This window comes from Bos javanicus, chromosome X (assembly GCF_032452875.1).
Source record: "Bos javanicus breed banteng chromosome X, ARS-OSU_banteng_1.0, whole genome shotgun sequence".
Classification (NCBI taxonomy): domain Eukaryota; kingdom Metazoa; phylum Chordata; class Mammalia; order Artiodactyla; family Bovidae; genus Bos; species Bos javanicus.
This window is the reverse complement of record NC_083897.1, coordinates 8,451,672-9,605,104: the sequence shown is the minus strand read 5'-3', so window position 1 is coordinate 9,605,104 and position 1,153,433 is coordinate 8,451,672. Positions and strand designations below refer to the sequence as shown.

General features: G+C 38.9%; 3 protein-coding genes and 2 pseudogenes across 5 annotated transcripts; 1 reads left to right on the top strand and 4 right to left on the bottom strand.

The window, feature by feature from the left end:
• Positions 1-57,819: 57,819 nt before the first annotated feature.
• TEX13D (TEX13 family member D) lies at positions 57,820-62,003 on the bottom strand. The gene is made up of 2 exons (XM_061409602.1): positions 59,659-62,003; positions 57,820-58,990 (listed from the first exon to the last, which is right to left on the bottom strand). The coding sequence occupies exon 1, from the start codon at positions 61,802-61,804 to the stop codon at positions 59,669-59,671; it is 2,136 nt and encodes a 711-aa protein (XP_061265586.1). The 5' UTR covers positions 61,805-62,003; the 3' UTR covers positions 57,820-58,990; positions 59,659-59,668.
• A 135,969-nt stretch (positions 62,004-197,972) lies between these two features.
• On the top strand, positions 197,973-1,109,473 carry TENM1 (teneurin transmembrane protein 1). 3 transcript variants are annotated; one of them, XM_061409574.1, is made up of 34 exons: positions 197,973-198,060; positions 213,970-214,036; positions 355,008-355,037; positions 468,312-468,591; positions 545,650-545,910; positions 547,763-547,819; positions 691,474-691,714; positions 722,763-723,001; positions 790,929-791,081; positions 817,279-817,478; positions 818,604-818,814; positions 824,741-824,842; positions 826,259-826,453; positions 830,109-830,309; positions 902,266-902,451; positions 905,867-906,013; positions 922,948-923,164; positions 943,012-943,131; positions 953,826-954,087; positions 957,039-957,306; positions 975,878-976,021; positions 984,922-985,171; positions 993,664-993,684; positions 999,202-999,434; positions 1,031,366-1,031,520; positions 1,061,141-1,061,507; positions 1,063,026-1,063,536; positions 1,078,104-1,078,276; positions 1,079,354-1,079,589; positions 1,091,984-1,092,280; positions 1,098,441-1,098,828; positions 1,099,971-1,101,191; positions 1,101,776-1,101,918; positions 1,104,079-1,109,473. In XM_061409574.1, exons 4-34 carry the CDS (start codon positions 468,375-468,377, stop codon positions 1,104,835-1,104,837), a joined length of 8,175 nt encoding a protein of 2,724 aa, XP_061265558.1. In that variant the 5' UTR covers positions 197,973-198,060; positions 213,970-214,036; positions 355,008-355,037; positions 468,312-468,374; the 3' UTR covers positions 1,104,838-1,109,473. The 3 variants fall into 3 exon arrangements, with proteins under 3 accessions (XP_061265558.1, XP_061265556.1, XP_061265557.1); XM_061409572.1 differs by lacking the exons at positions 197,973-198,060; positions 213,970-214,036; positions 355,008-355,037; ... (1 more) ...; positions 545,650-545,910; positions 547,763-547,819 and having other exon boundaries at positions 691,429-691,714; XM_061409573.1 differs by lacking the exons at positions 197,973-198,060; positions 213,970-214,036; positions 355,008-355,037; ... (2 more) ...; positions 547,763-547,819; positions 993,664-993,684 and having other exon boundaries at positions 691,429-691,714.
• Positions 292,951-294,324, bottom strand: LOC133243096 (DNA-(apurinic or apyrimidinic site) endonuclease-like; annotated as a pseudogene).
• Positions 635,072-635,555, bottom strand: LOC133243099 (large ribosomal subunit protein eL32-like; annotated as a pseudogene).
• A 2,433-nt stretch (positions 1,109,474-1,111,906) lies between the features above and the next one.
• Positions 1,111,907-1,134,748, bottom strand: SH2D1A (SH2 domain containing 1A). Its single transcript, XM_061409575.1, has 4 exons — positions 1,134,422-1,134,748; positions 1,120,752-1,120,815; positions 1,115,955-1,116,099; positions 1,111,907-1,114,621 (listed from the first exon to the last, which is right to left on the bottom strand). Exons 1-4 carry the CDS (start codon positions 1,134,556-1,134,558, stop codon positions 1,114,581-1,114,583), a joined length of 387 nt encoding a protein of 128 aa, XP_061265559.1. The 5' UTR covers positions 1,134,559-1,134,748; the 3' UTR covers positions 1,111,907-1,114,580.
• Between the last annotated feature and the right edge of the window lie 18,685 nt (positions 1,134,749-1,153,433).

The following is a 1,153,433-nucleotide window of genomic DNA, read 5'->3' as shown; positions in this document are numbered from 1 at the left end:
AGGCACCATATTAAAGGAAATTTTAAAACTATTCATCATTGTCCCAGATTTTTTTTAATATAAAAACTTCTAGAGTAAACATTAGGACCATACCCTTTTAATCTTGTTTTTTTAATAAAATGGATCTTTTTCCCCTAAAAATATTTCCTTCCCAAATATTTACATTTATTTTCCACTTAATGCATATTTTATTTAATCAGATATAGGAAATTCTTGTTACATAATAAGAGCTAATATTACTGAGTCCCTATAATATTCCAGGCACTGTTTTGTTTTATATAATAATACTAAAAACAACATCCATAGTGACAGATAACACTTAATGAGTGCTTACTATGTGAAGTATTATTCTAAGTACTTACATTCAATTCTAACAACCTTTCAAGATGGCATAATTATTACAGTTTTATAAATGAAGACACAAATGCATCAAGATGTAACTTACAATACCAAAGCATGAGCAACAACAACAGTTAAGCTTGACCTCATCAAAACTTAAAACTTTTGTTCTTCAAAGGACACCATCAAGAAAGTGAAAAGGTAACTCACAATATGGGAGAAACCATTTGTAAATCACATATCCAAGCAACTTGTATCTCAAATACATAAGAATACTTACAATTTAAAAGACAAATAACTCAACTAAAAAATGGGGAAAGGTCTTAAATAGACATTTCTTCAAGGAAGATACACAAATAACATCATTAGTCACCATGGAAATTCAAAACTATACCACAGTAAAATACCACTACACACACACTAGTATGGGAAGAATCAAAAAGTCAGAAAATAAGAAGTGTTCCCAAGGATGCACAAAAATTAAAACCCTTTCAGCTGTTTGGTGCACCAGAACAGATTGGCACTTATGAAAACTTATTGGCAGTGTTTCAAATGATAAATACAGAGATATTATGGGACCCAGCAATTCCATTCTTAAACATATACCTATAGAAATGGAAACATAGGCCTACACAGAAACTTATATACAAATGCTTCTAGCAATATTATTCATAATAGTCAGAAGATAGAAACAATCAAAATGTTCATCAACTAACAAATGGATAAACAAAACCTGATTTTCCATACAGAGGAGTATTATTCTGCCATAAAAAGGAATGGAGTTTGACTCAAGCATATGGGTCTGAGAAACATTATGCTGAATGTTAAATCAGATAATATGTGGCCTGTGACTGAATTCACAAAATTCACAATTCATATGAAATGTCCAGATCAGGGAAATCTACAGAGACAGAAAGTAGATTAGTGGTTGTTTAAGGCTGGGGGAGAAGGAAATGGGAGATGCTGGGATGAGAGCTAAAGGGTGTGGGAATTTCTTTTTGTGGCAATAATAATGTTCTAAAATTGACTATGGGCACATCCTTGGTGGTCTAGTGGTTAAGAATCTGCCTTCCAGTGCAGGAGATGCAGGTTCAATCCCTGGTCAGGGAACTATGATCCCACATGCCCTGGAGCATAGAGAGGCTGCATGCTGCAACTAGAGAAAGCCCATATGTAGCAACAAAGACTCAATGCAGCCAATAATAAAAATAAGCAAAATTAAAAGAACAAAAAATCAAACTGACTGTGGTTATGGTTGCACATCTCTGAATGTACTAAAAACAATTGAACTGTAAAATTTAAAGGGACAAATTATATGTTATGAATTGTATTTCAATAAAACTTTTTTTTAAATCAAAGATTAAGTAACCTATTCAAGATTTCACAGCTGGTAAGTAGCAGAACTGGGATGCAAACTCAGACAGCTGAGTCCTTGAGTTTAAACTTTTAACCAGCATATCCTTAGTCTGTCATGTGTTTCTTCTGTTTAATCTTTGTAATATGCCAAAGAAGTGGGTACTGTTATTAAATATATATTATAATGACAAATAAATATATAAATGTGCTCTCTGCCTTCAGGGAAATTTTCACCTAGCATGGAGGAGATATCAATACATGTACTAAAAAATAACTAAGTATAATACAAGGTAAACTAATAATGAATTAATAAATAAAATGAATACTATATAATATTACACACATAATTATATATATGGAATATTGATATAAAGTGTAGAGAAGAGATCAGAGAAGCATTTGTTGTATAAAATTGTTGTAGAAAATTTAAGAAACTTGGTCCATATAGCACTATTCCTTTAAATGAACAAAGAGGACTTAGAAACATTTTTGGAAACTGCTCAAAAACCTTCACCATTCTTTCTTTCCATCTCACATTGCCTACAGAATGAAATTCAAAATTCTTATCAATGGTATTTAGGGTCTGTCACCATCCGGCCTTAAATGTACCTCCTAGCTTCATCAGTGACTGTATCCTATCACATATATTATGCATTAGCCATAGTAAGCCATGTCTTTTCAGGTCCCATCACTTCTGTCATGATTCTGATACAGAATACTCATTTCTCCCTACTCTTTTAATCAAAAAGGCAATAGTCATGGCTGAAATGAACCTTTTCCCCCTCTACAAAGGTTTCCCATCCACTTGGTATTAATTATTCCTTCTTCTGCATTCTATATCAGGTTTTTTTTTGGTAATATTATTATAAATCTTATTTTATTTTTTTCATCTTTGGGCTTTCCTGGTGGCTCAGATGGTAAAGAAACTGCCTGCAATGCAGGAGACCAGGGTTCAATCTCTGGATCAGGACGATCCCCTGGAGAAGGAAATGGCCACCCACTCCAGTACTCTTGCCTGGGAAACCCTATGGACAGAGGAGCCCGGCGGGCTACAGTCCATAAGGTCTCAAAGACTTGGACATGACTGATCAACTAACACAACACTATTTCAACTTATTTTGCTCCATCTTGCATTATACTTAGTTTGTCCCCCCCTCCCCCACTACATTATACACTCTCTGAAGGCAGAGACTATGTCTCATATACTCATTCATTCTTTCCAGCACTTCGAACATCAAAAATGTTTGCTGAATGAAATCCTGCCAGTTCTAGATAGCAATTATATAATTGTTTCTCCTATTTTACCTATGGTTTTATTCAGATATTTGCATCACAGGCTTGTTATATATTTCACTATCAACTGTGACTGGAAACAATTAGCCTATGCATGAACTGTAATGCCTCTAGACAAAGTGCCCTGACGATTTTGACTTTATATTTTGTATTTGTGTCTCTAATTCTGTGACTGGTACACACATTTGGCCCATAGTGAAATATTACTGAATGAATAAAAAAACATTCAAATGAGAATATTTCTCCTAGTAACATAAAACATGCACACACTGCTACTACAGGTATCATATCTGAGCAATATAAACAATGGACATAGCAGCATAAAAGTTGTGTAAGTGAAAATTAGTACCTAACAGTGCAAGTACTGGTTTGCCACTCGTTTCCGTTAAATTGCATTGTCAATCCTTAGTTTCAGGCCAGTTGTTACCACCGTTGGTTCTTAAATAATTCAAAAGTCTGGTTTTAAAAAGGAATTAATGTAAAAGCACATTTAAATATGTGTCATGCCAGAAAATAAAGTGTCACCACATATGCTACAATTAAGGCTAAAGACTCAACTAGATTATAAGCACACAACTTTAAGGCTTTTATTTCTCACACAGGATTTGTGAAGGTAAACATTTCCATGGTTGTTCTTAGCTTAACTATTCATTTTATTTTAGAAAGTTTTAGCGAATGTGTCACCGTTTTGTAGTGAGTCTGGCCTAAAATACATATTCCAGTCACTACAAAATTATTTATATGCTTTTCTCACTGCTAAATGATTCAAAACAATTTTATTTTAAAATGTCAAGCTTGGTCATGTGTGTAATGCTGAATGATGATGTGTGACGTTACTGTAATCAAGTGAGTTTGATTTTTGAAATTGAAAAAATATATATGGAAATTTTAAATAGCATATTGAAAACAGTATGCACTACAAACATTACTGTTTATCTTCAAAAGAGAGAATTCCAATGTTTGTTCTACTCTCTGCAGTTGTAGAATTAAAGGTTTTGGTAGTCAGAGCAAAAAAAAGAAAAAGGAGGAGAAGGAAGAGGAGGAGAGAGAAAAAGAGAGAGGGAAAGAGAGAAAGAGGTTGATTCAGCTCTCCCTTTTTAAGGAAATATGTTCTTTTTAAACTTTTCTTTTCGGTATTCCAAGAACATTTATATGACAAAAACATTATTTTTCTATTGGAAGAGTCAGGAAGAAGAAATATTCTCTACTGCAGGACTTGATCCATGCACTTTTTAAAATTATTATTATTAAACAAACACACAAGATTTACCTTCTTAAATTTTTAAGAGTATAATACAGCATTTTTAACTGCAAGCACAGTATTTTGCAGCATAAGCATATCTCTGAATTTTTCATTGTATGTGACTGAAAATTTACATGCAATGAAAGAACCTCCCCCATTTCCTCCTCCCCTCAGTTACCAACAATCACCATTCTACTTTCTGCTTCTGTTGAGTTTTACTACTTTGCTGCTGCTCCTGCTGCTAAGTCGCTTCAGTTGTGGCTGACTCTGTGCGACCCCATAGACGGCAGCCCACCAGGCTCCCCCGTCCCTGGGATTCTCCAGGCAAGAACACTGGAGTGGGTTGCCATTTCCTTCTCCAATGCATGAAAGTGAAAAGTGAAAGTGAAGTCGCTCAGTCGTGTCCGACTCTTCGAGACCCCATGGACTGCAGCCTACCAGGCTCTTCCATCCATGGGATTTTCAAGGCAAGAGTACTGGAGTGGGGTGCCATTGCCTTCTCCGTTTACTACTTTCAGTTCAGTTCAGTTCAGTCGCTCAGTCGTGTCTGACTCTTTGTGACCCCATGAATCGCAGCACGCCAGGCCTCCCTGTCCATCACTAACTCCCGGAGTTCACTCAGACTCACGTCCATCGAGTCAGTAATGCCATCCAGCCATCTCATCCTCTGTCATCCCCTTCTCCTCCTGCCCCCAATCCCTCCCAGCATCAGAGTCTTTTCCAATGAGTCAACTCTTCGCATGAGGTGGCCAAAGTACTGGAGTTTCAGCTTTAGCATCATTGCTTCCAAAGAACACCCAGGGCTGATCTCCTTTAGAATGGACTGGTTTACTACTTTAGATACCTCTTATAACTGGAATCAAGCAGTATTTGTCCTTCTGTGCTGGTTTATTTCACTTAGAATAATGTCCTCAAGGTTCATTGATACTGCAGCATATGAAAGAATTTCCTTCCTTTTTAAGTATGAATAATGTTCCACTGTATTTATATACTACATTTTATTTGTTCATCTATCAATGGACATTTAGATTGTTTCTACCTCTTGGCTATTGTGAATGCTGCTGCAATGAACATGAGAGTGAAAATATCTCTTGCAGATCCAGATTTCAATGTTTTTGAATACCCAAAAGTGGGATTGCCAGATAACGTGGCAGTTCTGGTTTTAACTTTTTCAGGAAATTCCATACTGTTTTCCATAGCAGCTGCAACATTTTAAAGCCCCACCAACAGTGAATAAGCATTCCAATTCTTCACATTTTTACCAACATTCATTATTTCAGGGGTTTTGATAATGGCCATTCTAACAGGTGTGAGATGATAGCTCATTGAGCTTTTGATTTGCATTTTCCTGATGATTAGTGATGTGGAGCATCTTTTCATGTGTCTGTGGGCCATCTGTGTCCCTACTTTGGATAAATGTCTACTGAAGTTGTTTGCCCATTCTTTAATCAGATTATATGTTTTTTATGCTAAGTCATAGGAGTTCCCTATACATATGACTATTAATCCCTTTTCAACTAAATGGTTTGTAAATGTTTTCTCCCATTCCATAGGTTTGTTTTTCACTCTGTTGATTGTTTATTTTGATGTTCAGAAGTTTTTTTAGCTTGATATAGTCCCACTTGTTTATTTGTGCTTTTGGTGTTGTATCCAAGAAATCATTACCAAGACCGATGTCAGAAAGCTTTTCCCCTTTGCTTTCTTCTAGGAGTTTTACAGTTTCAGGTCTTACATTTAAGTCTTTAATTTATATCAAGTTGATTTTTGTGAAGGTCCAATTCCATTCTTTTCCATGTAGATACTAGTTTTCCCAGCACCATTTGTAAAGAAACTGTCCTTTCCCCACTGTGGATTATTAGCATGCTTGTCAAAGATAATTTGATCCTAGGTACGTGGTTTTATTTTGGGGCCTTATATGATGTTCCATTGGCCTATATATCTCTCTGCCAGTGCCAAACTATTTGAATACTGTAGCTTTGCAATATTTTTTGAAATCAAGAAGTGTGAGGCCTCCTGCTTTGTCTTTCTTTCTCAAGACTGACTTGGCTATTCAGGGTCTTTTGTCGTTTCTTACATATTCTAGGATTATTTTTTGTATTCCTATAAAAACATCTTTGAGATTTGATAGGGATTGAACTGCTGCTGTACATTAATTGGGTAGTATAGACATTTTGACAATATTAAATCTTCCGTCTCACAAGTGTGGATTATCTTTCCACTTATTTTTGTCTAATTTCTTTTATCAATGTTTTGTAGTTTTCAGTGTACAAGTCTTTTTCCACCTTAGTTAAGCTTATTCCTAAGTATTTTATTCTTTTTGATACTACTATAAATGAGATTATTTTCTTAACTTTCTTTTCTGATCATTTTTAGTATATCAGTCAGTGTACACAATTGTTCATCGTTAGTGTATTGTTCATTGTTAAGAGTATCACTGTACACAATGGATTTTTATGCTGACTTTCTCGGATGCAACTTTATCGTATTCGTTTATTAGTTACAACATATTTGCAGAAACTTCAGGGATTTCTATACATATATGATCATATAACCTATGAACAGACACAAATATACTACTTTTATAATTTGGAAAATTGGAAATATTTCTTTCCTAACTTCTCTGTCAAGACCTTTGAATACTATGTTGAAATCACAACAGCAGGCATCCTTACCTTGATTCTGATCTTAGAGGAAGTTTTTCACCATTTTTAACCATTGAGTATGATGTTAGCTATGGACTTTTCATATATAGCCTTTGCTATCTTAAGGAAATCATCTTCCATTCTTAGTTTGTTGAGTGTTTTTATCATGATAGGGTTTTGAAATCTGTCAATGCTCTTTCTGCATCTATGGAGATGACCACGTGATTTTTATGCTTTGTTCTGTTAATGTGGTATATCACCTTGATGGATGCTTTGTATTCTTTCATGAGATGGTCAGTCCGGTTCAGCCACAAGAGTGGGACACAAGAGGGGTACAGGAAAATAAAATGTATTATCTCAAAAGTCCTAGAAAGACAGAGTCACTGCATCCCATGAGGGAACTACACAGGGTGAGCACCAAGGGAGCAGGCTCCACTAAGAAGGTAGGAATGGAGAGAAAGAGCAAGAACCGATGGACAAGTGCCTTTATTGGAGGGGGTGTTGTGGGGAGCATGTCATGAATGGAGTACGCAAGCAAAAGGTATGAGGTGATTTCATTGGTGTGTTTGAATGTCACAGTAAGGGGAGGAAAAGGGGGGAAGTAGTGGCAGGGGTCAGCCTTATCACACTAGTGCACCTGGTCATCTGAACAGGGTGCAAACAGCCTGTTTGTGGGGATGTTGAAAAAGAAGGAAATAATGAAAAATTTACTCTAAAATTTATTTTTGTATGATTTTAAACCATCATTGCCATCACAGGGATAAATTCCAGTTGGTCAAGGTGCATGATCCTTTTAATGTACTATCAAATTCAGTTTACTAGCATTTTGTAGAGAATTTTTGCATCTATATTCATAAGGGATATTTTCCTGTGGAATTCTTTTCTTTTAGTTGCTTTTTTTTAATTTCTGGCTTTGCTATCAACTTACCAATGACTTCATAAAACAACTTTAGAAGTATTCCTTCTCCTTCAATTTTTTGGATAAATTTGAGGAAAACTGGCATGAATTCTTTAAATGTTTGGTAAAAGTCATGAGTGAAGTCTTCTGGTCCTGGATTTTTCTTTGTTGGGAGATATTTGAATACTGATTCAATTGATTTACTACTTATAGGAATGTTCAATTTTTCTATTTCTTTATGATTCAGTCTTGGTAGATCATATCTTCCTAGGAAATTATTTATTTCTTCTAAACTGTCCAATTTGTTGGTGTATTTTAGTTTTGCTTCTATTGATTTCTAGTTTTCATTCTAATATAGTCAGAAAAGATACTTGGTGTAATTTCAATCTTCTTAAATTTCAAGAAAGATTTCTTATGTGATCTATCCTGGAGATATATTGTGCTTGAGAGTGTGTATTCTGCTGTTGGGTAGATTGTTTTCCATGTTTGTCAGGTACACTTGGTCTTAAGTATTATTCAAGACCTGTGTTTCCTTATTGAACTTCTGTCTCAATATTCTGTTATTGAAAGTGGGATACTGAAATGCACTACTACTGTGTTGCTGTTTATTTCTCCCTTCAGTTCTTCTAATGATTGCTTCAACTATTTAGGTACTCTGATGTTGAGTGCATTTAAATTTGTAACTGTTATATCTTCCTGGGGAATTGACCCTTTTATATATAATGTCCTTTTCTGCTTATTGTGAGAGTTAGTGACTTGAAGTCTATTTTGTTTGATATAAATGTGGCCACCTCTGTTCTCTCCTGTTGCCATAATCAAGGAGCATCATATTCCATTGTTTCACTTTCATGTATCAGTTCAGTTCAATTGCTCAATCGTGGTCGACTCCTTGCAACCCCATGGACTACAGCATGCCAGGCTTCCCTGTCCATCACCAACTCCCAGAGCTTGCTCAAACTCATGTCAATCAAGTCGGTGATGCCATCCAACCATCTCATTCTATGTCATCCCCTTCTCCTGCCTTCAATCTTCCCCAGCATCAGGGTCTTTACTAATGAGTCATTTCTTTGTATCAGATGGCCAAAGTATTGGAGCTTCAGCTTCAGTATCAGTCCTTCTAATGAATATTCAGGACTGATTTCCTTTAGGATTGACTGGTTGGATCTCCTTGCAGTCCAAGAGACTCTCAAGAGTCTTCTCCAACACCATAGTTCAAAAACATAAATTCTTTGGCACTCAGCTTTCTTTATGGTTCAACTCTCACATCCAAACACGACTACTGGAAAAAATATAGCTTTGAGTAGATGAACCTTTGTTGGCAAAATAATGTCTCTGCTTTTTTTTTTTTTTTAATTTAAATTTATTTATTTTAATTGGAGATTAATTACTTTACAATATTGTATTGGTTTTGCCATACATCAACATGAATCCGCCACAGGTATACACATGCTCCCCATCCTGAACCCCCCTCCCTCGTCCCTCCCCGTACCATCCCTCTGGGTCATCCCAGTGCACCAGCCCCAAGCATCCAGTATCTGCATCGAACCTGGACTGCTGATTCATTTCTTATATGATATTATACATATTTCAATGCCATTCTCCCAAATCATCCCATCCTCTCCCTCTCCCACAGAGTCCAGAAGACTGTTCTATATATCTATATCTCTTTTGCTGTCTCGCATACAGGGTTATCATTACCATCTTTCTAAATTCCATATATATGCATTAGTATACTGTATTGGTGGTTTTCTTTCTGGCTTACTTCACTCTGTATAATAGGCTCCAGTTTCACCCACCTCATTAGAACTGATTCAAATGTATTCTTTTTAATGGCTGAGTAATACTCCATTGTGTATATGTACCACTGCTTTCTTATCCATTCATCTGCTGATGGACATCTAGGTTGCTTCCATGTCCTGGCTATTATAAACAGGGCTGTAATGAACATTGGGGTACACATGTCTCTTTCAATTCTGGTTTCCTCGGTGTGTATGCCCAGCAGTGGGATTGCTGGGTCATAAGGCAGTTCTATTTCCAGTTTTTTAAGGAATCTCCACACTGTTCTCCATAGTGGCTGTACTAGTTTGCATTCCCACCAACAGTTTAAGAGGGCTCCCTTTTCTCCACACCCTCTCCAGCATTTATTCTTGTAGACTTTTTGATAGATGCCATTCTGACTGGTGTGAAATGGTACCTCATTGTGGTTTTCATTTGCATTTCTCTGATAATGAGTGACATTGAGCATCTTTTCATGTGTTTGTTAGCCATCTGTATGTCTTCTTTGGAGTAATCTCTGTTTAGGTCGTTGGCCCATTTTTCAATTGGGTCGTTTATTTTTCTGGAATTGAGCTGCAGGTGTTGCTTGTATATTTTTGAGATTAGTTGTTTGTCAGTTGCTTCATTTGCTATTATTTTCTCCCATTCTGAAGGCTGTCTTTTCACCTTGCTTATAGTTTCCTTTGTTGTGCAGAAGCTTTTTAATTTTAATTAGGTCCCATTTGTTTATTTTTGCTTTTATTTCCAATATTCTGGGAGGTGGGTCATAGATGATCCTGCTGTGATTTATGTCGGACAGTGTTTTGCCTATGTTCTCCTCTAGGAGTTTTATAGTTTCTGGTCTTATGTTTAGATCTTTAATCCATTTTGAGTGTATTTTTGTGTATGGTGTTAGAAAGTGATCTAGTTTCATTCTTTTACAAGTGGTTGACAAGTTTTCCCAGCACCACTTGTTAAAGAAATTGTCTTTGATCCATTATATATTTTTGCCTCCTTTGTCAAAGATAAGGTGTCCATAGGTGCGTGGATATGTCTCTGCTTTTTAATATGCTGTCTAGATTTGTCATAGCTTTTCTTCCAAGGAGCAAGCATCTTTTAATTTCATGGCTGCAGTCACCATCTCCAGTGATTTTGGAGCCCAAGAAAATAAAGTGTCTCACTTTAAAATATGGGTATCCTTAAATGTGAAGTGTCTCTTTGTAGACAGCATAGAACTAGATTCTGTTTTCTATTCATTCAGTCACTCCATGGCTTTTGATTAGGGAAATTAATCTATTTACATTTAAAGTAATTATTAATAGGGAAGGATTTACTATCACTATTTACCATTGTCATGTTGTTAATTGTTTCCTGTTAGTCTTGCAGTTCCCTTGATCACTGGGCTGGAAAGATTCTCTGGAGGAAGGCATGACAACCCACTCCAGTATTAGTAAGAATCCCACGGACAGAGGAGCCTGGCAGGCTACAGTCCATACAGTCACAAAGAGTCAAACATGACTGAAGTGACTGAGCATGCATGCACTTGTATATGCTAAATCACTCTTCTCTTGCTATTTTCAAAAGTCTTTCTCTGTCTTTGAATTTTAACAGTTTAATTATATTGGTCTCAGGGTGTTCTATTTTTAGGGTCCAGGGGTGTTCTTGAATCTGGATGTCCAGTTCCTTCCCTAGCTTTGAGAGGTTTTCAACCAGTTTCTTGAAATAAGCTTTCTGCCCCTTTCTCTCTTTCTTCTCCCTCTGGAACTCATAAAATTTGATGTCTCATAAATCCCTTAGGCTTTCTTCACTCTTTCATTCTTTTTTTTTGCATTTCTGACTGGATAATTTTAAATGACTTGTCTTCAAGTTTACTGTTTCTTTCTTCTGCTTGATCAAGTCTGCTCCTGAATCCCTATTGTGATGTTTTTCAGTTAACTGCATTTTTTACCTCTAAAATTTCTGTTTCATTCTTCTTGTGTATTTTCTGAAATTCTTATTTGGTTCACACAATGTTTTCCTGAGCTCACTGTCTTCCTCATGATGGTTACTTTTAATTCCTTGTCAGATAATTTAAATACCTTCATTTCTTTAGGGTCAGTTTCTGGAGACTTATATTGTTCCTTTGGACAATTATTCCCTATTTCTTTGTGTTCCCTGTAATTCTATGTCAGTATTCATACATTTGAAAAAAACAGGTGAGAGCATTAACAGCCTCACTAGGGAGGCCAGAGGTCCCCAAGCTGGAGGAGGAAATAAACTGCAAGTGGCAGACTTTTTTTTTTCTTTTCTCTTCTGATCCTGTTTTGTCATGGCGATATCTGGTTTCTGCCTGAACTTAACTTTATCTCAAACCTTGAGCTATAGATCTTAGAAAAAGCAAGCGAATTCCAGAAAAACATCTATTACTTCCTTACTCATTATGCCAAAGCCTTTGACTGTGTAGATCAGAACAAACTGTGGAAAATTCTTCAAGAGATGGGAATACCAGACCACCTTACCTGCCACCTGAGAAATCTGTATGCAGGTCAAGAAGCAACAATTGGAACCAGACATGGAACAACAAACTGGTTCCAAATTGGGATAAGAGTACATCAAGGCTGTATATATTGTCACCCTGCTTATTTAACTTATATGCAAAGTACATAGTGTGAAATGCCAGGCTGGATGAAGCACAAGCTAGAATCAAGATGGCCAGGAGAAATATCAATAACCTCAGATATGCAGATGACATCAACCTTATGGCAGAAAGCAATGAAGAACTAAAAAGCCTCTTGGTGAAAGTGAAAGGGGAGAGTTTAAAAGCTGGCTGAAAACTCAACATTCATAAAACAAAGGTCATGGCATCCGGTCCCATCATTTCATGGCAAATAGATGTGGAAACAATGGAAACAGTGACACACTTTATTTTCTTGGGTTCCAAAATTACTGCAGATGGTGACTGCATCCATGAAATTTAAAGACATTTGCTCCTTGGAAGAAAAGCTATGACCAACCTAGACAGCATATTAAAAAGCAGAGAAATTACTTTGTCAACAAAGTCCATCTAGCCAAAGCTATGGTTTTTCCAATAGTCTTGTACTGATGTGAGAGTTGGACTATAAAGAAAGCTGAGCACAGAAAAATTGATGCTTTTGAACTGTGGTGTTGGAGAAGACTCTTATAGTCCCTTGGACTCCAAGGAGATCAAACCAGTCAATCCTAAAGGAAATCAGTCTTGAATATTCATTGGAAGGACTGATGCTGAAGCTGAAGCTCCAATACTTTGGCCACTTGATGTGAAAATCTGACTCACTGGAAAAGACCCTGATACTGGGAAAGATTGAAGGTAGGAGGAGAAGGGGACGACAGAGGAAGAGATGGTTGGATGGCATTACCAACTCGATGGACATGAGTTTGAGCAAGCTCCAGGAGTTGGTGATGGACAGGGAAGCCTGGTGTGCTACAGTTCCACTGGACGGACTGAGTGACTGAACTGAACTGAACTGAACTGAACTAACCACTGCGTCGTCATTTCTTATGGCAATATTTTCTTAAGCTATGTTAATGAACGACCTATTTGCTTGGAAATCTGCCTTTCTTCAAGATTCAGGTCAATTGTTTTATGGCCAGGGATGACTCACCTTATGTCAGTACTACCTCAATTTTCATGTTGTGGGTGAGGGGCCTGGTGCAACTCTTAAGTTTTGAGGCGTTTCCCTTCTCTAATTAGCAGCTTGCTAATAGGTATGCTGCTGCTGTTAAGTCAGTTGTGTCCGACTCTGTGCGACCCCATAGAGGGCAGCCCACCAAGCTCCCCCGTCCTGGGATTCTCCAGGCAAGAACACTGGAGTGGGTTGCCATTTCTTCTCCAATGCATGAAAGTGAAAAGTGAAAGTTAAGTCACTCAGTCGTGTCAGACTCTTAGCGACCCCATGGACTGCAGCCTATTAGGCTCCGCCGTCCATGGAAATTTTCCAGGCAAGGGTACTGGAGTGGGTCGCCACTGCCTTCTCCAAATAGGTATATAACTCTTGATAAAAAGTAGCACGAGGACAAGAAGCCGGGCGTGCCGCGAGCGGGGGGTGGCCCGGGACGCGACGCGCTGCAGCGGGCGAGCGGGAAGACCCGAGGAGAGGGGGTCGGGAAGGCGCTCACCTGGGCCAGAAACCCGACCGACAGGCCTACCGACCGTCCCGCCCCGCCCGCGGCGAGAATGCCTGATTGCGCGCACACCCTCAGTCCACGAAGGTCGCAGCGCGCCGCCGCCACCGCGTGGAGGAAGGAGGGGAGGAGGGCAGCGGGCCCCCTCCTCCTCCCCACCCCACCCCCGTCGCGAACCCGCCCGCCCCGGCGGCCCCGGGAGCCGGGCCGGGGACCCCCGGCCAGGCCACACCAGGGACGGCCGACGCGCCCTCGGCGTCCGTCCGTTCCCCCGCCCCTAGGATGCGGGGCGGCGAGGACACGGCGACCGGCCCGCTGGGGGCAGACCGGGGACCCAACCCGCGCTCGGACGAGCGCACCGGAGCGGGGGCGCGGCGGGGGTCTGGTGGGGCGGCGGGGGTCACGGGCGCTCCCCCTTGTCAAGCACGCGACGACGTCGGTGGACAGGCGGCGGCGAAACCGGCAACGGATCGCGGCCGCGGCTAGCCCGGGAAGCGAGACACACCAGGGCGCGGCCCAGGGGAGCAGCAGACGGGGAGCGGAATGAGGCGGACGAACAGACGGAGAGGGGCACAGACGGGGTGCGGCCACGTGAGGCCAAGGCCACACAACCGGCGGTGGAGGTGGGGTGGCCGCGCGCCACCGCGAGGGGGATGGCTCAAAACGACCCGGTGGAAGGGAGTCGGCCGCCAGGGCGCACCGCGGGATCTCACCGCCAGAGGCCTCCCAGCACAGGGGCGGTCCCGCGGCACACCCGGGACGACGGACTGGCGCCCCCCTCACGGGGCTCGTGCCCACCGCCACTTACACACCCAGAGCCACAGCCGGCCAGAGAGAACGCTCTCCCGCCGCGTACCGGCGTCCCCCATGGCCCTCACACGCGCAATCCTGCTGTGCCAGGCTCCCCGCCCCGCTCCCTTTCTCAGGGCTCCGAGGGCACTGCTCTGCCCGGGGACGCCGGCCGGCAGCGGCGGGGAGGGGCCGACAAGCACGCACAGCGGGGGCCGTCCGGGGACCAGAAAACACCGGGACACGGCCTGGCCGCCAGGAAAACCAGCGCGGGATCCCAACGCCACTCACACAAGAGGGCGGTTCTGCGACGCCTGGGACGCCGGCTGGTCCAGGCCATCCCCAGAGCGGGCCCCACGACCCGGCCCCGCCGCCACGGCTGGCGTGCCATCCACCCATCTTTCCTCCGTCCATCCTCGACAGATCCGTCTTTCCACCTAGTCTCATCCCGAGGCTCAACATCCTGGGGACACGCTCTCGAGCGAGGCGGCCCAGACAGTGCCCGCACGCCGCCACCGGCTGCACGACAGGCTCCTCCTCACCGCGGCTGCGGGACTAGGCAAGCTGGGGCCGACCGGACGTCGCGCCCCCCACCCCTTCCCCCTGGGCTCACACACGGTGCACGCATGTCCCCACACTTGCAGGATGCCCGTCGGGGCCCAGCAGGACCCTCCCCCCAAGTCTGGAGTGGTCATGTATGGATGTGAGAGTTGGACTGTGAAGAAAGCTGAGTGCCGAAGAACTGATGCTTTTGAACTGTTGTACTGGAGAAGACTCTTGCGAGTCCCTTGGACTGCAAGGAGATCCAACCAGTCCATCCTAAAGGAGACCAGTCCTGGGTGTTCATTGGAAGGACTGAGGCTGAGGCTGAAACTCCCAATACTTTGGCCACCTCATGAGAAGAGTTGACTCATTGGAAAAGACCCTGATGCTGGGAGAGATTGGGGGCAGGAGGAGAAGGGGACGACAGATTAGATGGCTGGATGGCATCACCGACTCCATGCATATGAGTTTGGGTGAACTCCGGGAGTTGGTGATGGACAGGGAGGCCTGGCGTGCTGCGATGCATGGGGTCACAAAGAGTCGCACACGACTGAGCGACTGAACTGAACTGAACTGAAAAAGTAGCAATGGGACACTCTGTCCCCTTCTGATGTCTATGTCAAAAGCTTTCTCTATCTCTTTTATACTCTAATAAAACTGTTACACAAAAAGCTCTGAGTAGTTGAACCTTGTCCCTGGCCCTGGATTGAATTCCTCTCCTCCAGAGGCCACAAATCCTGGTGGCTTGTAGCAGCAACCTTTCCCAGGTTTTATAGAGTGACTTTGTATAGAGCAAAATCATCAATCATCCTGACTGGAGATTTGGGGGGGTCTCTCAAACTTTTCCTGTGGGTGTGACTTCTCTAACCTTCTGTGTATAGATTCCTTATTAGAGGGATTTGCCACTTTCTTTTTCAGGAGCTTGTTATCTCTTGATCCTTCTGGTGTCTCTCTGCTGTCACTTTGGACCATGGAACAGCAACACACCACACACTTCTCTCTCATTTTTTTTCCCCAGTGGCTCCCAGGTGGTAGAGTATGCTTAGTCCTATCTACATTCTGTTGGGTGAGACAAAAATCTGACTCCTCATTCAGCTCTCCAAAAAGCCAGAATACTGTCCTCTTGTTCCACTCTTCTCTTTCCCTGCTAAGGGAAAGGTCACAACCTATGTTAATCTCTGTCTGATTTACCACAGGCCCTTTGGAGCAGTAGCAAGAGTCCAACTCTTTTTTGTTCTCAGTGCCCCAGGCTTACAGGTCCTGTTCATGTTTTGAGACAGGTGAGACATACCTGTCCTTCAGGTCACCCCTTTAAAAAAAACAATGTTCCATTCTTCTTTCCCACTGAAGCAGAAGCTATTAAGCTTTATTGACCTTTGTCTTCTGTACTGCAGGTTCTCTGGAGCAGCAACATGTTGCCCAGATTTTTTAAAAAGTCTCAGTGGCCTCCATGCATCTAAAGCATAATGGATTGCATTAGTGTTCTAAGAAGGTGAGACAGGAGCTATTACTTTAGGCAGTCCCCTGAAATGTCAGAATGTTGGACATATTATTTCTCTTTTCCTTCCCCGGGAGAAGACAGAAGCTGAAATTTTCTTCCCAATGAGATGGCACTGTGCCAGGGAAAGAGAGTATCATGAGGAGGTGACATGAATTTTCCTATTGACTTCAGTGTGGCCAGTTTCACACTCACCTGGGTTAAGAAGCCACTTAACCTTCTCAAAAAGGACACTGGTCCATGTATCATTGATTGGTATCTCTGTGAAAAGGAGGAGCGTCTGTTGCTTACTATTCTGCCAACCTGCTGGTGTCACTTCTACGAAAGCTTCATCTTGACTGATAGAATATAGATAAAATTGCGTAGGAATATTATTTTAATTCCTATGGAATTAAAGGAGATTTCAAAAGTACTATGCTAAATTAGACTTTTCTAGGATCAAAATGCATGGTTGTCATGTTCTTTTTAATAAGAATCAAACACCTAAACTTTGCCTATTTTAATCAGCCAACTTCACAACAGAGTGTCTTAACTAAGTATCCTTTTATTTTCATCTAGTTCAATTTATTTATTTATTATTCTTTCATTCATCCATTCTCTAATTTATTTATTAGCATCCTGTACTTTAGTTAGGGGGCTTAGGAGACAGAATCCACAGAAGTTATGGCCCAGCTCCAAATTGACTTACCACTTGTTTTTATTAGCTCCAAATTGACTTACCACTTGTTTTTATTAAAATGTTATTCAAATATGACTACACTTATTCATATTATTTAGGCCTACTTTCACTGTACAATGGCAGAGCTGAGTAGCTGTTACTAAGACCAAATGGCCTACAAAGCCTAAAGTATTTAGTATCTGGTCCTTTATAGAAAAAATTTGCCTACTCTATGCTATAGTTCTTATTATTGGCTTGTGTAAACATTCTTCTTTATGTAAAATAGTGGTATTTATGTTTCTGCTCAAATTATATTTTGTGAATTGATTCATGTTATGGAAACCTCACCTCTAAGTTCTGGCATCCACGAAGGAATGCTTTGGTAGTACAAATAGTACACTGCATGTGTTCTACTGGACTTAAATTCAAAAGCATTTTTTATAGTAACACCCAGATAGAACAGCTTGGTGTACCAGTAAAGTGACATCAAAGAGCATTTTGCTCTTAAAAATAAGAAATAGGTCTTTTACAATCCACTATCTAAATATTATGTTTTGAAAATGGGATATACACAGAAACACCATACACCAGAAGCTGAGATTGTTAATTATCACCCTGCACTTTTAGTGGAATATTAATGTTCATTTGAAACATAATTGTGATTATTTGTTAATTTCCTACTCTTATTTCTTTTAAACCTGTATTTTTTAATAACAGCCTATTATAAAGCAAGTTGCACTTTTACCTTTATTTACAATATATTTTCTACACATAGAGTGTGGTTTATACATATTAAATGTATAACTGTAAACTACAACACTAATTCTAATGTGCATATTTTATTATTTTACCTAAGAATTTTTCAAAATAATCCTGTGGCTGTATCATATTCCTTTTTAAATTTTCCAAAATGCAGTCATTTTAAGTAAAGATATCTCTATGAGGAATAAAGTTCACTTTATTCAGTCATGTGTATATTTTAAATAGAAGATAACATTTCAATAATAAAGCAAGATGCTACTTGGCAGCAACTGCAGTAGAACTCATTTGACATGTTTCTTTACCCATTTTTCTAGTCCTCTGGTTAGAAATGCAGAAAAAGACTAAATTCAGTATTTCTCAAAAATTATACATCATTACAAAATAATACAAATAAATATCTGAACTTTTTTAGACAAAGCTAATCAGCTTCTCCTTTAGGTTTTTACTATAAATAACTAGCTCATATAATGATTTTGCCACTATAATTGAAAAAAAAACATAGATTACAAACAAAAGATAAGTATCCCACCACTTAAAACTGTATAGTCGTGATTAACAATCTCAGCTTCTAACGTACAATGTTTGTCTGTATGTTCCATTTCCAAAACACAGAATATGTCACTCTTAATAGTGAATTTTAAAACTCGTATTTTTAATAGCAAAATCTTCTTTGGTGTCATTTCACTGGCTCACCAAGTCACCTCTAGCTGCAATCTACTATAAAGTAGCTCTCTTTCTAGAAATTTAAACTTCCAGAATGTGTACACCACACTAAAACATATCTTGCATCTTTTTGCTTAAATAATGGTGGTGGTGGTGTTTAGTCACTAAATTGTGTCTGATTCTTTGCAGCCTCATGTACTGTAGCATGCCAGGCTTTCCTGTCCTTCACCAACTCCCAGAGTTTGCTCAAATCCATGTCCACTGGGTCAGTGATTCTATCTAACTATCTCATCCTCTGCTGGCCTCCTCTCCTTCTGCCTTCACTCTTTCCCAGCATCTGGGTCTTTTCCAATGAGTCGGCTCTATGTATCAGGTGGCCAAAGTATTGGAACTTCAGCTTGAGCATGGGTCCTTCCAATGAATATTGAGGACTGATTTCCTCTAGGATTGATTGGTTTGATCTCCTTGCTGTCCAAGGATCCTCAAGAGTCTTCTCTAGCACCACAATTCAAAAGCATCAATTCTTCAATGCTCAGTCTTCTTTATGGTCCAACTCTGACATCTATACATGACTACTGGAAAAACCATGACTATACAGACCTTTGTCGGCAAAGTAATGTCTTTGCTTTTTAATAATTTAATATGCTGTCTAGGTTTGTTGTAGCTTTCCTTCCAAGGAGGAAAGAAATTTCATGGCTGCAGTCACCATCCACAGTGATATTGGAGCTTGAGAAAATAAAATCTGCCACTGCTTATACTTCTTCCCTTTCTATTTGCCATGAAGTAATGGGACTGGATGCCATAATCTTAGTTTTGTAAATGCTGAGTTTCAAGCCAGCTTTTTTGCTCTCCTCTTTCACCCACATCAAGAGGCTCTTTAGTTTTTCTTCACTTTCTGCCATTAGAATGGTATCATCTGCATATCTGAGGTTGTTGATAAATAATGGTAGATGTTTCCAGTCTTCACATTTCTTTAGTTTGTCAAGAAAAGTAACAGTAGATTCAAGTGACCATGGAAATCTTTTATTTTAAAAAGAAATATTTATTTGTTAAGAGATTCTGTGTACTTTGGTAATGACTCTCATGGTGAAAACAAAGTCTATCAATGGCAACCCATTAATTTAGTGACTATTCTGCTCTTATTAAGCTTAGCTAATTCAGACAGCAAGTACAAGAGTTCGTTCCAATCTGAGTTTATTGGACCTGCTTAAGCAACCTGCTTAAGCAATTGATACACAAGAGCAAGTCAAAATTTGTCTTAAAATTTTTAAGGTGGTTTACTTATCATCTTCATTCTTTTAACACATACAGCTTTAATTTGTCTTAATTTAAGCAATCAATATACATTAAGGATCTACTCTCTATACTATGTAAAAGATACTATATTGGGCTCTATTTGTCATAGATAATCTATTTCACAGGTTATCTAAAAAGTAATGTCTTAATCTTAATCTAGACTATGTAATAGAAATTACTGTAACATAACAGATATGTAATAGATTATCTGAAAAGTAATCTCTATTGCCAATGAAGTTGAACTTTAGAAAATGATAAAAGGCAAATGTCCAAATAGTTACAGTATCAGGGAAACCAGACTACTACAGTTTGAGTGTACTAGAGGGGTTCAGAGAAGGAAGACCAGGCATCTGAAGGAGGAATCCAGAGACATTTTAAGATTGAGGTAGCTTTAAGAATAAGCCATATCTAATTATAATTAAATAATGTATTACAGAAATATTTAATACCTGTTCCCCTAAATACAATTCAAATTTCATGAGAGCTGTAACTATGTCTGTCTTGTATTTAGCACAATGCCTACAACACAGTAGGCATTCAGTAATTGCTGAATGAATAATATATGATTTTAAGAGGCAAATAACAAGATTAAAGTAAAACAATGCATTCTGATAATACTAGAAGGAATGGAACTTTAAATAATTGTAGGAAATTTCATTTAAGAAAACCACAAAACAGAGAGAACATAAGCTCTAGAGCCAGACTGCCAGGGTTTGAATTCTGACTCTCATTTACAAGCTGTGTAACCTTAAACAAGTTATTTAATTTCTCTGGGTCTTACTTTCCTCATCTGTAAAACGAGAATACTAATAATACAGACTCCATATGTCTGCTGTAAGATTAAATGTGCAAATACTATAGAACACTTGTAGCAGCAATTGGCATAGTAAGTGCTCAATAAATGTTATCAATACTGCTGCTGCCATAACTAACTACTACTACTATTATTACTATACGTCATAACCTATCCTTAAGAGCCAAGGATCCAAAGACAGATAATACTGCTCTACATTTTTGGTAGGAAATAGACAAGGAAGTTATTATAACAAATATTAGCTATTTTTAATGACTGAACAATAGGATATTCATATTAATAATTCTGACTAATATAATGTTACCATATATGCCATACATAAATCACCAATCTTCAAAGATTTTAATACCAATAAAGCACACTTGGTGCTAAAAATTAAACTGCATAGTTTACTTTGTTTTTGCCAATTCAAAAGCACCCTGTATTTTACATTTTTTCAGGGTCATAATTCAAAGATCAATTATCAAGTATAGGAACACTTACCTGATAGTATAACAGACTATCTAGTTACTTTGTTAACAGACAATCTGGATGGTCAAAACTAGAAGAAACTGAAACTGAGATAATTTCAGTAACACCAAGATAATCTATTGCAGGAATTTATTTGATATTAATCTATTAGCTTATCTGAATATATAGGTAATTGTTAAAATGCTAGCAATTAAATCTACTTCTAGATTTCTTAAGAAATCTGTATCTTAGGTATTGCTAACTGCTAAGTCACTTCAGTCGTGTCCGACTCTGTGCGAACCCATAGATGGCAGCCCACCAGGCTCCCCGTCCCTGGGATTCTCCAGGCAAGAACACTGGAGTGGGTTGCCATTTCCTTCTCCAATGCATGAAAGTGGAAAGTGAAAGTGAAGTCACTCAGTCGTGTCTGACTCCTAGCGACCCCATGGACTGCAGCCTACCAGGCTCCTCCGCCCATGGGATTTTCCAGGCAAGAGCACTGGAGTGGGGTGCCATTGCAAGTTAAATCTGAAATGAACTGAAACAAAATTGGTAAAATGAATAAATATTAATATCACATTATTTTACACAGTTAAATCTAAAGAGCCTTCAGGGGGAAAGAGGTATAACTATTAAATTACGTTTAACATTATTATAAATAAATGGATTATTTGTCAAAAGCATTATATAGCCACTGTTATTACTTTACTTACTTTAGGAAGAAAGGGAGGAAATGAAACACTCTGTATATGTAAGTATGTATGTATGTATGCCTTTGTCTATATACACACACATATATATGTATATATATTATATAATGTGGAAATAAAGACTTGCATACTCTTTATTCTTGATCTTACTGAGAAATATCTAATATAGTTGTAGTAGATATTATATAAGTTCCTTTAAAATTAATAAATGGAAATCAATCCCATGATATGACAGGAAATTAAGACCCTATTCAGGATTTAAGTTGGTGGAAGACATGAGTATATCTGCCTTCAATTATTCCTTCAAATAAAAATTTTTTAGCTGTTCATCAGTAGATTTGGTCATGAAGTTTTACCAGTAACAAGGAAAAGCACAAAGTGTTCTTTTGTACTGAAAAAAACTAAAAACATTGGCAGGGGAAAAAAAACCACATTATAGAATTTGGAACATTTTAAAATAATAACACAATTTTCTCTATCCATTCTATTATGAGAATGAAGTAGCAAACCCTATGCTGCTTTTTGGATAAAAACTTGAAATAGCCAAAGACAGTGTGGGCTTTGGTGACAACGAAGTAGTCTGTTTAATAATACCACTTCATATCCAGGACCTCTTGGTCATTCTTGAGAATGGGATACTTTGACTGGTTGCTGCTATTGGGGAACTTGGATTTCGGAACCTTTGGTCATTGTTTAAGGAGAACAGAAGGGAAAAAGCCAAAATGGAAAAGAGATTTTAGTATTCAAACTGTCTATCTCTGTACATTCAAGCTTGTCCTCCAATTTGGCATGGAAATTCATCAACTATATATTTTAATTTTTTTTTACTTTTTATTTTGAATAATTTTAGACAACACAAAGTTTGCAAAAACAATACATAGTTCTATTTAATGCCTTTTCTCAGCTTGTTTTATCTTACAAAGCCATAGTAAAGTTATCAAAACTGAGAAATTAAATTTGGTATGCTACTATAAGCTAAACTACATGTTTTAGATTTCACCAGTTTTTCTAATGATGCCAATTTTAAATTTTTTTTAATTTTAAAATTTGTGATTGCGGTAAGATATACACAACATAAAATTTACCATCTTAACCACTTTGATTACATACTTAAGAGGTATTAAGGTATTAATATATTCATATTGTGCAACTCATCTACAGAAATTTTTCATATTGCAAAACTGAAACTCTATACCTATAAACAACAGTTCCCCATATCCCTCTTCCCCCAGGCCTTTAACAACCACCTTTTTTTTTTCCCATGGAGTTTGACTATTTTGATACCTTACATACTTGGAATCATAGAGCCTTTTTATTTTTGTGTGTGATCAGCTAATTTTACTTAGCATAGTGATCTCAAGGTTCATCCAAGTAGTAGCATATAGCAAAATTCCCTTTCTTTTTAGGACTGAATAATATTCCACTGTATGTATACACTACATTTTGTTTATTCCTTCATCCACCGATGGACATTTGAGTTGTTTCCATATTTTGGCTATTGTGGAGCATCCTATGAACATTGGTGTACAAACTCTTTGAGATTCTGCTTTCAATTCTTTGGGCTATATACACAGAAGCTGGATTGTTCTGTTTTTATTTATTTTTATCATGAAGTATAAAACTCCTACAGGAGGGTGTACAAAATGGAAATGAATAACTGAAATGAGTTTTCACAAAGTGAACATCTATTCAACTCCTAGCCAGCTGAGGTCATTATCCCAGAATGCTCTCCAAATCTTACTCTATCCCTATTACTACTTCATTCTTCACTGAATTTTTGTTGTTCAGTCTCTCCAGCTCTTTGTAACCCCACAGACTGCAGCCCACCAGGCTTCCCTGTCCTTTAATTTCTAACCATCATAGTAAGATTTGCATATTGAAGACTACATATAAATTGATTAAAATAATATATATTCTTTTGCACTGACATGTTTCATGCACATATACATTTGTAAGAGCCACCCATGTGATTGATTGGTTACATGTAGCTATGATTCATTCATTTTCATTATCACATACTACTCATTGTGTGACCATAACACAATTTCTTCATCCTGATGGACGTCTGGATTCTTTTGAATTTAGGAATATTCCAAATAATGCTGCTATGAACATTCTTAAATATCTTTCTTGGGGCAAATGTACACATATTTCTTTAGTATTAATGTTAGTTGTTCAGTCTGTCTGATTGATTGTGACTCCATGGACTATAGCCCGCCAGGCTCCTCTGTCCATGGAATTTTCCAGGCAAGAATACTGGAGAGGGCTGCCTTTCTCTTCTCCAGGGGATTTTCCTGACCCAAGGACTGAACTCGGGTCTCCTGCGTTACAGGCAGATTCTTTATCATCTAAGCCAGGGTATTTATCAAAAAGTGAGAATCTTGGGTCTCATGCATATGTACAAATTTAGTGAATGCTGCCAAATTATTTTCCAAAGAGCTTGTACCAAGTTACAGTCCAAATAGCAGAGTACTAGTTGTTCCATGTTCTTGCCAATATCCGGTATTCATCATTTTCATTACAGTCATTCCGGTAGTAAATCTTGTAGTGCTTTTAATTTTCATTTTCCTAATTACTAATGAAGAGCGTGTTTACACATTTTTATTGTTTATTTGAATGTCTTATGTGAATATTGGTTTAAATTCCCACCTATTTTTTATTAAGTTGTCTATATTTTTCTTATAGATTAGTACAAGTTCTTTATATGTTCTGGATATGAATCCTTTGTCAGTTATGTGTATTATAGATGGTATTTTCCACTCTGTGTTTTGGCTCTATTTATAGACTATTAAAGGTGTATATTTACAAAGCCTTTACTTTATACTCAGTGCTTTTCAGTCCTCTTTAATCTTTTCTTAACTGAAGTTTATGTAGATAGTCTTATGTTGTTCTGAAAACATTTTCTTGTTTTCCTTTGATTTTTACATGTGGAATATGCATTTATATATGCTGTGAGGGGCCAAGTTTACTTTCTCTTCCATAGGAATATCCAATTGACCCAGCAACAGTTATTAAAAAGACTCTTTTCCACACAGCTCTGCAGTCTCCCTTGTCCATACATGTGAAGGTCTTTTTTTTACTTTATTATGTTTCATTTGTCTACTTATCCAATCCAGTGCCAATACTACACTCTCTTCATTACTGTAGCTTTAAAATGGACACAGATATCAAGTAGACCAAATACTCTGAAATTCTTCTTCAACATTTTTACTATTCTTGGCTCTTAGTATTACAATAATAAATCTTAGAATCTGTCACATTCCACTTAAAATCTGCTGATATTTAGTTGAAAATTCATGGACTTTTAAAATTGCATTTTTATTAAACATAAGTCACATACCATAAAATTTACCCATTTTAAGGTATACACTTCAGCGGTTTTTAGCAACTCCTAATGTTGTGCAATGTTGTGACAGAATGATCTCTGTTCGTTTCCAAGGCAAACCATTCAATATCACAGTAATCCAAGTCTATGCCCCAACCAATAATGCTGAAGAAGCTGAAGTCGAATGGTTCTATGAAGACCTACAGACCTTTTAGAACTAACACCCAAAAGAGATGTCCTTTTCATTATAGGGGACTGAAATGCAAAAGTAGAAAGTCAAGAGATACCTGGAGTAACAGGCAAATTTGGCCTTGGAGTACAGAATTAAACAGGGCAAAGGCTAACAGAGTTCTTCCAAGAGAATGCACTGGTCATAGCAAACACCCTCTCCCAACAACACAAAAGAAGACTCTATACATGGACATCACCAGATGGGCAATACCGAAATCAGATGGATTATATTCTTTGCAGCCAAAGACAGAGGAGTTCTATACAGTCAGCAAAAATGAGACTGGGAGCTGACTGTGGCACAGATCATAAACTCCTTATTGGCAAATTCAGACTTAAATTGAAGAAAGTAGGGAAAAGCACTACCCCATTCAGATATGACCTAAATTAAATCCCTTACAATTATACAGTGGAAGTGACAAATAGATTCAAGGGATTAGATCTGATAGACAGAGTGCCTGAAGATCTATGGACAGATCATGATATTGTACAGGAGGCAGGGATCAAGATCAGCCTCAAGGAAAAAAAATGAAAAAGGCAAAATGGTTGTCTGAGGAGGCCTTAGAAACAGCTATGAAAAGAAGAGAAGGGAAGGGCAAAGGAGAAAACAAAAGATATACCCATTTGAATGCAGAGTTCCAAAGAATAGCAAGGAGAGATAAGAAAGACTTCCTCAGCAATCAATGCAAAGAAATAGAGGAAAACAATAAATGGGAAAGACTAGAGCTCTCTTCAAGAAAATTAGACGGGGCGGTCCTAAGATGGCAGAGGAATAGGACAGGGAGACCACTTTCTCCCCCACAAATTCATCAAAAGAACATTTGAGAGCCGAGCAAATTCCACAGAACAACTTCTGAATGCAGGCAGAAGACATCAGGCACCCAGAGAAAAACAGCCCATTGTCTTCAAAAGGAGGTAGGACAAAATATAAAAGATAAAAAGAGAGACAAAAGAGGTAGGGACGGAGATCCATCAAGGGAAGGGAATCTTAAAAACAAGAGAGAAGTTTCCAAACACCAGGAAATACTCTCTCCGGCAGGTCTGTGGCGAGTCTTGGAATCTCAGAGGGCAAAATAACCGGGAGGAAAAATAAATAATTAAAACCCACAGATTATGTGCCCAACAGCAACTCCCAGCGGTGCAATAGCCCAGACGCTCACATCCCCCACTAGCAAGCAGGGGAGGGACAGGGAGGAGTGGGCAGCATTGCTTAGGATAAGGACCGGGCATGAATGCCCTGAGGGCAATCTGAGGCAACTAGCTTGAGATAGCAACCCAGACTGTGGGATATCGCTATCCCGCGATCCCGCAAAAAGTCCTAACCACCACCAGGCACGCTCACAGAACAAAGTACTGAGCAGAGCTAGCGGCTGCGGACTGTCCCATCCCCCTGCTGGAGACAGGCAGGCAAGGGCAGCCAGAGCCAGAAGGGGGCAATCGCGGCCACTTAGAGGCATCCTTTACCAAACTGCAAAGAGACTTCGTTGCTAACCAAGACTTCTTGGGATTCTGGACGGTTGATATCCGCTGGGAGGGTCACAGCCAGAGATCAGCTTCCCAGAAGAGAGAAGACACACCCGTTGTACACCCAGAATACCCAGTGGCTGGGATGGGAGAGGGGATAAGTCACAGCTTTTAATAGGGGGCGACTACGTGCGCCAAGGACCTGGTCACCTGAGCTGCTCGGACCTGCGACAGGCGCAAAATGCAGGCCCAACCAAGTCTGTGCCTTTGCAGAGTACCTGAGAACCTGAACCTGAACAGCTTAGACCTGGGAAGTGCATGCAAACCAGGGCCCACATCAGACAGTTCCCAGCAGAGCAACCTAGAGTTGAGCAGTGTAGACTGGGAAAGCACACACGCCATGAGTGGAGCAAACCCAGTGTGGCTGAATCACTGTGAACACACGCAGTGATATTTGTTTGCAGTGTTCTTCCCTCCCCAAAGAACAACTGAACAAGCGAGCCTAAAAAAGAAGTGACCACCACCGCGCCCCTTGTGTCAGGGCGGAAATTAGACAATGAAGAGACCAGCAAACAGAAGAAGCTAACATAAACAGAGGGAACCGCTTTGGAAGGGGCAGGTGCAATAGATTGAAACCCTGTAGTTAGCACCAACTACATAGGAAGGGGCCTATAGACAGTGAGAAGTACAAGCCAGACCAAGGAACTATCTGAAAATGAACTGACTCCACACTGTCCACAATAGCTCCAGGGAAAGTCTTAGATATATTTTTACTATCATCATTTTTTAAATTAAAAAAATTTTTGTTTTATTTTATTTATTTTTTGTTATTTTTAAGTCCCCATTACTCCTTTAATTTTCATTTTTATAATCTACTATTACCTTGCAAAAAAAAGACCCTATTTTTAAAGCAAACTTCATATATATATATATATATATATATATATATATATATATATATTATAATTTCTGTGACTTTTTCTTTTGTTTTTTGTTTTTTTGCTTTCTTTTTTTTTTATATTGTATTTTTGAGGATCTAACCTCTACTCAAGATTTTTAATCTTTGCTTTTTGGTATTTGTTATCAACTTTGTACCTTTAAGAACCCAATCTTCAGTACCCATTTTTACTTGGGAGGAAGATCACTGGCCTGATTGCTCTCTCCTTCTTTTGACTCTCCTTTTTCTTCACCAGGTTGCCTCTATCTCCCCCCTCCCCCTTTTCTTCTCTACCCAACAAGGTGAATCTCTTTGTGTGTTCCGGGCTGTGGAGAACACTTCAGTTCAGTTCAGCTCAGTGGCTCAGTTGTGTCTGACTCTTTGCAACCCTATGAATCACAGCACACCAGGCCTGCCTGTCCATCTCCAACTCCTGGAGTTCACTGAGACTCACGTCCATCGGGTCAGTGATGCCCTCCATCCATCTCATCCTCTGTGGTCCCCTTCTCCTCCTGCCCCCAATCCCTCCCAGCATCAGAGTCTTTTCCAATGAGTCAACTCTTCACATGAGGTGGCCAAAGTACTGGAGTTTCAGCTTTAACATCATTCCTTCCAAAGAAATCCCAGAGCTGATCTCCTTCAGAATGGACTGGTTGGATCTCCTTGCAGTCCAAGGGACTCTCAAGAGTCTTCTCCAACACCACAGTTCAAAAGCATCAATTCTTCGGTGCTCAGCTTTCTTCACAGTCCAACTCTCACATCCATACATGACCACTGGAAAAACCACAGCCTTGACTAGACGGACCTTTGTAGGGAACTGATTACTGGCTGGATCTGTCTTGCTCTTTTTTATTCCCCCTTTTATCCTTCTGGCCACCTCTGTCTCCTTCCTCCCTCGTCTCTTCTCTGTGTAACTCCTGGAACATCTCTGAGGGACCCAGAGTGTGGGGAGTATATAAGGAAGTGATTACTGGCTAGCTTGCTCTTGCCCCTTTTGATTCCCCCTCTATCCTCCTGGTCACCTCTATCTCCCTCCTCCCTCTTCTCTTCTCCTTTTAACTCTGTGTACCACTCTAGGTGTCCCTCACTGTGGAGAAACTTTTCATCAGTAACCTAGATGTTTTATCATCGGTACTGTACAGATGGAGAAGTCTTGAGGCTACTGTAAGAATTAGACTAAAAACCAGAGGCAGGAGGCTTAAGTCCAAATCCTGAGAACACCAGAGAACTCCTGAATCCAGGGAACATTAATCGATCGGAGCTCATCAAACGCCTCCATACGTACACTGAAACCAAGCACCACCCAAGGGCCAACAAGTTCCAGAGCAAGACATACCACACAAATTCTCCAGCAACACAGGAACGTAACTCTGAGCCTCAATGTACAGGCTGCCCAAAGTCACACCAAACCCACTGACATCTCAAAACTCATTACTGGTCATTTCATTGCACTCCAGAGAGAAGTAATCCAGCTCCATCCACCAGAACACCGACACAAGCTTCCCTAACCAGGGAACCTTGCCAAGCCACCCGTCCAGCCCCACCCACATGAGGAACCTCCACAATAAAGAGGAACCACCAACTGCCAGAATACAGAAAGGCCATCCGAAACACAGCAATATAAACAAGATGAAAAGGCAGAGAAATACCCAGCAGGTAAAGGAACAGGATAAATGCCCACCAAACCAAACAAAAGAGGAAGAGATAGGGAAACTGCCTGATAAAGAATTCTGAATAATGATAGTGAAAATGATCCAAAATCTTGAAAACAAATTGGAGTTACAGATAAAAAGCCTGGAGAGAAGGATTGAGAAGATGCAAGAAAGGTTTAACAAGGACCTAAAAGAGTCAATATATAATGAATAATATAATAAATGAGATCAAAAACACTCTGGAGGGAACCAACAGTAGAATAATGGAGGCAGAAGATAGGATAAATGAGGTAGAAGACAGATAGTGAATAGTGATAGTGAAATCACTCAGTCATGTCGGACTCTTTGCGACTCCATGGACAGTAGCCAATCGGGCTCCTCCATCCACGGGATTTTCCAGGCAAGAATACTGGAGTGGGTTGCCATTTCTGGCAGAAATAAATGAAACAGAGGAAAAAAGTAAAATGAATTAAAAGAAATGTGGACAACCTCAGAGACCTCTAGGACAATGTTAAATGACCCAATATTCGAGTCATAGGAGTCCCAGAAGAAGAAGACAAAAAGAAAGACCATGAGAAAATACTCGAGGAGATAATAGTTGAAAACTTCCCTAAAATGGGGAAGGATAATCATCCTAGTCCAGGAAAACCAGAGAGTCCCAAACAGGATAAACCCAAGGCGAAACACCGCAAGACACATATTAATCAAACTAACAAAGATCAAACACAAAGAAGACATATTAAAAGCAGCAAGGGAAAGACAACAAATAACACAAGGGGATTCCCATAACAATAACAGCTGATCGTTCAATAGAAACACTTCAGGCCAGAAGGGAATGGCATGACATACTTAAAGTGATGAAAGAAAATAACCTACAGCCCAGATTACTATACCCAGCAAGGATCTCATTTAAATATGAAGGAGAAATCAAAGGCTTTAATTTCAGTTCAGTCGCTCAGTCGTGGCCCATTCTTTGCGATCCCATGAATTGCAGCACACCAGGCAGGCCTCCCTGTCCATCACCAACTCCTGCAGTTCACTCAAACTCATGTCCATCGAGTCAGTGATGCCATCCAGCCATCTCATCCTCTGTGGTCCCCTTCTCCTCCTGCCCCCAATCCCTCTCAGCATCAGAGTCTTTTCCAATGAGTCAACTCTTCACATGAGGTGACCAAAGTACTGGAGTTTCAGCTTTAGCATCATTCCTTCCAAAGAACACCCAGGACTGATCTCTTTTAGAATGGACTGGTTGGATCTCCTTGGAGTCCAAGGGACTCTCAAGAGTCTTCTCCAACACCTCAGTTCAAAAGCATCAATGCTGGAGAGGGTGTGGAGAAAAGGGAACCCTCTTTCACTGTTGGTGAGAATGCAAACTAGTACAACCACTATGGAGAACAGTGTGGAGATTCCTTAAAAAACTGGAAATAGAACTGCCATATAACCCAACAATCCCACTGCTGGGCATACACACTGAGGAAACCAGAATCCAAAGAGACACGTGTACCCCAATGTTCATTACAGCACTGTTTATAACAGCCAGGACCTGGAAGCAACCTAGATGTCCATCAGCAGATGAATGGATGAGAAAGCCGTGGAACATATACACAATGGAATATTACTCAGCCATTAAAAAGAATACATTTGAATCAGTTCTAATGAGGTGGATGAAACTGGAGCCTATTATACAGAGTGAAGTAAGCCAGAAAGAAAACCACCAATACAGTATACTAATGCATATATATGGAATTTAGAAGGAAGGTAACGATAACCTTGTATGCGAGACAGCAAAAGAGACACAGATGTATAGAACAATCTTTTGGACTCTGTGGGAGAGGGCGAGGGTGGAATGATATGGGAGAATGGCATTGAAACATGTAAAATATCATACGTGAAATGAATCTCCAGCCCAGGTTTGATGCATGATACAGGGTGCTTGGGGCTGGTGCACTGTGATGACCCAGAGGGATGGCATGGGGAGGGCGGTGGGAGGGGGATTCAGGATGGGGAACTCATGTACACTCATGGCAGATTCAAATCAGTGTATGGCAAAACCAATACAATATTGTAAAGTAAAATAAATAAATTAATTTTAAAAAAGGACCTGTCATGGAGATATAATATACAGCACGGGAATTGTAGTTAATGTTATTGTATTACTTTGTATGGTGGCACAGGACAACTAAACTTATTGTTGTAGTCACTGCACAATGTACACAAATGACGAATCATGAGTTGTACACCTAAAACCAGTGTAATATTCTATGTCAACTATACATCAATAACATTACAAACAAAAATAACAGAATTAAAATAAAAGAAAATTATAGAGATACCAAGGGAACGTCTCATGCAAAGATGGGCACAATAAAGGACAGAAATGGTAGGGACCTAACAGAAGCAGAAGACATTAAGAAGTGGCAAGAATACACAGAAGAACTATACAAAAACATTCTTCATGACCCAGATAACCATGATGGTGTGATCACTCACCTGGAACCAGACATCCTGGAATGTGAAGTCAAGTGGGACTTAGGAAGCATCGCTTCCTACAAAGCTAGTGTAAGTGATGGAATTCCAGTTGAGCTATTTCAAATCCTGAAATATGATGCTGTGAAAGTGCTGCACTCAATATGCCAGCAAATTCGGAAAACTCAGCAGTGGCCACAGGACTGGGAAAGGTCAGTTTTCATTCCAATCTCAAAGAAAGGCAATGCCAAAGAATGCTCAAACTACCATACAGTTGCACTCATCTCACATGCTAGTAAACTAATGCTCAAAATTCTCCAAGCCAGGCTTCAACAGTGCGTGAATAATGAACTTCCAACAAGAGATCAAATAGCCAACATCCACTGGATCATCAAAAAAGCAAGAGAGTTCCAGATAAACATCTATTTCTGCTTTAATGACTATGCCAAAGCCTTTGACTGTGTGGATCACAAAAAACTGTGGAAAATTCTTCAAGAGATGGGAATACCAGACCACCTGACCTGCTTCCTGAGAAATCTGTTTGCTGTTCAGGAAGCAACATTTAGAACTGGACAAGGAACAACAGACTGGTTTCAAATCAGGAAAGGAGTTTGTCAAGGCTGTATATTCTCACCCTGCTTATTTAACTTATATGCAGAGTACATCATGAGAAACACTGGGCTGGATGAAGCACAAGCTGGAATCAAGACTGCCAGGAGAAATATCAATAACCTCAGATATGCAGATGACACCACCTTTATGACAGAAAGTGACGAAGAAATAAAGAGCCTCTTGAAGAAAGTGAAAGAGGAGAGTGAAAAAGTTGGCTTAAAACTCAACATTCAGAAAATTAAGATCATGGCACCTGGTCCCATCACTTCATGGCAAATAGATGGGGAAACAGTGGAAACAGTGGCAGACTTTATTTTTGGGGTCTCCAAAATCACTGCAGATGGTGATTGCAGCCATGAAATTAAAAGACGCTTGTTCCTTGGAAGAAAAGTTATGACCAACCTAGACAGCATATTACAAAGCAGAGACATTACTTTGCCAACAAAGGTTCGTCTAGTCAAAGCTCTTGTTTTTCCAGTAGGCATGTATGAATGTGAGAGTTGGACTATAAAAGCTGAGTGTAGAAGAATCAATGCTTTTGAACTGTGATGTTGGAGAAGACTCTTGAGAGACCCTTGGACTGCAAGGAGATCCAAGCAGCCCATCCTAAAGGAAATCAGTCCTGAATATTCATTGGAAGGACTGATGCTGAAGCTGAAACTCCAATACGTTGGCCACCTGATGGGAAGAACTGACTCATTGGAAAAGACCCTGATGCTGGGAAAGACTGAAGGCAGGAGGTGACGGGGATGAAAGAGGATGAAATGGTTGGATGGCATCACCGACTCAACGGACATAAGTTTGAGTAAACTCTGGGAGTTGGCGATGGACAGGGAGGCCTGGCGTACTGCAGTCCATGGGATTGCAAAGGGTCAAACACGACTGACTGAGCAACTGAACTGAACTGAACTGAACACATTCTCATGTGCACATGGAACATTCTCCACAAAACAAGTCTCAATACATTTAATAAAACTGAAATGGTATCAGGCATCTTTTCCAACTACAATGCTGTGAGACTAGAAATCAACTACAAGGAAAAAAGCTTCAAAAAACACAAACACATGGAGGCTAAACAAAATGCTACTGAACGATGAATGAGTCATTGAAGAAATCAAAGGGAAAAAAAAACCGGCAACAAACGAAAATGAAAACACAATAATCCAAAATCTATGGGATGCACTAAAAGCAGTTTTCAGAGGGAAGTTTGTAGTAATTCAAGCTTTCCTCGGGAAATAAGAAAAATCTCACATAAGCCACCTAACCGCACACCTAAAGGAACTAGAAAAAGGAGAACTAACAAAACCCAAAGTTAGTACAAGGGAGAAATCACAAAAATCAGAGAAGAAATAAATGAAATATATTTTAAAATATATAAAATAGCAATGCAAATAAGAGTTGATTCTTTGAAAAAGTAAATGAAATTAATAAATCTTTAGCCAGACTCATCAAGAAAAAGAGGGTCCAAATCGATAAAATCAGAAATGAAAAAGAAGTTACAATCAACGCCACAGAAATACAAAGGATCATAAGAGACTACTATGAACAATTAATTAGACATCAATAAAATGGATAACCTAGAAGAAATTAACAAATTCCTAGAAATGTATAGTCTACCAAGACTGAAGCAAGAAGCAATAGGAAATTTGAACAAATCAATTACTAGTAATGAAACTGAATTGGAAAATTAAAAGGATGTATTTATTTTACAGCAGCAAGAATATAGCCAATATCTTATAATAACTTTAAATGAAGAATAATCTACAAAAATTTTCAGTCAGTATGTTGCACATCTGAAACTAATAGAATATTTGAAATCAACTACACCTCAATAAAACAGACATCACTAATCATGAGAGAAATGCAAACCAAAACTACAATGAGATATCACCTCACACATGTCAGAATGACTATCATCAAAAAGACCACAAATAACAAATGTTGGTAAGCTTGTGGAGAAAAGAGAACACTTGCACACTGTTGGTGGGAATGCAAATTGGTGCAGCCACTGTAGAAAACAGTATGGAGGTTTCTCAAAAAATTAAAAACAGAACTACCGTATGACCCAGAAATTTCAATCCCGGGTATATATCTAAAAAAAAAGAAAAACTAATCCCAAAAGATACATGCACCCCAATGTTCATACCATCATTATTCACAACAGCCAAGATATGGAAGAAACGTAAGTGTCCATTAACATAGGCATGGATAAAGAAGATATGGTATATACATACAACAGAATACTGCTGCTAAGTCACTTCAGTCGTGTCCGACTCTGTGTGATCCCATAGACAGCAGCCCACCAGGCTCCCCTGTCCCTGGGATTCTCCAGGCAAGAACACTGGAGTGGGTTGCCATTTCCTCCTCCAATGCATGAAAGTGAAAAGTGAAAGTGAAGTTGCTCAGTTGTATCCAACTCTCAGTGACCCCATGGACTGCAGCCTACCAGGCTCCTCCGTCCATGGGATTCTCCAGGCAAGAGTACTAGAGTGGGGTGCCATTGCCTTCTCCAGAATACTACTCAACATTAAAAAGAATGAAATTTTGCCATCTGCAACAACATGGATGGACTTGGAGGGTATTATGCTCAGTGAAATAAGTAGGACAGAGAAAGGCAGATAGTGTATGATGCCACTTATATGTGGAATCTAAAAATGAAAACAAACTATTGAATATAACAAAAAAATAAGCCTCACAGATATAGAGAATAAACTAGTGGTTACCAGTGAGAAGAGACAGGAGAGAGGGACAAGATAGGGGTAGTGGATTAATAAGTACAAACTACTATGCATAAAATAAATAAGCTACAAGGATACCTTGTACAGCACAGGGAATACAGCCAATATTTCATAAGAACTATAGTGGAGTACAACCTTTAAAAATTGCAAATCACTATGTTGTACACCTAAAACATATAATATTGTATATCAACTATTCCTCAATTTTTTTAAAAAAGATAACTTTAAAGTCTCCACCAAAAGTCTATTAGAACTAATAAATGAATTCAGTACAGTTTCAGGATTCAAGATTAATATATAGAAATGTGTTGCTTTTTTTCTATACACTTAATAATAAGCTATCAGAGAAAGCAAGAAAACAATCCCATTTAAAATAGCATTATAAAGAATAAAATTTTAAATAGCATTAAAAAGAATACCTAAGAATAATCTTAACCAAGGAGGTTTGGTTTCACCAAAGGAAGTGAAATAAACTTTCACCAAGTGAAAGACCTATACTCTGAAAACTGTAAAACACTGCTTAAGGAATTTAAAGATGATACAAAGAAATGGAAAGATAATCTATGTTCTTGGATTGGAAGAATTAATATCGCTAAAATATCCATACAACTCAAAGCAATCCACAGATTTAATGCAAGCCCTATCAAAATACATGACAGGGAAGGAAATTTAAAAAAAAAGAGGGGCTATGTGTATATGTATAGCTCATTCATTTTGCTTTACTGGAGAAACTAGTACAACATTGTAAAGCAACTATACTCCAATAAAAATTAATTAAAAAAACAAAACAAAAAGAACCTACAAAAAAGTGAAATATATGACATTGTTTACCCAACAATAAATTCACCCAAAGAATAAACAATCCTGAAATTTATGTGAAACCACAAAAGACCCCCAAATGGCCAAAGTCATCTTGAGAAAAAAGAACAAACCTAGAGGTTTCACATTCCCTGGCTTCAGACTATACCACAAAGCTATAGTTATCAATGCACTTCCCTGGCAGTCCAATGGTTAAGACACCTGACACCGCCCTTTCACTTCTCTGACCAGGGATCGCTTGGGTTCGGTCCCTGGTCAGAGAAGATTCAGAAAGCCATGGGGTGTAGCAAAACAACAACAACAACAACAACTCAGTATGGTACTGGCATTAAAAACAAACACGTAGATCATGAGAAGAGACTAGAAAGTCCAGAAATAAACCCAAGTACTTGTCATCAATTAATCTATGACAAAGCAGGTAAGAATATACAACAGGGAAAACAGTCTCTTTAATAAGTGGTGCTAGGAATACGGCACAGCTGCATGTAAAAGAAATTAAAACATTTTCTCATAGAACATTAAAAAATAAGCTCAAAATGGATTAATGACCTAAATGTAAGCCTACCAGGCTCCTCCATCCATGGGATTCTCCAGGCAAGAATACTGGAGTGGGTTGCCATTTCCTTCTCCAGGGGATCTTCCCGACCCAGGGATCGAACCCAGGTCTCCCACATTTCAGGCAGACGCTTTAACCTCTGAGCCACCAGGAAAGCCCAAATCTAAGACTAGATACTATAAAACTCCTAGAGGAAAACATAGGCAGAACACTCTTTGACATGAATCACAGCAATACTTTTTGGAATCTGTCTCCTAAGGCAAAAAAAACAAAAGCAAAAACAAATGAGACCTAATTAAACTTAAAAGCTTTTGCACAGCAAAGGAAACCATATACAAAACAAAAGGACAACCTACTGGATGGGAGAAAATTTTTGTAAAGGATATTACTGACAAGGAGTTAATATCCAATGTTTACAAAAACAGGTCGGGCTTCCCTCATAGCTCAGTTGGTAAAGAATCCGCCTGCAATGCAGGCAACTCTTGTTCTATTCCTGGGTCGGGAAGACCTACTGGAGAAGGAATAGGCTACCCACCCCAGTGTTCTCAGGCTTCCCTTGTGTGGCTCAGCTGGTAAAGAATCCGCCTGCAATGCAGAAGACCTGGGTTCGAGCCCTGGATTGGGAAGATCCCCTGTAGAAGGCAAAGGCTACCCACTCTAGTATTCTGGCCTGGAGAATTCCATGGACTGTATAGTCCATGGGATCACAGAGTCGGACACGACTGAGTGACTTTCACTCCACTTCATACAACTCAGTATCAAAAAACAAAGAATCTAATGCAAAAATGGGCAGAAGACCCAAATAGACATTTTGCCAAAGAAGATAACACAGATGGCCAACAGACATATATATAAAAAAAAAAAGCTCAACACTCTTAATCGTCAGAGAAACGCAAATCAAAACCATAATGAGATCACCTCATACCTGTCAAATGGCTATCATCAAAACGATAACAAATGTTGGCAACGATGTGGAGAAAAGGGAATCCTATACTGTGGGAATGTAAACTGGTGCAGCCACTATGGAAAACAGTATGCAGGTTTCTCCAAAAAACTAAAAATAGAACTATCGTAGGATCCAGCAATTCCACTCTTGGGTAAATACCAAAGAAAACGAAAACAGTAATTCAAAATGATATTTGCACCTCAATGTTCACAGCAGCATTATCCACTGACCTCCTATCTTATATTTGTTGAGGTTTAGTTTCAAGTGCTTTTGGAGAAGGCAATGGCACCCCACTCCAGTACTCTTGCCTGGAAAATCCCATGGACGGAGGAGCCTGGTAGGCTCCAGTCCATGGGGTCGCTAAGAGTCGGGCATGACTGAGCAACTTCACTTTCAATTTTCACTTTCATGCACTGGAGAAGGAAATGGCAACCCACTCCAGTGTTCTTGCCTGGAGAATCCCAGGGACAGAGGAGCCTAGTGGGCTGCGGCCTATGGGGTCGCACAGAGTCGGACACGACTTAGCAGCAGCAGCAGCAGCAGACACCCAAATCAAGGGGCATCTTGAGTTTGACACTTGAGAAGGGAACTGCTACCCACTCCAGTATTCTGGCCTAGAGAATTCCATGGACTATACAGTCCATGCGGTCCCAAAGAGTCTGACACGACTGAGCGACTTTCACTTTCACGTTCAATGTAGTCTTTACATTAATGCAAATATAATCCATGAATAACTGATGACCAATATTTTAAATCAAAATAGAATCCAACCGCGCACGTACTCCACCATGCCTCAGGAGACTCATTTGTTAACTGTGGGCCGACAGTTCCCCGACGTGACTTATTTAAACTCCCCACCGTAATACTGCCTCGATCCCCACCGGGCAGAGGAGCCCCCGCCCCCGCCCCAGGCCCCGGGGTTTTCAACTTCGGAGCTGAGGACAGGGACCCGCTCGCCTCAGCCGACGCCCCCAGAGCTGCCCGCTTACTGCATGGCCGCATCGAGATACGGAGTGCGGTGGAAAACTCCCTCCAGCTCCCGCAGCTGCTCCAGCGTGAAGGTGTGCCGGGAGAGTCGGTGGCGCCTGTCTGCCGCCTTCCGAACCTCGACGGCGGCTCCCGGGCGCTGCTCCTCCCCGCCCTTCTCTCCGTCTTCGCCGCCGCCCGCGCCCGCCTCAGCCTCTACCTCAGCCTTGGCCTCGCGGCTTTCCCCATCCGGGGGGCCCGCATCTCCCGCGCCCACATCGCCGCCTTCCTTTTCTTCTCCTTCTTCATATCCCGCCTCTTTCCCCTCCGCGGCTGCTCCCTGCTCAGGTTCGGACTGAGCCTTTGGCTCCTCTCCCCTTTTTCTAGGAAGCAAGACCTTCGCGGGCTCGGCCTCTGCAAGACAAGAAACCCAAAGCCAAAGATCAGGCCGTCGAGCGAGCCCGCTGAGGAAGAGGCAGGAACCCGCCGCGTCTGAGGAGGAATCCTCCCGCTCGCCCCTCCCTAGGGAAATTCGTTTCCAGGAACCCTGTGAACCGAGCGCCCAGCCTGCCACTGACCGTGAGCTTCTTCCCGATTCTCCTTGACCCCCAGCCTGAGGAAGCCCGCGACGGCCGCGTCGGTGTTGGCATCGGCATTGTGGCCACGCTGCGGCTGAGGCTTCACGTTCCGACCGCTGTCCAGGAGGCTGTGCCTTCAGCGGAGGCTGTCCTGGATCTCCCGAGACCCCGGCTCTGGACTCAGGGCTAGAAGCGGCGGCCTGCGATGTGGCACCGTTAGGCCTACTCTGGCGTCGGGTCAGGACTAGAGTCCGGATACACGCTCCCTGGGGGTTTATCATCGGTTGCTGAGGGTTGGGTCAGCTGAAGTGCGCATGCGGCAGGAGCTGGGCTGTCCTGGGGGCCGGGGCGGGGTGGGCAGGAGGTGCGGGGGCGGGGGCGACTCCAGGTGCGCACCACGGGGGGCGCTGGTAGGGAGCCTGAGTGAGAGCAGAACTCAGGCCCCCAAGTTGCAACTTAGCTGACCAAGGACTGCGCACTTGGTCTGGCGTCTTCCCAGACCCAGGGCCTGTGCCTGATTTGTGGACAGGAAGAGCAGGCCCTCACCCTAGCTCCGTAGACCTTGGAGAAACGTTTGGGGGCTATCTCCTGGCTCAGCCCGCCATATCCAGCAGCCAGTACTAAGGAGAAGCAATCTAACTAATACGTTCACCCCTTGGTGTCACCGGGGACTGGTTCCGGGACACGCAGGGGATACCAAAATCTGCGCATGCTCAAGTCCCATAGTGGGCCCTCTGCATCTGCGGATGTGAAACCCACAGATATGGAAGGCCGTCTGTTTGTTTACAGAAAAAAAAAAAACCCGTGTATAAGTGGACCAGCTAGGCCTTCGCTTGCTCTGAGTTTTTGCAGTGAGGCTGAAGTCCGAGTCTGCCATACTCCAGTGGTCTCCAGGAGCAGGAGTACAGGGTTGGGTTTTCTGAGCAGGTGGGATGCTCAGATGCACTACGAAAACAAAGCAAAACCCAGCCCACCCCCTTAAGGAAGGCCGTTAGCCTATTTTAGTAACGAATCCACATCAAATTGCAAGTGTAGAAACCTGCACAGTGTTTAGAACACTCAAGAATGCTTATGGGGTACAGAGAGAGCCCCTTTCTTTTGTTTTTGCCTTTGTTGCAACTATGTATTGAGCTACATCTTTACAGTTCCTATTGCTTCTGGCTGTAAATCCTCTTCGGAGGTATACATGTCCCTGTGGTGGACCCCTGTGGACATGGCTAAATTACTTGCTTTCTTGCAGCTGCCTCCCCGCCCCCCCACCGACCCCTTATCTCGCCTCATCATGTTTTCTAGAAACCGTCCTGAGACCTTGCTGAGGAATAAATAAATTTTATTTATTGTCAAATAAAAGAGAGCCAGGCCAGATTGCAGGCTCTATGATTTTTCCTTGAAGAAGTGTTTTATGGATGCCCCAAGACTTGTTAATATCCTAAATACTGAAAATAACTTCTAACAATGGGCCCTATACTTGACAATGTACTTATCTTGTGTTATCTTACACAACTGTTTTTGTCCACCCCATTTGAGATGAGAAACCAAATAATTTTTGTAGGCTCCTAAATGTATCATGGGACCGGGTCATCTCACCTACAGTGCCTAAGGCATAATGCCTTTTGCTTCATGTTTCTGGAGAGTGGGTAAGAAATTAACTAAAAAAGGGTTTGGTGACCAATTCTTTTTCAAAAAGATGGTAAGAGATGGCAATCTGATACCTTTTCCTGATTTTAACCAAGACGTTTCCTCCTCCTGTTGGCCCTGGTTGAGTTCAGCAGGCCTCTGCCTCTCTTGGCTTGATAGCCTATGCACAATTTTGGCTTAATGTTAGTTATCTCATGAGAGACCTATTAGAGTTTTCATCATGATTTGCATTAGACTGCCTGAGAATTCTATGACAGCTCAGGAAGTGTGTCACTTCACAGCTCAGATTTCCACAGTGAGTGTGTGTTTTCCCGAATGTAGTAACCCATGTGACCCTTGACAAAAGTTGCCTTACTTTGGCATCAGGCATGGTAGTGTTTTTCTTTTTTTTTTTAATATAAATTTATTTAATTTAATTGGAGGCTAATTACTTACAATATTGTATTGATTTTGCCATACATCAACATTAATCCACCACAGGTATACACGTGTTCCCCATTCTGAACCCCCGTCCCACCTCCCTCCCCGTACCATCCCTCTGGGTCATCCCAGTGCACCAGCCCCAAGCATCCTGTACCTGCATCGAACCTGGACTGGTGATTCATTCCATATATGATATTATACATGTTTCAATGCCATTCTCCCATTCTGTCTTTTCACCTTGCTTATAGTTTCCTTTGTTGTGCAGAAGCTTTTAATTTTAATTAGGTCCCATTTATTTATTTTTGCTTTTATTTCCAGTATTCTGGGAGGCGGGTCATAGAGCATCCTGCTGTGATGTATGTCAGAGAGTGTTTTGCCTATGTTTTCCTCTAGAAGTTTTATAGTTTCTGGTCTTACATTTAGATCTTTAATCCATTTTGAGTTTATTTTTGTGTATGGTATTAGAAAGTGTTCTAGTTTCATTCTTTTACAAGTGGTATTGACTGTGCCAAGGCCTTTGTGTCGATCACAATAAACTGTGGAAAATTCTGAAGGAGATGGGAATACCAGACCACCTGATCTGCCTCCTGAGAAATTTGTATGCAGGTCAGGAAGCAACAGTTAGAACTGGACACAGAACAACAGACTGGTTCCAAATAGGTAAAGGAGTACATCAAGGTTGTATATTGCCACCCTGATTATTTAACTTATAGGCAGAGTACATCATGAGAAACGCTGGGCTGGAAGAAGCACAAGCTGGAATCAAGATTGCCAGGAGAAATATCAATAACCTCAGATATGCAGATGACACCACCCTTATGGCAGAAAGTGAAGAGGAACTCAAAAGCCTCTTGATGAAAGTGAAAGTGGAGAGTGAAAAAGTTGGCTTAAAGCTCAACATTCAGAAAAAGAAGATCATGGCATCTGGTCCCTTCACTTCATGGCAAATAGATGGGGAAACAGTGGAAACAGTGTCAGACTTTATTTTGGGGGGCAAGGGCAAATAGATGGGGAAACAGTGGAAACAGCGTCAGACTTTATTTTGGGGGGCAAGGGAGCTCCAGAAGGAAGGGGAATCAGAGATGAGGCCCACGTATCTAGGCGATACACCTCAGCAGCACTGCAAGGAGTCTCTAGATCAGAGAGCTCTGAAGGGCAACAGTGGTTCGGAGTCTTTAGAGCCACAGTTTTTATCTTATCTGTGGCTAACAGATGTCTTGCAGTTTCACTGGGTATGCAAATAGGGCAGACAGACTCTAAATGGCTAAAAATCTGCTTATTTAGATATGTTTAAAACAATCAGATGTGTAAAAATTTGAGTTGGTGCCAGAGGGCATTTGGGCTAGGATCTCAGTCTGCTATGTAGGAATAAACCTAGGGGCCAATATACAGAGGTCATCTTCATTTATATAACAAATTTTAAAAGGGCATGTGCACTAGCTTAATATATGACCTTGCCTGAACTGCCATGCTTAGCTTTTATCAATGAGCACCATGCTAAACAATTTAAATTTCAAATATACTGGGCTAATTTTTAAAGAACTCTTTTAAATTCTAGTAGTAATTTCATAATGAATGGTAATAAAGTTGTACTTAGCTGGCTGTGGCCAAGACCTGGTCTTCCTATATAAGCCAAAGTCAGTGAAATGTAAGATATTTGAGGGGAAGGAAACTTGGAGCTAAATCATCTGATCCAATGCTTCACTTTAAAGATAAAGAAACTGAGTCATAGAAAAACTAATTAAATTATTTATAATCACATGCTAGTTAGTGACAGAACCAAAGGTAGAATGCAGGTTTCTTAGTTTTTAGTCTAGCAGTCTTCCTACTGTACTACAACAGACCAAACCTATTCTTGTATTAATAATTTTATAAGTAGAAGCTATTGATTGTTTTGTTCCTACAATATTCCCTTTATTTATTTTCACTGCATTCCTCATTTTGTCTTTATTACACTTTATGTTACAAATAATAGAAGTGGAGTAAAAGTGTAAACAGACATAAAGCCAAGGTTAGCATCTAGGTATTACTTCCCAAGCTCGTCTTTCTGCTATACAATGGTAATAGTGGGAATATGTTTATAGTTAGTAAAGATATGGTATAGTTAGTGCTACATTAGTATGCTGAATTTTATCATGACCAGCATTTTTTCTTACTACATCAGCTACATCAAAGTGCTATTTGAAAAGAGCAACAAGTGAACAGCTTTATCAACTTAAATTCATTCTTAGCAATGCGTACGTGTTTTTATGAGTACAAGCAAGTTTCTGCTTGCTAATAACTCTTGCTTCACGAAAAAGAGAGGGTATACAGGAGATAAGAGGGATGCACATAGTGGGCTTTATTTTGTTGTGCTTCTTATTGTTTTGTGTTTCAGACAAAGTACAGTAGTAAAGAGTATTTACCATGTACTCTTATGACTAACTCATGACCAAGTCTTTTGCCAGCCTTTGTGGACATGTGTTTGCAGAGCTACCATCTTAACTTACAAAACTAAAGTAAGCAATGCTTATAAATTGCTTCAGTGTTCTTTTTAAATTTAGGCACATTTTCCTCTTCAAATGATATGAGTGACATCTTCAAAGCTAATTTTGGCTCCTCAAATTACAAAAAAAAAAAAAAGCTGAGTATACAGTAAGCACAAAATTTACATTTATATGCAGACATGAGAAAAGCAAGAGAATATGCTGTGAAAGGTGAATATTTCAGAAATACTGGGAGCATGCATATTTCAAAGTAAGTTATGCTGATAACCTGTCAATCTTGGAACATAGATCATCTGCAACTAAAGCACCTCACCTGAGTCATGTTAATTTTATAGAAAAAGGGATTCTTTTCTTAGTTTACTAGTCCTCTTTTATTGCTTTTACTACAAAGTGTTCCACAAGAAAAATAACATTGATGGCCAGACAACAGCATTTCATAAGTGTCTCTGGCATTAATCAATGTGTTTGAATCCAAGGAGCTATTATTTTAGCCACATTTAAATCCTGATTGCATTTTATTCTACTCTGAAATGCTCACAATGTGATCTTTATTAGGATGTATTTTAAGCTTTCACATGCTGGCATGGCCATTATTTGTATCCTGCACTGCGAGCAGTAAATCATGTGGAAGATGCCTAGATGCAGGGTTCCAGGCTCCAAAATTTGCCTTCTTTCTGTTTTCGTTTTGTTCTTAGTGTTTTTCAAGGACCGGAAGGGGATGTAGAATATAACTATCGCTGGGAACGAAGTGCATTTACTAGAGAATTTCAGATCCATACCATCTTCAAAGAAATTTAAAGACGTCTGTCCAGTTCCTCTAGTACCTTCACTCTCGTGAGTGAACATAAAATAGATTGCATGTGTCCAGAACTCTGCATACTTACTTCCAGTGCTCTGGGGTGTGGAAGCAAGTGCTAAAGACCCTGATTTCCTGAAGCTTCTCTTCTACCACCTGCACATTTGTGTCTCTGCTCTGGAAGCTCTTCTAACTCACTTCAGAAAGGGCTTCAAGGCCCCACACATATTACATTTCCCTTAGCAGTGGGAAGCCCTAACATAAGAAGCTGTTTATAATGAGTTTTGCAGTCATTGTGAGTTGGATTAAGTTTGGCCCCCCCTACACCTGACTTCTCATAACATGCACTCTTTTATTAGGCCTGGCCATTCAGGGCATATCTGTGTCACATTTTATAGGAACAGTTTCACATAATGTGAAAATCATGGGATTCTGAAACAGTAGAGTCAAGTTTGACTCTCAGCTTCCACATTACAAGCTTATGACCTAAGGTAGTGATTCTTAACAGGAGATAATTTTATAACCTGTCCTCAAATGCCCAGAATGTTTGGCAATGGGTAGAGACATTTTTTGGTTTTCACAGCTGATAAGTGTAACTAGCATCTACTTTGTAAAGACTATGTATGATATTAAACATCCTATAGTGCACAAGATAGCTCCTTGAAAACAGAATTATCTGGGCCAAAATGTCAATAATGCCACACATAATAATGTCACACACCCTGATATAAGGCAAATTACTTAGCCTTTTTAAGCTTCCTCACATTTAAGATGGGAACAATACAGTCAACTCTCAGTTATTTGGTTCAAACTGACTATTTAGGCATTAACTTTGATTAGGGTTCAGGATCTAGGATGCACACATAAGAGGGAGGGAGACTGCTAATTTTGCCTTGAGGAGTGGAAGAGGCAAACAGCCCTGTGGTTGAAGCAGGGCTGGAAGCAGTGCACCACACCTCCTCTTGCTAGGCCTCTCCAACCTTTACCAGTCCCCAGTTTAATCAGATATATTTAAGTCTGGTTTAATGTCAGAGAACAAGAGAGTACACAGTTTCCTAGTAACTTGAGTTAGTTGCTGAGTCCTTCGGGAGATAGAGTCCCTCCTTCTCTTTGTATTTCCCATTAGTAACTAACAGAATTTCAGACCACATAAGAAGGAACCCCTGGAGAAGGAACTGGCAACCCACTCCAGTACTCTTGCCTGGAGAATCCCATGGACAGAGCAGCCTAGACGGTTAGACTCCATGGGGTCAAAAAGAGTCGGACACGACTGAGTGAACAGCACAAGAAGGAATACCATGAAAGTGCATCACAGAAGACAATTTTCTTCCAGTTGGTCCTTTCAGCATCTCACACAGCATAGCAGGCCACTAGCTATTCTGAAATGGAATGCACCCAATAAGTAAGCACACAGGACATTCACTGGAGAAGGAAATGGCAACCCACTCCAGTATTCTTGCCTGGAAAATCCCAGGGACAGAGGAGCCTGGTGGGCTGCCGTCTATGGGATTGCACAGAGTCAGACACGACTGAAGCGACTTAGCAGCAGCAGCAGCAGAGCATTTATAATAACTAACACTTACAGAGTACTACATGCAAGCCACTATACCACCTAAGTGCTTTACTTTCAGTTCAGTCGCTCAGTCGTGTTGACTCTTTGCGACTCCATGGACTGAAGTGCTCCAGGCTTCCCTGTGCATCACCAACTCCCAGAGCTTACTCAGACTCACTGATGCTATCCAACCACCTCATCCTCTGTCATCCCCTTCTCCTCCTGCCTTCAATCTTTCTTAGCATCAGGGTCTTTATAAATGAGTCAGCTCTTCACATCAGGTGGCCAAAGTTTTGGAGTTTCAGCTTTAGCATCAGTCCTTCCAATGAACATTCAGGACTGATTTCCTTTAGGATGGGCTGCTTGGATCTCCTTGCAGTCCAAGGGACTCTGAGGAGTCTTCTCCAACACCACAGTTCAAAAGCATCAATTCTTCAGCGCTCAGCTTTCTTTGTGGTCCAACTCTCACATCCATACATGACTATTGGAAAAACTATAGCTATGACTAGATGGACCTTTGTTAGCAAAGTAATGTCTCTGCTTTTTAATATGCTGTCTAGGTTGGTCAGAACTTTTCTTCCAAGGAGCAGCCGTCTTTTAATTTCATGGTTGCAGTCACCATCTGCAGTGATTTTGGAGCCCCCCAAATAAAGTCTGTTACTATTTCCATTGTTTCCTCATTTATTTTTTACTTTCTTTTACTCACTCATTTTAATCCTCACATGAACCCTAGTGAGGTAGCTACTAATATCTTATTTTTACAGATGAGAAAATTTGGGCACTGAGAAGCTAGATAACTTATCCAAGTTGACACTGCTAACAAAGTGGAAGGGTCAAGATTCAAACCCAGGATATCTGGCTCCAAAGTTTCTAGTCTACGCTATTAACCACCATACAAATCTGAGTCTCAAATAAGGAATACAGAAGGGACTTGGAGGACAACAATTTGTATTGCAAAGAAATCTTGCTTGAAAGGCAACTGAAGTTTTGAAGAATTGGGTGGAAAGCAAAAGGCAGTTCAAATACATAAAAGCAAATCAGATTTTAAAGTGGAAGTGAATGCAGCATAGTGGAGTGTATACAGGCTCTGAAGTCAGAAAGACTTTGGGGCCTAAATTCAGGCTTCTTAGATAAAGGAACTTAGTGACCTTAGGTAGATTACTATAGTCTCTGATTCTCACTTCTTTTTGAAGGCCAAATTAAGCAAATTTGTAAAATATCTTCAACAGTGGCTGGTACATAATTGTCTCTTAATAAATGTCCAGTTGCATCCTGCCTCCAACATTCTGTTCACATCTCTCATTCTCCAAACGAGGCTGAACAGATAAATATTCTCCTTGGAATAACCTAATCTATAAAGAACCGTATCCTAGATCACACAGAGGAGATGGTGGCCTGGACAATATGGAGGACAATACATCCTTACTGTGCTTAGACTAGGAATATATATCTCTGCTACATTTGAGTATATATCTCCCTACTTCAAGACTAAGGATGATATAGTAAACCTACCATCATAAGAGAAATTTAGTGTCACTGAATTTTAAAAATTTAATAGATTAGACAAGCTTAGAAAACCCAGCAAAGAACAGTAAATACTATATTGTGAAATATTTCTTTGGCATTATATACACATATATGCAGTATGATGATATATATGTATATATACTTATGTGCACACATTTTAACATATATTCATATACCCACACTCACACACACATATATATAATAGATATTGATGTAAAATGTCTATCTTCTGTGGTTAAAAAAATTGAAAAGGACTACATTAGAGTTTGGGATTTGGCTTCTGTTTCTGACAGGATGTGTTTACAATGTGCCATTCATAATCTCTCACAGCAAGTCTTCCTTGTGATCAGGGCAACAGGAATTGTAAGCTGATCAGCTAATATTGAGGTATACGGCAATCTGTGACCATAAAAATACAATGTGTTTCATTAAAAAGGATCATAGAATTATTTCTTGGTATCCTACTTGTCTATCAGAGTACTCTGAATAGAGTAAGTAGTCAATAAATGATGTTTGACTTGATTTCATAAGGTAATACAATTAACAGGTAAAGTGCCACCTTGATGCTTTCAGAACCACATCCTAGAGCAGCCACAGAAAAAACTTCTGTTTTGCAAAAAAAAAAAAAAAAAAATCCACTTCACTTTAATTTTAATTTTCTCTTCTGGAAGGGTAAATAATTGGTAGACCAAGGATACACCCCAGAGAATTCACTAATCAAATTATTAAACAGGCCAGAGACCAGAGAACTTCTTTGGCATATCGTTGATCTCCTTTTAGGTTAACAGTATTCCATTTTAGGTAAACGTTGTTTTGTTAAATTTCATCCTTGTTTTAATAATTTGATTAGTGAATTCTCTGAAAATATGAATGGCATATCTAGCAAATTGGTAGATGTCACAAATCTGCACGGAGGAGAAAATGCTTTTGTTGGTAAAAATCAGAATCACTTTGGATTATCACAGGTTTGGAAAATGACAGGTGGAATCTAACAAGATGAAAATTATAGAGATAAGTATAAGGTCCTGGATTTGGATTTAAAAAAAAAACAACTCTACAAATACAAAATGGAAAGACATGACTCAGCAACAATATATATTAATAAAATATAGTAAAGCTTTGGACATTTTAGTTAAAAAATAACACAAAATGAGTTAGCCTTCAAAAATTGGGTTATAATTTAGGTTATATTAATACAGCACATTATTTTAAAGATGGAAGTCAATAATCTTCTTCAGATCACACCTGAGTATGATGTTCAATTCTGTGAGCCACAATTTAAGAATCTGCTCATATGAAAGCAGTCAAACTGATGAAAGAATTCAAAGCCATTTTATATGATGAACAGGTAAAGAAATTATAATGTTTAATCTGAAAAAGATAAGTCAACAGAAAGATACTAGATTTACTTCTGTAAACTCCCCCAAAAAAGAAATTGGAACTGTTGAGAGGAAGTTGCCACATGTCAGCTTTCATCTTGGTATAAGGAAAAACCTTGCTTTCTCTAGAGGTTATAAATTCCTGGGTAGGATGTGGGAGTAAACTATTCACTTGGACACCTGGAAGCCAAATGACCACTTTGAGGAAAGTTGCAAATAGGACTGGAAAGTTCTGATGTCCAGTGATCTTTAATGTCCTTTCCAACTTCCAAAGTAAATACTTTTAAAAATAAATATATATGCTATACATCCTTTTATGGACTTAGGGTCAGCCTTAACAGTAATTTTAAAAGACTATTAAAACTCCGTAAGTTTGCAAATCCTCATATTAAATCTTTTACATGGCATATATATGCTGACAATGGTTTGGCATAAAACAAATTTGAAACTTGTAGTAGAAACGTGTATTTTAAAGGAAAAAGAAAAATAAACTCCATGATCAACTTCAAGTATTTAGATGAAAATTCATATATCTCTCTGCTGACTAACAGATTAAGGGAAAGAAAATCTCACCTGAATATTTTCAAAATATCTGTGTAGTTGTACTAACACATATGAAAATAAAACTAAGGGTATAGCAGATTTCTTTTCACTTTTACTTTAGAATTGAATAAATGGAACCTGAATCCCCAGTTGCAGACTCATTTGCTGGGAGCAAATTTGAGTTTGCTACAGAAATTCAGACATTCTATTCCTTTGGTAACTGGTAAAAAGCACGATCACTTTGAATACTGACCATTTTGACAAACCAGTTTTTTTCATTGAAAAAAAAAAAAGCCCCTTAGGATCATTCCTAATAAGATAATAGTCTTTAAGCTACTCAATCATTAAAATAACAAACAATATGTTAATCACCAAAAAACTGGATCACCAGAGCATTGCTGAATTTCTATCATTTGTTTACAAATTCCCTTGAACAAGCTTTCTTTTAAGTTGTTTTGGCAGGCCACTTCTCAAAACAGTTTTAAAAAGCACATCAAGTCGATGTATGGCAAAAACCATCACAATACTGTAAAGTAATTAGCCTCCAATTAAAATAAATAAATGAATTAAAAGAAAAAAAAAAAGAAAATGACTGGTTCCAATAATCACGTCATTGATGCTATTAATCACTGTTCCATTCCTAACCATGTTTATCACTGCTTCTGGGAAAGCAGCTATATGGCCACTAGGCAGTAAGGTATCCTGTAATATATCATAGCATAGTTTGGCATACCTAAGCATGTCATAATATGTGATCATCATGAAACTTGGGTACTTAAAATATTAGGTGATCAAAACATAAATTGTAATCACACGAGTGTATATATTTATACATAAATGATTTCCAGGAATATTGTGTATTGTGCAGTTCAAAGCCACAGCTATAAATATCAAAAGTCAACAGAAAATGGTAACAATAAATGAACACAAATACTCTAATATATATAGTTCTCTTTACTGGGTACATCTCATGCATGTTTCCACTTATTTTCTTAAAGGTAAAAACAAAAGTAGTCCTACAACATCATGTGTTGTCTCTCATTCTGTAGATGATAAACACATTTTCAAATATTCCTTCAGTCCCTTTCTCATATTATTATTAGACACTATTAATTTTATCTTGCCTTTTTAATGTCTCACAGAACATTACAAGTGCAAACAATAGGGATCAAAAGAAAACTGAATGTTATGTGCATTTGTTAAATGCCACAGCAAACAGTCATTTGTTTATCTGGTCACCTTTTCTCTGGCCAGGAGAAGTTATGACTTTAAGCTTCACAAAAAATACTCTCTCATATGAGATCACACACACACACAATTATAAAGTATTTTAATCAAACATATTCAACATGTAAAATCAAACTGCAGGCAGAAGAAAAGGTGAGTTCCTCCACTCTAATAACGGATACTATACCTTTCTTTTAAAAGTGAGAAATATAACAAAGATCATGTTGTGAATATGTTTTCCAGAAAACAATGTTTTTCTTTTCATATTATCTTAGCTTCAAAATAGTTTTATAAAGCACTCAATTTTTCCTAGGGACAGAATGTAATTATATATGAATTATTCTTTGCTAGTGTTTTAGCTGGTCATGTAACTCATTATTACGAGGAAATCAAATCAATATGTTCACTTTGCTTTTCTTATAAAAGCACAGGTATGTCCAATTTGAATCATTGCCAAGTTGTCATTTTTTTTTTTTTCAGAGAAACCTCAGAGCATATCCTTCACTTTCAGTGTTATGACAAATCTTCTTACTTATAACAAATCAGGGAAAAAATGGCTTTTCTTCAGTTGAAACTTACTTCTACATGTCTAAATATGGAACTATCCAGGGGCATGACAAACTCCATTAAAAATAGGTGAAGGTCTCAGACACACGTAAGACTTTTATGCATATGGTTTTAAAAAATAATCTTATTATTTCAAAGTTCCGTTGTTCTGTATCTCTCATAAGAGGTTAAGAGAGATTTCTATATTTTAACAATAAATTTTTAATTCATTCTAAGTCTTTTAATTATTTTCCAATGAAACCTATGACCCATTTATTCTGTAATAAAAGACAGTGTTGGGATATATGGTTCATGAATGCAGACTATAACTTGCTTTCAATGAAAATAAGCTTAAGAACCCAATGCACATATCAAGATTAGTATGAGGCCTTCATAAATGTGGAGAGTTTTATCTTTTAATTTTTCAAATAGTTTCATAAAATTTTAATTTTGATTATATATAAAACATGCTCATTGTAAAACTCAAAAAGAACATTTCAAAGGTCTTGAAATCCTTCCACCAGAGATCACAACATTTAATATTTCACTCATATTCTCTTCCTATTTCTGTGTACCACATACATGCATATTTTAATGAAAATATAGCAGATGAGAAAGAAACTAAATAAAGTAAGAACAGTAAGCTTGCCGGAAGTCCAAGTGGTTTTAAACACGAAAATACTGTGAGTTTGTATCAGTACTTGGGGTAGGCAGCTTCTGACATAGTCCCTTGATCCCTGTCTCTCAGAGTCCACAGTCTTATGTGATCCCCTCCCCTCCACTGTGGGCTGGACCTTATGACTGGTTTCTAACAAATGGAATACACCATAAGTGATGAGATGTCCCTTCTGTAACTAGGTTACAAAACACTGTGACTTCCATCTTTTAATTTCCCTCACTCTCTCTTGTTTTTGCTCTTTTCGAGAGGTTGCTCTGATGAATCAAGCTGAAGAGGTCCATATCACAAAGAACTGAGGATGGCCTCCAGCCAACCACCAGCAAGAAACTGAGGCCCTCACTCCAATAATACTTGAAGATAACTGAATTCTGCTGCATTAGTTTCTTACTGCTGCTATAACAAATTATCACCAACTTAGCAATTTAAGATAACAAGAATTTATCATCTTACAGTTCTGGAAATCAGAAGTTTGAATTGAATCTCACCGAGCTAACCTCAAGGCATCAGTAGTAGTGCATTCCCTTCTGGAGGTTCTAGAGAAGAATCCATTCCCTTGCCTATTCCAGTTTCTAGAGGCTAATTGAAATCAAGCAGAATCCTGTGGGACCCTCCCAAGTACAAAAGCCTTTCCTATTTTTAGGAAAAAGGTTTCTGCCTCCAAGAGCTTTCTTGAGTTCCAAAGGACAGATTAACTAATTAGAGGAGTGAGGGAATGCAGAAATAAAAGAAAGGCAGTCAAAACATGATGGTGCAGCGATGTAGCAAAGTCCTGGTTTCTCTTCAAGGGATATACATAACAATCTGGTACACATCTCTGAGTTCTTCTACAGGAATTAAGGCCCTCACCCAGGGCCTCATTAATTATTAATGAGAGAAATTAATTATTTCTCTCACTAATAAGAAAGTTTAAAATTACACATTTCCATCTGCTTGTATTTTATTTGGTAACTATTCAGAGAGACTGCCTTTTTAATACTATTCAGTTAGGTTTCATTGTTACTTCTGAGTAAGGAAAAAAATCATACAAATTATTTTATAAACCGAAGTACTGTTTTAAGTGCATTTTCATATATTATTTCATTTAATCCTCGTAACATTCTTATTCAATAGGTATTATTATTCCCATTTTCTAGATGGGAAAACTGAGGCACAGATAAGGAACTTGCTTAATATCACACAGCTAACAAGTGGAAAGGCTGAGATTCAAATCTAGTTTACACACTAGAAAAGAGTTCCAAGAGCTTTAAGAATTTTAATTGGTCTTAAATTCACATATCTAGGTAGAAAAAACTATATTTAGGATTCTTATGGGTTGAATTGTATCCCCTAAAATTTCACGGGATGAAGTACTAGACTCCAGTACCTCAAAATAGGTACTGACCTTGGAAATAGGATCACTGCAGATGTTATTAAAGATGAGGTCATTAGGGTGGGCCCTAATACAATATGATTGGTATCTTTATAAAAAGCAGAAACATGTACACAGAAACAGAGATATACGTAGATGAAAGACGATTTGAAGAGGAACTGGTAGAAAATGGCCATTCATAAGCTAAGGAGAGAGGTCTGGAACAGATGCCTCCTGTTCACCCCTCATAGTCCAACTCTGCTGACACCTTGATTTTGAACTTCTAGCCTCCAGAACTATAAAAAACCAAGTTGCTTTTTGAAGACCACACCAAAACAACAGGGAGAAGGAAATGGCAACCCACTCCAGTATTCTTGCCTGGAGAATCCCAGGGACAGAGGAGCCTGGTGGGCTGCCGTCTATGGGGTCACACAGAGTCGGACACGACTGAAGTGACTTAGCAGCAGCAGCAACAGCCAAAACAACAGATATGAGCTTTGCGATATTAGAAAAATTCTACTGAGCCATGCTTCCTTTTACAAGTTCAGAAAAACTAATTTCATTTTAAAATGAGTAACAGAAAATGAGGGAAGTAAAATCCCAAACAAAGTTATTAAAAGAGAGAATACAGAGCAGAATGACATCTCTCTTCTCCATGTGCGTCTATCCTGGAAGGGAGCTTGGGCTGCGAGTTCTGCGAATTCATGACATCTAGATGCTTCAACCCCATCAACCTTACCAAGTATCACTTGCACCCATTTTTAGTTCCACTTGCTTTTCTCAAATTGGTCCACTGTGTTTTCTAGTAAATACCTGTAGAGCATTTTGGTTCACAGAGTATTTTAAGGTCTTCCTACTTTCTGGTCTGTGAAATGAGCCATTATTTCTCTATGCTCATTCCTTCACAGATTGCTCAGGTCTTGTAGCTGTAACTTGCCCCCAGCCTCTTCTATATAGGGCTCATGGGAATACCTTATCACATAATTTTTTTTGCAGATGTTGTTCACAGATTAATATTAAAATATTAATATGAATATATCACATGCACAGCTCACTCACCCATTCTGGCATCAGCGGTGATTCCCCTGCTCAACCTTCGGGGCTCCTGGGAACAGGCGCCACACAGTCACTCTGACTGGGGGAGTGGAGGGAGGGTGAGGCATATATGAGGATGGGATTTGCTTGATAAATGTGCAAGCCAAACTCTTTGTGGACGAGTTCAGAACTGGAGGCTTCCGGCACCCGCCACTGACCAGTGTTTCTCATCCTAGGGCTCCCCTGCCAGTCCCAGAACTCCCGAGATCCCGTGAGATCCCTCGAGACTTGGTTTCCTCTGGGGCGTGAGGTAGCGGTGGCTGCGCTATTAGATTACTTCCGCGGTCTTCTGGGCCACTTCACGTGATCAGTGCATCTAGCTCACTCTCTCCCTACCCCTCCCTCTGTATTCACATTTACACCTCCACACTCACCCGAAGCCACAAAGTGTATCCTGCACGCTCCAACTGCACCCTGTCTTTGCCTTCCTGGGAAACCCCACACTCCACGCGCTTGGACCAGGGTCTGGCCCTCGGCCCTGGCTGCAGGCGTCCCCTATGCTGTTGAAAAAAGAATGTTTCTAGATGGAGGGGCTTGGGTAAAGGGGCCAGCTTCCCCATCGCAGGATGCTCGCAGTTGGGCTGATTCCGAGAGAGCAGGGCCCTGTTCTTTGGCAGAGGGACTCCAAGTACAGGCAGCGATGGTCTCCTGGGACGAATTCTAGACATCTGGCTACTTCTGGGAGGAACAACTGGCCACAGCCACGTGCAGTGGAATGGGTGGGCTCGGGTTGTTTTGGTCTCAGACCTTGGGGCCCCACATCACTTCCCCAGGAGAAGACTTAACGCCCCTTGCATGTGCCATTCACTGCCCCGTTCTGGCCTCAGGCAGTCCCATCCCTGAATCCCTCTAAGCCAGAGGTCTCTCTCAGACACCTGGCCACAGGCCCTGAGCCAAGGTGGAGCTGCACTGTGGCTCTGAATTAGGAGGAAAGACATTGGAGAGGACTGGGGTTTGCTTAACAGGTGGCATGAACCAGACTCCTTCGGAGTCTGGAACACGGGGCCTCCAACACTGGGGCACACAGGTGTAAAAGAAAAAAAATTAATATGTTAATTTAAAATAAGGCTATAAAATTTCAATTATGCAAGATAGAAAAATTCTAGAAACCTGCTTATACTTAACAATTAGACCTCATGTTGGTTTTTTAAAACCACAATAAAAAAGACTATAAAAGATGTACTGCTGCTGCTAAGTCGCTTCAGTCGTGTCCGACTCTGTGCGACCCCATAGACGGCAGACCACCAGGCTCCCCGTCCCTGGGATTCTCCAGGCAAGAATTCTGGAGTGGGTTGCCATTTCCTCCTCCAATGCATGAAAGTGAAAAGTCAAAGTGAAGTCGCTCAGTCGTGTCCGACTTGTAGCGACCCCATGGACTGCAGCCCACCAGGCTCCTCCTTCCATGGGATTTTCCAGGCAAGAGTACTGGAGTGGGGTGCCATTGCCTTCTCCGATAAAAGGTGTACAGTTGCATGTAAAGAATGTTTTAAAAAAATTTATCATGCCAATATAAGTGTGTATATATACAGATATGGAATTAAACACATAAAAATATAAACCATGGTACCTCTAGTGGTGAAACTCTGGTTGAATTTTTTTTCTAATTTTCCTAAAGTGAAATTAAGCTACATTTATAGCTATTTTTATATTGCTGTGTTTATAATCAGACATGTACTCAGGAAATTGATCTCTTTTGTTTCAGACCTCCTTGGTTCTCTCTTACATTTCTGAAATCAAAGAGGACAACTAGCCCCATAAGAAGACAGAATGCCTGTCCAGGATTAGACATCTCCTTTATCTGAAGCATGGTTGCATCCCAGGAATCATTTCTTACCACTTTCATCATTCCAGTTCCTTGTCTTTACAAGGTAGAATTCTCTCATTCCTAAGGGATCTTAAGAAATGCTGAGCCTTTTGCTCCTGTCCATTCTGATACTGAAGCTGCTGCCACCTCTTATCTACCACAGGGACTTTTTCTGTAACCCACGCCTGCTGATAGGCTTTGCTAGTAGCAGATGCTCTCACAGGAAGTGCTCTTATTTGAGGCACTTATTTTGATTCTGCTTTTACTAGTGGGAATGAAAGGGGTTAAATGATAGATGGCATACTAACTGTGGAAATAGAAATAGGCATTTGAAGATGCTGCTCCTGTGTAGGGTCCAGTAGCAGGTATGAGATGATAGAATGGTGAGGAGGTGGTGTGAAGAATATTGTTATGATCCTTCACTTTCTCCACACAGATTGCATCTTCTCTTGCTCTGAAGCTTCCACAGCATCTAAAAGGCCTCTTTCCATCTCCTCTATACCCTCCTGCTCAGAGAAATACCCATATCCCTCCTCCAGCATCACCACCTTCATAAGTGCCTGTAAGGGAGCACTACCAGGCCCACCCCTATCATCAATAATGGCAGTGGCTGCTGCCAGGCCTGATTCTTTCTTCTTTTCCTCCACCACCATTTGTACTCTTCCTCTATTGCACCAACACTGAATTTATATCCAGCAGGAAAAATACCAGCACATGCCCACCTTTCCAAGTGTACAGGGGACATTAGGACCCACAAAATATCATACTATCTTCTCCCCTCCCTCTTAAATAATTTTGTTTATTCACCCTCATAACCCTCTTCTTTTCCTACATTCCTATCCCTAGCCAAGGCTCTTACCATTAGTCATCTCTGAGAAAGGAGAGTTCTCATATGACAGGGTCATTTTTCTCTTCTAACCCCTCATCTCACCATACTCGTTCCAAGAAGATATTCAGATCTTGGCACCTCTTATCCCAGCCAGCCTGTATCTGGTTTTCTATAATCCACTGCATTTGGACCAAATTATGATATGAAAGGAATGGCCTAGAGAAAGAATACTGCTTTATAATGCCTACGTACTCCTTACTCCATACCAGGACCCCAGGGAGAAAGCAGAGCCCCAGAAGGAAATGGTGATTGTAGAGAGACTATGGTACATGTAGAGAGACTAGGGCATCAGGGCTTTCAGCACTGGCAGACACCTTCAACCCCCATTGGCTATAGAGAAGCAGAAATGCCCACCCTCAAGAGACCATGTGGACTTGGACAGTGAGAGTACCAGGGACAGTAACAATGGACTGAAGGCCCCCATAGAAGGCCCTCCCCCTCCCATTCTTGGTAACTCACAGGAAGAAGAGGGGCCCTTCAATAGTGAATGACATTTAACTTTCAGTCTTCTCAGTGGGATGGAGGGAAGCTTCAGATTTAAATGGTAACTTCTGGGGACTACCTGGAGGTCGAGTGGTTAGGACTCAGTGCTTTCACTGCCATGGGCGTGGGTTCATTCCCTGGTTGCAGAACTAAGTTCCTACAAGCCTCATGGCTCAACCAAAAAAAAATTAATTTAAAATAATTAAATCAACTGCTACTTCTGAGCAAACCTGTCCCCGAGGTACACACTACACAGAAGACACAGCAATAAGTGAACACTCTTTATTACTAGTTAGAAACAGAAAACTTCTGACAGAGCCTGAGCCTGGTGAGCTGGAATCTCCTGGGAGAACTCCAGGATACCTCTTGTTCAGACTGGAGGCTGATCTGACTTCCAGCCCCTGGGCTCCACCCTGGCTCCCCCTGGCTTGCAGCAGCTGCTTCAGGGGAGCAGAGCGCCTGCAGAGAACACACAAAGTGGAAGAGAAGGGCCCAAGGGCACTCTCAAGAGTACTTGTCCCAGTCCAGTTCTACTTTTAATCCAATTAGCCCTCCCAAGAGAAGCACTATCCATAGCACGATGTCTGTCCTTAGAACACATTTTGTTCTTCATCCACTGGCTGGAAAGGGGCTTGGGATGGTGGCTGCCTGAAGCTGTGTTGCCAGCATTCCCCGAAGCACTTCTTTAAGGCAGTCACTCAGTGGTCTTTCAGGCAACCAGGGAACTAGCTGTCCCTCTCGAGGGAGGAAATCAGGAGAGTATCAGAAAAGTCCTGCCTGAACTTTCCTGCTCTTTGCCACTACTCATTTGTGACATCTGGGACCAACGAGATGAACAGTTGGGAAATCAAGTCCATCCACAAAAATCTCTTTGATCTTGCCCCTGGAACTACAAAAATATCTGGATGCTATTTCAACTGGGTTTACCCAAAGGCCACACAACATGCAAAATAAAGTCACCTCTAATCTATAATGTATCTCAAATTATGCTGTCCCCTGTCATCTAACCAAACTCACCAAAAAGATTTGTGTACACTAGATAATACAATATAATTCTACCTCCTATCATATACTAGACAATCAATAACTAGTTGTTTAATTAAATGAAATCTATCAAATTTGCTATCATCTATAGAATTTAACACTGCAAACCCACCCCCTAGCACTTCTGAAATAATTCCATATCAACAGAGAAATTAAATCATAACAAAATTATTTTGTATCCCTTTTCCCTCTAATAAGTCCCAAAGTATCTCTTCTTCCCTGACTTCTTAGCTTCAGCCAGCCGGGAGGGTCTCACTGAGGTGCAGGTCAGTCAGAAATGAAGTGTGATTTCTTCAGGATCTTGGAAGATCTTCTAAATGGGATAGGTTCAGATTCTTCAGCAACAGGCAAATTCCATGGGGCTCAGAGACAAAAATGAGCCCCTACCTATAAAACTTAAATACAAGAAGCAAACATGAACACTGCAGTAGTTTACAAAAGAACAATAGCATTTTCAAGGAAAAACAGTACTCCTAAAATTCAATGTAGCATATAACTCTAAAAGCATATGGCTATTCTGAGGCAAAGACAGGAAAAGGTAGCATTTTCAGGAAAAGGTGGTTAATAAGAAAACAGAAATTAGTGAAAAAAAAAAATTCTTCATGACTTCGGTGCCTCCAGGGTGTCAGCCAATTAGCATCAGCCATCCAGAATCCAGCACCTACAAACTTAAAAGGAATTAGAAGTCCTCTATTTTAAACACGTAATACTCAAAGTAGTCTTTGTTAAAATAAGTGTACAAATAAGGATATAATTATGTGTGTGCATGCATGTGTGTATATATTTGTATGTGTGCTCAGATGATAAAAAGTGCTTAATTTGGGTAATAAAATAATGGATTGTTTTATTTAATTTTTGAATTATGAATATTTCAAATATTATGAATTTTTAATATATGAATATTCAAATAAATTTGAATTTATTTAAATTTTGAATTATGAAATTAAATTTCATAATTTTGATTTTCAAATTTTCTGTGAAGTAAATGAGTTACTTTTTGATCAAAAGAGGAGAGGTTGTTAGGAAATTGGTTTTTCCTTGGAGTGTTTCCATTCTTACTTACCTTCCTGAAATCAGTGAGCTTGTCCTGGATCCAGGCCTCCACTCTCAAATGCCCTGCACACATTCTTGCATTTATAGCAGGACTTGCGCCATGGAAAATTCACTGCTTTACAGCGCAGGCACTCCCAACAATTTTGATTGGGATGTATAGTAGGTTTCTGCTGATGCTGGGTATCTGAGGAATTTTTCTCTTTTGGTTGCTTGGCATTTTGCTCCTGTTTCCTGGAGCTTTTTCTCACAATATAACATTTGCTGTACCATGAGGGACATGTCCCCTGGGGCCTCTCTGGACCTTCTTGTTTGGGGAACTTGCTGCTGCTCATGGAGTACTTCTCCTGGGGCATCACTGGACATTCCTTCTGGCTGTGGCTCCTGCTGTCTCCATGGGGCGCTGTCCCCTGGGAACAAACAGGGCCTCCTTCTTGGCTGTGGTTCCTACTGTCTCCCTGGGGCACTGTCCCCTGGGGACACACAGCACCTTCCTCTCGGCTCTGGCTTCTGCTGTCGCACAGGGAGGACATCCCCTGGGGACACACAGCACCTTTCTCTCGGCTGTGGCTTCTGCTGCCCCCCAGGGAGAACATCCCCTGGGGACACACAGCATCTTCTTCTTGGCTGTGGCTTCTGCTGGCCCCCACAGAGGACATCCCCTGGGGACACACAGCACCTTCCTCTTGGCTGTGGCTTCTGCTGCCCCCCACAGAGGACATCCCCTGGGGACACACAGCACCTTCCTCTAGGCTCTGGCTTCTGCTGTCCTGCAGGGAGGACATCTCCTGGGGACACACAGCACTTTCCTCTCGGCTGTGGCTTCTGCGGCCCTCCACAGAGGACATCCCCTGGGGACACACAGCACCTTCCTCTTGGCTCTGGCTTCTGCTGCCCCCCACAGAGGACATCTGGGGACACACAGCACCTTCCGCTAGGCTCTGGCTTCTGCTGTCCCGCAGGGAGGACATCTCCTGGGGACACACAGCACCTTCCTCTTGGCTCTGGCTTCTGCAGCCCCCCACAGAGGACATCTCCTGGGGACACACAGCACCTTCCTCTTGGCTCTGACTTCTGCTGTCCCGCAGGGAGGACATCCCCTGGGGACACACAGCACCTTCCTCTTGGCTGTGGCTTCTGCTGTCCCGCAGGGAGGACATCCCCTGGGGACACACAGCACCTTCCTCTCGGCTGTGGCTTCTGCAGGCCTCCTGTGCATATTCCCCCTGGAGGTTCTCAGAATATTCCTCCTGGGCATAGAAACTCGGGTCATATGGTGGGGCCATCTCTTCCTGGGCCCCCACTGCAGCCCACTGACCAAGTGGGTATATCCCCAGAGGAGGCACCTGGGGTGCAACTGCTACTGGCACTGCTGCTGCCATGACTGCTCCCTCTTCCATAACTGCTACAGGCGGTAAAGGTGTCACATATGGGTATCCCGATAGGAATGACTCATGGCATGGGAATGGATGTGGCACCAGCATTGGTGGAAGGGGTTGCACTGCCTGGGCAAAGGAGCTCTGAGGTCCGGGGACATAAACCACAGCTGCTGGGGCTGCCATCTGACTCTCTGAATGTGGCATACCCTGTGCTCCCAGAGCCACCATCTTGCCGTGCTCCGGTACATTCAGGGGCCATGCTGTAGCCCCAAGCTGCTCAGCTCCAGGCCCAGGCAGCATTTCATGTGCCACAGGTGCTAACTGGGCCGCTCTCTCAAACTGGAGCAGTCGCCCACGCAACATATCTCGCTCGTACATCACCTGCTTCAGGGCGAACAATGCGTTTCCATGTGCTGCCGCCTCCTCACGCTCCTCATGGAGGCGCTTCAGCTCATTGGCCAGGGCCCAGGAAGCTGCCTTATGCTCCCTGACCTGCTGCTGGAGCTGCCTGATATGGTGCGCCTGCTGCTCCCGCTGCCTTGCGCCCACACGCACGCTCAATGCCAGTGCGCTCCAGGCACAGGCCCTCTTGATGGCGTGCGGCACCCGTGGGTCAGCAACCACGATTTGCAGCTGATCCTCTACCTCGTTCCAGGGTCGCGAGCGTAAGGCCATGTAAAAATCGGGGCCACCCCCGTTCTCGAGGACCTCGTTGTTGATGAACCGGATTACATCGACGTGGCGAAAGCCACTGGCATTGTCCCCAAAGTCCACAGCCATGGCTGCTGAGGCCTAGTCAACCAACCACCTCACTGAGGAAGACGCTGCCTTCCGACAGTCGCGGCAGCTAAAAGCTGCAGCTGCTACCAAGTCCGCCCTTCACTTCCCAGCTCAGTCCTGGCCTCCTCACCCGCCTTTTTTGTCCCTCACACGGTCCCGCTTTCCTCACCGAGAGTAGAACACGTCCACTCACCACCATGCCAACCGCCAAAGTGCAGAGAACGTGATTCGTCACAGGCGTGCTGAGTCACACGCACGCAAGGCTGCTAGACCTGCCACCCAGCTAGAGCCCCCTCTACAGGATGAGCGGACCAGAAGCTGCACTGGGTGCCGCAATGAGACCAGACTTGGCAGAGGGGAGGGGGGAGCTGGTGCAGGCAGCAGGATGCAAGCACGCTGTGGCAGCGGGCTCTGCGGATCCCTTCCAGATGCTAATAGTTGCCAATCATGCACCTAGGGCAGAGAAGGCAATGGCACCCCACTCCAGTACTCTTGCCTGGAAAATCCCATGGACAGAGGAGCCTGGTGGGCCGCAGTCCATGGGGTCGTGAAGAGTCGGACACAACTGAGGGACTTCACTTTCACTTTTCACTTTCATGCATTGGAGAAGGAAATGGCAACCCACTCCAGTGTTCTTGCCTGGAGAATCCTAGGGACAGGGGAGCCTGGTAGGCTGCTGTCTATGGGGTTGCACAGAGTTGGACACGACTGAAGTGACTTAGCAGCAACAGCAGCAGCAGCAGCATGCACCTAGGGGCTGCAACCACACACATACACACACGCACACACATATACTCTCTCAATCCTGTTGTAAAAGGAAGGATGAATCAATGGAGATCAGAGAACTTGAGTGGGGGGGGGTGGATTTGGGGGGTAAGGAGTTGAGGTTAAGGAGACTGGGGCTTCAAGACCCCTAGTTTAGGAGTGCAAACTTGGGGTCTATCAAAACCCCAAAAAGGAGTTGGACAGTGTTGGGAGAGACTTGGGAGAGACTTGAGAGAAAAAGTTGTGCTTGCACTACTGATGTGAGGAAAGTGATGAGGTTGCATGGTGGGGAAGCAGTGGAAACCAGGTAAATATGCCACTTTGGCATATTTATTAGTTTGAATTAAATTTACTTAAGAAACAGCCAGTGTAAGGACACCCTGACCCTCATCCCCCTAAAATCAGGAAGTAAATATCCCATATGAAAGGTACCCTCCCTATACAAGATGCTGTAAGGCATCCTGATTACCAGTTTCAACCTAAAAAAAAAACAAAAACAAAAACAAACAGGTAAATAATTCAGTCAGCAAAATTGAGTTTATTTTGGAAAACCAGAAGAATTAAATTCAGTACATATAAAGTGTGGCAAACTGTAAGCAACTCCAATGAACAAAGAAGAGGAGTGATCTTTAAAGAGGAAAGGAGGAAGTTTGGAGGGACTGTTCTGAATTAAAGTTTTTGAATGGGAGCAAGAGTTTAGGGTTGTGGCAGCTTCTCATTGGCAGAGTTATGGCAGTTTCCCATTGGCTGTGTGTTGCTGTGCAAAGAGAAAATCTTCCTTCTAATTGCTGGGGTGTGTAAAGTAAACTTCTTCCTGCTGGAATATGTAAAATAAGATGTAAGAATGGTACGTTTCCTTTTTTGATTTTTACATTTCCCCCTTTTGATCAAAATCTTTCCTTGAAAGTATTGCTGATCAAGAGTCAGTTTTTCTATATTTGGTGATTTTGTTCCTCAGAGCCAGGAAGGACCTTTCCTGATCGTTGTCATGTGCCATGTCAGAGGGAAAGTATACACATTAGAAACTGTTGAGGTCACATTTGAGTAAGAAGGAAGGATAGGAAGAACTCTTAAGCATTTTCCACCTATATTCTTTATTTTATCAAAGTCATAAGTGTTAGAGATTATCTTGAAGCATTAATCTAGCATCACTTTATTGTACATCATTTCTAAAAGAATTTAACAAGCAATAGCTACAAAACTTACAAATAATTATACAAAGTAGAATTGAAAGTAATATGAAAAATTCAGTTTGTATGATGGTTCTAAATCACGACCTTAGACTTGAAGGTAGCCAACTGAACAAATAAGAGGATCATGTCAGATTAAATTTATTGCAACCAGTGTGCTTATTCTCTGATTTTGTGTAATCAAGTTTTGACCTCTTCAGAGACACTTATCCATGTGCAACATCTCACAAATGCCTCATTGTTCAACAAGTAGGTTATAAAGGGCTATGTAAATGTCTAGAACTACTTTAGCCACTAAGTCAAGTGATTGTTGTTTGGCTGCTACTACTTTGGCTGCAGAATTGGCTAGCTTTCCTAATGTTAGGGAGATATTTCTGATAATGCAATCAATGGCACTTACTCTGATGCAAGGTAGAAAGTCTCACCCTATGGAGACAAACCTGAAGTCATGTATGTATCCTGGAAGCTCCTATTTAATATAGATAGGGAGGCTTAATGGGGTGTACTAGTGAGAGGTTTCTGGCTTGTTATTGATATTAACAGGGACAGTTAAATATAATGATAAGTATTAACCTCCGATTTGTCAGCTATCTAAATATTCATATGTCCATGGGAAATGTCATCCACCACAGACAAAGATGAAGCCAGATGGAGCACAAGCAACTCCAGCTGAGGTCTGGAAATGGATAAATCCATTAGCTTAAAGTTTCTGATTTAAAATCTGATCCCTTTTCAAACTAGGGATCAGACTAATTGGGATGACATTCTTTGAAATACCATTTCATGCCAAAAATAACGTTTCTAAAAGCCTTGCAAACAAGAGTAAGCTCATTTGTATTTCCCTTGAGTGCAGGAGACCATATTTGGATGAGGAAAATAACATGGAAAGTGAAGAACATATGATCAGCAAAAGTAGAGTGTTTAGTTACAGTGGTATGGTTATGATTGGCGAAAGATTGAGATAAGGTATGGGAACATTCAGTCATAACAACTTAACCTGATAGGTAACATCTGTAGGCTTGTGGATAAAATCAGCCTTGGCATTTGGGATTACAGAGAAAATGGTTACAGACAAGACCAACAGGTCTCCTACATGGTTATCCAACATAGAGTTTCTGGTGACATATCCATCAGAAAAGTTTACCCCTTTTTCAATAGAGTGGGAAATGTGGATAAGAGCATTGTCTTTCTAAGAAGGAAAGGGAAAATAAAGTGAGAAATGACAGCCATCTGGTCTAGTCATCTCAGGAAAACTGTCTCCTTCACCTGTTGTCTGCTTCAGTTCCTGGAAACCTTTGTTTTCAAGTCACTAGTTAGTGTATAGGTCTAGTCAGGGTTTGGTGCTTTCTTTATACGACACATGAATCCAAGAGTCTATCTATAATTTGGAGTTTGGCAGCACAAGAGTTGGTTAATATTACCTTATTAGGACCTTTCCCATGGGGTTGAAGAGAGTCATTCTAGAGATGTCTTTTCCAAAAAACAAAATCTCCAGGCTGCAAAGTATGGTGTTTGAGGTCTTCATCTCTCAGGATCATGCTGTGAAAATATTGCTGTACTGAAGCATGACTATTTTCAACGGATGTAATCAGAACTTTTCAATATTGAAGTATATCTCCTTTTATTAATTGTAGAGCTACATGCCTGAGGTGCCCAGCAATTATGAGTTCCAAAGGGATGGATCTGAGATTTAGAAGGACCAACAAGCAATGCTTTTGGCGAAGGTACTTGGAGGGTCTCCACAAATTTTGCCAAATGAGTTTTTTTCTTTTAGTTTTTATTATTTATTTTTGGCTGTGCTGGGTCTTTGATGCTGCATGCAGGCTTTCTCTAGTTGTGGTAAGCTACTCTTCGTTGCTATGCACAGGCTTCTGACTGCTTCTCATTGTAGTGGCTTCTCTTACTGTAGAGCACTGACTCTAGGCATGGTCTCAGTAGTTGTAACACATGGACTTAGTTGCCCCAAGCCATGTAGAATCTTCCCATACCAAGGATCAAATCTGTATCCCCTGCATTGGCAGGTGGGTTCTTAACCACTGGACCACCAGGGAAGTCTGCCAATTGTGTTTTGATAGTGCTGTTAGTTCATTCAACTAGTCCTAAAGACTGAGCATGATAAGCATAATGAAAATGCTGTAGATCTAGGCAAACAGCACAAATACAGTATTTGGCCAGTAAAATGGGTTCCCCAGTCATGATGGAGCTCAAGAAGTTACCCAGGTAGGGATAATCTTTTCTATTAATATTGTAGATACTGAAGAGGCAGTAGCTTATCTACATCGAAAAACTTTGACCCAGTGGGAAAACGTACGAACCATGACTAAAACATATTTATATCCATGAGATGGAGAAAGCTGAATATAATCCATTTGCCAAACCTTGAATAGTCCATTGGGCAAGTTAAAGTGCATGCCAACTATCAGTATAAAGTCTGCAAATTTACCCTTGGCTAGAGTACAACCTGAGTAAGAACATATAATTCAGCCTGGTGGACTGAGGTAACCAAAGGCAAAGATGCTGTCTCAATGACTTCAAAAGGAGTTGCAGTTGTGTACCTAGCCCAGTATTTACATTTTTCATCCTTTAAATAAGAACCATCAGTAAACTATGAAAATTCAGCATTGGTTAGGGGATTTTTCTATAAATCTTTGCAAAGGGTCAAAAGATGATCTGTTAGAGTCGAACAATCATGAGGAGTATCACCCACAGATGAGGGAAGAAGGGTAATACAGTTAAAGTTATTAGGTGAAAAAGAGTTATATAAGGAGCAGTTAGCAAGAGGATTTTCTAGGAAGTGAGACAACTGGCCTAAAGGTGTTGAGTGTGATAAGAATTTAGGAAGACTTCTGCATGGACTACACAGATAGTTTGAAAAGATTTGATGATTATTTCTTCGGTGGCCTTAACTAAAAAGACAGTAACAGGAATGGCTCTGAGGCAAGGAGGGTATTCTTATGCCATAGGGTCTAGCTGCTGACTTTAGTACCCAGCAAGACAAGGATGATCCCCATTTCCAAGAGTGTTTCCCTCCTCATATATGAAGAAGAACAAGGAAAAATGATAATCATGTATCCAAGAGTAGGGGGATTTATCAGTTTTTCCTTTAACATTTTAAAAGCTAGGTCACTCTGATCTTCACAAGTAACAAGATCAGGTTTCATGTTCCTCAGTAAGGCATATAGAGCTTGGGCCATGAGATAAAAGTTTGGAATCAAGTTCTGACTATTGCCAGCCAACCCGAGAAAACCTTGTAGCTGGTGTTTGATTTGGGGTTGGAGGAAATTCAGAATGCCATGAAACCCATCTGGATCTAGGTACACCCTTTGTTCTGAGATCAGATGCCCCAAATAGTAAACTTTAGTTTGAATAAGCTGCAGTTTCTCCATAGAAACTTTATGTCCCTTTGAGTATAAAAGCTTTAACAGGTGGATGCTCTTAAATATCTTCCCTTGAGGAGACCTGGGAAGTGAAACAGAGAAGCAAGTCATCTACATATTGTAATAAAGTAGAGCCTCCAGGAAATTTTATATCATCTAAATCAGCTTTTAATTTTTTTAAGAAATAGGAAGAACTTTTGGTAAAACCATGGGGTTTTACTGTCCAGGTATATTGTTGTACTTCCCAAATAAAGGCAAAGAGAAATTGACTAGCTTTATCTACTGGGATGCTAAAGAAAGCACTACATAAGTCAATTGCAATTAAAATTTTGCATTAAGTGGGGATGGAGGCTAATAAAATATGGGGATTGGGAACAATAGAGTAATGAGGGATAAAATATTATTTGTGGCTCAGAGGTCTTGGTCAAATCTCCATCCTCAGCCACTGAGTTTCTTTACAGGTAAAATAGGGGTGTTACAGGGACTAGTGCAGGAGATAAGGAGGCCCTGGGCCAAACGGTTTTCTATTATCAGCTTAATGCCCTGGAGGTCCTCTTTACTTATAGGGTATTGATCAATTCTTGGAGAGGCTTTAAGGGATCTACTTCAATCTTGATAGGAGGTGTACCATGGATTCTGGTGATATCTGTTGAAGATTTCATCCATAAGGAGAGTGATAGTTGATCCAATAGGAACAAATGATTAGTATCCTTACACTTAGCTCTAATGCTGTCAGAGACAGAACAAATAAAATACATTGAAGGGTCATTTGATTTATTTAGTTGGCTATTTTGGTTGCTGTTATCAAATTCTAGAACTATTTCCCCCTTTTGGGAGAGAGAAATTCCAGCATGTTATTTTATGAAGAAATCTCAGCCCAATAAATGAATGGGGTGGAGAAACTAAGGAGGAAAGGACAGGTATCTTTTAGAGGTCTTAAACAAAAGGAGATAGGTTTAGAAATAGAAACCTGTTGAGTTTAATTTGTAGCCCACATTATTTTATCCAAGTATTCCAAGGCAAGGACAATTTAATAACAGTGAGGTTGAATACCAAGAGCGTACCTCCAGTGTCAATAAGTACAGAGAGACATTTATTCCCAATCTGGAGAGTGGTTTTGCAAAGTTGGCTAAGGGGAAGGACTGGGGGAAAACCCTGTAATTCCTCAGAGTCCCATCATTAGAGATTAGAAGGGCATTGGAAAGGCTGGTTAGAGGGCTAAAGGCAGCTGGAGTGCTCAAGCTCATAAGTCTTTGTTCCAATTTCCTGGATTTTTGTAATAACAGCAGAGATAAGGAGGATTTTTATTTTGCTTAAGAGCTTCCACTTCTTGGAGTTGAAAATTGAAGACTTTTGTAGTCTTCTTCTTCATTGGATCATCTAGGGTGCAGGTCAGCTAGTTTGCTAAATTAACTAAATCTGAAGTGGACATAGTTTCCCATTCCATTCTAGTCTTTTTAACCAGAAGAGAAAGATTCCAGTTCAGTTGATTAATGAACACAAAGTTAAAGGCTACCCAAGTGCTGTTGCCTCCTTAGCACAGTAGGCAGCACATCAGTCTCACAATGCCTACCCAAGTGTATTCAACGTTCAAAAGAAGAGTTTTCTTTAAAGACAATTTGGAATACTCTACAGCAATCATACATGGGTTCTTTGGACTTCTAGGTACAAGCTTGAATTTTATTCCCATCAACTGGTTTTGGAAAAACCCTAGAAATTGCCAACTGTAGTTGCTGGTGATTCCCCAATCCTCATGGTATAGCAAAACAGCAGGGATTACTTTGCCCCCAGGGTATAACTCTAAAGACTTCCCAAGGGTTATCCCGATTAGTTTTTATCCAGTGTTGGGTCTGAACTTCATCAGCAAGCATATGAACTAGCTGATATAAGTCTACAGCAAATCTGTGAGGATTCTGTTATTTGGGGGAAGTCTTTGACTATGGCTTATAGTTCAGCTTTAATCCAGAGGAGATAAGAAAGTAGGGGTTTAGAATTTAGATCCCCAGAGGGTCTGATGTTAAGAGGTTCAGGGGAAGAGGAATCAGAGAGAGGTTGGGAGAAAAAAAGAAGTTCAATGGGAGGATTGTAATGAGGAAACAGAGAGTATAGAGGTGGCAGAATGATACAGAAGGGTAAGAGGAAGATGGCAACAGAGACAAAGAGGAAAAGGAAGGGCAAGAGTGAACATTTTAGGAATCAGTGAACTAAAATGGATGGGAATGGGCAAATTTAATTGTTTTCTTCCAACTGTTTGTTCTCCTCAGTTTATTTAGAAATGGTATTTTATAAAGAGGCAATTTTAGAGTCTTGAATGTGTTTGAAATCTTCCAGGTACCTATTAAAATAACATTGCATTCAGTCTGCTTAATTTTAGAGCCATAGTCTTCTAACAGTTCTGAGAAAAACAAGTTTGGGGAGGTCTAAAATTCCCCATAATGGCCATTGGAGTTTTAAATTATTTTTGCTCAAGTTGATCCATTTAGTTTAAAATGTGCATGAGGAAGGACCACAGTTTTTAACATAAAACCAGACAGACTCCCAGAAGGAGGACCCTCCTGAGAGACTTTTTATAGGCTTAGGATCACATACTTTAAAACCAGAGATTAAGAAAACAAGTCAGTACTCACCAAAAGGACAATGGCACCACACACACACACACACACACACACCAGCAGATCTCAAAAAAAGTTACAGAGTTCAGTCAAAAGGAAAGAGATCAAATCTAAGAGACTTGCCAGACCAGAAAGAAGAAGACAACTCATAGAAGTTAACAGCACAATGGGCTCAAGTGGGTTCAGCATAGTTTTCCAGGTGTACTGCATACTGTTCCAGTTCTTCAAGGGTCATCACCTTCTATTTTTCTGACACCAAGTAATACTAACCTTTAAAACAAAAAGTTAAGTGGTTTAACTGGTGAAATCAAGTTTATTTAAGAGTGGCAACAGAATTGTAATTCCAGACATGCAAGCTATGGAAAACCATGAACTGCAGCACGTCAGGCTTCCCTCTTCATCACCAACTCCCGCAGCTTGCTCAAACTCATGTCCACCAAGTCCGTGATGCTATCTAACAGTCTCATCCTCTGTCGTTCCCTTCTCCTCCTGCCTTCAATCTTTCCCAACATCAGGGTCTTTTCCAATTAGTCAGTTCTTCACATCAGGTGGCCAAAGTATTGGAGTTGCAGCTTCAGCATCAATCCTTCCAATGAATATTCAGGACTGATTTCCTTTAGGATGGACTGGTTGGATCTCCTTACAGTCCAAAGGACTCTCAAGAGTCTCCTTCAACACCACAGTTCAAAAGTATCATGAGGGGCACTGGAATTATTAAAGAGTAATGGGAAGCCAGACCAAGATGCTCTGGGAAAATAGACCCAGATATAGAGAACAGACTTGTGGACAGAGTGGGGGACAGAGAGCGTGGGATGAATAGAGAGAGTAGCAGTGAAATGTATACATTAACATATGTAAAATAGATAGCCAGTGGGAATTTGCTGTATGATGCAGGGAGCTCAGCCCAGTCCTCTATGACAACCTGGAGGGATAGGATGGAGGTGGGAGGAAGTTTCAAGAGGGCAGGGACATATGTATGCCTGTGGCTGATTCATGTTGATGTATAGCAGAAACCAACACAATATTGTAAAGCAATTATCCTCCAATTAGAAATAAATAAGATTGCTGGGAGAAATATCAATAACCTCAGATATGCAGCTGACACCACCCTTATGGCAGAAAGTGAAGAGGAACTAAAAAGCCTCTTGATGAAAGTGAAAGTGGAGAGTGAAAAAGTTGGCTTAAAGCTCAACATTCAGAAAATGAAGATCATGGCATCCGGTCCCATCACTTCATGGGAAATAGATGGGGAAACAGTGGAAAGTGTCAGACTTTATTTTTTGGGGCTCCAAAATCACTGCTGATGGTGACTGCAGCCATGAAATTAAAAAACGCTTACTCCTTGGAAGGAAAGTTATGTCCAATCTAGATAGCATATTGAAAATCGGAGACATCACTTTGCCAACAAAGGTCCGTCTAGTCAAGGCTATGGTTTTTCCTGTGGTCATGTATGGATGTGAGAGTTGGACTGTGAAGAAGGCTGAGCACCAAAGAATTGATGCTTTTGAACTGTGGTGTTGGAGAAGACTCTTGAGAGTCCCTTGGACTGCAAGGAGATCCAACCAATCCATTCTGAAGGAGATCAGCCCTGGGATTTCTTTGGAGGGGATGATGCTGAAGCTGAAACTCCAGTACTTTGGCCACCTCATGCGAAGAGTTGACTCATTGGAAAAGACTCTGATGCTGGGAGGGATTGGGGGCAGGAGGAGAAGGGGGCAACAGAGGATGAGATGGCTGGATGGCATCACTGACTCGATGGACGTGAGTCTGAGTGAACTCCGGGAGTTGGTGATGGACAAGGAAGCCTGGCGTGCTGAGATTCATGGGGTTGGGAAGAGTCAGACACGACTGAGCGACTGAACTGAACTGAGAAATAAATTAATTTTTTTTTAAAAAGAAATAGGAAGCCACACTGAGATAAGTAACCTGATTCAATGAAGAAGAGGGAAGAACATTTCAAATTTTAGCATTAAGCACTCTAATGAATGATCAGACAGTGTTTGTGAGCAAGTACGGTAAAAGTGAATCATAGTGAATATGTGGAGAAGGCAATGGCACCCCACTCCAGTACTCTTGCCTGGAAAATCCCATGGACGGAGGAGCCTGGTAGGCTGCAGTCCATGGGGTCGCTAAGAGTCAGATACAACTGAAGGACTTCACTTTCATGTATTGGAGACAGAAATGGCAACCACTCCAGTGCTGTTGCCTGGAGAATCCCAGGGACGGGGAAGCCTGGTGGACTGCTCTCTATGGGGTCGCACAGAGTCGGACACGATTGAAGCGACTTAGCAGCAGCAGTGAATATGTTGCCTCTAAAATATTTCTAAGGGCTTCTGGAGGCACCACAAGCTATGTAGAGGGGTTTTCCATTCTGGATTGTGTGGAAGGGAGTTATCTTTGCTTAGCTCCTTCTCTTATACTTCTTAGTTGCCATTCTCTCCTCAAGTCTCCTGCATTATTTCCCACCTTACTTGTTCTCACAGAAGAATTTTCTCTCCTCAATCTTATTTTTTAAAAGATTTATTTATTTATTTATGGCTGTGCTGGGTCTTCATTGCTGTGTGGCTTTTTTCTCTAATTGTAGCGAGTGAGGGCTACACTTCATTGCAGTATACGAGCTTCTCATTGCAGCAGCTTCTCTCGTTGCGGAGCACAGACTCAGTGGGCATGTGGGCTTGGTAGTTGTGGCTCCTGGCCTCTAGAGCACACGAACAGTAGTTATGGCACACAGGCTTAGTTGCTCCGCAGCATGTGGGATCTTCCTGAATCAAGAATTGAACCCATGTCCCTTGCATTACAAGGTGGATTCTCAACCATTGGACCATCAAGGAAGCCTCTGTCCTCAGTTTTATACCTACATCCTTCCCCTGTGATTTGGATCTTGGCCTCTTCCATCTCCTCAGGAAGCTAAATCCACTTATAATCTCTCCACTCTCCTATATTTCAGCCTCTTCTTCTCTATTAGCTCTTCCCCATCATGGTATAAGCATGTCCAAGCTTCTTCTATCCTGTAAAATGTTCTTATATACATTTCCTGTACTTTAATTTATACCCATAAAACTACAGAAAATATTCTAAGGGGAACACATGTGGCCCTCTCCCCTCTGTTAATCAAGTTGCTTATAACTTTTCTGTAGCCTTTAAGTCTATTGACCACTTCCTTTGATATTCAATCTTCCCTTTTTTTTGGTGACATCAAACTCTACTGATTTGTTTCCTGTTTTTCTGGCTACTCCTTCTTAGTTTCCTTTTGCTGTCTGCTATGCTTCCATTCAGCCCTTAAATACTGATGTCTCTCCAAGTTTTGTTCTTAGACCCTTATTTATTTTAGGCACCCTTCTTCTAAACAGTCTTTCTGTGTCATCATATCTATTCTCTTGTTCTTAACTGCCATCATTAATTGCTAAAGGCTCCAAAACTTTATATCCAGTTCTGCTCTGTTTCCCAAACTTGAGATTTATCTAATCAACTAACTAGAAACCTTTTCTTAGATCCTCGATGGGCACCTTATTTTCTACAAGTTCTCAATTCATCAACACTATGTTGGACAAATGGCTTGCCAAATTTCTTACCATTTTTGAGGATCCACTTCCTCAAAGAGTTGTTGCAAAGATGCAATAAGAACACACACATATATAAGCTAATTTTCACTTTCATCATATCCTTATTAAATAAGTCTTCATGCAGAAGGTAGGACTTTATCTGGAATTTGAAAAATGGGTAGACTTTAGATGAGAATAGTGAGGGAGAAAATGAAACTGAAACTGACAAAAGATGTGTGTTTGTTATTTACCAATCAGCTGCTTGGCCAAGATTTGCACTGGGTCATCCTGTTCTCACATATTCAGTTGAACTACTTTGCTCAATTCATACAACAACTGCCTCTTGTATTTTTGTTCCGCTATGTTTTTAGAAGCTGACATCTGGTCTCCCACCTACCTGCCTTCAACATTTCAGCTATTTCCATGGATGCTCTTTGCTATAGCTACACATCTGACACCACCAAGGAGGTACCATGTGTGTAATGGCATTTGTGGTATTTCCAGGATCTATGTAGCCTTCTGGGTGCTGAGGCATCATCTGCCTCTGATCAGAAACAAAACATATTCTGTATATGAAAGTAGAAAATAAAGTGGTTGGAGGGTAGAAATAAGAAAATTGGAATATAAAGAAAAAGTGAAAACACATATTAAGAGGATATAATTATGAGGGTAAATGATTTTATATACAATAATAATCATATCTTTCAGGTCAGTAATAGACAAATGAAAATAAAATGAAAAACCCAGGTATGACCCTGAAATATTAAGAAGCTACATTCAGTGTGTGTATCTACTTTTCTATGTAGATAACCAGATAACAGTTTTCCCTGAAAATGAAAACATTTTCATGCTTGGACCTGTTCAAATTGCCAAGTATTGAATAGATATTATAAGTAAGAGCATTGTTTTGCTAGCTATATAAAAAAGCATTCAGGCATAATGAGCAATTATCAATATTACCAGATCTAATTTCCAAATTGGCACTAATCATTGGTGCTATTATGTGAAGATAGAAATGATTCCATTTAAACTAAAACTAAAGTTGTTCACTGATAATCTTTTCAATAGTATTTTGCATATTATATTATAAACAATAATGATGATGCTAATAAAAATTTTCTCTGCTGGGCTTTTTATATAGTAATAAATAATAGTTAGCTTTTTAGTACTTACCATGTGCTAGGTGCTGTGCATAGTTTGTAAGCTTTATTTTATGAAATCATCACAACTATGTGCATCAAGTAACAGTATTACCTTCATTTTTTAAATAAGGAAATTGGGGCTTAAGAAAGCTAAATAATTTTTACAAGGACCCATAGCTAGTGTATGGTAAAGCTAGAACTAATATGGTGATTGGTCTGAGTACAAAACCCATGTTCCTAAAATTACACTTTACTGCCTGCCAGGACACATTTCCCCAGAATGCTGAGACCCAAACTAATAAAGTCAATACATGATAGATGTGATAATACATGTGCAAAAGTCATACTAAAAGAAAATCTTTCAATCCAAAAGCAAAAACAAATCTTGCCTATAACCTATTAGGTAGCCTAAACACATTTTAAAAATGAATCAAATGAAGAGGAATGACAATTTGAAACATAGGAAAGCAGGAGTCAGAGGGTGCAAATTGAAATTGCCATTAAAACCCATACAGTGTTCTAACCAATGGATGGTAATATTCTGGTCCTCTGCTCAGATCTGTCTCTATACTGGAGACAGAGGCATCAGGCTATAGAATTCCATGACAAAATTCTATGAAAATCTTCCAACCTATTCCAGTTGTTCTCAGTACAGGTTCATCTATTGTTTCCTAATAATATTTGGACTTCAGTTTAACTTAAAGATATGGAAGGAACACCCTCATCATCAACTTAAGTGTTGCAGTTTGCTTGAGAGTTATGCTTATAGCTGTAAACAAATAAATCAGCACTCAATTTTAAACACTGATCCCTTTTGAATTAAGCTAATATAAGCTAGTCTGTGATCAATTGGAAATGTTTGGGCACCTGATCAAATTGAGCATCTGATCTACAGAGGTGAGAAGCATACCCTGGATACGGTATCCGCACAAAGATATATCCATCCCGGGTAACAACTTTATGTCATGATTCATGCAGCCACAGGTTCACCTACTTGACTTAGACTAATCAAGATAATCATTATAATTTTAGAGAGAATCAGATATATAGTGCCATTTATAATGTTTCATTGTCTGAAAGGCCTACAAATAGTTAAAATTACAAATCATAGCATTTGTTTAAAAACAAACTTTGGTTATATGCTAGAATAACTACCAGTATTCCACAAAAGCAATACTCCTTTCTGATGTTCTACTTTGAGTACTGACCCTCCATAACTAATAAGAATTAGCAATTAACTTTAAATGGCTGTAATAGAATACTATTGCTTTTGATCCAACAATTTAGGATATCAATGTTAATATTTCTAGTGGCAAGCTTAGTGTGTTTTACTTTCCAGGTGAGTTATTTCCTACTCTACCCCTGTGGTCTTGCTTCTGTTGTTTTCCTCTCAATAGTCTTTGTTAGAGAGCTAAAAATATTACATTACCCTTCTGAGACTGCATTCTAAGTTGGCAGGAAAATTAGGATGCAGTCATGTGTTCTATCCCTGCTCTTACAGTGTGTCAATAGACTAAATAAACCCATGAGTTATCATCCATTTGGTATCAATTCAGACAACACTACAAATGGTCCTTTGGTAAGTGTTACGATAAAAACATAAGAAATGACTTATGTTTATGCATGTCACAGTTTAACGATGCTACTGCAAGCAACCTTTCTTTTATTAATAAATACCGTGGATCTTCAAATCACAAAATCATCTAGAAAAAATTAAGAGTTTTTTTTTCAATCTGTATCATACCTTGGAAGTTAGAAACTCCAGTGTTCTTCTACCTGATCTATGTAAAAGAAATGAAGGTAACATCCAGTTACCTGGTAAATGAAGGTAACTCTAAGTATTACCCTCTAAGTTTTCGACTCAATCCTCGATTTCCTGTGCTCTGGATTCTATACTCACTATCATAGCTGATGTTGCAAAACTTCTTAATTGTAAGCTCCACAAAAGATTTTTTAACCCTTACTTTTCTGGGCCTCTCTACCATATTTTGGTAACAATAATCATTCTCTATTTCCTGAAATCCTTCACTCTTGATCCCCAGGACCCCAAACGCCTTCAGTTAATTTAGTATATCTTTAACCATTCTTTTTCTTTTGTGGCTTCCTATTCTTGCATTTTCTCAGTAAATACTGATGTTTCCCAGAGTCCCTATAATTCTTCTCATCTTCTCACTTTATACATTTCTTCAGATGATCAAATTCAACACAAGTTCTTAAATATTACCTACATACACAGAACTCCTACATCTATATTTCTAGTCTATACCATTCATTCAGGCTTAAGACTTGTACTAAATTGTATACTAAATGTTTTATAGAAACTGTAATACCACAACTGAAATCATCTCTAAATCCCATTTCACATCCTCTCCTCCCTCTGTATTTATTTGGTATGTATTATCATTATCTACTCAGTCACCAAAACTAGACATTTTAAAGCCATCTATACTCCCCCCTCTCCTTCCTTCCTCCTTTATCCAATTGGTGGTTATATCCTCCTTAATATTCCTTGAGTTTGTCATCACCTTAATATCCATACTACCATTTGTTTTTGTTGTTTAGTCACTAAGTCACGTCTGACTCTTTTGCAACCCCATGGAGTATAGCCCACCAGGCTTCTCTGTCCATGAGATTTCCCAGACAAGAATACTGGAGTGGGTTGCCATTTCCTTCTCCAGGGCATCTTCCTGACCAAGGGATCGAACTTGCCTCTCTTGTTTGGCAGGCAGATTCTTTACCATTGAGACATTACCCAAAGCAACTGTCATCATTTGCCTAGACTAGTACAACATCTTCCTAACTGTTCTCCCAACCTGTTACACATTCCCCTTTAAATTTATCTTCTAAAAATTTTCCAGGCCAATGAGGATGAGATGGTTGGATGGCATCACCGACTCAATGGACATGAGTTTGGGTAAAGTCTGGAGTTGGTGATGGACAGGGAGGCCTAGCATGCTGCGGTTCATGGGATCGCAAAGAGTCAGACATGACTGAGTGACTGAACTGAACTGAACTATGTTTAAAAGGGGCTTTCCTGTGGCTCAGAAGGTAAAGAATCTGCGTGCAATGTGGGAGACCTGGGTTTGATCTCTGGGTCAGGAAGATCCCCTGGAGAAGGGAATGGCAACTCACTTCAGTATTCTTGCCTGGAGAATTCCATGGACAGAGGAGACTGGTGGGCTATGGTCAGGAAGATCCCCTGGAGAAGGGAATGGCAACTCACTTCAGTATTCTTGCCTGGAGAATTCCATGGACAGAGGAGACTGGTGGGCTACAAAGAGTCGGACACAACTGAGCGAGTAACATACATATATACACCATGTTTAAACATAATTATATGCTCATATTTCCTATACAATAATGCCCAAATTCCTTATATGTTGTTTAAGCTCTTCATGATTATCCCTATTGGCCTTGCCAGTCTCATTTTTCATCCATTCCCCTACCAAATGCTTCATTCAAGCAATGTCTCTTCATTCAAGCTTATAGTCTTCATTCAAGCTTATAGTCTTCATTCAAGCTTAATGTCTTCATTCAAGCTTATAGTCTCTTACACAGGCCTTCCTGTTTTTCTCTCTCTCTCTTTCTTTCTCTTTTTACTTTTATTTTTTGGACCAAGTCCAAAAGGCATTTGCAAACCTGGTTTCTGGCCAGGGATCAAACTCGTGCCCCCTGCAGTGAAAGTGCAGAGTCCTACACTGGAGCACTGGGAATTCCCACTGGCTCTTTCTCTTATATTTCCCTTGTTTCTGCTGTCTTCTCTGCCTAGTTCCAAATACTCTTCACCTGGCTAACTTCTAATCATATTTTAATACTCAAAATAAGTATCACCTTGTCCATAAAGCATTTCCTAAAATCCCCGCATCAGGCTTTTATGGACTGCTGCTGCTGCTGCTAAGTTGCTTCAGTCGTGTCCAACTCTGTGCAACCCCATAGACGGCAGCCCACCAGGCTCCTCTGTCCATGGGATCCTCCAGGCAAGAACACTGGAGTGGGTTGCCATTTCCTCCTCCAATGCATGAAAGTGAAAAGGCAAAGTGAAGTCACTCAGTCGTGTCCAACTCTTAGCGACCCCATGGACTGCAGCCCAACAGGCTCCTCCGTCCATGGGATTTTCCAGGCAAGAGTACTGGAGTGGGGTGCCATTGCCTTCTCCAATCCTATGAATTATTCTATTTTATTCATTTTCATGTCGCCAGCATCTAGTACGTGACTTTTTACACAATGCATAACTATAGAATGAAGGAATTCCAAAGGGCAAGCCCTAGTTGTTAAATATGGAGATACAATAAACAGTTCTAAACTCATCTTTTCCCTTACAGTGTCTAACCTTCAGCTTCTGTCTTATCAGACTAAAGCAGCTACTTTTCAACATTATTTAATACTCATAGTCGACTCTTGAAGCTTTGTTCCTCAATCATCCCAATTAATTATATTTAGAATTTCCCCAGTTCAAGCACATCTTCTAGATATGGGGATAAATTTTTAATTTTTTAAACAAAGTGTTGCATTTTTTATGTTTGATTTCCACCACGGTTATACTTTTTATATTCTTGACCTTTTGGCTACAGTAGCATGCTAAATTGGTGTCTTCAGGACATTCATGCATTCAGCAAATAGTTAATGTGTCTTTTTTTTTTTTTGGCTAGGAGCTGATGATTCAGCACAACAGACAATAATAACTAAAACCAAAGTCTGTACTCTCATGGAACTTGCATCTTATTTTGGGGTTGGGAGAAGTTGACATAGACAACAAACAAATAAGCAATAAATGAAATATGAATGGCAAGTGCTATAAAGAAAATAAAACAGGTGAATGTGACAGTGTCCTTGGATGCGTGAGTGGCTACCTTAGACAGATTCTCAGCTCCATTCTATAGAAGTAACTGATAAACTGGGAATCCATTAGCTATGAGTATAATTTGGATTGGGCTTTCTTGATGGCTCAGATGGTAGTCTGCCTGCAATGCAGGAGCTACAGGAGACTTGGGTTTGATCCCTGGGTTGGAAAAGATCTCCTGGAGGAGGGCATGCCAATCCATTCAAGTTTTCATGCCTGGAGAATCCCATGGACAGAGGAGCCTGGTAGGCTACAGCCTATAGGCTTGCAAAGAGTCAGACACGTCTGAAATGACAGCACAGCACTAGACATAATTTGGATTATTACCCTCGTGCTGTGTACCATCGGAACTTTCACACACCACTTTCCTGCCCTCTCTCTTTTAAAAGTCATGAATGACACATCTAATTCATTTCAGTCAGAGAAATGTTAAAAAGTGGTCTTTCAGAGTCCCTGGTTGAATTCTGTAATTTTCACATTACAGAAAGTTAGCATGATCTCACAGAGAATGCCTTTTCCTTGTTTTACAACCTCCAACTTAGCATTTCACTAACCTAAAAGATTATGATGTTAACTGACAACTTGACAGATGTACTATGGACTCACTCTTCCACAGAGTTTTATTTAACACACATTTGGAAACAGCATATTATAAATTCACGAAAAATAAGATTGAATCATAGCATGTATACCTGTGAGACATCGCAGTTTCCACTTGTCTATCTAGAGAAGTATACGCCTAGCACCAGTGTGTCTTTGTAGCTCTCTTCTGTTCATGTTGTCGGTAACTCCCTTTGAAGTGATAAAACTTTGTTTCTTTGTGAAAAATACCCCCAAATAGCCAATGGCTGGTGTTGGTGATAGAAATGAAGAAAAAGAGAAAATGAGAAGCTCTAAAAGACTGATGGATCTGAGCCAGCAAAGTAGAACTTTTATGTGGGAAATTACAATGATTATAGTGGTATTTGCAATATTGAGAATTTCCAAAAGTCTCTTGATATGTTCTTTGTTAACACTGAGTCTGCAGAAGTATTTTCTAAAATTGCCTTATCATAAGAATCACCTGGAAAATCCCATGGACGGAGGAGCCTGGTGGGCTGCAGTCCATGGGGTCGCTAGGAGTCGGACCTGACTGAGCGACTTCACTTTCATTTTTCACTTTCACGCATTGGAGAAGGAAATGGCAACCCACTCCAGTGCTCTTGCATGGAGAATCCCAGGGACGGCAGAGCCTGGTGGGCTGCTGTCTATGGGGTCGCACAGAGTCGGACACGACTGAATCGACTTAGCAGCAGCAGCAGCAGCAAAATCACCTGGGTTGCATTATATTAGGCCCCTCCTCCTGATTATCATTCAGGAGGTAAGTTGAGGGCAAGGAATCTGTATTTTTAACAATCGTACCAGATAAATATAATGATCTGACAGGACTGGGAAACACTGATCTATATTACTTTCCTCATAGGATAAAGATTGCATGAAAACAGAAAAAGTTTTCACAAATATAAGTACTTGATAAATGTTTTTATCCCTTTCCCTTTCTTCCTATTTTTATGGCCCCTTTACAAAATTGTGATATTCAAGAATGTTTGTATATCTCATTTCTGGAGCTCTGCTTCTGATGTGAAAGGAGAATCAAGTACTTGCATATTATTGTGGTCTTCTCCCAGAATTTTGCCATATCATCTTAATACTTTACTCACCCAAGTGCCATATTACCTATCATGACAAACATTCCTGTTAGCTGAATTCTATTTAAGTGTTTTGTTTAGGCCATTCAACAGTGTTATTGTATATTTATTATGTTTTCCATTTAAGTGGCCTTCAAGTCTCAATATTTTTCTTAGAGTAATGATAATTTTAGCCAATTTGTTATCCCTTAGAAAGAATAGCTTGGTATTACTATAACAATATTTTAATCAAAACAATCATAGAACTCATCAGGGCAGAAGTAAAGCTGGAATAAAATGTGTTAATTATCAGTCCAATACTCTTTCCACCACACTACACTATCTCTCAGCATACATTAATGTAAACAATTATAAATGCTTGTTTCAGAACAATAAATAAATTGCTAGCCATTATTTATTCTGCTGCTGCTGCTAAGTCGATTCAGTCTTGTCTGACTCTGTGCGACCCCAGAGACGGTAGCTCACCAGGCTCCCCCATCCCTGGGATTCTCCAGGCAAGAACACTGGAGTGGGTTGCCATTTCCTTCTCCGATGCAGGAAAGTGAAAAGTGAAAGTGAAGTCGCTCAGTCGTGTCCGACTCCTAGTGACCCCATGGACTGCAGCCCACCAGGCCCCTCCATCCATGGGATTTTCCAGACAAGAGTACTGGAGTGGGGTGCCATTGCCTTCTCACATCTTTATTGTGCTGAATCTATAAACCATTTGTACTCAAACTGAATAATATTTAGAGTAAATGTTAATTTAATTCTTAAAGTATCAAATAGAATTAGCAGTGTTGTTATTCATTTCTAAACTTTTTACCCTTTTACATAGCAGAACTAGATATGTCAGGTTTACCTGTGAGAGGGAAAAACATTCTAAAATGCATTCATTTCTGTTGACCTGAGTTTCTCAGGAACAATATAATTAGGGAAACTAGCAGTAACACATAGATTTTTATATATGGTACATCACCAAGTTTATGGGCTATTGGTAAGTTATCTTTGCACTTCCTGCATATTATTACTTTCCCACACATATGTACTATTTTCTCAAACTAGATGACCAGCTCCTTAAGAGCAGAAATTGCATGGTAAATGCTTGTTTTTAATCCAGAACCTAGTAAATTGTCATTAAGTGCATGCTATTTCATTGATCACCTTCTCAGAATATTATAAGGCACCAATGGACATGCTGTGAGACTCTAACTGGTCTAATTCCTAAAACTGGGTGAGTGACTAAACCATAACTCACGCAAACTGGCAGCCCTCAAGTTGAGTCTAATCTGCATCTAATAATTGTCACTAAATTTTTTAAAGAAGCAACTTCAATAGTCTCACATCCACACATTTCTGACATTTGCTATCTGCCTATCATGTCAGTCACTAATGCCATCCTCTTCATGAAAATTTCTAGAGATAAAGAATTTAAATATATAAATCATCAGCCAGATGATCAAGAAAGTTTGCTCGGTAACCAACTGAAACTTCCCCTCTCTTATCATTTTTTTTTTCTTTTTCCACTTCATAGTAATCAGACACTAGACAAAAATCTTTCACATTGTAAATCTTATATGGGAAGACTGGTGACCAAGTCATCCCTTAGCCATCCATTCTCCAGAAGTATGCCTAATTCACTTCACTAATCTCCATAAATCCATTTTCTGTATCTTTCATTCTATCTCCCTGCCTCTAATCTTGCCCTTTTTAATCCCTACCACCGCCAATGATTTGAACTACATGTAAACAGAATCATGTTAATTCCCTACCTTAAACCCTTGCCCAGCTCCCCATTGACACTGAGAATCCAACTTCTATCAAATTCTTTCACATAAACTCTAGTTACTTCCTGTTTTTACGTTCTATTCTCCAGAAACTCTATTCTTGTGTTTTCCCACTGTTCAAGATGTCCTCCCTATATATGATATCCTCCCAAGCTGTTTCCACCACTTTCTTATTCATCCTTTAAGGTTCCAGGTTTCCACTGTTATTCTCATTCTCCGTTGATTTCCACAGTGAGGTGTGCATTCTTGAGAGAGTACAAAAGATGATGCTTTGGAGTATGGAAAATATTAGAATGCTTAATATTAGGATACGCATATATATTCTAACCTCATCTTTCTAATATTGACATTTTGGTGGGATCTGTAATAAATGTATTTATAAAATATACACATATTCAGCTAAACTGATATACCCATATATTCCACGATACACATGCACAGAAGCCAAACTTTTATTGATGAAATACATTGCCAATAAAATTTGGAATGTATTGTTTTTCTCTTTTCACTTTTCATGATTTCTCTAAATGACAATATTCACTTCTGTAGCATCAGTTAACATATAAATACAGATGACTCTAAATTTCGAGCCCAAACTACCTCCTGAACTTCACATTTAAAGTTCCAACCAGTTTGTTCTGGAGTTATCTCAAAGTCTATCTAAGTTTGAACCAATTATTTGTTCCTCTTTATTTCTGATGCTGAAGCTGAAGCTCCAGTATTTTGGCCACCTAATTTGAAGAACCAACTCATTGGAAAAGACCCTGATGCTGGGAAAGATTGAGGGCAGGAGGAGGAGAAGGGAGCAACAGGAGATGAGATGGTTGGATGGCATCACCGACTCAATGGATATGAGTTTGAGCAAACTCCAGGGGATAAGTGAAGGACAGGGAAACCTGGCGTGCTGCATTCCATGGGGTCACAGTCAGACACAACTGAGCGACTGAACAGCAATTTCCTCAAACTGTTTTTCCACATAGGTTTCCTACTTTTGTTAAATACAGTTTTCTAAAATAGAATGCTGTCTATTTCCCAGAAGCCTTTTTCACGCTTTATTTCTTTCAAATACATTTCTTATTCTATATGCCTATAGTCATGTCTTTATTTGATGCCCTCAGATGATTACAACTGAAATGTTGCAAATCTCCTAATAATAGTTTCCCTACCTCCTGTTTCATTTCCCTTCAATTCTTTCTTCAGTCTACTATCTGTCAAAGGATTCATATAAATTGCAAATGAGACTATGGCACTTTTCTGGGCTTCCCAGGTGGTCTGGTGGTTAAGACTCCACACTTCCACTGCAGTGGGTATGGGTGCCCTCCCTGATCACGGAAGTAGGATCCCACATGGTATATGGATGGTAAAAAAAAAAAAAAAAGAAAGATATTATGTCACTTTTCCTTTTTAAAACTTTGTCAGTCACCACCAATGTCAGGATATAATGCATGATCTCTTACCATAGCCTGGTAGACACAGAAGGGCCTTAATGTTGTCCAGAGTCATTTTCTGAACCTCCCACAAAATACAGACAGTGACTTGCCGTTTTCCAAGTGCACCATGCTCTTATTGCTCAGTGCTCTGGCAAGACTCAATTCAAATGGTCAATTCAATTCAAATCCAAATTCCTCCTCTAGGCATCCTTCGCTGATAACAATTTGTTCCAAGATTGATTATGTCCATCTGTTGTTCACAAAAAAATAGCTATTTAATCATTAATTAATGGTTAATCTTGTTGATCTCAAAGAGTAGATAATCTGCCTGTAATGTGGGAGACTCTGGTTCGATCCCTGGCTTGGGAAGATCCCCTGGAGAAGGAAATGGCAACCCATTCCAGTATTCTTGCCTGGAGAATCCCATGGACAGAGGAATTTATCAGGCTACAATCCATGGGGTTGCAAAGAGTCGGACACAAGTGAACAATTAACACTTTCACTTTCTTGTTAATCTTGTTGATCTTCTTAGGTGCTTCCAAACTCCAAATGCACAGTTTTATTGTGTGTGGAGTGTGAGTTTTTGTTGTTGTTCAGTCACTAAGGTGTCTCTGACTCTTTGTGACTCCATGGACTGTATCGTGCCAGGCTTCCCTGTCCTTCACTATCTCCTGAAGTTTGCTCAAACTCATGTCCATTATGTGGGTAATGCCATACAACCATTTCATCGTCTGTCATCCCCTTCTCCTCCTGCATTCAATCTCTCCCAGCATTAGGTTCTTTTCCAATGAGTCGGCTCTTTGCATCAGGTGGCCAAAATATTGGAGCATCAGCTTTAGCATCACTCTTTCCAATGAATATTCAGGGTTGACTTCCTTCAGGATTGACTGGTTTGATCTCCTTGCAGTCCAAGGGACTCTCTAGAGTCTTCTCCAGCATCACTCCAGTTGAAAAGCATCAGTTGTTTGGCGCTCATCCTTCTTTATGGACCAACTCTCACATCCATACATGAGTACTGGAAAAACCATGGCTTTGACTAGGACCTTTGTCAGCAAAGTAATGTCTCCACTTTTTAACCCACTATCTAGGTTTGTCATAGCCTTCCTTCCAAAGAACAAGTGTCTTTTAATTTCATGGCTGCAGTCATTGTCCACAGTGATTTTGGAGTCCAAGAAAATAAAATCTGTCACTGTTTCTACTTTCTCCCCACCTATTTGCCATGAAGTGATATTTTTGAATGAATGAATGGTCTCAAGCTATTTTCTGAAAAATCTCCAAGTTATCCATGTATCATTAGACATTCAAAGGAAAAAGTTTATAAGATCTGAACTAGTTCAGAAAAATGATGGAAAGATTATTTACTTCCTTTTGTGTAAATAGATTCTGTGAGATTTAGAGCTATAAGGAAACAAAAGCAATCTATTAGACTCACTTTAATTTTACTGGTTCAGGATACTAAGGTTCTGTATTTACATACTTGTCTAAGGTATGTAAGTAATAAGCAGCAGAGCTGGAAATGAAAACAACCTCTTCTGTCTCTCTTTTCAGTGCGTTTTTTCTCCCAACAAGAGAAGTTCTTAACCCTTTTTGTGCCATAGTCCTCTTTGACAATCTGGTGAAGTTTATGAGCCTCCTCTCAAAATAATACTTTTAAATAAATGAAATGCACAGGATCACAAAGAAACTAAATATACTGAAATAAAACTATCAAACTACTTAAAAATTTCTATATAGTAAAATAAATGTTCATTAAAGCATTGTAAGTAACAAGATCTATTGGCAGGTTTAACAGCTTTCCTAACTGTGAAGTCATGATGAACATGAGTGATATTTTGAGATATCTACAAAAACCATATGTGATTTCCATTGATGAAAAAGTCACATGCACAGCTAATATGATTGTTGTTTTTTTTTTTTTAACCTACATTGATAATTGAAGAAAATTTTAGATTTAAGTAGCACACGGTAGTGGAAATAAAGAAATAATAATTTCCCCATAAAAATTCACCAGATACTTTAACCTACACAGGTAATAAAATTGTATAAAAGTAGACACATACACACACGCATGCATGCACATGCACACGACTATAAGACTGAGGAAATCTGAATAGGGTCAGTAGATTGTATAAATGTTGATATCCTGGCTATGATATTGTCCTATAGCTTTGTAAGATATTATCATTGGGAGAAATTGGATAAAGGGTACACAGGCCCTCTCTGTATCTTAAAATTGCATGTGAATCTATACCTTAATAAAAATTCCAGTTAAAAAATCCATACTCTAGGTTAAGAATCTATGAGGGAGCAAAATTTGCTACCCCACAATATTTGGCATATTAATTATTTTAAGCTGGTTATTTTCTATGAAACAGCAGACAAAGGAAAAGCTCAGAAAACCAAGTAGGAGTTACCTCTTTGTAAGAAATATTTACATTTATAAGGGAAACCTCCATTTGTAAGAGTGTCTCCCTCCCTGTACCAGGAAGAGGAGGATAAATAAATCTCTAGAAACTCATCAATGAAGTGAAGGCAATGACTTAGATCTGTTAACAACTTTACCCTTATTTTCTGTGATGTTCCTAGTAACCTCTCATAATCAACTCTTACCATCCTCAATATCCTCTTTTTCTTTAACTAAGTATGGTATTTAAGTGAGGGCTTAAGTCATTTTGTACTCAGTTTTCCTGGGTCTCTCTCATGTATACATGTTATTAAACTTTTGTTTAATTTTCTCCTGTTCATCTGTCTCATATCAATTTAATTCTTAGACCAGTCATAAGAACCTAGAAGGGTAAAGGAAAATTTCTTCCTCCCCAACAAACACTCCTAATATCAAAATCTTGATGTAGTGTTTTCCAAAGTGTTCTTGAAGATGTGTTCCAAGGCATTTGAAAGGTACTGAGAAGTCAGAAATATTTTTTAAAAAAGCTCTAACTCAGACTTGTCCAAGACTACTTGCCCCCCAAAGCCTTATTTTTGTGGACTACTTACTAGTGTCTCAAACAGACTTGCATTCTGGACTCCACTTTGAAAGTGCTGCCTTGTTCATCACAGGATCATGTCAGCTCTTATCTGAAGAGCCCAAGAAAAGCATTTAAGAAAGCATTGGAATAAGGATATTGCATCAGACTGTTACCACTTTGCTTTCATCATTGTTTTTGAGCAACACGGTTTGCTTTGGGGTGATGTCTGGTTAGAATGATAAGGCAACCAGGTGGAAGGGCTATGTGGGTGAACTGTAATACTTTCACACTCATTATTTTCCTTTGCAATTCAGTGAGCTGTTCTGAATTGAAAATAAATCTGTCAACAACCAAAGCAAAAGAAAAAATAAAAATGTTCTGAGGAAAAGAAGAATCAATTTAAGGGAACATAGCACTATATATATATATATATATATATATATATATATATATATGTAGGGAGATATACACTCACAAAGGTCACCATGAGATATGTACAGAAAACTCTTCACAAATTTATGCACATAAACTCACGTTTAAAGAAATTTAGGCATTTACCTGCTCTTTGGAATATTCTTAGAGAAGGAACTTATAGGTTGAGTTTTGTTCAGCATTATCACCCTTTTTGAATCTTTCATTTTCAAGATTTCTGAGGCAATACTACTGATTGTAAGTTGCATTCAACTTACTGTACTACAGTGTGGTGAAAAGAGCTTGGAAACATGTAAGGGGGATTCCAGTCACAACTATGCTACTCATTATGTGACCGTAAACAAGTCATTTTACCTCCCTTGGACTTCTATATGTGGTTTGCTGCCTATATTTATACTGAAAGAGAGTAAAATTTAGGCCAACTGCTCTCAAAGGAATCTTCAGTTCAGTTGAGTCACTCAGTCATGTCCAACTGTTTGCGACCCCATGAATCGCAGCACGCCAGGCCTCCCTGTCCATCACCAACTCCCGGAGTTCACTCAGACTCACGTCCATCGAGTCAGTGATGCCATCCAGCCATCTCTTCCTCTGTCGTCCCCTTCTCCTCCTGCCCCCAATCCCTCCCAGCATCAGAGTCCTTTCCAATGAGTCAAGTCTTCGCATGAGGTGGCCAAAGTACTGGAGTTTCAGCTTTAGCATCATTCCTTCCAAAGAAATCCCAGGGCTGATCTCCTTCAGAATGGACTGGTTGGACCTCCTTGCAGGCCAAGGGACTCTCAAGAGTCTTCTCCAACACCACAGTTCAAAAGCATCAATTCTTCGGCGCTCAGCCTTCTTCACAGTCCAATTCTCACATCCATACATGACCACAGGAAAAACCATAGCCTTGACTAGACGAACCTTTGTTGGCAAAGTAATGTCTCTGCTTTTGAATATGCTATCTAGGTTGCTCATAACTTTCCTTCCAAGGAGTAAGCGTCTTTTAATTTCATGGCTGCAGTCACCATCTGCAGTGATTTTGGGGCCTCAAAAAATAAAGTCTGACACTGTTTCCACTGTTTCCCCATCTATTTCCCATGAAGTGATGGGACCAGATGCCATGATCTTCATTTTCTGAATGTTGAGCTTTAAGCCAACTTTTTCACTCTCCACTTTCACTTTCATCAAGAGGCTTTTTAGCTCCTCTTCACTTTCTGCCGTAAGGGTGGGGTCATCTGCATATCTGAGGTTATTGATATTTCTCCCAGCAATCTTGATTCCAGCTTTTGTTTCTTCCGGTCCAGCATTTCTCATGATGTACTCTGCATATAAGTTAAATAAGCAGGGTGACAATATACAGCCTTGACGTACTCCTTTTCCTATTTGGAACCAGTCTTTTTTTTTTTTTTGGAACCAGTCTGTTGTTCCATGTCCAGTTCTAACTGTTGCTTCCTGACCTGCATACAGATTTCTCAAGAGGCAGGTCAGGTGGTCTGGTATTCCCATCTCTTTCAGAATTTTTCACAGTTTTTGTGATCCACACAGTCAAAGGCTTTGGCATAGTCAATCAAGCAGAAATAGATGTTTTTCTGGAACTCTATTGCTTTCTCCATGATCCAGTCAATGTTGGCAATTTGATCTCTGGTTCCTCTGCCTTTTCTAAAACCAGCTTGAACATCTGGAAGTTCACGGTTCATGTATTGCTGAAGCCTGGCTTGGAGATTTTTGAGCATTACTTTACTAGCATGTGAGATGAGTGCAATTGTGCAGTAGTTTGAGCATTCTTTGGCATTGCCTTCCTTTGGGATTGGAATGAAAACTGACCTTTTCCAGTCCTGTGGCCACTGCTGAGTTTTCCAAATTTGCTGGCATATTGAGTGCAGCACTTTCACAGCATCATCTTTCAGGATTTGACATAGCTCAACTGGAATTCCATCACCTCCACTAGCTTTGTTCGTAGTGATGCTTTCTAAGGCCCACTTGACTTCACATTCCAGAATGTCTGGCTCTAGGTCAGTGATCACACCATCGTGATTATCTGGGTCATAAAAATTTTTTTGTACAGTTCTTCTGTGTATTCTTGCCACCTCTTCTTAATATCTTCTGCTTCTGTTACATCCAAGGAGTGGTGGCTGCACGGGCACAGGAGGGCCTAGAGGAGCTATCCCACGTTGAAGGTCAGGAAGGGCGGCGGTGAGGAGATACCCCACGCCCAAGGTAAGGAGCAGCAGCTGCACTTTGCTGGAGCAGCTGTGAAGAGATACCCCACGCCCAAGGTAAGAGAAACCCAAGTAAGACGGTAGGTGTTGCAAGAGGGCATCAGAGGGCAGACACAGTGAAACCATACTCACAAAGGAATCTTAGTTATACAGAATTGTATAGCTAAAGGAATTGTTATCCTTGAGTTGCTCAAACTGAAAGTATAACTGCTAGCATTTAATAGCTTTTTTGTATGTTTTACTTATTTATTTGGATCTTCACTAAAACCTTAAGGGTAACTATTACTATTATCCATGTTTTATGGATGAAAAAAACTGAGGCACAGAGAGGCCAAGTAACTTGCCCAGTTATACAGCTAATGAATGGAAAAGCAGGGATTTGAACCTAGGTAGTCTGACCTCAGAAACTTTGAGATTAACTGAGTTGTTGAAGTGGGGCAGAATTTGCCACCCTCAAAAATACCTCTTTTGTATAAGGGGTATTTGACACAAAGGGAAATCTCCATTTGTAACTGTATCTCCCTCTCTGTAACAGGATGACAGGGATGACTAAATCTCTAGAAACTCTTATCAATGGAAAAGACAAAGACCTAAATCTGCATAACAATGATACTCTTGTTACTGTGCTTTTCCTGATAGCCTCCCATAACTGGTTCCCCTACACTCAACATCTTCTTTTGTCTTTAGCTGGAATTGATATTTAAGTGACTTGGGTCATTGGTATTTCCCATGTGTACAGGAAGTTTACATGGTAATAAACTTAAGTTTATTTTTCTCCTGTTAATCTGTTTTTACAGAGGTAGGGGTTGGGGTATGAACCAAGAACATAGAAGGGTAGAAGAAAAAAAATTTTTTTCTCTCCTACAGTATAAAAGAAACTGAAGAAATAAATACTCCTTCTCATTAGAACTGATTCAAATGTATTCTTTTTAATGGCTGAGTAATACTCCATTGTGTATATGTACACAGCTTTCTTATCCATTCATCTGCTGATGGGCATCTAGGTTGCTTCCATGTCCTGGCTATTATAAACAGTGCTGTGATGAACATTGGGGTACACGTGTCTCTTTCCCTTCTGGTTTCCTCAGTGTGTATGCCCAGCAGTGGGATTGCTGGATCATAAGGCAGTTCTATTTCCAGTTTTTTAAGGAATTTCCACACTGTTCTCCATAGTGGCTGTACTAGTTTGCATTCCCACCAATAGTGTGAGAGTTCCCTTTTCTCCACACCCTCTCCAGCATTTATTGCTTGTAGACTTTTGGATCGCAGCCATTCTGACTGGCGTGAAATGGTACCTCATAGTGGTTTTGATTTGCATTTCTCTGATAATGAGTGATGTTGAGCATCTTTTCATGTGTTTGTTGGCCATCTGTATGTCTTCTTTGGAGAAATGTCTATTTAGTTCTTTGGTCCATTTTTTGATTGGGTCATTTATTTTTCTGGAGTTGAGCTGTAGGAATTGCTTGTATATTTTTGAGATTAGTTGTTTGTCAGTTGCTTCATTTGCTATTATTTTCTCCCATTCTGAAGGCTGTTCTAATGACATGGATGAAACTGGAACCTATTATACAGACTGAAGTAAGCCAGAAAGAAAAACACCAATACAGTATACTAACGCATATATATGGAATTTAGAAAGATGGTAACAATAACCCTGTGTATGAGACAGCAAAAGAGACACTGATGTATAGATCAGTCTCATGGATTCTGTGGGAGAGGAGAGGGTAGGGAGATATGGGAGAATGGCATTGAAACATGTATAATATCATGTATGAAACGAGTCGCCAGTCCAGGTTCGATGCACGATACTGGATGCTTGGGGCTGGTGCACTGGGACGACCCAGAGGGAGGGTATGGGGAGGGAGGAGGGAGGGTATGGGGAGGGAGAAGGGAGGAGGGTTCAGGATGGGGAACACAGGTATACCTGTGGTGGATTCATTTTGATATTTGGCAAAACGAATACAATATTGTAAAGTTTAAAAATAAAATAAAATTTAAAAAAAAAAAGAAAGAAATACTCCTGCAAAGAGAGAAGATGGAAACCAAAAAAAAAAAGAAAAAGAAAGAAAACAGAACACTCTAACAGATGAATTTCAGTAGTTGCATATTCCATATGTATGTCAAGAACTTGAGTGGTATTACACAGATAGAACAATGTGAAGCACTTAGGAAGCTGTTTTGCTGTTTGAAAGCTATCCAGTAAAAGAAAGACACTAGTAAAGAATAAAGCTTAAGTGGCCTTAAATCCTTATTCCCTGGCCTGCACTTAAGAAAATAGATCAATGTGTTGTTACAACAGCTTATGGATAAAATGTTTTCCTTTTTATGTATTATGTTTGCAACATATAAAGTGTGTGTTCTCCATAGATAAAGAATGCCAGCCTGTATGTACATAAGAAATCTTAATCGTTTCCAATTTATCAATGAACAGTTGTATTAACAAAGAATTTAGTTGGCCTTTGTCCTCAGTTCCTAGGAAATAACTTCTAAATTCTTGGAATTTCCTGAATGATAAAAGTGTCTTTGTTATTCATGGTAGGTGCTGATTGTTTATGCTAATGAGGAGATACTTGGGTTTCTATATAAGCTAGCTAAAATGACTTAGGGTAGGAGAGCTGGCCATGCCAGAAAGACCAATTTATATGATTAGATATTTAAGGCTTTAAGCCATGTGACCTTCAAAGAGGAGAGAGGAGCTAGAGATTAAGTTGCATTACATGGCTAGAGAGTCAGTCAATCACATCTATTTAATGAAACTCCTTTAAAATATCTAGACACTGAGGCTCAGGTGAATTTCCCGGGTTAACAATGCTTTGTGCATATTGCTACACATTGATGTGCCAGGAAGATGACACATTCTGACTCAATGGGAAAAGTCACTGGAAGTCTCCACTTGATACCCTCCTGGATCTTGCCACATACATCTCTTCCTTTGACTTATCTTTTAAAGATTTTTTTGTTTGTTTGTTTTGTTTTTTGGTGTGAACCATTTTTAAAGTCTTTATTGAATTTGTTATCAAATATTGCTTCTGTTGTCCGTGTTCTGGCTTTTTTGGCCATGAAGCACATGGGATTACAGCTCTGTGACCAGGGATTGAACCTGCATCCCCTGCATTGGAAGGCAAAGTCTTAACCACTGGACTGCAAGGGAAGTCCTCTGATTGATATTGATTTCTATTCTTTTTACTATTATAAAACCATAATCCTAAGAATAGCACTTTCCTGAGTTTTATGAGTCATTCTAGTGAATTATTGAACCTAATGGGGTAGTGGGAAATCTTGATTTTATAGCCAGTAGATCAGAAATGTGCATGTTTTGAGACCACTCTTCATCCAGGCTGGTGGCTGATGTCTGAGGTAAAGACAGTCTAGGGAGGATTGTGCCTTTAACCTGTGTTTGGTCTAGATCCACATGGCTTTCCAGTAATCCAGTAAGAATGAAACAGAAAGGAAGGGAGCAGGGCAAAATCTTTAAAGGAATGACATAGCCATAGAACATGTCATAAACTGATTAGAACCAAGTAAGTCCAGGATGGCAGATAAGCTGACTTCCTCTAGAACTTGAGCTCATTGTAACACATCAGCAAGCTAAATGACACACCCACAGGTGCCATGACAGTTCCAAAGCCTACCATAAAGGTCAAAGTGGGTAGTGGCCCAATTCCTGGAAATGCCCACCCCTTCCTCAAAATAGTTATAATACTCCTCCCACTCATTAGCCTATGAAATTACCCACCCCTATAGAAACTGACAACCCCATACCCTGGTGTTCTCTTGCTTTTTGAGATGGCCCACACTCTGTGGAGTGTGTTTCTCTCTAAATAAATCCACTTCTTACCTATCACTTTGTCCATCACTGAATTCTTTCTGCAATGAGATATCAAGAACCTGAGCTTCATTAAGTCCTCAAATCAGATATGATCTGAGTTAAAAGACTGTGAGTTCAACTCCCAATCTGAGATAGACAGTGTCAAGAACTGGCTTAAAGTATAATAACAGAAATATTTGATAGAATTGACTACTGCAGATTTCCATAATATATCAGGCTTATACAAGCAACTCTTCAAATACATTTTTATAAATTTTTTCAACACCATAAATCATAATAGCGTTGCCAAAATTACTTTTCTAGTCAGTCATTAAAGCAAACTAATTATGTATGGAATCATATATTTCAATGTACAAAACTGAATTTCCTGGTGTAAAACAAAACACTCAGTTTCTTTTTTTTTTTTTCACTAAAATTAAAGCTTTTTTTTACCAAGATATTCTACATCACACTAAACAGACTGATTATATTCATTAGTTTTATGTCAGCACTAGAAAGGTAATTTTCAAACAAAACTTTTTTCCTCACTGAGTCCAAACTTTAATCTTGTATCTGTGTTCTTCAAACTGAGCTTACAGTGACATCAACATGGTTGGGAAAAACTTAATATGTAATATGCAGATAATAGTGTTGAGTTTTCAGTAACATGACAGTTCTACAACTATGTCCAATGAGACTGAAAACTTGTTTTCAGAACAAAAGAAAGCCATTTTCTTTGCCAACTATATTAGATTTCCTATATCAAGTTTAAAGAAAGCACATGCCATTAAGTAGAGGAAGGCTAGGGTTAAATAAGGAACCTAGTAAATAAGGAATTAATTGAACTCACCCCCAACATTTAGAGGGTGGGTCGATTTGTTTAATGTTTCTGAAGGAAGCTAAGACTATCCAATATGATTTTTTAACAAAGTAAAGGACTACTGACCATTAGTGCTTATGATAAAGAGCAGTTTTATATCCAGTGCTTCATTCATCTTTTCAATAAATTGTTACGGTTATCCCCCACTTTTCAAAAGTTCATTTCATGCCACTTCTCTTTTCACTAACATTTGTTTTCACTAACAGAAAGAAATTCTTATAGGATTTTTACTTTTATGGGGAAAAAAAAGCAAAAATAGGATGTTGGTGTTTGTTTTGCAGTGAGTCCTTACAGAAGCAGTGAGCACCCCAAACAGTGAGAACAGAAGCTCTTTTCCCATGAACTACACTCAGCATCTCAGCATCAAGCCACCATAGCTTTGAAATGGGTCTGAGTATCTGTGCTTGATCTCAATTTATTTTGTGCATCTGTTAGCAAGATGTGTCTTAAGGTAATTCCTTCTTCACTTTTTGCCATTTTAACTTATGAAAGATTTCATAGGAATGCTCTAGACATCACTTTGCTGACAAAGATCTGTATAGTCAAAGCAATGGTTTTTCTAATAGTCATGTATGGATATGAGAGTTGGAGAATAAAGAAGGCTAAGCACTGAAGAATTGATGCTTTTGAATTGAGATGCTGGAGAAGACTCTTAAGAATCCCTTGCATAGCAGGGAGATCAAACCAGACAATCCTAAAGGAAATCAACCCTGAGTATTCACTGGAAGAAGCTAAACTCCAATACTTTGGCCACCTGATATGAATAGCCAACTCATTGGAAAAGATCCTGATACTGGGAAAGACTGAAGGCAGGAAGAGAAGGGGGCAACAGAGGATGTGATAGTTGGATGGTATCACCAACTCAATGGGAATGAGTTGACTCCAGGAGATAGTGAAGTACAGGGAAGTTTGGCATGCTGCAGTCCATGGGATCGCAAAGAGTCAGACACAATTTAGTGACTGAACAACAACTTTTGGATAGAGGGTGAAACCTGTATTGACTACTTGTTATGCTAGACACCAGCACTATGTTAGGCACCAAAAAAAAAAAAAACAGAGATGAGAAAAACTCACTTCCTGTCCTAAGGAACTCTTGTCTAATGGGAGAAACAACCAAGGAAGCAATGTGATAAATTCTATAAAAGTGATATCCAGTGTTCTGTGGGAGAAGAGACAAAGGAGCACTTACCTCAACCACGAAGTATCAGAAAATTTCATGGAGGAGATGGACTCCTTAGGTCAAGCCTTCAAGCTGTTGTTTGAAAACAAGTCAAGGCAAAGACAGGCAGTTGTCGGTGTAGAATAAAGACATGGAGACAGAATGACCACTCATCCTGTTTTTCTCAGAACTGAGGAGTTTCCTAAGACATAGGACTTATAATGCTAGAAGGAAAGTCCCAGGCGAACCAGGATAATTTTGTCAAATTTCAAGGAAATTGTATGCGTTTAGTGAGTCAGGACCAGCATTTTTAAAAAGAATGCATCTCACATAGTAAGATTCATTATATTTTTATAACATTTTTGTTTCAGAATGAGGTGTGAGTGGGTGGATGTGCATGTGTATAAGTAAAATCCTAGGAGACAACTTTTTTCATGTCTTTTTTCCCACACTTAAGTACTTTTGCGCACCTATTCAGAGAATAAACAGGGCCCTTGTTTTCCCAAGTGAGCACATCTTGTAAGACAGGCTTTACGTGGAAAACTAGCCCTGATTTCATAATGAGTCCCACACTTGATTTAATGTTCTGCTATCACCATCATGAAATCCTTAATAGTGTTGGGCATGGACAGAGGAAATATGCATGGCACCAGCGTACATACCAAAAGCTAAGGCTCAGGAGAACAATGAGCACTGTACTTGGTTGTCTGAAACCTATTTGCTACCTTAGGGCAGTCTGGGGCTCTGCGCACCCTAAGGAATGATTGGGGCCAAGATTCAGACCCATATAGGCAACTACAGTGATGGCAGCAGCAGTAGAATTAGCTGCTGTGGTAGCAGTGGCTGTGGCCTGGGGTAAAGGAGGGATTCCTCCTGTGGGCAACGTTGAGAACTGCAGTGGAGGGTCAGCTTGCCTGTCCATCCTGGCTTCCCACCCCAGCATCTGCACAAATATCAACTCCCTGAGCAGGAGCTTCCACATCTCAGGAACAGGCAGTAAATGTTTTCCAACAATTTTTACAAAGTAAAAGCATATACATGGACATTGCGATAAAACAGATCAAATAATTATTAGAATTCTTTTAAGAATTTAGAATTTCTGGATTTGAAAATTGCGGCAACATTATAAAGCAAATATCTATGGGCATAGAAATTAAATTTAAAGAACACTATTTTCCTTTTTTTTAACTTAATTTATTTATTTTTGACTGTGCTGGGTCTTTGCTGCTGTGCGAGCTTTCTCTGGTCCTGACGAATAGGAGCTACTCTCTAGTCGTGGTGTGTGGACTTCTTATTGAAGTGTCTTTTCTTGTTGTGCAACACGGGCTCTAGGGTACACAGGCTTCAGTAGCTGTGGCTCCTGGGCTCTAGAGCACAGAGACAGCAGTTGGGGTACACGGGCCACGTTGCTCTGAGGTATGTGAGACCTTCCTGGATCAGGGATGGAACCCATGTCTCCTGCATTGGCAGGTAAATTCTTTACCACTGAGCCACCTTAAGAACATTCATTTCATTTTTATTAGAGTTTCACATGAATCAATTACTAGAGAATAAAATTTTTAAATTAATTTTCCTTATAATTGAAGATAAAGTACTAGAATGTATAAGCAGGTATTTTGAGTTATGAACATACTTTCAGTTTCTTCTACAACTTTAACTTGCCTGGAAAATCCTACGGACAGAGGAGCCTGGCTGGCTACTGTCCATGGAGTTGAAAGAGTTGGACAAAACTTAGTAACTAAACCATCACCACTACAAGCTTAAGTTACAGAACACGTCTGAGGATATATTAAAATGCCATTATATGAATTCACATTTACAATTAAATTCAGACCTACATGAAACTGATTTGTATGAAGAGTTAAGTCTTTTTAGAAACAGTGTTCTGAAAAAACATCAGCTTTAGATGTACTCAATTTTTTTTAATTTATTTATTTTAATTGGAGGTTAATTACTTTACAATACTGTATTGTTTTTGCCATACATCAACATGAATTCACCACTAATTTCTCAGAAATAGTCTCAATGTTGTCATGGCCTCTAAAATACTCTTAACAGTTGCATCACCAGAAAGATCTTTATCAAACAAAAATTATCAATAATTATTTGCAATCTTGCATTTACCAAGAGCAACTGATGTTACTTTCAGTTTAAGCAATTGAAAATGAAATGGCTAAGAAACAGAGAACCAATTACTCCTCACCATAGGGGAGAGGAGTGGGAGAAAGGGAAAAATATGTGAAAGGGATTTGTACTAGGTATAAAATAAATACATTACAAACTGGTAATGTACAATGCAGGGAACACAGTTAATATTTTATTATAACAAAGGTATGAGGCATATTATATAAAATAGCAAATTACTATGTTATCACCTGAAACTAATAAGTTCATTGAACCTCAATTTTTAAAAAAAGGAAAAGGAAATAAAGTGGCTAAAAGTACACACTTTTTAAATTTTATTTTTAATTAGAGGATAATTACTTTACAATATTGTAATGGTTTCTGCCATATACAGCATGAATCGACCATAGGCATACATATGTCCCCACCCTCTTGAACCCCCTTCCCACCTCCCTCCCCATCCCACCCTTCTGGGTTGTCACAGAGCACCGGGTTTGTGTTCCTTGTATTATACAGCAAACTCCCACAGATAGTACTAATGATCTTACTCGCAGGGAAGCAAAGGCGATGCAGACATAGAGAACAGACATTTGGATACCCTGGGGGAAGGATAGGGTAGGATGATTTGAAAGACTAGCATTGAAACATATACATTACCATATGTAAAAAGTACACATTTTTATGGCCTAGTAAATTTACAGAATTTACAGAACATTGAGCCAGAAAAAGCCTTTGATGGATCAAGATATCACATTATTAAAGTATTATCATTTATTTTAAAAAGTCTTCCTCAGCGATCAATGCAAAGAAATAGAGGAAAACAATAGAATGGGAAAGACTAGAGATCTCTTCAAGAAAATTAGAGATACCAAAGGAACATTTCATGCAAAGATGGCACAATAAAGGACAGAAAAGGTATGGACCTAACAGAAGCAGAAGATATTAAGAAGAGGTGGAAAGAATACACAGAAGAACTATACAAAAAAGATCTTCATGATCACGATGGTGTGATCATGCACCTATAGCCGAACATTCTGGACTGCAAAGTCAATTGGGCCTTAGGAACCATTACTATGAACAAAGCTAGTGGAGGTGATGGAATTCCAGTTGAGCTATTTCAAATCCTTAAAGCTGATGCTATTAAAGAGCTGCACTCAAAATGCCAGCACATTTGGAAAATTCAGCAGTGGCCACAGGACTGGACAAGGTCAGTTTTCATTCCATTCCCAATGAAAGGTGATGCTGAAGAATATTCAAACTACCGTATAATTGCATTCATTTCACATGTTGGCAAGGTTATACTCAAAATCCTTCAAACTTGGTTTCAGCAGGACATGAACTGAGAACTTTCAGATGTACAAGCTGGGTTTAGAAAGGACAGAAGACCCAGAGACTGAATTGCCAAAATTTGTTGGATAATGGAGAAAGCAAGGGAATTTCAGAAAAACATCTACTTCTGCTTCATTGACTATGCTGATTGCTTCATTGACTAGCCTTTGACTGTGTGGATCACAACAAACTGAAAAATTCTTAAAGAGATGGCAATATCAGACCATCTTACCTGCCTCCTGAGAAACCTGTACGCAGGTCAGGAAGCAACAGTTAGAACACTGTGTGGAACAACTGACTGGTTCAAAATTGGGCAAGGAGTATGACAAGGCTGTATATTGTCACTCTGCTTATTTAACTTCTATGCAGAGTATATCATGTGAAATGCCAAGCTGGATGAACTACAACCTGGGATCAAGGTTGATAGGACAAATATCAACAACTTCAGATATGTAGATGATACCACTCTAATGGCAGAAAGTGAAGAGGAACTAAAAAGCCTCTTGATGAGGGTAAAAGAAGAGACTGACAAAGCTGTCTTGAAACTCAACATTCAAAAAGCTAAGATCGTGTTATCTGGCCCCATCACTTCATGGAAAATAGAAGAGGAAAAAGTGTAAGTGGTGGCAGATTTTATTTTCTTGGGCTCCAAAGTCACTATGGATGGTGACTACAGCCACAAAATTAAAAGGCACTTCTCCTTGGAAGAAAAATTATGACAAACCTAGACAGTGTATTAAAGAGCAAAAACATCATTTTGCCGACAAAGGTCTGTATAGTCAAAGTTATGGTTTTTCCAGTAGTCATATATGGATGTGACAGTTGGACCATAAAGAAGGCTGGGTGCAGACAAATTGATGCTATCAAATTACGATGCTGGAGAAGACTCTTGAACGTCCCTTGGACTGCAAGGAGATCAAATCAGTCAATCCTAAAGGAAGTCAATCCTGAATATTCATTGGAAGGACTGATGCTGAAGCTAATGCTCCAATACTTTGACCACCTGATGTGAAAAGCCGACTTACTGGAAAAGCCCCTGATGCTGGGAAAGATTGAAGGCAGAAGGACAAAGGGGTGACAGAGGATGAGATGGTTGGATGGCATCACTAAGTCAATGGACATGAGTTTGAGCAAACTGTAGGAGATAGTGAAGGTCAGAGGAGCCTGTCATGCTGCTGTCCATGGGTTGCAAAAAGTCAGACAAGACTGAGCAACTGAACAACAACAACAAGAGAAATAGAGAGAATCTAAGACATTCTTCACCCTTGTGGCAGAAAGTGAAGAGGACTAAAGAGCCTCTTGATGAAAGTGAAAGAGAAGAGTGAAAAGGTTGGCTTAAAGCTCAACATTCAGAAAATGAAGATCATGGCATCTGGTCCCATCACTTCACGGGAAATAGATGGGGAAACAGTGGAAACAGTGTCAGACTTTGTTTTTTGGGGCTCCAAAATCACTGCAGATGGTGACTGCAGCCATGAAATTAAAAGACGCTTACTCCTTGGAAGGAATGTTATGTCCAATCTAGATAGCATATTGAAAAGCAGAGACATTATTTTGCCAACAAAGGTCCGTCTAGTCAAGGCTATGGTTTTTCCTGTGGTCATGTATGGATGTGAGAGTTGGACTGTGAAGAAAGCTGAGCACCGAAGAACTGATGATTTTGAACTGTGGTGTTGGAGAAGACTCTTGAGAGTCCCTTGGACTGCAAGGAGATCCAACCAGTCCATTCTAAAGGAGATCAGTTCTGGGTGTTCTCTGGAAGGACTGATGCTGAAGCTGAAACTCCAGTACTTTGGCCACCTCATGTGAAGAGTTGACTCATTGGAAAAGACTCTGATGCTGGGAGGGGTTAGGGGCAGGAGGAGAAGGGGACGACAGAGGATGAGATGGCTGGATGGCATCACTGATTTGATGGATGTGAGTTTGAGTGAACTCCGGGAGTTGGTGACGGACAGGGAGGCCTGGCGTGCTGCAATTCATGGGGTTGCAAAGAGCGACTGAACTGAACTGAAGACATTCTACATGGGTTTCTGGGTTGTTGTTGTTGTTTTTTTTTTTTTTTGAATCTCAGTTCTCCAACCAGGGGTCAAACCTGAGTCATGGCAGTGAAAGCCTGAATTCTAACCACTAGATCACAAAGGAACTCCTTTGTATTTTTAGTAGATAAGGCATTAAGCAAATAAAACTATGATATTGTAGTAATTATTATCTTTGCTCAGGATATTTTTCCTAGCTCCATTTTTTATAATGAAAATGAGTGAACATGTGACCCAGGCTGAGACCATCATAGAAACCCAGTTGTATGACCTCGGTGATTAGCAATGGGAAGAGTATGCCATCCTTGCATGCAATCAGAATCCTTCTTCAGGATTTTTCAGATGTGTGTATCCTAACTCTAGTAAGGATATCAAAGAACTATAAAGGTATGATTCTAGGACACAACTATAAGGATATGACTCTAGGGGTAACATAGGCTATTTTTTCCACCAAGTGGAGAAGCCTGAGAAGAAGAAGCTAATACAATGGTACCCCCTCCCTTATCTGTGGTTATGCCTTCTGCAGTTTCAGTTACCCAAGGTCAAGCATGGTCCAAAAATATTAAATAGAAAATTTCAGAAATAAACCATTCATAAGTTTTAAATTGTGCACAATTCTGAGTAGCATGTTGAAGTCTCAGACTATCCTGTTACATTCCACTTGGGACATGAATCATCGCCTTGTCCAGCACATCATGCCCATATCATGCCCAGCTACACTCAGTAGCTGTCTTGGTTATCAGATCAACTGTCCAGGTATCTCAGTGCCTAAGTGTATGTAGGGTTTGGTACTCTTTGTGGTGGAAGCATCCACTGGGGAGTCTTAGAACCCTCATGGATAAAGGGGGACTACTCTATTCTCCAGTTCCAGTTGGAGAAAGAAGCAGGAGAAAAAGAAAAACTGATAGAAAAAGAAATTCATGGCACCGAGACCTTACTTGACATACCTGAGATTCCTAGAGTTACCCTGCCCTTGCAGCTTATTTTTTCTTTCTTCTTTCTTGATTCAGAGTGCTACGCTACCCTATGCACTTTCAATACACTTGTTTTTCCCCCTTAGGTTAGTTGGAGTTGAATTTCTATTTCTCGCAACCAAAATAAATCAGACTATTAGATAGATGACAGCAACTTTATATGATCAAATTCTAATGCTAACTTTTGTATAGTTGACCCTTGAACAATGCTAGTTGGAATTGCACAGATCCACTTATACATGAATTTTTTTCAATAGTAACTCCTACAGTACAATACAATCAAAGGTTTAGTTGAATCTAGGGAGATATATATATATGATCAACTATAAATTATACACAGATTTTTTACTTCCTGAAGGGTCAGTGCCCCTAAAATTGACATTGTTCAAGGGTCGATTGTGTTTTATAAGGTGTAAAATATATACAGTATCTCATTTGACCTTCACATCAATTCTGTGAACAAGGTATGAGTATGAGTGGTAGCTGCTCAGTTGTGTCCAACTCTTTGTGACTCCATGGCCTATAGCCTGCCAGGCTCCCCTGTCCATGGGATTCTCCAGACAATAATACTGGAGTGCGTTGCCATTTCCTTCTCCAGGGGATCTTCCTGACCCAAGGATCTAATTCAAGTCTCTTGCATTGCAGGCAGATTCTTTACCATCTAAGCCACCAGGGAAGCCTGAACAAGGTAGGATAAGTATTATTATGGTTTGTCTTCTATGCATTAGATGGCAAGTTTCATAAGTTAAAAATCTGATCTATATGTTTTTAAAATTTTGTAATTAGCTAGCAACGAACTATATTTCAGAAATAATAAACTGAGGTTCAGGAGATATGACTGACCCACTGACAAATATAAGTGTCTCATCAGAAACTGGTTCCCCTTTATGTTCTATATTTTGTATTTTATGATAGGCCTTGTGGTTGGCATTGGAGATACAAAGGTAACTAAGATCCTCTCAAAGAATTCAGAGTCTAGTGCAATGGTTCACAAAGATACACTCCTGTATTCTGATATATCCCATTCCATCCTGTTGAAATGACTGGTCTGGTGGTAGGTTTTTATTAACTATCCTTATATAAGGGTCTCAAAGTGCACATTTTTAATATATTTCATCATATTTTAATTTTTTATCAAATGATAAAATAATTTCCTGGATAACCTTCCCCCCTTCATGGGACATCTGACATATCCAATGTAGCACTAAAACCTGGAAGATAGTGGACACTTAATTAGCCAACTGTACTGTTGCACTCCTCACCCTCATCCCCAATAATCTTACTCAGAACTGGTATTTTAGGGTAGTTAAGAAATTGGGATCTTGGGATAAAAAGAACTTGGTCAAGTCTCAGTTCTGTCACTTATGAGCTCTTCTGTTACTAGAAAGTATCATAATCTTTTTGTGCTTTACTTTCCTTATCTGGAGTATGGGGATGGATTTGGTGTGAGGACTAAATGTACTACTGCAATATAAAGCACTTGACCTATATTTTGCAATGTAATATGTTTTAAATGTAGCTGTTTTTCCTAATTCTCAGTTAAAATAAAGTGTAAGAAGTACTGGCAGGTGATTAAATAATCAGAACAGCATGATCAATAGTAAATAAAATGCATGTGCAATGCTATAATGGTATTATGATGGTATAATTTCATAATTAAATAAGAAAGGCCTATAATACTTTCTATGAATTTACTACTAAATATCTCTACCTTTACTTTGACATTGCTTTTGATACCACAACCACATTATTTGCAACTAGTTTATGAAACTTGCATGGTTCATAGATTATCAAAGTTAAAATGCATTACAAAGTAAGTTGTTAGTTGTATAGTTAAGCTTGACAAGACACACCCATTGCAATCTCCTTTTTCCCTCATTTACTTCCCTTTTGAGGAGAGTACTATCCAAACTTCTTTTGGGTACTAATATTAAGTCTGAATGTGAATTTATATGTATTCAAGAGATTAATTTGACTATTTGTTAATTTGTATTAATTATCTTACCTTTTTTCTGGTCTAATTTTCAAGAGATTTAAAAAGCAAACTAGCATGCACTGATTAAAATTCTAAATTGACAAAGGCTATTAATTTGGGAAGCATGAATTTTATGCAAAATATGGTATCACACAAAGACTTATTTATTTCAGTGTAGGATGACCCAGTATGGCTATCAAGACACATGCAGATCAGATACCAGCATGGCTCTCTTAAAAAACACTTTGAATAGTTGCTCCATTCTAGTGAATCTATTTAACCTGCAATCCAGTTTTGTAAATAAAGGTTTTTGGAACACATCCACCCAGGCCCAATTGGTTATGTCTTGGCTGCTTCCCTGGCTTTACCATAACAGAGCTGTTTGTTTGCAAGAGGGTCGTTTGCAGAAAAGTTTTGCCACCCTCTCATCTAAATTATGGCTTCTCTGATGGCTCAGTGGGTAAAAGATGTGCCTGCAATGCAGGAGACACAGGTTTGATCCCTGGATCAGGAAAAGCCCCTGGAGAAGGAAATGGCAACCCATCCCAGTATTCTTGCCTGGAGAATTCCATGGACAGAGGAGCCTGACAGGCTAGAGTCCATGGGGTAGCAAAGAATTCAACATGGCTGAGGGACTGAGCAAGCAATTCTAAATTATTCAAACCTTTACGTCTTTCTCTATTATCTTGAATCTGCCCCAATTCACCATAAACTCCACCAAGTCAAATTTGTGAACGGTGATAATATATTTTCATTTTTTCTCAAATTTCTTCAGAGTGAGTAGATCTGTTGGTCACATCTAATAATCATATATTAACTCTGTGCTTAACTGCTGAGTGTTCTTAAACTTCCTATAAACAATTTTAGCAGTTTCCTTTTAATCCTCATTATTCTAAACTTTTGATACATGACACTTATGACTCCCCCCACCAGGAAAGAAGCCCTCTCTCATTTCTTGGCTCTGATACAAGATAAAATCCATTTCTCCTAACTTTTCTGTAGTTGTCTCTAGTTCATCTTCTTCTTATGCTGTCTGTGAATGCTGTCCTTGGACATATTCTAGTTTCATGCTCTGTATATTTATTAAAAACTGATTTATTCTCATTACTTTAACTCTCACATCTATGACTGCTGACTTCAAAAAAGATCACCAACAAAAATTTGTTGATCAAATGTTACTAAATAGAAGTTTGTGTGCCTAATGCAGATTGAGGCCAAACAAACTGAAGTCTGAGTTTGGAGCAGAGAAAGGTGTACTGCAGAGCCAAGCAAGGAGAACAGATGGCTTACACTCAAAAACTCAAAACACTCCAATGATTTTCATGGAGTAAAGGCTACAGGGTGTGTGATTTTTCTTCTGATTGGTTGGTAGTAAGGTAACAGGGCTGTGCTCCAGGAATCTCTTACTCAGCCTGAAGTTACCATCCTCTACCTGGGGGGGGGGGGGGTCTTAGTTCCTGCAGAAGAACTCAAAAATATGGTTATGTATATCTCTTCCATTTCTTATTTGCAGGAAAGATGCTTCAGCCACCAAGACCTTCATGAATACCAAAGTGAAGATTCAAACAGTTGCTAATCAGGGAAGCTAGGGAATGCAGAAAACAAAGGAGGAATAGTTAAGAAACAATAGTGTATTGGCAAAACTAATACAATTATGTAAAGTTTAAAAATTAAATAAAATTAAAAAAAAAAAAAAGAAACAATAGTGCAGCAGGGGGCAGGGTCATGGCATCCTATACCATCACTTCAAGGCAAATAGATGGGGAAACAATGGAAACAGTGACACACTTTATTTTGTTGGGCTCCAAAATCACTGCAGATGGTGACTGCAGCCATGAAATTAAAAGATGTTTGCTCCTTGGAAGAAAAGCTATAACCAACCTAGAAAGCATATTAAAAAGCAGAGACATTACTTTGCCAACAAAGGTCCGTCCAGTCATAGCTATGGTCTTTCCAGCAGTCATGTATGGATGTGAGAGTTGAACCATTAAGAAAAGGCTGAGTGCCAAAGAATTGATGCTTTTGAACTGTGGTGTTGGTGAAGAATCTTGAGAGTCCCTTGGACTGCAAGGAGATCCAACCAGTCCATCCTAAAGGAAATCAGTCCTGAATGTTCATTGGAAGGACTGATGCTGAAGCCGAAGCTCCAGTACTTTGGCCACCTGATGCAAAGAAATGATTCACTGGAAAAGATCCTGATGCTGGGAAAGATTGAAGGTAGGAGGACAAGGGGACAACAGAGGATGATATGGTTGGATGGCATCATCAACCAACCACATGAGTTTGAGCAAGCTTCAGGAGTTGGTGATGGATATAGAAGCCTGGTGTGCAGCAGTCTGTGGGATCACAAAAAGTCAGATAAGACTGAGTGACTGGACTGGACTGAACTGTACTGAACTGACATCCCTTCCAGAAGAACCAGGATCCTGCCCCTTGCTGCACTATTTTCTTGATTGCTCCTACTTTGTTTTCTGCATTCCCTAGGTTCCCAGTTTGAATCTGCACTTTGGTATTCAGGAAGCTGAAATGGAGGACACAGAAAGGCTTTTGTGCCCAGAAGGGCCCCATAGGGTCCTGCTTGGTTTCACAAACAAGGCTTAATGTATTACTTGTTTTGGTTAGGAAAGATATCAACTTAATAGTGTATTAGAAAAGGAAAGTCAAAGGCATATATTTATAAAGGTTAGGTGTTTGGTTTAAGGAACCTCTTTCAATGCAGGGGTCTGATTGGAATGGGACAACATTTCTGATATAAATTCTTAGATTGGGGAATATAGCAAGGCAAGAGTTTTGAAGTATGTCTTGTTGAGTAACCATTTGATGAGTGAGCAATTTGTCCATATGAGAATGGTGATATTTATCCTGACTCATAACCACTTGCTTTGAGAAGGGCAGCTAATTAAACCAGCTTATTATTCTAATAAATAACTTTTCAGAAAATTCCTGAAACAAACAATAAAGCTACTTACAATTTTATTTTCCTAGGCAAAAATTTGCTGGAATAGTAATGTTAATATTGACAACTTTAGTTCTTGTTCCTATTAAGCAGTATGCTTACAGGAAGTTTGTTCTCACTTCTTTTTTTAATTTATTTATAAAAGTTATTTATATATTTTTAAATGAAATATCTAGGACTTTATTAGATGACTTCAGATACTGTTCTAAGATTTCCACATGAGTTTTTTTTACAGTTCTACAGTTTTCATGATCCCCTGGAGAAGAAAATGGCAACCCACTCCAATATTTCTGCCTGGAAAATTCCATGGACAGAGGAGCCTGGTGGGCTATAGTCCATGGGGTTGCAAAGAGTTGCATATGATTGAATGACTTCACCTCACAGTTTTCATATATCTCCTGATATTCTCTGTCTTTTATTTATTTTATTTTAAACTTTTTGTTTTGTATTGGGGTACAGCTGATTAACAGCGTTGTGATAGTTTCAGGTAAGCAGTGAAAGGACTCAGTCACACATACACATGTATCCATTCTTCCCCAACTCCCCTCCCATCTAGGCTGCCACAAAACATTGAGCAGAGTTCCATGTGCTGTACAGTAAGTCCTTATAGTTATCCATTTTAAACAGCAGTATGTACATACCTATTCCAAACTCCCTAACTATCCCTGCCTCCCATTTTTCTCCACCGCAACCCTTTTGTAAGGAACATTTATATTTATAAAGGAAATCTCCCTCTCTGCAATAGGAAGAGGAACATGACTAAATCTTTAGAAACTCCTGGAGAAGGGAATGACCTAAATTTTCGAAACTACCATATCCTCCTTTACTGTGCTTTTCCTGGTCACCTCCCATAACTGCAAACTAAAATGGACTGGAATGGGTGAATTTAACTCAGATGACCATTATATCTACTACTGTGGGCAAGAATCCCATAAAAGAAATGGATTAGCCATCATAGTCAACAAAAGAGTCTGAAATGCAGTGCTTGGATGCAATCTCAAAAACAAGAGAATGATCTCTGTTCATTTCCAAGGCAAACCATTCAATATCACAATAATCCAAGTCTAGGCCACAAGCAGTAATGCTGAAGAAGCCCAAGTTGAACAGTTCTATGAAAACCTACAAGACTTTCTAGAACTAACACCCCAAAAAGATGCCTTTTTCATTATAGGTGACTGGAATGCAAAAGTAGTAAGTCAAGAAATCTGGATTAACAGGCAAATTTGGCCTTGGAGTACAGAATGAAGCAGGGCAAAGGCTAATAGAGTTTGGTCGAGAGAACACACTAGTCATAGCAAACACCCTCTTCCAACAACATAAGAGAAGACTCTACACATGGACATCACCAGATGGTCAATACTAAAATCAGATTGATTATATTTTTTGTAGCCAAAGATGAAGAAACTTTATAGATTCAGCAAAACCAATACCAGGAGCTGACTGTGGCTAAGATCATGAGCACCTTATTGCAAAATTTAGACTTAAATTGAAGAAAGTAGGGGAAACCACTAGATCATTCAGGTATGACCTAAATCATATCACTTACAATTATATAGTGGAAGTGACAAATAGATTCAAGGGATTACATATGATATACAGAGTGCCTGAAGAACCAGGGACAAAGGTTTGTGAAATTGTACAGGAGGCAGTGATCAAGACCATCCCAGAGAAAAAGAACTGCAAAAAGGCAAAATGGTTGTCTGAGGAAGCCTTACAAATAGCTGTGAAAAGAAGGGAAGCGAAATGCAAAGGAGAAAAGGAAAGATATACCCATTTGAATGCAGAGGTCCAAAGAATAACAAGGAGAGATAAGAAAGCCTTCCTCAGTGATCAGTGCAAAGAAATAGAGGAAAACAATAGAATGGGAAAGATTAGAAATCTCTTCAAGAAAATAGAGATACCAAGGGAACATTTCATGCAAACCTGGGCACAATAAAGGACAGAAATGGTACGCACCTAACAGAAGCAGAAGATATTAAGAAGAGGTGGCAGGAATACACAGAAGAACTTTACAAAAAAGATCTTCATGACCCAGATAATCATGATGGTGTGATTGCTCAACTAGAGCCAGACATTCTGGACTGCAAAGTCAAGTGGGCCTTAGTAAGCATCACTACGAACAAAGCTAGTGGGGGTGATGGAATTCCAGTTGAGCTATTTCAAATCCTAAAAGATGATGCTATGAAAGTGCTGCACTCAATATGCCATCAAATTTGGAAAATGCAGTAGTGGTCACAGGACTGGAAAAGGTCAGTTTCCATTCCAATCCCAAAGAAAAGCAATGCCAAAGAATGCGCCAACTACCATACAATTGCACTCATCTCACACACTAGCAAACTAATGCTCAAAATTCTCCAAGCCAGGCTTCAACAATACGTGAACCATGAGCTTCAAGATGTTCAAGCTGGATTTAGAAAAGGCAGAGGAATGAGAGATCAAATTGCCAACATCCGTTGGATCATTGAAAAAGCAAGAGAGTTCCAGAAAAACATCTATTTCTGCTTTACTGACTATGCCAAAGCCTTTGACTGTGTGGATCACAACAAACTGTGGAAAATTCTTCAAGAGATGGGAATCCCAGACCACCTGACCTGCCTCTTGACAAATCTGTATGCAGGTCAAGAAGCAACAGTTATAACTGGACATGGAACAACACACTTATTCCAAATCGGGAAAGGAGTATGTCAAGACTGTATATTGCCACCCTGCTTATTTAACTTATAAGCAGAGTACATCATGAGAAACGCTTGGCTGGATGAAGCACAAGCTGGAATCAAGAATGGCAGGAGAAATATCAATAACTTCAGATATGCAGATGACACCACCGTTACGAACGAAGGCGAAGAAGAACTAAGGAGCCTCTTGATAAAAGTGAAAGAGGAGAGTGAAAAACTTGGCTTAAAGCTCAACATTCAGAAAACTAAAATCTTGGCATCTGGTCCCATCACTTCATGGCAAATAGATGGGGAAACAATGGAAACAGCAACACACTTTATTTCTGGGAGCTCCAAAATCACAGCAGATGGTGACTGCAGCCATGAAATTAAAAGACACTTACTCCTTGGAAGAAAAGTTATGACCAACCTAGACAGCATATTACAAAGCAGAGACATTGCTCTGTCAACAAGGGTCCATCTAGTCAAAGCTATTGTTTTTCCAGTAGTCATGGATGGATGTGAGAGTTGGACTATAAAGAAAGCTGAGTGCCAAAGAACTGATGCTTTTGAACTGTGGAGTTGGAGAAGACTCTTGAGAGTCCCTTGGACTGCAAGGAGATCAATCCATCCTAAAGGAAATCATTCCTGAATATTCATTGGAAGGACTGATGCTGAAGCTGAAACTCCAATACTGTGGCCACCTGATGTGAAGAACTGACTCATTTGAAAAGACCCTGATGCTGTGAAAGATTGAAGGAAGGAAGAGAAGGGGATGACAGAAGATGAGATGGTTGGATGCATCACCGACTCAATGGACACGAGTTTGAGTAAGCTCCAGGGGTTGGTGATCAATCGGGAAGCCTGGCATGCTGCAGTCCATAAGGTGCAAAAAGTCAAACAGGACAGAGCAACTGAACTGAACTGAACTCCCATAACTGACTCCCCACGCCCAACATCTTCTTCTGTCTGTAGCTAGAGATGGTATTAAGAATGATGAGTTAGGCCATTTCCAGGAGTTTCCTGGGCATCTCCTATGTATTCAGAAGGAATGCATGCTATTAAACTTTGGTTTTGGTGATGGACAGGGAGGCCTGGCATGCTGCAGTCCATCGGGTCACAAAGAGCTGGACATGACTGAGTGACTGAACTGAACTGAAACGTTGGTTTGATTTTCTCCCCCTGTTAATCTATCTTTTATTATGGGTAGTGGGGAGGGAGTGTCTCAGCCAAAAACCTAGAAGTATAGAAGGAAATTTTCCTCCCCTATAGCTCCCAGTATTCACCTAGTCACCATGTGCTACCTGTTTACTTTATGAATTTCTTTGACGAAATCTGCAAAAATTGATGAGACTGGCCTAATGAGGCAGTAGTTGAACAGTCACATGGCATGAGACTAGAAGATGGCCAAGGAGAACACTCACAGAGAGTAAGAAGAAAAATGGTAGAAATATTACTGTGTCTCAGAGCCAACAAATGAGAGGGGACTTCTTTTTGAATCATTTCAGTTCAGTCACTCAGTCGTGTCTGACTCTTTGCGACCACATGGACCACAGCACGTCAGGTCTCCCAGTCCATCACCAACTCCCAGAGTTTACGCAAACTTAATGTCCATTGAGTCACTGATGTCATCCAACCATCTCATGCTCTGTGGTCCCCTTCTCCCTCCTTCAATCTTTCACAGCATCAGGGTCTTTTGTTCTGTGATGACCCTGTGATGTTCTTAACATCAGGTGGCCACAGTATTGGAGTTTCAGCTTCAGCATCAGTCCTTCCAATGAATATTCAGGACTGATTTCCTTTAGGATGGACTGGTTGGATTTCCTTGCAGTCCAAGGGACTCTCAAGAGTCTTCTCCAACTCCACAGTTCAAAAGCATCAATTCTTCTGTGCTCAGTTTTCTTTATAGTCCAACTTTCACATCCATACATGACTACTGGAAAAACCATAGCCTTGACTAGATGGACCTTTGTTGGCAGAGCAATGTATCTGCTTTGTAATATGCTGTCTAGGTTGGTCATGACTTTTCTTCCAAGGAGTAAGCGTCTTTTAATTTCATGGCTGCAGTCACCATCTGCTGTGATTTTGGAGCCCCCCAAAACAAAATGTGTCACTGTTTCCATTGTTTCCCCATCTATTTGCCATGAAGTGATGGGACCAGGTGGCATGATGTTAGTTTTTTGAATGTTGAGCTTTAAGCCAACTTTTTTACTCTCCTCTTTCACTTTTATCAAGAAGCTCTTTAGTTCTTTTTCACTTTCTTCCATAAGGGTGGTGTCATCTGCAAATATAGGGTTATTGATATTTCTCCTGCCAATCTTGATTCCAGCTTGTGCTTCATCCTGCCTGGCATTTCACATGATGTACTCTGTATATAAGTTAAATAAGCAGGGTGGCAATACACAGCCTTGACATACTCCTTTCCCAATTTGGAAACAGTCTGTTGTTCCATGCCCGGTTCTAACTGTTGCTTCCTGACCTGCATATAGGTTTCTCAAGAGGCAGGTCAGGTGGTCTGGTATTCCCATCTCTTTCAGAATTTTCCACAGTTTGTGCTGATCCATACAGTCAAAGGCTTTGGCATACTTAATAAGCCAGAACTAGAAGTTTTTCTGGAACTCTCTTGCTTTTTTGATAATCTAACAGATGTTGGCAATTTGATCTCTGGTTCCTCTGCCTTTTCTAAATCCAGCTTGAACATCTGGAATTTCACAGTTCACATACTGTTGAAGCCTGGCTTGGAGATTTTTGAGCATTACTTTACTAGCTTGTGAGATGAGTGCAATTGTGTGGTGGTGCGTTCTTTGGCATTGCCTTTCTTTGGGATTGGAATGAAAACGGACCTTTTCCAGTCCTGTGGCCACTGCTGAGTTTTCCAAATTTGCTGGCATATTGAGTGCAGCACTTTCACAGCATCATCTTTTAGGATTTGAAATAGCTCAACGGGAATTCCATCACCTCCACTAGCTTTGTTCGCAAAGATGCTTCCTTAGGCCCGCTTGACTTCACATTCCAGGACGTCCGGCTCTAGGTGAGTGATCTTACCATCGTCATTATCTGGGTCGTGAAGATCTTTTTTGTAAAGTTCTTCTGTGTATTCCTGCCACCTCTTCTTAATATCTTCTGCTTCTGTTAGGTCCATACCATTTCTGTCCTTTATCAAGCCCATCTTCGCATGAAATGCTCCCTTGGTATCTCTAATTTTCTTGAAGAGATTTCTAGTCTTTCCCATTCTATTGTTTTCCTCTATTTCTTTGCACTGATCACTGAGGAAGGCTTTCTTATCTCTCCTTGCTATTCTTCGGAACTCTGCATTCAAATAGATATATCTTTGTGAATGGAGTGATCATAATTGTCATGTGTGAGGTTAGGATAATAGGAATTGAAAGAAGAGTGCTAAAGCCCTCTCTGTAAGGGCTATTTCTCCCATAGACTAAGGAATACCTATGGCTGGAGGTAAACTGAAACTTTATAACAAAATGTCTCTGGACAATGAGAGTGAGAGGAACAAAAAGACACTAACTCATCTGCAATTTGTTGTTTATAAGCCTAGCAGTAAAGAGACATTTGTTAGTTGCTTTGACCCTACAGATCTATTCCCTCATCTAGGTAGTTTCCTGGAATAGATCTGTAGTTTAAAAAATGTTAATAGTTAATCATTAGTTTGAGGTTTAAGATTATACAGCTTCCATAATGGCAATGTGGAAAGAAAAAGTTAAATTGCAAGACAAATGATGGCAGAGAGAGATTCAGATACTATTGGTAAAAAAAAAAAATTTATAATGCTATAAAATGTCTTAATTAACTTCTACAACCATTTAGAAGTTAGGGCTCCGTAAGAATTCAATATCAGTATGCAGTCAGGGTTGAAATAACATTTACCTTAGTGACCAAATACCCTAATCAGGAAAAAAAGCACAAGCATTAATTGAATGGAAACGATGAACCCTCACTACCTTTGGAAAGCAGTCAGGAGTAATGCCAATGTATCGTTGGTCTGTTCTAACCTACCCCAGGGGATGGAACATACAGAAATCAGCAAGCCAACTAAGCTTCCCTCAACAAAGCAATTCCTTCCTTTCATTGACTCCCAACATTCTGGTCATGGATAACTTGATGTTTGGGGAAATGTTGATTCTGGTTCCCCTCTGGCAATCAATTCCCCACTGTGGCAAATGGACCTAAGCTATTTTAGCAATTCTGTGAATGTGAGGTTCTTTTGGTAAATATCAGCAGCCTCCACTGATGAGAAAATAAATGGAGGCTATCTATCTTTAACCCTGAAGCTTACTACCAGGAGAAATAAATTCTCAAACTAAATTCCACCAAAGGTACTATCATTTCCTGGCAACTCATTTATAAGTAAAAGAGGTCTTTTTCTCTGCTGTCAAGTCCACCTTGCATGAAAGGTTCACACTAAAACAAATATATTCTTCCATCCTAAATGGCAGAATGTGGAAACCTTGTAGCCATCAGATCAGATCAGTTGCTCAGTCGTGTCCAACTCTTTGTGACCCCATGAATCGCAGCACGCCAGGCCTCCCTGTCCATCATCAACTCCCGGAGTTCACTCAGACTCATGTCCATCAAGTCAGTGATGCCATCCAGCCATCTCATCCTCTGTCATCCCCTTCTCCTCCTGCCCCCAATCCCTCCCAGCATCAGAGTCTTTTCCAATGAGTCAAGTCTTCGCATGAGGTGGCCAAAGTACTGGAGTTTCAGCTTTAGCATCATTCCTTCCAAAGAAATCCCAGGGCTGATCTCCTTCAGAATGGACTGGTTGGATCTCCTTGCAGTCCAAGGGACTGGTAACATTTTCAATGAATAGGAGGTGCAGGTTAATAAGCTTCAGACATAAGGCATTGTGCCTAGGACATAGACTTCTGGGCTTTTTGATTTCCAACATCTCATGTTGTTGGGGTCAGTGTGAGGAAAGCACGAGAGACTCCATCTTGAAGCCTGTCATCCATCTTAAAGACAGGATGTGAATAGGACCTGAACCCTGCCCAAGAGTGAGGAAACTGTTGCTAGTAAAAACCAGGTCTCCTGGAGACTTCCTTCCCTACAGATGGCAAATGGAGACTGTAGTTGAGGTCAGGCCCTGTTAGATTAACCATGGAGACATCCCCCTTGATGTATAATCATTGTTCCCCCCACCTTTAACCTTAATTGTTTATTCTCCTAGCACCTACTTGTTGTAAAACTCAATCATATACAACAAGAAGGTTGCTAACATGTAACCAGTCATGTAGTGGGGGGTGTAAAACTGGGCCTCTCAGAAACATCAGGGTCCTTGTTGGGAACTGATTCCCCTTGGACCCATTGGTGTAATAAACTGTACTCCACTGTCTTGAGTATCGTCCAAGGTGTGTTTTGCAACTCCGGATTCCACAACATTTCTTATGAAGGAATTTGGTCCTCTTGCACTGTTCCTAACCAATCACATGTCTTAACACTGCTATTTATTTAAGATGGTTCATCAGCTAATTAGCTAGCCCCCAAATGTTGCTACATATAAAGATACTTTATTTGGTAATTAATCAGCCCTAGGATTTTAATTAGAATTAACTTCTTTTCTTTACTCATCGCACTACTAATACACTCCTGAAGTATTTTAAAGTAAATTCCCACCCAAACAATGTAACTCAGTAACTCCTGCAGGCCCACAGATGTGTTAATATCAGTAAAGCCCTCCCCACTCTTTAAAACCTGGCTGCCAGGATGTGGGTGAGCTACCATTCACAGACAACTGGGATGAACCCAGCTTGACTCTCAGCTCTGCCCTTTAATATATAATTGAGTATTTATGTTCATTGACCCTCCTAGAATTTCAAATACACTATTATTATCTCTTTCTCTGAATTATCACAGCACTTCTGAATCTCTTATAAGATCCTTAAGGCAGGGTCCAGTCTGTCTTGATCACTGCTCTATTCATAGCTCCCAGAACGGTTTCTGATGAATAAATGTGTCAATGAATGAACACATTAATGAATAAACTGAATGATATCAGGCTATTACTGAATCTCTCTAACCCTCTGAAATTTCCTTATGTTCAGAATAAGAATAGTAATAGGACCTACTTTATACTGCTAATTTGATATCCTTAGCTCAAGTGCACTTTACATAGTGCTACCACATTAATTTTCTTGAAACAGTGTATTATACAACCCTGCCACTGACTATACTTATATTGTTGCATAATTATCTCTTTACCCATCTGATTTCCCCACTGGACTGTGAATTTGTTGAAGGCTGAGACTTGACATTTTAAATTGTATCCCCAGATCTAACACTGTGAAAAGCACACAGGAAGCCTCAGTGAACATTTGTTGAATGACTAAATCTGCCCAAGTCATTGAAATTGTTAAAATGAACTTAATATAATTGCCCTCAAATATCTGAGTATCAAATTTAATGTTACCCTTACTTTCAAAGTTTGCCCACTCTGAAGATTTCTAATCTATTATTAAACTGTATCAAGTTAAAATTTAGCTTTTCATCGGAAATGAATTCCTCAGAGTAAGTTAACAGAGCCAGTTGATTTGTGGCTATGTGTACAAAGGCAAATGAAATAGAAAGTTGAGTAATTGTCCTGTCAATTTCGTCAATATTGACATCCACTCTGGAGCACCTACACACTTTACTTTTTACTTAAATAGTTCAGATAATTGTCTCACATCTGAAACGAATGACCCTGAGTTTGTTCCCCACATGAAATAAAACTGGTTGCTGTGAAATGGAAAATTAGAACTCATACAAAGATACTAATACAAGGGTACTAGTTCTGTAAGTATCAGAAAGAAATAGTTCTAAAGAATTTTTCTGTATAAACCAGTACATGACATGAACCTTAAGGAGAAAACCAGTGGGGACTATGGCTTTCAAGGAAGGGTGCAAAAGAGTTGGAATTGTTGTTTTCCACCATAAACTCATTACAATTCCACACCAGTAAACAAGCTTAACCTTTCTTTAGAAACATCTGTCCTACCACCAGGGAACCAGTGAAGTTGCTCAGTCGTGTCCAACTCTTTGCAACCCCATGGAATGTAGCTTACCAGGTTCCTCCGTCCATGGAATTTTCCAGGCAAGAGTACTGGAGTGGGTTGCCATTTCCTTCTCCAGGAAGATCTTCCCAATCAAGGGATGGAACCCAGGTCTCCTGCATTGCAGGCAGATGCCTTACCGTCTGAGCTACCAGGGAAGCCAAGTACTATAAGTTAGTTAAAAGATAAATTTACTAGTCACAACATTCCCAATTGTTCTGGCATAACTCTAAAATAAGCAGAAACTTTTAAATTCCTAGTTTTGAAATTTTTAAAATAAAAAGCATTTGAAAAGAAACATTTATGTTTCTATTTCTAGTTCTTCCAAATTCAAATCATTTTCTCTTCATTCTTATCTTCATATTGTTTTGCTCAAAATCTGAAAATTATTCCAATGGGTATAATATATTTTATTTTATTTTAAATTGATTTGTAATGTTAATCAGTGCTATCATGCATTAAAATTACTGAATTGACTTAAATATTAATGTATAGGGAATTCCCTGGTAGTCCAGTGGTTTGGACTGCACCCTTCCACAGCAGGGAGCATAGGTACAATTCCTACTTGGGGAATTAAGATCCCACAAGCAATGCAGTGCAGCAACAAGAAAAAGTAAAAAAGAAAGAAAAAAGAAAAAATATATGTGACAATCAAATGCCATTTGTTAGTAAAAAATGAATTTTGCTGGGAGTTTAGGCTTGATCTAGCTGTAGTTGAGCCTTGAATCTAGTGTTAATCTTCCTGCACTCAAAAGTAAGATAGGAAACATTATGAGTTTATATAGTTCTTATTTTCTGTAGAAGGAGACAAACGTATTTTTTTTGCAGAGATAAACATGACTGGCATTAAATTATTACGTGAATGTTTAAGGAACATGACACGGATATGGAGAACATGGCAGGCATTGACCTCTATTTTGATTTGACAGAAGGAACAGAAATACTTTCCATGTGGCCATTTCTTGTACAGACTCAAAAATATAATGTAAGATCATGATGTAAAGTTATGTTCCCATAAAGACATTATTGCTAGAAAAGAAATAGAATTTAAATTCCACTGGGAGAATCTCAAGTTTCTGCTGCAACATTTCTGTCGATCTCTCGGAGTCTCACAAATATAGTCCTTCCCCCTCTTCAGCCATTCCAGGACAGCCAAGAGGATAAGAAGGATAACTTCTTTAAAGTTCTCTTTATCAGATGCTCTTTGAATTAAAACATTGAATTCTGTACTTTAAACCAGTGACTTGTATGATATATGAGTTATATCTCAATAAAGCTGGTAAAATAAAAAAAAACACTTGACATAAATTTTATCTGGAATGGCAGTAAACTATTAGAGTAGAATTTGCAAGAAGAAGCGCCCTTTGTGTTTTAGGCAATCTTGCTGAAGATATACACCTTGTCTCTAAAAACCAAATGCCGAATAGACACGAAAATTATGTCTCAAGGACTTCTGATTTCCAGTCCTGCATGTAAAGAGCTTAGAAATCTTCACTCCATTATAACAACAAATAAAAAGCTGATCAAAAGGAAAATTGCCAACACTTTTCAGATCCATCAGAGAAGGAAAGCCACAGGGTGAACCGATGCCTCTAGAATTAGAGAGACAGACAGGTGGATACAGAGAAGCACAGTTTCAGATCAGATCAGTCGCTCATTCGTGTCCGACTCTTTGCGACCCCATGAATCGCAGCACGCCAGGCCTCCCTGTCCATCACCAACTCCCGGAGTTCACTGAGACTCATGTCCATCGAGTCAGTGATGCCATCCAGCCATCTCATCCTCTGTCGTCCCCTTCTCCTGCCCCCAATCCCTCCCAGCATCAGAGTCTTTTCCAAATGAGTCAACTCTTCGCATGAGGTGGCCAAAGTCCTGGACAGGGGCAGAAATCCATAAGTAAAAACCTCTATGGAAATCAGTGCTGGGGTAGGAAAACCTAAGCTGTAATTGATGAATTGCGAGAGGCTCAGTTAGACAAGCCTAACAAATCCACAAGGACCTCGTCTTGGGGATGTTCTCACACTTCTGTGGGTTTTACCTCCAGGAGCCCCTACCAAGTCCTCAGAGTGAATATCAGAGAAAAATCTTCTCATGCTTTGAGCAGGAGGAATGGAAAAGGAAACATTTTTAAATATGACAGAAAATTCTTTTTTTGGTGGGGGGGAGGGGGCCACACTGCAGCATGTGAGATCTTAATAATTTCTGAGCAGGGATCTAACCTGTGCCTACTGCAATGAAAACATGGAATCTTAACCACTGGACCACCAGGGAAGTCCCAAAGGAATTCTATTTCTTTTAACAAGGCCTGCTGTAGGAAAAACAATTTTACTGGAGCCTAATCTGCTGAAGTTACATTAGAGCTTAACCTACCCGCGGGGGCAGGGGGCGGGGGGTGCGGATATACAACACCAGGCCCTTCTAACCTTTTGTGTGGGAGAAGGAAATACATAAGCCCTTTCCAGCCATCCTGTCCCACGTAAGCAGGCGGCAGGGATAAGGCACTGGGGAAAGGGCCACAGAGAAGCACTGCTGAGGTTCACAGCCCAGCGACACAGGCTCACCAAAAGACTGAGACATAATCACAAGACTGTGCAATGCTTCGCCTCCCCCACTAAAGGCCTATTTACAGCAATTCCTTTTATCCTGTGTATCATGTCTACATTTTAGCAAAAAAGTTACAAGTCCTACTAAAAGGCCAAAAGCACAATTGGAAGAGACTAAACAAGCATCAGAACCAGAGTCAGATATAGCAGGAGTGTTGGAATTACCAGACCAGGAATTTTCAAGGGATTAAGATTATTATGCTAAGGACTTTAAATGCAAAACGTAGACAACATGAAACAACAGATGCATAATGTAAGCCGAGAGGTGGAAATTCTAAGAAAGAATTAGAGATAAATGCTAGACACCAAGAACACATAATAGAAATAAAGAATGCCTTTGATTGGCTTGTTAGTCAACTAGGCACAGCTCAGGAAAGAATTTGACTTTAAGAATATGAGAATAGAAACTTCTAAAACCGAAAAGCAAACAGAAAAAAGACTGGAAAAAATAGAGGAAAGGAAATCTAAGAACTGGAGGACAACTACAAGAGATGTAACATATGTGTTAAGGGAATGCCAGGAGTAGAAGAAAGGAAGAGGAACAGAAGCAATAACTGAAGCAATAATGAATGAGAATTTCCCTAAAGTAATGTTAGAGAAACACAGACCCAGGAAATTCAGAGAATACTAAGCAGGGTGAATGACAACAAATATATATCATACTGATACTTCAGAAAATGAACATTAAAACAAAAATCTTGAGAGAAGCTAAAGGGAAAAATAAAATCTTACCTATAGTGGTGCAAATATAAGAATTACATCCAGGACTTTCCTGGCAGTCCAGTGGTCAGGACTCCACACTTCACTGCCAGGGGCGGGGGTTTGATCCTGGGTCTGGGAACTAATGACCAACATGGCCAAAATATTAATTAATTAATTTTAAAAAAGAATTACATCCAGACATGAAGGCAGTAGAAAATGGAATGAAATATTTAAAGTACTGAGAGAAATAATCACCAATCTACTATCCTGTTCCTATGAAATTATCCTTCAAAATTAAAGGAGAAATAAAAACAGTCTTGGGCACACCAAATTTGAGGGAATTTATTGCCAGTAAAGCCAACCTTGAAAAAAAATGTTAAAAGAAGTTCTTTGGAGAGAAGGAAAATGATATGGGTCAGAAACTTAGATTGACATAAAGAAAGGAAGAACATCAAAAAATGGAAACAGGAAGTAAAATAAAAACGTTCATTTTTAAAATCCTGAATTGAACCAACAGGTAAGTTTGTTCAAAATAATAAAAGAAACACATATTTAATTTTCTGTGTGTATATACATATATGTATATATGCTTATGTATGTTTATGTATGAGTGAAATAAATGACAGCAAAGGATGGAAGGCAAGAATTAGGAATATTTTATTATAAGGTACTTAACACTACTCATGGGGCTTCCAGGTGGCTCAGTGGTAAAGAACCCGCCTGCCAATGCAGGAGATGTAAGTTCGATCCCTGGGTCAGGAAGATTCCCTGGAGAAGGAAATGGCAACCCACTCCAGTATTTTTCCTGGAGAATCCCATGGACAGAGGAGACTGGCAGGCTATGGTCCATGGGGTTGCAAACAGTTGGACACAACCGAGTGACTGAGCATGCAAACACACTACCCATGAAGTAGTATAGTGTGATTCGAAACTCGTCTTAAATTAATTGTAAATATGTATTGCAAACTCTAGGGCAAGAACTAATAAAAGAAGTAAAATAGGTATAATTGATAGTCTAAGAAAGAGAGAAAATAAAGTCATATACAGTGTTCAATTAAAACCAAAAAAGGCAGAAAAAAAGTGTGAAACAAAAAACAAAGGCAGTAAATAGAAAACAGTAACAAATATGGTAGATATTAGTCCAACTATATGAATAATCACTTTCAATGTCAGTTGTCTAAATACACCAATGAAAAGACAGAAGGTCATACTGAATCAACAACAAAACCCACCTGGGAGTTCCTGGCAGTACAGTGGTTAAGACTTCATGCTTCCCCTGCAGGAGGCTCAGGTTTGATCCTTAGTCAGAGAACTAAGATCTCACATGCAATAAATAAATAAATGAACACAAGTTCTATATAAGATTAAAAACAAAGACCCAACTATATGTTGTCTATAAAAAACCAACATTAAATGTAAAGACACACATAGATTAAAAGTAAATGGAGAGAGAAAGATAGACCATGCTAACACTGATGAAAAGAAAGCATAAGTAGCTACATTAATTTCAGAAAGAGAGGACTTAAGATCAAGGAAAGTTATCAGAGAGAAATAGGTACATAACATAATGATAAAGGGTTTAGAGAAGCCTGACTGAAGTTCTGTTAATGAGTCTTTGTCAAGGATTATTTCATATAAAAATATTTCAGTATACTCTTTCATTAACCTGGGCTCTGGAAAAGGATTAGATTCACATCTATGTTCTGACACTTGTTAGCTTTGAGAACTTAAAAAGGGATAATAAATAGTGCTTCTCTTGTGGGGTTATTATGAGAATTAAGTGGAAATATATTATAGGCAGTAAGTAATAGGGAATGAAACAATGAAATGCAATGTCTACGCATAGTAAGCATCTGAATGTTAACTGGTGTTAAAAATAATGTAATAATTGTAATTTAAGACTGAAGACACTGTATGACCAAGGAAGAATTTACTCCACATAAAATCCATATGATACTATTGAGCAATTCATAATGTTTCCTTATGACTAGAATTGTAATACACTCTTTAAGAAATATTGATTAAAATGCAATTTTATGTTACAAAGGTTTTGACAACATTGCTAGGGAAATTTTTAACCTTTTTAGTACTGGGATAACTGTAAGAATTTTAAGGTTACATTTTTCCAGAAAGTATTACTTTATAGAAATCTGTTTATTCACATCAAATAATATTTCTTTGATATGCATGCTAGTTATCTACCATTGCCTAACAGATTACTACGAAACCTAAGATTTTTATTTTTTTTTGAAACCTAAGAGTTTTAAAACAAATATTTATTATCTCATGATTTCTGTTCATCAGGGATCCAAGAGCAGGTTAGTTAGGTGGTCTTGACTCAGTTCTCTCATAAGATTATAGTCAAGCTGTCAGCTAGGGCTGTAGTATTTGAATACTATCTTAACAGAAGGCTAAAAGATCAACTTCCAAGCTCAAACCTGTAGCTTTTAGCAAGAGATTTCAGTTCATCAGCACATGGACCCCTCCTTTAGCCTTCTCTCACATGGCTTTCTCAAGAGGAAGTGATCCAAGAAAGAGAGAAAGAGAGCAAGTGAGAGTGAGCATATCGAAGAAAGAAGCCACCGCCATTTACATTGCTTTTGCCCTACTCTATGGGTCACACAGGCCAATTGAGGTATCATGTGATAGGGAACTACACAGTATGAGAATACCAGGAGATGGGTATCACTGGGGGTCATAGTGGAGACTGGTCACCACAGTCAGTGACTGTGGGATTTAGATGCAACTGCCCATAGAGTCTTCCATCATTTATTGTCATTTTCTCCTAATACTTTACTCACATTAAAATAGTGTCTAGATTAATATGTATCTCATGTATCTGCATTTTCGTTTCTGTAAGATCTTAATTATATTGCAAACCACAGCATGCTCAGAGGTTGAAAATATGTACAAGTGTATGTAAATTTCCTTCTCAAATATGATAAATTGTGACTGCAGCCATGAAATTAAAAGACGCTTACTCCTTGGAAGGAAAGTTATGACCAACCTAGACAGCATAATAAAAAGCAGAGATATCACTTTGTCAGCAAAGGTTCATCTAGTCAAGGTTATGGTTTTTCCAGTGGTCATCTATGGATGTGAGAGTTGGACTATAAAGAAAGCTGAGCGCCAAAGAATTGATGCTTTTGAAATGTGGTGTTGGAGAAGACTCTTCAGAGTCCCTTGGACTGCAAGGAGATCCAACCAGTCCATCCTAAAGGAGATCAGTCCTGGGTGTTCATTGGAAGGACTGATGCTGAAGCTGAAACTCCAATACTTTGGCCACCTGATGTGAAGAGCTGACTCATTTGAAAAGACTCTGATGCTGGGAAAGATTGAGGGCAGGAGAAGGGGACAACAGAGGATGAGATGGTTGAAAGGCAACACCAACTCAATGGACATGGGTCTGGGTGAACTCCGGCAGTTGGTGATGGATAGGAGGCCTGGCATGCTGCGGTTCATGGGGTCGCAAAGAGTTTGACATGACTGAGCGACTGAACTGAACTGAAGACATAAACTCCTCATGGAGAGCTCACAGCTTATTGCAGTGCTCCTATTCTTGTATTGACCAAAAATTATGTAAAAATTTCAAATGTTATTCTGATTAAATGGAAACTGATACCTAGCCTCCCATAATGAGATTCTGTGGAATCATAAATAAATCAACACAGTTTGCTTTGAAATGACAATTTTGCACATAATGTATCTGCCTGTGTCAGGTATTTATGAATACTTGTATGTACCACAATAATTATCACATTTAAATATTCTTAGAAACTTTGCTTTGTAGGATATCTTTAGTGCCTAGCACAGTGCCTGGCACAAAGTAAGAGCACATTTTATACTGTTGCATTAAATCTGCTAGAAGTTGACAGTGATGCTGACAGTTATCAGAAATAAAGAAATTTGCATTTAATGCTTACTGGAGGACACATGTCATAGTTCAGTGGTTCTCAAACTTCCATACACAGCAAAATCTGTTTAAGAACTTGTTTAAAATTCATATTCCTGGTCCCTAAGCCCAGGGATTTATTTTGATATGTCAGAAGGAGCCATGTGATCTCTATTTTTATTAAGTAATTTTTAGGTTATTCTGAAATAGGTAGTCAGTATTTAATATTGTACTCTGGACATGTACTGAAATATAGCTTAGATGTTACCAGGTCCCTTTTAATATCTAAATGAAATGCTTCAAGCTCCTATCTTCTCTACTATGAAAATTTGTCACCATATCTCAGCCTGCAGTATTTCCAATAGTTCCTTAAATGTGATACCAAAAGCACAAACAACCAAAGAAAAACTAGCTAAATTTAACTTCACCAGATATTAAACTGTTGGTGCTTCCAAGAACACCATCAAAAATTGAGAAGATAATCCACAGAATGGGACAAAATATTTGCAAATCATATACTTGATAAGGGTCTAGAATCCAGAATATATAAAAATTCTAACAATTCAAGAAAAGGAAAACAATTATCTCAATTAAAAATGGGCAGAAGATCACAACACATTTCTGCAAAGAAGATATGTAAATGGCTAATAAGTACATGAAATAATGGGGGAAATGCAAGTCAAACCCACAAAGAAATACTACTTCACGTTCACTAAGTTGGTTGTAACAAAAAAGACACACAAAAACAAGTGTTGATGAGGATGTGGAGAAACTGAAATCCCCATATACTCCTAGTAGTACTGTAAAATGTGCACCCACTTTGGAAAAGTCTTGCAGTTCCCCAATATATTAAACACAGAATTACTATATGACTCAGAAATTCCACTCCTAGTGGCACAACTAAAATAATTGAAAACAGATGTTCAAAAAAAAGCTTGTAAACCAGTGTTCACAGCAGCACTCACAATAGCCAAAAGATTGAAACAACCCAAATGTCCATCAAGAGATGAGTGGACAAACACAATATGTTACATCTATACAATGGAATATTATTTGGCCAGGACAAGAAATGAAGTACTAATTAATGATACAACATTGAAGAACCTTGAGAAAATTATACTAAGTGAAGAAAGCCAGACACAGAAGGCCACATATAGTGTGATTCCATCTATATGAAATGTCCGGAGTGGACCAATCCGTAGTGGCAGAAGATAGATAAGTGGTTGCCAGGGGCTGAGGGATGGGGAAATGGGGAGTGACTACCAATAGATATTGAGTTCCTCTTAGGAGTGATGAAAACGTTCTAGAATTAGATATTGATGATCAATGCCCAAATTTATGAATATACTATACAGTCGATGGAATTTTCCAGGCCAGAATACTAGAGTAGGTAGCCTTTCCCCTATCCAGGGGATCTTCCCAACCCAGGGATTGAACCCTATGAATACCTAAAAACCACTAAATCATACATTTTAAACTGGTATTTTTTGTGGTTCAGTTCAGTTGCTCAGTCATGTCCGACTTTTTGCAACCCCATGAATCTCAGCACGCCAGGCCTCCCTGTCCATCACCAACTCCCGGAGTTCACCCAGACTCACGTCCATCGAGTCAGTGATGCCATCCAGCCATCTCATCCTCTGTCGTCCCCTTCTCCTCCTGCCCCCAATCCCTCCCAGCATCAGAGTCTTTTCCAATGAGTCAACTCTTCACATGAGGTGGCCAAAGTACTGGAGTTTCAGCTTTAGCATCATTCCTTCCAAAGAAATCCCAGGGCTGATCTCCTTCAGAATGGACTGGTTGGATCTCCTTGCAGTCCAAGGGACTCTCAAGAGTCTTCTCCAACACCACAGTTCAAAAGCATCAATTCTTCGGTGCTCAGCCTTCTTCACAGTCCAACTCTCACATCCATACGTGACCACAGGAAAAACCATAGCCTTGACTAGACGGGCCTTTGTTGGCAAAGTAATGTCTCTGCTTTTGAATATGCTATCTAGGTTGGTCCTAACTTTCCTTCCAAGGAGTAAGCGTCTTTTAATTTCATGGCTGCAATCACCATCTGCAGTGATTTTGGAGCCCCCCAAAATAAAGTCTGACACTGTTTCAACTGTTTCCCCATCTATTTCCCATGAAGTGATGGGACCAGATGCCATGATCTTCGTTTTCTGAATGTTGAGCTTTAAGCCAACTTTTTCACTCTCCACTTTCACTTTCATCAAGAGGCTTTTTAGGTCCTCTTCACTTTCTGCCATAAGGGTGGTGTCATCTGCATATCTGAGGTTATTGATATTCCTCCCAGCAATCTTGATTCCAGCTTGTGTTTCTTCCAGTCCAGCGTTTCTCATGATGTACTCTGCATATAAGTTAAATAAGCAGGGTGACAATATACAGCCTTGACGTACTCCTTTTCCTATTTGGAACCAGTCTGTTATTCCATGTCCAGTTCTAACTGTTGCTTCCTGACCTGCATACAGATTTCTCAAGAGGCAGGTCAGGTGGTCTGGTATTCCCATCTCTTTCAGAATTTTCCACAGTTTATTGTGATCCACACAGTCAAAGCCTTTGGCATAGTCAATCAAGCAGAAATAGATGTTTTTCTGGAACTCTCTTGCTTTTTCCATGATCCAGTGCATGTTGGCAATTTGATCTCTGGTTCCTCTGCCTTTTCTAAAATCAGCTTGAACATCTGGAAGTTCACGGTTCACATATTGCTGAAGCCTGGCTTGCAGCATTTTGAGCATTACTTTACTAGCGTGTGAGATGAGTGCAATTGTGCGGTAGTTTGAGCATTCTTTGGCATTGCCTTTCTTTGGGATTGGAATGAAAACTGACCTTTTCCAGTCCTGTGGCCACTGCTGAGTTTTCCAAATTTGCTGGCATATTGAGTGCAGCACTTTCACAGAATCATCTTTCAGGATTTGAAATAGCTCAACTGGAATTCCATCACCTCCAATAGCTTTGTTCGTAGTGATGCTTTCTAAGGCCCACTTGACTTCACATTCCAGGATGTCTGACTCTAGATGAGTGATCACACCATCGTGATTATCTGGGTCATGAAGATCTTTTTTGTACAGTTCTTCTGTGTATTCTTGCCACCTCTTCTTCATATCTTCTGCTTCTGTTAGGTCCATACCATTTCTGTCCTTTATCGAGCCCATCTTTGCATGAAATGTTCCCTTGGTATCGCTAATTTTCTTGAAGAGATCTCTAGTCTTTCCCATTCTGTTGTTTTCCTCTATTTCTTTGCATTGATTGCTGAAGAAGGCTTTCTTATCTCTTCTTGCTATTCTTTGGAACTCTGCATTCAGATGCTTGTATCTTTCCTTTTCTCCTTTACTTTTCACTTCTCTTCTTTTCACAGCTATGTGTAAGGCCTCCCCAGACAGCCATTTTGCATTTTTGCTTTTCTTTTCCATGGGGATGGTCTTGATCCCTGTCTCCTGTACAATGTCACGAACCTCATTCCATAGTTCATCAGGCACTCTGTCTATCAGATCTAGGCCCTTAAATCTATTTCTCACTTCCACTGTATAATCATAAGGGATTTGATTTAGGGCATACCTGAATGGTCTAGTGGTTTTCCCTACTTTCTTCAATTTAAGTCTGAATTTGGCAATAAGGAGTTCATGATCTGAGCCACAGTCAGCTCCTGGTCTTGTTTTTGTTGACTGTATAGAGCTTCTCCATCTTTGGCTGCAAAGAATATAATCAATCTGATTTCAGTGTTGACCATCTGGTGATTTCCATGTGTAGAGTCTTCTCTTGTATTGTTGGAGGAGGGTGTTTGCTATGACCAGTGCATTTTCTTGGCAAAACTCTATTAGTCTCTCTACTGCTTCATTCCGTATTCCAAGGCCAAATTTGCCTGTTACTCCAGGTGTTTCTTGACTTCCTACTTTTGCATTCCAGTCCCCTATAATGAAAAGGACATCTTTTTTGGGTGTTAGTTCTAAAACGTCTTCATAGAACTGTTCAACTTCAGCTTCTTCAGTGTTACTGGTTGGGGCACAGACTTGGATTACTGTGATATTGAATGGTTTGCCTTGGAAACGAACAGAGATCATTCTGTCGTTTTTGAGATTGCATCCAAGTACTGCATTTCGGACTGTTTTGTTGACCATGATGGCTACTCCATTTCTTCCGAGGGATTCCTGCCCGCAGTAGTAGATATAATGGTCATCTGAGTTAAATTCACCCATTCCAGTCCACTTCAGTTTGCTGATTCCTAGAATGTCGACATTCACCCTTGCCATCTCCTGTTTGACCATTTCCAATTTGCCTTGATTCATGGACCTAACACTTCAGGTTCCTATGCAATATTGCTCTTTACAGCATCAGACCTTTCTTCTTTTACCAGTCACATCCACAGCTGGGTATTGTTTTTGCTTTGGCTCCATCCCTTCATTCTTTCTGGAGTTATTTGTCCACTGATCTCCAGTAGCATATTGGGCACTTACTGACCTGGGGAGTTCCTCTTTCAGTATCCTATCATTTTGCCTTTTCATACTGTTCATGGGGTTCTCAAGGCAAGAATACTGATGTGGTTTGCCATTCCCTTCTCCAGTGGACCACATTCTGTCAGATCTCTCCACCATGACCCACTCGTATTGGGTTGCCCCACAGGCATGGCTTAGTTTCATTAAGTTAGACAAGGCTGTGGTCCTAGTGCGATTAGATTGACTAGTTTTCTGTGAGTATGGTTTCAGTGTGTCTGCCCTCTGATGCCCTCTTGCAACATCTACCATCTTACTTGGGTTTCTCTTACTTTGGGTGTGGGCTATCTCTTCACGACTGCTCCAGCAAAGCGCAGCCACTGCTCCTTACCTTGGATGAAGGGTATCTCCTCACTGCTGCCCTTCCTGACCATCAACATGGGATAGTTCCTCTAGGCCCTCCTGTGCCTGCACAGCCACAGCTCCTTGGACGTGGGGTTGGTCCTCCCGGCCACTGCCCCTGGCCTTGGGCGTGGGGGCGTGGGGGCGTGGGGTAGCTCCTCCCGGCCGCCACCCCTGACCTCGGATGCTGGTAACTCCTCCCGGCTGCTGCCCCTGACCTCAGACACGGGGTAATTCCTCTCGTCGCTGCCCCTGATCTCGGACGTGGGGTAACTCCTCATCGCCGCCCCTGACCTCGAAAGAGGGGTAGCTCCTCTCGGCCATTCCCGTGCCGTCGCAGTCTGGCACTTTCGACCACTGCCCCTGACTTCGGTCGTGGGGTAACTCCTCTTGGCCGCTGCCCTTCGGGCATGGGGTCCTCCTGGCTTCTGCCCCTGACCTCGGACGTGGTGTATCTCCTCTTGGCCAGGCTTAGTGCGGCGGTGTCAGCCGCCTGCGCTCAGTGCGGCGGTGTCAGCTGCCTGTGCTTAGTGCGCCAGTCGCAGCTGCCTGGGCTTAGTGCACCGGTCGCAGCTGCCTGCGCTCAGTGCTGCGGTGTCAGCCGCCTGCGCTTAGTGTGCTGGCCAACTATATTGCAATAAAGCTATTATTTAATTTTTTTCATTTAACAAGTTTCCATCTTAGTTTGGCATGCTACATGAAAATTAATAAAACATTTCTAATATTAAAGTAAGTATTTCATACTTATAAGGCACATCTTCATAGTTATGTTTTGAAGGAAAACATTTGTTAATATGAGAACTAATTCAAAACTTTTCCCTTCTTTATCCCATATTTTACCCATCATCATTTAATTGGAAATGTTTTCAGCTCTACCTAACAACAACAAAAAAAAACTCAGGCAACAGTGTTTTAGATAGTATTTAATTATATTTCATAACTAGATGTCTGGAACCAGGCTGTCTTAGAGTTGCTTTTGGATTTCAATGACAGGAGATTAAGGAGATGTGGGTTCGATCTCTGGGTTGGGAAGATGCCCTGGAGGAGGAAATGGCAGCCCGTTCCAGTATTCTTGCCTGGGAAATCCCATGGACAGAGGAGCCTGACAGGCTATAATTCATGGAGTTGCAAAGAATCAGACACGACTGAGTGACTGAACATGCACACATGATATCACAGTACTACTCTTGAGTTGGTATCACTTTAATTCCCTTGATTCTCTTGTGATCAAAAAGATCGTTGCTACAGCTCCAAATATTACACCCTTACACCAATATCTGAAAAAGTGGGAGGCAAAAAGAAATTTCTTCTTACTCAGCTCATGCCATTTTTATTAGAGAGAAAAATATTCCCCAGAAAGCCCCATCAGACTTTTCTTTGCAAGAATTAGGTAACATGCCTAGACACAGACCATTTACTAACAAAGCAAAGGATAACAGTACAATCATGATTCATTCGCTGGAGCTGAGAATGAAATTAGGAGGTCTGTGCTGTCAGTTAATTGGAAAATGCCTGCCACAAGGCAGCCAAAATGATTAGCCACAATGTGACTGGTCCCAGAAAGACTTAATAGTTCTTAACAACTCTGAATATAGTACTGACTTCCTGCCCTGTTATAAGAAACTCCATGTTGTTTGAGGAAACAAACTTTCTCTACATAGAGGACCCAAATATTTGAAAAATAAAACTGGTTTCTTTCCATAAAATGACTGGTAATTTTCCCTGATTATTCCAATTTTTATTGGTCTCTCCTATGATATATTTTAACATGCATGCATGTGTGCTAAGTCACTTCACTTGTGTCCGACCCTTTGTGACCCTATAGACTGTAGCCCGCCAGGCTCCTCTGTCCATGGGATTCTCCAGGCAAGAATGCTGGAATGGGTTGTGCTGCCCTCCTCCAGGAGATCTTCCCAACCCAGGGATCGAACCCGAGGTTCTTATATCTCCTGCATTGGCAGGCAGGTTCTTTACCACTAGCACCATCTGGGAAGCCTATATCTGGGGACAGATCCAAAATTTGCAAAGACTGAAATTATATACAATTTGGGAACACTCTTTAACTAAAATAATGTACAATTAGGTTCAAAAGTGAAAATTTGTTTAAAATTAGGAAATAAATGAAAAAAAATTACACATTTCAATGCTGACAGATACCACAAACAACACAAAAATCAATAAAATATAACCTGCCTGACATTTGTTGACTTCCTTGAATGCATACTCTTGATCACCTGCCGGGGACCAGCCCCGGCTGAACCAGGGTATTCAAAGGAGAGACGGCGTAGGCGAAGATCAGGAAACAATTGCTTAATTAAACGTTAATTAAGGATATAAAGAGTAATAGAATGAGGATAGCTCAGTAAAATTCAGTGAAGAAAAGAGGCTGAAATAAGGATAGCTCAGTGAGGAAATTTAGTGCAGAAAAGAGGCTGAATAATTCAGCCAGAAGGTAAGAGAAAGAACGACATGGTGAGACCAAGTTTCGGTGAACAAGGCCCGCACTTTATTTTCCAAAGTAGTTTTTATACCTTAAGTTATGCATAGAGGATAATGGGGGAAGGGGTAGAGTCAGGCAGCAAGCCAGGCTTTCTTCCTGCAAACTTATCATATGCAAAAGCTTAGGTGATTTGCATCATCTTCTGGCCCAGAGGCCTGTTAACATTTTAAGACCTTTTCTTCAGAAAACTTATTTTTCTCTAAAGGTGATTGGTCAGGAGCCACCCTCCAAAAGCATTAGATAAAGTTGCATTCCTACAGGGCAAAGGTGTGGTGGGCTATAACAAGAAAAAGAATTAACTCAAGGGTCCCAGGTTACAAACATTAAAGCTACTATTTACACCAATTATATTAATCAATACACTGCCAGGGACACAGCAGGTAAGGGATATGGAAACTTAGCAGCAAACATTGGCCCAACAAGTGAAAATCCCTTCACCAATACAATTTCTAATCAATCTTTTAACTACTCAAAAGAATCTGTGTTTAGACAGTTTAGAACATCTCCTGCCTCTCACAGTTGGGAGGCTCTGAACAATCACATGTGGCCGGAAAAACCTATTCAGGCAGGCTAGAGGATTTCCAAAGGAGTTTGTAGGTTAAACACTGTCACACCCAGGAATTATTAACTGGAGCTGTAAGCTAACTCTTTTTCAGAGAGGTAGTGGGGGACAGCCCCCCGTAAAGTCAGAGGTGTAGGTGAAAGCACAAAGCAGAAAGTAGGCAGACTCTGGTTTTGGGGGTAGATTGCTCGAGAATTTCCAGGGAGACTCCTGAGGCTTGATCCCGCCTTTGCGTATGCCAAGCCTCCTTCCTCATGACCTTTGTCATGGGTGGAGTTCCTCATGCTGGCTACCGGCAGTGATAGAATTCCAGTTGAGCTATTCCAGATCCTGAAAAGTGCTGCACTCAATATGCAATATGCACTCAATATGCAATATGCCGGCTCCCGGCAATCACCTTTTAATATGATCATTATTTTGTAAATTTCATTGTCTATAGAGAGAATAGAAAGATAACTTAGTCTTTCACAAGATCAAAATTAGTGCCTTTTCTACTATTGCTAATAAATATGCATGTAACTTCATATAGACATATTCATTTTTTATAATACTGCTATAGATAAGTGACCTACAAACAGAAATTTTGATAAATTATATTTCATGTAATTTCCATGAAAAGTGGAAAGAGCCATATGGTCCTTTTATAGTCACATTATCAAGAATATTGTTGATAGGAGATAATATTTGACTAGGCTCTGGTGAGAACCAATCTTTGCCTATAACTTTATACATTTAATATTTGGAAGACTTTTGCATAGACAGGCTTCTGACTTTATATATTTCAAATCTTACTTATCTTTCATTGCCTTCATATTTCTGGTGCCAGCAGCTATAGATCATATTTGTATCACTACACAGCTTTAACTTTGCATATTCATGTTGTAGGCACAGCTAGTAATAACTATACAGAAAAGTGACTATGAACCACACAGATAAATCCTACTAATGCCAAATGATTTTCCCCTTAGCCAGATCTCTAATCTACCTATGGCTATATCAACCCCAATCTATACAAGGCAAAGGGGTGGGAATAAAAAAGTGAAATGTAGAAATGGAACTGGGTAGTGGATAGATACTGGAAGAGTTTGAGTTGCATATTAGAAAAAGCCTCACAGAGTTATACAGAGAAGAGAAGAAGGAGGAAGGTGGCAGAGGTGGCTAGGAGGATAAATGGGGGGAATGAAAAGGAGGGAGATAGATCCAGCCAGTAATCAGTTCCCTAAGTGTTCTCCACCGTCTGGAACACACAGAAATTCACCAGAAACTATAAAACTCCTAGAGGAGAACATAGGCAAAACACTCTCTGACATACATCACAGCAGGATCCTCTATGACTCACCTCCCAGAATATTGGAAATAAAAGCAAAAATAAACAAATGGGACCTAATTAAACTTAAAAGCTTCTGCACAACAAAGGAAACTATTAGCAAGGTGAAAAGGCAGCCTTCAGAATGGGAGAAAATAATAGCAAATGAAACAACGGACAAACAACTAATCTCAAAAATATACAGCAACTCCTACAGCTCAACTTCAGAAAAATAAATGACCCAATCAAAAAATGGGCCAAAGAACTAAACAGACATTTCTCCAAAGAAGACATACAGATGGCTAACAAACACATGAAAAGATGCTCAACATCACTCCTTATCAGAGAAATGCAAATCAAAACCACTATGAGGTACCATTTCACGCCAGTCAGAGTGGCTGCGATCCAAAAGTCTACAAGCAATAAATGCGGGAGAGAAAGGGAACCCTCTTACACTGTTGATGGGAATGCAAACTAGTACAGCCACTATGGAGAACAGTGTGGAGATTCTTTTAAAAACTGAGAATAGAACTGCCTTATGATCCAGCAATCCCACTGCTAGGCGTACACACTGAAGAAACCAGAAGGGAAAGAGACACGTGTACCCCAATGTTCATCGCAGCACTGTTTATAATAGCCAGGACATGGAAGCAACCTAGATGTCCATCAGCAGATGAATGGATAAGAAAGCAGTGGTACGTATACACAATGGAGTATTACTCAGCCATTAAAAAGAATACATTTGAATCAGTTCTAATGAGATGGATGAAACTGGAACCTATTATACAGAGTGAAGTAAGCCAGAAAGAAAAACACCAATACAGTATACTAACGCATATATATGGAATTTAGAAAGATGGTAACAATAACCCTGTTTACGAGACAGCAAAAGAGACATTGATGTATAGATCAGTCTTATGGACTCTGTGGGAGAGGGAGAGGGTGGGGAGATTTGGGAGAATAGCAGTGAAACGTGTAAAATATCATGTATGAAACGAGTCGCCAGTCCAGGTTCGATGCACGATACTGGATGCTTGGGGCTGGTGCACTGGGATGACCCAGAGGGAGGGTATGGGGAGGGAGGAGGGAGGAGGGTTCAGGATGGGGAACACAGGTATACCTGTGGCGGATTCATTTTGATATTTGGCAAAACTAATACAATATTGTAAAGTTTAAAAATAAAATAAAATTAAAAAAAAAAAAGAAAAAGCCTCAATTGCCTTGAACAGAGTGTTGATAGAAACATGGACATTAAAGACAACTCTGATGATGACTTAGGAAGAAAAGAGGAGAGCTGTGAATAAAGCTTCTATAATCTGAGAACATATATATCATTTGAGAACACATATATCATCATGAACAAAATGTTGGTAGAAATATGAATGTTAAAGGTACTTCTGTTGAGGTGTTAGATATGAGAAACATATTAATGGAAACTGGAGGAAATACAATCTATGTTATATTGGCAAAAATTTGGCCAAACTGTGTTATAGTGTTTTGTTGAAAGTAGAAGTTGCAAGTGATCAATTTGGATATTTAGCTGGGGTGATTGGTAAAGTGTTGAAAGCACAGCTTAGTTTCTCCTTGCTGCTTACAGTAAAATGCAAGAAGAGAGAGAGAAAAATTGAAGAAGCAGTTGTTAAGCAAAGGGAACCTGAACTTAAAGATTTGGAAAATTCTGTCCTATGCCTACACAACTATTGTATTTTGGAAGCAGACAACTTGCTACTTTCATAGGTTCACAGCTGGAGAGAAACTGCCTCAGGATGAATCAAACCTGGAATCTTATCCATATCTGATTTAGATGAGACTTTGAACTTAGAGTTCATGCTGGAATGAGTTAAGACTTTTGTGGTTGTTGAGATGGAATGAATGTAACATATATGTGGCAAAGACATGAATTTGAGGGGTCCAGGGCGTAGAGTATTATGGGCTGTATTTTCTCCCCTGCAAATTCATATGTTGAATTCCTAACCTCCAGTAACTGAGAATGTGACTGTATTTGAATATAAGGCTTTTAAAGAAGTAATTAAGTAAAAATGAGGTTATATAGGTGGACCCTAATCCAATATGATTGATATACTTATTAAAAGAGGATATTAGGACACAGATACAAACTATATGAAGACACAGGGAGAAGGTGGCCATAAAGAAGCCAAGGAGAGAGGCCTCAGAAGCGACCAAATCAGGGACTTCCTTGATGTTCTGCCTTGCTTTGATTATCATCATCAATATATAAAAGGGTAGATAACAAATGTTTTTTTCTAATTCGGGTTCCATGATGTGAAGTGCTGAAATAATACATTATACTTTCATAGAGTCATGAAAAAAAAATAAGTGTTGTCACTGTTCTCTTCTAATTGTGTTATTGACTAGGGTCCTGTTTGGGCTTCCCAGGCGGCACAGTGATAAAGAATCCACCTGCCAATGCAAGATACACAAGAGACAAGGTTCAATCCCTGTTATCAGGAACATCACCTGGAGTAGGAAATGACAACCCATGCCAGTATTCTTGACTGGAAACTTCCATGCATAGAGGAGTCTGGCAGGCTACAGTCTATGGGGTCACAAAGAGTTGGACATGACTGAGAGACTGAGCATGCACACACAGGCACCCATTAAATAAACGTGTTTCCTGGCTGTTAAAATAATATATGCTTATCACAGAAAATTGGGAAAACAAGAAAGTTTCAAGCTGATACCCTATATACAATTGTATCCCACTTTCTTTTTTTTCACATACATTGCATGTCTTATGCATTTTTCCAAGTACTTTATAATTCTTTGTAAACATCATTTTCAGAGTTTCTTTTTAATAGTAACTTACAATAATGGGCTAAATAAAAAGATACACTTCAAAGTATATTAGACATATATAAAATTATGCTACTATTTTGAGAAAAAATATATGTAACCAGAGACTATTATTTGTTGTTTGTTGGACAATAAAACATTTTAAAACACTTATACTTTCTACTGTTGTTCATTTAATTGAATTTTCATTTATGGAAATGAATAACTTATATCTGTGAATAAATGTGTCTAAAGCATATAAACAGAAGCATGTCAGTAATACTTCTTCAGAAATTTTTTAGCTGTGGTGGAAGTGGGAGTAGACTTTTAATTCGGACTTCTTATAACTGATAATTATAGCTTCTAGTTAAATTGATGTAAACATACAATAACTCAAATATTCAGCCACATGACTTTTTAGCACTTAAATTATGTCTTCCCTAATTAAGGAATTCATTAAGCTAAAGTTTCAGGTAACATATTCTCATCACTTCACTGAACTTAGGTCACTTCCTAGGTTTTATTTTAGGCAGTGTCTATTCTGAGATTTTCCAGACCATTCTTTCAAATGTTATGGCAAGGACCGTAACAAATTAGTGAACTGTCTGTCCATGAACCTTCCAAAGTCTTACTAATAATTAAGAAGAATATCTTACTTTGCTCTTGATGTGGTTTCCTTAGAATAGAGAATAATCAGAATCTTGAGATTATATTTAACAAAACCATTCCTAAAGAGAGAGAGAACAGGTGGCTTAAAGAGAGAAAGAATTTTAACTTTTGAAAGTGACTAAATCTTTCTAAATCTATAAATAGAATTATAGTCCTCCAGTTGTTCAATTCTTAAAATTTAAGTGCTTTTGGCTATAAAAATATTACATCTAATAATTTTGAAGTATGCTTTCAGTAATGCATTTTTATTTAAAAATGTCTTAACATTGAGAATGTCATTGTGAATTATGAAACTTTTCTATATTTAATTTTATTTAGTGCCATGGGCCATGAGTAAAAGATTTTAGAGAAATAGAGGCTAATAATAACTTAAATTTAACCTTAATTATTTTTATTTATTTATTTTTTCTTTTATTATTAGCTAATCATAATTGAATGCCCTTTAAATCAGGACACCAATGACACTTTGTTTCCAATTAATAGTAAAAACCTTCTTTGATCCTTTGACTTTTTATGAGATGAATTTATATTTCCAAGACTAACATGCATGACAACATAATTCTCTAGACTTATTAATATTCAACTTTACTGCTTTAATGAGAGAAACCAGGAGAAATGTAATGTCATCTGCTTATCTAAGGCCTTAGTATCTTTTGCTAATATGTGTGTGCTAAGTCGCTCAGTCGTGTCAGATTCTTTGTGACCCTGTGGACTGATTGTAGCCTGCCAGGCTCTGTCCATGAGATTCTCCAGGCAAGAATACTGAAGTGGGTTGCCATTTCCTTCTCCTAGGGATCTTCCTGACCCAGGGATCAAACCCACATCTCCTATGTCTCATAAAATGGCAGGAAGATTCTTTACCACTGAGCCACCTAGGAAAAGAGACCAAAAACATGCTTTTGAATAATAATGAATGTGAAGTCTCTCAGTCGTGTCCAACTCTTTGCGACCCCATGAACTGTAGCCTACCAGGATCCTCCGTCCAAGGGATTTTCCACGCAAGAGTACTGGAATAGGTTGCCATTTCCTTCTCCAGGGGATCTTCCTGACCCAGGAACCAAACCTGGGTCTCTTGCATTGTAGGCAGATGCTTTACCTTCTGAGCCACCAGGGGCACTTGCTATATGCTAGACACTGTTTTAAGTGCTTAATAAGCATTAATCCATTTAATATTCAAAACACCGTTATGAGGCAGAAACAATTGAAAAATGAGCATAAATAAACATGCCTAACCTACTTTTAAGTGTAATATTTTATTGATTCCATGGTTCTATATTAAGTTGAAACTCTGAAAATGATGTTTAAAATATATATTGAATGACATGAAAAAGTGCATATGATTTCACGCTTAAACTCTATATACAGTGTTATATTAGCTCTATTTTATACATGTGCATATTCACACATATATATAGAAAGAGGAAGTTAACCCAATATTCATAGTGTTCTCTCCAGATAATGGAATTTTAGGTGATTTTCTTTTTACACACTCTATGTTTTGAACCCAAGCAACATCCACAAACTTAGCATGACAATAGACTATTAACAAAAATCACATGAAGAATGTGCACTGGAGTGACAGAAAAATTGTTGTGTGTTAGTTATTAGTACTCCAAAATAGAAGGACTAAACTATAAAAATTGTTGATCCAGTTTCAACTGATGATCTAGGAGCTGTATTTAATTCATAATAATATGTGTAGGAGACAATTAAAGCATTTTCCTTTAGTCATATATGTAATCCTTACTGATCCATTATTACTTTCCTAAAATTGGATTGAAGTAGCCAATGCTAAGGATACAAAAATAGGATTCAACAGCACTTTTCAAATTTGTAGTATGTAAATTCAAAGAGGCCCATTAATTTTGATCCATATTTAACAGGAGGGATTTGAATAAACTGTGATGAATTTGAAAGAGGTTGTTTGTTGAGAATGTGTATATTCACTAAAAATATTAGTTTCAGAATAAGGTATTCTACTCCAGTAAGGACAACATATTTAAGTTGATATAGAAAGCTATCTAAACTTTGTTTCTCAAAGTGTGATTCTCTAGATCTCGTGTATCGGAATCAACTGTTACAGAATCCTGGGTCACCTCCCAAACTCCCAAACTAACTGAATCAAAATATCTGGCAGTGGGGACCAAGTTATATGAATTTTTAACAAGCTCCCTATATGATGTTAAGTACAGTAAAGTTTGATGATTGCTGTCTTAGAGGTAAGATTTAAGTCTCTGACCATGAGATGTGGTTAATATAGATCTATAAAGGAGGATTCAGTTGGACTAGAAAACTAAAATTAAGGACTCAATTGTGTCTCTCAGCTGTCACTGTCTTTAACACAGTGTTAAGGACAAACCCCTCCCAGTATGCCTCTTGTGGTAATTTAGACTGCTGCTGCTGCTGCTGCTAAGTCACTTCAGTCGTGTCCAACTCTGTACAACCCCATAGATGGCAGCCCACCAGGCTCCGCCGTCCCAGGGATTCTCCAGGCAAGAACACTGGAGTGGGTTGCCATTTCCTTCTCCAATGCATGAAAGTGAAAAGTGAAAGTGAAGTCGCTCAGTCGTATCCAACTCTTAGTGACCCCATGGACTGCAGCCTACCAGGCTCCTCCAGCCATGGGATTTTCCAGGCAAGAGTACTGGAGTGGGGTGCCATTGTGCATCTCAAATCTGGTTGAGTCTCAGAACTCCCTGGGGAGATTTTTAAAGCACAAAGTCTCAGACTCCACACCATACCTACTGAATCAGGATGTGGAAATTTGTTTGATTTTTTAACCGTTTTGGGGTTATTTTACTATTTGCCAGTTATGCTTGGAGACCTCTGGTCTAGACAACACAGTAGACCAAGGGTTTCACCCTGAGCTAGTTTTCCTTTCTGCCTAGAAGTTCATTTTTCTAGCCCCCTGAGTCTGCTATAGAATGAACTGGATGTTTTTTGTTTTGTTTCATGTTTTAGGAAATTGATCAAAATGCTGGTTGCTATGACATCTTATAGAAACTTGCTCATGGGTGCAACAATGCATCATTAGCTCCACTAACATTGATTTCTGTTAACTGCATTGTGCAAATAAACTGTGGCAGATTGGTTTGTCTGAACACTAACAGCAAATATGAGTTATCTACTGTGAGTAGACTGTACGTGTATAAAACCAAAAGGTTGAAATTTTAAGACTGATTTGACTAAATTTATTTAACACTCCATTGAGAGGTGGAATTGAGGCTCATGAACCTTGATTATAATAAAATGTTCTATGATTCTTTTATTGGTAAATGCAATTATGTGGAAACTGGCAGTTCCCTCAAATTAGATAAAACAAAAATAATTACACAAGAAACTTTTTAAATAAATATACCTAACCTCGTTCTGGTGCTTTGTGTGTACTTTGTCGCTCAGCTGACTCTTTGCAACCCCATGGACTGTAGCCCGCCAGGCTCCTCTGTCCATGGGGATTCTCCACGCAAGAATACTGGAGTGGGTTGCCATGCCCTCCTCCAGGGGATCTTCCCAACCCAAGGATCGAACCCAGATATCCTGCATTGCAGGTGAAATCTTTCACATAAATTTTCTTATTTTATTTGTCCCTCGGAAAAATGTGTGAGATAGGAATATCTAATATAAATTTCTCCATTTTATAGATGTTCAAGTTAAGGTCTAGATATTGAGTAACTTGTGTGTAAGTTTGTCTAGAGCTGATACAATTATAGAACTTAGACCAGAAACCAACCCTTTTAAGTCCTAGTGCCCCCAACCCCGCCCAACTGCATTATGCCACCTCTTTCACCGAAACCCACTCAAGGTGACAAACACTAGACAAACTGATTTTCTTTCTTCTTTAGAGAAAAGAAAAGGGGAAGAAAACATCTTTAATTGGAGATTTTTCTGAATTCTATCCTCACTGAATGCTGCCTTATTAAAATCTCATTTTCAGAAGAGTTTGTTTAGTTCAACCTTCTTACAGATAAGTCAGTCACCTAAGCTACAAATTCAAGTACACAGTAGATCCACACTGGTGGGTTCATTGTGTAAAAAAAAAAAAGGCCATAATCTTTATTGATAAACAGAGTTTCAGACCATTAATGTATTACTTCATAAAATCATGAAAATAAAGAATACTGTTCGAAACTGCTCCAGATATTTTTATTAATGGGTAGCTAATAAAAAGAAATCAAACTGTCATGACTGTATTAAGCACATGAATATAAGGAGAAAAAATATCAGCAGCCAGATGGAAACTTTAAGGATAAAAGAAGCTTCTAGGAGATGTTATTAAATAAGGAATTGAAAAGTTAGGTCATAACTGGCTTCATCAAGGTATACTAGGTTACTGACAGAAACAAATAACAAAATACAACAAGACAAAATGGGGGCAGACAGGGAAGCCTGGCGTGCTGAGGTCCATAGGGTCTCAAAGAGTCGGACACGGCTGAGCAACTGAACTGAACTGAACAACCCATGTCAGAACAGTGATGCAGAATGAAGGCAATTATTTATACTTTAGAGGATAACCCTTTAGATGCTGCCTATCTTGTTTTCAGTGACATGGAATGCTCAAATACAGACCAACCACAGACCAATCTTTCCAGCCCAACAGGAAATTTACTGATATCATGTGAAGCACATTGGTAGAAACTAGAGAATTTTGTTCAATTCAAATCAAGGATTTATACTGAACCTTAAAAAAGCATTTCTGTTGCTGAAGAATAAGCCTTTTATCTCATTCTGTAACTGTCATCTCAGCTGACGATTTTGTGGCAGAGGTTTCAAAATAGAGAAGCCAGATTGAACAAAAAAGTATAAGCGGCTTTTTAAACCTTATCAGCAAAACTTTTCTTGATCAAAGCTGACTATCCAAACCAGATTTTTGTATAGTGTTTATGGGTGCCTAGAGGGTGATAAGCACAATAAACCCAATGAATAAAATAAATAGATTTGGCCATTTTCTCTCCTGTGCCAAAGTCTCTCTCTCTGGGAAGTGAGTGAGGTGGTTAAGGAGGTGCATTAATATTTTTAGGCTACTTACTCCATAACAGCTAGAAGGGGTTAGTACCTTAGTGGGCTCCCTAAGCCTCTAACTTACTCCTGAGGAGAGACTTACTGGGAATATTAACCTCCAAATTACATAAAAAGCTTGATCAAGTGTTAAAAGTACAAGGGAAGTATTATTACAGTGCAGTCAGCCTTCCATATCTGCAGGTTCTGCATCCTCAGATTCAACCAACCACAGATGAGAAATATTAAAAGAAAAAAATTCTAGAAACTTCCCAAAAGCAAAACTTAAATTTGTTATGCTTCTGGCAACTATTTACATCACCTTTACAATGTATTTATACCTACTTAGATAGCATTTATGTTATATTTAGTTATTATAAGTAATCTAGAAATGTTTTAATGTATAGGGGAGGATGTGCATAGGCTATATGCAATTACTATGCCATTTTATATAAGGAATGCTGCAAATACCTAAGGGTTCTGGAACCAGTCTTTAGCATTTAGATATGGAGGAATAACTGTATTCTAGATATGCAAGGGAGAGTCAGCATGACATAACTTTTGGCCTAGCTGAAAAAATGTTCCAGAAACTATAGTGGGCCATGGTTCCAAATTGGGAAAGGAGTACATCAAGGCTGTATATTGTCACCCTGCTTATTTAATTTATATGCAGAATACATCATGTGAAATGCTGGGCTGGATGAAGCACAAGTGGGAATCAAGATTGCCAAGAGAAATATCAATAACCTCAGATATGCACCCTTATGGCAGAAAGTGAAGAGGAACTAAAGAGCCTCTTGATGAAAGTGAAAGAGGAGATTGAAACAGCTGGCTTAAAATTCAGCATTCAAAAAACTAAGATCATGCATCTGGTCCCATCATTTCATGGCAAATAGATGGGTAAAGAATGGAAACAGTGAAAGACTTTATCTTCTTGGGCTCCAAAATCACTGCAGGTGGTGACTGCAGCCATGACATTAAAAGACACTTGCTCCTTGAAAGAAAAGCCAGGATGATCAACCCAGACAGAATCTTAAAAAGCAGAGAGATTACTTTGCTAACAAAGGTCCATCTAGTCAAAGCTATGGTTTCTCCAGTAGTCATGCATGGATGTGAAAGTTGGACCATAAAGAAAGCTGAGTGCCAAAGAATTGATGCTTTTGAACTGCGATGTTGGAGAATACTTGTGAGGGTCCCTTGGACTGCAAAGAGACCAAACCAGTCAATCCTAAAGGAAATCAGTCCTGAATATTCATTGGAAGGACTGATGCTAAAGCTGAAGCTCCAATACTTTGCCCACCTAATGCAAAGAACTGACTCACTGGAAAAGACCCTGATGCTGGGAAAGATTGAAGGCAGGAAGAAAAGGGCATGACAGAGGATGAGATGGTTGGATGGCATCACTGACTCAATGGACATGAGTTTGAGCAAGCTCTAGGACTTGGTGATGGACAGGGAAGCCTGGAGTGCTGCAGTCCATAGGGTCGCGAAGAGTTGGATATGATTGAGTGACTGAACTGAACTGATGTTTCCCAAAGGAAGAAACAGGAGCTAATCTACCTGGAATTTTCTCTTACACGGACAATTATTTAGTAGCCCAGCAAGGGGGTGGTTCTCCATTGCTCCATCATATGATCATATGAAGAAAAATCAATTATTACAAGGATACTAAATGCTGATCTGGGAAGAAGATGGATATATATGTGATTATGACTAAGGGAGAGCCACTTTAGCAGGGAGATATATATATATATATCTTCCCAGACCAGTATTTGATAGTTTTGTTATATTTCTTTTTTTCTTAAATTTTTAGTATTTATAGCATTGTCGTCTAATTGTTTTAAGATAGAAGTATGTTTTTAAGTGAATTTTGTTGTTCTCTTGGCTTTTTAATTTTCTTATTGAAATAGTAACATTTCTCCTCTTTAGAAAACTAGGCAAGGAAAAAGAAAAATAATAACTCTTCAAATCCTGCCACTTAGAAGCAACTACTATTAACATTTAGTGTTCTTAACATTCACTCATCAGTATAGAAATATTTCATGCTAAAGATGCAAGTTTTATTGATTGAATCACTTCCTTCTACCTTGGTAAATCAAATGGCTTTACATGTTATCCCTCACTTACAGACAAAAATCATATTCTTCTTTGACATATATGGAGACTTGTTCATATAAATGTTCAAGTGGATATTAAAGTACATTTATCATCCTGTTATTTTAAATCTGGAATATGTATTGAATCTTGTATTCAAAGACTTTTAAAATTCTATCAGTTAATAGGTGGGTGATTTTTAAGACAAATACATCTTAAGAAGTATAATAATGATTATAATAGTTTCTTTCAGAAAAGTCATAATTTAGTGTTCATCCTGGATTAACCTTTGAATTAGAATTGTATCATGGATGTTTAAAGAATTGAGTCTTTTGATTAAAGAAGGATCAGTATTTTTACCTCTAACATGAGGAAATCCTTATTCTTTAGAATTTATAAAACTATAACTTTGGCAAAATATAACATGACTGATTTACTATTTAAAAAGATTGTAAGAACTAGGCATGACATATCAAAGCAGTGGGGCATTTGACTAAAATTTGAAAAAGATACACTTGGGTGGAAGTAACTGAATATTTTTAATTAAAAGTAGAAAAATAACTAAGGCATTGGTGCTCAATGGAAAAAATACACCTAAAGCTTTGTGTTCTATAAAGTGAATTTTGAGTATGCACCAAAATATATACATTAATATTTTTTATTTACTAGGTAAGAAATTAAACACTATGGAACCAATTCTTCTACTGAGGCATGAAGAAATTATATAGGAAAGTAATTCTCAAATGAATCAGTGAAAGAGTAATCTATTTAGCATTTACAATTCTTTTTTCATTCATTCCATTTCCCAGAGGAATATGCCCCAAACCTCAGAACCAGAATCTATAAAATTATAACCTACAGTAACATACACTTTCCAGGAAGGTGCTATGTGCTAGCACTTTGTGTATCTAGATATGTTTATCTTTGATGTTTTGGAATATTTAAAATGCATTATGCTTATAAGTATCCCTTTTGAGATACCCGCATTGAAATCATTTTTTAAAACAATCCTTACAGTGCACTCTACTTTCTTCAGTTATAGGCCACACTCTTCCCCAAAGTATTTTGCAGGGCTTTTACTGGCAAAGAATTTCTCACTGCTTTCATATTTCAGATATTGGTTTACAGGAAATGCACACACCCTTGGAAAGTTCTGGGAAAGGGTAGTACACATTTGGTCAAACCTCTTTCTTTTTTTAAATGCGTGCATGATATAGAGGAAGTTAATCTTATTACATACAAACCCTGCTACAAGTCACAAGGTGTTTCAGGGGTATGGGAATGCAGCTAATAAAACATTTATAAAATTAAAAATGTCAGGTGAACTCTCAGGGGTTCTATCCTAGATCCTTTACAAAGCAAAGCCAATGGAAACATTTCGATAACATAGATATATCAATGATCAAAACTTCTAACACTTTTCACTGAGTGTCAGTCGCACAAAATGGGATGCTTAGAAATTCCTGATGGAGATAAAAATCAGCAACAACTAATCAGGGAGTGGGAAGAGACCTGAAGAGGTTAGGGAGCCTAGTCTCAGGGTCCTAAAAGAAACTGTACTGATCTGAGATAGAACTTTTGCACCATCATCATTATCAGAAGCATTAAAACCTTATTTATCTTGAAATTCCAAATCAAAATTTCTGATGATAAAAATGGATTTGGGTTTGAAGCTTGCCTTTGTAATAACTCTGAAAGACAGATTTTCCATGTAATTCAGGGTTTGACACAGATAACTGGAGGAAATGTTCAATTTGATAGTAAATTACACTTTTCAAGCCCTATTTAAAAATAACTTTGATGGTTTTTATTTCCCTGATCATAAAATCGCTATAGAAAACTTGAGGAAAATATAAAAGCAGAAAGGGAAAAATCAAAAACAAAAGTTCCAATAATGCAATAACTTAGAGATACCCACAATTAATATTTTAGGCAGCAAGAGGTGAAAATCTTTCTGTGAAGAGCCAGATAATAAGTATTATAGTCTTTGTGAGATGTTTTGTTTTATTTGTAACAAGCCCTTCAAAATGTAAAAAGCATTCTTAGCTCTAAAATCACACAAAAACGGATCTTGAACTGGACGTGGCCCGTGTGCTATATTTTGCCAACCCTTTTTCTGTGTGTATCCCTAACAGTCATTTTTCTTTTAAGGATTATTGTCTTCAATGTAAAATATCTTAAACAGTCAAAAACAATATTTAAAATATTAGTAGTTTACATTACCAACTTTCAGTATTAAATTTTGCTGAATTTTAACTCTTCCTTCTAAAAGAACTCCATATTACAGATGTCCCTTGTCTCACACCCCTTCCCAGGAATCAACTACAAGACATTTCATTTTCCTAAACTTATGTATATATTATTCCTGCACATAATTTTTAGACTTTTACTATTTCAATATGTACCCATAATGATATTTTTTGGTGTGATTTTTAAATTTACATTGTTTAGTCGCCTACTCATGTCTGAATCTTTGTGATCCCATAGACTGCAGTACACCAAGCTTCCCTATTCTTCACCATTTTCCAGAGCATGTTCAAACTGAGTTGGTGATGCCATCCAACCATCTCATCCTCTGTCACCCCCTTCTCCTCCTGCCTTCAATCTTTGCCAGCACCAGAGTCTTTTCTAACGAGTCAGCTCCTCCCATCCGGTGGCCAAAGTATTGGAGCTTCAGCTTCAAAATCAGTCCGGACTGATTTCCTTCAGGATTAACTGGTTGGATCTCCTTGCAGTCCATGGGACTCTCAAGAGTCTTCTCTAACACCACAGTTTAAAAGCATCAATTCTTCACTGGTCAGCCTTCTTTATGGTCCAAATCTCACATCCATACACGGCTACTGGATAAACCATAGTGTTGACAAGATGGACTTTTGTCGGCAAAGCAATGTCTCTGCTTTTTAATATGCTGTCTAGATTTGGCATAGCTTTCTTTCTTCCAAGGAGCAAGCGTCTTTTAATTTCATGATTGCAGTCACCATCTGCAGTGATTTTTGAGCCCAGGAAAATAAAGTCTGTCACTGTTTCTTTTGTTTCCCCAACTATTTGCCATGAAGTGATGGAACTGGCTGCCATGATCTTTGTTTTTTGAATGTTGAATTTTAAGCCAGCTGTTTCACTCTCCTCTTTCACTTTCATCAAGAGGCTCTTTAGTTCCTCTTTGATTTTTGCCATAAGGGTAGTGTGATCTGCATATCTGAGGTTATTGATATTTCTCCTGACAATCTTGATTCCAATTGTGCTTCATCCAGCCTGGCATTTCACATGATGTACTCTGCTTAGAAGTTAAATAAGTAGGGTGACAATATACAACCTTGACGTATTCCTTTCCCAATTTTGAACCAGACCATTGTTCCATGTCTGGTTCTAACTGTTGCTTCTTGACATGCACACAGGTTTATCAGGAGGCAAGTAAGATGGTCTGGTATTTCCATCTCTTAAAGAATTTTCCACAGCTTGTTGTAATCCACACAGTCAAAGGCTTTGGTATAGTCAATGAAGCAGAAGTAGATGTTTTTCTGGATTCTCTTGCTTTTTCGATGATCCAACAGATGCTGGCAATTTGACCTCTGGTTCCTCAGCCTTTTCTAAATCCAGCTTGAACATCTGGAAGTTCTCAATTCAGGTACTGCTGAAGCCTAGCTTGGAGAATTTTGAGCATTACTTTGATAGAATGTGAAATGAGTGCAATTTTGCGGGAGTTTGAACATTCTTTGGCATTGCCCTTTTTTGAGATTGGAATCAAAACTGACCTTTTCCAGTCCTGTGGTCACTGCTGAGTTTTCCAAATTTGCTGGCATTTTTGAGTGCAGCACTTTCAAAGCATAATCTTTCAGGATTTGAAAGAGCTCAGCTGGAATTCCATCACCTCCACTAGCTTTGTTCATAGTAATGCTTTCTAAGGTTCACTTGACTTCACACTCAAGGATGTTTGGCTCTAGGTGAATGACTGCACCATCATGGTTATCTGAGCCATTATGATCATTTTTGTATAGTTCTTCTGTGTATTCTTACCACTTCTTCTTAGTATCTTCTGCTTCTGTTAGATCCTTGCTGTTTCTGTCTTTTATTGTGCCCGTCTTTGTATGAAATGTTCTCTTGGTGTCTCTAATTTTCTTGACAAGATCTCTAGTCTTTCCCATTCTATTGTTTTCCTCTATTGTTTTGCATTGTTCACTTAAGAAGACTTTCTATCTCTCTGCTATTCTTTGGAACTTGTATTAAGATGGGTATATCTTTCCTTTTCTCCTTTGCCTTTAGCTTCTCTTCTTTTCTTAGCTATTTGTAAGGCCTCCTCAGACAACCATTTTGCCTTTCTCCTGGGGGTGGTTTTGATCACTACCTCCAATACAATGTTATGAACCTCCTATAGTTCTTCAGGTACTCTCTCTATCAGTTCTAATCCCTTGAATCTATGTGTCACTTCCACTGTATAATCCATTGTTCCCTATATATTTGCCCTGAAATGATGGGACCGGATGCCATGATCTTAGTTTTCTGAATGTTGAGTTTTAAGCCAACTTTTTCACTCTCCTTTTTCACTTTCATCAAGAGGCTTTTTAGTTCTTCGCTTTCTGCCATAAGGGTGGTGTCATCTGCCTATCTGAGGTTATTGAATTTCTCCCAGCAGTCTTGATTCCAGCTTTTGTTTTATCCAGTCTGACATTTCACGTGATATACTCTGCATATAAGTTAAATAAGCAGGGTGACAATATACAACTTTGACATACTCCTTTCACTATTTGAAACCAGTCTGTTGTTCCATGTCCAGTTCTAACTGCTGCTTCTTGACTTGCATACAGATTTCTCAGGCGGCAGGTCAGGTGGTCTGGTATTCTCATCTCTTGAAGAATTCTCCACAGTTTGTTGTGATCCACACAATCAAAGACTTTGGTGTAATCAATAAAGCCAAAGTAATTGTTTTTCTGGAACTCTCTTGCTTTTTGGATGATCCATAATATGTTGGCAAATTGATCTCTGGTTCCTCTGCCTTTTCTAAATCCAGCTTGAACATCTGCAAGTTCATGGTTCATGTAATTTTGAAGCCTGGCTTGGAGAACTTTGAGCATTACTTTGCTAGCATGTGAGATGAGTGCAATTGTGTGGTACTTTGAACATTCTTTGGCACTGCCTTTCTTTGGGATTAGAATGAAAACTGACCTTTCCAGTCCTGTGGCCATTGCTGAGTTTTCCAAATTTGCTGGCATATTGAGTGCAGCACTTTCACAGCATCATCTTTTAGGATTTGAAATAGCTCAACTGGAATGAAATTGAAAGATGCTTACTCCTTGGAATAAAAGCTATGACCAACCTAGACAACATATTAAAAAGTAGAGATTTTACTTTGCCAGCAAAGGTCCGTGTAGTCAAAGCTATGGTTTTTCTGGTAGTCATGTATGGATGTGAGAGTTGAACTATAAAGAAAGCTGAGTGCCAAGGAATTGATGCTTTTGAACTGTGGTGCTGGAGAAGACTCTTGAGAGTCCCTTGGACAGCAAGGAGATCCAACCAGTCAATCCTAAAGGAAATAAGTCCTGAATATTCATTGGAAGGACTGATGCTGAAGCTGAAACTCCAATACTTTGGCCATCTGATGTGAAGAACTGACTCATTGGAAAAGACCCTGATGCTGGGAAAGATTGAAGCCAGGAGGAAAAGGGGACAACAGAGGATGAGATGGTTGGATGGCATCACCGACTCAATGGACATAAGTTTGAGCAAGTCTTGGGAGTTGGTGATGGACAGGGAGGCCTGGCGTCCTGCAGTCCATGGGGTCGCAAAGAGTCGGACACAACTAGCGACTGAACTGAACTGAACTGTATAATTGTAAGGGATTTGATTTAGGTCATACCTGAATGGCCTAGTGGTTTTCCCTACTTTCTTCAATTTAGGTCTGAATTTGGCAATAAGGGGTTCAAGTTCATGATCTGACCCATGGTCAACTCCTGGTCTTGTCTTTTCTGATTGTGTAGAGCTTCTCCATCTTAGGCTGCAAAGTACATAATCAATGTAATTTTGGTATTGGCCATCTGTCTCTTGTATTATTGAAAGAGGGTGTTTGCTATGACCTGTGCGTCCTCTTGACAAAACTCTGTTAGCCTTTGCCCTGTTTCATTTTGTACTCCAAGGCCAAACTTGCCTGTTACTCCAGGTATCTCTTGACTTCCTACTTTTGCATTCCAATCCCCTGTGATGAAAAGGACATCTTTTTTTGGTGTTAGTTCTAGTAGGTCTTGTAGGTCTTCATAAACCATCAATTTGTATAAGTTTACAGAAAATAATTATTTACCTTGTATTTTACATTCATTGGTTTGTTTTTTAGATGTCTCCAAGTACTTCTGCCTATTCTCCCCTTGATAATGCTATTATGCACATGTATAAATTCTATAAGTCATTCTAACCTATTTTAGAGAGCTTGTATTTAGCAGTACCCTGTTGATGATATGTCTGTGTTATTGAATACATCTTGTACATCATAGTTTAGAGTTGAGGGTACTCAGAGACGATCTAATCCAAATCCCTCAGATGACAAATAAGTAAATAGGCCCAACAATATTAACTGGCATTGTCCAAGATCACATAGAAAGTTAGTATCATATTCAGAACTAGGATCTAGTTTTTATGTTTATACTAATAAAGCTTGTACAATCCTTGCACTCTTAACTCGGGACAATAACAATGGCAATGGGCTTCCCAGGTGGCTCAGTAGGTAAAGGAGCTGCCTGCAATGCAGGAGACCTGGGTTTGATCCCTGGGTCAGGAAGATTCTCTGGAAAAGGGAATGACTGTCCACTTCAGTATTCTTGCCTGGAGAATTTCATGGACAAAGGAGCCTGGCAGGCTACAGTCCATGGGGTCTCAAAGAGGTCAACACAACTTAGCAACTAAACAACAAGAGCAAGGCAACTCACAAATATTACCTTTGGCTCTTTCAAAACTGGCAGAGCTAGCTGGGGAATAAATTCTTCCCTTTTAGTAGACCTAGTTTCTTTCCATAACTAGATTCCTTTCTCCAAGGAATAGAATTTCTTTCTCCCTGTATACTTTTGAAAGTAGAAAATTCAGCGTAGTACGAGTATAAGAGATTCTTAGTAGAGGAAAAAAAAAGATGAATCAACACTAAAGAAACATTAGCTACTTATAATTCATTGAGAAAATGCCTTTTAAGTCAGAAGAATCACAATGTGACTTCATTTAGTCACACAACTCTCTCTTAAATCTTCCTGGTAAAATAGTGATAATAACAGATTGGCTTCAACCAGAATTCAGAAAGATCTTATGATCTTATATCATGCATTATATCCCATCTGAGGACAAGGATCCATTTTTTTAATTGAAGTGTAGTTGATTTATAATGTTGTGTTAATTTGTGCTATGTAGCAAAGTGATTCAGTTATACATACATATATATATACACACACACACACACATATATATATATATATACATTCTTTTTTCAATGTTCTTTTCCATTATGGTTTATCATAGGATACTGAACAGAGTTCTCTGTGCTATACAGTAGGACCTTGTTTTTTAGCCATTGCATTTATAATAGCTTACATCTACTAACTTCAACCTCCCACTCCAACACTCCCCCAACCCTCTCCTCCTTGGCAACCACAAGTCTGTTCTTTATGAAGACATACCTTTTTTTAAAACAGCAAGAGCTTAATACACAGTAGAGAGAAATGAAAGACAGAGCAACCAAAATTTTAAAGTGTTGTTATTAATTTGTGTAGTGGATGTCATGTCTTTATTTTGATTGTGGTATTTAATGGATGAAAATTCATTGTTTTTATTGAATATTTATATACTTGTTGTACTTCACCTATTTCAATAGGGCAAATCATTAAGATAGTTAAATGCTGGAAATTGATAAATGAAAGTTAGGAATGTTATTATATTTTAAAATATGGAGCAGCATTTTCATACTTAGGGAGTTTCTATTCTCTCTGAGTAAAACAATATGTTCCATTGTTTAACATTATAGAATCAGAAATATTGCATCAGCCGTGCAGATGGAGAAATCACTAGACTTTACAATGAAATTTTCAAAGAAACAGTAGTTACCAAAAAGCCATGGGGATGAATGCACACAGAACAGGCAGAATATGCCAATTTAGAATTGACAGAGTTCTAAGAATAAAACTGAGTAATAGCAGTAAGACATATTGTTTTTCAATAGTTTTTTCAATCATGTTTTTATGTTTAGACTTTAACATGTTATATATATTTCTAATCAAACAACATAAAAACTAGAGTCATATTTATGGTGAAGTGATTGCTACAAAACAGGTTAAATAAGTCCTTGGAATGGTGGGACACTTGGAAAAGCTTACAGGTACCCCAGGGACACTTGGAAAAGCTTACAGTGCATTTTTCAGAATAGGGGAAAAAACATGTGCACTTTCTCTAGCCACCTAGCCAGCAAAAACAGTTAACTTTCTGGGGATATCCTACCTTGTTTCCTATCAGACAACTAACGTGCTCTTCTATTGTTTTTTGGTTTTTTGGCCAATAGTCCTCAGTCCTGAGCTGGAGGACCCACCGCCTTTTTGTTTCCTTGGTTCATTAAGGAACTGTGAATGGGATTTGCGGATCCTATAGAGGTATATAGATGGCTTCAGAGGTGTAATTCTTATACTCCCTGAACCTGTCTGCAAATGGATAAGAATGTACATTGCTCTGGGAAAATGGTATATAGCTCTTATCAGATTCCTGAAGGAATATGTTACCCCCAAACTTTAAGCATCATTGTTTGAGTGTCCATATATGTCCAGTGACTCACACTTGACTTTGAAGATACAAGGGCATAGAATTATGATGATCATAGTACTTACAATGCCTTACACATCACATATCTTACAAACTGCTTGCACACGTCTGTCGATGAACAGCTTATATCTCAGCTGGGACAAAAACCATACATTTCAATTTTTTAAATAAATATTTAATTTTCTCCTAAGTGTCAGGCTCTGTTCTAAGCACTCAAGAAACACTCATCTATAAAACAAATATCTCTGACCTAGAAGATCATCTTACATTCTGCATTTAACAAACAAAACATGAGAAGAGCTTGAAAGCAGTATATACTCTAAGACAAAGTGAAGAGCAAAATGATTATAGGCTGCAGAGTAAAGAATTTACATTTAAGGTCTACTCTTTAAAAAGATAACCCTGTATACAAGACAGCAAAAGAGACACTAATGTACAGAACAGTCTTTTGGACTCTGTGAGAGAGGGAGAGGGTGGGATGATTCAGGAGAATGGTATTGAAACATGTATAATATCATATATGAAACAAGTCGCCAGTCCAGGTTCGATGCATGATACTGGATGCTTGGGGCTGGTGCACTGGGACGACCCAGAGGGATGGTATGGGGAGGGAGGAGGGAGGAGGGTTCAGGATGGGGAACACATGTATACCTGTGGCAGATTCATGTTGATATATGGCAAAACCAATACAATATTGTAAAGTTAAAAAATAAAATTAAAAAAAAAAGAGCACTATCATATATCAGAAATACCTTGCCTTTCATACTGCTTCCTATTTTCAAATAATGTTAAGGAGTTAAGTCTGAAACTTGCCTGGTCCTAGACTAGCCTTGTGTGTGTGTGTGTGTTTGTGGTGTGTGTGTGTGTGTGTGTGTGTGTGTGTTAGTCACTTAGTTGTGACCAACTCTGCGACCCCAAGGACACTTGTAGCCCACAAGGCTCCTCTGTCCATGGCATTCTCCAGGCAACAATACTGAAGTGGGTAGCCATTCCCTTCTCCAGGGGATGTTCCTGACCCAGGGATCGAACCCAGGTCTTCTGCATTTCAGGCAGGTTCTTTCTTTATGGTCTGAGCCACCAGGGAAGCCCAGACTAGCCTTAATAAGCCTCAATATATTTTATTTAGGCTAATTGTAGAAACAGCTGGTCTATTTCAACACAAAAGCCTAGAGGTTAAAGTGACAATGATTATTTTTTTGTCTCTTTACTAGAATAATGCATTATTTCATAGTGGTACAAACTTAGACCATGTATATTACAAAGTATCTCTTCCTGTTTGGGTTTTATGCCTTGCTGGTACTGTGGCTGGTACAAGTGGTAAACAGAGCAATATGTTTTTTTTCTTTTCAAGTAATGAGAAGGTAGCAATTTATTCATAGGAGCACGGAAAATAGAATATATGCATTTATTTAAGTTGTGAAGAACACCAAGAAAAAAGCATTTGCTGACAAAGCCTAAGAAATTTGAATGGTGATGTATACTAAACCATACAAATGAAAGAAATTTTAGTCAAACATATTAATTATTCAATATGTAGTTTCTGTGTTCTTAAAAGAAACTCATGACTGAGAAGGAAAAGCTGATATGGTAAAATATTGTAATGTTCAATTATAAATATTATATTACTAAATATTCTGACTAGCAGACTTCCTATCTCTTGGTTTGGACTAGTTAGTCTGCCTAATGTAAGCTAGAATACAGAATTGTCAGTTTGTTCCTTTTAGAGGCTGTTTGGTAATCAGAGAGAAAATCTCTTTTCCCTTGTCACGGTTACCCCACCCAGCCACCCACCCATCAGTCACTGTGCAAATACATGTACTTAGGGGAATGCATGGAGAAGGAAATAGCAACCCGCGCCAGTATTCTTGCCTGGAGAATCCTATGGACAGAGGAGCATGGCAGGCTACAGTCTGTGGGGTCACAAGAGTCAGACACAACTTAGCGACTAAACTACTACTAAAATTCACGTTGGAGAAGGAAATGGCAACCCACTCCAGTATTCTTGCCTGGAGAATTCCATGGACAGAGTAGCCTGGCGGGCTGCACTCCATGGGATCACAGAGAGTGGGACATGACTGAGTGACTCACACACACACAAGGGAATGCAGAGGGCTCAGAACAGAGTATCCCCTTGTCTAGGAGAGAAACAACACGTCTCCTTCTAAATGAACCACAGATGTCACCCTAATGTACAAAAGACAGTATGTGTTGTTTTTGCATCTTGATCGTGACTCCAAGATTACCAGAATTCTTATCATTTTTATTATTTCCCCCCCCCCCACTCCCTTCTACATAGTGTATTCATTTAGCCTGAATTCTCAATTCCTAATATCACAGAAGGTGTTAATCTTTTCTCTAAGGGTCAGAATGGGTTCTGGTAAATCATAAAACTGATGTTCTGGGAAGAATTGCTGTAATTGCTATTCTAACAGAGTTCTTTGTGCCTTTGTGTCTGTGGAAGGAAGGGAAACTTTTCTCTTTACTAATTATTTTTCCTTCTCCTTAGAGTGCCAATTTCATTTAGTAGGACTATTTTAAAACTATTCTTTAGAAGATGATTTCTGTCATTCTTTATAATGTCTAATTCTTGTGGGACTCATTATGCAGGTTCTCCAATGCCGCTTTCTATCCGTGTGATGTACAAACAATATTTTCTCTTCTCCATTTTTACATCCTTAATACATCTGTACTCTCTACTATGAAAACATGTCTACTTTTGCTTTAATCCTCATTTCTTTATCTGTCATTACCTTTAGGTCTATCATGGAATCACTTTAAATCCAATAAATAAAATCTTATTTTTAAAGTGGTCAGTTTTCAGAATTGGAAGATGCTATTACTGAGAAAGTGGCTATCAGAACTCACCTAACATGCCTTTCAGGCACTTCCCAGGCCTGAAAAAAACCAGAAGAGCCAGTAGTGAGAGCCCCCAGCTCAGTGTTTCAGATGAGCTTACCATCAGAATCAATTAGCTCTTTGGCTCTTCTCCAGCTGCTCAGGTTCATGGAAAAGTCTGCTTGGGCTGCCACAACCAAATACCATCTACTGAGGTGGCTTAAACAAAAGAAATTTATTGTGTCACAGTCTGGAGGCTAAAAGGCCAAGATCAAGGTGCTAGCAAGGTTGATTGCTGCTGAGAGCTCTTCTCCTGACTTGTAGATGGCCGTCTTCTTGCTATGTCCTTACATGGCCTTTGCTCTGCATGAAGAAAGATCTTTAGTGTTTTTTCCCCTTTTTAATTTTATGTATTAATTTATTTTGGGCAGCACTGGGTCTTTGCTGCTGTGTGGGCTTTTCTCTAGTTGCAGCGAGCAGGGGATACTCTTTGTTGCGGTGCACAGGCTTCTCATTGCAGGGGGTCTCTTGTTGCTGAGCACAGGCTCCAGGGCACGAGTGCTTCAGCAGTTGAGGTTTCCAGGCTCTGGAGCACAGGCTCAATAGCTGTGGTGCACAGGCTTAGTTGTTTCACATCATGTGGAATCCTCCCTAACCGGACAACAAACCCGTGTCTCCTGCACTGGCAGGCAGATTCTTTACTACTGAGCCACCAGGGAAACCCTCTTTTTTTTTTTTTTTTCCATTTTTAAAGTCCTTAATGAAATTTTTAGAATATTGCTTCTGTATCATGTTTTTGTTTGTTTATTTGTTTTGCCACAAGGCATGTGGGATCTTAGTTCCACAACCAGGGTTCAAACCCACATCCCATGGATTAGAAGGTGAAGTCGTAACTGCTAAACTGCCAGGGAAACCCTCTTTTCCTCTTCTTGAAAGGCCACCAGTCCCATCAGATTATGGTCCTACCCTTATGATCTCATTTTACCTCAATTACCACCTTAAGGCCTATCTCCAAATGTAGTCACAATGGTAGGTAGAGCGGGGAGACACTATTCAGTCCATAACAGTACTATTCTTCTACATGCTTGAATCTCTATTCTGAGGATTCAGTTTTCACCTTCCCTGCTGCCGCAGTACAATGTACCTTGGCACGTCTCTTGGGTGACCTTAATTGTGTCTAACTTTTCCCTCTGAAAACTGGAAGCATTAGTCACTCAGTCATGTCTGATTCTTTGCGACTCCATAGACTGTAGCCCACCAGACTCCTCTGTCCATGAGATTCTCCAGTCAAGAACACTGGAGTGGGTTGCCATTTCCTTCTCCAGGGGATCTTTCTGACCCAGGAATCGAACCCGCCTCTCATGCATTGCAGGCAGATTCTTTACTGACTGAACCACCAGGGAACCCATTTTTCACTCTAGTGTCTCTCTATTCCTGGTTCTTGGTTCCTTTGCCTCTATGTTTCAGGTACCAGTTCTGTAGATCTATGTATTTAGACTATTCAGTGGATGGTCTCCTCAGTTCTCTCCTCAGGAGACAAATTTTTCTAAGAAATGATAGAATGATTTTCTTTTGTGTGTGTGTGTTTGTGTTCTCTTTTTATTTATTTATTTATTAAAAAAATTTTTTTTTACTTTACAATATTGTATTGGTTTTGCCACGCATCAACATGCATCCGCTACGATAGTAACATTTTAGTTGAATTCCCTTAAAGATCGGTGAACCTTACCCATTACCTACCTCCTACACACCTACCTACTCCCACACAAGCATATGGCCGGCGGCTCCCTGTCAGTCTGTCAGTTACTGTAACACTAAACCCTAGTCAGGAAGCTCTGCCCTGTCCTGCCTGACTTCTTTGAATTCCATGTAAACATGAAACAAACCACATACCCTATAGTTTTGTTCATTCGTTTGTTTTTAATAAGAACAAAGTAGCACTGCCATTCAGTGGTGACCCATGATAGCTCAGATTTTTGAAAGATAAGTTATTTTTAACATTGAACCTGAACCTGAAGAGCTGAAGTCACTTACTGACAATGCTATCATGAGATTTGTTTAAAGTAATTAAGTTTTTCATGCCTTTTATTAAATTTTAATGTCATTGTTCCCACCCCTCATTAATTATATTTTTTCTAAATTGAGCCATAAATATTTAACAATACATCTCTACACTCTAAACTCTAATATAACAGAATAAGTGTTTCCATGGTTTTGTGATATAGTTTCTTCCATAACAGTTTTTGGACTCTTTTCACTATCAAGTTTTATGAAAATTCCAGGTAAATGGCTTAGATTTTTGAGGGATAAGAAGGTGGCATGGGTAAAGGAGAGACTGTATTTCTAGTGAGAAAAAGAATCCTCTGAAGAACTTTGTACACCAGTGAAGCCCAAAGAGAGAATTGAAATTGATGTCTCTGGGGCAAAACAGCTCATATAGCCATAGGCAAAATTCTACCAACCTATCTGAACACATCTAACTGATGAGAAACTATGTTGCTTGAGATTCTTCTGTTTTCCCAAATGTGCTTAGACTCCTATATCCTTTGTGCTTTCAGTGGAAATGCTCCAGGAAGAATTGCAGTGATTTAAAAATAGATACTTGCCACACTTTTCTTTTCCTATTTCAGTGGCATCTGACTGCAGATTATTTGAGGAGTTCAAATTCCAAAATATCCTAACCTGCTTTGAAAACAAACAAAAATCTATGAATTCTGTGCATTCACTATTAATGTACAGCCTGTGAAAACTAGAATTTCATATGTGTCTGTCACAAAAATCCAGAAAAAAGTTAGTACCTGATGCATCTGTGTCTAAAGGACTCCCTAATGCTGAAGGATGAATAAAATTTATCTTCAGAATTATTGTTCCTTTAGAGCATATTATTTCTTTAATTGAAAAGATTTTAAAAATAACGTAGATGTTGCAAGAAGATTGCTGTGCCAAACTCTTTTTTAATGGATTTTTTTCTTTTTAATGTTTCCACATTAATTATAAAAATAATATGTAGTCATTCTGTAAATTTTGTAAAAATGTATCAAGAAAAATAAATTACCTTTTCATTAACTTACCAGCTTGAAATGATCTACTGACATTTCAACAAACATCTTTCCAAACATTTCTATACATTTTATAGAATTGAAATATATAACTTTTACAACATTTTGCCATAAGTATCTTCTTATATTACTAAGAGGTTTTTCTAAATATAATATTAAATATCTATGTAATATTCTTTCATATGAACATTCCATAGATTTTTAAACATTCTTTTAATGTGAGAATTTATTTTTTAATTGTTCATTATTATAACTAACACTGTATAAATCTTGTGTGCAATTTCTTCATTATTTTTTCAGGGTAAATTCCTAGATGAGGAACTACTGGATGAATAAAAAAATATTTGTGAAAATGAGAAAACTTAATGCTGGGGTTTCTAATCTCTTTGAGTGTGCAGATACCTCTAAGACTCTGATATAAGTTTTGCCCTACTTCCAGAAAATGCTAACAATTAGTTTCTTTCACATAAAGATAATATTAAATATTTTTAAGTATGTCTCCCTTACTCAAAACACTTTGAAATTCTGAAAATAACAAAAAGCAAATTTCAGTTTTACTCAAAAGTAAATTTCAATAAGAATGTCTTTGTTTCAAATGAGCTTAAATTTTGGATGACAGCGCATGCAATTTGAGTCACTAGGTGACTTTTGATGGCCACAAGTGCTGAAAATTCAGACTCACAAAACTTTGTAGAATCACAAATTGAATCACAGAGCTTTACCAGATGAGTAAATTGTGTCAATGAGCATCAGGATGCTCCAAAATTCTTCCAATTGAAATCATGTCCCAACATGTCATTAGTTCACAAATGAATAAAGCTATCTTCCATCAGATTTTGCTTTTCTGATGCTGTCCATTGTACTAAGGGAGAGTTTAGAAATCAATACTTCAGTTTCAACATCATCTGAGCAGGAACTTTGAAAGAATTACATAAAAAAAAAAGAAAGAATTACATAATGTTTTTAAGTATGAGCAAGTTTCTTCCTGTAGAAAAATTGACCCAGTTTTGGCAGTCTGGCTCCACCCAGCAGAGGAAGTTTGTCTAAGTTTGCAAAGTTTGTAGAGTTACCTGCTTCCAATCCCCCAATAGCAAGCTTATCAAAACAAAAACAACAAAATTTTTTATGTTTTTTCCAGGGCAACTATAGTTGTGATTGCAGGACTTTGAGTGAAAAGATTTTTCTTAACCCTATAGCCAAAACTCTTCAAATAAACCAAACCACCATCTGGTAAGTAAGCTATACGTTAATCAATCAAACACTTTAGAAAGCTTTTTTGGAAAGCCTATGTGGTTAAAATTTTCAAATTCTGTCCACTTTTCTTTATAAAGCCTCTTGAAAAAAGGGTTATTCCAGATTCAGGCTTTCAGAAAGTTGGCAAATTTTACAATATCATAGATCTAGCAAAAAATGACAGCAGGCATAAGTCTCCTGGTGCCAATCTACAGGTGCACCACTAAGATGGGCAATTTAGTCTTGGGTGTGACAGCATGTGCAATAGTCTCCCCTTATCTGCAGGGTATATGTTCCAAGAACCCCAGTGGATGCTTTAAATTAAAGATAGTATGATTATATATATGTGAGTGAGTGAGTGAAGTCGCTCAGTCATGTCCGACTCTTTGCGACCCCATGGACTGTAGCCTACCAGGCTCCTTCCTCCATGGGATTCTCCAGGCAAGAGTACTGGAGTGGGTTGCCATTTCCGTCTGCAGGGGATCTTCCTGACCCAGGGATCGAACCTGGGTCTCCCACATTCCAGGCAGACGCTTTAACCTCTGAGCCACCAGGGAAGCCCTATATCAGCTCAGTTCAGTTCAGTTCAGTTGCTCAGTCATGTCCTACTCTTTGCGACCCCATGAATTGCAGCACGCCAGGCCTCCCTGTCCATCACCAACTCCCGGAGTTCACTCAGACTCACATCCATCGAGTTGGTGATGCCATCCAGCCATCTCATCCTCTGTCATCCCCTTCCCCTCTTGCCCCCAATCCCTCCCAGCATCAGAGTCTTTTCCAAATGAGTCAACTCTTCGCATGAGGTGGCCAAAGTACTGGAGTTACAGCTTTAGCATCATTCCTTCCAAAGAACACCCAGGACTGATCTCCTTCAGAATGGACTGGTTGGATCTCCTTGCAGTCCAAGGGACTCTCAAGAGCCTTCTCCAACACCACAGTTCAAAAGCATCAATTCTTTGGCGCTCAGCTTTCTTCACAGTCCAACTCTCACATCCATACATGACCACTGGAAAAACCATAGCCTTGACTAGATGGACCTTTGTTGGCAAAGTAATGTCTCTGCTTTTGAATATGGTATCTAGGTTGGTCATAACTTTCCTTCCAAGAAGTAAGCATCTTTTAATTTCATGGCTGCATGTATGTATGTATATATATATATATATATATATATATATATATATACACACACACACACACACACAGATATATATATGAATATATATATATATATAAATACACACACACAGATATATATATATACTTCCGGAGAAGGCAATGGCAACTCACTCCAGTACTTGCCTGGAAAATCCCATGGATTGAGGAGCCTGGTAGGCTGCAGTCTATGGGGTCGCTAAGAGTCGGACATGACTTCACTTTGACTTCACTTTCATGCATTGGAGAAGGAAATGGCAACCCACTCCAGTGTTCTTGCCTGGAGGATCCCAGGGACTGGGGAGCCTGGTGGGCTGCCGTCTCTGGGGTCGCACAGAGTCAGACACGACTGAAGCGACTTAGCAGCAGCATATATACTTTGCTTTTTCATGTACATACATACATATGATGGAGAAGGAAATGGCACCCCACTCCAGTATTCTTGCCTGGAAAATCCCATGGACGGAGAGCCTGGCCAACTACAGTCCATGGGTCACAAAGAGTCAGACACAACTGAGTAACTTCACTTTCACATACATATGATGAAGCTTAATCTATAATTAGGCAACTATTAATAAAATAGAACAATTATAAGAATATACTGTAATAAAAGTTATGTGAATGTGGCCTCTCTATCTCAAAACGTCTTTACAAATGAATGCCTTTTTCATCTTAACTAAGCACTTATCACATACTGTGGCTGCAACTTTTGCAGTTTGAGATGTGACAGCAAAACTAGCATTAATTTCTTTTTTACTATTCACAATTTCATGGAGAGAAGATTTGTTCTTACCATAACTGTAAGTCCCTTCAGTCGTGTCCGACTCTGTGCGACCCCATAGACGGCAGCCCACTAGGCTCCCCCATCCCTGCGATTCTCAAGACAAGAACACTGGAGTGGGTTGCCATTTCCTTCTAGCAATTTAAAACTTATGAATTGTTTATTTCTGGAATTTTCCACTTAATGTTTTCAAATCTCTGTTAACCTCAGGTAATAGAAACTGCAAATTAGAGGGGACTACAGTATAGAGACTGAGCTTGCTATAGAGTGAATGTAGCCCTCTAAATTTGTAAATTAAAATCCAATCTCTAATGTGAATGGTATTAGGAGGTGAAGCCTTTAGTGGGTGATTAGGCCAGCGAACAGAGCCCTCATGAATGGGATTCTTGCCTTTATAGAGCCTAGAAAACTTCTTTGCCATTTCTGCCATGGGAGGATACAACAAGAAGTTAATCTACAAAACAGGAGACAGGCTCTCACCAGACACCAAACCTCATCAGACAGAGTCTGCTGGTGACTTGATCTTGGACTTCCAGCCTCTAGAATTATGAGAAATAAATCTGTTATTTGTAAGCCACCCAGTCTATGGTATTTTGGAAAACCAGATCTATGATCAAGCATTGCAGATACTGTATATAAGACTACCAAGATTCTTGTCCCTATTGAAGTTTTGCTTTGCAGAAACCTTCCATTTTAAAGACATCAACATTTGAGTTTCTAAAAGGGGCTCACAAAAACAGGAATTCTGTTATGACATTAGCATGCATATAACATAGAAATACTAGATGCAGTCTGCACTGAGAGGAGTGAGTGATGCTATACAGTTCCAGTTCTTGCTGGAGGCAAATGTTTTAGCTGCCTATTTCTTCATGTCTCATTTCAAAATATTTGAAGAAAAATAATCAATTATGAAGTTGATGGGTTTGACAGAAACACTGCCCATATTTTCTTTGGTTTCTCTAAGTCACAATCCAGTTTAGCCTTTTCCAGAATACATGGCTTCACCAAATCCTTCAAAGTATATGTGGCTTCTTTTGACTGGCAATGTGACAAGCAATCTTACAAAAATACTAGAAAGGTTTTTGTGCTGAGGCAAATTTAAGAACTGGTTATTTCCTTGTCTTTTCAAACTGAGCTATCTTTTAAAAAATCCACACTGTTTGTTTCATGTTTTCATTGACAAAATCTTTGACACATAGGAAATATTAAGGTTTTGTATCACATTATATTCAGTAATGATAGTGAAACCAAAGTATACCTTAAGTATTTTAATACATGATTTTAATTTTTGTGTGTTTTCCAGCTTAGATTTGGACAGATATGAACAGCAACAGTACATCCTTTATTGTGAAATATGTTTACTTTAATTTAAATTATTTATGTAGTTAAATAGTTACATAAATTATATGAAAAGTCAGAGCATTGTGATATTACCTGATGTGAGCTTTCATTCTACCCCATGGTCAATAACAGAGTTAGGATAAAATATTTCAACACAATTTTCAAAATGAAGGGGAAAATAAATTCACAAACATCTATAGACACATCTGTAGATGTGCATATATATTGCATACCTCAGCACACTTAGTAACATTATTTGAATACATTTTTTCATACAATTTCTAAAGTGATGGGAAAAACAGTAAAGTTATATTTATAATCACATTATCTTAATTGGAATTATATTCATAGACTATAAATTCAAAGGCTGAGTAATCCTCTCTGTAAACACTTTCATCAAAAATAAGGGAATTTTCAAAATGTGCAGATGTATTCTTTTAGTTTCCATTGGCCAGAATTGTGTCACATTAGAAGGGTCACAGTCTTTATATTCTATCATGTACAGCAATGAAAGGAAATCAATGTATGCTTGGACATTGTTGTGCTTTCTTACTTTGGAAGTTTTCTAACTTAAGCTAGGTTCATTGTAAACAAAAGCAATTATCCATGATTATAATAGCTGGATACATTTTCTTTAATTCCTAACAAGAGAAATAATTCTAGATGTCATAATGTGGAGATAGTAAGGATCATATACTGATGGTGCTCATTTAGCATACCATGCCACCTATATTAATCAGAATAGGCTAGGTTGATGAAGCATTAACAATCAACCTTAACTTAACTGGAGGAGGGCATGGCAACCCACTCTAGTATTCTTGCCTGGAGAATCCCCATGGACAGAGGAGCCTGGTGGGCTGCAGTCCATGGGGTCACAGAGCTGGACATGACTGAGCGGCCAAGCACATATCTTAATGGCCTAACACAGAAAATACTTAGTTCTCATTCCCACAAAATCCCAAAAGATGATGCTGATAACATTCTGCACCCATTTGCCAGCAAATTTGGAAAATTCAGCAGTGGCCACAGGACTGGAAAAGGTCAGTTTTCATTCAGATCCCAAAGAAGGGCAATGCCAAAGAATGTTCAAACTACTAGACAATTGCACTCATTCCACATGCTAGTAAGCTTATGCTTAAAATCCTTCAAGCAGGCTTCAACAGTCCTTGAACTAAGAACTTTCAGATGTACAAGCTAGGTTTAGAAAAGGCAGAGGAACTAGAAATCAAAAAGGAGAAAGCAAGGGAATTCCAGATAAACATCTACTTCTTCTTCATTGACTATGCTAATGTCTTTGACTGTGTGGATCATAACAAACTGTGGAAAATTCTTAAAGAGATTGGGAGTACCTGACCACCTTACCTGTCTCCTGAGAAACCTGTATGTAGGTTAAGAAACAATCATTAGAAATGGACACGGAACAAATGACTGATTCAAAATTGGGAAAGGAGTATGACAAGGCTGTATATTGTCACTCAACTTCTATGCAGAGTACATCATGTGAAATGCCCAGCTGGATGAATCACAAGCTGGAATCAAGATTGATGGGAGAAGTATCAACAACCTCAGATATGCAAATAATATCATTCTAATGGCAGAAAGTGAAGATGAATTTAAAGAGCCTTTTGAGGGTGAAAGATGAGAGTGAAATTTTAAGCTGGCTTAAAACTCAACATTCAAAAAAACTAAGATCATGGCATCTGGTCCCATCACTTCATGGCAAATAGAAGTGGAAAAAGTGGAAACAATGACAGATTTTATTTTCTTGGGCTCCAAAATCAGTATGGACCGTGACTGCAGCCATAAAATTAAAAGACGCTTGCTGTTTGGAATAAAAGTTATAACAAACCTAGACAGCATATTAAAAAACAGAATCATCACTTTGCCAACAAATGTCTGTCTAGTCAAAGCTATGGTTTTGGTTTTTCCAGTAGTCATGTACAGATGTGAGGGTTTGACCGTAAAGAAAACTGAGCATTGAAGAATTGATGCCTTTTAATTGTAGTGCTGGAGAAAGAAGACTCTTGAGAGTCCCTTGGACAGTAAGGAGATCAAACCAGTCAATCTTAAAGGAAAATAACTCGGAATATTCATTGGAAGGACTGAAGCTTCAATACTTTGGCCACCAGATGCGGAGAGCCAATTCACTGGAAAGGACCCTGATGCTGGATGTATCACTGATTCTGTTTCTGATGCCAATTGTCTTGCTGTTCACGCTGTCTGCACTGTTTGCTGAATCTAGGGTAGGCAAGGTGCGGGCTAAGTGGCTGGATGGAAATGTGAGGAGCTGTAGGAATTACAGACCCTTTTATTCTCTCCTGGCTGACACAGCAGCCGTTGCAGCAGCCACAGCATAAATAATGGAGCCATAAAATAACCTCATATAACATCACCATAATGTTGCTCCAATGTAGTCCCAATGCAGCAGCAGCCAGGGCTTTCATGATGAAGCTCATATAGGCATATTGCACAAAGTATCTCATGATGAAGCAAGTACCTTGTGATGCTCATGTGCAATGCTATAAATGATCTCATATGTTACAGAGTCCTTATTTACAAAACATGGATGAGAGAGCCTGAAGATGCCATCTTGGCTAATTTGCTCTCTCCCTACCCTGGGAAAAATTGAAAGTAAAAGGAGAAGGAGAGGGCAGAGGATGAGATGGTTAGATAGCATCACTGACTCAATGGACACAAATTTGAGCAAACTCTGGGAGATAGTGAGGGACAGAGGAGCCTAGTGTGCTACAATCTGTGGGGTCACAAAGAATTGGACATGGCTTAGTGACTTAGTGACTAAGTCAACAACCCACAAAATCCAGTGTGGGTTGAGACACCTCTCTTGGCAGTTTCCCTCCATGTGGTGGTGATTCCTACAATAAGTAGACTAGACTCCTGCAATAATTTGACTCAACCATTTAAACAGAAGTTTCCACGATTGTCAAAGAAGAGAAGTAGGAGCTGAGGAATTGTGCACTATGTCATAAGTTTTTCAGCCCAGAAGTGACACATATTATGTCTGCACAGCCCTATGAACAGAAATACAAACATGATCCCACCTACATGTGAGAGATCTGGGAAATACTTTTATAATTACTCAGAGGAGTACAGAACTGGATATTGGTGAGTAGTAATAATATCTACTAAGCCATTCTAGATTCCTTTAGTATGAGGGGAAATATTTTTCAAAGAAGTGAGAAGAAAGAAATCAAAGACACTGTAGTGATCTTTGGTATCTTAGTTAAGGACTCTTGATTTTTTTTCTAAAAGTTATAAATCCAACTTTCACTCAACTGGTTCCAATAATAAGCAGAATCATTTAGTGAATTTAACATGCATTTTACATTTAGTTCTCAAGGTTACCATTTACCAACTCTGTGAGTGTATGTTCTTGGACAAATGACTTAGTATCTCTTATTCTTGATTTTCTCATCCTAAGAAGGAAGATGATATTATTACTTTTGGAGAGTAAATGAGATATTATGAAAAATTAACTAGCACTGTCTCTGCCACACACTTTGTGGCTACAAGATTGAACTCTGAAAAAACAAAGCTTGCATCTTAGCTGTCACTCACCAGTGCCTAATCTTAGGAAAATTACTTAAATCTCCTGACTTTCAACTTTCTTATCTATAAAATAAGGGTCAATGTGGTACCTACCTCATAGGGTTTTTAGGATTCAATTATATAATATCTATAGAATATTTAACAAATTTCTCAATAAATGTTGGCAATTATCATCATCATCATTATTATTATTAATACTGTAGCATGTTTGCAGATTCATGTCAGAAATTTGGCCTGCTTAAGTCAAGCTTTGGATAATGCATTAATAACTAGTTATCAAAATATAATCCATGGACCAAGAGAATCGGCATATTTTAGGAGTTTTTTTAGAAATGCAAACTCTTCCCTGAACTTACAGAATCAGAATATATAGTTTAAAGAGATTCTCAGGTGATTCTTATACATGCTGAAGTTTGAGAAGCACTACCCTACTATATTAGGGAAATTACAACCCACTCCAGTATTCTTGCCTGGGGAATTCTATGGACGGAGGAGCCTGGCAGGCTACAATCCATAGGGTCACAAAGAGTCAGACACCACTGAGCACCTATCACTTTCACACTTTCACTCTACTATATGGGATGGTTGAGTGTTTTCATGCAGTGTATATATTATCATAGTGGTGACAAATAGGATGTCCAAGAAGGTAACACAGCGTTTTGGAAAGGGCATTGGATTGGGAGTCAGAACATCAACATTTAAATTTGAATTCTTCCACTGACAAGCTGATTGACCTTTTACAAATAATTTATTTCAGCCCTTTCCCTCATTTATGAAACGAAAGACTTAAACTCTACCTACGGTTCTTAATCCGGAAGATACGTCAGAATTAATAGAGGGAGTTACTACAAAATATCTGACTAGCCTACAACACATAAAGATTCTAATTCATTAGATCTGGAGAAAGCTGCCTTTTAATGGCAATCTCCAGAGGTGGGGGGAGTAATAAACTGGAGAGCGGACACCTGTAAGATAACCTCAGAAAAGAGCCAAGGGTAGGAACCTGGAAGCCGGCATGCTTCATGCAATAGACATTAACTAGTGCTCCTGTGCAAGAGGGCTTCTCAGGTGGTGCTAGTGGTAAAGAATCCACCTACCGATGCAGGAGACAAAGGAGATGCGGGTTCGATCCCTGGGTTGGGAAGATCCCCTAGAGTAGGAAATGGCAACCCATTCCAGTATTCTTGCCTGGAGAATCTCATGGACAGGGGATCCTGGCCAGCTATAGTCCATAGGGTTGCAAAAGAGTTGGACATGACTAAGCACACATGCATGCACTATTATATAAAATAGATAACTAATAAGGACCTATTGTATAGCACAAGGAACTCTACTCGGTACCCTGTAATGTACTATATGTGAAAAGAATCTAAAAAAGAGTGGACGTATGTGTGTGTGTGTGTGTGTGTGTGTATCTATATATATATAGAACTGATTCCCTTCGCTGTACACTTGAAACTAACACAACATTGTAAATAAACTATACTCCAATAACATTTTTTTAAGTGTTAAGAATTTCAAGGCAGTGACAGCAGAGCATTAAAACCAAATGTAGGTACCTTCTGCACATTGGCTCTTAGAAAATGCACAGGTCACAGGCCCTACAAGACTGAATGAACCCTGGAAAAGACTAAAGGAATTCTGGAGGCCTGGAAAATACACTAGCTAGGCAATTATTTTGGGCAGTTGATTTGAATCCCTTCACTTTGTTTCTCTGGGCCTTAATTACCACACCTGTAAGAGCAGCTCTGATATTCTATGACTCTATGGCACACATTGGAGTTTTCTAGAAAATACATTGCTTAATTTTTCACTCCATTGAATAAATTTTTAAATGACATTGGGCTCATGAAACAAATTAATTTGGATTTTTTTTCCCTCTCTGACCTATCTTTTGTTTAATGTGTGCTACTCACCATGAAGCAGAGTAATATAAGGGCTAATATAACTAATAAAAAGTATTTTTCGAATATCTGCTGCTGCTGCTAAGTCGCTTCAGTCGTGTCCAACTCTGTGCGACCCCAGAGACAGAAGCCCACCAGATTCCCCCGTCCCTGGGATTCTCCAGGCAAGAACACTGGAGTGGGTTGCCATTTCCTTCTCCATTCCAATATCTGAATGCAAACAATTCATATTTTCAGATAATAAGGCTTAATCGGAGTAGCCGTGCAAATAGTTGCAGGTCACAGCACTCCACTGGGAGAAGGGTACAGATTTACATGCAAAAACAGTGGAGATAAACACCAAAATCTGGTGCTAATATGCATGCATTATTTGGACTTATCTCAATTATTTAAAATATTTAGTCATACCAATAGCTTTGTTCCCATTATATTCAGTTTGCTATAGTCTAAAACAGTGACTGTTTCAAAAATACAAGGCTACATGAATGTTTATCCTCCTGATTGTTATTAAAGACCTTCACTACACAGACTACACTACACTCTCTTCTCTCAAAAAGAGAATTTGGCAAAGCACCAGTGAGATACAAGCTTAGCATGTGTGACCAAGATTAACTCAAAATTACTAGAAGGGAGACAGGAAAAAAATAAATTAATCCATACTCCCTGCAAGGGATAAAAAAAAAAATGGGCAGAAAGCTTGATTTAAAAAAAATCTCCAAGTCGAAAAGACTATTTGAACAAAAGCAGCACTTGAAAAGATGAAACAGAATACCCCAGGCAGAACAGAAATGGTATCCACTGGAAAGCTAATGTTCCCTGAAGAAGGAAACTCCCCAGAAATTCAGAACAAAGATAAAGGCATAAAGAATCAAAGTGCACATTAAGAATATTAAATTCTACTCAGTGAACAAAGTGCTCGATTCATAAACAAGCACAGTAAGGAAGCTCTCTAAGGAGTATTGTGTTCTGCTTGAAAATGCAGGCAATGAGTGCAAACAGGCACACAGGCCATGCAGAGACCAACACCTTACTATGATTTCTTGTTCAGGGTTCTTGGCATAGAACCACAGTGTTTATGAAATGGTGTCTTACTGGGTTGCTATGGACTGAGTGTTTGTGTTCCCCCATCTCCCAGTTCATATCTTAAAGCCCTAATCCCCAATATGCTAGTGTCTGGAGGTCAAGCTTTTGGAGGTAATTAGGTTTAGAGGAGATCATGGGAGTGGAGCCCCCATGATGTGATCATAAGACCAGACCTCTCTCTGTCTCTGCCTTGTGAGGACACAGCAAGCTGGAAGAGGGCTCTCGTCAGTCACCGGTTACCACAAGTACCTTGAAGGTAGACTTCCTGACCTCCAGAACTATGAGAAATAAATGTTTGTGGTTTAACCCAGACAGTCTGTGGTATTTATTATAGCAGCCAATGTTGATGAGGACAAGGATTCTTTTCAGGCTCTGAGAGATGATATCTACTCCCCACACCCTGAAATCAAAAGACATCAAGGTAGAGCTAACTTAAGCTGTTTTGTATAGTTTTTAAGTTTTCTTGACCATCATCACTTTTTATGTTTGCTTTAATTTATCAAATATTTATTGAGCACTTAGTATCTGCCAGGCCCTGCACTAGGCCATCTAGTCAAGGCTACGGTTTTTGCAGTGGTCATGTATGGATGTGAGAGTTGGACCTTGAAGAAAGCTAAGTGCTTTTGAACTGTGGTGTTGGAGAAGACTCTTGAGAGTCCCTTGGACTGCAAGGAGATCCAACCAGTGCATTCTAAAGGAGATCAATCCTGGGTGTTCTTTGGAAGGACTGATGCTAAAGCTGAAACTCCAATACTTTGGCCACCTCATGCGAAGAGTTGACTCATTGGAAAAGACCCTGATGTTGGGAGGGATTGGGGGCAGGAGGAGAAGGAGATGACAGGATGAGATGGTTGGATGGCATCACTGACTCGATGGACATGAGTTTGGGTAAACTCTGGGAGTTGGTGATGGACAGGGAGGCCTGGTGTGCTGCGATTCATGGGATTGCAAAGAGTCAGACACAACTGAGCGACTGAACTGAACTGACTGAATATTCTACTATATATTTTTGCCAGATTGGACTAATAATCATCCTCCTATTATGAGATATTTAGGCTTTCCCCTGACTTTTAGCAAGTATATGCACTAATGCATAAAACACAACTAAACACTTTATATTTTGCATATATGTCTGAATGCATGTTTAGGACAAATTATCATGCATAAATTGATTTATCAAAGCCTCTATACTTTTTAAATGTTTCAAAATTGTCTCTCAATGGGCTTGACAACACATAGGCATAGAAATAGTACATGCTTCCTCAAACTCATATAACAGTTTTCAAGCCTTTTATATATCAATATGATGAGTGAAATATTATATCAAAATGTGATTTGCATTTATTTATCACTAAAAATTAATTTCAATTATTAAAAAAATACATAGTACATATGGAAAACATAGAGGTATAATACAGTGACAGAAATATGAACCTTTTTATCAACTAAGTTGTCAGAGGGAAGCTCATACTGTTAGCAGTTTATGACCCTTTCGGCCTCTTTGACCAAAAACTCCTTTTCCCCCCCTAATATCATCTTTACTAGGTAAAGATATTGCCTATATGGACAGGATGTAAACAAAACAAACCTCTCCAAAACAACCCGGGGGCTTGGATGGGGAAACTAAAGCAATCCTATGGCCCCTAGTTAATAGCCATCAGTGGACAGGATTGACTTTAAGGAACATTGTGAAGCTAGAGACGTTTTCTTAGGCTCCTTCTCCCCCCTCCCTTTTTTTCTTTTTCCAGAATTCACTGTTCTGCATTCTCAAAACCGGCCTGTGGCTCAGAGACCCTAAAGGCAGCCTTTAATTCCTTTTCAAAACAGAAAATTATTGGAGATCATTAAAGTAACAATTAGGGCTATGGTTTATTGAGCATTTAGTAACTGTCAAACCCCATGCTTAGCATTTCCGTATGATATCTCATTTAATTTTCACAATCCTGAGAAAATATTTAATTCATTTTATGGTTAAGGAAACAGGTTCAGTGAAGTTAATTCAGCTGCTATTCCATAGCTTATAAGTGGAAGAACAGGGTTTCAGCCCAGATCTATGTAACTAAGTCCTGTCCTTAAACCTAATTAACGCTGAATCTATAAACAAATTCTTGTCACTGTGTTAATAATTAAGAGGAAAGGAAATTATTTTCTTCCCAAGGTGTCTGTATTTCAAAAGATGGCATTGAAGAATGCAAACCATTCATACCAAAGGAATGATTGAATAATGTTGGGATCAGTTCAGTTCAGTCGCTCAGTCATGTCCAACTCTGTGCGACCCCATGGACTGCAGCACGACAAGCTTCCCTGTCCATCAACAGCTCCCGGAGTTTACTCAAAGTCATGTCCATTGAGTCATGATACCATCCAACCATCTCATCCTCTGTCATCCCCTTCTCCTCCCACCTTCAATCTTTCACAGCATCAGGGTCTTTTCAAATGAATCAGTTCTTTGCATCAGGTGGCCAAAGTATTGGAGTTTCAGCTTTAGCATCAGTCCTTCCAATGAATATTGAGGACTGATTTCCTTTAGGATGGACTGGTTGGATCTCCTGGCAGTTCAAGTGACTCTGAAGAGTTTTCTCCAACACCACAGTTCAAAATCATCAATTCTTCTGTGCTCAGCTTTCTTTATGGTCCAACTCTCACATCCATACATGACTACTGGAAAACCCATAGCCTTGACTAGACAGACCTTTGTTGGCAAAGTAATGTCTCTGCTTTTTAATACGCTGTCTAGGTTGGCATAACTTTCCTTCCAAGGAGTAAGCGTCTTTTAATTTCATGGCTACAATCACCATCTGCAGTGATTTTGGAGCCCAGAAAAATAAAGTCTGCCACTGTTTCCCCATCTATTTCCCATGAAGTGATGGGACCAGATGCCATGATCTTAGTTTTCTGAATGTTGAGTTTTAAGCCAGCTTTTTCACTCTCCTCTTTCACTTACATCAAGAGGCTCTTTAGTTCTTCTTTGCTTTTTCCATAAGGATGGTGTCATCTGCATATCTGAGAATATTGATATTGTTCCCAGAAATCTTGATTCCAGCTTGTGCTTCATCCAGCCCAGTGTTTCTCATGATGTACTCTGGATTTAAGTTAAATAAGCAGGGTGACAATACACAGCCCTGACGTACTTCTTTCCCTTTTTGGAACCAGTCTGTTGGTACACGTCCAGTTCTAACTGTTGTTTCCTGACCTGCATGCAGATTTCTCAAGAGGCAGGTCAGGTGGTCTGGTATTCTCATATCTTTCAGAATTTTCCACAGTTTTTGGTGATCCACACAGTCAAAGGCTTTGGCATAGACAATAAAGCAGAAATAGATGTTTTTCTGGAACTCTCTTGCTTTTCCATGATCCAGCAGATGTTGGCAATTTGATCTCTGGTTCCTCTGCCTTTTCTAAAACCAGCTTGAACATCTGGAAGTTCACGGTTCACGTACTGCTAAAGCCTGGCTTGGAGAATTTTGAGCATTACTTTACTAGCATGTGAGATGAGTGCAATTGTGTGGCAGTTTGAACATTCTTTGGCATTGCCTTTCTTTGAGATTGGAATGAAAACTGACCTTTTCCAGTCCTGTGGCCACTGCTGAGTTTTCCAAATTTGCTGGCATATTGAGTGCAGCACTTGCACAGCATCATCTTTTAGGATTTGAAATAGCTCAACTGGAATTCCATCACCTCCACTAGCTTTGTTCATAGTGATGTTTCCTAAGGCCCACTTGACTTCGCATTCCAGGATGTCTGGCTCTAGGTGAATGATCACACCATTGTGATTATCTGGGTCATGAAGATCTTTTTTGTGTAGTTCTCCTGTATATTTTTGCCACCTCTTCTTAATATCATCTGCTTGTGTTAGGTCCATACTACTTCTTTCCTTTATTGAGCCCATCTTTTCATGAAATGTTCTCTTGGTATCTCTGATTTTCTTGAAGAGATATCTAGTCTTTCCAATTCTATTGTTTTCCTCTATTTCTTTGCACTGATCACTGAAGAAGGCTTTCTTATCTCTACTTGCTGTTCTTTGGAACTTGGGATGGTAAGCACTAAGAAAGAACAGGTAGGCACACATGAGACTTTTTCCTGTACTTCTCTAATGTGGGGTAGGTAGGCACTTTCTCTTCTTCTACAGAGGCTAACATCCAGTTCTTTAACCTGTCACGTCTTTTAACATGCATAGTTTTTGGTGGTTGTTATTTCATTCATTCATTCACTTAGTCATCCATTTAAGAAATATTAAGAGTCATATACTCTGCAAGGCACTGGAAATGCAATGGTGAATGAGATGGATATTATTACCTTTGCCCTCAGTGTTATAGAATAATTATACATGATGAGTTTCTAAGTATAGAACATATAACAATGGCTATTTCTGTGCACATTTGTATTATACCAAAGATATTCTTATATGCTAGTTATAAAATAATTTAAATCACTCTGGAGAGATGCTTAGTTTTCATATGAAGAAGAAGAATTAATTTTTAAATCTACAAGAAAGCATTGTGAATTAGAAAGCATTCTTCTGGATGAATTACTTTTTGAATAAGGAACTTAGGAGAGCTTGCAAATCAATATGGCTTATTGGATTCTGTGAATTTAGAAAGGAAATTGACTACATTTTGTTAAAAAAATAAGAGCACTAGCTCCCCACTTCTTGATAAACTCTGGAATACACACCTCTTTATTTAAAGATGAGCAAAGAGACAGGTGTTTTCCAAGTCATTCAAATGCATTTAAATGGATCAGTCTCACTGAATACCTTTGAGATTCGAAGGTATTAAATGTTAAAGCAAGGATATTGTTGAATACAAAGCTTACAGTAACAGATCTGTAGCAACACATTAAGACTACTTCTTTGACATATCACATTTAGTAGATGCCCTTTTCAGGAGACCACTTAACTGCCCATTTAACAATCCATTCCTTGCCTTTTGCTTTTGAAAGTGCATTGACATTTGCCCTTCTTATTTCTGTAAGCAGTGTCATAAAGCTTAATTTCAATCACAAGGTTCAGCAGCTCAGAAAATTCATACCCTTCCATTCCTCTTGTGTTGAGAAGATACTTTTTTTTTTTTTTCCAGCAGGGAAAGGGGTAATGAGGTAAAGATTTAGTGTTCATGATTATGAGTGGTTTCTGTGGTTAATCAACTTGTCTTTTTAAAAAGTGTTTTTAGCTGTGTTGTAAGTATAACTCACATTGATATAAAACATATTTTTTTTTTAGTTTTTAGTTTCTGTTCATTTTAGATAAAATCTTATCATTGGTTAATTAGCATTAACAAAATACAAGTGCTACTAACTCACTTAACCATAATTGATTTTAGTTTCAAACATACTGATATTTTTTGCTTTATTTAAATATTCTGAATGGATCATTCTTTCATCAATGATCATAATTTTTCATACCATGTATTTTTCAGTATAAATGAAAGAATATATGTAAGGAATAAACAAATTCAACTTAAAGTTGAGTATCCTTTGTATTAGTTTCCTATGGCTGCTACAACAAATGATTAGTTCATAGTCATTTTTTAGAATAAATAACAGACATTTATTCTGTTTCAGTTTGGGAGGTTAGACTTGCGAAGACAGTTTTTCTGGGCCTAAATGAAGGTATTGGCAGATCCCTCCAAGCTCTCTCCGGAGGCTCTAGGGAAGAATGCACTCCTTGCTTCTTCCAGCTTCTGGTAGTTGCCCACATTCCTTGGCTTGTGACTCCATTACTGCAGTCTCTCTCTCCATGGTCATAGTGTCTTCTCCTCTTCTGTGTGTCACATTTTCTTCTGCCTCCCTCTTATGAGGATACATGTGATTACATTTAAGGTCTACCCAGATAACCCAAGATAGTCTTCTCATCTCAAGATTCTTAATCCAAGCACACGCGCTAAGTCTTTTTTTCCCATATAAGGCAACATTCACAGTTTCCAGGGATTAAGACATTGATATCTTTCTTGGGGCCATTACTCAATCTACCACTCCTTCCTGAAATACATGCCTTCTGTGGGCTATAGACACTTTTGTTTTTGTGGGCCTTTCCTTCAAAAGTAAATTTAAAATTGTATTTTGACTGCAATGACATAAAGATAAATATTCATATATTCATTGTTATCATTAATATATTTCCATTATTATTATGTTCATTTTTTTCCCTCTGATGTTAAAAAAAAATGAAAATGAAAACATTTTTGTAGATCCCTAAAAAGTGTTATGGGCTCTAGGCACTCTGCCTAATGGAACAGTCATCCCTGCATATAGAAAGCATAAAAATTTTCTGGATCTCTGCAGCTGATAATACTTTAAAAGTACACAAGCTCAGGAAAGAATTCTAACATGTACACAGGTTCCTTAACTGCACTTGAGTTTTCAAAATTCACATGATTTCTGCTCCAGTTTAGATGTGTTCCATTTTCAAAACTCGATCATTTTTTAATCATACAATCATTAAAAGGAAAAGACAAAATAATGTCACTTTCTTCTATATCTCATTGATATGAAAATTAATAGAAAAATAATGTGCATGATTTTTTAATGTGATAAAATGGTTTCATTCTGTATCACCTCATTGCAGATTCTGCATGTAACAATACATAGCCCATTGTGTACGTTTCCTTTTTACATTTTAAAGATTGAATATAAGAGAGAAGTAGCACTAATAACATTGAACTAAATCACACAGATTCAATGTGGCCTGTTTGGATGTCACCCAATTTACACCTTGTCCAAATTAGGCTTCTCAACAGTAATGTTGTTCAACTATCAAACAGTTCATAATTGTTAACACATTTCATTTGTGGTGCAGAACTACATTTCCTTTGGCAATACAGGAGAGTGAGAAATCATACAAATTTTTATTTTCACTGTGTTATGAAAGATTATGTTAATCAAAGAAATCACAGCTTGGGTATCTAACAGCAAATCAAAGTTTGTTTTTTCTCCTTTAGTAGGAAAATGCTATTATTATTGTATATAGCTTTTCAAATAGGAATTCAAAAATCATACATTTTTTAACATGTAAACTTTGTTTGAGTTTAATAAACTCTTCTGATTTACGTAATGCAACAGATGATATTTTCAATTATATTTTACTACCTCCAAGACAGTTTTAGGTACACCTACACTAAAATGTGGTATAGCACATTTTATATTTATTCATTGCTTTCTTTGGGAGAACAGAATGAGTTCTATATGAAAAGGATAGATGAATGTATCATACATACTTATAAAGATTATTCCTATGTTTATTTTCAAATTGAATTAATTTTTATGCTATTGTATAGTTTACAACATTCTAAATCTTACAGAGTTATGAAATCGCAGTAATAATAACAATAGTTAAAGCTTTGGCTTCACATATATTGTTTCATTCATTGCTCATAACAAAATCTGAAACAGTTTCTTTTATTATTCCATTTTATTGGTGAGGATACTGAGGCACAGAGAAATTAATGCAGAATACACTCAGAAAGTTAACACTAGAGTTTGCACTGGATAGTGTGTGTGCAGTCTAGTGGACTGAACAATGGGATTAAAATCAATATTTTGATAGCCTTATAGATAAAGCTGTTTGTTTTACTTTTTAACAAAGTAACAGACTAGACTGGTAACCACAGTCAGTTTTAAAAATATATGGAAACACAAAGAAGATTTGGGCAGAGAAGATGAATTGTTGTTGTTGGTCTATGACTATTGTTGTTGTTGTTGTTTAGTAGTTCAGTCATGTCTGAATCCTTGCGACACCGTGGACTGCAGCACTCCAGGCTTCCCTGTCCTTCACCATCTCCCAGTTTGCTCAAACTCATGTCCATCCAGTCGGTGATGCCATCCAGCCATCTCATCCTCTGTCATCCCCTTCTCCTCCTGCCTTCTATCTTTCCCAGCATCAGGGTCTTTTCCAATGAGTCAGCTCTTCACATCAGGTGGCCAAAGTACTGGAGCTTCAGCTTCAGCATCAGTCCTTCCAATGAATATTCAGGTTTTTTTTTTTCTTTAGGATTGACTGGTTTGATCTTGCAGTCCAAAAAGAGTCTTCTTCAACACCACAGTTTGAAAGCATCAGTTCTTTGGCACTCAGCCTTCTGTATGGTCCAACTCTCACATCCATACATGACTACTGAAAAAACCATAGCTTTGACTATAGCGACCTTGGTCAGCAAAGTAATGTCTTAGCTCTTTAATACACTGTCTAGGTTTGTCATAGCTTTTCTTCCAAGGAGCAAGCATTTTTTAATTTCATGGCTGCAGTCACCATCCACAGTGATTTTGGACCCCAAGAAAATAAGAAGATTAATAACTCATAAGAAATACGTTGTTTTGACTAAAAAGAAAATAAAAGATGAACCTCACTGAGGAGGTAACAGTAGTGCCACATTACAATCAGAGGACAACATTAAAATATAAAGGAGCCAAAGGCTTTAAATTAAAGCATTGTGTGCTATCCATTGCTGTTTTAAAAATGGGGGTATCTCTATTACAGCATGATATCAAAAGAAGTAAAATAATAATAATACATGTATGAATGTTTGAAGAATACTAGAGCACTTTTGACTCACCCTGTCATGCTCCTCAAATCCACAAATCATTTTGATGCCACAGAATCTAAGAGCTGGAAGAGATTGTAAGAGTTCCTGAGAACAGCTTATGAGCTGTGCAGGGTTTCCCTCTACACTATGCCTAGTAGATAGATAACCAGTCTCAGCATAACACTGTCAGTGATGAGCAGCATGAAAAGTAGTCCATTCCATCACTGTACAGTGATAAATTTTAGATTTTGTTGTTTCAGCAGACTGTATGTACTTCCATTTATTAGGCCTGGTTGCTTTTTGTAAAGGGCAAGATTAGACTTAATCTGTTCTCCATATGACAGTATTTTAAGGTACTATAAAAACAAAAAATTGTGTTTTTTTTCCTTTTCCTTTGGCTAATCACTGAAGATTATGGTAACCACTCTTCATATGGAATGTTTTCATGGAAAGAACATGCAACTCTTCATTTCCTACCTTGTGTATTTTGGGCCAAAGATCACAAGATGAATCCTGTAAGTTTCAAGTAAGGAATAGTAACCTACTGTGTACCTGAAGCTTTTCCTCAATTCTGAACCTATCTGTTTTTTTTTTTTTTTTCCTGAAGCAAATCTCCTGAGAAAAACATACTCCTCTGATATTTCAGTATGTTTATTCTTAAGCAATCAGAAAAGAGAACGTCTTTGCCAAAATGGTTTCTTGATTCAGAGGCATTTGAATTTGTTGTATCGGATCATGCATCCATGCAGTTAAAAGGTTTTTCACATCACGGATCAGCCCAGCACTCTTTATTTTGACTGTTGATTATATTGGCTTTGTGCCTGCTTTACAGTTTTATCCTCATGTGGGCATCAGTTACAGTCCTTAGGATGCCATAAACATGAATTTGTGATTTCATTGTGTGGATCTGAGTCAAGATGAGGTGAGAAGAAGGCTTGACCTTCTAAAATGAAGGATAGTTTATATTTTATGCACTAAGACATTCTATTCAGAAACTTGAGGCCATTTAACCTTACTTGTCTCTAATCATTTCCTCACACATGCTTTCCCAAACTCTCAAGCCTCTATTGCCTTGAACGTCTTTCTCCCATTCTTCTGATGGGAATACGATTCCCCTCTCTACCCTTCCAACATCTTCCTCCTTTATAATGCTTTCCACTATGCCACTCTTTTTCATGATAAACGACATACCTCTTCTTTGCTCTTGTCCTCTGTTCTCTCCCCAAGACAAGGAAGCTTCCTCTAAAAAGTCCTCTGGAGGAAAAGCTACTCATCCTCATGCTTTGAATAAGGGGAGAGGCGGGGATATTCCTGGAAATAAGTATTAGCTAGCTCTCCTTTGGGCTTCCCTAGTGACTCAGATGGTAAAGAATCTGCCTGAAATGCAGGAGACCTGATTCAATCCCTGGGTTAGGAAGATCCCCTGGAGAAGGTAATGGCAACCCACTCCAGTAGTGTTGCCTGGAGAATCCATGGACAGAGGAGCCTAATAGGCTATAGGCCATGGGGTCACAACAGCATGACTGAGCAACTAACACAAGAGAGAGCTCTCCTTTACTGCTTTTAAAACTTTATCTCACCTTCCCGCTAAAATATCTTGTTCTTGAAGATGACTTTACCATTGTCTAATTTACTCCATTACTATAATTTACAGATTTCCTGGTCAGTTTTCCACTGTTTAGTTTTTAGAAGCTCAATCAGCTTCAGTTAGTTCAGTTGCTCAGTAGTGTCCGACTCTTTGTGACTTCATGGACTGCAGCACGCCAGGCTTCCCTGTCCATCACCAACTCCTGGAGCTTGCTCAAACTCATGTTCATTGAGTCGGTGATGCCATCCAACCATCTCACCCTCTGTGGATCACTTCTCCTCCAGCCTTCAATCTTTCCCAGCATCAGGGTCTTTTCCAATGAGTCAGTTCTTCGCATCAGGTAGCCAAAGTATCGGAGTCTCAGCTTCAATCAGCTTACAGATGTCTTTTTTGGGATAGAAGACAGTTATAGGGTTTCCCCGGAGAAGGCAATGGCACCCCACTCCAGTACTCTTGCCTGGAAAATCCCATGGACGGAGGAGCCTGGTAGGCTGCGGTCCATGGGGTCGCTAAGAGTTGGACACGACTGAGCGACTTCACTTTCTCTTTTCACTTTCATGCATTGGAGAAGGAAATGGCAGCCCACTCCAGTGTTCTTGCTTGGAGAATCCCAGGGACGGGGGAGCGTGGTGGGCTGCCGTCTATGGGGTCGCACAGAGTCGGACACGACTGAAGTGACTTAGCATAGCATAGCATAGCGTAGGGTTTCCCAGATGGTGCTAGTGGTAAAGAACATGCCTGCGAATGCAGGAGACATAAGAGACGCAGGTTCGATCCCTGGGTGGGGAAGATCCCTTGGAGGAGGAAATGGCAACCCACTCCAGTATTCTTGCCTGGAGAATCCCATGGACAGGGGAGCCTCGTGGGCTACAGTCTATAGGGAAGCAAAGAATCCGGCACGACTGAAGTGACTTAGCGCATATATCTGGAAATTAGGATGAAACAAACAAAAATTTGTAGGACTGAGTCTGGAGTCTGTTGCCACATGCTACTGCCTCTCCTGATATCTAGAGCACATTCACCCATTATCTTAATTTATGCTTCCTGCCTCCTTTTGCTAAATTACCCTAGACAACAATAAGGGTTTGCTCTACCACTGCAAGTAAAGTGTTCTTGCCAAAGTCTTCAATGTCTCCTTGTTGATAAATCTAGTTGATACAGTTTTTTGACATACCAGTTAAAAGCTATAGGCCACTCTTAATTGGTCTCTTACTTTGGCTCTTATGACACTACACAGTATTTTTCTCTAAGTTCTCCTCTTATCTCTTTTATCTCTGACCATCCCTTACATGTTGATTTCCCTCCCACTCTATCCTAGGATCTCTTCTGGTTTTACTTTATACTCTCTCCTGTGGAAACAGAATCCCTTGCTTCTTATCTCACTCCATTCACCACTATTACCCTGACTCGGAGCAGTGAGCACAGCAGCAAAGCACAGATGTTAGGAAGCCAGATATGCTCAGTCGCTCAGTCATGTCCAAATCTTTATGATGCTATGGACCCTGACTCTGGGCCTGTCGAATTCTATCTGATCCTTCGAGATACAGCTCAGGAATTCGTTCCTCTAAAGCCTCTTTCTTGACTCATTTTCCCTCCTACCTCTTAGAGCCTCCTACATTTCTTTGCTTTTAGAATATATATATTCATTAGATCTTACCTTTATTTTGTCTTAACTTTCTGAATGTTACTTTCTTTAAGGCCTATGGTATCTAATGGTCTACAGTTTTTTTTTTTTTTCTTGTTTATTACAGTTTAAAAGAGGTCATTCTCTTTGAATGCTTCTAGTGTTTCCCATTGTTGCTTTCTCCTTCTTTCCTTCTGAGGAATTAAATTGTCAGCAACATTAAGACAGGAATATATAAGTGTTTCTAATTTTAGCATAAATAACTCTAATATGTATATAGGTGGAGCTCTTGTCCCTGTGATGTCTTGCCTATGTAAGAATTGGGGCATTTTAAAACAGATATCTACCACAGTTGCTATCTATTTGTGTAGTGCATATATGCTTTAAAAATTCATATAATTTGTCCCTCTTTCTCCTTTAACCTAATAAAATATATGCACTACCTTTCTATACTAAGATTCTTGGATTTTTCATAAGGGTGCCCATTTCAATAAATTGTGTCATAACACAATTCTTATTTTTTATTTCCATCATTGCCTCCTAATTTTGAATCACATTTGTAGTAGGCAGCATTCTAAGATGGCCACAAAGTTCCCCCCCCGCACCCCGCCGCCCCACTCTGGTGTACAGGCTTTACATAATCTCCTCCTCTTAAATATGATCAAATCTATGACTATCATGAGATATCCTACTCCAGTTAAGTTACTAATCAGTTGACTCTGAGGTGATCAAAAGCAAATGGGCTTGGCATAATCAGGTGAGCCAAGAAAGAAGCCAATCACCTTCTTTAAAAGAAGGTCATCAGGGAGACACTTCTGCTGGTCCAGAAAATTCACTTTCTCCACTTTTCTGAACCTATCACTACTACAGTTTAACCATGTTTCCCAAATTTCCCTAATGATAAGAATTCATGTTGTGAACTGCCATTAGCGATAGATCACATGACAAGGAAAATGGGCAGCTTGAAGAATCACCTGGGTGCTTGATTCCACACCCAGTGATAAGGGTCTTCAGGAGGAGGGGCTTCGTTATCTGCTTTGTCAATAATTGCTTCTGGTGAATCTTATCCCGAAAATTGGGGAAATGCTGGTTTATGCCATGGTTCAGAAAACCAGCTTATCTTAAATTTGACATTATTTATGGAACCACCTAATAAATCACTGTATTCCTTAATGCTTCCAAAATCATGATATTAAACTGAAAAAAAAAAAAAAAAGAAAACTCCACAGTGTCCCAACACGCTCCATTTCCTACCCCAACTGAAAAATTACTGGAGATTTTATCATTATTTATTCTGGTAATAAAACGTATGCTCCAGGGCCTCACTGTGTTTGGATTTCACCCTCTTCACCCAGCACAGGACAGATGAGATTAAAAGCAGTTTGTTAACTACATATACTCAGTCTGGGGCAGGAGACACCACATACCACGCAATATCATACAGAGTAGGGGGTGGGGTTGTATTCAGGAACCAAGTGAAGAACCAGGGTCTGCAGGAAGCAGGCTTTTTATTGTCAGAAGGGAGGGGTGACCCATGGTACTCTTGGAGGATGTAATTGGTTTGTTTTAATAATTCCACAGATGGACAAAGAACTGAAACTTGCTAGTCAGGGATAAGCAGGAACTGTGTCTAGTCTCCTGGATGAGGATGGTTGTTAGACAAGGGGACATTATCCACGGGGCCAGAGTGATGAGGAAAACTTACAGCTAGGCTATTTGAGGCTCTCCTGGTTTCACTGAATGCCAAAGAATCACATAATTTGGGGCCTTAATTTTAGGCCTTACACACACAATCTCGAATGAACAGAGGCAGGCAAGGCCCTCAGTATATCCTTAATATGTGTACCTGGAAGTGTTGATGCCCTACTTAACCATGCTGGATGAGCAAATTGTTAATGTATATTTACATGTAACCATTTTTTGTTTATAATACTTATAGCAATAAAAAAAAATAGGTTCTTGGATTTCTAGCTGAGTGCATGTCATGGATTTATTTCCAGTTAAAATAACATATTTTAAAAATTATTAATGGAAGAGAGACATTAAACTATGTTCAGTTCAGTTCAGTTGCTCAGTAGTGTCCGACTCTTTGCAACCCCATGGACTGCAGCACACCAGGCCTCCCCGTCCTTCACCAATTCCTGGAGTTTACTCAAGCTCATGTCCATTGAATCGGTACCATGAAGTTAAAGTCCTCTTTAAAAATAATTCATTTCAAATGTACTTAAAACATCTCACAGAATAGAAACACTGAGAAGACCATAGTGCATTAAATCAAATAAATGTGTGTCCTTCTTAGTTCTAGGAAGTTGTTCAAAGGACATATTGGTCTAAATATATTTACCACTGGCTCCAAGTTCAGAAACAAAGAGCAGAAAGTCATTAGGGCTGCTATTTCATTTTTCTAATAAGGGGAAACTAGACAATTCTTCCCTGTGTGGCTCAGACGGTAAAGAATCTGCCTGCAGTGCGGAAGACCTGGGTTCAATCCTTGGGGTAGGAAGATCCTTTAAGAAAGAAATGGCAACCTTCTCCAGTGTTCTTGCCTGGGGAATCCAATGGAAAGAGGAGCCTGGTGGGCTACAGTCCACCGGGTCGCAAAGAGTCAGACACAACTGAGCAACACTTTCACTTCACTTTCAGACAATTCTTCTATATGAAAAAAAATTTAACCGTAGAACTTTTTTTTGTTTTTTTTTCACTTTAAAAGCAGAGACATTACTTTGCCAACAAAGGTCTGTCTAGTCAAGGCTATGGTGCTGGGATCCAGCCCCAGCTGATCCAGGGTATTCGAAGGAGAGACGGCTTCGGCGACCTATTTATTTATTTATCAAAGATATAAAGAGTAATAGAATGAGGATAGCTCAGTAGGAAAATTCAGTGGAGAAAAGAGGCTGAGTAGCTTGGTTTACACGGAAAATCAATATAACCTGTGACACCAGGTTAGCTCTGACCATGGAGGCCACAGGCGCCCTCTCGAATAGCGGAAGGTGCCCCACCTTAGACACCTTCTTGAGTGGGTCTTAGAAGCCCAGGCAAATAAATGGTCGCAGAGGACCTCCACGCTCCAGATGGAGACTCAGATGGAAATTGAGGAGAAAAATGACATGGGGAGACCAAGCTTTGGTGAGCAAGGCCCGTAGCTTTATTTTCAACAGGGGCTTTTATACCCTAAGTTACACATAGAGGATAATAGGGGATGCAAAGTCAGCAGTCTTTGATCCTTATCAAAAACCAGGGTTTCTTTCCTGCAAATTTATCGTATACAAATGGTTTAGGTGATTTACATCATCTTCTGGCCAGAAGGCCTATTAACATTTTATGACTCTTGACAAAGACTTATTTTCTCTAAGAGTAATTATTTTAAGGTTTGGCGCCATCTTCCGAAGGTGTTAGATAAAATTGCATTCCTATAGGGCGGATGTGTAATGGGTTTACAACAAAGGAAAGAATTTATTACCTTAAGGGTCTAAAGTTGCTAACACTAAGGCCACTACTTATTTTTTCTACATGCTAACTATATTAATTAATACACATTCAAGGATACAATACAGGGGATGTGAAAACTTGGCAGCAAGCATTGGCTCATCAATGAAATCTTTTACTAGTTTTTATTCTGACAGTTTCTAACTCTCTGAGAGGCTCTAAGCTATTTGAATATCTTAAGCTTCCCGTGCCTCTCGAGGCTGGGAGACTAAACAATCATATGCATAGCTGTAGGAGTCCGGGTAAACTTGTCAGGTGAGTTAGAGAGCTATCTGAGGGGTTTGGATTTAAACACTCCTAATTGCCCAGGAACTTTATTAATTGGAGCTGTAAGTTGACTCTTTGACAGAGAGAGCGAGATGGTGGTGGGGGACAGCTCCCAGTAAAGTCAGAGGTGAGAGCACAGAGCAATAAAGTAGGCAGACTCTGGTTTTGGGGGGTAGATGCTCAAGAATATCCAGGGGGACTCCTGAGGCTCGATTCCGCCTTTGCGTATGCCGAGCCTCCTTCCTCATGACCTTTGTCACGAGTGGAATGCCTCACCGGCTCCCGGCACTATGGTTTTTCCAGTAGTCATGTATGGATGTGAGAGTTGAACTATAAAGAAAGCTGAGCACTGAAGAATTGGTGCTTTTGAACTGTGGTGTTGGAGAAGACTCTTGAGAGTCCCTTGGACTGCAAGGAGATCCAACCAGTCCATCCTAAAGGAGATCAGTCCTGGGTGTTCATTGGAAGGACTGATGTTGAAGCTGAAACTCCAATACTTTGGCCCCCTGATGCAAAGAGCTGACTCATTTGAAAAGACCCTGATGCTGGGAAAGATTGAGGGCAGGAGGAGAAGGGGATGACAAGGATGAGATGGTTGGATGGCATCACTGACTCAATGGTCAATGGTTTGGGTGGACTCTGGGAGTTGGTAATGGACAGGGAGGCCTGTCATGCGGTGGTTCATGGGGTTGCAAAGAGTCGGATATGACTGAATGACTGAGCTGAACTGAAAACTGAACACTGAACTGAACTGAACTGAAAAAAACTGAACTGAACCTAGACAAACCTGGACACATAGGCCTTCTTCTTTTCCTCCCTTTCTGTTCCACCGTATGATATTATCTGCTAAGGGAGGATGTTTCATTGGTACAGAATCAATGCTGTAGCCTCAGGATCACCATGAGTGTGATTAGAAGCAGAGCAGTTGATAAACACTGTGTAATAGTACAGCATTTCCCCCCCTTTTCACTTCCTTCTCTTCGCCTTTCCTTCTCCTTTTTCTCTCCCCTCTTTTTGCCTTACTGCTGTTGCAAGTTAATTGAAACTTTAAAAAAGGACTTCAGCTGCATGTTATGAAAGAAGGCAATAACATAAATGAGTTTTGAAACCAAAGTTCTCATGGCCTATAGTTGCAAGAGGCTTAAAAGTCTGAAGTCTTAGAGCTGTACAACCTCTCTGGGGTGGATATAATTCTAAAACATAATTCAGGGTGATCTAGTGAGTAGTACGGAGAAGGCAATGGCACCCCACTCCAGTACTCTTGCCTGGAAAATCCCATGGATGGAGGAGCCTGGTAGGCTGCAGTCCATGGGGTTGCTAAGAGTCGGACACGGCTGAGCGACTTCACTTTCACTTTTCATGCATTGGGGAAGGAAATGGCAACCCACTCCAGTATTCTTGCCTGGAGAATCCCAGGGATGGGGGAGCCTGGTGGGCTGCTGTCTATGGGGTCGCACAGAGTCGGACACGACTGAAGCGACTTAGCAGCAGCAGCAGCAGTGAGTAGTATCATCAAAACAATCAAAGTGAGGATTAAGAAGAGGATTAAAGTGTTGCTTCTGTTGAGAATTTCTGGAATATTCAGGGAAATTTTTCCCCAAAAGCTTACTCTGTAAGCATGATCTGTAAATATTAAAAAATTTTAAAGTGTATCTATACACAGCTTATAAAGAAGAAAAATAAAGATAAATCTATTTGAGACTTGAGGAAACCATTATTGTTTGGACCCAGTATTCCTATTCATAGTACCTTTGCCAACTGGGAGTAGTGACCATATTTGCAATAAAAGCAACTAAATGAAAAAATACCCCTAACTCTAGTTAGCTGAACTTACAAACCTCAAGTTAGGCAATAATTGCAAACATCATGTATGTCAACGTAATAGTTGCAAATGTGAAACATGATCTAGTTTAAATCATAATTAATCACAGATGGGCAGTGGTTCAGAAATGTAATGTTTCCATTTAAAAGATGTTAAAATTCATTACTATATTAGCTTCATGTTTTTTAAACTTTTTGGACACTGGGTTTAGGCCCAGAGGAATTTCAAAAATCAAAATTGACAGTACATATTTAACTATCATAACCACTCAGCAATTATGCTTAGCTGCTATATTCTCATCCAAATAACTCCACAATCTAGGAACTTTTGTGCATATTGAGATTCCTATGGAAGTTATAGCATTAATGAAATTGAGTTTTAAATTTCCCTAGGCTCAACCTAGACATTAAGAATATAAATGTAAATTAACAGAGAAGAACTAGCAGCCATGAATACTAACACTCAAATCACATTCATTTTCATTTAAATTTTACACAGACATCAGGGAAACAATTTCTCCTCCTTTCCTCCAAAGAAATTTTATTCATAATTTTGGCAGTCTTCCTGTGAAGGAACAATGTGTAACATCTTTACATTACTTAGAAATTAGCATATTGTAAACTAACACTTGATAGATCACTTTGTTTTTGCTTCTGGGACAATTTTGGAGACTATACTTAAATAGGCTACTCCTGACTTCAAGGCGAGTCTACATTTTAAAAGTATGAGTTGAATATGCTACTAACCAATAGTTTATTAATGGTATACAATACTACCAGGTATACCAAAAATAAACAAGAATATAATGTGATCCAGTGTAGGTAAGGAAAATGCATTTAAATATATTTATATACATAAATGTCTAGAACCAGGACTAAAGAAATGCATATCAAATTGTTGACAGGGTGAAAGTAGGGGCAAGACTAAGGTGAGTTATAGCAGAGTTCAGTGCATAGACTCTGGGATCACAGAATTCAGCAGCCTGCTACTTAACAAGCTATGTGATCTTGGCAAGTTAGACCTGTAAGTTAAGCTCTCTGTGCCTCAGTTTCTTTATCTACAAAATGAAAGTGAAAGTGAAGTTGCTCAATCCTGTCCGACTCTTTGTGACCCCGTGGACTGTAGCCCACCAGGCTCCTCCGTCCATGGGATTCTCCAGGCAAGAATACTGGAGTGAGTTGCCATTTCCTTCTCCAGGGGATCTTCCCAACCTAGGGATCAAACCCAGGTCTCCTGCATTGCAGGCAGACGCTTTAACCTCTGAGCCACCAGGAAAAATGGTGGTGATAATATTGCTTACCTCAAAGACTTGCAAGGATTAACTGAGGTGCTGTTCGATAAAGCACTTAAAATGAAGCCTGGTCATTTTATAAGCTTACTGTGTAGGAGTTCACTATTATTTATCCCTTGAATATTTTGCAACAAGAATGCATTCATGGATTTCCTATGTAACAAAAAAGAAAAAAAGAGAATGGGACAGAAATGTTTTTAAATAAAAAAGGAAAAAAATGACATCACCTGCACTGGAATTTTAACTATACCACAATCCAGTAGAACATTGAATTTATAATAATTCATATCTCAAATTGTGCCTATGATACAAAGAAAAACATGGTCACATTATTTACAGCTCTTCATATCAAGAGATGAACATTCTGTTTCTCCCATCCTGTGATCTCTTTTGAATAATAGAACCCAGCAGAAGTAACATTGTGTGTGTTCTAGAGCCTAGCCTTTCCAGGCCTTGTAGCTTCTATATGTGCCATCGTGGGGTGCTTGTCCTGACACCAGCATCTGAGGCAGCTGGTGTAGCCAACTCTGGAAAAAGAGACCATCTGGAGAAGAACTGACAACTAAGGCGTACAGACAGGACCCGGTTCCTATTGCCAGACATGTGAGGCCACCTTGTACCTTTGAGCCCCGCCAACCTTCTTCAGCTGAATGTAGCCACGTGAATGTGTCAAGGAAAAATCAGCAGAGCAAATGTGTGGCTAACCTACAGAACCATGAGAAATATAAATTGCTGTCGTTTTAAGCCACTAAGTTTCAGGGTCACTTGTTATGCAACAATAGTTAACTGATACAGAGGATATGGCATCTCATGGCCAGACTGCACAAAGAGAGATTCTCCAGGGGATCTTCCCGACCCAGGAATCGAACCTGGGTCTCCAGCATTGTGGGCAGATGCTTTACCGTCTAAGCCACCAGGGAAGCCTAGAGAGAGATTAAGGCACCTCAGTTGTTCCCACTGGCCCAGCTGAGTCACCAGATACGTGAGGCCATGTGGGATGAAGACAGTCCCATGTGACCTGCCAACTGAGTACAGCTATTTCATGAGACCAGGCAAGGCCAGGAGAAAAAATTCCCCTCTAGTTCACAAAATTGTGAGAAATGGTAAAATGTTGTTTTAAGCTAAGAAGTTTTGAGGTAATTTGTTATGCAGTAGAAGATAATTGATACTTATCCAAAAAGCTTAATTTATTAGATACATAGAAAGAATCTCTTTCAAACACAGTTTTACCTCTTAGACATTCCCATGGCATGGACTAAGGATTGTGTTAAACCAAAGCACCAGATTTTAAAGAAAATTACTTGCATGAGGTAGGAAATTTGATTTACAGTTACAATTTACAATTTAATTTAAATTGCAATTAAATTTGATCAAACAGAACATATTAGAAGTTTCTCAATTCTCATTATTTTTATCCTTTGCTTTAGAAATAAAATAGCTAAATTAAAAATTTATCCCCAGTTATTTCTCAAGGACCTACTATGTATAACTAAAGATATATAGAAGGATATGTCCATGCCCTCAAAGAAATAAAAGTACAATGGGAGAAACAAGCATCTAAATAACTACTTCTAATACAAAGGAGAATGGAATAAGGGCCAAGAAAGGAAAAGCAGTTTAGCAATTCAGAGGAGAGAAAGCATTTCAGGATGGAAGTCCAGGGAAGGCTTCTTGGAAGAGGGAGTAATGGATATAAGTCTGATAAATATGAATAGACAAGTAAAGGTGGAGAAGGAGTGGGCATCCTGGACAGATGCAGGAGTGTTCTGAAATACAGAATTTTTAGATTTTATTCATAACTGTATTTGAACGGAAGGATAGACTGCCCCACTGTAACCAAGCGTCCATTTGATGGTCTGTGGGATAAACTATACTTCATACAATTTCAAGACAGAGAGAGCTGCAGAAACATGTAGCATCTAGAACTTCAACCAATGTATTGGGTATCCTAGAAAACTGATGAACCGTCTTTGTGGTGGTGTTGACTCCTGCCTATACTCATCCTGCAGTTAGAATTCCTTTCGTGATAAAATAAAGTGGTCCTGGAGAAATTTGCATTATTAACATGATTATTACTGGAAAATGTGTTTAAAGCAAATCTTGAGATAAATAGAATCATACCTTTAAAATGAAAGACATGAAGACATGTAGGACGTATAAGGAAGACTAGTGTTGTTTTTAATAGTAGCTTTCTGATTATGAATTAGTACGTACTTATTATAGAAAAGTAAATATCAGGAAAACATAAGAAAATGAAAACTAACAATTAAAATTAACAATCCCATTAATCACTATACTATTGTGATTCTTTTTCCTAGTCCTTTCTCCATGCATATATTTTAGTTTTAGTCAGTTCATATAAATCTCAGATTACATGCTTTTATAATCTCCTGTGTTTTTTATTTAAGAATATTTGAGGGATGAGTTCAATTTTAAACAAGTTAAGTTTGAGGTAAATGTGAAATATTAAGCAAGAAATGTTTAGCCAGCTGTTAGAGGTGGCACCTGAGAGGAGTGCTGAGACAGGGAATATGGTCTCAAAGGTATCAAACTAGAAGTAATTATTGAAACCTAGAAATGGAGTGAGATCATTCATGCTTTTTCTAAGTGTGGGTTATTGGGTTAAGAAAGCAATTGATTTGGTAGGAATGGAATAGATAATTTCAAAATGCATCATATAGTAGTTGTAAGTAATCATTCTGGATTGCAATGTAAAAATCAATTTCTTATTGTGAATCTGAGGACTGAGCTTTTAGGAACAAAAAAAGACTCTGATGGGAGGGAAACCACAACCAGTTTTAAGAAAAGAAGATTGGTGGTTGGCATTGGTTTCTGGACCTCTTTATGCTCTTAAAATTTTTTTCAAGAACCCCAAATTGCTGTTATCTTTGTCAGTTATCTCTATTGATATTTATGTATCAGAAGTTGAAGCAGGCAGAAATCAACTATTTATGTACTGATACACTTAAAATAACAGTAATAAACTTAATATATATTAATATAAATAAGAGTTTCATGAAAAAGTACCATCTTTTCCCAAACAATTATTGAGGAGAGTTGTATTCTTATCTTTTACCACCTAGCTTAATCCCTGGTGGCTCAGATGATAAAGATTCTGCCTGCAGTGCAGGGGTTGGGAATATCCCCTGGAGAAGGAAATGGCAACCCACTCCAGTATTCTTGCTTGGGGAATCCCATGGACAGAGGAACCTGGCAGGCTATAGTCCATGGGTCGCAAAGAGGGGGACACGACTAACACTAATAGAACACAGCTAAATTCTCATAGTTGCTTTTGCATTCAATTAATTGTTGTACATTTGTTAAGAGAATATGAGTGAAAGGCAAATATTATCTTGATATTATTGTGAAAATAATCTGGACTACACAGACACCCTACAAGTCTTTAAGTAGCTCCCAGGAGTCTCTGGACCAGATAGGTCAGGAAGAATAAGGATAGAAAAAGTGTTGTTATTTGAGAGTTGGCAAGTATCAGAATTTGACTGACGCAGGTAAAGAGCCATTGAACTGTAAATCAGATCATAGCACATCCTCTCATTGTCCTGAGGACAAAATCTAAAATCCTTATCAAGGCCCCTAAACCCTTGTATGATTTGACTCCTTCCTGCCTCTCCTTCCTCATATATGTCACTCTCTGCCACCCCCACCCCAATACACTACTCATGTTCACCACACTCCAGATGCACAGGCTGTCTTTCTGCACCTTGACATTGCACATTTCTCATGTCAAATACCATACATTCTTTACTTTGTGCCTGGAATGCTAACTACTACTCATTCATGCCTCAGATTAGTAGCTGCTGTCTCAGGGACGCCTACCTCACTGCTTCCACCTCAATCTAAATTGAGTCTCCTCTGTTCTGTTGCCAATACTGTGTTCTGTTCTTTCAGAGTGCTCCTCATGGGATTGGTTATATCCATCTCTTGCCAGTGGACTCTAATTTACACAAAGGCTGGAACAGATATGTTTTCTTTACCATTCTCTTTCCAGTACTTAGCACTGAATAGGCACATAGTGGGTATTCTATAAATCTTTGCCTAATGAAAGCATGAATAAGAGAATGAAAATATGTATCGGGAGTCTGTTTCCTTAATCTGAGATGAAATTTTCATGCTCATTGTGTAGCATGGAAAATGATAGCATCTTAGTTCCTGATTTTCATACAAAATGCATTTAAATTCTGTTTATGATAGACTAGTCTAATAATTGTTAGCATCTAGTAGCAATTATTAATGTACGTAGCTATAAAAATCTTATGGCCATTATTAAGTGTGCATTTTTGAAGCACAAAATGCTATAGTTATTTCAATACAAATTAATAGTTAACTGTAAGTCAATCGTGATAATTCACTTAAAGGGTTATGACAACGAGGTCATAAGTTAGAAGTTCAAATGCACTTAAATGCCAACAGGCCAATCCTAATTGTTCTATACTCTTTTCAATTTCTTTTTCAGGAGTGTAATTTCATCTCTCAAACAGAAATCATGGTACATTTTGAAATCAATATCTCCCCTTTTCAACAACTGTGATAGTTAAAAAGTGCCAGAAAGTAATATTCTTAAAAGTATTTCCAATAAAAAGACAAACACTAGCATAAAGTCAGCTTTCAGATCTGCAAGGGAAAGCACTATGTCATCTTTATGAGGGAACAAATTATTGTTATTGCCATATTTTTATGTGTATGCATATCAAACATAAGTGAATTTCATATAAATTAAAGCCCAAGGTGTCATTCTTTAAATGGTCTATAATTTTAAATTTAAGCAAATATTTGAATTCATTATAGCAATAATACAAATGAATTGTCAGTACACCCTACTGAGAAGTCTTGGTTTCTGAAGGTTATGATTAATCTGTAATAGGGATACATTTTATTTTGAGAGTAAGGTGCAGCAACATTGATGGAACCCTTCCAGTGAGGGATATTCTCTATAAATGTACACTTCCATGAGCAGGGCTTGCTATATGGAATGCAAAGTGACTTGCTAAAGCCCAAAGTTAAAAAAAAAAAAAAAAAAGTATTTTTCTTCTCCTTGGAACTCTAGCCAGAGAAGTGGATCCACAGGATCCATCTGGACACTAAATAGGTATAGGTAGTGAAATTGTTAGTCACTCAGTCGTGTCCGACTCTTTGTGACCCCATGGACTGTAACCCGCTAGGCTCCTCTCTGCATGGAAATCTCCAGGCAAGAACACTGGAATGGGTTGCCATTCCCTTCTCCAGGGGATCTTCCTGACCAAAGGAAGATCAAATCCAGTCAAATCTGGTCTCCTGCATTGCAGGCAGACTCTCTACTGACTGAGCCACCAGGGAAGACCTGGTGGGGTTAGGTAGACAGAAGATTTTAATTGGGGATAGGAATAGAGAGACTTTAACTGACTTTTCTGTTGTTCTCCCGAGCCTTACTTGGGTGTGTGAAAAATGTGTCTGGCTATCTGTTCTGAACATATGGATGCAGAATCATGGCCACAACCTGTTCACATCAAGCTCAAGTGAACTTCCTCTAATGTGGCTGCTTTTCTCAGAGGGGCCCATGACTACCTGGAAATGGGCACTCCCTAGCAGCAAACTGGTGACTGCAATTTTATAGCTGTTTATGAAAACTGATTGGGTACAAAATCATTATACCTTTCCCTGCTTCCAATCATAGTAGCCAAAAGCTGTGGTCCTGGCACCATTCATAATCTCTGGTAGTTGATCTCCAGACAGCATTGTTATCAGTTGCAATAGGAAATAATGGTTCACCACAACCAGTATGTACTGAAGCTGTGCCTTTGAAATCATCTTACCATTAGACAAGCACCCTAAAAACCTTCATTTCAGATGCTTCACGTTGATTTTCTCTATGTAATTGTTATTGACTTCAGTCTTCTAATATTATTGTACTTACACTTTTACTTATGAGGGTATTAGAAACAAGATTGAAATAAGTGATATTTTCCATTATGCATTCTTTGCAAAGAATGCAAGCTATGGATTGAACAAATTAACAGAAATCAAAGCTAACTATTGTTCTTTAGGACTGAATTGTTCTAGGAACATGGTAACAGCCATTCATTTTATGCTTGTTGATTAGTAAGTTGTTCACAAATCTTTGAACATATTTTAGCCTCTGCAATTTCTTTACTATTCTAAGTGCTGGCACAGTTCCTGAAACAAGGTAGATGCTCCATATGCAACAGCTGAATTGAACTTATGTGATTACATTAGTTTTGGGTATGCATGCATGTGTGTGGTCTTTGTTAATGAAAAGGTATCTCTTTTAAAATTCCTAGCAAATTATTTGAATATTAATAACATAACCCAGGCAACTGGGTAACTGTCTTATACAGATTGTATGCTCCATTACAACTGGTTATATTTTCCTTCACATTGACCATTCTAAAACTGGCAATTTAGCATGGCTTCTTTCTGATATCCACATTCAAAATAGAAATTCCTGGTCCTGTGAGCAAAACACTTAAAAATTCTTCAATTTCCTGTTACTTAAATGTGTCTAGGGAATCTCTGAAGTTGAATAAATGCTTTCCGAAATCCACCTACAGTATCAGGCTATGGACCTCCAGAAGCACTAAATCGGTTCTGCAGAAATGGAGAAAAGTGAGAGCCGCCTGTACTTTGGAATTAGAAAGGGAAACAATGTTTTTGAAGGAACTAAAGGGAGACAGGTGCAGACCAAATGAATTAAGGACTCCCGGGAGTTGTGCAAGACTGGTAAGGAAAATGAGAGGGAAGAATGTGAGAGAAAACATGAGGAGGAGGCGATAGAGGAGAGTTTCTTTAAAAAAAAAAAAAAAAGAAAGAAAGATGATTAAACAGACTGCCAAATTGCCAGGAGAGAAACAAGCTGAGTTTCCTTTCATGAAATCCCTGGGTATCAACCGTCCCTTCCTCCCTGTGTCTTCGAAATGACTAACAAAGAGGTAGCAAGTGTGAGAGTGAGGATGATCATGGTTTTAAATCGTACATTTCGTTTCCATGGCCGTTATGATTTGTCCAAGTCTCATTCTGCCAAAATTCCCTTTTCATTAATGAGGAACTCTCTTTAATCATTATTTACAGAATTCCTTAGACTCAGAGAGTGATTTGAACCACTGGAGAAGTAACTGACCAGATGTTTCTATTTCCTCCTTCTAGAACTCTTAGATGGGAATTGAGGTATCCTGAAAGTCTTTTCCCTCCACAGTTCATTGCTCAGGTAGTTCTTAATGAGAAATCTTTTCTTTATTTAGGATATATATATATATATATATATATCTCCGAAATATATGTTTTCACATATACAGGTATTTGTTTTGTTTTTGGAGGAGGGTAGTGGGTTTTAGGAATGTTCGTTTACATATTGGTGGCTAGACACAGGTTTTATAGCCACCCCTTCCCCATTGCTTTTTCAACTGCCAACAGAGAGATGGTTCTGGAAGCAGTTGCTATCCCCCCACAGAGTCGGGTTGTCATCTTTTCTTTGTTGGCAGAGCGAGGGGTGATGGTGAGCGGCAGTAATCCAAATGATTCCTGCCCGAAGCTGAAGGCAGTGTTTAAAAAGGGACGATGGGGATAAACGTTCTCTCAATTCTCTGATTCTTACCCTGAGAGTGTTCAGCTAGCTGTAGTTCCTCCCCTCGTTGGTGTGCTGGGCTTACAATGTTGCCTCTTTGCAAATACCTGTATCAAAACCTGCGAAGATGGGAACACACTGTTCCGAGATCTCCACTGGCATCATCCTGTACTATCTCTGTTTAGGAAACCGAATCCGGTCTCCCTGCTTGGGAGTGCAGGGACTGTCCAGCCCGGAAGCCATGCTCGTGCAGCTGCCACCACCCAGGGAGAAGAACAGCTGGAAGCTTTGGTGGGCGCCCGACGAGCCGCGAGCAACTCTTCCTGTTAATTAGCGCCAGCCAAGGCTCCAAATGTGCCTTATTGCAACCCCTAGCGGACTCTCAACTCGCCAATAGTTTCTCGCTTTCCTGTCCCTGCTCTTGCGGAGAAAAATTACAAACGTGCGTGCACACATACACATTTTCACACACGCCCTTCTTTCTTCACTCAAGAAAACCATCGGTAACGTCTGTCTTCTAAAGAAAATTCAACTCTTCGCGCTCTCTTTCTTTACCTAGAGGCTAGCAGTCCCGGCAAACACTCACTGGGCTCTCTCCGCTGCTTTGCGCGCCCCCTACCTGCCTACGGCGGGGGTGGCGCTGGGGGAAGGGGGTCTGGGAGTACGCTAGACTCATTTCTCCAGTTGGTGCCGCTCCCCTGGCTCGGCACTTGGTATCTCCCACCGTCTTGCTCTCGCCGGGAAGCCGGGAAGGAGGAGGCGACTGTGGGCGTCGCCGCCGCCCTTCCCGGAACCGGAGCCAAACCCCGATCCGGGGTCCACGTCTCCTACTTCAGACTCACATCTGGCCCAGCCGTGAAGATATTGGCGGCTGGAGAGTTACTCCACGCGAGGCGCCCCAAGTCCTGAGCATGCCCAGTAGGACTCCTTAGGCTCCCAAAGCGAGTTTCTGAGCGTGCAGATTCCGCTTTTCCGCTTTTTCGCGGAAGCTCAAGAGGGTGGAAAAGGAGGGATCCAGGGCTTGGGGCACGGACCGAACCTGGGTGAGGGGCGGAGCCGGTTGGGGAGCCCAGGGAGCTGGCCGACCAGGCGGGGCAGCGGCTGGAGCGCAGGGCCCGGCTCCGGGGGTGGGGGAGGGGGGAATAGTGTCAGCGCTGACCCGACGCGCCGCCAGGAGGCTGCGTGTGGCCGGCCTTCGCTCACTGAGGTCACGCTGGCAGCGGGAGGCAGTCAGAGGTCCTCTCACAGGGACCGACGCTAAGAAAGCTTGCGGGTCTCTTTCGCACCGCACTCACGGGCTGGGCTTTTCTAGAAGGCGGGGTAGAGGGGGAAAGGAGGAACCCAAACATTTCTCTCTCTCCCCGCCACCTCGCTTTTTTCTTTTTTTTTTTTTTTTTGCTAAAGTTATGCTGGCAAGAGACTTTGCATTCTAAGTCAGTCCTCAGGCTTTACACATCGCGGTCGTGATCACGCTTCTGTATATGTGTGTGTGTGGTATGTGCAACAGCGCGTGCGTTTGTGTATGTCTTGACTATAAAACACTATCCCAGGTTGATTTGGGGATGACAAACACTCCTCCGAACCCCACTTCCCACCCCACCTAACCCTCTGGAGAAAATAGAAGCTGGTCATGAGAGTACTCTGGCCGGGAACTCATCGTGGTACGAAATCTAAATTTTGTTGATCCATATTTCCTTCCTTTGCTCCCCCACCCCCAGCTTTCTCCTTCCCTCCCTCCACCCTCTAACACCGTGATCTTTCTCATTTTGATTTCCCTTTCCTTTGCCCGCTACCTGCTCCCTCAGCCCTCCTCTTCTGCTCCTCCTCCGGAGCTCCCCCTTCCTCCCCACCCCATCTCAGCTGCGGCTAAAACCTGGAGTCTTGGTGGAAAAGGGAGAGAAAAAAAAAAAAAAGAAAACCTTGGCTGTGGAACTGTAAAACCGGGCATGCTCAGTAGACAGGGCAGGTTTTTTGGTCTCGAGTAGCGGAGAAACATTTTTTGCACCACCGCGACCAGCCTTAGAGCGCGGCGGCGGCGGCCACAGCAACATCAGCACAGCCATCAGCCGTGCAGACGCCCCGCACCCGGGAGCGCGGCGGGCTCCGGCTTAGCCCGGAGTTCACCTCCGAGTGCCCCGGGGGCTGAGCTCATCCCTTCTGCTCGCACATACACGCACACTCTCTTTCACGGACACACACGGGTATACACACTCTCGCACCCACATACGACCCCGGGCGCTAGCACCCTCCGGGCAGAGATCGTCCACTGGCGCGGTAGTAGCCAGGTTCGGTACCTGCCCCCGGCGGCTGCCGGCTCGGAGCACCGTCGCGACGGACCGGAGGAGAGCGATGCTGGGGCCCGAGCGGCAGCTCGAACAGTAATGTGGATTTACAGTCGTTTCCCGCAGGAACCGGCTGAGACGCCTGAGGTCCCGGGCTCCGGCAGCGCCCGGCGGGGCTGAGCACCTGGCGAGGGGGCGGGGGACCGCACCTGGGGACGCCACTGAAACTTGCGCCTGGACTAGGTAGGTGCGTTGCTCCCGGCTCCCACATCCTTCCCTTCGGTTCGCGGCCCCTACCCTCCCGCCTCCCACCCCGAGGACTCGCGGCTAACTTCGCCCCGAGGCTGCAGGCGGCGGATGGCGGCTCCCGGCCCTGAGTGGCGGGCAGCGTCCGCTCGGAGAGCCCGGCTCGAGGTGGCAGAACCTCGGCTCCTTCTTCTCCAGGTCTTCGCCCGGCTCAGGGCTCTGGACCACCCGAGGCATATGGGAGGTCGGCCTTGTCCGCAGTTCAAGCTTTCAGCGGGCCCTGGGGGCGCTGCCCTTCGAGGGCTCTCTAGGCTTCTTAGGCGACACTTTTGCCAACCAACTCCTCCGGTTCTGAAAGGCGGGGGGGGGGGGGCGGAGTGGGGCTCGCCTCAGCTAGCGCGCAGAGCCCCGGCGCTCTAACAAGTGGACCTGGACGTTGGGGACGGGGCGGGCTCGGTCCGAGAAGAGACAAGGGGGCGCCTCTCCTCCAGCATTTTTCCCACCTGGAGCGTCCGCCAGGGGCTGGGCCACTCGGGTCCCGCTCCTGTCTCTCTGAAGAGAAAATGCCTAGGGTCTAGGACGCACTTGAGTACCTGTTTGCTTTCGAATTTCTCTTTGAACCACACTCGGGGAGTCCAGGTTCCGGGGGAAACTCCAGGACCTCCTTCTAACCCACACCGTCTGGGGCCCTACCCAATGCGTCCTTCCTACACTCCAATCTTTGTCAAGAGACAGTCATTACGCAGCAGTCGGTGCTCTGGGAGCCGTCGGTGTTGGCTTTCACCACGCGCTCAGCTGCGCGGGTTGTGTGTTTTCGCATTTTATCCTGAGATGTGGTACGGGCAATATACCAGCGGACAGCACATTTGCGGAGTGCCAGGTACCCTCTAGGCATACCTGGGGAAATGTAACCTCACTTTCTACTCTACAACGGGCAGGTTGCCCGTTCAATTTTAGGAGGTGGAGAAGGGGAGACAGCGCAACTTGGTGAGTGGATGTGTTTGCAGTCAGGAGTATATTTAAACATTTCAGCAAACCCAGTGCGGTCGGTTGTTTACAGTTGCGGAGACGGACGATCTCACTCCACTCGTAGACGTCGTCTCAACATGTATTTCGCCACCGGGAGAGTAGGGGCGGGGGCGGGGGCTGGGGCTGGTTTGCAGCTCGTGCTAGCCGTCGGCAGCTTTGGGGCTTAGCGGATCTGCATCACTGCTACTGGCGATATGATAATATGGGTAGGTCTCCAAAATGAAGCAATTGGTCGGGAGATGTCCTGAACTTTCCTTTTTTTTTTTTAAATTTACCTGGAATGTTAATTCGGAGGAGTATTTGAGGTGGCCGGAAAAAATACAAAAAGAAGTTCCTAGTGTCATAGTAGGGAAATTAGTAGCCACTCGGTTTTAGAAACAAAAAGGAAACGAAACACCCCAGTGGATCCTATTAGGTACTGTTAGATTAGCACTTAATTGATTGCGTTTGTGCTAAGGGTCACAGACAGCTTCTTTGAATTTTAGACTGTTGTTCTGTGATCATAATTAACAAACCAGGTACATTATACTATGAGCATCAATCGCTACTCTCAACCTGTTTGGGGAAAACATTGCAAATGTCTGCTTTATCTTTTGATTGAAATATCCTTGTCTGTCTTCTTAGTCCGAAGACTTCCGATTTGGAGCATAGGACACCCCTGTACTGCTAAGAAAGCACAGTCTAAGGAGGAAAGGCTTTATTATTAAAAGGAGATCCACAGCCTTACATTCTGCTCCCTGGTTACCCAGCATTTACTTGCTTGCTTACCACCCCCCTGCTCCTAATACCTGCAACGTGGGGGGGGAAATGAATTTTCATAAGGCATTAGTATGACCCTTTAAGTAGTTAACTGGAAAAGCAGAATCTTAATTTTGCCATTTTTGTCCAAGTTCATAAGACGTTTTATGTGTGTCTGTGTGATGTGTTAAATAATTTACTGTTGAAAAGTTTTTTTTAAAGGGTAGTGTGTAAGTATGTCAAAGTAATGTTGGAATCTTTTAATGATAATAAAAGAAAGTCCCAAGATGCATTCGGAAAGGGATTCAGGTAATTTCTAAAATGAATCCATGCTCTAAATGTTATTTAAAAGTTCTCAGATTGTCCCCCAGAATGTTTTTGAAAAACAGGTGTTTCTGGAAAACAGCTCAATGAACAAAGGTTAACCTTTGTATAATAAAACCAATAGAGTCTATTCCCTAGAACCATGCCAGACACATAGTACAAACCGAGTATTTTTTGAATCCATGAATTTGTATTTACCATTAGTTCTAGGTCCCCATTATGAATTAAGAATAGTCATGTCATTTGACAAAATATACAATGGAACTGAAGGAAAGACTGCTTTGTGGAGTCATTGTGCTCTAAGATTAAGTGAGATTCCAAATATTGAAATAAATAGCTGTGTTAAAAAGTAAAATCAGATTGTATATTAACTACTATCTCATTCAAAGGCCTAATTTGAAATCTAAATACTCTAAAGGTCTTGGTGTTTCACTTCACTGTCATCTGTGTAAATAATGCTGACATGATCATAGTTTCCCTTATAGTCATTGTACCTTTCTGATGCCTTTAATACTAAGATTCTTGCTGAAACAGAACAGTCCAACATTCAAGTTTATTCTGTACAATACGATTTTAAATTGTCAAACTGCAAAGTATTCTTTTGATATGGTGCCTCTGAGAACAGAAAGCTTATTTTCCATGACAGTCTTAAAACTTGGAAATGGTTAGAAGGTTCAGTATTAACATAAAGTTTTTTTTTCCATTTTATGTTAGAAATAGCAATTAGAATCCATGTAATTTTTACTTGAAGCTTTCTTTTCCTGAAAGTCCATCAGTTTCAGTTTTCAGTATTGTTGTCAAGTACTTGGTATAGATTATGGTTAATAAATTTCCTAAGGCTTCCCAAACAAGTGATTTATTTATCTATTTACTTACTTACTTACTGACCTGAGGTCAAAAGAAGAGCAGTACTTTGAATACTTGATGCAAAGATTAATTAATGAAAGCAAATTTTCTTATAATATTCACATATTCTAGCATTCTCACGCACACACACACATCACGCACACACACTTTTAGAAACAATCTCATGAGAATGCCGTGCATCAGATGTGAAACATGTATGATAATTTTATTAATATTATATATGTTTCTTTAAGCTCCTGTATGTAGATTTACCCTTGAAAGTAGTAATCTATGCATGCTTTTTTTTTTTTTTTATATAAGAAGCTTCCCTTCGTTTACCACTTGGAAGAATGGTTTGAATTGGATTACTAGCACAACTACAGGCAGATTAAATGATAAAGAATATTGTGAAGGATAGTATTTATTAATAGCAATTGTGATCAATAGAATATATCAATGACTGGAAATACAGCTGCTGATGATAAAAAATTAAAAGGAATCAGCTTTCAAAACTGTTTCCATGTACAAAAACTGCTTTAAATCATCTGCAGATTCTGAGTATTAGATTAAATTACTGTTTTGAATTGAAATTACTCCATTTCCTTTCCCTAGATGGTAAAACATTCTGATTCCTGGCTTAATATATAATTTCTTGTCCTTTCTGGTTTCCATTGATTTTTTTTAAGAACTGAGGAAAGTAAATATCACATAGAACCAGCTAGAACTGTGCTTAGTTTGAGCAGGTGAATGCTATAAAAGGTTTCACACAGCTTTTAATTATTCCAAACAACCTTGATGGTCCAACCATATGTGTGTCTACCGTATGTGGTACCCTGTAATGACAATTTATATAATGTATAGAGATTTTATAGTCTGCTAGATGTACTGTGGTACAATTTAGCAAGACCAATGAAATTGCTTACATTTGGAACTCATGAAAAATAGGGCTGAGTGAATTGGAGTATGATGGCATAAACTGAAAATTGTTTTGTAACAATATTTGTACTGAATTGTACTGTGAACATTTCTATATATAATCAAAGCAAACTAGTTTTAATTGGAGATAGTAAATATTTTTACAGTTGATGTTGAATCACTAATGCTTTAAAAATAATCATTTAGAGTCTAATAAATAAAGCCTGTTAAATTCTTATGTAACTTTGGGACTCATTTCTAGACCTGGAAGTATAATCTTGGATAATTTACAGCTTAAAAAAAATTCTGACTTTTACTTCCTGTCCAGGCCTCCACTTTAGGTAAACAATAGCATATGGTGAAACATGCATATATGCCAACTAACCACTATCTCTTGGATGATGTTTTCAGTGTGATGTAATGATTCTGAAATATTGGGTTCTCCTTTCCCACCTACTTAAAATGGAGTGGAGAAGGGAATTGGAAAATGGACACAGGAAAATGTGTTAAATCATCTCTTTTTATATCAGTGAATCACGCCCTGAGAAGCTCTTACTCAGAGCCTTCATATCTGAGTTTATGGTAGATATGTGCCAAGATTAATATTTTTTTCCTGGGTACTTATGACAGGTCTCTATGGCTGTATCTAGGTGACACCTAAATATGTGAGTGAAAAGTTCCGTCAACCATCCAGCTGTTTGAGGTGATGCAAACAAACATCTGGTTGGTTGAGAGAATTTTTTACTTGGTCTCTGGATATTTTGGAGTCATTTAACAAGCTGATGAATCCTAATACCTATGTCAAAAAATAAAGACATAAAGTGAAACCCTTTAAAATACATATAGAGTACCTTAAACACTCTTGGGTTACTATAACACGTATAATGAGCCAAATGCTACCCTGAATCTACAGCCTTCTATGAAATGTTTAAGGAGATGCAGTGACAAAGCAGTTATAAAAACAGAAACACACTGGCCTTTTCAAAAAGCCAGGAAATAAAACACTTTAACTTCAATTCTGTCTCCCCCACCTCCACCCCCGGTACTGATTCATCAGTTTAAAGAAATCAACTTAAAGAGTTTGATATGTTGGCTTCTTACGATTTCCTGCACCTCACTTTTCACCGATTCTTCCACTGCCATGGAAACTAGACGGGACAGACAGCTGGGAGTCACTAATTCAGGATGGGAACCTGCTTGTTAATTTAATTTCATGCCAGCCTGTTGGTCCCTGAGAGTAACTATAAAAAGCTAGGGGATTGAATTTATGAGCAATAAACAATTAAGCAGAACAAAAATCAGTGCCATCACTGTCATTTTCCTGAAGATCTTACTGCAGCCCCACTTGTCCCTAATCAAGCAGTTCTTTAAAACTAGTCACGAAAAAAGAACTTTGATTTGTGCATTCCTATTGATATTTATGTGTATGCTACAGAGAGTTTTTTGTTCTATGAGGACTTCACAGCTGTAAAATAGTTTTATATTAGCTATTGCATTGAAAAAATATGTTCAGTCAAATTATGATTTTGTAGACTTTTAAGAAGCCTAGTTAGAGATCATAGTAAAGTTAAATATAAACAATGCTTGAATTTTCCGGTAAGGTTCGTTATTTTCCCTTTTCAAGTATAAAAACAATTTTATTAAAATATCTATGCCCCACTTTTTTTTATTACAGAGACCAAATGGATTTGAATACATTTATTTGAAATCTGTAAAACACTCATTTTACCCATCACCATAAAGCATACTGATTGTTTTAACTTTAATTGACTAAGTTGTCAGTTGATAAGTAGTCAACAATGAGGAAATTGTCTTTTAATGTTTCTCATATTCTTTTGTAACATTTTTGTGGCTGATTATGACTAACAAAATTGAATTTGGGGATCACAAACTCTATACGAGCTGAATTGCAATCCATGTTAAGCCTTTTGCAATATTATCAGCTATGGGTTCTGATAAAATAAAATTTTCCCCCCTGAATTTGTAGCTGTACACAAATTTCTATATTATGGCTAAGAAAGAGTAATTCTCAAAAAGGATTTTGGTGAGAAAAAAAGAGATATAAATCTATATCTATATTTATATGTCACCAGGTAATTTTCTGTTTCAAAGTGACTAGAACTTCAAAATACAGATGTCTCAGATAGAATTATTAAAGATAGAATGAAGTAGTGATTTAAGAGTTTAGGAAAAATAATATTTTCATTTTTACATTTTAAGGAGTATTTTTGATATCATTATCCAGTTGTTGGGTATTGAATTGCATATATTTTGATAACTGGTTTATTTTTGTTACTTGAGCCATGTCTGAGTAAAATTACCAGAATATCTGAGTAAAATATGAAAATTTCAATCATCATTATTGATCATGTAGATTTCCTAGTATCTATCTGTGTCATATCTTTGTCATGTTGATTTCCTCTAACTTTTCAGCAGAAGCTTGACTTTTGGGTGTATAGTGAAAAAGAATAATCATCTGAGTAGTTCCAAATATATAATCAGTTAATTTTGACTCTTCATCTAAATGATGTTATGAAGATAACAACCTCAGTTTCCCTTTAGAAATTAATGCATGCATGCTAAGTTGCTTCAATCATGTCTGACTCTTTGCGACACCATGGACTGTAGTCCAGCAGGCTCCTCTGTGCGTGGAATTCTCCAGGCAAGAATACTGGAGTGGGTTGCCATCTCCTTCTCCAGGGGAATCTTCCTGACCTAGGGCTCGAACCTGTATCTCTTGAGTCTCTTGCATTGGCAGGAGCGTTATTTACCACTAGCGCCACCTGGGAAGCCCAGAAATTAAAGTTTTCCTATTTAGATGAAAGATACTGTAAATATTAAGAATGATGATGAATATATGTATTAATACGTGTGTGCATGTATATGTGTGTGACTTTAAGTAGAACCCCTATATGGTTTTATCAAAGGAAATCCAGTTTCATTTTAATATTTGGAATCACAGCTTAGTGTTTTTAAATGCATGTGTGAATGAGAGTTTTTAAAGCAGCCAAAATAAAAAGTACATTGCTATCAGTTTGCATACTTCGGGGAAAATCTGATCACAAGCTAAGGTCAAGGAGAAAATTTCCCCGTTTCAAGGTTTTGTATAATTGGTGGATTCTAAGTGTTTATATTGGAGAAGGCAGTGGCACCCCATGTTAATTCTAATGCCTCTATGTGGTTGAGACACCTGTCAAAGAGAAAGTGCCAGATTAGCTGGACAATTGGTATATTAGATATTGCAATCCCTGTGTCCCAGCAGTGGATAGACATTTTAAGAAAATTCTTCAGTTGTTCAGAGAAATTAGAAAAAAGATACCGCAGATGGCCTATCCCAATAATCCAGGTTTTTTTCAGGTACATTTAAAATTAAATGTCCTAAGAGATGATTAATTCAGGAAAGTTATTGATAATGAACTCATCTTATGTTACACATCCTTTGCACCTATGATGATGCCTTATTAAAGGTGTCTCAATCTTGCTAATTACCACCTGTGTTTAAATATAGAGTTGTATAAATACACTATAACCACACAGTGGCTGGAAGCTTTCTAAACCTGAAATGTTCCTAGCTAACTCAATTGCTATCAACAAAATGTTTCTGATCAACATTTTGAATGTATACGCTGTGCATTACCCCCCTTTAGCATTAATGATTTTCTTTTTTTAAAGCTGCTCTGCTTAATTGCAAACATTTGAGTGATATTGATGTGTGTTCTCCAGCTCTATTAACTAGCCCCCAAATATATTTGTATTTATGGAATTTTTTCTAAAGTTATATTTATTAAAAATTAAGTGTACATTATAGAAACATATAAGTACATCACCTGTTTGCTTGCTGCATGCTTGAAATGCATATATTTTTGTGACTGTAACTCATATCTTTAGAGCTTTAAGGAGTATAGGGAAGCATTGACAGAATTGCTGTGCAAGTCAAGTAAGAAACTCCTTGTATTAATTTCACTAATGAGATCTAGTGACTTCTAAGGGAGAAGGTTGTGCTGTTGATTGGCCAGTTGATACCTGTTACTTTAACTTGAGAAGACTCTTGTACCTCTAAGTGCCAATAACATCACTCTCATTTATTCCTCCCTCCTTTCCTTCTTTCTTTCAGCTGTTTCCAAGAGTTGAGGTCGTAGGTACAGATTTATGAGAAAAAACACTCTGGGACATTCACTAAAGTTTTGGGAGTGATTAATCTTTTTATTCTACTTCTAAATCTGACCTATTCTTTAAGTATATACTAAAAAATTATAAATATAATGTGATATTTGTATATTGTTTTTGGCTCATACATTCTTTCAATTATCTTAGGAGCTAAAATAGCACACTAATATTCTGGGTTGGTACCTTTTGTTACAGATTTACTCTGTGCGTGTTTCTATATGTTAGTGCACTTGTGATTGATTTTTCTTGTTTATTCTAAAAAAATGTCAACCTTTAGGTGTGACACCATTTATTTATTTTTTTATTTTCAATAAAGTGTTAATACAAGAGTGCTATATTTTTCATTTGTTTTGTTCTTATCCTCTGTTTGAGATATTGCCTTAATGAAACATTGGACAACTTGTGAAAGTGAAGTAATCTTAATATAAACAATTAGAATTCAGTGCAAGGGAAATATTTTAAGGGTAATTTAACACGGAATAGAGAAAAATTTAACAATATATTTCTGTTAATCATGGAATAAAACATGTTTAAGAAAATATAAAATAGCACTAGACTAAGTAAGAAGGGAACACTGGTCCTAGACATTTAACAAAATACTTGGGACTCCTTTGTTGTTAAGAAAGCAGAAGAATCAGTGTTTACACAGAGCTCTGGGACAATAGGTCTTGAAATCTCAAGTGTTTTCCATAGACTCTCCAAGTCTCATGGACTGGCTTCTTTTTACTGGAGATTTCAGTATTACACAGTTTTGGTTATACTTCATAAAACCATCTTCATGAAGAAAAAACTTCATCTGTTCAGTCAGTCATTCATTCATCAAAACTTTGTAAATGCCTGTTTATCCAGTAATACAGAGATATTAAAAAAAAAAACTTACCATATAATGGGGGAGACAGACATTTGAACTGACTTTTAAATAATAGGGAAGAATTTTTTTAGAGAATACAGAGACCCACAGTCCACATGGCTAAAGGATTGTGAAAGGGTACAAGTCTAAATTAGCAATGGGGAATACTAACCCAGGAAAATAGAATATTGTTTTATTTCCTGTCTGGGTTTGGGGAACAGAGGTCAGGGATAATGTCTTATTTCCTTCTGTGTGCCTGACACACAGAGGAGGCTTAGTACATATTTGTTGAATGACTGAGAGTGTTAGTATTTTCCTGCATGGAAAGAAAATCCTGGAGAATTGTGGTTTTTATGATTTTTATCCAAAATCACATAGTGTACTGCACTGTAGCAGAATCTACTGAAATAGATGAGGGCCTTTAAAGTGAGGGGGCCAGGTCACCAACTTTGAGTTTTAGAAAGATGGCAGCCAGTATGAAGGATGGATTGAAGTCCATGAAGAGTACATTAAGGGACTGTGTTGCAATTATGAGGGTGTGAACCATGGCAGGGACAGCAAAGATGGAAAGGAGAGGGAAATTTTTGAAAATTACTCGTCAGGTAACAGCATTTGGGACATGGAAATCGATTACCTTTAAAGGCTAAGGAAAAGGGAGAAATGACACTAAGGCTTTTGGCTTGGAAAATTGTGTAATGCTGTTAAGCAATACAGGGAACATAGAAGAAGAAAAAGCCAGTTTTGATGGGGATAATCAGGTTGTTTGAACTTACTTAATATGAGACACTATCTAGACTTCCTGATAGAGATGATTTGTCACATATGGAAATTGCAGATCTGAAGATCAGGTCTGGAAAAAGATTTGTGTGTCATCAGTCAATGTAGTAGTTGAAATCATAGGAAGGTGAGTTCACCTAGAGAGTATATGTAGAGTAAGAAGAGAAGTAAGGATGAAATCTCCAGACACACTGAACTTAAAACGGTGGTGAAATTCGAGGAACGTTCAAGAGAGAACAAGTCAAGAAAGAATAAAGTCAGAGAGGTAGAAGGCGAACCAGGAAATAATGAAATAAAAGCTTAGGGAGAAGAGGGTTTTATAAGTGCCATCTGAGCAAAGACTTGGGAAACTGATTCAGTAAAGGAAATTCAAATGGCTAGTAAGCATGAAAAAAGCTCAATGTCCAATAATCAAAATAAATGCAGATTAGAAAAAATAAATACAAAGAGTTTTGTTTTGTAAGATGACACTTGGTGTAATTGCTCAAGTCCCAAACTTCAGAGTTTTCTTGATTCTTCTTTTTTCACACCTGACATTACTATACCTTCAAAGCCATATCCTTTGAATCATTTTCCTCTCATTTTAGTCTAAGCCACTGTCTCTCACCTACACTACTGAAATAGCCTTCTAATTTATGCCCTTATATACATTTTTGACCCTACATAGTTTTCCACACAGCAACTAGGTTGATCCTTTGAAAAAATAAATAAGATCTTGTGATTTCCCCACTTTCTACCCTCTGATGGCTGGCTTGTTATCACACATAAAATAAAATTTTACAAATCTTTACCATGTCCTACACAGTCCTGCAGGATTAGTGTGTGTATGTGTATATATATATATATATATATATGTATATATATATATATCTAGTATATATATTAGTGTATATATATATTTAGTATATTTATATATCTTTATATATCCGATTTCATATCCTTCTATTCTGCCCGCCAAATTTTGCTCATAACATTCTAGCCACCCTACCTTCCATTCTGTTCCTTAAACATGCCATGCACTTTTGTCTCCCAGGGCCTTTGCACTTGCTATTCCCTCTGCCCAAAATGAATTTTCTTACTTTGAACAAGTTTTCCTTCATCATAGAGATATTCCATGGCCGTCCTATGCAATGAGTCCTCTCTATGCCTTTATCTGCCTCTGTTTTTCCCTCATACTGCTCATCACTATTTGGTATCACTCTGTATGTTTATTTATATTTATCAAATCTACTAATATATAAGATCCCTGAGGGCATGGACTTGGTGTCTGTTTTGCATTCATGTCACCTAGCACAGAGCCTGGTACATAGTAGATGTTTAATAGGAATTGGTTGAATAAATGCATGAATAATAAGGACATGCTGAAATGTTAGTTGGTATGGATTTGGCAGCTTGCAGCCAAAAGCCTTAAAAATGCTCATACCATTTGACCCAGTAGTTCTACCTCGGGATTTGTCCTGAAGAAATAGTGTAGAAAAGCAGCAAAAGCTTTATTTGGCAAAGATTTTCACCAAGCATTATTTGTAAGAGTGAAAAAAATGAAGAAACTTAAATATTCAGCAAGGGAATTGCTAAGTGATTTATGATAAGTTTAGACAGTGTAATATTTTATGATAAAAGGAGAATATTTAATGTTACACTATCAAATAATGAAGCAGAATACACAGTTATATATACCCAATATGTAAGAAAGAAAAAATGACTGGAAAAAGATTAATACCGCAAATAATTATCTCTGTTTAGAGGAGGTAGGTAATAGGTGATGTTTTTCCTTTCTGTATTTTTGAGATTTTCTAAAATAAGTCTATATAATTTTCATTACAGAAAAAAATACGTTTATGAAACAAAGAGGAAGCAAAAACACAAATACAAATTGTGTTTCCACATTAGAAGTGAAGTTTAGGTAATAAATAATGAGAATAAACCTATTGTCCTTGAGGACTATACCAATTGTAATTGGGGCCAACTTTTGTATGGCTGCTTTATTTTGAAGAGTTCTACAGCCAGGGAAAATAATTGAGATCCACTGATCCAATCTAGTCTTCATTCACTGGAGAATCAAGGAGGGTTGAGTTTATCATGTTAGGATTTAAACAGGGTGTTCGAGGGAGATTAGGCAAGTTAAGCCTTCTTCATATTGCTGTGGAAAGCACTAGCAATTCACTTCATGTAAAACAGAAGTGATTACTCACTATATTTCTTCATGTCATGTAGTAAAAACAATTAAGTGTAGTTAGACTATAGATTACTTGGCTATTCAGCCACAGTCACCTCTAATGGAAAAGAAGAAAAATAGCATTGACAAGTTTTGGCAGGTCTCATCATTAGAGATTCCCATATTGCCAGAAAAAAAGAAGCTGAAGCCAATAATGTAAACCTAGAAGTTCTCCTGGCCCCGAGGAAGAAAGTGACAATACAGAGTGCTGCAGCATTAATTGTTTGAGGACACTGATCATTGTAATGGGGAAACTGTCTCTGTTATTAACACAATTATTTTCTACAAGGGCTTTGAGTAAATGTCCCATTAGAAAAAAAGCATTAGGGTTTTCAAAGCATGTGTAGCAATTGTAAAAGATATTCTCATCAGTATAATTGTGACTGATATGCATCCCAAAGTCCTTTGAAAGTATAGTGTTAATATAGGTGTTTTGGTGTTTTAGTTATAGTTTGTAATTGAGTAATTATTGAAAAACAAATTTAAAAAGCCCCATTTTCTAAATGAGTAGGGGTTATACTTTTTAAATGCATCTGAGAAAGAGATCTAGCCATATACACATATAAGCATGTTCAAATTAATACATATGAGTACAAGGGATCTTCCCAGCCCAGGGATTGAACCCAGGTCTTCTCCTGCATTGCAGGCGGATTCTTTACCAGCTGAGCCACCAGGGAAGTCCTTTTTTTTGAACCAGATTTTTAGACCTTTCTTCTGCTCACCTCCAATTTATGCATTTTATATCCTTAGTCAATCTCAGATGGTAGTTTCATTTTAAGAAGCTGAGAACTGAAGGATGTAGAATATTATTCTCTAGGTGGGCCCAAACAAGAGGCAGTGGCACTAATGAAAGCTTAGGTTAGATGATCTCTTAATGAGCTTTTCAGATTTGGATTTAGTACTCTTCTTATAGGCTCTAGCCTACCTCCAAAACCAATCGTTCTGTAAGACTCATTTCTAACACTTGTGGCTCCTGCTGTTTTTGCCTCTGTTATGCATCATCTGGTTGTGTTCAGTGATGGCCCTGTCAAACATTCTTTTTTTTTTCTTTTTCCTCTAAGGGTAGCTAGCCTTCATGCAGTATTAAGACAGTCAGCAGTTTTTTTTTTTTTTTTTTTTTTTTGTGGTAATGAATTATTAAGTCGAACAAAGAGGTAAAAGGTAAGGTAAGTGGTACATGTTGGGAACTGGTAAGTGATGGCAAGTGACTTGGGGTATCTTACATAGATTGTGTGAACTGGCCTTCGCTAATCATAAGGGGGAAGATAGGCTCGTAAAGGCTCAGTCAGAAGGCAATTAATAAGTGAGCAGAGAAGAGCTATCTGATTTTAAAGCCCTCTTGCTTCCCAGTCCTCTGTGTATCTCACCCAGGCGAAATGCTGCATATAGGACAGTCCGATTTTTAAAGCAATTTTGCTAGCTGCGTTGCAGAATCAGCCTGATGAGTATGAAGCCAATTTCTACAGACTGGCTCTGGTATATGTGGCAGAAGAGCCAGAAATACTTTTTGTAGTCTAGATCTAAGTACTTTCTGAAATGTCTTTCCTTAAAAGATTCTAACTTTGCACTATTATGGAACTACATGAACACTTGAGCAGAAGCATGTCTTTTTTGAGCAACATGAACAGTGATGAAAAATGCACATTGGGCAATTAGACTGCAGCCAATCAAGAGCAACACTCTAGTCTATTACAAATGATTTATATATATAGTGTATTGGATATGGAGATCATTACTAATAATATTATACTCTATTATCATTGCAAGGTCACCTTGGTGATCTTTGTCAAAGGTGACAATGATGTTATTGACCTACATTTTTTTAAAAAATTGCTTTTAGATATTGTCTTCTGTCTTGATTTACTGTGTAGAAAATTTAAGTTGTTTGCCCTTATTACTGAGACTTTTGCCTCAAATATTAAAAAAGATGGGTTTGGGAATTACTTAATTGATAAATTGGGGCCATCAGGTTAATGAAGTGCCAATCATAAAGTACTAAAATGTTAATATTTTCCTCTTTTTTTTGCTTTAATTTACCACAATGCATTTTCTAAAATGGATTTTTGAAGGATTTAAAACATATAGCTTTTTATTATATGGGTGATATAAGTTCATTTTAGAAAACTTAGAAATAATATGTTTTTTTAATTTATCAATATATTATTAATATATGTCTATGTCAGTAAAGTATATTATATATGTATACACACAGAGATGAAGATACAGAGAGAGTCAGAGACACAGCTGAAAAAGCAATCAAAAATGTAAAAAAAAATGTAATTATCCTCTTCCTCAATTCTTCCAGAGTATGATTTAAAAGCAGCAAATTAAAGCCATAGGTAGAGATGATATGGAATGATAATTAATATCCTAACAGTTCTCATATCATATTTAATGGCTTCTTAGTAAAACATATAGTTGTTCCTTGATATATTTCACCAAACTCCGATTATTGGGCATTAGGTAATTTCCAATATTTATATTAAAAAATCATGAAAAAATTCTTATATATACTTCTTTGTATACACATCTCTGATAATTGCCTTATAAATATATAAACATGGAGTAAATGGATTGAAGGGAGTACATATTTTTTAGGCTTTTGGTATCTATTGCCAAGTTGCCCTCCAAAAATACTGTACCAGTTTACATTACTACTGAAGGAGAAGTATCATATGACATCCTTATATGTGAAATTTAAAAAGAAATGATACAAATGAACTTACAGAACAGAAAGAAACTCACAGACTTAGAGAATGAACTTACGGTTGCTGAGGGGAGTTAAGGATTGGATAGTTAAGGAGTTTGAGATGGACATGTGCTATATTTAAAATGGATAACCACAAGGACCTACTATATAACACAGGGAACTCTGCTCAATGTTATATGGCAGCCTGGATGGGAGGGGAGTTTGGGGGAGAATGGATACAGGTATATGTGTGGCTGAGTCCCTTCACTGTCCACCTGAAACTATCACAACATTGTTAATTGGCTATAACCCAACACAAAATAAAACGCTGAAACAAAGATACAGTTCTTATGTTAAACATATATGTGACTTCATACAAGGCCCTACATCAATTAGAGGGAGAAGTCTGTCAAGTGGAGTAAATTAATGGGGTTCATCACAGGGTACACTTCCTGCCCTATTCCCCAGTACCAAGTGTGCACATTTGTGGGCTTCCCAGATGGCGCTAGTTGTAAAGAATCTGCTTGCAATGCAGGAGACACAAGAGATGCAGGTTCAGTCCCGGGTGGGGAAGATCCCCTGAAGAAGGAAATGGCAACCCACTCCAGTATTCTTGGCTGGGAAATCCCATGGACAGAGGAGTCTAGTAGGTGACACAGTCCACAGGGTTGCAGAGTTAGACATGACTTAGCACACATGCTCACAAGTGTGCACATGGAGACATATACTCTATCTTATAACTTGCATAAAGAAAGTTGTGTGGAACTTGGGAAACCAAAGTGAGGGGACACGGGTACTAGTCCTGGCTCTGCCACCTACCACATTATGTGACTTTACGCAGGCAATTTCACCTCTCCGGGCCTCACTTTCCTAATCTTATAACAAGGTTGTTCTGAGAATTAAATGAAATGTGTGTATGAAAGTTTTATGTAGATTGTAAAGGACTATCTTAATATAAGAAATTGTGATTGTTATAAATTGTCTACATTGGTGAAAAGATCTTGAAATTGTGGGTATTTCATCTCAAAATAAGTGGTATATTGAGTGAAAATTAAATAGTATTAATTTGGGAGAGTCTTTGTGGGTGAGAATTCCATAGCCCTTCATGTATACTCATTCATAATTAAGAAATTATTAGAAGCATAGTTAATATAATTATTTGGTGTTTCAAGCAGATCTTTTAAAAAACTGACCCCTTTATCCTTTGTGAATTACAAAATGAAGCCTTTTATTCACAACTCCCATGCCCACTCCCACCCCCACCCTACACGTCTCTCTCCTTTCCCTCATGTAAGGACTACTTTGGACCTGCTTGTACATATGTTTGAAGGATAATTTGGCCTAATTTGTTTACAGGAATTACAAGGGTGACCTTTATTCAGCTGTCTCCTTTTCGATTCTCATAACTTCTGGATCTATCAAGGTATGTACATTCTACACTGAAACTTACTTTGGAAATTGAACACACACATATATGATGTGAAAAGAACAGAATGTTCCACCTTAATAATGTTATATTTATTGAGTACTATGTAAACGAAATGCATTGTTTTAAACTTAAAATTTGGCTATTGTATAGATAATCTTGTGTCCATAATTGTTTGAGTCTTTGCAAATCCAAATGTACAGGCTGCCCTCTGTGTTTGAATGATTCTGTGACCTTTTCCACACACAACTGCTAAAACCAAGAGACTCCTTAACTAATGGGGGCATCTGCAGAGTACAAGGGAATAACAGTGGCCATTGAGGATGTATACTAAACCATTTAGTAGTTACCGCTGACTGCAAATAAATATGGTCTTTCTCCATAATAATGGCAAAAATATTTCCATACAGATAATACTGCTTTAATGACAAAATAAACAGTTGCCTCCTGAAATGAATGTTTTAATTTTTTAGGAAAGTTCAAAGTAAAATGTCTGTATTGTCATAAGTATTGCATTAATTTATTTACTCTTCCATCTTTCCTTCTTTTCATCTATCCATCTGTGAATCCATACTGGTTAGAAGTCATTGTGACTTTTCATTTGGTAAATATGCCAACATAGATAGAATTCACCTGGAATATTGAGAAAAAGTGATTGCTTCTATATGCCGTCCTGTGTTAGATGGAATATGTGAGAAAATGTGGCAAGATGAGAGAGATTTTCAGATTAATCAAAATCTTTGGTTACTTAAAAGATTTCCGTCTTAATTCTTATTAAAAAGAATGGGCTTCATTCTTATTAAAATGTTAAGTTTTTAGTAAGTACGAAATAGGAAGCAGTGACTTTTTTGCTTCAATACCTGTATCTGGCAGTGCTATGCATCGTGATTCAAATATTAATTCTCACCCCACATATAAAAAAATCAAAAGAATGATCTGTATTTGTGATATTTTTGGAATCACTTCATGCTTTCTTTAAAGAACATTAAATAATGAAATTACATAAAAATGAAATCTTTAAAATCTTGGAATTTGCATTGTCCTTCAAAAAACACAGTAGAAGTGCATTAAGAGTTTTTTAATTGGGTTTCAGTTAATTGAAATTAGTCTGTTATGGGAATTTAAAATAGATTTGTCAGTTTTAACTACGCATATAGTTCTATTTGCCATTCTTCTCGAGGTACTGTCTTTAAGGAAATACCATTGCCAAAAAACTCATTTCACTATGGGAAAAAAAAGTAAGATCAGAAAATAAAATGACATTAAAAGAGAAACTTACTGGGAAGGAAGATGTGTCATTCAATCCAGAAAATAATTTTCTTAATTTGGGAATTGTGAGTCTGCTAGTTGTGTAATATTAACTGAAAGGTATTTTTTTCCTATTAAAAAGGTTTAAACGTGTGAAAAATTATAGTCTTGCAAAGCTAATGTGAATGAATAGATCCAAACGGAGGAAAAATGCCTAGCAGGCCAAAAGAACGCACACTTAAGAAAATAATTGACACTAAATATTTAAAAGGTTCAGAGAGCAGCTGCTTTTCCTTCCTTAGAGAGACAACATAGTATAGTAGAAAAGCTCTTGCCTGTCAATCAGAAAACATAGGATCTATTCCCAGTCTTATAAGAGTGATATGGTCCTCCTAGGTCACCTATCTGCTCTGAGTCTTGGTTTTATCACATCTATAACAAATCCTTTTTCATGCTAAAGCAGTTGATGACTTTTATAAAATTAAGGGCTCTTCTCAAGTATGCAAAATGGAGTCAAGATTAGCCATTAACTTGAAATATACACACCAGTTGTTAAAAAGATTGCTGCTTGTTTAAGTGCTTTAGTGCATTGGTAATAGGGCATTTATTTACTTTTTATCTAAAAGCAATTGTGTATGCTAACAGCACTAGCCACTTCCCCCTACCCCCAACCATGCACACCAGTATTGGTGTTAGACTAAATTGATTCAAGTAGAAGTTCAGTTAGTTAGTAGTCTCTTTTTCCTTTTTGATAAAATGCTTAACTTTGGGATGTTGTTGTGCTTTTCCTCTATCTCTTGAAGTTCAGCAGAACTGTATGTTTTCTCCCTCTTGCAAGGTGGCCATTCAAAGTTAAGTATCTCTCTGAAACTTGGAACCAGTCAAGTGCATAACCTGATGACTTCAGACTCCAGTGTTTTGATCTGGCACCCTTCATGAGCATTGAGTTCATATTAAAGCACTTAAAATATATGCTCCATCATCTACATATCACAGCAGTAACACCCTGGGCACAGGACAGTGCCTGGGAGTAAATAACCACTTGGAGTTAATGATCTGAGGGGCAGCTGAAGGACCATTGACTCTTCCTAGTCAGTCCTTCATCCCTGCTGCTGCTGCTGCTGCTGCTGCTGCTGCTGCTAAGTCGCTTCAGTCGTTTCTGACTGTATGCGACCCCATAGATGGCAGCCCACCAGGCTCCACTGTCCCTGGGATTCTCCAGGCAAGAAAACTTCATCCCTATAAAATGCCTATTCTGAGATGCCAATCCTTCAATAATTTTTCTGTCTCAGATCAGATTAAGGAGTAGCCATAAATAATAGCATTTAATATATAATAATGAGATATGGTAATGCAATAAAATGTCAACAATTCTAATACTATATAAAAATGTCTATTCTGATCAAACCAAGATAAGTAGTGGTAGATGAACTTCATCAATCACAGTGTTTTAGAAGTGACTTTCCTCTTATTGATTTGAATGAAATATAAGTAAGAATTCCTATGGTTTAGGGGAACAGTTCCCTTTCTTTTGCTCCTTATTCCACTGATGAATGATCCATTTTAGAAATAATTTTAAAATACCTCTGATATCTATTTTAAATACATTTTTAAAAATTATATATGTTCAGCTTTCTTCTCCCTTTTTAGCACTAGATTCCGTTTTCGAGATATGTACAACTCTAAAATATGTAACAAATGCAACTCTATGATTTCTTTCCCAGAGGAAGCATTTTTCATTTATTTATTACTGTGATAAGCTGTACATTTTTACAATGTGCCAGGCATGGTGCTAGTTGCTGGGGAAACAAAAATCAATGAGGGATTGATTTTTGAGTTTGTGATGGTCCCCAATTACAAACTATTGGTAGAGACGTGAGGACTGACCTATATAGAAAGAGGTAAAATAATCAAGTATTGTATATGTGGATTGCATATGAATTTATTTGCTCATGGCATTCATATTCTTTTTCTAAATTTAAAGAGCTTCACATATCAGAAACCTAATCAAATAGGGCAATGAGATATATAATCTCAAATAGCTCCCACTCAAAAAGTCTGTAAGAATCACTGGTCCTGGTAGGCAGAAAACCCCCAAAGTTGTCCATGTTCTAATCCCTGGAACCTGTGAATATGTTGCATCACATGGCAAAGGGAATGAAGATTGCAGCTGGGTAAGGTTGTTATTCAGCTCAGCTTATAGTAAAGGAGATATCCTGGTTAACTGGTAAACTCAATGTAATAGCAAGGATCCTTAAAAGTGGAAGAGGGAGGAGGCAGAAGAGAGAGAACCAGAGAAATGGCAGCATGAGAAGACAGTGGCCATGAGCCAAAGAATGGGGCGAAGCCTCTAGAAACTGAAAAGGATAAGGAAAAGGGTTATCTACAAGAGACTCTAGAAAGGAATGTAGCTGTGCTGACACCTTGATTTTAGCCCATCAAGACCCATTTCAGACTTCTGACTTAGAGAACTGTAAGATGAACCTGTGTTGTTTTATGCCACCAAGTCTGTGGTGGTTTATTACAATGGCAATAGAAAACTAGTGTATTGAGATTTTCCCAGTACAGAAAATCTGGGGAGAATTCTCTAGTTGTTAGCAATTGCTGTGGCTAAAAGGTATGGTTCATGCTGATCTTGGTACACGAAGATATTTGTCTAGTGATTATTTTTCCTAGATATCCATATCAGGCCCCTCTTTTGTTGAAGTACAATCACTTATGAGATCCCTGAGACACCTGACAATTCTCTGCTGCTCCCACCATGAGTCTCAGGGAGAATGTAGCCCTCTTTCCCTCTCCTTCTATAGAACACTGATGCCTCTTCCTCCCATCCCCTTATCTGTCATCCTCCTGCCTTGAAGTCTAGGATGCAAGACTTTGTGGATAGGTGACGAGTAGAAAATTCTTTCTTTCATGGGGTACCTACAGCAGTGAGAAAGATATAGGCACTACTGTTGTAATAAATTATCCTAGTAGGGGCTTTATGACAAGCATACAGTTGGAAATTGAATGTAGTATGGAATAGGAGTCTCAAGCTAGTGGCCTACTGCTCAGGATCAGTCCTCAGACATATTTTGTTTGCAACTTGGGACTCTTCTCCTCTCCTCTCCCCTTCCTTTTTAAAATGTTTATAGCTTGAGTGCTCTGTTCAATTCCATAGTGTCTGTCATCCACTGTTGTCTTATTCCTTGCTTACTTGACTTGTGTGATATGATCCTGGTCCCTGTGCTGTAGTAGTTAAGAGCAAATACTTTGGAGTTTAAATGGTGAGATGATCCAATTCTGCCATATATTGGCTGTACACCTTGGGTAAGTAGAATAAGAATAATCTTTCTAACTTCAGTCTTCTCTCTTCTAAAATGAAATAATAATTAGACTTAGTACCTCATAGACTTGTGAAGTTTAAAATAGCCTGCACGTGACACATAAAGCACTCTACATGGTGGCTGGTATATAAAATTGTACATCCTTTATAAATATTATCACTGCAACTACCACGCTTAGGGCACAAAGCAGGAGGGTTAATCAAGTCCAGCTAGCACAAGGATAAGAAGCAGGCATCTGAAAAGTTTTAATGAAGAAAGTAATGCTAGTACTGTTGCTTCCTGACCTGCATACAGATTTCTCAAGAGGCAGGTCAGGTGGTCTGGTATTCCCATCTCTTTCAGAATTTTCCACACTTTATTGTGATCCGCACATTCCAAGGCTTTGGCATAGTCAATAAAGCAGAAATAGATGTTTTTCTGGAACTCTCTTGCTTTTTCCATGATCCAGCAGATGTTGGCAATTTGATCTCTGATTCCTCTGACTTTTCTAAAATCAGCTTAAACATCATGAAGTTCACGGTTCACATATTGCTGAAGCCTGGCTTGGAGAATTTTGAGCATTACTTTACTAGCATGTGAGATGAGTACAATTGTGTGGTAGTTTGAGCATTCTTTGGCATTGCCTTTCTTTGGGATTGGAATGAAAACGGACCTTTTCCAGTCCTGTGGCCACTGCTGAGTTTTCCAAATTTGCTGGCATATTGAGTGCAGCACTTTCACAGCATCATCTTTCAGGATTTGAAATAGCTCAACTGGAATTCATCACCTCCACTAGCTTTGTTCGTAGTGATGCTTTCTAAGGCCCACTTGACTTCACATTCCAGGATGTCTGGCTCTAGATGAGTGATCACACCATTGTGATTATCTGGGTCGTGAAGATCTTTTTTGTACAGTTAGAATTGGACATGGAACAACACACTGGTTCCAAATAGGAAAAGGAGTACATTAAGGCTGTATATTGTCTCCCTACTTATTTAACTTATATGCAGAGTACATCATGAGAAACGCTGGACTGGAAGAAACACAAGCTGGAATCAAGATTGCTGGGAGAAATATCAGTAACCTCAGATATGCAGATGACACCAGCCTTATGGCAGAAAGTGAAGAGGAACTCAAAAGCCTCTTGATGAAAGTGAAAGAGGAGAGTGAAAAAGTTGGCTTAAAGCTCAACATTCAGAAAACGAAGATCATGGCATCCAGTCCCATCACTTCACAGGAAATAGTTGGGGAAATAGTGGAAACAGTGTCAGACTTTATTTTTTGTGGCTTCAAAATCACTGCAGATGGTGATTGCAGCCATGAAATTAAAAGACGCTTACTCCTTGGAAGGAAAGTTATGACCAACCTAGATAGCATGTTGAAAAGCAGAGACATTACTTTGTCAAAAAAGGTCCGTCTAGTCAAGGCTATGGTTTTTCCAGTGGTCATGTATGGATGTGAGAGTTGGACTGTGAAGAAGGTTGAGTGCCGAAGAATTGATGCTTTTGAAGTGTGGTGTTGGAGAAGACCCTTGAGAGTCCCTTGAACTACAAGGAGATCCAACCAGTCCATTCTGAAGGAGATCAGCCCTGGGATTTCTTTGGAAGGAATATTGCTAAAGCTGAAAATCTAGTACTTTGGCCACCTCATTGGAAAAGACTCTGATGCTGGGAGGGATTGGGGGCAGGAGGAGAAGAGGACAACAGAGGATGAGATGGCTGGATGGCATCACTGACTCGATGGGCGTGAGTCTGAGTGAACTCCGGGAGTTGGTGATGGACAGGGAGGCCTGGCGTGCTGCGATTCATGGGGTCTCAAAGAGTCGGACACACCTGAGTGACTGAACTGAACTGAACTGCACGCTAGTACTAGAGATAGTCTGTAAATATACACTGGTAAGGTAGGTAGGGATTAGCAATTTGATTTCATCTGATGAACAAATGGTGGGGATGGGCAGACGTTCTATGCAAAAGAAGCAGTGACACAAAAACATGAAATAGCCTGGTCTCTTAGAGGAACAGCAATCATTCTCTTCAGCAAAAGGGTGATGTAGAAGGCAGACATGAGAGAACATAAGGCTGCAGAGGTAGGCTAGGGACAGATGAAGAGGGACTTATGTGGTGTAAGAACATCTCCTTTTTCCAGGAAGCCAGTGGTTTTCTAACTCTACTTATGAACTTTGAAGTTTGTTGTACTATGCACTGAGCTTTTATCTTGTCTGATAGGCAACCCTTAAAACCAGTTTACCTAGGAACATGGCTTAAAAGCTGCTTCTATAGTCATAGAGGAACAAGGGAAGGACTTTAATAACCATATTTGTGATATAGAGGGTTCACCCAGGTGATACTATGAAGAATGGATTGGAGGGGGCAGAACTTCTGATGGCCAGGAAATCATTTAGGAAACTGTTAAAATAGGTCAGATGAGAGATGACAAGGGCCAGATGGCTACTACCAGTGGGAACAATGATAAAGGGATAGGTTGAAAACACTGGTTCTCAAACTTGAAGGTGTGTTGTAGGGCTTGTTAAATTACAAATTGCTAGACCCTACTCTTGAGTTTCTGCTTCAGTTAGTATGAGGTAGGGCCCAATAATTTGCATTTCTAGCAAGTTCTCAGAGGATGCTGATGCCATGGGTCCAGGGATTACAGTTTGAGGATCTTGAGATTTGAGATGTGCTAACTTTGTAGAACTGATAGGCATGAATCACTCACTAGATATGGGGAGTAAGGGGAAAGGTTCTGACTTGGGAGACTGAATGGAAGGTAATACCATTCACTGTTACTGAGATCAAGTTTAGGCTGAGTTGAAAAATTTTTTTCATGACCCAAGGGAGGGTCTTTAACTAGGATTTGTAGTCAGGTCCTGGGCCTGCTTTTAGATATCTTGACCCTGTACTTTTGCACTGTTTTTTTCCAACCATACCCCACCCACCCTAATCCCATTTATCTGCCTTGGTGATGGAAGGGAAAGTAGGAGTCTAGGTGAGGGAGGTTGAGTTCCATTTTATACCTACTTGTTTTTGAAGACCATGGAACATCCAAATGAGAGAATCTCAAAAAATTGAAAGCTTTAGGGTTTTTTAGTGTTTTTTTTTTTTTTTTAATTTAAAATAAGTCTATCTCCTTATATCAGTTTGGTCATCATCTTTCTTTGTATAAAATCAAAATAGTCAAGATACAGGTCCAGATGTAGTTACATTGAACTTTCATCTAGTGACTTCCTGTATATTTGCAGTCAATCCTGTAAGGATTTCTTAGTTTTAAATTTGCTCATAGCTGACAGTCATCCTTTTTATAGTATAGATCAGTGAATCCAAAGCATGTTCATTTTTAAATTCCCCTTGAACACTCCTATGACCTGCCTTTCTCTAAATTGCCGCTTCACCAAAAAGAAAAATCAAAGTATGGCAGAATATCCATGCTGTTAAGTAGGGGAGAGTAAGAGAGTATCATGTAGGTTGCTCTTTTTTCTTCTTTTTTTTTTTTTTTTTGTGTGTGGCCTATTTCAGTAATGGTCAGATTTTTCACCAAAGCTACAAGCTATCTCTGTAAGTTTGAGAGTAGGCAAAGAAAAGGTATTGCAACAGAATGAAGTACCTACATTCAACGGTGAGATGAGGAATAAAATAGAGCCTATGAGACCTTAGAGAAGCCGATACTAAGCAAGAAGAAATAAACTGACTTGATTTTGTTGCAAGGGGGCAGTTGTACAAGTTGATCTTTTGTGGCATAGAATATATCCTTACAAAGACAGACAGACAGATAGATAGAGATATATAGATGTATAGATTCTCAATTTACTTGTTAGCTTAGAGTTCCATGAAACTGTAGACTTACCTTAATATGGAGGCAGAAATACTTGGTTTGTAGATTCAATTCATTTTCTTGCAGCATTTAGTGCCAGTCTTTTAAGGATAATGGAAGCATTGTGTAGTTGGTACTTATTCCTCTACTCCAGGGAACACACACACACACACACACAATCACAAAGCTGAAAAAAAAGCCTTGGGTTTTCCCTAAGTGTTTACAGATAAGCTATGATCTGAAATGCATCCATTATTTCCCAACAAAAAGTCCAAAACTGGATGTTTAGGAAATGGAATCAGAGTTAATAGAAATTGCTCTTAGGGTTCCTGGAAAATCTCTCTGAGCAGATCTTCTTTAGGAGTGTTATTTCAGTCCCAGAATATTGTTAACATGACAGGTGAATGCAGCAAAGTACCTTTTGCGTGAGACAAAGTCCAGCACTCCATCTCACCTTAATAAATTTGAAATCACTGTTTCTTCAGCCTAACATACTTCCAAAGTATATGGAGAATCACTGTATATTATTTTTTAAGGTAAAAAAAAATCAGTGGCAAAAATTCTAAAATAAGTACAGAGGGACCGTGTAATCCCTTGCTGTGTGGTGCACTATCTGAAGTAGTCAGGGTCCTTTCTATAGGATAGACACTGAATTTGCGACCTTCAAGTATTGTCCTACTTTTGCTAGATGCCTGACATATGTCAGATGAAACTATTCAACTTATATGATTTTAAATGGCTGTTTTCTGAGAATACATCAGCCACCTATTTTCTCCCAGACTCATCTGTATGATGACTGCATGTGAACTTTAATTTTAAAAGATACACTTTCAGTGACATGGCTGACTATCACTGTGTGTAATAGATGACTTATTTGTTCTCTTCCTGTTTGCAAAATTCACACCTGGTTAAATGGGATGGATATAATTCACGGTGTATGATGTAAACCTTCAATGATAATTCATGTAAAGTATACAAGTTTTCAATGCCCTTCTTAATTTTATTTATTTTTATACACTGCTTTGTTCAAAAGCACTCTGATTGGTGTTCGACTCTTTTGTATACTGTGTATGAACACAAAATAAAAGATGCATTTACTTGCATGCCCTGGTGTAAGCTCACATCTACATACTGTATGATGTGAATACCACCTAAGAGTACTAATTTGCATAAAGCTTATAGCTTTAATCACAAGAGAGCACATGAAGTTACTACTCATTTTATTGTTGACAGTAGTTTGAGGAGGCAGAGAAAGGAGCAGAAAGAAGACTGGTAATTCTAAGAAAGGCTGATTTTCAGTTAAGTACATTTTTGTAAGTCATTTTGTCATTTGGTAAACACACAATGGTTATTCCTTCAGACAGATGAAATATTCATTAGAAGGAGAAGTGAGGAAATGACAGTACTATTAAAGAATAGCAAGGGAGTGGGAGGCCTGTCAAGAATATTTTGACCCCAGGAAAAAGAAATCAGAATTGCCATAGAGAGGGACTACAGAATGCAAACTTTTTCAAAAGTTATTTCCATAAAGTCTGAGGAAATCTTGGCCTCCATTAAGATTTTTGTCCCTGAGAGTCTAAACTGTAAGTACGGTATCTGCTTTGTCTGCAGAATAAAAAAGGAGATCTTCGCTTAATCATTATCCTGGGAGCTGAACATCCTGCTACATTTGAATAAAAATGCCTACTTCATTACTGATGGGAACACAGAGTTCAGCGTACCCAATGATTTACAGTAGAAATTACTGACAGAGCTACCTTATAAATGAATGGGCTGTTTAAAGAATACTAGTTGTTAATGTGTTTAGTATTAGATGAAGTACCTAAGGCCCACAAATTCTAGGAAATCTACCAAATGAGTGCCGTCTATAAACAAAGAAATAGTTCTAGCATACCCTTAGGTAAAACGGAAACTGATGACATAGAAAATAGGATTCTGATGCATCAACAAATACCCTCAGTTAATTTCTCTAGCGAAACCTCTTAAAATTATGGGAAGCATAGAGCTGTGAAATAATTGAGCTGCAGGAGATCTCGAAAAATCCTTTACTCTAGGCTTCTGCTTTCAAACATGTGAATGACTGTACAATGGGTAAGGAAGTCCTGTTGTCAGTGTTATGAGTAGAATTCTTTATTTAGCAAATATATATACACCACCTGACCTGCCTCTTGAGAAACCTATATGCAGGTCAGGAAGCAACAGTTAGAACTGGACATGGAACAACAGACTGGTTCCAAATAGGAAAAGGAGTATGTCAAGGCTGTATATTGTCACCCTGCTTATTTAACTTATATGCAGAGTACATCATGAGGAACACTGGGCTGGATGAAGCACAAGCTGGAATCAAGATTTCCAGGATAAATATCAATAACCTCAGATATTCAGATGATACCACCCTTATGGCAGAAAGCAAAGAACTAAAGAGCCTCTTGATGAAAGTGAAAGAGAAGAATTAAAAAGTTGGCTTAAAGCTCAACATTCAGAAAACTAAGATCATGGCATCCAGTCCCATCACTTCATGGCAATTAGATGGGGAAACAGTGACAGACTTTATTTTTGGGGGCTCCAAAATCACTGCAGATGGTGATTGCAGCCATGAAATTAAAAGACTCTTACTCCTTGGAAGGAAAGTTATGACCGACCTGGACAGTATATTAAAAAGCAGAGACATTACTTTGCCAACAAGGGTCTGTCTAGTCAAGGCTATGGTTTTTCCAGTAGTCCTGTATGGATGTGAGTGTTGGACTATAAAGAAAGCTGAGTGCCAAGGAATTGATACTTTTGAACTGTGGGGTTGGAAAAGACTCTTGCGAGTCCCTTGAACTACAAGGAGATCCAACCAGTCCATCCTAAAGGAGATCAGTCCTGAATATTCATTGGAAGGACTGATGCTGAAGCTGAAACTCCAATACTTTGGCCACCTGATGTGAAGAACTGACTCATTGGAAAAGACCCTGATGCTGGGAAAGATTGAAGGCAGGAGGAGAAGGGGACAACAAAGGATGAGATGGTTGGGTGGCATCACCGACTAAAAAGACATGTGTTTGAGTAAACTCCGAGAGTTGATGACGGACAGGGAGGCCTGGCCTGCTGCAGTCCATGGGGTCGTAAAGAGTCAGACACGACTGAGCGACTGAAATTGATTGATATATTTTGTGGGTCATGCACTGTTCTGAGCACTTTACAAATATTAACTGGGTACCTTTGTCATGGCATTCCTTTCCCCTCCTTCTATTCTTTCTTTTTTCTCAATACATCTTTTTCTGTTTCCCTTTCCCACTACTCATTTCTTAGTTTCACCATAGGCCCTCCTTAGCACTCCTCCAGGTTTGTTGGGGCCATCCAGGGTAATGAGGTTACTGAACACTAGTGCAACCCTCTTTTTTTTCTCATTGTTTTTAAGGATACCATGTAATTTAGGTCAAATTTCTTATAGAAATAAAAATAGATTATTTTATCATTTTGCCTTCTGTGACTTTTCATTTTATCATTGAGATAAATAAAATTGTGCTAGAATAATTTGATATCCACGTAGAATTGATAGTTACTTCCAGTGTCTTAAGATCATTTCTTTAATAATAATACTTTTGGATAAGACTCGAATTGGAAAGGGGGCTGCATGTAGACTATTCCTTAAATAGTGATTTCCCATCTTAAATTTCCAGTTTGCCAAAACACATAGAATCTTTTTTTCTCATTCTTGGCATTTAGCATTTTATATTTTGTCTTCTCATTCTCAAGTTCGTGTTTTTTACTTTGTAAGTAAGTGGTATGGCCAGTAAACGAATATGGTTTCAGCTACTATTTTGTCTCTAAAAGTGAAAGTCGCTCAATCGTGTCTGACTCTTTGCGACCCCATGGACTGTAGCCCTCCAGGCTCCTCTGTCCATGGAATTCTCCAGGCAAGAATACTGGAGTGGGTTGCCATGCCCTCCTCCAGGGGATCTTCCTGGCTCAAGGATTAAACCTGGGTCTCTCACATTGCAGGCAGATTCTTTACCATTCTAATCACCAGGGAAGCACCACTTATATCTCTATTTGTTACTAAATCAACTAAGAAAAGAAATCAAGTTTTAAAAAATCTGACTTGTTTTTCTTGTTTGGATGCTCACATTTTGGAACTCCTGAGTTAAGGCATCTGAATCTTGGACTGGACCTTTTCATATGGGAAATGAATTTCAGACACCTGCACAGAGTGCTTTTATTGTGTGTGTGGTAAGTCTCTTCAGTTGTGTCTGACTTTGCAAACCTATGGTCTGTAGCCCTCCAGGCTCCTCTGTCCATGGGATTCTCCAAGCAAGAATACTGGAGTGGGTTGCCATGCCCTTCTCCAGGGGACCTTCCCGACCCAGGGATCAAACCCATGTCTCTTAAGTCTCCTGCATTGGCAGGTGGGTTCTTTACCACTGGTGCTACCTACTAAAGGAGCCCAATGTTACCCCTCTAAAGGATGATTCTGGTAGGTATATTCTGAAATAAGTCTTTAAAATGTTTTCATTAGCCTGAATAGAAAGAAAGAAAAAAAAAATGAATCAGAATAACTTGGTTTTCTTGTGTCCTCTAATCCTTTGCCTACTCATTTCACCATTCTAGAACTTGTCTTCTCTTTGCCTGATGTCAGTATTGTTCATTTCCTGTGAAGTTTCCTTGAGTAAAGAAAATGGAGATTTTAGTACTTCCGTGGTGGCCCAGTGGTTGGGACTCCATGCTTTCACTGCAGGGAGTAAGGGAGTTTGCTGCCTGATTGGAGAACTAAGATCCCACAAGCTGCATGACATGGCCAAAAAGAAAGAAAGAAAATGGATATTTCTTCCTGGATTATTTTCTGTTTCTTATACTCAAACTGTAGATATACCCAAGATCTATTATTATTTTTTTCTCTCTGCCTTTTTTTTCTTGGAGATTTTGTCTACCTTTATGAATCTAACTACCATTTCTTATGTAAATAATTTTTAAATATCTATTTCCTGTACTATGGTCCCATATCTCCAACTTCCTGCCACACATGTATACTTGAATCGTCTACAGATATCAGAAATGCGTTGTGTTTCTAATGGTGAGGTCATCATCTTTCTCAGGTTGGATCCCCTATTCACCTTCTCACTTTCTGTCAGTAATTTCTTTATTCTTCCAGCTACCCAGGCTTAAAATCTTGAAGTTTTCTTTGCCCCTTTCTTGTATTGATACTTTGCTCTCTGTATATAATCAACCAGTGTGTCCCATTGGTGCTTCATAATGTCTTTCACTTCCCTCCTTTCTTTTTTGTATCACTGCCATGAGGTTTACCTCTAGTTTAGACAGTTTAGCATCTTGCTTATTAGTCCCCTACTACAGCTTAGTATGTAGCTCTGTCCATAGCAGGAACTCAGTGTATTTTGGTTTTGTGATTGACTGAGGCATGAGTTCCCTCCTACCTCTAGCGACAGTGAGCAAGTCACTTTTGGAACCAGATTTTTTGGAGTCCTTCTTTTCCTGCATGTGTGCACTGTTCCTTTTGTAGCCAAGTGTATATATTTTATCAGAGCAAGTATTATATATCTTTCGTGAGCTACTAGGGGGAAAGGGATTTAAATTGATCCTGAATTAATGAGTTCCAATGCTTTAGAAGGACAATCAGTACATTTTATTTAGTGATGGTGAGATAATAATCTTCATGATGGTGGAGACTATATAAACTTTATTCACTGCTGGACCCCAGCATCTAGCATCTAGTAAGTATTTACAAATGTATTTTGGATGACTTAATCGATAAATGACAATGATACTGATAACTATGCTGTCCCCAAATGGGAGAACAATAATCTCCTGATGTCTTGCCTCATTCATTCTAATATATTAGACTTAGGGGATTGTACCAAACACACTGAGATTTTTCCACATAGGCATATATTTAATGTAATAATTGAATCTTTAAGTAAAATTTATGTCCATTCTAAATTATGCTTCTTATGGGATATCATGGCATGATTTTGCTTGGGCACTACAAATTATATTGATGGAGTGAAATGTGTTTTCATGTCTGTTTGTGAAATGTGGAATGGTATTGAATTGCTTTAAGTGTCATGTTTGAGATGAGTTTAGGCTGCTTTCTTTGAGTTTGACACATTTCAGTCTGTCATCCTGTCCTTAGAGATGCTGAAAATTAAATGGGGATACTTAAATAATTTAATTTATAAACTTGCTTACAGCTATGTGGTTTATCAAGCCAGATGTCGGTAGCCTCAGTTTCTTGTGGCTCAGATACTGCCAGAACATAAATTAAAATTGTTTCTGTGTGTCAGGGATTAGCATGTAAAAACAGAAGAAACTATCTTTCAGAGGACCAGTCTCAGTATAGTCTCTGGTGGGCAGTGCCATTTTTGTTAACCATTGGCTAATTTTGAAAAAAGAAAAAAATATAATTCACTTATAAAACAAGTTCAGTTATACTTCTGGGGAAATCTTGCTCCCTGGGTATAGGATGACGTAACTCATTTCTATAACACAAAGTCTATAATAGAAATGGTATTCTGGTTTTATGCCTCTCCCTCCCCAGAAGTCATTTTCTGTTGTCATCTAATGCAATAGATTTACCCAACTTTTTATGGTTATATTGTCAACATTTCCAGGTTTTCTTTTAGAAATTGGTCTGGACAGTGTTTTAACAGGGTGTTCTTTCCTAGGAAAGATGTATGCATCTGAGCACATCTTCCCCCATACAAATAGAACCTGCTGCTAAGTTGCTTCAGTTGTATCCAACTCTGTGCAACCCCATAGACAGCACCCCACCAGGCTCCCCCATCCCTGGGATTCTCCAGGCAAGAACACTGGAGTGGGTTGCCATTTCCTTCTCCAATGCATGAAAATGAAAAGTGAAAGTGAAGCTGCTCAGTCGTGCCGACTCTTAGTGACCCCATGGACTGCAGCCTACCAGGCTCCTCCGTCCATGAGATTTTCCAGGCAAGAGTACTAGAGTGGGGTGCCATTGCCTTCTCTGAATAGAAACCTAGTAGTCTCTATATAATTTAAGTGAGGCTGTAGGAGACAACTTGAAGTGGTAGGCACAATGAAGATTCTCTCCCAGCACTGCATACATGCATGCACTGTGGGACCTTGGGTAGGTCAGTTTCTCTATCTGGGTTTATTTCTTATGTAAAATGAGTTTAGGTTGAATCATCTTTTAGTTTCCTTGAATGATCTAGAATTCTTTAAGATGTTTTAAAATCTTCAGTTCAGTTCAGTCGCTCAGTTGTGTCCGACTCTTTGCGACCCCATGAATCGCAGCACGCCAGGCCTCCCTGTCCATCACCAACTCCCGGAGTTCACTCAGACTCAAGTCCATCGAGTCAGTGATGCCATCCAGCCATCTCATCCTCTGTCGTCCCCTTCTCCTCCTGCCCCCAATCCCTCCCGGCATCAGAGTCTTTTCCAACGAGTCAACTCTTCACATGAGGTGGCCAAAGTACTGGAGTTTCAGCTTTAGCATCATTCCTTCCAAAGAAATCCCAGGGCTGATCTCGTTCAGAATGGACTGGTTGGATCTCCATCTTAGGCAACCTTTATTTCAATTCTCTCTGTATTATTGAATTCTTCCCATCCTTTCAGGTCCATGAAATATTCTAAGGTACATGACTCTAGCCTGACTTTCCCATTTTTTGAATTCCTACAATGTTTATATAGTCAACATGCAGAATTTTACATGTTTATATAGTCCTCTATTTTATCTAATTATCTTTTGTGCATTAAAATGCTCTCCCCCACTATAGTGCAAGAGTGTTTAATGTAAGAATATGTCTTATCTTTCTGCTGTTTCCTTCGTTAAATTTGTCACATTATGAAGGACATAGAATTATTAATTGATTTGGATGAGATGTGAATCACTTATCACCTGTATTGAAAGAATTTAGAGTGTAAACAAAGATAGTCTCTTTTCATGGGTGGTTGATTCTTTGGTAGCTAAAAAAGAGTATAGAGGTTGCCTCTGAAATGACTACTCTATGCATGCTTGCATGTTCAATGGTGTCTGACTCTTTGCAACCCCATGGACTGTAGCCTGCCAGACTCCTCTGTCCATGGGATTTCCCAGGCATGAATACTGGAGTGGGTTGCCATTTCCTCTCCAGGGGATCTTCCTGACCCAGGGATCTAACCCCCATCTCCTGTGTCTCCTGCATCATACATGTATTCTTTACCACCTGAGCTATCAGGAAAGCCCCGAAACTATTACTCTCGAGCCCTTAAATTGAAGTCACATTCCAACCAAAAAGAGTGTTTCTGGTTCTTTAGATCTGGGGGATTCCATTTATAAGAAACAAACCCTTATTTGGCAGGACAGAGCTATTTTGGTTATTTTTCTTCTCTGGACCTCTAATATAAATTTTTTAAGCCTGTCCAGCCAACATAAATTGAGCACATACTACGATCATGTTCTGTGATGAGTTTGGAGGAAGACTGGTGTGTGTAAAGACTGATGATCCTTTTTGCCCTCACGGGGTTCCTAGTCTGGATGTTGAGGTATAATCAACATAAAAACAAGCAAACAAACAAACCCCTTCTACAATATCATGTAATATGAACAGTAATTGATGTATATATGAAGTGATTTGGAATCACAGAGAAGGAAGCTTCTGACAGTACCTCATGTTTTATATCTGGAATATACTATAGAAAAGTGACATTTATTTGGAGTTTAGAAAATGAATAGGAACTTGGCTGTTAGAAAAGGTAGGAAAGTGAATCTAAGTTGGATATATTATAATAAGTAAAAGTATAAAGGCATGCAATCTATGGTATGTCTGAGCGACCATCTGGTATGACTAAATTATAGGGTGTTTAGGGAAAACGTTTCAGAAGAATGGACTGAAGTAGTAGGCCCGCTTCCTAGTTTATCACTGATCTTCCAAGTACATTTCATTCCCTAGAGGATATATATCATTGAGCATTTTCTAAAAGTGATGAAGACCATGCGATGGGGGAGATAGTACACAAGAAGTACTTGGTGTGGAAATATATTCCTTTCTGCTATGAATTTTTCAGAGTCAACTTCTTCAACTGTCTATATATTCAGTGCAGTAATATTTTTGTCCTTTTTCCTTGCATGTCTATTAGGAATGATGAGACTGTCTTAATTCATTTTCATGACTAATTAAAATGGAAAACCACCAAGTTTGCATCTGAAATTAAAATCTTACAACTCATAGCAGTAGGCAACCACACAGACAGCTGACACTATATCACATTCGGGCTTGAATACAATAAAATTCTTCTGCCAGTTTTGAATGAGGATCTCACTTTCTTGTGTACTTTTTCAAGTCTCAGTGGTGGATGTCTCCTAGTCCCTCAGGCAACCAGAGAATTTAAGTTTACCCTCTTCCTTTGTGTCTACTCCCTGAAAAACATAAAGCCTACTTTCAGAAAAGAAGCTGATAAACTTAGTCATTTGGAACCCTAAAGTGACTTAAGGCTCTAAGAGATGGTCTCTCAGTGCTGTTTGCATTTTAACAAGGGGATAAAGGCCTTGCTTAAATTAAATAACAGACTTTAGAATTCCCTGGTAGCTGCTACCTCAGCATTAACAAGAAGTCACTGATAACACTTTATGTTCTTTCATCTTGTCCAATAATATTAAGCTACTTGAAGTCTGATATTTCTAGCAACTGAAATGAGAATATATATCTAGATTTTTATAATAAAAACTGTATGAAGGACTTGATTTTTTCATACTATCTCTCACACTTACTGTTTCCCTTTATAGTAATGAATAAACAATATTTTAGCTGGAGAGAAAGAGAGAGTGAGAACAAAAGAAGAAAAAGACAGAATGAAGAAAGGACTCTGTCAAAGAGCCAAAGAAAGTTGACTCTGAAAAATTCATAGCAGAAAAGAATATATTTCCACACCAGAAAGATTGTCTGGTCCTTGACTTCTTTCCTCTGAGACCTGTACACTGGCTTCTCCTGTGTGTTGCTGAGTTTAAGAAATTGATCTTTGATTGGCAAGGAGAGTGTTAAGGTTTTGATTAGAAACTTAGCTATTAAGAGAGCTGTATTTTATGTAAGGAAATTAGCATGGGCTTGGGCTGTTTAGTTTTAAGATAAAACTAAATCTATTAAAAATTATCTGAGAGTCAGATAGGAAACAAATACCTCCGTTACTTTAAAAGCAAAGCTGTAGCCTGACTGAGAAGCAAATTAAGAAAGAGGAAAATAATTCTGATTTATACCAGCCATGTGTGGCCACCATAGCCAGTTTGTTAGTCAGTTCATTGTAATTGGATTTCTGAATTATTTTTTTCATCTTACATTATTGCCATCTTTAAAAGGAATGTGGTCATTTTTCAGCTTCATGCATTGATAAGTAGGTACACAACTCTCACTCTTTCTCATGTGTGTCTAATTTTTGCCACTCTGCTGAAAAATATGTGACAAAACAGAAGTCAGTATATTGCATTTTGCTTCCTCAGTAGAAAGCAGTTTCAGCAGGAAGTACGGTATAATACCTACTGTTCACAAGTAGAAACAATTTATTCTAGCCTGCAAGTATGCCTGTGTTGTGTACTTAGCTGAGCCCTTGACACTGAGACAGAGGGAAAGCAGATGTGCTTTCTTCCCTCAAAGTGCTTAGCCTCTAGGATGAGAAATATGATCTGTATACACACAGAGTGTATTGGTTTTCTTTGGCCCTCGAGCAAATGATCACAACCTGAGTGGCTGAAAATGACATCAGTTTATTAGCTCACAATTTCTGTAAGTCAGACATCTGAGCATGACTTCCATGATTTCTCTGCTTTGAGTCTCACAAGGCTGCAATCAGGGTGTTGACTGGGCTTGTTCTCATCTGGAGGCTAGACTGGGGAGAAAAATCCACTCCCAACTTCCTTATATTGTTGTCAGATTTCTTCCCAGCTATAAAATTCATGGTGGGTTGGTTCTTCAAAGCTAGTCAGAGAGAGAGAGAGGGGAAGAATCTCTGCTACTTATAACCTCTAACTTCAGAGACAGCCTTAACAGTCTTTTAAAGGGCTCTTCTGTTCACATTAGATCTACCCAGGATAATCTATCTCTTGCTGCTAAGTCACTTCAGTCGTGTCCGACTCTGTGTGATCTCATAGATGGTAGCCCACCAGACTTCCCCACCCCTGGGATTCTCCAGGCAAGAACACTGGAGTGGGTTGCCATTTCCTTCTCCAGTGCATGAAGGTAAAAAGTGAAAGTGAAGTCACTCAGTCATGCCTGACTCTTAGCGACCCCATGGACTGCAGCCTACCAGGCTCCTCTGTCCATGGATTTTCCAGGCAAGAGTGCTGGAGTGGGGTTCCATTGCCTTCTCCGCATTTCCTCTCTAACACCCCTCAACTCTTAAGAACTTGACCACCACAGTGTTCCTTCAATTTTTTTTATCTTACAATTATTTTAATAAAAGCATGTATTATTTATATAATGGGTGGGGACCCCCAAAATGTTTTCAAGGGAGAGAGAAAATCACCTGGATTGCTAAAAGAGAAACTCTACACTCAAGATCTATTCCAGGTTTAGAAAACCAATGGAGATTGGCTGACATCCTGAAAGACTCATCTGTTCTTTAATTTTTGACCAGATAGCTCCAAACTCAGGAAACCTGTAACCCTGCACACAGATAAGAATGACAACAGCAGTAGCTGCTGTTTAGAGGCTGGGCCTTGTGCTTACCTATTTGTATCTGTCATCTCCAGCACTCCTGTACGTTCCAGTTCAGTCCTGTTCAGTTGCTCAGTTGTGTCCGACTCTTTGCGACCCCGTGAATCACAGCACGCCAGGCCTCCCTGTCCATCACCAACTCCCGGAGTTCACTCAGACTCACGCCCATCGAGTCAGTGATGCCATCCAGCCATCTCATCCTCTGTCGTCCTCTTCTCCTCCTGCCCCCAATCCCTCCCAGCATCAGAGTCTTTTCCATTGAGTCAGCTCTTCACATGAGGTGGCCAAAGTACTAGAGTTTCAGCTTTAGCATCATTCCTTCCAAAGAAATCCCAGGGCTGATCTCCTTCAGAATGGACTGGTTGGATCTCCTTGCAGTCCAAGGGACTCTCAAGAGTCTTCTCCAATACCACAGTTCAAAAGCATCAATTCTTTGGCACTCAGCCTTCTTCACAGTCCAACTCTCACATCTATACATGACCACCGGAAAAACCATAGCCTTGACTAGACGGACCTTTGTTGGCAAAGTAATGTCTCTGCTTTTCAATATGCTATCTAGGTTGGTCATAACTTTCCTTCCAAGGAGTAAGCGTCTTTTAATTTCATGGCTGCAGTCACCATCTGCAGTGATTTTGGAGCCCCCCAAAATAAAGTCTGACACTGTTTCCACTGTTTCCCCATCTATTTCCCATGAAGTGATGGGACCAGATGCCATGATCTTCATTTTCTGAATGTTGAGCTTTAAGCCAACTTTTTCACTCTCCACTTTCACTTTCATCAAGAGGCTTTTTAGTTCTTCTTCACTTTGGGGGATCCTAATTATACGTGAAAAATCCCTTTGCCTTTTTCATATCCTGTTGATTAGAAGCAAGCGACAGATTCTGTCCACAAACAAGGGGAGAGGATTACATAAGAGCGTGAGTTATTGGGTGTTATCCTAGGATATGTTTGCCATGTACAGCAAACACCAAATACAAGCAAAGACAAAATACATGTACCTTGATCCAGACAAGAAATTTAGGTATAAAGTGTGCATAGGAACTGAGGGAACACAAAAAAACTGGGTAAACCCTGCATGAGAGTAGCTCATTTATTGAGCAAAAGTTTATTGTATACTTACCATAAAGACGCTTGCTCCTTGGAAGAAAAGCTATGACCAACCTAGACAGCATATTAAAAAGCAGAGACATTAGTTCGCCATCAAAGGTCCATTTAGTCAAAGCTATGGTTTTTCCAGTAGTTGTGTATGATGTGAGAGCTGGACTATAAAGAAAGCTGAGTTCCGAAGAATTGATGCTTTTGAACTGTGGTGTTGGAGAAGACTCTTGAGTGTTCCGTGGACTGCAAGGAGATCCAACCAATCAATCCTAAAGGAAATCAGTCCTGAATATTCGTTGGAAGGACTGATGCTGAAGCTGAAACTTCAATACTTTGGCCACCTGATGCAAAGAACTGACTCACTGGAAAAGACCCTGATGCTGGGAGGGATTGGGGGCAGGAGGAGAAGGGAACGACAGAGGATGAGATGGTTGGATGGCATCACCGACTCAATGGACATGAGTTTGAGTAAGCTTCAGGAGTTGGTGATGGACAGGGAAACCTGGTCCATGGTGTTGCAAAGAGTCAGACACGACTGAGTGACTTAACTGAACTACCATATACCAGGCCCGGTGTTAAGATTGGAGGCTGAAGTAAATGCTGAAAGGCAAGTGCCTTAGGTTACTCTTGAAGACAAACAATGCTCAATTCCAGAATACTCTAGAACCCTATTAAAGTATATTTGTCTGAAAAAGAGATATTGAATAAATAGATGATAGAAATATGTTTACTTATAGCCATGAATGTGCTTTCCTAGTGGCTCAGTAGTATAGAATTCTCCTGCAATGCAGGAGACGTGGGTTTGATTCCTGGGTCAGGAAGATTCCCTGGAAAAGGAAATGGCAACCCACTCCAGCATTCTTGCCTAGAAAATCCCACGGACAGAGGAGCCTGGCAGGCTTCAGTCCACAGGGTCATAAAAGAGTTGGACACAACTTAGTGACTAAACCACCACCAGTGTAGTTATGAATTCTTTTTATCTTGCTGTGGAGGTACAATACAGACACACAGAGACACACAGGCATATTAACAAAGCAACATCAATGCGTTTGCCTGAATATAACAATCTGCAAATATATCCCCAGCCAGAAAATTGTGATTGCTTTATTCTGGCCTCTTTATTTACCTTGTGAGGAAGGTGGGGACTTGCAGTGATCAAGGCCAGGGTTTGAAGATCTCATTACTGAGGTTATTCAGGTAAGGCTTGTTCATTTTAAAGCCCTGAAACTAGGAGTTTGGAGGCTTTTTTTAATGGAATCAAAATATTTACATTCAAGAGTTTATGAAAGTAAAAGTCATTGTTCCTAAAAAGTGCCCTCGGACACACACCTAGAGGGACCACTTCCTACCATTAGATTCTCCATGCTCCACAAGTTTCTTGATCTTTCTACTGAGAGTATAAACAAGCGTACCATTTTCACAGTGATTGTAGTGATGTGACTATCTGCCCCGTTGGGAATGAGACTGAAATCACCAAATCATTTTGTATAGGCTATTGCACAATTGACAGTGATGATAATAAATTTCAGGACACAGAGTCGGACACGACTGAAGCGACTTAGCAGCAGCAGCAGCAGCAGCAGCTGTCTGCTTTTTTCAAATCCACTTTGGGATGTTTGCAGTTCAGGCAATTTTGCCTCAGATTTTATGTTCTAAATATTATTCAGGCTACTTTAAGCCAAATGCTTAGTCGGTTTTGAATTTTGTATCCTTACTATCTGCATTCAGACTCTACATAGTATGATACTGCTTAGTCACCTAGAATTGCCGCATCTTGTCAATGGGAGAGTGTGTTGGGCACTAAATCCTGAGAGGAATGGGCTCTTGTTTCATATAGGTATCTCGGAAGTTAATTGCAAAGGCCCTGTCAGGATTCTATTGCAGTGTTTGTTTTCTGCAGGTGAAACTCAAAGATTAAGGAATAGTGTCATATCTGGCTGAAGCTAACAGCCACAGACCAAACTAGTTATGGGGATTTGATTATGGGGAAATGGAATTTATGACTCCACAGTCATTTAGATACCACCCAATATACAATTTTATCTGTCTTCAATTATTTGTATCTCATTTCACAGACACATTAAAGTTATACCAACCCTTACATCCAACCATTTTTGATACTCTGTTTCTCTAAAAATCTCTTTAATAAGAATAAATGTAAATATTTCTAGTATCAATATTTAATATTTTATAGTGTAAACATAATAAGCCTTTCATTTTTGCACTGTAAGTATAAGGTTAGTAATCTGGGTCCTTTCATTTTAATTGTTGACTTTATTACTAACTAGCTGTGTGTCATTGAATAAGACACATAACCTCTCTAGGCCTTGGTTTTCTAGTTTATATCCCAAGGCTACTGTGATAAAAAATCAAGATAGTGTATGCAAAAATACTCTACAGAAAATGAAGTACAGTGGACAGAATAGCTATTAATAATAATAGCAAATGTTGGTAACTTGGTTAGGGCTACTATTTAAATTTATATGGTAACACATTTGTAAATGGTGTTTATGGGCATCCCTAATGTTGCTTCGTTTGAACTTCAGAGTTATTTTCTGATGTGTTTATGATTTTTTAAAGTTACCAAGTGTTAATGAAATAGGCCAAGTTTCTCAAAAATTCCTAATAATATGTTTTCTTTAAAAAGTAAGATATTTTGTTACTAGATTCTACTCCCTAACAAGTAGGGTACAGAATGAGAAACAGATACAGGTTTGTTCTGCTTGCAATGCTGTTGTGCATCCACATGCGTTCTCAAAACATGCTCTATGTCAATATGTGTCACATGTGCAAAACTCACATGTCATGAGCACCAAGTCATTTGATTCATTCTTTATTAAAAATTGTTTTCTCTCTAATGGCAAGAACTGTGGCTCTTGAAGTACCCAGAATATAACTCAGGCCAACCACAATGGCTTAAAAATGTGACTACTTTGTTAATTATAGTAGTGATAAAATATATGGAGAACAAGGAGAAGACACAATTTTTTCTGCCCAAAAAAGTTCATGTAATTTTCACTACCTGTGTCCTCTGTGGAGACAAGGTTAAGGAGTTAGCATAATGCTCTTCCTGAATTGTGGACCTAGTGCCACTGGTCTCTCAGAAGTTGAACAGAAAAGTAGCTCAGCTTTGTCTTCCAACAGTCATTAAAAACATCCCTGCTTCTTTTCCCTCTACCTGTATCCATGGGAGTCTCAACACATCAAGGAACATTACCTGTCACTGTGATGCCTTTATGATGCAGGTGTCTAAATTCTCCTTTTTCCACTTTTTATTTCATGCAGCGTAGTAAAGTAAATTTAGGCTTCCTATGGAGAATATGTCTTATAAATAAAATAATGTCTCAGATCTGCATGCACATTTCTCCATGTTAGTGCCTAATGATTTTGTTTTGAACCATGGGTGTATTGGCTATTAATAGAGCCAGAGAATATGGCAAAAATCCAACTTCCTCCACATTTCTGTTTAATATGCAAAACCAATCCTTCTCCATCCTGTTCTTTCCCGCCTTCTCCTCCTGTGTCTCTTCCAGCCTCATAATGGTGTTAAGAATTGGTATAATTTCATTAACTAGAGGTTATGCAAATTAACATAGAAGGTTTCTTTTGATGGTCCAGATAATGTGAATGAGAATCACTTTCTCACTGTAAACTAATCTGTAATGACAGACACTCAATGTCATTTGTGTCACTGACAGCTTTTTATGCCAGCTTTAGCAATCCTTGTCCTACTGAATCGAGTTTGTTTTCTAGGCATAAACACAGCCTTGAATACTTCTTTGGTAGAAGTTGAATGGAGGAGGTGGTTGGTATTGGAAGTAAGCCCTAACTCCCTCTCCAGAAACTTACTGCCCATTGCAGGTTGACCCACTCTGTTATGTCTTTAGTGATAGAAACATTGCCTACAACTATGGTATGCTTATACAAATTAACATTGATTCAGTGGAGAATTAAAGGCACACAGGAAAAGAGCTTTTATCTTACTATTTACTAAATGAAGTATAATTTGGAAGGTTGTTATCACACCTTAGGTGCATTTTTATTCCATTGGAAGAAGTCGATGAGGCAAGTTTACAAATGTCCATGGAGTGTCTACTATGTGCTAGGTACTCTGCCGGGTACAAAGCAATAATTGTGACATTTCAAGTATTAACTTTAAGTTCTTTAAGTTTTAAGTGCAATACATATTAAGAGAAGAGAAACTTACTGCAGACTGTAGTAGTTACCGATGCTTTTGTAGAGGAGTTGAGACCCTGGAACTTGAGGAAAATCTACCATCTGGAGAGATGAGGAGTGAAAATATTCCATTTGGACAGAATGACATAATCAAAAGCTCAGACTTTATTTTCTAGGCAAGAAAAAATTATTTGAGGATTTTAAGCAGGTATGTGGCATGATAAATGATAATATTGGAGGGATTGAAAGTGCCTTGGGAGGATGGGGGTTTATCATTTAAAAGGTTACCACAGTAAGCTATATCTGTGCTACTCAGTTGCTTCGTGTCTGACTCTTTGCACCCCAAGTACTATAGCCCACCAGGCTCCTTTGTCCATGGGATTTTTCAGGCAAGAATATTGGAGTGTGTTTCCATGTCCTACTCCAGGGGATCTTCCCAACCCAGAGATTGAACTCACATCTTTTGAATTGCAGGCAGATTCTTTATCACTGAGCCACCGGGGAAGCCCCAAGCTACGTCTGTACATTACTTAAATAAATGGCCATTTCAAGTTTTGTGTACACACATGAGTGCAGTGAATCAAAGACCTAGTTGTTTTGAAATTAACTGACTTGGAACTGTTGTGAAAATAACCAGTTTGATTGAATTCACTTGTTTCTCTCCAAATCAGCTCATTATTATAGAAGCACTATGTGTTAATTACACTCAGAAAAAAAAAAAATTACTTAAGCTTGTTGTTTCATGGCTTACAGGCAACCCAGCTTGTAGATAACTTAAAAATTTGGCTTTTCAGCTAGAAGTTTCAGTGTTGTGTCAATACAGCCTTTTAAGAGTTGCATAAGATATTGGCAGGCAGTACTAAGATATGTTAGAATTACTAGGTGTTAGGAAACAGACTTAAGTTATCACCCATAGCAAAATAAATCCTTGAGCAAAGAAATGACAAAAACCCATATAGTATACTTTTAAAATTATTTTCAGTGTTTTAGAATTTGATAACTTACAATTAAAATTTATAGAATGGAGACTGGTTGAGAATGAAAAGTGACTAAAAGGTCCTTTATTTTATATATCATGTTGAAAATAATCCATATTGAAGAATATGATATTGCTAGGAAATAGTCTTTTCTGAAGAGAAGTAGTTCATTTGTCAAAACCATATTCCAGAAGTTACTGCCATGCTAAACATTAAGCAGAGGTCATGAATATTTTTAAGCACGTATTTTCTCATATATGAAAGATGTTTCAAACTACTCTTCCTGAAGGAATACCAACCAACTTCTCTATCCTTAATAATATCCTGGGACATCTTTATTTTTGCTTCTCATAGCCAACCTGTGTAGAATTGTTGTTGTTCAGTTAACTCATCTCCGATTCTTTGCAATCTTACGCAGCATGCTAGGGTTCCCTGTCCTTCTCTATCTCCCGGAGTTTGCTCAAACTCATATCCCTTGAGTCAATGATGCCATTCAGCCATTTCATGGTCTGTCACCCCCTTCTCCTCTTGCACCCAATCTTTTCCAGCATCGGGGTCTTTTCTAATGAGTCAGCTCTTCGCATCAGGTGGCCAAAGTATTGGAGCTTCAGCTTCAGCATCAGTCTTTCCAATGAATATTCAGGTCTGATTTCCTTTAGGATTGACTGGTTAGATCACCTTGCAGTCCAAGGGACTCTCAAGAGTCTTCTCCAGCACCATAGTTTGAAAGCATCAATTCTTCAGCGCTCAGCCTTCTGTATGGTCCGACTCTCACATCTGTATGTGACTACTGGAAAAACAATAGCTTTGACTAGATGGACCTTTGTCGCTAAAGTAATGTCTCTGCTTTTTAATATGCTGTCTAGGTTTGTCATAGCTTATCTTCCAAGGAGCAACTGTCTTTTAATTTCGTGGCTGCAGTCACCATCCACAGAGATATTGGAGCCCAAGAAAATAAAATCTGTCACTGCTTCCACTTTTTCCAATTCTATTTCCCAGGAAGTGATAAGATCAGATGCCATGATATTAGTTTTTATAATGTTGAGCTTTAAGCCAGCTTTTTCACTCTTGTCTTTCACCCTCAAAAGGCTCTTTAGTTCCTCTTCACTTTCTTCCATTAGACTGGTGTCATCTGCATATCTGACGTTGTTGATATTTCTCCCAGCAGTCTTGATTCCAGCTTGTGATTCATCCAGCTGGACATTTTGCATAATGTACCCTGCATATATGTTAAATAAGCAGGGTGACAATATACAGCCTTAACATACACCTTTCCCTATTTTGAACCAGTTCATTGTTTCATATCTGGTTCTAACTGTTGCTCCTTGACCTGCATACTGGTTTTGAAGGAAGCAGGTAAGGTGGTCTGATACTCCATCTCTTTAAGAATTTTCCACAGTTTGTTGTGATCCACACAGTCAAAGGCTTTAGCATAGTCAATGAAGCAGAAGTAGATGTTTTTTTGGAATTCCCTTACTTTTACTGTGATCCAGTGGATGCTGACAATTTGATCTCTGGTTCCTCTGCCTTTTCTAAATCCAGCTTGTACATCTGGACGTTTTTGGTTCATGTACTGTTGAAGCCTAGCTTGAAGAATTTTGAGCATTACCTTGCTAGCATGTGAAATCAGTGCAATTGTGCAGTAGTTTGAACATTCTTTGGCATTGCCCTTCTTTGGGATTTGAATGAAAACTGACCTTCTCCAGTCCTGTGGCCATTGCTGAGTTTTCCAAATTTGCTAACATATTGAGTGCAGCACTTTTACACCATCATCTTTTAGGATTTGAAATAGCTCAACTGGAATTCCATCACATCCACTAGCTTTGTTCATAGTAATGCTTTCTAAAGCCCACTTGCCTTCACATTCCAGAATGTCTGGCTTTAGGTGAGTGATCACATCATTGTGGTTATGCAGGTCATTAAGACCTTGTAGTACAGTTCTTCTGTGTATTTTTTTTATCACCTCTTCTTAATCTCTTTGGCTTCTGTTAGGTCCTTACCATTTGTGTCCTTTATCACACTCATCTTTCCATGAAGTGTTCCCTTGGTATCTCTAATTTTCTTGAACTCATCTCTAGTCTTTCCTATTCTATTGTTTTTGTCTATTTCTTTGCATTGTTCACTTAGGAAGGCTTTCTTCTCCTTGCTATTCTTTGGAACTCTGCATTCAGATGGGTATATCTTTCTCTTTTTCCTTTGTCTTTCACTTTTCTTCTTTTCTCAGCTATTTGTAAGGCCTCCTCAGACAACCATTTTGCCTTCTTGAATTTCTTTTTCTTTGGGATGGTTTTTGTCACTGCCTCCCGTACAATGTTATGAACCTCTGTTCACAGTTCTTTAGGAACTCTGTCTACCAGATCTGAGCCCTTGAATCTATTCATCACCTCCACTGTATAATCATAAGGGATTTGATTTAAGTCATACCTGAATGGTCTAGTGGTTTTACCTACGTTTTTCAATTTAAGTCTGAATTTTGCAATAAGAAAGTCATGATCTGAACCAAAGTCAACTCCAGGTCTTCTTTTGCTGACTGTGTAGAGCTTCTCCATCTTTGGCTTCAAAGAATGTAATCACTCTGATTTCAGTATTGACCATCTGGTGATGTCCATGTGTAGAGTCTTGTGTTGTTGGAAGAGAGTGTTTGCTGTGACCAGAGTGTTCTCTTGGCAAAACTCTGTTAGCCTTTGTCCTGCTTCATTTTGTACTCCAAGGCCAAACTTGTCTGTTACTCCAGGTGTATCTCTTGACTTCCTACTCTTGCATTCCAGTCTCCTATAATGAAGAGGACATGTATTTTTGGTATTAGTTCTAGAAGGTCTTGTAGGTCTTCATAGAAATGTTTGACTTCAGCTTCTTCAGTATTAATGATTGGGGCATAAACTTGGATTACGGTGATGTTGAATGGGTTGCCTTGGAAATGAACAGACATCATTCTGTCATTTTTGAGATTGCACCCAAAGTACTGCATTTGGGACTCTTTTGTTGACTATGATGGCTACTGTATTTCTTCTAAGGGATTCTTGCCCACTGTAGTAGAAATAATGGTCATTTGAATTAAATTTGCCCATTCCGGTCCATTTTAGTGCACTGATTCCTAAAATATTAATGTTCACTCTTGCCATCTCCTGCTTGATCATGTCCAATTTACCTTGATTCATGGATCTAACATTCCAGGTTCCTATGCAAGATTGTTCCCATGCAATATTGTTCTTTACAGCATCAGATTTGACTTTCACTGCCAGACACATCCATAGCTGGGCATCGTTTCTGCTTTGGCACAGCTTCTTCATTCTTTCTGGAGCTATTTCTCCACTCTTCCGCAGTAGCATATTGGACACCTACCGACCTGGAGGTGGGGGCTTATCTTCTGCTTCCATATCATTTTGACTTTTCATATTGTTCATGGGGTTCTTGAGGCATAGGATAGTTAAAACAGTCTGTCTTGAAAATTAGCTATTGATGCTTTCTAGGTAGCTCTTATGATGATATTGTCAATGCTGAATAAGTTTTCTGATTGTGACAACATATGGTAAAGGTTAGTCACTGGCTAATGCCACATACCCTAGGGTACATGGGGCAATATGAAGCAAGAGAGTCACTTTGAGTAAAGAACCACTTCTCTGTTGGAGTTATTGACCACATACTGCCACTACTAATTTATTTCCAGCTTCCTCTAGGGACTAGAGGCAGGCATACCATTTAAGACGTCATTAGCACAGCCCAGGAAAGAGTTAATGGTTGTCTGAATTAAAGTATTGGCAATGGGTGCAGTAAGAGATGGGTATATGGTTGAGATATTATGACAACTGAATTTTAAGACATTGAAAACTCATGCAAGATGCAGTGTTAAGACTGAAAGGGAAGGTAAAATGACTCCAAAGTTTCATCCTTTGGCAAATGGGAATTTGGGTACTATTAAATGAAATTGCATATTTAGGAGGTGGAGTAGATTTGTGATGGGGAAAAATGTTACGTTCTAGACATGGTGTCTTTGAGGTGCTTAATGTAGTAAGAGTTAACTGACTATTGTGATTGTGAGATTGGGATTTAGGTAAGAGATTAAGGTTGGAGTAGTAGACATGTAAGTCACCAGTATATTCAGAGTTTGAGTGTCAACTGAATCTGCAGCAATGGGTACAGTTGCCCATGCAGAGAATATAAAGAGCAAACAAAACACAGCATATAAAATGGACTGAGGAAGAGACCTGAGATGCTGGTGGAAGAAGAGTAGCCAATCAAGAACTTAGTGAAGGGGCAGTCAAAGAGAGAATATGAGAACCATGATAATGTAATATTTTGAAGTCTAAGGGAAAAGAGGGAATCAAGAGGTATGAGGGTGGTCAGCACTGTGACCTGTTGCAGAAAAGTTGAAGAGACTTTGGCACTTTGACTCTTTGGTGACCTTTATTTAAGGAGCAATTTCAGTGGAGTAGAAAGAGCAGATATCAGATTTCAATGAGTTATTGAAGAAGGAGAAGTAGGAAATATATGCTGGGACACATATCATCAGTGATAGGAACTATGGTGATAAAGTAAAAAGAAATATGAGAATTACCTTAAGGTTATGGATTTTAATTCTAACTGCACAGATGCTTCATTAGGTGTATCCCCAAGTCCATATGCTTATCCCTAATGAATCCAGTACAGCATGGTAAAATTCTATCAATAGCCATTCTAATTTTTACAGTGAAAACAGAGAGCAACAGAGATGAAGTCAAGGAATTCATTCCCTTACTGAATCCTTTTCTGAGTTCCTCTGAGTCTCCCAGCACCAGGCACATAGTAGGCACTCAACAATTGTTAGCTGAATTGAAATAGAATCCCTTGAGAATCTCTATAACACGCTGATTGCTTGAGGCAAAGACAACCAGATAAAAGCTTTTCTGCTGGCAAGGGCCCACAGTTCAGTTCAGTCACTCAGTCATGTCTGACTCTTTGCGACCCCATGAATTGCAGCACACCAGGCTTCCCTGTCCATCACCAACTCCCAGAGTTCACCCAAACTCATGTCCATTGAGTCGGTGATGCCATCCAGCCATCTCATCCTCTGTCTTCCCTTTCTCCTCCTGCCCCCAATCCCTCCCAGCATCAGAGTCTTTTCCATTGAGTCAAGTCTTCGCATGAGGTGGCCAAAGTACTGGAGTTTCAGCTTTAGCATCAGTCCTTCCAAAGAACACCCAGGACTGATCTCCTTTAGAATGGACTGGTTGGATCTCCTTGCAGTCCAAGGGACTCTCAAGAGTCTTCTTCAACACCACAGTTCAAAAGAATCAATTCTTTGGCACTCAGCTTTCTTCACAGTCCAACTCTCACATCCATACATGACCACTGGAAAAACCATAGCCTTGACTAGACAGACCTTTGTTGGCAAAGTAATGTCTCTGCTTTTGAATATGCTATCTAGTTTGGTCATAACTTTCCTTCCAAGGAGTAAGCGTCTTTTAATTTCATGGCTGCAGTCACCATCTGCAGTGATTTTGGAGCCCCCCAAAATAAAGTCTGACACTGTTTCCACTGTTTCCCCATCTATTTCCCATGAAGTGATGGGACCAGATACCATGATCTTCGTTTTCTGAATGTTGAGCTTTAAGCCAACTTTTTCACTCTCCTCTTTCACTTTCACCAAGAGGCTTTTTAGTTCCTCATCTTTCTGCCATAAGGGTGGTGTCATCTGCATATCTGAGGTTATTGATATTTTCCTGGCAATCTTAATTTCAGCTTGTGCTTCTTCCAGCCTAGTGTTTCCCATGATGTACTCTGCATTAAAGTTAAATAAGCAGGGTGACAACATACACCCTTGACATACTCCTTTTCCTATTTGGAACCTGTCTGTTATTCCATGTCCAGTTCTAACTGTTGCTTCCTGATCTGCATATAGGTTTCTCAAGAGGCAGGTCAGGTGGTCTGGTATTCCCATGTCTTCCAGAATTTTCCACAGTTTATTGTGATCCACACAGTCAAAGGCTTTGGCATAGTCAATAAAGCAGAAATAGATTTTTTTCTGGAACTCTCTTGCTTTTTCCATGATCCAGCGGATGTTGGAAATTTGATCTCTGGTTCCTCTGCCTTTTCTAAGACCAGCTTGAACATCTGGAAGTTCACAGTTCACATATTGCTGAAGCCTGGCTTGGAGAATTTTGAGCATTACTTTACTAGCATGTGAGATGAATGCAATTGTGCCGTAGTTTGAGCATTCTTTGGCATTGCCTTTCTTTGGGATTGGAATGAAAACTGACCTTTTCCAGTCCTGTAGCCACTGCTGAGTTTTCCAAATTTGCTGGCATATTGAGTGCAGCACTTTCACAGCATCATCTTTCAGGTTTTGAAATAGCTCAACTGGAATTCCATCACCTGCACCACAGATGCTCCCATATCTTTTGAAAAAGGAGGGGCTGACATTTTTATTCTTCAGTGCCAGTATTTGGTGCTGAGCCTGTGGTGAAATGCTCTCAGTTTCTGTGTTTTTCAAAGCAATTTTAATTAGTAGTGACTTCATGTATATTAGCAAATGCTCTTAACAGAAACTCTAGAAATTCCCTCACCTAAATACACAGGTACAAACACTGCCTTAAAATCTATTGTGAAATGGAGAATTTTCTATCTGAAACTGAGAACGATTTAGAGTATTATTTCATTAAATATTTGTTATGATTTCTCAGACAAAACATTGCTGACATCCTTTCATCTAACTGGTTTGTCATCCAGACTTAAGTATCTGCATCAAATCTACTTAATATGTTTATTATGATTAGAACTACTTGTTAGCTTACAAATTCTAAACATTTATTCTGCCTAAAATTTGTGCCACTGGTGGTTTTGCATGCTTCTATATCATGTTAACATTTTTCACATCAGGTTATATACAAGGAAGAACTTTCTAGAAGATATGTTAAACACTGGAAAGTAATGAAGAGAGAAGAATGTGTTCATTCTCTAAGGTCTATTAATGATTTAAATAATTATCTCTTTGATAATGGGGTGTAGAGGTTCATTGTCAGAGAGGACTGATAGGCATGGCAATATAACCTCATAAAGACTTTTTCTTAATTTTAAATAATTATTTAGCCACCTCAAGTCATTTTTGGTATAAGATGGAATGTAAGTAAATACATTTTATTATTTAGTATGTTCTTAACTACAAATTGAAAAAATAAAACTCAGAGTGGCTTTATCAATGAAGAGATTTATTATCTCACATAACAAGCACTCCAAAGGTAGTGTTTTCCACCTCTGTAGCATAAATACAGCTTATTTTGCTGTTCTTCCATCCACACTGTGTAATTTGTCCCTCATATTATCAATATGGTTACAATAGCTCCAGGTATCACATCCTCACAGAACAATGCAGAAAGCAGCAGAAAAAGAATTACTTTATTCTTATAAGTCTCTAAGTGCTAAGAAATCTTTCTCTTCTTTTACCACCAAGAAACTGTTCCCTCACATACTGTTGGCTAAGATTGGGTCACATGAGTTTTCCTTACCCAGTTGTTGACCAAAGAGAGTGGAATTACCATAATCCACATATACTAATCTAGAGTGACACTCTGTGACTGAGTCTGGGCTTGCAGCTTTAGCTGGGACTGGGGATGCAGCTGTGGATGGAGCTTTTTTTCAACACCTTTATTAAGATATAACAATAAAATTCACACATTTAATGTGTACAGTTCAGTGGGTTTTGGTCTATTCACAGAGTAGTGCAACCAACACCACAATCAACTATAGAACATTTATATCACCCCTAAAGGAAATCCTATACCCTTTAAGTAGTCACTCTCTAGTCCTCCTTTAACTTTATATTCTATGCATTTTTTGAATTCTTAGAATTTCTCAGTTACTGACTCAAGAAAGATTTGGTATAATAAGCAAACATAATCATTCTTTTTAAAACTGAAATATAGTTGATTTACAATGTTACATTAATTTCAGGTATATAACATAGTGATTCAGTGTTTTTGTAGATTATATTCCATTTAAAGTTACTATAAAATGTTGGTTATATTGCCTGTTTTATATATTATATCTTTGTATCTTATTTATTTTCTATCTAGTAGTTTGTACCTCTTAATCCCCTTCCCCAGTCTTGCCTCTCTCTTTACTCCCTCCCCATGGGTAACCACTAGATTGTTCTCTGTATCTATGAGTCTACTTCTGTTTTGTTATATTCATTCATTTTATTTTTTAGATTCCACATATAAGTGATAACACACAGTATTTGTTTTTCTCTGACTTACTTCACTAAGCATAATGCCTTCTAGGCCCATTCATGTTGTTGCTGCTGCTGCTACTAAGTCGCTTCAGTCATGTCCGAATCTGTGTGACCCCATAGACGGCAGCCCACCAGGCTCCCCTGTCCCTGGGATTCTCCAGGCAAGAACACTGGAGTGGGTTGCCATTTCCTTCTCCAGTGCATGAAAGTGAAAAGTGAAAGGGAAGTCGCTCAGTCGTGTCCAACTCTTCGTGACCCCATGGACTTCAGCCTACCGGGCTCCTCTGTCCATGGGATTTGCCAGGCAAGAGTACTAGAGTGGGGTGCCATCGCCTTCTCTGATTTATGTTGTTACAAATGGCAAAATTTCATGTTTTTCTATATAATAATAATAAACTACTAGGAAGTGAAAGGAAGAAAACAATATAATTGCATCAAAAGCATAATATACCTAGGGATAAACTTAACCAAGGAGGTGAAAGACCTACACTCTGAAAACTATAAGACATTGATGAAGGAAATTGAAGATGATAAAAATAAATGGAAAGATATACCATGCTCATGGATTGAAAGAATTGATATTGTTAAAATGTCCATATTATCCAAGGCAATCCCTATCAAAATACCCAAGACATTTTTCACAGAAACAGAAAAAATAATCCTAAAATTTATGCATAATCACAAAAGATCCCAAATAGCTGAAGCAATCTTAAGAAAAAAGAACAGAACTAGAGGTATCAAGCTCCCTGACTTCAGACTATATTACAAAGCTATAGAAATCAAAACAGCATGATTCTGTCACAAAAACAGACACATACGTCAATGGAACAGAATAGAGAGCCTAAAAATAAAGCCACACACATATGGTCAACTAGTCTATGGCAAAGGAAGCAAAAATATACAGTGGGAAAAGACAATCCCTTCAAAAAGTAGTGTTGATAAAACTGAATGGCTATATGTAGAAGAATGTGATTAGAACTTCTTCTTACAACATTTATAGCAATAAAGTCAAAATGGATTACAGACCTAAATGTAAGACCATAAATAATCAATTTTAAATTAAAATATGGCATGAATAATATAACTCTTCAAATTCATTTGGGCTGATGTGTTAATTACCCCCAACAGATGGTATGCACAATGCAAGAGATGATTAATGTTATAACATCAATTCCTAGAAGACCACAATACTTGTCAGGTCCATATATCCCAAGACTTGGAGTTGGGTTTGGTAAAGAATGGCAAATTAAAAAACTTTTTAGAAACATGATCATGCACATAGGAAGACTTATTTAGGAGATGGGTGTGTGGCAAATCCGTAAGCCAAAGCTGAATTCAATTTGAGAATTTCAAAGGGGCTAATATGAGAAGTTAAGGAGCTTAAAACCAAAAGAGTCTTAGCTTCTTTTTTTTCCCCTTTGATTAGCAATTATATGCCCATGGTGATTTATGTATACCTGTATACCTTCCTGATCATTTATGGGTCATTGTACCCAATTTCTTTTTTGACTGAACTCGGTTTCCTACTGGTTAGTTGTGTCCTTTGTGGATCTCAAAAATCACACCTCTTCATGTGTTTATGAACTATTTCTTCCTTTGTTCTCCTACACAGTTTGGATCTCTAGAGCTGACTCTAACCCTCCTTGTTTAAATAAGCACATTTATTTGTGATTAGATACTGCTACTTGCCTATCCAACAACCATTTGCTCTTCCTTCTTTGTTAACATAATATCAGATATTTTTCATGAATCCTAGAATCCTAGAGTCATAATCATATTTGATATTTTATACATGAAAGAGAACTTAAAAGTCATTTAGTCCTCATTTTCTAACTGTAGGAACTACATTCAAACCTATACCCTCCAGTTGGTCCTGTCATTTCAAACACTAACCTCTATTAGTACTCATGTTCATAATTATACAGTGGTTCCTTGACACCAGTCTGAGCATCACATTTTGCTTACTAATACCACATGGGCCCTTGCTCTCTCTTGGGAACCTATTAAATCAGAATCTCTTGGAGTGGAACCCAAAATTGGTACTTTATGAGCTCCCAAGAGTGATAAAAATGTGCATCTAGTGTTGAGATCTGCTGGTTAGTCTAACTTTCTAAAAAAAACTGCTTTGAGAAGTATGGATATTAATGCCATAAAGGGCTATGCTTGGATATAGTCCTAAATTTTTCTGGTTGATATCATGTAGACACTCATGACCTTTCATCCCTACTGCGAAATGCTCCTTGATACCACTGTAACTGGGAAGGACCATAATCGATTCAGTTTGGTATTTTCTGTGATTTTTAAAAAACAAATATTATCTATGTCAGGATGTAGATAAGAACACATCCAAAAAATATTTCTCCCCTTCCATGAATTGGAAATATTTATTTTTGGTTTGGGGATGTATATCACAGAAAGTTCAGTTTCTTCCCATTTGTGGGATATATGCTATATATATTCAGTTTAAAAGATGGGTTTTATACTGAAGCATATCAAGTATTCTGCTCTTTTACTTTTTATCAGCTAGTGAATTTGTTCAAATGATGACCCTTTTCTCCTGATTTAGTGAGATTATTACCCGGATATATGTTCTAGTGAAGCATTCTAGGAAAGATATCTTGGCATTTCTAGGTTTTCTTTTACGAACTGTAATCTAATTAAGTTCTGAATAACATATGATTTTATTTTTATACCTTGGTTTTGGACTCGTTTCACTTTAGAAATGCATTCCAAACACAGCTATCAGTGTTGAATCCATAATGCAAAGTTATTTGGAAATTGCGACATGTTAGTTTGTTCACACCAAATAGACTTGTTGGGAGGTCAGCCATTCTTGGAAATTACTCCCAGAGAAACCAATCATCATCAATTTTTATTACATGTGTATACTGTAAAGTGCTCCAAAATCCATAATAGCAACAAAAACATGATGTCAGTTAATGTATACAGAAGTATATGCTGAGTACTTGGATTGTGACCTGGTGCTGACATTTATATTTTCAAACTGCATTGCATATTGGGGTGATTGCTATAACAAGCTAGTTAAATGGAAGCAGAACATTCTCCCAGAGCTTCTAATATAAGGCAAACAGCCTATGCCTACATGTATGACTACTCAACTCTGCCTGCATGTTAAGATCAGCTAGGGAAATTAAAAAAAAAATAATAATAATGACACCCAATCTCCACTCTCACCAATTCTGATTTAATTGGTCTGGAGTGGGGCCCAGGCATCAGTATTTTTTTAAGTCCCCAAGATGATTCTCATGCACAATCAAAGCTAAGAATTGCTGGATTTAACTATATGCCTTTTCCTTGTGAGACTACCCCAGTGTCTGATATAATAAATACTCGTTTCATGCAAAGTTATCAGCAGTTGATTTAATAGAAAGCTGAACATTTAGATTCAATTTTTTAGGCAATTCAAATAGGAACATTTGCTAAATGTTTAGAGCAATCAGAGAGCTGCAAATGGTTACCAAAAAATATAATATCAGAAAAGCCCCCATTAAGAGGGTTTCCTAACTAATGGTCCATTATGTTTGTGTCTTGCCTAAAATGCAGAAGTGTGAAAAACAAAAAATATACAGGCTTTGACCCCAAGATGTTGGTAATCAACATAGTTTTACTAATTTTCCATGTTCTCCATTTTGTGTGATCTCCTTCCTGGTCTTTAATCCCCTAAGAAATGGAAACAAATACTACTTCAGGTGGATGTGCTTTTTCTTTTCATAATAATTTAAAGAGGAGGAAGGTGAAAATAGGTTGAGTAAACAGACCAAGAGACTTCTGTAGAACTTTCAAGTTAGTTTCCAAGTCTGGTAGCACAGTAATGTCTTTGGTTTATACTCTTTCTGTAACTTCCTACTTTGAGATCTGCTACTGCTGCTAAGTCGCTTCAGTCGTGTCCGACTCTGTGCAACCCCATAGACAGCAGCCCACCAGGCTCCCCCGTCCCTGGGATTCTCCAGGCAAGAACACTGGAGTGGGTTGCCATTTCCTTCTCCAATGCATGAAAGTGAAAAGTGAAAGTAAACTCGCTCAGTCATGTCTGACGCTCAGCGACCCCACTTTGAGATCTAGTTACTCTTAATTGCATCTCAGAAACTTTTCCAAACAAAATTTTCAAGCTAGTTTCCATCTCTTACTCTTTGTCATAACTTCGATGACTTCAGAGTCTTATCCCATATCCCAGGGTTATGACTCCAATTAAAATATGTAAATTTAAGAACTGTAATGCCAGTGCCCTTTCTTTTCAGTGTAGATTGGCTCCAAATGCTGGCATAGCTGGGATTTGATAATTACTTTGGCCTATAGTAAATCTAGTTGGGTAGTGAATCAGGTAACATTTAACTAATTGATTGTATTTTCTTTTTATTAATTCTATGTTTGCAGTTGAGTTGAGTTATGTGTGAAGCAGTAAAAACATCCTGCTGTTCTTTGAAAATAGTGTTATATTTTATCACACAGTGTCTTAAACGTACTGTTTAAGGAGATGACATGAGGATTAAAATGCAGCTTTAACCAACGGTATTTTTCACAGAGCTAGAACAAATAATTTCACAATTTGTATGGAAATACAAAAAACCTCTAATAGCCAAAGCAATCTTGAGAAAGAAGAATGGAACTGGAGGAATCAACCTGCCTGACTTCAGGCTCTACTACAAAGCTACAGTCATCAAGACAGTATGATACTGGCACAAAATCAGAAATATAGATCAATGAAACAAAATAGAAAGCCCAGAGATAAATCCACGCACCTATGGACACCTTATGTTTGACAAAGGAGGCAAGAATACACAATGGAGAAAAGACAATCTCTTTAACAAGTGGTGCTGGGAAAACTGGTCAACCACTTGTAAAAGAAGGAAACTAGAACACTTTCTAACACCATATACAAAAATAAACTCAAAATGGATTAAAGATCTCAATGTAAGACCAGAAACTATAAAACTCCTAGAGGAGAACATAGGCAAAACACTCTCTGACATACATCACAGCAGGACCCTCTATGAACCACCTCCCAGAATATTGGAAATAAAAGCAAAAATAAACAAATGGGACCTAATTAACCTTAAAAGCTTCTGCACATCAAAGGAAACTATTAGCAAGGTGAAAAGACAGCCTTCAGAATGGGAGAAAATAATAGCAAATGAAGCAACCGACAAACAACTAATCTCAAAAATATACAAGCAACTCCTACAGCTCAACTCCAGAAAAATAAATGACCCAATCAAAAAATGGGCCAAAGATCTAAATAGACATTTCTCCAAAGAAGACATACAGATGGCTAACAAACACATGAAAAGATGCTCAACATCACTCCTTATCAGAGAAATGCAAATCAAAACCACTATGAGGTACCATTTCACGCCAGTCAGAATGGCTGCGATCCAAAAGTCTACAAATAATAAATGCTGGAGAGGGTGTGGAGAAAAGGGAACCCTCTTACACTGTTGGTGGGAATGCAAACTAGTACAGCCACTATGGAGAACAGTGTGGAGATTCCTTAAAAAACTGGAAATAGAACTGCCTTATGATCCAGCAATCCCACTGCTTGGCATACACAGTGAGGAAACCAGAAGGGAAAGAGACACGTGTACCCCAATGTTCATCGCAGCACTGTTTATAATAGCCAGGACATGGAAGCAACCTAGATGTCCATCAGCAGATGAATGGATAAGAAAGCAGTGGTACATATACACAATGGAGTATTACTCAGCCATTAAAAAGAATACATTTGAATCAGTTCTAATGAGGTGGATGAAACTGGAGCCTATTATACAGAGTGAAGTAAGCCAGAAGGAAAAACATAAATACAGTATACTAACGCATATATATGGAATTTAGAAAGATGGTAACGATAACCCTGTATACGAGACAGCAAAAGAGACACTGATGTATAGAACAGACTTTTGGACTCTGTGGGAGAGGGCGAGGGTGGGATGATTTGGGAGAATGGCATTGAAACATGTATAATATCGTATGTGAAACAAATCGCCAGTCCAGGTTCAATGCATGATACAGGATGCTTGGGGCTGGTGCGCTGGGAGGGGGGTTCAGGATGGGGAACACGCGTACACCCGTAGCGGATTCATGTTGATATATGGCAAAACCAATACAATATTGTAAAGTAATTAGCCTCCAATTAAAATAAATAAATTTAAATAAATAAATAAAATGCAGCTTTAGTTTATGGAAGAATACTGTTCAACAATAGTCAGTACAACTTACATGCAGTGAAAATGACAATCAACCGATTTATTAAGTGTGGAGACAGATGTCTTGTGTAAAAGATTTCTGTGTCATTGCTGGAAGACGTGAGTGTGCATTATTCATCTCTGCTCAGGCACTACGTTCAAATCCTTTCCAAGTGTTCCCTTTTAAAGCACTTTCATGCTGAATTGCTGTCTGTGAATTTGTGCCTTGTATTTAACACCCAATTTGACTTTTAGCAGAATCACAGTAGCAAAGTAGGGTAGAAACTAAGGGTCAAAGAATAGCTTAATCTGAAAATCCCAGTTTTATGTAGATACAGTTGGTATAAGAGGACTCCAGTGCCGAAGTGTTTTGTGAAAATGAAAGCTTCAGGATGTTAGATGGGATTATTGTATTCAAGTATGCTTGGCATTAAAACATCCACTTTTTTGCTGATTAGCCAACCTTCTCTAATTACCCATCAAGAAACGGGGGGAAAGAAAGAAATACCTTTCACTTCTGTTTTAGTAGACTCACCTGAGGAATTTAAGCCTCACGTGAGGCTTTTTATTATTATTTTTTTACTCAGGAGATTCACTTTACATCTAAAAGAGGAAAAGACTTTTTTCTCCAAAGGGTTGAACTAGTGTTGAAAGGCTTATAATTAATGCATTAAGTGATTCCGGAAATTGTGTTTGAATAGAATCCCTGTCCCCCCAATCAGATACCCCAAGGGCGTGCTAACAGTTGAAACTCAGAGAACTCAGCTTGTTTTACCTTTCCTGTGTTAAAAAAGAACACATGGTGGTCCTTAAGCACCATATTTCCTTGATTTAGTTCTTTCTTGGGGGAAACAAAAGTCTCCCTCAAGCTTTTCTAGGGCTCCTGACAGATTCTTTTCTCCTTTAAGTGGTAACTGAATTACTAAGACATTTCCTCTACTGAGGAAAAAGCAGTTAGGGGACTCTAGCCTTGATTTGCGTTTTCACTTGAGATTCAACCTGGTCAGGAAGGAATTGTTTCTTTGAGATTTTAAGACACACCTCCAGTTTTTGCATTATCACTGCCTTAATGGTTCTCTCTTCCTTCTCTTTTCTGAAGCAACTTTTCCAGTGAGTATACTTTGGATTAGCCTTGTCATGCTGCTGCTAAGTCGCTTCAGTTGTGTCCGACTCTGTGCGACCCCATAGACGGCAGCCCACCAGGCTTCCCCGTCCCTGGGATTCTCCTTAGCCTTGTCATAGTCCTCTTTAATAGCATCTACCAGCCTCTTGATCATGTAACACATCTTGAATCCGGACGGTATTTTTGGGTGGCAAATAATCTTGGACTTCACAAGCTTTCTTCTTCACAATATCATAGTTTGTACAAACTAGTCAGGCAAATCTGCTTCTGTGTATTCCTAGAACTATGTGGCTGTAGCTCTCTCCTTAGAAATTTTCTTATGGAATGATGGCTCTTAAGTCATACTGGAAAGCTTTCTTTGAATATCATGAACAGAAAATCAAAGTATATGTGTTGTTTTTGACCAAATGAACAAAAATAGTCATTTTTTGGTAATTCATGTCCTCTCCTTTAATTACAATTAAATACTATTCCATATTTATGACTTTTGTTTCCTCTTCAACCGTATCTGCATTGGGTGGGGAGGAAAAAGAATTTTCCCTCTGCCTTTCTGTGTTCTTGGCTGTGATCTTAATCAAAGACATGTTAACCGGAGAACAAACAGAAGTGTAATACCATGTATACCTATGTACACATGTAAGATACCCAGGAAAACTGAATAACATTGAAATGGCCCAAGCCAGAGAAGGCAATGGCAACCCACTCCAGTACACTTGCCTGGCAAATCCCATGGATGGAGGAGCCCGGTAGGCTTCAGTCCATGGGGTTGCGAGGAGTCGTACACTTACTGAGCGACTTCACTTTCACTTTTCACTTTCATGCATTGGAGAAGGAAATGGCAACCCACTCCACTGTTCTTGCCTGGAGAATCCCAGGGACGGTGAAGCCTGGTGGGCTGCTGTCTATGGGGTCGCACAGAGTCGGACACAACTGAAGCGACATAGCAGCAGCATCTTAAATAGACAAAAAAAGAGTTGGTTGGGAGGCAGTTATACAAGGTTATCAGGAAAAACACAATAAATAAGAGTAAAGTTGTTATGCAGATTTAAGTCCTTGCTTTCTCCATTGAAAAGAGTTTCTGGAGATTTAGAGTCATCTTTCTCTTTCTTATACAAAGAGGGAGTGCAAATCTGCTAAGTCATTTCAGTCATGTCTTCTTTGTGACCCTGTGGACTGTAGCCCACCAGTCTCCTTTGTCCATGGCATTCTCCAAGCAAGAATACTAGAGTGGGTTGCATGCCGTCCTCCAGGGGATCATCCTCACCCAGGGATGGATCCAACCTCAGTCTCTTGCATCTCCAGTATTGCAGGTGGATTTTTTTTTTTACTTCTGAGCCACCAGGGAAACCTACAGAGAGGGAGACATCCTTACAAATGGAGATTTCACTTATAAATATCTATTACAAAAGCTTTCCCTTTGTATGCTATTTCATTCATTTAATTGTTTACTAAAAAGTTCTATTAAAGTATAATTATCTTACAATATTATTTTAGTTTCAGATGTGCAACATAGTGATTTGATAGTTTTATACATGAATGATTACAATAGTTACCATCTGTTATCATAAAAATTATTACAATATTATTGATTATATTCACTGTGCTGACATCATATCCTTAAGACTTATTTATCTATATCTGGAAGTTTGTATCTCTTAATTTCCCTAACCTATTTCACTTATCGCCTCCCCTCTGGCAACTACCTGTTTGTTTTCTATGAGTCTATCTCTGTTTTGTTTTTTAGATTCCACATGTAAGTGAAATCATACACTATTTGTTTTTCTCTGTTTGACTTATTTCATTTAGCACAGTACTCTGTAGGTCCATCTGTTTTATCACACAAGACAAGATTTTTTTTATGGCTGAGTAATATTTCTGTGTGTGTGCACAGGTATATAACACACACTAATATGCTCCAATGGACATAGGGGTACATATTTCTTTTCAAATTGGTGTTTTTGTTTTTTGCGGGGAAATACCCAAAAGTGTTCTGTTTTTCATTTTTGAGGAAACTCCATATTGTTTTCCATATTGGCTGCACCAGTTGCAATCCTACTAACAATGCGCAAGTGTTCTCTTTGCTCCATATCCTCCCCAGCACTTGTTATTTGTTGTCTTTTTGATGATAGCCATTATGACAGGTGTGAGGTGATTCTCATTTTGATTTTGTTTTGCATTTCCCTGATGATGAGTGCTGTTGAGCATCTTTTCATGTGCCTGTTGGCCATCTGTATGTCTTCTTTGGAAAAATATCTATTCAGGTCCTCTGCCCATTTTTTAATTGGGTTGTTTGTTTTGCTGATGTTCATTTGCATGTGTTCTTTGTATATTTTCACTATCACCCCCTTATCAGATGTATTGCTTTCAAATATCTTCTCCCATTTAGTCAGCTGCCTTGTTGTTCTGTTAATAGTTTCCTTTACTGTGCAAAAGCTTTTTAGTTTGATGTAGCCTCATTTGCTTGTTTCTGTTTCCCATGCCTGAAGTGTCTATATCTGCTGTTTCTTAAAAATAATCAGCCTAGACTAATTCTTATACCAAAGAGGTATATTTTGGGGTGGTATATTCCAGTCTCCTTCAATTGATCAAGTCATCTCTTAGTTTCTTAAACCCACTGGCATTCACACTATTTCTAACTCTTCACTGTCTTCCATGGAGTATACTGCCCTACTGGATGAATACTCAGAGCAGTTTTATCATAATGCTTTCTAGGCAAACAGATAAATTGAAAGTAAAGTCAACTCCTAGGTAAAAACATCTTTTATTATGTTTGGTACAGTGCTTGGACCTGAGATACATGATGGTATTCTTGGGACCCCTTTGGTGGTCCAGTGGTTAGGGCTCTGTGCTTCTAATGCAGCAGGCATGGGTTCAATCCCTGGTTGGGGAACGAAGGTCCCACATGCTGCGTTGTGTGGCCAAAATAATAAATACAAATAAAAATAAATAATTTTTTAAAAAATGATATTCTGTAAGACAAATCTCAGTTGACGTTAGCTAAGGTTTGTGAGCTAAGGCTTCCCAAGTGGCGCTAGTGGTAAAGAACCTGTCTACCAATGCAGGAGACTTAAGAGATGTGAGTTCGATCCCTGGGTTGGGAAGATCCCCTGGAGGAGGGCGTGGCAATCCATTCAAGTATTCTTGCCTGGATAATCCCACAGACAGAAAAACCTGGAGGGCTACAGTCCATGGGGTCACAAAGAGTTGGACACAATTGAAGCCAATCAGCACATAAGTTTTGTGAAGTCTCAATATGGTCACTAAAGCCAGGGTTTCTCCACAGAAGTACTATTGATATTTGGGGTTGGCAATTGTTTGTTGTGAGAAGGTTAGGGTTGTAGGATGTCTTGCAATATCCCTGATCTCTACTTGCTACATGCCAGTAGCATATTCCCCACCAACTGTGACAATCAGAAATGTCTCCAGACACTGTCAGATGTCCCCAGGGTGGGGGTGGGGTGAGGACAAAATTGCCCCCAGTTAATACATCCTGAATTAGAGTATCTTGGGCCTGGCCTTTCAATAAAAAGATAGTTACTTTTCAATAGAAACCATATATACAATTATCAATTAATGCCCATTATACTATTTGTTTGTACCACCCTCATGGCTTTCAGTATGGTTCCTGTATTTGAAGAGTTAAGAATAGCTTCATCTCTTTTCTATGACTGTGACATGATTATGCAAGTAATTTATAATATCCTTACCCAAACCCCATTTTCAAGCATTTTCTCTTACAAAGCAATAATCTATAATATACCACAAACAGTTCATCTGTGTCGTTTTCTGCATTGGTCTCTGATAAGTGTATTATGCTGACTTGCCATTATTTTTAAAGCAGTGATGCTAAACTATTTTGGATAAATACTTTCATTGCTTTTTAACTTTGCTGGAAAGATTAAAGACACTTTCTTTTAATATTTTGGGGGATTTCTTTTCTACCAAAGATTTTTAGCCAGCATTGCTTTTTAAGATATCATGTTCTGATGATTTATTTGTTAAGTTTACCCTTTCAGCATAACTGCTGCTATAAGCTTGAGATGCAACATACATTTTCAAGACCAGTCAGCCCACTAGAATTTCGATTTTTTCCCCATCACATTTGCAGGAACTTTATACAGACAGATTTCCTATTTAAAGATAACTTTGATTTTGTATAAACCTCACTGTGCCATTTAAGTAATAAATATTGGTTCATGAACTGGTTTAACTTTCTGCTGAGAACTGCTAAAAGCCTTTTAATAGAAAACAATAGGGAACGTCAAACATTGAATCACGATCTCACTGAAGCAATTTTTCTTAGACTTTCATCACACAGAAGTTTTCTCTGTGCTCAAATTTTGCTAGAAATTTTGTCTGGTTCAAATCTGTTGTGATGCTTTGTGCCACTTGTCTACCCATATTTTATGAATAAAAGACATAATTTTAATATGTTGCTCACTTTTAATTTATTTAATTTTTATCTATAGATACAGTTACAGACAAAGTGAGATCAGGACTTTATTTTAGGTTAAATATTCACTAGGAGATGTGGCAGAATAGCCACACGTATGTTTAATGGTATATGACTTGTTACTTTGAAGCAAATAAGCTAGAATTCCCCAAATGAGCCACTTATTTTCACTCTGTCTTCTTGCCAGTCTGTGCCCTCTAACCCAGGCCAGCTGTCTCACAACATAGACCAGGTGAAAGGAATGTAGACTTGGCAGAGTTCACCTGTCATATAGAAAATTTGCCAGAACAGTATAAACTACTAGGTTTATTTATTTTAGTATTTTTCAGCTACAATATGCCTTCTGTGGGTTTTGACTAGATCCTAATTTTTACAACTCATGTAGATCTATTGAGAACAGTTAAGAGGGGAAAATATAAATGAAAACCAAACAATAACTCAGCTTACTCATTCTGGCTTCATGTAAACAGTCTGCATGTATGCTATGTGAAAAGTCCCTTTTCCAGCTAGCCACCATTTTTGACTTTACCTTATCTTTCTCCTTCTCTTCCTTTCTTCCATTTCTTATAGAAATGTTTAGCAGTGGTGATCCTTATTAAACATTGTACAAACATGTGTTCATTGCTGAAATAGTGGTTTGATTAGGCTAGAAAATAAGAATGTTGGACCCTAGAGGAGGTGGGTCTTCAGACACCTAAAAGATGTAAGTCATGATTGAAAGTGAAGTTGCTCGGTTGTGTTCGACTCTTTGAGACCCCATGGATTGTAGCCCATGGAATTTTCCAGGGAAGAGTACTGGAGTGGCTTGCCATTTCCTTCTCTAGGGGATCTTCCTGACCCAGGGATCAAACCCAGATCTCCTGCATTGCAGGCAGAGGCTTTACCTCTGAGCCACCAGCGAAGCCCCTACGTCCTGATTAGGTTGTATTTTATATTCCCTCATTGTGGACTTCCATCCAGTTTAACGCCTCGCATAAGAAAGGTACTTTTTTCCCCCTTTGATCAGTGTATCCTTACATTAGAAATGAAAAATGATCCTATTTTCTTTTCCATTTACTTTCCTCAGTGATCACAGTTAACTCCTCTTCCCAGATGGGGCTAGAAAAAAATTGTATACAGCTTACAATGCAATATGTTAAATATGCTCAATTCCACGGCACGTGAGGTAAATTGGAACTTATCTTTTGTTGCATGGAAGCACATGACTTGTATGACTTGTGTGTCATGTACTCCAGTGTGGCTGGAGCATAAGTTGCATTGGGACAGTTTAAAGGATATGATACTAGAAAGATAGAACCTTAAATGCCAGTTAATGAATTTGGACTTTATTCTGTATGCATAGTCATGGGAAGTGTTTTAAAGGATTCTGGCATAATCTGGTTTCCATTTTGCAGAGAAAATTTTGGTAGTAATATTAAAGATGAATTAAAGGGAAAGGATATGGGATATAAACAGTCAGTTAAGAGTTCACTACAGTTATTCAGATGAGAGATAATGAATGTATGAAATTCACAGGCAGTGTAAATGGAAAGGAACAAATATTTTGTAAATATGATAGACAGAAATTAGTGACTAATTACATATAGGGCATCAGGAGCAATAGAGAAGAATGACCCAAAAACTTCAGCTATGACCTAGGGGAATACAGGAGGAGGACAAGGAGGAGCAGGTTTGATTTGGAAAGGTGAGATTGGATGTGTTTGTTATGAGATTACTGTAGAACACTAGGCATTCAGAACAATGAAACTGGAGTTCAAGAGAGAATTCAGAGTAAGAGATATAGATCTGACAGCCATCAGCATTTATAGAATAGTTTAAACTATGACCTGAGCAACATTGCTCAGCGAGAACATATAGAATTGAGGAGAGGATATAATGCAGGGGAAAGATGGGTTTTAAGAAGCTGGTAAAGAAAAGAAGCAGATAAAGGGACCATGTAGTTGGGCTATGGATGTCCTGATCAGCCTAAAGGAAAACTAGGATATAGTGCTGCTGAGGAACTGAAAGAAGAGAATGCGAAGAAACAAAAGGAATGAGAAGAGAGAAATTGAGAAAGATTGAGAGAGAAATTGCGAGACTTAACAGTGACTGAGAAACAGATTGCTAGGAAGATCAAGAGAATGAGCGAGAGAAATATATGTATGCATAAATACAGAGTTAGAGCCAGAACTTTAAGAGGAAATAAAACTGATAGAGCAAATTTTCAGAAGAGACCATACAGGGGAGATGGAGTTAAAAGCATAGATAAGGGAAGATTCTTAGAAAATTAGGAGGACATTTCTTTCTCTGATGCAGAAGAGAGTAAGAATAGAGAAAATACTTTTTGAAGGATATATAGGTAAGGGAAGTTGAGAGTTCAGATCTGATGATCTTGATTTCTGTAACAATAAGGGGAAAAGTCCCCCATGACCAAGAGAGTATGCTGGCCTGAGTGAAGTAGGGCTGAGTAAAAGCATAAATGTTAGATTTTTAAAGACCAAGAGTTGTTAAAAAAAAATTATAACTCTACAGTAGAACCAATTAGCAAGAATGTGTGGGTTTTCTCTTGCTTTCAGCTGCCTGTGAGTTTGAAGAGTTAAATAAAAAAATAAAAAAGGGATGATTGTAAGGTTATGAATTGGCAGATCCAATGTGGTAACAGGTCGGAGGCCTTTTAGGCCTGTGATTACTGATGAGGGTCAGGTAGGCATGTCAGGCTAGTCAAGAAGGGGCTGATCAAGTAGAATGTGATTGGAGGTTTCATTGAGGTTGAAAAGCAGATTTAGTGGGAGTGAAAAAGTATATTTTAAAGCCTAATTATAAGATTAGAGTCTTGCAGATTTAAAGAGAGAGTCTATTATGGCTTAACTAATTTTTATAACTAAAAAGTAATGTTGAGTAAAACATGAAAAGAATCCTTAAATGCCCATGAAGTGTGTGTGCCCATGAAGAGTTGCAAAATCTTTTAAGGACTTTTAAGGAGTAAAATCAGAAAAACTGAAGCTGAAATGAAATGTTCTTTCTGTCTCGTGTGTGTATGTATATGCATGTTTGTGCATGTTAGTCTTTCAGTCATGTCCAACACTTTGTGACCCATTGGACTGTAGTCTGCCAGGCTCCCCTGTCCATGGAATTCTCCAGGCAAGAATACTGGAGTGGGTTGCCATTCCCTTCTCCAGTATGTATGTATGTATATGTATATGTGTGTGTGTATAGTGTTTATATATGTACAAATTTATATACATATTGTTATACATATATTAATGGGCTTCCCAGGTGGTGCTAGTGGTAAGGAACCCACCTGCTAATGCAGCAGACATAAGGGACGTGGGTTTGATCCCTGAATCAAGAAGATCCCCTGGAGGAAGGCATGGCAACCCACTGCAGTATTCTTGCCTGGACAGTCCCATGGACAGAGGAGCCTGGTGAACTACAGTCCATAGGGTTACAAAGAGTCGGACATGACTGAAATGACTTAACATGCATGAATATATTAATGTTTATAATATGTGGTATATATTATATATTTTTCAGCCTATTTGAAACAAGAAAAGCTTGAAAAAAATGGATGAATCCATGTTTAACTGCAAAGGAAAAGATTGAATGAGGAAGGTCTGGCTTGCTAATTATGAACCCTTTAACTTTTTTATACCTCACTAAATGCTGCATTCAGAGAAGGCGATGGCACCCCACTCCAGTGCTCTTGCCTGGAAAATCCCATGGACAGACGAGCCTGGTAGGCTGCAGTCAGTCCGTGGGGTCGCTAAGAGTCAGACACAACTGAGCGACCTCATTTTCACTTTCATGCTTTAGAGAAGGAAATGGCAACCCACTCCAGTGTTCTTGCCTGGAGAATCTCAGGGACAGGGGAGCCTGGTGGGCTGCCGTCTATGGGGTCACCCAGATTTGGACAAGACTGAAGTGACTTAGCAGCAGCAGCAGCAGCAGCAAATGCTGCATTAACTTAAAATGTGAATAAATTTTCCTTATCAATATGAAAAACCTGCCATTAACTCTACCCTTCATTGTATTTACTATTAACTCTATCTCTCATCCTCTATCCAGTCCCTAGTTTTGGCTGGTTCTGCATCAGAAATATCTTCTTAAATTGATCTTTATACCTCTCTGTGTTGACATGTTGACTTCGTGTTCACATAAAATTCACAAATGTTGTCTTGTGAATTTTGCTGATCTTTACTGCATATTAAAAGGTATAAAAGTTCTCTTTGAAAAGGGATAGTGTTATAGTTAGGATTGCTATCACAGTTTCCATAATTCAGAAAGTTAGAAAGCACGTTGTAAAGAGTTAACTTTGTCCTATGCCAGTGAACCCAACTTTGATCAAACTAAACTCGAGTCCTCAGCTCTGAGAGGGCATTTGTTCTCAGTGTTTTCTGCTTGATTTCCCTCAGTTGAAATGAAATGGATGAATAATTTTAATTTGTCTTTTTTGCATTCAAATATAAAAAGTCATTGAGTGTTAGTTGAAAATTTATGAAGTGACAGTCTTGTTAATAAAGATAAATGAGATGGCTTGTTTTATTAATATTAATGTTGCACATAATGTAGCTCTGCTAAATAAATATAGGGTTACATTTTGCAAATTTTGCAAACTAAAAAAAAAATCTATAGCGTTTGTAGAGCTTAAGGCCAAGTTGTGATCTTCAGGTGCATTTTATTTGTGGGTAAATTTAAAAAATTGGAAGATCACTTGAATTTATTTTAAATGTTTCTAAGAAAATATTGTTACAGATTTAATGATTTCCAGTATTTGTAGTGATGTCTCAATCATCATACTTAAACAATGAGGACTAATGTAAAACATATAGATGTCTGGTAAATGAAAGGCAGAATCCTCCATGCTTTAATATAAGTCAGTCCCATCATTATGAACTCCATAGGGGAGTCACATGTTCTGGCTACAGTGAAATGCTTATAGCCTCAAAGAAAAAGTCAGGCCCAGATTTTCTGTGGAAGATGGATACTGAATTAATAGGGGAAAATGGGAAAGGAGAAAGTCTTGGGCATGTCTTCATTTCACTCATTTATTCTTTAAATATTTGTGAGTGCCTATTATGAGATGGTTGGTCCGTTACCAACTCAATGGACATGAATCTGAGCAAACTCTGGGAGACAGTGAAGGACAAGGAAGCCTGGTGTGCTACAGTCCATGGTGTTGCAAAGAGTTGGACACGACTTAACAACTGAGCAGCAACAACAACAAAAATTATGTACCAGGTCTATGATGGGTCCTGTGAATAAGACAGTTCTTGCCCTCATGGCTGTTCATCCCTTTACTTCTCAGATGGGGTGCTCATGTGCGTCAATGATATTTTTGCTTCTCTTGGAATTTGGCTGAATCCTTCTGGTCAAAGTCCTAACTTAGTAAAGATGATTAAGATGTTGAGGTAGAGAGAAGGGAGGTAAGTTATTGCTGAATAAAAATGATGTGAAAAGCTTAGGTATTCTCTCCTTAACCTCTTTCCCTTTTGACTGCATGCCTAAGCTTTCACAATGGATTAGCAAGTGGAATGTGTGGGGTGGCAGCACAGGACTTGATTTCAAGTTTTTTCATGATTATTTTGGAAAGTGATAGAAATTAGAAGCCCAGTTTGGCTACACCAGAGGTAGTTCACTTCAGTTCAGTCGCTCAGTTGTGTCCGATGCTTTGCGACCCTATGAATCGCAGCACACCAGGCCTCCCCGTCCATCACCAACTCCCGGAGTTTACCCAAACTCATGTCCATAGAGTCGGTGATGCCATCCAGCCATCTCATCCTCTGTCGTCCCCTTCTCCTCCTGCCCCCAATCCCTCCCAGCATCAGGGTCTTTTCCAATGAGTCAAGTCTTCGCATGAGGTGGCCAAAGTACTGGAGTTTCAGCTTTAGCATCAGTCCTTCCAAAGAACACCCAAGACTGATCTCCTTTAGGATGGACTGGTTGGATCTCCTTGCAGTCCAAGGGACTCTCAAGAGTCTTCTTCAACACCGCAGTTCTAAAGCATCAATTCTTCGGCACTCAGCTTTCTTCACAGTCCAACTCTCACATCCATACATGACCACTGGAAAAACCATAGCCTTGACTAGATGGACCTTTGTTGGCAAAGTAATGTCTCTGCTTTTGAATATGCTATCTAGGTTGGTCATAACTTTCCTTCCAAGGAGTAAGCGTCTTTTAATTTCATGGCTGCAGTCACCATCTGCAGTGATTTTGGAGCCCCCAAAATAAAGTCTGACACTGTTTCCACTGTTTCCCCATCTATTTCCCATGAAGTGATGGGACCAGGTGCCATGATCTTCGTTTTCTGAATGTTGAGCTTTAAGCCAACTTTTTCACTCTCCTCTTTCACTTTCATCAAGAGGCTTTTTAGTTCCTCTTCACTTTCTGCCATAAGGGTGGTGTCATCTGCATATCTGAGGTTATTGATATTTCTCCCGGCAATCTTGATTCCAGCTTGTGCTTCTTCCAACCCAGCATTTCCCATGATGTACTCTGCATAGAAGTTAAATAAGCAGGGTGACAATATACAGCCTTGACGTACTCCTTTTCCTATTTGGAACCAGTCTGTTGTTCCATGTCCAGTTCTAACTGTTGCTTCCTGACCTGCATATAGGTTTCTCAAGAGGCAGATCAGGTGGTCTGGTATTCCCATCTCTTTCAGAATTTTCCACAGTTTATTGTGATCCACAAAGTCAAAGGCTTTGGCATAGTCAATAAAGCAGAAATAGATGTTTTTCTGGAACTCTCTTGCTTTTTTGATGATCCAGTGGATGTTGGCAATTTGATCTCCGGTTCCTCTGCCTTTTCTAAAACCAGCTTCACACCAGAGGTAGAGGTGACATTTATTCCAGACTATTTTTTTTTCTCATTTTAGTTTTATGGTGTAAGCTGTGATTATGAATGTAACTGTATTATTCAGTGTTTACATTTTACATATCAAAACAAGTATTAATGTATTGAATATAAGAGGGGTAAATGTAAAAACTGAGCTACATCTTTAGGTTTATTGGAAGGTTAGCTTTCCTAACTTATGATTCAGGATCACTAACAATGCTAATGACTTTGACCAAAAGTTATCAGAATGATCCTCAGACATCATGTACATTTGGATTTAGTATCATACCTTTCTGTACTTCAATAGGGATCAAAACTATTTCAAAATCATTCTGCTTTGAGAAATTTAGTTTCTTCTTGCTCTTTTAAATGAAAGGATTTGCATTATGACTCAGAATTACTCAGTGTCAATAAGACATCAGAAATGTCTCTGACGAACTTATGGTTACCAGGAGGGAAGATTGAGGGGGAAGGATAGATTTGGAGATGGGGCTTGACGTATACACGCTGCTGCTGCTGCTGCTAAGTCGCTTCAGTCTTGTCCGACTCTGTGCGACCCCATGGACAGCAGCCTACCAGGCTCCCCCGTCCCTGGGATTCTCCAGGCAAGAGTACTGGAGTAGGGTGCCATTGCCTTCTCCGCATATACACACTATTATATATAAAATAGATAACCAAAAAGGACCTACTGGATAGCACAGGGAACTCTACTCATTATTTTGTAATAACCTAAATGCGAAAAGAATCTGAAAAAGAATAGATACATATATATTATAACAAAATCACTTTGCTGGACACCAGGAACTAACACAACATTGTTAATCAGCTATGCTCCAATATAAAATGAAAAAAAATTAAAGATCTCTGAAAAATAAAAATATATAACTTATCCATATGTTTTTTTGAGACATCTAGGTATTTAATTTGATGGTCTAGGAAAATTAACCTCTAGATTGACTATTTTTCCCAAATCTGCAAATGATGTTTTAGATAATGTAAAGGGAGAAGAAGTAAATGGTATTTTAGTCTGTTTTCCAAGAAGCTTTATGCCTTTGTTTTTGGGTTTTTTCTTCATGGAATTAATCATCACAGTATTAGAAGAATTCTTATTTCACAATGTTGCATCCCTTTGCTTTGTGTAGAGAATAGTTAATTTCTCTTTGACAGAATTTCAAATTTCTAATATGCCTATGTTAGCATGTAGGTATTTTGGTGATAGGTACTTTAAAGAAAGTTACAAATGGTTGCACTACATTTACCTAGTAGCTAACATTAGTTTCCATGGCAGAAGATATATAAGCTGTTGTCAGTCCTGACAATATAGAAATAAGATCAGCTTTGTTCAAGAAAGTTTTCATTTAGGTTAATAATATTAGAGTAAAATCCCAGCTGAGTCTATATCAGGAAAGCTTTCATGCTCTGATATCATTATACATTCAGAAATAACAACCTTTCCTTTAAATATAATTAGAGAGAATCTGTTTGAGACTGAATAAAAAAATATATTGGAATACTGTGTACAGTGGAGATACGTACTCTTGCTCTATTGGGAATCCATTTATCTCTGACTCTGAAACTAATCATATTATTAATAGTCATACACACTCTGGGAAACTTGAAAAACAATCAGTTTGTTCAGTTCCAGAAGGACCCTCTGAGATACCTTCTCTTGCCTGAAAAACCCTGTTTGACTCTCTTTCTGAGATGATTATTTTCTACATTTTTTGCATGTGTATGTATCCCAGGATGATGCTTCATACTTGAACTATCTTCAGTATTCATATTCTTTTATCTAATTTTTTTTCTCCTTTGGTAGACCCTGTCAAGTATTATTGATCCTTAACAGATATTTCCTTGGCAGTTCGGGGACCTACATATTATTTCCAAAGGGCTCTAGCATACCATTGGTCTGGAGAATCCAAACTGCTACTGCTATTTCCTTTATATAAGTTTGTTCATAACTGTGTTTGGGCACCATACACTTATACCAGTATACTTAAGATAGGTTAGGTTTTCAGATAGCACTTCTGACCCATGTTAGAGTGACCTGAAGCCTTATGGTTATAGCTATACCAAATGAGGTGGCTAGAAATGTGGAGACGTCATACTCAAGTAGAACTGCAGACCAGGCTTGACTGTCCATGCCAAGGGAAAGAGGCCATGTTGTATAGGAGTGGGGTTTTACAGTGATTTTTTTCTTGAAGAAGTGCAACCATCTTTTTAACTAAAATCCTGTGTGGAACTCCAATATCTAAAATAAGTAAGAAAATGCACTTGCCCAGATTAGAGTAGTCTTTCATCTACTCTGTCTTCTGCCTGGCTTCCTCATCATCCCATACCTCTCTGGAGTCCTACGTGCTCTGAGGAATGAGACTGAAATCCACTGGAACAATAGTAACATTTTTTTAATATTTATTTTTATTTATTTGGTTGTACCAGGCCCTAGTTATGGCATGCAGACCCTTAATTGTGGCATATGAGATCTAGTTTCTTGACCAGGGACCAAACCTGGGCCCCCTGTATTGGGAGCATGGAGTCTTAACCACTGGACCATTAGGGAAGTCCCAAGAAAATTTTTTTGAAAAGCATTGATCGTTGATGTTTGAATATTTATTTATTTATTTTACATTTTAAAATTGGAGTGTTGACCATTTAGGGATGTCATATTAAGTCACATAAGAATTATAGTCCTACTATACAAATTGGCCCCACAGACCTGAAGAGGAACTAAAAAGCCTCTTGATGAAAGTGAAAGAGGAGAGTGAAAAAGTTGACTTAAAGCTCAACATTCAGAAAATGAAGATCATGGCATCCGGTCCCATCACTTCATGGGAAATAGATGGGGAAACAGTGGAAACTGTGGCTGACTTTATTTCTCTGGGCTCCAAAATCACTGCAGATGGTGATTGCAGCCATGAAATTAAAAGACGCTTACTCCTTGGAAGGAAAGTTATGACCAACCTAGATAGCATATTCAAAAGCAGAGACATTACTTTGCCAACAAAGGTCCATCTAGTCAAGGCTATGGTTTTTCCAGTGGTCATGTATGGATGTGAGAGTTGGACTGTGAAGAAAGCTGAGCACCGAAGAATTGATGCTTTTGAACTGTGGTGTTGGAGAAGACTCTTGAGAGTCCCTTGGACTGCAAGGAGATCCAACCAGTCCATTCTAAAGGAGACCGGTCCTGGGTGTTCTTTGGAAGGACTGATGCTAAAGTTGAAACTCCAGTACTTTGGCCACCTCATGCGAAGAGTTGACTCATTGGAAAAGACTCTGATGCTGGGAGGGATTGGGGGCAGGAGGAGAAGGGGATGACAGAGTATGAGATGGCTGGATGGCATCACCGACTCAATGGATGTGAGTCTGAGTGAACTCCGGGAGCTGGTGATGGACAGGGAGGCCTGGCGTGCTGCGATTCATGGGGTCACAAAGAGTTGGACATGACTGAGCAACTGAAGTGAATTGATACAAATTGGAATCAGGAAGAATTGCAAATCTGTCCATCTTTACCATTTTAACAAAAGTCTAAGTAAATATATGATATATGATGGAGTTTCATGTAATTTGAAAGCTGAATTCCATACCTACCTCCATATTCACCCACTGGCAGGAGGGAAATTAATTTGTTGAGCATCTCCTGTCTGGCAGGTACCCTGCCATATGTATGGTATTCTCTAATTTAATTCTCACAACAACCCTGGAGATAGCGATTATTCCTATTTTACAAATAATGAAAATTTGGCTTGTAGAGATAAAGAAACTTATCTAAGGTTGCACAGCTAGGAAGAGAAGAATCTGGATTCTGAACCCTAAACTGGCTGGCTTACACCATGCCCATATCCTTTCCCCAGTGTTATGTTACCTTCCCAAGTAATATAATGAGGGGAGGCAGTGATATCATGAGAGGTAAATTCAAAAGAGTTAGGAAAATCTGCATAAAGATGCCTCTGACCACAAATGTGGTCTTTTTCATTTACTACTTATATTTTACTATGTTAGTACCTCTTCCTTTCATTTGCAATATATTTAGTATCTTCTTCCGCCTACACCCATCTTGTTCTCCCATGCCTCTCTCCTCCTTTCTCTTTTCCCTTCTGTCTGTAGAGAGCGAGTTGCACAGTCTTAAGAGGGCTGGGTCCTCCTTTCCTCTAATCAAGATTCTTTTTGGTTACAAAAAAAAATGGAAATTCACTTAAGATAGTAAAATTGGGAGGTTATTGAGAAAACATACAGATAGCTCACAGAATGCAACAGCAAGACATGACTACTATTATCAGAAACTTAGGTGTCTATTTCTACCTCTCTGTGAGTGCATAGTTGTTCTTATGCCTGCTTCTTTTTCTTGGATTCTAACTAAATATCTGCTCTTTCCCCCTTCATACCTATACTCCCCTTAATTGGCTACCTCTTCTTAGTCATCTGAAGCATTGGTCACTCTGGATGTCCAGACTAACTTGGACCTTTCATCCATATGTCTAAGTTTAACCTCCTGATGGCTTATGATTAGCTTGGTCCAGCTCAGGAAAAGTCTCTCTTTCTAGCATTAGGTGTTCATCAGTGGTCCAGTCAGCTATATTGGTGTAGCAGCCCACAGGTTCAGATATAGTCCCTTCAGTAGAGGTTCTAGGTATGGCCTGAACCCCAAGACTTGTCAAGTATACTTTTCTCTATGTTTTACTTTGCTCCCAGGTGCAAAGTACTTTACTTTACTCTCCTCCCTTGTAGCCTCTGGCCTAGGAAAGAGGGACCCTGGTAGCTAGCCGGACTTTGTCCTACAAATGAGATCAGATTGTTCCATCCAGGACTTGTAGTGGGAGATGTGTTTAGTTCAGCTGGACTTGGGCATCCCAGAGTGTGGCAGAGGGCTCAGAAACCTTTGTAGGAAAACAAATGGAAAAATGTTCTTGGGTATTTGTTTTTGCTTGGAGTCAATCCTTACAAAACGACTTTTTGAATTAGAATGAACAACATAAAAAGCCTTTACCATGTGGAAGAGTTGGTATACACATGGGTAAGAAACATGAATGCAATCTACCTTGCCTGAGGTTTTCCTACCTGTGTAAATAGTAGGAAACATATTTCTATATATAAATTGTACTGGATGCTTTGTTTCTCATAGGTTCATCCATACTTGAAAGAGAAGTGTATATGATGTTGCTGCCATTTAAGGCCCAGGACTTCAAAGAGCATCATCAAACTACACTGCAGCCCTTTTATACTCGTGTGTGTGTGTGTGTGTGTATGTGTCTGTGTCTGTGTTGAGAATGGAGAATTACAGTGTGAGGTGGGAGTAATGCTTGCAATATAGGCTAATAAGGTTATAGGAAAGTTTGGCCTTAGGAGTTATGATTTGAGTAGATGATAACGGTTGTGATATATAAGGACTTGGTTAAGAGAATTCTAGGGCAATGAGTCTAGTCTTGATGTATCATATTGTGAGGTTGCAACTCTGATTTTCTAAAAAGATTAAAAAAGTTTCCTTGGTACTCCTCAGGCATCTTTCATTATGAATATTTAACTGAGGAGGTGAAGAAGAAGGTCATAATCAACAGCTCCTCAAACTTGGCTGCATATCACTTTCAGATTTGAGGGTTTTTCCTGGAAGTGCTTTGCTTCTACCTCTTGCCTCTTCCCAGTGTCAGCAGGTTTAGCAGCAGCTTAGGGAGGGCTCACCACTCTGTGGTTGCTCAAGCTTTTCTTCCTCAGGGCCTTTGTATATGATGAGTCTCCTAAACTTCATGGATAATGATGACTTGTCACTTCAGGGAGGCCCTCCCCAACTATCCTGTCTAAAACATCCCTCCTATTATCTCACTTAACAGTCTGTTTTATTTTCTGCATTTTACTTATCACAACCTACACTTATCTTGTTTAATCATTTTATGCTTTACTGAATGTTTCCCATCAGACTGTATCTATGTCAGTCACCATTGGTATCCCCAGTGCTTTACACAGCGTTTTGCACATAAAAGGTGTTCAGTAAGTATTTGATAGATGGATAAATGAAGAGAGCAGCGGAACATTATCACCCATGATTACAAAGGAGCCACATAAGCCATTGTTTCACTTTAGAAAACATGTACGAAATGTATTGCCACACTGGCTGTGTCTCTGATATTCACTTGGTTAGCATTGGTGTCATCCATGCAGAAAGGGATGAGGGATTTGAGCAAATCATATATATTGAAAGTCCTCACATCTGCCTTTTGAAAATGATATTTATCAAAGTTTATTATAAATATAGAAAAGCCCCCTTATTATAACTGTGCAGGCCAATGATTTTTCATACATTGAATGCACCCATGTAGTCAATACACAGATCAAGAAACTGAATATCCCTAGTACCCTGGAAGCTCCCTTCATGCCTTCTTCTAGTTACTATCCCTTCAAGGTTAACCACCATCTTGTCTTCTAACATCATACATTAGTTTTATCATAGTTTGTACTCTTTCAATATTGTGTTTGTGAGATTCATCCATCAGCCATATTCTTGCATGTCCACACTTAAGCTTTTTAAATGAGTAGAGATGAATCCCAAGACACAATGAGAAGCCAAGGTAATGGGAGAAGGAGGTTACTCATATAGAGTGAAGATTGGAGATTTATGTGCTGAAGTGAGCCATGTTCCATTCAATTCATTTTGCCCTCTTTGCTTCCTCTAGCCTTCCTTCCCAAATCTTAAACATGTAGCTTACAGATATCTTCCCTTGGGAAAAACACTTACTGATCCACTGAAATCCATCTCTGCTACTGCAAAATAAAGAAATAAAAAATCTTTTGAGCCCATGCTTTCTCCCTGAGGTGTGTCCATAGTGCCATTTTTTTTATACCAGGGGCAGCATTTAATTATTGATTCTTAATGCACATGTCTTGAAGGTGTTTATTAAACTGAGTTTAGGAACATTGTTCTTTCCATCTCAGTGCATGAGATTATGAGAAGATCTATTGGAGGGGCAATGAAAAAAACTGATTGAGTTTCTGGACTTTTAACACAGAGACAGATAAAAATAGGATACTATGTGTGATTTAAAATTGGCAAGGACAGGCTTTCAGCATGAAGAAATCTCTTTGAGCTATTAATCATGAGTTATATGTTTTTGTGACAGTGAAAGGTAGAAGCTTTAATTAAACACACCTTAATAACCTTCTCTTAGAAAAATTAAAAAAAAAATAAATGTGGCATCAAATAATCTATGGAAGGTGGGGAGTAACTCTTCTAGAGTCCAATATAATGAGGAAGCACTCCCTGACAGAGAAGGTTGCCAAACACTTGCACAAATTACTAAAGAAAGCTGGGGAATCAGTGGCCATCTGTTCAGCGTGATTCTCAGGCAAATGTGCCTGGAGGCAGGGGGCTGGTTGACATGATCTTAGAAGGGAAAGGCCTTTTGCTTTACATTTGATGATTATTGGAGACTTTTCAAGCCTTAAAAATGCCTTAAAACTTAAGGAATGAAATAAGATGTGCCTTTGGCTCATGTGGCATATGTGTCTCCCTTTCGAACATTTTGAGACTTTATGCCAGAGACTACTTGGAGGCAAAAGACACCATTTATTTTCCTTTTTCTACTCTTAGCACCACACATTAACAAAAGTTATTGTGCTGTTGCTTGGGTAAAGAGCTATTATTTACTGGGCCTCATTTTAAAATGTTTTTATTGCTTTTTAAAGTGGTCAAAATGACACGTTTAAAACCCACAGTTTTGTGTGACCTGCATATTGAACCAGCCCAGACACCACTTGAAAGGTCTTTGCAGGCCACTATGGCTCCATACACAATAATAATCAATACCACTTAGACTACTTATTGGGTGTATACTAGGTGCCAGGAACTGGTAGGCACTTTACATATATTATCTCATTTAATTCTCTCAATGATCTGGCAAGGCAGGTATCATTATTACTTCACTTATAATGAGGGAAATATGTCTTGGCCATGTCAGATAACTAGCCCTCAGTCACATAGCTAGTTGTTCTAAACACTGAATTATGAACTCAGGTCTCTTTGACTCCAAAGCCCACAGTTCTTTTCTGTATTACACTTTCCTAATACTTTGAGAACCCTGGTGTATTTAAAATAAGGCTCTGAAACAAATACCACTTCTGATTTGGATATATTTCTAGGTTCAACTGATTTGTTTCCTAGTCGTTTTTGACATATTGGTAAGATTGAGTTTCAGAATTGGAGAGTCCTAGGTTTGAAGTTTGAAGTCTTCCTCTTCTACCCATCACCTATGTGACCTGCAGCAAGTTAATTAGCCTCTATAAACTTCAGGTTCCTCTTCTGTGAAGTAAATCAAATAAAAGAACCAACCTCACAGAGCTATTTTAAGGATTAAATGAAATGATATAAGTGAAAGCATATATCAAAATAATAAAGAGCAGATAGTGAATTTTCTAGAAATATTAATAACAATGATACAAGAATGGATTTTGAACTTATGGAACCTTGACAGTCTCTCTTCCCCTGCTCAATAGTTAACTCGATTATCTCCTTCAGAAGGCTTTCCAGTTCCAACAGGGCAAGAAAATGTTGCCTACCACTGAGAATTTAGGTTTATCAATTGAATGGAGGCTGTCATAACAAAAGAATCTTGTTTCTCAAACTTAAACTTCTTAGCAGCCTATCTTCCCATTCTTAAGGTCTGAAGAATAACTACAAAAATATAAACTAACCTCAATCAAATTAAATCATAGTGTTCTAGCACCATAAATCTTTAAAATGTTTTATGAGTAGAATTCATGCCTATTTACCTGGCTCTTTCCCTGGTGGCTCAGCGGTAAAGAATCTGCCTGCCAATGCAGGAGATGCAGGTTTGATCCCTGGGTCAGGAAGATGCCCTGGAGAAGGAAGTGGTAACCTACTCCAGTATTCTTACAAGGGAAATTCCATGGACATAGGAGCCTGGTGGACTATAGTCCATGGGGTCACAAAAAAGAGTTGGACATGACTGAGTGACTAAACAACAACATGAGTCTCATATATTGCAAAATAAAGATTGGGACACATGGCCTAAGCAAGAATTTTTTTTTTCTGATTTGTAGTCTTATTTATAGGCTAAGATTTATGCAGACATACAAATTAAACTGCATTTATGCATTTTATGCATCGCTCTTATGGGGGAAAATATAGGAATTCCATAGAGTTGAACTCTCCCCAAAATCAGGTGCTGCTCCACCTCCCTCTTTGGGGTGAAAGCTCATCAATGATCTTTTGAATCTCCTTGAAAAGTAGAAGGTGATTAGCATCTATTACAATGTTAATAACTTCATTCAAGAGTTTCCTTGGATTTCTCTTATATACCTTCACTTGTAGAACTCTTATTAATACAGTGCTCAGTTTACAGAAACAAATGTTTTGCCTAATTTTGAGTGTTGGTAACGGTAATGCATATTCAGGGAAGGAAAAAAGATAATTAGCCCCAGGGTTTGATAGACATTATTTAGTAGTTATGCAGGTAATCTAAAATCCTGCATATAATCAATTAATTAGCAGTATAATGAGAACTTTAATTTTCAAACTTCCTATCTAGTGTCTTTCAATCATTGCTGCAAAACATTTGAGAGCCAACAACGCAGAAGTTGCTTTATAGGCCTGTGTTAGAAATGGTCAGATCCCCAGTAACCTAAAACAAATCACACATGTAGAATGATCTTTTTACTCTGAGCGGTATATAATTTAGGCTTTGAAAAAATTGTATTAAGGAGTAAATCTAGCAACTTTCAGTGATTGAAAAAAAAGCAATTATTGCAAAAACAATTTGCAATCCTGTTCATAGAATACTCACCCAATGCCATGTTTTCTCCTGAGTTTTCCAAGGAAATTGTAGTAACAAGTGAATCTAGATAAAGGATGTTGAAGGCCATGGGGGTTAGTAAGAGTCTTGTTTGTTTTCTGTAGGTCTTTATGTGGCTTTTGCTATTCAGGGTCTTCTCTGCTTCTCCTCCCTCATCCTCTTTCCTCTTCTACTTTGTTCTTAAAGAGATTGCCCTATTAGTTGAGGGTGATTCATTTCTACTAGTGGTGAAAAGGCATTTTCTTCCACCACTCTGAGGTAGTATTAATCTGCTAGGCCTTCATAAATTTCATTGTGAAGGGACTTAATTTGTTTCCATTATGAGAACTTTTGAGCACATTCAGTTATCATAATCAAAAAGCACTTAACTGCATGTGTGCTATGCCAAGAGAATTACAGAGACGCATTTTCTGCCCTCTGAGTGTTCCAGTTGAAAAGTAAGTGCAGGTTTTGTGGATCACTGTACAGAAGGACAGGATGATGCCTGATCTTGCTGAGCAAACTTGAGGTCAGAGTGTCTGTCCAGACCAGAGGGCCTGTCTCACAACTGGGAATTTCAGGGCAGCTGGGAGGCAATACAAGAAGTCCAGCCATGATAAGGACACACATGGAAGCATGGTTACTTTGTGTAGACGGGAGAAAGAACTGCATCCAGAAAATCAAGCACAGCCAAAGGGTATAGGCAGGATTGGAATCCAAGCATGTTCATGTCAGACAAGAAGAAACAGGTGGTAGAGCTTCGACCCAGATTCAAAACAGATGGACCTGTCTACTTAATAACACAGCCATAGTGGGAATCTATTTTCCTTCCTTTGCCTTAATTTAAACAACTTTTCTGATATATTTGGTTTAAGAATACTGGTTTGGGCTACTTCCTGAGGTGAAGCAGTTAACTATTGATGCTAGAATTGCAACACAAACTGGAATCCTGGAGTGAGCTCTTATTATTTTCCCTTTGAGGCCATATAAATATGAATAATCATTCATTTGAAGATCAGATGATATCTAGTGTCTCTGAGCTTCAGTGTATCTGGATCTTTTCTTAGAATTCCTTCTTTCTTGGCAATGAAATACAGAATATAGACTGACTTCCATCAAAACAGCTTTTAACATTTAAAACAGAGGAAAACAATTGGTGTCTGAATAGAACTTTTTCTCCATTTCTTAGTCCCTAAGGACAGTAGCTTTCCCAGAAAGGGATCTTAGATTATGGTAAATTCCAATGAATCTGGTAAATACAGTGTTAAGTACCAAATTAGTCCCTGTTTGCAACTTTAAAAAAAAATTATTTATTTTAAAATATTTACCTTGTACCTCTAGTCGTCATTTAGTTTGATGCACATTGGCTACTACACTGGTTTCAACTCAGGCAGTGGTATTCCTTCTTTATAGCATTGACTGTGATTTGGTAAACAGATACCAGTGCCCTTTCTGGAATAAGCCCTTGGGCGAGTGAGAGAGGAAGGAGTCAAGGTCCTTAAGGGATTCTTGACAAGCTGCTAATTACTTTCGTTAGCATTATGCCACTGTACTGAACGACTTAGCAACAAATGCCATTGTACGTGCATTAAGGATTATCTTGACGTGGAAGCAATGAACCAGAGAATATCACTTGGAACCCTGACGGCGGGAGTAAGGGGTTGAAAAAACTGTCCTAAAGAATTCTGGAGCAGTAAGTCCAAGAAAGAGGAGGGCTCCGTTTAAGTCTGACAAAAAGAAGTTCTCATAATTCTTGCTTGTTTCTTTATTGTGTGTCTGCCTAGTCCCCTCTATAATGAAAGCTCCATGGGGGCAAGGACTTTGTTTTTTCCACTACTGCATTCCCACCACCCAGAATAGTGACTGGTACATATGGATGCTCAACATATGTTTACTGAATGAATGGATCAAAGACCATAAACAAATGAATATAGTCACTCTTAAAACTTGAATTTGAATGACCTTTTTAGAAAAATATTTCAATTAAGTATGATCAAGGTAAATATTTTATAGTATACATGTTCTATTTTAATTTTCCAGAATAATAAAAATACATAATACTGTCTCAGCTAAGGAGACTGATCTTCATGTTGACACTTGATGGTATCTAAAGTAATTAATTTTAAAGTAGTTATGCCAAATTTGTTAGCTTATTCTTGAATCATTAATGAAGATAATGAACCTTGTCATTGATGACAGTACAATTTACTAGCATTTTGTTATTTGATTTCAGTTTTTATTTCTGTTTTGAGCAGTTGTGTAATATTTTCTGGTGTCTCTGCTTATAATGACATCAGTTGTATTTGATCAGGACCCATCCTTATGATTTTATTTAACCTTAATTATTTCCTTATCTCTAAATATAGCTAAATATAAGTAGGATTAAGGCTTCAACATAAGAATCTAGGGGGACACAAACATTGAGTCTATAACACACTCCAAAAGCATCACCACAATAATGCTTAGAGTAACTAACATTTTTTAAAATTTATTTTAGTCGAAGGATAATTGCTTTTCAGTATTGTGTTGGTTTCTACCAAATATAAACATGAGTCAGCCATAGGTTTACCCATGTCCCCTTCCACTTGTACATCTCTCCCACTCCCTCCCCATCCCATCCCTCTAGATTGTTACCAAGCCCTGGTTTGAGTTCCCTGAGTCATGGAGTCATGCAGCAAATTCCCATTGGCTATCTATTTTACGTATGGTAATGTATGTTTCCATGTTACTCTCTCTATACATCCCACCCTCTCCTTCCTCCCCACTAGCCGTGTCCGTAAATCTGTTCTCTATGACTGTGTTTCCATTGGTATTCTGCAAATAGGTTCATCAGTAGCAACTAAGATTTATTAAGCACTTTTTTGGATGTACCAGGCACCGTAATAGACACTTTAAATGAATTATCTCATTGTAGTCATCAAATATTTTGGTGTCTTCTCACAATAAATATTTATTTGGCATTCACATCACAATTCCCTGAGGGCCAGTGAAAGGAACTCTTTTTCCATGTAATTATTCAAAACACAGACTTTCCATCTTGTGGCTCTCATTTCCTCTGAGTCCTAGGAGTCTAGCCAGTACATGATTAAAAAGAGTGAAGATTGCAAAAGGGAGGTTTTTAGGGCCTATGCATGAAAGTGGTACTTCACCACTTTTCAGTATCATGAACCTAATCACATGGCTATACCTAACAGTTGAGAAATAGAGTCTACCTGTGTTTTGAGGAAGAGGACAACAAGGAAATATAGATCTTGGTGAGCTTCAGCAGTCTCTAGCACACTCATTTGATTTTCATGGTAACCCACTGAGGTCAGTATCATCATTGTCCTTATTTTACCAATAAAGAAAGGAGAAGTAATTTGCTCAGAGTAACACAACTAGTAATTTGGAGTTGAACTCAGTCCAACTTCAGTGGTTTGCTTTTAAACACTATGCTGTTCTTTCTGAACTAGAGATAAAAGCATTATTTCATTACTATAGTGAATGTTTAAAATGTTTAAACCATCTATCAAAAATATTTTAGCAAATTGCTATGTTTGCATAGATCAGTTTATTTAGTGTTAATTTGTTTTGCTAAGGAAGGAAAGATGAAAAAAAGGAAAGAAGGAAGGAAATAAAGGAAGGAGAGAGAGAGAGAACAAACAAGAATAACAAGCATTTGGTGAAGATTTTGGATGCTGTTTGTTGTATTCAATGTGTATTTATTAACAGAAGTTTATTCACTATCAGGGTCTTTTCTTCATTGGCATAAATTATAGAGTTACTTTGAATGTGTTTAGGGTGTGATTGTGATAACAAAGTGTATGGAGTCTTTTGTCTGCTCTCCCCTCATAACTACCTCTTCAACAAAGGAGGTTGTACTCTCCAGAAAGACAATGCAAGCTCATCTCAGAATTTAAATCCATTTGTCCACATTGACTGCAAATTGAAAGGTCAAAGACTAGGATCCTGCTTCCCATTGAACTAAGGGGTTCCTGAAGTGATCCAAGACAGGAGGAATAGAGATTCCCCCTTTCCTTTTATCTAAGTGAATATAGCACTGAATATAAATGACAATAGGCTACCACTTATCCTCTGTGTCTGGAGTGACTTGCAGCCACTTGGATTGGACTTCCTTTTCTTTGTACCACATTAAATGGTGCATTGGTTAATTTGTGCTGTGCTGTGTGCTGTGCTCAGTCGTGTCTGATTCTTTGTGACCCCACTGAAGTGGGTTGCCATTTCCTACTCCAGGGGATCTTCCCGACCCAGGATTAAACCCACATCTCCTGTGTCTTTTTCACTGGCAGGCAGATTCTTTACCACTGTGCCACAATTTGTAATATTCAACAAACATCCATTTTTTTTTTCTATTCTTGAATTATAGTTGAGAGTTGTAAAGTGTTTAATTGAAATATAGTTGATTTGCAGCATTATGTTAGTTTCAGTTGTCTATTTTAATTTCAGTTGTACAACATAGTGATTCAAAACTTTTATAAAGTATTCTCCATTTAAAGTTATTATAAAATATTGTCTATATTCCCTGTGCTGTACAATATATTCTTGTGGCTTATTTACTTCATACATAGTAATTTATACTTGTTAATCCCTTACTCTATCTTGCCTCTCCCCACTTCCCTCTTCTCACTGGTAGCAATTAATTTGTTCTCTATATCCACGAATCTATTTCTATTTTTTAAATTCATTCATTTCCTTTTTTAGATTTCAAACATAAGTGAAAACACAGTGTTTGTCTTTATCTTATTTCACTGAGCATAATACCCTCCAAGTCCATCCATGTTGTTGCAAATGGCAAAATTTCCTTCTTTTTAAATAATGAATAGTATTCCATTTTATCTGTATCTGCCACATGTACTTTATCAGTTCATCTGTTGATGGACATTTGGGTTACTTCCATATGTTGGCTATTGTAAATAATACTGCTGTGAACATTTGGGTGCATCTATCTTTTTGAATAAGTGTTTTCCTTTTTTCCAGATATATACCCAGGAGTGGTATAGTATATATCACTATATAGTATATAGTATATATCCAGTGGTATATGCCTGGATTGTATAGTAGTTCTATTTTTAGTTTTTTGAGGAACTTCCGTACTGTTTTCCATAGCGGCTAGATAAATTTACATTTCTGTCTATAGTGTATGAGGGCTCCCTTTTCTCCACATCTTTGCCAGCATTGGTTATTTGTGGTCTTCTTAATGATAACCATTCTGACAGGTATGAGGTGATATCTTATTGTGATTTTGATTTACATTTCCCTGATAATTATCAATTTTGAGCATCTTTTCATGTGCCTGTTGGTCATCTGTATGTCTTCTTTTGAAAAATATCTATTCAGATATTCTGCCTATTTTTTAATCACATTGTTTATTTTTTTATATTGACTTGCATGTGGTGTTAATAAACTTTAGATATCAATCCCTATCAGTCATATTATTTGCAAATGTTTTCTCCCATTCAATAGGTTGTCTTTGCATTTTGTTGATGGTTTCCTTTTCTGTGCAAAAGCTTCTAAGTTTAATTAGATCTCATTTATGCTTGCTTTTATTTCTTTTGCCTTAGGAAACAGATTCAAAAATATATTTCTGTAATTCATGTCAAAGAATGTTCTGACTATGTTCTCTTCTGGAAGTTTTATGGTTTCATTTAGGTCTATAATCCATTTTGAGTTTATTTTTGTACATGGTGTGAGAAAATGCTCTAATTGCATTCTTCTACATGTAGCTGTCCAGTTTTCCCAACACCACTTACTAAAGAGAGTGTCTTTTCCTCCACTGTATATTCTTATCTCCTTTATTGTAGATTAAGTCACCATAAGTGTGTGGGTTTATTTCTGGGCTCTCTATTCTATTCCATTGATATATGTGTCCATTTTAGTGCCAGTACTATAGTGATTTGATTACTGTAGTTTTGCAATATAATCTGAGGTCAGGAAGCGTGATACCTACAGCTCTTTTCTTCTTTCTCAAGATTGCTGTTTTCATATAAATTTTAGAATTATTGGTTCTAGTTCTGTGAAAAAATGCCATTGGTGTTTTGATACGGATTGAACTGGTTCCAAATAGGAAAAGGAGTACATCAAGGCTGTATATTGTCACCCTGCTTATTTAACTTCTATGCAGAGTACATCATGAGAAACGCTGGGCTGGAAGAAGCACATGCTGGAATCAAGATTGCCAGGAGAAATATCAATAACTTCAGATATGCAGATGACACCACCCTTATGGCAGAAAGTGAAGAGGAACTCAAAAGCCTCTTGATGAAAGTGAAAGTGGAAAGTGAAAAAGTTGGCTTAAAGCTCAACATTCAGAAAACGAAGATCATGGCATCTGGTCCCATCACTTCATGGGAAATAGATGGGGAAACAGTGTCAGACTTTATTTTTGGGGGCTCCAAAATCACTGCAGATGGTGATTGCAGCCATGAAATTAAAAGACGCTTACTCCTTGGAAGGAAAGTTATGACCAACCTAGATAGCATATTCAAAAGCAGAGACATTACTTTGCTAACAAAGGTCCATCTGGTCAAGGCTATGTTTTTTCCAGTGGTCATGTTTGGATGTGAGAGTTGGACTGTGAAGAAGGCTGAGCGCCAAAGAATTGATGCTTTTGAACTGTGGTGTTGAAGAAGACTCTTGAGAGTCCCTTGGACTGCAAGATCAGTCCTGGGTGTTCTTTGGAAGGACTGATGCTAAAGCTGAAACTCCAATACTTTGGCCACCTCATGCGAAGAGTTGACTCATTGGAAAAGACTCTCATGCTGGGAGGGATTGGGGGCAGGCGGAGAAGGGGACGACAGAGGATGAGATGGTTGGATGGCATCACCGACTCAATGCACATGAGTTTGGGTGAACTCCAGGAGTTGGTGACGGACAGGGAGGCCTGGCATGCTGCGATTCATGGGGTCGCAGAGTCGGACACGACCGACTGACTGAACTGAACTGAACAGAATTGGTTATGTAGATTGCCTTGGGTAGTATGATCGTTTTCACAATATTAATTCTTTCAATCTACATTGAGGGTTCATTTTCTTTTGATAGATGGTACAATACTATCCTAATTCTAGCTAAGTTGCACTAACAAAGTACAGAATATGAAATTCTAAGCTTCTAACAGTTATTTTCCTACCATTCAGATGGTATGTTTCTTAAAATGCCAACATATCTCAAACATCTTATTTCAGTCTTCTTGAAGCACAAGAAGGAAGTATTTCTCTAGCAAAGCTGTTCTCCTACCATATTAAGTGAAATTTCTCCAATACTGTAATAGTTCTGGTAGCTTTTGAAGGTGGAGGGAGATAAACTGTTTAGACAGTGTGTGAAAGAGCTTAAATGTTTCCTTCCTATATTAAGGAGAGTAGCACACTGAGTTAGTTTCATCTTAAAATAAATTTATGTTCTGTGGTTGTTGGTAAAGAGATAAGGAAGTACACTGGACTGACCTGTTCCGTTATTAAAAGGTAAGTCCAGATTGTTGCCTGTGCTTATATATGTGGTCAAATGAGAGTTCATAGATAATGACATTACAACATTAGGCTTTCATCTGGTGCTGTTGATAGTAACAATAATATGGATTAGGCTTGTCTTACCAATTCTGAAGCACTCTATAATCTGAGAAAACATTGAAGTCAGACTGATAGAACTGAATTAGAGATGTGTGGGTATTAAAATACTCCATCCAACCCATTTTCACATGTACCATCTGTTGTTTCCAGATGTACTGCTTCCTAGAGGCGGTATTCATGGGCATGGTATTATAACAACAACAAATCGGCATTCCTAGTTCTAAGAACTAATTCCCAGAAATACAAGTTTTCATTGGCTGCACTTCAGGGAATTAGACTCCTCTGTGACTAGGGACATGCCATTACAACCATGGTAATGGAAATAGACCAATTCAGAGCTTATAAGGCATTAGGGAGCCTTCAAGTTGGGAGCAGTACAAAGTTTCTCTTATGTGTCTGTAACTCAAGGTAAGTTGAGCAACACTTATTAATGCTCCCCCCCTTGGTGATTAGATATGCCTAGCTCATTGTAGATAATGTGTCAGAAGTATCTCTTCTATGTTAACTTTGATAAGGAAGGTTATAAAACACTCCAAAGGTTCTAGAGTATATGCTTAAAGGCTCGTATATTGTCCAGCACCTTAATCTGGTGCTGTCTGTAAAGCAATGGGCTGTCACCTCCCTCAAGACCACTGCTTGCCTCATTAATACCACTGGAACAAATTATCACTTCACAGCCCAGAAATCTTCTATAGCAGTTGTGGTGATTGATGTAACAAGGCTAAAAAATAATGATGAAATGCATGTTCCAGAAGACAGATTCAAATGGCAGGAGCTTCAAAGGCAATTAAATGTGACACAGAAGGAGTCTTCCTGGAATAAAGTATTTTCAAATAAATGGTAAGATAAGTGTGATAATCTCCTAGACTCACATTACACATAAATTAGTTTTCAATGAATAATTATTTCTGAAGGTTTAGTGTGCAATAAAATAAAAGTTTAGAAACAGCCAGTTTGAACTATTTAAAAAATATATTTTGGGGTTTAAAATGGGAAAAAAGCAATGCTTTGGGACTGGCATATAGGCTCATAGTCTCATAAAGGGATTCATTTACTTGTAGCCATAGTATTTGAATGACACCTTTTGATATGCTTTAAAGATTCCTGTTGGTTGGAAAGTAATCATGACTACAGATGTCAGGTTTAACTGCCTTCCTCCAAAGTGAATCAAACGATCCTTATGATGTATTGATTCTATACCACTAAGTTACTAACTGTGCTGTGAGAGGAACCTGCCTACTCAAGAGAGTGTACCTGTGCATTAGACAGGCACATCAAGGTCGCCATGAAGGGGAAACTTAAGACATGTGGAAGTAATTGGAACAGCTGGGCAATGTTAAAGCACTCTGGCATCTAAAGTCTTGGAGAATGTAAACCTCAAACTGCCTTTTTGGCCCTGTAAGTGCCCTTGTTTTCTTGAAATTTGGGCATAGGACAAATAAGATGAACACTGGCTCAGATGTAGCAAGAAAGGTTATTTTTATAGGAATTCTCCACTAAAAAGTTAGTTAATCAAAGGACTGTACTTCCAAAGAGACATTTTAAATAACTTCTAAATAGTAATTTAAAAAAATCATGTTTTTGAGTTTGGGGTAAAATTATCTGGGGTTGTATTGGATACTTGTTTAAAATTATTTCTTCACTAGTCTATTATTAGCCAAACCTGATGAGGTCATTTTGTTGATTTCTTGGCGTAATCAAAGGAACACATTTATTTAAGGTAGATTATGTGTCTCTCTTACTCAGAATTATTGAGATATAAGTCAATGCAACTCAAAAATCATTCATTGCACTTCAATAATCAGTTTGACATTTTTTTTTTTACAATATCTTGACCACCCTTTTTAATAACACGATTGAATTATTCAGAAATGTTTTATAATTGTACAGGTCATCATTAACAGTGTTATTTACCCTGAGTGGGAGTTTGAAGTGTCCTTTTGAAAGAAAAATTAAAGATTATTTTTACCTAGTTCTTTAAAATAAGTAATATTTTATGTCAAGACACTGGTTAATATGTAGAACACAGACAGAAATATTCACCAACTGTCAAAAGAGGCTGAGGAATTATTTCCACTTTCAGATGTCTACAATTCACTAGGTTAGACTAAGAGACATAAACATGAATCAAGTGACTTTTTATTACTTAAATGAACTTTAAAAAATTGCATTAGCCTCTTAAAAACTTTTGAGTTTGGACTTAGGAAATTCTGCCTTTTACTTTCCTGGCCTGTTAATTGGTTGGAAATACTGAAAATACATAGTTATGTATCATGGATGACAGAAAACACATATGACTAAAATGACAGCTGCTTGAAATAGAAAAACCAATAAAATGACTGTACTTTTATGACACATTTATAGGCTGGTAATAAAGCTCCTTCCTAATCTCATTCTGTCATCACAGCACCCAAGTGATTTGTGTAATAATTGTTTTATCTATCTTTTTAAACCATGGAAAAGCCAGAAGATGGACCTAATGACCCAGCGTTCCTTTTTTTATTGTTACCATCCTTCAACTGCATGCACATTCATAGTCGTTTTGAAGAAAACCCAGGATTTTTTAGTCCAATCCCAAAAGCATGTCACTAATTCTTGTGACAATTGACAAAGAATAGCTAACATGTATTTTTTTCACTAACTGCTTTTAAACAATGTTGAAAACTGGTTGCTTATATAGCGTAGTTAAATTAAAACACAGAAACAAGCCATCTTAACTGAATACTTGGAACCACCCCACTCCCAATTAGTCATGTAATATTTTCAGAAAGGAAGTATACTTACATTCACTGAGTGCCTGCTCTGGGCCAAACACTGTCGTGTATGTAAACTTATTTAACAGCAATTTCACAACAACATTGTGTGGTAGTTATTTTTATCCCTATTTTTATGGAGGAAGAAACTCAACCTCAGAGATGTTAAAGAGCTTCTCCAGTGACATAACAGCTACTCCATGGCAGAGCCAATATTCAAATGTACATCTGCCTTGTTCTAACTATTACATTGCATAGCTTTTTGTGGAAAATATGTTTGATAATAATGGTTATATTGTAATACATTGGAGTAGATCTGTATAACACTATTCATCAAGATAAAGTATGTGTTTAGTTTGTTAAATTGCTTGATTTAACATGCTGGAATAAATTAAATGCATGAGCAATATCAGAATGTACAGAATTGTGTTGATTATATTAATGCTATTTTATAAATTATAGTAATGATTTTCATATAGGAACAATCTATACAAGTATTTAATGGAAAAAATAAAGTTATTTGCACCCACGCATTCATAAAATTATGGGTTTTAAAGCTACAATTTCTGTTTTCCATAACCTCATATATAAAATAATTCACCTACCAAAATTGAAAAATGATATTGCTTCACATTTGAACTATCTGTTTCTAGGTGTAGGGACTGGAAAGATATTCAGGTGCAAATTATGCTTTAAAAAGAGAACTTAAATATATTTAATTGTATAATATACTTTTAGCTTTAGGTTGTAATACAATCAATTACTTCACTGTGATTTAATATTGACATATTTCTGCTGAAAAAAAGGCCGATGACTATGGAAAGCAATTGTATCATTCTACATGTGTAGAAATATTGCAATATAATTAAATTCCTGTTATGTTCCTACTAATCGTTTATGAATGTTTAAGGCTTTTTATTTTTTTCACTTTCAATTTAAATGATACTTTTTTTTGCAGTATTACAGAAAGAATAGGCAAAACCTAGAAATGTATTTATAAGATACAGTGACTCTATGAGAAAGTACATCAAATGAAGTTCCTATTTTTTTATGAGATGAATCAGTGCTATGTACCTATGATAACCCTTTAATTCCATATAACCTTGTAGTTCAGGGCTTCCCAGGTGGTGCTGTGCACTGTGTTTAGTCACTCGGCTGTGTCCAACTCTTTCTGACCCTATGGACTGTAGCCCACCAGTCTACTCTGTCCATGGGGATTCTCCAGGCAAGAACACTGGAGTGGGTTGCCATGCCCTCCTCCAGGGGATCTTCCCAACCCATGGGTCGAACCAAGTCTTCCACATTGCAGGCAGATTGTTTACCGTCTGAGCCACCAAGGAAGCCCACCCCCACCCCCTCAGGTGGCATTAGTGGTAAAGAACCTGCTTGCCAGTGCAGGAGACATAAGAGATAGGGTTCTATCCCTGGGTCAGGAAAATCCCCTGGAGGAGGGCATGGCAATCCATTCGAGCATTCTTGCCTGGAGAATCCCATGGACAGAGGAGCCTAGCAGTCCATAGTGTCACAAAGAGTCAGGCACAACTGAAGTGACTTAGCATGCATGCATGACCTTGTAATTCTGTAACCTCTCTGAGTCCATAGTTTTCCTTTATTAACTGTGAAATGGGATAGTAACTACTACTCTGGGCTCCTATGATAATCGCATGATATAATATACATAAAGAGTAATGAACAGTGTTGAGCAATGAGTAGTTATCAGTTTGTTATAAAATCAATTAATATTTTGCATATGATTCAATATTTTGAAATATGATTTATGAATGTTTTAAAATCTGATGCAGAATTTGATTTTTAAAATGAATGAAATCTCAATTACATTACAGCTGCTTATCAGATCCTTTTGCTAGCTTCCCCAACATTGATCAAAATGACACAGACCGAGGGGAGGAGCCAAGATGGCGGAGGAGTAGGACGGGGAGAACACTTTCTCCCCCACAAATTCATCAAAAGAGCATTTAAACGTTGAGTAAATTCCACAAAACAACTTCTGAATGCCGGCAGAGGACATCAGGCACCCAGAAAAGCAACCCAACTCTTCGAAAGGAGTGTTATTTGTTTGCAGCATCCCTCCCTCCCTCCCCACAGCGCGACTGAACAAGTAAGCCTAAAAAAAAAAAAAAAAAGTGTCCTCCACCGTGCCCTTTGAGTCAGGGCGGAAACCAGATACTGAAGAGACTAGCAAACAGAAGAAGATATAACAGAGGGAAACGCCTTGGAAGCTACAGGCAATAGATCAAAACCCTGTGGTTACTACGGACTACATAGGAAGGGGCCTATAGATCTTGAGAAATATAAATCTGACCAAGGAACTAGCCAAAAATGAACTGAACCCACAATACCCCCAAAAAAAAAAAACAAAAACAAAAAAGCCCTAGATATATTTTTATTATTTTTACGATCATTCTTTCTTTTTGTTTTTAATTAAAAAAAAAAAATTTTTAAGTCCTCTATTGTTCCTTTAATTTTCACTTTTATAACCTATTACTTTGCAAAAAAAAAAAAAAAAGACCCTATTTTTTTCTTCTTCAGCAAACTTCATATATATATATTGTATAATTTTTTGACCTTGTTTTTTTTTGTTTTTGTTTTTGTTTTTTTCTTCTTTTCTTTAACATTGTATTTTTGAAATTCCAAACTCTACTCTAGATTTTTAATTTTCACTTTTTGGTATATGTTATCAATTTTGTACCTATAGTTTTTTTTTATGTAATTTCTGTGACTTTTTTTTTTTTCTTCTTCTCTGTTTCTTTCTCTTCTTCTATTATATAACATTGTATATCTGAAATTCCAAACTTTACTCTAGATTTTTAATTTATGCTTTTTGGTATTTGATATCAATTTTGTACCTGTATTTTCTTTATAATTTTTGTGACATTGTTCGTATTTGTTTGTTTGTTTTCTCTCTTTATTTTTCTTCTTCTTCTTCTTTTTTTTTTTTTTTAACATTGTATTTTTGAAATTCCAAACTCTACTCCAGATTTTTAATTTTTGCTTTCTGGTATTAGTTATCAATTTTGTACCTGTACTTTCTTTATAATTTTCGCGACCTTGTTTGTTTTTGTTTGTTCGTTTTTTCTCTCTTTCTTTTCCTTCTTCTTTTCTTTAACATCGTATTTTTGAAATTCCAAACTCTACTCTAGATTTTTAATTTTCGCTTTCTGGTATTAGTTATCAATTTTGTACCTGTACTTTCTTTATAATTTTCGTGACCTTGTTTGTTTTTGTTTGTTCGTTCTTTCTCTCTTTCTTTTCCTTCTTCTTTTCTTTAACATCGTATTTTTGAAATCCCAAACTCTACTCTAGATTTTTAATTTTTGCTTTTATGTATTTGTTACCAATTTTGTACCTTTAAGGACCCAATCTTCAGGACCCATTTTTCACTAGGGAGTGAGATTACTGGCTTGACTGCTCTCTCTCCCTTTGGACCCTCCTTTTTCTCCACCAGGTCGCCTGTGTCTCCTCCCTAACCCCTCTCTACTCTACCCAACTCTGTGAATTTCTGTGTGTTCCAGACGGTGGAGAACACTTAGGGAACTGATTACTGGCTGGATCTGTCTCCCTCCTTTTCATTCCCCCTTTTATCCTTCTGGCCACCTCTGTTACCTTCCTCCTTCTTCTCTTCTCTGTATAACCCCGTGAACATCTCTGAGTGGTCCAGTTGTGGAGTGCACATAAGGAAGTGACTACTGGCTAGCCCACTCTCTCCACTATTGATTCACCTCATCTCATTTGGGTCACCTCTAACTCCCTCCTCCCCCTTCTTTTCTCCATGTAACCCTGTGAACCTCTCTGAGTGACCCTCACTGTAGAGAAACTTATCATCTTTAATGTAGATGTTTTATCAATGGTGCTGTATTGAAGGAGAAGTTTTGAAACTACTGTAAAAATAAGACCGATAATCGGAAGCAGGAGACTTAAGTCCAAACCCTGACTCCAGGGAACTCCTGACTCCAAGGAACATTCATTGACAGGAGCTCATCAAATGCCTCCATACCGACACTGAAACCAAGCACCACACAAGGGCCAATAAGTTCCAGAGCAAGACATACCAAGCATATTCTCCAGCAACAAAGGAACACAGCCCTGAGCTTCAAGATACAGGCTGCCCAAAGTCACCCCAAAACTATAGACATCTCATAACTCATTACTGGACATTTCATTGCACTCCAGAGAGAAGAAATACAGCTCCACCCACCAGAACACCGACACAAGCTTCCCTAACCAGGAAACCTTGACAAGCCACCTATACAAACCCACACACAGTGAGGAAACGCCATAATAAAGAGAACTCCACAAACTGCCAGAATACAGAAAGGACACCCCAAACTCAGCAATTTAAACAAGATGAAGAGACAGAGGAATACTCAGCAGATAAAGGAACAGGATAAATGCCCACCAAACCAAACAAAAGAGGAAGAGATAGGGAATCTACCTGATAAAGAATTCCGAATAATGATAGTGAAATTGATCCAAAATCTTGAAACTAAAATGGAATCACAGATAAATAGCCTGGAGACAAGGATTGAGAAGATGCAGGAAAGGTTTAACAAGGACCTAGAAGAAATAAAAAAGAGTCAATATATAATGAATAATGCAATAAGTGAAATTAAAAACACTCTGGAGGCAACAAATAGTAGAATAACAGAGGCAGAAGACAGGATTAGTGAATTAGAAGATAGAATGGTAGAAATAAATGAATCAGAGAGGATAAAAGAAAAACGAATGAAAAGAAATGAGGACAATCTCAGAGACCTCCAGGACAATATTAAACGCTACAACATTCGAATCATAGGGGTTCCAGAAGAAGAAGACAAAAAGAAAGACCATGAGAAAATACTTGAGGAGATAATAGTGGAAAACTTCCCTAAAATGGGGAAGGAAATAATCAACCAAATCCAAGAAACCCAGAGAGTCCCAAACAGGATAAACCCAAAGAGAAACACCCCAAGACACATATTAATCAAATTAACAAAGATCAAACACAAAGAACAAATATTAAAAGCAGCAAGGGAAAAACAACAAATAACACACAAGGGAATTCCCATAAGGATAACAGCTGATCTTTCAATAGAAACTCTTCAAGCCAGGAGGGAATGGCAAGACATACTTAAAATGATGAACGAAAATAACCTACAGCCCAGATTATTGTACCCAGCAAGGATCTCATTCAAGTATGAAGGAGAAATCAAAAGCTTTTCAGACAAGCAAAAGCTGAGAGAATTCTGCACCACCAAACCAGCTCTCCAACAAATACTAAAGGATATTCTCTAGACAGGAAACACAAAAACGGTGTATAAACTCGAACCCAAAACAATAAAGTAAATGGCAACGGGAACATACTTATCAGTAATTACCTTAAATGTAAATGGGTTGAATGCCCCAACCAAAAGACAAAATGACACAGACCTCTCATGAACATGCCTCCTTTACCATGTCTTACCCAGATTTTCCCTCTTGTGTTTCACTAGTTTCCGTCTCAAAGCAGAATGTTTTGGTATGACTGCCTGACATGACTATTTTGATGGAAGCATATTGACATAACCATATCCAAATAATCCTTTCAAATATAAAATCACTGTTTTTTCCTTCCATGGGTTGTATATCATATCAGATTTTTTTAACTATAGCTCTTTATTTTCATATGGACAGTTCAAAGGAAATATCAATAGCTTTTGTTTAATGAAAAAAAAAAAAAGAAATAAAAAAAGCACCACCCCTACACAAACACCTTCCTTGAGAACTTGCTGCTAAGTCGCTTCAGTCGTGTCCAACTCTGTGTGACCCCATAGACGGCAGCCCACCAGGCTCCCTCGTCCCTGGGATTCTCCAGGCAAGAACACTGGAGTGGGTTGCCATTTCCTTCTCCAGTGCACGAAAGTGAAAAGTGAAAGTGAAGTTGCCCAGTCGTGTCCGATCTGTTATTAGAAGGCTGGGTAAAGGATTCTGTAGTTTAGAAGGGAAATACAGTGCAGATTTCTCTAGAGAGCAGTTATTAAAGAAGTTTGGGGGTAAGAAGTTTAAAGCTAGCTTGGTGAGCTTATTTCCCAGGCTCAATGTGATTTGGGAGAGGTGTCATAGGGCTAGGTATAGGGTATTGGGACAGTGGTCACTGCCCAGAGCCTTGGAATGGATTTTGCTGTCACACAATGCAGGCAACAGAGACTGAGATAACTAAAAATAATCAAGGCACCAACCAATGTTTTAGGATTGTGCGTTCATCATACAGGTCCAAAAGGTGTAAGCGTAGGCTGTGTTGGGGTAGAGGTGCTGGGACCTGTCACTGAGTGGCACAGCCTGCAGCAGTTTCCCGAAGCCCTGCTGCTCTTGTGGAGTGAAGCCAGCATTCTTTTTATTTCCCTTTGGGTTGCGAAGGGCAATTTCTTCATGAGCCACGTTGAGGTCCCCACATAGCACAAGGGGCTTGCAGGATGCCAAACCCTTCAGGAATTTGCAAAAGGCTTTATCCCAGTGCTGGCAGTACTTCAGGTGTACCAGACCTCCTCCTGCATTAGGCACATAGGCTGTCACCAGCACAAATGCATCATCTTCAGCCACAATCACTCGGCCTTCCTGATCATGTTCTTCCTCACCAATGCCATAGGAGACTTTGAGTGGGCACTGATGGGAGAGGAGGCCCACACCACTGTACCCCTCCTTGTCTGAAGGAGCTGACCAGTACTGATGGGATAATCCAGACAGCTCTTGAAGTTCAACTGGTAGTTTGTTCTCTGAACATTTGGTCTCTTGGAGGCACAGGATATCTGGGGCTTCTTCTTTACCCAATCTAAACATTTCTTCTTAATCCAGGTTTGAAGCCCATCCACATTCCACGAGCAGAGCCTGAGTGTGGCTGATTTGCCACTGGGTGAAGTTTTCTGATCTGGGAGTCTTCATACAGAACTGCGTCCTCTCCTGCTGCCTCTTTTTCACTCCTGTCTTACTCTTCTTGGCCTCTGGCTTGGTCTTGGGCTCTTCCCCGTCTTCGACCACCACTCCCTTTGTCCTGTTTCAGGCATCACTGTAATGAACGCCCTTCTGCTCCAGTTCCACATCGCCCACCAAAGCAGTATTTTGATCACATTGCTTGCTTCAGTCCCTGTCTGGCTCCTCCTTAACCCAGCACAAAGAATCTGAATCAGGTATTCTTGAACCTAGTTGTCTACCACCCAGACTGCATGGTTCTTTCTCTCCCAGTTTTACTCATATTTAAACTGTTGGATTTTTTTTCATTGAAATGTATTGCTTTTATAGTCATAAAAAAGAGAACTATTTTTAAAATGCATACAATTGAGTTAGCCTCTGAGGGGACGGGTGATTTTTGTCTTCTAAAATCATCATTATAAGAGTGCATAATGTATGTATATCACTGTGGAAACTGTTAGAAGAATTATTCTCATCCATAATCCCCAGTGTCTTATGGGGTTAGCAAAATCAAGAAACTTACCAAAAACAAATAGCCATTTAAAAACCATTTTCTACTGGAAAACAGGACAAATTCTATGATAACAAGGCTAAGTCTGTATATCACTAGAGATTAAGTATGACCATTATAACTGTAAGAGATCATATAATTTGAAATGGTGGCCAGCAAACAAAATGAATTATGACTGATACTCCTTTGTGAGAAAAGCATGTGTGATAAGCATGTGGCTCCTAGTTTTATGTCATGTGGATGCCAGATGGTGCCTAAGGCCAACCTCATCTTTTACTCTATTTCCGAGCTTCTTGTCATCTCATACACTCTGGGATATAGATCAGGGATGGGGTGAGGCTCAAAGATAGGCTGAGGATGACTGCTTTACATAAGCCGAATATTTAATAATTTTGTTGCTTAGACCTTGTCGCATTATTAAAATATAATGTACCCTCTTCCTTTCTTTTTAGTATACTTGTCTCCTCTCTCTACCAAAATATCGAGTGTTAGATGGTTGTGCTACAGATTGGGATTTTGTGTCTGTATGTGTATATGTTGGTGAGTAGGGATGGAGTAGAGAATGATGTATGCAGTTGGTATAAGATGCTGAGACTCATTTTCCATGATTTTTTAGGAAAAATTTGGATTCCCTGTGTCTGTGAAATAATAGAGAATATTAAAATGTGCTTTCAAACTAAAAATTAATCTCTATTCAAAGAGAATTTCTTGGAAAATGCAGTGGAAAGGCCAGAACATTGGGAAGAGATACAGAGATTTGGAGAGATATTCGTGTTAAAAAAAAAGGGGGGGGGCCTTTTTTTGCAAGCAGCCTGCCTGACTTTAGTTATATAGTAATAGACAAAGATTTGAGTGAGTAGAATGACAATAGGAAATATTAATATGTATACATATATATAACTGAATCACTCTGCTGTACACCTGAAACTAACACAACATTGTAAATCAATACTTAAATACTTTAATAAAAAGAAAAGAAAATACCAATATGAAACAGGCTCTACTTTATAAGGCCACGTTGGTCTGGCATATCCCATACAACAGGCAGACGTTCAGATAGTGTCAATGATTAAGCATTTGATGAGGATCTATGAGCAGTGTGTTTTTATAACATAATGGATGCAGGCATTTTGATTCCTGTCTTTGATGGCTTTCAATCTAGAGGGGACCATATGACATACAACTCATTGTAAAGAAGAAAAAATGTTTTAATATTGCTTAGACTGATATTTAAATAGTGTTAGTTCATAGAACTCATATAATCTGGATCAATCCAAAAAAGTTCTCTGAACTAAATGAACCTTAAGATAAAATTTCTAGGAAAGAATTTTGTTACTGTTACTTTTGAATCAGACTTATTAAAGACTGCTCAAGGAACTCTGCAATCTGTATTAGCTTCTAAGCCCAGAGAGGAAGATTGCTGTCTTAAGAAAAAGTTTAAGAACAGAGACTGTTGGAGGCTTTGGTTGGGTTTAGTACATGCTGCTTTATGGTAGCAGTATTTCATCAACTGGTACTATAAAGACTATTACACAGTACTCACACAATTAGAAGATAGCAACCATTCATTTCCATTTTGATCATCTTCAGTTTTTCTAGGATATTTGTAACTTATAGGATAGCCTGATTAAATTTAGTCCCTTGAATCACAAGGAATTCTAGATTATTTCCTTTTTAATTCTGGGAGAATTTAAGCCATCTGTTGCCTTGAAGCAGAGAGATTTAGCAATCAGGCACAGCAGTAAGAAGATATTTGTCTAGGGATGCTATTAATTAACAAACTTGGAAAGCATTCTGCATTTCTTACCTTAAAGTCAAAGGACCCCTAACAAATACATTGGACACTTAGATGATCAAACTTGTCTTGGATCAGATGCTCTTTATGTTCTGCTTTGGATATACAGAATAAAATGTGAATGGAATGTATTAGATCCATTACCATAAAAAGAAAAAGGTACTAAGTGACAAAACTGTTGATTCTGAGATACCAAATAAGTGTGCATTTATAAAACCTGAATATTTCTAAATAAATATGATATTTTCACATTATCCTTTTTCACTTAAAAGTAACTCTCCTGGCATTTCATCTAATGAAGTACTAAATTTAAATTGGAAAATTTGTGCAACAAATTTTGAGGAAACTGAAAGACATTTTTTGTTTCCTCTTAAATCAACTTTATTTAGGTGTAATTACATACAATAAAATTCACCCATTTTAAGTACATACATTAGTGACTTTTGACAAATACATAACCCATAAAAATCACCACCACTATTCAAGTCTTAGGATGTTTCCATAACCCCTTAAGATAGATTTTTTTTTCCCATTCCTGGTTAATTCTGCCCTATCCCCAATCTCATTGATCTGGGAATCATTGATCAGCTTTCTATCACCATAGATTAAATTTGCCTTTTCTAGAATTTGATGTTAGTGAAATTGTATACTATTTCAGTTCAGTTCAGTAGCCCAGTCATGTCTGACTCTTTGTGACCCCATGGACTGCAGCATACCAGGCTTCCCTGTCCATCACCAACTCCCAGAGCTTGCTCAAACTCATGTCCATTGAGTCGGTGATGCCATCCAACCATCTCATCCTCTGTCATCCCTTTCTCTTCCTGCCTTCAATCTTTCTCAGCATCAGGGTCTTTTCCAATGAGTCGGTTCTTTGCATCAGGTGACCAAAGTATTGGAGTTTCAGCTTCAGCATCAGTCTTTCCAATGAATATTCAGGAATGATTTCCTTTAGGATGGACTGGTTGGATCTCCTTGCAGTCCAAGGGACTCTCAAGAGTCTTCTCCAACACCACAGTTCAAAAGCATCATTTACTCTTCTGTATATGACTTCTTTCACTTAGAATGAGGTTTCTGGAGAGTTTGCTTTGAGGGATAATTGACAAATTAAAAATTCTATATATTGAAGGTGTACACGTTGATGTTTTGATATATGCCTGCACTGTGAAATAGCACAGTCTATTTATTTAACATATTTACCACCTCACAAAGTTGCCATTTTCCCTGTTATTCCTTCCTTTGTTCCTTCCACCCTCCCTCTCACTTTGCCTCCCTCCCTCCCTTTCCTTCATTCCTTTCTGTGAGAATACTTAAGATCTTTCCTTTAAGCAAATTTCAAGTATTCAATAGAGTAGCTATGCGCTTCCCAGGTGGCTCAGATGGTAAAGAATCTGCCTGTAATGCGGGAGACCCAGGTTTGATCCCTGGGTTGGGAAGATCCCCTGGAGAACGGAATGGCAACCCACTCCACTCTTCTTGCCTGGAGTATCCCCATGGACAGAGGTGCCTACAGTCCATGGGGTCGCAAAGAGTCAGACACCTCTGAGTGACTTAAGCACAGCACAGAACAGGAGTCTAGACATCTCTTTGAGATCCGGATTTCTCTTCTTTGGATTTATACCCAGAAGTAGGATTGCCAGATCATAAAGTAGTTCTATTTTAATATTTTGAGGAACCTTCATGCTATCTTCAAAAATGGTTGTGCCAATTTACATTCCTAGCAACAGAGTCCCAGGGTTCTGTTAGTTCTCTCTGTATCCTCGTCAGTACTTATCCCTTGCCGTTTTTGCTAATAAGAAGTATGAGGTGGTATCTTACTGTGATTTAGCTTCAGATTTCCCTGCTGATTAGTGACACTAAGCACTTTTTCATGTAACTGTCAGCCATTTGTATGTCTTCTTTGGAGAAGTGTTTATACTCAAATTTTTTTTTCCAGTCAGACATTTTTTGCTATTCAATTGTGTGAGTTATATATATAATGTTAGATATAAATTTTATATATTTACATATATAAGTCTTCCCTGTTGGCTAAGTCAGTAAAGAGTCTGCCTGCAATGTGGGAGATCTGGTTTCAATCCCTGAATCAGAAAAACCCCCTGGAGAAAGGAATGGCAACCAACTCCAATATTCTTGCCTGGAGAATTCTGTGGACAGAGGAGCCTGGTGGGCTGTAGTCCATGGGGTCGCAAAGAGTTGGACAAGACTTAGTGATTAATGCTTTCACTTTTCATATATATATATATATAATTTATATGTTAAATATACATTTTATATATTTACATGTAAATATATGTAGGATACTAACCTCTTATCAAATAGATGGTTTGCAAATACCTTCTCCCATTCCATAGGTTGTTTTTTCATTTTGTTGAATTTCTGTCCTCAAGTGCTTCCAGGGTACATAAATAAGAATATCCAGTCTAGGCTTTAACATCAAGCATACTAGAATTGGAGTCCCAGCTCTTCTATTTACCACCTTTTTACTTGTGCAAATTCTTTTACTACCCTAAACCATTACTTTATGGTGAATTTATTATTGCTAGGATTGAATGAGATTTTATACATATACATATATATATATATATCTATAAAGTGCTTTTACAATAATGAACTGCCACATAGATATTTCCCACAAATGTTGGTCCCTTTCTTCTTCTGTCCCTCTAAGAATTGACTTTATTCTTTAATACACTTCTGTACATCCCATCCATGAAAGTGAAAGTGAAGTCACTCAGTCATGTCCAACTCTTTGTGACCCTGTGGACTGCAGCCTAACAGACTTCTCCATCCATGTGATTTTCCAGGCAAGAATACTGGGGGTTGCCCAGTATTCTGGGGGTTGCCATTTCCTTCTCCAGGAAATTTTCCCGACTCAGGGATTAAACCCAGGTCTCCCACATTGTAGGCAGATGCTTTACCATCTAGGCCACCAGGGAAGTCCAGGGAAGATCCCATCCATGGGAATCTCCTAAAAATACCTTTTGGACCATGGTATACCCTGCCACACAGTGTCCAATGGCGCCTTATTATCTACTGGGTGAAGTCCAAACTTCAAATTCAAAATTCACGGTCCTCTACAATCTGAACCCAGCTGTTTCCTTCCTGCCACTACATGAATATTTCACTCAAGTTCAATTAGTAGACACCAGGGTTTCTTCAGTCTGTCAGAGGGCTTGTTTAAGAGTAGGGAGGTTTGGTCTTATAGGGGTGGATGGTAGTGTGATGATGGAAGTACTGATAGCATTTCAGAGAGGAGAGGACAGGATTGAGAAAAAAATTGTCTTTTTCATTCTGCTCCCTTTTCCCATTAAAATATCCTTCAATGAAGTGTGCCCAGGTTATCTCAGCTAGGAAATGTTTCTTTAAAAGACCAGTTACTGCACATCAGCTCTGTGTAAGATATTACCTTAGTAACGAGGACCAAAGTGACCTGAGAGTTCATCACAAATAGGAAACAGACTTGAAAACAGATAATTTTTAAAAAATGTAATATGATATAGTACTGATCATGGCATCCGGTCCCATCAGTTCATGGCAAATAGATGGGGAAACAGTGGCTGACTATTTTTTGGGCACCAAAATCACTGCAGATGGTGATTGCAGCCATGAAATTAAAAGACGCTTACTCCTTGGAAGGAAAGTTATGACCAACCTAGACAGCATATTAAAAAGCAGAGACATTACTTTGCCAACAAAGGTCCATCTAGTCAAGGCTATGGTTTTTCCAGTGGTCATGTACAGATGTGAGAGTTGGACTGTGAAGAAAGCTGAGCACTGAAGAATTGATGCTTTTGGACTGTGGTGTTGGAGAAGACTCTTGAGAGTCCCTTGGACTGTGGGGAGATCCAACCAGTCCATCCTAAAGGAGATAAGTCCTGGGTGTTCATTGGAAGGACTGGTGTTGAATAATGGTAAGACACGGACAACATTTGAGACAGAGAGAACAGGAAATGCAGTGGGATAGAATCATACAAAATCTGATGAGGCTTCAGTATAGAATTGGGGCAAAGATGGAGTGGAAAAAGAGAAATGAGGCTCTGAAGGTAGATCAGAGTCAGTCTGTGGTTCTTATATTACAATAATAATTGCAATTATAATTTATTGAACACCTACTATGTATTAGGTGCTCTGTAAAGTGCTATATATACATTGCTTTTTCCAAAGATTTCTATCAGCCCTGTGACGTATAAGGAACATTATTCCCATTTTTTTGTTGAGGAAACTGAGGCAGAAAGTAAGTAGTTGCCCAAGGTCACCAACTGGAAAAGGCAGAGCTAAGACTGAAATCCAGGTGTGAATAACCACTGAGTTCATGAACATGAATGGATGAGGCAGTGATGGTAGCAACATGGATGTAGAGCAGAGGGAGTTGCATCCTCTGAGGCATCCTGTGAGGTAGAAAGATAGTGTTGTTGGGACCTGATATTGAGGGATAAACCAGAGTGAGGCATAGAGGGTGATTCTAAGGTTTCTGGCTGGGGAGGTGTGGTTTTGGGAACATGGTTAACCCATTTGCAGACATGGAGAATTTAGGAAGCAGAAGAGTGAGAGGCGTTAATGAATTTGAATTTGGATGTTTCATAAACTTCAGGATCTTCCAGGGGATTGAAGCTAGTCACTAGAGATTTACAAATACAGATGGCGAGATCTGGACTGGATAGACAGATCTGGAATCAATCACCATGTTGACAATAATAGAAGTTGAGTCATGAATATAATTACTCAGGGAGAATGTATAAAAGTAAAAGAGCAGAGCCTCAAGAATAGATTGCCCCTTCCTTGGAAAATAGTTAACATTTTCCTTGCTAACTAGCATAAACTTCCTAGTGTTATATAGAGACTTTTTTTTTAATCTCTCTGATGTCTGTTGGATTATCAACTACTTGAAGACAGAGACTGTTCTGAGTAATTTCTACAAGCATTTAGCAGAAAGCCTTGTGCAGAGTGTGAATTCATTATATTGGATTGTCCTGGAACACTGGATGGTTTTAGAGACAGGACTGTGAGAAACCATAAATAAGGGGCTTTGGGTGAGACCTGTGTATTGGGAGCAGTGGAACTGAGGAGAAGGTGTCAATTTCTCCATCCATACCATAGGGAATGGTAGGGATCCATTTCCATAGGGAAATATGGGCTATTTCCCTCATTTAAAGTTGGAAATATAGTCATTTCCCAAAGTACAAATTTTGTGCTTTGTTAAGCAAAGATTCTCAGGCTTGGTGTATGATAGAACTAATGAAGGCAGAGAGAAATCTTCAATTTGAGTTTCCACATTCTGAAGAAAACTTCTGATTGTAATAAATGACAAACTGAGTTCTTTTTTTAATTGAAGGAGAGTTGATTTATGATATTGTGTTAGTTTCTGATGTACAGCAAATTGATTCAGCTATATACATGCATATATATATATTCTTTTTAAATTCTTTTCCATTATAGATTATTACAAGATATTGAACAAACTGAGTTTTTATTTGTTTTAAAATTTAGGAATAATATTTCAACTATGCCTCACACTGCAACTGCTTAAATGAACTATTCACTGATTATTCTGGGATTTGAGAAGACTCAGGGCACCGAATAAAAGCTGACTATTATTATTTCATTGTTGGTAAAAGACACAATCAATACTTGATTACTCTGAATTAGTACATCCAGCCATGCAAATCTTTAACCTCAGATTAATTAAATGTAGGACCATGACCCAACCTACAACAGTAATCTTTAGTAATAGAGAATTAAGTGATGTAAAGTCCATTTGTAAAGCATGTAGTTGTGCTGAAACCCAAGCTAGTTTTCTACCTATCATTCTGTCTGAAGTATCAACAGAGTTATGGCAAGCAGAGTGTTAACACTGGCATTTCTGAGCTCCTTCCCTTTCTCTCTATTCCTACTACCCATTTTTACCACAGTTCATAAATGAGATATTTCTACACCCTGTGGTATTTTGCATCTTAGTGAAGATTGTTTCCTCTCTTAATATCCCAAATATTTTTACAAATTGCCATTTCTCATGTCCTGAAATATTCATTAAATCATTCAAAATGTAACACTTGTGTATTGGGTACCTGCTATGTGTCAGGTACTATACTACTACACTCGGCATTAGAGATGTTGTGGGGAACAAAACTGACAAGGAACTTGACTATACCTTCTGTAATGAGACAAATACATAATAGACAAACAAAGCATAGGTAAATGAGATAATTTTAGATTAGTGTCATGTAGACAATAGAAGTGAAAGGCAAAGAATAAAAGGAAAGATATATCCATTTGAATGCAGAGTTCCAAAGAATAGCAAGGAGAGATAAGAAAGCCTTCCTCAGTGATCAATGCAAAGAAATAGAGGAAAACAATAGAATGGAAAACTAGAGATCTCTGCAAGAAAATTAGAGATACCAAGGGAACATTTCATGCAAAGATGGGCTCGATAAAGGAAAGAAAAGGTAGGGACCTAAAAGAAGCAAAAGATATTAAGAAGAGGTGGCAAGAATACATAGAAGAACTGTACAAAAAAGAGCTTCACGACTCAGATAATCACGATGGTGTGATCACTCACCTAGAACCAGACATCCTGGAATGCGAAGTCAAGTGGGCCTTAGGAAGCATCACTATGAACAAAGCTAGTGGAGGTGATGGAATTCCAGTTGAGCTATTTCAAATCCTGAAAGAGTGCTGCATTCAATATGCCAGCAAATTTGGAAAACTCAGCAATGGCCACAGGACTGGAAAAGGTCAGTTTTCATTCCAATCCCAAAGAAAGGCAATGCCAAAGAATGCTCAAACTACCACACAATTGCACTCATCTCACACGCTAGTAAAGTAATGCTCAAAATTCTCCAAGCCAGACTTCAGCAATATGTAAACCATGAACTTCCAGATGTTCCAGCTGGTTTTAGAAAAAGCAGAGGAACCAGAGATCAAATTGCCAACATCTGCTGGATCATGGAAAAAGCAAGAGAGTTCCAGAAAAACATCTATTTCTGCTTTACTGACTATGCCAAAGCCTTTGACTGTATGGATCACCACAAACTGTAGAAAATTCTGAAAGAGATGGGAATACCAGACTACCTGACCTGCCTCTTGAGAAACCTGTATGCAGGTCAGGAAGCAACCGTTAGAACTGGACATGGAACAACAGACTGGTTCCAAATAGGAAAAAGGATACATCAAGGCTGTATATTGTCACCCTCCTTATTTAACTTTTATGCAGAGTACATCATGAGAAATGCCAGGCTGCATGAAGCACAAGCTGGAATCAAGATTGCTGGGAGAAATATCAATAACCTCAGATATGCAGATGACACCACCCTTATGGCAGAAAGAGAAGAAGAACTAAAAAGCCTCTTGATGAAAGTGAAAGAGGAAAGTGAAAAAGTTGGCTTAAAACTCAACATTCAGAAAATGAAGATCATGGCATCTGGTCCCATCACTTCATGGCAAATAGATGGGGAAGCAATGGAAACAGTGTCAGACTTTATTTTGGGGGGCTCTAAAATCACTTCAGATGGAGACTGCAGCCATGAAATTAAAAGACGCTTGTTCCTTGGAAGGAAAGTTATGACCAATCTAAATAGCATATTAAAAAGCAGAGACATTACTTTGCCAACAAAGGGTCATGTAATCAAAGCTATGGTTTTTCCAGTAGTCATGTATGGATGTGAGAGTTGGACTATAAAGAAAGCTGAGCACCAAAGAATTGATGCTTTTGAACTGTGGTGTTGGAGAAGACTCTTGAGAGTCCATTGGACTGCAAGGGGATCCAACCAGTCCATCCTAAAGGAAATCAGTCCTGAATATTCATTGGAAGGGCTGATGCTGAAGCTGAAGCTCCAATCCTTTGGCTACCTCTTGCAAAGAACTGACTCATTTGAAAAGACCCTGATGTTGGGAAAGATTGAAGGCAGGAGGAGAAGGGGACAACAGAGGATAAGTTGGTTGGATGGCATCACTGACTCAATGGACATGAGTTTGGGTAAACTCTGGGAGTTGATGATAGACAGGGAGGCTTTGCAGTCCATGGGGTTGCAAAGACTCCGACATGACTGAGTAACTGAACTGAACTGAACTGAAGACAATAGAACAAGATGACAGGATAGAGTGATTTTGTGGTGGTAGTATTGGAGAGTTGTGAAACATTAACTAAGATTGTCACCTCCCTGAGGTGACATTTGGGCTGAAACCTGAGTGGTGGCCAGGCAAAGATACAGGAGAAGAGGGTACCAGATGGGAGGAAGAGCAGGTGCACAGACTACAGGCTGGGAACGAGTTAGCAAATCTAAAGAACCTAAAGAATGTCACAGTGGGCCGAGCTAGTAATGGGGTAGGGGCAGTGAGTGTTTGAGGTGACGTTGGAGAAACAGGTGGGGTCTGGGTCACTTGGGGCCTCTTGGGCCAAGATACGCAGCTTGGATTGTGTTCCAAGAACAGTGGGAAGTCCCTGCTGGCTTTACCAGTTGGCTTCTGCAGTTTGCCTTTGGGCCCCCTGTGTCCCTCATCCTGCTTCTTTCTAGAGTGAATGACACCCAGTTTTCCCTGTTCCAGGGGCGTGCTTGGATCTCGGGTGGTCTAGAATCATCCATTCTGTGCTGTCACTGCCCCTCCCCAGTTTCACCTCCCTCTGCCCCGTCTCTGAGAAATCCTCATCGTTCTTAACAGAGGAGCACAGCTGGAACTGGGGAATCAGATCAGAAAAAGACACCCCCTCCAAGATAGAAAACAACAAGAGTCTTCCTGGAGTGGATCAGTGCCATCTCTTTTAAGCAACATCTCAAGACAGAGGAGTGAAGGTACAACCATGGTGTGTCCAATGCCAGGCAGAGCAGTGTCCCCAGGAAGGTGTCCACCTTGGAGGGAATTCACGGCACAGACCCTGCAACCAGCATCCATCATTTCTACCTATGCTTCACAAGGAGACAGCAGGATGATGGAAGCTTTGGGTGTCTAAGAAAGAGTTTTGAAAAAGGTGCTAGAGATTGAGACTTCTCCATGTGTCCAAGGCATGGAGACTATGTGTGGGGCTCTGAGTCCTTAGAAAAGCTGTCTCTCTGGTGCAGTAAGGATTTGTCTTCCTTTCCACCAGAGTGGGGATCATATTGCCTACAGAACTCTCCAGTTCCCCTTTCCTAGACACTATGGGCACCAAACTGCCTTCTCTTTAAATATTTGTACTGTGCTCACAAATGTTGCCATCTCTGCAATCTAGTTTAGTCATCAAACCAACCCTACAAGGTAGGGCTTATTCTATGTCAAAGATTATCAAATTAAAGCTCATAGAAAGTGCCCCCAGGAAAATATAACTGTTTACATAAACTATAGGGAAATGAACATCGAATGTGGTAAATATCTTAGAAATAGAGCCACAAGGATTGTTTTTTTTAAGGCTTCGATGTGCAAGATGAATAATATAGTTTCTTTGTCATTGTTACAGACAGATTAATTCATTAAGATTAGTCTGTAGTTCTTGCTAGAAAACAGCTATTAATTCCAATACAGTGTTGTGTTTAGGTTTCTGACAACTAAAATAAAAACTTTTAGGAAGACTTTTCTCTTTTATTTTTTCTAGTTGTTTCATCCTTGGGATAGTTCTGGATTAGTCTCCCAATTAAGTCATCCAATTTTGAGTATACTGTTTGCTTACCTATTTACCAATGCAAAACCTTTTTTAATATGAGGAAATTGGCTATTTCCTTTAGTGGGTTGATGTGGTTGAGATGGAGGAAATTGGACCTTTGAGGTGGATAGAGAAGTTCTTATTGATGAAGTGCAGACTTCAGCTATACAGTGACAAATGGGGCAAAAGGAGGTCTGGGATTTTGTGAAGGACATTTGACAACATTTTAAATGAAGGATGGAGTTAGAGATAGATCTTAGTTTCCCTAGACTTCTGTAATCAGTGATGTGCTACATGTAAATCACTCCCCTTTCAGAGTTGTTGGTCATAAGGAAAAGTTTAGGAAGTAACTGGGAAAGAGCAATTGAACTCAGATTTATAGATTTCCTATAACATGCCAGGAATTGCTGCAAGATTTTTCTAAATATCATCCTATTTCCTTTCCACAAAAACACTGGGAGGAGGAAATATAAAGCCCTCTTTACAGATGAAAGGATGTCACTGACCCTTAAAGAGTTTAAGTAACTTAGTCAAGGGACAAAGCTGCTAAGTGGCAGATTCATGATTCGAACCTAGGTGACTCCACCGCTTACCTTCTCTTTACACTTCAGCCCTTGTCAATGAACACGAATAAACTGGCTTAGTTAAAATTGCTGGTTTGTTTGTATTTTTAAATGTACATCTTAAGCTTCAGGCTGTAAGTAAGTCTTAATTTTACAGTAAGCAAGCAAGATTGACCTCCCTAACTCTGGAAATTCGATGGTTGAATCATGGAAAGATACTTTATGGAACCACTCTATATGATATTTCATTTTGCTCTCAAGTTTAGAAGAGCTATTTCTCTTAAAATCGCAGTTTTTTTGGAATTTGATTAGCTTTTTCTTGGGATTGTCAAAAATATCTAGAAGGTTGTAATAAAAACGGAGTCCTAAAAATGTGAACAGTCAAGTCGTGGGCCACAGAGAATGTCAAACACTAGTCAACATGGGAACCAAGACATTATGTACTGAGGTATCATTAAGACCTGAGGTGTTAGCTCCAAATGAGAACAAAATGGGACTTGTAATGTTCACAGCTTTCATGATGAATTTATAATATTGAAACCAAATTAACTTGGGGTACCATTTTATAATATTTCCATCAAAAAGAAAATTACCAGAGCTGGAAGAATCTAAGAAAAGCCCATAAGAACTACAAAGGAAAATCCTTATTGGATTTTTAAAAAATGGACTTCCCTGGTGGTTCAGCTGGTAAAGAATCTGCCTGCAATGCGGGAGACCTGTGTTCAGTCCCTGGTTTGGGAAGATCCCCTTGGGAAGGGAATGCCTACTCACTCCAGTATTCTGGCCTGGAGAATTCCATGGACTGTATAGTCCATGGGGTCACAAAGAGTTGGACACAAATGAAAGGCTTTCACTTTTTTTCAAGTTCAACACACACACAACTTTTGCATTAGAGTTGTAAACATTTTTGATTACATAGGAAAATATGTGTGCAATGTCAAGTCTGCTGCCTCAATGGGAATAATTTATTGAGAGTCCAACTGTGGGATTTAAAAATCACTTATGGAGAACAGTGTGGAGATTCCTTAAAAAACTGCAAATAGAACTGCCTTATGATCCAGCAATCCGACTGCTGGGCATACACACTGAGGAAACCAGAACAGAAAGAGACACGTGTACCCCAATGTTCATCACAGCACTGTTTATAATAGCCAGGACATGGAAGCAACCTAGATGTCCATCAGCAGATGAATGGATAAGAAAGCTGTGGTACATATACACAATGGAGTATTAGCCATTAAAAAGAATACATTTGAATCAGTTCTAATGAGGTGGATGAAACTGGAGCCTATTATACAGAGTGAAGTAAGCCAGAAAGAAAAACACCAATACAGTATACTAACGCATATATATGGAATTTAGAAAGATGATAACAATAACCCTATGTACGAGACAGCAAAAGTGACGCTGATGTATGGAACAGTCTTATGGACTCTGTGGGAGAGGGAGAGGATGGGAAGATTTGGGAGAATGGCATTGAAACATGTAAAATATCATGTATGAAACGAGATGCCAGTCCAGGTTCAATGCACGATACTGGATGCTTGGGGCTAGTGCACTGGGACGACCCAGAGGGATGGTATGGGGAGGGAGGAGGGAGGAGGGTTCAGGATGGGGAGCACATGTATACCTGTGATGGATTCATTTTGATATTTGGCAAAACTAATACAATTATGTAAAGTTTAAAAATAATATTTAAAAAAAATAAAATATTCATGGAAAAAAAAATCACTTCAGATTAGAATTATTTTCGTCGTGACATTTGTTAGTTTGTTTCCTATACTGCAGCAGAAATCTCCTCACTATTTTGGCTTCATTTTCCATCTCCAGGACACAATCTTGCAAGATCACCTCTCACCCTTATCTCTTGGTGACTGGGCACTGAGATGGGACATTATGAACTTGATCTGACAACTTAATAAGATGTAATAAGACCTGAAATAGGGGCAGTGCCCTCTCGACTGAGAAGATCTAGATAGGTAAAGAATCTTTTCAAGGGTATGTCTAACCAAATTCCCTTTAAGACTTCCCTTTAAAGCATTAAATTCCCAATAAAGCATTTAGTTTCAAACTAAAATGTGATCAGTTGGAATATTGGCAAAGAACAGGTCATTAGCAAAAACTCCAATGAAGACAATTTGCTTTGGGTTTGATTTTCCTGTTTTTGTGGTTAGCTTAGCACCAGATGGTACCCTAGTGAGTTCCGTATAAATAATACAATCATAGGGTTGAGTGATTCTCTACCAGTCACAGAATCAAGCAGAAAATAGCACTTGTCTTTCTGCACAAGCCCATGTAGATTATCTTATTGCAGATTTGTTCTTATGCAGCTCAAACTCTCAAATTCTTGTTATGGTTGGTGGGGTGTTTTTTTTTTTTTTTTTTTCTATTTCTTTATTGGGCAAGCCAGCAGCCAACACCTCATTGTGACCCAGGGGGAAGGACTACTGACTTGAGGCTCTTTAGGTGATACATCCATCCATTGCAGAGAGGAGAAGAGGCGAAGAAGCAAAAATCTCTGCATTCCCTCTCTTGTTCCTGAAAAGGAAGAGTGGCCCCCAACACTCCCTTGACAGTTGGTGCACATTAGGGGGTGAGGGAACTGGCTTTGCCCACAGAAGCCCTGTGGCAACCCCTTACAGGCTTTCAAGGTCCGGCTCAAGTGCCAACTCCAGCCCATGATGCTCAGTGATCTTTCCTCTTTCTCCAGGTTCAGATGACAGTTACAGTTTGTTCCTTAAGATCTAGCTCTTCATTATGTTCTCTTTGATATTATAGTTTCCCTACACCTCTCCTTTTGGATGTAAGTCTTATCTCACCTGTGGGATTCTAAGTTGCTCAAATCTATTTTCTTACAACCTAAATGACTTAGCACAGAATTGGGCATTCAATAACTGCTGTTGAATTGATAACACATATGTGGGTCACAGCTCTCACACACTGGAGCACAGATTTAATGGTCAGTACCCCATTCAGTGAGCAGAGTTTATCTATTATGACACAAAGGATTCTCGTTTCTTAAGAGTGATGGAGAAAGAATGAAAAACTTCCCCTGCTTTTCCGCTTTCATTTGACTGTCCTGAAGATGACCCATATAGTAGCAAACCACAGAAAAGGTGATGTAGCCCGTTGGAGGAAAATAGGTGGAATCACTGAGAACCTTTCTTCTTTTGAAAGCTGCCTGTATTTTTACCCTGGAAGCACAGATAACCATACGGTGTGTTCAGCATTCACATAGACCTGAAATAAAATTGAGCCACTCAAGTATTTTTCTGAGCTTGGGGCTCTATTTATAAGTCTTTGCTTTAATAGTTCCTATGTATTAGATGTTTTGGAGTGACCTCAAAAAAGCACTTAGGAATTCAGATCAGATTATTAAAACCAGTAATTTATTAATTATAAAGAACTAATTTCTAAATAATTTATTTCATGTATTTCCCAAAACATCTTATGGTCTGCGACAGAGTTCTCAAAGTGTGTCCTATAGAATATTAGTATTTCGTGACATATGAATGGATGCTTCCTAGAAAAATAATTGGTTGCTTGGTTGTTGGGAGAAATGTTACGTATCCTGTTTGCTTCTTGGAGCATCACATAGCATATTAAAGGCTCCAAAGTGTCTTGCAGCAAAAAGCTCTGTTTAATTTGTTTATCTTGGCATTTAGCAAACATATTTGATCTCAGGAAGAGAATAATATTTAGTGAGTATTCTGTGCCAGGTATATATTATCTTACCAAATTTTCACAATAAAATTCTAAAATTCCCTTGTGGCTCAGATGATAAAGAAGCTGCCTACAATGCAGGAGACCCATGTTCAATCCCTGGGTCAGGAAGATCCCCTGGAGAAGGGAATGGCAACCCACTCCAGTATTCTTGCCTGGAGAATTCCATGGACAGAGGAGCCTAACAGGCTATATAGTCCATGGGGTCAAAAAGAGTCAGACACGACTGAGCGACTAACACTTTTCACTTTCACCCATATTTAAAGATAGGGAACTGAGCTTCTGCTGTATTAAATGATTTGTTCCAGGTCAAACAGTGGCAGAGTCTTATATAGTGAATTTTCAGGTTGACTCTGCCACCAAGTAGCTATGTACAACTGTTTTGGACAAATAAGGCAATCTTAATTTCCTTATCTTTAAGTCACATGAAAATAATAATGGTTTATAGATGTAAGGAATTGAATTTATATTACCATGTTTTGACAGAAAAGTGCCATACAGGTAGCATTTGTACTTTTCAAAAATAGGAGGCGGGGGGCAGGAAGAGGGCAACAACTAGTTCCAGGAAACATGTTCACTCAAAACATACAAGGTTAAGTGCTAGACTTATAAGGAAGTGCAAGTGTTAGTCGCTCAGTGTCCAACTCTTTGCAACCCCATGGACTGGAACCCACTAAGTTCCTCTGTCCATGGGATTTCCCAGGCAAGAATATTGGAGTGGGTTGCCATTTCCTCTTCCAGGGAATCTTCCCAACCTAGGGATTGAACCTGTGTCTCCTGCATTGCAGGCAGATTCTTTACTGCCTGAGCCACCAGGGTAGCACATGTAAGAGCAAATGTAAAAAAAAAAAAAAAAAAAAAGTTACAGCTGCCCTGAATGTTTACCAGAACACATATATTTTCACTTCATAACTGCTTTGTATTTTTGGTATAGTTAGATTCTCAGATTCATGGATTGATCACATTGGGGAGTACAGCATTAAAGCACTCAGTGGTACTGTTTTGAAATGTTAAGACTAGAAATACATTATCACTAGATATTGGAACTTTGACCCTTAACAGCAACTTTCTTTGCTTCTATGGCTTTAAGCCAGAAGCTAAGCTTCTTTCTGTTTATTTTTGTATCATTCATTAAGAAGGCATTGCAAAGAGCTAATGGTCTTAGAAAGTGGCTCTGCCTCACTCTACCAATTCTAAGGTATGGTACTTGATTCTTAGGACTCTATCATCTGTCTCAATTTGTCGAGTTTACCATACGAGCTAACCCATTTTTACTTGGCCCCTTGGAAGCTTAAGTTTGAGTGAGTTGGATGTAGATACATTTTCCCCCTAAACTTTGAGAGTCTTTATAAATTTGTTCTACCTGTAAATTTAACAGATAAATAACACAGTGTGTAATATAACACTCTGGAACTTATTCCACATACTGACCTGAATGTGGTGATGGGTGTATGACAAAGGGGAAGAAGGCTGCTAATTAGACATCTACTTTGCCAAACTGGAAACTGATTTCCTCGTTACCTAAGTTGAACTGAATTCCGTTTCCAGTCTTGAAGTCATTACCAAGGCAGTGCACAGCTGAACTGAGACAGACTGCGTTTTGCATTCTGTATCCCTGAACTATCATTAGCTGATATCATAAATATTGATAGATAGTATAATACTCCACCAAGTTTATTAAAAGAATAATTTAGAAGCCCATGGTGGTTTTATCATCTGGGGTTCTACCATTCTCTAAAGTGCGATGACTGTTTCTGTGGTTTTCCTAGATTTGGTATTTATGAGTTGTTTATGGCTCTGACATTATTTTATGCTAGAATTCATTAACCTTTAAAATGTTTCTGATATGGTTACTCACTATTGTCAGTCACCTCTGGTTTCTAGACACACAGACTGCATCCTAAAAAGAGGAGATGAAACTGATAGCATTCAGATTCACCAGAAGTTGCTTTCTTTGGCTACTTGGTTTCTGAGGTGTAGTGCCAGCTGTTCTGGAGAGAACAGAACTGCCCTTAGTGTGATGACATTCCAGTTCCTTTGATAGAGCCTCAAATTACAAGCTTTACTGTCTGATAACTGTGATTTCTTGAAAGACGTGCATCTATATCTTTGCTGTAAAGAATAGAAGAGAAATAATGGCACTATTTAAAGGATAGTTTCAATATATAAAAAAGGGTAATTGCTGTGAAATCTGTGCATAGCCTAAACGAGCTTATACTCTGATAAAAGCATTTCTCTAAAGGCAACTGTCTGGGTAGATTAATGCTGCCGTCTGGGTTCTGCTCAATAGAGCTTATGGGACTGAATGGGGTGGACAGTAAAAACACACAGACATAAAACCCAAAACTTCTTTCACTCTTTTCTAAACCCTTTGGTCTTTATGTAGCTCAAAAGATGAAGCAAGTATCAGAAGTACTTCTTAACATGCGTTAAATACTGAGCCTTCTGCTGCTAAGAAGTGACCTAGGAAGGATTGAGGCTGAAGTAAGATGTATTCTAATATTGATTCTGGCCTGAAATAAATGCTTATGTCCTTGAAATAATTTGCCGGTAGCTGTTTATTATTTTTTTATATATATTAAATAAAAAGTCCTTTGTTCTCTTTCAAGTTCTGGATGGGCTAATTAGCCATTTTGTAAACCAGCATAGTACAGTATTTCATCTGGATAAATTAATTTATAGTCTTGCATTGAAATGTAATTAAAGTGTTGTTGCAACTAGTTTTTAGTCCCTAATCAGCAATTGCTGTTACTCTTTACATGAATTGGACGGTAAATTTCATTAGCTTGTTTTCCTGGGCAAAAGATAGTGTCTAATTGCAGTCTCTGATCCACAGAGCTACAGAACAAACCCCCCTGGCTTCAGCTTGCTAACCAAAGGTTTGCCATGCCCTGTAAAGATATAGAGATGAAGATGCTCCTTTTAGCTTTGATAACATGTTTTTCATTTCCTTGAGGCTGTCTTTTGGGTTGATGATCCCAATTTATGAACTTGAAGTGAGGCTATTTTTGGCTACAATTTAAGCCAAAATTTGCTTATTTTGTTCTTCCTACATAAATGTCAAGTACAGTTACAATCAATCCATCAGTTTGTCTGCCAATGGTATTTAAAAGTTAATTTCAACACTGAAACTTATACATTCATTCATTCTGTCACTCAACAAATATTTATGTCTGACTATGTTGTTCAAGGCATTGTACTAAATATACCTTATGATGTTTTTTGTGAACATAGCAGGACAATTTCTTAAGTTTAAAATTTGAAGTTGAAAAAATTAAAAATTTTGAATATCAGATTTTTAGTAGAAGCAGGCCAAATTGGTGGCATTATCTATCGGTAAGCATGGTGTATTTTCACAACTTTAATACTTAGTAACTGTGTAAAGAGCAACATATTTGCTGAATTAGCGACTTTTTTGGAAATTTAAATTGTTTGACTGGTAGTCTTTTAAGAAAACACTGACAGATTTTTCTGTAATGGTCTGTGTAATCATGTTATTTACATTGCTAAGCTTTTTTCCTGGGAAGGCACATTGCTGAAGGATTAAAATAAAAAATACTGTACTATGTTTGTGTCACAGACCTCAGTTTTTAACACATTTAGTAAATTAAATTGAAGAAATTAAAAATCAGCGAGGCTTTTGGGTTGTGAGAAGGTTATTTGGAATTTTGTGTAACAGCTCATTGCACCTTAGGTGAGATTTTTTAAAATGCTTAATGTTGCTTTACAACATTGCTTGAATTTGTAGAAATGGGGGTTTTGTGATTGTTTCTACACACATACACACACACACACACACACACACACACACACTCTAGTTGAGAACCCAGTTGAGGAAAGAAGGTTGGATCAGTCAAAATTAGTAGACACACCGTAGTTAATGAATTCACTTGTTTAATTCAAGGTATACCTTCCTGATTGATTACAGTATAGGCCAGCAAAATATTCTGGTGTTTGAGCTAGTTTACATTATCCTTAAAGGGGTAAAGAAAGAACAGGAAATACCTTCTCATCTCAGCTTGTCCTCAGGCATCAGGTCACAACTACCACTCAGTAGCAGAAACCCAGTCTTCAGGAAGTAGGTCCAGACGGGAAGCCAGCTTTCTAACATGAAGGTTGAGTAGTAATGCTTGGTGAATGTGGAGATTGGACACCCTGGAGCACAGAGCAACACTCTGTGATGGAGGTTGAGCACACCACACAATGTGCCACTCTTTGACTAGCTTTTCTGTGTCCTACCAGGCTCTTGTTTTCACACTGCTATCTCATCTTTTCACCAATCTTTCTTTTAATGTTTTACCATTATGATAGTTGAAAAGAGAGCCTTTCCGAAGCAAGTGCTTGTTGAAGAAACTTTTTCCCATCACTCTGCTGCTGTGGTAGTTCTCTGGAGAAGTTTCCCCACTAGATACCTGATCCAGGTATCATAGGGAATTAGTGGTATTTGTCAAGTCTAGTTGGGCTTCCCAGGTGCCTCAGTGGTAAAGAATCCACCGTCCACTGCAAGAGATGTAGGAGAGTCGAGTTTGATCCCTGGGTTGGGAAGATCCCCTGGAAGAGAAAATGGCAGCCCACTCCAGTATTCTTGCCTAGGAAATCTCATGGACAGAGGAGACTGTAGTCCATGGGGTTCCAAAGAGTTGGACATAACCAGGCAACTGAGCACTCACACACACACACCTTATGTCTGGTTAATCACGTATCACAGACTTCCAGGGTAGGGGGAAACCTTCTGTTCATTTAGGCCGACATTCAGCTGATGTTTGGGTCTCTTTTGCTTTTAAAAAGAATCTCACAAGGAACTCATTGCCTCCCGAGACAGCCCTTATTTAGTATTTCCTCAAGGGTATCCTCTTTAATGGCAGTCCCACAGGGTACTTTACAAAAAGTGTTCCATGGTCAAGTAAGTTTGAGAAGTAATAGTCAACATTTAAGCTCTGAGTATTCCTACAGAAAGTAGACTTGTTTAAATTAACCTGAAGCTTCCCTCAGCTAATTTGGTCCTGAAAACTCTTTCTCCCATATAACACATTTTAATATTCATTCTACAGAAAATGTTTCAGTATATGTTTTTTTTCTAGATAATACGTGTTTGTTAAAGCAACATAAAATTGCATTGACTTTTTGGAAGCATGTCAAGCTGACCTTTTGACTCCTAGAGTCTCATTCTCTAGTACTACTTGCTGTTTAGTCACATTTTCCTGTTTTGCTGTGGTTGGCTTTTTGGATTCAAGTATTGGTCTTTTTTTCACATTTCATCTTACTGGATCCAGCTCACCTCTTCAGCTTGCCTTTTTGGATCCTGACTGTGTCATCCTAAACATTCACTAACAGTCTGAGATCTGTGCTACTCACTGATGTCATGAGCATGCCATCTAATATCTTTACTCAATTTGTTGATCAGAAGTGATGAATAGGACTGGGCAAGGTTGGTATTGAAGCGGAAAAGTTAAAATTTTGCCTAACCTCCTGCTCATTCTGTGTCTGTAACTCAGCTTGCTTCTTGCAAAATCTGGATCACGTAGGTCACGTAGTCTCAGAAAGTGGGGACTTAAAATACTAGGAACTGGAGCTTATCTCATTCACCCTTGTCCTGCTCTTTGCAATTGCCCAGCCCTGCAATCCTGTTTAATCATGCCTGTCCATGTAGAGGTCAGGCATCCCCCTCCCAGTCTTGACCACTATTCCCCCATGCATGAAACCCCTTAGTTTAAACCATCCTATTACCAGCTCATGTTGCCCACTATAGTCTGTCTATAAAAACTCTAACCCCTTTGTTCTGGGCTCAGAGCTTGGATAGTTTACTCCTCTGGGCCCTCTGGGGTAATAAATCTGAGTTCTCCAACTTTCCGAGTGTGGTGCTTGATTTCTCGATTACTGGTTTCTTCAACAGTATCATTCCATAAGCCATCACCCTTTGGTTCCAATTGCTAATCTCTCTAGTTAGTGGCACCCCACTCCAGTACTCTTACCTGGAAAATCCCACAGACGGAGGAGCCTGGTAGGCTGCAGTCCATGGGGTCGCTAAGAGTTGGACACGACTGAGCGACTTCACTTTCACTTTTCACTTTCATGCATTGGAGAAGGAAATAGCAACCCACTCCAGTGTTCTTGCCTGGAGAATCCCAGGGACAGGGGAGCCTGGTGGGCTGCCATCTATGGGGTTGCACAGAGTCGGACACGACTGAAGCGACTTAGCAGCAGCAGCAACTAGTTAGTAACAAATCCGTCAGAAGAGTTTCCAGTTTCTCTGGCCTCTAGTGTCTAGTCTTTTAGTTTGCAAACCTATTTTTTTTTCTAAGAGGCAAATCATCTTCTCCTATTATTAGCTCTTCCAATTTTTTTCCAAAGCAAAACGTAATAATTTTGCTTCTAAATATAGTGGCTCATCAACTCTTCATAAATCTAATGCCACATCTTTTCAGGAAGTAATGCTGGTCAAAATCCTGCTATATTTTTGCAGAAAATATTTTGGGGAGATGTCTTAAAACACCAGGGTGTCTTTCTGTGCCTAGATAATTTAGTTGGCGTGGTTTCAGTATATTTGTATTGTAATTTTCTATCTGGAGGAATAGTCTTTTGAAATTGTATACACTAATTAGTGTAGTTTGCAAAATAATAGATATTTTTGTATGTGTGGGAGGTAAGGCTTTCAAATGCAGCATTTAAACATAATTGCTCTTTAAACATCATTGCACTCAAAAGACATGTATTAATTTTTCTTATAACTGCAGGTTTGGGGTGGCCTATTAATTAATCTCCACATCAAGCCAAAAAAAAAAAAAATCCAATGATTTCCCAAATGTGTCCCAAATATCCTATTTATCTGAAAGTCTGAAAGTGAAGTTGCTCAATCCTGTCCAACTTTGTGGCACCATGGACTGTAGCCTACCAGGCTCCTCTGTCCATGAAATTTTCCAGGCAAGAGTTCTGGAGTGGGTTGCCATTTCCTTTTCCAGGGGATCTTCCCCACCCAGGGATCAAACCTGGGTCTCTCGCATTTCAGGCAGACGCTTTACCATCTGAGCCACCAGGGAATAGTTTATTTATAATTGTGCCAGTATATTTGCCAAAGTTTAGCCCCAATTATTTATTTACACCAAAATGAATCCTAGAGAAGAATTTTTGCTTTGTTTGCAAATCACTAGAGTAATTTTATTGAGATTTTCAATCTACTTTTTAGTATCAGAGCATCTTCACATTTTTATTTTTAAAGTCGACTTAGAAGTATGTCAGAAGTTGTAGAAAGCTCAAGTTCTGAGACTGAAAACACATGAGTTCATAATTGGCACCATGCGTTTTTTAGTTGAGGTGCCTGGGATAAAGGCTTCCCTCTTAGCTCAGCTAGTAAAGAATCTGCCTGCAGTGTAGGAGACCTGGGTTTGATCCCTGGGTTGGGAAGATTCCCTGGAGGAGGGCATGGCAACCCACTGCAGTTCTTGCCTGGAGAATCCCATGGCCAGAGGAGCCTGACAGGCTACAGTTCATGGGGTCGCAAGAGTTGGACATGACTGAGCCACTATATCCCACTCCCACCTGGAATAAGGTTATTCAATGTGTCTGAACCTCAGTTTTTCATTTGTAAGATGTGAGATGAGGATGATGATGGATACTTATCTCTTAGGATTCCTTTAAAGATTACATGAGGAGTATTTAAATAAAGCATGTTCCACATTGCTTTATACACATTGAGAATTGGATAAGTGATAATCAGTCTGTTAAGATTCATCTATAAGCAAAACCCTTAAAATGTCCAGAAAAATTTGGCATGTTATATCAAACTTTTATTTCTACAGTGTTCTTCTAATCACAATGGTTACATTTTCCCAAAGTCTTCAGTTTTCATGACTATGGATTTATATTATCTGACTCACAATCATAAAACATGGCAGCATTGTTAAAATTCAGACTGTTCTAGACAGTCTATTTCACATAGCTACCATCCAGTAGTATCCAAAACGTGTCTCAATCACAGCACTTACCACAGTGCCTGATTCAGTCTGTAGGAAAAACCAAACAAAGCAAAACAATAGGCTCTTTCCATGGGGCATCTGACTATTCTGAATTTTTCAAAGTTTGGGCTTTTTAAGTTGAGTTTAGGACATAATTCTGGGTATTTTGTGTCAGGCGAGTGTAATCTCCTCGGTTCTGTCTTGTCTCAACAAAAATTTGAAGTGAAGGACATTAGAGCCCTCGGCGTGTCACAGCTCACAGACAGACCATGTTATAACTCTTAGGTCTTGGACAGACCATGTTATAGCTCTTAGACAGATCAGTATTACAGCTCCGTGTCACAGCTCAATTATATTTAGAAAATAGCAGGAAAATACATCCTCAAGGGTATGCTGACCCAAAGATGCGAAGAGAAGAGAAGAGAGCCCCCGCCCTTTGTCTCCTCTTTTTATGTGTTTTTTTCCTTCCCACTGGGCCTGCCCTATGTAAATTGGGCTAGCCAGGAGTGCTGTTTGTTCTACCTGAGGTCCTCACTCCAGTCCTCAGACCTTCTTTTGACCTTCCTTTGTTCTATTTTTGTGGGCTTTTCCCTTCCTTGTCTTTTAGCCACCGTCATTTTGGACTCCTGTTTCCTATTCTAACTACCTAACATTTTGTTTCCTTATCAAAGTCAGATAGTTTGATTAATTTTTATTCTGGGTATTTTTCATTCTTTTGGAACAGCCTAAGTTACAAAAAGACAGAAGGTTGTATCATGGGTAAGAGTAAAATGTCTTTGCGTAAGGTATACGCCTATTTAATATTAAAAGGACAATGAGGTTTCTCGACTGAAAAAAATGCACAACCTAAAAATTGAGAATTATGTTTTATTGGGGGTATTTCTGAGGACTGTGAGGCTGGGATATAGCCATGTAGATAGCTCTGAGAAACTATTCAAAGAGGTAAAGGAGGAACTAGGATTTGTAGTTTTTGCTGAGGGAAAATAAAACATGTATTCAGACATCAAGAGGTTATTCTTAATCACAAAAAAACAGACATCTCAAGTTAATAATTTTAGTGCTTTTCTACAAGGTGAGAAGAGTCAGGAGTCTGGGTTCATTGAAATTATTCCTTTGATATAACTATCTAGGGCCTGTATCCTGTTGTATTTTTTTCATCCTGAATTCCCCTCAGGGGGCATGGAGAAGAGTACAGTGGCTGATGGCTTGATGGCTACATCCTTTGTTTACTGAAATGGCTGGCAGTATTCTTTGTCTACACGTTTATTCATGACTAGTCCTGTGAGGACCTAGGTGAAGACATCAGCCAGCAGCCCAAGTCCTCTGGAGTGACAGCTCCAGAGAATAAATCCAATAGATGATTTTAGGCAGTCAGCCAGAGCACACAGATTCTTGTGCAGTTTGTTTTCTATACAAGGATGCCTTACAGAGGGGACATGAATTTGGGTTGAAATTTAGTCTGCGTTATATTCACTGTAGGCTTCCCTGATGGCTCAGTAGTAAAGAATGCAGGAGATGCAGGTTCGATCCCTGGGTGGGGAAGATACCCTCAAGAAGGAACTCGCAACTCACTCCAGTATTCTTGCTTGGAGAATCCCATGGACAGAGGAGCCTGGCAGTCTACAGTCCACAGGGTTGCAGAGTCTGACACCACTGAGCACACACAGGCATGAGCTGAGAAGGCATAACCCAGCCCCTCTAGAAATATGTTCTTGGTTTCTGTGATATTGTGATTTATAAGAAAAATATATATTTGGTCATAGTTACCATTCAATCGAGAGGTGGACTATAAAGAAAACTGAACACCAAAGAATTGATGCTTTTAAACTGTGGTGTTGCAGAAGACTCTTGAGAGTCCCTTGGACAGCAAGGTGATCCAACCAGTCCATCCTAAAGGAAATCAGTCCTGAATATGCATTGGAAGGACTGATGCTGAAGCTGAAACTCCAATACTTTGGCCACCTCATGCGAAGAGCTGACTCATTGGAAAAGACCCTGATGCTGGGAAAGATTGAAGGAGGGAGGAGAAGGGGACAACAGAGGATAAGATGGTTGGATGGCATCACCAACTCAATGGACATGAATTTGAGCAAGCTCCAGGAGTTGGTGATGGACAGGGAGGCCTGGTGTGCTGCAGTCCATGGGGTCACAAAGAGTCAGACACGACTGAGCAACTGAACTGAACTGAAGGGAGTCTGGTTCTCAGCTCCCCAAGCCCTTGGCATTTCAGATATATAGAGAGATTAAGGTCTGTTTTGTTTTGTTAATGAATGTCCTTAGGAAAGAGCCTAAGGGTGGGGCCTGGTTGCTAGTAGAGCCAATCTAGCTACCACTAGAACTTGGGAACTTTGGGTTGGAACTTTCATTACCACCCCACCCCCAAACTCTGGGGAGGGGAGGGGAGGGGAACTTGAGGTTTAAATAATGGACAATAGCCAGTGATTTAATTGAACATTACTATGTAATGAAGCCTCCATAAAACCCCCAAAGAAAGGGCGATCTTCTGGTTTGGTGAACTTGTGGAGATTTGGGGAGAATGGCACTCCTGGAGGGCATGGAAGTGTTCTCGCTCTTTCCTCTTACCTTCTCTTACATCTGGCTATTCCTGAGTTATATCCTTTTATAATGAAGCAGTGATCTAGTAAGTAAAATATTTCTCTGAATTCTGTGAACTGTTCTAGCAAATTAAGCAAACCTGAGGAGGTGGTCATGGGAATCTCTGATGGATAACTGACCAATTAGGCAGAAGTACAATGATAACCTGAACTAGCAACTGCCCTTTGAGTTGGGAGAGGGAGTGGCAGGGCAGACAGTCTTATGGGACTGAGGCTTTTATTTATATGTGGGGAATCTGATTCTATCTCCACGTGGATAGTATCAGAATTGAGTTAAATTATAGGACACCCAGCTGGTGTTCTCCCTTCCCCATTGGAAATTGAGTTTCAGAATACCAAAAGAGTTCCATAATATTTCTAGAAATCATTCAAGGATCACATTAGTGATACAATAGAAAGAGCTGAGGGTTTGTAGTCAGAAAGCCCAGGATTTTAATCCTAATTTCAACAGTTACTGCTTCGTGACCTTGGTCAAGTTATTGAAAAATTTGGGCTGTTCATCATCTCTTATATAATGTCTGCCTCTAGGATTGAGAGGGAGTGACTCCCCATGCTGTTATCTGGCCCACTGAGGTTTGAACATTTTAAATGATCATATGTGCTGTGAGTTTTATTACATTTTGGTGAAATTTGGTACAGAAGTAGAAATAAATGACTTTTGAGACAAAGAAATGACTGTGAAAGTGTGAAAGTGAAAGTTGCTCAGTTGTGTCCAACTCTTTTCGACCCCATGGAGTATACAGCCCATGGAATTCTCCAGACCAAAATACTGGAATGGGTAGCCTTTCCTTCTCCAGGGGATCTTTCGAACCCAGGGATCGATCTCAGGTCTCCCTCATTGCAGGCAGATTCTTTACCAGCTGAGCCACGAGGGAAGCCCAAGAAATGACTAAGTTGCTATTTTAAAGCCAACTAGTCATCCTGCCTACAGTATTTACCATAGGTAAAAATTGCTTCTGGTTCACATTGACTGATAGAATATATGTATGATATTTACAATTGTGTGAATTCTAGAATTCAGAGAACCATCTCTTATATAATGTCTGCCTATAGGATTTAGAGGGAGTGACTCCCCATGCTGTTATCTGGCCCACTGAGGTTTGAACTGCAGATAGGTGATGCCCCATACCACTACATTTTGAATAGCTTGGATTTAAGAGCAGCAAGCCAGGTCACAGAACAGTCACCACAACATCCAGTGTGCCTTTCTTACAAGTATATTTCAGAAATTGATAGGTGGCCTACAAAAATCCTATTCTCTTAAGAAAGTTTAAATTATTTTTTCTTCAATTTCCCAACTAGAAATAGTTCTTTGGGAAGAGCCCATTGCATAGAAAATACACTTAGCTTAGTGGCTTTCCCTAGTGGCTCAGTGGTAAAGAATTCTCCTGCCAATGCAGAAGACTGCACATTTGATCCCTGAGTCAGGAAGATCCCCTGGAGAAGGGAATGGCTGGCTACCCACTCTAGTATTCTTGCCTGGAGAATCCCATGGATAGAGGACCTGGTGGGCTGTAGTCAAAGGGGTCACAAAAGAGTTGGGCACAACTGAGTGACATTAGTGATCTCCTGGACTGTAGCCTGTAGCCCACCAGTCTTCTCTGTCCATGGGATTCTCCAGGCAAGAATACTGGGGTGAGTAGCCATTCCTTTCTCCAGGGGATATTTCCATCCAGGGATTGAACCTGGATCTCCTGCATTGAAGGCAGATTCTTTACCATCTGTGCCACCAGAGAAGTCCCAGAAAACAACAAGCAACAAGAATATTCCAAGGTTCTTATTTACACAGGAATGGGAAAAACCAATAGAAGGTTCTAGGTAGCTTTCATCATTATAATATGCAGTATATATAGATTCTGCATATGTTAGTCAGACACAAGATGTTCTGCAGGAATCCTGAGGTGTAACCTAATACATGACTACAAAATCAAACTCCAGTAATATCCCTATAATTCTTACTAGCTCTAGGAAAACGGGAAGAAGCCCTCCAGAAAATGATTTCCTTTTGTGTAAATTCTTTTAGTAAACAACCCTGAATCATAAAGAATGTTCTGCCTTTTGTTTGCTAGTTGTTTTTATATTTTGATCTGTGATTCATATGTTTAATTCTGTTCCATACACATAGTTCCTTATTACTTTCTGGTGGTACTTGGGTCAGAACCCATATTAACTTGTGGTTTCCTTGGTTCACAAATTACTACTTCTCTGGGGCACTTTACCCCCATATTATACCATAGAATTACGCTTTACCCCAAAACTGGTTTTTGTAGCACCTACATTTTTTGAAATCACATCTGCTATTGGGTTTTACTTTCCTGAAGAATATTTTCTTTCTTATGACTAGTTTCGTTGCAGAAACCAGTAATCAAGAAACCAAGCACCACACTTGGAGAGTTGGAGAACTCAGGTTTATTACGCCGGCAGGCCTAGAGGAGTTAACACTCGAGTTCTGAGTGCCAAACAAAGGGGTTATAGAGTTTTTAGAGACAGACTATAGTGGGCAACACTAACTGTTAATAGGCTGGTTTAAACTAAGGGGTTTTGCGTGGGCAGGAATAGCAGTCAAGATGGGGAGGGGGCTACCTGACCTTTACAAGGACAGGCATGATTAAGCAGGTTTGCAGGGGCTGGGCAATTGCAAAGAGCAGGACAAGGGTGAGTGAGATAAGCTCCCATTCCTAGTATTGTAAGTCCCCACTTTCTGAGACTACATGACCTGTGTGATCCAACTTTGCAGGGTGCAAGCTGAGTTATAGAGGCAGAACAAGCAGGAGGTTAGATAAAATTTTAACTTTTCCTCTTCATTTCCCCCTCTTGATGCTTCTATCACTCATTGTGGAAAGCATCATCACATGTTTTGGTAGGACATTCAGAGCTCCTCATTGTTTAGGGGGCTATATTGAGCTATTACCATTTGTAACTTTATGGATTCAATCCAAGAGGTTATGAACTGGGTAATTGCATTGAGTATACAAGGACCAAACAAGAGCACTGCAAAGAGCATGAAGAGAGGACCCATTAAAGGGAAAAGCCATGGTATTCAGCTCCAGATAATGTTCCAGTTACCCCAGGAATTAGCTAGTTTCTCTCTCCTTTTTATGATTTGTTCCCTTAGCTGCTGGGCCATGTCCCTGACTATTTCTGATTGGTTTACATAAAAGCAGCCTTCTTCATTCAAGAAAAGGCATAGCTCTTCAGCTGTCAGTAGGTCTAGCCCTCCCCTATTCTGTAAAACCATCTCAGCCAGGGAGTCTATTTGGTCCTATAATGAAGAGCACAGCAATAATATCGATTAGGAATAGAGGCCAGGGTTGACAATAAAAATCTATCAATATTTTGATAGCCAGATCCTCAAGCTCCTGCTGTGCATTAACCAGCCAGCTGCCAGAGTGTGGCTGGAGCAAGGCTGAAGAATCCTCAGGTTTCTGCCATGCATTGACTAGTCAGCTTCCAGAGTGACCAGAGCGGGACCCAGCATCCTTTGTGAGTGAGGGCCTCGTCTTTGGAATAAGACCTTGAGGATGTTTTTGGGTTCCCGAACTGCTTTCCAGGTGTCCTCATCACAGGAAGTCACTGCCTTCTTGACTCTGGTGTGGTGGATCCAAGGGATGACACCTATAATTCTAACAGCAGAAGGGGTTGCCAGGATGACCGTGTGAGGGCCTGTCCAAACTGGCTGAAGTGTTTTTTTTTTTTTCCCTAATCTTTAACCCGTACCTCATCTCCTGGCTGATAGGGATGAACCCAATTGCCCAAAGGAATTGGTGTCCTTTCTAAGGTTTATCAGGCGATATGGCTGAAGACTTTTCCCAGAGCTTGGAGGTGTTGGGACATCTCCAGGTCAACTAGTTGTTGATGGTTTCCCTTGAGCTTTTCTATCACTGGGGGTGGTCTCCGTGTAAGATCTCAAAGGGAGACTAGCCTGAGGACCTCAGGGGGCATTTACAGAGGGAGGTGAGAGTCCACAGAAGGATAAGGCAGCTTGTACTAGCATTGTCTGGGTGTTGGCTGGGGGATATTCTTGTTGTACTGCTGCTGCTGCTAAGTCCCTTCAGTCGTGTCCGACTCTATGCAACCCCATAGACGGCATCCCACCAGGCTCCCCCAACCCTGGGATTCTCCAGGCAAGAACACTGGAGTGGGTGGCCATTTCCTTCTCCAGTGTGTGAAAGTGAAGTCACTCAGTCGTGTCCGACTCTTAGCGACCCCATGGACTACAGCCTACCAGGCTCCTCTGTCCATGGGATTTTCCAGGCAAGAGTACTGGAGTGGGCTGCCATTGCTTTTCAGCTTGTTGTACTACTACTTGGAGAAACAAACTTAACAGTAAAGTTAAAGATATGTGGCCCAAAGATTAATAGAGGAAAGCTGCTGAGGGGCTAGCCAGGAGAATGAGGTCCAGACATTGATTTGTGACATTAGTGTTTCCCTAGGTATGAGAAGATGGAAAAATTCAGACTCATAAAAATATTTACGTGAAAACATCTGACTGTCTGAAGGCCTGTTTTTTTGTTTTTGTTTTTCCCAGAGCACAGAGTGCCTTATTTCTTGTCTCCACCCTGAACTCCTTTCAAGGGAGTGTTGAAGGTCAGCATCTTGTAGTGCTCATGATTTAATCTTTGTAGAGGCAGCTGGCAAGGGCCAACATTCAGTCAGCCATGTCCCTTCATAGCCACATATCTGACCATGTTTTGGGGGCATTTCATGGTAATTGTGTCCCATGATGCTGGGAAGGCTCATTCCCAGGTCTAACAAAGATTTCATTGACAGGCCACTCAGTGTTTTTTCACTAGACCAGGCCTTGTAAGTAGCAAAAGTCTCTGGACCATACCTGTCTTACTAGCCTCTTGGTTAGGAAAATATTTCCTCTTGTTGCTTCTTCCCATATCTAGAGTTACATTATTACAATTATTGATCTCATATGAGACTGTATATCAGCATTTTATCACAGGCTTAGTCACACATTTGGGAATGTAAGAAATAATCTTCTGAAACAAGCTACGTAGAAAATAGTATAGCTAGCAGTTATTAGTAAGGTCACAAGCAAGAATTTAAGTCAAGAACTTTCATTGGGTATAGCCTGGTATACCCCAGGTGATCTGACTCAGTTAAATGATTATAGCTAAGTGTTCACCTCTTGGTTGTACATCATGGAACATCTGAGCTTTATCTAAAGACTGGTTACTGAGATAAGCTTTATAAACAATCTTAGAGTGTCCTTTTTATAACTTAATTAAAGCTTTTTAGCAATATAACATAAGAAGGAACTATCTCAGAAGTGAGTCTTAGTAAGCACAGAACTTAATTAACAAAACTAGAATTTAATATTCAGTGAAGCATAATTTTTTTTTTGGAGAATTCATTGTGAGGGCATTGACACCGTAGCCAGGGAAGCCTTTAACCCATCAAATGAAAATGAGGTCTGTCAGGGAGCCAGGGAAAGCCAAACAGCCATCTTGGATTTCCCATAGCCTTGGCTCTTTGATTTTTAGCTGTTGTTTGTCCATTTTTAATTTCCTGATTTAGGAGCGGACTATTGCCATGCTTTAAGGACATCAGGATAGCAAAAGTCTTACCGTGAGGGGTTAGTTTGTGTAGAAGCAGAATGAGCTTTGTCTACATGTACCATAATCTTAAATAATGAATATTTACTTTACCAATGTAACAAAAAGACTTTAAAAACAAATATAAATCACTTAAAGGCAAAGAAACTCATAATCTGTTATTGAAAGCTGCATTCTAAGAAAACTTTGTTCTCTAAACAGAGAGAAGACCAAATTCCAGTCTGGTACCAGCTTACTGTTAATAACAAAATTTGTTTATCTGCTTAACCTTAGGAAATCTTTTCCATAAATCTTGAAGAACTAGCAGTATTCCTCTAAATGCTTGAGAGTAAAACCATAGAAAACATGTTTAAAAATCTGATTCTATTGCAATTGACAAAGAAACTTGGTCATTGTTGTGATATTTAACACTTTAATATGATACCTAGAATTGTAATTGACCATATTTTATCAGGGCATATGAGATCTATATGAATTTCAATTAATTTAAGGATATCTATATTAGTAACATCAACCATACAGTATAACCTGAAAGATTTATCACCCCTTCAACAGTACTTCCCATGTAATTTAACATATCCAGTGGACCCAGGTAGCTTAATAGCTCTTTTGGAAGTCTCAGGGGCCCTCTGAAGCATTCAACACTTAGCTAGAAGTCAAGCTATTTAGGAAGTTTTGTCAATAAAGATCAAAAGGGTTTATAACACTCAGTCAGGTAGGATCATATAGTTCAGTTCAGTCGCTCAGTCATGTCCAACTCTTTGCAACCCCATGAAGCGCAGCACGCCAGGCCTCCCTGTCCACCACCAACACCTGGAGTCCACCCAAACCCATGTCCATTGAGTCAGTGATGCCATCCAACCATTTTATCCTCTGTCGTCCCCTTCTCCTCCTGCCTTCAATCTTTCCCAGCATCAGGGTCTTTTCCAATGAGTCAGCTCTTCGCATGAGGTGGCCAAAGTATTGGAGTTTCAGCTTTAACATCAGTCCTTCCAATGAGCACCCAAGACTGATCTCCTTTAGGATGGACTGGTTGGATCTCCTTGCAGTCCAAGGGACTCTCAAGAGTCTTCTCCAACACCACAGTCCAAAAGCATCAATTCTGTGCTCAGCTTTCTTTATAGTCCAACACTCACATCCATACATGACCACTAGAAAAACCATAGCCTTGACTAGATGGACCTTTTTTGGCAAAGTAATGTCTGCTTTTTAATATGCTGTCTAGGTTGGTCATAACTTTCCTTCCAAGGAGTAAGCGTCTTTTAATTTCATGGCTGCAGTCAACATGTGCAGTGATTTTGGAGCCCAGAAAAATAAAGTCAGCCACTGTTTCCACTATTTCCCCATATAATTGCCATGAAGTGTTGGGACTGGATGTCATGATCTTAGTTTTCTGAATGCTGAGTTTTAAGCCAACTTCTTCACTCTCCTCTTTCACTTTCATCAAGAGGCTCTTCAGTTCTTCACTTTCTGCCATAAGGGTGGTGTCATCTGCATATCTGAGGTTATTGATATTTCTCCTGGCAGTCTTGATTCCACCTTGTGCTTCCTCCAGCCCAGTGTTTCTCATGATGTACTCTGCATTTAAGTTAAATAAGCAGGGTGACAATATACAGCCTTCACATACTCCTTTTCCTATTTGGAACCAGTCTGTTGTTCCACGTCTAGTTCTAAGGGTTGCTTCCTGACCTTCATACAAATTTCTCAAGAGGCAGGTCAGGTGGTCTGGTATTCCCATCTCTTTCAGAATTTTCCACAGTTTATTGTGATCTGCACATTCCAAGGCTTTGGCATAGTCAATAAAGCAGAAATAGATGTTTTTTCTGGAACTCTCTTGCTTTTTCCATGATCCAGCGGATGTTGGCAGTTTGATCCCTGGTTCCTCTGCCTTTTCTAAGACCAGCTTGAACATCTGGAAGTTCATGGTTCACATATTGCTGAAGCCTGGCTTGGAGAATTTTAAGCATCACTTTACTAGCGTGTGAGATGAGTGCAATTGTGCAGTAGTTTGAGCATTTTTGGCATTGCCTTTCTTTGGAGTTTGAATGAAAACTGACCTTTTCTAGTCCTGTGGCCATTGCTGAGTTTTCCAGATTTGCTGGCATATTGAGTGCAGCACTTTCACAACATCATCTTTCAGGATTTGAAATAGGTCAACTGGAATTCCATCACCTCCACTAGCTTTGTTCATAGTGATGCTTCCTAAGGCCCCCTTGACTTCACATTCCAGGATGTCCGGCTCTAGGTGAGTGATCACACCATCGTGATTATCTGGGTCGTGAAACTCTTTTTTGTATAGTTTTTCTGTGTATTCTTGCCACCTCTTCTTAATATCTTCTGCTTCTGTTAGGTCCCTACCATTTCTGTCCTTTATTGAGCCTATCTTTGCATAAAATGTTCCCTTGGTATCTCTAATTTTCTTGAAGAGATCTCTAGTCTTTCCCATTCTTTTTTCCCCCTCTATTTCTTTGCATTGATTGCTGAGGAAGGCTTTCTCATCTCTCCTTGCTATTCTTTGGAACTCTGCATTCAAATGGGAATATCTTTCCTTTTCTCCTTTGCTTTTTGCTTCCCTTCTTTTCACAGCTATTTGTAAGGCCTCTTCAGACAGCCATTTTACTTTCTTACATTTCTTTTTCTTGGAGATGGTCTTGATCCCTGTCTCCTGTACAATGTCACGAACCTCCTTCCATAGTTCATCAGGCACTCTGTCTATCAGATCTAGTCCCTTAAATATGTTTCTCACTTCCACTGTATAGTCATAAGGGATTTGATTTAGGGCATACCTGAATGGTCTAGTGGTTTTCTCCACTTCTTCAATTTCAGCCTGAATTTGACAACAAGGAGTTCATGATCTGAGCCACAGTCAGCTCCTGGTCTTATTTTTGCTGACTGTATAGAGCTTCTCCATCTTTGGCTGCAAAGAATATAATCGATCTGATTTCAGTGTTGACCATCTGGTGATGTCCATGTGTAGAGTCTTCTCTTGTGTTGTTGGAAGAGGGTGTTTGCTATGACCAGTGCATTCTCTTGGCAGAACTCTATTAGCCTTTGCCCTGCTTCATTCTGTACTCCAAGGCCAAATTTGCCTGTTACTCCAGGTGTTTCTTGACTTCCTACTTTTGCATTCCAGTCCCCTATAATCAAAAGGACATCTTTTTTGGGTATTAGTTCTAAAAGGTCTTGTAGGTCTTCATAGAATTGTTCACCTTCAGCTTCTTCAGCATTACTGGTCGGGGCATAGACTTGGATTACCATGATATGGAATGGTTTGCCTTGGAAACGAACAGAGATCATTCTGTCATTTTGAGATTGCATCCAAGGACTGCATTTCAGACTCTCTTGTTGACCATGATGGCCACTCCATTTCTTCTGAGGGATTCCTGCCCGCAGTAGTATATATAATGGTCATCTGAATTAAATTCACCCATTCCAGTCCATTTCAGTTCGCTGATTCCTAGAATGTCGATGTTCACTCTTGCTATCTCCTGTTTGACCGCTTCCAATTTGCCTTGATTCATGGACCTAACATTCCAGGTTCCTATGCAATATTGCTCTTTACAGCATTGGGCCTTGCTTATATCACCAGTCCCATCCACAACTGTGTGTTGTTTCTGCTTTGGCTCCATCCCTTCATTCTTTCTGGAGTTATTTCTCCACTAATCTCCAGTAGCATATTGGGCACCTACCGACCTGGGGAGTTCCTCTTTCAGTGTCCTATCTTTTTGCCTTTTCATACTGTTCATTGGGTTCTCAAGGCAAGAACACTGAAGTGGGTTGCCATTCCCTTCTCCAGTGGACCACATTCTGTCAGACCTCTCCACCATGAACCATCGGTTTTGGGTGGCCCCGCACGGCATGGCTTATTTTCATTGAGACAAGACAGTAGGATCATATGAGTTATTGTGAAATAATATTTATTTCCTTAGCCAAAGTTAACAAAAAATTTGAAAGGTAAATATAGAACAGATCAAGAGGTAAAGAAACTTTATTATGAAAAGCAGTTCAACATCTGAAGAAAGTATGTCTTCTTAACAGAGAGAAAGGCTGAATTAAAGTTTTTCACTAGCTTACTTTAAACTCATTTAGGTAAACTTAATTAAATTTATTTTAAACTTAGTCCTAACCATCCACAAAACTTTTTTCAGGGTTACTTTCCACAAACCTTCTAATCACTTTTTGTAACAGTCAACTGTAAGTCAGACCTACTTTCTTTTCCCTTTATAAAATGTAATTTTATTTTTTATATCTTCTTTATTAAAAACATACATCCTACTTCCTTATTAGATTAGCAAACAAACATTAATACTAGATATTTAATATTGAATATTTCCCAGTTTATTTGAATCTGAAATTTATTGAGGTTAATTTTTCTTTTATTTAGAAATGTTTGATTTGTAAGCACTTACTTTCTCCAGTCCCATCACTTCATGGCAAATAGATGGGGAACCAGTGGAAACAGTGCTTGGCTTTATTTTTCTGGGCTCCAAAATCACTGCAGATGGTGACTGCAGCCATGAAATTAAAAGACGCTTACTCCTTGGAAGGAAAGTTATGACCAACCTAGACAGCATATTAAAAAGCAGACATTACTTTGCCAACAAAGGTCCATCTAGTCAAGGCTGTGGTTTTTCCAGTGGTCATGTATGGATGTGAGTGTTGGACTATAAAGAAAGCTGAGCATAGAAGAATTGATGCTTTTGAATTGTGGTGTTGGAGAAGACTCCTGAGAGTCCCTTGGACTGCAAGGAGTTCCAACCAGTCCATCCTAAAGGAGATCAGTCCTGGGTGTTCACTGAAGGACTGATGTTAAAGCTGAAACTCCAATACTTTGGCCACCTCATGCGAAGAGCTGACTCATTGGAAAAGACCCTGATGCTGGGAAATATTGAAGGCAGGAGGAGAAGGAACGACAGAGGATGAGATGGTTGGGTGGCATCACCGACTCAATGGACATGGGTTTGGGTGGACTCCAGGAGTTGGTGAAGGACAGGGAGGCCTGGCGTGCTGCAGTTCATTGGGTTGCAAAGAGTTGGACACGACTGAGCAACTGAACAGAACTGAACTTTCTTTAGGCCAATTAAACTAGAACTTATTTACAACTTCAATAATATTATCAGAAAAAAACAAAAGATATACATAAATACAGACAGACAGAGATCTTATAGTTTTCTGTTTGAGATTTAAAATATCTTTGACCCCCTTTTTTTTTCTTTGCTTGGAGTTCTAATTTGCCCAAAGCTGAGGTCTCAGGCAAAGTTGGCTGTGTATTTCAAGGACATGGAAAGGGTTAACTTCAAGCTTTTTCCTAGGCAGGTCTTTTAACAAGCCAGTTGTTATTAATTGCATGTGCAAAAAGAATTGGTTTTGCAGTTTCCGAAAAGAAAAATTTCTCTCACTCTGTTCAATCAGCAGTCATGCACTCACAATCATTCAGAGGCTATCACAATGTCTCCCTTCTCCCGAGAACCCAGGTTTCCTTAACTGTTGCTCCTTTCCCGGGAGCTCCAAGGAGATCATCAGTCACAATGCGTCTCTTCTCCTGAGTCCCCAGTTCTCCCTATCTGATGCTCCCTTCAGGGGAGCTCCAAGTAGGTGATCAGTCTTATCTTCTACCAGTTGGGGTAGGACCTGACTGGGGACTGGGCCCAGGGCCTTACCTAATCCTGCAGCCATTCCTGGTGAGTTGGTCCATCCCTCCCATGAATCCAGTTGGGATTCGGCTGTCCATAGCGTTGGAACACTAGTCTGAAAGAGAACCTGGAATACCGTCAGGTGGCGTGCCTCCTTGTTCGTCTTGGGGTTCCTTTGCTCCAGCCTGGCTGAGCCACCTGTCCAGTGACTCAAAGGGCTGGTGTGGTTGGCATCTAGCTGGGGCCTCCAGAAATGTCGCAGAAACCAGTAATTGAGAAACGAAGCACCACACTCGGAGAGTTGGAGAACTCAGGTTTATTATGCCAGCAGGCCCAGAGGAGTTAACACTCTAAGCTCTGAGCCATGAACAAAGGGGTTACAGAGTTTTTATAGACAGACTGTGGTGGGCAACACTAGCTGTTAATAGGCTGGTTTAAACTAAGGGGTTTCATGTGCATGGGAACAGCAGTCAAGATTGGGAGGGGAATGCCTGACCTTTACAGACAGGCATGATTAAGCAGGTTTGCAGGGGCCAGGCAATTGCAAAGAGCAGGACAAGGGTGAGTGAGATAATCTCCCGTTGCTAGTATTGTAAGTCTCCACTTTCTGAGACTACATGACCTATGTGATCCAACTTTGAAGGAGCAAGCTGAGTTATAGAGGCAGAACGAGCAGGAGATTATGTAAAATTTTAACTTTTCCTCTTCAGTTTTAATGTGCCTTTAGTTTTTTACTGTTGCCTTTATTGACAACATTTTGGGGAGAAATGTTAAATTAGTTCTGCAACTTTTTTGGCTGCTGTAAAGTCTACAAAGCTTTAATTGCAAAGTAATATTGGCAAACATAATAATTTTATAATGCATAAAACACTTTAATTTGACCTTTCTCCTTCCTTTTCTTGATTGAATAGCTTCCTTCTGTTGGGATCCTTAGATTGACAAGCTAGTTAAGCAAGGCATGTGTTTATTTGGTAGACTGAGTTGTCACATTCTAGTTTAATTTTGATGTGTGCTTTGATTAAAAGAATTTATATACAAGGGTGGGACATGCTTTCAGCAGTTGGTAGGGATTATTCAAACATGTTTTCCCTTACTTTTATGTGGATATGTTTCTTTCCAGAACATCACTTTGGCAGATAATGGTGTAAGTATCCTAAGGTAAAGAAAAAAATAAAGTTGTAACTATCCTTTGTCCCAATTACCACAAAATCATCATCCATTTGTCCTGTTAAAAATACTACTCATGGTTTAAATTATCAGTCAGTCAGTTCAGTCGCTCAGTCATGTCCGACTCTTTGCAACCTCATGGACTGCAGCACGGCAGGTTTCTCTGTCCTTCACCAACTCTCGGAGCTTGCTCAAAGTCATGTCCATCAAGTCGGTAATGCCATCCAACCATCTCATCCCCTTCTCCTCCTGCCTTCCGTCTTTCCCAGCGTCAGGGTCTTTTCCAATGAGTCTGTTCATTACATCAGGTTAAAATTATAGGTCTACATTAGATGCAAAGGAAACACTTTTTTCATCTAGCTCTCCTGACCTCTAGATGACCTTCTTGGTATTCTGTTTACCTAGGGGCAGGTTTCTGGCCACCTGTCTTTATGCTCCCCCACCACCTTTATGGCAGAAAGTGAAGAGGAACTAAAAAGCCTCTTGATGAAAGTGAAAGTGGAGAGTGAAAAAGTTGGCTTAAAGCTCAACATTCAGAAAACGAAGATCATGGCATCCAGTCCCATCACTTCATGGTAAATAGATGGGGAAACAGCGGAAACAGTGTGAGATTTTATTTTGGGGGGCTCCAAAATCACTGCAGATGGTGACTGCAGCCATGAAATTAAAAGACACTTACTCCTTGGAAGGAAAGTTATGACCAACCTAGGTAGCATATTCAAAAGCAGAGACATTACTTTGCCAACAAAGGTCCGTGTAGTCAAGGCTATGGTTTTTCCTGTGGTCATGTATGGATGTGAGAGTTGGACTGTGAAGAAGGCTGAGTGCCGAAGAATTGATGCTTTTGAACTGTGCTGTTGGAGAAGACTCTTGAGAGTCCCTTGGACTGCAAAGAGATCCAACCAGTCCATTCTGAAGGAGATCAGCCCTGGGATTTCTTTGGAAGAAATGATGCTAAAGCTGAAACTCCAGTTCTTTGGCCACCTCATGCAAAGATTTGACTCATTGGAAAAGACTCTGATGCTGGGAGGGATTGGGGGCAGGAGAAGAAGGGGATGACGGAAAATGAGATGGCTGGATGGCATCACTGACTCGATGGACATGAGTCTGAGTGAACTCCAGGAGTTGGTCATGGACAGGGAGGCCTGGCAGGCTGTGATTCATGGGGTTGCAAAGAGTCGGACACGACTGAGCGACTGAACTGATGGATCAGTTCTCCTGACATCCTGCTGTCATTTGCTTAACACACTCCACTTACATGGTCTCCTATACTACAATAGACTATACTTCAATTAGACATTTGCAAACTTAGCTGATCTCTTAGCATTTCTTTTATAAGACAATCTTTTTATCCCTGCAAAGTAAGCTGCTTTTTCCATTCCTCTGAATAGCTGTCTTCCAACCATGTCTTCCTCTCAGTAGATGATTAGGTCTTCTAATTTCACTAAAATGCAGGTTATCAAGCATGAACACCCTCAACTTTCCTCACGTCTGTCTTCAAAATAGGCTTAAAAGTATGCTTAAATCATTTTTCCTCTTTCCCTTTTGTTTGTGAGTAACAAACCTGCGCCAGTGTTTTCTCTTCTGTCCTTTTGCTTTCTACTTTCTTCCTGGGTTTCCCTGGTGGCTCAGATGGTAAAGAATCTGTCAGACTATTGTCATCTGTTATCTTCTAACTATCATTGTCTCCAGTCTTGTCCCACAACCCACTGATACATTCTCTTCAGTATAGCCAGAGCAATTTACCAATTGAGCCATGTCACTTTTCTGTTTCCAATTCTTTGTTACCTTAAGATTAATATCTAAAATACTTGACACCGTGAATAAGATCCTTCCTAATCTGGCATGCTATAGTCTCATTTGCCACCATTCTATTTATTACAGTCATAGTCACTATTTCTGAACTGTAAAACATAATTTTATATTTTGTGTTTTGCTCATGAAGCTATCTCTTATTCCGTTTATCTACAATGTCTTACCCATCTTCGGGATATAGTAAGTTCCTACTCATTCTGCAAGACCAAGTTGAAATATTGCCTCTATGTGAAGTCTTCTCAAGTCTAACTCTAAGCAGCATTCAATTTCTATATGTTAACATGGCCCTCTTTGCATATTTCTATACAGTGTCTCCACACTGCCTTCAATTATGTGTTTATGTGCCTTTATATCTTTTATAGACTGGTGAGCATCATGTCCTAATCATGTTTGTTTCTCAAGCTTCTAGCATAGTGCCTGGCATGCATTGGACACTCTGTATTGCTGAATGAGCAAGTAGAAGAATTACAAGTGAGCAGAACAGGTTTCATTTTGGATAGTCTAGAATAACTTGATGCCTCAAACTCTAAACACTTGAAAAGATAACATTACAACAAAATTGTCAAAGTTTGAGATGCCACATATAGTGGCAGAGATAATTATGAAATTGCTAAAGATGTATAAAAGCTGAGGCTTTCATGTTGGTGGGGGAGTAGGGATGCAGGGATAGAAAGAGAAGTAGGGAGGCAGAATGAGTGGCCAACAATGGTGGATCTCCTCTTCATCCCATGACTTCCAGGCACACTTCTAGATTTTCTCTTTGGCATGTCCTGTAATCCTCTTAGATGAATACTGGAAGTCACTATCTTTCACTTCTCTCCAGGAATACTGTCCCAAAGGGTCATGTTTACCACTTGACTGTGGTGTCCTTGAACGTTCTTCTTTGTGCTTCTCTATGGTAGAAATACCAAAAGGAGGATGGTTCAACTTACTCCCTTCCTCACCTGCTATGGCTTTATCCCATAGAGCATGCCCAATATTTTTATTGAGTTCTGTCTCAAAAAAGACTCTAAACAGATCCAATAGCTCACTAAGAGACATAACATGAGATTAAACTATGAGCTTCTAAACAAACGTCTTGAAAGACTGCCCTATTTATTCATTTATTCATTAATTCAACAGTCAGATTAAGAGTACCCACTGTGTCCCATATCACAGACTATTCAGAAAAACATTCATCATGCCCTAAGTGGATGTCATATCCTCACATCCTTTGAGATGATGCATTCCTCTTGCTTTTTAATTTTTAAATAGTTTTTTAGAGTTTATTTACCAGTCATGTATAAGGGTAATTAAAGTTTCTGCTGCTGCTGTTTAGTTGCTAAGTTGTGTCTGACTCTTTGAGACCCCATTGGACTGTAGCCCCCAGACTTCTCTGTCCATGGGATTTCCCAAGCAAGAATACTGGAGTGGGTTGCTATTTCCTTCTCCCAGGGATCTTCTTAACCCTGGGATCAAACACACATCTCCTCCTTGGAAGGTGGATTCTTTACCTAAGTGGTACTAATTGTTAGACCCAATAATCTTAAAAAGTAGCTGAGTGCAGGTAACCTCAGGTAAAGTTTGACAGAAGTCTTACAAAGTAATTGATAAAATCATAATTGACTGTGCAGATGACCCTGATAATTTATGAACCCTCTCTGAAGATCTTTATAAAAGATCAACACCCCTGTAAAATGTTACAGACAATAATAAACTTGGATCGGCTGATCTTTTTGAGGTCCTTTGAGCCCTAAGATCCTATGGTTAGAATCCATGGTTGATATTATAGATTCTAGGACAAACCTCTACTCAGCCCTCTGATCCCTCTTTGGCATCCCATTTAGGAAATCAAACAGTCTTTGGACTAATTTAAAGTACAGTGAATGCTCTTGTCATCACTGGTGATGGAGAAGGACTGTTTTATATCAAGATTTTACTGTGTATAGTTATTCTTAAGCTATGATTTTATTCATATTGTAATTGATCCTATTGTAATGAGCAATGTTATGACATTGACATTTATACAAAGTGGACTCAATGTTAGGAAAAGCCTCCTTGGTCTTGTCTTTATACCCTTTTTCCTGCAAGAGGTCTGGGAGTTGTTTTTTCCTCTTTCTTTTCTATTGTCTGCGTGCGTGCTCAGTCACGTCTGACTCTTTGTGTCCCCATGGACTGTAGCCTGCCAGGTTCCTCTGTCCATGGGATCTTCTAGGCAAGAGTACCAGAGTGGGTTTCCATTTCCTCCTCCAGGGGATCTTCCCTACCCAGGGATCAAACCCAGGTCTCCTGTGCCTCTTGCATTTTAGGCGGATTCTTTACCGCTGAGCCATCTGGGATAATCTCCTAATTTTTCTGATGTCTGCTGTTTTATAAAATAAAGTTTATTTGCAACAGTTTTAGGTTTACAGAAAAATTAAACAGATAGTTTAGAGATTTGCCATTATGCCCCCCTTCACACCCCCACACAGAATTTCCCCTCTTATTAACATCTTGCATTATTATGGCACATTTGTTACAATTAGTGAACTTATATTGATTCATTAACTGAAGGCAATAGTTTATTCAGATTTCCTTCGTTTTTACCTGATGTCATTTTTCTGTTCTAGGATCCCATCCATGTTACCACACTACAGTTACTTGTCATATCGCCCTAGACTCCATTTGACTCTGGCAATTCCTCAGATTTTTTTTTTTTTTTTGATGATATGGACAGTTTTAAGGCATATAGGTCATGTATTTTGTAGGATGGCTTTTTATTGGAATATGTGGTATGTTTTCCTCATAATTAGCCTGGGGTTATGGGTGTTTGGGAGGAAGACTACAGAGACAAATACAGTTTTCTTCACAAATTATCATAGGTACATATTATCAGCAGGACTTTTTGTTGATATTTGCCTTGCATCACCTGACTCTAATAGTGTTTGTTAGGGTTTTTCACTGTAAACTCATGCTTCCCCCCCTTTCTATAGTGTACTCTCAGGAAGAAAATCATTATGTGCAGTCCACACTTAGTGAGTAGAGTTCGAGTCCACTTCCTTGAAGGCAGAATATCACCACAAGTTATTTGGAGTACTGCACAGGATATCTGTCTCTTCTCTCTCATTCATTTATGTAATTTATTGTTTTAGTTTGGGTTTTTTACCTTTTGGCTGTGCTGAGGCTTTATTCCTGCACGCAGGCTTTGTCTAGTTGTGGCAAGTTGGGGCTACTCTGTAGTGGTGGTGCGTGGGCTTCTCATTGCGGTGGCTTATTTTGTTATTGCCCTTGGACTCTAGCGTGCAGGCTCAGTAGTTGTGGCCTGGGGACTTGGCCTGCAGCATGTGCGATCTTCCTGGAGCAGGGAATGAACCTGTTTCTCCTGCATTGGCAGGCAGATTCTCAACCACTGGACCACCAGGGAAGTCCATGCATTCATTTATGTATTCAGTCATTTATTTATATCAGTGTGGACTCAGGAATATTTATTTATTTATTTATTTTTTTGTGTAATAAAGTTTTATTAAAGTATAAAGGAGATAGAGAAAGCTTCTGACATAGGCATCAGAAGGGGGCAGAAAGAATACCCGCTTGCTAGTGTTAACAATGAAGTTATACTTTAGGTCCAATACTATTTTTTGTTATTGTTGTTGTTCAAATTGCTCCAACTTTGGAGATCTTTCACTTGGTTTCTGTGACGCTCTAACATACCCCCATCAATGTAAGTTTTTTTTTTTGTATGTACTTATGTTTTGGAACAAAGGGATGCTCCTGTTTTTTATTTCCGTTTCATTTTGTACATTCATCTCTTTGCTTTTAATCTTAGTGATTTTTGTAGAAGTTGCTAGAAGATCACAGATGACCACAACAAACTGATTAATGGTTTAGAAAAGTAGAATGACCTTACGCCTTTACTAGTCTCTCACCTGTGACTTCAGATGGCAGTTAATAAGAATTCTTTTCATGCTTTATATTGATTTCCCCAAAATTTAAACTGTTTTCTATACTAGTAACCTGGAATTTATACGTGAAATTGCCTTCTGTGAATTTTAAATTTACTGAATCAGCCTTAGTCTTTACAAAAAAGTAGCTAATATATTTGTGCTCAGACATCATAGGCATTAGTTATAATTAATGAGTTAGAAGAAAATACTTTTCTGTATGAAATATTGAAATATGATATATTGTCTAAATAATTGAAATGGCTATGTAGATTGATTATGCCCTAAAGGTAATTTTAAGGGAGATAATGGACATTGAATATGATAAATAAGACAGTGATTCTCAGGGGGAAAAAAACATAGTTTACATATATCGCCTATGTATACAGATATTGTTATTTACACATAAGTGACATTAGAAATGCTCAGTCTTCTCTTATAAGGCCTGTCAGCATTTTCATTGTAAACTTGCTTTTCAAGGGCACATAACATCTCCTCTAAAATTTCATTTGGGATTTAAACTTGCCAAACACAATTGCAGACTGTGAAAATTTCTTTTGATAATTTAATCAGAATCATTGTTTTTGTCCCAGTGCTCTGACTTGGGGAGAGCTACTTTCTTCCTGTGTCTTGATAAATGGTTGCTCTCTCATCTGAGAATGATGACTGTTGAATGAGAACATGGTCTTAAATTCTCTGAGTTTGATGGGTGGTATGTAACATCATAACTCTTTGATTCTACAAAAGGCAACTTCAAGCAGAGAACATGTTTCCTAAATGACAATGTTCTTTTTTTTTAATGGCCTATTAATGTAGTCCCTTTGGGCTGTGCTATTCTCCTCTGTTGATTTCTCTGCAATAACCAGTTAGAAATGATAAATATGAAAAAAAAGAGTTTATTGGCAATACTTAAAATATCTTCAAATTCTAAGGATGACTTTAACAAGAAAAATATAAAGCCTATATTTTCTTCAAAATTACTAAAATTTCTAGAGAAACATAAAGTAAAATTTGATTAAAGTGAGAGATGCATCATGTTCTTTGCTAGGATATCTGAATTACTAAAATATGCCAAGTTTTCCAATTTAATTGATTTCAGTACAGTTCAGTTCATTTGCTCAGTCATGTCCGACTCTTTGCAACCCCATGGACCACAGCATGACAGGCCTCCTGGTCCATCACCAACTGCCGGAGTTTACCCAAATGCATGTCCATTGAGTCGGTGATGCCATCTAGTCATCTCATCTTCTGTTGTCCCCTTCTCCTCCTGCCCTCAATCTTTCCCAGAATCAGAGTCTTTCCACATGAGTCAGCTCTTCGCATCAGGTGGCCAAAGTATTGTGGTTTCAGCTTCAACATCAGCCCTTCCAATGAACTCCCAGGACTGATCTCCTTTAGGATGGACTGGTTGGATCTCCTTGCAGTCCAAGGGACTCTCAAGAGTCTTCTCCAACATCACAGTTCAAAAACATCAATTCTTCTGCTCTCAGCTTTCTTTATAGTCCAACTCTCACATCCATACATGACCACTGGAAAAACCATAGCCTTGACTAGATGGACTTTTGTTGACAAAGTAATGTCTCAGCTTTTTAATGTGCTGTCTAGGTTGGTCATAACTTTCCTTCCAAGGAGTAAGTGTCTTTTAATTTCATGGCTGCAGTCAACATCTGCAGTGATTTTGGAGCCCGGAAAAATAAAGTCAGCCACTGTTTCCACTGTTTCCGCATATATTTGCCATGAAGTGATGGGACTGGATGCCATGATCTTAGTTTTCTAAATGTTGAGTTTTAAGCCAACTTCTTCACTCTCTCTTTCACTTTCATCAAGAGGCTCTTTAGTTCTTCTTCACTTTCTGCCATAAGAGAGGTGTCATCTGCATATCTGAGGTGATTGATATTTCTCCTGGAAATCTTGATTCCACCTTGTGCTTCCACCAGCCCAGCATTTCTCATGATGTACTCTGCATAGAAGTTAAATAAGCAGGGTGACAATACACAGCCTTCACATACTCCTTTTTCCTATTTGGAACCTGTCTGTTGTTCCATGTCCAGTTCTAACTGTTGCTTCCTGACCTGCATACAGGTTTCTCAAGAGGCAGGTCAGGTGGTCTGGTATTCCCATCTCTTTCAGAATTTTCCACAGTTTACTGTGATCCACACAGTCAAAGGCTTTGGCATAGTCAATAAAGGAGAAGTAGATATTTTTCTGGAACTCTCTTGCTTTTTCGATGATCCAGTGGATGTTGGAAGTTTGATCTCTGGTTCCTCTGCCTTTTCTAAAACCAGCTTGAACATCTGGAAGTTCACGGTTCACATATTGCTGAAGTCTGGCTTGGAGAATTTTGAGCATTACTTTACTAGTGTGTGAGATGAGTGCAATTGTGCGGTAGTTTGAGCATTCTTTGGCATTGCCTTTCTTTGGTATTGGAATGAAACTGACCTTTTCCAGTCCTTTGGCCCCTGCTGAGTTTTCCAAATTTGCTGGCATATTGAGTGCAGCACTTTCACAGCATCATCTTTCATGATTTGGAATAGCTCAACTGGAATTCCATCACCTCCACTAACTTTGTTTGTAGTGATGCTTCCTAAGGCCCACTTGACTTCACATTCCAGGATGTCTGGCTCTAGGTGAGTGTGAGTGATAATACCATCATGATTATCTGGGTCGTGAAGATCTTTTTTGTATAGTTCTTCTGTGTATTCTTGATTTAGGAAATTAAAATTTAATTTATGTTTCATATAAATTCAACAAAAAATTCTGTTCACTTATTGACAATGATTCTAAAGTTCACTTTGGAAGAATAAAGATTTTAATAGTTAAAAATGTGTTTAAAATATCAATAAAAGATACTAAGATGTATCACCAAGTTAGAATAATTATTAGTATGGTAAGATTGTAAGGATGAAAGGGTGAATAAAATGAAAGAGATAGCTTTGAAAAGTTATCATGCTTATGATTATAAAAGCCATGAACAATGGGATAAAGAATAATTCAATAAATAGTTCTTTGAAAGTTAGCCATTTGAGAGGTGAAGGAGTTTACCATAAAACCTCAGACTAGAGTCCCACTTCACATTAGATACCTAAATAACTTTTTGAAACATTTGAGTTAAATGTTGTAAAAGTTTAAAACTGAAAACAAATAGAGTTGGCTATTTAATTTTATGATGAAGAGCAATCCCAGAAGAAGGGCTTTGGGTTTAAATCTATAACAAACAACATTTGTTCATAAAAAATACAATTAACAACATGAAAAGGCAACTCATAAACATGCAAAATATGTGCAATGCATATGACACAGGTCTAATATGTATAATAGATAAATACCTCTTATAAGTCTTAAGAAAAAAGTGAACACTCCTATAGGAAAAAGGCAACAATCTGAGTAGGAAATGCAAAGAAATGCACATCGACAATAAACATATGGAAAATACAAATTAAAAGCAGATATTTTTTGCCAATAACATTCACAAAGATTAGTTCTTATGAAGATCTGAAGACTGGCAATCTCCTGTACTTATAGAAGAGAGTAAATGTAATTTTTCTGGAAAGCAAATGGCACTATGGAAAAAAATAATAAAGAACTCAATTTCTGCTCCAAGTAGGTACATCAAAAGGTTGACCATTCACTTGCCTAAAACTCTCTTTTCCTTACTGCTGGGTCCCCCCTCTTTCTGGTTGTTCACCCATATTTCAAATTTGTCCTCTACTGTCTTTCTAGTTTGAGTGGGGAGATACCATGGAGGTCCCTCAAACAACCCTCAGTTGTTGCAAATGACTCAGCTTTGGGTTAAGACACTTAATCTAGCATGAAACAGAATGATGAGTGTAGGATTGGGGGTCAGGCATACCCTAGCTTTGCTACCAGGTAGGTAGTGACTTTAGGCAAATGGCCTAACCTCTCTGAACCTTATTTTGTTATGGATGAAAAGATAAAATATGTATAAAACAGTTCGTTGCCTGGAATATAGCAGGCAATTAAAATGGTCACTATTGTTGCTACTATTGTATATCAGGGACTGCAGGAAACCAATGAATTTCTAAAGAAATTATTGAAGTTTTTAGGAAAAGGTACTTTATTGTTATTATTAATATCTAGTGCTACCAGATGGAGAAGGCAATGGCACCCCACTCCAGTACTCTTGCCTGGAAAATCCCATGGATGGAGGGGCCTGGTAGGCTGCAGTCCATGGGGTCGCAAAGAGTCGGACACGACAGAGTGACTTCACTTTCACTTTTCACTTTCATGCATTGGAGAAGGAAATGGCAACCCACTGCAGTGTTCTTGCCGGGAGAATCCCAGGGACGGGGGAGCCTGGTGGGCTGCAGTCCATGGGGTCGCACAGAGTCGGCCACGACTGAAGCGACTTAGCAGCAGCAGCAGCAGTGCTACCAGAAGGACGGAATATGAACTGAGCTGCCAGTCTAAGTACTTAAGATATAAAGGAAAGAAGTAGCTCTCAGGAAGTATTCTAAGCAAGTGACTCTTAGAGACTTCACCCATTTCTTCCATTTCTCTATTCCCAGCACCAAGCACAGTTCCCAGCAGGTAGTAATATGCAAAGGCTTGTTGATTAGGTGGATAGATGGCTGACTGATGACTGGCTGGCTGAGGTTTGACAAATCAAACCCCTGGTAGCCAGGGAGTAGTGTGAAGGAGTATAGTACATGTGTGTCTGGAGAAGAGGGGCATACATAATTGGGAAGAGAAGGAAAAGGTAAGACAAAGGGAGTCGCAGGATGTGAAAAGATAGCTTCAGGTTTTTGAGTTACAGTCCTCATGACCTTTATGTTGTTTTCACACTCAACTAAAAGAGCTGGGAACATACTGGAAGAAATGCAAACTCTTCTGGTCTTACTAATGGACTTGAAAATCCCCTCCTTCACTTCCACCCTCCTAGTGAAAATTAGTAACAAGATGACAAGGAGGAGACTACTCCAGGGAGCTATTGCTGAAGTCTGTGGGGATCCAGGATCTAGGCTAACAAAGGACCATGGCCTGAGTGACCTATTTTCTTTTTTTAATACATGAATGTATTTGTGGTGACAGTCTAAAGAGATACATACATCATATGTCCTTTAATAAATTACCATTATTGGAAATAATAAAATTCTCTCAAATAAGAGCTGTCCTAAAAACTTGGAAGCATATGGTTGCCAAGGTTTTTGGAATCTTTTAAAATATGAGGATTCTGAAGGACTTTCAAAAGATTTAGTATTCTCATAGATTATGCATGCACGCGCACACACACACACACACACACACACACACACGGACATTTCTTTGTTGTAGGAAGTCCTATCAGGGTTTCAGACTGGTAAATTTTTCTGGAGTCATGACCTGGGTACAAAAGCCCAGGCAGGACATGTTCAGCTTCAGAAGTGGCAGAGGGGAGTCAGGGCCAATAGATGTAATGTTAAGCAGACTTGACTGATGAGGGTAACAGAATCTAGACAGCAGGAATAAAAAATGGGACTAGAAGGGAGGGTTAAGCATTTATTGGGATTGGAACATGATAATTATATATACTTGTAAATAAACCAAGAAGTAGATACATTTGTTCAATAAGAAAGTTAATCTTTGTGGGAAGACCACAAGAGATGTCAGGCTTTATGAAAGACAAAAAGGGGCACCTACTCATTTGGCTCAAAAAGAGAATACTAGGATGACAAGTGAAAGTGTTAGTCACTCAGTGGTGTCTGACTCTGTGACCCCATGGACTGTAGCCTGCCAGGCTCCTCTCTCCATGGGATTTTCCAAACAAGAATACTGGAGTGGCTTGCCGTGCCCTTCTCCAGGGTATCTTCCTGACCTGGGGATTGAACCTGGGTCTCCCATATTACAGACAGACTCTTTACCAACTGAGCCACCAGGGAAGACCTACTAGGATGAGGAAGGTTTTAAAGCAAAGGTGATGTCCACCAGTCTTCATTCACTTAGTGAATATTATTGGTGTGCCTTCCATGTGCCAGATAGTGTTCTAGGCACCAGGGGTTCTGTGCAATAATAAAGAAGATCTTCCAAGTTCCTGCTTTCATGGAACTCGTATTCTAATGGGAAGGCAAACAGTAAATGAATAAACACGTGGAGGCATAATGTGTTAGGTATAAATGTTATGAAGAAAATAACCCAAGACAAAGGGGTAAAGAATGGTATAATGCAGTAGGAATAGGTTTTGGCTATGATGGTCATCAGAGTCATCCTTATTCTTGAGGAGGTGACACTTGAACAGAAACATGAATGAAGTACAGTCAGTAACCATACAAAACCTAGGGAGAAGAGACTGGCATTGCAAACAGATTGATTAATAAGTCAATATGCCCTGAGGTGGGGTTAAGCTTGGAGTATTAGAAGAACCGAAAGCAAGCCAATGAGGTTGGAGCTGAGTGATTTTGAGGGAGGCAGGAACAGGTTGTGTGGGACCCTGTAGGCCATGGTGGTGAATTCACTTTATGTTTGCCAGAAAGCCATTGAAGGCCTTTGAGCAGAGGAGTTATGAGATCTGATTTATGTTTTAAAAGATTACCCTGGTTGCTGGCTAGAAAGAGACTTGAGGAAGGCAAGAATTGAAACAGTGAGGCCAGTGTAAAAGGTTATTGCCATAGCCTAGGTGCAGGCTGATAGTGGTGTGGATGAGAGAGTGGTGACGACTGGTTAGATTCAGAAGGTGTTTTGAAGGTAAACTTGATTACAATTTGCTGATCACTTGGCTATGGGATAGAAGGGAAAGAGGAACCAGGCAGGGCACGAGATTTTTAGTCTGAGTAACTGGGTAAGTAGTGATGCAATTTACAGAGGTGGGGTTATAAAGGTGGAGAATCAAGGGACAGATTTTGAACAACTTGAGATCTCTCTTACCTAGTGGCCGATAGGAGTAAGCAGCTGGATACATGAGTGTGAAGTTCAAGGTGTGGTCAGGATTGAGGTTACAATTTGAGGGGTGGATTTATTTAACTGTGGGACTGGACAAGATAATCTAAGGGATGGGTACAGATAGAGAAGAGCTCCCACAGATATGCATTCCATGGAAACTGCTGTCACTGAGATTTATTTGTTCAGTGAACACATGTTTTTGAGTGCTTATTTTATGTTAGACACTGTGCTAAACTCTGGAAATATAGTGGAGAACCCAATATAGCTTCTGTCTTTACAGACCTTAGAATGAAAAGCTACATGGCTGATAAAAGGATCGGGACAAAAATGTCACCCAGAAAGATAGACTAAAACATTGAGCTTTACAAAGAATAAAACAAACATAACAATTGCTAAGTCAGTATGTTCCAGTTAAACCAGAAGACAGAGAAAATGAGTATTCAGGATATGTATGGGAGTGGGAGATGGGGAAGCAGGAGATCAGAGTCAGGGACACTTCCAGGAGTGAGGCTAAATATCTCTGGAGAACATATAGGCAAAGAAGCCTTGGACAGAAAATTTTGAGCCTATGGGAAAATATATTTCTCACTCAGTGAAGGTATGGAATAGTAGTGCATTCACATTGTGCCAGAAAAGATATCCTAGAGTCACATTAGAGAAAAGATCAGAAAGGAAGGAAGTGGTTATGAGCTTAGGTTCCAAAGTCATGTGTAGATTAAAGTGAAAAGTATGGAAAAGTATCTAGGAAGTTGCATGGCGTATAGTACACAGTGAATAAATGTTATATAATAATACTTACTCTGATGACAATAAATTTGAGAATATTCTACAGCTGAGCTAGTATTGCTCTTCATTTCCTCCCAACAAACTGAGGGAAGAAACTGAGTTAATTGAGGCTCATAGGTAAGCAGGTCAATGCTTGGTAAATATATCTGGATTTGTACTTTAAATTTTTTTCTTAAGTTGATCCTTTAATTTTTCATTGTTTGTTGGTCAGGGTCTTTTCATATGTCCCCTCTCAGTTACCTCAGAGAGAAAGAAAATATTTTCTTTAACTGGGCATCTTACCATCTCTAGAGCAGTGATTCTCAGACTTGAAGGTGCTCAGGAATCACCATGGGATTTTGTTAACATGCAGATCTCCATTCAGTAGATCTGGGGTGGGGCTTGAGATTCTGTAGTTCTAACAAGCTTCCAGGTGATGCTAATATTGGTGCTGCTTTCCATGAACCAAACTTTGAGTAGTGTTGAGCTAGGAAACCTACCTGGAAAACACTAGAAAACACAGGGCTGGGGCAATCAGTGATCTGAGTCTCAAATAAGTGAGGCATGCTTCACATGATTATCCCTGCTTCTCATCTCAGCCTCAGGTGGTTCTTTTACATTACAGCAGTGTAAGGAGAGCATTTCATGGTGGGAAACTGGGATTACCAAAACAGAAAGCCTGCACGTGATCCCTTACTGCCTCCATGTTGTCCTGAAACAGATGTAAATGCACAGCTGTCAGCTACAGAGAAAGCTCCTGAGGAAAGTCTCCATGGAGCAATATATCTTCCTTTTATCATTTTCCTCTTCGTGATGTTTTCTTTTCTCAATCCCATGAAAAATCACATAATAGGATTTTTATTGTAACCTGTTTGAATGGATAGGACAATGGAGAAATATTGCAGCCAAGAAAGTGTTCTCACAACTAAAAGAAGTTTATCTGAGAAATGTTTGTGGCAGAACATAAGCCACTATTAGAAATAAAATTTGGACAAGATGAAAAATCATTCAAAATAAATTGCATATTGTTTATCAGAAATACTTGCAATATACAGAAAGATTTTCATTATGATTATTGAGATAAAAATTGTGGCTTTCAAATATATTGTTCCAATATGACCAGCATATTTTATTACAAAAATAGTCCTTCCTCAAGAAAGGCCTCTGATAAATGGAGATTGAAATAGTATACTCTGATGCCACTGATTATCATCGGATATCTTGGCCTTTTCAACATGACCCACCCTTTTAATGAATGAAACATGGAATTTTATTCCATTACTTTAGAGGCATTTATTATCTTTGTATATTGTCCAGTCTTTCTTTCTTGTTTGAAATCATTTAGTTTTCCATCCACAGCCCTTTAGGAATTTTTTCTGTACATGATTGATAGATATGAGAGCAGTATAGTGAAGTGTTTAAGCTCATGGCCTTTAGAGATCGATTTGAATCCTCCTGTTGGCACTTATTACCTGTGTGACATTGGAGAACCAATTTAAGGTTCTGGTGTCGGTTTCTTCATCTGTGAAATGGGAATAATAATAGTCCTTAATTTATAGAGCTGCAAGTAATAGTTAATACTTTAAAACCAGCCAGTGTGCTTGTGAACATTTACTAAGCTTTTCAAATATTGTGGATAATCTTATTAATGATGTTAGATGGTAAACCATTTCATATCAGTGCTTATGTTGTATCTCCCCAGCTAGACTACAAATACATTTTCATTATGGGAGCAATATCTTTTATGTTCTGTTTATTACCTTCAATGCATTGCTATTTCTCTATGTTTGCCATCGTCACAATGGATTTGGTTTGCAGATACAACTACCATGAAGTAAATTATAAAAAAAAAAAAAAATAGAGACTGCAATTAGGAAACACTGCCATCAATAAGCAAGTAATGAGGTGGGGTAAATGGAAAACATATTTTCTCACTAATAATTAATACTAATTATAATAATCCTATTTATCAAGTACCTATTTTACTATGTTAGACACTATCTCTTATTGTTCACATTAATTATATGAATTAAAAAACTGAAACTCATAGAAATTTAGTAACAAGTTTCAGGCCACTCAAATAGGAGTCACACTTATTACTCACTAATTACATATACTCCTTTGGCTTATTCCTAAATTTGAGATATGATTCTTGGTTAAAACAGCTGAATTGAGTTCACATAACAATTCTGCTTCTCACTAAACATGTGACAAGTTTGAATTCAGAACCCACATTTGTAAAATAGACTCTCTCTCTAAATGTAAATCTGAAGCTTCTTTGTAAAAGACTTCATCCTCTGTCATTTCCTGGGAGTTCTTGCCTCCAGAACTACATAAGTTGATCATTTCCTACAAATCTTTAGTTACTGCCAACCGAAGATGACGTGTCCTCTGTTATCATGCCCCAGGATTTGTCCTCTTTTTCCTCATAGGTATAAGTTATGATAATGCATTTCTGATTTTCCACTCAATGAGAATAATCCAGATGTGAAAACATTGTGTTTCTCCATCTGTTTCAACACTTGGGCTAGTGATCACATTTTAATTAGTAAAGCAGTGGTCCTGAACAGAAAGAGAATGATCAATACTGTTGGTTCAAGTCCAGTTGTACTATAATGAACATCTTGGCTATAAACTGGATTCTTTTGGTTGACTTATAGTCTTGCCATTGGCAGATTATTAAACCAGTAAAAATCTCCTAGTTCTACTTTACCTGGGGCCAGTAATTTCAAGAGTGTTTCCTTTCTCTCCTGATCACTTCAATTATTATTCTTATGAGGTGTGTGTTGAGTGGCAGACTTGGTCAAGGTAGATGTGGAGATGGTGATAGATCAGAGAGTAGGAAAATCTTGATTGTACTTTATTCCCAAGTATCCTTAGTATAGGAATATATTTTGCCTTATGTTGATTCAGTCACCTGAATAATATGCATCTTTAAGGTTTCAATTACAGTTCCTTCATCATTTGCTTTTCTTCCAATTTGAGTATCATTTGCAAACTAGGAAATGTTTTCAATATCCTCATCCAAATAATTACATTCATATAAAAAATCTGTTAATGAAACAGTAGAGCTAAGGGCTTAATTGCTGAAAAATCAACTCTCAGAGCTAGAAAATTCGGTTAAGGTTCCATGGCAACAAGATCTATTATTAACTGTATAAATGTTATCTAATAACATTTTGAAATTAACGTGCTAGTTTAGGTACAAGACTATATATAAAGGTAAGGTGCTGTTTAAAAATAAAATAGTCTGTTTAAATGGTTTCTCTGGATGAAAATTTTGGAAAACTTCCAGTTTCTTCCAATTATTTTAATCCTTATCAAATTTTATGCTCATTTTTCTAACAGTTAATGAGAAAATGCTCCATTTCTTTTGAAATACAACAGCATTTGATATCCAAGTCTTATTTCTGTCTCAGTTTTTTCTAAAGAAAAAAAACTAGCAGAAAAGAAAAATGCAAATACAAATGTAATGAAGTAGGAAAGTTGCTATAGGACGTGTCTAAGAAGGGAATCCAGGAGAGCAGGTCATCCTTTGAAGGAAAAACGTTAGACATGAGAAAAGATTTTTGCAATTTTAAAGTGTGATAAGTATACCAAAGTATCTGAAGTTGAATGAAAGATATTACATGCTTATTTTGCCACAAAGAAGTAAAAACTGGCCCAGGTTAATAAAAATGAATGTAGAAAGGTAGTAAGAGTTTTTAGTAAGCACTTTATTCATATCATGGAGAGGAAATGGCACCCCACTCCAGCACTCTTACCTGGAAAATCCCATGGACAGAGGAGCCTGATAGGCTACAGTCCATGGGGTCACAGAGTCGGACATGACTGAGTGACTTCACTTCACTTCACTTATTCTTATCAAAGCAAAAATGATTGAATACTTAAACTATTGAATGTATGACTGAGAACTTCTAGTAAGCACATTGAACAGATAGCTCAGAAGTGGGAAACACCACTGAGATTTTTCTCATTCCAAACAATACCCATGCTACAGATGGCAAAACAAAGGCCCAGGGCTGGGCAGTAATTTTTCCAAAGGCACACAGTAATTATAGCAGCCTAAGCATGTGGAAGAATGTCAGGTTCCATTCTTCCAGAGCAGGGGCGGGTATCATCATGAGAGATGATGATAGTATTCAAACACTGGAAGAAGCATTTATTGGAAACATGTTGTTTATTCATCACTATGCTGGTTGTCAGAGGGGATCCCAAGCAAAAAGACATAGTATTTGTCCATGAGAAGCTTGTTATCAAATTGGGAAGACAGGGTCTACATATTTACAGCAGCACCTTCAGGACAAGTCCAAATTCAGGTAAAACATGAAGATCTAAAAGACTGCACAGTGCAGACTAAGTACATGTTGCTGGAGCAATTCTTCGTAAAGGTAGTTATGGGGTGAAGTGACTAAAATATGGGACTTCAGCTGCTGGTGCTATATTGACACTAAAGGAAAAGACTGAAAATTGACCTTAATATGAGTACAAATTTAGGTTAATATTAAAGAATAACTTTCACTGAGTACTTCTTGGGACTGAGGAGAAGGCAAAGAAAGTATAGTAAGTTGTTCCACCTTACCTATGGTTTCAGTTACCTGCAGGCAATTGTGGTCTGAAAATAATAAATGGAAAATTCCAGAAATAAACAATTCATGATTTAAATTACATGCTGTTCTGAGTAGCATTATGAAATCTCATGTTGTCCACTCCATCCTGCCTGGAGGTGAGTCATGAGTTTGTCCAGAGCACTGGGCAGCCTTTTAGTAGCCACCTTGGGTATTGATTGAGAGGTAACCCTTATTTTACTTAATAATGGCCTCAAAGCACAAGAGGAGTGATGCTGGCAATTCTGTTATGCCAAAGAGAATACTTAAAGTGCTTCCTTTAAGTGAAAAGGAGAAAGTTCTTGACTTCATAAGGAAGGGAAAAAAAATTACTTACTGAGGTTGCTAAGATCTGTGGTAAGAACAAACCTCTTTAGGAAATTGAAGAAGGGGAAATAAATTAGTGCTAGTTTTGCTATTGCACCTCAAACTGATAATGTTATGGCCACAGTGCATGTTTAGTGCTTAGTTAAGATGAAAAAGACATTAAATCTGTACAGTAACCTATTTTGAGATATCACATTACCATAAATTTTATTAAAGTATGTTGTTATAATTTTTGTATTTGATTATTATTGTTTTAATCACTTACTGTACTAATTTATAATTTAAACTTTATCATAGGTATGTATGTATAAGAAAAAAGTATTGAATATATATACATATAGGGTAAAAGTATTGAATATATATATAATCAATATATATTCAATACTATCTAACTATCTGTCTATATATAGGGCTTGGTATTATTTGAGATTTCAGGCATCCACTTGGGCTTTTGGAACATATCTCTCCCCCAACGCCAAGGATGGTTGGGGGCTACTGTATGTGCTTCTTGTTCTTCATAAACTTAAGGTTTGATCGTAGATACAAGGCATTATTTTTGAAGTGTAAGACATAGATAAGGAAGTTCATAATTAATTACTAAATGAGAGACATAAACAGGAAATCAAATGAATATCCTAGAGTGATCTCAAAGAAGAGGATTAGTGACTATATGGTAATGTGGAAATATTGTGAGTTATCAAGTCATACAGATTGGATTCTCATGCAGGCTATGATATTTAGTGGGTGTGTGGCTTTGCTGATCTTCTCTTTCTTTATCTGTAAAACTAGGGGTGTATTATCAATACTTGGGGCTCCCCTGGTGGCTCAGATGGTAAAGAATTTTCCTGCAATACAGGAGACCCAGATCCAGTCCCTGGGTTGGGAAGATCCCTTGAAGAAGGGCATGGCAACCCACTCCTGTATTCTTGCCTGGAGAATTCCATGGACAGAGGAGCCTGGCGGGCTACAGTCCATGGGGTCACAAAGAGTCAGACACGACCGAGCAACTTTCACTTTCGATATCAATATTTGCGTGGGTCCTGTGAAGATTGTAAATAATGGATGTGATGGTATGGGACTTTTTGAGGTAGTGAAAACATCCAGAAGTTGTGACGGCTGCACAACTCTGTGAATATATTAAAATGTATTGACTTGTATAATACTTTAAATGGGCAGATTTTAAGGTGTTATCTAAAAAAAATTAAACATAAATTTACCAAATTGGAAAAATTTACCATATGACCTACTCCTATGTATAGACATAAGAATAATAAAAACATATGCTCACAAAACACACCTGAATATTTGTAACAGTGTTATTACTAATAGCCCCAAAGCAGGCACAACCCAAATATCTAACTGTTGAATGGATAAGTAAAATGTAAAATACCCATACAATGGAATCTTATTCAGCCATAAAACAGAATGAAATTCTGATACATGCTATAACATGGATAAATCTCAAAAATGTTATGCTAAGTGAAAGAAGCCAGATGCAAAGGACCACATATCATATGATTCCATTCATAAGTAATATTCAGAAAAGGCAAATCTTTAGAGATAAATAATAGACTAGCTGTTGTCAGGGACTGGGGATGAGAACAGAGAGTGACTGCTAATGGATATTTGGGGCGTAATTAAGTATTGTAAAATTGGTTTGTGGTGATGGTTGCACAATTCAGTAAGTTAACTAAAAATCATTAAATTGTACATTTTAAATGGGTGCATTCTATAGTATGTAAATTATACCTCAATTAAACTAACAGATTCAAAGTGTCAAGTAATATATGCTAAACATAATATAATAGCTTTCATCATTGTTGAAGCAATCAGGGAAGGCCTTCTGAAGAAAGGGACTTTTGATGGTGGGTGATGGATAGGCTTTGGCTAGATAATGGGGAAGGGAAAAAGGAAGGATGAAGAAGTAGGGTGAGTAGTGACGTGTGGTGAGAAATAGGCCTGATGTAATGAGTGTTGCTCATGAGAGTAGGGAGTCTGTTGTTGTTTAATCACTAAGTCATGTCTGACTCTTTGTGACCCCATGCATTGTAGCCCACCAGGACCCTCTGTCCATGGGATTCTCCAGGCAAGAAAACTGGAGTGGGTGTCCATGCCCTCCTCCAGGGGATCTTCCTAACCTGGGCATCAAACCCATGCCTGCACTGCAGGCAGATTCTTTACCACTGAGCCACCAGGGAAGCCCCTTATAGTGTCTGTACTAGGGGATATTGTCAGATAAAAAACTGTTGCAATCAGACGGAAGACTGGTTGTGCATGGCTGACACATGCTGGTGATGAGTTAAGAATGAAGAGGTTTGAGTGATAGAGTCCCCGGGTGATAGAGACAGTTTGTTGGCTGGCTGGTACTGATCCAAACTATTTAGAGACTGAGTTTGGAAGAGCTTTGGTGATAGGATGTGATACAGGTGGGTTGGGGTGTGATGTGATGTGACAGCTGTCTAAGCAGGAACTTACACAGTAAGATCAGTTTTATGTCTGAGCAAGTAGGCTAGAAGAGCCAGCCTTGAGGAGTCAGGCCCAGAGTGACTAGCTTCAGAACAGGTAAAGTAAAGATAGAGCTGTGATGTGCTGGTTAAAAAAAAAAAAAAAAATGGTGATCCAACTGGCTGTCTTTTCTCTGGCTGCTCTGGAATCATGGAAGAAGCACTGACTATACTACCTTCCAGTCTTATGAGTTAATTAAATAAGCAGCCCTGTCAACATTATGGCTTTCCAACAAATTCACTGAGGTTGCTGAGGGAGAAATGTCCACATGTCTTCTGAAAGTTGTCTAGAATTTTAAAGATTTCCTACTCAACCTGAAGCAAATCCTTACAGTGCTTAATCTAAGCAATGTGATAAGATCATGACCTTTTCAGAAATGCCTTTGATGTCAATCCTAATTCAGCTAAATTTTACCTGACAGAGTAAGAATGAAACATTATAAGCTAGTTTGTCAAGCATCTCAGTAATCTCTTGTGGCAATAATCTGCTATAACTCAGCTCTGCAATGACGGGGACTGGTGAGTGATGTTCTTTGACTTGGAAGGAACTTATTAAGTATTTGACCATTGATTAATGAAGTAAAAATGCACTAAGTAGACCTTGAAGTGAAGTAGACTGAATAGAAACCTTGCAGGCACTGGTCCCTCCTGCCCGCTATCCATACTGTGATTTATTTTGAAAATGATGACTGTTTATAGCTACAATGACTCAGAAAAACCAGTGTTGAAAATCAACAGATACAGAGATGAAAAACATTGTGGGTAACTCCTGTCTTGAATTTTAATCACCATTATAAAAGTGAAAAAAAGGGGGCCTATAAAGGATTGCAGTTGTGAAAGCCAATTTTTCCTCAAATGACCATTCTGATGTATAAATTTAAAAGCTATGCTATTATTTTTAATAATATAAACATAAAAGATCAAGGAAATTGAAATTGCATTTTTATTTTTTCAGGTACACTTTATGATTGGCTGTAACAGCAAAGTAAGTATATGATATTTTTGAGTTGATCATCCATTAAGTTTTAGAATGCTTTTAATCTCTTCTTCATCAATGTGTTCCATTTTCGCAAAGACAATAGATACTACAGTGCAGAGACTGAAGAAATGGGATTATTTTGGTCATTATGACTTTTCTTAATATTTTCAGAAGTTATCAGGTTTCTTTCCATTAAAATTTCCCTCTGTATACACAAAGATTATTGAGTGTTTAGAGGATTGTCAGCACACAGCACACTGGTTTTTCTGCCTCTTGTTTTGTGTCTCAAAGTGATACACAGAGTACATTCTGAAATACTTCACACTCTTGTAGACTATCATCTCATGAATTCTTATTGAGGCTTCTTTGCCATGAGAAACTCTTTTTTTATTGTCTAGGTTAGATTTTAGCATCCCGTTCCAGACTATATATAGTTTTTGAGGCTTCTTTCTAGAGCTAATCTCTCAATGTGTTCATAAGGCAAATGACCAAAAACCTCCCCCTTTATCATAAAAAGGCATTACCTAACATTATGAACAAAATGTAACATTCATAATTGTCAATACCAAATGAGATATAAAATCAAGGTGGCATGGAAGCTTCTGCTAGAGATGGAATGCTTTCCAGTGTTGCCTTGCAGTTTCTTCCCTAGACTTTGAACATATTTTGTTCATTACAGCCCCTCGGACTTTGGATACTGCAGCCCCAAACCTTGCTTCATGACAGTCCCTGTGTGGGCAACTAATTTACCAAGAATTACAATTTCTTTAAAAAGAAAGTGAAAAGATACTAGTGTGTAACACAAAACAACTCTTCATGTCTTGGTGCCCAACAGGTACTCTTATAAATTACTGCCATATAATAGGAGATGGCAATTCCTGCATTACTGCCACTAAAAGATAAATTTATGATGCATTATTCTGTCTTTTATTGTCTCTTAAAACATCATCAGATTGAATTTAGAGTAGCAAGGATACAAAGTATATACACAAGACATCCTTCTCATAAAGTAGAGAAAAGCCAGCCTTCTTTGTGCCTGAGTGCTGTAGTATCAAAATGGAATGACAAGTCTGAGCAACTTCTTGTTTCAGCACACAAAAAATGTAGACCTGTTTCATCCTTTACTTTAAAGAATGCAGGGCCAGTTTGTAATAGGGAAAGAAAAGAGAAAGAAAAGCCAATGTTTCAGTCCTACTGATATCACTAACAAGCTGTATGACCTTTAACAAGTCACTTGAGTTCTCTGAACCATAGTTTCCACCTCTGTAAAGTTTTATGGTTAAATTAGATGACCTTCAGGTTCCCTTTTGGTTTTAATATCTTATAGTCTAATATGATTAATGCACATAATACCATATGTACCTTATTTATAATTGTATGTACCTTAGTTGTATGACATGACAGCAATATATGACTACAGAGCTAGCAATTTTTTGAAGATGAAAAAGACAATGTGGCTGCTGAGGCAGGCTAATAATAGTAGTAGTAGTAATACTTGTATATTATTACTTCACTTAAGAAATATTTATTGAACACCTGGGTGTCACATCAGTAGTAGGTGTAGAAGTGAAAATGAAATATTCCCTTTCCCTTCACATGTGGTAGTGAAGGATATGGTTCTGTAATATAGAAAATCCATTTCCCTAAGTATCTGATTAACTAGATACTTAGGGAAAGGGATGTTAATTGAGGCTTTTAAAAAATTAAGTAGTACAGCTATCTTTTATTTCAGTCTTTGTGGTTAAAACATTTTGTAAAACTGTAGTCCATTTTGCTACCTTAGTGAACATAATTGAGTTTTACTTTAGTATTTGGAATATTTTTTCAGGGTCTCAAGTTCATAATTATGAAATCAGTCCTTATTGTACAGAAAAAGTAAGAGCTTGTGATGAATAGGACCAGACCATTTCTTAGGAGATTAGTTTGTTTTTCTTTAAGTATTCATACATTCAAGATGCCCACTCACTTAATCACCATCTTCCTTTTTCTCATAAAAGTTGAGTATAGAACATGAAATAAAATGTTTCATTAGTTGGGCTTCAGTTAATTAAGGTTTTACTGTACATAAAATCCTGATTAGTAACATGGGAATCTGGTTGGTTCTGGGGGGAATTAGTACACTCAGCTTTCAGTGCCAGATTTGGTTAGGAACGTGGGCTGACTACATGATGGCATCTGGAAGAGATCAGCCAGAAAGGTAAAGGTGGAGTTACTGTTTTTTTACCCAGCTTTATTGAGATTATATAAGATTGTGTAAGTTTAAGACATATTCTGCAAAATGGATAAGGAGATTTAAAATATTAAGGTTGAGGGAATTCTCTCCTGGTCCAGTGGTTAGGACTTAGTGCTGTCACAGCTATGGCCTGGATTCAATCCCTAGGTTGGGGAAATAAGATCCCACAAACTGTGCAGGAGATAGATCTATCTTCCATCTATTTGAAGAGCTCTCTTGTGGAAGGGTGAGTAGAATCCCACTTAGAAGGCATCTGAAAAGTTATCTATTCCAATACCTCCCCTTCTATATATCCATAATATATATGTATATATGTGTGTATATATATATATGCACACATATATATAAAATCAGTCAAAAAATAAAAATAAAAAAATAAAATCAGTCAGTCAGTCAGTTCAGTCACTCAGTCATGTCCGAGTCTTTGTGACCCTATGGACTGCAGCATGCCAGGCTTCCCTGTCCATCACCAACTCCCGGAGCTTGCTTAAACTCGTGTCCATCGAACTGGTGATGCCATCCAACCATCTCATCCTCTGTCTTCCCCTTCTCCTCCTGCCTTCACTCTTTCTCAGCATCAGGGTCTTTTCCAGTGAGTCAGTTCTTTGCATCAGGTGGCCAAAGTATTGGAGTTTCAGCTTCAGCATCAGTCCTTCCAATGGATATTCAGGACTGAGGATATATATCATATCCTCATATATATTCTATGCTATCTCCTTATACATATATTTATATAATACCCCCATATATGTATCCATATAATATTTGAATCCCTTCTACAGTGTTCCACTAAGTGAGATCATCTGGAGAACTGCTGACGCAGCCCATTCCACCCTTGTTAGCACTTTCTCTAGTTGGGGCAAGTGAGGGCTACTCTTCATTGTGGCACATAGGCTTCTCATTGCCCGGTAGCTTCTCTTGTGGAGCAGCGGCTCTAGAGTGTGGACTCAATAGTTGTGGTGCACGGGTTTAGTTGCTTTGCATCATATGGGATCTTTCCAGACCAAGGATAGAGCCTGTGTCCCCTGCACTGGCAGGTGGATTCTTATTCACTGTACCACCAGAGCAGTCCCCACATCTTTTTTTAAATTTTATTTTTCAGCCATGCTGTATGTGTGATGTTAGTTTTCTGACTGCATATTGAACCCACACCTCCTGCATTGGAAACACAGAGTTTTAACCAGTGGATAGCCAGAGAAGTCCCCTAATATATCCTTATACTCATAACCCATAACTCTTTTAAATTATTTATAATATTTTTATCATGTTTAGGTTTTATGTATTTACCCAGCTGAAACATGAACTCGAGGTTGTTTAATATCTTGTTCATATACCTTTCCCATAGATTTAACATATTTGAAACAAATACTGTACAAATGATATATAAAGTAGTATTTTATTTCATTGGTCATAAACCTCATTTATCAGTTTCATTCTGGAAAAGTGATTCATTCAATCCGTAACTTCTTTTGTTAGATTCCATCATATCCTTTTCTTTTCAACCTTTCTCTTTCTTGACTGAAGAATCTTTTTTTGTTGTTGTCCCTTATTCTAATAATTAAGTTTTTTTTCTGGATATTTTCCATATCTGTCATGGAGCAGAACAGTGAGCAGGAATAATTGGGGTTGAAGTGCGAAGAGAGAGGCACTGTGGCAACCATTCATCCTAGGTGAAAATTCTAAACATTGCTATCAATATTTCTTTTCATTCTTCCTTGCTTTCCCCAGGTCAACTTCTAATTCTCACTGTATCACATAGCAATTGTGATTATTTCCAGGTCAGTGGCTTATTATTAGTTTGTCTTTCGTTGCTCAATAATGTAAATCCAGAGTGCATATTTTAGTGTGTGGTACTAAAACGTTAATTCTTACTCTCCTTTGGACATATGTCTTCCTTAGCACTGCATATCAATTCTGAATCAACTTTTCGCTGGAACTTATAGAAAATTAAAGGATATTTCAAAGGCAACTTTTATTCTCTCAAAAAAGGGAAGGCAGGATGAGAAGGAAAAGTATAAAGGTTGAATGGGAGCCTGAAGTCAGTTTCTTTGATATAAGTCTGAAAACAAAAGCCATCTCTTTCTGAAGTGAAAAACAAAACCAAAACAGGAAACAACCACCTAGAGAATCCATTTCAAACTTTGGCAGCATCAAGAAAGCTCTGGCCTGCTACCTAGATTAGACATGATAGAAGTTTGCCTGCCTCACCAGTCTTTGAATAGCAATTCCTTTTGATGACTGAACTTGAGTTACTGAAAGCACAGGTAAGTGATAACAATAGATCAACTGGAACCCAAGAGGTGATGAGCAGAGATGAATGATTTTTAAAATACAGGGAAGCAATAGGAAAATCTTTCATTAAATAGACTATATATATTTCCCCTTCCCTGTCAACAAATAGCATTTCAAATTATTTACCCTAGAGTCTCTGGCAAAATGTGCCTTACCCAGAAGGCTCCAACATGATAAACTGAAATCTGTTTGAACAGCAATGTTATTTTGGGAATAAATGCTCTAAGATGCTTGGGGAATTGTTCATGTCATTGGATGTTTTTATGAGATTGGATTTTCCCCCAGACTTGTTGACTTGTAGTCTCAGGAAAATGAACCCTTTCTTTGGGGGGTGTTGAGGCAAGAATGAGCTGTTAACATTTGGTGTGTATCTCTGTAAACCAATGTTCTGTTATGGTGAGAAGTGAACATTGGTCTCTGAGTTGTCATTTCTTTTCTTTTTTTTTAAATTGCCTTACAATGTTGTGTTAGTTTCTACTGTACAGTACAATGACTCAGCCACATATATACACCCTCTCTTTTTTGGATTTCCTTCCCATTTAGGTCATCACAGAGCGCTGGGTACAGCTCCCTGTGCTGTGCAGTAGGTTCTCATTAGTTTTCTGTTTTCTACATAGTGGTGTATATATGCCAATCCCAATCACCCAATCCATCCCACCCTCCCTGGGCTGCCATTTCTCTTTCTGAGAAAATTCCATTCAAAAGCCACTGAAAAGGAAGCATTTATGCCTTAAATCCTACATCTATAAATACGGTTATGTTTGGGCCTTTTAGTTTTTCCTTATGTGAGATATTTCTGCCTTTAAGTAAATGACACATTTAGGTTCAAATATGTAAGTTGAATCAAAAACTAGAAGGAGCTATTCTAATTTGAAGAAACCCTACTTGGGGAAGGAAATTCATAGCAATAGCAGGTTCACTCCTCTTCTGTGGTCTTTTAGGGCTTCTGACCTTCTCTCTCAAGCATAGAATTTTGGCTCCAAGTTCCTTTTTTGCTTGTCCTGATATTTCCTATGCTAAGAGGCAGCTCTTTAAAGAGGGATAGTGTAAATTTCTACCAAATTGAACTAATGTTGTAAAAAATGGACCTGAGTTTAAACCAACCAACTAAACACCAAACAAGAGACCACTTAAAGTGATTAGAACCAGAAATAAAACTGCTAAGTTGCTTCAGTCATGTCTGACTCTCTGTGACCCTATGGACCATAGCCTGTCAGGCTCCTCTGTCCATGGGATTCTCCAGGCAAGAATACTGGATTGGGTTGCCATTTCCTTCTCCAAGGGATCTTCCCAACCCAGGGATCAAACATGAGTCTCTTATGTCCCCTGCATTGGCAGGCGGGTTTAATCACTGAACTTAAAGTTTGTAGCATTCTCTGAATTGAATACGAAACATGGAAATATTTCATTCAGTTTAATTCACTGACTCAAAAAATGGCTTATTTTCATACTTTACTTCCTTAGAAAAAATCATAAGGTATTCTTTAAAAATTAACACAATTGTAATAGAATTATAGTATATTTTCAGTCTAAAAATGACCTTAGAGGCTAATCTGACTGCCTCCTTTCTCAGATGACAAAATTTAGACCCAGAGAAAATGGACTAAAGCAAGTCTTATGTAACATGGTGTTCTCACAGTTCAGTCATCTTTCCAACACTGCAAGATGTTCCCTATGTAGTTAACTCTTTGGGGATTATAGCTTAAAGAGAACAATAATGAAGGATATTAAAAAAAATCATCAGTGATTTTCTCTTCCTCTTCATTAGTGTAAATAGCTAGGTTCAGAATCTGGCAAATTGGAGGAGGGGGCTCTGGGCTAGAAGCCAGTTGGAACTGGGGAAGGTTGTCCCAGACCCTCTGAGTTTCAGAGAAAAGCTAACCTGATCAGAAATTTATCCATGGAATACCCTTCATTTAGTACCAGTCTTGTGTTCTTTAGTTCCCAGTTTCCCACCAGTTTGCCATCTTTAAGGCATTGACTTAGGCTTGGGAAAATCCTTATAGGTATGTAAGTCATCTGCTCCTGTTATCTGAGTCCACAGCTTTCTTGACAAGTGGCCATTAACTACATGCAGGGATGACATATTTCATGCTGTTCAGCCATCCTCATCACTCTCTTCTGAACATGCCCTATTTGGTCCATGGGTTTTTAAAGACAGGAAACCCATAGTTGAATACAATACTCTAAGGACTAGTTTGGGCAGCCCAAATTAGATCAAGAGTATCATATTTCTTGTCCTAAGAGTCTACGAATCCATTCACATAGCCTATGCTCACATCAACCACATCATCCTGCCAACTCATTGTGCTTATAGTCAACTAGAATCTAGTCTCTATACACAGCACTGTTTTAAAGCCAATTTCTCCCACGATGTACTTATGTAGTATAGACAATTTTTAATGCAAATGCAAGATTTTATATATCTGTCTATGAAATTATAACATGTTATATTTGGCTCGTAGTTCCATCCTGTCATGAATTTGGGGGGGGATCACAATTGTGTTATTCAACATGTTAGCTATTCTGAATAACTCTGTGTCATCAAAAAACTACTTCCTCACCCATGGAATGGGTTAAAAAATTGTTAAATGGGATGCAGGTGAGGGGATTGCTAGACACAAATTAACCAAATTAAACCTTGATATGGTTGTTCATTCATTAAGCATTAACTTAATTGGCACCATCGTTTGTCTCATGTGTTGTTTAAACTCAGCCAATGGTACATCATGAAAGACTTTGCAAAATGCTTTGCTGAATATGAAACACTTACATCTGTCTATTTCCCTGTTCTGTCAATTAGTCAGCCTGCTCAAAAGGAAAGTGAAATTAGTCTGTTAAGACATATTCAGAGTTTATCTGCATTGACTACTGGTACTGGATGCATCCTAGCCTCAGAACTAAGTCAGTAATCTCAGAAATCTTTTGTGAGAGCCAAGAAACATTCAGATCAGATCAGATCAGATCAGTCACTCAGTCGTGTCCAACTCCTTGCGACCCCATGAACCGCAGCACGCCAGGCCTCCCTGTCCATCACCAACTCCCGGAGTTCACTGAGACTCACGTCCATCGAGTCAGTGATGTCATCCAGCCATCTCATCCTCTGTCGTCCCCTGCTCCTCCTGCCCCCAATCCCTACCAGCATCAGAGTCTTTTCCAGTGAGTCAACTCTTAGCATGAGGTGGCCAAAGTACTGGAGTTTCAGCTTTAGCTTCATTCCTTCCAAAGAAATCCCAGGGCTGATCTCCTTCAGAATGGACTGGTTGGATCTCCTTGCAGTCCAAGGGACTCTCAAGAGTCTTCTCCAACACCACAGTTCAAAAGCATCAATTCTTCGGCACTCAGCCTTCTTCACAGTCCAACTCTCACATCCATACATGACCACAGGAAAAACCATAGCCTTGACTAGACGAACCTTTGTTGGCGAAGTAATGTCTCTGTTTTTGAATATGCTATCTAGGTTGGTCATAACTTTCCTTCCAAGGAGTAAGCGTCTTTTAATTTCATGGCTGCAGTCACCATCTGCAATGATTTTGGAGCCCAGAAAAATAAGGTCTGACACTGTTTCCACTGTTTCCCCATCTATTTCCCATGAAGTGGTGGGACCGGATGCCATGATCTTCGTTTTCTGAATGTTGAGCTTTAAGCCAACATTTTCACTCTCCACTTTCACTTTCATCAAGAGGCTTTTGAGTTCCTCTTCACTTTCTGTCATAAGGGTGGTGTCATCTGCATACATGAGGTTATTGATATTTCTCCCGGCAATCTTGATTCCAGCTTGTGTTTCTTCCAGTCCAGCGTTTCTCATGATGTACTCTGCATATAAGTTAAATAAACAGGGTGACAATATACAGCCTTGATGAACTCCTTTTCCTATTTGGAAACAGTCTGTTGTTCCATGTCCAGTTCTAACTGTTGCTTCCTGACCTGCATACAAATTTCTCAAGAGGCAGGTCAGGTGGTTTGGTATTTCCATCTCTTGAAGAATTTTCCACAGTTTATTGTGATCCACACAGTCAAAGGCTTTGGCATAGTCAATAAAGCAGAAATAGACATTTTTCTGGAACTCTCCTGCTTTTTCCATGATCCAGCGGATGTTGGCAATTTGATCTCTGGTTCCTCTGCCTTTTCCAAAACCAGCTTGAACATCAGAAAGTTCATGGTTCATATACTGCTGAAGCCTGGCTTGGAGAATTTTGAGCATTACTTTACTAGCGTGTGAGATGAGTGCAATTGTGCGGTAGTTTGAGCATTCTTTGGCATTGCCTTTCTTTGGGATTGGAATGAAAACTGACCTTTTCCAGTCCTGTGGCCACTGCTGAGTTTTCCAAATTTGCTGGCATATTGAATGCAGCACTTTCACAGCATCATCTTTCAGGATTTGGAATAGCTCAACTGGAATTCCATCACCTCCACTAGCTTTGTTCGTAGTGATGCTTTCTAAGGCCCACTTGACTTCACATTCCAGGATGTCTGGCTCTAGGTCAGTGGTCACACCATAGTGATTATGTGAGTTATGAAGATCTTTTTTGTACAGTTCTTCTAACTGTTTTTATTAATAATACTTCTTTCTCATGAATCCTGGGCTTCAGTTTATTCTTATTAATGATTCTGTTATTCTTTTTAGTTCAAAAATAAATCTCTTTGACAGAAAAGACAGATACAAAATAGGGGTTATCTACTTATTAATTCCAGGATTGGTTTGACAACTATCATCATGTTCATATTCACTCATTTTTTTTTTTATCATGCCCTGGAGAGACCTTAAAAACCCTCCACCCCTGAATTTTTTGGCCTCCATGTCTTTCCTAAGTTATATTAGCTTAAGCTAGTCACACCCTGTTCTTTACTATATGCTATTATTTTCATATTTTAGCATCACCTTTAAATAATTCTGACTTTGTGAAAAATTCCCCAATGGTAGCCATATCTTCGGAGAAGGCAATGGCACCCCACTCCAGTACTCTTGCCTGGAAAATCCCATGGACGGAGGAGCCTGGGAAGCTTCAGTCCATGGGGTCACGATGAGTCGGACACGACTGAGCAACTTCATTTTCAGTTTTCACTTTCATGCATTGGAGAAGGAAATGGCAACCCACTCCAGTGTTCTTGCCTGGAGAATCCCAGGGACAGAGGAGCCTGGTGGGCTGCCGTCTGGGATTGCACAGAGTCAGACACGACTGAAGTGACTTAGCAGTAGCAGTAGCAGCCATATCTTAATCTGAAGGAAATTCCCCTTTTACCTCCTGTCAGTAGTACTAAGATGATGATGATGAAGGTTATGAAAATGACAATGACAACAACAAAAGTATTATAGGAGCTGACAGGTATTAAGCACTTACCAGGTGCCAAGAACTCTTCTTAGTTCATTCAGACTGCTATAACAAAGTACCATAGACAGACGGCTTATAAGCAGCAGGAATGTATTTCTCACAGGTCTGGAGGCTGGGAAGTCCAATATCAAGGTGCCAGCTGACTCAGGTCCTGGTGAGGGCCCACTTCTTGCTGTGTCCTCACAGGGTGAAAAGGACAAGAGAGGTCTCTGGGGTTTCTTTTATAAGGGTACTAATCCCATTTATGAGGATTCCACCCAAATGACCTAATCTCCTCCCAAAGACCTCACCTCCTAACATGGTCCCATTGGGATCAAGATTGCAACATGAGTTTTGTGAGGGTGTGAACTTTCAGTTCATAACATATGTGTGTGTATGTGTATGTGCACTCAGTTGCTCAGTCATGTCTGACTTGTTGCAACCCCATGGACTGTAGCCTGCCAGGCTCCTCTGTTCATGGGATTTCCTAGGCAAGAATACTGGAGTGGGTTGCTATTTGCTACTCCAAGGGATCTTCCTGACCCAAGAATTGAACCCGTATTGCTTACATCTCCTGCATTGGCAGGAGAATTCTTAACCACTAGTGCCAACTGGGAAGCCCCTCATAACATATTCCTGGATTAATTCTTAATTTCTACAACCCTTTGAGATAAATTCTATCATCTGCATTTCACATATGAGCAATATGATGGCATAGAGAGGTTGAGTACCTTTCCCCAGATCCTATAGTTAGTACGTCTCAGAGCTGAAAGCCCAACATTCGGATTCCATAGCCTGGGATCTAAACCTTTACTGCTTGAGAACACAGGTCAGACAGACACTGAAAGGCTGAATTGTCAAAGGAATTATGATGCAGTCTCAGAATATCTTATAGGCGAACTTGTGGGGTGTACAGAATTAGTTTTGGCATGCCTCATCTCCTCTTCTACACATGTAACTACCCTACAGCTTCTCGTTGCCAACCTCTAGGTTTTCTCCACTTGTAAGCTATCCTTAGATCTTCAGCTAAATTATAAAATTCTAGAGAATATGGTTTATGTTTCCCGCATACTATAGCCAAGCACAATGTTAAATATGGGGTGTATGTGAAATCCTTGTGGAATTATATAAGTGACAAACTTTGGAACTCATTGTTTAAAAAAATATAATGGGTTGTGTTCTAGAAGAGGTATGTGTGCATGTGCACATTCAGGAGCTCAAACGCATTCTCAAGTGAGCTCTGAGTAACCGAAGGGAAACACAATATTTGGCATAGAGCAGTGCTCAGTGACTGTCTGCTAAATGAATAAATGAATGAGTCAGAGAGGCAGAGAGTTTCCTTGAATTAAGATCAATATCAGCACGCCCCCATCCCGGCCTTATTTCTGCAAATTATATACTCTTTTGAGCCATTAACTAATGATGCAGTGTGCTAAAATCTTTTATTCAGGTCTGAGTCATAGTAATTATGCTAGCAGTTTACTATACTATTTCATTACAAGTTCAATTAAAAATGTGAGTGTGTATCTGTATGGGATGTGTGTTTGTATATATAATCTTCAAAGACAGATAAGAATATTATGTGTTTTTTGTTTGAGTAAACAGATCAACTTGTAGACTCTTTCAGCTAGGTGAATACAGTTTATTATCTTAGTATCTGGGTAAATCTTGAGGTGCAAATTGACTCAGACCTATTCAAATTTAATATCAGACTTTAGACAAATCCTTTCATAGCAAAAAATAAATGGAGAACATATGATGGCTTAGGTCTTTTATATATAATTATATGGTTCCCAGAGGGGAGTTATAATTGAATTATAAGCTGCCTCATGAGTATTCTAGCCAGTGTTTAGAGAACCGCAAAGCAGAGCTGAGCAATTTTTTTTTTTCACCAGCTAGAATGTGAACAAGACACCCTATAATTCAATTATAACTAGCCTCCAGGAACCATATAATCATATTATAGAGTAGTTTGGGGAAACGGCATGTTTTTCCAAACATTGTATATGTTTAAATGATAATTTGATAATTCTACTTTCCCTCTCACTTTTCCTAAGCACACAGGTATGGGGACACCTTCTGTGACCTTATTCTCATGTACTTCAAAAATTTTCTTGAAATAAATTATCATCCTAGGAAGGCCTTAGCTTACTGTTCTTTGATTTTAGGACATGCCACTTAAACTCTTTGGTCCTAAATTTTCTCAACCATAAAAAAATAGGATTCAATTTAAATGATATTTAAAATACTTTCCAACATAAACATTCACTGGGTCTAACATTAGTCATAGTTCTTCGAAGTAGAAGACCAATAGGATGGATTGATTGATCTATGATATAAATATGTTTCATATATATATATATATATATATATATATAGTGCATTGGCCAAAATGTTCATTAGGATTTTTCTGTAAGATATTATGAGAAACCTGACTGAACTATTTGGCCAACCCAACATGAAGTGAGAGAGAGAGAGAGAAAGCAACTACGAGTGAGGGAGAAGGAGTTTAAGAATTGGCTCACATAATTGTGGGAGCTGGCAAAGTCTGCAGGTTAGACTGGCCGGCTGGAGACCCAGGGTGTTGCAGCGAGGCTGTGAGCAAAATTCCTTATTCCTCACAGTACAACAGTCGTTTCTCTTAGGTCTTCAACTGGTTGGATGAGACATTTATATTATGGAAGATAATCTGCTTTACTCAAAGTCTACTGGTTTAGATGTTAACCACATCCACAAAATATACTTCCACAACAACATCTAGACTGGTGTTTGACCAATAAGTGAGTACTATGGCCTAGCCAAGTTTACACATAAAATTAACCATCCTAAGTCTGTATAGCAAGATAGTTTTGCACTCTTCAGGCTCTGCTTCTTCAAATTGTAGATTATCTTTTAGGAACTTGAATGTAAATTGGGAAGGTGAAACTTTAGCTCTGAAGCTTTGTTATAATTCAACATTGTCATGAATATAATATATGAAAGTAGGTATTTTTATTTCTAGCAAACTGACCCATATGCCTTCATAAAAGGAAAACCATGTGTTTAAATCTGTTTCCTATTGAAGACTTCCTCAAATTTTCTATTCTATAAGTAACTGATGGTACAATAACTCTCCATAGAAAACCCACCCTATCTACTTTTCCACTGTCTTATGGAGGTTTCCTCTGAGTGACTATAGTTCTGCTGGCTATATTAATTTTTAGTATTTGAACTAGTTTTTATTTAAAAATAATTCATACACATGTACATTAGTGCTAATAGCAGCACTATTCTTGATAGTTAAAAAGTAGAAACAACACGGATGTCCATCAAGTGCTCAATAGATAAACAAAATGTGATATATACATACCATGGTACACAACAAATTATGGAAAATTCTTACAGAGGTGGGAATACCAGACCACTTTACCTGTCTCCTGAGAAACCTGTATGCAGACCAAGAAACAACACTTAGAACCAGATATGGAACAATGGACTGGTTCAAAATTGGGAAAGGAGTATGACAAGGCTGTGTATTGTCACTCTGCTTATTTAAATTATAAGCAGAGAACATCATGTGAGATGCCAGGCTGGTTGAAGCACAAGTTGAATCAAGATTGCCAGGAGATGTATCAGCAACCTCAGATATGCAGATGATACCACTCTAATGACAGAAAGTGAAGAGGAACTAAAAAGCCTCTTGACGAAGGTGAAAGAGGAGAGTGAAAAAGCTGGTTTAAAACTCAACATTCAAAAAACTAGATCATTGCATCTAGTCCCATCATCACTTCATGGCAAACAGATGGGGAAAAAGTGGAAATAGGGACAGATTTTATTTTCTTTGGTTCCAAAATCACTGTGGATGGTGACTGCAGCCCTGAAATAAAAAGACACTTGTTCCTTGGAAGAAAAGCTATGACAAACCTAGACAGTATATTACAAAGCAGAGACATCACTGCCAACAAAGGTCTGTCTAGTCAAAGCTATGGTTTTTCCAGTAGTCAAGTATGGATGTTAAAGTTGGACCATAAGGAAGACTGAGTGCTGAAGAACTGATGCTTTTGAATTTTGGTGCTGAAGAAGACCATGGGATATTATTCAGCCATAAAGGAGAGTTCAATTCTGATTCATGGAAAATCAAGGGACTCACCTCCAGACTCAATTCCTATCATAACCACTGTTAATGTCTTATTTTATCCCTTCATTTTTCACTCAAGCATGTTTTAAAACTTTCTGTGTCAGTTCATGTACAGCTTTCACATTCTTTCTCCGTTATGTGGATACATCAGAATCTTTTTAAATATATCCCTCCTGTGGAATTCTTAGTTCTTTCCAGTTTTGCAAAAATGCCACATAGACATTATATCATATCTGTTCACAAAACAGTACAAAAATATATCTGTAGGATAAATTCTTAGACATGAAATTGTCTAGATAAAGGGAATGTGCATTTGAGATTTTGATAAGTATTGATTACTTCCTTGTCCTATACAATAGTTGAACCAATTTAGACTCCCAATGACAGGACTTCAGAGCACTTATTTCTCCTAAGTTAACACTAGATATTATCAAACTTGTTAATCTTTGCCAATATGACAAGTAAAAAAAAAAAAAACCTTTTTCTCATTTCAGTTTGTAATTATGAAGAAAGTTGAACATCTTATATTTTGTTATATGTATTTTTTCTTGTGAATTTTCTGTATGCTATGTTCACATTTTATTGGGCTAATTGGTCTTTTTATTATTGATTTGTAAGTGCTCTCAAACATTAAGGAAATTATCCCCTTGTCTGTCTTAAATACTGTCAAGATTCCCCACTTTTTCATTTGTCTCAATTGTCTGTTTATGATACTTTTTGGATATGTACTTCTTTAAAGTGTTTGCTTTGCTGCCTTCAAATAGATTGGAATGCACAATAGAAAATATAGTCCAAACTAAAATCACACCGTTTTGTGACTTATTTTTTTTAATGAGACCATGAAGTCCCCTCTGGAGGAAACCTTCAAATTGCAAGTGTTATCAATACTCCACTTCACAGACCCTTGTCCTCAGAGACATCAGATATTCCTTAATTCTCATCCTGAAGTTTGCTTTTAGATAAGGGTATTTTTTGGTTGTTTATTTTTTAATTGGGCACAGATTGATCAATAAAAACATGATAACATTGAACAGATTTCCGATCTTTTTTTCCTTTGCCAGGGCATTCTCACTTCACTCAATATAACAGCTGCCACAGTGCTTACATTATTTGCTAATTTAACTCTATTCCTCTTTTCTCATATACCACATAAGAGTCTTTACAACACACAATTTTATAATAGAGACAAAGAGACACATAAAATGGTTTAAAGTAGAAAAATACAATTAAAAACCCAGAAGACTTGACAATAGAGTATAAGCTAAGGGTTGAAAAGAGTCAGACACGACTGAGTGACTTTCACTTTGCCCCTACTCTGGAACCTCCCCAACCCTTCAGGCACATACCACTGAAAGCACAAGTTTTCCTTATATGTAACGCTTTTCTTGAGATTTGCTCTGGGAATACAAATGGGTGGATATGTGTGTGCAGTATATCATCTTGCAAGAATATCTGCATGCAAATGAGTATGATTCTCTTAGAATAATCATCTCAGGCTATACACTAACTCTAGTGCCTTAACTGCTAACAATTTTCTTAGGGTTTCTTTCTGACTACTGCTTTTAGACCTTGGGAATTATCATGAAATGTACTCACTGGTGGCATTTGTTTTCTTTGAAGACAGAGTTGATTTAGGGGGAACAAGCAAATGCTATTTGGAGTCAAGTTTATTGAATATAAATATATAGTATGACCTGTGATCAAAAACTCCAGAATAGTAAAGCTGATTTTTTCAGTTGCTCATAAACAGACACTAAAGATACTAATCACTGAGGAATTCTAGAAGTGTTCTGAGTAATGACAACATTGTATGTTTACAGCATCACACAGTGACAGAATCAATGATGGAGCCAAGGCTCATTTGGACCGTGCTGATTTTTGGATGTCAGAGTTCTACTTTTAAAATTTTGATATTTGGCAAAACTAATACAATTATGTAAAGTTTAAAAATAAAATAAAAAATTTGCCTTAGTTCCCTGCTAAGGAGCCCAAGAAGCCTCATTCTAGGTCAGCAGTGCTGACAGTAGCCCTAAGGGGATAATGACAGTTGCAGAGGTGAGGAAGAGCCCCCTGAATTTTTTTTGGCAGTCTTTAATAATCTGTTGTATAATGACTATTTTTTTTAAATGAAATCTATTTTTAAAAGAATGCCTGATTATAGTCTGTTTCTGACACAGATATGTTGTTTTAGTTTGGCTTAAATTCATCTCTTATCTCTTCAGAGATGTAAGATATACATCTTGTGACATTCTCGATTATCATTCACATTGAGATACTTCAAAAAACTTTTCAAAAGCTGTCACTTAATGAAATCATTATTATGTCCTAATGTTCAAGAGTTTTTTTGCTTAAGGACAACTTCTATTTTCATTGACTTTGATAGCCATTATAGAAGCTTAAGATTTAAATTGATAAAGGGCACAATAATAATTTCTGGTCAATCTTTCCTAGTTTAAGTAAGTTTGGGGCATGATAACTGCTTTTGTTTTTCATTCTGCAACATGTACAGAGGCTAGATGCAATAGAACTAGGAAAAACATTGCACTGCAATTATAAAGAGAATTTTTGGTGCTATATGTGGGGCATGAAAGAAAGTAATTACAAAAACCATTCATAAGAAGTAAATCCTGGTTTCTAAATATGGTATGGTAGATAGGAGGAGGCCAGAGATTTGAATTATTAATAAGAGCCCTGATTTTCAAAACAAAGAATAGTCCTTTACATTTTATGCACATTTCCTTCTATATATATATTTTTTTTTCAGATGAAATGTGATGAGACAATCCTATGTTGATTAACTATTTTCACTATGTAACTGTTCAAGTTTACATATAATGAAGTCCTTGTCAGGCAATCCCAGTTCTTGTTAAATACAAACTTCATGTTCCTTCTCACTAGTTTTCTCCTTTTTGGAACACGGCCCTTCACTGCAACTGAATGGATAAAATCTGGGTAGAATAGTCTTCCAAAGGCTTTATAGAATTTATGTTAACGAGATATCATCCCTTCTTTTAAAAAGCATATGTTGAATATCCACTATGCGCTTGTCACTGTGGTAGGTGCGGGAAATATGGGAATGAAGATGGCATATGCCCTTGAGGAACTCCTAGTCTGAGGACAGATGTTGGAGTAAGGGGGAAATTTGGTAATCAGGGCGATAAAATATAAAAGGTACCCAGAAAGAAGTATCTTTATACCTTTATGCCAAAGGCTTTCTCAATCTCTTCTTCCATTAAATTAATAAAAGGCAAATCTGATATCAAGTCCCAGCCCTGCCACTTGGTATCTGCAAAGCCTGGTACAAGTGCTCCAAATTCCTTGATCCTCTGTTTTCTCTTTGTGAAACTGAGGTAATAATAACCTCACAGAATTTGGGTGCCTTATAATTTATGCATATAGTGTGACTAGTCTTTTGTAAACAGTCAATAAATGGCAGGTAGGATCATGATTATTTATATATACTTTGTTTATGTAGATTGCAGTTGTGTGGCTTAGGCTTTTTTTTTTTTTTTCATTTTTGCAAACATGATTGATATTTACAATTTGAGAAGATTTTTATTATTACAAATGATAAAAGATGCAAGAGATGTGGGTTCTTGCACATCTTGGATTGGGAAGATCCCCTGGAGGAGGAAATGGCAACCAACTCCAGTATTCTTGTCTGAAAAATCCTGTGGACAGAAGTGCCTGGCTGGCTACAACCACTCACATAGCACATTTACCCAAAGTCTTACAAGTGCTTGTAGATCACAGTAAACATGCTTTTATGGTAGCAGTAAACGTGCTTTTTATCACAGTAAACACACAAAAAGATGCATTTTGTATCTGTTCAGCATGGCATGCATATTACACTTGCCTTAAACACAATAATTTCATTTGCTGCTTTATTCCTGTCTCACATATTTTGCCTTCAAACTTCCCTTTTAAGAGTCATGCTAAGAACTGTGCAAAAAAATGTTACCCTCCCTTCATCCACATGTCTGCTTTCTAGTCTCTGATATCTTCCCTGTCAAATTGAAAACTTAAAATTGGGCTCAGTTTAGGACACGAAAAACCTGGAATAAAGAAACAAAAATATTTCATCCTGACTTAATGGCAGAAACTTATATAGGCTGTTTTCCTCTCTGTCCTTTATGTTGCTAGTTTCAAGCTTTCTCTGCTTAATGTTGAAACATTCAGCCATTGGGAAAAAATCAGCCAAATTAGTTGGTAATTTATAGATAGATTATTTTTTAACTGCACTTCTTGAGTTTTTTCACTTTATGATATGTTGGTACAGACTTAAATGTATCTTTCAAATGAGAGATAATATTTGCATTGGAGTAGGAGTGTCAACTTAATCACATTTGTTTTGTTAACTGACGATTAAGCCTAAAATCATTTGTAGTTTATTGCTGATCGAAAGTCCAATAAGTAATTTTACTTCCTTAGTAAATTCAATAAAGGGGTGAATAGCACATATGTGTGTATTAAGGAATATGTGTCATGTGCCAGCTGTTGTGAAACATACTGAGGAAGCAGATAAGATGGTATCTCCTTCCCTTATCTTGAAGAAGGGTCACAGTGTAAATAGAGACCTACTGTAGAAACTTGGTGAGTGCTATGATAGAAATATAAACAGATAAGAGTTATCTTATCTGTTATCTTATCTGGGCAGTTATCTTTTCAATAACTAGAATTTATTCATTTAAGAATTATTTCTTGAGCACCTACCATATGCTAGTTACTATGCAAAGCTTTAGGTATTTAGCAATGAAATACACACTCCCAGTCTTTGTTTTATGGAATTAATAATTGAGATAGCTATAAAAATAGCTATAAAGTTAAAATTGTAACCAGTATGCTGAAGGATGATTACCAAATGGTATAAAAATATATCAAGGAGGACTTCACTGGTAATCCAGTATATAGATGCACACTGTATATCAGGGGCCTTAAACTCATTTGGTGGGCAAGGAAAGCTTCCCTAAGCAAGTGACATTTCAGCTGATAGGTGGAAGAAAAAGCAGGAATGATCAGTGCAAAGAAAGGACAACAATTTGTCGCATTAGGGCAGTGGTTCTCAACTGGGGATGACTTTCCCCTCCATAGAACATTTGGATATTCATGGAGATGTATTTGATTGTCACGACTTGGAGGTTAGATGCTACTTAGCATCTGGTGCACAGAGGCCAAGGATGCTGCTAAACATACAAGGTACAGGGCAACTCCCTCCCCCAACAAAGAATTATTCAGGCAATAGTGATGAGATTGGGCTTCCCTGGTGGCTCAGTGATAAAGAATCTGCATGCCAATGCAGGAAACTTGGGCTCAATCCCTGATCTGGGAAGATCCCACATGCCACAGAGCACCTAGGCCACAACTATTGAGCCCATGTGCTACAAACTTTGAAGCCCGTGTGCCCTAGAACCCGTGCTCTGCAACGAGAGAAGCCACTACAGTGAGAAGCCCACACACCCACAACTAGAGAGGAGCTCCCACTCACACCAGCTAGAGGAAAGCCCATGAAGCAATGAAGACCCTGCATGGACAAAAATAAATACATAAAATTATTCATAACAATAGTGACGAGGTTGAGAAACCCTGCCTTAGATTAAAAGAAGGGAAGGTCAGTGTACTGTGGAAAAGTACAGAAATAGTACAAAAGAAACCTGAGTTCAGTTCAGCAAACTTTATTGAGTATTTATTGTGTACTAGGTATGAGGGTGAAAGATATCATTCTTCTCTTTAATGAGCTTAATCTACTAGGAAAAACACAGTAATAGTTTTTTATAGTACCGATGATATAAATAGTTATACAGTGCATAGGACTCAGTGAGAAGGGGTACCTAACACATTTTGAAGAGGTCAGGAAAAGCTTCCTGACAGATAAGATACTCCAATAGATTTTAAATTGTGAATAGGAATGAATCTTCCAGAAACCTCTGGAATCACTGATGTGAGAGAATTAGAAAGTGCACTACAAGAAGTAAACATGGACTAGGCAGCCAAAATTCAGGCTTAGGAAGCAATGGCACCCCACTCCAGTAGTCTTGCCTGGAGAATCCCATGGGCGGAGGAGCCTGGTGGGCTACAGTCCATGGGGTCGCTAGGAGTTGGACACGACTGAGCAACTTAACTTTCACTTTTCACTTTTATGCATTGGAGAAGGAAATGGCAACCCACTCCAGTGTTCTTGCCTGGAGAATCCCAGGGACAGAGGAGCCTGTTGGGCTGCTGTCTGTGGGGTCGCACAGAGTCGGACACGACCGACGCGACTTAGCAGTAGCAGGAATACAAGACAGGCATAGGGCATTCCCTAAACCTAGCAAGCAGGTTCATCCCAGTGGGTCCTGGAACAATACAAATGGAGCCTTGGGCCTGTGACCTGACTGCCTTCTTTGCCATCCGCAGCTCTGTGTAGACAGTTTGGGAGAGGAATGGTGGAGCCTGCGAGGTCTGGATGGAGGGGAAGATGAGGCTTGGTGTGGGCATGCCTGCCTGGCTCTGCAACATCCTCATTCTGTGAGCAGAACAGCATCGAGGGTCCTCTGAGGTTCAGGGCAGGGATGTCAGCAGCTAGAAAACCCAGAAAGTACAACTAGAGGCTTGGAGTCAGTTAAGTAGTTACAAGTCAGGGCAAAGAAAACACAGATTACATTAGGTAATAGATATACTCTGGACTTAGGATAGCTTCAGGATAGTAAGCATGAGACACTGTTAACAAGGACATCTTCATCCTGAGGCCCCAACCTCTCAAAGAACATCTCAACCAGAAGCTTTTTGTGTATTTCCTGCTAGTAAAGGAGTCAATACAAAAGTATTGCAGATAAGTGGATATTTCTTCAAAATAATTCAAAATTTGGAGTATGTAATGTTCATTCTTCTGAAGTTCTTTTTTTTTATGTTCAGAACTGCACCTAGACATGGTATATAGACTGTTTAGTTGATTGTATTTTGACCCTTGCGCCCGTGTTGTAAATTCTGATGCTAATTTAATTAATTTAGTTACCTCATTGTTGAGCTATGGATTTTTTTTTTTTTTTTTTACAGCTAAAGAGGTCTTTAAAGCTCCTGTAGTCTAGTGGGGTTCAAATTTTTACCTTTTATTTTTAAGCAACAGAAACTCCTGTTTTTGAGACAGCATAGCCTAGGGCTCAGGGGCTTCCCAGGTGGTTCGGCAGTAAAGAACCTGCCTGCCAGTGCAGGAGCCGCAGGAGACATGGGTTCGATCCCTGGGTCGGGAAGATCCCTTGGAGGAGGAAATGGCAACCCACTCCTATATTCTTGCCTGGGGAATCCCATGGACAGAGGAGCCTGGCAGGCTACAGTCCGTGGGGTCACAAAGAGTCGGACACAACTTAGCAACTAAAGAACAACAACAACAGGTGTAGTGGTGAGAGTGTGGATGGTGGAGCCAGACTGCCTAGGTTCAAATTTGCATCTTTTATTTACTGACTCCAAAAACGTGGGCAAGATCCTTAGTTTCTCTGTGTCTCAATTCTCTCATTTAAAAACAAGTGGAGAGCATGTGAAAATTAAATCAGCTAGTGCATTAAAAGGCACTTAGAACACTTCTTGGTACCAAGAAAGTTCTAATAATCTTTTATAGACCCTAAACCTATACAGCGGACAAAACAAAACCATTCTGGGTGAATGGGAGAGGGTAACAGCGCTGCTGCTTGGCCACGTTCCATCCTACAGCAGCTGCCAATGGGGATCCATTCTTTTTTCCTTCCAGTAGAGGCAGCCTAGAGAGACTTTGAAAACCTGGAAATAATTTGAAAACCACCAGTCAAAGCCAGTCACCTGATTTTGCAAATGAGAAAATTGCTTTCGTATATTAACCCACTTAATCCTCACAGAAGTTCCCATTTGGAAAAGTTCAATAACTTGCTCAAGGTCATGCTGCTAGTAAACAGCAGAATGGAATTTGAACCTGTGAAGAAAGACTAGTCATATAATATAGATATTTTTACAAGTTGGCTCCCACACCTACCATCTTCCCAAAGAGGACTTTGTCAGTCATAGATTAGATATTTGATTTTGGAGTCATCTCAAGCTTCCCAGCTGGCTCAGTGGTAAAGAATCTGCCTGCCACTGAAGGAGCCATAGGAGACACAGGTTCAGTTCCTGGGTGAGGAAGATTCACTGGAGGAGGAAATGACTAACCCAATACAGTATTCTTGCCTTGATAATTCCATGGACAGGGAGCCTGGTGGCTATAGTCCATGGAGTCTCAGAGTCCAACGTGACTAAGTGACTGAGCATGAATACAACTTTGTTTAATGTCAGTCAAATTACAGCATAGTAAATTTTCAATCACTATTATTTTTCTTCCCTCCATTTTCAGTCAAGTTCTACTTTTTTTTTTAAATAATAGCAACTATCATGTCAACTGACTACATTCAGTTCAATTTAGTTCAGTCGCTCAGTTGTGTCTGACTCTTTGCGACCCCATGGACTGCAGCAGACCAGGCTTCCCTGTCCATCACCAACTCCCAGAGCTTGTTCAAATTCATGTTCATTGAGTCCGTGGTGCCATCCAACCATCTTGTCCTCTGTCATCCCCTTCTCCTGCTTTCAATCTTTCCCAGCATCAGGGTCTTTTCTAATGAGTCAGTACTTTGCATTAGGTGGCCAAAGTATTGGAGCTTTTCTACTACCTTGCTGCTGCTCCTGCTGCTGCTAAGTCCCTTCAGTCATGTCTGACTCTGTGCGACCCCATAGAGGGCAGCCCACCAGGCTCCGCCATCTCAGGGATTCTCCTGGCAAGAACACTGGAGTGGGTTGCCATTTCCTTCTCCAACGCATGAAAGTGGAAAGTGGAAGTGAAGTCGCTCAGTCGTGTCTGACTCTTATCGACCCCATGGACTGCAGCCTACCAGGCTCCTCCATCCATGGGATTTTCCGGGCAACAGTACTGGAGTGGGGTGCCATTGCCTTCTCCCTTCTACTACCTTAGAGTTTATTTAATTAACTTTGTGCCACTTTAGGAAAATGAGCTTGGGCAAACAACCATTTCTATGCTTGTGTTTTCTGTTGGCAAAGCCTGATACACCCATATTCTACTCCTAAGAGTACTTGGTACTGGTGAGCAGCAGAGTGGGAATTGTAGTATCTGTTTTATTTGAGGGATCTGTCCTTTGGGTTGCAGGGTTTTTTTTTTTTTTTAACAATATTAGTCCTCATGTGCAAAATGTCCTTTTCATATTATTGTTATGAAGATGATGATGTCTGTCAAGGAGCAGAGAAATCTGGCTGTTTCCTGTGTGGCAGTTGCTCCTGCTGGAGGGCAAGCAAAGTTTCAGGGACTGGCTGGGCCCTTTCCAATATAAAGTGTCTTTTGTTAAAACTGAAAGCTTTAAATATCTCCACCGCATCCAATTACTTCAGTAATTGAAAAGGATAGCATTCCACTTTAATTATGTGTTCTCATTTCTGCATTTCTTTTAATTTATGGGACAATAAAAAGTAAAGCAATGCAAAAAACAACCATTTGAAGAGCCATTTGGTGCTGTTCCTATTTGACCCCATCCATTTGAGATTTTCGGATTTTCTGTGATTTTGGTCTGCCTCCCTAAGTATAATTGGTTAGCTTCACTGGTTATTTTCAACAGCACATTAAATGCCCCCTAAGACCCTGCTTTCTGGCTGACATTTGACACTGTTTCTGCCGTCACTTTGAAGATTCTGTACTTCTCCAGCTGTCAGGTTCTGGAGTAATCTGCCTGTGTTGCTTACATCAGAATCATTTAGAAATTACAAGGAAACATGAATGGGAATGTCGCTGCATCAGTATTTCTAATGAGCACTTTTTTACTAACTATAGATGAAGTAATAATAATCATAACAACAGCAGCAGCAATAATAAAAGTGAAAGATGGAGGATGAAGGTGAAGGAGGGGGATGTGGAAGATATCATCAAGAAAGAATGGGAAAAATATTTGCAAACTATTTATGTGATAAAGAACTTATGTCCAGAATATATAGAGAACTCTTACAAGCCAATAATATAAAAGGTAATAACCCAATTAAAAAATGGGCAGACACCAGCAAGATGACGGTATAGAAGGTATCACACTCATATGCCCCATCAGCAACAATAATTTGACAGCCATTCACAAACAAAAGCACCTTTGTGAAAGCTTTGAGCTTCAGGTAGGAGATTGTAAAACCCCAGGATAGTCTAACACTGAGGAGGGCATTTTGAGAAGTCACGCCCCTACCAGGTGGCCGATTCCCCAGACGTTGTCCCCAGAAACAGTTCTGTCCCTTGTGGACTCAGCTATAGACCCATTTGGCTTTGGTCCTGCTGCACCATCACCATTTGGTAAAGAACTTGGCAGAAGTCATATCTGACCATGCCCTAGATAACAGGCCTGCTGAACTCAGGCCTGTTATCTTGTCTGACTGTGACCCAGCTCCAGTCCCTCACAGCATCCAGTCCTGTCTGCCTGGGGACGGGGCAGGAGACATGCCTGATTGTGCCCTGAGACAGACCTTCATATCCTGAAATGGCCCTGTGACTCAGTTCCAGCCCCTCTCAGCCATGAGTTGACAACACGTGGCAACATTAGCCATGGCCTGCTCAGAGACTGGGTATGACACATACCCATCTATGCCCCTGAAGCAGGCCCTTTGACATCGGTCCAACTGAAGATACTGAAATGGCCCCACAACTCACCTCAAGCCCCTCTAAGCTTTGGGCCAAGAATACTCTTGTGTACCTAGGAGCCAGCTGGGAGGCATGGCTGTCTCTACCTTTGGAGGTAGACCTGCTGGCCTTGGTCCAACTGTGGACCTTGAAGCAGTCCCATAACCTGGCTCCAGCTCCTTGCAGCCATAGCCTGGGAATAGTCCTGTCTGCCCATAGGGAGATATGCCTGTCTGTGCCTCTGAGGTGGTCCTTTAATCTTTGGTCCCAATTGCGGACCCTTAAGCCGCCCCGTTACTTGGTTAAAGCCCCACTCAGCTGTTATCTGGGGCCAATCTTACCTGCCCAGTGACCTGTTGGGAGCCTTCCCAGAGACTCAGAAGGAGCTACAGCTGTTTGCACAGCTGGTGACAGGTTTGCTATCTGCCAACACTGGAGAACCCCTGTCACAGTGCCAGTGCTACTGACCAAGGTCCTAGAGGCAGTCTCATCTACTCAGGGACCAGACCAGATCCACCCTTACTGACACCCTGGGAACAGCCCCACCAATGAGCCACATCACCTAGCTCCAAATGACTTGACTGTGACTCTGGAGGCAGTACCATCAGATAAGGGACCTGACAAGAAGACTGTACCAGCTAAAATTACTCTTTAAAGACTAGGAGAGAAACTTGCTTCTTCAAATGCACAAACACCAATTCAGGGTTGCACAGATTGTGAAGAACCAGGCAAACAAGACACCACCCAAAGAAACTAATAACATTTCAGTAACCGACCCCAAAGAAATTGGGAACTATGAAATGCCTAACAAAGAATTCATATAATCCTCCTAAAGAAGCTCAATGAGATGCAAGAAAACAGCAATAGACAACTAAAATAAATCAGGAAACAATGCATTAGCAAAATGAGAAGATTGATAAATAGAAACTGTAAACAGAGTGGAACAAAAGTCCTAGAGCTGAAGGATACAGTGATAGGACAGAAAAATTCAGCAGAGAGCTTCAATAGCAGACTTGATCATGCAGAAGGAAGAATCATCTTCCTTTCAAATGACTCACAGAGACCATTTGAAATTAGCCAGTTGGAGGAACACAAAGAAAGAAGAATGAAAACACATGCAGAAGTCAACTAATCTTTGACAAAGGAACCAAGGAATACAAGACAGGCAAAGAATAGTTTCTTCAGTAAGTGGTGTTGGGAAAACTGGTGTCTACATGCAGAAGAATGAAATTGGACCCTTATTTTGCACCATACCCAGAAATTAACTTGAAATAAATGAATGACTTAAGTGTAAGACCTACAACCATAAAACTTCTTGAAGAAGCATAAGATAAAATTTTCTTGATATTGGTCTTGGCAGTGATTTTTTTAAAATGTATAACGGTTTGGAATATGACACCAAAGCACAGACAACTAAAACAAAAATGAAAGTGTGGGAATTATATTGAATTGAGAACCTCTGTATAGCAATGGTAACAACTGAAGAAAAACAAAAAGCAAGCTAGGGAAAGGGAAAAATCTGCAAATCGTGTTTCTAATAAGGTACTAATATCCAAATATAAAAGGATCGCCTACAACTCAGTAGGTAAAAAGCAAATAACCTGATTTTAAAAACAGATGAAGGACCTGAATAGACTTGTTTCCAAATAAGACACACACATGGTCAATAGATTTATGAAAAGGTACTCAATACCAGTAATCATCAGGGAAATGCAAATCAAACCACAATGAGATATCACCTGTGGTATCACCTAGTAGGATGGTTATTATTAAAAATGCAAGAGATAGAAGGTATTGGTGAGGATGTGGAGAAAAGTGAACCCCTGTACATTGTTGGTGGGAATATAAACTGGTACAGCCATTATGAAAACACTTTGGAGGTTTCTTTAAAAGTTAAAAATGAAACTATGACATGATCCAGGTATCTCTCATCTGGGTCGGTATCCAAAGGAAATGTAACCACTGATTAGAAATGATTTATGTACCCCATGTTCACTGTAGCATTATTTACAATAACCAAGACTTGGAAACAATCTAAGTGTCCACTAATGGATGAATGGATAGAGAAAATGTTATTTTATATATAAATATACATACACAAAATGGGACATCATTCAACCATAAAAAAGAATTAAATCTTGCCATGTACAAGAAAGATAGACCTTGAGGTATTATACTAAATGAAATAAGTCAAGCCGTGAAAGACAAATACTGTTTGATCTCACTTATATGTGGAACTTAAAAAAAAAAAAAAGAAACAAGCCACGCTCCTAGATAGAAAGAACAGATTGGTCATCGCCAGAGTTGGAGGGTAAGGGTTGGCAAAATGGGAGGAGGGGGTCTAAAGGTTCAAACATCCAGTTATAAAATAAATCATGGGGATATAATATAGACCTTGGTGAATATGATTAATAATGCTCTATTGCATCTTTGAAGGTTGCAAAGAAAGTAAATCGTTAAAAGGTCTCAGTGCAAGAAAGCAATTGAAACTGTGACAGATTGTTAATTAGACATATTATGATCATTTCACAATGAATAAAAATATAAAATCATTAATACTCCTGAAATTAATATAATGTTATATGCCAGTTTCAGTTCAGTCACTCAGTCGTGTCCAGCTCTTTGCAACCCCATGGACTGCAGCACGCGAGGCTTCCCTGTCCATCATAAACTCCTGGAGCTTGCTCAGACTCATGTCCATTGAGTCGTGATGACATCCAGCCATCTCATCCTCTGTCATCCCCTTCTCCTGCCTTCAATCTTTCCCAGCATCAGGGTCTTTTCAAATGAGTCAGTTCTTCGCGTCAGGTGGCCAAAGTATTGGAGCTTCAGCTTCAGCTGCAGTCCTTCTAATGAATATTCAGGATTTATTTCCTTTAGGATTGACTGGTTTGATCACCTTACAGTCCAAGGGACTCTAAAGAGTCTTCTCCAACACCACAGTTCAAAAGCATCAATTCTTCTGCACTCAACTTTCTTTATAGTCCAACTCTCACATCCGTACATGACTACTGGAAAAAAAACATAGCTTTTTTCCTACTGTTTCTCCATCTATTTGCCATGAAGTGATGGGACCAGATTCCATGATCTTAGCTTTCTTAATGCTGAGTTTTAAGCCAGCTTTTTCAGGCTCCTCTTTGAATTTCATCAAGAGCCTCTTTAGTTTTTCTTCACTTTCTGCCATAAGAGTGGTTTCATCTGCATATCTGAGGTTATTGATATTTCTCCCAGAAAACTTGATTCCAGCTTGTGCTTATCCAGTCCAGCATTTCTCATGATGTACTCTGTATATAAGTTAAATAAGCAGGGTGACAATACATAGCCTTGACGTACTCCTTTCTCAATTTGGAACCAGTCTGTTGTTCCATGTCCAGTTCTAACTATTGCTTCTTGACCTGCATACAGATTTCTCAGGAGGCAGGTGAGGTAATCTGGTATTCCCATCTCGAAGAATTTTCCACAGTTTGTTGTGATCCACACGGTCAAAGGCTTTGGCATAGTCAATAAAGCAGAAGTAGATGTTTTTCTGGAACTCTCTTGCTTTTTTGATGATCCAACAGATGTCGGCAATTTGATCTCTGGTTCCTCTGCCTTTTTTAAATCCAGCTTGAACATCTGGAAGTTCACGGTTCACGTACTGTTGAAGCCTGGCTTGGAGAATGTTGAGCATTACTTTCTTAGCATGTGAGATGAGTGCAATTGTGTGGTAGTTTGAACATTCTTTGGCATTGCCTTTCTTTGGGATTGGAATGAAAACGGACCTTTTCCAGTCCTGTGGTCACTGCTGAGATTTCCAAATTTGCTGGCATATTGAGTGCAGCACTTTCACAAAATCATCTTTCAGGATTTGAAATAGCTCAACTGGAATTCCATCACCTCCACTAGCTTTGTTCATAGTAATGTTTCCTTAGGCCCCCTCGACTTCACATTCCAGGATATCTGGTTCTAGGTGAGTGATCACACCATCATGGTTATCTGGGTCATGAAGATCTTTTTAGTATAGTCCTGTGTATTCTTGCCACCTCTTAATGTCTTCTGCTTCTGTTAGGTCCATACCATTTCAGTTCTTTATTGTGCCCATCTTTGCATGAAATGTTCCCTTGCTAGTTCTAATTTTCTTGAAGAGATGTCTAGTCTTTCCCATTCTGTTGTTTTCCTCTGTTTCTTTTTTGTTTTGGTAACATTTTATTTTATTCACATAAAAAATTTAAAATAATAAGCAAAGTCATAGCTTTGAATTCTTCACATTGATCACTGAGGAAGGATTTCTTATCTCTCATTGCTATTCTTTGGAACTCTGGATTCAAATGGGTATATCTTCCCTTTTCTCCTTTGCCTTTTGCTTCTCTTTTTTTCACAACTATTTGTATATGTTACTTATACCTCAATATAGAATATAAATAAATAAAATATAAGTAGATGTTTTCCTTTTTCATTGTTTAGAAAGATGATTTTATTTACTTTTATAGTCTGTCAGTTGTGAATATTTAAAATGTTACCATTTTATCCTACACATATCTTGGCCATCAGGAACTTCTATATTGATACGGGATATTGAATAGGAAGGTACACAGGACTTTTGATCCCCCTTCTTGATGAAAAACAACAACAACAAAAAAAAGTCAACTTACTTGAGTGTTCAAAGCAGCATTATTCCTAATAGCCAAAAAGTAGAAATTCACAAAATGTCCATCATGTGATGAATGTGAAATATAACAAACAAAATGTGAAATATCCTTGCCAGGGAATATTATTCAGACATAAAAGGCAATAAAGTTCTGATGCATGATACAACATGGATAAGCTTCAAAAATATTATGCTAAGTGAAAAAGCCACACACAGAAGGCCACACATTATATGATTCCATTTATATGAAATGTCCCAAAGAGTCAAATCCAAAGAAACAGTAAGTAGATTATTGGCAAAGTCAAGTGGGCCTTAGGAAGCATCACTACAAACAAAGCTAGCTGAGGTGATGGAATTCCAGTTGAGCTATTTCAAATCCTAAAAGATGATTTTGTGAAAGTGCTGCACTCAATATGCCAGCAAATTTGGAAAACTCAGCAGTGACCACAGGAGTGGAAAAGGTCCGTTTTCATTCCAACCCCAAAGAAAGGCAATGCCAAAGAATGCTCAAACTACTGCACAGTTGCATTCATCTCACATGGTAAGAAAGTAATGCTCAACATTCTCCAAGCCAGGCTTCAACAGTGCGTGAACCATGAACTTCCAGATGTTCAAGCTGGATTTAAAAAAGGCAGAGGAACCAGAGATAAATTGCCAATATCCGTTGGATCATGGAAAAAGCAAGAGAGTTCCAGAAAAACATCTACTTCTGCATTATTGACTACGCCAAAGCCTTTGACTGTGTGGATCACAATAAACTGTGGAAAATTCTTCAAGAGATGGGAATACCAGACCACCTGATCTGCCTCTTGAGAAATTTGTATGCAGGTCAGGAAGCAACAGTTAGACTGGACATGGAACAACAGACTGGTTCCAAATAGGAAAAGGAGTATGTTAAGGCTGTATATTGTCACCCTGCTTTTTTAACTTATATGCAGAGTACATCATGAGAAACGCTGGACTGGAAGAAACACAGGCTGGAATCAAGATTGCCGGGAGAAATATCAATAACCTCAGATATGCAGGTGACACCTCTGTTATGGCAGAAAGCGAAGAAGAATTAAAGAACTAATCCTAACCCCTTCTTGGTTGATTGGAATATTTTGGATTTAGATACTGGTGATGGTTGCACATTTATTTGGTTATATTAAAAATCACTGAATTGTATACTTTTTTAAGAGTGAATTTTATAATATGTGAATTGGATCTCGATAAAGCTGTTACTGTTTTTTTAAGGGAAAGAGTAATAGCCAACATTGAGCACTTACTGAGTACTAGGTATTAGGCTAGGCCTTCTGCCACACATGATAGTATTGAATGTTCACAACAACTGCATGTGCTATCTGTTTTCTCCATTTTTACAGATTTGAAAATTGCAGCTTCATAATGTTACTCAAGCTACTTCATAATTTACCCAAGGCCCCATAGGCTAAAAAGTCCAAGAAGTGAAATTTAGCCTCTAGATAGCCGTCTGGCACTCTTGATTACTACATTTTTCCTGCCAGTATTTTTTATAATAACTTTAAGATATTAACATACCATATAGTTTGCCCATTTAAACAAATCACCCATCAGTGTGTTTCTTTGAGTACATTCAAGGATATATGCATGTGACACTAGTCAGTTTTAAGACATTTTCATCTTATAACACGAACAAACCTTATCCCCACCCCAAGGCCTAAGCAACCACCAGTCTGTCATTGTGCTGGTTGATTGATACTGCTACCTGTAGCCACTTGCATCACTGTATTAACTGTTACAATAGTTGTGTTAGTCGATATCGATACAAAAAGAAATTAAGACGGTAGATTTCCTTTTAAAAATGGCTTTGAAGCCTCCATTACTAGAAAAGACAATAACTGAATATGATTTAAATGTACTAAAGGCAAGGGAGAGACACCGCATGTGTCAATTCGCCCTGTTTCTGGACTTACATTATTTTACTGAGGAGCTGGGTCTACCTGCTCCCTCCAAAAAAAAAAGGGAAAGGAAATCTTGATTGCAAAAAGTATATTTTGCTTCTGAGCAAGGATACAGAAATTGTTAGGAGCTTTCGTTGTCTTTGAAATTGGCACAATGCCCTCCAGCTAAATGGTTTTGCTAAGTGGCTTTGCAAGAAAACCTTTCCTCCCCTCCTTGCCTGGAAGCTACTGCTTTTCCTCCTGACCCTCTTGACTTCAGTTTGAGTGCATGTCTTCCAGTTAACAAGTAATTTTGGGGAGTGTCAAAAGGTAACTAGTGTCCCCTGGGTCACAATTAACCTAAAAATTAAAAGGTGGAGTTTAAAATCCTCATTAAGTATAACAAAACCATAAAAGGGAGTTTCTGAATTGGAGTTGGATTTAGAAAGTCACCTTTCAATTAATGAAGCTGACCATACTTACTAAGTACCAGGCTCAGTATTTGAGAGAGGATATATGTTTGAGAGAGGATCTGCAGTATAGTTTAGTAGCGATTAATGGTTTAGGCAAAATGAGTAGAAAATAATTCTTTCTGAGAGCCTTTTTCTGTGATCCCAGTCACTCATTATGCACATACTAATGCCCTTAAATTTTAATTACCACTAATTTCTGAAATATGCTTATGAGTATTACATTATTGGAATTAAGAATTAGTGTTTTCTCTTTTAACCTGGCTAGATAACTGGCAATGTCATATTGCCCTGAGAAATTTTCTTTGATAATTTATTTTTAAAGGTAGCATAATATATATAACTGGGGTCTCTAAAAATGATTTATGGTGAAGTCTTACAGCTTAGTAGTAAATTCTAACTAATATGTGTTACTTATAATGGAGGCCTGTAAGCTTGTCAAGTCTGAGCTAAAAGCGGGTAACAATATTGTTATTATGTAAACCTTAAACATATGTTTTGTGCTTGATTTTAACTCAAACCATGGTGATGATTAAAATATTTCATAATTCACATGCTAGTGTTCTTTTAATAATTTTAAAAATTCGTTCTAGATGCAACAAGGTTCTTACTCTAAAAGAGCGCTTAGAATCCCATTTTATAGAAGTCTGTTTGTGACCTCTGGAAGCAGAAATGTAAAAATACCGTAATCACCTACTGAACAGGAAACATTGATGGAAGGATTGAGAAATACCACTGCTCTTTTGAAATATTCAAAACTGAATTGTTCCCACAGATGTGCACACCCTCTCTTCTGGTATTTCTATTAAATGCTGCTTGGGCAGTAATAAACTTCATTTACTTATTTAAATGTATTCCTCTCACCCCCATCCCCCAACACATGTCTGAATGAGCAAATAAGCTGTGGGTTCCATTGTCTTAACCTTCTCAGTTACCAGGTTTTTAGGGACATGGAAGGATTTAGAGGTGAAATGAAGGTGACCCCACTGACCCACAGTCAGCATGACACGGTCCTTGAGTTTAGAAATTCAGATAGCCTTAGCAATTCCTTTGTACTCTGTGGTAAATATTTCTGTAGCAGCTGAAGTTGGAGTTAGACTTTCTTCTGTATCCATGGAGGAGAGAAAAGATAACTGGCCCATTTGAAGATCAAACCCCCACCTAGGCCTCATTAGTGCTGGGCTTTAACCAAAGAATATGGGATTATATAGAAGAGAACAAGTAGCAAAGGACAGCTAGCAAGTTCAAGGTTATATGACAAAAATATAGTGCAGATATCTAGGACATTTTCTTCATTAGGAATGCCTTTGAAAGGCTCACACACTTGAGTTCTTTGGAGAGCCATTTAAGATATCTCATGTGTAAGGTTTCAAACAGATTCAAACTGAATTTAGACTATAGGTTTTTTGACTGAGGTCAAAGATTTTTAGTTGGTGTGAGTGTGTGAGCAAATCTGTCTAAGATGTAGGCATACAGATAAAAATAACACTTTCTAAAAGGGTAGTGTTTTTGTACTTATTTCCTTCATCTTTTAATAACATCTATAAAAAGTGAACAGATTTGGTTACTTAGTGGACCTTCTCTCAATTAAGTTTCTATCATGAGAAATGGGTTGGCAATATTTAGAATTTGCATTTTTGTTTGTTTTTAGTTTTACTCTTCCAGTATTTTTTTTTTCCCAAACTACCTCCAAATCAGGAGTGCAAATATAGGAAATGGTTGCTCTGCTTCTTCAAGAGAAAAAAATTTTCTAGTATTTGTAAATGAAAAATTGTATACTAATGCAAGTGAAGAGTGTTTTTTTTTTTTTAATTGAAGTATAGTTGATACAATGTTGTATTAGTTTCTGGTGTAGAGCGAAGCAATACAGATATATATAGGTGGCTCAGAGGATAAAGAATCTGCCTGCAGTGCGGGAGACCTGGGTTCAATCCCTGGGTTGGGAAGATCCCCTGGCAGAGGGTATGGCGACCCACTCTAGTATTCTTGCCTGGAGAATCCCTATAAGACAGAGGAGCCTGGTGGGCTGCAGTTCATAGGGGCCATAAAGAGTTGGACACGACTGAGCAACTAAGAACAGCACAGCATATATATGTGTGTGTGTGTGTGTGTGTATTCTTTCCCCTTACATTTTATTATAAGATATTGAATATAGTTCCTTGTGCTATAGAGAAGGCAATGGCACCCCACTCCAGTACTCTTGCCTGGAAAATCCCATGGACGGAGGAGACTGGTAGGCTGCAGTCCATGAGGTCGCTAAGAGTCGGACACGACTGAGCGACTTCACTTCACTTTCCTTGTGCTGTACAGTAGAACCTTGTGTGTGTGTGTGTGTGTGTGTGTGTAGTAGTTTCTATCTGCTAACCCCAGTTTATCTCTCTCCCACCCCCTTTCCCTTTTGGTAACCATAAGTTTGTTTTCTGTGTCTGTGAGTCTATTTCTGTTTGGTAAGTAAGTTCATTTGTTTCATTATTAAAGATTCCACATATAAGTGATATTGTATGATATATATCTTTCTCTGTCTGACATTCTTCACTTAATATGATAATCTCTAGGTCCATACATGTTGTTGAAATGGCATTGCTTCATTCTTTTTTGTGGCTGAGTAATAGTTCGTATACACACACACACCACATATATATGTATATATACCACATCTTATTTATCCATTCATCAGTTGATGGACACTTATGTTGCTTCCATGTCTTGGCTCTGTAAATAGTGGTACTGTGAACATTGGGGTGCATATATCTTTTCAGATTACAGTTTTCTCCAGATACATGCCCAGGAGTAGGATTGCTAGATCATATGTTGACTCTAATTTTAGTTTTTAAAGGAACCGTCAAGCTGTTTTCCATAGTGACTGCATCAGTTTTCACTCCCACCCACAGTATAGGAAGGTTCCGTTTTCTCTCCACCCTCTCCAACATTTATTCTGACTGTGAGGTGTTACCTTATTGTAGTTTTTTTAAGCTTTCTTTATTTATTTGGCTGCACCAGGTCTTAGTTGCAGCACGTGGGATCTTTTTTTTTTTTAGCTATGGCATGTGGGATCTAGTTGCCGGAGCAGGGATCAAACCCAGGTCCCCTGCACTGAGTCTGCAGATTTTCAGCCACTGGCCCACCAGGGAAATCCCAACTCATTGTAGCTTTGATTTGCATTTCTCTAATAAATATCAATGTTGAGTATCTTTTCATGTGTGTAATGTCCATCTGTATATCTTCTTTGGATAAATGTCTATTTAGGTGTTCTGCCCAGTTGTTAATTGGGTTATTTGGATTTTGTTATTGAGTTGTTTGAACTGTTTGTATCAATATATATTGGAAATTAGACCCTTGTTGGTTACATCATTTGCAAATATTTTCTTAATAGAGAGGTTGTTTTTTAAATTGAAATTAATTGGTAAAACTGTTTTGGGGCTTAAGCTGAATGAGTCATTGATGTGCTTTAAACTCACACACACAAAATGAAGAGATCTGACAGAGAAAAATATCTAGAGCAAACTGGTGACAATAATTCTCTAACTTGAGTGTGGGGACTATGTTCTACTCTACTGAAGTCACAATGACAGTCAGAATTTCCATTGACAGTGGTTATTCTTAACTGGCATTCAGTTCACTTTAGTTGCTCAGTCTTGTCTGACTCTTTGAGACCCCATGAACCGCAGCACGCCAGGCCCCCCTGTCCATCACCAACTGCCAGAGTCTACCCAAACCCATATCCACTGAGTCAGTGATACCATCCAACCATCTCATCCTCTGTCATCCCCTTCTCCTCCTGCCCTCAATCTTTCCCAGCATCAGGGTCTTTTCAAATGAGTCAGCTCTTCGCATCAGGAGGCCAAAGTATTGGAGTTTCAGCTTCAACATCAGTCCTTCCAATGAACACCCAGGACTGATTTCCTTCAGAATGGACTGGTTGGATCTCGTTGCACTCCAAGGGACTCTCAAGAGTCTTCTCCAACACCACAGTTCAAAAGCATCAATTCTTCTGTGCTCACCTTTATAGTCCAACTCTCACATCCGTACATGACTACTGGAAAAACAATAGCCTTGACTAGATGGACCTTTGTTGGCAAAGTAATGTCTCAGCTTTTGAATATGCTGTCTAGGTTGGTCATAACTTTCCTTCCAAGGAGTAAGTGTCTTTTAATTTCATGGCTGTAATGACCATCTACAGTGATTTTGGAACCTCAAAAAATAACGTCAGCCACTTTTTCCACTGTTTCCCCATCTATTTGCCATGAAGTGACGGGACCAGGTGGCATGCTCTTAGTTTTCTGAATGTTGAGTTTTAAGCCAACTTTTTCACTCTCCTCTTTTACTTTCATCAAGAGGCTCTTTATTCTTCTTCACTTTCTGCCATAAAGATGATGTCATCTGCATATCTGAGGTTATTGATATTTCTCCTGGCAATCTTAATTCAGCTTGTGCTTCTTCCAGCCCAACGTTTCTCATGATGTACTCTGCATAGAAGTTAAATAAGCAGGGTGACAATATACAGCCTTGACGTATTCCTTTTTCCTATTTGGAACCTGTCTGTTGTTCCATGTCCAGTTCTAACTGTTGCTTCCTGATCTGCATATAGGTTTCTCAAGAGGCAGGTCAGGTGGTCTGGTATTCTGATCTCATTCAGAATTTTCCACAGTTTATTGTGCTCCACGCAGTCAAAGGTTTTGGCATAGTCAATAAAGCATAAGTAGATGTTTTTCTGGAACTCTCTTGCTTTTTCCGTGATCCAGCGGATGTTGGCAATTTGATCTCTGGTTCCTCTGCCTTTTCTAAAACCAGCTTGAACATCAGAAAGTTCACGGTTCATGTATTGCTGAAGCTTGGCTTGGAGAATTTTGAGCATTACTTTACTAGCATGTGAGATGAGTGCAATTGTGCAGTAGTTTGAGCATTCTTTGGCATTGCCTTTCGTTAGGATTGGAGTGAAAACTGACCTTTTCCAGTCCTGTGGCAACTGCTGAGTTTTCCAAATTTGCTGACATATTGAGTGCAGCACTTTCACAGCATCATCTTTCAGGATTTGGAATAGCTCAACTGGAATTCCATCACCTCCACTAGCTTTGTTTGTAGTGATGCTTCCTAAGGCCCACTTGACTACACATTCCAGGATGTCTGGCTATAGGTGATTGATCACACCATCGTGATTATCTGGGTCATGAAGATCTTTTTTGTACAGTTCTTCTGTGTATTCTTGCCACCTCTTCTTAATATCTTCCGCTTCTGTTGGGTCCATACCATTTCTGTCCTTTATTGAGCCCATCTTTGCATGAAATGTTCCCTTGGTATCTCTAATTTTCTTGAATATCTCTCTAGTCTTTCCCATTCTGTTGTTTTCTCTATTTCTTTGCATTGATCACTGAGGAAGGCTTTCTTATCTCTCCTTGCTATTCTTTGGAACTCTGCATTCAAATGGGAATATCTTTCCTTTTCACTTCTCTTATTTTCACAGCTAATTGTAAGGCCTCCTCAGGCAGCCATTTTGCTTGTTTGCATTTCTTTTCCATGGGGATGGTCTTGATCCCTGTCACCTGTACAATGTCACGAACCTCATTCCATAGTTCATCAGGCACTCTATCTATCAGATCTAGGCCCTTAAATCTATTTCTCACTTCCACTGTATAAGGGAATTGATTTAGGTCATACCTGAATGGTCTAGTGGTTTTCCCCACTTTCTTCAATTTCAGTCTGAATTTGGCAATAAGGAGTTCACGATCTGAGCCACAGTCAGCTTCCGGTCTTGTTTTTGCTGACTGTATAGAGCTTCTTCATCTTTGGCTGCAAATAATATAATCAGTCTGATTTCGGTGTTGGCCATCTGGTGATGTCTATGTGTAGAGTCTTCTCTCATGTTGTTGGAAGAGAGTGTTTGCTATAACCAGTGTGTTGTCTTGGCAAAACTCTGTTAGCCGTTGCCCTGCTTCATTCTGTACTCCAAGGCCAAATTTGCCTGTTACTCCAGGTGTTTCTTGACTTCCCACTTTTGCATTCCAGTCCCCTATAATGTAATGGACATCTTTTTTGGGTGTTAGTTCTGGAAGTTCTTATAGATCTTCATAGAATCATTCCACTTCAACTTCTTCTGTATTACTGGTTGGGGCATAGACTTGGATTACCGTGATATTGAATGGTTTGCCTTGGAAGTGAACAGAGATCATTCTGTCGTTTTTGAGATTGCATCCAAGCACTGCATTTCGGACTCTTTTGTTGACTATGATGCTGCTCCATTTCTTCTAAGGGATTTATGCCCACAGTAGTAGATATAATGGTCATCTGAGTTAAATTCACCCATTCCAGTCCATCTTAGTTCACTGATTTGCATAATGATTAAAAAATGTGGATTTTCTCAATCCTGAACGTAGACTTCGTAGTTTCTATGGCATTTAATGCTGAACTCTTGCCACAAGCAGTAAAACATTCAGGAGTTAAGGAAAAATGAAAAATAAACAAACTTAGTTCCACCTTTACCTTTGGATATATGCATAGAAAGAATGTCAGTCTACAATCTATGTTACTTTCAACCAACAATAAAAGTAGAAAACTCTTCGTAGCTTTGAGATTATTTCCATATATCATTAATTTTAGGTATGTTTCAGAAAGAAAGCAAAGAATCAACTATTAAGAATTGAATCACTAATGGAATACTAACATCAAAGATAATAAAATCATTGTTGTATCTTGTAACAAGTTTGGAATTACTCATTAAGTTATAAGATTTTTTTAGCTCTCCCTTCCTCTAAATGGTTCAGTTGCCATTTAATATAGAAAAATATTCTTGTATTGGTTTAACCAAAAAGTTCATTCAGGTTTTTCAGTAAGATGCTGTGGAAAAACCTGAACAAGCTTTTTGGCCAACCCAATATAATGACTTGGATTTAATGTGAATGTTTTCTAGGCTGATAAGACATTACAACCTAGAATTCATATAGGCTCTGTTGTAGTTAGTGATGAATCTTTCTGCTAAAGAGATATATTTCTATTTCAGGGTTGTTAAGGAAGATTACCTATGATTTGATGATTTTATAATTTTTAAATTTGTAATTTAATAGGTACCTACTCATCTCTAAAAGATGAAAGCCAAATGAACCTGTTCTTAAACTTTATGCCCAGATGTGATTTTCTTGCCTTATAATATCCTAATTTGTACAGTGGGCTGACCAACCTGTTTAACTCTAGGCCTGAATCTGACTTTTGTCACCTACTATCCCTCCAGAGATTTTTTAAATGTCAGTGTTTATTCAGAGTCTTGAACTTTGTTACCTAATGATATCCTCTTCTAATGGGTCAATTGCATTTCTTTTAAGAGCCCTACTTGGTATATGTTATAAAAGACGAAGAATTTCTTATCACTGCCCTCTCCTTGTGTGTGTGTGTGCTCAGTCATGTCCGACTCTTTGCAACCCCATGGATGTAGCCTGCCAGGCTTCTCTGTCTGTGGAATTTTCTAGGCAAGAATACTGGAGTGGGTTGCTATTCCCTTTTCTAGAGGATCTTCCTAACCCAGGAATCAAGCTTGCATCTCTTGAGTCTCCTGCACTGGCAGGTGGATTCTTTACCACTGCACCCTCTGGGAAGCCCTACATAGTTTTATTTTGTCCCCAAACAGCTGTGACCACTCATCTGTGGTGCATGAAATTCCTTCTTTGGAGTTAAGGCATTATTGCTCTAGGAGACCCATGCTGAAATGCAATTACCTGTATTGATACATTTTGTTTTATTAGTTTATCCAAGTCGTCTTCAGATTTCTCATTGAAGAGCAGAGTCCTAAGGGAAAGGTTAAATTTTGGCTTGGCCTTGCAATGAGAGGAACAAGTCTGAAGATCATATCATTGTCCATTCTGTTATTAAGTGAGAAGACTGTTTAAATTCACTAGTGTTGCCTATAAACAAGGGAAGGGCTAGAGAAACAAGGAAAGAGGACTTAGAAGGAAAAACAGATCTGCAAAGACCAGCATCACCTACTTTACTGCTATGGCCAAGCCTGATTAAAAAATGTAACTCAGTTCATTACTGGCATTTACTTCAAGGTATATTGGCTGCTTTTAAACTTAAACTATGTCTAATTCAGTGATGAAGAGAAATTAATGAACAACCTCAGCTTTTCATATTTTTTTTTAAAATATACTAGAGTCATACTTAAAGCTGTTGAATAGAAAGTGTCCATTAATTGATGTATGGGATTTGTCCAGATACGAGAGATTTCATTATCCTTTGGAAGGTACAAGGAATAGTCTTTAAAAGTCATTAAAGTACATACAATCTTTTGACCTGCTATATTTACATATGCTTTGCCAGGTATGTACCTCTAAGATTATATCCTCTTCAATTTTTTTTCTACTCTTTCTCCCTTTTATCCTCCTGTCTCTTCATTCATGCCTCCTTCAGCTGTTCTCAACATTGCTAGGCTAAAGTACTATCTAGTCCCCTGAGCGGCACCATTGAGTGGTACCATTGAGTGGTACTATTGAGCGGTACCACTTGAGGGATGTCACGAGGGCTACTTGCTAGTGTCTTTCATTCTGTCCTGCGCTGCTGCCTGAAATTGTGGCTAAGATGTTAGCCTAAAAAATAAAAGACCAAAAAACCCCTAAGGATACTGTATATGTCCAAAGTAAGTATTTTTACATTTATTTCTTAGAAGGCAAAAATAAAATATCCCATTTCCTTAAGACTTAACTAACCAGGCATGTTAGAATTGAAAAGGATCTTTGAGGTCATGTCCAGTTTTTAATGAAAGCTGGGTTTTGTTTTGTTTTGATTTCTTTTTGTTTTGTTTCATAATCCTTTTATTAAATGCGATTTGATATGAAAATTCAATGAATAAAGTAGATGAACGAGAGAACATTAAGGCTCACTCCTCTGGTCATTATCAGTTCTATGGAAAGTTAGTTCTTCCATTTATTTTAAAATGAACTCATAGTCCATTTTGTGGAGAAAGGTGTTACTAGAAGCCCTGATTCTGATTCCTAATCTGTCCTCTTTCTATCCATTGAACTAGTCTAGTGATTATTAATACTTTTTGTTTAACTCACCCAAATTTCTTCTACTCTATGGAAATAGTCATATTAACATGCTATATAATAATGCTGCAGAAATACTAAATAGTGAAATGACAACCATAGGGACAGTAATCCAAAGGGGTAGGAATAAGGGTGATTCTGATATAGAACCCTTCCTTGCAGAGTCTACAGTTTTTAAGAGAATCTTTGAAATATGACTACAAAGATTGGGGAAGGGGTTGTATTATTAGCAATTTCTATTATTTTAACAATTCCTCAATTAACATTAAATTATATTCAACTAAAGTGGCCTTTAATAGAAAGGAGAGTAAAGTGTAGGTCAGATACTCTCAATTCCAGAAGATTACTTTCTGAAAACAAATAACAGTATCTGGTGAAAACCAGTTTACTGAGGTCATGAGCCTGAATTTTATTGCAAAGCTCCAAATGATGAATAGTATCAATTTTTTTTCCTTCAGCTCAGATTTTTAAAATTAGACAAAAACGATGTTATATATGGCAAAGCAGATGTAATCAGTGAATCCAATTAGAACACTTATTGTGTAATGAATCAGTGGATCCAAATGGAATCTTATTAATCAAAATATGTTATATTAATTAGAGGGACAGTTGATGTCATAACATATATCCAGATGTTTTAAAATATTGGTGATTTCCCTGTATTAAGCCTCTGGGTTTTTGCAATGGATGGGCTTTTTCAATTTCCCAGTATTTGAGAACTACAATCAGAGTGTTAGAGAGATGCTCTCCATGAGGGAGAGAAATAAATATCATATTATGAGAATTTATGGCCCTAATTTCCATACAATTCTAATTATTCAATTTTTGTTGTCCTGAGTTTCTACAGCTTTTCCTTCAGAAACATTTCTGGAAGACACGCAGGCAGGTAAAGATCCAGGGTTTGTTGGGGCCTGAGTTTTATACAATTTGGGGGCCCTCTCTTTAAAAAAGAATACAAGATCACAAATGCAAAATTAGATATGAAAGTGAATATTTAGAAGGGGCCTGTGCAAGTGAGGTGCCGTGAGGCTTAAGCTTCAAGGTAAATCCACTCTGGCATGCAGAACACACCACTAAATAATTCAGTAGTTGATCAGTGAAGGAAAGGGAAATTTTTCAAAAGCCACAACCCTTTGATATTGGCAGAGTTTTTGATATGTTAATGACATGTATAAATACAAGTGACAAGATTGCAATCATTTGGTCAAAGAAAGATGGAATTATAATTCACAGTAAGATGAGATCTACATTAGATCAATTAAACTGTGATAGTGCTGTGACAATCTGGTATATCTTTATGCAGTGCATCTTGAGGAATTTAGTTACAATTATTTTAAATCACTGGTTGTGCGATTTATACCAATGAAATGGGAATTACCAAGAAATACATTCAATCTGATCAAGGTTAATAAGAAAAGGCTCAACATTTTCATAAATGCCCTCTTAAACAGATGGTATTATATAACATGTAAAATGAAATCTAGGATTAAAGAAATGATTCATTTTTAAATTTGTGATCTACAGTCTGAAGTTGAATCTGGAATCACTATAGTTTTAGGCATCTGAGTCAATTGTCCAGGCTGTTCACAAAATAACAGCATCTAGTTGACTTCAGCTTCATTACGAACCTTTGTACACACTTTTATCTATCAGTTTCAGGTTTAATTATGGCTTTTTTTTCCCTATAATTCATTAGAAGCCTTTGTTAAAAGTCTGTATACCATTACTAGCAGAAAAGTTAGAATATATGTTGATGGTTACTAATGGTGGATGAGCACAGTTGATTCATGCTTTGGGGACCAATGATATAGGTTAGGGGAGCATTTGGCACCCTGAGAAGTACCACTTGTGGGGCACCACAAAATCTACTGCAGAATGTCTCCCCTCTGTCATACACTGGTGCCTGAAATTCTTCTCACCATCTTGGCTTTGATTTGAGGTTAAAACACTGGTCTGAAAACACAGATCTGAAAAATTAAACCCGCTGAAGGAGAAAAAAACCTTATCTGATATCAATCCACACCAAAAATAAAACTGATAAGAGCTTAGCTATAAATCCAGTTAAAGGTGTATCTTCAAGAAGATACTGAGTGACATTGGAATGTATTCATAAACATGTAACTTGAATTTAGGGATATAGGTGTGTTAAATTGGCTCATTGACAAAGAGACCTTAGTTCTACTCTTTAACTTGATTATTAGGTAACTTCAGAAAAGTCACTTGAATTCTGTAAGTTGTCCCTCTCTAAGGCAATGGCAACCCACTCCAGTGTTCTTGCCTGGAGAATCCCAGGGACGGGGGAGCCTGGTGGGCTGCCGTCTATGGGGTCGCACAGAGTCGGACACGACTGAAATGACTTAGCATAATATGTAGGAATTTGTCTCTTCCAGTGCCAAAGTCTGTTTATTTAAATACATGTTGAGCATCAGTTTTTTTTTGTGGCTTAGTCTTCTGGAATATTAATCTGGAGTTCTTCAAACTTGGGTCTGTAAGCCACTTGCCACTGACGATCCTTGCAGTCACCATCTGTTGATGTACTACTAAACTCATATTCACTCTCCCTTTTTTACTATTCACTTTTGGTATAGAGGTCTAGGTCAATTACACTGGTTTTGTGACATGAAAACTAAATTGAAAAATGAAGACTGTATAGGATGACTTAAAATTTCAACTTGAAAATTGTCTACTGTAGACATCCATGGCATAATTCAAAACAAGTGGGAATGTCCTTTTGACCATGATATCTATTGCATGTAGTTAGATGTAGCCCTCAGGGAAAATTATAGTAGAGGTCTCAGTTTAAATAGCAGAGTATGCCATGTACCTACAATAGCTGTTGTGAACAATAAGGTGCTTTTATACGAAAATGTATGTTTGTAGCACTTACTATGAGTCAGGCACTGTTCTGAGTGCTTTAATATGTTTGCTGACTTACTCTCTATAATATATCAGTGAGGCTTGGCTCTATTATTATCTCCACTTTACAAATGATAGAATTGAGACAAAGAGAGACTGACTAACCTGCTGAAGCTCACAAAACTCAAAGTGGCAGATGATGGAAGGATTGAACTTTCTGAATCCAAGATCATACTGATTAAAGGAAAACAAAGGAAGGCTAAGCTATCAAAGGGCATAGAAACATCTTTGTAAGTAGCCAAGCAAAGCAATTTCACATCTACAAAACTATATTCTAAAGAATATGTAGTTATTAAGAGCTTGGGCTTCCCTGGTGGTTCAGCTGGTAAAGAATCTGCCTGCAATGCAGGAGACCTGAGTTCAATCCCTGGGTTGGGAAGATCCCCTGGTGAAGGGAATGGCTACCCACTCCAGTATTCTGGCCTGGAGAATTCCATGGACTGTATAGTCCATGGGGTTGCAGAGTCAGACATGACTGAGCAACTTTCACTTTCAATAGCAATAATCTACAAGAGTGTTTAGTATGAGATAGAGAGGAAATGTGAGACAAGCATGGCTGGAGAAGTGGTGAAAACAGAGTGGTGAGGTTCTGTTGTTTTACTGAGTCTGTCTTTCTGCCTTGGAATAATGATTACAGTTCCTGCAGAGATACACCTGTGAATGTGATGTTCCATATACCAGTGTGAAACAGATAAAGTTCTTTCCCATTTGAGTCAGTCAAAATGGCATGAGAAAGACAGGGAAGCCTGTAACAAAATCTGGGAGCAAGTAGTGCACAGAACTGAGAACCTTCCAAGAGCCTAGAGAGACTAATTTATGGGGAAATATTAAAATGATTATTATATACAGCTTTGTCAAGTAATGACTATGAGAAACATGAGAACTGCCTGTAAATATTTGAAGAGCAAATATTACAAGGAGAGAAGGGATTTTCTTATAAATGAAACTGGAAACATCGGTTGAAATTACAGAATGGATCATTTTGGCCTAACAGTGTATAAAACTTCTTGACAGGTTATATGTACTATATTGTAAAATAGATTCAGAAAATAAAACATAAAAGGATCCAATATGGCCTTTAAGAATATCAGTAGGGTTTACTGGAAGGTTCAGTGATGCATATCAAGAGGTATAGTCTAGGTTAAGTACTCTGGTTCTAGAATATGATATCCTTAGATTTGGGAAAGTCATTGCCCATCTCGCTCATAGCAGCATTGCAGTGCAAGTTAAGGTTGTAATGTTTTTCTTTTTATTGCCCAGTGGCATGTCCAGTAGTTTTTGTGCCTGGTTCCCTGGATAGGTGTTGACTGAGTGACTAACACACACACACAGCAAGAGGGGGTGCCAGTGAGAATCAAAACCTATTCTTCTGAGGGAGGAAGTGCTGTTTCAAGTAGAAATGAGAGGCTAGAACTCAGGAGATTAGACATTGCAAATTGGGCATTTTACTTAACATAGTAAGTATTCACTAATTTATAGGATGAATACATGGATGAATGAACAAATCTCATTGAATCAAAATATCCTAATCTGTAAAGTAAAGTTAGCAAAAAAAAAAAAAATGCATACCCATTAGCTAAATCAATGTATATGGAGCCTGACAAAGGGTATATATTCAATAAATGGTAGATATTATTATCTGGTGCTCAGTGGCCTGGTACAGAACAATGTTTAAACTCTTCCACTGACTCCTTCCTGCTTTTGCACCCCTCTTTATGCCTGCCTTATCAGGAGGGTATTGACAGGGGTCATAATAATTAAACTCCTTAGGAGAAGTTAGGACTTCAGAATGAGCCACTATTGAAGCATTCACTTTTGAATTCAAATAAAGTCATTCTGCAGAGTGTAGAAGCCTGATGGTGCCATTGAAAAGGAAAAAATAAATCACCATGTTTCACAACATTGTTCTGGTAGAAGAAATTAAGATTATTTTATACAGTAGTTTGCCAAAGCATTTGCTTATCCTTTTGAATCTCTGTCACCAGAAGTAACCGTGTTTATTAGGCTGAAAGTCCCAGTTGGCCATTGGAATATTCTCATAGACGCTGCAAGTTGTGATGAACATTGCTGTACAAATATATTATATCCTAACCTCTCCTCAACACCCTATATTGTATTGAACTCCATGGAGTTTTTGTCTTTGTTTCCCCTTTACAATTCTTTGCACATTTTGGCACCTTAACTCACAAGCATTTCAAACTTAAATGTGTTTTTAATTCTCAGATGTTGAAAATCAACACAAATATGTTGCAAAACTGTGATGCTTTATTTAGGGTGAAAAATCATTCTTTTTAAAGATACACTGGTTGAGCTTTCAACAAATGCATCCTCAAAATGAGTATAACAAAAGAAATACCAAGCATAAATTACTTTCAAAGATAAATCAGGTAGAAATAGAAAATTTTTACTAAGTGCCAACTGCTACATAATGTTGCTAAGACGTAAAGAATACATTTACATTTATTTAGTAAAGATTAAAGGCATCTCTGTTTGTGAAATGTCAGTTAATAAGGACCAAGAGTTTTTGTTAGAGTGAGCATGCATTTTAATTGTTTCTGTGGAATTTTAATAATGATTAGATTGTCCTTTTAACCCGATTAGTAGCCCTCTGTCTCCAGAGTAGCCTGAGAAAGAATACACAAAATAGTTCCTGGTGTCTCTCTGTTTTGTTTTTTTTTTTTTGTAAACTTGTCCACTGAGAGTGACATGCTATTGTTTCTAAGGGAACACTGTAATGGGAGGACAGCACACCTTTTCACTCATGAGGGATAGGCCCTGAGACCTTTTTGACTCCCCACATCCTGAAATACCACTCTAGCATATAATTTCCCTCATAAAATGCAGTAAAGTATAACTGAAAAATTTAACAGACCCTTTTCAGATCATTAATGATTCTATAAATACAAGACTCTAGTCATTTACAAAGCCATTTTCTGGCTAAGAACTAGCACTTTCTTTTCACTGCCAGTATTAGCACTAGCAGTTGTTTTCCTTTTCAGGGCCATTTTTCACACAGAAATAAAGTTAACTTTTCTCACTTTGGAAGACTTGCTACATACACTTGCTACATAGCTAGTGAGTGGCCAGCTCACTCACTATACCAACCTGAGTAGACTATGCTCTCAACACCAAAGATCCAAATTCATGTGTCAGCAACACTACCGCTTACTAAAGGTCACGGACCCATGGAGTCACTTCATGAGTAATTGAAGTTGCAAATGTTAAATCCATAAATTCCAAGGATCTACTATATTTACTGGCTAAGTGAACTTAGAAGTTGGTCTTCACTGGTTGTTAGAGCAGAGTATCATAAGCATCTGAATCTTATCGGACTCTTCTATATATAATTTTAAATGATTTATAGACTATTATAATGATTTATTGGCCTTCCCTGGTAGCTCAAACTGTAGAGAGGTCGCCTGCAATGCAGGAGACCTGGGTTTGATCCCTGGGTCAGGAAGATCCTTGGGAAAGGGAATAGCAACCCACTCCAGTGTTCTTGCTTGGATAAATCCATGGACAGAGAAGGCTGGCGAGCTATACAGTCTGACATGACTGAGTGACTAACACAAACACACACGTAATATTTATCAAGAATATAATAACATTAGAGTAAATACTTAGTCTTATTGGGCCAATCTGCTTTTGTGCTTTCCATTGCATAATCTTACCAGTGATCTTAGATCAAAATTGCATTTTTTTTCCATAGGAGTTGCAGGCATGAGGCAGTCTTTTGAGCAAGCTCAACTTACTGAGTTAGAATTCGTTGATCAGTGCACATTGATGCCAACTTCTGCAAATGACAATTTTTGGTCTCCCGCCTCCTCTGGTGTATAGTAACTGAGAGCAGTATAACACAGAAAATCCTGCAAAACCAAACAGATTGCAGAAGTCTAGCATCTCGGATGGTATGTAGATTTGTTGCTTTTCCTGGAGGACTCTTATCTGTAAAGCAATAAAGGCAGATAAATAAAGTCTCCTGAATTATATATTGTCTAGGGAGTCAAGAACTCTGGCTTTTAGTCCAGACCTTGACACAGACTATGTGACTTCTAGCAGGTTACTTTATCTCTGGGGGCCATGGTTCCTACAGCTGTAAAATGGGATGATGATGTCTATCTCATAATGAGGCCGCATATAAGGACAAACACACACACACACACACACACACACACACACACAATGTGTTCCCTTCAGAAGAAAGGTACAATATACATCTAAAATAGTGTTCTTAGATATGCATATATGTATTTTTTTCATTGTTGACACGTATAATGAAAACTATTTGTCATTTTATTTAACTGTTGCAGCCCAACAAGAGGTTCAGATGAATAAAATTTGGTCATATACAAAAGAAGAATATTGTGGAGATGAGCTGAATAAATTTTCTTCTGCAATGTATGCAGTTTCTGATTGTTATAGTCAGAAGAGGATACGAAAAAAGAAAGCAAATCTACAGTAATTCAGCACCAATCTCTATAAAGTAAAATGTTCTATAGCAAACTCATGGTTCAAGAGAAGGAATTGTGGCTTCCAGTGTTTTACTGACCCTTTGTTGTTCCCTATCTCCTACTACTTAATGCCAAAACCTGATTTTTCCACTCCTCAAATCACTTCGCTGGCTCTCATGGGGTTTAGCAGGCTCTCCCATCCCAGCTTTTTCTTCTTCATTGATTTTAAAATGGAGTAAGGTCAAGGGGGCCTTAGAAAGCGTCACTACAAACAAAGCTAGTGGAGGTGATGGAATTCCAGTTGAGCTATTCCAAATCCTGAAAGACGATGCTGTGAAAGTGTTGCACTCAATATGCCAGCAAATTTGGAAAACTCAGCAGTGACCACAGGACTGGAAAAGGTCCGTTTTCATTCCAATCCCAAAGAAAGGCAATGCCAAAGAATGCTCAAACTACCGCACAATTTCACTCATGTCACATGCCAGTAAAGTAATGCTCAAAATTCTCCAAGCCAGGCTTCAGCAATATGTGAACCGTGAACTTCCTGATGTTCAAGCTGGTTTTAGAAAAGGCAGAGGAACCAGAGATCAAATTGCCAACATCGGCTGGATCATCCAAAAAGCAAGAGAGTTCCAGAAAAACATCTATTTCTGCTTTATTGACTATGCCAAAGCCTTTGACTGTGTGGATCACAATAAACTGTGGGAAATTCTGAAAGAGATGGGAATACCAGACCACCTGATCTGCCTCTTGAGAAATTTGTATGCAGGTCAGGAAGCAACAGTTAGAACTGGACATGGAACAACAGACTGGTTCCAAATAGGAAAAGGAGTATGTCAAGGCTGCATATTGTCACCCTGCTTATTTAACTTCTATGCAGAGTACATCATGAGAAACGCTGGGCTGGAAGAAGCACAAGCTGGAATCAAGATTGCCAGGAGAAATATCAATATGCAGATGACACCACCCTTATGGAAGAAAGTGAAGAAGAGCTAAAAAGCCTCTTGATGAAAGTGAAAGAGGAGAGTGAAAAAGTTGGCTTAAAGCTCAACATTCAGAAACCGAAGATCATGGCATCTGGTCCCATCACTTCATGGGAAATAGATGGGGAAACAGTGGAAACAGTATCAGACTTTATTTTTCTGGGCTCCAAAATCATTGCAGATGGTGATTGCAGCCATGAAATTAAAAGACACTCTTTGGAAGGAAAGTCATGACCAACCTAGATAGCATATTCAAAAGCAGAAACATTACTTTGCCAACAAACGTTCATCTAGTCAAGGCTATGTTTTTTCCAGTGGTCATGTATGGATGTGAAAATTGGACTGTGAAGAAAGCTGAGTGCTGAAGAATTGATGCTTTTAGACTGTGGTGTTGGAGAAGACTCTTGAGAGTCCTTGGACTGCAAGGAGATCCAACCAGTCCATCCTAAAGGAGATGAGTCCTGGGTGTTTGTTGGAAGGAATGAAGCTAAAGCTGAAACTCCAGTACTTTGGCCACCTCATGCGAAGAGTTGACTCATCGAAAAAGACCCTGATCCTGGGAGGGATTGGGAGCAGGAGGAGAAGGGGATGACAGAGGATGAGATGACTGAATGGCATCACCAACTCAATGGACATGAGTTTGGGTAAACTCGGAGTTGATGATGGACAGGAAGGCCTGGCGTGCTGCAGTTCATGGAGTCCCAAAGAGTCGGACACGCCTGAGTGACTGAACTGAACTGAACTGAAGGATGATATGATTATTTATAGAACTATCCTTCCCCTTGATGATATAATAAACATTGAATTTGGGTGGTTTAAAAAAATTAGATTTCAAGTCAATTAAATCTTTACCTAGTATTCACCGTGTATCCAGACTAGTGTTAGACACCACAAGGTTGATGGAAAATAGCCAACACAGTCTTGATACCAAATGTTTTACTTGTTGAGATGTAACATTTTTATGGATAACACTCATGCTGTCTTCCCTTTGAACCAATAAGCTCATGAGCCATGTCTTATTCATCTTGGGGTCTTCCATACTCACCTTTTGGGAAGGATAGGTTTCCATGTACAGGACTGCCCAACACCACTGCATGATGATTATCTATGTGCTCTGTGTACGAAATGCCAGTAACATCTCTCAGTCACTGTAACAACCAAAACCATCCCCACACATTTTCAGATTTGGAGTAACTGTCCCCTCAACTGAGAGTCCAGAGAAGGCAATGGCACCCCACTCCAGTACTCTTGCCTGGAAAATCCCATGGACGGAGGAGCCTGGTAGGCTGCAGTCCATGGGATCGCTAAGAGTCAGACACGACTGAGCAACTTCACGTTCACTTTTCACTTTCATGCACTGGAGAAGGAAATGGCAGCCCACTCCAGTGTTCTTGCCTGGAGAATCCCAGGGATGGGGGAGCCTGGTGGGCTGCCATCTATGGGGTCACACAGAGTCAGACACAACTGAAGCGACTTAGCAGCAGCAGCAGCAACTGAGAGTCACTGTTCTATAGCCCCATAGATGTTACCTTGCACATGACAGGAGCACTGTTAATATTTTCTGAAGGAATGAATTTGTCAAACATAACAATTGGAGAGTAATTGAAAAGAGTATGAAATCACATGTAAGAATCTTTGGAACAGAATATGAGTTCATTAGAGCTATGGGGAACAATATTGGATTATGTTGGGTTGTATGAATTGTTATCTTGGGCTGGACGTTAAAAGCTAGGTAGACTTTCAAAGTTGAATTGGAGAGTAGCATTGCCTGTAAGAGTAGCAAAATTAAATAAAAATAGTTTTTGGAAGATGCCACACTGACTGGGTTAGAAGATTGTTTAGGGAGTTGGTGTAAGAAATGTTTGTTTATGTAGGAGTGGACCAGGCTGTAGACAGCTGAAGGGTCTGGACTTGAGCCTGTAATCAATAGTGTGCTCCCAAAGGCTCACATACAAGGTTATAACAAGATGGAAGTCTTATTTTATGAAGATGAATTTGATTATTTGGTATCAGTATCAGTATCAGTTCAGTCTCTCAGTCATGTCCAACTCTTTGCGACCCCATGAAGCACAGCACGCCAGGCCTCCCTATCCATCACCAACTCCCGGAGTCCACCCAAACCCATGTCCATTGAGTTGGTGATGCCATCCAACCATCTTATCCTCTGTCATCCCCTTCTCCTCCTGCCCTCAATCTTTCCCAGCATCAGGGTCTTTTCAAATGAGCCAGCTCTTCACATCAGGTGGCCAAAGTTTGGAGTTTCAGCTTCAACATCAGTCCTTCCAATAAGTTGGATTTAAGAAGACACGTGTTGATGACTAGTGAGGAAATTGTTGACATAATCTAGTTGTAAAACATGTCATTCCCCATTTTTTGTGTTTGTTTTCCTGTCTATATTTTTCTTTTACTGTTTCTTCATCTGTCTTGGGTATTTTGATACCAGAACTCATTAATGTTTTCTTTTACTTCTCCTTACCCTTCTAGTTTCAGTCAAACATATTCTATATCTTTTGTAAAAATTTTTAAAAATCTGGTTAATTGTATCTTCTGGCCTTTATTTCACAGTTTAAAAGCCTTAAAATTTAAGTACTGGAAGATGGAAATAAGAATCAATTTAGTGATCAATCTGCTCTGCTCCTAGGAGAATAAGAGGAAACATTTAACTCTAAATATGAAGATTATTAAATATGAATGGATGAAGCTCACAGAGGTGCAATGCCTTCTAGTTTCTGAAAAACAAAAATCTTGATGATGAATTGGATTATATTAACTTACGTTTTTCTTAGATTCTTTTATTCAATTGTCAATGTTTAAAAATTTCAGATGGAAGGGGATTAGAAGAGGAAATAGTGTATGTCCTTACTTCTCAGATCAATTGTTACTTAAGATAACCAAAAAGGGGCAATATAATTATTAATATAACAATCTAGGGCTTCCCAGGTGGTGCTAGTGGTAAAGAACCCGCCTACCAATTCAGGAGATGTAAAAGATGCGGTTTGATCCTTGAGTCGGGAAGATCCCCTGGAGAAGGAAATGGCAACCCACTTCAGTATTCCTGCCTGGAGAATCCCACTGACAGAGGAGCCTGGCGGGCTACAGTCCATTGGGTTCCAAAGAGTCAGACACAACTGAAGCGACTGAGCGCTATAGCAATATAATATGGTAACAACTCATTAATTTCTATTAATTTATAAAACAGTTCAAATTAATAACCAATGCAAGATTCGTAGGCTTGTGATTTAAATGTCGAAAGGAATACATTTCCCAAACATATTTTTACTCAAAGTGAAATCACTCAGTCATGTCCAATTCTTTGCAACCCCATGGACTGTAGCCTGCCAGGCTCCTTCATCCATGGAATTTTCCAGGCAAGAATACTGGAGTGGGTTGCCATTTCCTTCTCCAGGGGATCTTCCCGACCCAGGGATCAAACCCAGGTCTCCCACATTGCAGGAAGACGCTTTACCATCTGAGCCACCAGGGAAGTCCAAAATGTTAGTTGCATAGTCGCATCAGACTCTTTGTGACCCCATGGACTGTAGGTTCCTCTGTCCATGGGATTCTCTAGGCAAGAATACTAGAGTGGGTAGCCATTCCTTTTTCCAGGGGATCTTTCCATCCAGGGTTTGAACCTGGGTCTCCTGCATTGCAGGCAGCTTCTTTCCATCTGAGCTACCAGGGAATGCCTATTTATATACAGTCAACATACTAATTTCAAATTGTTTTTATCTACTCATTATATGTCCGTAAGGGACCATCGCTTAGCAGTTAGCAAGAATCATTGTTTGCAAATTAATGAAACTATTGCATTAATTTAAATATTTGAAAATTTAGGCCTTTGAAAAAATTCACAGTTTTCTTACACCAGTAAGATTTTACTCTCTGTGTACAATATGTGTTAACATATAACATTAAGTAGAACAACTGTTAGACTGTTTGAGTGGAGATTAGTGAACTTCTGTTATCATATATACTTTGAAAGGGAATTCTGGGGGAAAAAACATGAGATTGAACATTTTTTGTGAACAAATAGTTAAGAAAATGTAGAATACAAAATTATATATGATACAGGAAGCTATTTGGGTGGCTCAAAACTAGAATAGTGGCTTTTACCTTGATAATTAAATTTCCTCTGACATTTTTTTGAACTAAAGTCTTTTGGGAAGCCAATAAAAAAATGGTTAGCGTAGATACACTTATGAAGCAAAGACAACAATGTAATTAAGGGTGAGAAGTGTATTTTTCCCGTAAAAGTCCATTTGAGCTTCATGGGTTCCTAAATGTCAACCTTTGAATCTTTCAGGATTTAATTTTGGAAATATTTAGTCACTCTTGCCTGGAGAATCCATGGATGGAGGAGCCTGGTGGGCTGCAGTCCATGGGGTCACGAAAAGTCGGACACGACTGAGCGACTTCCCTTTCACTTTTCACTTCCATGCATTGGAGAAGGCAATGGCAGCCCACTCCAGTGTTCTTGCCTGGAGAATCCCAGGGATGGGGGAGCCTGGTGGGCTGCCGTCTATGGGGTCGCACAGAGTCGGACACGACTGAATCGACTTAGCAGCAGCAGCAGCAGTCAGTTGTGATTATGCGATTTGAAGGGGGAGGGAAACAATCTCCTATTGCCTGTGAACTCTTTTCAAACATTGATTAGATTAACCAAAAGATATGCCACTTAAATATGTTTAAATGTCTTGAAATACATATTAGTTAAAAAGTAGTAGATACACTAAAGTCACTTAGCAACTTCAATCACTTAGAAAATACAAATGACACAAGTCAAACTCTGAGGCAAATTTCTTTTGTTTAGTTGTGCCAGTCAGTGGGTCAGGTTCATGGTCTACAGTTACTCCAATTACACCCGTGCTTGGTAGCCTTAGTTCTCTGTTCTCATCAGTGGGAACCTTGGGAACTCAGTTGGTCCGTGTGTGAAGCGCAGGTCCCTTTTTGCCTAGGCTGTGGGCAGACTATAGTGATATGCAGCACCTCTTGTTTCCTCTTGGCTTTCTAAGAGGCTTGTGGTGAACTTGAGCCTGTGTTCCCTACAGAACCCCTCAACTTTCGTATTGTACTGGTTGCATGAGTTCCAAAAAATAAAACAGTAGAGCATTGTAATATTTACTTTTGAGGTTAAAATAAATTATCTTAAACATAGGAGAAGAACATGGACTTTGTAATTGGACCAACCTGAATTCCAATCCCAGGTTTGACAAATGAACTTCGCCCTGCAAACTCAGGCAAGTTGTTCTACCACCCTGAGTCTAGGGTCCCCATCTGTAAAATGCCCCAAAATGTGTTTACTACCTGGCCTGGAGAATCCCAGGGACGGGGGAGCTTGGTGGGCTGCCATCTCTGGGGTCGCACAGAGTCGGACACGACTGAAGCGACTTAGCAGCAGCAGCAGCAGGATGCTTTTTAAAGTGTGGCAAGACATGAGAAGAGATGGGGTATCTTCTTCTGAGTGTTGGAACGAGTTGATATAGGCTGGTTCCTAGAGTGATTAATAACTGTTGAGATTTAGCCTGAGGATAAAAAGAAATAAGAACAATCCTTAACATCTGGCCTATGAATAAATTTAAGGGAAATCAAGTAGGACATAGACCAGGAAAAAAGCAAGGCTTCCATTGACTGGAGCCAGAGAACTCTCCAGAAGAAGAGTGAAAGAACTACCTTTAAGTTCAGGGTCAGGCAGCCTTGAAGGCCTGCCTGAAGGCCAGTGTCATCATTACTCTGAGTGCATCGGGGCAGAATCAGCTGTGCCCAAGGTATTTGCAGAGCAGAAAATCAGAATATTTTATGGCCAGCATCTATAAAATGGAGGACTATACCAGGAAACAAGAGTGAAATTTTTATCTAATGACAATAGGGTTCACATCCATAAAGCCAATTCATTTTTACCACAGATCTGTGGAATAAGCATGATGACTATTTTTATCTTTTTTTTTTGTATTTTTTTAAAAATAGACTGGAAACAGGTTTGAGGGAAGCAAGAAAATGATAAAAGATCAAGATAGGCCCATCCCTAACATTTGCCAGGCCTCAGGGTAAAAATCTATATATTATCATATGACTAAAAATTTTAAAGCTGTATGTTAACCTGACATACTTTTAAATAAAATGTATAATACCTTCGTGCCTATGAAATTTATCTTCATAGTGACCTAGAGGATCAGGTTCCAATTTAGAACACTTCTAAATGTCCTCATGTATACACAGTTGACATTCCAGCCAATGTATACACTCTATTCACATCTCCTGCCAACAGCTTCTTCTTGACCCCAGTGAACCTAGGGGTATGGACCCAGAAGTCATTCTGCCATTAGGGGTAAGGACTTGGGGAAGAAACTCTTTAAAATCTTGGAAATGGCTTCTAGCTATTTGGGGAATTGCAGGGTTTTGGACACTGAGAGCATCATGTCTCCCTCCCTTCCTATCTCCCCTTCCCTGTCTTCTTCACCCTCTCATCTTCTTTATGTGAAGCTTTGAGCAATTACTGTGTAAGATATTTGACTAATCAAGTCAAATGTCATTAAAGGCATCTTTACTGTAATACTATGAGTCACTTCAGTCGTGTCCGACTCTGTGCGACCCCATAGACAGCAGCCCACCAGGCTCCCCCATCCCTGGGATTCTCAAAGCATGAACACTGGAGTGGGTTGCCATTTCCTTCTCCAATGCATGAACGTGAAACATGAAAGTGAAGTCGCTCAGTAGTGTCCGACTCTTCGCGACCTCATGGACTGCAGCCTACCAGGCTCCTCCGTCCATGGGATTTTCTAGGCAAGAGTACTAGAGTGGGGTGCCACTGCCTTCTCCAGAGGCATCTTTAACCTAGCAGAAATTCATAAGAAATTTAAAAATTGCTGCTCAGCTCACAATTTTTAGGCTTCTTTGGTTTCTCTTTTAAGTGCTGTACTTTATTTGGGGGGGGGGTGGCATTAAGATGCATTAATATTTTTAAATCAGCTTCTCTGTTCATTTAAATCATTTGATGTTTTATAGAATTTGATATCTTTGGAGTCAATATTTGGAAATCTTTCATGGAATGTGAAGTCAGCATACAGCTGCTAAATGTCAACTTAACTAGTACCTCAGTATAAAATTTTTAATTCTGGATGAGTTTATCCTGGGTCTTTAATGCCAGACTGGTTCCTAAACTTGGGAGAAAGTTTCAGGAACATTAGATTAAATGGTTTTTATTTTCCTCTAAATATTTTTATTAATGATGAAATATGTCAAATACATAGGAATTCCACATAGCATATACTCACATACCCATCACACTTTCCTCAGGTCAAATCTAACATACACCATTTTTCTTTAGATTTATTGTCAGGCAATAAAACATTAAGAACAAAATTGAAGCTTTTTATGTATCATCCCATTTCCCTCCCTCTCACATACAATTAATTCTCAGATATAACCAGTATCCTGAATTTGATATTTATCATTCTCATGTATATTTTTTTCAGAATCCATTTAAATATCTATCCTTCATCAGTGGTATTTTATCTCTTAACATTGTTTCTATGCTGGTATGTGAGGTTCTGTTTCAATCTGTTAATTTATATAAATGGTCTATTAGATTCATATACTAATCCTCCCCTACTAATAGATATTTAGACTGTTCTTCAAATTTAATTTTACAAACAGCTGCATTAGACAGGCTCCTGAATGTTTTTTGTGTGTTTTTGTGTGAGAGTCTTGTAGAGTGTGTACCTAAAAGTTGAATTTCTGAGTCAAAGAGCATGAGTATCTTTAATTTTGCTAGATTTGCCAGATTGCTCTTCAAAATGCATGCAGTAAGACTTCCACCATCAGTACCTGAAATTCCTAATTCTCTATATTCTTTTTTTTTTTTTTTCTTTAATTCTTTATTTATTTTTAGCCGTGCTGGGTCTTAGTTACTGCGCAGGAGCTTTTGTGGAGAGCGGGGGCTACTCTGTAGTTGCGGGCCAGGGCTTCTCTTTGCAGTGGGTTCTCTTGTTCTGGAGCATGGCCTCTAGGGCACACGGGCTTCAGCAGTTGTGGCTCCAGGCCTCTAGAGCACAGGCTCAACAGTTGTGGTGCAGTGGCTTAGTTGCTCTGTGGCATTTGGGATCTTCCTCAGCCAGGGATCAAACCCATGTTCCTTGCACTGGCAGGTGAATTCTTAACTCCTGGACCACCAAAAAAGCCCCTAATTCTCTATATTCTTCTCAACATTTGTTTTTGTTAAATTTTTACCAATCTGCATTCATGTTATTTTACTTCACTGATTTAATGTATATGCCATTGATTGCTTGTGAAGTAAAGGCCTTTTTCATATGTCTCTCCTCTATTCAGACTTCTTTGAGGATTGCCTCTTGGTATGCTTTGTTTATTTTTCTACTTTTTGTTTACTTGTAGTTTTTAAAGAGAGAAATTCTGGATACCAAACTTTCTAATTAGGATCTTTGCAATTGTCTCCAAGTTTGTGACTTATGTTTTCAGTTTGTTTCTTGTGTCTTTGGTTGATTGGCATTGCATCAGATTTATAGATTAATTTGAATACAATTCATATCTTTATGATATTGAGTCTTCCAATTCATGAATATGTTTCATCTCATCCATTCATTATAATCTTTTATATCCTTCAGTAACTTTTGCAGCTTATTCCATAAAGGTTTTGCAAAGTGTTTGCCAGATTTATCCTTAGGTTCTTCTTAGCTTTTGTTAATACTATACATAGGATCTTACTTTTTTTTCTATTGAATTATCTAATTGGTTATTACTTGTATAGGAGTTTCTATTGATTTTGGTATATTGATTTTGTTTCCAGCAACCTTGCTAAACTTTCTTGTTAGTTCTAATAGTTTTCACTGACTCTTGGATTTTTTTTTTTATGTGGATAGCAATACCATTTGCAAATGATAACAATTTTGTCCCAAAAATGTCCCTTTCCATTTTTATACCTGATTTATTTTCCTTATTTTATTGCATTGTCTAGTAAATCCATTAAAACATTGAATAGAAGTAGTGAGAGTGTGTATCTTTGTCTTGACTTTAATGGGAACACTTCCAAAATTATATCATTGCTTATTATGTTTACTGCAGGATTTTAATAGATATGCTTCAGAAAATCAGAGGACTACTGCTATATTCCTAATTTGTTATATAAAATAGATTTTTAAACATAAATAGATGGTGATTTTGTTGAATGTTCTTTCTGTATCTATTCCAATGATACATATTTTTGTTTCCTCATTTTGTTAATTTGCTTAATTACATTGATTCATTTTTCTAATGAATGCCTTTCATTTCTTGGATAAACTCAGCTTATCCATGATATTTTATCTTTTATCACACATTCATGGATTGATTTGTTCTTTTTTGAAAAAAGGATTCTTGCATAAGTAAGATTAGCCTGTAATTCTCCTTTCTTAAATTGCCCATGTCAGGTTTTTCTATCATGGTTATACAAGCCTCAATGAATGAATTGGATAGCTTTCCCTCTTTTTTTAGTCTCTGGAACTGTTTATGTAGATAGAAGCTATCTATTCCTTGAAAGTCTTATAAATTTTGCATTTAAAATTGTGTGAGCCTGTGGTATTTTAGAATAGGAGACTTTTGGTTACACATTCCATTTATGTAATGGTTATTGCTTATTTTTAATTTTTTATTTAAAGTGTTTTGGTAATTTATATTTTTATCTTCTATCTCATTTTTCAAATGTATTTACATAAAGATGTTTATAGTTATCTTTTATGGTTTTTGTAGTCTTTATTATATCTGTATTACTTCTTTTTGGTCTTTGCCTTTTATCCTTTTTTATTTATCAGTTTTACCAAAAGATAGTTCATTTTATTTTTTTTTATTATTTTTTTAACTTTACAATATTGTATTAGTTTTGCCATATATCAAAATGAATCCGCCACAGGTATACGTGTGTTCCCCATCCTGAGCCCTCCTCCCTCCTCCCTCCCCATACCATCCCTCTGGGTCGTCCCAGTGCACCAGCCCCAAGCATCCAGTATTGTGCATTGAACCTGGACTGGCGACTCATTTCATATGTGATATTATACATGTTTCAATGCCATTCTCCCAAATCATCCCACCCTCGCCCTCTCCCACAGAGTCCAAAAGACTGTTCTATACATCAGTGTCTCTTTTGCTGTCTCATATACAAGGTTATTGTTACCATCTTTCTAAATTCCATATATATGTGTTAGTATACTGCATTGGTGTTTTTCTTTCTGGCTTACTTCACTCTGTATAATAGGCTCCAGTTTCATCCACCTCATTAGAACTGATTCAAATATATTCTTTTTAATGGCTGAGTAATACTCCATTGTGTATATGTACCACAGCTTTCTTATCCATTCATCTGCTGATGGGCATCTAGGTTGCTTCCATGTCCTGGCTATTATAAACAGTGCTGTGATGAACATTGGGGTACACGTGTCTCTTTCCCTTGTGGTTTCCTCAGTGTGTATGCCCAGCAGTGGGATTGCTGGATCATAAGGCAGTTCTATTTCCAGTTTTTTAAGGAATCTCCACACTGTTCTCCATAGTGGCTGTACTAGTTTGCATTCCCACCAACAGTGTAAGAGGGTTCCCTTTTCTCCACACCCTCTCCAGCATTTATTGCTTGTAGACTTTTGGATCGCAGCCATTCTGACTGGTGTGAAATGGTACCTCATAGTGGTTTTGATTTGCATTTCTCTGATAATGAGTGATGTTGAGCATCTTTTCATGTGTTTGTTAGACATTTGTATGTCTTCTTTGGAGAAATGTCTATTTAGTTCTTTGGCCCATTTTTTCATTTTATTTTTTTTTTAAGTGAACCAGCTTTTAGTTTTGTTTCTTTCTCTGCTTTCTTTTTTTCTATTAGAATAATTTCTGTGCATGTTTTTATTTTCCCTTCTGTTTACTTTCTGTAAGTTTAATTTGAGGTTATTTTAATAACTTTTTGAAATAAATATGTAACTCAATTTTCCTACCTTCCTTGTTAGTTAATAAAGGTATTTAATGCTCTTTCCTTCATTGTATAACTGTAGGTATGTCCCTCAGATGTTGATATGTGGACTTTTGCTGTCTCTAAATTCTAAATGTGATTTTTAATTTCCATTATGATTTCATGTTTAACTCATTAGACATTAGGTATTTGGAAGTGTCTTTAAATTTTCTGTACATCTGGGGGTTGAGGACTATCATGCTAGCGTTGATTTCTTAGTGCTCATCATTGTGTTCAAGGGCTCTCACTCATCCTGCCCCTGAGCCAGTGGGTACTAAGTTCAGTGCTGGAGTCTGTGCCTTGTTCTCTTTTCTCTCTAGATCAGCAGTTTCTTATAAATCTGTAACTCTGTTCAGGAGGCCTGCTGTCAGGACTTTTTACTATTCACCTAGGCAGCCTGCCTCAGAGCACTTTTATGGCTGACAGTCCTCTGGAACTGAAGTGTTGGGTAGCACCACATGTTTTCAGACTCAGAACCCAGCACATCATGCTTCACACCACTTTGCAGTTTCTTCTCTGTTCTCAATCCAATGAGGTATTAACCTTGTCTTTGAATGCAGCTGGGTTTTTTATTTTTTTTGCTTTTCCCTTTTCATGAATTATCTATCATTTCTATGTATTTAGAATAGGAGGAGTGAGTCATTTTGATTTTCAGTAGCTTTCATATTGTTAAAGCATTTTATTTCTCTCTAAAGATGAAGAATTGGTGTAACAACCTCACTTTCCACTTCCCCACCCTGCAAACAACAGTGTGTATACTTATGGCCTCAATTAATCTTTTATTTTGACTAAACACTCCTCTTCATGAAATGTTGAAAATTCCTTTTTGCTTTGCAGTCCTGTGGCACGATACTTACGCAGGAACTTTCCCCTCTGATTTTTGGAGCCTCCAGAAGTGACTATTCCCAAATAAAATAATACTATTGTGTCAACTATTCGCAACATAACTTTAAAAAAAAATTCAGCTTTTCAGTATAAAACTGAAGGTCATTCTGCCTGTTGATAACTAGTTGATTCAAGTAACAGTGAATCATAAGGCCAAATAGAATTGATTGGGAATTGGCAGGACTCTCTGCATTCTCAGGGCTTATCAGGAGATTTGGGGCTAAAGCTAATCACTTCACTGCAAAAAGAGCTAAAAATGTGAAGATCCCTTTTGCATTAGGTAAAGCATATTGACGGAGAAGGTGATGGCACCCCACTCCAGTACTCTTGCCTGGAAAATCCCATGGATGGAGGAGCCTGGTGGGCTGCAGTCCATGGGGTCGCTAAGAGTCGGACACGACTGAGTGACTTCCCTTTCACTTCTCACTTGCATGCAGTGGAGAAGGAAATGGCAACCCACTCCAGTGTTCTTGCCTGGAGAATCCCAGGGACGGGGAGCCTGGTGGGCTGCCGTCTATGGGGTCACACAGAGTAGGACATGACTGAAGTGATTTAGCAGTAGCAGTAGCAAAGCATATTGATAGCAATTAGATGAGAATAATAAAGCTAACTAAGTGCATCATTCTAAGCACATCTTAGTAGATAGTAAGGGTATAGGCTTTGGACTAAAGGAGGCATTGAAGAATGCATCTCCTCTACCAGCGTCCAAGACTGAAAACAGTGGCTACATGCTTTATACTGATTATCTGGGAGTGTTACTTATACCGCTGACCCATCTAGTGAATTTTTTTTAGGTTCTTTTGTCCTTATTCATGATGCCCAAGCTGCTCAGTAAAATTGTATGCCTGTTATCACCTATCATCATCTGATGTTACTCTTCTGGAGCATTATTCCTTTCCAGAATCTTAACCTGCCTAGTTGATGAAGAACTATAAGACTTTGTTCAGTCTTCAAAATATAATGTCACATATTCCTGCTGAAAATTTAGCCAAATGGTGGATTCCACAATCTGATACTTGTGACTTTCAGAAATCATGTGGGCCAAAGCTTAGAGGACCACTTATTCCTTTAATCCTGCATATTATTTCTATATACTCAATATGTAGAATATGTGATTTGTAATAAATCTACATTTTAAAAGATCACTGAACACACAAAAGATAAATGAAAAGTCTTATAGAATTAAGTTTTATTTCTTGGGGATCCACAGAGAATATGTGCACATTTATTGCAGACCTAAGTTTCTCGAATATTATAAAATCAATTGTACTTTAACTCATACCTTGGAGGGATAAATGGTCTATTTTAGTAGAGGTGCCTTACTCTAAATTAATTAGGCCCCGTGATGCTTGGGATGCTAAACAGAAATTTCTAAAAGTAATTTTGTAGTAGGCATAGAAATGTTCTTTAAAGGGTTCATTATGTATAATATTTGAGACTGGAGGTTTTAGAGCATTGGGCTGTTACTGAAGTTGCTAAGAGTAAGCATCAAACTCTGTTTAGTATAAGAATTTTGCTACTTGGCCCCCATATCATAATGTCACCCGAATCTCCAAGGAGTTAACTTAAAACAAGATCTTGTATTTTATACATTTGATCTGAAAGCTTTCATCTTGTATTCAGCCTAATTTTACTGAACCCTAAACACCACTTCTGCTGGTTCTTTGGTTTCCTCTTTGTATAGGACACTAGATAAGGTCAATATTAAGAAGATTGAAACCTCTAAAGTTCTGGTTTTATTTTTTTCTACAATTTTACTTTCTTTGGGTCTTTCAGCCACTGAGTGTAGAGTCACTAAGCTGTAAAGTGAGGCCTATTTCCTTGTGGAAAGACTTATTATTATTTGCCTCACAAGGGTGAAGCGCATATCAATATTTGAATACTGGAGTGGAGAGGCTCGATGTTACACACGAGGAGTTAGCCACATTCATTTCTTATTTTTTTAATTTAAATTTATTTATTTTAATTGGTGGCTAATTACTTTAGACACTCAACAAATAATTTGATGAATGAATGAGTAACCATAAACTGTACTAGAACTTGCTATAACTTCTTAATTTTTTAGTGCTGTATCTTCATCAGAGGAAAAGAGAATAATAATTTCTGGCATGTACAAGTGTCACAACTTAGAGTGGGGTTGGGCAAACTACAATCCTCAGCCATATGCAGCCTGCCTCCTGTTTGTTTTTGTGTGTGTGTGTGTGTGTGTGGTTTGTGAGCTAAGAATGATTTTTGTATGGTTGAAACAAACAAAAAAAATCAAAAGGAGGATAATATTTTGTGATATGTAAAATTATATGAAAATTCCAGTTTCTGTACCCCTAAACAAAGCTTTATGTTCATTTACTTACACACTTTCTGTTTTCATACTGCAAAGGAAGAGTTGTGTATGACAGATTCTATATAAACTGAAAAACCTAAAAAATTTACTATCTAATTCTTTACAGAAAAAAAAAATACATACCAACCCCTGACTTAGTGGATTAATGAAACGGTCCTCATAAAGAAACCTGCTAGGGGAAAACCAGTGCAATATAAGTACAGAAATGTTAAAACTTTCATTTCTAAATCTGTTGCTATTATTTCTGAGCTATTTGCTTGCAGGCCTTATAATGGTAACAGGTGCTAATGCACAAGAATAGAACAGTAATTCCTACCATAATTGTCCACATTCATAGAAAACTACAGGTATAGCTACAGCCAGATGTTTAAAGAATAGGAACTGAAATGCAAATATAAATGTAAAAGTCTTTACTGGAAGAAAAAGGATAAATGATATAGGAATTGCATCTAAGACCTGGTAAGAAGCACAGGCAAAATAACTGTTTGTCTTTAATTCATGTGTATAATCCCTGGGGTGGATTTTTAATAGCCCAACAAAAGCTCAATAAATTTTCTAAGACCATAAAACAGTTTTCTATGGCAAAAACCTTAATTTCCTTCAAATTTACATAACATCAACCAGTTCAAATAAAAGTTACATTTTATTAACAATGAGTCATAGAGAAAATTTTGGTAATTTATTTACAATCACAACATAAAGCCTTGATGAGATATTTATATCCCTATGGGGTAAATGTGTAGTGAATTAATTCCGTGGTGGTGGGGAACAAAGAATGGAATATTAGATTTTGAATAATACAAGGAAAATTAGGCAGATTTTAGGACCACAGCCATTTTTAGGACTAAAAGCTTGTAACGTAGGCTATCTTACAAATGTACAAATGGAAGTGAAGTTTAACTAATGGAGTTCATTTAACTAATGTAGACACTAAAACCGGATACTTCACTCCCCGAATGGGATTACATTTTGGCAGTTATCTAGTTAATTTGATTCATGGGGATTTGTAAATTGGATCATTCTGAGTCCAAAGTGAAATGGTGATTTAAGTGTAGCCCAGTGGCCTCTGGAGAAATAATCAATTCTTTAGAATTCATGTGAAGAATTAAGTTTTATCCTAATTACTCACCTGGAGAATTAACTTGAATTTTGAAGCATTTGACTAGGAAAAAAAAAAACCCTCGACCTTCCATTTAGAAAAACCCTCTAGGGAACAAGTTTGGAAATATTTGAGCCCAGAAACAACAGGCCCAAGGCCTTTCTTAAAAAAAGAAGAAGAAGAAGAAGTAGTTATATTGCTTCATGGAGTTAGCAGATCTTTTCATTTGTTTATTTAGCAAATATTTATGAAATCCTTCTATATGCCAAGTATTTATGTAGCTACTGGGAATACAGAGGTAAACATGTGGACAAGACAAATAGGTTCTCTGCCTCTCTGGAGCTCACATTCCTGTGGGGGGAGATAGATGATAACTGTATTTAAAAAAAGCTTATTTCAGGAAGCAATGTGTTTCGTGTAATAAAAAAATAAAACAGATAATTCCTAGAGACCGAGATAAGAGATACTACTATGTGGTGAGCGAAGGTCTCCCTGAGGGGTGGCTTTTGAGCTAAGACCTGAAAGATGAGAAGGAGCTAGTAATGAGGAGTTAATAAAGAAGATACATGGAAATATGTGAAATTAATCCCAGTATAGAGGCAGATTTCTCTCTAGAGACTACATGATTTTGCTCCATATTGAAATCCAACCTGTGTTTTCCAATCAGTACTCAAAAATGCCTTTGAGGGACAATTAGGGCATGGATTTTATTGCTATCATTTTTATTAGATTATTATGAACATTTTATAACTCTTAAGAGTTGTGGAATGTTTTCATGTATATCATACCATTTGAACCTCATGTGGTATGGGTCCTAATAATATCCCCATTTTGTAGAAAAGAAGACTTGGGATTCAGGGAGTTCAAGTAGCTTACCCAAATCCAGTGAGAGAACAGTTTAGTAATTGTGAAGATAGGTCCTTGCATTCAGACCTTTTGTTTCAAATGTTCAAATTGCTCACTTTATTATACCATTTCATCTTATGCCATACCTGTAATTATAAATATCTCACTACTAATTAATATCCACAGTAGACAATGTATTTCTGTCTGATAAAGTAAGATGGTTTAATATGTGCTACTTAGGAAAAATAATCAGAACAAAATTTTCCGTCTGAAACATCATGATGATTTATGATCAAAATAGAGGATATGATTGATTTTATGTAGTATCACACATGAGTACCCATACTTAATTTTTTGGCTTCCTCTTTTCAAAGTAATGCAACATGTGTAAATAACAGTATTGTTACTGGTTTATTTTTAAAAGGTGAATGGTTCTTTGAGCATAGAATTAGTGTAAATCTGCAATTCAGTGGGGTTTGTTTGGTTTATTTTTTGTCTTGCTTTCTGTTTTTATTTTTGAGCCTCCCTGGCACTAATGCTTAAAATGCCCACCTGCAGTGACCTGGGTTTGTGGGGTGTTCATTGACTTTATGTCCATAGTGAAATAGTACACATCGTCTTATGTGCAAAACACATTTGGCTATGGTTGACAGGATTTTCATTTTCCATTCACAGATGTAAAGCGTTTTCAATATAACACAAGCCTCAGCATAACAAAGTCAGCAATTTATGAGAGTTATACAGCTCTGCTTACCTTTCATTTGTCAAAGGTTGATGGAAAACATCTATATTGCTTGTTCAATCTGTTAATTGTATGTTTTCATCCAAGCTGAACTGACAAGCTAAGATCTGTCCACTCATATTAGTCTGCAAGGATGTGCTTGTCAATAAGGCCTTTAAACTGCTTTACATGTGACCTATAATTCAAGTAATTTTTAATAAAACAATATTTAAAATTTTTCTACACTTTAACATTACAGTTGTGGCACGCTCTAAAAAAGGATGCAAACTTCAAAAACTGCAGTTTCATTATCTCTAAGGTTTGTAACTTAGTTAATTTTAGATGGCTTAATATTACCTTTGAGAAAGGAGTTAGGAAATTGACCACAGAGATAGTGTGGTTTTAATTTTTAAGTTACTCAAACTTTTACAAGGAATTTAGAAAAGCTTGGAGAAGTAACATTGTGAGTTTTAGAGATTTTTTTCCCGGCTATAGATAAGACCTGAAATTTTATTTCAAAATTCAAATTGTAGAATATTCGAACTAGAAGCATAGTTGACTCTGGGCCCCTTAAGAGGAGTGTCTCAACTGCCTAGCTCTGGGTCTAGTATATAAAAGGTGCTCAGTAAACAACTGATGAGTGAGTCAGTGGTCTAACTCATTATTACTTACTATTTTTGAACCTGGGGCCCAAAAAGATAAAATGAGTTTTACATGGTCACACAACGGGGAATGTTAGAAGAGGAAAGAACTCTGGTTTCTTGAATCCCCTTCTCCTCACTGCCCTTTCCTCTACTGTGTGCGTGCGTGTAAGTCGCTTTAGTCCTGTCCCACTCTTTGTGACCCCATGGACTGTAGCCCTCCAGGCTCCTCTTTCCATGTTATTCTCCAGGCGAGAATCCTGGAGTGAGTTGCCATGTCCTCCTCTAGGAGATCTTCCCGACCTGGGGATTGAACCCATGTCTCTTATGTCTCCTGCATCGGCAGGCGGGTTCTTTACCACTAGTGCCACCTGGGAAGCCCTTCCTCTACTGTACCATGTTTCTTTTAATTAATTTACCTTGCTTCCTCAATCCTAATTTCCAATGACTTGGGTTGAGTAGGTGATTGGCTATTTAGACTCTATCCCAGTATAAGGCTGCACTCTCAAAACAAAGCAAGTATAAATAATATATCAAAGCATATATATGGATCTTTTAAGGTTAATAATTTTTCCATAAAGGGGTCAGCTTTTATTTGCTATGCCTAGCATAGGTTGGAGCTCAGCAGTGACAGCTGAAACTAATGTACAGCAGAGCTTTTTCTCATTAAAGAGCTGTTGGGCAACATTGGAAGCAAGAACATTTTCTGAATAAATGATCAAGTTGAATTGCTTGTTCTGATATATTACATATATGCCCTTATGATATATTGCATAATCCCTTGGGAAGTGTTATTTTATTGATGCACTGGAAGGATGGTTTCACTAAATGTTGCCAGATAAAATGCCAGGTGCCCAGTAAATTGTAACATCAGAGAAACAATTAATATTTCTTTTTAGTGTAAGTATGTCCCAACTGGGGTTTATTTGCTAAACCTGGCAATCTGAGATTATCTATCACGTAAAACACCCAAGTCTGTCTTGATTTGCTTTTTGACAGCCTGCTCTTCATTGCTCGATTTTAATAGTGGTGGTGATTGCTTTGCTCACTGTCCTCTTCAATGTGTTAACAAATCTTCAGAGCATCACTGTGGGCCAGTTGCTAATGCTAGCAATTTACAGGACCTGTTAACAGATTAGTGATCCAGGCATAACAGAAACCGTTTCCCAGAGGATTTTGGGAGCTGTGGCTAAACATTTGAACTACTTTTTTAACCTATTCAAACACATATCTCCTCTTAAGAAACATAAAACTTACATCCCTGAACTCCACTGAGAGTGTTATGTTCTGTAGATTCTCTTATGAAAATAGTTTATCATTTTTCATTTTATAACTAGAAAATTATAATAGTAAGTATGCTTTTTCAAGTTACATTCCATATAACATCATTCTTGAAATTTTGAATTCCACCCCTGGAGAATTAATTAGGCCCCTGATTGAGAATCAGTGGTCTATGAGATGCCAAAACCAATCAAGCTACCTATTTAAATTTTTCTCTTTTCTTTTTTGGCTAAATCAATGTTTCTTCAATATAACTTCAACAAAAGTTAAATAATAGTTATATAGTTATTTTAATGTGTATCACAAAATTATAGCTTTCCATTCTGCTGGACATATAGAAAGCTTCAGTTTGGAAACCACTGGGGCACATGAAAACAAAGAAGCAGTTTGCCTTTTAAAAGAATTCCATTACCTTCTACCTTCCTCCCCTAATTTGACCAGCTCTTTGAGCCCTTTATAGGTAAGCAGAAGACTGCTGCCTTTAAAGATGGCCACGTACACATCTGAAAAACCTTTTATTGTTAACAAATGTAATATTATAATACCTTGCTTTTTTTTCTCAATTTATCTTTTCAACACAGGGTTATAATTATATTATTCCCATTTTGCAGATGAAAAAGCTAAAATTCAGAGTGAAGCGATACCTGGTTAAACTATTGAGGATCAGATCATATTCTTTAGTATAAACTATAACTTTTTTATCTCTATTGAATTAATTTAAAAATTACAACATTGTACATTTCTGTGCTTCAAGTGTATATTGATATTTGAACTATTAGATTTAAAGGAGAAAATTTTTATGAGGAGATTGATATCTAGGCAATTAGAGCTCTAGGTAAGAAGCTTAGAGATCTGTATTAATTCTCCTTATAGATATTTGTTTTATTTTCACCCAAATGATAGGTTTAGCATCATGCAAAGAAATATTTAATAGCCATGTTTTTTTTTTTTTTTTGAAATCAATTGATTACATTTGCGTAGGTCTTCTTTTTTTTTATGATATATGTAATATATATTTAAGTACATATAACACATAGGTGCAAATATTTTAAATAACTTGATTTCCTCAAAGACAAACAGCACCAAACATTACCACATCACTAGAGAAAACGTTTCTTTTTTTTTTTTTTTTTAGCACTGCCATCAACTTTTATTAAGCACCAGGTTGTGTGCCAGTTGTTTTTAGTGTAATATTTTCATTTTTGTCTAAGTCTCAAATTAAGCAAAACATGAAAGCATTTTACTGCCATACAACAGATGAAGATAATTCATTGGGTTTGGTTAATTTGTTCAAAGTCGTGTCATTAATGATTAGTGGAGAAGGAATCTGAATGAAGGATGCATGGGTTTCCTTGGGTTTCTTCTCATGCTTCTATTTATATTTGATTATATTCAGTATTATCCATAATAAATACTTTTTTTTATTTTTTATTTTTTTTATTTGATAAATTTAACGCCTTTTATTGCCATACCTCATTTTACTGTGCTTTGCTTTAGTGAACTTTATAGATACATGTTTTTTTTTTTTTCCTTGTTAATTTTCTGTTTAGTTGATCTATCCATAAGTGTGAGTGGGGTATTAAAGTCTCCCACTATTATTGTGTTATTGTTAATTTCTCCTTTCATACTTGTTAGGATTTGTCTTACATACTGCGGTGCTCCCATGTTGAGTGGATATATATTTATAATTGTTATATAATTGCCATGTTTTATATTGTATCATCCACTTGTGGATTAAGCTTACTGAAATGCTGTAGTAGCCCAGGATTCGTACACTTAATCTGGTTAGGCTGTTGCCTGCCAGTTAGCTAGGACTTACTGATTTTTCTCAAGTTCGAGAGCACTGTGACTCAGAAATCTTTACCCTTTGATTTAATCAACATAAAATAAATACCAAACATAAACTGATTTCTGAGTCTATCACATAATATCACTCAAGTGCACACCATCATTTATCATTGTGGCATATCCTGGCCTCCTAAATAAAGGAAAATGCAAATTACCTAGTGAAATTTTTTGGTAGAAAGGTATGAAAACACCATTTTTACAAATTAATTAGACATCCAATATTAGTTCTTCATGTTAACCAAAGGCAGAAATGAAGAATCAGGATCTTTAGTGGTTACTGTGATATGAATTATGTATTTTAAGGTTATTGCAGATTAAAGTATTAAGTACCCCTTATTATTAAAATTAAATACTAAGATATTTATCAAACTCAATTTAAAATTCATTGTCTAAAAAAATAAAATAAAATTCGTCTGTCTTAAAATTTATACATTAATGAAATTTAGATAACGTGTAAAATTCTAACCTAAAGCAATCATTTTATAGTTACTTTTCACTTATGACTGCCCATCTCCATTTGCTTTGACAGCTTGACTTTTGAGACAATCAGTTTTGTATTTTCTATTTATCATCATAGAAACCTAAAAGGTTACCAACTGCTTTGGAGATGAGGGACATTGAGGTGTAAGATTAAGTAACATCATAAAGGACATTTCTGAAGCTTTTTCCTCAGCCATCACTAGACAGAATTGTAGATTTTGAATATTTCGGTGCTCTTTCTGATTAAAAAAAAAAAAAAGCATTCATAGAAAAAGTGAAATATTGCCTGTTAACTAGGTAATCAATCTACACAATGCCCAGCTTTCAGATCCTTGGATACTTGACAAGCTTATTGCCCAGGCCATCTTGAATATATTTAGATAAAGCTAAAATACCATGTTAATCAATGAAATAGATGCCAAATGACCTCAGCTAATATCCATGAAGTGCTTTGATCGCATGCACACCCATCTTTGGTCTTGTACTATATCAGTGTTTTCATGTTTCCTTCCTTTAGCTTTCATATAAATTGATTTTAGGGATAACAAAGTATAATTCAGGTTAAATATAGTTCTCACTTGATTTACAGTGTTTTTTTGCAAATATTATACTATTCTGTGAATATCTAAGTCACTTCCAATTTACTATAATGAGATTATCAAGATATATATCCAAAAGAACAGTTTAATTAAATTATTAAAATCTAAAAAACTGGCTCTGGGTATGATGGTGTGATTAAATTATTATAATTGTATGATGCTCTTATTTTAAAGTACAGTTATAAATATATTTAATTTGAAAATCTACTTTATTACTTTAAAGTTGTAAGGAGCCAATTCACTTCTACATGGGTAGTCAAATATTAATTTTGATATTTGAAAGTGGACAAGAATCTTAGTTTCTATCATGGGAATATTACATCATTTTTCCTTGAAAGTTTTCTTGAGCATATAAAGTAAAGCAAATCCTAGATTCTCCTAGTGGAACATTCATCAAAATATTTTCTAGAGATACTCCCTAAACAACAAAAGCAACACACACACACATACACAGAGCAACAACAACAATCAAAAGTTTATCATTTAATAAAATGGAGAAATATTGCATAGTAACCATAATATTATCTTGGAGATTCCCAATGTATATTAGTTAATTAGAGGCTTTATAAAGTTCTGCAATAAAGAAACCTGTTTATTTGACCACAGAAGTATTTTTGTGGCTGTGTGTTACATTTATTAACATCCTAGACAATGAGTATTATGTGGAACACACTTTGGCTAATGCTGCTGCTGCTGCTGCTGCTGCTGCTGCTGCTGCTGCTAAGTCGCTTCAGTCGTGTCCGACTCTGTGCGACCCCATAGACGGCAGCCCACCAGGCTCCCGCGTCCCTGGGATCCTCCAGGCAAGAACACTGGAGTGGGTTGCCATTTCCTTCTCCAGTGCATGAAAGTGAAAAGTGAAAGTGAAGTCGCTCAGTCCTGTCCGACCCTCAGCGACCCCATGGACTGCAGCCTTCCAAGCTCCCCCGTCCATGGGATTTTCCAGGCAAGAGTTTTGGAGTGGGATGCCAATGCTGACCCAGTCTAATTCCTTTCAGTATTCTTTTGGAATGAATCTTGACCAGCAGCTTAGTTTCCTGGAAAAGGCATAGAGCTAAGAGGAAGGCAAGTTGCCATTACTATCCTAGTGCCTAGCCCAATGTCTCACACAAAAAAGGATCCATCGTTTCTGTTTAGTTACAAACTTGCCCTGGATCAGTCTTTTGAATATTTCTTAAATTTCTTTGTCTTTTGTCTCTTTTTTGTCTACTTCAGACCAAAAAACATAAGATCTCTTGCCCTGGATGTTGGAAAAAATAGTAGAAATGTAAACATTTTGAAAGTAAAAGTACAGTATAAAAAGTTACATTATTTTTATATACAGAAATATTTAGGGAAGAGATATCATTTTAAATACTCCAGCAAAAAGAAAAATAAAGCAAATTTAGTAAATATTCAACCTAGGTAACAGGTATGTGGGTGTCTATTATACTATCCTATTTTAATGTAAGTTTGAAAATTTTCAGAATTAAAAGTTTTAAAAATTAAAAAGGGTATACTTTTTGTATGTAAAGCTGCAATCACAATTCAAACATGTTTGCATGATTGTGCAGAACAGGGCATAAGATTACAAAGAAGCGTGCCTATTTTGCCATCTTGTCCTCCCTGTAACCTAGAGCAGACATATGTTGAACTGTCATATCTAGTTAGGGTGATCACATCAGAATTTTTCTCTGTGTAAAACCAACTGATTGAAATGAGATTTCAACTTAAAACCTCAGGCTCCTTATGACCGTGCTCTAGCACAGTAATTCTCAAAGCATGTTCCTTGAACCAGCAGCATTGGCATCACCCGGGAACTTGCTTGAAATGCAAATCCACGATCCTACCCCATACTCACTGAATTAGGAACTCTGGGGGCAGAGTCTAGAAATCTGTGTTGTTACAGGTCCCCTAGATGATTGCTGCTTCTCCATCTTTGGAGCATTGTTTACACAGGTTGAGTAGACTAGGGTAGGAGCTGCGAAAGTGTCTGCTCTCTTAATGACCTGAGAGCCTTGCTACGTGCCACAGTGGTCCCATCCACACAAGGCAGACTTCCGCCATGCAGTAAGAACCTTTCATTGTGCGTGTATTTTTAGACACATCTTCTGAATTGCTGTGAATAGCTTATTATCTTGGTTTTTGTGACAAGGATATTCTCTAGCAGGGTCTGCTTATCTATGGATGGTGGGTAACATCCCATCTCCATGCTGCTGCTGCTAAGTCGCTTCAGTCATGTCCGACTCTGTGCGACTCCATAGACGGCAGCCCACCAGGCTCCCCTGTCCCTGGGATTCTCCAGGCAAGAACACTGGAGTGGGTTACCATTTCCTTCTCCAATGCATGAAAGTGAAAAGTGAAAGTGAAGTCGCTCAGTCGTGCCTGACTCTTAGTGACCCCATGGACTGAAGCCTACTAGGCTCCTCCATCCATGGGATTTTCCAGGCAAGAGTACTGGAGTGGGGTGCCATTGCCTTCTCTGTCCCATCTCCATACCTGTGGCATATATAAAAGCACTGAAATTACTGGATCACAGATTTGGGTTCAGTTACTATTTAACCAGAACTGGCTGCTGAAGTAAAAACGTCCTTTTTAGTTCTGGTAAAAAGCAAAAGAAACCCGTAGTCATCAGGCTGAGTCTTCCAAAACTTATAAAGCAGCCCAAACTCTCTCCCTTAAGGCTTTATGGTAGAGGTGTCTAATATCTTATAACTTGAAAATAAAATTCTAAATCAAGCTTCAGAGGAATTCACAAATCTCTACAATCCACTATTTGAATTAGTGGCGAATTATTAATATTCCCATACAGGGGGAATTGATGAGGAAATGGAAATTTGGGAACTTTTCTCTAATTGCATACTTGGCATTATAGATGCATTCGAAATGCAAAGCAATATAACCCTCTGTTCTTAACATTTCTTAATGAGGAAGGCCAAATTGTTGCTCGTATTTCACTTTTTATGCTAACACTCGGCAGAAGATCTTCCCAAATGATCATGGAAACACAGGATGAGACATAGCATCACAGGTAATTTCCTCAAAACTTCTCCCTCTCTCTGTTGCCCCATTCAAAAATGGTGGAAGCTTCTGGCTTCATAGAGACCATGGCCATTTCTAATCATGAGACTTACTGGTGCTGTCTTGTTGGCAAATCAAGGGCATGTTCTCACTTTGTATATTGAATCAGTATTGCAATAGGTTTTATCATTTACAATGTTTCCTTTCCTGCTTACTTTTAATTTATTCCATTCTAGAGCAATTAGGACTGTGAAAGAGTCCCAGCCCCATTTAAAAAGCCTCTTGGGACAGTCGAGTTAAGTTATTTTTTGAAGAGGTGAATTGTAGAAACCAAAGGGCCCATTAATTAGTAGAATCACTTGGATTTTTAAAGGAAGGATCCATTTTCTGGGATTTCTCAGGCAGTTGCTATAACAGAATCTAGTAAAGAGGAAAAAAGGAAAAAGCAAGTGTTACGAATATGGTTCATTTTCTTCTTTTACATGATTTAAATGAAACATTTTAACTGAAACCCACTTGGAAAGGGCTTACTTTTGTGAGTCAAATGTACAACAATAAGTGTTGAGGCTATTTTTCCTAGCTCTATTGAAATATAATTGACAGACAAATTGTATACTATTTAAGGTGTACAAAGTGTATACCTTAAATAGTATACAATTTTTGTCAACTGTCTGAGCCAACAGGGAAGCTGTAGAGCCTCAGGTTTTGACTTGAATTGTGTTGTGTGCGTATTTAATCTCTTTGGACAAATAGAGGTAGAGATAAGGTATATGTAGAAGTATATATGAGGTTACGGTAACTAATACTTACTGCTGTAACAAACCACCCTCAGATCCCAGTGGTTAAACACAATGAAAGTTTGTTTGCTTACTTCTTAGTCCAGTGTGGACTGATGGGAGTGGAGTTAAGGGATTCCACTCTATGCTCCCATGCCTCTTATTTTGGTACATAGCCTTTCCTACTCTGCATTGTTTTGTATCCGTGTATGGACATATCTTATTTCTCTAACTAGGTGTCTAGCCACCTTTGGAATCTTATATCTCTTTGTCTGCGCAGTGCCTATCATGTTTGTTGATAATTTTCTACATGTGTGTAGATGATTAAATCAAATAATAGAGCAGATTTAAAGTGGGTTGAATCATAGATGGTTAAAGCAGGGGCAAGAATTTGGACATCATTTGGTCCCAACTACCTCATTTTACAGACAAGGAAACTGAAATCTAGAAAATAGTTCTAAGACATCATTTCTGCCAGTAAATCTCACCTTACACAGTTAGCCAACTGTGTCCTGTCTCATATGGAAAGGATATTATGGGACCAGAGGAGATGATAAAAGGTACCTTACTATGGTGTGCCTTGCTTCCTATTATCTTGCAAGGGAGGCTGGAGGGGTGTTTTAGTTAATCCACATTATTCACTGTCTCTGATGCTTGGCTCCCTTCTTCATCTCATAAATTTATATACAAGGACACTTTCAGATATACAGCAGACTTAGGAAAGAATTGAAATTAGACAAAAATAAAAACAAGGTCACACATGTAAGTACTGGATGACTGGAATACACTCTTAGAACAGTGGGCAAGCCTTTGGCAGGCTTGTAAAAAAGTCCAATCTGGAATTTAATCAAGGCACTAATTTGAATTGAAACGGGTGGGGGAAAAAAAGCAAGCTCATTCCAACTACAGTAAATTGAACTCTAGTGGAGTCAGTCTCTGGTTGTGATTAGAAGCCTTTGAAAGTCTAAAAACCTAGAAAGTCTCAAAAAACTCATAGAGTTGGCAGCTCAAGGTGAGTTTGGGAAAGGCTTTATTTCAGAATATACTTCTCAGGTGGTTGGGCTTGCTGGCCAGCAAGAAACCATGTGGCTTCAACAAATACCACATGTACAGGTCATTTCTAATTTTATGTGAAAAAGCAGACTCAAACAGGTATTAGAATTTTCCATACAGTTTATCATTTGTTGCAAAATAAATAAAGAAGACTTACTATTTTGATATTAAGGCAAGTATCTTCTGTTCATACTGTTGCAGGAAAGGGGACCCCTTCCAGGGCCCGAAACTGGGCTCTTGTCTAACACTCGGAAATGAATTGTCCGAGGAGACACATGTGCTGACAAAGCAAGAGATTTTATTGGGAAAGGGCACCTGGGTGGAGAGCAGTAGGGTAAGGGAGCCCAGGAGAACTGCTCTGCCGCGTGGCTCCCAGTCTCGGGTTTTATGGTGATGGGATTAGTTTCCAGGTGGTCTTTGGCCAATCATTCTAATTCAGAGTCTTTCCTAGTGGCACACGCATAGCTCAGCCAAGGTGGATGTTAGCAAGAGGGATTCTGGGAAGTGGACGGACACCCAGTGTCTCCTTTCGACCTTTCCAGAACTCTTTTGGTTGGTGGTGGCTTATTAGTTCGTACTCCTTATCAGGATCTCCTGTCATAAAACAACTCATGCAAATGGTTACTATGGTGCCTGGCCAGGGTGGGCGGTTTCAATCAGTATTGCTTCCCCTAACAATACCAGACTCTAACTTGATGTACATTAATGTGGCTCCTCTCATATTTGTAACGTGTGTTTTGAAAGTATGATGGTTTTAAATGAATTCTGGAACTATAAATTCCACAAAACAATGTAATTTTCTTTATTTATTGTATATTTTTCTATTCTGACATAAATAAAAAGATGGCCCCAGTGTTCAAAGACTTCTGTTATTCTCAACCATGAATTTGAGATGAACTTTCAAGTTTAAACGTTTCCCTTGCTGTAGGTCAGATAGAATTTTCAATTATTAAAAACCATCATCTTGAAGATAAGCATAATTTTGTAGCTTACTTGTAAATTTGTAATTTTAATGACTTAGTTTATGCTGAACATGAATAATAAACTATCACCTATTAAACCTGGAGAGCACCAGAAGTTACTAATATGATTTACAATGCACTGCAAAATGGGATTCATTATTATCTTGCATTTTAAAGATTTGCTGTAGACCAGTATAAACCAAGTATTTACTTTAATTAAGGAAATAACAAGGTTTTTTTTAGGGCTGTGTTTTATATAGAAAATAATTATCCAATAACCAGCAAACTCACCCTTGGTAAGAAGAATTCTCTGCATTTACTGAATTCTACCTGAAAACCCATTCATCCTTTTGAAAGCCAATAAGGCATTTCTAAAAGCTTATCTAGGAGGTGCTGATGGCCCCTTTTCGATCTTGCCAGCTCACCCTGTCTTTAAAGCAAGGTCAGTGGGAGGGCCTTTACTCAAAGGAGAAAGAATTTGAAGTATCCATGTTACTTTTCTTTCTTTCTTTTTTTTTTTTTTTCTTAAATTGCCTTTGTAGAGCAAGACATTTATTAGTGGGCCTTGACAGATCCTTGAGACTTACAAAATCACAGGTGGAGGGATAATAGGCTAACTTTAGATCATGCTGCAACTCCCCAGCAAGCATTCATTCAGCAGTCCTCCTCCCGCTCTGATATGCCTCTACCATACTGTCTATGTCTGTCTCTCACTCTTCTCTAATATTAACATCTGCTTTTCTTGATGTTTGATTTAAAAATGTATTTCAGGAGGGCTTCTGTTTCATGGATTAGAATCTTTTTCAAGTCCACTTGTATTAATTCATCAAATCAGGATCCTCTACCCTACATGGAAGATCTTTTCCCTTGCTTAGTGAAATTTTACTCATTCTTTAAGCCTAGGTCATCCTTCCATAAAGCCCTTGTCAACTAATCTAGTCCATGTTGATCTCTACATCATTTGAATACACATAGTGTTTATAATGTATCTGTGCTTGGATAGCTCATACACAGGAATTATTCTTCTCTAATGGTCTTTCATCAGAGAAGGCAATGGCAACCCACTCCAGTACTCTTGCCTGGAAAATCCCAGGGACAGAGGAGTCTGGTAGGCTGAAGTTCATGAGGTTGCTATGAGTTGGACATGACTGAGCGATTTCACTTTCACTTTTCACTTTCATGCATTGGAGAAGGAAATGGCAACCCACTCCAGTGTTCTTGGCTGGAGAATCCCAGGGACAGAGGAGCCTGGTGGGCTGCCGTCTATGGGGTCGCACAGAGTTGGACATGACTGAAGCGACTTAGCAGCAGCAATGGTCTTTCATAAAACATGTGATGTAAAGTGTATAACCTTTTAATTTTAATATAAATATTAGCAATTTAATATGAATGCACATACTAGAACCAGCATTTATAGAGATAGGTTTTCTTCTAGGAAGTTATTGCTGATTTTAGAGGTGCTGCCACTGCTCCAGAATTTGGGGGGAATACTTTCAGAGAAAAATCCCATCTCATTTCTTCATGTCACATTATGTTCTTGATCCCAAATGAAATTATGTAGCTTGAAAGCATACTTCATTTGACAGACTTTGTTCCAACTTATTTTTTTTAAAGATGTTTACAATATTTAAACTTCACCCCAAGGACAGAAGGTCTCCACTAGTGAATAGGATGTTTCAGGTTTGAGCACAGTCACTAAAAAGAGTTTTGGAAATGTTTGCAGTAGTGTAATACATGTATAGCTCCCTGAGATTGAACAAGACAATCCTCATTCGTTTGTATAACTTCTACTGTATGGTTAAAAATAATCCATGGTTGCTGTGCTCTCAGAAGGCATGTGTGAAATTGTATATCCAAATTGTATATCTTATTGCCTCAACCAGAATGTAACCTCATGACTCAACCCAACATTTAACCTCAGGAAACTTACTTGAGTTCTCTGTGCCTCCCTTTTCCTATAAGTCAAATGGTTATAATAAGGTATGTCTTATAGGATGCTATGAATACTAAATGAGAATACATAGAAAGCAGTTATATATCGAACCTGCCATGCAGCAAATATTCAATAAATATTAGTGGCTCTTGTTATTATCAATATTGGTTCTTTATAAATGCTTGTTCATGTCTACCCTCTTTTCTCAAATCCTGTGGCCACATTTCATATTTTGGATCCCAGTCATCTTACGTTAAGTGGACCATGCTCAACATTTCTGCTAAAATCATCTCTATTTGTTTCTAAGCTTTCTCTTGAAACCTCTCAGTAGCTTTCAGTAGCTTATTTAATTCTGTTCCAGCTTCAAATCCCTTGATGCCAGTTTCAATGCTTATGTCCTATTACGCTCATTGAAGTCAGAGACTGTATGTATTTATGGTATCTACCATCATGTAAATTACATTAATAAATAACAATAAACCATAATGAGCTACATTGAAGAACTGGCAGCAACCAGAAAAGCACTTGTGGGAAACAAAATTTTTTTTTTTTTGCTGAAATGAAACTCTCCAATTTGAAGTCACATGGTGATTGGCCATAATATAGAATCACAGGTGAAGCAATTGAAAAACTCATCCCTTGTAAAATGAACATGGACAACTGATGCTGTTAATAAACAAGTCAGGGATCACTGCCTTGACCTTGTATTATATATAGATGAAAACAGAGTGGTTTAGGAGATGGAGGCTTTCCAGGGTGGTTGAATAAATGGTCAGAGGTCGTTCTACTTGAGCAACCATACTAGCCATGTTGAAAATGGGATAAGGGAGCAATCAGATCTAAAGTAGAAAATTACAGCCCAATTTGTGTTCAGGTCTCCTCTGTATCTTCTTGTGGTATCCAGAACCACTGCCTCACACCTGTTACTACATGTACCAGGAAATTTGAGACTCTGACATTTGACAGAGCGCGTTGTCAAAGTTCTTATCATTCACCTGACCCAAATTAATGGAAGCATTCCTGATGAGAGCACACCAGTAAGGTTAAAACACATTAAACTGAGACCTTTTGTCTCTGCAGAATAATGTTTCTCATTACACAAAGTAATGAAACAGCCAAATCACTATGTACATCTGTGTTTGTTGATACTTGACATTTGGTTTTAAAGTGAGATTTAAGAGGACCTGTATTTAAACTGGGCTGGACTCTCCTGTGATCCAGTTTATTTGCTGCCATTTGGATTTCATTTCTATAGTTGAGCATCCAGTTGCCCCAATATAAAATTAAAAAGCTTCCTCCCTTTAATTAATTATACTTACCGTATTCTGTACTATTATTTAGCTCATTCACCTTGAAGAGTTGGAATTAACTGTATCTCAGGGCCATAGACAAATGGCACTCTCAGCTAAAGTTGTGTTTTGGAGAGGTTTTGGAATAAAGTTGTAATTGCTATTGGCTCAAATTCAAACTCCTTAATCTACTAGCATTTGAGGCCTTCCAAAATCTGATCCCAATTTGCCTTTTCCTTTCATAAATTCCCATGCATGTTCCCTGCACAAGATAGTTGCTTAATAAACCAAGTATGTTCCTCTTTCCTTGTACTTTACTGTTGTCTTCATACCTCTGTCTTTTAAAGTGTAGACACTAAAGTGAAATCCCACCTTTTCTTCAAAGTTTTCGTTGTAGTATAGTCTCCACTATGCTTTCTCTCTTCTCTTTAACTTCTTTGGGTCTAGGTGCTAAATGCTGGTGGCTAGATGATAAATGTTTTACAAAGGTAGATCTTTTCAATAAAATTATAATGGCTAAGATGTCAAGGACCACATCTTATTCACTTATAAATCCTCCAGAGTACCGGGCACAATGATAAGCTTATAAACAACATTTACTGACCTATGATCAAGTAGTTGATTGGCCTGCTGTACCTTTGAAATTGTTATTTGACGAGTAGATATTGCCTGCCATAAGGAGGATTTTGAGAAGGTGAGAATTTCATGATGAATGAAATATGGTATTGAATTTCATTTGAAAATGCAATGTTATTCTGGAAAGATAAAAGTGGTTGTTTCTTATGGTGGCGGTGGTGTTTTTGTTTGTTTGTTTTTGGTTATTTGGTTATTTGCCTTTTAATTGTAATGGAATCAGTAAATCCCCTCCTGATTTAACATGGAATCTGTTGGGAAGCAGCTGTTAGGTTTCTAATCCTGAAATCCAGAAAATAAAATTGGGCTTTCGACTGGAATATCTATTTTTAGGAGTGCTGTATTAGACATGTTTTTGTATGGACTACTCAGAACTAAACTACATATGTAAGATAGTTGCTAACATAGAGCAGCTTGAAAAAATTAGGTTTTTGTGTCACTAAAATATTTTCAGGAACTTGAGTATTTGCAAAAAGCTAGGTCAAAAAGTTAATATGGAGAAGGATTAAGGAATTTGAAAGATCAGGCATCTATTAGATGATTATAGTACTTCAGGATTATAACTTGGATTTTCTAAAGAATATGCACAATTCTCAGATTTCACTCTTTAAAGTCTACCTATTAGTTTAAAATAAAAACCTTCTATAAGTAGTTTTTCCAGAAAAGCATTTCATAAATTTTCTTTATTATGTAACTGAACTTTAAACGTCTAAAAATGTACGCATTTCCGCTTATATTTTTTTTAAGGAAGAACGGTGTTCTGTTTTATTTTTTCCTTCCAAATAAATAATGACTTAGTCTGTGAAAGGTTGTTTGTGATGTTTCTATAAAAACACTAGGCATTTTAGAGACAAATTCAGAAACCCAGGTCAGAAATTTTAAAGTATTGAGGAAAAAACTTTGAAAAGGAACTTAAATATGCTTGTACTAGTACTGCCTTCATTCCTTTTATGGTTAATGCTCAAATACTTACCTTTAAAATTCACATATATACATACTACTTTAAAGATAATAAAAATACTTTGTGCTCACATTCTTTTTTTTCCCCAAACTTTAAATTTTTTATTTTGTGTTGTGGTATAGCCAATTAACAGTGCTGTGATAGTTTCAGGTGGACAGTGAAGGAACTCAGCCATATGTATACATGTATCCATTCTCCCCCAAACTCCCTCCCATCCAGGCTGCCACAGAACATTGAGCAGAGTTCCCTGTTCTATACACTAGGTCCTTGTTGGTTATCCATTTTAATTATACCAGTATTGTACTGACATTCTTTAAAGCATGTGATTCATTTTTCTACTAATGACACTGAGTTACTGATGCATTCATATACTCCCCGTGGTGAAAGATGTCATACTTATATGTACCAGTTGGCAGAAGTTAAAGGGTTAATTTGAAGCCAAGAAATAGGAAAATGCTCCAATCCTGTGTTGTTGGCCTAAGTAGAAGCAACATTGTGCCATGAAGAGTTCTGAACTAGGACTCAGGAAACTTGGATGCTAACTTTGTGAACTTCTGGAAATTCATGCATTAATTTATTAAATTAGTATTTATTGAATTAAGGTGGGCTTCCCAGGTGGCACTTGTAGTAAAGAACCAGACTGCCAATGCAGGAGACATAAGAGATGTAGGTTCAATCCCTGGGTCCGGAAGATCTCCTGGAGGAGGGCATGGCAACCCACTCCATGGACAGAGGAGCCTGGCTAGCTACAGTCCATAAGGTCACAAAGAGTCAGACACGACTGAAGTAAGTTATCATGCACAGGTACATACGAGCTAAGGGCAGGCATTGGGCTGCGTAATGGGGCTACAGTAAAATAAAACAGACAGGATCCCTGACCTGATGGAACTTACAGGCCAGTGGTGAAGACAGACATTCTTAAAATAATCACACATCTATACTATAATACTGTACCCATGATAAGTACATGAAAGGAAAGACAGTGCTAAATAAGAGCATATAACAAGGGAATTTAAACAAGTCAGGAAAGTCAGAATAGGCTTTCCCGAAGAAGTGATGACTAATGCCTGAAGATACAAATTAGGCAAAGGGGGAGAGGGAAGATCAAGCAAGATATAGGAAAGGCATGTGCAAAGGCCTGGTGGTATGAAGGAGCTTGGCAAGTGTAAGGGACTGAAAACAATTAGAATGATTAGAGCAGAGGGAGTGAGAATGAAGGTGGGACAAGATGAGATTGCAGAGATCTGCAGAGGCTTGATCGTATAAGGCTGTTTGGGTCATATTAAAGATACCATCCCAAGATACCTTAGAAGAGTTTTTGGCAAAGGTAAGTTGTGATCAGATTTGCAGTGTGAACACATCACTCAGACTACGGCACGAAGAGCAAATCAGAGCAGGACCAAAGGAGAAGCAGGGAAGCCGCCTAGGAGACTGCTGCAGTGGTACAGCGGAGTGATGTGGCAGGTTGCAGTAGGATGGTGGCAGTGGAGAGAGGTGGAAAGACTCAACAGGGAGAACACCAAATTAGAAGTGCTTAGACTGGATCTTGGAGGAGGCAGTGGCACCCCACTCCAGTACTCTTGCCTGGAAAATCCCATGGGCAGAGGAGCCTGGTAGTCTGACTAAGAGCCAGACTCGACTGAGCGACTTCACCTTCCCTTTTCACTTTCCTGCATTGGAGAAGGAAATGGCAACCCACTCCGGTGTTCTTGCCTGGAGAATCCCAGGGACGGGGGAGCCTGGTGGGCTGCCGTCTCTGGGGTCACACAGAGTCGGACACGACTGAAGTGACTTAGCAGCAGCAGCAGCAGACTGGATCTAGGGATGATATAGAGCGGTATGTCAGATGACTTGTGAATTTCAGGCTTATCTAACTAGGTAGATGGCATGTCATTCCTTGACATGAAGAACACTAGAGGAATTGTGATTATTTGGGTAGGGGGCCAGGAGGGTGACAAAGACTATGCATTTTTAAGTCAGATATATTGAATTTAAGTCATTTAACCTGTTTGGACCTCAGTTCTCTAATCTATAAAATAGGGGTGGTGGTTCATTGAGGTCTTGGTCTCCTCTAGAGCAGAGGTTGGCAAGTTTTTTTCTATAAAGACTTGGACAGTGTTTTTTGGCTTTGTGAAACATGCCACCTCTTGTTGCAACTACTCCATTTAGCTGTTGTAGTTGGATTAAAGCATTGTACTTCAGTTATCAGATAAATCGGCCTTAGACCATGTCCACATGAGCCTACCAACTGACTTGACCAATTGCAGAAACTAATCAGTCAATTCAATGAAGAACCAATTATGTATTCAGTTAATGAGTCAAATCAGTAAAATTAATTGATGCAGTAGACATGAATAGACATAGCTATATGAATTATGAATATAACAGACTCTGCTGCCAACTTAAGGGGTTATGATCAGGAAGGTATGGATTACCCAACAATGTATAATCAAAGCAAATCAGAACTATCATTGTGAAATGAGGGCTGTTCTAGGCATTTACTTTCTGGATAAAGTTACTGTTTTTGCAGATGTGACTTTCTGTTCCAGTCATGGATGTTGCCACTGCTTCTGTTTTGTAGCCTCAGACTAGTGGGACAGTCTAGGTACTAAAATGATATGTGTATACATGCACATTTGAGGAAATAAAACTGTATAAAGAATATTCAATTGTAATCTGATTTTTCAACTTAATGTTTTGGACACGTTAATTTTATTAACTTTTTGTGGAAAAATTATTATCCTTAACTTTATGAATTATCTGTATTTTTTTCTTTTTGGCTACACTGGGTCTTAGTTGAGGCATGCAGGATCTAGTTCTCTGATCAGGGATCCAACCCCAGGCCCCCTCCATTGGGAGTGTGGAGTCCTAACCACTGGACTACCAGAGAAGTCCTGAATTGTCTGTATTTATTTCTCATTTGACTTTATACTTGACACTCAAATGTTTCTGAAATAGCTTCCTCACATCCTTAACTGGTATATATTTTGTCTATAGCCACTGCTCAGTAAATGTTTTATGGGAGTGGAGTAGAAGCATTGTATAATGTACTCCCCAAATTCAGTAGATTTAGATTTTGAATAATGTGCTATTGTTGATGAAATGTTTTTCTGCTCCTCACTATTAACAGGGATGATCAAGGGTTATCCATGTTTGAACATGACTTGTGTAACAGATGTGCAAAATGAGGCTTCTGAGTATATGGACTATGGCAGTTGGGTGAATAATTGAGTATATCAGGGAAAAGTAAAAATTTTAATCGAATCATACCCATTTTCATCCTTATGAAATGCTAGTTAATTTCCATTCTTTATGACTTATCATGAATGAATACGAGAAAGCAAAACCTAAAAGCAAAAATATTTTTCATAAAATTCTTTCAATTTGAGACAGGTAGGTCGATATTTCCATGATTTATTGAATGAGATACTTTTACTTCATGCTATATTATTGTTATTTAATATTAATTGAACACTATAGACTGAGATGGTTGGAGGGGGGAAAGAAAGGAGTTTGTCAGATCTTAGTTTACCCCAGTTCTGAGCAAACATTTTCCTCTAGCACTGAATCAGAGCCACTCACCCCAACCCTGTGATGAGTGGAACATGACCAGCATGTGGGCAAACTAAAGAGGCCAGACAAAAGAGAGAAAGTAGAGCATTACAAAACCCAGGAAAGTCTTGACTGTGGGGAATAAACAGAAGAAAAGTCTAGACATGTAGGGAATGGTCCTCAGGGAAACTGAGCAGTAAACAAAAATCTTAATAAGCAAGTTTAATATGTAGCAAAGAATGCCAGTGATGGATATCTAGGTATGCTGTTAGTCACTAAATGTTAGGTTTAGCTGTACTGTGAGATGATGGGGCCTGAGATTCAGCAACAGGTTCCCATTTCCCCAAAAGTACTAGAGTGAAGATACTATCCATGCCCAGGGAAGTGTAGACTAGGGAGTATAAGGAGGGAAGTCAAAGACTTGGCTCTAGAGCTCGGAACATGGATGGGGCTTAATTGTAAAGGAGCCATAGTGGAATACTGAGTTTACAGAGTTAGAGCAAGTCCAGCACCAAAGCTGATTTGATGCCAGACACTTGAGTCACTTAGGGCTTTTAAAAATAATTCCACTTGTCTAATTGATCCCAGATTCAGGGATGGAAGGGCGAGCATTGGACACAAATGTGGGGTCCTAGTGACACTGGCTGCTCATATAAAAGGACATGGAGTCAAGTATCTTATCGTTGTTGAGGCAGGATAATAAGAGGTACAAATTTCCCTTTTTCCATCATTTGACTAAAAATGATAGAAACAATCATTAGAACAGCTTTGCTACATGAATTTGAATGCTCTTTCTCTCTACCACAAATACACACACACCACACCACTTACACTCTCACAAATAAACATGAGTCCACCAGAAGAGAGCAGAGCCAGCCTTAAGTGTACTAGCCTTCCCTGTGGTGAGCTGTGCTGTCCCCCAGCTGTATCCCTTTCTCACTATGATTGGTCTGAAATTCCTGCACTGAACAGTCCTTTAGAAAGAAATAGAGATGGTTGCTGAATGGTTGCCTTGAGGGGGAAATATTCCAGATATTTCAGGGAAGACACAGAAGCGGCAGCAAGTATCCCTTTTAAGTAGGGGTGAAATCCATTTTTACCTCTTCCCCACCTCCCCTCTCATACCCTTCTTCCCAATAGGGCAAGTCTATCAAATTATGTTCAAACTCTTCTGCACAACAACAAAACTGCCAATCATACATAGTTCATGTCCCTTCCTAGCCTTATCACTCCATGCTCTCCTATACTGTCCCTCTACTTGACAAACGGACCTCCTCAGCATTCTGTGAAAAGCATCAGCATATTTCCACCACACTGCATTAACTCATACTGTTCCCTATACTGATATTTATATCATGGTTCTTCCACTTATGGTGTGACTGTGAGCAAGTTATTTCACCTTCTGTAAACCTCAATTTTCTTGTGTATAAAATGGGAATAATAGTCTCTTTCTTGTAGAGGGATTGTGAGACTTAAATGAGTAATGAATAAAAGCTGCAGACCATAATGCTTGACACATAGGATATGTTCAATATATAATAACTAATTAGTTTTATGAGCGTATCTTAAATAACCTATCTCTTTCATGAAATCCCTTCTTGATATGATTTTACGTGCTTTGGACCTATTTCAACATTTCCTTTCACTTCCAGAAATTCTTAATTAACTGCCACTCAATGATAATAGATAATTGTGATGTTGTAATTTATAGTAAGAAATAGATATTTAGTCTTCATCCACTTTTACTGGCACAGAGCTACTAAAATCCTTGGCATTTCCTAAGCTATGATGAGCGCAATAAAGGTGTCTCTTGTTATGTTTATGAGGTGACTTTTGGACCTCACTTAAATATGGAGACTGGTTCCCAGGAAAACCAATCCTGTGACTACAGGGTTGTAACTTCAGTCCACTCCCCTGACTTCTAGGGCTGGGAAAAGGGGCTGGAGATTGAGTTCAGTCACCAAAGGCCAAAGATTGAATTAATCATGCATCATGCCTATATACTAAAACTTCCATTAAAAGCCAAAAGCATGGGGTTCAGAGAGCTACCAGGTTGGTGAACATGTGGAGGAACTAGGAGAGGGCATGGAAGCTCTGCACTTTCCCCCTACTTTGTCCTGTGCATCTCTTCCATCTAGTTGCTTCTGAGTTATATCCTTTTATAATAAACCAGTAATCACTAAGTAAAATGTTTCTCAGAGTTCTGTAAGCCACTCTAGCAAATGAAGTGAACCCAAGGAGGGAGTCTTAGGATCCTTTGATTTATAGCCAGTTGGTCACAGGTACAGGTAACAACCTGGACTTGCAGCTGCCCTCTGGAGTCTAAGAAGTAGGTCATGGGAACCTCCACTCTACAGCAGATATGTCAGAAGCATAGGTAAACAATTTTTTGAATGTTGAGTTTTAAGCCACATTTTTCACTCTCCTCTTTCACCCCCATCAAGAGGCTCTTTAGTTTCTCTTCACTTTCTGCCATTAGAGTGGTATCGTCTTTATATCTGAGGTTGTTGATATTTCTCTCAGCAATCTAGATTCCAGCTTGGGAGTTATCCAGCCCAGCATTTCACAGGATGTACTCTGCATATAGGGCTTCCCAGGTAGCTCAGACGGTAAAGAAACTGCCTGCAATGCAGCAAACACAGGTTCAATCCCTGGGTCGGGAAGATACCCTGGAAAAGGGAATGGCAACCCATTCCAGTATTTTTGCCTGGAGAATTCCATGGACAGACCATGGGGTCAAAAAGAGTCGGCTACAACTGAGCAACTAACACTTCCACACTTTGACTCTGCACATGAGTTAAATATGCAGGATGACAATATAAAGCCTGTATGTACTCCTTTCCCAATTTTGAACCAGTCAGTTGTTCATGTAACTTTCTAACTGTTGCTTCTTGTCCTGCATACAGGTTTCTCAGAAGACAGGTAAGGTGGTCTGGTATTCCCATCTCTTTAAGAATTTTCCACAGTTTGCTGTGATCCACACAAAGGCTTTAGCATAGTCAGTGATGTTTTTCTGGAATTCCCTTGCTTTTTCTATGATCCAATAGATGTTGGCAATTTGATCTCTGGCTCCTCTGCCTTTTCTAAATCCAGCTTGTACATCTGGACATTTTCTGTTCACATATTGCTGAAGCCCTAGCTTGAAGGATTTTGAGTATAATCTTGCTAGCATATGAAATGAGTGCAATTGTAAGATAGTTTGAACATTCTTTGGCATTGCCTTTCTTTGGGATTGGAATAAAAACTGACTTTTTCCAGTCCTGTGACCACAGCTGAGTTTTCCAAATTTGCTAGCATATCTTATATCATGCCAGGCACTATATTAAGCCCTCAACATGCATTATCACATTCAGTCCTTTCCTCAATTTTATGAGGGAGGTACATTCTCTGTTTTTCCAGGCACCAGTTCTTTTCCATGCCTGTGATGAAGGTGAACAATACATTTATTATTGTTTCTAGGCTCAGTGACTAACGTGGTGGCTGTCTTGTTATAGGCACTCAATGGAAGATTACTGGTTGAGGAAATGAACACTGTTCTTTTGCTGTTCAGCAGCCCCCCCCTCCCCACCATGGTGCTCTACCTAGGTTTCTACACCTGGGCTCATCCTTAGCTCCACCCACATTCAGATGTGTCTTTCCTAAGTTAGATACCCTCAGGCCTTTTATTTCTGCTGGACAGCTGATAAATTAATCCTGATAGGATGATAGCAGCAGATAATTACTGTATGTTAATGCGTCACTCCTCCTACATACTTTATTTGCATTTTAATGGAGCAATTCTGGAGATAATCCCTTAAGGCAAAGGAATGAAACTTGAGGGTGAGAAACCCAGAATCAGTACCAAGCTGCAGTTGTAGGGGTGGGGAGGAAGGGTGTGATGCATATATCTCAAGAGTGACACCATATAGATAGCTGCCTACTCTATGTGTTGTGCCAGCTTTGATGAGTAATTTTTAAAAGCCAAGAGTTATTATCCCTGGCTGTCATTCCTTAGTTTTTGTTTTGTTGTGTTTTAAATTATTATTAGACTTGTGGATCCTCTAGAGCAAAACCTCAAGCCCATTTGGGCAAAGATGAATGGCTAAGCCTAATAAGATGCATGGTGCTGTGAAATTAGATTAATTAACTAGGATTTGAATTGAAGTTGAATTTGTCCAGAATGTATTCCTATGAAATGTTTGTTTGCAGTGCCTACAGTGTGCCACATTGAATGTAATTTTTCTTTTTGTATTGGGAAGGAGAGCATGTAGTGGAACATCTTAGAAGAGGAGAAAAATATCTCACTGTATACCCTTCTGTTCTCCACGAGGCCTCAGATTAATTCACCATGGTGTATTCCATTTTGGGTCAATTATATCTTTAAGAGGTCATAAGAGTAACCTTTAAAAATTATATTTTTTAAAATAGAGGTCATAAGAAGTATATTACCACAGATTTTAAAAGGTTTGCTCATTTTACCTTGCCAAGATATATGCACATAATCTGCTTTTATACATAGATGATTAATTTTTAGGTTGATCAGTTCAGTTCAGTTCAGTCGCTCAGTTGTGTCCAACTCTTTGCGACCCCATGAATCGCAGCACGCTAGGCCTCCCTGTCCATCACCAACTCCCGGAGTTCACTCAGACTCACGTCCATCAAGTCAGTGATGCCATCCAGCCATCTCATCCTCTGTCGTCCCCTTCTCCTCTTGCCCCCAATCCCTCCCAGCATCAGAGTCTTTTCTAATGAGTCAACTCTTCGCATGAGGTGGCCAAAGTACTGGACTTTCAGCTTTAGCATCATTCCCTCCAAAGAAATCCCAGGACTGATCTCCTTCAGAATGGACTGGTTGGATCTCCTTGCAGTCCAAGGGACTCTCAACAGTCTCCTCCAACACCACAGTTCAAAAGCATCAATTCTTTGGTGTTCAGCCTTCTTCACAGTCCAACTCTCACATCCATACATGACCACAGGAAAAACCATAGCCTTGACTAGATGGACCTTTGTTGACAAAGTAATATCTCTGCTTTTCAATATGCTATCTAGGTTGGTCATAACTTTTCTTCCAAGGAGTAAGCGTCTTTTAATTTCATGGCTGCAGTCACCATCTGCAGTTAGAGAAATGCAAATCAAAACTGCAATGAAGTGTTATCTCACACAGTTCAGAATGGCCACCATCAAAAAGTCTGCAAACAATAAATGCTGGAGAGGGTGTAGAGAAAAGGGAACCCTCTTACACTGTTGGTGGGAATGCAAACTGGTACAGCCACTATGGAGAATAGTGCAGATATTCCTTAAAAAACTGGAAATAGAACTGCCATATGACCCAGCAATCCCACTGCTGGGCATACACACCAAGGAAACCAGAATTGAAAGAGACATGTACCCCAGTGTTCATTGCAGCACTGTTTATAATAGCTAGGACATGGAAGCAACCCAGATGTCCATTGGCAGACAAATGGATAAGGAAGTGGTGGTACATATACATAATGGAGTATTACTCAGCTATAAAAAGGAACATGAATCAGTTCTAATGAGGTAGAATAAACTAGAGCCTATTATACAGAGTGAAGTAAGTCAGAAAGAGAAACAGCAATACTGTATATTAATGCATATATATTGAATTTAGAAAGATCTTATATGCAAGGCAGCAAAAGAGACACAGATGTAAAAAACAGACCTTTGGTCTCTGTGGGAGAAGGCGAGGGTGGGGTCATTTGAGAGACTAGCATTGAAACATGTATATTACCATATGTAAAATAGATGACCAGTGCAAGTTCGATGCGTGAAACAGCACTCAAAGCTGGTGCTCTGTGACAATCCAGAGGGATGGGGCGGGCAGGGATGTGGGAGGGGGTTTCAGGATAGCGGGACATGTGCACGCATGGCTAACTCATGTTGGTGTATGCAAAAACCATCACAATATTGTAAAGTAATTCTCCAATTAAAATAAAGTAATTAAAACAAAAGAAGCATTTTCCACAGTTTGTTGTGATCCACACAGTCAAAGGCTTTAGTGTAGTTAATGAAGCAGAAGTAGTTGTCTTTCTGGAATGCTCTTGGTTTTTCTATGATCCAGTAGATGTTGGCAATTTGATCTCTGGTTTCTCTGCCTTTTCTAAATCCAGCTTGAATATCTGGAGTTCTTGGTTCACGTACTCTTCTCTGTATCTGTGACAGGAAAATATTTATTATTTCCCCTGTATAAACTACTGCTGTTTTTCAGTGAATTTTTAATCAGTAAGAAATAATCCATTATCTTGAGTCAATCAAACCTGACTCCAAAAATAGCTACCACTTTGAACTTTAAGCGACAGTAAGTTTTCAGATTGTTTGAGGAACAACCAGTAATCTCATGTTAATGTAAATGCTTGAAGTAATCAACCAGAGTTTACGGTTCTAGAGGTTGTCTTCTAAATTCCTAGGGAGAGAAACATAAAGGTAGTTAGGAAGCATGAAATCTTTAGCTGAAATCACATAAATATCTTTGAAGACAATCTCATGTGATCTTTTAAGATAAAAAGATATATATATAAAATGGAGAGCATGTGGGCAGTGCTACAGTTAAGATTATCTGCTGTCATTTTCATGCATTTTCATTTGGTCCTTTTTAGGTGTTTCCATTTGGTCCTTTTTATGCACAGATTTGTTTTGACTTAGTTATAAACAATAGGATGTATTTCTTTTTCCTTCAGTTAAAATTGTATCATATACATGTTTTTAAGTCTCTGCATAGTTTTCTGTATCTTCACTATTAATGATGGCATTATAGCAAATCAAGTGGTATACCAAAATATAGCTATTTCCCTACTTTGACCCATTGGATTTTCCCCCAAATATTTTAGTTCTCTAAACAATGCTGAGATGAATATCTTCATATATATAACTTTCCTTAATATTTTTTTAATTAGCATAGGTTCATAGGGGTGAGATTTCAGTCAAGTGTTTAATAGGAAAGCCATCTGATTCTTTTTTAAATTAGGCTAATTGCAGAGACTGTGATCATGAACTTCTTATTGGAATTCCTTACATGTTTAAAATAATGGTTAGTATTATTATCATGGGATCTCAGTTTGGCATACTAAAAAACATTCTTGAGAGCGAAAGGTAAAGTATAGTGTAAGAGAAACACAGGAAAATTTTAAGGCTTTTAAAAGTATGGATTTATAAGGAACCCAGGTCTGGGTGAAGGATGTGGTGAAGGAATGTCATAGGGCAAGGTGTACTTCTTACTGAAGTGTGAGAAGACATATAGCAGCTTAAGGCCTGCTGGTGAGACAGCTGAGATATATTCACTGGGAAGGCCCTTATTTCATGGAAAAGCCATTTAAATATTCTCTGTAAGGACTCAAAGCTGTAAGTGCTTCTCAGATTGTTGAATATTATATTATCTTGTATTCAGAGGGAGGTGTTTATAAGACATCGCCTAAAAGAGAGTGGTGTACGATCAAGTAAACCCTATGACAGCAGCTTCTACACTTGAAAGAGTCCATGAGGCTTTCAAATTCTTCCTCAGCATAAAGTTTAAGTATTAGATGAAAGTGACAACTCCGTTTCATTTCTTAATTAAAAGAAATGTCAGCCTGACCATCATACTCAGAAAGGTTTAAAAAAATTCACAAGTATGTTATGTGATATAATTGGGCTAGCCTTCCCCCCCCAAAATGTACACCTTAATATTTCATTTTCATTGATTGAAAGGTCTTAGGTCAAGGAAAAGGGAATTTTAGAAATAAAACATGAAATAACTCCTTCTTTAATATATATCTGATTATCTGAGTTTTGAATAGAACTACTATTACTATTATTATTGAACAAAATAATGTGACCACCCCTCCTTATATTTCCCCCTGTGTCTGTTTTGTACAGCATTCTTTTCTAACCTATATCCTGAATATTGGTTAGAAACTGCAAACTTTTAACTACCAGATATCCCCCATCACTGGCACTGCAACTCAGTATATTTGATGTGCCATATTTAATTTTTCATGCTTTTTAAAATGATATTTGAGTTGTGATGTCATATAGAGAGCTACTGACTTGTCACCCTCATTATACTGTGCTTCAGTGACTACTTCCCAAACATTAATTACATTGCACAAAGACTATGTCTATTGTTTTTAGTTTTTTTCCCCCTTAACTATGAACTTTAAATTGCTTTAAAAATTAAATGCAGCCAATTAGTGTTTATAATATTCTCTTAATTAAACACAGTTGGAGGTCCAGGCTATGTAGTATATGAAACACTGACAGCATTGCCAAAAGATAACCCACACCCAGTTCATTTTTTGTGACAAGGAGTTTGTAAATGATTACAGCTCATGCCACATTTGTCAACCTATGTGTATTCTGATGTCAAGATACCTTAGAGATATAAATGACTACTTATCTCTAAGTATAGTGGATGTCACCCATGTGTTAGTCACAGTTGCTCATGAGTAAATGCTGTAAGGTGACACTGCATCAAAGAAAGTTATAGTGGGCCTAGAGGGCGATTCAGGGGGCTTCCCAGGTGGCTCAGTGGTAAAGTATCCACCTGCCAATGCAGGAGCTGCCGAAGATTCAAGTTCGATCCCTGGGTTGGGAAGATCCCCTGGAGGAGAAAATGGAAACCCACTCCAGTTTTCTCCTGGAAAATCCGATGGACAGGAGAAGCCTGGTGGGCAACAGTCCATGGGGTCAAAAGAGTCTGACACGAATGAGCCGCTGAACCTGCACAAGAGGTCTGTGCCTTGATGATAGTGGTGTTTTTATAAATTCTGTGTGATTGCATAACCGGATGCCCAGCTTAATGAAATATTATGCTTTGTACCACTTCCAAGGAATGAGAATTTGGTAAACTGTATTTAGTGTAAAACTTCAAGAAGTATTGTCTTTCTTTGGATACTCAGAAGGTACCTACCTCCAGTTGAGACTCTTCTTCAGGGTCACCATTAGAATTGTCTATTATAGTACTGGCTGAAGCCTCAGTCAATAGAGATTTCTTGACAGAATGCCAGAACACAGAGTTTTGACTGTAATTCACATGCTTTCTTGAAGACAAAAGGGTCAGAGTCAGTTAGTGTGGGCCTTAAATATTTGAAACAGACACCAAATGAGACTCAGTGAAAAAAAAAAAAATAGTAGAAATACAAATTCCTTCTCAGTAACTCGAGGCCAGTATCTTCTTCAGGACTCTTACAGCTTTGGCAGAGGGGGAAAAGAACTCTACCTTTGTATCACTGAATCCTGTTAGAGGAATTTTATATAAGCACATGAATACTACAATTTATGTGCTGTGCTGTGCTTAGTCACTCAGTCATGTCCAACTCTTTGCAACCCCATGGACTGTAGCCCGCCAGGCTCCCTGTCCATGGGGATTCTCCAGGCAAGAATACTGGAGTGGGTTGCCATGCCCTCCTACAGGGGATCTTCCTAACGCAAGGATTGAACCCAGGTCTCCTCCATTGCAGGCATCTTTACCAACTGAGCCACCAGGGAAGCCCAAGAATATTGGAGTGGGTAGTCTATCCCTTCTCCGGGGGAACTTCCTGACCCAGGAAACAAACTGGGGTCTCCTGCCTTGCAGGCAGATTCTTTACCAGCTGTAGGAAGGTCCAAATTCTTAATCTTGTTCAGCAGTGTTAATTCATATGTTCAAGCAACCAGGGATGTAACACTGAGTCCCTCTGAGGCTGTGGAAGGGAAAGTTTTATCATTGTTCGTTTCTATCTAGAGATGAGCTCAATTCTCCTCATTTATCCATGGAAGACATTCCGTGAGGATTCAGGCCAGTCCTGTCTCTGCCCTAAGGCTTAAAGAATCATGTCTGGCTAGAAGGCAGCCCTGTAAATTTGGTGGTTGCTGGAATACTTTGCCTTTAGAGGCACAAAGGAAAGCACTCTAGTCACAGGACAGCTTCTTTAATGGTCTGCCATGTGACTTAAGTTTCAAAACTAGAAATTAGTACCTTTAGTCAAAGATGCTGAATTTTGAAATGGCCTCTGGAAAAGCTAACTTCTAGTAGGGATAAGCCATTTAGGTCTGATTAGTCATTAATCACTTTGAATAAGTTGTTCACAGGTAACATCTGGAAAGGGGATGAAAGATGCCAGAAAGGGATATACAGACAGATCAAGTAACCTTTGGTGAAAGAGAGGAAAGAGTGGTATATTTAGAGTAGGAATGCAGGAAAGGTGCTGTAGTAGGCTCTTTTATTCAGTCTACGAGCAGCAACAAGCCACTGGAGTTCTGAAGAAGCCAGAAGAAGGGACTGTGTGTGTGGCTGTGAGTGTAGGAGGGGGTGTGCACATACTATACAAGACAGAGAGAGAGAAACTTTACCAATTGAAATCTGTAAGAATTTGGTAAATTATTATTGGAGAGCATTGCTATTCTTTAATTTTTAATACTGGAAATCCCTTCCTTTTCTTAATGTGATTTTATGACTCTCTAAAATCTTTATATAACTTCTTGCATACATTGTCCCCCTGCCAAAATTTTGCTCCATTTTAAGCAGTCTGAGTGAGGGCTTGTGTGTTGCTCACGTTTAGGTTGGTGACTTATTCAACCAAATCTACTTATTCATGATCCGTGAAATGAGATGTGTTTATATTATGTGTACATTTTAAGCAGTATGTTAGGCATTTTACTTGCTTCTAAGATACATGGAATTAAGTAAGCTACCAAATCTCTCTAGACCTCCATTTTCACACCTGTATTAGGAAGAGTGAAATGATGATATTAATGACAATGATGATGGCAGCCACCAATAAGGAATGAATCTTTACTGTGTTCCCCACACTAGAATAGGAACGTCACATATATTATTTTAAAATTGTATGTGATATTCTTTTTCTCATTATACTATTAGAATGTGTTCATTATAAGAAAAAAATAAGATAATAGAAAGAAATTAGTCAAAACTTGCCTTAGTGCTATCATCTAATAATCAACATAAGTATTCTATCATCTATCCATTGTTGATACTTTGATGATGTGCATACTCTCAAATTTTTTTTGCTACCAAACACATCCAGCATATGCTTTTGTTAATTCTCACATCAAAATTTCAAGGTAGATATTATTATTCTAATTTTATAGATGAGCAAACATGAAGTTAAGGGAATAGAAGAGCTGATAATAGAACCCAGGTCTGTCTGACTTAAGACCTTTCTCCAATATACTTCTTCTCATTCTTTTATAATAGAAGTACTTGAGGATACATCCTCCTCCCGTTAGCCAATGTCTGTACTTACACTTAACTGCTGAATGTGTCATTTCTTCCCCTATACAAAACAACTTGCCAGTAAGGTGTCATCTTCACGTTAAGACAAGATTTACCAAATAAAAATGATTGACTATACAGTTAGGGAACCAAGTCATCCAAAGTGATAGTGATATTTCTGGAAAAGTCCTCTGCCTCATCCATGAACCCCTTTACCTCTTAGCTTAAACAGAAATTATTTTTCCTGAGAGTTTCTATTAAAATGATAGCAAAGGTTCTTGTGGCTGATGAAGTAAAATGTTCTTATTCTTAAAAATCTACAGAAATGTCTTCTTCAGATATTCCACAGTGCCCTCCCTGCTCTCTAGGATCTTCCTTCCCTGTTAGAGAAGTAGTCTCCCTTGCAATGATTAGATCCTTTGTGTCAAACTAAGGTCTATTTAGAGGTTTTGCAACCCCCAAGGGCAAAAATATTATTCTGCATAGGAGCCTTTAGCTACTTTGCCCTATGCTTTTAGTATTCTCAGTTGCTTCCTGGCTTAAATTCTTATTTTCTTTTCTGGAAATGACTTTCATTTTCTGAAATGATAAATCCCCATTCTCTAGCCAGAGATAAAGCTTAGGCTCAGTTATATCCCCACTTTCCTTGAACTGATGGCGAATCCAGATGACAAGCTAGAGCCTTTCTCCACAGTGGAGAATCTGGATAATTTGTACTCACAAATGGGTCAAGCATATTGCATTCAGTATTCCGTCAAGTCATGCCAAGGCCATGCTCTCACAGGTTTAGTTTTCAAAAGAATGGACTAGGAGGTTGTGTATTTCCTGGCATGGAGTATACCTCTTAGTGAAATGAAAGACACTTTGCAGACCAAAAACTGGCATGAAGCATACCTTTGATTTCATCGGCAAGCATGCCATATGTCACAGAATTCTACTGCTTCCTGTTGTTTCATCTGAGAGCGTCTTTCCTGCACATGGCTCTGAGTTGCAGTTAAGGAAAATGGATAGTGCAGTTAATTGATGTAAATAACTTGAATTCATTTGGGCCTAAGGTAGTTATTTGCCAAATGAATAGTATGCTGAGTTTGATACTCTTTATGGGAGGTAACATGTTACAGTGAAAAGAGCAGCAGACTAGGAATAATGAAACCTGGGTTCTCATCCAAAGTTGCTACTACTGCCTTGCTGTGTTTTACAAATATTTGAGGCTCTGTTTTCTCATGTGAAAGTGGGAGTAATAACATCCTGGCAATGGACTATGTCAGACGGGTGTAAGTGTATAAATTGTAATGCTGTATGTGAGATTTAAAAGTTGAAAATGTCTAAAGTACTTTGCAAAATACTCTTTATATATACCTTCTAATGAATGGCTGAGTAGCCATACATTTATATGAACATAGATTGGAAAAGCAGAAAAGACAGTAAATATTTCATGTTTTCTACACAAAACTTGTCATTGCTAATATTCTAATGAAAAGGTAATATATCCTCAATGTAGAGAACAGGGAAAATAGAAAGAAAATAAAAATCACGCAATACAATACAGAGATAATTGTCATTAGTATTTTGATGTATTTCCTTTCAGTTTTTAATTAAAAAAAATTGGTAATAAACCTCTATGTATGAGGGGTACTGCTTTTCTGGTTAAAAATTAATAGAACTTAATTATAAGAAATTTAATAGGAAGTTCTCTGTAATCAAGCCCTTTTAAATAATTTTTCACATTTAATTTCCATTTTGTATCTTATTATTTTCATGTAGCATTATATTCTAGGGTTTCCCAAATCATTAAAAATTCTCTGAAGCTATTTTAGCTTTTTAGTATCTAAAATTTTAAACTTATGTGTAAGTAGAGAGCATGATTGACTAAACCCAGCATTTAGCCATCAGATAACTTCATTAATTTTCAGCTCATGGACAGTCTTTATTTATACCTGACTCGTGCCTCTCTTGCCTCACTAGATTTTTTGAAGTAAGTCCAAGATATCATTTCATCCATAAAACTTTAGCAGATGGCTATAAGATATGAAGACTCGTCCTTAACCTAATTATACCATATTGCACCTTAAAAATAGACAAAAGTAAAGTAAAGTCGCTCAGTCGTGTCCAACTCCTTGTGACCCCATGGACTGTAGCTTACAGGACTCCTCCATTCATGGGATTTTCCAGGCAAGAGTATGGGAGTGAGTTGCCATTTTCTTCTCCAGAGGATCTTCCCGACCCAGGAATCGAGCCCAGGTCGCCCGCATTGTGGGCAGACACTTTACCTTAAAATAGACAATTAAACAGTAAATCTTTAATATCAGCAGATATGCTATACATTTTCAGATTTCTGGGACTATTTCATACATATATGTATAGTTTTTTTCATTTCTTTATTCTCATGAGAATCAAAATAAGATGTACAGATGAGAATTTATAGCTTTGTCTCTTAAATCTTTTTCAATTTCTGTATTTCCCTTCCCACTATTAATTTTTTCCTTACAATTTATGTGTTGAGGAAAATTGATCATTTCTCACTGTCTTGATTTTGCTCTTTACATTCCTGTTGCATTATGTGATAAGTTTCTCTGCCTGTAGTACTTTATATAAACTGGATGTTAGATTTAGACTCCCACTGGTTAATAGAAATATAATGCAGAATACATATGTAGTTTTTAAATTCTGGGAGCCATGCTGAAAAAGGGAAAACTAGGTGAAATTAATTTTAAAAATATATTTTATTTAACCCAGTATACCCAACTGTTATCACATCCATGTACAATCCATGTAAAATTATTCAGCTCAGTTCAGTCGCTCAGTCGTGTCCGACTCTTTGCGACCCCATGGACTGCAGCATGCCAGGCCTCCCTGTCCATCACCAACTCCCAGAATTTACCCAAACCCATGTCCATTGAGTCGGTGATGCCATCCAACCATCTCATCCTCTGTTGTCCCCTTCTCCTCCCACCTTCAATCTTTCCCAGCATCAGGGTCTTTTCAAATGAGTCAAATTATTAATGAGTTGTTTAAAATGGTTTTTCTTATAGTAAGCCTTTGAATTACTAAGCAAAAAAGCTACAGACCCCTAATGTGTGTAGCATTTTTATAAAGTCCTGCCATTAAAATATCAGGATTTGGGCTAGATTTCTAGCTATGGCCTAGCAAGAATCTATAAAACCACTCCTTAAGAAACAACTATAAACTATGAAGCACTACAGGTTGACAGAAACAACCTTTGAAGCCCCCTGGAAATTAACCAAAAGCCTCCAACATCCAGAAGGCACCTATACTTGAGTAAACTATTGGACTCTGAGTAATAATAATGGGACTCTGGTGTTTTGCCTTGGGCATGCTCATGTGCCACACATACTCTTCCCCACTTCTGTACACATATACATGTGCACGCATTTGCACAGAAGCACACACACACAGATCGGTCAGTGCCCATGTTGGGCAGGCTATGCCAGTTGGCTGGTTCACTTAATGTGGAGAGGTGTACAATGCCCACGTCCAGGGACATTGTTGGTAGAAGTGATACTCTCAGCGGAGTTGAGCCAGTGGGGTGGGTCAACAGTTCTCCTAATCTGAGGTTGTGATAAGCATATTTCAGTCTGAGACTGTGAACACGTGCAGCATGCAGTGGACACTTGAGAGAGCTTGGACCAGTTCTGTTCATTAACCCTGAAGCAGTGCACAGAGGAAATGCAAAAGGCCCAGTGGAAAATGAAAGCTTTGGCAAAGTTGAAAATGGCATGAGCTTTGATTGTTCTCTTTCCCTCACACAGATCCATTGACAGAAGATAGAAAGAACCCTTATAGGTTTGAGGTGGTTGAGGACAACCTCTGTGCAGTTTTTGACTGACCACAAAGCTACAAGAACGCAGAATTCACCCTTAGGAAACCAAGCTTAAAAAGAGAATATAGCAAAAATACTAATCAGAGAAATCAGCAGCCATACATCACTGGGGGATGTATTTCTCAGATTTAGCCTGGGCAGATTACTAAATAAATTTTAAAAATCTGTAATAGTTACTTTCAGGGGGAAAAAAATCAGAATCCAGAGTTGTTATATTTCCCAAAATGTCCAGATTTTAGCAAAAAATTATGAAATATGCAAAGAAAAGGTCAATCAACATAAACTGTATCTGAATATCTCCAGATGTTGTAATTAACAGACAAGACTTCAAAGACTTTTGAATATGTTCAAAGAATAAAAGGAGACCACGAATAATGACTTCATGGAAAGCATGACAAAAATGAACAAACTCATGATATTCAAGAAGGAAATAAAAATATAAGAAGAACCAAATAGAAATAATTAAAATGAAAAATCCACTAGAGGGACTCGACAGCAGATTTAAGATGGCAATGGAAGCAATCAGTTAACTTGAAGATTGAGCTATAGAAATTGTCTAATCTGAAGAACAGAGAGAAAAAAAATCAAAGAAAAATGAACAGAGCCTCAGGGACATGAAGGGTAACATCAAGAATACAAAAAAAAAAAAAAAAAAGAATACCAACATATATATTAATACCAGAAGGAAGGCGGGAAAGTGGCAGCAGGGCATGCTTAACAAAAATATTTGCAAATTTAACACAAGGACTGTGTTCAGAAATAAAAAGGCCAGAAAAGACATACATGCTCCAATATGGATGAACAGGGGCACAGGGGCATTATGAAAGAAGTCAGATGCAGAAAGACTACATATTGTGTGATTCCATTTATAGAAAATATCCAGAATAGGCAAATCTATAGACAGAAATTGTATTAGTAGTTGTCAAGTGCTGTGGGGAGGTTGAATTGGAAATGAATGCTTAATGGATTTAGGGATTATTTTTAGGATGGTGAAAATGTTTAAAAGTGGATGGTGGTCATGGCTTCAAACTGTGTAAATGTACCCCAAATCATTGAATTTCACATTTGAAGTGGTTCACTGTATATAATTTATATCTAAATAAAGCAGTTTAAAAAGAAATAGTTAACAAACAAAAACAAAAAAAAAGATCAGTAATATTGGCTCCCTGAATATGATGTTTTCAAAACAATAGATAACCTAGGATTGATACATTTACAGTTATGAACGTTATTAATTAATAATCATGACTGTAAACTGTTTTGCAAATTACATGGGGCTTTCACATGTTATATTTTATTGGAGTCATCTGCCAGCACTCTGGGAGAAGGTGTTTAGCCTTTATTATGCAAAAGGAGGGGCTTTCCTGGTGGCTCAGAGGATAAAGCATCTGCCTGCAATGCAGAAGACCTGGGTTCAATCCCTGGGTTGGGAAGATTCCCTGGAGAAGGAAATGGCAACCCACTCCAGTATTCTTGCCTGGAGAATCCCATGGACAGAGGAGCCTAGCAAGCTACAGTCCGTGGGGTTGCAAAGAGTCAGACACGACTGAGCGACTTCACTTTCTTTCTTTCTATGCAAAAGGAGAAGAGTTAGATGATTTCTCCAGTGCCATATAGCAAGTGACAAACTCTGACTTTCTGACTCCAAGTTCACTGCCATTCCTACTCTATCAACCCTACTGTCTGTGGTAGCAACCCAATTGTAATTATTAATGCATTGTATTACTCCCTGTAGATAAATATGGAAACTTAAATATTAGAAGATGGGATCAAAAAGGTGAAAATCACAGCTCAATCTGTGCTATGTTCTTAGTGAGCATTTATTGGTAGGAAGGCTGAGGAAGTCTAATAAATTTGCAGCTTGTGACCTGGAATGGCGCAGAAATCTGTATCAAACTGATCACACATTGACCCAGCAACACCACTCTTCTTCCAGCCCTCTTTCATGTGGGTGTCTAGTAAAGGCAAAATGTAGTAAGCAACAGAAATTGTGTGGATTTATACCCAATAACATGTTTGCAGAAAGAAAGTGAAGTCGCTCAGTCATGTCCTACTCTTTGAGACCCCATGGACGGTAGCCTGCCAGGCTCCTCCACCCATGGGATTTTCTGGGCAAGAGTACTGGAGTGGATTGCCATTTCCTTCTTGACGGGATCTTCCCGACCCAGGGATTGAACCCGGGTCTCCTGCACTGCAGGCAGACTCTTTACCGTCTGAGCCACCAGGGAAGCCTCCATGTTTGCAGAACAGCCATGTTTTTATAGTTTTACTGGTTTTACTCTTGGCATTGTAGGCTCCTTCCACTTAGATCTAAATAGCTCTTTTCCTGGACATCTTCTTATACCATCCTGGTCCATGAAGCTTATTCTCTTTGTTACCTAGGTAATACCTTGCAGGTGCTCTATAGGGTCTAGAAGCCACATTGTCTCCTTCTAAGCTGCAAACTAAAATCTTGCCTAAGTTTCTCACTCGTTTCTAGCACCTTCCTCTGAATCTTATTTCAAACAATCTGTGACCCTCATAACAAAGAGGTTAAGAGTACAGGGTCTAGAGCTGGACATTTTGGATTTGAATTCTAGCTCCATTAGCTGTGTGATCTTGGTGAAATTACTTAACCTTTCAGTGCTTCTGTTTTTTAATCTGTAAATGAGGAAAGCATATCTTATGAAATTTTTGAGGATTAAGTGCAATCATGGATGTAAATTGCTTAAAATAGTGCCTGGATCATCTTTTTAGTCCTTTTAGTTCTGATGATAATAATAATGATAATGAGGAGAAGGAGGAGAAGAATGACTATTTAAGCAAGCTGACAACTTGAACTTATACTAGGGGCTTGCCTCTGGTACTTGTTTTTTTGTTTTTTGTTTTTTGTTTTTTAATTTCATGTGCTAACCATAACAGCCCTGAGAGGCTCATAGGATTAATGATATTAGGTATTTTCCACACTTTACAGAAGAGAAATGTTGGCACACTACTTTGTCATAAAGCTGGGTCTGGAACATACATTTTAGGATTCTCTCATAGGGCTCTTTCTATTGTAATATAGCTTGCTGCCTTTGAAATGGTTAGCATTTGCCCAAAGGAGCAAAATACTTGGTGCAAACCTCAGCAATTATTATTAACCCCTGTATCCACCTCTACAATTAAGTCACTAAAGCGTCTACATGTTTGTAGCATATGTTATGTTAATTGGAGTAGCTCCTTTTCCACATAATACTTAACATAATTGAAAATGAAGTTCAAGTAGTGAGCAGTAAAAATGTTTTTGTTCCCAGTTGTTTTACATGAAACTTGATAGAGTTACTGATAAAGTGCAAATTTCAATGAACTAATGGATAGCAATAGAAAGCTATGATTAATATTTGCTATTGGCAAACGATGAAAGAAATTGATATCTCTGGTTGTTTAATATCATATTTAAAGCCTATTACTTTTCAAGATACTGTATTAAATGTGATGCTACATTTTGGATAAGTGTGTTAATGCTAAAATTACTATGAAATTTACAGAACCCCAGTGGATTTCATTGTAAGAAAAATGAATTGAATATGATTGTTTACTAGGGGAAATAAGCAGCTCTTGTTCTTCTCCAAAGAGTAAAAAGACTTTTATACATTGTTACGTTCAATTTTTTTGAAGACTGTCCCTGTATTAAGTGTTTAGCTGATTTACATAATCTACCACAAAGGATATTGAGAAGTTATAAGAGAAAGACAATTTGAAATTACTTTAGGTAGTTGCTGGAGTTCAGAAAAGATGTTGTGCTGGAGATAGACGTCAGTACAACTCAGAGATTTATTATTATTTTCAAATTACCAAGGTATAGAAGTATGCTAAGTGCAGTTCAGTCGCTCAGTCATGTCCAACTCTGTGCGACCCCATGAACCACAGCACGCCAGGCCTCCCTGTCCATCACCAACTCCTGGAGTCCACCCAAACCCATGTCCATTGAGTCGGTGATGCCATCCAACCATCTCATCTTCTGTCGTCCCCTTCTCCTCCTGCCCTCAATCTTTCCCAGCATCAGGGTCTTTTCAAATGAGTCAGCTCTTTGCATCAGGTGGTCAAAGTACTGGAGTTTCAGCTTCAACATCAGTCCTTCCAATGAATACCCAGGACTAATCTCCTTTAGGATGGACTGGTTGGATCTCCTTGCAGTCCAAGGGACTCTAAAGAGTCTTCTCCAACACCACAGTTCAAAAGCATCAATTGTTTGGCACTCAGCTTTCTTCACAGTCCAACTCTCACATCCATACATGACCACTGGAAAAACCATAGCCTTGACTAGATGGACCTTTGTTGACAAAGTAATGTCTCCGCTTTTTAATATGCTATCTAGGTTGGTCATAACTTTCTTTCCAAGGAGTAAGCATCTTTTAATTTCATGGCTGCAGTCACCATCTGCAGTGATTTTTGAGCCCAGAAAAATAAAGTCAGCCACTGTTTCCCCACCTATTTGCCATGAAGTGATGGGACTGGGTGCCATGATCTTCGTTTTCTGAATGTTGAGCTTTAAGCCAACTTTTTCACTGTCTTCTTTCACTTTCAAGAGGCTCTTTAATTCTTCTTCACTTTCTGCCATAAGGGTGGTGTCATGTGCATATCTGAGGTTATTGATATTTCTCCCAGCAATCTTGATTCCAGCTTGTGCTTCTTCCAGCCCAGCGTTTCTCATGATGTATTATGCATGTAAGTTAAATAAGCAGGGTGACAATATACAGCCTTGACGTACTCCTTTTCCTATTTGGAACCTGTCTGTTGTTCCATGTCCAGTTCTAATTGTTGCTTCCTGACCTGCATACAGGTTTCTCAAGAGGCAGGTCAGGTGGTCTGATATTCCCATCTCTTTCAGAATTTTCCACAGTTTATTGTGATCCACACAGTCAAAGGCTTTGGCATAGTCAATAAAGCAGAAATAGATGTTTTTCTGGAACTCCTTCTTTTTCGATGATCTAGTGGCTGTTGGCAATTTGATCTCTGGTTCCTCTGCCTTTTCTAAAAGTAGTTTAGAAGTAGTAATACACAATTAAAAAAAAAATCCTGCTCATTAAATGTGAAATATGAACCAGAGATTCTGGGCCCTCATTTGGGCATTAAGTAAGTTGTTGCCATTTATCTAATGGGATATTATGAAACACTCAATAAATCTTTAAAATTATGATATATATTGTTCCAGTTCCCAAGAACTTTGACCATATGTCTGTGTGTGTGAGTTTTAGAGTCCAAATTTCCTCAGTAGCAATGGAGAATATAAAATGAGAGTAAGTGCCCAAAATAATTGGTCTACAATTCTTGATTTTTTCTTTTAAAATCATTTTCCAGGTTAGAGTGTTTTTGTGGAGCCTGGAAGCACCACCACCTTTTCCATTCTCTCTCCCTGCTTGCCTCATGTGATCTAGCATCCATATCCATAAAAATGTTTAGAGTTTTTATCCAAAAATAATGAGAACAAATAGATACAAGAAGCTGGGGAGGGGGGTGGGAAACAGAGCCTAAACAGGAAGAGATGTGAGATTAATTAATCATCACTATTTAGTTGTGGAATTAAATGACTTTCATTTTTCTCTTTCAAAATGGCCTAAAGCGCCTGCCGGGGTGCTGTGAAGAAATCCACTGCAGCTGTTCTCACAACTGAGTCAAATCAGTTGTTTTGGAGGAATATTTTTCCAGAAGGGACCTTTCATGCTCCCATTTTTTAGATTTTGAAAGCACTAATAAAACAGGTTAAACAAGCTCATGTAAACCAGTACAAGTAGACAGAATTTCATTTCAACTCTTGAGTGCTGTCTCTGATATAACGGAATATCTATGTACCACAAAAGCAGTCTACTTCTACAGGTATCATTTCCTGGATAAGAAGACCCGTATGCAGGACGTAAAATTCTCAGCCTGTCTCCTGAAAAATGATGATTTACTTCTCTTTGCATTTACTAGAATGTTATGACAGTATCCATGAAACCCCATAATACTTGGCCAGTTCGGTTACAAAAGCCATATGATATCATCATACACACATTGATAGGTATTTTTAAAAAAATAATGTACTTCCATCAAACTAGAATTTATTTGGTATGTAAGTAAATGAAGTCAATCAAACAGTTGGAGTGTAATTAGATACTAACAATTTTTTTCAGAAAGACTCTTACTTTTATCAAGTTGGTCATTTTTCTAAAACATCTAAAGCAACTGATTTCTGTCCAGCCACTGACCTGCTTTCTTCTTAGTACAATGTTCCTTCATCTAAAAAGGGGAAAAATAAAAAGGGCAAACAGCAAACTATGAAAGATAGTTTCAGCAAATATTATAAAGGCTTAATTTATTTGCTTTATTGTACCAATGTAGTTTAATTTTTAAAAAACTCAGTAAGGTTCCCAGTCTATAAAGACACAAAAACCATAAATAGTTCACAAGAGAGAAAACAGAACTAGAAAACACATGCAGAGAAAATGTCCAGCCTCACTAATAATCAAGGAAATGCAAATTAAAGGAAGAAGATCCTTTCATTTACTTATTTCAAATAAACATTAAAAAGAAATACTCAAAGTTGGTCAGGGTACAGCTGAAGAAGAGTGTTCCCACACATGGCTGACAGCAGTGTAAATCATTACAGTCCTCCAAAGCCACAAAAATGTTCAAACCTTTTGGCTCATTAATTCAACTTCTTGGAATCTACCCTAAGGAAATAATAAAAAACATTGAAGATGTTCGTATTATTTTTATATGCCTCCAATTATAATACTTATAAATAGAAAGGGAAGAATGTAAATACCCAATAATAGGGGAATGGGTGTGTAAATTATGATACATCCATTACTGTACTGCCATTAAAAATGATCGTTACACAAATTCTACAGAAACACACGAAAAGCATCTACAGAGACATAAAGAACATGAAAAAATATATGTGTACATTAGGACTGTAAGGAAATGGGCCAGTGTGACAGCAGTGACTCTTACTTGGCTGGTAAGATTATAGGGGAGCTTTCTCCCTCAAGCAATTGTGCCACTTTTAAAGCTATTCTCACCCACCATGACAGTTCAGTACTTAAGTGTTTGCTTAGGAGAAACAAAGATGAGAAAAGAATCAGCCAAGAGTTCACATTCACTTCCTAAGTCCAATGTTTTCTGAATCAGTCAATCTCCATTAAAATAAAAGGTCATTATTAAAGACAAATTATTATAATAATTTCAAAGAGTACTATCCCCCTTTGCTAGGTGTTCTCCAGGTACTTGGTACTCCCATTTCCTCTTGTCTGGTGTGCTAAGAAGGCCTGTTTTCCTTGGGTAATGTGCTTTGTTTTTTTCTTTAGGGTGGAGTGAGCCTTTTTAGTGAAAGCCCAAACTTGTGAACAGTTCCTACGAGTAGGACAGATCTGTTTTCCAATATGAGAGGGCAGCCATATGCTAAAGAACAAAATATGGAAAGAAAATAACAGCGTAGATAAAAAGGAAGGGAGGTTATGTTCAACACATACATGTATACACAGACTCATGGATTCAAAAGCAATAGTTTACTTACAGTACTCTATAGTAGACTGGAATGAGTGTGAAGGGTTGGGGAAAGGGACAGGAAAGGAAGAAAAGGGAGCTGAGGGGAGGGGAGTGCAAAGTTGGCTTTGAATATACCCACCATTTTTTGGGTCAGTCGATGTAAATTTCCCTTCAATTTCATATATAGTCATGGGATTTTAGAGTTGGAGGAGCTCTTTGAGATAATCTAATCTCCTATGACCTTGAGATAAACTAGAGGCTGCAAGAGAGGGGAAGGTTGTGTACCTTAGGCCACTCTTCCCGGTATTCTTCTGAAAGATAAAGTGGAACAGTGATGTCTTTGGAGACAGATTGTATGAATTGAAATCTCAGCTGTACTGCTAGTTACTAGCTGTGTGACCTTGGGCAAGTCACCTAACTGCTCTGTTCCTTGGTTTTCTTTATAGAATGCCTATAAAAATAGTACCTACCTCATAGAGTGCTGTAAGAATGAAAAGATTTAATATGTGAAAGCATTTAGGACAGTGACTGGTAGGCATGATACCTGCTGTGAGGTAGTCACTGCTGTGGCTGCTGCTGCTTCGTTGAGGTTTGATAATCCTACCATTGCAAGGCCAGTAATTTCCCTACATCAAGTTGTCTCTCCCTAGCCTTATGGTGACTAAAGAAATACACAAGAACCTCCTTGGGTCTCCTCTGAAGTCACCTTGAAGTTTATCTTGTTAGCAAGTAGAAAGTGGAAAACACAAGGGTAAACCGCAGGTGGTGACATTTGAATTTATACTCTGCGATCTATCAGGATGAATCTTCTGCAGTAGCAAAGATAATTGACTTCTTTTTTTTTTAGTCTGTTACATAGGAGCATGTGTTTTACCTACACAGTTGCTTTTTTTTAAAGTTTATTATTCATCAAAATAATCGAGAAATTAAAAAATATTTTGGTGTGAATTGCATTATATGTACATTTGGTTTTTCTATGAGTTGACAATATCATCATCATGTTTAAATGACATTGGCTTGTCAGTGGCCCTCCAGGATGCCATGTTGAGCACTGGATGAAAAAGTCAATTAAGCAAATATGAGCATTTTCTTTACCATGGCATATTTAGAACTGCATCTTTTCAGATGTATTGTGTTTTCAAACATTGTTACATTTAAAATATTAATATTTTTCTTAATGTTTAATCACTTTTTATTTTCAAAAGGTAAACTAGTTGTGAGTAATGTCAAGCTCTGTCTCTCAAGACCTGGGTAAATCTCTATTATATACTTTCACAGCTCTAGGCACACAGTTATATATGCCTCCATATCATGTGTCTAAAGAGAATTGGAATGTATTTTCTGCCATCTGGGTCCACTGATGTAAATTTTAAGAAGAAATTGTGCTTGAGGGTTAGGGAGCAGGGAAGGATTATTTTCTCTTGTTTTTTTTTCTTTGTTTCTTTTTTTTTTTTTTTTAACCAATTTGTCCTGTAAGATTGTTTCCAGGCTATTCTCAATGATTATAGCTGTGAATAGCTGTGATGAGAACATTAAGAATGGTTTAAAATGGATATAGGCATCTCTCACTCTCTCTCCTCATCTCATTTTCGTGTTGCAAATACATATACTGAGGGAAAGAAGAATGTCTAAATTTCTGTACGTAAAAATAGAGATTTTAACATGATAAATCATAGTGACCAAAATACAGTGTTAGGCATTAGAAGTTAAATGGTTTTCATTTTTAAATTTAAATTGACAGGTTTGAGTGACGTAAGTTTATAACCAACTGAAACTTAACAGGGAGCATTATTTTGACCATATCTCTGCTATGTTAATCCCAGGCAGAGTGAACCAAAGACTTCACTGAAAGAGCAAGTAAGAGTTGGGAAGTGTGTTTAGAAAGTAGAACAATACCTATTTATCTCCATATTATGACATTTTATTAAACATTTAATTATTATTTTTTGATTTTATTTTTTTTAAATTTTATTTTATTTTTAAACTTTACATAATTGTATTAGTTCTGCCAAATATCAAAATGAATCCACCACAGGTATAAATGTGTTCCCCATCCTGAGCCCTCCTCCCTCCTCCCTCCCCATACCAGCAACTCCTACAGCTCAACTCCAGAAAAATAAACGACCCAATCAAAAAATGGGCCAAAGAACTAAATAGACATTTCTCCAAAGAAGACATACAGATGGCTAATAAACATTTAATTATTTTTTTAATTATAAGATTCTTGTTTGTTATTTTTCCATTATCAATGACCTTATGTGGAAAATAGCTCTCCACCCCTGCTCAGTAAACTTTCAGTCTTTAATAAACAAAGAATTGTATGTGTTGGTTACAGTGAAGTGAAATAAATATTATTAATGTCTCCTTTTCTGGGTGAAAGTCCAATCTTCAGCTGCAATGATGCATCCCAGAAGTCTGTTATTGTTACATATCTCATGGTGCACTGCTGCTGCTGCTAAGTCGCTTCAGCCGTGTCCGACTCTGTGTGACCCCATAGACGGCAGCCCACCAGGCTCCCCCGTCCCTGGGATTCTCCAGGCAAGAACACTGGTAGCTAAATCAAGGGGCTTCTCTGGTGGCTCAGACAGTAAGGAATCTGCCTGTAAAGCAGAAGACCCAGGATTTGATCAGGAAGATCCCCTGGAGAAGGCAGTGGCAACCCACTTCAGTATTCTTGCCTAGAAAATTCCATGGGCAGAGGAACCTGGCAGACTACAGTCCGTGGAGCAGCCAAGAGTCAGACATGACTGAGCAACTAACATTTTCACTTTCACTTTCAAGGCCTAAAATCCAGACAACTGCCTACCTTCTGAAGAACATGCTATGGGAACTTGAAAAGAAAGAGATTAAAATTTCCCTTAGATGCTCATTGGAATTTCATTGGTTGTAATGATGGTGGTGGTGGTGAACAAATTAGCAGTCCTTTCCCAATACCTTCATCTTTAATGCTTAGATAGAACTTTGTTTTGTTTTTTGTGAGTTATTCCATTCTACTTTGTAGTAGAGTTGTTTGTTATCACTTATATTACAACTGTGAGTTCCTTGGGTGCAGAGACTATGTTCTATTCATTTCTACATTTTCTCTAGACCCTTCTATAAGTCTTAAGTAAGTAAGTAAGTGAAGTCGCTCAGTCGTGTCCGACTCTTTGCGATCCCATGGACTATAGCCTACCAGGCTTCTCCGTCCATGGGATTCTCCAGGCAAGGATACTGGAGTGGGTTACCATTTCCTTCTCCAGGGGATCTTCCCGACCCAGGGATCGAACCTGGGTCTCCCGCATTGGAGGCAGACACTTTAACCTCTGAGCCACCAGGGAAGATGTAAGTCTTGACATTGGTTTACTCAATTCATTTAGCAGATATTGATCAAACGTGTACTATATGCAAGGCACTGTGCTCATTTTAGGAATATAGAAATGAATAGAACAAATACAAATATCCACTTTCATGGAGGTTGCATTTTCGATGGGAGAGACATGTGGCAGACAATATAGAAATAAAATATACAGTATACCATTTAGTGACAAGTTCTATGAAGGACAGGAAGGAGGATGAGAAATGACATTTTTTTGTGGTTTACAATGAGAGGTTGCAAAGGCCCTGAGGTGGAATTGTGCCTGGTATTTTCGGAAACAGCAAGGAGGCTAATATTGGGTTGGCCAAAAACTTCATTTGGGTTTTTCCATAACACCTTATGAAAACCCAAACAAGCTTTTTGGCCAACCCAATACATCTGGAATGGGTGACATAGGAAGAAATATCAAAGGATGAGTTCGGAGAGGTTAGGGTGGGTAGAGGTAGACATTGTAGGAGTTCACCTAGGTCCTTGTAAGAATTTCAGCTTTTATTTTAAAGGACATGACTGAGCAACTGAACTGAAGGTGCCAATAATGCTTTTGAGCCAAAAAGAGATGATATGGCTTAGATTTAAAAGCTTCATTCTGGCTGGAGTGTGAGGAATGTGCTGTAAGGGAGCAATGGTGTAAACCAGGGGATCAATTAGGAGGCTTTGGCAATAATTCTGGTGTGGTATTGGGGAAGTAGAGGATGCCTTTGGATTCTGGATATATTTCAAAGGTAGTACCAACAGGTTGAACTGATGGATTGTATGTGGGACATGAAAGGTGGGAATCAAGCATGAATTCAGAGTCTATGGCTTGAGCAAACAGAATAATGAAGTGGCCTTTTACCAAGAAAGAGAAGACTATGAAAGAAAGTGTGGGGAAGGGGTGGGAATCAGGAGCTCAGTTTTGAACTCAATACATTTGAGATACCTTTTAGATATCTAAGTAGATACCTTGAGAAAGCTGTTGGATACTCAAGTCTATGGCACAGGGGAGGGACCTAGGCTGGAGCTGTGAATTGAGGATTTTAGATTCAGTATGTAAGAAGGCATGAACTTAGATTGTTGCTGAATCACCAGTATATATTCATTTATCTGCTTTCTCTCCAAGGATGCTCAGCTCTGATATCAATTCAAGCAAACAAGGGGCCTCCATACACCACTTACGGAATTTGTAGGTTCAGGAGTTAAATAGTTTTTACTACGTATGTGCCTAGAGTAGTGCTAAGTGGTATGGGGTATATAAAGATGCATAAGACTCAGAGTCTGCCTTCAAGGACCTTAATATGTGGTTAAGGCCTCAACTAGTGCAACTGTTCATGCTACGAAACATTGTGTACCTTTGAACGCTCATCAGTCAATCTATCAGCTTTACAGAGTGATTTCAATGTTCTTTTTGTTATGCATGTGATAGAAATTCCCAAAAGTGAGATACTGTACGTGACAAAGGAGCCACCATCCAGATGTCAGTAGATTTCTTTGAAAATGCATATGGTGAAGAGCTGAAGAAAAATCAGGGAGTCATTTTCACTGCAAAATAAAATCATGGCCTTGTTTGGTTTCAAGCTAAGTTTCTTGAACATTGTATGAAAGAGCCAAGTTGCAAAGTTGCAACAGTGCAGGAAAATGATGATAAAATAATATATAGAATGAAGATAAGCACATGTTTACAGGACTTAAAACTTTTCAGAAGGCTTTGACATCTCAGATGGTGTTTGAGCTGCTCAAACCACTCTGTGCTCAGTAAGGGGGATAATGCCTCTACTGGTCTTAAGAGCCTTATGACTCCTAGCTCAGCGTTCTGTGGGGAAGGGGATTTCTTTCAATGATTTATCATGAAGTTTTAAATTTCTATTTCTAAACCCGATTTAGATCCTGCTGTTTCTACACCACTATACTCACTATAAGTGCTGTTTATATCCTCTTGGTACTATGAAGAACAAAAATTTACCACCACCTAACTCATTAAAAATGCTCTGCAAGCCCGAGGCATAGAAGCCACAATATGAACACAAAGAACTCAGTCCCCCTTAAGGACACTTTATTTCATGAGCCTCTCTAACTCAGATTCATTCTCTTCCTCGGAGCCCCTTTCTTAAATGCAATATTAAACCAGAGGCAAGAACGTGTTTTTTTCTGAATGTAGTTCTCTTACCAGTTTTCATTTCAAATGTAGGATGTGCTCGGTTAATATTTGTACTTCTGGCCACTTGAAAATCTTATATATATATATTTTTAATCTGACCACAGACTTTAACATTAAAAACATGCACACACCGTAGAACAACACAGTCAGTCCTTTATTTGCATTCGGTTACAAATATTTTTGAAGGCTGTCTCTTTTTAACCCTAAGTATTTTCTGATACTGCTACCTCCAGCTTAATCCTAAATGCTTGATGAAGTATGCATGGAACACAGTGTTGTTATTGCCCCAGGCTAGTTTCGTGTCCTGCAGTTTGTCTTTGACTCCCCTCCTTTGATAGTATTATCAGGACCAATTGTGAATCTGCCAGATGCATTTTCTTGCAAAAGGACAAATCTAAGCAAGCTTGTGTTTTTCCATCCCTCTTTCAGGACTGCTTACACTGAAGGAGTTCCTCTTCCTTTTTTCATGAAACTGAGCTTGCTTCGTCAGAGATGGAGCAAACAGACTGCAAACCCTACCAGCCTCTGTCAAAAGTCAAGCATGAAATGGACCTAGCTTATACCAGTTCTTCCGATGAGAGTGAAGATGGAAGAAAACCAAGACAGTCATACAACTCCAGAGAAACTCTGCATGAATATAACCAAGAGCTGAGGATGAATTACAATAGCCAGAGTAGGACGAGGAAAGAAGTCGAGAAATCTACCCAAGGTATGTTTTTATTGGATTTTTATAGCTAATATGATTTCTCACTGGGGAATGGGTTGTGTGCATAAACTTATGTTTTGGAAACAAATTTGCTGATGTTAATTGGTTAACAATTCGTACTTCTTACATATGCTTAGTGAATCTGTTTCATATGCCAATCCTAACTGTGGTTGTAGGTTACATGTGCTTTTTACGGATTATGCATGAGTTTGCATGCAACAATCCTCTTATCAGAGCATTCAAAATTTGCTTAATCCTACAAATAGCCATTTACAGATTGAAAGATAAATAATTTATAGTAAGAGGAAAAGTAAACAGCTAAGTGCTTTTCAAGCCATTGCCTATATGGGACGAAAGTCTCAAATAAATCTTCAGCATCAAAAAGAGCTGTAAAAAGTTAGTGGAGACTACCAAGCAAAGGTCCAGAAAGTTTGTCGACAGAATGCTGAAACCTTGTGCAGCATAGTCCAAAGGGAAGCCATGTGTGGGGCATATCCTTTGGACAACCTTAGTTTCTCAATTGTAGATTGACAAGATAGTTTCTAATAAGTAGACAACAGGTAGATAGAAATATGATTTCCTTATTTCTTTTCAGATGATAGAGAAGTGGTATTAGACCCCATTTTCACTTCATAGGAAAAAAAAAGAGATACTGATGTTGGCACTGATTACTTTAAAAAAAAAAAAAAACAATAAGTCTGTGTGGAGATTTTTTTTTTAATGATTTGATTATCTAGATCAATGGTTCTCAAAGCATGGACCCTGGTCCACCAGCAGCAGAATCACCTACTGACTTATTAGAAAGGCAAATTCTCAGGGATCACCACAGATCATGTCAAATTCTTACAAATGAAAATTGCTTTATTGGAATCTTACATTAGAAAAATTTTAAATTGAGCCAAAATTTGAGATATTCATACCAACATTTAGATATACACTAAATATTTAGATTAACTATGTTACTAATGTTTTCAGTTCAGTTCAGTCGCTCAGTCATGTTTGACTCTTTGCGACCCCATGGACTGCAGCACGCCAGGCCTCCCTGTCCATCACCAACTCCCGGAGTTTACTCAAACTCATGTCCATTGAGTCGGTGACGCCATTCAACCATCTCATCCTCTGTCATCCCCTTCTTCTCCTGCCTTTAATCTTTCCCAGCATCAGAGTCTTTTCAAACGGGTCAGCTCTTCACATCAGGTGACCAAAGTATTGGAGTTTCAGCTTCAACATCAGTCCTTCCAATGAATACTCAGGACTGATTTCCTTTAGGATGGACTGGTTGGATCTCCTTGCAGTCCAAGGGACACTCTATGGACAGAGTTTTGTGACATTGTACAGGAGACAGGGAGCAAGACCATCCCCAAGAAAAAGAAATGCAAAAAAGCACTAATGTTTTAGCTCTTAACATACTTGGTAAAAGTTTTATATCTGTCTTTTCAAGAACTTCATTTTAGTCTTCCCTATTTAGTCTGCTGAAGACTGCAACTTTGTTATGAGTAATTTTTTTCTTCTGCGTAACTGGAAATTGGGAAATATTTTCATATGGGAATTTTTTTGGCTCTATTTTGCTTTAAGCAATGTGTAATTACCATCAATGTTTCTCTATAAGATTGTCTTTACAGAATATGAACTTATAATTGTGAGTTGTAGCTTATAGAATCAGTGTATAGAGTGTTTGACCTAATAATGTTATAAATTTAAATAAGAATGCGTTTCTGGTGACAGTTTGTTCTAAAAATATAAGTGATTTTATATTGAGTCAGTATAAAGACCTAGCCAGATTTTGTCTGCATGCATTGTGCTCAAAATAAATTTTGAGATGAGAGAAAGTTTGTCTTCTAAAATGTCATCCTAATTTCTCTTTAATAGCCTATTGTTATTCAGTAAGCTTTTATTGAGCACTTGCTATGTGTCAGGCTTCAAGTCAGATGGTTGGGATGTAGATGACCATGATAGTTTCTGGTTGTAGGAAACTCATAATGTTGTGGAGAAAATAGACATCTGACAAATCATTACACTTAAATGTAGCAGGTACATTTACAGATAAATTGCTATGGAAGTACATGGGTGAATCAGGGTCCATAGAAAAGTGATATTTGATCAATTTTTTCACATTTGAATAAGAGTTTACCAGGAAAAGGATGAGGGCTTCCCAGGTGGTACGATGGTAAGAATTAGCCTGCTAATACCGGAGATGCAGGTTTGATCCTTGGATGGGGAAGATCCCCTGGAGGAAGAAATGGCAACCTACTCCAGTATTCTTGCCTGGGAAATCCAATGGACAGAGGAACCTGGTGAGTTCTAATCCATAGGGTCACAAAGAGTTGGACATGACTGAGTGACTGTACACACACACACACACACACACACACACACACACACACTCAGGAAAAGGACATTCCAAGAGGGCAGATTCTTTTCCAGTGGATCTTCCCCACCCAGGAATCGAATCCAGGTCTCCTGCATTGCAGGCAGATTCTTTACCAACTGAGCTATCAGGGAAGCCCAGAGGGTAGGTTAGCAGGTGCAAAAGCATAAAACTGTGAAAAGACTTAGCATGATGAAAATTTCAATATGAAAATTGGTGCAATGGCATCAGATCACAAAAAGTCTTCCATGCCCAAGTTAGGAGTTCCATTTTTTCCTTTACACAGTTTTTAAAAAAAGCTTTTAAGTAATAGAGAATTTCATGATGACTTATAATTTTTAGGATGAGAAGTGAAGAGTATTGTAGATGTGTAAGCAGCAGTGTATAAGATTGATTGCAATTGGGGGAAATTGGATGCAGGGAGACCATCTATGAAGCCACTGAATTATCCCAGGCTAAGGATGGTGATGAATGTCTAAACTCTGGCTGTATCAGTAGAGGTGAAGAAACATATTCAAGAGGTATTAGTGTGGTAGAATTGATAAGCCTTAGTAATTGATTACTTGTCGAGTTTGAAAGAGATAACAGAGTCAAAGATTATTCTGAATTTCAAGTCAGAAAACTGGGAGGATGGTGATCCATTTACCAAGAGAAGAAAAATAGGAGGAGTGGGTTTGAAAGGGAATGAGTTTCTTTCTGAACATGTTAGGTTGAAGTTGCTTGGGTGACATCCAGGTGGATTTTCCTGCCAAGCAGTTGTTAATGTATGTCTAGACTTCAGGAAAGATCTGGACTGTTGAAATAAATAGACTTGAGTTCACTGATGTCTTATATAGTAGGAGATGCCTGGAGATGGATGAGATTACCCAGGGAGAATGTGTAGAGTGAGACCTGAAAAAAATTAAGGACCAAAACCCGAATCTATCATCCATGAACTGAAATAAACATGTTTTCGACCTATTTTAATTAGCACCATCATTTGCTATATTGACTTATGTCAAGTATAAAGATCCAGGAAGTGAGAGTTTAGAAAGTTAGTCTTCTTGTCATTGACTTCATGATCTTTAGAGACACCCAGGAGGGAACATATGTGTCTCTTTAGAGGATAAATGAATTAACCTACATCAGGCAAAATTGTGGGCCCCTGGTTGTCTTTTTTTTGTGAAGTCTGGAATCCTCTGTGTTATTTTGGCCCATGTATACCTTTATGTATAAGAAAATGTTCTTGATTTTCGCAAATATATGGTAGCATCTTGCATCAAAATAGCTAGAGGTGACCTGACTCATTATTTTTAAGGAATAAAATTCTTAGAAAATCATTGAGTTTTAAGATAGGAAAGAAGAAAGTTAACATAAGTTTGACTGGGCTCCTGCTATAGTATCAGACACTGTGCTAGATGCCTTCTAAGCTCACTAACTGTGCAGCCTTAAGCAAGTTACCTCAGCTCTCTGAGCCTATAAAGTTGACTGCAGAGTTGACTTCATTGTCATCAATACCATAATCGCAATAGAAAAAATAAAAGTAGCAATAATAATAAAAGAAAACTTGAGTAGTACCTGCTGTGTTCCAGGGCTCTACTGGATACTTAAATTTACTCCTCATGAATGCCTTATGAGATGAGATGTTATCTCCAGTTTACCAATGAGGTAACTGAGGCTCGGAGAGAAATAACTTGCTGGTTTTTACAGCCAAGAAGTAGTAAGAGTTGGCCTTGGAAATCAAGTCTATGACTCCAAAGTTTCCATTGTTCACTGTGCTACACTGCCTCCCATATGTACATCATGAGGTTGTTGTGAGGATCAGTTGTGATCATAAATGTGAAAGTGTTTAGAAACTCAGTAATTGTTAGTTTCCTTTCATTTGCTTTCCTAAAATCCTTTTCAGCTTCTTTTGTGTTCAGTGACCAAGGTTTTGCAAGGAGGTTTAAAAAGCCTTTGTGTTCTGATTTTCTTTAGTAAGGGGCAAATGATATGCTATATCATATTCAATATTTATAATGAAATATTTCTGAGTCTTGTTTTTTTTTCACTTTTTAGGGAACTTACTGTGTCATTCAATTCAGGACTTGCTTGGGGAAATATTAATAAGAGTAAATACTTGATCCTATTTTAAATCTTCATATTCTTATCTTTATTTGCCAAAAACCCATCCCCACCCCCACTGTGTACACAGAGCACTGGATTTTAAAACCAGTTTTCTTATTTTCCAAAAGCTTTCTAATTAAGAGATGGACCCTAATCTAATATTACACACAATTCTTTGCTAATAGGATGAATGAGCCTTAGGCAAGCTTATTTTATATGATTTTTGACAGGTCTAATAGCTGGGGTACATTTCCTGGAGGCACACAGGCTAGCAGTTGTTCCCAAGCAGCCTCACTTCCAAGTGAGGCATCAATTAACTAAGAAATGATTATAAAATGAATGAAAATGTGTGGATATATAAATCAAAGATAATAATTTTAGTTATGAGAATTGCCCTATGATTTTTATAATAAGTAAGATTGGTTTTGAATATAGCTGCTTTACTGAAAAGTAATTATGAATGAAAGTCACCCATGCATAACAAATGGTATGAAGAAGAGCTGTTAAAAATCCCACGGGATCATAGATTCTTGAGAACTGCATCTGACACAAACATTTCATTTCTTCCTTCTTAACCTCTCTTTTGTGGCTTCTCTTTCTCCTAATACGGTTTTTGTTTGTTTTTCTGCTTTCTGTATTGCAACCTAAACCTAAATCTCACATTATCGCCATCTGGTGGAAAGAAAGTAAAATTGCCAATCTGAATTTACCAAAATTACATGGAAGCAAAGCTAATCTGCCATCCTTCCATCCACCTATCCTCCCATCTATCCATCCATCCATCCCTCCAACCATCCATCCATCCCTCCAACCATCCATCCATCCCTCCCTCCACCATCCCTCCCTCCATCCATTTTTTCATTTACTCATTTATGCATTAAACATTCATTTAGTGTCCAGTGTTCCAGGTACTTTGCTAGGTGAATGAAGTTCGTCTTGAAATAAATGGGCACAGATGATTATTATTTTCCTCCTAATTGCCCCTGACTAATAAGCTACTTCAGCCCACAGCAGAAGCTGCTCAAACAGTATTGCCACTTGTGGGTTCAAGGCGTAGACAGAAGCCCAGATTTGAAAAGCACATCTTGACTCTAATTTCAAGCACTTATCAGTAGTATAAACTATTGTTGGCTTATATCTAAACAGTTTGGATAACAGTTCCCACAAAAATCTTGAAAGAATTCAGTCTCCAAATCTGTATTTATATGGGATGGCATATACAGATGGCAGGTGTAATATAATGTAGCAAGGCCTGTAAAATGAAATTTCAACCACATTTGATTACCTGTGATGAATTTCCTGCTGTAAGCATGTTATGCTTCTAGTTGTCACAAGTTTCTAGCATAAAAATCTATAGTGACTACCGAAAATTTTAAACTATAAGAGAAAACTAAGTTATTTAGCAACAACTTCACCTGGTTCATGTCTTTCAGCTAGTATCATTTGTTTATGAAAAGTTAATCAATAGATGGTTATTTATGTAGTATCTAAAACTGCTATGGAATATCCATGGCATTTATGCACTGTACCCTCTACCTGTAGCACAGCAAACGTCCCTAATCAAATCGTGGAACTCTTTCCTGCTGAGCCCAACTGTGGCCTCACATCCTTATCTACACATTATTCTGTGCAAACATTGTCAATCAATTAGAGCTGGCAAGGGAGATGAAACCTATTTCCTATCTGTGGTCTGCTTATCTGTGCCAAATCTGCCAAGTTAAACTCTGAAGATACAGATGAACAAAAAGCAATCTTTCCCCTCAAAGAATTCAGAGGACATTTAGGAAGGCAGATATAAACTAGCTACAGCACTGTTGTATGATTAATGTTACAAAAGTGGTATATGTAAGTGTTCTTGCCTGGAGAATCCCAGGGACGGGGGAGCCTGGTGGGCTGCCATCTGTGGGGTTGCACAGAGTCGGACACAACTGAGCGACTTCACTTTCACTTTTCACTTTCCTGCATTGGAGAAGGAAATGGCAACCCACTCCAGTGTTCTTGCCTGGAGAATCCCAGGGACGGGGGAGCCTGGTGGGCTGCCATCCATGGGGTTGCACAGAGTCAGACACGACTGAAGCGACTTAGCAGCAGCAGCAGCATGAGAGTCTAGAACCATGTATTCTGCTTGTGGAATGATAATGATGATTATAAGTGAAACATCTAACATTTATTAAGCACCAGTCACTGAGTAAGGTACTTTTGATGGACTGTGTTATTTAATATTCCTAATATGCTGTGAGGTTTGGATCATTATTATCCCTATTTTACAGACGAGTAAAGTGAGAATCAGAGATGCTAAATAACTTGGCCAGTATTACAGAGATATTAAGTAATACGACTGGGATATTGGAACCCAGGAAGTCTGGCATTAGGTCCCACTGCTGTCACTGTATGCAGACATAGCTCCAAATTTAGATCTCGAGTTCCAGGAAATGGTATCTGGGTGTGTGTGTGTGTGTGTGTAATCATCTAGAGATAGGTGGTTCCTGAAGTAGCAAGAGTAGAAAAGATCATCCAGTGAGAAGATGTATAGTCAAAAATAAAGAATGCCAAATATAATACCCTGAGAGACCTATGAATTTAAAATAATGGGTAGAAGATAAAGGCTGGTTTTGAGATGTCAGAGAAGAATCAAAGGGAAGGGGAGAGGCTTTCCAGTGGGAAGAGGTGACTAAACAGTCAAAGACTTCAGAATCAACAAGTAGAATGAAAATCGAGAAAAAGCAAAAAAAAAAAAGGCCGTTAGAAGATCATTGCTGGCTTTGGACCAGAGATTCTCTACCTTAGTTGGACATTAAAATTACCTGGGGTTTTACAAATCCCAGTGCCAACACTGCTCCTCGGACCAATTAAATCCAAATTTTTAGTGGTGAGACCCAGGCATTAAAAAACATCCCCGAGAAGATTCCATTGTGCAGTGTGCATTCAAGATGATAAACAGTTCCAATAATCTTAAAGAATGACACCAAATCACAAGGACTTGAAGAGTGAGTACAAATGAATGTAGTGACAGGAATAAGGCTCTATTGGAGAATATTTCAGAATCTCAGGTAGAAGGAAAGGCTTTGAAAGAGTTCAGTGCTTCCTCTCATACAGGAGGTAAATTCCAAAATGGAGTGGCAAGCATTTAATTTCATGTCTTGGATAAAGGAGAAAGAAGGCTGTCTGCTGAAAGTGGGCATCAAGTCAAGAGCTTTATATGAGTAACAAGGGAGGTTTTCAACCTGGCCAAGATGGAGTATACATACATATCTTCAGCTCAGGTGAGGCAGGACTGAAGATGGAGATGCAGAAATATTAATGACAATTAATATTATTGGCCATTATATGCCAAGTGGGCTTTCCTGGTGGCTCAGATAGTAAAGAATCCACCTGCCAATGTAGGAGACCCAGGTTCGATCCCTGGGCAGGGAAGATCCCCTGGAGAAGGGAATGGCAACCCACTCTAGTATTCTTGCCTGGGAAATCTCATGGACAGATGAGCTTGGTGGGCTGCTCAAGAGGTTGCACAATGGGGTTGTCAAAGAGCTGGACATAACTGACCGACTAAACAACAACATGTCAAGTAATCTGCTGAGTGGGTTCACATATTGCTTCTCTTTAGTCCTTCTTATAACCCTGTGATGTGGAGATAAGCACCATGACCCCTGTATTATATAAGTATATAGCTTGAGTAAATAGCAGAGCTAAAATATAAATTCGTGACTCATTAAAGCCTATGTTCTTCCATCTACACTCTTAGATGCAGCTCTAGTACATGATAGCCACACTGTACTCCATGCTTTAAATATTTGTTCTCATTTGCAAAAATGATTTCCAAGTAGTATTGAGTGCCAAACTGAGGTTGGAAATTCTTTATTTGGGGGGACACCACTCTGTAATATATCTGAGGGAGATAGGATATTTACTCTATATGTTATAATTTCTTCTTCTAATGAAAAGGGAACTCCAGACGCTCCTCCATATTGTTAGCAGTGATCTCTGTAAACACAAATCAGATCATACCGTTCTTCTGAAAATCCATCAACATCTCCTAATGCCCAGAGTAATGGCTCTTCACAGTAGAGGACAAAGGGGCAGAGGACTACTAAATGCTTTGAGAATCTGATCAAAGCTCTGAATCTTTTTTCAGAAAAAAAAATGCACGTATATACTATATCAGCCATGTATGTCAAGGGTTTCAGGAAGCTTGAAGTCCTTCTGTATCCGTGGACCATAGGTTAAGATTCTCTGCTAAGGGAATTTCATCTCCCCCTAGCTAATGCAGCGTAGATCTTACACGATTTAGTACTAAAAGTAGAAGCTACAAGGAAAAGCTTTTGAAGGTGGAAGGCTCAGCCCCTGAATTTCACCTTCCCTTGGCACTGAGTCACCTTGATTTACTGTGTCATCATCAACTGGGAAGTTTTCTACCTAGTGCTAAATCCACAGATGGTCTGCATTTTGTTTCTGACAAGGGAGATGATATTTCCTTATATAGACATTTATATAACACACTTCTACATACAAATGATTTCAAGTTAGGCTGATGTGTACAAAAATACATATTGTACATGTAAGTTTGGAACCTGACTTCAGAGAAGGGAAGGGAGCCAAATAGTTGCAAAAATGGAGGAAGGCTATTTACAGTGATGCACTATAGAAATTGCACCTTCATGCATCCTTCAGAAGTCCTCATTTCTGCAAAACTCCCCTTTACTCTTCATCATTAAGCTATGAATGTAGGTAGCCATATCTCTCCAGGTGGCTCAGTGATAAAGAATCAGCCTGCCAATGCAGATGAGGGTCCTATCCCTGGGTCGGGAAGATCCCCTGGAAGAGGAAATGTCAACCCACTCCAGTATTCCTGCCCGGGAAATCTCATGGACAGAGGAGCCTGCTGGGCTATAGTCCATGGAATCACAAAGTCAGATACAACTGAATGACTAACGACACACACACACACATAGATAGCCATGATCAGTCACAATTCATCACCTCCTAGATACCAAGATATTATCAAATGGTAAGATTCACCTCGGTCAGTTCAGTTCAGTCGCTCAGTTGTGTCCGACTCTTTGCGACCCCATGAATTGCAGCACACCAGGCCTCCCTGTCCATCACCAACTCCCGGAGTTCACTCAGACTCACGTCCATCGAGTCGGTGATGCCATCCAGCCATCTCATCCTCTATCGTCCCCTTCTCCTCCTGCCCCCAATCCCTCCCAGCATCAGAGTCTTTTCCAATGAGTCAACTCTTCGCATGAGGTGGCCAAAGTACTGGAGTTACAGCTTTAGCATCATTCCTTCCAAAGAACACCCAGGACTGATCTCATTTAGAATGGACTGGTTGGATCTCCTTGCAGTCCAAGGGACTCTCAAGAGTCTTCTCCAACACCACAGTTCTAAAGCATCAATTCTTCGGCACTCAGCCTTCTTCACAGTCCAACTCTCACATCCATACATGACCACTGGAAAAACCATAGCCTTGACTAGACGGACCTTTGTTGGCAAAGTAATGTCTCTGCTTTTCAATATGCTATCTAGGTTGGTCATAACTTTCCTTCCAAGGAGTAAGTGTCTTTTAATTTCATGGCTGCAGTCACCATCTGCAGTGATTTTGGAGCCCCAAAAAATAAAGTGTGACACTGTTTCCACTGTTTCCCCATCTATTTCCCATGAAGGGTTATATTTCATAATAGCCCTATATAATTCTCTATATAGATTTTAATCTATACAGCAAATTCTCTGTATAGATTCTCTATATAGATTCTTAAACTAACTTCATAAAACAATACATAGTTATCACTAATTGTAGACATATTACACAGTGTGTTTTTACCTTTGACCAATCTCTCTTATTTATGGACACACTTTATCCAGGAATAGCTAGGTCAGTTTCCCACTTCAGCCTTGCAGCTTTTGAGGCTGCGTGGTCTTTTGCTCTCAGTCTGAAAATATCTCTTACCTCTGCACATTCATCCATTTCAACTATCTATCCCTGAGCTCACTTTGCTTAATACTATGCTTAACCCTTAAATGCGTCTTCCTCAATCTAGATTAAAACCTACAGCACAGTATGAAGAATAATTCTGGAGTTTTCTTCATAAATAACTCTCTACACTGTGGAATTATGTATTTTCCTTTGTGGATGTACGTAATTTCAGAAGTGAAAGACTGGCTTCCTGGCTGAGTGTCACAGAAATGACTATGCCCTGGGAAACAAAGCAACTGTCCTCTTTTTAGGTACATAATGTGGTTCCTCTGCTTGAATTGGTTCAGCCACAGGGCAAACTCAAAGGAGATATATACTCTGGGAGTGGTGAAAACGGGGGAAAAAAGCTTTGTTCTTTTCCTTTTTAACTCTTTAGGGCCCATTTATTATATGGTTAGCTCAAAGGCCAGGCATGGGTAAGCCAGACCATTTGAATGACAAACATGATAGGTAACTCGGCTGAAGCAGAGAGACTACTGAAGATTGATGAAAAAGGGAGGTTCTTGAAATACAGAAGAAAGCAGTTGCTAAACCTAAAAAGTGAAGTGAAGGGGCATGGATTTGGTTCAGTACCTAAAAGGGAAGCCGTGGCATCTTGCAAAGTCCATAGAATTGATTGAGACAGTATCCATGTTACATGTTGATTCTCTTTTATTACAAAGATTGGAACAAGATTTCAGAATTGGCATTTCAAAATGTAGCTTTATATTTATGTGAACAGCGAAAGCAGTTTTAAATATCTGCAAAAGAATGACTGTGAGGTAATGCCAACATGTCCTGTCAGGAAATCATCCTGTCAGAAAACGGTTATTCTGCTTTTTTGGTCATCTGTGATACAGAACTAGCTCCATATACAAATCAGTTCTATTTATTTTTGGCACTTTTCTTTCTCATTGTAATTCTGAAAGGGTCTAGAGGTGACAGAAGATAAATCTTGAATCCCCTTGAACCTTGGAAATCTTCTCATTTGAAGCCGTTTATACTAAAAGCTGAGAATTCTGCTGTCCTGTCAGTATAAACTGGACCATATGCAGTGCTATTTTGGTGCCAGTCATTCCTGTAACATATGAAGTATTTAATTTTATTACTCCTGAGTCTTTAACTGTTTGAGAAAATGACCCTTTGTGTCTTTTTATATCATGGAAGAAGTTAGAAATGAGCTCACAGGCAAAAAAATAAAAAGAATTTAATAAGGACACACCCAAACCTTTCCTAGAATTTAAAGGTTTAAGGTAAGATTCATTTCTTTACCCTCAACTAAGACATTTACAAGGTTTCACTCCTAAAGTCCAATTATGTCTCCTTGGTAATGGTTCAAGTCCAGAGTTTTGAGAATACTTTAAAAAATTATCACATTGACAGGCAAGTAGGCTGAATGCTAAAATGTCTCAGATATTGTATTGATATCAGGTGTATCAATAAATAGGGTACAAAATCACCTTCACTAATTGGAAAAAAGTTATCTGTAGTGTTGAAAAATAAGAGTCACAGGAAATATATAATGTTGTTATCCATTTTCTATGTATAAATACACATGTTTATATTATATTTTGTGATCATTATTATATGTATATAACATAATTTATAGTTTTATATTTACATAATTTATATGTGTAATTTAAAGAAATAATGAGGTAGATTAATTTTTCATGGAATGGCTCTCTAATTTTTTTCCTATTAATTGCATTTTCTTAAACAAGACATACTTATGTATAAAAATGGAGAGGCAAAAACAGAAGAGAAGCTATATGGAGTAGCATCTAAAATTCATACATGGACACTTATGCCTCCTATTTTTCCCATAATTTCCCACTCCAAATGCCCTAAGCTCCAAGTATGCTTGACAAGTGTTAGTGGCTGGCAAGCTACGTTCCTAAATTGTTTCCCTCACACACACGTCTTATATAGAGAACAATATAGCTGATTTCTGCTGTATCCACCCCACTGCCAGGTCTGTCACTCAGCATGTTCTGTCCAAACCACACTGTGATTAGTGGGGTCAGTATATCTGGTCAATGGGCTATGAAATCTATCAGATGTATGGATATTTGACTTAAAAACACAATTGGGCTGGCTATGCTATCTTTTCAGAGAAGGCAATGGCACCCCACTCCAGTACTCTTGCCTGGAAAATCCCATGGACGGAGGAGCCTGGTAGGCTGCAGTCCATGGGGTCGCGAAGAGTCGGACACGACTGAGCGACTTCACTTTCACTTTTCACTTTCATGCATTGGAGAAGGACATGGCGACCCACTCCAGTGTTCTTGCCTGGAGAATCCCAGGGACGGGGGAGCCTGTTGGGCTGCCGTCTATGGGGTCACACAGATTCAGACACGACTGAAGCGACTTAGCAGCAGCAGCAGCAGCATGCTATCTTTTCTGCCACCATGCTTTTGGAATTAACTTTAGAGCATAGAACAATATTTGACAAATTATAGGTGTTTGATGAATATTATTGAACAAATGAATTTATTAAATGTGTTGCACTTAGCATTTCTCTTCTGGTAAGGTAAATTTGTAAGAGGCTCAAATTTGAATTTTGGCCACCTTGATTGCTATGTATCTCTTTTACTTTTCATAGAAGAGTATTTGATAGTTTTAGTATATGATGTTTTGTCTGAATGGTTTCTAGTCTTTGCCATACCATAAATAACAAGTTTAGATAAAATTGAAATGTAAGTTCAAAACCTTTTACAGTTAACAGTTAGCCTAAAATTCATTGACAAAAAGCTGTTTAAAATATATGAGTTTTCTTTTTTTCCATGCCTTAGTTTGTAGAGTTGAATTTAGCTGGGGAATTGGTGTAAGTGACTTTCTGTGGATGAGGAGGATGTTACTCTGATCAGTTACTTCCAGTTTTATTGTACTAGACTATGGATGCAAAAGCCAATGAAGAATGGCCTCAATGTAGAAATAAAGAAATGGAAAGCTCAGAGGTGACTTTGTGTTGTTTATCAATGCCAACTGCCAGTGGTGAATGGAGAGGGAGATAACTTCAATTAAATGAGACTCCCTAATATTTAGAATTTTAATTGTGGTTCTACTGTACTAATAGGATGATCTAGAAGGTTGATTTGCAATTCTTATTTGCACATATTTAAATATTGTCAGATTGAAATGTACATTTCAATGTAAAGTTTGGAGCCCACGTTGTTAGAATTCTGCCTTCCTAAGAATACTGTGGAGGGCTGTTGTCCTGGATTTGTAATCTTATGTGATGTTGGAGTGCCATCAGAAAGGTACATTTTCAAAAGAACACAAATAACATAAGTTATTCTCTTGGTAGAACACTTGAACTTCTGCTAAAATAATGCTTAAAAAAATAGAAGCTGTAAAAGGAACCCAATTAAGCAGTTTTTATTACTCAGGTTCTGAACCAAAGTTCAAATTACTTAAAATTGAATCACAAGGCTGCCAAGGACCTTCAGAGAACATGCCTTCAGGCAGGACCACACTAAACCTAGCCCTCTATGAGTTTTGTGAAATTTGATTCTATTTCAGTTGTATCACCAAGCTTCTGTGGTAGTGCAATGTGTTGATTTTTTTTCCTCCCTGTGTAAGCACAGCGATTCTAATTATGCATCCTTTATACCCTAAGTCTCACCAGAGTTCAACTCAATACTCATTGTTTTCCAGAGGAAGCATTCAATAAATATTTATTGATTATTGATTTTTGAAGGCATCAAGGAATTTCTACCATTTTCTAGTGTTTGACAATGTATACTACTAAGCGTTTTTTTACCAGAATTCCATGGAGAGAACTTTAAACCCTTTCCCCCTTGTCCTGTCCTTGAAGATTATGGAGTAAAACCAGATGTCATTAACCAGTAACTGGACATTTTTATATAGTGCAATATTTGACACATAGTGAGCCAGTCATTGAACAAATATTTATAAATTGAATTTAAAAGTTGCATATCTTGGTTTTGATGTATTTGGTGATGAATTATTCAGGATGGTATAAGAGAAAAAGAATACTGAAGTAACAGTGACTTAAATTCAAATTGCTCTTTTACTTAATAGCTTAGCAGACCATCATTACAGAGTAAATGCTTAGTAACTGTTTCCTTAAAGAATGAATGCACTGAATTGAACTAATGAAACTTTGAACGCCCCTTCCCCTGCAGCCCTCTCAGGCAGCTCTGCTTACCTTCCATCCTGCCTCAGACATGACTCTCCTCTGAGGCCACTATTTCTCATTCAGCCACTTTCTTAGAGCTACTCAGCTACTCTTTACTTTCTCACACTCCACAAACCTCGGTTCCCACTGCAGCACTAAAACCCTTATGTTAGAAACCAGCAAACCTCAATAAAACAAAAGTTCTTCTCCTTTGTGTTGTATACCATCCAGCTATACCACTTTACCAACCCTACTGGCGTGGTCCCTTATTGCTTTATGGTTTTTGGAGCTGGTAGAATTCTTCCTGTTGATTCCAAATGCTGGTAGAGCCCTGGGTTCACTTGCAGCAGCTTTCATCTATGGCCCAAGTATTGTTATAAACCTGCTCTTCCCCTCTCCCCACCTGGCGAGGTCTTGTTCCACCTTCAGGCCTCTGTCTGGATACTGCCTGCTCTGGAAAGCTTGTCTTGGTCCTGTGCAGTCTCAGCTTGATGCCCCTCTGATCTGTAGCACTCAGTACATATTCCTACCAAAGCACCAATCACTCTTAATTGTAATTGACTAGTAACTTGTTTATTTCACCAGCTAAACTGTGAACTTCTTGAGGGCAGGGACTCTGTCTTTTTTTTTTTTTTTACTCTTGTAGACTTTGCTACATAGGTAAGTTCTGAAGACATAATTTTTCTTTTCATAAGATAACTTCTACAAGGTTTTGTTTCTCTTATGTAAAGTGAGGATAATATTTGCTTACTGTGGTATAGAGGATCAACTGAGATTGTATACATAAATCATTCTGAAAGCTGCTGGGACACAAATATTATTTCCAGTTGTCAAATCTTTTCACAGGTGCCTTCTACTCACAGAATGCCAGTTACAGTCATTTTCAGATAGTCATTTCCTGCCCATTCTTAGGATCTAGGAAATTGTGTCACTGTAAATAACATGCAAATGAATGAAGCAGAACTTTATGAATGGGAATAAGGGTGCATGCTATGGCCGCACCAGTCAGTCTGAGTTCGCTGAAGATTGTAGAGTCTCATCCATTTGCTTTGTAACTTAACTATATGGATGAGCAACAGCAATAGTGAAAACAGGTTTAACAAAAACTTCTTGGTTCTGTCACAGTGATTGTAAGATCTCTAATTAAACTGCTGTGGAACACCAGAGAATGGTTTTCAGATCTTCCTGAGAATATCTCTGCTAAAATCAACATGATTAACAGTAGTTAATAAAAATTTTAAAAACTGAAAGAGTACTGAAAGTTGCTTAGTCATGTCTGACTCTTTGCGACCCCATGGACTATGGACTATACAGTCTGTGGAGTTCTCCAGGGCCAGTGGGTAGCCGTTCCCTTCTCCAGGGCATCTTCCCAACTCAGAGATCAAACCCAGGTCTCCTGCACTGCAGGCAGATTCTTTACCAGCTGAGCTACTAGGAAAAGTATTGCTGAAAATCTAATTTCTGACATCCATCTTTTTCAGTCTTGTAGTCATGCATATTAACCAATTAGATTAGCAGAGTCTTATTCTGCTATAATCTACCAGAAGCATCATGGCTTTTGTTACATTGTACACACTATCCAAAGTAGTTTAGCATGTGCTACCTCTAATACTTGCTGATGACATTGACCTCAAAGATGGGGATCTTAGTGACCTTTCAATAGAAGATGAGTCTTAGCCTGTTGGATTCTTCATCACCTTTCATTGCCTTCATGCCACAAACCCATTTGAAAAGTTGTATGATCCAATCTCATTCAGTTACTATCATTGCACACTCATATATATATTCAAAACTCTGTACGTGTTAATGTGTCTGTTATGTTGGGAGTTCCTAGGAACTGTTAAAAATTGAATACATTTATCTGAACACTTCCCTTTGCTGGTAGAATATAGGAGGCACATTCTATTGATGTTATAGTTTGAATAAATGGAAATATTGCTCTTTATTATCCTGATGGCCTTCCTAACTAAGCATCCACTGGATTAGTTTACCATTTAGTCTACTTAGAGTGAGAATGGGAGAGTTTCTAATCTTCTAGGGGATTTTTCTTTCTTCCTTGAAGGGTTATGATAACTAGAATTGGTAGCTCATAAAAAGCCCAAATCAATATTGCCATTGACTTAATCCACATAAGAGGCTTAACTTCATAGGTGACTTCTGAAAAGCTGAAACAAAACAGAAATCAGTCTCTGGTGAGTTCTCAAGTTTAAAATAAAGTTGAAAGCTGCTGCAGAAAAATGCTTCTAGGCTCACAAAGACAGCAGGGTGGGACTCAGTAGACAATTATATTTCAGCAAATAAATGCTCCTGTTTTCCCATTCTCAAGAATAATGAGAGCTAATGTTTATTATGTGTCAGACACTGTGCTAAGCATGAATTTTAAGACAACCCTATGACATTTTGACATAGTTATAATCCCAGTTTACAGATGATGAAACTGAGACTTAAGAAAGTTCCCTTTCCCAATATGACACATCTTATAAGTGGCCCAGTGGAGACTTGAACATATGTTTGCTGGATACTAAAGGTCATGTTTTTAATCAATATACTGTATACAAAATTCATTCATCAGCTATAGTAGTTGATGTTCAAATAGGTCTATAATAGAAAATGATGCTCCTTACCTACCATTAGAAGTATTTGTATGCCTTTGATGTAGGGAAACACCCTGCACCTTCTGCTTTTCAGTGTCAGGAATCCACTGTGATTAGCATCAGGCCAGTATGCCTGTGCAAGACTGTAGTGTATACTACGGCCATTCGACAGTGTTCCTTTCTTTATCAGAATAGCTATCTAGAATTAAGATCAAATTCTTGACTTTATTCTTTCTAGCATTATGCTCTTAAGTACTTGAATTAATTGAGTCAGAAGTAATGTACTCATTGATAAACACTTTATTCCAGCCTTCAGTTTAACAGCCTTTCTTCTTTTGAAATTCATACCATCTGACTTTTCTTTTCTCCTTCCTTCCAACTCATTAAAGTGGTCTATTAATCTACAGACTACCGACAGGTGTTTTTCAATGTCTGAATGTTGCATCATTTCATTCTCTACTAATAATCTACACGAAGCCCAACATTTAGGTTACCAATACTTCTAATGTCTAAGCCTTAAAATTCTTTGATGTCCTTAGCAAATGCAGTTGTCAAGATCACCAAGGCCTCGACGTTGCTAAATTCAGTGGTCAGTTCTTAGTTCTCATCTTGACCTTTCAGCTGCATTTAACATCATCGATCACACCTCCTTCCTGTTCACTTGGTTTTCAGGATATCTATATTCTTCTGAGTCATCCTATGCTTCTCTGTTGGATCTTCCCCATCTTCCCAACCATGAAATCTTGGGGGGCCTGAAGACTTTGTCTCTTTTCTTTGATACACTTATCCCCTTGGTCCTGTCATTTTGTCTCATGATATTAATATCGTTTATATGCTGGAAAAAATTCACAGTTCTGGTTTGGAACTTTCCCATCAAATTCAGATTCGTATATCCAGCTGGCTATTTTTCATCTCCACTTGGGTGGCTGATAAGTATCTCAAACTTAACATATCTGTACCAGACACCTCTTGTTCTCCACCACACATTCTCTCATTCAACCTTTTTATTCCAGCTGGTGCTGCAGCTACCAGCTGTGTGCATATGTCACTAACAATACCTCATCTCCTGCCTTTTCTGCTACCTCCGTGTGGAATGCCTGTGGCCACTCAGTCAGTCTGCAGCATGTGTAAACCTGGAAATATGAGAGAGTTGATATAGAATAGGACAACCTCTGACCTAAAAGAGACAGGAAGTCAGTCGTGAATGCCTCTCTCTTCTAAGTTCAAGCAGATGGTCTTCCAGGCATTTTTCCTTGGAGCGTCTCCAGTAAGAGTAAGCATCAGTTGCCCATTGCTGTGACCAGCTCAAAAACTCACCCTTCAATTGACTTTCCTTACTCCTCTATTTCACTATTACTGATCCTCCATTCATGTTTGGGCATCACTTCCCAAAGTTCACTCCTGGCAACAGAATCTTTTGTCTCAGGTTCTGCTTTTTGGAGGAAACTGACTGAGATGTTCTTCAAAACCAAACCCCTAACCCTCCCTCCAAAAGCTGACTTCTCTATCTCAGCTTATGACAGCTCTTTCCAGGGCCTTTTATCAAAATCCTTGGTGTGGTCACTAACCTCATCTATTTTATCAGGAGACCTTGTCATCTCTACCTTCAAAATATGTTTGGAATCTTAATTTCTTTCACTTCCTCTGTGGCTATCCAAGTCTAAGCCAGTCTCATTTTTCATACTGATTTTTGCAGTAGTTTTCTAACCTATGTCCCTGCTTCTGCCCTTGTACCCCTACATTTATTCTCAATATAATTGTCAGATGATAATTTTAAAACCCAAGGCAGATCATGCCCCCACCACCCCCTCACAAACTGCAGTGGCTCCCCATCTCACTCAGAACACCAGAGTCTACATAATGTGGTCTTTCTTTACAATTGTGACCTCGCCTACTACTAACTTGTTTACTCCTCCTGCTAACAACACATTAGCCCCTGTGATGGCTCTCAGTACAGGCATTCTTCTGCCCTAGGACCTTTGCAGTTGCCATTCCTCTGTCTGGAATGTTCTCCCCCTTAATAACTCCCAGGTTTGCTCTCACCTGATGCAGGTCCATACTCAAATGCCACCTCAGTGGGCATTTCCTGACCATGCTACTGAAAATTAAAATCTTCCCCATATATGCTCCTTTTCTGCTTTTTTTCCCATAGTACTTATCACTTAGGTGACTGTATAATTTATTGTCCAAACTGGGACATTTTTGAAAGTGAAAGAGTGCACTAGGAAAAAAAAAAACACACTGGAACCGCAAGTATAAACAAAGACTGTCTGAGACCAAGTGAGTTACTATGGTCATCTTTCTTATCACCAACTGACTTACTATTTTGCTTTTTTAAAATTTATATTTTATATATTATTCTTACTATGTGTCTATAAGATAAAATAATTCAATGCGTATTTATTTATGTTTTTACTGCATTTTATGTTACTCATTTATTTTCTATCTCCTCCACTAGAATTAAGTTCTATGAGAGCAGGAAATTTTTGTCTGGTTTGATTTCTTTTGAATCCTCAGAACATTGCCTGGAACATATTAGGCATCTGATAAATATTTATTGAATTAAGGCAAACCTGCTGGATGAGTGTCTGGTACATAGTTAACTCTCCATAATTATTAGTTATTGTTATCAATACTTATTATTTATCATCAAAGACAAGTAATTGCTTTTAGCTCTGACTGAGAATGGTGTTTCTTGGGTGGCATTTACTCTATTTTATTTACTCTTCAGTAAAATTTTCATGGGCCACCTGTATAAAGATGCTTGCAACTGCCTAATAATTTTTATTGAAATGGTCTGTTCTCCAGTTTTTTAATCAAGATGCCCTATATTTGGGTGACTTATAATCCTCTATGATTCATGACATACTGATGAATTGTTCTTTTATATGTCAAGGCAGATAAAAGATTTAGCTCGTATAATCTGATATGAAGTTTGTGTTTTAAAACATTGGATTATTTTATTTATTTAAAGTCCAGGGGTGATGCTTGAACTTCTAATTATAATAAAAAGTAATACATCTCTTGTGCATTTTATCCAGTTGGGGAATGTGGCTTAAAATATCTTAGAAGAATGATTTTGAGTTCTTTCAGTAGAATTCTAGAAATGCAAATTCAAATAATTATAATGATCAATCATTTACTGGTATGTTAATTTCTTAATGCAGTCAATTTGTCAGCAGCAGGTTTTTCCTAATTCTAAAGAAGCAACACTTAATTCTCTTTTTACTGATTAATTGTGGAGAATTATAGTTCTGGCAGTTGACAAAGGGACTTACATGGCTTGCTTCAATACCATTCAAGACACAGGTAAATAATAAAAGTAAACAGTTCATGAGAAGTGGAAACATAATTAACAGCAATCTTATAAATGTTTGTCTCCTCTTTTGAAAACCTTGGTAAACTATGGCATGAGCTTCTGGTTTTCTTTGGATGAGAAGTACTTGCTAGCTGATCAATGTATAATCCTAAATGCTCCTTAAACATTAAAAAATTGACATTAGCCAATTAGATAATTCAATTGGACAAGCATTTATGGAACATTTACTATTCACAGAATTTCCTCTTGGTCACAGTCACAAATTAAATACAGCAGCATCCCTTTGTAAAGCTGATGTTTGGAAGCATGACTGGTAACTTTTATTTTGGCTTTTGTCTTACTGAGCCTTTGTATTTCAAGGCACAGGATTTTCTCCACAGTACATCTGTGGCCTTATAATCGTGGGCTGCGTTGTAACAGGATTGTGCTTTATTGAGATGGCATGAATGCATTGAAAGTTCACTTGGTAAGTTCTTTTAATACAGAATTCCATGCTGAGCAGCCTTGTCTTATAACCTTTTGTGCAGATAGTGTCCCTTATTCCCATTTGCCCCCTTTTGGATTGCCTTTACTATATTGTCTACCAGAAAGATCACATCACTGGGTCAAGACTCATGCTTTCAATTTTGCTTCATTCACTCACTGAATGACCTTAGGTCTTCTTTTAACTGCCTTTACTAGTATATTAATAGTCACCTGGGGTCTTGTGGCACAGTTAATCAAAGTCCTAAAAATAATTTGAAATGTACAGCCCTCCCTTCTGCTGCCAGAGAGAATCTTTGAACCAAAGAAGAAAAGTAAAATGGAAAGGGAGATTTGCTAGGATAATCAACAATGTCTCTGTGTGATGATTTTCTTTTTGGCACTGCCCTGTCTGATCCTCCTTAGTCTCCTAAAACTGAAATACTCATTTCTGAGATTCTTCTTTATAATTCCTCATTTGAAGAACAGACCTTAGAAAATGACAAGACTCACATCTATTTGAAATAAAAATAATAAAGCTGGTGATATTTCTTGATGATGCCTGTGTTAAGATACAAGAGAACAGCAATGACTTCCAATATATGCTAATCATATAATATTGGGCTTGGTCTGCATGGAGATATGGTTCAGAAGAAGTGATTGAACTCTAACAATATCAAAATTGTAACAGGAAGTCAGGTGAGAACTTAATTCTTCTCTAAATTACATTCCCATAACTTTTTCTCTCCTGTTTTACCTCTAACGCTGCTACCAATATTCAGTGACTTCTTATTGCTACTAATAGACTTCTACTTTACTTATTTAATTGCAGCCTTATACAAATAACTTTGAAACATTCAAAGGTACACTTTCAAATCATTTATAATGAGCCTGGTAGGGGGGAAATGTATAGACTTAAGGGTGGACTTAGGTGTGCTTTAAGCGCACTCCTTTACTGTGGGGGAAATTTCCTAACTTTTGTGGTTTCTGTTGGGAATGTAGTGGGCATATTGGAAAATAAATGACAGGTTAAAAAGTTCCCAGTTAGGAAGACATTGCAGTAATCTAGAGGAAGAGATGATGAAGTGCTTAACGTAAGCATTGACTTTCTGAGTAAAGAAAAAGGAGACATACATAAGAGAGAAATTACAATTAGCAGGACCTGGTGACTGACTGGATGTGGGTGATGAAGAAGAGAGAAGAGTGAAGGTTTCCACCTTTGGTAAGTCAAGGAAGAGCAGTGCTAACCATCAAGGTAGGGAAGCAAGAAAGGCATAGTTTTGGAGGAAAAGTGTTCTCATTTGAACATGATTTTGCAGGTTTTTCAGGTAGAAATAGCTAGCATGAAGTTAGATATAAACTTGGAGTAATGGTGCTGGAAAATGTATTTGGGAGTTGTCGATGCTTAAATGATACAGAAGATTAGATATGATCACAGAGGAAGAGCATATAAAATGAGTAGAATGCAGAAAAAATAACATATGGACAAAACCATAGTGTATACAAACATTTAAAAGGCTGATAGGAAGAGGTGAAAGTGTGTTAGTGGCTCAGTTGGGTCCGACTCTTTGCAACCGTATGAACTGCAGCTCGCCAGGCTTCTCTGTCCATGGGATTCTCCAGGCAAGACACTGGAGTGGGTAGCATTTCCTTCTCCAGGGGAATCTTCCCAAGTCAGGGATGGAATCTGGGTCTTCTGCATTGCAGGGAGATTCTTTACCATCTGAGTCACCAGGGAAGACCAGTAGGAAAAGGTGCTCAGGAAAAATCCTGAGTAGTTAGAGAACTAGATGGAGAATGAAGACAAAACGGTATTACAGAAGTCAAGAAAGAACAAAGAATCCAGAAAGAGGGGATAACAGTATCATATACAAAGAAAGTTCGAGTAAAGATACAGAATACTGATGGAAGAGTTAGTCTCTGAAACATGAAAGAAGGAATTTGTGATGTCTTGTAACATCTGTTTTTGATGCTAAGTAGGAGACAATGTCATTTACCAAGATTCAATGAGAGAGGGTTGTGAATGGAGTAAGACATTAGCAGAGTGAATCATTAAGACATTGAACAGACTAGGAACAAATATGCTAATGCTATTAGGATTGCAGGAAAAGTTAGCATATAAATTAGGATCTTGGTTGTAAGTGACAATGTCAACTCAAAGTAACTGAAGTAGAAAGGGGGAACTTATTGGTTCAGAAAATTTTAGAAAAGAATTTTGAATATCAAACTTTAGAAAAGTAGTGTTGTAACTGACATCCAAAACAACTAGAGCTAGTGAACCATATACTCCCAGCATGGTCTTTAAATCTTTCTAGTGGTCTTTAAGCTTCATTTTCTTTTATGCACACAGAATTTCTCCACAGAATGAGAAACATGGCTGGTAAGGGCACATGAGCTTCTCCACTTAGAGTTCTAGCCATCCTGAGAGGAAAAGATTCTATTCTATGGGCTATAAGTCCAAAAACAGTAAGCAAGGACTGATTATTCCTGCCTGGTTCGGTTGTCCACTCCTGGATTCATCCATTCATTCATCCCACAGGAGTGGGATCTGTGAAATGTACTTTGATTGATAAAGTTTGGGTTAGGTGTTCACACATGAACTGATCAACTGTGGCAATTCATTGCATCAATTCATTAAGTATTTGTTGGATGCTTAGAGTGTGCCATGTCTTGTTCTAGATGTTGATCATACAGTGATGAAAAACATAGACACAGTCCCTATGATCCCTACTTCCAAAAGCTTACACTCTAGTAAAGGGAGATTGCGGAGAAGGCAATGGCACCCCACTCCAGTACTCTTGCCTGGAAAATCCCATGGACGGAGGAGCCTGGAAGGCTGCAGTCCATGGGGTCACTGAGGGTCAGACACGACTGAGCGACTTCACTTTCACTTTTCACTTTCCTGCATTGGAGAAGGAAATGGCAACCCACTCCAGTGTTCTTGCCTGGAGAATCCCAGGGAGGGGGGAGCCTGGTGAGCTGCCGTCTATGGGGTCGCACAGAGTTGGACACGACTGAAGTGACTTAGCAGCAGCAAAGGGAGATTGATAATAAACAGGATGTTTCTGGCTATTGATAGACTGAAGAAACTAAAACAGAATGGGGCTGACAGACTGAGAGAATAGAAAGATGTCTTCAGTCTTGTGGTTTTTGAACCACCAAGTTGAAGAGCAGATTTTACAGTCATGATAAAATCTAATAGGTAAAAGCGTAGGAGATCATTATCAGAAGGAGATTTCCTAGTTAAAGGTGTTGTAATGCCCTTTCTTGCTCAGATGAGTATTAACTTTTATATTTTTAGTTATATCTAACCTACATCTATGACTACTTTGTTAATGTACCTAGTTTCTGGGAACTTGCTGATGTGGGTTCAAAATACCCTCTCTTTTCCTCCCTCGCTTTTAAATTTGTGATCTTTTCCATTATTAAACATTGGCTTTTTTCCCAGGGATGGCACTGAAGAAGAAAATCAATGACATATCTAGCCAGCCGCCTTGGACTGAATGGGCATTCAAATAGACTCCAAGGGCCAAGTACAGATGGTGATTTATTGTGCATACAACTTCTACAGAATGCCTTCATTTGAGCATTGATGTATATACAATTACTTACCAGAATGCTGCAGTTTTATAATTTAGCCAGGAATCTGTGGAGAGATTATGTTCACTAAGAAATCCACAAATGCAGTTTTCACCTTTTCAGTAATTGTACAAACTCTCAGTTGTCTTCTACATGAAGCTACATGAAGAAAAGAGATTTCAAGAATAGTTCTTCCATTTTACCATGGTTCTCACTTTCGTCATCCTTATGCAATTCTTCTTTCACTACCAATTCAAATTTATTAAACTATGTTTCTCTCCTGACATATAAGAAGATGGAGTTGCTAGAGGCGAATCATTTACTGTGGCTATTTTGAAAACCAAAATTGTGGTAGTCATCCACACATTATAGGCCTGCTTGTTGTAAAGATCGTTTTTAGGCAATGTTTATATGATACTGAAATAGTCAATTGAAAGTTGGAACAGTTTAAATAAACCAGATACTTGACATCTCATAGGCAGAAAAATTATGAGGGCACTCTTAAAATCCTTTTTTCTTACTGAAAACAGTTTGAATTGCTTGTTTGTCCTTATAATTTGAATTTGAAATTGAAATTGTAAGGATGTTACTGTCTTTAAGAGGATATTTTCCAAATCTTACTTTGTCTCTATGGTCAAATATTACCTCATTGCTATGCTTTTTTGAGGATGGCACCCATGTCCAAGCATTTATGAGTTTATATTGTTTTTGTGTTTTATTGTGTTATGGGCAATGGGTTGTTTACAGCTGAAATTAAATTATGTCTTTCTTTGCACCAACATATTGGGTTGGACAAAAATTTGGGGGGGGGGGAGTTATATCACAATGTATTTTCTTTAGTATTTGGCTAAATCTCAGTGAAAAAAATGTTAATCATTTTAATAGAAACACTTCAGACCACTCCATAATGCAAACAATACACAGTCAAGATTAATAGAACCTATAAATAAAAAGAAGCTGTAATAGTATTGATAAAAATCAGCTCGGCAGATGAAAATGAAGAAATTCAATAACAAATAATATACTGCCATGACATAGCCCATCGAGTTGCTCTATGAGGCAGCATGAATAATAGCCCTTGATTTATTCATGTTCTTTACAGTATAATCAGCGTCTTGGATGGTAAGCTACTAGAAGGGATAATCAGACTCAGTATGCGTACAGTGTTGAGCCCAGTGGCACCCCCAAATTCACTGTGAACGTGCCTTCAGTGCCACGTGATAGTGCGTCCCCTAGTGTGGTTGTGCCCATCGCCACTGACTTTCTCGTTCTCATGAGGGTTTTTTCTTATCTGTGCTTTCTCAGGGAAATTCTCCATTTGAATCTTAGTCTGAATTTCATAATGGAAAAGTTCATGGTCTGTGTCTGTTAATACAGTGAGACACTCTGATCTGAGCATCATTTGCTGAGTATTGCAATAGGCACTCTTGTAACAATAAAAATAAAGTAAAATCTACAGATGCTACTATCCACATATAGAGTCTATTCTCTATTTATAGGAAGAATAAGCACATACCTGTGGAGAGATTTACAGGCACTTAAATATAATTCACCAAAAAGTAAATAAACAATAGTTTCATTTGATTTTTAACTGGATCCATCCATTTATGATAACAGCATTTCTATATACCGATTGTCATAGTCATCATTGATTGCATGTTACTATATCATTTGTTTAATGAGTGAGTGAATAAATAAATGGGTGAGTGTTTTCAGTGGTTCTTGCCAATATTTATGTGTGAGGTGTGGTAGATAAGTGCTTAATAATTAAGTCATTTTAAGACTTGTGACTAGCCACTAAAGATCTGTTTATTAAGAGAACCCCTCCCTCATAGTTAACCATGTTTTGGTTTTGCAACAAAGGTAGTCATTATTATTGTACTTTCAATCAAGTATTGATAATCAAGTATTGATTATGCATTTGCTTAGCATTACATTTCAACATACTGAAATATATGTGCTGAGTGTTGTGGTAAGTGAAAGATTATCTACCCTACCTTCATTGAGCTTATGGTCTACTAGGAGATATACACAGCAAACACTGCTATGAAGGTAACCAGCAGATTGTGTTGTTAGAAGACAGGATGATAACTGTAGAGATCTACTTAGTGTGCTCAAGGATGGCCTATCTAAAGTCCTCTTTAGGACTCCCCTGGTGGTGTGGTGGATGGAAAGCCACCTTCCAATGCAGGAGATACAGGATCAATCCTTGATGCATGAAGGTTTCACATGCTGCAGGGAACTAAAGCCCATGTGCCACAACTACTGAGCCTGCGCGCAGCAATGAAGAACCAGGGCAAGCAAAAAAAAAAAAAAAACACTAAATAAAATAAAGAAGTCAGCTTTAAATTGAGATAAGATGATAAGGAAGAGCGAAGCAAGTGAAGAACCAGGAATATCACTCTGTGTAGGGGGAACAGCATATGCAAAGTCTCAAAGATATGAAAATGTTTGGTATGTTTCAGTAACTTGAAAGAGACCGCTGTGGCTATAGTGCAAAGAAAGAGGGAAAAGATGTTACTTGCTGAAGCTGGGGACATAGGAAAAGGCCAGGCCTAGGGCGTGCTATAGATTTTAGTCTTTCACTTAAGGGTAATAGGAAGATACTGATGAATTTTAATTAGGGTTAGGAGGGGGGTTACACGTTTAAAAGAGTACCTTGGCTGTTGTTTGGATAATGACTGGAGAATACAAAAGATGGATGGCAGAAATCAATTATAAAGTTATTGCAGAGGTTCATGTAATAGGTGAACCTAGAGGGCGTGGACCAAATTGAGGTATATTCTGGAGATACAACCTTCAGGACTTTCTGTTCTGGGCTATATTTGAGCAGAGAGGGAGAGGAAAGAATCAAGAATGAGTCAGGTTTCTGGCGGGAGCACTGATATGAAGACTAAGAAATGAATGGGTTTTAGGCTATGAATCAAGAATTTTGTTTTAAACATCTTCATTAGAGATATTAATTCAATATCTAAGAATATAAATAAGTATTTTCATTTCCTAGGCAATGATGTAGAAGTTTCAGAGTTTCTACCATAAAATAATTGACAAGAGTGGTTTAACTGTCATGCTTTAATTCAGCAGAAGTTTGTTTAGACTTTGCTGTGTGGCAGGTATTGTATTAAGCACTAGGAATAATAACTCATAGTCACGGCTAATAAGGAGTTTATTATAGTCTAATGAGGAGACTGGAAAAAATATGAATAACTTAAAATCTAGTGTGGTGACAGTAGTAGAAGAAACATCTTACTAAATAGGGGATTCCGAGGGTAAGGAAAGGACTCCTGGAAGATATAATATCTGAGTTAGGTTCAAAAGTCAAATCTTGCCAGGCATAGGGGAGCAGAAAGCATTCTAAACTATCTTTATTAGAGAAAATTGTGTCAATAATGGACTTATGACAAATCTGCAAAGGAACATTTTAGTATTTTTCTGATCACAATATTTTGTGGCTATATAATATGATTATTGAATATGTCCTCAGTATTAGAATCATAGAAGTGAAATAGCTGTTAGAAATCATCTAGCATAGCCACCTGGTTTTACAGATGGGGAATTAGGCTGAGAAAAGTGACCTATCTAAATAATCAATTCCACTGTTACTTTTCATTTACAAATACTATAAGTATGGTGTGAATGTACAGTCCAAGTGGTGCCTTCAAAGCATTAATTTAACCCCCTGTATTGTCCACTTATTACAAAAGAGTATTTTATTCCCAGAGTGATTGTGTTTGTACCCCAATTCTGCTCAGTTATTATCTCCCCTTTAATTCACAGGGAATTATATGAATCAGTCCTTCAATAAGTACGATTAAACAGCCAGTTTAACATTATAGCGCAACATTAACATATAGTCTTTCAAAAGAATGGTTGTGGTCATATTCTCTTTATCTCCTAAACCGTTTATATTTTCATTTGCTTCTACTGGACATACTAGTATTTTGGGGAAATATGGAAGAATTAACTGTTCATAATTAATTACTTTGATAATCTCATAGGCCTTTGATTCTATTGTTCCTGTCCTTTGCCAGACTGATTCTCTGTTCAGCTGCACTTTTGATTTGCTACCTGTTCTGCCATCATTGTTTCTAGTTTTTGTACATACTAGGAAGAGCAGCTACTCACAAATTGTGTAGTCAAAAATAATACAAAAGCAGAGAACAACACAGTTTTCTTCTTCTCCCTTTCCCTGCGATGCCAAAAATAATATAAATGAGCTAAAAACCAGCAAAGAGGGCAAATTATGTTACAGTAACAGCAGTGTCTTCAAAATAAAAGGAAAATATTGTATACTGATTGGTCCTCACTAATTTAGACCAGTTGAGAAGTTCATCAAAATGTTTGAATACATTAGTAAGAATTACAATTTTATTAACCTAAAATACGGAGAATCAGGTATTCTTCTGTAATGTAAGTCCATGCAGTCTCTTTTGGGGGAAGATTGTGATTATATCTGGCAAAAACAAAATGGAATAATCTTAAATCTATACCAATAGGGACTGCTTTAAAAAAAAAAAATCAATTCTTACATATAATGGAATACTATGCAGACCTTAAAAAGGATGTGGGTGGATATATCTCCAAGATATTATACTGTTAAACAAAATTATCAAAGTATGGAATAGTATATGTGAAAAGTTCCCCAATTTTATTTGAAGTATATTATACATACACTCAAAAAATACACATGCACTATACTTTGATCCACATATACAAAGGTGCACACACACAAATACAAACACATATGCTGCTGCTGCTGCTGCTAAGTCGCTTCAGTCGTGTCCAACTCTGTGCGACCCCATAGATGGCAGCTCACCAGGCTCCGCTGTCCCTGGGATTCTCCAGGCAAGAATACTGGAGCGGGTTGCCATTTCCTTCTCCAATGCATGAAAGTGAAAAGTCAAAGTGAAGTCACTCAGTCCTGTCTGACTCTTAGCGACCTCATGGGCTGCAGCCTACCAGGCTCCTCCATCCATGGGATTTTCCAGGCAAGAGTACTGGAGTGGGGTGCCATTGATATTCATAAAAGATACACAAATACTCTTAATTGTTACCTATGGGGAGTAGTACTTAGGAACAGGGATAGAGGAAGTATCACTTTTCAGTCTATACGTTTTTTTATTCTTTTGGAAATGTTTACTATGTGCAACTAAAGTTCCTCTTGACGAAAGTAAAAGAGTAGAGTCAAAAAGTTGGCTTAAAACTCAACATTGAGAAAACTAAGATCATGGTGTCTGGTCCCATCAGTTCATGGCAAATAGATGGGGAAACAGTGGAAACATTGGCAGACTTTATTTTCTTGGGCTCCAAAATCACTGCAGATGGTGACTGCAGCCATGAAATTAAAAGACGCTTGTTCCTTGGAAGAAAAGTTATGACCAACCTAGATAGCATATTAAAAAGCAGAGACATTGCTTTGCCAAAAAGGCCTGTCTAGTCAAAGCCATGGTTTTTCCAGTAGTAATGTATGGATGTGAGAGTTGGACTATAAAGAAAGCTGAGCGCTGAAGAATTGATGCTTTTGAACTGTGGTGTTGGAGAAGACTCTTGAGAGTCCCTTGGACAGCAAGGAGATCCAAACAGTCCATCCTAAAGGAAATCATTCCTGAATATTCATTGGAAGGACTGATGTTGAAGCTGAAACTCCAATACTTTGGCCACCTGATGCAAAGAGCTGAATCATTTGAAAAGACCCTGATGCTGAGAAAGATTGAAGGTGGGAGGAGAAGGGGACGACGGAGGATGAGGTGGTTGAATGGCTTCACCGACTCAATGGACATGAGTTTGAGTAAGCTCTGGGAGTTGGCGATGGACAGGGAGGCCTGGCGTGCTGTAGTCCATAACGTCTCAAAGAGTCGGACACGACAGCGACTGAACTGAACTGAACCGTGCGCAAATACTTTTTTTTAATAATGAAAGGGTATGAGATAATGTGAAATTTGGAGAAGGAAATGGCAACTCACTCCAGTATTCTTGCCTGGAAAATCCCATGGGCAGAGGAGCCTGGTGGACTGCATGGGTCTCAAAGAGTCAGACACGACCTAGGGACTAAACATACAATTGTGAAATTATTTCTATTGAAAATATATCATGCTAAAAAGTATACATAGTATTATGTAGCCATATAAATATTATGGAGCAAAATATGACAACATGATTTTTTAATGTAGAGAAACTTCAACTGGGTAAATAAAGTGTGGCCAAACAGATTCTTTGGTGTCTGCTTTAGTGAAAAGATAAGAATGATTATCAATTGTTGGAATGTAAATACGTGCCTTTAAAACACTTTCTAAAAACTTATTTTAAATAGCTTAAGGTTTTCCTCTCCAAATTTTAATTTTGCAATTAATTTGTCTTACATGTATTTTTTCACTAGTGGTAAATTTCTAACAAAGCCTGTTGGTATTTTAACAAATTCTGGATTTGTAGAACACTAAAGAGAATTTTACCCATCTTTTTAAAATGAACAATGGATAATATCTAATCCCTCTTTTAAGTACTCTTTGAAATACTGAATTGAATACCGTTTGTAAATTGAGAAGTCACTCAAGATTGCTCTAATCACCCTTGATGCATCTTTAGATTTATTTGGCCTCTTTGAAATCATAGGTATGTTCTGTCTGGTGAGTCAGAATCTCACAACTTTGGGTTGTTGAAAGAGGGCTTTCCCAGTTGGTGGACTGTGGGTGTCTTTCTTTTAGTGGCTGCAAGCCTTTGGCCTTCTGCCTACTCATTAACATATCCTTCTTAAGAGTGCTTGTAATTGAAAGGAAAGGTGAAGTACGAACTGGTTAATATTGCTGCCCCAGCCCCCCAATAAAAATCTGGGAGGATTCTATGAAAACCAGGGGTTAATTTTCTCTAGTGCTACCACATAGATAATCAAGTCAGAATCTATAGAGTTGGAGGATTTGGTTTTATGGTTACCCCTGGGATTATTTTTAAATAGAATTTATGATTGATTTAAACATGAATTCACCAAGTGTAGTGACTTTATTATGGAACACATTCAGAGACACCCCTTGGGACTTTTCTACTCTGGCACTGATTGTGATCTTGAACTGAAGAATGCAGAGATACCTAAAATTTAATTAACGAAAAAATTTTTAAATTAATGGTTTCTGTTTGCATTCTCTGCAACTTTAGGAAAAAACATGAATTGTGACAAACTTCATTTTAATCTCTAGGGACTTTAATCTTCATATTAATAAGAATATCTCCACTGATTCATATATTCAAGAGTAAACATAATAACTGACTTACGCTAAAGGTCATATTTGGAATCTTATATTTCCCCTGAGTTTTGGTTACAAACATTCTTTCTGGGATTCTTTCTTGCATTTACAAACCCTACCCATCTCTCAAGACCTAACTCGAGTCTCCAGTCTTTGATAAAAATCTTCCTTCCCGCATGTATCGTGCACTGCTTTCTATGAACTCCTGTGGTTTTGATTGTCTGACATTCAGTCTTGCTGTTGACTATTTACTAGCTTAAGCATTGGTTATAAAGCGTGTCTCCCCAAAGAAATGATAGCTTCCTTAAGGGCAGGAACTGTAAATAGTTTTAATTGTATTGACATAGAGGGCTTTTGAATTCATTACAGTACCTACCAGAGAGGACCTAGTGGGTGCTCAGAAATATTAGATTATTTTTTTAGTCCATCTTCAGGCTGTTACGTAAGTTACATTAAACATTCTTTCTATCTCGCTATTGCCACTGCCTCAATTAGTTCCATCCCTTACTATATCATTTTTTTTTTACAAGGCAGGACAAAATATTGCCACTGATATTGAACTCTAGTTTGGCTTATCTGCTGGCAGCAGGCTTTCCTGTAGGGCATTGTGAGTGTTTACAAAGCTAGTATAGCTAATCTGTTACAGAGCTATCTTGCCCTTTTGGTCTGATTTATTTTCATGGTGCTGCAATATTCTCTGGGTGACTGTGGAAGCTCAGACTTCGACTTTTGCAGGCATCAATGACGAAGTAGTAACTTTGTGGAACCAGAAATTATGGCATGTTCACAAGTGACCATCTACACTTAAAGGCCGAGCACTTCTGTGATGATGAAGGGCCTTCTGGCCAGTATGTCGGAAAGGGAGCGGGGTGACTGTACCTGCTGTCCCCACTACCTCTTTCTACCCTGCCCGTCTCTGTAGGCCTCATGCCATCTCAGCTCTAACACCTTCACATAATATTTTAATATGGCACATGACAATTTATCTTCTTTCTCCAATGAAAGCCAGAGAAAATGTTTGCCTCCCTCTTCTGCTCGTGTCTTTAAGGAATTTCCTTCTGCCAGAAAAACAACTTGAGATACTATGAAATTTGCGAGACTCGCGTGGAACTTTATGTGGCTGCTTTGCAGCCATCCCTGCCAAGGAAATAACTCCAGAGGAATTAGGGACAATATTTCAGGGTCACAAGAGGCATCCTATCTTGGACTTGGGTATTTTCTGCTGTTTCAGCCTCATGGTTGCTCTCCCTGAAAAGAACAGGTGTGCCTGACAGCAGGTGTGTTTGTTCTACTTTTCCTATGGCAGCTGTCACTCCCCAGGTAACTCCCTTTTCCAGGTGGTGAATTCTTACAGCCCATCATCTTCTTTCCTGGCTACCATTACTTTAAAAAAAGGTTTGGCTGTCAACCTCCCTCGTTGGACTTCATATTCTGTTGAAATGTTATTGTGGTTGTTGGGCTTTTTTTTTTTTTTTGCCTTTGGGTTTTGGGTTGAGTTTTTAAAAGGGAAAATATGTCTTCCAATGGATTGCATTTACAATTCAGACAAACTTAACATTTTCCTTTCAAAAGCCTCTGTGAAAGTCTGTACCCATCTTTGATTTGGATGGAGTTTTGAAGCCTTCTTCTGCGACAGCTTTGGGTATCTCCATTTTTGCATTTTCCAATAGATATTGGGGTCTGTCCTCAGTCAAGACACCTGCTGCTGGGACTGCCAGTCACCACATGCTTGGCTTTTATCCTCCCTTGTTTCTATTCATATCGTGTACTTCTCATAACTCTAAAGGACTATTTGATGCCCCCACGTTGTTTAATATCTACATGATTAAAGCAGCTGAGAGAATTAGCATGTGTCCTAAGCCTAAGGAAAAATCCAGTCCAAAAGAAATTGTATCACAGGCCAAATCATTTTTAATAAGCTCTGCTGCTCAATCTTACCTATTCCTCTGTTGGGCTCCCTTGGGCATTTTGTAGATATTTGAGAGTCAGCTTTAAAGGGGAACTTTCAGGCGTGCACTCGACTCTCAGTATAACAACATTTACTGAGCCCTCACAGTGCACGGGACCCTTATAGTGGCCCTCTTATAAGATACAAAAGAAGCAATCACTGTTCTAACACTCAGGCAATCAAGGGACCTGGACTGAGTGAGACAGAATTCAGGCAAATAAAAGACTTATGTGTATTTTGAAGACACTAGATGGATAAGGGTGACATGGCTGCCCCTGGGGTACCTAAGGGAGGGTACATAAAATGAATGTGTGATCACAGTTAGAGGAAGGTAGGCATCTTTAGTGAGTGCCTCAGAGGAGTAAATGGTGTGAATGGAAGAGCTTTTCTCATGAGGCTTTTCAGGGACTTCAGTAAATGTGACGAAGCACAGTACAGAAAACAGGTTTGTCTTCTGATAGAGTTATAGGATAATAATAACAATAACTCCCCTTTTATTGAAGTTTTACTCAGTGTCAGTGTAAAACGAATGAAAGAATTAAGAGAACATGAAAATTTAAGCTTTAGAGAAATACATTAAAAGAATTTTTTTTTTTTTTGGCGATACTGCACACCTTGCGGGATCTTAGTTCCCCAACCAGGGACTCAACCCATGCCCTGGCAGTGGAAACATGGAATCCTAACCACTAGACCTCTAGGGAACTCCCAAGAAATACATTCATGAAGTGTATCACCATGGGTTGCAGTGTACCTGGGGAGGTGAGTGAAGTGTGTGTGTGTGGGGGGGGAGGGGGCGGGCGGCAGAGACAGATGGAAAGGGAGAGGGACAGAGAAAGACAACGAGAGACAGATACAGAAAGAGGGAGACAGAGAAACTTGGAGACTAGGGCAGGGTCTGGGAATTAGGGGTTACAGTATAGATGAAGAGTAAATTAACTGAGGAAAAGAGTACAAGAAAAGAGAGTGTTCAAAGAGAATTCATAGTTCTACATCTTGGAGTTACATTCTTTACCTTCTAAATAGATATGTCAGTGGAACCTTGGACTTGCTTTGCTCATGCTGAATGAAATAGAACATTTAAATTTACAAGGAGTCTTCACAGAAAATAAAGTGTTTCTTTATAATGCTAAATTCTTGACTTTCAGAGTATGTCCAATTTTTTCCACGTATTTGTAATCCATGGCAAGTCTAGGGCATAGCTTATTGGAAATTAGAATGCCAAAGCCATGTCAGAAAACTAAGCAGGTAGAGATTTACAGTGAATTATTTAAGAAATTCACATCATCACATTAGCACATGGCTTAGCTGTATTATGACAGTGGAAAAGCTGGCATAAGAGCCTCCTAGAGCACCAAGTAATATGCCTGAGGTCCTTTTCCTGCAGGTGAACTCTCTAGTGGCAGTTATCGCAATTTATGCCAGAGGCTTATTTTTATGCAGACATAATCTCTGGCAGAAATTTCACAGCCTCTGTTGACAGAACTGACAGTGTCTATAGGCCCAGGCTACAGGACAACACCAGCAATCAGTTAGCAGTCAGCAAATATTTATCATGCCTTGGCCATGCACTGAACACCCAGCTATCAATGAGGTGGGTATAAAAGAAGTGCCATACAGGATCTCCTCAAATACTTTATAGTCTGGTTTGGGCAAGAGGCTGACACACTTAAAGCAACTAAAGTAGTGACAAGGCTATATTGAAGCAAATGCCAGGTAGGGGGAGGGGTGAGTATTTTGTGATATTAGCAAAGGGAGAGATCAGTTAGTTCAATCGATTGGGGCCGTCTTCACGAAGGAAATAGAACTTGTCCTATTAACTCAAAAGATGGTAAAGGTTAGAGAAATAGGGTTCAAAAAGGATATCTGTTTATGAGGAAAATAATTCAAAGGAAAGCAAAGAAGAAACTTGGTATTTTCATAGTACAACAAGGAGATCAGTTTGATTGGCATGGAAGACAGGTTTGACATCAATGGAAAATAAGGTTGGGCCAGATTATCAAAGGACCTTAACAAGCACATCAAATATTTTGAATTAAATATATTGAGAAATGGGGGACCATTGATAGTTGCAAGATAGGAGTATACCATGATCATTAAGGGAGTATTTTAAGAAGGTGAATATGATACTGATATACTAGACAGATTAGAGAGGGGAGAGAAAGTTATAAAAAATATCGTAGCTATAAAAGAAGCACATATTTGACTTCCATCTCACCTTTCAAAGAAGTCATGCAGACCATTCCCAACAAAGTCCTAGATTCTGTTCTTAGAGGGACCATGCATTTATCTCAGTTGAGAAAATCTCCAGTTTTCAAGTGTAATTAGGTTTCTAGAGATTTTCTTTTAGGAATTATCATTCCTTTTTATTAGAGCTACCTCTCAAAATTTCTCCATCTAAGGCTGATGAAATATCATGGCAACTCTTGCTATAGAAAAGTGGAGCATATAAAAAGATGGAGATTTCTGTCTGTTTTTGTTTTTGGTGGTTGTTTGTTTCTTTTTTAGAAGAAACAAGATGTTGCAAGAGGAAAATACAGGCAAATCAAAATAATTTAGGTGAATGACCCAAAACCCAGGATGTAGTTGAAAATTGAAAAGCAAACATGTGCCATTCCAAAGAAAGAAAAACTAGAAGAAGAAGTTGGGCACTCTGGAGAACTCAGGACATAAAGTAAATATTACTGGAAGTATGCCTGAACATTAAGATAATTATTTCACTTTTGATTCGTGCACATGGTTATTTCACTGTCAAACTTTGTGTCAACTTGATTATATTTATATCATCATCAAAGGAAAACTGATTGCTCGATTTGAGGGAAATGGTTTTCTTTAAAAAATTTGGAAACGACTCATGAAAGCTAGTTCTTCACTGAAAACCTTTTAAAGATAATTGATATCACAAAGAGGTTAATTATAAATGACACTGTAAGGGTAAATGAAGTCAAGTATATCTTGTTTGTCTTTTACCTTCCTCTGTCTTCCCTGTGGTTCAGTGGTAAAGAATCCACCTGCCAATGCAGGAGGTGCAAGAGACGTGGGTTCAATCCTTGGGTCAAGGAGATCTCCTGGAGGAGGCCATGGCAACCCACTCCAGTATTCTTGCCTGGGAAATCCCATGGACAGGGAGCCTGGTGGGCTACGGTCCATAGTCGCAGAGTCAGACACGACTGAAGCAACTTAGCACGCATGCACATTCTTTCCCTACAACATGATTTCTTTCCCTTAGACCACTGGTTCTCAGTTCTGCCTGCACATTAGGATGTCTATAAGAACTTTCCAAAAATTTCACTGCCCAGACTCCACCCTTGATTAATTTAAGCTTTGATATTTTCCAAAGCTCCCTGAATGCATGCTTAATCTCTTCAGTCATGTCCAACTCTGTGCGACCCCATGGATTGTGGCCCACCAGGCTCCTCTTTCCATGGGATTCTCCAGGCAAGAATTCTAGAGTGGGTTACCAATTCCTTCTCCAGGGGATCTTCCCGACTCAGGGATCGAACCCACGTCTCTTACATCTCCTGCATTGTCTAGAGGGTTCTTTACCACTAGCACCACCTGGGAAGCCCTCTTCAAAGCTCCCGAGAGGATTTTAATAGGTAGCAATGATCTTTGCCTCTTCCCCTCCTTATATAATTTCTTAAGGCAAAACACTTGTTGCAAGGAACGTATTTTACCTAGACTAAAAACTGATGTTACACTGATGACTGAAATCTCTTGAGGGCAGATCCTTGTTTTGTTCCTTTTTGTGTCCCTCACCTGGCTGTGGTCAGTAAAGTCTGTTAAATTAATATTAAGTAGAGATATAAGCGGTAACTGGGATTGCAACTAGGACCTAAGATATGTGAGTTTTTACATAAGGGGTGAGGGGCAGGGAAAACCTAGATTGTAGGATACAGTAGTGGTGGCTATAGCGAGAAAGTCCTGGCTAGATCCTGTGGATGTAAAATGCCACTTTAGAACTGCAGTCTATTGCTAGATCTTTTAGTTATTCATGCTGTGACTTTAGGTAAGGTACTTGTCACTGGATGTCTCTGATCTTTGTAAAATGAGGAAAATAGTTTCAGCCCTACTTACTTCACAGGGTTGATGTGCAATTCAGTTGAAATTTATAGTTATTAGTGTTCATTTAACAGTATTTTTAAGTACAATAAGCTAGATATATGTAGAGTTGTTATTATGATTCATAAAGCCAGTGAATAGACTTTTTGTCAGGATGAAAAGCCTGCGAGAATCAATAGAGTACTATAAGTGCCTTTAACCATCAAATTCAGTAGAAGCGAAAGAAATAGACCGTTTTTGAAAGGCTTCTTCCCTCAAAGGTTGTGTTCTTTATAAACTCAAAAGAGAATTATGTCCATGTTGGACATCGCATAATTTTTGCAGATTTCATTAATACTATGAAAATAATACTAAAGAAGGAAGTTGATATGAATTTAAGTTCAAGGTGCAGTTATTAACTTGCATTAAAAGCTTGAACAACATACACATGCATGGACTTGCATTTGTTTATTCATTAAAGGGAAGGCATCAAAGACATTATTGTTTGTTGAAAACATTAATCTATTCAGTCTATATGTATTCAACACCTGTTATATGTCTGCCAATACTTTTTAGAGCCTGGAATAAAACAGTGAAAAAAAATAGACAAATTTCTTGTAGGAGGTGGGACATAATAGAATTAAAGTGCAAAGAATTACTATTGGATAAAAAACAAAGCAGGGTAGGGACATAGAATGATGAATGAGGCTAGAAAAGTGCGTGATTTTTATGTGTCAAGATTCACTATAGGCACCTTCCACATGTTACATTTATATAATCTTTATGAGTAGCTTATGTAATATATATTATTATCTTTATTTTAAAGAGAAGGAAACTAGACTCAGAGTTTAAGAAACTTGCCTAAGATTACATAGTGGCTGTAAAAAAATATTAGAATTGAAACTCAGATCTACCTGAGTTCAAAACTCATTTTCTTTCTACTACATGTGGCTAAGCACTTATGTGACTTCATCAATGTTTCCATATTCCTTTCTGCAAAAGAAAAAGGTTGGACTTGATCAGAAATTTAAATCTGGTATATTATGCACCCTATATGTCTTGCAGATAATAACATTTTAAAAACTGAAATAATTATCAGTATTGAAAAGTAAATGATTTCATATAAAATTATTGATTGCTAATTTGTCTTTAAGTATCAGAAAGTCTGGCACCCTCAGCCCGGGCCTGTATTACCACTTTTCAACACCAGCTGCAGCTGAGCAGTAGCACCTCTTTCAGACAGAGTATATTTTATGATTATCCACCAATTCTTACAGCTGTAACCCACCCAGTTCCCTTACTTACATTAACTTATGTACCTGACCCATGCCAGTATTTGAATGTATCACTTGATGGAACCCATGGTCTGAAAAGCCCCTACCAATTCCAAAATATGATTCAGTGTTGAAAATTCAGTTTTAAATGTTATTTTTCTTTTTAGCTTTTAACTATTTGACAGCCTTAGTTACGTTTCAGCAAGTTTTCTTCCTTCATATATTTCTCACTTTGTGTATTTTTTATGGTTTAGCAACCATGTAGATGATAATCAAGGCTGCACACTAACTCCTTTATTTTTCCACTTAAAAATATGATCCGGTGAGTCTCTATGAAGGAAAAGAAAACATGAAACATGCTAAACATGTTAAGTCTCAAGCATGCATACAAAATAAAAGCAGCATAATTAGCAAGTCATTCATAATGGTAGTTAAATTCTGCCAATATGGAAGCATGAAAGCCAGTTTAGAAGTCCATGTTTTAGTTAAGCCTATTATTCACCCTAGCCTTTAAAACCCAAATAATTTATTAAGCTAATATTGGTGAGGAGAGAAATCCAATGATAATACAGAAAGGGGTGTAGTAAAAGAACTCTTTCATGAAAATCATTCAAAGTATAATTATTCTTAAGCATAGCATTATTAAAATGTATTTCTATAATATAAAAGGTTTTATTAGTATTCTGTGATATAAGGTACCCTATTGCATTATTATGTTCAATTATTTCTCTTAATATTTATGTTTTTATAGCTTTAATTTTATAGTGATAAACAATGGAATCTCTGCTAGACACAGAGTGAATTACAGTTGTGTTTAATGTTGTAGGTACAAGTTGTTTTGTCAGCTCACAGCCACAATTATCTGTCCATATAGTTGTCCTAGAGCTGCCCTGAGGCACAAAAGCCTCTAAGTCCTGTTTAGTGATTCATATTCTTGTTACTTGTTTGATTTCACACAAGTGTAGTAGGAGCTCACTTACATTGTGCATGGTGAAGTATGACATGGAGTCCCTTTCTCTCATTCCAGCCCCAATGTTTCCCTTTGTAGCCTGCCACAATGCCTGGGATTCCCAGCCTTAAAGAGTCGTTTCTTTGAGTATAGTTATTGTTCCCTTTTGGAAAGCAAACCACTTAAGAAAAAAAGTGAAGCCATTGTCCCATATATAAATAATATAGGCTTCATTCAGTTCAGTTCAGTTCAGTTGTTCAGTCATGTCCGACTCTTTGCATCCCCATGGACTGCAGCATGCCAGGCTTCCCTGTCCATCACCAACTCCCAGAGCTTACTCAAACTCATGTCCATTGACTCAGTGATGCCATTCAGCCATCTCATCCTCTGTCGTCCCCTTCTCCTCCTGCCTTCAATCTTTCCAAGCATCAGGATCTTTTCAAATGAGTCAGTTATTTGCATCAGGTGGCCAAAGTATTGGAGTTTCAGCTTCAGCATAAGTGCTTCCAATGAATATTCAGGAACAATTTCCTTTAGGATGGACTGGTTGGATCTCCTTGCAGTCCAAGGGACTCTCAAAAGTCTTCTCCAACACCACAGTTCAAAAGCATCAATTCTTCAGTGCTCAGCTTTCTATATAATCCATATCTCACATCCATACATGACTACTGGAAAAACCATAGCTTTGACTAGATGGGCCTTTGTTGGCAAAGTAATATCTCTGCTTTTTAATATGCTGTCTAAGTTGGTCATAACTTTTCTTCCAAGGAGCAAGCATCTTTTAATTTCATGGCTGCAGTCACCATCTGCAGTGATTTTGGAGCCCAAGAAAATAAAGTCTGTCACTGTTTCCCCAACTATTTGCCATGAAGTGATGCGACCAGATGCCATGATCTTAGTTTTCGTTGAGTTTTAAGCCAACTTATTCACTCTCCTCTTTCACTTTCATCAGGAGGCTCTTTAGTTCTTCTTCACTTTCTGCCATAAGGGTGGTGTCATCTTCATATCTGAGGTTATGATATTTCTCCCAGCAATCTTGATTCCAACTTGTGCTTCATCCAGTCCAGCATTTCTTTTTTCTTTCTTTCTTTTCTTTTCTTTTCTTTTTTTTTTTTTTTACAGCTCATTACAGCTCAGAGTTTTATTTGGCAAGCAAAGAAAAGCACACCCTTGAGGCATAAAGGCGGGCTGACCCCAAAGGAGAGGCCTCAATCCATCTTGGCTTCCTCCTTTTATAAGTTTGTCTCCTCCCAACCCTGAGCCTGCCCTATGCAAATTGGACTGGCCATGAAGAGGGTGTATTTGTTTCACCTGAAGTTCTCACTCTGGTCTGCAGATATTCTTTCATTCTCATTTTTGCAGGCTTTTCCCTTTCTTTGTCTTTTAGCCACTGCCATTTTGGACTCCTTTTTCCTGTTCTAACTACCTAACGTTCCCCCCTCAAAGATGGGAAACACAATTCTTTGGGAGTAGGGGCGTCAAGGTCTCTCTGTCTACTTCCTGCTGAGCTAGGATGGCTAGGGGCATTCCCTGCTTCCCCCCACCACCCCACCCCCACCCCCGCTCTTGCCAGTCTCAAGCCTCAGAGTCCTTATAGCAGTGTCCAGCTAAGGGTGAATGATATTTTCCATGGTCGGGTGTAGTTTTATATATCCTTGTGGAACTGGCACTGCATATTATAGCTTGTTGACCTTAACTGGAGGTCTGGAATCTGAGGCTGAGCCATGTGAGCATTCTGCCGAGTTTGTTTTTGCTGTCCTGGTTTCTCACATGCTGAGCTTCCTTTTCCTTCTGCTGCACTGGGTTTTCTTCACATTCAGCTTCCACAGAGAGAGCTTTCGCCTTGTTGGGCTTCTGCTGGGCTTGGCCTCCACCTTGTGGGGTCTGAGCTAAGGTTGTTTCAGCCAAGTTAAATCCAAGAAATGGCACCAGATATGTTGGAGGAGTGTGAAATTTTCTTGGTTCTGTCTCGCCACAGCAAAGATTTGAAACAGCAGACCAGTGTTACAGCTCTGTTACAAAGTTCAGAATTTTATTCAGCAAGCAAAGGAAAGTACATCCTCGAGGCATGAAGGCAGGCTAACCCAAAGGAGAGGCCCAGTCCCGCATTTCTCATGATGTACTCTGCATATAAGTTAAATAAGCAGGGTGACAATATACAGCCTTCACCTACTCCTTTCCCGATTTGGAACCAGTCTGTTGTTCCATGTCCAGTTCTAACTGTTGCTTCTTGACCTGCATACAGATTTCTCAGGAGGCAGGTCATGTCTGGTATTCCCATCTCTTGAAGAATTTTCCACAGTTTGTTTTGATCCATACAGCCAAAGGCTTTGACATAGTCAGTAAAGCAGAAATAAATGTTTTTCTGGAACTCTCTTGCTCTTTTGATGACCCAACGGATGTTGGCAATTTGATCTCTGGTTCCTCTGTCTTTTCTAAATCCAGACTTCATTAGCAGGATGAAATCTTTCATTGGTTTGCATGCCAAAGTGTTATCGAGCATAGAGCAAGTCCCTGGAGATGCAGGACACAAAACAGGTAACTCTTAAGGGGAGAGAGAATAATTGGGTCCAGATATAAGAGAGTCACCAGGAAGGTCATGTCTGGGATGGCTTTGGTGGAGAGCCTGGGACAGTCTATCCTTGGTTGGGGATAAAAGGAAAGGGACAGTAAAATGGGGACGTGAAAGTAAAATAAGGCTAAATTTCACCAATTTCCTGTTACTCTGTCCTTGGGCTAACCCTCATGTTATGTGTTGGTTATACATTAAAAAGATAGTAAACCTCCCATTAGTATTAGTGTTTGAGGAATGGACCACTATAACTGAAAGCTTTTGTTTATTTGGATTGAGATATACTGTAAAATAAAGATAGCAGTAAAGTTACAAATTGCTGTGAAGCAGCAGATAAGGGAGGAAAAGCCATATTAAATTTGCTGTGTGACACAGAGAGCTCAACCCAGTGCTCTGTGACAACCTAAAGGGGTGAGACGGGGTGGGAAACAGGAGGGAGGTTCAAGATGGTGAAGACATATGTATACCTCTGGCAGATCATTTTGATGTATGGCAGAAACCAGCACAATATTGTAAAGCAATTATCTTCCAATAAATTTTTAATTAAAAAATAAATAAGGAAATGGAAAGAATAAATAACAAAGATGAATATTAATATCCTTATTTAATTCTTGAATTGACATTTTCTCATTATCCCATCAGCCCCTTCCCTCTGCCCCCAGTTATTTGGAAACATACCGTTATCTACATTTTACAATATTGTATTAGTTTTCTCTTGCTGCTGCAATAAATCACCACAAACTTACTGGGTTTAAACAACAAAAATATGTTATCTTACAGTTCTGAAAGTCAGAAGTTTTAAATAAGTCTCACTGGGCTAGCATCAGGGTATCGGCAATGCCATGTTTCTCTTTAAAGCTTCTAGAAGATAATCTGATTCTTTGCCTTTTCCAGCTTCTGGAGGCTGTCCACATTCCTTGGCTCATGGCCCCTTTCTCTACCTTTAAAAGCCACATAATTACATCTCTTTGATCCTTTCTCCAATGTTCTATCTCCTTTTATCTCCTTTTCTGCCTCATTTCTATTTTTAAGGGCCTTGAAATTACATTAGATACACTTAGGTAATCCAGGATGGTCTCCCTATTTTAAGATGAGTTGATTAGCAACCTTAATTCCATCTGCAATATTAATTCCCCTTTGCCATGAATCCAAATATATTTACAGGTTGTGGGGATTAGGACATAGACATCTTTGGAGGGGCCATTATTCTGCCAACCACAAATATAATGAACACTAATTATTACACTGATTAAAACATTGGGTTTTTCACAATAATAAAAGTGAGCTGACATCTCTTATTCCCAGAATAAAACACACAGATTTATAACATTTTAACTAGATGCACATATAAGAGAGAAACATTAAACAAAATGGTGACAATGTTTTAAAGTAAAGGAATGGAAAAAGAGGTGCAAGAAAGCTTTCAATAAATAGTGAGCAGAGAGATGCCAGTATCAAATAAAGTGGTATTTAAGGCCAAAAGCTTGAAATAGAACCTACATGTATTCATTTATTGAATAAATGTTTATTATATTAACTATTTGAATGCTACATGAAGCATTTGGTAAAACTACAAAGACAGTTGTGGAATACAGCTATCAGAATTTTAAAAACAGGTAGTAAAAATAATACAATATATTTGAATAACATAATTAAGAAACTTGACCTAATATTTTGACAAATACATAGAATTGTATACTCCAATGGAAAAGAATGTACATTCATAACTTATGCCCTGGGCCCTTTACAAAAACTGACTGTGTACTTCACCACAGGAAAAACCTTGATCAATTCCCAAGTAGAGAACTGACAAGTAACATTCCCAGATGAAATTTATAAAGTTTAGAAATTGACAATAAAAATATTAAAAAATAGAATCTTGTAAGCATAAAATATTTTAATAAATAATTTTTGTATCAAAAATGAAGTTGAAACATTTAAAATTATTCAAAAATAAACAAAACTGAGATTACTTCATAAAAAAACCTAAGGGTGTAGTTAAAAACATCACAAAAGAAATATTAAGGCATTAAATGAATTTAAGGAAATATTGGAAGAAACATGCAACTCATGGGAACAGAAAAAGAAAAAATACATATATCACATGAAAGTAGTCATTCATAACTAGCTAAAATTATTTAAAGAACTTAAAAGCTAAAAGTTGACTCCACAAAAAGATGTATATAGAAAAAAAAAGTTCTTTGTTTTACGCTTAAACGTACATACATTGATAAATTTCCTGAACTCCGAAAATAATGAGAAAAACTTGCAGGTTTCCTGGCAGAAATAGCAAAGAAAAAAATTAAGACACGTATTGGCTGTCTCTTATCTAGAGATATTGGGTTTTTTTTCTTATCTACACAGGAAAAAATTAAGACAGTATTGGTTTTCTCATCTCTATCATAGAAGCTAGAATATAATGTAATAGCATCTAGAAATTTCCAAGGTAAAAAGACTTCAATCCAAGCATCTTATTATAACTCAATCAGGATATCAGTCACCTGTTTGGTTTGTAGCGAGAGAGATGTTTGAGGACATGCCCGAATTCATAAAGTATATTACTCTCATGGGCTCCCCAGGTGGCGCTAGTGGTAAAGAATCTGTCTGCAATTCAAGAGACATAGGAGACCTAGGTTCAATCCTTGGGTGGAGAAAATCCCCTGGAGGAGGGCATGGCGACCCACTCCAGTATTCTTGCCTGGAGAATCCCGCGGACAGAGGAGCTTAGCAGGTTGTGGTCCAGGGAGTCACAAAGACTGAAGTGACTTAGCACACATACACGCACACACATCACTCTCATACATTCCCATCTTATATCATTAAGTAAAATAAACAAATGTAATTTATAAAATATCTCATTTACATAAAATAAGAGGAAAGTCTTTTCATATGTGTCTATATATGTTTATGGGTCTACAGAAATGTAAGGAAAGATAGCTACTCACTCTATGATGAATATCAGTTGCCTTGTAATGGGATTGGAGGAGGCAGAGAAGGACCTATTAATTCATTTTGTCTTTTTGAACATCTGTATTGTTTGAATCATAATGAGAAATTTTTTGGTAATTAAAAAAATGTATAGTATAAGTGGACTGAGAAAGAGAAATAAGCAGCAATGGCTCTTGGTGAGTAGATCTCTCTTGATGGAGTCAGAGCCTCAGTTGCTAGCATAATTCAGTCATTAATGAAGGGAGGGTGGGGTTAAAGGGAAAAATGTGTAAAAATAATCCTGTTATATAGAAGGCCTTCCTCAGTGAAGCATGAGACCCAGAACCTATAAAGGACAAAACTGGGCAGATTTGATGACATAAAAATTGAACATGCATAAGCAACAAGCATGCGAAGAGTTGACTCATTGGAAAAGACTCTGATGCTGGGAGGGATTGGGGGCAAGAGGAGAAGGGGACGACAGAGGATGAGATGGCTGGATGGCATCACTGACTCGATGGATGCAAGTCTCAGTGAACTCCGGGAGTTGGTGATGGACAGGGAGGCCTGGCGTGCTGCGATTCATGGGGTCGCAAAGAGTCAGACACGACTGAGCGACTGAACTGATCTGATCTGAAGCAACAAACACCAGGGCTTCCCTGGTGGCTCAGACATTAAAGAATCTGCCTGTAATACAGGTGACCTGGGTTCAATCCCTGGGTCGGGAAAATCCCCTGGAGAAGGGAATGGCAACCCACCCCAGTATTCTTGCATGGAGAATTCCACGGACAGAGGAGCCTGTCGGGCTACAGTCCATGGGCTCCCCAAAAGTCAGACAGGACTGAGTGACTAACACACACAAGCAACAAGGAGAAGCAAGAGGTTGAGAGATAATATTTGGCACATCTAAAATGAAACAGGCTAGAACATTCCATATACAAATGAAAGAATTACATATTACCAATAAATATATAAAAAGACACTCAAAAAGAATACAAATGTAAATACATATAAATAAAATGCAAATAAGAATGAAATAGCATTTTTACCTTCATATTTGGCAAAAGGAACAAAAAGATAGCTGATAAAATCTACTGTTTTTAAGGACAGAAGGAAGGTGGCGCTTGGGCACACTGTTGGGTAGGAATGTGAGTTAGAATAATCTTTCATAGCTTAACTTGGCAGAATCTAACAAATCTTAAAAAGCATATGTGCTGTGACCAGCAATCAGGTTTTCAGGAGTTTAACTTACATAAAAATAGCAAGAGTGCAGAAAGATGTGTGTACAAGGATAGTGATTGAATCTTGATTGTAATCGTAAATACTTCAAAATAAGCTAAACATGAAAGTCTGGTTAATAAATTATGATATCATCAGATAATGGAATTCCTTGCAAGTATTGGTGGCAGAGGATGAAATGGTTAGATAGCATCGCTAACTCAATGGGTATGAATTTGAGTAAACTCCAGGAGATAGTGAAGGACAGGGGAACCTGATGCACTACAGTCCATGGGGTTGCAAACAGTTGGACATGACTTGGCCACTGAACAACAACAAAATTAAACAAAATGAAGCAGATCCATATATTCTGACATGGAAAAAGTCCATGATATAGTATTGAGAGGTGAGAGAGGAGTTGCAGAACTTGTCATATATATCAGTTAACATGATGCTTAGAGAGTGAGGAATTCACATAAAATCCATATTTTGGATTGATTCAGAGTTAACCATATTTTCTTATAAAAATTCAACCTTTAATTATTGAAAGTCTTTTTAAAATTACTCCTTTTCTGTGTGATATCTGAGAAACATTCTTAAGCCTTCATTCTATGACTATCTGGTAATAGAAGAAAGAGACAAAACAGAGAAATACTGTAAGGCATTTAATAATGACTATTTAGTAATGAGTAAAATAAAACTGTAATTACCACACTAATTGGTTAGACCAAAACTTTGAAATGAGACAATTTGAAGTAAACCTTGAAAAATGATTTTGACTTTCAACAGACAAATATAGAGAGGTTGGTCTTTCTATGCAAAAAAATTACTTGAATTTAAGGACAATATTCAAATACTGAATAGTTGTTGAAATGCAGGTACTTGAAGGTTTGGCTTATTCAGGCTAGGCAGGAAGAGACTTCAGAGTCAAATAGATATGTGATCAAATTGTAGCTCCATTTTTAAAAATTGGCAATGCCACGGTACTTAGCTTGACCATGTTCTCTCATGTGTAAAATAAAGTTAATAATGGCTACCTCTCTGAGTCATTGTGATGATTATATCTTTAAATGTGAAATATATATAAAACTTTTTCTTAGCACAAAATAGACCCTTACTGAATGTCAGTTCCGATCTCTTCCTTGAGTTCAGTAAGACCTCTTTCACTTGGCTGAATAGCTAATGGGCAGTATATTTTTTCTTAGAATTTCTCTTCATGCTTAGAACCCCAAAATGACACTTTTCCTTGCTTCTGTTGGAAAATTGGCTACTCCCTGACTCAAGTTCTCGATATATTCATTGAAATGTCTTCCTCTTCCTAAATTCTTACATGTAAATATTAATTCCTATACTTCAGAGATAGCCCAAGCCAGGATATGAAACTCAGTCCAAAGAGTTTGGATAGAAAGAAGGAAAAATGTAGACAAGTTTTCTGTTTGGTTAACTTTAATAGAGAAACCAGCATCAGAAAGTGGGTTTGACATTTTGAGTCCAGATCTTATAAGCTTGATATTCCCTTTCTGTTTCATTCCTAGGGGCAGAGTTAATGTCAGAATATAGAGAGCTCTGAGCACACACATGATTTGGCTACCACAGAGTAGTGTTGAGCCAAGTGACTTAATTTTTCTTGATAAAGGTGAGAAAGTCAGATGAGCCAGTGAATGTACTGCTGCTGCTGCTGCTGCTAACTCGCTTCAGTCGTGTCCGACTCTGTGCAACCCCATAGACGGCAGCCCACCAGGCTCTCCCGTCCCTGGGATTCTCCAGGCAAGAACACTGGAGTGGGTTGCCATTTCCTTCTCCAATGCAGGAAAGTGAAAAGTGAAAGTGAAGTCGCTCAGTCGTGTCCAACCCTCAGCGACCCCATGGACTGCAGCCTTCCAGGCTCCTCCATCCATGAGATTCTCCAGGCAAGAGTACTGGAGTGGGGTGCCATTGCCTTCTCCAGTGAATGTACTAGAAGGAAGCAAAGGGTGAATAAGTTAGACAGGGGTGTCCACAGTAAGATCATATCAGAAGGCAGCAGAAGAGTGTGGTCAACTAGCAGAACAAGCTCATCAACCAGGCTTATTGGAGTTGAAATAATAAGAAAATTAAAAATCTATAGGAGGAATCTATCAGAGTTCAATTCAGTAGATAGTTATAAGGCACTGATTATGGATCAGGCTCTTCCCTTGGTCCTGGGAGGTACAGGTGATACACTCAAGGACAGTTAAAAATCCAAGTCAAAAAACAAGAGCTAGTAAATTTGTGTGGGGATAAGGGATGGGATACAAACATCCATTAGCAGAGACTTGACCATGAAGACATTTCCCAAATTCAACTCTATACCTATTTCCTCTGAATGATTTTTTTAGTAGTCAGGACTCTGATTGCAATGATGGAAACCCAATGCCAAGTAGCTTAAGAGAAGACAAATTTTTATTGGCTAGTATCCATTCAACAAGGTGGACGTGGTCTTAAGGAAAGCTAGAACACAGGCTGAAAGCATTGACTTGAGCACTATCAAGACTCCTTCTTATGCCTAGCTCTCTCTCTCTGCATATCAGCTTCATTATGCACAAATTGGAAATCTGGCCAGTGCTAACTGCTCTGGGCTGTCTACCTATGTAGCAGACTAAGAGGAAAGGGTCTCTTCTACCTACTTGCAATAAACATTAAAAAAATAAATAAAACCTGAGAACATATCTGGATTGGCATGGCCTAAGTCCCAGACTAGATCAGGTGTCCACCTCTTAAACAGTCACTGTGGCTAAGACTGCAAAACAGATAGGAGCTTCGTTTTTCCAATCAGAAGTCTAAGATACTGGTAAAAAGAACGGTTTCCTTAAAGAAGTGAGACTACAGATAGATATGGTCACTGGGGAAATCACAGTGAGTCAGTCATTCAAACATGTGGCAGTTCCATTGGGCAGGAATGTCTCCAAACACAGCTTGTCCATATATACTGAAGGTAAGGCCAGATATTTGGAAACTCTTGGAGAACACACAAGCAATCGTGAGAGCAACAGATAACCAAGAGGCAGGTCTGAACCACCTCAAGCCTTCAGTTGTTCTCTATTATTGTCTATAGAAAAAATTCTGAAATACATACCTTATTAATTAAGGTCCTTCACAATCTTCCTTCACAGTACCATCTTTCTTTTCACCCTCTATTTTGCTTTGTTCATGGTCAGTTGTGTCTGATTCTTTGTGACCCCATGGACTGTAGCCTACCAGGCTCCTCTGTTCATGGGATTTTCCAGGCAGGAATACTGGAGTGGGTTGACATTTCTTTCTCCAGGGGATTCTTCTTGACCCAAGGATTGAGCCCTCATCTCCTATGTCTCCTGCTGCACCACCCAAGAAGCCCTTTTACTGTTTATGTTGTTGTTGTTCAGCTGCTAAGTCATGTCCAAATCTTTGCAGCCACATGGACTGCAGCACACCAAGCTTCCCTGTCCTTCACTATCTCCCAGAGTTTGCTCAAAGTCATGTCCATTGAGTTGGTGATGCCATCCAACCATCTTATCCTCTGTGGCCCCCTTCTCCTCCTGCCCTCAATCTTTCCCAGAATCAGGGCCTTTCCCAATGAGTTGGCTCTGCATCAGGTGGCCAAAGTATTGCAGCTTCAGCATCAGTCTTTCTGATGAATATTCAGGATTTATTTCCTTTAGGATTGATTGGTTTGATCTCCTTACTGTCCAAGGGACTCTCAAAAGTCTTCTCCAGCACCACAGTTTGAAAGCATCAATTCTTAGGTGCTCAGTCTTCTTTATGGTACATCTCTCACATCCTTACATGACTACTGGAAAAACCATAGTTTTGACTAGTTTGTTAGCAAAGTGATGTCTCTGCTTTTTTAATATACTGTCTAGGTTTGTCATAGATTTCTTTCCAAGGAGCAAGCATCTTTTAATTTCATGGCTTCAGTCATTGTCTGCAGTGATTTTGAAGCCTAAGAAATAAAGTCTGTCACCACTTCCACTTTTTCCCCTTCTATTTGCCTTAAAGTTATGAAATTGGATGCCATGATCTTAGTTTTCTGAATATTGAATTTTAAGCGAGCTTTTTCACTCTCCTCTTTCACCCTCATCAAGAGGCTCTTTAGTTTCTCTTCACCCTCTGTATGAATTCTATAATCCAGAAAAGCTGGTTTATTTCCTGAGCAAAGAACCATGTGTTGAAGCTACTCTCAGGCTATCATCAATTGCCTAGGTCTGGCATTCTTATTCCCACTGTCTGCTTATACTACTGTCTTAGCTTAGTAAGCACTCCCAATGCACTCATTAATTCACCAAATATATATTGATGCTTCTTTGAATAAAAAGTTATTTTGAACATGGCTATATACAGTGATGATTAAGCCAGTCATGGTCGCTACTCTCAAGGAATTCATATTCTGGTCATTTTAGACAGTCATCGCATAATTATGTAAATAATCCTGAAATTATAATTTTGATCAGTGCTATGAAGAAAGAAGGATCTAATCTAGACTGAAGGGCCAAAGAAGTGAGCTATCACCTGATAGAGAAGAAGGAATTAACCAGGTAAAGAGTAAAGCAATGAGAAGGAAAAGAGGGAACAGTATGCATAAATATCATGAGGTGAAGAGGAGGATGAGAAAGTGGAAGAAGTGCAGTATTGCTAGAGGGAGAGAGAAAGAGGCTAGAGAAATAGGAAGCCAGATCATATAGGGGCTTTGAACAGTATATTAAGGACTTTGAGATTTACTCTGAACATTACAGGAAGGTATTGACAGGGGGAGATGTGGTTAGTTTTTTCATAGGTTTGTTGGCAATGCAGAGAATGTATTAGAAGGGGAACAAGATTAGAAGCAAGGGGGCCAGTTAGGTTATTGCAGTCATTTAAACTAGGGATTATTAAAAGTGGAAAGGAAAGAATTGGATAGGTTCAAGGTATAATTAAGAGATAAAAATGAGCAGGTTTGATGTGTTGAATCTGGGGTTGGCAGGATGACTCCTAGGTTTTAGGTTTTTGCACAGGAAACTAAAATGTAATGGCAAGAGGAGGGTTGGATTTGGAGGCAATGATAGTCATATTAGCTGTGCACATTTTCTTTTTATTTGAGGTAGCTTTTACATAGGACTTACCTTGTGGCTCAGATGGTAAAGCATCCACCTACAATGCAGGAGACCCGGGTTTGATCCCTCGGACGGGAAGATCCTCTGGAGAAGGAAATGGCAACCCACTCCAGTACTCTTGCCTGGAAAATCCCATGGATGGAGAAGTGTGGTAGGTACAGTCCATGGGGTCGCAAAGAGTCGGACACTACTGAGCGACTGCACTTTCACTTTACATAGCTAAGGTAGATGACTAATGAATAGTTGAATATACAAATATGGAGCACAGTATTGAGTCCAAACGTCCCTCTACTCTTTCAAACCTACCCATTCATTAAATCCTAGCTACTCTTTCAAACCTACCCATTCATTAAATCCTAGCTTAATCTACCACCACCATGAGATGTCACTAACCCATTTTTCTGACCCTCCTCTCCTCCATGCTCTCCTAGTACTTATTATCTGGACCATTCATTAGGCTCCAGTTGTATGTTCTACCACGTATATGTAGTTATATCTTGTTTCTCTAATTAGAAATTAAGTTTCTTGATATTAGAGACTAAGTTAGCTTCAACTATCCTTTGCTACCACCACTAGCTTTACATATAGTAAGAGTTCATTTTACCTGTAACAAAGTGAATTCATAACCTTTTTGCTACTAGGTAGTATACAGTTAGAAGTGCGTGCGTGCATGTGTGTGTGTATGCTCAGTTGCTTTAGTAGTGTCCAACTCTTTGCGACCCCATGGACCACAGCCTGCCAGGTTCCTCTGCCCATGAAATTCTCCAGGCAAGAATAGTGGAGTAAGTAGTTGTTCTCCTCTCCAGGTGATCTTTCCAACCCAGTGGTTGAACCCATGTCTCCTGCATCTCCTGCATTGCAGGCAAATTCTTTACTGCTGAGCCACTGGGGGACAGGTGTTAGAAGGAACAGGTGTTAAATACAGATGACTGGGATTTGAAATGTAACTTCACCTCTTACAAGAAGAGGTGGCTATAATCAAGTATTTTAACCTCTTCTCAGTTTCCTCATTTGTTAATTCATGATAATACTAATACCTGTCTCAGAGAGTTATTGTTAGGATTAAATGCATAATGTTTGAAAAGTATATAGCATAGTGTTTGTCACATGGTAAGCTTAGAATAGGGCTTCCCAGGTGGCTCAGTGGTAAAGAATCTGCCTGCCAATGCAGGAGTTGCAGAAGACCTGGGTTCGATCCCTGGGTTAGGGGATGACTACCCTCTCTAGTATATTTGCCTAGAGAATTCCATGGACAGAGGAGCCTGGCAGGCTACAGTCCATGGGGTCACAAAGGGTTGGACACAACTGAGCAACTGCCACTTTCGTTTTCAAGCATTAGAATGATGGTTTACTGTTGTTGTTACTATTGTTGTTATTTTGGTAGGGATCAGAAGGTTCTGTAATATGATATCCAATGAAGATCAGTCATCAACTTGTCATCTTTATCCCTGGATGGAGCTTGACTCCTGATTTTAGAGAACATTCTAGTGGAGGCAATCTCTTGTGTTTCAGAAAGCATAAGTTAAGGTATGGCTGGAAATCACAATGTATGAGTTGTGTGCACATGTGGATATATGTATATAAATATGTACCTATTAATCATTTTTATTAAGAGGACCCATTGCTCACGATGCCTTCTATGTACTGGTTTTTATGTTGCTGCTGCTGCTGCTGCTGCTAAGTCGCTTCAGTCGTGTCCGACTCTGTGTGATCCCATAGACGGCAGCCCACCAGGTTCCGCCGTCCCTGGGATTCTCCAGGCAAGAACACTGGAGTGGGTTGCCATTTCCTTCTCCAATGCATGAAAGTGAAAAGTGAAAGTGAAGTCTCTCAGTAAGTGTCCAACTCTTTGCGACCCCATGGACTGCAGCCTACCAGGCTCCTCCATCCATGGGATTTTCCAAGCAAGAGTACTGGAGTGGGGTGCCATTGCCTTCTCCAGGTTTTTATGTTGCTAACAACTAAAAAGAAATCATTCATTTCAGAAGAGAGAAACATATTAACTCTTCAAACTAGTAGGAGGTGCTTTTTATAAATTACTTGTTCCAGTTGCTTTAATGGTGCCCTAGTCACCTCTCCCCTCATTAATGTATGTGCGAAGAATAAATAGTTTTCTGTCACCTTACCATGAAAACTCGGATATTTCTTTTTTAACATGAAGAGTCATAGGGGGGAATTTGGGCTTTTTTTCCTTATTTATATTAATGAAATATTTATGGATGAAAACATGTTGGGAATGTATATAACTGTATAGTAGACATAAGTTGCTACCTCCGCTTATAAAAACCCAATATCTCTTTTACATGAATAGTAGTAGTAAAAAAAAAAATATGATAAATGTTTTTCTAATTTTTTTACACTGATGAGTCCAAGTTTATACTTAAATTATTCTACTAATTCTTATTGTAAAGGACTTCTTTATTGAAATGTGAATTTGAAATCTAGTGGCATTTTTAATATACCAGTAGACACTTACTCCTTGGAAGAAAAGTTATGACCAACCTAGATAGCATATTCAAAAGCAGAGGCATTACTTTGCCAACAAAGGTCCGTCAAGTCAAGGCTATGGTTTTTCCAGTGGTCATGTATGGATTCAAGAGTTGGACTGTGAAGAAAGCTGAGCACCGAAGAATTTATGCTTTTGAACTGTGGTGTTGGAGAAGACTCTCGAGAGTCCCTTGGACTGCAAGGAGATCCAACCAGTCCATTCTGAAGGAGATCAGCCCTGGGATTTCTTTGGAAGGAATGATGCTAAAGCTGAAACTCCAGTACTTTGGCCACCTCATGCGAAGAGTTGACTCATTGGAAAAGACTCTGATGCTGGGAGGGATTGGGGGCAAGAGGAGAAGGGGACGACAGAGGATGAGATGGCTGGATGGCATCACCGACTCGATGGACGTGAGTCTGAGTGAACTCTGGGAGTTGGTGATGGACAGGGAGACCTGGCGTGCTGCGATTCATGGGGTCGCAAAGAGTCGACACGACTGAGCAACTGAACTAAACTGAACTGAATATATATAATTCATATATGAATAATTAGAATTCCAAATGGCCGTTCCAGTTTTCTTTTCACACCTCTCCTAAGGCCCATTTGAATTTTATGTAGGCTAAGAAATAAAACTGATTTCCTAGATGAGTGAAAGTTATCTTTCTGTAATTTTAACCTAATGCTAAAATTAAACTGTTCACAATTCGACTGTTTTAAATAACCCTGCCCAGACTTGAAACTCTTAGAGCAAATATTGTTTGGTATTTATGTAGGACACCCTATCCAGAATGTGTGTGTGTGTGTGTTTTATTGATTATAAAGCGTGAAGTAGAACAGTGATAGGCTTATCATTCTATAGATAAACTGTGGAATAATTCAATTTTTCTCTTCCTCCTCCCTACCAAGTCACAGTCACTAAAGGCTGGTCTCCCCCTTCATCCCCTTCCCTCAAGATTATTTTAACCTCTCAAGTATTTAGCCAAAAATCTCTCTGTAGGCAAACTGAACACATATAGCAGGGTCAAATGTAGCACATCTTCAGCCTAGCTTCCCAAGGTCCTCAACCTCCCTGACAGAGGATACACAGAAGACATTGTTTTCACAGGGTAGATTCAGGTGTTACAAGAAGCTAAATTCTAGCACGTCACTGTTTTCATATAGACAAGATTTAATGAAACCTCTAGAAGAACCTTGAATGAATACCCAGATGAAATAGCCAGAGATTAATGTACAGAAATACACAGATTAATGTACAGATGAAAATCTATGTAATTCTGATACTGAGTTTGGTCTTAACACCATTATTACAAATTTATTCCAAGTAGAACATGAACTCCATAATGGCAGGGATTTTTCTCTGTATTGTCCATTGATTTTTCACTAGTACCTGTAAAAATACTTGCCGCATTATATGGTTAATACATAATTGTTAAAAAATGTATTTTCTTACATTCTGGAGGAAGATTCAGAACTCCAGAATTTCCAGGATATTTCATAGACTTCTGAAAAATTCTTAAAATTTGATTGTGTATAATGATTCTGGCACCCTTACATATAAGGAACAGTAGGCAGAGTGGGATATAATTTGAGGCAAAAAAGGCCCTTTGCAAACTAGCCCCTCAACCTATACACCCATAGCATGTTGTTCAGTTACTAAGTCCTGTCCAACTCTTTGTGACCCCATGGACTGCACCACACCAGGCTTTTCTGTCCTGCACTGTTTCCTGGAGTTTGCTCAGACTCATATCCATTGAGTCCATGATGCCATCCAACCATTTCATCATCTGTTGCCCCCTTCTCCTACTGCCCTCAATCTTTCTCAACATCAAGGTCTTTTCTAACAAGTCAGCTCTTTGCATCAGGTGGCCAAAGTATTGGAGTTTTAGCTTCAGTATCAGTCCTTCCAGTGAATATTCAGGGTTAATCTATTTTAGAGTTGACTGGTTTAATCTCCTTGCAGTCCAAGGGACTCTCAAGCGTCTTCTCCAGCACCGTAGTTCAAAAGCATCAATTCGTCCCTCAGTCTTCTTTATGGTCCAACTCTCACATCCATATATGACTACTTTAAAACCATTGCTTTGACTATACAGACCTTTGTAGGCAAAATGATGTCTCTGCTTTTTAATATGCTGTCTAGGTTTGTCATTGCTTTTCTTCCAAGGAGCATCTTTCAATGTCATGGTTACAGTCACCATCCACAGTGATTTTGGAGCCCAAGAAAATAATCTGCCACTGTCCCATTTTTCCCCATCTATTTGCCATGAAGTGATGGGGCCATATGCCATAATCTTCGTTTTTTGAATGTTGAGTTTTAAGCCAGCTTTCTCACGCTCCTTTTTCACCCTCATCAAGAGGCTCTTTAGTTCCTCTTCACTTTCTGCCATTACAGTGGTGGCATCTGCATATCTGAGGTTATTGATATTTCTCCCAGCAATCTCAGTTCCAGCTTGTGATTCATCCAGTCCAACAGCTCACATGATGTGATTCATCCAGTCCAACATTTCACATGATGTACTCTGCATGTAAGTTAAATCAGCAGGGTGACAATATACAGCCTTTACATACTCCTTTCCCAATTTTGAACTAGTCCATTGTCCCATGTCCAGTTCTAACTGTTGCTTCTTGACCCACATATGGTTTTCTCAAGGTGGTCTGGTATTCCCATCTCTTTAATAATTTTCCACCATTTGTTGTGATTCACATAGTCAAAGGCTTTACTGTAGTCAATGAGCAGAAATAAATGTTTTTCTGGAATTCTCTTGCTTTTTGTATGATCCAGTGGATGTTGGCAATTTGCTCTGTGGTTCCTCTGCCTTTTCTAAATCCAGCTTGTACATCTGGAAGTTTTCATAATGCTGAAACCTAGCTTGAAGAATTTCATTTATGACATAGGCACAGCAAATTTGCTATTCTTTCAATTTACCATTTCCTTGCACAGACCATTGCCTTTAAACATGTGATTCTCTCTGCTAGAAATGATCTTACCATATTTTTAACTTTCCAGAGTCACATTCCTCATTTTTAAAGATTTAACTCTTCTCTGAAGCCATTCTCAATCTTCTAGGCAGGAAGAGTCCCTCACGTCCCTGGGACTCCACGGTCCTTTATGCATAAATTTGTCATGGGACTTCCTCCTTGTCCTCTCATCATTTCCAGGCTGGTACTAGATTGTCAGCTGTTCAAGGGGAGAGGTCATGTCTTTCCCATTCTTTCTTATCTGACTGAATCCTATCATAGTGTATATCATACAGTAGGTGCTTAATAGATGTTTATTTTATAACTTATGAATTGAGTGTATGAAAACTAAAAGTGGGAGTGTTCTACTAAAAATGATGGTATATAGTTTGGCATGAGTTTGGAGAAAGTAAGTGTACTAAATAAACCTGGCTTCATTTTATCATATTTGCTAGCATAGTGCTCTGCTCTGAGGAACCTGTCTACAAAAAGGAACAGGTGAAAAAGAAAGAGAATAAACAGATGGAGTTAAAGTTCTAGTCAAGGAGGTGACTCCATAAAAATAACGGATGCTGGGTATGAAGTAGGGGAGGCTCAGGGGCAAGTGGGTAGACAGAAGGAAGAGACGTACCTTAGAATCGTGTCTAGGACACACCTTGGAACCAGTGAAAGAGCCAGTAACTATGTAAATAATGAATATTCACCAAGCAGTTTGTGTGGGATCTTTTTTCCCTGAAAATGATGATTTGGGGATTGGACGGAGTCAACTGTTCAGGCATTGTGTCTGCTTGTGTTACATCTGTCCTTATATCATTAATGTCCTTGGGCAATTCTCATATACTGATTCACCCACACATCTTTCCAAAATCTGTAAAATGAACACAATTGCAATTGTTTATATAGATTGAGCATTGTTTTTTAAGTGCCTGAAATGTTCATTTGCTTGTTTGGGTTAAATGTTTAGGGCAGCATTTATAAGGAATTGGGCCATAGAAGTTTCCAATTCAAAAGCACTAATGTTATTGTTGCTGTTTGTATTTGCTTTCTAGCTTTAAGAGGTTTTGGAAAACGCATTTTGTAGAAATTGCCTGCAGTGTTAGCACTAAATGATCACTAAAGAGAAGCGTGCCTTTATCTAATTTCAAACCTCCTTGATAAATTTAAAATAAAGAGAAACTTCCTCAACATTTAATCAAAATTTTTAGAGTATTTTGAACTCAAAGCCATTCTCTGAATGCTGTGATACATGTTAACTTCTGAATGTATATCACAGATTTAGGCTCAATCTATTTAGCCTGAAATGGTAATGTTACCTTGTAAACAGGAAATGCCCCAGTTTTGATCTGATTGTCTCCTCTGGCTGGGTGATAATGTGCTGAAATAATACCCCAACACACATTTCCCAATGAATAATATTCTTCTCATTTTTGTAAATGTTAAATAATTTCAAAACTCTTCTCAAGGTAGCTGCTATGAGCTAGGAATCTGAATACAGGAGAGGCCAACGTTTTCTTTTATTTGTCTGCCTGTAGACCCAGATATTGCTTGTGTTGTCTAGAAGCATGGAATGTGCTCTAAAATATCACTGTTGTTTTCAGTGAGTCAAAGTGACATGATGGTGATGAAGTGAATCCGTAAGAATCAGTACAGAGTGAAATAATACTTCAAAAGAAGTTGTAAAAATACATTAACCTCTTATAAGAACAATGAGTTAATATATGCATAGTTTAAGGATCTCTTTTTCATACTGTCAGTGACAAAGGAAATGCCCATTTTCTCCCAGCTGCCATATCCCTCAAAGCGTTTTGATGGCTGGCTGTGAAAATCCAGATGGAAACAGCAGCGAGTTGAATGAAACCTAGGAAAGCAAGAAGCAGAAAGGTCTAGCATGAGCCACATGCACATTGTACCAATGAGGAAAGGTAGGCTGTGCATTGGAATGTGCTACTTAGAGCTTCATATGCTATGTAAGGTGATTAGGACTCAGTCTTAAAACTGTTCGAAGTTGGCCTTGCCACTTGATATCTATGTGGTCTTGGACAATTTACATATACTCTCTTTGAGCTTCAGTTGCTTTGTTTGGAAGATAGGGATGATAATAACTTTTCTCACAGAACATACTGTGAGAAATAAAATAATGTGTCTTAGGGCCTGTTGTGTTGAAGATGCTAAATTCATGTCTGGATGTGATCTCGGGTGGCCTCTGTCTGTGCCCCTCGATGCAGGATCTCAATTCCCTGACCAGTGATTGAAGCCAGGCCGTGGCAGTGAGAGGGCTGATCATAGCCACTAGACCACGATTGCCAGTGGCTGGTGACAAGGCCCTGGCACATCTACTTTGGAAAAAGGAATTTCAACAAAGAGATGGAAAGTGGTGAAACAAGTAAAGTGTTTACTCTGAGGGAAAAAAGCACACATAGGTGGGCTCAGACAGAGTCGTGCCTTTGTGGTAGATTGAATCACTTACATGGAGGCAGTTCTTCTGGGTTCCCTCTGGCCAGTCATCTTGCTTTGCCTGCGTTGAGTCCATCATTACGTCTCACTCGGGACCCTCCCCTGTGTGCGCCAGCATCTTTTAGCCAAGATGAATTCTCCTGCAAGGATCTTTAGGAAGTTGACCTAACTTCCTAGTATAGTTAGGTCCATATATACTTCCTAGTATAGTTAGACCATACCTATATAGTATGGTCTGGCATCCCATCCCTTCTCTGACCTCTGAGGATGCTTTCTGCACACGTGTAGTTTGGGAAGTCTCCTTGATCTCAGGAATGAGAAATGTGATCTCTTTATTTTTTATCTCCTTGCTCCTGACATTATCTTTGTCTTGGATTTTCTGTCCACAGGAGACAGATTCCAGCTATTCAGCCTGAGGCCCATCTATCTCCTGCCTCAGATGTACTTTCTTTCCCAATATGTAAAACAAAAAAAGAAAACGAAAAAAAAAAAAAAATTACTGCATGTCCCTTTGTAGCTTGAGTTCCATCTGCTTGTGCCCTAGGACTGGAGAATGTGTGCTTTGAAATCAGAATTACTAGTCCAAGTGGTTAAGTCTGAAACCTTGTACTTTATCAGCTACAAATGAATTTCCTCATAAATCAGGTAGTTTCCCAATTTCCACAGCAAATAGAGAACGGCTTTTCTTTCTAAATAAGAGTTTGTACAGGTAGGATTGTAATGTAAACACAACTCTCAAAAATAATTCTATTAGTTCAGTTGAACTGTACTTCAGAATGAGGTCAAGACTGGCTCTGATTACTAGAATATTTGACTACTGTGCAACTGTTTCTGTGTAATAACTAATTCTACCATTGAATATATATACATGATGCTACTAAAGAGCCCTTGCATAAATTAGTGGTAAACAAAGGGGACATTATAACCTCCCATTAGTGAGAGGTAGCTTTTGAGTGTTGTTTAAAGAGTAGGGCTGCATCTGCACTGAATTAATCATACCTTCTCTTCTAGTCTTCTTTGCAACAAAGAACATGCATTTGGACAGAATAGTTAGGATTATGTGAGAAATATATAGCTATAAAATAAAACAAAGGCAACTAACCTGTTAAGGTGGGAATGGCAAATGTGTGTCACTAGTATTGAGTCCACCTGATTGGTCATAGTACTTTGTTGTTGAGCCCAGATTGGCCCATGAATCTTTCCTGCCACACTAGGATTGAACCTAATTTGTTGATCATTTTTACATGTCTGCAACAATCAAAGCATTCAGGAATTTTAATATCCAAAATTGAAACCCGTCTGATTTTACCAGGGTGAAGGAAAAATGGAAGGCAAGTCAAGAGAAATTCACCTGCCATTTCCTTCACTCATGGCAGTTTGTGAACACAGATGGATTTTTCAGTCTTATCAGTTGTTATTTTGTTTCATTGTTCCCAGTATTCAACTGGGAAATTTAAATTGTGCAAACGAAATGTTCTTTTCTTCTCCATTTTCTAGAACCTTGCTTACTAAGGTATAATTAATATATAATAAATTGTACATATTTATAGTGTAAAACTTGGCAAATTTTGACCCATGAAAATACTACAATCATCATAATGCATGTATCAATAACCTCTCAAAGTTTTCTCTTGCCACTTTGTAATGCTTTACATTCTACCACTCCCAACCATCTCCACTCCAGGCAACCTGGGATTTGCTTTCTGTCACTATAGATTAGTTTGCATTTTGTAGAGTTTTACATAAATGAAAGCATAGAGTATGTAGACTTTTTGACCCTTAAAAAAAACTCAGCATAGTTTGATATTTATTCATTTTTAAAAATCTATCAATGGTTTATTCCTTTCTATGGCTCAATAGAAGTTCCAATACTTTGGCCAGTTGATGTGAAGAGCTGACTCATTGAAAAGACCCTGATGCTGGGAGAGATTGAAAGCAAAAGGAGAAGGGGACCACTGAGGATGAGATGGTTAAATAGCATCACCAACTCAATGGACATGAATTTGAACAAACTCCGGGTGATAGCAGAGGACAGAGGAACCTGGCATGCTACAGTCCATGGGGTTGAAAAGATTAAGACACGACTTAGCAACTTAAGAACAACAGTAGTCCACTGTATGAATGTAGGAGAGTATGCAGTTATGTATCTGTTGATGGCTATTTGAACTATTTCTAACTTTTGACTATTACAAATAAAAATGCTGTGAGCATTTGTGTACATGTCTTTGTATGAATACATGATTTCATTTCTATTGGATAAATAGTTATCTAAGAGTATGTATAACTTTATAAGACATGGGGGCTTCCCTGGTGGCTCAACTGGTCAAGAATCTGCCTGCAATGTGGAAGACCTGGACTTGATCCCTGGGTTGGGAAGATCCCCTGGAGAAGGGAACTGCTACCCACTCCAGTATTCTGGCCTGGAGAATTCCATGGACAGTCCATGGGGTCACAAAGAGTCAGACATTTCACTTCACTTCACACCTAAGAATACTTAATAGCAAGATGCAAAAGGAGAAAACTGTTGCCAGGCATTGACAACACCCCTTAACAAATTTCAATAGTAGATATAGGACTATAGAACTCTTTTTTGAGTACCCTACTCAGTGCTCATGAATACTGGAGTGTTTCAAATACTGGAGTATCCCTGTTTCAAATTCGTTTCCTTTAATCATCTCAGATGGTTCTTTCTCCAGTCTCAGGTGGTTTCCTTGCATCCATGTGCTATTCTGGACTCTGGGGACATCTGCATATCTCTAGAATTCTCTTTTCTCTGAAGCTCTCTCCTGTTTGGTACTCAGTACAGCCAATTCTAGTTGTTGGCTTTTCCAGACAAGCAGGTTTGTCTCCTCAACTCATAGAAACTGCCAGGCTCCCCCTACACTCTCCCTCCCTGTGCTAAGATCTGGAAATTGCAGGCAGTAAGCTGGAGCATTCATAGGGCTCATGCCATTTGTTTCCCATATCTCAGGGATCACTTTCCTTTGTTGCCTAATATCTGAAAACCAGTGTTTCATACATTTTGTCTGCTTTGTGTTGCTGTTTCAGGCATGAGAATACATTTGGTCCCTGTCACCCTATCTTGCCTGGAAGTAGAATTCTCTTCCAGAATTGTTCTCTAAACAGAATTCAAATTTGGAAGTTCCTAATGAGCATTCTAAAAGTTCTTTCCACAACTTTTGCCCATTTGGAAAGCTACTTCAATCTCTGAAAAGAAAAAAAAAGGATTCTCTGAGTTCATGAAAACAGTCCCTCAGAGGAGCCACCTACACACTCCAGGACACTCTATAAACTTGCCAAGGTGGTCATTTGTATATGGTATATAGGATTGAACTGATGGGTAAGAGCAGAAGAAATTTTGACTCCAGTCAACTGAAAGATCATCTTCTACCAGGGCTTTGTGGCTGGTTTGATCAAAGACTTCCCAGTTCTACACCCTAGGGTGTATTTTGAAGAATTTTTTAGGAATTCATTTTCCAATTCTTTAAGCTAAAAATAGTAGTGAGGACAACTTTCTTTGTGAGACTATTTCAATCAGAAGACAATGCAGAGAACTTGTTCCCCATTAGTTTAACATTGCTATAAATTGTTTTGTTTTGTTTTTCCTAAATCCATGGCCAATGGGTTGCTGTCCTTCTCTTTTCGCCAAATTTCTGGAGCATTGATTATTTGAAATTCATAGCTTGTATACCAAAATATCAATTTTTAAATTTGCAGTGGTCAGCCTTGTTTTATGTTAAACAAAACCAATTCATATGTGTCAGAATTTTATTAAACAATTTAACCTTTTCAAGACTGCTTTTATATTAACTACTGACTTTAAATTTTTCTTATTTTTTGATCACTCCTTGTCTAGAGTTATTCTAAGGCCTGAAGGGATGGCAGTACTACCTTTTATTTATATGGTCCTTCATGGACCATGGGCTTCCCTTGTGGCTCAGCTGGTAAAGCATCCGCCTGCAATGTGAGAGATCTGGGTTCGATCCCTGGGTTGGGAAAATCCCTGGGAGAAGGGAAAGGCTACCCACTCCAGTATTCTGGCCTGGAGAATTCCATGAACTGTATAGTCCATGGGGTCGCAAAGAGTTGGACATGACTGAGCAACTTTCACTCATAGATCATACAACACTTTGCAGAAGTTATCTCATTCAATTTTGGGAGATTCTAAAAATTTAGGAAACATTAGGGTCTGGAAGTCTAATTCAGCAGGTAATGCAGAAAATATACATGCAGAGAAAGAATATAAAAGTCATATAGTAAAGATTAGAAATGCTCTAAGGAAGGGTATAAGATTATTGGCAGGAGGGAGAAAGTTGGAGAATACTTTGTAAAGGTACTGACCCAAGCCAGATATTAGAAATTAAACTGGTGAAAAATCAGAGGGACATATTCTAGGTGGTTGATACAAGATGTCCAAAGATACTGAGGCAAAAATAAATAGGTCGTCTTTGAAAGATGGTGATAAGAATCCCTTAATGGAGCAGAATGCCGTTTACTCAGTAGTTCTTGGTGGACAGTGACTCTAGTACACAGTTCTCTCTTGATATCTTCACTCAATCGTCACAAAATAAATGCTTATAGATTAGAGTAGAATGTTACAGGGGTCACATTGTTTGCCTTTAAGAATATAAGCAGCAAGGGGAAAACAGTGAATAATACACAAGGAGGTTCCCATAAGGATAACAGCTGATTTTTCAATAGAAACTCTTCAGCCCAGAAGGGAATGGCAGGACATACTTAAAGTGAAGAAAGAAAAGAACCTACAGCCCAGATTACTGTACGCAGCAAGGATCTCATTCAAATACAAAGGAGAAATCAAAAGCTTTGCAGACAAGGAAAAGCTGAGAGAATTCAGCATCATGAAACCAGCTCTCCAACAAATGTTAAAGCATCTTCTCTACACAGGAAACACAGAAAGGGTGTATAACTCGAATCCAAAACAACAAAGTAAATGCCAATGGGATCATACTTATCAATAATTACCTTAGATGTAAATGGGTTGAATGCCGCAACCAAAAGACAAAAACTGGCTGAATGGATACAAAAACAAGACCCCTATATATGTTGTCTACAAGAGACCCACCTCGAAACAAGGGACACTTATAGACTGAAAGTGAAGGGCTGGAAAAAGATATTCCATGTAAATAGAGACCAAAAGAAAGCAGGAGTAGCAATACTCATATCAGATAAAACAGACTTGAAAACAAAAGGTGTGAAAAGAGACAAACAAGGACACTACATAATGATCAAAGGATCAATCCAAGAAGAAGATATAACAATTATAAATATATATGCACCCAACATAGGATCACCGCAATATGTAAGACAAATGCTAACAAGTATAAAAGGGGAAATTAACAATAACACAATAGTAGTAGGAGACTTTAATACCCCACTCACACCTATGGATAGATCAACTAAACAGAAAATTAACAAGGAAACACAAACTTTAAATGATACAATAGACCAGTTAGACCTAATTGATATCTATAGGACATTTCATGCCAAAACAATGAATTTCACCTTTCTCTCAAGCACACACGGAACCTTCTCCAGGATAGATCACATCCTGCGCCATAAATCTAGCCTTGGTAAATTCAAAAAATTGAAATCATTCCAAGCATCTTTTCTGACCATAAGGCAGTAAGATTAGATCTCAATTACAGGAGAAAAACTATTAAAAATTCCAACAAATGGAGGCTGAACAACACACTGCTGAATAACCAACAAATCACAGAAGAAATAAAAAAAAGAAATCAAAATATGCATAGAAACGAATGAAAATGAAAACACAACAACTCAAAACCTGTGGGACACTGTAAAAGCAGTGCTAAGAGGAAAGTACATAGCAATCCAGGCATACCTCAAGAAACAAGAAAAAAGTCAAATAAATAACCTAACTCTTCACCTAAAGCAACTAGAAAAGGAAGAAATGAAGAACCCCAGGGTTAGTAGAAGGAAAGAAATCTTAAAAATTAGGGCAAAAATAAATGCAAAAGAAACAAAAGAGACCATAGCAAAAATCAACAAAGCCAAAAGCTGGTTCTTTGAAAGGATAAATAAAATTGACAAACCATTAGCCAGACTCATCAAGAAACAAAGGGAGAAAAATCAAATCAATAAAATTAGAAACGAAAATGGATAGATCACAACAGACAACACAGAAATACAAAGGATCATAAGAGACTCCTACCAGCAATTATATGCCAATAAAATGGACAACGTGGAAGAAATGGACAAATTCTTAGAAAAGTACAAATTTCCAAAACTGAACCAGGAAGAAATAGAAAATCTTAACAGACCCATCACAAGCACGGAAATTGAAACTGTAATTAGAAATCTTCCAGCAAACAAAAGCCCAGGTCCAGATGGCTTTACAGCTGAATTCTACCAAAAATGTAGAGAAGAGCTAACACCTATGCTACTCAAACTCTTCTGGAAAATTGCAGAGGAATGTTAACTTCCAAACTCATCCTATGAGGTCACCATCACCCTAATACCAAAACCTGACAAAGATGCCACCAAAAAAGAAAACTACAGGCCAATATCACTGATGAACATAGATGCAAAAATCCTTAACAAAATTCTAGCAAACAGAATCCAACAACACATTAAAAAGATCATACATCATGACCAAGTGGGCTTTATTCCAGGGATGCAAGGATTCTTCAATATCCGCAAATCAATCAATGTAATACATCATATTAACAAATCGAAAGATAAAAACCATATGATATCTCAATAGATGCAGAGAAAGCCTTTGACAAAATTCAACATCCATTTATGATAAAAACTCTCCAGAAAGCAGGAATAGAAGGAGCATACCTCAACATAATAAAAGCTATATATGACAAACCAACAGCAAATGTTATCCTCAATGGTGAAAAATTGAAAGCATTTCCCCCAAAGTCAGGAACAAGACAAGGGTGCCCACTCTCACCACTACTATTCAACATAGTTTTGGAAGTTTTGGCCTCAGCAATCAGAGCAAAAAAGAAATAAAAGGAATCTAAATTGGAAAAGAAGAAGTAAAACTCTCTCTGTTTTCAGATAACATGATCCTCTACATAGAAAACCCTAAAGACTCCACCAGAAAATTACTAGAGCTAATCAATGAATATAGTAAAGTTGCAGGATATAAAATAAACACACAGAAATCCCTTGCATTCCTATACATTAACAATGAGAAAACAGAAAGAGAAATTAAGGAAACAATTCCATTCACCATTGCAATGAAAACAATAAAATACTTAGGAATATATCTACCTAAAGAAACTAAAGACCTATATATAGAAAACTATAAAACACTGATGAAAGAAATCAAAGAGGACACAAATACATGGAGAAATATACTGTGTTCATGGATCAGAAGAATCAATATAGTGAAAATGAGTATACTACCCAAAGCAATCTATAGATTCAATGCAATCCCTATCAATCCCTGACTTCAGGCTCTACTACAAAGCCATAGTCATCAAGACAGTATGGTACTGGCACAAAGACAGAAATATAGATCAATGGAACAAAATAGAAAGCCCAGAGATAAATCCATGCACCTATGGACACCTTATCTTTGACAAAGGAGGCAAGAATACACAATGGAGAAAAGACAATCTCTTTAACAAGTGGTGCTGGGAAAACTGGCCAACCACTTGTAAAAGCAGGAAACTAGAACACTTTCTAACACCATACACAAAAATAAACCCAAAATGGATTAAAGATCTAAATGTAAGACCAGAAACTATAAAACTCCTAGAGGAGAACATAGGCAAAACACTCTCCAACATAAATCACAGCAGGATCCTCTATGACCCACCTCCCAGAATATTGGAAATAAAAGCAAAAATAAACAAATGGGACCTAAGTAAAATTAAAAGCTTCTGTACAACAAAGGAAACTATAAGCCTGGTGAAAAGACAGCCTTCAGAATGGGAGAAAATAATAGCAAATGAAGCAATGGACAAAGAATTAATCTCAAAAATATACAAGCAACACCTGCAGCTCAATTCCAGAAAAATAAAAGACCCAGTCAAAAAATGGGCCAAAGAATTAAACAGACATTTCTCCAAAGAAGACATACAGATGGCTAGCAAACACATGAAAAGATGCTCAACATCACTCATTATCAGAGAAATGCAAATCAAAACCACAATGAGGTACCATTTCATGCCAGTCAGAATGGCTGCTATCCAAAAATCTACAAGCAATAAATGCTGGAGAGGTTGTGGAGAAAAGGGTGTGGAGAAAAATTCCCACTGTTGATGGGAATGCAAACTAGTACAGCCACTGTGGAGAACAGTGTGGAGATTCCCTAAAAAGCTGGAAATAGAATTGACATATGACCCAGCAATCCCACTGCTGGGCATACACAGTGAGGAAACCAGAATTGAAAGAGACACGTGTACCCCAGTGTTCATCACAGCACTGTTTATAATAGCCAGGACATGGTAGCAACCTAGATGTCCATCAGCAGACAAATGGATAACAAAGCTGTGGTACATATACACAATGGAATATTACTCAGCCGTTATAAAGAATACATTTGAATCAGTTCTAATGAGGTGGATGAAACTGGAGCCTATTATACAGAGTGAAGTAAGCCAGAAAGGAAAACACCAATATAGTATACTAACACATATATATGGAATTTAGAAAGATGGTAACAATAACCCTGTATGCAAGACAGCAAAAGAGACTCAGATGTATAGAACAGTCTTTGGGACTCTGTGGGAGAGGACGAGGGTGGGATGATTTGGGAGAATGGCATTGAAACATGTATATTATCATATGTGAAATGAATCAACAGTCCAGGTTCGATGCATGAGACAGGGGCTCAGGGCTGGTGCACTGGGATGACCCTAGAGGGATGGGATGGGGAGAAGTGGGAGGGGGATTCAGGATGGGGAACGCATGTACACCTGTGGGAGATCCATGTCGATGTATGGCAAAACCGATACAATATAGTTAAGTAATTAGCCTCAAATTAAAATAAATTAAAAAAAGAGTATGTGTTTGAAGCATTTGCTAGTGTTTTAATAAAGCAGTCATTTAACTCTTTAGCTCACTGTTCTCACTTCTCTAGATGGTATTGTGCTGCAAATTAATGCAGTTTGTTACACACACACATGCATACATTCAAAATGCACACAATAAACAAACAGCTTCACATCCTTAGTAAACATAATGAAAATACAAAAGTATACATGGAAGACCACAATAGTCAATAAGAATTCAGGCTCCAGAGTGATATGAATAGCCAGAAAATTGGACCAGCATAGGTAAGAAATGAGAAATTTTTAGGGCCATTGAGCACCATGCATTTTCAGTGTTCAGTAGCCCTGAAAATTTCTCATTTAGGCCAGGAAGTCTCTGTCTCATTTGAAATGTTGAAATAAAGGGAACCTGTATAGGTTCTCATTGATCTAAACTTCTGTTGAAGTCCAGGACCTCCCACCATCATTTCTAGTCCCTGAATCTTTTTCTAGACTCTTGTCACGAAGGCTCTAAAACAGGCCTTTTTGTTGTGGTAACTGAATTAGCTTCAGAGAAAATTCTCCCATTTTATGTGAGTACAGTCTAAGCTGGACCCTGCAGTAAGATGAGTATTTGTTCAAGGAAATAAACAGAAATTGTTTATTCCCACATCATATTTCCTTCCTTCTTAGGTTGCTGAAGGATATTTTCATGTCTATCTAAATAAGATTGAAGTCCCTTTTTATTTCTTCCAAGTTCCTGCCTCACATCATCATCTTCCTACCTCATCTCCAAGAATTATGCTGTAATTCTGTGTCCTTCTCTGGTTTGGGCCATGTTTACAGATTCGCAACTCACTATACTTTGGAGTGCATCCTTTCTAACATTAACATGGTCTTTTCACTGTGTTCTGGGATGGCTCCAGTGAGACAATATCAGTCACAAAGCATGAATGTTTATACTTTAGGCTTTTAACTCTGCCCAGGTTTTTTGCCTTATTTTTCACTATACTGACAAGGTGGAGAAATCTTGAAAATTAAATGAGGCAAAATTGGTAGGTCCTGAGTACCGAGATAATGAGTGCATTTGGAGCTGTGAGGTGGGGAGACTAGGCTTCAGGAAGCTTAGTTATTTAAGTCCTCTGATACCCACAGGCTCCAGACTTGCATGTGGGAGCAGTCCATTTATTACTCCTGTGCCCTAGAAAAGGCTGATGAGGCCTGAGCAGAAAAATAAAGGTCAGGTCTGGGTGGTGTACCTTTATTACTCTGTTGTCATTTGGACCTTTAAAAAGGCTCTCTGTGAAAATTGCCAAAGGACATGAAATGGTCCTGTTAACTCACTGTTCAGGGCCTAGTGTAGTACTGTGGATTTGATAAAGCTTTTTCACAAAGTAAGAGAAGACGATGTTAAATTGGGCTAATTTTCGAAGACTAGGAGAAATCAGAGAAGTCTATTTTGTTTTGTTTTCGACTTGAAATTGAGTGGGTGTTCAGCAGAACTGTGTTTAAGTAAACTTACATGAACTGATTAGTTTGACAATTTGATATCATTTTCCTTTCAAAGTCCCAAAACTGAGAAATATAAAATGGTACCCAGTTGTGAAAATTATTTGCCTCCTGTCTGGTGTTGCTCCTTTCTACCTTCTTCTCTCCCTCCCCATCTCTCTCCCTCCTTCCTTCTGCCTTCCTTCCTTATTCCCTCTTTCCCTCTTTTTTTTTCTATCCTTCCTTCCCTTCTTCATATTTCTTGCTGAAGACTATAATAACTCATTGAAAATTTCCCTAGAGCCAGGAATGAATTACTAGTGGCTGTGTAGTATTTTTTAATTGTGTGAATTTTTATTCACTGTGCCATAGAGTGGTGATGGTTTAGCTGCTAAATTGTGTCCAACTCTTATGACCCCCATGGACTGTAGCCCGCCAGGCTAATTTGTCCATGGGATTTCCAATGCATTGCCATAGAGTAATTTTTGTAATAGCCACGTTCATAAACTGATGATTTCATGTTTCATGAGGAACTATTTACTAAATTGATTTTTTACATGATATGGCTTATGTACTCTGTTTATCAATAATCTTACAATTCACAATGGATACCTAGGCTGTATCAATGCTTTAACATAGTAAGACTTGTAATCATGACAAGATCTTACTTAGCTAATGTGACTGATTATCCTTCACAGTAGAAATATAACTAGCACCTTGACCCATAGAACCACTAATACTTTTCCCATTTGAAAATACTAACCATTTCACATTTTGCACTAACAGCCTTAAGTTATAGTTAACAGAATTTTATTACAAGAGAGTTTACCTAGAGATTTGTTTCTAGTTGGACCTGAACATTTTGCAAATGAGGAAACTGAGGCCCCAAGATATTAATTGACTTATCTAAAAATCACATGGCTAATTAATAACACCTGTCTTTGCATATAGTCCATAAGGCTTGTTATGAATTACAGTAATTAAGGATAATAATTTTATGACCTCTCTCTCTCTTTCTTATTTTGGAAGTAGAGTAAATTCTTTGGAAGTTATATTCCAAATCACTCAGGTCATGGCTAAGATTTATCACCCTTTTTGACTTCCAATGATTTATTTGGAGTGCGATGTCCTAAAGCTCCATTTTTAGAGGAAGTGTGGATAGGTAGAATTGAAAGAAAAATAAAGTCTTGAGCTTATCAGAAACTCAGAAATGGCATTTCTAGAAAAATGCTGATATAAATAACCATTACTCTCTCTTTCAAGTCTTGATAAATGACTTCTTCAGGCTGAACACCTGAAGATCAATCCCTAGATTCATAAAGAATATATAGTAGTTCATTTTATTCAGTATGTTTTAGAATTTTTAAAAAATCATTAACTCATTAGCATTAATAGAGGCCTATGTGATTCTGCATTGGAGAAGGAAATGGCAACCCACTCCATTCTATCACTTTCTATCACTGCAGGTAGGTTTGCATTTATAGAATTTTATTTAAATGGAAACATGCAGTACATACACCTTCTGTTGGTCTTTTTTTTTTCACTCACCATAATTATTTTGAGGTCCATGCATCGTATTATATATCAAATGTTCTTTTTTTTTAACTGAGTAGTATTCCACAGTATGTACATACCACATGATTCATCCTATTAGCTATTTATGGACACTTGGGTTGTTTCTAATTTTTAGCTGTTACTGAGTGAAGTTTCTCAGTGTTCTTGCCTGGAGAATCCCAGGGACCGGGGAGCCTGGTGAGCTGCCGTCTATGGGGTCGCACAGAGTCAGACACGACTGAAGCGACTTAGCAGCAGCAGCAGCAGCATAGTGATTCTGCAAGGAGATCCAACCAGTCCATTCTAAAGGACATCAGTCCTGGGTGTTCTTTGGAAGGAATGATGCTAAAGTTGAAACTCCAGTACTTTGGCCACCTCATACGAACAGTTGACTCATTGGAAAAGACTCTGATGCTGGGGGGAATTGGGGACAGGAGGAAAAGGGGATGACAGAGGATGAGATGGCTGGATGGCATCACCAACTTGATGGACATGAGTTTGAGTGAACTCCGGGAGTTGGTGATGGATGGGGAGGACTGGCGTGCTGCAGTTTATGGGGTCTCAAAGAGTCGGACACGACTGAGTGACTGAACTGAACTGATAGTGATTCTTCATGCCAGATCCACTCAACTTAGTCTCATGATTCCCAACTACAGAATGTTCCCTTAGCCACTGAAAGCTCATCAGTGATCAGTTTCATCTTTAGTTTCCCCTCTAAAACTGACTTTCAACTCTTATGTTCCTTACGAAAAAAATGCTCCCAAGAGGATCAATGACAAATCATGAGTCACTTAGCCTTGAGTGCCTCTTAGCTTATAAGTAAGCAGAACAACATTTTGAATACCTTTCTGTTCATTATTATATGTACTTTCTACCACTAGGAGGAAAAATGCTGAGCCTCCTTCTGGCTCAGAGACCCTTGGCTCCACTTGTGAAAACTAAGGGGTTCTTCAGTCTCCTAACTCTCTATCGTATGGTCTTATCGTTGTTGTTGTTTAGTCCCTAAGTCATGTCCAGCTCTTTTGCAACCCCATGGATTACAGCCTACTAGCCTCCTCTGTCCATTGGATTTTCCAGGCAAGAGTACTGAAGTGGGTTACCATTTCCTCCTCCAGGGAATCTTTCTGACCCAGGGATTAAACCCATGTCTCCTGCTTGGCAGGTGGATTCTTTACCACTGAGCCACCTCGGAAGCCCATCTTATGGAGTACAATGCACTGAAAAAAACAATAAGTATAGAGGTATAACTGAAGTAACGATAAACTACACAAACGTAAAGTGTACAATCTGGTAAACTTTGGTATGCATACACATGTGTGACTATTGCCACAGGCAAGATGGCAGAGGTTTAGATATCCCAAAGGTATCTTTGTGCCCCTTTGTTCCCTATTTCTCCCTTACTTTCTTCCCCTAGACATAACCACTGATTGGCTTTCTATCACTGCAGGTAGGTTTGCATTTATAGAATTTTATTTAAATGGAAACATGCAGTACATACACCTTCTGTTGGTCTTTTTTGTTCACTCACCATAATTATTTTGAGGTCCATGCATCGTATTATATATCAAATGTTCTTTTTTTTTTAACTGAGTAGTATTCCACAGTATGTACATAGCACATGATTCATCCTATTAGCTATTCATGGACACTTGGGTTGTTTCTAATTTTTAGCTGTTACTGAGTAAAGTTTCTGAACAATCTCATACAGGTGTTTGTGTAGACAGTAATTTTTATTTCTTTGTGATAAATGTCCCAAAGTACCTTGTTCTCCTGTTAAATTTAGCTTTACCTCTTTAGGAAGCTGCCAGATTATTTTCCAAAGTGATTGTACCATTTGACTTTCTTACCAGCAGTGTATGTAGTTGATCCACAGCTGATGTGATCAGAACTTTTGAACCATTCTGGTAGGTCTGTAGTGGTATCTCATTATAGTTTTAGTTTGTACTTTCCTAATAACTAATGATGTTGAACATCTTTTCATTTGTTTGTTCCTTCCTGTATCTTTCTCTGTGAATTTTCTCTTTGAATCTCTTGCCCATTTTAAAAACTGATTTCAACTCTTTATTAATCTGCTCAGATTTGTCTCCTACAAGGCTGCAAAATCGTTTTTCCTTTCAATCAGAATTAAATACATGTTCATGAGGCCTACATACATCATTCACTTGGGATCCTCTTTGTCTGTTTACTCCTGAAATGTAGTTTCTCATGTTGCCAGTCTATCCATTTACATCTTAGATATTCTAAGATTGTACTTACATTTCTTTTGTGGCTAGCTTTTTGGTAAGAATAGATCTATACTAAATCCAATTGAACTTTATCTTCTCTTGGGAAAAAGTAGTATTTTAGGTAACAAGGTTATATGTGCAAGGTTAAAAACATCCACTTATGGTGCCTTGTAAGTGCTTTCATAGAAAGTACATCCTATGGGAATTTTGAATACCACCAAGACATTTGTGCTTTTAAGGAAATAATTTACAATGGTAACATTGATTTCAAGAAAGGGAAGTGAGGCTGTTCAATGAATATCATTTACTGTAAATAAGTGAAACTTTTCCTTTTCTTTCTTATTTATTTAACTTTTTTCTTTATCATCAGAAAACAGGCAGCTGATAGCTTACTTGGATTGTTACTTTTGAAAGTTACATATTGGTAAGGAAGTATACTTTTATCTGACTGTGTTTAAGGGAATGTGGTGTTTAGTCTTTGCATTCAAATCATTGTTCTAATAGAAATCTTACATAATTTTATACCACTTTTCCTTAGATGGGAACAAATCCACATTCAAATTTCTTTTTGAATGGGGGGAAAATCACTTTAACAAAGAGGGATTCTGCTTACATCCATCAGTGGTTATTTTAAAAGAACTTTTCTATTATTTTATTATCTGAAGTGACAAATTAGCTTTCTATTTTTATTTGCTCATCCTTTTCCAATGAATGTCTTTAATATGACTCAGATGTGTATATTAAAATCTTTGGAAAGTCACATCTCATACATCATTGTATGAGTGAAAATAAATGCAGGTTTGTGCTTTTAAAAGTAAATTCTGGAATTAATGCCCTGAATTCATGCAAATAGATGGGAGGGGGGCACTTCAGAGTAATTCAGTTCAATAATTTTCTTGCTGGTGTCCAAATAGAATTTGAATTGTTGCAAAATCTTTGGTAATGCCACAGTAAGATTGCTCTCTGACTTCTCCCATTTTCCTAGCTCCCACTGATTTCTAAGAAAACTGTAGGGAAGAAGTTTTCAAAGTATGGTCCCTGGGCAAATTGCATAAGCCTTTACCTGTGAACTTGTGAGAAATGCAGATTCTTTAGCTCTACCACAGACCAGCTGAATAAGACATTGAAACAGGTTGGGGGAGGGCAGGCACAGCAACCTGTTTCTTGACAAACCTTTCAGGTGATTCTGAAGCATGCAGAAGTTTGGGAACCACTAGTCTAGGGGAAGGAAGGAAGTTGTGAATCCAGGCCAAAATAAACTTCGTGAACCAAGCTGACAGGCCTAGATAAACTTCATGAACCAAACTGACAGGTTCATGACAAGGTTGCTGCAGCAACAACTACACAGGATTGGATAGCTTTGTGAAAGTAAGAGGCATGAATACTAACTGATCACAGTGTTCTAGATCACTAAGATTTATATTGGGAAAGATGGATTTTTACGTTTAGCCTTATGTCGAGGAAAAGCCCAGTTTCATAAGGTTTTGTGTATGACGTGGAAACCATGCCTATTTTTTTAAACATCACTCCTTTGGAATTTAGAAAATTTTGGTAGAAAAACAGAATTACTCTTAAAGACATTCATCACAAAAATGATAAGCAACATCCTCAACAGTGATGAATAACCCTGAAAAAATTTATAATTGACTTTCCCTAATACAATATAGTAGCTTTATTTGCCTGCAACATGTTTCACAGAACACCGTGCTGGACACCTAATGGCTATTGAATAAGCATTAAGATTTGATTTGTTAAACCCTCGTTTGACAATTACATGTCACACACACAAAAAATAGACATTTAGAAACCCTGTTTGTGTTCTGTACTCGTCTTTCTAGAAGAGTCAGTTTAAATTGGTCTAAATATGGTCAGTCTAAATTCTAGCACTTTCTGTATTCAAAGAATTAAATTCATTTTAGGGTTTGCATTTTATTGATATGTGCTAAGGATTAGATGCACTCAGTTAAGCTTCTTCCTGGCCAAATGACATACCCTGTCTCTGATGTCAGTCTGAGAAAATCCTATATAGTGTACAACATCCCCGGATTACCTTATCTAAGTATTACATGGACATTGCAGATGATATGTCTTGGCATGTGGTCATTTTTCATTAACTTATTAAGGTCTGTTAAAGCATCTTTCCCCCTTTTTGACACTTTGCCATAACTGAATGCAAAATCGACTATAAAACTGAATGAATGCCTGATATCCATGCAGTAAGTTGATGACACTTCCTTGGTGTCTAGCAGACATCAATTGCAGATGTTCTAGGAAAAAGGGCTCTGTTGCTATCCAACATTGGCTATGGACAGTGCTGTCTGTCCTCTGGCCTTTATTTTCCTCAACTGTAGACAGAGGGGATTCATTATATCATCTCTAAGATCCTAAATATTTTATGATTCTAAGTTTGGTGCTGGGGGGGCGGGGGGCGGGATCCAACCCTCAAAGCACTGCTGAGTTATAATCTACGATTGAAAGATTTTATGTATTTCTTGAAAGAATGAATGAAACAGAATAACTAGCATAAAGTCAGCCTCGATATTCTTTGGAGACAACAGGAAATAGTGATATTAGGTACTCATAATTTTACAGTTTAGACTAATGTGTTTGGGAAAAATACTTTTGAAAAGTATATTTAATCTTAATGCTTTTTCCTCACAGTTTTCACATTGAATTATGTATTCTTAACTCTAAGGTATATGAAATACTTAGAAAAGGCAATAATTTTAATATTTTAAGCATAGGTGTGCTCTGATGATCATATATATTCTTCCTAGAAGAGAAATATCTTTTAAAGGACAGCTCTCTGCACTTTATACTCCCCTGTACTCACTTATTTCATTACATTTGTGTAATCTAAAATTGTAGCTATAAAGCTATGTGGGGCATGCTTTTGCCAGAACCTTGTAAGAATCAATAGGAGCATAATTTTAAGCTGCTGCTGCTTCTAAGTCACTTCAGTCATGTCTGACTCTGTGCGACCCCATAATTTTAAGCTACAGAAGCGCAAAATAAGCACAGAATCCTAGCTACCAGAAATAAAATGGCCAGAATTCTAACTTTGCAAAGACATAAATACTAACAATGGAGGAATGGAACATAAGGACAAAAAAGTAGAATTTGACCAGGTATTTCTGTTTCCTTCTAAATTTTTCCTCTGAACTTTGTTTCTTCTCAGAGATGGAATTCTGTGAGACTCCTCACACTCTGTGCTCTGGCTACCAGACAGACATGCACAGTGTTTCCCGGCATGGCTACCAACTAGAGATGGGATCTGATGTGGACACGGAGACAGAAGGCGCTGCCTCCCCTGACCATGCGCTGAGAATGTGGATCCGGGGGATGAAATCAGAGCATAGTTCCTGTTTGTCCAGCCGGGCCAACTCCGCATTGTCCTTGACTGACACTGACCATGAAAGGAAGTCTGATGGAGAGAACGGTAATATAACCACCTATATTAATAGTTTATGGAAAACCCAGAGAGAATGTAGGTTTTAGCCTTTGATTTGTTTTTTCTTCCTTATATCTGATACCTTTCATTTTCTATACAAAATGAAAATGCAGGGTCCCATGGACAAGGCATGTACCTAAGTATCAGGCAAATAGACACATTCATTTACAATAATAAATAAAGTACTTTTTATTTCTGGTTGTTCCCCCAAGGGAAATCAATCTTATATCATCAGCAATATTGTGCATGTCTTATTCATTACTCACCTTTTATTTTCATCTTTATTTTCTAGTACAATACTAGTGATATTTATTTTAGAAGTACTCATTTCATGTATTTTGACTTTGTATCAATATATGAACAATGAGGCGAACAGCTGTATAGCCAAGCCTATTTTGTATGTGTTTTCTATTTTGATTCAGATTAACCTGTCAAGTGTACAGACAAAGGCAAAGTAACCAGATTAGGCTGAAATGATTAAAAAAAAACCAACAAAGTGAATTACCATCAGCCATTTGCCAGACAATAAGTAATAAGGGCAGTATCATTAAATTGTAATTATGTATTATTGTCTTAAAACTTTTAGAAATGGAAAAGTTTTTGTCACTTTGATTTGTTGGGAAGAGGTTAATTTGTTTTGTTTCCTGCTTTTCTATCCCTACAAAAGAACAAAGTCCTTTCATAAAAATCACATTAATGCTTATTAAACACATTATCTACTCTTCTCATCATTCTGTTTGTCTGTATTTCATAGGTCCCATCACTGGGGACCTGGTCTGTCAGCAGTGGCTAATTAGTATTTTCTCAGGTACCAGAGAGGTAGCCAACAGCCCTGTACCTGCAGTTCTTTCTGTTCTGTCCTCCTCTGCCTCCCTCAGCCCAGAGGGGACATTGGCCACAAAGATGTAATCAGGAATGACATTTGTCCACTAGTTAGAATATCATTTCCTAAATGAGAGGCCATTACACTTTGTAATATCACCAAATATCCTTGATGGTCTGGATATTTTAGGTTTATTTTCATGTTTGTATATATGCAATGCTGAATTTGACCAAGAGTATGGAGGAGGTAAAGTGTGGAAGTGAGAAAGGAATCTACTTGATCTCTGTCATGCATATTCATGTAAGTGAAGGAGCAGTAGCATGGATGTTGGGAAACCCTGCACTGGTCCCTAAAGTTTTCTGGGCTTTAACTATCAAACCAGAAAAATAACAACCAAATTTATGTGACATCAGGTAATAGAGGAGCTCCTCTATTTCCAAGACTTCTTGTTCTCCCTTATCTCACCACCCACGCACATGCGTAAGTCCACAGTCATGTCTGACTCTGTACAACCCCATGGACTGTAGCCCACCAGACTCCTCTGTGCATGAAATTTTCCAGACAAGAATACTGGAGTGGGTTGCCATTTCCCATTCCAGGGTATCTTCCCAACCCAGGGATAGAACCCACATCTCCTGCATTTGCAGGCAGATTCTTTACCACTGAGCCACCTAGGAAGCCCTCACACCTCACAAAAGGAATATATGCTAAGTTCACTGGGCTGAAACATTAAAAGAAAAGACTTCCCCTAGGCTCAACCATTCTTCTACTCCTGCAAGACCCTAAGTCTGGGGTTTCTTCTGGGGTGACGAAACTACTCTGGAATTAGATAGTGATAATAATTCCACAACTCTGAAAATACTAAAAGCCACTTTAGGAGTGTGAACATTATGGTATGTGAATCGTATTTTGATTGAATCTATTATTTAAAAAATAATATTGGATGAAGAGTAAAGATTGAAGAATCCCAGATGAGTTGAACAAGGATTAATTAGTAAAAAATATTTGCTACTACAGGTTTTAAATTCTCTCCTGTTTGCTGTGACATGGAGGCTCAAGCTGGGTCTACTCAAGGCAAGTGTTTCCAAATATTTGATGACAAATTGTTTTTACCTCACCCCATCTCTGACAACCAGCCTGCACAGTTCAACCCTGCCAACAACACACAGGCCTGGTTCATTAACCTGTCAAAGATTAGTTTATTGGTAGCTTGTTGGTTTGTTTTCCTCTGGAAGATTTCATGGGTATGTGTTGATGGTAACAGTGAGGAGGTGAGGGAGGAGCTGAGGACAAAGACAAGATTTAAGGTCGAATAGAGAAACACTGATTTAGCATGAGAGTAGAGATTTAAATCAGGTATGGTTGGTTTTGGCCTCATGACTTTCTACATCATCTATGGTTTTTTGCATGACTCTAGCCATTGATTTAGTATAGTTTAGATACTGTCATAACTTCACAATGCCACCTGGCAAATGGCCTTGGGCTTTTCCTTCCAATGCTCTGGCTTGGCTTAAGAATCACACTACAGCCCTGTCCCTGCTGTCAATTATAAATAACACCTTCAAATGAAGGAAATGCCATTCATTCTTTTCTGTAGATGTGTTGTCATTCTTCAGTGAGGGGACACTGGTGTCCTTTTACTTTTGCCTTCATTGTGCTCACTGGCTTTGCCCCTTTGCAGAGGGATACTTAAAACAATATTTATAAATGATTTTGATGAAAATCAAGTACTTTGCGAGATGGGGAACCCTCACATCTGACCACAGGACAATGACTCAAAATTTGTTAGCAACTGGGGGAAATGTATCAGGGGGAAGATGTATTAGAATCAGTTTTAGCAAAATGCACATTATCCTACCCCACCATGAGAACTGCTTACTGTGATGAGCCACTGTATGTACTGTATTCATGTGCCATATCCCTGGGAGGTTTGGGGAACTTTCGGGAATGTTTGGGGCTGTACAGCTTCATTTCGCCTTCTGTCTAATCAGCCATCTACCTTGGTCATGTAACACTATTTACTGAGACCGAGTTAGAAGACTCAGGAGTAAAGGATATGTGTCCTGTCTTTTTCTTTACAGGTTTATCTCCCTTATGGTTTATTTCAGAAATTGGATAGGGTACCACAAAATTGGGCAGGACTGCCAAGGTAAAAAGTGATCCAGTCTGCTAAAAACTAGTGTAAATGCCAGCCTCTTTTGGCCCAATGTATACCTCCAAAGAGGATTCAATAGAGCATAGTGATAAATAGTTTGTACTGTGAAGCCAGACTTAGATTTAAATCCCAGCTTAGATTTAAATCCCAGCTGTGTGATATTGGGAAAGTTGTATAATGTTTCTGTGCCTGAATTTCATCATCTGTTAAACCAGGAGGATATTACTATCTACCTCTAAGATTTTGTGATCATTGAATAAATGAAGGTATATAAAGGATAGCAGTTGTATCATATAAGTATAGTCAGAATGTTCATTATTCTTATTGATCAGTACTTTATAATTTCCAAATACACTTTTAATATCTTTATCTCATTTCATCCTCATGACCCATCTATAGAATGATTCTATTGTTTCAGCATTTTACATAGGAGGAAGACTTAAAACAGCAATTTAGAAACAAGTTAGCTAAATACAATTGATTGTTTTCAAATAGCCAGACTTTTTAGCTCCTTTGACTCATGTATGAATATAAGACATGAAGAACTTTATTCAGTTAGATAGAGTTCTGTAAGTTTTACTCTGCTCCTGCTAGCAATTTTCAGTAAGGAGTATAAAATTTCGAATCTTATTTATGACCTTGTGTAAGATTTTACCAATTTAGATTCCATAAATTTTCAATAAGTGATAACCAGGCCTGGCCTGCCTTCAGCATTTCCATAGATTCTTACAGAGGAGGTTTGAGTTGAGATGAGCGTGTAAATGGTTTTTCTAAAAGCATGTTAATTTGAAAAAAACAAGTTATTTTCAATGAATTGAACTTAATGTTTGTGTGCAAATATTGCTATTTATTTCTCATTGATCTCCTACATTCATGAAAGCAGGCCTGGTAGGGAATCTATTCTAGTAATTTGAGTTTGTCTATACTATGTTTGAAAAGAGTAAAATAGCTTAAAATTTTTAGGATTTATATGCTTCACAACCTAAGACTCCATGCCACTCCATCCATGTGCTTCAGTTAGTGTCAATGACATTTTATTTTGTTTCTGTCTTCCTGTATATTCTGATTTTTAGATTATTGATGATGCAATGATATAATATCATGGGGTTGATTTGGGATGATTTCAGCTTCACTCCTATAAATTTGGGAGAGAAGTGAAAGTAGGGGAATTTGTTAATTTGAGTAGGTTTTTCAACTGGGAAAGATTTGAGATGCAGTTTCAAAGACACTTTGAATTCTATTCATCCTAGGCTATTACGACTTGCATTTTCTACTTATATTTCTGAAATTATGTCTGTAAGGACTTATTTCTTTCATTTAATTAATTAGTCAAGCCTTTCAAAATATTTATATTTTTTTCTCACTTTTGTAAACTCTGTTTGGTTACCCTTAATTGAATTGAAGTTTCCAATATGCTTTAAGCCATGAAAAATTAAAATAAATAACCTTTACTTTCCGAATGAAACCAACTGAGAGGTCTGAAGCACAGGGAAGGGAGAGCAGCAGGTAACAGAAGAGAATGTGGTTTCTTGGCTTTTAGAGGACAGTCAGAACACTAATGCACTTTATTTCCATTCCCTCAGATACGTCCTAAGTAAACTCTTTGTTGTGTATTGATGCTTAATCATCTGTTAGGAAAACTGCAGATTTACTCAAATCAGCTTCATCCTGAGGCCCATAAGCAGGAAACTTTGATATCAGTCACAAAGCTTTATTCATTTTACCCCTTTTCTACTCCCATTTCACATTACTACCAGTGTAACTATTCATTGTAGCCTAATACTTGAGTTGTTTATCTTCTGTCTTCAAAATGGTTTTTAATAAGTACTAGACGGGAAGCTACTTGAAGACAGAGCCTGGTTTATTCACTGTTTTTTCTTAAGGACTTAGCCACTGAATCTAGAGAACAATAGGTACTAAAAAATGAAGAATATACTTTACTCTCTGGGATTCCCTGGTAGATCAGTCAGTAAAGAATCCACCGACAATGCAGGAGACTGGCTAAAATACGTAGGAGATGAGGGTTTGATCCCTAAATCAGGAATTTCCCTAGGGGGAAGGACATGGCAACCCACTCCAGTATTCTTGCCTGGGAAATCCCATGGACAGAGAAGCCTGGCAGGCTATAATCGATGGACTTGCAAGAGTTGGACATGACAGCAACTAAACCACCACCACCACCATGCTTTACTCTAAAAGTTAAAACTGAGAGATAATATATTTTGTAGTTCTCGAAATAGAAATGTTGCGTGCATGTTCAGTTGCTCAGTTGTGTCCAAATCTTTGTGATCCCATGAACTGTAGCCCGCCAGGCTCCTCTGTTCATGGGATTTTCCAGGCAAGAATACTGGAGTGGGTAGCCATTCCCTTCCCCAGGAGATCTTCCCAACCCAGGGATCAAACCCACATTTCTTGTATCTCCCACATTGGCAGGCAGATTCTTTACCAACTATGCCACTTGGGAAGCCCTTAATAGAAATGCTGCAGTGAATCAAACCTCTTGTCATCTAACACACGACTCTACCTCTGACAGGTAATATAGTGGGCTTTTCTTAGAAGAACTTGGCAGGCCTACTTGAGCATTAACATCAGTGATTAGAGTGTTTCTCAATAATGATATTTGACTCTACATTAGGTTGAAGAAAAAAAACTATATTAGCAGCTAAATTTGAGTAATCAATTTCCAGGAATGTGTTTTTCACATGTGGCCTAACTGAAACATTTGGATTAGAAAACGTCAAAGTGCTTATCAAGGTGCTAAATAGAAGGAAATAGTTAAAGAAAGGCATTTTTAACCTGTAATAATGTCACAAAGAAATTACTATGGCTATGCACTTGTTGTTAATGATATTTCTGTGTAAGCAGTATTTATTGAGCAACTACTCTTTGCCAGGCTCTGTATTGGAGAGTGTGCTGTGCTGGGCCTAGTCACTCAGTCGTGTCTGACTGTTTGTGACCCCATGGACTGCAGCCCTCCAGGCTCCTCTGTCCATGGGGATTTTCCAGGCAAGAATACTGGAGAGGGTACCATGCTCTCCTCCAGGGGATCTTCCCAACCCAGGGATCAAACCCAGGCCTCCCGCATTGCAGGCGGATTCTTTACCACCTGAGCCACAAGGGAAGCCCGTATTGGAGACTGGGGATATATAAAAGATGACCACTACACAACTTTCACTCTCTCAGAATTTACAGTCTAGAGGACAATAATGATGCCCTATGAATTAGAATTGTTTATTATTCCTTATTGTTATTGCAGGTAACAGAAACCAACTTGAGCTAACTTAAACCTAAAAAAGCAAATTTATAAAATGGGGCATGTGAATGCTTCATGGGACAAGGACAAAAGAAGGAACTAGATTAGAAGAATTGCCTGTTCCTTTGCCTCTTGCTTCTGCATCCATTTCCTTCAATCCTGTCTCTGTAGATTTACTTTCTCTAAATCTCCATCCACAAAGCAAGCATAAAACCTGGCAAAGATTTCCCCAGTTTATATTTCTTATGTTCGGGAAAGAAGTTGAGATTAACTGGATATTTTTCAATGCCATTTCTAAATTCCAGTGAGATAGAATACTTTTCCCAGCTTGAGTTAGATGTCTACCACTGGTCCCATCAGCTACAACCAGGGAGTAAATTTAGGAATACACATGTAGCTTTTGGGGAACCCACCCACTGGATTCTTGGAGCAGTTTGCAATGCAGGTGGTCAGAGTCAAGTGGGCATATATACCTAAAGAAGTCTACTGGAGACAATAAAGGCTAAGTGTAATATAATTTAGAACCATAATAAAAAATATGTGCAGCTTGCTGTGAGAACACAAGGGATGTGAATTCATTTGTCAAAGTAAAAATTATTATATTAGTGCAATCTAAATAAACATTGTTCTGATGGTGAGTGATTAAGTAAATGGATTGTGGTGTAAGATAGTCCTACGTTTGTACCATGGTTCTCTATCTTAACTCTGTGTGTCCTTGGACAAGTAACTAAAGCTTTCCAGGTCTTAGTTTGCTTGTCTGTCAAATGGAAACATTACCTATTTCCATTTTTGTGTGTGAGGATTAAATGGGAAAATGACTATATAGCACCTTACAGTTTGCCTGTTATATATTAAATGCTCAATACATCTTAGTGTGGTTATTTGTTACACAAAAAGAATTTATTATGCATGTATTGTGGGGTAGATGCTCCAGGGTAAAGTCTCTTTTATCAAGGATTTACCAGGCATAAAATGTGGCTTCTGAAACATCTGGTATCCCAGGAAACTCTAGTCTAGCAGAACTCAGCCCACTTTCTCATTTCCTTGCACTTTTCTTACTTTAAATAATATATCATTTTGAGAGTGAAGGTGAAAGTGTTAGTCGCTCAGTCCTGTCCGACTCTTTGTAACCCCACAGACTGTAGCCCACCAGATTCCTCTGTCCATGGAATTCTCCAGGCAAAAATACTGGAATGGGTCGCCATTTCCTTCTCCAGGGGATCTTTCTGACCCAGGGATCAAACCCAGGTCTCTCGCATTGCAGGCAGATTCTTTACCATCTGAGCCACCAAGGGATATATCATTTTAATAGCCAACAATCTTGTTCTGCGAAGTAGAGGCGACTGGGAGGAAATTCAGTGAAGCACTTCAGACCTGGCTGAGGGTTAAATCCATACTATTGTATTTCCTACTGTCATTGGAGTAGCCCCTTAAGATAGAGCTGGGATTTCAACTACTCAGAGGCCTTGTTGATTTCCATGATTGTTGGGCAGCTGAGCTCCCTATGCAGTGCTTGGAACTTTACAGGTAGCAGATTATCTGATACAATCCCATGATAGCCAAAAAATCCATTAATACTACTCCCCATTGCTTCTTAGTGCATATGGCAGAAACCTGGTAATATACCATGTGCTATCAATAAACACCATACCATCATAGCCATGCATTTGTCATTCTCAGAACCTGAGTTGCTCCATCAGAACAGCAGGAGTGGTGAAAAAATAGCTAGCCTAACACCTGAGTTTCTTGAATGACATATAATAGTTTATGCCAAAATAAGGAGTTATTCCTTCTGATGTTTGACCATGTGGGGTCATTCATGTGCAATTAATGAAAGGAATTTGTTTATTTTACATTTCTTTCTTTTGCTTTTTTGTTTTCCCCTGCTAGTGTAAGTTATACAGGACACTTCCACAGCAATGTAAACAGTTCCTCAGGAACCATCTGAGTGTCAAAGGAAGTGTGTGAAACAATGCAATGACTTGGTAATAGCTTCGACAGAAGCCCTGCCATATAACTGACATCCTAATGGCTCTGGTGGACCCATTAGACATGTATAAGACAGTGCAGTTGACTTTGTAATGGCTCCTTTGGAAACGTTACACGATCAGAGGAAGAGTGTAAGTCATTGGGATTACTTGATCTGTGGGTGAGACACTTCTGGGATGACTGTGGTACTCTTACAATTGAGAACAGATTTGATGATACTGAAATTTCAAGTCGTTATAAAATTAGATATTTTAATTTTAGTATTAAAAGTAATACTTTTTTTAGTATTAAAGTAGTATCAACTGATGTTTTAAAAATTAAAACAGTAAAAGCATGTTTAAAGTGAAAAATCTTTCTTCTTTATGCTTCTATATAAAATATAGAAGTCACAGGATCACAAATATTCCATCCTTCACCTGCAAGAAAATAAAAATTATCAACTGGCATATAAGTCTTTTAGGTAATATTATAACTTTGGGAAATACACAGATAGGACTTCCAATTGTGTCAGCAAGACAAAAAATTATCAAGCCATTCTTGAGAGGTAACAGTGTTAACAGTATCTTATATATAATTCCCCCCAAATGTTCTGTATATATACAAATGGGATAACATAAAATTTAAAAAATCAATAACTTTTTTCTACTAAAGATTATATCATGGATATTTTCCCATGTTTGTAGTATAGATCTGCCTTATTCTTTTTAATAGCTGTATAGTATTCTGCTTCTCTATGTATCATTTTTTATTTAGTTAGACTTATATTTGTGGAAATCTGAGTTTCCAGTGCTTTAATATTAAAAACAATGCTGTACTTAGCATCCTTGCACACATGTGTTTGCACACCTGTTAGATAATTTCTTAGAAGTAGAAGTGATGGGCCAAGGATATGTACATTTAGCAATTTCTATAGATAATACAAAATTCCCCTGTACAAAACCAGTTTTTCTTCCTACTAGTGCTATATATAGCACTACCAATGCATGTGTTCTCCTGTATGATTATCAACACTGGCAGTGAATGAAATGTCCCAATCTGCTACATGAAGTGTGCTATTTTGTGCTATTATTTTGCAATTTAACTATGAGTGAACTTGAACATCATTTTGTATGTTAATAGACCATATACATTTTTTCTAAACTGTTGATATCCTTTACCCGTTTTTTCTATTCATATTTTTATATTTCATTTTTAATTAAGTTTTAATTGAAGTACAGTTGATTTACAGTGCTACACTAAAATGACTCAGTTATACACAGGTGTGCTTAGTTGCTCAGTCATGTCCAAGTCTTTGTGACGCCATGGACTATAGCCTGCCAGGCTCCTTTATCCATGAGGATTCTCCAGACAAGAATACTGGAGTGGGTTGCCATGCCTTCCTCCAGGGGATCTTCCCGACCCAGGGATCAGACTCCTGCATTGCAGGCGCTTTCTGTACCATCTGAGCCACCACATACATACATATATTCTTTTTTGTATTCTTTTCCATTATTGTTTGTCCCAAGATATTGAATAGTGTTCTCTGTGTTATACAGTAGAACCTTGTTGTTTACCATTCTATACGTAATACAGATTTTCATACTAATTAATTTTCAAGAACTTTTTATATATAAAGGGTAAAAAAAAAAAAAAAAAAAAACTCTAAACACATATTATGCGTTTTTCCTAGTTTGTTATTTGCCTTTTGAAATAGGTTCATATGGTACATTTGTATTTGTAGATATAGAGGTTTATATTTTTAAGTGATCAAATTCAACTGTCTCTATTTTATAGCTTCTGGAAGTAGATGGAGATGATAGATAGATACAAACAAAAAATCCAGAACGTGTTAATGTGCTTACAGTACATCGTGTTCCTTTATAATAGCGATCCTTAACCTTTTTGGCACCAGGAACTAGTTTCTTGGAAGATAATTTTTCCATGGACAGGGTTAGGGGAAGGGAGTTGATTCAGGGACGATTCAAATGCATTACACTTATTGTGCACTTTATTTCTATTGTGACTCAGCTGGTGAAGGACCCGCCTGCAATGCAAGAGACCTGGGTTCGATCCCTGAGTTGGGAAAATCCCCTGGAGAAGGGAAAGGCTACCCACTCCAGTATTCTGGCCTGGAAAATTCCACAGACTGTATAGTCCATGGGGTTGCAAAGAGTCGGACATGATTGAGCGACTTTCACTTTCACTTTCACTTTATTTCTCTAATTGTTATATCAGCTCCACCTCAGGTCATCAGGGATTAGATCCCACAGGTTGGGAATTCCTGCTTTATAAGGATCCATGCAACTTGTTATTTCAGTTGAATTAAAACAGGCATGTTCCATGTTACCAAGTCTTAATTAAATAGTATTTTAAATATATTAGTTAAGATGTAACATATCTTAACTATACCTTATTTTTTAATATTAGCATTTCCAATGTTTTACTAGTATAAAAATGCTGTTAATACAATTGGCATCTTTGTGGTCAAAATGTTGGTCTTTTTCTGATTTCTTCCTTATAGTAGATTTTTGCAAATAAAATTACAGGACTCAATAATGTTTATATTAAGACTCAAGAGAGATATTAACAAAGTACTTCTGAATTTATATTAACCCATTTAGCAAAGCATGAGTGACCATTTCCCTAACTAGCACTAGATGATTTACTTTAAAATATTTTTGCTAATTTTTCAATGAAATTTTAAAACAGTAATAACTATATGTTTTAAATTACATGTCATTTATTGATTCTGAAGTTGAACGTTTTATCATCTTTTTTAATGGCATTTCCTTCAGATTTTAAAATATGTATCATAAAAAATGAAAATATGTATCATAAAAAATCTAGAACTAACAAATAAATCTAAGAGCCAATTCTGGGGTGGGGAAGCAATAAAATAGATAAGAGAGTGCAGAAAATAAAAGAAGACAAGAAATAAGCATGTCAAAATAACTATAGATAAAGAGGAAGTTAAATGATTCATAAGAGACTACTTTGTGTACCTCTTTTAAGATATACTTAACCTGAGTGGAATAAATGATTTTATAGAACAAATATAAATGGCAAAAATGGCCTGAGAAAAGAGAAAACCTAACTTTTCTAATTTATATTATAGAAATAAAATTTTCAAAGAACCACCCAAACCAAAGAAAGTAGCAGAAATAGACAAAACTGCCAAAACTTTAAGAACCACATACATCATTCCAATGCTACTTAAATGTCTTCAGAGCATAACAAAAGGGAACTCTTCCAAATCTTCTTTTAATTTTTTGAAAGCAAGAAAAACAAGGAGATCTAAAGCAGAAAAAGAAATCACAAAGTAAATCTACAAACCAATTGTAGTTATGAATACTGATACAAAATTCTGAGGTAAAATACTGGCAAATAAGGTCCAGCAATATAGTAAGAGAATAATACACTACAACTAAGTGCAGTTCTTACTGGGGATGCAAGGAGAGTTCAATATTAGGACTTTTGTTACTCTAGCTCATCATATGAATAGGGAAATATAGGCGCATCACATGAAAAGTTGCATAGGTGCCAAAAAATCATTTTATAAAACCCAATGTTGTATTAAACAAACACATAATTCTTACTGTCTCCTAGATACTGTTCTAACTCTTTTGCGATATTAATGAATTTAATTCTCATAACTACTCTCTGACTCAGCTACTAATAATATCCTTAGCTACAAAGGTAAAAACTGAGGCACAACGAGGGTGCTGCTGCTTCTGCTGAGTCGCTTCAGTCGTGTCCGACTCTGTGCGACCCCTAAGACGGCAGCCCACCAGGCTCCGCCATCCCTGGGATTCTCCAGGCAAGAACACTGGAGTGGGTTGCCAGTTCCTTCTCCAGTGCATGAAAGTGAAAAGTGAAAGTGAAGTTGCTCAGTCGTGTCCGACTCTTAACGACCCCTATGGACTACAGCCTACCAGGCTCCTCCATCCATAGGATTTTCCAGGCAAGAGTACTGGAGTGGGGTGCCATTGCCTTCTCCAACAACGAGGATAGGCCAAGTCATTTAGCTAGTATGTGGAAAAGCCAGGACTTAAACCCAGGCTGATTTCAAACCCTTCCATTTATCCACCATACGATATTCAGTTCAGTTCAGTAGCTCAGTCGTGTCCGACTCTTTGCAACCCCATGAATTGCAGCGCGCCAGGCCTCCCTGTCCATCACCAACTCCCGGAGTTCACGCAAACTCATGTCCATCGAGTCGGTGATGCCATCCAGCCATCTCATCCTCTGTCGTCCACTTTTACTCCTGCCCCCAATCCCTCCCAGCATCAGAGTCTTTTCCAATGAGTCAACTCTTTGCATGAGGTGGCCAAAGTATTAGAGTTTCAGCTTTAGCATCAGTCCTTCCAAAGAACACCCAGACCTGATCTCCTTTAGAATGAACTGGTTGAATCTCCTTGCAGTCCAAGGGACTCTCAAGAGTCTTCTCCAACACCACAGTTCAAAAGCATCAATTCTTCAGCACTCAGCTTTCTTTATAGTCCAACTTTCACATCCATACATGACCACTGGAAAAACAATAGCCTTGACTAGATGGACCTTTGTTGGCAAACTAATATCTCTGCTTTTGATTATGCTATCTAGGTTGGTCATAACTTTCTTTCCAGGGAGTAAGCGTTTTTTAATTTCATGGCTGCAGTCACCATCTGCAATGATTTTGGAGCCCAAAAAAATAAAGTCTGACACTGTTTCCACTGTTTCCCCGTCTATTTGCCATGAAGTGATGGTATCAGATGCCATGATCTTAGTTTTCTGAATGTTGAGCTTTAAGCCAACTTTTTCACTCTCCTCTTTCATTTTCATCAAGAGGCTCTTTAGTTCCTCTTCACTTTCTGCCATAACGATGGTGTCATCTGCATATCTGAGGTTATTGATATTTCTCCTGGCAATCTTGACTCCAGCTTGTGCTTCTTCCAGTCCAGCGTTTCTCATGATGTACTCTGCAATAAGTTAAATAAGCAGGGAGACAATATACAGCCTTGACGTACTCCTTTTCCTATTTGGAACTAGTCTGTTGTTCCATGTCCAGTTCTAACTGTTGCTTCCTGACCTGCATACAGATTTCTCAAGAGGCAGATCAGGTGGTCTGGTATTCCCATCTCTTTCAGAATTTTCTACAGGTTACTATGATCCACACAGTCAAAGGCTTTGGCATAGTCAATAAAGCAGAAATAGATGCTTTTTCTGGAATTCTCTTGCTTTTTCTATGATCCAGCGGATGTTGGCAATTTGATCTCTGGTTCCTCTGCCTTTTCTAAAACCAGCTTGAACATCTGGAAGTTCATGGTTCATGTATTGCTGAAGCCTGGGTTGGAGAGTTTTGAGCATTACTTTACTAGCGTGTGAGATGAGTGCATTTGTGTGGTAGTGTGAGCATTCTTTGGCATTGCCTTTCTTTGGGACGAGAATGAAAACTGACCTTTTCCCGTCCTGTGGCTACTGCTGAGTTTTCCAAATTTGCTGGCATATTGAGTGCAGCACTTTCGCAGCATCATCTTTTAGGATTTGAAATAGGTCAACTGGAATGCCATCACCTCCACTAGCTTTGTTCGTAGTGATGATTTCTAAGGCCCACTTGACTTCACATTCCAGGATGTCCAGCTCTAGGTGAGTGATCACACCATCGTGATTATCTTGGTCATGAAGATCTTTTTTGTACAGTCTTCTGTATATTCTTGCCACCTCTTCGTAATATCTTCTGCTTCTGTTAGGTCCATACCATTTCTGTCCTTTATCAAGCCCATCTTTGCATGAAATGTTCCCTTGGTATCTCTAATTTTCTTGAAGAGATCTTTAGTCTGTCCCATTCTGTTATTTTCCTCAATTTCTTTGCACTGATCACTGAGGAAGGCTTTCTTATCTCTTCTTGCTATTCTTTGGAACTCTGCATTAAGATGCTTGTATCTTTCCTTTTCTCCTTTGCTTTTCACTTCTCTTCTTTTCACAGCTATTTGTAAGGCCTCCCCAGACATCCATTTTGCTTTTTTGCATTTCTTTTCCATGGAGATGGTCTTGATCCCTGTCTCCTGTACAATGTCATGAACCTCTGTCCATGGTTCATCAGGCACTCTATCTATCAGATCTAGTCCCTTAAATCTATTTCTCACTTCCACTGTATAATCATAAGGGATTTGATTTAGGTCATATCTGAATGGTCTAGTGGTTTTCCCTACTTTCTTCAATTTAAGTCTGAATTTGGCAATAAGGAGTTCATGATCTGAGCCACAGTCAGCTCCCGGTCTTGTTTTTGCTGACTGTATAGAGCTTCTCCATCTTTGGCTGCAAAGAATATAATCAATCTGATTTCGGTATTGACCATCTGGTGATGTCCATGTGTAGAGTCTTCTCTTGTGTTGTTGGAAGAAGGTGTTTGCTATGACCAGTGCGTTCTCTTGGCAAAACTCTATTAGCCTTTGCCCTGCTTCATTCCATATTCCATGGTGAAATTTGCCTGTTACTCCAGGTGTTTCATGACTTCCTACTTTTGCCTTCCAGTCCCCTATAATTAAAAGGACATCTTTTTTGGGTGTTAGTTCTAAAAGGTCTTGTAGGTCTTCATAGAACCATTCAACTTCAGCTTCTTCAGCATTACTGGTTGGGGCATAGACTTGGATTACTGTGACCCAGAGTAAGAAATACAGTTTACCTTGTGACCCAGTTCTCAATGAATCTCTAAACAAACAAACAAACAAAAGAACTAGAAAAAAATTTCACAAGGCAGTATCTACCCCTACTATAAACAATGCACTCTGACATTTTCTATCTTATTTAATGTCTTTCTAACGTTAATTTGTAATCCAGTAAATTAATTTCCTAATCAACTAATTGGTCACAACCTGCAGTTTAAAAGCAGTGATGTCTGGTACACTACACTTGGTGTGTGGTTTTACATGGAACTACATGTATAATATGCTTGTCTTGTCTAGTCTAGTCTGTTGTTGCCAAGTTGTGTCTGACTCTTGTGACCCCATGGACTATAACCCACCAGGCTCCTCTTTCCGTGGGATTCTCCAGGCAAGAATACTGGAGTGGGTTGCCATTTCCTTCTCCAAGGGATCTTCCCAACCCAGGAATCGAACCCAGGTCTCCTGCATTGCAGGCAAATTCTTTACCAACTGAGCTACAAGGGAAACCTATATATGCTTGAAGATGCATAGAATTTCTCTGGAAATATTCAAATAAATGGATTATTATGATTGCATTTGTGGAAGGCAACTAGGTGACGGTGGATAGGGATTGGAGGAAGATTTGTGTGCGTTTTTGTTCTTTTTTTTCTGTCATTTTTCATTTTATTTTTTAACTTTACAATATTGTATTGGTTTTGCTATATATCAACATGAATCCGCCACAGGAATAGAATTTTGTACCATATGTTATTAAAATTTTTGTTTAACATATCTAAAAAGTAAATAAAGTGACAGTGATATCACAGAGGAATGAATCCAAGTCACTTGCTTTCTACACTACTTTTAAAAATAACCAACAATTAATTGTTGCTTACAGGGATCTTTCCAATGTTTTAAAAAAATAGGAAAAGAAAGCTTCCTTTAAAAAACATAAAAGCACAGGATTATTAAATATTTCCTTTATGGCAATATCCAGGTTTAGCTCTTAATTTCTTTCTTTAACACAGCTTTTGTGATGTGTGTTCCTTCTAAAAATAAGATGAGAAAAAATATATTAGACCAAGGGTAATGTAATATTTTGCTCTTTACATCATTATTAAGTCACCGGCTCATTTTAAATTTTCATTATGAAATTAGAGCCCCATATGTGGCTGAGACATGCTCTTCTATTTACTTAGGGAAAAGCTATGCTTGGAGATCAAGTTTATGTCTTACAGAGAAAGCAAGGAAGACATGGAAGTGTTGTTAACCAGCCAATCAGCAGTTTTATGTTTCAAAGATGTCTGCCCAAATTAGCAGTTTTAAAAACAAAGCTGCACATTTCAAATCTTTGATGTCATATATACTATACTATTTTCCTTTGAAGCCGAAACCATGTATTTGTCATTTAACAATTTCAACAGTGTACACATAATTGTGTTTCCATGAGAAAATAACTATTATACTAAGTGGTTGACTTTACACAGCATTTCTTTATTCTCCAAAGTCTATATTTTTAATTTTTTGTTTTCAGTTGTATTCTATCATCTGAAAATCTGTGCTTAAATAATTTTCATTTATTTTGATGTTTATAAGTGTAAATCTTATTTTTTTGAGATAACTCATCTTTTATTTTCATTGTTCCTTGGCAAGTTTAGATTTGCCGAAATAATCCTTCAGCTAGAATGATTGTGTGGCCTGTAGAAATCTTCTGTGCAAAAGTTTAATAACTTTTTCTATGAGGAAATTGGCAGCCTTGTGAAATAATCCAAGAATTCCCCTTCTACCACGTTTTTTAATTAATATAAACCTTGGGTTACCTCTGCTAAACAAGGGCCAAGAGGAGGAGAAGATTAAGACTAATGGAATATGTCATTTTCTGATGAATTTATGAGTTCTCTGGGCTTTCTTTGCCTGGTTTCCAGGTTACTATGCTCTTAATTTTCCCCTTATCTCCGTAGTTACTTCTCTTACTTGCTGATTCTTCCTCTTCTCTGTGATATTTTAATATTGGAGTGTCCCAGTGCTCCTTGTCCTAGAATCTTCTCCATTTACACTCACTCACTGTGTGATCTCATATGGTCTTGCTGCTTAAAATACCATCTACTATACAAATGAGCCCCAGACTCATATCCCTCCAAGACCTCTCTGCCAACATCCATTTTTGTTTTTGTTTTTTAATTTTATTTTATTTTTAAACTTTACATAATTGTATTAGTTTTGCCAAATATCAAAATGAATCTGCCACAGGTATACATGTGACCAACATCCATTTTTGACTTACTTAAAGATTTCACCTGTGTGTCTAGTGGGTATTTTTTTTTAATTTTATTTTATTTTTAAACTTTACAAATTGTATTAGTTTTGCCAAATATCAAAATGAATCCGCCACAGGTATACCTGTGTTCCCCATCCTGAACCCTCCTCCCTCCTCCCTCCCGATACCATCCCTCTGGGTCATCCCAGTGCACTAGGCCTAAGCATCCAGTATCGTGCATCGAACCTGGACTGGCAACTCGTTTCATACATGATATTATACATGTTTCAATGCCATTTTCCCAAATCTTCCCACCCTGTACCTCTCCCACAGAGTCCAAAAGACTGTTCTATACATCACTGTCTCTTTTGCTGTCTCGTACACAGGGTTATTGTTACCATCTTTCTAAATTTCATATATATGCTTTAGTACACTGTATTGGTGTTTTTCTTTCTGGCTTACTTCACTCTGTATAATAGGCTCCAGTTTCATCCACCTCATTAAAACTGATTCAAATTTATTCTTTTTAATGGCTGAGTAATACTCCATTGTGTATATGTACCACAGCTTTCTTATCCATTCATCTGCTGATGGACATCTAGGTTGCTTCCATGTCCTGGCTATTATAAACAGTGCTGCGATGAACATTGGGGTACACGTGTCTCTTTCCCTTCTGGTTTCCTTAGTGTGTATGCCCAGCAGTGGGATTGCTGGATCATAAGGCAGTTCTATTTCCAGTTTTTTAAGGAATCTCCACACTGTTCTCCATAGTGGCTGTACTAGTTTGCATTCCCACCAACAGTGTAAGAGGGTTCCCAAAGGGAACCCTCTAGTGGGTATTTTAAATTTCACTTGTCTAAAACAGAATTCCTAATCTTCCCTCTACTTCAAACTTGCTCCACTTGCAGACTTGCCCATTTCAGTTGACGAAAACTCTAGCCTACCACTTGCTCAAGCCAAAATGCTTGGTGTCGTCCTGAGAACTCTCTCACTCCCACACCTTACATCCACTCGATCAGTAAACACTGTTTCTTCACTACCAACTCCATTGCTATTACCCTTGTTCAAACCACTATCATCTCTCACCTGGTTAATACAGCAGCCCCCTAACAGGTCTTCCTCCTTCCTAGAATGATCCATTAAAAAAATATATATATCTTTTTTATTTGGCTGTGCCAGGTCTTAGTCGTGGCATGCAGGATCTTCGATCTTTGCTATGGCATGGAAGCTCTAGTTCTCTGACCAGGGATTGAACACAGAGTCTTAGCCCCTGGACCACCAAGGAGGTACCTCGAATGATTCTTTTAAAATGTCAGTCTGCTCTGCTTAAAAATATGCCAATGTTTTCTGCTTTAACTGAGAGTAAAATATTTACTGTGGTCTAAAATTTGCTCCCTGATACCTTTCTGTGCTCATCTCCTACACTTCCCCTTATTAGTTCCCCTCCCATCTCAATGGCATCTTTGTCAATCTCCAGAAAAGCTGCGGCACACTTCTGCCTTAGGGACTTTACCTTAGCTGAGTCTTGTGCATGGGACTCCCTTCCTCCAGGTGTTACATGTTTAATTCTGACGGCTCCTCACGTCTTTGTTCAGATGTTTCCTGCTCAATGAAGCTGACTCTGAGTGGTGCTATATAATACTGTAACTATCACCCAGCCCCAAACTCCCAATACCCTTTACCCTGTCCTTTTTTTCCCCCATAGCATGTATTGTCTTCTATATAATTAACTTCTGTTCTGTGATTGCTGTTTATTGTCTGGATTATAAGCTCCACAAGGTCTGGGATCCTTGTCTGTTTTGCTTACTGAAGTATTTCAAGCTTCTATATTGTTTTGGACACTTACTAAGTATTCAACAAATATTTTTTAACTAGTAAATAAATATAGAGATGTAATTCTTATTCTGTATGTTTTGACTGTGTCTTTGCACAGAACTGAATAACTGTATTTGATTGATTTGAGCTGTTATTTCTTGCACAATTGATTTTTTAGTGCCTTGTCTATGTGTATAAACCAGTTTGGTTTCTATGATTTGGCCAGTCAGCTCAATAAACTCAGTAGTTTTTAAACCCCTATGTTAGTAGTTGAATCAGTCAGACCTGTTTTCTTGTTTCTTGGATTTGTTTAATTTTAGTTTGTGAAGACTGTACTGATTTTTATAGGTAAAATATTCAAGCTAATTTCTGCATGGAAAAACCACTGCAGTTGATATGCCAAATCAATGCATGTAGACATAACCATATTCAATCACAATTAGACTACAAGTCAAATGAGTATTGTAGGAGAACTTTATAGTCAGCATAGTTTAAGAAATAGCAAATACCAATTACTTGCATATCCATAAATAAATAAGCAGATACAGCTATCTTTTTGAGTGATTTATGAAAATAAGGAAGTCAATCAAAATTGTCAAAGAGGTTAATTGATTTAAGACATTGCCTAAATTGATATGTTGTCTGAATTGCCTGGTCATTCCAGTGGAAGTTATTGAACCTTTTGTTTATGAAGACACAACCATATTTTATCAAATAACCCATCAATTGTTTTTTTTCAAAGCATTCTGATTAGACGTAATCAGTCAGTTCAGTCAAAATTGAAATGTGAGTCTGTAGGACAGTCAAGTCTAAATTAAAGCTATGATAAGAAAGTATAAGATGTTAAAGTGAGATTTTACTAATCCTGAGTCATGTCAGAGTTTGAGGAAGTGTCTGTAAAAATGGAAAAAAGACTGGGAAATGAAATTTCAACATTTCAGCCTTGAAGAGTCATGAACCCATCAACTCATGACATTTTCACCAGTCCTCCCATACTTACTGGTGTCAAAACAGTGCCATAACAGATATTGAAGTACTTCCCGAAGAAAAACGAGACAAAACAGAACAAAACAAAGCAATCACTAAAAATGAAAGAAAGGAAACAAACAGGAGCTCTATGAGTATTAAGTACTTGATATATATGTGTTTACTTGCCTGCAACATATACGCATAAAATTACTTTAACCTTTGGGTGCTTTCATTTAGTCCTGGATCTGTAGGATACCTTCTGTTAATTTTAGTAACTTGCACAGGGAGCAGTAGGATTTGGAAAGTAATTGTATCTTTTCCCTCAAGTATAGTTTTCTCCCTAAGCTCTGTCATTTGGACATCAAACTAACACTGCCATTTTTATCAGCTTCAGCCACAAGAAGGTTTATCAAGATGTTTCTGTTTTACTTCTCATTTCTAAGCAGCTGCCTACAACTAGAGTCATGAGTCTGCTAAATTGAGCAGTCATTTGGAACTTGTTTTTTTTTTTTTTTTAATCACATTCTTCTAAGAACCATAATTGTATAAAAAGAAATTAGCCCAAGGTAAATCTCAGCAGATATGTGGTTTTCTCTGATAATGGTTTGCCTCCAATGACGAGGTTAGTCTTTACCTACAAGAACTAGAAAGAATAATTTGGACATATTTTCTTGTACCTTATACCTTGGGCCTGTGAGACTTAAAATAAAGAAATATCTTGCTTTCCAACAAGTTAAGTTTCAGTTGTTCCAGATTGAATTAGTGTAAATAAAATAGAAAGAAGAGCCCTAGCAAATCAATACCGCATTGGTAGTAAACTGGAAAATACTGACAAATTATCCTTTTAGGCCTTAGCGAGGTTTAATCTAAACATCGTTTTCTCCTGACAGTATGAGAGAGAAGAGGGTAATTTATTACAGAGTCCTGATATGGATGAGAAAAGACTGCTGCTTGTTCTTCACTGTTCTGGCTCATACCAGTTCAATTTTTGTTTTGCTCCAGAAAATCTTTCTCCAATAATATGTTTATAGGTCTTATAACTTTCGTGCATAGCAACTGCTGCCTTATCATGGTACGTTTGATTACTTGCTAGCTTGTTTAAGAATGTAGATTTTTAAGTGCTCTCTTGAAGCTCAGGTGTCTCTTAGCTCCGTCATGAAGTATGTTCTTAAAGGGTCATATGCAAATCTTTGCATAGTTTACCTGCTGTGTGAGATCAATATATAAACTAATATAGAAAATCTGGTCATATTATAATGCAAATAAATACCTGTTCCTAAATGATGATTTTCATGACTTGAGCTTTTTGCTTGCCGCATGTATTTAAAGTGAAAAGTGAAAGTGTTAGTGGCTCAGTCATGTCCGACTCTTCATGACCCCATGGACAGTAGCCCACCAGGCTCCTCTTCCATGGAATTCTCCAGGCAAGGATACTGGAGATGGTTGTCATTTCCTTTTCCAGGGAATCTTCCCAACCGAGGGATAGAACCGAGGTCTCCTACTTGGCAGGCAGATTCTTTACCATCTGGGCCACCAGGGAAGCCCCAAGAATATTGGAATAGGTAGCCATTCCCTTCTCCAGGAGATCTTCCTGACCCAGGAATCAAACCTGGGTCTCTTGCTTTGCAGGCAAATTCTTTACTGTCTGAGCCACCTTCTAGGGCAGTTAAAACTTATTAACTATTTACAGCAAAGGAGAACTTTGTGTCTTTTGGTGGAAAAAATATTTAGTGTTGTTTCTTTCAAGTTTCTTACAATGTTAATGGTTTATTCATGTAAGTTTTATTCTATGTGAAAGGTGTGAAGTTCAAATATGCAAAATGTGTGGTAGAAAAAATTAGGTCAGCAATTTGTTCATCTTTTTCTGTTAAATAAATTAGCTGTGTTAAATGTCACATTATCTAACATGAATATGATAAAATAACATTTTTAATTAACCCAAGAGGGATATGGACGTAAGAAAACCAAACACTTGCTCCAGGCAGGATCATTTCTCAAGATACTGCATTATGAACAATATTTAAATTACTGATTATATTTATCCCATGTATTTTACAAAACTTAAAACAGTGTACCTCAACAGTTATTATTAAAATACTAAGGAAATGAACCTCAAACTTTTTACACATTTGGGGGATATTATATATATACTAAGTAGTAACAATGTTTTCTTACATGGTGTACTCCATACCAAATTGAAGCCTTAATGTGTTTAATTGCTCATCTAGACTCTAGAAATATATAAATTCCAAGGTAAATCTAACCTAAAGAGTAAAAAGTTAAGATGGAAATGGTGAACATATTTACAAAAGGAAGAATTTTAGTAAGAAACTCTGTTAAATTTTGCTTTATTGATTCAAAAGGAAAATAAATATCTTTTGGAAAGCATTTTCTAAAAGAGAAAAATATATTATGGATATATGGTTGGAGTATTAAATATAAATGTTGCAATCTTAATCTTCTGTAGACCAAGCCATTGTGACAAGATTTCCTTGTATAATTAGCAGCTTTCATCTTAAGCCAGTAAATTAAGAAGAGAAAAGAATCAATTTGATTCCTTAAACACAATTCACTACAATATATGAATTTGCTTTACTTCAGATATTATGTGAAATATTATTACCAGTTTGTGAGACTCCTAAAGTTATTAAACACAAAAATTCCCTTTGGGGGAAAGGGGTTGTTATAGGAGAGATATGGGGAGGTGTGTGTTGAGGGAGTAGTATTAAAAACAAATGTGATCACAGGTCTTCTACTTAGCGATTTGCTTACTTACAGTTTTGATAAAAGTAATTCTGGTGGCCATGAATACAACTAGGCCTATTGACCAGAATAAGATCAATATTTTTTCCCAACTGTCAAGACAGCCAATCACCACGAATTTGATTGGATCACTGCACAGTTGATCCAATTCATTAGTTAAGATTACTGAAATAAATCACACTTGAAAGAACTGAAATGCAAGTTAGCGGCCTAGTGCCAAGTGGTGGAAGAGTTCCGTAAGAGCAAGCTCATGAAATGATTTCTGCAAGTCATTATTTATATCCAGAATTTATTCAGTAAGTAAAGTCATTTGAAGGATCTAGAAGATATAAGTAGAAAAAGATGTGTTTTTGTTTTTGTCTTTTTACAATTTTAAGTGAAAAACATTTGTTACTATTTGTTAAAGTCTGTTACAACACTAGAATTTATTGATTCAACAAGCATTTGGCAAGCACCTTCCATGAGCAAAGCACTGGGGTCCCAGAAATGAAAAGTTAGACAATTTTCCTGACCTTGAGAAGTTCACAATCAGCTGGTAGAGTGGAGGAGTAGACAAATAATTATGGTGTGATGTAGTAAGTTTTATAATAAAGATATAAGCAACATGCATGTGATGAAAGCATAGAGAATTAAATAACAAACAGGAAATCTAGGAAGCCATCACATAGAAGGTGAGATTTGAAGTATGAATACAAATTTATCAGATAGAAAAGGAAAGGAAGGACATTTCCGGCAGAGTGAACAGAATGTGCATAAGCACAGAGGCATGAAAGGGCATGGCATATTCTAGAAACTGCAAGAATTTGAATCTGGCTAAGTGGTAGCATACTAACAGAAGCAATAAAAGATGATACGTCAAGATAATTTGGGGACAGCTTATAAGGGCCTCACATGCTTGGCATATTTCTTCTGAAAATGTGGAGCCCCACCAGTTTATTTGTTAAAGTGATCAGATTTGTCATGAAGAATATTGATTGGAATTCATTCACTAATTCAACAATACTTATTGAATACTTACCATTTGTCAAGCAAGTGGAAGAGATAAAAAGACCAATAAATCACAGCCCCTTCCCTAGAAAACTCAGTCTGGTTGGAAAGGCAAATATGCAAATAATTACAATTCAACACAATATGTCCTTTATTATAACTGTGTCCCCAATACAATGAAAAGAGAGAGCAAAGGGTGCCTAAGTTTTCTAGAGGAAGTAAGATAAAGTTTCAAAAATTAAGTTGACATTTGAGCTAAGACTTAATGGAAAAGTAGAAATTTGTCACACTGGCAAAGAAGAAAGACATTGTAGCATAAGGAGAATCTAGAAGTGACTTACATTTTTAGAATGGCAGAGTAAAGGGGACCCTGCCCTTTCTTTTCTCTAAAATTACCCAAATACAAAAGGAGAATGAAAATCAGAATAACTTTATGCCCGAATCACAATGAATGGGTAAAGCCTGCCAAGTGCCATAATGATCCAGGAGTGTGGGAAGATGCCTAGAGATGACTAATTTTCAGACAAAGCAGAGCATATCTTCTCAAAGTATTAATCTCATACGGTGAAATAAACCAATAATCCTTTATTTGGAAAAATGAGAATAGTGCTACAGACTGTTGGTGGAAGGTTCCATGGGCCAAAGAGAGTTCAAGTCTGAATAAGGAAGCATATACATACATCATCTTTGCAGTAATTGTTTTGAGGAATGATAGAGGAGAGGGATTGAATTTTGAGTAGCCATACAGCTTCCAATATTCATTCACTGGAGATAAATAAAAGCTAAAACAATTCTCTATCTGTCATGCACACACACACACACACTCACATTATGTTGAAAGGATCTTTACTCTGAACCACGTAAAATTTCTGTTAGAAACAGTGCATTAGCCTGTCCCCTGCATGAACCTATTAATAATAGCTGGTCCAGGAAGTACTAACCTTATTCAAAGATGAGTAATAATCTAAATGGAACCAGAAAATAATCTGCAAAGGAACCAGAAGATAAATTTTAAAAAATAGAAAAAACAAATGGCAGATAAGCACTCACTAAGGACAGATGGGATGTGACAGTTGGACTGTGAAGAAAGCTAAGTGCTGAAGAACTGATGCTTTTGAACTGTGGTGTTGGAAAAGACTCTTGAGAGTCCCTTGGACTGCGAGGAGATCCAACAAGTCCATTCTAAAGGAGATCAGTCCTGGGTGTTCTTTGGAAGGACTGATGCTAAAGCTAAAACTCCAGTACTTTGGCCACCTCATGCAAAGAGTTGACTCATTGGAAAAGACTCTGATGCTGGGAGGGATTGGGGGCAGGAGGAAAAGGGGACGACAGAGGATGAGATGGCTGGATGGCATCACCAACTTGACGGACATGTGTTTGGGTGAACTCCGGGAGTTGGTGATAGACAGGGAGGCCTGGCGTGCTGCAATTCATGGGGTCGCAAAGAGTAGGACACGACTGAGCGACTGAACTGAACTGAAGGACATATGACCCACAAGCACAAAAAAGTTGGAACACAACATATTGCCATGAAAGGACACAGTATATAAATCAGAGAGCTCAAAAGACAGTGATAAAGTTATAATGAAACAACATAAAGGGAAATAATGTGAGACAGTGAAGCTCATGAAAATAACAGAAGAGAAAAAAATAATCATGAAAATGAAACAAACACTGGCAGTGCTAAGAACAGACACTGCCCAAAATACAGTTAAGACACATGAAGAACAAAACAGAAAAAAGCAAAATAAATTAATAGGATAAATAGTTTTAAATAAAAATCTATGTAATATGGACAAAGTAGATCCCACTTAGGTGAGCATGTTATTCCCAGAGAACTAAACAAAAGTAACAAAAAATATGCAAAGATCAAATTCAAGAAAACATTCTAGAAGTTGAATTTGTAGGTTGAAAAAGCACAGTATATCCCAAGATGATCATTGAGACATGCACTGTTAAAGTGATGAGACTTTAAGAGTCTTTAGCACATCTAGGTAAAACAAGGTGCCCTGAGACTACTTCACAATAATATTCAAAACTGGTCGACAGTGAATCAGCCTATAAAGCCATTTTGTGTGTGTGTGCATGCATGGGTGTTAAGTCGCCACTCAGTCATGTCTGACTCTTTGCAACCCTGTGGACTGTAGCCCACCAGACTCCTCTGTCCATAGGAATCTCCAGGCAAGAATACTGGAGTGGGTTGCTATGCCTTCCTCCAGGGGATTTCCCAACCCAGGGATCCAACCCACATTGCTTATGTCTCCTGCATTGGCAGATGGGTTCTTTACCATTAGCGCCACCTGGCTCCCCTATTAAGTCATTGGGGTGAAAAATAGAGCTCATGAAATGTGAGGCAAGCAAAGTGTGCAGACCACTGAATTTAAGGTAGCACTCAGTCTCAGGTGCCAGCACTATCCTTCACAAAAGCGTTAGTGCCTTCTTGAATTCTATGGCCTAGGAGCCTCACTTGGCTCTCCCTGATACCAGTTCCACATACTGGCTACAAAATTGTAGAATATTTTATAAATATAGATAAGTAATTTATAACCACAGAGGTAACCATTAGTAGGTAATAGTAGAACTGAAAACACTGTATGAAACTTCCATATTATCAGAAGAGACATGCAAACATAATATGCACAACAGAGAAAATATATAGCATGTCAATTAAGAGAAAAGGTACCACTCTTAGCTCCTAGAGACCACTCTCAGGTCTTTGTCCCATAGCCTCTTCCATCTCAGCAACAGAGAACCTTCTTCACATTGAATGCCTTCTACTTCCTAATTTCTCTTAAATCTAAGGTTCCTTTCCTGGCATTTAAAATAACCTGTAATCTGACTCCTTTTCAACTCCAACTTTATGTCAGCAGTGTGAAAATTCTATTATAGTCAGCTCCGTCTCTTTGATTTTACCTCAGTTGTTTTACTGAAAGAAGGCTTGAACCTTTTCTCTACTTCAGCATATCCTATGCCTGTTCAAAGTGTATCTCATATATGGGGTTATCAGGAGTCTGCTTGTTATGTATTCTAGCCCACACTGACCTTCTTTTCTTAACTTCTACACACTCATATTTTGTTCTATCTCTGTTTTCTTAACTGTACGTAGTATCTTTCATTATTCTTTTCATGTGTGTGTTTCTGCATAAATTTTCCTCTCTCCCCATATAGTCTATAGGCTCCTAAACAATAAGAAGAATGCCTTGTACAATCCCACAGTGCTTAGTGCAATGCTTTGTCTAATGTAGACATGTAGTGTAAGTAGTTATTCATTGATTTCAGGCAGTGAGGCTAGCTGGTAATGTATTTGTTAGTCAAAAGGACCCTTACTCATGCCTCTTCAAATCAGATAATAACTGCCTTACCTGCCTATTTTGTAAATACATATCTTTAATGGCCTGTTACCAACAGAAATATATTATGTAAGTTAAGGCTTTTAGGTCCCTGTTTTGTTTTTTTTTTTTCCCTACTCCATACTTGTTTCCATAAAGATCTGATTGGAGACTGAGTGACACCTCTGATTTTGCAGAGTTAATTTTTTAATACATTTTTGCCATAATCCTATGTTTTGAAAATACTGTTAATAGATGGTGGTGGTTTTGCACTTGAACTGAACTGATAAAGTGATAGGCAGCTAGTTAAGACTACTGTAGCAGGATGGATATACTTTTCAAGTAATTTTTTTTTTTCTTTTTGGTTTCTACCAAATCTCATTCTCCTCACATCAAGCATCTCTCTTTTTCCTTATTTTCTTGAATAAGTGTGAGTGTCTGTGCACACACATGCATTAGTATCTATATCATTTATTACTCTTCAGTATGAGAGTGACAGATTACCTGATACAATCTGGCTGAAGGACGAGGTGAATGTTGGACTCCAGGTTTATATCTGTCTTCAGATATGGCTTGATTAGTGAAAGTGAAAGTTGCTCAGTCATGTCTGACTCTTTGCAACCCCATGGACTGCACAGTCCATAGAATTCTCCAGGCCAGAATACTGAAGTGGGAAACCTTTCCCTTCTCCAGGGGATATTCCCAACCCAGGGATCAAACCCAGGTCTCCCCCATTGCAGGTGGATTCTTTACCTGCTGAGCCACAAGGGAAGCCCATGGCTTGATTAGGGTGCAATTAATATCATTCAGGTCTAATTTATCTCTCTTTCTTGATTCAGGTCTACTCTCTGGTTCTCAGCTACGTTTTCAGGATATGTAGTGATGGCGAAATGTCTTCTCGTGGGGGAGGAAAGCCTTCTTCTTTCCCAGAAACTCTAGGAAATGTCTAAGACATCTCGTTCCCTTTGGTTAGTCATTTGCCCAACTCAATTAATCCCCATGGCCAGAGGAGTGAGTTTTACTGATTGTTTAAGCCTGTTAAAGGTTTACATATGGATCTGGGAATGAGATCAGCCTCAACCAAAAGAGGAGAGTTAGGGAGGGATAGTGTACAAAAAAATATTTAAGGTACAGTTTTATAAAAAGAAGGTTGAAAAGTACTGACTAGTGAAAACAACAGCTCACCAACACATTTTGACCTAGTTTTTCTTTCCCCTGACCTATGTGTAATATTGATATTCAGATTGCTACTGAGTTTATTTTTGAAGAATATTTTAGGTATTTTTCAATAGCTTTTTGAGGTATAGTTCACATGCCATACACCTCACTGGTTTTCAGTATATCCACAGTTACTGATAATGCAACCATAAACACAATTTTAGAATATTTTCATCACTACAAAAAGAACCTCCTACCCTTTAGCCATCAGACCCCTAACCCTGTATCTTCCAACCCTATGAAAGCACTAATCTACTTGCTGTCTCTATAGGTTTACCTATTCTGAACATTTCACAGAAATGGAATCATATACTCTGTCGCATTTTGCATCTGGCTTCTTTCACTTTGTGTGTATTCAAGGTTTGTCCGTGGCATAATACGCATCAGCATTTCATTCCTTTCAGTTACCAAATACTTGTCCACTGTATGGGCACAGCAAATTTATCTATTCACTAGTTAATGGAAATTTGGGTTTCTACTTTTGCCTTTCTGTTTTCACAGGAAATTTTCTTTTTTCTTTTATATTTCTATTGTTCCATCTTGCTGATTTTTTTTATCGTCTTGGAGATTCATATGCATCTATATATCATTTTTCCCAGTTGAGAAGTATTTGTTCTCCTGAGAATGTGATAAATGTGGTTTTCCCCGAGAGGAAAATAATCTTGTGGTCATATCTGTGGTCATGAGTAAAGTTCTTTTCTACTTTCTGTGAGATTTAGAGGCAGCTCCTAAAACAGTAACTTTCAAACTTTTTTGGCAGTAATCCACAATAGGAAAGACATTTTCCATTGCAACCCAGCAAACACGTTGTTTAGTCACTAAGTCATGTTTGACTCTTCTGCTACTCCATGGACTATAACCCATCAGGCTCCTCTGTCCATGTGATTTCCCAGGCAAGAATACTGGAGTGGGTTGCCTTTTCCTTCTCTAGGGGATCTTCCTGACCCAGGGATCAAAAGTGCATCTCCTGTGTCTCCTGCATTGCATGTAGATTCTTTACCTCTGAGCTACCAGGGAAGCCCAGTAAATACACAATATGTGTGAATGTATTAAAGTTTCACAGAGCAGTTTCACCAAACACTACATAGCAATGCACTGTGATAACCTATCCTATTGTAGTCTACTCTGTTTTACCCTATCCTACAATAATCTTTTGTTTTAAAGTGCATTTTATGACCCCATACATTGATTTCACAACCCATTAATGAAACATGCCCTGAAGATTCAAAAATCCTGTCCAGAAAGATCCTTTCTCATATTTCTGAGGTAATGGCTAAAGGAAGATTTTTCATTGTCTGATACTCATCAAATGTTTGTGGATAGTAGAAAACTCCTATGTTGACAACTCTGTTCTCACCCTACTGACCTGAAGAAAAAGAGTAATTATTGACATAATTTGTCATGTTGGGAATACTTAGAGTAACTCTGCTATATATATTACCCATTCTATTAGGAATTAATTTCCCTATTATAGCCCATAATATTTATTTTGTACCAAGAATCTAGGATTTATAATTTAAATGTTGTTACCATGACAAACTCTTTATAGGACTTCCCATCTGTGCTTTATTTCATTTTATTTTAATATTTTTATGTATAGTAATTCTTTTCCTTCTCTTGATTGCAGTACAGTTGCTGTACAGTATTATATGTTAGGTGTATAATATAGTGTTTCACAATCTTTAAAAGTTATATTCCATTTATTATCATTATAAAATATTGGCTATATCCCCATGTTGTACAATATATCCTTATAGTTTGTTTTATATGTAATAGTTTGCCTCTCATAATCCCCTATCCCCATGTTTCTTTTCCCCTGTTCTCTCTCCCCAGTAACCTGTTCTCTATATTTGTGAGTCTGTTTCTATTTTGTTATATTCACTAGTTTGTTGTAATATTTTAGATTCCGCATATAATTGATACCATACAGTATTTGTCTTTCTCTGATTTATTTCAGTTAGCATATCTTCCAAGTCCACCCATATCGCTGCAAATGCAAACTATTTTTTACGGCTGAGTAGGATTCCATTGTGTGTATATGTGTGAATAATACATCTTCTTTATCTATTCCTCTGTTGATAGTCACTTAGGTTGCTGCCAAATATCGCCTATTGTGCACAATGCTGCTATGAACTTTGGGGCACATGTGATCTTTTCAAATTAATGTTTTTGGATATATACCCAGGAATGGAACTGACGGATCATGTGATAGTTCTATTTTTAGTTTTTTGAGAAACTTCCATATTGTTTTCCACAGTGTCTCTAACAATCTATATACCCATCAACAGTATACAAGGGTTCCCTTTTCTCCATAGCCTTGCCTATATTTGTTATTTGTGATCTTTTTATGATAGCCAATCTGACAAATGTGAGGTGATAGGTTTTAGCTCATTATGGTTTGGATTAGCCACATTGAATATCTTTCCATGTGCCATGTGTATTTTAAAGGATGTCTTAAGGTGACAGGATTTCTCTGGAGTGAAAAGTCCAAAGAAAACATTAATAAAATGTTCCCTATGGAAACTAGAATAAGCTGAAAGACCACTGAGACTCTCTCTCATATGAACTGCTTTACTAAATTTGGTTTTAACAGCTTACATTCTAGAAGGGAGGATAATTGCCAGTTAGAATTGAAATAGCAGTGAATAAAGTGTGTATCTAAGACACAATATTATAATATATAGTAGCAACGTATTCTTTAAAAAAACGAGAAATCCTACAACCTTACTTAATACCCCTTCATAGATCCTAAAGGGAGAAGGCAATGGCACCCCACTCCAGTACTCTTGCCCAGAAAATCCCATGGATGGAGGAGCCTGGTGGGCTGCAGTCCATGGGGGTCGCTAAGAGTCAGACACAACTGAGCGACTTCACTTTCACTTCCCACTTTCATGCGTTGGAGAAGGAAATGGCAACCCACTCCAGTGTTCTTTCCTGGAGAATCCCAGGGACGGAGAAGCCTGGTAGGCTGTAGTCCATGGGGTCGCACAGAGTTGGACGCGACTGAAGCGACTTAGCAGCAACAGCAGCATAGATCCTAAAGAGGGGAGCACTCTTATTTTCTTTCTATGTTGACATTATTGTCAAATTTACTCCTTTCCCCTTCCCACACTTCTCCCCAAACATACATAAACTGCGGAGACTCCTCCAAAGTACCTTCTCACCCTCTATACACAAATCTTCCTTTCCCCTTGGCTTTATTTCCCATCCCCCCCTACCCACCTAGAGTCTACTTTTCTCTCTTGTGACCATCATTTCCAAAAGAATCCAAGATGTAAAACTGAAAGGAAACAGAGTCTGGATTAGGGGGAAGGACAGAGGCTTCAACTTCCCTTTTTCTTCTTCACCTGTCACCCTAATCTTTTAGATAATTAAAGTTTTGCTTGTAAAATTACTTCAAAATCAAAACTGAGAAAAACTGCACAGTGAAGGGCTTAAGAAATCTTACAAAGGAATAAAGTAAAGATTAGAACCCTCCAGCCTGTTACATGTTCTTCATGTTACTTGTTCAAATTCTATACTTTTTAAAATCTGTATTTCTAGCATGAGTCATCATAACAACTCTATTGAACTTCCAGCTCTTTTTTGTATTGAGTTATTATTTCTTTGAGTGGAGAATTTCACACAAAGTAATGCATTTAAGTAATGCTCAATAATGGCTGGGAAAGATGATTTTGTATAGAAAAGACATAGATGAAAAGTTTAGTATATGCTTCTATACTCGTTTTATCTTGATTTCAGTTAAGAACTGTGATTTATAAAGGTAAATATAAGAATGTAAAATACATGAAAGCCATCAAATGTAAAATATATGGAAGTCTCACCTGTGAAATATTCCTGGACACTAATGATTTTAATTAAACCAGACCATCTCAAAATAACACTAATGAAGATTATGTAGGTTAGATGACTATGAAGTGGACTTGATTTAATGAGTTTTCTTTTTCTTTAGTGATGTTGGCTAATATTCAGTCTTTAAGTATTCTTTGTACGTCCATTTGCAGAAAACATCATTTTTAATCCAATTACATTTTATGTTTTCCTATCACCCTAGCAGGCAGAGTTGAGTGCAGTATAGCTGGACTTGTATTATCTTTTATTGAATAAGTTTATCCTACTTCCCCAGAGTTAATGCGTTTTATTACTTTGAAAGTCATTATTTTAACTTAAATGCATTTTCCACTATTTCGCCTAACAACAGTTGAGAGTATCTATTTAAAATATGTCTTTAGATTTTGAGATTCTTTCTCCAAATAGTATTTGCAAAACATTTTCTGTTGTTGTATTGCAATGAGTTGTTTTTTTTTTTTTTTTTTTTTTACAATAGGCATTTAGGGGGATATTTTCTCATTTACTGAATGGCTGTTGACGATAGCAACCCACTCCAGTATTCTTGACTGGAGAATCCTGTGGACAGAGGATCTTGGAGGGCTGCTGTCCATAGGGTCGCACAGAGTTGGACACGACTGAAGTGACTTAGCACGCATGCTTGCATTGGAGAAGGAAATGGCACCCGACTCCAGTATTCTTGCCTGGAGAATCCCAGGGACAGAGGAGCCTGGTGGGCTGCCGTCTATGGGGTCGCAAAGAGTCGGACACGACTGAAGCGACTTAGCAGCAGCAGCAGTTGACATTGTTAGATAGATTTATGATTCAGTTAATGTGTTTACCTCTTTCACCATGCCAGGCTCTAGTGATGAAAAGATAAACAATGTATTATACCTACTCTCCATAAAACTAAGATACTAGCAGAAAAGTTAAGTATCCTATGATAACAATGTAATATATGCCATACTGGGCTTCCTAGGTGGTGTTAGTGGTAAAGAACTTGCCTGCCAATGCAACAGATGGAAGAGACACAGGTTAGATCCCTGGGTCGGAAAGATCACCTGGAGAATGGCATGACAACCCACTATAGTACTCTTGCCTGGGGAACCCCATGGACAGAGAAGCCTGGCAGGCTATAGTCCATAGGATTGCAAAGAGTCAGATACAACTGAAGCAACGTGGCATGCATGCACACACACAAATGCCACACTTGAGATATGAGGAAAGGAGTAATGGAATACAGAGAAGGAAGGAAGTCATTTGGCCAGGAAAGAGAAGAAAGAGGGATGCAGGAAGCCTTCACTTGAAGGGAAATTCTAGTTGAGCTTGTATAATTGACATTTTAATTTTTTTTTACCTTGAATATGTCTAGATTTATATTCTGCCTAATTTTTAATTAAGATTGACAAATCTACTTTTTTGACAGAAAAAATACTCACCTGAAATAATCTGTATGTTTTGACAGATAACTCACCTGAAACCCCAACTTAAATCATTGTTCCTTGACTTTCTTCAGGCCAATGATCATTGCCTCCACTCTTCTTCAGAAAGTCACTTCTCCTTTCCTCTCACTAAATCACTTCTGGTACCAAGAACTCTAGGGCCTCACAACTCCTTAGCTACCTATTTACCTAAACTTCAGATCTTTTTATGATTTCTTTTTTTTTTTTTTTAAAGATTTCTTTCTTACTAATTCCAACACATTTTACCGTGAACTTTTTGAGATCCTTGTGCCATCTTACCCATCTTCTGCATTGATCGTTTACAGTTGATATTTTCTTTCTTTCTTTTTCCACTGTGCTGACAGTTGTCGGAGAAAATCACATGCCTGATTGGTGCCACTTCATATTCATAATATCAAACCTTAGCCAAGTCCTTAAGACTACCCCCTTGTCCTTATTTTTATCCCTAACTCAACTCCTTTTCTAACCACCCCGTTCTTATTGCTATATTGCCATCTTTGAACTACTTGCTTTACACATACTCTCACAGCCAGCAGAAACGCTTGCTTCCTGTCTCAGCATTCTATCCTGTGTTTATACTGAGTCTCTCCAGAATTTTCAGTCATAAGTAGCCCTCCCCCTTTTCAATGTCAATTTTCATTCTGTGTTTTTAACCCCATACATCCCTCATTTCCTTTAGAACTTAAACCTTTACTTCTCTCTCACTTGTATCAATTTCTCTATTACCTTGTAAGTACTTCTTCCTTTACCATTAAGTCCTCAGTCTTCATGACTTATTCCTTAATATTTTGGGGTCTTGACCTAATTATAACCTACTCTATGAGTCCTTACCTGACTGTATCATCTAAAATGACAACTTCAGATTCCTTACCCGTACATGTATACCCTATCTCCCTTCTATGTTTTAATTTTGTATTTAGCTCTTGTCACCATCTAATATACTTCAACTTATTTGTCTTATTATTTATCTGCTTTCCCCACTAGAACTTAAGTCCATACACAAAGGACTTTTATCTGAATTCTTACCAGCTGTAACAATGTTTGGCTCGTAGTTGGAGAAAAATAAGTATTTGTTGAATCAAATGAATAAAATAAACTGTAATTTGACTTCTATTTCCACTATTCTATTACAGTCATAAAGATCATCACTAACATTTTGACCCAGTCCTCATTTTACTTCTTATCCTACTTAAACTTTCAGTAGAAGTTAGTACTGTTGTCCAATTGTTCCTTTGAGGAAAATGATTTCTCTAGATTCTCCAGAATTTTTAGATGCCGTTGATGTTGTTTCGTCATCCTGCCCAAGGTCAAGTGGAAGAGTAGTGAGACGTGTACTGGGACAGGCAGATCTGAACTTGATTATGGGTCGCTTGAATATGAGGAATTTATGTTTGTATTGTGTATGTGTGTGCCTGGGCACATGCATGCCACTTCGATATAAGATATATTTTGATCTATTATATATCCTTTTCTATCCATTCTCATCCCCAAATAATCAGATGTAAACCAGAAGTTTTCTGGAGTCCTCAGAAAATCTACCTGAGTATTCTCTTGCGTTACCCTGTAATACTCAGAACTGTCCTCCTGGTGTCTCCTCCATTCATTTTGACCTCTGATCTCAGGGTCCAAGTTATACATTGCATTGACTCTGAAGAGAAGGCAGAGAGAGGAGAGGTCATAAATGGGAGAAAATGTGGATCACGAAGATCATTTTCTTGCTGTGGCAACAATTTTCAGCTGATAAGGTGAAGAGGCAATAAAAGCAGCAGTGCATATGGTTCTGCAGTTTGAACAGCAGATTCAGCCATAGCATTGGATATCCCTTTTGCTCTCTGGTTGTGTCTTTATTCAGAAATCTAAGTTAATTAAACTTTGTTCTCCTAGTGTTTGAATGCTAATTCTCAATGCCTATGGTGAGAAAATCACAGCCTATAAAATCAGTCAAAATGCACATTCTAGAAGAGTCATCACAATTGATAGTGATATTTCCTAATATCCTTTTGCCCTGAGTATTCCTGATTTTTTTTTTGTACTGTGTTTTTTCTAATTATTATCTGTGGAGATTAGTGGTTTGCCCTTTGCTTTCTGGCATGGCATAGTATACAAATGCTTTGTGGTAGGAGTTTAATTTGTTCGTGATGACATTCTTTCTGCCTTTGCCCATGGGAAAAATAAAATTGAGTCATTCTTCCTCTGGCCTTCTTCAGCTACATATCCTGTCAGGATGATGTTTATCTCAACTTGCCTATTGATGATTACATTGATTGTGTCATATTCTGGTATGCAGCTCTATGCTTCAGGCTTTTTAGTTTTGTAGGGTTTATTTCCTTTAAAAGGAAGCCCATGTGAACTTAAAAAGTCACTGATCTCCTGATATTAAGGAACAGAACTACCCTTGACATGGGTTATCAGCCACTACTATGATGTAACTCAGAGAGGAAATTATAAGAATGGCAGAATACATAAAGCTGTGTGATATTGTAGCCAAGTTCTACTGTTAATAACTCGTACTTTTTATTTCAAATCACTGGAAGATGTAACATATTTTAGGGAAAAGAAGTAGTATTTGATCTACTAACTTTGGGTGGATAGCCAGACTACCATCTTGTTTTATAATCACTGATTTTAAATATATTATCTGAAAGGGAAATGGGTTTTTTGAACATTGGATAACTTGTTGATTTTTTGAATGTCCTGTTAAACAGAGATTTGGGGTATGAATCCTGGCTTAGCTACATACTAGCTGTGCCACCTTGGGCAAATTCTGTAAACTTTTCAAGCCACAGCATCCTTATCTGTGGCCACTTCCTAGGAGTAATGTGAGGATATTGTTAGATAAATGATGTAAATGCATAGGCTAGTGTCTAACATACAGAAAGTGATTTGTAAAGTTCATATATATGGACTCATTAGTGATTCAGTGAGAGGGAGTTGGTAGACAAATTAGTTGATAGTGCATTCTCTTATATTCTACTGGTTTCTATGGCATCAGACGGATTGTAGAATGAGGTAATTGTATAACAAATGAGCACACAACTTAAGGACTTTCAACAACAAATCATTTATTATCTCACAACTGTTATGAGTCAGGAATCTAGGCACACCCAAATGAGTTACCTGCTCATGGTTTACCAGGCTGAAATTATGATGTTAGTTGGGACTGATGTCTCATCTGAGGATCGTCTTCTGAATGCATGTGGTTGTTGGCAGAATTAAATTCCTGTGGTTGTAGGACTGACTTTCCTATTTTCTTGCTGGTTGTAAGCCAAGGATTGCTCTCAAGCCACTGGAAGCTACTCTCCGGTCCTTGCCACATGGCTCCCTTGTGGGTTAGTGAAGTCAAGAGTTCCCCAGGTAAAATCTGAAGTGCCCCCATACACAGAGGGTAAGGAAAGACCAAAGAAAGACTTAGACCACTCCAAACTTGCAGGTAGCAGTTTTAATAAACAAGGGAATTTACATATAAGGCTTCTCTTGGGTGGTTACAAGATAAGTAAATCTCTGTACCTACTCACCAGAATCTTAAAAGTTTACATAGAGGTCTTAGCTGGGTTTGTTCACTTATAACATCCAAATGGTCTCCACAACATTTTTCTTTCTCAAAGCTGCTTATTTGAAACAACTCCTACCCTGGGGACAGAATGTACAACCCAAGGGTAGGGGAAGGGATGAGGAACCTCTGCCCAGGTTTCAGCTGAAGGGTCAACTGGCAGTCATGCCTTTTTGATGACCCCCTCCAATACCTCCTTCATAAGCCCACTCAAAGCATGGCAGCTTCTTCAAAGACAGCATGAGGGAGAAAGAGAGAGAGAAAGGCTCTCTACTATATGCTGGTAAAATGAGTCTTATATGTATAAGTGGCAGTATAATTAGGGGAGTGATATTCCATCACCTTTGCCATATTCTGTTGGCTAGAAGCAAGTCATAGGCTGTGCCTACACTCAAAGGAGGGGATTATATAAGGACATGAACATGGGGGACACTCTAAGGTCTGTGCACCACCAGTACTCAAAAAAGTAATAGATATTTCACTGGCCTAAAACCTAAGAAAAGTAATGAGTATGTCCCTTAATAATACTTTAATCTGCCTGATGAGAACTATCATCAAATGCCTTTCATTTCTTTCCTCTGAGTGTATGACTTTTGAAACTAATGTTTTGGAGATTATTACAATCTCATTTTACTGTAAAAATATTAGTTATGCAGTTAATACAGCATTATATGCTTACTGCAGAAATGAAACAAACTATACAAAAGTATAAAACTGAAAATTCCTGTAGTTTTCACCCCACCCTGTGTCAACCCATTCCCCTATGCAGAAGTACTCAATAATAATAATGTATTAGGTGTCCTTCTATGATATTTTTAAAATGTAAATAAGATTGTGTTATATGTATTATTATGTCTGGCTTCTTCCCTTTCTTAACAATATACACTGGAAATCCTTTTATGTCAGTATATATAGATCTACCTTGGCTGCTTTATATCCATTTGTATGTGTGGGCAATTAGGCCATTTCCAATTTTTTATTTATATGAGCAACACTACAATGAATTCCATGTACATCCATATTTATGCACCTGTGTAATTATCCTTTAGGAAGTGGAATTGAGTCAAAGGATATACACATTTAATATTTTGACAGGAAAATAAATGAAAGATATCTGATATGTATATACTGCTAAAAATGTCCTCCCCAAAGATTATATATGTTTACAATCCTAGCAACAGTGTATAAGTGAGAGTGCCCATTCTTTTTCACAGGATAGTCCTCCAAAATCAGTAATGTGTTACATTTAGCAACACTATAGGGAGAGCAGTAGAAATGGATGAGCATAGGCATGAGTAGGAGTGGGAAAGTACTGGAAACAACAAGCAAGGTCAGTATCCTTTTGACTAACCACAGGAAATTTAAGTATACTAAGAGTGTTTGAAAATGACTTCCAGGCCTGTACTATATCAAGAGATGCTATCTCTCATGATATGTAAAATTAGAGTACTCATTCTAATTCAGCCCACATTATGTACACATACCCACATAGATGAGGAGAGAGGAGGAGGGAAAGAGAATAAGAATGGCTCATTTAGAGAGTGAACATTTTGGAATGTTGGTAATGCATGTTATTAACTCAACAGCTCTAAGAGTCCTTCAAAGCCATTTCCAAATCACCTATGATTACATGATTAGAGACCTCTTAAAAAAAGTAAAATAGTTCTATAAACTAGGTTATCTATCAGTACTAAAAGGCCCGTTGAGAGCTATCATGTAAAAATGTCACAATGCATAACCCCTCAAAAAAGAACTACAATTGCCTTGATAATATATAATAATGCTAAAAGACATACTGTAGGATGGTATTTCTGGGGCTGCATGGTGATTTTTCAATTTGCTGATTACAAAGCCTGCTCAGAATATCAAGGCTCATTCTGAACTATTGTGGCTTGTTAAGACCCACATTCCTTGTTCAGTCTTAAAGTAATTATGAATGCTGCAGAAATACTCAATTTTATCCACTTTCTGACAACTCCATTCTGATAACTTCTCCAATTTTGTTCTTCTGTTTTGAGTGAGAATGTACAGGAGGAATACAACAAGCAAATAAACCTTCTTTCTCCATACTTTCTGTTTTACACACACACATTTTTAATTAATTATGTCTACACTGTGTGACTCAGTCATGTGAAGTGGTACTCTTGGCTCAGTCCAATTTGTTTAGTCACCCTGGATTGCATGTCCAGTATGGAAGTTATAGACACACTCCACTGCCAAAGCTGAAAGTTGCTGACTAGAGGACTGCATTGGTGAAATGTTTTAAGAGATTTGAAGATCTCTTGAATACAGGTAATTTTAAAAGAAGTGATTAAACAAGATTTATACCATTTCTTAAGTTTAGAGATAATGATTTTTTTCAAATGATTCTAATTTCCCAAAATATAAAGGCAGAGTTTTTTTTAATTAATTTATTTTAATTGGAGGATAATTACAATATTGTGGTTTTAAAGGCAGAGTTTTGAACTATTTACTGAAGAAAGGTAAACAGTCAGTGTGCTTAGGAACTCCTGCTTACCATAAACTTCTCTTGGTAATTGATATGTGTCAGCATATTAAAGACTCTGAGAAGTCCTATAATTAAGAAACCTGTACATATGTAGTTATCACAAAGTTTTCCAAATTTATTTGTATTAATAATTTTTTCTTTTAAAACACTCACTAACCTTCCCATATATCATGCTTGCCAGGTATCACTACTGGTAAAGAACCCATCTGCCAATGCAGGAGATACAAGAATCATGGGTTCGATCCCTGGGTCAGGAAGATCCTCTGGAGGAGGGCATGGCAACTCATCTTAGTAATCTGCCTGGAGAATCCCCACGGACAGAGAAGCCTGTAAGGCTATGGTCCATAGGGTCGCAAAGAGTTGAACATGACTGAAGCGATCTTGCACACATGCATGCAACATTCTTACATATTATGAAATGCTGATTTAAAATATATCATTACTAGTATTAGAACTATTTAGCTGTAAAATGTTTATTTCAACTTTTACCATGCTAGTTTCCTATCATTCCTTTTGGTTTATTTGATGAAAGTTTTCATTCCTTTTAAAAATACAAATGTGTCTCAAAATAATAAGGTAATATATTTGGCTGGCAAACTGATGGCAGCTTTTGTTTATAATACTCATCATAAAAGGCTTTCTTAATTAAGATTGTTGAATTAGCCATGCAAGGGGGAAGAAGATTCTGGATAACCACACCCCTCATTTCAAAAGATTATTTGATTAATGTTTAATAAAAAAGCACAGCCCACAGAAGATCGCATCTGATAAACCCTCATCTTTGATTTAATTTATTTTTCCTGTTATCATTGTAGACTTTGTTTGTGACAGATAATCTAAGGGCACCTCAGGAATTAGATAAAGAAGGGCTGCTTGGGTCACCTTCATCCAAGTGATGAACTGATAACTGTGATTGAAAATTGTAGCCAACTTAAAACAAAACAAAATTTAAAAAAAGGAAATAACTGTCAAATGGAAGTGTAGCTTTGGAAGCTAAACCATTATAAATTGTATTGACAGAGAGCCTGTACCTGAGCCACAGTGAATCACTTGACTTGGATTATATTTAATAGCAATTGGAAATACTCTTATTCCTTATGCTCTTTATTGTATGGCACTTTTTTTTTTTCTTTTTTTGGTTCAGCTCAGAAAGTCTAGTTTATTGGGAAATAAATTTTCAGTGTTTCATATGTTGTCTTAAGAAACAGTGGTCACCACCTGCTGCTTAACACCTACTAAAGTCGTTTTTCTTCCCAATCAGAAGAAGCAGGTCAGCAATTTTCTAGCAAGACAGAAATAGTAAAGATTGCTTTTTACCCTGGCACAGTATCACGGGCAAGGCTTCCACCTAGTATGATGTGGGACATGTATCTTCCTAACCTCCCTCTAACTACCCCACTCCCCCCAAGAATAAAGTATTTATACACTTGTCACGAGGCCTGAAATTCCATGTTACCTTTTCCTTTGGATCTGAATATATTTTCTGTGAAAAGTAAATTTTGGCCAAGTGCTTATTCATGCAAAACTTTGATCACTTCTAAGCCTTCATATAATCTGTTCCCTGTGCCTGAAACATTATCCACCTCTCTCTCCTCCCTCGGTCACTCATCCATCTCCTTCCCAGCCTACCAGACTCCTATGCAGCCTTCAGATCTAAACTTCAATGGCATTTTCTCCAGGACTCTTCCCCTACCCTCTACCACACACATCCAGTCACACCTTGTAATTTCCCCGCCGTGTCAATTTTTTTTTAAATGTTAAGTTCCAATGTTTTATAAAATTATACAAAATATAATTTTTACAATAGCTGTGTTTCTTTTATTTTTAATCCCCTGGTCATCTGGAGTGCTTATGTTTTTAAATTTATTTATTTTAATTGGAGGCTAATTACTTTACAATATTGTAGTGGTTTTTGCCATACTACAGCCACTATGGAAAACAGTGTGGAGATTCCTTCAAAACTAGAAATAGAACTGCCATATGACCCAGCAGTCCCACTGCTGGGCATACACACCGAGGAAACCAGAATTGAAAGAGACACGTATATCCCAATGTTCATTGCAGCACTGTTTACAATAGCCAGGACATGGAAGCAACCTAGATGTCCATCAGCAGATGAATGGATAAGAAAGCTGTGGTACATATACACAGTGGAGTGCTTATTATACATGCAGATTTCTAGACCACAGTCCCAGAGATTATGCATTATGTGGCCTCTGATGGGTTTATGAATCTGCTGTTTTAACAAGCTTCAGAGGTGAGTGTGAAGCAGGTGGTCCATGGCCTCATTTTGAAAAACACTGGGAGGTTGGGAGTGATCAGGTTAGTTCAGTTGTTCAGTTGTGTCTGACTCTTTGTGACCCCATAGACTGTAGCATGCCAGACCTCCCTGTACATCACAGCTCCAGAGCTTGCTCAATCAAACTCATGTCCATCGAGTCAGTGATGCCATCCAACCATCTCATTCTCTGTCGTCCCCTTCTCCTCCCACCTTCAATCTTTTGCAGCATCAGGGTCTTTTCTAATGAGTCAGCTCTTTGCATCAGGTGGCCAAAGTATTGTAGTTTCAGTTTCAGCATCAGTCCTTCTGATGAATATTCAGGACTGATTTCCTTTAGGATGGAATGGTTGGATCTCCTTGCAGTCCAAAGGACTCTCAAGAGTCTTCTCCAACACCACAGTTCAAAAGCATCAATTCTTCATTGCTCAGCTTTCTTTATAGTCCAACTCTCACATCCATACATGACCACAGGAAAAACCATAACTTTGACTAGATGGACCTTTGTTGTTAAACTAATGTCTCTGCTTTTTAATATGCTGTCTAGGTTGGTCATAGCTTTTCTTCCAAGGAGCAAGTGTCTTTTAATTTCATGGCTGCAGTCAGCATCTGCAGTGATTTTGGAGCCTTGGGAGTGATAGAGAATGCAATATAAATATATTAATAATAATACTAATAATAAATAATTAAAATAAACACCACCTGCATCAAGCCAGCTGTAGATGGTACACAAGTGTGTGCTCTGTTGTGTCTGACTCTTTCCGACCCTATGGACTGTAGCCTGCCAGGCTCCCCTGTCCATGGGATTCTCCAGGCAAGAATACTGGAGTGGGTTGCCATTCTTCCTCCAGGGGAGCTTCCCAACCCAGGGATCAAACCTGCGTCTCCTGCATCTCCTGCATTGGCAAGTGGATTCTTTACCACTGAGCCACCAGGGAAGCATCCTGGTTAGCTACTGCTAATTGTACGTGGAGATCATTGAGGGGGTTAAGGTTAGGATCCTGCCCTAAAAATAAAGCAGCAAATGGCAGAGAGTTTATTTTCAAGGGGCCAGGTGAACAACATATTTTACTTCCAGCACAACTTTTATTCATGTTTGCCAAAGTTCCACAGTTAGTGACACATAATTTTTCAACATGAAATATTAGTTCTGTGGAAGGGCCTGTGGTTAAAAGCCTTAGCTATCATTATTAATAGGTATCAGAGTGTAGACAGTCTTTTACAGGAAGCACTCAAAACATAGTACCAAATGATTACCCACCACCCCCCGCCCAGCATCCACCACTACCACCCCATTCAACCACACAGTCAATCAAGACTGAGAAATTGCTCTTGGGAGCACCAAAGGGAATGGTGTAGAAGGGGAACTTTCTCTTAAAAAGCCAACGTTGATCTATAGACTGTAGCCCATGCATTTATAAGAACTCGAGAATAACTTAGATCAGGATGTATCTGTCTGCCTGGCATAAGATTCTTGGACAGAGTAATTAGATGCATTGGAAGCGATAATCTGGAATACACCTTTACAATATTTTGTGTGCTAAAAATAATAACATTTCTATAGTTGTATGCATTTGAAAATTCCTTTCTACTTGGCTAGAAGATCCATTGCTGTAAACCCTAGATGCAGCAATCAAGATTTGCCTACGCTAAGATTCCACAGAGCACCGCACTGGACAGAGGTCAGTCTGTTACATCAACTGTGCACCTAGAGAGGAAGGGGAGCATAACGTGGTTCCATTGTGAACTGAACAAGGAGGCAGGGCAGTTGATGAAGTTCTTGATTCCACTCTGGCTGCTCATGGAAATGAATCATTGAATACATCTGTTCATTGCATTCCTCTGCCATCCCCAGAGGAAAGGAATGTAAAACATAAAACCTTCTAGGAAGTGAAACAAAAACAGAAACTGGAACACTAAGAAAAGTAGGCATCTCAGTGAAGGGATCTACAGGCACCAGGTGGTGCTGCTTGGGAGGTAGCAGAGCCCAGGGAGATGGAGATCTGCATCATGACTTCGATGGATTTATAAAGAAGAAACGGAATCAAGCTTGGACCCATCCCTTAAAAAAGCTGTTTGGGGGACTTCCCTGGTGGTCCAGTGGCGAAGACCCCATGCTCCCAAGGCAGGAGGCCTGGGTTTGATACCTGGTCGGGGACCTCAGTCCCACATGCCACAATTAAAGACCTTGCATGCTGCAACTAAGACCTGGCATAGCCAAATAATTACATAAATTTTTACTAAAATATATATTTAATAAAAGTTTTAAGAAAACTGTTGAAAGATAACTGCCAATGATATCTGAATTTCCTCCCAATAAGCTGCTGTGGTGTTTTATAAATTATGTGAAAATTAAGTTGATTAGCTTCCACTCTGGCTTCAAACATTGTTCAGATTAGCTGGCGAACAACTGAGGAGCAGTGGTGAGGCGAGGATCAGATCTCCAAAATGGGGGAGGTTGTGATGGGGATAGGAAGAGTGGAGAGGCAGCAAGAATGTGCCATGGCTGATGCACTCCTCGGCTCTGAATGAAGTGGCAAATAACTATGAAGAACGAGGGGCTCCAGATGAATAGAATACTGGATAAAGCAGCTCCAGGAGTTAATGGCATGGGTCTAGAAAAGTGGAGGAGAGTGCTGCTGCTGCTGCTGCTGCTGCTGCTGCTAAGTCACTTCAGTCATGTCCGACTCTAGTGACCCCATGGACTGCAGCCTACCAGGCTTCTCCATCCATGGGATTTTCCAGGCAAGAGTACTGGAGTGGGGTGCCATTGCCTTCTCCAGGAAGAGAGTGAAGCTTAGATTAAAAAAAAAAAATAGTGTCTCATTTTGAGAGTGAAACAATGCTTAGTGAGAACAGGTTTTATTTGTTTGTTACAGATAATAGAAACCCTGTTAACTATCTAATTTAATGTGGCTAGTGTGCCAATCGGAATCCTTAGTACATGATTACTTCTTGTTACTGCTTGCATTTGAGCTCTGATAAAGCAAAATGAATTACAGCATTTGAGGCTTCCATTAATAACAGATATGCTCATGCTTAATGAGAGGATCTGGAGTTTGAAAGAAGAGGTGGGACTATGTAGGCAATGGCATCAACTGATACAAAGGAACTTATATAGAATGGCTGACGGTGATGGTGTCAAGGAATTCTATGCAGTTTTGTTTTTTTTTTTTTCCCAAGAATACATTCCAACTGTATTCTGACCTTCAGACTAGAAATCCTTGGCAGGTAGCCTAAAAACAAAACCAGTATGCTATGGACTGAATTGTGTCCCTGAAAATTGAAAGGTTTAAGCCCTAACTTTCAATGTGATAATATATAGAGATGGAAGCTTTGGTAGGCTAGGTAATTAGGTTTAGATGAGGTCGCAAGGGTGGGACTGTCATGATGGCATTATTGCTTTTCTAAAACAAGACAGAAAGTTTGCTGTCCCTCTCTCTGTCATGTGAGGACACAGCAAGAAAATGGCCATGTGCAAGCCCTCACCAGAATCCAACCGTACTGACAGCCATGTCTCAGAATTCCAGCCTCTAGAACTGTGAGAAAATAAATTCCTGGTGTTTAAGTCACCACCTGTATGGTATTTTGTTATGGCGCCCAAGCTGACTAAGACACAGTGTAGTTGTCATTCCAGTTCCAACTTAGTTTCCTTTACGTAAACAGAGTATCAGCAAAGGAATCTGCTGCTTGTGAGGAAAGAATGGATGTGTTTGCATATCAACCTTCATTATTTCATGAGTTAATCTCATTTTTCTAGTCATTTCCCACATCTCTGAGAATTTCTGTCAGGCTTGGGTTTTTCACTGATTCATTTATTTATGTAACAAATAATTGTTAAGTGTATACTTTGCATCAGAGAGTACACAAGGCATTTGGTCTTAGTAATATGGATTTCTAGGCAGTAGACTTAGAGCAAGGAAATCCCAAGGTGTGATGAAGAAATAACAGAAGAGACATAGGAAACTTGGAGGGAAAGTAAACACCTGTGTCACGATTTTATCTACACTCAGCTCTGATCACACTTCAAGTAAGAGATTCAGTGCTGTAAACTTTGAAATATTTCTAGGAAACCACATTGACTTTCTAGAGGCCAACTGTTCAATGGCAAATATAGCTAGCTATTGAAAAACAGATCACAGAGATAAACACACTGCTGTATATAAAATAGATAACTAATAAAGACCTGTTGTATAGCACAGAGAACTCTACTCAGTACTCTGCAATGGTCTATATAGGAAAAAAAATCTAAAAAAGAGTTATCCATATATATGTATATAAGTAAGTAAGTGTTAGTTGCTCAGTCATGTTCTACTCTTTGTGATCCCATGGACTGTAGCTCGCCAGACTCCTCTGTCCATGGAGTTTTCCAGGCAAAAATACTTGAGTGGTTGCCATTCCCTTCCCCAGAGATATATATATATATACATACACATATACATATATGTATGTATATATGCATACATATGTGTGTGTGTGTATATAACAGATTCACTTGGCTGTACACCTGCAACTAACACAACATTGTAAAGCAACTATACTCCAATAAAAAATTTAAATTAACAGACCACAGAGAAGGCAACCTAGAGTGATTATGCATGAGAGACAAAGCTATTCAACATGTTCTCAATATCTCCTGGAGGTTTTGTTTACAGATCTTCAGGAGTTTATATAAGCCCCGGCAGGGACTCTTGTTTCCATCAAGGTGATGTTGGCATCACATATCTTCCCATTCAGTAAGCGGGTAGTGTGGTTTGAGAGCATCTGAGGTGATAAAGACATGGTAAGTCTTTACCACAGGTAAAAGGACCGATTGGTGGCATGTTGATTCTGTGTCTATCAAACTCTCTCCAAATCCATTCCTTTTTTTCTTAATCATTCGCAGAAAGAAGCAGCCAGACTACTCACCTGCTAGCCAGGATGGGTCACAACCTATGCTCTGCATGCAGAGCTTTTGAGAAGCCCTGGTTATTGGGAATGAGGCAAAAGCAATTGTACATGATTGGTGCTCCTCTGGGCTGAGTTTTGTCCACTCTTTCCTAATAATGGGGAACACATGTTGTGTACCAAGGAAGTCTTTTTGCCTTTGCAGGAGTCCAGGAGTCCTTGCTTTCATTTACAGAATACAAGCTCCCTAAATATTGTAGCTGGGTTTAGTTTTAGTGTAAATTCTATTGCTTATCTGGTTTCTCTCCTGCTTTCCCCGCTCTTTCTTTAGCCAAAAGGGAAAAAAAAAAAAAGTGTTTATCTAAGTGTATGCTTTCCATTGATGTAGAAAGGCAGGAATAAAAATGTTTTATCCACCCAACTGAGGGTAATGTTCAGAAACAGCTAACTATTTTTTGACTATTTTTGTTGCCTGTCGTTTTACCAAAAGTATCTAGTTACATGGAAAGGTTTTACTTTTCTGAGCCCTTGAGTATAAACTCTAGAATTTTAGGCATAGAAATATATTATCGATGGTGAGTATGTCCCTATTTTGATCAACAAAAATGTGTAAATCACTATGAAATAAGCAGAGCAAATCAAATTCTAACTTCATTCCTTTTTTGTTAGAGAAATTGAACTGAAATGTAAAAGTAAAATGGCATATTAACTTTGCTATAGCATATTAATGCTTAAATAAAATGATATGTGCATTTGTGTGTGTGTGTATATCTGGAGATAAGTACACCCATCTCCAGGTATTTTTAGCTCTTTTCACTTGAGGTGGTCAAATAGGCAGTCGGGTACTGATTATCATGTATTTTAAGCATGATCTAATTAACCTAAGGAGAATAGATCAGCTTTTTGAAATATAAGGCATTTCAGAGATGTGTTATATGCTTTGGGAGATTTGTATGATTTTAAGCTATAACCTAGACAGCATATTAAAAAGCAGAGACATTACTTTGCCAACAGGTCCGTCTAGTCAAGGCTATGTTTTTTCCAGCGGTCATGTATGAATGTGAGAGTTGGACTATAAAGAAAGCTGAGCACAGAAGAATTGATGCTTTTGAACTTTGGTATTGGAGAAGACTCTTGAGAGTCCCTTGGACTGCGAGGAGATCCAACCAGTCCATCCTAAAGGAGATCAGTTCTGGGTGTTCATTAGAAGGACTGATATTGAACCTGAAACTCCAATACTTTGGCCACCTAATGCAAAGAGCTGACTCATTGGAAAAGACCCTGATGCTGAGAAAGATTGAGGCCAGGAGGAGAAGGGGATGACAGAGGATGAGATGGTTGGATGGCATCACTGACTCAATGGACATGGGTTTGGGTGACCTCCGGGAGTTGGTGATGGACAGGGAGGCCTGGCATGCTGCGATTCACGGGGTCACAAAGAGTCAGACACGACTGAGTGACTGAACTGAACTGAACTGAAGCTATATCGAAGCCCCTCTCCTTTATCTTTTTCATGTTTAACTACAAATGTGCATTCAAGAGGTTAGTCCTAAGCTGTTTCTAAAATTTACCATCTAACATAATTTGTACACATAAAGATACCTTAGTGGTCATTCTGCAAGACAAATAAATGCCTGATTTTTTTCCCCATGTTCCTTCTACGTTTATTACTAAGTTTCACTATGAAATGAATAGCTCATACTCATAGCTCAGTGATGGTTAATCTGGAAATTTAATACTTTATAATCATATAATCGGAGAAGGCAATGGCACCCCACTCCAGTACTCTTGCCTGGGAAATCCCATGGATGGAGGAGCCTGGTGGGCTACAGTTCATGTGGTTGCTGGGAGTCAGACACGACTGAGTGACTTCACTTTCATGTTTCACTTTCATGCACTGGAGGAGGAAATGGAAACCCACTCCAGTATTCTTGCCTGGAGAATCCCAGGGACGGGGGAGCCTGGTGGGCTGCCATCTATGGGGTCACACAGAGTCGGACATGACTGACGCGACTTAGCAGCAGCAGTAGCAATCATATAATAATCAGTGTGCGGTAGATCAATTTCTAGGCCCTCCCATGACATTTTAGTTGAGGGAGGGATACCAAAAGAACTCATCAAGGTGGTTGTAAGAGAATCTTAGACCATGTGTTCCAATGGCATCATTATCATGTGGTTGTTGTGTAGGATAGTGTGTTTATCTAAAGATGAATATCCAAGAAAAGAAGTCTATTTTAAAAGTACTGTCTGGTGGTCGATATTATTATCTTCATTTAAAAGATGGAAGAACAGAGGTCTGGAGAGGTCAAGCCACATGTCCAACTTTTAAAAAGTCATTGCCAGAGACTGAATTCTCAAGGCTCCAGTCCTGTACTCTATCCACTCTTGTCACTAAGCTGGGAAGCCATCAAGGGTATTTACTATAAGCAGAACTAAAAACAGCAGGACCTCCTTCACTTATGATGTGCCATGGAGATAAGGTCCAGTCACTTGGCAGAATGGATTGAGGCTGATTACATCTGAAGGACAGGGACCAAATGATTTAAAAGGACTTCTTTTTTTTTTTTTTTTTTTTTTTGGTGCATGCCTTAAACAACCACTGATATACTTCACTTAGAAAAAAATTCTGTGAAGATGTTTCATTAATTTCCCTGTTCTGAATATGGTACCCTTTGATTATTAGCTGATAAACATTTTCATTGGATGAACAGAGCTGATGATGTCACTTCCGTTCAATCAGCAACTCTCTGTTGCTCTTTTGTACAGAGGCACTCCTTTTTCTGTCTCTAGTTTTTTCTAAACACAAACACTAACTTTATTATTCTGTATGAAACCTTTTAAACATATCAAAAAAATGCAGAAAATATAAAATGTGTGTGCCTGCAACCAATATTAAGCCTGTATTAACATCTTGACACATTTGTTCCACACTGTTCTTTCTTTTCAAAGAAACAAAATGTTAAGCACCTGTGTAAAGCTCTGCCCCCTCCTTTTCTTCCCAGAGTTAACCAGTTACCATTGAAGTTTCCTCCTCTGTAAATTGTCTCATTTTGTCCTTTTCCTATTTCTTCTTTTGAGTAGGTAATGATTTTCTAATTTATTTGTAGAACTTCTTATGTATTCTGAATATTGATCCTTGGTCAGCCACATACATTGAAAATATCTCCTGTCTATGCCTTGTCTTTTCACTTTATGGTTTTCTAACCTTTCCAATCTTTTTCTTTTGTTTTGATTTTCAGATATAAAACAAGCTATAGAAAACGTAGGTTCATACCCTATTAAGAGACAAATGCCTTGTGTAAATACAGTTGTTCTGATCTCCCTGTCTTCCATATAACTTCCAAACTTCTTTTTTAAAAAATTCAGCTCAAATTCTAAAATGATTACTGCAATTCTGTGATTACAGAGAAATATAAGATTAATTTTGGATTGTACTGGTGTAAGGCATATTTATTTCTTTTCGTCTTGTTCTTTCTGCTTCAGCACAAAAACTAATTGCTTATGCATTTACCAGGCCCATCTGCCCAGTTGAAGGAAGAATCTGCCTGTCTAGCTAGAGAACTGCTCTTCTTCACAAGTTTGACGAGCTGGTATGCCTGGGGGCCATGTCTGAAATCTCTCTGCTCATATTTTATCCTGTTTGATTTCATTTTCTTTAAGTGTGAGCAATGTATTTTCTGTTTGTGCATAATATTAGGGAGCACACTTTTCCAATACACATTTGTGAAATACAGAATGTTTGGCAATGCATTTTTGGTTTTTTACAACTAACTACCTAGATAGCATATTGAAAAGCAGAGACATTACTTTGCCAACAAAGGTCCATCTAGTCAAGGCTATGGTTTTTCCTGTGGTCATGTATGGATGTGCAAGTTGGACTGTGAAGAAAGCTGAGCTCTGAAGAATTGATGCTTTTGAACTGTGGTGTTGGAGAAGACTCTTGAGAGTCCCTTGGACTGCAAGGAGATCCAACCAGTCCATTCTGAAGGAGATCAGCCCTGGGATTTCTTTGGAAGGAATGACGCTAAAGCTGAAACTCCAGTACTCTGGCCACCTCATGTGAAGAGTTGACTCATTGGAAAAGACTCTGATGCTGGGAGGGATTGGGGCAGGAGGAGAAGGGGATGACAGAGGATGAGATGGCTGGATGGCATCACTGACTCAATGGACGTGAGTCTGAGTGAACTCCAGGAGTTGGTGATGGACAGGGAGGCCTGGTGTGCTGCGATTCATGGGGTAACAAAGAGTCGGACACGACTGAGCAACTGAACTGAACTTACTGATGCAGCAGTTAACATCCTTCTCTGCAGTGTTGTAAAACTCTTTCCACATCTTTTTTCCCCTATCTAACCTATAATTAAAATAATTCTATTTTAAAAATATTTTTCCATTGTCATCATCCTTGTGAGTTTCAGTAAATGTCTTTCGTTAGCTCTTAAGCCCAGTAGACATTTTAGATATGAAAGAGGCCATGTCACATTCACTCAGATTTGATTGTTTAAGGTTCTTGATGGATGGTAATACAATATGTTTAGAGGCAGCATTTATATGGTTTGAACATAACCCATTTTACAGTTCGCTGATTTTCACCAAGCACGGACCATTTCTGCCTTTTTTTCCCTATGCCTATGGAGCCATATTCACCTCTTTAGACATAATTGCCTTCAAGGGAAAGAAGTAAGTTTCTTTTTCAACTCTGTTTTACTGAAAGTATGTGTTGGTGAACCAAGTGATCAGGACATGATAGAAAAACCTAAGGGCCAAACTACAATCTAGATTATACCAGGTTGAGGTAGATGAGCAGCCCAGGAACATAACCTGGTTAACATCACAAGCCATGGGATGAACAAACTTGAAGAGCAGAGTAAGAGTCCAAATCCAGATAGAGAGCAAGGATCCAAACAAAGACTTTGAGAGAGACAAAGGTCAAAACTTAGAAAGCCAGAGCAGTAGAGAAGAAAGCGAAAATTAAGTACTAGCAAAACAAGAGATTACATGGAGCCTGGTTTCTTACGCATTTTAAGTCTGATTCTAGGATGTGAGACACCATGGAGGTCTACATTCAGCGCAAATATCAGGAAACGATCTACTCTTAAGAGAGAGTCGGTTCAACAGGTAAATGAGATGGTGGTGGCATCCTGAGAAACGCTGGGCTGGAAGAAGCACAAGCTGGAATCAAGATTGCCGGGAGAAATATCAATAACCTCAGATATGCAGATGACACCACCCTTATGGCAGAAAGTGAAGAGGAACTAAAAAGCCTCTTGATGAAGGTGAAAGAGGAGAGTGAAAAAGTTGGCTTAAAACTCAACATCCAGAAAACGAAGATCATGGCATCCGGTCCCATCACTTCATGGGAAATAGATGGGGAAACAGTGGAAACAGTGTCAGACTTTATTTTTTTGGGCTCCAAAATCACTGAAGATTGTGACTGCAGCCATGAAATTAAAAGACACTCCTTGGAAGTAAAGTTATGCCCAACCTAGATGGCATATTCAAAAGCAGAGACATTACTTTGCCAACAAAGGTTCATCTAGTCAAGGCTATGGTTTTTCCAGTAATCATGTATGGATGTGAGAGTTGGACTGTGAAGAAGGCTGAGAGCCGAAGAATTGATGCTTTTGAACTATGGTGTTGGAGAAGACTCTTGAGAGTCCCTTGGACTGCAAGGAGATCCAACCAGTCCATTCTGAAGGAGACCAGCCCTGGGATTTCTTTGGAAGGAATGATGCTAAAGCTGAAACTCCAATACTTTGGCTACCTCATGCAAAACGTTGACTCACTGGAAAAGACTCTGATGCTGGGAGGGATTGGGGGCAGGAGGAGAAGGGGACGACAGAGGATGCGATGGCTGGATGGCATCACTGACTCAATGGACATGAGTCTGAGTGAACTCCGGGAGTTGGTGATGGACAGGGAGGCCTGGCCTGCTGCGATTCATGGGCTCGCAAAGAGTCGGACACAACTGAGTGACTGAACTGAACTGAACTGAACTGTGGCATATTTAAGTGGTTGTACTACATTTTTCATCTTTATATATTTTCTAGAGCTTGGATATACAAGAGGTAAAAAATTTCAAGAAAAATATCTCCCTACTTAAAAGGATAAAATTTTTATCTGCTTATGTAGAGATAAAGGGTAATGGTCGGACTGATGATGTATAGTCTAGTGAAGACTAGAAGAAGAAGGGGAAATTTTAAGACGAGAAAGAGGAAGATACAAAGTTTTTGAAGTAAGGGATGTCAGGGAACTGAGAGAGGGACTCAGACGCTAATGATGAAAGAGGGTTGTAAAGGATTTGGAGACAAAAGATAAGTGGTACTTTGAACAGGGGGAAGGGTATATTTTCCTGCATAATCACAAATATATTTAGCATTTGTATATATACATACTATTCTGTACAAAGTACTGATATGGGCCTAGGAAATGATATATTTTAGACAACAGTTCTTAAAATCAAGTTATATTGAACATGCTTTACTGGTGTGACATGAAATTGTAATTTAAAGTGTTCACCTGCTTATCCCTTAAACCAATATCACTAAGCCACCTGTGTCCGTGGAAAATCGTTTTATTGGTAAAGTCATCATGAGCCTTTCCAGAGCCCACACTATATATTTTAAACTCAATTTCACCCCCTCGAAAAGCTTCCCTGTTGTGCATGCAACAGCTGTGCCTTTTCCCTATGTCCTTGAAGCAACTTTTAATGAATGGCTAAGTGGGATGCTTCCCCCGAGGAATGATAGTCCAATGATCGTTTTTCACTTCTAGAGCCCCATTTTTGCTGTTATTTCTTTAATTTTAATATTCCTCATTACTTTGAATCATTTATGAAGGTAACTCTGTGCCAAGTCCTAGTGACCAGCAAACTGAAAACAAATCCGTGACCTCTTAGAAGCTAATATGGGGAATGTGTCCTATTGCTCCCAATAGGATGGGAAATATTAACACTTAGAGTAAGATGTTAATAAAAACTAGAGTCGAATGTTGTAATGAATTCATTCATAGAGCAGAAATGTATTTTAACATTTTGTAATATATATAAAACATTTATAAATATCAACTAATGTATATTTAATGAACATAGCAAGGATTCTACTGCCTAATATCCAAACATTATATTTCATAATTATGATCTGCTCACTGGGCAACATTTTACAGATGAGAGGTCATGGCTGTGAAAACAATTTCTCGAAGCATAAGCCCCAAATGTACTTTTCATAGCATTTTAGCAAATCAGATTACTGTATTTACTCATGTTCATCTCTATCCCTTAATTTTGAAAACAAAATAGCCTTTATTATTGTTTTAGCCCCGAGATATTTACTGAACACCTCCTATGTGCTGAGGAGACTTCAAGGACAGACAGAAGTCTAGGTCATGAAATGGGGTTGACCTTTCCAGGCCTTGGGAATCACAAGTGCAAAAACCCAGAGGCATGGGAGCATGAGATTATTGGAGAAACTAAGGCCAGCTTCATTCACCCAAAACAAAAGGTACTTGTGGGGGAGTTGAGACGAGAGATGGTCAAGTACCACCTTACCAAGGGCCTTCCTTCTTTGTCATCTGTGGAATTTGGACTTCATTCTAAAGTCAATGAGGAGCATGCAAGTGACATGATGGCATTTGCATTTCAGAAAGCTAAGTCCAGCAGCAGACTGAAATAGAGACTGAGTGCACGGGATGGTTAAATCTGGAGACAAGGAAGTCAATTAAGAGATTTTTCCATTGATCCAAATGAGAAATACAGGTTTGGACTAACACTGTGGAAGATGAAATAAGGTGACGGAATAGGCAGCATGGTGTGAGCATGGGCTTTGGAGCCCATCAGAAACAACTATTAATTCCAGCAATTATCATTTACTATCTCTGTGGCTTTGGGAAAGTTATTGACTTCTTTGAGCCTGCAGTGATGTGGCATGGTGCCTGGTGTGAGCTTTCAATTAATAGTTAATATTATTTTACTATTTGAATGGCATGATCTACAGAACTTGGTAACCAGTCATACATAGAGGATGAAACCAAGAACATAGTCTACAATGACTCCCAAATTTTCTCTTCAGATGAAATTATCAATGGCAAGCAAAGTCCCTGAGAAGTTGAAGAGTGTTATAAATGGTCATTTGTCAATAAGGAAAGAAAAAGTACACAATCCTATTTGTACACTTATATTTGTGGATATGACTTAAAAATAGGAACAGTGGCTGGTGACTATATGGTAGAGAACTGGGGATAAAAAGAAAAGGTAAGCAAGACAGATGGGACATCAAGGTCATGACTTATACTTCGTAGGTTTTAACAGAAAGCTAATGGACAGTTTTAAGTGTACAAGTTATTTAATAAAAATAGGAGAAATAGTGTGTGTCATAGAATCATAGAATTCTAAAGTCAAAATGAACTGTGGAGTCCATCTAGTTCAATTGCCAAACTTACAACTCCGAGAACCCACAGAGCACATAAGCATCTCTACACGAAGGCTACCTGTGGTTCACCCAACTCAGCATCTCCTGGGAAGAGACTTTTTGGAAACTAAGGTGGTGATTTTCCATGAAATACTTCTCCAGACTTAGATGGATCATTTTCTAACCACTCATAGATCGAGCATTGAAAGGGTTGGTAAAAATCTCTTGAGCTAATTCAGCTTATGCTTAGAAGTTCATCTTTCTCTATACCAATTTCACCTATGCTATGCTATGCCAAGCTATGCTAAGTCACTTCAGTCGTGTCCGACTCTGTGTGACCCCATAGACGGCAGCCCACCAGGCTCCCCCGTCCCTGGGATTCTCCAGGCAAGAACACTGGAGTGGGCTGCCATTTCCTTCTCCAACGCATGAAAGTGAAAAGTGAAAGTGAAGTCGCTCAGTCGTGTCCGACTCTTAGCGACCCCATGGATTGCAACCTAACAGGCTCCTCCATCCATGGGATTTTCCAGGCAAGAGTACTGGAGTGGGGTGCCATTGCCTTTTCCGAATTTCACCTATAATATGTACCTAATTTTAGCTTTCAGTTATTTGGTGATTTCCACCTATCAGTGCAGGATGTAATATTTCTATTGAATTTTCTTTCAGCTACTTTTATTTCTTGCTATTTCCATAAAAGATGTGCTTTGATGGCCAAAAGTCATGTCACCAAAACCCTTTTTCCTGTTACATTTAATGGTGCCAATAATAACACCTCATGTGTTTATTGCATGCTTACTACCTGCCAAACACCATTTTAAGTGTTTTGTGTATATGAACTCCTCTAATCCTTAAATGAGATAGATCCTATTATGATTCCTATTTTGCCAAAGAGGAAACCAAAGCCAGAGAACTTCAGTAGTTTGTCCAAGGACACACAGCTGGTAAACGGCAGAGCCTGTGTTCAAACATAGGCAGTGGCAATCTGACTTCCAAGCCAGGCTCTTACTCTCTCATCACACTAACTAGAATGTTTTGCTGGCTAAGGACCAGACACTATTTTGAACATTATACGGTACTGTTCTATTCAGGTATAATTTTAACTCCCTTAATAATATTTATTCCTCTCAAGTTGCCTGTGCTAAATTCTTCATCTAGGCATTTATTTCTGTTTTGACAATTGCCTTAAGATGCATATGTTTTCATTTGTTCTAATTTTGTTTAAGTTTTTTTATTATGACTATATGCCCAGGGCAATAGCAAGGGTCACGTTTTAAAAAAAAAAAAAGGAAGGGGGAGAGATAAGTAAAGAAGCCCCCCCCCCAACTCCCCAAGGATCTCCAGGGGCTCTGGAATGTGATAAAGCAAAACACTGTTAAAAATTCATACTAGTAACTTGTGTTGTATATTATGCATGGCAACTAAACTTTTTAGTGTCTTGGCAAAACCCTAGGGCAGCAAAGAGGTACCTCAGAGCACAGAAAGTGCATTTGAAATGGTAATGAGAAGTGAGCCGTGTGACAAAGTGCTAGTCAGTGAAATATTTCTCTGAGACAAACATATATTTGGGGAGGTTGGAAAGTTATTGACTGCTGCCATATCTTGACCTATTTTAATGTTTTCCTTTTCTTCCCCTATGCAATGCTTAGGTGACTTCACAGAGGGTACAATTTTCATAAGGCAATAAATACCACTCCATTTGAAGCTTGATGCTAACATGTTGCATTCTTAGTTCTCAGAATGGGAATTTGGGGTATCATTGTTTTAAAAAAGATCCTATATTAAAGTATTTCCAAGGTTTAGAATCCTTGAAATGCTACTCTGTTTTAAAGGACATTCCAGAGTTCTTCTTCATCATGCCTCAACAGACCATAAACTTGCTTTTTCTCTGGACTGTTGGATAAACAGAAGTGAAGTTCCTTATAGAACACATTTTTGTTGGTAGAAAGTTCGTTAAAGTCTCAGCCTTCTGGTCGCTGATGAATAAAATATGATAATGAGAAAGAAGCAGCTTCCAAATTTGCAAGAGTCATTGAGTACCATTTCTCATCACCCACATATACACTTCAGTATTCAGCACAGCCTGTGGGATACTAGTACAACGAGCTGCCTTAAATCAGTTGGAACTTCCGGATGCTCTAGGTTTTTGTTTAGAACTTTTGAGTGAGAGATTAGGAAAGAGAAACTGTCTAGGGAAGCTCTCAGTTCAGGCCCTAAGAAGAAATATAAGGGAAGAGAGGTGACTGCAAGGGATTATGAAAACTAAAGAAACAATCTCCAGAGACAGAGCATGAAGTTATGAAAATGTTATATTGGGAAGAGGGACATACAGATTTTCAAAAATTATCCTTCACTAAAAGACAACTATGAACTTTCCCCTTGCTGAATGCTCACAGGCTATTATTCCCTGGAGCTCTAGACGAGAACAGCTGAAAACTTGGAACATGTTTGTCCAGTCGCTCAGCTGTGTCCGACTCTTTGCAACCCCATGGACAGTAGCCTGCCAGGGTCCTCTGTCCATGGGATTTCCCAGGCAAGACAATTGGAGTTGGTAACTATTTCCTTGTCCAGGAGATCTTCCTGACCAGAGATCAAACCCACATCTCCTGCATTGGCAGGTGGATTCTTTACCAGTAGAGTGATCTGGGAAGCTGAAACACAAACAAAATTGAAACACAAACAAAACCAGTATGGAATTCTAGTGTCTTTTGACTGGATGTGATGTTCTTTAGTCCTCTTGAGAGGGTTATAGAGTTCAGTATCGTAACTTAGTAGCCAGTCTTGTGTGTATAAACCAATACAGTATACTAACACATATATGGAATTTAGAAAGATGGTAACAATAACCCTGTGTACGAGACAGCAAAAGAGACACCGATGTATAGATCAGTCTTATGGACTCTGTGGGAGAGAGAGAGGGTGGAGAGATTTGGGAGAATAGCATTGAAACATGTATAATATCATGTATGAAATGAGTCGCCAGTCCAGGTTCGATGCACGGTACTGGATGCTTGGGGCTGGTGCACTGGGACGACCCAGAGGGAGGGTAGGGGAGGGAGGAGGGAGGAGGGTTCAGGATGGGGAATGCGGGTATACCTGCAGTGGATTCATTTCGATATTTGGCAAAACTAATACAATATTGTAAAGTTTAAAAATAAAATAAAATTAAAAAAAAATAAAAGGTGGGATTGGTTGTGGATAAGCTCAAGAGCCTGTTTAGAAAATGCCTTCAATTTTTTCGTTATCCAAAGACCATAGGCCTTCATCTCTTCGGGAACAAATGAGGTCACATGAACATTAGTACTCAGATTTCTCAATAAACACTCACAGGTTTTCCCTGCAATTTGCAGGTTCACAGCTTCTCGCTACTTTTGTCTTTCTAAATGTTTCTGGAATTACCCAGTACCCCTCATGCTCAAGGCCAGTCATTTCATGGTTTTCTGCTCTGGCCTTTCTATTGCCTTTGCCACAACTAATGCTGCACTCTTTACATAGACTGTGTCCCCTTCAGGACTCCCCACACTACCCACCCATTCAATGGACCAAACTCTACCACTACTTCTTAGCCCTTGCTCTGTTGCCAGAGTTGTACTATATTCCATACAGAAATGAGCAGACTGTCTCTTTCCCCTATTTTATGTCCATTTTGGTCACCTGGTCCCTGAAGCAGCTACACTTACTTATTCTCAATCCTTCATGACTGCTGATCTTCAGTTTTTGTCAGCAGCCCTTACTAACATATAGCCTCCTGGAGCCAGGCAGAGAAAGTGTGTTATGTCACCCAGCCTCAGTTGTCCATGTCAAAACCCCAGATATCTCTCTCTACAAATTTCCATTTAATACGTATACTCAAAGATTCCCTCCCTACTTAACCAGTCTGGACCACTTATCACCTAACTTGAGATACCTGGTGCCATGGATGCTTACTGTGTTTGAGGTACTGGGGCCAAATGATTTTTTCCAAGTTTTATGTGTTATTTGAAGAAACATGAGGAATAAGTATTTAAGAAGAAATGTTTTAGTTTTGTTTTTGTTTTATGGGGAGGTTAGGTAGAGGTAGTTTGTGGTGAATATTACTCACATGTCAAAACTAATAAACTATGTTACCAGCTACCACCCAATTATGAGCCCAGAAAGTCCTAAACTTTCATTACCCAGTGTGAACACTTACAGGAAATAGTAAAGATGTCCAAACTGAGCAATGCCCACCCTCCCTTTGGATCTCTCACCCACTAGCTTCTGTTGCCTTGGACCTTTTTAAAGTAGAGGCCACAGGTCTTGTATACAATGCCCGTGAGACTCGAGAGATGCTGGTTTGAAGACTATACTGTCTTAGAGGACACAGAGGGTGTCTCCTGTGTATCTTTCCATCATCTAGCACGTGTATACTCTCAATGAATATTAAACAATAAGGTATGACCCTCCTAACCATAAGAGATGATTCTTTGTTTTGAGATAGTGTGCCCTGGGAATAAAGAATGCTTCCTTCATTTTCCATGGCTGTCAAACTGGCATCTTTCATCAACACTAAATTCCCTTTTAAGTAGTGGAATGCCTTACACAGTTTTAACAGGAAATCTCTCAGCACTTCTAGCTATTTGTTGAAAAGAAAACAGCTCTTGTTTTTCAGATACATCTTGCAGAAAACCACTTCCCAAATAAAATACAAAAACGTGGCATCATATTTAGAATGAAAGAAATAAGCCCCTGAATCATAGTGCCAGTTTCGTGTTTTCCTTAATGTTGCAAAGGTGATTATTTTTGCCATAATCTTCTTCTGGCTGTTAGCCCAGGATGACAAGCTGCATAGTGCCTTGCTAAATAAAAGAGGGGAGACTTCCTTGAAGCCATTTTTTCAGAGGATTTGTACATATGTGTGTGGGAAGAGTGTGGGTAGAATCTTCAGGACAAAAATTTCCCATCTACTACTTTCCTAATAATTCATGGAAAAATGGAGTTCTATCACTGGTTATTAATTCAAGCCCTGGGAATATACTCTAATCATCAATAGTGTTTCCAAACAACATATAAATATCATGTGTTTCATGTCATCAAAGAACTTACATTCTGTAGTTTCTTTTTCCTTTCTTTCTTTCTGTTAGTTGGGAATCTCTTTTGGTTCAGTAAGAAGAGGGATGGGTACATGTAGAATGGGTTAGTTCCTTGCCCTCTATGATAACCATTCTTTACATTTCTTTTGTCTAATCAAATGTGTGTGCTGTGTACTCAATCGCTCAGTTGTGTCCGACTTTTTGCAACTCCATGGACTGTAGCCTGCCAGGCTCCTCTGCTCATGTAATTTTATTGGCGAGAATACTTTATTGGTGAAATTTTACTGGAGTGGGTTGCCATTCCCTTCTCCAAGGGATCTTCCCAACCCAGGGATTGAACCTGTGTCTCTTGTGTCTCCTGCATTGGCAAGTGGATTCTTTACCACTAGCACCACCTCAGAAGCCCAATCAAATGTGTACATGTAGAATGGGTATAGTCTTCACCATGTATGATAATCATTCTTTACATTTCTTTTGTCTAATCAAATACGTACTGTGCTAAAAAGAACAGTTTATTGGAAAAGGGTCAAATTGGCATGGCTGCCGTTGCTGTCATGCTGAAGTCCCACTGACAAGGCTGAGGTTGGCAGAAAAACAAATAAAAGCAACCGATAAATGTCAGAAGTGAGTTGTAGTAAAACATACTGTTTGTTTAATGTTGATAAAAGGGCAGGTGGAAAGTACATCAAATTCTCTTCTGAGACAGTCCTTGACTCATACATTGCAAATGCTTGCCAGAAATTAAATTTATGTCTTATTTAGTTGTGGCTAAAACAATTCGATAGTGAGTATACTAGGAGTACAGCATATAGCAGGCACCACTCATATTCCATGCTTGACTGTAACAAATCTGAGAATCATGAGCAATGTATTTCAAAAGAATGATATTCTAATGTATCCTTTAGCCATTATTAAATACTTAGATTTTAATATCAGAGCAGAAGGACCATAGTATTCCAGAAAAATAACCCAAGAGTAAGATAACTCACTGTTTGAAATGAAAATATCGTTGGAAAATGTGTGTCAATGGTTGTTAATCAAAGCCTGTTTTTAAACTGATTAGATTTACTTTCAAATTTCTGAGATCTGTCACCTTCCATTCTGATTGCTCTGAAATTGACCATGACTCCTAATGTTTTATCCAAAGTTTTTAGTTTCCTGCTTTATTTATATCATCTGACTAGCACTGGGATCCCTTCTGTTTTAAGAGTCACCTTCTTCTGAAATATATATACATATAAAGAAAAGGATTGAGTGGGTGAATAATAATTTACCTATTTTTGCCTATTCCTTTAAGTCTGTGTTCACTGTATTAACTTTTCCTAAAGGGGAAAATCTGTGACTAGCTAAATCAGGCCAAAAATATTTTAAATTGCACTTTTTTTTTAGTGCAGTGAAGCTGTATAATAGCCTCTGACTTGGCATTATAACCAGGGTCTTGTCGGAATAATAAGGGCATACACATGCTGCTTATCTGATTGACACTTTTTTTCAGAAGCAGGAGATAGTTTTATTGACTTTAGTGTAAATCCCATAGTCAGGGTTTCCTTCATATAAAAAAATAATAATGTGAACCTTGGCTGTTGGGAAGGTCACAGACTTTGGATCTGAGCCAAAGATCGAAGTTTTATCGGGGGCTCCCATGCACAATTTTTACACGAGAATTCCTCAGATCCACTTCACTGCAACATAATCAAATTTTCATTCCCTCCCAGGCTTACTGTGAGAGGCCCCTTTGTTGCACGGGGCAGCTTGGGCAGTACGGGCAGTATTTATACTACCATAACGACTCCCTGCAAACCACTCAGCTAGAAAAGTAAAAGTCATCCAGGTGGGCTTGATAAAAATCAGAAAACCCACCTAAAATTTTAGCAAATTCTCTCTTCTTGCCTTGCTTTGCTCTTGTAGAGAATCTGCAATTTGGAGAGAAGTGACGCAATTTCACTATTTGAAACATCACTAATGGAAGAAACAACCAAGGGATGTTTCAGTGTACAGAAGTGTGACCTTCCCAAATACTGGTCTTGTCAATAAAGCACAGTCCAAAGTTTTGATGTCAGATGACTTAAAAAATCTTTCTTCTCTTCTGATTTTTGAGGAAATAGATGATCATTAGAAAATTTAGAAAGCACAGAGCAGTGAATTTCAAAAATACAGAAAATATTAAAAGTGGAAGGGGGAAAACTTTTCCCACAACCCAGAAGGAACAACTGTCAACATTCTGGCTTATTGTCTTACAGGTTTTTCATTTTTTTATTTTAACGTATATCATATTATTTATATAATATCTTGTTTAACACTAGTCACATGCAAGTTATAATACCAGTAAACAACTTTTTGGTAATCATTTTAATGGCTCCATCAAATTGTATAATTCACTTAAATATTCCCCTGATGCTGGATATTTAGGGTGCCTCCAATTTTTCAATGTTCTACACTGACTGCTTTTTTTTTTGGATGAATCGTTGCCTACATTTCAGATTATCTCCCTAGGAGAGCTTCCAGCAATAAAATAATATGTCAAACAGAATGAACATTTTTAAGATTTTTGTTATTCTGGCTTCAAATTAATTTTCAGAAAAATAGGACGAATTTATATTACAAACAACAGTGGGTGAGAAGACCCGTCTCGTTGCTGACTTTCTCTAGCACTGGGCTTTAATATCTTTTTAACCTTTGTTAATTTTGTTGGTACAGTGTGGTTTGTGTTTGAATAACCATTTTTGCCTTTGATTGATTTTTAAACTAATACAAGCTTGTTGACGGACCTGAAAGACAGATCCTGTACCGCAGGCACTTCTGCAAGAGGCGGCAGTTTGTTTATAGTACAAATTGCCTATTAAGTATTGCTGCATATTTGAAATTACGTAAAAATTATATCATGTACACATATTTTATATCAGTTAAATGCAAAACAAAAACTGCTTAAATGGGGGTTAGGAAGGTCCAAAAAGAAAAATGTTTGCATAATGAATTCTTGATTCTTCTTTTCTTTTCAATTATTAATATCACAACCTACAGACTTAAGAGTAAAAACGTGCAGAAGTAGTCATCTTGAATTGTTTGGATTTTGGGGGATTGATATTTTCTGCCCAGTTGTCCACCTAAAAGGGGATAAAGAAAGTTGACTCATGTGAAAGAGAAACTCGATGTTTTCTACTTGTTAGAATATCATCCAATTCAAAATCAGCCTATAATAGAGTAGTATTTTAGAAATCTTCTATTATCACTTTTCTGGGAAGACCTTGAAAGAATAAAAAGAAATGTTAAGCATAGTCTTTCCTGTCATGAAGTGTTTTGCTTTGATTTGATGTGATTTTGTGGCAAAGCCTGAATACATGATATTTGCATTCAGCAAGACCTGGAAGTATGAGTAGAAAGTTAAGAAATTAGCTGCATACAGTAATAATAATAATAATTTTCTCACTTTCCTGTATTCCTCCCCTTCCCATTTCATTTTTTTTTTTTTAATTTTAGTGGAAGTAACGTGTGTTTAATGAGAGAAGAATCTCTGTCCTTTGTGCTTTTTACAATTTTATTTTTGGTAAGGAAAAGTTTGGAATGTGAAATTAGTTCATTTCTAGAAATTCTCTCGGAGAAGGCAATGGCACCCCACTCCAGTACTCTTGCCTGGAGAATCCCAGGGACGGGGAAGCCTAGTGGGCTGCTGTCTATGGGGTCGCACAGAGTTGGACACGACTGAAGTGACTTAGCAGCAGCAGCAGCAGAAATTCTCTAGTTGGGAATAAATGCTATCCTTTAACAATAACAGTATTCTGCCTTTAAAGTATGGAAGGTAAGAAGTAATCATGAGTATTCATAATACTGCACATTAAATGGATTGTGTTTGCAATTTTCAAAGTTACATCCTGCTACTGTTTTTTTTTTTTTTTTGTAATGTCTCTGCTTTTTTTTAATATAAATTTATTTATTTTAATTGGAGGATAATTACTTTACAATATTGTATTGGTTTTGCCATACATCAGCATGAATCCACCACGGGTGTACATGTGTTCCCCATCCTTAAACCCCCTCCCACCTCCCTCCCCGTACCATCCCTCTGGGTCATCCCAGTGCAACAGCCCCAAGCATCCTGTATCATGAATTGAACTGGGACTGGTGATTCATTTCACATATGATATTATACATGTTTCAATGCCATTCTCCCAAATCATCCCACCCTCGCCCTCTCCCACAGAGTCCAAAAGACTGTTCTGTACATCTGTGTCTCTTTTGCTGTCTCACATACCGGGTTATCATTACCATCTTTCTAAATTCCATATATATGTGCTGCTGCTGCTAAGTCACTTCAGTTGTGTCCGACTTTGTGCGACCCCATAGACGGCAGCCCACCAGACTCCCCGTCCCTGGGATTCTCCAGGCAAGAACACTGGAGTGGGTTGCCATTGCCTTCTCCAGTGCATGAAAGTGAAAAGTGAAAGTGAAGTCGCTCAGTCCTGTCCACGCTAGTTATACTGTGTTGGGGTTTTCCTTTCTGGCTTACTTCACTCTGTATAATAGGCTCCAGTTTCATCCACCTCATTAGAACTGATTCAAATGTATTCTTTTTAATGGCTGAGTAATACTCCATTGTGTATATGTACCACAGCTTTCTTATCCGTTCATCTGCTGATGCACATCTAGGTTGCTTCCATGTCCTGGCTATTAACAGTGCTGCAATGAACACTGGGATACACGTGTCTCTTTCAATTCTGCAAGGTGCAAAGACAGCCTGCTATTGTTTTATTTGGACATGATAAGAAGAACTTGGCAGTGGTATAGAGCCAGACAGATTCAAAGTTTCAGATTCTGATGCCACCCTTTACCAGCTATGTCATCTTAGTTTAAATACTTGGAAACTGATTTTCTAATTTGTAAAATGGAAATAATAATAATTCTAAGACTGGAGGTGAAAATTATGAGATGATTGGGAATTAAGTACACACACATTTCACTGCAGACTGCCTATGTCAAGGGCGTGTATGTGCTACTCCCTCTTATACTTACCTGTTTAGTCTTGCTACCATCATGTGGCTGCTAATCCTGCTTAATGTGGTTCTTTTGTGGTCCTCCATGAAGTTCATGAAAAAAAGGTCTAAAGTGGATATACTAGTTAAGAAAAAGAGTTACTGGCAGGCACAAAGGGCCATACTCCAGGACATTTGCCTCATTTACCTTTTTTAAAAAAAAATTATTTGGGGGGCACACAGCATGCAGAATCTTAGGTTCCCCAACCAGCGTTTGAACCCACAACCCCTGCATTGGAAGCCCAGAGTCTTAACCACTGCACTTCCAGGGAAGTCCTATTGCCTCATTTACGTTTTTTATTTTTAAAAAGATTTATTTACACATTTGGGTTTTTTCGGCTGTGGTGGTTCTTCATTGCTGCGTGTGGGCTTTCTCTAGTTGTGGCAAACAGGGGCTGCTCTTCATTGTCGTGTGTGGGCTTCTCACTCTGGCAGCTTCTCTTGTTGCAGAGCACAGGCTCTAGGTGCACAGGCCTCAGTAGTTATGGCTTGTGGGCTTAGTTGCTCCTTGGCATGTGCGAAAAATTTTGACAAAAGCAAACTCCTCATAAAATATCTCACTAAATAATTGCTAAGTTTTTTACCCCACATTTTGTGCAATTAGGCATAAATGAGATAAATGTGAAGAAATAAGAAGACATAGAGACAGGAGGGATGTCCTAGACTGGAGGTCTAGTTAAATAAATTATGGTATATCTGTACAGCAGAACATTATGCAGCATTAACCATAATGTTTTAGAAGACTAATGACATGAGACATTTTTCATGATGTGTTAAGTGGGAAAAAAGCTAATTATAAAACATTGTCTATGTAATGATCATGATTTCTTGGAAAACATAATTATATATGCTTTAAATCAACCAGAAAAAATGTCCACAAAGTTGTTTATGATGGTCATGTCTGCTGGGTAGTGAGTACATGAAACCTACATTACTTTTGTAAATTTAGAATATTATTTTCAGAGAAAGGAAGAAGATAATAGTATTAATTTATTCCCATACTAAACTTTTGGATTCACAGATAAAAAAACTATTATTAATATCTAGTGGTTTACAATTTGTCTTTTAATTTTCCCCTTTGTCTGACACAAAGAATTAAGAAATGTTACTGAATAATGATATTTCAGAGTATAAAGAAGAAAATAAGTTTGTAAGACTGCTCAAATTTTTCTATTTTCTATTGATTTAGTATGGTAGGAAAAAAAATCTCAGCCCAAGATCTCATGTGCAAATTGGTAAGCATATTTATTTGTTTCTGAATAATTTCTTTGAAAATTTCAAGTCAATATCCAATTTTACTACTCCCTGTTGCTCCTTAGTATCAAATATAACACATGGGTCTCTGTCATAACAATGATGGTGGCACATGAAGACAAGTAAAAGAAAAGCAGCTTGATATAACAGTATAGGTTTTCAACTCAAAATGGGTCTTGGCCTATTCAGTTTCTAACTCTACTGAGCTTTTGTAAATGAACAAAAGTTGACACGAAGGAGCACTTTGCCCCAGTCCAGTTAGGGTAAACTCTTTGAGGTAATTACCACACATCCTTTATCTTCTTTGGTGCTACGAAATGCTGGAAACAGAAAGCGGCATAAGACATAAGATAGCAAGGTCATAGGTAAAATTTGTTTTGAGGCCAACTCGTTATCGATTTTGGGACCTAGATTCCTTTCTGTTTCTGTTGCCCTTGACAAATATGTTCTTGCTTCAGGCTTATTCAGCTACAACAGTGGATTATAGACAGACAGCATGAAGCACATATGTTTCAGTCCTTCATTCAGACAATAAGCAATTCTCGAGAAAAGCACAGTACTAGCACTGCAGAGGTTATACAGGAGAATAAGACATGAACTCGCTCTCATGGAATTTGTTCTGGTAGATGAGATAAGACATACATAAACAAAACTTACTTTATGAGGATAGAAAATGAGATATCCTATGAGAAAGGAACAAACAAGGTTATGTTCAGCTGGTGGAAGTGAGTGAAAGTCGCTCAGTCGTGTCCAGCTCTTTGCGACCCCATGGACTGTACAGTCCATGGAATTCTCCAGGCCAGAATACTGGAGTGGGTAGCCTTTCCCTTCTCCAGGGGATCTTCCCAACCCAGGGATCAAACCCAGGTCTCCCGCATTGCAGGTGGATTCTTTACCAGCTGAGCCACAAGGAAAGCCCAAGAATACTGGAGTGGGTAGCCTATCCCTTCTCCAGGAGATCTTCCCAACCCAGGAATCAAACCGGGATCTCCTGCATTGTGGGCAGATTCTTTACCAGCTAAGCTATGAGGGAAGCCAGTGGAAATGGAGGTAAATAGGGAAAAGATTTGTGAAGTTGCATTTCACTTATGACCCAAAGTATGGGGAGCATTTTGGCATAAGTAGATGAATGCAATGAGCACATGTAATAATAAGCACTTTAGTCTGCAATGTGTGTATTTGTTTCTGGTGTGTTTGTAAAGGCTTAGTCACTGTAACAAAATGACCCAACAGAGAAAATTATTGCATTCTCAAGCGACAGTCCAAGGTGGGTGAGCAGACACCTCTGCTGCACACTGTCATGCCAAGACCCAGATTCATCTCTTCATGTTATTCTATCATCCCTAGGACCACTGTTGTCATCTAGATAGTTGAAACTGCTCCTACCACATCTTAAGGCCAGCAGGTAAGAATGGAGACGTACACTTGCAATGTGTTAATGCAATGGTAAGCACATGGTCACCTGCCTGAAATGAGGCTGGGAAATGTGGTCTCTGGCTGGATAGTCATGTGATTTCTATAACTGTTGTTCAGTTGCCAAGTCATATCTGACTCTTTGCGACCCCATAGGCTGAAGCACGCCAGGCCTCCCTGCCCCTCACCATCTCCTGGAGTTTTCCCAAGTTCATCTTCATTGAATCAGTGATGCTATCCAACCATCTCATCCTCTGTCATCCTTTTCTCCTGCCTTCAGTCTTTCCCAGTATCAGGGTCTTTTCCAGTGAATCAGCTCTTTGCATCAGGTGGCCAAAGTATTGGAGCTTCAGCTTCAGCATCAGTCCTTCCAATGAGTATTCAAGGTTGATTTCCTTTAGGATTGACTGGTTTGATCTCCTTGCTGTCCAAGGTACTCTCAAGAGTCTTCTCTAACACCACAGTTTGAAAGTATCATTTCTTTGGCACTCAACCTTCTTTATGGTCCAACTCTTACATCCATATATGACTACTGGAAAGACCATAGCTTTGGCTATACAGACCTTTGTTGGAAAAGTGATGTCTTTGCTTTTTAATATACTGTCTAGGTTTGTTATAGCTTTCCTGCCAAGAAACAATCATCTTCTAATTTCTTGGCTGCACTCATCATCCGCAGTGATTTTAGAGCCCAATAAGAGGAAATCTGTCACTGCTTCCACCTTTCTCCCTTCTATTTGCCATGAAGTGATGGGACCAGATGCCATGATCTTGAAGAAAGAAAGAGAAAACAGACTTTAGTGGGTAGAGCTAGTAGTCCCCGCCACAGCTATGATTCTTATTGCACATTACACAATTACTACCAGGCCATAAATGGGCCATAGGAATCTAAGATGGCTAGTCCATCTCACTATGCAGTGAATTTTCTATTATGTAAGTGGCTCAAGTCCAAGATATTCTTGTCACTATTTCTATGGAATAAGGTCTAAAACATTCCTATACCTAGCTCAAGTTATCACTGAGTAAACTTCCTTAACTGCTTAAATCTCGTATCTTTGCTCCTCATTATCAGGCTGTGAAGTGCAGTGGGTTATAAAAGAGTGAATTACAAAACCAGTGCATCCACCTGCACTGAATGGTCTGCTCTTTTGATTAATTCATTTCACAATAGAGTGGCAAGGGAAGATTGGTTGAAATGTTTTATTCTATACTAAATTCTTCTCCTTTGCCTTTTAAAAATCACTTACAATAAAAAGAAAGCTTCAGCAGTTCATTTTGAAGTTTCAAATAATAGTTCTATTTGTGAAATATTTTATAGTAAATTAAATGGATAATAATAAATGTCATGGGATGTTTATAGCTTTCACAATATGTACTTTTCTAGTTGTTCTAATGTTTCATGGTCATCTTAGATAAGAAATAGCACATCATCTTATCTAAGCCTGGGAATCATACCAATTGAGGGCTGTGCAGAAATGTCTATTTTTAAGCAACTTTTCATTCTGTATCCTGTTGACATAATGATTTATTTGTAACTCAGAAATGGAAGGACAAGAAGCCACCTGTCTGTAGTGATCACTTCTCTTATGGAATTTTAATTGCTGTGCTAATTCAGTCTTGACATTAGACAGGCAACTAAATCATAAGTACAAGATATTGATAAATGACAAATAAGGGAAGTCTTTAGTAGGTCTCCAGTAAGCCTGTTTTGTCTTACTGTGTTGAGAAATTTGAAAATTAGAAGGAAATAAGAGCATATTTATGAAATTTGATAAATTAAATCTGCTGTGCCACAGATGTTGTTCTAGATGTTGAGGAGGGTTATATAAAGGAGGAAGAGTAAATTCAGCGTTTGGTTAATCTTTGCTTTCATCAAACAGAAGACAACATACACGTAATCAAAAAGACAAGGCAATATAAGTACAGGTCATATCGGAAGAAAAGAACTGGGCTGTAAGGCAGGCGATGTGGCTTTCAGGATATTCACCACCTGAGTATGTGACCCTGAGAAGGTTTCTGCTTCTTTCTAGACCTTAGTTTCCCCGCCTGCAATATGAGGGAGTTGCATTAAGTCGACTATGATCCCATAGAAATTATGTGGTTATTTGACTTATATAGCTGTGTACTTAATGGAAACTACCTACTGATCATGAGAGAATACAGAACACTGAAGGAAAGCAAGTGTGAGAAGTTCATATTCTCAGTAATAAGAGTTAATGGAGAAATGTTATCTAAGATATTTCGAGTGATTGCTTTCAGTGACCTTCAAGAACCCTTCTAATGCAAGGACTTTATGATTATTATTGGGCAAAAAGTGAGATCACTCTTGTTCTCTCTGAAACCCCTGGAAGATATAAATTGGATGCCATTTTCACATCTGAATCTCTACTCATCAGACAAAGAGAACCCAAATGGAAAGAATAAAAATTGAAGATCTGTGTCTGTTCAACACTGAACATGGAGGGCAGGAGTGGTTCTCTGACTTTAGATAAGATAATAAACTGTAATTTATGTAATCAGAATAAGATAAGACATAAAAATAATATATGACTAGCTGAAAAGTGTAAGTAAAAGCCAAGCAGAAAGAGAAATGAGTTATCTGATACAGGGAAAAATTGAAATGAAAATGATGGGCTGCATGTCAGAAAGTGAAATCAGGACAGAAACACTAGGACAAAAATACATTGACCGACATATGAAAAAGGAATCGGACTGGCATATTTTAAATTCCTATGGCCCAGAATCATTCACATTAATTTAAAGCCTTGAAGCTTGAGAATTTCATGGTGCTTGTGCATGAGAGAGAGTTGAGGTTAGTAGTAATTAAAGAGGGGGAAGAAGTTTCTTATATAGGCCAGAAACAGTTTCTCCTACTCTCGGTATTATGTTCTCTTGCTTGTTTCCTGAAAAAGACTTAGTATTGGAAAAGTTTTAGGTATAACACTCTGTAATAAAGAAAGAATTAGAGCTTAAGACTCTAGGTGTCAAGCCATTGAGAGCCTACAATCTAGTGTCAATTCTGAATTCAGGTCTACACTCTGCCACTGACATCAATGACATGTCAAGCCTTTAGCCAAGTCACTAAACCTATCTATACAAGTTTTCTCATATAGTCAGTAGGGATGGCTACGTCATGGAGTTGAATATCATAAGAATCAGTAGAGGGTATATCACTTTGAAATTTTTAAGGAGCTATAAAAATTTACCAGTTTCTTGAACCTTATTATTTGCTGTCCTATTTTTTTTAAGTGACTTGATTCATAAAATATTTTTAAATTTCAGATTGTTTGGACCACCTGGAAATTTTGAAATTCAGATAAATTTCTCAAATTATATCATTCAAGTCCTTCTTTATATTGCTGTTAAGAATAACCCATAGCCCTGATTAAGACCAGGAGACACTGAAATTTGTGGTTGGATTATTTAAAACTTTTTGGATTATATTACATTTTTATCTTCCCAGAATCATGTCATCATTATCTTATTTTGTCCAAAATTGGCCTGAGGTGTATAGCCTTGCAATAACCTTCCTGTGAGATTACTATTTGCTCTTTGGAAAATTGTGTAGTTCTTCTTTAATGTCTCAAGTATTCTTACACAACCTTACAACTTTCTGCTGTGGACTGACCTGAGCATGTGGAACATTGAGTTTTTTTTGTTTGTTTGTTTAAAAATGGTAGCCTCTGGAGGAGTCCTGAGATGATTGAGGGTTATTTTCTCCAAAACCTCATTATCAGGTTAAAGTAAAAGCAAATCTCAAACCAGATCCTGCCATGTGCATATATATTATTTAGACATTTATGAGCAATTCAGCATGTAAAACAGTTTGTTCAACATGTGCCCTAAACTCAAGGAAATCCCAGTTCAATGTCCTTTTCATGTACTTAAGAGATTCAGAGAAACAGCTTCCCTATGAGAAATCTAAAAGATATTATGGGCTTAAAAATAAGTAATAAGTGTTAGTCACTCAGTCATGTCTGACTCTTTGGGAGCCCACGAACCATAGCCCACCAGGTTCTTCTGTCCATGGAATTCTCCAGGCAAAAATAATGGCATGGGTTGCCATACCCTTCTCCAGGAGATCTTCCTGACCCAGGGATTGAACCTGGGACTCTTGCATTGCAGGCGGATTATTTACCATCTGAGAGAAGTCCATTATGGGCTTAATCCTATCTTATAAAACATGCCCCTTGTGGTGAGAAGACCATGTAATCATGGTATGAAGTTCAGAGACAGTGCATCTTTGGCTGTTGGTTGCTTGAGAAATGATGATGATGAATACAATAAAAAAGAAAATAGTAAATAGCATCAACCATATTATCATATCACAATTACATTACCAAAAGGTAATTTCACAAGGGAAGGAACTTTATTTACCACTCTGTCTCCACTACCTAGAATTTTTCTTGGAACATTCAGTTCAGTTTAGTTCAGTCACTCAGTCATGTCTGAATCTTTGCGACCCTATGGACTGCAGCATGCCAGGCCTCCCTGTCCATCACCAACTCCCAGAGTTTACTCAAACTCATCTCCGTTGGGTTTGTGATGCCATCCAACCATCTCATCCTCTGTCATCCCCTTCTCCTCCCACCAACAATCTTTCCCAGCATCAGGGTCTTTTCAAATGAGTCAACTCTTCGCATCAGGTGGGCAAAGTATTGGAGTTTCAATTTCAGCATCAGTCCTTCCAATGAATATTCAGGAATGATTTCCTTTAGGATGGACTGGTTGGATCTCCTTGCAGTCCAAGGGACTCTCAAGAGTCTTCTCCAACACCACACTTCAAAAGCATCAATTCTTCAGTGCTCAGCTTTCTTTATAGTCCAACTCTCACATCCATACATGACTACTGGAAAAACCATAGCCTTGACTAGACAGACTTTTGTTGGCAAAGTAATGTCTCTGCTTTTTAATATGCTGTCTAGGTTGGTCATAACTTTCCTTCCAAGAAGCAAGCATCTTTTAATTTTATGGCTGCAGTCAACATCTGCAGTGATTTTGGAGCCCCCAAAAATAAACTCTGCCACTGTTTCCACTGTTTCCCATCTATTTGCCATGAAGTGATGGGACCAGATGCCATGATCTTGGTTTTCTGAATGTTGAGCTTTAAGCCAACTTTTTCACTCTCCTCTTTCACTTTAATCAAGAGGCTCTGTAGTTCTTCTTCACTTTCTGCCATAAGGGTGGTGTCATCTGCATATCTGAAGTTATTGATATTTCTCCTGGCAATCTTGATTCCAGCCTGTGCTTCATCCAGTCCAGCATTTCTCATGATGTACTCTGCAAATAAGTTAAATAAGCAGGGTGACAATATACAGCCTTGACGTATTCCTTTTCCTATTTAGACCCAGTCTGTTGTTCCATGTCCAGTTCTAACTGTTGCCTCCTGACCTGAATACAGGTTTCTCAAGAGGCAGGTCAGGTGGTCTAGCATTCTCATCACTTTCAGAATTTTCCAGTTTATTGTGATCCACACAGTCAAAGGCTTTGGCATAGCCAGTAAAACAGAAGCAGATGTTTTTCTGGAACTCTCTTGCTTTTTTGATAATCCAACGGATGTTGGTAATTTGATTTCTGGTTCTTCTGCCTTTTCTAAAACCAGCTGCAACATCTTGAATTTCACAGTTCATGCATAGTTGAAGCCTGGCTGGGACAATTTTGAGCATTACTTTACTAAGATGTGAGATGAGTGCAATTGTGTGGTACTTTGAACATTCTTTGGCATTGCCTTTCTTAGGGATTGGAATAAAAACTGACATTTCCAGTCCTGTGGCCACTGTTGAGTTTTCCAAATTTGCTGGCATATTGAGTGCAGCACTTTCACAGCATCATCTTTTAGGATTTGAAATAGCTCCACTGGAATTCCATCACCTCTACTAGCTTTGTTCATAGTGATGCTTCCTAAGGTCCACTTCACTTCACATTCGAGCACGTTTGGCTCTAGGTGAGTGATCACACCTTCGTAGTTATCTGGGTCATGAAGATCTTTTTTGTACAGTTCTTCTGTGTATTCTTGCCACCTCTTCTTAATATCTTCCGCTTCTGTTAGGTCCATACCATTTCTGTCCTTTATTGAGCCCATCTTTGCATGAAATGTTCCCTTGGTATCTCTAATTTTCTTGAAGAGATCTCTAGTCTTTCCCATTCTGTTGTTTTCCTTTCTTTCTTTACACTGATTACTGAGAAGGGCTTTCTTATCTCTCCTTGCTATTCTTTGGAACTCTGCATTCAAATGGATATATCTTTCCTTTTCTCCTTTGCTTTTCCCTTCTCTTCTTTTCACAGCTATTTGTAAGGCCTCCTCAGACAGCCATTTTACTTTTTTGCATTTCTTTTTCTTGGGGATGGTCTTGATCCCTGCCTCCTCTACAACGTCAGGAACATAATTCCATAGATCTTCAGGCACTCTGTCTATCAGATCTAATCCCTTGAATCTATTTGTCACTTCCAATGTATAATTGTAAGGGATCTGATTTAGATCATACCTAAATGGTCTAGTGGTTTTCCCTACTTTCTTCCATTTAAGTCTGAATTTGGCAATAAGGAGTTCATGATCCGAGCCACAGTCATCTCCCAGTCTTGTTTTTGCTGAGTGTATAGGGCTTCTCCATCTTTGGCTGCAAAGAATATAATCAATCTGATTTTGGTATTGACCATCTGGTGATGTCCATGTGTAGAGCCTTCCCTTGTGTTGTTGGAAGAGGGTGTTTGCTATGACCAGTGCGTTTTCTTGGCAAAACTCTACTAGCCTTTGCCCTGTTTCATTCCGTACTCCACAGCCAAATTTGCCTATTACTCCAGGTGTTTCTTGACTTCCTACTTTTGCATTCCAGTCCCATATAATGAAAAGGACATCTTTTGGGGGGTTAGTTCTAAAAGGTGTTGTAGGTCTTCATAGAACCGTTCAACTTCAGCTTCTTCAGCATTACTGGTCCGGGCATAGACTTGGATTACCATGATATTGAATGGTTTGCCTTGGAAACGAACAGAGATCATTCTGTCGATTTTGAGATTGCATCCAAGTACTGCATTTTGGACTCTGTTGACTGTGATGGCTACTCTATTTCTTTTGAGGGATTCCTGCCCACAGTAGTAGATATAATGGTCATCTGAGTTAAATTCACCCATTGCAGTCCATTTTAGGTTGCTGATTCCTAAAGTGTCAACATTCACTCTTGCCATCTCCTGTTTGACCACTTCCAACATGCCTTGATTCATAGACCTAACAGTCCAGGTTCCTATGCAATATTTCTCTTTGCAGCATTGGACCTTACTTCCATCACCAGTCGTAGCCACAACTGGGTGTTGTTTTTGCTTTGGCAAAACAACATAGAAAGCATTTAGAAAATTTTTGTTGTGTGAACAAATGAACAACACTGGTGGGCCAGCCACTGTTCTAGGCATTACCCCATTTACTCACCATATAAACCTATGTGACAGACAAGTTAAATAAAGTTTTTCTTCTATTTGAATGTTCAGGAAATGAAGTCTATTAATTGAATGAAATTTATGGTTAACAGAGCATCACATTTCAATTCTTTTTTATTTTAACCCTTTTAACTGCAAATAAAAAAAAAAAAATCAGCAATTTTCCTGCCTCAGTAAATAGAATCCAGAGGACATTCTTGAATTTTTGATTAGCTGATTGAAGCTTTTCTCAGAGTCCCAGGAGAAACTTTAAGCATCAGTTGTTTCACACAGAATAAAAAATGGAGAAGGTGTAATACATTAGATTAAATGCATAAATAATCTCATAACATTCTCTAGAAGTTGCTTTTTCTTTTTTTTCTCTTCTTGTGGGTGTGGACAGGGTTATGTTATTAAAGTTTTAATATAACCGTGTTTTCTTCTGCCAGTTCTCTCATTTACTCATACATATTTCATGGAGAGCCAGTAGCGCACAGTGAAGAAAGCACAGGTTTTGGAGTATGAAACATTACACTAGAATCTAAGTTCTATCATTTAACGATTGTGTAATTTAGGCAATTCTCTTAACATCTCAGAGTCTCAGTTTCCCCTTATGTGAAATGAGTAGAATCCCATTTAATCTCAGGTTTGTTGTGAAGATTGAATTAGTGGTATATGAAAATCTTTCACATCATTGCTGTTGCTGTGAGAATCTCATGCACTCTGAAAGGCAATTTAAAATATGTAACTTGCTTTAGAAACACATGAAGTATGACTCATAGGCAAGAGATTATTCTTTGAATGTTGGCAAATCTTTGATAGGATATATACCAAAAATTAATTAGAAAAATACTTTGTTCCTTTTTTAACAAATGACAATGATAAAATACTAATCCAAAATAACTAAGGTAATTTTTAAAGTTTTACAGCAAATGGATTATTTGATAAATTCTGTATAGTAATGTATTAATTATGAAACTATTAATTATTTATGATTATGAATGCAGTGGCTAGGGTACATTCCATTGCTCTGTGTAAGGTGATAAGCAAATTCAGACTTAAGGTGGCAAAGAGCATAAAATACTTGAGGGAAACCAAAGTGTTTTCAAACACTTTATAAGCACTCATTTACATAAAAGTAACTGATATGCAAATTGTAAATCATTCTTCTATATTTGCAAAAGCAAATGCTTAGAAGTATTTCTTTAGCTTATGTTGGACTCTTGTATATATTTTAAACATGTTGCATGTACACATACACAAATGTACACACACATGCACACATATATACATACCCGTGTATATTAAGTGTTTGTGTTTTAATGAGCTATAATTCTTTTGAATCTTTTTGCAAATTAAGCCAAAAGAAAGGTTATTTTGTTGTATTTCATCAATAGCTATTTTATCCTCTCCTTTCTTTCCAGGATACTGATGTAAGTACCATTTTATACCAAGTGATTGATTTTGTCTTTATGGCAGTTGTGTGATTTTTAATCTTTGTAATCATCTCTTGATATATACACAGATAGAGTAATTTCCAAGATATTTAGAAAGAAGCAAACATGTTCTGTTTATTTTCAAATTTCATACCCAATGCATTTTCATTAGCACAGTTTTACAAGATTTTAAAATACTTTTTACGTTTTTTCAAATGCATTAAACCCCTAAGTGAAACTAATTTCCTTTCAAATTGCTTAAAATTTGAAACAAATACTATTTTTTTGCATAGAGGGATCCTTATCTCAGCTATTTTATGTGCTTTTGTTTCAAACAAGTGCTTCTTTTCTATCTAATGTTCAAATAACTATTTGCCAAATCTTTTCCGATTGTTTCATTGAATGATTCTGTTTCGTTGAACAATTCACAATGTCTTAAATCAATTTAATTTCCTTGAGTATGGTATTTAGATAAAATTCGCTTTAGTCACCTAAACTACTTATTTTTTAATTAACAGAAGTTTTTATTATTGAAAATTATCTCTAAAGTATAAAATGCTATGTACTTACTGATGGCACTTTAAAGAAAATAATAGAATCTATTTAGCTTCTGCCCATAATTTTCTTGGCAGCTATTTCAGAGGACAACAGTGATTTAAAATTTAATATTGTCTGGTATTTTGCAAAGTCCCAATTAGGACATTATAATTTATTGTATAATGAAATTGGTGTTGGAATAAAAATCCCTGGATTTAACAGAGTAAATCAATTGTATCTTGGTTTTAGGAAAATTTCCTTAATGTGTTGTTTCATGCCATGACAATTGAAAATTGTCTTTATAAACAGTGTAAAGCACTGTAAGTGAAATTTTTTTGTTTTACACATTTATTTGCAGTTGTGCTACAGCGTATGATTTGGTGGAACATAAGTAGAAAGTAAGCCTTTTATTTTGTGCACATGGGCTCTTTGAATTGTCTAAATAAGCATTTCTAAAACCCTGAGTTGACTCTGACAGACCTGGGGTATTGATATAGTAGCCTGCCAGCCGTTTACAGTCATGCATAGCCTCTTGAACTCAATAGGAAATAATGAGGAAACAGTCATAAATACATTCAATTGATTATGCATTACTACTGATGCTTGTATTGCCTTTCAGTACTGGCCAGGCCTAGAGTTTTAATAGTTTCTTGCACTTACTGACGGAAACATTAGATATGTGCCATCAAGACAGAAATAACTTCTTTGTTTGATTTAGTGAAAATGTTAAATCCTGTTAAAACTTGGTTTCCACAGTACTACCAGGCTTCCCTGGTGGCTCAGATGGTAAAGAGTCTGCCTGCAATGAGGGAGACCCAGGTTCAATCCCTGGGTTGGAAAGATCCCCTGGAGAAGGAAATGGCAACCTACTCCAGTATTATTGCCTGGGAAATCCCATGGACAAAGGAGCCTGGCAGGCTATATAGTCCATGGGGTCGCATAGTGTCAGATACAACTGAACAACTAATACTTTCTTCTTTCTTCTACCATAATACTGGTTGCAGAGTCAGACACAACTGAAGTGACTGAGCACTCATGCACACACCTCAGTACTAACATTGGACATTACTTTCAGTGTCAGCTCATTCATATCCATAGGATTCAGTTAAATAAAACCATTCATGAACTGGAATCATTTCTGGCCACCAATACCAGTCATATCCTGCCTACCCTCATCGTTTATCACACCTCTTTGTGTTCACCCTACTATATTAGTCAAGGTCTAATTAAGAAGACAGAAATAGAAATGAAAACAGAGAGATAACATTGGAACTTGGTTACACAAACCATGGAGGAATTGAGGAACTGAATGTGGGACATTTAGGACACCACAGTAAGTGGTGGTGGAAACCACCACTGCCTCTTGGGTAAAGGGATAAAGGAAGAGTCAGCTAACACAGAAACCTAGGAATGGGGAGCAGGAATAAGGAGCAGAGGAAGGGAAACATGAATACAGAGTCTGAGGGCAAAGAGATTCAAAACAAGCACAATTGTTGTGGGCTTTTGGAAGGAAAATGGGGAGAGAACAAACAGATGAAAGTGAGCTTGAAGCTCTGGAAAAGTGAATAAGCCATGTTAATAATAATAATAACAATGATAATGGTGGTGATGGTGATGATAATAGTAGCTAATATTATGGAGCACTATTTCAGGCGTTGTTCCAAGCACTTTAGATATTAGGTCTTTTTTATCCAACAATGTCCTGCTGAGTTAGGCATTATTACTATTTCCATTTTACAGATGAAGCAGGAGTACAGAAAGACTACTTAACTTGCCCAAAGTCATACAGCCAAGATTCAAACCTAGGTAGTCTGATTCCACATACTTAACCTCTACCCTACACTACCTCCCAAAGGAAAACTGTGCCATTTCCCTCTTGGCCATTCCATTCCCTAGCCATCTACACAAATGACCATGTCCTAAGCTAATTTGATGGAACTATTATAATTCTGGTAAAAAATAAACTCCTTTGCCCCTGGGATTTTCTAGAAAAGAATAATGGAGTAGGTTAAGAAATTAAAAAAAAAAAAAAAGCTTTGGCAAGTATTGCAGCTTTTATTAAGACATTTTCTTTTGGGGCAAAGCAATCTTGATAAAAAAGAACAAAGTTGAACGTACCAAACTCACTGATCAGACTATACTACAAAGCTATAGTAATCAAAACACTGTGGTGTGTCACAAAAAGAGACACAGAACGGTAGAACAGAATAGAGAGCCCCAAAATAAATCCAAGCACTTAGGATCAGTTGATCCATAATAGAGGAGGCAAGAATATACAATGGGGAAAAGACAGTCTCTTCAATAATTGGTGCTGGGAAAACTGGACAGCCCCATGTAAAAAAAAGATATTAGAACATTTTCTCATACCATATACAAAAACAAATTACAAATGGATTAAAGCCCTAAATGTAAGATTGGAAAACATAAAACCCTCTTGAGGAAAACACAGATAGATGGCCTTTAACATAAATCAGGAATATTTTTTGAATCTGTCTCCTCAGGCAAAGGAAACAAAAGCAAAAATAAACAAAGGGGGCATAAATAAACTTAAAAGCTTTTGCACAACAAATGAAACCATTAACAAAATGAAAAAACAGTCTACTGAATGGGATAGAATATATGCAATAATATCACTGACAAGAGATTAATATCCAAAATAACAGCCCATACAACTGAATGTTAAAAAACAAATGCCCAGATTTAAAAAAAAAAACCAAAGATCTGACATTTTTCCAAAGAAGACATACAGATGACCAACAGGCAAATGAAAAGATGGTCAAACAGCACTAATCCTCAGGGAAATGCAAATCAAAACCACAAAGAAATATCACCTCACAGAATATATCAGAATGACTATCATTTAAAAAAAAATATTTTGGCAAGACTATGGAGAAGGGAACTCTTGAACACCATTGGTGGGAATGTAGATTAGTAGCCACTGTGGAAAACAGTATGGAGGTTTCTCAAAAAAACTAATAGAACTACCATATGATCCAGCAATTCTACTTCTGGGTCTATAGCCAAAGAAAATAAAATCACTAATTTGAAAACATACATATATATCAGTGTTCATGCTAGTATTTTTTAGAAGAGTCCAAAATATGGAAGCAACCTAAAGTGTTCATCAATAGATGAATGGATAAAGAAAATGTGGTGTATATATATATAAATGGAATTTTCCTCAGCAATAAAAGAAGAACAAAATAATACTATTTACATTGAAATGGGTGGAACTAGAGGTTATTATTCTTAGTGAAATAAGTCAGAGAAAGACAAATACTCTATGTTAGCACTTATGTATAGAATGTAAAAGATAAAACTAATGAACAAATATAACAAAACAGAAACAGACTCACAGATATAGGGAACAAACTAGTGGTTAGCAGTGGGGAAAAGGAAGAGAGGAGGGACATGATAGGAGGTAGAAACTACCATGTATAAAATAAATAAGCTACCAGGACACATTGTATAGTGCAGGGAATCTAGCAAATATTTTATAATAGTTTTAAATGGACTATAATCTATAAAAATTTGGAATCACTAGGTTGTACACCTGAAAATAATATTTTAAATCAACTATACTTCAATAAAAAAAACGAAAAAATTCCTTTTTAATAATAGGTAGTACATGCATGTAGTAGATATTATAATGTTATTTTGAAACAATATCAAATTGCTATTTTTGTATATCAAAAACAGTTCACTATTAGCAATTTCTTATAGTTCAGCCTATGTGCAAAGGTTATCCAGTAAAGATAGCTATCGCCCATTCTCCCCCCAACCCAGTTTCTCTGAAATCAACCACTCCTAGATACTAGGTATTTCTCCAGAGATAATATGTAAATATATAATCACATATGCAGATACATTCTCTCTTTTGACCCAAATAGGACACTTACTGTTCTGCACCTTGTGTTTTGCCGTTTAACAGTATCTTAAAGATCCTTATTTTAAACAGGTGACAAGTTTCCAGTTGCACAAATGTCCTATAATGTGTTTACCGACACTGCTCTCAGTTAATTTCATTCATTTGCTATTATAAAAACATACTGTATTTTTATTCATGTCATTTTATACATAAAAAGTGCTAGAAGTAGAATTTCTCTTCTGAAATATCTGTGAATTTTTAATTTTGATAAATATTGTCAATATTTGTCAAATATTGTTAAATTGTCATCAGTAAAATTAGATGAGTTTGGTTGTATCACCAATGTATGAGATTGCTTCAAGCACTTGCAAACATAGGGTGTTATCAAACTTATTGAATTCTGCCAATCTGATAGACTCAAAATGCAATAATACTGTATTTTCATTTGCATTTTACTTATGATTTATGAGAGGGGGAATTTTTCATATGTTCCAAGGTCATTGATATTTTATTGTCTATAAACCACATTATTTATCACTTTGGATTGTACATCTTTTATTATAGATTTTTAGGGTACTCTTTGTATAATTAAGGAAAAAGTGAAAGTGAAAGTGAAGTTGCTCAGTTGTGTCCGACTCTGCAACCCATGGACTGCAGCCTACCACGCTCCTCGGTCCATGGGATTTTCCAGGCAACAGTACTGGAGTGGGGTGCCATTGCCTTCTCCAGGAGATCTTCCCAACCCAGGGATCAAAGCCAGGTCGTCTGCATTGTAGACAGACACTTTTACCGTCTGAGCCACCAGGGAAGTCAGGAAACCAGTCATTTATTTGGGGTTTGATTTGCAAATACCCTTTCTATTTTGTTTTCTTTTGTGTTTTTAATAGAGTGCATATGTATGTGTGTTTGTGCATAATAGTTTTTTTTTTTTTTTAATGTTCTATGAGGTTTAAATACCCATACTGGGAAAAACAGGTTATGCTTAGTAATCAAGAAATCTTACTAATCAAGAAAGTTTCAAAATTGGCTGGCTTATTTTCAGTGTAGTTGGGAAGGTTCTACTGTTATGTTTTATTTTAATCAAAACTACTTTTATCCTTTATTTCAAAATTTCTATTCTGGATTTTTAATTCTAAAAATGATTTTATGTAAGCATTCATTGTATGCTTGGAAAAGTGTGTCATATAAAGTGTGTAAAAATATTTTTTCTTGTTAATGTAGTATATTCACATAGAAGAAAAAACAGAATAAAAAGAAATAAGAAAACCTTTCAGCATAATTTTTTTGTTCTGATCCTTGTTTCTGATTTGTGGAAACAAATTGGAAGCCTTTATCCAAGATAGTTTATACAAAGTTATCAGATTTTTTTTATTCTGATATCATTAATCTTAATGATCAAGTTATGACATTTGTTAGGTAGCTGTATGTATCTAAGCATGCGTGTTCAGTTGCATCCAACTCTTTTCGACCCTATGGACTGTAGCCCATGGCTCCTCTGTCCATGAGATTCTCCAGGCAAGAATACAGAAGTGGGTTGCCATTCCCTTTTCCAGGGATCATCCTAACCCAGGGATCGAACCTAGGTCTCCTGCATTGCAGGCAGATTCTTTACCACTGAGATACCTGGGAAGCTATATGTATCTATAGGAATGTAAAATAAGACCTTAATATTTAGTGCTGATTGAGATCACCTGTGTCTTTTCATTCTGGCCAAACATTAATATTTTAAAAAGTCATTGATACTGTCACATTAAGTGCTTTCTTATTATTAATATACCAAACCTATTTGATAACTGATAACAAATGATTTAAATGTTTGTTAATTATTAGCACAAATAATTTCATTTGTGTTCCAAAGCATTTTCTTAGTGTCAAGTTAAATCTCTGTCTAGTTTATATCCATGATGTCACACACATCTCCTGTAACCATTCATTCCTTTATTTACTCTGTATGGTAATCTACATGATTTTATTGAGCACTTAGTATACAGGCACTGTTCTAAGGGTTGGAGATGCAGCTCCATTGAGGAGCATATATTCTGGCTTATTTAATGAAATTGCCTTTTTTTTTTTTTTTTATCATCATTACACTCCAGTTCCACTCTGTCTACAATACTGACTGTATTCCTCTCTTACCTCTTATAATCCTATCAGCTTCTGAAAAACAAGTATGCTCCATTTTACCATGTAACTCATTTGATTTGAATTTCTACCTTATTACATCCAAATTCTTCTTTGAGACTTTCGAGATTAGAAATATCAAATATCATCTGTTACTTCCCTTGTATCTATTTGAGATGATTTTCCTATGACTCCACAACATATTTGCTCTTGAAGTAATATCTTCAGCACTGCTACTGCTGCTGCTGCTAAGTCGCTTCAGTCGTGTCCGACTCTGTGCGACCCCATAGACGGCAGCCCACCAGGCTCCCCCGTCCCTGGGATTCTCCAGGCAAGAACACTGGAGTGGGTTGCCATTTCCTTCTCCAGTGCATGAAGGTGAAAAGTGAAAGTGAAGTCATTCAGTCATGTCTGACTCTTCGAGACCACATGGACTGCAGCCTACCAGGCTCCTCCGTCCATGGGGTTTTCCAGGCAAGAGTACTGGAGTGGGGTGCCATGGCCTTCTCCGATCTTCAGCACAGCACACTTCAAAATCATTCTTCCTATTACTCATGTTGTTGTTCTCACCTCATCTGTTTTCTCCATCCTTCAAGGCTAGCATGTAGCTGAGTGAGAAATGCATATAATGATGTATCTGGATTCTTGTCCCAGATCTTAGCAGCTCTGAATAACTGTGTGACCTTGATCAGGTTAATGAGATAAAGCAGTTAGAATATTTCCTGGCACACAGAAGACACTATTTTTTTTCTCTCCAGTCTCACTCCACATAGTTTTCCTTGAAGACTTTACTGAATACACACTTGTCTGAACTAAGTTCTCTTTCCTCTTAACTGCAAATATTCCCTATGTCACACAAACCAAGGCTATTTTATGATGATGTTATTTGTAATTTTTTCTCCCTAACTAGATTATAAACGTCTTTTTTTTAAGTATTTTTTTTGATGTGGACCATTTTTAAAGTCTTTATTGAATTTGTTACAGTATTGCTTCTGTTTTGTGTTTTGACTTTCTGGCTGCAAGGCATGTGGGATCTTAGCTCCCCAACCAGGGATCAAACATGTACCCCCTGCATTGAAAGGCCAAGTTCTAACCATTAGATTGCCAGAGGTGTTCCTAAATTATAAACATCTTGAAGTGAAACTTTTCTCCTTGTGTATCCACTACCCCCTTCCCCAAAGCACGTGAGGTTATGAGGCATTCAGTATTTTGGTGGTTAGTTTGTCTATATGTGAAAATAGGCTAAAAGTATCAAACTTTCTTCTATTGGTAAGATACCACCCTAGGAACATATATAATTTGAGGACCTTGTACTTCTTTTTTCATCCTGTTGTCCCTGCTAATGTCTATTGGTTTACAGATGACTGGATACACAAATTTATCAAGAACCATTTCGCGATTCACAAAAATCTTTGTTATTCAAAATAATTTTTCAATACCTCTTAATTGGTTTTAGGATTATAGAGGGAAATGGAACAAAAACTGTAATGATTTAAAATATCGTAGGATAGAGGGACCAGTGAATTAACATATTTAATTATAGATTTTGAATGACTTCAAAGGAAGCTCATTTTTTTTCAAGGGATTAAGCCAGGAACTGGGCCCTTATTACAGGAGGCCACTTGGGCCTCCATTTAGCCAGTTTCTGGCACATTCGTTGACAGGAATAATTTAATGACTGTGAGTAATCACCAAGTGTAGGAAATAAGGTCCTCTTTGAATCATAAAGCTTTTAAACATGAAAAATATTATGCATTTGTTTGAGAACGGTGAAATGTGTGAACTAATTTTGTATTGTCCTACCAATTATGAATGTGTTATTTCTGGCAAGCAGGTCTCTTTAAAATTGCATATGCTCAGTTCCTTGCCAGGGAGGTGAGAGAAAAACATTGTCAGCGTCTTTATACCCAGCTGGGGCCAGGTGTTGTTCATTAACATGTAAATAGTGCAATTACTGCCAATTAATATTTTTTGAAACATTAAAGTTGATCAGAACAGTTATAGCACTTATAAAATTTTAAAAAATGCATGCATCTTACTGCATAGGTTCATAGAAGGCATATAATATATAATTTGTACTTTTATTTACACACAGCATCAAATTGCTATTCCTTTGCAGAATGTCATGTATGTGATTAGAATGGAAAGTAAAAAGTACATTGGCTGGTTATTGACCATAGCCAAATAGTGTGATTTTATTCTAGTTTACAATTGATTGTCAGGTTACAGTGGCTTTTCCTTCAAAAATATTTATTCAGTTCCTACCGTGTATAAGGAATTGCATTAAGTGCTAGGCATTCAGTGATAAACAAGACAGAAATGGTCTGTGCTCCATGGACTTTATAGTCTAGTTGGTCTCCACAAATAAACACACAGTAAACATACAAATAAACAAACAAATCAATGCCACTATTAGCACTCATGTGAAACAAGAGGGTGCCATTTGAAAACATTATGGAGTGGGGTAGACACAATTTGGATAGAGTTAGGAAACGATATGTGAATAAGCAACATTTTAGCTGAAATCCAAAATGTGAGCTGGTGATATCATAGTGAAAGAGTGAAGAAGAGTAGTTAGCAACAGAGAACAGTGCTTAGGAAGACCTTGAAGCAGGAAAGAGTTTGATGTTGTCAAAGAACTGACAAAAAGAATGAATATCCACTTCAAGATAGTGGTTGCCTCTGGGGAACAAGCGAGCAGGATAGAATTTAGCTAAGGTAAGAATGGGACTTCAAGAGTAACTGTAATGTTTTAATTCTTTAATAAGAGATGTGAAGCAAATATGATGAAAAGGTAACATTTGTTAATTTCCCATGGTGGATTTATGGATGTTTGTTATATTACTGTCAGTACTTTTCTATGTTATTGAAATACCTGATCACCAAAGAAAAAAAGCTAATGAGAAAAGATGAAGTTGAAAATTTCTTTCACTAGCATGCTGCTGCTGCTGCTGCTGCTAAGTCACTTCAGTCATGTCCGACTCTGTGCAACCCCATAGATGGCAGCCCACCAGGCTCCCTCGTCCCTGGGACTCTTCAGGCAAGAACACTGGAGTGGGTTGCCATTTCCCTCTCCAATGCATGAAAGTGAAAAGTGAAAGTGAAGTTGCTCAGTCGTATCCGACTCTAGCGACCCCATGGACTGCAGCCTACCAGGCTCCTCCATCCATGGGATTTTCCAGGCAAGAGTACTGGAGTGGGGTGCCATTGCCTTCACTAGCATACACTGAGTTTAATTTGGTATAAGGTAGAGTCAAAACTTTTCATCTATTTTTGCCTCAATCTAGTCTTTAGAAAAATACTCTTTATGTGCTTGAGGTATTCAACATCCTTAGCTGCTACTGATACTTAAGCAAACTCTATTACTTGTAGATGCCTTGTGATGTCAGTAGATATAACATGGCAACAAGCACATCTTTCTGCTGCACCCCACCCTTAGGTCCAATAATTTGATTTTTGCTTTTGTTTTATTTTTTGTCTGCACTGGGCCTTTGTTGCTGTGTGGTGACTTTTTCTAATTGCAGTGAGTGGTGGCTACACTTCATTGTGGTGCTTGGGCTTCTCGTTACTGTGGCTTCTCATGTTATGGGCTCTAGTCGGACGGGCTTCAGTATTGTGGCAAATGGGGGCTTAGTTGCCTGGCCACAAGTGGGATCTACCCAGACCCAGTATAGAATCCATGTCCCCTGCACTGACAGGCGGATTCTTAACCACTGGACCACCAGGGGAGTCCTCAATAATTTGTTTTTATAGATATAAGACCACTTGGAGCTAACACAGTAGGACTTAAACAGTGGGACTTTTTGCAGGTAACTAAATCCATTTAATGAGAACAACTATTAATAAATAAGCCCATCCTACATCAATTGCTATTATCATCTAGCTAACTGTTATAGTGTTAAGTCTTTAATTATACTCCCAGGGAAAAATAAGTCATGCCACCCTCTCTGAAAACTACAATCAAGTAAATAAGGTGCCCTTGAAAGTAAGTTCTTAAATTGTGGTATTTTAAGCCCTGTGCCTTATCAAGGTGATTTTATACCTGGATTGATAAATCTCTAGGAATACCTAGTGAATAAAAAAAAAAAGTTGGAGAGAAAAACATTCTTGTAAATTGTTTTGGGAAGCCCCCCAAAACTATATGAGATGGAAAACCAGTCAGAAAATAGTCATCTGGAGATTGCTCTTATTAATCTATTCATGTGACTGAGGACAGGGAGCCAGACACATCCAGTTTAGTCACATTAGGACTAAATTTCAGTTCAACAAATATTTGAGTCATTACCATATACAAGGAACTTTATAGGCTGAAACTGAGTAAGAAAACTGAGTAAGATACAGCTTGAATACACAAGGAGTTTATGGTCTACTTGTGGAGATGAAATGCAAACTCTACCTTATTTAGGAATAGGAGTAAGAATGGGAGTGGGGGACATGCTAAGGTGGCCAGGGAATGGGAAATAACTCTATTTCTTTCAGTTCTTAGATAAAATGGTTCCAGTTAGACTGGTGCCCTTTATTCTTATCACATTTTCATGGAAGACAAGCTAGTAGAAATCTAGAAATATTCGTTGTAGTTTAAATGGCTGTTTTAAATACCAAAGTAAAATTAATGATGTAGGATTATCTTTCACAACCCAGGGAAACTGTATTTTTCTTCATAAAAAGTCCATTTATAACAATGAATGTCAAGGTCCCATAAGCATTAATATAAATCTTACAGTTGTGGTTTAAATAACTGAGATTGTATTTGGTACTCCAGAATATAGAGCTTTATGCATTATATTTCATAAAGTTTCAAGCAGAAATTTTATTCTGTTTGACAAAGTGTGTCTTCTGTATTTAGTATAACAGTGAGCTCTTCCCAACAGAGTACAACATTCTTGACTAATGTTTGATGCTGGTCCCAAGACAGTGGTACTCCAAGGTACTTGTCTTAGAAAGAAAACAGAAGGATTAGCTTATACTTTAAGGTTGGGAAGACCTGATTTTATAAATTGACTTGGATGGAAAAGTGCATAAAGTATAAGGTGAAGGTCATTGAAGTCTGTTGTCTGTTCCAAAATAGTGATCCCTGGTGGAAAGGCAGTGTAGTGCATATTGCTATGTGCTGCAAAATGAAAATCTGTTATATCACCGTTCATAAGCAGGACCTGCTGAACTGAATAAGCACAGATGTACTTCAAATTAATATTTAATCTCATACCAGAAGCACTTAAAGGAGTTAGGGATATGAGTTCCTCATAAGAAATGACTTCTTTCTCACAGAGAGCAATTATGGTACCAGAAGATAACACAAATAAGATTCTCCTTAGGCTTAAATAGTAAATCTGGAGGTGATAGTGGGTTGTTGTCTCTAGTTTGAATTTTCTACAAATTTCTTTAAAGAAGAAAAAGAATTATTTTTTAATGTCATGGCATGGATCAAAACTAAAGCTAATAAAGTGACTTTGATTAAGAGACTATCTCAGTCCTTGAGAGTAGATGAGAGTGACTTTTCATTGACATCATTAGAATATTATTAGAATAAAATTGAACCAAGTAACCCTTATTAATCTTTAAAAGGAAAGTGCCGTAATCAGGTTACAATTCTAATTTATTTTTGTTGCTTTTTGAGGCCAACTTTAGAAAATAAATCCCCCAAATAACTTTGAGTCCAGAGCCATCTCATGCCTTTCATTTTAAACTCAATTTTCTTCCAAGATTTTAGCATCTCATTACATATTAGCTACTCAGAAACTACCATGTTATGTTAAAGTGACATTTCATATTTTTGATTGTAAAAGGAACAACTGAACCTACTATTTCAAATAGGAGGTTTAAAACAAAAGACATTTTGCAAATAGTATAGGTATTAACTGGAACACATTGTATGACACTGAAAAGCAGGCAATATTATACTTTACTGACTGTCATGTTTACTTTTATTTTTTGCCGAGCTTTATGGTTTTATTAACACAAACAAAATGTGCACACAAGCTGTCTATTCCTTTTCTTCCCTGCACAACCTGGCATTGGTATTGCTAATTCTGATGCCCAACTGGGCTGCTCTGTCCACAAGGGTTTTGCGGCTCTTGGAGAGGACTTTGTGAGCAATCTCAGCACAGTAAGATTTGTTGCACATCAGCAGCGCTTCAAGCTCCTTGACATTGTGAACCAAAAAATTCCAGAAGCCACTGGGCAGCATGTGCTTTGTTTCCTTGTTGCTCCTGTAACTGATGTTGGCATCCAGATTTGGCCTTTGAATCTACAGACCCTGTTGTCAATGCCTCTGGTTTCCGCCAGTTCCACTTAATTTTGACGTGTCATTCTGACTGGTGCTGGATGAACTTCTTGGTCCTCTTTTTGATAATCTTGGGCTTCACAAGGGGTCTGAGGGCAGCCACAATGCCGTAGGAGATGGCTGCCACCTCCATAGGCAGCGCTGTTGGGTTTAAAGTACTAACTCCTTCTGAAGGATAGTTAGCTTTTATATGATCAAAATGACAAGTGCGTGTTGTATTGAGGTAACTATTTTTAGATGATGGGTAGGTCTTATACATGGTGTCAATGAGAAGCTATGTATATCTTTCTGTGTTAGAGGGGATTAAAAAAAAAAAAAGATGTTCCTTCCCAACCATTCATTAAATGATTATTGAAATGTACTATTTATTCATGTATTTGCTGAGCACCAACTATAGCCAGACCCTAGATGTACAACATTGAATAATGCTGCTTATGGAGCTTGTAGTCTAGTGGGAAAAAGAGGGACACATCCAAAAAACAAGGGAAAAATTTAAATTAAAGACATAAGTATTATGAAGGAAATAGACAAGATGTGATGAGGCAATGGTAGGGTAGGGAGAATCTTTCAAGCATAGGCATAGTACTTGTGGTGGGAAGAGCTGGCTCCATCTAGGGGCTGCTAGAAGACCAGTGTGCCAAAAACGTAGTGGATTAAGTGGAGAACAGCTCAACAGGAAACGGAAAGCTAAACACAGGTCAAGTCACAAGGCTTTGGAGGCTATGATGATGAGTTTAAACGTCTTCCTAACTGCAGTAGAAGGCCTTTGAAGGCATTTAAGCAAAGGAAGGGAGTATCCAGGGCTGTTTATTGTAAAAGAAATAGATTGAAAGGGGTAAGATTGGAAGTGGGGGACTAGAAAGGAGATTATTGCAGTTATTCAGGTAAGAGATGATAGTAGCTTGTAATGGGAAACAAAGAGAAGTAGATAGGTTCAAGATATATTTCTGAAGGAAGTCACTAGAATTTGGTGATGAAGTGGGTGTCGAAGGTATGTGAAAAAGTGAAATTTCTAATAACTCCATTTTCTTGTTTGAGCAACTGGGTACCTTGTGGTATCACCTAGGTAAGAAAGGAAAGGAGTGTGGTGAGATTAAGAGACTCAGTAGTTATACTTTAGGGGGGACTTCCCTGGCAGTCCAGTGATTAAGACTCTAAGCTACCACTGCAGGGGGCTTGGGTTCAATCCATGGTTGGGGAACTAAGACTCTGCATGCTGCACAGTGTGGTCAAAAAATAAAATAAAACCAACCAGAGTTATATTTTAGAGACGTTAAATGCATATTTATGAGATACCAAAATTATGTCTTGAATTTTAGCTGGATACCCAAACTTAGGCTCCAGGAGCTCTTGAGTTATCCTTCAACTAACTGAGAGGAGTCAGCAAACAGCCACATTTAGAGTCATTATGTCTTGATGATAATCTCTGAATACCCACCCCTTTGGATTCAGACATTGAAGGCTCTTATCAAAATATCAGCACCACCTCCATGGTAGTTCATCATTCCAATTGCAATCCCATGGCACTGACTTGAGAGAATGTGCCACAGGATGAATGAGTTTTGTTGGGATACATGAGAGTTTTCTAAAAGGGACTCAATTATAGTTTTATTTAAGAAGGTATATTTGGGTGGGATTTCATAGCCAGAGGGGGAAGGGCCACTTGGGAGGAAAAGATGAAGCTGTAAAGAAAAGGGGATTTTTAAAGAAAGAGGGAAGAAAGTGCTCTAAATGAAACTTTGAGTCATTTCACAACTTTGCATAGAACCAACCTAGACAGCATATTAAAAAGCAGAGACATTACTTTGCCAACAAAGGTCTGTCTAGTCAAAGCTATGGTTTTTCCAATAGTCATATATAGATGTTAGAGTTGGACCATAAAGAAAGGTGAGTGCCGAAGAATGGATGCTTTCGAACTGAACTGTGGTGCTGGAGAAGACTCTTGAGAGTCCCTTGGACAGCAAGGAGATCAAACCAGTCAATCCTAAAGGAAATCAACCCTGAATATTCATTGGAAGGACTGATGAAGCTAAAGCTCCAATATTTTGGCCACCTGATAAGAATAACCGACTCATTGGAAAAGACCCTGATGTTGGGAAAGATTGAGGGTAGGAGGAGAAGGGGGTGACAGAGGATGAGATGGTTGGATGGTATCACTGACTCAATAGACATGAGAGTGAGCAAACTCTAGGAGATAGTAAAGGACAGGGAAGCCTGACATGCTGCAGTCTTAGTGACTGAACAACAATAATACCTAGCTTCTAAATGTTTATATGTAAATTATTCCAAATTCCTCTTTATTAATAAGATTGCAAAATTTAGTGAGCACTTACCCTGTGTCAGGCAGTTCTAAGTACATGAACTAACTCATTTAATTCTCTCCAGAAATCTATGGGTTATTTGTTAATTGACCACTTTTACAGATGAGGAAACTGGCCCAGAGAGGTTTAGCAATGCCTAAATTAACAGAGACATTAAGTGGTGTGCTAGGATTAAAACCTTCATAGTCAGTTTCCAGAACCTCTGATCTTAACACTACACTATCCATTTAAGTTTGAAAGTGAAAGTGAAGTCGCTCAGTCGTGTCCGACTCTTTGCGACCCCATGGACTATAGCCTACCAGGCTCCTCCCTCCATTGGATTCTCTAGTCAAGAGTACTGGAGTGGGTTGCCATTTCCTTCTCCAGGGGATCTTCCCGACCTAGGGATCGAACCCAGGTCTCCCGCATTCCAGGCAGACGCTTTAACCTCTGAGCCACGTCTACATATATTGTAACTTTTATTTTACTTTACTTTATTTTTGTTTTCTTCTCATAGCTCTTAGCTCTTTGCCCTTTAAAAACAGTGACAAGAGCATTATTCACTGGTCATGATAGAAACCAACACCCAATTCTCCAGTACTGTTACACTGACCATAATTTATTGATGAAGTCTGCCATCTCAAACTCTTTACCCATATTTCCTCCCCTGGGGAAGAAGATGATAAAATTACTTTCTTGCCTGGAACATTTAATTCCATAAACTTGTATCTAACTAGTATTGTGGTAAACAACTTCAACAGCTGTGCCAGATTCCAGGCCATTTTACCCTGTAGAGAAAAATGAAGTTTGCCAATTGGCTAATCTATATATTATCATATTTGTCTATTTAATGGGATAGTTTTAAGTTAGTTTAGCCATTAATTAAACCCTTGTTTAGAACCCAGTCTATTTTCAAACTAACATTTAAGAAATGCCCAAGTGTAACACAAAGCTTGATGGAGGTTTGTTTTTTTGTTTGTTTGTTTTTTATTTTTTGGCTGTGCTGCATGGCACCTGGGATCCTAGTTTCTACACCAGGGACACCATGCCCTCTACATTGGAAGCGTGAGTGGAATCTTAATCACTGGACCACCAGGGAAGTCCCCTGAGATCTTTAAAATGCAACAAAAATGATCTTCTGTTGAGTTTGAAGTTATGTGTTAATGACTGGCTGTTTTTTAACCTCAGAATACTTAAAACTCATTGAAATTTTGTTGTAATCTATTGATTTTCAATTTACTAATTTGAAAGTGTTTTGCGTTTTTTAAATGGTTTTTACAAACTCTTTAAGAAATATTTTTCCCCCTTATGCCTGGTTCCCATCTGTCCCTGTGCATATGGTCTTGCCCTTTTTCTTTTGCAATTAATTTCTCTTTTAACAAATATGTTCCCAATTTTTATAGAAAATATGAAACAATATTTGTTCTTATCCTGTGGCTGAGAAATGGCACAGACATATGACTCTAAAAAGTTTTATTACTGAGAAGGTCTGTCTCTTTGAACCTACAGATGAATCTTTGTAAAAATTACAAGAAATTTTTCCTCTCTTGATCATCTTGAATAATACTTCAGTGGAAGGTCAGTTTAGAGGTAATTCCTTTGTCACCAACGTGTTTTTTTAATGCCCTGAGCAAATAATAGACAAAATCTATGAAACAGAGTGAACTACAGTTACTGGAAGGTTGCGGGTTATCAAGACTCTGGAAGTCTACTTACAGAATACTTAACACACAATTTTTAATTCAGCAATGAATAGGAAAAGAAAATGCAAATTTTCTCAAAGAAAAAAATGTATAAGGAAAAGTGTTGAGGAAAGAAGAGAATATGGGATTTAGGGAGGTGGAAAATCAGATTACTTGAGTTATTGAAATGATTCAGCCTGGCAAGTTTCTAGAAATACTCTGTTTCCCTCTTGAGACAATTCAGTCCTCCCAAAGATATGTCAAGTATTTACCAGAGACAGGAAATACTGTACTATCTGAAAGAAGTCAAATCCTTGCCTGGATCTATCCTTCATAGGGAGGTTAACATTCCCCTGAAGGCTCACTCTCACCTCTGGAGACACAGTGTGGTGTGTCTAGGGGCCTGGGGGCTACATTTTACAAACACAGTATACACACACACACACAACACTAAAATAAGATAGAGAAATAATGACTCTACTTATTGCTAGCTTCTAACTGAAGTGTGCCAATCCCATTGCTCTCATAATAGAGAAAGTTAATATATCCTGTCAGGGCCACATGACATGAATAGTAAAATGCTGTGAAGTGACTGCATATAGAAGAGTCAGGAAATCCACTTTGATCTACATTTTTGATGTTTGATAATTACACTTATTATCGGGTCCTTTATGCTCTTTTTCTTTGACACAAGATCCATTATCAGTGACAGCATGAGTGTGAGTATGGGTTTGATTTGAAAAACTACTTAAGATGAGGTAATGGAAAAAAAAAAAAACTTTTTTTTTTTTGTTCCACGAATATTAAGAGAACGGGAGAAAATTAAGTCTCCTCATACAATGGCTCACTTGAATTCTTTCTCTTTTATGTGTGGTATTGTTTAGGCACCTTATGAAGTTAGATTCTTAGGAATGTGTCTCCTAATGAAATATTTTGTACACATAGACTGTGATTTGCTTTGATATTTTCATTCTCTGACAAAGCATTGAGTGAATAGATAAAAAAATGATGGCCACAAAGAATAGGACAGGTCATATAGCCAACCTTTGTAGCTTCAGAAATTATTCTAAGTAGAATTCAAAAGCAGATGTGGATCAGACTAAAAACAAAACACAAACTCATAGCTGGACAGATAATTGGCAAATTCATTAATTAAGATTCTTTCTGTATCTGTTAACTTACTTTAAATAACACAAATTACCTTCATACAAGTCATTACTGGCAATTAATATGTGATAATGTATTTGAACTTTTCTGCTTGCCTATATTTCACAACAAGGGCCAAGGCTAATTTAGCATTTTAGTGTGGAAACTTGAACATTCACATATTAGTATTCATCACAGTAGAAGCCTAGGTAAAATGCTGGTTCATTCATTTATTTCTTGTTTGTCTCTGTTACTAGCATCACCTACTGTTTGATCTTTGGTTGTAAGTATTATATGTATAAATAAAAATGAGATAAATAACATTAATGCCTATGGCATCATTGACTCAATGGACATGAGTTTGAACAAACTCTGGGAGATAGTGAAGGACAGGGAGGCCTGGCATGCTGGAGTCCATGGGGTCACAAAGAGTTGGACCCGTCTTAGCAACTGAACAACAACAACAATAATAGTAATACATAGTTGAAGAATAAAACTATAAAACTCTTTCACCAAAACCAAATGCTATTCCAATAGTTTTGCTTTTGAGTTGTTCTTTGCTGCATAGAAGAGAAAATAAACTTGTCCTTAATTGATGGCCACTGCAGATGGTGACTGCAGCCATGAAATTAAAAGATGCTTACTCCTTGGAAGGAAAGTTATGACCAACCTAGATAGCATATTCAAAAGCAGAGACATTACTTTGCCAACAAAGGTTTGTCTAGTCAAGGCTATGGTTTTTCCTGTGGTCATGTATGGATGTGAGAGTTGGACTGTGAAGAAGGCTGAGCGCCGAAGAATTGATGCTTTTGAACTGTGGTGTTGGAGAAGACTCTTGAGAGTCCCTTGGACTGCAAGGAGATCCAACCAGTCCATTCTGAAGGAGATCAGCTCTGGAATTTCTTTGGAAGGAATGATGCTAAAGCTGAAACTCCAGTACTTTGGCCACCTCATGCGAAGAGTTGACTCATTGGAAAAGACTGTGATGCTGGGAGGGATTGGGGGCAGGAGGAGAAGGGGACGACAGAGGATGAGATGGCTGGATGGCATCACTGACTCGATGGATGTGAGTCTGAGTGAACTCCAGGAGTTGATGATGGACAGGGAGGCCTGGCGTGCTGCGATTAATGGGGTCGCAAAGAGTTGGACACGACTGAGTGACTGATCTGATCTGATCTGAATAGTAATAGTCTTTAATGTTCCTCTTTTCCATTAACTATTTTTTTTTCAGATATGTTCTCAATAAAAAGTTCCTGGAAAGGTAGTATTCCTCACAGCTTTTGGAAAAAATGACATTGTATTTGGAAATGGTTTATGAAGTAGCTTTTTGTAGTCCCTAACTTTCTCTGAGTGACTATGCAATGATCTGATGAAAGTATTTTATAAAGTGTGACACACCTTGCAGTTGTCATCAGGTGTTAGGAAAAGTAGAATATGAGAAGGTATGACAAAGTACAACCACAGACTTTCTAAATGAAAGCCTTAGCCAAATTTGCACTACATTTGTGCTACCTTAAAATTGCCACTCTACTTGTTCCTATTCAAGTGCATGTATGTTTAGATTCCAGGTTCTTATTTCATTGTTTTCTGGATTTGTGTAAATCATTTAGTACATCTTTAGGGGACTGGGAGGAGGTTTAAAGTAGTTTTGATTGGAAATTTGTAAAATCATATTAAAAATTTATGGGGAAGGAAAAATAATTTTCCCACTACCCTTCTAGTTACTTGGCTGAGACCCCCATAATACAAGACAGATTAACAGGAGAAAAATGAATAGAAGTTCAATAATATGCATCAGTCACTCATTTGTGTCTGACTCTTTGAGATCCCATGGACTGCAGCACACCAGGCTTCCCTGTCCATCACCAACTCCTGGAGCCTGCCCAAACTCATGTCCATTGAGTCGGTGATGCCATCCAACCATCTCATCCTCTGTCATCCCCTTCTCCTCCTGCCTTCAATCTTTCCCAGAATCAGGGAAATAATATGAATACCTTGGGAGATACCCTAGAAAACTGAGTAACCCCCACTAATGGCCCAAACTATCAGCTTAAATAAATACCTTCTCCAACTAAAGACTAGAAGATGTTGGTGGGGGTGGAGAGGCTGGCAGTCATGACAGGTAACCAAGAAAAGCACAGTAATCCAGGGTAAGGCTGTTATGCAGATTTAAATCATTACCTTAACCATTGATAAGAGAATTTCTAGAAATTTACAGTCATCCTTCCTCCCTCATCCAGAGTGGGAGATACCCTTACAAGTGGAGATTTTCCACATAAATGTTAAATATCTCTTACAAAAGGATAACTTCTTTTGTGTGTGTGTGTTAGCCATTTTTGTTTTTTAATTTATTTATTTTAATTAGAGGCTAATTACTTTAAAAAAAAAAAAAGGATAACTTCTACGTGATTTAAACTTCTTTAGTGTAGTTGGATGCTGTTGTTTGAATTTGATCTCCAGGGAAAAGAGAGAGCCTATTGGGAAGTGCTGAGCCTCCAATACCATTTTGATAGAAGCCAACCCTGGTACTGAACTATGAATATCCAGCTATATCAAGAGGATTACTAAAGGCAGGGTCTGAAGTCAAAGGATTAAAAGAAATTGCAAAGAAGCCCCAAACAAACAATCTGATCTCAAATCTGCTTATAGTCAGTAACATCAAGATTTACAAGAGGATGAGTTTTCCCAAAGTTTATAAAATCGTTTAAGTGAATTAATTCCATATGGTGAAAGTATACACGAAATGTTTGTAGAGAGACATTAATTGTTAGTAAGATTATATTTCCCAGACAGTTTCAAAGAATATTAATTTCAATGCCTGATCAATACTATTAGCTGATGACCTTAGATATTTCTGAGGTTGCAACTAATATGCATCTGCCTTTGTACAGAAGTGTTAACAGCACTGTAATGAAATGCTGTGTAACATTTTAAAATTGAAAGTTGTGTTGGGTGAGCAATAACATGTTTGTTTAAATGATAGAGTAGGGTATTGAATGAAATTACTAATGTTTTCAATGAACACTAAGAAGAAAGTATAGAATTTCTGTGATTATAGAACTATTGCTTTTTAGTTGCTAAGTCGTGGTCTGACTCTTTTGCAACCCCATGGACTGTAGCCCACCAGGCTCCTCTGTCCATGGGATTCTCCAGGCAAAAATACTGGAGTGGGTTGCCATGTCCTCCTACAGGGGATTTTCCAGACCTAGGGATTAAACTCATGTCTCCTTCATTGGCAGGTGGATTCTTTACTGTTGCGCCATCAGGGAAGCCTCTGTAGAACTATTAACCTCTTTCAACTTGAGATTTTTTTGTCACATTTTCATAGTGAGTTACATTAGTTTTTAAGAATAGAAAATCATTTATCCATTCATATTTGCTTTGAGTTGTTGTTACACCATGTTCATTCCTTCGCTTTGTCTTTCTGACTTGATTTTTGCATTATTATGGATAAGAAGAGGAAGGGCTAACATTGTATAATAACTTGCTTTTTCCATACAAATAGTGTTTAGCCATGAAAAAATAGCAAGTTGTTTAACCATGGTAATATTGCATTTCATATTAAAAGTCAGCTACAGGAGCTCCAGGCTTCCACCGATTTTTCATTTCTGTTTTGTAACATTTGTATATATATATATATTTCTTTTAAGCTCTTTCATTTTGATACAGTTGATTTCCAGAATGTTCAATTTGTGGGTAGTGTTCATTTAAGAATTTCCTGAGTGTTTGAGAAAATAATTTGAATGTTGACTGATGGTCCGCTAAATTCTTTGAAGTTGACCACATAGTCCTCCTGCATACCATAAACCTAAACTGATGTGTGTAGGTTTTAGGGGGAGTCATCTGTACAAAAAAAAATACTTTATTTTGCAGTACAATTTATTACAAGTTCATTTTCAATCATGCGGTTAAAATATAATTTAACAGAGCACTGGTTATGTATATGCATTCACCAGAGCATATATGTTGCATACGGAAGAGATATGTCTGAAAACTCATTGGCAAAAGCAAATACCTTTTTATTAATTTGTCTTCCTGTATAAATATCAGCTGCTTCTGACTTTGAAAATTCAGAGTTAAGGTAGAAAATATAGAGCAGTTTTCTTTCCCTGCTTCTAAATAAGATAATAACATAATGAATATATATTATGCTTTATAGTAAACATTCTTGCAATGTACATTTTCCAGCTTTACCTGGAAATGCCCTAGCACATTTAAATATATGTATATTATTTTTTTTTTCTTTTTTCGCCGGCCCGCCCCCCGAACACCTATTTTTTATATTCAAGAGTAACATTGGTCTATTGAACTAATAATACATGAGCTATATATAGTTTCTACTTGAAATAAATGTATTTTTAGTAAGAAGCTCCTATAAGATGTTACAAATATTCCTGGACTAGAGTAGACATAGTTGAGCAAGATGCAATATCTGTGAATAATATGAACTTTAACATACTTGTTTTTTGTTTTGTTTTGTTTTGTTTTCGGATAATGACAAGATAGAGTCATTATATAGAAAGACTGGATTGCAGATCTGGGCCTCGTGGGGAGGTACTATCCTGTAACGCTTGTTGCTATTGTTCAGTTACTCGGTTGTGTCTGACTCTTTGCAACCCTACTGGACTACAGTACGCCAGGCTTCCCTGTCCTTCACTGTCTCCCAGACTTTGCTCACTATCTGGTACCACTATGAGATATAGTTTACCACGATCTGGTACCTGAAGTCTATTTTAATTTTTTACAGCATCTAGAGTTATTTGGCCAGTAGGAGTCTGCCTTTCCTTAACCAAACTCATAAGATACTGATGTATAAAACCAGTAGGTACATTGATCTTTTTAAAACATGAAATATAGCTATTAAGTAGGTTAAAATATTCTTGTCAGTCATCCAAGCATTAATTTCCTTTGGGAAGCTACATGAGAAATAAAATGATAACCTGAAGGCTTCTTATGTAGGGCTAGAAAAAATTTTCCTTCTTCCCTTTTAGGTTCTTTGGCTGGTCTAATAACTAAATTGACCCAAGATAGATTACCAGGAGAAAAACAAATTTCACATATAGATGAGCCCATTAAAATACTCAGATACCATCTTGAGCTATGGAGAAGGGGTAAAGATCTAGGACCTCAGAGGGAAGGAAAACAGTTCACAGGAAGATGAGAAGAGCAAATGTTTGGCAAACAAATGTTTGCCTTGCCATATAGATAAGTCTTGTGATGTAAAATGTTCTCTCTGGCAGTAGTTCTTTTTCCAGACCAGGTCTCCTATATCAATTCTCCTAGGCAATTAATTGTTTTGTAGTTGTTTGGCCCCTGAGTCATGTCTGACTCTGCGACCCCCAGCTTACCAGGGTCCTCTGTCCATGGGATTCTCCGGGCAAGGATACTGGAGTTGTTTGCCATTTCCTTCTCGAGTGGATCTTCCTGACCAAGGGATAGAACCTGCATCTCCTACACTGTCAGGGCACCAGGGAAGCTTCTAGACAGTTAAGGGGGAAGTAAAAGGCTTTTCTCGAGTATGCTGATTTTAATTGCCTTTATCTCAAAACAGTACACATGTGAAAGTATTACATTTTGGGGTGCTGTGTTCTGCTCCCCCTCACTTGACAACAATAGATATGAGAGAAAAAAGGAGTTAGTTTGGAAGATCAAACTCTCAATATGCTAGTATTGAGGCAGGACTTACTGTTGCCTCTCTGAGATTGGTATGGGATAGACCTAGTTTAATGCCAGATGCTTAGGTTCTTGAATCAGGGAACCTCTTTAACTAGACAACATGGTTAAGGGGGACAATGATGAATTTTTTCTCTGATAACGTTCTCAGAATTTCAGAAGAATCACATAAGTGTCACAGGAGCCCTTTCTCTGTGGGTGCTGGGCAGTTTTCAAACAAAAGGTAAGATGAACTAAGCAAATAACCCCAAACTAACTGTTACCTATGAAGGGACTAATGAGAATGAATCATGTTCTTTACTTGCACGTCCTCACTTTTTATTTCAATGATTGTAATTTTCACATTAGCATTTCCATTAGTCTTTTTAAATAGTTTCTGTTTCTCTGCTGAGATTCCCTTTCTTTCCATTTATAATAAGCATATCTTCCTTCATATTCATGACCATAATTACAATAGCTACTTTGAAATCCCTGTATACTAATTCCAACATCTGGATTATCTTGGAGTGAGTTTCTATAAGGCCATCTCTTCTTTTGAGAATGGGTCACTTTTTCCTATCATATTATTAATATTAGACTGTATCTTGGACATTGTGATTGTTATATTGTGGGGACTTTGGTTTCTGTTATGTTCCCCTAAAGAATTTTGATTTTCTCATTCCATTTTATCTCTAGTAAACAATTCATTTTTTTTTTAACTCAGTCAACGAACTCTGCCTCTTGGGTTGCAACTCAAATCTCAGTTCAGTTCCTTTATTCTCAGCTGGAGTCTGCCCTACACATGCGTGGTTCCAGCATCAGCCAGAGATTGGGGCAAAGTTTATATGAAGAATGTGGATTGCAGCCTCTCTATATATTTGTCTCCTTTTGGAAGTTCCTTCTTTAGTTTTCAGTGACTGTCATTGCCTGACTGTCTTCTGGTCCTTTAACTCATACTGAGAGTTATACATCAAGGTTTTCACCACTTCATGCAGCTCTGACCATTCCCTACACTCAATTAAAAAAAAATTAGAAATGGAAACTCACTCACACCTTCTCTTCTTCCAAGTTTTTATTCCCCACCAGAATCTGCTTGCTTTTGTTTACTCTCCAGTGTCTAAGGTCATTGTTTTTATTTTTTTAATTGAACTTTGTCCAGTGAATATTATCTGCAGTAGGGCAAGGTAAAGAAGTTTACTCAGCTATAAGGTTCTCTTTGGGCTTCCCTGGTGGCTCAGATGGTAAAGAATCTGACTGCAATGCAGGACTCTCATAAGATACTTTGAAAAGTTAAATTTGCTAAATAAACCTGGTAATACCAATTCCACCTCTGTTTCTTCAGTCACTACTGTGTATAAAAGCATGTGCTGATTGCTGGAGTTTATACAAATGAGTGAGATTCAATTGTGTCTTCAAGGTGATAGCAATCTAAGTTTTGAAAATAGACGTATGAACAGCCAAAATGTATTTCAATTTAGAGGTAAAGTTAATGCTAATGCTACAGAATTGTTTAATGTGTTATCGGAGTGCCAATGGGAAGGCAATTGATTATGACAAAGAGGAACAGAGAAAGATGTCTTAGAGATGATGACATATGAACTGGATCATGAATGATAAAAAGAATTTCAACTATTAGATAGAAGAAAGAGAATGGATTCTAAAGTGAAGGAACAGCATGGATGTTGGCATGAATGTACTCTTTTACCTTCTGAGAATGCCAAGTAATTCATTGTGGTTTAACAGAAAGTATGGTATATGACCATATGGGAAGGTAAGAGTTAAGGAATTAAAATAGAATGAGACTGATAGAGTGATTCACATTTAGATTATGAAGGGCCTGAAAAAAGTGAAAATGTTAGTTGCTCAGTGGTGTCTGACTCTATGACCCCATGGACTGCAGCCCACCAGGCTCCTCTGTCCATGGGATTTTCCAGGCAAGAATACTGGATTGGTCTGCCATTCCCTTCACCAGGGGGTCTTCCCCACCCAGGGATCGAAGCTGGGTCTCCTGCATTGCAGGCAAATTCTTTACCACTGAGCCAGCAGGGAAACCCCCTGCTGAAGGACCTAGTACATGTCATTCTAAGGATTTTGCAGAGAGTATGATAGCCAATGGGTCAAAGATTTTGACCAGAAGAACAACATGGTGTGTTAGTTAAGATAATACCAGCTTCTGTTACAAACTAATCTAAAAATGTACAGTGGCTCAAAAATGGTAATTTATTTCTTGTTCATCTAAATGCAACCTGATAATTCCTCATTTGTATGCAATTTTCCCAGGTTTGACTCAGGTCCCAGGCTCTTTCTACTCTGTGGCTCCACATTCTTCTCCATGGCTTGAAAAGTTACCATGTTTGCCTACATTAAACTAGAGGAAGGGAGAGGAGCAAATAAGATCATGAATGGGAGTTTCTTATGGATCAGACCTGGAAATGGTGCTCAACACTTGTATTCTAGACTCAGTCATATATCTGTGTATGTTAGTCATTTGGTTATGTCCGACTCTACGATCTCATGGACTGTAGCCCGCCAGGCTCCTCTGGCCATGGAATTCTCCAGGCAAGAATACTGGAGTGGGTTGCTATTTCCTCCTCCAGGGTCATATGGACCTATCTGTAAGAAAGGCTGAAAAATGTGATCTAACTGTGTTCCTTAGAAGATGAAAAAGATGGTGAACAAGCAGGTAGTCTATGTCCTGCCCAGTCAGATTCAGTTTGTAGAAAGCGTATTCTCCTGGCACTGTTACTGCTGGACTGGGGAGGGGGCAGATACTAAAGGCAGGCTGTTGTAATAGTTCAGAGGAGACATAATAAGGCCCCTCAGGCAATGCCTAAGGCATTTGCTGCAGGGGTAAAACAGGGATAGATTGCAGAGGCAGGATTGGGTGACTGAGATTTGGTGGGTGGGAAGCTTGGTGACATGATCAACTAGATGAACAATGAATTCTCTATTTCATGGCAATAATGCCCATCCAAAAGTAAAAGGTTGCTTTCTTTGACTCATAACTATTGAGTGCTTAATTGATTGGTGCCCTTTACTAAGAAGTATAGACACACAGGGAATTTCCCCTGTGGCTCAGTGGTAAAGAATCTGCTCACAATGCAGGAGACGCTAGTTCGATCCCTGGGTCGGGAAGATCCCCTGGAGGAAGACCTGGCAACTCACTCCAGTATTCTTGCCTAGAAATTCCCATGGACAGAGTAGCCTGGCAGACTATAGTCCAGTCAGACACAACTGAAGCAACTGAGTGCGCGCGCACACACACACACACACACACACACACACACAGAGAAGCAGGCAAATAGAGTAGAAATATTTGATAGAGCCCTTTCCCTCAAGGAGTTTTTTATTTATCTGGGGAGGGAGAATATACCAACAGAAGAATTTGAGAATTTTTTGTGTATCTGTAACATAAGTGAATTCATAGTAAACTGAATCCAAAGTGCTAGAGATATGCAAGGGAGAGTTATGATCAGGGATGCTTGGGATCATTTGAACTAAGTTTGGAGTTTAGAGTTTATTCCTTCATTTAACAAGCATGTATTAAATGTATGGTGTGCTTGATAACCATAGTATCTGGCTCATAAAGCGTTCAATTAATATTTTTATTGAATTAAATATTAGCTGATTAATGAGACAAATAAAACACAGTTCTTGCTTTTGCAGGACTATCTGAAATCCGTAATATGTTCAATAGGTTTAACATATACATAAATCAACTTGTACAATAAAGTGTAACACGTGCTAGGATAGAATGGTCCCATCAGGACACAAAGGCAGGAGTGTTCAGGAAAGTGTTTGTAAAGGAGGAAACCCTTGAGTTTGTCTTGAAATAAGAGTGCAGGTGAACACACAAACCAAAGATAAAAGATGAGAGCAGAAATGTCTTTTCAGTTCAGAGGCAAAGAAGGAAAAATAAGTAGACACAAGGTATAGTGTTACTGGAGGCTGAGGACTGGGTTGTGTTAATATCTGTACCCCCTCACCTACCATAGTCCTTAGCCCTTCACAGATGCTCAGAAATGCTGCATTCTATCCCTGTATGCATTTCCATAGTCCATAGTCCTTAGCCCTTCACAGATGCTCAGAAATGCTGCATTCTATCCCTGTATGCATTTCCATAGTCCATAGTCCTTAGCCCTTCACAGATGCTCAGAAATGCTGCATTCTATCCCTGTATGCATTTCCATAGTCCATAGTCCTAGCTAGAATGTTTAGTTTACTCCTCTCCAACTTCAAACATGAAAGAAAGTAATTAACAGAGGTGGTAAAATAATGATTTTTCCATCAGTAGTTGAAGGCGCTGCTTGTCCCTACTGGTGACCTCACTTTGCATTCCCCTAAGGCTACAAAGTCATTTGCAGGTATATGTGGTTGCTTTAAATCACAGTTGCAAACCATCACTGATATAAGCCATCTGGGTCCCAATTTCTGTTCAAAGGGAGATGCCTAACTGAAATAATAGTGTCACCAAATACCATCTTGAATTCAAAATCAGATTGAGGCAACAAATAAATTTTTATGTGATGTGAATCACCAACAGTTTGAGTTTCTCTTACTGTAGCAAAACTATATTTCTTAAAAGCTAACAACCATATTTTCTGAGTGAAATTTACTGTTTGAAGTATGTAAGTATACTTTGCTCCTTGAAGGACAATGATTTTAACCTGAAATATTTCAGAATAGGATAATAAGTTAAGAAATGAGCACTTGGGCAAGGAGTTTGGAAATGTAATTTTATTTCATTGGAATTTTGGTATCTATCCTTGTTTGTGTGTTTATACATAAAATAAATATCTATCGTAACTTATACCTTATAGTTTAATTTTCCAAGAGCTCATTTCCTACTCTACATGGGCAGAATTGATACTGTTTTAAAATGAAGCGTGCCTAAAGCTTCACTGGTGTTTTCCTACTATTAAATAACTTACATTAATAAAAATAGAATAAGGTGAATATTTGATGTCAGACAGACTCAAGTTCAGTTCCCAAGCTTGCCACTTAACAAACAAGGTAGCCTTTCTGAGCCTTGGTTTCTTCATCTGTGTTCATTTGGGCTGCTGTATCAGAATTCCATGGACTGGGTGGCTTATAAACAACAGAAATTTATTTCTCACAGTTTCAGAGGCTGGGAAGTCCAAGATCAAGAAAGCAGCAGGACCAGTGTCTGGTGAGAACCCATTTCCTTATTCATAGGTGGCCGTCTTTGTACTGTGTCCTCTCATGGTGGAGGAGACCAGGGGCTGTGTGGGTTCTTTTTTTAAGGGCACTAATCCCACTCATGAGGGCTCTGCTCATGACCTAAGCACCCCCCAAAGACCCTACCTGCTAATACCATCACTTTGGGGATTAGGTCTCAACATATGAATTTTGAGGGGACAGAACATTCTTTCTATATAGCTGTTTGTAAGTAACAGCTACCCTCTTGCAGGGTTTTTTGAGGCTTAGAGATTATGTTGTGGAAATGACCAAGTTTGACATGTTTAAAGATTGCAAACTTCTGTTGCCACCAATGTTGTTGTCTGCATCTTTCAATTAAATACATTCTTTCTGGGGGAGGAGGAAAGTGTGTTTGGAACTGTCCTCTGCATATAACACTTTTCAAACTTTTCCTCCTTTGCAGCAGGATACTATGTGCATTGCCAGCATACACAACCCCAATAAATACCATAAGAGTGAAAGTGAAGCCTTCAAAGCTCCAACTTCCATCCAAGCCCCTCAGACATGTTCCTGAAACACAATTAGAAAATCATTCCATCAGTGGCACACATTAAAAGGACAGGGGAAACAAGACATAGCATTAAGAACAATAGCTTTCCCAGGTGGCACAGTGTTAAAGAATCTGCCTGCCAATGCAGGAGACTCAAAAGATGCAGGTTCAATCCCTGGGCTGGGAAGATTCTCTGGAGGAGGAAATGGGCAGCCCACTCCAATATTCTTGCCTGGGAAATCCCATGGACACAAGAGCCCGATGGGGTCCATTCGGTCACTAAGAGTCAGACACAACTGAGCGACTGAGCATGCATGCATGCAGGAACGATAGCCGGATGATTAGGAAACGCTGTATAGTTTCTGGTAGTTCCCTGTGTAAAATATTTATTCTATGATTGGTATGATAAAATCACCGCAGTGGGGACCTACAACAAAACTGTGCACTTTGCTTTTCAAAAAGAAACAAATGGAAATGGATATCCTTTGAAGAGCGAAGTATAAACTTTTCATAGTTTTCTTTCTTACAGTCTTGCCAAGGAGGTTCGCTACAACCTATGCCCACAGTTTTTAGAGGAAGGGACCCTCAGTAACATAAGGCTACTACTGAACCAAATGTTCTTTTGTTTTTATTTTTAATATGAATATAAGTAACAGCCCTTCCTTGAGATACTTCATTACAATCCACTAGAAAATGACTGTAAAATATGGGTTGTTAGAATAACACTCTCTACAGTCATTTTCCAGAAGACTTGTAATACACCTGTAGATTTGCAGTATACTCAGTGATCCGCAGTGTCCCCAGCGTGGATTGTTACTCCCTGGGGTGGTGCACTCGTGTGTAGCATGCGGTCTCCAGACCGTTATACTGTGACCCTGCCAATATCCACATTTTTTAATGAAGATGAACTGTTTGGGTAATTTTCAATGGTAGCTAATTCAAAGTAGAATTTTCACTTTAAAATTTTTACAAAATCTTTAGGAATTGCATTCAAATAAAGCTACAGCTACATAGATTCTTGAATTTCAAGGGCTTCTCTGTAGGTAGATAGAAGAGCAGAAATGCAGCTGTCAACAAAATTATAAGCAGATTAGGTACTATCTATGAATTTAAATGTAAAATTTGTAATAATCTTCCTGGAGGTGACTGAGCTGAACATAATTTACTCACATTGACAGATGAACTCCTTCTTTCACTTTTTATGATTTAAAATATATTGGAAATATATATGCATCCCCTTGACTTGTAAGCTGAAGTACCTTTAGAATATTGAAAAACCAAGGCAACATTTCTTTCAGTCCTTAAAAGCAAATTTTCATGAAGGTTCCTCATTGGAGCAAAAGTAGTTTGCAGTTTAAGAGAACAATTAAATAATCCCGGGAGCAAACTCCACTTTGTGACATGGATTCACTGAGTATTGAAAACCGAACCAGTTTAACAGGGGTCAGCAAACTGTAGCCAGTGGGCCAAATCTGGCCTACTGCCTGTTTTTCTAAATGAAGTTTAATTGGATCACAGCCATGTCCATTCATTATGTATGGGTTGCTTTGGACAGAGACCATAAGACCTGCAAAGCCCAAAATATTTATGATCTGGTCCTTCACAGAAAAGTTCTGCTGACATATACAATATTAAGTTATTTCAGGTAAATATTAAGTTCTAATTTAATATTTCATTATTAAATTATATGATTGTGTAAGCAAATTCATAAATATAGTGAAGAATATTCACCACTTTTCAAAAAGGTATTGGGAAGTAAATAGAACTTTTTAACCTCCCTGTTGTACAACCTTAATCTGCCCAGACAGAAACATTGTGGTGGTAGTTTAGGCACTCAGTCATGTCTGACTCTTTGCAACCCCATGGACTGTGGCCCTCCAGGCTCCTCTGTCCATGGTATTTCCCAGACAAGAATCCTGGAGTAGACTGCCATTTCCTTCTCCAGGGGATCTTCCCAACCCAGGGAGGGGACCCTCACCTCCTACATCTCCTATATTGCAGGCAGATTATAAGGGGCTACCAGGGAAGCCCATAAGATCACTGCTGCTACTGCTAAGTCGCTTCAGTCACGTCCAACTCTGTGCGACCCCATAGATGGCAGCCCAACAGGCTCCCCCGTACCTGGGATTCTCCAGGCAAGAACACTGGAGTGGGTTGCCATTTCCTTCTCCAATGCATGAAAGTGAAAGTGAAGTCCCTCAGTCGTGTCCGACTCTTAGCGACCCCATGGACTGCAGCCCACCAGGCTCCTCCATCCATGGGATTTTCCAGGCAAGAGTACTGGAGTGGGGTGCCATCGCCTTCTCCACATAAGATCACTACATGACATCAAACAAATGCCAGTACTGATATGGAGCCATCCTACAGAGAGAGCTATTGTGACAGTCACAGTCTGAGGGAGAAGCAAAAAGTCAGTTCTGGAATACAGGAGCTCAGCATCAGGAAGACAGGGATATGCTTAGGAGAAGTGGTGCTCAGGCTTTATTGCAGAACCCTTTCTTTAAACAAAATTTCCAGTGGAAAACCAAGGTATGAAAAACAAAGAAGTGAAGGTGATGATGAAGCTGGGGAGGATGAATGTTACAGTTCTGCTTGCTTGGATCCTTCTCTTCTGTCTGTCTCTTCCATGGAGAGGAACTAAGTATTTTTAATTAGCAGTATCTTACTGAAAGCAAATAAGAAGTCTTACTCAAAGAAATGGAATATATGTGTCCAGCCCATCTAATTTCCAGCATGTCCTGATAGGTGTCTTATGCTCAGTTGCTCTCTCCCACTTATTTTGTCCTTGTTTTCCTGTTACCAAATACTTGAGACATATTGGGGAAAGTTGTGTTTAATTTTTACTAATCAAATTTTGTAAAACTTTAAGCCTAGTAAATGTGTCCATAAACAGAGATACAGTTTAGAATGCTTTTCAGCCAGTATTCATGGGGAAAAAATATATTACTTCTTCAAAAGAAACAGTGTTTTTTGACATTCTGTTCATCATTGTAATCTTCCCTGGTGGCTCAGTCAGTAAAGAGTGTGTCTGCAATGCATGAGACTCCAGTTCAATCCCTGGATCGGGAAGATCCCCTGGAGAAGGAAACAGCAACCCACTCCAGTATTCTTGCCTGGAGAATTCCGTGGACAGAGGAGCCTGGCAGGTTGCAATCCATAGGGTTGCACAGAGTCGGACATGACTGAAGTGACTTAGCACACATGCACGCACAGTAGTACATGTGAAAGTCAATAGCACATACTTACATTTTAAATATGATTTGAATTTAACAATGAAATTGACTCTCTGAATTAGGCTGAATTAATAGAGGCAGAAAATATTTCTGCCTATTTTCTTAAATATAAATATTGTATAAACTGAGAGAAACTACAGTTTCTTTTTTGTAAGCTGTTTTCTTAAAGAATCATTACATTTTCATGACTCACATCCTTGGATTCTGTTTTTACTTACAATTCTACATCGAGCTGTTTAGGCTCTTCTCTATTTCAAGCCATCTTTTGTCCCATTCATTTTGAAGATGTGGTCAGAGACCGGGGCGGGGAGTGGATAATGTTCAATCCAAACAACATGACTACACATAATTTAAAGCATTCACTGCATTTTAAACTGACATTTAAGGATTGCTCTGGACTAATTTGTCCTGCACTCTTCAGCCTACATATTTCTTCTGTGCATAATTCCTTCTTGAAGTTAATGGGAATTTGGCATGTGGCAGGAGTACATGTTTCATGAAATGGGAATCTGGGTCCTGTCATTTAATAAGAATTCTGCTTCTACCTTAATTGGTCTGTCTCCCTAATGTCTTTCACTATACTATAGCGGTGTAGGCAGACCTTCCATTCCAACGTGAAATGAAACTATTTTAAAATGCAAGGTATCTGTGGGTTACCATGTGCAGAAGACAAGTCATATGATCTATTGGAGTAATGACAGAAGGATTTTGAAACGCTATGCTTACTGGACATAACATAAAAGTAAAAATTGCTATGTGCTACATTGTAAACATTTTCATTGTAACACATGTTTTCACTTATCCATATCAGTAAAACTTAGGAAAACCTCTCAATTATGCAGTGAGCTTCAAGACTAGGACTTTAAATCAAAGGGGAAATAATGGCTTTTCTAGTTTTTCTTCAGTGCTGTGCACTCTGCCCTGAGTTTAGCTTTTATCTTGATATATATTTTTCTCTATAAATACATTTTCCATTATGCAGATAAGTATTTCTTATGGATACAGTGAAATAATTTTTAGCATCTAAAACATTTTCAATTAGTTGTTAGTAATTTGCCAACACATTGAATAAACTATATAAGGGAATACTACGCAGCTTAAAAGAAGAAAAAAACAACAGGAAGATTTCTGGGTACTGATATGGAATGATCTCAAGATGGATATTTCAGTGAATAAAGCAAGATGTAAATACGTATATAGGGTGTACTGTATTTACATACAGTAAAGGAGAAAAGAGTAATGTATATTCGTACATTGTGCAGTGGCATGAAAAACCACTGGGGAGATGAATGAGAAACTAGTAAAAATGGTTACTTGCAGGGGTTGGAGGAAGAATGGAGTTGATTGGGAAACGAGAAAATGAAACTTCTCAGTGTATATCTTTGTATACAGGTTTGGGTTTGTTGCTTCGTTTTTAGTTTTGATGTATGTTGCTTTAATGGAATAATGAGAAAAGGAATTTACCAGTAGCAATACACGCAGTTCTTTGTACCTGTTGATTCTCCAGGAATACACAAGTTTACATGTCGGACCTAGATTTTTTTCCCCTGTCTCTGCCACTAATTAGCTATATGACCTTAAGCAACTCACTTCACTCATCTGGACTTAAATATTATAAAATTAGGAACTTAGAAGAGGTGGTTTCCAAGATTCACTTCAGCTCCAACACTCTATGAAATACAAATAGTTGACAGCATAATATGAGGATATATAAGTCAACTTCTTAAGGATTGAAGTGTGTGTGATTGATAAGAATATTTATTGCTGCTCTAGGGCTTTCTGTTTTTGCTAATTTTTCTCCAGAAAAAGGAACAGTTAAGGTGAGTTTTCTTTCTCTGGCAGATAGATGCCTGTAAATAAATTACCTTTTGAAAACCCAAATTTACTGCTCTACTAAGGAGAATTTCTTTTAACTTTGAGTAAGAAGTTGTAGTATTCCCTGGTGGCTCAGAGGGTAAAGCATCTGCCTGCAGTGCAGGAGACCTGGGGTCGATCCCTGGGTCAGGAAGATCCCCTGGAGAAGGAAATGGCAACCCACTCCAGTACTCTTGCCTGGAAAATCCCATGGCCAGAGAAGCCTGGTAGACTACAGTCCATGGGATCGCAGAGTCGGACACGGCTGAGTGACTTCACTTTCACTTTGGGTAAGAACTTTATACAAATATTTTTTAAGATACCATAAGTGTGCTAACACAGATGAACTCAAAACATTGACTTTAATTGCTAATCAGTATTTTGATAAGCTTCTGAGTCTTTATTAAATATGTGTTCGTGTTTGATATCCATTCTGTTTAAGCTTCAATTATTTAATTACAGGTCTTGATATGAAACTAATCATGCATATATCCATACGAAGCTCGCATACTGACGGGATAAAATCATTAAACAGTCATTACTGTAAACTGACGATGGCCTGAAATTTTTGCAGTTAACGGGGGAGTTGATGCTTGATGAACAATCCAATTAAAACTGGCAACAAAAGACCTAAAATGTCAGCCAAATTGCTTTTTAATAGTCAATGCAGCCGTCACAAAACATAAACATTAAAGTCCCCATAGAAGCATAAAGCTTCATGGTGAAACAATTCTAGAAAATGAATAATAATTACAGCATCTTGAGGATTCTTTTAATAGATGTGCACTCATTAAAAATATTTTGTTGGTTAGAATCACATGATAAAGTATATTTTGCTGAATACTTCCTTATATTTGTTATAGTAATGCTTTTATTTAATATTAGATAGGTATGATTTCTATTATTTAAAAAGCATGTCACTAACCTGGAAAACAAAGCTCTGAAAAAATACACAATATGACCTGCTAACATATTTACATCTCAAAATATAAAAAAATAATGAATCCTCAGTCCTACTGAAGTTCTGATGAAAAGGCAGGGAAGCCAGTTTAATTTCCACAAGTAACCTGAAAGCAGTAGCCAACATTTAGACTTTTCAGGCTCTGGGTCAATACTGCATATGTGAATGGTTTAATCACCTAGATGTTTCCTCCTATAACAACAGTTTGATTTTTAGCTGAAAATACAAATCCAAATATTTTACTGAATTTTTCACCTCTCATTCAGTTGTTTCACACATGGAGGCCAAAGTCTTAGATTGCTATGAAAGATTGTTTTGTGTGTTATGAGTCATTCAATTTCTCCCTTTGTTATTACTGCCATGTTTTTCAATAAGCCAAGAAAGAAATTGTGAGGATTTTATCTTTGTTGCATTATAACCCAGGAGAAAATATCAAATGGCTCCTAGGGGAAATGTTTAAAACATCAGGGCTTTAATAATATATTCATTTATTTTTTCAATAAACATTTGCTGAACACTTATTATGTGTCAACACAGTGTTGACCATGCTGGGAATCTGGAGCTGAGTAAGATTTGGACACATCCTAAGCTTTCTATTGAGTTGAAGGTTAAATATGTAAACAATCAGCTGTAATACAAGGGGGAAATGTATGAAGAATTCAAATCAGGAAAATAAAAAACATCATCTCTCAGATTCATATGTGAGTTAGAGATTCTTAGCTTACCATATATTTTTTGAAAATATTTTGTAGCGTATATGTACACAGTAGAGCCATCAAACAGATGGCACCCTAATACATTTATGTATTAGAATATCTGTCAATTAAATATCGCCTTCCTCTACACTCATGAAGTGTAATTTTACGTGCTATGAAGGGTAAATTGGCATTCACACTTCTCCAGCTGTGGTTTCTCTGTTTTATTCTTTGAGGAAGTTAGTGCTGTGTTTTCAGAGCAACAATTTTTTTTTGTAAAAATATCCCTCAAAGGAGTGATAGACACATTGGGACTTCAAACTCTATTAGCTGAAACAGTGAGGAGAAAATCCTATGGGAATATAAATGAAACTTTAATGGTAGCATCTAACAAAATACTAAATGACCCAAGTATCCATAAAAAATTGCTTATCTTTTAACTTTTTTCTTGATGTAATGATGACTAAAAGATGGAGGGAGAATTCTAATATGTAGGCTGTATCTCTAAACCACCATCTCAGTCTGTGGGAAGATGAAAATGCCTTGGCCTGTATCTTACACATAATCAAATTAAATGATGTCAGCAATTTGATTAAATGTTGGCTTGAATAGACCAAATCAGCCAGCTCTTTTGCCACTGTATGGACCACAGAATAATATATATGAATATAATTTTCTGCCCCTAAATTAATATTTTAACATTCAGACATTTAAAAGAGAACAATGAAGTTTTCAGTGTAAAAATGAATAGATAGATAATAGATGATAGATTAAAATTCTTAAGATCTCATGTCAAATGCTTTGTGTTTTGTATTTGCCAATGTCCATTAAAACTAAATAACATCTCTCACATGTTTAGCAAAGAATCAAGTGTCTGTTATGTCCTAGGCATTGTTATGGGCACCAAGGATTTAAGAATGTGTAGGACATAGACTTCACCTTCAAGTAACTCATTGCCTAGCTGAAGAAACTCACAGAAGGTAATAATTATAATAATGTGAGATCTCTGATAAATGACTGTAATAGATTATGTGAGAACAACATGAAAGAGAATGGATGAAGGCACCATGGAAGAGATAGCATTGCCTAAAATACTTGTATTCATCCTTTAAGACCCAGCTGCATTAAGAAAGGTGAAAGACAATGACTTCAAAGGAAAGGAAGCATGAACAAAATTGTAAAGACAGGAAAGAGCGTGGCCTATGTGAAGTGGTGGAGTAGAAGATAAAGCTCCTAGCACTTACATGCTCTACTAAGGATTTTGCACTATGGCTTATGGGCAATGATTACTGTATTAATCGTAACTAAGAAAACAATTGTGGAATCATTCATTTTGATTATTCATTGTTATAATTAAGGAGGCTTCCCTAGTCACTCCAATATTCTGGCCTGGAGAATTCCATGGACAGTATAGTCCATGGGGTTGCAAAGAGTCAGACACGACTGAGCAATGTTCACGTTCACGTTCAATTGGCTCAGCAGTAAAAGAATCCACCTGTAATGCAGGAGATGCAGGTTCAATCCCTGGGTCGGGAAGATCCCCTGGAGGAGGGCATAGCTACCCACTCCAGTATCCTTGCCTGGAGAATCCCCATGGGCAGGGGAGCCTAGCAGGCTACAGTCCATGGGGCCACAAAGAACATGATTGAGCGACTGAGCATGCACTCAGGCATATGTAATTCCAGAGATACCAGATATTTTTATTTTGATAAGAATCAAATATCTGAATTCCCTGGTGTTATCTATACTCAATGTATCCTGCATTACCCTGAATATATTTAGTCAGGTAAAGATTTGCTAAGATCATTTCTTAATAAAGTATGATTAACATTTTTCCCATAAAAGCCTCAATAAAACCAGAATCATGTCTATATAAAACCCTCAAATTTTAAATATAATATTCAAGTAGAACTCCTAAAAGAGGTCAGTGAAATTGCCCCATATAATTAATACCTAACTGAAGAATTGCCAGAAAATACATTTTTATTATCCACAATTATTTTAATGTTAAAACCAATAACATGGAGACTTTTGGCATCATAAATTACTTTTGAGCAACTTAATGATTTAATGGGCAATGCAGTATGTAGATCAGTGACTTTCAATTTAATTTTCTCAAAATTTCTCATGATAATATCTTTTATATTATAATAGAGAAAAGTTTCAGGAAAACCTTCCTTCACTAAACAAATTCTTACTTTCAGTAAAAAATGAAATCATGAAGCTAATGCTCTATGATGTATTCTGTTATATTTCATTCTTTAAATGCTGGTCAAAGTCAGTCTCACAACTGAAGTTTGAAAAGCACTGTCCTATACAGACTAGTTGCAAGAAAACTGGATCTGAAGTCAAAAGAATACTGGGTTAAAAGTTGAAAGACTTTAGTTCTTTTCCTAGTTCTCTTCACTATTTCCTACCTCTGTGACCTTGGCAAAGTCAGTTAGCCTCTCCGTTTTAATGTACAAAGTGGGGATGGTACCTTCCATGTCTATCTCACAGACTCCTGTTGTAAGGAACAAATAAGATAATATATTTCAAAGTGCTTTGCCAACCATAAAATACTTTGTAGGTATAAGGAAGTGATATTTATGAAATGAGACTATACTTCATTGTTATATATTTCATGTGACTTTGGTGAACATTTTAATACTTCAAATTCATTCTTGAAAAATAATTTCCTTCAGGTTATCTAGTCAAACCAGATATATATGAAAATAAGATTGACAAAGTATTTCCCATTCTGAATAAGAGACAACAGTGATATTAGTTCAATACCGTTTACATTTTCTGGCATTTCAGAAGAGAACCTGATACAGATCACCACCCTTTAAACAAGGATACTTGTTAAAATAATGGGAGGAATGCATGGTTTCATACTATATAATTTACTTATATGACACATCTTTTATGATACATGGTGCTACTGCCAAAGTTAGCCTTTGGCAAAGATATGTCATAAACACATTCACAGAACTCTAATAGGAAGAAATCTATAACATTGAAGAGAGAGACAGGCAAGCCATTCATTTGAAAAAGCAGTGTTTACTAAAATATTATTATGAGCTACCTGTGTTCAGTTCTTGCCTTGCTAAGAGTGACCTGAAATTCAGTATTATTTGATGAGCAGTTGTGCAGTTTTCTACATCCCTCCAACAAGCATTCATTGAGCACTGACTGTGTGCCACACTGTAGGTGCTGCTAAGGAGGAAAAAAGAAGGTATGGTCATTGTCTTTCAAAGAATTTATGGCCTATGAGGGCAGGTAAAAGCAGTTTGTAAACACAAGGCACAATATTAGGCTGTTTGGGTTGCTTGAAACATAGACTTGCTCAGAGCAGCTCAGGTGATAAACATTTATTGTCAGTGTATGTATCCAAAGATTGAAAATGAAGCGAATTCTAGAAACCTCAGCAGGACGAATTTGTGAATCTTCACCTAGGCTTCTGCTAGTTGTATGACGCAGTGATTGGCCTCAGGTCTGCTTTTTTCTGTGACCATCTGCTTCTCTTCCCGCCGCCACCACCTAGCTTCACATGTCTTAGGAGGTGCTGAGAGCGTAAGAGGAATACAACGCTGGAGGTCAGAAGAGAAAAACAGTGCTTCTTTATTTAGATTTCAAGGCATGCTTAATGAAAGGAATAACACTGGTGATGGGCCTCGGAGGAGTAGGATGTAGACAGAATATTGGAGGAAAGGACACAACATGGAAAATCAAATATAAAACTAACGGTTCAGAAATGGAAAGCACTGACTGTTAAATGACAAGCATTGCAATTTGGTTGGAGAACGAAAAGTACAGAAAGGTCAACTGCAGCAAAATGATGCCCTTTTAACCTCCCAAACATGTTTTTTTTTTAATTTTTATTTGGAGGATAATTGCTTTACAATGTTGTGTTTGTTTCTGTCCTACAGCAATGTGAATTAGCCATAAGTATACATATATCCCCTCCAAATTTTTTTAAAATTTTGAATTGTAATGTAATCATTCTCTATATACAAATTAAATAAAAATAATAGCTTATATGTGCTCAGTCATGGCTGACTCTTTGCAACCCCATGGTCTGTAGCCCACCATGCTCCTCTGTCCATGGAATTTTCTAGGCAAGAATATTGGAGTGAGGAGTTGACTTTCCCTTCTGCAGGACTCTTCCCGACCCAGGGACTGAACCCACATCTCTTGAGTCCCCTACATTGTCAGGCATATTGTTCATCACTGTGCCACCTGGAAAGCCCCCCAAATTTTACATTGTATAAAATGATTATCTATATATAATTAGTTTTACAATTTAAAAACCAGTTTGCACAAAGCATACTTCAAAAAATGTCTTCAACTGGCCTCTTCTGTTTATTTTGCAGAAAGGGACACATTTGTCACTCCACTGACAAGCTTATCTAGTGAGACCTTGCACTAGGTGGTATGTGGATTGAGAAAATAAGAAATTCTCTGTCTTTAAAATACACCATTTAGTTGAGGGACAAGATAAACAAGCACAGACACAGACATAATGGTACCAGAGGCAGTTACTTGTAAACAGTTGTCACCAAGTGTTTGTATAATCCCTAACCACTGTATACAGATACTACCACCTAAATACCTTATTAGCTTTCTTGTCTCCTTACTTTTTTTCAGATCCCTTCCCCCACTTTCTATCCTTTAGCAACACAGAGACACCTAACTGGTTCTCAGGTGGAAATATCTAGTCCTGGATTTGAAAAAGTGAAAGTGAAAGTCTCTCAGTCATGTCCGATTCTTTGTGACCCCATGGGCTATAGTTCATGGTATTCTCCAGGCCAGAATACTGGAGTGGGTAGCCTTTCCCTTCTCCAGGGGATCTTCCCAATCCAGGGATCAAACCCAGGTTTCCCACATTGCTAGTGGATTCTTTACCAGCTGAGCCACCAGGGAAGCCCAAGAATACTGGAGTGGGTAACCTATCCCTTCTCCAGCGGATCTTCCCAACCCAGGAATCAAACCCATGTCTCCCACATTGCAGGCAGATTTCTCAACTGAGCTGTCAAAGGCCAACAATCAGTTGCTGCCTACTCCCATACTCATCTGATTGTAATCAGTTCCCATTTGTACTTAGCCATGCTCTCCTCTCCAGAGTCTCCAACTTATTCATCATTGGAAAAGATGGTCTTTTGAAGATCTCAGAGTCTTTCTTAATAGAAGACAGAAGGGCAAACAGTGAATCACTGATAAAATAAAATTTGGTGGCCTTTGATAAAGTAACATGAATAAGGACTTAAAATATAATTTCCTTGATAAGTGTTGGGTCAAAGCTTAACCAAACCCTGCAAATAACAGTTATATGTTAAATAATTGAGATGTTTCAGCAAGTCTTTTATTTTTCTTACTAATTCTCCAGGAAACAGAGGCTAACTGATCCAAGGTGACCTGATTAAAATAGGCTTCAACAAAGCCCCATTCTGTTCCAGGATAGACAGGTATATTCTTGCTTCCTGCAAATGCTCTCCAGAAAGAGAAGACCACATCCACATCCACGCCTATTCCAAATTAATTTCAAACCCAAGACATATCTCTATGCCTATTACCTAATTCAGCGACTGCCATAGCATGATCATCTTGTAAAGCACACATGTAAATGGCTCTGGAAAGACAGAGAGACGTGTTCTCACATGAAACTTAGAATATCTGTGGGATAATTATATATAGATTAATGACATAGCCTTTAGTAGTGGCAGCTCTACTAAGACTAGCAGACAGACTCCTAAAGAGACAACCTCGTGTCTCACCATTTTTTCAAGTTGACTCTAAACTTTTGAAGATAGGTATGTATGTGCGTGTCTGTTTGCATGATAGTAATAGAAATCAGCTTTCTTATGCAATCTGAACGTTTAACATGTAATTTGGTTTTCTTGAACTTTTTCTAGTATCTGGGATTAATAATATTTATAAGATACCATGAGTTTACTGTAAAACTTTATAATGGATTCATGGAAAATAATTTACAGTAAGAACATATTTCTAAAATGAATGGGCTTGGCACTTGAGAAACTAGGGTCTCGTAATTGTATATACATCTGTCCCCCATGCTCCAGTCCCCAACCTATCACACTTTTTGCTTTTGAGCTCTGACAGTCACCTTCACCTTTATATCTTATGTATAAAACATGCCTAACCCTTAATAGGGGCTTGCCCAATGGCTTAGCAGGTAAAGAATCTGCTTGAGATGAAGGTTCAATCCCTGGATTGGGAAGATCCCCTGGAGAAGGGCATGGCAACCCATTCCAGTATTCCTGACTGGAAATCTCATGGACAAAGGAGCCTGGTGGGCTCCATGGGGTCATAAAGAGTTACACATGACTGAAGTGACTGAGCACACATGCACAAACCTTAATAAGTATGTGAAAGTGAAGTCGCTCAGTCGTGTCCGACTCTTTGTTAACCCATGGACTGTAGCCTACCAGGCTCCTCTGTTCTTGGGATTTTCCAGGCAAGAATACTGGAGTGGGGTGCCATTTCCTTCTCCAGGAGATCTTCCTGACCCAGGGATTGAACCCTGGTCTCCCGCATTGTAGGCAGACGCTTTACCATCTGAGCAACCAGGGAAGTCCTAATAAGTATTAAAGAAGTCTATAAATGCTTCTTTAGAGAATTAAATGACTGGTTTGGGGTAGGAAAAATATTAAATCAGCATTAGCATGTGTATAATTTTTTGTCCCATCTTTTATTTCATTATTTGCTTCTGCCATCTTGCCATTCCCACATGTCATTCACTAACCCACCAACAAACTGATCCCTTTCTCTCAGGACATTTCCCTTCCCTATCACTTTTCTGTGACTAGTAGACTAGTCTGTTCTCTCGCTCTCTTTTTAACTGTATCCCTCTTTGCTCTTCCCTGCTGGTTAAGTCAGTTCTGTTCATATGTACGTGCTTCCTCTCCCTCCGTGTCAGCTGTATTACCTTCTCTGATGACCACCCATTGTTTCCTGTGATTTTCAGGCCTGTCTTAGGGGAAGGGTGAAAGGGTTGAATGACAGATCCATGTCTGTAAACTCTAGAGTGAGGTTCGTCAGTAAAGAGTACACGTTTTGCTCTTCCTTAGTTCAGCCTATAATGTGTTTTCAGAAAGACGCAGGATGCGGATCATTTGGTATAAAGGTGGAAACTGGTTATGATATGGATTCAAGCTGTCTTCATCAGAAATGCCAGCCTTGGTTGACCATGTGATCTTGGGCAAATAACACATTTTCTGTGCCTCATTTTCCTCATCTTATATTTAAATATATTTATGTATTGCACCAGCAACTGTTAATCATAATAATTTACCATGTTTTTAAATGGGAATGATATATAAATGGAATGATAGTTGCACTTCTCCATGTGTCAGAGAACTGGGAGTAATTAAATACAGTAGAAAACCATTTATTCAGAATGTCTGAGACCTAATCTGTTCTACATTAATTATATCAGTGCTTATATATCCTAATTCCAAATGAGCATAACAATTTTTAAAGGGATGTTAGCTCATAAATTATGCCATACATTGTCGGATGGTAAAGTATAATGAGAAATAACTTTTAAATCAACTGTTTTACAAACTATGAAACATAATATGGAATGTAAGATATGTTGGAAAATAAATAAGAAAATGTTTGTTTAGTGTTTATATAGCATTATCTAGATCAATAAAAGAATATGTTGGCACCAGGGGTTGAATTGTGTCTCACCCCACTCCCTAATCCCTATATTGATGCCTTAACCCCTAATGTATTTTGGTAGACCTTTGGGAGACAGTTAGGTTTAGAGGAGGCCGTGAGGGCAGGGCCCTAATGATGGGATTTTGTGTGTCTGTGTGTTAGTCCCTCAGTCGTGTCTGACTCTTTGTGACCCCATGCACTGTAACCCTCCAGGCTCCTCTGTCCATGGGGGTTTTCTAGGCAAGAATACTGGAATGGGTTGCCAGTTCCTCCTCCAGGGGATCTTCCCACTCAGGGATCGAACTTGGGTCTCCTGCATTCCAGGGGGATTCTTTACCGTCTGAGCCACCAGAGAAGCCCAATGATGGGATGAGTGCTCTTACTCAAGAGCCACCAGAGAGCTAGCACTCCTTTCTCTTTTCTTTCTTTATTTCTTGCCTCTGGATGAATGATACTTCTAGTCTCACCCAAATCTGATTTAGATGATATTTAACTAAAAATTTGGACTATGGACTTTAGCGTTGATGCTGAAATGTGTTAAGACTTCGGGGCTGTTTGAATGGAATGAAATATTTTGCATATGAGAACATGAATTTGCGGGGACCAGGAGCAGAATGCTATGGAATGAATTGCATCCCTTCAAAATTCATATGTGTAACCCTAACCCCCAATGTGATATAGTCGGAAATGGAGACTTTGGGAGATAATTAGTTTTAGATGAGATCATGAGGATGTGGGGCCCTCATGATGGGATCATTGCCCTTATAAGAAAAGATATCAGAGAGATTTCTCTCTCTCTCTCTTGCCATGTGAAGATACAGTGAGAAGATGGCCATCTATAAGTAAGGCCCTAAACTGACCATGCTGGCACCTTGACTGGGGCTTCTATCCCCCAGGACTGTGAGAAAAAGTTTTGTTGCTTAAGCCACCCAGTCTATGGCATTGTGTTATGTCAGTCTGATCTGATGAAGAGAGTTGGCTATTTATCATTTGATTTATGTAAATATTTTGCCCAGATTTTCCAATAGGATCACTTGTTTTCTCTTTCCATTGTATAAATTAAGGAATAGGTTGTACACATTTACACAATTCAGTGCATTAAAACTATTCTTGCCCATTGAAGCATAAATGACCAAGAACCCCACAGTTCTTATATTACCAGCAAGATCTATACGCTGACTGTGTCATTATCTATTGCAATTTGTCTACCTTGTCCTGAATGCTTGGATTTGGCCACTGTGATATCACAAACTCACATTATCACACTGTCACTATATGACTAAGATAAAATAAAGATTCTGTTAATGAAGGAATGGCATGACTTTCTTATTGAGGTAAAAGAACATATAAATTCATCATCCTAAACATTTTTAAGTGTACAGTGGGACTGTGTACATTTTTAAGTGCACAGTGGGACTATACGCACATGGTTTTGCAAAGGGTCTCTTTTTCATCTTGCAAAATTGAAACTCTTTACCCATGGAATAGCTCCCCAGCTGCTCTCTACTCTTCGAAGTCACCATTCATTTTCTGATAGTTTGACTACTTTAGATATCACATATAAATAGAATCATATAGGCTTATTTCATGTATAATATCCTCAAGGTTCCTTCCTGTGGTAGCATACAACGTGATTTTCTTGAGAATGGAAGAAGCTGAATAGTATTCTATCCTATGTATTTACCGCATTTTCCTTTTCAGTTCATCCACCAGTGGACACTGACATTTCTACCACACTTTGGCTATTGTGACTAATGCTTCAATAAACATGGGTGTGTAAATACTCTTCAGGATCCTATTTTTAATTATTTTAGATGTGACCCACCCAGAAATGGGGTTGCCAGATCATATGGCAATTATATTTTTAATTTTTTGAAGAACCTCCATACATCAACATTTTACATTCCAAAATAAGTTCACAGATTTCTAATTTCTGCATATATTCACCAGCACTAATGATATTCTGTTTTGTGATAGTGGCCATCCTAACGAGCTCAATCAGTAAAGAATCTGCCTGCCATGCAGGAGAGCCAAGTTCAGTCCCTGGGTCAGGAGGGTCCCCTGGAGAAGGAAATGGCAACCCACTCCAGTATTCTTGCCTGGGAAATCCCATGAACAGAAGAGCCTGCTGGGCTACAGTCCATGGCGTTGCAAGAGTCAGGCATGACTTAGCAACTAAACCACCACCATCCTAATGAGTATGAGGCAATATCGCATTGTGGTTTTGATTTACATTTTCATGATGATTAGTGAGGATGAACATCTTTTTGTATGATTCTTGGACATTTGCATATATCCTTTGGATAAATGTCTTTTCAACTCCTTTGCCTATTTTAAAATAAGAATTTTTTTGTTGTTTTTGTTGAATCTTAGGAGTTCTTTACATATTCTGTATATTAACTCCTAATCAGATATATGACTTGAAAATATTTTCTCCCATTTCCGAGATTGCCTTTTCTTTCTGTGGGTTGTTTTCTTTGTTTCACAGAATGAACAACCATTTCATTTTTAGAATAAGTATGTTGTTCTGATACGTCTACTCAACGGACTCATGGATAAACAAACTTGTATGTTTAGGGCATTATGGGCTTGGTTTTTGTTTTACTCTTGTTTTTTACTTTTTTTAAAATTGAAGTATGGTTGCTGTACATATTACATAAGTTATAGGTATGTAATATAGGGATTCGCAATTTGTAAAGGTCATACTTCATTTATGATTATAATAAAAAATTGGCTATATTCCCCATATTGTACAATATATCCTTCTAGCCTATTTTATAACTGATAGTATGTACCTCTTAATCCCGTATCCCTATATTGCCCCTCCCCTCTTACCTCTCTTAACTGGTAACCACTAGTTTCTTCTTTGTATGTGTGAGTTTGTTTCTTTTTTGTTTTATTCACTAGCTTGTTGTATTTTTGAGATTGCACAAATAAGTGATATCATACAGTATCTGTCTTTCTCTGTGTGACTTACTGCACTTAGCATAATACTCTCCAAGGCCATCCATGTTGCTGCAAATAACAAAAATCTCCTTTTTAATGGCTGAGTAGTATTCCATCGTGTGTGTGTGTGTGTGTGTGTGTACATCTTCTTTATCCATTCATCTGTTGACGAACACTTAGTTTGCTTCTATATTTTGGTAATTGTAAATAATGTTACTATGAACATTGGGGTGCATACATCATTTTGGATTAGTGTTTTTTCTTTCTTTCTATATATACCCAGGGGTGGAGTTGCTGGGTCAGTGGTAGTTCTATTTTTACTTTTTTGAGACACCTCCAAACTTTCCCACAATGGTTGCGTGAATTTACATTCTCACTAACAGTGTACAAGGGCTCCCTTTTTCCTCTATGTCCTCACCACTGTTGGCTGTTTGTGTTATTTTTGATGATAGACATTATGGCAGGCGTGAGGTGATACCTCTTTGTGGTTTTGATTTGCATTTGCCTGATGATTAGCAAAGTTTAGCTTCTTTTCATATGCCTGTTGGACACCTGCATTTCCTTTTTGGAAAAATGTCTGTTCAGTTCTTCTGTCCATTTTCAAATCAGATTGTTTGTTTTTTTGATGTGGAGTTGTATGAGATGCTTGTATATGTTGGATATTAACACCTTATTGATCATATCATGTGCTCATTTTTTTTCCCCATTCAGGAGATTGTCTGAATCAGTAGGCTGTTTTGTTGATGGCTTCCTTTGCTGTGCAAAAGCTTTTAAGTTTAATTAGGTCCCATTTGTTTATTTTTGCTTTTATTTCCTTTGCTTTAGAAGACAGATATAAAACAATATTGCTGTGATTTATGTCAAAGAGTGTTCTGCCTAAGATTTCCTCTAGGAGTTTTACGGTTTCCGGTCTTACATTTAGATCTGTAATCCATTTTGAGTTTATTTTTGTATATAGTATTACAGAATGTTGTGTTTTGGTTTCTTGGTTTTGTTTTTAACATTTCCAGCTCTTTCAAATGAAAGTGCTACACAAATTACATTAGAATGGTTGTATTATAAACAATACAGTAACTTATGCATAACAAGTTACTAAAATCCTTAAAATATAAAATAATATTTAATTACTTTTTAAAAAGCAAAAGGCAGCTCTAATATCCCTAACATTTTTAGACTTTAGATTTTGTCATAGCCATTAAGCATTACACTATAGATATGCATAATACAGCCAAGCGTTAGAGCTATTTTACTGAGTGACATGTAGTCATACTATTTCTAGAATTGCTACTTGAACTACCCTAACTGAAGACACCCTCATAATTATCCATCGTTGTAGCTCTAAATCATACTTAGTAAAGGGAAAACTACTACCTGTGATTTGTAATTGAAGGAAATCTATTTTATTTTTAATAGCATGTATTTGAAAACTAATTTTGTACTCTCCACAAGTAGAAAGATGGTCATCATGAGTACCAGGTGTAAGAAGAATTTATTTTAGTGCCATAATATTTCATTCATAAATATGATTAGGTTTTACTGTATAGAAAGAAAAATACCATAAATAAATTGGTCAGTTGGTCTTTTTAAAGCAAGCCCATTAAACAATCTCTTCTGATATTTTTCAGGATCCACATGGGATAAAATGATATAAGGTAAAGACTGCTGATAAGGATCACATAAATTATATAGATACTTCTGAAATGAGGCTGTTTGCTCCTGACAAGTAAAAGGAAGCAAGTAATGATTTGTGCACAAGCATACTGAACTGAGTTAACAAATAAAGTAACCTATTACATACAATGAGTTGTTACATAGCTGATTCAGTCACAGCATTTTATCTTCATTGGTTGCAATGAATATGAATGGCAAGTGTGACAGAAGTACCGTTGATGTGACTTGCTTGGAATCCCAGAAGAGATGGCTGAGTGGCAGCTAATAGAGTTAGTTCAACACTATAGAATCAAGGCCTTGGACCAGGTTCTTTACTTCAATAGGCCTCATATTAGCCATGTCTAAAGTGGGAGCAATATATGATTTTAAAGCGATGTATTTTCTTGAAATAAGTTCAAATTTTTCATCTCCTCTGAAGACTTTCATGATCCCACATACTTTTTTTTTTTGGATTTTTATTTTTTTTTAATTTATTTATTTTAATTAGAGGCTAATTACTTTACAATATGTATTGTACTGGTTTTGCCATACATCAACATGAATCCACCATGGGTGTACACGTGTTCCCAATCCTAAACCCCCTCCCACCTCCCTCCCCATTATCCCACATTCTTAACAACAATTTTTTTCAAATAATTGAATTTTACAATGTATTGAGTTCAATTGCTCGGTCTTGTATGAGCAATTGTCATACACAAGTCATACATGACTCATACACAAATCATATACGACTCTTTGAGACCCCATGAATCACAGCACGCCAGGCCTCCCTGTCCATCACCAACTCCCAGAGTTTACTCAAACTCACGTCCATCGACTAGGTGATGCCATCCAGCCATCTCATCCTCTGTCATCCCCTTCTCCTGCCCCCAATCCTTCCCAGTATCAGAGTCTTTTCCAATGAGTCAACTCTTCACATGAGGTAGCCAAAGTACTGGAGTTTCAGCTTTAGCATCAGTCCATCCAGTGAACACCCAGGACTGATCTCCTTTAGGATGGACTGGTTGGATCTCCTTGCAGTCCAAGGGACTCTCAAGAGTCTTCTCCAACACGACAGTTGAAAAGAATCAATTCTTCGGCATTCAGCTTTCTTCACAGTCCAACTCTCACATCCATACATGACCACTGGAAAAACCATAGCCTTGACTAGACGGACCTTTGTTGGCAAAGTAATGTCTCTGCTTTTGAATATGCTATCTACATTGATCATAACTTTCCTTCCAAGGAGTAAGCATCTTTTAATTTCATGGCTGCAATCACTGTCTGCAGTGATTTTGGAGCCCCAAAAAATAAACTCTGCCACTGTTTCCACTGTTTCCCCATCTATTTGCCATGCAGTGATGGGACCAGAGGCCATGATCTTAGTTTTCTGAATGTGGAGCTTTAGGCCAACTTTTTCACTCTCCTCTTTCGCTTTCATCAAGAGGCTCTTTAGTTCCTCTTCACTTTCTGCCATAAGGGTGGCGTCATCTGCATATCTGAGGTTATTGATATTTCTCCCGGCAATCTTGATTCCAGCTTGTGCTTCTTCCAGTCCAGCATTTCTCATGATGTACTCTGCATATAAGTTAAATAAGCAGGGAGACAATATACAGCCTTGACATACTCCTTTTCCTATTTGGAACCAGTATGTTGTTCCATGTCCAGTTCTAACTGTTGCTTCCTGACCTGCATACAGATTTTTCCAGAGGCAGATCAGGTGGTCTGGTATTCCCATCTCTTTCAGAATTTTCCATAGTTTATTTTGATCCACACAGTCAAAGGCTTTGGCATAGTCAATAAAGCAGAAATAGATGTTTTTTCTGGAATGCTCTTGCTTTTTCCATGATCCAGCAGATGTTGGCAATTTGATCTCTGGTTCCTCTGCATTTTCTAAAACCAGCTTGAACATCTGGAAGTTCATGGTTCACGTATTGCTGAAGCCTGGATTGGAGAATTTTGAGCATTACTTTACTAGCATGTGAGATGAGTACAATTGTGTGGTAGTTTGGGCATTCATTGGCCTTGCCTTTCTTTGGGATTGGAATGAAAACTGACCTTTTCCTGTCCCGTGGCCACTGCTGAGTTTTCCAAATTTGCTGGCATATTGAGTGCAGCACTTTCACAGCATCATCTTTCAGGATTTGAAATAGCTCAGCTGGAATTCCATCACCTCCACTAGCTTTGTTCATAGTGATGCTTCCTAAGGCCAACTTGACTTTGCATTCCAGGATGTCTGGCTCTAGGTGAGTGATCACACCATCGTGATTATCTTGGTCGTGAAGATCTTTTTTGTACAGTTCTTCTGTGTATTCTTGCCACCTCTTCTTAATATCTTCCGCTTCTGTTAGATCCCTACCATTTCTGTGCTTTATCGAGCCCATCTTTGCATGAAATGTTCCCTTGATATCTCTAATTTTCTTGAAGAGATCTCTAGTCTTTCCCATTCTGTTGTTTTCCTCTCTTTCTTTGCACTGATCACTGAGGAAGGCTTTCTTATCTCTCCTTGCTATTCTTTGGAAATCTGCATTCAGATGCTTATATCTTTCCTTTTCTCCTTTACTTATCACTTCTCTTCTTTTCACAGCTATGTGTAAGGCCTCCCCAGACAGCCATTTTGCTTTTTTGCATTTCTTTTCCATGGGGATGATCTTGATCCCTGTCGCCTGTGCAATGTCATGAACCTCTTTCCATAGTTCATCAGGCACTCTATCTATCAGATCTAGTCCCTTAAATATATTTCTCACTTCCACTGTATAATCATAAGGGATTTGATTTAGGTCATACCTAAATGGTCTAGTGGTTTTCCCTACTTTCTTCAATTTAAGTCTGAATTTCGCAATAAGGAGTTCATGATCTGAGCCACAGTCAGTTCCCGGTCTTGTTTTTGCTGACTGTATAGAGCTTCTCTGTCTTTGGCTGCAAAGAATATAATCCATCTGATTTCAGTGTTGACCATCTGGTGTTATCCATGTGTAGAGTCTTCTCTTGTGTTGTCGGAAGAGGGTCTTTGCTCTGACGAGTGTGTTCTCTTGGCAAAACTCTATTAGACTTTGCTCTGCTTCATTCTGTACTCCAAGGTCAAATTTGCCTGTTATTCCAGGTGTTTCTTAGGTGTGAATGATAAGATACAATAATTGAGTATCTAGAACCAAAAATAATAACCCTACGAAGCAGTACATGAAGCTGAGGGCGACTCCACAGTGAATCTGTATACATTAATGTGTTTTTGTGGCATCAGTATAATTGATTAAAGTTCTCTAAGTCAGTTATTTCCTTTGGATTATATAAATTCCCTCACTTGATACAGTCTCCCCTCCCCCGAACCCCCCCCAATTTTCCACATGTTTTCATGGCGTATCCACAACCATAGGGGCTTCCCTGGTGGCTCAGACTGTAAAGAACCTGCCTGCAGTGCAGGAGATCTGAGTTCCATTCCTGGGTTGGGAAGATCCCCTGGAGGAGAGCATGGCAACCCACTCAGTATTCTTGCCTGGATAATCACCATGGACAGAGGAACCTGGTGGGCTGCAGTCCATGGGGTGCTGCTGCTGCTGCTAAATCACTTCAGTCGTGTCCAACTCTGTGCGACCCCATAGACGACAGCCCACCAGGCTCTGCCGTCCCTGGGATTCTCCAGGCAAGAACACTGGAGTGGGTTGCCATTTCCTTCTCCAACGCAAGAAAGTGAAAGTGAAGTCTCTCTGCCATGTCTGACTCTTCGTGACCCCATGGACTGCAGCATACCAGGCTCCTCCATCCATGGGATTTTCCAGGCAAGAGTACTAGGCTGGGTTGCCATTGCCTTCTCCGAGTCCATAGGGTGACAAAGAATCAAGCACTACTGAGCAACTAAGCACGCGCACACACCACAGCCGTAGTCTGTGACAACCAGACACTGATAAATGATTACAGTCAGAAGCCTATAAAAGGTCTCGGTATGCAAGTAGTCATGCTTCTCCCCATCTTGAGAAAGGGGGTGAGTTTTTCTTTCCCTCTTAGTTCATAGGTACATATTTTAGGAACAGTAGCAACTAATGTGAATACAGGTAGGCTTTCACTCAATTCTGTTAAAGAAAATAATTTTCCTAATCTAAATTCATAATGATAATATTTACAATAATTATTTTGGTAGCTAACATTAACTGAGAACCAGTCACTGTGCTAAGTACTTGGTATACAATCCTGGTCTGACTTCCATGCTTTTTACATATACTAGGGACTATCATTAATATCATTAATATGGGGGATTCTCCAGTGGCTCAGTGGTAGAGAATCTGCCTGCAATGCAGGAGCCACGGGTTTGATCCCTGGGTCGGGAAGATCCCCTGGAAGAGGGCATAGCAACCCACTCCAGTATTCTTGCCTGGAGAATCCCCATGGACAGAAGGGCTTGGCAGGCTACAGTCCATGGGGTCACAAAGATTCAGACATGACCAAAGCGACTTAGCACATACAAATCATTAAGATGCAATGCTTTAATAAATATATATATGTATGTAAGGTAAGTCATCTACACCAAATTAGGTTACAAAATTGATCAAATATCATTAACTTATAATGTGAATGTTGGTCTTAGTGCCCATACAACAAAGTTCCTGTGTATGTATTTACTCTGAAAGCTATACCTATGGGGACCTCATGTTTCTAAGAAGCAGTTGCACTTTGTTGATATTTTCATATATACTATTTTTAAATGTCTCTGAATATTCCTGACACTTTAACCAACTATCTATAGTTCCTTCCCTCATGAGGTTTTATGTACTTTGAGGGACTTCACTGAAAGGCAGTTTTCTTTGCAGCATGGCCCAGTGAATAAAGCATCAGATAATATTTGTGAAGGACTTTGAGAGATGCAGATGAAAGGTGCTTCCTAAATACAAAGCGCTAATGTGGTATTCACGAAAATGGTTTTTCTTCACATCCTTTGCTCTAATGTTAAAGTCCCGAGGTATTATTGCAATAGGTACTTTAGAAAGCATGTATTTCCCAAATCATTTAGAAATAGAGTTTGTTATCTGAAGTAGAAAAGGACTGAGAGCATAATAAGAAAGCTAATCAATAGAGAGTGTTTGGTGTGGCTTGGAGGAAGAGGAAAGGATAGGAGTCAACTATTCTCATATTGACTCATGATTTCAATAATAGCTTCTCAGAACTATTGAGAAGAAAATAAGAAGCCTGTAAAGATTCTAAAATGTTTTTTCATTATAATGGAGAAGTTTTAAATAATCAAAAAGTTTAGAATCAGATTTTTTCTTAGGTTATGTACTAGCTGGTGCTTGAATTTTATAGACTTTGTTGGATTCGATAATTGATCATTTGTTTAATAATATTATTTAGTGGTTACTATGTTCCAGGTACTCTGTTTTATACCTGTGACCTCATTTAATTTTCACAAAAACAGTAAGAGATTTTCATTAAGATCCCTATTTTACAGATAAAGAAATAGAGGCTTGAAACGGTCTGATTGTTCAACATCAAACATTGAGGAAACAGCAGAACTATGATTTAAACTCAGATTGATCTGATCCTAATATTGTAACTTAACCACCATGTCATTGGAAATGTCAGGATGTACTTATAAATTTAAACAAGTTATGTACAGATTCAGTTCTCTAAATAACTAGATAAGTAATAGAGCAAGTACTCTATCCTTGTTTCTCCTTACTGAAAATAAGTAAATGAAACCAAAACACACCCTCCCCTTTGTTTCCTGCTTCTGAATGAAAGGTATTCCATAGCTAATTAGGTTTAATTCTTTCTCTATCATTTATTTTGAACATTATAAGCAGTAATAACATATTAGTAAGATATGAGCCCTATTTTCAGTTCAGTTGAGTTCAGTTGCTCAGTCGTGTCCGACTCTTCACAACCCCATGAATCGCAGCACGCCAGATCTCCCTGTCCATTACCAACTCCCGGAGTTCACTCAGACTCACGTCCATCGAGTCAATGATGCCATCCAGCCATCTCATCCTGTCATCCCCTTCTCCTCCTGCCCCCAATCCCTCCCAGCAACAGAGTCTTTTCTAATGAGTCAACTCTTCACATGAGGTGACCAAATATTAGAGTTTCAGCTTTAGCATCATTCCTTCCAAAGAAATCCCAGGGCTGATCTCCTTCAGAATGGACTGGTTGGATCTCCTTGCAGTCCAAAGGACTCAAGAGTCTTCTCCAACACCACAGTTCAAAAGCATCAATTCTTTGGCGCTCAGCCTTCTTCATAGTCCAACTCTCACATCCATACATGACCACTGGAAAAACCATAGCCTTGACTAGACGGACCTTTTTTGGCAAAGTAATGTCTCTGCTTTTTAATATGCTATCTAGGTTGGTCATAATTTTCCTTCCAAGGAGTAAGCGTCTTTTAATTTCATGGCTGCAGTCACCATCTGCAGTGATTTTGGAGCCCAGAAAAATAAAGTCTAACACTGTTTCCACTGTTTCCCCATCTATTTCCCATGAAGTGATGGGACTGATGCCATGATCTTCGTTTTCTGAATGCTGAGCTTTAAGCCATCTTTTTCACTCTGCACTTTTACCTTCATCAAGAGGCTTTTTCGTTCCTATTCACTTTCTGCCATAAGGGTGGTGTCATCTGCATATCTGAGGTTATTGATATTTCTCCCGGCAATCTTGATTCCAGCTTGTGCTTCTTCCAGTCCAGCGTTTCTCATGATGTACTCTGCATAGAAGTTAAATAAGCAGGGTGACAATATACAGCCTTGACGTACTCCTTTTCCTATTTGGAACCAGTCTGTTGTTCCATGTTCAATTCTAACTGTTGCTTCCTGACCTGCATACAGATTTCTCAAGAGGCAGGTCAGGTGGTCTGGTATGCCCATCTCTTTCAGAATTTTCCACAGTTTATTGTGATCCACACAGTCAAAGGCTTTGGCATAGTCAATAAAGCAGAAATAGATGTTTTTCTGGAACTCTCTTGCTTTTTTGATGATCCAGCGGATGTTGGCAATTTGATCTCTGGTTCCTCTGCCTTTTCTAAAACCAGCTTGAACATCTGGAAGTTCACGGTTCACGTATTGCTGAAGCCTGGCTTGGAGAATTTTGAGCATTACTTTACTAGCGTGTGAGATGGGTGCAGTTGTGCAGTAGTTTGAGCATTCTTTGGCTTTGCCTTTCTTTGGGATTGGAATGAAAACGGACCTTTCCCAGTCCTGTGGCCACTGCTGAGTTTTCCAAATTTGCTGGCATATTGAGTGCAGCACTTTCACAGCATCATCTTTCAGGATTTGAAATAGCTCAACTCGAATTCCATCACCTCCACTAGCTTTGTTCATAGTGATGCTTTCTAAGGCCCACTTGACTTCACATTCCAGGATGTCTGGCTCTAGGTCAGTGATCACACCATTGTGATTATCTGGGTCATGAAGATCTTTTTTGTACAGTTCTTCTGTGTATTCTTGCCACCTCTTCTTAATATCTTCTGCTTCTGTTAGATCCCTACCATTTCTGTCCTTTATCGAGCCCATCTTTGCATGAAATGTTCCCTTGATATCTCTAATTTTCTTGAAGAGATCTCTAGTCTTTCCCATTCTGTTGTTTTCCTCCATTTCTTTGCATTGATCGCTGAGGAAGGCTTTCTTATCTCTTCTTGCTATTCTTTGGAACTCTGCATACAGATGCTTATATCTTTCCTTTTCTCCTTTGTTTTTTGCTTCTCTTCTTTTCACAGCTATGTGTAAGGCCTCCCCAGACAGCCATTTTGCTTTTTTGCATTTCTTTTCCATGGAGATGGTCTTGATCCCTGTCTCCTATACAATGTCATGAACCTCTTTCCATAGTTCATCAGGCACTCTGTCTATCAGATCTAGGCCCTTAAATCTATTTCTCATTTACACTGTATAATCATAAGGGATTTGATTTAGGTCATACCTGAATGGTCTAGTGGTTTTCCCTACTTTCTTCAATTTAAGTCTGAATTTGGTAATAAGGAGCTCATGATCTGAGCCACAGTCAGCTCCCGGTCTTGTTTTTGCTGACTGTATAGAGCGTCTCCATCTTTGTCTGCAAAGAACATAATCAATCTGATTTCGGTGTGGACCATCTGGTGATGTCCATGTGTAGAGTCTTCTCTTGTGTTGTTGGAAGAGGGTGTTTGCTATGACCAGTGCATTCTCTTGGCAAAACTCTATTAGTCTTTGCCCTGCTTCATTCCGTATTCCAAGGCCAAATTTGCCTATTACTCCAGGTGTTTCTTGACTTCCTACTTTTGCATTCCAGTCCCCTATAATGAAAAGGACATCTCTTTTGGGTGTTAGTTCTAAAAGGTCTTGTAGGTCTTCATAGAACCGTTCAGCTTCTTCAGTGTTACTGGTTGGGGCATAGACTTGGATTAATTTGATATTGAATGGTATGCCTTGAAACGAACAGAGATCATTCTGTCGTTTTTGAGATTGCATCCAAGTACTGCATTATGGACTCTTTTGTTGACCATGATGGCTACTCCATTTCTTCTGAGGGATTCCTGCCCACAGTAGTAGATGTAATGGTCATCTGAGTTAAATTCACCCATTCTAGTCCAGTTGAGTTCACCGATTCCTAGAATGTCGACATTCACTCTTGCCATCTCCTGTTTGACCACTCCCAATTTGCCTTGATTCATGGACCTGACATTCCAGGTTCCTATGCAATATTGCTCTTTACAGCATTGGACCTCACTTCTATCACCAGTCACATCCACAACTGGGTATTGTTTTTGCTTTGGCTCCATCCCTTCATTCTTTCTGGAGTTATTTCTCCACTGATCTCCAGTAGCATATTGGGCACCTAGTGACCTGGGGAGTTCCTCTTTCAGTGTCCTATCATTTTGCCTTTTCATACTGTTCATGGGGTTCTCAAGGCCTACTTAAAAAAAAAATATTTCAATAGTGGTTCACACTTTACCTTTTATTTCTGTACCCTGACTTACAACTTAGTTTTTAGGATTACTACTAGAAGTCCCCGTGGTATCCTGTGGCCAGATTTTTCCATGGAAACCCTCTAAGGGAAATAAATGGGAATCACCTAGGACTTGTATCGTGCAGAGACAAGGGAAGATTTCCCTCGTGCTGCCGTGACAAGAATTTGAAGATCAGGGAGCTGGCTGGGCATTAACCCTCCATGAGATGACTTCCTGAGTAGCAGGATTATGCTTTACATAAGCTGTTTCCAAATGCTAATGAATTGGGAAGTACAAAAGACAACAGTGCTGTAATACTGAGTTCTTTCCTCCGTTAGACATCTCACTCTGGGCAGGCTACCAATCACCAAATCAAGACTTGCTTTCATGAAGTACAAGGGAGGCAAATGGAGCCATGTACACGTGCCTTGTGTTCAAATTTTATTTAATATCTTTTGTAGTGCTTATTTGCCGTTAGGTAGTAAACCAAAGGAAAAGCAAACTTGAATCAAATCCAGGTTGTCATCACCGCCACTGCTGCCGCCAAGTCGCTTCGGGCGTGTCTGACTCTGTGCGACCCCATGGACTGCAGCCCACCAGGCTCCCCCGTCCCTGGGATTCTCCAGGCAAGAACACTGGAGTGGGTTGCCATTTCCTTCTCCAGTGCATGAAAATGGAAAGTGAAAGTGAAGTCACTCAGTCGTGTCCGACTCTTAGCAACCCCATGGACTGCAGCCTACCAGGCTCCTCCATCATGGGATTTTCCAGGCAACAGTACTGGAGTGGGGTGCCATTGCCTTCTCCCGGTTGTCATCACACCCTGCCATAAACCCAGATCACACTCTGCAGTTTGGTCTGGTACAGACCCCCGTACCCCTCCATATTAATACACAGGAAAGAGCTTTTGTGCACCCATTCACTGATTTCAAACACTAACAAGAGGTTTCTTTGAGAACTGCTTCACATAAGCAATGTGTTTATGTGTGTTTAATCCTCTGTCCCTCTCAGCATCTCATCTATCATACATGTATGTTTCCCCTGTGTACCATTTGAAGAAATTGATTTAAATGACCTTAACTAAGAATTAAGTTAATTAGGATACTTTATGGAAACACTGATCAATCACTACCTAGGAAATATTTTCTTAATTTCTCAGATTACCATTTATATTTCTTTGTTACTGCAGTTTCAAATATTCATAGTTTCCTCAACACATGTTCTCACTTTTCCTTCTGTTTCTGTACACTGACACCCTTCCTCTCGAGACAAGATAATTTTTTAGTTTTCCTAAGGCACCTATACATTAAATCTCAGTGGGTGAGAGTTGGGAGAAACCTGTCTGAATTCACTGGATGTTCATTCGACTCTAACATTATATTAGTAGATTCCACTAATTTGCGTATTTTGATGGACATTTTGCTTGATCCACTAGTAGACACATCTGTATCAATATATCACTATATTTCCTAATTGAGCTGCCTTCTCATGACTTCATTAGCCATCTTCCAGTTAATGAAGTCTCAAGTGCATTCTATATGTAATTTGAGGATGCATGTGAAAAGACATCATTACAAAAGAATTTTTCAGATAACTTTCTTGTATTCTGGGTGATGTTCATCTAGAATGTTGCATTTTGTTTGGGGAACCATAAAGGCCTAGTTAAATTGGAGGGAGTCCAGAGAGATAAGCAGTAATGTAATTGAGGGAATGAATCAGAGTTTGAAGGGAAAAATAAAATGAGTTAAGTATGCATAACTTAGCATAAGCAAAGTTTATAAGGCAGGCTTAGTAATAGGTCTTAATGTCGGCACCTCTCCAAGAAATAACTCTATTTAACATCTCAGTAAAATAACATGCTGAAAAACAAGAAAATGAAAATTTGTAATAATGAGTGAGTTAATCAATGAACATTTCAGAACACTTCAGGCAGAAACTTTCCGAGACAGGCTGTGCCCACACAATGCCAAAACAGCTGGTAGGAATGTGAAGAATTCAATCAAATAAGGTATTCGTCATCATCAAACAGTCTCCCACCAGAGTGACTATAATTGGTTTTTAAAAAATACACTTAATTGAATTTAAAATTTTGATTTTGTTCAAATTAATTAAATTTTCAAACAAACAAAATTATAAAGTATTGAATAAAATTTTGAGCTAAGTGTGTGGGAGCTATAAAGATGATTCAGACCCCAGCTCTTGATATATGACAAGTAGATACATCACTTGAATACCAGAGAGAAGTAAAAGTTACTCTCTCCTTCCTCGCAGAACTCTCTCTTCCTAGCTCATACCTCTCTGGGAGAGTCCCTCAGTAACCCAAAATCTATCAGGCAGAAAGGTTGCTGGAAGATACTGGTGTTCTGCCATCCTCCATCAAGATCACAGTTCTTTTTTTTGGCTGCAGCATATCTGAACAATGTACGTGTGTCAGACACTCCTGTGAGAATGTGAAGATTTTCCCCCAATTTCCCCCCCCCCTTATTTTCTTTTTTGGGGGTGTGAATAACCAAATTTTCTTCATGTCCATGGTATGCATAGAATCATTCAGCAAGCATGAGAATATGGAAATTGTTTCTGAGATCAGAGTTGTACCCAATTCCTAGCACTAGCTATAGCTCCACCCCTTTACTCCAGGAAAGCACATCCAAGGGTAACTCAGAGTGGCACTGTTAGAGGTATCACCTTTTCATCCACCATTTTTAAAATAAATTGTCTGTGAACTTTAGTCCTCTATTGTAGTAACAAGTGACAGCAAAACTTTGGTTTGTTTGGGTCCTCTAGCTGAGAACTGCTGAGTTAGAGCAAAGATGAAAACGAGGGAGAATCATCTGGGTCATGTGAATACAGCCATAACGGTGCTGTCTCTTCCCACTGTCCCTGGTGGACACTACACATGTTTTCAATCTCCCAGTATAGATGTTGGAACCCCTTTTCACCACTTCACTTGGTATCCATGGGTTTCTCTTATTCCTGGGAGAGTACCTACAGGGTATGGACGAGGTTTCTCACCAAATAGCCAGACAATGATGATTATATAATGGTTAATGTAAGATTGTTGTTCAGTTGCTGAGTCATGTCCGACGCTTTGCGACCCCATGGGCTGCAGCACACCAGGCTTCCCTGTCCTTCACTATCTCTTCAAGGTATTAATTTTTAATAACAAGTACTTTTTCTTCATTCTTTTTGTTGAAAAGTTTGGGATGGAGGTGCTAAAACCTTCCCCAGTCTTCCCTAGTTCTCCATGTTTTCTTTTTATCCTCTAGGGATTTTTCTTTTTGTTTTTTACTACTCAATATAGTTTGCCCTCATTATTTAACATATGGTGGTTTGAAAAATATTTTTCTTAGAGCTTTTAGACACAGTCATAATGTTTTCTTGATTTGTGCTTCAAACATTCAGAATTCCATTTTCATAAATAACATTAGAAAGATTTTTATCTGTTGCTTTTTGAACAAATATAGGGTGACCATTTCTAATAGTCTAATAAAAAAGTGAAGCTCTGAAAATGAAAACTTTGTAAAATTCCACAATATCTGTTATTAGCCAATTTATTAAAGGATTCACTGTCAATTAATTCATAACCCTCCATTACCTACTTGCAAATAAATAATGAACTTGGGGACTGAAAATAATTGAAATACCTACATAGGACTTTAGTTGAGTATAAAGTAAATGTGAACTTTTAAGGATCATTACTTTTTATATTTTCTTTTTGATATACTTCACTGCCTAATAATGGAAGCCACAGCATCACTGTCAGCATAAGATAAAACAGGGCAATTATCTATTTCATGTTTCATGGTACATAATGGATAACAGAGTTTCCTTCAAGACCATAGTGAAAAAGGCTTTGGCCAACCACTAAATTTAATTTGAATTGTTAATACCATATATTAATATTTAGAATCTGACATTTAAAAGTCCAAATTTTGTCACAAAGTAGAGCTCTTTACCATTCTGCATAGAAAAATAAACAGGTAATAAATGTATTGGCTTCATTTTTCTTTTGTTCTTTTTAACATCATCAAGCTACTCTGAAAATATAAGTGAAGATGTATCCTCCTTGTATTCTCACAACCAAGAAAATTAGTTTATACATTTACATGAATCATTTAACCAAAATAGCATTAGCCACAGTCCTCTCTTTCTTTCTATTATTTTCTTGGTTGTAAAGTCCTAGTTTATCTTAATCTTTGTCAGAGAGTTGATTGAGTTAACAAACCAGGTACTGTCGGTAGGAATATTGACTGTTATGCCTGAGATTGGCTAATTGCACTATGTGAAGCCAATACAGTGCATGGCACAGTTGGATTCCCCCAATAATAGAGACAGGGAGAAATGGATTGGAAGAGGGCTGCCTTGTGTATATCTCTTTGTTTCGCTTGTACAACTGATTGGAGAGCAGGAAACGAAGTTAATGAGACCTAGATTTTCAGGAGGTAGACCAGCACAGCCTTTAAAGATATGCATCAGCTTATGGAGAGACTGAAGTGTAAATAGGAGTTTCAGCACAAACATGTCAAAGGATTGTAGGTGCTCCAGTGTTCAGCTTTATTTCTAGTGGTTGTAACAAAGATCAATCTAACTGACAAAAATTAATGAAGCATATCTCTTACTTGCTGGCTTACTGAGAGGACCGTTTAAAGTCCTCAAAGGGATGGACTTTACAATCATACATAACATTGCAGGGCTCAGGAGCCATGCAGAGGGAAGAAATCCAGCACCAGGTTGAAACCATGTCAGCCTGATGGTATTATAATTTATTATTGTTAGCCTTCCCCAGGCCTCTGTGACTCTTCTCCCACAGTCATCTGCTGTCATTGTGAGTTCTCCTCTCTGTTTCTCTCTCCTTCTGCCTCGTTCTGTTGTTCTCTATGTCTCACTCATTCACATGCCCATGTGTGTGCTCAGTTGCTCAGTCGTGTCCAACTCTTTGTGACCCATGGAATATAGCATGCCAGGTCCTCTTCCCATGGGATTCTCTGGGCAAGAATACTGGAGTGGGTTGCCATGCCCTCCTCCAGGGGATCTTCCTGACCCAAGGACTGAACTCGCATCTCTTATATCTTCTGCATTTGCGGCAAGTTCTTTACCACTAGCACCACGTGGGAAGCCCTCACATGCCCACACACACACACACACACACATCTATTAAACATTAGCTATGTAATAGACTTTATTTCTGTTCTCAATCTAATGGTTTATTTAACTAATGAATCTGCTTTTATTAAAGACTGTTAGTATATCAATATTAAAGCAGTATTATTTGAGCCAGAAGAATGATAAGGTATACCTGTTTATTCCATTTTCTTCAGAAAACCAATTTTATTACCTCCATATTCTTTGAGCCTATAATAATAATTATAAGGTTAAGAACAGAAATGTCTACAGCCAGATACACTTAGGACTAATTTGATGATCACTGAACACTATCAAGTTAATGGATATTAGCCATAACATGCAAATGTATAACTGCCTCCTCACTGGTTGTGAAGGCTACTTGTGACAAGTACTCTAAAGTAGTAATATCCATTGAGAATTAGTGTGCGAAGTCGCTTCAGTCCTGTCCAACTCTGTGCGACCCTATGGACTGTAGCCTGCAAGGCTCCTCTGTCCATGGGATTCTCTAGGCAAGAGTACTGGAGTGGATTGCCATGCCCTTCTTCAGGGGATCTTCCAAACCCAGGGATTGAACCTGTGTCTCTTACATCTCCTGCATTGGCAGGCAAAATTAGTAGGAATAGTTAATATTACTAATAAACCTCTCTTGTTTTTATTAAATCTGTTTCTTTTTATTCCCTCTCCTTCCTAGGACAGAGAATAGCTCAGAAAACCAATCCCAGAAACCAAAGCCTTATAATTTGCCTCAAGAGACTTGACATAAGTAGTTATGGCAATAACCCTTGGTGCCCTGATGTTCTTTGCTCATGTAGATTACTAAGGCCGTCAGAAGCATTAATTAATTTTGCCTCATAAGAGTTCAGAGAGGTGCTTAAATAATAATACAGACTCAATGCTTTATCTAGAATCTTTGGGGTACACTTATTTTACAATTTAGAATTTTTAAGACTTTCTAAAGGCAATAGCATAAAGATACACTGTCTATTGTGCAACCCCTGAATTGGGATGTGGGCCAGCACCACTTAATAAAACACATCAGTATTTCCACAGCTAAAAGTAGGGGAATTCACTAAATGAAATGCAGAGAGACTGTAAATATCATCATATCAGTTCTGGTTAGGTTTTCCCACCAAATGAGTTAGGGAAAAAAAACCTCACATTTTCAGACATTTTTTGGATTCAGAATTGGAGCCAAAGCATCATGATGCTGTCCCCACTTTAGCCAAAGGGGTAATGAAACAGACTAAATGAGGAAGTACATACATGTTCTCTGACCTCCTGTGACCTTTCCCTTGAGTTATAGGAATATATGTGCCCCCCTTTGCAACATATACTGTATAGTAACTTTGGGACAAAACATATTTGAGGCTGTATTGTCATAGTGTCATTATAGAAAACTGATCAATTAGTTAAATACATAGACTTTGCAAAACAAGGCTTGTGTCTATTTTGGTCAAATTGTTTAAGGAAAAAAAATCTATTTGACTTTACCATATTAATGACAATATTTTTAACACCTACTGAAAGCTATTTTATCTGTACAGTCAGTTCTGCTACAATGCTTGTTTTGAAAACATTGATTTGTCCCCATGTTATTAGTACATTTGAGAACAATTTGAACGTAAGAGAAATTTCACATTTGCACATGTGCGATTCCATCTGTTAAAAATACTAGGTGCATGCAGGAGACCACATACAGCAGATACAGCCATGGACAAATATACAAAACATGCACATGCTTACATCTGAAACATCTACCGGCTACCTTAGCTCACCATGTGTGTTAGAAGCCTTGCCCACCCACATCTGGTGTTAGAACTCCCTGTCTGATTCAGATAGCCCTCCTTCCACCACTTCACAATAACTCATAAGCTGCGATCCTTCTGACACCCACTTTCACAAGCACCCTTCAGATATTGTGCCCAAACACCATTTTTCCCATAAGACCCTTACCCATGCATGATTCTGTGATAGTGCGGTGAATTTTCAAAATGCAGTCATCACCTTATAACTGAATGGACTGTATTTGTTAATGAAATGAAAGGGGTGAAACACCCTGATGGATATCTTGAGCAGTCCTCGCACAGTGTTTCTGGGAAGATATATTCTAATTTCTGGTGCAAAGTTTCTCTAACACATGATCCAGAAGGTTTATTTGCAGAAAAAGAGGGGGGAAAAAGTCTATGCATGACAACTTTTCTTCTCCCACTTACCTTTTGGTGACAGACAGCATTGCTTCTGAAGGCTTATACTTCTGTTAATAGCTCTGCCGTGCCTAAAATGCCTTGGATACAGAGTTTGGAGGAATCCCACCCCTACCCCTACCCGCCCCTGAGAGATTTTCTTTCCAAGTTATTTTAGGACCTTAAACCTGAAACTGGCTCCTATCCAAGAATATTATGTGAATTAGACCTTTCTATCTGAAAACTTAATTTACTCTCAGAAAGCTTTGTATGTCTGGATACCCACATTTGCATAATCGCTACTCCCCCCTCTCCCTTGCATGTCTCTTTCAGGCACAGAAACGTATGGTTGCCAGATACATTCGGAAGTGAGTGACTCTTAACCCCTTGGAATTGGTGTTCTAGAGCTCCTGACACTGAACCCTAATGCATTTTTTATTAATGTTTAATGTTGAGAAATCCCATTTCGTGGAGCCCAAGGATTAAATTACTTCATTTGGGAGGGAATGAGTGTATTCCCCACATCTTTTTCCTGAAGTGAAAAAAAGAATGAAGCTGAGATGATTTGTATTTCTTAAAGGCTTAAGGTCCGGATATATTCTACTCAGTCCAATATCGTGAAATACTTTAAAGATGGTATGAACAACTAGGGAAACCTCAGCATATTCAAAATGTAGGAACAACAGTACACAATAAAATAGATATAAATAAGAACATACGTATATATAGTCAAAATGTATGTTTTCAATACATATAAGCATATATAATAAAAATGACTATACAAAGCAGTTCTACCTGACGCAGAAATGACAGAATATGTTATAATAATAGCAGGATTGTACTTTTCAGTGAAGTAGAATTTTTTTATCATTTTTTTATGATTAAAAACGAGTCAGAAAGATTTTGGGGTTAAATCAACAATAAACAAGAGAGTTCTATCTGAACTGATATGAAACAGTTTTCTAAAAAAAAAAAAAAAGATTTTGGGGAAATCCAGCATGCATTAAATCCAGACGATAATGAGCGATCCTTTCTTTCAAGCAATTGTACTGAATAAAAACTTTCTTTCTTTGACCAACTGTATTGACAGAAACACCTACTCATTAGGCTAGCAGATCTCACACATGTTGCTTGGAAGTTGTTCTGAACACATGACCCAAAATTGATTCCTTTTCTTCTTCTACCTGCGGACTCCCACCTTTGGCTTCTCTTCGTTGCATCATTAAGTTCATGTATTCAGATGACAAATCTGTCCAGTGTGTCACTGCTGCCCTTTTCACATCCTGGAGGACATGATTTTAAGCTCCCTCTTCCAGGTATCATTGTCCTTCCCCATGGTTTTGGGAGAGATTTCACTGAGACTTCCAAGGAGGAAGCCTACTGCTCTGTGAACTAAGTAGATATCCAGTGGCTACATCAGAATGAAAGAGCCAAGGGCACATTTGGGGTGGTTCTGTAGGTCTCACAGACCATTGAAACACTCCTCTATCAATAAAAGTTTTCAGGGATCTTACTCTGTACTCACTGTGCTCAATGTTACCGTGGCATTCAAGAAAGGTAGAAAGTGATTTGCTCTAAGAAACGTGTGGCCTAACTGGGGACATAGGACAAAAACATGGAGTATTAAGAGACTGCTATAACATTGCAAACTCAGAGGCCAAATTTATGATAAAAATATTAAGTGCTGAAGTTCCAGAAGAGACTCATTTATTTTATAGAATAGTATAATGGAAAGAGTTCTAGGCTAGGAATCAACAGACACAGGCAGGCAAATTCATACAAGTTGAATGACTGAACAAATCACTTCACCTCTGAGACTTGGGTTCCTTGGCTGTAAAATGGAGAGGGAATGAGGGAGGGCTGAACTAGATGATTCCTATGGTCAATTCCAGCTCATCTTGGTTTTTTTGGCGGGGAGGGAGGGTGCCCATGGTGCATGGTTTGCAAAATCTTAGTTCCTCAACCAGGGATTGAACCCAGGTATTTAACAGTGAAAGGGCTGAGTCCTAATGAGTGGAACACAAAGGAATTCTCCAATCTTAAAGTTTTATACTCCTGTTACATTCAATAAAGTCACTGACATACTATGTCCAAGCACATGTTAAATGAATTAAATGTAATTACTAGGTAAAAGGATTATTGTCTGCATTTGACAAATGAGGGGGTAAAGTTCCCAAGTGGTAGAAGAACTCAAACCCCTGAATTCAGTGCCCTTTCCACTATACTATGCTGCACTTCATTACACCACTCTGCCTTCCTGTGTACACAAAGGAGATATCATCTACCACAGGAACAGTGCGTGCTAAGTCATTTCAGTAGTGTCCAACTCTTAGCGACCCTACGGACTGTGGCCTGCCAGGCTCCTCTGTCCATGGGATTCTGCAGGCAAGAATGCTGGAGTGGGTTCCATGCCCTCCTCCACGGGATCTTACCAACCCAGAGATGGAATTCACATCTCTTATGTATCCTGCATTCTTTACCACTAGTGCCACCTGGGAAGCCCAGAAGAAGCGAGCTGACATAGACGCAAATAACTGCAGGGTAGTGGTATGTCATAAGTGAAGAATTCAGAAAATGTGGAGGAATTGTTGTCTCTACATCTTAAGAAAGTGAAGAGAACTTGTATTACAGAGAGCTGCAGGAGAGTGAATGGAGCTTTGGCCAGAGTGAGGTGATGTGGGTTCTAATCTGAACCATGCCACTAACTTGCCAAGGGTCCCTGGACAAACAATTCTCTGGGTGTCAGTTTTCTCATCTACAAAATTAGAGAATCCCCAGGTGTTTTGGATCCCAGCATTCAATCCTTCATTGAGCCCCAAGGACGGAAAGCAGGCTTCTTGTTAAGGTCATGAGTATGAATCCAGAGGTTTAAAAAAAATTAATGGGATGTTAAGTACTTTTGATGATTTTTTTTTAGTGGATATGGGATTTGGACTGGGTCTAGAGTAAAGGGAGTGCTTTAGAAAATTCATGAAGCATTTTAGTTCCTTTTAAATATACAAGGGTAGCTGACTTTCTACAAGAATGCTTCATGTAAAATGAATGATCACCACTCCCTATCCAATATACAATTGGATACAATTCCCTATACACAATTCCCTATATACAATTCCGTTTTTCACATAGCAAGTTTATTTAAAGGGAGAACCACCTGTAGTAGAAAACACTGCTGAAAATTTGTCATGCTCTTGAGGCACTAGTATCATTTTAAAGGATGAAAATGATGCCAGTGTCTTCACAGTTCAAGTCTGAGGTGGAAGGATTGAAGAAAGTGATTTTTTCCCCACTCTGATCAACCACTGCAAAGTGAGTCTCAGCACAAACCAGCTGAGCCCTTTGCTAGACATGGAAAGCCTCTTGCATTTTTCTGCTTTTCAAGTCTCAGTCATTTGGGAGGTGGGACAAAGACATGCTGTCTACAAAGTTTATCGGCAACATGCTGGTGTTACAAGAAATCGCTTGACATCTGTTATGTTTTTCCCGTGAAAGAGATGTGGCTATCAACTACAATAGTGATTTCTTTTCAAAGGGTTTAATTGGGGTATTTCGCATGGGCCAAATTCTAACTTACTGTCTATATGTCTGCCTGCCAGGAAAATGGCAGAAAAATACCAAACAATAATAATAAAGAAGGTCTGAGGACCGCTGTCCCAGGATGCCTCCTCTGCAAACAGGCATAAAAAAAAAGTTTCCTTGCTGTCTCAGCTGCAGCTAATATCGCTGAGCTTCTAGAAAGGTGTGGCAAAGAGGGGAGAGGTATGGACTGTGTTTTGCACAGCCGTAGAAGTATGTCTAACAACCTGAACAAACTCCTAGCCTCCCTTTTATAAGAAGCACTGAGTTGGGGAGAAGGGGAACTGGCCAAGAGAGTTACACACTTCTGAGCTGTTTTTCTGAAGTTTGGTTTTGCTCCCATGCAGGCAGGCTAGCATCCTTTCCTGAGGAAAGCCAGAAGGTGGCCTTATACTTTTAAGTGTCAAGTGATTTTCCTTGCAACAAATTTGTGCCTTTCACTGGTATTTTCCAAAGTGAGACTTTTGCAAGTGATGGAAATCGGCTCACTTCTCGTTGATAATTTATTTGTTCAGTAGCAGAAACTGATAAATTGTGTGAGGCGGCCTCGTTTACTTTAGAGCTGCTATAGCCCTGATGAATTTACATGTAAATGCGGTTGTGAATGTCTTACATTTCAGAAGCTCACTGCACGTGTTTTTGTATGTTAAATGACATTTTTACAGAGAGACTGAACTTCCAACTCTCCCGCCCACCCCCACCCCATCCCACGGATTATGTTATTGGGAAATCCTCAGAAGTCTGACGTGCTGTGTTTTCCTGACTGCCTAGTGAGTCAGTCTCTATTTTGTGTTTTTCTTCTCTCCTCTTTAGACATGCAGAGCAGCCCACACAACCAGTTCACCTTCAGACCCCTCCCGCCGCCACCACCGCCTCCGCACGCCTGCACCTGTGCCAGGAAGCCACCCCCAGCGGCTGACTCTCTTCAGAGGAGATCAATGACTACCCGCAGCCAGCCCAGCCCAGCCGCTCCAGCTCCCCCAACCAGTACCCAGGATTCGGTTCATCTGCATAACAGCTGGGTCTTGAATAGCAACATACCATTGGAGACCAGGTACTTGAGCTATGATTGATCCCACTAAACTTAAACATTGGCACAGGATGATTCCACTGAGGGCCGAAACACATCGTAGACAGCTCCTGAGATGCAGAAATACATTGATACGCATCCAGACGCCTGAGCAAAAAGGCAGACCCCCTCCACAAGCCTGGAGACACACACAGGCACACCCATCTAGATCCAGGCACACCCATAGACACAGACCAAACAAAGCAGATGCCCCTGTGAAGAGGAAGCCATAGATGCATAAACACCCCATAGGCAGACACCCACAAAAGCATATGAAAGCAAGCAATTACCTAAATTGTCATTGTATCCTCAAGAGTTGTCCCTTGTTTTAAGATCCTGCAATATTACAGGGAAATCCAAGCAAAATTGGAGGAAAATCAATAGTTTACATTTTATTTAAGATCTTTTTGACTAAGTTGCCTTCAAACATTTTGAAAATGGATTTGTTCCATCAGAAGTCCATATGTGTAATTTTCAAAACTTGATTCTGCCATTAGGGTGGAGTTTGATCTTTTGATCAAAAATTAGCCTCTATGTTTCTGTTGCTTGATATATTTAAGTTTCCAAATTCCTCCTCAAATCTTTGTCAGGTGATTAAAGTTCTACTCCTCCATAGTTCTAGATGCCTTGATCATAATAGATTTCAGCACTCGATGTGATTAACTGAGAAATTATTCATTATTTCTAGGTACTCTATCTTAAGCCAAAAATTACAACTTTCTATTGTTGTAGAAAAATATTGCCTAATAAGGCATAGTATTCTGTTGTCTGTTAAACTCAAGGACTTCCCTTTGTCTTATATGTCTTCTTTAGGTCTACCACCAAAGCTTTTTCTAAACACACTTGCATGTAAACACTGGGTATAAGGTGTTACTTGACAAGCAATGTCTGGTGTCACCTCTGATCAACTTCTATCCCAATAATCTGAGAATTGGAATGGAAAGGGGAGGACTAATAAACTCACATTTTAAAATTATTGTTTCTCCTTAGCAGCATATTAACTTAAATGCCAGCCAGAGCATCAGAAATATGCCACCAACAACAACCTGAAAACACTATGGCCCACATCCAGGAAACTCTATATCATCCATCACTAACTAGATTAAATAGCTTCAAAAAGTGATATTACTGATCTCTTCCAAGAGATAATATAGCAATAAGCACCTGTGGGTACTAGTGAGAGGGTTTGTATAGCGTAGCATTTCTTTTTCTTTTTTTTTTAAAGGGAGGAAGTGAATTAAGTGAGAAAAGCAGAGAACAATGTTTATCTTCAAGGAGTTTTCACTAATGGTGGTGATTTACTCACTCTTTTAATTCCTTTGCAGGGCTTAGTGATAGCTAAGAAAGCAGTGGGCCCATTTGGTTAACTAGCAGTCTTGATAAGCAAACATATTTCTTTCATCTAAGAAGCCAAATAACAGGAAATCTGGAAGGAGGGTGGGGAATGGGCTCAGGCAAATGGAGAGAGAAAACTATTCTTGTTTGAAATGTACATCTAGGCATGTTTGTACAAACTGCACCCACGGACCTTCTGTATCTATGCAAGGAATGTATTAATTGGTCTCAGTTTCATAAGACGCAGAGAAGAACATAAGTTTTCATACGAGAATGAGCAGAGAGAGTACCTTTTTTGTGCATTTGAAAATATATTCAGCATCACAAAGATGAATTTTTAAAAACCTAGAAACCCTATCAGCTTGATCAGCTAGGATTTTCCAAATATATCCTTTATAATGTTCATTTCACATGCAGTCAATAGAAGGTAACTCTGCGCGTGCCCTGGTACTTAATTAAGAGCTGTATGACAGCTCTCTGAGCCTCAGCTTCCACATCTGTAAACATGAATATAAAAATGCCCATCTCAACAGATTGTTAGGAGGATCAAGCCAGTGTAACAGAATGTGCATTGTGAAGCATTATAGAATTCAAAGGTAATATTGCCATCCTTATTGTGTGGTTACCTGCCTCTCCCTAAATATCTCCAGAATAAGACATTAGCTCGTTCCTCAGGCATTCCATTTCATGTCAGACAACTACTGGAAGATTCTTAATGAACACAAATCTCCCACCCCTTAACTCTACCCATTCCTTCCAGACCTAGTTCGGGGATCTCACAAAATAAATAAAAGCCCTCTCACATCTAACAGCCCTTCACTGATCCTGAATCTTCTCTACTTAGAGCTAAACGTTTCCCCCATCCCTCCACCTGCTCCTCACATAACTGATTTCAAATCCTCCATCCTGGCTGTTCCCTTAGAGCACACTTCAGTCTGTCCAGTCTGCTCTTGAAGTGTCACAGCCAAGGCTGAAGGCACGTGTGGATTATTAGGCTCTTGGATTGAAAGGAGCAGTAGTTATTCAAACTGCCTCAAACAACTGAGAATATCTTTTTAAGACTATTAATGCCAGGCAATACTGGTCAATACACAAGGAAGGGTAAGGCCTATAGATCTCTGGCACTGATATGACTCAGCAATTCTCTGCAGTGTTGCCACTCTTTATCTTTTTCTTTGTCCAATAGCTTATCGTCAGCTCAGTATTTCTTTGGTCTACCACACAGTTTCTACTTTCTCATAGCAGGGTCAGTGTTTCATCGCACCACGTGACTCCAAGTGTGCCTCCCAGCACCTTGCACTTTCTCCCTTCAGTGCCTGTTCCGTTGCTACCTGCCTCATTCTCCTGCTAGCCTTAGGTTTAAAAACCTAAGAGAGGGACTTTCCTGGTGGTCCCGTGGCTAAGACTCCAGGCTCTCGATGCAAGGGGCCTGGGGTTCCATCCCTGGTCTGGGAGCTAGATTCCGATATGCTGCAACTGAAATCAGAGATCCCATGTGTCCCAACTAAGACCTGGCACAGCCAAATACATAAATACTTTTTAAAATATATTTAGAAAAACCAAGAAGAGTGCATTTGATTAGCCCAATTCATCCCTTTTGTACCAGGCAGTGTTCATGTTTCTTGGCAAGCCTTGTCAGTTATTCTTTCAGTCAGCTGAGGCTGATGGGAGAGGAAGGTCATATGATTAAAAAAGCAATAGCCTGGACACCTATGGATGTCATTGAGCACAGGCTGGGAGCAGATCCGATGTATGGTAGACGGAACGCTCAGTAGACAAGCAATTTGATTGACTCATTCAGGAATTTGCATTATGATAAATAATCAGTTGTCTCCCCTATTCTAAGTAAATATTGGGTTCCATAACATCTTATGGAAAAAACCCAAATGAACGTTTTGGCCAACCCAATATTTCTCTTAATGTTCTTTAAACCAATGTCTGCATTTTTGGTGAACACATAACACTACTGATACACACCAAAAACACTATTTAACTCAACTCAAAACTTTTAAACGAGTTCTAAGGCTAAGCCACATCTCATTTATTTTATAATTATTACATAGTTGGTAGGTTTTTTAAACTGTGTGTTTGGGATGGAAAGGATATAGGTGGAAAATAGGTTTAGAGCTTCGATTTAGCCTAATTGGATTTCATCTTGTTAAGATGTAGCTGAATTCTAATTCTGCCATAGAAAGTATTTGCACTGTACTACACTCATTACTGTGTCATTTGTAGGTTTGTTAGATATGCCTTGCTCTTTTTTTTTAAAAAAAAAATTTTTTTTGTATAAGGGCTTCCCAGGTGGCACTAGTTGTAAAGAATCAGACTGCCAGTGCTGGAGACGTGAGTTGGTTCCATCCCTGGGTTCCAAAGATGCCCTGGAGGAGGGCACGGCAAGCCACTCCAGTATTCTTGCCTGGAGAATCCCATGGACAGAGGAGCGTGGTGGGCTACAGTCCATGGGGTCACATAGAGTCAGACACGACTGAAGCGACTTAGCATGCACCCATAGCCAATTAACAATGCTGTGATAGCTTCAGGTGAACAGTGAAGGGACCCAGCCATACATATACCTGTATCCATTCTCCCCCAAACTCCACTCCCATCCAGGCTGCCACATAACACTGAACAGAGTTCCATGTGCTAGGCAGTAGGTCTTTGTTGGCTATCCATTTCAAATATAGTAGTGTGTACATTTCCATCCCAAACTCCCTTACTATCCCTTCCCTCTATCCTTCTCTGGCAACCATAAGTTTGTTCTCTAAGTCTGTGAGTCTCTTTCTGTTTCGTAAGTTCATTTGTTTCATTTCTTCTAAACTTTCACAAATAACTGTGATGTCATACAATATTTTGCCTTCTCTTTCTGACTTACTTCACTCATATGAGTATGTAAATCATTAATAAAAATGTTATATAGGACAAAATCGAGGTCAGAGCTCAGTGGCATGCCACTGGAAATCTCCCTGCAGGTTGACATTTATCCATCAGGCAGCATTCTACATTTCTCTATCTTGTTCACAGACATATCATGAAAGACCTTGTCAAATGCCTTGCTGATACCCAGATACAGAGTGCTTACATTTTTACTGATCTGCCAAGCCAGTAATCAAAAATAGAAATGAAATGAGGTTTGTCTAACATGACTTGTTCTTAAAGAATTTATGCTGCCTTCTGATGGTTACTACTTTTTTGAAGTGCTTACAAATCCTCTTTTTAATAGCCTGTTTCAGGATTTTGCACTCAGTCAGCATGCTGTCCCTTGTCTAACCTAAGGCGCCCATGTGCTTTGTGTCCCTTTTCAAAACCAAAGCTCATATAAGGGTCTTTAGTCTTCTGACACATGTCACCCACACCACAATCCCAAAACCTAAACAACTATGACTAGGCCATCTAACCGCAGGACCTCTCACCACTCTGGAATGTAATTTCAATTCATTTAGAACAGCTGAGTGCCTTCTTATGGGCACCTTGCCTATATTAGGCTTCAATTTATGGCTATGATATTGATTACCCTTTTAGGTTGAGTGAAAGTGAAAGTCGCTTAGTCGTGTCCAACTCTTTGCGACCCCATGGACTATACAGTCCATGGAATTCTCCAGGCCGGAATACTGGAATGGGTAGCTGTTCCCTTCTCCAGGGGATCTTACCAACCCAGGGGTTGAACCCAGATCTCCCACACTGTAGGCGGATTCTTTACCAGCTGAGCCACCAGGGAAACCCAAGAATACTGGAGTGCGTAGCCTATCCATTCTCCAGTGGATCTTCCCTACTCAGGAATCAGACTGGGATTTCCTGCATTGCAGGCAGATTCTTTACCAGCTGAGCTATGAGGGAAGCTCCTCTTTTAGGTTAGAATCATTCTTTTTCACAAAAAAAAGATATGATCACTCATTTGATACCATTCCATGAGTTGCATGTCTAGCCTATCCTTGCTCTTCTTGTTCTAAACATATTTTTTTTAAAGACTGTTCTGTTATCTTTAGCAGGTTTTTTCAACCTTTAGGGTCATTTCAGGTGTGATTCTTTTTGGCATTTTTAACCACGCCTTCTTATATTTAATCTTTGATTTTCATCCCTTCTTTTCAGTACATGTTCTTTAGAAATATAGGTTGGAGAGCACCCAGTCAAGGCACACTTATTTCAATAGCCAGCAGATCTCCCCAGCTCTTTATTCATCTCCTTTTCTTCACTGTCTCTGGGCGTGGACTCATACCTACTTCACTGCAGAAAACCACTTTCCTGAAGTCTAGGATTTTGCTTTATAGAGTACTTATGGACTTTCAGATAAAATGGTTGCTTTCCCTAAAAGTTTCTGTCACCTTCAGTTCACCAATTTTTCTTTTCTAGTCAGTGAGAGAAGCAATTCTCCTTATCATTTTCTCTACCTTCTGGGAGGTGGAGTTGTCAACAGTGGAGGTTGAAAACTTGTCAGATATTGGCCTTTAGTTAAATGATATGTCTAGCTGGTTGCTGTGGAGCTGAAATCACTCGTGTTTACTACATTTGCTCTTAGAACAATTTTGGAGTCATGTTGGAGCATCTATGTCTTCCGTCTAGCCAAGTGGCTTACTGTAGACTCCCTAAACTAGTCACCAAAATGAATCTTGCTGAAAGATTTTGCCATGATATTCAATACTAGGGAGAACTTGGAATTGATATTAACATAACCACTCCAACTCACAATGACAAATCAGAATTGTGTGGAGGAGTCAGGCCTAGCCAGAAGAATGGATACCAACTATCCTCATTGATTTTTAGCATATTCTGACAGATGGCTGTAGCTTGTTATGTGGCTAACCGCCCTTGCTGGCTTTAGGCCAGTGTGACAACTCAGGGGAGCCAAAAGGTTATTTTTACAAAAGAAGAGCCAATGCCATTGGCGGAGGAAATGTTGACAAGGAATGGAAAGAGAAAAGAAATTTACATGACCAATGCTTGTTAGCAGACTTACAGAGCTAGTGTCTATCTTGAGGAAATAAGAATCATTTGGAAGAATCATCCATTAGTGGTGATGGCCGTGATTTAAATATCTATGGGATAGCACTCTTTAAATATTAACCCGTAAATGTAAGGTTTCTACTGGTAGTTAACTTTATTTTATAGTACCATTAAAATCTACCTAACATTTAGAAGTAGTCCCCCCCACCCCCTTAGGACATTCGCTCTGGAAAAATAGATTCAGAGACCTTTTTTTTTTTTTTTTCCCTTTAATAATGACTAGAGAAAAAAAATAGCTCAGAATGTACATATTCAGTGCTTAGATCCAACAATATTGCGTGCTTTAATCCTTTAACAGCACTGGGGTTAGCAAAATCTATCTTCAGCCACAGATTTAAAGATTCTTTTTAAGACAGGAAAAGACTTCGTGGAAACTAATCTATGACCTATAAATCCTGTTTATTACAGATGAACAGGAGTCAACCAAGCTTTTCAGCCTACACCAAATGATGGATGTGGAAGATGCTAAATTTACATGAAGGAAAACTCTTAGCCGTTAAAATATATTTACATATTGAGAATAAAAAATATATCTATAGTAGTCAGTTGTGCTTGGGCAGTGAAGAGCAGTATTTTGGAGATTATTGTGATACAGACTCTAGTCACTTTGGTGGTGGTATTACTTTTAAAAATGCTTTTGAATTGACTATTTATGGTTTCAATTCAAAATTAAAACCACAGGCAAACATGTGTTTCGTTTTATAAAGAAAGGAAATTTTACCATAGGTGAGATGAAACCTGGTTTTAATATGGAGATTTATTTAGTAATCCAAATGTGAACATAAACAGATGTTTTTAGGGAATTTTGACATAATGAATTGATTGGGGAAATATATAACTATAGCAAACAAAAGATACATTTTAGAGGCATCTCTGTACTAACCTTTCTGCCCTCCCTCATCATTCATATATACTTCCCTATCCTGGGTTATATATTTAAAACAGAAATATCTGGTTTTGATCCAGAAAGGAGCTAGTTCTTAACAACTCATTGATTACAAAGTTACTTATCCAGTTAATCATAATAATTATTTTCATTACCATGTCGAGTTAATAGACACTTGTCCCTTACTCAGTTCAGGTCAGTCGTGTCCGACTCTTTGCGACCCCATGAATCCCAGCACGCCAGGCCTCCCTGTCCATCACCAATACCTGGAGTTCACCCAGACTCACGTCCATCGAGTCAGTGATGCCATCCACCCATCTCATCCTCTGTCGTCCCCTTCTCCCCCTGCCCTCAATCCCTCCCAGCATCAGAGTCTTTTCCAATGAGTCAACTCTTCGCATGAGGTGGCCAAAGTACTGGAGCTTCAGCTTTAGCATCATTCCTTCCAAAGAAATCCCAGGGCTGATCTCCTTCAGAATGGACTGGTTGGAATCTCCTTGCAGTCCAAGGGACTCTCAAGAGTCTTCTCCAACACCACACTTCAAAAGCATCAATTCTTCGGTGCTCAGCCTTCTTCACAGTCCAACTCTCACATCCATACATGACCACAGGAAAAACCATAGCCTTGACTAGACGAACCTTTGTTGGCAAAGTAATGTCTCTGCTTTTGAATATGCTATCTAGCTTTGTCATAACTTTCCTTCCAAGGAGTAAGCATCTTTTAATTTCATGGCTGCAATCACCATCTGCAGTGATTTTGGAGCCCAGAAAAATAAAGTCTGACACTGTTCCCACTGTTTCCCTATCTATTTGCCATGAGTGATGGGACCAGATACCATGATCTTAGTTTTCTGAATGTTGAGCTTTAAGCCAACATTTTCACTCTCCACTTTCACTTTCATCAAGAGGCTTTTTAGTTCCTCTTCACTTTCTGCCATAAGGGTTGTGTCATCTGCATATCTGAGGTTATTGATATTTCTCCCAGCAATCTTGATTCCAGCTTGTGCTTCTTCCAGCCCAGCATTTCTCATGATGTACTCTGCATATAAGTTAAATAAGCAGGGTGACAATATACAGCCTTGACATACTCCTTTTCCTATTTGGAACCAGTCTGTTGTTCCATGTCCAGTTCTGTTGCTTCCTGACCTGCATACAGATTTCTCAAGAGGCAGATCAGGTGGTCTGGTATTCCCATCTCTTTCAGAATTTTCCACAGTTTATTGTGATCCATACAGTCAAAGGCTTTGGCATAGTCAATAAAGCAGAAATAGATATTTTTCTGGAACTCTCTTGCTTTTTCCATGATCCAGTCAATGTTGGCAATTTGATCTCTGGTTCCTCTGCCTTTTCTAAAACCAGCTTGAACATCAGGAAGTTCACGGTTCACATATTGCTGAAGCCTGGATTGGAGAATTTTGAGCATTACTTTACTAGCGTGTGATATGAGTGCAATTGTGCAGTAGTTTGAGCATTCTTTGGCATTGCCTTTGTTTGGGATTGGAATGAAAATGGACCTTTTCCAGTCCTGTGGCCACTGCTGAGTTTTCCAAATTTGCTGGCATATTGAGTGCAGCACTTTCACAGCATCATCTTTCAGGATTTGTCCCTTATATTTTACTAAAATTATGAAATATATTTGAGGTAGCAAAAAATTATTTTCCTGTGAACAATTTTCCTTATTTTTACAGTGTGGTGCATGTGTGTGTGTGTGTGTGTGTGTGTATGTGTGTATGTGTGTATCAAAGACATTCTGTTAAACATCTCCCTTTGGGAAAATCCAGCTGCTTCTTTATTAATTCCACAAGACAAAAAGTTTGTAGCTTTGAAACCAAAATATAAGATCAGGTTAAGTCCTAAGGTCTTTGAAATGTCTCAGCAAGAATGGTGAAAATGTAGTACTGAGGATTCCATTTAAAGAAGAGCAAAGCTCAAAAAGAATTGCTCCCTTTGGCAAACAAATAAGCAAATAAACAATAACAGATACTTTGCCATTCTGTTAATTTTTTGGTGTGATATCTGAGGGTATAAGAATGTGTACAATGTGAATATTTTAAATGAAAAACAGTTCATTGTAAACACTATGATGAATTAATTCTAACATAGATAAATTTTAAGAAGTTTTGACAAATATTTATTGAGTGTGTACCATGTACCATCCACTATTCTAGTTGCTGGGGCTACATCAAAGAAAAATTCAGACAAAATCTCTGTTTTCATGAAGCTGACATTCTAGTGAGGCAGAGAGCCTTTACCCTAAAATGTTAATTATATTGAAGCTCCTAATATTGTAGAAATTGTGGACGGGGGACAGGGGACCAAGATGCCTCTTAAAAGCCTTCTTTTACTTGCCTTCACTTCCCTACAACTTTCATAGTATTTCCCCTTATCTGTGGTCTCATAACACCCTGTTCATTTGTCCATGGAGATCTTTCTCCATTGTACATTTGCACTGGAGATACTTTATTTACTTGTCTTTATTCCCTGTTGCATCTCGAGTAAAGGACTATGCCTTTTTTTTTCACTTTGACTCCTTCGTTCTTGGTTTATATAGTTCAACAAAATTTTTGTAGGGTATATGGACAGACTGATAGAGAAACTGAGCAAGAAACTCCAGATGGAGTAGGTTTCTGAAATCAGAAACAGTAGTTTGTAGAAGCCAACAGTGAGTTTTATTTTGGAAACGTATATGCAGGACATCTAGTTTGAGATGTCCAGTATCTAATAAGTAGTTGCAAATATGGATCTGTGTTCCAGAAAAGGAAGAAAAATGGAAAGTGTTTTTCTCCTACCACTTACCGAATGCTTATACTATATGCCAATTATTGTGCCAAGCCATCATCACATTAATTCCAACTTAAGGTTTTTAAAACTGAGGTTTATAGAAGTTGAACAATGTACCACAAGGTCACCAGTTAGTATGTAATGAATCCAGTTAATGATAGACATGGATAATTAAGAATTTCATCAGTCAATGTATTAATAATAATTGAATTTCCATGAATGATGGAGGAAATACTATAAAACCTATAGGAGTGTTTAGTATAAGAAGACGGCAGTAAACGAAACCCATGGAAACACATTTTAAGAGTCCACGAAGGAAAGAAAGCCAGCACTGGCGTTTGAGGAGTCATCTTAGAATGGAACAGAACAGAGAGAAGAAAATTTCAAGGAGATAGTGACCATGATTTCCAAGTGCCTCAGAGGGATTAAATAGGATATGGATGAGAAAACACCATTGATTCTGTCCATTACAGGCTTCTTGATTTTTAAGCAGCTAATTTCAGTATAGTGACAAGATTGAAGACAGTAGGTTTTAAGAACTGGGAAGATGTAAGAAAAGAGAAATAGAAGGTAGAGTACTGGTTTGAAATGGAATAGTAGATTGAAAAGAAGCAGAATGGGCAAAGCATTCATATAAATTGGAAGGAGGAAAAAGAAAATGGAAGGAACTACATTTAATAACTAGGTACACAGTAGTCACCAAGATGGTGATGTGACTGACAGAAAGAAACCTACAGATCAAGTTAGAGATTAAGTTTCCTTAACGGTAAAGAATATGGAAACTTGCAGAGATACTCACATAATGCTGAAGAAACCTGCATGATCCTACAATGGTACAGGCTTCTGGGGTTACCAAGTCTCATACAACTGGGAATGACACTGCCTTTGGGGAACAATTCATCCTTTAGGTCTGAGAAGTTTGTCTCTGCTAATCCCATACTGGAAGGACGTATTATATCAATACCACACTTATTTAAAGTTGACTCTTGAATATAAGTCATATTTCCAAGGCCAAGCAGATATTATTGGCCATTCCAAGATTATAATTCAAACTTCTGGTCTCCATCTGGCACACACAAAACACTAGGCAGCCCCTGTTGTTGATGAAGATATTCAATAGTGACATGTATGCATAGGGCTTCGCTGATAACATAAATGCTGACTTATGACTATTTCCTACTGAACTAGCAAAATATCAAGTACAGTATAAAAACACAGATATCATTGATTCATTCCTTTTGTGGCATTATATAAGCCTCCTAAGTAAATTGCTTTTCTTCACAAATAAAATCTTTGCAATCTGCTATTTCCCCACCATTCAACCTTTCAACTAAATACTTGGGTTGGTTTTGGTCTATGAAGTCAGATCTTTCAAATTTGTCAGTTACCATACTGAATAGTGTCATTAACTTAGACACTTTTATAACAGTATGGCTGGTTGCTTTTTATTAGATATGCTTGTAGCTAAATACTTTTCCTTATTTGTAATACTCAAAAGATTCAGATTTTAGATAACATATTGTATATATGTGCATGTGTGTGTGCACATGTAGGCATATGTATATATATAATTATGTCTGATTTTCTATTATCCAAAGTCTTTTCATTCATTATCTCATTTTAAACTCTAAACAACCCTAGGAATTGTACAATAGAAATAATGTCCAGTTTAAAGATAATGAAACTGGGTCTTGGGAAATTTTACTAATATTTCCCTATGGCAGTTTATAAGATTTGGAGTTAGGATGCAAGTCTCCATGCAACCAATCCAATACTCTTTGTACTATAACAACTTGTCTCTGGAATATAAAGAACTGCAAGTTATTTATTTTTGTCTTTTGATGAATATTTATAGTTCAGTTAAATTTCCCTGCCTGGAGACATAATCTCGGTTTTATTCTATTTATATTAAAATCTTGATGAGTCTAAAAACCCAGAAAACTGAGGGTTCTGATTAATTGGATTTGGTAGTTAGCTTAAGGTTAAATAGAACTTTTGAAAAATTACCAGTCTTATTCAAAATTATTCTTAAATGTGAATCTACTTTCCATTTTAATCCAAATGATCATAATTTAATCTCTTATAAATGAAAATCTTACAGTAAGTGAGGGTTGTCATTGTAAACATAATTTTTTTTATTGTATAGTACTCTAGATGTAAAAGATATGGTAGACAGAGCCAAATGTCTCTGGATATACTTTGAAAATTTTGGATGGTCTCTTGTGACTAGTTGAAAAAGCACTGAATTTAGAGTTAGAAATCATGAGTATAAGTCCGGTTCTGCAATGAAATGGATATATGACCTTGTTAATGTCTCTTTCTTCTCCCAACCTCATTTTACTCAACAATCAGTTGAGAGAATAAAGTTAAATGATATATGAAGTTGTTTCTGGCTTTATGTTGTTCTATGGTTTGCCTTCTTGTCATTTGTTCCTTTACTGAAAGAATGCTATTCGATTAAGATTTCCAGTTAGTTAGATTCTAATTAATTGCACTGTAGATGAAGTCCCCCCAAAAGTCATATAAATTTAAATTGAGAAATCATGATTCCTTCCAGAATTTCCATTAGCCAAGAGGAAATGAATAAAACCCTATATATCCCTGTGTGTCAGAGGGTAGCAGTAATGGCATGCAAGTATAGTCAAGAAGGCATTCTTAGGCCAGTGCAAGACTAGTATATGTTTATGTTTTGTCTGATACACAATAGGTGTTCAGTAAAAGTTGGTTGAATAAATGAATTTAAGAACAAATTCCTTCCTAGAGACAGATTCAACATGTAACACCTAGGCATAAATTTATCTTGCCTTGGGTCATGTTGTAAAGCTGCAGTACTTGCAATATTTTCTTTCATATTGTCATTTTCTAATTGTGAAATAAACATAACTTCATTTTGAGATTCTTGTTCAAAGGTAAAAACACAAATCTGTTTTGGGTTTAAGTTCCAAACAGCACTTCTGTATCGCATCCTGTAAATTCATGATGATTTTTTTCTGAGTATTGACAACGATGCAGAGAAAATAGGCTCAGGTTTAATAATATATTTGCCAAATGGAGATGTATATTTAGAGGTCGAAGAAGTACATGAAATCATTATACTCTTGAAGTTAGTTTCACCTTGTTTATCTTTCTGTGTTGTCCCTGAATAATTAAAGTGAACCAATGAGTTTCTCGTTTGCATTCTTTAATCCACTCAGCAGGGAACCAAGGAGAGAGTATTTCTGTGGAAGGAAGACCTGATTTCCAAAAAGTCTCTTATGCTCAAATGGGAATATAATCACTGAGTTTAGAGCATGGCACAAAGCTGAGTTTGACTGTTTCTTAGGTGGTATAACCTGAGGGGAGTTAATGTTTCAGTTGCTGTGATTATTATATATTTTTATCAGTAGTTCAGGTTTTGGATTTATGCCTCATGACAGGTTCATGAGGGGTACAATTTGAAAAGCAATTTTAAAAATGGAAAGTGGAAAATGCTTTCTATTCTCCAGCTTTTATAAAGATTTTCTTGTTTGGTCAGCAGGGTAAATGTTGGAGATAATTTTGAGTGAGTCCTGTATGTTCTCTGGCCCTACAGTTCACGATATTTGTTTGGATACTAGAACAATCCCAGGTGCAAACAGTCTCAAGGGAGGAACAGCTGTGAGCTTGGGGAGGAAGATAAGATCATGAGTTTCTGGCAAGAAAATCTTTCTCTGCAAGTCTTTAAAGAATGACAGATTTCCTCCCACAGGGACACTGAATACCTCAAAACTGCATGTTCCAATTGGAGAAATAGTTTCTGACCAAGATTTCTCAGCCTTGGCCCTGTTGATATTGCAGCCTGGATGATTCATTACTGTGGGGGCTCTCCGGTGCATTAGAGGCTGTATAGGAGCATCCCTGACCTCTACCCACCCCCAGATGCCAGGAGTGCCCTCTACTCAGTCGTGACAACCAAAAATGTCCCCAGTTCAGTTCAGCCACTCAGTCGTGTCTGACTGTTTGCGACCCCATGAATCGCAGCACACCAGGCCTCCCTGTCCATTACCAACTCCTGGAGTTCACTCAGACTCACGTCCATTGAGTCAGTGATGCCATCCAGCCATCTCATCCTCTGTTGTCTCCTTCTCCTCCTGCCCCCAATCCCTCCCAGCATCAGGGTCTTTTCAAATGAGTCAGCTCCTTGCATCAGTGGCCAAAGTATTGGAGTTTCAGCTTCAACATCAATCCTCCCAATGAACACTCAGGACTGATCACCTTTAGGATGGACTGGTTGGACCTCCTTGCAGTCCAAAGGACTCTCAAGAGTCTTCTCCAATACCACAGTTCAAAAGCATCAATTCTTTGGTGCTCAGCTTTCTTTATAGTCCAACTCTCACATCCATACATGACTACTGGAAAAACCATAGGCTTGACTAGACGGACCTTTGTTGGCATAGCAATGTCTCTGCTTTTTAATATGCTGTCTAGGTTGGTCATAACTTTCCTTCCAAGGAGTAAGCGTCTTTTAATTTCATGGCTGCAGTCACCATCTGTAGTGATTTTGGAACCCAGAAAAATAAAGTCTGACACTGTTTCCACTGTTTCCCCATCTATTTCCCATGAAGTGATGGGACCGGATGCCATGATCTTTGTTTTCTGAATGTTGAGCTTTAAGCCAACTTTTTCACTCTCCTCTTTCACTTTCATCAAGAGGCATTTAGTTCCTCTTCACTTTCTGCCATAAGGGTGCTGTCATCTGCATATCTGAGGTTATTGATATTTCTCCCGGCAATCTTGATTCCAGCTTGTGCTTCTTCCAGTCCAGCGTTTCTCATGATGTACTCTGCATATAAGTTAAATAAGCAGGGTGACAATGTACAGCCTTGACATACTCCTTTTCCTATTTGGAACCAGTCTGTTGTTCCATGTCCACTTCTAACTGTTGCTTCCTGACCTGCATACAGGTTTCTCAAGAGGCAGGTCAGGTGGTGTGGTATTCCCATCTCTTTCAGAATTTTCCACACTTCATTGTGATCCACACAGTCAAAGGCTTTGGCATAGTCAATAAAGCAGAAATAGATGTTTTTCTGGAACTCTCTTCCTTTTTCCATGATCCAGCGGATGTTGGCAATTTGATCTCTTGTTCCTCTGCCTTTTCTAAAACCAGCTTGAGCATCAGGAAGTTCACGGTTCACATATTGCTGAAGCCTGGCTTGGAGAATTTTGAGCATGTGAGATGAGTGCAACTGTGCAGTAGTTTGAACATTTTTTGGCGTTGCCTTTCTTTGGGATTGGAATGAAAACTGACCTTTTCCAGTCCTGTGGCCACTGCTGAGTTTTCCAAATTTGCTGGCATATTGAATGCAGCACTTTCACAGCATCTTCTTTCAGAATTTGAAAGAGCTCAACTGGAATTCCATCACCTCCACTAGCTTTGTTCGTAGTGATGCTTTATAAGGCCCACTTGACTTCACATTCTAGGATGTCTGGCTCTAGGTCAGTGATACACCATCGTGATTATCTGGGTCGTGAAGATCTTTTTTGTACAGTTCTTCTGTGTATTCTTGCCACCTCTTCTTAATATCTTCTGCTTCTGTTAGGTCCATACCATTTCTGTCCTTTATCGAGCCCATCTTTGCATGAAATGTTCCCTTGGTATGTCTAATTTTCTTGGCGAGATCTCTAGTCTTTCCCATTCTGTTGTTTTCCTCTATTTCTTTACATTGATCGCTGAGGAAGGCTTTCTTATCTCTTCTTACTATTCTTTGGAACTCTGCATTCAGATGCTTATATCTTTCCTTTTCTCCTTTGCTTTTGGCTTCTCTTCTTTTCACAGCTATTTGTAAGGCCTCCCCAGACAGCCATTTTGCTTTTTGCATTTCTTTTCCATGGGGATGGTCTTGATCCCTGTCTCCTGTACAATGTCACAAACCTCATTCCATAGTTCATCAGGCACTCTATCTATCAGATCTATTTCTGACTACCACTGTATAATCATAAGGGATTTGATTTACGTCATACCTGAATGGTCTAGTGGTTTTCCCTACTTTCTTCAATTTAAGTCTGAATTTGGTAATAAGGAGCTCATGATCTGAGCCACAGTCAGCTCCCGGTCTTGTTTTTGCTGACTGTATAGAGCTTCTCCGTCTTTGGCTGCAAAGAATATAATCAATCTGATTTCGGTGTTGACCATCTGGTGATGTCCATGTGTAGAGTCTTCTCTTGTGTTGATGGAAGAGGGTGTTTGCTATGACCAGTGCATTTTCTTGGCAAGACTGTATTAGTCTTTGCCCTGCTTCATTCCGTATTCCAAGGCCAAATTTGCCTGTTACTCCAGGTGTTTCTTGACTTCCTACTTTTGCATTCCAGTCCCCTATAATGAAAAGGACATCTTTTTTGGGTGTTAGTTCTAAAAGGTCTTGTAGGTCTTCATAGAACCGTTCAACTTCAGCTTCTTCAGTGTTACTGGTTGGGGCATAGACTTGGATTACTGTGATACTGAATGGTTTGCCTTGGAAATGAACAGAGATCATTCTGTCACTTTTGAGATTGCATCCAAGTACTGCATTATGGACTCTTTTGTTGACCATGATGGCTACTCCATTTCTTCTGAGGGATTCCTGCCCACAGTAGTAGATATAATGGTCATCTGAGTTAAATTCACCCATTCCAGTCCATTTTAGTTCACGACATTACCAAATGTCCACTGTGGGCCTGTTTGTCCCCAGCTGAGAAACACTCTTTTTGATTAACGGTGAGACAAAATCCATTGTTTCCTTACCTGCTCCCTTTAGCCACCCCTCTTCATACTCTTGCAATTTCTTTTTTCCCCTCCTACCTTCCCCTTTCCTATTCTTTTCTGCTTAAGCCTTCATTGGAGGGTTTAATTTATATAACTCTCCAGTTGATAACATAATTGGGGTTGGAAACCACTGTTATTCATTGAATGTTTGTATCGCTCCCAAATTCACATGTAAAACATAATGCCCAAGGGGTGAAAGTATTTATTAATGGGATTAGTGCTCTTATAAAAGAGAACTCAGGATGCTCCCTACCCCCTTCTGCCATGTGAGGACATAGTAAGAAGTTGGCAGTCTGCAACCCAGAAGAGAGCCTTCACAGAATCCTACCATGCTGGTACCCTGATCATGGATGTCCAGCTTCTGCAACTGTGAGAAACATATTTCTATTGTTTATAAGCTACCCAGTCTGTGGTATTTTGTTATAGTAGCCCAGATGGACTAAAACAACCACTAAACTAAATCTATTTAGTGTATCAATGCTGACTAATAGCTAGACAGCCTATAGCAATGGAGGCCAGAATGACCCCCAAAACAACTAACAAATGATATCATACTTTTGCATAGATAGCTGCTGCTGCTGCTGCTAACTTGCTTCAGTCGTGTCCGACTCTGCAACCCCATAGACAGCAGCCCACCAGGCTCCCCCATCCCTGGAATTCTCCAGGCAAGAACACTGGAGTGGGTTGCCATTTCCTTCTCCAGTGCATGAAAGTGAAAAGTGAAAGTGAAGTCGCTCGGTCGTGTCCGACTCTGTGCGACCCCATAGACGGCAGCCCACCAGGCTCCTCCATCCATGGGATTTTCCAGGCAAGAGTACTGGAGTGGGGTGCCATTACCTTCTCCACATAGATAGCTACCCATCATCTACTTTTCTATAAAATTTCCTTCCTTATTCTATTCCTTTCTATTCCCGTGCACTCTTCATCCTTCCTATATTCACTCTCTATTCTGTCTTTCCTTTCTTTGTATCTACACTATTCTTGGGCATTTCTCAGCTCTTCTGATATTGTCCTTTCTAAAAGACTTACATAAGGGCACAGGAGCCTGAAAACCAAGTGGCACATTTGGGAAACTGTATATGACATAGGAGGGCCAGAGCTTAGGGAGCATGGGAGACAATAGCAGTGGTGAGGCAGAGGGGTCTACAGAGGTCAAATCATGAAGGATCTTATACAAGAAATAGAAGTAATAGAGCTTCATTTCAAAAACAGGACAAAACACAGGAAATCAGAAACAAAAGTATATCTACAAATTCTCTCCCCCAAAGCTAGTAACTATTAAGATTTCCTTACATTTCTTTGGCGCTAGATCTCTGCACAGTAGGGATTTGAAACTGGAATTGTTGCTTTTTGTGTGTGGTGGGGGACAGCACATAGTTCTGGTTGTACTGCATATATGTATATGTATGTATACATGAATTCTGGGTTTTGTTTCCCAACATGGAAAGTCATGTATTGCCTTAGAAATTATCTGGTTAATGTGAACAGAACTGCTTTAAAAAATCAAATCTAGTAAAAAAGGAGTTTTTGAAAAATTATACAGGAGAGTCTCATAGGGAAAGGACAGTGAGTGCAACAAGGCCTAATGAGAGATGGAGCTCTTCTCGTTGTTCTGTTTTTTTCTGGGATCTCTGTTTCTCCCTGTATGCATGCTCTATTCTCAGATTTCATTCTTGATGGGGTGTTTTTGTATCTGTTTCCCTATTCAGTTCAATCCAGTTCAGTCGCTCAGTCCTGTCCGACTGTTTGTGACCCCATGAACCGCAGCACGCCAGGCCTCCCTGTCCATCACCAACTCCTGGAGGCCACCCAAACCCATGTCCATTGAATCGGTGATGCCATCCAACCATCTCATCCTCTGTCCTCTCCTTCTCCTCCTGCCCTCAATCTTTCCCAGCATCAGGGCCTTTTCCAATGAGTCAGCTCTTCGCATCAGGTGGCCAAAGTATTGGAGTTTCAGTTTCAACATCAGCCCTTCCAATGAACACCCAGAACTGATCTCCTTTAGGGTGGACTGGTTGGATCTCCTTGCAGTCCAAGGGACTCTCAAGAGTCTTCTTCAACACCAAAGTTCAAAAGCATCAATTCTTCGGTGCTCACCTTTCTTTATAGTCCAACTCTCACATCCATACATGACCACTGGAAAAACCATAGCCTTGACTAGATGGACCTTTGTTGAAAAGTAATGTCTCTGCTTTTTAATATGCTGTCTAGGTTGGTCATAACTTTCCTTCCAAGGAGTAAGTGTCTTTTAATTTCCTGGCTGCAATCACCATCTGCAGTGATTTTGGAGCCCAGAAAAATAAAGTCAGCCACTGTTTCCCCACTTATTTGCCATGAAGTGATGGGACCAGATGCCATGATCTTAGTTTTCTGAATGTTGAGCTTTAAGCCAACTTTTTCACTCTCCTCTTTCACTTTCATCAAGAGGCTCTTTAGTTCTTCACTTTCTGCCATAACGATGGTGTCATCTGCATATCTGAGGTTATTGATTTTTCTCCCAGCAATCTTGATTCCAGCTTGTGCTTCTTCCAGCCCAGCGTTTCTCATGATGTACTCTGCATATAAGTTAAATAAGCAGGGTGACAATATACAGCCTTGACATACTCCTTTTCCTATTTGGAACCAGTCTGTTGTTCCACGTCCAGTTCTAACTGTTGCTTCCTGACCTGCATATAGGTTTCTCAAGAGGCAGGTCAGGTCATCTGGTATTCCCATCTCTTTCAGAATTTTCCACAGTTTATTGTGATCCACACAGTCAAAGGCTTTGGCATAGTCAGAAAAGCAGAAGTAGATGTTTGTCGGGAACTCTCTTGCTTTTTCGATGATCCAGCGGATGTTGGCAATTTGATCTCTGGTTCCTCTGCCTTTTCTAAAACCAGCTTGAACATCTGGAAGTTCACGGTTCACGTATTGCTGAAGCCTGTCTTGGAGAATTTTGAGCATTACTTTACTAGCATGTGAGATGAGTGCAATTGTGCGGTAGTTCGAGCATTCTTTGGCATTGTCTTTCTTTGGGATTGGAATGAAAACGGACCTTTTCCAGTCCTGTGGCCACTGCTGAATTTTCCAAATTTGCTGTCATATTGAGTGCAGCACTTTCACAGCATCATCTTTCAGGATTTGAAATCCTGTTTCCCTATTATGCTACAATTCCAGCTCTGACTCAAAATGAGCTTACATCTTTGCTTTCCTAGCTGACAGGTTTCTAGGTCTAGATTTCTCAAAGAGAAGTCAACACACACACACACACAGAAAGATGCATGAGGGAGAGAACATACGATTATCTCTGAGATTGGATGTCCAATTCTGGTCCAATGAACTGTGACTGCGAGAAGAGGGGAGTGAGTTTGGGAAGGTCATGGACAGAGATGCTCTGGCCAGGGCTGTGCAGAGAGACAAAGGTCGCATATCTAATATGCTTATGTGGTTAAAAATTCTTAATATTTTTATGACTTCATAATATTCCATGGAGCGAATGGACTAGAATCCTCGCATATTTGAATCTTCTCTCTTTTAGTCAGTGGATAAAGGAGATTGAGAATCATGGGTTGGAAGTTTTCCGGCTGAAGACTGAAAGTGTCAAACACCACTTTTTGTCACCCTTCACATTTCATTATCTAGAACTCAGTCACATGACCACATCTAATGGAAACTGTGACTGGGAAATGTAGTCTGTCTGTGTGCCCAAGAGAAAAGGAGAATATGGACGTTTATCAGGAGAAGAAAGTTTCTGCCTCAGGCCACATCTTTGATTTTGAGGCTAATATTTCAGAGGACAGCTGTGCCCTTTGCCAGTTTGTCTCTTAGAGAAACGTTATGCTGAATAGGCTAGAGTACTGATTTGAGAGGCATTCCTTTTGTTATCTTATGGCATTATAAAAAACATTATTGCCTTTATTATACATGTATGAGTAAGACTTTCAGAGAAATGAAAGCTAACGTAAGCAAATGTTGATCAACATCCTTTAAAAGTTGCACTCGAATGATCATCTAGATTTTTAACCTGAAGAGCTTAGTGGTAAACTCTTAGGCTCTGTCCTTATTATACTCCTTTGTATTTAGTTTGAAACACTTTTTCTTTAAAATAAAATGTTCTTGCTAATACAGATTACAATTCAATAAAAAGAAATGATACAGAAAAGTATACCATGTCAACTGGCTCATAAAATAAAAGAGTATAATACATATCTGAGGAAAACGAATATTAATAAAAAGGTAATTAAGGTATATAATACTCTGCCCACTACCTACTCCCCTAAAAAGAAAAATAAATAAGTAAGCCAACTAACTAGTGAAGACCAATTCTACAAAATCAGCAGGTTGCTCTGGTGAGTAAAATTGGGAATGGACTTTTAGCATTTGCAAAGGGAAATATAACTGAATTTCTTTACAAAATGAATGAATTTCTCTTAACTCCTAGTAAATTTGAGATCTGGTTTAATTTTAAATGTGTGCTCATAAATTTTGCCTAGTTCCCATGTTTGTTCCTATTTTAAAATGGTCCCTGGTGGGAAACGAAGTCTTGAAAACTGTGGGGTGGTATCTTGTTATGCTTTCATGGAGAAGATGTATAAAATCATAAGAGGATTGAAAGTCTTACCTATCAGTAGCTTTCCAAATTGTTTCTAATTTGAAAGGATTACAGCTGTCACATCTTGGAACGTAAATTACCTTTAAAGATAAAGAGAATGAAAAATGGTAATTTTACTAATCTAAGTAAATAATTTTTGTATGCTGGCCATAGCCTTTTAATACAGGAACATTTACATTAATAGAAAATTCTAATTTGATATTTACCCTTCAAGGGGTGTAGAGTTTCTTAATATCAATTTTTAAATTAAAATTACATCTACAGAGCATGAATTTAACTTAGAGGAAGAGAATGATACGATGACTTGGAAGGGCGTTATTATAAAGTGGAGCATAATTGTTTATTTTCATTTATTTTGGAGACTACTAAAGCATCTTGGTCAAACATTAGAGAATATGTAGTATTTTCTTTCTCTACCATTATATATATATATATATATATATATATATATATGTATGTATACACACACACACACATATATATACATGTACGCCAGCCCTACTAACTCTAGCATCTCTCTAGATGTCCTTTTATAGACATGTTTAGTTTCTATACAGAAGTCTGTTACACTGTTGAATTAAAAACATTCTGATGTATTCTAATCAAAGAGACATGACAATTAGTTCACTTTCATAAGTATGTATTGTCCTAATATTATGTCAATTCTGTAATTAAAAGTCAAAATAAATATTCCTATAAAAACACATTCAGTGGAATAACAAGCTCATATATATTCATTTTGAAAAGAGAAATGCCACATGATCATGTGATTAGGAAGATTTTGTGACCTTAATGATTAGCATATCCTAAAGGAGATCAGTCCTGGGTGTTCATTGGAAGGACTGATGTTGAAGCTGAAACTCCAGTACTTTGGCTGCCTGATACAAAGAGCTGACTCATTTGGAAAGACTCTGATGCTGGGAGGGATTGGGGGCAGGAGGAGAACGGGACGACAGAGGATGAGATGGCTGGATGGCATCACTGACTCGATGGATATGAGTCTGAGTAAACTCCAGGAGTTGGTGATAGACAGGGAGGCCTGGTGTGCTGCGGTTCATGGGGTCACAAAGAGTCAGACACAACTGGGCAACTGAACTGAACTGAATGATTAGCATTAGGAATGAAATCAGGGATGTCATATTAGTATGTGCATAGTGGTTAAGTAGATGGATTTCATTGTTCATGCATAGAGTTTAAAGTATTTATTGAGATAATTCCCTGGTAGTCCAGTGGTTAGGCCTCCATGCTTCCACTGCCCCAGGTGCCCGGGTTGGATCCCTGGTCAAAGAACTAAGATCTGGCATGTGGCCAAAAAGAAATGTATTTGTTGAGCACCACTTGTTTGTTAGGCATGATTCTATGTAGATTGTATTCCAGTAATCAAAAAAACTTAAGTAGATTCCCAATTCTATCATTTACCAGTTGCATGACTTTGGAAATTTACTTAAACTTAGCAGCTGAAACTCAGCTTTCTCAACTATGACATGTGGATAATATAGATGGGGTAAAAGTGGAAACAGTGACAGACTTTATTTTCTTGGGCTCCAAAATCACTGTGGAAAGTGACTGCAGCCATGAAATTAAAAGACACTTCCTCCTTGGAAGGAAAGATATGACAAACCTAGATAATGTATTAAAAAGCAGAGACATCACTTTGCTGACAAAGGTCTGTATAATCAAAGCTAAAGTTTTTCCAGTGATAAGCTTTCATTTTATTTTCACAATCTAAAAGAAACAAACAAGTCAAAGAAATAGTTGAGTCACATCTCATCTCAGTTTGAGACATTTGAGTAAGGAAAGATTTGTTAATAAAAATATGAATAATTAGAAATAATTGCTGTGAATGATAATTGTCCTTTCACATTCAGGAATGCAAGAGATTATTTTCTCACAAGTGAAACAGTTATTTTAGAGTCCCCAAGCCTCATTCTTTCTGTACAGGGAATCAAGATCCTTTTAGAAGAAGCAAAAACATCTTTCAAATCAATATTTATTCAATGAGTACCTTTGAAGTATGAGACAGGAATGTAAAAATTAAGACTAGGTCTCTGCCCTTAGCGAATATACAGTCCAGAGGCAACTGATGAGGTAGGGCAGATATTACTTCTGATTAACAGGCAAGAGGAAATAATAGCCACCAAAAAAAAAAAAAAAGATTTCTAAAGATCTCTCCCATTAGCAACAAGCTACCTCACTTGGAAAATCACAAGAATGCTGATCTAGATCATAGAATATTACCACTTAAGAATAGATTATAGGACTTCCCTGGTGGTATGGTAGATAAGAATCCACCTGGCAACACAGGGGAAATGGTTCAGTTCCTGGTCCAGGAGGATTCCATATGCCATGGGGCAAACTAAGGCCATGTGCCACAACTGTTGAGCTGTGGCTGTTCAGTAGTTGTTCTGCAACTACTGAAGCCCATGGGCCTGGAGTCCATGCTCTACAGAAAGAGAAGCCATTGCAGTAAGAAGCTCTTGCACCACAATGAAGATCAATCAATAAATAAGTAAAATAATAAACCAGTCATCTCAAATTTAAAAAAATAGATTATAGAACCAAGGCTTAAACTTAGAAAAATTAAGGTTTAGATATGGTTAAAATGCAAACAAACTTTGTGGCCAACCCAATAGATGCGTGCGTGCATGCTAAGTCACTTCAGTCATGTCCTACTCTTTGCAACCCTATGGACTGTAGCTGCCAGGCTCCTCTGTCCATGGGGTTCTCCAGGCAAGAATACTGGAGTGAGTTGCCATGCCCACCTCCAGGGGATCTTCCTGACCTAGGGATTGAACCTGCCTTTCCTGTGATTCCTGCATTGTAGGTGGATTCTTTACCGCTGAGCCACCAGGAAAGCCCAATCCATAGATATCCTGACACTATTTAAAAAAAAAAAAAAAAACTGTTAAAAACTATGAAAACATGGAGAGACTATAGACTTCTTTATGAACCCTTGCATATAAGGTTTGAATGGGACATATGGACAGGGTGGCCTAAAATTTGAAAGAAAGGACCCTAGAACAAATAAATTGAAATCTACTTTTACATAGCTGTTAATAAAAAAAAAATGTTACCCTAAGACGTTGTCCAAGCTAATAATAGCATTTAGGCTCAAACAGAGTTTGGCTCTATTTATCCTAAAAAGGAGTATCAAGAATAGGCTATTATGTAAAAACTAGAGATGTTGAGGTTGGTATCTTGCCAGTAATCACACTTTGCCACAAAACAACATGAAATATTCTTGTCAGAGAAGAAAATGGGGCTGACCCAGCATGCCATTTTCTTTTATTTTCTCATGTTTTTGAAGGCATAAGAATAAATATCTGTGAATACACATTTCTCCAAATAGGATATGAAGAACAGCCAACAAGCACATGAAAAGACACTCAACATCACCAGTCATCAAAGAAATACAAATCAATACCATGATGAAGTGTCACCTCATACGCATTAGGATGGCTGTCATCAGAAAGACAAGAAATAACAAGTGTTAGCAAGGATGTGGAGAAATGGAACTCTGCACTGTTGGTGGGAATGTAAAATGATACAACTACTATGGAGAACAGTATGGAGATTTCCTGTAAAAATTAAAATAGAGCTGGCACATGATCCAGCACTCTCAATTTGGGATATATATTCAAAAGAATAGAAAGCAGGATCTCAGAGATATTTGCATGCCCATGTTCATAGCGCATTATTCACAGTAACCAACAGGTGGAAGCAACCCAAGTGTTCATCAATGAATGAATGGCCAAACAAATAGCGATATATACATGCAATTAGTCAGCCTTGAAAAGGAAGGAGATCCAGTCACATAGTTAAAGCTAGAGAATATCATGTTAAGTGAAATGTCACAAAAAGACAAATATTTAATGATTCTACTTACATGAAGTATATAAAATAGTCAAATTTGAGGAAAAAAATTAGAATGGTGGTTACCAGAGGCTGAGGAGATTGGGGAAAGAGGAGTTGTTTAATGGGTTTAGAGTTTCACATGCGCAAGATGAAGTAGTTTTGGAGATCTGTTTCACCATAATGGGAATATACTTAATACTACTGAACTATACACTCTAAAATGGTATAGGGTAGTAAATTTTGTATTTTGTGTTTTTGTATCACAATAAAAAATGCATTTTATAATTTTTAAAAAGAGTAAATATCTAAATTCCACTTCCATATCTGAATGTGATTTGGCCCTAATAACTTGACTCAAGACCTTTTCATTGCAGTCTTCCTCTTTATTATTTTTTTAAAAATAAACCTCAGCTTTTAACTGGCAGTAAGTTAAATTCCTTCTTCTGGGTAAAAAAATGAGTCTAATGCTTGTAACTAAGTGAATGCAGGTTTGGAAACACATCTCCTAAGTATGTTTACAAGATGTAAAAGGAGAAATTCACTGGTTATTTATGCATCTGTTGTTAGAAAGCTGTAGATTTCTGTTTATTTCCTATAGAATTTCAAGTGCCACATTAAATCACATCATTTAGTGCTAACAGATACCCTCAGAATTATGTTGTATGTAGGGTTTAAAAAGAGATAGTACATTTTCCCCCTTTAAAATCCTTACAGGAGCATTTATTATATTCCCATTTACCACCACTGAGTCTCATCAGTCTTAAAGATATTTTTTTCAATTTCCTTATATGCCCATTTCCTTTTGGCAATATCTTGCTTTTCCTTTTTAAATTTGAAGTTGAATATTAAAACAGATGCAAAGGAGAGTACTACTTACACATAAACTCTTGAACTGCATTTTTATCATTTCCTCTGTGGAAAAAAACCCAATTGTATGAAATTGATAGCAACATTTTAGTATATCCTCAGGTCCCCTGGGAAAAGCAATGTGCTTAGACAGATGATCTGATTTTATGAGCACATAGCTGAAGTCTAGCACTGTGCATTTGTCTTTATGCTCCTACTTTTTTCAGGGACTATGAAAACACATTAGGCAGTAGTTTTGCTTTCCAACAATGGACTGCAAAGCCTTTGACAATACATAGCATTTGCATTGCTGTTTTTCATGATGCACATCAAAGTATAGATCACTTTCAGCAGAGACTCTTAATCTCAGCTTGTTAATAAGAAAACAGGAACCTTAGTACCAGAACTCATTTTATTATCTACCCTCACCAAGGACTGTGATTTGGATTCCACTCAAATATGAATTAGTTTAAATGTTGCTCTGCTGCGACTGTTGAATTTATTCATTATGCTGTAATATTTTACTTATGAAACTGCATTTGGAAATCCTTTGGTATATATCAAGATGAAATTACAGTGCTCAGGAATATTGATTATTGCTTGTAATTGCCATCATAATAGCCAACAATTCTCTGTCTTTCTTTGTCTTTCTTCTACCTCTTAATGATATACCAAACCAAATCAATATCCAACATATGGGGCCACTTATGTTGTCTCAAAAATTCAATTGTTCTTCATAAATATGCAGAGGATCAAAGATTTTATCTCCAAACATTGAATAAAAAAGCCCCATACTGCTAGATTTCTCTTCTATTCCATAGGAGCTTATTTGAGTGTTGCTGTATATGATCAATTATATGCAAGTGATGTTTTATCACCTCCAGAGTAACTACAAGTTGTGATAGGGAGATGGGGAGGCTTCTCCACTCTGCTGTTTACAAAGTGCTATACTTTCCCTCACTAGTATATTAGATGGTCACAGAAAACATAGGCTGGGAGAGATAAGACATCAAAGAAGAAATCTACCTCCTTATGACATGAAGGTGATTATTTCAGGGACTAATGAGGAAGTACAATCAAATGAAAGAAACCTAATGCTATGAGTCACTTTTTCAATAAAATGTATTTAATCTTATTTCTGCTATGTACTGTTTTTCCATTCTAGGGATACATTCAGTGCTTTTAAAAGCAGCAATAATTCCTTTACAGTCCTGATGACCGAACACTAGCTTCTCTCTAATGGTCCCCCATTCATTCAAAACAATTAAGATGGTCTTTAAAACTTACTGTGAGAACATGTGACCTACAGAAAAAAATAGATATGTATTATGTAGTACTGTTTGAACAGATTGTGTTTGGTTAGCTTGGGTCAGTTAATCCAAATTAGAACTCTGTGGTGATTCCATGAAGACTGGTTGGCAGGTAGCACAAGGCAATGGAAATATACTATTTTACAAGTCCCCAATTCATTCATGCCATTAGCTGCTGATGTTTCTTTTAAGTAATCCACTTTTATTCTCTGGGCCTCCATTTATATCTGCAGAATGAGCATGTTGAGCTGCTAGATGATTTCTGAGATCCTTTCTAACTGATTCTATAGCCATCATTCTCATGTTTTTCCCTCGGGTACCAAAGGCAACAGGGTAAAAGTGTGGCTCAATTCAGTATCATCCACATGACCAAATGAACACAGAGCATGCTTCTTCTGTGATGTACAAGGCCTGGGTTCAAATTTTCTTGTGTCCACTAACTGCAGAACCCTGGTGTGGTGTGCTATAATGTCGTAGTTAGGATCAATGGCTCTAGAGCCAGACTTCTTGGGCTTGAAAGTCCGCTTTACCAGTTACTAGGTGTTGGACTGTGGACAAATTACTTAACCTCTCTCTGTGTTGGTTTTCTCATCTGTAAATGTAAATGCTTACTCTAATGGGGTTGTTGTGAAGCTTAAATTATATAATGCTTTATGAATTAATTAGAATAATGTCTGGCACAAATAAGCACTTAATGAATGTTACCTCATTATGATAAGACCCTTATCATCATATCATTTTGCTGTTATCATACCACTTTGCTCCTATTAAACCTCTTTTGGTCTCTGTTTCATCATCTGTAAGATTACAATAATAATATCAACCCCACAGACATATTAGGATCAAAATATTGCATATAAAGTACCTAATTTGGTACCTGACATTTCTAGGCACTCAATAAATCATGCACATAAATAGAACCAACTGTGCCTGTGGTTGGTGTTAGTTACTGCATTCTTTCCACCCATCCCACTCCCTATCTTTTCGATACTAGTTACAAGAAAAAATATAAGCTCAAGGCAGAAAATTTTAAAGAAATAAGCCTACTATCCAAAGGTAACACAAATTATTATTTTTCCATGAGCATATCTTTTATTTTAAAAATTGTATTGCCCACCTTGTTTTGAAACCTACATGATTTTACTTGATGATCTGTAAACACTTTTTCTAGTGAATATTCTTTTACAATTAAATTTGTAATGGTTGTATAGTATTCTCTGTATTTATAAAATAATATTAATGAACATCCGAGTGTTTATCTTGTGCTGTTATAAATAACACTGCAATATACATTGTCATACACATCATTTCCTAAGGAGAAATTCCTGTAGGCATAATTTTTGGACAAAGAATATGCATCTTTTAAGCCTTTTGTTATAGAAAGCCAATTATCTTCCAGAAAGTCTTGTGAATCTCCACTCCCCTCAGCAATCCTGCCCTTTAAATACCATTTATCCTCATAAACTAAAGCAAAACTCTAATGTGGACAGTTTCATTAACTGACATGTGGACAGTTATTTTTTTCATTTAAACGTACATGCTTTCATTCTTTAAAAATGGACGCTAGAAATCAGTTTTCAAATATTCCTAATGATGAGCGTTATGTGACATGTACAAGGTGATGTTGTCTCTTTGTTCAGTAGAAGGGTCTTGTGAAGTATTACATTAACACGTGGCAACAGAATGTTTTCTAGTTAGCTGTGTGTTTTACTGCCCTAGGCTGAAGAGTAGAGTAGTAGATTGAGGACTTTGGAGCTGGAATGGCCAGGGATCCTATTATGGCTTTGTTATTCTTTTACTAGGTGGATTTAAGCAAGTTACTTAACCTCTTTAGGCCTCCATTTCTTAAATACACCATGAAGATAATAATATAGCCTATTCCATATGAGTGAATATTAACTGAGAGAATGAGTGTTTAACACAATGCATGGTACTTAGCACTTGGTAAGGGTAAAGTATTACGCAAAATCATTTTCATGCCAACTGCTTCCATGGGAATGTATCACTACTGTTTATGAAATATCCATATTACAATAGTCATGAGCTGTCAATAAACATCCTTTAGTAAATCAAACATGACAGCAGTATGAAGTTCTGGGACAGGTAAAATTAATGCAGGGTAGGAAAAAAAAATGCAAACTAGCAGTTGCCTCTGGGGATTAGAGACAGAGATTTACTTAGAAAGACAGGACACTTCCTGGGGTGACGGAAATGTTCTGTATCTTCACAGGGCTTTGGGTTGCACAGGTGATTGCATTTGTTAGGTCACAGAAAAGTTACACTGCAAATTTGTGCATTTAATTGTGTATAGTTTTTAAATTGAAATATATTTACTTATAACAGTGTATAAGTTTGTGTACACCATATTGAATTGATATTTTTATATTGCAATACCATTGTCATCTGTAGTATTAGCTAACATCTCTATCACATAATTATTCTTACTTTTTGTATTGGGAATAATTAAGATCTACCACCTTAGCATCTTTTATTTTTTTTTACATTATTATTGTCTATAACAATACTGTGCACTAGATCTCCAAGACTTGTTTCTCTGCTAGTTGCAAGTTTGTAGCCTTAAACATCCCCCCATCCCCACTTATCAGCCCTTGGTAACCAATACTCTGCTCTTTGTTTTTACCAGTTCATGTACGGACCTCAAGGATCTTATGCTGTGAGATAAATCAGAGAAAGAAATACTGTAGGATATCACTCATATGTGGAATCTAAAAAACTCAAACTAATTGTGTATAAATTTTACATTAAAAATCTGTAAGAACTTATTGAACTCTAGATAATAATATAAAATTTAAAATATGTCAAGAGAAGTGTACTGATGTATGCAGCTTATTTTGAAATGCTTACAAATGAAATAAAAAATGAGATGTTTTTTAAAAAGATGGATTAAGACAGGAATGGTGAGATGGATAAAAATGTGATAAAGTGAATATAATCATATGTTAAGTATAGAATCTAGTTCACAAGTATATGTGTGGTTTTGTTTTTTTATTTTTAAAAATATTTATTTGATAATCGTCTTTTAAAATTTAAATCTAGTATTTTTAAGACCAGTGCTGCTCAACTGGAGATACACATTAAACTTACCTAGGATGTTTTATTAAAATATACTTGCTTAGGACCTAGTCCAGATTTACTGAATTTCTTCACTTGATATTCTCTGGAGTAGATGTATGTTTGTTATAAAAATTCTTTGCTTTAGTTGTATGTTTGGCAATTTTTGTAATAAAATATTAGGTGAAAATGTGTCTGTGAAAGCTAGTCTCTAAATACTGGCCTCTGGGCCATTCATATTATCAAAATGCCTGATGATACTTCTCCTCCTGTTCTTGCGTATTATATTAAATGAAAGGGTACGGTATAGTGAATGCCACCAAATGTGGAAGGGTAATGCTCAGAGATTGAGAACCTCATTAGTCAAAAATTCAGGAACAGAAGATCTCTTTCTTCCTCTTAAAAATCTAAAATAGGAAGACAAAAAGAAGACCACCATGGGCATTGTGGAGTTAAGTGTTAGGTGTATGAAAATTTTGTTGAGTTCTTCCTAGTTCCCTTTTGCTCTATTGTAGCATGATTGTTTAATGGGGTTTATGTTTCTGTAGCAAGTGGCTTTGGTTTTGATAGCCCAAATTTTTGTTTCTTTTCTGCAGGCATTTCCTATTCAAGCACGGATCTGGTTCCTCGGCCATCTTTAGTGCAGCCAGTCAGAACTACCCACTGACATCCAATACTGTGTACTCGCCTCCTCCCAGGCCACTTCCTCGAAGCACCTTTTCCAGACCTGCCTTTACCTTCAGCAAACCCTACAGGTGCTGCAATTGGAAGTGCACAGCCTTGAGTGCCACTGCAATCACAGTGACTCTGGCCTTGTTACTAGCCTATGTGATTGGTAAGCCCTTTTTGCCATGCTTCACTTTTCTTCTTCATCAAAATCTGGTTTTGCTTGTGCTGGAGTTGGGAGTGAGGGGTTTCTTTCTATACTCTCTGACCTACAAATTTGAACTAAGGCTTAGTATTACAAATAACAAATAGATTTCTAATTCGGTTTTTTTGGTACTTCCTAACCTTAAATACTGCTGAGGAGGGTAAGAACTGCTCTTTGAGAAGAAATATTTATACTACTAACACAGTCTTATTGATTGCAATTACTGTAGTTAACCATTTTCCCTTCAATTAGAAGGTTGTTATGGTTTTCTCATTAGAAGTCATAAGTACCAATCTACAGTAGCTTCTTAAATTATAGTTAAAAAATAATACTGCTACTGAATTTTCAGGTAGCAATTTCATTAAAGTAGTAGTTATTTGGAAGCTATTGGAAAATCTAGGGCATAATTTCTTTCCAAGGATGTGGAATTTTACACTGGGACTAAAAAAATGTCTTCTTATTTTCACTCGGTAAATGGCGGCAAAATTGTGTGGTTACTGTGTTTGCAATGATAAAGGAGAAAATAGTAGTGAGGCACACTTTCTACCTTTAAGAAAAATATTCTTCTTCTTGAGGCATCTTGATTAAAGTCACCCTTTGTGTGTGTGTGTGTGTGTGTGTGCGTGCGTGCACTCACATGCTCAATGACTAAGTCGTGTCTGACTCTTTGCAACGTATATGGACTGAAGCCCGCCAGGCTCCTCTGTCCCTGGGATTTCCCCAGGCAAGAATACTAGAGTGGGTTGCCATTTTCTTCTCCAGGGGGTCTTCCCAAATTAGAGTTCGAACCCGTGTCTCCTGCATTGCAGGCATATTCTTTATCACTGAGCCACTTGGGAAGCCCCCAAGTCACCCTTTCTCAATAGCAAGTCATATTGATTTTTCTGGATGACATTTTAATTTGACTGAACATTAATTTCCTTGTTTGAGTGCTTTTGTGGTCTAAAATGTAAATTAACTTAAGAAATATGTATTTTGTGGAAGCAGTATTCCTAGAAGACTAACATATGATGGTAGAAAAAAAATTCTTTCTAAGTATGTCACTCATATCTTCCTTTCAAGTTTAGCCTGATTTCCTAATTGAAGGGGAATTATCCAGAAAGATATATTGAATATGATTCTGAGAGATAGATAAAAAAGGAATTTAGAGTTTCTTCTAATTATAAAAAAGTAAGTTTTGTTGAGTCTGGTTTATTAAAAATGTGAACAATAAGAAAGTTCTCATGACCAGTTTTTATGAGTCATAGAACAAAGGATAGTAAGTAAGCAAATATATTTTGTAGGGGAGTCACTGATAATGTCAGCAATATAAGATCACAGCCTATATTGATGTTCATGATTACCTCTTTTCTATTTTCATTGTACAATCTGAATATATTGAACAATGCTTCTATTAGATGTGGATAATATTAACCTATAAGATCAAAAATACGTCCTTTATCTCAGACAATTTAGGACAACTCAGTATGAACATTTATTTAGATTGTAATAACGTTTAATGAGGAATGATGCGGAAGGAATGGAGGTCTGAGATGAGAAAGTACTGTAATATAAACAGGATTTTAATATGGTATCATTCAAATCAAGGAATAATTTGACAAGTTTAAATACATTAGAGGCCCTTTAAAATGTCCTTGTTCAATTATGAGACCAATTTTTATCTTATAGGTTATCTTCTTTTAGCTTTTACTGTACAAAGAGATGATATTTTAGACATAAGACTCTACATTTGGAATAAACAAATCCAAGTTCTTTATTAATAGATTTATACTCTGTCCAAACCTGTGTTTCTATTTAAATTTTTTACATGCCCACTTATATAAAAATTGTATTATACATTCTGAGCCTTGTTTAATTAGATTATACGTTCATTTCAGATGTGAAAATGAAATGTTTCAGTTATTTCAAGGACTGCCATTTTCATAGGGTAAACAGTGGCATATATTAATATATTTAATATGACAACAAGGCAATACAGTACAATGGTCATGAACAAGGATATTCAGACCTCTGCCACTTCTTACGCACATTATCTTTGGCAAATTATTTACCCTTTTAAGGCCTCCATTTTCTCATCTGTAAAATTGTCCTAAAACACTACCTGTAACATAGGGTTGTCATCTAATTAAAGGAGTTAATATATCTAAAGAACTTGGAAGACTGCCTAAAACATAGTGAAGTGAAAGTTGCTCAGTTGTGTCCGACTCTGCAACCCCATTGACTATACAGTCCATGGAATTCTCCAGGCCAGAATACTGGAGCAGAAAGCCTTTCCCCTCTCTAGGCAATCTTTCCAACCCAGGGATCAAACCCAAGTCTCCTGCATTGCAGGCAGACTCTTTACCAGCTGAGCCATATAAGTATGTCATAAATGTTAAATATTATTATTGCTGTTGTTACCATTCAGTTCAGTTCAGTCGCTCAGTCGTGTCCGACTCTTTGAGACCCCATGAATCGCAGCACGCCAGGCCTCCCTGTCCATCACCAACTCCGGGAGTTCACCCAGACTCATGTGCATTGAGTCGGTGATGCCATCCAGCCATCTCATCCTCTGTCATCCCCTTCTCCTCCTGCCCTCAATCCCTCCCAGCATCAGGATCTTTTCCAATGAGTCAATTCTTCTCATAAGGTGGCCAAAGTATTGGAGTTTCAGCCTCAGCATCAGTCCTTCCAGTGAATACCCAAGACTGATCTCCTTTAGGATGGCCTGGTTGGATCTCCTGGCAGTCCAAGGGACTCTCAAGAATCTTTTCTAACACCACAGTTCAAAAGCATCATCTTTATAATTACTACTCACTGTTAACATTCACTGTTTCTCAGAGTTAACTGTTTTATTCATGGCTGTATCCCAGCTCCACAAACACTGCCTGGCACATAGCAACTCTGTGCATAAAAGTTACTGAAAAAAAAAATTACACTAAGCACTGTACTTGTATTAGCTCATTGCATCCTCACAACAGTCATTAAGGATAGTTATCAGATTAAATCTGTTTTATAAATGAGACAACTGAGGCATAGCCAATGTAAGAGATCACATATAGGTCACACGGAAATTAAGAGGTCACATCACTAAGAAGGGGATATCCTGAGCTTTAAGCCAGAGCAGACTGACTCTAGAGGACAAGCTTTTGAGTGCCAGGCCTTGCTGCTGTCCTAGCACTGCAATAAACTTTGCAGCTCACTTACTACTTGGGCTTCCCTGATGGCTCAGACAGTAAAGAATCAGCCTGCAATGCAGGAGACCCAGGTTCGATCGCTAGATCAGGAAGGTCCCCTAGAGAAGGGAATGGCAACCAGCTCCAGTATTCTTGCCGGGAGACTTCCATGGACAGAGGAGTTTGTCAGGCTATAGCCCCTGGGGTCACAAAGAGTTGGACACAAGTGAACTAACACCCAAAAAAGATGTCCTTTTCATTACAGGGGACTGGAATGCAAAAGTAGGAAGTCAAGAAACACCTGGAGTAACAGGCAAATTTGGCCTTGGAGTACAGAATGAAGCAGGGCAAAGGCTAATAGAGTTTTGCTAAGAGAATGCACTGGTCATAGCAAACACCCTCTTCCAACAACACAAGAGAAGACTCTACACATGGACATCACCAGATGACCAACACCGAAATCAGACTGATTATATTCTTTGCAGCCAAAGATGGAAAAGCTCTATACAGTCAAAAAAACAAGACCAGGAGCTGACTGTGGCTCATATCACAAACTTCTTATTGTCAAATTCAGACTGAAATTGAAGAAAGTAGAGAAAACCACTAGACCGTTCAGGTATGACCTAAATCAAATCCCTTATGACCATACAGTGGAAGTGAGAAATAGATTTAAGGGACTAGATCTGATAGACAGAATATCTGGTGAACTATGGATGGAGGTTCATGACATTGTACAGGAGACAGGAATAAAGACCATCCCCCCAAGAAAAGAAATTCAAAAAAGTAAAATGGCTGTCTGAGGAAGCCTTACAAATAGCTGTGAAAAGAAGGGAAGTGAAAAGCAAAGGAGAAAAGGAAAGATATACCCATTTGAATGCAGAATTCGAAAGAATAGCAAGGAGAGATAAAAAAGCTTTCCTCAGTGATTAATGCAAAGATATAGAGAAAAACAATAGAATGGGAAAGACTAGAGATCTCTTCAAGAAAATGAGAGATACCAAGCAACATTTCATGCAAAGATGGGCTCAATAAAGGAAGGAAATGGTATGGACCTAACAGAAGCAGAAGATATTAAGAAGAGGCGGCAAGAATACACAGAAGACTGTACAAAAAAGATCTTCATGACCCAGATAATCACAATGGTGTGATCACTCACCTAGAGCCAGACATCCCACAAAGTGATGTCAAGTGGGCCTTAGAAAGCATCACTACGAACAAAGCTAGTGGAGGTGATGGAATTCCAGTTGAGCTATTTCAAATCTGGAAAGATGATGCTGCGAAAGTGCTGGACTCAATATGCCAGCAAATTTGGAAAACTCAGCATGGCCACAGGAATGGAAAAGGTCCATTTTCATTCCAATCCCAAAGAAAGGCAATGCCAAAGAATGCTCAAACTACCACACGATTGCACTCATCTCACACGCTAGTAAAGTGATGCTTAAAATTCTCCAAGCCAGACTTCAGCAATACATGAACCGTGAACTTCCAGATGTTCAAGCTGGTTTTAGAAAAGGCAGAGGAACCAGAGATCAAATTGCCAACATCTGCTGGATCATCGAAAAAGCAAGAGAGTTCCAGAAAAACATCTATTTCTGCTTTATTGACTATGCCAAAGCCTTTGACAGTGTGGAACAATAAACTGTGGAAAATTCTGAAAGAGATGGGAATACCAGACCACCTGACCTGCCTCTTGAGAAACCTGTATGCAGGTCAGGAAGCAACAGTTAGAATTGAACATGGAACAACAGACTGGTTCCAAATAGGAAAAGGAGTATATCAAGGCTGTATATTGTCACCCTGCTTATTTAACTTATATGCAGAGTACATCATGAAAAACACTGGGCTGGAGGAAACACAAGCTGGAATCAAGATTGTTGAGAGAAATATCAATAACCTCAGATACACAGATGACACCACCCTTATGGCAGAAAGTGAAGAAAAACTGAAGAGCCTCTTGATGAAAGTGAAAGAGGAGAGTGAAAAAGTTGGCTCTAAGCTCAACATTCAGAAAACTGAGACCATGGCATCCGGTCCCATCACTTCATGTCAAATAGATGAGGAAACAGTGGGAGCAGTGGCTGACTTTATTTTTGGGCTCCAAAATCACTGCAGATACTGATTGCAGCCAGGAAATTAAGAGATGCTTACTCCTTGGAAGGAAAGTTATGACCAAACTAGACAGCATATTCAAAAGCAGAGACATTACTTTGCTAACAAAGGTTCATCTAGTTAAGGCTATGGTTTTTCCAGTGGTCATGTATGAATGTGAAAGTTGGACTATAAAGAAAGCTGAGCGCCAAAGAATTGATGCTTTTGAACTGTGGTGTTGGAGAAGACTCTTGAGAGTCCCTTGGACTGCAAGGAGATCCAACCAGTCCATCCTAAAGGAGATGCGTCCTGTGTGTTCACCGGATGGACTGATGCTGAAGCTGAAACTCCAGTACTTTGGCCACCTCATGTGATGTGCTGACTCACTGGAAAAGACCCTGATGCTGGGAAAGATTGAGGGCAGGAGGAGAAGGGGACAACAGAGGATAAGATGGTTGGATGGCATCACTGAGTCAATGGACATGAGTTTGAGTAAACTCTGGGAGTTGGTGATGGACAGGGAGGCCTGGAGTGCTGCAGTTCATGGGATCGCAAAGAGTCAGACACGACTGAGTGACTGAACTGAACTGAACTGAGAAACTTTCACTTTCACTACTAAGTAAACCCACCATGTTTTTTTCTTATTAAATCACCAATTAAATTAGATTTACCAGGCCATCCATTGCAATGGTTACGTCAACTAAGATGTGTGGATTGGTGAGAGTATCTACTGAAATGATTTACCATGAGACTTTGAAAAGACAGAAATACCAGGTTAAATGCTAGTACAGTAGGTTGAGGGCTTCTCTGGTGGCTCAGATGGTAAAGAAACCACCCGCAGTGCAGGACACCTGGGTTTGATTCCCTGGGTTGGGGCGATCCCCTGGAGGAGGGCATGGCAACCCATTCCAGGATTCTTGTCTGGAGAATCCCCAGGGACAGAGGAGCCTGACAGGCTACAGTCCATGCATTGGGTTACAAAGAGTCGGACATGACTGAGCGACTAAGCACAGCACGGTAGGTTGAGTGGGTTCAGGATGAGGCAATATTAATGGCAAACATTAACTTTGTTCTGACTTCTGTCATGAGTTGAACATTATGTGATTTTGGACAAATTGGTTAAAATCTCTTCCTCCACTTACTCCATCTGTGCTGTATCCTGGACCACCTCAGGAGGGTAGAGTAGGAATTCATAAATAGGCATTCAGCTGAAAGATGTCACATAACAACTGTAACACACAAGATGATTTTTAAATGGCTTTCTGTGGTTGAAATAAAAAAGTATTATATTTCACAATAGGAAACCATTTCACTCTCAACTCTTGCTGAGTCTGTAAGAGTTATCGGGCCTTTTTTTTTTTTTTTTTTTTTAATCCCCCTGCAGTTGCTGCGTAACCCAACTAAGATCTTTCACTGAAACTATTTACTGCTTCTGTTTGCCATGCAGATTCCTTTCCGCTATTTCATTTTCCTCTAGTGTCCATTGTACATAACCTTTAGACACTAATGCCTGTAGGCTGTGCTGCCCCCAATCCACTAGGGAAAATCACATCAATGTCAATGGGACATCAATAGTCATTCTGTGAATTATGGCTCTGTAAGTGGTCATTGAAAAGCAGTGGAAATCCAGCAAGTGAAAAGTCAGAGCTGGGTTCATGCAACTAGCCCCATCCCCACTTCTCCCCACAATACCTTTTGGGTCAGCAAAAAAATAATTTCTTTGAATAAGTTTTGAGGTCATAAAATTCAGTGAAGGGAGGCATGGGAACATACTGATTATATGAAGATATTATGGAATGACTATTGTCATCACTTACCCATAAATCTGTAGTATTTTCCATCTGAATCCAAAAAAAGGTCCTTATGCTTCATCCTCTCTGATATTTTGGCATCAGTGATGTATCAGTGCCAGTCAGAAGCACATTTGCTTGAATTTACAAATAAGCCTTATGAAGTCGTAGTCAGGAAGACAGATGACCATATGCAAGGCATAAGAGGAGGCGAGGTTAAGGTACTTCATCAATGGTTGTGAAGGGCACAAACTTGGCTTCTCTGGTAATATTTGATGTTTTGATCAAGTTTCTCCACAGTCAGCAGTTTGTATATAAGAGGCAATAGAAACTCACAAGAATACATTGTGCTTGGGGTCAAACAGGCTGTTGCATTGAAAGAGTTGGGGAGTAGAGATTTCTGGCTCTCATACTAAATATGATCAGTTAATGGTATCGATGTTGCTTTCTTTTGCCATGAAATTAGTAGTAATTCCTCCCACCTTCACAGGATGCAGTTAGTATCCAAACTCTACAGATGAAATAAGTTAAGTCCATAAATCTCTTTGCCATGACATACTATATAGCCCACATATAGAAAGTTGACCAGAATGGTTATTAATACAGAATTAGGAGAGAGAGAATACTGAACCCAATTCTGTGATCAAAAGCTTAAGAATGGAACTATTCAAGAGGACAAAGTGCCTACTTCACTTGCTCTCTGCACAAAAATTGAGTAACAGTGAGTTCAGGGCTTTCTTCTGCCTCCTTTATGCTAGTCCAAATTACCCTCCTTTCTAGGGCTACAATTATGGTGGAGGAATAACATGCTGAAAGCTATAGAATGAATGTGCTTATTTTGCCTGCATGACAAAAAAAAAAGTGCAAATACTTTAAAATATAGGGAAAAAACAGAGTAAGACAAATTTTGATTTTGGAAAATTCAGAAACTTAGTTGTTGTTGTTGTTGTTGTTTTTAATAGAGAGAATTGAAATGGAGTTTTTTCCCCAAAGGCAATGCCCTTTGCCACAAGTTTTACGAGGTATAGATAAACACACTCACCAAAAAGGATCTCTTTCAATTACTGGTAACTTCATTAATGCCTCTATGCCTCAGTTTCCTCATCTGTAAAATGGAATGTTGACAACAACTTCCTCATAGATTTTCTTTTTAATTAAATGGAACAGACCATGTAAAACACCCAAGACATTGCTTAATAGATCTAAGTAACATACATAATATTGTTTTTTTCTTAAAATAGAATTGAAATCAAGTTTTGTTGCTCCAACAAGCTAGATGGACAATGCCCTTTCCTACAAAGTTTACTTAGATAAATATGCTTACCAAAGAGAATCTTGTAAACTTATTAGTAATGTCATTAATGCCTCTTTGCCTCAGTTTCCTCATCTAATAAATGGGAATGTTGATGATAACTTCCTTGTAGAATTTCTTTCTAATTAAATGAAGCAGAACATGTAAAAAACCCAGGACATTTCTTAGTAGATCTAAGTAAGATACTTAATTTTATCTTTTTTAAATAGGGAGAATGAAATTGCAGTTTTTCCCCCAAACAATCTAGGTAGACAATGCCTTTCCCACAATGTTTACAAGTATACATAAATATTCTCACCAAAACTTATCTCTTTCACTTACTAGTAACTTCATTAATGCCTCTGTGCCTCAGTTTCCTCATCTATAAAATGAGAATGTTAATAACACCTTCCTCATAGATTTTCTTTTTAATTAAATGAAGCAGAACAAGTAAAATACCCAGGACATTGCTTAATAGATCTAAGTTACATATTTAATTATTTTTTTAATAGAACTGAAATTGAGTATTTTTTCCTCAAAAATCTACATAGATAATGCCCTTACCCTAATAGTTAACCGAGTGTAGATAAATATGCTCACCAAAAAGCATCTCTTTCATTTACTAGTAATCCGTTAATGCCACTGTGCCTCAGTTTCCTCATCTATAAAATGGGAATGTTGATAACACTTTCCTCACAGATTTTCTTTTTAATTAAATGAAGCAGAGTATGTAAAACACCCAGGACATTGCTTAGTAGATCGAAGTAACATACTTAATTATGTTATTTTTTTAAATAGAGATAATTGAAATCAAGTTTATTTTTTCCAAAAAATCTAGACTATGCCCTTTCCCACAAAGCTTACTAATTTTAGATAAATATGCTATGAAAAAAGCATCTCTTCACATTCCAGTAACTTCATTAATACCTCTGTGCCTCAGTTTCCTCATCTATAAATTGGGAATGTTGATAACACCTTCCTCAAAGATTTTTTTTTTATTTAAATGAAGCAGAGCATGTAAAACACCCAGAACATTGCTTAGTAGATCTAAGTGACATAGTTAACTTTTCTTTTTTGTTCTTTAACAGATAGAATTGATATCAAGATTTTTTTCCCCCATCACTCTAAGTAGGAAAGGGAAATATCCTTTCCCAAAAGGTTACTAAGTATACATTAATATGCTCACCAAAAAGCATCTCTTTCACTTACTCGTAACTCCATTAATGTCTCTAGCCTCTGTTTACTCATCTATAAAATGGGAGTGTTGATAACACATTCCTCATAGATTTTTGTTTAATTAAATGCAGAAGAGCATGTAAAACACCCAGGACAATGCTTAGTACATCTAAGTAACCACACTTTTTTTAAAATATATAGAATTGAAATCGAGTTTTCTTTCCCCGGAAATCTATATAGACAACACTCTTTCCCACAAAGTTTCCTAAGTATGGATAAAGACACTCACCAAAAAGTATTTCTTTGACTTACTAGTAACTTCATTAATACCTCTCTGCCTAAGTTTCCTCATCTATAAAACGGGAATGTAAAACACCCAGGACATTGCTTAGTAGATCTAACTAACATACTTAATTTTGTTTCTTCTTAATAGAGAGAATTGAAATAGAGGTTAATTTTGCTCACAGTATAGATAGTCAATGCCCATTCCCATGAATTTTACTAAATGTATATATATATATGCTCCTAAAAAGTTTCTCTTCCACATACTAGCAACTTCATTAATGCCTCTAGCCTCAGTTTCCTCCTCTATAAAATGGGAATGTTGATAACACCTTACTGGTAGATTTTTTTTTCAGTTAAATGAAGCAGAGATGTAAAATACCCAGGACATTGCTTAGTAGACTTAAGTAACATATTTAAGTATCTTTTTTTAACAGAAATGAAATCTAGTTTTTCTCCTATCAATCTAGATAGACAGTGCCCTTTCCCACAGTCTTTATTAAGTGTAGATGAATACTATCATGAAAAATCTTCTCTTTCACTTATTAGTAACTTCATTAATGCCTCTATGTCTCAGCTTCCTCATCTGTAAAATGGGAATTATGATAACACATTCCTCGTATATTTTCTTTTTAATTAAATAAAATAGAGCATGTAAACACCCAGGACATTGCTTAATAGATCTAAGTAACATTCTTATTTTTTAATAGAATTAAAATCTAGATAGTCAATGCCCTTTCCCACAGTTTGCAAAATTTCAATGCATACGCTCTCAAAAAGCATCTCATTCACATCATTAATGCCTCTGTGCCTCAGTTTCCTAATTTATAAAATGGGAATATTGATAACACTTTCCTGGTAGATCTTTTTCAACTAATTGAAGCAGTGTATGTAAAACCCACATGACATTGCTTAGTAGATCTAGTAAATAATTTTATCTGTTTTAATATAGAATTGAAATCAAGTATTTTTCCCCAACAATCTAGGTAGAGAATGCCCTTTCCCACAAAGTTTACTAAGTATAGATAAACACTCACCAAAAAGCATCTCAGTATCCAGTGACATCACTAATGACTCTGTACCTCAGTTTCCTCATATATAATATGGGAATCTTGAAAACAGCTTTCTCATAGATTTTCTTTTAAATTAAATGAAACACAGAATGTAAAATACTAAGGACTTTGCTTAGTAGAACTAAGTAACATACTTAATTTTGTTCTTTTTTAGTAGAATTGAAGTCAAATTTTTTTTGCCCAACAATCTAGATATATGCCCTTTCCCACAAGGTTTACCTTTATTGGTAAATAGGCTCACCAAAACTCATCTCTTTCACTTACTAGTAACTTCATTTATGCCTCAGTGCCTCAGTTTCCTCATCTATAAAATGTGAATGTTAATAACACCTTCCTCGTTGATTTTCTTTTTAATGAAATTAGGCAAAGCATTTAAAACTCCCAGGACATTGCTTCATAGATCTAAGTTAACATACTTCATTTTGTTTTTCTTTAATAGAATTGAAATCGAGATTTATTTTGCTCACAATCTAGGTAGTAAATGAACTTTCCATCGGATTTTACTAAGTGTTGATAAAAATGCTTACCAAAAAGGATCTCTTTTACTTATGAATTCTCTAGCCCAGAATACTGGAGTGGGTAGCCTTTCCCTTCTCCAGGGAATCTTCCCAACCCAGGGATCAAACCCAGGTCTCCTGCACTGCAGACAGATTCTTTACCAACTGAGCTATCAGGGAAGCCTTTTACTTATTAGTAACATATTAATGCCTCTAGCCTCAGTTTCCTCATCTATCAAATGGGAATGTTGATAACACCTTACTTGTAGGTTTTTTTTTTTTTTAATTAAATGAAGCAGAGCATGTAAAATACCTGGGACATTTCTTAGTAGATCTGAGTAATATATTTACATTTTTTAATAGGTTGAATTGAAATCAACTGTTTTCCCCATCAATCTAGATAGCCAGTGCCCTTTCCCACAAAGTTTACTAAGTACACATGTACATGCTCACCTAAAAGCATCTCTTTCACTTACTAGTATCTTTATTAATGCCTCTATCCCTCATCTATAAATGAGTTTCCTCGTCTATAAAATTGGGAATGTTGATAACACCTTCATCATATTTTTAATTAAATGAAATAGAGCATACAAAACACCCAGGACATTGCTTGCTCCATTTACGTGACATACTTAATTTTCTTTAATAGATAGAATTTAAGTCGAGTTTTTTCCCCAAGAATCTTCACAGACAGTGCCCTTTCTCACAAAGTGTCCTATCGATAAGTACACTCACCAAAAAGCATCTCATTCACTTTGGTAGCTTCATTACTGCCTCCATCCCTCAGCTTCCTCATCTGTAAAATGGGAATCTTGATAACGTCCTTATAGGTTTTCTTTTTAATTTAATTAGCAAACCATGTAAAACACCCAGGATATTGCTTTGTAGAGCTAAATAACATACTTAATTTTGTGTGTGTGTTTTTTTTTAAAGGAGAGAATTCAAATCGAGATTTCTTTTGCTCACAATCTAGATAGTCAGTGCTCATTCCCACAAATTTTACTGTCGATAAATACGCTCACCAAAAAGCATCTCTTTCAGTTCATAGTAACTTCATTAGTGGCTCTTGCTTGACTCAGTTTCCTCATCTGTAAGATGGGAATGTTGATAAGACCTTCCTCATAGATTTTCTTTTTAATTAAATGAAGCAGAGATTGTAAAACACCCATTCATCGCTTAGTAGATCTAAGTAATGTACTTAAATTTGTCCTTTTTTAAATAGAATTGAAATTGAGTTTTTTTCCACAATCTAGACCATGCCCTTTCCAACAAAGTTTACTAAGTATATTGATAACACCTGCCTGGTAGATTTTTTTTAATTAAATGAAGTAGTACCTGTAAAACCCACAGGACATTTCTTAGTAGATCTAGTAACATAGTTATTTTTAACCTTTTTTAAATATAGAATTGAAATTGAGTATTTTTCCCCAACAATCTAGATAGAGAATGCCCTTTCCCACGAAGTTTACTGTGTATAAACACTCACCAAAAAGCATCTGTTTCACTTACTAGTAATTCATTAATGCCTCTAGCCTCAGTTTCCTCATCTATAAAATGGGAATGCTGAAAACACCGTGCTTGTAGAGTTTATTTTCAATTAAATGAAGCAGAGCATGTAAACACTCAGGACATTGCTGAGTAGATCTAAGTAACATACTTAATTTTGTTTTTTATTTTATAGGTAGAATTGAAATCGAGGTCTTTTCCCCATCAATCTAGGTAGACAGTGCCCTTTCCTACATGGTTTACTAAGTATACATGAATATGCTCACCAAAAAACATCTCTTTCACTTACTAGTAACTTCATTAATGCCTCTAGCCTCAGTTTTTTCATCTATAAAATGGGAATGTTGATAACACATTCTTCCTAGATTTTTGTTTAATTAAATGAAGTAGACCCTGTAAACACCCAGGACATTGCTTACTAGATCTAAGTAAAATGCTTAATCTGTTTTTTTTTAATAGAATTGAAATCGAGTTTTTTCCCCAACAATCTAGACAATGCCCTTTCCCATAAAGTTTACTAAGTATAGTGAATACGCTCAGCAAAAAGTATCTCTTTCACTTACTAATAAATTGACTAATACCTCTGTGCTTCACTTTCCTCGTGTATAAAATGGGAATGTTGATAACACCTTCCTCTTAGATTTTTTTTTTTTTAGTTGAATGAAGCAGAGCATGTAAAACACCCAGGACATTGCTTAGTAGATCAAAGTAACATAATTGAATTTTGTGGGTTTTTTTAAGAAGAGAGAGTTGAAACCCAGTGTTTTCCACAAAAATCTAGATAAACAATGCCCTACCCACAATGTTTACTAAGTACAGATAAATAGGCTCACCAAAAAATATCTCTTTCTCTTACCAGTAACTTCATTAATGCCTCAGTGCCTCAGTTTCCACAGCTATAAAATGGGAATGCTGCTGAAGCATTCCTCATTGATTTTCTCTTTAATTAAATTGTGTAAAGCACATAAAACTCCCAGACCATTGCTTCCTAGATCTAACTAACATACTTAATTTTGGTTTTTTTTTCATAGTGAGAATTGAAATTGAGATTTTACTCACAATCTAGATAGTCAGTGACCTTTCTTGACAATTTTATTAAGTGTCAATAAATACGCTCACCAAAAAGCATCTCTTTAACTTACTACTAACTTAATTAATGCCTCTATGCCTCAGTTTCCTCATCTATAAAATGGGAATGTTGGTAATACCATCTTCATCATTTTTTGTTTAGTTCAATGAAGTAGACCATGTAAAATACATAGGACATTGCTTAGTAGGTCTCATAACATACTTAATATTGATTTATTTTTAATATAAAATTGAAATCAAGTATTTTTGCCCAACACTGTAGATCCACAATGCCCTTTCCCAGAAAGTTTACTAATTATAGAGAAATACGCTCATCAAAAAGCATCTCTTTCACTAAAAAGTAACTTCATTAATGACTCTGCACCTTAGGTTCCTCATGTATAAAATGGGAATCTTGATAACACCTTCCTCATACATTTTCTTTTTAATTAAATGAAGCAGAACATGAAAAACACCCAGGACATTGCTTAGTAGAAACTAAGTAACATAATTTTGTTTTCTTTAATAGGGAGATTTGAAGTAGATTTTTCCCCCCAACAATCTAGACAGACAATTCCCTTTCCAGCAACGTTTACCTGTAGATAAAGTAGCTCACCAAGACACATCTCTTTCACATACTAGTAATTCATTAATGCCTTTAGCTTCAGTTTCCTCGTCTATAAAATGGGAATGTTGATAACACCTTACCCATAGGTTTTTTTTTTTTCTTTTAGTTAAATGAAGTACAGCATGTAAAACCCCTAGGACATTGCTTAGTAGATCTAAGTAACATCCTTTTTTTGTTTGTTTTAATAGGTAGAATTGAAATCAAGTTTTATTCCCGATCAATCTAGATAGACAATGCCCTTTCCCACAAAGTTTACTAAGTATACATGAATATACTCACCAAAAAGCATCTCTTTGACTTATAGTAACTTAATTAATGCCTCTATGCCTCAGTTTCCTCATCTATAAAGTGGGAATGTTGAAAACACCTTGCTTGTTGATTTTTTTTAAATTTTATTTTATTTTTAACTTTACAATATTGTATTGGTTTTGCCATATTAATTAAATGAAAAGTGAAGTGAAGTCGCTCAGTCATGTCTGACTCTTTGCGACCTCTTTGCAACTGTAGCCTACCAGGTTCCTCCATCCATGGGATTTTCCAGGCAAGAATACTGGAGTGGGTTGCCATTTCCTTCCCCAGATCTTTTCACCCCAGGCATTGAACCCTGGTCTCCCACTACAGTGCGGCAGACGCTTTACCATCTGAGCCACCAGGGAAGTCCAATTAAATGAAGGAGAACATATAAAACACCCAGGGCATTGCTTTGATCTAAGTAACATAATTTTGTTTTTGTTTTTTAATATACACATTTGAGAACAAGTTTTTCCCCAATAATCTCGATAGATAATGCCATTACCCCCAAAGTTTATTCAGTTCAGTTCAATCGCTCAGTCATGTCTGACTCTTTGTGACCCTATGGACTGCAGCATGCCAGGCCTCCTTGTCCATCACCAACTCCCGGAGCCTACTCAAACTCATGTCCATCATGTCAATAATGCCATCCAACCAGCTCATCCTCTGTTGTCTGCTTTTCCTCCCACCTTCAGTTTTTCCCAGCATCAGGGTCTTTTCCAATGAGTCACTTCTTTGCATCAGGTGGCCAAAGTGTTGGAGTTTCAGCTTCAGCATTGCAGGCAGATTCTTTACCAATTGAGATATCAGGGAAACCCCACAAAGTTTAGATTTATCTATCCACTAAGTATAGATAAATATGCTCACCAAAATGCATGTCATTCCCTTTGGTAACTTCATTAATGCCTCTGTGCCTCAGTTTCCTCACTGGTAAAGTGGATATTTTGATAACACCTTCCTCACTGATGTTTTTTAATTAAATGAAACAGAACATATTAAAACACCCAGGACATGGCTTAGATCAAGTAACATACTTAATTTTAATTTTTTTTTTTAGAAGAGAGGCTGAAATCTAGTTTTCTCCACAGTAATCCAGATAGACAATGCCCTTTCCCACAAAGTTTACTAATTACAGATAAATAGGCTCACAAAAAAAAAAAAAATCTCTTTCATTTATTTTATTTTTATTCATCCACTTTATTTTGCTCACTATCTACATTGTCATGCCCTTTCCTACAAATTTTATTGTGTCGATAAATACACTCACCAGAAATCATCTTTCCCTTACTAGTAACTTCATTAATGCCTTTAGCCTCAATTTTCTCAGCTATAAAATAGGAATATTGATAACACCTTACTAGTAGATTTTTTTTCAATTAATTGAAACAGAGAATGTAAAACACCCAGGACATTGCTTAGTAGGTCTAAGTAAGATACCTTATTTTGTTTTTTTTTTTTAATTTACACAATTGAAATCGAGTTTTATTCCCCATCAATCTAGATAGAGAATGTCATTTCCCACAAAGTTTACTAAGTATAATTAATATGCTCACCAAAAAGCATCTCTTTCATTTATTGGTAACTTAATGCCTCTATGCAGAGAAGGCAATAGCACCCCACTCCAGTACTCTTGCCTGGAAAATCCCATGGATGGAGGAGCCTGGTAGGCTGCAGTCCATGGGGTCGCAAAGAGTCGGACACGACTGAGCGACTTCCCTTTCACTTTTCACTTTCCACTTTCATGCATTGGAGAAGGAAATGGCAACCCACTCCAGTGTTCTTGCCTGGAGAATCCCAGGGACGGGGAGCCTGGTGAGCTGCCCTCTATGGGGTCGCACAGAGTCGGACACGACTGAAGTGACTTGGCAGTATCAGCAGCATGACTCTATGTCTTAGTTTCCTAATCTATAAAATGGGAATATTGATAAGACCTTCGTCATCATTTTTTGTTTAACTAAATGAAATAGAGCATGTAAAACACCCAGGACATTGCTCACTATATCTAAGTGACATACTTAATTTTGTTGTTTTTTTTAATAGATAGAATTAAAATCGACTTTTCAAAAAAATAAATAAATAAATAAAATCGAGTTTTCTTCTCCAACAACATAGATAGGCAATGCCCTTTCCCACAATGTTTACTAAGTATAGGTGAATACTCTCACCAAAAGCATCTCTTTCATTAACTAGTAACTTCATTAATGTCCCTGTGACAGTTTCCTCATCTATAAAATGGGAATATTGATAACACCTTCTTTGTAGATTTTCTTTTTCTTTTTATTGAGATAAAATTATTCATTTTAATATTTTAAAATAGATAATTTATTTTGTAATAATTTTAGAATTACAGAATTATTTTAGGTAGTGCAGAGACTTCCCATTTACACTGTACCCTGCTCTTTTGGTTATTTACATCTTACACTAGCATGGTACTTCTTTCCACTCTTAATGAATCAATATAGCAGAGCATGTAAAACACCCAGGATATTGCTTAGTAGAACTAAGTAACATACTTAATTTTGTTTTTTTTTAACAGAATAGAAGTCGATTGTTTTCCCCGACAATCTACATAGACTATGCCCTTTCCCACAGTGGTTACTTGTATAGATAAATACCCTCACCAAAACACATCTCTTTCACTTATTAGTAACTTCAGTAATGCCTCTGTGACTTAGTTTCCTCATCTATAAAATGGGAATATTGATAACACCTTCCTGTTAGATTTTCATTTTAATTCAATTAAGCAAAGAATGTAAAACACCAAGGACATTGCTTAGCAGAACTAAGTAACATAATTTTCCTTTTTTTCAAATAGAAACGAAATTGAATTTTGCTCACCACCTAGATTGTCAAGGTCCATTCCCACAAATTTTACTAAGTGTCGGTAAATACACTCACCAAAAAGCATCTCTTTCACTTACTAGTAACTTCATTAATGCCTCCAGCCTCAGTATCCTCATCTATAAAATGGGAATGTTGATAACACCTTCTCATTGATTTTTTTAATATATAAATGAAGGGGAGCATATAAAACACCCAGGACATTTCTTAGATCTAAATAACATACTTAATTTTGTTTTTTTTTCCAGTACACAGAATTGAAAATGAATTTGTTTCCCTAATAATCTAGATAGACAATGCTCTTTCCCACAGTTTCCTATTATAGATAAATACACTCACCAGAAAGCATCTCTTTAACTTACTAGTAACTTCATTAATGACCCTGTGCCTCAGTTTCCCCATCTATAAAATGGGATTCTTGATAACACCTTCCAAGTAGATTTCTTTTTAATTTAATGAAGCAGAATATTTAAAACACCCAGGACATTGCCTATTAGAAGTAAGTAACTAAGTTATTTATTTTTGTTTTTAAAATAGTTAATTTTGAAATAATTTTAGATTTACAGAATTATTTTAGGTAGTGCAGACTTCCCTTTTATCCTGTACCTTGTTTTTTCCATTGCATGTATCTTACACTGGCATGGTACTTTTGCTGCTATTGATGAATTAAAATAGCAGAGCATGTAAAACACCCAGAACATTGTTTAGTAGAACTAAGTAACATACATAAATTTGTTTTTTTCTTAAACAGAATTGAAATCAATTATTTTTCCACAACAATCTATATCCACAATGCCCTTTCCCTCAAAGTTTACTAATTATAGATAACTATGCTCAACCGAAAAGCATCTCTTTCACTAACTAGTAACTTCATTAATGATTCTACCCTCAGTTTCCTCACCTATAAAATGCAAATCTTTTTAACTAAATTAATTTTTCTTTTATTTATTTATTTTTTTTAGATTCATGTTACAGGATGCAATTTATTTATTTTTGTTGCAGATTTTAAATACTGGAAAATGTTCCAGGTATTTTTATTTATTTTTTTATTTTTAGTTTTTCTTTTAAATTAAAAGAACCAGAGCATGTAAAACAGGACATTGCTTAGAGGAACTAAGTAACATAATTATTTTGTTTTTTTTTAATAGAGAGAATTGAAGTATTTTTTTCCAAACAATCTAGAAATACAATGACCTTTCCCACAATATTTACCTGTATAGATAAATAAACTCATTAAAATGCATCTCTTTCACTTACTAGTAACTTCATTAATGACTCTGTGCCTCATATTCAGTTCAGTTCAGTTCAGTTCAGTTCAGTCGCTCAGTCATGTCTAACTCTTTTTGACCCCATGGACTGCAGCACGCCAGACCACCCTGCCCATCAACAGCTCCCGGAGTTTACTCAACTCATCTCCAATGAGTCGGTGATGCCATTCCAACCATCTCATGATCTGTCATCCCCTTCTCCTCCTGCCTTCAATCTTTCCCAGCATCGGGGTCTTTTCCAATGAGTCAGTTTTGGAGCTTCAGCTTCAGCATCAGTCCTTCCAGGGAATATGCAGGACTGATTTCCTTTAGGATGGACTGGTTGGATCTCCTTGCAGTCCAAGGGACTCTCAAGAGTCTTCTCCAACACCACACTTCAAAAGCATCAGTTCTTCGGCACTCAGCTTTCTTTATAGTCCAGCTCTCACATCCATACATGACTACTGGAAAAACCAAAGCTTTGACTAGAGAGACCTTTGTTGGCAAAGTAATGTCTCTGCTTTTTAATATGCTGTCTAGGTTAGTCATAACTTTTCTTCCAAGGAGCAAGTGTCTTTTAATTTCATGGCTGCAGTCACCATCCACAGTGATTTTGGAGCTCAAAAAAAGAAAGTGTGTCACTGTTTCCAGTGTTTCCCCATCTATTTGTCATGAAGTGATGGGACCGGATGCCATGGTCTTAGTTTTCTGAATGTTAAACTTTAAGCCAACTTTTTCACTCTCCTCTTTCACTTTCATCAAGAGGCTTTTGAGTTCCTCTTCACTTTCTGCCATAAGGGTGGTGTCATCTGCATATCTGAGGTTATTGATATTTCTCCCGGCAATCTTGATTCCAGCTTGTGCTTCTTCCAGTCCAGCATTTCTCATCATGTACTCTGCATATAAGTTAAATAAGCAGGGTGACAGTATACAGCCTTGACGAACTCCTTTTCCTATTTGGAACCAGTCTGGTGTTCCATGTCCAGTTCTGTTGCTTCCTGACCTGCATACAGATTTCTTAAAAGGCAGGTCAGGTGGTCTGGGATTCCCATCTCATTCAGAATTTTTCAGAGTTTGTTGTGGTCACACAGTCAAAGGCTTTGGCAGAGTCAATAAAGCAGAAGTAGATATTTTTCTCAGAGAAGGCAATGGCAGCCCATTGCAGTACTCTTGCCTGGAAAATCCCATGGATGGAGGAGCCTGGTGGGCTGCTGTCTATGGGGTCGCAGAGTTGGACACGTGAAGTGACTTAGCAGCAGCCGCAGATGTTTTTCTGGAACTTTCTTGCTTTTTTGATGATTCAGCGGATGTTGGCAATTTGATCTCTGGTTCCTCTGCCTTTTCTAAAACCAGCTTGAACATCTGGAAGTTCATGGTTCATGTATTATTGAAGCCTGGCTTGGAGAAATTTGAGCATCACCTTACTAGTGTGTGAGATGAGTGCAACTGTGCAGTAGTTTGCGCATTCTTTGGCATTGCCTTTCTTTGGGATTGGAGTGAAAACTGACCTTTTTTAGTCCTGTGGCCACTGCTGAGTTTTCCAAATTTGCTGGCATATTGAGTGCAGCATTTTCACAGCATCATATTTTAGGATTTGAAATAGCTCAACTGGAATTTCATCACTTCCACTAGCTTTGTTCATAGTGATGCTTCCTAAGGCCCACTTGACTTCACATTCCAGGATGTCTGGCTCTAGGTTGATGATCACACCATCGTGAAGATCATTTTTGTAGTTTTTCTGTGTATTCCTGCCACCTCTTCTTAATATCTTCTGCTTCTTTTAGTTCTGTACCATTTCTGTCCTTTATTGTGCCCATCTTTGGATGAAATGTTCTCTTGGTATCTCTAATTTTCCTGAAGAGATCTCTAGTCTTTCCCATTCTATTGCTTTCCTCTATTTCTTTGCATTGATCACTGAGGAAGGGTTTCTTATCTTTCCTTGCTATTCTTTAGAATTCTGCATTCAAATGAGCATATCTTTCCTTTTCTCCTTTGCCTTTCACTTCTCTTCTATTCACAGCTATTTGTAAGGCCTCCTCAGACAACCATTTTGCCTTTTTGTATTTCTTTTTCTTGGGGATGGTTTTCATCCCTGACTCCTGTAGTGTCAGGAACCTCCATCCATAGTTCTTCAGGCACTCTGTCTATCAGATCTAATCCCTTGAATCTATTTCTCACTTCCACTGTATAGTCGTAAGGGATTTGATTTAGGTCATACCTGAATGGTCTAGTGGTTTTCCCACTTTCTTCAATTTAAGTCTGAATTTAGCAATAAGGAATTCGTGATCTGTGCCACAGTCAGCTCCCGGTCTTGTTTTTGCTGACTGTATAGAGTTCTCCATCTTTGGCTGCAGAGAATATAATCAATCTGATTCGGTGTTGACCATCTGGTGAGGTCCCTGTGTAGAGTCTTCTCTTGTGTTGTTGGAAGAGGGTGTTTGCTATGACCAATGTGTTTTCTTGGCAAAACTCTGTTAGCCTTTGCCCTGCTTCATTCTGTACTCCAAGGCCAAGTTTGCCTGTTATTCCCGGTATTTCTTGACCTCCTACTTTTGCATTCCAGTCCCCTATAATGAAAAGGACATCTTTTTGAGGTGTTAGTTCTAGACGGTCTTGTAGTTTCCTCATCTTTAAATGGAAATCTTGATAACATCTTCTTGGCAGATTTTCCTTTTAATTAAGTTAAGCAAACCATGTAAAACACAGAGGACATTGCTTAGTAGATCGAACTAACATACTTATTTTTTTTTAATAGACAGAATTGAAAGTGAGATTTATTTTGCTCACAATCTAGATATTCAGTGCCCTTTCCCACGAAATTTACTGTAGATAAAAATGCTCACCAGAAAGCATCTCTTTCCCTTACTAGTAACTATTTTAATGCCTCTAGCCTCAGTTTCCTCATCTATAAAATGAGAATGTTGATAACACATTTCTTGTAGATTTATCCTTAATTAAATAAAGCAGAGCATGTAAAACACAGCACAGTGCTTACTTGATCTGAGGGAAATACTTAGTATGTTTTTTTAAATAGAATTGAAATTGAGTTTTTTTCCCCCCAAAATCTAGATAGACAAGTTTTCCCACAAAGTTTACTAAGTATAGATAAATAGGCTCACCAAAAAACATTTCTTTCAGTTGCTTGTAAATAACATTAATGCCTCCATGCCTCAGTTTCTTCATCTATAAAATGGGAATGTTGATAACACCTCCTTGCAGATTTTTTTTCTAATTAAATGAAGCTGAGCATATAAAACAACCAATACATTACTTAGTAGATCTAAGTAACATACTTATTTTTGCTTTTTTTTTAATAGAATTGAAAGCGAGTTTTCCCCCCCAACAATCTGGATAGACCCTTTTCCACAAAGTTTGGTTAATATAGATAAATAGACTCACCAAAAAGCATCTCTTCACATTCTAGTAACTTCATTAATACCTCTGTGCCTCAGTTTCCTCACCTATAAAATGAGAATGTTTATAACACCTTCCTCATTTATTTATTTTTAATTAAATGAAGCAGAGCATATAAAACACCCAGGACATTGCTTAGATCTAAGTAACATAGTTAATATTTTTTTTAATACATCGAATTGAAAATGAGTTTTTCCCCTAATAATCTATATACATAATGCCCTTTCCCACAAAGTTTGCTAAGTATAGATAAATAGACTCACCAGAAAGCATCTCTTTCACTAAATAGCAACTTCATTAATGACTCTGTGCTTCAGTTTTCTCATCTATAAAATGGATTCTTTATAATGCCTTCCTCATATGTAATCCTTTTATTAAATGAAGCAGAGCACCTTTTATTGAATGAAGCAGAGCATATTAAACACCCAGGACATTGCTTGGTAGAACTAAGTAACATGGTTAATTTTTTTTTAATAGAGAGAAGTGAAATCGAGATTTATTTTCTCAATATCTAGATTGCCAATGCCCATTCCCACAAATTTTATGAAATGTTGATAAATACACTCTCCAAAAAGCATCTCTTCCACTTTCTAGTAACTTCATTAATGCCTCTAGCCTCACTCATCTATAAAATGGGAATGTTGTTAACAGTTTTAGTTGATTTTTTTAAATTAAATGAAGGAGAGCATATAAAACACCCAGGACATTTCCTGAAAATGAAAATGAAAGTTGCTCTGTTGTTTCCAACTGTTTGCAACCCCATGGACTGTATAGTCCATGGACTTCTCCAGGCCAGCATACTGGAGTAGGTAGCCTTTCCCTTCTCCAGGGGGTCTTCCCAACCCAGGGATAGAACCCAGGTCTGCCACATTGCAGGCGGATTCATTACCAGCTGAGCCATAACCTAAGTAACATAATTTTTTAATAATACACAGAATTGAAAACTTTTTTCCCCAGTAATCTAGATAGATAATGCCCTTACCCACAAAGTTTACCAAATATAGATAATATGCTCACCAGAAAGCATCTCTTTCACTATTAACTTCATTAAAGACTCTGCCTCAGTTTCCTCATCTATAAAATGGGGTTCTTGATAACACCTTTCTCATATTATTTCTTTTTATTTATATGAAGCAGAGCATGTAAAACACCCAGGACATTGCTTAGTACAAATAAATAACATACTTCATTGTTTTGTAATAAAGAGAATTATAATCAAAATTTCTTTTGCGCATCATCTAGTCAATGCCCAATCCCACAAATTTTACTGTTGATAAATACACTCACTAAAAAGAATCTCTTTCACTTAATAGTAACTTTACTAATGTCTCTAGCCTCAGATTCCTCATCTATAAAATGAGAATACTGATAACACCTTATTTGTAGATTTTGTTTTTCAATTGAATGAAGCAGAGTATATAATACACCCAGGACATTGCTTAGATCTAAGTAATATACTAATTTTGTTTTTGTCTTTTTTTTTTTAGAAGAGAGGGTTGAAATCAAGTTTTTTCCTCCACAATCTAGATAGACCATGCCCTTACCCAGAAATTTTGCTAGGTACAGATAATGGAAAGTGAAAGTGAAGTAAAGTAACTTCATTAATGCCTTGGTGCCTCAGTTTCCTCATCTATAAAATGGGACTGTTGATAACAAATTTCTCGTTAATTTTTCTTTAATTAAATGAAGGATAGTATGTAAAACACCCAGGAAATTGCTTAGATCCAAGTAACATACTTAATTATTTTTAATACACAAAATTGGAACTGAATTTTTTCCCCAGTAATCTGGATAGAGAATGCTCTTTCCCACGAAGGTTACTAAGCACAGATAAATGTGCTCATCGAAAAAGATCTTATTCACTTTGGCAAGTTCATTAATGCCTCTGCCTCAGTTTCTTCATCTATAAAATGGGAATGTTGGTAACATCTTCTTCATCATTTTTTGTTTAATTAAATGAAGCAGAGCTTGTAAAAAACACAGAACATTGCTTAGTAGATCTAAGTATACATTAAATTTTGTTTTTTTTTTTTAATATAGAATTGAAATCGAGTATTTTTCCTCAACAATCTAGATCCATAATGCCCTTTCCCACAAAGTTTACTAATTATAGATAAATACGCTCACAAAAATTATCTCTTTCACTAAATAGTAATTTCATTAATGACTCTGTGCCTCATTTTACTCATCTATAAAATGGGAATGTTGATAACACCTTCCTCATTGGTTTTTTCTAATTAAATGAAGGAGAGAATGAAAAACAACCAGGATATTGCTTAGATGTAAGTATAACATACCTAATTTTTTTTTAATAGAGAGAATTTAAGTCAAGTTATTTCCCCAACAATTTGTTACAAGGCTCTTTTCACAATGTTTACATTTATAGATAAATATGCTCACCAAAATGCATGTCTTTCACTTATTAGTAACTTCATTAATACCTCTAGCCTCAGTTTCCTCAGCTATAAAATGGGAATGTTGATAACACCTTCAGTCAGTCTGTTCACTCAGTCGTGTCCGACTCTTTGCGACCCCATGAATTGTAGCACACCAGGCCTCCCTGTCCATCACCAACTCCCGGAGTTCACCCAAACTCGTGTCCATCGAGTCAGTGATGCCATCCAGCCATCTCATCCTCTGTCGTCCCCTTCTCCTCCTGCCCCCAGTCCCTCCCAGCATCAGGGTCTTTTCCAATGAGTCAACTCTTCTCATGAGGTGGCCAAAGTATTGGAATTTCAGCTTTAGCATCAGTCCTTCCAATGAACACCCAGGACTGATCGCCTTTAGAATGGACTGGTTGGATCTCCTTGCAGTCCAAGGGACTCTCAAGAGTCTTCTCCAACACCACAGTTCTAAAACATCAATTCTTTGGCACTCAGCTTTCTTCACAGTCCAACTCTCACATCCATACGTGACTACTGGAAAAACCATAGCCTTGACTAGATGGAAATTTGTTGACAAAGTAATGTCTCTGCTTTTGAATATGCTATCTAGGTTGGTCATAACTTTCCTTCCAAGGAGTAAGTGTCTTTTAATTTCATTGCTGCAATCACCGTCTGCAGGCTACTTGTGTGTATGTGTGTGTGTGTGTGTATATATATATATATATATATATTTTTTTTTTTTTTCAGTTAAATGAAGCAGAGCATGTGAAACACCCAGGACATTGCTTACTAGATCTAAGTAACATACTTTCTTTTGTTTTATTTTTAATAGATAAAATTGAAATCGAGTTTTATTCCCCATAAATCTAGATAGAAAATGCCCTCCCCACCTAGTTTAGTAAGTATACATGAATACACTCAAAAAAAGCATCTCTTTCACTTATTAATAACTTAATTAATGCCTCTATGACTCAGTTTCCTAAACTATAAAATGGGAATGTTGAGGACACCTTCTCATTGATTTTTTTAATTAAATGAAGAAGATCATATAAAACAGCCAGAACATTACTTAGATCTAAGTAACATATTTAATTTTGGTTTTCTTTTAGTACAAATTTTTGAAAATGAGTTTTTTCCATCAATAATCTAGGTAGGTAATACCCTTTCCCGCAGAGTTTACTAAATATAGATAAATGTGCTCACCAGAAAGCATCTCTTTACTAACAAGTAATTTCATTAATGACTGTGTGTCTCAGTTTCCTCATGTATAAAATGGGATTCTTGATAACACTTTCCTCGTACATTTTCTTTTTAATTAAATGAAGCAAAGCCTGTAAAACATCCTAGTTCTACTAAGCAATATATGTTACTTAGTAACATACTTCATTTCATTTTTTTTAATAGAGAAAATTGAAACTGAGATTTATTATGCTAACCATCTAGATAGTCAGAGCCCATTCCCACAAATTGTACTATGTCACTAAATACACTCTCCAAAAAGAATCTCTTTCACTTACTAGTAACTTCATTAATGCCTCCAGCCTCAGTTTCCTCATCTGTAAAATGGGAATATTGATAACACCTTACTTGTAGATTTTTTTTTCAATTAAATGAAGCCCGGTATCTAATACACCCAGGACATGCTTAGTAGATCTAAGTAACATATTTAAATTTGCTTTTTTTTAATAGATAGAATTGAAATCGAGTTTTTTTGTTTTTTGGGGTTTTTTTTGCCATCAGTCTAGATAGACATTGCCCTTTCCACAAAGTTTACTACGTATACATGAATATGCTCATGAAAAAGCATCTCATTCACTTACTAGTAACTTCATTAATGCCTCTAAGCCTCAGTTTCCTCATCTATAAAATGGGAATGTTGATACATCTTTCATAGTTTTTTTTTTTTTTAAGTAAATGAAATAGAGCATGTAAAACACCCAGGATATTGCTTACTAGATCTACGTGACATACATAATCTTGTCATTTTTTAAAATAGATAGAATTGAAATTGATTTTTTTCCAAACAATCTAGATAGACAGTGCCCTTTCCAAAAAAATTTACTGATTATAAAAAAATATGCTCACCAAAAAGCATGTCTTTCACTAATGACTCTGCCTCAGTTTCCTCATCTATAAAATGAGAATCTTGGTAACACCATTCTCTTAGATTTTCTTTTTAATTAAATGAAGCAGAGCTTATAAAACACCCAGAACATTGCTTAGATCTAAGTGACATACTTTTTTTTTTTTTTTTTAGAAAAGAGAGTTGAAATCAAGTTTTCTCCCCAATAATCTAGATAGACAATACCCTTTCCCACAAAGCTTACCAAGAACAGATAAATAGGCTCACCAAAAAACATCTCTTTCACTTACTAGTAACTTCATTAATGCCTCAGTGCCTTAGTTTCCTCATGTATAAAATGGAAATATTTATGATAGTTTCTCATTGAATTTTTTTAATTGAATGAAGGATAGTATATAAAGCACCCAGGACATTGCTTATATCTAAGTAACATACTTAATTTGTTTTTTTTTTTAATACACAGAATTGAAAACAAGTTTTTTTCCTCAATAATCTAGATAGAGAATGCCCTTTCCCACAAAGTTTATTAGTAGAGATAAATATGTTCACCAAAAATCATCACATTCACTGCTAATTTCATTAATGCCTCTGTGTCTCAGTTTCCTCATCTATAAAATGGGAATGTTGATAACATCTTCCTCATCATTTTTTGTTTAATTAAATGAAGCAGAGCATGTAAAAAACACAGGACATTGTTTAGTAGATCTAAATAACCCACTAATTTTGATTTTTGTTTAATATACAATTGAAATCAAGTGTTTTTCCCCACCAATCTTGATCCGCAATGCCCATTCCTACAAATTTTACTCATTATAGGTAACTACACTCACCAAAACATCTCTATCACTAACTAGTAACCTCATTAATGTCTGTGTGCCTCAGTTTACTCATCTACAAAATGGGAATCTTGATAACACCGTCCTTGTAGATTTTGTTTTTAATTAAATGAAGGAGAGCATGTAAAATACCCAGGACATTGCTTTGTCGAACTAAGCAACATACTTTTTTTTTTTTTTAATAGAGAGGATTGAAGTCGATTTTTTTTCCCCCAACAGTCTAGATAATACCCTTTCCCACAACATTTACCTTTTTAGATACACTCACCAAAATGCATCTCTTTCACTTACTGATAACTTTATTAATGCCTCTAGACTCAGTTTCCTCCTCTATAAAATGGGAATGTTGATAACATCTTACTCCTAGATTTTTTTCAGTTAAATGCAGCAGAGCATGTACAATACCCAGGACATTGTTTTCTAGATCCATGTAACATACTTTCTTTTTCTTTATTTAATAGATAGAATTGAAATCTAGTTTCCTTCCCCATCAGTCTAGATAGACAATGCCCTTTCCCACAAAGTTCACTAAGTATACATGAATACACTCACCAAAAAGCATCTCTTTCACTTATTAATAACTTAATTAATGCCTCTATGCCTCAGTTTGCTCATCTATAAAATGGGTAAGTTGATAACACATTTCTCGAACATTTTTTTTTAATTAAATCAAGCAGCTCATGTAAAACACCCAGGACATTGCTTAGTAGATCTAAGTAACGTATTTCCATTTTTTAATAGATAGAATTGAAATCATTTTATTTCTCCCACAATCTAGATAGTCATTGCCCTGTCCCTCAAAGTTTTCAAACTTTCAAAAAATACACTCACCAAAAAGAATCTCTTTCACTTATTAATAACTTTATTAGTGACTCTAGCCTCTGTTTCCTCATCTATAAAATGGGTAAGTTGATAACACCTTACTCATAGATTATTTTTTCGATTAAATGAAGCAGAGTATGTACATACCTAGGACATTGCTTAGTAGAACTAAGTAACATTTAAATTTGTTTTATTTTTTGATAGAATTTAAATTGAGGTTTTTTTCCTCCATCAATATAGATAGATATTCCTCTTTCCACAAAGTTTACCAAGTATATATGAATAGGCTCACAAAAATGCATCTCCTCCACTTACTATTAACTTCATTAATACCTCTAGCCTCAGTTTCCTCATCTATAAAATGGGAATGTTGATAACTTCTCATTGATTTTTTTAATTAAATGAAGGAGAACATATAAAACACCCAGGACATTTCTTAGATCTAAGTAACATGATTTCTTTTTTAATATGGAGAATTGAAAATGAGTTTTATTCTCCAGTAATATAGATAGATAATGCCCTTTCCCAAAATGTTTACCAAATGTAGATCAATACGCTCACCAAAAAGCATCTCTTTCACTAACTAGTAACTTCATTAATAACTCTCTGCCTCAGTTTCCTCATCTATAAAATGGAATTATTGATAACACCTTCCTCATAGTTTTTTATTTTTAAGTAAATGAAGCAGAGCATGTAAATCAACCAGGACATTGCTGGGTAGAACTAAGTAACATACTTAATTTTTTTTTAAATAGAGAGAATTATAATCAAAATTTCTTTTGCTCATCATCATCAATGTCCATTCCCATGAATTTTACTGTCAATAACTACACTCACCAAAAAGCATCTCTTTCACTTACTAGTAACTTCATTAATTCCTCTAGCTTCAGTTTCCTCATCTATAAAATGGCAATGTTGATAACACCTTCCTTGTAGATTTTCTTTTTAATTAAATGAAGCAGAGTGTGTAAAACACACAGAACATTGCTTAGTAGATCTAAGTAACATTCTTAAATAACATAAGCTCTAAGTAACATACTTAAGTAACATAAGATTGAATTAACATTCTTAGACTTACTAAGCAATGTCCTGGGTATTTAACATGCTCTGCTTCATTTAATTAAAAAGAAAAACTACAAGGAAGGTGTTATCAACATACCATTTTATAGGTGAAGAAACTGAGGCACAGACTCAATAATAAAGTTACTAGTAAGTGAAAGAGCTTGGAGAAGGCAATGGCACCCCACTCCAGTACTCTTGCCTGGAAAATCCCATGGACGGAGGAGCCTGGTGGGCTGCAGTCCATGGGGTCGCTAAGAGTTGGACATGACTGACTGAGTGACTTCACTTTCACTTTTCATGCATGCACTGGAGAAGGAAATGGCAACCCACTCCAGTGTTCTTGCCTGGAGAATCCCAGGGACGGGGGAGACTGGTGGGCTGCCGTCTATGGTGTCGCACAGAGTCGGACACGACTGAAGCGACTTACCAGCAGCAGCAAGTGAAAGAGCTGCTTTTTGGTGAGCATATTTATCTTAGTAAACTCTGTCAGAAAGGGCATTGTCTATCTAGATTGTTGGGGAAAAACAACTCATTTTCAGTTCTCTCTATTGAAAAAAGTTAGTGGAAAAATAAAACTCTTGTTAGTGGAATAGGATTATTACTAGGATTATTAATTTGATCTGTGCATAGTCAGTCTGTCCTGACTCTTTGCAACTCCATGGACTGTAGCCTGCCAGGCTTCTCTGTCCATAGGGATTCCCCAGGCAAGAATACTGGAGTGGATATCTTCCCTACCGAAGGATCAAACCTAGGTCTCCCACATTGCAGGTGGATTCCTTACCATCTGAGCCACCAGGGAAGCCCAAGAATACTGTAGTGGGTAGCATATCCCTTCTCCAGGGGAACTTACCAACCCAGAATTGAACCAGCATTTCCTGCATTGCAGGCAGAATTTGAGCTGAGGTAAGTTCCAGAAAAACATCTATTTCTGCTTTACTGACTATGCCAAAGCCTGTGACTATATGAATCACAATAAACTGCAGAAAATTCTGAAAGAAATGGGAATACCAGACCACCTGACCTGCCTCTTGAGAAACCTATATGCAGGACAGGAAGCATCAGTTAGAACTGGACATGGAACACCAGACTGGTTCCAAATAGGAAAAGGAGTATGTCAAGGCTGTATATTGTCACCCTGCTTATTTAACTTCTATGCAGAGTACGTCATGAGAAACGCTGGACTGGATGAAGCACAAGCTGGAATCAAGATTGCCAGGAGAACTGGACATGGAACACCAGACTGGTTCCAAATAGGAAAAGGAGTATGTCAAGGCTGTATATTGTCACCCTGCTTATTTAACTTCTATGCAGAGTACGTCATGAGAAACGCTGGACTGGATGAAGCACAAGCTGGAATCAAGATTGCCAGGAGAAATATCAATAACCTCAGATATGCAGATGATACCACCCTTATGGCAGAAAGTGAAGAGGAACTAAAAGCCTCTTGATGAAAGTGAAAGAGGAGAGTGAAAAAGTTGGCTTAAAGCTCAACATTCAGAAAACTAAGATCATGGCATCTGGTCCCATCACTTCATGAGAAATAGATGGGGAAACAGTGGAAACAGTGTCAGACTTTATTTTGGGAGGCTCCAAAATCACTACAGATGGTGACTGCAGCCATGAAATTAAAAGATGCTTACTCCTTGGAAGGAATGTTATGACCAACCTAGATAGCATATTCAAAAGCAGAGACATTACTTTGCCAACAAGGGTCCATCTAGTCAAGGCTATGGTTTTTCCAGTAGTCATGTATGGATGTAAAATTTGGACTATAAAGAAAACTGAGCACAGAAGAATTGATGCTTTTGAACTGTGTTGTTGGAGAAGACTCTTGAGAGTCCCTTGGACTACAAGGAGATCCAACCAGTCCATTCTGAAGATCAGCCCTGGGATTTCTTTGGAAGGAATGATGCTAAAGTTGAAACTCCAGTACTTTGGCCACCTCATGCGAAGAGTTGACTCATTGGAAAACACTGTGATGCTGGGAGGGATTGGGGGCAGGAGGAGAAGGGGACAACAGAGGATGAGATGGCTGGATGGCATCACGGACTCGATGGACGTGAGTCTCAGTGAACTCCGGGAGTTGTGATGGACAGGGAGGCCTGGCGTGCTGCAATTCATGGGGTATCAAAGAGTCAGACATGACTGAGCGACTGATCTGATCTGATCATTTTAAAAAAAGATTTATAATTTCATCTGACATCACCTTTTTGGTGTAATATGTCCCATAAGTTTTATCCCCACCATGTTAAGTGGCATTATTACCTGTCATAAATAAAAGTATAAATTCAAGTTAAACATACTAAAATGACAGGAAGAACCTATGCCATGTAGAACTAATTTCAGAACCATAATTAGCACCTATCACTGAAGATGAAGGCACTTTAATGGAAGGCAAATGCTACACTTTTTTTTGGTAACTGTAGCATGGTGTGGATTTATGACAGAGTAAAGATATAATTTCTTGCATGAATGAGTAATGGATGCTAAACCTATGTCTTGCATCAAGTGATTATTTTTTTGTCTCAAGGAGAAGTAGTCACCCTGCTAAATACTTCCCATACACCACTGTCTAAGCCTAGGTGGGGAAATTAAAATGGAACTTTATGGAATAGATAAAGATTCACTGGAAGGCATAGTAAAAGAAGATTGAACAACATGTTAGTAATTTTGGAGCTTTACATGCTTAAGATATTTTAGAACCATAGGAATCAATCTTGCAAATTCAGGGGAAAACCTCTCTCAAAAAAATCTCTTTCAGAGTAAATAATTTGAATTCTTTTGCATAAGGGAAATTTCACTCCTGTTTAACTTAGTTTCTGCTCATCCAAATTATATATATAATATATATAGATATGTTATGTGAATATTTTTAGACCCACATTGCATAAGTCGTTAAGCTATACTTACTCTGAAGTGAATAAGAATAAACTAAATTAGAGCAATGATTCTGAAACAGATGGCAGGTTAACCCATTTTAAACTTCAGAGATGTGACTGAATTTTCATATAGATCAACCAGAATGGGGAGGGCCAGGATCACCAACAGAATATCTGATTTATCAGTTAAAACTGAGAGATGGCATCTTACGTGGTGGAGACACATTCATTTAAAGCTTAGCAATATTCCCTTTACAGAGAGATGGAATAGCATAATATGTTTTATTAAATACAAATACATTGGAAAACCTGAGGCAGCACAAATGGAGGATGTGGGAGGGTGGCAGGAACTGAAAATAATGAAATGATAATAAGCAGGAGTAGACCATGAAAAGCATTTAAGTCATGGTAAGGAGCTTCTAGTTTATCTGAAGAGCAAATGGGAAGTTTTTTTTTTTTATGGTTTTTCATTATGAGAAGAAAATTATTTGCTCAGATTTGCATTGAGAAAAATCACCCTAATGGCAATATGGAACTTAGAATTGGCAGACAGGACCATGTTACACCAAAATGGAGGCTTGCAGGGCAAGTGCAGCAAGAAGACAAAAGGGATAAGGAAATTATAGTTGTGACTGATGCAGTTTTTTAAGTGATCAACCAAAGGATCAAACTTAATAGGAAAGGAAAATAGGAAGAAGAAACCAATGGCATTCTAAGCAAAAGATGGGTCCAAGTGTCTAGAGTTATCAATGATATTGGTGGGTAGTTATGACTATGAGCAAAGTGAATAGTTAAAATGAGATGGTCATGTGTCCCATTGTTCACTGCAGCACTATTTACAATAGCTGGAACGTGGAAGCAATCTAGATGTCCATCAACAGATGAATGGATAAAGAAGTTGTGGTACATATACACAATGGAATATTACTCAGCCATAAAAAGGAACACATTTGAGTCAGCTCTGATGAGGTGGATGAACCTAAAACCTATTATATAGAGTGAAGTGAGTCACACAGAGAGAGATAAATATCATATTCTAATGCACATATATGGAATCTAGAAAAATTGTTCTGAAGAATTTATTTACAGGGCAGCAGCGGAGAAACAGACATAGAGAATAGATTTATGGACATGGGGAGAGGGGAGGAGAGGGTGAGATGTATGGAGAGAGTAACATGGAAACTTACATTACCATATGTAAAATAGATAGCCAACGGGAATTTGTTGTATGGCTCAGGAAACTCAAGCAGGGGCTCTGTATCAACCTAGAGGAGTGGGATGGGGAAGGAGATGGGAGGGAAGTTCAAAAGGGAAGGGATATATATATACCTATGGCTGATTCATGTTGAGGTTTGACAGAAAACAACAAAATTCTGTAAAGCAATTATCCTTCAATAAAAATTTTTTTAATAAAAATTTTTAAAAAATGAGATTGTCAGAGGCGAGTATATCAGAATTTTAAATTTAAGACTTGGAGCATAAAAATGTTGCTCTTCTGTATATTTTAGACCTAGTTACGGAACATATATTGGAGAAGGAAATGGCAACCCACTCCAGCGTTCTTGCCTGGAGAATCCCAGGGACAGGGGAGCCTGGTGGGCTGCTGTCTATGGGGTTGCACAGAGTCGGACACGACTGAAGTGACTTAGCAGCACAGAACATATATGAGGACCTCCTTACAGATGAATCATTTGCTCAGGGAAGGCTAAATTTTTGGTTAGATTTGATCTCACCAGTTTTTCCTCCCTGGGTAGACTCACAAGCTCACCAAAGTGTGGATACTGTTTAAACAAGAGCACTACATTACATTGGATCCTCCAGTAGAGACAAGACCCACGTGGAATTTCAGATCACAATATGGCTCCTCAAGAGCTCCCTTCTTGGGGACCCTGTTGATCTCTATGAGATAATAATGAACAAATTAAGAGGGTCCAAAATGACCCACTGCAATTTTCTTCTGATTAAAACCTCATTATAGCTTTGCCAATCTAATTAATGTAGACCTGATATAACAAATTGTAGTTAACATCTAGAGTAACATCTAGAGTAATTGCTTACCCTGAGCGTTTCTAAGGAAAGGTCTCACAAATGTCTCATTATCGGGTTGAATTGGCAACAGGAAATTTTTAACTAAAGACTTATGATATAGTGCTCTGTAAAAAACAAACAACAACAACAACAAAAAAAAACCTCGACTCCACTTCATTTCTTTAATATGAAATGAGCTTCATGTCCAGATCAAATGATCATGTAACTGAAGGCTAGCATATGTATATAGAATATCAGAGGTGGTTGTGAGTTCCCAGAAAAACTAATTGTGGCTGTGGCCAAAAATGAATACAAATGTGATTTTGATAGTAAGCAATCTGTGCTGTTCTACCACCTGGTACAGAAGAGGTAGATTTTGCTTTTTGATATTCGTAGGTTTCACCACGTCAACTAGCCCCATTTTTTATGTTCTACGTAACCTTGTTTCAACCTTAATTCAGTTTTGTCTTTTGTTCCCTGAAGGAAGAACTTGGATTCCCTTTGATCTTAAACTTCATTTTAATTATACATAGATGTTAAATATGACAAATAACAATAGTACATAGTGTCTTTTCTGTATTTAATATGTCCAGATACTTTGCAGAATTAGTTAGTAAAATTATGGAGTTAAATGAAAATAATATCAAATAGAGGGAGTACATATTAGCTTTTGGATTTTACTCACCACAAACAAACAAGCTATTACTAGGTACACAGTGCTTAAGAGAGAGAGAGAGATGCCCACTGTCAAGAAATTAAGAACAATAGGACTTCCCTGGTTGTCCAGTGGTTAAGACTCTGCACTTCCAGTGCAGGAGGTATGTTCTCCAATCCCTGACTGGAGAACTAAGATCCCACATGCCACAAGGTACGACCAAGAATTTTTTTAATTAATTTTAAAAGAAATTAGGAAAGCATATACTGTGCTATGAAAGAAAGTGGAAGTTTTTGAAATGGAACAATTTTTGTTTAAAAGATCACGTGCTGCCTCCAAACAGAATCGTGATGGATCCAAACCCTCTGAAGTTATCAAATAGTTCAGTGGTTTCCCTGCCAACCCACTGAGGGCCAATAAGTTGTGTGTGTGTGTGTGTGTGTATCATTGAGCTTGGTGGTAAAGCTTGCCTCAGTTGGTCCATAAGTAATTGAAAGGTCAGATGGCTTTTGAAACTAGTTGAACTACTTGATTTTGGGGAGATGAAAATTTTTCTGCCAGTGGGAAAATGTGGTAAAGCATTGCACATGCTCTGTGCTACTCTAGGCTATAATAACACATGCTCAAGAGTATCATATAGGATGTTGCAGATACAGCACTAGTTAAGATTTACCAACATGGAAGACTGTGGGAGCATTTGAAAGCCAGATGGTACAAATAGATCTTTCTTTGTCATACCTAAAACACAGCCTGTTCCAAGATTGAACAAAACCCAAACAAACCATTAGTATCTTTGGTTTCTGTTCCTGTCTGCTGTGTGTTCTTAGTTTGGTTTCCCTAACCAAATCCTGCCCTTGGATTAGCTGGCATAAATCTCCTTGCTGACAGGCACTAATCTAGTCTTTTGAATCAGTGAAATATCAAATGTAGAGATACGAATCCATCAAAAGAGCAAGAAGAAAATTTTAAAAATAGGAGATTCAATGGGCAATCAGGATCAAGTATATAAATACACATTTAAGAAAATGAGTTTATGGAGTCCAGTGATGAATATGTCTTTCAGCCCAAAATAAACAGAATGAATTATTAGCATATACAGCAAACTGATGAGTATAGTTCTATTTTTATTAGAAATTACAGCATGTATCTTTTGTGATTTGAGTAGGTAAGAAGGAAAAATATTTAGATTACTTACTGACTATCAAAGCAACATTCCTGCTAATTAGGCCAAAGTCATGCACTCAGTTACTGTTTCAACCTTTTAGCTGTTTTCTGTTTCATTACTAAAGTCCACAGTCTCAATCTTCCTTTTTGTTCCATCCCCCAAATCAGAAACCTAGCCTTTCCTTCTATACCCTAGCAAAACCTGAACTCATAAGTGAATCTAATGAATTAGGCAGGTTTTGCTTGGCACACATAGAATTTGTTAAAAGATGTCAACTAATTTAAAAACTTAAATCTAGAGATGTTACATAAAATCTCTGGTTTACACAAAATTTTTAGCCTTTCTTAAAAATAGAAAGGTCTGACATTCCCATACATGCATTCATGCATTCATACACACATTTGTTGAGAAACTATATGCTAGGCACTATTCTGGTCTTTGGTTTTGCAAAAATAATATAAACACCATTGACTAAAGCTAAGTAGGGACTGCTCCTCAAAGGACCATGAACTCTCCAGTCCATCAGAGTAGCCATACTTCCCTCTTCACTCTTTTATACTACCTGCCTTCCTTCTGGGTTGTCATTTATGCTTGCAGTCCATGTAATAAAATAGTTCACAATGGAGTAAAAATTGCTGTGACAAAGAAAATGTATTATGTCTCCCCAAGATTATTGGCATTTTAACAGAAGACAGAGACACACACCAAGAGTGGCAAATCTCTGACATTAATGTCATCACTTCCCTGTCCCAGATTCATGGAAGATATAAGGAATCAAAGCAACAAGCATTCTTTCCTGCTGAGTCTAAATTCTGCAGTTTGAGTTTACTTAGAACTTGAAATATATTTGCCATCACTAGTTTCAGCCAAAGAAATGAAAAACTCATTATGAATTTCCTATCATTAGAAGTTTAGGAGAAGGAACTATATAATGGGAAGAAAAATGTAATATAATCACCCTATTAGTAAATCTGGCCCAGTTCAGGGTTACTAATGGTAGCCCTAACCATGTCCAACTATCTCATAGATGAATACAACTGAACGTAAAGAACAGTGACAGGTAAATTTATAACACATCTTCATTATTAGAGACTCATTTCAAAGGAATGTCCTGTGGATCTGGATACACAACATTCAAGTAAATATTTCTGCATATGTATTATATAACTGTAAAAATAGATATTAATAGTGAGTTCTCAGTTCCCATAGAATAACACTGGCCCCTTAAATTCAAACCTCTCCACACCATCCTCCAGAAAGAAATTCAGATCAATAAGGAGAGCAAATAAAATCACACATAACCCACTTCAGTAGCATCAGTAGGAGACAGAATTCTATACACTACAAATTACACATAAGGAGAGAAAAAACACTCAAACAAAGTAGAAGTAGCTCTGTAGCCCATGCCAGAGCCAAGACTCAAGTGAAGACTAAGTAGAAAAGAAGATATGAGAGCTGTGGCCTGGCGATGGCAAAAGTCATCAAATAAAATGCCCTTGGTAGACAGCTACTGAGAACAGATCTCATACGTAGCATTTGAGAACACTGGCTACTGAATATTTAAAAGAACATACCATAAAGCACACAGAGCCAGCAAGGGCTGCCTTGGAAAGGCACAGCTGCTGAAAGTATATGGGCATTGACTTGTAAAGAATGTCTCTCGGGGGCTTGATGGTGAAAGGGAAGAAGGAAGCAAGAGGTTAGAATTTCAAGATCCTGCAGAAATAAATATGAATCAAGAAATTAGGAGATAATATGAGGTTTGACAGAAAACAACAAAATTCTATAAAGCAATTATCCTTCAATTAAAAAATAAATAAATTTAAAAGAAAGGAAATTAGGAGATATACCAAACTCCCTATCCAAAAGAACCTGGAACCAAGAAATCTAGTAACCTGGTAAGTCACCTAAACGCTTGACTCCTATCTGCATACAAATCTTCTTGCTGATCCAGAAAAATAAAATATTTCAGAATGAACATAAAAAGGCAGACAACATCCACACAAAGTTTTGAATATAATAAGAAAACAGAAAATAAGACTCAATCATTTCAGCTGTTGAAAAAACTCTAAACAACCACCCCGAGAGCACAAGAACACTGCAATAAAACATCTCAATTAAATATCCTTAGGCATTTGAAGATATGAAAAAAAAAACACAAAGGATAAATTTTAAAACTCAAGAACAGAAATATACAAAAAGAACTTGCAAAATGAGAGTTTATGTGACTCAGGAAATAAGTTTAAGAAAAATTGAAATACAACCATATTGAAAATGAATTCTGTAGTGAATAATGACTGAGAGAGAAAAGTTGAAACTATGAGTTGCAATGATGAAAGACACTAAAATAGCAATGATGGTGAAGTTGAAATAAATAGTTAGGAGGGATCAGAGAAAATAATTGCTATAGACAATAGCCAAAGAAATCCAGACTACATATATTTGTTGTTTCTGAAAAAGAAAAACTAAACCATGAAATGTAAATAATATTTAAAACTATAATCAAAGAAAACTTTCCAGGAATAAAAGGCCTGACTGCAAATATTGAAGGGAAAAACCAAAAGTACATTAGAAAACTGATTCATAACAGCCAACTTCAGGTCATATTATAGCAAAAAACAGTAGACTTTAATGATAAAAAAATAATTCCCTGAGCTTTGGAATGGAAGAAGTCAGTTACAAAGGAAAGAAAATCAGGTTGACATCAGACATCTTGACAACAGACAAAATGAGGTAAGAATAAAGCAACATTTTCAGATAACACAAGAAAAGAAGTGTGAGTCAAGGCTTTTATTTTTTTTTAAGTCATCTTTCAATTATTCAGTTCAGTTCAGATCAGTCGCTCAGTCATGTCCGACTCTTTGCAACCCCATGAATCACAGCACGCCAGGCCTCCCTGTCCATCACCAACTCCCGGAGTTCACTCAGACTCGCGTCCATCGAGTCAGTGATGCCATCCAGCCATCTCATCCTCTGTCGTCCCCTTCTCCTCCTGCCCCCAATCCCTCCCAGCATCAGAGTCTTTTCCAATGAGTCAACTCTTTGCATGAGGTGGCCAAAGTACTGGAGTTTCAGCTTCAGCATCATTCCTTCCAAAGAAATCCCAGGGCTGATCTCCTTCAGAATGGACTGGTTGGATTTCCTTGCAGTCCAAGGGACTCTCAAAAGTCTTCTCCAACACCACAGTTATAAAGCATCAATTCTTTGGCGCTCAGCTTTCTTCACAGTCCAACTCTCACATCCATACATGACCAATTATTAAAGGAATAGAAAAACAGTTTTAAACATGCAAGAACTCAGGGAATAGCATACTCACAAGTCCTTCTAGACTTGGTGTCAGCAAACTTTTTCCATAAAGGAATAGATAGTAGTAAATATTCCAAGCCTTGCAGGCCATACAGTCTCTGTCACAACTATTAACCAAACTTATAATCAAAAGTAGCCATGCATGTGTGCATGCTAATTCGCTCAGTCTTGTCCGACTCTTTGCGACCCCATGGACTGTAGCCCGCCAGGCTCTTCTGTGCATGGGATTCTCCAGGCGAGAATACTGGAGTGGGTTGCCATTTGCTACTCCAAAAGTAGCCATAGGCAATATGTAAATGCATCAGTGTGGCTATGTTCCAATAAAATTTTATTTATGGACACTGGAATTTGAATTCCATAAAATTTTCATGTGTCCTAAAATATTGTTATTCTTTTGATCTTTTCCAAACCATTTAAAAATGTAAAAGCTGGAATTCCCTGGTGATCCAGTTTTAGGGCTCTCTGCACTCTCACATCAGAGAAGGCAATGGCACCCCACTCCAGTACTCTTGCCTGGAAAATCCCATGGATGGAGGAGCCTGGTGGGCTGCAGTCCATGAGGTCGCTAAGAGTCAGACACGACTGAACGACTTCACTTTCACTCTTCACTTTCATACATTGGAGAAGGAAATGGCAACCCACTCCAGTGTTCTTGCCTGGAGAATCCCAGGGACAGGGGAGCCTGGTGGTCTGTCGTCTACGGGGTCGCACAGAGCTGGACACAACTGAAGCGACTTAGCAGCAGCAGCACTCTCACATCTGAGGACCCAGCTTCGATCCCTGGTTGCAGAACTAAGATCCCACAAGCAGTGCTTTGCGGCCAAAACAAATTTAAAGAAAACTTTTTTTTTTAATGAAAAAGAAAACTTAAAAAAAAAAAGTAAGCTATTCTTAACTCTTAGACCATACAAAAACAGACAGCAGGCCCGATTTGGTCAAGCATTGCAGTTTTTTGACTTATGATTTAGAGAACAAACTTAATCCAACTAAGAGTTAATGAAGGAAACTTTGGCCAAAGGGCTGTTGGTGAATGACAGTATGCTTAATTGTAGATTTAAGGTTAAAACAAAGGTGGGGACATGCATGGGAAAATTGTAGTAAAATGTTATAGAGGGTGTGGAGAAAAGGGAACCCTCTTACACTGTTGGTGGGAATGCAAGCTAGTACAGCCACTATGGAGAACAGTGTGGAGATTCCTTAAAAAACTGGAAATAGAACTGCCTTATGATCCAGCAATCCCACTGCTGGGCATACACACCGAGGAAACCAGAAGGGAAAGAGACACGTGTACCCCAATGTTCATCGCAGCACTGTTTATAATAGCCAGGACATGGAAGCAACCTAGATGTCCATCAGCAGATGAATGGATAAGAAAGCTGTGGTACATATACACAATGGAGTATTACTCAGCCATTAAAAAGAATTCATTTGAATCAGTTCTAATGACATGGATGAAACTGGAGCCTATTATACAGAGTGAAGTAAGCCAGAAAGAAAAACACCAATACAGTATACTAACGCATATATATGGAATTTAGAAAGATGGTAACAATAACCCTGTATACGAGACAGCAAAAGAGACACTGATGTATAGAACAGTCTTATGGACTCTGTGGGAGAGGGAGAGGGTGGGAAGATTTGGGAGAATGGCATTGAAACATGTATACTATCATGTATGAAACGAGTCACCAGTCCAGGTTCGATGCACGATACTGGATGCTTGGGGCTGGTGCACCGGGACGACCCAGAGGGAGGGTATGGGGAGGGAGGAGGGAGGAGGGCTCAGGATGGGGAACACATGTATACCTGTGGTGGATTCATTTCGATATTTGGAAAACCAATACAATATTGTAAAGTTTAAAAATAAAATAAAATTTAAAAAAAGAAAAATAAATAAAATAAAATGCTAACAATATGTTGTATATTTTTATAAAGTTGATAAAGTAGTTACTATGCAGCTAAAACTTGGGAGATGAAAATAAAAATGTAAAAAAAAAGCTCATTGATTGTCACATAGAGAGTCAACGAGTATAATTTAAAGCTGACAAACCAAATAGAAAGCCAAGCAAGCATAAAGGGGACCAAGGTCTTTATAAAAAATAATAGAATAAAGGTATTTAACAGAACAACAATACAAACCTTCTTAAATATCCAAAGAAATTTTTTTAAAATTTATTGGAGATTTACAATGTTGTGTTAGTTTCAGGTATACAGCAAACTGAATCTGTTGTACACATAGCCACTCTTTTTTAGATTCTTTTCCCATACAGACCATTACAGAGTATTGAATAAAGTTTCCTGTGCTATACAATAAGCCCTTATTAGTTATCAATTTTATATATAGTAGTGTGTATATGTCAATCCCAATCTTCCAGTTTATCAAAAGAAATTTTTAAAAAACCAAAGAAACAAACTACATAAAGAAATAAAATTAACATAATACTGTAAACGTAACAAAATAATATGTTGACTAAACATATCTGTCACATCAATAAATGTAAATGGGCTTAATCATCTATCAGTAAAAGGAAAAGATTTTCAAAAGAGCTCACAAAGCAAAACCTAATTCTATGCTGTTCAGAAGACACATCTGCAGTAAAAGGAGTCAGAAATGGCTAACAGTGAAATAATAAGCAAAAGATTTATAAGGCAAATGGAAAAAGCAGTAAGAAAACAAATCTTATAAAATTCATATCAGACAAAGTAGAATTCAGGTCAAAAGCCATTAAATCCAATAAAGAGGATACTCTTTTTAAAAACAGAGCTATGACCATCTATTCACTGCCTTTACAAAGCAGAAACTATATGAAACATAAGAAGAAATAAATTAGTAATAGGATATCTTACCCCACCATTCAATTCAAGACATGTCACATGGATAGTTATTAAGTGTATAGAAGACCTAAAAAAGCAAATCAATAAGATAGATCTATGGCTGTATATTGAATTTAATACTCTGATAATAGAAAATATACCTTCTCAAGACTTATAGAACCTTAACAGAATTTGAACATATATTAGGTCATAACAGGAACCTCAAAGAGGAGTTTGATGTAGATGAAAACACTGATTTCAAAGAGGAGGAATTTGATAAAGTAGAAATTATACAAACATCATTCCCAGATCACAGTGAAATGAAACTAAAATTTAGGAAGAAAATTTTAAAAACAGAAGAGTCCTTCCACCTGGAAATTGTAAACGTCTTAAGTCTTAGGTAACAGGGGAAATAAAACTTTAAAATTATAAAAATTTAAAGAAATAATGATAATGAACACCCACATGTCAAAATGTATGGGATACAATTAAACCAGTTATAAAAGAAAAAATTGTATCAGTAAAAATAAAAGAATAAAAAATACAGCTTAAAAAGCCATCAAATAAGTTAGAAAAAAACATAAGAAAGGAAATAATAAAAATAAAGCAGAAACCATCCTTATGGCAGAAAGTGAAGAGGAACTAAAAAGCCTCTTGATGAAAGTGAAAGTGGAGAGTGAAAAAGTTGGCTTAAAGCTCAACATTCAGAAAACGAAGATCATGGCATCTGGTCCCATCACTTCATGGCAAATAGATGTGGAAACAGTGTCAGACTTTATTTTTGGGGGCTCCAGAATCACTGCAGATGGTGACTGCAGCCATGAAATTAAAAGACGCTTACTCCTTGGAAGAAAAGTTATGACCAACCTAGATAGCATGTTGAAAAGCAGAGACATTACTTTGCCAACAAGGATCCATCTAGTCAAGGCTATGGTTTTTCCAGTGGTCATGTATGGATGTGAGAGTTGGACTGTGAAGAAGGCTGAGCACCAAAGAATTGATGCTTTGAACTGTGGTGTTGGAGAAGACTCTTGAGAGTCCCTTGGACTGCAAGAAGATCCAACCAGTCCATTCTGAAGATGATCAGCCCTGGGATTTCTTTGGAAGGAATGATGCTAAAGCTGAAACTCCAGTACTTTGGCCACCTGATGCGAAGAGTTGACTCTTTGGAAAAGACCCTGATGCTGGGAGGGATTGGGGGCAGGAGGAGAAGGGGACGACAGAGGATGAGATGGCTGGATGGCATCACTGACTCGATGGACGTGAGTCTGAGTGAACTCCCGCAGTTGGTGATGGACAGGGAGGCCTGGCGTGCTGTGATTCATGGGGTTGCAAAGAGTCGGACACGACTGAGCGACTGAATTGAACTGAACTTAACTGAACTGAATGGAGTGAAAGTGAAAGTGGCATCCGGCTCTGCAAAGTCCATAGAATTCTCCAGGCCAGAGTACTGGAGTGGGTAACCTTTCCCTTCTCCAGGGATCTTCCCAACCCAGGGATCTTCCCAACCCAGGTCTCCCGCATTACAGATGGATTCTTTACCAGCTGAGCCACAAGGGAAGCCCAAGAATACTGGGGTGGGTAGCCTGTACCTTTGCCAGTGGATCTTCCCAACCCAGGAATCAAACCGGGGTCTCCTGCATTGCAGGCGGATTCTTTACCAACTAAGCTATTAGGGAAGCCCCAATTAATGGGGTGGAAAACAGAAAAAGATAAGTAAAGTGATGTTAAAAATCAACAAACAGGGAGACCACAAGCTATGTTAAATCAAGAGGAAAGGAGGAAATGTGTGCAACACAAGAAATGACAGGAAATATCTGTTGAAACAGGAAAGTTTAAAAACATAATAAGTGGCTACTTGGAGCTATTCCCTTCTCCAGGGGATCTTCCCAAACCAGAGATCGAACCCAGGTCCCCTGCATTGCAGGCAGATTCTTTACCATCTGGGTCACGAGGGAAGCCCCGATATTCATTGGAAGAACTGATGCTGAAGCTGGGGCTCCAATATTTTGGACACCTGATGTGAAGAGCCAACTCATTGGAAAAGACCCTGATGCTGGGAAAGACTGAAGGCAGGAGGAGAAGCAGGTGACAGAGGATGAGATGGTTGGATGGCATCACTGACTCAGTGGACAAGAATTTGAGCAAACTCCGGGAGATAGTGAAGGACAGCGAAGCCTGGCTTGCTACAGTCCATGGCATCGCAAAGAGTCGGACATGACTTACCAACTGAACAACAACACTGGACGTGATGAACCAAAAATTCCATTAGTATAAAAGGGTGAGATTTCTTTTTGATTTTACATCTTTTTAGTCATTAACTGTGATAGGCATGGTATAATGCTTACTCAATAATAAAACTTTTTTCTTTTTTGAAAAAAAAAATAATAAGTGGCTACTTTGCATAAACCTCTTTCACAGGGGGTGTAGCATTCTGTACACCCACCAGCAGTGTGACAGTGCCATGTCCTGATGGACTTCCCATCAGTGTGTCACAAGTTTTTGAATCTTTGTCAATCAGATAGGTGAGAAAGGGTATTTCTCTTATTATAAGTGAAGTTGAATATCTTTGCATATGTTTAGGGATCTCTTGTTTGTGAACTATAGGCTCATATCTTCTGTCCATTTTTCTACTTTTTCTTTGTCAGCTTTGTCTCAATTTTTTAGAGTTCTTGATGTATTAGGAAGATTCACTGTTTTTTTAATTAATTTATTTTTTATTGAAGGCTAATAGCTTTACAGAATTTTGCTGTTTTCTGTCAAACCTGGAGAATCAGACTTAGAGAATAGACTTATGGACATGGGGAGAAAAGGAGGAGAGGGTGAGACGTATGGAAAGAATAACATGAAAACTTACACGGCCATATGTAAAATAGATAGCCAACGGGAATTTGCTGTATGGCTCAGGAAACTCAAGCAGGAGCTCTGTATCGACCTAGAGGGGTGGGATGGGGAGGGAGATGGGAGGAAGATTCACTGTTTTTAATATGGAACTCTTTTTTGACACCCTCAGGAGGTTATATTCTATGGACCAAAAGACACAAACTTTGAACTTGGTAGGATTAGTTCTGGCAGAGATATTGGTATCATAATTCTAATACTTATTTATGACTCTTGTGCAGTAAGCAAATGAGTAAATATATTGATATTATTGAGAACATAGTTCACTCAGAAAAAGGAGATAAAAATACGGGATGAGGGAGAGGAAGAACTCTGTGGTACTGGTTTAGAATTAGGGATAGTAATACAAACTCTTAAAAATATGCACCACTGAGAAGCCCTTGAAAATACACAAGTTTTGTTCCATGTGTTCCCTGAAAAGACTTAATGACACCTCAGTAGTCATGAGTATATCTTATACGTAGACTTTGTTTTCTAAATACATTTCCTACTGAGAGCTCCTTGGAGAAATGGCTGATTCTAGGTCTGTCAGAAAAAGTCTGTGCAAAGTAAGCCTGGAATATCTTTTGCTAGAAAATAGAAAGCAAGGAAGAGTTGAGACATGTCAAAATGACACAGAAACCAATTTGGAGGAGCTCCCGCTGCCTAAATTTGAGCATCTAATGATGGTAATGGATTATGCATTGAACAACATCAACAAAAAAGAATCTGTGAGTCTATTGTAATACTTTTTTCATTTTATTTTTTTTGTAATACTTTTTTTTAAAAGGCACTTAATTTATAGTAACAGATCTGAATTGTAACTTGTGTAGTTTGCTTTATGCATACTCATAGTATCTTTCAAATTAGATATTATTATTTCTAGTTTATATGTGAAAATTGACATCCAGAGAGGTTAAGCAGCTTGCTGTGAACCACACAGCTAGTTAGAGGAAGGGCCATCACTCTTCAGATCTGTCTGACATTTCAAAAATAGCCTGTGGTGCCCTCATTTATTAACAGTAACTGGCCTCTAAAAATGAACTCGTATAATGAATACTGTTGTATACCCTGCTTTGTGAACACCATTTTGTATTTTGTAACATTTTCCTACAGCATTGTTTTTCTTGTTAATTTTGGGGAGGGGGTGCTGTAGTGGGTCTTTGTTGCTGTAGGCGGGCTTCCTCTAGTTGAGGCACGTGGGGGTTGCTCTCCAGTTGGTTTGCAGGCTTCCCATTGCAGTGGCGTGTCTTGTTGCGCAGCACAGGCTCTAGGGCCACAGGCTTCAGTAGTTTTGACGCACAGGCTTAGTTGCTCCTTGACATGTGAGATCTTTCCAGACCAGGAACTGAACCAGTGTTCCTTGCATTGGAAGCCGGGCTCTTAACCACTGGGCCACCAGGGAAGTCCTACAACATTATTTTTAATGGCAGCATCATCCTCTATTGTATACAGTCACTAATATAATCAATCCCTATTTGCTGGATATTCAAGTACTTTTCCTTATCTTGCTGTTACATACAGCATCATGTTGAATGTAATTGTTTTAAAATTTATTCAGATCATTTTCTGAGTATAAACTTCTAAAAATGGAATTACTGGATCAAAATGTTCAAAACCATCTCCAACACTTTGGGTACAGTTTGCCAATTTGCTCAAACGTTTTACAACAATTTATACTCCTACGAGCAGGACAGGAGAGTGCTCATTTCTCTGAACCCTTGAAAACTTTTGATATCATCATTTATTTTTTTTAAAGCCATTTTTATAGGCAAAATGATATTTCAGAGTTTTAGCTTGCATTTTATAATTACCACTATTGTTGAGCATTTTAAAAAGTCACTGCTAACTTGCATTTCTTCTTTTACAAATTGCCTGTTGATATCTTTTGCCCATGTTTCTACTAGAGGGCCAACTTATATTTATTGTTTAATACGAAGTTTTATATCATAAATATTTTGATATAAACTGCATATTTTAACATTGACTAAAAAGGAATCAAAATTATAATTTTAAGTCATCGGGAAAAAATGAAAACTGAGAGACTGCCATATTCTTTTCCCACATTTCCTAATATCCTGGCAAGACATTTCAGGTAATAGTAAAAAAAAAAAAAAAGAAGAAGTTTAGACACATTTTCAATAATTATGTGAATTTGAGTAAACTTCCCACTGCTTACCTTTTCTTTAAAACAAAACTTGACTCTTTCAAAAATAGAAAACAAGGCCTTGGACAGCAAAGTGATTAGTTTTAACAAAAATACTATGAATGTTCAGATAAAAAAGAAAAGAGATTGTAAAACCAATAGAAAATATATGGTGTTTACTTCACCTGTATGTAACCCAGTAATCCAATAAAATAATCAAAGTGTCCATATAAAAAGATTCTATGCATGTTCATGTATTTTGAATGGATGGAAGATTGTTAGTGAGCTTTCAGTTCTCCCCTAGGCACTTACCTGAGATGGATGGATGAAATTAGTTGGAGTAATCACTCTGTGGGCAAAGAGCAGAGTTTTCCTCTATGCAGAAGCAACTGGTTGGCATAAAACTTTAACCTATAACATTGGCCTCATTAGCACAATATTCCAGCCAAATGACTTCACTACAAAATGTCAATGACTAGCAGAAATGGATCATTTCCTCCCTTGGTCCTGAATAAGAGAGAAGCTGGTTTTCTGTGTGTCCTAGAGCAAAGCACATCCTCTCTAGCTTTCAGTTTCCTCTTCTGTAAAATGAGATTGAACCAAATGGCTGGTCTCTGGTCTTGCATATATGTTTTTGCTTGTTTTTGGTTTTTTTTTTTTCTTTTTCAAAATAAGCTTTTCAGTTTAGAACAAGTGGAGATTTACAGAACAGTTGCAAAGATAGTACAGAAAATTCCCATACACTTCTCCTCTGGTTTCTCTTATTATTGACATCTTATGTCACCATGGTACACTTCTCACAGCTAAAAAACCAACATTGAATATTACTGTTAACTGAACTTGACACTTGATTCAGATTTTACCAATTTTTCCCCAATGTCATTTTTCTGTTCCAGGATAGGATATTACATTATATGCCATGTCTCCCTTGTCTCCTATAGTCTGTGACAGTTTCTTAGATGACCTTGACAGTTGTGAGTAGCACTGGTCACGTTTTTTACAGAATGTCCCTCAATTTTAATTTCTCCAGTGTTGTTCTTATGTTTAGACTTGGGAAAATGGGCTTCCCTGGTGGCTCAGATGGTAAAGAATCTGCCTGCAATGTAGGAGACCCAGGTTCGATCCCTGGGTCGGAAAAATCCCCTGGAAAAGGAAATGGCAACCCACTCCAGTATTCTTGCCTGGAGAATTCCATGGACAGAGGACCCTGGCGGGCTACAGACCATGGGGTCACAAAGAGTCGGTCATGACTGAGCGGTTAACACTTTCACTTCACTTTCTAAGGGTTTGGAGGAGGGAAGACTAAAGAGTTACCATCACCACATCATATCAAGGATATATGCTATTAATGTACATGCTATCACTGATGATGTTAACCTTGGCTGACATAATGTTTCTGGGTTTCTTTACTGTAAGCTTACTCCCTCCCTCTTTTATAAACTATTAGTCTGTGGTCTTTTGAGCTCTGACATACCATAATTTTATTATGTTACATACATAACATTCCCTTACCTGCACAGATCAATTTGCTAGACTTTCATCCATCACCCAACAATGCATACTTGTGCTGGGTAACTCAGCCAAAAATTTTCTTGGAACCCATTGCATACTATACAGCCATATGAGAATTATCGGTTATGTTTCATAAAATGAAACCACTTTCTACTAACCACTTTCTACTAACCTTTGTAGAAAGTGCACTCTACATTTCTTCGTAAAGAAATGACAAATTTTAAGGATGCTCTGATTTCCGGAAACCTTTTGAACCCCAAATCTACAGCTTCCAAGTTGCAATGACCAATATGATGGAGAGGACTTCCCTGGTGGTGCAGTGATAGCAGTCCACTTGCCAATGCAGAGGATTTGGATTAGATCCCTGATCTGGGCAGATTCTGCATGCTGTGGAGCAGCCAAGCCTGCGCACCACAACTACTGATGCTCATGCACCTACAGCCTGTGCTCCACCACGAGAGAAGCCGCCACAATGAGAAGCCCGCACACCACAACTGGAGAAAGCCCACGCACAGCAATAAAGACCCAGTGCAGCAAAAAATAAATACTTCATTAACTTTTAAAACTCCCTTTGGCATCTTGAGAACAAATATGATGAAGAAAAGGACATGAGCAGGTTTGCGGGATGTTGATGGGGGTGAGGAGAGAAATGAATGTCTGCTCTGAAGTCAAGGATTTGGAATTCAGAAGTCAGGTACGGTTTGTGTTTAATTCTGCCATACAGCATGTGAAGACGGAGAAGGCAATGGCACCCCACTCCAGTACTTCTGCCTGGAAAATCCCATGGACGGAGGAGCCTAGTAGGCTGCAGTCCATGGGGTCGCTGAGGGTCGGACACAACTGAGCGACTTCACTTTCACTTTTCACTTTCATGCATTGGAGAAGGAAATGGCAACCCACTCCAGTGTTCTTGCCTGGAGAATCCCAGGGACGGGGGAGCCTGGTGGGCTGCTGTCTATGGGGTTGCACAGAGTCGGACACGACTGAAGCAACTTAGCAGCAGCAGCAACATGTGAAGATGGCAGCTGCAGTTCTCTCAGAGACTTAAGCTCTACTTAAGTAGTGCTACTCAAAACCTCTATACTGCTCTCCCCCCATAAATGCAAATACATAAACCTCTTTTAGGACAAGCAAGCAAAGGATGCAATGGGTAAATGACTTTCTGCTTTTCTCCTCTTCCAAGGTAGTTTTGGAGAGGCTAACCTAAGGGGCCAATTAACCAGACCTAGTAATAATGGTTAGCATTTATGGAGAATTTACCAAGCATTTTTCTAGATACTTTACATGTACTGACTCACAAGGTCCTCACAAGAAGCCTATGGGGCAGGTGCTATTATTATGCATATTTTATAGTGAGGATACTGAGACACAACAGTTGAGTAACTTACCCAAGGTCACTCTGATACTAATTGTAGCAGAATTGTGATTTGAAACAAGACACCTCCACTCCAGACACATGACAACTGCCTCCTTTTAGACAGAGTGTAAGCTCCAGGAGGGTAAGCATTTTTGCAACCAAGCAGTTACTGTTGTATCTTCGACAACTAGGACAGAGTCTAATACATAGTAGTCGGATAACAGATAATTATTGCATGAAAGAAGGAAAGGCTTAAAGACTCTGATCGTGAGTTAAGCCCAAACACTGATGACTCTTCCAGAAGAACACTGTCATGATGCCACCTCATGAAACTCAGAACAAACTGGATCATTATAATCTCCACCAGGGCTTCCCTGGTGGCTCAGACAGTAAAGAATCTGCCCGCAATGCAGGAGACCTGGGTTCCATCCCTGGGTTGGGAAGATCCCCTGGAGAAGGGAACAGCTACTCACTCCAGTATTCTGGCCTGGAGAATTCTATGGACAGAGGAGACTGGTGAGCTACAGTCCATGGGGTTGCAAAGAGGAGCAACTTTCATTTCACACTATAATCTCTACCAAGTCATCCTACCGCCCCCTCTGATCAAATCGTACAAGGCAGAAATCTCAAGATTCAAGCAAATCTCAAGTTTGAAGAACACATGCCATATATCTATGGCTGTGACAATATGATGCCAGATCAGAAAAGTAAGCTTCAAAGCACCAGCTTTAGGGGTTGAGGTCATAAATTAATGAATACGTTCCCATATTTTAAATTTAAATACATACACAGCAAATGGGTAAGAGGAGGAGAGAGCTTCTGTGTAGGTCTATTTCTCACTGTCTATAGTCACCAGTTTTATTTGGATTTTTTTTAAAGAACATGCCTATTATTACCAATAAGCATTCAACCAGGAAAGAGAATGAGAGACTGTTTAGGAATCTAAGAGACTTCCATCATCAATAATGATGAAGTAATAGACAGTGATTTGAACCATAGCAAAAGGGAAAATTCATTGAGCAGAAAACAAAGTAAAATGAGAAAGAAAAAGAAAATTTTAAGGAAGAATCAAAAGTGCTGGCTCCTGGCTAAATTGATACTTTTGCTGCATTATTCATTAAGATAGGGTTTTTTTTTTTTTTGAGGGGGGGACAGTCCCGTCATTATGCTGCCTATTTCACCTGACTCCACAAAGCAAATAATAATACAAAAGTAAATAAGTTTTGAGTTATTGAGAGCACTTATTGTTGCTGTGACTTGAGATGAAAACACTATATAATTGTGTCTGTCTGATAAGGAGTACACAGATGGGCCCGTTATGCAACTGCAAATGGAGATCATATATTAAACCTGTGATAAGGTACCCAAATAGACATGTTATTTATAAATATTGCTGCAGCCTTGGAATGGAAAACATAAAATACATAATAAATGAAAGTTTTAAGATAATATAATATAGAACTGGGATATTAAAATGATTTATTACCTTGATAGAATCTTTTCTAGCCTCAATATTGGGTAAAACTAGGACCGTGCTAAGGCAAAAAAAAAAAAAAAAGTATGCAGCAATAGAGAATATTTCATTTCACTTAGGAGAGGAAATATAGGGATTCAAACATGTGGCACAACAAGAAAGGTGTCCTTATTCCCTCTGTTGTACTGTCTCAATCTTTCCTTTAATTGGCATTTAATTTTACTGTTTCACCATGGCAAGCCAGAAAAATGTGTTATGTAAAACTGTTCAGATTATAAAGTGCTGTTCTTGCTTATTTTTTTTTTAATTGGTGAGGTCCTTCTTTCAAAGGAAATTCTACCCATACCCAACATGACAGCTTTTCAGGCTTTTAAAAATGCTTGAAAGGAATCTCACAGCCATATTGACTCCATTCAAACTGCTTTGAAAAGGAACATTTAAGTATGTTTTATTTATGTTTACGATGTCGTGCAAGCACAGATAATATTTTTAGTAGAAAATGTATATGTATAACCCTAGGAAAAAAAGAGAAAATTTGCATGAAACTGCTGAAGCAAAAGTAAGGCACCATAAATAAACATGTATTACTTCCTTTATTTAGTTCTTGAAAAATGCTTCTCTGAAAACTAATGGTTTTCAATCCTGCATGTAATCTGGTTATTACCAGGATAAAAACCAAGATCTGAAGGTAATTTATCAAAGGGCTGTAGTTCACTCATATACCAATTTGATGTTTAATATAATGAAAATGGGATTTATTTTATGATGGAAAGATAACCTGGTTTCTGTAATGTTAGCAGTCACTGCATTTAATTCAAGGAGCATTTGTTTTTGCAGTGATGTTCCCTCTTGTAGTAGCCTCTCACTTCACACAATGTCCACTGAAGTATCAGTCTGGTGAGATTGCTTCTCACAGGAGTTAACTTGAAAGCCTGAAGTCATCAGGGGTCACCATCTGGGTAATGTACCAGGGATATTTTTCAGGAAGGGAACTGTTTAACATACAAGTAGATCTGTAGCTTTGACAAGCTTTGGAAGTAAAGTACAAAAGCAGTAGCAGTCCTTAGCCTGAAGGAATATGAAGCAAGATATATAAGGGAACTAGTGGGGAAATTTTTTTTTTTTTTACAAAAAAGGAAAAACAAATTATATTGAAAAATATCATATGCTTTTGCCTTGGCATGATTTGAAACATGACAGCATTTACAATGGGCAGGACTTTTATCTATAAGATATATTTCATATTTTCTAAATTTATTTGGCCAAATTTGAAGATAACACCAAAAAATTTTTGCAATAAAAAATTATAGCTTGCTTAGCTGAATATGTGTGCAGTTTGAGATACAAGATGAATTTCTTGAAAGCAGACTTTTATTTGCCTTGCAAATCTTGCAATTTAAAGGTTTACTTGTGTATTCATTACCAAAGCTCTATTTCCCTTGTTATTAAGTGGATTGGAATATTATCTATAAGAGTGTGTGTTGTGCTCATTGCTCAGTCATGTCTCTTTGTGACCCCATGGACTGTGGCCCGCCAGGCTTCTCTGTCCAGTATTCTCCAGGCAAGAACACTGGAGTGGTTGCCATGCCCTTCTCCAGGGGATTGTCCAGACCCAGAGATTGAACCTGGGTCTTCTGCATTGCAGGTGGATTCTTTACCACTGAGCCACTGGGGAAGCCCTGTAAGAGTAAAAGAGTGGACACAAAACACCAAGAGATACAGAAAAACATGAAAGTTTTCATATCTTCTGACCCTGGTATTATGAAGTAAATTTAATTGCCTAAAAAGATTCTTACCAGCATCCAAATTTTCCTCATTAAGTTATTTTGAGGCTGATTTTTTAGGCCAGTACATTTCAAACTATATCTGTGGAGCTTTTGGACAAGGCTTTTGTACTCCCAGTTCCTTTCAATCAAAACAGTTCTATTTTATCTTTTGATGTGTTTGGGGTTATTCATATTTAATTGCCGAATTGTTCTGATGCTTTTAAACGTTGTGAAAAGCTCTACTTTAGACAGAAAGCAAAAATAAGAGATGGAATAAAACAATGCACCTATCCATTCAGCTTAAAAAAGATTTGTTGAGCACCTATTTTTTAACAGTATGAGAATACAGTATCATTGTAAAAGATTCTAACAATACTATGAAAATGTTGACTTCCTCCGGCTCCCCACTCTAAAGATCAATAATTTGGTATTAATCCTTCCAGTTCTCTTTCTACATATTTATATATACATATAGAGAGATACCTTTTCTTTTATTTACATAGGGTCATTCATTGGATGTGCCTTGTTCTACATTATTTTTTATATAAATACTAGAGCTCTATCCATGTCAATACATATAGGTCATCTAGTGGTGTGCTGATAAATGTTTAACAACTAGCTCTCTGGGTTAAAAAAAAAAATACTTGATTTGCAACATTTGCTGATTCCTGCAGTGTTAATACCGGAGAAGGCAATGGCAACCACTCCAGTACTCTTGCCTGGAAAACCCCATGGACGGAGGAGCCTGGTAGGCTGCAGTCCATGTGGTCTCGAAGAGTCAGACACGACTGAGCGACTTCACTTTCACTTTTCACTTTCATGCACTGGAGAAGGAAATGGCAACCCACTCCAGTGTTCTTGCCTGGAGAATCCCAGGGACGGGGGAGCCTGGTGGGCTGCCGTCTATGGGGTTGCACAGAGTCGGACACGACTGAAGTGACTTAGCAGCAGCAGCAGCAGCATTGTTAATACACCCAATACCGGTGTGAAGTCATCGAAGGAGGAATTGGGAAAGGATGTACACTGTTGGCTCTTGTAAATGATTAGAAAACACACCACTGAGTCAGTTCTTCTTCTGTCTCTCTCTTTTTTTGGGGGGCGGGGGGGGGAATCTTATCTTGAATTGAGACTTACAGAAAAGTTGCAAATACAGCACAGAATTCCGTAAACCTTTTTCCACCAATATTAACATCTTGCATAACCATAGTGCCGTTGTTAAATTTAAAAAATTAGCATTAGTATTATGCTATTAACTCATTTATTTTGGATTTCTTCAGTTTTCCACTATTTGTTGTTTTTGTTCCAGGATCCTATCTAGTATACCACAGTGCGTTTAATTGCCACGTCTCCTCTCATCTCATAGTTTCTTAGTATCAATCTTTTTCATTCTTACATAGGGCTTCATATTATGAGTATATCAGTCTTTCATAGATATGTTGGTAGATTTTTTAACCATATTAACAGAGTCATTATATTAACCATAATACTCTGAACTGCCTTGTACATGCCCCTATAGACACATATAGGCATGCTTCCCAGGTGGTGCTATTAGTAAAGAATCAGCCTGCCAATGCAGGAGACATAAAAGACACGGGTTTAATTTCTGGGTCAGAAACATCCCCTAGAGAAGGGCATGGCAACCCACTCCAGTATTCTTGACTGGAGAATCCCATGGACAGAGGAGCCTGGCAGGCTATAGTCCATGGGGTCACAAAGAGTCAGACATGACTGAAATCAGACATAGACTCTTAAGTATGGATTTGATGAGATTATATTTTTTATGAGATTTAATTGGTTTGATTTGATTGGATAAAAAGAACTGTTGTAAATAGGCCTTTACTGATGTGGTGGTTGATGCCCTGATCCGTAACGCTGACGAAGCTGAAGTTGAACGGTTCTATGAAGACCTATGGAGAAGACAATGGCAACCCACCCCAGTACTCTTGCCTGGAAAACCCCATAGACAGAGGAGCCTGGTAGGCTGCAGTCCATGGAGTCGCTAGGAATTGGACATGACTGAGCGACTTCACTTTCAATTTTCATTTTCATGCATTGGAAAAGGAAATGGTAACCCACTCCAGTGTTCTTGCCTGGAGAATCCCAGGGACGGGGGAGCCTGGTAGGCTGCTGTCTATGGGGTCGCACAGAGTCAGACAGGACTGAAGCGACTTAGCAGCAGCAGCAGCATGAAGACCTATAAGACCTTTTAGAACAATACCCAATGCAAAATCAGAAAGTCAAGAAACACCTGGAGTAACAGGCAAATTTGGCCTTGGAGTACAGAATGAAGCAGGGCAAAGGCTAATAGAGTTTTGCCAAAAGAACACACTGATCATAGCAAACACCCTCTTTCAACAACATAAGAGAAGACTCTACACATGGACATCACCAGATGGTCAACACCGAAATCAGATTGATTATATTCTTTGCAGCCAAAGGTGGAGAAGCTCTATAAAGTCAGCAAAAACAAGACCAGGAGCTGACTGTGGCTCAGATCATGAACTCCTTACTGCCAAATTCAGACTTAAATAGAAGAAAGTAGGGGAAACCACTAGACTATTTAGGTATGACCTAAATTAAATCCCTTACAGTTATACATTAGAAGTGAGAAATAGATTTAAGGAACTAGATCTGATAGACAGAGTACCTGATGAACTATGGATGGAGGTTCGTGACATTGTACAGGAGACCGGGATCGAGACCATCCCCAAGAAAAAGAGATGCAAAAAAAGCAGAATGGCTGTCTGAGGAGGCCTTACAAATAGCTGTAAAAAGAAGAGGAATGAAAAGCAAAGGAGAAAAGGAAAGATATACCCGTTTAAATGCAGAGTTCCAAAGAATAGCCAGGCTCCTCCGTCCATGGGATTTTCCAGGCAAGAGTACTGGAGTGGGGTGCCATTGCCTCCTCCGAAAGAATAGCAAGGAGAGATAAAACAGCCTTCCTCAGTGATCAGTGCAAACAAATAGAGGAAAACAGTAGAATGGGAAAGACTAGAGATCTCTTCAAGAAAATTAGAGATACTAAGGGAACTTTTCATGCAAAGATGGGCTCAATAAAGGATAGAAATGGTATGGACCTAAAAGAAGCAGAAGATATTAAGAAGAGGTGGCAAGAATACACAGAACTGTACAAAAAAGATCTTCCTGACCCAGATAATCACGATGGTGTGATCACTCACCTAGAGCCAGACATCCTGGAATGTGAAGTCAAGTGGGCCTTAGGAAGCATCACTACAAACAAAGCTAGTGGAGGTGATGGAATTCCAGCTGAGCTATTTCAAATCCTAAAAGATGATGCTGTGAAAGTGCTGCACTCAATATGCCAGCAAATTTGGAAAACTCAGCAGTGGCCACAGGACTGGAAAAGGTCAGTTTTCATTTCAATCCCAAAGAAGGACAATGCCAAAGAATGCTCAAACTACCGCACAATTACACTCATCTCACACACTAGTAAGGCGGTGCTCAAAATTCTCCAAGCCAGGCTTCAACAATACATGAACCGTGAACTTCCAGATGTTCAAGCTGGTTTTAGAAAAGGCAGAGGAACCAGAGATCAAATTGCCAACATCTGCTGGATCATCAAAAAAGCAAGAGAGTTCCAGAAAAACATCTACTTCTGCTTTATTGAATATGCCAAAGCCTAGTCCTATTGTGTGGATCACAATAAACTGTGGAAATTTCTGAAAGAGATGGGAATCCAAGACCACCTGATCTGCCTCCTGAGAAACCTGTGTACAGGTCAGGAAGCAACAGTTAGAACTGGACATGGAACAACAGACTAGTTCCAAATAGGAAAAGGAGTACGTCAAGGCTGTATATTGTCACCCTGCTTATTGAACTTATATGCAGAGTACATCAGAAGAAATGCTGGGCTGGATGAAGTACAAGCTGGAATCAAGATTGCTGGGAGAAACATCAATAAACTCATATATGCAGATGACACCACCCTTATGGCAGAAAGTGAAGAAGAACTAAAGAGCCTCTTGATGAAAGTGAAAGAGGAGCATGAAAAAGTTGGCTTAAAGCTCAACATTCAGAAAACAAAGATCATGGCATCTGGTCCCGTTGCTTCATGGCAAATAGATGGGGAAACAGTGGAAACAGTGACATACTTTATTTCGGGGGGCTCCAAAATCACTGCAGATGGTGACTGCAGCCATGAAATTAAAAGATGCTTGCTCCTTGGAAGGAAAGTTATGACCAACCTAGACCGCATATTTAAAAGCAGAGATGTTACTTTGTCAACAAAGGTCCATCTAGTCAAGGCTGTGGTTTTTCCAGTAGCAGTGTTTGGATGTGAGAGTTGGACTATAAAGAAAGCTGATTGCCAAAGAACTGATGCTTTTGAATTGTGGTGTTGGAGAACTCTTGCAAGTTCCTTGGACTGCAAGGAGATCCAACCAGTTCATCCTAAAGGAGATCAGTCCTGTGTGTTCATTGGAAGGACTGATGTTGAAGCTGAAACTCCAATACTTTGGCCACTTTATGCAAAGAGCTGATTCATTTGAAAAGACCCTGATGCTGGAAAAGATTGAAGCCAGGAGAAGGGAACAACAGAGGATGAGATGGTTGGATGGCATCACCAACTCAGTGGACATGAGTCTGGGTAAACTCCGGGAGTTGGTGATGGACAGGGAGGCCTGGCATGCTGCAGTCCACTGGGTCGCAAAGAGTCGGACATGACTGAGCGACTAAACTGAACTGATGTGGTAGTGAGCTGTGGGGTTGGAGAAGCATTCTGTGAGCCTATATTTAGGTCTCAGTCTTTAGTGAGCTTTTCCTCTGGACTGTGAACTTCAGACTAATTTTTGAGTTTTTTTTTTTTTTCTTCCCCCATCAGGTGAACAGGGTGGCTAGATTAGATTGGAGTTGGGAATAGGCACATCTCAAAGACATTGTGAGTTTGGTTCCAGACCACTGCAACAGAGTGAATATTTTAATTAAAAAATCACATGAATTTTTTGGCTTCTCAGTGCATATTAAAGTTATGTTGATAACATAATGTTTTATATTAATTATACAATCGCATTATGTCTAAAAGAAACAATGTACAGACCTTAATTGAGAAATACTTCATTGCTGGAACCATCATCTGAGTCTTCAGCAAGTCATAAACTTTTTGACTGATGGATGGTCTTGCCTCCACGTTGACAGCTACTGACTGATCAGGGTGGTGGCAACTAGGGCTAGGGGTGGCTGTGGCAATTTCTTAAAATAAGTCAACAATAAAGTTTGCTTCAGGGAGTGACTCTTCCTTTCACAAATGATTTCTCTGCAGTATGCAATGCTGTTTGATAGCATTTTACCCACAGTAGAACTCCTTTCAAAATTGGAGTCAATCCTCTCAAAACCTTTCCCTGGCTTATCAACTAAGTTTATGTAATATTCTAATTTCTTTGTTGTCATTTCAACAGTCTTTATAGCATCTTCCCCAGGAGTAGACTCCATCTCAAGAAATCACTTTCGTTGCTCATCCATAAGAAGCAATTCCTCTTCTTTTAAAGTATTATCTTAAAATTGCAGCAATTCACTCACATCTTCAGGCTCCACTTCTAATTCTAGTTCTCTTTATATTTCTACCTTAATATTTCTGCAGTTACTTCCTCCACTGAAGTCCTGAACCCTTCAAAGTCACCCAAGAGGGTTAAAATCAACTTTTTCCAAACTCCTGTTTATGTTGATATTTTGACTTCCTCCCATGAACCACAAATGTTCTTAATGGCATCTAGAATCCTTTCCAGAAGGTTTTTAATTTAATTTGCCTAGATTCATCAGAGGAACCTCTATCTATAGCAGCTGTAGCTTTATGAAGTGTATTTCTCAAATAATGAGACTTGAAAGCTGAAATGACTCCTTGATCCATGGGTTGCAGAATGGATGTTGTGTTAGGAGACACGCAAACAACATTAATCTCATTGTACATCTCCATCAGAGCTCTTGGGTGACCACATGCATTGTCAATGAGCAGTAATAATTTGAAAGGAATATTTTTGTTTTGAGCAGTAGGTCTCAACAGTGGGCTTAAGGTATTTAAGAAAACATGTCATAAACAGACGTGCTGTCATCCAGGCTTTGTTGTTCTATTTACAGAGCATAGCCTGGGTGAATTTAGCATAATTCTTAGGTGCCATAGGATTTGCAGAGTGGTAAATGAGCACTGGCTTCAACTGAAAGTCATCAGCTGCATTAATCCCTAACAAGAGAGTCAGCCTGTCCTTTGAAGCTTTGAAACCAGGCATTGACCTTCTTCCAATAGAAAACCACTTCTTCTACTTCAAAAGTCTGTTGTTTAATATGTAGGCAGCTCAATAATTATCTTGACTAAGTTCTTCTGGATAACTTGCTGTAACTTGTACATCAGCACTTGCTGCTTCACCTTGCACTTTCGTGTGATAGAGACGACTTCTTTCCTTAAACTTCACAAACCAACGTCTGCTGGCTTCAGACTTTCCTTCTGCAGCTTTCTCACTTCTCTCAGCCATCACAGAATAAAAGGGGAGTCCTTTCTCTGAATGAGGCGTTGGTTTAAGGGAATGTTGTTGCTGGCTTGATCCTCCAGACCACTAAAAACTTTCTCCAAATCAGCCATAAGGCAGTTCTACTTTCTTATCATTCGTGTGTACACTGGAGTAGCACTTTTGATTTCCTTCAAGAACTTTTCCCTTGCATTCACAACTTGTTTAACTGGCATAAGAGGCCTGTCTCAGCTTTCAACATGCCTTCCTTGCTAACCTTCATCATTCCTAGCTTTTGATTTAAAGTGTGACTCTTCCTTTCACTTGAACACCCAGAGGCCATTGTACGGTTAACTGGTTGTTTCAACATTGCTGTGTCTCAGGGAATGGGAAGGCTGGAGGAAAGAAAGAGAGATGGGGGAATGGCCAGTAGAGCAGTCAGAACACACACAGAATTTGTCAATTAAGTTTTCCATCTTATACGGGCATGGTTCTGGAGAAGGCGATGGCACCCCACTCCAGTACTCTTGCCTGGAAAATCCCATGGACAGAGGAGCCTGGTAGGCTACAGTCCATGGGGTCGCGAAGAGTCGGACACGACTGAGCAACTTCACTTTCACTTTTCACTTTGATGCATTGGAGAAGGAAATGGCAACCCACTCCAGTGTTCTTGCCTGGAGAATCCCAGGGATGGGGGAGCCTGGTGGGCTGCCATCTATGGGGTCACACAGAGTCGGACATGACTGAAGTGACTTAGCAGCAGCAGCAGCATGGGCATGCTTCATGGCATTCCAAAGCAGTTAAGGTAATAATATCAAAGATCACTGATCACAGATCACCACAACAAATATATTGATAATAATAATGAAAAAGTTTGAAATATTGTGAGAATTACAAACATGTGACACAGAGACACAAAGTGAGCAAATGTTGTTGGAAAAATGGTGTTAATAGACTTTCTGGACACAGGGTGGCCACAAACCTTCCATTCTTAAAAATCATAATATCTGTGAAGCACAATAAAGCAAAATGCAGTTAAGAAATGTAGGCCTGTATGTGATTATTTCTTTAGGGCAGATTCTTAGAAGTAGAATTCCTTGGTCAAGGAACATTCCCAGTATAAATTTTGATAGACAATCAATAGCAATCGCAAAAGTGCTTTCCAAAAGCAATTTACCACTTTATAGACCTATCAGCAGTGTGTAAGCAAGAGTACTTGACTCCCAGGTGCCAAGTTAGGTACCAGGACAAAAAGATAAAGAAGACACAGTACCTGTCCTTTCAGTGCTTAAAATTATGAGGCATTCATATAAGTAGGTATCTTCAATATAGCATGGTAAGTTCTGCGACACGGTTCAGAAAGAGGAAGACCATACCGCTTTGTGAAATGCTCTAGATAGTCAAGATCAACACTGTCCAACAGAAATACAACCCAAACCACATATAGAGTTTTAAATTTTATAATTGCCACATTAAAAATGTGATAAGGAACTGGTGGAGTTAATTTAAATAAATTTTGATGTAATCAAATATATATATAAAATATTAACATTTCAGCATGTAATCAATATAAAAAGTATTAATTGGATAATTTACATGATCTCCTTTATATTAAGTCTTTGACTCTGACTAATCACATTTCAAATGTTTGGTAGACACGTGTTGCCACGTTGTGGCTGCCATATTAGACAGTACAGACCTAGGTCATTCAGCATGCATTTCCTGTATCTACTTCTGAAGCATTTCTCCCTGAAGTCTCTCCTTATAAGTGTATATTTGCCTATTTAAGGGGATTGGAATGGGGAAGTATTATCGATTATAAACATTACTAGACACCATCAGTCTTAATTATGAGAAACAAAGGCCAACATCCTAACACAGAGTGCAGGGAAATAACTGCAGAGAGACTTGGAGGTTTTAGCCTATAGAGATATGCAAAAAGTGCTTCTTATGAAGTCAGCCTGCCTTGAGAGCCAAGATGCTTGATTGAGTTTGACAACTGGGGACAGCGAGATACTCCATTTGTTACCTTAACTTTGTAATAAATTTATAATTTCAGAGCATAGCTTTTTGCAATTGGATAAAACAAGAAGGATAAGAATTATAAAATCTATACGACTCAGCACTAAGGAACATTTGTGAGGAGAGCATTAGGAACTGCCATTCTTAATCAACTGAAAAGACATTACTCCTAGAATATCTGAATAGGCAGACACATTCTGTCCAGACATTGAATTTCAGGGTAGTGCAAATATTGGAATGGTACTTCTTGAGAGATCTGGGTAGTGTCCAACTCTACTCATTAAGTTGGTATATTTTTATATAGTTTATATATGTCTTTAAGAAAAAGAATTTTGACATTGAGATCAGGAGTCATTGTATTAGATCTACTGTAACCAGTAGTGCTCATTTGTAGGTAAATGTTCTGGCATTGTGCGATTTAGTTTTATTACTTTCTATACCACTCTAATGACAGAAAGTGAAGCGGAACTAAAGAGCCTCTTGATGAGGGTGAAGGAGGAGAGTGAAAAAGCTGGCTTAAAACTAAATATTAAAAAAAAAAACTAAGATCATGGCATATGGTCCCATCACTTCATGGCAAATAGAAGGAGAAAACGTGGAAGCAGTGACAGATTTCCTCTTCTTGGGCTCTAAACTCACAGCAGAACAGCAGATGGTGACTGCAGCCATGAAATTAGATGATAATTGCTTCTTGGAAGGAGTGCTATGACAAACCTAGATAGTGTGTTTAAAAAGCAAAGACATCACTTTGCCGACAAAGGTCTGTATAGTCAAGGCTATGATCTTTCCAGTAGTCACATGCAGTTGTGAGAGCTGGACCATAAAGAAGGCAAGCACTGAAGAATTGATGCTTTTGAACTGTGGTGCTGGAGAAGACTCTTGAGAGTCCCTTGGACTGCAAGGAGATCAAACAAGTCAATCTTAAAAGAAATCGATGCTGAATACTCATTGAAAGGACTGGTGCTGAAGCTGAAGCTCCAATACTTTGGCCACCTGATGAGAACAGCCAACTCATCGGAAAAGACCCTGATGCTGGGAAAGATTGAGGGAAAGAGAAGGGGGTGACAGACGATGAGATGGTTGGATGAAATCACCAATTCAATGGATGTGAGTTTGAGCAAACTCCAGGAGATAGTGATGGACAAGGAAGCCTGGTGTGCTGCAATCCATAGGGTTGTGAAGAGTTGGACATGACTTGGCAACTAAACAACAATAACTTGTAGTTTATTGGTGATCAGTTTGTGAAGTTGATTAGAGCACAGAGATAACAGGATTATAGTTCCAATCCTGTTTTTGAGTTTTCCTACCACTCTTCTCTTTCCTGACTGAGCTCTGGTCACACTGAACTCCTTAGTGTTCTTCACATAATTCATATAAGACTTCAGGGCTTTCTGTAATTCCTTTTCCCTTCTTCCTTGAAGGTTTTTAAACTAGATATTCATATGGGTTCACGTCATTCAAATCTTGGTTCAAATATCACATACTCCAGAAGTTTTCCCTGACTACTCTAATTTTTTTCCCCTTTTTAGCACTTGTTACTGATGGGTATTATTTTACCCACATGAGTTATGGGAGGGTAGAGCTTTTGTTTTTTTATTCACTGCTATAAATAGAAAAACAGTGCCTGGCACAAACTAGGCATTCAAGAAGTACTTGTTAAATCAATATGTGAATATAACTTAACACTGCCCTGTTTGTTCATTACCAGTTGTACCCTTACTTCTAACCAGTGGGCTCATAATGTTTATACTTGGGTTTGGGGGACTTGCTTAAAGTGTGGCTATAAATATGTAACCTAGATCTGGATGGTGATCCACTAGAAGCTAAAGACTATGTATCTTCCTCATTGGGTATCCAAGGCTGATATGCAACCAATGTGTTCAACAGGCTATGTTGGTTGTTTATATCGAACATCCATATTTGTCAGCCAATACCTTTGCATTCATGGCTGTTTATTACCTTTTCCTGTATTCCCGACATTCCCCATGTACCCAGCATATGCTTTGAAAATACCTGTTGAATGAATCAATAAATACATCCCCATAATAGAAGTACTGCCATATCTTTCCCATGGGTGTGTTGGTATATCCTGAAGTTCAATATAGTTTTATACATTGGTCTTAGTGTTAAAAAAATATTATTTCTAAAAAAAAAAAATATATATATATATATATTTCTAACAGAACTCAAACACTAGAGTTGCTTAGTTACCCCAATCTACCCTGCACATAAATGCTCTCTTTGATTTCTTTTCACATCTCAGTATGTGGAAGTTCAGTTTGGAGGAGAGAAAAGACCCATAGCCTTGGTACCCATAGTCTGTAGCAAGTCACTTTCATTAGGTATTCGTGCCAATGTACATTACAAACAACTTGTTACCTAGAAAGGATACAACTAAACTAAAAAAAAAAAAATTATCAAGTTTTACCACCCCCAAAGGGTATTTGACTAATTATGCATACCTTTTTATGTGTCTTGATTGTCTGGAAGCAATCCATTCCATTTATGATGAAAAATTAAACCTTATTTTATTATTTTGAAATGATTCTCAGCACATATATTTTCTCTCTCATTATGTGCCCTTGTGTCTGACTCTTTGTGACCCCATAGACTATACAGTCCATGGAGTTCTCCAGGCCAGAATACTGGAGTGGGTAGCCTTTCCCTTCTCCAGGGGATCTTCCCAACCCAGGGATCAAACCCAGGTCTCCTACATTGCAGGCGGATTCCTTACCAGCTGAGCCACAAGGGAAGCCCCCTCCCCCGCCCCCCGCCTTCAAGAAACTAGCTTACCTTAAATAAAGTATATAAAATAGCCCTTGATCTTCAAACCGAGAACTACTATGCCTTTTGTTCTTTATGGCCCATCTAATTTCAAAAAAATATCTGAATCAAGAAAGTCAAACACATTTTCAATATAACTTCTAATATCCATCATATTCAAATTATTTGGGGACTGAATAGACTGAATTTTCTATAAAGCTGATGAATACCTTTAATTGGAGAGAGTATGTTAAACCAACTGTACTTTGAGCAAGGAAATCTCAGGGATGTTCTAATAGAGCTCTATTAGCATGCCATCCTGTACCTTATTCAGAACCAGTATCATCTGAGTTTCCATTGTTTCCAATAATTGCAAGAGAAATTCATCAGAGTGCTGGCCTTAATCCAAATAAAAGGGTAGAAACCATTAAATGCTTAAAAGTTTTAAGGATAAATTAGAAGGTAGGTGTTAGAAATCTCTTTGGCTCAACTCAAAGTGGATGAATGATTTTTAAATAGGCTATCTGGCTAGCTTTCCTGTTCTTGGTTGCTAATTCATATGCTATATATTTGTGTTAGACATATAAATTAGCCCCTATCAGTCCACCTAGGAACAAAAAGGAAAATATGAGATGGCTTATGAACAGATAAACTTTTTTTTCCCTTTTGGTTGATGTTGAAAATTGCAGTGAGAAAACAGGATTACCCCACCTTCTGTCCTAGGCAATGTTTTCTCCTAACATTCTCTTCACTCAGTAATCTCAATCATTCTCACTTCAGCTATTGCTTATGTGCCTACTTGATTCTGCAGTCTTTCCCTAGCCTTTATGTTTCTCCAGAATTTCAAACCCTTGTGTCTGACATGACTTTCTAGATAATCCTTCAGTCCCTGGAACCTGGCATCTCCAAATGTGAATTCACTATATTCCTCCTGGGGTTTCCCAGTTGGCACTAGTAGTAAAGAACCTGCCTGCCAATGCAGGAGACATAAGAGATGTGGGTTTGATCCCTGGGTAGGAAGATCCCCTAGAGGAAGGCATGGCAACCCACTCCACTATTCTTGCCTTAAGAATCCCATGGACAGAGGAGCCTGGCGGACTGCAATCCATAGGGTCGTAAGGAGTCGGACATGACTGAAGCGACTTAGCATGCATGCACACATATTCCGCCCATCACTCCTCCCTTCCCCAGACCACCTAGTAAGCATTTAATAAACACATATCTGGTACCAACTATTTGTAGCTAGTACTAAGCTAAGTGTGAAATCCCTAACTCCACCATGCTTTCAGTTCAGTTCAGTTCAGTCACTCAGTCGTGTCCAACTCTTTGCAACCCCATGAATCACAGCACACCAGGCCTCCCTGTCCATCACCAACTCCTGGAATTCACTCAAACTCACATCCATCGAGTTAGTGATGCATCCAGCCATCTCATCCTCTGTCATCCCCTTTTCCTCCGGCCCCCAATCCCTCCCAGCATCAGAATCTTTTCCAGTGAGTCAACTCTTCTCATGAGGTGGCCAAAGTACTGGAGTTTCAGCTTTAGCATCATTCCTTCCAAAGAAATCCCAGGGCTGATCTCCTTCAGAATGGACTGGTTGGATCTCCATGCAGTCCAAGGGACTCTCAAGAGTCTTCTCCAACACCACAGTTCAAAAGCATCAATTCTTCGGCACTCAGATTTCTTCACAGTCCAACTCTCACATCCAACACCATAGTTCAAAGCATCATTTCTTCAGTGCTCAGCCTTCTTCACAGTCCAACTCTCACATCCGTACATGACCACTGGAAAAACCATAGCCTTGACTAAATGGACCTTAGTTGGCAAAGTAATGTCTCTGCTTTTTAATATGCTGTCTAGGTTGGTCACAACTTTCCTTCCAAGGAGTAAGCGTCTTTTAATTTCATGGCTGCAGTCACCATCTGCAGCGATTTTGGAGCCCCAAAATATAAAGTCTGATACTGTTTCCACTCAGGCTCAAAATCTTAATCATTTTGGTTTCCGTCACTCTTTCCTATGCCCATCCCCAGCACAGCTACACACGTGCACATTAGTGCAAGCACACACCCACCCACTCATACACAGAGTTTGTTGCCAAATCCTGAGATGATGTTTATGCAGTTTCTCCTTAAAGAATCACCTTCTTTGCATTCGCACAGCTACCACCCTAAATGAGGCGCTCATCATTTTTCACCTACATTATCACAATGCCATGCCAATTTGTATTCTTGCCAGAACTTTAGCCTCCGATCCATCCTTCTCCACATTACTACCGGATTTATCTTTTTACAAAGGGTGCTCTGATGATATCATTTATTTGCCTAGAAACCATCAGTGCTCCTCATTGCTATCAAATTAATCTTCCTAAAGAAAACTGATCCTATTACTCATCTATTCAGAAAATGGCAGTGTCTCCCAGTTGCCCAGTAAATTGAATCCAAATAGCTAAGTGTGGCATTCTATGTCCTCTACAATATGGCCCTTATCTACTATTCTGGCCTTAATTTCCACTAACTTTTATACATAGTTAAACTTCAATCAACCCCAGCAACTTCCTTTGCCTCAAATACATCCTGTGCTTTTACAAAGTCATATTTTGTTCAGCCTGCCCCCTCACCCCACCCATTCTGGACACCTGCCCCACACATCCTTCAGAGTCTATCTTAAATCCTACTTCCTTCATAAAACCATCCCTGATCAACCAAGTCAATTTTACTCTATTGTTCCTTTAAAACATTTCTTTTAAAACAAAATTTTATTTTTTTTCCCCCAGATGGCAAACATCACACATGTTCATTGTAAAAAATATAGACAATACAGAAATCATAAAGATGAAAATTAAATTCCTCCATAATCCCCCCATACTGTTAATATGTTGTGGTATATCCTCTCAGCCCTTTCTCCAGACAGCAACATATGTACACACACACACACACACGCACACAGACACACACACGATATAGATCACGCTATTCATACTGTTTAGTAGCCTGATGTTTTTCATTTGATGCATCATAAATATTTCCCATGCCATTACATAGTCTTCTGCAACATGATTTAATAACCACTTAATCTTGTACTATTTATAATATCATCAGTTATTAAATTAATCTTCTACGGCTTGTTTTCTTGCAGCAGTACATTTGTTCGGCCTGACTTGGCAGTTGCAACCCGCTGAAGGACAGCTCTATGAAAATGGAGTTAGCAAGGGGAACAGAGGGACCGAATCCATGGATACTACTTACTCTCCAATTGGAGGAAAAGTTTCCGATAAATCAGAGAAAAAAGGTACAGATCAAAATGATTGATTGATTATTGATTACTTTTTTTCCATTTTGGTCATTAGTGCCAAATCTGGGATGGTTTCATTTCACATTAAATTTCATGATCACTCAAAAGAAATACTCTACGTGAACAGAATAAATACATGTAAATGTCTTGTGAAAAGAGATTCTCTATTGCCTTGAGTATAAACCAATTAAACTGTTCAAATATATTGGCAATTTTCAAAATAGATAAATATTTACAGGATGGAGGTTTCAATACAATGGAAATTGCATTTTACATATAGCTACCCTGAAGCAACGTGGGATTTTGATTAAGTTCTCTGTGTTCAAGCTGAGCATTTATATATAACATTTTACAAAGGGTATATGGAAATTTCTTCTGTTTATAATAAGAAAATGCCTTCTATGTGTGATACAAGGGTGAATGTTTATGTCAATGTGGGGGAATATGAATTGTTTCCTCTTTGGGAAACATGAATTCTTCCTAGTTGGGGAAAAGAAAAAAGCACTTTGAGCATTGAATTGTTAAATTTAACCAACCTAAGCTTGAACTACCTGACTTATTTACAATAAATATCACAGTACCAGCAGTCTGAACATCTTATTTCATGCTAAATTATCTTAGTCTTAAAATTCAAATATTGAAAATTTGTATTGTGATTTCTCTTGATTTGTCTTGATGTAAGATACAGTATAAAAGAGCCCTGTAAAATATCAGTACATCATTTCCAAAAGTAAAAGTTGCAAACAAAATGTATGACCACCACTATTCTAAAAATATTTTTAGATCAAATATAAACAAATGAATAAATGAATGACTCAAACCCTACCCTTAAGAAGCTTATAATTTTATACGGGTGGAAAAACAGTTTTGGTTCACTAGTTGAGAATAGATTTTTATAGTTATTCTGATTACTATGCTTGTGTTTTTAGTTCCTTTTGTGGATCTTTTATTTTGGGGTCTTGTTTGGTTTTATTTTTCTTTGCTTTTCAAAAAGGAATTTTCCTTTGGTCTATGCTTTAGTAAAAAATTAATGGTTAGGGTTCAGGCAAACATTATGGTTTATTCTAGTTTTCAATTCACAATGCAGTTTGCTTTGTGTCCTTCCTTAGAATTACTGTTTCTAGCCTGAGCTGACCTTTCCCAGCAATTTCATTGTTGCTGCTGAGAGGGGTTGAGGGTAGTACAGGGGTCACAGATGGCGGAGGAAAGGGTCTGAATACACTTGGGCTTGGATATTTTCTCCCTTACCTTCTCTCCGACTATTTATTTAATTCCTTTACATCTGCAAGTATAAGAGCCACCATTTGGCATCATATGCCTAGGTTTTGCCAGGCACACTGAAAATCACGAATTATCTGTTTGGTAAAAAATAACAGGTTATCATATAGCTGCCATCAAAGCATATTCATTTTTTATTCTAATTCAGGTTTCTATAGTCCTTTCCAAAAAAATAGTTTGATGATGATGATGACTAAATTGTATTAAACAATTACCATGTGCCAAAAATTACCCCAGACACTTAATATGTAGAGCTTCCCTGATAGCTCAGTTGGTAAAGAATCTGTCTACAATGCAGAAGACCCTGGTTCGATTCCTGGGTCAGGAAGATGTGCTGGAGAAGGGATAGGCTACCCACTTCAGTATTCTTGGGCTTCCCTTGTGGGTCCACTGGTAAAGAATCCGCCTGCAATGCAGGAGAGCTGGGTTCGATCCCTGGGTTGGGAAGATCCCCTGGAGAAGGGAATAGCTACCCACTCCAATATTCTGGCCTGGAGAATTCCATGGACTGTATAGTCCATGGAGTCACAAAGACTCAGACATGACTGAGCGACTTTCACTTTCCTTTAACATGTATTATATCATGAAAGTAACACTGTGGTCCCCATTTTCAAAATGAGAAATTTAAGCACAGAGAGTTTAAGTAATTTTCCCAAGGTAACAAAGCTAGAAACTGGTGGTCTGATTGCAGAGATCTGTCTCTTAACTTTTGCCTTCTACTGAAATTCACACATGAAATGTAAATAAAAATCACACACAAAAAAAACATTTCATACACTGAAAGGAGAGCCTCAGTGTCTATTCATGATATATTTTAGATAAATTCTGTATGTGTGTCCAACTCTTTGCAACACTATGGACAAACTCTGTATACCTCTCTTTTAATGTACTGTGACAAGTTTCATAAATGAAAAATGGTTTTAAGTTTATGCTCAGTTACAACAAGAAACAGGCCAAAGCAATTTCAATGTAATACTTATTAAGAAGAATCATTAAAGGTTGATGCCATATATCCCAGATTATAATCTTAAACTGACTTTTTATGGAAGTCTAAACAAAACCTTAACAAGAACTGCACATCATAGTCCTGCTCTATTTGGTCTTTACTGCATATTACTTACCAAGTGAAAACATAGTACCTCTTTTATAATGTCATGTGTATACTAAACCAATCCTTACAGAAGACGTAATATGCCGTAAGGATGTTTCCAAATGGCCAGTGTATCCATTTACAATTTTCTAGACATCACACAAGCCCATAAATACAGTTCTAAAAACATGTCTTAATATAAACTTGAAAACCAGATCATTCCTTTTACATTGTTTTCTTTACTCTCCTAGAGAATTGGACAATACAGCATTGTAGTTAAGAGCCTGGACTCTGGAGTCAGATTTGGCTTTGAATACTGACTGATTTTGTCATTTACTGGCTCTCTAGCCTCAGGCAATTAACACAGTCTTGCTGAACCAGGGTTTCCCATGTGGCACAGTGATAAAGAATCTGCCTGCCAACGCAGGAGACATAAGAGACTCAGGTTCAATCCCTGGGTCGGGAAGATCCCCTGGAGAAGAGCATGGCAACCCACTCCAGCATTGTTGCCTGGAGAAGCCCATGGACAGAGGAGCCTGGCGGGCTACAGTCCATAGGGTCACAAAGAGTCAGACACGACTGAAGCACTTTGGAAGCATGCATGCCTTGCTGAACCAGTGTCCTCATCTGCAACATAAGGGTGATAATAATAGTAACTGTCTCTTACAGTGGTTTTAAGAAGTAAATGAGACAATGAATAAAAAGCATATAGCACATATGTTAAGCATATTTTTTAATTTATAAAAATAATTATTATAGGGTCAAATGATTGGAAAATTACCTTGAGTTTATTGGCATCCTACTAGCTACTATGTAATTCCCTGTCTGCCTACAATGAGGAAGACCCGGATTCAATCCCTGGGTTGGGAAGATCTCCTGGAGAAGGAAATGGCAACCCACTCCAGTATTCTTGACTGGAAAATCCCATGGACGGAGAAGCCTGGTATACTACAGTCCATGGGGTTGCAAAGAGTCGGACATGACTGAGCGACTTGACTTACTTTACTTATTAGCTACTATAAGCTTTCTAACTGACATCAACTTTTTCATTTCAAATGATGTCCTCCCTAGTGTTTAGATGTTTTCTCTCTTTAAAGTTTCATCTCTCTTTACTTATCCATTTAGCGTCTATTATTTTTAAATTATCATCATCTTCATCATCAAAGGCATGGATAAGTAGAATGGCACTTTAAAATAATCAAATTCTACTGGACTTGGTCCCCCATTAACAGTAGCTATGTGTATCTGCTTCTCATTAGGAGATGAAAGAATTTTCTTATCGCTTAGTTTTCAAAATGGAAGAAAAAAAGAATATTTGATTATAGACATTTAATGTGCTAGAATTTTCTTTTTGAAATTTATCTGAATAATTTACATTTAATTTCAAAAAGAAGACATAAGTCACAACCACATGTTGGAATCTACCAGAAAAATCAGTTATCCATTGTTCAGCAATGTAGTATTGAAAGTATTGTTCTAAAACAGGCCCTACTACCTTAGAAGCTAACAAACTAGCCATAACTCACTCTCTTTAGCTCATAAATATTATGTAACAACTGGTTTAAACAAAGAAGGGGATATAAACAAATGAGAGACTTGTTCCCAGACCTGAGTCATGTAATGTCCATAAACTGAACTACAAATAACTGCAGTGTAATTTATCAACAGATACAGAATGTTAAAATCTTAAAGATTATCAAATCCAACATCTTTATTTAAAGATGAAGAAACTGAGGTCCAGAAGGGTCAAGAACACACAGAGAGAACTGGGGCTAGAAAAGGACACCTGGTTCTACCTCTTTTATTTTTTCATCTGTTATTGTAATAATGTAACACAAACTAAACATATCAATTGCTAAAGAGGTTTTCTAAGAGGGTATCAAAGACAAAAACTGAGCCAGTAAGAAAAGCTGTTTTATTCAGGCCATAGCAATAGACAGAACACCCCAGATTCAAAGATCAGAGTGTGTGGGCCAGGCGGTTTTGCCCAAGACTTATCAGAGGAGTACATGATTTACAGTTGGAATTGTTTGGTACTCAGGGGAAATCTCCATCACTCAGATGAACAGGAAATATTTTCTGTCTATCTAGTTGAAGGGAAACAAATAGTTCTAATCTCAGCTAATTATTTATGAGAGAGAATGGGAAATTGGAGAATCTGTATCTGGTCTTTCAGCAGGTTCCAGCCAGAAGGGAAAGATCTGTGTAAACAAGGGAGTCGTATACAATTCTGTGGGAGTCCTGAGAAAGAAAGGACAGAGAGCTTTAATCTAATAAATCATAGGCAAAAAGGTTTTCAACTTGGTTATTTCTGTTTATTTGTTTTGTGGTAAGCCACTTCCTAAAGCATAAAAGGGTTGGAAGGACGTCTGAAAGCAAAAGCTTGGGGGAATCTCTTAACCAGCTCTGTACTCCAGGAGCATAAGGCTGAGGTAAAATCCAGCAATGTCAGTAGCAATTTGAATGTGGAGAAAGTTTATTGGGTAGATGAGGAGACTGAATTCCTGCGGGTTGTATGCCCAAATAGAGCACCAGGAATGACAAGGGTGGGTGGAGAGACCAAAAACTAAAGTACAGTAAGCGAAATTCGCTCAGTCATGTCCGATTCTTTGCAATCCCATGGACTGTACAGTCCATGGAATTCTCTAGGCCAGAATACTGGAGTGGGTAGCTGTTTCCTTCTCCAGGGATCTTTCCAACCCAGGGATCAAACCCAGGTCTCCTGCATTGCAAGCAGATTCTTTACCAGCTGAGCCACCAGGAAAGTCCAAAGGATAATAAAGATAGCCTTTATCTCCTTTACAATTTTTGCAAAAGGCTGGCCTTGGGGAGAAGTGACATTTCGTTTATGTTAATCCTACAAAACCTACCTCTGCAAAGTTGAAGACAAAGAGCTAAGATATTTTCTAGTCAACATCTGCTGACTGTACAACCAGGTAAACAATGTATAGCTGATTAATATGACGCAGTTTACAGCCTGTCTTGAAGATGCTTCAGCGAAGACTAAACTGACTGTAGCTTCACCTCTCTAGGCTCCAATTTCTCCTCTGGAAAAAAAAAAGGAGTTGGCTTTGCAGGGGAGAAAAAATAATTTTCCCTCTACCCTTCTAGGTTCTTGGATGAGACCCCCTTGTAATAAAAAGAAAGATAAACAGGAGAAAAACAAGCAAGTTAAATAACATGTATTCCTCCTGTATTCATGGGAGATACCCAGGAAAACTGAGCAACTGTCCAAAATGACCTAAGTCAAGTGAAGACAAAAGATGTGAGGGGAGTCAGTCAAGGGAGGGTATTAGGAAAAGCAGAGTAAATAGTATGGTTTATGCAGATTTAAGTCATTTCCTTCTCTGACCAGAGCTTCTAAAGATTTAGAATTACCCTTCTCTTCCTTGTAGAGAGAATGAGTGCTTGTGTGCTCAGTGGCTCAGTCGTGTCCAACTCTTTGTGACCCCATGGACTGTAGCTTGCCAGGCTCCTCTGTCCATGGGATTCTCCAGGCAAGAATACTGGAGTGGGTTGCCATGCCCTCCTCCAGGGGACCTTCCCAACCTGGGATTGAACCCGGGTCTCTGTCATCTCCTGCACTGGTAGGCATGTTCTTTGCCACTGAGCCATCTGGGAAGCCCAGAGAGGGGGGAGATACCCATACAAATGGAGATTTCCCTTATAAGTCTTGCAAAGGATAACTTTTAACTTGTAATTTTTAACTTGCTAAAGGGTCTCTTGTAAAAGGGTAAGTCCTACTCACTTGTCAGATCTTTTCCTATGTCTAATGTTTCTCAAGAATAATCAACTCACGATAACCCTTATGCCAAAGAGGAATATTTTCGGGTGGCAAATTCTGCTCCCCTTCGGCTTGTAAACCTTTTGGTGGGGGAGGGGTCGTGGGAAGTGAAATACTGTTTGCAAATAAAATCTTACCTGGAAATTAGAAACAGATAAGGCTTTTATCTGTTATATATTTCCAATTGCCAGGTAAGATTTCATTTGTCAGTTGGACAAGCTTGTCTCTAAGGTCCATTCTAGCTATTTACGAGTCAGTGAATTCAAATTATGCAATAAATGAAGAACAATTAGTCATCCCAGGTAAAACTTGACCTATTTTTGCAAAAGAGCCATCTACTCCTGGAAAGTGGTTGAAATGTGTGTCTATAAAATTTGTAAACCACGTTTTTCTCTTTAAAGTACTTGCAAAGAATTCTGTTGTAATTCAAATAGTTAATTCCCAATTTTCTGCATTATAAGTTTCAGTTTTTACATGTATGTTAACAATAATCATCTGCACTTAGAAAGCATTTACAATTTCAAAATACTTTAATGTCTTTTATCCACATAACAGTTTTATGAGGTAGCAGCTATTGTTACCCTTGTTTTATAGTTGAAAAGCAAAGTGCAAGAAGGTTAAGTGACTTGCGTTGCTTAGTAGACATAACTACAGGCAGAACTCAGATTAGAATCCAGTGTCTTTACTGTTATCTCAGCACCCTTCTCTGAGTCTTTTCTTTTTACAAAACATTCTTTTTTCAAGGCCAATTGTTTAAATAATTGCTGTCCTGATCAAAGATCTCAATGAGAAGAGTGATATCCTTTCCGTAAGAGCACTTTTTTTTTGGCCTTTTCTGCACTGTATTTTTTTATCTTATTTAATTTTTCTTGTAATTCCTTTTAAACCTTTTATTCTCCCACTACATGTATTACCATATCTTCCCCATGTGAATAGTCATCGGTAGTTATCCATTTTCTAGTCCCACGACCAATATAAAAAGTCACCATACCCACCATGTTTTATCAGTTTTCTCTTGCTTTATCCTTAACGTCTATTTTCCAAAGCATTCTAGCTGCCATCATTACTTAATTTCAGACTTAATCTTCTTACCTGTCTCTATAGTGTTCTGCATTTAAAAAAAAATTATTGAAGTATAGTTAATTTACTGCATTAAATAGTTGTGTACAGCATGGTGGTGGTTTATCGTTAAGTCATGTCTGACTCTTGCAACCCCATAGATTGTAGCCCACCAGGACCCTCTGTCCATGGGATTTCCCAGGCAAAAATACTGGATTGCCATTTACAGCATAGTGATTCAGTATTTGTACAGACTATACTTCAGTGTAACTTATTATAATGGCTATAATTCTCTGCTATACAATATTATCTTGGTTGCTTATCTATTTAATCTTTTAACCCCATATTTCTAATTTGTCACTTCCCTTTCCACACTGGTAACCATTAGTTTGTTTTTTATATCTGTGAATCTGCTTCTATTTTCCATATATATTCATTTGTATTGTTTTTTAGATTCTATATATAAATTATATCATACAAGTATTTGTCTTTCTTTGACTTGTTTCACTAAGCATAATATTCTCTAGGTTCATCCATGTTGCTGCAAACAGTGATATTTTATTCTTTTTATGGCTGAGTAATATGCCATTGTGTGTGCATGTATATATACATACACACAATGGAATATATGTGTATATACCACATCTGAAGCCAGTCATCTGTTGATGGGCAGTAGGGCTCCTTCCATTTCTTGATCATTGTAAATAAAGATGCTGTGAACATTGGGATGCCTGTAACTTTTCATTTTTTCTATTTATATACCCAGGAGTTGGATAGCTGGATCATATGATAGTTTAATTTTTATATTTTTTTGAGGCAACTCCATACTATTGGTGTGTGCACCAATTTACATTCCCACCAACAGTGTACAAGGATCCCTTCACTCCACATTCATTCTAGCCTTGGTTATTTGTAGACTTTTTGATGATAGCCATTCTGATAGTTGTGAGGTGATATCTCATTTTTGTTTTGATTTGCATTTCTCTAATAATTAGCAGTGTTGAGCATCTTTTCATGTGCCTGTTAGCCATCTGTATATCTTATTTGATAAAACATCTGTTTAAGTCTTCTGTCCACTTTTTGATTGGGTTGTTAATTTTTTGATATTGATTGTAAGAGCTCTTTGTATATTTTAGGTATTAACCCCTTGTTGGTCATATTGTTTGCAAATATTTTCTTCCTTTCAGTAGGCAGTTTTTTCATTTAGTTTACTTGTTTCCCTCACTATGAAAAAGCTTTTAAATTTGATTAGGTCTGATTTGTTTATTTTTGCTTTTATTTCTTTTCCCTTAGGAGACAAATCCCAAAAAAATGTTGCTGTGATTTATGTCAAAGAGTGTTCTACCTGTGTTTTCTTCTAGGAGTTCTGTGGTTTCAGGTCTTGCATTTAGGTTTTTAATCCATTTTGAGTTTATTTTTGCATATAGTGTGAGGAAATGTTTTGACCTCATTGATTTACATGTATCTGTTCAGTTTTCCCAACAGCACTTGTTGAAGAGTCTGTCTTTTCTCCATTGTATAATTTTGCCTGCTTTGTCATAGATTAGGTGACCATAGGTGCATGGTTTAATCTCTGGGTTTTCTATCCTGTTCCATTGATCTATGTGTCTGATTTAGTGCCAGTACCATGCTTTTTGATTACTGTAGCTTTATATTATAGTATGAACTCTGGGAACATGATACCTCCAGCTTTGTTCTTTATTCTCAAGATTGCTTTGGCAATTCAGGGTCTTTTTGTGGTTCCATATGAATTTTAATGTTGTTGTTCTAGGTTCTGTGAAAAATGTCATGGGTATTTTAATAGGAATTGCATTAAATCTGTATATTGCTTTGGATAGTACGGCCATTTTAACAATACTAATTCTTCCAATGCAAGAGCGTGGGATACCTTTCCATTTCTTTGTATCATCTTCAGTTTCCTTCATCAATGTTTTATAGTTTTCAGAGTATAGGTCTTTCACCTCCTTGATTAAGTTTTTCTTAGATATTTTATTCTTTCTCTTTCTGATAGTTAATTATTAATGTATAGAAAAGCAACTGATTTCTGTACATTAGTCTTGTATCCTGCAACTTTGTGGAGTTCGTTTGTTAGTTCTTATAGTTTGAGGATGAAGACTTTAGGGTTTTCTATATGAAGTATCATGTCATCTTCAAAGAGTGACACTTTTAATTTTTCCTTTCCAATTTGGATGCCTTTTATTTCTTCTCATTGTCTGATTTCTGTGGCTTGAAATTCCAATACTATGTTAAATAGAAGTGGCCATTCTTGTCTTGTTCCTGAATTTAGAGGAAAGGCTTTCTTTTTCACCATTGAGTATGATGTTAGCTGTGTGTTTGTCATAAATTGTCTTTATTATGTTGAGATATGTTCCCTCTACCCACTTTAATGAGAGTTTGCATCACTAATGGATGTTAAATTTTTGTCAAATGCTTTTTCTATGTCTGTTGAGATGATCATGTGATTTCTATTTCCATTCCTCCTTTTGTTTATGTTGTGTATCACATTGATTGATATGTGAATTCTGAAGCATCCTTGCATCCTTGGAATAATTCCAGCTTGGTCATGGTATCTCATTCTTTCTGTATATTGTTGGATTTGGTTTGCTAATATTTTGTTAAGGAATTTTGCATGTATATTTCATCAAATACATTGGCCTGTCATTTTCTTTTTTTTAGTTGTGCCTTTGTCTGATTTTGGTATCAGGGTAATGGTGGCCTCGAATGAATTTGGGGATGTTCCATCCTCTTCAACTTTTTAGGATAGTTGGAGGATAAGTATTAGTTCTTTATACGTTTTATTCCCCCATGAAGCTGTCTGGTCCTGGACTTTTGTTTGCTGGGAGTTTTGTAATTACACCTTCATTTTTACTACTAGTGGTCACTCTGGTCATATTGTCTGTTTCTTCTTGATTCGGTCTTGGAAGATTGTATCTTTTAAGAAATGTGTCTATTTCTTATAGGTTGTCCAAGTTGTTGGCATACATAAGGGTCTTGTTTATTTTTTTTTAATCTAATCAGCCATCCTGTCTTTTGATTGGAGCATTTAGTCCATTGATGTTTAAAGTAATTTTGATAGATATGTACTTATTGCCATTTTATTACTTGTTTTCCATCGATTCTAAATGATAATCTTGCTGGGTAAAGTATACTAGGTTGCAGGTTTTTCCCTTTTAGGACTTTGAATACATTATGCTACTCCATCTGGCCTGCACAGTTTCTATGGAGAGATCCGCTGATAGCATTATGGCGATTCTCTTGTATGTGACTCTGTTTTTTCTCTTCTGCTTTAGAATTCTCTTTAACTTCTGCCATTTTAATTATGAAATTTCTTGATATGGGTCTGTTTGGGCTTATCTTGTTTGGGATCGTCTGTGATTCCTGTACCTAGATATCTCTTTCCTTCTTCAAGTTTGGGACTTATTTAGTCATAATTTCCTCAAATACATTTTTGATGCCCTTCTGTCTATTTTCTGTTTTGGGGAGTCTGAATATGTTGGAAAGTTTAATGTTATCTTAGAGATCTCTTAAGTTGTATTCGTTTTTTAAAATGTATTCTTCTTTCTGCTGTTCTGGTTCAGTGGTTGGTATTATTCTATCTTCCAGACCACTATGTGTTCTCTGTATCACTCAGTCTGCTCTTCATTCCCTCTAGGGGGTCTTTTTGTTTCAGCTTTTGAATTATTCATTTCTGATTGGGCTACTTCCTTGTTAAAGTGTTCATTGTTTAGATCAATTCTTTTCCATAATTTAGTTAACATTTTTATACCAATGTTTTGAATTCTTTATCTGATAAATGATTATCTGATAATTTGTTTATTTCTGTTTCAGTATTCATTTTTTCAGGGCTTTTCTCTTGTTCTTTCAATTGTGAGTAGCTCCTCTGCGTTTTAATTTTGCTCAACTTTTTCCATCTGTGTGTGCATGCTCAGTTGCTTCAGTCATGTTGGACTCTGTGCAACCCTATGTAGCAGTTACCTATTATGGTCTTGAAAGAGTTTTCTTATGTGGGAGCATCTCTATACAGACTGATTGTGCCCAGTGCCTTTGATGGGACAACTGGTTTTGTTGTGGATGCAGATCAGAATTTTTCCTCAGGGTGTGCTGGCAGTGATTGCCTTGGTAGTGTGTGGGGCTGGAAATGAAGGAGTTAGAGATGGTCAGGGTGTGAGGTGGGGCTTCCTCTCTGCTCAGTGGTTATCAGTGCTCTGTCAGGAACAGGGTCTGATACCAAGTTGCTGGAGCAGAAGCCCCAAGGGTGGGGCTCAAACTGGCTGTGTTTCCTTTTAAGTGTGTGATTTTCCCTCACCCCGCACTGGGACATTTGCCTCAGAGGAGGGGCAAGTGGGGCCCATGTGCAGACAGAGGCCTCATGCGCTGCCTGTATAGGGGTCTGCAGCTCTACTCAGATGCAGCCTCGGGTGTGAGCCCCCTTCATCACTCACAGTTGATTACTGCACTGCCTCCACCAGCCCTGGTCCCTTGTGGAACTGCTCCACAGATCTGGTAGGACCCGCTTAGACTCTGCGCGTATCAAGTAGTCAATTGTGGAGAGCAGCTGCCCTCAGAGATCTGGGCTGCTTCTGAGGTGCTGCCTGAGGAAGTGTCAACCACAGTTACCACGATTCCACTGGGGCTCTGCCCCGCTACACTGAGTCACTTCTGCATCCCATGATCTAATCTTTTCTCTCAATCCTCTGTTTCCCAGATCCAGTGCCATGCTGTGGCCTGGAGTGCGTGGGGCCAGAGTGTTCACTCTGCTCAGGCTGTGGTGCATGGCAAGGTGGTCTCAGGAAACCCAGCATCTGCTAGGGCAGATGTCTTTCTTCCCTGCCTGAGGGCAAGTCAGTGAGTCCAGTCTTCTCACAAGCAGAGTCCCGCCTTCATCAGACTTTCTATCTGATTCAGTGGTCCTCCAGACAGCTAAAGGGGGCTTGTCTTCTTCACACAATACTCACAGACTGGGCTGTCCAGTCTGTGGCTCACGCTGCTCCCTCCCCAGGGCTGGTATCTGCCCATGTGGTCTTCCTTTTCCTCCAAGTCCACTCCCAGGAACACAGGTCCCAACCAGAGACTTTTCTCTCTGTCCTACCCATTATGTGGGTATCTTTCTTACAGCCTTGGTCATACAGGAGTCCTTCTACCAGTTTACAGTTAGTTTTCAGTGAGGATTGTCCCACACGTAGATGTACTTTTTAAAATAATTATTTATTTATTTTGGCTGTGCCAGTTCTTAGTTGCGGTACAGGGAACCTTCAGTCTTCACAACGTGTGGGATCTTTAGTTGTGGCATGCGAACTCTAGTTGCAGCATGTGGGACCTAGTTCACTGACCGGGATCAAACCCAGATGCTGTGCATTGGGAGTGTGAAGTCTTAGCCATGGGAACACCAGGAAAGTCTTGTACATGTATTTTTGATATGTTCCTAGAGGGATGTGACCTCCACATCCTCTTACTCTGCTGTCTGGATCTCCCTCCTCTCCCTAAGAGTACTTTGCAAATCTTTTATTTCACACCAAAGTTCTAGGTTCTCCAAACAGTCCCTCCTTCTCAAAGCAGTACATGCAGTTGCACTCAAACAAGTACCCTTGGGAACTGAAAGTTAAGCAGCAACACAAAATGCACCTTTCTGACCTTTCCTTGTAGACTTAGCTGAAGAGGGGTGTGTGTGTGTGTGTGTGTTGTTTTTGTTTTTTGGCTTTGTTTTCTTTTGACCTACAGCATAGTTACATTTGGCGGCCATTTATGCAATAACAATTCTGGACCCTGAACAACAGGTTGAATTCTAAATTTACTTACAGTTTCACTATATTTATTTCATAGACCCAGTCAGTAAAGATTCATTTTGTACCAAAGTAAAAAACTGCTGCAACTCCATCCAGGTAATCATTGTGCATTCAGATGGAACATAATCCTGCATTAGAATTCTGTGGTTCTTCAATATTCTTTCATAGGACATGTGGATATTAAAATGCACTCAGCTGCCCTTTGAGTCAACCATAGTTTCAGTATCTTTTACTTAAAGGATATGAAAGCCTAGGACACCGTTGTAGAATTGGGAATAATTCATATAAGCACAACAAACCACATGAATAAAATAGTAGTCATGTACTAACAAAGCCAACAATGTTGGGACCATAACATTATTATTTTTAAAGATTGATGGCAAATTACAGTAAATGTTTCCTTTAATGCCATATAGATGTTTCTCTAACACAGGGTTTCAGGGGGCTCAGCTAGAGTGCTGCAGCTTGTTTTCAACTACATTAAATCACTTTATCAATATACTTCAGTTTCAACAAAAGCTTTTCTAAAGCTTACTGGAGACCTGACTTCTCAAATAGATTTATGGAAAGAGTTCACTATTTACTCACAGGTAAACTTATTTACAATATAAAAAATTCATGCTAAATGTTCTTGGCCATATATGTTTTATGTTTTACCCTTGTTTCATTTTAATCGTCTTTCTTGTTTTAATCATCTTCCTTTTTAAATAACTTTTTTTTTTAAAACATACCTGTGATGCCATGTAGAATGTGTCTGCCTTTTGGTCCCTCTGGCCCAGTAGTCTACCTCTGACAGAGGCACCAAGTGGTATGAAAGGCTAGAGAATCTTCCCATATTGTGCTAACAATATCTTATATTTTTTTGGAAGAAATAATCCATTGTAGAAATTTATCAGCCACATGTATATCTAATCCTATGGAGGGCCCGCTTGTATTATTTTTGGAGAAAGTTCAAACATTTACTAGCTTTTTTCATGAAGTCAAAGGTAACTTTAGTGTGTAAAATTTCCTTTTGAAAATAAAGTGCTAGAGTTCCAGGATCTAATGCACAAGTTTGCATGTTTTCCTGTGCATATCTTTGGCAGTCCTATAGATAATATTCACCAATCTTTTCTTAGTCTTTGCCTTTCTAATGCTAAGAGCCTTTGGTTTTACTTTTTACTCGACTTGTAGCTCCTATGCTCCCTTAGTAATTTTAGTTGCCTTTTCATATTTCCATTTTATATTCTGCCAAAGGTGTCTTCACCAGAACTGTACACAGATACCATCTTGCCATTGCCAGGGGTTCAGTGAGAGGGAAGAATATATGTGTAAAGTTGAATTGTACAAGATTCTTGACCACCTCAAACCCTCCATTCAAATATTATCAAGGGGGAAATGAAATCTTAGTATTTGGGAACATAGAATAGAAGCTCATGATTTTTAATGCTGTTTTGAGTCAAGGTAGTATTTTAACTGTGGTTTAAGTACTATGGAAAGTTAACAAATGAAGCAGAAGACATAGCTTTTGCCTTTGAAAAAGTTCCTATTAAATAGGAGAGCTGTGGAAACACGCATATACACACAGCGCAAAGTAACATGCAAGCAACTGTTGTACAGAAACAGAAGTAAAATGGCTAGGTGACTAAGAGGCCTAAAAGAAAGAAGATGAAAAGATTGTTATTATAGAAGTAACCTGAGCTGAGCCTTGAGAAACGAGAAAAATCAATCCTAGATGACCTTAAAGAGTGCCTGTTTAGGAGACTGGAATAATAGAGTGGTAAGGGGGAAATGCAGATGGTAATAGCCTGTGTGCTAAATGGATAATGAAGCAATAGAGGCAGCAGATGGAGACAGTTTGGCAAGGAAAAGAAGGAGATAAATAGTTTGATAACTAGATAAAAGGGCAGTTGGGTCATTTTATTCCTTTCTTTTTATTAAAGAGAGACGTGTGGTTGTTTGAATAAGACACCAATAGAGAAGGAGACATTGAGGACGCTAGGAAGAAAGGAGATGGTAAAGGGACCAAAGTCTCTTGGGAGAAGAGAAGGGGAGGGAGAAGCCTCAGAGATAAACTGACACCGATTGTATTGCACACTGAGTACGAGAGAGACATTTTGATACTATGGAAATAAGAGACAGGGGTTCAAAAAGGGAGCACAATATGTTCAGTAAATGTTATCATCTATTATGATTATTATTACTATTATTATGGTCTGTAATGTATTTTATTTGTGAAGAAAAGTTTTAATTTGATATATATTTTCTGGATTCCTAAAATCTTTTAAAATATGTAGCAATATGACAACCCATGAGAACTAGTGCCTAAGCTGGCCACTTCTCTTTCCCAAGACCTGGCACAAGATATATGTGTTCAGGTATATGTGCTCAGACTCTTTGCGACCCCATGGACTGTAGCCCGCCAGGCTCCTCTGTCCATGGGATTATCCAGGCAAGAATATTAGAGTGGGTTGCTATGCTTTCCTCCAGGGGATCTTCCCAACCCAGGGATCGAACCGAGGTTTCCCATATTGCAGGTGGATTCTTTACCAGCTGAGCCACAAGGGAAGCCCACAAAAGGGGAAGCTAGAGAAAATGAGCTATGACCTTCCCTGCTGCCACCTTTCCAAAGTCCAGAAGGATGTGATCAGAGTAACCTACATGTAACAAACATATAACATTGTATAAAATTTATAAAATAGGCATCCCTGCTGTGAACTACCAATTACATGTCCTAAAAGTTCTGGCCAGGAGACAGTTCAGCCTCTAGATAGCAAGTGACCTTCTAATACCACTTGGAAACACATCAAAACTCTTATGACTCTATATGGTAGTTTGTGTGAATGCATGTGTAGGTTATGCATGGCAATTTATACCTTCCAACCATATTTTTTGTCACAGCTTTGTTGAGATATACAGTTGCATGATTAGAACTTTTAAAAAGTGACAGGAATATGTACATCCATATACAGTTGTCTCTTGGTATCTATGGGGATTGGTTCTAGGACCCTCACAGATACCAAAATCTGTGGATGCTCAAGTCCCTTATAAAAAATGGTGTAGAATTTGTATATGCAGTCCTCCCATATACCTTAAATCATCTCTATATAACTTATAATACCTGATACAATGTAAATGCTGTTAAATAGTTGTAAACTTGTGTGCAGCAAATTCGATTTTTGCTTTGTCGAACTTTCTGGGATTTTTTTTCTGAATATTTTTGGTCTACCATTAGTTGACTCTACAGATATGGAAACCATGGATATGGAGGGCCAACTGTTATTTACATACTATGTAATTCACTGGTTTAATGTCTACAGCTCAGTGATTCTTAGTATATTTAGAGTTGGGTAGCCATCACTACAATTTAATTCTAGAATAGTTTCATCATGCCAAAAATATACTTCATAGGCACTGGCAGTCGCTTCCCATTCCCAGCTCCCCCCAGCCCCTGGCTACCACTAATGTAGTTTCTGTCTGTATAGATTTGCCTGTTTGTACATTTCATATAAACGCAGTCAAAATATGTAGACTTTTCTTTCTGGCTTCTTTCACTTAACATAAGGTTTTCAAGGTTGTCCATGTTGTAGCATATACCAATACTTGGCTCCTTTTTATGGCTGAATAATATTTCGTTGTATGAATATAACATATTTGTTTATCCATTCATTAGTTGATGAATCTTTATGAATTTTCACCTTTTTTGGGTGTTACGAATAATACTGATATATGTTCAAAGATAGATCATAGAGTCTAAATCCAATTCAAAATTCATCCTTTAACTAATGGTACAATTTTAATAATGCCATTTTATTGCTGTCTGGGAAGATGTATGTAATAGTCAATAAGCTACTGTCCTGGAATCTGAAGTCTGTCAGTGTATGGTCATAACTGTTAACACTTATACTGTAGTGTATTTCTCAAGTGTAAGAATAGGCTCCCCGGTGGCTCAGTGGTAAAAAATCTACCTGCCAAGGCAAGAGACACAGAGAGAAGGAGTCAGTCCCTGGGTCAGGAAGATCCTCTGGAGGAAGAAATGGCAACACACTCCAGTATTCTTTCCTGGAAAATCCCATGGACAGAGGAGCTGGGTGGGCTACAGTCCATGGGGTCACAAAGAGTTGGACACGACTGAGCAACTGAACCTGCATTCAAGATTAGTTAATGGACTTTTCTACACAATCAGCTATGTATTATCAGTGTCAGTAAAACAGAGATATTTCATTTCTGAGCATATTTTATTCACAGTTAATTCCCAAAGATCTATGTGTGTAGATGATTTCAATTCTTCCTCCCACCAAACCTTGTACTGAAATGTCAAAGTACTAAATAAATTATCAAGATTACTATTTTATTTTATTAATTGATTGAAATAGCAATTACCAAGCACCTACTACATCCAAAGTTCATTCTTCCTTATCTTTCTCTTGCCTACTAAGTGTAACAATATGAAAGTGAAAGTGAAGTCACTCAGTCATGTCTGACTCTTTGCGACCCCGTGGACTGTAGCCTACCAGGCTCCTCCGTCCATGGGGTTCTCCAGGCAAGAATACTGGAGTGGGTTGCCATTTGGGATCGAACCTGGGTCTCCTGCATCGCAGGCAGACGCTTTAACCTCTGAGCTGCCAGGGACAATATGAAAGGCATGTGTAATACACTATCTGGAAAGTGTGAGTTGAATACATGTTTTTCTTGAATGGTTCACATAAGGAAAATTATACAAAGCCACATAGATGGACAGGATAGGTTTTTCATTATCTCCTTTTCATCTCTGAAAAAGATCACTTTTGATCACTGGGAATAAAACCATTTTGCTCCAAGCACAGATATTCTAAATTTCACAATGATTCAAGTGTTACTGTGAAACACTTATTATATTTGAAAGAACACAGAGAAGATGGTACTTAAATCATGAGACACACACTAGGACTAATTCAGGTGAAAGACTGTACCAAAGCCATTTGATTGTGTCTTTTAATGGTTTGGAACATGCTATAGGATGAAATGAAGGGGAACCAGGACCTTAAGGCTTATTTCTTTTTTATATCATTGGACAACATCCCCTTCCATTAAAATGGTACTTTTTTAGCTTAGGTACTTTTTATGGAATTTGCAAATGTCTTTAAAAGACTGTAAGATTGTTGTTATGGGCACCACCACAGCCTTTAACCTAGTGATTTTTACACAAGGACCTGGTAGTGGAATCTTGTGAATAACCATGCATCAATGTCTTCTAGGAATGTCCCACTGAGTTTTGCACAGAATCATTGAATGCAGTCTAGTTATATTACGTAGAAAAAATAAACACATTTATATGTCAAGAATATAGTTTTTTCAGTTCAGTTTGGTCTCAGTCATGTCTGACTCTTTGCGATCCCATGGCCTGCAGCACACCAGGCTTCCCTGTCCATCACCAACTCCCAGAGCTTACTCAAACTCATGTCCATCAATTCGGTGATACCATCCAACCATCTCATCCTCTGTCGTCCCCTTCTCCTCATGCTTCCATCTTTCCCAGCATCAGGGTCTTTTTCCAATGAGTCAGTTCTTCACATCAGGTGGCCAAAGTGTTGGAACTTCAGCATCACTCCTTCCAATGAATATACAGAACTCATTTCCTTTAGGATTGACTGGTTTGATCACATTTGTGTCCAAGGGACTCCCAAGAGTCTTCTCCAACACCGCAGTTCAAAAGCATCAGTTCTTCAGTGCTCAGCTTTCTTTATGGTCCAACTCTCACATCTATATATGACTACTGGAAAAACCATAGCTTTGACTAGATGGACCTTTGCTGGCAAAGTAATATCTCTGCTTTTTAATATGCTGTGTAGGTTTGTTATAGTTTTTCTTCCAAGGAACAACCTATCTTATAAGAACAACACTATTATAATCACATTATTAGTATTCAGGTATGTGTCTCAATGAAACTTTGGATTAGTCAATAGAACCACTACACATGATGTCTGTCACCAGTTCCTCCATCTGTATTTAATCTTACAGGTAGATTGACCTTTTCCTTTGCATCACCAGTTTGCCATCCTTCAACCTGGCCTATCTGCCATTGTTTTTTTCCTACTCAGCAGTTGATGCCTGTGTTGCAACCTATAAAGAGAGTGTTTAGCTCAAACTAAATTGGTGGATATTGGTGAGACTGTGATAACTACAGTACTTCACAGTTTGATATAATCTTCTTGGATTTGTGCAGGAGGCATTTGTTATTAGAGAATATGTTCTTCTAGGGCCTTCTGATATACTTCAGTAAAATAACTGATTAAATGACAATTAAAACATGAATATTACAAAATCTGTACCCTAGTGCTATATTTTAACTCTGCCACTGATGATTTGCAAATGAAGAATCAGAGTCAACGTTAAGTTTGTCCAAAAGTATTCCACTTACCTATATTGATATAGAATTTCATCATGAAATCACGCTACATATTGTTTTTTGCATGTAATTTCCTTCTCTTTGGTTTTCCCCTTTGAACTACATTAAGAAAACTAATGAAATAATAAATTAACCAATAATCACTATATTGTAATCCATAACTAGTTTTGAGAGAAGTGAAAATGGAGCAGTCTATTTAGTGAAGTAAATTGCTAACAGGGAGATACCTTCCTTTCTGATGCGCTAAGCTCTAAAAGATTAGGGGCTGAGAAATTTTGTATCTGCAAGCTGTGAGAATTTTTCTAATACCAAATCACTGCAAAAAAAACTTGCTTTGCTATTTTTATTTAAATTATAGTCCACATGTTCATTCATGTTAGCCTGTCTCTTTAACTACCTTGTCTTAACTGTGATACCAGTTCTCAAAGGGTAAGACCATCTTCTTTTAAAATCATTTTACAGATGACATGTATATATGCTTTGTATATTTAGTAATTCTAAAAACCAGGGAACTCCAACAACACAACTTCACAAGTTTATTTTGATTTAGTGAATAACATTAAAGTGGCCTTATGCAATATATGATGCTATAAAATGCAGAAGAGAGAGATACTGTAGCATTTGGTAAGGCTCATATATAAAGGTTAACATCAAAAAAAAAAAAAAGGTTAATGTCCATCAGCCAGTTTTGTCCTGAGTTTTTAAAAATGACAACATCTGCATTCATTGGAGACCATTTTCAGCACCTTTAAAATACTATTTGCTGAACCTAAAACATTTTAAATTGTCTTATATTTATAATATTGTTTGCATGACCAAATGATGCATTTTAACCAGTGATAAAAGCCCCTAATGAGGCTAGCAGTTGGATAAACTGAACATTAAGTTGAGAATAGAAGTGTCCACATAAATACAGTCTGTTAAGTACTGCTCATTGAAGAGATCTGTCTGCTCCAGGACCTTGAGAGTTAAATGTATAATCAACCCATTATGGACCAAACTTCTGTCTCACATGGAAAAAATAACTTCCACTGAAAAATAGGGTCCTCAGTTGGTCATTTATGATCTCAAAGGGCATATTTTATTATAAATGTCAATTTCACAAAATTATGTGTCCTGTAATACATAATTATGTTCAAAATTGCATTTGAAATCTATTATTAACAGTTAACAGTGAACATTCTTAAAATAGTTATTACTCTTGGCCTTAACACAAAAAGCAATAATGGAGGTATTTTAGGGAGTTAAAAGCTGCAAGGCATTGGCCTCCGAATAAAGTCACTGCAGGTGTGTTTCTTAATGGGCTGTTAATTTTATAGCTGGTGAACACAAAGGACAGAGACCATGTGTGTTTTTAAACTGTGTTTGGTGTGGAAAAGGAGTTGATGGCTGAAAAATATAAAGGCAGTGTGAAATAAGGCCAAATTGAGCTTGCCCTCCTGAGATGTAATCCTCCTTGCTCAAAACCAAGGCCAACTCAATTCTTGCCATTCGGCTTCTGTTCCCACCACCACATAACAAAGAATCCCAGAGAAACTTATATTAAGCCAGCACATCAGAAATAATTAGGAAATATGACAACAAATAATAAAGACCTAATACACTAACATTCTCTCACACTAACCAGCTCTATAAAGAGCTGTTTCCTGTTTTTGCTACTAAGTCACTCAAACTTAGAGTTTTGACTCCCTCCTCCTGCATCCCTCATACCTAGGTTCTCAGGGTTCTTAGAACCTTGCATCTCAGTGTGTGCGCTGAGGACCAAGAAACATGAGCGTTACTTGGGAACTCACAAGATCTAAGTTCTCCAACCAGGGATTGAACCTGGGCCACCACAGTGAAAGCATCTTTTCTTCCTGGGGAAATAATTTGTTTTATTGTTATCAGTTCAGTTCAAGTTGAGTTCAATCGCTCAGTCATGTCTGACTCTTTGTGACACCATGGACTGCAGCATGCCAGGCCTCCCTGTCCATCACCAACTCCTGGAGTCTACCCAAACTCAAGACTGAAGCGACTTAGCAGCAGCAGCAGCAGCATGTCCATTGAGTCGATGATGCCATCCAACCATCTCATCCTCTGTCATCCCCTTCTCCCGTCTTCAGTCTTTCCCAGCATTAGGGTCTTTTCAAATGAGTCAGTTCTTTGCATCAGGTGGCCAAAGTATTGGAGTTTCAGCTTCAACATCAATCGTTCCAATGAATATTCAGGACTGATTTCCTTTAGGATGGACTGGTTTGATCTCCTTGCTGTCCAAGGGACTCTCAAGAGTCTTCTCCAACACCACAGTTCAAAAGCATCAATTCGTGTTCCCCAGTGCACCAGCCCCAAGCTTCCTGTATCCTGCATCGAACCTGGACTGGCAATATTGTAAAGTAAAAAAAAATAATAATAACAAAAGCATCAATTCTTTGGCACTCAGCTTTCTTTATAGTCCAACTATCACATCCATACATGACTATGGGAAAAACCTTTGACTAGACAGACCTTTGTTGGCAAAGTAACGTCTATGCTTTTTAACATGCTGTCTAGGTTGGTCATAACTTTTCTTCCAAGGAGCAAGCGTCTTTTAATTTCATGGCTGCAGTCACCATCTGCAGTGATTTTGGAGCCCAAAAAAATAAAGTATGTCACTGTTTCCACTGTTTCCCCATCTATTTCCCATGAAGTGATGGGACCAGATGCCATGATCTTAGTTTTCTGAGTGTTGAGCTTTAAGCCAACTTTTTCACTCTCCTCTTTCAGTTTGGTCAAGAGGCTCTTTAGTTCTTCTTCACTTTCTGCCATAAGGGTGGTGTCATCTGCATATCTGAGGTTAATACTTTTCCTTGCAATCTTGATCCCAGCTCGTGCTTCATGTAGCCCAGCATTTTGCATGGTGTACTCTGCATATAAGTTAAATAAGCAGGGTGACGATATACAGCCTTGACGTATTCCTTTCCCAATTTGGAACCAGCCCATTGTTCCATGTACATTTCTAACTGCTGCTTCTCAACCTGCATACAGATTTCTCAAGAGGCAGGTAAGGTGGTCTGGTATTCCCATCTCTTTCAAAGGCTTTGGCATAGTCAATAAAGCAGAAGTAGATGTTTTCCTGGAACTCTCTTGCTTTTTCGATGTTCCAGCGGATGTCAGTAATTTGATCTATGGATCGTCTCTGCCTTTTCTAAATCCAGCTTGAACATCTGGAGGTTCATGGTTCATGTACTGTTGAAGCTTGGCTTGGAGAATTTTGAGCATTACTTTGCCGGCATGTGAGATGGGTGCAATTGTGCGACAGTTTGAGCACTCTTTGGCATTGTTATAAATAATAAATAATTATTATAGTAATTATTATGTAATAATTTGTTTATATAATATATATTATAATTTGTGTATATATAATAATATATAATTTGCTTTGTTGATATAAATAATTATAAATAATAATCTTTATAGTTTAGATATATTTTTTATAAGAAACATATAATTAGATATTTCTTCATTCAGATTGGTCGTTCTTACTGTTTAACACAAATGTCTAGTTCATGACTCCTTATTTTTAATGATAAATACAGGTATATGGCAGAAGGAAATGACAATCCACTCCAGTTTTCTTGCCTGGAGAATCCCATAGACAGAGGAGCCTGGCGAGCTACAGTCCATGGGGTTGCAAAGAGTCAGACATGACTGGGAGCAACTAACACAGACACACACACACATACACACACAGATATATGGGGCTTCCCTGGTGGCTCAGATGGTAAAGATATAGATATATGAAATTTATCTTCCATCTTCCTCATGCTTTCTAATTGACCCATCTAGTCTGTCTTCCCTTTCTTGTCTTCATTTAGAATGAATTATTTTTATCTCAGTACTATTGTCTCTATGCTAGTTCAAAAAAAAAATTTTTATCTTTTAGTATTTACAAAAGATAAAATACAAAATTACAATAAGATTTTTGAATTTATAGTAATCTGAAGTTAATTGATATTTGTACCATTCCTTAGGATAATCCAGCTTTACACTTCCCAGATAATATGTGATTTTTTTAACCTAATTGTGGCAAATATGGTCATATATATTTAAAGTATACGTCATGATGACTTGATATACATATATGTTATAAAATGGTTTCCAAGATCAAGATAATGAAAACATTTATCACCTCATATCGTTAACACATGTCAGCTCGTGTGTGTGTGTGTGTGTGTCTGTGGTTGAAAATGCTTAATATTTACTCATAGCAATTTTCAAGTATATATTACCATATCATGAACTATATTCACTATGCTATATATTAGAGCCTCAAAACTTTTTATAAGTGAAAATTTGTTTCCTTTGACCTATATCACCCCATTTCCCCCTCCCTCCAGCCCTGGCAACCAGCATTCTATTCTTATTTGTATGAAATCAACTTTTGTCTGTCTGCCTTATTTCACTAAGCACAGTGCCCTTCAGATTCATCTTTATCCATTTATCCACTGAAGGACATTCAGGTTGTTTCCATATCTTGGCTATTGTGAATAATGCTGCAATGAATGTGGGATCCTGATTTCAATTTCTTTGGATATATACCCAGAAGTAGCAATGCTGTATCATATGGTAGTTCTATTTTTGGCTTCCTTTGTGGCTTAGCTGGTAAAGAATCCACCTGCAATGAGGGAGACCTGGGTTCGAAATCTGGGTTGGGAAGATCCCCTGGAGAAGGAAAAGGCTACCTACTCGAGTATTCTGGCCTGGAGAATTCCATGGACTGTATAGTCCATGGGGTCACAAAGAGTCAGACATGACTAAGCAACTTTCACTTTCACTTTTATTTTGCATTCCCACTGATGTAGCCATGCGTTCCGGGAAACAAACTCACTCAGATGGACAATGCAGATAGTGGAGTGTAGTTATTACACCGGTGGGCCCAAGGCAGAGTCGCCTCTTAGCCAAGAACCCCGACCAGCATTTGTGAAAATCTTTTATACCCCATGTGTACGTGTCTGAACCCACCACTCCAAATTCCTTGAGACTTACATAAACCAAGGAAAATACAATCCCAATAACCCCATCATTCACGTGCCACATACTCATGTGCTCAAACAGTCAAACAGTTAGTCAATAATCAATACACCTGAGGTTACACTCCGATAGATACAGAAAAATTTATGGCCTGTCTGGAGGAAAGGGTGATTAGTGTATGTTTTCTCTTAGGCAAAGAGTAACCTAGATATGATCTTCAAGGTTCCCCTGTCTGGAGGGGGTCTTATCCTTCTGTTGTTGTTTTCATAGGCACTAAACACAGAGTTCAGAGTCCATTGGAAAGGTGGCCGAGCATGATCAGCATGAACAGGCCTAAGATGGAGTCCAGGCCCTATGAATTCCTTCTTCACCACCAACAGTGCACAAGGGTTTTCTTTTCTCCACATCCTAACCAACATTTATCTCTTGTCTTTTTGATAATATCCAGCCTAACAGGAGTGAGGTGATATCTCACTGTGATTTTGATTTGCATTTCCCCAGTGATTAGTGATGTTAAACATCTTTCATATACCTATTGGTCATTAATATGTCTTCTTTGGAAAATATATATACTCAAGTCCTTTGTCTATTTTTAAAAATTGGATTATTTGCATTTTGTTATTGAGTTGTACAAGTTCTTTATATATTTTGGATATTAATGCCTTATCAGATACACTTCGCCTTCCATCCTTTCCCTCTAACCCTACTTCCAGCTTCTTCTATCTACATACACGTACCCTGCACCTTAGCTTTATAGAGTCTCTCTTTGTTTTGGTTCAAGCTGTTCCTTTCACATGGAAAATTCTTCCCCACAGAAAATTCTTCAACTCTGTTGAAATCCTTTCCATCCTTTAAGGCTCATCTTGAGTACCACTTCCCATAAATATGCTTTTCTGATTCACTCATTTGTTTATTCATTGAATAAATATGTACTGATCACAGAACTACATTCTTCTGGTTACTGGAGATAAAGCAATAAACAAAACAGCCACAGCCTCATGGACCTTATATTCTATCAGGTGAAAACAGGTGATAAACAGGAAATAAGTAAAAGACATGTTATATTAAGTGGTGATAAGTGCTAAGAAGAAAATAAAAGAATATAAAGGGGGTTCAGACAGCCAGGAATGATGAGTATCCTCTGATCAAATACCTTTCCTTCCTTTGTATACCCAATGCAAGTATTTTCCTTTACAATGTGGCTATTTGCATATTTGCCCTATTTTTCTCTCTTATATTCAAAGTTCCTTGAGAGCCAGAACTTAATTTTACTCATCTTTGTATGTCCTTTACCATCTGAGCCACCAGGAAAGCGCATCGTAAAGGAGATATCTCCTGGGGTTCCCCTGGTACCTCAGCTGGTAAAGAATCCACCTGCAATGCAGGAGACCCCAGTTCAATTCCAGGGTTGGGAAGATCCCCTGGAGAAGGGAATAGCTACCCACTCCAGTACTGTGGGCTACAGAATTCCATGGACTGTATAGTCAATGGGGTCACGAAGAGTCGGACATGACTAACTTTCGCTTATAGCTGTATCTCCTATACAGCTGTAGGTATCTCCAACAGCTACCAAGACAAAGTTCAGTAAATAATGGTTCAAATGACTCAAATGATGGAAATAAGTGCAATAGTACTTAAGAGGAAGGAGAGACTGATACAGTGGTTGGTTGGGAAAGACTCCTTGGAGATAGTTAATTTGGATAGGGTTTTACAAGATGGGTGGGGTGAAAAGGAAGGAAGAGCTGAGTAAGTCTGATTTGATATATATGTTCTTGAAAATCTAAAAACCATTGTTCTATCAACTGACTAATATTATGAATAATTTTCTTTATTTTTAAAACCAGTGTTTCAGAAGGGACGGGCAATAGACACTGGAGAAGTTGACATTGGTGCACAGGTCATGCAGACCATTCCACCTGGCTTATTCTGGCGTTTTCAGATTACTATCCACCATCCTATATATCTGAAATTCAATATTTCTTTAGCCAAGGACTCACTGCTGGGAATTTATGGCAGAAGAAACATTCCACCTACACACACTCAGGTATTTGATATTGTAGATATTTCTTGACCCTTTCAGAGAGTGGCGGGATGAATAGTTCAGGGTTTGTGACTTGCAAAGTATGTGGGAGTCAAAGGTGATGGCAGACAATTTTGTAATGAGCAAATATCCAGAATAATCACAGTCAAGTGAATGAAAAAAAAAAAAAAGATGCTATTGAGCAATAACAACTAGAATTTAGCAAAACAGGTTCAAAAAAGGAAGTTTAAGAAAATATTCTTGCAACTGAAGTTCTGCTTCCTGGAACAGGATGGTCATAAGCCTTCCCAGCCCCCTCCTCTTTTTTAGTCTTGGTGCCCACACCTCCACTGGTTCCATACATTCCTGACCTGTTGTCCCAATAAAGGAATGCAAATCAAGAGGGAAATGTGTCAAAAAGGCGTGTTTTGTCTTGTAGGTAAAACATACTCCTTATTATTGTTAAGAAAAACTTAAATAGGTAAAACCTGTATGGTTTACAAGACCCTTCTAGAAACCTTTGCCACTTCCTTTCCCTTAATTTCTTTCTCTTATCTCTTCCTACACAAACCCATTTGAGGCCCTGTTCCATCTAGGTAGCATAAGGAATGGTAACCATTTGGGGCTTGGGATATATGTGCCATATTCTTGTCCAATTAGGGACAAAAGAAAAGAGGACAGGGTCTTTGAATATTTCATTGTGTTACCACAAAAGTAGTACATTATGTTGAATGTTTTGACTATTCATTTATTAGTTTTAAAAACTAGAAAACTTTTTAATTTGTAATGACGATCGTGGTAACATTTCAAGGGGAATGTCTATTTTCAAGTATCTTCTATCCGATACTTTTTTGTAAAATATCAAGATTCTCTTGCATAATACCAAATAATTCTTCTATATCTTGCTTAATTATTTTTAATACTCTAAAACTGAAGGGTTGGTAACATTTATAAATATCATGGAGGGTTATTTTGTTTTCAGAATTAATAATATGCTTTGGGGTTTAGATGTACTTAAGAATGAATTGCCTCTTTTCCCACTCTGCCCACTTCCAGGGCAAAGAAGCATGAAGTATAAGTGATGTGAGAGATGTTTATCAGTCTAGAGGTAAAAGTCGTGGCTCATATCTGTGTTTGCATTTGTTCCAGTTTGATTTTGTAAAGCTAATGGATGGAAAACAACTGGTCAAACAGGACTCCAGGAGCTCTGATGATACCCAGCATTCTCCTCGGAACCTAATCTTAACCTCACTGCAGGAAACAGGTTTCATAGAATATATGGACCAAGGGCCTTGGTATCTGGCATTTTACAATGATGGAAAAAAGATGGAACAAGTATTTGTGTTAACTACAGCAATTGGTAAGCTGCCTTGGCTATGATTTTGAATCGACAGCATAGCCCCAGAAAGACACAGTGATGAAAGAGATACAGATGTTATTGAAGCTTATTGCTCATTCTGTCTTAAAGTCATTACTCAGGATACATCACAATGAGACAGGTTTACATTGCTGTTGTCAGTACTGTTGTTTAAATGCAGATTAAGATTTTTAAAATGCTCCATTATTTGCGGCTATTTTAGGATACCTGCCATGCTCCTTTTTATATGTTTTCAACAGGAATAATACCCTGGATAACACTATTACTGAGACTACATAGATGAAAACCTTCACGAAGAAGGGAAATAAGCAAGAGAAGCCCTGTTAATTCAAGTTCTATTAAAAAAGAAAAAGCAAATAAATACCTTTTTGAAATGGAAAACCTAGCATCAACCCAGTTCTTCTTTAGAACAACTGATTCTGGAAACATTAAGATTGCAAAATATAACCTAAGCATAGAGAAGGATAATAACTTGGGTCATTCAGAGTTCTTTTTTTTTTTTTTTAACTTTACATAATTGTATTAGTTTTGCCAAATATCAAAATGAATCCACCACAGGTATACATGTGTTCCCCATCCTGAACCCTCCTCCCTCCTCCCTCCCCATACCATCCCTCTGGGTCGTCCCAGTGCTCTAGCCCCATGCATCCAGTATCGTGCATCGAACCTGGACTGGCATCTCGTTTCATACATGATATTTTACATGTTTCAATGCCATTCTCCCAAATCTTCCCACCCTCTCCCTCTCCCACAGAGTCCATAAGACTGTTCTATACATCAGTGTCTCTTTTGCTGTCTCGTACAAAGGGTTATTGTTACCATCTTTTATGCGTTAGTATACTGTAATGGTGTTTTTCCTTCTGGCTTACTTCACTCTGTATAATAGGCTCCAGTTTCATCCACCTCATTAGAACTGATTCAAATGTATTCTTTTTAATGGCTGAGTAATACTCCATTGTGTATATGTACCACAGCTTTCTTATCCATTCACCTGCTGATGGACATCTAGGTTGCTTCCATGTCCTGGCTATTATAAACAGTGCTGCGATGAACATTGGGGTACACGTGTCTCTTTCCCTTCTGGTTTCCTCACTGTGTATGCGCAGCAGTGGGATTGCTGGATCATAAGGCAGTGTTTAGTTTAAAAATCATCACAATGACTCGTTCACTGCGCTCAGAGCCCATTAAAGAATATTCTTTTCAGTACAATGTCTACACACACTCTTACTCATTTTCACCCTAGTTAATCAGAGACAGCTCACTCTTGTCATTTTGGGGGGTGAAGTCATTCCCCTTTATATAACCCTTTATATGAATAAAGCTGAGCTCTTTAGCAAATTTAGAGCCCTAAGAGTATACAACTCATAGACACAGTATTTTACTGTGTGAATTTTCTGAAACACATGTCTTTTAAAAGAAGGGAAAATATTTTACAGCTGTCAGTTTTCTATACAACTCTCACCACTTTATCCTTTAGTTAACCTGTTCTACCATATGTTTAGGATATCGTGTTGATTGTTAATAGATATGCCATGTGCTCTTTATAACAATTATATTCTTTATAACAATTATATTCTATTTTTACTTGATGCTGAAGACCTTTTGTCAGTATAAAATGGTATTCTAGCCACAGATTATCAAAAACTTGCCTCTAAAGTAATCAAAAAGGCAATAAAAATGCACCAATGATTTTTTCACTTAGAGAAAAGCTCCACTGATCTTACATCTTCAAAAGACAAAATGTTTGTTAAATTAGAAATATATATATATATATATTTTAAGTCATGACACTGTTTTGCTTCTCAGAGATTCAGTGGGGGCAAATTCAACAATTGCATCTTTCATGATATTTGTCCACCAAGACTCAGTTTTGATAATGCAAACTAATCAGATATGAGAGATTGAGTTTCTCCTAAGAAATCAGAGCAATTAGAAGACTTAAAATATTTGTGAAGAGGATTTTCTCTCTTCCTGTTATCCTTACCCCTAAGTTCAAGTTAAAACACTAACCAAGCTATTAACCTTTCAAAAATCAATAGACCCAGAAACACGCTTGGAGTTTTTTTCATGTCCCTTAATTCCTTTCCCAAAGAACCTAACCTTTGAGATATAATTTCCTATTATCCAGAGATTAAGCTCTTAGTTTCACATGCAACAACATATTTGCTTCTTCCTTACACAAGTCTGTTTCTTATTTCTCCTACAATTTCACTTAAAGAGAATTCAAGTAAATTTGCCAAAATGTCAAAGGTATATAAATTATTTACTCTAAATTCTCCCCATTATTTTTATGTTTTTTGTAATCGTTAAAAGAGGATAATATATTTGTTCCTTTGTCTATTATGTGGTAATATTATAATCAGTTGGATTGATCTTAACTATATTTGGTCTGGAGAAGGCAATGGCACCCCACTCCAGTACTCTTGCCTGGAAAATCCCATGGAGGGAGGAGCCTGGTGGGCTGCAGTCCATGGGGTCGCTAAGAGTCGGACATGACTGAGCGACTTCACTTTTACTTTTCACTTTAATGCATTGGAGAAGGAAATGGCAACCCACTCCAGTGTTCTTGACTGGAGAATCCCAGGGATGGGGGAGCCTGGTGGGCTGCTGTCTATGGGGTCGCACAGAGTCGGGCACGACTGAAGCGACTTAGCAGCATATTTGGTCTGCTCATAGGGATCAAAACAGCATGATAACCATGTATTAAGTGACTAATATAGGCGAGCAACTAGCCTGTATTACTATATGTTATTTTCTAGTTTCATAGACAAAGTTATGAATAAGCCAAAGTCTTCACCAACCAGCTCAATAACATAATGTATACCATTAATGGAGTGCCATTCTGCCCCAAGCACTCTACATTCAGTTATCTTGTTTGATTCTCATCACAAGCCTAGCATAGGTATGCTGCTGCTGCTGCTAAGTTGCTTCAGTCGCGTCTGACTCTGCAACCCCATAGACGGCAGCCCACCAGGCTTCCCCATTCCTGGGATTCTCCAGGCGAGAGTACTGGAGTGGGTTGCCATTGCCTTCTCCAGCATAGGTATAGTGGTACTTATATTACAAATAAGAAATCAGAGACTTGGGATGAATAAAGAAGTCTCACAGCCAGCAAGTGGCAAAATTGATATGGGAGACACTCAATATCTCTGATTCCAAACCCCTGCTCTTTAGAACATGCTCATTCCATAGGATTATTCATTAGGTTTGGTTTCTCCCATGAGAAAATCTGCCAGAAGCAAAACCCATCATCAGCGCAGATGCAGATCCAAAAGCTCTAGCATAAGAACAGGGTTTTAATCATAGAACTTGAAAATAATTCTCAACTCTAATGAACTGGTGTCTAGGAAGTAATTCTGGAGTAAGATTTAAAAGATGGAAGACAAACTTCCTGGAGGCCATTATAAATAGAAAAGCACATTCTTTTTTATCACTATCTATTTATGTGTTTCTGCTGTAGCCATCCTCTTCTGGAGTCCCCAGGCTATCCCAATGTCTCTTTGATACCAGTGGAGGTGGCAGCTTCCAAAACCTCCTCCATTGCCTTCTCTTCTCATTTGCATTGCAGGTGTTAAGCTCTGTGCAGCATTATGGGCCTCGGGACAATTCTTAGATAGTCAGTAAGACAGAGGGATTTTTATTTATTTTGATAGCAAATTTTATTAAACATTTTCTCTCTCCAGTAGCTACATTCCCACAAGGCTGCTTCCATGAAGCTGTCAATAGGACCTGGTATGAAATTAAATTCAAGTATATTTACCTTTGAAATTTTCCTCTATATCCTCCTATTAACCATGCAGGGCAGGGAAAATCCAAATGTAGATTTAAGAATGGCCACTTCTTTTTGGTATAAGAAAGCAAAACAAGAAAAGAGATAATAATTGTTCCATCTCTGAATGAAAAGAAATTAGACTCTTTGTGCCTTTTTGTAATGATCTTTTAAATAAAGGAATGATTTTCTGAAAATTACTAATGTTTTAATGAGTTAAAAAGTGGTTAGCTCATTGTCAAATGTTACGTTCCTGCCAGCCCAGTTTTCAGCAAATGCCATGTGTCAGTTCTTATCCACTTCAGTTTTCTAGCACAGAGATCAGAGAACAGACCATTGTAAACTTGCAAAAAGGAATCTGATGTGTTCATATGGATGTCACAAGAATGATCTCCACTGTAGATAGGATAGCCATCCACATGGCCACTGGATTCATTCTCAGCTTCCTAAGGATCCCCTCTCGCTTTTCTTCTGCCCAAGGCAGAATTCCAAGTCTAGATTAGAATTCCTCTAACCATGGAAGTTTGCTCTTTGAAGCACTGGTTCTCAATTCTTTAATTCAGTCTTCACCTGCAGGGTCACTTGAGGTATTTGTTAGAATGTAGATTACTGGGCTGCATCCTCAGAGATGGGGGCTTCCCAAGTGGTGCTAGAGGTAAAGAATCCTCCTGCCAATGCAGGAGACACAAGAGATGCACTTTCGATCCCTGGGTCAGGAAGATCCCCTGGAGTAAAAAATGGCAACCCACTCTAGTGTTCTTGCCTGGAAAATTTCATGAGCAGAGGAGCCTGGCGGGCTACAGTTGTTGGGGCTGCAGAGTTGGACACCACTGAGCAACCGAGCATGACTAATATCCTCAGAGATAGATTCAATAAATCTGGTGTGAAGCTCGGGTATCTGCATTTTAAGTACTTCAGGTGATCCTCCTGATGTAGGTGGTCAAAAGGCCACAATTGAAGAACTGCTATTTCTCAACTCTAATTGTAAATTCTCAGAGTTCAGTGGAAGACACCAAGACTATTTAACTAGAATATTTCCTTCTGATTGGAAATAGCTTATCCAAGTATAACTAGATGAAGTAGATGATTTGGATTGAAAAGAAAAAACTGGTACCTACGAGAAGTATGAGTGTAATGGGCCAGAACATAAAAGTCAGAATCCAGGAGTGCTAAGTTATAGAAAACATATGGAAAAAAGTCATGAAAAGGTGGAATTTTTTTAAACTGCAGGAGTAAAGTATACATAATCATAATAGGCCGTGGACTTGGAATTTGATGCTGTTACACTCAAATAAAATTTTAAACTAAAAACAGTTTTCAATATCATTGTCAGAGATTGATTTTCATAAAACTTTATAACTCTTCAATTAAGTTACTTAGCACAAGATTGGTCAAAGTTCTGTTGTATTGAAGATACTATGTTACCAGAACTATGTACGGGCACCTTCAAAGCCTTCTCAATTCCCCCTGAAACCTATTCTTCTCTAAGAATAGATTGAAGGGAAATTAGTGGCAAAGAACTGATAGGCATTTACAGCCAAGAAAGCATTTCTCAACAAAATGCTTAGGTTCTAATGCTTTTCATGGTGGTGAGTTTAATATGAACACTTACTTTAAAAGCTTTCCATTGTCACTTATTAGTGAAAATAAAATACTGATTATCATATTTAAGCTGTCAAGATAGTAGATTAAACATTTTAAGGTGCTAGAGAAGACATTTTTCTTTGCTACCACCTAAATTTAAAAAATAAACAATAGACTTCATTTTCTGGGTTATATTTTAAAGCCCTTTTTGCTTTTGAGAAATGACCTATAATCCTAGTACATTTTTAGTTTTATCATGAATGTCTTTTAAGAATTCAGCTCATCTAGACCCTTGATGCATTTTAGAGGTGAGGTTGGTTTTTAATACCACTCTTGAATAGCCAATTCAGCAAATCCAGGGTGCTTTAAATAATTTGGTACTGTGACCTCTTACAGAAATCTTTGGCATCTGACTTTAGACAGTAAGTGCTTTGTAGATGGCAGAGTGCAAAGATTGTTATAGGCCCAGGGTTTTCGCAATTTAGTAAAAAATAAAGACTGTACAGCCTATAGCTTTGTTCTTTTTTTTGTTCTTCTTTTTCTCTCTATTAATAGAAATAATGGATGACTGTTCGACAAATTGCAATGGAAATGGAGAATGTATCTCTGGCCATTGTCACTGCTTCCCAGGATTCCTTGGACCTGACTGCGCTAGAGGTAAGGTTGCCCTGTTATACCGATTGGTTAGGGAACTTGATGTCATTTGAGAACTTAGAATTAGTAACAATAGGAAAAGGAGGAGGGATAGGAGTGAGAGTAGCAGTAGCAACATCCGCGATGGTCTCTACCGGAAGTTGAGCACTTGCTCTGCCAGGCACCATTCTAAACACTTTGTGGTACTTTTAATTCATATATTGTATAATAATCCTATGCTATAGATCTATTATCCTGGCTTAATGGGCAAAGAAATAACATCAGAGAAGTCAAATCACTTAACTAAGGTTATCTAACCACTGAGATACCTGGATCCTCTGAAACCAACTACTCCATGATATTGGATTGGCCAAAAAGTTAATTCAGGTTTTTCCATAGCATCTTACGGAAAAGCTCAAGCAAACCTTTTGGCCAACTCAGTACTTCTATTCCCTTCATAAACTCATTTATAATGGAGGAACTTTGGGTAACCACTTATACAAACTAGGGTAAAGTGGAAGAGGTGGACAGTCACCAGCTAGCTGAGTAGCTTATAAAGCAAAGACTGGGAAGGCAGAAGTTAAAGTTTCAAACTTTACTAAACCAGACTTGCCCATAGTTTAATTCTTGAAAAGCTGTGGGTAAATCATGCTGGGTTTTCCCCACAGGCTTACAGTTATTATCAATACTTTAGAGATGCTTTCTGCTTGTTCACAATGTGTTCTTAAAGTTCTCAGTCTGCTAATGCTTTCATCTCAGGTTTCTCAGCCACTCAGTTTCTTTAGATTAAATTCTATTCAGCAGAGAATTCAATAGCACTTGCTAGATTCCCAGTTCTCCAATAGATCTTAAGGAGGGTAGGGGGTAGAAGCAGAGGTTATGGCTGGTATGGAAAAAAATGAATAAGACGAGATATAGGCCCTGCCCTCAGGGAGGTCCATATTTTTTTTAATAAGAAGACAAAGAATAACAGAGCAGAGTGAATGTTCCAATGAAGGTCTGCACAGCTGGAATAGGCACAGACATCTGTCCAGTACCAATCTCTAAATGCCCAACTTTTGAAAGATAACACTCTATAATAGGAATACCTCCCTCCTAGTTCTATGAATTTTATCTGCCTGAGGAAGAAACCCCAAAAGAGAGAAAAATCCTAACTTATAATAATGATGATGGTGATGATGATAGTTGTTTAAGAGTATCAAAAGCAAGTGCTTGAAATAATTTCTTCACTCAGGGTGTTTTTATAATTTATCTTTCCCCCAATCCCATAAGAGGAAAATTCTGTTTGTAATCATGAACATGTGCCGATTTAATAAAGGCTAAGCCAGAAATAGTAGAATTTTTTTGCCAGAAATATTATATGAGAATCGATAGAGAATTACTCTTTGGAGATTTTACAAGCATTATGAGAACATTACAAGTTCATTTGCCAACCTTCAGATTCGTGCCCTGTGCTGTGTGGTGGGAATGGAGAATATGAAAAAGGACACTGTGTCTGCCGAAATGGCTGGAAGGGGCCAGAGTGCGACGTTCCAGAAGAGCAATGCATTGATCCAACGTGCTTTGGCCACGGCACCTGCATCATGGGAGTTTGCATCTGTGTGCCAGGATACAAAGGAGAAATATGCGAGGAAGGTCAGAGCCCTGTGTTAATATATTGCTTCAGGCTTTTCGCTCACTGAATGGTCCAAGGTGTCATTCTGTGTTTCTAGAAGAGACATAAGTGGTCTTTGCAAACCATAAATGCACAACATGTCTACTTAGTACATGGAGCAATGGGAGTTCATGTCTCTTCTGACAGCCTCTAATAATAACATGAGGCCATACCTCTGACCCTTACAGAGCAGTAGTGGAAAATGCCATACGCCCCCCTCATTTTAACACTGTTTTATGATGAAAATTTCCATCATGATTATTTTAGGTGTTAATTTATATGCTTTCATTATTATAGAGTGCACTAGGCTACATCTTTCTCTAAAGCACATAATAAAAATAATATTATTGTGCACATTTGGAACCATTTCATAAACGTTTTCTTTGGGAGTGATTTGTAATTACCATTATTATTATTGCTTTATATTATTTATTTTTATATACCTCATGCTGAAACTTGACCTCCCTGCCTAAGGAAGTAGACTTACCACTAATGAGTTTCAAGACAATGCCTTTATATTAAAATTCACCCCAAAGGAGCATTACACATACATGCACAATAATTTTATCATTTAAAAACCATACTTTGAAACAGCAGTAGTTTTATCATTTAAAGAAGACACATTGGAAAATAAGTTTGCTAGTAATCAGACCTTTTTCATGCCACATTCCTCAAATAAGACTGATTTCAGAAATAATATTAAACCATTACCATGGGAGATGGTCTCATCACAACTGTTGTTCAGGAAATAGATTGCTGAAAATGCACTATAATTGCTTTTTAAAGATGGCTCATTAAGACTATTACACAGCATTTTAAAGGGTTTAATCTCATTCTGCTCCATGAGCAAACAAGAGTTTAGCTTTCCACCTTCCATTAGCCATAGTAGAATTTTGGTGTGAAGATTGTATCTGTTCCAATATGAATGTCATTGGGACTTGACAGGCAGTAAAGTTCCTGACTTACTTTTAGAAGCTGTTTTTATGGGGATCCATCAGCAGTCATGATATTTAAGCTATACATTCAGATGCTATATAGATACACACATGTTTTCACCCCCCCAAAAAATGGTGTCTATTACAACATCTACAATCTGCCCTAAAAAACGTTTAACCTAAGTTAGACCGTCCTAATTTCAATTTTGTAAATAGTTGAAAAAGGACTTGGCTACAGTTTGCCTTCTAGGCCACAAAGAAAATTCATAGACTAACCAAGATAGCAAGGAGTACCACGTTTAAAGGTAGAAACTTTCCAAATACAATTTTTTTTAATAAAAAATGTTTTAAGTCAGATTTCACAAACAGGAACTCACAGCCTGAATGGGCGCATGGGTGGATTTCGTTTCACTAAGTGGTGGTGGTGGTGTTTTCATTGTTGTTTAATGTGGTGTATTTTGCAAAATTTTAAATAGAGAAGTATCATATAAAAATCTCTATTTCTGGCCTCTTTTGAGCAACAAAAATATCTGGTGACCCTCAGCCCACACTCCTACATGGTAGCAATGATTGGAGCCAATTAACAGCAACTTGGGCTTCCCTAGTAGCTCAGGCAATAAAGAATCCACCTGCAATGCAGGAGACCTGGGTTCCATCCCTTGGTCGGGAAGATCCCCTGTGGAGGAGGAAATGGCAACCCACTCCAGTATTCTTGCCTAGAGAATCCCATGGACAGATGAACCAGGCAGGCTCTACAGTCCATTGGGTAACAAAGAGTCAGATATGACTCAGCAACCAACACACAGACACACACACACAGAGGCAGCAGCTTCCTTTAAACCGGACACTTATTCCCAGCACACCCTGCTTTCTTATATCCAGCCCACTTCATTCATGTATGCAACCCACCTGGTCCCTGCAGCCAAATGACTTTGTGCCTCTGACTTAAGTATGACTTACCTACTCATTGAAGGTGGTCTTCTAAAAAAAAGAATAAACCTATATTAAGTTAATACTGTTTTATTTATTAAAATTGTTATATTTTGATGCAACAAAATTACCTCCTTTTGAAATAATATTGAACACTAAAGAACCTGCCTGCCAATGCAGGAGACATAAGAGACTTGGGTTTGATCCCTGGGTTGGGAAGATTCCCTGGAGGAGGGCATGGCAACCCACTCCAGTATTCTTACCTGGAGAATCCCTACGGACAGGGGAGCCTAGTGGCTACAGTCCATAGGGTCGCAAAGAGTCGGACACAACTGAAGTGACTGAGCGCACGCACGCACACACACACACACACACACACACACTTTTCCTCTCCCTCCAAATAACGAATAGATCAAATTAGATGTACCTTCTGGTGTTTATTTGCTGATTAGCTCAGGTATTAAAGCATTGTGCTAATGACCCTGAGATCATGGGCTAATTATAATGGCAATAACACTAATTATAAAATGCCCAGTTAGACTTAACTCTATTCCAAGGCACATTTGTTGTTGCTATTTAGTCACTAAGTTGTGTCCAGCTCTTTGCAGCCTTATGGACTGTAGCCCTTGAGGCTCCTCTGTCCATGGGATTTTCCAGGCAAGAATATTGGAGTGGGTTGCCATTTTCTCCTCCAGGGGATCTTCCCTGACCCAGGGATGGAACCCACATCTCCTGCATTGCAGGCAGATTCTTTATCACTGAGCCACCTGGGAAGCCCATTCCATGGCACATGCTACACACTAAAACTAGGCCAGTCTTGCAAATGATGGCAGATCGTATCAGCCTGTTTCCATTGCTAGAAAAGTAATTCAAAGCGTACGTCCTCATAATGGTTAGCTTATTTTGGTCTCATCTTATTTGTATGGGAAGATCAGAATTTGGACATCAACTTTCCTGTTACCTGTGGGGTGGTCACTCAGTTAAAAGCACAAAATAATTTTCCCCAAGGCAAGCATAGAAATCTACTTGTGAAATAGTTTAGATTATTTGTTAGAATGTGTCCAAAAATTTCCAGACTTCACAGAATCAGAGTCAAATATAATTGAGTCTGTGATATTCTAAAGCATTGAAAACTATGTCACAGTGTCCTGGTAGAAAGAGAATCCATGAGGCAAAGAATTTTTAAATTGTGTTTAAAATGTTGCATTTTCAGTGCTTCTTAGGAATAAATGAGAGATTATAAGAAATTAGTTATATTATATGATTCCATGAAACAGCAGTCACCTCAGCCAATACCTTAAATAATCCAAACTTAAATATATATAAAAATTCCTCTAGACACATCAAATAAAAGCCATTTCTGGGAGCTATGATTCCAATTTCAGAAGACAGAGAATGACTTACCAAAAATTCTTGATTTTTTTTTTTTTTTTTTTTGCAAAGCTGAGGAATCCCTACTGAAGGCTCATTCTGGTCCACCCACCCACTTGTGTGGGAGTGCTACATGCTGCTCTTAATTTCATAGAACGTATCTGTGGTTTCCTTCTTCTACATTTAGATTGCAACCTTTATGGTAGCCTACCACGTTTTTAAGTGTTGATAATATTCTGGTTCAAACACAGCATTTACGTAAGTCATTTTATTGCCTAATGAAAATAGCATAAATAATGTAATATCGGAAAATCAATGTATCTCGGTGTCCTGGCCACACCTGTTCACTTTCAACCTTTCCCCCCACCCCCACCTTTTTTTTTTTTTTTCTGGCCTTCAGAGGACTGCTTAGACCCCATGTGTTCTGGCCATGGCATCTGTGTAAAAGGAGAATGTCACTGTTCTACTGGTTGGGGAGGAGTCAACTGTGAAACGCCACTTCCAATATGTCAGGAGCAGTGCTCAGGACACGGGACTTTTCTGCTGGAAACTGGCACGTGCAGCTGCGATCCCAAGTGGACAGGGGCTGACTGCTCAACAGGTACATCCGAGTCTAATTCTTCACCCCCTTCTCTCACTCCTGAGTTCTTACTGGTCTTTCCTTAAGGTAATATTTCTTAAAGTCAGATCTGTATGCCTTCATAAGGGGCTTCCCCATGTTTTCTAGGCTTGTATTTTACTGAGTTTTCATATACAACTGGGCTTTCACACCACTGGGCTTTTCATCGCATTTTTCATTGTCATAGTTCTGTAGTTGAACCTCTGTCTTCATTTTGCACTCTCCTGTAGTTATTCCATCCATTCTGAAGTCTGTTATGATCAATTCTCTATAGATTATTTCAAATCTGTGTCTTACTTCACTCAGGATGACAATCCCCAGGTCCATCCATGTTGCTACAAATGGTATCATTTTATTCTTTTCTATGGCTGAGTAGCATTCCATTGTATATATGTACTACATCTTCTTTATCCATTCTTCTGTCCATGAACATCTAGGTTGCCTCCATATCTTGACTATTGTAAACAGTGCTGCAATGAACATTGGGGTTCATGTATCTTTTCAAGTTAGAGTTTTCTCTGGATATATGCCTAGGAGTGGGATTGCTGGATCATATGGCAACTCTATTTTTAGTGTTTTAAAGACTCTTCATACTGTTTTCCATAATGGCTGCGCCAATTTACATTCCCCCCAACAGTGTAGGAGGGTTCCCTTTTCTGACTTTGGAAACATCATAACACTTGAATGAACACTAAAAAGATAATTATATGTTTATCAGGTGGATTTGAGAGCCAAGAATATCCCAGGCAGAAGGAATAATTTAAACTAAGAAATGTGAAACCAAATATTCCATTTGACGAATTGCTAGTCATTGGGTGTGGCTGCACCTAGGAATCCAGAAGATATAATTGGAGAGATGGGCAGGGATGAGAACGCAGGGAGTTTTGTTTGCACGCCATGCTAAGGAACTTGCATTTCTTCTTGACACAGTAAGAAGCTACTGCGCAGTTTATAACAGATTGTGTTTTAGCTCGAGGTTAGGAAACAGGACATGGTTACTATATAAGTGCTGCTGGAGGCAGGAATTACCACTAACTATGATTTCTACCTTGGGAGACTGGGTGACTGGTAACAAGTCTTAGTTGCAGCCTGTGAAATGTAGTTCCCTGACCAGGAATCGAACTCGAGCCTCCTGCATTGGGAACACGAAGTCTTAGCCACTGGACCACCAGAGAAGTCCGCCTAAAATATTCTGTGAACAGATTTTCCTTGAGCACTTACCGTGGCCCATGTGCTAACTCTCGGGATACATCAGTGAGGAATACATGATTCCTGCACTACTGGACTTGGAGTCTGGCTGGAGGAGATAAAGTCAACAATGAATAAGAGCTATATAAGTCTTTGAAACAAGAGGAAAAGTGAGAGCTAGTGAGGTTAAATTATTTTTCCAAGGTCATAGAGCTGGCTAATTGCAAACCTGAAAGTTGTTTGCAGGACTGTTGATTTCATCCCACATCTAGCATTTCTTTTCAGCCTCCACCCTCACCCCCACCAAAGGAAGAGTTAGACAAGGAGCAGGGACTCAGGTGAATAGATTAGCTTATGGAAAAGGGAACATTCGAGGAGATGAAGGGCATCAAATATCACCTGCATTCTTGTCCAGATATAACATGGATTCAAGGTAGACTAAATTAGAATGGGGGCTTCCCTGATAGCTCAATTGGTAAAGAATCCGCTTGCAATGCAGGAGACCCAGGTTCGATCCCTGGGTTGGGAAGATCCCCTGGAGAAGGGAAAGGCTACCCACTGCAGTATTCTGGACTGGAGAATTAGTCCATGGAATTGTAAAAAGTCAGACACAACGGAGCAATTTCCACTTTCACTTTCAAAAGTGGACTAAAGCCACATCCATCCATTCTGGATGCAATAGAAAAAGAACACTAGAAGCACCTCTTGGTCAGAGAAGCAAAAGGATGAATAGGTATAACCCCAAACTCTGCAGTCTCTCAGGCAAAAGCCTTCCTAATAAAACTACCAACTTGAAAAATAGGGACAGGAAATGCCTCCTGAATCTCCGGTGTCATGGTAGGAATAGTCCTTCTGTGATTTTTAAGCTCCATAAAGGTTGTTCCCACAGAGCATATTTAACCATCGAGATGATCTCACTGTGCAGACTTTTAATTGAGTATGCTCAGTACAGGAAGCAATTTAACATCTGATTCTTATAATGGATCATGTCATTTCAAAGGTGGATATGCTCTTTGCCATTGATCATTCTCTTCCTCTAAGCGCATGAAGCTTAGCTGTTAGCATGTTAACAGTGTTGCTCTGATACCAAGGGGACTGCAGTGAATGGTTTACTGATTATTTTCAGTCTGTTTTCTAGGTACACTGAGTATTGTTAGCGGCACTGAATGGATACTTGATATAGGGTTCTTTCACCTGGAGGTCTCATGGTACTTCACAAAGGTTAACTCATTAGTCTTTAAAAAACACCTCAAGGGGAATACAACAGAAGCTTGTTATAACATAGTTTAGATTTGGATATACTGCAGGTCAAATCATGCTCCCTTAAAATAGAGCTCCTTGCCATGAAATCTCAGTAATACATTTAGCCCTATACTGAAGATACCGGCTGCAGCTTTGAAGATCAGCATTGTAAAACACATCTACTACATGTCTTTCATAAAATCTGGCTTCTCCTGGTCTCATAGTCTCTGAGGGGAGCATAAAAGCAGAATTTAGAGCTTTGTACTCCTTTCTTCTTGATGAAACTTCCTGTGAGCCACTCTATCTATTGTTATTCTCATATAGCAGACTGTGAAATTTATGGAAGATAAGCATCCACAAAGAGAGGACAGTTTCTGTCCTTTCTACCATCATCCCCTCTCATTATCCTGGATCTTAGAACTGGATTAATCAGCTAGAGAGATGGCACATTAGGTCCTGAAGTATTCCTGAACTATGGACCATAGCCTGCCAGGCTTCTTTGTCCATGAAATTTTTCAGGCAAGAATACTGGAGTGGGTTGCCATGCCCTCCTCCAGGGAATCTTCCCAACTCAAGGGTCGAACCCCTGAGTCTCCTGCATTTTCTGCATTGGCAGGCAGATTCTTTACCACTGAGCCACCTGGGAAGCTGTGTGTGTGTGTGTGTGTGTGTGTGTGTGTGTACACAGTTGCTATATAACAGGAATCATCTGTAGTTCTGGGTGAAGATTCCATAAGGCTTTGTTGTAAGGATATTTATTTTCAGGCTATCCTATGACATGTGGCCATTTTGTCCATTGGAGAGATGACAGTGTGTGTGTGCTTGTGCTCATGTGTGCTTGTGTGTGTTTTCACAGCATAGTGATTTTGAGTAACTCATTTAACTTTTTTGAGTCTCATCTGCCTCATTTTTGAAATAGTAGAAGATTAGCCAAGTGGCTCTTAAGGCCCTTTTCAATACTGAGATCTATGGTTCTTTAGCCTGTATATTGAGCTGTTGACACTGATTATCAATGGTTTGTGGATACAGTTCATAAACTCTCAACTCCATATTGTTTATGGTGAGAAAATACTAATTGCAAATAGCTTTGTTTATGTTATAATGAAATCCACACTTTGATATATAGACCATTTTGTTTGAGAATCTACCTCTATTCGTAGAGATACACATGTACACACACACATAAACATGTGTGTATATAACAATGTCTTGTTATGTTTTTAAGTGTTCCCTAATGGATGGTGATATGCATCTACTAATAAAACAGATAATTAGAGGAGGAAGTTGTAAAAGGCTCATATAATTATAATTGCTAGAAAAACTTTCCTTGATTATACAAGTATATGCTTTTAGAACATTATTCATTTTCCCCTTTATTGAAAGTGCCAATAATCAAAAAGTTTTCATCTGATTCTATATATCTATCACATATAATGCATCACTTTCCTGAAATTTCCAGGTATTGAGTAGGCCATTTGAAATGATTAGTGTACACTGTATTTTTCCTATAGATATTACAGTAACAGCAGGGTTGTACATGCCATTTGATAAAGAAGCTTTGTTCAAAACAGAATGTACATGCTACGGGCACAACTATATAGTCATTCATCATGCCACTGAAGAGAAAAATCCACTCATATATAAAGTAACTGAAATTAAGTATCTTCAATAGAAAAGAGATAATCAGTGTACCCAGATTAGGAACCTAGGATTGCAGATAATCTTGTCTATTCAGTTTGGGATACACACCTGAATTTCTTAAGAGCTGTAGCTGAGTTCACAAAAGAAAAGTCTCTACTGGTTATCAAACAATGTTAATATATTATAATGAACAAATTTCATGGACTAAAAAGCTCAAATATAGACAGTCAGTCACTGAAACATGATGGGAAGTTTTATATTGCTTTTTAGAATACAGGGACAAAAAGGCTTATGACTAATTCCTATGTAGGCTTAATTATTTTTAACTTGCAAAGTACGACAACCTCTGATCAAGTTTATTTTAAAGTCATTTTTTTTTCTATTCTGGAAGAAATAAAGGGTAAACCTTAAGGTGACTCTGGTTTGATTGATTTAATAAAATAAACCCCTCCTTGAAACATAGTGGCTACACCATTAACACCACAGTGAGGTAGAAACATTAACTGTAGACCTGCGGAATCTGTCAGTGCAGTTCATTGGTGGCACTAGAAATACAACCCCAAAAGCATCCTTAATAGAATTCAAGTCAGACTAAGAATGTAAGAATCCACAAAAATATTTTTTGGGAGGCAGATATGAAATGGAAAAAAAAAATCATACTATTATCATGATTTCCTAGCAATACATCCTACTCAGAGATGGTTTGACACCCTCTAAGTTTTTTGTCTTGAATGAAAATAGAAATCAACCCCCCCAAAATTCTAAGATTCAAAAATACCTTATCTTTATCAAAGAGAGTCCGTTTAATAGCCATCAAATCTTATGATGTGATTTAAAGCACATCAAATATCAAATGTTTTCAAAATACATCTTTTACATTTTGTTCTGAGGTGATAAAAACCATACCTTTTCTGCCATCATTAGCAGACTGCAGTGCAAAAATCCAGTGAAACTTTTGACAATTTGACAGGTTTGAACAATGAGATAAATTTGCAGCTCCCTCTCTGTAAATCTGAGCTAACTCCGCTGACTGTTCCAGGACATTAAAGCTTTAAAATTGTTTTTCAAACCAGGGACATATATATAAGGTGGCAACTGTGAGGGAAGAAAATGTAACTAAGTAAACCTGAGTGTGAGGAGCCATGCATATTTACATGGCTCAAGTACAGTTAACAATAAGGAGTGCATTTGGAAAGACCAATAGGAACATCAAAAGAAACCAGGAAAATTTTGTACTGCACCATTAAATGCATTTCTCATTCACCCAAACTTTTTCTGAATTCCAAGTTCATTCTCTGTTTGGCATTTTTCTCAATTCATGTTCATCTGCATGAAATGAAATAGACCCAGAAAAGGGTGTAATCTAAAAGATGTGTTTGGCCCTGGAGGTGAGATCCTGCAGGAAAGGCGGCCACCTGGGTGCTCCCCTCCACAGTCTGACCTGCTGTCTGCTTCTCTGACATGGGGGGTGGGGGTTGGTCTGAGCAGGGGCGGGGCAGGAAGGTAGAAAGGGTCTCTAGTAGAGATGGTTGAGAGAGACTTCGAAGGAAGCCAGAATTCAGTTGTGCAAAATCAGTGGCCAAGACATGGAGAAGGATCAGAATAAGTTGTTCCAATCCTGTACAAAATCAAATTATTAGAGATATTAAAGAGCACTCCCTCATAAACTCTCATACATCTCATACATATAAACTCTCATACTCCCTCATATATCTCCCCCTCCCTCATAAACTGAAAGATACTTTCATTCCTGTAATAAAAACACCCTGCATTTATCCATTGGTTTTAATTTTTTCTCCAAATACTGACATAGCCATTTTCTTCATTTCATTATTTTTTTTAATAAAGCCTTATTTTCAATCATGTACTTACTTTTATTTTTGGCTGCATGGGTTGGTACTTGGGATCTTTCGTTGCAGTGCACAGACTCTCTAGTTAGGGTGTGCTGGGCTCAGTAGCTGTGGCGTGTGGACCCAGCCACCCCCACAGCAAGTGGAATCTCAGTTCCCCCACCAGGGATCAAACCCACATCCCCAGCATTGGAAAGGGGATTCTTAACCACTGGACTGCCAGCGAAGTCCCTTCATTCATTATTATGGCCATACTCCAGGGACATTATTAGAGTGTGGATTGCATATTGAGCTTTAATAATAAAAACTACCTCTAGAACCTTTCCAGAGATTTGCTTTACATGTATTCTTCTGAGTCATCGGAAAGGGATAGGCTACCCACTCCAGTATTATTGGGTTTCCCTTGTGGCTCAACTGGTAAAGAATCCACCTGCAATGTGGGAGACCTGGGTTTGATCCCTGGGTTGAGAAGATCCCCTAGAGAAGGGAAAGGCTACCCACTCCAGTATTCTGGCCTGGAGAATTCCATGGGCTGTACAGTCCATGGGATGGCAAAGAGTAGGACACGACTGAGCGACTTTCACTTTCATTCTTCTGAGTCGTTGGAAAGGACAGAGATTTGTCCTTCATTAAAGAAGGACCATACATTTTCACCTGGTAAGAACTTGACTTATACTTCCACATTCCCAGTAACCTAGCAAACAAGTTTCTCTTATTCTCATAACATCGTTAAGGTGTAAGCAGGGTTAATAATGTTTCCTCATTTTATAGCTGAAGGAACTAATCTGCTGTGAGACATGGGGAAAGTTACTTTATTGTGTGTGCTTCAGCATTGAAGTTGGCAATAGAATTCACAACCCAATGTCTTATCCTAAAGATCAGTGTGGATTAATCTTGTTTTTATCCTGCTTGTGACTTGCTGAGCCTCTTGAATATAAGAACCCATGTCTTCCATAAATCATAGAAAATATTTAGTCACTATCTCAATGAATTTTGATTTTCACACTTTCTCTGCTACTTCCTTTTGGAATTTCCATTAGACTCTCCCACTCTGGCCTCTATGTCTTTTATGCTTTTTCCAATTTTCCATTTCTTTGTTTCTCTGTTATTTTATTGGCAATTTCTTCAAATTTGTCTTCTGGCTCATGAAATATCTCTTCAGCTGTGTTTACTATGATGTTTACCCTTCATTTAAATTTTAAATTTCAGTGATTTCATTTCTAAAATTATTTAGTTTGTTTTTCGAATATCTCTCATTAATATTTGGAAATTTCTTGCTCCTTAATCCTGTCTTTATCTACTATTTTCTTTATGCATATTAAACATAGTTATTTTACATGCTATATCTGATAAATAGATCATGTTAAGGCTTTGTGGGCCTGGATCTATGGTTTCTTGTTTCTGTCAACTCTTGCATATGATTGGCTTGCTTTCTTACTTCTGTTCATTTTTTATAGTTGGTTAAAATATGTTGAAATTCTAAGTCTGGGGAAGATTTATGTTTGTTTCTCATAAGAAGTTGTCTGCACTACAAACCAGGGTAAAACGTTATTTTTTTACTGTAGTTGATTTACAATATTTATTAGTTTCAGGTGTACAACATGATGACCATTTGTACTAATTTAAAGTTTAAATTAAAAATCTCAAGTTACAGTTTTGGGACCATACATTTAGTACAAACTCAGGCTCCAACGGAGAAGGCGATGGCACCCCACTCCAGTACTCTTGCCTGGAAAATCCCATGGATGGAGGAGCCTGGTAGGCTGCAGTCCATGGGGTCGCTAAGAGTCGGACATGACTGAGTGACTTCACTTTCACTTTTCACTTTCATGCATTGGAGAAGGAAATGGCAACCCACTCCAGTGTTCTTGCCTGGAGAATCCCAGGGATGGGGGAGCCTGGTGGGCTGCCATCTATGGGGTCGCACAGAGTCAGACGACTGAAGTGACTTAGCAGCAGCAGCAGCAGCAGCAGGCTCCAAACCCGCATGAAACTCAGCTAGTTGCCATGAAGTCTCAGAGGAGGCTTGTTATTTAACATCTTCAGACCCAAGCCTGAGACAGATCATTTTCTTCTAACCTATTTTTGCAAGGCACATTTGCTTCTAGATTGGTTTCAGTATGGATCCCTGATTCTGTACAGGCCCAAGGTTCAGCTAACAATCTGTTTCCCACTCTGAACCCTCACCAAAACTCTAGGTTACCCAGATCAGCTGATGCCTCTGATGTCCTGGCACAGCCCTAACTCTCCATGTAATCTTGGACTAATCAGCCACTATGGATCTCAATTTATACATCTGTAAAATGTGTTTTTCAGCTAAATTCACATTTCAATTTATTTTAATAATTAACATTTTCACTTTAAGTGGAGAAAAATATTTAAGTTGCAATTAAGTCAAGAATTTTTTTCTACTGGGTTATGTGTAAACACATTAGAGTTCTACAAACCTAGAAGAGTTTATTCCAGCTAGAAAAATGGTTCAGCTAGTGAGCTTTAAAAGAGTGTTCTGAGAAGTATTGTTTAAAAGATGTTTCTGGGACTTCCCTGGTGATACAGTGGATTAGAATCCACCTGCCAGTGCAGAGGGCCTGGAGTCGATCCCTGGTCCGGGAAGATTCCACATGTCACACAGCAACTAAGCCTGAGTACCACAACTACTGAGCTCATGCTGTAGAGGCTGCGAGCCACAACTACTGAAGCCAGCATGCTCTAGAGCCCAGTGCTCTGCAACAAGAGTAAGCCGAGCACCAAAATTAGAGAGAGTGGCCCCTCGCTTGCCACAACTAGAGAAAGCCTGTGTGCAGCAACAAACACCCAGTGAAGCCAAGAATAAAATAAATAAATTTGATTTAAATTTATATAAATAAATTTTTATTATTTAAATAAATGGAAAAAAGATATTTCTGAAGCCATAGGAGCGAAAATTAACAGTGGAATCAAGAGTAAACAATTTAAACAATCAGAGACAGCTTGCCACACTTTTCTGGTAGGTCCATTCATTTTTAAAATTGAATTGTGCATGTCAAACAATGAAAGTTAAAGAATTCTAAATAATACTGCCTACTTTCATTTCCAGCTGTCTTTGTTTATTTTTTATTTGACAGATTTTGACATAATCATAGAATATTCACACTAGATTAGATCTTAGAGATCACCTAGTTTTGTCCTTCCTTTTATAGAAGAAAACTGAGGCCCAGAAAGGTTGAATGATTTGCGTAAGGACCAACCTAGATAGCATATTCAAAAGCAGAGACATTACTTTGCCAACAAAGGTCCATCTAGTCAAGGCTATGGTTTTTCCTGTGGTCATGTATGGATGTGAGAGTTGGACTATGAAGAAAGCTGAGCGCCGAAGAATTGATGCTTTTGAACTGTGGTGTTGGAGAAGACTCTTGAGAGTTCCTTGGACTGCAAGGAGATCCAACCAGTCCATTCTAAAGGAGATCAGTCCTGGGTGTTCTTTGGAAGGAATGATGCTAAAGCTGAAACTCCTGTACTTTGGCCACCTGATGCGAAGAATTGACTCATTGGAAAAGACTCTGATGCTGGGAGGGATTGGGGGCAGGAGGAAAAGGGGACGACAGAGGATGAGATGGCTGGATGGCATCACCGACTCAATGGATGTGAGTTTGGGTGAACTCTGGGAGTTGGTGATGGACAGGGAGGCCTGGTGTGCTGCGATTCATGGGGTCGCAAAGAGTCGGACTGAGCGACTGAACCGAACTGAACTGAACTGAATGTAGCTGATTAGATACATAGTTAATATGAGAGACAAGTCTCAATTTCTGGTTTAGACCTTTTGTCTAATATACCATTAAGAGAGCCTTGTTCAAATTCAAGAGATGTTACCTTTCCATTGTCATCGCTTCCACTGAATCTCTAGGAAAATTAGCAGTGAATATATACACAGGGCAGGATCCCAGAGTCTGTCTGTTCCTTGACTATCACAATGTTATGATTAAGGGGAGAAGTCGGTTGATGAAAGTGATCTGAGCCAGTGTTGGGGAGGGGGAAAACAGTGTTATGAAAATTGTCAGAGTTTCAGCATAGAAAAATCAGACAGAAATGACCTCAAATCCCAGCTCTTCCTCTAAGTTACTATGTGACCTTGAATAAGTTACTTGGTTTCTCTGAGCCTCTCCTATAAAATAGGGAAATAATTCCTACTTTGTTAGGGTAGTTGTAAGAGTTAAATGAGATAATATATGTGAAACACCTAACATAGTGCTTCTCCCATAGTAGACATTAGATTATAATAATAAATGGTACCCATTATTGTCATTTATATTTCAATTCTCATTGTAAAGACACATTTCAAAGACAAATCTTTTGTAAGTAGAAGATAAATTAGTAGCTGTCTCACAGAATTCATTTTCAGACATGGTAAAGCTGAATTAATTTAAAGGAGTATGAAAATTCTTTCTATTCCAAAGTCATTACATTTTTTTATCCCCACCTGAGTGGTGTTATTTTTTTGTTTGTAGAACAGATGTTTCACTGAAAAGTTAGGTGAAAAGTATTTATTCTATCTTTTCACTCCCTTTAAGCCCTGCTCTTCATCATAAAATCACATTCAAGGAAAATTTATATTCCTGGTCTGTCTGCTAAGATTAGGTTTAGTGACAGGAAATACCTCCCTCAGGGGAGGCAAATAGAAGAGTAGCTTAAACAAGATATAACTGTGACCTTACTTTCACACAAAAGAAATCTAGAAGTAGGCAGACCAAGGCTTAGGTGATGACTCCAAAAAGATTGTTCTGGCTCACACCTCTAGTATCCCTAAGATGGGACTTTTATCCTCATTGTACACAATGGCAGCCAATGTTCCAGTCACCACATCTTCATTCCAGACAAGATGAAAGAGTGGAGGGGGAAACAGTCTGTTTGCTCTCTTTTAAGGAGACTTCATTTATGGTACTGCTGGAAACATTCATTTATATCTCACTGACCAGTAACTAAGTCATGTGACCACATCTAGATGCAAAGGAAGCCAAGAAATATAATCTTTGTTTAAGGAAGCCATGTGAACAGCTAAATGACATCAAATTTCACTGTAGCATTCAACTTTCCAACTAGCACAACAGGGCAACATGATCAGTTGTGTGACTCACCACGTCTTCAACATAAAGCCAAGCCCATAGCTCAATGGAAATAAAACTTTCTTTGTATTGAGACCAGTGAGACACTTTCCCTACAGATCATATTCAAGATTTTCTATGGAAAAATGAATTAAAGTATCTCCTTATTAGTTATCATTTTGATTACATATTGAAATGATAATACTTTGGACATACTGGGTTAGATACTATATAGTTAACATTAATTTCACCTGCAGTTTTAATGTGGCTACTAAAAAATTTAAGGTTGCATCTGTGGCTTGCATTTGAGGCTCACTTTCTATTTTATTGGACAGCACTGCTGTGGCATATGGCAGTATTAAGTTTAGCCTGGAAAATATAATTAAATGTATTTTCCAAATTAAACTGAATATATTCAGATACCAAGGTAACTTGAATAAGTACTTTGTAGTATAGGATTGTTGACAAAGTCAGCTATATGTGGAAAAGGTTTACCAAAAATGATTATTTGGGTTTTAGTATAACTGACCAAAAGTCATTTTTGGCAATATTAAGACACCAAGGGTAACCATAAATCTGGTTCTGGTTTATGACAATAAAAGCATAAGAAAGAAGTATAAATGAATGCATATATTTCCTAAGACAGGAGAAGCATCAAATCATTCTACTCAGATTTCTGCAAAATATGATAAAGAATACAAATGTGGGACAGTAGTAGCATAATTAAATGCCTAGTGATAATCTATTCATGTATAGTACACAGACCTCAAAGGCCCAGATTTTCCACCTCTCAAGAAGGAAACCAATGTATGTTTTAAATAAAATGTCTAATAAAGCAATAGGTTCATAACTTTGTTGGATAAGTTTTTATGTCATAAAATGAATTAGAACACTCGAGTCCAGCTGGAAAACTTATAGATAATAAGCAAACTGGCACAGATTAGAGCTTGTCATTCAGAGTGTCTCTAGGGTGGTTCTTCAGCCATGAAATCTTCCTCAGATGCTTTATTTAGCTTGATTGTTTAAAAAATCATGTGTGCTCTGTAAGGGGGAATTACTAAAACATAGACAGAGGTGGCTTGGATCACCAAGTTGTCAGTTGTCATCTGAGCTGCCATGACCTCGCTCTCCAAGTTTATAAACCTCTGTGTATGCCACAGAGCCTGGCCTCTTTACAGGATGAAACAGTCACATTCAGATCTTTCCACAAGGTCATATTAAATCTGACGTTTTAACTTAGCAATAAGCTTTTCATAAATATAACTTGACTTTTATAAAAATCCAACGGCCTCTTTTTCTTTATGAAGGTCACCACATTAACCTGGCCAGAATTGTTTGTTTTTCTCTATCCACGATTCTTGGCAAGCCAGATATTAGGACACTTAGAGACAGAGTGTGTCCATTTTAATTATCATCAGCTCATTCATAATGGAAGATGTCCTTCACTTGAGGCCCATGAGGGAAGGATTGAAATGGTCCTTAGGAATCAATGGATTACCGATAGAACATGAAAGCTCTCAGTCCATCTCAAACCTCCCAGCCTCCAGACATTGTTAATCCAAACATAAATGCAAAAAAGCTCCAGAACACTATATCAGGGGTTAAAATAGTGACAAAATTATTCATTTCTGCCTTTGTCATAATATCCATCTAAGCAAAATAGTGAAAAAGGAGGAGCTAATCTTAGTCAATAATCCTACGTAGCAAATAAAATCTATAATGTTGGCCTCTAGGCTAGATACAGATAAAGTTTCTTGTGGATTTATCCCACAACCTCCTCTTCAGTACCAGCAGGTTAGGTACATAAATACATTTTTTATGTGTGAAGAAATTTCCTTTTGGGTTAATACACCCCCCTCTAAAAATATATTTCTCTCTAAAAGATTGGTTCATGGGGAAGCAACCCACACAGTCCCTGAAGACTTCTGGTAGAAAGCAATAGTATCTACCACCATCCTAGAATTCCACTCTGAAAATATGATTAATTCTACCATAAGGAGCATAGAAAGGATAAAAGTTTAAAGACGATTTTAAAAGGGCCATATATCTCAGCAAACTGTGTGCCCATTGTAAACAGGAGATATACAAGGGTGAAGGCAAATCATTTCCAGATTGTCAGGGAACTGAATCAGGATGGACAGTTAGACAGTCCAGTATAAACATCAGACATTCAATAACAGCTCACCGTACTTCTCCCAAGCTTTATAGTTGTTATTGTTTTTTACGGGGAAAGAGGCAAAACTCTCATGTATGGGAAGATACTTGTGTTAAGTACAACATCTCATGAACATGTTAAAACCAGTCAAAAAAGACAATGCAACAGCAGCGTTTTGGAATGCCGACCTGGGGTGAACCAGAAAAATTCTGGTTCTCAAAGAACACTTTGGTGACTCGGAGAATTCTATTTTATATAGATAGATATGCCCAGTGTAATTATTATGTAGTATATTATCTGCTAAAGTGTCTACCAACACTGAATCATTTCACCCTAATCTGGCAGACAAAAAAGTTCTGTCTGCAAAGTTGCCAGACCCTTACTTCTAGAAGTGTATTAGACATAACTTTTCTGGCCTGGGTTAACTGTACCATGGTGGGGCTCATTAATGACTATAATGATGATTATGGTAATAATAATAATAACAATATTATATTTATTAAACTCTCACTATATATGTGTTTTACAAATGTTATCCATTTAATCATCATGAGTCAGTATTTCTAAAGTATTTTCTATACAACTCTTTCCTGCAGGATGTTACAGACAAACAAAAAACATTCTATGGTGAAAAACTAAAAGGAGAAATCTACGGGTTAGCTCCCACTTGAAAATTCACCAAGCATATTCTCACGTTGTAGATTCTAAAAATTCCCTGCAATAAGGAAAGCTGTCTACCAGAGCTTCCCACAAAACTTTGATCAGTAAATGCTTAACACTTCTTTATATCCTACAGAGATAGAAGTGTTCTTTAGAACCACTTTCAGAAACGGTGCTGTAGAACATTATCATCATTTTATAGAGAAAGAAATGAAAACCTAGAGAAATTCAGCAGTGCTCCTTAGATCACGTAGCCAGCTGAAGGCAGAACCTTTGAAGATAGGTCTATTTATTGCCAAAGTCCATATTCATCATTAACTGTAATGACTCAGATAATTGTTATCCTGTTAACAATTAACATAATAGTTAATAGCATTAACTATTATGCTCAGTATGGTATGTATATGTATATATGATATATATATATCCTTTCATCCTTATAACAGTATATGTATATATTTAGTGTATATATTATACTTATGTATATATTATATACTTTATGTAATATATGTATATTATATTATATATACATATATTATATATAATATATGTATATTATATATTATATATGTATATTATATATATACATATATACTTATAATTATGTATATATTATAGTGTATACTATATATATAGTATATGTGTATGTGTATATATATATATATATATATCCCCTGGAGAAGGAAATGGCAACCCACTCCATTACTCTTGCCTGGATCCTTTCATCCTTGTAACAGTCCTGCAGTGAGAATACTGTTATTCCCATTTTATAAATGAAGAAAATGAGGGTTGATTAGAGCTGGTGGCTTACTAGGACTGTCAACAGGACTGTAGAGTCAGCAGGTTCTACTTATCTAGCCTTAAGCAAATTACCTAACCTCTTGAATGCTCAATGTCTGTATCTATAAAATGGGTATAATATCCCTGGCATATACTGGTTAGTCAGTAAAGTTTCTAAAACAAGTTTAATTGAACCAGTATACTTTGAAATAACCACATACTGAGGTTTAACATCATTGGAAGTATGGTCCATGAATTTATTCATTGCCTCTAAGGTAGATATGAACTTGATATCAATCAAATTTTTAGGCATCATTAGAGAAAGCAGTTGAGGGCCAAAGAGTAGCAGGCAATCAAATAAACCCCAGGCCCAGGGAGAGAAGATATAAATTCTGTAAAGGTCATACTTTCAGATTCAATCATAAAGGTTCAGCATAGTGTAGTACAAAGAACACAATTTAGAGTCAGACCGAGTATGATGCCAGCCTCACCCCTAATTAGCCACATGACCTTAAGCAACTCATTTAACCTCTCTAAGCAACAACACTTCATCTCAAACATGGAATTAACACTACCTTGCAAGGTTGCCATGAAGATGAAATGTGGTAATGCCTGCAGAGACTCTGGCACTGCACCTGGCACTCATGACATGGTAGCCTTGGCCCTAGGACCTTGGCTTTTACCTTCTAGAGCAGCATGCTTTAACCAACAAAAGGGAGATTATCCATGAATGGGCATCTGTCTGATCCCAGAAATGTGTCTGGTGCCCTCTGCATCTTTCAGAGTGATCTGAAGTGGAAATGCATGTTAATTACAATCTTTTAAATATCAATCTCAAAGTATTCTCAATCGCTGTGAAAGTGACATGTGTCACTGTGAATAAGGAATCCTGAGAGAAAAAAGTAATCAAAAAAAATTTTTTAAGCAACAGGGAAGGAAGATTTCCCAACTTTGGCAGCTGATTTACATCTATTACACTGATATAACCAGGTGCAAAATCCTGGGGCAAAATTTAAATATTGCTATTTTTTCCCCTGTAGATTTCAAGCAAGGTATAAGTTGTGTGCATGTTTATTCAAATATCTTATAGATGTGGTATAGATACAGTTGGGGGCATCTCCCCCATTCTATGCTGAGGCTGGAGCACACTTTAATGACCACCTCAATAAAAGTGCACATAACATTTTATCTCTCAGCACATATTTAAATCAGAACATCACACACACACAAACATGCATACACTTCAACACTCATGCACACATTCTTAAACACACTTGTATCCATGCACATACTCTTTAACACACTGCACAGTCACACATATACTGAAATACACCATAGTACACTCCTGCATGCACTCAAACACACATGCTGGCCCACTTATACACACCCATGCCCACTTGCACACATTCACACACTCTTCACATGCACACAATGTATTGTCCATTTATAAAGAATATTGTCATTAGTTTGAATGAAAAGAAAATTATTTTATAATATCTTCAGCCTAATGCTTCTTTTATGTGCCCATTGAACACTTCAGAATTTATTTACTTAGGTTGCGTTCTACATGAGAAAGGGTAGAGAATTTTAAAGGCTGTAAATTGTATTCTGCCCTTTTAAAAGTTAACTCTCATTCTATCTGCAAATACAGAGCATCTTTAAAACTGAAATGCTTTGGGAAAAAAACGTAAAATTTTGTAATAGTCATAAATTGGTATGTGCACTGTAGAGTAATCTAAAATCATTAGAATGATGCATTTTTTTAAGTAAGTGCCTCGCAAGAAAATGAGTGAAGCAATATCACAGTGTATTAATGGAGCTCAAGACATCTTAAATTGACTTGGAAATTAAACATCAAAACCTGCAACTTGAAAAAAATAATTAGGTAAACCATTATATTGCAATCAAAAATTTTAAAAAAAACCTCTTGAAATTTAGGAAATTGCAAATTAAGGGTGTCAATCATCCTGATTTGGCAAGGGCACAGATTGTCAATGAAAAGAAAATATATTCCTACTTAAAATATTCTTGAAAACTGAACTGTGCCCAGGGTTTGCTGCTTTGTTTCCATTTCTGGTGGGACATCCTTTTGCTTGTATTACATATCAGTGTAAGAGCTTCCTTCTGACTTCTTGACCCTGTGATCCTTTTGCAAAGGTAGCTGGTGACAGTAGCCTGGAGAAAATGGTCAAGTTACTCATCTCCTCTTTCCCACTCCTAATATTAGATTGAACTGCATAAAATTGCTGATATTTGACCTATAAAGTGACATTGTCATATGATTCAGCCTAATATTTTCAATAGAACTAGATTTGCAAGAAAAGAGAGTGCTAATTATCTAGGAAGCAGTAGTGATAAAGATAATTAGCACTCTCTTTTCTTCCAAATCTAGTTCTATTGAAAATATTAGGCTGAATCATATGACAATGTCACATTTATAGGTCAAGCTGCAGTCCATGGGGTCGCTAAGAGTCGGACCCGACTGAGCGACTTCACTTTCACTCTTCACTTTCATGCATTGGAGAAGGAAATGGCAACCCACTCCAGTGTTCTTGCCTGGAGAATCCCAGGGATGGGGGAGCCTGGTGGGCTGCCATCTATGGGGTCGCACAGAGTCGGACATGACTGAAGCGACTTAGCAGCAGCAGCAGCAGCAGCAGTGATAAAGAAGCCACCTGCCAGTGTAGGAGATGTAAGAGACACAGGTTCAGTCCCTGGGTTGGGAAGATCTCCTGGAGGAGGGCATGGTAACCCACTCCAGTATTCTTGTCTGGAGAATCCCATGGACAGAGGAGCCTGGCAGGCTACAGTCCACAGGGTCACAAAGAGTTGGACACAACTGGAGCAACTTAGCACACACAGCACACCCCTGCCTAAGAAGGATTTAAGAAATATTCAATTTTATCTGGATTTCCCTATTATATGGATTAAACCCAGTCTCTGTCAATACAGGTGCCTGTAGTTTTGTTCTATTCTATTCTTCTTTTCCTATCTTCCTGGGTCTCTAGCAACTCCTGTCAAGTGGAGTGATGAGATACAATCTTCACCCTCCTTCTAGGTAATTCCTCCTGTTATTTATTCTTCAGGGACACACTGGTGATATTTTATACTTTGCTTGTGACCTTCATCATTTATAATAATTATCTCCATAAGATGAATGATCTCAGCCTTGGCGAGAACTTACTCAGGCTCTGTGTAAGGCAGCAGGCTTATATTATGCACCTACTGTGTGCTGAATCCTATGTGCTGTAGGAATGGGACATGCAAACATAATGGTAATCCAAACAGTATACCTGTTATTCAAAATAGAAATCAGCCACAACTGAAATGTGCCACAGCATCAGAATGGTTAGATAAACTAGGGTGCATTTTGGAATATCACCTTGCAATTACAGTGCCTACCAAGAGTGTTTAACTTACATTAGAATGTTCTGAAGATACAAGAAGTCCAAAAGTAAACTAAAAATTGTATCCCATATTGTTCAAGAGTATCTAGAAACAAGTGTTCTTTCACTCTCCTTGTAGGTTATTAAATGGTACAGTCTTTTGTCAGTATCTATCAAAATTTAAAATATACATAGCCATCATCCCAGTAATTCCATTTCTAAGAAATATCCTAGTGAAATGCTGGCACGTATGCACAAAGAGGCATTGTTTACAATAGAAGAAAGTGTAGAAACTATCTAGATGTCCATTTGTACAGATTAAACTATACAACATCCAGACTAGGGTATATGCTAAGTCACTTCAGCCGTGTCCAACTCTTTGCAACACCATGGACTCTAGCCCACCAGACTCCTCTGTCCATGGGCTTTTCCTGGTGAGAATACTGCAGTGGGTTGCCATTTCCTCCTCCAGGGAATCGTCCTGACCCAGGGATTGAACCCACATCTCTTAAGTCTCCTGTGATGGCAGCAGGTTCTTTACCACTAGCGCCACCTGGGAATGCTATAGACCAAAAGAATGAGTTAGTTCTAAATGGACAATAGTATGTCTTAGAAATATTTCCCAGTCCTAGAAAAATATTCATTGATTTGAGAGATAGGGTATGTCAGAGGTATTAGAATTACAACATTATACCATTTAGGATGAAATAATACTTAGTCATATATCTCTATGCACAAATCTTAATTTCATACATAGAAAGATGTCCAGAGAGAATTTTTATCAGAGTCATTGGTGGTTACCCTCTTGAGAAGTAACTATGACTGGTGGCTCTATCTGTATTCATAAGTCTTACAGTGAAAATTTATTTTTAATAACTTGTGCTGCTGCTAAGTCGCTTCAGTCGTGTCCAACTCTGTGCGACCCCATAGACGGCAGCCCACCAGGCTTCCCCGTCCCTGGGATTCTCCAGGCAAGAACACTGGAGTGGGTTGCCATTTCCTTCTCCAAATTTACTTCTCCAAAATTACTTGTAAAAGCATGTAATTAAAGACAAAGAAAAATTAGGAAACAGGTATACAATATAGAAATGGAGGCAAATGTCTAAAATAGATGGTTGTGGCATTGACAAGGTAAAAGACTAGGAAAACTAAGCTAAAGCTAAAAAGGATGGTGGCAGCAGGGTTTTCAGGGAGGGATGAAATATAATGGAAAGAATCATGCTTACAAAAGTAAAAATAAAAATTCTTAAGATTAAATAATACAAAAGGTGCAGCACTGTGAATAAAGGTATAAAACTACTGAGTAATGCTCTCAGTTCAGTTCAGTTCAGTCGCTCAGTCGTGTCCGACTCTTTGCGACCCCATTAATCGCAGCACGCCAGGCCTCCCTGTCCATCACCAACTCCCGAGTTCACTCAGACTCATATCCATCGAGTCAGTGATGCCATCCAGCCATCTCATCCTCTGTCGTCCCCTTCTCCTCCTGCCCCCAATCCCTCCCAGCATCAGAGTCTTTTCCAATGAGTCAACTCTTCACATGAGGTGGCCAAAGTACTGGAGTTTCAGCTTTAGCATCATTCCTTCCAAAGAAATCCCAGGGCTGATCTCCTTCAGAATGGACTGGTTGGATCTCCTTGCAGTCCAAGGGACTCTCAAGAGTCTTCTCCAACATCACAGTTCAAAAGCATCAATTCTTTGGCACTCAGCTTTCTTCACAGTCCAACTCTCACATCCAAACATGACCACTGGAAAAACCATAGCCTTGACTAGACGGACCTTTGTTGGCAAAGTAATGTCTCTGCTTTTGAATATGCTATCGAGGTTGGTCATAACTTTTCTTCCAAGGAGTAAGCGTCTTTTAATTTCATGGCTGCAGTCACCATCTGCAGTGATTTTGGAGCCCAAAAAAAACAAAGTCTGACACTGTTTCCACTGTTTCCCCATCTATTTCCCATGAAGCCATGGGACCAGATGCCATGATCTTCGTTTTCTGGATGTTGAGTTTTAAGCCAACTTTTTCACTCTCCTCTTTCACCTTCATCAAGAGGCTTTTTAGTTCCTCTTCACTTTCTGCCATAAGGGTGGTGTCATCTGCATATCTGAGGTTATTGATATTTCTCCCGGCAATCTTGATTCCATCTTGTGCTTCTTCCAGCCCAGCGTTTCTCATGATGTAGTCTGCATAGAAGTTAAATAAGCGGTGTGACAATATACAGCCTTGACATACTCCTTTTCCTATTTGGAACCAGTCTGTTCTTCCATGTCCAGTTCTAACTGTTGCTTCCTGACCTGAGTACAAATTTCTCAATTTTGTGATTGAGTAATGCCCTACCAGGGGTCAAAATGTGTTATAAATATAAGTAAACAAAAGAAGTTGGTACTGATGCTGAAGAGACACATCATGGGATGGGACAGGGTAGAAAGTCTAGAAAGCAACCGAGTATACAGAAGAGTTTGGAATATGATAAATCAGCAAAGAGAGGATGAGTAAACCAACATATTCTAAGAAGTTTCATGCCAACCCAAGCAGAATGAAAATCTCACCACATCTCTCTGAATAAGTAGGAAAATGATAGGTGGCATAAAATTCCCCAGAGTAGGAGTACAAAGGAGTTTTTAGATACTACAGCATAAAGGAGTTCTCCTGCTTTAAATATATGATATTTCATGGTCCTTGGGGCCTATGTGTTTTCAACTTTTTACTTTGTATTAGAATATAGCTGATTAACAATGCTGTGATAGTTTCAGTCGAACAGCAAAGGGACTCAGCCATGCATATACATGTATCCATTCTCCCCCAAACTCCCCTCCCATCAAGGCTGCCACATAACATTGAGCAGAGTTCCCTGTGTTATACAGTAGCTCCGTGGTGGTTATCCATTTTAAATATAGCAGCACATACCTGTCCATCCCAAACTCCCTAAGTATCCCTTCCTCTCTTCCTTCCCCACCCACCCCTGGCTTTAGTTTCTATATGTTTACTCAAAGATTTTACTTTTCTGTGATGACACAGGAAATGATAGGGGAAGTTCTTAAGGATGTTTGTGAATGGAAGCCAGGTATTATTTTCCCTTAATATATAACCCTCACTTTCATTTTATCAACAGCCTCTTGCCTCTTCTGGTGAATTTATAAATAAGGTCTCATTGTCCAGGAATCTCAGTATTTCTCAGAGACTCTAAATGATCTCAGGGGGAAACTAACTGGTGAACTAGTTTCCTTTCTGGGAAAAAAAAAAATATATCATCATCATAACAGGAAGAAAAGCTTAATTCAAGTCCCCGAGGAATTTAAAGTAAAAATCATAGGGCAGCAAGATGGAAACCCCTAGGTTTTTGGAACCAATCCAAGTTGAACCAGAAGGCCTAATGCAGTCATTCATTGATTTGAGAGATAGGATATGTCAAAGGTATTAGAGTTACAGTGAGGCAACCTACAACACAGAAGCTAGCCTGCCAACCTTTACTTGATCATTTGCTGCTTGATATTACTGGCAGGAGGGTCAGAAATATTGCCTCTTCCCTGCCCCCTTTCCTCTTTACGTTATATCTAGTCAATTCTCAATTCCCCTCTGCTTCGGCTCCAGTTACCTCAAAAATAAACCCTCTCCGGAAAGCCTACCTTTATTACACATTTATCATTTTCCTCATACTTGGCACTGTTCAATCTAGTTAGCTGTGAAAATTAGGGAGGAATGATTAGAAATCCCTTAGTATCCTTTTGTCTCAAGTCATCCTTGTCATTTCTATTTAGTGACACCTGTTCAGTGACACCTCTTAGGACATATGGCAAGATACTAAACACCTTCATTTTTGCATAAAAGAAGGGAACCTAATTAACAGCACACATAGTAATAATGATGCTCAAAACTTTGGCATGATCCAAAAGAAGTCTAAAAATTATACAAACATCCTAATGACTGAACTTCATATACTGAGGAGTCTCAGGATTCTTCTAAAGACCACTTTCCATGTTAGATACTTTTTTTTTCTTAGCACCATGGCCAAAAGTGGGGAAGACGCTCAATAAAATAGAGTCTCCCTTCTTCAGACAGAAATATCTTAGGAAGATAGGTTTTTGTTTGTTTTCTTTGAATTCCTATGTAAGTTCTTCCACTAGTTCATCCATAGATATTTAGCAAATACTCCTTCTGTGCCAGGCACTGTGCTTACATGATGAAAAAAATCCAAACTCATCCCCGCCCTTCATAGAACTCACACTCGAGGTGGTCTGGTACCATTTGGTACCACCTCCAGGTGATTATGCATTCTGTTTCTACCATAGCACCATCACCAAGAATCAGGACTCATTCACTTGTTGAATATGTGTCTTTTTGTTTAACTTTACAATATTGTATTGGTTTTGCTATATATCAACATGAATCCGCCACAGGTATACACGTGTTCCCCATCCTGAACCCTCGTCCCTCCTCCCTCCCCGTACCATCCCTCTGAGTCGTCCCAGTGCACCAGCCCCAAGCATCCAGTATCGTGCATTGAACCTGGACTGGCGACTCGTTTCATATATGATATTATACATGTTTCAGTGTCATTCTCCCAAATCATCCCACCCTCTCCCTCTCCCAGAGTCCAAAAGACTATTCTAATATGTGTCTTAAAGCTCACTTGAATGTACCTCAGAAGTAACCATGGTGCCTGCTTATTGAACTTACAGATATTTGTAACAGCACCCCCCCACTGCCACACACACACACACGCATGCACGCGCACGCACACGCACACACACATTCTACTACAGGAAGCCTGGGATGGGGATCGGGTATCAGCATGTTTAACAAGCTTCCCAGATGATCACCATGTGGATAACGGAAGGACAGCACATTGAGAACACTGCCTCCGTTTTTGCTCGCAGCTGATTAGTATTTCGCACTTCCCCAGTAGTCAGTGGTAAAGAGCCACCTGCCAACGCAAGAGTCACAGGTTCAGTCCCTGGGTTGGGAAGATCCCCTGGAGGACGAAATGGCAATCCACTGCAGTATTCTTGCCTGGAAAATCCCATGGACAGAGGAGCCTGGTGGGCTACAGTCCTTGGGGTCACAAAGAATCAGACACGACTTAGCTACTAAACAACAAGGATAATTAGTATTTCATATATTTTAATTTAAGGCAGTTAACTTTTGTTCAGTCTTTTCTGGACCCAAAAAGCAGATGCTCAGCATTTTCTTCATAAAAGTCTAAACACAAACCAGAGTTGACCATTCTGTGGTTAATTTGGATCTTTCAGCCATATTAATAGCCAGTTGCTATGAAATCTAGCAGAACAGATATGTGGTCAATTCAACCAGTAAGATGCCCAACAAAATAACTGAGCTGATGGTGCCATGCTGACACTGAGACATGTCCAAAATCTAGCAAGTCACAACAAGGACAGTTTTTCATTCTTCCCTAATCATGGTGACACAGCTTAAAGAAGAACACACTAGTCAGGGGTCTCCAACCCCTGGGCTATCTGTAGTTATAGCTGCTCCCCATTGCTCGCATGATCTCCTGAGTTGCACCTCCTGTCAGATCAGCAGCGCATAATAAATATGATGTGCTTGAATAATCCTTGAATCATTCCAAAACCATTCCCTCCCCTGCTACCCTATCCGTGGAAAAACTGTCTTCCATGAAACTGATCCCTGGTGCCAACAAGTTTGGAGACCCCTGCTCTAAGTAATTTCCATCAAAATGGTTTAATTTTTTGATCCACCAATGGCTGATTCAGATCTGAATGTTGGCAACTAATGATGACAAGGAATATTTGTGTCCTTGTCCCTAAAGGACCATAATGATATCAACTTATTTGAGGATTGAATGACACAATATGTAAAAATGCTGATAACATCACTCCAGTAGCTGCTCAATAAATCTTTTCTCTACAGAATTATCTAGAATTCATAGAAGTTAATCCATATTATAAATCATTAAGTAGCTGTGATAATAGTATATATGACACTACCAAAAACCAAAACAAAAAGAAAAACTAAGAGAAAACACTTAGGTTTTATGAACTCTCATTTTTTACACCTTATTTCCTGGAAGTTGTTCGTTTTTGTAAGAGATTTTGGCTTTAAAAAAAAGTGCTCCCTTACCTTTGTGTGGCCTTTAACTTTTCAAAGCTCTTTCCCTATCATTATTACATTTGATACATCAACACTATAAGGAAATGTTATTACCATTAGACAGGTGAGGAAACCAAGGCCCTGAGAATATAGATATATGATTCACTCAAATTCATCCAGTTCGTGAAGTAAGTGCCTCAAGTAGATACTAAGTTTCTTGAGCAAGTCCAGTTCACCCTGTATATAGGTTGTTTAATAACTGAGGTCATGCTTGAGTATCAATAAAGTGTGTTTGAATTTCAGCAGCCTTTCAGTTCAGGCCTTGAAGCCAAAACACTTTCATGCAGAAACACCTCTGATCTTCACGTGAAATGCTACTTCAACCAACATTTATTCAACTGTTTGGATTGTTCTGTTATACCCAGTGCCACACAGTTTTTTAAAAATAAATATAAATCTTTGTATTATCTTCAATACACATTGCTTTCTTCCTTTTGTGGAAGAAATGAGAATTAAGAATGCTATAGAGAAGTCTTCTAGTCATAAAATCACATAGTTTAAAGTTCCTGGCCTTATATTAAATCTCAGAACTGTTCCTACCAAAAAGAGCCTATTTTGCTCTTGAAAATACCTTTATCATAACTTCCCAGATAGGGACACTTGCCCCAGTGCACTAAGCAAACCAGAACAAACACCAAAGAAATTACTCACTCTGTGCCCAGATTTTATAGATTTAGATCAAAAACCATTTGGCTTTGACCATCTCATAACTCAATTCTTGTTTTTTCTTTCTCTTCAAACTTCATTCATTTAAATCCCTTCTATATTTACACCTTCAACAAATTCCCTCCAGTCTGAGGCACGTTCAGTTCCTCCTAGTTTCTGTCTTGGATTTGCCTTCTAGTTACTGTTCAGTACATCTAAAATGCTATCCTGGTAACCTCCCTTCTGACTTGAATAAACCCTGGCTCCTTCCCTCATGTATTGTAATGGTCAGCCACCTCATTTCAGAGTAGTCTTTTATATGCATGACCTAGAAGAAGAAGAATTGGAGATTATTTTCATGGACCAGCAAGCATAGCATAGGGCTTCTTGAGAGGCAGATTTATTAACTTCTTAGGTGCAAGATCTATACTGTGGCTAATTTTCTAGGTTGCCTTGAGATTCCACACATTGGACTGTCAAAAGAGAATCTTATGTGGGCTGCATTCTTTGCAAGCATGCTGCTGCTGCTGCTAAGTCGCTTCAGTCGTGTCCAACTCTGAGCGACCCCAGAGACTGCAGCCCACCAGGCTCCCCCGTCCCTGGGATTCTCCAGGCAAGAACACTGGAGTGGGTTGCCATTTCCTTCTCCAATGCATGAAAGTGAAAAGGCAAAGTGAAGTTGCTCAGTCATGTCCGACTCTTTGCAACCCCATGGACTGCAGCCCACCAGGCTCCTCCATCCATGGGATTTTCCAGGCAAGAGTGCTGGAATTGGGTGCCATTGCCTTCTCCAATCTTTGCAAGTATAATAGGTGCAAACAAGGCCACCCCTAAAATTTGTGCCAACACTTGTGGAGCCTGAGCAAGGATTCAAATGGAGACCTGCCTGTCTCTAGACCCCCTTCTCCTCCCAGTGCTGACTGTCCATGAAGGGCTTCATATGGATGTTCCTAGATGCACCAGCCAGGCCCTATCCATATACCATGCCCTCTCACCCCTAGAGAACAACTGTCCTTTGGCCATTGCTCAAGCCTACTGATGCATACGTTAGCAGCGTATTTCCTATGAGGCGGAGTCCTACATAGCCTGGAAGTAGGCCCAAGCCCTATAGACAGGGAATTACAGGCTCCCTGGATGCTGGGCTAGTGGGGGTTGGAGATGCAAACTCCAGGTAGGCCTATACCACTGGCCCAGTGGACATCTTACCCCAAGGAGAGAGTGTGACTGTACGAAGGCCAGATGGGGCCATGCAAAATGGGCTCAAAGGAGACTTCGTTGCCCAGATGTAAAGGTGATAATAGTGTCTTGGAGTTTTTAGTATTGTTAAGGCCTAACCATCTAGTGCTATAGAAAATAGATTGAAGATAAGAGTTATGATTCCAGTGAGATGTTATCAGACAGTGAAATGAAATAGAGGATGAGATGGGCAGATTTAAAGGTTACAAAAATAATATGAAGAATGAAATACATTATGACCACCTGACCTCTATTATTCTGTGCCTGGGTTCTATCTGAATTGTCAGGGACGCTTAGTTTTTTTAATGGTTTGTTAAAACTAGGATACTACGGGGTTCTTTGTTTTATTTTCATAATGAGTTTAGTGTACACGTACATTAAAATCACATACACTGGGATCAGGAGGTGGCCCTTTCCTTGATTTTTTCAACTTCATTCCTTGCCCTGGTCATTTCTATTTTTTCCTCATAATGCCTCAGGCCTGGGAAAGTTTAAGGTGATGTACATGACTTGAGACATTATGATAATGGATCAGAAAGTGCTTGGTAATGGGTAAAGTTCTGTACAAATGTCAATTGTTGATCATCTTAGCAGGCAACATCTTTCTGTAGCAGACTTGCTCCAAATAGTACATCTCACTCAACACCAAAAGGGAATTTTGAGCTAGGGCCTTGACTCAGCTTTACAGAATGTAGAAAGGAAAGAAAGGTAACATCTAGTCAATAGAATAGAATGGAGATTTTCTTTCCTTTCCTGCTCTAGGAAACAAAAAGTAGATTGAGGAACTAGTAAATTGATTTGCTAATCTCTTGTATAATCAACTACATATGTATTCTATGTGAAAAGTCTTTGCCTTCGTATGTGAACACAAAATTGATGTGAGAATTGCTTTAGATAAATAGATAGATAGACAGATGGGAGTCAGAGAGAAGCAGAAAGGGAGAGATTCAAGTTAATAAGTCCGCCTCTTCCCTATACCTCCCCAACTTTGAAAATATAGGCCTTGAACAAAAATATCTTTATTCGGTATATAGTTCTGTAATCAGTTGTCATTTCAAATGCATAGCACAATAAGAAATCTCTTCTCCCTTGGGGATTTGCTATTGGCATCCTTTTTATCACCACAGTTGGGATGGATGGATGACACTGCTGGAAGCAGAATTCTGGGTTTAAATCCTAGGAAAAACATTGTCACATATGTTTGCAGTATATAATATTGTTTCAACCTACTAGATTTCAACCTTTTTATTCTATGTGATCTATCTGAAGGCTATGACAGGCTCCTCCTCTCAGTACAGACAACTTATTGCAGGATAGATTCTTAAATAGGAATAGTTATCAGAATGGACGTGGTAGAGTGGATACAGTTTGGAAAAGCTCCCCTCCAGGTGGTTTTGATATGCCTCCCAACACACACATATACACACACATACACATGTCTTGACATCACTGTTCTAACCATTTTTATTCTATGCCTAAGCAAGTGCTCCTGAAATATACATACTCTGAATTTTTTTCTGTCTTGATTGAAACTGTTCCTCGTAAAAGCAGGTGACACTGAATGACCTTTCTCATATTTAAAATGATTACTTTTCTTCCAGCCATAATCCAGTAAGAGAATTTGTGTTTTGTGAACAAATTATATTTTGAAATTCATCAAGGATAAAAACTTACAGGCATATTTTATTAAAACATTTACTTTGCATACAAGGCAAGTTGCTTAGTGGTAAGAGGTAGCTGTGCAGTTCAGATGAATCTACAAATGTGCACCCCCTTTAGAAATTAGTTTCTAAACCATGCTGTGTACTTGAGACTCAGCATTCATTATGGGCAACATTATGTGCACCTAATACATTGTGACATGAAAAGCCACAATACTCTTAAGGATTTTCTGCATCGCCATGGGAGAACCAACGGCTAGTGACTAAAACAAGAGACAAAGAATGGATCATTCTGTGATTTACTCCCATTCTAGCTTCTACTTTATCTCATGACCCTGAAAGACATTATTGCTCTTCTTGTCTGTAATCTGGGCTTCCCTGCTGCCTCCGATGGTAAAGAATCTGTCTGCAATGCAAGAGACCCAAGTTCAGTCCCTGGGTCAGGAAGATCCCCTGGAGAAGGGAATGGCTACCCACTCCAGGATTCTCGCCTGGTGAATTCCATGGAGAGAGGAGCCTGACGGGCTACAGTCCATGGGGTTGCAAAGAGTCGGTCATGAATGAGCAACTAACACTGTCTGTAATATGAAGATACTTATTCTGTATGTTTGCTTTGTATGTGTATTGGAGCAGTGATTTTAAGTTGTATTCACTAAATCCTGAGGTTCCTTAAAGGTATCTTAATGTCTTCCAAAGAAGCAAGGGGATGTTAAATAGGCTTGGGTGTCTTCACCATTTTGTATCTGTTTTATATAAACAGGGGGTCTAAGTAAGATTTCATTTGAACAAAAGTTGTTGTGGTAGACATATTAGTGTTCACCAAGATTCCAGTTTTCTCCTATGAGGCAGAGGGCCCCTTTGACCACATGACTTGCTTTGGCCTATGACATGTGAGCATATATTATGTGTAACATTTCTGCTGCTGCTGCTGCTGCTAAGTCACTTCAGTCGTGTCCGACTCTGTGCAACCCCATAGACGGCAGCCCACCAGGCTCCCCCGTCCCTGGGATTCTCCAGGCAAGAACACTGGAGTGGGTTGCCATTTCCTTCTCCAATGCATGAAAGTGAAAAGTGAAAGTGAAGTTGCTCAGTCGAGTCCGACCCTCAGCGACCCCATGGACTGTAGCCCACCAGGCTCCTCTGTCCATGGGATTCTCCAGGCAAGAGTACTGGAGTGGGGTGCCATCGCCTTCTCCGGTAACATTTCTAAGGGGAAGCATTTAAGAACCATGACATAATTCTCCAAGTTCTTTTATCCTGTCTTGGAAGACCCTGAAAGAAAAGCCTCATATCATGATGTCAGTGTTCTATTTGGTGAACAAAGCATTGCCTCCTGAATTACACTGGACTTGTTACTTGAATGAGAAATAAGCTTCTGTTGTTTCAAGCCACTGAGAGCTGAGGGCTTATTTGTTACCCGATCTAACCTATACTGACTAGTACAAGTGTCCCTTCAGAGCTACTGTTATAATGGAAAGAGCTGATGTCTGGAGAACTAGGTCTAGTTTCAGCTCTGCTCCTGACCAATGCTGTGACTTCAGAGTCAAGTCACTCATTTCTTTGAGCTTCAATTTCCTCTTATTTAAAAAAGCAGAAATAAGTAAGCTACATGCTTCATAGGATGTTTAGAATATAAAATGTTTATATTAGATATGAGTAATTATTTGCTTATTTTATAAACTCTAAGCCAATATGTTTGCAAATGGAAACGTCTCAAAAGGGAAGGACAAAAGACAAAATTCCTAAATGTTTTCTCCCAAGTCCCAAGGGCTTAGTGGGAGTTCCACCATACTTCCCCTGGTGGAACTATCTTATGTAAAGGAGGCATTGGGCTTCCCTGGTAGCTCAGTGGTAAAGAATCTGCCTACCAATACAGGAGATGTGGGTTTGCCCTGGGTTGGGAAGATCCCTTGAAGGAGGCATGACAATCGACTCCAGTACTCTTCCCTGGGAAATCCCATGGACAGAGGAACCTGAGGTGCTACAGTCCAAAGGATTGCAAAAGAGTTGGACATGACTTAGTAACTAAAAAGCAACAACAAAAGGAGGCATCATCCCTCTTCCAAGCCACTAGTATACCTAAATCTGGCTCACTTATTTTACTAAGGATCCACCAAGAAATAATACTTCCTATTGAGATTTGACTACACACACTTACTAGGAAGAAATGTAAGACATGTCATGATCAAAGAATTCAATGGCAACCCACTCCAGTACTCTTGCCTGGAAAATCCCATGGGCGGAGGAGCCTGGTAGGCTGCAGTCCATGGGGTTGTGAAGAGTCAGACATGACTGAGCGACTTCACTTTCACTTTTCACTTTCCACTTTCAGGCATTGGAGAAGGAAATGACAACCCACTCCAGTGTTCTTGCCTGGAGAATCCCAGGGACGGGGGAGCCTGGTGGGCTGCCGTCTATGGGGTCGCACAGAGTTGGACACGACTGAAGCGACTTAGCATGCTCAAAGAATTTAGAAGGCAGTAAACTTTACAAAGAAAGAAGAGAAGTGAAAAGCAAAGGAGGAAGGGAAAGGTATACCCAACTAAATGCAGAGTTCCAAAGAAGAGCAAGGAGAGACAAGTAGGCCTTCTTCAATGAACAGCACATAAAACTTGAAGAAAACAACAGAAGGGGAAAGACTAGAGAACTCTTCAGGAAAATTGGAAATATCAAGGGAACATTTCACCCAAAGATAGGAACAATAAAGGACAGTAATGGTAGAGACCTAGTAGATGCTGAAGAGCTCAAGAAAGGATGGAAGGAATACATGAAAGAACTGAATAAAAAAGGTCTTAATGAACCAGATTACTCTGATGGTGTGCTCAGCCACTCAGAGCCAGACATTCTGAAGTGTGAAGTCAAGTGGGCCTTAGGAAGCACTGCTGTTAATAAAGCTAGTGGATACAATGGAATTCCAGTAGAACTATTCAAAACCCTAAAGGCTGGTGCCTTCAAGGTGTTGCATTCAATATGTCAGCAAATCTGGAAGACCTAGAAGTGGCCACAGGACTGGAAAAGGTCAATCCTCATCCCAGTTCTCAAGAAGGTTAGTACTAAAGAATGTGCTAACCATCGGACAGTTGCACTCATCTCCCATGCTACTCAGTTCAGTTCAATCACTCAGTTGTGTCTGACTCTTTGCGACCCCATGAATCACAGCACACCAGGCCTCCCTGTCCATCACCAACTCCCGGAGTTCACTCAGACTCACTTCCATCGAGTCAGTGATGCCACCCAGCCATCTCATCCTCTGTCGTCCCCTTTTCCTCCTGCCCCCAATCCCTCCCAACATCAGACTCTTTTCCAATGAGTCAACTCTTCGCATGAGGTCGCCAAAGTACTGGAGTTTCAGCTTTAGCATCAGTCCTTCCAATGAACACCCAGGACTCATCTCCTTTAGAATGGACTGGTTGGATCTCCTTGCAGTCCAAGGGACTCTCAAGAGTCTTCTCCAACAACACAGTTCAAAAGCATCAATTCTTCGGCGCTCAGCCTTCTTCACAGTCCATCTCTCACATCCATACATGACCACTGGAAAAACCATAGCCTTGACTAGACGGACCTTTGTTGGCAAAGTAATGTCTCTGCTTTTGAATATGCTATCTAGGTTGGTCATAACTTTCCTTCCAAGGAGTAAGCGTCTTTTAATTTCATGGCTGCAGTCACCATCTGCAGTGATTTTGGCACCCCAAAAAACAAAGTCTGACACTGTTTCCACTGTTTCTCCATCTATTTCCCATGAAGTGATGGGACCACATGACATGATCTTCCTTTTCTGAATGTTGAGCTTTAAGCCAACTTTTCACTCTCCTCTTTCACTTTCATCAAGAGGCTTTTTAGTTCCTCTTCACTTTCTGCCATAAGGATGGTGTCATCTGCATATCTGCATATTTCTCCTGGCAATTTTGATTCCAGCTTGTGCTTATTCCAGTCCAACGTTTCTCATGATGTACTCTGCATATAAGTTAAATAAGCAGGGTGACAATATACAGCCTTGACGTACTCCTTTTCCTATTTGGAACCAGCTACTAAGGTCATGCTTAAAATCATGCATGCTAGGCTTCAGCATTATGCAAAGCAAGAATTTCCAGATGTCCAAGCCGGGTTTAGAAAAGGAAGAGGAACCAGAGATCAAATTGCCAACATTTGCTGGATCATAGAGAAAGCTAGAGAATTCCAGAAAAATATCTACCTCTGTTTCATCAACTAAGCTAAAGCCTTTGTCTTTGTGGATCATAATAAACTGTGGAAAGCTCTTACAGACATGGGAATACCAGACCATCTTACCTGTCTCCTGAGAAACCTGTATGCGGGTCAAGAAGCAACAATTAGAACCCTGTATGGAACAACTGATTGGTTCAAGATTGAGAAAGGAGTACAACAGAACTGTCTGTGGTCACCCTGTTTGTTTAACCTATATGCTGAGCACATCATGAGAAATGCCGGGCTGGATGAGTTACAAGCTGGAATCAAGATACATGGGAGAAACATCAACAATCTCAGATATGCGGATGATACTACTCTAATGGCAGCAAGTGAAGAGATACTAAAGAGCCTCTCGATGAGGGTGAAGGAGAGTGAAAGAGCTGGTTTAAAGCTAAATATTAGTAAAACCAAGAGCATGGCATCTGACCCCATTACTTCATGGCAAATAGAAGGGAAAAAGGTGGAAGTATTGACAGATGCCTCTTCTTGGGTTCTAAAATCACTGTGGATGGTGACTGCAGCCATGAAATCAGAAGACGCTTGCTTATTGGCAGGAAAGCTATGACAAACCTAGACAGTGTTGAAAAGCGGAGACATTACTCTGTCGACATAAGTTTGTATTGTCAATGCTATGGTTTTCCCAGTGGTCACGTACAGTTGTGAGAGCTGGACCATAAAGAAGGCAGAGTGCCAAAAAACTGATGCCTTTAAACTGTGGTGCTGAGAAGACTCCTGAAAGCCCCTTAGGCAGCAAGATCAAGCCAGTCAATCTTAAGATAAATAAACCCTGAAGATTCACTGGAAGGACTGATACTGAAGCTGAAGCTCCAGTATTTTGGTCATCTGATGCAAACAGAGGACTCATTGGAAAAGTCCCTGATGTTGGGAAAGATTGAGGGCAGAAGGAGAACAGTGCATCAGAGAATGAGATGGCTGGATGGCATCACCAATGCAATGGACATGAACTTGGGTGAACTTTGGGAGATGGTGAGGGACAGAGAAGCCTGGCACACTGCAGTCCATGGGGTCACAAAGAGTTGGACATGACTGGGTGACTGAACAATAAAACTTTCCAAGCTTGTAAAAGACCAAAAGACAAAGGTAGAATTCATAGCTTTTCTGTATTATGACAAAATTACTACAAAATGGATTCCAAGGACACAGAAATTTGGATATTTCAGATTCCTGTTTCTCTTATAGTGACTTCATATGTTCAAAGGTAAAGAGCAAATACCTGCTTCCTGAACTATGTAAATTTGTATGCCATGGAAGATAGGGGGAAGACAATCTCTCCCCCTATTCATTTCTGAATTATTAGCTCCTATTTTTGTGCACTATAAGTGTTAGTCACTCAGTCGTGCCTGACTCTTTGTGACCCCATGGACTACAGCCCACCAGGCTCCTCTGTCCATGAGATTTTCCAGGCAAGGATACTGAAGCAGGTCGCCATTTCCTTCTCAGGGTATCTTCCCAACCCAGGGATCGAACCCGGGTCTTCTGCACTACAGGCAGATTCTTTACTGACTGAGCTACAAGGGAATAGGCAGCATCAGGTATTTTGAGTATATATATTGTCAGCTTTCTGAAGGGATCTAAAGCAATACAATGAAACTGCTGTAGAATTTTCAAAACAATTATTCTATTCCTCATTTTCTCAATTATCAAAACAAAAAGAGCTATCCATCTCTTCTCTTATGGAGAGATTATGTGCCTGTTTTAACTTGGGATAGAGAATTGAAAGCATTGTGAGCAAGTTCCCACTCACAAATTGATTATAGGAAATATCAATTATTATCTTTGGATCACCCAGAGTAATCACAACCTAGTACTTACCAGCATTATCTTTATTGCCTAGCCTGCCCTTGGGTGATTCTAGGATAAAATTTATACCTGAATTTTTAATATCCACCTCCTATGGTCACTATATTTATAGCCATAGCCATACATTTTCCTTACTTTCATGTTTACCTGGCTTTGAGCGTCAAGAGCCAGACATCCTGGAATGTGAAGTCAAGTGGGCCTTAGGAAGCATCACTATGAACAAAGCTAGTGGAGGTGATGGAATTTCAGTTGAGCTATTCAAATCCTGAAAATGATGCTGTGAAAGTGCGGCACTCAATATGCCAGCAAATTTGGAAAACTCAGCAGTGGCCACAGGACTGGAAAAGGTCAGTTTTTATTCCAATCCCAAAGAAAGGCAGTGCCAAAGAATGCTCAAACTACCGCACAATTGCACTCATCTCAAACACTAGTAAAGTAATGCTTAAAATTCTCCAAGCCAGGCTTCAGCAATACGTGAACCGTGAACGTCCAGATGTTCAAGCTGGTTTTAGAAAATGCAGAGGAACCAGAGATCAAATTGCCAACATCCGCTGGATCATCAAAAAAGCAAGAGAGTTCCAGAAAAACATCTATTTCTGTTTTATTGACTATGCCAAAGCCTTTGACTATGTGGATCACAATAAACTGTGGAAAATTCTGAAAGAGATGGGAATACCAGACCACCTGACCTGCCTCTTGAGAAATCTGTATGCAGGTCAGGAAGCAACAGTTAGAACTGGACATGGAACAACAGACTGGTTCCAAATAGGAAAAGGAGTACGTCAAGGCTGTATATTTTCACCTTGCTTATTTAACTTATATGCAGAGTACATTATGAGAAACGCTGGACTGGAAGAAGCACAAGCTGGAATCAAAATTGCCAGGAGAAATATGAATAACCTCAGATATGCAGATGATACCACCCTTATGGCAGAAAGTGAAGAAGAACTAAAGAACCTCTTGGTGAAAGAGGAGAGTGAAAAAGTTGGCTTAAAGCTCAGCATTCAGAAAACTAAGATCATGGCATCTGATACCATCACTTCATGGCAAATAGGTGGGGAAACAGTGGGAACAGTGGCTGACTTTATTTTCCTGGGCTCCAAAATCACTGCAGATGGTGATTGCAGTCATGAAATTAAAAGACGCTTACTCCTTGGAAGGAAAGTTATGACCAACCTAGATAGCATATTCAAAAGCAGAGACATTACTTTGCCAACAAAGGTCCGTCTAATCAAGGCTATGGTTTTTCCAGTGGTCATGTATGGATGTGAGAGTTGGACTATAAAGAAAGCTGAGCACAGAAGAATTGATGCTTTTGAACTGTGGTATTGCAGAAGACTCTTGAGAGTCCCCTGGACTGCAAGGAGATCCATCCAGTCCATACTAAAGGAGATGAGTCCTGGGTGTTCATTGAAAGGACTGATGTTGAAGCTGAACCTCCAGTACTTTGGCCACCTGATGCAAAGAGCTGACTCATTGGAAAAGACCCTGATGCTGGGAAAGATTGAGGGCAGAAGGAGAAGGGGACGACAGAGGATGAGATAGTTGGATAGCATTACCGACTCAATGGACATGGGTTTGGGTGGACTCCCGAAGTTGGTGATGGACAGGGAGGCCTGGCATGCTGCTATTCATGGGGTCGCAAAGAGTTGGACATGACTGGGCGACTGAACTGAACTGAACTGAACTGATGTATTCAAGGGTCATAGTCCTTAGGCACATTGTTGCTTTTTCCTTTACCCAGGTGAATTATTTCTCCCAGTCTCAACTCTGTGTGTGCTTCTGCACTCTAGGTTTCCACTACACTTAACTCCCAGTGAGGGCAACCAAGGGTTATGTGAGCATGCTGCTGCTGCTGCTAAATCGCTTCAGTCGTGTCCGACTCTGTGTGACCCCATAGATGGCAGCCCACCAGGCTCCCCTTCCCTGGGATTCTCCCGGCAAGAACACTGGAGTGGGTTGCCATTTCCTTCTCCAATGCATGAAAGTGAAAAGTGAAAGTGAAGTTGCTCAGTCGTGTCTGACTCTAGCGACCCCATGGACTGCAGCCTACCAGGCTCCTCTGTCCATGGGATTTTCCAGGCAAAAGTAGCATGAGACAGAGGCAAGTCTGAGTTACAACTTTTGATGAATTTCATTTCCCCACTCCAGGTGCACTAGAAATGATGAAACACAGTTCCTTTGGTATTGCCACACTTTTGACTAAGTATGTTAAAAGACTTACTGGCTGCAACTGAAACCCCTGGCAACAATTGTCTTATAATTTCACTTGTTACCTGTCTTGCTCAAAACCGAATGTTTGAGATACATGTGATAGAAGAAAGAACAGCACTGGTTCAAGGATCTGCAAAGCTATCTCCTTCGAAAGCTTAATTTTTAAAAAGTTGATCTTGGCTTGGGAGACTCTTATTTCTTCAACAACTATGTCAGTCTAATTTTCCACCCTATCAGATTAAGCTTTTTTTCCCCCTTTTATTGTAAACGATTTCCCACCATACCCTTATTTGATCTGCCAACTTGTACGATCTATGGGTCCTAGGGGGTACTGGGGAAGGCAAGTTCTACTATTCAGAAACCTCTTGTGTGTTGGCCACAGCATAATTGTATTTCTGCTTTACACCTATATCATGGTTGGGTAAACAAAGTTATACCCAATGGTGAATGAGTAATCCTTTTCAGTAGTATCAATTTCCAGAGCTTTGGCCCCATGAAATGAAATATCTGTTAGTATGTTTACCATTACCAGTCCAACTCATAAGATGGTATTGATTAGATTTTTTTTGCACTGCAAAAATACCATTTTAAACCAGAGTGAAATCAATATGGGTGTGTATTTTTTATAAACAAATTGGATTTAGCTCAAAAAGAATATTCTTCGTTGGAGCAGAAATGAACCTGCAAAGAAAATCTGATAAAGCATCCTAAGATGAAAAAAAAGAAAAAAAAGTTTATCCTTCCTGGTGCTTCAGTCCTTTCACCTATTAATCTGAGCTCAGTCTTTGCTGTCTGAGTGGAGATCTCTTTTCTGCTCAAAGCAGATCAATGTTTGCACAAATTAGGACTTGAGATAGCATCATCGGCGTGCAAATGCCTTCTTTAGATTTAAATGACACAATAGCGTTCCATTCAGCTCTTTGGGAAGCTGCACAAACCGAAGTACAAAACAGTCAGCAAGGCTCCTGATAGCAGTGCGCTTACTGTAAAGCATAGAAGCTCTTTTTCTTGGAGCACTTAATGCTTCAGAAACATCCCACCAGATGGGGTAGGATTATTTCCAGAAAGCAATTAAGGCAGTTACTGGAGCGATGGTAAGGCATCACTGTGAGTAAGCAAATAGCAAAGTTGCAGCCCCTCAACTTGTACTAGTTTTCATTTTATTTGGTTAAAGCTGAAGTTCAGAGATAATGAATATGGCTTTGGAAAGCTGAAAAGTGAGGTATATTAACTCTGAATGTGGACTTCCCTTGCATGAGGAGGACTGAAGCTTATTCCCAAAATAATTTTATAAGCACTGGACTAAAGCTAAAGACAGTATTCCCTAGTTCCCTTATAAAACTAACAAGAGCACTTTACTAATAAAATCCCAGAGCTCCTGTGCCTGGGTTCCTCACATAAGAAATGCTCACTCAGATGACTGACTCCTCTCAGATATCAACTGATTCACATATATATTCTTTCTCATAGCTGCTACTCCCATAGTCTTCCCCATCTCAGGAAATGCAATTTCAAGTCTTTCAGTTGCTCACACCAAAACTTGTGAAGACATCATTCTCTCTCATATCCACATTCACCTTATCAGCACATCCTACTGGCTCCATCCTCAAAATATATCCAGAAGCTGACTACCTCTCACCACCTACGCAGCTACGGTCCTGGTCCCAGGCCACCCTCATCTCTTACCTCGATTATTGCGGTAGTCTTAACTGCTTCCTCTAGAGTCTATTCTTAACACAACGATCCTTTGTAAATCACGTCACTCTTCTGCTCGGAACCTTCCATTTTCTTCCCGTTTCAGAGTCAAAACTGACTTCCTTACCACAGTTTATAAGGCTCTACACAATCTCTTCTCCCCTGCTCCCATGACCTCTCTCCCACCATCTCCTGCTGCTCCCTCTCCCCCTCATACATTCTTCTCTACCTACATAGTTTGGACTCTGTTCTTGTTATTCCTTAACACTCTGGGCCTTTCTGTTTGCTATTGCTTCTACCTTTCCCCCAAAATGGCTTCAAGGCTTTCTGACTTCAAGTATCTGGTCAGTGGAAACGTTATTAATAATTGATACATTATTAGACAGACCGTCCTCTGTAACATGGCAGTTCCTCACCCCCCTGCCACTCTGTCTCCTTACCCTGCTTTAAGTTTTATCACAGTAGTTATTGCCCCCTGAAATGTTCTATATTCATTTATTTATTTTCTTCCATACCCATGCCCCCTCTGCTGAAATGTGTGTGTATACATTTCAGATCATAAGCTCCACAAGGTAGAAACTATTTGTTTTGGCCTTTGCTGTATCTCCAGTGCCTGGAGGAGTACTTGGCACATCATAAGTTCCCGACCAATGTTTGTTATCAAATGAATCTACCAGATCATGAAAAGGACCATGATCTTATCTCACTCCCTTCCTCTCCTTTCTCCTTGTCTCCTTTGTCCTTCGCCTCATCTTTCCCTTCCGTCTCTTCTTTATCACATCTGTTACATATTGCTCAAGATGACTCAAATAGTATATTAGAGCTATGACCTAAACCATAGTCTGATTCCATAACTCATGGTCCTCCCACTCCTGCAAGCCTACTGACTTTGTCAGCTTATCCTCCTGGCTACCTTTTCCCTCTGTTATTCTCCCTCTAGCAGCTGCAACATTTATAAAATCCAGGAATGTTCAATCCAGACAAAATCTTTGTCATTAACTCGTCTAATAATCTTGCTTCCTCTCCTTCCTTCCCTACCTTCCACCATTTTGCAGTTGGTGAAACCAAAGCTCAGAAATATTGACACCTAGGGCTTCCCTGGTGGCTCAATGGTAAAGACTCTGCCTGACAATGCAGGATACATGGGTTCCATCCCTGGTCCAGGAAGATCCCACATGTCACAGAGCAACTAAGGCCGTGTGCACAACTACTAAGTCTGTGCTCTAGAGCCTGGGAGCCACAACTACTGAGCCCACGCACCACAACTACGGAAGCCCGCATGCCCTAGAGCCTGTGCTCAGTCCACCACAATCAGAAGCCCACGCTCTGCAACAGGAGGGTAGTCCCCACTATCTGCAGCTAGAGGAAAGCCCACACAGCACCAAAAACCCAGCAGAGCCAAAAATTAATATTAATTTTTTAAAAAATATTAAAACCTCTCCAGTTGTCTCATGAATAATCAGAGGCAAAGTGAGGGCTAGACCTTTCTTATGTCCAATCTTGTATTCTCAGTGGAACACCTATACATCTCTTAATAGCCAGTAGGGCAGCATGAGGTTACTGAGAAGAGATTCAGATGAAGAGGGTAAAGGTTCCTAAGGAAAGAAAAGACAGATTGAAGAGTGCTTGCTCTCTTCACATGGAACCAGTGGTTCTAAAATATTAGAATGCATGAAAATTACCTACTAATGCTGCTGCTAAGTCGCTTCAGTCGTGTCCGACTCTGTGCGACCCCATAGATGGCAGCCCACCAGGCTCCCCCGTCCCTGGTATTCTCCAGGCAAGAACACTGGAGTGGGCTGCCATTTCCTTCTCCAGTGCATGAAAGTGAAAAGTGAAAGTGAATTTGCTCAGTCGTGTCTGACTCCTAGCAACCCCATGGACTGCAGCCCACCAGGCTCCTCCGTCCATGGGATTTTCCAGGCAAGCGTATTGGAGTGGGGTGCCATACCTAGGATATCATTAAAAGGCAAGTTCCCAGATCCTGCCCCCACATTTGACTCAGTAAATCTGGAATAGGGACCAAGAATTTATATACTTAGCTGGATCTTCAGCAGGTGGTCTGGAGACCATACTTAGTTAAACTCAATAATCCAAACTAAGTTTAGGGTGACAGCATATGGTCTTGTTGCAAAGGTGCCATAGAAATTATTTTTAAGAAGAAAAACATCACATTGCTCCATTTAAGAAAGCTTGAAGAAAATCAAGTTGTCATTTCCATACTGAAAATAGCTTGGAGTGGTTTATAAATTCTGGATGTTAATACACACTGCCACAATAAGAATTCAGCTTTTCAAGTCAGCAAAAGTAACACAAGATGAGAAAAAGTCTGCTTGGTTTGATATATGATGACAAAAGTATGTATGCTAATTAAGAGCCTCTCAATGGGAACTGTGCATTTATTAATGATGCATGACATTGGCATTCCAGTGGAACAGTAGATCATGTTCCATATTATCCAATGCATTGTATTACAGTAAACACCCCAAGGATTAATAATGTTTCATTCTCAGAAAATGGAGTTTAAAATCACTGTTAGGTTACTGGACAAGTGATATCAGTTCCCAGAGGCTGAAAAATACAGACGACACTGAGAAAAGCAAACATTACCAAAGACAGAATTAGCAAAGCAAAACCAGCACTGTATTCACAAATGTTAGGTAGCTGTGCTTTCAATATTGGGAAAAGGTACCAAAGATTAGAAAATGGAATTTTCTCCCAAAGCTTACCAACAATTCTCTTACCTCTTGACTCCATATATAGCAAATGGTCTCATAGGTCACACCTGGAGAGAGAAAGGAGAAAAGAAGTTGCTTTTATGTGTGATTTTTTTAAGGTAAAACTTTCTGTTGGACCTAAGAAAGAACAAAACTCATCTTATACACGTGAAGTCACCTAGTCAAAAGTAGTAAAATTCACTCCTTTTATTATCTGTACTGAAAGAAAACCCCATCTACTATGGTGAAAATGGTATCGAATTTAGAGAACACTTTGAAAACTCATACTCTAGATATTAAAGGCCAATTTTCCAAAATGCAGCCTTTTTTTTTTTTTTGGTTAGACTCAAATTGATTTTTCCAAGAAAATTCAGAGCCTGACACTTTGACTTCACAGTAGTTCCTGGGGCTCTGTCCTTGGGTTTTTTTTTTTTCTCACAGGCTGGAGTTTTTATTTTTTATTTGAGATGGCCAACTAGGGTATCAAAGAAAACAATTTAAGTTGTTAATAAAGTCTCCAGAAAGCCTTGAGAGTTCTGCTAATTCTCAAGTTATACACATGACCGGTTTCTCTCTTCACACTCTCAGGGCTTTTTTAATGAGCTTCATGTAGGGGAAATGTAACATTGGCCCTAAATGGGTTATCATATCTGTCCTGGGTCTAGAGGTGTTCTTCAGAAATAGAAAGGGCATAAAGGGGAGAGATAGGAAGGAGATGATATGTGACAGTCAGTGTGCTAAATACTTTCATACATATCACCTGTGGAAAACATCCCTTTTAAGCAGCTATTTTTATCTCATTTGCCAGATTAGGAAACTAAGATTAATTTCTGCAAGTCCGCACACATAGAAGATGGCAGATCCAGGATTCAAATCTAAGTCTGTCCATCATGAAAGCCCATACTCTTCTTGTATATTAAGATTAGTTTATTGTTTAAGCTTTCAAAGTGTCTTCACATATTTACACCATATTTTTGATATTCCTATAAATTAGGTTAGGTGATAGCATGAGCATACTCCTTTTGCAAATGAAGACAGAAACTCAAACTAAATTCCATGTCCAAGTTCACAGGGTTGATAATTAGACCTAGGACGCCCAGCTGGGTCCCTTGATTCTACCTCGCACATCAGAGACTTTGTACCTAAAGATGATTTTCTGTCCCAGCACTTTAAGAATCATTTGGGGCATTTTAATTCAGAAAAGTAAAGAATTTAATCCCTTGACAGAATAAAATTTGGGGGGGAAAGCAATGTGATTCTGTTTGAGGAAGCCAACATTTGAAGACATCTCATACATAGAGAGATATTAAAAATATGGTATTGAGCCTACTCCACATTAGTACTCTCTTATGTCATTGTTAGCTTCTGAAATAAAAATATAATCAAGAGGATATGCCAAGAGAATGGAAGGTGTCTAAGTAGAAGAATTTCCTATGATAGCTGAGCAATCCAAATGTCAAGGCAGAGCAGAGGACCCTTCATTTTTGAGGAGAAACTGTTGATTTTGAGATAGCACCATATTACTATGTCTTTTTTCCATTACGCTGAATAACTTATGTAGATTAAGTAAATTTACAACAGAAGTTAGTGCAAAGGTGTGAGGATGAAAGAGGAATATAGTCAAATTAAAGGGTGAAAATGTTATTGTGATAATGTAATGATTTTATTAAGTGTCATTTGCATATATTATAGAGCAAATAGCTTAAATGAAATAGAAAAACTGAACACTATTAGTAAAATAACATCCCAATTTAATGTTGGCTGTAGTAAGTATGGCACTGCAAGAGTCACCACTTTTTTGCTTTTGTCAACTCTGGTCACTTGAACGAAGTGACAAGAAGTCTTGTAAAGCTTCCATTTCATTGTGATGTACACTTGTACTTATTATATAGCAATGACTGACTGAATTAGATTGTACTTAAAAATAAAATTCCCCTTCTTGTCCAGCCAATCAGAGTATAAGCGTCTACCAGCTGCCATAGGGCATCCAAACTACCCTTGAAAGCAGTCCAGTGTAGGGGTTAAAAGTGTGGGCTCTAGAGTCAGACTGTATGGGTTCAAATCCCTGCTCTAATGCCTGGTAGTTATATGACCTTAGGCAAATTGCTATGTCTTGATCCCTTCATCTGTAGAGTAGGGTTAATAACAGTGCCTCGATCATAGAGCCACTGTGAAAACTAAGGAAAAGAATTCCCTTAACTCATTTAGTACAGTGTCTAGTATCTAAGATTCCCAACACTAGCAATGGATACTACTATCATTATTCTTAATTAGTGCCAAGAGATGTACAGGTTGATCATATGTGGTCTTGATAGCTGCAGTAGAACTGCTGTTTGTTTAATGATAGAAATGTATTCTCTCACAGTTCTGGAGGTTAAAAGTCTGAAATTCAAGTATCAACAGATAAGAACCTCCTCTCAAGGCTGTAGAGGAAAAACCTTGCTTCCTCCAGCTTCTGGTATCTGTTAGCATCCTTTGGCTTATCACATAACTCGAGGCTATGCTGTAGTCTTTGTGTGGTTTTCTCTCCTCTTCTCCCTTTCTGTCTCTCTCTTTTTTTTTTTTTAATTTTATTTTATTTTTAAACTTTACAAATTGTATTAGTTTTGCCAAATATCAAAATGAATCCGCCACAGGTATACATGTGTTCCCCATCCTGAACCCTCCTCCCTCCTCCCTCCCCATACCATCCCTCTGGGTCGTCCCAGTGCACTAGCCCCAAGCATCCAGTATCATGCATCAAACCTGGACTGGCAACTCGTTTCATACATGATATTATACATGTTTCAATGCCATTCTCCCAAATCTTCCCACCCTCTCCCTCTTCCACAGAGTCCATAAGACTGTTCTATACATCAGTGTCTCTTTTGCTGTCTCGTACACAGGGTTATTGTTACTATCTTTCTAAATTCCATATATATGCGTTAGTATACTGTATTGGTGTTTTTCTTTCTGGCTTACTTCACTCTGTATAATAGGCTCCAGTTTCATCCACCTCATTAGAACTGATTCTAATGTATTCTTTTTAATGGCTGAGTAATACTCCATTGTGTATATGTACCACAGCTTTCTTATCCATTCATCTGCTGATGGACATCTAGGTTGTTTCCACGTCCTGGCTATTATAAACAGCGCTGTGATGAACATTGGGATACACGTATCTCTTTCCCTTCTGGTTTCCTCAGTGTGTATGCCCAGCAGTGGGATTGCTGGATCATAAGGCAGTTCTATTTCCAGTTTTTTAAGGAATCTCCACACTGTTCTCCATAGTGGCTATACTAGTTTGCATTCCCACCAACAGTGTAAGAGGGTTCCCTTTTCTCCACACCCTATCCAGCATAAAGTGAAGGGCTGGAAAAAGATTTTCCATGCAAATAGGGACCAAAAGAAAGCAGGAGTAGCAATACTCATATCAGATAAAATAGACTTTAAAACAAAGGCTGTGAAAAGAGACAAAGATGGTCACTACATAATGATCAAAGGATCAATCCAAGAAGAAGATATAACAATTATAAATATATATGCACCCAATACAGGAGCACCACAGTATGTAAGACAAATGCTAACAAGTATGAAAGGAGAAATTAACAATAACACAATAATAGTGGGAGACTTTAATATCCCACTCACACCTATGGATAGATCAACTAAACAGAAAATTAACAAGGAAACACAAACTTTAAACGATACAATAGACCAGTTAGACCTAGTTGATATCTATAGGACATTTCATCCCAAAACAATGAATTTTCACCTTTTTCTCAGGCGCACATGGAACCTTCTCCAGGATAGATCACATCCTGGGCCATAAATCTAGACTTGGTAAATTCAAAAAAATTGAAATCATTCCAAGCATCTTTTCTGACCACAATGCAGTAAGATTAGATCTCAATTACAGGAGAAAAACTATTAAAAATTCCAACATATGGAGGCTGAACAACACGCTGCTGAATAACCAACAAATCACAGAAGAAGTCAAAAAAGAAATCAAAATTTGCATAGAAACGAATGAAAATGAAAACACAACAACCCAAAACCTGTGGGACACTGTAAAAGCAGTCCTAAGGGGAAAGTTCATAGCAATACAGGCATATCTCAAGAAACAAGAAAAAAGTCAAATAAATAACCTAACTCTACACCTAAAGCAACTAGAAAAGGAAGAAATGAAGAACCCCAGGGTTAGTAGAAGGAAAGAAGTCTTAAAAATTAGAGCAGAAATAAATGCAAAAGAAACAAAAGAGACCATAGCAAAAATCAACAAAGCCAAAAGCTGGTTCTTTGAAAGGATAAATAAAATTGACAAACCATTAGCCAGACTCATCAAGAAACAAAGGGAGAAAAATCAAATCAATAAAATTAGAAATGAAAATGGAGAGATCACAACAGACAACACAGAAATACAAAGGATCATAAGAGACTACTATCAACAATTATATGCCAATAAAATGGACAACGTGGAAGAAATGGACAAATTCTTAGAAAAGTACAACTTTCAAAAACTGGACCAGGAAGAAATAGAAAATCTTAACAGACCCATCACAAGCACGGAAATTGAAACTGTAATCAAAAATCTTCCAGCAAACAAAAGCCCAGGTCCAGACAGCTTCACAGCTGAATTCTACCAAAAATTTAGAGAAGAGCTAACACCTATCCTGCTCAAACTCTTCCAGAAAATTGCAGAGGAAGGTAAACTTCCAAACTCATTCTATGAGGCCACCATCACCCTAATACCAAAACCTGACAAAGATCCCACAAAAAAAGAAAACTACAGGCCAATATCACTGATGAACATAGATGCAAAAATCCTTAACAAAATTCTAGCAATCAGAATCCAACAACACATTAAAAAGATCATACACCATGACCAAGTGGGCTTTATCCCAGGGATGCAAGGATTCTTCAATATCCACAAATCAATCAATGTAATACACCACATTAACAAATTGAAAAACAAAAACCATATGATTGTCTCAATAGATGCAGAGAAAGCCTTTGACAAAATTCAACATCCATTTATGATAAAAACTCTCCAGAAAGCAGGAATAGAAGGAACATACCTCAACATAATAAAAGCTATATATGACAAACCCACAGCAAACATTATCCTCAATGGTGAAAAATTGAAAGCATTCCCTCTAAAGTCAGGAACAAGACAAGGGTGCCCACTTTCACCACTACTGTTCAACATAGTTTTGGAAGTTTTGGCCACAGCAATCAGACCTTTCTGTGTCTTATATGGACATTTATCATTGGATTTAGGGCCACCAAATTAATCCAGAATGATATTATCTCCAACTCTTTAACTTAATTACATCTGCAAAGACTCTTTTTCAAAATCAGGTCTAATTCCCAGGTTGTAGGGGTTATGATAAGGACATCATATTCTACCCATCACATGAGGTAAAATATCTGAAGTCTCATTGCCTTCACCTTCATCAGCTCTTGGAGTGATACCTGCAGGGAGAGGGCTTGTCCATTGAGGCTGCTATAATGAAATGCAACAGACTGGGTAACCTACAAACAACAGAAATTTATGTCTTAAATTTCTGGAGGCTGGGAAGTCCAAGATCAAGGCACTTCAGTGTCTGATGGGGGTCTGCTTTCTGGTTCATAGCTGATTCCTTCTTGCCTCCTCTTCACATAGCAGCAGGGGTGACCTAGCTCTCTGTGGCCTCTTTCCTAAGGGCGCTAGTCCCTTTCATGATGGCTCCATGCTCATGACTGAGTTACCTCCCAAAGGTCTCACCTCCAAATACCATCACACTAAGAATTAGGACTTCAACGTATGAACTAGAGGTGGGGTATGGGGCCACAGTCTATAGAAGAGTTGTATCATTTTTTCAAAGACATAATCTCATCAAAATTGTGAAAAGAGCAAGGTTTCTCTTCAGTGGCCTATAACCTCTTCCTAGGCTCTTGCCTTCCTCATTCCTCTGCTCTACACATAGCCCCTTCATTCTGCATAGGACACCCTCCTGCCATCCTCCCCCAAGTCTTCCTTACCCTGAGTAGTACCTCAGATTCAAGACATTTTTCTCCTTGCAAATTCTCAATAATCTTATTATTGTTTATTTTTAACAATGCTTTGTTAGTGCATTCACCAAAAAATCTGGTAAGGGAAATCATGTTGGCCTTATAATTAAAATTTGTGAGAAAATTGACTCACTGTTGTTAAGGATTCTTTTCACTAGACTAGTCAGTGGCTTTTGAACTCCATTTTTGGCAAAAGAAACTTCCAGTTCAATCTTCTTTAGTGCCCCAGTAAATAAAACTGATAACAGTGGAGCTGCTCATATGAACGTGGAGGTGTCTGAATTGTAACAGGATCATATCTTAGTTTTTGAGATTTCAGGCACTAGCTGCAAAAGCCTGGCTGTCCTTTGACTCTAGAATCAATATATTTAACCCAGTTCTAATGACTCTGAACAGATAGAATCTTCTCAACCTAAAGTCTATAATTATGTGGTACTGCTTTAAAGTTCTGATTAGTGATTTCAAATGATAAGCAAACTAGAGAACATTATTATAATTTATTGAGAAGAGTAAGATTTTCAGCTTGGAGCATATTCAACTTTGCATTTATTCTGACACCTCAGAAGTTTACTAAATTATACTTTCAGTGGATTTTTTTTCCCATCAGTAAAAGGTTACAGAATTTCTATGTAAATGGTTCATTTAAAGGAGAAAGCACAAAAACTTATTTCCCCCTGGTTCCAATGCAAATGGTCTATCTTTTCAACCCTTCCTGCAAATACCCTAATGTCCCCTGCTCCATTGAAACTTCCTGGCAAAACCTGAACAATGATGTCATCTGTTAGCCTTGTTCCTGTCTGTACCCCACAGCCAAACTCTGTTGGAGAAAAATCACCACTTGGGTTGTTGCTGTTCAGTCGCTTAGTCATGTCCGACTCTGCAACTCCATGGACTGCAGCATGCCAGGTTTCCCCATCCTTCACTGTTTCCCAGAGTTTGTTTACTCAAATTCATATCCATTGAGTCTGTGATGCCATCCAACCATCTCATCCTCTGTCACCCCCTTCTCTTCCTGGCCTCAATCTTTCCCAGCAACAGGGTCTTTTCCAATGAGTCAGCTCTTCACACCAGGTAGCCGAAGTATTGGAGCTTCAGCTTCAGCATCAGTCCTTCCAATGAATATTCGGGGTTGATTTCCTTTAGGATTGACTGGTTTGATCTCCTTGCTGTCCAAGGGACTCTCAAGAGTCTTCTCCAGCACACAATTTGAAAGCATCACTTCTTCAGCACTCAACATTTTTTATGATCCAACTCTCACATCCATACATATCTACTGAAAAAGCCATAGCTGTGGTTATATGGACCTTTGTCAGCAAAGTGATGTCTCTGCTTTTTGATATGTTGTCTAGATTGATACCATTTGGGTAGATTGGTACCAAGAAAAATTCATGATCACCAACCTCACCTGCCCCCTCAACAGTAACATAGCCCAGCAATACATTTATCAAACGTTCAACTTCCCCACTGTCCATTCATTCTCAGCGGATGACCTTGCTTCCTGCTTCATAGAGAAAATAACCATCATATGAGAACTCTCTCAGTTTCCTGCCATCAAATCTTAAATAAGATTGTGTCTGCTCCAGTGCCCTCTTTCTTCCTCCTGTCAAAGGTCAGTCCTTCCACCTGTACTCAAAACCCTGCCCCTTTTCCATTTTCTCACATATACGAGTTTAACCCCAAAGTTTCTACTAAATCTTTTTCAAGAGCTTTTAAACCTGATCTTGTCTCTTTCATTTGAAAAAAAAAAATTTTTTTAGTTGGCATCCCACATTCTCTGCTAGCTAGCCAAACATCTATTTCCTCCTTTTCATGATTCAACTTCACTTCCCCACTTCCTTTCATTCATACTTTTGTTTTCATTTTGAAAGTCACAAGACTACAGAAAACTTTAAGTAAAGAATTTCCCTCTAGAACATGAATGATTAAGTTGTCGACCCATTTCCCTCAATTCCTTTATTATGTATTTCCTAAAATCAGGATACTTTTCTGCATAACCACAATAAAATTACCAAAATAATGAAATTAACATTCAGACATCACTATCATCTAATTCTTAGAACTCGTTCATGTCTTGCCATTTGTCCCAGTAATGTCTCTTGTAGCAAAAGGATCTGGTTCAAAATCAAGCATTGAGTTTTAGTTGTCATATCTCTTTATTTTCCTTCATCTTGGAAAGTGCTTCATTCTTTCCTTGACATTCATGACTCACATTTGTGAAGATTGTACCAGTTATTTTGTAGAATGATTCTCAATGTTAGGTTTTTCTGGTATTTCCTCATAATGAGATTTGGGTTATGCATCTTTGGCAAGAATATCACAAAATGAATACTGTGTTGTTATGGTATCCCATCAGGTGGTATCTGTCATTGATTTGTCCCACCACCAGTGAAGTTAAATTGAATACTTAATTAAGATGGTATCTGCAAGGCTTCTCTACTGCACTCTCCCCCTTTCCACTTGTAATTAATAAGCGTTTTGTTGGGAGGTGCTTTCAAGCTATATACATCTTCCATTATTCATCAAACTTTCAATTTATACAGTCATTTATGTAGATCTGTTTGAACTCATGGCTTCGCCTGTAATTCAGTGGATTATATTTGTTGGTATTTGAATTTATTTTGATACCCAAATTGTTTTGTTTCAGCCAGTGATAACCGCTTCAAGCTGGCTGGCTTTTGTGTCCTTTGGACATATCCTCATCATTCTTTGAGCCCTTCATTACTTACTTTCTGGCACAGCGCGACGTCCCAGTCTCATTTTGTACTTTCTCTGTTCTAACCCTGGAATCGGGATTTCTCCAGGGAGCCTGGTATTTTTTGGTGTAATGGCATTTAGAAGTCAAGTTCTGGGCACTAGGTTTGTCCATTGCTATTAGGATGTTACTATTCCTAGACCCTCACAGTGAACAGAACTAGGGAATATACACATATGTTTACAATAATAATATACTTATTTATATCTATAGTGATTTAGCAAAAGAAAGCTACAAATTTCCATTAATAACTCTAATTCCAATCCAACAACACAGGATTTATTCTAGTTTTCTCCTTTTTCATATTTGTACCTCTCTTCTCTGACAGACCTTAGCTTTAATTCTTGTAACCTTAATATATGTACTTTTAATATATCTTAATATATAATACAGGTACTTAATATTTGTCATTCATCAACCATTTGACTCGGGCTTCTACCCACCCCCCCCATCACTCTACCAAAACAGCTGTCACTTAAGTTACCAGTGACCATCATTTTACTAAATACAGTGGACACTTTTAAATATTCATCATATTTGCTTTTAGTAGCATTTGGCACAGCCACAGCTCTGTATTTATGGAAAACTCTTCCACTGGTTTCTGTAATACTGTTGGGTTGGCCAAAAAGTACATTCGAAATTTTCCATAACATCATATGGAAAAACCCAAATGAACTTTTGGCCAACTCAATACGTTTTTCTGATTTCTTCTTACATCTATGGCTAATTCCTCTCACTCTCCTTTGCTGGATCTTCCTCTTCTACTTGACCTTTAAATGTTAAAGTTTCTCAGTCTTAGGCTCTATTCATTCTCATCTTGGTCTACATTCACTCCCTTGGCCTCAATTACTGTTTCTACTTGTGACTCACAAATTTAACCTCTACTCCTAACCTCTATTAATTCCAAACACATAGATCCATCTGCTTACTTAACTTTTTCACTTGGATTCCTCATAGGCACCTCAGGTCAACATGTCTAACACTGAACTCGTGATCTTCCCCAAAATACTTGCTCTTCCTCCACTATTCCCTATATTGATAAAAATAACATAACTACCCACACAGTTGCCCATGCCAAATCTAGACATTCATGCTACCTCCATATCTTCACCACTGTTTTATCTAATCACTCCAAGTCTTGTTGCCTCTACCTCCTAAAAATATTTTGAATACATCTTTTTCTCTTTGTCTCCATTGCATCTACCCTCACCCTAGTGACAATTGTCCATCACCTGGACTCCTATAATCGTCACCTAAATGATCTCCTTGAACCTACTCTTCTTCCTTCCACCCCATTCTCTATATTGTATTCAAAGAGGCCTTTCTTAATACAAATCTGATTTTTGTCACTCTCTTACTACCTTTCAGTACTTTTCCACTGCTACTACAATAAAGTCCAAAATTTTTAGCAAAGCTTGTGCTAAGTCACTTCAGTCGTGTCCGACTCTGTGTGACCCCATAGACGGCAGCCCACCAGGCTCCCCCGTCCCTGGGATTCTCCAGGCAAGAACACTGGAGTGGGTTGCCATTTCCTTCTCCAATGCAGGAAAGTGAAAAGTGAAAGTGAAGTCGCCTAGTCGTGTCCAACTCTTAGTGACCCCATGGACTGCAGCCTACCAGGCTCCTCCATCCACGGGATTTTCCAGGCAAGAGTACTGGAGTGGGGTGCCATTGCCTTCTCCGTAGCAAAGCTTACAAGGTCCTGAATTCTCTGACCACCATTTTTTCTCTAGTCTTATCTCACGCTATTCTACTCATCTCTCTTATTCTCCTTCAAACACACAGTATCTGTTTTGTCTACCCCATCACCACATGCTTATACCCATGCAGCTTATAGGTTTCAACTTAAATACCAGTACCTGAATGAGGTCAAAATTGTAGCATCCTCAAATTAAATTAGCGCACCCTGTTACAGCCATTGCACTTTGTCTTGTCCCTCCATAGTACTTATCACAGTGTGTGGCTACACAGCTCTTTGGATATTTACGCAGTAGATTTTATGCTCATGAAGGCAGAGTACATATCTATCTTTGTTGTATTTCCACCAGTTAACACAATGCTTCACCCATGATGCACATTTAACAAATATTTATGAGATGGATAAATGGGTGGAAAGTTAAAAGGAAGTAAAAAGGAAGGAGTGCTGGTCTTCACAATGACAAATATTTGGGTAAAAGATTTTGGTCAAACATTTAGATATATCCAATAGTCACATATTTTAGGTTTACATAAATATAGGCAAGCTATTTTTCTCTTTTAAGTCAGGGATAAGATCCAGTCTGATTGGCTGTCTTCTAATCATTTTCACTTTTGTCATTCAGAAATCACTTTGTGATTTTGAAACCTTTTCTTAACTCGGTTGCTCAAAAATGAAATTGGATTGTATCCTGGACACAGCAGGAAGGTAATTTAAAGAACCCATGAACATTGTTGAAATTATCATGCAAGCTTATTAAATGCAATGTATATTTAAATTGAAAAAACTTTCTTTATTAAAACTAGATAGGTGAATTTTTACAGCTTCCAGCACTAAAATATATTAGATTTGAGAGTCAGGTTAGATTAATTTCTAATCTTTATGGAAATCATTTTTATTAAAAAGTGGGAAGTTAAGAATTTGACAGTTACAGGGTTTGGATAACTTTAAAAGGGTCATCATTTATATATGCAGGAAAGTAAAATCAGAGTGCTTTCATGATAAAGATAATTTGTTTATTTTATGTGCTCATATTTAAAAGCTGTTTTAATATTTAGACTTGTTAAAGAAAATATGAAATGTGGCTGAATATATTAGAACCTAAATAAGAGTTTTGACTTTCATTTCCTTTTATAAGAGTGAACCAAGTAAATCTGAGCCTGGCCTTACATGCTGAAATGAAAAAGATTAAGGGGTTATTTTCACTTATCATGGAAGTAATCAAAATATTTGTTTTTTATTTGCAAATACATTCTATAATTTTGAAGTTAGCTGATACTTTCTACTTTGATAAAAAAAAATCTCACATAATTGTAACTTATTGGCTGGTCGTTTATATTTCTTATTATTTCAATTTAAAGGACACTTTGGTTTCTGGGGGTGGTTCACTCAGAGGTAGATCAAAACATGGTTTTCCCCAGGAGGTAGATGACAACAGAGTGACTTGAAGGTACCTCTCCCCTTTGATTTTGGATTGTCCTTGGTGTTCTTAAAAATTGGAAACCAAACCTCAAATTAATACAAAATTTTCCTCCTCCAAAAGAGCAGGGGCATTTGTCTAGTGTGTTTATTGCTGGTTTGCAAGTCACATTCTAGTCCTTTCAAACCAATGATTCTGTAGAACGAAGTCCCCACTAAATGAAGATAAGAATGAAAATTGAGATTCTGGTGTTTACTGTTGAGTATCTAGCAGAGAAATTTAGTGGCTCATTGCCACTGGTTTTCTCTCATTACTTTGACTTATTGTTAATCTTAGCCAAGTGCGTAAGAATTAACAGTTCCCTTTCCTGCTGCTTAAAACAAAAATTCTTTTAATTGAAGTAGAGTCGATTTACAATGTTGTGTTAGTTTCAGGTGTATAGCAAAGTGGTTCAGTTATACATAGACATATGTTCGTTTTCAGGTTCATTACCAGTATAGGTTATGTAAAGATATTGAATATAGTACCCTATACCATACAGTACATCCTTGTTATCTCTTGTATATATAGTAATGTGTATCTGTTTATCCCAAACTCTTAACTTATCCCTCTCCTCCCCTTCCCCTTTGGTAGCCTTAAGTTTGTTTTCTATGTCAGTGAGTCTATTTCTGTTTTGTAAATAAGTTCATTCGTATCATTTTTATAGAGTCCACATATAAGTGATGCCACATGATATTTACCTTTGCCTGACTTAGTGTGATAATTTCTGAGTCCATCCATGTTGCTGCTGCAAATGGCGTTACTTCATCCTTTTAATGGCTGAGTAGTATTCCATTGTGTACATGTGTGCTACGTGCATGCTAAGTTGCTTCAGTCATGTCCAGCTCTTTGCACTCCTATGGACTGTAGCCCATCAGACTCCTCTGTCCGCGTCATTCTCTAGGCAAAATACTGGAATGGGTTGCCATTCTCTTCTCCAGGGAATCTTCCCGACCCAGGGATTGAACCCATGTCTTTTGTGGCTTCTGCATTGGCAGGCAGGTTCTTTACAACTAGTGCCACCTGGGTGGGTGGGTGGGTGGGTGTGTGTGTCTGTGTGTGTGTGTGTACACCACGTCTTATTTGTCCATTCATGTGTCAGTGGACATTTAGGTTGTTTCCATGTCTTGGCTGTTGTAAATAGTGCTGCTATGAATGCACTTTGGCCACCTGATGTGAAGAGATGACTCATTGGAAAAGACCCTGATGCTGGGAAAGATTGAAGGCAGGAGGAGAAGGAGACGACAGAGGATGAGATGGTTGGATGGTGTCACCAATTCAATGGACATGAGTTTGAGCAAACTCTGGGAGATAGTGAAGGACAGGGAAGCCTGGTATGCTGCAGTCCATGGGATTTCAAAGAGTTGGACATGACTGAGTGACTGAGCAACAACATGAACACTGGGGTGCACGTATGTTTTGGAATTAGAGTTTTCATCTTTTCCAGATATATGCCCAGGACTGCCTGCCTTCTTTTTGTACCCACAACAGCACTTAGCATGGAGCTTTCAAAATGTCAGCTCTGTGTCTACCATTCTACATCTTGTGCCAGCATTTTAAATTCAAGATGTCTAAAACCAAACACAATGCTCATCCCAGTCAATCACTGCTCTTTCTAGATGCCCTGGTTTCTCTCAATGGTGCCAACCTTTTTCTAGTCACCCAGACTGAGAACTGCAGTCATACACTTTTATATTTATCAGTAATTGATGTATAAAACATATCTTAAGGTCTTGTTATACCCTGAGCTACATAGGGTACTCAATATATGTTTACTAAATGAATTAATGAAATAATTCCACATGTATTTATTGAGTGATCATCATGTGTTAGGAAACTTAAGAGAGAAAAGAAAGATTGAGACTCAGCTACTGCCTTCATCACCTTATAATATAGTAAGGAGAATATGTATACAAAACTACAGATACAGATTCTATGCAGTAACAGCCATAGTGAAGTGAAAAGTCACTCAGTCGTTTCTGACTCTTTGCGACCCCATGGACTATACAGTCCATGGAATTCTCTAGGCCAGAATACTGGAGTGGGTAGCTTTTCCATTCTCCATGGGATCTTCTCAACCCAGGGATCAAACCCGGGTCTCCCACATTGCAGGAGGATTCTTTAGCAGCTTAGCCACAAGGTAAACCCAAGAATACTGGAGTGGGTAACCTATCCCTTCTCCAGCGGATCTTCCTGACCCAGGAATCGAACCAGGGTCTCCTGCATTGCAAGCAGATTCTTCACCAACTGAGCTATCAGGGAAGCCCCTAGTAACAGCCATAATAGATGTGTAAACAAAGCACTATGTGAGTACAGAGAGGGTGATATCTTCCTTGCCTTGAAGCATCATGAACCATGGACTATTGCCTTCAGACACCATCACTCAAGCTGAAAGATCATTTGAGCAGATGGAGATAGGTTGTGGGAAGAGCACTGAAGGAAGAGAAAACATGATGTAGCTCTAGATGCATGAAAAGGAAGGATTTGAGATTAGGGCTGGTAGTCAAATTTGTCTGTAGCCAAGGATGCAAAAAGGAGAATGACGAACGCTAAAATCAGAAAGGTAATGATTATGGTTCGGTTAGGAAGAGTTTCAATTTCTAGGCTAAGGATGTTGGACGATCCTTTGTGCTTTGGGAAACTATGAAATATTTTTACACACAATGTATGACGAGAGTTGTGCCTTGTCCAAAGAGAAACCCAAATGTTAAGTGAGACAAGCCATGCAATAATGAGGAACACCTAAACTCAGGAATGGTTAGAAGAAAAACTTGGAGATCAAATAGCTATTTTCAATTATCCAAGAGGCTGACTAGTGGAAGAGAGACTATGTCAATTTTTGGTAGATCAAAAGGACAGAAATAAAACCAATTGGTGAAAGGAAGAGAATAACCAATATCAGCTCAAATCAACAAATTACCTTCTAATTTGGCTGCATAAAAATAGAATTGAGGGAACTTCCTTGGTAGTCCAGTGGTTAAGACTTCACCTTCCAATGCAGGGACTGTGGGTTTGATCCCTGGTCAGGGAGCTAAGATCCCACTTGCCTTAGAGCCAAAAAATCAAAACATATAACAGAAGCAATACTGTAACAAATTCAATAAAGCCTTTTAAAATGGTCCACATTTTTTAAAGTCTTTTAAAAAATAAAAAGATCATATTCCAAAAAGTAGAACTGGAATTGACTGGTTTTACAAAGCAATAGCTGAACTTCAGGGCAAATATCAGAAAGGTAGGAGGTTTGGATATCAAAGTAAGGGGTTGAACTTGATGAATTTTCTAGCTCTCCCAGGTCCTAACACCCTATTATTCTAGGTTATAGTTGGTTGTGGCATGTTTAAAGAGAGAACAGAGCATTTGAGAAACCAATAAGGAGGTTTTTGTAAGACTCAAGACGAAAAAGATGATGGAGGTCCTGATTAGCAGAGATCATCATAATAGCTAACACTTACACAGCATTTATTGTCCACCCAGCCCTACTATAAGTACTTTACATATATTTACTCATTTGGTCCTTACAACAACCCATATTATAGGTGGGAAACGAAAGCACAGAAAGATTTAGTGACTTGCCCAAGGTCACATAGTTAATCTATAGCTGAGCTAGTATTCCAGCCCACGAATTCAGGCTTCAGAGTCCCGACTGTTAACTACTATGCTATGCTGGCTCTCAGAGAGAGAACTAGACGTGGAAATGAAAACAAAAGAATTAAGAGACCTGGCTAAATATGAGCAGAAGGGGAGAAGAATATGAAAACATGATGCCAAGTTTCCTAGTTTTAGAAACCAGGAACATTATCATGATATTAACAAAAATAATGAAATCAGGGTGAAAAAACTGTGTTATGAGTAGAAATTAAAAGGCAGGTTAGAAATATTTTGAGTTTAAGGTGATGATAGACTAGTCAGGGAGAAATATGTAACATGATATCTGTGGAATTGAAAGTCAAGGACTTTAACTTTGTATAAGTATAGCCAGGTTAATATACTTCCTACCCGTAGCTTTCCCACAGTATAGTACAACCTCTCTGGAATGCTGATATTATGGGACAAGGATAGATATGAAGTCAAATTCTTTATATAATAATTCCATTATTAATTCTTAGAACAGTGAATATGGCAGCTTTAAGGAAACATAAAATATATCTCTTAGAGTTCAGATGACACTAATAACCAGACAGCCTTTTAACCACTTTAGTGATTTCCATAGAGTAAAATTATAAAGACTAAATGTATTCAACAGCACTAAGTTGTGCATTCAAATGATATATAAGGACATTTATATGCTGTTGTCTTCGTCGTGCAGAGGATGTTGTTGACTCTGGATTCTTTACATTTTGTCTCTCCTTGTCATATTTATTTACAGGGGTAAAAATGAACCGTAGGTACATGGTCTGCTGGGCAATGGTGGCAGCTTTGTAAATATGTATGCAGCCCTTCCCCAGGTCTGTGGCAGAAAGCAGTGCCTCTGTAATGCCTTGAACACACCTTCCGCATTAAGGATGCAGGGAGAGCCTATCAGTTTCAGAGATTGCCTGACGACCGCTAGCAGTGTCTCTCTTGTGAACTCCAATTAGACTTCATTTTCTAAATCCCAAGAGCCCTTAGCAACAGTGCTGAATGGGGTAAAAATGACTGTATAAGCTCTCGTTCATTCCGAGTAAATTTTCCCATCTGCATGAAATATCCTTTCAGCCAACTGCTTTGGCTTTACCACTGAAGTATGCTATCAGATATGTTTGAGAGTTTGGATGTGTCTGAAGATCTCTCAGTGCATCGTCTATAGAGCTTCAGGGGACATAGACCTTTCCGTGCTCACTTGGGAGGCTTATTGCCTCAGAAAAACCCCAAGCAAGAGTTTTAGGTGTCCATCAAGGGGACTAATGAAATTCATTTGGGGGAGAAGAGAGGTAATGTCAACATTTTTTCAAGAAGGAAGAAGAGGTGTAATATCAGTCAGAAGGAAGAGAAAGTTCTCCTTAGCACAATTTTAACAGTATGTCCAATCATGCCAAAAGGAATGCTAATCATTATGTATAAGGAGCAGGGCTTCCCACGTGGTGCTAGTGGTAAAGAACCTGCCTCCCACTGCAGGAGACATAACAGATGAGGGTTTGATCCCTGGGTTAGGACAATCCCCTGGAAGAGGACATGGCAACCCACTCCAGTATTCTTGCCTGGGAAATCCTATGGACAGAAGAGCCTGGAGGGCTATGGTCCATCAGGTTGCAAAGAGTCAGACACAACTAAAGCGACTTAGCATGCATACATAAAAAGCAGCTTTCTAACTTACAAATAAATGTCTCAAGTAGCCACTCTGAGCCAGGATGTAATAATAATTGTTCCAGTAGCAGTTGTTTATTGTTTAATAAGTGAGAGCACTGTTTTATTGAGGCCAAGAACATAGGTTTGATACCTTGATACTTTTGATATTGTGATGTCTACAGCTTGCCCTTTTGGGAGATCACAGTCTGCAAATAGGTAGAAATGATGATAAGAGAATCTAAGCACAGAGCCGTGGATAGACCAATACAAAGTTTTCCATAGCTGAACAATCAGTTCAGAGCACAGAGCCTGCTACAAATCACGAATCATACATTAGGAGTTTCCAGCATTAATATTTTCTTCTGAAGGGTTTTACCTTGTTGGGTTAAGTGAAAAGCATTTGTGTGACAAGTGTCTAGATTTCATCATTCTTTGCTAACTGAGGATATTATTGGATAGACCAGTGTGTTGGGTTTGTAATCAAAGGACTGAGACAGTTTTGCATCTGTAGCCAAGAATGAGTAGAGATTCACCTCAACCTCAGTGTTTCCAGCCACTGATCACTGAGCTAAGCAATATACAATCTTGAGTTATGAGAGAATATTTCATTTGGCCAAAAAGCAAACAGGATTTATTCCAAAGGAAATAGTCTAGATATTGAAAAAAAAGCCAGTTGAGTATTTTATTGAATTCAAAAATTGTAAGATTTTTGAGATTTTTTTGATTTTTCTGTCTTGGCAGGTTTTTCAGATTTGCCAAAGAACTTTTCACCAATTTATAAAGGAAATCCAAAGCCACATGATAAACATAATCCAGGAAGCATTAAGCTGAAAGTCAATTCCACTCTTGATCTTCAACACTAGATTCTTTCACATTTAGTTCTTATCCAAGAATTTGAGACTCCTCTCAAGAGTTTTATAGGTTGGAGTGTGTTGTTGTTGTTGCTGCTGTGTTGTTACTGCTGCTTCTGTGTACAGAAAGAGCTAGCTGACATGTTGTATCATCTTGTGGTCTCTTCAATCAAATTGTTGTTCAAATGTAAGATAGTGTTAAGTTACTAAAATATATTGAAGCCCTTTGTGATGCTGGGGCTAAAAGACAAGTGTTATGCTTATGTCATAGGTTTTCTGTGTAAAATGAGAGATATACTGTTACACCTCAAACACAGAAATGTGATATATAGCCCACAGTAAAACCAAATCTTCTTTAAATTTAATTTTGTTTTTAGTTGTAGGATAATTACTTTACAATATTGGGATGGTTTCCACCATACATCAACATGAATCAGCCACATTATACACATGTCCCCTTCCTCTTAAACCTCTCTCACACCCGTCTAGGTAATCACAGAGCGCTGGCTTTGGGTTCCCTGCATCATACAGCAAATTCCCATTGGCTGTCTATTTTACATATGGTACTGTATATGTTTCAATCTCTTTCAAGTCATCCCACCCTCTCCCTTCTGAGCTCTGACCAAAAGTCTGTTCTTTGTGTCTGCATCTCCTTTGCTGTCCTGCAAATAGAATTATGAGGACCATCCTTCTAGATTCCATATATATGCGTTAGTATACAATATTTAGCATACAATATTTGTCTTTCCCTTTCTGACTTATTTCACTCTGTATAATAGGCTCTAGCTTCATCCAGTTTATTAGGACTGACACAAATGTGTTCCTTTTTATAGCTGTGCAGTATTCCATGTGTATATATGGAACAACTTCTTTATCCATTCATCTATCAATGGATATCTAGGTTGCTTCCATGCCTAGCCATTGTACATAGTGCTGCAGTGAACACTGGGTACATGTGTCTTTTTCAATTATGGTTTCCCAGGGGTATATGCTGGGTCATATGGTAGTTTTACTCCTATTTTGTAAAGGAATCTCCATACTGTTCTCCATTGTGGCTGTATCAATTTTCTTTCCCACCAACAGTATGAGAGGGTTCCCTTTTTTCCCTTTCCAACTTTTATTAAAACCAAATCTTGGTCATAGCAAAGTACTATAAAGATCGCATGGAGGTTGTATTGAATTTAGCTCTGTGCAATAAGTGTGTTATCAACTAATAGATATGTTATCAGCTAATAGATATGTTATCAACTAATAGATATGTTATCAACTAATATTTTCCCAACTGCTTTTCAGTTAACAGTTATTCCACTCTCAGGTAGAATGCCTACCAATGAAGAATTCAAAGAGCTGAAAAACAATACCAAGTACACCCTTTATTCTTGTTGTTGTTTAGTCTCTAAGTCATGTCTGACTCTTTGCAACTGCATGGACTACACTGTGCCAGACTTCCCCATCCTTCATTATCTTCTGGAGTTTGCTCAAAGTCATGTCCATTGAGTCGGTGATGCTACTATTTTTGGTTGAGCCATTGCTTGATTTTAGTGAACAACTGGGTATACACTCTAATAACTTTTCCAGTTCTTAACCTGCTTGATTTGGACAATGCTCACACTTATCAAATCAACTTACTTTTTCCCTTACTCTTATTTCCCATATTCAATCACAAAAAAACAATGAGAAAATCTTCATAGTTTCCCCAATAAAATTTGTATTATAGTCTATCAAAGAGAAGGTCTCTATGTATTCAGGTTCTTTCATCCCGAATTCTTTATTTTCCTTATGCTCCCAGTCTGCTTTCCTTTAATCTTTAACTGATTCTACTGGATGCTGAACAAGTGGACATGTAATACTTTTGTATTTTTCATGAATTTTTACATAAAAGGTGTCCTTTTCTTGTTGAGAATGCCATATGATATTATTTAAAATATTACTTACATGTGTATTTTGGAACCTGATACCCAGGGCTTCTGAGGTGGTGCTAGTGGTAAAGAATCCACTGGCCATTACAGGAGACAAAAGAGAGGTGGGTTCGATCCCTGGTGGGGAAGACCCCCTGAAGGAGGAAATGGCAACCCACTCCAGTATTCTTGCCTGGAGAAGTCCATGGACAGAGGAGCCTGGCAGGCTTCAGTCCATGGGGTTGCAAAGAGTTGGACATGAATGAAGCTACTTAGCACACATGCAACTGATACCCAGACTTCATATTTCAGAGTATCCAATATTATTATTGTTTAACATTGAGCACAGCCAAAGTGCCAAGAATAACAGAATTTACTAAGAATTTTTGCCTACAAAGTAAATCTGAGAGAAACGGTTCTGAGGTAGGCTGTGAAGGATTTACTGTTTAATCAAATGGTTCTTTGTCAGCATGCAACAAAGAGGTGTTCCAGCTGTATCCTAGTCCAATTTATACAAGTGTTGTTCATTGTTGACATGCATAAAGAAACTTATTAAAAATGAAATGTCTCAATAGAACTTTAAAGTGTCTGCCTATATTTTTCATGTCCTTTTCCAATACATTGGCACAGAAGACTGTTTATGTTTTAGCATTCTTTTGTCATATTTTGTAGTCTGTAATGTTAATGTATTTTCAACCAGATAGAAAATATTGCACAAAGAACTATTCATAAAACAAATATATTAGAACAAATATCATGTCTATCATGTTTATAAATTATACAGTCGCCAGCATCTGTTTTCTGTTAGTCCTTCCCCCACACCCACAGCACTGCTGATCATAAAAGATTGGGATTGAAAACATCTTAGAATCAGTCCAGAAACTCCATTTGGAAATGGATGCAATTGCAAGAGTGTGGATGCAGTTCAAAGTGAGGAATGCTTCATGTTGGAAACCTGCTTCTCCATGTGTAGTGATTTATTTCTTAGAGGATTTCCTTCATCAGGCGAATATTGCTTCTCACCTGGATCCTTGTGGGGCTGAAACTGTCAATCAGATTAAGAGTTGTGGCTTATTATCTCTGGAGAGAGGGATTAAGTGCGAAGTTAAGCCACATCTCCATTTATTTACATGGACTTCCCTGGTGGCTCAGTGGTAAAGAATCTGCCTGCCAATGTAGGAAACACAGGTTCGATCCCTGTGTTGGCAAGATCTCCTGGATAAGGAAATGGCAACCCATGCCAGTATTCTTGCCTGGGAAATCCCATGGACAGAGGAGTCTGATGGGCTGCAGTCCATGGCGTTGCAAAAGAGTCGGACATGACAGAGTGCCTAAATGACAACAAGAAAAACCACTTATTTATTCAACAGCAAATAAGTACTGAAAGTGAAGTCGCTCAGTCGTGTCTGACTCTTTGCGACCCCATGGACTATAGCCTACCAAGCTTCTCCGTCCATGAGGTTTTCCAGGCAAGAATACTGGAGTGGGTTGCCATTTCCTTCTCCAGGGGATCTTCCCCACCCGGGGATCGAACCCAGGTCTCCGGCATTGCAGGCAGATGCTTTACCCTCTGAGCCACTGTCCCTAAAGACAGTCATTTCTTTTTTTTTAATTGTTGATAACATTTTCAGTTCACTTCAGTCACTCAGTTGTGTCTGACTCTTTGTGACCCCATGGACTGTAGCATACCAGGCCTCCCTGTCCATCGCCAACTCCTGGAGTTTACTCAAACTCATGTCCATTGAGTCGGTGATGCCATCCAACCATCTCATCCTCTGTTGTCCCCTTCTCCTCCTGCCTTCAATCTTTCCCAGCATCATGGTCTTTCCAAATGAGTCAGTTCTTCGCATCAGGTGGCCAAAGTATTGGAGGTTCAGCTTCAGCATCAGTCCTTCCAGTGAATATTCAGGACTGATTTCCTCTAGGATGGACTGGTTGGATCTCCTTGAAGTCCAAGGGACTGTCAAGAGTCTTCTCCAGCACCACAGCTCAAAAGCATCAATTCTTCAGTGCTCAGCCTTCTTTATGGTCCAATTTTCACATCCACACATGACTACTGGAAAAACCATAGCTTTGACTAGATGGACTTTTGTTGGCAAAGTGATGTCTCTGCTTGTTAACATGCTGTCTAGGTTGGTCATAGCTTTTCTTCCAAGGAACAAGCGTCTTTTAATTTCATGACTGCAGTCACCATCTACAGTGATTTTAGAGCCCAGAAAAATAAAGTCTGTCACCGTTTCCATTGTTTCCCCATCTATTTGCCATGCAGTGATGGGACCGGATGCCATGTTCTTAATTTTCTGAATGTTGTGTTTTAAGCCAGCTTTTTCACTCTCCTCTTTCACTTTCATTAAGAGGCTCTTTAGTTCTTCTTCACTATCTGCCATAAGGGTGGTGTCATCTGCATATCTGAGGTTATTGATATTTCTCCCAGAAATCTTGTTTCCAGCTTGTGCTTCATCCAGCCTGGCATTTCGCATAATGTACTCTGCATATAAGTTAAATAAGCAGGGTGACAGTATATAGCCTTGGCATATTTCTTTCCCAATTTGGAACGAGTTCATTGTTCCATGTCCAGTTCTAACTGTTGCTTCTTGACCTGCATACAGATTTCTCAGGAGGCAGGTCAGGTGGTCTGGTATTCCCATCTCTTAAAGAATTTTCCACAGTTTGTTGTGATCCACACAGTCGAAAGCTTTAGTGTAGTCAATAAAGCAGAAATAGATGTTTTTCTGGAACTCTCTTGCTTTTCCTAGGATACAACAGATGTTGGCAATTTGATTTCTGGTTCCTCTGCCTTTTCTAAATCCAGCTTGAACATCTGGAAGTTCTTTGCCAATAAGTATATATCCGTAAAAATATCTTGATCAGCATATATTTAAATTTCATATGTATAACTTGCTTTCTACCATTATCATTATGTTTTGAAGGTTTATCAATTTTGTACCTCTACTGTGTTCAACTTCTGTATTTTGTTTTTTGCATCGTATGAACACGCCAATATTTATATATCCACTTTCCTATTGATGTACATTTAGGTTGGACACACACACACACATGCACGTATCAATGAATATATTTTGAAATGTTCTTAGTCTTTTCTGTTTCATATGGATTTTAAGGTCAGATTTTCAAGCTCTATGAAAAAGGTTATTGGAATATTGACTGTAATTACATTGAATTTACACAACTAGTAGAGGAAAATTAACATCTTAATGATTTTGAGGTTTGTGAGCCATGAGCATAGTAGTCTCTCCATTGATTGAGTCTTTGTATGTGTCCTTCAATTCAAAAGATTTTAAATTCTTGCATGAAAGGACATTGAAGTTTTTTTTTGCAAGATATGTTATTATTATGAATGGGATCTTTTTTAAAAAAATTGTACGTTCTACTTGTAGTTGGCTGTGCCTGATATATAGCCATGCTGCTGATTTTTTTCTGTTAATCCTGTTTACAGTAACTTTGCTATCCTCTCTTCCTGTTTTCATAGTTCACCTGTATATTCAGTTTTGTATCTTCCTCTACAGGCATTGGAGAAGGAAATAGCAACCCACTCCAGTATCCTTGCCTGGAAACTCCCATGAACAGAGAAGCCTGGTGGGCTGCAGTCCATGGGGTCACAAAGAGTTGGGCACGACTGAGCGACTAACACTTTACTACAGGCATTAAACATTTTATATTGTAATTGCTTTATTGTGCTAGCTAAGTTATCCGGTACCATACTGAATTAGAAGCAGTAGTTAACTGTGGTACTTCTGACTTTAAGGGAACTATGTTATTTTATTACTAAGTTTGATGCTTATTTTAGGGTTTTGGTAAATCACCTTTATCATATTCGGTAAATTCCCATCTAGTCCTATTGTGCTAAGAGATTATATTATAAATAGGAAATATATTATAAATATATAATATTATATAATACTATTTCTATATATAAGATGATAGTTTTTCTTTAATCCATTATGAAATGAGATTAAAGTCAAATGGATTAATTCAGTGATCAATTATTTTAATAGGTTTTCAAAAGTTAAACCATCCTAGCATTCATGCCTACTTTGTTGTAATTTCTTATATTTGTATGTATCTGGTTTGATTTCCAGATCTTTTATTAAAGATTTTTGCATCCATGTTTATAAGTGAGATGAGGCCACAAAAAAGTCCTTTCTTCTTTTCTCACCTTACTTTGGAACCAGATTATAGTAGTCTCATAAAATAGTTCAGGAAGTCTTCTCTCTATTCACGTTCTCTGGTGTGACTTAAAATAGAGATTACCTGTCTCTTAGAAGTTTCACTAAATATACCTGTAAAATCATCTGGGCCATTTTCAATGTCTTTAAGATCTATCCAGGCTTTCGGTTTCTTCTCAAATCCATTTTTTTCTTGAAAAATCATCTACTTCATCTAAGATTTCAAACTTACTGTCATAAAATTGTTTATAGTACTTTTTCATTTACTTTTATATTTTAAACTTTAATATTTATTTTCATCATTTCCTTTTTTTCTTATTCTATTTTTTCAAGGCTTTCTCTACTTTATTATTCATGTCAAAGACACAAATTTTGGTTTTGTTCATCTTCTCCATTGTTTCTTTGTTTCTCCCTTCATTAACTTTTAGCTCTATTATTGTTTCCTCCCTTCTACTTATGTGTAATCTTTTTTCTTACTCCTTGAGTTGGATGCTTTGTTCATTAATTTTCAATTGTTCTTTTCTACTAAATGTATGAAAAGATATAAGTTTCCTCTAAGTTACTGTCTAAGCTGCATCCCACAAGTTTTTATAAATAGTATTTTCATTGTTACCCAGTTCCTAATTTCCAATATAATTTTTATGTGATTCATGAATTATTTTACAGTATATTTTTAAGGAGCACTTTTCTGCATTTTTGCTTTTGCTTTTTGTTCACTGATTTCTAATTTTAGTGCATTTTGCTGAAGCAGCATGATCTGTATGGTGTAGAATATTTGTCATTTGTTGAACTTTCCTTTGTAAACTAATAATTGTCTGTTTTCTGGGTATTCTGTATGTTCTTGAAAAGAATGTGTGTTTATAGTCATAGCTTTGGGGTTCTATACATGTTCATTATATTAAAGTTTTTAATTGTACTATTCAACTTTTCTACATCCTCATTAATTTTTTATCTTTTTATTCCTGATGGTGAAATTTTCAATTTGTCTCATTACAAGTATGTCAAGGTTTGCTTTATATATATTGAAGCTATATTTTCTTACAGGATCACAATTGTTACCTCTTCCTGGTGAATTAATCCTTTTATCATTGTATAATGACTCTATCCATAATGATCTTTACACCTTGAAATCTATTTCATCTGATAATATTGTAGCTACTGCAGTTTTCTTGGTACTTTACTACCATGCTTTTTTCTCTTATTGATAACTTTTCTGTATTAGTATGTTTCAGCACACCTCTTATTAACAGAAAGAACAAAACTACATTTTCTGTTTCACTCAGTTCCAGAGTCTCAGTCTTTTAAACTGCAAGTTCAATTTGTTTTTATTTACTATGATTACTGACATGTTTGGATTTATATCCTATAATCTTCTCTGTCTCCTATTTACATCATTTATTTTTTCATTGACTTTTACCCTTTTTCTGCCTTTTCTCTGATTACCTAGGTTATCTTCATTCTTATTCCTCTATTTCTGGTTAGGAAATTATATATTCAGTTTATGTTCTTTTGTGTATTATCTTTAACTTCTTAACATTTCTTTAAAACATAATACACATACAGAAAAGGACAAAAGTGCTAGGTGTACAACTCAGTGAATTATCCAGATAGGAAACACCTGTGGTAGAATATATTCTACCACCAACAGCATGTGTGTACTCTATCTTTCGATTAAAAGAAGTTCTTAATTTTGATATTGTCCAATTTTATCTTTTATCTTTATGGTTAGCATTTTGTGTACAGTTTTTAAAAAATTTTTGTGTGCTAAGGATCATGAAATTGTTTTTTAATGTTGTGTTCTAGAAGCTTTGTCAATTTATTTTTAGTACATTTTGTCTGGAATTGATTTTGTATATAGGACTTGGTAGAGATGAATTTTTCTTAAAGGATATTCAGTTTCCCAGAACCATTTCAAACAGTAGTCATTTCTCATTTGCCTACAGTACCACCTTTACCATAAATCAAGTATCCTTGTATGGATGGATCTATTTTAGGAATCTATTTACTCTGATTGGTCTATTTGCCATTGTACCAATGCCCACTGTCTAAATTAACATAGCTTTATAATGTCTTCCTATCAGCTAGAGTAGGTCTTTTCACCTTATTCTTCTCCTTTCTTTGACTGATCAATATACACATAAACGTACAAACACACACATACAACTGCTGAGATGTTGATTGGGGATGTATTGAATCTGCAGGAGAATTTGGGGGAAATTGGCATCTTTAGTTTTGAGTTTTTCAGTTCATGAACATGTTGTAGCTTTCCATTTATCCAGTTTTTCCTCTAGTTTATCTCACAAATTTTAATAATTTTCCAGTATAGGTCTTACAAATATTGTGTTAAAATTATTATTAAGCATATTAATTCTAATAATATATACAGATACTTTTTGTAGTTTGTATATGCACAATCATACTATCCTTGAATAATAATTGTTTGTTCCTTTTCAATTTTTATACTTTTTTTTTCCTTTTCTTACATTATTGCACTGGCTAGGACCTCAAGAATTATGTTGTATAGAAGTGATGATCATAGGCATCTTTGCTCAGTGTCAATAATAGAAGAAACGATTTCAACATCTCACAATTAAATAATGTTTTTGTTGTGGGGTTTTTGTAGCTTATCTTTATTGGTTAAAGTTGCTTTTAGTCTTAGTTTGCTATTTTTATCATGAATGAATGTTTAGTGTTTTATGAAATACTCATTATGTATCTGTGAAGAAGATCATATGAGTTTCATCTTTTACTCTATATATATGATGAATTGCAATTATTGATTTTCAAAGTTTAAAACAATCTTGCTTTTCTAGAATAAATACAAATGGGTAATTATATGATTTCCTGTTATGTAATACTAGTTTTGCTGTATTTACAGAGTTTTTACATCCATATTTATGAGTGAGATTAGCCAGTATTTTTTCTTATAATATCATTGTCAGATTTTTACATCAAGGTTATGTTGACCTCATAAACACACTATGAAGTGTTTTCTTTTTTCCTATTCTTTGGAAAAGTTTATTCAAGATTGGCAATTTTTCTTCCTTAAAATTTTGGTATATTTACAAATGAAGTTATCTGAGATTGTAATTTTTGTGGGGGGATATTTTTCATTGTTTATTAAGATTTTTATAGAAAATACTGTTTCCTTGTTTTCCTTGTGTGCATTATTGTAAGCTTGATTTTTCTGGGAATTTGTCCATTCCACTGACAGTTTTAAATGTATTGACAAAAAGTTATTTGTGCTACCTTCTTATGATGTTTTATGTCTGAACAATCTGCAACAATGTCATCTTTTCCATTCCCAATGTTAGTTATTTGGGCCTTCTGTATTTTCTTCTTCGTGAGCCCCATCAGGAGTTTATCAATTTTATTAGTTTATGCAAATCATCACATATTGGCTTTGTTGATTCTTTCTATCACATATTTATTCCTATTTACTTAATTTTAGCTTTTAAAATTATCTTCTTCCTTATACCTTCTTGGAGTTTCCTTTGCTCTTCTTTACGTAATTTCTTTGAATTGGATGCTTGGGTCATTGTTTTTTCAGCTGGCTCCCCTTTCTATCATATAAATGTTCCTATACATATGGACTGAGTTATATTACACAAATTTTTACATATTTGTTGTTGTTCCGTTGCTAAATCATTTCCGATTCTTTGTGACCTCATGGACTGCAGCACGCCAGATTCCTCTGTCCTCCACTGAGGACATTTTCATTCATTTCAAAATATTTCCTTATTTCCATGATGATTTCTTCTCTGTTCTATAGTTCATTCAGAAGACTATTTCTTAATTTCTAAATTATGTGGATTTTATAATTATCTTTTGTTACTGATTTCAAGTTTAATTCCATAGTAGGGAGAAAACGTGTTTATATAATTTCAGTACTTAGAAATACATTGAGACTTGCTTTACAACCCAGCCTATGGTCAATATTTGTAAATGCTTTCTGTGTACTTGAAATTTCTGTGTATGTTGTAGTTATTTAATGCAGTATTCTGTATTATCAACTAGATCAAATTTGTTGGTCATATTCTCAAATATTACATATGCTTTCTGAGTTATCTGCTTGTTCTGTCAGTTAATGAGAAAGGGAATCATAAAAATCTCTGACTATAATTGTGAATCTGTCTTTTTCTCTTTTTTGTTCCTTCACTTTTGCTTCAATATTTGGCTTCAGTACTGGAAATTTTTCAGCCATTATCTAGTCAAGTATTTTTTCTGTACCCATAAGATTGACAAAAGCTCTGCTCAACCTTTGAGCCTTCCAGCTGCATCCACCAGAACTGACAGATATTTCTAGAAGAGAAACATCTATAAATGTCAGACACCTCTCTGGGTTATCATTTTCTCCTGGAAGTTGGCCCAGTAACCCTTTACTATTTTGTGAATTCTAGTAATATTCAACAAAATTTTAAATATATTTTGTCTAGGTTTTCTAGTTCTTATCAGAAGAGAATAGTAAAAATTACTTAGGTCACAATCACTTTTCCACTTTTATATGCATACTTGACAAAGTATCTCTTACCTAACTCCTGAAGAATAGAAGGCTTTAGAAATATTGCACACAGGGGATTCCATTTCACCTAATATGATAAGGTAATATTTTATTTCACTATTGTTTTCTAATCCCCCAGTTTTATAATTATTATTATTATGTAGTCAATGCTTCCTTGCCATCTCTCTAGGCTAGTGGATAGTTTATTAATCCCCATCTATTGAGGTTGCAGTTTTTCAAGGGTTGTCCTTGCTTTCTGCAGAAGTTTCTGCTCCAACTCCCTATCTTAAATGGGCCAAAGACCTCATCTCTTTTCCCTTTGTGGACACAGATACCCAAGCTCCTACTCATTACTGGATATAATAACCCCTCTAGGCCGCCAGAGGGTTGACTTACATGCTTACATGTTTGTATGTTAGCATCTGCTTTCCATTGGCATTTGAGAATTTCTTTTTCTCATGAACTAAGACAGGCAATTTTAAAATATATTATATTATATTATATTCAACATTCCTAACGGTTTATGTTGAGGTGGTTTAAGGATAGCCTAGTCTGCCATTTTGCTGATGCTATTCATCCAGTCCTACTACTTTTCGGGAAATCATCAGAATAATGCTACTCCTCTGTGTCTAAAATTTATAGTTGTATAAAGCAATGTATGCAAAATATTTGCCTCTAATTGCTTCAGTCAGCTCTGGTTTGATTGCCTTTGACCTATTTAGTTCCCTAATCTTAGAAAGGCCCTTTCATTTCAGCTTTTAGTGTCTTGAGGGAAGCCATTAAGGGGAATATAATTACAATATCAAGTTCACTACAAGAACTAAATTTTAAAATACAGATTACCAATCAGAGATTCAGAATCAAGATATACAATGCTGGCACTAATTCAAGATTAACCTACTTGAGCTAGCATTTTTTAGGGTAAGTCCCCCTTTTTTTGGTATTTTCTTGGTCCTGGAATTTTCTCACAGTCTGGTGATCCCACACACAATTTTCTATTCACTTTTCCACCCAGTCCAACCTGCCTTTACAACTACTACTTTATCAATACAGCTCTTCCTAAAGTTGCCAACAATTTCCATATTGGTAAATCTAATGGGTACTTCTCTGCCCACTGACCTCTCAGCAATATTTTACATGTAACTGAAACCTCTAGGTGGCATTTTGGGCACTCCAAGGAGCTCCAGTTCTTTGTGTCTCAGCTCAGAAAGAATTCAGTGAGAGGCAAAGTGATATCTAAGGAGTAATTTATTAGTCTAGGACCCTTGTGAGGCTTGCAAGTAGGTGAGCAAGAGGGTGCCTCGCCCTGAAAACTTAGTGAGCCACAGTTTTATAGTCAAAAGAAAAATGGACGGGGAACACTGCCTTCTTCCTCATTCTTGAATAGACATCACACTTCCATCATCAGTTTCTCCTCCATGTTTGGTGAGGGAGTATTCTTGTCCCTACCTAGTCAGGCCAGGACTGTCATGGTGCTATGGAAATGAGCAAAAAGGTGGTAACTTATGCTAAAAATGGTAAATCATCTCATTTCAGTTCAGTTCAGTCACTCAGTCATGTCCAACTCTTTGCAACCCCATGAAACGCAGCACGCCAGGCCTCCCTGTCCATCACCAACTCCCGGAGTTCACTCAGACTCACGTCCATCGAGTCAGTGATGCCATCCAGCCATCTCATCCTCTGTCGTCCCCTTCTCCTCCTGACCCCAATCCCTCCCAGCATCAGAGTCTTTTCCAATGAGTCAACTCTTCACATGAGGTGGCCAAAGTACTGGAGTTTCAGCTTTAGCATCATTCCTTCCAAAGAAATCCCAGGGCTGATCTCCTTCAGAATGGCCTGGTTGGATCTCCTTGCAGTCCAAGGGACTCTCAAGAGTCTTCTCCAATACCACAGTTCAAGTATACCTGAAATTTAAAAAAAAAAAAAATTTTTTTTTAAAAATTTAAAAAAATTAAAAAAAATAAAATAAAATAAAATTTAAAAAAAAAAAAAAAGAATCAATTCTTCAGCGCTCAGCCTTCTTCACAGTCCAACTCTCACATCCATACATGACCTCAGGAAAAACCATAGCCTTGACTAGACGAACCTTTGTTGGCAAAGTAATGTCTCTGCTGTTGAATATGCTATCTAGGTTGGTCATAGATAGTAATAAAACTCACTTGGATTCCAGAATATTCTCTTTTTCATTCACCCCAAACCTATGGCATTCTTTTGACAGGCTTTTATCTCCTTTCTGCCCCTCCAGCAAGGGAGTTTCATCAAGAAACAGTCTAACCAAACTTTTATTTTGGCTTTCTACTGTCATGATTTTATTAATATTCAGTGTGCCTCAAAAAATAAGTCAGTGAGACAGAAGAGAGAAACTGGACAGAACTGGTAATACATATTGATTACATTGGCTAAATATTGAATGGCATTTTGAGATAAGAAGATGTATAATAATCAATCAAGAGTCATTCTAAATATTTAAAATAAATGCAAATATCGTTAGTATGATCAGGGAAACCAGTTGATTACCATCATTGGCAGCTTTACCTCTTGTGTATTATGAATTGTATTAGAAAGTTATCACCTTTCTGATTGTAAATCCTGTCTTCCCAAATGAAGTTAGGATACTATTTTACTATGTGTGTTTTCCCCAGTGATTTCTTATAGCATCACAAAAATCTCTGCAACAAAATTTCTGTGGTCCTAATGAATTTTTAGTGAAAACCACTTGACATTTGTTTGCCACTGACTTCATTTCTGAGCCTTGAATGCTATTTTCATTTTTTAGACTCCTCAAAAGCAAGATGATTTAGAGTTTATTTTATACATAGAGACATAATTACCTTTTTTTAATAGAATTATTTGTACATTCACTCACATGCTAGAAGTCTTTGTGACCTTTTGAATATAGGTATAGATGGAAATTTTGGTCATTGTAATGTGTTTTTGAAAGAGTAGACTTTGGTTGTAATAAAATATGTAAATATATCTTCTTTAAATTCCCTACAGAGCTGTGTACCATGGAGTGTGGTAGCCATGGAGTCTGTGCAAGGGGAATTTGCCAGTGTGAAGAAGGTTGGGTTGGACCAACGTGTGAAGAACGCTCCTGTCACTCTCACTGTGCTGAGCATGGCCAGTGCAAAGATGGAAAATGTGAGTGCAGCCCTGGATGGGAGGGCGACCACTGCACAATTGGTAAGTACTTGAAACAAAGTACACTGGATTAACTGAGAAAGTAAAGCAGTCTAACAAATCAATCACCAGGGATTTTGTAGACTTTGAAATGGGAGGAGAGAAGTAGGAGGGTTGGCCATAAGTTTGAAAGTTTCTTTAACTAGGAGGTTTCCTGTTTTGAGGATAATATTTGATTTACTTCTTTGCCATTTTCTTTTTCATTACTTTGGTATTCTTTGTATTTTCTGCTTTCAAGTGTTTTGAGTTACTCAAATGAAAGATGATACATTAGAATAGTGTCATTAGTTAATAAGAGAAGGGCTTTTGTTGTAAAGGTAGCATTCAGTGGCCATTTTTCCTTTTGAAAAGTATGAATTGTTTTGGTTGAAAGTACTTAGATTGCCTCTAAGTCCCATTTCATTAAATGGCACTACTTTATCAGCGGCCACTCAATAGCATTAAGGACTATCTTTAATGCATAAGGCAGACACTCCTGACCTACCATCAAAAGAACATCTGTGTTGAATTGTTTATTGGGTAGTATAGATACTTTGTAACAAAGCATCCAGGCTGTGTCATCCCTCATCACCAATTTCACAAATTTTTAGGATACTGCCTGGGAGAACAGTCTGTGGGTATGAAAAAATCTATGTCATAGTCAATGTATCACATGGTCTTCACACCGTAAAAAAACACTAATTAATGTTTCAATTATAAAATACTTAATTAAAAAAATATAGCCCTTGACACACACATGTATCTGCCACAAAGGTTTCCCGTGTATAGAGAAGGACAAGTACGATTCCCATTGTTCAGCTAAGGAAAGTGGGTCACACAATGTTCCAATGTCATTCTATGAACACACAGAAAATTCATACAGTGCAAAAGCAAGCGTGAGCCTCTGGATACCCAGTTCGTTGTTGTGAGCTCTTTTTCCCCACTAGACTATACTACAGCTTTCATTTCTAGATGAAAGTATTTTGTTATAATGGTTGGAACATTCCAAAATAATGTATAATATATATAACACAATTTTAATAAACTGTATTATTACTCTGCTAAAGGTACAGTAAGTCTTGTTCTATGACTGTGGAAAATATTTAAAATTCATTGAAAAGGTGGTGAGGGGTGAGATTCAGACGCAGCTTAAGTAATTACATTCCTGCACTAGAGTAAGTTTATTGCCTTCACATAGGAGGATTCTAATATTGCAATGATTACCAAAGTGGCTACTCCAGAACCCCCTTCTAAAGATACTAGTCTTAAGAAGTTCAAGCTAGTGCTCTCTCACGAAAGTTACTACTGAAATATAAAAATGCAGTTCTTATACTTTTAACAAAATGTGACACTTTTTTAGGAAGCCTAATAGAGTTGCTTGCAAAAAAGCCATTAATATCTTTCCCAAAGAAAATATTACTCACAAACTACACAGGCCAGTGTACCAACTTTTGAGCTGCAGGCGTTTCAGTGTTCAGTTTTCTCTTCTCCTCCCAGGCAACAGATGGTAAACCATTAGTACTTGTATAGCTTTGGTCTCCCAGAAATTCATTCCATCACTCTTTTCCCCCCTTTTAGCTCACTACTTAGATGCTGTCCGAGGTAAGCTTGTTCTCTCTAGTTTTATAAGAGAAAATTATGTTAAGCAGAGAATATGCATGTGGGAAAGAAATTGTTGGTGGGTTTTGGTGGTGGTGGTGGTGGTGTTATTGTTTTTAATTTTGGCAATCTTAAGTGTAATATTGCCAGGTTCATGCTATAATAGACTTAAAAGTAATTTGCTTTCCCAATATCAATGCATTTTTTTTTGCCATAGAGTTTAATAGATCATTAAGCAGTTTTAAGAATTATTTTGCTTTGTCTTTATGTCGAGTTGTGTGTGTATGTCTGTTTATATTGACAGGGAAGTAATTATTAAATAAACTAGGTTTAGGTGGACAGCTGAACTTTTTATTTAACGTAACAATATAGCTTTATGTCCATGTATCCTTTCAAGGGCAGAATTATTCCCCTGTTAGTACCTCATCATCCATCCCCCCAGGGATTTGCATTTGATAGAGACTACAAGAGTTTTTCTGTCAGATACCCTGGTGCCTTTCATTACCTTAGCCTCAGAAGGTTGAAAATGTCCCATTCAAATTATTCCTAGTTTCTCTTTTTCCTTTGTATGTGCCTGAGACTGGAACTAGATAAATTTCTTTCTTGATCTTCTGCATGTTCATCCTATACTATTTTGTGATGAACATATACATATGTATAATCTTTTCATATTTTTTAACAGCCATCTGTCATTTTTTTTCTTCCTCTGTTGTTGATAGTTGCTAGAAAGACCATTTGTAAGAAATACTGGGTTGCTTCTACAGATTAAAAACAGCATTCTTTTGCTTTTTATACTTCTGGAATTTTCTTTCAAACAGAGAAAATGAAAAGAGCATTCGTTGGACTATCTAGAACTTGTAAAATCTAGATCTTGTTCTGCATTGCTACTGGGGAAATTTCCAGAAGCAATATGCCTTTGTTTCTCTCTCGAGCACTTGGGACATGCAGAGTTGTCCTTGGGGATAGCGTATCTCTGAACCACTGGTACAGAGAGTAGGTCATCCCTGAGAAACTAAATGTCTAAATAGAGAGCGTCATCAGCGTTTGTGGTTAGGGTTACCAGTGGATAGAAGTCATTTAAGCATAACGATTTTCTCTGGACTATATTTATTCAGTTATCCCTAGAATTCTGAAAGTCTAAATTTGGCATGCATGAATTCCACCAACATTTGTTGAGCACTGACAACAGGTATACTATTATGCTAGTTTCTGAGAGAAATACCAGATAAGTAAAAAAAAAAAATCAATCCTTAGCTCTCAGATCAATAATAATCTTGATGAGAAAAGCTGAAATGATGTAAAGCAAGTGCAGCATATTTCTAAGGCACCATATGGGCAATTAATGGTATGACCTGAATTGTATACCAACATACCTAAGTCCTGAAGCAACATATCACTAGGGAAAAATCAGCAGAGAGTGGCAGTAGTTAGGAGAAGTGCCTCTTCCTAGAGATGGCTGTCTTATCCCACCTTTTTCGCATAACTGGATACAATATCATCCATCCAGTTTTGATTGAAATGAGGAGATACCGTTTTTGAAAAGAAACAAAATGCATTGCTTGTCCCCATCACAGATTTTATCCTATCTGAATCAGAGGTTGGGAATTGGGGTTAGCATTAATAATGTTTAATTGGCTCTCTAAGGAAAAGCACAGCAGAGTAAGGGATAACAAGTTCCCTGGAAAAGTGGTATAAGCAAGCAAGCCCCTCCTCCATTTATTTAACACCTCATCTCAACATCTCACCAGATGATTCAGTTTTTCCCTATGGGCAGATACTTCATCGTTGGCCAATCCCATTGTGATGTCTCTGAATTTGTTACTCACTGCTGTCTTTCCAGATGGCTGCCCGGGGCTCTGCTTTGGAAATGGGCGATGTACCCTGGATCAAAATGGTTGGCACTGTGTGTGTCAGGTGGGTTGGAGTGGGACAGGCTGCAACGTTGTCATGGAAATGCTTTGTGGAGATAACTTGGACAATGATGGAGGTGAGTCATTTATTAAATGTCCATATAAGAAGGAATATCCCAGCCTCTAGCACAGTGATGACCAATCTGGCCAAAAGGGGAAGTTAAGAATCCTTGGTTTAAACAATATAAGATCATACTATGTTTCGAATCTCAATTCATTGAATATTTACTGTAACCAGGCAATACTCCAAACTCTTTGTGTGTATTATATGTCATTTCATGCTCACAATAACGCTATAAGGTATAGGTAATATTTTCCCTATTATTAAATAGAAAGGCTAATGCTTGGAGTGAAAATGGTAAGTGACTTTTCCAAGATCACACAGCTCAAAAGTGCCAGAACCAAGGTTCCAATTCAAGGCTATATGACTTCAGTTTCTCTTTTCTTAATTGTTACAACCATGCCAGCTCCCATACCTGTGGCATTTATTATGCTATATAAAATCCATGTGCCAACGTCTAAACTGTCAGATGCTGATGTACCTTGCACTACACACACTATGAGGTAGTTATCTTTATTCTTAGTTATTTAGGGCTCCCTCTTGTGTCTTTACTTTTTAGTAGCACTTTATATCTTTCAAAGGACACGGCATCAAGACAATTCACAGTAGAAATTTTATATTTAATTCAAGAGCTGCACATGTTTTAAAAAGCCATATGTGGCTCTGAGGCCTCAGGGTAACCACTTCTATTTTAGTCTAGCAAACAAAGTCATCTAATGCATTGTACAATCAGCCTCAAAACAACCCAGATCACTTCTGAATGAGCCTAAAACAATAAATCCTCTTACTTTCTAATCAAGAAAACATGAAATTGACAGGAAAAAAATAATTTCTAATTTCTGTATATTAACTTAAAATGAAGTAGGTTATTAAATTTAACTCCTCAAGGTTTCTACTTGTGCCTGGACAATTACATACCTTGTCATTTGAGCATGTAGGGCTTAAAACAATAAGGTTACAATCATCATTTAAGCAGAAAATTGGGCATAAAAGTGTCCTCTTTTATTGTTCTAGCTAACAGTTTGCCTTGAAAAGGTATAAGACCTTATGAATTTTAAGTAGAAACAACTTTCTCATTAAGAGCACAGGGCTTTGAAGTCAGAATTTCTGGATTCAAATATGAGCTCTGTTATATACTTCTAGCTGTTGGGTTTGGGAAGAGTTTCTTGCTATCTCTGTGCTTCAGTTTCCTTATCTTCAAAATGGGTCTGATAATAATAACTGTCTAATAGGGTTGTTATAAGTATTAAACAAGATATTTCATGTGAACTACTTGAGAGATGATAAACTACACCAATCACCACTCTGTCAATACAAAGGATAACAGACCGTTTTCTGAAGAGACTGTTCCTTCCTATCTAAATTAAAATTTTTGTTTGGGAGGCGAGAGTGAGATTTTCAATTAAATGGTACACTGATCAACTATTAACTTGCCTTTTATGGTTCACCAAGACTCATCTTCTTTTTCAAGCCTCATCCTCTACACCCATCATTCTCAGTCCATCATTTAAGTTCCAACTCAAGCTGTATCTCCCATGACGCCTGACATCCACCACCCTAGTCTACCATGCACATATACACCATACAATCCAGCACTTAATTATATCCTGTCTATATTGTTTTCTTGTTACATATTAAGTGTGACCCAGAGTCTATTTTTTTCTGTTTGTTTTTGGCCACACCACACAGCATGCGGGATCCTAGTTCCCCAACCAGGGATCAAACCCACACCTGCTGCATTGGAAATGCAGAGTCTTAACCACTGGACCACCAAAGAAGTCCGAGCGTCCATAGTTTGGTGCCAAATATAATTACTAGTAGAATTAGCTCACTTGTATTGTGCTTACGATGTACAAGGCACTGTGCTGAGTCCTTTATGTGAATTATTTCACCTAATCTCCATGAGGTTGAAACTACTATTAACTCTACTGTACAAATTAGGAAACTGAGGCACCGAGAAGTTAAATAAAATGCTCAAGATCATATAGAAAGTAAATGACAGAGCCAGAGTGTAAACCTAGGTAGTCTGCTTATTTACAAAAAGGATTGAAGGTGTAGTAATAGAAATTTCTCAATTGATATATTGATTCAAATGATATGCTCAGAAAATACTTTAACAACCTATGCAAGTAAAATTTCTGACTCAGTGTTGAGCCACAATAAGTTTCCTCCCTTAATAATATACAGCTTTATTTTAAAAAAATAATTGAATGTTTAATTATCAAGCATTTTTTTGTGGCCTCAAGTTTACCTCAGGGGAGTCAAAAATGTTTAATGAATGGATCAGTTAAATAGTAATGAAATAGTGGATTATCAAATTTCAATATCTGTGGTATATATAGATGCAAAAGGTATAGAAGATGTTGCTGAATCTGTTTCGACCTATGAACGTTGCTTTAAAAATGTGCATATATGTGAGAATCAAAAATGAAGGACCCGATGTGATTTTAGTATATTTATATGATTGTCTCTTTAGGGAGTAGGATGGGGAGGCTCCTTGGTGGGATTAAGATGATACTGATGACAAATAAATATTTAGCTCTTCCTTGAGATGGAAAGATAGATTAAATAGCTGGATTAAATAGCCTCTGAAAGTCCCATGACTGAAATTTTGGACAATAAATGTGTTTTTATACTGTTTAAGTAACACCCCTAAGAATACATTAAATGCCCTTTATTTGTTGGTCTCAGTTTTCCAACTATCCAGAATGGCAGGGTTCATTTCCAGCCATCCAAAATGGTTGGATATGCCTTATGATGAATATTTGCATACTTGTTTGTGCATGTAGGTGTGTGAGTTTTAATTAAATCAGAAAGTACCAATTGAACCTTTTGGGGAGAAAAATATGGTCCTTATTTTTTTTAATGTTAATTCTTTTTTTTTTTTTTAATTTATTTATTTATTTATTTTTCTTCCAATTTTATTTTATTTTTAAACTTTACATAATTGTATTAGTTTTGCCAAATATCAAAATGAATCTGCCACAGGTATACATGTGTTCCCCATCCCGAACCCTCCTCCCTCCTCCCTCCCCATACCATCCCTCTGGGCCGTCCCAGTGCACCAGCCCCAAGCATCCAGCATCATGCATCAAACCTGGACTGGCAACTCGTTTCCTACATGATATTTTACATGTTTCATTGCCATTCTCCCACATCTTCCCACCCTCTCCCTCTCCCACAGAGTCCATAAGACTGTTCTATACATCAGTGTCTCTTTTGCTGTCTCGTACACCGGGTTATTGTTACCATCTTTCTAAATTCCATATATATGCGTTAGTATACTGTATTTATGTTTTTCCTTCTGGCTTACTTCACTCTGTATAATAGGCTCCAGTTTCATCCATCACCTTAATGTTAATTCTTAAGAAATCTTCAGTTTCCAAAAAAACGTTACAGTAACTTTCAAGCAGTTGCTTCAAGTAGCTGCTATCTCATTACTCCATATCATTGCTGATACATAAAGAATGGCAGGATTGTGTTTTTTGCATTGCAATCAGCTTTGAATACTCATTAGTATTACTGCTACTTCCTGCAGCTCTGACTTTAGTTACACTCTGATTCAGTGCATTGTGACTCTTGGTAACTAATTGGGCTGCATTGAATATGTGGGTGTCACAGGTCTCGGAGCTACCTTAGAACTCCTTAAACAGTAAAAACAGAACCAAGAACACTTGGATTTTTTTAATATGCGAGAAAAGAGAAAACTCTCTTTTGCATTTTATATATATATAAACTAATTACCACAGAAATCACAAATCTATCAAATGTCTTAACCTCATATATCCCTTTAGTCAACAAGCACACAGCATGTGCACAATCTTGTGCTTGAAAGAGGAGACTTAACCTTATGGTAACCACATTTTCATGTGTTAATCATGTGTCTTGCTTTGTTGTTGTTGTTCAGTCACCCAGTCATGTCCAACTCTTTGCAACCCCATGGACTACAGCATGCTAGGCCTTCCTGTCCTTCACCATCTCCCAAAGTTTGCCCAAGTTCATGTCCATGGCATCGGTGATGCCATCCAGCTATCTCATTCTCTGATGCCCTCTTCTCCTCCTACCCTCAATCTTTCCCAGCATCAGGGACTTTTAAAATGAGTCAGCTATTTTCATTAGGTGACCAAAATACTTCACCTTCAGCATCAGTCCTTCCAATGAATATTCAGGGTTGATTTCCCTTAAGATTGACTGGTTTGATCTCCTTGCAGTCCAAGAGACTTTCAGGAGTCTTCTCAGCACCACAGTTTGAAGGCATCAATTCTTTGTCGTTCTGCCTTCTTTATAGTCAAGCTCTCACTACCGTATATGACCACTTGACTGTACAGACCTTTGTCAATGGAGTAATGTCCTGCTTTTCAACACATCGTCTAGGTTTGTCATAGCTTTCCTGCCTAAAAGCAATCATCTCCTTATTTCATGGCTGTAGTCACTATCTGCAGTGATTTTGGAGCTCAAGAAGAGGAAATCTGTCACTGGTTCCATCTTTTCCCCTTCTATTTGCTGTGAAGTAGTGGGGCTAGATGCCATGATCTTAGTATTTTTAATATTTAGTTTTAAGCTGGTTCTTTCACTCTCCTCCTTCACCCTCATCAAGAGGCTCTTTAGTTCCTTTTTGCTTTCTGCCATTAGACTGGTATCATCTTCATATCTGAGATTGTAGATGTTTCTCCCACATATCTTGATTCCAACTTGTAATTTATCCAGCCCAGCATTTCTCATGATGTAGTCAGCATACAGGTTAAACAAACAGGGTGACCTCAAACAGCACTGTCGTACTCCTTTCTCAATCTTGAACCAATCAGTTGTTCCATACAGGGTTCTAACTGTTGTTTCCTGACCAGCATATAGGTTTCTCAGGAGATAGGTAAGATGGTCTGGTATTCCCATCTCTTCAAGAGCTTTCCACAGTTTGTTATGATCCACACAGTCAAAGGTTTTAGCATAGTTGGTGAAACAGAGGTAGATGTTTTTCTAGAATTCCCTTGCTTTCTCTATGATCCTGTGAATGTTGGCAATTTGATCTTTGGCTCCTTTGCCTTTTCTAAACCCAGCTTAGACATCTGGAAGTTCTTGGTTTGCATAATGCTGAAGCCTAGCATGCAAGATTTTAAGCATGACCTTACTAGCATGGGTGCTTAGTCGCTCAGTCATGTCCAACTCTTTGTGACCCCATGGGCTGTAGCCAGCCAGGCTCCTCCATCCATGGGAGTTCTCCAGGCAAGAGCACTGGAGTGGGTTGCCAGGCCCTCCTCTACTAGCATGGGAGATGAGTGCAATTGTTCAATAGTTTGACCATCCTTTAGTACTTACCCTTCTTGGGAATTGGGATAAGGATTGACCTTTTCCAGTCCTGTGGCCACTGCTGGGTCTTCCAGATTTGCTGACCTATTGAGTGTAACACCTTGATGGCATCATCCTTTATGGTTTTGAATACCTCTACCAGAATTCCATCTGAAGAACTATGTGTGCCTGAGGAACTATGGATGGAGGTCCGTAATATTGTACAAGGGGCAGTGAACAAAACTATCCCAAAGAAAAAGAAAAGCAAAAAGGCAAAGTGGTTATCCAAGGAGGCTTTACAAATAGATGAGGAAAGAAGAGAAGCAAAAAACAAGGGAGAAGGGGAAAGGTACATCCAACTAAACACAGAGTTCCAAAGAATAGCAAAGAGAGGCAAGATGGCCTTCTTCAATGAACAATGCATAAAACTAGAGGAAAACAACAGAAGTGGAAAGACTAGAGATCCCTCGGGAAAATTGAAGATATCAAGGGAATATTTTGCCCAAAGGTGGGCACAATAAAGGACAGAAATGGTAGAGACCTAGTAAATGCTGAAGAGATCAAGAAGAGATGGAAAGAATACACTGAAGAATTGTACAAGACAGATCTTAATGAACCGGACCACTACGATGGTGTGGTCAATCACGTAGAGCCAGACATTCTGGAGTGTGAAGTCAGGTGGGCCTTAGGAAGCACTGCTGTTAATAAAGCTAGCGTCCTGATTTAGGATTTGGAAAATTAATCACCATATATTACAGGCTCATATGAATTGACATGAGAAAAGAAGTTTAGACATTATATTAACTGAATCAGAATAGCTAAAACAAAGAATAGTGAGAACAAGCTAGAACTATCATATGTTAAAGAATAATTTTAAACTATGGTAATTAAAACAAAGTGGTAGTAATGTAAGAGTAGACAGACCAATACAACCAAATAAAAGCTCAGGAACACACCCCAGTACAAGTAGTTACTATCTGATAAAACCAAGCATCAGAAGTCAGTAGGGAAAAGAAGCATTATGAAGTAAGAGGTGCTGAGTCAAATATGCAGATAACACCACCCTTATGGCAGAAAGTGAAGAAGAACTAAAGAGCCTCTTGATGAAAGTGAAAGAGGAGAGTTAAAAAGTTGGCTTAAAGCTCAACATTCAGAAAATTAAAACAATGGCATCCGGTCCCATCATTTCATGGCAAATAGATGGGGAAACAGTGGAAACAGTGGCTGACTTTATTTTTTGGGCCCCCAAATCACTGCAGATGGTGACTGCAGCCATGAAATTAAAAGATGCTTATTCCTTGGAAGGAAAGTTATGACCAACCTAGACAGCATATTAACAAGCAGAGACATTACTTTGCCAACAAAGATCTGTCTAGTTAAGGCTACGGTTTTTCCAGTAGTCATGTATGGATGTGAGAGTTGAATAAAGAAAGCTGAACACTGAAGAATTGATGCTTTTGAACTGTGGTGTTGGAGAAGACTCTTGAGAGTCCCTTGGACTGCAAGGAGATCCAACCAGTCCATCCTAAAGGAAATAAATCCTGAATATTCATTGGAAGGACTGATGTTGAAGCTGAAACTCCAATACTTTGGCCCCCTGATGTGAAGAGCTGACTCATTTGAAAAGACCCTGATGCTGGGAAAGATTGAGGGCAGGAGGAGAAGGGGATGACAGAGGATGAGATGGTTGGATGGCATCACCGACTCAATGGACATGAGTTTGAGTAAACTCTGGGAATTGGTGATGGAAAGGGAGGCCTGGTGTGCTGCGATTCATGGGGTCACAAAGAGTCGGACATGACTGAGCAACTGAACTGAAACAACTATTAAGAAAAAAAACTTAGGTTTTCAATTTATGCCATATTCCAAAAGAATAAAATATATAGAAATACTCAAGCTGATTAATGAGTTGAAAGTAAAAGAAAACTCAAACACAATTAGAAGAAAGTATAGTGATAGATCTCAAGATTGGAAAGGACTTCTCAAACATAAAAGCTAGGAAATAAACCACAATAGGAAAAGAATGATAAATTGGACTTCGTAAAAATTTCAAACTTCTTTGTATTCTTTGGCTGAGTTTATAGATCATTCAACATCTATTTGGAGATCTCAAAACCTGCATTGTCTGATATGGTAGCCACTAGCCACATGTGACTATTTAAATATGATTGAAATAACCTTAAAAATCTCCTTTCTCAGCTGCACTAGCCACATCTCAATTGCTCAGTGGTCACATGAGGCATGTGACTACTGTGTTAGGGCGTATCTAGAGCATTCCTATCAATGGCGAAAGGTCTATTGGAGAGTGCTGATCCAAATGTTTGATTCAAAATTTTACCTTTCAGCCCAACATTTCAAATTGGGTACCCAATTTTCCACTCATTCATCACTGCCTTGTGCCAAGTATTGTGCTTGACACTAAGGAGAAAAAGACAAATGACTTTCTGCCTGCACAAGTTTATGGTTTACATATTAAACAAGAAACCACAGAATTAAGTATATATTTACAATTGTGAAGAGTGCCATAAGGTTTTCACAGTGCTATAAACATGTATAGCAGAACCTAACCAGGTCTATGTGGCAAGGGAGGCCTGCCATGAGTCAAAAGAAGAATGTTCCAGGCCAAGGAAACAGCATGTACAAATGCCCTGAGGTGAAACTGTACTAGACTCTTCTAGAAAGTGAAAGATAAGTTATTGTGGCTGGAATACAGTGAGTCAAGGAGAGATTGGTAGGAGGTGAGAATATAAAGGTAGGCACTGGCCAGATTATACAGAACATTGTAAATTTTAAAAGATTATCAGCTATCAAAGATTATTTTATTCACTCAAGTTATAAAGGAATGAAGGTGAATTTTTATACTGTGGAAAGATTGCCACAGAGGTTAAAAAGATGCATAATAAGAGTGTTTAATCAAAACAGCCTTTTTCCCTCTTATCTTTTAAGTATTTGTCACCTGTTTGTCAAAGTTTTTCTTATATAAATTCTTCCAGTGGGCTATATTCATATTCATTGGTAAAATCAATAAGTTAATTGCCTAAAAGAGAATGATCTTCCAGGAATCATTCTTCATAACAAGTCACCATTCATTAAGGACAATAGCTATTTGCAAGCCAGTTTAATGATGTAGTGTTTCTAGATCTAGAAATCAGCACCATGGGTGAATTATGAACACATATAAGCTCATGGATCAATAAGCCTCATGTTTTGAATGTCACCAGCATCCTGCAGTGTTTAATAAATAGGAAAATGAAATAGAAGGAGCAGTGAATTGATAACATTTGCTCTGTTTAAGGGCCCCTCCACTTACTTTTAAGCTTTGGCTGAGAAAAGAGGCTTGGCATTGGAAGTATATTCCTTATTTTTTCTTCTGACCATATCCCCCTTCATTTCCAAGGAACTCATTTATTAGAAGATCATCTTAGTTATGAGAACCTAAACTGCCAAGTGACTTCAGATATAAGTGGAAGTTGGAACATCTAAACTCTATAACTCAGTTAACCATTCTATAACTAGATTTGTCACATCATCTATCAACTAAGGCTAATAATACTTGACATCTTCCTGCTTGTGGTGAGAATGAATAAGAATGTTTGAAGTAGGGCTTTCCTGGTGGCTCAGACAGCAAAGAATCTGCCTGCAGTGCAGGAGACTTGGGTTTAATCCCTGAGTTGGGAAGATCCCCTAGAGAAGAAAATGGCTACCCACTCCAATATTCTTGCCTGGAGAATTCCATGGGCAGAGGAGCCTGGAGGGCTATAGTCCATGGGGTTGCAAAGAGTCGGACATGATGAGCAACTAACACTTTCACCTTTTTTCACTTTCAATATAAAGTGGGTAATAAAGGTGTGGTGTCAACGAAGAATCCATCTGTAACTTACATATTTTGATGCATTAATTGAACATTTATTAATTTCTAGGTACATTTATAAGTGTCCTATAAATAGGACTTTTAAGACATCCATTTATTCATCCAACAAATATTTATTGAATGCTTACTTGGACTCAGGCACTGTTCTAGTCATTAAGGAAATAGCAATGAATAAAGAAGACTAAATCCTTGTTTCATGGATCTTATATTCTAGTTATGAGAGGCAAACAATAAACCCCCCAGTTTTTTAAACAGTATGATAGAAGCTGGTAAGTGTTATGGAGAAATTTTTAAACAGGTTAAAACAAGATAGGAATGTGCAACAGAGGTGAACTTTTAAATATTGTGGTCAGAGGAAGCCTCACTGAGAAGGTGGCATTTGAGTAAAGAATTAAATGAAGTAAGGAGTGGGCCATATTAACACTGGAGAGAAGTTTCCAGGCATAGACATAGTGGTGAAGGGAGTTGTGGGATATGGTAATGGGAGGGAGGTGAGGTAAGAGAGAGATGGTGGAGAACCAGACTATGAGAAAACAGGTCTTTGTCAGAATGCTGGCTTTTATTCTGAGCAATGTGGAAGCCATTGATGGCAGGTGGGGAGGACGTGAACATTAGTGGAATATAAACAATTTACTTTCCTGATGCAGAAGAGTAACTGTATAGGTTATAGCAATAACAACGATTTAGGCAGTTACAATGCAAATGCCCTTAACCTCTCCCACTTTCTTTTTACTAATACAGCAAAATACTAAGGTGAAAGTCAGCCTGAGTAAATGAAAAAAGATGAATTATAGACTATTTCCAAAGGAAATACAATCATATTACCTTTGATGCTTATAAGAGCAACAATGAAGCTACCAGGATTTCCTAGTAGAGGCCTTGCTTTAGTAAATATTTATGAATGATTCAAAATTAGTCCATTGTTTGTAGATTCCTAAATGTCTGAGAAGATTCTGTTCAACTGAATCATTGGAATGATCAGCCCTTCAATTTCCTTTTCATTATTAATTTGCTTGGCAGATCCTCTACTCTATACACACTGAAAAGGTTAAGCTTCAGTCCAGCCCCTGTCCAAATGATAACAAATTCTGAACTTGTGAAATTCAATGAATAAAGATTTACTGTAGCATTAGTGTCCATTTAGAGCCACATAGATTCCTACCTATCTGACAACCTAATGAAGCAGAGTTCACAAAATGAACAAGTTCTAATGAACTGAATATGCTACAGAGAAGTTAATTGCCCTCTGGTCAGTGATAAGGCAACTTGAAAAAACGTGAGTCTGAACATTTTAAGCTGCCACTGCAGACCATTAACATCTACCCCTAGGACTCTGTCCCTGGACTCTTTGTTGTCTGTACAGACTAGAATTTGGTTAATGACCATAGCTAAGTAACATTTATTGAGAGTGCTAGCTACTAAACCCTAAGCGCTGTGCTAATATGATCATGATAGCATGTGATGATCCTCACAACAGCCCTCTACTCATCCCATCTAACAGATGAGGAAACAGAATCCAGGAGTTGCACTGATTTGTAAATGGCAAAGTCAAGGTTAGACCAAAGTTGTCTGATTCTTTCACCTTAACCACTTCATGTGTTCTAAATACTACATTAAGGGACTTCCCTGGTGGTCTAGCGTCTATGACTCTCTGCTCCCAATGCAGGGGGCCTGGGTTTGATCTGGAAAATCCCATGGACTGAGGAGCCTGATGGGCTGCAGTCCATGGGGTCGCTAAGAGTCGGACACGACTGAGCGACTTCATTTTCACTTTTCACTTTCATGCATTGGAGAAGGAAATGGCAACCCACTCCAGTGTTCTTGCCTGGAGAATCCCAGGGACAGGGGAGCCTGGTGGGCTGCCGTCTCTGGGGTCGCACAGAGTCGGACATGACTGAAGCGACTTAGCAGCAGCAGCAGCAGGGAACTAGATCCCACAGGCCATAACTAAAAGATCCTGCATGTCTCAATGAAGACTGGAGATCCCATGTACCACAACCAGGACCTGGCACAGTCAGCTAAATAAATATTTTTAAAATAGCTAAATATTATATTAATCAGGCACTTGGAGGTCTTACACCGAGGTCAATAGTACTAGTAATACTGCTTGGATGATAATGTCAGGCATGTTATTTGTAGTCAGAACACTGGGTATTAATATGGCTCCCAAATTTCTTCCAACCACATTTCGGCCCCCCCTCATTTATTTGTGAAATGGAGATGAGAATGTCTACCGAACAGGGTTGTCACAGGGATTTAGTTAAAATAATACACATGGGAGTACCTAGTGCCATACCTGACGCGTATTAACTAAACTATGCTGTTGCGGCTGCTGTTTAGTCACTAAGTTGTGTCCGATTCTTTGTGACCCTGTGCACTGCAACCCTCCAGGTTCCTCTGTCCATGGGATTTCCCAGGGAAGAATACTGGAGTGGGTTGCCATTTCCTTCTCCAGGGGATCTTCCTGACCCAGGGATCTAACCCACGCTTCCTGCATTATAGGCAGATTCTTTACCACTGAGCTACCTGGAAGGCCGTTAACTAATCTATGCATGCTTGCATGCATGCGTGCATACTAAGTCACTTCAGTCATGTCCAACTCTTTGCAACCCTATGGACTGTAGCCCACTAGGCTCCTCTGTCCATGGGATTCTCTAGGCAAGAATACTAGAGTGGGTTGCCATGCCCTCCTCCAGGGGGCCTTCCCCACCCAGGGATAGAACCCCCATCTCTAGTGTCTCCTGCATTGGCAGGCAAGTTTTTTACCACTAGTGCCACCTGAGAAGCCCCTCACTAATCTGTACATGTTGCCAAATCCTTTTGGATAGCCTACCATGAACTAGCTGTCCCTTTTCATCAAAGTGATGATATGGGCGCTGTCCCTAAGATGATATATATTTGTAAATTCATTTTAAGGATTAGGAAAATATGGGTTTTCCCTGTATCATTCATATTCCCTTATTCAATCTGGCTTTCAACCAAGGGCATGCATCTAATAGGTAAAAGTTAAATAGTGAAGAAATGTTCCGAAGAAATCAGTGTCCTTGATCTTCATGATCGCCAACTGAGCCAGCTGGAATGGCCCTTACCTGGCTAGCAAAGCTAGGATCAGTGAATGCTGTATTTAGTCCTTTAAGACAATTTAACCTCCCCTTTTTTTTGCCTGCTTTTATTTTTATTCCTTTAAAGGGAATAGGCCCCAAAAGTAAAATAAGTTAACATTTCATGTGTCCATATCTGACACCTTGAGCCTGGCTGTCAGGAGGGTGCCACAGCTTCCAGTTCAGAAAGATAAAAGATCCATTAATACCCAAAGGAAGAAAAAAAGCAACCCACACACAAGCAGTGTGACTGTCATTTACACTTCTTTGTAACAGTCTAGACATACTGTATGGAGTGTTATCCAATGTGATAATTGGTAAGTAGATCTTTGCCCATGTACTGGGCTTACCTATGAATTATAATTCAAGGGTTGCATACCATTATTGGTTGGCTTGCCTGTAGCCTTTCTAGATTCAAGAGAAGTTGTACTATTCTCTCAGAAAACAGAGGTCGTAGAGGGTCAACCCCCTATAATAGACAATTATGGCATATGAAACATTAGCTTGGAGTTTATAGCACATAATTCTATGAGAATGTGAGTCCAAATTTTCAACTGGCTCTGTGTTTAGTTTTAGACTCCAGTTTTGAAGATCATTTGGGTATTACTATTTATTTAAAATCCATTTCTTTTCAAAAATAAGTTAGAATCATGCGGTAGACAGATTGAAACCTCTGAAAGCCCAATCTTATGACTACTGCATTTGCTGCCAATTTGAAAGATAAAGGTAACTGCCCATCTGAAAAAGTAGTTTTTCATTGTTTAGTATTTTATGCACAATTCCAGACATCGGAAAACAGTTTTTATCAGACTGATATTTTTGCCAGCTTTTCAGCACATTGGATGTTTCATTAGCAGAGTCAAGAGGGAAGGTGCTAAGAGGAGGCTATGAACAATGTCCTGGAGGGAGAGGTGGTTGTGGCATCTACAATCTAGAGAAAATCTGTTCATAAAATTTGCTGAATGAGGGGAGAAAGGGGACCAGAAGGGAACCTCTTAGTGAAACTAATCCACACTTAACAATTATTCATCAGTGAAAAAGAAACATATATACAGAAAAGCAAAAATCGGGGGCAAAAATATACTGAACTAACAGCGGAGGCCAGAAAGCAGCAAACTGCATTTTAAATCAAAGTAGTGTCTATAGTACAGGGAATTTGAAAGGACCTCATGTGGGGAAAAATATTTCCTGGGTGCCCTGGGGCTACTGCTCCAAATGCCTACTCCCTTGGTGTTCCTGGCTTCCATTGCCTCCAGCTGTGGTGCCTCCCCCTCCAGCTCAACAGGAGCAGTCTTGTAAGCACCTGTGAGCGAGCAAAAGAGCCACATGAAAACCGTGCCAGTGACTTTCATCATCAGCCTAAGGAGCTGTGATCCATCCGCACCTCCCTATTCCACGGCAAGCAAGAAGTTGAGCATCTTTATATTTATCCTTGTTAAGCATTGACACTAGAGCTACTTGTCTGCTTTAAGGACCTTGCAAGGACCTTAATTTTTATTTTTCTGTATTGGATGTAGAATGAAGTGTCTATATGCTCAGTTAATCTCTCCAGCCCCTTCTGTTTGCAGTTAACTCTCTTGTAACACCTACTGCAGGTTTAACAAGTGTATGAGTCAGCTGTTTTGTGTGCCTATTCCTCCTACTAAGCTCTGAGCTCCTAAAGACAGGAAAAAAGTTGGTTTTAGCTTTTTACTTTCCAGGCGCCTAACACAGTGCTGTGTACCTACAGTCAGCCCTTTGTATCCTCGCATTCCGTATCTATAGATCCAACCAACTGCAGATCAAAAATATTTGGAAAAAAAGAAGAATTCCAGAAAGTTCTAAGAGCAAAACTTGACACACCCCTCATAACTATTTACATAGCATTTACATTATACTTATAACTGTGTACATGGTATTTACATTGTATTAGTTCCCTGGTCAGCAGTAAAGAATCCTTCTGCCAATGCAGTTCGATCCCTGGGTCAGAAGATCCCCTGGAGGAGGGCATGGCAACCCACTCCAGTATTCTTGCCTGGGAAATCCCATGGACAGAGAAGCCTGGCAGGCTACAGTCCACAGGGTCACAAAAAGTTAGACAGGACTTAGTCACTAAACAACAAAGGCATTATAAGTAATCTAGAGATGACAAAGTATGCAGGAGGATATGCATAGGTTATGTGCAAATAGTATACCATTTTATATAAAAGAGTGAGTCCCCTCATGGCTCAGATGGTGACGAGTCTGCCTACAATGCAAGAGACCGGGTTCGATCCCTGGGTCAGGAAGATCCCCTGGAGAAGGGAGTGGCAAGCTACTCCAGTATTCTTGCCTGGAGAATCCCGTAGACAGAGCAGCCTGGCAGGCTAGAGTCCATGGAGTCACAGAGTCAGACACAACTGAGCGGACTCACACTTTCACTTTTGAGTGTCTTCTGATTTGGGTATCCGTGGGGGTCCTGGGACCAATCACCCTCAGATACCAAGGAATGACTGTATTCTCAAGTCTCCCTTCCTCCTAGAACCCCTGTGTACCACATCATTCCTCTACCAAAGAATGAAGCTTTTATGTGATATATTTATTTGAGCAACCCTGGATTCTTGAGTCTGGAATAAATGGTGAAGGCCTAGAATGAAACAGAGTGACTTATCACTAAATACAGGAAGTTACCTTAGTATATGCCTCGAATAATGCTGTTCGGGACAAGTAAGTTCTAGTCACTTCTACAGATTCTCAAAAAAAGTGGTTCTGAAAATTTAGTATGCTTCAAAATCACCAGATTAAGTATGGCATAATCCTGGGCTCTGAGAAAATTCTGCTTTAATAGGTGGGACTGAAGAATATACAGGTTTAATAAACTCTCCGGTAATTGATTCAAGCTCTCCAGGTAATTTTCAGAAGTGAAAATCACCGCCGTACTTTAGACATTTTGTCACCATAAGGATACCAACTTCTATTGTGGCAGTTAGGACTAGACAAGTGTGTTGGGAGAATTTTTTAAAGTACAGACAAATTTAGGTTGGTAAACCTTTGTTAATTGTATGTTCAGAAATGTACATGATGTGATAAATTCAAAAAAATATAAGAAATAGTTATTTTCCTGAAGGGATGGTCTTGCTGAGGAAGAAGGAAACTTCAAAAGAGTGATATCTATTTTATCAGTTCAGTTCAGTCACTCAGCCATATCCAACTTTTTGCTACCCCATGGACTGCAGCACATCAGGCTTTCCTGTCCATCACTAACTCCTGGAGCTTGTTCAAACTCATGTCCATTGAGTCAGTGATGCGATCCAACCATCTCATCCTCTGTCATCCCCTTCTCCTCCTGCCTTCAATCTTTTCCAGCATCAGAGTCTTTTTAAGAGTCAGTTCTTCGCATCAGGTGGCCAAAGTATTAGAGCTTCAGTTTCAACATCAATCCTTCCAAGGAATATTCAGGACTGATTTCTTTTAGGATTGACTGGTTTGATCTCCTTGCAGTCCAAGGGAGTCTCAAGAGTCTTATTCATGGCTGTACATGTGTTCCCCATCCTGCACCCCCCACCCATCTCCCTCCCTGTGGTGGGTTCATGTTGATATATGGCAAAACCAACACAATATTGTAAAGTAATTAGCCTTCAATTAAAATAAATAAATGTATATTAAAAAAAAGAGTCTTCTTCAACACCACAGTTCAAAAGCATCAATTCTTCAGCGCTCAGCTTTCTTTATGGTCCAACTCACACATCCATACATGACTACTGGAAAAAACCTAGCTTTGACTAGACGGACATTTGTTGGCAAAGTAATGTCTCTGCTTTTGAATATGCTGTCTAGGTTGGTCATAGCTTTTCTTCCTAGGAGCAAGCATCTTTTAATTTCATGGCTGCAGTCATCATCTGCAGTGATTTTGCAGCCCAAGAAAATAAAGTCTGTCAATGAATACTGGAATGGGGCCAGTTCCCTTCTCCAGGGGATCGTCCCAACCCAGGGATTGAACCCAGGTATCCCCGCATTGCAGGTGTATTTTTTACCATCTGAGCCACCAAGGAAACCCTATCTATTTTATACATCATATCAGTAGTGTATATGTATCAATATCCCAAAACCTTCCACCCCTCTTCCCCTTTGATATCCATGTATGTTTTTCCCTACATCTGTATCTCAGTTCCTGTCCTGCAAATAGGATCATCTATACCATTTTTCTAGATTCTACATATATGCATTAGTATATGACATTTATTTTTCTCATTCTGACTTTCTTCACTCTGTGTGACACTCTCTAAGTCCATCCATGTCTCTACAAATGACCCAGTTTCATTCCTTTTTATTGGTAATATTCCCTTGTGTATATATACACCACATCTCCTTTGTCTATTCCTGTTGATGAACAGTAGAAACTAAGACAACATTGTAAAGCAAGCATACGCCAATAAAAATTAATTTTTTAAAAAGTGGTAACTCATAGAATACTCTCTTCAAATGCTAACCAATGTAGCACTACAGGAGGACTCAGGAAGGAAAGATTTATGAACAAAATAGTTTGAATTTCACTGATGTGCCATGTAAACTCAGAGACAGTGATAGATACATCATGAGAAATATGTGAATTTAATAGATCCTAAACTCAAAACATGGACAGTTACCTTTGGCTATATTCTAGATTTTTCTCCATTTGTGCATATTTTAAATTATGTTGTTTCTCCCGAAGCTAAATTTCAAAATTTTCTTTTTCAGATGGTTTGACTGACTGTGTGGACCCAGATTGTTGTCAACAAAGCAACTGTTATGTCAGTCCTCTCTGCCAGGGCTCACCAGATCCTCTTGACCTCATTCAGCAAAGCCAATCTCTCTTGTCTCAGCACACTTTAAGACTCTTCTATGATCGAATCAAATTCCTTATTGGCAAGGACAGTACTCATGTCATTCCTCCAGAGATCTCATTTGACAGCAGGTATATATGTATTTATTTTATTCCTTAATGAACAGTGGTCATGTTTTTCTTTAACTGTGAAAGAAACACACACATATACGCACAAAACTCACATGATGTATATTATTCATGGTGAAGTGTAAGCAAGGCTTTTAATGACAAAAACAAAAGTATAATTTACAAATTTATTGTTTATCTTCTGGATTGATCCCTTGAAAAATTATTGAATTTCAGAAACTAAATTTTAAGTTTCGTTCTATGGGTGTAAAACGTTTCCAGATGAGAGAATTGGGTGCATTTGATATTCTAAAGTGAAATGCAAGACGTGCGAAAATCTGTCTTCTAAGGAAGCTCAGATGTGTGAATTGTCACTAAAGGCCTGAGACCAAAATCCAACCCATTAGATGAAATTTTTTTTTAATTAACTTACTTATTTGAAATGTAATAACATGAATTTGCTCATTGTCCTTCTCTGCTTCATCTTCAGCAATGATAGGTTTTAGTCATTAGCACTAGATATAAGTAACTCAATATTTCTGATCGCTTAAAAATGTCCTCTTTTGTTCATGCCACAGTTAAACATATTTAAATATTGTTGTTAAACAGTAAGGATGTTTATCTCTCAAAATAGAAAGTCCAGCAGTTGTGGGGTTCAGGGGTTGGCTCAGCTGAGGCTTCAGTCCCATCATCAAGGCCCCAGGTGCTTTACATTTCTCTAATCTACCACGTTCAGCAGAAACTTCATTCTCAGGTTTGATAGAAAGATGGTTGTGGCAGCTGCAAGTTCAATTCAGATGCAATAAAGACCAGAGGATAAAAAAGAAATACCACCCCCAGCATGGAATATAGAGTCTTCCCTTCATTCTGTTTCTGATATTTCAGTAGCTTCTAGACTATTACAAACAGAAAGTTTAAAAAAAAAAAAAAAAAACATGGAAAGTATTTGTCCGGGACCACTTGTCTACATCCCACCCACACAGTCACATCCTGGTCGGTATTATCAGTCCCTGAGAAAAGCTCGGTCAAGAGTTTATATTGATCTGAGTGACAATTGACGTTCAGTCTTCACCCCTGTGCACAGTAGGAAAGGGGTAAAAAAGACATGCATGGAAATTTAAAACAGTCAACATCCTTCTCCCAAATTGTATGCCAGAACTATTATTGAAACTTAAACATTTCTCATTATGTTTATTTTTCTTTCTTCTTGATCTGTTATTTTTTGTTTTGTTTTTTAAATTTTGTATTATTTATTTGGCCGCACTGGGTCTTTGTTGCCATGCACCAGCTTTCTCTGGCTGTGGCGAGCAGGGGCTGCTCTCTGTTGTCGTGCACAGGCTTCTCATTGCAGTCATTCTTCTGCTGTGGGACGCAGGCTCTAGGTGCGTGGGTTTCAGGGCTTGTGGTGCGTGGGCCCCGTAGTTGTGGCTCATGGGCCCTGGAGCATGTGGACTTTGATAGTTGTGGTGCACAGGCTTAGTTGCTTCTCATTATGTTTACTATGTGCAGTTCTAACCTTTTAAAGCTTTAAACAGAACCCCAAACTCAAATGCTCATGCACCACAAGAAAGACCTTCTCTGCCAGGGGATCTAGTCAAAGTTTGCCTTCTTCCAAGAGACTCAGTCATCTCCATTTTGAAGTATCTCCCCCAGTTCAATAACAAGTCTGGGGTGATTTCAAATGGCTGCAGTCAAAGTATTTATTTAGATAGTAGATGCTTCACTTTCACTTTTCACTTTCACGCATTGGAGAAGGAAATGGCAACCCACTCCAGTGTTCTTGCCTGGAGAATCCCAGGGACGGGGGAGCCTGGTGGGCTGCCGTCTCTGGGGTCACAAAGAGTCAGACACGACTGAAGCGACTTAGCAGCAGCAGCAGATGCTTATTTATTGCACTCCAGAGGAACAAAGGAAACAAAAAACCTTCATGCTTAAGGAAATTCAGTCGAAACGAAGAAAAGAAGGTAAATGAAACTTCCATGACATGGAGATACATATTTAAATGATTCACTGAACTCAAGTACAGGGAGAAAGTCAGGACCTGAGAGAGACAGGAGCCAAGTTATTGTGACCCAGAGGAGGGCATTTGAGCAATAAACTTAGAAAAGTGAAGAGAAATTCCAGCCCCTGTGGTTCGGCTTCATGCTTCAGCAGTGTTTGCCAGCCAGTCGCAGAGTGAACAAACCTATTATTTGTGGTGCTTAATGCCCTTCTCCTCCTCCTGGCTTGATTGAGTTTTTCTTATTCTTTTGTAAAAGCCTCCAAGTTATCAAGTAGCTCTGAAAGTCGCATTTGAATTCAGAACTACGGTCTCCTTCACCCAGTGGTCTCAGCTCTGACACACATCTCTAATCTGTCAGAAAAGGGAAATAGTTGAGGACAAGCAATCTAACTATATTTCCTCTAAAAAATCAACACGTAATACAGTGTTATTCAGAGTATCTCTGGATAAAATAAATCCAACTCTGATCATGTAGAGTATAAGTAATAATAGTTATAAGCTCTTACATCTCTATTGTACTTTTTAGTTTGTGCAGCTTTCAAACAAACATTCTTTCCTTGTATCCTCACGGTATCCCTGTGAAGTAGGTATTGTCCTGGTGCATTTTATATATGAGGAAACTGAGGTTCAGAGAGATTAAATGATTGTCCAACATCACACAGCCAATAGCCTTGTTTTGTAGCAACTCTTTTCTTTTAATTAGAGGATAATTGCTTTACAATGTTGTGTTGGTTTCTGCCATAGGACAACACAAATCAGCTGTAAGTATGTATGTGTATATCACCTCCCTCTTGAGCTTCTCTCCTACCCACCCCCTATCCCACCCCTCTAGGCTATCATGGAGCACAGGGCTGAGCTCCCTGTATTTTATAGTGGCTTCCCACTAACTGTCTATTTTACACACGGTAGTATATATATATATATGTATGTATGTCAATGCTACTCTCTCAGTTCATCCCACATTCTCCTTCCCCTTGTGTCCACAAGTCCGTTCTCTACATCTGTGTGTCCATTCCCGCTCTGCAAATATGTTCATGAGTACCATTTTTCTAGATCCCATATATATATACACTAATATACAGTGTTTGTTTTTCTCTTTCTGACTTACTTCACTCTGTATAACAGGCTCTAGCTTCATCCACCTCACTAGAACTGACTTAAATTCACTCCTGTTATGGCTGAGTAATATTCCATTGTATAAACGTACCACATCTTCTTTATCTATTCATCTGTCAGTGGACATCTAGGTTGCTTCCATGTCCTGACTATTGTAAATAGTGCTGCAATGCACATTGGGACACGTGTGTCTTTTTCAGTTATGATTTTCTCATGGTATATGCCCAGTAGTGGGTCACATGTTAGTTTTATTCCTATGCAGTAACTCTTGTTTTCTTTCTGTTACACCACTGCTGCCTCATTTCAACTTGTTTTTAAATAAGCCAAGTGACTGAGATCTAATTTATACAGGATGAATGACAACTGGTTGAATGACATCTGGAAACCAGGCAATATTGTAAAACCCACCTCATTTGAACACATTTCAATGATATTTCGCTGATATTATTTACAAAGTTGAAGCCACTGTTAATGAACTTCTTGGTAGAACAACTGGTAAAATGGGCCTTTTGCTACATGTAAATTATTATTAAGCACTTCTTTTGTGTCAGGTCTCATACTAAACTTTTACATGTGTTATTTAATCCTTACAAAAACCTGATATGGTAGGTACCATTGTGATCCCCACTTTTGGGGTAACAAAACAATAACTGAGTTATCAAGTTGCTTGCCCAAGGTCACAATCAGTGAGTGTCAGAGCCAGGATCTGAACGCAAGCAGATTCATACTGAGAGCCAGACTTCTACACCACTATGTTGAGCCACTTTGGCTCCTTAGAGAGCTGGGCTAAAGACTTTTGGTCCTTATACATATCTGACTGTGGGGTTGCTCTCCTCAGACAGATCTAGAACACAGGTACTGTAATCAGGGAATCCAATCTGCTCTTAGGTTTTTGCCACATAATTGAGTGATAGCTGGGGAGGCAGATGAAGAAATCATTGCTGAGGGGCTCATTTGCCTACTGGCAAACTGTGAGCCGCACGGAGGACTTGCTGCTGAGTGTGGCCACCATCAGAGGCCTGTGAGTTAAAGATGGTGGCATATAGGTGAGTAACTGTTGCAAGGATGCATAAAGGTTAAATAGCTGTTCATCCTTGTGCATCCAAGTGAGACTGGCTTTCTTGCTGTGAGTTCTCTGCACTGGTATGTGAGAGCACATGGAACGTGGACCTCATGTGCCTCCGATGGTGTGATGTCACTGGCAACATGCCATTTGCCCACAGTAGAGTCTCCCAGCAAGCCTGGCAGTTACCGCTTTTTCCTTAAATACACTTTACCCTGTAGCCTGAGTTTCTTTCTTTTTTTTCAACTGACTCCAAACATGACTACAAAGTAAATGACATATTCTGCACGCCCTGTATGACTTATTACTTTTTAATAATGTAAATAGGTGAACAGAAGCATTATTGATCTTCAGTGTCTAAGCATTTAATCACTATTAATAATGTAAAAGGTTTTTATAAATATGTAAAAACAAGAGTACATTAAACTAAACGACAGCAGTAATTTGCAAAGCCAGACATTTCACTCGCCATCACTAATGGAGAAGTGCATTTAAAAAACAAAATCCTACCGGGGTTAGTGCAACCGCTGACAGCAAGGTCTGGCCAAACTCATTTGTCTGTTTTGTAGCCACAAGAGGCTGATCCACACATCAATCCACGTCTAGTGTCTACATCAGGCCTTACTTACTATCAGCCCACAGCTGTATTTTGTTTGGCCCAACATTTAGAAACTAAGAGATCTAACATAAAAATTGGAATGTCTTCATTCTCTAGAAAATTGACAAAATTTGACATCTCTGGTGTAGGTGTTCCAGAGTTGAGGGCCAGCCACCCCTCTGGAATGTCAATGGCATGCCTCTCTAGCTCACCAGTCACTGGTTCCCTTGCTCCTGGCTCAACTCCTGCACTTTTAAAGTCCTGCCTGACCCTCTTGGCATTTGAGTTTGTAACATCTGGACTACACAGCTTCTCTAGCTGTCCGTGGAAAGACCTCAAGTGTTTTGTTTTTTTTTACTTTCTGATCTGTTTCCCTGAGAGTCTGTAAAAATCCTATCTTAACTAAGAGGAAAAAAAGTGACTGAGCGTGAACTAGAAATCAGATTAATGGAAGGATATTTCCACCAATATTTCACTAAGGGGCCTGCGTGCACCTCATGAGTAAGTTGATAGACACTCTGCCTCACACTTTAGGCTAATAGACTCCCAGGTCCCACCATAGTGGAAACAAAACGTCCACTTTCTGTGAGAAAGATGTGGATATTAAGAGGCACTTTACTATTATGTTCGTCACTTAGAGTAAGTTTTAAGAACAATCTGAAGATCTTAAAATTTGCAGCGCTGCTGCTGGGTGTGGTTGTGGCAGTCTGATGCATCTGCTTCTTCTGGAATCCTTAGCCCAGTTGAAAAGCACTAAGCACACGAGGGCTTCCCTGGTGGCTCAGGGGTAAAGAATCCGTCTGCAGTGCAGGAGACACAGGTTCAATCCCTGGGTCAGGAAACTCCCCTGGAGGAGGAAGTGGCAACCCACTCTACTATGGCCTGGAGAATCCCATGGACAGAAGAACCTGGTGGGCCACAGTCCATGGGGTCACAAAAGGTCGGACACGACTGAGCAACTAAACAAAAACAAAGCCCATGACAGTGGTGTTGCTGCTGCTGCTGCTGCTGCTAAGTCGCTTCAGTCGTGTCCGACTCTGTGCGACCCCATTGATGGCAGCCCACCAGGCTCCCCCATTCCTGGGATTCTCCAGGCAAGAACACAGGCTACAAAATGAAGAGGTTGAGCAGGGTGATAGGTTTCTTCTAGTTCTAACTTTCTGTGAAGTTGCTGTATTTTAAATTCTTGTGCCACTCTGGGATGTGCAGTACAGAAGCTCTGAACCATCCTCACTGCTAAATCTGGTTTCTGTGAGGACAAGGATCAAGTCTGATTTGTTCTCTTGTTTTGATTATCTATCACTGTATAGCAAACTCCTCCAAAATATAGCGGATTAAAATAATTGGTGATGATTAGATTTCTTGATTCTGTGGGTTAGAAAATAAGGCAGGGGAAAAAAGGAAAGGAAGGAAGGATAAGAAATTCTGACAGGGTGTGGCCAGGATGACTTGTCTTTTCTCCATGATACTTGGGCTTTCAGCTAATCTAATTCAACTGGGAGCTAGAAGAGCTGGCTAGCCTCCAGGAATCCCTCTTCCTGCTTAAATCCTCTCCATTCAGGCTTCCTATGGGAGGGCAGCCTATAGGTTGGCAGCCAACCTTGAGTTTGTCTGAGCTCAGAACTCCAAGTTGGAGTATTCCAAGAGACAGGAACCAGAAGGTGCCAGTCTCTTAAGACCTGGATCCAAAATCACACAAGTGTCACTTGTGTTATATACTGTGTATTAAAGTAGTCACAGAGGTTGTTCAGATTCAAAGGGAGGGTCATAAATCCTACCTTTTACTGAGAGAAGTATCAAAGAATGTATGACCATCTTTAATCTACCACACCACCATATCCCCAGATTCTAACACAGGATTTGGCAGAAAAGAGGTTAAAAAAAAATGAGTGGATGGGTGAGTGACATAGATGCAGTGATATTGAAGTGCTCTTCTCATATTTACTAATGAAAAACTCATTTTCATTGCCTAGAACACACAGATGATATTAGGACCTCAAATTAGTTAATTCCCAAATGTCGGAGCAGCCTAAAGGTAAGGTTACTGTTCTCCAAATAGCACAGGAACAAATTCATAAAAGATGAAGTGATTATATAACAGTAGCAAAGTAATTACTCTTGTTGTTTTTTTTTTAACTTATGAGACATTCCACCACTGGCAGAGCCTATCCATAATTGACATCATTTATAACTCTGTGTAACCATCAATAATGCTCTCTGCCTTCAGTGGGCTTGATAATCAAAACTTAGAACCAAGAAAAAATTAGAAAATAATGAGCAGTATCAGGGAGTCAGTAGGAAGACTGCTGTGAACTGGCTCTTTGGAGTGAACTGGAAGACAACTGGAACTTTGGTGTTCCAGCTCATGAGAAAACCCAAGATAAGCACCCCAAAACAAACTGAGGTGCTGCAAATGCCTTGAGTATGGCCTTCTTGGATAACTCTTTATTTACCCGAGTCCTTCCCTTCCTTTATGACACTTCCCTCCATAATGAAATCTTGATGCACACACCTGATTATTCATGATACCAGGTAACAGCCATAATTACTTATCATAACTTATTTAATAAAATATGTTTTTCTGCACTTAGTTGATTTGGGAACATATACCATGTAAAATCCTGTGAATGGCAAAATGAGTTATTAAATCAAGACTGAGGTTAAGGGAAAGGCTCTAGGAAGATGATCGTTGCTGCAGAAGTTGCTGATCTCAGATTAGACTAAAGACTTAAGAATAACCATACTCGACAGATACAAATTATTGTTTTTGAAGTGTACATTTTACTGATACATTAATATTCCAGAGTTACTGAGGATTTTAAATTTCTCTGCAATATTTACCAAAGTCCTCTACTCTCCCTAATGTAATCTAATATCCTGCTATCAACTCATTTTTACAAAATGATGAAGATATGTGTTCACTCCTTTATTCAACAGATATTTCTTGAGTCACCCACTCTGTGCCAGGAACTGTGGAGATGGGGGTAAACAAAAGAAACAGGGTCCCCTTATTCACAGAATTCCCTTTACATTCCAGTGGGGGAAGCAGTCAGAATTTCATGTAAATACATAAAAAAATAAATTAATTATAAATTTTAATAAATTCTGTGGATTATGGAACATCAAGTAGCTTGGGGTTCATCAACTCAGAGTCCCAAATTCTGCTGCTTTGCTGAAGTAGACAGGTAACCTAAATGGATGTAAGAGAAGACATATTCTATCAAATGAGACAAAGTCATTAAACAATTTCAGAAGGGAGACTGACCTGGAAGTTTTCAGCAGTCATTCAGAGATGTGACTAATTGAGTCAGGTGAGCATGAAGAGCTGCTAAAATGGACACTCACAGGAGTCTATTGGTGACTTGCAAGAAAAAATTCAAAGCTTATTTGGACAGTGAGCAGCTTAACTATTTGCAAGATGTTTCATCCTATGACATCTGGAGCTATAAATAATTTTTAATACAATTTGGAATGTTTGTGTTAGATTAATTCAAGGGGAAAAAACAATCACCCCAAAAAACTCCCATTCACCACAGTGAAAAAATGTCCCCATTAACCATACTTTGGCATCATTTGTAATGATAGATCCTACAATTTCTTTCAAGATAATCCATATTTGGGGAAGATTAATCATTTCATCTTGAGATTGATGAAAATGACAGTGTTGACTTGGTTCGTGTATTGGCCCTGTCCTAGGCTCCGGACTACAGCGGACAAATTGGCTTCCCTGGTGGCTCAGACGATAAAGAATCCACCTGTAATGCAGAAGACCCTGGTTCACTCCCTGGGTTGGGAAGATCCCCTAGAGGAGGGCATGGCAACCCACTCCAGTATTCTTACCTGGAAAACTCCATGGACAGGAGCCTGGCAGGCTGCAGTCCATGGGGTTGCAAAGAGTCAGACACAGCTAAACGACTAAGCACATATAGTCCAGTGAAGAAAACTGACAATAATGAAAAAGGTAAATGTCAGGTAGGAATAGGTACTGTCGACTGAGGTAAAGAAAGGTTAGGGACAAAAAGTGACCATTTTAGACAGAGTGGTCTGGGAGATCCTCTCTGGGGAGATGACACTAGAGCTGAGACCTCATAGTATTTATCTATATGTTAGTTGATTGTGACATGAACATTTCCTGCCACGTGGACCCTTGTGCAGTAGCCTATCACACAATCCAGAGCCTGGCTGTCACTTGTAGGGGCCCACTGAATCAGGATCCTGTGGCCTTGTGTGAAACAGAAAGGTAGAACAAACCTTTCTCAAGGAACTACTACACACTGGTTACTGTACCAGGTTTTCCTGATAAGTGGATGGGGTGCCTGTCCTCTAGGACTATTGAGAAAAGCTGACTACTTCGGACAAACTGAATAGCCTCCAGAAAGAGAAATCAGCAACAGCCATTGACCATTTAGTTATGAAAAGAAAAAAAAAAAATAGCAGATCTTCATCCATTAGTGTTTGACCCTAAAAGAAATCAAATATATAGAAACTGTGTCCTGATTTGGAATTATGAAAAAGAAAAGATAAGAAAACTTTATATTTTAGAATATTTATAAGAAATGCAATGTTATTGCAATACTAAAGCATTCATTGAGGACTTCCTTGGTGGGCTTCCCTGATGACTCAGATGGTAAAGAATTTGCCTGCAATATAGGATACCCAGGTTTGATCCCTGGGTTGGGAAGATCCCCCAGAGAAGGGAATGGCAACCCACTCCAGTATTCTTGCCTGGAGAATCCCATGGACAGAGGAGCCTGGCAGGCTACAGTCCATGGGGTCACAAAGAGTTGGACATGACTGAGTGACTAATACTTTCAGTTTCACTTGGTGGTCCAATGATAAGGAATCTGCCTTGCCAGTGCAGGGGACGTGGGGTTGATCCCTGTTCTGGGAAGATCCCACATGCCTAGGAGCAACTAATCCCATGCACTACAACTACGTTGAAACCTGTGTACCCTAAAGCCCATGCTCTGCAACGAGAGAAGCACGGCAGTGAGAAGCCCATGCACCTCAACTAGTAGCTCCCACTCCACTCACTGCAACTAGAGAAAGCCTGAGTGCAGTAACAAAGACCCAGCACAGCCAAAAATAAATTAATTAATTAAAATTTAAAAAGCATTCATTGAATTAACATTCACAGTCTATGTACAGGTCTTCCCCCAGAAGGTTTGTGACATAATCATTCGTAATTTTGCTGAGGAACAAATTTGAATCCATATGTTTTGTGTTTAACTTTTTCATGAATCTAGTAGTTATGGACCTCCAAGTCTATTTACATATGGCAAATCTGTGTGTATTTTTAATTTTAAGAATATGAAAGACATTATACCATGTATACAACTAGGGGTTGGTAAACACACAATGCAACAGTTGCTGAATAAATTGAATAAACTAAGGACTGACATGTATACCTGTGATGGATTCATTTTGATATTTGGCAAAACTAATACAATTATGTAAAGTTTAAAAATAAAATTAAAAAAAAAAAATAACTAAGGACTGAGGAAATCTCTTTCTAGAGCATCAGCACCTGCCAATGTCTGTATTCACCTTTCTTTCTAAAGGGAGGCACTGCACATAACCTGCCCACATTTGGAAAAGGAACCCGAGTGGTTTGGCTCTGCCATGATCCCTTGTGATTCTGTCTTCCCACATTACTTTTCCTAAGCAACCTCCTTTGCTTATCACTTGTGCAGTTGTTGTCCCAAGTGAGAAGTTAGATTGTTGCTACTTGCTAATAAAGCACTTTGATCTCGTTTATGTGAAAGGTGTTACACCTGTGAAGATGGGAACTCCTGATTGTTCAGTGAACTATTTTATCTAATGCTAAAGTTCAGGAAACACATGTTCAAGACACATTTAAAAAATTACAAAGTGCTGAAGGCTCCAAGATTTATAGTGCTGACTAGCTCTTGAAATCAGCAGTCAACACCTAAAGGTACCAAAAAAGAAAGAATGTGCGACTTTCACTTCTTTGCAAGTTCTTGAGCGAAGAAATCCAACAAATCTTTAAAAAGCCGTTCAATTGGTTACTTGTGATATTTTGAAACTCAGATGTCCTGAGGTCCTTAATAACAGTCATTAGTAATGCCCAGTAGCTGTCTACAACTTATCTCAGTGTGAATAGGTGTTTTCTAATATTTTATCTTACTGCAAAGTTAAGATCGAAAGGCTCAAATCCTTAGTACCTACTTCTCAGCCATATGATCTGCGTGAAGTGACTTTAGCTGGTTCTGTCATCTAAACTTGTCCCTAGAGAGGGCAGAGTAAATGCTAGTTTATGGAGAAAGAATAAATGACACAGTGTGGCATATCCACTATACACCCTGCACGTAGAAAGTGCCCAGCAGTTGGTAAAGGTCTACAAAGTAGTGATATCCTATGGATAGCACCATCTTTGTGGGTGAGCACTTTCTTTTCCTTTGTAGCCACATCATTTACATCTTCTCTTTAAAATGCTACAGCTTAGGCCCTTGAGAGTCCAGGTCAAAAGACCTCCACCAATTCTGCCACTTAATAGCTGTATTATCTTAAGCAACATTTTTCGACCTCTTTGAATCCATTTCCTCATTTTTTAAAACAGGCTATTAGTCGCACCTACTCAGGGCTATATTGATGGTAAGTGAAATAAAATAAGGAAGGTGCCTTGCATGGTACCTGACTCATAGTAAGTGCTTAATGAATGTCTTATTTATATAAATACATATATTCATATTGTATATTTGTATATATTATATGCATTTATATATATAAATATAGATATCAGGGTACATAATATAATTTGAAAGGTCAAGTTCAAAAGGCAGTCACTTTACTGGGTTATTTTATTGTTCCAGTATCTTCATGAGCTGATTAGGAATAAGGCAGGGAAGAACTATTAGTCTCACTTTCCATAAGCAACAAACGAGGCTGAGAGTAATTCCATTTCTTAGGAAAAGTCACATCGATGATTATTAACGAGCCAGAGCTAGCACTGGGGTGGACAAAGTTAGACCCCACTTTTTCCTCCTGGAGGGAAGAGTAATCCATGGCCAAGCTATAGCCAACAAGACAGACTTGCCCTGTATTTAATGACTATCCATTATTTGAAGGGCAGATTCACAGAGAAGTGACAGGAAAGGTTAATGAGGTTAATAAAACCCCATCAGGCTGATTACAAAGATAAAACCATTTGAGTAATGTATAAAACAAGCCAAAAACAAACCAACCAAAAAAATAAAATAAAACTTGAGATTATTCAAGGGTTGCAAGGGCTTCCAGGACACATATTTCAGGATTCAAATTCTGGACAAAAATAATCATGTGTCTAAATGAGGCAAATCGGTACTTTCACAGCCCTGAAAAATGTGACTGTGTCGTCAGTTTTCTTATTGCTTCAAAACACTTGATCTCTTTCCCATTACTTTCGGGATCTCAGGCATCCAAAGCAAGCCTACTTTTGACAAGCAATTACCAGGGCAGATGGGAAAATAGCCACCCTACCTCAGGGGGGTGCCCCCATTTTGTTTTACTTGAAACATCACTAGCCATGAGGAAAATAATTCTGCTTAAAAAACTTATCTGCATTTTCCATAGCACCACGTTTCCCAAAGTCCTAGAATGTTGGTGGGTAATGCTCCTACCTAGCTGCTTTTAATGTTACCCAGTTAGTAGGTATTATTTATTTGGACTAGTGACCAACTGAGTAGGATTAAATCAGCCAGTTCTATTTAAGTAAAAACTAATGAGATTTTACTGGGTTTGCATCTGAACATTCACTGCATTCACATTTTCAGAACATGAAAACAGGTTTATGCTGTAACATTATATGTTTTCATGGTGCTGTACCAGCTTAGATAACTTATATCAAAAAAACAGTATGTGATAATCATATGGTTTTTATTTTTCAATTTGTTAATGTGGTGTATTACATTTGATACATGGCGAAACCAATACAATATTGTAAGGTTAAAAAATAAAATTAATTTAAATAAAATAAAATAAAATAAACAGTATGTGATATGTGGAAACCCCCAGATACCCAATATCAGAGCCTTCAAATATATGTGAGTTATGAAATACCAAATTGTAATTACATGGTTGTAGATAAAGGAAAAAATGGGGTTAGTGTTCATAAATTAAGTATTTGAGGAGGACTATTCATTCATCCTTCCCAATCACAGGGGTACTATTTAATTCCCTGAAGTAGTCAATTATCAAACAAAACTCTCATGATGAAGTCATAGAACGCTGGCTTCTAATAAATGAACTGTAAGACATCTATCTGTCACACATGAACCTCAAAGTGGTCTCTGAAACACTTGAAGTAGTGCTGTGGGATTGGTTGGAAATATTTTGCAACTTCACATAAAGATATTTGAGCTGAAATTCAGTGGAGCTTTGTTGAGCACATGCTATGTACACAAGGCACTAGGAAGGACACAGAAGAAAATCACACTGCCCTTGCCCTGGAGTGACTATCTAATAAGAAAGACAGACCTATAACTCCTACCCAGGATAGGCTGTGACACATGTAGTAGCACGGATTCGGCGCTGAGAAAAATGAAAGTGAAAGTCGCTCAGTCGTGTCCTACTCTTTGCATGGACTATAGGCCATGTAGTCCATGGGATTCTCCAGGCCAGAACACTGGAGTGGGTAGCCTTTCCCTTCTCCAGGGATTGAACCCAGGTCTCCCACATTGCGGGCAGATTCTTTACCAACTGAGCTCTCAGGGAAGCCCAAATATAAAAGCTTTTATTCATTGTGTGCCACCATGGATACGAGGGTATCATTAGCCCTTTGTCCCAACTGCTCAGAGGTATTTGTGTTCTAGGAGGGCCCCCCAGAAGCAGCGGTCATTTAGCCCAAATGACACAATCTACAGCTGTGGAACCTTATGATATAATAAGCCTGTGGAGAAGATGTCGGGAGAACCATTAAAGCACGCCTCACAGGCAGCAGATTTCTGTCCCTTGGAGACTTGAGCCAACTGACAACTCATAGAAGAATTTACAAGGCAGGATTCCAGTGCCAGTGAGCAGAGGATCCACATGGCCTCTCCCAGCTCAGCCTTTCTCAATTCTGCCTCTTGACCAGAGCTGTCAGCTGTGGAAAGGATTTCATCTGTTCCTGTGGAGAAAACAACCTCACCTGCCCACCTGCTGCCAGACCCCCCACTGGCCAGGCCTTGACTTGGGACACTACCCTTCAAAGGTTCTTACGCTCCTGTTGGCAGCAAAAGCAAATAGCTCTAACTTCCCGAGCCCTTCAGCCTCATTTTCCTTATGAAAGATTTTAATCAGAAATACAATGCAGTAAATTACATCTTCTTTCAGCAATTTAGTTTTCAGCGTTGTTTTTCAAACCAACTTCTGTGCTTGAGGTTAATGTTTTCGCCTGAGATGTTGAATGAATATTGGAAATTTGACATTGAAGACAAAAGGCAACAAATAAGGGAAAAGGAAAATGGAACCCAGAGTTTATTGAAGGCTAGGGATAATTTGACTATGCCACGAAAATAGCAAATACAGAATGAATTAGACCTTTTGCATCAGAACTATCTAACAAGCAGCTTGTTAGCTCAATAAGGCTCTCGGTAAAGTGTATTCGGACTTACATTTCCCAAGATGCCCTGTTCTTCAAACCAAACTCCCAACATCTAGAGGATTCAGCATTTAGTTAAAGGGAGAAGCAGTTCCTTTGAGGTTGCTGCTTTAGCATAGTGACAGCCGGTAGACAGCTTGGCAGCAGTCTGTATTCTCCAGAGAGCAAGAAAAGAGATACTTGTGAGGGGTGATCTTCCCCATACGTGTTTTTAAAGTCACTTTGGACATGTTCATCCAAGTTCAAGTTATCTTGCTGTAACCCACCACAGCAGAGAGAGGTCCTTGTTTCTAAAGGTTGAAGGAAGCAGAGTCTTCCTTCAAGTCTGAATCAAAGAACAAGAGCCCCAGGGAAAGATGGAGAGCATGCAGCACCCGCCTCTAAGAGTACACACACACACACACACACACACACACACACACAACACAACACAAAAGACAGTCGCACTGGGCACATACATGCTATACACATTTGCAGTGACAGCTTCGTGACAGTTCAGACAGTAATTTCTGGTGTCTCATTTCAAAGGTTCAGAAGAGTTCCGAGTATTATTTAATTGAAAATGTTTCAGAAAAAGGTCCTTGAAAGATTAGGACTCACGTCGAGGGTTGTTTTCACGTGGCAAAAATTTCAGAGTTCAAAATGTTTCCTTAGAACAGACCAAGGACAGGCCAAGGATGACTGCCTCATTTAAAGGGTGATTTGAAGAAGCTTGGGGTTTCCCTGGTGGCTCAGACAGTAAAGAATCTGCTTGCAATGCAGGAGACGCAGATTCGATCCCTGGGTCGGGAAGATCCCCTCATGGAGGAAATGGCAACCCACTCCAGTATTCTTGCTTGGAGGATCCCATGAACAAAGGAGCCTGGCAGGCTACAGTCCATGAGGATCAAAGACTTAACTGAGCAACTAACACTTTCACTTTCACTTTTTGGAGAATCTGGAGAGGAAACATGGAGGCAGCACAATGCACAGGACAGAAAACACAGAAAGTAGGATTCTGGGGTTACCAAAGTCAGACCCCGGGCATACCCACCTCACTGCTTCAGCAAGGATCTAATCTAGGAAAAACATGAATTATTCAGGCTGCCTTGGATATGAGAAGCATACACAAACAGATTATACACATGCGGGAGAAACTACATTTTGGTGGCTGTGTAAATCAGGAAAAATAAAGCAGCTACAAGGCTACCATCCACAATTATGAAGAAAATTGAGTTTAGAAGCTGGGAGCACACAAAATGGCAGTTGAGCTGTACGAAGTGGCACAACACACCATATTTGCCAAGAATATATCTGGAGTTCCCTAAGGGCCATCTGGAGCTGCAGCAACCTGGGAAAGTGAGCAGACTTGAGAGCATTCATTCTGAAATGGAGAGTTTGCCTGAAAACATTTTTTCCTAGGTTTCTGCCTGCAGTGCCAGTTCAAATTACTGCCAATTAAAAAAGAACACTTTAATACTGTCCTGCTGCTGCTGCTGCTAAGTCGCTTCAGTCGTGTCCGACTCTGTGTGACCCCATAGACGGCAGCCCACCAGGCTCCCCTGTCCCTGGGATTCTCCAGGCAAGAATACTGGAGTGGGTTGCCATTTCCTTTTCCAATGTATGAAAGTGAAAAGTGAAAGTGAAGTCACTCAGTCGTGTCCGACTCTTCGCGACCCCATGGACTGCAGCCTACCAGGCTCCTCTGTCCATGGGATTTTCCAGGCAAGAGTACTGGAGTGGGTTGCCATGCCTTCTCCGAATGCTGTCCTGAAATTTAGACAATTTATACTGATGCAGGATGACTGATTTGGTCAAAGATTATAGTAAGTACTAGTAATCCAGGAATAAAAAGAGCTAAGAGTTATTCTTGTGAAAAACAGATGACATGAAGTGTGTAAATAATGGGAGCAAATGCAGCAAGATACAGGGAATCTTAGAACATTTAAAGTCTAATACATTACAAAGAGAGTTCAGTGCTGATAAATGTGGAATAATAAGTTTTATGGGGCTTTATCATATGCTGTAAGTTCGTGTGGGTCATAAAATATGAGGAATAAAAAAAGTAGGGGAGTTCAAAGACAAGTCTGCACATTATTTATGAATGATGAAGAGTGAAATGAATGAGAAGAAGAACAGGTAGACAATGTCTGGAATAATGATGACTTTGATGAGTCATTATCACACAAATCCATGTGCTTCATAAAATATGAGGAATATTAAAGAGCAGAGGAGTCAAAAGACAAGTCTACTCAGAATGAGATACAGAATGAAGGAAGAGAGGAATACAAGAGAAATGCACAGGATAATGATAACTTTTATGAGACTTTCACTCACCAGCCTGGATCCTTCATAAATATAAGCTGTATAGAAAATAAAAGAACAGCAAAGAGAAGAGACAGGCCTGTGTCTGTCATAAAATATGGACAAATAATGTCAACTAGACTTGACAAAATAAAAACAAAAATAATTGAGCCTAGTACAGCTGTGGGAAGACACACTATATAGATTAATGTGAACAAATAAAATAAGCGAATGTAGAATTGTCTTGCCAACAGGGAATCAGCAACCACCTAGGAAGGCATCATTGCTGAAAAGCCCACCTTGCTAACTGGTAAAGCCTTGGCAAGTTCATAAATACCCCCATCACACTCTCCAAAAAGCTATCAGCATGTAGGCTCAGGAGGCAATGCTGTGCTGATTTTCAAATGGAGGTGGCCTCCCAAATGTCCCTCTGTTCTCAACCCCTCTGGCTCCAGTCCATATGTAGTTTGCAGGAGATTTTCTCAGCTGGTTTCTACTTAATCTATACCTAGTTTGTCAAATTTTGGTTTGTAAAGATATTCAAAGGGTTACTGTGTAAAACTAAAGACATCCTTCTCTTTTCATTTCTTGTTACATTGGATTTAAAAACAGGGACCAGATCTGTCAGAATTAATTCAAAATCCAGAATTCAGTGCCTTTCAAATGTCTTCTCTATTAGAAAAAAAATGGGATTTCAAGATCTCAAAATTTCAAAATCTCCACAAAAAGGAACTAGAGGAATCAGATAAGGCAAAGCAAGTGCCAATGTGCCATTTGCATGCCATTCAGAATCATTATTTATAGAATTCATAAGACGGACAGCTCACTAGTAAGAGGAAAGCCACTGATTCATATCAGAACTAGGAATGTTGGCCTGAAGAGCTCAATAAAAGCACTAAGAGCATCAATTATACTAGCTTAAATTTGTTGTTGTTGTTTAGTTGCTAAGTCATGTCTGACTCCTTTGCAACCCCATGGACTGTAGCACACCAGGCTCCTCTGTCCATGGTATTTCCCAGGCAAGAATACTGGAGTGGGTTGCCATGCCCTCCTCCAGGGGATCTTCGAGACCCAGGCATCAAACCTGCATCTCCTGCATTGGCAGGCAGATTTTTTACCACTGAGCCACCTGGGAAGCCCAGCTTAGCTTTGTGCTATATTTAGTGGCTTATAGTTTGTGTTGGGGGAAGGCTTTAGATGATGCAGGAAACATCCTATTAGTATAACTTCTATCCCAGTTCCTGTGATTGCAATATTTTAGTAGTGATGTTTATTGGCTCTAACATATAACCCAAGCTTTGGCTGGTAACTGTCTTTTGCTTTCTCGGGGTACTTTTTTCTCTCTCTCTTGAATGAGCTTTTGTGGCCGAGAGCTTTTTTTTTTTTTTAATATAAATTAATTTATTTTAATTGGAGGCTAATTACAATATTGTATTGGTTTTGCCATACATCAACATGAATCTGCCACGGGTGTACACGTGTTCCCCATCCTGAACCCCCTCCCACTTCCCTCCTCATGACTTGATGATTCAAAGAATATATAATGCCAGGGTGAAATTACTATGATTACTTTGGAAAAGTCATGTTTGCCCAAATAACATGGCTCCTTTTAATCCAAGATTGAGCTTGCCTGGATACCCTGAATTTCGCTTTGTGGGAAAAAAAAAAAATTACATTGATGCCCTAGGAAAAGTCATTGCTCTTGCCCAACCTTCTTCAACCCTACTAGCTCCAGCTATAAAATGCACATTCTAGAGACTTCTTCCTCCCCACTGCCATGGTAATGACAGAGAAGTGAATACTCCATGCTTGTGGGTTGCCCATGAGCCCTCTTCTTAACTCCCAAGCTCCTAAACTTTGTTACAACTTGTTGGCCAGGCTAGACCTGAAAGTCTACTTGTTTTAGTGGACTGGGTCCCTGGGGGCCAGCACTATTAAGGGCTAGTCTAATGGAGTCCCCCATTTGGCAAGGATGAAACTCATTTGTTTAAAGGGAAAATCTGAAATATTTCATTTCACTCAGGTCAGAGAAACAGGGTCCATATATCACCAGGGACCATGTCTCTTTTGCCAACTTTAACTGTTAAAATTCATCCAACTAAGTCTGCTTTGTTAAAATTCTTTTTCCAATAAAAACAATTTGGCAATATGTATTTAGGGCCTAAAAAATGTTCAGATCAGATCAGTCTCTCAGTCGTGTCCGACTCTTTGCGACCCCATGAATCGCAGCAGGCCAGGCCTCCCTGTCCATCACCAACTCCCGGAGTTCACACCTATGTATATAAATACATAGAACATGCACTCAACACAATGTTACTGATGATTGCCTCTGGGGAAAAGACTAGGAACAACAGGAGCAGGGTGGTCAGCAGGGACTTTAATCATATCTACAGTGTATTTAGGTATTAACTAATTTTAGTTTTTATTAATTTTAATAAGAGAAAAGTATCTTTCCACAACTAGGACTACCTCCCAAGGAAATAATAAGAAATTCGATGTAGAAAAAATAAGAACTAAATATCCCAAAATAGGGGCTGTATTAAACAAGAAATACTGTTTTAGGGCTATATTATATAATAACAAAATGATATATTAAGGAATTTCTAATTATATTGGACAAAGTTCATAATATACCATGGGCTACGTTTAGTCGCTGACTTGTGTCCAACTCATTGTGACTCTATGGACTGTAGCCCACCAGGCTCCTCTATCCATGGGGATTCTCCAGGCAAGAGTAATGGCATGGATTGCCATGCCCTCCTCCAGGAGATTTTCCCAACCCAGAGATCAAGCCCAAGTCTCCTGCATTGCAGGTGATTCTTTACCATCTGAGCCACCAGGGAAGCCCAAGAATATTGGGTTGGGTTACCTATCCTTTCTCCAGAAGATCTTCCCAACCCAGGAATCGAACTGGGGTCTCCTGCATTGTAAAGGTGTATCTCCTGGTAAAGGCAGATTTCTTTACCAGCTGAGCTACCCGGGAAGCCCTAATAATATACTACCAACATTAAAATATCAGGATTCAGAACTATGCTGAGTATAATCCCAATTTATATCGGTAAAAAAGATATGCACACCCTCACCAAAATGTTACTAGAAGTGACTACCCATTGGTGAAATTACTGTTTTCTTTGTTATGCTTAACTGTGTTTTCTGTAGTTTCTCCAGCTTGGCTTCTAGAATCTAGTTTCAGGATGCTTTTATATTCGTCTTTCATCTTGTGTTGCAGGCGTGCTTGTGTGATCCGAGGCCAGGTGGTGGCTGTGGATGGAACCCCTCTAGTAGGGGTGAATGTTAGTTTCTTGCACCACAGTGATTATGGATTTACCATCAGCCGGCAAGATGGAAGGTAGGTCAACGTTGTTTCTGATCACTGTGAGGGGCCAATACTGACTTCTAGCCATTAGTCAAACCAGCGTTCAAATGATGCAGGCTTCATTAGCCTATCTTCCTTCAAGCTGCATCTAAAAAGTCATTGGTGTTATCTCCTCTATTCCCCATCTAAATCAAACCAAATTTCTCTTCTAAACCTGCACTATTACTCTCAAGTCTTCTTGAAACCCTAGCTATTTGGAAAGTTTTCTAGCCTTCATCTAGTTCCATTTATAAATCCAGCTTCAAAATCCAGTGAGATGATGCAGATAATAAAGTATTGTACATGTGGGCTGTTCTTTCATGATAGTCTCAATATAGTTCTGAAATAAAGCTATCCAAAAGGTTTCTGCCAAAGGTATACAATTCAACTGCATTAAGACATTTTTTTTTTAAATGTGTCCTGTCTAGTTTACTAGTGGCTGTACTGGATCAATGAGCACAGGCAGCTTAATCAATTCCCCCTTGATGTCCATGTAACCATAGTGATTAACCTTAAGCACCAATCAGCAAGCTTCTCTCTAAGGGCTTCCCCAGGTTCTCTGAGACCTGGGAAGCAAGACCACTAGTTAAATCTTCTCCTCCTGGAAAAGGATTTGCTCACAAAAAACATTTTTGTTGCCATCATTTAGGTAGACATTTATTCAGAATATTCGTCGATAGGCCCATGTGTCCAGCTTAAAGGTACCTATTTATGATTCTCAGGAACACTGTAATGATGGCTTTGAGGTACCCTAGTCTCCAGGTGGCTACCCTTAAAATGCCCTACTCATAACAAGTCGTTCAGTACTCACATAAAGAGACCTGTTGCCTTGAAGCTTTATCACAGTGTAAGAGACTATCTCATTTCAAGAGATAAAATCAAACCTTATTTTTAGTCCTAACCACTTCAGAATTGTTAATGGTTCAACGTGGGCTATGCTGACTTTATTTTTTCAACTGCCTCTCAAGAAAAGGCTTATAGAAATAGTTAGAGAAATTGTAAGGAAGAGTTTTAACCTACTTAAGAAAAATTGTTTTTAAGACTTTAGGAAATTATATGAATGATTTGGATGTAAATTGTATTGCTAATTATTAATGAGCCATCTATTCATTATAACGAGCTCAGCAGAACTACTCTGGGAGCAGCTAGTCTGAATATGTATGTGTGTGTGTGTGTGTATACACACACATACATATATATGCAATATAAAACTATATTTCCATTCAAATATTCTATAATCAGAGCTCTATACTAATTCAAATGGACTTTTCTCTCAGTTAGATTGAATGATGGAATTTTGGTAGTTCATGTACCAGTAGCTGGTATACAAAGCTGGTCTCTCCCTCGCCAGCATTTCAACCACGTACCAGAAATTTAGAAATGAAGATTATTTCTTTAAATAGAATATGCCTTCAGGGACATTTGTCTTCCCATGGAAAATGATGGGGCCTCAATTTTTTAGCTAGTATATAAAGGTTTCAGTGAATTATTTGATATTCAGAAAAGAACCTAAAAGAAATGTGATATCTAAAAAGACTATAAATTTGTTTCCAGTTTACAGAAAGCATTAAAGAGGGACCATTTGTGTTGTTATTTTTGTGGTTTTAGTCTTAAGTAAAATTCCAGGACCATCCTCCTCCGAGCTCACTGTGAGAACTAGGTTTATATAGATGGCAGATTCTAGTCAGAGTCCCCTCTGGCAGTAACTCTTCCCTCAGGCACCACTAAGGGTGTAAACACTCAAAATATGTGCCCCAAATGCCAACCAGACTGTCCCACTGTCGTCTCTTGGACATAAAGTGACAGAGTGATGAGAGTTTCCACTTAGGTGTCTCTGCTGGTTGCTACCTCAGATTGAGTTATATACATTTCAAAAGTAGACTATCATAGGGAAACTACAGCTCTTCCTCAATTTGTGATGGGCTTACATCCAATAAACCCATCATAAGTTGAAAGTATTTTAAGTTGAAAATGCATTTAATACACCTAACTTACTGAACATCACAGCTTAGCCTAGCCTTCCTTAAATGTGCTCAGAACATTTCAATTAGCTTACAGTTGGGCAATATTTATGTAACATGAAGCCTGTTAGAATAAAGTGTTGAATATTTCATGTAATTGATTGAATATGTCAGTGAAAGTGAAAAACAGACTGGTTGTGTGGGTACAGAAGAGTTGTAAGCAAATGGTTATTTACCCTCAAAATCATGTGACCAGCAGAGCTGCAGCTCACAGCACTGCCCAGCATCAAAAGAGAATTTCTATCCCATATCGCTAGCCCAGGAAAAGATCAAAATATGTTTCTGCTGAATGCATATTGCTTTTTCACCATCATCAAGTTGAAACAGTCAAACCCTTGTAACTCAAGAACCATCTGTATACCTGAGGGCAAAAGGATTATAGAAAGGTTGAGGTTAGCATTTAGTTACCTAGTAGACAGTCTGTGATATGCAAGGTGCTGAAAAGTTCTGGCTTTCTACCTCCACATGTCAATCTCACCTGTCTGCCACTGTGCCTGTTGTTCCCACCAATGGTATCACTGCTTTGGGTTAATATTACTGACTCTTCTAAAGTCCCTGTTACATGCAGATGTGTTGTGGGGACTGTAGAACTAATTGACAACTTTTTCCTAGGAAATAGGAAAAGTCCAGGTCATAGGAACAAAGTGATGCAGAAGGAAGGATAGGAGTGGAAGATGGGTGTCTCTAAAAGTAAGAAGAGCTCTCCTATGCATATTAGGAAAGGTCAGAGTAGCAGAAAATAAAAAAGCAGCAATTCTAAAGGAAAGATGAATATGTACCAGTATCTACTGTATTCTTTGTCATACATGTTATTCGATTTCATCTTCACAACAGCTTCATGAGACAGGAATCATTATTATCATCCTCCCCATTTGGCAGAGGAGGAAACTTATCCAAATTAACACAGCTAATAAGGACAGAGCCAAAAGTTGAACCCAAGGAACCTGGCTCTTATCTTCTGTGATTTGTCACACTCAACTTAGATACATAACAGGTGCTCAGATAAATAGTTCAGCCAGTGATAAACAAAATAGGTGAAGAGGTGACATTCTTATAAGATTCTTGGGAGCATTAAAGGTCTTGAGAACTTTGTTTGGAAGACTTTGGAAGATGAAGAAAGGGTTTCCTCTGATTCCCCTCAAGGTAAGAGTTTGTTCATTTTTGGATACCGTAAGACAGACATAAGCATCTTACATAGGCTACAGTAGTCTTCTACCTATGGATAGGACTAGTCTTATTGTAGATTGACAACAATCTCCAAACAAATATGTCCTTTCCCTTCGGTGTTTTATGCTCACTGTCACGTGATTTTATAACTTGTTCTTAATGTCCCATGCCAATGGAGACCATTTGTGATGGGGGAACCCCAAAGCAATTAATTATTCACAGAGCATTCTACTGGGTCTTGCAATAGTGTTAGCTATAGACAGTGATTAGATGGGAAGAGGAGAAACAGAACCTCTGTGTGTGCATATACACGTGTACATAAACATGCATATATGTACATATATACATTTGTTGTCATTCAGTCACTAAGTTGTGTCCAACTCTTTGCAACCCCATAAACTACAGCACTCCAGGCTCCTCTGTCCTCCACTATCTCCCAGAGTTTGCTCAAATTCACATTCATTGCATCAGTGATGCTATCTAACCATCTCAGCCTCTGCCACCCCCTTCTCCTTTTGCTTTCAATCTTTCCCAGCATCGGGGTCTTTTCCAACAAGTTGGCTCTTCGCATCAGGTGGCCAAAGTATTAGAGCTTCAGCATCAGTCTTTCCAATAAATATTCAGGGTTGATTTTTTTTAGGATGGACTGGTTTGATTTCCTTGCAGTCCAAAGGACTCTCAAAACTCTTCTCCAGCCCCACAGTTCAAAAGTGTATACACACACACACACACACACACACACACACATATATATACACACATATATACACACACACATATATACACAATTCAGTTGGTCCTTGAACAACATGGGTTTGACCTTCTTGGGTCCATATACAGATTTTTTTTCAATACATACGTATTATCATACTACGTGATTTGCAGTTGGTTGAATCCATGAATGTGAAACTTCAGATATGGAGGGCCAACTGTAAAGTTATAAGTGAATTTTCAGCTGTGCCTGGGGAGAGCCTAACCCCCACGTTTTTCAAGGGTTAGCTGCATATAGGGAGAGGAAGAGAGAGAATTTCAAGAAATTGCAATGTGATTGTGGGGATTGGCAAGTCCAAAAATTGTAGGATACACTGCTGCTGCTAAGTCGCTTCAGTCGTATCCGACTCTGTGCGACCCCATAGACAGCAGCCCACCAGGCTTCTCTGTCCCTGGGATTCTCCAGGCAAGAACACTGGAGTGGGTTGCCATTTCCTCCTCCGTAGGATACACTAGAAAACTGGAATCTCTTGGCAAGGAGTAGATGCTACTCTACAGTCTTGAGGCAGAATTCCTTCTTCCTCAGAGAAAATTTAGTTTTGCTCTTTCAACTAATTGGATGAGGCCCTTCCACATTATCAAGGGTAATCCTCTTTACTTAAAGTCAGCTTATTGTAGATATTAACCACATGTACAATATAGCTTCACAACAACGCCTAAGTGTTTGATTAAATAACTGGGTACTAGAGCCCAACCAAATGGACACATCAAACTAACCCAACACAGGACGCCTAGGGGCAGTTACCAGGAAAGCTTAAAAATCAGTATCTGCTTATAAAGATCATAAAAAAAAACTGGCCTCGAGTTCATTTGAACAAGAGAAGACATCTGTAAATTTAATAGGGCAATGGATCTGATTTGAGAAGAAAGTTAATATTTGTTAAGTCCCTACCATATGCTTGGCCCTTAAGTCTTTATCTCATTTGCTCACTTGCAGTAGTAGCTGAGTGATAGACCATATTAACCCCATTTTACTCAGGAGGAAACTGAAGCTCATGAAGTTTAAATAATTAACCCAAAGACACAAAGTTAACATGGCAGAGCCAGGATACAACTCCAGGTGTGTATGAAGCCAAAACCACATTCTTTCTACAAAATAAGAAGCCTGCCCTCTCTACTTTGTCTTTCTAGAAGTAGAGAATAATTCTCAGGTATATATGTTCTTGTTTGGATAGCTTATTTTGCTTTTGTGTTTGCATTTGTTTTTGTTTTCAAATAAATCAGCAGTTCAGTTTTAAGGAGTCAAGAGCTGAGGCTTGGGTGAAGCAAATAAACTTGCCCAAGAACACACTTAAATCAATGTAGAATGGGAACCAGAGAAAAGATCTCTTGCCAAGTAATGTAGGATTTTCCCCTACTATGCTTGCCTTAAACTGCTCCTGTATTATCATGAATTCAGCCTGTCTTAAACCATAAACCATTTGGGGTTTTCTTTTTTTAGCTCAAACCTAGATTACTTTCTATAGCAAATGCAGTTCTTCAAATCCTCTTTTTGGAAACTGCCTTAATATTACAGCAACTTGACTGAAAAAGCAACAATAAAAAATACAGTATTAGCTATCCTTTTTTACTGTCCACTTATCTTTATCTGAAAGACTTCTGCAACAGGACACAATTGGTAATACTATAATAAATATAATAAATGTCATATGAAGGGAGTGATGAGATATGCATAATTAAGTCTGATTCCCTATCAGGGCATTTTACCATTGAAAAGTGTTTTAAGAAAGTTCTTTTTTTTTTTTTTTAACACAAAGAATTGCTTATATCTCTCTCCTGTGGATGTAAGTTGCTTTGAATATTAAGGAGAATCCCATTGCCCTTTATTCATTTTAAAAATATGTTGTTGTTCACTCCATAAATTGTGTCCTACTCTTTGCAACCCAATGGACTGCAGCATGCCAGGCAGCATACCAGCTTCCCTGTCTTTCACTATCTCCCAGAGTTTGCTCAAACTCATGTCCGTGGAGTCAGTGGTGGCATCCAGCCATCTCATCCTCTGTTGCCCCCTTCTCCTCCTGCCCTCAACCTTTCCAAGCATCAAGATCTTTTCCAATGAGTCTGCTGTTTGCATCAGGTGGCCAAAGTATTGGCACTTCAGCTTCAGCATCATTCCTTCCAATGAATGTTCAGGGTTGATTTCCTTTAGGATTGACTGGTTTGATCTTGCTGTCCAAGGGACTCTCAAGAGACTGCTCCAGCACCACAGTTTGAAAGCATCAGTTCTTTGGTGCTCAGCCTTCTTTATGGTCCAACTCTCACATCTGTACATGACTACTGGAAAGACCATAGCTTTGACTATAGAGACCTTTGTCAGCAAAGTGATGTCTCTGCTTTTTAACACAGTCTAGGTTTGTCATAGCTTTTCTTCCAAGCAGCAAGCGTCTTTTAATTTCATGGCTGCCGTCACCATCTGCAGTGATTTGGGAACCCAAGAAAAGAAAATCTTCTACTGTTTCCATTTTTTTCCCATTTGCCATGAAGTGATGGGACCAGATGCCATGATCTTTGTTTTCTGAATGTTGAGTTTTAAGCCAACTTTTTCACTCTCCTCTTTAACCCTTTTCAAGAGGCTCTTTAGTTCCTCTTCACTTTTTACCATTAGAGTGGTATCATCTGCATATCTGAGGTTATTGGTATTTCTCTTGGCAGTGTTGATTCCATCTTGTGATTCATCCAACTCAGCATTTCATATGATGTACTCTGCATAGAAGATAAATAAGCAAAGAAACAATATACAGCCTTGATGCACTCCTTTCCCAATTTTGAACCAGTCCATTGTTCAATTTCCAGTTCTTACTGTTGCTTCTTGACCTATATACAGGTCTCTCAGGAGATCAGTCAGGTGGTCTGGTATTCCCACCTCTCTAAGAATTTTCCACAGTTTATTATGATCCACACAGTCAAAGGCTTAATGTAGTCAATGAAGCAGAAGTAGATGTTTTTCTGGAATACCCTTGCTTTCTCTAAGATCCAGTGAATGTTTGCAATTTGATCTCTGCTTCCTCTGCCTTTTCTAAATACAGCTTGAACATCTGGAAGTTCTCAGTTCATATAGTGCTGAAGCATAGCTTGAAGGATTTTGAGCATTACCTTGCTAGCATGTGAAATGAGCGAAACTGGGTGATAGTTTGTATGTTTTTTGGCACTGCCCTTCTTTGGAATTGCAATGAAAACTGACCTTTTCCAGTCCTGTGGCCACTGCTGAGTTTTCCAAATTTGCTGGCATATTGAGTACAGCACTTTCACAGCATCATCTTTTAGGATTTGAAATAGCTCAACTGGAATTCCATCACCTCCACTAGCTTTGTTCATAGTCATGCTTCCTAAGGCCCACTTGACTTCACATTCCAGGATGTCCAGCTCTAGGTGAGTGATCACACCATGGTGGTTATGCAGGTCATTAAGTCCTTTTTTATACAGTTCTTCTGTGTATTCTTGCCACCTCTTCTTCATATCTTCTGCTTCTGTTAGGTCCATACCATTTCTGTCCTTTATTGTGCCCATCCTTCCATGAAATATTCCCTTGGTTGCTCCAATTTCCTGAAGCAATTTCTAGTTTTTCCCATTTCTATTGTTTTCCTCTATTTCTTTCATTGTTCACTTAAGAAGGTTTTCTTATCTCTCCTTGCTGTACTTTGGAACTCTGCATTCAGTTGGGTATCTCTTTCCCTTTCTCCTTTGCCTTTCACTTCTTTTCTCAGCTATTTGTAAGACCTCCTCAGACAACCATTTTACCTTTTTGCATTTCTTTTTCTTTGGAGTGGTTTTGGTTACCACCTCCTATACAGTGTTATAAACCTCTGTCCGTAGTTCTTCAGGCACTCTGTCTACCAGATCTAATCCTTTGAATGTATTCATCATCTCCACTGAATTATCATAAGGAATTTGATTTAGGTCATACCTGAATGGTCTAGTAGTTTTCCCTACTTTGTTCAATTTAAACCAGAATTTTGCAATAAGGAGCTGATGATCTCAGCCACAATCAGCTCCAGGTCTTGTTTTTGCTAACTATATAGACCTTCTCCATCTTCAGCTGCAAAAAATATAATGAATCTGATTTCAGTATTGACCATCTGGCGATGTCCATGTGTAGAGTTGTCTCTTGTGTTGTTGGAAGAGGGTGTTTGCTATGACCAGTGCTTTCTCTTGGCAGAACTTTGTTAGCCTTTGCCCTGCTTCATTTTGTACTACAAGGCCAAATTTGCCTGTTACTCCCGGTATCTCTTGACTTTCAGCTTTTGCATTCTAATCCCCTATGATGAAAAAGACATTTTTTTTTTTTTTTGGTGTTAGTTCTAGAAAGTCTTGTAGGTCTTCACAGAACCATTCAACTTTAGCTTCTTCAACATTAGTTGTTGCTACATAGACTTGGATTACTGTGGTATCGAATGGTTTACCTTGGAAATGAACCAAGTTCATTCTGTCATTTTTGAGACTGCATCCAAGTACTGCATTTCAGACTCTTTTGTTGACTATGAGGGCTACTCCATTTCTTCTAATAGCTTCTTGCCCACAGTATCAGATATAATCATCATCTGAATTAAATTCGCCCATTCCTGCCCATTTTAGTTCACTGATTCCTAAAATGTCGATGTTCACATCGCCTGCTTGACCACGTCCAATTTACCTTGATTCCTATGCAGTATTGTTCTTTACAACATCGGACTTTACTTTCACCACCAGACACATCCACAACTGAGCATCATTTCCATTTTGGCCCTGCCTCTTCATTCTTTCTGGAGCTGTTTCTCTGCTCTTTCCCACTAGCATGTTGGATACCTACTGACCTGGTGAGCTCATCTCCTGGTGTCATGTCTTCTTGCCTTTTCATACTGTTCATGGGTGTCTTGAGGCAAGAATGCTGGAGTGGTTCACCATTCCCTTTTCTAGTGGGCCACATTCTGTCAGAACTCTCCACCATTACCTGTCTGCCTTGAGTGGACCTGCATGGCATGGCTCATAGCTTCACTGAGTTACACAAGGCTCTGATTCATGTGATCATTTTGGATAACTTTCTGTGATTGTAGTTTTCGTTCTGTAGGCTGTGGGATTGTAGTTCTTGCTTCTTCTGTCTGCCTTCTGATGGATGAGGATAAGAGGCTTGCACAAGCTTTGTGATGGGTGGGATCGGCTGTGGCCATGGGGAAAACTGGGTCTTGCTCTGGTGGGCAGGGCCATGCTCAGTAAACCTTTAATCCAATTTTCTGCTATTGGGTAGAGCTGTGCTCCATCCTTGTTAGTTGTTTGGCCTGAGGTGACCTCCAAAAGGACTTGTGCCAACACGTGCCTCCCAGGACTGCTGCTGCAGTGCCTCTGTCCCCGCATCAGGCCACTGCTGACCCATGCCTCCGCAGGAGACCCCCAAACACTCACAGGCAGGTCTGGCTCAGTCTCCTGTGGGATCGCTGCTCCTTTCCCTGGGTCTTTCTGTGCACAGGGTTTGTTTGCGCCCTCCAAGAGTCTCTGTTTCCCCAGTCCCGTGGAAGTCTTATAATCAAATCCCACTGTCCTTCAAAGTCAGATTCCCAGGGGATTCCCACTCCCTTTGCCAAATCCACAGGTTGGGAAGTCTGATGTGAGGCCCAGAACCTTCACAACAGTGGGAGAACTTCTTTGGTATTATCGTTCTCCAGTTTATGCGTCGCCCACCTGGCAGGTATGGGATTTGATTTTAGCGTGATCGCACCCTCCTACTGTCTCGTTGCAGCTCCTCTTTTGTCCTTGGACATGGCGTATCTCTTTTTGGTGGGTTCCAACATCCTCCTGTCAAAGGTTTCTTCAGCAGCTACTTGCAATTTAGGTGCTCTCACAGGAGAAGATGCGCGCACCTTTTAAAGATACAATGATATACTGAAAAATGCATTATCTCAAAGACATCATTATACATAAAAGAGCAGGAAGGTAGAGCCATCTAGTACATAATGAACTGAACTCTGAGTCTTTTGTGCTCCAACTCAAGAGTCATTTCAGAGACCACATTAAGAGGTGGACTTACAGAAGAGGTAGTCTCGTTTTGTCAAGTAATATGGAAGGAGTTGTCAGTGGAGATGGACAGGGTCCATTACAGACTTCCTTACAATAAGAAATGAAGAGGCATTCTAGAGAAAACCAGAAAATCCTATATCTAGAGTTCAAATAGAATCAAGCCGGGGGTAGCCAGATGTGGAGGGTTCAGCCAGATGGTCTTGTTCAAGCCAGTTTCACTGGACAAATTTCCTCAGCTGGTGTCTTTCTTCAAATGCCATCTCAAAGACACCATCAGGTTTCTGACACTGTTTGTGACCATGAACAAGGTATTTAACCTTTGGCTCCTTACTTTTATTGAGTTACATTACAGGGATTTTGAAAAAGAATAATGCAGCATATTAAAATGTTGATGAATGTTCAGTGGTCATCTTTCCATTCTCTCTAGCACAGGGAGGAACAAGGATGTTTGATTTGACTGAAGAAATACATGCAGTGATTTTGTTTAAGACAGCATTAAAATTGGTTTAAAAATCCTGGGTGAATAGCAACGGGTGATATGGAATTTTTTCTTGGAAATCTACTGGATAGTGAAAAGAAGTCTCCATGGAATGAATATGTGGTTAGATGGAATAGAAGGAATAAAATAGAGAAGACAAATGGATATACTTGCATCCCCAAAGAAAGAAAGGGCACTCAAACTGCCTATTTTTTTAAACTGTTATTTTATTTTAATTGAAACTTTCTGCTTTTCCTTCTCAGCTTTGACCTTGTAGCCATCGGTGGTATCTCTGTTGTCTTAATCTTTGACCGGTCACCTTTTCTACCTGAGAAGAGGACACTCTGGTTGCCTTGGAACCAGTTCATTGTAGTGGAGAAAGTGACCATGCAGAGAGTTATGTCAGACCCACCATCCTGCGATATCTCCAACTTTATCAGCCCAAACCCTATTGTGCTTCCCTCACCACTCACATCATTTGGAGGATCCTGTCCAGAGAGGGGAACTATTGTTCCTGAGCTGCAGGTGGGTACATGGACCTTGAAATTACAAAAGTCATAGTACAGTAAGTCTCCAACATACGAATCTTCAACTTGCAACCTTTCAAAGAGACGAACATGTGTTCACATAAGTTAGTTCACATGTCTGGCATATATTGTCACATCCTTTACAAGTTCTTGTGCTTTTGTGTCGTGTACAGTAAGATTTAAAACTTTTTTAACTTTTAAATTGCATTTTTTTAATTTATTTTTAATTGGAGGATCATTGCTTTACAATGTTGTGTTGGTTTCTGTCATACATCAACATGAATCAGCCATAGGTATACATATGTCCCCTCCCTCTTGAACCTCCCATAAAAAGTTTTATTTTTTGTATTTTTGTATATTATTTGTGTGAAAAATATAAACCTATTACATTACAGTACTATATAGTTGATTGTGTTATTGGGTACCTCCACTAACTTTGCTGGACTTAGGAACAAATTGGACTTATGAATACACTCTCGGAATAGAACTCATTTGTATGTAGGGGACTTGCTGTATCCATGGGGTGGTCAACAGTCCATAATGACTAGCTTCCTTTTCCTGGTACTCCTGCCAGCCCTGTAATGTGCTGCCCTTCATTTTTCAAGAGAAGCTTTCAAATGTAATCTCTCTGGCACACATTTGCAAGGTGATTGGCCAGGGCTATAATGCTCCATCTCTGGCCATGGAACAAAAGCAAGATGAACTAGCTATCATGAGGATTAGAACCCAAACCTTGACCTGATGAACACTGTGCTCAAAAGAACAAAGCTCACTGGCTCCGTAGTGATAACAGTATAATCAATGAGGTGGGACCATTTATGGTTCTGAAATTTAACTCCTTCAGAAATCGAGTTTCCTTCCACTGTCTAGTTTATGTCTGTTGTCATTGTTCTTAGAAGTCGTGACATCTCCTCTTGTTTAGCTATGTTTTAGTAAAGGTAGTTGTCAAGTCTATACATTTTGTCTGAAACTTGGCTTTTTATGTGTTCAAGCTTTATAGTCAGAGAGGACATATTTTTGAAGCCTCATATTTTAGGACTCCTAAGGGTTTTTCTTTATTGAGCATTCAGTATTTTCATTTCAATTCTAAGTCATTCAAACAAACAGTACAATTTTCTTACTGTATTACAGAAATATTTTAATGATAGTTTAATGTTAATATTATAATGATAGTTTAATGTCCACCAAAATGAACTCATAAATCAGACCCAGAATTCAAGTATACTCAAGAAGAGGTAAATGGACAGTCAAAGATTGAATTGGTTTTTCTTCCCTTACAACATCCCCAACAGCTGTTAGCAAAGCCCTCAGGAAAGGCTGACAAAAAATAATATACACAGAAGAGTCTGAAGAGTCGGCACTCTTGTCTTTTCCATTGTTTTCCTGTGGAAAGGAAGAAAAAAACTATATAGTATTTAATGAGTACTTTGGAATTCTACACCAATCCTTTCACGATGTCATTAGGAAGCATGGGTCTTCCTCAAAAGAAAAGTTTTCCAGCTGCTCTAGGATTGCATGATTCCTTATGGAAATGAAATACCAAGGTGGTGAGTGTCATGCTATCCTGTTCTGCTTCTGCCACCATCTAAGAAGACAGAGCCAGTGGACAGCTTTGATATCAAATACCTAATGTAGAGGAAGAAAAACTGGACAAAGAGTAGACAAAAAGGATTTGTGCCCTCAGAAAGAAAGGAATGATCAGAAATCCCCAACAATATGAGATAGACTATGTTTAACAATCAGTTCTATTCTGCACCAACCTGGGAAAGGAAGCAGGTACAAGGTCCTGAGCTAAAAATGAATAAGGGCACAAAAATATCCATACTATCCATCCATCCATGCTAAGTCGCCTCCATTGTGTCCAACTCTGCAACTCCATGGACTGTAGCCTGCCAGGCTGCACTGTCCATCGGATTCTCCAGGCAAGAATACTGGAGCAGGTTGCCATTTCTTTCTCCAGGGGATCGTCCCAACCCAGGGATCGAACCCGCATCTCCTGCATCTCCTACACCGGCAGCTGGGTTCTCTACCACTGGTGCTACCTGGAAGCCCATGTCCTCTTCAACATGTTAAATAGGACGGGCCCTTTGTTCAGCTGTATTTGGAAAGTTGAAAGTCACAGAATACAAGACGCAGTTTCAGTGACCACTTTTGGTTGTTTAACGCCATCTGTGCTAATAAAAAATAAATAATAGTAATTAATGAAAGAAATCAAGTATTATTTTCACTCTGGGACCTATGTTTGTAAAAGATTTGCAGAGGAGTTAATGGGAGTTATTTGCTTCTCGGTCACAGGTGTCAGTTTGGAAAAGCTTGTTCCCAGTTCTTGGTACAGCCAAGACACAGAGAAATGTGTAAACAAAATTAGATTACAAAGTTGGCCCTTGGGGTCATTGCAAAGCTCCAGAGAAGACAAGTTTGATGGCATCAGGAAAGATCAGTTCTAGGGACAGCATAATCTCTGTCATAAAATATCATTTGCTGGGCCTACTTCCAGAGTCCTTCCTCGTAGAGAGCCTAACCTGAATGCGGGCTCCAATAATGGTTTGTGATAGATGACTTCACATACCAAATAAGCTTTTGTGTCTGAATAGATGGAACCCATGCCACTGAAATCCTTGACATTCACAGGGTGATCTCCCAACTCCTACCAAGACATTTTTGAAACACTGTTGGAAAACCAAATGGTTATTTTACTAGTCTTTCCTGGCAGGGGAAAAAAAAAAAAAAGGAGAACTGTCCTCAGGATAGGCTGGATGTCTTGTCCTCATGCAGATTTGGTGCAAAATGTAAAACCTATGTTCATGTAACCTCACAAAGATTCTAGAATAAATGCCTTGATATCCATAATCCATTTAATCCTTTGGCATGCTTCTAGGACAAAAGCGTGCAGTGTCCTTGTCTCCCTGTGACCACTGATAAGGGCCAATTTGACTTTCTTTCTTTCAGGTTGTACAGGAGGAGATCCTCATTCCTTCCAGTTTTGTGAGGCTGAGTTACCTAAGCAGCCGCACCCCCGGATACAAAACCCTGTTACGGATCCTTCTAACACATTCAACCATTCCTGTGGGGATGATAAAAGTACACCTCACAGTAGCTGTGGAAGGGCGACTCACACAGAAGTGGTTTCCTGCTGCAGTTAATCTTGTCTACACATTTGCTTGGAACAAGACCGACATCTATGGACAGAAGGTTTGGGGCCTGGCAGAGGCTTTGGGTATGTTGAAATCATTCTGTGTAAATAGCAGTGTTGTGTTCACAAAACAGAAAGTACTATCTGCCTGTTAATTTGTATTTAGAATAATTATGGGTTTTCTTCTGTTTGAAGGATCTAAGGCACTTTTTCATTTAAACACTCCCTTTGGGCCTGTTGAGAGTTTCCTTTTGACACATTTTTGCTTCAAAATGATTTTAGTTCTCCTTTCATGATGGCTGCATACCAATGGAATCACGCAATATCTGACTTGTAACTGTCTCCAAAGCTGAATATTGCCTTCTAACTATGACCTTTGAGGGGGCGTTCTTTGGGTCATGTTTCTGTATTTGACATTTAGACTACCATTTCCACTTAGAAAATACAAAATTTTAACTTAGAGGATTCTCCGTTTACTGTCTTTTATGTCTAGGATGGTTAGACTCCATTAACTTGTTACTGTGGTTGGTTAAATAAAAAATCATCCTGCCTTCCTAGTCCTTTTGACTTTAAAACCTAGCATCTTACAGGTTGCAGAGACTTTAAACAGCCCTTTGGATCTGTGGTTTTCAGATATTTAATGCTTCAGACACACGGCATTTTTTAAAAATGAGACTCAGATTTGCCAACCTTTTATTTTGCCAAGTAGGAGTATTTTTAGAAGGAAAAAAAAAAAACAAAAAAACCCTGCCATCTACTATTGCCTACCACTACAATAATTTCATAAAGAAGGGATAACTTCCTTAACATAAAAAAAGGAATAGTCTGTCTTAAGAAATGATACTCAGAGAGACAAACAGATAGGCAGACAGACACCAATGTCTGTTTCTCTTAGTCTATAAAAGACAGTGAAAACTTCCTAAGAGACCTGGCAGGTCTTGGGAACCACAGTTGGGATCCATTGATTCTTATGCCTTCAGGCAGTAGTTCATGGTAACCACCCTTTGACAGATGAGAAGACTATTTTTAAAGTCCAGAGGAAAAAAAATAAATAAATAAAGTCCAGAGGAGATGTTTTCATATTCTCCCTTGGGAGTGTCTGTCATGGTACGAGTCCCATATAAGTGACCTATATTTCTTAGACTACCATGTGTCAATTTCCTCTTTCTTTCCAGAGGGAACCAGAGAGAGGGGGGGAAAAAGACTGGTGAGTCTTCTTTGCCCAAGAGATCCTCACATATTTAAATAATTAAGTCATCTCTGTTGGGCTTTTTTAGAATGCAGGGACCATGGAATGCTTCAGATTTCCTCAGTTAGTGAAGAATTATTGTAAAGACATAGGGGAACGTAAAGAAAGAACCAGAAAAGGCATCAGCAGCCTCAAAGGCAAACTTCATCAAATTGCAGGCTTGCTCTGGATACACTGCAGTCCTAGAAGGTCAGCATCTGCTCTATCACGTGAGCAACAGCTCTTGTCTCCCTGCAGCAAGAGTCCACTCCTTCCCACCATGGTGACCCAGCCATGCTGATGACGAAGCTCATCACTTCTCCTGTGGTACTAACTACGCTCGTTTTCTCTGGGCTCTTGCCAACTCCATGATCTGGTTTCTTGCTCTGTATTTTCCATTCAGATCCCTCTTAGAATTTCAGGTTTCATCAGCCAGTCTCTACCATTAGGCTAACTACTAGCAAGGTCATTGGCCCTCCTGTGGAGTCCTGCTCAGTCTCTAGTCCAGTGAATGTGGTGGCGAAGAAAATTCTGGATCCAGACTCCCTCCCTGGATTCAAATCATCCTTCTCTACTTCCTAGCTATGCAACACTGGGTAAATTAATCTCCAAATGCAGTTTCTCCATATATTAAATGGATATTATAAACAGAATGTTACTCCCAAGTTATGATGTGAGGATTAAACGAGGTAAGTGAGTGCTGGTTGCTGGTATGGTTTTGTCAGGTTTGCTATGGTCAGCATATTGACATCACAAGGTATAAAGCATAGCGCCTATGCAGGTGTCTGTTGCCTAAGCTTCTCTTATAAGGGGGTTGTTATAAAGGTCCGATGCTGTAAAGAGCACTATTGCATAGGAACCTGGAATGTCAGGTCCATGAATCAAGGCAAATTGGAAGTGGTCAAACAGGAGATGGCAAGAGTGAATGTTGACATTCTAGGAATCAGCAAACTGAAATGGACTGGAATGGGTGAATTTAAATCACATGACCATTATATCTACTACTGTGGGCAGGAATCCCTTAGAAGAAATGGAGTAGCCATCATGGTCAACAAAAGAGTCTGAAATGCAGTACTTGGATGCAGTCTCAAAAATGACAGAATGATCTCTGTTTCCAAGGCAAATCATTCAACATCACAGTAATGCAAGTATATGCCCCAACCAGCAATGCTGAAGAAGCTGAAGTTGAACGGCTCTATGAAGATCTACAAGACCTTTTAGGACTAACACCCAAAAAAGATGTCCTTTTCATTATAGGGGACTGGAATGTAAAAGTAGGAAGTCAAGAAACACCTGGAGTAACAGGCAAATTTGGCCTTGGAATACAGAATGAAGCAGGGCAAAGGCTAATAGAGTTTTGCCAAGAGAACGCACTGGTCATAGCAAACACCCTCTTCCAACACAAGAGAGGACTCTACACATGGACATCACCAGATGGTCAACACCGAAATCAGATTGATTATATTCTTTGCAGCCAAAGATGGAGAAGCTCTATACAGTCAGCAAAAACAAGACCGGGAGCTGACTGTGGCTCAGATCATGAACTCCTTATTGCCAAATTCAGACTGAAATTGAAGAAAGTAGGGAAAACCACTAGACCATTCAGGTATGAACTCAATCAAATCCCTTATGATTATACAGTGGAAGTGAGAAATAGATTTAAGGGAATAGATCTGATAGACAGAGTGCCTGATGAACTATGGACGGAGGTTCATGACATTGTACAGGAGACAGGGATCAAGACCATCCCCATGGAAAAGAAATGCAAAAAAGCAAAATGGCTGTCAGGAGGCCTTACAAATGGCTGTGAAAAGAAGAGAAGTGAAAAGCAAAGGAGAAGAGGAAAGATATAAGCATCTGAATGCAGAGTTCCAAAGAATAGCAAGGAGAGATAAGAAAGCCTTCCTCAGCGATCAATGCAAAGATTAGAGGAAAACAACAGAATGGGAAAGACTAGAGATCTCTTCAAGAAAATTAGAGATACCAAGGGAACATTTCATGCAAAGATGGGCTCGATAAAGGACAGAAATGGTATGGACCTAACAGAAGCAGAAGATATGAAGAAGAGGTGGCAAGAATACACAGAAGAATTGTAGAAAAAAGATCTGCATGACCCAGATAATCACGATGGTGTGATCACTGACCTAGAGCCAGACATCCTGGAATGTGAAGTCAAGTGGGCCTTAGAAAGCATCACTACAAACAAAGCTAGTGGAGGTGATGGAATTCCAGTTGAGCTATTTCAAATCCTGAAAGATGATGCTGTGAAAGTGCTGCACTCAACATGCCAGCAAATTTGGAAAACTCAGCAGTGGCCACAGGACTGGAAAAGGCCCATTTTCATTCCAATCCCAAAGAAAGGCAATGCCAAAGAATGCTCAAACTACCGCACAATTGCACTCATCTCACATGCTAGTAAAGTAATGCTCAAAATTCTCCAAACCAGGCTTCAGCAATACATGAACCATGAACTTCCAGATGTTCAAGCTGGTTTTAGAAAAGGCAGAGGAACCAGAGATTAAATTGCCAACATCTGCTGGATCATGGAAAAAGCAAGAGAGTTCCAGAAAAACATCTATTTCTGCTTTATTGACTATGCCAAAGCCTTTGACTGTGTGGATCACAATAAACTGTGGAAAATTCTGAAAGAGATGGGAATACCAGACCACCTGACCTGCCTCTTGAGAAACCTATGTGCAGGTCAGGAAGCAACAGTTAGAACTTGACATGGAACACCAGACTGGTTCCAAATAGGAAAAGGAGTTCATCAAGGCTGTATATTGTCACCCTGCTTATTTAACTTATATGCAGAGTACATCATGAGAAACGCTGGACTGGAAGAAACACAAGCTGGAATCAAGATTTCCGGGAGAAATATCAATAACCTCAGATATGCAGATGACACCACCCTTATGGCAGAAAGTGAAGAGGAACTAAAAAGCCTCTTGATGAAAGTGAAAGTGGAGAGTGAAAAAGTTGACTTAAAGCTCAACATTCAGAAAACGAAGATCATGGCATCTGGTCCCATCACTTCATGGGAAATAGATGGGGAAACAGTGGAAACAGTGGCAGACTTTATTTTGGGGGGCTCCAAAATCATTGCAGATGGTGACTGCAGCCATGAAATTAAAAGACGCTTACTCCTTGGAAGAAAAGTTATGACCAACCTAGATGGCATATTCAAAAGCAGAGACATTACTTTACCAACAAAGGTCCATCTAGTCAAGGCTATGATTTTTCCAGTGGTCATGTACAGATGTGATAGTTAGACTGTGAAGAAAGCTGAGCACTGAAGAATTGATGCTTTTGAACTGTGGTGTTGGAGAAGACTCTTGAGAGTCCCTTGGACTGCAAGGATATCCAACCAGTCCATTCTGAAGGAGATCAGCCCTGGGTGTTCTTTGAAAGGAATGATGCTAAAGCTGAAACTCCAGTACTTTGGCCACCTCATGTGAAGAGTTGACTCATTGGAAAATACTCTGATGCTGGGAGGGATTGGGGGCAGGAGGAGAAGGGGACGACAGAGGATGAGATGGCTGGATGGCATCACGACTCGATGGACATGAGTTTGGGTGAACTCCGGGAGATGGTGATGGACAGGGAGGCCTGGCGTGCTGTGATTCATGGGGTCGCAAAGAGTTGGACACGACTGAGTGACTGAACTGAACTGATTATGGGTTTAATAGGTAGGTACCAGTGGTACTTGTAGTAAAGAACCTGCCTGCCATTGCAGGAGATGTAAGAGACATGAGTTTGATCCCTGGGTCAGGAAGATCCCCTGGAGGTGGGCATGGCAACCCACTCCAGTATTCTTGCCTGGGACCATGGCCAGAGGACCCCGGTGGGCTACTGTCCAAGGAGTCACAAAGAGTCAGACAACTGAAACAACTTTATATGTACACACTGTGTTAATTATTCTCATTTTGCCTTCCCTCACACACACACACACACACACACACACACACAGTCTCTTCTCTGCCCTTTTCTGTGCTTTGAAAGACTGCCTTCTATGGATCACATTGTCTGGATTCCTTTACTCTCTGGCTTCCCTTTTGATTTGGTCAGTGGATGGCACCATCAAGGGCCAGCAGAATGGAAGGAGGAAGGTGGTCAGGGTATTTATCCTTCTCCCTGCTTCAGTGCACTGCTGGCAGTGACTACACTGGAAGATGGCAGCTCCTGTTGAGGAGCCCCTCCTCCAAGTCCCCACACTCTCTCCAGATCACTCCCTCCCTTAACCCCTCTCTGCAAACCCAGACAGCTTCCCACAGTTGCCAGTCCCTGAGTAGATCACGATCCTTGTTCATTCCCTTCACCCTGCTCACGCCTCTGTAAATAGTCCCTTCATTCAACTCTCTGAACACTTCTGAGTGTGATATCTGACTCTGGCTCGGACCCTGGCTGATGCATACTCAAAGCCTCATATTCCCCTCTCCAGGATATGATCCTAAAGCCTTTTATTCACCTCCTGCATGCATGCTAAGTCACTTCAGTCATGTCTGACTCTTTGTGACCCTATGGACTGTAGGCCACCAGGCTCCTTGTCCGTGAAATTCTCAAGGCGAGAATACTTGAGTGGGCTGCCATGCCCTCCTCCAGGGGATCTTTCTGACCCTGGGACTGAACCTGGGTCTCCTGCATTGGCAGGCAGATTCTTTACCACTAGTGCCACCTGAGAAGCCCCTTTGCTTCAGTAGAATAACCTTAAATTCCTCTAACTTTTCTCCACAGGGCTTTGTTTTCCAATTCTTTATGACTTTTATCAAAACCCTTGTCGGGTTGTTAGATTTGAGGGTTTTTGTTTTGTTTTACTTTTTTCTTAAGTTATAACGCAGCAATTTATCCAGTACTCTGATGAAGAGCTGAACAAGACAGTGCCTAGCAGAAATTCCTTGCTGGGGTTCACATAAATGCAGCTCAGCCTGACTTTTAAAAAAAGTAACAGCTTTATCAACGTATAATTCACATACCATAAAGTTTACTCATTTAAAGCGTGCAATTCAGTGGGTTTTAGTATTATCACAAGTTTGTACAACCATCACCAACATCTCATTCCAGAACATTTTCAACAGCACATCACAAAGTAGCCCTAAACACATTAGCAGTCACTCTCCACTTCTCCTTCCCCTCGAGACCCTGGCAACCACCAGTCTCCTTTCTGTCTCTATGGGTTTACCTGTTCTGGATATTTCAAACACAGTCATACAGTATGTGGTCTTTTGCATCTGGCTTCTTTCAGTTGACGTGTTTCCCAAGTTCATCCATGTCATAACAGGTGTCAGTCCTTCGTTCCTTTTTATGACTGAATAATATTCCATTGCATGGATATACCACATTTGTTTGTCCAGTCATCAACTGGTTGACATGTGGGTTGTTTCCACCTTTTGACTATTGTGAATAATGCTGCTATTAACATTTTTATACAAATATTGGTATGAATACCTGTTTTCAATTCTTTGGAGAATATACCTAGGAGTAGAATTGTTAGGTCATATGGTAATTCTGTTTGACTTGTTGAGGAGCCATCAAATTGTTTTCCACAGTGACTGCACTGTTTTATCAACCTCACTTTATGTATAAAAATGTGTTGTACCCCTTCCTTTTAAATACTCCCAGTGTTGAAGATTCTAAAATTATCCTCCTTGTTATAGTTAAGCACTCTTAATGACTTAGTTTCTCATATATCCATGGATGCAGCTTCCCTGATGGGTCAGACTGTAAAGAATCTGCCTGCAATCCAGAAGACCCAGTTTCAATCCCTGGGTGAGGAAGATACCTTGGAAAAGGGAATAACTACCCACTCCAGTATTCTTGTCCGGGAAATCCCATGGACAGAGGGGCCTGGCAGGCTACAGTTCCTGGGGTCACCGAGTTGGACACAACTGAGCATTGAATAAACAACTAAATCACAAAAAGAAGCAATAGTGTTCTAGTATACACACCAGTTGGAGAAGGCAATGGCACCCCACTCCAGTATTCTTGCCTGGAAAATCCCATGGACGGAGGAGCCTGGTAGGCTGCAGTCCATGGGGTCGCAAAGAGTCGGACATGACTGAGCAACTTCACTTTCACTTTTCACTTTCGTGCATTGGAGAAGGAAATGGCAACCCACTCCAGTGTTCCTGCCTGGAGAATCCCAGTGATGGCGGAGCCTGGTGGGCTGCCGTCTATGGGGTCGCACAGAGTTGGACACGACTGAAGTGACTTAGCAGCAGCATACACACCAGTGCTGAAGGATTCGTCCCTACTGTTTGCCTATGGATGTTGATTTACTTCCTATTTCTACAATTATGTTTCTGGTCAAAACTTGCTCCAGCATTCTGACTACAAAAATGGCCTTAATTAAAATGCTGAAATATATATTGTTGGTTTCTTTTAAAAGCTAATAACAGTAATAAAAGCAGGAGACAACTGACCCACTCAGAAATATCCAAGGGAGAGGGGAAAATGTTCCTCATGGTGTTTTATGTGCACTTAAGGGACATATTTTTTTTTGAGTAGAGAAAGAAAATTGGCAAGGATCCCAAGGGAAATAGCCAAAATAATTTCAAGTGTGGTACCTAAGATGGAATATGGATTCTTTACCTTGTAGGAAATGTTCCTGATAACTTAATCATGGTTAAAGGGATTTTATTTACTACCTCGTCTCCATTTCCATCTCCACAGAGACTAAGGGAATTTTCCTGACAGTAGTAAAGCATTAGGACAAGCGGTAGAATGAAGCTGGAGAATCAACTTCTCTGAAAATGGATTGTGAACACCTTAAGAATATAACAGACAATAAATAGTTCACGTGATAAATGGATAGAGCAAAGGGATCAAGTATGTTACCATCGTGTCCATACCTTAATAGATATGATTGAATCTTTGGAAGGAATGGTGCTAAAGCTGAAACTCCAGTACTTTGGCCACCTCATGTGAAGAGTTGACTCATTGGAAAAGACTCTGACGCTGGGAGGGATTGGGGTCAGGAGGAGAAGGGGACGACAGAGGATGAGATGGCTGGATGGCATCACTGACTCGATGGAAGTGAGTCTGAGTGAATTCTGGGAGTTGGTGATGGACAGGGAGGCCTGGCGTGCTGCAATTCATGGGGTCGCAAAGAGTCGGACACAAGTGAGCGACTGATCTGATCTGAAGCAAAGAAGAAAACACTTAGCTGTATTCCTGGCCATATCTTATCATCACTTAACTGATGTGAGAAGAAACAGAGTAAATTTTGCACCAGATATTAATAATGGTGCTATATATGACACTTCTCAGATTTGCTTCAATTTCAGAAGTCTTAGTATAGCCTTTTGGTAGGTGGAATAATAGCCATCACCTCCCAAAGATGTAAATAAATTATGTTACACAGCAAAAGATCATTAAGGTTATAGATGGCATTAGAGTTGCCAAGCAGCTGACCTTGAGATGGAATAACTATCCTGGATTGTCCAGGTTGATCCATTGTTATCACAGAGGTCCTTAAAAGTGGAAGAAGGAGGCAGAAGGGGAGGTCAGAGTTAGAGGGAAATATAACTATAGAAGGAACGCACAGCAAGATGCAGTCTTGCTGGCTTGGAGGATGAAAGAAGGGAGCCAAGGACCGAGGAATGTAGGTGGCCTCTAGAAGCTGGAAAAGGCAAAGAAATAAAATCTCCCCTAGAGACTTCAGAAGGAATTCATCCCACTGCGCCCTTGAATTTAGCTCAATGAGACCCTTTTCAGACTTCTGACCTCCTTATCTGTAAGATGATAAATCTGTCCTGTTTGAAGCCTTTCAGTTTGTCTGGATATCTTACAACAGCACTAGGAAACAAACCTTGACCACTATTCCTACAGTCCCAGTTTCAGCTGGAATTTTGATTAAAACTATGGCTTGAAAGATCTGCTCTTCTTCCTTCCCATGCCTGTTAAATGTGAACCTGTCCTGCCCAACCCCCGTTTCTGGGTGTTGGAGAAAGAAGTCAGATGTAAACAAGCTGAGTCTGAAATCACGTGAATACCTAAGTTGAAATGCCCACTAAGTGTGAAATGTAGGACTCTTTCCCATATGGTTCAGCTGTGGGAAATTGATGTGATCTCTAAGGGCTCAAGTGTCACAAAAGAAGAATAAATTGTTCAGAGACAGGCAAAAGGAGAAAAGGAGAACCTGAGATCCTAAGGTATCCCACCAGTTTTTATAATGAAACAGATTTTGCAATGAGAGGGATAGTACCAGAATGAATAAATTACCAACGGAGGCTGTGCAGACTAATTCCTTGGAGAAGTATCAATGGCAGCTGATAAGATTGATTAATCCAAGAACAATATTGATTAAGTGGAAGAAGAGGAAAATCACCCCCAGGGTTGCAGTACAAAAACCACAATCACTAGTTCATCCAGCTTAAAGATTTTGTTGTCTGATACACAGACAAGACTCCCCTGCTAAAAACTCCATGTGAGCATTTGAAATAATTTGGCCTTAGTACTTTATTCTCTGGCTCTAAAAAGGCATGATGTCTGAAAATCATTGTATATTATTTTGTTTCTTTCCCAACTCTGCTCCTTGCAAAACAGTGTTAAAAAGAATCATTATTTTTAAGTTCACAGTGCTGTTAAAATTCTAGAGACAGCTTATTTAATGTGACAGACTGGCTTGTTCAGGAGCTCTGATCTGCATCCATTATATAAATTTTGTCAAAATAATTCCCTCTGTCCGCCTGTGTCCGCATACATTATCAATATATAGTAATGCATTCTGCCTGGTCTTCATTTTAATTAAATTAAATTGCAGTGGTTAGGAGTCCTGGAAGTTCAGGAAATCAGCCATCCACCTTTAGTAGCACTGCTATAAACAATTCTACTTTTCTTCAAGGTTATTGGCAACAACAATTGCGTAATTATTTAGTACAGTAGTTTGGCAAGAAAGAGTGGTGATTCAGGAAGAACTAGACTTCCTAAAGGTTCATGACACAAAGGAGTCTGTCTAAATTGTGTTAGAAGAAACAAGGGAACATTAATGGTAATAGGTGCTAAGCTACGGTTGCTTTGTGCACACAAAACATCCCTGAGAACGATGCTTTAGTGTTCATAAATTTCCCTTCAGTAAAGCCTAAGCAGGCTGGGCAGCCACAAAAATAGCATCCACTGAATATTTTAATAGTAAATGGGTAGTGCTTTACAATTTGCAAAGTACTTTCACATACATTTTCTCATTTTAATCCTTAGAACATTCCTGCCTGGTAGGCATGGCACGATGAATGTGATCTTCATTTTACAGAGCAGAAAAGCAAGGTTCAGAAAGAGCAAGTGACTTGCCAAAAGACCTTTCCCAAGCAGGGATTCAAACTTGAATCTCACCATCCTGAGTTCTGTATGCCTTTCACTGCTGCCTATCTTCACTAAAGGGACCAATCCACCTTACCCAATTCAACGCCCCAGTGGCCTTCTGTCCAAGAAGCTAGCAGAGATAATAATCTTTCATCATTTCTCTCCACTTATAAATTTGTAATCATTAACTGAGAGCAGGGCTGTTTTATCCATTCAGCTTTTCAGTCGCAGCACCAAGGATATGAGTTTTTCAAGGACCTACAAAAATCTTTGCAACCTGAAAAATAAATTTATTGGCACCAAAATGTGCAAAGAAAACCAGAAAATCAACATTAACAAATTGTTTAAATAAATGTCTGCTAAATGGAGCATTATGTCAGCTTGTCAACTCCAAGTCAATTTTCACATTTAAATATGAAATGTGTTTAATGTTGGATATGAGTTGTACGTTGTATACATTTTAATATCCCTGATAAAATGTGAGATATGCCCTCCAAAGAGTACCTAGAGCTTACTAGGGTCTTTAAATGGCCCTAGTAAGTATTAACTGATGCTCCAGTAAGCACGTGATCTGTGTTCATTTCAAACTGCTGGTCACACTCAGTAGTAGAATACAAAATCTGTCTGGTGAGTCAGCCAGTATTTTTTTTAGTGGAATAAAATGAAATGGAATGGAATAGAACATAAGTGAATAGAATAGAGTAGAAAATATCAATGTAAAACTATTAAGAGAGTACTGTTTCAGAGTACTGTTTCAGTACTGTTATCAGAAAACTTTGTTTCACTTATACCTGTCCATATATGCATGTATCTTTCCATGTGTGTATTGGGTCACAATTAAATGACTTTCAAGCATAAGATTTTGAAAGCCATTGGTAAGGTAATATAGTCAAGAGATAGAGAAGTGAAAATGATTTGCCAAACCATATGATTTATATTTTTTAAGTCAGCATTCATGACTATTCAGGCCTCCCAGCCCCCTCTTCCAGCCCATCTCAGGTCATTACAACCATGTCTCTTTAAGATTAGGTGACCGTATATATAATTTATCATTCAATCCAAGATACTCTTGAGAGTGAAAAGGGATGCTGTTAACAATTGAATAACTGGACACTGGTTTTGGCCAACCAGGATATATGATACTTCTACTTCAAGGTTATCTCTAGCTTCCAATCCTTATATCTTAAATTCAGAGCAAATAAAAGCTTATCTATTTAAAGGACTTCTGAATCATGGGTCTTCCCCTTAACCACATAGCATGATCCAGTGTAGAGGTAAAAGCACTTGCTAAGTGAGTAACTGTGTTTGAGCTGTGGCTCTGCCATCTGCTACTTAGTCAGATGACCTTAGACTAATCACTTCACCTCTCTGGGTCTACTGTCTCATCTATCAAATTGGAGTAAATATATCTTCCTCGTGAGTTTTTGTGAGTCTTCAAATTAGGTCATATACACAAAAATGTGTTTAACTGTTCAGTGTTATGCAAATGTGAGATGATATTATTTTAAGGAGACCACGAATGAAAGTTCCAAAAGGTAGGTAACCCTTCAGGGTATGGGCTCTTTGACATGATGAATGATCACTGTATCTGCAGCGCTTAGCAAATCACCTGCCTGGCACATAGAGCTGCTCTGTGTAGGTCTGCTGACTCATTAAATAACCAGCCCCTTTAGAATAACCAGTCCATTTTCAAGGCGAATTTATTTCCTAAACCCCCTCCCAAAGAAAAATGCCTAAATACTGCTAGAAGATAGGAATCTTTTTTTCTCTCTTGTCCTGGGCAAGTGGTGAGGTGGTAGGGAAGGGAAAGGTTTGCTCTTCATTTGGTTTTGATGCACTAGCCAGATCACAGCTACCCTGACCTTCTTTCAGTCTTGCAGAGATACAAAGCCTCACCATCTTGCCCATATGCCACTCTCTGCCTAGAATGTTCTTCCCTGTACTTCATGAGATAAAGCCCTTCTATATGAAGAGGTTTCCCCTTGCCTTCCCTTTCCAAAACTTAAACTTTTGTTGCACTGGCTCATAGTACCCTGCACTTCCATACAAGCTATCACAATTTGTGTGTGCGTGTGTGTGTGATCTTATTTCATATTTGTTCCTCTCACTGGATTGTAAGCAATGTGAGCTCTGCTGGGGGGTGTGTTATCTTGTTCTGTCTTGTTCGTTCTCACATCCCCAGGGCCTGACAACACAAAAGTGAAAGTGTTAGTCGCTCAGTTGTATCCGACTGTTTTTCGACCCCATGGACTGTAGTGCACCAGACTCCTCTGTCCATGGGATTTCCCCATGCAAGAATACTGGAGTGGGTTGCCATTCTCTTCTTCAGTGGATCTTCCTGACCCAGGGCTCGAGCCCGGGTGTCCCACATTGCGGCAGATTCTTTACCCTCTGAGCCACTAGGGAAGCCCTGACGACAGGAGGTACTCATCAAATATTGCATATTTGTTGAATGACTGAACAAACAAATGCATAAGGACAGAGGCTAAGGTGGGGCCCTGAGCCTGACCGATTTAATGGAATGGTGGGCCCACCAAGGGAAAGAAGGGCAGTACCCAGGTCTCCAAAGGCACTCGAAAATGTGCCTGTGAGCTAGTACATCACGTTGCCTCTGTGGCACACAGGTCACCCAGGTTCCAGATTCCCTTTTTTGCAGCTAGGCTTGGGAAAGGCAGTCAGAAAAAAAAAAATTCATAAAGTGTCATTGTACATGACCTCTTGGCCTAAGTGTTGTGTGGCTGCCTCACCTGGATCCTTTTTACCTTTTCTACCTGTTCTTTCTCTTCATTCAACTACTTTGTCACTTTTAGCACTAGCATGTTTAAACTGGTAAGATATAGATCCTAAGTAAAATATTACCAAATCAAATCCAATGACTCATTAAAAAGATAGTACATCATAACCAAGTACTGTAGAGTATGTTTTAGGACCTCAAAGATAGTTCAATGTTAGGAAATATATTGCTCTAATTTATCACCTCAATAGATTAAGAGAGAAAACTATGTGAATATCTCCATAAGTGCTGAAAAGGCACTTGGTAAAAATTCATCACCTGATTCTGACACTCTTAGTAAGCCAGGAATAATAGATAAACAAAGCATTTCAGGCCACTGGGCAGTGTGTCAAATCGGGGAGCCTCTGGGGTCATCCTATCCTATGAGAAATCACTAGAGAATAGGAAAAAGTAGAAGTCATGCTGGGAGCAGGTACCCGATCTCAGTAGATAACATTTTATCTGTACAGTCTTTGTCTCTTGTGGCTATGGCCTTCACTTGGCTTGTTAGGTCTCTTATCTTTCATTGTGGTTTTACATGAATCTACTGTTTTAAAAGAATGGGATATATTTCTGGTTCTATTTAATCATTTCTTTCAGATAAGAAGGTTTTGATCTCATTGTTAGTTACCTTTTAAATGTGATGACATTATTTTTATATATTCCTTGAGTTCATGAAGGAAACATAAATTTCTCACACCATCAGACTACTTCTAATTATATATTGCCCTCATAAATGCAGCCATTATGAATTCTGAAGCCTTAGCCCGAAGCTGTTGAAAATCATCTGCTTAATCTTGTCATATTTTGCACATCAGCTTCATTGCATGGAATCTTTACCTTGGCTATTTAATGTCAATCTCCCATCCCAGCCCTTATAGGTGAAGGTCACCATCACTAAATTGGGTGTCAGGAGCACTGTGGCCCTCCACCTTCTTGTAGTCCCCACATTATACTAATGCTGCTGCTCTGATAAATAGAATGGGATTCAGTGACTATTTTTCTAATGTCAAATGGCTTTGAGGGAGCAAGCTGCAGTCTTTCTCTATAAGCCAGTAGAATAAAGCCTTCTTTAGAAGCCACTGTAATACTTGCAAGATGACTAACAGTGAAGTCAGAGCTGCAAATCCTATGACCAGAGGACAGAGTCCTCTACAAAAGTAGCAAGTCCTGTCTTGACAGTCAGTGACTCTTGGTGGAGGAAAATCCCATTTTATAACCCATTTATATAAATCCCCAAAATTTATATCTCTGTGTCGAGGTGAGGGAGAGAATACAGGAAGACAGAAATCCAGATGGAATTAAGAGTATCACAAGAGAGGCGGTCACTTGGTTCAGAGAAAGTATTCAACTGTATGAATGGCTCTTTCTCAACTGCCTTCCCAAAAGTCTACTCCAGCCTGGGACCACTACACCAGCCCCAGGGAAGTATAGTCCACCCTCCATCCCCACGTATCTCCACTCACAGCCAGACTAGTCTATCCTCTAGAGGTCCTCTGAAATGTTGGTGGATAATTATTCTTTCCTTCCTATTAAACACTAGTCTTCCTGATCCCCAGTCCGGAATGCCAGAGGCTGAATTCGTGGCCTCCACCCAGCTGTGTTGATGATCAGATGTGATAGGCACCAGGCCGCCGGGGAGATGGTAGTGGGTCCAGTCTGCTTATTTAACTAAGACTCAGCTGTCACAGTACCAGCAGAGTGTAGTGTCAGGGCTCAGCATTTTTGGTGCTAGCCCTGAGTAGCCCTTTTTTCCCCCATATTTCATTATATGAAAAAGAAAAGGCGTTCAGTGCATTACAGTCTGCTTTCACGAGAGGAAGTCTACGATTGGTTGCTACTGCATTTGCCAGTTCCTTGCGCATTTAGCGAGCAGCTCAACTCCATGGGGTGATTCGTCTGCCTTCTCATACACGGATTGCAAGTTCCAGGATTCTGTTCCAGTGGGCTGCTGTCAGAAAGAAACCTTGCCTTGTTACTCTGCGCAAGGAGCCACATACAAAAATATCCCAACACACAGCCATTCTCATTAAAGTCAGTTGGAATTTTGGACAAATCTTCAGTATAAATTATAACTTTATTAGCTCATAGAGCTTTCTCGAGAGAAAGTAAATCTAATAAAATTTAGAAGGAACTTATTAAGTGGCTGCCTTGTTGCTATTTGCTATGACAAGGGAGAAAAGTAATATAATTGTGGGGTGTGCAGCCAGTACTCTTTTTTGTTGTGGGCTAGAGAGCAATTCAGATAGGAGGAGGTGAAGAGGATGTCTCATTACCATTGTGCTGAGGATACTTAATAGAAGCATTTCCTGCCACAGAGTTGGGAGGATCTTTAACTGTTACGGAGATGGGAAAATCAGGCTCCAAACCACCATGAGAGGTCACCAGGGTACGCTACTTATTTGCAAAACTTGCACAATCACCTTCCGGAGAAGAGATTTTAGGGGCACATACCAGGCTTAAAATACACAAAAGGCAGATCCTGACAACAGTAGGGAAGGAGATGATGGCCCAGAGCTTGTAATTATTATTATGATTATTTATTAATCAAGACTTTTCAGTGTTGGCAAGAGAAGCAGAAACCATATTTTCTTCATACCAACATGGCCTGATTTTTCCAACGTGAGATATAGGGGTTTGATTCCCCAACTTGAACTGATGAAATACAATCTTGAAAGAATGCACTTTAGAATCATATAGTAAAATGCTAAAGGGGGACTTTAAGACCTGTCTAGTATAGGGACTTCCTTGGTGGTTCAATAGTTAAGACTCCACGAACTCCCACTGCAGTGGGTACGGGTTTAATCCCTGGTCGAGGAATTAAGATACCACATGACATGTGGCCCCCCAAAAAAAGAAAAAGAATTGTCTAGTACAGCAGTCTTTAATCTGATATCTTTATTTAGATTTCAGGAGGTCAGTGAACCCCCTAGAATTATATACAAAATTTTGTGTGCATATGTATTTTTCTAGGAGAAAGATCCATAACTTTGATCACATTCATAACAAAAGGTTCCCTGATTCAAAAGGGTCTAAGAACCACCAATTCTAGTCCATCCTCTCCCCCTGTCCTTTGTTACCAATGAAGAACAGAGTTGGAGAATCATATGCCTGCGACCATACAGCCTGTTAATCGCAGACCCAGAAACTAAAGTGTTTTCTGACTCTTAGGACTAAAATCAACTCTTTCCACTAGAGTTGTTTTAGCAAAGCACTGGGGCCATGATAAGATATTAAGGAGATTGTAGACAGCAATGATTTATGCCACATGTGTAACCTGAACTAGATTACCTGTGAGATCCTTGGCATCGCTGAAATTCTGTTTCTATCCATCTTCATAGAGAACACCATTGACACAGATGATCCCAAACTAATTTCCTCTTAGAAATCATTTCCATTTTGTCATTAGTCTTTCCTGCTCCCATTGATCTGCCTTGCTAATAGAGCTTGGTTAGGGCTAATACTAAAATAAGTTTGCATTCCAAGAGTCCTCACCAGCTGATGGCAGGGTAGAACAACATCCCCATCAGGACTAGCTACATAATTTGCAGGGCCCAGTGTTAAAGCAAAATACCCAGCCCTTTGTTTAAAATAGATTAAGGATTTCAAGACAGTGACAGCAGAGCATTAAGCCAAGGGTGGGGCCCTTCTAAGCAGAGGCCCCTGCGTGACTGCACAGGTCATACACCCATGAAGATGGTCCTGATCCCTGTTAAAGCTTAGATGGAGCAGAGACAAAGAGAAGTCAGTCTGTGGTTTACAGTGGCCACACATGACCCCCAAAGTTAGCGAGTGTGTATTCACAATCATAAGGAGTTGGCTTATCTATGTTTGTGCTTGCACACACACATGCTTGCCTACTGTTGCTCAGTCAGATCCAACTCTTCTGTGACCACCAACTCCTCTGTCCATGGGATTTTCCAGGCAAGAATACTGGAATGGATTGCCATTTCCTTCTTCAGGGGATCTTCCCAGCCCATATATTGAAGCCACGTCTCCTGCATTGTCAGGCAGATTCTTTACCACTGAGCCACCTAGGAAGCCCTTGTGCACACACACACATGCACACGTATATCAGTTGGACTAAAATTGCCTCTTTTCACCTAATGTCAAAATCCAAAACTTGTCTGCTTGAATTTTTCCACCTCGAACCTATTGTGCTGGCATTGTTTTAGCACATAATTTTCATTACCAGTTTTCATAACCAGATGACCAAAGAATAAGTGAGTTCTCCAGGGGCATCTGAAGAGTCAGGTAGAGTCAGGTACTCAAAAGGAAGGGCAGACAACCAGCTAGGGATATTTTAAGCTGCCAGAAAGGGGGAAAGGAGCTTCGAAGTATGCAGTGTAATGAGCTGATAGTCTCAGGCTTAGAACAATATGAGGACACAAAGCATTTTAAACTCAAGAATCAGAACTCTGGGGTTCCAACAGGTAAGCACGTTTGCCAACTGAGAAGATGGTTGGGTCTTGGTCTACTTGAGTTCTGCATGTTTCAGTAGAGCAAAGACACCCACGCTGGGCCATTCTGCACTTCCCATTTTAGCGGCATACTGGGGTTCCCAGCTTAATGTACAACATCTGTGCTTCAGGAGGGTTGAAGCCAAATGTTGGGTGATGTCCCGTTGGTTAGAAACCAAAATCTAACTGCACAAAGTGGAATTTACACTCGAATGGCTTGTAACACTCTAAGCAAACTCAGACTTCTCAGCAAACTAAAGGCCAGTTAGCATGGAAGAAAATAAAATGGGTGAATTGATTTTTATTAGCCTCATGTGTAGTGAGGTGTTGTATAAGTGACCCCGTACTCCAATGCCCACTTCCTAAGTGTATTTTGCACTCCAGAGAGATCAGAAGAAACTTTCCCTGCACTTCTTCTACAAAGGTAAAGAAAGAAATGGTATCACCACAGCTTAAGATTTCAGAGGGCTTATTTCTTCAATTTTACAACACAGCCTTTTACCCAAAAGCCCATACTGAAGCTCGATGTCCAAAACATACCTAATGACAGCCTCAGTGAGTCACTCATTCATGTATGTATCCAATATGCACTGACTGGTCATTTTTGGCTGCCCAGTGCTTCCAAAAGGTAAAAGGTAGTTGTTGTTGTTTAGTCACTAAGTGGTGTTTGTTTGACTCTTTGCAACCCCGTGGACTGTAGCCTGCCAGGCTCCTCTGTCCATGGGATTTCCCCAGGCAAGAATACTGGAATAGCTGGCCATTGTCTTTTATTAGTGGTCAAATTTCAACCCAAATCAGAATTCAATAGCAAATGTGGTATCCAGAGAATTATCAACTACTGCCAAAAAAGAAGCAAGTCTTTTTAAACATTCTAAAGCATTATTAACTCTTTGTTTGCAGTGTCTGTGGGATATGAATATGAAATGTGCCCAGACTTTATTCTCTGGGAGAAAAGGACAGTTATCTTACAAGGTTTCGAGATGGATGCTTCTAACCTAGGAGGCTGGTCGTTGAATAAGCATCATATTTTGAATCCTCAAAGTGGTAAGCACATTTTAAAATATTCATTAATATTGTTTTCCTAATGCTATATACATATATATGTAATATTTACTGCATAAAATTTGGAAAAGTATAAGGAAAAAATTATTTATAACTCCACCACCTAGAGATGACCACATTATATTTCTTTTCAAATGCAATCATCTGATTTCAAATTAGTGCTAGTCAAGTGAGACCTCTTCACAAAGTTTTCTATCATTACTGCTCTGGCCCAAATGATTAACCAGTTTATCCAACCTTGTAGCCAACTTTTAACAATTGGAATAATAATTGCTGTATTTCATGTGATCTAAAATACCATTGATTATAAGTATGTGTGTGATTAGTCGCTCAGTCATGTCTGACTCTTGCAACCCTGTCAGGCTCCTCTGTCCATGGGATTCTCCAGGCAAGAATACTGGAGTGGGTTGCCATTTCCTTCTCCAGGGGATCTTCCCCACCCAGGGATCGAACCCGGGTCTCCTGCATTGCAGACAGACTCTTTACTGACTGAGCTACAAGGAAAGCCCACGATTATAAGTATACCATTATTTTATGGAAAATACTGCCAGTTAAACAATGACACACATTGTTTGCAAGATACATGCTTAGTCCAGAGATGTTAAAATGGGAAGCATCTTAGAATTAATGCATCATATGTGCCATACAGTTTTCAATGGACTTTAGTGAACTCTGTCCCATTTTAAACACAACAACCCTGCGGTGTGGCCTTAACCTCATTTAAAAGGTCAGGAATCCAAGGCTGAGTCACATGACTTTCCCCCAGGGCTCACAGTAAGTGGCCAGAGCCATGTACTCTCTCTACACCAGTTTTTTTTTTTTTTTATCTGTATAAATGTCAGTATATGTAGTAAGAAGCAAGGGATAGAGTAAAGGGATAGCAATGGATAGTGGTGACAAAGAGGTAGGAGGAACACAGGGAAGAAGAGAAAGAATCTGGGGAAAGAGTACAGCTCCAGACTTGACTTAGTTTTAAGCCTCCTGAGTCCTGGACTTAGGAAAAGCAGGTCAAGCAGTGGAAATCCGTACATGCTCATCTTCAGTCGTTGCCTTCTTTGGATCACTTTTCCTGCTGTCACTGTCACCTAGTATGTAATTTCGATGTGAAGTCAGAAGAGACCACAGGTGGCCCTTAGCCCGTGCTTCTCTCAGACAAACTGATTTTGCTCCCCTGGTTATAAAGGCTTCATCCAAGTTCCTTCACCTCCTTTTGCTGGGAAACCTATCATTGGTGTTTCCACCCAGCATCATTTGAACATCTGCTGGTAAGTTTTCATTGTGAAATCATATTCCTTTTCATCTAAAGAGGCAGATTCTGAGCAGCCTTTAGTCAGATGTTGTCTTGGGGTAATTTCTCCAGGACTGGTGATGTGAACGTACTGAGACAACTATACCCTTCCGTCCTTGTATCCATCTGACCTTTGTGAAACAGCTGGCTAAAGCAGGGTTCTCTTTTAAGGCCATGAATTGACCAAGGCTAAGAGATCCATTTTATAAACACACCTCTGGTCTTATTCATGTGCACTGTAGTTGAATCAGCCAAGCCGACCAGCCCCACAGGCTAGGAACTTTTGATCACCTAAGCTAACCAGGTTTGCTTCAACCATAGCCTGAGACCACTGACCAGAGTTCCAGTGTAGGACCCTGGAAGGTGAAGGAATCCATTGCCATATGCCTCCCATTACATGTCCTTCCCCTCTTTCAAGGAAGACTCTGAATTCCCCTTCCAACTGTTTGCTTGTTTAAGAGCAAAGATTCAGGCACAGATATAAAATGTCAACCCTTTTTCTGTTGTCAAAAGGAGAATCACAGTTTCAAAAGTATAAAAATAAAAGGGCAGATGCCAGTTATTAAATTATTAGGTTTTTTGTTTTGATTTGAAAGAGTTTGACATTTTAAGCAGCCGTTTCTTTTCCACTCACTTTTATTGGCTGGTATGGATTGTCTCTTTCAAATGCCTGTCATTGACATTAAACACAAAGTGGGAATGACCTCAATCGAGCCAGTCCCCAGCTGTGTGCTCCCAGTCCTATATTCTCTTACCATTTGAGGCTGAAAAATTCAGAACAGATGGAAGCCATTCAGAAAGTTGGCTTTGGGGGCCCCCCTGATTTCCACAAATGTGTTCTTTCCACCTCTAATCCACCAGTAATTCATGTTTAGGGTAATAGGTATCAAGTTACTTCTGAGAATCTTTTTCACAGCTTTATTGAAGTATAATTTATACACCATAAAATTCACCCATTTTAAGGGTATACTTCAATAATTTTTAGTAAAGTGTGGAGTTCTGCAACCGTCACCACCACAGAGTTTTAGAATATTTTTATCACTCCAAAAGATCCCTGGTACTCACCCCAGCCCCACTAAATCTACTTTGTCTGTTTCTGAGAATTTTATCCTGAGAAAGAAACCTTACTTAAGACAGACTTATTTAAAGGAAGATTTGTTCATTTTATCCAGGGCTCACCAACCTCCAGGATCTAATGCCTGATAATCTGAGGTGGAGCTGATGTCATAATAATAGAAATTAAGTTGCACAATAAGTGTAATGCGCTTGAATCATCCTGAAACCATTCCCCCTCTCCCCCGAGTCCCTGGAAGAATTGTCCTCCATGAAACCGGTCCCTGGGGCCGCAAAGGGTGAGTTGATATTATCTTTATCAACTCATTTGTAGGCACGTGCCTACACACACACAGGACAGGTCATGCCTGCCAGGAAACAGGGCTGAAGCCAGCACTGCCACTGCCTTTCAGCCTGCCCTTGGATACCAGCACCTCTCTTGGGACATTTTGGGAGTCTAAACCCTACCCACAAAGGCAGTTTTAGAAGCAGGAATGATGAGTGTGAAGGAGCAGCTTTGAGAGGACCAATTAGAAAGCAACGCACTCTCCCCGGTCAGGTCAGACAGTCTTTTCTGACTGATTAAGGCCAGAGCCTAACTCTTTAGGCACCCTGCTTTTTTGATCTGAGACAGATAGCAGATTAGAAACAAGAATCTATCTTCCCCCAATTTCTTCTCACTGGTTAAAAAGACACCTGTAATTAAATTGGATGTCTGCTGCCATTCAATTCTGCAGTTTTTCTTTGCCTCCAAAATCATTATGCAGTGGGTAGTTTCTAGCAGGAAGTGTTTTCAGACCATTTGTCATTTCAGTTGCAGCAATTGTATTTACCTGACAATTAGCCATTGGTTGTTGAGCATTGTTTCCAAATATTATGTCTGATACATCAAGATGGTTCTTACTTTCACTGAAATTAACAAAGAAAACCAACTAGGAACTTGTGTTTTTCAATATTATTCCTTCAAAATACATCTTATTAGTGATTGCAGAGAGTACATATTTATTTCTTTTAAGATAAATCAGTTCTTTAAAATTATGCCAGTTGAGTATTTTAAATTATTAGAAAAAAACTATCCACGGTTCTAATTGGGTGTAGTCATCTGTCTGAAATAGATCAAGAATCTCCTTTAACTTAACCTCCAAGATAAGCCAGTAGTTTTTTGGCAAATGGTTTTACTGGGAGGGAAAGTAAATTTCCATTGATCACATTGGCATGTCTCCCAGTTTGTGTTTATATCCTCTCAATCAAGTCCTAAGAGAAATATTTATTGTGTCCCTTGTTGTTCATAAGCCTGAAAAATTGTTTCTTCTTTGAAATCAGTATAAAGCACCACCCACTGGCTTCCAAGGGGAATTGTATTTCAAACTTATTTATAAGCTTCAAAAGAAGTTCTGAGCAAGGTAACAGGAGGATATGAGTCATGTGTTTAGAAGTATGCTTAAATTATTATACAACAGACTTGACTTTTTGGCAGAGAAAAGGAAAACTTGAGGGAGAAAATATGCCATAGGCCCCCAGCCAGTGGGGTTTCTTTGTTAACTGTAAACAAAACACCCAATCCTTAGCAGGAAGTTGGCCTTCCTATAAATAATGTGTGTAGTCTCTGGATCATTTGATTCTGTTTTCAAAATGAGCATGTGTGGCAGAATAAACTGGAAAGGAGGCAGCAGTAATTGATCAAGATTTCCAGGAACATAAACAAATGTTTTCAAAGCAACCTTTTGCAGAAGAATTGGTGTTAAATCATTGTTGCTAGATGGTATGCCCCGGTTCTATGTAATGGAAGGTTAAACAGATTCTTGAAACAACAAAAACACCCTTCAAAATGATCTATTTTTCCAGGGCAATACAAAAGGGGTTTGCCCATTTTTGTTTTGATTGCTTCAGCTTTAAACAGGAATGGTAATTTCGGTACACGGGCACTTTAGTACCTTGCATGAAAGCAAGACATCAATTGTTGAGATGTAATCAGAAAGTACATTGCCTTATGTTTTATTTCCTTTAATCATTCTTCTTATTTGATGGAGTACTGGGCTTTCTAATAGAAAAGAGGAGTTTTCGAATTGCAGGCTTAGAAGAATGGTTTAGAATAGCCATCTTCAGTGTTTAAATTGCCAGGAGCCTGGTAATAGCATGTCATTTTGAAGGTAATTGTTAACTATATCATTATATTGATATAAAAAATGGATATCTATCTGTGAAAATAGATGTTAATAGCAAATCTGGTATTCCCAAGCCAATAATTGGAAATATTTTTGAATGATATACCCTGTAGTGCATTGCTGAAATACTGACATGCTAAACAATTGGTTTCCTCATTTATTGAAGAACATATCATAGTCTCATTGGTAGGATATTCAGTGAGCGATTATCAGGAGATTTCTTTTCAATGATGTTGTGCAACTATCATGCCAGTTCTCACTCAGTTTCTCCCAATTCATTTAAATTGTGATACTGATCACACTGCAATTAAGTGTTTTGGGGGAAATGAAATTCTATCCTATTAATCTAACTTAATTAACTATTCTAAATCTTGAGACATTTCTTCAGTGCCTAATAAAGTTATTAATAAAATTAATAAGAAAGTAGTGAGCCTCAAGATATCTATCTCATGGTTCTGCAATAAAAGAGCAATTTGTTGGGGCATAAGCTCATAGCTGCTCCTGCAGATATGTTGGGGGAAAAAAATAGCCAGAAATCACCTTGGGAAAGAAAGTAAAATTACTTGAGATTTGAAATCTAAAGCCTATAGAAGTATGGCATTTCTGTTTCCAGGTTCATATTTGGTGCCATGGCTTCGTGCATGTTTTACCCTCTTAATTTTTGCCAGTGACATTCCTATTTCAGAGTGATCAATGGTTTCTATTGTAGGACTGTGGGACCAAAAGTTGGAAAAAAACCAAGGGAGACATTTCAGGAAATGTTTAGGGAGAATAACAGGCAGTCCAAGGAGATAGATAGCAGGAGTCATAGGCGAAAAAATAAGACTGGACAGGATAGCTGCATTCATTCATTTGCTGTCAGCTGCTACAGCCTGACACACTGGCATGTCTTCTCACCACATGGATTTTTTTTACCTGCCCTGGCTCATTCTGGGCAGACTTGAGCTGTTTAGCATAGCAGTACTTGTTCCTTGGGTTTTCTGCCCAGGCTCAGCAGGTTCTCAAAATCATTGGGATTTGGACAAGGAAACTACAAGAGACTCAAAGCCTGTTTCCAACATTTATTGAGCACTTCTAATGACTTGGCCACAGGGATTGGCACTGAAATGCAGAAAAGAGTAAGACAGAGGAAGGCGTTCATGTTGTGATAGGGAAGATAGAGAAGTCATGAAAACTGTATCTTACATGTGGCAAGTGTCATAATAGAGCTATGGAAAAGAAACTGTGCATACTCACAGAGGAGGGAATAATAAATTCTTCCTGGACAGAGCATCCAAGGAGAACTGGGCTGAGCTTTGGAGGCTAGATTAGAGTTTCCCAAGCAAACAAAATGAGGAGGGCATTCAGGATGGAGGGACCGGCAAAACACAAAAGCAGAGAACAGAAGCGTGTGAAAATACTTGTGCATAGTTTGCTGTAGCTGAAACTCAGGATAAAAATGAGAGGGTAATGAGAGGGGAGACTGAAGAAGGAGACAAGAGCCAAATCATGAAGGGCTTTGTATGGCTTAATCATAAGAAATGAGCCCTTTATCCCATAAAGCAGGGGTCCCCAACCCCTGGGCCACAGATCAGTACCTGTGTGTGGCCTGTTAGGAACTGAGCCGCACGGCAGGAGATGAGCAGCAGGCAAGCGAATAAAGCTTCTCCTGTACAGAGTGAAGCTCCCCATCTCTCACATTACATCTGAGCTCTGCCTCCTGCTCAACAAACTCAATAAATGTAATGCGCTGAATCATCCCAAAACCACCCCCCATTCTCGCCCCCATCCATGGAAAATTTGTCTTCCATGAAACTGGTCCCTGGTACCAAAAAGGTTGGAGACTGCTGCCATAGAGGATATGGAACTACTGAAAGGTTTTAATCTACATATTGAAATAATCTTTATTTATTTTTAATTGGAGGATAATTGCTTTGCAATATTGTGTTGATTTTTGCCATATATCAACATGAAATAACCTTTATGGCAGAAATATGGACAATAGTTTGGAGATGGGTAAACACAGAAACCAAGAAACTAAGAAGTTAAGAAAAACTGAACTAAAGCAGCAGTAGTAAGAACAGAGACCATAGAACTGGTTCAATATATTTGAGGAGATAGTGGGGGTTTAGTAATTAATTAGGGCTAAAGAATGAGGAAAAGAAGAGCCACAGTGGTGCCCATATTCCCAACATGAGTAAATACATTCCTGGTGATACCACTCAGAAGATCAGCAGAGAACATAGGAGAAATAGCGTGGTTTGCGGGGTGGAGCAGTACAGAAAAATAATGAGTTCAGTCTTTTTTTCTTTCTCTTCTTTTTTTTTTAAATAATTTATTTAATTGGAGGCTAATTACTTTACAATATTGTGATGGTTTTTGCCAATACATTGACATGAATCAGCCACAGGTATACATGTGTCCCCCATCCCAAACCCCCACCCACCTCCCTCCCCATCCCATCCCTCTGGGTGGTCCTAGTGCACTGGCTGTTTCATGCATTGAACTTAGACTGGTCATCTATTTCACATATGGTAATATACATGTTTCAATGCTATTCTCTCAAATCATCCCACCCTTGCCTTCTCTCACAGAGTCCAAAAGTCTGTTCTTTATATCTGTGTCTCTTTTGTTATCTTGCATATAGGGTCATCATTACAATCTTTCTAAATTCTGTATATATGCATTAATATACTGTACTGGTGTTCTTCCTTCTGACTTACTTCATTCTGTATAATAGGCTTCAGTTTCATCCACCTCATTAGAACTGATTCAAATGCATTCTTCTTAATAGCTGAGTAATATTCCACTGTGTATATGTACCACAGCTTTCTTATCCAGGTTTCTTATCCAGGACATCTAGGTTGCTTCCATGTCCTGGCTATTGTAAACAGTGCTGTGATGAAATTGGGGTACACATGTCTCTTTCATTTCTGATTTCCTCGGTGTGTATGCCCAGCAGTGGGATTGCTGGGTCGTATAGCAGATCTATTTCCAGTTTTTTAAGGAATCTCCACACTGTTCTCCATAGTGGCTGTACTAGTTTGCATTCCCACCAACAGTGTAAGAGGGTTCCCTTTTCTCCACACTCTCTCCAGCATTTATTGTGTGTAGACTTTTGGATCGCAGCCATTCTGACAGGTGTGAGACGGTACCTCATTGTGGTTTTGATTTGCATTTCTTTTTTTTTTTTTAAGGGTTCAATGTTCAGTTTCCTTTAATGACCCCCATGATTTGCATTTCTCTGATAATGAGTGATGTTGAGCACTTTTTCATGTGTTTGTTAGCCATCTTTATGTCTTCTTTGGATAAATGTCTGTTTAGTTCTTTGGCCCATTTTTTGATAGGGTCGTTTATTTTTCTGGTATTGAGCTGCAGGAGCTGCTTGTATATTTTTGAGATTAATTCTTTGTCAGTTGCTTCCTTTACTATTATTTTCTCCCACTCTGAAGGCTGTCTTTTCACCTTGTTTATAGTTTCCTTCATTGTGCCAGAGTTTTTAAGTTTAATTAGGTCCCATTTGTTTATTTTTGCTTTCATTTCCATTACTCTGGGAGGTGGGTCATAGAGGATCTTGCTGTGATTTATGTCAGAGAGTGTTTTGCCTACTGAGTTCAGTCTTAAACCTGTTGAGTTTGGGGTACCAGCGGGACAGCCAAGTAAAGAAATGTAGTAGGAAATTGCATGTCAGGTGAGAACTCTGGACAGGAGAAAAGTTTCAACGTAGAGAGATGGGAGTTAAGTCATGAGAATGGATGAGATTTCCCAGAGAAAATGACTGCAGAGTACTTTCCAGCAGTTTCATAAGTCAGTATCTTTTATTTCCTGCACTGATGATAGTGAGATATGGTCCAAAAGAGGGGAACATTCAAGTTCTTTTCTCTTATCTTTGAAGTGCATTCTAGTAGTATGATTTCTTTTTACCAAAGTAGATTACCTTTCTGATTGTGTTCTGCTAGGTTAATATTAAAATTGACTGATCCTCCCTTTTCATAGTTGTATAGAGCAGGTGGTTTGAAGTCAGACAGATGTGCACCAGGCATCAGAAGAAAGTCAGAGATTGAAAACCAGCCACAGATGATTCAGAGAGCCCAAAGTGAACAGGAAATCATTAAAAGTTTGTCATTAAACACTTTATTGAGGCATTTAGAATCAACATTAAAGGGACTGGGTATATTATCCCATTTCATAGATGGACAAACTGAGGCAAAGTGTTATGCTGCCATTTGTTGTAGCTGTGCAGTTAAATAAAAGCTGGGGTGATGTGCTTCGCTCTCAGGTTCTTTTATAGCAAGCCAACGCTCCTTCCTGCTTTGAACAATGAGAGAGAATTTAAAATATTGCTGAGAATATGGTGTGGTTATTTTTTAATTCTTTTTTTTCCCCCTTGGATCTAGGAATCATACATAAAGGGAATGGAGAAAATATGTTCATTTCCCAGCAGCCTCCAGTCATAGCAACCATCATGGGTAATGGACACCAACGGAGCGTAGCCTGCACCAACTGCAATGGCCCCGCCCACAACAACAAACTCTTCGCTCCCGTTGCCTTAGCTTCTGGCCCTGATGGTAGTGTGTATGTTGGTGACTTCAATTTTGTAAGGCGAATATTTCCCTCGGGAAACTCCGTTAGTATTTTGGAATTAAGGTAAGTCTCCTCTAATCTCTGTGTTTGCTTAGCGGATAAGGTAAAAACAAGAATGAGATAACAGGAACAGACAAGGCATTGCATGAAGGAACAGAAAATGCAGTTGCCATATTGTAGTACCCAGCTGAGATGCAGGAATAGGGCCACAGACATAGGTCACCATGTCTACTCCCACTTGAAGAAACCCTTGAGCACTGCTTTGGAGAACCAGGAGGCGTTGACATGCCTGTATGTGTGGCCTTCCCTGAGTGCATTCCTGACGCTGATGTGGAGCTCCATTCTGTCACATGCTCAGGTAAGTCACTCAACCCCTGCTCTGCCCACGACAAAGACTGATCAAAAATACATAGTATTGTTTCTAGCAGGTAGGTGTTGTCAGAGCCAAAAACTACATTTTCTAAGTTCTCCAGGTCCAGTCTTTTGAAGTGGTCTGTTCATCAAAAGGAAAATGGCCACCTGTGTTTACACAACAGTTGAAGAAGGATTAGTTTTTTCATCCTTAAAAGCTCTGATCCATTGGAAAAAATGATTAAAGCATTCATCTTTAGACTTTCTCACTCTGTTTTAGGAATATTCTTGAAGGACGAAGTATTTTGACACCATTTGAAAGGAATTCATACCTTTTGGCACTGTCGTTCATATTTTGGAGTTACACAGAAATAACAACTAAAGAGACTTCGACTTAATCATCTTTATTTCTCCCTTTCTAAGGATTATTGTTGTTGTTCAATTGCTCAGTTGTGTCTGACTCTTTGCAACCCCATAGACTGCAGCATGCAAGCTTTCTATGGCAAGATTTTCACCATCTCCTGGAGTTTGCTTAACTCATGTCCACTGAGTCAGTGATGCCATCTAACCACTTCATCCTCTGTCTTCCCCTTCTCCTCCTGCCTTCAATCTTTCCCAGCATCAGGGTCTTTTCAAATGAGTCGGCTCTTCACATCAGGTGGCCAAAGTATTGGAACGTCAGCTTCAGCATCAGTCCTTCCAATGAATATTCAGGTTTCTAAGGATATAAGGCACAAATATATGTCCCCTGGAGTCCTAGAAAAGGAAAACATCCTCTCCCATCCCAAGAGGGATAGACAGATCTGTTTCCCCTCTCCTGGGTAAACTAATAGAGCCTTCTCCTAATTGGTTGTGACAGTTTTATCCCTGACACATGCCTTCAGGACATGAGGCTGAAAATTTCCCTATGTTCCAGAAAAATTTCCCTATGTTCCCTATGTTTATAGGGTGGTTGATGCCACCTTATAAACTCTTCCATAAAACAGTTCTTGCCTCAGGCATCACCTCATTGACCTGAAAAGTAGTGACCAAGAACAGTGACTGGGAGAATACAGACAATGACGGAGCAATGTGTATGCACGGAGCACAGTCAGGACCAGTCAAATCACATGAGAAGTCTTGGGTCATTTTCGTTTAACACTTATGATCACATAAGAGTGGAAATTTGAATACATAAGGACATTCCTCAAAAGTTTTCAAATTCTCATGCTTTCCTTTGGAATCTACCTCCCTTTTCTCAGACTGAGTCTTTCATACCTAGTTAGAGAACTCTTCTAGTCCCAAACCCCCATCCATTTTTCACATTAATTCACTCCAGTTTTAATACATTTCTTAATTATAATTGCAAACGCTGTCATAGAGAAAAAAGCTGTTAAATCCCTTGACTGATAAAAAAATAGACTGTAAAATTAAGATTTTATAAAGATAAAGCACATCTACAGAGTCTAAAGAGGTACTAATTCATAGCACCCTGCCCTAATCAAATGTTCATGTACCTTGGGATGTCATACCTCACAGGGATTTGTCATTACAAGCAGTGTATCCCTTTGGGCACCTACTTACTGGAAAATCAATGAAGAAGGCCATGATGATTGTAGCCTGGATTTGAAAATGTTTTATACAACATTCTACATTGTCTTCAAAATCCTAGGGATGCTCTGTCTACATGATGCCAAACATAAGTGGAGCACTGAACAATTCGTTCACCATCTGAATGTTTCCAGGCGTGCAGATATTGGCCCTTGCATAGAGACCTTGTCTGGCTGACCCCATATAGCCAACCCTATAAAACCTATGTAACTAGCTCCTATGTATCAATAGCTGCCTTCTCAGAGGAAAAAACCCATAGGATTATCTATAAAAACCAAAAATATTACTATAAAGAAAACCCAGCTAAATAGACTCCTTTCCCTTGTCATTTAAATGCAAATTTACCTGAGGTGGAGCAATTGTCATTCATTGAGAAGATTCTCTCTTGGTCAAGGGTCCTTAACAGTTCACAAATTTGCATTTTAGTCCAAAGTACCTATGACCTTCCTTTAACACAAAGTCATTTGAAGAATAAAATGGAATAACTTGGACCCTAATTGCAAAGTGATGTTCTCAATATAAGGAAAATTTTGTTTTGGACAGAGTGAAGTAGTTTCCAATCCCTGTCACTGCCACAGCTCTTCAAAGGCACAGGCGAGCACACACCATGAGCTCACACACCTAGGCTTTCACTTAGCGTGAGTCTGCCTAGCTGGCTCTTCTGAGCTGACAGAAGTTCTTCCTAACATTTTTCTTTAAGTTCTCAGACCTTTTTGAGAATCTGTTGAATGTTATGGGCCTTCTCCCCCAGAAATAAACACATTCACACAAAACTCAGCTGTTACATATTTTCGTTTTCTCCCCATATCTCCACTCCCCACCTCCCACCCTAGCAACTTATCCCTGTGGATGAAGCCCTTTCATAGACTCATGGTTAAGATTCCCTGCATTTCTTTCAAGGAGAAAAACTTATTCTTCCTTCTCTACTCCCAACACTCTTGTGAATGGCCATCAGATAAATAACCTGATGGAATATAAATATATAGACATGATCGTTTAGATGTAATTAACAGGTAACTCCCTATTTGATGATAGTCAAAACCATCAACCCAGTCTATGACAGCAAACATTATCTGTCATGTTTAATCAGAAACTAGTATAGTCCTTATTAGATTCACTTAAAAAAAAAGTATCCTAATCAGTAGTCTATTCTGTATACTTTGCATCTTTCACATATGATTGGTGAATTTATATATTTGCTTTATAACTTTTCCAAGTTTAAACTTTCTTGGGAGAAATAAGTTGACACAAGGTGGTTTTGCTAGCTTAATAACCATAATGTTCGTTGAATTCTACTTTATATATAGAGAGAGTTAATTTTGTACCAATTTTTGGTTGATGTTAAATCAATTAATTTAATCGCCCCCCCAGCGCATATTAGTCATTTTATTTGGTTGAGTCATCTGTTTCCTTGGAAACACAGACTATATAGAGTCATTATGTCAATTGGTTGCATTTAAAACTGAGTGGAAGAGCAATATTGTCAATAAGTTATTACAGAAAAAAATAGAGAACATTCTAGATCTTCACTCTCTGTCAGGTTATTCATTGTATAATTTAACTACTCTGTTTTCTACTTTTGTATCTATAGAATTGTCAATTTAGTATTTGAGCATCCTCTTACATGTCTTATACAGTTTAACCTGTTTTAAGATCCACAAATGTGTAGTTATCTGCCCAGTGTTTGATGACATCTTGAGAGGACATAAAGCTTGCCCCTACTGGGTGCCCTTCTATATTTCCTTCTCTTTCATCTTCTTGTTCCATTTTGGGCCACATTGAACAATTCTAGATGCCCCTTGACATTTCAAAGACTGGCAGACTATAGATTTTTCCTCTCAGCTCCACTGATCCAAACTGTCCCCAATTGAGTTTCTTTCATCTGACCTCAAAAATAATTTCATTTTCATTGGTGGATGATCATTTATTTCCTCTAGCTGATCCCCCATTGGCTGAATGGGGAGGGTACAAAAAAGTCAGTTATGTCATTATTATTAGCAACATGCCGAGATCAACAAGGTTATTTCTTGTTATTTAAGCATACAGTATCCCTTTGCCTGTTTCCTGCAGATTTCATCTGCACATATACATCTCAGTGCTTCCTTCCAGTGGGAAATGAAGATACAATAATAAAGAAGGGAAGCTTATAAGATCATGCAATTAAATCTGCGGGAGTCTCAAAAATACATTCTGTGAAGTTTTTTTTTAAGATAGATTTATGAGATAGCTTAGGTTTAGATATCCCTAGTGCTTTGCTTCTCATGTTAAAATTTTAAACACACATACACACACACATATTTCAGTAACTAAAAAGTGATATCACAGATTTATGAGCTTAGTGATAGAAGAGTCCATAGAGGTGTCTGGTAAAATGTAGTGTGCACTGCATCCCTGACGGTTGATCATCTTTACTTTGTTTATCCCTCTCAATAACAGAAAACTTACTTATCTCACCCAACAACCCACTGCATCTTTGGTATGCTGTGTTGAAAATTCTTCCTTATATTGAGCAAAAATCTGCCTTCATGAAACATCCACTCAGTAGTGGCAAATGTTTACATCTAAAGTACAGAAGCCACTTCCGTCATTTACCTGAGAAGCTTTCAGAAGTGTTAAGATAGATTATCATAGGTACCTGAACTTTCTCTTCTTCATTCTCAGCATCCCCAAATCTATCAATTGTTTCTCATCAATTATGACTGTCTCATCTTCCTTTGATTATGACCTCAGAGTCATTTTTCAGTTTTCTAAAACTCACATGGGTTATTATATAAATAAAAACAGGAGACACCATATGAAGTGCTTTGTAAGAATTTAAATATGAGTATCCTCTTGCTCCCCTCTCATCTTCTAATTTCACAAATCTATTAAGCATAACTGGAAATTATTTATTCTTTGTAAAAACCTCATGCTGTATTGTTCAAGATGCCCTGATTCTCCAGATATTTGTTTTGTCCTTCCCTTAAAAATGAAAAAAAAAAAAGAGCCTACCAAATGCTTCTTGGTGCCTTGAGTAATTTGGACTTGACAAATGTCAATGTGACATGAAAATTTTCTCTTGAGATTTTACTGTTTCTTTCACAGTGACTAGTTAATATTTCCTACATTGTTGTTAGTGCTCAACTCCTGTCTTTTACTGGAGATTGGGTAGAACTTGAATAGCACCCATTTAGGGGCAGTTAGCATGATGAAGGACAGTAGAAGTTGTAGAGAGCTCTGCTGAAGGAACAAATGGAACACAGACTTTAAGGGCCCTGAAAATATCTGAAAAATGACCAAGAACCTTCCTCTCGTCAGCAACACTGGAGTTGCAAACAGAGAAACAGACTACATATAGATGAAATAGGTGGTTAGCTTTCCAGTTTAGTCTCATGTATTAGCATTGTCACCCAAAAGCTCCATTTACCTCACACCCAAAACATCTTTGCTGACCTTCCAAGGGGTCCAAATTGCCACCCTAAGAAATGCATTCCTCTGAGTTGAGACATTGGCTTTCCAAGAGTTCCCAACATGAGAACCTGTGTTGGAAAAACCCATCAAGCTAAAATCATCATTAATCACCAAGCATGGATTCGTTTGTCAGATTGATTTTCAAGCGAATGGCTAGCTGAAAGCAGGGCCCTAAACACAACACAGGAAAGTTGTGATAAGGCCAAGGGACAGAGAATGAGAAGGATAGTCTTAACTGAGAGTTTCCTGAAGTTGGAAGCTCTAAGAAGTGGCAGGAGTGGGAAGTCAGTCTTCAAAGGCAGACTCCCATGAGAAGATGAACACACAGGGAAGTCCGTTCTTTGATATCAGATATTTTCTGACTAAGGATAAGGGAAGAAGCTAAGAACAGCATGAAGAACAAGCAAAGTGCTGCAACCAGCACAGAGCAGGCCAAGCAAACTCTTGTGATGTCTGGTCATGAGCCAGAAACTCCAAAGTTGGCTTACCCCTTTTTCTCCATCCATGAAATGTACTAAAGAATGGGTCATACATCCTTACCAAAATGTACAAGGAATGGGTCATACATGATGCTAAATGAAAGAAGCCAGGCACAAAATACCACATATTATCTAATTCCGTGTATAAGAAATGTCAAGAATAAACAAATTCATAGAGACAGAAAGCAGATGAATGGTTGCCTGGGGCTGGAGAAATGGGGGAAATGGGAACTGACTGCTAATGGGTACGGGGTTTCTTCATAAGATGATTCAAATGTTCTGGAATCAGACGATGGCCGGCGTTGTACAACTCTATGAGTCTACTGGACACTGCTGAATTGCACTTTCTCAAAGGGTGAAATTTTGTGGTATGTGAATCATAACTCAGTAAAAAGTTTTTAATTAAAAAAGAATAGCCCTTTTAATCTTGCAGGTCCTGAACAAAATCAAAGATCGACTTAAAGATCCTACCATCACAAGAATTTCTTGCTCTGAAAAGATTTGCCCTTCCATACCTTTCTCCTCCAAACTCACGGCAAACTTCTGGTCCGTCAGTTGCCAGGTGGTGATGCCCACTGATGGGCCGTGCCTGTGAGGCACTCACACACTGACACCTCAGCGTGCAGTCCATTGCCAGCTAGACAGCAAACCGACTTTGGTGGTGGCTCAATCCTGAATCTTTAACTAAAAGTAATTCTGAGACAGAACAAGGTCACACACTGGAAATAAATTCCGTCATTTTCTCTTCCTCCCTCTGAGATGTTAATGAGAGAAGCTGCTCTGCATAATATGGGACATCTTCCCAAATTCACAGTGACATTATTGGCACGATCAGAAGTGGCCACAAGAAAATCAAACCACCCCCTCTCCCCACTCCTTGCCATCACCTAAGAATTTCAAAACCTTTTGGAGCCACACACATGGTTCTGTACCGTGAGAGTCTGTGGCAGATGAAACCATGCTTTAATGTTCACAACTCAACTTCCTTCAAGAAGATCAACCATGTAACAGTGATTAGAGCCAGCCTTAAGCGCTTTCACCCTATGGTTCAGAGGCCACAAAAATAAGCAAGTGTCTGGAGACAAAGAAACTGAAAGAGGTTCAAACGCCTGAGGCCAGATTTCTAATCACATCACCTCACCCTTACCTTTTGATCTTTTGTGTCAACCCTGGGGATACCCAGGCTTTAGAGGTGGCCCCATGAAATAGAAGGGGCTTCCCTGATGGCTCAGTTGGTAAAAAGTCTGCCTACAGTACAGGAGAGCCAGGTTCAATTCCTGGGTTGGGAAGATCCCCTGGAGGAGGGCATGGCAACTCACTCCAGTATTCTTGCCTGGAGAATTCCATGGACAGAGGAGCCTAGTGGGCTACAGTCCATGGGGTCACAAAGAGTCGGACACGGCTGGAGTGACTAACACGTAAAATGGAAAAGTCAGTGGATTGTCACTGTAGCCCACCTAGTCAAATCCCAAAAGGATTTTCTTCAACAAGAGTTAAGTAGTTGCAGATGGCTTCAAAGGAAATCATTTTGTATCTTTTCTTCTTTCCTGATGTTCCAACTAATAAGAACATTTTCTAGTTTAGATAAAAAGATTTGTTATCTTCATGATTTTCAAAATGACCTAAGGGCCAGGTTTAAAACATTTTAAAACTGCAATGACTATATTTCACAGATGATTATAACCTTTTAATTCTGGGCAGATTGGACCCAAGGTCAGGCCTATACACAGACTGTGCTCCCTGGGCAAGAAGACCCATACCCCATCCCAGAGTAAGATACCCTAGGCAGTGCCCTGTGCCAAGCTGCTTACAGATCAGGGACCCCCGAAGTGTTCTGCTGTTTCTGACATGACAGTTCTGTTTTACCCACCAGGGTTGCTCCCTCAGAGCATGAGTAGCTGGCCAATACAAGGCTCTTGTAGTTTGATGTAAACAATGTTTTATTGAAACTTTCTTGATGCAGCAGTTTTGATGCCAGGTACATTCTATCATGGTTGAAGAAAAAAGTTTTATACTTTCAATTTGTTAAATTGTTTAATATTGCTAAATACTTGTGCTAATGTGTACAAGTGATGTCCCTATCTCACCTCTACAATCATATAAGTGGCTTAAGCTTGGGTTGGGGATGTCTCTTGTACATAGACTGGATAATGAAAGAGTTTGCATTTTGATAAAGTGGCTTTCAAGTTAGAGACTTGCATGATCAGACCCTTTGCAGTGGGTACTTCTTCAAAACTTAGCCCAGGGGTTCTTAAGCCTTATTCTGCCTCAGAATCACCAGCTGAGTTTGTTAAAAATGGAATTGTTGGGCCCCACTCCCACTTCCAGATTCTGATTTGGCATGACTGGGGAGAGCCCCCAGGAAACTGCACATGTGGCAAGAGCTCAGCTGCTTCCAATGAAAACAGTCCAGAGAGAACTTTTTGAAAAAAACTACCTTAGAGCTTTAGCCCAGGCACCAAGCTGGATGTTCAGTCATCTTGGCGCCATCTCAGGATAAGCAGCCAGGAGGGATTGGGTCCACTTTGGCTTACCCATCTGACTGAGTGATCCCTATGGAGTCCCTCTACTGACCACAAGCTGAGTTAGGAAGAGGTGTGTCTGGTTCAGTTTGGCTTGTTGGATGATACTGATGACTCTCTGTTTGCTTTTACTTGCTATTCGTGGATACCTTGTGCACCCTAGAAACAGAGATACCAGACATAGGTAAGCAAATCACATGGGTGGGTGCCTAATGCCCCTTCCTGCCTAAGACATCACCTCCTAATAATATGCTAATAGGGAAACTTTACTTCTTAAATAAGTTTAAAGGAATAATGTAAATGTTAACTTAGGAGTTATAACTCAGGTAAGTGTTTTCCAAAAGGAGAGCTCCACTAAGTGGAATTTGCTAGAGGATCAGAATGTACCAAAAAGAAAACATGATAAGAGAAAGTTGGCAGTTCAGTACTTCCCGGGAAAGCAAAGCCTCCAGCCTCATGGTGTTTTCTTAGGTGATATCACAAGTGAGTCTGTAAGTTCAAATAGATTTGATTTTGTGGACTCCCCTGGTGGCTCAGATGGTAAAGAATCCTCTTGCCAATGTAGGAGACAAGAGATGGGGGTTTGATCCCCAGATCAGGAAGACCCCCTGGAGGAGGGCATGGCAAACTACTCCAGTATTATTGCCTGGGAGTCCCATGGATAGAGGAGTCCTGCAGGCTACAGTCCATGGAATCACAAAGAGTCAGACACGACTGAGCGACTAACACTTTCACCTCACTTTCACTTTCAAGTTGCAAGTAGAGAAAGAGACGGTGCAGCAGTCTTCCTACTTCCAGGAATTTAGTTGACAAGTGTATTAAGAGAATGCCCATGATGACCTTCTTGAATAAGATTTCTCCATGTTCCTCTTATGCAACCTCATGGTTTCTGTTTTACCCCATCAAAAAAAAGATAATAAACTTTAAACTGACCATTTACTGACAATGGCATATAACTCTGAAATTAGTCATAAGTATGTCTATTCAACTTGTTAACACATTACACTTGTCAAAACTGTTCTAAGTTACCTGAAATTGCAAAGGAGAAAATTGAATTTGTTCACTTTCGAATGCCAATTGTCATCAAAATGGCAGTGATGGGGTTTGTCATTTGGAGTCCATTTGGGAGAGGCACTTCCCAAATGCCAGTGCACAAGATCAGCCTTGCTACTTTGGCATGACTGACTCCGTAAGCAAATTAAGTTGGTTATCAAATTGCTTGCTGGTAAAATGTTGCACCGTATTAATTATGAGCATTAATTGCCCATTTCACAATCTATGTGGTTTTAACTGGCATGAGTGAAGTGATATTTGCTAAGTGATCTTTGCTAAGTCTCCATGCAGGCATTGCTTGCATGGAAAACTAACCAGAAGATGACAATACCACTAAAGTTATAATCTTCACATATCTCAAATCGCAATATGTGTTTAGACACAAGGGATTAGAACAAATTGGAATGTATTCCAGTGGTTTTTCTTTCTCAGGTTTGGCATGTTTTCACAAAGTAGAAAGAAACCAATCTCAAAAGAGCTGAAGTGCACTTGGGAAATGGCATGAAATGGCAAGAAATTGCTTCTCAGTATAGGAGACCTTCCTGACTGTTGGCTGTCAAGAAAATAGCAATCAAATTTGAATTTGGTGCATTTGGGCTATTCCATTTTCTAAAGGCCAGTGCACAGAGTTTGAGAACAGCCTCGCAAAGCAACATAGTTAGAAGAAGATTGTAACACTGAATTTTTTTTTGTCACTTTCAGAACAAGAGTATTCTGAAGGTATTTATTTTGCACACTCAGTTACATACAATCTAATCTAATATTGGTCCAAGCACAGACTTGTTAGTGACCCTGGGTGAGCTTTCTATGTGCCTGGGTTTCCTCAGTTGAGATTTGAGAAGAATGATAATTCCAAGTTCCCTCACAGGCACTTTGAGGATATTCAATAATAAATGAATGTAATGCATTCCAAAGTGTTTTTGTACAAATAACATTTCTCTTGGAAAAATAGCCTATGGACTTTCCCTAAACAAAACATGATTAATCTGGTTCAGTTGAAACTTCCACAAGCTGGCTACCAAAGTATTGAAGGTTGTTTTGAGGAGGGGTGTGACCCCTTCTTTATTCTAGAAAGATCTAAGGGCACTGGAAAATTTTTATTCTGAAGGCAAAAAGTACAACTAAATATGTGAAAACTTTTACTCAAACCCATATTTAAGCAGTCTTTGCTACAGAGATGCTTTGTCTCGTATGACTGCCAAAGCAATACTGGAATCTGTCGGGCCCTTCACGGTTTATTTACAGCAGCTGGCATGGTAATTCCAGGGTTGAGGATGTCCCTGGAATCTACCGGACTCTCTTATTTGATGAAGGTAAGTAGAAAAAAATCAAGTATTCCAATTGGATTTGATTTTTTTCCAATTAAAACTATAAACTGGATCTCAAGTCAGTATTTGCCAGCCTTACTATCATTAACATAAATATGCTTAGAGGGCAAATGGCAATTACAAATACAATCAGGAACATGCCAGTCTTTTTTTTTTTTTTTTTTACTCTTAACAGCTCTGGGTTTTATTTACAGTTTAATGCCAGTCTTTAAGAGCATCTTAATTAGTCTAATGACCCTCTCCCGTCCATTTTGCTTGGCTAAGTAGCCAAGGCCTGAACTCCTCTATGTCTTAGTTAGATTCATGTCCTACAGTTTAGTTCAGCACTTACTGAGCATCAGCCCTGTCAGACCCTCTGTTGGCACTGAGGTAGAAAGGTAAGGTTCCTGCCTGCAAAGAGTTCACAGAGTAGTTGAGACAGCGAGGTGTGGAGGGGAAAAAATAGTGCTTACACCCAGTATTCAGATCTTACTCTCTAATACCATTTTTCAATAAAAGGACTAGGGATACTTGGAAAAATGATTCATTCTGGTGCCAGGGCAGGTATCATACAAGATGAGCCTGGAGCATCGTGTAGTTCCAGAAAGGAAGGACGTGCTCAAAAAACAAACAAAGCACACCCGCACTGATGGCGGTGGATGAGGGGCACACGAGCCAACAGAAAGAGCTCCCAGGGGGTAAAGCTGCGACAATTTGAGCAACAAAATAAAGTAGTATTGGATTTAATGCAAAATATAAAGCAAATATCCATGAGTCCATATTGATATGAAAAAAATGGTTGAGTTCATAAATAAATGGAGAAGAAAACATAAAGTTGTCATGCAGAAGAACTCCAAATAATTTATATAGATACTCGACCCTCAAGGAGGTACACTCCCTACTCTTTAAGTGTTGTCTTGGCAGAGTAACTTCCTCCAAAGAATACAGTGTGGAAAATAAGACAGAAAGAGTTAACTTACAGAGGACAAACCCGACAAACACTACCTCAGTCAGGTGATTGAGGTCAACATTAACAGTGATAAGCCATGTTGATATTATGTACCCTTGATTTGATTTGATGAGAATGGCACTTTACCCCTGTGGTCTTCCTTCCCTGTCTAACTGTGAGAAAAAAAAATCAGACACATTCCAATAGGAGCATCCTACAAAAATACCTGACCAGTACTCCTTAAAACTGTTAAGGTCATCAAAACCCAGCAAACTCTGAGAAACTGTCACAGCCCTGTGGAGCCTAAGGAGACTGGAAGGCTAAATATAATTTGGTATCCTAGATGGAATCCTGAAACAGAAAAGGGATATTAAGTAAAAACTAAGTAAATCTGAATAAAATATGAACTTCAGTTAATAATTTTAAAAAATAATGCTAATACCATGTCATGGGTGCTGCTAGGTAATGTGTTCCTCCTATCTGCTCATTTCTCTCCTTTCTACTTCCGTTGTAACACTCCTATTTACAAGTCATAGCCTATTTACTGATCTGACTCCCCCACGAGACTGTGAGTTTCATGAAGAAAAGGGCTTTGCTGTGCACACAAGTAGGTCTCCCGACCATAGCACAGTTCCTTGGCACATTGTTTGCACTTAGTAAATATTTTTTAATGACTCCACGAACAAATACAAACATAGAAATAGTACCAAGGAAGGAATGCAGGTGAGAGATGGCAGAACCCTGGACTGCGGACAGTGGAGATAAAGACAAGTGGGCAGATTGGAGACGAGTTTAGGAGGTAGAATTTTTTTTCTTTAATGTTGTTTTACTGGATATGGGGAATGGCGGAAAGAAGGAGTAGTAAAGAATGGCTGCCGGTTTCCGATTTAGGCTACCAGGTGTGAGGCGGAGTGCTGTGCAGTGAGCACACTAGAAATGAGACAGGGTAGCTCTTGTCCAACCTCTCATGGTTTATTAGGGGATACAAATACATTTTTTTTTAAGTTAATATGACATGTGATCACCCAGAATAGAGGTAACCATAGGCAAATAACTGAGCCTAGAGATTTAGGGTAAGCTTTCTTCAGAAGATAATGCCTGTATAAAACCTTAAAAGGCATACAAGAATTAATTACTTAGTAAAGAAAGGAATGTGCCCCATACCAAGGAATATTTAAAAGTCTGTAGAGTTTTTAAAGATGGGAAGCAAATGATCAGATTAACTCTGGAGGCAAGATGGGGAAAAATGGATTTAAGGTTTCAAAAACACCTCCTATGGGCAGGGCTGTGGAAAATATTGCAGGCCAGAGATGATGAAGGTTAAAACTAATGTAATGGCAGGAGGGATAGAAGAAAAGTTCTGAAAGTTCATTTGCAGGCACAATTACATGTGGAGAGAAAGGGGGCGAGTAAGGGTTAGACCTCAAGGTTTAGAGCTTAGATGATGTCAGCAGTACATGACCCTAAGTTCAAGCAAAATGTCCCCCAAACCAAAACTCCTGCAGTGACAGGAAAAATGAAATTAGGAAGATCAAAACTAGTGAATGAGCTCAGCCACATATGCAGATAAAAATAATACAAGGTCCCGTGTAAATATATAATTGAAGAATTTCAGGAATACCAAAATCCAGTCAAGGTAACTTGTCACCTTTAGGAGGTATGGATGATTGTGATTACAACCAAAAGAAAGGTCACATGTAATCACTTGTATTATGTCCTGAAAGAAGAAGATGTGGATTCAAGAAATATGGTAGTCAGCTAAAAAACAAAAAAGTGAAAAACAAGGAAGCTTGGAAAGGAGAAGTTTGGCACAATGTATCTGCAGCACAGCTCGACCTAAGCCACGCTCGTCACAGTTTATGGATGCCTTTCAGTTTCCAACAGGACCCCAGGAGGACAGTAGGGACCCCGAGTGAGGTAGGAAGCTCAGAAGACAAGAAGTAGGTTTGTGAAGGATGGGGAATTCAGGAAGAGAATAACTAACTTCGGTTTTGGATTTTGAGGTGACTGGGGAGTTTCTGTTTGGGGTGCCTGAGATATCCAGGCAGTAATCTAGTAGGTAATTGGAGAACTGGGTGGGGGGAGTAGAAAAGGTATGTATGAGAAAACAGATCTCCTGGGATTTTCTCTCCTCTGCATCTTTCTCTACCCTCAAACGGATGGTACTGGGATATCAGATCATTACAGGTTAGCAGTACACACTGAATTTTTTTTAATCCCAGACCCATTACTAGAAAAACAAAGAGGTGTCCATCTCCTCAGTACATAAGAAGGAAGATACATTAATACTTTCACCTCTGAAGAGAGTTTTCCACTTGTGACAAAAGGCAGAGCCCAGGGAGTGTAGGCTGAACAAATTACTTTAAATAACTTTCTTTTTCTCTTCTCTTAGCACAAGCCCTGCTCACAAATACTATCTGGCTATGGACCCAATGTCTGAATCACTTTATCTATCAGACACCAATACCCGAAAAGTCTACAAGCTGAAATCTCTTGTGGAAACAAAAGATTTGTCCAAGAATTTTGAAGTGGTGGCAGGGACTGGTGATCAGTGCCTGCCCTTTGACCAGAGCCACTGTGGAGATGGCGGAAGAGCCTCAGAAGCTTCCCTGAATAGCCCACGAGGTAAGAAAAATTCCTTGGTCATCTAAAGGTTTCATTTGACTTCACAGATCCCTAAGACTGTTGTCCCAGTGTGGTCCATCCATCCCAATATACTGTACCTCTGACAGACGTCATCTCTGAAGTCTGTATGGGAAGATAGGCACTGCTGCTGCTGCTGCTAAGTCACTTCAGTCGTGTCCGACTCTGTGCGACCCCATAGACAGCAGCCCACCAGGCTCCCCCGTCCCTGGGATTCTCCAGGCAAGAATACTGGAGTGGGTTGTCATTTCCTTCTCCAATGCATGAAAGTGAAAAGTGAAAGTGAAGTCGCTCAGTTGTGTCCAGCTCTTAGCAACCCCATGGACTGCAGCCTACCAGGCTCCTCCGTCCATGGGATTTTCCAGGCAAGAGTACTGGAGTGGGGTGCCGTTGCCTTCTCCGGAAGATAGGCACACCCAGGACTAATTTTTAGCCAATATGCATTGGGATAGTCATAACTATTAGGAACATATTGGAGTGCCTCTTTTCTGGTTGATAAATAATTATTGCCCAGGACCCTCTGCCTCCTGGACACCCCAGCCCATGATCTCCTTCTTGGAATCTCCCAACAGTCCAACAACTAAAGGGTTAACTCCTGGCCCAGCAAAGGGCCTCCAGGAGGATGGCTTTAGCACTGTGGCCTGCGCTGGTTAGGGGTCAAATCTGTGCCACATTCTGCCACTTTCAAATATATTGAGTATTTCATAGACTTGAGACATTCCTGCCTTTTGCTTAACAATCACCAACCTTTAATGAACCTTTCTTCCATTAACTTATCTAAATCATTGTTGAAGTGAAAGTGAAAGGGTTAGTCACTCAGTCGTGTCTTAATTCCTCTGTTCATGGATTCTCCAGGCAAGAATACTGGAGTGGGTTGCCATTCCCTTCTCCAGGGGATCTTCCCAACCCAGGAGCTGAGCCCAGGTCTGCCACATTGCAGGCAGATTCTTTACCACCTGAGCCACTGGGGAAATCATCCTTGAAGCTATATACTTACATTTTAAATTTATATCACCCATAGTATGCATGTGTGCAGGCTAAGTTGTTTCAGTCGTGTCCAACTCTTTGCCACCCTATGGACTGTAGCCTGCCAGGCCCCTCTGTCCATGGGATTCTCCAGGCAAGACTACTGGAGTGAGTTGCCATGCCCTCCTCCAGGATCTTCTCAATCCAGGGATCGAATCCACGTCTCTTATATCTCCTGCATTAGTAGGCAGATTCTTTACCACCAGCATCACCTGGGAAGCCCCACCCCTAGTATCCTAGTATAACAAATTCCTTTTTTTTTTTCTTTTGCCTTCTGTGAGAGCTCAGACTTACTTTTATTTGTCCTAAATTTAACTTCCCAATATTCAAGGGTCAACCCTCAATTCTGTTGCCTGAAATTTTTAAATAAATCTATGTTCTCCTAGTCAGCTTCATGATTTTATAGACTTGGATCATATTCCCATCTTAGGCTACTAAGCTGAAGGATAGTCAGCTTTTAACTCTGTCGCCATATATAATCCACCCTATCTCCTTCATTATTTAATCATTCTCTCTTCCTTCTCCAAGAAACTTTTATGAAGTATTCATTGTAGTGAGTTTTAAGAACCCAACATGTTTTTTTTTAACTATTACACAAATAATATACAATTGTTGCAGAAAAATCAGAAAATAGAGAACACAAAAAAATGTTTTTAACTAAAGTTACCCATAATCCTACCACATCTACAAAACCACTGTCAACATTTTTATCCTTCTAGACTTTTTTTCTGTGCATATCATATATTTTATTCTCTAATAATAGAATCATAGAATGCTGTTCTATAATCTGCTTTTCGTACTTAACGTATTATGAACACCTTTCCATGCCAAAAAATATAGTGAGGTCAATGTGTTTAATTCATTAGATGGTCAGTTACTGTTTCAAATATTAAGAGGTTACTCTCTAGCTATTTGACATTTGCCATATGGGGATTAAATTTCAACTCCAATCAGAGTTTAAAGGCTTCCCTTTCTTCAAGGCCATATTCAAGGCCTGTGTCTTTCTTAAAGCCCCTCTGGCTAACCAACCCATTAAATCTGAATTTCTTTAACAGTGTCTACACTACCCAATTAGCACCTAGTTATATTTTGCCTTCTTTTGCTTTCCAATTCTTTCATGAATGGGAGGCTTGAGATGAGAAACTATATTTCTTTTGACTCTTCCCCACCTCCCCAGCAAAATCTTGCACAGTATGAAATCTACTACACAGGTTTCTTGTGTGATTGATAAATTAGGTAAGTCTTATCCATACCCAAGTACTCCTAAAAGGAATTTCAGTAGCACTGAAAGGAAATGATGTTTTCTCCCTAAGGGAACATGAGCGCCCCCACCCGTAAGTATCGTGGTAAAGTGTTTGGGAATGTTTCTTTTCTCTTGTGCCTGTGCTTGTTTCTTACATATAGTTGGTCTGCAATACACGTTTGATGAGTGAATGCTTAACTCAGGTGCAACTATAATTAGCTCATCTTTCAAGGAAAGACATCAGGTTGGAGTTCCACCTTATGCACAGGTTTAAAACTCTTGCAGGTATTTTAAGGATTTCTGCATAAGAAATAGGGAGGAATCAACCTTGTACTGTGCCTGAAATTGACATCCTCCTGAGTGGCCGCTAGTATGAAACCCACTCATCTCACCTACCACATTCAACCTGCCACACAGAGAATGAATATCAGCTTTTCCAAATAAAGCAAATAATTGGTTCCTGCAGCTTTTTTTTTCTTTTTGCTCAAAAAGCAGCAATAATAGAGTCCTGATGAGCAGGATTTACATGAACTCTGGAAGCATCAGTAATGAGAGTGCCAAAATGTATGTGTCTATTAAAGTTAATATTTAAGTTTTTCTTCTGGTCATAGCTAGTAGCACATTTTTCTTTGGCTTGATTTACTCAACCTTCTATCCAAGCGTGGCCTTTACAATAATGTGGTACACTTTATTCATCCCAAAGCAGTAAGGGGCCCTAAGAACAGCTGGCCCAGGTTTCAGACATCTGAATGTCTAATCCGTCCAACACAGCTTTCACATAATGTACTGAAGCTGCTGTTGGCAACATCTGCTCTAATCCAGTGAGTGAAGGAGGATGCTTAAAGGAGGGGTACAAGTGGCTCACACTAAGTGTCCATCACATCTCCTTCCATCATGTTCACAGTGGATGAGGACCCTGTTAAAGGAGGGGTACAAGTGGCTCACACTAAGTGTCCATCACATCTCCTTCCATCATGTTCACAGTGGATGACGACCCTGTTAGTGATCTTCAAAATCACTTTGATGACAAAACCTATGTCCAGGCGTCAGTTGCTCTGAAAATGCTGGTCAGAACACTTCAGTGCCTAGTTAGGGCACCTATCTCCACGCTGAATCTAGACAGCACTTACCCTTGGCAGTGAGTCAGAAGTGAGAGTCTCATTATATGGAATGCTGCAGGGCAATTTCATAGACTTCCATAGAAGGAAAAATCATGCAAGAAGTCGTTAAGGCACCATGTGCAAACTGAGAGGAGAGTATTGCTAATTGCTAATTATGTCTTTGAGGTTCTCCTGCAGGTCCTTTCTCTCTCAAAAAAGCCCAATTTGTTTGTGGTTTTTTTTTTTTTTTTTTTTGGCTTTACAGCTACCATGCACATCAGCTCCTTCGTCCTTCCCCCTTAGAAGACAGCAAATGTTTAATGGATTTCTTTAAGGAGAGGTTTGATTTTTCTCTCCGCCTAGAAGCTAATAAAGAAAAGCTGTAGATCAGTAGAAAATGGAAATGTACATCTAGGGAGTACCATTTCTAGGTTAGGAAAGAGAGCTCCCTCTAAGACTTTAACAAGCAACATATTGCAATTACAGGCAGGCTCTCCAACATGTCCTTAATTATGCAAGGTAAGTCAAATAAATGTTAATCTGCAAGACAGCTAATTTATTTGCTGAATCTATTCTAAATATAGGATGAAATAACATTTTCTTTTGAGATCATTTGTCCTAACGTTGGAATAGATCATTCAATGGGATTAAAACCAGTCAGCAAAAGGCGAAAGGTCAGAAGCCATGGTTTTCGGTTTTTGTGTGTGTGTTGTTTTTTTTTTTAGAGTTGGGGGGCTTTTTGTTGTTGTTTTGAGAAATGAAGGCAAACTGTGATGAACACAGGATTAGGAAGCCTAGATTTTCACGTCCCCTCCATATAATGATTCTTGGTATGACCCTGTGTAAGTCACTGTACCTCCCTGAACCCTGAAATTGACTTAATGATGCCACTGACTAGTTTTGTTACACTGGGCTAGGCATACACATACTGAGTCCTGAGATTGTTCAGTTGTGTAAACTGAAGGGCTTAGGATGCTCTCCTTCCCAGCTCTAATGTATTAAAATAACCATAAGTATAACTTACTGAGTGTCTGCTGTGTGCTGTACACTGTTAGATATTTTACGCATGGTATCTCTGATGTTCGCAACTCACAAGGTGAATAGTATTATTCCCATTGTATAGATGAGAGGATAGAGGCACAGATACCTTAAGAAATTTGTGTGTGTTAAGTTGTTTCAGTTGTGTCCGACTCTTTGGAAATTTACCTAGGGTCAGACGTTTTACAGATAACACTGGAATTCAAACCAGGTCTGCCTGAGTTCAAAACCCATGAGGCACAGGGATGGGATGGTGGGTGGGGGAGCTGATGCCTGCACTATACCACACTACTAAAATCCATGATCTCTCTGGGAGGTTGGTTTCTCTGGGAGGGTAGGAAATAGTGGGAAATGCTTTTCAATGTAATGACATGTATTCAATGAAAACAAAATATTTTTATTTGGAAGATGAATGACTTTTAGTCTACTTTCATTTTCCTATTAAAACTATTTCTCAGATTTTACTGACCCAGTAGTATACCCATAGTGCACTCTTTAGCATTTGCATCATCTGTCAATAGAATTGTTCAAATAAATCCCCAAGAAATTTTGTCACATCTCTTTGGAAGATTCTGCAATTAGAAATTTCACCAACTTTTTCTTAATAGATGGAGTTTTATGTAAGATAACCCCTGGGTACTTCTCCTAGGAAGAAGTCTTTATCTAATCCAGTTTTCTGCACTTTGATTGGAATCCCAATAAAGAGAAACATTTGCCATTTTACTCATCAATACTTCAATATGATGGGGCAAGGAAAAAAGTTTAGCAAGGAGGTTGATGGTGTGCTAATCCCTGGCATTGTATATGAGTTTGAATTGACTTTGAAAGATGCTTTTAAAACATGCATGGATGATGTAGTTGAAACTTAGGTTCCATTTATTATTTTTACTGCAACTTTCTTTAATTCTACAGAGAACTCAAACTAATGAGTCATGTAATAGATGACCAAGTACTTAAACAAAATGTGAAATGGTACTATGTGGAGATATAAAATAAAATTTGTGACAAGCTGAATACATTTATTTTTTAAAAAGTAGAGACAGAGGGTGAAGGAGTGACTGGACAGCATGAAATTAATCAATGACTTAATATGGTTTTCTTGGACCTCACCAAGGAGTATATCTCCATTTTCATGTGCATCTTTAAGCATATTGACCTCAGAACTCGACAAGGATTAGGCAGTATCTACACACATGCAAACAGCCCCGGAGCTGTTCCCGAGAAGGGAGATGACCCTTAAATCTTCATGGCTTCTAAAAGTGTTTTTGGGTTATTCATGACACTAATCATACAGGAGTTCCTTTAACTTTACTGGCAATTAAGAAAGCTGGGTATGATAAAGTCTAGACAAAAATAATCTGTTTTTGTCCCTACCCAGATATATCCAAGGTGCATCCTAAAGTTCTGCTGATGCCCCCTGTTATTTATATGCTGTTTTGAAGGGCTAACTTTGGGGTTAGTGGAAAGATGGTAAAACTCTCATCAGTGATGTCACTAGTATCTTGCTGATACAACTGGTATCTATGAGGGAGAGAGTATAGTGCACAAACACGTGAGAATGTTCTTTTGTTTCTACTATGCAATGGGGTGCAGTGAGGCTTTTCCTAAATTCCTTTAGTACATGATCCATTATGGTGACATAACTGTTTGTGTTGACACTAAGGCCAACCCTCATCAAAATTACAGGCAAGCTGCAGCATGCGTAAAATGAATGGTATATTTGGGCAACTATAAATAATTCAGAATTGTTAAAGTAAACATATTTGAGGGTGATAGGAGCAAGGCAAGAAAAAGAAGTTTGCATTTTGTCCTGTAGGTAAAAGGTTTGAAGCAGGGAAATGACTTGATCATCTGGTGGATGCATTTATCTACTTTTCTTATTTTTAATTGGAGGATAATTGCTTTACAATGCTGTGTTGGTTTCTGCCATATATCAACATGAATCAGGCATAAGTATATATATGTCCCCTCCCTCTTGAACTCCCACCCCCACACTTCCCCCTCATCCCACCCCTCTAGCTCATCACAGAACACCAGGCTGAGCTCCCTGTGTTATACAGCAACTTCCTCCTAGCTATGTATTTTGCACATGGTAATGTATATATGTCAATGCTACTCTCTCAATTCATTCCTCCCTCTCCTTCCCCTGCTACATCCACAGGTCCATTCACTACGTCCGTGTCTCTATTCCCGCCCTGCAAATAGGTTCATCAGTACCATTTTTCTTGATGGATACATTTTGGACAGATTATTTTAGTGACAGGGTAGATATGCTGGAGCAAAGCTGGGGTAAAAAAAATCATTGGAAATACCAATAGGTATACAGTAGGCAATGGAAGAGAATCTCATGAAATAGAGAAGAAATCTTCACAAGAAGAGGAAGTGAACAGAGAGAGCTTGGTATCCAGGAAGCCAAGGAAATGGTTTGTTTCCAAAAGGGGTGAAAAACAATATCAGGTGTCACACAATTGTAGCCATTGGATTCCGCAGTGAGGAGCTCATTGGTGATTTGAATGATGGTAGAGGTGGAAGCCAGATTTCAGGCATTTGATGAGCCAGTGAGAGGTGAGGAAGTAAATATGACTACTGAAGATCACTCTTTTGAAGAGAGGCTTGGGTGCAAAAGATAGAGGGATAACTAGTGAGAGGACAAGGCACTCAGGAGCTTTTTGTATGAGATACATGCAATGATTACAGGTCAATGGTAAGATACAAGAGGCAGAGAATAAATGATGAAACCAGATTGGAAGGAAATTGGAGTAGGCCTGGAATCAGAGGGGAGATTGAAGAGACCTCCCTAAGATAGTGTGTCGGTGTAGGGATGTGGAAGTTTGTAGATAGAAGGGCTAGAAAATTGACCAGTCCTCCATTCTGATGGCCTCAGTGTTCTAGAGAAGTGAATCTCTTCTGCTAAAAATGACAAAGTACAATCAGACCTGGAGGTATGTAGGAATGGTTTGGACACCCCACCTAGTAAAGTCAGCTTTCTGGGTAAGATCAGCTTTCTGCCACACATGACCAAATTCCTGCCTCAGCTTCAAGGCATTTCCTGTGAGAACTTTCCTCCCACATCCTTGTCCTAGAATCAGAGGCATCTTGAAAAAAAAAAGTTTGACAAAGCCTTAAAATTCAGGTAAAATATTTGTTCTTTATTGCTCAGTGATCCTGTGTTGTTTCCACTTCTGGGTATTTCTTTCCTAAACTGTTATTGTTCCCTCAGTTTGCAGTAGCTACACCTGATGACTTAGTACCTATGATGCAACCAGAAGGAGAGTTTAACTTTTATTGATGTTTATTTATGTTTTGGCTCCGATGGGTCTTAGCTGTGGCATGCTAGGTCTTCACTGTGGCATGTGGGGTCTAGTTCCCTGACCAGAGATCTAACCCAGGGCCCCTGAATTGGGAGCACAGAGTTTTCACCACTGCATCACCAGGGAAGTCCCAGAGCTTAATTGATTATTTGCACAGTGGGTCTAATGCATCTGCTTATGAATGGTCAAAAGATTTAGAGCTTATATTACATCAGCAGCTGGAACTTGAGAACCTTTCTGGCTTTTCTATCACAATCCTAAAATCATAACCTGTTGGTAGAGAAGTCAGACAAAAGGAAGGCACTTATATCTAGCCTTGGCTAGTTGGTCCAGAACATATCCATGATTAATACATGGAACTTGTATTAAGTTCATTCAAGTTTTATAAAGCTACAAGGACATTATTAAATGACTTATCTTCTGCATTTATTTTCATTTTCATGTATAACATTCTAGCAAACAGATAATACTTTAGAGGACAAATACCATGAGAGACAAGTTCCCAGGTTCTGGAGTCAAATCACTGCACACAGATCCCAGATCCACCACTCGTTAAATGTGTGGTCTTGGGTAAGTCACCAGACTTCCCTGAGCTTCAACTTCCTCATCTATGAAGTTAGAATAGGAGTAATCATGCCGACATGGGAGTGTTCGGTAATGCATGTGAAAGAAAGTGAAAGTCGCTCAGTCATGTCTGACTCTTTTCGACCATGTGGACCATACAGTCCATAGAGTCCTCCAGGCCCGAATACTGGAGTGGGTAGCCTTTCCCTTCTCCAGGGGATCTTCCCAATCCAGGAACTGAACCCAGGTCTCCCACATTGCAGGCGGATTCTTTACCATCTGAGCCTCCAGGGAAGCCCAAGAATACTGGAGTGGGTAGCCTATCCCTCCTCCAGGGGATCTTCCCGACCCAGGAATGGAACCGGGGCCTCCTGCATTGTGTGAAGTGTGTTGTAAAGCACAGTGCCCAGCATGTAGTGTCTACATGTTAAATATTACCTGCCATTCTGATCAGGCTTGCTGTTTTGTTGCTAATAATAAGGCTGCTTATAATAATGACCCAAATACGGAATAAGTTACTTCGAAAAGAGGCAAGTTTCAAATTATCCTTGTAAGTCAGTCTGAGCCTTGATCATTTCTAGGGTAGAAAGGTGTGGGATTTGGGGATATGACTGGCTGATCCCTCCGGACCTTGAGATGCAGTACTTCTATTGCTGGTTCTTTCTACATGTTATATTTTGAGGAACCCCCCCACGACCTTCGTTACCAAAATTATGCCCTTTAGCAGCCTACACTTTCACCATTAAATTCATTCCGTAATGGTTTTCTTTAGAGGTGAACTTCAGTGTTGAGTGCAGGTACTGCCTAGGAGAGCAACAGATTAATCCCTCATTCAAACACGTAAGGGGGGCATTGAGGACATGGAGCACAGGATGGGTGGGTTGGGATAGATGAGATCACCAGAGGGGGACCAGCCGAGGTGGCAGCCACTCCAGGTGGCATGAGGAAGGGCAGTGCTAGGTATCTAGCAGAACAGCAGCAAAGTTGGGAGAGATGGGAGGATAATGATGATATACTTCTCTGCGGTATTGTCTCCAGTGACACTTCCACCCCTACATAGCAAGACAGACTATATGGAATTATGATTCTTCCTCTTTTTACTTGAGATCACTAGCCCCCCAAACTTTCCTTATCACATCTCCTCAGTGTCACATCTTTCTTATCTGTCCACTTAAGGATCACCTTAGCTAATATAAAGACCCCCCCCCCATCAAACAAAAATGACAGAGATCACACACTAACAGACTGCAAATCAGTTAAATCATATTTTGAGTGGTGTATTATGGTAACCTATAAATAACTAATTGCATAAAATTGCTTTAGTAGTTTCTAGATGGCAGCTTTAATTAAAAGCACCAGAGACATTTAGAAGTTTAGAAATGGATGGTATGTAATTTGCCCTTTTACCAACCGTAAAATGGTAATTAAGGAATTTGATTCACTTCTTCCTATTAAAAGTTTTATGAGAATAGCAAGTTCCTTCTAAATACAATTTCTCTTCAACAGAAGGTAGTACGTTTGCTTTATCAGTCTTCTCCAGCAGGGTAAGATGTTTAAATGTACAAATTCTTCAGAAGTTAATTAGGAAATTTCTTTCAATGCAAAATGTTTGTTTTTAAGGTTCTAAAACATGAAACTATATTAGAGCTAAAGCTTTGATCATGGCCCCATATTGCTCCACCATCAATACAAGATAGCGCAGTAATTTCAAGTTTACCAAATGCATGGTGCTGACTGTAAAATCAAAGAAATGAGGGAGTCATTTCCTGGTAAGTCTAGCATGCTTTGCTGATTCTTGAAGGAATCTGAAGTCTGCCATGCATTGACTTCCCAGGGGACCAAGAATATTCACTCCACAACAGAGGAGTCATCAGATGTCTTTAGTTTCATTGATCCTCCAGCCATACTGGATGAATTAGCAGGTGTAGAGTGTAAAACTCAATCAACATGCAAAAGCCCAGATATCTTTGGAAATCCATTATTTTAATATCATCAGGGGCTAAAACACAGCTGGAAATAGAGCCAGGAAAGCCACTTTTATTTTATAATTGATCAATTAATTGCATTTTGGCCACTTCAGACCAAAATTTACAGATGGCACCACAGAGGGCATTTCAACCAGCATTTTGGAGGTACTGATGGACAGGGAGGCCTGGCATGCTGCGATTCATGGGGTGTCAAAGAGTCAGACACGACTGAGCGACTGAACTGAACTGAACTGAACTGAATGACTTCAGTTACACGCACATAAGAAAGACAACTGCTAAGTTTGTTTTGTTTTGTTTTGTTTTTTAAGTCAAGCAGTTTCTCAAGCGAACTGAATCTAAGCAGGAAACTTGTAAAGGAGGGGCTGTTTGAAATGTCTTCTCCTTTTTCCTCTTTCGGGGACTCCCTTGGCTAACTCTGAGCCCCCTCCCAAGACAGAAATCCAGGCTTTCCCCTCTCTCACCCTTAGTCAGAGCAGGGTTAGGCATACTGTGGCGTATGTTAAAGGCAGACAACTCCGTGGGAGGAATGTTTTATCCTGACATTGTTTACAATTTCCAGTGAATGGTGATAGTAAACACAGATCTGTCATCAATTTCATTATTATTTTCAATATTCCTACCAAAAATGTACTTCCCTTGTTGTCAGCGCCAGGACAGGCCATTCCCATAGCCCCCAAACCTTCAGGTATAAGGAAAATACCCACAAAATAATACTCAGTACAAAACGATGTACCGTATACTGCTGCATCTATAACAGTAAAGGGTTGGTTTATACATGCAGAGAAAAAAAGATTGAGAGGAAGTTAATTTAATGTTAGCAATGGGAATTGCTGCATAAGGAATATTGAATGATTTGATTTTTGTTCTCTTGAACTTCCTGAGAATTTATTATTTTGTAATTCAACAAAAGACAAAACATATTATTTTAAAACACACACACACACACTGTCCTGTCCTATGACTAGTCCCTGAGATTTCAGGTCTCTGCTTCCATAAGAGACAGCTCTCCACAAAGCGTCTCAAAGTGCTGATGGTTGTCACTCGGTTGCTCTTAACCAGAGGGGCTGTACTATGAGTCAAGGAAAAAGGCTCAGTGGAAGACTTTGAAGGCCATCCTGGCAGTCCCATAGTAAAAAAAAAAAAAAAAATTATTATATTTATTATTTTTTAAGAAAGAGAAATATAAAGAATACAAAATTAAAACAGCCTATAATCTCGCCATCTAGATAAGCCCCATTCATATTGAAACATAAAAAAATAAAAGTAATATATGTCTGTGATTTGAAAGTCCAGACTCTATAGAAAAGTTCAGCAAATTCTAGGCTTCTTCACCACAAACATATACACCCCAGTCCCTCTTCTTAAAGTGTTCATAGTTTCTTGAGATTCCTTTGAGATCTTCATATGTATTTTTCCCTTACATAAAAGGAATCATATATGCATTAATTTTCACCCTGCTTCTGTTGTTTGATTATAGTTTTTAAGCTCTTTGAAGTATTTTTGAAGCATATACATCTACCTCTGTTTTTAAGAGATATTACATATTATATTACAATATATGGACATACCATTTATTAAGTAATTTGTTTCTTGATGGACATGTTGGTTTTTTAAATCCTTTATCACTATAGCACTGCATTGAACAACCTCATTCATGTGTTTTGGGGCATTTTTGTGAGTATCTACACCAGATTAATTTTCAACAGTAGTAGATATTACCAAATTGCCCTCTCAAAAGATTGAACACCAGTAGTGTGCAAAGATGCCCGTTTTGCCATACCCACAGCCACACTAAGTATTACTAAACCTTTTAATATATGCCCATCTGATTGGTAGAAAATGGTAGCTTGTAGCTTAAATTATAATTTCTTTAATTATAAATGAGGCTGAATGTCATTTCATATCTGTTGTGACCATTTGTATTTCTTTTCCAGTAAATTCACTTTCATATCCTCTGCCAATTTTAATACTGAGCTTTTGATCTTTCTCTTTGGTAAATTAAGAAAAACATCCCTTTGTCTCTCCTACGTGTTGCAAATATTTTCCAAGTTTGTCATTTCTTGTCTTGTAGAAGTTTTCTAATTTTATTTGGTCAGATTTAGCAATATATGTCCTTAAGGTCTCTAAATTCTGTGTCCTTCTAGAAATCTTCCTGTAGAAAAAGTATTTTTAAGATAAGTGGGCAAGCCTTACAATGACCCTTAAATCATATTCTTTGTATATCCCATTTGGGCCCTGTGAAATCTGGAAAACTTAAGAAGTGTTTAGAGTAGTTAAAACCAGAGACTTTGGGATCCGGCAGGTAAGACTGAGCTCAAATTTATTGCTAACCTCTCTGAGCCACTGCTTTCTCATGTTGGAGTAGAGACAGTGCTCCTACCTTCCTTATAGGATTATAGCAGATAAAATGACACAAAATAGGTTAAACCAGTACCTGGTACAGATTAAGTGCTAAATAAAGTATGATGATGAGAAGGAAGATAAGAAATTTTTTTAAAACTAATAGAACTGGATTGTCTTCAAGACTACTAGTAAACATTTTGTTTTCAAAATTGCTTTGCTGTATACAACTTTTCTGTCAAACCTCATTGACTGGATATACACAGTCCTACTTTAATTCTCTTTGCCTGCAAAATACACTGTCCAACTAAAGGGAGAACTTGCAGCTATGTTTTTAAAATATTTAGAGAGAGGTGCTGAAGGGAGCTTGGTGAAGAAAAGTGTATAGGAAATCACAAGTACACATGTGCATAAGGAGATACACTAGGCTGACAGTACACTCTACAAAATGGGAACAACCTTTCCTGGTGGCTCAGACAGTAAAGAATCTGCCTGCAATGCAGGAGACACAGGTTCAATCCCTAGGTCAGGAAGATCCCCTGGAAAGGGAATGGCTACCCACTCTAGTATTCTTGCCTGGGAAATCTCATGGACAGAGGAGCCCGGTGGGCTACAGTCCGTGGGGTTGCAAGAATCAGACACCACTGAGTGACTAACACTTTCACTTTCACAGTATAAAAAGGGGGAACAACCTAACAATCCATCAATCAGGTTTAGTCAAATGATGGAATATATATAGCAATAAAAATGAATTAACTAGATGCCCATGTAAAAGCATTAATAGTCACAAAACATAAGGTTGCATGAATGAAAGAGAAAATTGCAAAGGAATATATATGATGTGATATCATTAGCATATTTTTGTGGTTAAAATATACAAAACTAAAATTTACCATTTTTTGGGGGGGAAGCACTGTGTGGTTTTCAGGATCTTAGTTCTCCAACAAGGGATTGAACACCAGCCCAGTGAGTAAAAACGTGGAGTCCTAGCCACTGGAGCAGGGAATTCTCCCATTTTGACCATTTTTAAGTTACAATTTTGAGGCATTAAGTAGATTCACGTTGTTGTGCAGCCATCACCACCATCCATCTCCTACATAAATTTTTGAAGCATAGAAACAAACAACACTATATATTATTTTTTGACATATACATATATAGAGAATGTATAAAAACATGCAAAGAAATGACACACACGAACTGCAGACTAGTACTTACCTCCAGGGAGGGAAGGGAAAAGGGAACAGAGATAAAAGACATGGGTTTTGCCTGTTTTCACAACATTTTCTTTTTTTTTAAGAGATATAGGAAGCAAATATTAACACCTCTTAAATTGGGGTGGTAGGTGCACAGCAGTTTGTAATGATTTTCTGAGTTGTCTTCCATTTGAAATCTTTCATAAATTAAAACAATGTTAAGTCAGAAGTCGGGCTTAGAAAACAACTTTCAAATTTATACCTGATAATTCCATTTTAAAAAGTGTTTGATTGATTTAAATAAGGCTTTCACTCACAGAGACAGTGTTCAAAATATTTAACAACCTCTAAGGCATAGGAACCAACATATCAGGATATGTACCAGCGTTGGCCCTGAAGTAGAGTCTTTCGGGACCCCTGCAGTGGCCAGTATTAACTCCTTATTTTCTGAACTGATTGCATTTGAGGATCTTCCATTAGCTACAGAGCTCACCAACACATCTAGTGTGTGTCTGTAGGTGGAGTTCCCTAAATGGCTGACATTGAACTTCCTCAATATTAAAGACCCTTTGATGTAATGAGTCAGCTTTATTGTTGACCAAAGAAAGTCACTGTTTCCTTGGGAGTGAGTCCTGGCCCATTTAAAGTTTCCCTCTGAGGAATCAAAGGCTTAATAATTCAAATGAGAGGTTATCTTCAAGCCCCAAATATCAAAGCCTAGCCAGAAAGCCCCAGTGTTATTTGCTCTATTTTTCTTCCAGTTTCGTTTGCTAGCTATTCCATTTGGTTTTTCAAAAGGCTTGTTAGACTGTGTAATAGGTTTTTGGGGAAAGGAAGGTGAGTGGGTGCCCCATTTTACCAGTGTTTACTCAGGAAAGAAAGCTGATCACAGCACTAATTTCCCTTAGTGGGCAGGAATCATTCCTCATTCTGGAAGGCATCTCTAACCCAAGGATCTGCTCCTCCTACTTCTCCCCCCGCCCCAAGTCAAAGAGCCACCAGAATGTCTTGTACCAAGACTGCCTACTTTGGTTTCTATAATCTTTTCTGTGTACTCTTGAACAAAGTCAAACCAGAACTGTAGGCAGGCAATTGTCCCAGCCCTACCTTAGGACCTCAAAAGTGCCTCCCACCTTTCCCAAAGTGGGAAAACTGGCAGCATTTCTGGGGTGAGAGGTCTGAATAACGGCTACTTCTAAATCTTCTTATTTTAGCCTGTTAGGCTTAAATTTTTGAGAAACCAGAGATCAGCATCTAGCACCCTCAAAATCTTGATGTTGTCAGGGGGTGGGGTTGTTCGCTTTTGTTTTTTGTTTGTTAGGTTGTTGTTGTTTACTACTACTGGGCACTATTTTATTTCCCAAACATATCTGGTCTAGTTTTAACAGTATGACTTTATTTAAATAATTTATTTGAATTCTTTTTAATTAACATGTTACCAAAACCACTGCCTTCTGAGTTGGCCCAAAAGTGATATCTTCTTAGTTCTAGGAAATGCTAGCTATATTTTGAACAGTGGCATTAAGGAACCTTTGCAGTTGCAAAATGTTATCTGGAAGTATTTGTAAATGCCTCTGTTTCCTTTTATTTTACCTTCTTTATTAGACTCACTGACTGTTATGAATTTGTTTTTTCCCTAAATGCTCAAATCATTCTCTTTTTTAATATAGACCTTAGTCATTTATTATTCTATAAATACACAGGAACTATGCTAAATGCTTTCATCAAATATGGGAACTGTCTCTTGTTACAACAAAGATCTGGCCATCGAGCAGGTGTCCAGAGGTGCCATCATCTTAATATTTTCAACACATTTGTGTGTGTGTGTGTGTGTGTGTGTGTGTGCGTGCGCACATGCTCAGTTACATAGTCATGTCTGACTCTCTGCAACTCCACGGACTGCAGCCCACCAGGCTCCTCTGCCCATGGAATTTTCCAGGCAGTGGGTTGCCATTTCATACTCCATGGAATAATTCCCAACCCAGGAATTGAGCCAGCTCTCTTGCATCTCCTTCATTGGTAGGCATATTCTTTGCTGCTGCTGCTGCTGCTGCTAAGTCACTTCAGTCGTGTCCGACTCTGTGCGACCCCATAGACGCACCACCTAACTAGTGTCAATGAGACACTAGTGTCAGTGACCCACTATACTATTTATAACACTCCCACTGATTTTAGCTACTCTGTCAGACCCATGTCATGCTCCTGGTATATCTTATCAGGAAAAGAACCATGTTCACTGACCTTCACTGTTTTATTAAGCTTTTCAACAGCAGACAGTCTGGTCTGCATTGGGAAATTTGAAAATTATAAGTGGAGTAAAAAGGCTTGATCCCTGCCTGTGAGTGAAATATGATCTGGTTAGGGAGACAAGAGAGGAATCACTCAAGGAGGCAGTAATCAACTTTAGGTTGTGTGATGCAAACTGTAAGCACTGGAGTGGCTCAGAGAATGGAGAGCTGGGGGGGATTTGGAGAAGAGGGAAGAGGAAAATGAGCAGAAGGGAGAAGATGTGTAAGAAAGAAAAGGAATCTGAAAAAGGACAGGACACATGGGAAAAGAAAAACTGGGAACAGATTCTAACCTTCTTCCTGATAGGTTAGGAAAATGTAAAAATGAATGATATCAATGCACAAGGCAAAGAAGTAAGGAAGGGTAGGGCTGTGGAGAGCAAAGAGGCATCGTAAGTGGGAAACGAATGACTCAGCTCTTCCTACAAAGGTTGGGGTGATCTTGAAATGGATTTGTTAAAATGGCCCTATCTCAGTATGTAAAATGCATTCTTAAGTGTAGGTGAAAAAGCTTCACATTCTTAGTTACAGGCCAAACTTGAGATTTGCAACCTAATGGCATATACCTGTTGTGATCCTCATTCATACTCACTTGTATTGGTGGAATAACATCTCTTCTGAGAGGCTCAGATTTCCACCATCAGACAAGACCAATGAAATTGACATCACTGACAAGGAAGTATCTCCATCAAGGTATTTGCAAGTCTTGCATATTATGATTATTGAGGCTAGACTTGGCACTGTGTCTTAAAAGATGAGTAGGGGAGCCACTGGCTTCCCCAGTGGCTCAGGTGGTAAAGAACCTTCCTGCCAATGCAGGAGATGCAAAGAGACGCAGGTTCAAACCCTTTTGGGAAGATCCCCTGAAGTAGGAAATGGCAGTCCACTCCAGTATTCTTGCCTGGGAGATCCCATGGACAGAACAGCCTGGTGGGCTATAGTCCATAGGGTCGCAAAGAGTCAGACAGGACTGAGCACACATACGCACACAGGATCTGGATACTAGGAGAAGAAAAGGGTATTTCCAGGCACAGGAATAGTGCAGACAAATATGTGGTGATGGGAAAGTGAAAGATGTATTTCAGAATAGACCAGTCTGACTGGAAAAGTAGCACAGGGCCCTGTACAGACTGATGGTCACCACCAGCATGGAGGAGATGCTGAGAGAACTACACAGAGGGTTCCTGCCATCTAAGTGCTGAAGGAGGTCATCATGTAACAGATAAACTGAAACAAGATGCCAGAAAACTCACAGTTAACAAAAACAGAAATATTAACAGCACTTGTGGTAGCCTTTCAAAAAGATTTCACAGACTATTCTGTTCTGATGTTATTTTATTTGGTCTTTACAGTAATCCACTGACGTGTGCAGCTTGGCTTTTCTCCTCACCATTAGACAAAAACAAAACCCCAAAGACTGGGAGATTATATAAATGTTTGAAAGTCAGAGGGAGTCTCACAACAGGAGCTCCTAGCTTCTACCCCCAGACTCATTCTTCCTCCTCTCACAGCTCTCCTGAACATGGCTGGGTGATTGAACTTGGAGGGAAAAAGGTGTGGAAATGGCCTTGGAAACCCCAGTCTCAATCAAGATAAGGCCAGAGATGTCACCAGCCCCCTTTGAACAACAAATCCCAATTTTTTCACTCCCTTTCAATGTAACCTTCTTCTGCACACAGATTGTCAAACTTGTAGGCCAGAGCGTGGAAAAGAAATAAGTCCAAAAGTTGTCTCATCAGACTACTGCTTTGCTTCATTTTTTTCTTTTACTCACCTAGCATATTTGTGTTTGTTAATGTTCTGATCATGTATTTTTGGTGGAGTCTAACCAGATGGTCCTCCTGAGTACCTCTTTAAACTTCATTTCAAAGGTTTGAAAATTGTATTCACAGAGTGTTCATCATCCTGCTTTACCTTTGACGAATGATTGTCTACCACTTCTGACTTCGTGAACTCCTCTTCTAGCATTAGGTTCATTAGTCAAGATATACGGGTGTTGGAAGAATTTTAAATGGGCCTTCCATGTTGTCTTTGAATAGGTACTCCAAGCAAATAATTATCCTACAGAAATTTTCATTCTTCTTGAGTTAGCCCACTATTGTGAATAGTAAGCACTGTCAGACTTAATTCCTCATATCCTTCTTTAATTGAGTATTCAGGCTAAGGTATTCTACTTACTTTGCTCTTTTTTTTTATCAGAACCTCTTGGTCATTTACATATCTTGAAAGAGACTCATTTCCCCCCAGAGTGCAACAACTGCAATCAGTTTTTTGCTGCTCCATGGGCAATAAGTGAACCTTCCTCCTCGGGCTAATTGTTCATATAAAGTTCTTGTGCGGTGGTTTGTTTCCTTAGGATGACCGAGGCATTTCCTCAAATTGTATCTAAGAAGTGTCCCAGATATACTTGCTTGATATTTGAAGAATTTTTTAAGCAGGAGATATAAAATATTCAGTTCGTGTCCCATCAACCTCATTTATCCCATATGTACTGACTCCCCCGAAATCTGAACTTGCAGGCATTTTTGAGCAAGAAGTCTAGCACAAAAATAAAACATGAGGTACTCATTTCAACTTGAACTAGAACCATCTACTTAACCAGTTGCTCACACACACAGACACACACACACCTCTATAAAGCAAGGAAAAAATAACTCACACTATCCTTAGAGTTTGACGTCACTGTGAAATTTTGAGACACCAGTACCACCCCCAGCACAGGGTCTCCCTGAGCCAGTTGCAGAGCTTGGGGCTTCATTTATTTGATCCTCTGGATGAAAGCTTTAGTCATCTTGTAAAAGCCTGAAGGCCTTAACACCGATAGCTCAGTACTGCCGTATTTCCCCTCAGCTAACAAAATTATTTTCAACCACTGCCTTCTGTCTGTGGTGAATCTAACATAGGGCCTTCTGCCTGGGCAAGGTTTATAGAATGCTTTTTGGACTTAAAGCTTCTATGTCTGTCTGACCTAGAAGAGCTTAAAATTTTGAAGCAAAACCATGTGGAAATCTTTGTTTATGGTTCTAAGGCTGAGAAAAGTCACTTTCAGAAAGAATTAGAGCAACAACTGAGCAATTAGGACACCACTTAGCACAACCATAATACTTCATCCTCTTCAGTTTTAGTTGCTCAGTCATATTCAACTCTTTGCGATCCCATGGACTGTAGCCCACTAGGCTCCTCTGTCCAGGGGATTATGCAGACAAGAGTACTGGAATGGGTAGCCATTCCCTTTTCCAGGGGATCTTCCCAAGCCAGGGATCGAACCCTGGTCTCCTGCCTTGCAGGCAGATTCTTTACCAGCTGAGCCAGCAGGGAAGCCTCTTCAAAGGGCTCTCATTTCATTGGCTCTTGTGAGCTTCACACCATTTAACAATGTGAATGGGTAGTGGGTAGGCTGTGGGTTGGGAAGTCAAGACAAGTCCTACAACTAATCTATCCCAGGTCAGCCTGAAGCCCAGATCCCCTGATGTGACCCTTCAGCCAGTGTTCTCTCTGCTTTCCCTTATGTGGTCCAGAGTGAAGCAAATTAAGGTGAAATCTTGAGACACTGCTGTTTTCTTAGAACTCCTAAGATTAGAGCAAGGTTGGCAGAGATCATAAGATCATAACCCAAAGTTGTGTTGATACAGTAGAGTGGCTTTGCAGGGAACCTGAGCTATTCAGTGTAGCTGTCTACATGGACCAAATTCATTTTCAGTTAATTTTTTTTAATATTTATTTATTTGATGCTGGAGACGGTGTAAAGGAAAGGGAACCCTCTTACACTGTTGATGGGAATGCAAACTAGTACAGCCAGTATGGAGAACAGGGTGGAGAGTCCTTAAAAAACTAGAAATAGAACTGCCATATGACCCAGCAATCCCCCTGCTGGGCATACACACCAAGGAAACCAGAATTGAAAGAGACATGTATATCCCAATGTTCATTGCAGCACTGTTTACAATATCTAGGACATGGAAGCAGTCTAGATGTCCGTTGGCAGATGAATGGATAAGAAAGTTGTGGTACATATACACAATGGAATATTACTCAGCTATAAAAAAAAATACATTTGAGTCAGTTCTAATGAAGTGAATGAAACTGGAGCCTATTATACAGAGTGAAGTAAATCAGAAAGAAAAACACCAATACAGTATATTAATGCATATATATGAAATTTAGAAAGATGGTAATGACAATCCTATATGCAAGACAGCAAAAAGACACAGATGTAAAGAACAGACTTTTGGACTCTGGGGAGAAGGCGAGGGTGGGATGACTTGAGAGAATAGCATTGAAACATGTATATTACCATGTATGAAATAGATCACCAGTCCAAGTTCAATGCATGAAGCAGGGCACTCAAAACCAGTGCACTGGGACAACCCGCGGATGAGATGGGGAGGGAGGTGGAAGGGGGGTTAGGACAGGGGAGACACATGTACACTCATGGCTGACTCATGTCAATGTATGGCAAAAACCACCACAATATTGTAAACTAGTTAGCTTCCAAATAAAATAAATTAATTAATTATATTTATTTATTTGGCTGTGCCGGGTCTTAGTTGCGACATGCAGACTCTGAGTTGCAGCACATGGGATCTAGTTCCCTGACCAGGGATTGAACCTGGGCCCACTGCATTGAGAATGTGGAGTCTTAGCCACTAGACCACCAGAGAAGTCCCACATCTGCCACTGATTTGATCCATGGTCCTTATTGATATCATGGCATGTTTTATTTGGTTCAAAATAGATGTGCTTCATTATCAATGTGTGACAATTAAGTCTATAATTCAGCAAGATTTACTGAACATTTGTGCCCAGGTCTACTGGATTTGTTGAGACATAAAACTAAAGCATAAAATCTAGTTCTTGCCCTCAAGGAGCTTATTGCCTACACAGAGTGTGATTGAAGAATTCACATTAAAAAAAAAAAAATGCTTCCATAGGTTAGAAAACAGAGACCAGAAAGAAGTGGAGTTTGCAGAGAAGGCTTCCTGGAAGAGAAACATCTCATAAAAACCTTGTAAGATGAACAGGGTTTGAGCTGGTGGTTGGTGAATGTAATAGTGAGACCAAGCAAACAACTATAGATTCCACACACACGATATCTCAATAGCTTAACAACACAGTAGTTTATTTCTTGCTCACATCACAGTCCAATAAACATTTCCTGTGGGACTGGAGAAATCCCCACTCCTAGCAGTGACTCTCGAACCAGGCTCCTCCCATCCAGAAGCTCATCAATCCCTTAGGCTCGGAGTCCTCCACTGGGCACTCTGTATCCAGCCAACCAGCCTAGGAGGAGGGGTGCTCTATAGAGGAGCTCAGCTGAAGTTTTTATCACCTAAAAACCACAGGGGGCCAGGTTTAGAACTAGCATATATTCTTTCTTCCTACACGTAACTGCAGAGGACGCTGGGAAACATTATCTAGTTCTATTCTCAGAAAAATAAATAGGATGACCCAAATACATAGCACTGTCTCTGTCATACTAAAGAGGGAGTTTTGCAAAACCAATACAATATTGTCAAGTAATTAGCCTCCAATTAAAATAAATAAATTTAAATTAAAAAAAATAAAGAGGTAGTTTTCTGAAGGAAGGATGAAGAAGACAAGGGTGGCAGAGCAAGAGAAAGTCAAATTCAGCTTGGACAGTTTTCTGGTTTGATTTGACTAAATTTGATGAACTTGTCACAAATTCTGAGCTTTGATCTTGGTGGGAACAAAAGAAGGTTCATTCTTAGCAAGTATTATATCACTAGCCATCCATTCATCATTTTCCCGTGATGACAGTCATAGCTAGATTTGATTATCTTTGTTTTCTCAGCACTTAGAAACCAAGACATAACTTTTTAAAAATAGAATTCACTGTTTTAGAGCAGTTTCAGGTTCACAGAAAAATTAAGCATAATCCTTATACCCTGAAACCAATCTGTCTGATACTCTAATAGTGGAAACATGCTATTATACTTTTGTCCAAACTCAGACTATGTCCAACAGTGAGAGTGAGCCCTAATGTAAACTGTGGTTTTTAGGTGATAATGATTTGTCAACGTGGGTTCATGAATTGTAACAGACTTACCAGTCTGCTGCAGGACCTTGATAGTGGGAGAGGTTTGGGGGGTGGGTAGAGGAGGCTGGGGGTAAATGGGAAATCTCTGCATCAGTACATAACTTCTCATGGCTGTGCTGTACTGGTTATTAGATTTATTCTAGGCTCATGGATCTTGTCTGCTCACGGCCTCTTCACTGACAATATATCCCTCCTGATTGTCCTCTAGCAAGCAGCATAAATTGGCAACTCAGGGAATAAATCCAGTTCAAAGATATGATTCATTTGGCCCACACTGTGTCTTTCTTTAAAAATAAATAAATGTTGAGTGCGTTTAGGTAGGACATGCTGTCTTTAGTTAACCTTTGTTTCCCTAGAACCTGTATAATCTAACACCTGACCTAACTTACCAACTTATGTCACCCACCTGTTCCCTGATGATATATGAGTTTGTGACCCTTGTTTTTGAGGTCTCCTTTTTATTTAGTAGATCATAAATAATAGTCAAGTTACCAAAGTCCCCATCACACGGAAACTAATTTCATGAGACTCACCAGCTCTACAGGAATGAAGCCACAGAATATCTTTGAAGAATAATCCTAAAGAGGTCCAAGGGATCTACAGAAATAACAGAATGCTTAGCATTTGAAAGAAGGGTCATGGTTCACTCTGACAATCTAACAAAAGCCATGGACCATCTTCTCATGGTGATACTCATACACAAAACATTTTGTAGATAATGTCATGGAGTTCTTTGATCCTCTGAAACAAGTCTGTACACTGCCCCTGTGGTAGAGTGATCGATAGCCCCATTTAGGCTTCTTGGGATGGTGATGAAAAGAATGGACATTAAAGTCAGACAAACAAGGACTAAATCTAGCATTTTCTCGGTAGGCAACCTGGAGTTAGTCATTTGACCTCTGAACATCTATTTCCTGACATGTATTAAGTAAGTGAAAGTTGCTCAGTAGTCGTGTCTGACTCTTTGCGGCCCCATGGACTATACCGTCCATGGAATTCTCCAGGCCAGAATACTGGAGTGGGTAGCCTTTCCCTTCTCCAGGGATCTTCCCAACCCAGGGACTGAACCCAGGTCTCCCACATTGCAGGCAAATTCTTTACCAGCTGAGCCACAAGGGAAGCCCAAGAACACTGGAGTGGGTAGCCTATCCCTTCTCCAGTGGATCTTCCTGACCCAGGAATCGAACCGGGGTCTCCTGCATTGCAGGCAGTTTCTTTACCAACTGAGCCATCAGGGAAGCCCTGACATGTAATAGGTGCAAAATAAATCCTGAATAAATTAATAAGTGAGGAGAAAAACAGCTTTCTCAGTGAACTTTTAGGAAAATAGTGGTGGTGGAGATGAGAGAGCTCTTCATTCACTCTGCCTTGCCCTGAAGGCTCAAGCTTTGAGAGGATCAGAAGCCGCAAAAAAGACAAATGACCTTACCTGTCTTTCCCTCAATCACAATTCTTGGTCAACTGGCCCACCTATCTTATGATGTCTCTGAGTGCCTTCTGAGTCTTGAAAGAGAGGACATATCAGTCTGAATGCTTATCATTTTTAATTTGCATTTAAATTCCTTGGAAATTGACCTTTACTGTTTAGAACATACTGTAACATTTTTTTATTAAATAGTCATGTGATTAAATACCTCACACTGTTCTCTAGTCATGTAATGTTACAGTAAGTTTATTAGAATCTCTTCTTGAGGAACTCCCATTCTCATTGTTAACCACACAGTGAAATAATCTCAGCTGGTCATTAAGCTCTGCTTCCTTCCAACCCTAGTAACATCCAGATATGTGTAATCTCTCCAAGTTCTAGAAGCTCCATTTAGTGTCTACCTAGCAAGATAACTTAATAGGCTTATTGTGCAGAAGTAACTTGGCCCTTTCTGATCCCAGTAGGTAATTGTAAGTGGACAGTTGTTAGATCAATTGGGAAATGGACTTTTCTGCTTAGTTGAGAATTGCCTTATAGACCACACATATGATGCCAATTTTCAGAGAATTGAAATGCACATAAACAAAGCAAAATATTTTAATCTCTCTTTGATTTAAAGGGCACTTTACAACCTCCTGGTTAATGTCAGCTACACAATTCGGTCCTCTCAGTATTGGAGATTTAGCTGATGCCATATTTGCACTTAAGATATTTGCTGAAAGTTTATTTTGAGCATTTACCTCTGTCTCATAAAATTAAAGAGCAGATTGTGGCAGGGGGAAAAAAAGCAGTATTTCAGTTTTCTGGTTGCTAGGGCTATAGATGGAGAGAATTTTATGACTACTTTCCAAAGCTTATATCATGCAAGAAGGTTCATTTTTAATACAGAAATAATAAAAATGTAGGTGGCCTCAACAGCTGTAATTTTTATAAATTAAATACAGAGATGCCTTCTGCCAACATTTGAAATTGGCATTCTGCACAGCCCAAAACTCTGATCTTCGCTGTTATCTAATTTGGGATTTTAGCTACTATTTCCAGGCTATTAACCTCCACATCTGGACTCCTAGTGATACCACATCAGGCTGCCCCTACTGCTTCACTATCGATCAGCAGCAGCCTCTTCCCCAACAGGTGATAAATTTATTAGTAACTATCCAGGCTGCCCCAGCTTTAGGCAATTGCCTTCTTAAGAATTATAGTATTTATTCATTGGAGGATAATAAGACAAGAGAAGAAGTCAAATACTTTCGCCCGTTAATTTGCAGCTGTTTCATATAGAGCTATGCTTCACAGAGAAAAGAGCCTGCAGTTCAGATATAATGTCCCCTACTTTGCATAAGACACTGTGAATAATTTTTTTTTACAAGATGCACTTTATTTATGAGCAGTTTCCTCCATAGAAAGAGCTGGTTAGGGCTTAATGCTGATGAATGGAGACAGCACCATTCACACTTCCAGGTTATGGTCTGTCAGTGCTTTCATTATATGCACTAATTTACAAGGATTTATTTATTTTCTTACAAATGTAAAAATGTGCTCCAAGCTAAACATGCTGTCTGGGCGCCTGAGTGCAGTGCTTTCCTTGGTGGGGATGGGGTGGGGTGGGGACTCAGCTGTCTTGTCTTGTTCTTCCCACCTCCACCCCCACCCACCCCGCATCACCGCCGAACCTTGTGGTAATAGCACAGATCTCTACGTTTTTGCTTGCTCTAAAAATGAATCCTGGTTAACATTTTAAACCCTGGAAGCGATTTTCTCAGTGCCCGTTCAAATCCGTTCTCATTCAAAGACTGTGCCTTCCATTGTGTTTTAAGTGCTAATGAAAACCCTGTCAAGTAAGCACAGCAAGGGACATGACCCTTGGAACAAATTATGCCTGCAACATTGGGTAACAAATTTTGGAAAGCTGGGTATAACTATATCAAAATCTGAAAGTCATATTGAATCTGCAAGATCTTGCTGGCCCCAGATGGCTTTATGTGATCTGAAATCACTCACATCCCCATCTCCAAAGAATAAAACTTAAGATATACTGGGCATGAGCCACCGCCTCCCACTCACTCTAACAAACAGTAGTAGATCATACTGCATCATCAGCATCCCTGGGCTGTAAGAATACTCATTATGTGAGATGACCCCTCCCTCCACCCTCCCACCAAGTAATGGCGGAAATAATTCTCTTTTTTCTTGCCTGTGATTTCATTTGGTTTTTAACCTCAGTGAAAATTAAAAACCCCTTAAACTTTGCCAGTGAAGAGTTTGTAAAACTAATTGTTTGGGGAATTTGTGTGTGGGGGTGGGTTGGTGTAGGAAAATGAGAGGAAATGAAAATATGCACATATAAAATATGCCTAGATGCCTTAAAAAAAACTATCACACAGTCCCTCAAAACTCTTTCTACTATTTCTTTTTCAACTCCAAATGTCAATATAACCCAATTAAATTTAATTAAAGAACCTCACAAAAAGGAGTATTTTGGAATTTGGACAGTGATAAAAGAAATTACCACACAAATATATGAAAGGAGAATATCCTACAAACCATCAGCCAAATAAGCCCTGGAGGCCAACAGTAAGTATTTAATAAGCCTCATCTGTGGAGTTCAGCTGAGATGTACAGAGAGAGAGCAGTTCAGTGTTTAGAAGTTCACAAAAATTAAAAGCGGGAAAACAATGTAAGTCCAAGATTATCCTCCTCAGAGCAGGACAAACTCCACCCTCTGATGGGGATAAAGAGTGTAGTAGTCAGGAAACAGAATTATCCTCCCTGATGTCAGCATCAAGACGTATGTTCCTGTATTGCTAGTTTCTGTAGGAATACACTTATTTCTCTATACCTGTGGGAATCTGTTTCAATTTTCAGGGATTTGATTCTCCAAGTTTATCACCTCCCAGTTAGAGCGACACTGAGTCTTACTGTCCATGTACATGGGTTCTTTGTCCTTTGATTCTTATAGAACTTGCACAGTGTTTGATGTGATTTCATAGACTTGAAGCATATCTACTCTTAGCCTTTCTCTCTCCAGACTTGATTCTTGATTTCTCAGTCCATCCTTTTATGACAGCAAAATTTCCAAGTTCACATTCAGTGATGTTGTATACAGAAGCCATAGAAGGTGATCCCAAATCACAGTCCTGCCACACACCAGAGCAAGCATTCAAGAAATTGATTTTGATAAAACACAAAAATAAAAAGCAAAGATACTCCTTGGTTCATCTTCAGTCCAGATATTCTGGAGATGAAAGAAATGTTCATGTACCTTTGACCTGCCCCAGTCTTAAAAGTGGTTTATTAAAAAAAAAAAAAAAAAAACCTCCCTAAAGGTCTTTGTTGAAAGTGAAAATGTTAGTCACTGAGTTGTGTCAAACTCTTTGTGACCCCATGGACTGTAGCCCACCAGGCTCTTCTGTCCATGGAATTCTCCAGGCAAGAATACTGGAATGGGTAGCCATTCCCTTCTCCAGGGGATCTTCCCGACCCAGGGATGGAACCCGGGTCTCCCGCATTGCAGGCAGATTCTTTACCATCTGAGCCCCCAGGGAAGCCCATAAGGGAACTATGGTCTGTCAAGGTCTTTATGCCTCCAAAAATAATAAAGGGACTTATTGACATGGAATTCCCCTTGTCTGGATGTGCTGATTTCCTTGGTGAACTCACCAAAACATAGATGACTTTAGAGGCATTCAGGGAAACTTAAAATGAATCTGTAACTTCTGTAGATCTTAAGGATTAATACTTCATGAAGAACATCAGGATTAATCAAAATACATCATAAAGTCAAGCCTTAATATTAACCTCCTGCCAAAGAATTAGCTCATCTAAAAGCAGTTTATTAAGCTGGGTTTATAAACTGTCTTGGAGAAGGCAATGGCACCCCACTCCAGTACTCTTGCCTGGAAAATCCCATGGACGGAGGAGCCTGGTAGGCTGCAGTCCATGGGGTCGCTAAGAGCCGGACACGACTGAGCGACTTCACTTTCACTTTTCACTTTCATGCATTGGAGAAGGAAATGAAAACCCACTCCAGTGTTCTTGCCTGGAGAATCCCAGGGATGGGGGAGCCTGGTGGGCTGCCGTCTATGGGGTCGCACAGAGTCGGACACGACTGAAGTGACTTAGCAGTTAGCAATAAACTGTCTTTAGATGAGTTCACTCTTTGCCAGGAAAGTTATTGTGAGTGTGTGTGTGTGTGTGTGTGTGTGCGCGCGCGCATACGCACGCATGAGCACTGAAGGGATATGCTTGTTATCACAGATCTTCCTAACTTTAACATACAGTCTGAGTTTCACAGGGTCTGAATAAAGGAGAGATGGGAAAAGGCAGACAAAGACTAAATTGTAGACTAGTTTTAAAGTAATATCATGTGCTTATTTTCAAAGTAGCAAGGGAAACAGGAGTTGAACGATATGTTCTTTATCATGACTGACTCTCCTTAAATGCATTACGTTATTAGATATTGGTAACAGCCTAGGTGTAGAATAGCCAACTCATGCCAGTGTGTCCAGGATTGTCTCACTTTGCCTCATGTGTGCATACCTGCTCAGTCACTTCAGTCACATCCGGCTCTTTGCGATGCCATGGACTGTAGCTTGCCAGTCTTCTCTGTCCATGGGTATTCTCCAGGCAAGAATACTCAAGTGGGTTACAGTGCCCTCCTCCAGGGCATCTTCCCAACCCAGGTATCGAACCGGCATCTCTTATTTCTCCTGCATTCGCAGGTGAGTTCTTTACCACTAACTCCACCTGGGAAGCCCGAACCCTGCCTCAGTCCCAAGCAAACCAGGACAGCTGATCACTTTAGCCAAGGAAGGCAGTAAAAGGTGTTTTGAGACCAATTTCCAGCATGGCAAGAACTGCCACCACCACCACCAAGCAATTCTACACCAGTTGGGTGTACAACAATTTCACTCAATTCTGACATGATCTACCAGCAAATAGCATCAGATCCTACAGCTTAGGGTGTCGGTCCTGCAAGGCTGCTTCCCCACCACTTCAGAGGCCAGTCAAAAGTCCAGGTTGTCACCTGTGTTTCTGACACCTCCCTTTTTGGGTTCCATTAATTTGCTAGAGCAGGTAACAGAACTCAGAGAAACATTTTATTCACTAGATCACTTGTTCAGTATAAAAAGATACAACTCAGGAACAGCCAGAGATGCATAAGACAAGGTATGGGGAAAGAGCGAGGAGGCGTCCATGCCCTCTCTAGGTGTGCTGTTCTCCCCACATCTCCATGTTCACCAACCTGGAAACTCTCCAAACCATGTCCTTTTGGGTTTTTATGGAGGCTTCATAATCAGTTCAGTTCAGTTCATTCACTCAGTCATGTCCGACTCTTTGCGACCCCATGGACTGCAGCACTCCAGGCTTCCCTGTCCATCACCAACTCCCAGAGTTTACTCAAACTCATGTCCATTGAGTCGGTGACGCCATCCAGCCATCTTATCCTCTGTCGTCCCCTTCTCCTCCTGCCCTCAATCCTTCGCAGCATCAGGGTCTTTTCCAATGAGTCAGCTCTTCACATCAGGTGGCCAAAGTATTGGAGTTTCAGCTTCAACATCAGTCCTTCCAATGAGTATTCAGGACTGATCTCCTTTAGGATGGACTGGTTGGATCTCCTTGCAGTCCAAGGGACTCTTAAAAGTCTTCTCCAACACCACAGTTCAAAAGCATCAATTCTTCGGCGCTCAGGTTTCTTTATAGTCCAACTCTCACATTCATACATGACTACTGGAAAAACCATAGCCTTGACTAGATGGACTTTTGTTGGCAAAGTAATATCTCTGCTTTTTAATATGCTATCTAGGTTGGCCATAACTTTCCTTCCAAGGAGTAAGCGTCTTTTTATTTCATGACTGAAGCCACCATCTGCCGGGATTTTGGAGCCCCCAAAAATAAAGTCAGCCACTGTTTCCCCATCTTTCTGCCATGAAGTGATGGGACTGGAAGCCATGACCTTTGTTTTCTGAATCTTGAGCTTTAAGCCAACTTTTTCACTCTCCTCTTTCACTTTCATCAAGAGGCGCTTTAGTTCTTCACTTTCTGCCATAAGGGTGGTGTCATCTGCATATCTGAGGTTATTGATATTTCTCCCGGCAATCTTGATTCCAGCTTGTGCTTCATCCAGCCCAGAGTTTCTCATGATGTACTCTGCATATAAGGTAAATAAGCAGGCTGACAATATACAGTCTTGACGTACTCCTTTCCTGATTTGGAACCAGTCTGTTATTCCATGTCCAGTTCTAACTGTTGCTTCCTGACCTGCATACAGATTTCTCAAGAGGCAGGTCAGGTGGTCTGGTACTCTCATCTCTTTCAGAATTGTCCACAGTTTATTGTGATCCACACAGTCAAAGGCTTTGGCATAGTCAGTAAAGCAGAAATAGATGTTTTTCTGGAACTCTCTTGCTTTTTCCATGATTCAGCAGATGTTGGCAATTTGGTCTCTGGTTCCTCTGCCTTTTCTAAAACCAGCTTGAACATCTGGAAGTTCATGGTTCACATATTGCTGAAGCCTGGCTTGGAGAATTTTGAGCATTACTTTACTAGCATGTGAGATGAGTGCAATTGTGTGGTAGTTTGGGCATTCATTGGCCTTGCCTTTCTTTGGGATTGGAATGAAAACTGACCTTTTCCCATCCCGTGCCCACTGCTGAGTTTTCCAAATTTGCTGGCATATTGAGTGCCACACTTGCACAGCATCATCTTTTAGGATTTGAAATAGCTCAACTGGAATTCCATCACCTCCACTAATTTTGTTCATAGTCATGCTTCCTAAGGCCCACTTGACTTTGGACTCCAGGATGTTTGGTTCAGGGTGAGTGATCACACCATCCTGATTATCTGGGTCGTGAAGATCTTTTTTGTACAGTTCTTCTGTGTATTCTTGCCACCTCTTCTTAATATCTTCTGCTTCTGTTAGGTCCATACCATTTCTGTCCTTTATTGAGCCCATCTTTGCATGAAAAGTTCCCTTTGTATCTCTAATTTTCTTGAAGAGATCTCTAGTCTTTCCCATTCTGTTGTTTTCCTCTATTTCTTTCCACTGATCACTGAGGAAGGCTTTCTTATCTCTCCTTGCTATTCTTTGGAACTCTGCATTCAGATGGGTATATCTTTCCTTTTCTCCTTTGCTTTTGGCTTCTCTTCTTTGCACAGCTATTTTTAAGCTATTTGGCTTTTTATGGAGGCTTCATAATCATGGTTGATTAAATTATTGACCACTGGCATGTGAACTCAGTCTCTAGCCCCTAGGTCAGGAGGTGGCCTTCAAAGTCTTCCACTGAGCTTTCTTCTTTGACTCAAGCCCCTCCGGTAGGTCTCCAGTAACATGCTCAGATAAGAGCAACCCTGTGGCAACCATCAGTACTATGAAACGCTTTCTGGAGAGCTGTCGTTTATGGAAGCAAAGAGACCTGAGCCCTCGGAGACTGGTCGCATTTCTCTCTCTCACTACGGGAAATTCTAAGAGTTTTAGGAGCTCTGTGCTAGAAAAGGGAACAGAGACCAAAATTTCCTTATTATATAAATCACAATCTCACAGGCAGATAATCTTTTCCATATTTTACCAAAGAGGAGGCTGAAATTTTCCAAGACGAATGACTCAAAGTCACACAACAGTTGTAAGTGGTGCATTCAGTATTAGAACCCAAGCCTTCTAACTGCCTTTATATAGTTTCCAAGAAACCAGACTTTAATTAACACAGTGTGTAAAACTACTGTGAGAATTTTATTGACTTTTATGTTTTCTCGAAGCTTAACCATTCCTTTTGTGACACCATAATTTTGCTCTCCAGCCCCCTCTTAACAGATAATACAGAAAAAAAGAAAAAACTCAGCCCAGTTTATCAGAATTATTACAGACTCCGCTAACTGACTGTGAATTGATGAAAATAATTTTAGTGCTTTCCAAGTCAGTTATTTCTAACGCAGCTATGAAAATAAGCAGTGGCCTATGCATCTGCACTCTGAAAGCACTGTAACCTACACTGCCTCCCCTGTTTTTTCCCATCTGTCTTAAAGAGGAATTTCTTTTTTCTGTTTGTGGGGCTGAGCAAGTGTCAGGAGAGTGAGTGGCAATGTAAACCCGGACAATGAAATGATGAGACCTGGCTTGATCTCCACGTGTCACACTTTGTCCTTTCTTCTCGATACACGAAGAAGTGGGTGTGTGTCCACACAAACCTCTCCCATTACTGTCCTGTGTGTGCTGAGCAAAATTGAACCCATATGTCTTTAAAATGCCTTTTCATTTCGATGGCTTCTTTGAACATACTGATCTTGGTGCAAATGTGGCCCTTTGGACTACTAATGCCCGTTTGCTCTTCCCCAACAGGCATCACAGTTGATAGGCACGGATTCATTTACTTTGTGGATGGGACCATGATTCGGAGAATTGATGAGAATGCTGTGATCACGACAGTCATTGGCTCAAACGGTCTGACTTCCACACAGCCACTGAGCTGTGACTCAGGAATGGACATCACTCAGGTAGGCACCACTGGTTTTCAAGCGCTATCACCATTTGGCATCATGGAAATGGATAACAATTTTCTCATACAGAAATTAGGTAGAAAGGAAGCCTGGCGTATCCGTTATAACACCAGATAGCAGGAGTTTCTCTTGATGTAAGTGACTTTCTTCCTCCTCTGAAAAACTCCAAATGAGAGAAAAGGGAAAACTAGGATGGGAGTAATGCTAGGCGGAATGCTGGCGTGAAAAGTAAAGTCCAAGTTTGAATCAACTAGAGGGTAAGACCAATTTCATTTATTGAATTATTTTCCAAGATATCTAATTTTATTCTTTTTGAATAATACAGTAACTCCCATTTGGAAAAGCACTGATTACTAAAGTCTTTAGAAATCTTTTTTAATGAATATATGAACATGACTTCTTATTCATGTGTATGTAAATAGCTATTTCTAGGGCATTATTTTTCTTTTTTAAGTAAAAGCAACATTCCCTCTGAGATCTATTTTACATTTATTTAGGAAAGCTTTTTTGCCAATGAGAATAAAAGGGAAATTCAGTGTAGTTCCCATCTGAGTCCAAAATTCTGATTTTACAAGAATTCTAGAAAATCAGGATTAGACAGGTAGAGATTACAGAGCATATAGCACAGTCCCTGCACCTTGTGAACAACTGTCTTAGTTTGCAGAGACAAGAGGTTGGTGTGTTAAATGAGGGAAATAGACTAGACAGTCATCAAAGGGACTTTCAAACTAACTTCCATGAATCTATGACTCTGATGAAGTAGATTACTTATCTTCTCAAATGGATTAAAATAGAAGTTTAGAGTTTTAGAATTGGTGTATCAGAAAGAATGGTTTTGACTATAAGTGATCAGACAAAGTGATTTCAACAAGAAGGTTTCATTAACTCACATCGTAAGATGAGCAGAAGTAGGCAAAAATGCCAGCAGATCACATTGTGTCACATTGACCAGAATTAAATCACTGGCAGGGGGGAAACAGGTTTCCAAAATGGATTCGGAACTGGGGCAGCCTCCCTGAGCATATCGCTACCTAATTCTAGAACCCAAATCAGGGTTCTGTTAGCAAGGAATGAAGGACTGCTGTTTGGTAGGCAACCAGCCATAGTTTCCATAGTTAGGGTACCCCTGCCTCACCCCAGTAACTCAGAAAATACTCAGAGTCAACTACAAAAAATAAAATAAGAATTGGAAGGCCTGGAAAGTGACAAAAGGAATGGACTATCTTTGAGATACAAGTGGATCAGGCTATCCTGGAGCAACCTAACTTTCCATGATGCAAAATCCTGCAGGAGGCAAGCAAGGGGAGCAGTATTTATGGCCATGAGGAAGGGTGTGAATGTGTTTATATGGAGGAAAGGGATGAAAGAGAGAAGGTGCACGTATATGATTCACTTGTGGGATATTTTTTACTTAAAATAGAACACTTAGTATTGCAATCAGTCAGCTGTAGACAATCTATCTGTTTCTGTGTGGCAAAGTTATGCTGAAAAGAGAGTTCTTTGTCTACATAGAGCAAGCACAGGATTGCCATCACCACGAGAAAGGTTCTTTTCCACATAACAGTTCACAAGCCATAATTGCCTCCGTAAAAGCTACCTCACCCCTTTCAGACTGTAGCCCACTGAACAGGAACCTGGTAACCAGGAGACAGACTTACAGTTTTTCTATGGCACTTCACCCCAAGTCTCAATTTCCCTGAAAGGCACCCCTGACTCCTCCCTTCCCTTTTCCTTACATAACCTCAGCATGAGAAAAACAGTTGGGTTTTTTTGGGGGGTGTGGGAGATGGAGAGTTGAGTGGGGTAGGAGGGGGTAGATGTTACAAACCAACAGGACAGCCTAGGAGAGAAATCAGGCTTCATGGGACTTCCCTGGTAGTCCAGTGGTTATGGCTTCATGTTTCCAATGCAGGGAACACAGGTTTGATCCCTGCTCAGGAAACTAAGATCCTATATGCTGCATGGTGGTCAAAAAAAGAAATCAGGCTTCATGTCCAAATTATTTAGCTGCTATCTCCACTGCTGTCCATCACTTCCTGTGGTGTCCTTCAAACACCCTAAAGAGTAACTAGCATCTTTCTTCTTAGGCTGGCGCAAGACAGTGAGGCCAGACTGATTTCTCCTTAAGTGTCCACAGTATAACCTTCCATTTTTATTAGGGGCCTGCTTTTCAGGGTCCCAGTTCTTCCGTCTGGAATTTCCACTGCTGGTCCAAATCCCCTTTTCCACTCTCCTTACACCTTACCTCTTCTTGGTCTCATTCCCTTCCTGAAATTTAACATCACTACATTTACTGTATAATCTGCTCTCTGTTGCCAAGCTATGTATCCAACTGTAAAGAACTGTATGTAAAGTTCTTTAGACAAGCATGGTAAGTGCTCAGCAGGCACAGTTAACATACATACCAATACCAAAGAGATACTATGATGCAATAAGCTTGAAGGAGTAGTGAGAGATGAAGCTAGAGGGTAAGTGGGAATAATGTGGTAAATGACCATATAAGCACGATCGCGTTTCAGTTTTATCCAGTGGACAATGGGGAGCCAATGAGAGCATTAAGCAAGAAAATGTATTTTTAAGATAGTCTTAAACATGAAAATTCTTTTTTAAAACTTTTATTGGAAAATAGTTGATTTACAATGTTGTGCTAATTTCAGGTGTACAGCAGAATGAATCAGTTATACATATACATATGTCCACTCTTTAAAATTCTTTTCCCACTATAGGTCATTACTGGGTTTTGAGTAGAGTTCCCTTTGCTATACAGTAAGGCCTTATTTTATATATATATATATATATATTTATATTTATATTTATATATAAATATTTATATATATATATACACACACACACACACATACATACATACACACACACCAGAGAAGGCAATGGCACCCACTAGAGTGGCACCCCACTCCAGTACTCTTGCCTGGAAAATCCCATGGAGGGAGGAGCCTGGTAGGCTGCAGTCCATGGGGTCGCTAAGAGTCAGACAGGATTGAGTGACTTCACTTTCACGCATTGGAAAAGGAAATGGCAACCCACTCCAGTGTTCTTGCCTGGAGAATCCCAGGGATGGGGGAGCCTGGTGGGCTGCCATCTATGGGGTTGCACAAAGTCGGACATGACTGAAGCGACTTAGCAGCAGCAGCATACACACAAACACACACATTATATATATATATATATATATATATATATATATATATATATATATATTTTATATGTGTATGTGTGTGTGAATGTGCACACTAAGTCACTTGAGTCATGTCCGACTCTTTGCGACCCCATGGACCACAGCCCGCCAGGCTACTCTGTTCATGGGATTCTCCAGGCAAGAATACTGGAGTGGGTTGCCATTTCCTCTTCCAGGGGATCGTCCCAGACCAGGGATCGAACCCGTGTCTCTTATGTCTCCTGCATTGGCAGGTGGGTTCTTTACCACTAGCGCCACCTGGCGGGATTATCAGCTTAATCACATAGTAAGAGCAAATAAAGGATTGAGTGAGATCTTCCAGGGAGGGGATGTAAGGATAAAAAAAGAGAGAGAGAGAGAAGGCTTCAGACCAAATTCCAGCCATATCAATATTCAAGAAAAGGCTAAGGAATAGGAACCCACAAAAAGGAAACTGAGATAAAGAGACATGACAAGTAAGAGGAAAACAAGGAATGTGTGTGGTCAAAAAACCCAGGGAAGTGAGCTTTTCAAAAAGAGGGGAACGATTAATATCAAATTCTGCTTATAGGTCACTAAAATTAGGTAGTTTTTTTTTTTTTTAAGAAGCCATTTGGTTTGACAGCATTTGTGACTCTGATAAGAGTGCCTTTGGTAGAGTGCTAATTAATTGGAGTTGGATGGCAGTGTTAGAGTGGGAGGTGAGGAAATGAAGAAAGTGAAAATAGATCACTCTTTTGAGATGTTGGGCTCATAAGAGGAGGATTTGGCATTGAAACAAACCAGCTCCCAGGTGCGTGCAAGTAAGAACCCAGGTGCGGTACAGGTAGACGAAAGCTGGAAGACACTGAAGGAAATCCTCTGGGTCAGAGTGTCAACCAGGAGGAAGCCAGCATGTGGCACGGCTCATCCTTTGTGGCCAGAGCCTCCCCTGTCTGTTTTGACAGTGGTGGCAGATCGGGGGCTTAGGTTTAGCGTGACTTTACTTAAGCACATGGGCTGTGTTGAGCTAAGGGAAGAAAGCTGAGTAGGGAGCTTCATAACACCTTCCAAGAGGAAAGCCCCAGTTGTTTATAGTGGTACTTACAGTGATCCAGCTGAGCTTACACAGTTCTCAGTTTTATATTTCAGTAAATCAAAATATATTGATGGGTGAGGGTGGAGACAGATGTCTAAATGAAAGCACACAGATTCTGCTGACAGGCACAGGCAGGAGAGAAAAGAGAGGCCTGACTGCAGCATGAAGATTTGAATCAGACCTCATGAAGAGCTTACTGATTCTAAGACTATGTGGCAGCATCATACATTATCGAAAGACTTTATAGAATTACCACCTTTTGAAACTTTTAAGGCAAATGTTGGATAGCAATCATCTATGAACACTTGGAATACATACCTCTCTGGATTCAGGAAGATGGATCAGCTGTTTGCTGAAGATCCTTTACAATATCTTGAATGTTTCTCTACAGAAATATAACCCAAATGCAAAGTTCCTTGTTACTTTTCCTATATTTCAAAACCAAAAGGTCCTGGGACTTAACCCTGGAAGTCCAGTGGTTAAGATCCATGCTTTCACTGCCTGGAGCCCAGTTTCAATCCCTGGTTGGTGAACTAAGATCCCGCAAAAAAGAAAAAGGTCCCCAACAAGGGAAGTCCCATTCATGCTAGCAGAGTACCTCTGGAATCTGAGGTGATGCGTTGGTATTCTGTACTTCTCTGAGACAAACCTGAACCCCTAGAAAGAATCAGTCCTCAGAAGATAATGAATGTCCTCCCTCTAATAATTCTAATAATACCTGCTACCACTTATTGAGAACTTACTATGTGCCAGGAACTATGCTAAGCATCTTATTCACACTGTTCCATTTTGTCTCCACCAGCCTTAGGAGGTAGGTGTAATTATCCCCCATCTATAGAGAAGAAAACTAGTAGTCAGAAGGATGACGTATTGTATATGAGCACAGAGTCATTAAGTGATACAGCCAAGATCTGAGCACAAGCCTTCTGACTCCCATGTGAAGTTTCCCCACTTCTACATTTTCAGTGACAACTGGAGATGACTAGGTATCATTGTATTTAGTGGGTGACAAATGTCATTTGGTTGAGGAAGATGCTGTTTATTTAGTGGCACTTTAGGCAATAGTTTAATAAAATCTAATCATCTCAAGAAATGAAATTTGCTTTGACAATAAAATCAGCCATTTGTTCAAAATCAATATCCTTTTTCTGATTTACTGAAATGCGAAACTGAACTCTCAGTATAAACTCTGAAGCATAACTGCCCATTGTAAGCACTGCTGTAAACAACCAGGCCTTTCACTTCAGGAGATGAGTTGATTATGAAGAGATCAGGCTCTTTATTTCCATTGCTGCTGCTGAATCATCTAGCTCTGATAACTCACTTCCATCTCGTGCCCGACTAGAACGGAATTGGGAGTTAGACCAAGTCTCTTGGTGCGATAACAAATTTGAGAGTTGATTTGCTCCTTGGATCCAGCCTAATGCTCTCCCCCAAACCAACCCAAGAGAAGATACACAGGCAATCTAGGCCTCTTGTAGGCAGATAATCCTGTTTACCCACTGTCCATGATGTGCACACTTTGAGGTGTTTGAGTATCCAGGACGTAACCAGTCCTCTCTGTATGCTTGTTGGATCATCTTCATACTACAGAGTGGTTCCCCAAAGCATGCACTTGTCTAATGGGCCTAACAAGTGGAAGGAGGTTCATGGTCCTTGGTTATGAAAGAAGAACAGTATCTGGTTCTTTGGAGGAAACAACCTTGATCCCACGCATTCAATCTATTGAGCTAATCTACTGGGAATTCTCCTCCTCTCCCCAGTCATTCCCTCCAGAATATTCTCACAATTCAGTAATAGTGAGATTATTGTGAGATTATTAATAGAATATTAAGCCAGCCTCTCCTCAAATGCCTCTTGGGATAGGAAACTCTTTCTCCATCGAATGTCTCTGACTGATGGAAACCTCTTCTGGGATCCCTTTAACATTAACTTTTTAATCTTCCTTTAATTTTCACCATCTAGCCTTTACTGCAACTCTTTAGGCCTTGTGGTATGAATTTAATCTGTCTTCTAGGAAATAAATATATTTTTGAACCAAGTACTATGCTTAGTGCTTTCATATATATTATCTTCTTTAATCCTCATGGCAATTTTTCACGAGAAGTATTATGTTCCTCTATTTTTAATCAACATGAAAAGCAAGGTTCAGAGGAGTTGAGAAACGTAGTGAAGGTCATACAACCGATCAGTGGCAGAGTTAAAATTTGAACCTGGTCGACCTGATTCCAAAGTTCACGTTCTTTTCACCAAACTACTATATCAAACCACTTTTTTCCACCTGACAGCCTTCTCGGTGCATGTGATCAACTCTCTCAGACCTCCTAAGTCACATCCCTGGTTCATTGAACAACACTTCACTTGCCACGGTATTGTTTCCTTCAGCATTCTCCTCACTCTTCTCTGAATGTGTTCTCATTTATCTATATCTCTTTGCAAGTGAGGCTTCCAGAAATGAATAAAATAATCCAGATGTGTTCTGACTCAGTCCGAGGTAAAATGGTGACTGTCATAACACTTTTTCTCTACTCTCTGTTTCTGTTCATTTTGCCTGGGGGTTTTCAAAAGGTTTTGCCAAAGAGCAGTTACTTCAAACAAAAGAAGTCCCCATTTATAAAACTGGTGCCAACAGCAGATTCAAACAAGTAGTATCCTAGAACCTTCTCTATTCAAACTCACTCCCATACAGTAGGACTTTGTATGGAGACCCCCAAGTCACTTTTGAAAAATGTTAGGGAAATAAAAAGCACAGGTTAAGAAACCACAGTCAAAGATGTGTTGGATTTTTGGTCACTTTTGACATACGTTGTGATTATAGAGGGACTTCCCAGATGGCACAATGGTAAAGAATCTACCTGCCAATGCAGAAGACTTAGGAGACGTGGGTTTGATCCCTGAGTTGGGGAAGTACCCTGGAGAAAGAAATGGCAACCCACTTCACTATTCTTGCCTGGAAAATTCCATGGACAGAGGAGCCTGGTGGGTGGGCTACAGTCCTTGGGGTTGCAAAGAGTTGGGCATGACTGAGCATGCATGCAAACACATGATTATAGAGGACTAAAAATTCACATGTCTCTCATCCCCATCTCCTCACCCTGTACTTACAGACTTGATTATTTGCTTGTTTTGACTGTAACCCTCACTGATAATTATATTTTACACTATTGTTCAGGATATAAATTGAAATAAAAATTTCAGGAAATAATACTTACTTTTACTACACATGCATCATAATACAGGATCATATGTTAGTTTGTATTCAATTCCAGCTCATTAGATTCAGTCCTCATCTTTGTTTTCTGCTACCATCCAGTATCTTCACTACCCTTCCTAGCCTTGTGTCACCTATAGATCTGAATGCTTTCTGTGTCTTCATCCATGATGAAATTTATGGATAGATAGACCAAGGAAATTGTGGCACCACTTCACTAGTTATCTCTTAGATTGTGAACCCATCTGTTTGAACTATCACCTATAGGGTATAATTCATAGTAGATCAGGAAATCAATATGATGGCCTATGACTAGTTCTTAAGAAAAATGAAATATAACCAAAAAATTCAGAGTGCATCATTTATGGTAAGTGTAAGTAAGTATTGTTTCATAAAACTTATTTCAGTTGTACATCCTGAACAATAGTGTAAAATATAATTCTTACTGAGGTCATAGTCAAAACAAGCTTGAAAGCCACTACCCTCACCCATATTTCCCCTAACTTGTCCACAAAGGTATCATAAGAAACCTTACCAAGTTGGTAACTCTGTTTAAAAGGAAATAAGAGGACTTCCCTGGTCATCCAGTGGTTGAGAATCCACCTGCCAATGCAGGGGACACAGGTTCAGTTCCTGGCCCAGAAAGATTCCACACGCTGCAGGGCAACTAAGCCCACGAGCCACAGCTACTGAGCCCATGTGCTCTAGAGCCCAAGCTCCACAGTAGGAGAGGCCACCACAGTGAGAAGCCTGAGCACCGCAACTGGAGGACAACTAGGGAAAGCTGGCATGCAGCAACAAAGACCCAGCACAGTCAAGAATGAATTTGTTTTTTAAAAGAAGCAACTTTATTTAAAAAAAAAAAGAGAGAGAGAAAGGAAATTAGAATCCCTTGACATAATTTGAGTCATAGTATCCAAAAACACCACTTCCTCATCTAAGAACTAAGAAAAAAACTGTTTAATAATGCTTTCCTACAGCAGCATCCTTGGAAGGAAAGTTATGACCAACCTAGATAGCATATTAAAAAGCAGAGATATTACTTTGCCAACAAAGGTCCATCTAGTCAAGGCTATGGTTTTTCCAGTAGTCATGTATGGATGTGAGAGTTGGACTGTGAAGAAAGCTGAGCACTGAAGCATTGATGCTTTTGAACTGTGGTGCTGGAGAAGACTCTTGAGAGTCCCTTGGACTGCAAGGAGATCCAACCAGTCCATCCTAAAGGAGACCAGTCCTGGGTGTTCATTGGAAGGACTGATGCTGAAGCTGAAACTCCAGTACTTTGGCCACCTCATGCAAAGAGTTGACTCATTGGAAAAGACCCTGATGCTGGGAGGGATTGGGGGCAGGAAGAGAAGGGGATGACAGAGGATGAGATTGCTGGAAGGCATCACCGACTCGATGCACATGAGTTTGGGTGAACTCCGGGAGTTGGTGATAGACAGGGAGGCCTGGCATGCTGCAGTTCATGGGGTGGCAAAGAGTCAGACAGGACTGAGTGACTGAACTGAACTGAACTGAAAGCAACATCAGGTCCCCTCCTTGCAGTTTGTGGAGCCCATCTTTGGATTCTTCTTGAAGTCAGACCTATGTGTAATGACCTGTAATCTTCCAGCACACCTTCTGCTGCCCAGTATTACTCATAAAAACTTGCTCTAAAAACTCATTTGCAAGTTCTAAGAGGTAATTCTTTCTGTCCAGAAAAACTTGAACTCAATGTAAAGAATTGAAAGAATCTGATGCCTTTCCAAAATCCCTGCACCCATCTTGGACTTTAGGAACTTAGAATCAGTGTTCTTTGTGGCCATTCTCTTTAACAAAGAAAGCAAAACTTACCTCTCTCTCATCCGTCAGCATTATACCACCTGCCCCAAGCCTCAAAACTTTGCCTCCCTGGTAGTCTTCAGCTCTCTATGTGCCTGAAAAAAAGCTATTTTCTATTTTTCTTTCAATTTTTTTTGCAAGTTTCAGATAAACTAACCACAACTGGATAGAAGGGAATCATAAAGCCTCCTCTTCAAAATCTACATGTCAATTCAATTTTGTACAAGTGGATTCAGCATTTTCTGTTGTTCGAAAAACTACATATAATAACATGGAGGCATGAAAAGTTACAGCAATCCAGGGAGAACAAAGAAAAGAAACAGTAGCTTTAGTACAAAAAAGGCACCTTCCTTTCCCCTTTTTAAACTCTTGCCTAATATCTCTCATTGTCTCTTCTTCAGTCCCCTGCCAACCCTTTCATGTCTACAGAATAGCCTCCATCATCCTGAGTGATACAGATGATATTGAAACTCAAGTTCTTCAGGGGTTACTGGCTTTCTTTGTGCACTTCCATCACTCTCCATGTGCACACTGAAAGAGAACAGAATTAGATCTTTGGAATGAAGGCCATTATAAGTGAAATTCCCTGCAGGGACAGACTTCTGAATTTTGTGAAGCTCCGTAGGGAATCAAGAAAAATCTGAATTATAACAAGTTTGCTTGAATAAAGGGATTTCCCAGGGGAGGGAAAAAAGAAAGTTTATTTTAAAAGTTCTTGCCACCAGAGATGAAAATCTCACCACCTCCACCCCCAACACACCCTCCCAATGCTTCAATGACTATAGAACCTATCTTATACTCAGAGCCAAGAAAAAGTCTGTGGCCATGCTGCAGAGAATTCAGACTAGGGACATGTAGTAAAAGGAAGGAGTAGTGCTTCAGATAAACGGCAACACAGGGAAGATGTAAGCAAGTTTTCTGAAACATATATAAGCACCTCTATCCAGAGCCAGCAAGACCAGTGGGCAGCAGGGACAGCTGGGTGGGAATAAAAGCTGCTAAGCTGCTAAGTCACTTCAGTCGTGTCCAACTCTGTGCCACCGGCAGCCCACCAGGCGCCCCCGTCCCTGGGATTCTCCAGGCAAGAACACTGGAGTGGGTTGCCATTTCCTTCTCCCATGCATGAAAGTGAAAAGTGAAAGTGAAGTCGCTCAGTCATGTCCGACCCTCAGCGACCCCATGGACTGCAGCCTACCAGGCTCCTCCATCCATGGGATTTTCCAGGCAAGAGTACTGGAGTGGGGTGCCATTGCCTTCTCTGGGGGATAAAAGAGAGGTGACCAAATAGATAAGAGAAGTTTAGGGAATAGAGAATGGCTCAAAGGGCAGATTAACAAGGCCCAGGGTGTAGTTGGCCAAAAAGTTCGTTCAGGTTTTTCCAGCACACCTTACCCGAACGAACTTTTTGGCCAAACCAATAAAATGAAACCACTATTTGCTGGCCCTTGTGCCAACCATTTACTTCATCATATTTGGTTACAGTTAGTTTAAAAACTACATCAACCACTTTTTGTGTGTGGCCACACCATGTGATATGTGGGATCATAGTTCCTTCAACAGGGATCAAACGTGTGTCCCCTGCAGTGGAAGCAGGGAGCGTTAACCACTGGACTGCCAGGGAAGTTCCTGAATCAACCACTTCTATAGTGGCCACCGACTAATGCACTGGATGGCATTACAACTCATATCAGGATCTGAAAATCTGGTGCATACATCCAAGGGAATATTATATAGCCTTTAAAAAGGAGGAAACCTTGTCACATCCTACAATATGGATGAACCTTGAGGACATGCAAAATGAAATAAGCCAGTCACAAAAAGACAAATACTGAGTGAGTCCACTCATATGAAATATCTAAAGTAGTAAAAAAAATCATAGGAACAGAAAGTAGCAATGTGGATACCAAGGGGAATGAGGAGAGGAAATTAAAGTTTAGAGTGTCCTTATTGCAAGATGAAAAAGCTCTAGAGATCTGTTGCACAAAAATATGAATATATCTAACACAACTGAACTGTGTTTAAGCATGATTAAGACAGTAAATTTAATGTTATGTGTAGGGGGTATTATAATAATAATGATAAACTCATACCAACCAAACCTCCGATGGATTTTCTCACTTTCTTTCCCTATTGTCATGCCTGGACAGCATAAGAAGTGCAGCAGTCTTACTGATCAGCCATTGGCTGTTGCAGCAGTCCAGATGTAAACATCCTAAATCAGCAATGTCCTGCTCTATTCACTTGAGCCACATGCGCCCTGTCAATCCGTGTCAGTCATAGCCAGTCCCTCCCATGGATCCAAAGGCTCATGTGTGAATGTAGAAATGGGGGCAGGGGGTAGTGCTATCCTCTACAGTAAAGAGGGAGCCCAGTCTACACCAATTATTAGCCACACTGTTCTCGAAGAGCTCAATATATCAATAACTTTAAATGTGAAAGTATTTAGAGACTGATGACTGTTGAATAAAAATGAGCAAACTTCTTGTCAGATGCATTTATAAGGGATTCCTTGGTGGCTCAGTGGTAAAGAGACTGCCTACCAATGCAGGAGACAGGTTCAATCCCTGATCTGGGAAGATCCCACATGCTGAGGAGCAACTACGCCCGTGAGCCACAACTTCTGAGCGTGTGCTCTAGAGCCCAGGAGCCACAACTACTGTGCCCATGTGCCTCAACTCCTGAAGCCCTTGCATCTTAGAGCCTGTGCTCCACAGCAAGAGAAGCAACCCCCATGAGAAACCTGCACACCGCAACTAGAGAGTAGCCCGTGGGCAACAACAGAGACCAGCACAGACAAAAATAAAAACATAAAATTATTTTTAAAAAACACGTTTATAACCTTGGAACAATCATTCACATCTTCAAGAGTACTAGGGGATATTTTACTAAAGTTCTCTGGACGATTCCCTAACCACCGACTTCCCTTTGCCTACGGGAGCGTGTCTAGTAGAGAGAACATAGACAGTCCCAGGTGTGAGTCCAGATTCTGCCATTTATTAGCAGTGCAACCTCAAGCAAGTTACTTAAGGTCTCTGTGTCTGCGCTTCCTCAACATTAGGAAGTGAGATAAAACCCTGCCTTGTCTCCTAAGGCTATTGGGATAGTTAAACAAGAAAACAAATATGAAAGAACTTTGTTTTTGGAAAGGCACTTGCAATTGTAAAATGTTGGTCTTGATCAGAAGTGAAGAGAGAGGTCATGTGGCATTACATGTAACCTTGGGTTTTATATTTCCCTTTGCACCATCAGTTAGGTGAGTGGAAAGGTTTCACAACCCTCCATCTATACAGCAATCAAATTATGCTATCACACAGCATGAGATGACAGTTAATGTTAATGTTGTTCAGATTCTGATCTGACAGAATCAAACAGCACTAAGAACCATTTTTTAAAAAAAAGTTGACTGTAGGAGTCCCTAGAGGCTTTTCATATTACTCACCTATAAAGGAATGATCCATTAGCATTTGTGGCTGAAAATTACATAATAGTGCAAAATAAACAATGTTTTTAGTTGCCATCTCTATATTTGAAGAAGAGAACATCTATTTTTGAATCATTTATTCTGTTGTCCTTTGAAATATGGCAATATATTTTAAAAAATTAAATTGTCTTTGTCTACTTCTTGACCCCAAAGAAGTTGCTGTCATTTCAGATTCTGTCATTTCAGATTCAGCACTACACTTGGAAAACAGACAGTAGAATTTTAAAGCCAGTTAATTATTCCTCCTTATGAAGGCTAATTCAATAAATGACCCAATTGTTGATTAAGTGACATCGCTTTTTTTTTATATATAAAAGCACTTGGAAAGTATGAACTGCTTTACAAATATAAGGGATGATGTAAGGTGTTAATTGGCATCTTCAGGAAATATTTTCTGTTGATTCATCATGCACTTGTTAAAATGGGAGGACACAAGAACAAAAAAGTCTGCAAGGTCATTCTTCTGATTTTGTAGTATCTGTGGTTTTCAGTCGCTAATTTAAATGCATTCCTGGATAATGTTATTTATTGCTCACTCAGTCCAAAGCTACTCTCCTTGCTCTGTCCAATGCAGGAAAACACCTTCTGAAACTGCAAAAAGAGAGCCAAACTTTTCTCTAATCCTTTAATACAGGGTGCAAGAGACAAAATCAGGCCTTGAGGGTAGACTCTCCTTCATAATAAAAGTTCATATTAGAAGTCAGTAAAGTAGACTGTGTGGGAACACAGACCACATGGATTTGGGTCCCAGCTCCACCACTTGCTGGATGTGTCCCTCTGGGGGAAATTCTGTACCTGTCAGTGGGGATGATAATGATGTTTTTCTCTATAAGAAAGTTGTGAGGACTAAATGAGATAATATATTTTTAAAAGATCACCTACTTAGCAGGACTTCCCCAGCGATCCAATGATTACAACTCTGCCTTCCAATAAAGGGGATGTGGGTTTGATCCCTGGTTGGGAAACTATCTATCCCACATGCCTCAGAACACAGCCAAAAAAAAAATCACTTAGCAAAGTACGTGACTCATAAGTGCTCAATGAATTAGCAGGAGGAGAAACAGCAGCAGCACTGGCTGTAGTATTTGACCTTCCATTCACAGAATAGAAAATTGAACAGATCATTTACAGAACCAAGATGTTTTCAAAGGGCCAAGAAGTTTGGAACTGCTATAGAAACTGTATAATCTTCCCTTTTGTCCTTTGTACATAGGTGGACCTTCTCAGAGAGCCATGCAAATACTTGTAGATGAGTTTGATGGCCTGTAGCAAGCATATGCTCCAGAGATGGCTCTTAATCTGCTGTGACCTTCACAGAATGTTTTATCTGCCTAATGCTGATATGAAAAGCTCTATCTAGATCACTTAAAGCATGTTTACGCTAGTCATTGAATGGTGCCCCAAATCCTTCATTTTCTTTCTACTTTCAAGAAGGGTCTCACTGACTGTGGAGCTACGGTTGGGATGTAGTATGAGTGTCATACATCTGTGACTTTGAGATGTAGAGGTTTTAGATCATCTTCCAGCTTTGAAATCAGGAGGTAAAAGAGCAGCTCATTCAGTGGATGGCCATTCTACGTGGGTCAATTTCACACAAAAAATTTAATATGAAAGTACATAAGTAGGAAGACATAGTTTATCTAGGTCAACACGAAGGATATGACTCTCCCAAGACAAAAGAAAGGCCCCCAGGTAAGTGGAAAATCAAAAGGAAAGAAGTTATGAGGCTGATATATTCATAATAAGAAAGACAGCAGTGTCCTAGGATTTTTGAAGCAAGCTTAGTCTGTGAGTTGCTTTATCTTTTTCTTTTTTATCAAGATATTCAGGTTCCAAAGCATGTCAATCAATTTGAAAAATTCAAATGTGTAAAAACCCAAATTTAACAAAATTATAAACTGAGAGAAGCTTTACAGTAAAATTCTCCACAGAGTTCCTTTAAATATCAATCATTTCCCTTCTCCAAATTCATTCAAACTCTTTTTTTTTTTAACTGCACTTTAATTCTCTTAGGTAAAATCATAACCGGGGTAGAATAAGCTATTACCTGAGATATTTGCATTATTGCTCCCTCCAAAGTGAACACGTGGTTGTTTACATAAGAAATAAAGAACAGCAGGCCAACATCTTCAACTCCAGCACAGCCAAATTCTGCTGAAATGTCTGCACACAAGCAAATAGCCAGAGTTGTCAGAGCCCTTAAAATAAAAGTCAAGTACCGTGCTCAATGCTATATCGAAAACATAATTTATCCCATAAATAAAACTCCCTTAGCAGTGTCCTCTTTCCACACAAAGGACAATGGCATGTTAGCTCTTATTAAAACTATTAAGCACCAGAGGGAAAGCATCTTCAAAATTCAGAGAGAGTCACAAGATGCAAAGCTTGCAAACTACGTTTGAACCACTCAGTCTTACACACATTTTGCCTGGCAGGCGCCATGACCTGAAATAAACCTGAAACTCTCTAAGATGCAGAAATATTTGGTTGGCAAATTCAGTGGTGAGTATCTAGGGCTTATATGGCCAACACCTTGGACCGAGTCCCAATGTGAGCCTATTGGCCTATCGTTCAGACTTTATCTTTAAAAGTAGACTTACAAAAAAATTTAAAAAATAAAAGTAGACTTACTCTCTATTAACTTTGGGAGGGGAAAGTGCCTGAATCAGTGCCAACACATCTTTATTAAATGGAAGCACAATTCAAAGAGAAAGTTCTGTTGGCTGTCATCAGTAGTGTCATCCTTTCATGCAAAAGTTAGTATATTTGCAAAAGTGAACACGTGAGGTTATAAAACAAGGGTCCCCAACATCCGAGATCTAATGCCTGATGATCTGAGGTGGAGCTGATGTCATAATAATAGAAATAAATACACAATGAATGTAATGTTCTTGAATCATCCAGAAACCATCCCCCTCCCTGCAGTCCATGGAAAATTTGTTTTCCATGAAACCAGTCCCCGGCACCAAAATGACTGGGAACGACTGGTATAATACACTTACAAAGAGGCCGCACCTGCTGAGAGATGTTTTTCTTGAGATGCATCAGCCGACTAGGTGTGCATTTGGGCCACCTCAGAATACATTCCCATTCCAAATCAAGGGGAAAAGGATTCTGAAGGAACAATCCCAATTTCTGACAAGGATACAGCAAGAGAGAATATAAAAGATATTTAGTAGTAAATGCCCAATGTATTATTATTTATAAGTAAATTCTAAGCACACAGGAAATATTGTCATGGGCCCACTTTATGAACCGTTAAGTACGAACTGTGTCTTCAAAAGATGTATGGGAGAGTAGAATGATCCATCATGAAATCATCCTCAAAAATCACAAGAGTGAGAAGCTTTTCAGCAACAAGGGCATCAACATGGCAGTTCCTGAGAGTCAGAGAAGCCCTGGTTAAAGTCAGTCACAACCAACTTCATTCAAGTCCACACACAGTGGGTTTATTTTATGTAGATATTTTCTGGAAATGGCAGGTTCACAGACCAGGAGATAAACCAAGGATGCTAGTGACTAAGAAATTCTCTCAGTACCAGAGTCTTTGCTGGTTCTGGCTCAATTTTACTAGTTTTCTATGACCAGTGTCCTGCAGTGGGTATTGCTCTTCCTCTGTCCTTGTATATGAGCTGATGCTGTGAATATCTCTAAAGATCCAGTCAGAAAAACAGAAAGCACATTAGTCATTTTAACAGAAGGAAATTGAATAGAGGGAATGGGCTGCACAGGTGTTAGGGGGTTGCAAAACAAGAGAGAGAATACCTGCAGCCACCACCTCTAGGGCTGTGGAAACAGAGGAAGGGGTTGAAATTGTCAGAACCAAGAGGGCTATATGTGTGCGTGCTAAGTCATTTCAGTCATGTCTGACTCTTTGCAACCCCATGGATTGTAGCCCACCAGGCTCCTCTCTCCATGGGATTCTCCAGGCAAGAATACTGAGATGAGGGAGGACTTGATCCATTGAAGTGGTACCTACTCCTCTGAGAAGAGGATGCCACTGCTTTGGGCTGCTTCTGGTCACTCTGAGGGCGTGTGATGAGGCTGATGTGAGTATGGAAAGTGCAGCCAGTTACTGCCGCTCAGTAGGAAGGGCTACAGTTACAGCAGAATTCCTTTAGCTCCCACATTGGCAGGATCTATCAAAAAGCCAGCTGGGGGAAAAAAAAAAGAAAAGAAATGGAGTTTGCAGAGTCCCAACCCCAGTATCACAGAGCAGTGCCGTTAAAGGGGTGAGTCTGGGGCTGCAAGCTGATCGCTCACTAGCACACTGTGCAATGAGGTGTTAGATTTCCATGTCATTGTTCCTGCTGGAGTCACTCAGATGTGGCTACAGTTTGGAGGAAACATTAATTAGAGTGGACTGTTTGCCACAGAGGATTTCATCATTGCTGGGAATCCATAAGAAGCCGTTATGGGGAGTCCTCAACCAGAGCTGCTCAATGTGTTTGTGAGAGTGACTGACTCCCCTCTTGTTGAAGCTCGGGTCATCACTATTTTTTGCTTTTGTTCAGGCTCAAGTCTGTAGCCTGTCTGCTTCCTTAAATGATTCTGTACACATGGTAAGCGGTCAGGTGGCCAGTCTCCAGAGTTCTGGAAGCATGAGCCTGAGCTGGGCCATCTGTTGAAGACGTGCTGTTTTGTATTACACACAGGGAAGTGGTGGGCAAAACCCGGAAGCGCACTGGAGGCCTAATGAAAATAAGACCAGTTAAATCTTCCCTCTAAATGTTCATTAGGCCATCTGTTCTTATTAGTGTCCTTATCATTTGGAAACATTACCGAGTTAAGATGAGACACAATCTGTGGAATTCTAGTCTAACTTGAAATGAACTTTTGAGTAGAGCAATCATGACTTGTGATATTTCTCTTCCCCTTTAGAACCCTGCCCACTTCTAAACATTGCCATGGTGAAATGTTTTAATAGTTCCTTCCTGAAATATTATACCGGAAAGCAGGGTTAGCAGTAGCTACAGAAATGAAAACATAATCTCCAAGTGGCTGATCAATGAAATCAGGCCATTTCATAAAAGCCATGCAGTCATACTTCTGGCCTGTAAATTGCTTTAGGTGCCAAAGGGAATTGGAAGCTTGGTCTATCCTGTCGAGCCAATTCTATAATATTAACAACCTGCAACAGACACGTTTCTGCAACTGCTCAACAGGAAGAAATGCTACAGAATGATTCCAGGGGCTTCTTCAAAGTCCCTGGGTCCTACAGGTAGGCAAAGCCTTGGCTCTCAGGAGGATGTAAGCCCTACCTCCACTGTATGAAGACCTACAGTGGTCTTCTCCTTACTCTAAATTCTCTCTGAATGCATGGTCTTATCACCTGGTCTCACGGGGGATTTCATGTTACCTTGGACTGTTCTCTGGTTGTCTCCCCTTCAATGTGTGTATCTCCCACAGTGCTGAATATATAGTGGGAATTTAAGATGAAAAAGTGAAAGCATTAGTCACTCAGTCATGTCCAACTCTTTGTAACCCCATGGACTGTAGCCCGCCAGGCTCCTCTATCCATGGGATTTCCCAGGCAAGAATACTGGAGTGGATAGCCATTCCCTTCTCCAGGGAATCTTCCCAACCCACGGATTGAACCCAGGTCTCCTGCACTGCAGGGCAGATTCTTTACCATCTGAGCCACCAGGGAGTTTAAGATACATATAGGGAATTGCCTGACAATCCAGTGGTTAAGACTTTGCCTTCCAATGCGAACTGACTTCCAATGTCAGTTTGATCCCTGGCGGAGGAGCTAAGATCCCACATGCCTCACAGTCAAGAAACCAAAGCATAAAACAGAAGCCATATTGTGATAGATTCAATAAAGCCTTTAAAAGTGGTCCATATCCCAAAAAGTTATTTTTTGATAACAACAACAACAAAAGAAATACATATAAAATTGAATTGAAATAAAAACTCACACACACACACACACACACAAAAACGGTAAAGCTTTCACGTTCCTCTCCCCACTCACAGAAGTGCTGAAGGGGTTAAGTTCTTTGACTCTAATGATAAAACCCAAGAAACAGAGAGATACAAATAGTAAATTGGCAAGTAGCATCATGTACAATATGTTCTTGTTACAATAACAATCAAATTTACAAACAAATTAGCTGTGGAGTCTGAAGGACATTCTGTAGTTTTCACACTGGGCCTTCATCTCCTGCTGATAGATGACTTTGACTGTAAATTGAAAACTGGAAGTGGTTAAACATTTTGTGTATTCACAAGTGCCATTTCTAAAATTGAGGCTTCAGAGAGGAGATGCAAGAAAGGGTGACGGAAACTCAGAGCAATTATGCCTGTTATTAAGATGAGGTAGTGGCAATTACACAGCAGACTCATACAGAGTGTGCACGTGCTGATTGCTCTGAGGGAGCCTCTAAGAACAAACTTTTATAGCACCCATCAGGCCTTGGGTCTCTAGAGGAAGGAGAGATTTTTCAGCCACTCTGTCATTGTGCTTTTGGACTGAGCTCATGGCCACAGGAACCATCTTGGAAGAGATATGTACTTTTTTCTTAATAAGTGTGAATGAAACTCTCATGTAACAGAGTGGTTTCATTCACTCTTTCCTATTCTCAAGCTCTTTTTGTGTCAGGACCCCTCGACCCTTCTAAAAATTGCTGGAGACTTCAAAGAGGTTTTCTCTGTGTGGGTTTTATCTATTAATATTTATCTTATTAGAAATTAAAAGTGTAAATTTTTTAAACATAAAGCTATAGTAGCCTCAGGCACCTTCCAGAAAACTCCACTGTATACTCATAAGAAAGTACAAAAAGCAAATAGTATTAAGAACAGTTTTGACCTCACAGACCTCCTTGGAAGACTCTCAGGGATCCTCGAAGTCTGTGGACCAAAGTAGAAATATTTCCTCAATTCTAAGACACCATGTATTCTAAGACATGGCATCAATTTGATAACTTTAGGTAGTAAGGAGAGATACTCCATTAAATGTATGTATTTATTATAAGACACAACCTCATTTCAGAAAACTTAAAATTTAAGATTGAGGGAATATGGCCATTCCCATTAACCTCAGTGGGTCTCTGGAAACCCAGATTCACTAACTCAAACATGTTGATGAAAGTTGGTTTTTCTTAGAGCTTATTTGTGTTTTACAATTTCTAAAATGCTTTCATGGACTGAAAATGTTACAGTTAGTGAGGCACTAATGTTTTCCTTCAACAAGCATTTGCCAACTGTAATACCAAATACTGGAAATACAAATATGAATGAGTCCTCATTCCTGTGCTTGACGACTCACAGCCCTAATAGAAAACAAAGGAAGGCAAACAAGTATTTATGGTATAATGGAGAAGCATTGGATCTGAATGAGTCACAGAACTGGAGGAACAGCTTGAAATACCCGAAGATGGAGCTCTGGGTACACAGGAAGGCTTGAGGTTAATCACCAAGTTAGTCATCCTCATAACAAAGGGCTGCCCTAGTGGGCTTTGGCTCTGGTGTCAGCCACTTTCGGGGCATTAATTTATGTCAATTTAATTTAATTTTGCAAACACTGGTCATCTATCACAGAGATGTAAACCTAGAAATTTGCTAGACCAGTTTGACCAGTAGCGCCAGACACAAACAAAGCCTAACAGAGCATTTTCTTGGTTGTGATTGGATTCAGCTGAGAAGAACAGAATGTCGCACACACACACCCCCGCCCCCTGCCACACACACACACACACGCACGCACACACACACACACACAACTGTGACATAAGCAAGATAGCAGCCAGACTTGATCCACAGTCCAGGACTGGGTGGTAGTTCTATGAGGTCATCTGGGACCCAGGCTCCTAGAATTCTGCCCTGCCATCTTGGTGCATGCCTTTCATTTTCATGGCCACCTCATGGTCTAAGACATCTGCTAAAATTACCACCGCTTATATCCATACTGCATGCTGGAAGAAAGGGCAAGAGGGGCTCATTCCGGTTGGGTCAGCTCTCCTTAGGCAGCATCAACTTAAAAGTGTGGCTACTTTCTCACCTTGTCTTATATCTTATTGCCTTGAACTTAATCACATGGCTACAGATAATTGCAAATAAGGCTAGGATGTCTTCTGTTCTAGACAGCAGTGTGCCCAAATTTGAAGATTAGATATATACTACTAAGGAGGAAAGGCTTCCCTGGTGGCTCAGTGGTAAAGAATCCACCATCAATGCAGGAGCCGCAGGAGACTCAGTTTCGATCCCTGGATCAGAAAGATCCATTGGAGGAGGAAAACGGCAACCCACTCCAGTATTCTTGCCTGGAGAATCCCATGGACAGAGGAGCCTGGTGGGCCACAGTCCATAGGATGGCAAAGAGTCGACCATGACTAAAGAGACTTAGCATGCACACAGGCACTAAGGAGGAAAGAGTGAAATAATGGTAGGGTAGCCCTAGAACTGGTAGTCTCTGCCACAGCATCTTAGTAACCACAAATTCAACACTTTGTTTTGACCCTGATACTGTCTAAGCTTCTTCAAATTTATAAAAGTCATCTAGAGAAAGTTTGGTTTGGGGAGTTGGAAAGCACATGTTGTTTCAGAGTGGTGGCTCTTGTTGATCTTCCTTTTAAAAAGTGGAAATTGGGACTTCCCTGGTGGTCCAGTGTTTAAGACACAGCTCTCCCAATGCAGGGGCCCCAGGTTCCATCCCTGATCAGGGAACTAGATCCCACATGCCACAACTAAGATCAAAGATGCCATGTGCTACAGCTAACACCTGGCACAGTCAAATAAGTAAATTTAAAAAATAATTAATAAATAAAAGTGGAAATTATTACAATATGAAATATACCAGGTCTGCTTTGGAATTTTTTTGTTTGTTTTGCTTTGCTTTTTTTCCTCAACTTCCAAAATGTTCTTGAAACATTGGGGTAGATGTGATTTAATCTATAGGTTCTGCAGCAAAGATCAGTCCAGCTGTAACTCTTGATTAGATTAATCCTGGCTATGCATCTGCCATGAGTGATGTGACTTAAGGGTCAGTTTTTCTGATTAGGCAGCCACGGACACAGACCAAGCTGAGACATCTGACCAAAGGTTGAGGGGTTCCTCAAACTCTCCAGCCGTTATTCAGAGAAACACAAGAATGTGAATATGAGATAATGGAAAATAATTTGCCAGTTGACAAGTCCATGTAGACTTGGTGTATTTCATCTTCTAATAATTTCCACTTTTTAAAAGCAAGATCAGTAAGGGCCATCACTCTCAAAGGTGTCATCATGCCTTCCAATTGCAGAAAGCCAAACTTTCTCCAGACGGTTTTTTCCCTCTTTTATAATTTTGAAGAAGCTCAGACAGTATCAGTGTCAAGAAATGAGAAGGCCATTTGAAAACTGACAAAAAGTGATGCTAACAATCTGGAGTTGTCAGCTTTTAGAAGCATGGGGAAATCTAACATGGAGCTGGCAGCACACCTGGTGGAGAGCATCACGTCCCATCACTGCATCTTCCCCAGGGTTGGTGCACTACAGAAATGATCATCATACGCTTCCTGGAAACTCCTGCTGAAGAGGCCTCGGAGATCAGAAGCAAACAGTTGTTTTTTAAATGAGCCATAAGGCTGGAAATGTACAAAAGGAAAGAGATGAGAAGTGTCCTGTTTAGGACAGGGAGACAGGGCCATTTGAGATACAGCTGGTTTCTTCAGCACAGTTGAACTTGGGGAAAAGAAGTTATTAGCACTTGGTAGCAATGGCAAAATATAGTAACAGTCATGATATGTTTCTCAGGCTCTTCCATGAAAGTTAATTTCGTAAAATAATGGAATGTAACAGAAGCAGTCTACTGCTCTATGTCACTAACACCCTGTACCTATTGGAGAACAAAGGAAATGAAGTCAGCCAAAAATTGTCAACTTCATGAGGGCAGGGCCTAGTTTGTCTTGGTTAGAACTGGCTCCCTAGTGCCTGGCATAATGCCTAAAATGGGATAGAGAGCTATTTGGGGCAAAAGAAAGGAAAATATATAAGTAGCATGTTCTAACACTTGGAACTGTACCAAGAGTACTGTTACAAATAACAGTAGGGATACTAAGTAATAAGCTAAAATATTAGCCATGAAACTGGCTGACAAATATATGTGAAATAATATATCCCAATATAAGCCAAATGTTTCTTGGAGGATGCATGGCTTAAAAGGATTCCCAAGCAATGGAATAAATGAACAAGGAGGAAATGGTTGGTGACAGAAAAGCAAGGGAAACCTTGAAAGAGCATAACAAAGTGACTGCACTTAAGAGTTTATGAGAGAGACTTCCCTGATGGTCCAGTAGTTAAGACTCCATGCTTTCAGTGCAGGGGGTGCACGTTTGATCCCTGGTTGGGGAACTAGGACATCCCACATGCCCCATGGTGAAGCCAAAAAAAGACAAAGAGAGAAACTTCATGAGATAGCCAAGGAAGACAACATTGAGGTAGTCTTAACAGGAATGTGAAGAAATACAGGCATGTTCCATAATAAAAAGTAGCTTTTTGCAGAGCTCTTTCTGTGTATCAGGCAGTGTGCTTAGTGCTTTATGTAGATTTTTTAGTATAGTTTCTATAATAAGTTTTTGAGAAGATATTACTATCCCCAATTTCTAGATGACAAAACTGAAGCTCAGACAAGTTACCTGATTTGCTCCAGGGTCACAGAGCTAGAAAATAACAGAATTTTGAACCCAGGAAATCTTACCTCCAAAACCTGAGCTCCTAACCACTTTCTTCTACCACATCTGAGTCCTTTTCTAGGGAGAGAGTATAGAGCTTCAATTAGACTCTCAAAGGGCTTTGTAAATACAAAAAAGCATGAGATACAGTAAAGCCAACTCTAAGCACCATGAGGGCAGGGACTGTGCCTGAATCAGCACTCAGATATTTGTGAGGGGTTTGGGTGGCATATTAAAAAGCAGAGACATTACTTTGCCAACAAAGGTCCATCTAGTCAAGGCTATGGTTTTTCCAGTAGTCCTGTATGGATGTGAGAGTTGGACTGTGAAGAAAGCTGAGCGCCGAAAAATTGAACTTTTTGAACTGTGGTGTTGGAGAAGACTCTTGAAAGTCCCTTGGACTGCAAGGAGATCCAACCAGTCCCTTCTAAAGGAGATCAGTCCTGGGTGTTCACTGGAAGGACTGATGCTGAAGCTGAAACTCCAGTACTTTGGCCACCTCATGCGAAGAGTTGACTCATTGGAAAAGACCCTGATGCTGGGAGGGATTGGGGGCAGGAGGAGAAGGGGACGACAGAGGATGAGATGGCTAGATGGCATCACTGACTCGATGGACACGAGTTTGGGTGAATTCCGGGAGTTGGTGATGGGCAGGGAGGCCTAGCATGCTGCAATTCATGGGGTCGCAAAGAGTCGGACACAACTGAGCGACTGAACTGAACTGAACTGGGTGGCTGGATGACTACATTAATGTGTGAGGGTACTGGTGATGATCTGGCCTCCAAATTGGTTCTCGTTCATCACTCTGGTATCCCTCCAGCCTGCCCCCTGAACTGCAGCCTAAGTGATCTCTCTAAAGCCCTAGTCTGACCATATGAACCCTCGACTTAAAAGATCGTCATTGATACCTCAATACCCACAGTTCAAGTCTAAAGTCCTTAGCATACACAGTCCTTCATGCTTAGTGCAGTGGTTCTCAACAGGGACAGTTTCCCCCTCAGGGGACATTTGTTAATATCTGGAGACATTTTGGTTATCACAAGTCAGGGGAAGATGCTAGTTGCATTTAGTGAATAAAGACCAGAGATGCTGCTTAACCCTAACCCTAACCCTAACCCTATCTTATACAGTACAGGACAGCCCCCAAAACAAAGATTTATCTGGCCACAAAAGACAATAGTGCCCCAGGGGAGAGACTTAAAATTAGTCCTTGGAAACATGTGAACTTCATTTGCCACTGCTGCTGCTGCTGCTAAGTCGCTTCAGTCATGTCCGACTCTGTGCTACCCCATAGACGGCAGCCCACCAGACTCCCCCATCCCTGGGATTCTCCAGGCAAGAACACTGGAGTGGGTTGCCATTTCCTTCTCCAATGCATGACAGTGAAAAGTGAAAGGGAAGGCGCTCAGTCGTGTCCGACTGCTAGCAACCCCATGGACTGCAGCCCACCAGGCTCCTCCGTCCATGGGATTTTCCAGGCAAGAACACTGGAGTGGGTTGCCATTTCCTTCTCCAATGCATGACAGTGAAAAGTGAAAGGGAAGTCGCTCAGTCACGTCTGACTGCTAGCAACCCCATGGACTGCAGCCCACCAGGCTCCTCCGTCCATGGGATTCTCCAGGCAAGAGTACTGGAGTGGGGTGCCATCACCTTCTCCTCATTTGCCACTACTACCTACCCTATTTCATGTTCCAGCAATCCCAGGCTGTGGAGAACACCCCACTCCCATATGGTTTCGTGCTTTTTCTCAGTACCTTTGCTTCATCCTTCAAGATGTTTACAAAATATTTATTTGGCTGCTCCAGATATTAATTGTGGCACATGGAATCTTCAATCTTTATTGCAGCATGTGGCATCTTTAGCATGAGGGATCTAGTTCCCTAACCAGAAATCAAACCCAGGCCCCCTGCCTTGGGAGCTCAGAATCTTAGCCACTGGACCATCAGGGAGGTCCCATCCTTTAAGACTAAGTTTACATTCTCTTCTATTAATAGCAGTATTGCCCCAAACTTCCTCCTATGTGTTCGCATGTCACCCTAGGGATGTGTTTTTTGTGGCAATTAACCGCGTTATATTGACATGACCTGTTTCTGTATCTACCTTCCGTCACTTGAACTGTGAACTAATCAAGGGCAGGGACCTTTTTTATTTACCTTTATAATAGTGCTTGACACTGAGCAGGCACCCACAAAGCCTTGAACTGAAAACAAATGAGAAAGAGGAAGATAAATCACTCAATTACTAGTGAGCTTTGACCTTCTCAGCAAAAAAAAAAGAAAAGGTTGAAATCAACCTTTAGAGTAAAGAGAGGGCCAGACTTGGTGAGAAGAACATGAAGAAACATGTCCATTCTTTTAGGTAAGAAATCAGAAAGCAGAAAGGCTAAGAGCTGACATCTGAAAATGGGGATATTGATAGTTTCTTTCTCAAGTGATTACTCTAAGCATATAAAGTAATAATCCATGTAAAGAACCTGACACATAGGAAGCACTCAATAAACAGTAGTTACTTTTATTAAAGGCTCAGATGAGTGGGCCTGTAATTTTATAGATGTTATTGATTAGGACCATTTCAAAGGAAGGGGCAGCACCTATTTATATTTTAAAAGTAGGTCAATTTAAAGAAAAATATGAAGTCAATAGTAGTACAAGTAGTGGACGGCTAAGGCAGAATTCATGAACCTGTGATGTGCACAAGTGAAGTCTGGGAAGCAGAGCTGAAAGGGAACTATATTGTATGGTAACTGGACTAGATCCCTAAAGGTTTGTGACTTTGAAACCACTTTTCATGTTAACACCATTTCCTGTCCCTTACTTTGTCCAGACCCTGGGCTGAGTATCTTACATCCCCATCTCAATCAATCCACACAATCTCTCTAAAAGGTAGGTAGACTATCATTAGCTTCTTTTTCTTGTGGCAGATGAAGAAACCAGAGACTCATAGGAGATAACCTCATTTGCCAGGATTACACACTAATATGCCTGGAGAATCCTCAGGACAGAGGAGCCTGGTGGGCTATAGTCCATAGGGTCACAAAAAGTCAGACACAACTGAGCAACTGAGCATGTACACTTGGGCAAGAACCAGCCTTGAAACTGTTAAGGAGACCCCCAGTTAACTAATTATGGCCTGTGTCTACAGTGTGGGGTGAAGTTTATAACTGAAGAATTTTCTAGTTTGGTCTAATCGCAGGCTCATATTCAGATATTGCTGTTACACATGGATTTTCCCCTATAAGAGCATGCTGCTTTATAAACTACCACTTGGGTCAAACTTAGCTTGCTCTTTAAGCCAACCGTGGTACTGACTGACCTGAGAGCCAAGTGCCTTCAAGGCAAATTTTCATTTAGCAGAGGAAGACATGGTGTTGTCAAGGCTTGACATCCAGACCGAGGGCTCCTTTCTGCTCAGGGTTATTTCTCAGGGAAGGTTATTGGGAGATGGGCATATTCCACCAGCTTGCGGCTACACCAGTGACCTTTACTGCTAGTTTAGCTTAAATACATTTTGACATTTCAAACAAATTAATGTATTTTTACAAGGTGGAGCAATGACCACAAATTAGGCCAAATGGTTTGCCTGCAAGCTGGGTCACAATGCAAAGATCCCAGAACCTCATGACTGTCCCTACAGCTCTTTCTGTTGCTAACACCCCCAAAGAAATGTTTCTTTCTGTCCACTTGGACAAATGCCAACAGCCCTCAGGGGTGAACCTTAGCCCCACCTCAGTAGTGTGTAATTCTGGGGTTTCTCTGCAACTAACAGATGCTAATTCTGACTGCCGGAGTCAGTGCAAAGACTCCATCCCCTAGTTAGGTTGTATATTGTGGAAATGCCTTGGTACAAACCACCAGTTCCTTGAAAAAATTACCCGGAAACGGGAGTATTTAACATGAGAAAGATATAAAAGGAACTAACACCCTAAGAGAGGTGAAAAGGTTCAGTTTCTGAAAACACAGGCCCCAGACTACTAAGTAGCCACACATCTTTCATCTGAGGAGATTTCAGAGACTAGCTGCCCAGCCAAATCAAATGGGAATTAAAGGGATTCTGTGTAGCTGGTACAGAAAGTGTCTCAGAAGCACAAACGCCACTTTAGTCACAGGAAACTGCCAGAGGGAGGCTTATTTGATGGAACAAAAAACAAACAGAGTAGCTGGTGTATTTTTGAGGTGATATTAAACCTAATAAACATGACACCAATAGTGTTGACTTAAATCAGATGGGGCGAGTTGGAGAATTTAACAGCTCATCTTCCAACTACCAGCCTTTATTTCAGAGGCGGCCTTGACAGCAGAGAACAGAGTCCAAAATGTGTCCTGTCTGACTTCTGCCAGGTGTGTGCTGTCCCTGGCCTCTGCCCTGGCCTCAGCTCTTGGAGTGGGGATAATTAGAACGTCATTTCTGCCAGCATTGTTTTTTCTGGGTCGCTGACTTCAGACTTGATCCAAATAGGAGTGTTGGACTGAAATAAATTCATTTCCTCTTCCTCAGCCAACACCAGCTTATTTCCTGGGGGACCATGCTCCATAGGCCCAGCGCACGCAAACAGCTTCTGTACCAGCCTGATGCTGTATATGGAGGTCCAGAATGGGGGCCCACGGAGGAAGTGCCCCATATCCCTCTTCTCCCTCTTAGTTGACAGGGCATTGACATGCAAGGGCCTCAGACAGACGTGCGGAGGAACACATCACAGCAAACTGCTCTGGGAGCTGTTAAGGCTGATGTTTAATGTTTATCCAATGGCCTCAGTCTGAAAGGCTCTGTAGAACATGCATAACACAAGCTCAGCTTTATACTCCATTAGCATTCAAATTCCTAGCTGCCCAGAGGCATATGGTACTGACCAGAGAAGGCCAGCCCATGTCGAGACTGAGGGCACGTACAGACAGGAGCACAGGTTGAGGTTTCTGGGTGTCTAGGGGAGACACTCAGACACAGGGGGCAGAGAGCCCCAGGCGGTGCAAGAGGGGAGGTCAGAGACAACCTTTGTCTTCTTTACAATGTCACCAGTTGCCCTCCAATAAGATACAGAATTAGAGGGAGATTTATCTCAGACTGGCCTTTGTCCACTTCATTACTGAGTGGAAGGCCTCTTCGAACTGGGAAATAGTGGGCCTCAGAATGCGATGACAGCCCGTATCTTGTTTTCAGACTTTCAGATTCAGTGAAAAAAAACAAAGCTTTCCTTGGACTTTCACTCAAGGCAGAAAGAAGAGCAGTACATCACTGCTACTATCTTGGACAGGAATGGGGCCCACTTATGGCCTTGTCTAGCCATAAGACAAGAGAAATAAAGTACAGAATAAGTGAGTGGTGGAGTTGAGAGTGCACATAGCGTAACGTTGTTCTCTGAGAAGTGCCCAGTGGTGAACAACAGCTGGTGGGGAAATGCCAGGGTAGGCACTGGGCTGACTCCTGTGTCGAAAAAGGAACTAGGGTAGATTTGCGTTTGCTTGCCTGTGTGTCCCCAGTGCCCAGCACACCAGACCTCCCACACACACATACATACTAGTCCTTTTGCTTCTAACTCCAGTGCCCAGCACACCAGACCACCCCACACACACACACACTCACACACACACACACATATACACACTAGTCCTTTTGCTTCTAACTCCAGTGCCCAGCACACCAGACCACCCCCCACACACACACACACTGATACACACACACACACACACACATACACACTAGTCCTTTTGCTTCTAACTCCAGTGCCCAGCACACGAGACCACCCGGCACACACACACACACTCACACACACACACTCACACACACACACACATACACACACCAGTCCTCTTGCTCCTAACTCCTTGATGTGTCTCAGGCTCCTGCAGTGGTGCAGGTGAGGGATGACGGTGGCCTGAATTAGGTTGGCAACAGTGGGGATGGGGAGAAGTAGATGAATTTGAGATGCAGTAAGGAGACCGTACTCTGAAAAGGGTCTTTCTGGAATTATAGGGATAAAATAATTCACAGTATGTTGGAAATCCATAAATGGTAAATGTGTTTACCAGAACATTTAATCAACTGTCCTTCCCAGCTTTGCCAGATAATACCAACATTGCTGGAATTCAAGAGACGGGGCCGTTGCAGGCAGTGGGAGACCAATAAGCCAATTTTTCTTTCAAGATAAAACTGCCCCAGAAAGATATTGTAACCTAATGGTGTGTGTTCTGTTCTTTTTGCAGGTGCGATTAGAGTGGCCAACAGACCTTGCAGTCAATCCCATGGACAATTCATTGTATGTCTTGGATAACAACATTGTGCTGCAAATTTCTGAGAACCGGCGAGTGCGGATCATTGCAGGGCGCCCCATTCACTGCCAGGTGCCAGGCATCGATCATTTCTTGGTCAGCAAGGTAGCAATTCACTCCACTCTAGAGTCGGCAAGGGCCATCAGCGTCTCCCACAGCGGGCTGCTCTTCATAGCTGAAACAGATGAGAGGAAAGTAAACCGCATTCAGCAAGTTACCACCAATGGGGAGATCTCGATCATAGCTGGGGCCCCCACCGACTGTGACTGCAAAATTGATCCCAACTGTGACTGTTTTTCAGGTATGACCTTTTTAGCAATTCACTGGCTCCCCTTCTCTGTTATCAAAAGAAAAATGGGCATCGGAAAAGTCAAAAAAAGAACAAAAGTAGTCCTTGTAAACATTGGTATGAGGCAGTGGAGAAAGCAATGGATTGGCAGTCAGACAGCTTAGTACCTGGTCCTGGCTCTGCAGTTGGGTCACTGAGGGACCCTACGAAAGCCATAAAACCTCTTCATGACTCATTCCACCTGCTAAGTAGAGTGATCACGTGTCTCAGTTACATCACCTCACTGTTTTGAAGATAAACTAGTATAATAAAAGTTTGGGTGCTCAAGAAGTTAGGACCACTATCCAAATGTGACATCCCCATATTTTTTGTACTTTAGAGAAAGGATAGCTAGGTAAAACCTACACTTACTGATTTGGGTAAGGAAAAAATACTTCTACTAAGTGACTGGTTTCCAGATTAATAATGCGAGCTACTTGAAACCCAAAGGGACTAGGAGCAGACTGCTTTGGGGGTCCGTGGACAAAATTAAATCTCACAATGGAGGGTTCTCAAGACATCAGTCTTCTACTTACATTGTTTTTTTTAATCCAAAATTTTTTCATAACCAATAATGCCCTTTACTTCCAATTGATAAGGAGGTGGGGAGCAGAAAGAGCCTTTGCACCAAAACACAGAGTGGATATTTCAGATAGTAAACAGTCCTGTAAATGTCGATAGATGTATTTATTGCTGGAATGTGGAAATCCCTCCGTGCAACATGCAGCCCTATTAAACTGCTCATCTGGGCCCAAATGGTTCTTTTAACCTTTGTCTTTCCTTGGGAGAGAGGAGTCAGGAGTGAGCAACTTGGTCGATAGGACTTTTAATCAATATTTCCAGTGTTTTCCTGGACAATTAGTTTTATAGTTATTTTGCTAATTGGCATCTTTCTTTCAAGGCAAAACTGGAATATTTATTCTGGTTATCAAATTTGATGTTCTGAGTCATTGTTGCACTTACAGACTTAGTGTACTTTGACAAAGTGACAATGAGAATTAACAAAAGAAAGGTTCTCTGGGCAGAGAAGGAATGGAAAGCCCTGACATAGATCCTATGAGCATGGACAGGCATAAGTCTCATGGATTTCCAGCCAGATTTGGGGTGGCTGTTATTATTTGCTGTTTTTGTATCCAGCAATACAACAGATACAGAACAGCAGGATTGAAGATTTCACAAAATTGGTGTTCACTGACAGCATTGCATCTTCTGTTCATCTTCAGTGGTGCTGACTCAAAAATTGTGAATAATGGACTTCAAATATCCAATTGGGGCACATGGAGAATGTTGGTTCACTGATTGTTCCCTTTAAAATTATTCTTGGCAGGGGGGTAAATTCTTTTTTTTTCTTTAAGTTTAATTTTTAATTGGAGGAAAATTGCTTTACAATGTTGTATAAAATGATTCTTGCTATATAGACATTTTTTGTATTTGGTATGTTTCTAAAGTGCCGTGACAACAGCTATTACAGTCAGGGTCTTCCTTCCACAGGTGATGGTGGCTACGCCAAAGATGCCAAGATGAAAGCCCCTTCCTCCTTAGCGGTGTCACCTGATGGTACTCTCTATGTGGCAGACCTTGGGAACGTTCGAATTCGTACCATTAGCAGGAACCAAGCCCACTTAAATGACATGAATCTTTATGAGATTGCCTCACCTGCTGATCAGGAGCTCTATCAGTTCACCGTCAATGGAACCCACCTGCACACCTTGAACCTGATAACGAGAGACTATGTGTACAATTTCACCTACAACGCTGAAGGCGACTTGGGTGCTATTACCAGCAGCAATGGCAACTCCGTGCATATTCGCCGAGACGCAAGTGGAATGCCGCTTTGGCTTGTGGTGCCCGGCGGGCAGGTGTACTGGCTGACCATAAGCAGCAACGGAGTCCTGAAAAGAGTGTCAGCTCAAGGCTACAATCTGGCCTTGATGACCTATCCAGGGAACACAGGGCTCCTGGCTACCAAAAGTAACGAAAATGGATGGACAACCGTTTATGAGTAAGTTTCTAATTCTCAACATGGGCTCTTTTAGGTTTGTATTTGAAATTGTATTACAGTGGGAAAATGACTTAGTAATTGCTGGGTGTTGCATGCTATTTTCTCCTAACAACCACAATTAAAAAAAAATAAAAAGTCAAGGAGAAAATTTTAACCCATCTCCTAGGGTTCAAACCCATTTCTCCAGGGCACTTTTGCAGAGCATAATAATAAAAACATAGGCTGAATGAAGAATCAAGCATGGCACTGCAGGAGACAAGAATGAGGTGGAAGTCCATGTACTCAGAAAAATTTACAGCATTGCTGGGAAAACAAGAGAAATTTTCGTTTAAATAACAAAACTAGAAAGTAGTTCTAAAGTAGCAAAGGAACAGTGTAGTTTAACTGGTATTTATTGATCCCTGCGGGGTTTAATGAATGAATGAATGAATGCGTGCCCAGCCCAGTCCAGCCCAACTCAGTGTAAAATTGCTGTGGGAACTAGGAACAGTGTGCCGTGAAAGCTTGTGTGAAGTGATGTGGGACAAATGCTCAAACTGGAGAGGCTGCTTCTGGGACAAGTGGAATCAAAACTCCAGTACAGGCTTGCACCACCCCCTCCCCGAGTTTCCCCACATAAGGCAGACTCCAGCACATTTGGGCATTCACAGACCAGGTCTATGATAATTTTAATGGGGAATTTACACAAGGTGTGTCTGAGGGCAGGCTACTAGGAGGTGTCCTGATGGAAACAGAGACCATTGTCCTTGACTGTTAAGGCGGGGCAACCTTGTTTGAATGTCAACCTGTTTAGAAAGCTAGTTTGTGAACAGTCAGCAAGCGTCGTTCCCACGAAGGGAATTGCTGACATTTTAACCAATTTGCCGAGTGAAAAGAATTGGTGGAGCTGAACCCAGAGCCTGAAATGACATTCAAGTTGAGGAATGTGAGAAGCAAAGATATTCAATATGACGAATCATGAGGACATGTTAAGTGGCTCCTCTGTCCATGGGATTCTCCAGGCAAGAATACTGGAGTGGGTTGCCATGCCCTCCTCCAAGGGACCTTCCCAACCCAGGGATTGAACCTGGGTCTTTTATGTCTCCTGCATCGGCAGGTGAGTTCTTCACCACTAGCACCACCTGGGAAGGATATAGAAATGTGGGAAGAATTGGTCCAGTCCCATGAAAGCCTCCAGAGGAAAGGGACAGAACAATTGGTCTTCAAATTTTGGATCATATCCCAAAGAAATGCCACTTGTACAAAAGAGCTGGACAGCTATTTTAGTTTCACTTAGAAAAGTATATTCACTTGTTTCTGTTGCAGGTGTTCCTCTATTTCTTGAAAAATTTCTCTTACATCTTAATAAGAGTAATTAAATCTACTGTTCACTGAGGCATTACTATGTGCCAGCTCCTAGGCTAGGTGATTACATATTTTCTTTGATCCCCAAAATGACAACGTGGGATCCATGCTCCTGTGATGCCTATTTTATGGATGAAGAAACTGAGACCCAGAATGGTGAACTTGTCCTTATTCACACAGATGTTCAGGATTCAAACTCCAACTGTCTGACTCAAGAGCCCACATTCTAAAATATACTACCCTTAAGAAAGATAAACATTCTAATGAGGGATTTTTTTGAAAAAAAAGTCACACAAGATCACACTGCAGCTGAAATTAAACAAACAAGTATCTTAAAAGCTACTGGTTAAATTCAGTTAAGCAACCAGAAATGGCAGAATTATTAACTAGTTTTCAAAATAACCAGTTCAACCATTCACTTATTTATCAAATCACTTTGTATGTTTGAACTGTATGCAGTTTTATTTATTTATACCTCAGTAAAACTAGAGACAAAAAAAAGAACACAAAGTAGCCAGTTTAACTGTTCATTTCTTTATGCAACCAATATTTGCTGAGCACCTGGCATATACCTGGTGCTGAGGATAGAGCCATGAGCAAGACAGATACCAATCCCTACCTCCACAGCACTTACATTGTACAGAACTTCAGATGATGGTAAGTTCTGTGAAGGAAATAAAGCAGGGTAAGGGGGAATCAAGATGTGGGGGCAGAAGGGGGTTTTATTTTAGGTTGGGTATCAGAAAAAGTGAAACTGTTAGCGGCTCAGTCGTGTCTGATTCTTTGTGATCCCATGGACAGAGGAGCCTGGCGGGCTACAGTCAGATGTTCTTAATACAAAACATTAAAATATTTTACATATCCACTTTAACTATTTATAGCACCAGATGTTTAAAAGTGGAGGGAAGAGTGAAAGTGTTAGTTGCTCAGTCGTGTCCGACTCCTTGTGATCCCATGGACTGTGGCCAGCCAGGCTCCTCTGTCCCTGGGATTCTCCAGGCAAGAATACTGGAGTGGCATTCTATGAGGCCACCATCACCCTAATACCAAAACCTGACAAAGATGCCACAAAAAAAGAAAACTATAGGCCAATATCACTGATGAACATAGATGCAAAAATCCTAAACAAAATTCTAGCAATCAGAATCCAACAACACATTAAAAAGATCATACACCATGACCAAGTGGGCTTTATCCCAGGGATGCAAGGATTCTTCAATATCCGCAAATCAATCAATGTAATACACCACATTAACAAACTGAAAAATAAAAACCATATGATTATCTCAATAGATGCAGAGAAAGCCTTTGACAAAATTCAACATTCATTTATGATAAAAACTCTCCAGAAAGCAGGAATAGAAGGAACATACCTCAACATAATAAAAGCTATATATGACAAACCCACAGCAAACATTATCCTCAACCCACAGCAAACATTATCCTCAATGGTGAAAAATTGAAAGCATTTCCTCTAAAGTCAGGAACAAGACAAGGGTGCCCACTTTCACCATTACTATTCAACATAGTTTTGGAAGTTTTGGCTACAGCAATCAGAGCAGAAAAAGAAATAAAAGGAATCCAAATTGGAAAAGAAGAAGTAAAACTCTCACTATTTGCAGATGACATGATCCTCTACATAGAAAACCCTAAAGACTCCACCAGAAAATTACTAGAACTAATCAATGATTATAGTAAAGTTGCAGGATATAAAATCAACACACAGAAATCCCTTGCATTCCTATACACTAATAATGAGAAAACAGAAAGAGAAATTAAGGAAACAATTCCATTCACCATTGCAACAAAAAGAATAAAATACTTAGGAATATATCTACCTAAAGAAACTAAAGACCTATATATAGAAAACTATAAAACACTGGTGAAAGAAATCAAAGAGGACACTAATAGATGGAGAAATATACCATGTTCATGGATTGGAAGAATCAATATAGTGAAAATGAGTATACTACCCAAAGCAATTTATAGATTCAATGCAATCCCTATCAAGCTACCAACAGTATTCTTCACAGAGCTAGAACAAATAATTTCACAATTTGTATGGAAATACAAAAAACCTCGAATAGCCAAAGCGATCTTGAGAAAGAAAAATGGAACTGGAGGAATCAACCTACCTGACTTCAGGCTCTACTACAAAGCCACAGTTATCAAGACAGTATGGTACTGGCACAAAGACAGAAATATAGATCAATGGAACAAAATAGAAAGCCCAGAGATAAATCCACGCACATATGGACACCTTATCTTTGACAAAGGAGGCAAGAATATACAGTGGATTAAAGACAATCTCTTTAACAAGTGGTGCTGGGAAATCTGGTCAACCACTTGTAAAAGAATGAAACTAGAACACTTTCTAACACCATACACAAAAATAAACTCCAAATGGATTAAAGATCTCAACATAAGACCAGAAACTATAAAACTCCTAGAGGAGAACATAGGCAAAACACTCTCTGACATACATCACAGCAGGATCCTCTATGACCCACCTCCCAGAATATTGGAAATAAAAGCAAAAATAAACAAATGGGACCTAATTAACCTTAAAAGCTTCTGCACATCAAAGGAAACTATTAGCAAGGTGAAAAGACAGCCTTCAGAATGGGAGAAAATAATAGCATATGAAGCAACCGACAAACAACTAATCTCAAAAATATACAAGCAACTCCTACAGCTCAACTCCAGAAAAATAAATGACCCAATCAAAAAATGGGCCAAAGATCTAAATAGACATTTCTCCAAAGAAGACATACAGATGGCTAACAAACACTTGAAAAGATGCTCAACATCACTCTTTATCAGAGAAATGCAAATCAAAACCACTATGAGGTACCATTTCACACCAGTCAGAACGGCTGCGATCCAAAAGTCTACAAATAATAAATGCTGGAGAGGGTGTGGAGAAAAGGGAACCCTCTTACACTGTTGGTGGGAATGCAAACTAGTACAGCCACTATGGAGAACAGTGTGGAGATTCCTTAAAAAACTAGAAATAGAACTGCCTTATGATCCAGCAATCCCACTGCTGGGCATACACACTGAGGAAACCAGAAGGGAAAGAGACACGTGTACCCCAATGTTCATCGCAGCACTGTTTATAATAGCCAGGACATGGAAGCAACCTAGATGCCCATCAGCAGATGAATGGATAAGAAAGCTGTGGTACATATACACAATGGAGTATTACTCAGCCATTAAAAAGAATACATTTGAATCAGTTCTAATGAGGTGGATGAAACTGGAGCCTATTATACAGAGTGAAGTAAGCCAGAAGGAAAAACATAAATACAGTATACTAACGCATATATATGGAATTTAGAAAGATGGTAACGATAACCCTGTATACGAGACAGCAAAAGAGACATTGATGTATAGAACAGTCTTATGGACTCTGTGGGAGAGGGTGGGAAGATTTGGGAGAATGGCATTGAAACATGTGAAATATCATGTATGAAACGAGATGCCAGTCCAGGTTCAGTGCACGATGCTGGATGCTTGGGGCCGGTGCGCTGGGAAGGCCCAGGGGGATGGTATGGGGAGGTTGGGAGGGAGGAGGGTTCAGGATGGGGAGCATGTGTATATCTGAAATTAAAAAAAAAAAAAAAAGAATACTGGAGTGGGTTGCCATGCCCTCCTCCAGGGGATCTTCCTGATCCAGGGACCAAACCTGGGTCTCCTGCATTGCAGGCAGATTCTTTACCGTCTGAGCCACCAGGGAAGCCCCTGGGTGATCAGGAAAGGGCTCATTAAGAAGGTGACATTTGAATAAATGCCTGTAGGAGGTGAGGGGCTGAGTATATGGGTGTATGGGGGGAAGAAGGGGAAAATCTTCCCAGCAGGGTGAACAGCAAGGGCAAATACCCTGCAGCAGGAGCAAACCTGACGTGTTCAAGTAAGGCAGCCACTGTGAGTGGGGTGAGCAAGCAGAGTTGGGAGAGGAGATCGACAAAGTGGCCAGGGCCACTTTGCATAGGGCTTTGAAGGCCTTTGTAAAGACTGAGTAAAAGGTGGAACCATTGGAGAGCTTCGAGGAAATGAGTGACATAATCAGCCTTACATGTTTAAAGAGTTGCTCTGTACAGAAAACAGACTGTGTGGTGGAAGCAAAGGAATGTAGTGGAGGGAGGACGATACTTCAATAATCCAGGCAATATGGTGACTTAGACCAGGGAGTGAGGGCAGTAAGTGGTAATAATCGAAATATATTTTGACAGTAGAGCTATCAGGATAGATAAATGGGATGTGGGGTGTGGGAGAAAAAAAGGGTCAGAAATAACTCCAAAGTGTTTGACCACAGCAAGTGGGTGTTGAACTTTCCATTTACCAGGATGGGGAAGACCAGGCAAGGAGTACATGATAGAGGGTGGGAGTTCAGGATCGGCTACAATCTGTTTAGACATCCAAGGGAATATAGCAAGTTGGCAAGTGGATATACGAGTCTGGAATTGGGGGGAGAGGCTGGAGATTTGAAATTTGGAGATCCAAATTTGGTATCCACTAGTGTTTAGATTGTATTTAAAGTCACGATATCTTCATGGCAAAGTGAGTGTAGTCAAGGGAGGAAAGAGATCTGATGACGGAACCTGGAGCCCACCAATGTTTAAAGTTGAGTATATGAAGAGGAACCAGTAAAAAAGAGACTGAGAAAGTCTAGTGAAGTAGGAAGAAGACCAGGAGAGTGGGATGTCCTGGAAGCAAAGTCAAACAAGTGACTCAAGGAAGGAGAAGTGATCAGCTGTACCAAATACTCCTGATAAGTCAAGTAAGATAAGTGCTGAGAGTTGACCACTCCACCCAGCACTGTGAAGATCATTGTTTACCTTGACAAGAGCAGGTTTAAGAGGGAATGGACACACGTGTCTTCATAGCAGTGTTATTCAGAATAGTCAAGAAGTGTAAAGTACCATGTCCATCAAGTCATGAATAGCCAAACAAACTGTGGTACATTCATACCATGGGGTATCATTAATCCATGAAAAGCAATGAAGTTTTGGTACATGCTACAATGTAGATGAACCCCAAAGACATCATGCTAACTGAAAGAAGCCAGATACAAAAGGACAAATATCGTATAATTCTGTTTATATGAGATGTCCACAAAAGGCAAAGTCATACAAAGTAGGTGAGTGGTTGCCAAGAACTAGGGAGAGGAGTGAATGGGGGAGTGACTGCTCTTGAGTACGGGGTTTATTTTGAGGGTGATGGAAATGTTCTAGAAATGGTGCGGATGGTTGCACACATTGTCAACGTATTGAAAGCCACTGAATTGCATACTGAGTACTTTTAAAAGTATTCATTTATTTTTGGCTGTGCCAGGTCTTCTTTGCTGTGTGGGGGCTTTTCTCTAGTTGCAGCAAGTGGAGGATACTCTGCAGTTGCGGTGCACAGGCTTCTCCTTGTGGTGGCTTCTCTGGTTGCAGAGCATGAACTCTAGACTCTTAGCTCCGTAGCTGCAGCTCCCAGGCTCTAGAGCACAGGCATAGTGTCCTGGTTGCTCTGTGGCGTGTGGGATCTTCCCGGACCAGGGATTGCACCCATGTCTCCTGCAGCGGCAGGTGGATTCTTTACCACTAAGCCACCAGGGAAGCCCTACTGTGTACTTTTAAATGATGACTTTTATAATATGTTGATTATATTTCAATAATAATAGTAATTAGAGCAACTGGGAGGAGAAAGTTTGGAGACCATGAGTAAAGAACCCTTCTGAGAACATTGCTGTAATGAGGAGCAAAGAAATTGGAGCAGAGGGGGATGGAGTAAAGAGAAGGAGAGAAAAATCAGTTTATTTGTATGCTGATGAAAATGATCCAATGCAGAGGGGGAAATTGATGATGTGGGATAGGAAGACAGTGTTGTAGTCGGCTAGTCTGTGGGTCCATGGTGGCATGGTGATGCAGGAAAACAGGATGCTTAACAGTGAGGGGAGCTCAGCCCTCTCACCAGGACTCGGCAGGCAGTGAGTAAAAAGGTAATCTAATGTCACTGTTGTCGGTGAGCTTGAGGCATTAAGAGATGAGAAACATCGGCATTTACGTGGGGTTATCATGGGATTTTTATGGCCTCAAAGAGACATTAGAGGTCATTTGACAAATAAGGAAATGGAAGCCCAGAGTAGAGGAATAACTTGGCCATTCCCTTTGCTAGTTGGCCAGGTCTAGAGTCAGTCTTTGAGCTTCTAGCCCAGTGCTCTTTCCACCACCATGCCACTGCCTTCCAGAAAAACAAAGAGGACTTGGAATAACAAGAGTGACCATCGGAAGTCTGGGGAGCTAGAAGATTGTGCTGCAGGAGCTGGACAAGAGGAATAGGAGAGCTCCAGGAAAGAGAAAGGGAGGCTGAATATCCATTTCTTCCTTCTCCCACCTTCTAAATTCCAGCCAGCACTATGCCAAAACCCTCTTGACCAGGTAGCATCTGTGGAAGGTTCCTCTTCATCCTGAATCAGTGTATTCTGTCCCCAACGGAACACTGCTCCCATCCCTTCTTGCCTGCACATATCAGAATGAGCAATTTTCCAGCCTTCAAATGGAACTCATATCTTCCCACAGTCTACCCTGTACAAGCCCCGACTTTTTTCACTTGTATCCTCCAACACTTTAGCCAGTCCTGAGCACTGACTTGAGGTTTTCCTTGTCTTTCTGAAGCTGGGGGACACAGAATCAGACCTACTCTTCTGGTCAGGGTTAGAGCCATGCTGGGGTTGGGAGAAAGTGGTGTGGGGAATGATGCTCTGAGATGAAAGATAGGCTGCCTTCTGTGGCCCAAAGGGGACAAATCCTTTGCCAAGGTGAACATCAAATTTCTTTTCTGAGATGACAAACAGAAAAAGAGAAACAGAAGCAAAAGTTGGCAGGATGAACGACTGCCACAGAGAAGTAGCGAAGCCAGTCAACCATTCAACTTTCGATGATCTGCAGTGACGCTGAGGAAGAATGATATGGGATTTGAAAATGCATCTTGTGCCGTGGTAGTGGGTAGGCTTGTCCTGTGTAGTGTGATGTTGTTTAAATAGTTCCTTGCTTTTCCTAATTCCATTTGACTTGGACCAGGATCAAAAGTTGCACACCCCACGTATTAGTACTTGATGCTCCACCGCCCCTAAGTGTCCTGAGTGTCAGGGGAAAGCTGACCACAGAGAAATAGCTAACAGGGAAGTGATTGTCAAGGCAGGAATAGGAACAAGGCAGGGCTCATGGTCCCAGGGGCTCGTGGACTCCTGATTGCGATGACCCTGCCCCAGCGGAGGTCTAAGGGAGGGACCCAGCATCTCCACACTAGGGCAGCCTCCTCATTTCGCAAGGCTTTTCCTGGCAAAGGCTTCTGCTACACTCATCTGCAGAGGTCCCAGACTGAGGCCAAAGTGTCAGTTTTGTCAGTGCTGCCAGTGCAGACTGAGCTGACAGCTCCTTGGGCCCTTGACCTTTGTGGGAGCCCTCTGCTCGAAGGGGACTCTGCATTTTCATGATCTCTTGATCCTTGGTTTTCTGTATTCTCTCCATCTCAGGTCTTGATTAGCACATTCCCCACCCCCACCCGCCAAACCCGCCATTCGCTGACAACTTGGAAATGCACTCATGACGGCTCTAGGTGCTTTCTAGGCTGCTTTACAAATGCTCAGTCTTATGGAACTGGCTAAGGGAAGGCTTTTCCTCCTACCTGATAAGATTCAGGGAACGGGGGCAAGGGGAGGAGGGGAACAAGGTAAACCCGCCGGGTCTGTGGGTAAAATATTTGCCTAAGGAGAGGATGTGATTCCCATGGTTATGAAAGTGAATAGTCAGTCCGAGCACATCAAAAAAGAAAGAATGTAGCATCGCCAACAGTTCCTTGAGGACTTCACAGACAGACTGGATACTTTCACTCAGTCCCCTCCCCTTGGGCTTTATGCCCTTGAGAAGTCTCAGGAATGGGCAGCAAGAGCTGTGGAGGGTCATGCTGGGGAGAAAGAACTAGCAAAGGGACAGGGGCTGAAGCGAAGGAAGAGAGGTTGCAGAACAAACTTTCCGAGCCTTGCTGGGAGGATGAGTTGCACCACACAGGACGTCTCTCTAAACTGAGCCTCCACATCCCCAGGGATGGCTGTCTGTCCTCTCACCACGCTCACTCTCGTCTCCATCCAGTCCTTCCCATCTGCACAGGCAGATCCTGCTTCCCACATTCAACAAGTGTAAGCAGTGAGAGTTTGCTCTGGGCCACACACTGACAATACAGAGGTGAACGAGGCACTGTGCCCTCTCTCTAAAGATGCAAGAGTTTACCACCTAGGAGAACTATCACCATGCGTTTCATAAAGGCAAGGGGCCACAATCTTCTCTTACACAAACTGGGGCAGTAAGCCTCCCAACAGTTTTCCCTGCTCCATAGCTCCCATTCCAAGATTCACTGCCACCACAGCACCTAAGGAGTCATACCGCTCTCCCCCTGAGAGCTTCCTACGCCTCTCCATTGCCCATCGACTGCGTGCTTTCCTCCAGAGCCTGGCACCCCAGTATCCCCATGCTCTGTTTCCAGCAAGCCTCTCCAGCCTCATCTCCCATGCCCCTCCGAGAGGACCCTTGCGCTCCCGCATCCGGCTTCCCTCAATGGTCTTCCCAAACACCAGAGTGCCCGCCTTCACAATGCCTTCCTCCCCTCCTCCGTCTCTACCTATCAAGGGATTGATCTCCCACTACCTTCCAGGATTCGAATACCAACCACCTCATTCCCCTCCTTTCCTTGTGCTCAGCCTGGAGGGAAATCTGGCAGCTCCTTGTTTACAGAAGTATATGGCAGTATTCTGGAATCAGAGCGATTCGTGTGCCTATCATATCTACCCTACTAGACTTCGAATTTCATTCAGCACAGTATCCCCAGGACCCAGCCCAAGACTGATGATATTTATTGAATGAAGGACAAGTGAAAATAGAAGGGCATGATGGACCTGGGCTGAGTCATAGGAAGCCAAATGAAGTTGTTGGCAAGGAAAGGGGAATCTAGTATTTCCTAAAGAATGCTTATTCGGTTGTTCAGGTTTCTGAGAGGGTAAAGAGGGTCTATTTCCTTTTATAAAATAATTAATGAATTTTTCTTCTATAATCTTCAATGTTTTCTTAAAAGCAAAGATGGAAGAGCTTCTGGTTTTTACTCGGCGTGGTTTACCTGTGACTTAGACTGTCCTCAAGGGAAAGGGCAGGCTAGCCCTTGTGACAAAATATCAGACCAAATATATTTTAATAATGTGTAAATATCATCTGCCCTACTGTAAACGATATGGTCCTCAAGGACAAGAATGAATCCTGAATTTCTTTCCACATGTTTCCTTTGCTCCGCAGGAACACGTGTGTGTGTGCACGCACGCAGTGGAACTCTGTAAAATCAAGACAGAAAGGAATAGGGTGATGGCAAACTCACTCCTGATAACCGTGAAGGCAACAGTCAATGCCTGATCACACAGTTCACCAAACCAGAATTTATGGGCTTGGTTGAGTGCATGCTACTCACAGCCCAGGGTGCAGAGGACAAGTAGGGGTGCAAAGAAGGAAGTTAGTACCCTGTTATGGCCTGAGGGGATCAGTTGCAGCATATTGGGCTTGTGCTCTCTGCACCAAAGGATGCAGGCACCAAAGGGAAACCCACAGCATAAGAGATTTTGATTAAACTTGTTTCTTTGACATTCAGTTGGGGAAAATGCAGTCCCCTATGATGGAGGGGGAAAAAAAAAAACTCAAGCAAGCCATAGGAAATCAAAGATTTCCTTGATTTCTTATCCACTTCAGAGCAATCTTTCCAAAGTTGTGGGATCTGCCTGTTGCTCTTCCTTTGGAAATGACCCCACAGAAGACACATAGGCCTGTTGTTTTTGACGGAGGGCCGTGTGCATGGCTGAGCCCAGGAAAGGTGCCACTCTGCAGATACCACCAATGCCATTGCCTTGACTGTGACTAGCAGAATAGGGGTGGGTGAGTGTGTTGGGGGTAGAGTGCTTTGGGTTTTTTTGGCTTTTTCCCCTTCAGTTTTATTGAGATATAATCGACATACAGCGCTCTATAAGTTTAAGGCATACAGCCTAGTGACTTGACTTCTATATATCACAAAGTGATGACAACAGTAAGTTTAGTGAACATCCATCATCCCACATAGACACACACACAAAAAAAGAAAAATATTGTTTTCTTTATGATGAGAACTTTTAGGATTTAGTTTCTTAGGAAGCTTCATACATACCACACAGCAATGTTCACTATCACCTTGTTGTACATGGCATCTCCAGTACTTTTAACAAATGTATTGATTTATTTAATTAATTTGGCTGTGTTAGGTCTTAGCTGCAGTGTTTTTGCTCCTGCCTAGTTGCAGCTCAAGGGCTCTAGAGCGCACAGGCTCGGTAGTTGTAGTGCACAGGCTTAGCTGCCCTGGAGCACGTGGGATCTTAGTTCCCTAACCTGGGATCGAACCCACATCCCCTGCACTGCAAGGTGGATTTTTAACCATTGGACCACCAGGAAAGTCCCCCCAGTACTTACTTATCTTATAACTGGAAGTTTCTACCTTTTGACCACTTCTATGCTATTCCTTCACCCACCCCCAACTCTGAAAACCACAAATCTGATCTTTTCCTACGAGCTTGGTGTGTTCAGGTTTTTTGAGTTTGAATTTTTTTTAGAGTCCACGTATAACTGAGATCATACAGTATTTACTGTCTGACTTATTTCACTTAGCAAAACACCCTCAAGGTACTTTGTTTATGATAAAGTCAAATGTACATTTTCAAATAAAGAGGCTTATCCAGCCACAGAAAGGAAATCAGACAATATAACTTTTTAGCTGTCTAGCGCTTGGGCAGGACTATGAGAAAGCCTACCTTATCCCTACCCTATTACCTCCCTCACCAGAAAAGGAGCAGGTGGCAGCCTCCCAGCTACGTCTATCCAGGGAATTATACCACAGGCCAGTGCTAACATTCGTTCAGATTTTTGGCCCTTGTACCTCTGCTCGTGGATGGCTCAGTTGGCATCTGATCTTGTCATCTAGCCCTGAGAAGTGGGCACCACCACTGCTGTCACCTTTAGAGGAAATTTTGCTTTAAAACAAGGGGCTGTGTAACTGAGAGAGGTCAGATCTCCTGGGGGAATAATGAGGAGTGACCTTGCCAAGTGCTGAGGAAACCCTTTAGAAATCAGGAAAGGGAAACTGATGCGGCCGGGTGACTGGTGAAGGATGTGAAACAGAGCAACTGCCTGCGTAATCCAGGCTGTGGGGCCACAGTCTCCCTCGGGAGGGGGCCTGCAGTAGCTTCCTTCTGTCTGCTTGGAGACTCCTCCCTACAGGCCAAAGCAGATTGGTACCTTGTGAGAATCAAAGCTCGGTACTGTTTTCCTCCCCTGAAAGAAAGACCAGGCAGACAAAGTCAGGCTGTGTTAGGCACTCAGGCCCTTCCATGCCCTGTTCTCATCAAGGGTCTTCTCACAGCCCCAGAGCAGGCCATGGGCAAACAGGCTGAGCAGCAGGGAAGATCTTGCCATTAACCCCAGGCGCAAACAGCACCCTTCAGCCTTTCTTTGATAATAAGGCCTTAGCATCATAGTAGCAACATGCCAATAGCCATTTTGACTGAAATCCATTTAAACAAAGGGTGCATCCAATTAAATAACTGGGGCTTGCCATATCCGTGATGCCAAACGACCTATTTGATTATTTTTATTTGCATGCCTGATTGTTTTTAACTGATCGAGTGTGCCTGTGAGCATGCTCATGTACACACAGAACTGAACTTGACATGCCATTGTGTATAGCCTCAAGTCCAGTTTCGTCCTGTAAAATAATGTCTAGCCCCTTTTCCCAAGTCTACCAAAGACTGGTCTATGTTTTAAAATTTTAGCAACTCTCCAGACTGAATTCTTTAAAACATAGTGGATTCACACTGAGTCACTAGGCCATTTTGCATCATTCCAGGGGTCAGGGGGCTTCCCTGATGGCTCAGTGGTAAAGAATCCACCTGCAGTGCAGGAGACATGTGTTCAATCCCTGGGTTGGGAAGATCCTCTGGAGAAGGAAATAGCAACCCACTCCAGTATTCCTGCCTGGACAATCCCCATGGACAGAGGGAGCCTGGTGGGCTACGGTCCATGGGGTCACAAAGAATCGGACAGGACTGAAGTGACTGAACAACAGGCAGTAGGGCCAGGCTCCACCACTGTGTCCAGGCTCTATCCTGCTCACTTTAGGTTAAAAGAATATAATTGTTTAACATTTTAAAAGCAAATAAAAGTACTTAAATATTTTTAAATTTGCAACTTGAAAAGAAAACAGTAATGGGTTTCCAAGTGCATGTCTTTACTTTTAATGAAGAGTTTATTTTTCTTGGTTCTATTGGCAATAAAAGAACAGTTCCACATCAAAAGCCTTCAGGGAAGTTCTCTCCATTCGGAAGCCAGTCAGATTGCCAATAGTTCTGATTTAAAAAAAAAAAAAATTCAACTCACCAGAGTCTATTTCTAGATATAGGTTATTGCCTATTATCCCAGGTAATTATTTGGCGGGGGTGGGGGGGAGCTCTTACTCATACAGGCAAATTACAACACATTATGTACTATACTATAAAAAGAGAAAAAAATTAAGTGACACTGAGATCAGGGGGTTCCAGAATGTTTTAATGAGTATGTTTCCATTATCTTCTGTGCTTGTTCATTTTGTTGGAAGAATGATTCATTCATTTCAAATTTGGCAACTTAAACAGCAGCAAATATAATTTTCCTATCACAATGCAAAATCAGTTTATTGGCCTTCTCTGCCTGTTTGGGGGGGGTTGGGGGGAGGCGAACATTTGTGCGTCCTTTTTCTTTGCCAACAGCACCCTCTGCTGGTTTTTGTGATCCATCACATCTGATGGGATCGACCCAAATTGCAAATGGAAGGCTCCCTGCAACATTGCACACAGCGGGACATGATTCATAAATCAGTTTTCCACCCTGGTGATTCATTATCAGATATATTTTTTCTGTAAAACAGCACAGCTCAAGGAAGTCATCAAGAATTCAGAAGCTGCAAAAAATACCTTCGTTTGATTAATCATCTCTCTGACCTTTTTCTTCTTATTGAACAAGGTTAATAATACTTGTTATCACTCAAAGTTTAACTGTATTAGCTGCCAAGTGAGTTTTATTTTGCAAAGGCCCATTATCACTGCCAAGAGACTTCAAAGTTGGGTTGGTTACATTCCGCAGGTATGACCCCGAGGGGCATCTGACCAATGCAACGTTTCCCACTGGAGATGTCAGCAGCTTCCACAGTGACCTGGAGAAGCTGACGAAAGTGGAGCTAGATACTTCCAACCGCGAAAACGTCCTCATGTCAACTAATCTGACAGCCACGAGTACCATATATATTTTGAAACAAGGTAAGAATATTTCCAACTTTGCCGCCTCTAATGGCATCTCTCTCACTTCTACCATCAAACCTCCACACACTGTTAATTAATAGAAGACTTCTTGTCCCCATATTCCAGCTGTGGAGGCTGAATCCCAAGTCACACCTTTCATAAAGTTCCTACAGCAACATTGGGCCACATCCCTGTGGGAGTTAGGAGGTTCAATTCCTGCCAAATATACTCTTCCATCAAGCCATTTCCCAACACCCAGTTGTTTGTAAAGCTCTTTAAGCTCTGATTGGGGGTATACTAAAGGCACGAAGTCTGTGTCCCATCTGAAATTAGCATTCTAGAGCAGTGATGACGTGGGTGAATAAAAAGGAGGAGTGAGGGTGCATACCAAGCTGGAATATAAGGGAAATGTAAGAGAGAATGGAAGGAAAAAAGAAGGAAAGGAGAGAGAGGGAGAGAGCAAGAGGGAAGTAAACAGGACGGAAGGAAAAAAGGAAGGTGGATTTGGAAAGAATGTCTTAGAAGCTGAGAGAAATGGACACAGAGAAATCATTTTCTCTCTGCCCAGTCATTAAGGACCCGTTCTATTGTTAGGCTGTGAGGCCAAACACAGAACTGTCCAACATCAGATCCACTCTAAAAGGATCGGCGGCAACCTTTGTCAGCGTATCCTTTCCTGGAGACCAGCCACTGTGCTTATGTCCCCAGGTTGAGGGTTCTGAATTACACTGCATACTCCGCTCATTCTAGCTCCCAGCATATCAAATGGAGAAGGCCAATCCACCAAGTCAGAGAAGAAGTTTGTGAGGAAATCCTTTAAAAATGAGAACGTTTTGAAAAACAGAAACAGCCTGCAGTATTACTCAGGAGTCTTTTGTCCAAGAAACAAGACAGCCCAGCTGTGAAACTAACAAGACCCAAATGGACAGAGGGCTTGTCAGAATGGTTGTCTGTAGCCCTGAGGGCAGTGAGGTCCATGGCGCCACACCTGCTCATCCTTTCCCAAACTTGCCTCCTGAAGCTCAAGTTGTCTCTCCTCTACTTCTGTGCTTCCCTCTTCTTCCCCCGCTTCCTCCTTTGCTCCTCTCTCTGCAGAAAATACCCAGAGCACCTATCGGGTGAGTCCAGACGGCTCCCTGCGTGTCACGTTTGCCAGTGGGATGGAGATCAGCCTCAGTTCAGAGCCCCACATCCTGGCCGGGGCGGTCAACCCCACCCTGGGCAAATGCAACATCTCTCTGCCCGGGGAGCACAACGCCAACCTCATCGAGTGGCGGCAGCGCAAGGAGCAGAACAAAGGCAACATTTCAGCTTTCGAAAGGAGGCTGAGGGTAAGTCTCGACCTGACAGCACCTAGATGACTGGTATTGTATTTTTGAAAACCACAGCACCTCCCTAATCAGAAGTCCCATTTCTCTAAAGGTTTTCTAGGTGACTAACTTATATAATATAGTAATTCAAGAGAGGGTGCTAATGGCTGATAATCGTTCACTATCCTTAAATGAACATTCTAATAAGAGCTTTCTTTGTCATTAGCCAGCTAAAGTGCTCTAACAGTAGCAATTTCAGGCACTGACAATGTCTGGATCTAGAAATGCGTGTAGTCAGGAGGCCCTCTGGAACCCCTCATATGGCCTGGAGATGCCTCAAACCCCTGCTTCCTGGTAAAAAGTGAAAGTGAAAGTCGCTCAGTCATGTCGGACTCTTTACGACCCAGTGGACTACACAGTCCATGGAATTCTCCAGGCCAGAATACTGGAGTGGGTAACCTTTCCCTTCTCCACGGGATCTTCCCAACCCAGGGATTGAACCCAGGTCTCCTGCATTGCAGGTAGATTTGTTACCAGCTGAGCCACAAGGGAAGCGCCATGTGGTGGTAGATACTTTATTCGAAAAGGCCAGGCAGGTACACACAGAAGGATATGCAACGTCAGGCAACATTTGGACAAAGGCAATTAAAGGAGAAATCAGTGAATGGTATCATTGCCTTGAATATACATATTAAGGGCCAGAGAGGTCAAGGATTAGTGCTCCTGTTGGCTTAATGGCACTCAGAGAGAGCATGGATGCGTGCTTCAGTTGTGTCCAACCCTTTGTGACCTCATGGACTGTAGCCCACCAGGCTCCTCTGTCCATGGGATTCTCCAGGCAAGAATACTGGAGTGGGGTACCATGTCCTCCTCCAGGGGATCTTCCCGACCCAGGATTGAACCCGGGTCTCTTCCATCTCCTGCGTTGGCAGGCAGCTTCTTTACCACTAGCATCACCTGGGAAGCCCAGAAGAGAGCTGCCTGGGAGAAATGCAGGATTTGGGAGTTTTCAAGTTTTTACCGAGCACAGTCACCACAGTTAACCTGGGATCTCTCAGTCAGAATTGCCTTTCTGCTGAACACGAAACCCACAAGCACCACCGCACTCTTTCTACCTGTCCCTTCTTGAACATGAAGCAATGTTAGGATGACATGACCAACTTTCCAAATATAGCAACATTCAATATGAGCCCAAGAGCAACTGCCAACCTGAGGCAGTTACTCACTATTGAGGCTAGGCCTGCTTTGAGCACCTGTGTCTTGCCTGGGATACCTGGAACACTTGCATTTCTTCGCTCACAGTAAAAATGCAGTAACCTCTAGGCTGTGACAGGGCAACACCAAACAACCACCCAATTCCAGCAACAAGCAGTCAGGCCAGTCCCATGTGCTCACTTCTGAGTCAGTTCTGTTGGTGACTCAGAGATAGACTTTTGTGGTTGTTTTTGTAACAGCCACTAAAGTTGTCTACATGCACAAGTCAGTTTGTATGCTTTGATTCGATTGCCAGAATATTTACCAGAAATGCCACTGAAATGAGAGGTGCTGCTGCTGCTGCTGCTAAGTCGCTTCAGTCGTGTCCGACTCTGTGCAACCACGTAGACAGCAGCCCACCAGGCTCCCCCGTCCCTGGGATTCTCCAGGCAAGAACACTGGAGTGGGTTGCCATTTCCTTCTCCAATGCATGAAAGTAAAAAGTGAAAGTGAAGTTGCTTAGTCGTGTCCGACCCTTAGCGACCCCATGGACTGCAGCCTACCAGGCTCCTCCATCCATGGGATTTTCCAGGCAAGAGTACTGGAGTGGGAGAAATGAGAGGTGAAACCAGCCCAAATAGTCCAAACCTCTCTATGTGTGGGCAGTAAGGGTTTCCTATCAGAGTTCTTCTAGAAATGGGATCTCCTGCTTAGAACCCTAAATGGGGGAGTCTTACAACTGGCTTAAGAAATGCCTTTATTTTTTTCACCTGTGAAATGAAGATGTCATACTAGAGAAAAGTCAGAATTATATACACATGGTATATCAACCTCATGGACTCACCCTAGGAAAATTACATCAAATAAATGGTATTTTGGTGCCTCCCCAGCTTAGAGTCGGAGAAGGCAATGGCACCCCACTCCAGTACTCTTGCCTGGAAAATCCCATGGACGGAGGAGTCTGGTAGGCTGCTGTCTATGGTGTCGCATAGAGTCAGACACGACTGAGCGACTTCACTTTCAGTTTTCATGCATTGGAGAAGAAAATGGCAGCCCACTGCAGTGTTCTTGCCTGGAGAATACCAGGGACAGTGGAGCCTGGTGGGCTGCCATCTATGGGGTCGCACAGAGTTGGACACGACTGAAGCGACTTAGCAGCAGCAGCAGCAGCTTAGAGTCTGAATAAAGTTTGTGAGTCATATCATACACTATATGACTTTGGGATTTTCCATTTTTTACAACACATTCTATACCATGTGGCTTTATTATTTTCCGCTTTCTATGATGGCCCATCCTATTTTCTCCCCTCCGTATGTACAGATAATGGAGAGAGAGTATAAAGTATAATTTTCACATCATATTCCAAATTGTTCTTAATACTGAGGTTAGTGGGCATAAAATATATGGGCACTCTTCCGTGTGAGTAGAGTGAAGTGTTATTTGTTGTTGTTGTTCAGTCACTAAGTCATGTCCATCTCTTTGCCACCCCATGGATTGAAGCATGCCAGGCTTCCCTGTCCTTCACTATCTCCCAGAGCTTGCTCAAACTCATGTCCATTGAGTTGATGCTGCCATCCAACCATCTCATCCTCTATCATCCTCCTTTCCTCCTGCCCTCAATCTTCCCAGCATCAGGGTCTTTTCCAGTGAGTCAGCTCTTCGCATCAAGTAGCCAAAGTATTGGAGCTTCAGTTTCAGCATCAGTCCTTTCAATGAATATTCAGGGTTGATTTCCTTTAGGACTGACTGGTTTGATCTCCTTGCTGTCCAGGGGACTCTCAAGATTCTTCTCCAGCACAACAGTTTAAAAGCATCAATTCTTTTGTGCTCAGCCTTCTTTATGGTCCAACTCAAATCTGTACATGGCTACTAGAAAAACCATAGCTTTGACTATATGGACATTTGTTGGTAAAGTGATGTCTCTGCTTTTTAATATGCTGTCTAGGTTTGTCATACCTTTTCCTCCAAGGAGCAAGCGTCTTTTACTTTCATGGCTGCAATCACCATCCACAGTGATTTTGGAACCCAAGAAAATAAAATCTGCCACTGTTTCCTTTTTTTTCCCCATCTATTTGCCATGAAGTTGAGGGGACTGGATGCCATGATCTTAGTATTTTTTTTTCCTTTTTTTTTCAAAGTGTACTTCTTTTTTTTTTAATAATTGCATTTATTTTTTAGTTTATTTTATTTTATTTTTTAACTTTACAATATTGTATTGGTTTTGCCATAATGAGTTTTAAGCTAGCTTTTTCACCCTCCTCTTTCATCCTCATCAAGAGGCTTTTTAATTCCTCTTTGTTTTCTGCCATTATTGTGGTATCATCTACATATCTGAGCTTGTTGATATTTCTCCTGGAAATCTTGATTTCAGCTTGTGATTCATCTAACATTTCATATTATGTACTCTACATGTAAGTTAAGTAAACAGGGCGACTATATACAGCCTTTCCCAATTTTGAACCAGTCTGCTGTTCCATGTCCAGTTCTAACTGTTGTTCCTTGATCATATACAGGTTTCTCAGTAGACAGGTAAGGTGGTCTGATACTCCCATCTCTTTAAGAGTTTTCCACAGTGTTGTAATCCACACAGTCAAAGGCTTTCTCATAGTCAATGGAGCAGAAGTAGATGCTTTTCTGGAATTCCCTTGCTTTCTCTATGATCCAGTGAATGTTGGCAATTTGATCTCTGGCTCCTCTGCCTTTTCTAAACCCAGCTTGTACATCTGGCAGTTCCAGGTACATCTGGAAGTTCAGTGCTATTGAAGCCTGCCTTGAAGGATTTTTAGCATTACCTTGCTGGCATGTGTGTGTGTGCATGCCAAGTCGTTTCAGTCATGTCTGACTCTTTGCAACCTTATGGACTGTAGCCCACCAAGCTATTCTGTCCATTGGATTCTCCAGGCAAGAAAACTGGAGTGGGTTACCATGCCCTCCTCCAGGGGACCTTCCCAACCCAGGGGTCAAACACGCATCCCTTACATCTCCTGCATTGGCATTACCACTAGCCCCACCTGGGAAGCCCTGCTAACATGTGAGATGAGTGCAATTGTGCGGTAGTTTGAACATTCTTTGGCATTGCCCTTCTTTGGGATTGGAATGAAATCTGACCTTTTCCAGTCCTGTGGCTACTGCTGAGTTTTCCAAATTTGCTGGCATGTTGAGTGCAGTACTTTAACCACACCATCTTTTAAGATTTTAAATAGCTCAGCTTGAATTCCACCACCTCCACTAGCTTTGTTTATAATAACGCTTCCTAAGGCCCACTTGACTTTGCACTCTAGGATGTCTGGCTCTAGGTGAATGATCATACCATCGTGGTTATCTGGGTCATTAAGACCTTTTTTGTAAGTTCTTTTGTGTATTATTGCCACCTCTTCCTAATCTCTTCTGCTTCTGTTAGATCCTTGATAGATCCTTCTGTTAGATCCTAACATTTCTGAAGTGTTATTTAGTTAATACTATTTATAATTGACCAGTTTCCCATCTGGTGGTAGAGTTGAGCAGATTTGTAGAATGGCTTATAACGGCAGCAAATTCAGGGCCCTCTCATCTGTGACTTCAGGGGTTCTTCCTGACGTTCTGGGACTGGAGACTGGGTAGGTGGTGTTACTGTACACGTCCCTAGAAAATTCTAACACCAATAATGATCCTTTACATATGTTTAAAGTGAAGTAAAGTCGCTCAGTCGTGTCCGACTCTTTTTGACCCCATGGATTGTAGCCCACAGGATTTTCCAGGCAAGAGTACTGGAGTGTGTTGCCATTTCCTACAATTAACAAAATGTTTTCATAGTCAGAGTTTTGTTTGATCACCACAACCATTAATGATTGGCTATTCCCAATTTACAGATAAGGAGACTAAGGCCTAGAGAGGTTAAGTGATTTGCCCAAAGTCAAACAGCTATTATGGATCAGAGCCAGCACTAAAATGCAAGTCTTCGCCTAGTGCAGCGCTCTTTCCACTCCATCATGTTGTACTTCCTTGTTCCTTAAAATAATTAATCTATAAATCATTGCCCCACTCAGTGGAGCCCATCTTGGCAGGGCCTGACTCCTCATTTCAATGCTGACAAAAAGAGACAAATAATCGACTCTAATGTACTGGCAAGTGTGGGTGGGCAGGAAAAGTGTGAAGGAGGCGAGAGGAAGGAGGCTGTTTAACTCGACAGTCCTTATCTACTCTCTCCATCCTTAGGCACTCTTGCTTATATCACTGCCTCAGTTTCCCCAGATTAGGCATAGCCAATTTAATGGAATGAATATGTTCCCCAAAGGCCAGTGTGGATCCAGCCCAGACCTTCTAGTGGAAAGGAAAAAAATCGGAAAATGATAGACTTCCCTTGAAGATAAAGCAAAAAGAGTCACTTTTCTCCAGTGATTGGTGACTTTTTTTTTCACACACACACTCAGGGTCCTCTTCAAGGTGAGGAAACAAACTGCTGGGGAACATGAGAACCTGCTTTGGCACCAGCTCCATTAAGTGAAATAAATCACATTAACATCCTAAAATTTCACCTATTTAAAAAATCCATTTCCTCCCCCCGACACACACACCGAACCTGAGTTGTGTTTGAATCATCTTCCTTGCAATGTACTTTCCCCTCCAGTCTATGTATATTCTCATCTGCTGCATTCATCTGTCCCCATAAATACCTTTCCCTGGCCCATCAAGAAATTCGACATTCACCGAAAGCAAACTGGTTTAGAAAATACATCCAGATCACACCTTGCTGTGTCCATGAATCGTAATGCTGTTTAGATGAGACTTATCCCAGCATTGGGCCTCAAGCTCTTCATAAGATTTCTCAGACTGAGATGTGAGGTGACAGCAAAGCTCCAAAACTGCAGCGTCCTTTATTAAAAAGAAAAAAAAAAATCCAAGAAGCTTAGCACTTCACACTGAAGTCATCAGATTATGTGTTTACAAGCAAAATGAAGTGAAGACTCGTCTAAAAACCCTCACAATTGATTGTTTTTCTCTCCATTCAAAGATAACTAAGAACAGGGTAGAGTGGTTTTAAAATGCAACATGTGACTAGTCCTACGTGAGCTGAGCTCTGAAAGGCAGAACAAGCCTGGTGAAACACAAGGTCCCAGGCTGACGAATGATGGGGAATGTGGGAGGCGCGTTCCCTCTAGCATCTCCCTCCTTTCTCAGAAAACATGTTTGCTTCATGCTGTTTTGACTTCCTTCTCTCCAGGTTTGCTGGAGGGATTCATTTTGTGAAAATTTAGGTAAGAAGCCTGCTTACAGATAGATTTGTCTGTTTTTAAAATATATCTGTGGTTCTCCATCCCAGGTAACAGTGTATTTACCCATAAGGAGTCACCTGGAGATTTCAGGCATCAAGGCTACTGAGCAGTGTTGGTTTTCAGGGTCAGGGGGATCCTTGGGGCCTTCAAATCATAGAAACAACTATGTTTGTTAATCCTGGGACGACTCTGCTAAGATAACTAGGCAGAAAGTCTTATTTCACACACTATTTCATTTGTATATAAGTATTAGTTAATTGATATTAAAATTTTTAAATGCCGATTGTATGGTCACCCAGATGAATTCACCAACAGGAAAGTATTTCCACAAGAGCAAATTAATTTAGTGCAAAAAGTGTCCAGGTTAAATGGTATGGCAGAAATCAGGTGAGAGGAATGAATAAGGTTTTAAAGAAGAACCGGTATGCCCATAATTTTGCACCACTTTTCCCATCTATAAAATGAGGGATATGGTCTATACAATCTCTATTATTAGTAGTATTGTTACCACTAAGCATAATTATAACAGCTACCACTAAGCATAATTATAACAGCTAACATTCATTGAAATCTTATATGTATATTGCCATATAGTAACTTATTTACTATTCACAACATCTTATCAGACATGTCCTCTTATTAGCATTCTCACTTTACAGATAAAGAAACTGAGGCACATAGAGGTCACACAGCTAGTAAAGGGTGACACAGGATTTGAACCTAGGCAGTCCAGCTCAATAGCCCATGTTGTAAGATTTCTTCTGGCACTAAGATTCTGTTGGCTGCCCAGGTAAAGAGTGTGTCTTGGGAGGAAAAAAGCAAACTACAGGTTAAAAAAGTTCCCAGTGGAGTAATGGAGGCTGATGTTAATGCTGCCTACATGCCCTGTTCCTTTGTAGGCCACTCTGAAATAAAAGTAAGCCTAAGTGGGTTTTGATTGTCAGCATAGCAATATCAGTCAAAAATAAAGTCTTTAGAATTGTATTGATCAATATCTAAAAATCAAGTACTAATTACCTTTAAACCAGCGAGAATAAAGGAGCATGTCCCAATTTAAAAGCAGCTCTGACTCCTGCATCCATTCTCACAGCTTCATGAAACTTAAATGCAGTATGTCTTCCAAACCACAGAGTGAATATTTGGCCCACCTGACTTATTCACCTTCAAACTTCTTCAGCAAAAATCTAACAGGTACCTCAGTTGCATTGTGAGTTGAAATGCTAGATAGCATTCTTGAAAATTCAGCCTTCTCCTCCTTTCTTGTGAAAGAAAATCAGCTGCTCTGATTGTAGCTTAGAGTTTAGCACTGTGTGTGTATGTGCGAATGAGCATACCAGTTCTTCTTCAAAACCTTATTCATTCCTCTCACCTGATTTCTGCCATACCATTTAACTTGCACAGTTTTACACTAATTTGCTCTTGATTAAATACTTTCCTGTTGGTGTGTGTGTGTGTTGGGTTAAACCATAGCAAGCTGCCCTTTTCGTAGACCAAAAAACACTCAAACACCAGCAGTTGTCTTATAGATCAACCTAATATAATCTTTAGGCTACTAATTGAATGAGTTTCAAATTGAAGGGAGTTGAAAGGACTGTCTCTTAAGCAATTAAAACACAAACTCCTCAGAAAGAGCAAGGAAAGGCTCTGGGGGGAGGCAGAGGACACCTTTCTTTGGATCTTTGGCCTGTGCCCATGCTTTGCAGGTACGTTGATTCCTGCTGGCAACACAACCCATGGCTCCCCAGGGCATGCTCTTTCCTCTTTCCTCTCTGGTCCAAGTGTGGACAAAAAGCAAGCCTTTCTCCTTACTTATCTTCAGCAAAGCTGAAAAAAAGCCTAAGGAAAACCAAAGAATAAATTAAAGCACAAATACGTCCTTTCTTATGAAAAATTTTACCACGTCCAGCTTCCTTACCCCAGTGGACAGCTCATCAGTTGCCAAACTCAGATCTCTCGTTCAATGTGCAGCTTGTCCAAAGGGACCCTTTTTAACTTGGGGCTATTCTCAAACGTCAACCTTTGCTTTGCCCCTCTCTTTTCCAGGTCAGGGATTGCTATAGATTGTTTGGGGGAAGAGCTGAAATAAGGATTGATGGCCCACACTTGGGTCAAGGGCTATTACTGTCTTTCAGGCAAACAATAGCTTGTATGAACACGTTGCTTTTCCAACCTCGCTCATGATCCCAGCAGTCAGAGGCGGTCAGCCTAGTTCTGCTTCCTGCCATACAGGCTGGAGTCACATAGGCAGTCAAGAAGGAAGGTCAAGGAGCTTACCTAAGAAAACCATTCTTTCCCACAGTCTTCTCACAAGTTCCACAGGAGACTCGCCAGATGGAGGGCTGTGGTATCTTCAATTCTTTCATCCCCTTGCAGCTCTGAGCCAAATTTCACATTACCTTCCAAACCTGACTTTGAAACTAGTGTTTCAGCAACATCTGAATATCAGAGTGCATTATCCAAAAACGGAGAAGCATGGTAGCATAAGTCTTGACAGGCAGAGAAGGAACATTAGGCAGACTTTTCCTCTGCTCGCTTTGTAGTGGATTTTCAACAGTGGTCCCTTGCTTGTGTCGCTGTAATGATTTTATTAAGAAATGTGTTCTTGAGTAGTAAACTTAATCTATCAGACAAATAAAACCACAAATTTAGTTGAACTGAAAATCACTTGATACTTTGGCTCTTTAACTACCATTATAACATAAATTGTAACAGTTACAACTGTCTCTGGGAGTACATGGATATTTTACAGCTATTGTAAATGAACAGTGTTACAGTTAGAGATATGTGGCTATAAAACCACAGGAAAGGTAGTTGAAGAAAGAACACCTGGTTTTGTGTAGGTTTCCAAGCCCTGTGTATCAAAAGACAGGAAATATGTGCTTCTCTATCACCTTTTAGGTTATAACAGCAGGTTAGTTTGTATTTATGCTACAACACTGCACACATAGGCTACAGGTGGTTAGAGTCATGCTTCCCGATCTGTGGCTCTATTCCATGAATGAAACCTACCACTGCAGCTAGCAAGACTTCCTCCCAAATAATTGGAATATCTAATCACTAGTCTTCTGGAATTCATAGCATGGAACACTTGCTGTCCTTTTTTTTTTTTTCTGCAGCTCAAAACTAAGGGCAAATATCATTAGCCCTAGCTGGCTGATAAAGAAACTGAAACCAAAAAACGTTGAAAATAGCAGACAATTCATAGAAGACATAGGTGTGGCCAATAGCCATTTAAAACGGTTCAATTTCATTGGTAATTAAATACATGCAAATTTAAACCACAATAACATACCGTTTTCTCCACTCTCATATTGGGAAAAGCTTACTAACAATGATAATCCTCAGTGCTGGTTACAATGCAGACAGGAACTCCTCCACTGCTAGTTAATAAGAGCATACATTTGTAAACCTTTGTGCACTGTAAAGTAATATCTCAAGTTGCAGCAGGAGTCTTTAATATGTTATCATTTGACCCAGTAATTTCCCTTACAGGGTTTGTATTAAGGAAATAATTACTTACAAAACTTCTCAACAAATCATGAACATTGAAAGAAAAATGGACAACAAAAACTAATTTCCAACAATAGGAGAAAGGATAGATAAATGTTTATCATGTTGATATAACCATTAAAATCCACATATTCAGAAGATCTAATAACATGAGGAATGATGGAGATAAAACATTAGCTGAACACTAGGATATGAAACAATTCTTGTATTCTTTAAGTGTAAGATTATATTTTTAAAAAGTGGGTATGAAATGCTGGAAATGATTAGCAGTGATTAGCAGTGATTCATGCTGGAGGATAGGATTACAGATAATTATTTTCTTTGTATATTTCTATACTTTCCAGTTTTTCTGCAATGGAAAAATATCACTTTTATAATTGGAGGGAGGTACTTAAAGAGGTTATTTTAAAAAGCAAAGTGCATAAAAGGAGCAAAGGAAGACCAGAGTCTGAAATGAGAATGTTGGCTTTGCACTCATCCAGGCCACTAAAATAAAAATTCTACATCTCATTTAGATGTTGAATCCCACCCCCTGCAAAAAAAAGAGCTAATAGATACAGAGAGAGAACAGATTGGTGGTGGCCAGAGGCAGGGAGTGAAGGGTGGGTGAAATGGGTGGAGGAGGTCAAAAGGTACAAAGTTTCAGTTAAAAGATATGAGCATGTAATGTACAGCATGGTGACTATAGTGAATAATACTGTATTGTATACTTGACAGTTGCTAAGAGAATAGATCTTAAAAGTCCTCATCTCTGGAAAAAAAATTATAACTACATGTGGTGATGGATGTCAACTAGATTTATCGTGGTGATTATTTTGAAATATATACCAATACTGAATCATACCATACACCTAAAACTAATATAATGTTTTATGTCAGTTTTATCTCAGTTTTTTAAACAGCAAAAAAAAATTAACATTTTTTAAAACCTCTTTCTGAGGTTTTTGAAACTGGACTCAAGACCCCTAAAAGTTTCATGATTTCAGAGCCCACTTGAGATTTTGTTTAAAATGTTCATTGATGTGTTTATATGCATTTTTCTGGGGAAACAGTGTATAGCTTTCAGATAATTAAAGGAATCCTTGACCACAAAAATTTTAAATGAATTATCATAAAGTTTAGTTGAATAGCTAGTGAATTGGTTTAGTATGAGTATGATTAATGTAGTCAAACCCTAATGTTGAATTTTTTCCCCTACCTCATTAACCAGATATTTAACACTCTGTCCTGGATCATGTTGACAGTTCCTACAGTCACTTTGGAATCTGACACATGGGCCCATTTAGAAGCCTAACTGAGATGAGAAGAGTAATCATATCTAAAAATAACAATTACTGAGACCTCCCTGGTGGTTAGGAAAGTTAAGACTTCGCGCTTCCACTGCAGGGGGTACACGTTTGATCTCTGGTTGAGGAACTAAGATCCCACATGCCCTGTGGTATGGCAGAAAATAAATAAATATTTTTAAAAGTAATAAAAATAACAATTACTAATATTGTTTTTATACATCACCAGGTACCTGTATATGTAATCTCATTTAATTCTTAGCACAGGTGTGTGATGTTGAGTGTTAAACATTACTCCCGTTTCACAGATGAAAACTAAGGCCCAAGTAGAAAAAATTAGCACAGACAAGCAGCTACTTCAGTCTCCTGACTCCCGGGTCACTGTTGTTTACATTTCTCAAAGTTTCTCCGTGTTTATTTGTAGGGGAGATGAATTTGCCACCCCAAAATATTCCTCTTTGGCATAAAGATTATTTTAGGCCAATGGAGGAGGCAACGACTTAAAGCTGCACAACCTCATTGAATGGTGCCCCCCTTGCAAGTACTGGGGGACCTACCAATACCTCCCACAGTTACCTGCTGGCCTCCATGCAGACACTGCTGAGTGGGCTTTCATGTCTAGGAGACAGTCTGAGTTGCTCTGTGTTCCCCTGTGATAGATGCAAAGTATTACAATAAAACTCCCTGCCCAGAGGAACGAGGAAGCCAGAGAAGGGAATCTCTGTATAAATTAGAGGGGGCTCTCTATATTCCTTTTTCCTGCTTGCTAATTATGTAAATAATTGACCATTCTATGTTCTAGCCACTTCATTGTTAAAAGCAGGGGAGGAAGCCCCATTCCTCTGTAGGCGTCTGACTTACATAAAGTAAGATTACATAATCACTGAAAACTGGATCAGCACAGTTGAGACTTGAGTTGGAAAAAAACAGTCAACAACCATATGCTGAGAATCTAGCACATCCCAGTAGTTAAGACATGGCCCCGGCCTTCCAAGGTTGTAAAGTCTCCTGGGAGAATAAAGACAGGTTGTCATCCAAGGAGAAGCCATGCAGATTCAAAGGCAAGAGAGACCCCATTGCTGGAGAAACAGAAAAAGCTTTGGGATTGTGAATGCCCTTGATGAGGGGAACTAAGGCAGTGCTTCAAATGTACTTCCTATCTCTTTTTTGTAGGCCCATAACAGAAACCTGCTCTCCATCGATTTTGATCATATGACTCGCACAGGCAAGATCTATGATGACCATCGGAAATTCACCCTTCGAATTCTTTATGACCAGACTGGACGACCTGTTCTGTGGTCTCCTGTAAGCAGATATAATGAAGTGAACATCACATATTCACCTTCGGGATTGGTGACATTTATTCAAAGAGGGACATGGAATGAAAAAATGGAATATGACCAGAGTGGAAAAATAATTTCAAGAACTTGGGCTGATGGGAAAATTTGGAGCTATACCTACTTAGAAAAGGTAAGTGTGTAGGGAAAATAAACTAGTTCTGAGTTTCTGAATGAGAACATTGAAAGCAGCACTGATTACCTGCCTTGCTGAGGACCTGTGGGAGTGAAGTCTGTATTCTGGCTGTCCTGTTCCATAAAAGTAGCAACAACAACCACCACAAATTATACCTACAAGGATAAGCTGTTTTTCAGCTGAAAACTTTCCCTAGCCCCACTCTCTGCCAGGTACTCTTTCAAACTGAAGTCAGGATAATGGCTTAGCTTTCTCCTCATTTGAGCATATTTGTTCATGCTCCTGAAGATGTATCTTTATTACTATGAAAGCTCACACTGAAGTAAAATAGGTAGAAAATTATAAAATTGCATGTTAATGTATCTCAGCTCTGGAAAAGAGGCTCTTGCACAGAGGATATGGAATTCTAATTTTGTTAGGATAGTCAGTGACGGTTTAGTGGTATACATTGGAGGACATATTTTCCCAAGGAATGGTTCTGAGGAAATAGTAGCAGTGGGGCTCCCTTGGTGTTAGTACTCCTTTGTACACAATGAGTCTCCAGTAGCATCTGTAATGGGAGCTCCTGGTCTCTGTCTGCTGGGAATGGGCAAGGATTTTAATCCACCCCCTGGATCCATTTGTCAAACATCAGCCTCACACAGCAAAATGGTTTCTAGCCAGACCAGTAGCAGAAGACAATAAGAGAAATTGATCTCTGTCTGCCATCTCAATTTCTGACATCCTAAGATGCTGTCTCTTTTCCCCTAAATCTATCCTTTCAACTCAGTTCATTAGTCCTGAATTAATTTCTGGGAAAACTGAAAAACTTTTTCCCCTGAGGTTTCAAGGGGAGTCAGTATGGATTAACCCCTAGAAGTTCTTAGAAAAGTCATGGGTGCTCATAACTCACGTGGTGAAATTTCACTATTTGCACCAAATAATGCTAGGCCTTTTGATATACCCCTGAAAGCTTTTTTTAAAGTGTGCCAGGGGTTGTATGTTATTATAAAGCCATTGTACTATTTCCCAGAGTCAGTCACTGGGAAATTTGCCAAATTAGAAATGTCTAGGAGATAAAGCAGAACTCCACTTGGGAGCCAGGGTAAAGGACTGAGTCCTTTGCTGTCTGTACCCTCTGTCCTTTTCTGCTGAAGAAATCAATGAAATCTCTAATCTGCACTCTACACTGGGAACATCTGAATCTTATAGAGTGGGTGTTTTCTCTTTTGAATTTTGGTTAACAAGAATGATTAGCAAAATCATACGATTAATGTCCACAAAGTGCTAAACTTATTACAAAATTAACTGAATCCAAATATTTGTTGTATGTTCACAGAGGCAAGGCATGTAAGATGACCTTATATGAAAAAAAGAAAAAGAAAAAGGTGCCACTGATCACTAGCAGAATATAGGCTGATTAGTTTTTTCAAGAATGAGGATTTGTTTGCTCTGATCCTCCCACAGGTCTACATGTGACTCGTGAAGGAGCTGACATGCCTTAGGAGTATGTACAGCTTTGAGGGACTTCCCTCACAGTCCAGTGGTTAGGATGCCACGCTTTCACTGCCAAGGACCCAGGTTCAATCCCTGGTTGGGGAACTAAGATCCCACAGGAATATTTATAGGTTTGAACTCAGAGCCTTAACCTCATTAGCGCCACAGTCTGGCTGCTGAGCTAACTGCCTATAGACAATTGCTTCTAGGTCTCATAAATCTTTCCCTTTAAACTGTCTATACAGTGACAGAAAAGCTTGTTGAAACTTAAACTTCAGTTATTTAGCCTCTTCTCTGACATTAATGAAGAATTTTATTGTTTCCCTTTTCTAAATTAACTGATTACTTCATCACAGTTATTTCAGCAAAGAATCATGTGAAGCAAATTTCACATGAATTCTTCTTTTTCACATAAATTCTTTTGGCTGTAGAAACTTACTTGGCAATAATTCTTTAAAAACAAAACAAAGAAACTCCCTGAGACTGTCAGTGTCTGCAGTGGACAGAAATAAGACCTTATTGACACCGAGTAATGTATGGAGAAAAGCCCCAGCAACTCCCCAAAACTCATTTATTGACCAGTGAGACGAGCCAAATCACTTGTGCCTTTCAGCTGACTTTTCTCCCTTTCTGAATCTTACATTTAATTTGTTCTCTAATTACCAGGTAGCCCCTGACTTAAGCAATGCTATTATGCAAAACTCAGAGCCTACAAAACCCATAATTATGGAATGGTTCTTTACTTTCCAAAAATCATTTATCACGAGATTGATTTTATTAACATTATTACCAGTGATAATAATTAATTCACTGAATAGAAGCAGCAATTAAATGAAATAACTTAATATAAAGCACCTGGCATATCTAGTCATTCAATAAAAGTTTCTTTCCATTTAAATTATGCATTCTGATATTTATTCTAGTATGTATTAAGTTGGAAAACTTAGTGCTAGCACCTACTGCTACCTGAAGGTGAATTAAAACAGGAAAGAACAGAAGGATGGAAGGAAATTAAAGTATCTTTGAAATTGTGATTCTAGAAAGAAAAAGGAAAGAATATTCAATTTACCAAAATCCAATTTACATGTACTCTTCCAGGGAGGTGATGAAGTTCTGTGCCTCCTGTGCTCTTTTCTAGTCCTCTCTTTATCGTGGCCTTTGCTAGAACATTCTTTCACTATGTCTGGGGCAGAGCAAGACTAAGAGGCTGGCTCCAGAACTATATTTTGAAGTAACAGTTCTCCAACTTTAAAAATATAAATCTCTTTTTATGCCTCAAAATACTTCTCTTTGTACCTTTATACATTTGCTTGGCATCCCTATACCATGATATATTGAAAAAAGCAAACAGCAAATATTTTACCTCAGTGTGCAGAAATTTTGTAAAAATTATTTGACTTCCTCTAGAGTAAGTAAAAATTATGGGTATCATTTTCATGCACAATGGTTTGTAGCCATTAGGAGAAAAATAATTATTTGGGTAATAGCTGTGGTTGCTTAAATGATCTCTTCTCTAATAAAAAAAATCAATTATTGTTTCTTAAATTTTCTCTATGTGGTCATTAATTGTCTGTCTTGATTCATGAGCCTTCCCTGAGTTAATTATATTTTGAAGACTTGTGGGGCTAAAATTTTGTATTACAGGAAATGTAAATCTTTCCATTTCCTAAAAACATTCTTAAGAACTTTATTTTAAATGCATTTAAATATATTTTATAATCATTTAATAAGATGCTTAAGTCTGATACATTTACACAAAATTGCCTCTTTGGGGCTGAAGTTTTCAAAGGCTGCCTAGAGGGAGAGAATGCAGCCTTTGGCTTGCGCTTCCAGGTGGCCCCACACTGCCATCTGGTGGTCATTCAGATGCCTTACTTTTTCAAATTTCTGCCGTCTCTCATTTCTGAAAGTGTTAGTCACTCAGTCGTGTCCGACTCTTTGCGACCCCATGGACTGTAGCCCGCCAAGCTCCTCTGTCTATGGAATTCTCCAGGCAAGAATACTGGAGTGGGTTGCCATGGCCTTCTCCAGGGGATCTTCCTGATCCAGGGAATCAAACCCCAGCCTCCCATATTGCAGGCAGATTCTTTACTGTTTGAGCTACCTGGGAAACCCATCTCTCATTTCTACTCCTGTTCAAATGAATATGCAGCCATGGTTTTAGTTTTCTTCTTTACAATGATCTCACAATCATTTCAGTTCTCACAATCAACTTTTTGGAAAATACTAAATATAAAATTCTAGTGTTTGGACTAATAAGAAATGACCTTTTATTCTATAGCAGCGCTGGGGGCATTGGATGGACTTATAAGTATATTTTTTTGAACAAACTGATAACAATGCCCACCCAAAGTGACAAAGTAGCCAAGTGAGAGCTAAATGCTATTCTGGCCACACAACAGTTACATTCACGAGATTTCTAATCACATCATCCACATTCTTGGGCAGCACAGCATCAGCACCACCTAGGAACAGGGTCAGGCTGTGGTTTACTACAGCACGGAAGATGAGAGCAGGGAGAGAATGCAGTGGTGATGTGCTATAAATGTTTGGCAAGGCTGGTGCAGCAACTGGAAAAGGCAGGCTGGTACTGGATAATGTGTGTGAACCATATGGTGACTGTCCCTGGCCCGCCTCGCAGGTGACAGATGTCATTTGTTCATGGCAAGTTGACAGAAGAGAGTGGAAAGGAGCTGAGAAATCTGGCTTTCAGCAAAGAGGCATTGCCTACCAGTCTCACCTTAGGTTCTGTTGAGTTCTGCCTTGGTCAAGGGTGGTCCCTTTGTGTCCTCGTGCCCAGGCAGGACTTCCACGTCTCCCGCCTTCTGTTCAGCAGGGTTTCTGGAGTTGCAGAGTATCCACAGGTTATGAGGTGACAGGGTTTCCACACACGGCTCTGTATCCCCAGGCAGAGTACCTGGTGGAAAAGCGAGAAAGGATAAGCCAATGAGCAAATAAGTGCTGACTTTGACTTCATGGTATTGACATGTGATTTGAAATCAATTCTCAGAAGAGCAGGGAGGACATGCAGTTTCAAGAAGCATGTTCAATATTAGAATATAATTTCATATTTAGAAGATTTAAATGTACATTATATATGCTTCTGAATGGTACGTGTTGTTTTCATAACAGAAACTTCAGAAAATAAAGCTCAACTAAATCTTTTTGCTTGATAAGCCAATTCTCTAGAAAGTAAGGGTAAAATCTCCCTTGGGGAGATACATCAGAATTTCCAGGGGTGAGCAATTTTTATTAAAAGATGAGATTTAAATGCTTTTCAATTAAAAATAGAGTTTGAGTTCTCCTTCAGTGTTCCTTTTATGACTATATTTAAAATTAGAATAAGATAAACCAATATCAATGAAACACCTGTTACATGCATGGCATTATACCTCAACAAATAACTTTCTGAAATACAGATCAGTTGGGGTGGGAGGGCTTGCATAACCAGAGAATTCTCCACTTTTAATGGCATGTTTCCTTCATATCATTTAAAACATGAATTGTAAAGCTGTGCAGTAGTCCCTCCTCGCCCACAGGGGATACACTCCAAGACCCCTCCATGGATGCCTGAAAGTGGGAATAGTAGGGAAGCCTATATATACTGTTATTTCCTGTACTATCGGGCGGGTAGCATATATAGCATGGATGCACTGAACAAAGAGATGATTCACGTCCTGGGAAGGACAGCATGAGATTTCATCATACTACTCAGAACAGCATGCATTGTAAAGCTTAGGAACTGTTTATTTCTGGAATTTTCCATTGAATATTTTCAGACAGCAGTTGACTGTGGGTGACTCAGAAAGCAAAACTGCCGATAAGGGGGGATCACTGTAATGATAATATTTTATATACTACTTTTCAGAAAGACATCTGCTATATGAACTCAATAAGTAATTTTTGGTGACTAATACTTAATATATGGCGTGCCCTGCCCTCTGTGTCCCTCCCTCCAATTCATCTCCACATTGAAGCAATAGTAACCTTTCTGAAATACCAGCTGGATTATTTTTTCCAGTGGCACAAGTGTCCTCTCCTTCCATCTGCTTTCAGTGGTTCCCTTGTTGTCAACAGGTAAAAGTCCAAACTCCTTAGCACGGCTTAGAAAGTGTGATCTAAACCCAGCCTACCTGACTGGCTTCATCACTTGCCATTTACCCATCCCTTCCAACATACCCATGCTCTGGCCACGCCAAATGCCCCATGTTCTTTGAAAAAACCATGTTCTCTTTCTTATCTAGCCACTCACAATGTTCTGCTCTGTGTCAGGAGTACTCTCCCCATCCAGCCCACCCACCTCCCTGCCTTCATCTGGCCACGCCTAGTCACCCTTTAGGTCTCAGCTGTAAATGTCACGGTCTCCAGGACGCCTTAATTGACCTCTTAAGTCTCGGTTGCTGCTCTTCCTCCACCTCCCATAAGCACCCTGGAATTTCCTCTGTCATAACACATTTCACACTATATTGTAGTTGTTTGGTTATTTGTCTTTCTCCTCCAGTAATCTGTAAATTCCATGAGGACAGACACATTATTGCCACTGTATAACTAGGGTCCACCACAGTGCCCGGCACACAGGAAGTGCTCGATGACTTTGTACTGAAAGGATGAATGGGTATTTTCTTTAATCTCGTCAACTTTAGTGGTACTATTATGCTGTCGTACCTTTGTCTCGTTTCAGTCTGTGATGCTTCTCTTACATAGCCAGCGGCGTTATATCTTTGAGTACGACCAATCGGATTGTCTGCTCTCAGTCACCATGCCTAGTATGGTGCGCCACAGCTTACAAACCATGCTTTCGGTGGGCTACTACCGGAACATCTACACCCCACCAGACAGTAGCACTTCTTTTATCCAAGACTACAGTCGAGATGGCCGACTACTGCAAACCCTGCATCTGGGGACAGGGCGCAGAGTTTTGTACAAGTACACCAAACAAGCAAGGCTGTCCGAGATTCTCTACGATACCACCCAGGTCACATTAACATATGAAGAGTCTTCTGGAGTGATTAAGACAATACATCTGATGCACGATGGCTTCATTTGCACAATCAGATACAGGCAAACAGGTTTGTGGTAAAAGGATGGTGATGTATACAAGCACATCGGTCTTAGAAAGTTTTTTCTGGCCACAGTCCGAGATAGAAGCATTACCTTACAGACAGGCAATTCAACCAAATTTGAGTTATCAAATTATCTTCCATTGAAAATGAAAAATATGTGATAGATGGTGTGAAAGCCAATTCCTTAAAAAATACAGTGCATTTCCCTTTCTCTCAGCCCTCAAGAAGGTTGAACTCTGAGTACCTAGTCTAACTGGGTACCCCTCCCTAGTCACCACCAAATCGTCCCAAAGATGCAAAGTCTCACTCAAAGTCCCAAAGATATGAGTCTCACTGAAACTAGTTCAAGCCTTGTGTAACATCTATAAGCCTCAGTTGATGGCAACATGTCTTCAAAAGTCACCATTTTTTATTATATTTCATCCTGTGGGTTTATAAAATACCGAAATCCAGTTACTGTAATACTGGATTTGGTCAAAACCTGACCTTCTGACCTTGTTGTTGCTAAGTCGCTTCAGTCGTGTCCGACTCTGTGCGACCCCATAGACGGCAGCCCACCAGGCTCCCCGTCCCTGGGATTCTCCAGGCAAGAACACTGGAGTGGGTTGCCATTTCCTTTTCCAATGAATGAAAGTGAAAAGTGACAGTGAAGTCACTCAGTCGTGTCTGACTCCTAGCGACCCCATGGACTGCAGCCTACCATGCTCCTCTGTCCATGGGATTTTCCAGGCAAGAGTACCGGAGTGGGGTGCCATTGCCTCTGACCTTGTAGCACGTGTTAAATGAACTGAAAGTATTTTTGTCAGTAATTATAAAAAGAGAGCATGTTTATAATATCAGTTTCATCACTTCAACTACTGGTTGGGTAGTTGAGAATGGGTTATTACTTCTGAAGTTCCTATAATTAATTTATTCTATAACTATAATATGCAGTGTTTTAATTTTTTTTTCATATTTGGTGACCACAGTGATGACATTATGTATCTATGAGATGAGATGTCTGGGCGTTAGATATCAAACATCAATCTCTAATATTTCATTTTGAATGTAAAAACATCACTACTAAAGAAAAGAACACTAGAACTTTCTGATTGTTCAATATTGAGTCTCTTGCATTGTTCTCATGATTTTTATTTTGACCCCTTCAGGACCTCTTATTGGGCGCCAGATTTTCAGATTCAGTGAAGAAGGCCTTGTAAATGCTCGCTTTGACTACAGCTACAACAACTTCCGTGTCACCAGCATGCAAGCTGTGATCAATGAAACCCCTTTGCCCATAGATCTGTACCGATACGTCGATGTCTCTGGTCGAACAGAGCAGTTTGGAAAGTTCAGTGTAATTAATTACGATTTAAATCAAGTCATAACTACTACCGTGATGAAGCACACCAAGATCTTCAGCGCCAATGGACAAGTCATTGAAGTCCAGTATGAAATCCTAAAGGCAATTGCCTACTGGATGACTATTCAATATGATAACATGGGCCGAATGGTAATATGTGATATCAGAGTAGGAGTAGATGCCAATATAACAAGATACTTCTATGAATATGATGCTGATGGGCAACTTCAAACTGTTTCTGTAAACGATAAAACCCAGTGGCGTTATAGTTATGATCTGAATGGGAACATCAACCTCTTAAGCCATGGGAATAGTGCTCGTCTTACTCCTCTCCGATATGACCTCCGAGATCGCATCACCAGACTTGGAGAAATTCAGTACAAGATGGATGAAGATGGCTTTCTGAGACAGAGGGGAAATGACGTATTTGAATATAATTCTAATGGTCTGCTGCAGAAAGCCTACAATAAGGCTTCTGGCTGGACCGTGCAGTATTACTATGATGGGCTTGGGCGACGTGTGGCCAGTAAGTCCAGCCCTGGACAGCACCTCCAGTTCTTTTATGCAGACCTTGCCAACCCCATAAGAGTTACTCATTTGTACAACCACACCAGCTCAGAGATTACATCCCTGTATTATGATCTCCAAGGTCACCTTATTGCCATGGAGCTAAGCAGTGGTGAAGAATATTACGTAGCCTGTGATAATACAGGCACCCCACTAGCCGTGTTCAGCAGTCGGGGTCAGGTGATCAAAGAGATACTGTACACGCCTTATGGAGATATCTACCATGACACTTATCCTGACTTTCAGGTCATCATTGGTTTTCATGGAGGACTCTATGATTTCCTTACTAAACTAGTGCACCTGGGGCAAAGGGATTATGATGTTATCGCTGGTCGATGGACGACGCCTAATCATCATATATGGAAACAGTTGAACCTCCTTCCTAAACCATTCAACCTCTACTCTTTTGAAAATAACTACCCTGTTGGCAAAATTCAAGATGTTGCCAAGTATACCACAGGTATTTAAATGGCGTGATGCTTTATGCTAAAGAGAAAACGCTCCATGGTGTTTATCACATATTCTCAATGCCTTTGTAAAGATGCTTCCTCTTCCTGCCAGCTAGCCCACAAGTTATTGTGCAGTCAATCTCTTCCTTAGTCTTCTAGAGTGAGCAGAACTGTACACGTTGGAGTAAAACATGATACTTTTGCATCCTAGTACATTTTCTTCTTTCCTTTTAAGCTCTCTGTTCATAGTTTTCACTCTTAAAAGCTTCTACAAATAATTTCACAGAAGAAAAATCAGGATTGTGTTGCATCAGATAAATCTAATACCAGAGTCTGTGTGGCCTTAATACCACTACCACACTAAGAATTTCCACACAGTAAACTGAGCCAATCTCTATGATTATCCATGAATCAAAAGGTTTCCCCAGAGAAAGGATCAGATGTTTTAGAGTGATATAAAGGGGAGCTTATCCCTAACTTACCATTGGCTAAACATATCAAAGGCAGGAAAGGCATCTTTCAAGCTTTCCACAAAAGTTGTAAAGTATGGGCTTTAAAATGTTTTTTTTTTTCTTTTAAATTTTGTGTCTCACAGATATTGGAAGTTGGTTGGAGCTATTTGGTTTCCAGTTACACAATGTACTACCTGGATTTCCCAAACCAGAATTAGAAAATTTGGAATTAACTTATGAGCTTCTACAGCTTCAGACAAAAACTCAAGAGTGGGATCCTGGAAAGGTTAGTAAATGTTTTACCATCCCTATTTAGCTGAAAAAAACAGAAGGGCATCCAACACCATGAAATAGTATTAACATATATGTGCTTACTTCTGTTTGAGTCTTCTTGACTATCCACTTAAATGTCCATGATTAATGAGGAGGTAGGATAAAAGCTTCCATGAGGAAAGGATCAGAGAATTGGAGCTTTGGGAAAAGAAAAGACCAACGTGTGACTTGATGACTGCTGCAGTAGACTGACAAGAGGAAAGTGGAACTGAACTTTCATGATTCTAAAATGGGTAGTTATGGATTCTATAGAGAGAAAATTATTCTCTGAGAGACATAAAACATCAGATCTCCAGCTGAAAAATAAATCAGAGCATAGTGCATTAGAAGCATGGGAATAACAAATTATTCTGATAAATGGGACTTACCTAGTGATCCAGTGGTTAAGACTCAGAGCTTGCATTTCAGGAGGCACAGGTTCATTTCCTGGTCAGAGAACTAGTATCCGCATGCCACACAGTGCAGTCAAAAAAATTATTCTAATAAAGAAAAAGTATGTAAGAGCAATGAAGCAAAATAACAAATATTAGAAACTTTCTGGAAAAATAGGAATACCAAAACATTCAAAGCTCAGCAGGAAATTCCATCACTTGATGAGACACAAAGTGAAAGCAAGAAGGAACTTTTTCTTTCAGATGAAAGAAAGAGGAATATCTGTGTCTGCAAATGGATATATATATATATATATATATATATATACACACACACACACACACACACACACACATATGGCTTTAACAAAATAAAACTGAAATTTGGGTGGGAGGGCTTGAAATTCAAGTATTAAAAAATTATAAGTGAAAGGCAATTCTAAGTAGGTACTAGAGGCTTATCCCTTTTTGTAAAAATGCTTTTATTTATTTATTTTTTTTAACTTTACAATAGTGTATTGGTTTTGCCATACATCAACATGTATCCGCCACGAGTATACACATGTTCCCCATCCTGAACCCCCTCCCACCTCCCTCCCCATACCATCCCTCTGGGTCATCCCAGTGCACCAGCCCCAAGCTGTAATTAAAAGTCCTGCAAAAAGTTCATCAAAATTTTGGAAATTTCTGATGCTTTTAAATGGATACCTGGAGGTTCATTATTCTCTTGTTTATTTCTTAATATGTTTGAAATCTGCCATAGTAAAAAGAGGTTTTTTAGGTATTTATGTTTATTTTTGGCCACCCTGGGTCTTTGTTGCTGCTGAAAGTCTTTCTCTAGTTGCAGCGAGCAGAGGCTACTCTTCATTTGAGTTACGCAGGCTTCTCATTGCAGTGTCTTCTCTTGCTGTGGAGCACAGACACTAGGGCGCATGGGACCAGGGATCAAACCTGTGTCCCTGCATTGGCAGGTGTATTCTTAAGGACTGGACCACCGGGAAAGTCCCAAAAGTTTTTTGTTTTTTTTTTAATCCACATAAAAAGACCCATGAACTGGCTGATTTGCTCTTGTTATGTATAAGATCATGAGCTACTTGAAAGTAAGAATGATGCCTTATACCTCACTGTGGCTAATATATTACTCTACATCCAGTAATAAATAGCTAGTTAGTGTCTGTTGATTGGAAAAAATAAAGTGTCTTTGTTTGGGGGGAGCTTCCCAGGTGGCACTTGTGGTAAAGAACCCACCTGCCAATACAGGAGATGTAAGAGACATGGGTTTGATCCCTAGGTTGGGAAGATACCCTGGAGGAGGGCATGGCAACCCACTCCAGTATTCTTACCTGAAGAATCCCATGGACAGAGGAGCTACGGGCTATGGTCCATAGGGTCACAAAGGGTCAGACATGACTGAAACGACTCAGCACACACACAGACCCACTTAAGTGCCTTCTAGGTCTCGGATTCTGTGGTATCAAATTTGAACATATTTGCTTATGCTTAACCCTTAACTCACCAAGATATCAAGAAATATATGCCAGGTAATCAAATCACCTGTTAGTCTTTTCCTTTCCAAAACTCCGGTGAAGAGATTCCAAATTAGGCTTGTTTTTAAATCACAAACCAGAAAATTAAGGAAAGGGGGAAGCAACCTGGCAAACCTTTGCTTTCTGCTATCACCAAGCATATGACAAGTGTCTAACCCTCTGCTACACTTGCTCAGTGCCTTTCTTCTTTCCTAGACCATCCTGGGTATTCAATGTGAGCTCCAGAAACAGCTCAGGAATTTCATTTCCTTGGACCAACTTCCTATGACTCCCCGATATGGTGATGGACGGTGCCTTGAAGGAGGGAAGCAACCAAGGTTTGCCGCTGTCCCTTCTGTTTTCGGCAAAGGTATAAAATTCGCCATCAAGGATGGCATCGTAACAGCCGATATTATAGGAGTAGCCAATGAAGATAGCAGGCGGCTAGCTGCCATTCTCAACAATGCTCATTACCTGGAAAACCTACATTTTACCATAGAGGGGAGGGACACACACTACTTCATTAAGCTCGGGTCTCTGGAAGAAGACCTGGTGCTCATTGGTAACACTGGGGGGAGGCGCATTCTGGAGAACGGTGTCAATGTCACTGTGTCCCAGATGACGTCCGTGTTGAATGGGAGGACTAGACGGTTTGCAGATATCCAGCTCCAGCATGGGGCTCTGTGCTTCAACATCCGGTATGGGACGACTGTCGAAGAGGAGAAGAACCACGTGTTGGAGATCGCCAGACAGCGCGCTGTGGCCCAGGCCTGGACTAAGGAACAAAGAAGGCTGCAAGAAGGGGAAGAGGGCATCCGGGCGTGGACAGAGGGGGAGAAACAGCAGCTGCTGAGTACCGGGAGAGTGCAAGGTTATGATGGGTATTTTGTTTTGTCTGTCGAGCAGTATTTAGAACTTTCTGACAGTGCCAATAATATTCACTTTATGAGACAGAGCGAAATAGGCAGGAGGTAACAGAAAAAACTCTGCCTTTGCGTCACCAAAGACTGCCTGTTTTTAAAACATACAATGGTTTATTGTATCGGTTTTCTAGATCAGAACTCTGTATATGTAAATATGGAGGAAAAACATATCCAACTGCCTTTCAATGTGACAGAAGATGGTATTTTAATATTGTTTGTTTAAACTCTTTAAGAAATGACAGATTTTTAGTTCTTGTGTGGCAGTATTCAAAATAACACAAGTAGAAATCAAACAACTAAAAAAAAAGTTTTCAGCAAGCACCACTTTCAATTTGTTGAGCCATGCATATGTTCAAATATAAAGCAAGAACCCGAGGTTCTCTGTTGCGACACAAGGTTACATACTCAGCTGTTGGCAGAACTTGCGGGCTATTTGAAAGGTGGTGCAATAGGATCTGAGCCGTGTGTTTCGAAAGACTACCAGCTCTTTCACGTGTTCCAGATCTGTTACAGGAAACTTCAAAAGAAGTGTAAAATGTCCTCGGCCACCATCTCCTAGAATCAGGACCCATTTACCCTTCCTCCCTGATGATTCCTCCTTGCTTGTTGAAATAAATGCCATGTTGTTGTGCTGTGTTTTGGCGTGTGGTGGCTGGGTTCCGTCTACCACACTTCCCTGTGGGTGTGGTCACCAAACCCAATTGCCACTATCTGCTTGTGTATACATGATACCAAGGCAGCTGGCCAATGAAACTCCTCCCACCCAACCTGTTTTGACTACATTTTGTACTCAGTTGTCCAGCTGTATTGGTGTCATGTAAACATAGCTTTTATTAACCCAAGTAGGAATTTCTCATTTATATATAGGGTGTGTTTTGGTCATAGTTTCACATTCGTGATTCAGTATTTATACACTAATCCAATGGTTTTGTGCACATGAAAGGTAATTTACTACCAAGTGTGATTCTGATACAAAAAAAAAAAGGCTTTCACAGACATACATGCCTCTGATGTCGATACATTACACTCACTACTACTGCAGAAATTCATAAGAGCCAAAATCTTAAAAAAAAAAAAAAGACATAATATTAAGGTGAAAGGAAAGTACCAGTGGGAAGACCAAACTAAACATCACGAAAGTTGCTGCCATGTTGTTTACCCCACTTAGATTTATCTTTCAAATGTACAGTTCTGTAGTGAACATCTCCCAGCCGTAGTCAGGAAATGTAATTGAGCCCTTTCCAACCTAACACATTTCAACTAATTATAGAGAGGCAGACTATTTTTTACTAAGATAATTTATATGGATAGTTATTTCAGTTCTCTGTCTTTGCCCATTTATTATTTATTTAATCATCTCTCCTGCCTGGGAAAATAGCTATTTTCCAGGAAGGGTTATTTTGTTCTGTGATCATTTAAAATTTAGAAAAAAAGATCAGGATTAGTGTTAATATCAGCTGCAATTTCTCAATCTGTATGAATCCTGTCATCCAAGAAGCCCCTTGGTGAACTGGGAGATTTGTGCCCAGTGACAAAGATTTTGTAAGCTGCTGTGCAATTGTGAGTTACCACAAATGAAAATACAGGACAGCACAATGTGGCCTGTGGAGAAATCCCCTGAGCCAGCTTCAGCACTTTTCATCACCAAGTCTGGACATTTGCTGTGTCTGAAGGAGAATTTGTGATGGAATGTCGCAGTTTGGACTCTTGCCAGCTACTACCTAAATGCAGTGTGGGGTCAGTGCCTTGCTTTGTGATGACTGTCTTTTTGGGAAATATGCAGTCAGAATCCAGGCTCACATTAAGGTTTTAAAGAGTCTGACTCCTAACTACACAAAGTAGAGTGAGACAAAGGCAAGGACCCACAGACAGCAGGGGAGGGTGTATCCAAACATTTCATTTTCAAAACCTTCAGGTTGGGGTTACCACATTCTTACACACATATTGTGAGAGAGAGAATTCATGATGAACCCATCTCTCTTTTTAATTGGAAGGACACCAGCTCAAGAGATGACTAATCCAGACTACAACCATACTATTGGAGTTTTTTCCCCTGAATCAGGCCTGTGTTAATGGTATAGTATTTATCAGGACAGGATTCTAAAATTACTCACAAACTTGTTGAAAATTTGAATACCTCCACACCAGCCTAAAAATGGACCTTAAGTTCCTAGAACCTCTGATGTTCTTTTAAATCAATGGAAAAATGATTTATGAACTGTATATAGAGAGTACATTCATAAATGTGATGATGTATTTTATCACTAATCCAAGATGTCAATATTAGAGTCTATTTTGCTTATATTTTAAGCAATTATACTTTTTTGCAATTCACTGATGATGTATCATTTTCAAACTGCTTTAAATATCCATTAGAAACAAGTATTTGAAGCTTTTACTTAATAGTAATTACCTTGAACTGTGCATTTCTAGTTTGTAATACATATTTATTTAGTTTGTGCCTTTGGTTTCTTAAAGTTATATTTGTATTATAGTCAGGAAATGCACTTTTTATCACTAACAGCTGTGGTTCTAATACTGCCTTGAACCATTACTGTTCTCTTTACCACTTCCAAAGTTTTTTGGAGGTAAGAGGAAAAAACCCAAAAGGTTAGCACACTAATGAGTAGTAAATCTAAGAGAAACATTTGTCATTTCTTAATAAGAACGTGGAGATATTGAATACATCACTTCCTGTTCATCTGAATACAAAGAATGCCTTTACTGACTTGTAGTTCTGAAGTTTAAAGAAAGAACAATTCGTTTGCATTTCCTGATGAAAGTAAAAGCATTTTAAAGAGAAATACATGAATTTCTCATACCCAGAAGACATGCAGCTGACACTACTACACAGCCACACAGCATTCAAGTCAGCTTGAGTGAGAGCACAGCAGTTGGGCTCTCCTATGAAGACTCTTCTGGGCTGGAGGCAGGGAATACTCCGTGATTGTTTCTTTTTCCTAGTTAGGCCCATTTTACTTGTTGGTTTTGTTTTGTTTTGACTCTTGCACTACAGTCTAGAGATCCAAAAGAGCTGAAAAGTTCATAGTTGAACAGCCATTTAAATATATTTATTTTTAGTTGTCATTCTAATCATTGCTGATTAGAAGCATGACTCCTGAAGGAAAGGGAAATAAAGCCCAATTCATACTAATTTTTAGTAAAACACTCACCATATAAATAGGCTTTATTGGGTTTAATTTTTAACCCAACAAAATAATGTATAAAATAAGTGTGTCCTTTACTGTCAATTTATCTATAAGATCTATAATATATAGACTATATATATAACATAATATATACAACATAGCAAATATATGAAAACTTAACAATGTATAATTTGGAATTCACATGCTACGTAGAGAGGTATACAACTAAATTCTGATTTTCATAAGGTTTTTTTTTTATTACTATTGACACAGTTTCAAGCATCCTATCATGTTGTTTCTACTACTTTTTTCTTCTCTTTCATTTTTTTGAAACAAATTTTTTTAACCAGACCAGGCCCCACTGTAATATCACCTAAGAGAGTCAGGACAGTTTTTGCATTTATAAAGATATGTTCCTGTAAGGGCAATTGTAATGGAGTTCAGTGGTAATGGAAGCAAAAGTACAGTAATCAAGTGTGGAAAGGAACTTTTGGAGAGACTGAAATGTATTATAGCTTCTGGAAAAACTGAAGGCTACAGATTAGATGCAACATTCTTGTGTTCTTGGAGGAACTCACATACACATAGCTGACCTGAGTAGTACTTCAGATCTCAGACTGCTCTTCCACAGCCTTCTGTAAGGTTCTTTATTCTGCAAAAAAAAAAAAAAAACAAAACACAAAAACAAAAAAAAAACAAAAAAGCAAAAAAAAAAAAAAAAAAAATAAAACAACAAACAACAAAAAATAATTCAACCACAAAATGGTGACTGTTCCAGTGTGTCCTTCATGTGAAAGCTATTAAGGACCAAATATACTACTGTGTATAAGAAGAAATTACTTCCTAAACAGTAACTGAAAATAGTTAGAGTTAAACTTGCTGTGGATTTTGTCTTGGCAGTTGTCATCTTACATTATTTGTCAAAGGAAATGTGTTTGGCAGTTAAAAAAATCTTTCCTTAGATTTAGTGGTGGACTTTAACCTCTTAAATAAATGTTAGTATATCAGATTGTGTCCTTGAAAAATATTTTATTGTATGATTCATGACAATGTCTAAATCTTTACTATTCTTCTGGCAAAAGCATCAGTAAGAGAGAAGGTGAAAAAGAGAAGTATAGCCTTTACGTCAGAAAAATATTCTTTTTAGCTGCTTACTTTCTCATGAGAAGTAAAGGTGTTTACAGTGTATGCCAAGATTTTCAGTTTCTATATAACAACAGTTAGAGGTTCTAATCATACTGGAAATTGTGTTATAATGGCCTGAGCCATGTTGCTAGGAAACAATAGGTTCCAGTTTTGTATTCCTGCTCTCACTCCTGTGCTGAAAAGTGACTGGATACTGTACAGGTTCATGTTCTCTGGCTGCAGTTAAATGGTCTTTTGCATTTTGCTCTGGCTTTCAGGTCAGAAGCATGCATTTTTCTACAGAGCATCACAACAACATGCTGTAAATATTTAAAGTTAAACATTATGTGTTGATATTTGAAACAAAAAAGTACTTTGAATATTTCATTTTTAAAAAATAAAATGACAAATGAACACTGTGTCTCATTTTATTCATGCGCCAAACTGCATTCTCAAGTCAGTCTGGTCACCTGAGATTTGAAAAGTGGCTCCCTAACATAGAGCAATAAAACCGCATAATCTTTAAAGTATACGTGTAGAAATCAGAAAGGCACTAATTGTAAGAGGACATCTTTTCACTTTTATTTTTCATACATATAGGATCACTGACACCAATGACCATTTAATAAAAAAAGAAGAGTAGCTGTTTCAAGTTTAAAAGCCTCTAGGCTAGGACTTATAAAGGTTCTCCCTCCTGTTGATACCTTTCTCAGCAATAGAAAGAAAATTAAGGATTGAAAAACAGGGGTGGGAGGGAGCTAGGAGAGCAAGGCAACGCAATGCACTGGCAAAGAATTGGATGGGCCAGGGGAGGCGATCAGGAGAGACTAAAAAATAACTCTTCTGAGGCCCAAAATCCTGGGTAGTTACAATGGCCCTTTGGCACTTACTTTTCACAAAAAGACATTTACAAGTGACACTGGGAAAGCTGGCCAACAGATTTTCCAAAATTCATCTTTATAATAATATAATATAATATATATAATATATAATATAATATATTATATTATAATATAATATAATAAGACAATCCAAAAGGCTGTTATTGCACTTTGCTTGAAATCCTGGAATTTACACCACTCTCAAATGTCCTGTGCTTTTTTATTCACCAATATATAGCTGCTGCTGCTGCTTAGTCGCTTCAGTCTTGTCCAACTCTGTGCGACCCCATAGACAGCAGCCCACCAGGCTCCCCCATCCCTGGGATTCTCCAGGCAAGAACACTGGAGTGGGTTGCCATTTCCTTCTCCAACGCGTGAAAGTAAAGTCGCTCAGTTGTGTCTGACTCTTAGCGACCCCATGGACTGCAGCCTACCAGGCTCCTCCATCCATGGGATTTTCCAGGCAAGAGTACCAATATATAGAGATACCTTGAAAAGATTCACAGAACAGAAGACAATCTTGATTGTTTCAACCCAACCAATCAACAAAAAAAGCAATGGGGGTGGGGAGTGTAGCTGGGATATATTAGTATCATCTGGAGATTGTTTTTTCAACCTACGCATCTCACCCTCAGTTCAAAAAGAAAGCAGAGCTTGTGCATTGAGAGAATTATAAAGGAAATAAGGGATTTCTCCATGTTTCTTTCCTAGTCACCCTCGCTTTCAGAGATCTTTGAATATCAATGCTATTTAAACATTTGGTAATATTACTATTGTGAATGTATTTAATTTATTTATTCCTATTTGGCAAATGCGATACTAGCAACAGACTGACTTACTGTACATCACTGGCATAATCAGTGACAAAGCCGAAAAGGAAATTCAAGTCTCATTTGTTACTTTGATGGGCTCTCTCCAGTCGATCAGGTTTGTTATATTCTTTCCACATAAAAATATTCATTTAAAAAGCAAATGACCTAATGATGAAATTCCAGCCTTTTACTACAAGTTGGGCCAATGAGCCCAAATTATAAAAGTGTCCAAATTGGGCAGTTTAACTTCACCCTGAGTGCAAACTGCAAAATTATGGTGCCCCATTTACTGCAAGGGCAAACATAGTCACCAAAGTTGAATTTATAGCCCACTAACAGGAAGACTAGGCATCTCATAACCTTGACATGCTCAAGGGCAAATCTGAGTTTTATTATTAATAGACTTTGGATTCTGAACTCAATAAAGTGAATCAAATAAAACATAAGCTGACATCTAAACATTCTTAACAGGTTTTAAAGCTGGTTCTCACATTTTAAAATCTCTATCCATTCTACCACAAATAATATCTTAAACCCAGCCCTCGATTTATACCAGAAGAGTTAATCAGAGTTAATATAGGCATATTCTCCCTATGTACTACCACAAAGTTTCCCTGCCTGCAACAGCCAAATGGACAATTATCTAAGCTTGTCTTCCTACTGACCTTAAGAACAAATTTCAGAGGAAATGAACAAGTATTTGATAAACTGTCATGTTCCTCGTGGGCTTGCTGACACACTTTTTTTTCCCCTGAAGAAAGGTGTACATGTAGAAATATATGTGCATTTTTCTGCCTGTACTCAGCATATTATAGGTATATGTTAGCATGGCAATATTTTAGATATGGCAAGGATATGACCTTTCTGTAAAGGTGCAAGCTATTATATACTGGGAAATAGCAAGCATGCTCATGCCAGGAAAGAAAAAGTGGAAAAAAAAAAAAACGATGAGTAAAAGGCCAGCAAAAGAAGACAGTGGGTAGGCACATCAACTATAAAATTTGACAGTAGCAAAATCAGAAAAGCACTTACCTTTTTCAGTGAATTAGTCCAATAAGAAAAGATGAACTTCATCAATGCTTTATTTAGTATATCAATAGCACCTATCTTTGAATATTTTTGAAAGGATTATTTTAAGACAAATTAGGAAAATAAAGCTTTCAAATACTTTATTATAATAGGATAAACCATAGATGATTCCAAAAAAAAGTTTTTTCAAAAAAGACTCTGGTAAAGGAACATGCAAACAATTCATACTTTTAGGATTATTCCAGAATGAACAAGTTAGGGTAAAAATTAATTATACCTATTAAGATTTAAACCCAAGCTACAAATATTTTAAAAGTACTTAAACATATGCATTTTATATTGAAAATCAGCTTTCTTAATTCCTTTACAAATTAAAGTGATGCTTTTACTTGTAGAAATGGTAACTGGCACACAAATACATCATTGTGGCCATATTCCACCTTTGCAATCCCATAGCATCCAAGTTAAATGCTCAGAAAACCTTGCCAACAGAGAGAGTAGCTTTGTGTCTCAGCAGGTCACTAATTATTAACCAAGCTCACCACCTCACATGAAGAACACAGAACTCCAAGTCACTAGTTTACACAGAAACTTTGCTTTTTCCTATGGACTATAGGCTGAAATATTTGGATTAACACATTCTGCCTTTAGAGACAGCTCTACCTAGGGAACCCTCATACACTGTCGGTGAGAATGCAAATTGGTGGAGTCCCTGGGTGTTCTTCGGATGCTAAAGCTGAAACTCCAGTACTTTGGCCACCTCATGCGAAGAGTTGACTCACTGGAAAAGACTCATGCTGGTAGGGATTGCAGGCAGGAGGAAAATGGGACGACAGAGGATGAGATGGCTGGATGGCATCACCGACTCGATGGACGTGAGTCTGAGTGAACTCCAGGAGTTGGTGATGGACAGGGAGGCCTGGCATACTGCGATTCATGGGGTCGGAAAGAGTCCGACACGACTGAGCGACTGAACTGAACTGTGAAAAAACAATATGGAGGTTTCTCAAAAAAAACTAAAAATAGAGCTACCATATGATCCAGCAATTCCACTTTGGAGTATATATCCAAATAAAAACAAAAGCACGAATTCGAGGGATATGTGCACCCCAATGTTCAGAGCAGCATTATTTATAATTGCCAAGCTATGGAAGCAACCTGTCCATCAACAGATTAATGGATAAAGAAGATGTAGTATATATACAATGGAATACTACTCAGGCATATAAGAGAAGGAAATGTTGTTATTTGCAGCAACATGGGTACTTAAAGGGTATTATGCTAAGTGCAACAAGTCAGAGAAAGACAAATACCATATGGGGTCACATATGCAGAATCTTAAAAATACAACAAATTCGTGAATTTAAAAATTAAAAAAGCAAACAGGTATAGAAAACAAACTAGTCATTACCAATGACAAGAGGGAGGGGGAGGGGAAGTAAAGGCGTAGGGAATTGAGGTACAAACTATTCTGTATAAAATACGCTACAAGGATATATTGTAAAACACAGGGAATATCCAATATTTTATAACTATAAATGGAGTAGAACATTTAGAAAAAAGACAAATCCACCTACACATTGGACCCTCACTTACCATGTACTTATCAACTTTTATTGTTACTTTCTTGGTTTTTATTGTTACTTTCTTTATTATCTTTTATTGACTGTTTTCTTGTCCAACTAGGCAAGGGGCTGCCTGACCAGGGAGGCCAGGTGTTCTCACTTCTCCACGCGGGTACCTATTGTGTTTGCTGAGTGAATGAATTCTCTGAGCCCTGAAGCAACTTGACATATAATCGAACTGCAAGAGTCGTGAAAATATAAATGTGAGAAGAAAATACCAGTAGCCATCACTGTGTAAAATCTTGGCTCTCACTTAGGTTGCAATCACTTGGAATTGTTAAAAATTAATGTCACCTGTAAACTTCTGATGGCCTTGTCTGGCCACCTCATAGAAGACGGCTTGTAACTCAGCTGCTCACGAGCCACGGCCAATGAGCCGCAACTGCTAAAGCTCCCTTTCAAAATGAGGTTTTACATGGAGTGGCAACTACTGCGGTAGAGGTAAATGAAAAAAAGTAAAGCCCACTTCATTGGATTTGTGATATAATTTCAATTCTATAGCATCAAATATAATAAACATTTAGAGCGTAATTTAAAGTATAAGATTTTTAAACTCCAGACTGGTCTGTGGATTTTACTGTCTAACATCAGAACACTAGGTAAGACTAGGCAAGAAGGTTGCTTTCAGAATTAAAGAGAAATTCTTCACTGTTTATCTAGCACTTGTTTCCAACACACAGGGCATAGCTTCAAAAATCCCCAAAGAGCCTACAACATCATACCTAATGCAGAACCCCACGTGACAAAGATGAAGGACACGAACCAGCTTCCTGCCATATAATCAAGCAAGACATTTTCAAATCAGTAGCTATCAAATAATATTTCACTAAAAATGGTGCTTTTGAGAAAAACTGAGGATTATTTTTATTTATATTTGGCAAGAAATGACATTAATCTTTTATAAAGTATCATTTTTTAAATCGTTTCCCATTTGTAAATATAATAAATGAAAATAATCTGTGGAATTATTTTTCCCCAATCCTCATTTCAAAGCTCCTCATTATCCGAAAAGTCCATTTCAGCTTTAACATCATGCTAGATGCTTCCATTACAGGGCTATGATGGTTTTTAGAAATACATTTGTAGCTCACTGAACTGTATTATCTATTATATATAAGACTTAGCATATATTTAAATTATTGAAAATAAAGTACAAGGTGTGTTTTCCTTTTCTTCATGGTGTTTTCAGGAAGACATCAGGATCGTCTCTTCTTCCTAAAGAAAAACAATAACAAAATCAAGGAAAGATAAATTTACAAGCTATTAAAATTACAAGTTAACTCAAACTTATAAAATTTCCCACTTTATAAAGTTCACAAAGATAAAATCCCATGATCTAGCTCAAGCAACTAGTATTCAAAACTGTTACAGAGAGTAGAATACCGAGCCAATTTGTAAATTGGAGTTCTATTTACATTTCTTTTCAAAAAGCTAACTACTCAATTTAATTCACCACTTGAGTCTAATTGTCAGTTTATGCCTGAGCTTGGGTCCTGTCAAAAACGGAAATAACAACTCATTTCATTTTATCATAAATATTTATTGTTTCAATCAACACGTATCCTCTTACTTCAGACAAATGATTAACCCCTTTCAATAGATGTCAGCTATCACAAATCTGACAGCTGAGGACATTGGCTAGTGTTCGGTCATTAGCTTTACATATCCATTAAAACGGCTTTGCTCAAGAGATTTAACAATTTGCACTAGAGGAATAATAAAGTCGACTAACCTCCTTTCCTTTGCTACAATAAAATTTTATTAATTCAAGCGTCACAAATCCAGAAATCAGGATCGCGTGGAGCAACCTAACATTAGCCTTTCCACCCTTGAAGGGAGAACACTATCTGCTAAGCAAAGGTAAAGAAGAAACCCAGATGTTCTCAGAATTGTCCTTATTTCAAATGATTTGTGTCTGAATTCGTGAAGTGAAATGGTACTTATGGAGCCACAAAACAGGCTTGGGAAAACAAGACGGGAAAAGAGAGATGAAAATGTTGTGGGCTCATAGTATTTTTTATATTTCCGCAAAGTTTTATTAAAAGTTTATAGTATAGCATGTGGAAATCCAATAGCATAGGAACAGCCTCCCCTCAGTTGGGGTGTCGGCTCCATCTGCTTTCTCGTTGCATTTTTCTTTGTTGTTCTTCAGTCGCTCAGTCTCATCCGACTCTTTGTGACCCCATGGACTGCAGCACGCCAGGCTTTCCTGTCCTTCACTATCTCTCAGAATTTGCTCAAACTCATGTCCTTTGAGTCAGTGATGCCATCCAACCACCTCATCCTCTGTTGCTCTCTTCTCTTGCTGCCCTCAATCTTTTCCAGCATCGGGGTCTTTTCCAATAAGTTGACTCTTCGCAAGAGGTGGACAAAGTACTGGAACTTCAGCATCAGTACTTCCAATGAATATCCGGGGTTGATTTCCTTTAGGATTGACTGGTTTGATCTCCTTGTTTGGATTTTTCTTACAGAACTGTATGTTTATGACTAGGGTCGACTCATAGCCCTGAGCTTCCAAAGCCCATCAAAGAAGGACAGTAAACCATACCTGTAGCACCTTGTGTACTTCTAGCTGAAGGCTTCTTCTCAACTGGATACTGCAAAGGTATTACAATACCTTGATCTGGCTTCTGAAATGCTGAAATGAGATTTTTTATTTTCCGGAAAAATCTTTTATGTACCCCCGGTGCTGTCTGGAAAATAAAAGGTCAAGCAGATTATTCATCTTCCTCGTAATTCTACAAAAAGGGCCTACAAAATGTGTAAGGGATGCTGAGAGAGGTGACATTTGTGTAATTTATTCAAATATTTGAAAACAGAAGGAAGCAGGAAAAACAACATTCTAGAAGAGCTCACTTTGGTTGGCTGAACTGCCCTGCAAGAGGAGCTAATGAGCTGTCATTTCAGTTCTCCCGAGGGTGGTATTAGTTTGTACAAGCCCCTGCTCATCACCCTGCCCTTCCCACCTGCTACCCTTCATACATCCCAAACCTCTAAGGGTATACAGGCCATTACCCACAATGAATTCACCAACGAAGAGGATGAAATTAAACAGGGGGAAAAAAACACAGATCCTATAGGTCATTAATAAAAAGCCTAAAGAACCAAGAAAAATTTTAAAAGCAAACAAAACAAGCACCCATTTTCCCTGTCATCATTCTACAATGTAAAATGCTACACAGGAAATTTAAAATTGCATTTTAAATGCAGGGCTGGCTAGTCCTCGTACTCTGACTCCACAATCTGTCCTGCCTCATCCTTCACATTCAATTTTTTCCTGCTTGGGAAACTTCCCTATCCTCCCTCAAATTGTTCTCTCCATCACCACTTCACTTGACAAGGTTTTCCCTATGACATGAAAATGAAAGACTCTCTGAGGTCACCTTTATTTATTTATCTGGTTGGTTTTGAAGGGATCATTATTTGCAGGTGAGTATTAAAATGTACTCCTTTCCTGACATCAATTATCTTGTAAAGACACTACTTGAAATCAACAACAATTTCCTGCAAAAGCTTATGAGTCAAGCTTTAGGCATCAGCTCAAAACTGTCATTTTACATAAAATAAAATAATATTGCTATAAGCGATTGAACAATGACCAGGTTTTTTTTGTTTTTGTTTTTGTTTTTAGAAAGCTGTTTTTCAGCTCTTCCATCTGGAAAATTTTTGAGGTGGAAGCTGTTCATTTGTTAGCATTTAATGAGAAAACAGGAAGGCTGGCAGACAGACTTCCGTCAACTAGACTAAATGCTGAAGGTAACACACTATCCACTGTAACTCTTGGCCATTTCCTACAGTGGGGTAGTTTTTCGTTTAAAACACTGAAAAAGTTCTCTTTATTGATAGTTTTATTTAAGTGTCCACTCAGAGGCCCACACAGCTACTCAGTAGACGTACAATACTCTCTCACTCAGCTCCACCCTTATGGTCAAAACGCCTTTCCAGAATTCTATTGAACCCTCATCCAAAAGAACATGGCCATTCTTACAGGAGTCCAAAATTCCCTGGACTCTTACAGAAGTCCTAGAGTTCCTTGGCTTCAGGATAGAATCTCCAAATGGCAAAGGCAAGCTGTAGGCACAAAATAACCTTCTTGTATCTTCCTTAGAGTACTTTTTCATTTTCAAAGCCCTTTCCCATCTCTTGCCCCCACTATTTGACAGACTGGCTGTTCTTGGATGATTTGGTTACTCCCATTTGACAGATAAGAAAATGAAAATACAAGGAGATAATTCAGTTTGCCCAAGTCACACAGATAACCAGAGGCAGAATTGGCCCTGGATCCCAGGACCCAGTGCCTTTCCTCTCAGATTAGGACTAGACCAAACAGGTTCTACTGAGGTTAGAGTCACAGACCAGAAGAGAAACTATACACTCCCCCAGTATGGAAAGATTTCAAACCACACATTTTTTCACCTGTTCTTGTGGCTTGTAAAACCATTTATCAACAGAAGCATCTTTTTTATGGGGATTTATATGTAGTTAACCTTGATTATCCACGCTAACAGAGAGGAATAATAGCACAGGATGTAAAAAAGCAATTGAAATTTGGCATGTAATGTTGCACTGGCAGATAAGTGACCAAATTTATAATGTTTTGCTTAGGTCAATAATTGAAATTATTTAACGTCTACTGATCTACTGATGATCAAGCATCCAGAAAAGCCCCAAAGCACTGAAGTCAGCAGAAGGGTGTTAGTACATTTCTTACAATGTACCACAGACAATGTACATATTAGTAAACGATGGCTGACTGTCTGTAGAATTCTCTGAATTAACAATTCGGCTAAATTTTAGCCTGAGTCACATGAGATAAATTAATACACTTGGCAACGATACAACCTAAAATTCTATCTAAAATGAGAAATTCACATCATATTTGTCTTTCATAATTGAGTGGATCCAGGGTTCAATTTTACTCCACTCTTTGAAACAAATCGCAGACATACCTCAATTTCTAGCACAATCCTTGCACAGAAGATGAAGTGCTACTGTCAAGATTTTTCCTGCAGGGTAGCAAACTAAAGCATTGTTCCAAAAAGCAATATAAATATCTGTTATTTACCCAATTTTGAAAATACATTTACCACAAGAATTGTACCACTGACATCTCCCATCCTGTCACTGAACTCAGCTATTGTTCAAATTTGCACATTTGCCATACTGTCATCTCTGTTATCCATGGAAACATGTTTTGGATCACAGCTGGTCTTCGATATGCTCTAGAGAAATTTCTTCTAGTCAGGTGATATGAGATCTGAGAATACACACTGGTTTAATATTCACCTTAAGAAAAACGTAACTAAGAAGGCAAATTTAGTAGATAGGGAAAAATGCAATGCATTTCAAAAATAAATCGAGAGTTTTTTTTTTTTTAACTGTTTTCCTTTTGGAGAAAACATGCCAATCTTCTGCTCTCTTGGTGCAGATAATTACAATATTATTAGATAAACGGGTCAGACCAGACAATAGAATGAGAGAGCATTTGTGTTCAATAAGCCTTTTCTTTCCTAACATGATCACAAACATGTACCATTCTGCGTGTGATGTTGTACTTGAAATGGAAGAAAATGAATTAAAACAAAAGGTTAGCTAAACCCTACTAATTTAAGATCCTTTTCATACAGAATATTCTTCAGAAGCAGAAGGCTACTTCTCTAGGGAGAAGGGCTATTTCTGGTCAAATTATGTACACATATATATGTATGTATCAAATGCTACTATTCCTCATAATAAATGAAATTTCATTTCCTATTCAATCATCTCTGCAGTGATGCAGAGAATTTTTTTAAATAAACAGGTATAAACAGTTTTGATTAGAGATAGTACTGCTTTTCCTCTAATTAGTATCATGGCATTAATCATCCTGATATAAAGCAACAACGTGTTTGAAAACTTGCCCTAATTTATCTCAGTAGTTCAAAACATTTGTAGTGTGCAGGTTGTGTTTCTAGTTTACTGATGCATCTTTAAAGGTTTAGAGCTATTTTAATTTTTTTAAGTCTAGTCTTTAGAGTTTCTTAAATGCATAGAATGTGTTATTAATAGAGGTTGATATTAGCATTTACATTTTCAAACAGCTCATGATGAAGTGCTTTCATTATAAAGACAGACTTTTTATATAAGAGTCAGAAATCATTTGAAATCAGAAGTTTCCATTGCAGAGACCTCTATTTTGACAGCAGGGTAATATACTATCCTGGTAGGTAGAAAGAGATCCACTCTATAGGCATTTCTTGCAATGGCACAGTGACTTTCAAAGTTTTCAAAGCCATCAGAATCCATTTTTCTAATGAAATCTTTCTCAGAGCCCCACTTGCTAAGCAAAATAAAGAGCTGCTCAGATTAAAGACAAATTGGGGACCCAAAGCATACCCGCACATCCTCCTCTCCTCCTATAACCCCCTGGGCAACTCCAAGGTACTAGATGGAAGGGCCTTAGGATTTTGAAGAGCGTAGCTCGAAAGCTACTATAATATTCCCTCTCTCTCTTTCTCACCTATCCTTGTCCTTTCATGTGGCTCAGCAGGGACTCCTGTCACCAAAGTAGAGCAGCCTTGATTACCCTAATACTTGGAAAATCCTATATTCTTCAAACTTTTATGATAGATAATGTGTAACACTTAACTGTATATAATCACACTGTTCAGCAACTTGGGTGAATTCCCATTGTTGAGGGCTTTGCTATTTAGGCCTGGGGCTAAGAGCTTTCCTTACACACATTATCTCATTTAATCTTCAAAATGAATACTATGAGTAAGCAACTATTTTTAGCCTTATTTTACAGATGAAGAAACTCGTTCAAAGAAAAGTTAAGTAACCTACCCAAGGTCAGAGACCTCTCAGAAAGGGGGTGAGGGTGGACAAGACGTGCAACCCAGATCCACCCTGACAGCAAACGCCAGGCTCTCACATTGCTGTTGAATTCATTTGGTATCACCTCAAGGGTCTTATAAGCTCTTAGAAAACAGGAGTCATGTTGTTTGATCCCCCACAGAACCACTTGCGTTAGTATTATTTAGTAAATAATTGTAGATTTGATTCTTTTATATATTTTTGATAGACTTTCTAAAATTTCACCTAGGTACTACAACTTTAACACAATCCTTTAGCTTTGTTATCTTTCCTCCAAAGTCAGACACTCAATACAATGGTGGCTGAACAGAACTGGGACCAAAAAATTTTTTTAAATGATCCATGAACAATTTTGGATTAGAGCATTAGTGATTTGATTTGGAGGAATATTTGGGGAATGTAGGATTTGACAGCTCTTTTATGAAAGCAATTGAAAAGTCAAACAGCTCCCCAATACCCCCAGAAGCAAAAATAAATAAAAGAGCTATACCTCAGCACTCCAAGAACCTGTTTCTGTCTGGGACACTCGGTATGTATAAATGTAACCTTGATACCTGTGAAAGAATAAACTTTCATTACTGAAAAATTCCAAAAGAACAATGGGTGTTCTAAATTTGAGCTTTAACTATTACATATAAATATACATATACTGGGACACACATATATGGCACCAAGTCATTCGTAGAAATAAAAGCCTGGGGAATCTAACTTGCTCACACATTATATCTAGCTAGTCACAGTTTCCAGTAAGCCTTCTTTATCTTTACTTTTTTTTTTTTTTTAATGAGGGCATTCACACTCCTAAGGATTTGTCAAGTTGAGAGACTGCTGGGACAGAAAGAAACTAGAGACCTATTGTAATTGGTAAAAATTACAAATTATTAAGCCAGCCTAGGTGTCACAGTTGGTAAAGAATCCACCTCCCAATGCAGGAGACACAAGAGATGTGGGTTCGACTCCTGGGTCAGGAAGATCCCTTAAAGTAGGAAATGGCAATCCACTCCGATATTCTTGACTGGAAAATTCCATGGACAGAGGAGCCTGGTGGGCTGCAGTCCCTGGAGTCGCAAAGAGTCAGGCATGATGGAACATGCACACAATGACAAATTATTACATAGATTCAACAAAGTCTAGTTATATTACTTTTTAAGTACATATTGAGCCTTAAGGTGAAAACATTTCACTGGGCTAAGGTACTATGATGCCTACTTAAGTTAACAGTAATAATATTAATTATAAATATAATAAATGTGCTATATCCCTATGATGTTACTATTATTATGTAAATTTATAATATAGTACTAATAATAATTTGAAGGAGTCCTGCCAAAGTAGTTGAAATCAGCTTGTCCTTTTAGATGGCGTAAATATTTTCCCCAATTATTCAGTATGTATGCATATTATATATCTGTATAGTTGATTTCTACTACATGCCAAGAGTTTTACATGCTGTATTAGTTTGCTCAGACAATATAGCAAAATACCATAGTCTGTGTGGCTTAAACAAAAGAAATGTATTTTTGCACAGTCCTGGAGGCTAGAAATCCAAGATCAAGGTGCCAGCTACATAGGTTTTATTCTGAGGCCTCTTATCTTGCCTTGTAGGCAGCCACCTTCTTGCTGTGTGCTCACATGACCTTTTCCTTGTGTGTGTGTGTGTGTGTGTGTGTGTGTGTGTAGAAAGACATCTCTCTTCTTAAAAGGCCACCAATCCTATTGGGTTGGGGCCTCACCCTTACAACCTCATTTAACCTTAATTACATCCTAAAGGCCTATTTTCAAACATAGCCACTTTGGGGATTAAGCTTCAACATATGAATTTGAGGGGAGGGGGACATAATTCAGTTCATAGTGCTCCAACACTGGCACCCCCAGATTCACACCTTCTCTCATGTAAAATACATTCATTCCATCCCAACAGCCTCAAAAGTCTTCAATACATTCCAGGATAAACTCTACAGTCTAAATAAAGCCCAAAGTCTCATCTAAATATCATCTAATGAGGTATGACTGCTCCTGAGTCAAAATTCTTCTCCAGCTGTGAACCTGTGAAACCAGACAATCACATGCTTCCAAAATACAGCAAGGCAAGCATAGGACAGATATTCTCATTCCAAGAAGGAGATATCAGGAGAAAAGGGGTGACAGGTCCCCCAAATGTGCAAAATTTCATAAGGTAAATTCCATTAGATCTTAATGCTCGAGAATAATCTTTTTTGAATTGACGCTCTACCCTCCAGCCCCACTGGGTGGCACTGTCACCCCCGTGGCTCTGCAGCAGCAGCCCTGCCCACCTGGCTCTGCTGGGCACTGATCCTGCCTTTGAAATTTAGGTGAAAGTGACCTTGCCCTCCTAGGCTTATGCACTCTGGTGCTGTGGTGGGAGTGGCAGCCCTGATGATCTCTGAAACGCTTTCAAGATCATCTTTCCATTTTCTTGAAAGATAAAGCATTTTTGCAGCCAAATTGCTCTGCTGCCCTATCATGTTCCCTTTGGTCCAAACGGACAGTGTCGCTGATGCTTTGGTTCAAACTCTATTCCCAGCTTCTGCTGAGATGACTAGTTAACATCGTGGGTAATCTACTTAAGAAGCAATTGTCCAGCCATTCTCTTGGTGTTCTCTCCAGACCAAGCTTCCTCATTTTTTGCCATATGAGTGGGCTGAGAATTTTCCAAATCTTTAAATTCTGGTTTCTTTTTGCTTAACAACTCCTTTTTTGCTTCATCTTTCTCCTTTTGCATTTTATCATAAGTAGTCACGAGGAACCAAGGTATTCTTTCAACACCTTGCTTAGAGATCTCCACAGCTAAATATCCAATTTTCAGGTTCTACCTTCCACAAAATATTAGAACACAGTTCAGCCAAGATCTTTGCCATTTATAATCAGGATGGCTTTTCCTTTAGCTTCTAACAACACATTTCTCATTTTCACCTGAGACCTCACCAGAATGACCTTTAACATCCATCATTCTACCTACACTGTGTTCACAGCAATGTAGCTTTTTTCTAGCATGCATCTCCAAACTTCTCTAGTGTCTACCCGTGATCCAGCTCCAAAGCCACTTCCACATTTTTAGGTTTTTGTTACAACAGCACTAGACTTCTCAGTACCCAAATCTATACTAGTCTGCTTGGGCTGTCATAACAAAATCTATGTTATGCCATAGTCTATGAGTGGCTTAAACAAAAGAAATTTACTTTCTCATAGTTTTGGAGGCTGGAAGTACAAGATCAAGGTGCCAGCAACATAGGTTTCATTCCAAGTCCTTTTTTCTGGCCTGCTGGACAACCACCTTCTTGCTGTGCTCTCACATGACCTTTTCTTTGTGTGCATTCATTGAGAGAGAGTGCTGTCTCTCTTCTCATAAGGCCAAGACACTATTGGATTACAGCCGCACCCTTATGATCTCATTTAACCTAAATTGCCTCCCAAAGGCCCTATCTCCAAGTACATCCACACTGGGAGTTAGAACTTCAACGTAGGAGTTTGACAAGAACACAATCCAGCCCACAGCACATGCATTATCTCTTTTGGGCCCAACAGTAATCCTATGAGCTTTATATTGTGAAATTGATTTTATAGATGAGGAAACGGAAACTTTGAAAAGTTAAGTAACCAAAGCCACACTACAAATCAAGCACCAAAGGTGGGCTTTAAATCAGAGCTCTTTGACTGTAGAGCTCTGGCTTTTGATTCCCACCCTGTAATGGATATAGATTATTTATTATATTTTAGCATATATGGTACGTGTGTGCATGCTTAATCACTCAGTCACGTCTGACTCTTTGCGACCCATGAACTGTAGCCCGCCAGGCCCCTCTGTCCATGGGATTCTTCAGGCAAGAATACTGCAGTGGGTAGCCATTCCCTTCTCCAGGGGATCTTCCCAACCCAGGGGTCAAACCTGGGTCTTCCGCATTGCAGGCAGATTCTTTATCATCTGAGCTATCAGGGAAGCCCCAGTATGTAAGGTACTGCTATTTAATTTGCCTCACAAAAACCTTTGCTTCCTAGAAAAGTACAGTAAACTTTATGCTGAATCATTTCAAATTATGAATCTGAATATTCACAGTTTTATTTCAGACATTTTCTGATTGCTATTCTTTGGCACAAGTTTGGTCAAAATATATCTTTGATTAGAATACGTGTTAAACTCTGGTAAAAGTAAATGTGTTTAAATCTAAAAGAACCTAAAGAATCTAAAGTATCTCAAACAGGGTCACCCTTGACTAATTGACCTCACTTACCATTAATCCCTTAAAGAACTAAAAGTCTTTAAATATGTGGATTAAATTACTGTATTTTTAATCAATATCCAAGAGTACTATTACCTAAGGGATAAAAAAAATTAGGTCTAAAACACTTTAGTCAGGTTCATTCGATTTGTGAAATCCAAAAAAGGGTCAATTTAATTTGCTGCTGCGATTACAGGAAATGTTTCATTTTTGTTATAAAGATATGCCAGAATATTTCCATCATATATAAAATAGCTTGATATATGCATATAATATACTATTCAGCACATATAATATGCTAAATAAATATAAAATATTACATTGTAAAGCCTTTTGCTTTTTTAAGCAATTGAAATGTACCTCAAAATCCACTGATTTCAGTAAGTACTCTACAGGGAACAAGTCAAGCACTTCGATTTCCATTTTTCACTATGAGAACTCCAAACATAAAGCTTTAAGTGGTTTTCTTAAAGTTACACAGCAGGGAATTCCCTGGCAGTCCAGTGACTAGGACTTAGTGCTTTCACTGCAGGGGCCTGGATTCAATCCCTGGTTGGGGAACTAAGATCCCACATGCCACCAGAAAAAGAAAAAAAAAAAAAAAGGAAAATGGAGGTAGGAGCAGGGAAATAGCATAGGCCTTTATTTAGTTTCTTTTTCCCTATGGAAAGCGATTAATGGCAATAATTCAGTATCATTAAAGGTATTCTGGAAATTATTTAAAATCTCAGCAACGATGCAAGCAAAATCATAGGCAACTGGTTTTCTACTTTCTCAAACAATGGGTTTCTAAAAGATACAATGAATCTATCTCTCTACTATCATTCAGCCTCATTTAGTCAAAATAAATGAGTCTGTTTTGAAAATTGTTTCCTAACGAATCTGATCTTATCGCACTTTCAGTTAAGAAGCAGGAACCTGAGTACCACTTCAAAAGTCCTTACCTCTTCAGTCTTGAACAACCTGATGTTAGTGGCACATAAAACTCCTTGTGATCAACCCATCCAACTTTAACAGTCTCCTACACCCCAGCTCCTTCGATTTCTGAATGAGCAAAATTGTCTCCCCACTCAAACAAGCCAGCATTTCATCTCTTCCACTTCCAAGTTGCTGGAGTAATTGACCAAAGATCTCCTGTAGCCAGCTCTCGTGGATATACTCTCATCACTGATGGAAGAGATTTAAAACAGTGCAATTCAAATTATATTCCCAGGGTATTAGCAGAGCATCACCTGGGACCTTGCTAGAAATGTAGAATCTCGTGCCCACTCCAGAATTGCTGAGTCAGAATCTGAACTTTTAACAAGGTTTCCAGATGATTTGTAGGCACATTGAAGTTACAGAAGGATTGATTAAAAATGCATGGAAAATGCTCACACCTCATTGGCTTCTTTCACTCAACCTGGGCGCATCTGTGCCGCCACCCCTATAGTCAGTCTATGTTTTCAGAAAGAAATTTTATTTAAATATAAGCTGAAGCTTTTTCAAGGGTTTCAGTCTTCATAAAACAGTGTTTCTAAACTTCTTACTCTTTCTTCCCCAACAAAATTTCAGTTTTGTTTTCTGTAGCTTGTATTAAGAAATAGTAATCTTATAATATAAAAGTAAACTAAAATATGGATTATCTCTTTTCCAAACTACTCATGCTCTCTCCCCATCCACTGAAAAATCACTGTTTTAGGGAATAAATTGGCAAGTTATAACAAGGGCTATAAAACTGCGTATTTTTGACCTAATGACCTTCCTTATCTTCATCCGCTCTAAGGAATGAAATGGAAAAAGCAATTTGACCAAGATTTTCATACGAGTTCTATTTTAATAGTGAAAAAATGGAATTAACCTAAGGAATGTAACTCAAAATAAAGAAATGGCAGCAGAAAGAATGGTTCAAAACTAAACCAAAGTTCAAAGATATTAAAGAGCTATACTTTTTTAAAAAAATTTAAGCACATGGACCATGTCAATATAAAATGATAGTATGTGAAAAAAGTGGACACAAGGAGAGAGAGATGCCACTCTAATTACTGTTCAAAACTATCCTTGTATGTATATAAATGTAAATTTAAATTAACATAAATACATCTTTGTATATTATTTTTCCTTTTTTTCTGTTTTGGCCATGCCATGGCATTCAGGCTCTTACTTCTCTAACCAGGGATCAAACCTATACTCCGTGCAATGGGAGTCTTAACTAGTGGACCACCAGGGAGGTCTGTTAATTTTCCTTATAATGTTATACAACTGACTAATAACATTTTTTTAAATAAACAGAAGTGAAATTGCAATTTGAAGCTTTAAAAATCTAACCTAAACAAATCACAAATTAGAAAAATATTGTTCATTTTAAAAAACTGAAATTCCAATATTTGGCCACCTGATGCAAAGAACTAACTCATTGGAAAAGAACCTGATGCTGGGAAAGATTGAAAGCAGGAGGAGAGGGGGACGACAGAGAATGAGATGGTTGGATGGCATCACCGACCCAATGGACATGAGTTTGAGCAGGCTCCAGGAGTTGGTGATGGACAGGGAAGCCTGGTGTGCTACAGTTCATGGGGTCGCAAATAGTCGGACATGACTGAGTGACTGAACTGAACTGACTGACATCCCTTTAGGATTATTTTTCCTCTGACTATTAATATAGACAAACCAAGAATGTAGTAGTGTAATCTTTGGTGGGGGGCAAGCTGTGATACATGTGGGATCTTAGCTCCCCAACCAGGGATCAAACCTGTGCCCCCTTCATTGGGAGCATAGAGTCTTAACCACTGGACAGCCAGGGAAGCCCCGAATATACTGTAATTTTAACTTCCTTCCTCCATCAAACTGTTAGTCACACTTGTTGATAAGCCTGGAATTTTAAATTTATCATGAGAAAAAAATCTAGAAAATTAATAATTGGTATAAAGCAATTTTGTTGCTGTTGCCATTGACTAATTTTCTTGAAAAATTAATTTCTTAAAAAAACAAAATATTTTGCATTTCAATGACTACAAAGCATGTGTTGATTCTAATATTAAAATGTGCCTTTATCTTTTCAAAAGCTGTCCCCAATTCTTGAAAAATGTTCTGGTTAGAAACAGACAAGAAGAAAGCAACCCGACTTATTTCTTATTCTCTCAAAAGGTCAGCATTGGGGACAGATCTTGCTTTAAAATTGATGAAACCACATCAATTCCTTCTTTATACCACTTCAAGGGCTACACAAAAGAAAAAGTTTAGCTACACCTGACTTCATGACACCACAAATAAAGCAAGCTAGTGCCCAGGCTGCCTATGTCTATACAAACAAATGTTATGTGCAAAATTCAAGGCATAATTATAATGTGACAGATTTTTTAACAACTATTTCAGGGCTTTTATACCCAGAGGAATGGTGTCCTATACAAAGCCATCATTACTGAGAGTGTTCTCTGATTCAAGAGGTTTTCCAGTTTCGTATGCCCCAATCTTCTTTCTTTCAGAGTGAATTTGAATTTTCAGAACCATCGAAAGTCATTCAGCTTCAAGTTTGATGGTAAAACTCTGTAAAACCAACTTCAATGAGTCATGACAATGAATATAATCTCTTCTTCCCTTGAAGTGCCACAGAACATTTTATTTCTGTACTCATACAATGGTCTAACTTTATCTCACAATTATTTATAGATTTTTTATTTATATTAATGAACACCTACTACATATTAACTTTGCAAATGTTAACTCATGCAAGAATTCTCATAACAACTCCATGAGGTGACTAGTATTATTATCACCGTTCCCCTTTCCACAGATAGGAAACCTGAGCCATGGATAATTTAAGTAACTTGCTCAAGGTAAAATAGCCAGGTAAGGGCCACAGTTGGGATGCACACCCAGAGGGTTTGACTGTAAGACATGGGCTCTTAACCATTTTTCTACGCTGTCTCTCTCTTACATAAGAGGGACTGAACAAACTGATCTTTAGGCGAATCCTAAAGCCAGGACTTGCCTGGCGGTCCAGTGGTTAAGACTTCTCCTTCCAGTGCAGAGGGTGAGGGTCAATCCCTGGTAGAGGAGCTAAGATCCCACATGCCTCATGGCCAAAAAAAAAAACATAAAACAGAAGCCATATTGTAACAAATTCAATAAAGACTTTTAAAATGGTCCACATAAAAAAGAATCTTTAAAAAAGCATAGTTCTCAAAAAGGGAAGGCGTCTGCTTGGCCTTATGACTGGAAAGAAAGAGCAAAGGAAGAGGCTAAAGCATAGAGACCAGATGGGGAGAGCCCCAAAGAGTCAATCTAGGCTTCCCTTTTGCTTTAAGCTAATGACATCTTTAGACTAATCTTACACCTTAATTTTACATTGTCAACCAGAGTCAGCACTTGATTTATTGCCTTGTGAATTGTCCTTTTGGTGGTCTGTGTATTGCAAATTTAATCCTATGCCGTTAATGGATTGTGCTCAGATAATTCAAAATAATTCTAGTGGCCTAAATTATCATGAAGATAAATGTGGCACCAACACACATAGCCAGTTGTATTCAAAAACGAACTCATTAAGTTTTATAATTTCTCATTCTTCTGTTCCCCTTAAATACAACTGAGAAGCTGGAGTTTTCTTTTGTCACTGTTACTTCCCCCATTTCTCCAGTTCAGTTGTTTGACAGGCACTTTATTCCCAGTCATCCTTTAAATCTTAAAGGACAAAAAGATAATTATCCTTTCATCTAAAGACACATATGTCAAATGACTTCATTATGTGTCCCTTTATATATATATTTATTATATATAAAAAATATAATAGCATTTCTTCTTCCCAATTTTTCATCAGATAAAAGTAGCAAATTCAGATATGTACAGAAAGATGTACAGAAATTAACTATTTATTCGAACTAATTATTTTAAATATTTTAAATTGGTTTTTCTTTTATTACCATCAAACTATCCCAGTGGGCATTTAGGACTTTCCCAATGGTTGTCTATATTGAGGGTGAAAAAGAAATGCGAGGGCTCAAATGTACCTTAGTGAAAAGAAACTTGATATACCTTGAAAACCAAAAAGAATAAAATTAAATTGAATTTAAACTATTTGCATGGATATGAACATTTAGTATACTGGATAAATATAGAAAAAATACATAAAGTCAGCAGATTTTCTGTTGCAAAAGAAAATATGGTGGGAAAATTTTCCATTTATGATAGAAAAAAAAAATAGACACATACATGCATGCTCACAGTAACTAGAAATAAACCTAAAAAAATATGCAAGACCAATGGGAAGAAAGCTATAAAACTCTATTGATGAATATAAATGAAAAAATCAATAAATGGAAAGACAGATCAGGTTTTTGGATGGAAAAACTAAATTCTTTAAAGATGACAATCCCTCCTCAACTTATGAATGAGTTTAACATAACCTCAGTGAGATTTTTTTTAATTTAACAAAATTATTCTAGATTTCATCTTGAAGAACCAACAGATAAGAATAGCAAATAATTTTTAATATATTCAAATATTATCATACTACAGAGCTAGTATTACAAGAATAAACCAATTGATCCAAATAGATAACTGCAAAATAGTAACTGTTATATGTAAGAATTTAACATATGATAAACTAGGCTAATAAATCAATCAGGAATGGAAGTTCTATTTATAAATCATTCGCTATTTTGAAACAAAATCAATTAGATCCTTTCTCCACATCAAAATAAAACTCCAAATGGAATTAAAGAGTTAAACATAAACTAACCAAATCATAAATTTAAAGCAAAAATTGAAGTGAAGTTATAGGATATCTCTGCAAGTCAAAGAACTTTCTATGTTGGGAAGCAAAGGGAGAAATCAAACACAAGGAAAATGAATGATGGACTTTATTAAAAATGTTAATTTTTGTGTGTCAAAGAAAAGTGATGGCAAACACCAAACTGAGAAAAGATACAACAGATCAAGGATTCGAATATAAAAACTCATACTGTATTCAGAAAAATAGTAAGATCCAAATGGTTAAATGGACAAAATACACACCAAAGAGTCAATTCATGAGCAAGGAAATACAACAGTTTACCAACCACACAGATACTTGATCACTAGTTAAAGAAATATGAAATAAAGAATGAGACATCAAATTTCAAGAATTTTTTTAACAAGAATACTCATTTCTAGGGAGCATGCAGTGAGACAGACACTTTCATGCAGTACTGGTAAGCATATATATAAACTGGGATAACCACTTGGGAAAAAATATTTGGTGATCATGTGTACATCAAGAATCTTAAACTATTCATGTTTTCTGATTTAAAAATAACACATCTTGAAATTTGTTATAAGGAAGTAAGCGTAAATATGAGGAAATCTTTAGGAATTGAAATATGAATCATGACAAACTTCATAATAGCAAAAAAAGAATGGAATGATTCATATATCTAAAAATAGATGACTGGTTAAGGAAAACATAGTTGGGTTGGTTGGACTACCATGAAACTATTAAAAATAATGTTTTAAAATCACTTGTAAGAACATTATATACAAACGTGCCTTTTTCAAGTTAGGTGGAAAACACAGCAGAATATAGTATTAGAAAAGCACATGCATTTATAAAGCAATTGTTTTATTAAAATATAGAAGAAAAACCACTTAATTTTCAACAATAATTGTCTTTAAGTTATAAAACTATAGATTATTTTCTCTTATTTCTATTATCTACATCTTAAAAAATTTCTATAATGTGAATAGGTGCTTAGGAATTATTTTTAATAGACTTATTATACCAAAATCTGGATTTATTTATTGAAAATAATTGGAAGAAAAACTTCTTGCTTTAAATGAAGATGAGCAATCCTATCAATGGAAGATCTCTTTAATACCTTTTGACATTCAGTTTTCCAAAATGAACAGAGGAAAAGGCCATGATCAGGGGTTCAGAACTGGGGAAAGGAGCAAATCTAGTGAGAAAGTATAGTATAAAGTACAGCTCAGCTTCCCTGGTGGCTCCGACAGTAAAGAATCCACCTGTAGTGCAGAAGACCCAGGTTCAATCCCTGGGTCAGGAAGATCCCCTGGAGAAGGGAATGGCTACCCACTCCAATATCCTTGCCTGGAAAATTCCATGGACAGAGGAGCCTGGCGGGCTACAGAGGGTGGCCACAAAGAGTCGGACACAACTGAGCAACTAAGCCACCTTACCACCACTTGAAAGGCACGTGCAGTGTGTTATTTCTGCAATAAAAGTACAGAAACTAAAGCTCAACCAAACCTTCTTGGACAATGAAAACAAACAAAAGACAGAATGAGAAACTATTTTGCGTGAACACTGCAATAAATGCATGTTTGTTAGCTATACTTTGTTGTTCATTTATATATGACACCATTGACATTGTCATTTCTACTGTATATCATAATTATACGTGTTTTGGTTTAAAATGAGTATATGGTTTATTTCAAAATAAATTTGATTTTGTTACTACGGTGTAGTACTAAAAAAGAGGAAATGAAATGTTTACGTTTATCAGGAGGGATCCTTGGCTCAAAAAAAAAGCTGAGAAACTGTCATAAAAGGCAATGTATCATTGTGTCTTCCCTCTGCAGCAGTCTGGCCATCACCCTCTAGGACTTGGAGGCCCAGTATGCCCACTGAAAGATATGTTAGGGGGACTCCCAATTTGCTGACTATTTTCCACTACTTCATTAAAAGGTTTGCATGGAGAACCTAGAGTCATAAAAACTGATTTTAGGCAAGATTCACTTTGGGCAAACAACTTAATCTGAGAATTTCCCATCTGCCTAAGTTAATTCCTTACGTGGTCCTGGCCCATATGAGTAATAGGCTAAGATTATCCTTCTCTCTTGCATCTTTTACCAACTATAATCTTCTGCAGAAAATAGAGCACACATTACTATTCTTGTTTTACAAATATGAAAACCAAGACCTACAGAAGTTGAGTGATGTCCCAGAGGCCACAGCCTGGCCTCCTGATATCAGCCCAAAAGCCTATTGCCATAAAGAATTTGCCTTGACAGTTCATTCATTAATTCAAAAACATTTATTGAGTGCCTATTGCATGCCTTATGATACCTGTTGCACGCCAGGCTGTGTTCCTGGTGTGGGAGATGGTGTCTCTGCCCCAGAGAGATTACATTCTAGCAGGAGAGCCCAGCAAGACAAAAGTAGACAAGCAAACGTCAGACAGCTGAAAGCTCCCAGAAGAAAAATAAAGTGGCGGATTATAACTGGGACAGGGAGAAGGTACTTATTTTAGAGGCTAGTCAAGGAAGTCCTCTCTAAGAGAAGAGGGAGAAGGAATAGTTAAGTGTGAAGATACTAAGCAAGGAGCAGCTTGGCAAGCTCGAGAAACAACAAAGAGGCCAGTGCATCTGAAGTCTTAGGAACATCCTGCCACACACTTGTCCCCGGCTCTTCCTTCCCTTCCCAGGCTTTTTGTACCTTAATTTTTACCTCTAGGTTGAGGGTCCCATTACCTCCTTTGGTGAGCTTTCCTAAAGAAGCTCCTCTCACCAGTCCACTCACTCCTCCACCTTCTATTGATAAGAAAAGAGCCTAGGAATACGAGTTGGCTTTCACTGACCTACCCCAGTTTTCACTTTGGAAAAACAATAATATAAGGAAAACCTAAAATCTGAGCCCAAGGGATTCACTAGCTTGCACATATTTCCCTTGAAGCTTTTATAACAAACGTATTTAGCTTGGCCTGAGAGTTGCCACAAATATGCCTTGCCCATTTAAAAAAATACAATAAACAATGAAAATCCTCTAACACCAGGCTCAATACAATCTCTCATCAATGACCCAGAAGGAACTTCAAAATCTTGCCATGTATCATCAGACACCAAAATTACAACCAAGCATGTTCCCTCATTTTGTTTCTGTCTAGAAGCTACTGTACAGGGCTGCTGCTTTCATGAGTGTTTTTACCCTGCTAACAAAGAGTGATTGAGCTAGGGACTTCCTTAGAAACGCCCCGTGAGTACTTAAAGATATTGACTGAAATATATATATATATATTATATATATATATTATAATAAAAAGTACTGAGAGTGAAAAAATAATAATAACAACAACAGCTTACTTTTACTGAACACTTAGTATGCATCAGGTCCAGTGCTAAATTTTCTATGTGCATTACAGCATTTAATGCTCAGTCCTATGAGGCAGGTAGTAATATTACATTTTTTGGACAAGAAAACTGAGGGACTGCGAGGTTAACTTGCCAAAGCCAGCATCAGACTAGCACAAGATTAGGTCTCCGCTCTGCCTGACCCTGGAGCCCTGGAGCAAAGATGAAGGTGCATCTGATTCAAAATGGGGCTTTAGACCAAGAGATGCTTAGGTAAAGGGCAAAGCTGAATCATACCGGGTGTTTTCCCTCCATGTCCTTTACGACTATTGTCTCTCCTAGCGCTTATCGCGGAAAGGCCCTATTTCTGAAACCCCACCCCACCCCCCTCCAACTCCTGTAAAGAAAGCTAATTAAGCAAATCCAGAGAGGTGGTTTTATTCTGAAACGTCCCTCTCTCCCGCATCCTGACCTAACTGGTATTGCTGTCTTAAAGGATTCCGTTTCTTAGTCTTTTTCCTCTCTTGAATTTGAAATCTTCCTTTGGGAAGATACCTCCAAAGCCATTGCCAGAGAGCTGGAGAGAGAGGCCTCTCCTCTGAGGAGCTGGCAGCCCTAAATCTGGCCATTCCCTCATCCCAGGCCTCCACCTCGCTAGCCTCTACCAGAGGTCCAATCTGAAGCCAGGAGCCTGAGTCCTTTTGGCAGCAAAGGCATATTCTAGGCTCCTTTTCCTCCACTGCAAAGAGCGTTCCTACAGCCGCCCACAAAGGCACTGGAGAGGACCCTCTGAAGAGCAGGAAGCCCAGGCGAGACACCCCCAGTGAGGGACGTGAGCCGAGCGGCGGGCAGTGGGGGCTCCAGGTCCCCGTCATGTACTCACAGCACACACAGACAGTACACGCCCGGGACACTCTCGCTGTCCCTCAGCAGGTAGCTGCCGTCCAGGCCCGTGGCGAGCAGGAGCTTCTCCCCCGTCTCCCGGCTGATCTTGCCGTGATACACAGCCACCGCGTCCATGGCCAGGGGACAGTAGCAGGGAAAGGCCGCTGTTGCTGCTGCCGCCGCAAGCAGACACGACTCAGCCACCTGCCTCCCTGTTCAGCCAGATGTTCAAAAAAGAGAAAGGAGCGCCCCAACAACAGGATGTTGTCTACCTGCCTCACAGCCTCCTTCTCGCACTTCAGTGAAAACCAGGTCAGCAGTTTAGCAGCTTGGCTACTGCCCTAGGGTTCGATTCCCCCCTCCCCTCTCTGCTCCGCCCCCGCCACGCAGGGTTGGGGTGGATGGACGGACAGAGAGGGGAGGACTATTGGAAGAAGGTCCTTGCAGGATGTGGCCTGTGCTCCCAAATGCACGCAGACACGAATGCCTGGTAATGTTTCTGTCCTTGCAGTTTTCCCAGGAAGGCCACCCTGACTTAGCTTAAATAGTCCCCAATGGGGTTAATGAGACAGGCGAGCTGTGTTGATCTTCATGTGGGGCAGAAACATACTGACAGAGAATGAAAGGCCCAAAAGCTCTGAGACCAAAACACAGAAGTCATCAGTATTGTCAGTGGGTGATCCCCACTGAGCACAGGCGGGAGGCTCCTAGGGAATCAGGCAGGAAGTGAACAGCGCACTTGAGATCCGCTGCCTCACCTACCCAAGCCCTCCCCTTCTCTTTGATTCCTCCTAATCATCTCCAGCAGTCTTGATCCTGAACAAATCAAACATTTCCAGCCTTCTTGTCCAAGATCCCAAAGTGCTGGTTGAGGTACAAAAATCAGTCTGTGTCCAAAGATGTTCCAGATGTATCTATTTGATGGGCTTTCGATGAGAGAATAAATCATTTCATTGGTGCTTTGTCTTTATGTGGACTTGTCTTTGCCTTTTGACATGCAAGGCCTACCTTTTAGCATCTGGGACATCAAACTTGTTTTAAGTCCATTGTGAGTGTTGATAATTGTGTTGTATCTTTTATCGTCTGTAGTTAATAGAGAATATGGTTTTTGTTCAATTGATGCTAAACTATCAAATTTTTTAGAACCTTTCAATCTTTATTTCCTTCTGTCTTGTATTTCAAGATGTGCTGCTAAGGAATATTTCACCCAAACTTCCTCATTTTTCACTAGAACGAGAGCTTGTTTAATGTTTGAAGCTGAACGCTCTTCTACATTTTTTCTTTTGAGTGTGTAAAATACTTTTCTCTTTCTTGTTTTTGATGTAGACCATTTTTAGTCTTTATGGAATTTTTTATAATATTGCTTCTGTTTTATGCTTTGGTTTTTTGGCTGCAAAGCATCTGGGATCTTAGCTCCCCATGCATGTATGCTAAGTCACTTCAGTTGTGTTCAATTCTTTGCAACCCTGCGGACTGTAGCCCACCAGGCTCCTCTGTCCATGGGATTCTCCAGGCAAGAACAGTGGAGAAGGTTGCCATGCTCTCTTCCAGGGGGTCTTCATCAAACCCACACCCCCTACATCGGAAGGTGAAATCTTAAACCACTGGACCACCAGGGAAGTCCCTGTAAAATGCTTTTTAAAATTGAAATTTAAGTAGCTGAAATTATGTTGTCTGTTGTGTCTCTTCAACAATGTCACACCTAGTTCCTTGAGAGCCTGGCCCATCTGGGACCCCAATAGGGAGAAATTTTTAAATCCTCACTAGTCCTACCGATGGATCAGATGTTGCAGAGCTGCCTTACGCCAAAAACCAGATATTGCCATCCACTAGGGTTGAAAACAACCCTCTACCATTTAAATGGCAGCTCATAGTAACTCTCTTTGATTGATGCATGCTCAGCTTTAGAATCTAACAACTTTGGAAGATAAACTGTAAACATAAGCCTTCTACATTCACTTGCCACACCAAGAATAAAAAAAATAAAATAAAACAGCAGACTGGGGGATGGCTCTGAGGAACCGAACTAAGATTGTCTCATTATCTTCCTACTTCACTTGCTGTGGCCGACTCCATCTGTCACCCTTTTTCATGCTTTGGGTCAGAGAAGAAATTGATCTGATAAGTAAACGCATACACCAGTGTTAAGGATTTGAGAAGTTAGTCCCCCCTGAACTCTTTATATTTTGAGTGGACAAATCCATCACAATGGCGGAATTTCAAAGATGAAAGCAGAAGATAGGGAAGGGATCCCCTCACTCACTCCCCATGAACAGCAGCCCACCTACGAGATGAACTGTGAGAACATGCAGTGTCACATAGGCAAAAACAAAACCTAAGATTTTTTGTCTCTGAACAACCCTGAACAAATCATTCGCAAATTTAGGAACGTTGCAACCTCGAGCTGACAGCAAAAGTGTAGCATGCATTCTTCTTTTCGTTCTCTGTTTTGTCCTATGTTGCTAAAATAGCACACCTGTCAAAGCAGCCAGGTACGATGGGGTTCAGCACAACTAAAACGGTATTAAAAAGGAACAGATAAATTATAAGGTAGTAGTACAACTCGCACATCCAGTCCCTCATTATCATCTCACAAGCAAGCTGACAGCCGAGCCAGCCCACGACTGCAGTGTTGATGAAAAATACTGACATCTTCACTCTAGTGCTACACGGGTACTACACCTGATTTTAGCAAATTCAAAATTTCACACACTGAGCTTGAAGTGTAAAGAAAGGAATTGTGATGGCTCTCTTCTCTCTCACCAGACCCACAAGAGAGGAAAGGGTGAAAAACACAAGGGGAAAGCAAGAGAACTTGCAGGGCACCAATAGAGAAAAACGAAGGAAGACTGGGCCCTCTAATACAAATATAATCCCGTTAGAAGCAGAATTATCTGATTGTTCATTGTCCATCTCCTGCACTAGAACATAGGGTCCATGATGGCAGGATTCTGTGTGCCTTGGTCACCACTGTATCTTCAGTGTCTGAAACATATTAGATGCTAAATATATTTGTTTTAGAGAGTGAAATTAGTGCTCTCAAGAAAATAAGAGGAAAAAATACACACACACACAAATTTGATCCTACATGCCTCTGGTCCACCTTTTTTTTTGTTTTTTTGCCCACTTTTAAAATAGGAAGATGAATTGGATGGACTAATCCAGCAATTATGAGAGTCTGATTACACTCCATATTTTGCTACTAAATCACTTCCTCTCTCTGAGCCTCATTTTCTCCATCTGTTATATGGTGTTGAACCAGATGACCCCTAAGGCTACTTCCAACTTTAACATGCTGGGCTTTTAAACAAAAGCCAAGCATTCTTTAGAGAGACCAGAGGAGATGGACTGAACTCATTTAAGTGCAAGAAGCAAGAGTTGTTTCCTCAGGTCTCACCCAACAGAGAAAACATTTTCATTCTTGTTGTTTTTAAATAAACTAAGAAATAAAAATCATGAGGAAAAGGAAGAGAACTTCACAGTTTAAGCAAACTACCGCCTTTTAGAATATAAATGCCATTTAAATCAAATATAAAAGCATTGACAAACTGTCAGCCAAGGTCAAAAGTATCTTCTTATCTACACGTGCCACCTCCTGAAGTCTCTGAGAGGTGACAGTATTTTGTGTGTGGATGCCCTGTCTGAGGTGTTAATTGTCTTCATTTCAAATGCCCTAGGCTATTCTCAAACTCAGTTAGATTAAAAGGATGATGGCAAGGGTGGTTAGTTTTATAGAGTGGATCTCACATTTCAAAATCTTTTTCTCTAACCTTTCAAAACTAACTTTGTTCTTCAACTAGCTCATCTATAGGTGTGAATTCTCCTGTGACAGTGTTATAATATTGTCACCTGTGGTGAGTTTACACATTCTCTCTTACTGAAATTCACTTCCTTTACAAAAATGAGACAAGAAAAAAATAAAAGTGTTTTTTTTTTTTAAGAAGATCACCTTCGTATGATAATACGTTGGTTTATCTATGAAGTTCATTTTCCTAATACCCTTTTGTAAGTCAAGAGTCAGAAACAGTGTTGTGTGTGCTCATTTAAGCCTCTAAAAAATGTTTATTCTTTCAACCAACATTTATAAGCATCTACTGTATGATGGGGGCTTCCCAGTGGTAAAGAATCCACCGGCCAAGGCAGGAGACACAGGAGATTCGAGTTCGATCCCTGGGTTGGGAAGATCCCCTGGAGGAGGAAACGGCAACCCGCTCCAGTATTCTTGCCTGGAGAATTCCATGGACAGAGGAACCTGGCAGGCTACAGTCCATGGGGTCGGAAAGAGTTGAAGACAACTGGGCAACCGAGCGTGAGCACTGTATGACGGTCACTGCGGTAGGTACTTGGGTCAGAGAGAGGAAAAAGCATAAACCTGAACTCACGTAGCTCATAGTCCAGTGAAGACAGACAAGTAAACAATTAAAATGCACTCAATAAGAGCTGTCATAGAGGGAGGGATGGGGCCCTAGGGGCACACTAGTGGGACATCTAACTCGGTTTATATTCTAAATCTGCACAACCTGCTTGGGACAGCCAAGTCTTTATCTTCTGTCTGCTACATGTAGTTCCTCTTACTTGTCCAAAGCTTACCTTCTTCTTGCCTCAGAAGGTAATCCCTAATTCTAGCTGAAACTCTGCCTGCTTCTGAGGTGTTAAATATTTGTTAACCAAATACTACATTCCAGGCACTCCTGCTAAGCACTTTGCATAAATTATCTCATTTATTTATATCAACAACCCTCTGAAGCAAATATTATTATTATCCCTGTTTTACCGATGAGGAAACCAAAACTCAAGAGACCTGGGTAGCCTGCTTAAGGGTTCACAACTGGTCAGTGTCAGGCCCTGGATTTGAACACAGGTTGCTGACTTCAGAGCCTGTGCATCTCCCCATATCCTCCTCTGCCTCCCAATGTTAATTCTGAGGTCACTGCACCAGATTGGTCAGGCTTCAGTTTCCTATCTAGCAACTGTAATTTTGACTTCTAGAATATTCTTCTCACACTTCTCAACTGTCAAATGTTCCTAAGCCCTGACTCATAGCATGTCTATGTCTATCTATATATGTCTTATGAGGTCAGATACACTGTTCTATCCTGAGCCTCATTGGGCAGTAGGCCATGGAAGGTTCCTACAGAGTCAAGGTCTATTCGCCCAGGCTTCAAGGTCTGGGATCTGGATCACCAGCTTATTCATGTAAAATAATAGATCCCTGAGTCATTTGTTTTTTAAGTGGTCCAGGCATCTTGTACACGGGACAGACCTGAATATACTGGTAAAGTCTTATTGCCCAAGTCTTTTTCTAGATCAAATGAAGGCCATGCCTAGCCAGTTTTTACTTATCTTTCCCTGTGAAGATAAAGTTAAATGACATATGTGATTTGTCTAGAAACTAAGAGACACTCAAAGTTTCTTTTTCCTACTAGTCTTTGCACTCCTAGAAAACAAGAATGATGTCTTATTCCTCTTTACACACCCAGACCCTAACATGGCATTTGCACGTAGTTAGCTCCCTTGATTTCCGCTTCCTCTTTCCCTTTGTTGAAAGAACCCTCTGCAAAGTGTACTTCTTATTTGTCTCGAGGAGTATATCATTTCTGACGTTGACTTCTTTCACATTCATTGTTTACCAACGACAATCCTGTGGTCTGCCTCATTTGGGTTTTTGGAAACAATTCTTCACATCCCACAACTCAGCACCTGACAGACATATAAATCATCGTGGAGCTCTTTGATGTTCTCATCAAACCCCTTGTCTCTGGACCGTGACTGAATCTTCTTTCTACTTCCCTTCATCCTCGGTGGGGGCACTCAGAATATGATATAAATACAAAAAAAAAAAATAGCACTTCTTTGTAGGGGAGGCTCTAGCTTTCCTTATAAAAGTCTATTCTCTTTCTTGGAAGCTCAAAATGAAGTTCCACAACTAACACTTAAACTGAAAGATTAAAGTCCAAGAGACTACTTGCCAGTCCAGGTTCGATACACGATACTGGATGCTTGGGGCTAGTGCACTGGGACGACCCAGAGGGATGGTATGGGGAGGGAGGAGGGAGGAGGGTTCAGGATGGGGAACACATGTATACCTGTGGCGGATTCATTTTGATATTTGGCAAAACTAATACAATTATGTAAAGTTTAAAAATAAAATGTTTAAAAAAAAGGAAAAAAAAGAAAAATAAATAAATAAAAAATTAAAAAAAATAAAAACCCGTTTGTCTTTATTTATTTATTTCTTTTTGGCTGTGCTGGCTCTGTGTTGTGGCCCTAGGGCTTTCTCTAATTGTGGAGCAAGCACTCTAAAGCCTGCAGGGACTCAGTAGTTGCAGCGCGCGGGCCTCTCTAGTTGCAGTGCACAGGCTTAGTGGCCCCACGGCATGTGGGATCTTAGTTCCCTGACCAAGAATGGAACCCATGGCCACTGCACTGGAAAGTGGATTCTCAACCACTGGACTACAAGTGGGGACAGGCAAGTCCCCACAGAGACTACTTTGCCATACAATTTTTTTTTTTTTTTTGGCCTGAGCACTTTTTACAAAATCTCTGATGCTTTGAAAAACATAGATGACCACTTTGATCTATACACTACAAACACCAAAATTTGGCAATGAAATGGACTATATAAATGTTTCCCTAAGCAGCTCAGTAAATACAAGTGAAATATATCCCAGCAAGAAAAATAGCTAATGGTGGATTTCTAAATGCATTTTGTGGTTACAGATGCAATATTGGCATTATTTTTCTTTTCCTTCTCAGTAATAAATATTTCATGAAAAAATGTTAGAAACATCAATCAGTGGGGAGTCCAATAGTATGAGTCTTTTACAAAGCAGGTCATATGTGTTCTGCAGTTTCACAACTGTCTACACAATATCAGGGACTGTAGTGGTAAAGGCATGAAATTTTCAACATTTGCTCATTCTTTTCTTTCCTGGAACCAATATGGCTTATTGAAGTGATCAAAGTAAATATATATCAAACAAAAAAATCTTTAAGTGAGATTAAATATCCTAAAACTTTTACTTACAGACAAAACCATCAGAGAGCTCTTTGTCATCCTTTTCTAAACACTGGAGTATGGTTTAACTCTGCCTACCAAAAAAGTAATCACAAGTTTCTGCCTTGTGTGCAATTATTTTTGTAATGTAGTGCAGAATGAAGAATAAAACATGAAATAGTAGGTATAAACATAAAAACAAAAAGTTGCAGAATGTCACAAGTGAAACTGTAATATTACATATTATTTTGAAGTAAAACAAAGTCAACTTTTCTAGCAACTGTTTAGTCAAATGAGGGCATAATGTGAAACTATCTGACTATCGTGGAAGCTTTGCAAACTAAAATTGTCCATACTGAACTTAGACTGCTCTAAAATATTTTAGCACTCACTGGTATTTAACATGTATTAAAACTACCAGCTTCCTATACAACTTTCTCCTAACTTGTGCTCCCAAAGTTCATAGAAGTTTAAGTAATGATGGATTTTGGGGTATTGTCGGTTTTACAAAGAGCCTAGTAAAATGATCCATTTGCCTGTGATTAGGCTGCATGTCATAATAATAATAATAATAATACTCATTGAATCCTCTCAGAAATCCTAAACTTAAATGGCAAGTAACTGCTCTTAGTTGGAATTATATCAACTTGTGTGAGGAAACTTTATACAGACTTTCTTAATTCTGACTGAGAAAATAATTATTTGTTAAATAACACTGTTTGATACACAGAATCCTTTGAAAACCAACATCTACAGGCCAGAAAATATATTTCAACAATTGAAAAAAAAGGCTGATAACTGGTGTTTGGTGTATATTTGTTTTATTTCTTTAAACAGAACAGGAGACCGCTGAGGGCAATAATGATTGCCTCTGCAGAATCTAACACTGTGCTCGGTGCATAGGTAGCCTTCTTTCCATGAATGCTGTTTGCTTTATCTATAAAGTGGTAAAGAGCTAGAGACTCCTGTTGGCATTTCTTATTATCTAAAAATTGATGTAAGGGCCTTCCCTGGTGGTCCAGTGGTTAAGAATCCACCTTCCAATGGAGGGTCTCAGGTTCAGTCTCTGGTCAGGGAACTAAGATCCCACATGCTGTGGGGCAGCTAAGCCCATGAGCCACTAGAGAAGTCCCCGCATGGTGTGATAGAAAGCCTGTGCACTGCAAGAAAGACCAAGTGCAGCCAAAATTTTTAAGAATAGTAATAAAGTAAACTTGACCCTAAGGAGGCTATGATGCTTTCCTACAATGGCTTTAAGCCCCAGAGAAGTTGGGCTAGATGGGCCAGGATCTGACCTACAGGGGGGATTCTGAGGTCCATTGGCTAAAGTGTTTCCAGCAGCAAACCAAACAGGGTTTACCAAATAGATCCCCTGGGGATATTGCTACCAGTGCAGCAGCACTTCCTACACCTGTTTCATCACGGTCTTGAACACTTGGCTGAAGTACTGAAGAACAAACATAGCCAATGAGAAACTCTGTTCTACGGCAACCTCAGAAGGTCGCAGGCCAGGGTGGTTCAATATGCTAAAGTTTATGTGAAGCTTAGCGCCCTCACTCTGTCACATACTAGAAGTGATGTAACCATTCAGGAGTGCTGTACACAATGCCGGCACCACATAATTAAAGTCTGCTATTATTTGGTGTTGAGACTTTACAAAGCTTGTGATAAAGAAATTATGTCTTTCTCTCCCATTCCATCATAGATTTGGTATGCCAACTTTAAAAACATTGATTCCATTACCCGGTTTGCAACATGTCTGGAGATTTGAAGTCTCCATAACTTATTGGACTGTTAGAGCTGGCACCTTACCCACTTAAAACAAAAACTAATTCAGACCAACTTTAGATAAGCTGTTGGCTTCTCTGATAGCTCAGTTGGTAAAGAATCCACCTGCAATGCAGGAGACCCTGGTTCGATTCCTGGGTCGGGAAGATCCCCTAGAGAAGGGATAGGCTACCCACTCCAGTATTCTTGGGCTTCCCTGGTAGCTCAGCTGGTAAAGAACCCACCTGCAATGTGGGAGACCTGGGTTCGATCCCTGGGTTGGGAAGATCCTCTGGAGAAGGGAAAGGCTTCCCACTCCAGTATTCTGGCCTGGAGAATTCCATGGACTATACAGTCCATGGGGTCACAAAGAACCAGACATGACTGAGCGACTTTCACTTTCACTTTAGATAAGAAAGATGGGCTCTATCTTAATAGTATTTTTTTTCTTGGCCACGCCACATGGCATGTGGGATCTTAGTTCCCCGAGCAGGGATCAAACCCGCACTCCATACAGTGAAAGCTGGGAATCTTAACTATTGGACCACCAGGGAAGTCCCTATCTTAATATTGAACTAGGCTTAATCACCTTTTCATAAGGCCAGTCTGTTGAATCAAATACAAGTCATTCCCACTGCCTAAATTACTGCCCCTCTTTTTTTTTTTTTGCAGTCCTGAAATAATTAGTGTTCCTACTTACTGGCGGCCTGCTGCTGCTGCTACTGCTGCTAAGTCAATTCAGTCGTGTCCGACTCTGTGCAACCCCATAGACGGCAGCCCACCAGGCTCCCCCATCCCTGGGATTCTCCAGGCAAGAACACTGGAGTGGGTTGCCATTTCCTTCTCCAACGCATGAAAGTGAAAAGTGAAAGTGAAGTCGCTCAGTCGTATCCGACTCCCAGCGACCCCATGGACTGCAGCCCACCAGGCTCCTCCATCCATGGGATTTTCCAGGCAAGAGTACTGGAGTGGGGTGCCATTGCCTTCTCCGACTGGCAGCCTAGATGGTCATATATCCCAAAGCCTGAGAGATTCTAAAAGAGCAGCTCCTGACCACCAGATTGCCACTATGTCTCAAAGCCTCTCCATTAGTCATTTCATTGGGCTTAGACATTGATAATCCATGTTAACTTACAAATATATTACTTAATAAGGGTAAAAGGTTAAGGCAGTGTGTTACAATGGTGAGAGCATAGATGTTAGAATCAGTAAAATATCATTTTGAAGCCAGGCTTCACCAATTCCCAAATTTCAGTATTGAGTTACTACATCTGTAAAATGGGGATGATAATATTCACTTGGAAGAACTAATATACAGTCACCAAAAGGGTAACGTGCTTATAGTGCCTAGCACATAGTAAGCACTCAATGTTAACTGTTAAGATCATTAATAATCCCATATATTCATTACTACAGCATCCAGGGCAGAACCTTAAGGGCAGGGAAAAGGAACAGCCACTCACTGGGGCTCAGAGAAGTTCAGTAACTTGTTTAAGTTCACAAAGCCAGTGAATAGCAGAGCAAGTATCTGAACTCAGGTCTCTCTAATTCCAAAGCCCAGGTTCTTGCCTCAAAAACCTCCTGCCTTTTCCTGTGTGTACCCAACCCAGAAGAAAGTAGTGATTTGACAGCCTCAATAATTCTGGTTGCTTTGGGAAAATTCAGCCCTGAAAGACAGTTATATTAACTACATAAAAGCTATGCACAGGGTGAGTGATTTCATGCAAACCTAAATGTATACCAATGAATAGCAGAGTCCATTTGAAACCATAAATGCAGCAAATGTAGTGAGATCTAAAATGATCTGCTGGTACACCAAAATGGATTATGCTGGAAAATTCCAAAATCTCCTCTTCCCAGAATTCCAGGGTGTTATCAGCATACACAAGTGTATCACAGAACCAGCCTCCAACCCAGAAAACTTAGCTTTGTGATGATGCCCTCGACGGTCCCATTCCTCCCCAGCACCCTCCCGAATAACCAAGGCCTCCCAGTAATCAGGACCCTGGGAGCGAGGACGCTGGCGGGGCAGCTTCATGTCTGTTCTCTGCCCCATGTGTCTCTACACCAAGCAGGGAGCCAGACTCTACCCCTTTTGCCTCTGGAAACATTTGCCACATTAGCCAACTGGCTAAGCCTGGCTCTTCTCCAGAATCCTGAGCACCTTGACGGGACTGTGCATAGGAGGGAGGGGAGAGTGCCCTGCAGGGCAGAAATTTCTGCTCAAGGCACTTCTGGGAGACAGGGCCTCAGGGAAATGGCTTCTTGGTGCAGATAGGGAGGCTGGACACATCCCAGCCTAGGCAGAAGCCCCCTCCTCACCTCACCTCACCTCTCCTCTCATGCCCCACGGGCCCAGGACTAGAAGAGAAGCGCACCTTCAAGGACACAGACAGTGAGGGGAGCAGGCACAATCACAATGGACTGAAGACCCCACGGAAGTCCCTCCCCCCAGTTCTTGAGTAACTCACAGGAAGAGGAGGGGCCCTTCCATAGTGAATGAGATGGAATTCTCTAGTCACCTCAGTGGGATGGAGGGAAGAGGCAGGTTTAAAACACCACTTCTGAGCAAACCTGCCCCTCGGTACACACAGCGCAGAAGACACAGCAGGTAAGTGAACACTCTATTACTAGTTAGAAGCAGAAAACCTCATTCAAAGGCTGAGCCTGGTGAGCTGGAATCTCCTGGGGAAACTCGAGGACACCTCTTGTTCAGACTGGAGGCTGATCTGACTTCCAGCCCCTGGGCTCCACCCTGGCTCCCCCTGGCTTGCAGCAGCTGTTTCAGGGGAGCAGAGCGCCTGCAGAGAACACACAAAGTGGAAGAGAAGGGCCCAAGGGCACTCTCAAGAGTACTTGTCCCAGTCCAGTTCTACTTTTAATCCAATTAGCCCTCCCAAGAGAAGCACCATCCACAGCACGATGTCTGTCCTTAGAACACATTTTGTTCTTCATCCACTGGCTGGAAAGGGGCTTGGGATGGTGGCTGCCTGAAGCTGTGTTGCCAGCACTCCCCCAAGCACTTCTTTAAGGCAGTCACTCAGTGGTCTTTCAGGCAACCAGGAAACTAGCTGTCCCTCTCGAGGGACGAAATCAGGAGAGTATCAGAAAAGTCCTGCCTGAACTTTCCTGCTCTTTGCCACTACTCATTTGTGACATCTGGGACCAACGAGATGAACAGTTGGGAAATCAAGTCCATCCACAAAAATCTCTTTGATCTTGCCCCTGGAACTACAAAAATATCTGGATGCTATTTCAACTGGGTTTATGCAAAGGCCACATGACATAAGAGACAAAGAAATCACTCCGGATATAATTTGTATCCCAAAGTTGGCTCTCTCCTGTTATCTAACCAAACTCACCAAATCAGGTTATAAGGTATGTACCAGATATTAACATATAACTCTAGCTTCTAACACATATCAGAAAATAACTATTTGTTTAATGAATTAAATGAAATTCAACAAATTTGCTATCATCTATACAACTTAACACTTCATCCTTCAACTCTTTGAATTCCTTGACCCAACAGAAAAATTAAATCCTAACAAAATTCTTTTGCCCTCCTTCTCTCCAAAGTGCCAAAGCATCTCTTCTTCCCTGACTTTTCTCTCTTCTCAGATCCAGTCAGTGTGGGGTCTCATCATGGTATGGGTCAGATAGAAATGAGGATTATGTCTTAGGCTCTTGGAAGATCTAATGGTATAGGTTCAGATTCTTCAGAAGAAGCAAATTCTGTAGGGCTCAGAGACATAAAAACAGACTTATGTAAAGTTTAAAAATAAAATAAAATTTAAAAAAAATAAGAAGCAAACATGAGCTTTGCAGTAGTTAACAAATGAACAATAGAATTTTCAAGGAACAGCAGGGTTCCTAAAATTCAATAGCTTATAACTAAAAATGCATGGTTGTTTCCAGCCAAAGACATGGCATTTTCTGGAAAACAAGATTATTAAGAAAAAAGAGGGACTTCCCTTGTGGTTCATTAGTTACGAATCCACCTGCCATTGCAGGGGACACAGGTTCCAGCCCTGGTCTAGGAAGATCCCACATTATGCAACTAAGCCCATGCACTACAACTACTGGGCCTGAGCGCTCTAGAGCCTGGACTCTGAAACAAGAGAAGCCACCATAATGAGAAGCCCACACACGCAAAGAAGAGTAGATCCCACTGGCTGCAACAAGATAGCCCGCGAGCAGCAACGAGGACCCAGCATGGCCAGCCATAAATTAAAAAAAAAAATTTTAAAGAAAGAAAGAAAACAGAAAAGAGTGAAAAAGGAAAAATAAAAGTCTTGACTTCAGCTTCTCTGGGATGTCAACCAATCAGTATCAAACATGTAGAATTCAGCACCTGGGAACATAAATTCAATTAGGAGAAATTCCTTAGAGTATGATACTCAAAAGCCATCCATCTTTCTTCAAGTAAATGAAAACATATATATATATGTGTGTGTGTGTGTGTGTGTGTATGTATGTATGTGTGGGCTTCCCACATGGCACTAATGATAAAGAATCCACCTGCCAATGCAGGAGACATAAGAAACTTGGGTTCAATCCCTGGATCAGGAAGATCCTCTGGAGGAGGGCATGGTAGCCCACTCCAGTATTCTTGACCAGAGAATCCCATGTACAGAGGAGCCTGGCAGGCTACAGTCCATAGGGTCACAAAGAGTCGGACATGACTGAAGCCACTGAGCATGCACATTATTTACGTGTATATGTATACCCATGGGGGATTTCCCTGGTGGCTCAGAAGGTAAAGCGTCTACCTGCAATGCGAGAGACCTGGGATCGATTCCTGGGTCGGAAGATCCCCTGGAGAAGGAAATGGCAGTCCACTCCAGCACTCTTGCCTGGAAAATCCCATGGACGGAGGAGCCTGATAGGCTACAGTCCCTGGGGTCTCGAAGAGTCGGACACGACTGAGCGACTTCACTTTACTTCACTTCATTTTGTATACCCACAATGATAAAAAGTTGTTATTTAGGTAATGGGATAATGAATTACTTTAATTTTTATATCATAATTTTGGTTTCACATTTTCTGTAAAGTAAATGAGTACTTTCTTATCAAAAGAGTATGGGTTCTTAGGAAATTGGTTTTTCTTTGGAGTGTTTCCATTCTCACTTACCTTCCTCAAATCACTAAGTTTGTCCTGAGTCCGGGCCTCCACTCTCAACTGCCCTGCAGACTTTCCTGAATTTATAGCAGGACTTGCACCATGGAAATTTTATCACTTTACACCATGGGCACTTTCAATTCACTGAACTGCAACCTGAGGCAGACTTCTCCTTGTGGTACGATTCTGAGGCTTTTTTCCCTTTTGTTGTTTCTTTGGGTTTTCTCTCCCATCATGGCTCCAGCTGTCCCCCTGGGTAGTAGCCTGAGGCCTCTCTGGACCTCCTTCCTGGCTCTGGCTTCTGCTGACTTCCAGGTGGTCAGTCCCCTGGGGTCTCTCTGGATCTTCTTGCTTGTGACTTCTATTGTACTCCAGGGGGAGAATCCTCTGGAAACTCTCTAGATATCTCTCCTGATTCTGGTTTCTGCTGTCCCCCAGGGGAACAGTCCCCTGGGGTCTTCTGGAAACTTCTTCCTGGCTGTGGCTCCCACTGGTCCCCAGAGGGATCATCCCCTGGGGTCTCTCTGGACCTTCTTCTTGGCTGTGGCTCCAGCTATCCCCAAGGGGGACCATCTCCTGTGACCTTTCTCAACCTTCATCCTGGCTGTGGCTCCCATTGGTCCCCTGAAGGATCATCCCCTGGGGTCTCTCTGTACCTTCTTCTTGGCTGTGGCTCCAGCTATCCCCAAAGGGAATCATCCCCTGGGGTCTCTCTGGACCTTCTTCTTAGCTGTGGCTCCAGCTATCCTCAAGGGGGACCATCTCCTGTAATCTCTCTTGACCTTCTTCCTGGCTGTGGCTCCCACTGGTCCCCAGAGGGATCATCCCCTGGGGTCTCTCTGGACCTTCTTCCTGGCTGTGGCTCCCACTGGTCCCCAGAGAGATCATCCCCTGGGGTCTCTCTGGACCTTCTTCTTGGCTGTGGTTCCAGCTATCCCCAAGGGGGACCATCTCCTGTGACCTCTCCTGACCTTCTTCCTGGTTAAGACTTCTGAGATCCCCTAAGGGGACTGTACCCTGCAGGACCTCAGGACCTTCTCCCTGGCTGTAGCTCTTCTCATTGCCCAGGGGGGCCATCTTCTCTTGCAAGCCTACTTCAACCAGTGGGCCAGGTAGATTGATTCCTTGAGAAGGCATCTGAAATGGGACTACTGCAGCTTCTGCTTCTGCTGGTGGTATAGGTGGAAAGAATGTCGATCCCATGGGTAATGGTGCATGGTATGGAAATGGATACAGCCTCGGCATTGGCATAGGGGGTTGCATAGCCTGGGACCAGGGACTCGGTGGTCCCGGCACATAAACAGCAACTTTTGGGGCAGCATCTGTCTCGACATATGGGCAGCTCCCTCAAAATAAAGCCTGCCATGCACCCCCATAGCCACCTGCTGTTCCATGCTCATGGGCCATGCTACTGCCCCAAATTGCTTGGTTCGAGGCCCAGGCCCCATATCTTGGGCCAATGGGGGGACCTGGAGCAGCCGCCCACAAAGCATATCACACTCCTTCAGCACCTGCTGCAGTGAGGCCCAGGTGAAACGCAACTGTGCAACCATCTCCTCCCGCTCCTCACACACGCGCTGCAGCTCAGAGGCCATGGCCCAGGAAGTCTCCTCTCACTTCTCTACCTGCTCCTGCAGCCACTGGATCTGACACTCCTGCCGCTCCTGCTGCCTCATGCCCACACATACACTCAAGACCAGCGTGCTCCAGGCACAGGCCCTCTTGATGGCGGGTGGCACCTGCAGATTAGCTATGACAACACGCAGCCAATCCTCTACCTCATTCCAAGGTTGCAAGTGGAAGGCCATGTAGAAATCAGGGTCGCCTCTGTTCACAAGGACCTCACTGTTGATGAAATTGATTACATCGTTGTGACGAAAGCCACTCGTGTAGTACGCAAAGTTCACCGCCATGGCTGCCGAGGCCTAGTCAACCAACCACCTGAGGAACCAACACTGAGGAAGATGCTACTTCCCGGCAGCCGTGGCAGCTAAAAGCTGCAGCTGCTACCAAGTCCGCCCTTCACCTGCCGGGTCGGTCCTCCTTCAGTCCTGGCCCAGCCTTGGCCTTCCTCCCTCAGAGGCTCCTGCTTTCCACACAGAAAGTAAAGCAGGTTCCCTCACGACGCCAACCTCAGTTTGGCAGTTGACGGTGAGACACATCACAGGTGAGACACGTCACAGTCGTGCTGAGCCACCCACAAGGCCTGATGGGATCTGCCTCCCAGCAAGCGCCCCCTCTACAGGGTGAGCGGACCAGAAGCTGCACTGGGAGCCACAGTGAGCCTCTAGAAGGCTTTATTGTTACAACTTCCGAAGGACAATACCCAGCATGGTGGAATGAATCCCTAACTGGTTGGAGCTGCATAGGTGGGTGCAGTTCTACTTTTGTCTCACCTTCCTCTCCCATAGTTCTTAGATATACTTCAGACCTTTAATGCAGTCAGTCCCACTGTCAGCACATTTCCCTCAGCATCCTGAATAGACAAACTTAGAATCCCTGTCTGGAGAAAGAAACGGCAACCCACTCCAGTATCCTTGCCTAGAGAATCCTGTGGACAGAGGAGGCTGGTGGGCTGCTGTCCATAGGGTCACACAGAGTCGGACTTGACTGAAGCGACTTAGCAGCAGCAGCAGCAGCAGAATCCCTGTCATCAAGAAAATCTTGTGATTGAGCCATGAATTTTTCTGAACTCTCCCTATAAGTTCACTATCACGTTTACCTGATCAACCCTGTTTACCAAGGATGTCTCTCTTATTTTAATCTAAATGCTCTCATGACCTGTGTTTTCCCTACAGAAAATGCTAAGGAGTTCTGCAGGCAGCTCCAAAAGGAAACTGGAATCCACACAAAAAACAAAGCACACGCTAAAGGTAACTACTGGCTTCCCTGGTGGCTCAGACAGTAAAAAATCCGCCTGCAATGCCAGAGACCCAGGTTCGATCCCTGGGTCAGGAAGATCCCCTGGAAAAGAGAATGGCAACCCACTCCAGTATTCTTGCCTGGAGAATTCCATGGACAGAGGAGCCTGGCAACCTACAGCCCATAGGGTTGCAAAGAGTCAGAGAGGACTGAGCGACTAACACTTTCACTTTCAAAGGCAACTACGTGCATGCTAAGTCGCTTTAGTTGTGTCTGACTCTGCGACCCTATGGACTGTAGCCCACTAGGCTCCTCTGTCTATGGGATTCTCCAGGGGCGAATACTGGAGTGGATTACCATGCCCTCTTCCAGGGGATCTTCCCCGACCCAGTGATCAAACCTGTGTCTCCTGGGGCTCCAGCACTACAGGCTGATTTTTTACAGGAAGCCAAACTACACACTCAGTTCAGTTCAGTCACTCAGTCATGTCCGACTCTTTGCGACCCCATGAATCGCAGCATGCCAGGCCTCCCTGCCCATCACCAACTCCTGGAGTTCACTCAGACTCACGTGCATCAAGTCGGTGATGCCATCCAGCCATCTCATCCTCTGTCGTCCCCTTCTCCTCCTGCCCCCAATCCCTCCCAGCATCAGAGTCTTTTCCAACTCTTCGCATGAGGTGGCATACAAAAGACAGTGTTACTGTATTTTGTGATTCCTCTTTTTTAATATAGGATTTAAAAGACGACTATATAAAACAATATAAATCTGTCTTCATGGTACACAATGTATGAAGGTGTAATTTGTGTCAGTAAAAACACAAAGGGGGTGGAGCTATATAGGAGCAATGACTTTGTATACTGTTGAAATTAAGTTTGTATTAATCCAAAATATACTGTTACAAATTAACATGTTAATTGTAATTCCCAGAGCAACCGCTATGAAAATAGCTAAAAAATATACAGAAAAAGAAATAAGCGGGAAATCAAAGTAGTAAACTACAAAAAAAAAAAAAAAAGAAAGAAAAAAGAAATCAGTGAAATACAAAAAAAAAGTAGTAATGGAGGAATGGGAAGTGATATAAGACATTTTAGAAGGCAAATAGCAAAATATCAGAAGTCCTTCCTTATCAGTAATGATATCAAATGCAAACAGATTAAACTCCAGTTAACAGGAGAGATTGGAAGAATAGATAATTTTTTAAAAACATGATCCAGATGTATATTGTCTGTAAGAGATTCATTTTAGATTCAAAGATTTGAACTGGTTGCAAGTATAATAAAAAGATAGAAAAGGCTATCCCATACAAACAGCAATAATTAAAAACTAGAGTAGCTCTCCAAATATCAAAGTATACTTTATGACAAAAATTGTTAAGATTAAAAAAGAGGATATTTTATCTATATTTTTTTAAAAGTCAATCCATATAGAAAACAAACTTATGGTTGCCAAAGAGGAAAGATGGTGGGAGAGGGATAAATTAGGAGTATGGGATTAACAAATACTTACTACCACATAGATTTACTATATAGCACAAAAAACTATTACAAGATAATCAATATTTTGTAATAACCTATAATGGAAAAGAATCTGAAAATATATATAGATATATACATATAACTGAATCACTTTGCAGTATACCTGAAACTAACACAATAGTGGAAATCAACTACACTTTAATAAAAATATTTTAAGGGTTAATCCATCAAGAAGGTATATGAATTATAAATGTATATGCATGTTATATATGCACCTAACATCAAAATCCCAAAATACATGCCAAAAGTAGACAGAATTGGAGAGAAGAGGCAATTCTACAGTAATAGCTGGAGACTTCAATACTCCATTTTCAATAATTGATAGAAAGACTTGATAGAAGATCAAGAAGGAAATACAAGACTCGAACAACACTATAAACTAAACACACGTTACAAACATCTGTAGAACAGTCAACCCCAAAACAGCACACTATAATACATATTCTTCTCAAGTGCGTATAAAAGATTCTCAAGGATAAACATTTTGTGAGGCCACAAAACAAGCCTCAATAAATGTATGAAGATTGAAATCATACTAAGTATGTCCTCTGATCACAGTGAAATGAAATTGGAACTCAAAACATAAAGAAATATACAAAATATACAAATATGTGAAATTTAAATAACATTACTAAATGACCATCGGGTTGAAGAAATAAACCAAGGGAAATTAGAGAGTATGTTGAGATTAATGAAAATAAAAACACAACATACCAAAACTAAT

Excerpts from the sequence above, each read along its gene's own strand:
- TEX13D (XM_061409602.1), bottom strand. The coding sequence starts at position 61,804 with ATGGCTGTGGACTTTGGGGACAATGCCAGTGGCTTTCGCCACGTCGAT.
- TENM1 (XM_061409574.1), top strand. The coding sequence starts at position 468,375 with ATGGAGCAAACAGACTGCAAACCCTACCAGCCTCTGTCAAAAGTCAAG. Across the intron at positions 468,592-545,649 it reads AGTCGAGAAATCTACCCAAG|AGATGGAATTCTGTGAGACT; the intron begins GTATGTTTTTAT and ends GTTTCTTCTCAG. Across the intron at positions 547,820-691,473 it reads TCAAGCTGGGTCTACTCAAG|ACATGCAGAGCAGCCCACAC; the intron begins GCAAGTGTTTCC and ends TCTCCTCTTTAG.
- SH2D1A (XM_061409575.1), bottom strand. The coding sequence starts at position 1,134,558 with ATGGACGCGGTGGCTGTGTATCACGGCAAGATCAGCCGGGAGACGGGG. Across the intron at positions 1,120,816-1,134,421 it reads GTGTACTGTCTGTGTGTGCT|GTATCAAGGTTACATTTATA; the intron begins GTGAGTACATGA and ends ATTCTTTCACAG. Across the intron at positions 1,116,100-1,120,751 it reads CAGGTTCTTGGAGTGCTGAG|ACAGCACCGGGGGTACATAA; the intron begins GTATAGCTCTTT and ends TTTATTTTCCAG.